This window comes from Sciurus vulgaris, assembly GCF_902686455.1.
Source record: "Sciurus vulgaris genome assembly, chromosome: 2".
NCBI classification, from domain to species: Eukaryota; Metazoa; Chordata; class Mammalia; order Rodentia; family Sciuridae; genus Sciurus; species Sciurus vulgaris.
In genome coordinates this window covers 144712560-145865992 of record NC_136462.1, presented here as the reverse complement: position 1 = coordinate 145865992, position 1153433 = coordinate 144712560, and the positions used below count along the sequence as shown (strand labels likewise).

The 1153433-nt window shown below is 37.5% G+C and overlaps 1 protein-coding gene and 1 pseudogene across 3 annotated transcripts; both read right to left on the bottom strand.

The window, feature by feature from the left end:
• Window positions 1-288320: 288320 nt before the first annotated feature.
• On the bottom strand, window positions 288321-1105988 carry AGBL1 (AGBL carboxypeptidase 1; the record flags this gene model as incomplete). Of its 2 annotated transcripts, none has more annotated exons than XM_079127372.1 (23): window positions 288321-292071; window positions 531006-531166; window positions 639335-639511; window positions 658037-658168; window positions 674166-674295; window positions 792685-792865; window positions 885105-885258; window positions 895032-895176; window positions 903757-903844; window positions 905206-905354; window positions 907817-907903; window positions 908109-908192; window positions 909692-910272; window positions 911605-911721; window positions 916761-916828; window positions 917793-917958; window positions 925352-925560; window positions 947375-947412; window positions 1016000-1016093; window positions 1027434-1027565; window positions 1031760-1031906; window positions 1033991-1034054; window positions 1105923-1105988. In XM_079127372.1, the coding sequence occupies 23 exons, from the start codon at window positions 1105971-1105973 to the stop codon at window positions 291870-291872; spliced, it is 3357 nt and encodes a 1118-aa protein (XP_078983498.1). In that variant the 3' UTR covers window positions 288321-291869. The 2 variants fall into 2 exon arrangements, with proteins under 2 accessions (XP_078983498.1, XP_078983497.1); XM_079127371.1 differs by having other exon boundaries at window positions 911605-911718; window positions 1105923-1105973.
• On the bottom strand, window positions 667314-668978 carry LOC306654117 (T-complex protein 1 subunit zeta-like; annotated as a pseudogene). The gene is made up of 2 exons: window positions 668726-668978; window positions 667314-668583 (listed from the first exon to the last, which is right to left on the bottom strand). The product of its transcript is annotated as a T-complex protein 1 subunit zeta-like (transcript).
• Window positions 1105989-1153433: the final 47445 nt, after the last annotated feature.

The following is a 1153433-nucleotide window of genomic DNA, read 5'->3' as shown; positions in this document are numbered from 1 at the left end:
AATTATCCCACCCAATGGGTGAGAAAACTGGCATGTTTGTATACCAGGGAGTTGTTAGATGAAGACTTTTCTTGACTGTTTTAAGTGGCACTTATAGTTTGCCACATGTAGACAGTTGCATTTCACAGTGCCCAGAAAAGATGTCCTAGACACAGAGGAACAGATCCTTGGCTAATGAAACACATTGAAAAGTGCAGGTGACTATGGTTGAGGAACTGACAGCTTTCACTAGAACATTATAGGCCAGAACTCGTCACATGATTGCACCTTTCTGTGAGTGATCCAGAAATGTCCTTTTTTGGGGATCATCGCTCTCATCAAATATGGGTCTCCATTTTTTATGGTGGTCAGGGAAAACAGATTTGCATTAAGAAACTTGAGAGCTGACTTAGTGAACTGTGCCTCAATTGTACTTCCTAAAAATATTTAGGGAATGAATTAAATTTGCATTTCAGAGTAGATTTAATTTGTCAAGATTCGCTTCTTACACATAGGAGTAAAAGCACTCTGCCTTTCCTATAGGAATACCTCTGATCAAGGGACAGAACAGATGTTCCTTCAATAAATGCTATTCTTTTGATTTGAAGTTTTACATTTAAATACTTTGTTAACATTCTTCCTGTAGCCCTAACACATATTGCTGAGGCATAAACACATGTCATAATTATGATTCCTGAATGATACATCAGATCAATCAGGATCCACAACTATTTACACAGGTATTTGTAAAGAATTCAAAAGCAGAGATTCTTTTTAAAAAGCATAAATTATGAAGAGGCAGTAATAGTCCATTCTGGTTGCAATTGACAAACTATATCAGTAAGTATTGTCAGACAACAAAGTGCAAAGTAACTCAGATAGGTATGTATCATATCCTTCAGTGAGAAAATAAGAAAAAATTAAAGCTAGGGTAGATGATGAAGCATGAAAGTGGGAGAAACTAGGTAGACTAAAGAGGGTAAATCCTTCCAGAGAGGATATAGTTGCTCAAGTCACCATATCTCAGGAAGTATAGTTGTGAACCTGTCAATCTAGGCCAGAGTTGACACCTAATAGATTTTTCCAGAAAAACAGGAGAGGGTACAATAATGTGATAATCATGAATCAGGAAGGATCATGAGCAGGGGAAGTTTCTTAAACATTTTACTTATTTACTTTTTTTAAAATTTATTTTTATTGTACACAAATGGGATACATACTGTTTCTCTGTACATGAAGTAAAGGCATACCATTTGTGAAGTCATACATTTATAAAGGATAATAGTGTTTGATTCATTCTGTTATTTTGTTCCTTCCCCCCCACCCCTCCCACCCCTCTTTTCCCTCTATACAGTCCTTCCTTCCTCCATTCTTACTTATTTACTTAAAAAACAAACAAACAAACAAACACCTGTGTCTCTTAGAGGACTAAGCATTAGAATCAGTAAATACCTGTTGAAGAATGAATAAGGACTTTCCATCTCTATTACGTGGTTCAAAGATGGCAACTGTTTTGGAAAGTAGGCCAGATTCCCAGCTCTTCACCTGCAGCTCTCTACCTGTAGCTCTCCACCCCCAAGCAGGTGAGAATAAAGCTCTAGTTAGGCTTCCTGGAATCAGATGGGATCATGTTATTAGGTTTGTCCAATAGGCTGTGTGACTCTTTACAGCTGGAGAGTGTCCTAGCCAGTGTGAGGCCCTCCGAAACCTTCTTTATTCAATTCCACAGCTTCCTATAATCTTCCAGAGTGTGTTGTCAACCTCAGTCCTGAACTAGGGTGATGAAGAGCAGAGCCCCCAGCTGACACATAATTGTTATGTAGCATGACAGGAAACAAATGTTATTTTAAGCCATGGTATTTCAAAGTTGTTTGTTAGTGCAGCATAATCTAACACATCCTGACCAGTTTCACCCTGGGGGTAGTTTATCAAACTCCCAACATGTACTCTCTGTGGTACCCTGCAAATTCCATTTATTTCTCCTAAAGCACTTTTTTTCTTTTGCTTCTCTTTTAAGGAGTAATCCCCTTATTTCTCTAAGGAAACCCTTTATTTGGATATGACAACTTTTTTCATTTTTCCTGGCAATGACACAGGGGGAAAAATATCTTCCCTAGGAAGCTGATCTATCTTTACAGTTTCCTGGGTTCAGAGCAAAGGAATCAGGTCTCTAACAGAGATCAAAGGACCTATGTACTTGTTTCTTTACTATTCTTCCTGACCACTGACTGCTGGATTGATTAAAGCAGGCAGGAACTGCATCTAAACACTAGAACCTGTCCCTACCCACATGCGCATCACACAAACTCCAATTCCTAGGAATATACAGAAGTATCTATTAAGTATTCACTTTGGAAAACATGAGGCCCATCTTCCTTGCCCCCAAAGAATCTATAACATAGTGAGATTGGCAATCACAAAGACTGGCACAACGTCATTACATAAGATGGTATACTACCAAATAAAGTAGAATTGGGAAACTGAAAATGAGAAATGAATCTTCACTAAGGCTACAGAGAAGAAATGGGCATTCATTATAATTAGTACTGGCTAAAGTTAAGATGGTAATAGAAATATAGCTGTGTGGGGTAAGACAGATGGATACTGCCCAAGCCACTTGGAATTCTGACTTGCACCGTAAGATCCTGATCCCCTGATATGCCAGTTGTGAAGGGCAGTGAATGATGGAAGGACAGGGATTCCTGTCTTTCCAGCAGAACCTTCCAAAATTGCTTCATGAGCACTTGGCACTGCTCCCAGCTCTGCTCTGAACTCTGCAAGAGACAGCTTTTCCTAGTGGAAACCTCATTTGCAGCTTTAGCTTAATTCTATTTCAGCACCAGCAACCGTATGCTTATCAGAGAAGAAAAGGGAAGCAAAGAGAAGAAGCTGGCTGTCCCTAAATTATTGTGCAAGCTCTACCCTTGTGACTGGCTCTTCCCTGCCTCTATTCTTCTGTCCTCTGAGAATGTAATTCTTTATGTCAAATCTTCATTAACATCCTGAACCAAAAATTACCTGGGAAATTTTTCTTCTCTCAATCTTTGTATACTCAGAATATTGTTGGGATTATGTGGACTTATTTCCTTTTTCCTGTTGATATTTTCCTAACTTCATTTTTAAGAGTTTTATTATGATTTCTTTAACTCTAATGTGGTCCCTGGGACAGAATGAAATGATACTGCCAGAAAAATCGACGGGTTTGAGAAGGAGGTTTCCATGGAAACCACTTAAGTTTTGATGATGGAAGATGATGGCACATCTTCTGGAAAGGACTTCAAACTGTAGGGACGCTTGATCCTTTTATGGCAGAGACAATAATGGGCCTAAAATTGAATTTTCAAACAGAAGACAATGGGGTAACCTCTTGCATTTCTTTCTTACAACACCCTCACACTCGTTTTTTTTTTTTTTTTTTTTTTTTAAATAAGCAGCGACTCTGATATTTATGACATAGAAGCTTAGTGCTTGGAAACATAATGATAGCAGAGGTGTTAAGGTATTTCAGAACTTTTTTCTTTTTTTGAGGGAAGGACTTGATTCAGGTTAGGAGATAATGAGGTTGTAAATGGGGTGCATTATTTAAGTGATAAAAGTCTGGTTGTCTTGTTATTCATTCTCTCTCCTCTTTTTTATCACCCAGACATCTAGCTTCTTGTTCAAAAAACAAAAACAAAAACACAGGGAAGGAAATAATGAGTGATTCTAAAAAGGGTGGAGCTAACTAATTCTAAAACATTCTCATGAATGTTGGTGGTGAGACCTCCTCCAGAATTTCAGAATTTCTTTCAACTTCTCTGAAGAACTGAAAAAAAAAAAAAAAAAAGCAAGCAACTCTTGTACAAAATGTCTTGAAGTTGCATAACATTTGCAAATTGTATTTAATCACTGCATACTTGAAAGATGTTGGAGAACCTGAGTTCTTTTCCTGGCTCTGACACTAAATTACCATTTGACCTTGGACAAAGTACCCCACCTGCTGGGCCTTCAAGTGGTCCCATCAAGTGGTTGAACAGAAGTCACAGGCATTTTCCAAACAATTGAAATTATAAAGTGAATCTCAGTTTTGCAATTTATGCTTATAACTAGTACCATTCTCATTAAACTAAATTCTTGGGTTATTTTTTTCTTCCTTTATAATTTCCCCTGATCAGAAAACAGTATTTGGTGCTCTCCCAAAAGACTATCTTCCTTTTGACTCTGCAAAGGCAATCATGCAGAAAAGCAATCAATGAGAAACACTAATTGTTTGAGGGCTAAAACACACCAGAATGAAACTCTGTTTAAAAGATTTACAAAGAGATTCATACCAGTCAGGCCATTGAAAAATGAGGAACTGACTCCTAGGATTGAAGTGTAGATCCCAAAATGATGGTTTGGTTTCATATTGTCTCCCTTTTGAGAAACAGATATACTGATGTATTTTTTTTTTTTTTTTTTCCTACTGCTAACTTTAAGGAAGCCTGTGGATACATTCCACCTGCTGAGTTACCTGTGACTAGTCAAGGTCATTCTCAGAGGGCTATGGTTCCCCCCACACCTATAATCATCCAGCTAGTCTACTTGTCAAAAAGATTGATGCATGTTTAATGTGGGCTGCCAGTTGTGTGCATGTGCAGTTATTCCTATATAGAGTCAGTATTGCTATAACACTTATTTTGAAAAATGTAAATTTTTTCTGGTGCAACTGATATATTATTTCTTTGTGTGTGTGTGTGTGGTGTTGGGGCTTGAACTCAGGGCCTTGTGCATGTAAGGCAAGCACTCTACCAACTGAGCTATATCCCCAGCCCTAACTGATATATTGGTGAACAATTTAAACATGATATGAACTTTGCAATAGTTTATGTGTAAATTTGTTCACATCCATACTAGGTGAACACAAAAACTTCCTTGGGTCATGTAAAAACAAACATGCACAATCACTTTTAGCATGACTAGTGACTAGTGACGGCTAGTCACTAGCGTTAAGAGTGACTTCAGCTCACATTCATTTTGAGCTACACTCATCCACACCTGGTCTTAAATCTTTTGAGTGATGTCAAGTAGCCCTCATGTCACCTCACAATAGCACATGAGTTGTAATCCACCTCTCAGTTACTTCCACAAGCCAACTTAGGTCTTTCTCCAGGTAAACTGCCATATTTCTTGCAGTATTGATGGAGTATTTATGCATTTCCTAATCATATCACATATGTATAAGTGTGCTATTATTTTTATTAGATTGCTCTCTATTTTCTTTTCTGGAAATGTCACAGTCAAGTTTTGGAGAGTTTTGACCTTAACCTTTGTGGTTTTCATTGGTTAATGTTGTATCTTGAAGTGCTCTTGGTTTATTGCTAATGTAACCACCTGAATTAATGCAAATTTCTCTCACAGTTTCTGTGAATCAAATGTCCATGCATATTAGGTCTCTACTGGACTCCCTGCTTAGGATTACCCAAAGTCAAAATCAGGCTGTTGATTTGCTGGAGGCTATCAGAAGAAAATCTACTTTCAGCTTCATGCAGTTTGACCAATTCAGTTCTGGGAGGTGTGTGGGCTGTGGCTCCCATTTCCAGGGTGGCTGTAAGGTAATGGTTCTTTCAGCCACTTGTCTGTCTTGACTCATGGCTCCTTCCACATGTGAAGTCTACCACAGCAGGTGAAATCCCTCTTAACTTTGCCTCTCTGTGCACTCCAATCTGCTGTGTGTCGCTGGCTCTTTGCGGTTCCAAAATCCATGGATATTTGTCGCCGCCTGCAGCAACAACTTGCACGGGTCTTATGGGTGATGGAGTGGAAACTGAGGCACTTCTATCTTTCTCTTTAGTACGCTGCTTTCTTGCTTGTTTGTTTATAGAGGATAGAGGAAATGAGGTTTACTTGCTTTGAGAGGAGAGAGAGAGAGAGACTTTGCTTAAGAGAGACGGTGAGAGAAGGACAGGCTTTGCTTAGAGCTTCTGCGATCTGCCTTCCGCTGCTGCCCCTACTCGCTGCTGTGTTCTTTCTTCTGGCTTTTCTGCTAATGGCTGCTGTTGCGTATGTCCCTACTAGCTACTGCCCCGCTGCGTGTCTTCTGCTACTGCTTTTCTGGTAATGGCTGCTGTGTTTCTGTCTCGCTTTGCCTGCGCTTATATCACCTCCAGGACGGGAGAGCAGGGCCACGCCTCTTACGCAAAGATTAGGCAAGACGCTCCGAGCAGGTAATTAGTGCTCGAGAACACATGTGCATACATTGTGTGCGTGGAAGAGAAAATTACCTGAGTGTGCTTATGTCAATTAACCTCCTCGCTACCGATGTGATCAGGCGCCATCCTGGCGCCGCCAACATGGCACAGCCCCCAACACTGTGTCTCTCTTACTTCTTCTGCCCTCAATGAGAAGAAAGCTCTCCTTTAAGGAGAGTCAGTACAGTATATACTCACAAGAAAATCCAAGATCATCTTCCTATCTTAAAGTCAATTTATTAGTAATCTTAATTACATTTGTAAAATACTATTTGGTATGTAACATGACATATTCATACCTGGTGATGAAGGTCACTGGGGTCAAATTTCGACCTACTATACACAGTGAATAGGAATACACATGTCACCTTGCAGCAGAATTGACAGTACCTGTGAATCATTCTTTGTCTCCTAGTTTTCCTGTCCCTAATCCTGCCTCTATAATGTCGGAATCCCTTGCCATTCATTCTTTGCTCTCCATGTACCTACTACTTATCCTTTCTTTGAATGACAAACTGTAGAGACTATAATAAAGGTAAGGTCTACCTCCTTAGACAATTCAAATATGTGTAAAATTTCACAGACCCTCCTGCTGCCCACTTGTGGAACTGCTGCAACCTCATGTCTCCCTCTGCCACTTAACTTTGAAGGATGACTTTGATGTGGCTAGTTTGATATGTCACTTAAGGTACAACACACTTTGTCTTTACTACTTTCTTTAGCCCTTAGAACAAAGCCATGAGGGCAGTTTTAATATCCACATTTTGACTCAGGCTTTAAAGCAGTTTAAGTATTTTATCAAATGGACTAGAAATTCAAATCTAGGTTTGTCTAACTCAAAAGCAAAACACCTAGCTTGAATTATTATATCACAAGAGATAATGTAAAAATATCCATATTTTGCCCTGATACTGTCCTAAAGTTTAACCTAACTATCACTCCATACTCTAGAGCAAATTCTCTCTCCATTCTCCTTCTGCCTTACCCAGTTTCATCACTATCATCCCCATCTTACCCGTATTCACCAGGAAAACACACAAAAACTTGTTCTAATTCTTCTCTTCAGTTTTGATACATATTTTCTCAATCATCAAACCTCTGCTGATAACCAACCCTCCCTTCTATTGCAAGCTTCTACTTATTCCAAAAGAAACAGAAATCATATAATGACCTCCAGAAGTTTGTCTGACTCTATCATTCTATCATGGAGGATCAACCAATGCCCTCATAATTTAAAATACCCTTGGTAAATTATTATTAAAGTACTCCTACTATGGCACTTTACTTTATTGAAATTATTTATATCTGTCTCAAGCTGAATATAAAGAGGGTATTCCCACCAATAAAAGGTCAATCTCTAGTAATTGTTGCACTATTCCCTTTTAGAACAGTCTTAAATATGGAGTGATCTTAACGAATACATTTTACAAGGTAAAAGACTTGAATTATATTCAAATAGAAATAACATTATTATGAGGTTTGAGTGAGAAACATCTGATTTTTGTTGGTAAATCTATCTTAAGTTATCATCCCAGTTTGAAGAACGGGACTAAAAAGGACAAAATGATTAATAGATTTAATTTCCTTTAGGAAGTATACTCATGTTCCAAACTGAAGAATTTTCTAACTAAGTGACTCAATAGTTCCTTTTGTAGAATCCGTCTGGTTCTCTTTGCCAGTGTGAGAGCTTGTTTTTTGTTTCCTTTTGTTTTTCTTAACTGACATTCCACAACTAGTGCTCATGAATGTGAATACATGGAATCAGTTGGCCAGGCAACACATTCCTGAACATACACCATCTATTCACCTTTGTAAATGGTTCCAATCCCATAAGTGTCAATCAGTGAACATCATGGTTGACTTTTAGAGGCTTTGATATTTCTTAGCCTCATCTCATGACTTTGAATTTATGAACTCACCTTAATTGGTGAGACTTTAAATTGGGGACTACCAAGATTGTTTTCACATCCTTTACAAATAGAAAATATTGAATATCAGCATCGTGTTACAGTGGACTACAGGATAGTCTCTGTAAATGGGCTCAGTGAACAAATCAGGCCAACCATTTTACTGATACCAATGAAAGTGTGTTGTGTAACTTCAGAGCAAACATTTTCTAAATGTCACTCTATGCTAATCCCAGCAGTGGACATTTTAGTCCAGTTTACTATACTTAATCCTCAGACTAATACAAATGGAAACATATTGTCTTATCCATTTTTTTAGGTAAGAAAATTAAACTGAAAGTGATTTGGAAACTTTGAAACTATATCTGTTTGATGCCAAAGTCGTGCTACCTTAGTTTATGCTCAAGGTTGAACCAGACAAATGATTAGAATTTTCAAGTCAAGTAATGTCCTGGTGGGTTCTGAATCCATCTCTTCCACATCTCCTGAAGTTTCTCTGCAAACAGTATTGTACTTGAGTATTGAAGGATCCTTCTGGGACTCCAGAAGTGTTATCTTCTCATCTTTCTTGGTGAAATGAATGAGGTTTGGGCAGGTGGTGATTTCCATTTTCTGCTATAGGTGATGGCACAGACAAGGTTCCTCCACAGAGGCTTGCTAAAAGGGATGCCAGGCCCTGCCATCTGTATACTTCCAGTCCTTCAGCTCTGTGCTCATTAACTTCTCCAAAGAGCCATTTGGAGGACAAGCCAAAGGGAGGATATGGAGCCCTGACTAAATGTGCTCCTGTCGTTCTCCTGTCAGCTTGCATTCAGACAAGGAGATAATCTGATTAGGTGAATTGGGAATTATCAAGACTCATTCACTCTCCATATTTACATAGAGCATACAGATCTAGAGATTGCTTGTAACCAGCAAAGTACATGTAGAGTGACTGATTAAATCCCCCAGGGTCCATTTGACTTCTCAAATTAAAAATCTAATCCTTAATTTCTCCTTGCTGGTTAAATCAGCATAAATCTTTCTTGGTATGTGATCTACTCTGACCTAGGATGAACCTCCTTCAAATCCCCTGTTACTAGCATTGATCTTGTTTGATCCAAGATCTTTTATTAATTTTCAGGGTGATAGATGTAACTCACTCAGTTTCTAAGAATACAATCCATTGCCTAGAATGAAAATAAGAGGACATCCTAATAGTTTGACAAAGACACCTAATGTTTTGAAGTGGCTAAAAAGGGAAAGTCTCTTATTTCCCCCAAATGACTCTTGAGTATATTTTTAAAGTCAGAGCATTATGTACCGTTTGATTTGACCTAGGACAGCATTCCATTCATTGTGACCCCATAAAAGTCACCAGTTATTGCATCAGTGTTAAAGAAAAATGAGGACCCCAGGATATCACAGAAGTTTGCTATTCCCGATGGTCATAGTATCATTGCTCAGGGTACTTCCTGAGGTCTTGCAGTTAGATGGCAAAAAATATTTTGACTTTTGATGTGTTAGAATGGTCCAAGAATTACAATTAAGACTTCATAACTGCCCAGAGTCCCCAAATCATATACTACATCAGCAGATATAACGTTTAGTGAAATTAATGAAATTTAAACCTCAGAATCTGCCACTTACATAAATTCCTTCTAGAATATAGGAAGTGACCTGGGATGCTTTAACTTGACTATATATACTTTTGCAAAATTTTCAGAAATGAGGAATTCTGAGTGTAGTCAGTTAACAGTCATCATGTCCCACTCTAATCTGAAGCCCTCCCCAGCAATATACTTCCTCCTGTCCTATGGCACTAGAGTGACTGTGAGCATTTTTGGGAATTCGACTAAGGTTAGGTTGAGTTTGGAGAGAGAGATTTATTGGTTTGCAGTCATAATTATAGTTAAGCGACTGTTAGCCAGCACAGAATAGGAATGCCTTCCAGGAACTCCTGCCCTGTTCACTATGCTGACTCACCCACCATCGTGGCAGAAAGAAGTAGGGCCAAAAATCATTGCAATATGATTCCAAGTTGCTCAACACTAGAATATATGGTAAGAAGGGAGAAGTGAGGTCAGGTGTGGTGGTGCATGCCTGTAATCCCCACAGTTCAAGAGGCTGAGACAGGAGGACCATGAATTCAAAGCCAGTCTCAGCAAAAGGGAGGAGTTAAGCAAATCAGTGAGACCCTGTCTCTAAATAAAATACAAAATAGGTCTGGGGATGTGGCTCAGTGGTTAAGTGCTCCTGAGTTCAATCCCCACCCCACCAAAAAAAAGAAAGGAAAAATGAGACTTGATACATATGGAACCAGAGGCTAATCTGAAGGATGGTTTTGCAATCACTAGATATATAATGCAATAATTGAAAGGAGGTGATTTTTCATACCTCGTCAAAACAAAAGTTCTTTCTCATTGAGAGAGCATATAAATCTATAAACTCATCAAAACTATGTTCTAGGATTGTTTGATAACACAGTTAATAAAGAGAAATGAATCATATGAGCACATTGGAAAATAAACACAATTTTCTTGATAATAGGATATGAAATATTGCCATTGACAAAGATAATATAAAACTTCTGTTGTGTAATTATAATTAGAACATCAACAACACTGAGAACAAAATGGATAGTGAGTGGAGGTAATTCAAAGAATACTCAAGATGAATCATTACACAAGAAAACGCAAAAGACCCTAGAAATGTATAGTTCACATGTGACTGTCCTGATATCAGTTTTCTAAGCTTAATAATCCACATATGAAAATAATACCATTACCAACAATGGTTTGTAAACTTGAGAAAAATGTTTGACTATTAAAAATTCAAAACAAAAACAAACCTGTATTAATCAACAGATGGTATGTAAATTATAGTCTGTATTTTTGAAAATGACACTAAAAATAGTTGCCTTATGACAGAACAAATGAAGAGTATACAGACAAAAAGAGCATCATATAAATTAATTAAAGTTTTTTTTTTAAAATTGGATTTTGTTAGGTTTGTGATATTTGTGAGCACTTTACATATTATATTTGTTCTTCCCAAATTCTTAAGGAATAATTTCTATACTTTCTTTTGATTATTTTTCGTTCTTAAAAAAAGCATCACAAATTATATAAACTTCAGGCTATACAAAGGGTAGATACACTTTGCATGCGAGGATAACTTTTAATTGAAGGTGATAAACACCCAACTCAAGTTAGGTATATTAGCTTTGCATTACTATAATACAATACCTGAGGAAATTATATACAGAAATAGTCAGGCACAGTGGGACATGCCTATAATACCAGGAACTCAGGAGCCTGAGCCAGGAGGATTGAGAGTTCAAAACAGTCTTAGCAAAAACTGAGGCACTAAGCAACTCAGTGAGATCCCATCTCTAAAAAAAATACAATCTAGGACTGGGGAAGTGGTTCAGTGGTCAAGTGCCCTTGAGTTCAATTCCAGGTTACCGACCCCCCCCCCCAAAAAAAAAAAAAAAAGAAGCAATGGCTTATTTGGGCTCATGTTTCCAGTCCAAGGTCAGGTAGCCCCATTACTTTGGTTTTCTGCCAAGGGTGGCATATCATGGAGGAAGTGAATGGTGGAGCAAACCACTCATGCCATGAGCCAGAAAGCACAGCGAAAAGAGAAAAAGAATAGAATTGGATCCCTTCTAGAAATTCTGCCAGTAACCTACTGATCTCCCACTAGACCCCCTTTCCTAGATGTTCCACTACCTCCTAACAGTCCAGTTTCTATGAGGAAAGTTCTGTATTGAATGTCTTTGTTTGGATAGCCTAATGAGTCCATCTGTGAACAATGCCACGGAGCTACAGGGCTCCAATTGTCCAGAGCTGACTTATGTATGTGCCAATCTCTCACCTACAACATAAGCAACCTGGAATGAGAAGGTAAGAAAACACATTTCCTAAAAAAAATCAGGGAATTGATGTAAATAGAGAGAGAAATGGAGCTGGCTTAGCAAAAACAAAAGAATACCCTGACACACATATTACTTGTACATTTTCTGTTCAAGTCCCAGTCAGGCCCACATGACCTATATTCATCAAAATAGGCATATATTTGGCCAAAGACTGGGAATGAAGAAAGAAGAGCTATGTGATTTCACACCAGATAATATTTCTATACTTCAATTAATGATATTTTTAAATCAAAAGTTTAAAGTTGGGGCTGGGGTTGTGGCTCAGCAGTAGAACGCTCACCAAGCACATGTGAGACCCTGGGTTCACTCCTCACTCAGCATTACATAAAAAAATAAAGGTATTGTGTCCACCTGCAACTAAAATTTATATTTAAAAAAAGTTTAAAGTTCATTTTTATACTTAAATATAGCTTCTGGATCTAGAATGGAGAGAATAGGACCATAATAGATGATATTCACCTATCATGAATATTGTTTGACATACAAAAGGACTCTACTTTCAATTCGTTGTAACATGAGCTACCACTATTGGGCATCTAGCATGTGTCAGACACAGTGCTGGATAATTTAAATACACATTTCTAATCTTCATAACCACCAAGGATATATTTTCTGTACACTGTAAGAATGAAGACTCTTGACCCCCATCAAGTTAAATAAATAGCCCAAGATCACCTGATTCATATGTAGAAGAGTCAGTATTCAAACTTCCATATTATGTTTCATATTATGATACTTTCTAAAAGTTTTGCCATACTGCAAACTTAAGATATTTTATTTGTCTGTGTGTGGTTGTATATTACAGAAAAAAATAGCTATCATATGCCAAACTATAGTCTTTTTCTTTATAACAGATTCTCCCATTACAGCTCTAATACTCTGCAAACAGAATACATCTCATCTCCTAAAATAAGAACTGGTCTTGGTAGATCAGTTTTATCAAAGCCCCTGGTGCTGGAAACAGACATCATATCAGGTTAATATGAGATAGATGCTAGTTTTATAGATTTTTATGCAGCAGAAAGAGGAGCCAGTGCATTCTGGAAATTACCAGGGTAGATTTAGTCTCTACTTTGCAAACTTCTTTCTGGACAAATGTTTGTGCAAGCTTAATTTGCTTTGGAAAACTTAGTGGCAATATCTTGCACTTCTATGGAATTTCACATTTTGTGAGGCAAGTTTAAATGAATTAGAATTAGAAGAGGTTTGAAGAAGGGAGGAAGGTAGAGGAGAGATTCAGTATCCATGTTCTCTAGTGAGGAAGAAATCAAAACAAATGTGGGTAAACCTGGAGAAGTGGCAGGGCCTCTAGTCCTCTGGGTGGCATTAGAACTTCTCAGCTCCTGTCCTTTGCCCAGCACAGGGATGAGAGAACTTATTCTGGCAAGTTTGTTCCAATGAAGGGCTAACCAAATTTGCTGCCTAAGTCTGTCTTATTGCAAAATGGTAGACTAAGTCATTAGTAGAAGCCACACTTAATCCCTTGGAGAAATGAGGCTTTACAGTGGAGGTGTACCTGCCACCACTGAAGCTGATAGTGTCAAACCATCAAAGGCTTTTGAGGGTCACTAACTCTGCAATAGAAGGCATGCCATGGGGTAGGGGTGGTAGCAGGTGGTGTGGTTACCATGGGCTTTGAGGGGCAAACAAAGAGTCTTTGGAAAGAACAAAATTATCAGTGAGACAGTCTTGTCATTGCCTCTGGCAAATGCCCACCTGCTATGTCCCCAAGGAAATGTATGAGGCATCAGTGCTCCAAGGGAGGAATGCTTGGCCTGGAAGAAGACAGCAAAAGAATGCTAACCAAGTGACTTATTCTGTGAATATCAGATTAACAGAAATAACCAGAAGACTTCGATAAAAGAGAAGCCCTGCACACTCAATGGGAAACACAACTTCATCTGCTAATGTGCTGTGGTGACCATTGAGAGGAGAAATGGTCAATACTTGGATATCATACTTAAATCAGGTTTCTTATTGCATTTTTATTTGCCCTCACACCTGTTTTTCTCTTTAGAGATGCTAATCAGAATGATCTGGGAGCTGTTTAAAGAATTTCTCATGGACGGTAATGAGATATAGACAGAGTCAATACAGTCGAGGAGGATTTTAATATTCCCCTTGTCTTTTCTTTCTTCACACATCAAATCTTTACTTTGTGGTCATGGATACATTAGGAAATGAGCCTTGAATAGCCCATGACCATCAAACATACCTTTAAAATGTATTATAAAGATCCATATATTAGGTCATAAAGCTGACTCCAATAAGTTTTAAAAATAATTGTACAGAAGATTCCTAGACAAAAAGAAATGTTTAAAATGGTACTTAAAAACAAAGTTATAGCATGCACAAGACCCTGGATTCCCTTCTCAGTACTGTAAAATAAAAATAATTAATTAATGTTTAGAAGGGGAAAAAGTAAAAAACAACAAACCCAAAGCTATAGGGCGGATGTGTGGATCAGTGGTAGAGTACATGCTTAACATGCACAGGGCTGTGGGTTCGAGTTCCAATACCAAAAAATAAAACCAAAGAGAAACCAAAACTATAGTACAATGCAAGAATAAACCCTAATGAAAACTGGACTTTGGGCAATAATGATACATCAATATATGTCTACCAACCGGATAAATACCTCCCCCAGACACGTGGGGTGGGTATTGATCCTGGAGGAGGTTATTCATGTGGGCAATAGGAGAATTATGGGAAATATTCATGCCTTCCACTGAGTTTTGCCATAAGCCTAAAACTGCTTTAAAAAATAAAATTTACTTTAAAAAAATTTAATCAAAATATATTAAACACATTTTAAATTTATTTTCTTAAATATCTAGGAAATCAAGACCTTCAACTACTGAAAATTAAGGCTTTAATAATAATAAAATTGTTGCATATTCAGATTTATGGAGTTCAATTACATCCATAATTAGAGATAAATTCATAGCTTCAACTAATTTCACTACTACAAAAGGACTGAATAAAATGCAATGGATCCTATGTATGCAACAAAAGATGGAAGAAAAATAAAATCTAATAATTAAGAAATTCATAAAGATAATAGTGGAAATTGGTAATTTAGAAAAATAAAATAAGATAAAAATAATGAATAATGAATGTTATCAATAAACAACTGCACCATTGAGTTTTTATTTCTGATTCATCTCACGGATGGCTGCTTCTTGACTTAAAGCAAATTTTAAAAATGTATGAATTGTTTTCTGAACCAATACATATCTGAAAAATAGCTTCTTACAATCATGCATGAAGAAAACACTAGCTGTTAGATTTCATGGGTAGTAACAATTGACCTTTTAAAATTTAGTAGATACTTATTATTAGCTGACAATACTATAAGCAAAAAGTCAGATGTAAGATTTAATTTTCCTTTTTTAAAAATTATGTTTCTCTGATTTATATCTATGATTTTTCATTAATATGTTATGTTTTCTTGTTTTGTTTATAAGTAAATTTGAATTCTGTTTCTTCAATTTAATAATTTTTCTTCTTTTATGGTTTTTTAAAGGTTTTTAATCTCATCTTTTATACCTTATTTCATTTATTTATTTATATGTGGTGCTGAGGATCAAACCCAGTGCCTCCCATGTGTTAGGCAAGAGCTCTACCACTGAGCACACTCCCAACCCCTTCTTTTATGCTTTTGATGACTATTTTTGCTTGATTATTTTGGATTCTTCCTGAAGACATCATGTGCTAATATATGCATCTTTATTTTGTTATTCTTAACATTTCTTTAAAAACATAATGAGTGACTAATAGGTACTAGATAAACAGTGAATAACACATGTATGGTCCCAAATATTTAGAGCCTATAGTCTAACAGAGATAAAAAGTAATACATTATGGTTAGATTTTTAAAAAATGCAAAATTGTAACAATATTAAATAAAATATATCTTCTGTTTAGTCCTATATCTGCTTACTTTTTTAATACCTTTTTTATCATTTTTCCCTTCATTCTTAGATCTTTAGTTTATTATCTACATTACTGCTTTAATTTTCAACTGTTAATTTTATTCTTTATAGTTCCTATACAAATTCTGTCAATTTCATTACATTTTTAAAAAATTTACCTTACTATCTAAAAACTTTATGTAATTTTTGTTGTTGTTATTGTTGTTGTTCTCTGAAGATTGTATCTCAACCAAATTCATCTCAGAACCCCAGCACAGAATTCATGGTTTTGGGCTTTTATTGGGAGCATCATTAAAAGCAGGCTAAGACAACAATACTATCTTTCATTTTCTTGTAAATGATTTTAATAAATATAAATATTGTTGGTGAATGTGTCTAAACTTCATTTTTGTTCAGTATGTTTTCTTCATTAAGAAGAACCCTCCTTAGGTCTGGAGTTTTTAATCAACATCATATATTTATTCCTTTTAATACTTTTTTTCTGTCAATCTAGGGTTACCCTGAATGTCTGTTCAAAAAGCACCTGTTGATATCACCTAAGAATATCACCTGAACAGAGACATACAGAGCCTCATGCACTATAATCTCATGCAGTTCTACTGAAGTAAGGCAGGATCATTTGAAGTCATCTGATCTTTTGCAAGAAAACCTATTTAAAAGTTACAGCCCAGAGTTTCCCACTCCAGCTGCTCTGCTTGTCTGTGCTCTGACACACTCGGGATTATGCACCCTTGCCTACTTCCTTGCATACTGTCTGTGCCCTAAACACCAAAATGATGCAGAGTTAGGTGTGATAATGGAAGGAGGCTGATGGCGTGATGGAAGCGTGACTTCAGGGGTCCTATTTGTTGATGCACACGTCAGGTATCTGACATTGGAGTTCCCAGCAGAAATAGGCAGAAAACAAGGTCCTTCTACTCATTGGTCTTGGGGCTATTTAAGTGGACTGGATAGAAGCAGCAATTTTTGAACTAATCTCTTCTCTGGTACCATAGACAAGAGTAATTTCTCCCACAGTTTGGAAAATTTCTGATTAATTGTCTTAACTACTGAGATTGTGAATTTTTTTCTCCTATATTGATTTTGAAGGAAAAGTAGAAGGAAGTAACCCCTGTGCCATAGTTACCATCTGAATACTGTATTTAAAATTTTCTTTTTCTCTCTCTTTGGGTGATCAGCACAGGACTAGAAATATCAACATTTTCAGGGAATGTGTTAGAAAAACAAGTTCTCCAGCCCTACCTCAGACCTACTGAATCAGAAACTCTGGGGCTAGAACCCAGAATTCTGTCTTTCAAAAAGCCCTACAGGTGATTCTGATATATGTTAACTAGATAATCACTGTCTTCACGAATAAAGCTGTAGTCAGTTTAATGTGAGAATGGAGTCTAAACTCAAAAACTGTTCTACCATTCGAGCAATTGAGTTGAGAGCAAATTAAAACAAAAATAATGGGTGGTTTTACCATTCATTAATTCATTAAACTCACGTGTCCAGCCTGCCCTCAATGCTGAAAAAAAAAAACACAGACTATCTTCCATTTTGGTGATACGTCACATTAGAAAACTTAAATTCACTCTGAGGAAATAGGAGAGAACTCTGAGAGAAGGAAATAATTGAGAAAGGAGATATTGGTTTAAAACACTCAAGGATTATGCAAGTTATGATAAAGTGAAAAGCATATGGGGTTACATGAAATTTCCAGGAAAACAAGAAAATTTGATATCATGCCAACAGAGATTATGTTAACAGGAGCAATAGACCCTAGAGTCAAAGAGAGTGGGATTGGAGTGTATCCAAAGTTAAGGGTGAGAGTCATGACCTCCTGTCAGAGTGCAGAGAAGGAGCCAGGTGACAGGTTGTTCTGTCACAGTCAGTCTACCTCATGTGTTCCTGAAGTGATAATGGTGAGTTATTGGATGTAACATCTCACCAGAACCATCATGAAATCTGACTCCAGGTACTCTTGCCCAACTCTGAGCTCTCCAGGAGGTGGAATCTTCTCCAGGAGTAGAGAAATTGTGAAAATTTGCAGTGTGTCTGGGAATTTGGCAGCAGGAATTGGAATCCTACATTTGATATATGGTGTCATTATACATTCTAACATATGAGATTTGGGATAAGGCTATTTTGGAGGTAAGGGTCTACTATAGCTTAAAGTATAAATTAACTCTTCCTTTATGCCAAGTTTCTTGGAGCTTTGTGAACAATAAACTTGAACCTGTCTAGATGCATCAGGATTTTTTAAAATGAACTTCCTTAGCTGAAAAGTTACATGGCAATCGAAATGGCAGAAGATGCTGACTCTAGTGCCAAGGGGACAGTGAATATAAAAGAAGCTGGTTTCTACAATTTTGACATATGGGTTTTAAGGAATAGAGGGGAAGAAAACTTTATATCTGAGGTTTTGGACCAGAGAGAGTTTGCAGGTGTCTGTGGCTCTGGAGAACCAAATATAACAAGAAGCTCTGGGAGATATCAGGAGAGAATGAACCTATTTTGAATGCCAGGCATTATTCTAGAAACATTCCCATCTGCCAGGCCATTTCATCTTCTCTCAACAAGGTCAGAGGCAAGGAATCAGCAACACCACACTCAAATGAGTAAAGGGATGCTCACAAAGATTTAGTGACTTAGCCCATACCTTGCATAGCTAGGAGGTGGCAGAACCAGATTTAACACCAGGACCTCAGGAGGCCAACAGCTTTCTCTTGATCAACCTCCTGACCTCCTTCAGCAGATCTTGTCTTCTCCTGTGAGCTCAGGGCTGCCAAAGGGGCCCCTGAGTGTCTTTCTTGACATGGTTTAAGAGCCACAGCAGCAGCCTTTAGTACTTTCACAAAATACATCTGAATCAAATTTCAGTGATTCAGTGAGACCAGATTTGCAGAGTTAAGAAACATTAAATCCTTCCTTTCCTGGGATTCAGGAAAAAGAGAGGCCTTCTTGCTGCCAACCACAAAACAAAGTGGTTTTTCATTTCTCCAAGGCTACATTTGGAAGCTCAAGCTTCCAACCTACAGGAAACACAGACAAGCAAAAGTTTCAAAGTTCTCACCACACAGAGAGAGCAAACTCAGCAGTCATCCAGGGTCCAACTCACTCTGAATGGGCAAGTTTCCCAGGCCTTGGAGTGACATCTGGAATTGGACACCAGGGCTCAGGTAAGGGGATCATCAGAAGAAGGGGCATTCATTCAATCATATGTTCATTCATTCAACCAGTGGGGTTTACTAACCTTGGCGGGTTAGTAAAGAAGAACTAAAAACAGCCAAAGTTACTATTTGATGCCAAGTTCAGAAATTCCATAAACTGGGTGGGGGGTAATATTATAACACAGATGAGGTGTAAAGTTAGTCTGAGTAAAGGAAAAGTGGGGGAAGATGAAGGTTGGTCTATCTGGGTAGTTGGGCAGACTCAGAAGCTGGTAGGGTAGCCAAAGAGAATCAGGGTTACAGTGAAGACAACTAGTCAGAGGCAGGACAGGGACAGGATGAAGCCCTTAGGGACTTGAGAAACAGAGGTAGAAAGAGAACTGGAATCTGAACTGGAGTTCATACCTTTCTCATCCAGGACCCACAGGATTCTCAGTAATTATGCAACTCAGATCTTATAGGTAAATGTGAGACCTCTTGGAGAAGGTCAGTAGGGAGAGGGGGGAAAAGGGCAGAAAGTCAGGCAGTTTTAGCAGCTTTATAGATAATTTGGATTCTGAAAAGTGCATACTCATTATTCTGTTTCACAGTGTGTTAGGGATTCACCATCCCACAACATCCAAACTAATACCCCAGAGTTTTGTGAAATCCAGTCTAACTCACATTAGGGATACAAAATATTAGTGGGTTTACATCACACAGGTAAGCCCTGTTGAAGTCAGCCTCCCAACGTGACCTGAACTGCAACACTGCGCACTGTGGCCAGTTTTCTTTTGAAAAGTTAAGGTAAATAAATAAATATAAGCTCTGTCTACTTTCTGAAGTGACAAAACATAGAGATTTTAACCCAAATCCAACCTTGAAGATTTCTTTCTAAAATGTGTCAGGTCAGAGAGAATTACTTTTTTCTTATCTTAGTTTGGGAAATTAGGAGCAGTTTAAAATCTTGCCATGATTTGGGAAGTACAAAACACAGAGCCCTGGACTTAATGCCAGTAAGTGAATATGAGGGAGATGTAGATGGGTTTAGGTAGTCAGGGCAAGATGGCCAGTGAGGAGGCCAGGGGCAGGTCCAGAACAAAGGAGCATGGAGAGGGTCTTCTGATGAGGTCAACTTCCTGCTTGACAAAAGTGCCTGTGTGGACACAAGTGGAAGACTCAATCAGATAGAAATTTCTGCTCCTAAGCTTGGGATCCAATAGAAAAGCTAAAACAGATGAGTGGCAGAGGGGCCACCAATCAGTAATAGTGAGGAGCATTTGAACAGGGGAGGAGATAAGGAAAGAAGGAAATTCCAGAGACCATAAAAAGAATAGGCCAAAGTCCCCCACTGATTCCCAGCTCTGGGACCCTTCTCTTTGGAGAAGTCTATCTCTGTATTTCTATCTCTTTTCAATAAATATACTTCTTGCTTGATATCTCTGAGTTCTGTTCTTCAATTATTTGCTGGGCAGAGATAATGAACACAGCATCCCTAGACAGTAACAAATACAAGTAAGTGTTCCTTTGGATTGAACTGATTGGAATGGGGTGGGGTTGCATCTGCTGTGGGTTGAGCTGTGTGTTCAGATGGAGAGACCATGAGTCCAGGGCTCAGGAAGATCTGAGGCAGTGTCTCTGACCCATCCTTCATTCAATATCCACAGAAGGGTCTCACCCATGCTGGGTACCTACTATTTTAAGTCTTCTGCCCTTATATTCCTCAGTTCCTTTGGTTTTCCTTCCCTCTTTTTCTCTTCAAGGAGGAATGCTCTCAAATCCACCCATTAATGTTTATCTGTCATAGATTTCTTCCCCCAACTACTCCCATCTGGTCTTTTCCATCTCATAGCACGTTCTCAAGAAATTGTAACAAACTGAGTTTGGAGCAGTCAGGCTTCAGGCTCAGTGGGAATCCTGAGTCTTACAATACATGGTTCCTCCAGAAGCCAATTTGTCCTGCACACACTTACAGACAAAGAAACATGACAAGATGATGCCTCACACAATATCTTCCACTTTTCTTCCTCTTCTCTGTCACTCTCACAAACTACCTGGGGACTGACCATCAGGCACCTTCCTTGCAGACCTGTGTATGAGCTTTCTTGGTCGCTCGCTCCTTTCCCTGGGTTTCCCAGAACAGGAAGGACTCCAAGAAGCAGAGAAATTGACCAGCACGGCAATGAGGCTCTGGCTTATCACTGGGTACCCAAATCAGAGGCTGCATTCTGTCTCCAGGCTCACAGCACAGTTAGGAGAACACAGATTGCTGAGTCACCTTCTAAATTGTTTCAGATGAGTTTTTCTCTCCTGTTAATGTACCACGGCAGGGGCAGGGGACCAGGGGAAGAGTGTTGAGCAAAAGCGGCCAAGATTGGGAGGAGAGGGCTCGAGGGAGCTGGAGGGAGAGAGAGGGTAAAGGGATAGGATTTAGACGCCTGCTTGGTTACGGCAATCAATTTCAGCCGTAATAATAAAATAACACAGAAGGAAAAAAGCAGACGTGACAGAAGTGATGAGATGGAAATGAATCATCATTACTTTGCTGATGAGAGGGCCACAGCTGCTGCCACTGCCTTGTCGCGCGGTAAGGGGCATCTCCTCCCACGGTTTATCGTTTGGGTCTGGGCAGAGAAGGGGGAGAAGGGAGAAACATGCACAATGATATTTAGCTGCAGAATGGTGAAAACTCAGCCAAGCAGCCATGACAGGGAATCGCAGAAGCACTCAAGGGTCACTCCCGATCCTCACCTGGAGCTGTAGGGAAGAGCACACTGACCCACTCCAGCAAGTCATTTGAACCCTTGAAGCTTTATTCGGCTTCCAGCTGCCTAGCAACACTGCATATGATTTCCGCAAACGTGTGGCAGGGGTGGCTTCAGGCAATGGAAGCTAACAGTGAACATGCTACAACATCACGCTGTCAGGAGCTGGTGGTGATGGAAGAGCCATAGCACATTGTCACAGTCCACATAGAAGACTCCTTGATGTCTCACAGACCATATTCCTCAGCAGGGTTCTAGGCAAAGATGGATTTTGCCTTTTGCACCTGGCACTCAGCTTGGAATGATAAGCCTCATTAACTGGTCCCAACTGGTTGCATTTACTTCCTTAAGCTCTGCCAGATTCTAGCTTTATCCTACTGTCAACCATTCCTAGATTATGCATTGTACTTCCTGAATGCCTGCTTTCCCATGTCCCTGTTCATTCTGCCCTTTCTTCTAGCTTTCATGGTCTGATTGTCATTCTTAGAAGAGGTCCAATAGTTAGAAATGGCTTCTCCCTGTGAAAATCTTCTTTACAGCTTATCTCTATTGTTTTATTCACTTCATTACTTTATATTGTGAACTATAGTTATTGGTACAGGTATCTCTTTTTGCACCATGAGACTTTATAGGCATAAGCATTTTGGTCTGGTGTGATAGCTCACAAAGAGCTATCCATGAGGTAGGTGCTCAACAGCTTATTTGTGTATGTGTATGTGCATGTGTTTAATGAGTGAATGAAAACAGGAAAGAGAAAGGTTAATGAGTTTTACCTAAAGCCAGTTGCAAGAATTTTTTTCCATGCAATTCCCCAACCCTTCTTGGATCCTTGGAGTGTCAGCTGTTGTTGATTCTAGACCTGATGACAGACTCAGCCTGAGGCCTTTCCAGTTCCAGTCCCTGCTTCCTTCCATGATCTCCTGGATGAAGCATGTGCTGGCAGAGACCACAAGTATCCTGACATCATATCTTAAACTGGGTCACATACTCTCTTTGCATGCATATTTCCACAGTCTGTCACAGTAGAAGAGGCCTACTTTCTGAATGACCTAGACCATTCAGAAGCATTCTTATGTCATTTAGGTTTTCTAGATTTTCTCCCCTCCAATCACCATTTCTTTTACCTTTTAAAAAGTCACTTTCTATGTGAATCTGATAAAATCTGTTTCTACAATGCCACCCCAACATTTCAGGATATGTGATGCAGAATACATATCCAACAGTTGTTGAGATTTCTCGGGATGGAGATGTGAGAATGACAAATCCATCTTAAGAGAAGCTGGACTAGTAAAGAGTCAAGGGAGCTATTATGTAATGAAAATTCATACGTTAAAATTCCTCAAAATCCAAGTGTAAAAATCCCAACCTCCCCAATTCGATGGTGTTAAATGTAGGGCCTTTGGAATATAATTAGGTTGTAGGGTCAAACACTCATGAATGGGGATTAGATTTTCCTAAGAAGAAACACCAGAGAGCTTGCTTCTGAAGAACTTGTTTACTTGTATCCATAAAAGGACACAACAAGAAAGAGGGCATAAACAAACCAGAAAGAGCCTTTACCAGAATCCAGCCATGTTGGCATCATTACCCTAGACTTCCCAGCCTCCAAAACTACAGAAATAAGTGTTGTTTGCTTAAGCCACTTAGGCCATTTTTGTTAAAGCAGCCTGGACTAAGATAACCCACTTGTCTGTATGCATTGAAGCACTTCCAAGATGTCTTTCTGGATGTATAAGTCATGTCCACTACCAGGAGTTTTGTTCAATTGGTGCAAAAATAAGAAAGTAAATAGCATTGAATCATACCCAGAAAATTCCTATCCTTTCCATTGTCTTTAATTGTGTGATTAGAACATGAAGAAAGACTCTGGTGCTAGCCTTTAATCACCCTTGAAAATTTAGCAAAAAAGAGTAAGCCTAAGATCTGCAGCCTTCAAAGTGAGATCTGGCAAGAATTTAGTAATAATGGCTTATTTTCATAGTATTAGTTTATTTATATGGTTGCCTTTGGTTTTCAGAGTGTACTTTTAGATTTCCACTAATGCATTAACAATTACAATAGCTAACACTTCTTGAAAGTTTATCTTGTACAAGGTACCGATGTATTCACCATGTTTTGATCTAATCTCCATGACAACCCTATTAGTCAAGTGCTACTGCTATTCCTTTTACAGATGAGAAAACTGAGGCAAAGAGAGGTAAGGTAAGTTAACTGAGACCACAGAGCTAATAAGTGGTGGAGATGGAATTTGAACCTTCTGTGTACTCTTAAATCCTATTCTATTACTGTTAGTGTTAATGATATAAAATGTCTGTTGGGAAAAGAAAGAAAGAAAGAAAGAAAGAGAGAGAGAGAGAGAGAGAGAGAGAGAGAGAGAGAGAGAGAGAAAAGTAGGCTAATTTAAGATTAATTTATAACAACAACAAAAATTCCTTGACATTAATGTCTGAGTGTTGAGAAACACAGAATTAAAGTTCTTATGGTCTGTTTGGTGCCTCTTCTCTGCTATGTAACTATTCAAATAAGGGAGGAGATGGAGCTGGGATTGGGTGACCAGTTGTACAGACCACTGTTGCAAGTGGTCTGAACTAGAGGGACTTTCTGGGCCCTCTTTGAGGTAGTAGAAGCTTAAGAGCTTTGAAGTAAACCGGATTGAGACATAAATTATAATTTTTCTTCCATGGGTTTGTATGATTTCTGGTTTTTTCTTGATTTTTATTTTCTAATCTGAAGGCACGAAAAACATTATACATTTAAATGTTGTTGTGCTGGAATGGGGTGATAGATCCAAAACCACTAGTGGAGGGCTTGGACTATACTAGATTTCTAACAAAGATTTGTTTCTTCTAACACCATGATTTTTTATTGTGACAGATGGCAAGATGTGTTCAGGGATACCAGTATGGCTAGATCCGCAGTGCCAGAAATATTTCTTAGCTGGAAATTTAAATATGTGTGAATATGTTATTCACAGTCTTAAATTTCTAATAAAGCTCTAGATTCTACCCAACCCCAACTCCATTTCCCTTGGTAAACTCCAAATGAATTTGGCAGGAGAATTTAGGTGGAAGCATACATATTAAAGACATATACAAGACATATTTATTCCAGGAGATAACTGGCAAAATGAACTTGCCCACCTACCAAGCAGAGAACCATGTCGAGATTTAAAGATCACTAATGACAAAATATGAAAAATATTTTCTTTCATGACCTCATGACCTTTAGAATTTCCTTTTTATTCTCTTTTCCCTGTTAAAAAAAACACAGTTCATGAGAATTATCTTATGTCATTTTAGCAATACTGAACAATATAAAAATAGTACTTCATTGATGGGAAATTTAGATAGAGTCTCCATTCTTCAGGAATTTGGTTTAGTTAGGGAGATGGAAAAGTGAACACAGAATGAGCTAATTCAATGGAAAAAAAATAGGGTCTTATTGTTCAATGACTCTCACTATGTCTGGTATATAGTAGAAACTCAGTATTTGCTGAATGAATCAATGAATGAATCCTGAGATCAGAAATTTGCTTCTTACTGGGGTGGCAATGTTTACTTTATTCCCCTGATCTCTCTTTTGTACCTCCTAGGTTTCTTTTACCTAAGTTCTTCTCCATATTGACAGCTTTATCTTCTCCAAGGTATCAAAGCTCCCTTCAGAGGGAATGAGTTTTGATATCTGTGTGTTTCAGAACTTGGCACAGGGGTAGGCACTTAATAAATGTTTGTTTCGTTCATTTCATTCAGTCTCATTTCCTGAGATGATTTTTTTCCAAATCCTGATACATCATCATGCATTAGAAACATGGGTGGGAACTCCCTGGTGCTTGTAGAATCTACAAACATGATGATTTATCCAGCCTAGGTATGAGATAAAAACGATTGAGGTCATTTTAATAAAACTTCAATTTTATCCCCTGGTTATTTTGCAACCAGCTCTATATGGTTACATTATCCTTTATCAGTTTATAAATCAGTTTCAGTAAGTTCATAAATTTTATATTATATGTCACAAGAATTTGGCCCTAACTTGAAAACACTGGCTGTATTGATTAAAATCTAGGCCAGGGCTCCTCCCCAGGCCACGTCTGAATCTGTCTTTCTCATAATGATGATCTTAGTTTGTGTATTTTTTTTTTACTTAAACAATGCTTCCTGTGAATAGGTCATGGATTTACACCTAACTAAATTTATACCTGAGGAGTAAAAAGTGATATTCTGATCTCATCGTCTGGTAGAAATAATCCAAAGAGGGAGGATGATGGGAAGAGATAAAAGCCAACTAAAAGAAACTAACCTCAACTCTGTATGTTTTCCTGCTAGGGGCTTTACATATGTTGAAGCTTAATATCCCCATACAACACTGCAAGGTCTGTGTTACTAACCTCTTTCACATTTGAGGAACCTGTGTTTCAAAAGACATTTGGACCAGCCCAAGGTTATGCAGAAATCATCATGTTCAGTACTTATATTATTATGTTCAGTACTTACTGCAAAGTTCTTAGAGCTAAGTGAGGCAGCAAAGACAGGAAGGCCAGGGGAAAATCAAACCTACATAGGTATCTCTGTAGAAAATGGATTATAAAGGGAACATCTTCCATGACAATTCATGGAAATAATTCTCATTATTTGAAGACTCCATTGAGCACATCAGTCTTCATCAGTACACTATGATGAGATCAGAGAATCTGAGGATGATCTGAAATGAAGAAGTCAAGCCAGACTATAGTGTTTAGGAAGTAAGCATTTGGAAGTAGGTATTTTATTGCTGTTTTGCTTGGTTTGACTTGGTAACTTTGGTAAGAAATACATAAAAATTAACTGAAATGGCAAGGATGAATTGACTTTTATAACACACACACACACACACACACACACACACACATAGACTTTTAATACTTCAATGCTTCCTGTTGTCTTTAGAAACAAGCACAAACTCCTCTTCACAGCATAGAAGGCTTTTTCACCTTCTATTCCCAATTCCCCTTCAGGTCTTACTTCCCTGCAGTGTCTGTTCATGATCTATGCTCCTGCCTTGCTGAATAGCTGGACTTGCAGGTCATTCAAGTCTCTTTGTTTCTTTAATCAAATTTATTGAGGTATAACTTTCATGCAGTAAAGTAGACATATTTAAAATGTATAATTTGATAAGTTTTGACATGAGTACATCCCTATGAAACTACCACAGACAGTGAACATACCGATTACCCTGAAAAGTTTTCTCCTGCTCTTCTTATTCCCTCCTGCCCAACCTTCCTCTCTGCACAGAGAAACCACCTCTCTGCTCCTTGTCACTGTAGATTAGCTTAAATTTTCCAGAGCTTCATATAAATGGAAGCATTCAATTTGCATTTCTTTGTCTGGCTTAGTTCACTCCTTGTAATTATTTTTTAATTTATCCATGCAATTTTATGTATGAGCATTTCATTCCTTCTTGTTTTCCAATTGTATTTGATTTTATGAACATATCACTATCTGTTAATCTATTCTCCAGTAGTGTCCAGTTTGGGGACATTATAGATGAAACTGCTTGGACATTGGATATAGGTTTATAAATCTTTGGACAGATGTTTCACTTCTCTTAGTTAAATACTTAGGTGTGCAGTGGCGGGATAATATGGAAGATGCATGTAAATTTATGTTAAAAAATATTTTTAACTGAAACAACAGGAATGTAGTGTCCCATGTTTCTGCAGGCTGGTTCTGAAAATCAAGCTGTCAGGATAATTGATTTCTTCTGAGAACAGTGAAAAAGGTTTATTCAATGCCTCTCTCCTAGCTGCTAGTGGTTTGTAACCATCTTTGGCATTACTCAGTCCATGGAAGGATCACCCTTATCTTCACCTATATCTTCACATTCTCCTTGTTTGCATGTGTGTCTTTTTCACAAGGGAACCAGTCTTATTGGATTAAGTGACCACACTGCTCCAGCATTATATGCTCCACATTATATGTTCAACTTTTTAAGAAACTGTCAAGTGATTTCCAAATTACATTCTCATCAACAATGTGAGACTTCCCATTCCTCACACACTTACCAACTCAATACTTGATATAGTTAATTTTGTTATTTATTCTATTTAGTTATACATGACAGAAGAATGAATTTCAACTCATTGCACACAAATGGAGCACGATTTTTCTTTTCTCAGAATATACAAATGCAGAGTCACACCATTCATGCAATTTCTTCAACAAATAATGTATATTTTTTTAATTTAGTTCTTCTAATAGTGTATTTATATCACTTTTGGATTGCATTTGCATTTACCTAATGATTAATTATATTAATCATTTTTTTATGTATTTACTTGCCATTCATCTCTCTTTTCGGTATCTTTTCAAATATTTGGTTCATTTATTTACTATGTTATTTTTTACTATTTAATTGTAGGAACTGTTTATTTACTCAAAATGTAATTCTGTTCTCAGATATATCATTGGAAAATGTTTTTCTCATTCTATATCTTAATCACTTTATTAACAGTGGTGGCTTGTGATGAAGAGAAACTAATTTTTATGAAGTCCAATTACTGCTTTTCTTAGACAGTTTGGGATGCTGTAATAAAATACCATGGATTCTCTTTTGCAACTTTATTTTCTCGCAGATCTGGAGATTGAAAGCCCAAGATCAAGGTGCCAGCAGGTTTGGCATCTTCTGAGGGCTGTCCTGGTGAGTCTATGTTCTCCCATGCACCCACATTGTCTGTCCTTCATCAGCTTGTTTGGTTGGGGGAGAAAGCATTAAGTGATCTCTGATGTCCCTTCTTGTGGGGTACACTAATTTTATTGAACCAGGACTTCATCCTTATAATCTCACTTAACCTTAGTTAATTCCTCGTAAGGAGGTTTCATCTTCAAATACAGCCATACTTGGAGTTTAAGGTTCAACACATGAATTTTGGAGAAACACAAGATTTCAGTTCATAATGCCAATTTTTAAAATTGTATGGCTTGACTTTTGGTGTCTTTTGAAGAATCATTGCCTCACCCAGGTACAAAGATTTCTTCTATTTTTCTTTGTTTTAGGTTTTGCATTTAGGTCAATGATTCTCTCTCTCTCTCTCTCTCTCTCTCTCTCTCTCTCTCTCCCTCTCTCTCGGGAAAGTTTGTTCTAATTTTTCTTTTATTCTTTCTTTCTTTTTTTAATACACACATGAAGTAAAAATGGTCTTTTTTGATTTATCTTTTATATATATATGAGGTAGAGTTTCAAGTGCATTTTTTTTTTCAGTTAGAGTACCATTCACTGTCCCACTGAATTGCCCTTTTGCACTTAGTTGTAAATTAGTTATCCAGCTATGTAGAGCACCATTTCTATACCATTAATTGATTTGTTTCACTTCACATTAATACCAAACTCTCTTATTACCATAGCTATATAAATTCTGAAATCAGGATGTGCCAATTCTTCAGATTTGTTTTACTTTTTCAGTTGCTTCAGCTATTTCAGACCCTTTGCATTAACCATGCATTTCACAATAAAGTTCTTGATTCCTACCCCCAAAAAGTCTATTGATGTCGATGAAACTGATTTATGAGTATAGTATTTGTGAGAATTGCTATAGTGTGAATATGAATAGAGTCCCCTGGTGGTCCAAATGTTAAAGGCTTAGTCCCTAGGATATTATTCAGAGGTGCTGTGAAAGCTTTAATAGTGGGACCCAGTGGGAGGTCCCTAGGTCCTTGGTGGGTTTTCCCTTGAGGGGGATTGTGGGACTATGGTCTCTCAGTATCTCTCTGCACCGTGCCTTGATATATGAATGGTTTGCTTTGACATACACTGGCATCCAGTACTCTTATCAGAGGCCCAAATCAATAGGACTCCCTGGTCTTGGACTTGAACTTCTAGAATGATGTGTGATTTTGAAGGGTACACCAGATTTTATACATAGACAAAGATATTTTCTCTAAATGACAGAAAATTTCTTCACTTCCTTTTCCATCTGATGCCTTTTATTTATTTATTTTTTGCCCTTTATAAGGCATTTCATTACAGTAATGTGTTTTCTTTAATTCCCATCAGCAGTTTCTTTTAAAAATTATGTATGAATTTTATGAGCTTTGTGCATTTTTACCAGATTATCCCTAAATATTTACTATTTTAAAGTTCTATAAATAGTATTTTTAATTACAATTTTCTATCTTTGATTTATATCAACACAAACTTGACTTTTGTATATTTATCTTTTATTATGCAAACTTGTTAAAGTAGAAAATGAGTTCTAAGAGTGATTTTGAAGGGTACACCAGATTTTATACATAGACAAAGATATTATCTCTAAATGACAGAAAATGCCTTTTATCTATTTATTTTTTGCCCTTCTGCACCTATATTAACCTCTAATAAAAGGCTGATTAGAAGGGGTGAGTTCACTTTTGCCTTGTTCTTTATCTTAGAGGGAAACCGTTCAGTCTTTCAACATTTTATATCATGTTAGCTGTAAGATTTGCTCATCTGCTTTGTAAACATGTATTTTTATTTGTTCTAATTAGTTATATATCACAAGAGAATGCACTTATGCACTTTGATACATCATACATAAATGGGGTATGATTCCTTATTTTTCTGATTGTACGTGTTGTAGAACCACATGACCATACAGTCATGTATGTACATAAAGTCATGATACCTGCTTCATTTTACTCTCCTTCCTATTCCCATATCCTCTCTCCACCTTCACTCCCTTCTACCTGATCTAAAGTAACTCTCTTCTTCCCTAGCCACCCCACATTGTGAGTAGCATCTGCAAGTCAGAGAAAACATTCTGCCTTTGGTTTGGGGGATTGGCTTATTTCCTTTAGCATGATACTCTATAACTCCATCCATTTTCCTGCAAATGCCATAATTTCATTCTTCTTTAAAGCTAATATTCCATCAAATATACATACCACATTTTCTTTTTTCATTCAACTCTTGAAGGGCATCTAAGATTGTTTACATAGTTTAGCTATTGTGAGTTGAGCTGCTATGCACATTGATATGACTGAGTCACTACAGTATGCTGATTTTAAGTCCTTTGGGTATAGGCCGAAGAGTGGGATAGCTGGGTCAAATGGTAGGTCCATTCCAAGTTTTCTGAGGAATCTCCCTACTGCTTCCCAGAGTGGGTGCACCAATTTGCAGTCCCACCAGCAATGTATGAGTGTACCTTTTTCTCCCACATTCTCACCAACATTGATTGTTGCTTCCATTCTTGATGATTGCCATTCTGACTGGAGTTAGATAAAATCTTAGAATAGTTTTTATTTTCATTTCTCTAATTGCTAGAGATGTTGAACATTTTTTCATATATTTGTTGATCAATTCTATTTCTTCATCTATGAAGGGTCTGTTCAGTTCCTTAGCCCATTTATTGATTGGGCTTTTTTTATTTTTTTTTATTTTTATTTTTTTTTTTTTTTTTGGTGTTAAGGTTTTTGAGTTCTTTATATAGCCTAGAGATTAATGTTTTATCTGAGGTGCATATGGTAAAGATTTTCTCCCAATGTGTAGGCTCTCTCTTCAAATTATTGATTGTTTATTTTGCTAAGAAGAAGCTTTTTAATTTGAATCCATCCCATTTATTGATTCTTGATTTTACTTCTTGCGCTTTAGGAGTCTTGATAAGGAAGTCAGGTCCTAGGTCCATATGATGAAGATTTGCACCTACTTTTTCTTCTATTAAGCACAGGGTCTCTGTTCTAGTGCCTAAGTCCTTGATCCACTTTGAGTCAAGTTCTGTTCAGGGTGTGAGATAGAGGTTTAATTTCAGTTTGTTACATGTGGTTTTCCATTTTTTCTAGCACCATTTGTTGAATAGGCTATCTTTTTTCCAGTGAATGTTTTTGGCACCTGTTTAATATGAGATAACTGCATTTGTGTGGTTTTGTCTCTGTGTCTTCTATTCTGTACCATCAGTCTACATGTGTGCTCTGATGCCAATACCATGCTGTTTTTGTTATTATAGCTCTATAGTATAGTTTAAGGTCTGGTATTGTTATGCCTCCTTCTTTACTTTTCTTGATAAGGATTGCTTTTGCTATTCTGGGACTCTTATTTTTCCAAACAAATTTCATAATTGCTTTCTCTAGTTTTATGAAGAATGCCATTGAGTTTTTAATAGGAATTGCATAAAATCTGTGTAATGCTTTTGATTGTATAGCCATTTTGACAATATTAATTCTGCTATTCCGAAGCATGGGAGATCCTTCCATCTTCTAAGGTCTTCTTCAATTTCTTCTTTTAGTGCTCTGCAGTTTTCATTGTAGAGGTCTTTCACCTCTTTTATTAGATTGATCCCCAAGTCTTCTTGTTTGTTTTGTTTTTGTTTTTTTGAGGCTATCATGAATGATAGTTTTCCTAATTTCTCTTTTAGTACATTCATCACTGATGTATAGGAACACATTTGATTTTATATCCTGCTTTGCTGAAATCATTTATGAGTTCTAGAAGTTTTCTTGTGGAATTTTTTGGATCTTCTCAATATAGAATCATGTCATCAGCAAATATTTTGATAGTTTGAGTTCTACTTTACCTATTTGTATCCCTTTAATTTCCTTCTTCTAATTGCTCTAGCAAGAGTTTCAAGGACAATGTTGTGTAAAAGTGGTGAAAGAGGGCACCCTTGTCTTGTTCTAGTGTTTAAAGGGAATGTTTTCAGTTTTTCTCCATTTAGAATTATATTGGCCTTAAAAGTTTAGCATATATGACTTTTATGATATTGAGATATGTTCCTACTATCCCTAGTTTTTCTAGTGTTTTGAACATGAAAGGGTGATGTGTAAATGTGCATTATTGTATTGAAAAACTTTTCTTCTCTTTTTGGTTTCCTGGGTTTTTTTGTTTGTTTGTTTGTTTGTTTTTTAATCTGGAACGAATGTTGAATTTCTGAAATACTTTCTTCCCCTCCATTTACTAAGATGATCATGTTGTTTCTCTTTTTTAGTTCATTAATATGGCATATTGCTATGATTCACTTTTTAACTTTAAACCAATCTTGATTTCCAGACAATGGCCTCCACTTGGTCATGATATATTATTATTTTTATATATTGTTGGAGTTGAATTGCTAAAATTTTGTTTAGAAGTTTCCATTTGCATATGAGGAATATTGATCTGTGATTTTTTTCCTTGTAATATCTGTTTTATGTGTAAGAGCAATGCTGGCCCCATAGAATTAGTTGCTAAAGAATTTTTCCTCTTCAGTTTTCTGGAAGAGCTTGTGTAGAATGGGTATCATTTTACCCTTAAATATTTGTAAGCTTTCACCACTGAAGCCATCTGAGTCCACCCCAGACTTCTTTTAGAGAAGACAAGAAGAGAGGAGAGTAGACATATCTTGTGTATATATTCAATTTTTAAAGTAATATGGGGCTATTCATGTTGTCTCTTTCTTCCCAAGTGTGCCTAAGTAATGTGTGTCTTTTAAGAAATAGGTTTGTGTCATCCAAGTTATTAAGTTTTATTTATAATAGTATAAAATATTCCCTTATATTTCTTTAAGTATCTGCAGAAGCTGTAGTGATGTCCTCTCTTTTATTTATGACATTATTAATGTGAGTATTCTCTTTTTATCAGCCTTGCTATAGTTATAACTATTTGCTGATCTCTCCTTTTTAAAATTTATTTTTAATTAACTTGATTTTCTCTATCATTTTCTGTTTAATTTATTCATTCTCTGATTTTATTATTTCCTTTCTTATGTTTATTTTGAAATTAATTGACTTCTGTTTTTCTAGCTTCTTAAGGTGAAAACTGAGATAATTAATTAGAATTCTTCCTCTTTTTTTCTAGCAAAGGCATGCAATACTCTAAATTTTCAACAAGTATTGTCATAGTTTAACCTTTATTTAGGTGAAAAAAGTCCCTTCTCTTTTTTTGGTGCCTTTTACCTCAAAGTTATTTAGAAGTATTTTATTTTATTTAATTTCTGTGTGTTTGAGAATTTCCCAGAAACTTTTATGTTTACTATGTCTATTTAAATTCCATTGTAGTTTGAATGAATTAAAGCATTTGAGTTGTATTGATACTCATTTTATTGATCTGACATATGGCCTATATTTATAAATGCTCTTTTTTGCTTCAAAAGAATGTATTCTGCTGTTGTTGGGTAGAGTATTCTATGAGCACAATTAGATTAGTTTGTTGATATTGTTCTTCAGATGTTATCCTGAGTTTTCTGTCCATTAGTCTATTAATGATTAAGATGGAATATTGAAATCTCTGAATATAAATTGTAGATTTGTCTATTTTTCCTTGAATTCTGAAAACATTTAGAATGGTATATCTTTTGATGAATTAACACCATCTTCATTATTATGGTTTAGATATTAGGTGTGCCATAAAAATCTCATATGTGAGATAATACAAGAAAGTGTAGAAATAAAATGACTGATTTATAAGAGTTTTAACTTAATCAGTGCATTAATCCCCTAATAGGGATAAACTGCATGGTAACTCTAGGCAGGTCTGATTTGGCTAGTGGAGGAGGGCCACTGGAAGATGTGCCTCTGGGGTTTATATTTTGTCCTTGGTGAGCAGAGCTTACATGCTCTTTCTGCTTCCTGTTTGTCATGTCCTGAGGTTTTTTACTCCTCCACGTCCTTCTGCTGTGATGTTCTGCCATACCGAGGCCTAGAGCAATGGAACTGACTGTCTATGGACTGAGACTTCTGAAACCAGGAGCCCCAAATACTCTTTTGCTCCTCCAAAATTGTTCTCGTCAGGTCTTTGGTCACAGCAGTGAACAAGCTGACTAAAATAATCATTATGAGATGACTGACCTTCCTGGGCCGAGGCAATATCCTTTGCTATGAAATCTATGGACACTGAGTTTTTAAAATTTTTTTAGACTAAAACTGTGTATCTTTCTCTATCCTTTTGCTTTTAATCTGTTTGAATTTTTATATTTGTGTTGTTTTTTTTCAAGAAACACATAGTTCATTCATTTCTTTTTAAAATAAATCCTGATAATCCCTGCTGTTTTGGGGGAGTGATTGCCTCAGATCCACAGTTTATGTAATTATTAATGAAGTCAGATTTACATTTTTCTTCTGACCATTTTTATTCTATATACCTCACCTGTTTCTTGTTCCATTTTGGTCTTCTTTTGTGTTGACTATTTTTCATGATTATATTTTATTTTTGTTTATTTACTAGCTATAACTCTGATTTGTCATTTAATGATTGCTTTAGGGTAAATAGGATGTATCTTTAACTTAAAAATGTCTACTTTAAAGTAATGTTATGTCATTTACTATATGGTAAAATAGCTTCACGATAGTATACTTCCATTCCTTCCTTCTTGGTCTTGGGATGTTATTGTCAAAAATTTTGTGCAAGCATTTTGTTCCTGCAGCACATTATTATTATTTTTATCTCAAGAATTAATTTTATTTTAAAACATTCAATATTCTAAAAGCCATATTTATATATATAGTGAACATTTCCAATGTGTTTTGTTCTTTGCATAGGGATTCATATGTAATTTAGCTTCTACCTTCCTTTAAAATTTCTTGTATTGTGAGTCTACTGGTATTCATTTTGTTTCAGCATTTATATGTCTGTTAAATTCTTTATTTGTCTTTAGTTTTGAAAGATACTTTTCTTCAGTGTAAAGTTCTAAGTTGCAAGATGTTTTGTTTTAGTACTTTAAAAATATTGCTTTTCTTTCTTTTCTTTTGCAGCATTTTTGATGGGAAATCATCTTTATCTTTATCTTGTATACATTATGTGTCAACCTGATGTTGTTTTTCATTATGTCACCTTTTTTAAGAAATTTGACTATGATGCATGTGGATCAGTTTTCTTTATTTTTCTTGTACTTCCAGGTGTTTGGACTTCTTGGGATTGGTAATTTATAGGTTTCACCAATTTTAAGAAATTTTCAACCATTTTCTTCAAATATCCTTCCCTTTGCCCTCAGCCCCTCTTTAAGAATTTCAATTACACATGTATTAGTGCATTTAAATTAATCCCAGAGTCAAATAATCTCTTTTCAATTTTGTCTTAGCTCTTATCTGCCACTGATCATATACAGTGTGCTTTCTTTTTCATACATTTTAGTTTTTATCACTAGAAGTTTGGTTTGGGTATTTTTAAAAGATACACTTCATGTTTCATTTTAAATTTTAGATTATGTGAAATACAGTTAGGCTAGTGCTTCTGCTACAGTCCTAACCCTTGTGTCTGTTCTGTATTAGTTTTGATTGATTTATTTTTGTCCCCATTATGGGTCATATGTTTCTGCATTATATTTAACTAATATTTTGTTAGGTTCTAGATATTGGGAATTTTGCTTTTTTGAGTACTGAATGTCTTTGTTTTTTTCTATAAATATGCTTTAACTTATTTTCTGGGCTGAAGTAAATCTACCTTGACTCCTTTAGACTTTGTTTTTTAAGATTAGAAGTGGCCACAATGGGATTTATTCTAGAACTCATTTCTCACTCCTGATAAAAGACACTTCTGAGCATTTTATCTATTATCCTACGAATTATGGATCTCTTCTGTCTTATTTTTGAAACAATTAGGTAATATTTATGACCCTGGGTGAGTTCAAAGCATTATTCTCTCATATACAACGATCCTTCAGCATCAATGTACAGAACACTTGTTCCAGGACCTTGCATCCCCTCTTCCGTGGGTATTATTTTATTTTATTTTTTTGCTGCTGCTGTGACCAAAAAGACCTTACAAGAATAATTAGAGGAAGAATGGTTTATCTGGGGGCTCATGGTTTCAGAGGTCTTACTCCATTTAGCCTATTGAGAAGTTCAGCTCTGTTCCTCTGGGATTGAGATAAGGCAAAAATCATGGTGGAAGAGAGCAACTCAGGACATGATCAGGAAGCAGAGAGATACTCCTTTCAACAGTTACAAAAAAATATACCTCAAAAGCACACCCCCAATGCCTACCTCCTTCAGTCATACCCTACCTGCCTTCAGTTACCATTCAATTAATCCCTATTTGGTGATTAATTTACTGATTGGGTTAAGGCTCTCAAAACCCAATCATTTCACCTCAAAGCCTTTTGTCTCACACATGAACTTTGGGGGACACTTCACATCCAAACCTAACATACCAAAATTCATGAATGCTCCAGCCCCTTATATAAAGAGTGTAATATTTTCATATAAGTTAAGCACAGTCTCTTGTGTATTTAATTCATTTCTAGATTCATTTCTAGATTATTTATAATACCTAATGTAATGTAAGTGCTCTGTACATACTTTGTATAGGGAATACAGAAAAACAAGACTTCTGTACATATTCAGTATAGACACAATTTTTAAAAAATATTTCAATCCTCAGTTGCTTAAATTCATAACCTGCAGAAACCTCCAGAGGCAACTACATTTGAGAGTTTTTTTTGTTTTGTTTTGTTTTGTTTCAGACTTGGGCTAGCTCTTTCCCACACACGTGCTGACCAGCACTCTGCTTATTGTTATGACAATTCCTCTGTATATCTCCAGAGTTCTTTTTCTGAACATCATTTTCCTCTGTGACATATTTTCTGCGAATTTTACCTGCATTGATTACTCTGGGTTCTCAGTTCTGTCTCCTCAGTCAGGACTCCACTTGTATCTGCCTTGCTTTTTTCCATTGTTGAAATTCTTTACAGGCCACAAATTGGGAAAGCTACTTCCTTCACCTTGTTTCCCATCTCTCAGAGATTATTGCCCCTTGTTGCTTGAGGTCCAATGACTTGGAGGCCATAGTTTCATATAGCTTTCCAGGTTTTCTGATTGTTTCATGTAGGAAAATGAATCCAGCACCTGGCAAGAACTGATTTTCCTCTGATTCTTTTCTATTCCAGGATTTGACACAATCTACTGGTTTTACCTTAGATAGTCTTTATTTCCACATTGCAATTCTGCAATCCTGTACCCACCTTTCAGATCTTTATTTTGTTTCTTCTTTTTCTGTGTGATTTCCAGGCTAACTTTGCTTGTTGCTTCTAGAACACTTCAGCCTTCACCTTCCTTGACATTGATAGCATTGACTATAATGGTCTGTTCTTATTATCTGCCATTTCACTAGACTGGGAACCTCTCAAAAGCATCATAGCAATAAGAATTATTTTCTTTTCACTATTACATCCCCTGGCCCTTGCACTGAGTTTTGCATAAATTCTCCAGAATGTTTTTGAGAAAGTGCAAATGAATAATGGGCCAAATTTTGATTGATTTCAACACAAGTAAGTAAACAGATGGAGAGAATGAAAGAGGTACACTTTGCCAAGGACATTTTACTCATATGGACAAATATTAGAATAACTGCCTTCTTGGACACTATGATTATACACTCAATATCCATTGGGGGTTGCTGGGGCTGTAGTTCAGTGGCAGAGTGCTTGACCAACATGTGTGAGATACTGGGTTCAATCCTCAGCAGCATCACATAAAAATTAATAAACAAAATGAAAGTATTCTTTCCATCTACAACAAAAAAAATATTTTAAAAATATCCATCAGGGATTGGTTTCAGAAGTTACCCATAGTTACCAAAAATCTTCAGATGCTCAAGTTGCTTGTATAAAATGGTGTATTTGCACATAAACTAAGTACTTTCTTCTGTATCTTTTCAATCATTTCTAGGTTACTTGTAATATGACTACAAATGTAAATGTTTTGAGAACAATTGTTACACTATATTATTTAGGGAATAGAGACAAGAAAAAGTCTCTACCTGTTTAGTATGGAAAAAAAATTTTTTTCCTAAATGTTTCGATCTGTGATTAGTTGCATCCACAGAAGCAAAGTTCCACAGATATGGAATGCTGACTCTCTAGCCTGTCTCAGGACCTTCCAATGCCACACTAATCTACATGAATTGATGAATGCCCAAGAAATTGCCACCTAGATTGCTAAAAGCAATAGCAACTCAAGCAGCCTGTGGAGAACTCCTTAGAAGAATGGACTGGTGTAGTGATGTCTATACTACTTTGGTAAAAATCACAGAAATAAGCAAACTACAAATCCAGTGACAGACATTAGTGACCAAGCAGGTCTACCACTTTACTGTTGCATGATTCAATGACAAGATGACAAAGGCAATGAGAGATGTAGGGGAGATAACCTGGTAGATACTAAAGGTGGAAAAGAGGAAGCATCCAGATAGCATCAACAGCTAATTTGAATCAGCAGTGAAATGCAAAATAATTCAGAGATCAGAGTTCAGGTGTTAAGGGCTAGTGTTGTTCCACTGGCATCGTGAGTGTCAATGATTATAACTCAGCTTCAAAATAAGGTGGAGGTCTGGGATGCAAGTCTCTGGAAATCAAAGCCATGTGCTTTCATGACTTTCCACCTATGTAATACAGAATGTCTCAAAATATCTTTAAAAACTCTTCAGTGAATGTGACCCCAAATGATGAAGAACAGGCACATACAAAAGTGTATACATTCCAAATCTGAAAAATTTCCATTAAACAGAGCCCAAATCCCTCTTTCTCTACAAGTTTCAATTACTGGTACTGATGTAGTTCTCCAAGAATTGAACAAGCCTGTTTACCATCTTCTTCACATGCCTGCTTTCAGTGTTTTACTGGAGTCTACTTATACACATATGTACGTGCCAATCTTCCCAAGGCTGTGTTCAGTACTTAGGCTTTTTAGTTTGAAGTTAGCCATGATGACAGCATTCATATCCCAGAAACCAGCTACAAATCAAGGCTTTTCTGCATGAGAGTCAATTGCTAAAAGTTAGCCAACATACCACTGGATGCACTTGAAATAACTGTTGACAGCGACTTCTAATTATAACAGCCTTGTGATCAGCTGCCCATATTGAACCAAGCCATATATTACAAGGCAACTGAGCCCTTCAGCCTGTTTCCTAGGCTTCATGTCAGTGGGTTTCTGGTTAGATTTGGTCATTTGTAGGACTGTTGAGAGGTTACAGAGTGGCTGGTAGAAGAGAAGCCAGGATAATATTATGCCCCTATGGTTTACCTGAGGTTTCTGCAGTAGTTTTACCAAATAACAAAAGACCTGCTATGGTGCCAGCTTCTGGGAGGCAATGCTACTCCCTCTGCTCTCTCTGTTCCAGGGAATGGCCTCCCCTTGCTGCTGCTATTGTCTGCACTGCCAATTATCCTCTATTAGGCCTCTAAGCTCTCTTATCACCTGTGCAAATCCAGAATTAAATTCCTTAGGCTTAAATACCCATGTGACGTCTGATTCCCAGTTAGATCCTGCTTGATATAATGCTTAAGTAATTGGTCAAAATTCATACAGACATTAGTTAAGCTTGGATTTGTAGTCTTATGTCTGACTATGGAAACTGTGTCCTATTCAATACTCTGACACTGCTTCAAATCTCACTCTGGTTTTCAGATCCTCTATTCAGACACCCTCTGCGGTTCCTTGGAATGAATAACCAAAACTCCAGAAAGCTCCAGGTAGGTCACCATGGGGAGATCTTGGAGAAGTATCCTCACTGATGTCCATACGGAAAGCTTCCAACTATGCATCTTGCTTGGGCCTAGAAAATAATGAGGACGAATGAGCTTTCCAGGGCTTATTTGCTATAGGAGTACATCATCTTGCTTTATCTGAAAACACTCCTATTTTTTGGCCATCAATGGAGACTTAATGCAACATAACACAATAAAACAATGTGGACCCATTTTTGGCCCCACTCTGTTATATTTACTGTTTCACTTGAACTCTGTCACATCATTACACAGGAAATGGGAAAATATTACAAACCATATACATCTGGCCATCACTACCTTCTTTCTTTGTTCCTTTGTAACTCATCATTCTTAGCTTTCTTTAGACACCATCTTACCCAGATTTTGTCTTCTTGTTTAGCCCGTTCACAAATGTACTTCTACCAGTTGTGACAAATGCCTGGTAGTTGTCACTTTCTTTCTTTTGTTCTGTCTGGTGCTCCGAAGATTAATATAAAGATAATTTTCTGAGATACCAGGGCTTAAAACTCCTGCTATGGGACCCCTATGTTTATCCCTATGATCAGATTGGGTTTATCTGTTCTTCATCTTTGTATCAAGGGGGTTTGCTGGGCCTTGCGATCGTGGGGTTTTTGATGAGCCAGTTAGAAGGTATCAGTATACCTTACTGTTCTTCACCAGAGAAACATTTTGGAGGTCATACATCGGCCCCACCCCACCCCTGCATTGAAAGGTTTATTGGGTAAGCCAGATTGCAATTATTTCACAAAGAATTATTTTTCACTTTCATATCATTTGTCACAAAGGTAATTTGTTTATTCATTTATCATTTATTTCTCTCTCGTCGCACTATTCACTCTGTAAGGACAGAGTTTGTTTCTTCCACATTTTTAGAGAGGAGAGTATCTGGCATAGTGGGAAGGCCAGATATATTAGTTGCCTGAAAAAAAGTAAATTCATGAAAGGGATGGACAGATGCCTGTGATTCAAACATAATAGCCAACCTCTCTCTGTTTACTTCTGGGCCCTCCCATCTTTCTTCAGAAAAGAGTGAGGGACCCAGATTGTTCTACACTGTTCCTGGGCAATTATTTGATCTTTATCATATTTAGTCATGTTACTTCTGACTTTTCTCCCTGAAATATTATGGTCTGTGATTTCTAGATGAAATTAAGTCTATCTATGCATTTCAGAGACAGAATAAATCAAAAGGGGAAAATATCCTGTATTTAAAATAAATACCACCACCCTCTGGATTTAAATCAATCCTTCATTTACTTACAAACTGGCTTACCTTGAATAAGACATTGAGCTTCTTTGACTTCCATTAATTCTCCCATGTAAATGAGTACTAATCATTTACATTGTAAAAAATCCAATAATATGTAAAACACATCTGTAATTAGGCATCATTTTACCTCATTTTTGTATTGCTGAGAGATCTGTAGGTGTTTTCCCTGGGCAATGTTCTTGCTTTCCAATGACCCCATTTCCTTTCTCAGTCATTTCTTTTTTTTTACAAAATCCTCAGTTCTTCATTTCATTGCTTTCACCAAACTTGCAGGAAAGAAAGAATTCTCTCAAGTGTCACTGTTAATATAATGAAAAGTGACTGCTCATTGATTCATATCCTATCCAGGGATCCAAGGGATATGTGTGTGTGTGTGTGTGTGTGTGTGTGTGTGTGTGTGTATGTGTGTGTGTGTATTTGTATACATATTACAAATATTATGTATGTGTGTGTATTTTTTTAATGGAATCTTAGTATGTTGTCTTGGCCTGCCTCAAGTGATCCTCCTGCCTTAGTCTCCCAAGTAGCTGGTACTACAGGCATGTACCAACACACTCAGCCAGAAATTTTAAAGTATGGTCCTTATTTGGCCAATGAGCTTAAATAAGTTCTAATGATGGAAATTCATAAAAGCATAGAAAAGCTATTTAGTTTCAGGGAGCATTCTTAAAATTCTTCAACATGAAATGACAAAATTAAATTACAAACGATTGTCTTTTTCAACTATACCCAATGCTAGTAACATCGACCTCTGGATATGTTACACGTAACACCCCCTGCAAGGTTGCTATTGATAAATTCTGATATACACTGCAGATGTTTCCTCAATTGAAAAATATAGACTATGTGATAACCTCAATAGAAGAATTCTCAATAGAAGAATAGAAGGCCATGGTCTTCATGGCACACAGTGGTCCCATAGTGAAGTATGGCTGCTTGGAAAGTGGACTTAAATAAAATTATGACCACTGAAGAGAGAAAAGTAATTCAGCTTGACTCTGGACCTTGGATGATGTCTAAAAGAAAAGCTGTTTTAAGAAAGGATTTTTCATAGATTATTAACTCCATTTAGGGTTTCAATTATGACATATTAGACCATTTATTCAAGCTTATATGATTTAAGGAATAGAAAGTGTCTTATCAATTGTATTCAGAATAGTCTAAATTTTTGCTACAGTATCAAATTTACCCCCCAGTCACAGTAGTTTAATAGTGGAGATTTATTTCCTACTATGCTATTACATATAATGGATTGGCAAGCTCTCTGCTCCATGCAATCACCCAGAGACCCAAGGCAGATATATTAAATATGTACAGCTTTGCCTTACAAGCAACAGATATCATTTGTGTTTATGAATCACCTTAAGAATTAGTTATATATACTTGTCTAACTATAAGGGAACTAAGCAGGATAGTCCTCCAGATATTAAAACAGAGTGCTGAACCAGCTATTAATTGTAATATTTACCATGAATAGATATCATCTAGCTTGTTGTTCTTGAAGCATTTGTGACCATGAACTTATTAAATGTCTAATAAAAACTTCAGATCCACTAGCCACACAGAAAAATTTAGGTGGTTATAACACATTTTTGTACTCAATTTCATTGAGGTAATGAATTTCCATACACCTTAGCCAGGAAGCAATGCAAGAACTGTGCTAGGGGTTGGCTTGCAGTAGAATTTTACAAGAACCACCAGCAAATTTTTTAGAATTTTGGAAATTACTTGATGTGTTATTAGTGTGAAATGGCCACAGTGGGAATATTTATGCTATGGAAACTGGCAAATGCTACTCATTAATTTTTCCTACCTCCTCCAGAATTAGTTGCTAAGTATTTCCTAGGACACTAATACCATTGATGGTCTCCCGTTATTTCCGTTTCAGCAATTCTTCCTCTAGATCAGAGATCGCAGATTTACATCTCATGTGTCAATTTTTTTTGACTAGTAAATAATTTTTGGTGTACTATTTTGAGACATAATGTGAGATGTGAAAGAGTATTAGCATCAAATAACAAGATCTGTCTTAGATGTCAGAGCACAGGGTAACAGCAAGAGTTCTTGCTTTCCTAAAGCAATGGCCTCATTATACAGATGGAGATACTAAGGCCTAATGGGTTTAAATGAAATGACTTGCTAAAATTCAATTAATGTTGTCAACAAATCTGGCTTCCTATGATATGTTCAACATATATCTTGTGATATCATCACCAAAACAGCCTGTGGCAGAAATGCAGCTGACTAACCTAAACGTACATCACCCAGTAGACAGAGATTCTGGATGGTTACAGTTTCTCTACTGATTTTATTATCTTGTCCTTCGAAAGTCATAGCTTTCTCTGTGTTTGTACAGCTTCTCTAGCACAATGGACCCGAGAGGCTTTGAGGCAAGCCTCTTTCTGGGAGAGGAGATAGGGCTTGCTATATCCTAGGGCATCTGAGATCTGCATCTGAACTGGAGATCAGATTTAGAGATCAAAGGACAGAGTCAGACAAGCCTTTACATTAGTGAGCACTTGTTGGCATAACATTCTGCTGGCACAAACCAACAAAGTATTTGCCACCCTTTTTGTCACTTGTAAAAAATTAAATCAATTAAATACATTAACTCTGATTGTCTATATTTTCTCATGCAGAATTTCAAAACACACGCAATTTTAAAACCTAAACAAAATTAAAGGCACAGGAAGAAAAGAAGCTTGAGATCTGCTTAAGGCAGCACCAGGTCCGTGATTCCCAGACAGTATAAAATGAGGCAGTTATTTTTACTTCCACTGAATGGAAGTAAATGACCATGATTCCATATAAGTAGGAAAAACACCAATAAGAATGATCCCCTTACAAATGGAGGTGCAGGTGTGCCAACCAACTCGTATGACCAGTTGAAGGAACAAAAAGGAGGTTTCTCCTTCTTTTTACCTTGTGTTTGTGATTGATCAGTGACCACCAGAGCGTGGAAGAGGAGCCATAAAAAACTTTGTTGCAATGGTTAATAATAAACAGTGATGGAGTGTCAAGTGTTACCACTTGAAAAACATAGGACCCAGGAACTCCGTTAGCAGTTCATGATCTTTTTCTGTATGTACAGAGATGGAGAAATTCATGCTCTGCTCCGATCCCCAGAATTATTCTCAGTCCTCCTGCCACAAATGTCCCATGTCCCAGACAAAGTGGGTCTTGCTTCCCCCTCTTATTTTATAAGAAATAGCAAAACTGGGAGAGTTTAGAGAAAGATGTTTCATTGCACTCATTCTCTAGAAAGATCAGATTCATAGAGAGGAAGCAATCTGCCCACAGATGCAGTTACTTTATTTTAAAATCAATGTAAAGACCCAGTTACCACAACTTCCAGTCCAGTGTGCTAATCAGTGGCATTTTAGCTAAGTTGAAATCATCTACAATTTAATTGGAAAAAGGCACAATTATGCCAAGTTTGATACTATTCATTTACAATCAAATAATCATTTTGTTTACAAGAAATGCTTTCTTTTTTTCCTGATGATTTCCAGTTGTTTCTGTTGATTTGACTGCTCTAGATTCTGATTTTGGTTTGCCTGTTACATTCCTTAGTATTCCGGTTTCTAGTTGTCATTACCATGGGAGAAATTAGGACAGAGCCTGAAAAAGGTAATTAACAGCAAATACACATTCATGCATATGGTATTTTCTATTTTTCAAGCTTTTGCTCAAACTCATTTCTTATTTCATTCTCAAAAACAATTTGACGAAGGGGATCGAATTATGATCTGACCCATTTTAGAGTTGATCTAACTGGTATAGGAAAATTAGGTGACACAGCACACAAGCTCTTACTAACACAGCAAGGACTAGGACCAGTGTTTATGATGCAGTCCACGTCCTTCCCTTGGTATCAATGTACAGTATGTGGTCTAATGTGAGTTACACCTACCAGGCTGACACTAAAGTTACAAATTAAGGTTCTGAAAGGTCACTAAAATTATCATCATTGTCGTCATCATCACCATCACCAACTAATCATCTCCCTTTAATTTAGTCATATTTTTTTTCTCTCAAACCCACTTCCCACTTCGTTTGGATACTGTCCACACTGGATTCAAAAGTAAAACCCTGCCAAAATAAGTATCACAGAGTCTATAGTCAAAACCATGCACATAGACATGGAATGTTCTCTCAAATCCTCTCTCATAACAGAACTACCTTAATTGTGCACACAATCCTAACCAGTTGCCAAACCCACAGCAGATTAGAAGGGGTTAGTGGAGGATGGGGGTGGGAGGAGCATGGGATATAGTGATTACATTGTTACAAATGCTTTGTGATAAGACAAAAAGTGGTAGCTGGGAAAGTGACAGCAAGGAAGAGAATCAAGAAAATTTGGGAATCAGAGGTAAACAAGCCAATTATTGCTCTCCAAACACTTGGAAGATTTTATCCATATTCTCACAGAACCCTAGCTCTTAAAGAGGGCCCTAAGCCATCAGGAGAAATTTAATCTTATTAAGATTAAGAAAATGCAAGGAAATAGATTGCCACTTCCATGTATCCATCCCACATGTTTAAGACTAACCCAACATGTGCATGTGTGCACACATACAAACACACACACACACACACACACACACACACACACACACACAAAACCTTTATAGGGCATGAGTAAATAAAATTAGCATGATTTTATTTCTGTCATTGTTCCTTTAAATGGGAAGCAAAAGGTTAAATTTCTATTACCTGGAAATGCCCCCGTGTAGGAAATCTCCTTTGCCTGCAATAACATAAATTTACATTATTATTCTCTCTCTTTTGTACTCTCAAAGGCCACTTCCTTGGAGAGGATCTGAGAAGATGGAGCCTGAGAGAACCTGGGAGCTATTCCTAACTCCAGGGTCTAAAACCATCCTCCATGACAGCTCACGTCTGATGCCTTATACTTGAAAATTGATTGGTAACTTCTACTGTGTTCCACTGTGGTGGTTGATATTGGAGGAGTGAAGCTCCAGGACACAAGGTGCATGCAGGTGGGGGGGGGGGAGGTGGTGCAGTCCACCAGACCACTGCATGATAGCACAACCCTCTGGGAAACTGGCAGCTATAGATTCAGAGGTTGCAATCCTAAGATGACTGTCACAAACCATACTTTTCCTCTTGGTCTTCTTCAAAGAAGAATTATTTTTGCCATTCTGTTTTCTACTTGTGGTTCCATTAGCACCAGCACATCCATCCACAGCAGTCTTGGCTCTGGGACTTTTAACTGCCACAGCAATGGATGTGAACATTCTGGGTAACTATGAATGACTTTGATCACTACATATCTTTGGAAATCTAGTTTCTTGTTGGTATTCCACCATCTCCTCCAAGAGATTGACCCAAATAATTTTCCTAATACTACTTTCACCTCACATCCTAGAAAAATGTCATAAAAGCTTCATGACTAATTTGAGTTTTTTTTTTCCCTATAGCATTTGAAATGACCTTGTTATCGATGCAGTTGTTTGCTATTTTTCCTTTCCCCCACTAAGATAAGGATCCTGTATTCACTGTTCATAGCTGCATCCTTGGTAAACATTCATGGGAAAGGGATGAATGAATAAATGTATGTATTAGTTATTTTTATTTTTCTCACAATGTTTCTTTTAAATAAGCATTTGCAGGGTATGAGGTTAGTGCTTGGTTTTCTCATTGATATCGGTGACATGGTGAAGTGAATGCTGGTATGAGTCACAGGGAAACTGAGGGATTCCCAGATCACAGAGCCCCATTTCTGTGTGCAGTTCCCTCTTGGAATGATAAAAACAGCTCATCTTTTACAGTGAGTTCTGATAACTTCAGTGGCATATATGAGTACTTCCTGTCTGGAGCTCACATTCTTTGTACTTCACCACCTAAGTGCTGGTCTTTGATGAGAACAACAGAAGGGACAGGGCTTCGTCTGAGTGATCCAAGAGCTGGGCAATACTGCACTCATCTTTAGATCTCATCTCACCTGCCTGAGCAAGGAGAGAAGAATGATGGAAGAAGTCACTTCTCGTGACCTAAAGAATTCTGTACACTGAAAACTGAACCTGTGTACATGCTGAGAACTTCTTCATCCAAAAGAACAGGACCAGAAGTCTGGAATTTGAATCATTCTGGCCTCATCCTCCCTTTCAACTATTCTCATCACAAAACACAAAGTCACCTCTCTGCTTATAATTGTGGGGGTGCCTGCCTCACTCATAATAAAATCCAAAGGTCTCTCATGACTTCCATGACCCCAAAGGATCCCACTGACCTCATGCCTCTTGTTCATCTCGGACCTTTCTATTTCAGTTGAATTCACTTTAACTTGCTGATACCTCTGCCAAGACTACTTCTCTCCCTGAATGTCACCCAACTCTTTCCTTTGTTTGATTCTCACTTCTGATCAAATATCACTTTTTTTAGAGAGGGGAACACACTGCTATTAGTACTAATTTTCACTGGGCAAAGGGAGGCCCAATTGACTGGTGAAACACTATTTCTTGTAGTACCTGTGATAGTGTTTCTGGAAGAGATTAGCATTTGAATCGGTGGACTGAGTAGGCACTGCTGGCATCCTCCAACTCATTGAGCCCCAATCCCACAGAAAGATGAGTTTTCTGTCTCTGCTTTGGTGTGGAAAATCTGTCTTCTCAGGAATCTTATTGACACAGGCAGTTCCACCCTTGCCTCAGGAAACTGTGACTTGCAGCTATGTCCTCAACTGAAGCATAGATTCCATTCTGATGGCTCAGTTTCCACCAAGTGGAAGAGGAAGACTGATTTTGAGACATATTCCAAATAGCCTCAGGAAAGAAATTTCTCACAACCAGGGAAGTAGGAAAGAAGCACCAACACACTGGGCTTCAGTAGATTTGGTTACTTGGAGCCAGGAGACAAGGAGGAAGACAGGTTGTTGAACTGCATCCCCAGACTCTCTACTGAACTCTTTCCATGCTGGGTACTAAGTGGATTGAGTCACTTGAATTAGTAGTTTCCTATGACCTTTAATGATTTCTAGGTAATTAGTATGATTAACTATGACTTGAAACGAATATCAAATGTATATATTTAGCTTAATGGTATGTTCCTCCAAATTCCTTCTTTAGAAAAAAAAAGAGATAGACTGATTCTATCTCATTCTACTGAGACATTAAGGTAAAATTTGGGATTTATTTTAGTTCTTCTATTACCACAGAAGATCTTCAAGACCCACTTTATTTTCTGTGTGGTTTGGTAGGGACTTTCATTTTTTTAGACTACCATACTTTTGGTTATCCATAGAGGAATTGGTTGGGGTTAGCAGCTGGATATGTTCTCTGGGATACATGTGAACATCATTTCAACATGAACATTTTGTGCATAATAAACTGACTGATAGTTTTCCCTGGAGGGTAATGGTTGGGGGACTATCTGGAGGGAGACAGATTTCTAGACCTTGTGATCTTCTCCCTCAAAGATGGAGGTTTACTTCATAATTACATCTTGTCTCCCAGTACTTCTACATCTATAGTTTTCCTTCCCTGGATGTTGTCATTTATCAATCTCTGTAAATGAAGATCTGGATCTTACTGTCTAAAGCAGTTCACAGAGTATTTGTTATTGTTTCCACAATGAGTCATGATCCACAGTCTATTTGGAGAAGACAAGAAGCAATGGCCCCTCGGGGTATAATTGAAATAATTTAGTGGGTGTGGGAGGCAAGCCATTTGATTCTGGAAAATACCACGGTAACTTACAGAGATAATTTCAGTGCTGGAAGACAAATTTGTATTCTCAGTATTAAAACTAGAGTGGCATTATTGTTTCTAATGAGTTTAACAAAAGGATTTTACCTGAAGCCTTGTCCAGGTAGTACGGTCTTACATAATATTGAGTACGTGGGAAGTTCTCAACAGATCGTATTGAATGTGTCATGCCAGGTGGTCAAGCAGAGAGAATCACTGTCTTGAATTATTTTGGTTGGAGATGATTTCAAATGTCAGAGGGAAACCAATTGCCTTAAGGAGAGTGGATCTTTTCAATTTTTAAATATTCTTTCTCTGTACACTCATTCCCCTGGCTTCCTCCAATTCTGAATGGGGCAAACAGACTAGTTGAGAAGCAGCAAGCAGCACCTGGAGAGGAGAACTCCAAACTTTATTTTATGCCAGAGGATCCAGAGGAGATCAGACTCTAAATTCTGAGTGCCCATCACCAGTTTTTCACAACATTTATAGGTTATCTAGTATCCTATATTTTCTAGTCTAAAGGATCCATTGTTGTGTGTGAGATTTCTAGTGGGAAGCATAATGAGGGAAAGGACTTGTCCTCTTAAAGGCCTTAGATAAATCTCTAGCCTCAGTCTTGGAGCCTCCACAGGGGCATTTACACTTCAAAGGAGTTGTTAGATTAGCAGGCAGTTCTTTATAATATTAAAAGTAGGGTCCTCTGGTTAATTAGGCTTCCCACAGAAAGACTGAGGGGAGGGGAACTGACCCTTTCCACAGGCGTTAGTTTCTTGCCACAATGTTTTTATCATTTCATTTTATAACCAGGTTTGGTTTTGCCATCACAGTAAGAAGACCAAGAGGCTGCAAAATCTGTCCCACTGTGCATGGCATGAAAAACATTCATGATGGTGGTATAGGAGGAAAGTGGCAGAATACTCTATACCACATTTTTAGATGGCTTCAGCAGGCTGTAGAGAAGGGATTGGCTGACTCTCATTCACCAATGAGTGAGGGCTGAAATTACATAAGAAGAAAGAGACATGGGATTGCTCATTGGTCTCTTGGCCAAGTGACTGAATATGCTTCTAGAAGGGGTTACAGCAGGTACTATTGTAAAAGATAGTTATCCTCAATTCCCAAACTGGAATCTTCTGCTCCAAGGGCCAGAGTGAAACCCAGTGCTGATGTTACACTACACCATGGACTAGTTGGATTGAACAAGACTGAATCCATTGGTAATAACCTTGCCCAGCTGGCATCTTTAATGTTAATCAATTTTTCATTGCTGTGACTAGAATACCCTACAAGAACAACTTAGAGGTGGAAAGTTTATTTTGGGTTTGCAATTTCAGAGGTTCAGTCTATGGTCAGTTACCTCCATTGTTCTGGGCCCAAGTGAGGCAGCACATCATGGCAGAAAAACATGGTGGAGGAAAACTGCTCAGCTCATGGCAGTCAGAAAGCACTTGCATGCTGCACTTGCATGCAATTACCACCCAGCCATCCATTCGAATTATTAATCCATCAAATTGATTAATCTACTTAGGTCACAGCTCTCATGATCTAATCATTTCACCTCCTGCATTAACACAGTAGCTTTTGGGAGCTAGCTCATATCAAAATCATAATAACAGTGTGCTTCTTGTAATGCTGTGACTGATTTCAGCTTTGGATAAGATAGACTAGAAATGAGATTGTAGAAGGCTTTGGCTTAGCATAGGGAAAGAGAGACAAGAAATTTGTTATGATGAAAAATAGAATACAAATGTCTGGATGCCTGGATTGAGAAAATGAGAAAGAAAAGGGGCAATGCCAGCTATGGACAGGAAGGTATATTTTAGGGATGGATACCTGCATGTGCCAATGGAAGGTATATTGAATATGGAACACAGGAACCCTAAAATGTGTTTTTACAAATTAGTGATTTTTCAATCAAAAATTGGGATCATGTTTTTATCAATAAGGTTATGGTGCCCAGACCAGGTGGCTGAGTTTCTGAAGCCTATGTGTTAGAATGTCTTGATACTGGCTAAGAGACTGATATCAGATACAAGTGACTTGTCAACTAACTGGGAGGTGGAGGCGTGGAAATTGATCCTTGGGTTAGATCCCAATATTGTGACACTCTTAGGCAAAAATGATAACACCATTAACTGATTTTAATGCTGAATGGAAGGAATTTGTATGGACTGTTACATGGAGAAATATTCCATTGAGAGTACTTTGCAAATAACAGAATAACAGGTTTCTATGTAAATAAAACACCTGGCTTCTGTCCATTCAGGTTAATGGGTCCAGTGCTATGTGGACCTTGGAATTCACTGGAAGATAAGAACAGAGACCAGAGCATTTATGAGGGAACGTGCTATGTTCAATGCACACTTGAAAGATTCACCTTTCCCCAAAAGTGTATGTGTCTTCTCTTTTAGAAATTAGGGATTATTTACCAGAAGTTCACTGCTAATAAGAGCTTTGATTATGTAGAGAAGGTTTGTCCTTTTTGTGATAAAAATGCTCATTGCAGTGCATGAAATTAGATGCAAAGCTTCCTCATTAACACAGCCAATCTGGTGAATAATGTCTCTTAGGGAAATTGTCTTATTAATTAATAATTAGGGCCTTTGCTCAACAGAATGTTAGAATCGTAGTCTTATAAATGGGGCACTCCTTGCCATCCATTCTTTTTTTTTTCTCTATTATTCTTCTGTCTTTGTAGTTGAGAAATTAGAAACATGAAATAATAATTGTAATAAATCTCATGCATGAATTGAGCTTTTTCTGTGTGTTAGTCAGCTTTTTGTCCCTGTGACCAAAACACCTGACGTGAACAACTTAAATCAGGAAAGATTTATTTTGGTCACAGTTTCAGAGGATTCAGTCCACACTCTAAACAGAGGATTTATCCAGCTCTAAGCAGAAACATCATGGCAGGGGGGGCATGGTAGAGGAAAACTGCCCAACTCCTGGCATTCAAAAGCAGAGAGAGAAAGAGAGATGGATAAATGGGGGAGAGGACTGAGACAAGGAAAACCTTTCCAAGACATGCTCTCAGTGACCTATTTCCTCCAAGTAGGAAACAGGTTTCCTCCCTATTTCCTCCCACTAGTCCATTCAGCTATCAATAGATTAATCCACTCTGAAGTCAGAACTCTCATGACCCAATCACTCCCAGGAGCCCCACCTTCCAGCACATAAGATGTTGGGGCACATTCTAGGTAGAAACCATAGCAGCATGGTTCTACGCTTTGCTCTGGAAGCATCTCTGGGGGTTGAGTATCTCCTTGGTTAAATGGTAGAACACGGGATAAGCTTTTCCCAATCCTTATTGATGTTAGAGATGCACAGACTTGTACAGCCAAAGCTGACTTTAGACATGATGTACTCAGCATCCCACCTACAGGTTGTATTACATATCCCTAGTGTGCATTTATCCAGTTGAGATAAGATGGCTGTAACATTCTTTTTATTTGCAACTAACTAGACTGGATGAAAGGAGAAAAGAAATGAAAAGGAAGGAAAAGCTAGGAATGGTGGCACATGTCTGTAATCCCAGTAACTTGGGAAGCTGAACCAAGAAGATCATGAGTTCAAGACTAGGTTAAGTAACTTAGTGAGACCTTTTCTCAAAATAAAAATAAAAACGGCTAGGGGTGGAGCTCAGTGGTAAAGTGTCCCTGGGTTCAGTCCCCAGTACTGCAAAAGAAAACGGAAAGGAAGGGAAGGGAATGGAGGAAGGGAGGAATTAATCCAGCAAGTCTTCTAGACTCATCAGTCTTCAGATTTCTACTCCAAAGGAAAGATTGTTTTGATAGCATGAATATGAAAGCACTAGGTATGGGGGATGGGCCATACTCAATGTTAGTTTTCTTCCATGTTACTCATTTCTTTAATCTTTGAAATTGTTCTCACTTCTCTGAATTCTCCAAGTTTGCCTATATTATCTCTACCATTTCCTTAGGTTTTTATCAGTAGCACTGAATAGCTTATTTTTTATCTTAATCCTTTAATTTGTTCACATGACTCTTTTACTTACTTATTCTTCTGGAATGCTTGCTTTCAGATTTCTAGGTGGAGAAGCATTTCCTCTCCTGGAACAATATTTACATTCCCTTCTTAGGGGAGGTATCTTCTTTTTGATTAATGTGAATTAATTGTATATATTAATGGGGTTCAATATGATATTTCAATACATGCATGCAGATTGCACTGATCAAATCTAGCCTCCCTTTATTATGCACCTATAACCCCTTACCAACCTATTCTAATCACTATTCTACATTCGTGTTACCTTTTTGTTGTTGTTGTTGTTGTGGTTGTTAACTTCCACATTTAAGAGATAACATAGAGTTATCTGTATCCGGCCAGTTTCAGTAAACTCATTGTTTTCCACTTCCATCCATTTGCTGCAAATAACAGCATTCCATTCTTTTTTATGTTCAATAATATCCCAATGTATATAACTATGCCATCTCATTTATACATATATTATTGATCAAGCATGATGATTTGCTAGGTAAGTGATAAAAAGTCTTGGGTCATATGTATATATTAGCTATCAAGCACATATTTTCTGGTAAACAAATAAGTGATCATGGATTATTAAATTGGTTTAGAAACTGCATCTTTCTTCTAAAATTGAGAACTAGCATTTAATGAGTCATTACCATGTATTAAGTAATTTATTTAATCTTCACAATAACACCACATAAAAGCAAGAAGTAGCATTATCACTTTACTTACATGGAAATTGAGTTAATAGTTGTTGGTTAATTCATTCTCACTGCGGAGCCATGGACCTGCATTGTCTCACTCCACTAGTCCACTGTGTCTAACCGTGAATGTGTACTGCTTCCTTTAGTCCATCAGAGAATGAGGTCAAGGAAGAACACCTTCCATTGAATCACATTTCCCTCTCTGAGCTCTCAGGAGCAAGAATTGATATGGATTGCCAGAATCCCTCAAGACCAGTTCTGCAGGTGACAAAAGTCTACATTTCTATGCTCATGGAATATTATAAATGGAGCAAAATTAAATGTTGGAAGCAGAGTCACAGAGGTGGGAAGAGCCCTTGAAGTTCACCTCCAGAATCATCATGCTTTCCATTGGTGCTTTTGATAAATCTGCCTGATGACAATCCAACTTTTGTAAGAGTTACTCATGTCTAACATCCCCAAATCTAAATCTAAAGTGTTCTTAAGATGAAAATGTCTGTTGGCAAACTCCCTGTCCCCACAAATCTATGTTACTACACTCTCATAGAAACATGACTAGAAGATTCTACATTTTGTCTAATGTATAAATACCATAGAAAGGTTAGATGACCCAGTTGCACAAGTTAGTATAAATTCATTTAATTTAATATAAATATCATTTTAGATGCACACTAATATGCCAGGTACTTATCACTGAACAATGGGCATATATTCTGAGAAATGCATCATTAGTTGATTCCATTATTGTGCAAATATCATAATGTGTACTTGTATAAACTTAGATGGTGCATGTTAATCAATTACTCAACATGTGACCTCCTAATGAAATCAAGAGAAAAAATGTGAGATGTATGTAAGTGCTCACTGTGTAGCATGGCACTCTCTTTTACAGTAAATTTTTCTTTTATAAATAGAAGGATAACATTCTAAAATGAACATGAAAAATAAATACAGTAAATACATAACTGAGCAACACAGTCATTTATTATCATTGTCAAGTATTATGTACTATATGTAATTGATGTGATATATTTTTATATGACTGGCAATACAATGGAGTAAGTTACTTTACACCACCATCACCACAAACATATGAGTAATGCATTAAATTATAATAGTATGGTGACTTTAACATCCATAGATAACAGGAATTTTTCAGCTTCATTATAATCTTATGGGATCATTGTCATATATACCATCTGTCTCCAATTGAAATGTGGTTTGGAGTGCATAACAGTATTTCATATATACTTACTTTATTCCACACTGCATTCTACAAGGTTTATTATTTATGTATTTATTATTTATTATTATCCACATTTCACAAGTGATTAAAGTGTTTCAGAGAAATATATTGAATTTTTGAAGTCCACAGAGCAAAGCAAAGATTCAAGATAACTGCCTCAAAATTTCCTTCCATTCTACCTTTTATGCCTTGTATTAAGGTCAATATTGCTAGCAAAGTCCTATTAGCAGAAAATTAATTACATTTACATAAACAAATGGACAGAGCTATAATGAGCATACCAAGTTTCCATGAAGAAGTGATACGTAAAGTTTTTTAAGAGAAGTTACAAACAAGTAGATGGTAGGAAAATAGAAGACTTTTAAGATCAATTTCCAACTTCCATTATAGGCTTTCTCTTTCCATGCAGCTTTTCCTGTGAAGCTTGAGGTACAGCACACTGCATCCTGGGATCTCTATGAACATGAAAAGGAATAATATTGTCTCTTCTGAGCACAGTGACTGAAACAGAATTACTGACTAAAATTCAAAGTGATAGGTGAGCCTGCTTGGCAATGCTTTTGAGATTTCCCTTTCATCCTAGAACAGCAGAGCTGGGCACTATCAACGCCCAGTGGTTTTCCAACTGTCTTCCTTGGTTCTCAGGAGATCCTGATGGACAAACCTGAACAACAAAGGGCAATCCTCAGGTCATGATGCTACCTATACATCAACCAGAACACACCTTAATTTATGTTTTATATTAAAAGCCATTCAAAAAAGAGTTTTCCTACTTAGAAAAGAGAAACATAAAAACCCAAAACCTCTGTTATATAAGAAAGCAGCTGTAAGCTCAAAGAAGTTATAAATAGGTAAATATAGTTGGCTTGAATATTAGAATAAAAGTTTATATTATTGATTTTCTGGCTCCTAAAGCATATATCACAAGGTTAGTTTTTGTTTTGTTGTATTTTCATTGTGCATGAAATACTGAAATTGGCTCTCTCTGCAGTATCCATCTCCAACTGTAGCAATTCATAGCTTACTGATAGTCTACGGTCACCAACTTTGATCAATTAAATGGGCTTCTTGAAAAGATAAAAATTACCATATTTTGATTGTAATGCATCAAATCCTGTCCTGATGACAAATCATTCTATCCAATTTGATCATTTTCAGAGGAACTACTACTGTAATTCTCTCTCTTGATCATGGTTTGTGGTATGATGTACACTTCGTTGATTTATGTTATCCTCTACCTTGTTTGCTTGGATTTGTTGCTTTGAAACATGATCTAGAAAACTCTAAGAACCAACTCTGGTCATAACATATTTAAACAAATCTAAAATATCACTATTAATGTATTTAGTTATTATTTCCATTAGGGAATAATATACAAATAGTGAAACTTACAGATTTAAGTGTACAGCACAAGAAATACATATATACAAATGCAATCAGGTAACCACAACCCAGATAAAAATAAGATCAGCCCCAGCATCCAGAAGTTTCCTTGTCAAACAAATATTTCTCAATTCCAGGGAAAAAATAGACCACAACACAATGACACTGGGTGACTTTAACACACCACTCACACCACTGGTTAGATCCTCCAAACAAAAAATAAACAAAGAAACTATAGAATTAAATGATACAATCAATGATTTAGACTTGACATATATAGAGTATTTCATCCAACATTGAACAAATATACTTTCTTCTCAGCAGCTCATGAATCCTTCTCTAAAAGAGACCGTATGCTATGCCACAAAGCAGCCAATAGTAAATACAAAAAATAGAGATACTACCTGGTATTCTGTAAGATCATAATGGAATGAAGTTAGAAATTGATGATGAAGTAAAAAGCAGAAACTACTCCAACACCTGGAGACCAAATAATATGCTATTGAATGATGCAATGATAACAGAAGACATAAGGGAGGAGATAAAAAAATCTTGGAGGTAAATAAGTACAATGATACAATGTATCAAAATCTCTGGGACACTCTGAAAGTAGTACTAAGAGGAAAGTTCATTGAATTGAGCGCATACATTAAAAGAATAGAAACTCAACAACTAAATGACCTAATATTACATCTCAAAGCCCTAGAAGAAGAACAGAACAACAAAGTAGTAGAAGATAGTAACTAATTAAAGTCAGAGTTGGCTGAAATCAATGAAACTAAAAAGAAAGAAGCAATTCAAAAAATTGACAAAACAAAAAGTTGGTTCTTTGAAAAAGAAAACAAAATTTATAAATCCTTAGCCATACCAATGAAGATAAGGAAAGAGAAAACTCAAATCCCTAGAATTTGTGATGGAAAAGGAAATAGAAAATATAGAAGACAATGAGAAATTTTTAGATATATATGATCCTGCCAAACTGAATCAAGAGGACATACACAATTTAAACAGATGAATTTCAAGCACAGAAATAGAAGCCATCAAAAGCCTACCAACCAAGAAATACCGGGGACCAGATGGACTCTCAGCTGAACTCTACAAGGCCTTTAAAAAAGAACTAATACTAATACTCCTCAAAACATTACATGAATAGGAAAGAAGGGAACCCTTCCAAACTCATTCTATAGAGCAGGTGTCATTCCGATAACAAAACCAGACAAAGATACATTAAGGAAAGAAAAGTTTAGATTACGTAGAGGGAAGTGAGAGGGGGAGGGGGCAGGGGTATGAAAGATGGTGGAATGAGACAGACATCATGACCCTATGTACATGTATGATTACATGAATGATGTGAATCTATATTATGTCCATCATGTACAACCATAGGAACAAAAAGTTGAAACCCAATTGTGTACAGTGAATCAAAATGCAGTCTGTAAAAATAAGAAAGAAAAATGTATACCAATATCTCTGATGAACATAGATGCAATGTGAAAGTGTGCCTTTTTCTCCACATCCAAGCCAACATCTATTTTTGCTTGTTGTTGATAATAGCGATTCTAATTCAAGTAAGATGAAATCTTAGAGTTGTTTTAATTTGCATTTCTCTGATTACTAGAGATGTTGAATACCTTTTCGTGTATTTGTTAATTGCCTGTATATTTTCTTCTGTAAAGTGTCTGTCCAGTTCCTTGGCCCATTTATTAATTGGGTTCTTTGTATTTTTGGTGTAAAGTTTTGTATGTTCGAATCTATTCCATTTATTGATCCTTGCTTTCATTTCTTGCACTTTAGGAGTCTTGTTAAGGAAGTCTGATCCTAAGTCAACACGATGAAGATTCGGGCCTACTTTGTCTTCTGTTTGGTGCAGGGTCTCTGGTCTAATTCCTAAGTCCTTGATGCATTTTGAGTTGAGTTTTGTGCAGGGTGAAAGAGAGAGTTTTAATTTAATTTTACTACATATGAATTTCCAGTTTTCCCAGCACCATTTGTTGAAGAGGCTATCTTTTCTCCATTATATGATTTTGGCTCCTTTGTCTAGTATGAGGTAACTGTATTTATGTGGGTTCATTTCTGTGCCTTCTATTTTGTACCATTGGTCTTCCTGTCTATTTTGGAGCCAATACCATGCCATTCTTGTTACTATTGCTTTGTAGGTCTAGCTTCACTCTTCCTGCTCAGGATTGCTTTGGCTATTTGAGGTCTCTTATTCTTCCAGATGAAGTTCATGATTGCTTTCTCTATTTCTATAAGGAATGTCATTGGGATTTTAATTGAAAGTGCATTGAATCTGTATAGCACATTTGGTAGTATGGTCATTTTGACAACATTAATTCTGCCTATCCAAAACCATGGGAGATTTTTCCATCTTCTAAGGTTTTCTTCAATTTCTTTATTTAGTGTTCTGTAGTTTTCATTGTAGAGGTCTTTCACCTTCTTTGTTAGATTGATTCCCAAGTATTTTTTTTTTAATGAGACTATTGTGAATGGAGTGGTTTTCCTAATTTCTCTTTCAGAGGATTCATCACTTATGAATAGGAATACATTAGATTTTTTGTATTGATTTTATACCCTGCTACTTTACTGAATTCATTTATTAGTTCTAGAAGTTTTCTGGTTGAGTTTTTTGAATCCTCTAAATATAGAATCATGTCATCGGCAAATAGCGATTACTTAAGTTCTTCTTTTCCTATTTGTATCCCTTTAATTTCTTTGGTCTATCTATTTGCTCTGGATAGAGTTTCAAGGATGATGTTGAATAGAAGTGGTGAAAGAGGGCATACCTTTCTTGTTCTAGTTTTTAGAGGGAATGCTTTCAGTTTTTCTCCATTTAGAATGATGTTGGCCATGGGTTTAGTGTTAGACAGCCTTTCCAATGTTGAAGTATGTTCCTACTATCTCTACTTTTTCTAGTATTTTGAGCATGAAGGGGTGCTGTATTTTACCAAATGCCTTCTCAGCATCTATTGAAATATTCATATGATTCTTAACTTAAATCTATTGATGTGATGAATTATGTTTATTGATTTCTGGATGTTGAACCAACCTTGCATCCCTGGGATAAATCCCACTTGATCATGGTGCACTATCTTTTAAATATGTTTTTCTATGTGATTTGCCAGTAAGTTAAGGATTTCTGCACCTATGTTCATCAGGGATATGGGTCTAAAGTTTTCTTTCCTTGATGAGTCTTTGTCTGGTTTTGGTATCAGAGTGATAGTAGCCTCATCAAATGAGTTTTGAAGGGTTCCCTTCTTTTCTATTTCCTGGAATACTTTGAGGAGTATTGATATTAGTCCTTCTTTAAAGGTTGTATAGAATTCAACTGAGAATCCATCTGGTTCTGTGCTTTTCTTGGTTGGTAGACCTTTGGTGGCTTCTTCTCTTTTGGTGCTTAAAATTGATTTGTTTAACTTGTGTACTTTTTCCTGATTCAGTTTGGGAGGATCATATTTCTCTAAAAATTTCTCAATGTCTTCAATATTTTCTAATTTGTTGGATTATAGATTTTCATAGTAGCTTCCAATTATGTTATATATTTCAATGGTGTCTGTTGTGATCTTTCCTTTTTCATCATGAATTCTAGTAATTTGACTTTTCTCTCTCCTTATCTTCATTGGTGTGGCTAAGGGTTTATCCATTTTGTTTACTTTATCAATGAACCAACTTTTTGTTTTGTCAATTTTTTGAATTGTTTCTCTTGTTTCAATTTCATATATTTCAGCTCTGATTTTAATTATTTCCTTTCTTCTACTATTTTTGGTGTTGATCTGTTCTTTTTTTCTAGGGCTTTGAGATATAATATTAGGTCATTTAGTTATTGACTTTTTATTGTTTTAATGTATGAGTTCAATGCAATGATCTTTCCTCTTAGTACTGCTTTCGGAATGTCCCAGAGATTTTGACATGTAGTGTCATTGTTCTCATTTACCTTTAAGAATTTTTTAATTTCTTCTCTGATGTCTTCTGTTATCATTGCATCATTCAATAGCATATTATTTAGTCTCCAGGTGTAGGAGTAGTTTTTGTTTGTTATTTTATAATTTCTAATTGTATTCCTTTATGGTCTGATAGGATACAAGGTAGCGTCTCTAATTTTTGTATTTACTAATGTTTTTTTTTTTTTTTTGTGGCATAGCATATGGTTTGTCTTGGAGAAGGATCCATGATCTACTGAGAAGAAAATATATTCACTTGATGATGGATGAAATACTCTGGATTAAATGGATCCAAGTTTATTAAGTCTATATTATTGATTGTATTATTTAGGTCTATAGTTTCTTTGTTCAGTTTCTGTGTGGAGGATCTATCCAGTGTTGAGAGTGGTGTGTTAAAGTCATCCACTATTATTGTGTTTTGGTCTATTTGATTCTTAAAATTGAGAAGAGTTTGTTTGATGTACATACATGCTCCATTTTGGGGGGTATGAATATTTAAAATCATTATGTCTTGCTGATTTATGCTTTCCTTAATCAGTATGAAATGTCCTTCTTTATCCCTTCTGACTAACTTAGGTTTGAAGTCCACTTTATCTGATATGAGGATGGAGACCCCTCCTTTTTTACCGAGTCCATGTGCATGGTATGTTTTTCCCATCCTTTCATCTTTATTTTGCAGATGTGTTTTTCTGAGATGAGTCTCTTGAAGGCAGCATATTGTTGGGTCTTTCTTTTTAATCCAATCAGACAGTCTCTGTAGTTTGATTATTGAGTTTAGGTCATTAGCATTCAGCATTATTATTGTGAAATGATTTGTATTCCTGGTCATTTTGGCTTATTTTTTATTTTTTAACTTGACTTGGTTTCTCCTTTGATTGTCTTTTCCTGTAGGGTATTTCCTCCCTTTGCTTACTTGTATTGTTGGTTTTCACTTCCTCCTCATGAAATATTTTGCTGAGAATATTCTGTAGTGTAGGTTTTCTATTTGTAAATTCTTTTAACTTTTGTTTATTGTGGAAAGACTTTATTTCATCAAATCTGAAGGCTAGCTTTGATGGGTTTAGGATTCTTGGTTGGCATCCATGTTCTTTCAGAGCTTGAAATATATTGTTCCAGGCCCTCCTTGCTTTTAGGGACTGAACTGAGAAATCTGCTGATATTCATATTGGTTTCCCCTTGTAAGTAATCTGACATTTTTCTCTTGCAGCCTTTAATATCCTACCTTTATTTTGTATGTGAGGTATTTCATTATAATGTGAGTTGGTGTGGATGTGTTGTAATTTTGTGTACCTGGTGTTCTGTAAGCCTCTTGTATTTGATTTTCCACTTCATTTTTCAGGTTTGGAAAATTTTGTTGATATTATTTTGATATTATTTGATTTTTTTTTTTGATATTTTTTTATATTATTTTGCTGATATTATTTTGTTGAACAAGTTGTTTATTCCTTTGGTTTGTATCTCTGTGCCTTCCTCAATCCCATTAATTCTTAAATTTGTTCTTTTCATGATATCCCATAATTCTTGGAGGTTCCATTCTTGGTATCTTAGCATCTTCTCAGTTCGTGCAACATTATTTTCAAGATTAAATATTTTGTCTCCATTGTCTGAGATTCTGTCTTCCATGAGATCTATTCTGTTGATGATGCTTTCTATTGAGTTTTTAATTTGGCTTGTTGTCTTTCATTTCAAGTATTTATGTTTTTTTTTGTTTTTTTGTTTTTTTCAAAATCTCTATCTCTTTTTTGAAGTGTTCTTTTGCGTCCTCCATTTGTGCTTTTAACTGTTTTTTGAAGTGATCATTCATTGCCTGCATTTGCTCTCTTATCCCATCTTTTGCTTCATGGATCATTTTAATTATACAGATTCTAAAGTCTTTTTCTGTCATTTCTACTGCCATGCTGTCATTGGATTCTATCAAAATAGCACCTTGGTTCCCCCGTTTTTACATATTGTTCCTGTGTATTCCCCTCTAGCCATGAAGATCTGAGGTACTGAAGTTTCCCCCCTGCAGCCTTATTATGAGCCTGCAGTTTTCTAGTACCTCTCCTTTGAAGAGGAGATCAATATTATCAGCCCCCAATACAGAGAAAATGTAGCCCTGAACCAGATATCCCCTATAAAGACTTTAACATTATTGTAATAAACAGTATGAGTTCAATTACTATTTATAGTATTTTTAGTGGTGAACAAAGAGGATGGGGAAGGGTGTAGGATGTAAGTGAGTAAAAACCTGTCAAAGGACCTCCTGTCTCCTGTAGGTGTCTCAGGAAGGGAGCTGCTCTTCCAATGATGGTGGCCATACCCTGAGGAATAATTTAAAATGCCAATGCCAGCACCAGTCTCCAAAGAAGCTTCAGAGCCCCAGTGAGGGTGCACCAAGACAGCGCTGGGGGCTGGTGGGTGGGTGGGCATGCTGTCTGACCTCCGTCTGCGGTGGAGGGGGTGGGTAGGTATGATGTCCAGCATCCATATGTGGTCAGGGCGGGGGGGGGGGCAATCATATGATTCTTAACTTTTAGTCTGTTGATGTGGTGAATTACATTTATTGATTTCCAGATGTTGAACCAACCTTGCATCTCTGGGATGAAACCCACTTGGTCATGGTGCACTATTTTTTAATATTTTTTGTACTGAACTTGCTAAAGTTTTGTTAAGAAATTTTGCCTCTATATTCATTAAGGATATTGGTCTGAAGTTTTCTTTCCTCAATGTGTCTTTGTCTGTTTTGGATATCAGGGGGATATTAGCTTCATAGAATGAGTTTTGAAAGGTCCCCTCCTCTCCTGTTTCCTGGAATACTTTAAGGACTATTGGAATGGGCTTTTCTTTGAAGGTTTTGTAGAACTTGACTGAGAATTCATCTGGTCCTTAACTTTTCTTTGTTGGTAGGCTTTTGATGACTTCTTCTATTAATTACTTGAAATTTATCTATTTAAATTGTGTCTGTCCTCCTGATTCAGTCTGGGTGGATCCTATGTCTCTAGAAACCTGTTGATATCTTAGAGATTTTCTACTTTGTTGGCGCATAGATATTCAAAATAGCTTCTAGTTATGTTTTGCATTTCAATAGTGTCTGTCATGGTATTTCCTTTTTCATCCTGAATTTTACTAATTTGAGTTTTATCTCTCTTTCTCTTTGTTAGTGTGGCTAAGGGTTTATCAATTTTGTTTATTTTTTCAAAGAACCAATGTTTTATTTTGTCAATTTTTCAATTGTTTCTTTTGCTTCAAGTTCATTGATTTCAGATCTGATTTTAACTATTTTCTGTCTTCTACTAATTTTGGTGTTGATCTGTTCTTCTTTTCCTATGGTTTCGAGCTGTAATGTTAAGTTGTTTATTTGTTGACTTTTCCTTCTTTTATTGAATGTGCTCCGTGCAATGGATTTTCCTCTTAGTACTGCTTTCAAAAGATTTTGATATGTTGTATCTTTGTTCTCATTTACCTCTAAGAATTTTTTTATTTCCCCCTTCTGTTATCCATGCATCATTCAATAGTGTATTATTTAATCTCCAGGTGTTGGAGTAGTTTCTGTTTTTTATTTTGTCATTGATTTCTAATTTCATTCCATTATGATCTGATAGAATGTAAGGTAGTATCTCTATCCTTTTGTATTTGCCAAGAGTAACTTTGTGGCATAACGTATGGTCTATTTTAGAGAAGGATCCATGTGCTGCTGAGAAGAAAGTGTATTCACTCCTTGATGGATGAAATATTCTGCATATGTCTGTTCAGTCTAAATTATCGATTGTGCTATTGACATCTATGGTTTCTTTGTTCAATTTTTGTTTGGAAGCTCTGTCCAGTGATGAGAGAGGTGTGTTAAAGTCACCTAGTATTATTGTGTTGTGGTTTACTTGGTTCTGGAATTGAGGAGGATTTTTTGATGTACATGGATGAGTCATTGTTTGGGGCATAAATATTTATGATTATTATGTCTTGCTGATTTATGCTTCCCTTAAGCAGTATGAAATGTCCTTCTTTATCTCTTCTAACTAATTTTGGCTTTAAGTCTGCTTTATCTGATATGAGGATGGATATCCCTGCTTTTTTACTGAGTCCATGTGCCTGGTATGTTTTTTTTTCCATCCTTTCACGTTCAGTCTGTGAATATCTTTTTCTATGAGATGAATCTTTTGAAGGCAGCAGATTGTTGGGTCTTTCTTTTTAATCCAATCTGCCAGTCTATGTCTTTCGATTGATGAGTTCAGGTTATTAACATTCAGGGTTATTATTGAGGTATGATTTGCATTCGCAGTCATTTTGGCTTATTTCTGATTTTCTAACGTGACTTCTTTTCTCGTTTGTTTGGCTATTTCTTTAGGGTTGTTCCTCCCTAAACTAACCTACATTATTGTTTTTCATTTCTTCCTCATGGAATATTTTGCTGAGAATGTCCTATAGTGCCAGTTTTCTATTTTTAAATTCTTTTAGCTTTTGTTTATCATAGAAGGATTTTGTTTTCAAATCTGAAGGTAAGTTTTGCTGGGCATAAGATTCTTGGTTCGCCTCCATTTTCTTTGAGAGCTTGAAATATGTTGTTCCAGGCCCTTCTAACTTTTAGGGTCTAGGGTCAGAAATCTGCTGATATTTGTATTGGTTTTCTCCTGAATGTAATCCAATTTTTTTTTTCTCTCACAGCCTTTAAAATTTAATCTTTATTTTGTATGTTAGGTATGTTCATTACAGTGTACCTTGGTGTGGATCTGTTGTAATTTTGTACAGTTGGTGTCCTGTAAGCCTCCTGTATTTGATTTTTATTCTTCAGATTTGGGAAATTTTCTGATATCATTTCATTGTATAGATTGTTCATTTCTTTGGTTTATATCTCTGTCCTTCCTTAATCCCATTAATTCTTAAATTTGGTCTTTTTATGATATCCCATAATTCTTGGAGTTTCTGTTCATGATTTTTTGCCATCTTCTCTATTTGGTCAACTTTATTTTCAAGATTAAATATTTTGTCTTCAATGTCTGAGGTTCTGTCTTCCAAGTTATCTAGCCTATTGGTTATGCTTTTAATTAAGTTTTTAATTTGGTTTATTGTTTCTTTCATTTCAAGGATTTCTGTTTGTTTGTTTGTTTTTTCAGACTCTCTATCTCTTTATTGAAGTGATTTTTTGCTTCCTGCATTTGCTCTTTTAACTATTGATTGGTGCAATCATTCAATGCTTCTCTGATCATTTTAATTATGTATATTCTGGACTCCCTTTCTGACATTTCTTCTGCCATGTCGTCATTGCATTTTATTGATGTAGCATCTAGGTTTGTTTGGGACACTTTCTTTGTTTTCTCATATCGTTCAAGTATCTTCCCCTCTAGGAGTGCAAATCTGAGGTACTGCAGTTTCCCCCTATAGACTTACAGTGTCCCTGCAGGTTTCCAATACCTTGAAGTGTGAAATCAATATTAGCAGCACACCATGCAAACAATATACATCCTTAACTCAAATAGTCCCTTTTAAGATGTTAACCATATTGTCTTAATACACAGAGATTATGAATTCAATTATTATCTACCACTTAGCCAATAATGGACAAAGAGGATGGGGAGGGATGTAGGATATAACATTAATGAGATAAGAAGTGTGTCTATATAGGTACTATGTCATAGGAGTAGTGAAAGCAGAATTAAATAGGTTGTTAGCATGTGAAAAGAGAAAGTCTCCAAGGAGACAGATAGATAAGAGGAAAATAGAGAGGATGGGAAAAATATTAATAAATGAAAAGTAGGAATAATAGTAGGTATAATAGGAATAATCATAATATTACTACTAATAAAATAAATCTACAATAAAACTATATAGTACTGTTCAAACCTCCTAGTCTTCACTAGCCTGATGCCTGGGAGGAACTTAATAATGCGATGACCCAAGAAGAGTGCTGCTTCTGTAGGGATGGTGGCCTCCAGGTGGGATCTAATCCCTGATAGTGGTCAGAGGCACCTCCACATGCTGAGGGATGGTCAACCACAGCATGGGTGCTAGATCGCGGCTGGGATCAAGATGGCCTGGGCCTGGTTCTTTGACACAGGAGTCCAGGGCAGGGAAGTCTCACAGGACTGCACTGGGCTTGTTCTGGTTCTCAGAATAAACATTTAAAAGTGAAAAGACAAGTCAAAAACTAACGTATATTACCTTCTAGATTATGAACAGTTTTGCACAGGAGATCCACAAGAGCTGACCCAAATTCACGATCATTAATTATATTTTCCAGATGTGCACAATGAACATTCTAAACACAGCTTCTGGTGGAGCTTATGCACTGATTTTTTCCTTGAGAATATACTTAGGAGTAAAATTAATGATTCGCATTTTAAAGAATTTTTGGATTTGAATAAATACTGCCTATTAGTTTTTCAAATAATTTTGACAATTTACAATGTATAAAAGTTCTAGTTGCTCTATATCTCTTTCTTTCTGATTTTCATTCTTCATTGTAGTTTCATTTAAATTTTCATAAGAATAATGATTTGAGCCCCTTTAGATCTGTTCATTGACCATTTGGTTCATCTTTTTGTTAAATACCTATAAAATTATTCTGTCCACTTTCTGATTGGGCATTTTGCCTTTTTATTTTGATTTGTAGGAGTTTGTTTTTACAAATTCTTTATTCAAATCTTTTGGGAAATATATGTACTAAAAATATTTTCTGCCAGTTTGTGGCTTGCCTTTTCACATTCTTAACAATGTCTTCTGTTAATCAGAAGTTCTTAATATTATTTAAGTGCAACTGATAAATAATTTAAGAGTAGTGCTCCTTCTGTTACACAGTTTCCCTAATCAAGACACAAAGAGAATCTCCTGTATTTTCTTCAACATTTAGATCTATAATTTACCTTGAAATATTGGTTGCAAATATGTCTGTATTGTATAATATAGAGGTCATGTGTCATTATTTTTCCCACATGGATAGCCAATTGATCCAAATTATTTATTGAAAAATCCATCATTTATCTATGAATTTGCATTAGTATCCTATTGTAAACACATGGTTGAATATGGATGTTTCTGGATTCTCTGTTGCATTCAGAAATTAGCCTTATTTTGCACCAGTACAGCTCTGTGTCAATAATTATAACATTTTATTAGTATTTGATAGTTTAAGTCTACCACCTTGTTTTCTTATTTAAGATTGTCCATCTGTTCTAGGTCATTTTCATTTTATACAACTTTTAAAATCATCTTGTCAATTACACATAAACAGTCTGTTCTTTTGATTAGAATTACATTAATTCAAGAGATTTATTTGGAAAAAACTGAAATTTTAATGGCATTAATGCTTTCAATTCATAAGTGTGGTGTATTTCTTCCAGACTTTTTAGTTCTTCCCAAAATTAAAAAAAAAAAAAAATTAAGTATCTTGCTCACATTTTGTTATATTTAGTCTTACATATTTACATTTTTATGTTATTGTAAATGGTATTAAAATACTTGTCGCTAATGCATACAAAACCAACTCACCTTTGTCTTTGGCATTCAACAGTGTGACAATAAATGTGATTTGTCACATTTTTGCTTTTATCATATTTGGTATTTATTGATCTTCTTAAGTGTGTGATCATAAATTTCATAACTTTGAAGGAATCAATAGTAGTCTTTTCAAATAGTATCCTGTTCCATGTTCTCTTTCCTTTCCTCTGAGACTTAAAAATACATATTCAGCCCTCACTGATATTGTCCTCTAGTGTGTCTTGTCTAATATAAACTCTTCTGTGGTTGAAAGCAGACATGGTCCCAATGTGCAGTCCTGCCTGTATCCATGTCCTCTTCAGTGTGATTCCTCATTCCATCTTAGACTGGCTTCTGAGAAGGGATGCATCTCTCAATTCTTAGATGAAAAATTTTCCAGGTGTCAAAAGAAGCATAAGACTGAAGAAGAAATGAAGGAGATGGTTGGTGATAGCACATATTTTCTGATGACTGTAAATTATCTGCTCTGTGTATGAAAAAAATAAAAGAGGGTTTTTAGTACTAGGACTCTCCAATTAACTCTCTAGCTAAAGGCAGTACCATCTGACATTGTGCAAACTGCTCCATCTGTCCAGGGTTAGGATAGGCACGGAGTGGGAAAGGAAAAAGAGGAAGTGATCTCTGATGTGAGTAATGGCTGAGCTGTCTGGCAAAATCATGCTTGAACTATAGCCCTTGCTGCTGGGCCAACCTGATTGATTGATTTCAAAGTTTGCCTAGCACAGGGTGATTTCTAAGCCACACTATCTCATTTTAAAAGTCATATATAAGGAAAGAAGATGAGAAAAAGAAGAGGAAAAAAAATAGAGATGTCCTAAAGGCCCTGAGAAAATTAGAAGTAGTCACACTTTCCAGACAGTACCCAATAGGCATCACAATCAGCTTCTACAGAGGGAAGGTTGGGGCTGGAAATGCCAGTCCAGCCCTGAGGAGGTTCCAGTTTCCACAAGGAAATGGACAAAATTGCCCTGCAATGCACCCCCGATCAATATTTCATTACCAATCTGTTATTGTTTGTAGGAATTTCCACTTCACACTCCTAACACGGTTGGTAAATCTTGCTGATCAGCACAACTATCAGAATGAGGACAATTTTTCACCAATCATCTTTCTCAGATTTGGGGAACTGGGCAGCAATTCATGTACATTCTTGAACTCTCATCCTATAAAGTAAGCCAGTTCCTTTTGATTATCACCCATCACTACCTTGGGACCTTTTACATAAAGCCTACCTGCTCTGACGCCCAGGCACTGCAACAATAGACCATTTTTTTAAGTAGAAAAGTTAAATAGCACCTCATGCATCAGGTTGCCAAGGAATATAATGATAGGAAGGAGCATATAAGGTCATCTGATATATTTCTGATATTCACACATTCATCAGTGGATCTGTCAATTGATTATTATTCTATGCTATATATTATACACTGTATTAGGCACTGTGGATTCAGCAGTAAATAAATTGAATGTATACCTGATTAGATAATAACTTTGCTGAAAGGGATCACAACTAAGTCGTGACCTTATTTTACAACAGGTATAAACCACCAAAAAAAAAAAAAAAAAAAAAAAAAAAAACCTAGGAAAATATTCTACATAGAGGGAGATAAAAAGGTAAAATCTCTAAATCAAGAAAGAGCTTGGTTTTATTTAGGACAGACAGAAAGTCAATGTGCCTAAAAATATTTATTCCATGGAGATTATGGCTTTTATTCATCATAAAAATAGGAAGAAAATATCTGTTTTAGTCAGATTTTTCACTGTTGTTCCTAAAAGACCTGACCAGAGCAATTGTAGAGGAGGAAAAGTTTATTTGGGGGTTCATGGTTTCTCAGATCTCAGTCTACAGACAGCACTCTTCATTCCTAGGAGCTAGAGATGAGGCCGAACATCATGATGGAAGATTGGCAGAGGGAAGCAGCTCACATGATGACCAGGAAGCAGAGAGAGACTCCACTTGCCAGATACAAAATATATACCCCAAAGGTAGATCCCCCCAAGCCTACCTCCTTCCAGTCATGCCCCACCACTTCAGTTATCACTCAGTTAATCCTGTCAAAGGATTAATTCACTGATTTGGTTGAGACTCTCATAACCCAATCATCTTTCCTGTAAACCTTCTTACATTCTCTTGTACATGAGCTTCTGGAAGACACTTCACATCCAAAGCATAACAATATCTTTACCAAGAAAGGCATTTTAAACTAGGAGTACCTGACACAAAATGTCCCTATAAAGACAGAATTCATTATTTCAAACATTTGTTAGGACAAATGCGTAAGATTTTAAAGAAACCTCTTCCTTCTGAGAGCAGTTGCTTTCCTGGGAAGCTCCATGTGTCAGCATAGAAAGTCCTATCAAAGTGATAGACTACATGAGTGACAGAGGGACACTTTTAAAATTCTACAGTAATCCAAGGAAAGTATTAATGCATCCTCTCATTTCTCATTCTAAAAATACTGATGGAATATCTTCCATGTGTCAGATCCTCTTAACCCTTGAAGATGACAAATGAAATGACCAGGGCCATCCTGGAACTCATTCCATTCAAATCTGTCTAAACTAAACCATGGATTATTTTCAAAAGAGAGGCAAACTGTCATTTTATGATATCCATAGAGTTCTTGGACTATAGCAAAGGCATAAGAAGGAAATGAGAGGATTATCTACAAATATTATTCCAAATTATTACTCTCTGGAAAACTAGATGGAAAGAACTCTAGCAAGCTAGGTCTGTACCTCACAGAAAGCAATGGTTGGAGATGATTCTTCTGCTCATTCTCCAAGGCCAGCAACTAATAATCAGCATATCACTCTGTTTTCCACAACTGTAACCCTGAGGTAAGATGATTTTATTAAGAAAAGTGGTTCACTTAGCTCACAGTTCTGGAAGTTTAAGGCATGGTGGCAGACAGTATCATGACGGGAGCATGTATGAGAGAGAGCATGTGGTGAAACAGGAAATTAGAGTGAGGACAAGGGCCAGTAGTGAATTTGCCCTAGGCCCCATCTCTTAAAAGTTCTTACTACCTCTTTTTTTTTTTTTTTTTTGCACCAGCGATTGAACCTAAGGCACTTAACCACCTAACCACATCCCCAGCCCATTTTTATATTTTATTTACAGACAAGGTCAAACTAAGTAGCTTAAGTACTTGCTGAGTTGCTGAGCCAGGCTTTGAACCCGTGATCCTCTTGCCTCAGCCTCCTGAGCTGCTGGGATTACAGCACCACTCTGCCTGGCTCTCACTACTTTTATCACCACCCTGAGGACCAGGTTTCTAACACATGAACCCTTGGGGCAAATAATTCAGCAAAACCATGGCAATCAGTTTTCTAACAGAAAAATGAAGGCAAGACATTTACATGGTTAATCCAAACCAAATGATCCAAAGGGATATGGTATTCTTTATCATCTCTGGGTTACTCAGTACTGATGCATTAGGACTCTTCATTATAAATGAACCTACTTAAGATGTTTTGTGAAGAAGAGAGTATTCAGAAAATCTTTATAGACTGATTTGTAGGTAGGAACAACATAGAATAGAAAAAGAAGAAGATAAAATTTCCAAAACTAAAATTATTCACTACTGATCAAAGGCTGTTTTTTTCCATAAAATTTTAAAAAATGCCATTGTAAATATGTAGCTAAGCTATTCATGGTGGTTTATAATACGCTCTTAACTTTTTTTTATTGTTCGTTTATTTTTAAGTATGTTTTCACAAGTGGTAGGAATCAAAGCTATTGTTCTTCTGGAAGTTTTTATATTAAAATTAATCACGAATGGGTCAGCCTTTTCCTTGATTTGAACTCAAGGAAAATATGAAATTTCAATTCTGGGGTACAAGAATTATATTGTTTTTTAGTTTCGAATCACTTAAAACTAGCAAGGTAATGTCATATAATGAATAATAGATGACTGTTGCATGAATAAATGAATTCCTGGATGCGTGAATGCTAGTAGGACACAGGCCTCTAAGTTTGTTACTCCCATGGATCTAGCTTCAGTGGAATTTCTGCATCTTGTATTCTGGCTTTAAATTTTTATTTTTATTTTTTACTTTTTTTTTTTTTTTTAATTTTTTGTGGTGATGAGGATTGAACTAGCCTCGCACATGCAGGGCAAATGCTCAACCGCTGAACCACATCTCCAGTCCTCAGTTTTACATTTTTAGTAAGGTTTTCAAAGATTCATAGTAAGAGATTAAAAGAGAAGGAGAGAGAGAGAGGAGTTCAAGAAACATGTTATATTTCTTTCAAGTTACACTGTGTTTTTAATCCCCATCCCTCTTTTTCAAAGCACCAGGCCTGTTTCAGCTTTCCAGAGAGTTCGAAATAGAAAGGGGAAAAGAGGAAATGCAAATCAACCATTGACTTTCTAAAGGAAAGAGGTCTTTGATTTGCACATTGTTTCAATTCTCTAATGAGCCAATTCTAAATACTGCCTAAAATAGCAGCTCAGAACTTAGCTTGATTCTGACCAGCAGTCTGGACAAGGAATTCCTTGAACCAGACACCACTACAGTGGAGCACAGACCATTGGGAATGGAGGTAGAGCCAAGCCTCTACCCGCTGAACCAGGAGGAAACGTCATCTGAAACAGTACTGCTTCTGAGTGCCAGCTGTTTATTCCTTTTGTTTTCAACCAGCGGGCAAATCAAAAGAATTAAGAGGATTATAAGGCAGGAGAACCCTGTGACTTCATGCATCAAAATGGGAGCAATGTTGAATGAAAATCACTTCTGGGTAAAGTGCTCAACAATTAACTGTGAAAGGCAGCCCAAGGGCAAGAAATATTTCAAGCATGTCCCTTTCCCTAAACTCTTAACCAAGACACAATACAAGACCAGATACATTTAAGGAAAAAAAAAAAAAAATTCAGAAGAGGTGGAAGTCAAGTCCACTTAAGCTTAGATATCTGCAGAATGTCGTTCCTACAAAGCGTGTTAAGATGTGCATTGCTGGCAGGCGTGTTACTTGGTGCAACACTTTTGGAAAGCATTTTGGCAATATTATCAAGAACCTTGAAACTCCTTTGATCCGTTAATTCCACTTCTGGAAAGCAATGCTGAAGAATTAGCTCATGATTCACATAAAAGCTTATGAATATGAATGTAGATCAAAGTTTGTCCATGATACAAAAATATAGAAAATAATCTAAATATTTGCCAAGTAAGGAAATATTTAGAAATGTTGTTGAAATAATATACAACCCTTAAGATTATGTTTGCATAAAAATGGGTAGCAAACCATGCAAAGTAGAAAAAAGGTATGTGTGGAATTTAAAGACTGGCTAATAAAGTTTGATTTGTTCATTAAATCATAGGGACACTATACTCCAAATAATGGAAAACATCAAGTTATCTTAATGTTAAATACAGTAATTCTTCCATGCCTGTTTTCTGCATCTCTAGGTTCAACCAACAAAGAAATCCCTTATGTGAACACTAAAAATTGTGTTTAATTTCACCCCTTATGCCATCAATTACCATATTAATCTGTTTTACATTAGTGTAATGAAATGCCTTCATATAACTACTATGGCAGGCTATTTCGTAAAGACAAGAGGTTTATTGTAGTGCATGGTTTTGGAGGTACAACATCTGCGGGCCTCATCTGACCATGGTTTTCTTGCTATCAAAGTCACAAGACATTGCAAAGAACATATGTATGTGTGTCTCTCTGGTGTGTCCTCCTCTTCCTATAAAACCTTCATAATTTAATCATGAGGGCTCTATCCTAATGACCTTATTTAATTCTAAACACTTACCAAAGGTCTTGCTTGTAAACGCCATAGTCAGATTTTTTTCCACCTTCTTAATACCTCACAATGGAGATTTAATTTCAACAATGAAGCCTTTAAAATCTTTCAAACCATATCCAAACCATAGCAATATGTGTCTTGAGTTTGATTTCTTTTCTTTCCTTTTCTTTTTGTTTTTTGTTTTTGTAGTGCTGAGTATTGAACACTCAGGCCCTCACACTTGCTAGGCAAATATCTACCAGTCTCTTGAGTTTCTTTTATTTCTTTAAAATTCTTTTTATATTTTTCTTCTTTTTATGCAACACTAGGAGAATGCACCCTGATATCATCACAAAAGCACTGAGTTTCTGTTTATCGATGAAAGTTCCTCTTTCAGTCTTTTCTGTTCTCTCTCTCTCTCTCTCTCTTCTCTCTCTCTATCTATCTCTATCTCTCTCTCTCTCCCCACCCCTCTATTTTCTCTTCCCTTCTAATATTTCTCCTTTGAAAATTCCAATCCTTTTTCCTATCCTGTTTCTCATATTCTGAGTTTGTCCCCATGGTGTGATTTAGCATGGCCTGCTTTCCTCTGTGTGCTGAATCTTGATGGAGACCTGATCAGATTCATGTTAGACTTTTTTTCTTCACAAATATTTGTCTATCCTATGTTTGTACTTTAAGTGCCACATAATATCTTCCTGGCTCTCTTTTATGATGCTAATATTTATCAGTGACTTCAGAGGTTTTCAATTTAATTCATTCATTTTAAATTATTTCTATCCATGATCACTGTTTAGATTTATTTTTAAAGGATTCCAAAGTTTTAATATTCTACCATTTCTTTTGCTTTTATCAGCTGTGAGATTCTTCTATAAAGAACTTGTGGTTCCCTACTATTAATTACCCTGACACATAATTGTTATAGGACAGGAAGGATAAAAACTTGAGTTACCCTTTCCTCATTTTGGTCTGTGCTACTGATTTTCAGAATAAAAATTTTATACCTTAACAATCTCCTAAAATGTTCAGTGAGATTTACTTTCATTGTGAATTAATGATAATGTTTTAATCAATTATAACAAAATTACCCTCAGATGCCCTAATTGTTCATTATTTTGTCAACAGGCATTCATTCACCTTGGTGCTAGTAAAGTCAATTGGTATTATGCCAAAAATATGCTTTAATAGCTATCTTCTTTTCTAATAAATGTGATATTTTATGTTTTCTCATACAGTTCCCATTTTAGATATGGAATAAACCCTGTAGCAAAAATGATTCATCATTACCCTGTGTACACGTATGATTATACGAATGGTATGAATCTACATCGTGTACAACCATAAAAATGAAATGATGCACCCCATTTGTGTACAATTAATCAAAATGCAGTCTGTAAAAAAATAAAAGATAAATAAAAAAATAATAATAAAAAATTTTTAAAAATGATTCATCGTTTTTAGTGGAAAATATTATTTAGAGATTAACAGTGATATTGCTCTTAATTATTGTTATCACTTGTAGACCATTTCACTGGATAAAGCTGGGATACAAAGAATTTTGTTTTTAAATATAAAATATACCATATGTTCAAAAAGATATTTCCAATTCAAATATAAGGAAACGGTTATTGACTTAATTGATTTTTTAAAATTTTCTCTATTTTCTGTTGTAGAACAAATATTAGCCTGGAACAGCTTTAAGTAAAAACATCATTTCTTTATCTCAATATTTGTATATTAATAGCAACATTATTGCTAATAATACTGGTTGCAACTTTGCAATTAGTACTTAGTATTACTAAATTTAATTTTGTGTAGATCTTTTTTCCCCACTTACAATGTATCCCACAAAGTCTATATAGTCAAATATTCTTTTTAAGACAGTTAATTTATATACATTAGCATCCTTTGCTTTAGTTTGGTTTCATTTTTAGATATCAATTTCATTTTATTTTCCTTTTTTAATATTTTCTTTGATTTAATTTTATTTTATAATTATGAAGTTTTTTTCACATTTCCAAGGGAAAAATTATCAAACTCTTTTCATTCCATCCTCTTTACCTTTTTCCATTCCTTCTCCCATATATAACTATTTTATTAAATTATATGTAAATGTATATGTGTATTTAAATCTAGTAGAGTGGATGCTACTGAAGAAAGTATTACCAAATTACAAAAGATACCTGAGCAAATTACCCAAACACACCACAGAAATAGTGGATACAGAAGGAAAGGAACATTTATGTATTTAAAGCACATTTTAGAAAGGAAGAAGATTGAGAAATAAGCATTCTGTTTAAGAAGCTAGGAAATTAAAAGCAAAGGGAACAAAAAAGGAAATAAAGGAAAGGACATAATAAAGTTAGAAAACAGAGTTTTAACAGAGAATCAAAAGAGAGTATTAATGAAATCAAAAGTTCTTGAAAAAGTATGAAATAAAATAAAATGAAACAAAAATTTAATGCTTCCTGGAAAACAGTAAGTTTGAGAAATATATGCAGAGCAGAGGGAACTTAGCAGACAAGACAAATAAATTCAAAGTATCCTGGATAGAATCCTAAAATAGGTTCTAGAAAACAGCTTCAGATATTGGGAAACTAATAAAATCCAATAAATTGTGACATCTCGTTGAGTAATATGTCAAATTTTATTCACTGGTCATGATAAATGCACCAAGGTAATATAACATTTTTGTAACACGGGGAAACCAGGTTAAGGGTATAGTAGACCACTTTATACCATATTGAAATTTTTACATAAATGCAAAACTATTCTAAAAGTTTACTTAGAATGGTTATCTAAAAATAATACATTATCTGTTTGAAGGAGAGGTATTATACAGATTTCCAAGACCACCTCCATATTCTGAGATTCTCTGGAAGAACTAAGCATATCAGTGTATAAGGACTCAGCATATAATTGCATTTTCAGATGTAATAAGGGTATACTTAGATCAGAAGGAAAGACTGAGGGAGTCTGGAGTATTCTCATCCATACTTCCTTGTGCCCTTGCCTTTTCATGTAGAAGTCACTCATATACTCTGGACACAAATTCAGTAATGTGTACAATCTTCCTATCCATAGTTATCTACTAAGTCTCCAATGTGTTTATTAGGGGCTGATTATATAACATCCTATACCTATTTTTTACCAAAATTCCAGACTCTCAGAAGAAAAGAAAGTATTCATCATAAACTATATAGCCTGCATAATGTGGAAACAGTGAGTCAACTTTATCAGCTAAGGAAAGGTTTATGTCAGTTCACAGAACTGTTTATCAGTTAAATTCTCACATGCCACTCAAAGGCCAAATTTGTTAGGGGCCCTCTTAAAGACTGCATTCTCATGTTTCTGTATTAAGTGTACAGTAGGGCACAAGTTTTTGTTTTGTTGTTTTAAATATAGTCCTACATATATTAAGTTGAGCTTCTTGAATCATCACTTTGTATTTGTAATGATTAATTTTATGTTTCTACTTGCCCAGGTTATGGTACCCACATGTTGGTCCAAAAGCTACTCTGCATGTTGTTTTGAAGGTATCTCTTAAAGGCGAAATTGACATTTAAACCACTGGACTTGGATTACTGCAGAATACCTCTATAATGTCGGTGGTGTTATTCAAGCAGTTCAACATCTGAAAAGGAAAGACTGAAATCCTTTCCTTATTCAAAGAGGAAGAAATTCTATTTCAAGACTCAAGACTGCCTCATAGACTCTTGCCTGAGTCTCTGGACTGGTAGACTGCCTGCCGATTTCACACTCGCCAGTCCACTATTTCATAAGATAGTTACAATTTCTTTAAATCTGTCTTCCTTTCCATCTGTTGGTCAATCAGTCTGTCTATCTGCTTCTTCTTGTTCATCTCAGTCTCTCTTTGTTAAGTAATTTTGATTGTCAACATGACTGAATTTTTCTAGTTTTTTGGCAGGGCATGTCTATGGCGGTAATTCCAGAGAAGATTGGCATGTAGGTCAGCAAACTGAGTGGGGAAGACCCTCCCTGAATGTGGGCAGCTCCATCCCATAGGCTGGGGCCCAGATGGAATGGAAAAAGAAGAAGAAGGGAGATGCTCACTCTCACACATGCTTGACCTTTTCCAAGTAGGTGCAGTCATTCTACTGTTACCCATGGACATCAGACTGTAGGTTCTTCTGTCTTTAAACACAAGCCTGAACCAGCATTTCCACAGTGGGCTTTCAGACTGCAGCTGCATATTAGCCTCTGTCTCTTCTGAGTTTTCTGGCTTCTTAGACTGACAAAGAACCAGTTTCCCCTGTTCCCAGTCTGCAGATGCCCATTTTGGGACAAATCAGTCTCTGATCATGTAAACCAATCTAATAAATCCCCTCTTACAAACATACTATCAATTGTTTCTCTAGAGAAATTTGACTAATATATAGCCTCTATCCATGGTGTGCATGTGTGTGTGTGTATACATATCTATACATATAAATTATAAATAAGTGAATTTCTTATTTATACTGTTAAATTATATATAAATAAAATATATTTCTTATACTTTTTAGTTGCTTGCGTTTCCATTCTGTGAAGATATCATAGTTTGTTTCACTAGTTTCCATAATAGGCATCTGGATAGATTTCAGTACCATAATTTGATATGTCAGTGTTTCACAGAACAATCATGTGCACACATTATTTTCTATTCTCATTGGCATGTTTTGAGTAGAATTCTAGAAGTAAAGGTATTGGATCATTTGGGGATTTTTTGTTTTTGCTTTTCTAGTTATCTGTCAGGTACTTAAAAATATCTCTACAATGAATGACCTTCACTCACTTCTGTTTGGCATAATTTATCCTTCAGGGCATCTTTTAAATCTGGAACAGGAGCCACTTTGTTTGTTTGGAATGCACCATTGCACAGTTTAAGAGTTCAGAAGTGGAAATGGCAGAACACTAAATCAAAGATAAGATGTATCATGAAGAGCAGGAGTGGGAAGTCAATAGTTTGAAATACAAGGTATGTGCATGGAGAAGCAATAAAATAGGAGTTCTAATTCATCTGGAGGTAGATGTGGATACATGAAAAAAAAAACTGCTTCCTAGGGAAATGAGGTGAAAAAAAGCTCAGCTGAGAGACAGTTTAAAACAACCCCTCAAAAAACAATATACAAAATTCATCTTCTGCTACCAATTAAAGTATGAATTCAAAATAACTCAGTTTGTCTCTTGCCAGAATAATTAAAATGTACTTGGATTTTAGATATCCTATATTTTATGCTAATTTATTCAACAAGAAGATGATTAGTCCAGGAACTGCAGGAATGAGTACTGTGTCTGCCAGATGCCTTGATGGCTTTAGGCTGAAGGGAAAGAATGTGAAAAACACGTGTCTTTGGGAAATTGCAGGTTTAGAGGGTGTGTTAGTCAGTTTTCTGCTACTGTAACAAAATACCTGAGATCATCAACTTATGAAGAAGAAGGCATTATTTTGAAACACAGTTTCAGAAGTTTCATTTAATTCAGGGATATTTTATGAAAAGCAATAAGGAGAGTTACTGATCTAAGTCTATGTTGAAAAGGAATAGGTGCAACTCTGAGAAAGATCCAGGGAAACTATACAAATAATTCCCTTAAGAAATCAAAGAAAAGTAAAAATGCCACCGAGTTCAATCATGAGGTTAAGAATCATGTGTGTTTTTATTCACAGTTATATTTTTAATGCTTGCAGCATAACAAATATTCAATAAGATTAATTAATATATAAATGAAGCAATGTTAAACAAACTAGAAAGTAGTATGATACTTTAAGAGTCCCACTATCAAGTTAATGTCTTCCTAAGTAAATTATACACTTGGCACATGCTGGGATCTCCATAAACTTTCTATTAATGTTCACTCTCACCTCTGTTTTCTTCTAGAACCTAATAATTTGTGCCTCCATCCATGAGCTCATTAACCTTAGTCTGGTTGAGTTTTTGTTTTATAGGAGCTACCACATTACATATTTTGGTATTTTGCAGTTCCAAGATCAGAAGCATTGGGGGACACACTTTTCTCCTACTCAGCAATCACCTTCTTGGATGTTTTCAAGAACAAACACAGAGAGTCATTTGAGCTTGGGGCTTCATTGCACAAAGAATCAGAGTAACCAAAAAACAAACACATGCTGGTGGGAGTATCCAGTTTATCAGTCTTTCCATTTCTGCACCATTTTCACTTCCTTCCTCTCAATAATCAATGGATTCCAATTGTTCTTACATGGCAGAATAGCTCTTACACAACCTCCATTCCCTTGAGACTCTGTGTTCTGCAACTTGGGCCAAGCTCATGTAGAATCTCCACTTTTATCAAGTGATCTCTTTCCATCACCACCTCTAGAAGCAGAGTTAGGATGGAGTAGCAGACAGGCACTACCATTTATTTACATTCAGCCTGAATGTTTATTGTACATTTGTGGAGATCCCCAGGTTGCAGGTCCCTCCCTCAGCTGAATTCACAAGAACCTTCCCATTTCTTTAGGAATGGGTGAATTGTATCATTAAAAAAAAGTTCCCACAAGCTATAATGTTAACAGATCTATCATGAATTACCTGTCTAAAACTAGGAGGTTATAAAGTAATATTAACATGCTAAGTGACTGACTTGGAGTTTACGTTTAAAATGCAAAGAACATATACTAAAGAGTCAAATGGAATTAAGTGATTAATTCACTAATTTATTGTCTCCTGTTCTAACTCTTAATGTTAGTTTTCTGGTTTCCCTTCCCCTTTGAACTTTACCACTTTAATACTGTATTCCTTTCCAGGATCTCTATTTCTCTCATTTAAACCATTTCCTTAGACATTTTAACCACTTCATTCTTATATGCCATTCACAGTCAAACGTATCCCCCATTCCTGCCTGTTCCTTAAAGTTCTTTACTTGTAAGTACATGCACATTGACACCACAAGAATTCTGAAAAACACTGAATGCAAAATATCCACCCCCTGAAGTTACCCTCTTCCAGTATTCCCTATCTAGTTGATTGACAACACAAGTTTTGCAAGTCCAAAATCTAGGAGTCCTTCTTATAAACTTATTTTCCCTTTCTCCACACACATATCCCATCTACCAGAAAGTCTGATCAGTTGTATCACTTAAATATTTCTTGAATCCATCCAGTTTTCACTAGCTCTTTTTTTATCATCCCACTTTAGGCTGTGTTTATTCACCTGGGTGCTGGCAGCAACCTCCCATCTGTTCAATCCATGAACATTGTACTTCAGTTCATCCTCCATATGGTAGTCAAAGGGATCTTGAAAAGCCCAGATTGTTTCAAACTCCCCTTTCTGAGTCTATTTTGAAATGAGACTTCAAAGCTTTCTTCTATTTTACATTTTAACATATGAACCAAGGCATATTCTAATCTTTTCTTTCCTTGCTCCAAATAATATAACATATTTTTATATTGGATGTGCATAATAGATGTGCATTCTCTTCATTATATTTTTGTTTTATTTGTTAGAAACTTAACAAAGTTAAGGTTCAACAAGTCCAGATATTTTGCATTGAACTATAAAAAGGAAAAATTTGAATTTACATCATGCTCATTCCTACTACCAGTCTCTTGCACATTCTATTCCCTTAATATTGAAATTCCTTCCATGTTTTCTTAACCTAGTTAACTCAAGACCTTTACTTAATACCTTGCTTCTGCAGATGAGAAAGTGATTTAATGCACATCATAATTTTATGTATATTATGAATAATAATTATCATTGCTGCACTATTTTATGCAGTGAAAAATTGAAAACATAAATATGCAATAATGTTGAATAATTAAAGAAGTTATAACCCATATTGGAATAATATGCATCAATTTAAAACATACTTTAAATTTTTTAGTAAACTTGATTTTTAAATAAATTTTATAGTGTATATTTGAGAGTTCCAATGTGACATGATGGGATACACATAGATGGTAAAATGGTTACCATAGTGAAGCAAATTAACATATCTATAATATCAAGTTACATTTTGTGGGGATGGGGATGTAGCTCAGTGTCACAGCACTTGCCTAGCATGTGCCAAGCCCTTGGTTCCTTCCCCAGTACCACAAAAAATAAATAGATAAATAAACCAAAAATAAATAAAACAAAAAAGGAAGTTTCATATTTGTGGCAAACACAGCTAAAATCTACACAGCTGTACAATAGGTATCTACACATGTTTAATCTACATATGCTTCTTCATATACTTTGCCCTACATCTCTCCATTTCCTGCCCCTGCATTTCTTCATCTCTGTCCCATTAACCACTGCTTAATTCTCTCTATATTTTTCTTTTTTTGTTGTTTTTGGATTCCACATGTAAGGAGATCATCAATATTTTTTGTGTGTCTGGATTATTTCACTTAGCATAAATATACTTATAAAATGTATTGGAAAGATAAGAAAGCACGATTACATGAAATTCTAATACCCTTATAATCAAACAAATGTGGGCTTTTTTATTCCTTTATTTTTGGTACTGGGAATCAAACTCAGGGCCTCACACATGCTACACAATTGTTCTATGACTGTGACATATTCCCAGCCTACAATCACGTGAATTTTCATATGTATTTGTGCATTTATACACACAGAGGAAAATAAGACAGCCTACATGTTTTCACAAACAGATAAACAGTAATGCCACTGAGTTGTATTATTATCTTCTCATTTCTATTCTTCTGTTTCTGTATTTTACCCATCAGATATAGTATTGTTATAGGTTTTATAAGCAATATCTTAAAAACTACAAAATGTAAGTGTCTTAAGAGGACAAAGGTAAACTTTTGGATGGAGGAAAAAATGATGAGGTTGTCTTTTTATCTTATTTACTCTGCTGTAAGAAAAAATTTTAACTACATGTGTAAAGTTGGGCAAGTGTGGATGTTGTGTCAGGGGTATGGTTATTATTTTAATCTGCATCCAGTACATATTTTGACAGTGACATCAGGAAACCAACCCCCTTCTCTCCTTTTCTTATTTCTGGGAGTTGAACCCAAAGGCACTTTACCACTGTATTTCCAGTACTTTTTTAGTTCAGTGTAATTTTTTTCTGCTTTGGAGAAAGGGTCTCACTAAGTTACCTAGGCTGCCTTGTACTTGGGATCCTCTTACCTCAGCCTCCAGAGTAGCTGGGATTGCAGTTATACAGCACTGCCTGGCAGGAATCTTTCTCTTGGGCCATCCTGAGCATGTAAAATAACTGGACATTAAAAACATCACAAATAAACTCTGGGCCAAATTCAATATTTGTTCATTTGCTTCTTTTAGTCCATGATATACAAGTGACCTATCAAATGTGAAATCTTTTCTCCTTTGTGATCAGACTAAATTAGATTAGTGTTATATGTTATGTTATGCTATGGTCTGGTTAGGCTTTTTTTTTTTTTAACTTGACTTTATATTTATCCAGCACTGAGGCTTCAGGCTGCCATTTCAAACTACATTAACAAAACTACCACTTCCTTTATCGTGGTTCGTTACTTAGAAGACTAGATACCACTGACATCAGTTCAATAATCATAGTATGAAGAGTTACTTTCTTCATGAACCACTGAAAATAATGTCATGTAGAAACATCCTAATATTGGACAATGCCAAGCAAAATTGTTATCAGATCAAAAATGTCTGAGATGCTCATTAGCTTTGATTGAATGATGAAAATGTGCATATATCTGTTGTCCTAAAACCATAATGCTGATAATAAACCATAAAAATATTATCCATATTATTCTGATTCGTGATTCAGTGGATATACACAATGTCAGGTACTCTTAAGTATACAGAATGAATTGCCTTTTGACATTATCTGTTACAAATTTCAACACAATAATTTTTGTATATCCAGTCATTCAATATCAAGATCTTTCCCATGGAATGCAGAGGATATGACTTTTGTCTAACAATAATTAAAATTCCTCCAACACTATTTTCAATTTTCTACTATCACACACCCAATCTATATTTTAGACAATACAAAGAGATACTTCTACTCTTTCATTAAGATTAGTGGTTTCATTAAATTATTTATTTATTTATTTTGATTCATTGTACACAAATGAGGTACAACTGTTGTTTCTCTGATTGTACATGAAGTAGAGTCGTATCACTTGTGCAATCATACATGTACATAGGGTAATGATGTTGTCTCATTTTGCTATTTTTCCTTCCTCTTACCCCGCCCTCACTCTTCTTTTTCCTCTATACAATCCATAATTACTCCATTCTTGCCTCCCTCCCACCTCCTGTTATGTATTATCATCCACTTATCAGAGAGATCATTCTGCCTTTGGTTGCTTGGGATTGGCTTATCTCACTTAGCATGATATTCTCCAAGTACATCCATTTACCTGCAAATGCCATAATTTTATTCTTCTTTATGGCTGAGTAATATTCCATCACAGCTTCTTTATCCATTCATCAATTGAAGGGCTTCTAGGTTGGTTCCACAATCTATCTATTGTGAATTGATCAGCTATGAACATTGAAATGGCTGCATCACTGTAGTAGGGGTGGGATAGCTGGGTCAAATGGTGGTTCCATTCCAAGTTTTCTAAGGAATCTGCACACTGCTTTCCAGATTGGCTGCACTAGTTTGCAACCCCACCAGTAATGTATGAGTGTACCTTTTTCCCCCACATCCTCACCAACACCTATTGTTGCTTGGTTAAGTTTTAAAACTAGAAGAGAGAAACAGAAAGAAAGGGAGAGAACATGAATTTCCTTTGTAATTCTCATCCCACATGAAACCCAAAATGAATTATAAAGATTTTGGAAAACTATACAAATGTTTGAATGAACAAGAGCAATTAAAAAAATTCAGAGACATAATAAATATTTATCAAAGCATTGGCCAAAGTGGAGCCTCATCAACCACTAGCAACTGGCTTATAGTCCTACTGACCTACATAGTCAGACAGAAGTTTGAATTCTGACTCCTCTATTTACTGTGACTTTGGACAATTTATTTGTTTGTGTTTCTCTATGACTCAGTTTCTACATAATTATGTATCTTGAAGAGTAGTTATGAGTTTTAGAAATGCTGTAACTTACCTACAGAGAGCAAGTACTTAATCATTCTAATCAAAGTATATTTTCTTAACTCCACCTTGACTCTTTAGTATGTTGACTGGGATTTTGCTGGAAATAGGAAATAGTTGTATTTTGGTACTCAATGAATCTTCAAGTACCAAGAGCTCTGTTTGGCTTATGAAAGAGTTTGAGTTTCTAAATTTATGGAGAGTTGTCTGAAAGATGTGCAGTTGATCTAGTCTTCTAATTGTTCATTAAACAGGATGGAGAGCATTGTGGGCTTCCCTCTCTCAGATTCATTTGATCCCCCACTATTTGTCTTTACTACACAAAATACCTTTAAATGAAGCACTATTTGGCATCATAACCAATGCCTACTTGGAGAAATATTTAAAAAAAAATTTTACAAAAGTTGGTGTTGCATATTTTGTAAAAACTCTTTGATGATCATGTCTACAGCAAATTAAGGTATTCTTTTGTTTCTCTGTGGTCACAGCATGAGAAAGAGTCATGTATCTCCTGGTTCATGAGATTTTAGCTTATATACATGTAAAAATATGTAATTTCTAATTTTCATCCTTTCCTTGTTATTTCAGAACAGTAAAATACTCTAGAAAGAGTGGTGGACATTTGATAAGCCTTTTGTGTATTTACATCTCTCCTATGTATATGCAGATAAGTGCTGCATAGCGATATTTCTGTCAATGACAGATCACGTACATTATAGTGGACCAATAAGAGTATATCACCCACTGACATTGTAGCTGTCAAAGATTGCATAAGTACATGCTATGATATTTGCAAAACAGAAGTGCCTAATAATGAGATTTTTCAGAGCATATCTCCATCATTAAATGATGCAACTGTACTCTATTACTCTATAAACTATATGTACTTTATATTGCTCATATTCTCTGTGTGTATATTCTATTGTGTATTTATCCTGAGTTCATCATTTTTTCTTTTTGCTTTAATGTCTTTATTTATTTAAATTTTACTTTTCTACTGTGCTTTTTTATAGCCATCTAAGAAAGCATTTTTGGTGGAAATAGAGTTAAGATAAGAAAAAGCAGAAATAAGGAGTAATTGAACTGATCAAAAAAGAAGGAATAAACATGAAATGTTTAATAAATGAATAATAAACAAAACCCTTCTATGCAGAAATCCTTTGAATATTTTAAGTATTATGCAGAAACGGTGTCTTCTAAACCTAAATTTGTAGCTGAATTGCAATGACAACATTTTGATTATTATAGATCAAGAATTAGGAAATAAATGTTCAAAAAAACATACAATAAATATTTGTGGGGTGTATAAGTCACCATTTTGGAAATGGATTTCCAATAAGACTATGAGTCTTTCCTAAGTGAGTGAATAGCAAAGTCAAAACCTGTGCTTAGACTACTTAATATTTAACATAACTGGGGTTCAGCCAAAGTAATTCTCAGTATTGTACTATGTTGAGGTATCAGAGCTTTTAAGTACCCTACCTCTTTTCTCAACATCAAGTAAGTATGGGAGGAGGAAGTTAAGGTGCTGTTACAGCCTGTGGGGGCTTTCACTGCCCTGAAAGTCTGCAAAGGTTTTGATGCTCCAACAGAGATGGGGAAAGCCAGCACATAAGCAAGCAAATAAAAGATACTAGATCAAAAAGATCTGTTTAAAGACAGTATATATACTAGCCCCAGGGTATTTCAAATATTTATAATTCTCTACATATTTAATCGTTAAGAGTTCTTGAGATGTTATATTCAGAATCTGATACTAGCATAGCCATCTTGGTGATTATACTGTCAAAGTCATTGAAGGAACATGGAAGGTGAGCAAGGAAGGAAATATGAAAAAGAAAAAAATAATCAAAACTCCTTAAGGCAGTTCACATGACAAGATGTAAGCATCAGAATTGAAAGGGACCTTGAAAATCCCATCCCTTGTTTCACAAAGGGAGCATTGAGGCATAGAGAAATTTCCCTGAATTTTCCTGAATGTCCCTATTACTGAGAAAAGGATATCTTTGTGGATAGAACCTTGGTGCTTTCAAATAAGATGAACAATGATTTGTCAGAATCAGAGAATATTAACTCTAATATGACAGGTCAGGAATGTGGCAGTCGTAAGGTAGGTGAGACTGGTATATAACTTTTTCCTTCAATGGGGGTAAATATTAACTATACAAATTAATATTGCCAGATATTAATATTGCCAGATATCAGTTTGTTCATGTTTATTATCAGTTTATCTCTGAGTCACATTGGAAGAAAAGTAGAGGTAGATAGAAAAAGTACCTAATAATACATACTCCCTGGCAACAGAGAGCTTTTATTTTATTAATAGCAAAGACATAAGGAATCACAGAAAAACATAACAAATGGTTCAAGATTGCCCACCAATGTAGAAGCTGTATTTGCTATGCTAATATGCCACTCATATCCATGCTACATTTCTTGTCCAACTCTGATTCATTAAAGGCATAAATCTCTAGAAAAACCTTTTCAGTGCTGATTCAGCATCTGCTTAATAGGTTGATTGACAACTCATTTTTCCAAATGAAGTTTATTCCATTTAAGAATAAGCCATTCCACAATGAATGCTTATTTCAAAATATCATGGTGTGCAAGACATATATGCACAAGTTATATCTAGCCACTACACAATTTCAAAAAAGAACATTCTAAATGTAAAATCTCCCCTTGAAATTGATCTTGGACTCCTCTCCATTTCCCATATAAGATTTGCATAGGAGAACTATGACTTTCCTTTTAAGTAGGAATCCCTTGGCTATTTTTAACATTTTTCACTCTAGACTTTGTTTCCTTCTCCCACTCTTCTCACATGGACTCATGCTCCTCCACTACCTGCGTGCTCCTCAGAACCCCTCCCACCACACCAGGTGCTATCTCATTGCTCAGAAAGGAGTAGGATGATTGCCTCTTTTCTGGAAAGTCCATTCTATTTCTGTTCTTCTTGCCTACGTACGATTGCATTAACATTTTGGCAACTTACATCATACAGTTGATTCATACTGAGCTTCAGGCAATTAAAACCCTTGCGTCTTTTTCACATATGTTATTGATAAATTCCCTCCAATTATTCATGTGTGCAATTGTTGGTGGTTTTATTTTAAAATTTACATTTGTGCCTGTTAAATTTCATCATGTTCAATTAAGGCCATGGTTTCAACTTTTGGGACATTTTTTGAATTCCTTTTTTGCTTTCCTTCTCAGTTCTATGTCACACACACATTGACTTGACCATGTATATCTTTATCAAGTTAAGAACAAAACATGTTTATTAGTCTCAGAACAAAGTCATAATTCAAGAGTGGCATTCTTTCAAGGAAAAATCTATTCATTAGTGGTAAGTCTTGAATTCTTATCATAGAAAAAAGCAGACTTGGACATGATGCCTCCTGCGATTGAACAACATCAAGGAAATGTTCCTTGGAAATATTGAAAATATAAAATTAATCAAAGCTATACTATGGATGTGATTATATGTATACATGTTTATGCATATTCATCTGTATATGCATATGTACAAATGTACATATGCAAGTTTTGAAGACTCCATTGGTAATGTATAATAGGAGTCAAGTTTTTGCTTTTTTGGAGAATGGATGGAGAGTTAATGAAGAAATACAGTTATTGATGGTTAAAGTAAATGGAAAGATTATAGAGGAGACATTGTTATTCCTGAGTTTGGAATGCATCACAGTGCCAATTACCACCAGATGATGTGGTTGAATATATATCTTTTACTTAGGAATGAGGGTGCAATGGGACCCATTGTTGAAATGCATCAGATCCAGATGTAAACAGCTGGGGCAACCACCAATCAGGAACAAGTGCTCTAAGCTTAATTAATATTGAAACTCCTATTTTCATGTTTGTATAGGAACATTTATTAAATACCTAGTAAAATTTAGATATACCACACTTAGATTAGCATTACTATGATCTACAAATTTAGCAATTCTATTGAGAGAAAAGATTGGGCTCTGACATTGGTTTTATCATATTTAATTTTTAATGAACTTTGTGGTGTAAATCAAACCATTTAATCTTTCTGAAGTTTAGTTTTCCGATCTGTCATTTTTTTTGCCTCAAAATATCTACTCTGTACAGGTCAGGAAAGATCGAAATTACTAATAATGGCCACCTGGTAAATCATGGTCACCCAAATAATGTTAGCTTATAAGGAAAAATGAGCAAAAATAATTATGAAAATGGAGAAATAAAAGATCATTATTATTTTAAGCCTGAATGAATAAAAGAATAGGTTAAATATTATATAAGACAAATGTTTTCAAAAGCCTTCCAACAGCCAAATTTTTACCAACCACTAATGTATAAACAGCAAACTTCAAAAACTGATGTTTATGTGGTCCCCTATAGAACTCTTGTTGGCAACACTTCATTAGCTATAATTATGCTCCTCTATACATTTGCAAAAGGTATTATTGATTATTCTAAGAATATTCCAAATTTGAGGTTTCCAAACATCTGCACTGAATTTCACCCCTTCATTTCAAATCAGTGAGACATGCTGGGTTCAAAGCAACCCACCTTTTCTCCTTTTATTTTGCACACAAGAGGCAAAGAGAATATTTGCAAATTCCTGGTCATTTCAGGACAGAAAGGAGAGGGTGGCAAAGTGAAGGTGTCCCTTAGGTGGTTTTCTAGTAATTTTTCATCTTTTCTATAGCATTTTTGGATCTGCTTGATAAAAGGTAGAACCCGTGTGCCCCATACCCATTGTTGTCTTCCAAATGTTTCCACCTTGCCTAGATTGACATTTTAAATGTACTGGGAAGTAATTCATGAGATGAGGAGGTTTGACTTGCTCTGGCCATGCCTTGTTAGAGTCATTGTACAAAGCTCAGTTGTGTGGAGGAAGGAAAAGAAGAAAGAAAAAAGCACACTCTGGTTAGTAACATTGAGTTGGTGCTCAGGCGTTGGCATTTTCTGGCTGTGATGATTTCATCTGAATTTTTCTATAGCAGACAGGAGCAAGGCTGCACTTGCTTGCACTAGCATCACACTATTTTTACCATTGCCCATGCTCCTTTGGATTTAAAATGAAATTAAGAACCACTACACCAATAGCCACACTATTGCATTTTAAACACTTGACACTCCTTGTGCTGTTGTGCAAACGTTCATGCTAATGTGCTACAAAGCACATAAATTAGCAAAGATTTCATGTTCTTTAACATCTTCCAGTCCTCCTGATTTGCCTTGCTGCTTGGCTCACAAGTCTAGATGAGGAAAGGACACTAAATATGCTCCTACACTCTTGTCCCAGAATCCTTCATCCTGCCTCGAATTATGATGTGCCAGGCAGGAGCTGATGGTTGACAAACTCAATTTAGTATCTGGATTGCAGGGTAACCCAGACATATGGAAAGGGCCACATTCACTAGGGAGTATGTCTGTTAGGAAAGGGCTGGGTTTTGGGGAGGAAGAGGCTACACAGAGCAAGTTGAGTTCTTCACCAGGCTGAGAGAATCTGAGAGTCTCTTTTCTGTGGTTTTTGGGAAGGTACAGCTATGGCCAAAGGGGCACAGCTTGGAAACAGAGATGTAACCATCTCTCTGCCTTCCTCCAACTCGTTTCCTGTGCTGCCATCCCTGTAAGCAATAGCCACTGAAGAGAAAACGCATTAGCAGGCTTCCCTCAGAGTGCCAGGGGCTGCAGCAGCCCTATTATCCATATTTCCCATTTACTTCATGCCAACACTCAGGGAGGAAGCCAAATGGAGCAGCCCATTTTGCTGTACCCACTCATTTGATTTATTAGCAAGATGATAATTATGTTGGGAAGGGATGAAAGGCAATGAGGGGGAGGTAAAGGAACCAATTTGTTGTCAGGGCACCAACACATGTGTGTGGAGGAGAGAGGGCAGAGAGGAGAAGGAAAGTGGATAGTACTCTGCAATTAAGGTTGAACATCTCCTTTCTGGAAACTTGCTCACAGAGAATGGCCTCTATAATCAGGCCATCCACACACTTGTCCTTATGAAACAGCTACCCACAGCAAGGTCCAAAAGGGCCCCTTTTAATAACAAGAGGGCACTTGCTTATGGGTGCTTTTTGGAGACCATTATAGCTACCTATTTGTTTTAACTAGCTTAATGGTGTCTCTTCCAAGAGAGTTAAAGCCACATTTGTACTAAATTTAGACAAGTTAGAGTAAAGTCTTATCTAACAACTGGGGCAAGATATTCAAAATGAGAAGCATCCTTTACAGGGTCATTTAAAACTGGTTGTCGAAGATTTGTTATGTCCCCAGGCACTGTCTAGATGCCAGAGACACAGGAGTGATTCAGACTGTTCTCGTTTTTTTGCAATTTTATATGGGGGCACAAAACAAGGAAATGAATAAATAATTTTAGATAGAAAAAATATGATAGGGATTAAGAATTGAGCTATTTCCGATTGTGTGGTTAGTGAAAGGCACTACAAATAGGTGGTACTTTTTTCTAGGAATCCAGTAGGCAAAGATCTGGTGAGCAATAGCATTCCTGGTTGAAGGCAAAGCAGTGTACAGACACCCTAGGCAGAAATGAATTGGCATTCTGAGGGACAGCGACTTGTTACAGGGATAGAAGGAAAGTGAAGAAAAGGCAAAGAGGATGGGGATGGAAAAGAGGAACAGGAAGAGGCAAAAACAAGAGGTCATGAGTTGTTTAAATTTTATTCCAAGAAAAAGGTAAAGTGTTGAAGGGTTTTTATCAAAAGGGTGGTATGATCAAGTTCATACATCAAAACGTCTCTCCAAATGGGGAATGATTTTGATGGGGACAAATGGGGAAACCAGGCCTGGGTAGAGTATTGAGCCAGTCAAAAAGGCCAGCACTCGAAATGAAACAAGTATTTTATAAAGGAAGAGTCTTCATAATCTCGTGTGGAAGAAAGCATGCGGTTAAGACAGCCATCCTGTGTACCTCTTGCATACCAGCCATTAGCTACACACTCAGATGAAGCTGCAACTTGCCTATCACACTCTGGGAGGTTGGGAAATCCCTTTCATCTATGGAAACTGGGAGACACAGAGTGACCTGTTTTTCATCCTACCTGATCATAGGCAGTAGAAACAGAATTTTGAACCCTGGGTCACATTTGGAGTCCATATCATTCCCATTGTACCAAACTATCTCTCACCTGAGGAACAGGGAACTCATTAGCAGGCATCAGAGTGGGTCTTAAGAGCAGGAATCCAGTGTTGATTTCTGGTCAATCCCTAAACCTAGAATGGTGCCTACCAAATAGGAGTCACTCACAAATGTGTCTGAACATAGGGATGGTTGAATAAATGAAGGCAAGAGTTCCTATGAGAAGATGACCTGCTTACGTTCAATTGTAGACTCCATCAAAGACAAGTGCTCCCAGAACTCATGACTCCACACCCTCAATTCAGCAAGGCTGCATAGGTCCTGATACAGATCCAAGGACTTGAGTGTAAATCCCAGAGATTACTACTGGTAGGCATCAGTGTCCTCCTCGGGAAAGTGGAATGGCATTGCCCATCTTGCTTCCACTCCATGGTATGGTGAGGAAGAGATGAAATGGTGATTGTGAAATGCCTAAAACCAAGTGCTGAGCAAATAAAACATTTGATGAGTTTGTTAAGTATCAGTTTTATGGATGATACTCTCTAATCATATATCCTTTCATTAGTTTTGAATGTTGTTAGGCCATTCATGCAGAACAGAAATATAAAGATTTATTTAGGTTTCTGAATCTTCTAAACATACATGTACCCCTGAAAAACATATCTTGAGTAGTTTCTCAGGAAAAGCTAGTGTTCATTAATCTGTAAAAATTCACATGTACATTTATTAATTTAACAAACATTTTTAGAACTATAAAACAATATTTTGGCCAGCTCCTGGGGACATGGCAGAGAACTGAGGGTTTCCAAAGACACATGTTCACAGGATACTCTGGTGTTGTAGAGAATGGTATGAGAGGAAAAAAAAACAAACAACTTAGTGGAAAGAGAATTGTCAAAACTATTCCAGAATGATGGAAAATCTCTCTGTTGCTGCTTATATTTAAGCTTGTAATAATCTTGCTCAAGTCTAAGGATTGGTGCTTTATTTTGTGCTTTCCAAATGGTTCTCACCTGACAGAGTTCAGGTGGCTCTGCTAAGGGGGACTGTTGCTCCCTGGTTCAATTTGAACACTATTCTTACTTATGTGACTGTCCCTGCCAGTTAACTCTAAGTTCTAAAGTAGAAGGTCCAGGTCTTCTTCATATAGTTATGCCTAACTGTGGCTATTACAGTTACTCTTGGCTGACAGACAAGTGCAATATCAACTAGGATTCCTCTTTATGCCTAAACATTGAGTGAAATTGTATTGAAATTCCATTTATACACTCTGTCCTAATTCAATGTTCTTCCATCCTCTGATTTTGTTTTTATTTCTGGAAGGCACACACTGGCTCACACTTGCTTTCTAACTTGCAGATTTCTCTTCAGTACATCACTGTGTTTATACAAGAAACTTCATCTCTTACTAATTTCCTCAAAACATAATCGTACCCCTTGTAAAAATTGTACAAGGTGGCATAAAACTTTATAAAGGAGCTGAGAAAGGAGTTTTGAGACACAGATGAAAATACTTGCTTGAGACAAAGAAAGCAAAACAATTGAATATTTGATAGTCTTTATACTCCAAAGTTCTTGCTGTTCTCTCTGACTTTTGGAGTTCCTCTCTTGACCCTTTTCCTTTAAGGTTCTGTGGCCTCCATCCACTGGTCCCTCCCTCTTATTTTTTTCCTATCCTCCCTCATCATTGCCAGGTTAATGAACAGACTTATTCTGTGTATCTAACTCAGCAGCTTACCTGCTTTTCTGAGACTCTTGCCATGGTTGAAATAAGCTCTTACAATCATTTTCTATATTAAGTGTTAATCAGGATATTGTTCCAACCAAAGGCAATTTGTCTTCTCAGTTGGAATTAAGATGTTAGCCGTTAAAGTACTTGTCAGACCGCAACAGCATAGTGCTCCTCAGAAGCTGTTCCTACCATCCTATCTCTCTTTTGTTTTTGCCCTTTATGCTCCAGTCATAATCGGTTCTCTGTACCCAGTGGTCATTGGCACTTCTGTGTCACTGAGTGGTCAGACATCTCTTAGGAAAGATGGAGGCACCCCTGATTGATGCACTTATGCTAATTCCTCCAATTGTTTTATCACTCATATTCTGAGTCCGATCACTGCTAATTTCTGTGTTCTCATCTTGAGACCTTGTGCATGATTCATACAATAAACTTTTTGAATGAATGAAAGAATAAATGAATGAATGAATGAATGATTTTTCTGTTTCACTATTTGTTATAATAATATTATAAAGAAAAACAAAAACACAACAAATTTAACATTCTCTTTGTTTCAACTCTCTCTTTCTCTCTTTCTTTTAAAATTGCCACAGCTTTGACAGCAACTGGATCTGTTGGTTGCAAACACAATGATGTGTTTTGGCCCTTGAATCCTATACATTATGGCATATGCAAAAAAGTCATAATTTCAAGATGATAATTTGAATGGAAACAGATGGTATTTCAGTGGTGGTGCACATAGAGTCTTACATCTTGCAGGTCATGTTCCCCACACCCCCCTTGGGAAAATACTACATTTGCCATATTTCTTTCCCCACGTCCCTATTCCCACCCCTCTGGCCATATGTTTCATAATGAGGGCACTTAAAATATCATAGAATTGGCCTGTCCTCATGATATTTAAAATATGAGATGTGACAATATCTTAAACATATTTCAAACACATGGTTGCATAGGAGGAGGAAAAAAGCAATGGAGAAAAGCTCACACCAAGTTATTTTGAGGGAAGGTCGGCTAGAAGGGAGCGGGTATCATGTTAGGGATTTCAGATAACAGAAAAACTGGCTGCTCTGGCATAATGCAGGAAAGATGGTGTTTGACAAATGTGTGATCGATGTTTGTGAGAAACAGACTACCAGTCGGGAAATATATATTTTAATTTATAGAAGCAAAAAGTCTGGGCCACCCAAAGAGTTTGGCTATCTGTTCTCTAGTCTGGAGAGAATGCAAGAGAAAGGTCACCCATCTGCTTCCCTGGGTGTAATTCTGCTTTGCTGGGATCATCTGCCTCTGGGCCAGCCTCAGGGGAAACTTGGCTGGGCTTAGCTGTGTTGGCAGCAGGTGAAATATCAAATGAGAAGATGATAAATAATAGATGAGCCCATTTTTCATATTTGGATGGAGGGAAATGTTAATGGAGTTAGGGAAAGTTTGGGTCCCTTGTTGTAAATGGCTAGGCTTTGATTAATTCAAGATTGACCATTCAGTCTCCAAAGGCCTTGGTATTTCTCTAAGCTAGAATGAGGGGTCTGTATATCTTAGTTCCTATTAGTTGTTCAGCATTTATAAGTACATCTGGTTTCTGAATTCCAACTTGTCCTGAGATGGAGCCTGGTAGATATGAGATCTCTTTCTATGCTGCCTACGTCTGAAAAAAGAATATCATCCTACTCATGTTTATATACAGGAACATGGGTCTTCCCAGGGTGCACAGTGATCTGGAATGAACACAGGTGTTAAATAGAAGACAAACATCCACAATCGATCTAGAAATAAAACAAAGTTTTATAGTAAAGTAAAGACTTCCAGCAAGCCTCTTTGTCTACACTCTCAGACCTCTGGGTCAGTCTTCTCAGTCTCCCCTACCGTTAGTTCCTCTTGGGAGGCCCAGGGGGAAAGAATGTAGGAGGAGAATCTTCCTATATCAGTGGCTAGTCTACCAGCATTAGAAAAGCAAGTAGTTTCTTATTTTTAGTTTATTGCTTTACCTTGAAGTGTCTGTAGTACGAAGGTCATGCCCCTTGTCTTCGCATTCATTTGGAATTGGAATTTTGCAATGGGGCATACAGAATACAAGTGGACCCAGAGGAGTACCTCTTGGACATCCTGTTGGCTAATGACTCAAGGAATCAATGCTGGCTACTGGGCTCAGAGAAATGAGTTTCTTTGGATGTAACCAATATATTTAGAGATGTTGAACTTATTCATGATCACTGATTGCAAATGTAGATGCTGGAAAAAAATCTTTATCAACAGTTCCTCTGTGACTCTACTAAAGCTCTTCAGTTGACAATTAGTTGAGGAAAAATTATTTGGAAGCATCATCAACCAGGTGTTAGGGTTTAGGACCTACATACAGAAATTGTGTTCTCTTTCCTTCTGAAGTCCAAATTTTCTTTACCCCCATATTTCTGGTAATGGCAACATAACCAACCAAGTCAGTCATGTTTAAGATCTCATTTTTAACAACATTATATCTCCCATATGAATTTTCTCCTTCCCAATCCCACATTCCATCATTTCTGTTTGAATGTAGGCATTTACCTTCCAGTACCTCCAAATTATCCTTCCATCTGTCCTCCACATTGATACCAGGACAACTTTTCACAACTACCACTTGGATCAAGGCACAAATGATATATGGTCACACATCACTTCTTTCAGAGGCTCCTCTGCCTTCCAAATAAAGTTCAAACTCTTCTGCTTTGCATCACAGTCTCTGTAACATGTTCTTCTCTCCACAGCTCTTGGAATACATAGACCCAATTTCTGTTCTTCAAAATACTTATCCTATTTTGTCATCTGCCATTCTATTCATCCCTTCTAGAGAGCCCTCTTCTACTTCTTCTGCTTATCAGCATCCTAGAGGTCTCCAAAGATTGGTTCAACCAATTCAAAGGAGTCTTCTGATTATCCCAGTTGTCAATGGCCTGGTCCCAGAAAGTTTAGAATGCTGTAGAAGTAATCAGCATACAGAGCCTTGAGTGAGTAATGTTCAGTCAATTTTTAGTCTCCTCAGATATACTGAAAACACTTGGAAAGGTAGGGAGTTATTCACTTGGAAAGACCCCAGTGTTTAATGTAGTGTTTCAAATATAGAAAATGCTCAGTAAATATTGTTGAGTGAATGAATGGATCTTAATTTCCTAAGGAAGATAATACAACAGAAATTTCCAAAATAATTAGTGATTATCCCTTATCTACCATTTCAATTTATACTATTTCAGTAACCTTCAGCCAACCATGATTCAGAAATATTTCATGGAAAATTTCAGAAATATTTCATAGAAAGTTCAAAATAAATCATTCATGAGTTTTCAATAGAATGCTAAACTAAATAGTGGGATAAAATCTCATGCAGTTTCACACCATCCTGCCAACCATCAGAATGCTGCCTTTAACCAGCGTACAACACTGTATAGACTACCCACCTGTTCAGTCACTTACTATTGATTGTGAAATCAATTGTCATGGTATCTTAGTCCTTGTGTTGAAATAACCCTTCCTGTAGAACCTACGGCTATATTATAATGTCTTTGTCTTTCACATCCTTTCACATATCATCTCACATCATTAAGAGGAGAAGGTTGAGTACAGCACAATAAATTAGCATTTTTGGAGAGAGATCATATTCACATAACTTTTATTGCATTATATTGCTATAATTGTTACACTTTATTATTATTGTTAATCTCTTACTGTAAATAATTGATGAATTAAGCTTTATCATAGATATACATGTAGGGAAGAACAGAATATATAGAGATAGATTTCACTGCTATCTGTAATTTCATTTATCAACATGGGTCCTGTAACATATTTTCCTTGGATAAGGGGGGGGGCACTATATTAACATTCCAAACAACATGCTATCACTTACAGAATGAATTGTTTGTTTTAAATGCTGCCTGGAAAAGAGATTAATTGCTCTGGTTAAATTATCCTGCATAGCTGAGAGGTAAGTCTCCAAACACAGGAGGGAAACTAGCTCATAAATTAAAAATTCTGCAAAAGAAATGCTACTTTCTAGAGTGGATATGCCAACACATAGCCAGATCTAATCCCTATTCAAACCCCAGATATCTGTCAGGAACAATACAGTTTTCACTATGACAGCTGCAGAAGCTAGTCCTGGCCTCCCTTCCCAGGTTGAACTGAGGACTGGTTTCCATGAGACATCAAATCTAGCTATACCAAAGAATTCATCTGGCAAGTAAAAAGGGCTTTGTTTTTCTCTATGGTGATTATTAGGGAAAGGCACTTAAAACAATGTCCAGATTGTCATGTTTTCAGGGTTCAAAGGCAGCACAAGAGGTTTCATTAGAGGTTAATTCCCAGTAGCAGACATGGTGAGTGACTGTGATTAAAAGCAATTTTTAAAAAAGGATACTAGAATGAAACAGATATTATTAACTCATGTACATATATGACTGCATGACCTATGTGATCCTACAATATGTACAATCATAAAAATGGGAAATTATACTCCATTTATGTATGATTTATCAAAATGCATAAATGTATTCTACTGTCATGTATAAATAATCAGAACAAATAAAAAATAAAAAAAATTAACTAAAGTCAGTGTATTCACTCAGATTAGTGGGTTTTATTTTTAAACCTAATGTCCTATTTCTATTCATTCAGGGTACCCCAATACATTTTGTCATGTTTCCTTAGGCCCCTCTTAGCTGTGACTGTTTCTCAGACATTCTTTGCCCATAATAACCTTGACAGGTTTAAGGATTAATGGTTATATATTTGTGGACTGTCCTTCATTTGGGATTTGTCTGATGCTTTTAGGCTGATGTTTTGGGGGAAAAGACCAGGAGTAAAATGTCATTTCTATTTTAGTCAGCTTTTGTGTCACTGTGACCAAAAGACCTGACAAGAACAATTTTAAGGGAGGAAAGGTTTATTTGGGTTTACAATTGCAGAGGTCTTAGTTCCTAGATGGCTGTCTCCATTGCTCTGGGTCTGCAGTGAGGGAGAATATCAAGACAGAAGTGTGTGGAGGAAAAAAGCTGCTCAGAGCATAGCAACGAATAAATAGAAAGAGCTCCACTCACTAGGGACACAATATACACCCAAAGGTATGGCTCCGCTGACCCATCTCCTCCAGCCACATCCTACCTGCCTACAGTAAAGTTACCACTCAGTAAAGTTAATCTCTATCAGGGAATTAATCCACTGATTGGATTACAACTGTCATCATCTAATCATTTTACCTCTGAAACTTCTTGCATTTTTTCACACATGAACTTTTGGGAGGTACCACATTTTCAAACCATAACAATTTCCATCCTGTTATATCAAGGGTAAATATTGTCCATGACTTACCACTGTTAACCCTCACCTCCATCACCTGTCTAATGTAAGGTCTCTCAATTTCTCCTTTGGGATGGTATTCTATTTCACTCCTTTTCCATCTGATAGTTTTGGAAATGAAATCTCTCTGCACAACGCACACTTACAGATTGAAAAGTTCCATTTTCTTGAAGATGGAGGGGCTACATAAATTATCTAGACTTCTACATGAGACATTTGGTAAAGTACTCCATTAGCACTAATTATCAATAAATTTTCCAAACATTTATTTGCATCAGTATGGACTCTTATACGTTTAAATTGTACTTGGGTTATAATCCAGTATTACATAATTTTGTTGCACAAATGGTTCCAGTTTGGGGCATTGAGAGTTCTTTTGACATATCCCCATCATTGTGCGTGTGTGTGTGTGTGTGTGTGTGTGTGTGTGTGTGTGTGATTTGGGGGGTGGGCAGCCCTTTACTTATCATTACTATAAGATTCTCCAGATACATCTCATATATTTTCAGTTCCAGTCCCAGACTCAACCTTTTTTCCAAGGAACTCCACTTCCTTTCATTAGAAAATGGCATTAGAAAACTAGCTGTCCACAGGAAAAGCCAGGAAATACAGATGTGTATGCTAACCTTCATATATATATAACCTTCATATATATATATATACACACAAATATATACAAATATTTAAATATATAACTTTTGTATTATACCAAGCTAATGTGAGTTTGCACTTATATAACTGACTGTAAGGCATTTCCTCATGGTTCATTCTAGCCTCAGCCCTTTGTTTATATGTAACTTACCACTCCTATAGTGAGAACCTTATCTTCTACCATCTGCTATGTTTAATTGTTTAACGCCAGTATTATGCATGTTGGTTTCAGAATTCAGAATTATTAATCCCCTTTACCATGAGGAACTGCTTCATCAATAAGAGGATAGGCCTATGTAAAGATTATTTTGTTGTTAATCTTACACACTTCACTCATTTCTAAACTTATTTAGGTTATTACCTTTCCCAAAGCCTTTTCAATATATTTGCTTTGCACTTTCACAAGTTTGTAAGCAGTTAGATTTTTCTGTCACAATCTGCCTTCCATCCTGGGATCTCCAACACTCTGTAATGCTTTTTTGATCTTTTTGAAAAAATTTTGCATATACTAAGATTCACTTTTCATGCTACATCCCTTGTATCTACTGATCTATTCATTTTTATTGTTTTGTCTTTTACATTGTGACTTATATTTGGAATCACATAATGTTATGGTTTGCATGTGAGACAATGCAAGAAGGTTAAGAGGAGAAATGATTGGGTTATAGCCTTAAGCTAATCAGTGAATTAATTCCTCATGGGATTGGCTGAGTAGTAATGAAAACAGAATTGAGGACAGGTAGTTAATGTAGAATAAGAAATCTGGTCAAATGGAGGAATGGAGGCCATCAGAGTCTGGGAAGTTTGAGACCACCCCTGGGAGATTGGAATGTCAGTATCTCCAGTGCCCTTTTGATCATCAAGGTTACCTGCCTAACTACCCCTCCCAAAATGCTGCAGGTAAGGAATTACTAATTCATGTCCCCATTTTGCCCTTCCCCCTGCCAACTGCTTCTAACCTTTTTTGCTAAGTCACCAGCATCTCCTAGGCCTAGTCATTTAGGCAGGAAGGAGAGAGATAGGTGAGAAAGAACAGAACAAAGGAGACCCTAATCTATAAGAGATGAAGGGGTGTGCTCACTTCTTAGGATTCTAGAACATCAGTCATGGCTCCCTTCTCCCTCCCAGGGTAAGTTTGTATTGTTACCTTTATATAAAACCTTGCTTGTCTTGGTGTGCTTCTCTGGTTGTTAACACTTCAACATCTGAGGAAGCAGAACTCTTCATCAGTAAACGGTAAACGGTATCAGTAACTGGGGGCAGGTGGTGTGTGGCTGCAGGAAGTGTTTCACTGGGGGCATGGCTATGGGGTATATATTTTGTGTCTGGGGAGTGGGGTCTCTCTCTGCTTCCTGATGGTCGTATGAGCTGCTTCTCTCTGCCACATTCTTTTGCCATAATGTTCGGCCTCACCTCCAGCCCTGAGGAATGGAGCCAGCCTTCTACAGACTAAGACCTCTGAAGCTGTGAGCCCTCAAATAAACTTTTCCTCCTCTACACTTTTTCTGATTGGGTTCTTTAAATCACAGCAGGGAAAAAGCTGACTAAACCACATATTATGTCCTTCCAACATTTTTTCTTCACTTAGCCATTTGTATTTGTTTTCTGTGATTTTAGTTGCTCGTGTATTTATATTATTGACTAGTATTCTAGGCTATGGATAACCAATTTAATTAATTATACCTGTTTCCAGGTATTTTGTTATTCTGAATACCAGTTATATAATCATTCATATGAGGCTATTATGTAGACGTGGTTTTCAGATCAACTGGGTAAATATCTAGGTACACAATTGTACATTTATATGTTTAGATTATATTTAGCTTTGTAAGAAACAGATTTCCAAAATGATGGTACCCTCTGCATGGCAGCCAGCAATGAATGAGGGTCCTGATTTTTTGCATCCATCTAGTAGTTGATATTGCAATGTTGGGTGTGTTATCCTTTCTACTACAGTTTAGTGATACATTGTTTTAATTTGAATTTCCCAAAGGACAAAAGATGAGTTTTTGTGTTTATTTGACATAGAAATATTTAGGTATATTTTCTTTAGTGATGTATCTATTTAGATCTCTGACCCATTTTTAATAACTGGATTTCTTATTTACTTATTATTGAGTTTGAAAAATTATTTCTTATCTTATTGATTGACTTTTCTTTCTGTGGGTCACATTTTTCTTGCTTCTTTTCATTTCCTGTAATTTTGTTTTGGATTATTATTTTTATACATAGTTTTGATGGAAGGCATTTGTATTGACAATATTTTCTCCCAGTCTGTGTGTTGAAAATATACCCTTCCAGTCTGTGCCTTTGCTTTTCATCCTTTTTACTCTCTCTAGAGCAGCATATAATTTTAATAAAGAGCCACTTATCATTTTTTTCTTTTGCGAAACATGTTATTTGTGTTTCATTTGAAAACTTGTCTCCAAAGGCAAATCTACATTTTCGCCTGTGCTTTCTTAATTCTATAGCTTTGTATTTTACATTTAGGGCTATTATCCATTTTTAATTAATTTTTAGTAAGCTGTAAGATTAGTGTCTGAGTTCCTTAACATCCTCTTCTTCTCTTTCTCCTTTTTTTCTTCCTCTTTCTTTTTCATATGTATCTAATGCTTCCATCATCTTTTGTTGGAAAGGTTATCTTTGCTTCATTGACTGTTCCCTTTTTTTTATCAAGGATCAGTTGACTGTATTCATGTGGATCCATTTTTGGGGTATCTGTTCTGTTTTGCTGAACTATGTGTCCATTTTTCCCCCAAATACTACACCAATTACACTGTTTTGTTCACTTAAGCTTTATTGCAAATTTTCAAATTGGGTAGTTCTATGGCTTTGTTCTCCTTCAATGTTTTGTCTTTATTCTAGGTCTTTTGTGTTTCCATATAAATTTTAGAGCCAGGTTGTTGATACCTAAAAAATAACTTGCTGAGATTTTGACTGGTATTGAATTGAAGTATTGAACAATCAATATTAATTGATATCTTAACAATGTGAAGTCTCCCAATCCATGAACATAGACTCTTTCTCTATATATATTTGTTTAGATATTCTTTAATTTTTTTATCCATATTTTGTCATATTCTGCACACAGATCCTTCAGTGTAAATATGTGTTAGATTCATATCTAAATATTTCTTTTTGGGAGGGGCTATTGTAAGTGGTATATATGAAAGCAATTGGGTTTTGTATATTAGCTTTGAATTCTACAATCTCACTATTTCTGCTCATTAGTTTCACTATTCTTGCAGATTGGGATTTTCTAAAGTGATAATCTTGTCATTGGTAAATAAGGCGATTTTATTTATTACTTCCAAACCTATACACCTTTTATTATTATTTTATTTTCTGTCCTAATATACTAATGAAAACTTTCAAAACAACTTTGAACAGTTCTGAGAAAGGACATTCTTGCCTAGTTACCAATCTTAGGGCAAAGTCTTCCATTCTCTTGCCATTAAGCATGAGATTAGTACTAAGGTTTGTAAATGTTCCTTCCTCCTCTAGTTGGAGAAGATGCTCTGTGTGCTAAAAACATTTTATCATAAATTTTGTGTTGAATTTTTTCAAATGTTTTTTCAGTTCAATTGGTAGCATCAAATGATTTTTCTTCAGTGGTCTGTTGATAATGCAGATTGCATTGATTTGTTTTCAGCATTAGACTACTTTTACACACCTGGAATAAATCCCACGGCAACATGGGGGAGAATTCTCTTTAAACATTGCTGGATTCAACTTCCTATTGTTTAAAGCATTTTTGTGTCTGTGATTATGTTAGAAATTGGTGGTCTGTATTCTTGTTGTTATATTCTAGTTTTAGTGTTAGGGTAATGCTAGCTTCATAAAATGAATTAGGACATTTTCTCTCAAATTTTATTTTTTAGAAGAGACTATGGAAAATTTATATCACTTTTTTTTCCTCTTAATGTTGATAGAATTCCTCAGTGTATTTTCAGTTTTGGAATATTAAGTAGTAATTTAATTTTCTTATTAGGTATAGTGCTATTAAAGTTATCTATTTCTCATTTTGTAAGAAATGATAATTTTAATTTCAAATGTTATAGTTTGTGTCCATCCTGGAAATTGTTCTATTTTACCTGAGTTATCAGATTTGCGGTTATAGATTTGTTCATGGTATTCCTATATTGTCCTTTATTTATCCATTGTTTGGTATTTATAATCGATTTAATTTATGATATTGATCAATATTGTCTCATCTCTTTTCATTGTTTAGCCTAGGTTGGTGTTCATCAGTGTTATTTATTTTTTAAAACACTAGCTTTCTCTTTCTATGATTTTTTTCTGTTGTTTTCCTGTTTTCAATTTTACTGGTTACTGCTTTAACTTTTATTTTTCTTTTGCCAAAAGAAAGTTGGAGTAGCTATATTAACTTCAGAAAAAGCATACTTCAGAGCAAGGAAGATTATTGGGGATGTAGAGGAAACACTTTATCAAGATAAAAGGATCAATTCTTCAAGAACATATAACATTGCTGAAAGTATATGCACCAAACAAAATATAAGAGGCAAGTACTAATGAAACTGAGAAACAGACAAACCCACTATTAAAGACTGCCAAAACACGATTGTCAGGAATTGCCTTATTGGTTATTCTTCTTTCTCTAGTTTTCTAAGGTGGCAGCTTAAAGTTATTGATTTAGGTCTCCCATATGTACTAATATGTTCATTTAATGCTATAAATTTTCTATTAAGCACTATTTTTTCTGTGTCCCATAAATGATGATGAGTTGGCCTTTTATTTTCATTCTGTTTGAAATGTATTTTAATTTCTCCTGAGAATTTTTGTTTGGTTCATGTGTTATTTATAAGTATGTTGTTTAGTTCCCAAATATTTGACACATTTCCAGCTTTCTTTCTGTTATTAATTTGTAGATTAATACCATTGTGGTCAGAGAACGTATTAGTATGCCTTCCATTTTGTACATCTGTTATATGGTAACTCATGGCCCACAGTGTAGTATATCTTGGTGAATGTACCAGGGCAGCTTGAGAAGAATGTGTATTTTGGTACAACTGGATGAAGAAGTATTCTTTAAATGTCCATTGGATGAAGTGGATTGATAGAGCTATTCAGTTGTCTCTATCTTATTTTTTTTGACCTTGTTATACAGCAATTCCTAACAAACAGTGTTTCCACAGACTACGACTGATAAATTCATCTGATTTTCAGTTTTATCAGTTTTTGACTCACGCGTTTTGAAGCTCTGTTGTTCGGTGCACACACTTTCAGCAATGTTATGTGCTCTTAAAGAATTAATCTCTTTATCTTTGTATCATCCCTGATAATCTTCTTTGCTCTGAAGTCTACTTTTTCTGAAATTAATATAGCTACTCCAATTTTCTTTCAATAGTGTCTGTATACTCTATCTTCCGCCATTTCTTAATTTTGGACTCATGCTATTCTTCATCTTCAGCATGAGTTTCTCCTAGATAATATAGAGTTGAGTGTTCATTGTTTAGTCATTTGGATATATCTTTTTCTTTAAATGGTCTATTTATATTATTCACATTTAAAGTAATTATTAATGTTTTTATTGTTTTCTCTTCACTGCTTTTGTATTTATATTATTCTTTATTTGCCTTCTCTGGTTATAATTAAGCATTTTCAGATAATTCAATTGTATTATTATTATTAAGAAGATAATTCCATTATATTATTATTATTAAGAAGTTATATTTTAAAATAGTTATAGTTATATTTTAAAATGTTATAGATCACCCTAGTTGCAATATTCATTTGTAATGAATGTAATTCTATTTCAAATAACAATATATTGCTTCATGTGAACTGTGGTAACCTATAAAATCTTGTTTACAGATATTGCCTCCCAACCTCTGACACTGTTGTCATTTAATTCATTTATTCATGTGATAATAACTCAATATATTGCTACTATTATTATTTTTAATCAGTAAATAATAATAATAAACATTTCCTTTTACTTACATTCATTCCTTTTTGGATGCTATTTTATTCTCTACAGAGATTCAATATTTGACATACATCATTTTCCTCTGACGACTGTATTTTCCTGCAAGGAAAATCTATATATAAAGACTTGGTTAACTTCTATTTCTCTGGGTAAGTATTTATTTGAAAGGAGGGGTGTCTTTGAAGAATAATTACACTTCATATAATTCTAGGGTTCTTTATTTTTCCTTTACATACTAAATATTTTACTATAGTCTCAACTTGCTTACCTGATTTCTAATGAGAAGTGTGTCATAATTCTTACCTTTCTTACTCTAAGTAAAGACACTCTTCATCTTTCTCTCTCAAAAAATTTCTATTATCTCTGGTTTCTCAAGTTTAAATATAGTTCTAGGTGTGTGTGTGTATTTATTATGATTGGTATTCTCTGAGCCTCCTCAAATTTTGATTTGGTATATCTCATTCATTCTGAAAAGTTCTTGATCATTATAACTTTAAATATTTCTTCTACACCATTTTCTTTCTTTCTTCAATCTTGTATTCAAATATACATGTTACTACCTTTGAAATTGTTCCAGAACACTTGAAATGTCTGTTTTGTTTTCCTTACTTGTTCTCTCTGCATTTCACTTTGATAACATTTTATTCACTCATCTTCATATCCCAGTCTGTCCTTCAGTTGTTTCAAGTCTGTTGATGAGCATATTAAGTGTTGTTCATGTCTGTTATGGTAGTTTCTTTATAATTTCTAGTGTTTTGAAATTACTTTTCAATATTCCCATTTTTCTCCTTATGTTACCTATCCTTGCATATTTGATTTTCCCCATTAAAGCCTTTAACAATTGAATTATAATTACTATAATTTCTGGGCAGTTAGGAGTAGTACTGTGTCATTTCTGAATTTAATTTTGATGCTTACTTTATCTATTTAGGCTATGTTTGTTCTTGACTTTAGGCAAATCTTGTAATTTTTTGTTAATAACAGTCATGTTTTATAAGGTAATAGGAACTGAGATAAATAGAACTGTAAGATGAGCTAGAAGCTAGGCTGTTTAATGTTGCTTGCAGTTGTTGGTACCAGAGGTTTCAAGTTCTTTTGGCACCCCTATTTTCATTCTTTCTTAACTTTGGGTTCCCTAAGTAATTACTAGAGTTTGTCTCTTGTACTTCTTTCAGCCATATTGCATTTTGTTTATAATATAGGCCAATTTTATAGTGTCTGGATTGGATGAGCATCATTCTGTGAACTTTCTATTAAATCACAGTCTTAGTGGAACTGTCCTGGGGCTCTGTGCTCCCTAATTTTTTTCACCAGTGGTAAAACTTTCCCTCATACTGGAATTTCTTTTTCAGTTTCAGGTTTTTTTTTTTTTTTTCCATCTATTCCCTTGAAGTTCTAACTTCTGTTGAATATTTTCTGACCTGAGATAAAATAAACTATATGGAAGAAATTTTCTTCTTGGTAGAAGTCTCTGGCAGATTGCCCCCAGAGAGTGGAATTCTGATAGATAGAAGGTTCTGAGTATACTTCAAAATGATTATTCTTCCCCTTTCCCTACCAGAATAATTAGAGAATCTTTCTCAAATTTTCATTCTGAAAATTGGGTGGGGTTCCTGTAGATAAAGTCCACAGAAGTGTAAAGACAACAGCCACACTTCTCTACACTCAGCCTCCTGCAGTTCATCAAATTTACTGTTTAAGTGTTTCTGTTGTGTGTCTCCAAGACCACCACTGGGTTCAGTGATTTAGTGGGAGGACTTACAGGACTCAGCATATCATCACATTCACTGCTATTATTTTCTACTGTAAAATGATACAAAGCATGATCAATAAAGACAAAAAATGTATGGGATAAGGTCTGATGTAAAACAGTATCAAGCTCCTCAGAATCCTCTCCCAGAGGAGGACACAGCATGTTCTTAATTTTTAAAACAATAAGTTGTGACAATGATTATTACATTTTATTTACCAGGGATGCTCAGTAGAGACTCAATGTCTGAAATTTTTATTGAGGTCATCCTCTGTGTAGCACATGTCTATATTCCAGACTCCCAAAAGAAAAGCAGGTGTTCAGCCTAAACACATGGTGTGTGCAAAAAACTTAAGCACAGTGAGCAAGCCTTGTTATCAGTCTTGAGAATGGTGGAGAAACATCCTGAAATCCAAGATCCCAAATGCAAGACATAGACCAAATTTGAGGCTGGTCTTAAGGACAGTAGTCTCAGAGTTGCTCTGATGACTTTTGTCCATTGTGTTCCTACCAGTATGTCTCCAGAAGCATATGCTTCAAGTTAGCATGTCTCAGTGGCTGCATCTGTCCAGGTGTACCTTGCCTCTACAGCTTTCAGGGTAGTAATTTGCCCTGCAACATCTGTTCTTTGAAAAATTCAAAAAAGTTCATTGTTTATAATTTTTCCAAGTTTCTCATACTGAATGATGAGTTTTTAACTCTTTACATGTCAGGGACAAAACCAAAAATCCCAAGAGACAATTTTTATATCACCAATCCTCCACTGGAGAAATCCTTGCCTAAAGCTAGTGTTCTTGGAGCTCAGAAAAGACAAGTCGTTCTCTTCCCTTTCAGGGAGGATGCAGAAAAGAATGTCCGTGGTTTGTGTGTGTGTGCATGCACACAACTTCACATGTGTGGCTAAGTACTAACACTCATAAACTTTCAGCAAAATGTTGAGAGTTTGGAGCAGTAATCTTCAAATGTTTATGTAAGTGAAAACCCCATGGCAGGATTTTTGTAAGATATTATTGTTTGAAACCAATTCAAGACCAATGGAATAAAAACTTTTTAAAGGGACTCAGACATTATAATTTTTAAAATAAACTCATATATTTTTAAATGTGCAGCCAGATTAAAAACAATAACACCAACTCTGTCTAGAAAGGCTTATTAAGATATGATATAAATTTTACTGCTCCAAAACCACTCATTAAAAATGACAATTTCTGTATATCTTCTTATGTAACTAAACTATAATTTTGACATTAAGGTTGGAAGGATATATTTAACCTATCTTTTTTAAGAAATCCCCAGGAAATTATCATGTACATCCAAGTCTAAAGTCCATTGATCTAGTACTCTTAAGATATACAAAGAAGAAAAATTGTGGATCATCTATCCATTACTTCCTTTCCAGAGATTGTAAAATTTTAACCAGCTTACCACTTAAAGGATTTCAAATAATCCACTCATATTCTTTGAAGATGGGGATATTGTGTTTAACCATAATAGTTGATAAAATAATCAAGGAAGCCAGATTTTAATGGAGAGAAATGAAGTCATTGGTCTAAGATTAATTTCCTTCTTCCTGCTCAAATTAAGCTGGGAAGTAGAAAGTTCTGCTACATCTGCCAGGATAGGGAGAATGTGCTGGCAGTGTCTTTTCCCCATAGCCACTCTGTTTGGTACTCAAAGGCAAGTTTGACATGTGTCCCCATTAATTGTGATGATGTTCAATAAAGAAATAAAGTGAGCTCCTCTGAGGTCATTAACCAGGAGAGGAAAGAATAAACCTGAGATGCAACTTAACGAACAGACAAAGACTCAGGGAAACAGAAGGAAATATCAGCAAGCCTTGGAGCTTAAATGTACAGCTTATTTCTCTACTTGAGAGCATGAGATATGTGTGTATTAGACGTACATAAGACAGTGAGAGCAGTTTGTTCAACTCCACTTTCAGGAAATTATTAAAAAGATACATGTATTATATATGAAACAGATAATATTATTCAGTATAATTGCGATAAATAGCACACTTGTCCCAAATCCCTCACCCCTCTTAGTATTCATGCTTTTTACTCTCTTGGAATTCAACTTTACAAAGTTGGAATGTACTTTGAGATTGACTAAGAGATTTGCTTTGAACAACTGTTTATAAGCAGATGTAATGTCAGCAGTGGTTTGAAATGTGATTGCAAAGTGGCCTTTCTCTTGTTACCATGGAAAATGTATGCCCCCAATAGTCTCATGGTCAAGAAAGATGAAAGTCACAAGGGAGAGATTCTGAATTGCCAACCTATGGAAGGAACCAGAGCTACCATGGTCAACCAGTAGGTCATGGATGCAAAGAGTATTATTCTAAGCCATTGGGTTTTGTAGTAGTTCGTTGCCCAGCATCACTTCAACAATAACTGACTGACACATCCATACAATTACAATACCAAAAAATTCAGAAACAAATATTTAAAATTAGGAATGATTAAGTAAAATATGGCATATTCTTATTGCCAGAAATAATCTTATCTAACACTCATACTTACTAAACACTCATTGGAAACAATCATACTTACTAAACATTTGACTACAAAATACTATGCATAATATACTTTCGTGGCAGAAAATACCTACAGATTTCTGTCCCTCATTTATTTATAACCTCATTTATTTATAAATTTAATTTTTTGCACAAAATGTGAAAAAGCTAAAAAACAATATTAAAAGTGATTATGTACATTGAAATAATAACTTTTTAATAACTATGTATTTTTCTTTTTTCCAAGTTTTTGAAGTACAAGTAAAAAGGAAAGGAATTCTTAACATAACAATATTTTGGAGAGACAGCTGTAGATTTCTCTTCAGTATTTCAAATTTTGAGTTGGTCCTTTTGCATGCTAACACAATGAGAAACATCTGAGATATTCTCTGCATTTCTCTGTATTTGTAAAATCAGAACAAATGAGCATCTGAATGAAAGTGCATGCTTTATTGATGTCAATAAATGTTTTCATCATCCTACTGTGTCATTTGTAACTTGAATCAGCTCTTTCTTCTTGATCAGGGTGAAACTTTCTGCAAACAGCTTTTGTGGCACAATAGGCACTCTATCTATTTTGTGAGTGGGTAAAAGAGTGCTTGAAAAACTGAGACAATGATGGAATGAATGTCAGATGGGTGAGAGATTGTCAAGCACAACAGTGGCTCTTGTCCAACCCTACTTGTTTGGAAAGGGGATGAAGTGGGAAGCAGGACCAGCTGCAACTGAAGTTAAATCTCTGTTCCAAAGATAAGGGATAACTCTATACAATGTGTCTATATAAGTGTCATCGATGTGTTGTCCTCTGTATAAGCAAACAGTATTTTTCATAAACTTGTTAATCCCTGTGTTTCTATAATACATTAAATATGGATAAGTGACTCAATAATACATTGCGGGAATCTCTACATTTTTGTGCTTACCAAAGAACAAATGCTTTCAAGTAGTAGTGGTCTTCTTTAAATAGATGCATGAGTATGATCAGGAAGATATAAAGTTTGAGAACTGGATCAATTCTATGTATTATATAAAACAAATCAAATAGTCCAGGAAGCAAAAACAAAATCTTTCCATCTCTAGAGATTTGATCACATTCTTATAGGAGTAACCTGAGATAGAGTTCCATGGTCAGCTAAACTCAGGACCTTAAATAATCACAATCATATAGACTTCTCCTAGTAATCAAAATGTTAGCTAATGCTAATTTGCAAATAAAAACACCCATTTCATCAGAGATGCGTTCCAAGACCCCCAGGGGATGCGTGAAACCATGAACAGTAAAAAACCCTATGTATCTAAATACATATATATATATATGTATGTATGTATATGTGTGTGTGTGTGTGTGTGTGTGTGCGCATGTGTTTATATATACTAAGTACTACATACTTACCTCTGATAAAATTCAACTTTTAATTTAGGCACAGTAAGAGATCAACAATAACAAACAATAAAATAGAACAATTGTAAAAATACACTGCGATAAATATTATGTCAATGAGATCTTTTTCTCTGTGTCTTATTGTCAGCTGTCCATACTCCCAATTCTGCATGCATGAATTCAATCAACTTCAGATTGAAAATATTTTAAAAGCCTGAGTCTATACATAACACGTACAGATTTTTCCCTTGTCATTATTCACTAAGCATATTATAACAGCTATTTACATAACATTTACATTGCATTAGGTGTGATGAGTGATATAGAGATAATTTAAAATACCCAGGAAAAAGTGAGTAAACTTTATGCACATAGTACACCATTTATATAAGGGATTTAAGCATCTGCAAATTGTTATATTTGCAGGGGTCCTGGAACCATCTCCTAGGATATTGAGTGACTATTCTGTTTTCTCTTGTTGTAATGATTTGAAATGATGCAATGCCTAGATGAGGACATGGAATGAGGTGAATGAAATAGTAACTACCTAAGAGTTACTTAAACACTGTGATGCCTGAACTATTGATTTGCTATGAAGATGACTACTAAATGGATAATGGGTGGGTAGTACCTCTGGCATGGATATGCTAGAAAAGGGCATGATCCATGTACTGTGTGGAGCAGAGATGGACTGAATAAGATTTCACCATATAACTCTCAATTTCAAACTTATACACTGCTTACTTCTGGTATTTTCCTTTTAATATTTTTAGACTGATAACTGAAACAATGGAAAGCAAAACCATGGATAAGAAGGGATGACTATATAATAAGTTTCAACCCGCATTTCAGTTCGTCTTTGCTCTGAGATTTTGTAAGGCTCTCTCTTTGTCCACTGATGCTTTTGTAACAAAAACACCATCGACCATCATGTACAACTAATTAGAACAAATTAAAAAATAATAAAAACTTAAAAAAAAAACAAAAACACAGACTGGGTACAATAAGAGAAATTTCTTAAAGTTGTAGAGATTGGAAAGTCCAAGATCAAGGTGCTAGTAAGTTTAGTGTCTGTGGAGGTCTCCCTCTCAACTTCTAAGATAGTACCTCATTGCTATATCCTCCACATAGGACTAATGCTATGTTCTCACATGGTAGAAAGGACAGAAGGACAAAAAACAAACCAGTCAACCTAAGCTAGTTCACTGCAGCTCTTTCATAAGGTCCAAGCTATTTTTGAGATCAGGGCCCTCAAGACTTAATCACTTCCCAATAGCTTCCTCTTCTAAATACCAGCACAGTGCAGTGGGAACTTTAAACATGACTTTTAGAGTACATGCATTCAAATTATAGCATTGCCTAAAATTTTGAGGCTACCTATGTACAGTGCTATAGAAGCTCTGAATAAGATAGAGGTGAAAATGCCTAGTCATGCTTCATAAATGACAGAATGCTCTCATCAATTTTGACAGGTCAGTAATATATGTAAGTTCTTCTCTACAAGTCAGACCAACAGTACCTAGCTACTCTAAAAACAGGTAAGGTGAGTCATATGCAGTGTCTGGCATGGATGTATGCTACACATTAAGAATTAAATAAGTGTTAGTATCCTCCCTGATTTTATCTCATTTAATCTTTGTTTTCTGCTATTTAAAAAATCTTCCTATTTTTCTATCTCATGGTCAAGGAATTGTGCATTCTGAGATGTTTGGGAAGGGAGGCATTGTAAGGAGAACTCTCTCTGTTAACTAACTCCCTCCAGACTTCATTGGCTCTATAATTAAGTCGCCCTCTATCTTCTGAATTATTCCAGTTTAAGGGAACAAAAGCATATTGATCATACTTAAATCCCCACTATGTCCTTCATTCATTGAGACCACATTCTGTCCACTGGTTGCTCCTATTTCCCCAATGGAAATACATTTAAGGGACTATCTGCCTCATCCATGAAGGGTCATCTCCCTGCTCATGGTCACAAGTCCCATGATGTCTCTATTACACATAGAGATGAGAACATTACAAGATATCTTCCAGGTCTTTTATTCCATCCTTGTTAATCCCACATACAGCTGTGATCTGGACTTCAGACTACACTTGCAGATCAGAAATTTCTGTCTCTGATACTCTGGAGTAGATAGTACTAATTATTTATTGAATATTACTCATGTACCTGTTCAGATAAATAATAATTTTAATAAATCTTCAAAGCAAGCTTATGAAGTAATTAAGATTATTAATGTATTTTATAGATTAAAGTGAAATGGTTAAGTAAATATATATATACACAAACACATATACATTATACATATGTGTATATGCATGTGTGCATATGTCTTAAGTGCATGTATGTATATGTGTATGTGTATATTATGTGTATATGTACATATGTATATATATAGCTATATACATGCAGCTAACAAGAGATTTGACATGCTATAAACTTATCATATCTGGTCCTACAGGTTGTATTCTAAATTCCCATGATCACCACAGCTCTCTAGAAGGTGCATATTCTATAGATACCAAAATATAGAGGAGTAGCACACATGAAAGGGAAAGCGAGAGAAATTATACCAATCACATACGTGCTTTGTTTCAGGTTTTATCCTTAGATCTTTTTTTTTTTCATGATTTTCCATCTTTTTTTTTATTGTAAACAAAGGGGATACATGTTGTTTCGCTGTTTGTACATGGCGTAAGGCATACCATTTGTGTAATCATAAATTTACATAGGGTAATGTTGTTTGATTCATTCTGTTATTTTTTATCTTCCCCCCACCCCTCCCACCCCTCTTTTCCCTCTATACAGTCCTTCCTTCCTCCATTCTTGCCCCGCTCCCTAACCCTAACTCTAACCCTAACACTAACCCCTCCCTCCCCCCATTATGTGTCATCATACATTTATTAGCGATATCATTCCTCCTTTGGTTTTTTGAGATTGGCTTATCTCACTTAGCATGATATTCTCCAATTTCATCCATTTGCCTGCAAATGCCATAATTTTATCATTCTTTATGGCTGAGTAATATTCCATTGTGTATATATATATATATATATATATATATATATATATATATATATACCAAAGTTTCTTAATCCATTCATCAACTGAAGGACATCTAGGTTGGTTCCACAATCTGGCTATGCTGAATTGAGCAGCTATGAACATTGATGTGGCTGTATCTCTGTAGTATGCTGATTTTAAGTTCTTTGGGTATAGGCCGAGGAGTGGGATTAGCCATTCTAATTGGGGTGAGATGGAATCTTAGGGTGGTTTTGATTTGCATTTCTCTTATTACTAGAGATGTTGAACATTTTTCCATATGTTTGTTAGTTGCTCGTAGGTCTTCTTCTGTGAAGTGTCTATTCATTTCCTTAGCCCTTTTGTAGGTTGGATTATTTGCATTCTTGGTGTAGAGTTTTTTTAGTTCTTTATAGATTCTGGAGAAAGAAATTAAACCTTAGAAGATGGAAAGATCTCCCATGTTCTTGGATAGGAAGAATTAATATTGTCAAAATGGCCATACTACCTAAAGTGCTATACAAATTCAATGCAATTACAATTAAAATCCCAATGACGTACCTTACAAAAATAGAGCAAGCAATTATGAAATTCATCTGGAAGAATAAGAAACCCAGAATAGGTAAAGCAATCCTTAGCAGGAAGAGTGAAACAGGGGGTATCACAATACCAGATCTTCAACTCTATTACAAAGCAATAGTAACAAAAACGGCATGGTATTGGTACCAAAATAGACAGGTGGATCAATGGTACAGAATAGAGGACACGGACACAAACCCAAATAAATACAATTTTCTCATACTAGACAAAGGGGCCAAAAATATGCAATGGAGAAAAGATAGCCTTTTCAACAAATGGTGCTGGGAGAATTGGAAATCCATATACAACAGAATGAAACTAAACCCATATCTCTCACCATGCATGAAACTAAACTCAAAATGGATTAAGGACCTCGGAATCAGACCAGATTCCCTGCAGATTATAGAAGAAAAAGTAGGTCCAGATCTTCAACATGTCAGCTTAGGACCAGACATGCTCAACAGGACTCCCATAGCACAAGAAATAAAAGCAAGAATCATCCTTAGATCTTGAAATATGAAAGCTACCACTACCAAACTAATGTTCAAATCAGCAGTAAGGATTATAAGTATCCATTTCACTCATCTCAACATAAATGTCACTTGTTCTCATTAATTGTGGGTGAGCAGGTGATTATCCTTAGAATAATACCAGTGCAGCCTGGCATGGGGCACACTCATGTAATCCCAGCTACTCAGGAGGCTGAGGTAGGGGGATCACAAGTTTGAGGCCAGCCTGGGCAAAAATAAAAGTTAGGGATACGGCTCAGAGTCAAAAACTCCTATGCTACAAAAAAAAAAAAAAAAAAAAAAAAAAAAAAAAGAAGAAGAAGAAAAGAAGAAAAAAAATAGAAGATCAACCAGTGAACTATATAATTCAGTTAGTTTAGTTGTTCCATTCTCCTATAAGATAATGCTACACCCCCACAGATGGGACCCAGTATCTCTCTGCCTCTCTTTAGATCTGCTTCCTCTGGCTGGGAGTGCTTTTCAAACAAGTTCTTCTCAAGTTGAAAGTGGCAGCAGCTCTTGACATCCATCCAGATTCAAGTCAGATGGAAATAATAAGTATCAGTTTCCCTAAGATCTCAGCAAAAATTTAGTTGTATTTCATGTCCTCTGAGTCAGAATTTTATCACAGCAGGGTGAATCTACTGCAGTTCAGGTCTGGGTTATGTGCTCCAATTCTAGAATCAGCTGACAGGACTGTTCCACAATGTGCAGTGGGTGGCATAGACGCTTAAATGAACAAATTTAATTTACACATAATTCCTTTTTGTGTGTGTGTCAGTCTTAGAACCTTACCATTCACACAGTCACAGCTCCTTGGGTAATATAGGAAAGGCATGAACTGGTTAAGATGAAAAGATTTTAGGAGAATTTCTGGCCCTAGGATATCAATTCATGGGCTTTTTTTTTTTTTTTTTTTTTGCCCATAGAAGGCAAGAATTTCAGAAGAACTTGCATAAAAAACCCTATCCAATATTGCAATATTTTCTCATCTTCTCAATTTAACTCTCTTCTATTATTTAAATTACCCTGTCATTCCATAATTAACAAAGCAGATCAGAGAAAAGGTTTCTGTGTTCTTTTTCTCTATCTCATCTTCTTTGACATATTATCATCCGTAGCATCACCATCCAGAGCCTGAGTCTCCAACTGTTACAGAACACTGGACACCAATGCCATATATTTTGTTTTTGAGAAACTTCCCAATGCCTTTTGGTAGCCATCAAACTTTTCAAATTACATAGATCATAGATTTTTTTCCATTTTAAAGGCATATACTCTTATAGATAAGAAATGTAGAACACACACATATACACTCACACACATGATGACTACAAAGAAATGAACTTGTATGAAACTATAATTTTTTATGAAAGAGTCCTCACATGTAAATGATTCTATTAATTCAGTTTCTGTACCAATCCACTTTGTTAAAAACAAGCCATGAAATTGAACTTTCATATTTCCACTGGTCTGATGGCAATATGTGTAAAATAAGTGCACACACCCATCAACACAACCATGTGTAGTCTCAAAGATAATAGGCAAACAAGAAACATGAAGGAGCAATGAAAAATATAGGTAAAAAGTAAGATGAAGATAATGCTAAAGAGTGAGTAAGCAGGGGAGCAGGGAGGAATGTCAATCTACAAAGGACACACCCTATTGAGCAACTGAAATTGAGGTACTTGAAGAGAAGGACATTGGAGTAGGTCAATGGGCAGGCTAACTCTCTTACAGCTCTTTTTATGAGGCAAGGACTCTTTTAAGTTCAATAACATATTAAATTTTCCCCAACCTATTGAAGCAGGTATGGTTATTACTATCCCATTTCCAGGGATGAGAAAACTGAGCCCAGATGTGTTAAGCAACTTGCCCAAGGTTATATAATAGTAAGAGATGGAGAGTCTGTGACCCAGGCAGTACTCTGTCACTGCTTTTCACAGTGGCTGGGCAGGAGCTGAGAAGGGTGCATGATAGACATAGATAGTGAGGGGCTGTGCATGGGAGCAGTATTTAGTGCAAGGCTTGTGGGAAGCACCCATTGTGTATTTCATATGTACTGAGGCAATTCAGGTGGTAGATAATAGGAGAGGAAATATGAAGGTAGATGGGAAAAGGAATCCATCATAAGATGAAGATGGGGCTGCAGGAGTAGGAAAGACAGAAGAGAACAGATAAAAATAAATGAGTATTTCAGATAGCTGAAGACTTCCCTCTATTAAAATATCAGTCAGTCTTGTAAGGTCAGAGTCGGCCTCCCCTAGATCCATCTCAGGAATGGCCACCATCTTCACAGGCAGATCCCACACAGACATAAGTGTGAGATTCTAGGAGTTGATAATATCTATGCAGAGCTGAGCACAATTACCAGCAAAGAGTGGCCCGTCAATAATTCTAACAAGTCCATTACTTGTTATACGTATTACCTTCTATTTACTGTGTACCTACTATGGGTTGGGTGGTAGTGATACAAACACAGGAGTTAATTTGTGCCAAGTCTGAATCCCACTTTTGCCACTTATTGTTCATTGAATCTTTGATAAATTTCTTGCCTTCTTGGTTTCATTTTTCTTTTCTCTGAAATGTTCCTAATAGATGTCAGCACAGTACCTGAAGCATCCTGACAACTCAAAAAAAAAAAAAAAAACTGTTAAGAGTTTATATTTTGCCATTATGATCAGCTAAAGTGTTAATGCACAGCCCTTGCAACTGATGGAGCTCACAGTTTAACAGGAATGAAAACCATGTAAACATCACAGTCGCACGTATCAGACGCCCTGGTGAACACAGGCGCGATCTGCAGGGGCAAGATGCTCTCTTCCCTCTGCAGATTAGAGACTGCATCTCCTGATTTTCGGGAGACTGCACTTGGGGGTATCAACAAGGTCAAAGTGACAACACAGCTGTTTCCACAAAGCTTGAGGAATAGCAAACAGATTCCACTGGAAAATTTAAACTTGACTCTTAGAAATACCCAGGAAAATGGCAAGATTGCATTGTATGTTTAAATACACATTTCATCAGAAGCCTGGGAAATATTTTTGAGGTTCAGCATTCAGTCTGCACACCTGAAACCAAACCTTTGTCAAACCACAAATTCCCTCACAAAGCAATTCTTCACATTATTTGGCATTCATTTGTCACATAGTAATTATCCTATTAATCCAAATTAAACCCTTATCTTTTGCTCTTCATCCAAAGTGTGAATATAACAATTACTGGGGGGAGGAAAAGCGGGAGAACTTCAGAACCAATGACTTGTCATGAGAGCAGACATCATGCATTTTTTGGCAGCAAGAAAGAAATACAGAATTAACATATATAAGAATTGATATACAAGAAGGTATCAAAGAAATGCAATAAATTATAGGTTTTTAAAGGTCTTCAAAGTTCATATAGTGATTTGGGAGATTCTATAAAAAGCAAGCAGGCTCAGTTATTGGGTACACGGGATTCTAAAAATTTCTTTTATGTAACTTAAGACCTTTACTTCATAGAGGATCCTCTGGCATAAATTCAAAACACAGCAGCATTGAGATCCACCACCACAGAGGAGCCTTATGTGACCTTGTAATCATTCCCTAGAGGGTCTATTAGTATTCAGATTCTTGAACCCCACATTAGGAGGTTCTATTCAGTAGATTAAAGTGTGTGGTTCCGAGTTCTGCAGTTTTTGTTTCTTTGTTGCTTTTTTTTAGTGTATTATAGTTATATATAACAGTGGTTCATTTTGACATATTCATAAGTGCATATGACATAGTTTTTTCCATTTCAATCTCCAGTACTGCCCCATTCCCTTCCCTTCTCCCTCCCCCAACCCTCTTCCTGTACTCTATGATCTTCCTTCTATTTACATATTTAATCATTTTTAGCTGATGCATTATAGTTATCCATAAAATTGGAATACACTTTGGTACATTCATATATGCACCTCGTTTAATTCGGTCACCTTCATATTTCCCACTTTGTATTTGCCTCCCCTCTTCCCTGTTCTTTGGTTGCCCATTTCCACTTTGTTGATCTCCTGTATATTTCCATGAGATGCCTGTTTTATTCTGTTGTTCACTAGTTCTGGCATATGAGAGAAAACATTGACCCTTGACTTTATGAATCTGGCTTATTTCACTTAGCAAGATATTCTCCAGTTCTGTCCATTTACCAGCAAATGACATAATTTCATTCTTCTTTATCACTTAGTAGAACTCTGTAGTGTATATATACCACATTTTCTGTATCCATTCATCTACTGATGAGCACTTAAGCTGGTTCCATAACTTGACCATCATGGAGTGTGCTGCTATAAACATTGGTATGAATATATCACCACAGCATGCTGACTTCAGTTCTTTTAGATAAATACCAAGGAGTAGGAAAGCTATAGGTTTTTTTTTATAAGCTCTCCAAGTGGTTCCAAGAGTTAAGAGAGGAAAGCCAGTAACAACTCACAAACGCAAATCTTACCTGATAATGAGTAGTCTTAGGCTATTAGATAAAAATGCAGACTTCAGGCCACAGCCAGACTGTGTTTCTGAACTTGTAAGCTCTGAGCCTAAATCCTCTATTTTAACTGTCCATGCATCATTCTTAGCTTCTGGCCTAGTGTGAACCTATGTACATGATAGAAGTCTATAAATTCATCTTCTAACAGTATTAGTTCAGCACTGGGGACAGCTCTGAGTTTAATTCACTTTTACCTACTGGACTTGTAACTCTGGGAAAGTCTTAATGGTTCAGTTGTGAAATAATCAGAGGTCATTGTGAAGATTAAAATGTAGCCAGTTTAAAATCCCTAGTAAATTGCCTGGCAGATAGTGAATATTGAATATTCACACCTCCCTACCATGACTTTATTTATCCCTTAATAATAAGAATTCAGATTTGAGAAAGTTCAGAATTTTGATCAAGGGATTATCACAACAAAAATAAGTCATTTCCCACTTTTGCTAAAACCATAAAATAAAAAATAATAACACCAATTTCTGATGAGGCTGAAATGAAACTGCCCTAATACATTGCTGCAAGCTGTATCTATTGGCGAATCCTTTTGAAAATTTAATGGGCTTTTAAAGTTTTTAAAATGCTCAGATATTTGATTTAACTATTTTCCACCTGGGAAATTTTCTTAAAGAAATTGTATCTGAGGATGGAAAACATTAATTTTTAGAAAGATGTTCATTTCAGCATATTTCAAAAAATAATTTTACAACAGTCTGAGTATCTAACAAGATATTGAACAAGAAACATCGGATTAGATGTAATGCTATTACTATGGTTTAAAAATGTCCCCCAGAGTTCATGTACTGGAAATTTAATCCCTAGTGTTCAGAAGTGGGACCTTAAAGGGGTAATTAGATCCCTAGGACTCTGTTCTGTGAATGGATTGCTGCTGTTATTGCAAGAGTGAGATAGTTATCGAGGGAATATGTTCATAATAAAGTTATGAGTACTCTTTCTGTCTCATGCACTCTTGCCTTTATGCCTTCTACCATGAGATGACAAGTATGAAAGCCCTCACCAAATACAGGGCTTGACTTTGGACTTTCCAGTCTCCAGAACTTTAAAATATAAATCTCTATTGTTCCTCATAAGTTTCCCAGACCATGATTTTTCAATATAGCAAACCCAAAACATACTAAGACAATTATGAATCCACTAAAATAACAATAAAAATTACACAGAAACAGGAAAAAGTAACTATATTATGATTTGAGAAAAGCAAAGTATAAAATTGTACCTATTCCATGATTATAAATTTAAAGCATTTATGTATAGAAGACAAGGAATGAATAATTAAGTCACTATGGGAATGAAATGTTATAGTTTTCTTCTTTTTATTTAATACTATTTTTTTAAAGATTTTTATTTGATCTAATTAGATGTACCTGGTAGTAGAATGCATTTATACATTTTGGTAGACCATATATAAATGGAGTATAATTTATCATTTCTCTGATTCTACACATTGCAGGATCACATCCATCATACAGTCATATATGTACATGAGGTAATAATGTTTGTTTCACTTTACTATCCTTCCTACCCCCTTATCCCTTCCCCTCCCTTCACTCCCCTCTCCCTGATATAAAGTAACTTTATTCTTCCCTATCCCTGCCTTATTGTGAATTAGCTTGCTCATATCTGAGAAAACATTTGGCCTTTGATTTCTTTGGGTTTGACTTATTTTGCTTAGCATGATATTGTCCAACTCCATCCATTTACCAGTAAATGCCATAATTTCATTCTTCTTTAAAGTTGAGTAGTATTCCATCATATATATATATATAATATAATATAATATATATACATATACATTCCACAATGGAGTAATACATACACACACACACACACACACACACACACACACACACACATACACACACACACACACACACACACACACACACACACACATACATAACATTTTCTTTATCCACTCATCTGTTGAAGGACACCAGAATGGCAATTATCAAGAATATAAGCAATAATAAATGTTGGCAAGGATGTGGGGAAAAAAGTACACTCATACATTACTGGTGGGAATGCAAAATGGTGCAACCATTATGGAAAGCCATATGGATATTCCTCAGATTCCTTTGAATGGAACCACCATTTGACCCAGTTATTCCATTCCTTAGTTTATACCCAAAGGACCTAAAATCAGCAAACTACAATGACACTGCCACATCAATGTTTATAGCTGCTCAACTCACAATAGCTAAACTAATAATATGATTTTTATAATACTACTTCATGTTCCATGGCTAGTTTAAAATATTGCCTATCCTATTAAGAAGAAGACAGTTTAATAGGCATTGCTTCATATACAGAGGGTCCTGATACAAAGCTACCTTGAACATCTCTGATAATTACAGAAAAATATAATTTATATATAGGACCACCCTACATGGCCCTAATCAGAAGCAGATCAGGTTTCTTTGATAGGAAACCAAAAGGGGGACATCCATCGGTTCTAGTCAAACTGAACACAGGAAACAGACAAGCCCAGAATCGACATCCAAAGGCAGGACAGGAAGGGAGCATTGGTCCACAAGACAGCTGCACCTGAGAGGATCAGGACTGTAGTCACCTTCACAGGATTGTTAGGTCATAAAGCATGGACAGATCCATATGGCTCAATGTATCAGGAGTGGAACCAGCAAATGTGCGTTTTCACGTACAGTTTAAGAAGATTTCTGAATCAAGAGAAGAGAAAGGCACTAGCTTGATGCTCTAGAGAACAGATCACTCCTATCCTGTGCCTTTCCCTCTCCTCCCTGTCCCTACCTGCTCCAAAGTCATGCCCAATGCCCTGGGTAGAGTTTTATTGATTAGAATAATCCAGGTAACACATTTCACTTGCTAGGGCAATCATAACAAAGTGCCTCAGATCAGTTGATTAAACAATCAACATTTATTTTCACACAGTTTTGGAGGCTGGAAATCTGAGATCAAGGTTTGAACAGTGTTGGTTTCCTCTGAGGTTCCTCTTCTTGACTTGTAGATGACCATCTTTTTACCCACATTTTCACATGGTCTTTCCTTTGTAACTGTCTGTGTGTAAATCCTCTTCTCATATGGACACCAATCAGATTGGTTCGGGGACTGTCCTAATGACTTCTGCTTAAGTTAATCACCTCTTGAAAGACCCCAAGTGTGACTACCTTCTGAGGTTCTGGAGGGTTAGGACTTCAGTGTATGAATTTTGGGGTTGAAACAATTCAGCATTTGCCCTGCTTAGCTCAGAACATAGAGACTCCCTTGAAAAAAGTGGGTCTTAAGTCATGTGACATTGTGTCTGCATGGGCAGACAGACTCTGGGGTTGGGAAGCATCGTGATGACTGCCCGCCCTAAATTCTTATTTGATATAACAGGTTGAGGCTTGGGCATTAAATAAGTTTCACAGGATTTTAGCAAGTGAGTTCACTGCTCATTTTTTGAATCTCCTTTTTTTATTAGCACAAAAAGAAAGTTTTCACTTCTTAATTTCATCTTCCTTATTCCTGGACTTACCTTTGAAGTAGTTCCAGCTGATTATATCCTAAATATGGATCCCTACAAATGCTGACCTCAGCCCAGAGGAATTCCAATAAAGTTCAGAGGACACAAGCATTGTGCTTCCTGCTCCTGAGCTGTGGCTCTGTTGGATACCATTGCAAGTCAGGGTGTAAAAAGGTTCTATCATATCCCAGATGAGGCCTTTCCTCCATGGACTTCTGCCATAGGTAGACTGGAGTCCTCACTAGAGGACTCCACTTCCCCACCTAGCAAGAGAAAAGCTCAGGTTAAGATAATCCCTGATCCTGGGGACCAGTCAGGCCATGGTGCTGTCTCTCTGTGCTTCTCTCTGACCCCTTCTCTTCACTCACCCTTCTCCAGCACTCCTTGCTGTTCCTTAGGCACCTTGTTCTATCTGAAGACTTTTACAATGGTCACTTCTCTCTCTGTGAGGCACTTCCTTCAAATATCCACATGGCCATGTCCTTCATATTCTCTCAATAAAGCCTATTTGATCATTCCATTTTAAATTGCAGTCCTCTATACCCTCCAATCCTGACCTCTTACCAAATATTCTTTTCTGTGTTTCTATAGCAATTATCACATTAAAATATATTCTATAATTTATTTGATTATTGGAGTTTTGTTTACAGTCTATCAATTGCCACTAAAATATATACAAATAGATAGGATTTTATGCACAACAAAGTTCAATAACTAAGCAGACAATTAGGAAAGAGCTATTGAATGAAATGAATGAATGAATGAATATGTACCAGGTTACAGTGTGGGACAACCCAGCATTCTTTCTTATAGGCAATGTAGGTTATTCAAGAAAGGAGACAGAGAGAGAGAGAAAGGGGTGATTAGAGAAGGGAGTGATTGGTTATTTTTCTGGGTACTGGATTGGATTGTAGAAGCATAAAATTTCCAACTGTTATTATATAATAGTTATAGGAGGGTCTTATATTTATTAAAAATCTATTTCACTCCACTCAATTCAAAATGTTACATCATACAACTCCACTTTACAGATCCAAAAATGTCCAGAACAAAATAGGTCACTGGCTTAAAGTCACACAGCAAGTATAAAGAATGAAGTCAGCAATCAAATTCAAATCAGCCTAGCTCCCATAGCTCCATCATAGCCGTCCATTTAATGAGATACCAGGATATGCTAACACTTCATCCTTTTCTTCCTGGAGTAACAACATTGTGAGTGGGGGAAAATTAGTTCTCTAAAGATGTTGCATAAGATCTACTCTGATCCCAGATTTATTTTCTGAATATCAACCCAATCTTTCCTGAGAACCCCACCTTAGTGTTACAACACATGTGGATATTTATCTATTTTAGGGTGTGTTCTCTAGCATTTGATACTAATAAATGTTGAAATATCGTCTTACATGATGAATAAATTGTATAAAGTGAAGAGAATTAAATATTTATAATATTATCATTCTTTATTCTCTGTACTTTTTTTTCATTTTTAATTTATTTTCATTGTAAACAAATGGGATACATCTTGTTTCTCTGTACATGAAGTAGAGGCATACCATTTGTGTAATCATACATTTACCTAGGGTAATAGTTTTTGATTCATTATGTTATTTTTTTTCTTCCCCCCACCCCTCCCACCCCTCTTTTTCCTTGATACAGTCCCTCCTTCCTCCATTCTTGCCCCCCTCCCACCCCCCATTATGTGGCATCATCCTCCTATCAGCGAGATCATTCGTCCTTTGGTTTTTTGAGATTGGCTTATCTGTACTGTTTCTTAAGGGTGGGTAACAAATGGAGAGGTACAATTGACTTTCTCAGGATTTCTGGATACACCGAGGGATTCATATGTGCATGTTCATGCCCTCATCACCTGAGTCTACTCATCCAGGGGGCTGATCCCATAAGATGCTCAGAGCAAGGCTGGGACTGCTTCTGTTCTCTAGTCACATATGTCTGCCACAGATATGAGTCACATCAACAACAACAAAAAAAAAAAAAAAAAAAAAAAAAGAGGGGTAAGGAGCATCTTTTTTTCTAAAGTGGAAGTTAATACATGTTTTCAGTTCCCATTGTGACAGGTGCAAATATTTGATCTGAATAGACTTAGATCTGTTCTAGGCAGCTGGTTCATAGCTTCCTTACTGTTGAGGGAGTGGGCATTAGATGCCAAGATTTGCTGGCAATGGGACTGCAACATATTTCCTATCCAACAGAGCAGGAAGAGCATTCCTCCTTACTCTGAAAACAACCAGCAAGCCCTCTTCCATCTTCCCTGATTTCCTCATCTGAGATGGTTAGTTTATGTGTCAACTTAACTAGGTTAAGGGATACCCAGGTAGCTGGCAAAATATTATTTCTGGTTATGTCTTTGAGGGTGTTTCTGGAAGATATTAGTATTTGATTTGGTGGACTGAGTAACGAAGATCCACCTTGACAAATGTTGATGGGCATCATCCACTCTGAGGGAATATAATGTAAAGCAGAGAAAGGGCAAATTTGCTCTCTGCATGAGTTAATATATCCATCTTCTTCTGCCTTTGTTCTCCCCTAGTTCTCAGACTTTTGGGTTTAGATTGGAATGGTTACACTGACTTTCCCAGGCCTCCACTTGCAGATAACAGATCATGGGACATGTTAGCCTCCATAATCACGAGTCAATCCATCATTATATAAAATCTATGTATCTTCTATTGTTACTTTTCCCTGAAGAACTCTAACTAAATCATCTTCTAAGTTTTTGTCATCTCTTTCTGGAGAGCATCCTGTAGCCCCTGTGTACTCAAAGATACTAAAAACTCTCCCTTTCTCTTAGAAGATCATAGAAATCAGAAGCAACTCTGAGGGTAAAGCCCAGGTTTTCGCTCTCAAATCTATTAAAGGCTGAGACTCAAACTAGAATCCAGGATATGAGGCACCTTGTCCAGGACTCAAATTCAGCTCAGTTCCCCTTTTGCTCTCCTGACTCCCTCTTCTACACAGAGCCCATGGACTTTTTAGTAATCTGAGAGCAAATTTGCTCAGCTGTCTATTCCTTTTTCCCAATACACCATAGACAACTGAGGTTTATCTTCCATATCCTTTGTAGCTTAGAACTTTTAAGATAAAAGTTTACATTCTTCAGATCCCTAAGCATATCCCTTCAGAATCCATATGGAAACTCAAAAGCCTAGAATTGACTTCTCTATTTTCTTGGTCCTGCTATAATAACTCTGACTTGAGGCAGTAGATCCTTTCATAATCTGAGAAGAGGCTTAAGTTTGAAAAAAATTTTCAGAAATAAAAACTAGCAAAATAATAACCTACTAGACACCTTAACCAATGAGCAAAATAGGTGGTCAAACTCATGTATAACCTTGACAACCCTGCTCAGATGAGCTGTTAGGCATATCTCTGCTGTCAGGGACACAGAAATATGTAGAATTCTGAGCAAGGCAATCACATATCCTCTTGTTTCCTGGCAGGTTTGTGTCCGCCAAGGGCTGAGAATTTTATTTTCTATTTTCATCTTTCTCCAACAAGTCTGTCAGTTATTGTGTATGCCCTAAACTGGTACTTCTCAAATTCTAACATTCCTGCAAGTCACTTTGGGATGTGGTCAAATGAAGATTCAAATTCAGCAGATTGGGGTATAGTCTGAGATTCTGTTTTTCTCAAGCGCACCCAAGGGCAAAAAGTGCTGGTCCATGGACGAAACTTGAAGTGCAAAATATTAGCTTGAATTCATCTGCCACTTCTGCACATTAAGTCTATCCTTCAGGCCTGTAAAATATTGATAATTTTTAATTTTCTATCTTTTATTTGTGCTCTTTGAGTTCTGTCAAGAAGAACTACCCAGATTAACTGATCATGTATATCTTTGTTTTCTTCAGTGGCCAGACCAAGCTTTTCTGATGCTTTGTTTCATCTATGTCTGCCCAATTTTGTTTTTTCTGGGGTACAATTTTCATGCCATAATGCATCACACTGCACTCTGACTTTAGGAATTTTTTTTTTTAAATTTGCACCATGTTTTAAGTTTATTAAATATGGTGACTATTTGCTTCCTTTCTCATTACCTAACACAATAATGTTCTAAATCAGGTAACAGAGATTGCTTAAATGAATGAATGAGCAAATGAATGAAGCTTGAGATTCGACAGGGAGACAAAGGTGTGAGTTACATGAACTATATATCAGTGTTTATATAGTGGGGAAAAAATTCTCCCAATCCCTAATATTGACCAGAACAGAGAAAACTGTTTGTAGGTCACAAGCCCTATGACAGAAGAGGGCCCAAAGACATGGAGATTTTATTTTGTCCCTAATGAGATGAATTAATCTGTGTGAAATGATTCAACTGGCATCTCTAGCACTCTGGGAAGCAACCAGAAAAAGGTGAAGATGAAGATGTTCCTGCTGCCCAAGGTCCCAGGAAGAAACCTTACAACATAACACAGATCACAAGAAGAGGCGCATGATGATCATTACCTTTTGAAGATGGGTGAATTCATTTCTGCAAAAACCAGTTCCAAGATTCGTTCCCATTAATCCTCTGCTTGATGCGAACGGCAGGGTGTACTGCTAATGGTTGCTGGTAGCTTTTGGGCTGATGTGAAATGCATGTGATAATTAGCTAACTAAATTAGTTCTGTTCTCATTATTTTTAATATAAAATAGTTTTGGGGGAATTTTTTTTACAATGATTTCTGGTCTAATTCCTTATTATCACCATTGCAAAATAAAGTCAATAGAATTATTCTCCCCATTCTCCGGAGTATCAGTCTTGTTCACTTTTCCTGGTGCTTTCTAACCTGCTTGTGTATGACCTGTTCCTACATTAAACATGGAAATCCTTTGGATGTCTCCCTTGAGACTTCTCTTTTGGGTCACAAGACTATCATTGCTGTTGGAGTTCCTCTTAAATGTTCAGATTAGTGGAGATTTTTTTCAGAGCTCTCCAGGCACAGAGAAGTACATAAGATTTACTTAGCACTTTCTGCTACTACAAGAACTCGGACTTTCCACCCCAACACATTAACATCCCAGACGTGTGACACAGCCGCTCTCTGGGACTTACCCATCTGTTCTGTGTCTCAGCCACCTGGTGATTATGCAGAAGAGCAGAATGCAGCTTTTTGTCCTGGCATGGCCATTAGCTTTTAAGGACTTACAAATCCCTGCATTTACAACATGCTCTGCAGATACCCTGTAGGATTTTGGATGGTGCACTATGTTGAGTTGCTTTAAATTAGTTGAATTTACACCTCCTCCTTAGAAGCAGATTCTTATTTTTGAACAAATCAATATTAGACAGTCTTACATATAGGACAATTTTCAGCTAATATCATGAATTCTATTATATGACTTTATCCATCTTGGGACTCAGCTACTTCATCAGCAAAATAAGGTGCTCTCTGGAGTTCTCTTACCTGAAATGTGATCCCATGAATGATGGAATGGTATAACAAGATGCAAAACTCATATGCACTGTGTTACCATGGTGTGGCTTTTCAAAGATGGCCATAAACCCTCTGATGTTCTTCCCGATGACAGATGGGGTCTAATTAATTTTCTCTCTGTTATCTGGGCTGGGCTCAGTGAACTGTTTTACCAAGAGAAGTTACATTTTTAAAACTCTGAGAGCAAGATATAAAAAACTTTGAAGACAGTCTAATGGATGGTTGACAGCCCATTGAAGAGGATATCAGCCACCACATAGAGTCTAACTACCTTCAGACTGCTGTGAGGAAGCCCAGGCTCAACATGTGGACAGGAGGAGGAGGGATATACAACTCCAAAACCATCATGGATACCCAGCTCAATGGAGCTTCAGATGACTTCAACACCAGCTGTGGATGGTAATGCCAGTGAAAAAAATCATCCAATTGAACCCAGTCAATTCACAAAACCATGAAAGATCTTAGTGAAGTGTTTCTGTGTTAAGTCAGTAAGTTTCAGGTGATTTGTTAAGCAGTTATAGAAACTAGAATAAATGAGCAAATTGCTCAGTATCCTCATCAATAAACAGAGATATTAATGCTCTCTCTTATGAATAGTGAGGATATTAAAGTATAAATAGGTAAATCCCTTAGTACCTTATCTGCAAGAGAAGACTCAATAATTTTCACTTCCTCTTTCTTTCTGGTTCTAACAGTCTCTTAGCTGACACCTCATTTGGTCTGTATTTGGCTTCCTAAATTCAGCTGTTTGAAATATCCTTAGTAAAAAGGAGACATTTAAAATCATGCAGTTATTTCATTAGTCACTACTTTTAATAATAGGTAAATTTTGGCCACAGAGAAATACCAAAGAAAGAACACTCTAGAGAACTAAATTTTACAGAGTTCAGGGTTTATTTTGGCATATTCAAGTTATTTTAAAATATCCTAATTTAGATGTAAACCTTGTTAACATCTGCTATTCTTCTTCAAACTCTTAGGGCATAATCTATAGAACATGCTGCTAATGTTCACTGATCAGTTGGTACCTGTTTTAAACACTGCTCACTGTTTATCATTGTCATAGAGTCATCATGCAGCAATCTGTCCCTACACAGCAGATCCATTGTTTCTATAATATTTTTTTTTCTTAATAAGTGCATTCAAGCTTCTACTCTGGTTCTGGCAGGTCTGGGTGGCATAACATAAAACAACAGCCTATTGGGAGGAATTCAATAGACATACCCAGACAGGCCCATAAATGTCCTGGGAGTCACTTCCTAATATCTAGCCCATGAGAAGGTTAAAGAGAGTGAACTTAAGAGCCAATAAGCTGCAGCTATTCACAATGAGACAGCTCTTTTGTTCCCATATGCATTAGTGTTCTCTAGAAGAACAGAATCAACAGGAAGTATGATTATAAAAAGGGGATTTATTAGATTGGCTTACAAGACCAGAAGCTGGATAGTCCACAATGACCATCTACAGGCTAGAGAGCTGGAAGAACAAATAGTTGCACAGTCTAAGTGGTTGAAGCCCCAGAACAAGAAGGATCAAGAGTGCTACTCTAGTCCAAGACCAAGGCTTCTGGAAACTACCTGGAGAATCATTGGCAGAGTCTGCTTTGGAAGAGTGAAGAAGTGAGAATCTGATATCCTCAGAGGATCAAAGCAGCAATCAAGAACTCCTTCAAGAAGAGCCAAGCTTGCATCTGTATCTGCTTCCTTGTTCTTCCAACTTTTATTTCATCCTATTGGGCTGTGCTGTGCATGCTTAGGGAGGGTCTCCACTTCAGCTCACTATCCCACATTCCAGTCATTCCTGGACATGCCCTCACTGACATACCCAGAAGTCTCTTAATCATTGGCATCTATTAATCCGATCAAGGTGACAATTCAAATTAACCATTACACCATATTTTCCCAGCCCTTAGGACTCATCCTCCTGTTTCTCCTGATGGGGTGGGGGCTCTTTCTGGAAACTCAATCCACTTGATTGGGGCCTTGGAAGTTTTTCCAACCCTTGCCAACTCCAGGCTCTTCTCTCTGGGATCTTTAACCAGCTGGCTGCTGTCTGTGGCCTTAATTCACCTAAGATACAGTGTCTAGAACCAAAATGCCATCATCATTGAGTGTTACCATTCCCTAGAGATGACAAAACAAAACCAAGCCTTGAATAACAGTGCCGTTCACAATGAGCCAAGCAAAGGTCATCTGCCTCTGGAAAGCACTGCACATCTATTAGCATCACCCCAATAACCATAGTAATGACTGCTAATATTCACAGAGCAACCATATGTGCCATGCATTGTGCTCAGCCTAATCTTATGATCTAGATATTGCTATTATGCATGTACCATAGAAAGGATATGAAGGGCAAAGAACTTCAGGGAATTCCCTAAATCTGCAGTGAGCAAGGAGGAGAGCCAGGTTCCAAAACAGTAACAGTAAGGGAGCTTGCTCACCTAACTGCACCACAGTGCTTTAGAGGCTCACTGGCTTTGCCAGCTGACTGTCCCTATGTCTGCAGTTCAGTGATGATACAGCCCAGGTGGCCTATGTCAGTGTAGTCTAGATAGAGTGGGAGCTGTGTTCACATCACTGTCAACATAATGAGGAAGCAGAGAAGGCTCACCAAAAAAAATTAGCAACTCTGACCCCCATGATGAGATTTATATTTCTCCTATCCAACAGTGGCATGTTTACAGGACTTTAAACTCTTAGGTTCCTTAAAGAATTACAATCTTGGAAGCACCTCAAAAATTTCACATCACTTAACTATATTTTTCTGGTTCTGCCCTACTTTTAATTCCTGGTGGGAAATAATGTAATTATTTGTGAGGATCACCTGGAAACATGTTTTTTTTTCCTCTTCTCACCCATGTGTACTTCTCAGCTTTCACTCTCCTTAAATTGAAGTAGAAATGATTTTATAAATTAAAAAAGTCCACAAGTGCCATTCAGACAAATTGCTTTTTGTAGTTAATTTGTATTTAATTTTCCTTCACCTACTTTTAAAGAACAACTCTTTTCCAGGGTCTTAATTAAGCTTTAGTTGTTCAAATGTCTGTTTTCCCTCTTATTAATAGGGGATTTAAAAATTCTCCTAGTCATTTTATATTTAGACGTTATGTATCTTTCACGTGAGTAGTGAACAGGCCATGTAGCCTATATTTCTAATTCTCATTCCTTGAAACTGAGGAACTCAAATTCTCAGGGAATTCAAATGGATCCCCTGAGAAATTTGATTTGATTTTTGTTTGTACATATGGTATTCTTAGAAACCCTAACTCTGTAGCTTTATTATTCAAATAAATATTGAAAGATCAAACTGTAGATAGTTTTAACAATGTGAGTTTAGATGAGAATCTTGTACTTTTTTCCCTGTGATTTCTTAAAAATAACAACAAAAATAAGGATGACTGTTGTTTTCGAACTTTACAAACTAAGTGACAAAAATGATTGTTCTTGTAATAGCAAATTGTACCCCAAAACTTCTAGATATAACAGATAAAGGAGAGTCGAGGTAAAATGAGATTTATTTCTTTCCCCTTACCTTCATTACCCCAGAGACACAATAGCAACTATAATGAGAAACAAGGAGATGAAAAAATTGTGTATGTGTGTTAATCCTTGCCTCTAAAAATAAGAGACACAATTAATCAGGTGGTAAATGGAGGTTGCTTTCTAGAACACAAAGATAGGCAAGGATATTTCTCATGAAACTCTTAAATGGAAGTAGGCAAAAAATAAATTCATTTTAAAGTGAATATTCTCAAGATTCTTAATTCTTTCATTTGAGTATGGGCAGATGGACCAAAACCTTAACCATTAATCTTAGCTGCTGTATTCTACCTGGATAGGAGTCCTATTGGTATGAAAATATCTGTGTGGTTCTTTTGTAGCATGAAGATGATTTTACTTAACATTATAGAAAACTGCTTTAAGGCTAAACTACAGTACCCCTGAGTTAACTCCATCCTAATCAATCCTTACTCTGGAATTGGGTTCAATGAGTTTCTGCAGCACTGACCAATAAACTCTAGCTCCTCAACTAGAGAAGTATAGCCTAGTTACTCACATTTCCTCCTGTCTGATCAGATACATTCTATGTTTCTGTGCCTTTCAACAACACTAACATTCCAGTTCCATCTGATCATTCCATAAGCCAGAATAGGACAGATGGCATTCTTTAATCTTTAGTGTTTCCTGTGTTCTCAACATTCTGTCTGGATCAGCTGGGTTAGCATGGGTTAAAGAAGTTCAGAACAATCCCTTTTCATACCTCACCTTCCCAGAGGGTTTACAGTGCTGTCCGTGTAATACCTTGGGAATGATGATAAGTATTTTAGGAGGTCAGAACAACTCATAGCAAAACCCATAGTCCCACAACATAGAGAAACAGATCATTCTGAACTAGAATCATGACAAACAAGGGTCACATTGTGAAGAACCATGAACTTCAACCCTAGGAAAGGAAAATTAAGGCTTGTAGAATTTTGGCTGATAAGAAATGCCTGACTAGCTAGAGCCTTGTTCTCAATTCATTATGAAACCAACCTTACCCTAATACAAAATTCAGACACAAACTACAGATCAATATCCCTTAGGAATATGGACCCCAAATCTTCAACAAAATATTAGCAAAATGAATCCAGAAACATATTAAAAGAAGAATGTACTTTGACCAAAAGGGATTTATCCTTGAATTATAAGGCGGGTTTAAGATATGAAAATCAACAACATATTAATAAAAAAGAAGAAAACTACATATGATCAATACATGGAGGAAAATTATTTCACAAAATCCAATACCCTTTCACAATAAACAATTAACACACTAGAAATTGAAGGGATCACTATACTTAACAGTGAGAAGCTGGGTGCTTTCTCTCTGAGATTGGGACAAAGCAAAGTTGTCCCTTCTTACTACTCTTAATAAAATAAGGAACTAAATATAATTTAATATTATCAGAAGGATGATATCAATAATATAATTTTTATATTATATAATTATTTTAATAATTAAATATTAATGTTAATTGATAAGAATAGAAATTATTATAAGAATAAAAACAGAAGAAGGAGAAAAATTTAAAACACAAAGGGCATCCCAATTGCAAAGGAAAAGTAAAACCATCACCATTTACAGTTGACTGGATCTTACATGCGTAAAATACCAAAAATCCACAGAAACACTATCAGAAATAATAAATGAATTCAGGGAGGTTACAGGATAAGCTATCAAAATTCAGTATTTCTAGCTGCGTGTGGTGGTGGTGCATGATTGTAATCCCAACTGCAGAAGGTTGTGGCAGGAGGAGCACAAGTTCAAGGCCAGTCTCAGCAACTTAGTGAGATCTTGCCTTAAAATTAAATAAATAAATAAATAAAAAGAGCTGGGGAAATAACTCAGTGGTAGAATGTCTCTGGGCTCAGTATCCAGCACAAAAAATAAAAAGCAGTATTTCTGAGCTGAATAGGGTGACATGCTTTTGTAGTCCCAGCTACTTAGGAGGTTGAGGTAGAAGGAATGCTTGAGCTAAGGAGTTGGAGACCTGCCTAGGTAACATAAGGAGATAATCCTGTCTTTAAATAAATATTTCTACACCTCAGCAATAAATAATCTTAAAATGAAGTTAATACCACTCCCTTTTTAAATTCCACTGAAGTTAAAGTGCAAAATAAATATTTGGGAAGTAATTGAGCCAAAAATATGATAATTGTACAGTAAAAACCACAATTTTTTTTTGACAAAGAGACCTACACAAATGATGAGATATCCGTTGCCATGGATCAGGATTAATGTTGTTAAAATGGTAACAATACCATCAATCTACAGATGAAATCCAATTCCCATCAACATCTAAGCTGCTCTTTTGTTGTCATTAGAATTGACAACCTGATCACAAAATTCACATGGAAATGCAAGGGACTCAGAATAGGCAAACCAATATGGAAAAAGAATAAAATGGGAAGATTCCAATTCTCAGTTGCAAAGATAAAATAATCACTCTGTATAGTAGTCACACTGGCCCAATGTGAGACTTACAGATTCACAAATGGAAATCAAAGTGCAGAAATAAACTATTATATTTATGGTCAATTAGTTTAACAAAGATGCCAAGATAATTAAATGAGGGGAAATGGTTCTTTTCAATAAACTGTGCTGAGAAACTTAGCACCACTTATAAAAGCTATATGTACATATAAAAGAATGAAACTAGACCCCCTACCTCATACCATACACAAATTTAATTTAAATGTATCAAAAACCTAAATGTAAAAGCTAAAACTATCAAACACTTAGAAGAACACATGGGAGAATGTTATGAGAATTTAATTAATGATTTTTAATTAAGCAATATTTTCTTAGGTATAAATCAAAGATCACAAGTGATAGCTGGGCATGGTAGCACACACGTGCTGGTGACTGAGGCAGGAGGACCCCATGTTCAAAGCCAGCCTCAACAACTCGATGAAGCCCTAAGCAATTTAGTGAGAACCTGATTCAAAATAAAAAATTAAAATGGGCTGGACATGTGAGTCAGTGTTAAAATACCCCTTGGTTAAATCCCCAATACCATAAAAAAATACACAAGAAAATCTTCAGTCTTTCAAGGACATATATCAAGAAAGAGATAGAGAATAAGAAAATATTTGAAAAGTGTAAGTGGTTTATATGTAGAACACATTGTAAATTTTACAATTAAATAATAAAAAACTCAACCCAATTAAAAAACAAGCTAAGGATCTGAGCAGACATGTCTTAAAGAAGTTATGAAGTGACCAATAATATTGACCAATAAACTACTGAGATATGTGCATAAGAACCACAGTTAGAACTGTGTGGTTGTAGACAACCACAAGGAAATGAGTTCTGCCAATAGCTTGAATGACCTTTGTTAAAGGTCCCCCAACTTTCAGGCTGACTCCTTAATTTCAGACTTGTAAGACGCTAAGCAGAGACTCAACTGAACCCACCCACCCTTCTGACCTACAAAGTTGAGAAATTATATGGGTGTTGTTTCAAATGGTTGCATTTGTGATCATTTGTTATATAGCAATAGAAAACTGAGGTTCCTTACATTAAGAAGAAGAAAGAGGAGGAGGAAAAGAAGAGGAGGAGGAAAGAAAGAAAACTTCCCAAGATCACAGAATCCTCCTTTTTCTTAGATTCATTCTCCTCTTGCTCAAAGGAAACACTCCTAAAACAATAGTGTGTTTGCTATCCTCATTTCCTTAACCTGCTTTCTCCTTACCCCACACCAATATGGTTTCTCTCCCTAACCTTCATTAAAAAAAGGTATTTCTAGTCTCCATCACTCAATCTAGTGGGCAATACTCAGTTGAGCAGCACTTGACTCAGCTACCCCTTCCCCTTTCCTTCTTCTAATGCTCTTGTCTTGGTTTCTGTGGTGGTTCAGGACTTCCACTCCTTCTTTCCATTCCATTTGCCTGCTTAGCCCCCACTATGCTATGCAGAAATTAAGTGGTGACATCTGTCAAAATTTGATCTTTTCTTGTTCTATCCCTCAGAAGAGTTAGTAATTACTGCTCTAAGCTTCTAAATATTTAATCTATTTCATTGACACAGTAAACCTAAGAAATCAAGTTCAGGCAAAGCTTAATCATGTCCAAGTGCACATATTAGTAATTACCAGTGCTGGGTTTCCAATCCTGGCAGTCTAAAGTTTGATAAAGCACACTACTATCTTCAGGTGAGCTTATCAACATCCCTCACTTCATATAACATCTACAGGGATAAACAAACTGCCTATTATTTCCTCAGTCTCCCGTATCAAGGAGTGCCCGCATATCTGCAAGAAACCTGGTTGTGATCTTTTGGATCTTCCATTGCTTAGCTTGGATATCTCTGAGGCAGTTCCATGGCAAGGTGACCATAGTGTATCTTAATCCTGACCCTTCCATTATTATCATCATTAGGACATAACAAAACCACAAATTTAGAAGCTAAAACAGCAATTTCTTATTTCTCTCACATGTGTGAGCTGGTTGAGATCCTTCTCTTTCTGTTCCCCTGGAGGTTGATTATCTGGAGGGCCAAGAATCTGAAAAGTCCAGACTGGCCTCCTGTACAAGTGTGATAGTTAATGCCATCAGACTGTTGGGTTCTCAGCAATTAATTTTTTCCCAATATGTGTCCATTTATTCTCAAATAAGAAAATTTTCAAACACTGCAAGGGAGAGAATTCAAATGGCTTCATGTGTCAAACTGGGGACCATTATAATTCTAAGGCTACTGTTGTTCCATAATCCAAATCAGGTGATGCACACTGATTTGCTTTTGCACATATGCAGTCACATGTATGCGTTATTATTCTTCCAAGTGATTCAAGCAAGATTATGCATCAAAAATGCTTTTGGATACATACCATTTGGTAAAAAACATTGCTTCTCTGCTGACATGGTGGGCAGGGATTTAGTCAACAGCTTGTGCTCTCTCCCTTCACAACAAGAGCTTCTGAACTCAGGGATGTCTAACAGGAATCTAAAACAATCAGAAAACAACAAGAGAGAGGTCCATGGAGGGCATCTTAGGCTGGGAGACAGGAAGTCTGCAATTCACAATTCCTGGTTCCTGTATCAAAAGCGGCAGCCTGACTGACAGCCTGGGGAGGGAGTCTTTCTCTGGCTTGTTTCCTGGGCTGCATGCTTACCTTGTCTTTTACTTCCCTTCTCTTTCTGGGAAAGGAAATGAGAAGATCATTTGCTTTTAGTTGCAGAAGGGGTTTAGGAAATCTTTTCTAACGAATACTGAAAGCTGCCCACAAATGAACTATTCTCCATCATGAATCCTTCTCAACTGGGAAAATCCAGACCACTAAACCTAACTTCTTTTGCTCAGGTAGGATTGTCACTCTCAGGTTGGCATTTTCTTTCTTTTTCTTTTCTTTCTTACTTTTTTCTTACACTATTAGCAGGGGAGAGGGGGATCATTTTTGTCTAATTAAACCAAGTGTCAGTGTTACAGACTGAATGTTTATTTCTCCCTCAAGTTCATACACTGAAGCCCTAAACCCAATTTGTTGGTATTTGGAGGTGGGGTCTTTTAGAAGAAAGTAAGATTGGAGGATATCATGAGGGTGAAGCTCCATGATAGAATTAGTGCCCCTACAAGACTAGACACCAGAAAGCACAAATAGAGGAAAGGTTATGTGAGGACATGGCAGGAGGTAGCTTTCTATCAGTGGGCCCTCACCATGAACTGAATTAAAATGGCACCTTAATCTTGGAAGTCCCAGCCTCTAGAACTGAGAGAAATCAATTTCCACAGTTTATAAACCACCCAGACTAAAAACAGTCAGTCAGAGGCTACCACTCAATGAAAGAGATACAAAAAGATGTCACTTTTGTGATCTCAGAAGAAGGTGGGGCAACTTGGTAATCAGGTTAAAAGGAGAGCAGAAGATTGGGACATGAGCATGAAGAAACTGTCTACTTTTTGGTTCTTCATGGTTAATTCCTGAATATACCCTGAGACTCAGCTCTTTAAAAGAATAGGGCCAACATGAGCTGTAATCCTTTCAGTGGGTACTTTGCAGTTTCTTTGTTTTTTCAACTCTGCTTCCTGGTGGCCATGTGCCAAGCTGCTTTCTTCCTCCACACCATTCCACCATGATATTCTGCCTCATCTTGGGCCCAGAAAAATAAAGTTGGTCATCTATGGAGCAAGACGCCTGAAACCCTGAATAAATAATTTGATTCTTTTCTTAGACCCAAGACCTTGAGGAAATTTCAGTGACAAAAAGTTACTCACCAATGAGAATTAAAGATCCAATTCAAATCTTGAAGAAGTCAGGTAAGTCAGCCCTCCTTGAACCACCTCAGAACTCAGGGTTCCCTTTCCATAAAATTAAATGATTGAACAGTCTTATATTTAATATTTTGTGTTCTCTTTGTGCTAAGTGGAACTTAACATGTTTCCTAGATGCCCTGTGGTTAGGAAAGGATTTCGCATAAATCTTTCTCCACATCAGTGTTTCCCAAAGCTCAAAACCAGCAGCAATAGCCTTATCTGGGAATTTGTTAGAAGTGCAGAACCCCACGTCATATCTGAGACATTAAACATAGAAAACTCTGAGAAGAATTAAGCAATCTGCTTTAATAAGACTTTCAGGAGCATCTGATATACACATAACTAGAATCACTGCCCTACATTAGTTTTTAAATTTTTTCACAAATTCTCATTTTAAGCACCTTTACAATAACAAAACTGAGAAGTCATGTAGTGTAAACTCATCCCTCATAACCAAGATGATTGGTTCAGATATGTTCCATGGTCTCAGTGCTGAAGTTTTTGACCCTTAGTTGGTGAAGAAGATAGCTTTTCCCACCACTTGAAAGTGAACAAAGAAAAATCAGTTTTGGGCTGCTGCTAGAATCCACTGTGTACTACCAGGGAAGCTAGTCAGAGGAGAAAGTCCACCTGAGGAAGAACAGAAAACAAAAGAGTTACAGAGCAGAGGACCTGGATTCCTGATCCAGTCATGTCCAAAGTTGAAACTGTTGCTAGAACTTCTCCTCCACAGCATTCCACCATGATGTTCTGCCTTATCAAGGGCGCAGAGCAATCAGGTTGGCCATCTGTGGAATGAGACCTCTAAAACCATGAGACCCAAATAAAATTTTTCTCCTCTAAAGTTATTCTTCTCAGGTCATTTGGTCACAGCATTGAAACAGCTGATTAAAACAGAGTCCAATTAGAAGGCTATTGTTGTACTCAGGAAGTGTACAATGTTGGTTTCCACCACAGCAGTGATGGAGTTGGCAAAGAAGACAAGTGAGTAGTTCCAGCATGGAAATAAGAAATTATGAAGCTTAATTTTGAGTTCAAAAGGGAGTAGAGAAATAAGAGGCCCAGATTAGCCAAAGTAGTCCTCAGCAAGAAAAGTGAAGAAAGAAGCATCATGATACCAGAACTTAAAGTATGCTCCAGGGCTATATATAACGAAAATGACAATAATGGCACCAAAACAGACACATAGACCAATGGTACTGAGTAGAAGACACAGAGACAAACCCACATAAACACAGTTATCTCACACTAGACAAAGGCACCATAAATAAACACTGGAGAAAAGATACCCTCTTCAAAAAATGGTGCTTGGAAAACTGGAAATCCATATGTAATGAAATGAAATTAGACCCCTATCTCATCCTGCATAAAACTCAGTTCAAAGTAAATCAAGGACCTAGGCATTAGAACAGAGACCCTGTGCCTACTAGAAGAAAGAGTAGGCCCAAATCTCCATCGTGTTGGCTTAGGACCCAAATTCCTCAACCAAACTCCTCAAGCACAATAAGGAAATTCAAAAATCAATAAATGTGATGAATTCAAACTAAAAATCTTCTTCACAGTAAAGGAAACAATCAAGAATATGAAGATAGAGCCTACAGAATGGGAGAAAATCTTTGTCACCTGCACCACAGATAGAGCATTAATCTTCAGGATATATAAAGAACTCAAAAAGCACCAAAAAAAAAAAAAAAAAAAATCAACAAATGTGCAAAGGAACTGAACAGGCACTTCACAGAAGAAATATGAACAGTCAACAAATATATGAAAAAATCTTCAACATGACTAGCAATTAAAGAAATGCAAATTAAAACTGCACTGAGATGTCATCTCACTCCAGTCACAGTGACAATTTTCAAGAATACAAGTAACAGTAAATGTTGGTGAAGACGTGGGGAAATAGGTACACCTATACATTGCTGGGGGGATTGCAAATTGGTGCAATCACTCTGGAAAGCAATATGGAAATTCCCCAGAAAACTTGGAATGGAACCAAGTTTGGAAAACTTGGAATGGAACCTGCTCCTCAGTTTGTACCCAAAAAAGGATTTAAAATACTATAGTGACACAGTTACATCAATGTTCACAGCAGCTCTATTCACAGCAGCTAAACTGTGGAAACAACCTAGGTTCCCTTCAATATATGAATGGAGAAAGAAAATGTGGTATAAAACACAATGGGATATTATTTAGACATAAAGCAGATGGCATTATGGCATTTTCTGGTAAATGGATGGAACTGGAGGATATCATGCTAAGTGAAATAAACCAATCCCCCCAAAACAAAAGCCAAATGTTCTCTCAATATTGCAGATGCTGACTCACAATAGGTTGTGGGGAGGGAGTAGTGGAGGTTCACAAGATTGACTAGGGGGGAGTGGGAGGAAAGGTGTGGGAATGGGAATGGGAAAGACAGTAGAAGGAACCAGACATAACTTCCCTGTGTTTATACGTGAATACACGACCAGTGTAACTCCACATGTACAATGACAAGAATTGGAAGTTATACTCCATGTATGTATGATATGTCAAAATACATTCTACTGTCATGTATAACTACAAAGAACAAATAATAAAGGGAGTGGAAACAGTTAGAAGAATCAGGAAATGAAATAATCCCAGGTCTTTTGATTTTATGGTTCATTGCTATTGTTGCCCCTCATGCAGCCACCAAATTCATCATAGTCTCATGAACACACCTTTTATGTATATTATTATCCTTTCTCTTAATTAGTTTTCAACCTTTTCTTCATATCCCAAGCCTTGATCCATTTTTGTCCTATAATTTTTGCTGTCCTTTTCAGATCTTCCTCAGATTCCATGTCCATTAGGAATGGGCACACAAACACATATCAGTAAATAAAGTTTAATAACAACAGAGATTTAACAGAATATCATTTTTGTTAGTTTATTAGCTCACAAAAAATTGGTTTCAAGCACCATCTATAATAAAGTTCCAAGTATGCTGAGATGAGAAAGAAATGAGCTTGGTCTTAAGATTTTATGATAAAAAATAAGTGTCAGCATTCTCTTTTTTATCTCTAAAGGGTCATATACTGAGTGTTTTCAGCTTGCAGGACGTACAATATCTTTTTCAGTTGCCCAACTCCTCCAATATGGAAACATTCATATGCATTAGGTAAATAAATGGGAAAAGCTGGGTTCCAATAAAACTTTATTTATAAAACACGTCGCAGATCAGATTTGGCCCAGGAGTCATTCTTTCCTGAACATTAAGACATAACAATAAAATACATTACATGTATTAACAGATTATCATCAAAGTGAACTGAATACTTATGCCTTGCTTGAAGGTATAATTTATAAGCTAATTAAATATTTTCATGTTTATTATTTATTGGCCTTTATCATGGGGTGCTGACAGAGGATCCAGGAATCACTGTCCTTATGTAGGACTGATTCTGAAAACAAATTTACTAAGACTTGATAAAAAATTAGCCTATGTAATTCATAGTCTTCAGAAGAAAGCATAAATTAAAAATACACATATTAGAAAGCAGTATATGTTATTTCTCACTACACATAAAAAGGAACATAGTGGGAACCAATTATAATACTATAACTCTCTGCCAAATCTTCTCCTTCCTTTCTCCTTATTAAAGGACCTCAGAAACTCTCCACCCTCTTGAGATATCCAGAGTTTATAATGCATTTATAAATGTCAAAATAATTAAACTCTTCACACTATTGAATCTTTGTATACATAAGAAATATGATGCAAGATGGCGGGCTAGAGGGTGACTGGATCTCCAGTCGCTCTAGAACCCAGGATTCAAGAAGGGGAGGCATTGAGAGACTCGGACTAAAATAGAGCATCGGGGTGAGTCTCCCCCACCGGGTGAAGTGCTGCCCAGGCGGCAGGCCTGGATTTGGGTGGCTTATTAGAGTAGGGCAGGGCAGCTAGAGTCTTCCCCAGGCAGCTCTGCACACTCCTGCGGTGGGCTCCTCCCACAGGGCCAGATTCTAAGCATCTCGGAGCAGGCCCCCAGTGAGAGCCTTTCTGCACAGAACCAAGTTTCGAGTCCCTGAACCAGGGTGGCGAGTTCCTGCCCACAGGTTGCTTCAAGGACCTGGACAGGGCAGCCAGGGACTTCTCCAAGCAGCCTACAGCCCGGCCCCTCCAGCAGGAAGCGCCTTTCCAGGCTAACTTCTCGGAGCAGACCCCCCAGTGAGAGCCTTTCCACACAGAGCCAGCTCCAAGTCCTGGAACCAGTAGAAGAGTAGGGGCAGCTTTCCTTGGAAGCACTGCATTATGAAGTTACTCCAAGACTTCAGGCTACTGAAGGCAGGAAGGTGATACACTGGAAATCTACAGGGACAATATAAGCCAATAGAAGAATTCTGCAATATCACAAAGTCCCACTGAATTCTGACCAATATGAGAAAACAAGGGAATAAAATGTCCCAAACAAACCTAAACACTATATCAATAAACCCAATGACAGCACAGCAGAAGAAATGTCAGAAAGGGAGTTCAGAATGTACATAATTAACACAATCAGGGAAGCAAATGAGGAGATGAAAGAATGAAACTAAATCCCTATCTCTCAGCCTGCATAAAACTCAACTCAAAATGGATCAAGGATCTCAGAATCAGACCAGAGACCCTGCATCTTATAGAAGAAAAAGCAGGTCCAAACCTTCACCTTGTTGGCTTAGGATCAGACTTCCTTAACAGGACTCCCATAGCACAAGAAATAAAAGCTAGAATCAACCACTAGGATAGATTCAAATTAAAAAGCTTTCTCTCAGCAAAGGAAACTATCAACAATGTGAAGAGAGAGCCTACAGGATGGGAGAATATCTTTGCCACTCATACTTCAGATAGAGTGCTAATTTCCAGAATATATAAAGAACTCAAAAAACTCTACACCAAGAATACAAATAATCCAATCAACAAATGGGCTAAGGAAATGAACAGACACTTCACAGAAGAAGATGTACAAGCAATCAACAGGTATATGAAAAAATGTTCAACATCTCTAGTAATAAGAGAAATGCAAATCAAAACTACCATAAGATTTCATCTCACCCCAATTAGAATGGCGATTATCAAGAACACAAGCAACAATAGGTGTTGGCGAGGATGTGGGGAAAAAGGTACACTCATACATTGCTGGTGGGGTTGCAAATTAGTGCAGCCACTCTGGAAAGCAGTATGGAGATTCCTCAGAAAGCTTAGAATGGAACCACCATTTGACCCAGCTATCCCACTCCTTGGCCTATACCCAAAGGACTTAAAATCAGCATACTACAGAGATACAACCACATCAATGTTCATAGCTGCTCAATTCACCATAGCCAGATTGTGGAACCAACCTAGATGCCCTTCAGTTGATGAATGGATAAAGAAACTGTGGCATATATGTACAATGGAATATTACTCCACCATGAAGAATGATAAAACTATGGCATTTGCAGGGAATTGGATGAAATTGGAGGATATCATGCTAAGTGAGATAAGCCAATCTCAAAAAACCAAAGGATGAATGATCTCGCTGATAAGCGGATGAGGACATATAAGGGGTGGTAGGAGGGGTTAACATTAGGGTTAGGGTTAGGTTTAGGGTTAGGGATAAGGAGGGTGGTAAGAATGGAGGAAGGAAGGACTGTATAGAGGGAAAAGAGGGGTGGGAGGGGTGGGGGGGAAGGGAAAAAATAACAGAATGAATCAAACAACATTGCCCTATGTAAATTTATGATTTAATTAAAAAAAAAAAGAAATATGACTTTCTCCCTTCTGAATTCTTCTTTTATGCCTCTCAGTAGTTTTGTCATTTTCTTCCAACAGACACTCAACTGTTTTTCAATTTTTTTCTAGATAGTTTATCTTTTATGTTGCCATTGTAAATAGGATATTTCTTGCATTAGATTTTCTAACTTTATTATTTGTATCTAGGAAACTATTGATTTTTGTATATTAATTTTTCAACCAGTTGATCTATAAATTTCTCTTACAATTAAAATAGTTTTATAGTTGATTATCTTTCCAAGTATACAATCATATCATGTGCAAATAATAAATTTACCCTCACTTTTAATACCTAATACTTTAACTTCTTTTACCACATTGATTCCCATTTTTCCAAATAATTTTAAGTAAAGATTGTTTTTTCTTGATTTCTTGATTTTTAATGGTAAAACATCTCATATTTCACTTATTCATCCTGTTTAACTTTGATTTCATGCATAAGTACCATATTAAAGATCTACAAATATATGTGTACTTCACTCTTTCTAATTATTGAATATTTAGTATTTCTAATTTATTTCATTTTATTGGTGAAGTTAAATATATCCATATATGTGTGCCTATGTAAATAAATCCAAATATATTAAAAATATATTTTTCAAATCAGAGGTAAATATTGGATTATTTCATAAATGGCACTACTGCAATGTATTATCTATCTGTTGTGGTTTTGATTTAGGATGTCCCCCAAATTTCATGAATAAAGCATGGTCCCCAATGCAACATGATTCAGAGTTGGGACTTTTAGCAATTATTGAATCATGAGACCTCTGGCTTCATTAGTGGATTAATTCACTTAATAGATTAATGAATTAATCCATTGATATCTGAATGGACTACTGAAAAGTGGGACCTAGTTGGAGGAAATAGGTCCCTAGGGACATGCTCTGGCAGGATTTATCCTCTTGGATTCTTTCTTTTTCTCCTCCTTTCTTTTTTTTCTCTACTTTTCTTCCTCCACTCCTCCTTCTCCTCTTCCTCCTCCTCCTCCTCCTGCTCTTTCTTCCTCTTCTTCACTTTCCATTCCCCCTTCCCTCCCTCCTATCCTTCCTGACTGCCATGAGCTGAGAAACTTTCCTCAGCTTCTCTGCCATGCCCTTCTACCATGATCTTCTGCCTAACCTCAGGCCCAGAACAATGCATTCAGCCAGCCATGGACTGATGAATGCTCTGCAACCATGAATTAAATTGTTTATTTTCTACGTTGTTCTTGTCATGCATTTTGGTCACAGTGATGAAAAGATCACTATCACAGCATCAAAGGAAAGTCTATTTGGATTTCTATTTTATAGTATTTCCCAAAGTGAAATAAATATTCTAAAGTAAAAAAAAAAAATAGTATTGATGTAAATAAATTACACCAACAAAGTCAAACAGATAATGAAAATAAGTTCTTACTAATTTTTTCATGCGAATAACAGATAAAGGGTTAGTGTCTATAATCTCCAAAGAAAATTGATAACTCATGAGAAAAATATATAGAAGTCAATACAAAAGTTGTGCAAAAGGTAAAAACTACTAAAATAATATATTCAAAAGGTCAACGAACATGAGAGACCAAATTCACTAGCTGAGAGGACAGTACAAACCTAAATCATAAGACATCTTTCCATAAGTATCAGACTCGTAAAACTTAAGAGGAATAACTGTACCGGAGTATGGTGTGGGAGAAGGGTAAAAGGCTCTTACCTTCATTGTGAAGATGTAGAATCTCAGAACTTTCAGGAGGAAGACATCTGACAGCAACTATTTAATTTTTAAATACTTCTATCCTTCAATCCAGGAATCTTAATCCTGGGAAAAATTTTCATTGCAACAAAATTCTAATACTTAAGAATACGCTGTATTGCACTAACCAGATTTTCCATCAGGACTGAGTCACTGATTCCCCAGATTTAATGAGTATTTTAACAGTTTGTTTAATCAGAGAGACAGTTTACTATAAGTGACATAGAATAAGGACCAAGACTTGACACAATGGTGGCACGTAGTGAAGATGTCTGTTACTCTACATCTGATGTGGGCCTGAAGTCACTATAGGTCAGTCAAACCAGCATGCAGAAAGCGAAGTTGAGTGTGAACAAATAGAAAGATGCATTGGAACTGGGACAATGAACTTCAGTGGACAAAGTAGGAATTCAGGTCTCTCAACACATGCCACCTCAGTGCCATGAAGAACCTGTGGGAGAAGTTGGTTTCAGTCATTACAGAACTACATACTCACTTGCATAGAAATCAGAGAAACCAAGCAGATATAGTGGGAATGGGAGGAATTGTGGGTCGATACACTAGTCAGTCAAGTGAGGTAGTAGAAGAGGAGAAGCAAGCACCAGCTGCCAGTGTCTTGCTCTCTGTACTGATCTTCAGGAATAATAGTATATCTACATCTTTCTTCTGCCTTCCAAATCTCATACACCTTTCTTGAATGGCCAACAGTGACAGAATACAGTTCAGGGAAGGGAATTCTGGGAAATATATTTCCAGCTTAGCTAAATAAATTAGAGATAAAACTCTGCAATGGCTTTCCAGGAATTTCCCTGTATAAAAGGAGACTGACTCAGTCAAGGCTGTGCACTGTTTCTGGGGGCAGAAACCACTATGGACTCCAAAGGCTCAACTATCTTGTCTCAGTTGGACAACTTTGGACAAATCTAGGACCACCCAAACTTGAAGGCATTGTAATTTAGTGTCTCTTTCTGCTCAGTCCTGATCTCCCACACTTCACAAATGTTCCTGGGCACATTCCCCAGAGAAGGCTCCAGAAGGAACTTTCAGGCATTCAGAATGTGTTTCTCAGAAATTCTGCTACAAGAATATGTAAACATTTTATTTATGTACAGATATTACATGTATTTGTAATACATACACAGATATACTACAGATGTAGATAGATATGATGATGAAAATTGTTTGATGACAGAGAAAACAATGTGAATTCCAATTATAGACTGGATGTATTATGTGATATCCAATCCATATACTATACCCAGAAACAAAATGTTGTAGGGCTATTCTAGTTACTCTGGAGAATCTGCTAACAAGCTATTTTGTTGGAGAAAAAACTATGGAAAATTTTGCATATTACACAAATGTGTATAATATATGATATTAAAAATGTATAGGGCTGGGGAGATAGCTCAGCTGGTAGAGTGCTTGCCTTGCAAGCACAAGGCCCTGAGTTCGATCCCCAGTACCAAAAAAAAAATGTATAACCCTTTGTGCACATGGATTTATTTATTTATATGAATGAATCTATATGTACATATTTGTGCACATTTGTATATAACAACAGGCATGAACAAAAGTATGAAAGTATATGAACAAAGTTGGTATGTGTGTAACTTGGTGGGAAGGATAGAGAAGCAAGCAAAAACAAACGTTTTAGAAGTTTAGGGTCACATTATTATACAGGGATATAAATATAAATTAACAAGTATCTTTGTGTGCATACAGTTAGAGAATGTAAATATACAACTATGCTTAGCTTGAGAATATCATGCTAAGTGAAATAAGCCAATCCCCCAAAAAACAAAGATCAGATATTTTCTCTGATATGCAAATGTCAATTCACAATAAGAGTGGGGAGGTTAGGAAAGAATAGCATTACTTTGGATTAGGTAAAGGGGAGTGAAGGGAGGGGAAAGGTATGGGGTAAGAAAGATAATAGAATGAGTCGGATATTATTACCATGTGTACATACATGACTGCATGACCAGTGGGATTCTACATCATATGCAACCAGAAAAATGAGCAGTTATATTCCATTTATGTTTGACGTGTTAAAATGCATTTTACTGTCATGTATAACTAATTAAAACAAATAAAAATAAATGAATAAATAAATAAAGGTAATCCAGAAATGCACAACTAAAAGGCATGCTTATAAATATGTATATAGTTCTACATTAAGTAAACTAAGATACACTGTTTTTTCATAGGTATCAAGAATGGAATAGAAAAATAAATCAGGAATGAGTGCTTAATTTTATCAATAACATTTAAAATCTACCTGCAGATGATCATTAGTAAGTTAGTAGGGTACTGAAACATCTAATATTGAAACATCAATTCCTTCCTGGTAGCACAAGTTATCCTAGTAATGTACAGCAGGATCTCACTGAGTAATTTAATCTTTTAGATCCACTATTCTTAAGGAGATTAGTTTTTAACTTTATTTAGGGGTCCATCTCTTTGTCTCTTGACTAGATATTAAATCTGCAGAATGGACCTGGAGGCAATGGTTAAGAAAGGAGTGGAGGAATGTAGCTGGGAAGCAATGGTCCAGAGCAAAATGGCAGTATGACAAATGAGCCAAGAATGTGAGAAATGCCACTGGAGTCAGAGAGGGCTTGCTGCTGGATTCCACATCAAGAACTGAGCTGAGGGAAACAGTTATGGGAGGAAACAGAATGACTGTGTTTGGAAATTTAGTATATTCATTCACATTATATTATGTGTATATATGTGTACATATATACAGAGATATTCCATGTATATATCATGTGTATATATTAGGATATAATGATAACACATTCTGATGTGTTCAAGAGTGGAGAAGAGATGAGGTTAGGGTTGAGGAGAGAAAATGTTAAAAAGAAAGAAAGACTAAACAAGGAATGAACATGTGGGATGCCTGGGAAATTGCAATCTGTTTTGCAACCTTTATTTTGTCATAATGAGACATTTTGCAAAAATAAATAAATGATAAATTCTTTTTATATGAACCATTATTGAAAACTTAGCTCATATTTTCTCTTTTTAAACTTACACCCCACGAATAGTCCTCAGACTTTTAAGACAGTGTTCATTTCTGCTAAATGCACTGGTACAGCCCACAAACTTAATAGTATTAAAAAATATAGGACAAGAACATAGAAAAGCAATTTCCTGGGGCTCCAACAATGTTAGTCATGAGAATAGATGTTTACAGCTTTTACTTGCTGGGAGCCAAACTGACAGAATTCTCCATGTATTTATTCATTTACAAATTTGGATTTCTTGTGTGAGCTTGTTATGTGGGATCCCCCTGTAATGTGTGATTGAGGAAATTGTGCTGATTTTGTCTGGGTGTCAGTTGATAGTAAAGATCAAGATGGCAAGAGAAAAGTGGGCATTCTCACATAATAGATTTAATTAGGGCAAGATGGTAACAAGTGCTTCCTAAAAAGCTGAGAATTTACAGCCCATTACAATGCCGGGTTGGAAATTCCAGAGAATCTGGCAGAAGATTTAGGAATTGGGCATGTGTAGGACATCACATCAGAATACAATATATGTACAAAATATGAGAAAGAAACTTCTAGTAATAAACTACTGGAGGGAATTGGGCTTCTAAGAGCCAGTGAGACAAACAGGAATGAGAGTTATGGGGACTAGTTTCTTGTCTTGGCATTAATTGCTTCCTTGGTAGTTTATGGTTCTTGAAATGACAATCCTTTGGGGCTTTTTCAACAGTGTGGAGAAGACACAGTAGTTATTCAGGTCTCCCAAGTTGAGTAACCACAGGGAATGCAATGCAGGTCTTCAGACATGGGGCTGAGCAGAACACCCGAGTGCAACCAGGGTCCTGGGGCACCTCCTAACCCCACTGATGCTACTGTGGACTTGGGGCAAATCACCCCAGATCTTCTGTCCTGGTGGTTTCTACTTCTACTTTTGGTTTCTTGATTTTCACTTCTAGTCTTGGATAATTGTACTTTCTCCTTCCCTTTCTTCTTTCTACTAAAGAAATTTTAAATGCATTCTGAAATTGACTCAGAAGTTTTGAAAGTGAATAAAATCATATAAAATACACAAGTAAAATATAACTCAGAGTTCACAATATTTTTATTTATTTATTTATTTTTATTGTAAACAAATGGGATACATGTTGTTTCTCTGTACATGGAGTCAAGGTGAAACATTTGTGTAATCATAAATTTACATAGGGTAATGTTGTTCGATTCATTCTGTTATATTTTTCCTTCTCCCCCACCCCTGCCACCTCTCTTTTCCCTCTATACAGTCCCTCCTTCCTCCATTCTTGTCACCCTCCTTAACCCTAACCCTAAATCTAATCCTAACCGTAATGCTAACCCCTCCCACCCCCATTATATGTCATCATCCACTTATCAGCAAGATCATTCTTCCTTTGGTTTTTTTGAGATTGACTTATCTCACTTAGCATGATATTCTCCAATTTCATTCATTTGCCGGCAAATGCCATATTTTTATCATTCTTTATGGCAGAGTAATATTCCATTGTATATATATACCACCCTTTCTTTATCCATTCATCCATTGAAGTACATCTAGGTTGGTTCCACAATCTGGTTATGGTGAATTGAGCAGCTATGAACATTGATTTGGCTGTATCTCTGTAGTATGCTGATTTTAAGTCCTTTGGGTATAGGCCAAGGAGTGGGATAGCTGGGTCAAATGGTGGTTCCATTCCAAGCTTTCTGAGGAATCTCCATACTGCTTTCCAGAGTGGCTGCACTAATTTGCAACCCCACCAGCAATGTATGAGTGAACCTTTTTCCCCACATCCTCGCCAACACCTATTGTTGCTTGTGTTCTTGATAATTGCCATTCTAATTGGGGTGAGATGGAATCTTAGGATAGTTTTGATTTGCATTTCTCTTATTACTAGAGATGTTGAACATTTTTTCATATACCTGTTGATTGCTTGTACATCTTCTTCTGTGAAGTGTCTGTTCATTTCCTTAGCCCATTTGTTGATTGGGTTATTTGTATTCTTGGTGTAGAGTTTTTTGAGTTCTCTATATATTCTAGAAATTAGTGCTCTATGTGAAGTATGTGTGGAAAAGATATTCTCCCACTCTGTGGGCTCTCTCTTCACGTTACCGATAGTTTCCTTTGCTGAGAGAAAGCTTTTTAATTTGAATCTATCCCAGTTATTGATTCTTGCTTTTATTTCTTGTGGTATGGGAGTCCTGTTAAGGAAGTCTGATCCTAAGCCAACAAGGTGAAGATTTGGACCTGCTTTTTCTTCTATAAGATGCAGGATCTCTGGACTGATTCTGAGGTCCTTGAACCATTTTGATTTGAGTTTTGTGCAGTGTGAGAGATAGGGGTTTAATTTCATTCTGTTGCCTATGGTTTTCCAGTTTTCCCAGCACCATTTGTTGAAGAGGCTATCTTTTCTCCATTGCATATTTTTGGCCCCTTTGTCTATTATTAGAAAATTGTATTTATTTGGGTTTGTATCCATGTCCTCTATTCTGTACCATTGATCTACCTGTCTATTTTGGTACCAATACCATGCTGTTTTGTTACTATTGCTTTGTAATAGAGTTGAAGATCTGGTATTGCGATACCCCCTGCTTCGCTCTTTCTACTGAGGATTGCTTTAGCTATTCTGGGTTTCTTATTCTTCCAGATGAATTTCATAATTGCTTGCTCTATTTCTGTAAGGTACATCATTGGGATTTTAATTGGAATTGCATTGAATCTGTATAGCACTTTTGGTAGTATGGCCATTTTGACAATATTAATTCTCCCTATTCAGGAACATGGGAGATCTTTCCATCTTCTAAGGTTTTCTTTAATTTCTTTCTTTAGTGTGCTGTAGTTCTCATTGTAGTGGTCTTTCACCTCTTTTGTGAGATTAATTCCCAAGTATTTTATTTTATTTTTTTTCGAGGCTATTGTGAATGGGGTAGTTTTCCTAATTTCTCTTTCTGAAGATTCATCACTTATGTATAAAAATGCATTGGACTTACCTGCTACTTTACTGAATTCAGTTATGAGTTCTAAAACTTTTCTGGTGGAATTTCCAGGTTCCTTTAAATATATCATCACGTCATCAGCAAACCGTGATAGTTTGAGTTCTTCTTTTCCTATTCGTATCCCTTTAATTTCTTTGGTTTGACTAAATGCTCTGTCTAGAGTTTCAGGATGATATTGAATAGAAGTGGTAAAAGAGGACATCCCTGCCTCGTTCCAGTTTTTAGGGAGAATGCTTTCAGTTTTTCACCATTTAGAATGATATTGGTCATGTGCTTAGCATAGATGGCCTTTACAATCTTGAGGAATGTTCCCACTATCCCTATTGTTTCTAGTGTTTTGAGAATGAAGGGATGCTATATTTTATCGAATGCTTTTTCTGCTTCTATCAAAATAATCATGTGATTCTTAACTTTAAATCAGTTGATATGGTGAATGACATTTATTGATTTCTGGATGCTGAACCAACCTTGCATCCGTGGGATAAAACCCACTTGACCGTGGTGCACTGTCTTTTTAATATATTTTTGTATGCGATTCGCTAAAATTTTGTTGAGAATTTTTTTTTTTTTTTCGCGTCGATGTTCATTAAGGATATTGGTCTGAAATTTTCTTGCCTCGAAGTGTCTCTGTCTGGTTTAGGTATCAGGGTGATATTGGCTTCATAGAATGAGTTTGGGAGGGTTCCCTCCTCTTCTATTTTATGGAATACTTTGAGGAGTATTGGAATGAGCTCTTCTTTAAAGGTTTTGTAGAACTTGGCTGAGAACCCATCTGGTCCCAGACCTTTCTTTCTTGGTAGACTTTTGATGAACTGTTCTAATTCATTGCTTGAAATTGATTTATTTAAGTTGTGTATGTCCTCCTCCTTCAGTTTAGTATATCTCTAGAAACTTGTTGATATCTTCAAGGTTTTCTGTTTTGTTGGAATATAGATTTTCAAAATAGCTTCTCATTATATTTTGTATTTCACTCGTGTCTGTAGTGATATTTCCTTGTTCATTCCGAATTTTAGTAGTTTGATTTTTCTCGCTCTTTCTCTTTGTTAGTGTGGCTAAGGGCTTATCAATTTTGTTTATTTTTTCAAAGAACCAACTCTTTTTTTTTGTTAATTTTTTCAATTGTTTCTTTTGTTTCAATTTCATTGACTTCAGCTCTGATTTTAACTATTTCCTGTCTTCTTCTACTTTTGGTATTGGTCTGCTCTTCTTTTTCTAGGGCTTTGAGCTGTAGTGTTAAGTCATTTATTTGTTGATTTCTACTTCTTTTGTTGAATGCGCCCCATGAAATAAATCTTCCGCTAAGTTCTGCTGTCATAGTGTCCCAGAGATTTTGATATGATGTGTCTTTGTTCTCGTTTATATCTAAGAATTTTTTTATTTCCTTCCTGATGTCTTCTGTTATCCATTCATCATATAATAGCGTATTATTTAATCTCCAGGTATTGGAGAAGTTTCTGTTTTTTATTCTGTCATTTATTTCTCATTTCAATCCATTATGATCTGATAGAGTACAAGGTAGTATCTCTATCTTCTTGTATTTGCTAACAGTAGTTTTGTGGCATAAAATATGGTCTATTTTAGAGAAGGATCCATGTGCTGATAAGAAAGTGTATTCGTTCTTTGTTAGATGGTATATTCTATATTTGTCCGTTATGTTTAAATTGTTGATTGTGTTATTGAGATCTATGGTTTGTTTATTCAATTTTTGTTTGGACGATCTATCCAGTGGTGAGAGAGGTGTGTTAAAATCACCTAGTCTTATTGTGTTATGGTCTATTTGATTTCTGGAATTGAGAAGGATTTGTTTGACTTACATGGATGAGCCAATGTCCGGGGCATAGATGTTTATGATTGTTATGTTTTGCTGATTTATGCTTCCCTTAAGCAGTATGTAATGTCCTTCTTTATCCCTTCTGACTAGTTTTGGCTTGAAGTCGACATTATCTGAAATGAGGATGGATACACAGCTTTTTTGCTGTGTCCGTGTGCATGGTATGTTTTTTCCCATCCTTTCACCTTTAATCTATGGGTATCACTTTCTATGAGAAAAGTCTCTTGCAGGCAGTGTATTGTTGGATTTTTCTTTTTAATCCAATCTGCCAGTCTATGTCTTTTGATTGATGAGTTCAGGCCATTAACATTCAGGGTTAATATTGTGATATGATTTGTATTCCCAGCCATTTGACTCATTTTTGTTATTTGACATGATTTGGTTTCTTCTTTATTTGGCTATTCCTTTAGGCTAGTTCCTCCCATTGCTGATTTGCATCGTTGTTTTCATCTCTTCCTCATGGAATATTTTGCTGAGAATGTTCTGTAATGCCGGCTTTCTTTTTGTAAATTCCTTTAGCTTTTGTTTAACATGGAAGGATCTTATTTCGTTGTCAAATCTGAAAGTAAATTTTGCTAGGTATAAGATTCTTGGTTGGCATCCGTTTTCTTTCAGGGCTTGGTAAATGTTGTTCCAGCCCCTTCTAGCTTTTAGGGTCTGGATTGAAAAATCTGCTGATATTCTTATTGGTTTCCCCCTGAATGTAATTTGATTCTTTTCTCTCGTGGCATTTAAAATTCTGTCTTTATTTTGTATGTTAGGTATTTTCATAATAATGTGCCTTGGTGTGGGTCTGTTGTAATTTTGTATATTTGGAGTCCTATAAGCCTCTTGTACTTGATTCTTTCATTTCATCTTCAGATCTGGGAAATTTTATGATATTATTTCATTGAATAGATTGTTCATTCCTTTGGTTTGTTTCTCTAAGTCTTCCTCAATCCCAATAATTCTTAAATTTGGCCTTTACATGATATCCCATAATTCTTGTAGATTCTGTTCATGATTTCTTACCATCTTCTCTGTTTGGTCAAGTTTGTTTCAAGATAAAATATTTTGTCTTCAATGTCTGAGGTTCTGTCTTCCAGGTGTTCTATCCTATTGGTTATGCTTTCTATGGAGTTTTTAACTTGTTTTTTTGTTTCCTTCATTTCAAGGATTTCTGATTGTTTTATCTCTAACTCTTTATTGAAATGATCTCTTTCTTCCCATATTTGCTCTTTTAACTGTTGATTGGTGCGATCATTTAATGCCTGCATTTGCTCTTTCATCTCCTCCTTCAATGCCTGTGTTTGCTCTTTCATCTCCTCATTTGCTTCCCTGATTCTTTTAATTATGTACATTCTAACTCCCTTTCTGACATTTCTTCTGCTGTGCTGTCATTGGGTTTTATTGATATAGTATCTAGGTTTGTTTGGGACATTTTCTTCCCTTGTTTTCTCATATTGATCAGATGTCAGTTGGACTCTGAGATATTGCAGATTTCCTCTGTTGGCTTATAGTGTCCCTGTATATTTCCATTATATCACCTCCCAGCTTCAGTAGCCTGAAGTTGGAGGAACTTGATAATGCAGTGCTTCCGAAGAAAGCTGCCCCTAGCCTGCTACTGGTTCCAGGGCTCGGAGCTCGCTCTATGCAGAAAGGCTCTCACTGGTCAGCCTGCTCTGCGAAGCTGGCCGTGGAAGGAGCCTGCCACCAGAGGGAGCAGGGTTGTTTGGGGACATCACTGGCTGTCCTGCCCTGGTCCCTGAAGCTGCCTACAGACCTGGGCCTGCTGCTGGGTCCAGGACTTGGAGCTGGCTCTATGTGGAAAGGCTGTCACTGGGCAGCCTGCTGCGAGAAGCTGCCTGTGGAAGGAGCTCGCCATCAGAGTGTGCAGGGCTGCTGGGGAAAACTCTAGCTGCCCTGCCCTGCTCTGAGAAGCCGCTCCTATCTGGGCCTGCCACCTGGGCGGAGCTTCACCCGGTGGGGGAGACTCACCCGGCGGCTCTGTGTTAGTCAGGGTCTCTCAATGCCTCCCCTTCTTGAATCCTGGGTTCTGGAATGATGGGAGATGCAGTCACCCTCTAGTCTGCCATCTTGGAACCCTCAAGTTCACAGTATTAACAATGTTAAATTAACAATGTTAAACCCAAGACAATCATATATAATTTTTAGTTACAAATTTAGTTTTTTGATTGTAATTTTTACTGTTTTCCTGACTTTTAATGTTTTCATTTATAATCTCCCTACTTTCATATTTTTTGTTTACCTTCATCACATTTATGTTTTCTTTCTTTACTGTTTGACAACATGAGTAATTTTCAAGGCAGAGTTTAGTTTTAGGTAAATTTATTGATTTCCTGATAAATAGTTGTTTAATTATATTTTCAATATAATGTAAATATTAGTTTTTACTTCCTCTTTGACACAATAGATTCTTCAAGCTTTTAGATGCAAAGTTCTTATATTTTTTATTTCTCTTTTAAGAATAGTTAATAGTTTCCATATAAATTAGTTAGAGAATATGATCCATATGGTTTTCATTTAAAAATTTATCAAGGGTTTCTTGTTGTCTAATAAGTGGTAAATGTTTATAAATGTTCCAGAGGCATTTGAAAAGAAGTTACCTTCTATCAGGTGTAGAGTAGGGGCAAGTTTAGTATATCTTTGCATTTTAATTGCACTTAAAATTCTTTTTCTAACATTTTAAATGCATTCATGAGACTAGTCATGAGATGAGAGAGAAAATAAACTGCACTGCTTGCCATGTTTTTATTTTTTCTGCTTTCATTGCCTGCAAATTCTTGGTTATATATTTTAATGTTTTCCTCTTTGGTACATGGCTCTCAGGAGTACTTGATGTTCTCTATGTCTATGCCTTTTATTATTATAAAGCTCTTTTTGCCACTTAATTTTTGTCTTGGATTTAACTTTATCTGATATTAATACTATGAACTTTGATTTATTATTTTCCTTTTGTTTTCCTGATACAATTTTGGTCTATCTTTCTACCTTCAAAACGTCTGAGTCAATTTCAGATATATCTCATATATATGGCATGTAGTTAGGTTTTATTTTTTGATATAATCTGAGTCTTTTTCTTTTAATAGGTTAGTTTATCCCACTGACATTTGTTGCTGCAACAGATATTTTTGTTCTGAATTCTGTCATTTATGTTATTCCATTTGTTCTTACTGTTTCTTAGAATATGTCATATTTTGTGGCTTGTGTTCACTTTCACTTTGCGTTAAAGATTTGGGTTTTAGCTCTGATAGTCTACAATGTCTATAGATTTTATTTCTTATATTTTTGTCTCTAGAACCACCTTTACAACTACTACTGCCTTTGTAATATGTATAATAGTCTGTATTAATCTATCAATTTCAGTTAGTATCAAAAAATAAAGTAGTATTCTTACACTATCTCACATACTATTCCCCATCTATAACACCAAATTTTTATAAATCACATTATGATTTTTTAATTGCCAAGACTGAAAGCACTTACACTTTAGTGTTAAAATTATCACATGTGTTTAACTGCAGTTCTAAATTTAAGTGGGATTCATACTTGCCACCCAGCCTTTTGCCTCACAACTTCTCCAGTTCTAGACTTTTGCTTCAGCCATTTCCTTGTTAGCATGTCACCATCTCTGTAAAGCACAAGCTATGGTCTCCTCCTCCTCCACTGCTCTCATAATCCTTCCATGCTTCCCATTTTCTACAGATTTTAAGTCAAGATTCTTAGTATTAAATTCAAGCCCCCCCCCCATGTGCTTATCCCTGATCACTTTTCAAGCTTTATCTCCATCAATTTCTGACTCAAACTTCATATTTCATTTGTGGACCTGTGTATACTTTGCACATAAATCATCCTAGTTTATGTTCCTGGACCTATACACACATTGCCAAATATGTAACTCTCTCAGTCTTTTTTTTTCCCACTAATTTCAATTTATTCATAAATGCTCTGGTCAGAATTTATATTTCATGTAAACATTTATTACAATATAACTTGCCTATAAAATTACAAATCTTGAGTCTACAGCTTAATGAACTTTTATGCACAGGCACAAAACAGAATACAACCCTGTAATGCACTATCCAGATGGAGTAACAGAAACTCACAGGCATGCTAGAAACCTCCTTCACCACTGTCGCCCTCCACAAAGGTAACCACTATCTTGGTTTATTTTCATTAGTTTTTTGCATGTAAATTTATAAATATATTCCTGGACCCTAGTCACCTCCTCAGCCCCAACCCCTGAAGTCTTACCAGCCCTATCTGCTTGGTGAGTCTTGGCTGCCTCATTAATGCAACAAACCCTGCCTGTCCATAGCATCTCTTCAGCCCTGAGGATGTCCTTGATCAGGATCCTCTGGTTTTGGTCACCTTCAGGAGGGGAAGCAAAACAGTAAAATTGAAGAAGAGGGGTAAATAATTAACTGTTTTAAGAAGGCACAAAAAAAAATAAGGAAAGGAAGGGAAAAAAAGGGAAGACCACATCATTTCTAAGATTCTTAATTTCAGATACTATATTGAGATTTTCAGAATATATAACTACATGAACATATACTTACTAAATAAAATATGTATTTTCTAATGAAACCTCCTAACCTATGACCTATTATTATTTGTTTGCTTGGTTTTTGCAGTACTGAGAATTGAATCCAGGGTCTTGTACATGTTAGGCAAGTCCTCTACCACTGAGCTACTTCCCCAGTCCCTGTCATCTATTTTTAATTGTTTTAAATGTTAATTTAAATCTGTACCTATGTCTTCAATATTTGCATCATCTGTGTAGATGTTTATATTTTCTACTTATTCTCTTGGTGATTTTACTTAGCATTTCTGGTTATTTTTAAGAGTGGCAGATGCTAAGTTATGCACAAAGTACATAGTATCCTCCCTATATAGCATCTGTGGATGACAGTCTCTTGTTCCAGACACTCTTCTGTAGGTTACTCTTTGTAGCCAGATTAGTAGTAATAGAGTGCCAGTCATGGATTGAGTCCAGTGGAGGCTGATTTTTAGGTTTTGTAGGACATAGTCTGTCCAATTGACTCTCTAGTCTTTCAAAGGATCCTACATTAAACAACAGGGTGTTTATCAAGGGCTTTCACCTTGAAATGCTCTGAACTCTAATATTTTAATTTTTCTCATACCACACAGCTGCTGGTACTGTGGCTTCTCCTAGCTCCTTAGCACCTATTTGTATTTTTAACATTTGCTTCCTTCATGCTTTGAAGTACTATAGAAATATACCATGGTGTATAAAATGATAAATATTTTGCAATCAACACAAAGTTAGTGAACATGAAGTTTAAGGAAAAAAATTAAAATACGTATCTAAAACATCATTTACTTCTCTCCATTTTATTATCATGTCTACCCTCTTCTTTCTGCACCTTCATTCTTCACCAAAGATGAAATTATGGTGATTCTTATAATCATCATTTGTTTGTATTTTCCACACTTGCTAAATACTTATGTATCTCTAAGTTTTGTAATATTCAATAAAATTGTAGACCAGTGTCTTTTATTTCTCAAATAATTTTATATCTTGATTATTTCTAAAATCTGATTGTGACAGATCACAAAGTCATAGCGTTATTGTCATATTAATGTACTTTTAATTCAGTATTAGATTCATCACATTTTGTAATCACAAATACTAATTACTGTGCATGTTTTTTAAATACTGTGCAGTTCAACAACTACAGCTCCTGATTTCTGTCAATACTAAATGGATTTATTCCCCTTTTATTTCTTCATTTAACAATATTTTGGTACTGGGCCCCCTTAAAAATTGGTGCACCTATTAACATTGGAAATAGTATACAATTTTTCCAACTTTAGCTTAGAATATAGGAAGCTGAAAAGAGCAGTATCTCTGTCTTGTAAAAACAACAAATAATCATGGCCATTCTGAAAGTTTGCACCTTTTCATGAACCTGTCAGGACTGCAGAAAAGGAAGACACCCCCCCACGCACCCTCTAACCTATGTCTCCTATGGAACAAAGATCTTCAATTCTAAGCTTTCATTCTTTCAACATGAGTTGAAATTAATTACATTTGAAGAAGGGAAGCAGATAGCAGATTCTCTACCGAGATCGCTTTTTCTGAGAATAACACTTTTCTCATTTGTGTCAGATGCACATGGAACTTTCATCAATATAAAATGTAACCTATATGAAAAACAAAGTTTACTTATTTATAAATGTTAGTACATATATTTATTTATATTATTTAAAATTGAAATGATTGACATAAAATACACACTTGAGTCATAATGGAGTTAAGATAAAATAAAAAATAATTATCTAGGCAATCCCCAAATATTTGGAAATTAAACAATCATAAGAAAACATTTCCTGGGTCAAAATGGAAAACATTTAGGGAAATTAGCAAATATTTTTATTGGTTAAAAATGACAATGTGGCATATTAAAAAGTGAGTGATGTCGATAGTGCAGTGCTGAACATTTACAATTCACTAAGGTATATTAAAAGAATTAAAGTTTCAAAGCAATGATCTAAGCTCCCACCTAAAGAAAGCAGAAAAAGAAGAGCAAATTAAAACCAAAGATACAAGAAATAAGAAAATAAGAAAGAACATAAATTAAATAGAAACTAGAGCAAAAAGAAAATAAATGGAACCAAAAGCAGCTCTTTCAATGCATCAATAAGGCAAGCACCCTATTGTACTGTGTCTTATAAAATACTCACAATGCATGGAAACTTATTTACATAAGTGTGTGCTGGTTAGAGACAATAACTAATGTATTAAAATTAAAGTTGATGCTTGTATTTTTTAATCATGAAAAAAATAAATTTGGTGACATTCCAAGCTATACTCATGAAGATAAAAGCAGAGAAGGCACTGCTTACAATTATCAGGATTGGAATTACCATCATTGCATATACTACTTGCATTAAATGGATATTAGGAAATAGCATAGCTTAGTATGTGCTTATAAATTGACACTTAGATGAAATAAACCAATTCCTTCCAATATATATAAACTGCCTAGATCACTCATGAAGAAAAGATAATCTGTATAGACTATGTCTATTTAATACATTCAATTTGAAAATAAAAATATCAACAATAAAATTCCTACCCTTGATAGATTTATTGGTACACTCTGAAAAATATTTAAGTAAGAAATATAACCAAGTGAGCACAAATTCTTCCATAAAATAGAAAAGGTCAGAAAACTTCCCAATTTGCACCTTTATGCAGGTATTATCATGATACCCAAACTAGACAAAGGCATTCTAACAAAAAAAAAATGTCAAAGTGTTATCCTTCCTGAACATAGACATCAAAATCCTCAATACAATACCAGTATGGCAAATCCAGAAATATATGAAGAAGTAGGGTTTTTTTCCCTGGAGATGCAAGGCTGCCTCATTATATAAATTAATCATTTTTATTAATGTAAAATTTGTATCTGTAAATTGTGTTTATTCACTAATTTTGAGATCAAGAAAAGAATGAATAAATTGAGAGACATCAGAATCCTGAGAAGCAGAGTAAAATATTCTCAAATAAAAATTTCATACAATTACATATATTTCTTTACTGCAAACTCAAAGAAAAGGTCAATTGACACTTTTAAGGGTATTAGAAAACAAGAAAACAATTCTAAAAAGAACTGGGAATTTTTTGAATACAAGAAAAAAAGTAATGTTAGTAGAAATATAACCTACCGTATATTTAAAAAATATCTTTAAATTGTAGTACTTAAGTTGGTACCGGAACATAGACCCCTATAGTTGGAGAACTCACATCAGTTTTTCAAAACCATACTACATTGTTGTTCTCTACACATGATGTACAGTGTTCACAGATGGCTTTTCCCCTGAAGATATCGTTTTTCTTTCTGTCCTTGTGATGGTGGTGGTAGTGAATAGTTACAATGTGCTATGTTCATTGCAGTATTTGGACATTTAACCTCTTTAGGTCACCTTTGAAATAAAGCTAGAAGAAGAGATTTTGAAAAATAGTACCAAAACCTTTCAGGTGGAAGATATGTGTAACCTGATTTAAACATTATGCAACATACACATGGATCAAAACATCACATTACCTCATTAACATGTACATTTTTTTAAGATTTTATGTACCAGTTAAAAGCAAATTTTATTTTAAAAATAAATTATTAGTAAATAAGATAAATTAATATTCTTACAGGAGTACTATTTTCAGGGTCATTTTATTCCCTTTTTGTGGGGCAGATTTATATTTTTGTACTGCTTTGTTTTTGAAGTTCTATGATTTATTCTCATAAAACTTCTGATGCAACTGCTTTGTGTTTTGATTCCAAATTTGCTTCTTTCTCAGATTTAATTGGATTCTTTTTTCTATCGATGAAGAATTGCATCAAGATAAGTTTCTCCAGGGGCAGGGATTGTGGCTCAGTGGTAGAGCGGTTTGCCTAACATGTATGAGACACTGGGTTCAATTCTCAGCACCACATACAAATAAATAAATAAAGATTCATCAACAACTAGCAAAATGCTTTAAAAAAAGATATGTTTTTCCAGATAAGTACATGAGAAATCATGTTTTTAATGTTCTTACACATTTGAACATATTTTACATTTGCAGTCACATCCAACTTATACAATTTGTACATGTAGAAAATAATTTTGAAATTAATTAATTTGAAATTATTTTCTCTCAAAATTATTTCATCATTTCCTGACATTCAGTGGTGCTAAAGAGAAGGTTAAGACCTTTATCATTTTTCCCCCTTTGTAGGGAAAAATATTTTGCTTTCCATTTATTTATTTTATCACTCTCTGACACTTTGAAAACACTCTCTTTTTTATCGTTTTATTCTATAACAGTGGCTTCTTTCATTCACTTGCTGGATTCTATAAGTTTTAAGGAAAAAAATTTTTCCTCTCTTAAAATCTGAATATATTGGCACAACTTATAATACCAGCAATCAGAAACACTCAGGAGGCTGAAGCAGGAGTACTATAAGTTCAAAGCTAGCCTCAGAAAACAAGGCCCCTAAACAATTTAGCAAGACCCTGTTTCAAAGTGAAAAATAAATTTAACAAAAGGGGCTGGGTATGTGGTTTAATTGTTAAGTGGCCCTATGTTCAATCCTGAGTATAAAAAAAAATATATCTGGACATATTGATTCTTTTAGTACATTTATTTTGTCCTTGTATCACACATGGTTTACATCAGAAATAGACCCAATAAGAGATGTATAGATAGTATAAAGATAAAAATAGGTAAATATGCAAATTATCTGTAAGTAATTATCTTTTTAAAAGCTTCCCTTTTCTAATTAGTATCATAACCATTAATTTTTTTAAAGTTTATTCATTGCCAATTCCAGGAAAAAAAACTAAAGAATATTATGTTTGAGAATAAGTATAATCTGAAAAACACAGCATATTTTAATGTATATTGTATAACACACATATAAAAAGCTTTTTCTAGTATGTAATCATATTGATATTAGTTAATGGTTTTGAAATCTTCATCATATGAAATTAGTATATTTCAAGTAAGACCCAAGCCTTACTTTTATGTTATTAAATGTAGAAATTTGATATAAAATCTATTCAAATTATTTTTAACATCTATTAGTATTTTTTCTTCTTTGCTTATTAAAGTGATAAATTATTTTAATATATATTCTTCTGCTGGACTAGCTTCACATTCTTTTATAAGTTTTATTTAATTGTTATTTTAACATGCTAGTTAAGATTACTAATGTATTATTAATGCTTTTGCATTTCTATTCTTAAAAAATAGTCTTTGAATTTTCTAGAGCTATATTCATGATTCATTATAGGAATTTTACTTGATTTATAAATTTAATTGAAAAGAAATTAATTGCTTTCCACCAAACAGATAAATTTAGGAAACTTTAACATTATCTGTTTCTTAAAGATTTTATAAAACATGAAGCTCTCTGAACCCAGAGTTTTGAGGGTGGTTTTAATAGCATTTTTCAAATTCTTCCCATTATAAGTGTATTAAATTAATTCTTCTATGTTGAGACAAAGCCTAGAAAATACCCCATTGTATGTATATTTCCTAATGCTATTCATTTAATTATATAGCAGTGTTCTTTCAAGTTTCTCCTAGTTGGTGCCGCATTGCTGGTATGTGAATTCTTGTATATTTTAATTTCTTTATTTTTATTTGATCATCTTTACAGAAAGCTTATTTTTATAGTAAGAAAAACCTAATTTTTGCATTTATGTGACTATTTTTCAGTTTTCTAGCACATCAATTTCAGTGTTATCTTTGCAATTTATTATATTTTTAAGTGTTTTGTGGAATAGAGTTATTATTGGGAGAGTTTATTTTCACTGTTCTACTTTAAAGTATTTGACATCATGTGTATCATGCTTCCCAAAACAGATTTCTTTCTACCTCCTTGAAGTTTTCATGTTTTTTTTTTAATTTTCATTGGCTTTAGTATTTGAAACTGCAATTGGACTTACTATAGATCTTAGCACTCTTCAGTATTCTTTTTCCATCTTCTTTCATTTCAATTTCAATGTAGATATATATTTTGTAAACATCCTATAATGACTTTATTTTTTATTATTGAGGTACTTAGTCTCATATTTCATGACATTTCTATCTTTTCCTTTGCTATTATTAGACGATCAATTCTTACTCAGCTGCTGTCATGATGTTTAACAGGCAGTGTCATATCCCCAGTCTCATAATTATTTTTAATATGAGGTAATCTAAGGAGCCAGATAGTAAACATGATATTAAAAATTAAACATTTTACATCATTTTTTTAAAGTTTGGGGCTAAGCTCTAAGCTCTAAGCAATATCCAATAATGTAGCAAATACTAAAAAAAAATCTTTTGCCCTTCTTAATGTAAAAGTCATTCACAATTCAACTAACTTTTCAAACATCAGACCATATGGGCTAGGATTAGTTAGTGATGTCAATAGGATAAATTAGTTCTGACAAGAGTTCTGTCCTTAATCCTTCCAAATATGTAAATAATCATATAGAGAAATGAAGCTTAGCAGAGACTGATTCGATATTTTCCAATATATCACAAATATAGGGACTGTCTCTACTGTTTCAAGTTATTGTCTATTGATTTCTCTCTTGACCTCTCAGTAAGAGCAGGCTCATGTTTACCATGGTGTGTTCAGGACTTGAATAGAATGTTATCAGGCTCCTTTGGGCATGGCAGAAGATACCCAATTTCCTTTGAAATCATACATTCTAAAGAAAGGCTGCTTATAATATCAAAAGCACAATTACAAAGTGTTCCATATTTCCTCAAGCTTTGCTGTGTGGGAGGGGGTACATGTGTATGAGTCTAAAAACATGACTTTGGTCACAGAGTGTTACTTTAACCCTTATTGGATTAATTTCTGGAACATTAGACACCAAAGCCTCCCTTATGAATTCTAAGACTCCACATAATGTCTTATATTTGTTTCCAAGTAGCCATAACTGACCTTTCCACTTACCTCTTGGCATATAGGTTGTACTCACTCTATTTCCAATTATTTTATTTGTATTTATAGTTAGGTACTTGGCCCCTTTGTGAACATCAGTCTTGAATTATGAATATGTCTCCTCACACCTGAAGTCAGTTATTGCTCTTGTCTCTGTCTCACAGTAATTACCAATTTCATTTCAGCTCTTTCTTCATTCTGTTTCTGTAGGGAATATGCTTAACTATCCAAAGTTACAGTAAAACTCCATTTGAATAGATCCCAGGGACCATTATTTTGTCCACCATCTTATAGATACAAAGTAGAAGCATAGCATTCATTGTTCTATAAAAGATGTATGATTAATGCACTAATTTATATATTTTTAAAAAGATATAGGACTGGAATCTAATTTTTCCTGAATTTATCCCGTATACTTTCTTTTCCTGCAATCATTTTTTTTTAACTTTCTAAAGCCCCAGAACACTTTAAATGATGTTTCCACTGAGTCAACAAATATAAATCTATAAATGAGGAGCTAAATTAAAATACATGCTAGAGAACTGGGCCCTATAGGTTCAATCTTCCCATCTTTTCCCCTTTGTCAGGCCCCAAAGGAAGTCCACGAACAAATAATTTCAAAACCACCGCTATGGAAAACAGTAGAGAAGAGAAAGAACAATCAGGAATGCCAAAGCAAAAAGCAGGATGCCATAGGATGCTGTGGCAGCGGGAAAGAATTTTTATTTTAAGTAGAATGGTAAAGGTAAGCCTCACTGAGATAACAATTGAGCAATGATTTAAAGCAGGTAAAGGAGCGATGCATGTGGATATCAGTAGGAGCAACATTCCTGGAGGAGGGAAGAATCAATGCAAACCCCTGGATGTGTCCAGGGCATACAGTGAAGGTGCAATGGGATAGGAGAGGAAAAGTCACCATTGGCTAAAGAGCCAGGTCAAATCAGAGAGCCCTGCTGGGGCTTGTGATAACAACTGTTACAGCTAAATTCTTTTTCATACCATCTTCATTTATATAACACCACCACTTCTCAGTGGACAAAAACTTATCAAATCTTACTTTCCTTAAATATATATGGTTCTGTTTAAATTGTATATTTATTACTAAGAGGCTTGTCAATGAGTTTGTCTAGATGATGTTAATAATTGCAACTGTTTATAGATACCTTAGTATAATACTTGATCAGGAGACCAATCAAATTGAGATCATGGAGCCACTGGGCAAAATCATTAAATAACATATGGGATATGACATAATCACATTTAAGCATGTACTTCTGATTCTTTATAATTGGGCAAGTTGTTTTGGACCCTGAGAAGCTGTGCAGTTCCTTTAACCAAAAATTGCTTTTCGATATTCTATAAAATATTGTGTTCTACTCCAAATACCCCATATCCCTTCACCAGCCCATTACCTTTCCTGTAGGAGCTACTCCACCTCAAATGCCTTTTTTCTGGCCTTCCCGCCTTCATCATTCAGTCTACCTGGAAAGTTCCTGCTCATCCTCCAAAAACCACTAATTTACCCACCACTTCTTTAACAAGCAGAGCATGTTGCTTCTTTCTCTTTTCCCCTTTAGCATTTCTTTTCCTTCCTCCTTTGCAGCACACATTGCATTCTATCAGTGTTGTATATATTTGTACATCTTGATCTTGCACCAAATTGTGAGCTTTTTGAACACCTATAATGACACTTATTTCATTTCTGCATTCACACACTGATCTAAATGCATGATTCTTAGTCAGCCTTTCACTGCTGTAGCCAAAATACCTGACAAAATCAAGTAAAGGAGAAAAAAAAGTATTTGGGGCTCATGGTTTCAGAAGTTCAGACCATGGTCTGCTGATTCCATAACTCTATGTTGGAGGTGAGGCAGAACATCATGGTGGACAGAAATAGTGGAGGAAAGCTACTCAGATCATGGAAGCCAGAAAGCATAGAGAGACCTTGAGCCAGGAACAAAATATGTGGTCCCTAAGGCATGCCCATAGTGACTCACTTCCTCCTGCCATGCCTCACCTACCTACAGTTACCACCCATTAATATATTCAAATTATTAATCCATCAAATGGCTTATTCCACTGATTTGATTACAGCTCTTATAATCTAATAATTTCACCTCTTTTATTAACTTAAGGGCTTTGTGGGGACACTTTTTATGCAAATCATAACAGTTGCACAATAGGCTCTTAATAAAGTTTTCACTAACAGATACGTGATGAGTTGTATTAGTTTGATGCCAGAATGCAGATGCAGGTTTTGTGAACCAATAGCCTGGAAATTCTTGGAGATTATTATGTTGAAAATCAAGAAATTCATATATTATTAAATTATTACTATTTGTTGCACTATTCATTGGCATTATATATAAAAGCAAACCTTCTTGAGTCTCATCCAACATGAACCGGATTTTTACTAAACAGTGTTTTGTTATATTAGTTCTGGAAACTAGAATAATCATTTTCAATGAGAAGATGAGGTTTCTGCGTCACAATAAATGTAAAGCCTTGTCAAACATGGACTATTTATTTATTTATTTCATATGTGTTTTCTGAGCTGCAGGTGCTGTGCTGGACACTGGGATATATTAGTGAAATAAAAGACCAAGATATCTGTCCTTCTAGAGCTTGCATTCCACCAGTAGTTCACCAAAAATAATTCATTTTCTTAAATTGAGCAGAATAAAGGTTATAGGTGTTAGAAGAAGTTAAGAAAAAAGTTTTAGTATTAACATGGATGGTCAGAATGGGCTAATTGGAGAAGTGACCTTTGAGCAGAGATTTAGAGGAGTAGAGACCTCAGAAGTGACCTCTTCTTAGAAGGGTGTCCTATGAACTGGAACCTCCTACAGCAAGGAGTCCAGGAAAGCAACCTACATAGCTGAGAAAACCCAGAAAAAATTCCTGGAACCATTTGCTAACTTCTCTAAGTACCAGTAGCCTGCAGAAATGGCACCCATAAAATATTCTAATAGCATAGCCATCTCCAAGATGAATCTGGTCTATGCATTTTAAAGACAGCAAAATGTTTCCTTTACCAAAGTGTGTTGCAAATATTTTTAAAGATCAAGGAAATTGACCAATTTGAAAATGTTTAAAATGGAACATTTTTATATCACCTTTTATAATACTTACCCTTTAGTAATACATTTTGTGTCTATATCAGGGGTACAGTTGTGCCCCTACCTCCTCATAGCATGAGGAGCTGAATAAATGCTTTGGGTAAAAGACCCAGTAGTGATAGATTCATGACAAGTTCCCTGGAGGTTTCTGTGCTTAAGATAGGCTGATGTTCCCTTACTTTGCCAGCTCCTATCAGATTTTGCCACTTGTAGAAAATTGACTTGGGCAGAGCTATCATGATTATTACTGTTATTTTATTCTTGCCAGAAACTGCCATTTCAGTGTGTTCCTTTCTGGATTGAAAAACAAAATAATGAGCCTGTATTTTTATTTCCTGGGAGGCCAAATTCATTTACATTCACTTACTGTTTTAGACTCCCTAGGTCCTATAATTTGCACAGTGCTTCTAGAAACAGGCATATAATCACAGCAGGAGAGAAGTGAGTCCCCAAAGGCTGGATATTGCAGGCTACCTAGGTTATGCTTATGTTGGCTCAGGGGTGCCTAGTGTCTTATGCATTGTATTCATATAAATGTGCTGAGATATTTTATATAATGAAATTGGGTCCTTGCTTATTGTGCAAAATCTCTTGTTGGTCTGTGCCTGTCTGCAGATGAATCTGTTTGCAGCCCTAGTATTCTAAGTGCTCTCTGCCAGATAAATCAGTCAGACCCCTGCCCTGTCATTTCATTTTTCTTTTGTGATATGTTAATTACACTAACTTACATGTATATAACTCTAATAGATGAGTAGACCCCAGAGTAAACTCGGTTGATGTAAAAAAGTGACTCAGTGACAAGTCAATATTTTCATTCTTTCTTTGACCCCCATCCATCCTTCAGTATCCAAGCCTCCAGCCCACCCACCTCTGGGAATCTGTAAGAAAACCCAGGGATGTTTCCTGTCTTCCAGCTGCTAGCTAGTGTGTTATTCTTTTCTCTGCCATTCCCTGTGATGATTTATATCAGCTGCTTAAGCCATCAGAGCATCCAATACAGACAAGGATTGTTTCTGTTCTGGTTATCTATTGCTGCCTAACAAACACACTAAAACTTAGTGGCTTAAAACAACAACCGTTTTATTTGCCCATGATTCTAATTTGTAGGCTGGGCTCAGCTGGTCTTGCCAGCCATCATTCCTGTGACTGCATTCAGTTGGCAGGTCAGATGGGAGCTAGGCTCAGCTGGGCTGCTGGCATGACTGGACATCTTTCTCTGCTTGTGTGATCTCAGAGTCTCTCCCATCCCATGTGAAGTGCCCACTTTGGCTTTCCGTGTGCTGTCGACTGTAGCATGGCTGACTTCTTGTGTGGAGACTCAAAGCTCTCAAGGGCACAAAAGCATTGGCAGAGCGTCACTTCCAACACATTCTATCTATTAAAGTGAGTCACTAGCTAAGACTAGAGTTCAGAAAAGGCTCAGAATTACAGAAGGCAAGTAAGATACTTTGGACAAAACTTTGAATGATTTAATTGTAAATTCTGTGTTTTATACATTTTTTTACCTTACCTTATTTCAAGTTCTGTTAAAGCAAAAAGAACAAGCATATGGATATCAGAGGTAGTTAGGATTCACTAGGTACCTCTAAGTAACAGAGTATCACAGTCCTCTCTCTGGTTCATGAAGATTCAGATTCTTTCAACATGAATAATATATTCGCGCCTCCATCAAACAGGATTGAAAAAGTATGACCTCACTTTAATTTTATGCTTGGACATGAGAGCTAGAATATTGTCTTCTAAATCAGTCACAGGTATAGATGAGGCTCCTTGTGTGTTTTCTCTTTGGGGTCAACTCAGTAAGGATATATATTCTTTATCTGAAGACACAAAAGTAGATGAAGAAATAGAATAATGGCAGTGGACACATGCTTGCGAAAAGGAAGGAAAATAAGAAAAAAAAAAAAAAAAAAAAAAAAGGTCATATCAGCCATTAGTTTGTAGAACTTCTGAAATCTACCTGGGCATTTATCACCAATTCCTCTATCCTAAGGGAAGGAAATATAGGTGAATATAACTGCTGTATTTTGGGATTTGGACTCATTTCTACTCCATGGAAAGTATGTGTCCTGTGTGTAAGTGTGATTGTGTGTGTGTTCTCTGTCTTCCAGACTGCTGGTTCTTTTCCCTGCTTCATTCTTTCTTTTAAATAAGAGATGGTCTCTGTTTGTACCCATGAGGTCTTCTTAGTCTTCTTCCCACGTCAGAAGTCAGAAGTCTCTTGTCATTTTGAACAGTCCGTCCCTTTTAGTCCAAAATGCTAGTGTTTCCATCAGTCTAATTATATCTAAAAACTTTGTGAGCTTTCCATAAATCATATGAGTGTTTATTTCATCAGACAAAAGTTGAACCCTCAGATCTCTTCAAGACAAATAACAGCATATTTTGTGGTGCTGTGATATGATAACTTTGAAAATCATAGAAATCCTTTTGCCTACCTAGGTCTACAAGGACCACATTAAGTCCTTCTGAAGTCTGAAATAAGAACTTAGAGTTGCACTCTTGATTTCATTTTGAGCACCTTTCACCTCCTGGGCTTTGGATATGATCCTTACCTTCAGGCCATTTCTTACTTTGAAAATCTTGCTTGGTGAAGAATCTGGGCATGATAACATGTTTAGTCTTCCAAACCAGCATGTTCAGATTTGGATTTTTTCTTTAGATTCCAGATGAAAACTAAGCATTTCATTCTTCTGCCTCTGTCTGCATGTTCAACACAGCCAGAAAAAGGCAATTGCACAGATTGAGTATATTTCCTATCTTAAGGAAAAGAAAAAAAATGACAATGCTGTCAAATTTTCTGCCACTGCACAACACAAATCACCTTTTCTTCAATCTCTGCTTACAACTTCCTCTTGCCTTTTTTCTATCTGGTTATTAGCTTCTTGCTTGTTAATACTGAGATACCTATTCTCCATTAAAGCCCAACATCAATGTCACATATATTAGATATTTGTTATGGTGGCACCCCATTTCCAGTTAACAATTTCAGTTTCTGTAAATTGCCAGAACATGGCAATTTACAAAGCTGCATTTTATCTTCTCATAACCCTGAGGATCAGGAATTTGCATGGCTTAGTTGTTCTGTTCCACACAGCTTTGGCCTGGATCATTTGCTCAGCTGTTTAGCTAGTGTCTGGGCTTATGAGAAGGCTTCACTCACATGTCCAAACCTCATGTTTCTCTTTACATCTCCTTTCTTTGAGGATAATTTGGGTTTCCTTACAGAATGGTGGTTTCAGAATGGTCATCCTTTTATAAGTCTGTCTTCTGAGAGGGGTATGCCAGAAATGAAGTTAAAAGCATTAACTTTATAGGCTTGATCTGGGAAAGTATCTAGAATTGCTTCTGCTATGCTATAGCCTGTCACACAGATCCAGCATAAGAGCAAATGTAGGTTGTTACGGTTCATATATGAGACGTCCCCCAAAAACTCATTTATGAGACAATGTGATAAAGTTCAGAGGTGAGATGGGTTTTGAAAGCCTTATGCTAGTAAGTACATTAATCCACTTGAATGGATTAACTCCGTAAAAGCTGTAGGAAGGTAGAGTGTTACTAGAGGAGGTAGCTCACTAGGGATGTGCCTTTCCAGTTTATACTTTGTTCCTGGTGATCAGAGCTGCCTCAGCTTCCTTCCTGCTATGTCCTGAGCTGCTTTCCTCCTCCATGATGTTCAGCCTCATCTCAGGCCCACAGCAATGGAGTTGGCCCTCTATGAACTAAGACCTTTGAAACTATGAGCCCCAAATAAACTAAGCATTAGCTCCTCTATGTTGTTCTTATCAGGGCTTTTTGCATAGTGATGAAAAAGCTGACTAAAACAGAGGGGATGAGCTCAAGGCCACCAATATAGCAGAGTACAAATGGGTTACTAAAGTTCCCTTCCAGAGCTTATTTCTTCTCTATAAAAGGAAAACTGACTTATTTTTTTCTCTGATCCATCTGCTGGGTCCACTATGACTTTTAGCAATGCTCCAATGTATTCTAACTACTGATTAGGAAACAAATCATTTTCTTGCCTTAAGTAATCTTCTGTCACATGGGCTACAAAATCTACACTGTAGTTTGGAGGTTCTATGGACATGTTAATGAATCAGTCTTCAAATTTTTTTAATTGCAACTTAGAATTTTGACTTTTAATACCCAGATCTTAGGAGTCCATGTAAGCTGGTCTTACTTGAGAAACAGAAAGTTCTTTTCCAAATTTTGTAAAATATAATTTATTCTTGTGTTTTCAAATTAATTTTATTAAAGTATCTTTTACATACAATAAAGTTTTAAGTACACAATTTGATGATGTTGGACAAATGTATGCACAGAACTAAATACCAACACAATTAACAAGAAGAACATTTTCATCACTTTTTCATAAAAACTTCCTTTCATGCCATCTTCTAGTGTCCTCCCCTGACAAGAAATCATAGCCACACATAGAATTTGATCTTTAGTACCCCTCATACATTAGTTTTGCCTGTCATAGAATTTTGCGTAAATTATAATATGCAGAATGAGCATTGTGGTGTCTGACTTCTTTGAAAGCATAATCATTTGAGATTCATCCATGTTGCTCCATGTATTTGGTAGTTAATTCCTTTTTATTGTCAAGTAGCTTCTGATTATACAAATATGCCACAGCTTGTTTAATTATGCACCTGTTGATGTACATTTGTTGAGTTGTTTCCATTTTTGCCTATTATGAATAAAGTTGCTATGAATATTCATGTGCAAGCCTGTTATCTTATGTTTTCATTTCTCTTGGGTAAATACCTAGAAGTGGAAGAATTGCTCAGTTGCATGGTGAGTGTTGTACCACTTAACATTCCCACCAGCGATGTGGGAGAGCTACAGTTGCTCCATATCTTTGTCAATAATTGGTACAATAAGTTTTTCTTTTTTTTAATTTTAGTCATTTTAGTGAGTGTGCATTGTTAAACCATTGGCATTTTATTTTGCATGTCTATAATGATTAATGTTACTAAGCAAATTTGTGTTATTCGTATTTCTATGACAAAATACCTGAGATAATCAACTTAAAAGGAGAAGAAGTTTATTTTGGCTCATGGTTTCAGTGGTTTCAGTTCATGTTTGCATAGCCCTGTTGTTTTCAAACAAATGGTAGAAGAGGCCTATTCAATTCATGGATGTTTTGAGGCAGAAACAGAAACAGGAAGGGGCAAGGGCCCAATACCCTTTGTTTCAGTCAGCTTTTCTCCTGCTGTGACTAAAAGGATCTGACCAGAACAATTTTAGGAGGAAAAGTTTGAGGGTTCACAGTTTTAGTGGTCTTAGTTCATAGAAAGCCAACTCTATTCTGGGCTCAAGGTGAGGCTGAAGATCATGGCAGAAGAGTGTAACAGAGGGAATCAGGTCACATAGTGATCAAAAGGCAGAGAGACTCCACTAGCTAGATACAGATATATACCCCATAGCCATGCCTCTAATGAACTGCTTGTTCCAACCGCACCCCACCTGCCTCCAGTTACCACCCAAGTTAGGGCTATGACCCAATCATTTCTTCTCCAAACCTTCTTGTCTTACAAGTGAGCATTGTCTTACATGTGAGCTCTTGGGGCACACCTCACAATCAAACCATAACACCCCTTTAAGGGCACAACCCCCAATGACCTATCTTCATCCCATTAGGCTCCACTTCCCACAAGTTCTACCACCTCCCAATAGTGTCAGTGATGATCAAGCCTTTTGCACTTGTACCTTTGGAAGCCCTTCAAGATTCTAACTATAATATATATGTGTATGTATATATATATATACACACACATACAAATATGTATATATATAATTATATATACATTTGTATATATAAATGATTGTAAATATATTTATATGTATATTTATATATCTTTTTATATTTTATATCTTCTTTAATAAAGTATATGTTAAATTATTTAACTTTAAAAAACTTTTAGTATATTGAATGTTCAGTTGACCTGTTTATGTCTGTGTGTGCACATATACATAATTGTATACAAATCTTTTTTCGATATTAACATTAAACATACTTTTACATTTTATGGTTTTACTTTTTCTAATTGGCATCTTTCAAAAAAGAAAATGTTTTAATTTTTCTATGGTCCAACTTATCAATTACCTTAAAATTCTTTTATATCAATACTAAGAAATCTTGGACTATCACAGGTTTACAAGGATTTCATTTTAAATTCTTTTGCAAATTTTATAATTAACCTTTCCATTTACCTCTACAATTCATTTTGTGTGTATGCACATGTGCTTTTCTATATTTGAAAAAAATTCTTTTTTGTTGTTCATTTAAACAGAAAATTTTTTTCAACTTCACTATTTGAAAAGTGTTCCTATTTCCCTTTCTAATCTCTCATTTTATTAAATTGTGTGTTCTTTCTGTTTTTGTTAGTTTAGCTAGGGGTTCATTAATCTTGCTTACCTTTCCAAAGAACCAACTCTTTGTTTCATTAATTTTTTGTATTGCTCATTTTTCTCCATTTCATTAATTTCAGCTCTGAACTTTATTGTTTCCTCCTACTAGTTTTTCTTTTCTTTTCTTTTCTTTTCTTTTTTTTTTTTTTTTTTTTTTTTTTTTTTTTTTTTTTTTTTTTGGTGCCAGGGATTGAACCCAGGGCTTTGTGCATGCTAGACAAGCACTCTAGCAACTGATCTATATCCCCAGCCCCTCCTACTAGTTTTGAGATTGGTTTGTTCTTTCTTTTCTAAGACCTTGGGATGTATTATTAGGTTGTTCATTAAAGATCTTTCCAACTTTTTAAAGCAGACCTAATAGCTAAAAATTTTCCTCTTAGGACTACCTTTGATGTATCCCATAGATTTTTATAAGAGGGTGGTGATGTAACTTAGTGGTTAAGTCACTTAACCACGGTTGGGTTCACAACAATTGTGAATTTATTGTCTTTTGATTCTCAGACTTTTTAAAAGTTTTCCTTCATTTCTTTTTTTTTGAGGGGGGAGATATGGAGGATTAAACCTCAGGGTACTTAACCACTGAGTTACTTTGCCAGCCACTTTTATTTATTTATTTATTTATTTTTTGACACAGGGTCTCACTAAATTGCTTAGGGTTTCATTAAATTTCTGAGACTGACCTCAAACTTGTGATTCTGCCTCAGTCTCCTGAGCCACTGTGATTACAGGTGTGTGCTACCATGCCCAGTTCTTTGATTTCTTTGAAGACCCACTCATCATTCAAACATGTATTGTTAATTTCCAAGTGTTTTCATAACCTCTGTACTTTTTTTTGCTCTTGATCTCCAATATGATCAGATAAGATGCAGGGAAGCAGAAGTACAAATGGTTCACAATTATATGAGAAAATGTTCAACCCTTTTAGCCATTAGGGAAATGCAAATCAAAGTCACGTTGAGATTCCATCTAACTCTGGGCAGAGTAAATGTAAATTAGTACAACCACTATGAAAATCAGAATGAAGGTTACTCAAAAACTAAAAATAGAAATACCAACTGACCCAGCTATCCTACTGCCCAGTGTTGATCACAAAAGTCAGCATATTTAAGTGATATATACATACCCATGTTTATCGCAGCACAATTCACAATAGCCATGTTTTGAAATCAATCTGCAACTAATGACTAGATAAAGAAAATATGGTAAGTATGCCCAATGGAGTTTTATAAAGCCATAAAGAAGAATGAAATTGGACTGGGGTTGTGACTCAGCATGTGTGAAGCACTGGGGTCTATCTTCAGCACCCCATAAAAATAAATAAATAAATAAAAAATAAAGGTATTGTGTCCACCTACAACTTAAAATATATTAAAAAAGAAGAATGAAATTATGTCATTTGCAGGAAAATGGATTGATATGGAGAATATCATGTTAAGAGAGATAAGCCAGACTCAGACAGACCAGTATTGTATGTTTTCTCATTTTTAGAAGCAAGAGATCAAATAAAACGAAGAAAAGATTTAAAAGACATCACAAAAGCAGAAGGATGATTAGGGTAGAAGAAATAGTTCAGGGGAGGGAGGAGGGGAGGTAAGGTGAGCTACTAGAGAGGGAGATTGATCAAATTTTATTAGGTAGCTTACTGTTATGTACAATCATTATTCACCAATTAAAAGAAAAAGAATTCCTGTTCCCCACTCTAGCTTCAGCTCTGTGTGTGTGTGTGTGTGTGTGTATCCTTTTTTCTATGTCTTTATTTCTTTTACCAATTCTACATAAAGTTGTTTATTGTAGATAGCACTCTAATAGTGACATTTTTATCCAGTCTGACAATCTTAGCATTTTGATTGAAGTATTTAAACTAGTTATATTTAATGCAAATGTGATATAATGAGATTTAAATTTATTATCCAGATATTGCCCTGTATCATTGTCCTGTTTATAATTTATTCCTTTTCTTTTACTGGACATTTTTGATTATCTGAATGTCATTTGATATTCTAACTAATCTCCACTCTTACTCATTAGATTTCTTAGTTTTAAATTTAATTTTGTTGTGCCTACTTTATCATTTAAAGTATTTGCCTTAATTTATTACATTCTACCTTCAAATAATATTTTGCTACTCCTTATATATTGTAAGAAATTTACAACAGTGTGCCCCTGTGTTCCTCAGCTTTCCATGGTGCTGTTATACAATTCATAGATCATTTTACATATATATATATATATATACCTCACAACACATTCCTATTATTTATATATTAAAATATTATTTAAAGAAATTTTAAAATAAAAAAATAGACTTTCCTATTTACCCACATACAGGTCATTTACAGGTCTCCATTATTTTCTATACATCCACTTTTCATACAGCATAATTTTTCTTCCATGTGAAGAACCTTGTTGAACATTTCCTTTAGAACAGATCTTCTGGCAATGCCTTCTCTCAGCTTTTGTTTGTCAGAAAAAGTCATCATTTCATCTCCATTTCTGAAGACTGTTTTCAGCCTGTAAAATTTTGTCTTCACCAATTTTTCTTTTTCTTTCAACATTTTTAGGATGGTAGTCCTTTATCTGGCTTGCTTTGTTTCTGACAAGATGGTCATTTTGATTTTTGTGTCCCTGTACAAAATATGTCTTTTTTTTTTTTTTTTTTTTTTTTTTGTCTCTATCTGCTTTTAGGATTTTTCACTTTATCATTGATTTAAGAAATTCAATAATATTATTCTTTGGGGTTAGCATTGTTTGACTTTTCTTTCCCTCAGATTTGTCAGGTTTTTTTAAATTAATGGATCCAGAGTTTTCACAATTTGAATTTTTTTCTGCAATTTTCTCACATATTTTTCTTTCCCTTATACTTTTTTCTGAGACTCCTATTTCTCTTCATTGTTTCATCTCTTGGTAATCCCATCCAGTGAAGCTTTAAATTCAGATATTGTAATTTTAAATTCTGGACTTCTTTAAAAAAAATTATTCTTTTCTTATCATTTTGTTGTCATTTTCCTTTTAATTTTGAGTATATTTGAAATAGCATTTTAAGTGACTTAACTACTGTTTTGATTATCAGTTATATTTAAGTCTGTTTCTATGAACCAATTCTGGTAGTGGCTTCCATTTGGACAACTCTTCACTCATGTAGGAACTTTCACTGGATGCCAACATTATGACTGTTACATTGTTCAGGTTTTGCATTTTGTTGTCTGTCTTTAAAGAGTGTTGCATTTGTGTGATGTGTGTCTGTGTATGTGTGCGTGCATGTTCTCTGAGCATTGAATGAACCACCCAGGGATGCTCTATGTTCTAGCACTGAGTTTACTCCAAGTTTCTACAGCCTCTTTCTGCAAGCAATGAAATCACACCTATGTCGATCAGCTTATTCCTTTCCATGCTTATGTGAGGGAGAGTTTAGTCCCACTGCAGTTGGCAATCTGCTGGAATCTCTCTTGAAAGCTCCCAGAAGTTGCCAGTGTCTCTCACTTTGACCTTTAGAACTTGAGTAACTCCTAGCCCTGTGAAAAATCTGGGAAGTGTTTGGCTTATACTTTCAGGCCATTATTATTTTTCGATTACATGAAATAGGAATCTGTGCTTATAGAGGTTGGTAGGAAGCCAAAAATTCAGGAGGAACGCTGCAGATTTCTGTGGCTCTTCTTCTGAGTAGTTCCTTCCTCTCTACCTTCACAAATTCTAGTGACATCAGCCTTTTTCAAGATATTTTCTCTGCCTTTTTTTTTAATCAATAAAACCTCCAAACTCTGATTGGATTCTTCCTCCTATTGTTATAGTCAAGAGATTGACTTTAGGCAGAAAATTGGACTAATGATATAGGCAGGGTCCTTTATTTCCTTTCTCTTGGGCATCATAGTCCTGAACTACCTGTTGTTCCATATCTACATGTTTATTTTCTTTCTCCCTCTTGCATTTTTCCTCTTTTTCTTTCATTTTGTAGTTTACCATTTTGATTTCCTTTATCGTTTCATTTTCTGTGTATTGTCTTAGTGTTTACCACTGGGATTATAATTAGCATCCCAAATTGGTAACAACTTAGCTTAAATTCCTACACACTTAATTTTAATAGAATACAAAAGCTCTGCTTCTATGCAGCTCCTATGCATCTCCACCCCAACCTCTCAATTTGTATTGTGTTTGTGACAAATTGCATTTTATACACATTTTGTGTCCATTAACATACATTTATATTGTTTTATACACTTCTTTTTAAGTCATAAAGGAAATGCAAAGAGGTGTTAGAAATTTAAAGTATCATCAATCTGGCTTTTATGTTTACCTGTGTAATGATTTTACCAGTTTTTATGGCTTTGAGTTAAAGCCCAATGTCCTTTAATCTCAACCAAAGGAATTCTACCAGTGTTTATTACAGGGCAGATTTCTGATAAGTGAACTTTTGCTACTTTTATTTTTGGGAAATGCCTTAATTTCTTCTTCACTTTTGAAACACAGTTGCGCCAGGTATACAATTCTTCAGTGACTTTTTTTCCCATTACTTTAAAAAATGGCTTTCTACTCCTGGGTTCCAAGGTGTCTAGGAAGAAATCTGTCACTCTTATTGTAATCCCTTGTACATGAGTTGATTCTCTTTTGATACTTTTAAAGAATCTTTTTTGCTCTTGAATTTTGTAAACTTAATTACGACATGTCTTAGTGATAATCTTCATTGATTTTATCCTTGTAGTTCATTGAGATCCTTGAATGGGTAAGCTTATTTCTTCCATCAAATTTGGAATTGGGAGTTATTATTTCTTTAAATTTTTTTTTCTTTTTCTATTTTTTAGTTTCATCTTCTCATTATGTGTATGTTAATATGCATAGTGTTCCCCCACAAATCCCTGAGCTCTATTAATTTGATTTCATTCTGTTTCTCCTTTTGTTACCCAGACCCAATTATTTCAATTGTCCCATCTTCATTTTTTCCAGGATTTTTCCTGCTTGCTCAAATATTTTATGAGTACCTTTTAATGAGTTAATCTTTTCAGTCCTAAAACTTTCAGTTTCAGAATTTCTCTTTGCTTCCCTGTTGAGTAATTTCTTCTCTTTATTGATATTTTCTTTTTAGTTATTACATGTATTATTCTGGTTTCGTTTTGCTCAGTTTATAGTTTCCTTTTGCTCTCTGAGCTTATTTAAGACGTATTTTAGTCTAGTACTTAAGTACTAGTACTTAAGACTACTAGTACTAGACTACTTTGTCTAGTAAGTCAATATATGTAATTTCTCAGGAAGAGTTTCTGTAAATATCATTCGTGAATATTTCAAATTTGTTGTTTCTTTGCATACTTTCCAGTATTTCTTGAGAACTGAAGATTTTAATATTATAATGTGACACCTGTGAAAGTCAGATTGTTTCCTCTCCTTTGGGTTTGTTGTAGTTGTTTGCTGTAGGATGCAACTGTGTGTTTAGTGATTTTGCTGAATTTATTTTATAAGTTTATAATTTTTATTTTATTTCTTCTTTTAAATTGACACATAGTAATTCTATGTATTTATGGGATAATGTGTGATAATTCTTGGCTGAATGCCAAGACTCTCACCATCCTAAAACATTTTTTAAAAAATCACAAAAAATAAATAAAACAAAAAAGAAGAAAACAATAATAATATCTCAATTTAGCAAATTGGCTCTGAATTGGAGTGTTCCTTCAACATTTAACCAGAATATTTACAACTCTACCCTAGTCTTCACTTCCTGCTTGCTCTGAGCCCAGAGATTAGCCACCTGGTTAAAGGTAGACTGTTCTTGGGACTTTCATGAACATAAAGGATATCCTGTGCTTATGTGTGACTCGAAATTCCCCAGGATCCATTGGTATTTTTGAGTTGCTTCATTCAAAGATTAAAAAAAAAAACAAAAAACTTTCTTTTGATTTTTCTTTCCAGAGTCTGGGTCTTCTCTTGTATGCCACAACCATAATTGTTTGCCTCCAATGACAGGAATGTTCATTTGCTTTACAATGTTTTCAAGAACTCCCTGCTTTTTTTTTAACACTCTAAATTCTAGATTAGGCAAAACAAATACAACTTGCCTAAGTCCTTTAAGCAACAGTAAGATGGATTAGAAAAGACAAACACAGTCCTTTGAAAATAAGGTCTACTTTTCCTCTAGAGTCAGGGTCTAGGGTACTGGGAAGGTGGGCTGGTGTCTTGAAGATCAAGCTGTGCATGCCAAGCTGGAGAGGTCAAGATAAGGAGTGATAGAACAAGGGGGAATAAAAATGGAACCTGAATTTTTCCCATTTTTAAGTGGTCTTCTTTTAAAATATGTTTTTAGTTGTCAATGGACATTTATTTATTTATTTATTTATTTATTTATTTATTTATATGAGGTGCTGAGAATTGAATGCAGTGCCTCACACATGCTAGGCAAATGCTCTACCATTAAGCCACAACCCCAACCCCTAAGTGGTCTTTTATTTCATTCAGCATTCATTTTATACTATAATTCTCTTATTGCTTTCCAGAATTTTGACAAAATTGAGTCTGATAATTTTGTTTCATTTTCCTATGTTCAAGTTGGGAGGAGGGGATGATAGAACTACCCATTCCTCTCTGTTGCTGACATAACCCTATTGTTTACTTTTATATTTTCTGTAATGTCACTAGGAAACACCAAGAAAAAGAGGTAAAATAGAGGATGGCCCTTCATTTCATCATTTTTTTTCCAGTGGAAGACAGCATGAACTTTTACAAACTTGATGGTAAGTTTTAAAGGTATCCCTCAGTGGGCATGTTCTCACTACTAGTGAATGTCTCCTTGTCCTTTTAGATGTCCATCTATGATCAAGCCTCACATTTTCACGACCAGTGTGTTTGGCAACATTAAGGGGGCTCTAAGGTCATTTTATCTGCTACGTAAGAACAAACTCTAGGGTGGCAAAAAAGAATATACACAGATTTTTTTTTTTAATTTCCTTCTAGCTTTAATCATGTTCCCTTTCCCTGCTACACCTGTATGGAGTTTCCAAACTGGGATTATATTCCTTGATATGACATGCTTGCATTTTGTAACTAAGTTACCTAAATTCTGATCAATGAGTTCTATTAGTATAGGTCTCAAGGCAGTGAATATTAATGTCATTTCCTGGTCTGTTGGCTTCCCAGGCCAGCATGGGCAAGATTCGTGGTCCTTTGCCTTGCCTTAGTCAGATTCATAGGGTCTTTGTACTTGGAATATCAATTTTCATTACCAGTTAAAATATTCTTTCTATTGCAAATTGCTTTACATTTACAGTCATATTTCATAAAACCAAAGGGTAGAAATGAAGCGAAGCTTTAGAAGGTGTTAGAATCAGGATCTGGAAAACCATTGAAAATGTACTTCATCCTTTTGAAATAAAATGGAATTGGCTCATTGTAGGTCAAATTCATGAAGATTTAATCAGTTATGTCCAGCCAAATAGTCACATTTTACAAAGGTGTACATGAGGAACCCTTGTAGATGGAGAAGGGAAAATGGTTCTCAAAAGGGAACATGCTTCAAGAATTCTACACTACCACTTAGGGTACCTAGTATACATATAGCTTATTTTATGTAGAACACATAGTTTCTTTTGAATGTACTACTTGTTAAAAGTTTAGAAGATCAAAAAACCAGCTGGATCTAAGGTATTCAATGCAGTAAGTAGCCCCAAGCTAAACACAGCTTATTGAACTATTAAAATGAGACTAGTCCAGAGTAACATGTACGACAAGCAAAAGAAGTACATGTTGGATCTTGAAAACCAAGTACAAAAACAGAATTCAACATGTTTTATTAAATTTGTTTATTAATTACATATCTGGACACTGCATAAAATAAAATATTATTGAAATCAATTTCATCTATTTTTTAATATAACTACTAGAAATTTTAATTATGTATTTAGAGCATATTCTATTTCTACTGGATAATACTGAGCTACATTCATAGTACATTTTGACTCTGAATGAACAACATAGAAAATATGTGCAAATATTTTGATACATACACATGATTAAAAAGTCAATTTCCTTTATCTTATCTACATATTTATCTACTACTTCTGCAGACTCACCTTCTAGTGGCCTGTACCTGCAATTAGCTTCAGATACATGTCCTTTGACTATGATAACCACCTTTCTCTTCTTGCCTGAGAGTTTGCACTTCCTTTATGGTTGACTCTAAAGATCAAGAATGCCCAGCTCCTGTGCTTTGAGTTTTGACAAATAGTGGGGTCCAAAATACACTTGAGTTCCTGGTGATCAGAAGATTTGACTTTGCCTGAAGTTACATTCTAAATTAACTTCTTCCCCTTCCTTGTTTTACTTCTCTTCTCTTCTACCAGCATGTCCTGGGAATACCACCTTAATACATTACTTGCTAGTGAATCCTCATCTCAAGTTCTGCTTCTGGAGAACTTAAAAGGGGACATGGTAATTCCTTTTAAATGTCAGCTTGGGCACACTTTTTAAATAATCCATGGTTCCCACGAAGCCACATTTTCTCTTTTGTTGAAGAAAGCATTGTTTAGTGATGTGAAGTCTACAGAACTCTCCAAGTGCAGAGTCTTAATCAATACCTCTTCAATGGGATTTCTAAATGAGAGTAAAATAGTAAGAGGATAACTGAATGATGTTGTCAAATTGGTGAAACGCCCTTTCTTTAGCTACTGAGAAAAGCAACTTTTTTCCAAAGAAGCTGAGTTTATCTGGAAAATCTCTGGCTCATAGCCATCCCTATGGTTTGGATATGAGGTATTCCCTAAAAATTCATGTGTATGACAATGGGAGAATGGTCAGAGGTGAAATAATTTGATTATGAAAACTGTAACCTAATTATTGGGCTAATCCACCTGATGGATTAATAATTTGCATGGATTAATGAGTGGTAACTGGAGGCAGGTAGGGCATGGCTGGAGGATGTAGTTCACTGAGGGTATGTCCTGATGGATTATAATACACAGCTTCTGCACACAAGTTCTCTCTGCTTTCTGGCAGTCATAAAGTCCAGCTTTCCTCCATGATCTTCAGCTTGACGTTCTGCCTCTCCATGGACCAAGAACTCTTGAGGCAACTGAACATGAGCTGAACCACTGAAACTGTAAACCAAGATAAACTTTTCATCCTCCAAGTTATTCTTAGAGGTTTTTGTGGTCACAGCAATGAAAAACTGATTAACACTAACAGGGCACATGCATGACATGACATTGGTCCATATTTGACTGATTACAAACTACCCTGAACTTGGCAGAACTATCTATATTATTAAATAAGTAACAATCCCATCTTTAACTCTGGAAAAATGAAAACAAAAAATCAAAACAACAACAACAACCACAAATGAAATCAAAACAATGTCATAAACCTTGCTGAGGGAAGCACAATAAAAATGGAAGCTATTTTAAAAAAGTAGGACTTTAGTAAAGAACCTGAAGGGCAAAATTTTTAACAAATAATAAAAATCCATTTATTTGCACTTAAGACTGTTCTGTGTTATCTCAACACAGTAGGGGAGCCATTTATTTCTGTTTGGTGTAAATATATATTTCCTGTAAGAAATATCTTTGTCCTATAAATATATCTCCTTTCTCCCATCTTGTCACTGACTAATGTCCCACTTCGTAACGATGGTTACATCAAGACACAACAGATGTTGGTTAAAAAAGAACTGAGAAGTAAATGAGACAAAATATCAGCAATATCAGAAAATATCTGTGAAGTTGCTTCCTTCCATATTCAAAAGCTGACACATAGGATGATAAGGGGAGGTTGAGTTTGTTTGGCTTATAGAAAGCCCAAGGTATTGTAGTAGGAACTGGAGAAGTAGGCAAATATGTTTGCCTGAAAATGAAAAATCCTTTTTTTATAACAGCAAATATTTGCGTTTAGTTGAGAACAAATTGATGTCATTCTCCTCTGAGGTAGTGCTGGTTGTATCGAAAAATGAGACCCTGGGTTGGCATCTTCCATCACTCCTCAATGCTGCAGCAAATCAGAGGAATGACTCTCACCACTGGATATGTGTGTTGGGGACAAGGAGCTATGACTGAGGGCAAGCAGAGTGACAGAAGTCAAATACACTGATTGCCAAGAAAAAATGCACCCAGCAAAGGAACTGGGAGGGCTTTCCAAGGGAATAAATGACTTTTATTCATAAGCAGGCTCTAAATTGACAAGCTTAGCAAATATCGTTAGCAACGTAATGTCATATATAAATTTATTTAGAAATAGGAGAAAGTATGGTGCTCAAAGCAACTTAGTTCATATTCCTAAATCACCAGGAATAATAATTTCAGTGGGCTTTCCTGCAACAGTGTTTCTCTCTCTACACTTTTATCAGTTATTTGCTGTGATGGAAAAACTGACTTTCATTAAACGTATATGTTGAACATCATTGATTTTGTTAGTAGTACAATCTATATCTGTGTACAAATTTGTAAACAGGTGCACCTACTTTTATTTTATGTTCAACAAAATTGCTTATTTGTTTAAATTATCTGTGTAGAAATAAAAATAATATCCAAGAACCTGGTTCTTAAAACTATTAAATAATTAGACATTGATATTCAAAGTTGAATTTGGTTCAGTTATAAGAATGGAGTTGGATGTTTATTATTTCTTATATTCAAATCCTTGGGTATTGTGTTAAAAATGTGAGGAACATGGAACGGATGCATGAACTTATGGAGGCAACAGTAATATCACTTCTAGCTACAATTTAGCTATAATTCATCATAAGCAAGTTTTCTATACACCCATAGTTTCATTTGTGTTAATTGTTCATCATTTAAATTTTAGCAATTTTACTTAGGTTTATTTAAAAATTACAGGTATCTGTTCCATTATGCGAATGGAATCAATGGTAATCCACTTTTGTTTAATTACTCAAAATTATCTTTACATCCTATCATTGTGCCATCCTAGGAGCCATTGAGGCATGGAAGGGTATTTGTCCCTCCAATAAAATGCCCAGGGCTGCTCTGGATTTTTACTTTAGGGTATTCTGTATTGTACAAGTGTGTATTATTTATGCCTTCCTTTATGTATTGGCTATAAGTGTTAGGAAATGAGATATTTGGGGGCAAAGTTTATACTTTAGAGATAGATAGTGCTTTTAAAATTCCTGCTCCCCAACTAATTGCCTTCTTGACTCTGAAAAATAAATTAAGCTCTCTAAGTCTCAGTATATTCATTATAAGGTGGACATCATAATTACATTATCCTTCTAAGGTCTGAAGGAAGATGAAATAAAGTATGGTGTCCAAGTAGTCACAAAGGAATAGCTATCCCCATCCAGCTTGTTGCTGTTGCCATAATAATCATAAAAGTGCTGGTCTTCTCCACTTAGATCTAAGAACAATGCAAAGAGAAAAGTTTTAACACAGCAGAACACGTGCGAAGCAGCAGCATCTCTTTTAGTTCCTTAGAGTCACCTAATTCTTATTTTCTAGTTTTGGTCTCTGCTTAAACTGGTAAGTGCTCTTGGAAAGTGATCTCTAGATAAATGGTATGTTTTAGTACTATGAAAAAGACAATGAACCCCTGAGGTTAAGAAAACCATTCATGGCTCTTTGAATCAAGGAAAGAGGCATTCTCTCAAATATGAGGTAGCGTCACATAGAGACATCTGTAATGTCTGAGTAGAAAATTGTCTATGCCAAGGGCCTTTATGATTCCTTCATTCATTTATTGAACATATATTTGTTGAATATTAGTTCTGCCTGCCTAGGTTCTGGGGAATAGGAACGAAGTAAGTTGAATCTATCGTGAGGAAGCTTGCTTGTGCTCATATTTTCTTATAGGGAGGTATACCAGCTAAGGGAGTGCAGAGAAGTGGAAATGAAGTCCTCCTTTATACATACATGGAATCATCTATGTGTTAGTCAGTTTTGCAATGCCATTACCAATCTACCAAAAAAAGAACAACTAGAGGAAGAAAACTTTACTTTGGCTTACAGTTTTAGAGATTGAGTCCATGGCAGGCAACTCCATTGTTCTGCAGAACATCATGGTGGGAGGGAAGGACATGGTGGACAAGAAACAAAGAGAGCAGAAGGGCCACATGGAAGTTGCACCCTTCCAGGACACACCCCAATGACCTACTTTCTCCAACCTCACCACACCTGCCTACAGTTACCACCCAGACAGTCCATTCAAACTAGGATAGACTGATTAGTTTACAGCTCCGAGAATCCAAAACATTCACCTTGAATATTCCTGCAAAAACACAGGAGTATTTGGAGGATACCTCATATTCAAACCACAACTGTATAGGTTTCAAATATATTCTCACAATCCCAGGAGTAGCTGAACACACAGAAAGAACAATATATGTTCATTTGAAGGAAGTCTCATAAAATGTCACAAACTTTCTATAAAGGAATAAACAAGCATTAATCACTGTACCAGAAGCTGTGTAACTTCTGGTTTGTGTCACAAGACTGAAAAATGAATAACCTTATAAAGATATAGAATTAATTTTTATTATTTATGAACTATGGGTACGTATTCCTCAAATTAGATTAGAAATGGAAAAAAAAATGTCTACTCTTCCATAAGAATGTAAACTGTGAGGGGATGAATTTATTTTTTCATTCCCAGTGCCCAGAATAGTCCCCAACATCTAGAAAAGTCTCAATAATTACTTGTTAAAGAGAGACTGGTTTAAAAATGTGAAGTGATTATGTGAATTCCAAATGTTAATATTATTGAAATTATTAGCATTATAATTAAAGTATTATTACACATGAGATCAATCTCTAAATCTCTGTGTAAAACTGAGCTGTTAAATAAATGTGATTCAACTCAGTTAGGCAATATGCACATTAGAGTGCCCATAAACCAAGTACTTTGGAAGGAGATAAAGGTACAAAAGTCAAAAAGAAATATGGCATCTATGCGTGAATGGATTATATCATAATAGATCTTTCAATATTTTTCCAGTATTTTTTTCAATAGGAGAAAGTTTCATAAGGAAAATACCACAAATTACAGCATTGATAGTTTAAGATGGATCAAGAAACAAACAGTGCTAATATATCCCACTTCTCGGTTTATACCCAAAGGACCTAAAATCAGCAAACTACAGTAACACAGCCACATCAATGTTTATAGCAGCTCAGTTCACAAAGCTAGATTGTGGAACTAACCTAGATGCCCCTCAACAGATGAATGGATAAAGAAACTCTGGTATATATACACAATGGAATACTATTTAGCCATAAAGAAGAATAATATTATGGCATTTGCAAATAAATGGATGGAATTGGAGAATATCATGCTAAGTGAAATAAGTCAAGCCCAAAAAACCAAAGGCCGAATGTTTTCCCTGATAAGTGGAGGATGATATATAATGGGGGTAGGGGTGGGGAATGAGAGAATAATGGGGGAACTTTAGAATATGTAGAAGGAAATGAGAGGGAGGGGGTATGAAAAATGGTGGAATGAGACAGACATCATTGCCCTATGTACATGTATGATTACACAAATAGTATGAATCTGCATTATGTACAACCATAGAAATGAAATTATGTACCCCATTTGTGTACAATGAATCAAAATGCAGTCTGTAAAAAATTAAAAGCTAAATTAAAATAATAAAAAAACAATGAGACTTAAAGATACCCCCAACAAGAGGCCTCTAGAAAATAATTTCCAATGTTTTAGAATTCTAAATTGGTTTATTCCTGTAACGCCTTCCAAAACCCACAAATAACAATAAGGGGAAAGTTGGAGGATAAGATTAATAGGAATAGGAATAATCAACTGTGGGAATTGGGTGATAAAACATTTAAGAGATAATAAATACATGTATGTATAACATCTGATCTCCTCCACCAGGCCACATTCAACCAAATTCAAGAATTTTATTACATTTATTTTTCCATGATAACTCCTAATACAGAAGGTTCTCAGTGTTTGCTAAATGGATGACATGTGACTAAGAGCCCATTGGGAGCTGAGATTCTAGACCCAGTGGTTTGACTCCCATATTACTCTTAACTATATACCAGGAAAGATCCAAGTTCCTTTAGACAGGCTTCTAACACTTGTTACAGGGGAAGTAGGGAAGTGGAAATCATTTGGGGCAGGCCTCCTTCTGTAGCGATTTCCCCACTGAGCCTGGAAATACAAGTGATAAAACAACTTCTCTGTCTAAAACTCTCAGGAGTGAAAAGGATTGTAATTTCAGGGTACTTTTCCATACTTTCTGTTCATTTTCTGTATCCTTTTTCTGATCGTGTCTTTGTAGTGGACTTTATAATCATATACCTGCTAATCTGAACACTTTTTAAGAGGTAATCATAATAACTTGCCTAGATCTAATGTTGTAGAGAAACATTTTATGGCCCTAGGATACATTTTCATCCAAGTTATTAAAGTCCAATTACATCATGTTTTCTTCCAAGGAATGCCAAGTACTTAAGGGACAATATTGCAGTCACTCTCATTCATCTCTTGGAAATAATTACACAGACACAGCCTAGATATTGCAGAGAAAGTCCTCTGCCCTTCCTCTCCAAAGAAATGGAAAAATGTTCTTGCTTGTCTAGGATCATATAATAGAAATAGAGAGGGAAAATAGGAAAAAAGAATGCAAATGTTCTCTTTTCCATTAGCTAATAATAAACACAGCTTTCTTTATGAAATTATGAGAACTGTGTGTTGTGCTTTTGATAAAGAAGAAATGATCATTTGTGGTTAAGTAAAAGGAATCAAACTTAAGGTTTTCTAAACAACATTCCTGGGCTATATCATGACTTACCATAGGTGCCAACTTTGAATCAAGCACCCTGCTGCAAAAAAAAAAAAAAAAAAAAAAAAAAAAAAAAAAAAAGTGATAAATAACAATACTAGCATGATTATTATTTATTATCTCTTATATTTTAGATATATTAAAGGTAATATTTATGTTCATAACAACCTTGTAGACTCTTTTGCTTTACTTTGTAGGAATCTAAAGTTTAGATGCCATTAATACACAGAGGATGGCTAGTAAGAGGTTTCTCCCTAAATTTGAATAGTCAAATATCCAAACCTCATGACCTCTCTGCTGTCCCATGATGCTCTGTAATAGTCGAGCTAGGAATTCAACAGAACTCTATTTTTTGTTGACTCTTAGCAAATCACTTAGTGTCTCATTGAGTGGACTTCTTCAAATGAAGGTGATACTCTACAATCAAAATTCTGCAGGTGGGCAGCCTCATACAACAATTTCAGAAGAGAAGCACTCCTACAATGAGGGGCAAGTGAATTTTATGAACTAGCCCCAGAGGAAGTGTCTAATTATCATCACAGATCACTTCTGTGGGCTTTGGGTCCCTGACTACCAGTGTTGTTTTATGTTTGGTTGGTTTTTTAACCAAAGTAAGACCTCAGAAATCTCATGGAAAACCCCAAAAGGAAAGAAAAATCAGGTCACTACTTTGCTGTAAATAAGTTAGGTATTCTCAATATTTAAGAGGTCTAAGCTACCTCTAAATAGAAGCAATTTCTGCTGTATCTGTTGCAAATAAACTAAGACCCCAGTGGGCAGAGAGCAGTAATCTCCATCAAGCTCAATACTTGGGGTGCACTCAAATGCCAATGGCATATCCACTGAGAAAGAGCAAAGAGACCATGGAGCTGGCTTAGTTTCATCCAGTCTCTCCAAGTTGCCAGGCCTTTCAGATAACAAAACATGCATATTTAAATGTGAAAGGTTTTTATGATTATTTAATAAAATGAGGATGAAGTAAGCAAATAACTGTTGAGAAGTTAACATTTAATTTCTAAGAGTGCCCTGAGAGACATATCATGGAGTGAAGCCATTTCAATTACTTGGAAATTCATTGTCAGAAACATTAAACTAATTCAGGCTATAGGAAAGTACCCAGCAGTATTATGAGGTAGGTGTAAGTAGCCCTGGTTAGAAAATAAGCAGTGTAGCAACAGCATCCAGGACAGGCTTGAAGATTAGAAATTCCAAATCAAAGGCGCAATATTCAGCCAATTATCTCCCAGCTCTGAATCTTATAGCATCAAAGTGCAGGTTGGAAAGAGATTTGAGATGCCCTCCAGGGCAATCGGCTCCCTCTAGGTAAGAATATACTTCAGCCATACTGAACTGATGGATTTTGACAGGTTTTTAATTTCAGGTTTCACTTGTTATTTAGCTTCTAGCTCCCCATCTGGTTTGCTCTACTGCTCCAAATGCCAAAAAAATTTTTTTTTTCCATTGACCACAGTGGACAAGTTTAGGATGGGATTCAAAATATCTCCTCCCTATTTTAACACCAATATTATAATGGAGGAAATGGAAGGATACAACCCTGGTTCATGCTCAGTTTTCTTCCCTCACTTCTAAATGAGTACATAAGTCCCTCTCACCAGTTGACTATAAAAAATGTCCATCAAGTTAAATGATATAATGTCTCTCCACCCATTACCCCAATGAATCATATATTCAGTAATTGAGGTCAAGTACATTCTCTTAAAAATTTTAACATGCACGATACTTTCATTTCTCCTTCCAATACGAGAAAATGAAATATGAGCAAATGAAAACAAAAAAGAACAAGAAATTAGCTTTCAGTTATCATGCCTTCTTGAATTTTTAACTTTGCTTGAGCTGAATTGAGATGCAGTGTAATAAATGTGTGTGTGTACAAATTTGTGTACAAACACCCTCATAGTCTCTGTAAGAAACTAATATGAAGGGTCACCTTGATTTAAAACAGCATTTCTGAGCCCACTCTCTTTCTCATCATTTATACTTCTAAATAGAGCTATCTCTATTAAAAATTAGAGATAGGAGCCTCTATTGGGTCTTTTATAAACCTCAACAGAAGAAAATGAAATTGGCTATTGTTTATTTTTTTTTAAGTTTCATGGGGAGATAGCTCTATGGAAAGTAAATGGAATTTGTACCAGCATGTTCTCATCCTGAAAACTTTGATGACTCTTTTATGGATTCTCTGAAAAGTAATTAAAGTCCAATTAATTGGAAAAATATACACAATGGATATTCTGAATATTATATCTCCAGCGGAAACAACTTTTATTACTTTAAACAAGTGGCTAAGCCAATACTGCAAGTTTAAATTTTGAGCTCCAAAGTAAATATCTCAGAAAATACACTCTTTGAATTTGTTGATTACAAAATAAATTTCCTTCCAGTGGAGAAGTCTTACCTCCTTTGGGAATCCATCACAATACAGTCAAGTTTATATAGCACTTTGGAACTCCTTTTATATAACAATGACTATACTCACAAAATTATGCTCTAAACGCAGTACTTTTAATTGGACAGGAGATGCTGACCCTTAAGAGGAATCCAAGGGGAATATTTTTAGACATAAAGAATTACAAAGTAATATTCTGAATATGGACATTCATTTCCTAGATATATATAAATTCAACCATTGAATGAATAGGATGCCTTTCTTCTCCAATTCAGTTTCGAATTCAACACACATCATTAGGAGTCTACTATCATGGCAGTCAGGCTGTAAGGAATTGCCATATACATTGGGTCATTTAAAATAGAAACATGCATCACAATCTCAATTTTAAGATCATTCTGAGCCCAGGAAGTGACTAAAAAGGCACAGGGGTGATTTGTAGAGTCAGCATTCCTGTTTGCCCATGTGATGGATTCACTTGTGCATCTCACTGAGCTGATTCTTCCACCAGCAAGAATTTTATGTCTCTTTTACTCTCAGTTATTTTCTTAATTCTGTTCTTCTTTGTATTCTTTCAACTTCTTGTCTGGTTATCGCTAAACAAAACTGCCTCTCCCTCTCTGTGATGCTATTCATGTCTATTAGAAAGACCCGTGCTAACAATATATTCCTATCAAGAAAAAACAGGATACTTTATAACAAAATTAGAAATGACAATATAGAACTAGTGATATCAATTTTAAAGGTCTTACCCAAGTCCAGATATTTCTACAAATTCCCCATTAAAAGTGAATTTCTTGAGGAAATACTTGAGTTAAGTGACTTATTTTTCTCTCTTTTTGTGGTTCATTTTGCCATTATATCTAATGTGTATCATTTTAGGAGTCTGATTCTCTGTTATTTTCATTATGAATGTATAGTATTTCAGCTACATTATTGTTAGATATATTTCTAGTTAGCCTAGAAACATGCAACCAATGTAAAATGTTGCTTTCCTGGAAAAATGTGCTGTGTGTTTCAAATGACTGCCAAAAACATCCTGAAGTAGCTTTAACAAAAAGGAATGTCAGTTTTTGTGGTTACTTTTTGAATCCTTTTTGTACCTCATATGTTGACTGATTTTTTTTTTCTCAATACGACAGTTAAAAACTGATTTTTACATTTGCTGCAGTGTCATTTAGATAGATCATGTCTTAGTTCCTCCTTGCATTGTTTCATTTCCCAGTATACTATAGGGACACTAAAACCATCCCACTATACGCTCAATTCCCTTTCTAACCCCAAAACTATTTCCTTTTCTCCCATTCTATTCTCCACAGGATGTAGTCAAAATTTGGAAGAAATATTCACTTTGCGTGACCTTGGGCAGGTTGAGCTAACCTCTCTGAAAATATTTTTCCTCTGTCTTTTAAGATTTATATTGTATATGCTGTATTCCATATTCCATATAATAACCAAAGCCTTATCTTGCAGAATAATTAAGAATAAAACAGAGATTGTATATCAGGTGCTCCATAATTGAGTACTGAATCTGCTCTCCACAAATGTGACCTTCCCATAAAATCTGTGGCTGTGTATCAAAATACAACAAACTGAGTGGCTTAGAACCTTTCACGATAATTATCATGAAGTTTCTGTGAGTTCAGTAAGCATAACTTGCCTAGGTCCTGTATTTCAGGGTTTTTAAGTGATTACAATTAAGGAATGGGCCAGGATGCAATCTGATCTGAAGGATCAACTGCAGAAGGATTCACTTTGAACTCAGTATGGTTACTGGCAGAAGCCAGTTCTTCCAGTGTTATTTAGATTGATGGTCTCAATTCCTAGATGGCTGCTGTTCATTGGCTGACCTCAGTTCCTTGCCCCTTGGATTCTCTCAAGGTTACATCTTGTTTTATCAAAGCCAGCAAAGGAGAGAGTAAATTGAATGTACCAGAAATATGTAAATTTCAATCTCTTGTAACCAATCACCAAAGTGACATCCTTCCACCTTCACTATATTTTATTATCAAAAAGTTAAATCACTAAGTTAGGTCATACTCTATGGGAAGGTTTCCTCAACCATATGTTCCTAAGACATTGTAGAAATTCTCTCCTTCTTTCTCTGAATATAGATACATACATATGTACATACCTGTATATATGTATATATATATGTGTGTATACAACATATACATATTTTATATGTATATATCTTTAATATAAAAATGTAGCCTTATTCTGTGCATTATGTAATGCATTTTTATCCTCATATTTTATATGTATATATAAATTAAATACTATAAAATATAAAGCTGTCAGCATTTTATACACATGAAGAATATATGCATATAAAACTATAGGGAGGAGCAACTTCTGTTATGTTTAGGCTAATATATTGAGTTTTTAGTACATAAAAAGACAGGCAGTATGTCTTCCAGTCATTAAGGAACACACAGTTCAGGAGTTTATATTGGTTTTTCCATTAAATCTCTTATATAAAAGAAGCAGAGATATTAAGAGTGTGGGCTTTAGAAGCAAGCTTAATGGCTCTCTCTGTGTAATGTAATAATCAGATAGTGGGAACCCATGAGAAAGAAAAAATAACTGAGCAAATCAGTCAATCATAAAAACACAGACAAGGCCTAGAGGAGACAGTCTATCAACTGATCAATTGATATCTATTCTGCTCTTTCTGTTTTCAAAGCCCTTGCTAGTTGTCCAAGTCCAGAGTCTGAAGGAGGAAAAAAGCTACAAGAATTGAAAAGAAGCTTGATAAATTGAAGCTGAGAATTAATTTAGTCTTCAATTATTTTGATATATAAACAAATGTTGAAGCAGGATCCTGAGGGGCAGTAGATATTGAAGGAGAGGACACTTCTGGGAGAAACATGGGGGAAAAGAAAAAGCTCCACAAACCTGAAAGGATGCAGGGAAGAGAGAATGCAGCCAGGAGGCCACTGGGACCCAGTGACTTTAATTAGGGAAGTTGGCCATGCATTTGGTTATCTCTGAGATACAATGTATGGAAATAAGAGACAGACATGCAGAGTGAAGACTCCAGAGTGCCTTGGGACCAGGAAATATGATTAGATCACACACAAATCATTTAGGTTCAGAAGGTTAGTGGATGAGGGACTAGGTTGATTCAGAGATGCATAATTGAACAAACATGAATCCGAACAACAAGAATGAAAAATTGGCTATGGAATTTTTTTCCCTTTCTTTTGATTTTTCTTTCAATTAGAACTTTAGAGAAATGGTGAAGTTCAAGATTCTAGAAAAAAAAATGTAATAATGGATATTGGATATTTTCTGTTTGTAGACATCTTAGTGCTTAAAGCAAAATATACATTGAAGTCTTATAAGAGAATAAAAAGAAATCTTCAGTGTTCACAAATTGTGGTGCTGTTTGTGGTGATGTGCTCAGATTTTCCTCAAATAAATTTTTAAAAAGTGTAAACAATAGCATTTGTAGTGAATGTAAAATATTCTTATCAGGCAAAACCATGCATTATGCTCTCAAGTAAAGATGGCAGACTGATCCAATATATTCATATTTTATCTATTCCAAAACCTATTATAATGACAGCAAATATTTTAAAATAAATTAAAACCAGTGATTCCACTCCTAGTTATATGGCTAATATAAATGCATACAGATATTTACAGGAAGACTTGTCATAGAATATTCATAACAGCCCTATGCATACTACCCCCAAATTGCACATTATCCAAATGGCTAGCAACAATAGAAATTAGAGAGAGAAATTGGGTAACGGTCACATGATGCAATTCTGTATAGCAATGAGAACAAATGAAGTAGAACTTCATGGTACAACATTAGTGAATCTCCAAACACAAGGTTGAAGGAAAATATCCAGGCAGAAAAGTGAATTACTGTGGGAACCTACTTAGATAAGGTAAAAAAACAGGCAAATTTAACAGTGCTAGAGGTTGGGACAGCACAGGACCTTGAGGGAAATGTCAAGAAAATGCAGAGGATGGGTTTCTGAAATACCTGGTAAGTATTTGCTTCTCAGTAGGGAAACTGGCTACACAACTGTACCTTTGCAGAAATCACCCAAGTTATATTTCCCAAATAAATTAACTTTCCTACATGCATACACTTCAGAAAATATAGATATGTGAATAAATGAATAAATAATTAAAAGTTGTATAGTGGGGCTGGAAAGCTGGAAGGGCTGCTGTCAACCCATGGGATCGTTACAGAGTTTATTAAAGCAGGTAGGAACAGCTTCAAAGACAACAAAATACAATGAAGTTGAGAAAATTTGCAAACTCATTGAATTGAAGAAGAGAATCTCTAAAAGTGATACCTTTCTCAGTAGAGATCATAATAATTTCAAAATGGTAAATGGTAGTATCATAAGACCAGTACATTACCTGCTACCAAGACAGATCAATAAAGATAATCTTAGATGATGAAGAATCCCCAAGAAAAGGAGTCAATGCACCCTTCTGAGAAAAGATGTACAATTCAGATCCAGGGAAAAACTATTAAAACTGAAACAGGAAAACCTTATTTCAGCAAAGTATAATTATTATATTCAGAAACACTAGTGGCAAAAGGATGTCTGTCAGTTCAGGGGAATTTTCTTCTCTTGTGTCTTTAAGTATTTTTCTCCTCTGTGCTCTCTTTCTGGTAATTACATTCAAAGAGCAGTCATATTCAAACAAGTTGGCAGCAACCCTGTGGCCATGGCCTTCTAGTCACACATGACAGTATACCCAGGATGAGAGGTGAAAGCTAAGTTAAGTCCAGTGCCAGGACCTGTCTACCAAGGCTGGTCATTAGAAAGAAATTCTAGTTCTAGCAAGTGGTTGATCACTGGGAAATAGATCTGATAATACATTCAATTTTGTGTTCAGTACAATAGGTCAAACTGTGTGGAGAGGGTGGAGAGTGTAATTTATTCTTGTATTCAACAAACATTTTCTGAATGCCTAATGTGTAGTTGGTATAAGGAAAATATAGAGGAAAAAACAAAGTTGACAGTCTTAATTCCGAGCTCATAGTAATTTTCCAGTAAAGACTTGATTCCAAGTCCCAAGAAAACAAGTAAATCCTCTTTTATTTTTATTTTATTTATTTATTTATTTATTTATTTATTTTTGTAGTGCTGGGTATTGAACCCAGGGCAGTTTTTCATGCTAGGCAAGCACTCTACCAACTGAGCTATATCCCCAGTCCCTAGAACAAGTAAATATGAGGTTGAAATTTTGTTTGAGAGTCTTGATGATTATGCAGGGAATGGTCAGTCACCAGTACGTATGGGGAAACCATAAGTAGAGTCCTGGGCTAAGAGAAGAGATTTAATGCAAATCCTAAGAAACACACGCCCCTGTCCATCTCTATCTATATAAAACATATACAGTATTTATATTCAGGAAGGAATCCTAGTTTCTTTTCAAAGTTCTCTCTCATTCAACAGTCACTTTTCCTTTCTTCAAAGTTGCCTAATTATTTCCTAGATCATCTTTATGGAATTAGTCCTACACCATTGGTTTGTCATCATGTATACATCCCTTGTCAGGCTAGCCACAATGTAAGCTTCTTCAGAGCAGAGGACATTTATCCTGACACTTATCAGGTCCACGGCACAACTCCCAAAATAGTTCTCTACCCATAAATCATATTCCATAAATATGTGTGTGTTGATTTTCTAAAGGAATAATGCCCGGATTTTCCTGATCCACATTCTGAATGACCTTGTCTTTTCAGACCATCTAGGTTTGATTTTTCAGCCACCAATCTGATATTTTCAAGTGCCACAAGCCATAATTACATATCTGGATCCAGGGATGTGGCTCTTTATCATATGCTCTTCATGATTTCAAAAAGACCTCAAACTTTGAGGATTTCATCATACATTAGGATGCATATAATCACATAAATATATAATATGCTATATAATCATGAGTTACAAGTATAAATATCATAATATAAACATAAGCACATAAGATAATAAGTAAGCATGTGTACATATGCATATGCACTCTAGTTTACAGCAAAAAGCATTTTCTGAAAGAATTTTGAAAACTATTTTTTAAAGAAACAAGCATGTATAAATTTGAAATGAACAAAAGATGCTTAAAGGAACTGAAGGTTTTCACTCATGAGGAAAGGATGGAAATGACCAAGCATGTGTAAGCAGCTCTGAAACTGAGGGAATTCAAGAAGCACATGATTGACAGTGGCCTGCAAGGAATAATAGCATGGGCTTCTCTGCCCCCACATTAGCAATGCACAAGGCTTTATTAAAATAACAATATCCAAAAATACAAGACAAAATGGACTTTTCTACTATTCAACCACTAAAAATTTAGATCCATCTTTTAAGGATTGAGGCTGATCATTGAGAGCAGGGTGGGAGAATAGAAGAACCCAAATACTCTATTTATTATTATTTTTATTTGTATTTAATCTGTGACTGTCAAACTCAGAGGAACTTGGCAACTTTATTTATTTATTCATTTATTTATTCTCATAAATTTACCACTGAGCTATCCCCAGCCCTTTGTATTTATTATTTTGCAATGCTCTCACTGAGTTACTGAGTCTTGCCATTCTCTTGCCTCAGCCTCCAGAGTCACTGGGATTACAGACATATGCCACCATGCCCAGCCAGGCACCCCTTTTAAATGTAACAACAGAAACAAAATAATAAATTATGCAATCCTCCTCCTTCTCCACTGGTATAAATAAGGAAATCCTCATGTATACTCTCCAGGGGTGGAGATTAAGAAACATCCTGTATTCTTAGACCACTAAAATTTCTTGGGCACTCTCTAGTGAGACCCTAATCAGCCTGTAAACCTCCCTGCTCATTTCCCATTTGCCAAAGAACCTTTTCTGCCCTCGTACCTATGAGACTTGGAAACTTCCTTGATGCTACCTTTGGCACCCAGTGCTGTAACAAATGTCCCTTTGTTCTGCAGTTTGCATTAAGGCTAACATGATAAGAGACCTCTACACAATGACAAAACTAATGCAATGTAAGACCAATTCCATAAGGATAATTCAGATAATAAAACAAAGAAAAGTGACTGTTGACTGAGGGACCCACAAGGTCTTTGAGAAGTAACTAGAATTCCTACTTGAATACCAATCCTGTTTGTGTTTCACGAAGGTAAGGATGGGAATGGGTGCATGCCTGCTTCCTGTTTTCAGGCTTTCAATCCATCCATGGGCCTCTTCAAACATGTGCAGGTATTCCTCCCTCCATATCTCAATTTCTCTACATAAAATAAAGGCAATAATATATCTACATTTTGAGAATTTTCTGAATCAGTGAAATGAGTTCATATTTTTAGAACTCTTAGAAAAGAGGCAAAACATAAATATTATAAAAGTATTTGTAGTCAAATGTCAAGTGCATGTGCAGAATTGAAACCCTTCTTAGTTGTCCAAGTCACTATCCTCTCTCCTCCTGAGATACACATAAGTTCCAGGGTTTTATCTCCTTTAAAAAAAAAAAAAAAAAAAAAGGCCAAAATTCTGATGCTGTAACACATTATCTCATTATCTGAAATTGTATCATCAGGCATGTGACTGTCTGACTTTACAGACTGTCACTCACACTGTTGCTCCTGACTTCCCCAAACCCTGACCAACCTGTTCCCATGTTTCTTCTGTATGAAGTGACACATATTGTTTTCTTTGCTGAGAAGCTCTTTCTGAATATATTTACATGTTTACTTTCTCCCTATCTTCCAGTCTTTCCTTAAATGTCATTTTTACCAGATAGAACATTCTTAAACATCTTAAAATGGCACCAACTAATCTTGATCTTTTTTATTTCTATTCAAAACATTTATTGCCATATGCCCTATATATGTGTGTATATATATATAAATATATACATATCTTTATACTTGTCTATTGTGTTTGCATATATATAGATATATATTCATATATATAAAAACAAAGGCTTAATCACAATTCATACTATGTTCAATGGTATATACATATCCCCAGATGACAGAAAAAATATTTAACACTAAGTATTCACTTAATAATTGTTATTAAGACACAAATTCATTGTTGTTTGAATTATAAAATGTTTTAATAGTTTTCCATGTTCACAGCTTAAAAGAGAAAATCTTTATGATCTCTTCAACAGAAGGGGGAAAGCAAGCATTGCTTAAAATTTAATATCTATTCATACTAACAATATTGAAACACTTATCATATATGGGATTAAAACCCCCTAAACTAATAAAGATTATTTTCCTCAAACCTCAGACTTTATCATAAAAACTTAAAAGTACTGCTTTAAAAATCAAATTGGGAATAAAAAATACTTGTTTCCTCACTTCTGCATAGTATTTTGTTGGACGTTCTAATAAATTAAGAAAAAATTCAAAACAAATAAATACCCCTCATAAATAGAGACAAAATACCTGTCAATTTGAGAATAATATTAATATCTATGTAAAAGAAGCATGGAATTCCATAGTTATAGTTACAAGAATTAATCATCAAAAAAATACCACTAGGTTTTTGGTCATAAGACATCATCAAAAATACAGTGCATTATTATACATTTGAAATGCAAAGATACAAAGTACAATTTTAACATATTGGCATTACCAAAACACTAAAAACTGAATAACCTTGAGAAAAAACTAACAATGATATGTGGAGAAATTGATAAATCTTTATTTAATAACATTAAGGAAATAAAGAGTAAATTGTTTTTTAATAGGTTTACTCATTATTATAAAATTATAACACTCCCCAAATTAATCTATGAAGTTTACTGTTATTGAGTCTACAGCAAATGAATACAATTAGTTTTATCAAAGAAGAGAAACAGAATCAAGAACAGGAACAAGTATTATAAAGGAAATTGTATGTTTGTTTGCTATTTTGCTTTGGATATGGAAGGTTCTCATATCATGTGTTGAAGACTAATGTGTTGAAAACTTGGTCCCCCATGCAGCAGTGTTCAGAGATGGTGCCTTTGGAAAGTAACTTGATTGTAAGGGCTTTGACCTCATCAGTGAATTAATTCACTGAGAGCTAAATGGGAGGTGGTGGAAACTGCAGGTGTTGGGGCATGATAGGAAGGAGTAGTCACTAGGACATTCCCTAGAAAAGTGTTTATTCTGTGCTCTGGCTCTCTTACACTCTTTCCCTCTTCCTTTGTTTTCTGGATGTTTTCCTCCACCACATCCTTCTACCATGATGTTCTGCCTCATCTCAGCTACAAAGTAATAGAACCTGCCAAGCATGGACTGAAACTGTGAAACTCTGAGTCAAAGTAAAGCCTTCCTCCTTTAAGTTGTTTAGATCAGGTACTTTGGTCCTAACAACAAAAAGCTAACATATTTACCAATGAATAAAATGATAAAGAAACACTAATTTACATGAACCAAACTGACAAGGAGAATGCAGATGGAGAATTCTAAGGCCTGTATGCACAGGGACAACCAGTAATCTTATTCAATTACGTGAATATAAATTGGTGCAAACACTATAGATAATAAGTTGGCATTGTTTTGTTAAGGTGAAGAGGCATCTTTGAAGCATCTTGTTGTTGTGGGCCCTTCCATTTATTTTTTTGCCTCTTTGGTCCCAATTTAGTCACATGCAGGATATTTTATCTAGCTATTCCAATCTTGGAAATACAAAATCAGAAGACTTTCACACATGCATCAGGAGATTTGCATAAGAATGTTCATAGTGAAGAAGTTTGCAATAGCAAAGAGTAGTCACAAAACCAAATGTGCTCTGACAATTGGATCATTTTAACCTGTAATGTTCACATAAATGAATGGTATAGATCTTATAAACATATTATTGATTGGGAAAAATCTATTTCAATAGCATTCATATGATACAATACTGGTAATATAAAGTAATAAACCTATAACTTCACAATATTCTCCTCATGGAAATATACATAGCATATGGTAAAGAATATAATGGTTCAAAATATGATAAAAGTTAAAGTTTAAAGGAGGAATGTATTTCACTATACTCACAGAATAAAGGAGAAGGAATGTGATCACATTAATAGATGCAGAAAAGTATTTGACAAATTTGAACACTTATTGGTGACAAAAATTAACAGGCTAGAAATAGAAGGGAAACTTTCTGAGCCTTACAGAAACTTTCAATGAAAAACCAACTAAATCCTAACACTGCTGCTTAATAATGTACAAAGAAGACTTAAAGAAATGTCAACCAACAAAATAAAAATCATACATATTGGAAAGAAGTTAAACTATCTTGTTTTCATATGACAAAATCATGACTATAGAAAATCTTACATCTACAAAAAAAATCACTAGGACTAACACACGTAATTATCAGGGTGGTAGGATAAGAAGTCAATGTATAAAATCAATTGTCATTTTTCATATAAGTAATAATAAAAGTGATTTAAGTCTTTTTTTTTTTTTTTTTTTTTTTTTTTTTTTTTGGTACTGGGGTGCTCAACTCTGAGCCATATCCCCAGTCCTATTTTGTATTTTACAGGGTCTCAGTGAGTTGCTTAGCACTTCACTGTTGCTGAGGCTGGCTTTGATCTCAAGATTCTCCTGTGTCAGCCACCTGAGCCACTGGTATTACAGGAATGCACCACTGTGCTGAGCAAGAATTCAGTCTTAAACAATGAAAATTACCAAGTATTTCTAAAACACATTAAATAAAATGCAAGCAAATGGAGAAATATAAAATATTCATGTATTGGAAAACTCATTATCATTGAGTATTTTCCACAATTTATCTATGCAGTCAACACAATCCCATTATGAATTGCAACAAGTCTCTTCTTCTAAAATAAACAAATTGATGCTAAAATATCTGTGGATGTACAAAGGCCATACAACAGCAAAAGCAATTTTGAATTTGAGCAAAGTTGGAAGACCAAGATTTCTAACATAATAAAGTAATCAAGAAATTATGGTATTTACAAAAGTATAAGTGTGTGTGTGTGCACGCATGTGTGTGTGTGCAGTGGAATAATCTAAGAGTCTATAAATAGATCCACATTGTGTTAGCTTTTCATTACTGTGTTTTAGATGTTCAGCTCATGCTTCACCCAATCCATTGCTCTGGACTTGGGATCAGGCAGAAGGGTATGGTAGAGTAAAACTGTCCAGTTCAAGAAAACTGGGAAGAAGATAAAGAGCGGAATCAGGGAGAAGTTATGATGCTCAAGGGTGCACCCGCAATGACCTACTTATTTCAGCTACCCCCCATCTGTCTAGAGTTACACTCAGTAACTCATTCATATTATTAATCCATCAAATGGGTTTATCCTTTGATGAGGTTGCAGTTCAAAACCTAATACAATCATTCACCTATGAGCATCCCTTCATTGTCTTATGAGCTTTTATGGGGGTCACCTCATATTAAAATCATAATGCACATACATATGGTCAATTGATTTTTCATAAAATGTATCTGGGTGATAGGAAAAAAGAAATGGGGTTTTAAAACCATTATTACTTTTAACAAGTGGTGCTGCAACGATTGATATCCATATGAAAAAAAAAAGAACCTCAATTCTTCCTCATATTACATACAAAAATGAACTCAAGAAACTAAAGGTATGAGCTGAAACTATTAAACTTCTAGTAATAAAAAGGGGGAAATATTTACAACTTAGATACAACAATAACTTGAATGTTAAAAGGAAAAGTTAATAAATTGGACTCATTAAAATTAAAATTTTTTCCTCTTTGAGAAAACTATTTCAATAGTGAAAAGACAAACCATATAATGATAGCAAATATTGGAAACTATATAAAACTATATAAAACTATATATAAAAAGTTGTAATAAAAAACCTCACAAATTTAAAATGAGAACACCAGCAACTCAAGATAAATGGGCAAAATCTTGAATAGATACGTTGCCAAAGAAGTTTTAGAGATGGCAAATAAGCATCTGAAAAGCAGCTTTGCAGCCTTAGTCATCAGGGGAAAGCAAATTAAAACCACAATACGATGTCATTGCATTCACATTAGCATGCTAAAATTAAAAAGGCTGATGATGCCAAATGTTAGCGAAACAGAGAGCAACTGAAATTCTCATATATTGCTGATAGGAGTGCAAAATGATACAACTATGAGGAAATCATTAGGTGGTTTCTGATTGTGTTTAACTTAACCTCCCACATGAACCAGCCATTTTATTACTACATATTTATCCAAGAGGAATTAAAGTAGATGCCTACACATAGAGACTTATGCATGAATGTTCATAGCAACTTTTTCACTATAAGAAAACTCCTGATGTGATCCAAATGACTGTCAATAAGAAAATAGATAAATGCAGCCCACTGAAGCAATGGAATAATATCTTATGCTTAAAAAGTATAATGAGGGCTGGGGAGATAGCTCAGCTGGTAGAGTGCTTGCCTCACAAGCACAAGGCAATTCGATCCCCAGTACCGCAAAAACAAAACAAGAAAAACAAAAAAACAAAACAAAACAAAAAAAAGTATGATGAATCTGACTAAACTTTCTTGCGTACATATATAAATACACCGCAGTGAATCTCCACATCATGTACAACTGCAAGACTGGGATACTAATTAGAATAAGATGTAATCCACGATTGTATAAATATGTCAGAATATACTTACTGTAATATTTAACTAACAAGGACAACATTTTTAAAAGGGTAAAAAAAGAATAATTCACTAATAAAACATGCAATGACATGGGTGAATTGTTATGCTGTGTTAAAGAAATCAGATATCAAAAATTGGGTACTTTTAGTCACTTAAAATCTAGAAATCGCAAATGAATTTATTTTGAAAAAAAAAAAAAAATTCGTCATTGTCTTTGACCAGCCAGAAGAAGAGGTAGTTGGTAATATTCTATACATTGGTTTGGTTATGTTTTAATAAGTGCATTCACTTGTTAAAACTCACCAAATTATGCACTTTAAATCAATGTTGTTTATTATATGTAAATTGCATTTGTTCTAGTCAACTTTGACTCACCACCATCAATGTACTCATTAAGAACCTCTTAGTTTCCATTCTGACTGGAATGAGATAAAATTTTAGAGTAGTTTTGATATGCATTTCTCTAACTGCTAGAGATGTTGAACATTTTTTCATACATTTGTCAAACCAATCATATTTCTTCTGTGAAGTGTCTGTTCAGTTCTTTAGCCCATTTATTGATTGGGTTATTTGGTTTTGGTGTTGTTGTTGTGTTGTTTTTTGTTTGTTTGTTTGTTTTGAGTTATTTATATATCCTGGAGATTAATGTTGTATCTGAGGTTGCATGTGGTAAAGATTTTCTCCCATTCTGTAGGCTCTTACTTCACATAATTGATTGTTTCCTTTCCTGAGAAGGAGCTTTTAAGTCTGAATCCATCCCATTGATTGATTCTGGATTTTACTTCTTGCACTTCAAGAGTCTTGTTAAGGAAGTCAGTTCTGAGCCAACATGGTGAGGTTTGGGGCTGACTTTTTCTTCCATTAGGCATGGGGTCTCTGTTCTAGTGCCTGTGTCTTTGATCCATTTTGGCTTGCTTTTTGTGCAGGGTGATTGATACGGGTTTAATTTCATTTTGCTACATATGGATTTCCAGTTTTCCCAGCATCATTTATTGAAGGAGCTATCTTTTCTCTAATGAATGTTTTTGCACCTTTGTCTAGTATGAGATAACTGTGTTTATGTGGGTTCATTTCTGTGCCTTCTATTTTGTACCATTGGTCTACATGTCTGTTTTGGTGCCAATACCATGCCATTTTTGGTGAGGATGTGAGGGAAAAGATACACTCTTACACTGCTGGTGAGACTGCAAATTGGTACAACTACTATGGAAAGCAGCATGAAGATTCTTCAGAATATGTGGAATGGAAACACTATCTGACCCAACTATCACATTCCTCAGTGTATACCCAAAAGACTTAAAATCAGAAACTGTAGTGAAGCAATCCCACCAATGTTTATAGCAACTCAATTCACACTAGCCATACTATGGAAGAGCTGCTTAGTTTATGAAACTCAGAAAGCAGAGAGAGCTTGAGTGCAAGGAGCCAGGGATAATAAAATCCTTAAGTCCATGTCCCCAGTGACCTACTTTCTCCAGCGATGGCCTACCTGCTTGTAGTTACTAGCCATTAATCCATTCACATTTTAACCCATCAAATGAATTAATCCACTGATTAGATTATAGCTTTCATAATCTTATTGTTTTACCTCTCAGCTCCCTGCATTGTCTTACCCATGAGCTTTTTTTAAAATTTATTTATTGATTCTTTATAGTTGGAGGACACCTAATATCCAAACCATAACAACATCTCAAAACATTTGGGAAAATGGTATCATTAGAAAATAACCTAATATGTAAAATAAAGAAATATGTCAATAGGCACAAAGAAGGATGTTCAGCATCAGAAGTCCTCAAGAAATTCAAATTTAAATCGCAATAGCTAAACCTACCTACTGAATATGGATTATTTAAAACATCCATACATTTCTTTCCTAGCAACCAATAAAATAAAAGTATATACCCACACGAAATATATGTTCATACTTGTACTTAAATGCTCAGAGTATCCATATAAATAGTATTTTTACAAAATAGAAAAAATCTGTTGTCTATCAACAGATCAGGTATGACAACTTTCATATAAAAGACTAAGAAGGAACTTATCTATAGACAAATTTCAAAAACACTGTGCTGCTCATAAGAGGCCAGAGAAGAAACACCAAGGAATTACACATAATAGCAGTTGAAGGTTGAAAAAGGAACTATTAATTGCAAGAGAACAAACAGGAAATTTTTAGGGGAATGGATGTGTCCTGTATTTTTGTTGTGGGTATACAGAAGTTCCTTGACTTATGATGGTGTTACATCTTGATAAACTCATCATATGTTGAGAATAGCGTAAGTTGAAAATGCAAGTAACATACCAAACCTACCAAACATTATAGCATATATTATGTGCACAGAACACTTGTCCTGGCAATACTGGGGTAAGTCATGTAACACAGAGGCTATTGTATAGCAAAGAGAATATCTCATGTAATTTATAAATACTGTAATGGGTAAAAAGCAGTGGTTTTATGGGTACATTTTTGCAACTTTGTAAAGTTAAAGTCTTTAGACAAATCATAAAATTTGAAGACCATCTGTATGTCTCCAAAAGAGATGCTTAAAATGTGTGCATTTTGATGGGTATACTTAAATAAAGTTGACTTTTAGAAATTCAGGAGTAGGTAACCAAGTCAGGAAATGTAAAAGTGTACCTAGAAGGTTACAAAGGCATTTGATGATAATTTGTTACCAAGTGATAAGTTAGGTATCTGGCATAAGGGCTTTCCTTACATTTTATACCTTAGCTATACATGGTATCTATTCTTTGTCCAGATAGAGTATTTTATAATAATATTGTTTTTTAAAAAAGAGAGCAGCAGGATTGCTTTAGACTTCCAAGTTCCCCTTTTATACTGTCTTACCATCTTACCCCATGGCCCATTGAGGTGAGTTTTAACTATTAAAATGGTATGCTAAAAATCCAAGGGACTCTGGGTCAGTTTGGTCCATGCTGACCAGTTCTTACAGATTTTATACTTGGATGACATTGCTTTTAATTATCCTGTCTCCTTGAGTTCTGGAATCTGATCTGTATAATGGTCACAAAATATCCCCTTCAGGGTAACTTGTGTTTGTATCAGTCAAGAGTAACATTTTAGACCTACATTTCTCTGCAGGTAACAGTTATTTGTGGAGGAATGTAGCATATCCTACTGACTTAAGCCAGGCATGGCCACAGGTAAGTTGCTTTTTAAAAGGTCAGAGATGTAGGTCTGGTTTATAAGACTATCCCCTTAACCTCATTTCCCACAGTTCATATCTATCTGTTACCTATTGTAAAGGCATTCTAAGTAATGATAAATCCTTTTGAGGGCTGCTGCTTTTTCTAGTTAGGTAGAGCATTAGTGTAAATAAATAAAAGGATGACCAGAGGAGTAAGGAGGGGGAACAGGAGAAGGGAGGTTAGGAGGGAGAGGGGAGCTACTGAGGAATGAATTGGAGTGAATTATATAATGTGCATGTATGACTATGTCACAATGAATCCCACTAATATATATAATTATAGTGCATATAGAAGCATTCAAACAAAATGAGATCCACATGAAGTATATAGGGTTTTTGATCTTTGATGATAATTATTTCTTAAGCTGCCTATTTATTACATGAGTGTTCGTTGTGCCATTATATCTTTGGTCTGTCTAGAATATTTCCTTCGTAGTTTAAAACATAATAATAAGAAAAAAAATGGATAAAGAAAAAGGAAGAAGTGGCAGATGTGGGAATTGTCTGGTTCCAGGTAGCAGCATTATGGATGATCTGTTTGCACTCTGTGCTTCTCCTGATATAACTCAGTTCAAGTGGATTTATAAGACTGAAAATTTGGACTGGAGATGGATCTTCTTTCTGCTCAAGACAACTTCCATTTTCCTGGACCTAGAAACTCATTCAGTAGAAGTTGTTACAGTCTTAGCAATTTAAGAAGAAAAATGTTAAATTGGGAAAGGACAATCATTTCAAACCCCCAAAAATTGCCACAATTCTGAAAGTTTCAAAATTTCCTACATTTCTGCACAAATTATTAGAAATACTGGGACATCACAAGAAATCAGGCACATGCTCAAAAGTTACTCAGCAAGGCAAAATTTACTTCTGCAGAAGGGTATGTTACCTAACAAATTTTGGCAGGCAAGCACACCAGATTGAGTAAAATCAGCATTTTATTCCCTAGAGTGCAAGGTCACTTCTGTGGTTCCTCATCACCTGAGTACTATGCGGTGTACAGTCTTCCCCAACATTGTCTAAGTTCTATTGTCTCCTTTGGGTTATTTAAAGAAACATACCTTTAGTTCTTCTCTCCTCCCTTTGTGGTCCTGGGGCAGGAAAGCCTTCTTCGGGTGCATGCATTCTGATAGGTAAGTAACTCTTTAATTCTTTAACTAAGTTACTGCTTTTTAACAGAGAGATTTCTATCTCTGGTGGTTAGACTGATCCCTTCCCCCACCTCATTTGTCAAGGGGCTGTTCAGGTACAGGGACTTTGGATCTATCATATCCATAGGCTTAGGTGCTATTTTGTAACTTCCCATTCTGCTCTATTTCCCTTCTGCCTGCCCTTCTTACATTCCAATTTTACATTTAAGGCTAACTACTATCTTCTGAAAATGAATCACTGGTCTTTCCATTTTTCATACTGTTTACAAGGAATCAAAATCAGTGGCAAAGTTTATAACACAACTGAATAAAGAACAGTTACAAGTCCAGAAGAGAACAAAGATCATGACCACAGTATAAATACAACAGGCATCAAAAGCTGAGAATGTCATGCTAATTCACAGTAAGGGGAGTGGATAGGGAAGAATAGGGTTACTTTATATTAGGTAGAGGGGAGTGACGGGAGGGGAAGGGGTGTGGGGGTAGGTAGGATAGTAGAGTGAAACAGACATTATTACCTCATGTACGTGTGTGACTGCATGACCTATGTGATTGTACACTACGTATAATAAGAAAAATGAGAAATTATACTCCATTTGTGTATGATCTATCAAAATGTATAAATTCCTTCTACTGTCATATACAACAAATTAGAACAAATAAAAAAATTAACAAAAGAAAAACGTATCTAAAAAACAGATTTTTTTCCTAGTTTTCACTTAGCCCTTCAATAAAATTTTTAAAATCAATTTAATAATTTCACAAAACATCTTGTTGCCTTTTAAATAGACATTACATTGAATCTATAGATAAATTTATAGAGAAATAATATTTTAAAAAATATGTTTTCAATTCATAAACACATATATCTATCCCTTTATTTATTGAGGTCTTTCTTAATTTCCCTCAGTAATATTTTGCAATTTTCTGTACAGAAATCTTACAGCTTTTACAAGATGAGGTCCTACATATTTTATATTTTTGATGTTAATGTAAATAGTATCATTTAAAATTGTGTTTTCTAATTGTTGACTACAAATGCATTTGGCATGCTGTTCATTTTATATCTTGTTCTAGTGTCCAGGAATCTTCCTAAATCCACTTATTAATGCTTAGAGTTTATCTGTAGTTTCTTTTTGATTTTTGATGTATGTAACAATATCATCAGTAAATAGCAACAGTCTTATTTCTTTTTTCCCATATCATAACTTTTACTTCTTCATTTTGCCTTATTTGCTCTTACCAGGATTTAAATATTTAGTTGAATGAAAAAAAAAAAAAAGCTGAGAAACATTGAAAGTCATTTCTAATGCAGTATAAATCAAACAGCTTTTCTGTTCATCAAAAGGCAAAGTTGGCAAACAATGACCATGGCATTGTATGTGTTGTGGTGCACAACTTAAGAACAGACTGATCACCACTGAGAAGTCCAAATTTGAGAGTCTTTATTAGCCGACCTGTTGACTGTCTCACATAACACCCAAAATGGCTATTGGGAGAACAGCCCTGACCAGAGGATGGCAGGGGTTTTTATACCATAAGTCAGTACATCAATCATAAGTGTCCATTGCTATGATTTAAAATTACAAACTAACATCATGAGATCTAAAATCATAAGTAGAAGGGGAAGTAGGTCAAAATGACCTTAGCTGGGTACAAGTTAAAGAATGGTTACAAACATTTAGACAATCACTGTTGACATGGTACATTGCCTAAGAAAAATAGGAATCAAAAAGAGAACTATTTTACATTATGTAAGAATTGCCATTCGTGTTGCCAAATATGTTATGCTAAGCAACTTTTGATGGGTACAGAGGTGGGGTGTTCCCACAGGAGAAGCATTTCCTATGTAACATGGAGTCTCAGGGTAAAACAGAGTCTGTTTAGTCATTGCCCATATAGCCTGGTCTATAACATTTCCATGGAGTCAAATATGTCAACCCATCACAGTATGGGATATAGGAAAACTAACATTCTCCATTGAAGTTAATGAAAATGAAAATTGATAAAATCTTTCTGAAAGCACATTACTGAAATATAATATTTCAGTAAATAAACAGTAAATGAACACATAAATATATATTTATGTGTTCTAGACAAGTAATGCTTGTTTACAAGTAATACTAAGGAGACAGTAAGATGTGAAAAAAGTTTTATCTATAATGATACACTGGAAAGATAATTTATAATATTCAATAATTAGATAAAACATAAGTATGCATCAGATAAATACGCTATATTTTTATAATCAAGTTGGTTGAAGTAGTCAATTATATAATTCTTCATTTTTAAATGATTTCTATAGCACAGGGAATGACTAAGAATTTACATTATTTAATGAAAAAGTGTGAGATGCAAGACTCCATATATTTAGAATTGTGTCAATGTTATATTATGCATGACTGGTGAAATGTACGTTTATGTCCATTTATGAAATACAGGAAGGAGACATATTTTCTAAACAAATCACATCTCCATTTCAACCCTGCAACTTAGAAGTTTACAACCTGGGAGAAATGAAAGTTGCTTTTTAAATAATAATCCTGAGAGAATTAGACTTCAGAGGAAAGCTGCTTTAGTAGGATTTTCTGGGTTATTTCCCCTTCACAATTGTTGCAGCCCCTTTCCAGTGTAAAACTGACTTAGACATTCATATACACAGAATGTATTTTCTAGAATGCTCCCCCAGGTGACACAATCTCTGATTCAAATAGTCCATTAAATTCTGTTTAAAATCACAATAATACACAGGAAAAAACAATCAGTAAGTCATTCTAACTTCTGGCCACCCCTTGTAAAATAAGTGGTTAATTTCTCCTACCAATCAGTTCCTCAAATAACATTGGCTAAAATCCACTTCTGGTTTAATAGTAGGATCTGATTATTGAATTGAGGCACTCTGGTAGAATAAAGGATGTGGGTTAGAGGGTAAAGAATGTAAGATGTTAAAATTCTCTTTCTTTAAAGAAGCCTCTTCCTAGATTTCAATTCCAACTATTTCTCAAGCCAAATTGGGTATATGTGCATTAGAGGAGAGGAAGAAATGAAGTTAGAAATTTCTTTCCACAGTTAAGAAGTTTCTTAATGAATCTGAAGAAAAATCCCTCAGTGAATTTTTCTCTGTTGTTAGTGGTGATAGAGAAGAGAGAAATTACCAGCAAATAGGCAGGAAATTTTGGGGTCATTAACCTGTGCTTGTGGGACAGAAGCTGTTGCTTTACTCCATGACTGCAAACACCACTTCTGAGTAGCTTTTGCTTTTTGCTTCAGGTGAAGTTCCTTAGAGAAGATCACAAGGAATGAGTGAAAACCAGCCCAAGCCACCCAGACCTTGTCCTAGGTAACCTAGAGTGAATTTTGCTCATCCTAATCTTATCATGATTCTCCACCCCAGAGGAGGCAGTCCTGCCTGCCATTCTTAAACATGAAATGTATGAAGAAGCATGATCCCAAACTGCATCTGTGCAAAAACATGCCCACCTCTACCAGTGAGCACAAGCCTCACCTATATGACTATGTAAAAGTCTCTCTAGTGAATTTCCCTTGCTTCCTTGTTCAGGGAGATACGACTGTGGGAGTCATCACCTGTGATCTCCTTACTAGTTATAAGTAATAAATGCTTTTTCACTCTTTTATATCCTGGTGTTGTTCATTGGCTTTGCAAACACCAAAGTATGAGCCCATGTTTAGTTATAAGATGTGTGTAGGATGGAGACAGGATGGATACTTTAATATTTTTACAGTTTTTAAGAAGTGACCAAAATATTGTCTTAAATTTTTGACTCACTTACCTGTGTAATGTCAGATAATAGCAAGTCAACATTCTAAAATTGTACCATATATTAAATATAGAAAGAGAACTGTTACTTGAGGAAATTTGAGAGAACACCTGCACTTTATAATTATAGATACTCAAGTTAAAAGTAAGGTACACTGCATTTATGCTTGCATTTTGTTCATTGCTCTGAAATTCCCATATTGCTGTAACAGATTTTACTTATTAAGAAAAAACAGTCCATTTTTATCCTAGTCTGCTGCCTTATTTAAGAGTTGTAAATAAAGTCAATTAAGATCTGCAGAACTTGATCCAGGCTCGTGACACATGCCCATACTCCCAGCTACTCAGTTTAAATGAGACGATGACTTGAGCCCATGAGTTGGAGACCTACCTGGGCAATGTGGTGAGATCCTGTTGTTAAAAAATGATCTCTAAAAAAAGATTTGTTGGAATTTTTTCTTCGTATCATCTTCCTTTAAGGAGTCTTACTTGTATTGCCTTGCTCTAGGGATGGAACTTGGTTCTAAAACTTTCATCCTAGTGATCAGGCTTTATAGCTCATAGACATCTCCCAGAAGTTGTCTGTCTGTCTCAAATCCTCATTGCTAAATTGTGCTTGTCTCTGACATTTAGGACTTCTGGATATTGATGACTACCAGAAATGTGTGTGCCATCACTGAAACTCAAGTCTCCTTGCTCTCTGTGTATAGTTAATTCCATTAATACTACTCCCCTGTGCTAGGAAAAAGTTCAACCTCCATTCTCAGCATCTCAGTACATTGACTTAGTCTTCCTGAAAATCTGCTCATATCATTTCAGATTTGCAAATTTCCTACTAAGTGTTAACCTACATGCAGGCAAAAAAAGAGGGGTTTGATAAATACACCATAAACTTAACTTATATAATACACATGCCTAAGTGAATCAGAAAAGCTCACATTAAATTTAAAATTATACTGTCTTTTCTTCTAGAACCAGTATTTTATAAAAGAAGACTACAATGAAAATCTTAGAATCTTGATAGTTTAGTCAATAATTTTTTTAAATTTATTTAATAATAATTTGTAGTTTTAAATATTGTTAGTGAATCAGAAATAGATTGCTTCAGTGAAATTGTAATAAAGAATATGTCAGATCTGAATCAAATTTAATAGTCAAGCATGAATCATTCCCCTTACATTTGAAAATTAAAATATATTTACTCACTCACTAAGCAATATGGATCTGAAAGTTCTTAAGTAAATAATAAGAAAATACCATCAGAAAAAGCATTCAAAAATAGGATTTCAAAGACCTGTTTCCAGAACAAGTAAAACAACCAAATTAATAATTTATTTGCAATAAAATAAAATCTAGAAATTAAGTTAAGTTATTCATTACATACTGAATTCATAAAAGCCAAAAATATTTCTATTTTTATAAGAGAAGTGTAATGACTAGAAAAAAAATCTCATTCATAATTGCAGGAACAGGGATTGAATGCTTCCAAAGAAACATGTTAATGTGTAGGGTGAGGAAGGAAATTGAAAAGCTTTTTGGAGATGCACAAAGGAAGATTTGAATAAAAGCATATATTTAATCTCTAAAAATGCAATGATAAGCCCAGTAGAAAAAAATGATGAGTTCTTTTTATGTATAAAAATAAATGTTATCACAATAGCAAAAGAAATGAATAGCTTTAATTATAAAGAAGGAATAATGAGGTGCATGCCACATATTATAACACAATATAAAATTACATTAATAAAGGTAGTTTTCTGACATTAGAAAAGTAGATCATCAAAATGAAGTGTATGCGATAATCACTGTGTTAAGAGTAGCATATCAAGAAAAGAATGAATTTTTTTGAAGTGATACTTGATGGAACAACTAGAACTGTATTTTGTGAGAAATTGGAAAAAACTTACCTCATAAACTATAGCAACAGAAATGTGAAATATTTGTTAAGATGTAGAACACATACACATGAAATACCAGAAGAGAGCAATAAATGATATCTTTCAATATATTAAATATTAATGGTATATTATCAATATGTTAAAGTGTGTCTCTATGAGGTAAATCAATAAATAAAAATTAAAAGGCATCAACAAATTAAGAGAATGTAATATGCTATAAATATAGTACCAGCATCTCACAAAATATAGAAAGATATTTATAAGTTACTAAGAAAAATATAAACATCTTGAGTGAGAAAAGTCACAGATACATATGCAATTCGAACAAAATTAATTTGTAAACTGGTAGTGGATATATATAAACAAATACATGTGCATGTATGTAATGTTTCTGTATAAATTCAGACCTATTTTCAATAAAAATATAGAAATTGAAATGAAATGCAAATTTTGTCCATCAACTTGGAAGAATTTAAAAGAAGAATAGAAATAACATTGTCAGATGCATGTGACTAGGTATTTTTATATCTCACTAGTGTGAGAGAGCTTAGGAATCACTTTCCTTTTAAGGACAATTTGGCAGTATGCATCAAAATAGTAGACTCAGTAATTCTACATTTAGAGACTTATCTAAGAAAGAGGCATGCAATGTTTAACCAACAGTTGTTTATTCCACCATGTTTATAATAAACTATGTAAAATAATCCAAATGCCAACAATGAACTATTAAATAAAAAAGTTGAGATCTGAGAAAAACAGCAGAATAGTACATTGCTATTAAAAGTGATTTTGGTGAAGACTATTTCATGACTTTAAAAATAGGGTTTTGGGCTGGGGATATAGCTCAGTTGGTAGAGTGCTTGCCTTGCAAACTCAAGGCCCTGGGTTCAATCCCCAGCACCGCCCAAAAAAAAAAAAAAAAAAAAAAAATAGGGTTTCACTAAATTTCTGAGACTAGACTCAAATTTACAATCTTCCAGCTCCTGCTTCAACCTCCCAAATCACTGAAATTAAAGGCATACAACAGCATGCCCAGTTCATGATACATTTCTTACTTCTAGAAGTAGGTTTATGAACAATATGTGCTCAATAATCCAAAATTATACAAATATATTTATATATACATCCATGTACACTAGTTATGCAAGCATGTATTTTACTGGAGTATATTATGATATCTTAAATAATATACTTTATTAGTACATTTATAAATAAGTAATATAACATGTTAATAAAAATATAATGATTGTTATGTGATAGAAATAAAATATTTTGCCTTTTTTTGGTAATTTTGAAATTTTCTACATTGAATATAATATAATAAAAATCTATAATTTGTCATTTTAAAGCATGAAGCTTCTTTATTCATGTACTCAGTTATTCATTTATGCACTCTGCAATTATTATTGAGCAGCTGCAGACATTTTATTAGGTATCTGGTAAAACTGCCTCTGCTGCCAAGGGGTTTGCAGACCAATGGAGTGGCCAAGTCTAAACAATCATGTGGAAATTCCATGATTCTAAACACTGGCTATGTAGGATAGGAGAAGAACTGATGAGATGCTCCTGAGAATTTACAATTGGAAAATGATTTATTCTGTAGACTCAGAGGATGCTTTCCTGAAGAAGTGAAGTCACAGAAGGAGTGTGGGTAAATTAAAATAGTGAAAAAGAGAGTCTCTCACAGAGAGGATCTTATTTGCAGAAGACCTTGTTGTTTGGAGGAAGCATAACACAATAGAAATATTGGAAATATTTGCTCATAAAGTTGGGATATAGAGAGCCATGAGTTCATTAGAAGAAATATCCAGGTGTAAAATAAGATAAGAACCTGTATCCCAAGAGCCATGGCATGACATTGGGGATTTTTATCTCATTTTTGCCTTCAGAAGCTCCCTGGGTGAGGAGTGTATACTTGGTCCTGTCTCCAGAGCCTCAGTCATTTTACTTCTGTAACAAAAGATCTGACCAGAACAGTTGTAGAAAAGGAAATGTTTATTTGAGAGTTCACAGTTTCAGAAGTCTTAATCCATAGAAGGTAGGCTCCATTTCTTGGGGCTCAAGGTGAGGCTGAACATCATGACAGAGTATATGGCAAAGGGAAGCAGCTCACATGAGATCAGGAAGCAGAGAGAGAGTGAAGACTCTTGAGAGACAGACTATATACCCCATAGCCACACCCCAATTCCCACCTCCTTGTAGCACTTCTTCTGGAGACCTCTTATTCTCTTGATAAAACTTTCCAACATCATGAAAACCTTCTATGCTACCCTCCAATTTTTCTGTTTTATATTCCCAATGAGGTACTATGAAATAATTGCCCAGGAGTATGACTTCTAGATTCTTAACTCACTACATTTTTATCACTAACCAACGTAGAATAATTTCTACCATATCCCAAAATAACTTGCTTGAGATTCTTCTTTTGATTCACCACAGAGTGGAAATTTGAAAACTGATGTGTGTGTGTGTGTGTGTGTGTGTGTGTTTGGCTGTGCTGAGGATCAAGCCCAGAGCCTAAAGCATACTAGGCAAGCACTTTACCACCAAGCTAAATCTCCAGCCCCATAATTGATACTTATAATTAGCTATAATTGCTCATGTCCTCTCTTTTCTGATCACTTTTTAATTTTTTTAAAAAAATTGCAGAAAAGTGATGTATAAATATTCATGGCCCACTGCACAAGTTTTCAAAGCATTAAGAATGCTAGGAGATAGGCAGATTTTATAATTCCACTTTCCAGTGAGGAAACAGATTCAGAGATGTAAAATGAAATTGCTGAAGGATAAACCTAGGAAAACTAGTTCTGTCAACATTCTAGATGTTCTTTCCACAATATACCACTTCTTGTGAAGTGCAAGGCTCCTTTCTCCTTCTCCCTGGAGAAAGGAAGGTACTATACTGCTGGGCTGTGTCTGTGTAATTCACTTTGCACAGTAGTTAGCATAGCATTACTTCCCTTTAGGTGCCTAATAAATGACATTGGATGATTGATAGTCAACCTGTGATTGTTCCCAGTTGTGCTAGACAAACCTGACATGAGAAGTCTTTGGAGGAACTACTTTCCTGAAGATCAGGTGGGCTTTCTGACACTGAGTGACTTTGAAATGACATGAAGTCAGTTGAAATTGTTACCATAGTTAAAATGTCCTTTAAAGTAATTATATGTAAAATACATTTCTCATCATCAAGAAGCCTCAACTGTTGATGATACAGTAACTAACAATAGTTGATTAAGTCACAAAAGTAAGTTTAGTTCTCATGGGCATAAAATCATTAGGGTCATGATGCTATTCACATGTCACTTTGTTCTCTATGTAATAATTTAATGTCATTGAAGTTACAAAGAAGGAATAATGACAATAGCTAATATACACTAAGTGCTAACTAATGGGACTGTTAAGCACATCTATTCATCATTTCATAAAATCTTTACAATCTTATGGCATTATTAATACATAATACATACATACATACTACTACTATTTCACAAGCATAAAAACTGAGTCTGAGAGAAGTTTTGAGGTTTATTAAAGGTCACAAAACCAAAAAGTTTTGTGAAAATCCAAATTATTGGATCAAAAATTTATTTGATCAAAAGTATTTGCTCTTCACCACTCAGCTATTCTATTTAAGCCTAGACTGTAACAAAAGGAACAGGTGGTTACTCTGGAAAGCTTGTTCCAGATAGAGTTTATGAAGGCACTGGATATACCATTGTCAGGAAAAAAAAAAAAAAAGAAAGAAAGAAAACAAAACTTAAGGAAATCACTTGTAGGATTGCAAAAAACTAAGTTTTAAGGAAATTAAAAGAATAAGAATTGCAATGTATTATTATAGAATACAAGTGAATAAAATCTAGCTTTTGTTAAAATAGAATATGTAAATTAACATGATGAGTGCATTCTCTCCCTGGAGAGAAAGGGGAAGCAAAGGAATATACAAATAATAATGGAGTCAGAGAAATGCAAATGAGTTTTATAATTCAAATATTTAAGGACTCTGGCCAAAAGCTTGGTGCATCCATATAAAAAATAAAGATAGCCTTGACAAATACCTATATGGTAAAGGGGCAAAAGACAAGATACCTCTTTTAAATTCAGAGTTCACAAATATAATAATCTCACTCAATAGAAGTGTTTTATTTGAAATACCTATCTTTTTCTGCAATAGGAAATTCAGAAATATAAGGAAGCCCAAGATCTATCTCTTGGTCTGGAACTACATTAGAAGGTACCACCACCTCAGAATTTCAGCTTTTTTCATGTGTTGGCCAAATCAATTTATTTCAAGAATACCAGGTATCATATATGTGTAATTTCTTTCACCTCCTCTCCTCAAATTAATGATCTGTGACACAGTTGGCAAGAAGGGTTCATAGAGTGATAATCATCTATTAGCAGTGGCTTTCTGATGCACTGTGTTAAGGAGGATTCTGAAATCTTACCCAGGGTGATGAAAAACTATCATTATCAATGCAATTGACCAGTCAGTAAGAGGAAAGGAGGCTTACATGGCTCCATATAGTGGTCATCTCTGAATCAAGATGGAAACTTAATCACCTAAGCAATTTAAGTTAGGCAAATAAGAGAAGAGATCACATATTTTACTTTCTTAGCAGCCCCTCAATACTGGGATACAGCAATTCCTAACATTCAATTGAATCTATATAATGCACAACCATAAAAACAAAAAAAATGTTCCCCATTTGTGTACAATGAATCAAAGGCAGTCTGTAAAAATAAAATAATAATAATAATAAATGTACATCTCCTTTCTCTATATCTACACACCTGGGTTAGTAGGAATAGTGTGAGATGGGATTTAGTATTTATATAAATGGAGACTTCTGAACATGCCTTTCCCTGTTACAGTGTACTCCTAACAGTGAAGTGCTAAGGGGACATACTATCTCAACACGTCATAGAATACAGTCACAGATGGAAATATACTCAGAAAAGAACATAAGACATACTTTCAAGGCATCTCTGGGTTCTACCCATATCAAAGGAGAATGGCATAGTGTCCCATTCCATGGAAATGGAGGTCAAAGCCAGGACATGAAGTGAATCATCCTCATCATGGGAGTATGTGCTTCCTAATTTGGTTGAAACTTTTCTGAAGTGTATTGTTCTATAGTTAAGGTATCTGGGGAGAAAATTCAGGAAACCTATCTACTATGGATGTAGAGACCAAGGTAGTCAGAACATACAGAATTTTATGAATCATTGTTCCATTATTTTTTTTTTTTTCACTTTTACTGCTCTTAGCCGTCTGACACCGTTTTCTGTGTTGCCAAATCAAACCAAGGTAACAGTAGAGTAGTTTGGAGAATAAAACCTCAAGATAAAATATAATTTGAAATCTACTGGACCTGAGTTTGAACCATTGCTTCACCTCTGTAACTTCGCAAAGAGCTTAACATCTTTGAACTTGAGTTCCTGCCCCAGTAAAATGAACCTATTCATGTGGACCTCATTTAAACCAACATTTGGTTTAAATCGGATCATACCTTTAATGAACATGGTAAAGTCCTTAAAATTGGAAGTTCATGAGTAACAACAATAAATAACAAGGAATTTTAAAACTCTTTATTTAAACGGGGCTAGCCAACATTAAGTGCCTTATAAAGGTTTGGTATTATTATTAATATTAATGGCATGGGTTTGGACTTTCTTCCCTTTTCATGCTTCCTAATAGCTTAGGATCTCATTCTGAGGTTGTTCTGAAACTGGAAAGAAGGATTTGGGATGCCAAATGTAGCCCAAAAGCCAGGTGTTAAAAACCTGGTCCCTATGTTAGTGCTATTGGGAGATACTGTTCACATTTATAAGGTGAAGCCTTGTGGGAGGTCTTTAGGGCTTCCAAATTGTCCCTTTAAAGAGCATTTGGGACCCTATTCTTGTCTTCTCTTTATGCTTCCTGCCTCATGATGTGAATGGTTTGCTCTGTCTGACATGCCCGATCTGCCCTTGCCTTCTGGCCCTTCACCAGAGGCCTAAAGCAAAGGGGCCACATAGTCTTGGACTGGAATATCAGAACCATGTGGTATATGAAACTTTTTTCTTTATACATGTTAATTGCCTCAGCTATTTCATTACTGTTATGGAAAGCTCTGTCCAATATTTTGAATGCTGCCTTGGTCATGACTCCATGCACATCTCAGCTGAAAGGCAGAATGAGCTACCAAACATATTAAGAAGACTTTTGGGGTCTCTGTGGCTTCACCTTTGAATCTTATTCCATTTCTGTGTGATATATCTTTTCCTCAGTAAATCCACTGACTCACAACTCAACTATGAAGAATACTAATATAGCTGGAAAAAAGATTTCAACAGGAAAACCAGAGTTTGAATAACCTTTGTATTTTTACTGTTTTTTAAAGTTAATTTCATTGCATTCTTCCCACTTTCCTCAGAGAGGCAACTATAGGCCAACTTCTTATTTGGGAAATAGTACCATGCTTCCATAAATTTCAGTTGCAAGAGAGAATTTTATTCTATTTCCACCTTCTCCTCTTTTATTCTTACATCCTTAACTAACAAATATCCACAGACACACATGCAAATCTATCCACATATTTGCACCTTAATAAATCAGTGCATATGTACACAAAATAAAATGAACAAATGCCAAAAACACACTTCCATGTAAATAGTCACATACATGCATATGCCTTTGCAGAAATACCCATGCATAGACTGAAAAAGTTATTTGTGTATGAGTGTAGTTAAAGGTGAACATTGATATACAAATTCATCTATTCTTATTGACTCTGATTTGGCACATGATGTAAACCTAAGGTTTTTGACTTCTTGCATGTCATTTCATTTTATCCCATGATTACTAGTTCCAAAGAGAAAGGTGGTGGTTGCAACTATTCGGTTTGGAAAGAAAACATGTTTATGTTTTGAGTTAATTTGGGCAGGGCTATAGTCTGAAAATGTCTCTCAAATTTTATATGTTGAGGTCTAAGCCCAGTGGTGATGCTGTTTGGGAGGCTCTACCATTGTGACTTAGATTAGTGTCCAGTGCCAGTAACTTGAGGGGGTTTCTTTGTCCCTTTCCCCATACAAGGACTCAACAACAAGAAACCATCCTTACAGCAGAAACCAAGCCATCAATAGATACCAAATGTGTTGGATCTTGGACTGGTCAGTTTCTAAAACTGTGAACCATAAATTTCTGTTGTTTATAAATTGCTCATTCTGAAGTATTTTTGTTACAGCAGCTAAATGGATTAAAGAAGAAATTGGTAGTGACACATGTGATACTCCTGTAACAAATAACTAAAAATGTGGAAGCAACTTTGGAAATGTTTCATGAGAAGAGACTTGGAGGCACAGGCTTGAAAAAATCTACCCTGCTGTGAAGAGGTAGTTCTGGTGAGGACTCAGAAGAGGAGAGCTGTAGAGAAAGCTTCGATCTTCTCAGATTACTGAAGAGGTTGTGAAACCAATGTAGGTAGAGAGATGGATGGTAAAGGACATTAGGATAAGGTGTGGATTAGTCAGGGTTCTCTAGAGGAACAAAATCAACAGCAAGTAAAATTATAAAAAGGGGCTTTCTTAGATTGACTTGCAGGACCAGAAGTCCAATAGTCCACAGTAGCCATGTGCAGGCTGGAGAGTTGGAAGAACCAGTAGCTGCACTGTCCAAGAGGTGGAAGCCCTAGAACAAGAGGGATCAACAGATCTACCCTAGTTGGAGACCAAAGGCTTCTGGAAACTCCCTGGAGAATCACTAGCAGAGTCCACTTTGGAAGAGTGAAAAAGCCAGAGTCCCATATCCTAAGAGGATTGAAGCATCAAATAAGAACCCAGGCCAAGAAGCTTGCATCTGCTGCTGCTTCCTTGTTCTTCCAACTTATTTCCATAAGAGCCACAATCCTATTGGATGGTGCTGCCCATGCTTAGGGAAGGTCTCCACTTCAGTTGGCTATCTCATGTTCTAATCATTTCTAAACACACCCTAATAGACACACCTAGAAACTGCTCAATCATTGGCATCTCTTAATCCAATCAAGTTGACAACTCAAATTAACCATTACAAGGTGTCAGATGGAAATGAGGAATGTATTATAGGACACAAGAGGTAAAGTGATCCTGTAACTGAATACAACAGATTTTTCCCATCCATGAAAGGGCAACTAGAAGTACAAGTGAAGAAGAGATTTATGGATTATACCAAGGGAAAATATCACAGGGAATGACCACTAAGTAGTGTCTCCCCAAACAAAGAAAGCAAAGACTGTTTTATTAGGAAAACATGCATGTTCATGTGGGAGAGACTCATCATTGGACATAGAGGCCAGCACTTTCCTGAGCGTGCTCCATTTGAGTTCCTGTTTCACATGCTCAAAAATGAAAGAGAAAAGTGTGTCCTGAGTGGAAAATTTAGCATTATAATGAGATTATAATGAGCCAAGTTTACTCTAGATCACTTAAAATTATGAGTAACAGTGATTTGGGATTTTGCTTGGTTCTTTGGGTTTTCCTCTGACCTTATCTGAAACTAAAGAACAACTTGAAGAAATGTTAGCAGTCATTTAAAAAGCACAGGTGATTTAGTCTCACTAATACCTGATTTAGAAGAATCTTTGGGCTTTAATTTTTTTTTTTAAATTTTGATTCATTATACACAAATGTGGTACAACTATCGTTTCTCTGGTTGTACACGATGTAGAGTCACACCATTTGTGTAATCATACATGTACATAGGGTAATAATGTTTGTCTCGTTCTGTTCTTTACCCTTCCCCAAACCCCTCCCCACCCCTCATTTTCCTCTATACAGTCCATTCTTCCTCCATTCTTGCCTCCCTCACACCCCCCCATTATTTATCATCATCTACTTATCAGAGAAATCATTTGGCCTTTGGTTTTATGGGATTGGTTATTTCACTTAGCATGATATTCTCCAACTCCATCCTTTTACCTGCAAATGCCATAATTTTATTCTTCTTTAATGCTGAATAGTAATCCATTGTGTATATATACCACAGTTTCTTTATTCATCTATTGAAGGGCATCTAGGTTGGTTCCACAAGGGACTTTGGGGCTATTGGGATTGAAAGAACATATTTTGCACTTGAGAAGCACATGAATTTCAGGGGACCTTGGAAGAGTACTAAGGTCAGAATATTTGTGTCCCCTGCAAATTCATTATGTTGAAAATCAGTCCCCAAGGTTATGATATTAGGAGGTAAGGCCTTTGGGAAGTGATTCAGCCATGAAGACTCTGACATAAATGGGATTAGTGCCCTTACAAAAGAGTACCAAGGGAGGTTGTATGGTCCTTGTACCATGTAATAAAGAAGCAAGAAGTCTTCATCTCTGAGGAATAAGTCCTCACTAGACACCAAATTAGCTAACTCCTCAATCATGGACTACCTGACGTCCAGAATTGTGAGCAATAAATTTTGTCACTTATAAATTACTCAATTTTGTTGTAGCAGCCTGCACTTCCTAAACTAGAGAAATATTTATACCATTAGCATAGTATGACTGCAGAGTTAGTTAGATGTACTTTTCTTGCTTATTTCTATGCCAAGGCTGAGGGGGAACTTGGACTAAACACCGTGACCTAGTTAACACGGACCAAACTTCCCTTGAAACTTTGCTTCCAAGACTGTGGATTCTAAGGAAAATCATAAAAGAACATTGTGCTATTTTCCTATACAATAATCACCTTCAGTCATTTCTATCCAAGAAAAAGCACTAGGTAAGCAATTGTATGTTGCTTTGGAGCAATCAAGTTGATGTTTGAAGCAATCACATTTGTACTTAGAATTTTTTTTTTTCTTTAACTGAAAATTCCACCTGAGCTTTATATTAACTCAGTGAGACAGATAAAATCTATTATTAACCTTATAAAAATCTGAGGCTCAAATATGAATTTCACAGCCTAAAGACTCCTAGAGTCACCAAAACAAGTAAGGAGACTGAGAATGTAGACCTTTTCCTCTTTCTGACTCCACACTGTCATTGCCACTAACTTTAACTACTGCAGGTGATCCATTCCCTACACATTCAGGGAAGAACACTCCTCATTTTTTAAGTAGAGCAGCATCACCAGGCCTAGCTCAGGAAAAAAAGAATTAAACCTTTTGCTACAATTGTTTCAATCTCACACCTAAATTCAGACTTAGTCTTGCCGCTCTCTTGAAGTTACTCTTACAGTCTTTGTTTTTGTTTTGAATTATAAAATAATACAGAGCCACTGATAACTTAACCTTTTTTATGCATTTTTTATTGTAAACAAATGGTTTACATGTTGTTTCTCTGTTTGTACATGGAGTAAAGGCATACCATTTGTGTAATCATAAATTTACATAGGGTAATGTTGTTCCATTCATTGTTATTTTTTCCCTCCCCCCCTTCCACCCCTTTTTTCCCTCTATACAGTCCTTCCTTCCTCCATTCTTGCCCCTCTCCCACCCCCCTTAACCTTTTATTGCTGTCCTATGAGAATGACATTTCTTTCTTTCTTTCTTTTTTGGTAATTGGGAATAAAGTTCTCCATGGGCAAAAATAGGAAGTTTACATGTATTACAGGTGACCTTGAAAATAATTTGCTACAATATCCTTTTGCATTCTTCATACTGCCACTTGTGTGGAAGAGCAGATCTCTTCTCATATTGTTACTCAGAGCCTCATAATGGTGGATCACATTGGAAAAGTCAGATCCATAGAAGATGAGGTCAAAGGTAATTAGGTAATCAGGATGGACTTTATTAGATGACAAATTAAATCTGTTCTCTTTGAAAAGTCTTCAGTCAACTCAAATCACCCTTTGTTTCTAACATAGGTCTCAGCTGTTGGACTTCACGTTTAAGTTGACTTTTGGTGTATTATAAAAAGGGAACATAAGAGGGTTTCATTATTGAATGAACTAAAGAATGTCAGAGTATGGAGCGTGAAGGGGAAAGAAGTGGAGTTTAGAGACAAAGAGAAGTATGTTCGCTCTGTTCCAGTATGGTTTTGTGGACTGGGATTCACAGATTAGAGAGGCTTCCTGTTTCTTCTTGTTCTTCTTTCTTCCCTTCTTCCACATCTTTCCCTTTCTTTCTCCTCCGTTTTCTCTTCCTTGAGAATGGGAAAGAATTTCTCTCTGACGTTCATAGCTTTTATAACTGTTGTTTTTTTTTTTTTTTTTTTTTTTTTTTAAGTTCTGTCGGCTGGAATTCTTTGGTTGCAAATGAGAGAAAGGAAACTCAATCAGTTTAGGTAGAAAATCAGTTATTTCAAAAATACTTGAGTTAGCCTACAGAATCAAGGTGGAGATAAACCAGAAAGCCTCAGGATAGGAAGGAATATTTCTAAGATATGAAAGCCATTGCCTTTTGTTCCTCCCCATTGAAGAGATCCTTTAGTAAACTTTCCATGAGCTACATAGCTCATTCTCCACTATCTTCACCTCAGAGGAGGAAAACCCATCTTCTGTCTTAGATCATATTTCTTTCTACACCTAAGGCAAAGAGATAGCAGAAGGAAGAACACATAATCATTTATCTTTACTACATTGAAAATTAGGGCAAAGCAGTTTCCTAAAATAAAGACTTAATTTCTCTTACAAGTTGAAGTGACTACAGGCAAACCCTTTAGTCACTTATATAAATGAGGTAGCCATCTACATAAATTAGATCTATCAGTCATTTGTGTCAGGAGGTGGCGTACTATAACATGCTCACTTTGAAACCTGAGGCACCTACTACAAACAAAACATCATGGACGATTTTCCCTCTAGGGGACATTTAACTATGCCTAGACCTATTTTTGCTTATTAAAACTAGGTATTGGGCACATGGGTTTTGGATCTAGTGGGTAGAGGTTAGGAATGCTTCTAAATATCCTTGCATGCTAGCCCCAAATGTCAACAGTGCTGAAGTTAAGAGATCCTGAAATAGAGTGACTGAGTGCTACTTTTACAGTCATAGACAGGTTTGATTCCTAATTCTGACACTATGAACCTAACTCTCCAGTTTCTCTCATGTATAATATTGGTATGACACCAAGTTTTCAAAATTGTTTGAAACAACACACACACACACCCACATAAGTTTCTTGTTTTAGATCTTCCATTAGTCTGATTACTTGCAAATCTGCAAGTAATAATCTATTATTGCAAATAATAATCTATTATTAAATTATGCAAATGGTTTACCCTTGAGTGATTCATAAAGTTTTTTTCCAAGATCTCTTATCCTTAACCTTACAAGTATCAACAAAACAGGCTTGGTACTAGATAGTGCTGGGGAAAAATCAGACACTCATCCACTAGTAAGCTACTGTCTTCATAGAATCATTGTTCAGAAAATCATTGAACATGGTTCAATGAGAAAGGCAGTAATTGTGATTCAAAAAGACTAACAGCAACTTGGGAGAAAAAGAGTCTCCTACTCTACCCTCTAAACTGCACACTATAATAATTCCCACTAACTCTGAATGATATGAGGATACACAGATAAATAATGAGATAAGGAGTTTTTCAGATCCTTAATCATCTCTGGCACCTAATACTTTTTGTGCGTATGGAATATTCCCTATTTATGCAATTCCTAGTTAGTACTTTGGAGCATACATGTATTTAACAGGGCAACTATCCATAGTCATCTAATATACTAGATTAGGCACCCTTCAATTGGAAACTTCATAACTTACTCATATGAGCACAGTGCTAATCCAAAGAAAGCATTTGTAAAGTGGTTGGGTTGAGCAAAGAATGAATTAATGTTAACATAGATATTCTCAAACTATTAGAATATTTCTAAACTTGATGTTTAGTTGTCATAGAAGAATGTAAATAGCATAAGGATATGGTATATAGTATGAGAGTATTGCAATAGTACATGTGTGCTAGTAAATGCCTTTCTCTTCTTACTAGCAAATTGTGATAAATCCTAACTAAGGGAGAGCTTCACTCCAGTTTTCTTCATGTCTTTTGCGATTCCCCTGATTTTCTAATATATGCTGATTCAGCTATTTGGAGTCATATCTGATGCTAATATGTCCTAATTCAAATTGGCCATCTGTGGCCACATCAATATTTTTACAGGCACAATTCACATTATCCAAGATATGGAACCAACCTAGGTGCCCATCAACAGATAAATGGATGAAGAAAATGTGAAAAAAAAAGAAAGAAAATGTGGTAATATATACACAATGGAGTATTACTCAGCCATAAAGAAGAATGAAATTATGGCATTTACCAGTGAATGGATGGAATTGGATAACTTAATAATAATCGAAATAAACCACACCCAGAAAGACAAATGTCAAAATTTTTTTTGATATGTGGAAGCTAATACAAAATAAGGGGGGAAAAGGGTGATTTCATCAAAATAGAAAAAAGGTCAGTGGGGTAGAAGAAGGAGATGGAGGGGAGACAGGAGGATCATGATAAGGGAAGAACAGTAGAATGAATCTGACTTAACTTCCTTATGTAAATATAATGAATATTCCACAGTGAATCTCGCCTTTATGTATATCCAAAAGACACTAATTTACAAAAAAACCTATAAGTAAATAGCAGAAAGATTGTTAGAGTAGAGGGAAGAGAATGGGTTGCAGGGAGGAGCAGAAAAAAAGCAGAAGTGCTGGGGACTGAATTAGAGCAAATTGTATTTCATGCTTTTATAATTATGCCAAAATGAATCCTAATGTTATGTATAACTAAAAAGAACTAATATAAAAACTCAAACATATACAAAGTAGTCATTTATTCAATACTGATATATTTAATATAATGTTTTACATTTTACTGTTAATTGATGCTCAAATTTTAAAAGATAAATACTGCTAACTCTAAATGTAATGGGTTTAGTTTGCATTTTCCAAACTAAATACATGAAATCCATATATGTTGGAGATCTTGTCAATGATGCAATATTCTCTTTCAATAGCTCTGGAACAGGACCAAAGTCCCCACTGCTAACAAGCTTCAGGGGGATTTAGCTTTGCTGTTCCAAGAACCACACATTGTATATAGCAAGATCCTAAATAGGTCTGCCTCAAAATACATTTTGTGAATACCTGCAGCTTTTCACAGAAAGAGAATACTGTGGACTGCAGGTCTTACTTTCAGTAGATAATCTTACTCAACTTGAAGTTTGCTTACTCTGCATCACTGTTTTAAAAAGTGAGCTCCCTGAAACAAAATATTGAGAACTGAGCTATTACGGATTCCTAGGCAACATGTTCTGTTGTGAAACAGACATGAAAAATGTCAGGTAAACAAGGTTAAAAATTTCTTTAAGGATTTTTGGAATCTCTAAGGTGTTAATAAGCTTATGAATGAATAAAAATCTTGTCCCTCATAAAATATCATTTTGAGATACTGTTCCAGAGATCATATCAACCCATGAGTCTTTCTTATATCTTGCCACCAAAAATCCTCTCCTCCACCCCTACCCCCGTCTAGAAAAGGAAACTGTCCATTTTTATTTGCTGAGACTTACATTTAACCGTTTTGCATCTACACGTGGGTTTATAAACCTGGGTACAACTTGTCTTTCTTTTCAAACACTGCTAAGCTTATTGGTTGGCTGTCTCCAGGATAATTGAATTTGAGAATTGAATTTGCAATTTGTAATAGAAAATGGTAACATCGTATGACTGCAAATAAGGACTTGCCAACACATCACAAGAGATGTGTTTAGTGTTTATGGCGAGAAATAAAGCAAATGATGATTTATCCTCACACCCAGACTTTTCAAACCTTACACTATAATGCTGGCGGCAGGTCTTTCTAAAGAGTCATGGCTATTCTATTGCCTTTACTGCCCTCTCCAGGAATGCTGAACTGAGACTATAATGGTATAAGTTCACCATTATACTGCCCAGGTTTTCAGGAATCCTGTTCTGGAGATGCAGTGTGGACACCAATGGTCCACACTGGTGGACCATTCTTGGCTCTAGAGAGAAAGGAGGCACTCAAGCCCTGCGGGATTTAAAAGTACTTATAACAGAGACTTTGGCAATGACTCTCTCTCTCCCTGCACTTAGATTTAGTAAGAGACAATTGATAATAAAAAAATGCATATATATTAAGGGTGCATAACATGATTTGATAGACGTTTGCACTGTGCAATGATTACCAACAGTCAAGCTAATTAACACATCAGTCAATTCACATAGTTACCATTGGGTATATGTGTGTATGCTGATAACACTTGAAATCTACTCTTTATTTGCAGCACTCAATACCATTTTATTAACTAGAGGTACCGTGCATTCGGTCTCCATATTTTACTTATCTTGATAGTGAAAGTTTGTCTCCTTTGACCACCTTCCTATTTCCCCCATCCTTCAACTCCTGGCTCTTACCATTCTACTCTACCTTTCTATGAGTTGGACTTCTTTGGATTCCTCCTATAAAGTGAGATAATACAGTATTTGTTTTTCCGTCTGGCTTATTTCTTTCAGCATAATGTCCTCCAGGCTCATCCATGGTTTTACAAATGACAGGATTTTCTTCTTTATTAGTGTTTTGATTGAATAATATTCCATGTGCATGTGTGTGTGTGTGTGCATGAGAGAGAGAGAGAGAGAGAGAGAGAGAGAGAGAGAGAGAGAGAGAGAGAGAGAGAGAGAGACATTTTCTTTATCCCACCATCTATAAATGGACACTTTGGGCTGTTTTCATATCTTGGACAGCATAAATAATGCTATTAGTGAAATATCTCTTCGAGGTGGAAATTTTATTTCCTTTGGACATATGGTCAGCAGTGGCACTGATGGATCATGTTTAATTTTTTGAGGAATTTCCTGTTTTCCATAATAGCTGTACTAATTTATATTCTCAATAAGTGTGTAAGTATTATGTTTACTCTACATCCTCATGCTGTCTTTTGGCATTTTGACCATGACTTCTGTTTGAATTCCAACTCAAACTTGAATTGGGTTCTGTGGAGATCAAGCAAGATAAATCATACTTTAAAATAATATGGAATTATCTGTAATTTATAGATTTGTGGGAATAAGTACTATAAGGAAAGAGAAGCTGTGAAGTAGAGTGATAAGGTCTTGAAAGTATATAACATATAGAAGTGGCTCCATTATAAGAACGAAAAAAAAAATGAGACTTCAGCTCCAGTCTTTGGTCTGTATCTGCTTAATGACTAAGAAAGTATTGAGTCAGACTGTGTGGAAAGAAAGATAAATAATACCCTGCATTTTTTATTTTGTTTTCTCTTGTTTTCAATTTAACACAAGAAAGTTTAAAAAAAATGTAGAAGGTTTTCAGTTGAATTATTTAAAAATAGTTTTTGAAATATTATTCACTCTGTATTTCCTAAAACCTTGAACAGAGTTCTTAAGTATCTTCAGAGATGACACAATTAAAGAAGAGCTAAACTCATCCCCCACAAACAAGAGCGAGGATCAGAAAAATAAAGATCCTGTGTAGCTATTTGAACATCCAGTCAATGATCTACCGGCTAAGCTAAATTCATTCTCAAAATAGAGAAGTGAGGAAAGATTCAGATAAGAATAATGCACACTATTTTGGCTTAGGAAGGAAAAGATAACACTGGTGAAAGGACATTAAAGTAAATGAGAACAGAGATGAATGTGTTGAGGTGAGAAAAAGAAAACGGAACGAGGGAGCAGAGAGAAACTTATGAATAAGCAGGAAGAAAAACAGGCTTACATTTATCAGTAATCTAAAATATGGAACTTAGATTTTAATTCAACCTTATCTTTGCTTAAAAGTTACAAAGCAAAACTAAGGAGACCGGGCTGGGGATGTGGCTCAGTGGTAGAGTGCTCACTGAGCAGGTGCAGGACCCCATGTTCAATTTCCAGCACTGCCAAAATAATAAACAAAAAACAAAAAACTTGGAGAATGTGTCTTATAATAACAATTTCAAGAGCAGAAGATATTCAAAGCAAGAAAGAGAAAATCCATAGTGCTATTCAGTCCATACTGAGTAATGTGGAAACACTGCTGATAAAACCAGCAATGCCCCATCTCCTGTGTAGGGACACCTCTGTGGAGGAAGAATGCAAATGTAAAGCAGGCGATGGGATTAGAAGCAGGAAAGGACCTTGACCCACTCATTACTGGGTTTAGGTCTGATCTTAACCTGAAGCATTAAAATAGTCTTTAATCATTGGAGCAGGAATAACCAACAATGTCTACTGTTTTTATTAAGAGAACATTCCCAAATATAAAAATACAGAGGAAAAAGAACATATTTTTTTACTTGATGATAAAATGTCTGAAGATGTAAAAATTTTGCCACACTGTCTTCGGAAGTCTTTTTTTAATTGCAAAAGTAGGCACATCTGTAATTAAAATCTCACATCATCTCTTTTCCTTCTCTCCCTTCCGAGAAATGTAAAATTTTTCTTTCACAGTGTTCCCAATATTTAATACATATGTTGGCAACTATAAACGACATATATTACTGTTTTGAATATTTTAACATACTAAATATATGATATCTTACTCTAAGTATACTTTGCATTTTTCTTCTTTCTCTTGGTTTTATTTTCTTGAAATTTCTCTTATATCAAATTAGTGTTTTCTTAAATATCTCCTTGAATGTATGTTGAAGATTTTCTAGGATGGATTCATAGACATGAAACTGCTAAGTAAAAGGTCATACATTCCTTTAGCTTTGCAATTAGGTTTTCACATTTACTTTCTTATTCAGAGATTTACTGTTCTGTATTGTTTAGGGCTCTACATTGTTTACTGTAAATAGTTCATTGTTGCAGGTCCCTGTATTGAACTTTTCTCCGTTAATTTTTGCTTGTACTTCTACATATAGCCAGTTGCCATGAAAGTAGGCCCATATCTTTCTTCCTCTTTATGCTGAGTCTATGTATCTGTACCTCTGCCTATATCAAATCATTTTAATTGGTTCAACTCAGTGCTCTTTGATTGGGATTGACTTTACACCCATGGGACAGTGGACATTTGGGTCCTCATGAGTGTGGAGGTAGAGGCCAGAAATGCTGCTAAATAGACAACAAAGGCCCAGGAGGTCCCATTCCACCAGTATTCCCAAAATTTATTGAAATTGTTTTTTACTCCTTCATATGGATTAAGATTAGGCCCTTGAATTCTAAGAAAAACTCCTTTAAGGTTTCTATTGAATTTGTATTTAACATGGATTAACACGGGAAGAATTAAAAGTTTATTATACCAATGTGTCCTCTTTATTATGGCATGGATCTACATTTACTTGGTTCTGTTTTCCAGTCCCTTTAATTAAATTTTATGCTTTTTCTTTGAAAGATCATTTGTTTTTCTGTGTGATATATGAGAGGATGATTGCCTGGTTATTTTTGCTATTTCAAAGGTAATTGCAATTACGTATTTTATCATTCATTATTGTTATGTAGGAGTATGATTAGTTTATGTGGATATTTCACATGATTTTTTATATTAATGTGATAATATTGGTGAACCATTTTACTACATCTAAATGTTTTTCCTGTAGCTTCACTTTGATTCTTCTTTGTAGATATGCATCTATCATTTTAGAATGACAGGACATATTTAACTTTCCTCCAAACATTATGCATGGGCCTTCTGTTTCTTCTGGCCATGACTATCACAGTGTGATGATGGCAGAAGTGGTGCATTGTCCCTGAGAAGTGACAAAATTTGTAGACTCCTAGAGATACATTTTTAAGGTTCAATGAATACTCTTCAATATCATGAAAGTTCTAGAGAGTTACCCATCAGTTTTTTTTTTTAAGTCTCTGTATTGGCATATTGAATTAAATTATTGGACCTGGTTTACATCCTGCATAAACAGAATGGGTTTACTCATACTCTGCAGGTTCTCATTAATAGGATGCTGTTGTGGTTCAGATATGAGGTGTCCCCCAAAAGCTCCTGTATTGATGCAGAAATGTGCACAGGTGAAATGATAGGATTTTGAGAGCTATAAACTAATCAGTCCATCCTAGTTTGAATGGTCTGACTGGGTGGTAACTGTGGACAGGTGGTGCATGGCTGGAGGAGGTGCATCATTGGGGCAAGCCATGGAAGGGTGCTTCCTCTCTGCAGTGCTCCCCTGTCCCCACCCACCACTTGTCTACCATGAGAAGAGCAGCACTCCTTCACCATACCCTCCACCATGATGTTCTGCCTCACCTTGGACCCAGAGCAGTGGAGTCAGTCCGACATGAACTGAACCTCTGAAACCATGAGCCAAAAAAAAAAAAAAAAAACTTTTCCTCTCCTAAGTTGGTTGTTCTGGTCATGCATTTTGGTCACAGAGATGAAAAACTAACTAACACAGATGTCCTTATCATCACACTGTGTATGACATCTCTAATGTTTCATGTCATTTTTCCTGTTTGTGTTCCATTGCTTTTGCATCCTCTACCCTAGATATCCACTTGTTTGGAAAAATCTGTGTCATTTTATTCCATTTTGTAAATAACATATATACATATATATCAATGTACAAATTTATGTATTGCATATGTTTAACTTACATAAATAGTATTGGTTATTCCAATACTAGTTTCTTGTTTTTTCACTAATTGTATTTTTGAGATATTGGTATGTGGCTCTTTGAAAGTGGTGTCTGTTACTCTGGTTGCTAAATAGCAATTCATCTTTGGCATATATCATGGTTAATCCTATGTGTCAACTTGGCTAGAAATGGAGACCAGTTGATCAAACATGTGATGTCACTGTAAAGGTATTTCTTTAGATATGATTAACATTTAAGTAAAGCAAATTATTCTATGTGATACAGGAAGCCTCATTCAGTTAGTTGATAAGCAAAGACACAGATTTCAAAAAGAAGAATTCTGCCTTCAGTATGCAACATAACAAGTCTTCCTCACTTTCTAGTCTTTGGGACTCAAGATTTAACTCATAGCTAAATCTCGAGGCTGTTGGCATCCCCTATGAATTTTGGACTTGCCCATCCCACATTCATTTAAGGGTCTTTAAAATCTATCTCCCTCACTATACCACTCTTCTCTTCCTTTCTTCTGTCTCTGTCTCTGATTCACTCTCTGTCCCTCTGTCTGTCTGTCTCTCTCTCTCTCTCTCTCTCTCTCACACACACACACACATACACACATGCACACACATACACACACATATAGGTCTTAACTGGTCAAGTGTAACTTACATGCTATAATATGGGATACACAGTGTTATCAATTCTGGAAACAAACTTTTCTTACTCTAAGACTCATGAATGAAGGAAATAAATGTATAAATCCTTACACATACAAAAAACTTCTGTAGATAGATAGATAGATAGATAGATAGATAGATAGATAGATAGATAGAAATAGATAGAATGGTAATTTTGAATTTACACAGTTATACATAAAAGCAGCTGATTTTAATTAAACCTATGTTAATAGTTTGAATTTTTTTCACTTCCAAACTGTTTATTTTTAATTGGATACAGTTCACAGTTGCATTGCTTGTGGTGTGTGCACACGTGTGTATGTAAGCCCCCAGCCACACACGCACGCACACACACACGCACACACACACACACACACACACACACACTTGGTTCTATTCTCTTGGGAGCCCTAATATAGCAGATGTGACTTATCTATTCACCTAGTGAATGGACCCATTTATTATGCATAACCTCTTGTTAACACAACATTGCTTGGGATATCTTGTGAGTGGTTGCTTATAAACAATGCTTTAGTCAGCTATTTCCTCTCTGTGACTAAAGACCCAACCAGAAAAATTCTAGAAGAGGAAAAGTTTATTTGGGAGTTTATGGTTTTAGAGATCTCAATCTGTAGACAGCACACTCCATTCCTTGGGGATCAAGGTAAGACTGAACATCATGGAAGAAGAGCATGGCAGAGGGAAGCAATTCATATGATTCAGAAAACAGAGGGAGAGACTCTGCTTGCCAGTTATAAATATATACCCCAAAGCCATGCCTCCAAATCCCACCTCCTCTAGCCACACCCTACCACTTTAGTCATCATTCAGTTTATCCCCATCAGGGTATTAATTCACTGATTGGATTAAGAGTCTCACAACCCAATCCTTTCTTCTCTGAACCTTGTTCATTGTTACGCACATAAGCTTTTGAGAAACGCTTCACATCTAAATCATAACAACAACTTTCCCTGGTTTATCCAAATTTGGTACACAATACTTGTACAATTATTTTTATTCTATAATGCTGGATTATTTTCTAAAATCATAGTGCTAGGTCTCACTCCTACCAGCACTACACAATGATAGTTGTTCCTCTGTGGCATCAATAACATATTTTTGAAGTTTAATGTTCTTTACATTTTTGATATTAGTTTGTATTTTCTAAAAATTTTTAGTGTGGGGAAAGACTTGGAATTCTATTTCAATATGTTAAAAATATCAAATTGATTTTCAATTTTACCTCATTAAAATCTGCTAGTTAATATATTTTCAGAAATTAATTCATTTCCTATAATCTTAAGCATTTTGAGTGTACTTCATAGTACTTTTTCAACACATTGAAAACCTCTGTTAATCTTGTGATTATATCTAATTTAAATTCAGCATTTATTTTAATGATTTGTTTTCTTAATCCTGCTTGTCAAAGATTTCTTTCCATCTTCCACATTCTTGGATAGGCAGAATTCATATTGTCAAAATGGCCATAGTACCAAAAGTGCTATAGAGTACAATTCCAATTAAAATCCCAATGACGTACCTCACAGAAATAGAGCAAGCAATCATGAAATTCATCTGAAAGAATAAGAGATCCAGAAAAGCTAAAGCAATCCCTAGCAGGAAGAGTGAAGCAGGGGGTATTGCAATACCACAACTTCAACTATACTACAAAGCAATAGTAACAAAAGTGGCATAGTATTGGTACCAAAATAGACAGGTAGATCAATGGTTCAGAATAGAGGACACGGACACAAACCCAAATAAATACAATTTTCTCATACTACACAAAGGTGCCAAAAATATGCAATGGAGAAAAGTTAGCTTCTTCAACAAATGGTACTGGGAAAACTGGAAATCCATATGCAACAGAATGAAATTAAACCCCTATCTCTCACCCTGCACAAAAATCAACTCAACATGGATCAAGGACCTTGGAATCAGATCAGAGACCCTGCATCTTATAGAAGAAAAATTAAGTCCAAATCTTCATCGTATCAGCTTAGGATCAGACTTCCTCAACAGGACTCCCATAGCACAAGAAGTAAAACAAGAATAAATAACTGGGATAGATTCAAATTGAAAAGCTTTCTCTCAGCAAAGGAAACTATCAACAATGTGAAGAGAGAGCCTACAGAGTGGGAGAATATCTTTGCCACTCATACTTCAGATAGAGCACTAATTTCCAGAATATATAAAGAACTCAAAAAACTCTACACAAAGAATACAAATAACCCAATCAACAAATGGGCTAAGGATATGAACAGACACTTCACAGAAGAAGATCTACAAGCAATCAGCAGATATATGAAAAAATGTTCACCATCTCTAGTAATAAGAGAAATGCAAATCAAAACTACCCTAAGATTCCTTCTCACCTCAATTAGGATGGTGATTATCAAGAATACAAGCAACAGTAGGTGTTGGAGAGAATGTGGGGGAAAAGGTGCACTCATACATTGCTGGTGGGGCTGCAAATTAGTGCGGTCACTCTGGAAAGCAATGTGGAGATTCCTTAGAAAACTTGAAATGGAATCACCATTTGACCCAGCTATCCCACTCCTTGGTCTATACCCAAAGGACTTAAAATCAGCATACTACAGAGATACAGCCACATCAATGTTCGTAGCTGCTCAATTCACAATAGCCAGATTGTGGAACCAACCTAGATGCCCTTCAATTGATGAATGGATAAAGAAACTGTGGTGTATATATATATATAAATATACACACACACACACACACACACACACACAATGGAATATTACTCAGTCTAAAGAATTACAAAATTATGGCATTTGCAGGCAAATGGATGAAACTGGAAAATATGCTAAGTGAAATAAGCCAATCTCAAAAAACCAAAGGATGAATGATCTCGCTGATAAGTGGATGATGATACATAATGGGAGGTGGGAGGGAGGCAAGAAAGGAGGAAGGAGGGACTGTATAGAAGGAAAAGAGGGGTGGGAGGGGTGGGGGAAAGGAAAAATAACAGAATGAGTCAAACACCATTACTCTACGTAAATGTATGATTACACAAATGGTATGCCTCTACTTCATGTACAGAGGAACAAGTTGTACCCCATTTGTTTACAATAAAAAAAAGATAGATTTCTTTCCTTTGTCCTTTATAAACCAAACTTTAGTTTTGTTCTTCATGCCTTTTCTTTTTCTTTCTCTATTTTTTAATTTTCCCAATGTATCATGAGAGTTATCATGTCGGTCTCTTTCTTTATTGGGATTTACTCCTTTCTATTCCTCATTCTTGATTTTTTATTTTTAACTTTTATTTTTCCTTTAGAACTTGATTTTTGATAAAGATAGTGTTATCCTGTGGATCTTAAATGTCCCTCATAGGATCATACCTTAAAGCTTGGTTGCCAGTCTGTGTCATTATTAGGAAGTGATGGAAATTTTGAGGTAGGATCCAGTGGAAGGATATTAGGTCATTGGGGGCATGACTTTGAAGGGAATATTTCAAACCTGATTCCTTCCCTCTTTCTATTTGCTTCCTGGATGCCTTGAGGTGAACAGGCCTTTCATCCACCATGTACTCTTACCACAATGTACTGTATTGCCAAGGACCCAAAATTATAGGATTAGGTAACCATGGACTGAAACTTCTGAAAATGTTGGCTGAAATAATGCTTTCTTCCTTTTAAGTTGTTTACCTCAGGCACTTTATCTTAGCAACAGAAAGCTAACATATCATCAGAGTTATAGATACTGATTTAAGTACTCAATTTATGTAAATGATTTTTTATTAGTATCCCATTCATTTTAACCTTCATGAGTATGATAAAAAAAGAGTACAATAGCTGTAGCGTGGGGTATATCAATACATCTTTAGTAGAATATGCCAAAATGTTTATCAAGGTGATTATGCCAAATAGTAATTCCACTATCTTTGTATCTTCTCTAATACTTAGTGTCAGACACAGGAGTACACTAGACAAGTGAAACATCAGGGCAGGCGATTTAAAAAGTTTCTCCCTGACACTAACTTCTGCACTAGCATCACTGGCATGAACCGGAGGGAGAGTGTACCCTTGAGAATTAGATGCCTGGAGTGCAAAATTGAAGGAAGTGCCCACTTTCAGAGTCCTGTAAAACTCTTCATGTGACCAAATTTGAGAGTAAATGCCTTCTTAACTTTGGCATCAACCACACCTGTCTTACCTCAGCCAAAATCTCAACCTTGCTACATGGAGTCTTTTTCTGCAGGATGTGGGTAATGCAATTCAACTGTGTTTTTTGTTTGCATTTCCTCGGTGATTAATGATGTTGAGCACATTTTCTTATGTTTATTAGGCATTTGGTATCCTCTTTTGTGAATTGCCTTTCAAGTCTTTTGTCCGGTTGTAATTGGATCAGCTATGCTTGCTCTTGTTAATGACTGAAAGTCCTTTTTATATATTCCTCATGAATCCTTTCTGAATTTTTGTATTGCAAATACCTTCTCTTACTCAGACTTCCCTTTTCATACTTGAATGATTTCTTGTAATAACTGAAATTTCTTCATTTTAAACAAGTTTAACTTGTAAATATTTTCCTTTGTGATTAATGCTTTTCTGTCCTATTTATAAAATCTCCCTCCTTCTTTTCTTACTGTATTCAAAAAGTCTGTGATGATGTTCTTTTAATATTCTTCATATTAGCATTTTTTGAACACTTCTTTGAATTTCTACCAATTTAGTCCTTCACAAATCCAAATTTCATTTTATTCACATTCTCTGTTTTACACCTGTTTTCTATTCTATTTCTGTATCCTATCTTTACTATTTCTTTGTTATAACATTTTTTCACTTACATATATTATATATGTGTAATTATGTATATATGCAATATAGTAATACATATAATAATTTCATCTTAATGACACAATTTTCCCTAAAGAGGAACATTGGTGTTCTGCAATCAACTCTTCAAAAGGAAAACAAGTGCCAATAAATCATCTTTTTCTTTTTAACTTAGAAAATTATCTGCCACTATTCTCTATAATACCTCATTTCCTTTTCTTTAAAACTATCACCTGTTGGAACTTTTACAAAACCTTTCAGTAGTTTTTGTTCCCTTCCTTCATTATAGAGTTTCAACTTAGATCAGCTGTGAGTACATGTTCTTAAGGGGACAGATGTTTTAGACTTTGTGGATCATGGAGTCCTGTCCTGATCACTCAACCTCTGTTGTTGCATGGAAGCAGTCATAGATATGATATACATTAGAGGTTGTAACTGTGTTCCAAAGCTATTTTGTTTGCAGATGTATAGGTCTTAGTTTTCCAACCCCTGGGTCAGATTATGCTAGTGTAACAAACATTACCTAAATTTTGGTGGTCCAAAACATCAAATAGTACTTTCATTTATCTCTTCTTAATGCTACATGTTAATTTTAGATTCACCAGGGGGACTTTACTTATTGTAGTTATTCAACAAACCTAGCTGAGGAATTCTGTTGGCTTTCAAACAGAAAAGAATGTTCTGGCAGCAAAATGTGTACTTTAGAAGAAATAATAATAAATGCACTCATTATCCAATGACTGAAACTAGTCAAATGATCCCACCCATCCTTGGATGAAATGACCAGGAAATGCAGTTCCAAATATGTCACAGTGGCAGTCAAAGAAAGGATACACTGAATGCATGGAATTAGTGACAGCTATGTGGGTTTTAACCTTTCTTTTGTAGTTTTCTGACACTAATATCCCTAGACCTACCTTTCAATTTTTCAGTTCTCATCCGGGGTTATGTCTATATTTTTACTTTTGTTTTCTAAAAATTATCAGATTCTTTTTTAAATTTGCCATTTAAAATGTCATTCCATACTTTCCTTGGTGCTTTCAAAACCTTTATTTATTTATTTAATCTCTCTTGATAATTTGCAGCATATTGATGGGTGTCTATTTAGTCTAAATCAACTCCCATTCCCATTCAAGGTACCACAGTGTCACTCTCTTTATTTACTTCTGTGGCTTCTGTCACATATTTTCATGCTAATATACTCTATCACATTGCAGAATTAAAAGTTCTTATCTTAATCTGTGTGGTGGTGTATGCCTATAATCCCAGTGACTCAGTGAGTTCAAAGCCAACCTCAGCAATTTAGTGAGGCCCTAAGTAACTCAGTGAGTCCCTGTTTCTAATAAAAACATAAAAAAGGGCTGGGGATTTGGCTCAGTGGTTAAGTGCCCCTGGGTTCAATCCCAAGTACCAAAAAAAATGAAAAGTCCATATTTCATCTTTTGAGGTAAATAACAAAATTAACATAATGTTAATAGGGGAAAATATGTAGGCAACTTAGAAAGAGAAAAATTAAATATAAAACAAATAATTATGATCTGTTTCTTTAATGCCCATTACTAGAAGTTATAGTAACCCAATAGTATAGTTTTTAAATGTAAATCCTAAACAAAAAGGGTTGGGGGAAGAGCCTGGTTTTTGTGCGACACTATGCACAGACTATTTTGTAATCTTCACAACAACTTCACAAATTAGGTATTTTTAAAATTAGGAATAAAATAAGAAATGTGAGCTGAATTTGCCTTAAGTCATTTAACTGTTAAATGGTGCAGCTAGAATTTCAAACCTTGAGTCTTCTAAATATGATATGAATACTCTTCTAACTATTATATGAATATTTCTCCCTCAGGATTGTAAAGTAAAATCTAACTTTATTGGTTTACTCTTTAATAATGAAATTACAAAAAAATTTATATGTTTTAAAAGAAACTGAAAAAAGAAAAAACTTCTCTGGAAATAGCTCCCCAAACCTCTATTTTCCCACCTGAAACATGATCAGGCAGACATTTAAATGTTTGGCAATTTATCTGTAAATGATTGAGTCTAAGAATTACATAAAATATGAAATATCTGAAATAACAGTTAACCCAAAACAATATGTGAGTAATCTGATGTAAATTGTAAACGGACACTGAATATTAAATATTAGCAATGCAAGTTTAGGTCAAGTAAATAGGAAATGAAGTAACTGCTCAAACCCAAGGATATGCTTAATCAGCAGGAGCTAGACAGTGTCCTGTTCAGCTGTATAAGCAAAGATTTTCCAAATTTGACATTTAATTTCCAGCAAAGGAGTAGTAGGTGATCTTTGTGTTCCTAGCTGATCAATTTAGTGTTCCTGGGACAAATTGGAGGCTGATCAGAGAATATTACCATCACCTGAAAGGTGCTTCAAAAACTTAAGTCTATATGAGAAGACACTACTCTGATATCTGAGTCACAGAAAAGCATGTGCTAAGGTTGAATTAATGCTTAATTCCCCTCTGCTCCCCTTATAATTTTATTAGCATCTGCAAGACACCTCAACATTAATAATGATCACAAGTCTATTAATGAATGAATGAAATATGAGATCTCATGTAGTGACCTGCGAAAAGAAAAAACAAACATTATAAACCATATAAGTTAGTGTTACAATAAATTCCACTAACAAAAAAAAAAGAAGGAAAATCCTAAATGATATATTTTAAAAAGGTACATGAAATGGAGTTTGAATTTTTATTAATATCAGGGTCATTTTAATTTTCTAATGATAAAGCAAGAGCTAGTCTACTAAGCACATCAGTTTTGCACATGAATTTCAAGATGATTTCCCAGAGTCCTCTTTCAACCAAATGCCATCCCCTTAACACTTACCATAATAAAATTTGGTATCACTACTAAAAGTCTGGAATGACCTTAGGAAGTTTCCTTTGACAGAAATTGGAACTTAGAATTTGGAGACACAAGTTATCATTCCAACTCTGCTTCACAATATCTGTTTAACTTTGGACAATTAAGTTAATCTTTCAGAAATTCTGATTCTCAAACTGTAAAATGAGAATTATAATACCTGTCTATTGTCTAGTACATCAAGTCAGATAATGCACATGAAAGCACTTTAGTGTGAAAGTGCTATACATTCAGAAAGAATTATTACTCTTTGACTCTGAGCTGCCCTTCAGCTGAATCCACTTGTAAAAGCCATGATGAGTAGCTTTTTAAAGTACAGTTCTCCCCTCATACTGCTGGTTAGTAAGAACGAATCAGGCTAGAAAATGTGATGAGGGAAGAAAAGAAAGAAGGGGAGAGAAATTGAAAGAAAGAATGCCATGGTTTGAATATTTGTGCTCTTCCAAAATTTAATGTTGGACTTAGTGCCCACTTTGATGGAACTAAAAGGCAGGGTCTTAGAAAATGTTTAAAAATAAAGCCTCCACCATAATGAATGGGATTGGGACCCTTATAAAGTAGGTTGAAGTGAGCTGCCTTGCCCCTTTCTGTCATGTGTTGATAGATTTCCTCCCTTCCACCCTGTGAAGTCACAGCAATAAAGTGATGAAGAAGAGGGTGAGCTCTCATCAGACACCTTGGTCTTGGACTTCCCAGCCCCCAGAAGTAGGGAATTTTGTTTAGCAGTGGAAATAGTCTAAGTTACAGACACACACACACACGCACACACACATACATACATTCGTATGCACTGAAATACTAATATCATAGTACCATTAAATGAGTTAAGTTAAATAATTTTAATAGGTTGTAGGAGTTTTCCATCCTTTAGCCCCTGTCAACATACACAATAAATGTGAATATAGTTTCCGATTACTGCTTCTTCATGTCTTGATACATTATGAACTCTTTCCCTGGTATCGGTTTATTCATACTACATTTTTATCAATTGCTTACTATGTCATCATTTTACATGAATATAATAATACCTACCTGTTTATTACTCCTATTTGTTTATTTACATTGACTTTGGAAACAGTGATGCGACAAATTTCATGATACCTATATGCTTAATGACCATACATTTCTATTTGCCCAAGATAGAACCAGTTTATACATGTCATTCTGTTTTGGTTATCACAGCATACATTTCACTAGTAAAGGTATCCAAGTTTGATAATAATTGGTATATTTTCACTATATTTTGGTGATTCATAATATTACCTTTAGAAAAAACTCCTAAAGTGAAATTGCTATTTAAAAGATCATGATAAATTATACTTGTTTATATAATGCAGTATATATATTAGGCTCTGAAATCAAAGGCATTAAAACATTCAGATCACAAATATTGATGGTACATATTCTGGGAAGATTTTAAATTATGCATATCTGTCCCCTTTTTTGTCAGGTTTCCTATGAACTCTAAGTGATTCCAATGTTGCTAAAGTCATGAACGACAAAATATCTAGGTTAGTGGCATGTCTCTCAGTCATCAAGAATGATTTAGGGAACTGAGGTGTAACTTGGTGGTAGAATTTGCCTGGCAAGAACAAAACCTTGGGTTAGATCCCCAGCACCACAAAAAAAAAAAAAAAAAAAAAAAAAAAAAAAAAAAAAAAAAAAAGAAGAGGAGGAGGATGAGGAGAAGGAGGAAGAGGAAGAAGAACAAGAACAAGAAAAACAAAAAGAAGAAGAACAACAACAACAGCAACTTTGAATTAAGAATAATTTTCAATTAGCTTCCTGTCTAAGTCCAATGTATCCACCAAATGGTCTCAGTCCTGGTACATACTTGTCCTCATTCTTTTTATGTCTCCTATTCGTTCTTCAGGCATTATCTTAGATTTTACTTTATCTTCGTGTTATAGTTTAGATATGGAATGTACCCTAAAAGCTGTGTGTGTGTTAAGGCAATTCAGAAATCCCTAAATGCAGGCTTTAAGGAAATAATTGACTCATAAGGGCTGTAAAATCTTCAGTTGATGAATGCATTTAATGGATTAATAATTTAAATGAACTACTAGAAGGAGGCAGATATGGTAGTTACATGGAGTTTGGCTGAGGAAGTAAGTCCTGGGAGCATGTCCTTGGGGATAAATATGACAAGGCCCCCCTCCTCTCTCTCTCCACTCTCTCTTTCTCATTCTTTCTGCTTCCTGGCTGCCACAGGCTGAGGTGCTGTCTTTCATCATGTTCCTCTGCCATGATCTATCTCATCTCAAGCCTAGAGCAATGGAAATGATGAACCATGGACTGAAATCTTTGAAACTGTTTGAAACTGTGGGCCAAAATAAACCTTCCTTTTTCTAAGTTTTTTTTTTCTTCTAATATTTATGATAATGATGAAAGGCTAACACACTTGGAAGTCTTTTTTTTTTTTTTTTTTTTTTTTTTTTTTTTTTTTTGACCCAGCACCTTTTCTTCTATGTACCATCTTTCCCAAATTCCCTTGCAGTGAAGCTTGGTCATGACTGCTTTGTGTCAATCAACTGAGTAGAAGTACTTGGTGTTATATTTGGTGATTCCACAATATATAAAAATTGTGCATATTGTAATTTTTTTGTAAGTATCACTTCTTTCTCATAATGGTATTTCATAAGCTCTTTCCATGTTTACATGTGGAGTACACAAGGTTCCCCAGAAAAATTGTTATTTTTCTTCCCCTCTGCTAAGCTATTCTTGAAGGTCATGTACCAGATGTATAGTTCTGAGCTAGAAGAGGCCTGTTTAAGCTGCATCAGATTTGTATTAAATTTCAAATAGTCCACTGTGCTTTTAAGTCACTGATATTTTAGGGGTTTGTGTACCGTACTAGCAAGTTCATTATCCTAATAGGAATATTAGCTTATAAATTAGGTTACTCATATTACAAAAAACTAATGTGTGTAACAGTGAATAGGAAATTAAGCAGAAAACTATGAAGAGCATGGTATTGGATGCTGAGAAGATGGGGATATCCATTTAACAATGAAAACATTAAGAACAGGTAAAACAAATTCCTGAAGTGTATAAGAAAAAATTTTAAAACTGTCATTAGTAGTGAGGAATTAACCACTACTAGTGAATTGGGAGAGTATTTCAAGAAAATCACATGCCCAAGAAAAAATAGAAATAACTAGCATGACTGAGGTACTGAATTCAATTCCCAGAACCAAAAACAAAGAAAAAAGAAAAGAAAAAGGAGACAGAGAGAGAGAGAGAGAGAGAGAGAGAGAGAGAGAGAGAGAGAGAAAGGAGAGAGAGAGGAGGGGGAGGAGAAGAGGAGAGGGGAAGGGAGGGAAGGGGAGGGGAGGACAGGAGAGGAGAAGAGAGGAGAGGAGAGGAGAGGGGAGGAGAGGAGAGGGGAGGAGAGGAGAGGAGAGGAGAGGAGAGGGAGGAGAGGAGAGGAGAGGAGAGGAGAGGGGAGGGGAGGAGAGGAGAGGGGAGGGGAGGAGAGGAGAGGAGAAGAAGCAGAAATGGAATGGAATGAAATAGAAAGTGTCCAGAAAATTGGAGCCTTGAAGGTATGGAAAAGCTATTTCAGAAATGCAAATATTAAGAGAAGGATTGGAAAATGCTTTTAATAACAAATTCCCAGTAGAATAAAGTGATTCAGGGAAAAGATCAGAATGAGTCTTTTTTTTAAATTTTCTTCCCCCCACCCCTCCCACCTCTCTTTTCCCTCTACACAGTCCTTCCTTCCTCCATTCTTGCCCCCCTCCCACCCCCCATTATGTGTCATCATCCGCTTATCAGTGAAATCATTTGTCTTTTGGATTTTTGAGGTTGGCTTATCTCACTTAGCATGATATTCTCCAATTTCATCCATTTGCCTGCAAATGCTATAATTTTATTATTCTTTATAGCTGAGTAAAATTCCATTGTATAAATATACCACAGTTGCTTTGTCCATGCATGCATTGAAGGGCATCTATGTTGGTTCCACAGTCTGCCTATTGTGAATTCAGCAGCTATGAACATTGATGTGGCTGTATCTCTGTAGTATGCTGATTTTAAGTCCTTTGGGTATAGGCCAAGGAGTGGGATAGCTGGGTCAAATGGTAGGTCCATTCCAAGGTTTCTAAGGAATCTCCATACTGCTTTCCAGAGTGGCTGCACTAATTTGCAGCCCCACCAGCAATGTATGAGTGTACCTTTTTCCCCACATCCTCGCCAACACCTATTGTTGCTTGTATTCTTGATAATCGCCATTCTAATTGGGGTGAGATGGAATCTTAGGGTAGGTTTGATTTGCATTTCTCTTATTACTAAAGATGGTGAACATTTTTTCATATGTTTGTTGATTGCTTGTAGATCTTCTGTGAAGTGTCTGTTCATATCCTTAGCCCACTTATTGATTGGATTATTTGTATTCTTCATGTAGGTTTTTTGAGTTCTTTATATATTCTGGAAATTAGTGCTATATCTCAAGTATGAGTGGCAAAGATTTTCTCCCATTCTGTAGGCTCTCTCTTTGCATTGCTGATAGTTTCCTTTGCTGAGAGAAAGCTTTTTAGTTTGAATCTATCCCAGTTATTGATTTTTGCTTTTATTTCTTGTGCTATGGGGGTCCTGTTAAGGAAGTCTGATCCTGAGCCAACAAGTTGAAGATTTGGACCTACTTTTATTTCTATAAGATGCAGGGTCTCTGGTCTGATTTCAAGGTCCTCGATCCATTGTGAGTTGATTTTTGAGCAGGGTGAGAGATAGGGGTTTAGTTTCATTCTGTTGCATATGGATTTCCAGTTTTCCCAGCACCATTTGTTGAAGAGGCTATCTTTCTCCATTGCATATTTTTGGCACCTTTGTGTAGTATGAGAAAATTGTATTTATTTGGGTTTGTGTCCGTGTCCTCTATTCTGTACCATTGATCTACCTGTCTATTTTGGTGCCAATACAATGCTGTTTTTGTTACTATTGCTTTGTAGTATAGTTGAAATTCTGGTATTGCGATACCCCCTGTTTCATTCTTCCTGCTAAGGATTGCTTTAGCTATTCTGGAGTTCTTATTCTCCCAGATGAATTTCATGATTGCTTGCTCTATTTCTGTAAGGTACGTCATTGGGATTTTAATTGGAATTGCATTGAATCTGTATAGCACTTTTGGTAGTATGGTCATTTTGACAATATTAATTTTGCCTATCCAAGAACATGGGAGATCTTTCCATCTTCTAAGGTCTTCCTCAATTTCTTTCTTCAATGTTTTGTAGTTTTCATTGTAGAGATCTTTTACCTCTTTGGTTAGATTGATTCACAAGTATTTTATTTTTTTTGAGGCTATTGCAAATAGGGTTGTTTTCCTCATTTCCCTTCCAGCTGTTTCCTCGCTTGTGTATAAAAATGCTTTAGATTTATGTGTGTTGATTTTATAGCCTGCTATTTGGCTGAATTCATTGATGAGGTCTAGAAGTTTACTGGAGCAGTTTTTTGGATCCTCTAAATATAGAATCATGCCATCCACAAATAGTGACCGCTTAAATTCCTCTTTTCCTATTCATATCCCTTTAATTTCTTTGGTCTGCCTAATTGCTCTGGCTAGATTTTTGAGGACAATGTTGAATAGAAGTGGTGGAAGATGACATCCCTGTCTTGTTCCTGTTTTTAAAGGGAATGTTTTCAGTTTTTCTCCATTTAGAATGATGTTGGCCATGGGCTTAGCATAAATAGCCTTTACAATGTTCAGGTATGTTCCTAGTATCCCTATTTTTTCTAGTGTTTTGAGCATGAAGGGGTGTTGTATTTTGTTGAACACTTTTTCTACATCAATTGAAATAACTATATGATTCTTATCCTTAAGTCTATTGACATGATGGATTATGTTTATTGATTTACGGATGTAGAACCATCCTTGCCTTCCAGGGATGAACCCCACTTGATCGTGGTGCACAATTTTCTTAATATGTTTTTGGATACAGTTCACTAATATTTTGTTAAGGATCTTTGCATCTATATTCATCAAGGATATTGGTGTAAAATTTCCTTTCCTTGATGTGTCTTTGCCTGGTTTGGGTATGAGGGTGATATTAGCTTCATAGAATGAGTTCGGTAGTGTACCCTCCTTTTCTATTTCCTGGAATACTTTGAGAAGTATTGGAATAAGTTCTTCTTTGAAGGTATTGTAGAACTCGGCTGAGAATCCGTCTGGTCCTGGGCTTTTCTTGGATGGTAGATTTTTAATGGCTGCTTCTATTTCATTACTTGATATTGATCTGTTTAAATTGTGTATGTCCTCCTGGTTCAGTTTGGGAGGAGCATATGTCTCCAGAAATTTGTCAATGTCTTTGGTAGTTTCTATTTTGTTGGAATACAGATTTTCAAAGTAGTTCTCATTATGTTCTGTATCTCAGTAGTGTCTGTCATGATATTTCCTTTTTCATCATGTATTTTAGTGATTTGAGTCTTCTCTCTCTTTCTCTTTGTTAGTGTGGCTAAGGGTTTATCTATTTTGTTTACTTTCTCAAAGAACCAACTTTTTGTTTTGTCAATTTTTTGAATTGTTTCTTTTGTTTCAATTTCATTGATTTCAGCTCTGATTTTAATTATTTCTTGTCTTCTACTACTTTTGCTGTTATTCTGTTCTTCTTTTTCTAGGGCTTTGAGCTGTAATATTAGGTCATTTAGTTGTTGACTTTTCATTCTTTTCTGGAATGCGCTCCATGCAATGAATTTTCCTCTTAGTACTGCTTTCATAGTGTCCCAGAGATTTTGATATCTTGTATCATCATTCTCATTGACCTCAAAGGATTTTTTTTTATCTCCTCCCTGATTTTTCTGTTATCCGTGTTTCATTCAGTAGCATATTATTTAGTCTCCAGGTGTTAAAGTAATTTCTGTTTTTTATTTTGTCATTGATTTCTACTCAGTCCATTATGATCTGATAGAACACAAGGCAGTATCTCTATTTTTTTGTATTTCCTAAAGGCTGCTTTGTGGCATAACATATGGTCTATTTTCGAGAAGGTTCCATGTGCTGCTGAGAAGAAAGTGAAACCACTTGTTGATGGATGGAAAATTCTATATATGTCTACTAAGTCTAGGTTATTGATTGTGTTTTTAGTTCTATGATTTCTTTGGTTGGATTTTGTTTGGAAGTTCTATTTAGTGGTGACAGCAGTGCGTTAAAGTCACCCAGAATTATTGTGTTGTGGTCTATGTGATTCCTGAAATTGAGAAGGATTTGTTTGATGTACAGGGATGCACCATTGTTTGGGGCATAAATATTTACTATTGTTATGTCTTCCTGATTTATGGTTCCCTTAAGCAGTATGAAATGTCCTTCTTTATCCCTTCTGACTAACTTTGGCTTGAAGTCCACTTTATCTGATATAAGGATGGAAACCCCCGCTTTTTTACTGAGTCCATGTGCGTGGTAGGTTTTTTCCCATCCTTTCACCTTTAGTCTGTGGATGTCTTTTTCTATGAGATGAGTCTCTTGCAGGCAGCATATTGTTGGGTCTTTCTTTTTAATCCATTCTGCCCGTCTATGTCTTTTGATTGATGAGTTTAGGCCATTAACATTCAGGGCTATTATTGAGATGTGATTTGTATTCCCAATCATTTGGCTTATTTTTGGTTTTTAAGTTGGCTTGGTTTCTCCTTTGAGTGGTTTTTCTCTAAGGTAGTTCCTCCCTCTGCTAACTTCCATTGTTGTTTTTCATTTCCTCCTCATGGAATATTTTGTTGAAATCATTCTGTAGTGCAAGGCTTTCTATTTATAAATTCTTTTAACTTTTGTTTATCATGGAAGGATTTTATTTCATCTTCAAATCTGAAGGTTAGTTTTGCTGGGTATAGGATTCTTGGTTGGCAACCATGTTCTTTCAGAGCTTGAAATATGTTGATCCAGCCCCTTCTAGCTTTTAGAGTCTGGGTTGGGAAATCGGCTGCTATCCGTATTAGTCTCCCCCTATAAGTAATCTGATGCTTTTCTCTCACGGCCTTCAAAATCCTATCTTTATTTTGAATGTTAGGCATTTTCATTATAATGTGCCTTGATGTGGATCTGTTGTGATTTTGTGCATTTGGTGTTCTGTAAATCTCTTGTATTTGATTTTCCATTTCATTCTTCAGCTTTGGGAAATTTTCTGATATTATTTCATTGAATAGGTCATTCATTCCTTTGGTTTGTATCTCTGTGCCTTCCTCAATCCCAATAATTCTTAAATTTGGTTTTTCATGATGTCCCATAGTTCTTGGAGATTCTGTTCATGCTTTCTTACCATCTTCTCTGTTTGGGCAACTTTATTTTCAAGATTCAATATTTTGTCTTCATTGTCTGAGGTTCTGTCTTCCAAGTGGTCTAGTCTTCTGGTGATGCTTTCCATTGAGTTTTTTATTTTGTTTATTGTTTCCTTCCTTTCAAGGGTTTCCATTTGGTTTTTTTTTTTTTTTTTTTTTTTTTTTTTAAATCTCTACCTCTTTGTTGAAATGATCTTTTGCTTCCTGCACTTGCTCTTTCAGCTTATTGGTATTATCATTCATCGCCTGCACTTGCTCTCTTATCTCATTCTTTGCTTCGTGAATCATCTTAATCATGTATAATCTGAAGTCCTTTTCTGACATTTCTTCTAACATACTGTCATTGGATTCTATTACTATGGAATCTAGATTTGTTTGGATCATTTTCTTCCCTTGTTTTTTCATGTTGTTCATGTATCTTCCCTTCTAGTTGTGCAGATCTGGGGTATTGCAGATTCCCCCCTATAGGCTTATAGTGGCCCTATAGGTTTCCAAAATCCTTTCTTTAAGGGGAGATCAATATCAGCAGTGCCCAAATCAGACACTATGCAATCCTAGACCAAATAGCACCTATGAGGACAATAACAAAATTGTCATAGTAAACAGAATGAGTTCAAATATTATCTTCGGTAAAACAAACAGGTTTGCAATAAGGTCTGCAGTTTCTAATGGAGGACAAAGAGGATGCAGAGGGATGTAGAATGTGGCTGTTAAGGGGATAAGAAAAGAATATACAGAAGTTCTAGAAAATAGAAAGTGTGAGAATGTAATCAAAGGAAATTGGATATTAGCATGCAAAAAAGGGAGAAAGAAACTCTGAGGGAACAGGTAAACAAAAAGAAAAGAGAGCAAGAAAACTAAAGAAATAAAAACATATTTTTTAAATAGGAGAAAAGGAAAATCTACAGTATAAAATTCATATACTAATGAAACCTCCCAGTGTTCAGTAGCCTGATGCATGAGAGGTACCTGACAGTGAGCTTCAATCCTCCAGCAGACGTCTCAGGATGGGATTTGCCCCACCCAAAGATCAGAGCTATGTCTTCCAGGATTATCCAAGATGGCCACTCTGGCTTCGAAATGTGTTGGCAAATGGGGAGCTGTAGCTCAGGGGTGGACGTGGTCAGCTGGAGGTCCTGGAGGCGGGATGCGGTTGGTCAGGCAGGGGTCCTGGAGGTCCGGTGTGTTTGGTGTGGTTGTGGGATCCTGGAGGCCGGGTGCAATCAGTCAATCTGGGGTCCCAATGATAGGGCACAATCAGTTGGTCTGGGGGTTCTGGCGGCAGGGAGCAGTCAGGCGATGTGAGGGCCCCAGAGGCAGGGAGTGATTGGTCGGGCTGAGGGATCCTGGATATGGGGCTCAGTCAGTCCGGCCAGGGGTCCTACGGGGCCTGTCTCTTTTCTCAAAATGGTGGCAGCCACATGCAATCAAACCTAGAGGCAGTGTAACAGCGAACTTCCAGGCAACATCAGGCAGCTGGTGTTCCACTGGCGGTCGGCGATCAGTTTGCTGACCTTGTCGGATGATCGGGTGGTGAACCTCATGCGTTGGGTGATGGATAGGTGTAAGGCAGGCGATGGACCTGTCAGAGGTAGGCAAATGGTGGATGATAGGCGCCTGACAGTGAGCAATCTGCACTCAAAAAAGGCGTCCAGACTGAATCTTAATGTAGTTTTAATGAAGTTAAGAGGTGTGAGAGTGAACTTATCTCTCTTAAGGTAGCGGTTACTGCCTTAAGCAGAGCGGTTAAGAGAGCGGTTATCTCTCTTAAGGTAGTGAGAGTAGAGGTTACTGCCACATGGAACTGAAAGTAAATGAATTGGAAGTTGTTTGAGGGAATCAGTAACTTAAGGAGGCCGAATTAAGAACTTTAAAACAATATGTCTTTTTCTGAAACAAGTCTAGAACCATCAGAACAAATGCCCAGTCAGCAGAGGCAAGAAACCCCAGGAAAAAAACACAAATGAACCCTTTGGAAGAGCAGAATCGTAACTTAACTACAACCCTGCACCTGGTTGGGGGCAGTAAAGACTCAACAACTTCCTACTTAATCACTACGAGCACTGATTGCTGCGGGCTTCCTCATTTGTCCTCTCGCAAATGGAAGTGTTTCCTGCAGTTATCTTGTTCCAGTCACAACATCATTGTGTGTGTGTGTGCACATGCATGTGTTTGTGTGTTTGTTTTTTTAGTGGAGAGCATGTTAAGAAAGAGAGTAACACCTTGGTTCCTGGCACTCTGGATCCAAAGTTGACACTTCCATCCTAATGGAGACTGTGTATTGCCTAGTTAAAGATGAGTACCTGTGCCATTTATTCATCTATTGCCTCTTAGCTCCAAATTCACCCTTTTACCTGTCCGGTAAAAATGGATCTGGACTCTTGACTATTGTTCCTTCTTTGGTCAGCTTGATTTAGTACAAGACACTGGAGAGAAATTCCAGGAGGAAATTTTCTGCCTCTACTTCTGGTGTGCCACATGGGTATGCTAAAGAAATATGTAGCTTCTCCAGCATCAGGGCCCAAAGTGGCCAGTTCCTCCCAGCTCCCAGCAGTTTTCCTGGAAACCACTCTATGAGCATTTTGCAGTAGAGTGCCCCTGTAAGACACCTCCTTGTTAATGGCATTCCTAGAGGAATGTATTTCAGCAAATTCCAGAAAGTGGATTTCCAGCATGGTCCACTACCATGACACCACAGTGACTTCTCTGTCATCAGTGAGCTGTGCAATGGCCTTTCCAACAAGACTGCACTTCAGCTCAGCTCTGGATGAGGGGCTGGCCACTGCAGAGGTGCTTGCTCTGTCATGCTATTTCAGCTGCACTGCTCTGACTTGCTTCTTGAATCTATTATTCCTATATTTTTCAGCATTCCTTTGACATTTTACAGCCTAATTCCCAATTACTCCAATCTGATTTCTTCTTATAGTTAATAGTTCTTGATATTATAGTTTGCCTGTTCAAATTCCTGTATGGTTTCTTTTCTTCATATGACCAGACAATACAATGCACTAATCTGAGTGCATGTGAAGTTGTATATCTGGAGAAGAATAAATATATTTCACAAAAATGAACAATTGACTATATATTGCACATAAAAAGACAATTGACTATTATTCCATCTTGGGCCAGCATTGGTGTAGTGCAAGGCACTAAAGAGAGATTTCCAGTGTTGCAGGGGTAGGGGTTCTGCCCCTGCTTCTGGTATGCTGTGTGCAGCTACTTTAGCATCAGGCCCCTGCAGTGCACAGTGGCCAGCATCTCCTGGTTGGCAGGACAGAGAATCAGAATATTTACTTGCCAAAAGGGCTTACCAAGGCAATGAATTTGTTCTTCCCCAATACATCATATACTCTAATGTATTTCCTGGTCCTCTTTGCAGGTGGTTTCTGTGTTATCCGACATCATATTTTTAAGTCCTAACCATATCATATATAACATCCAAGAGTGTGATTTATCCACTGATTTTCTCTTATGCCTATTGTAAGCTGCTCAAAGACAGGGACTAGACTTAACAGTCAGCTTCATATTCCAGAAATATAAGGAAAAGCAATATTGAATATTTGTTGATAACATGAATGATCTCTGGATCCCTCAAACAGGTTAAATACTTACTAATTAAATACTTCTTAAATACTTACTAATTACTGGAAACTTCTAAATGCTTTGATGAATCATCTCAGCAACTTTATGAGGTCCATATTATTATCATCTGCATATTACAGATTAACAATTTGAGAAGCTCAGGGTAAGTAAGATTAGTTAAAAGAAAATGAGTTTCATAGTAAAAGACAAATCCAAAGTCCCCATTAGAAAATTTGCACTCTACTCTTTCCTGTGGCCATCAGGAGACAGTCTGAAGGATGAGTGGCCTTTGTGAAACTTTCTTCCTCATCCTGGCTTCCCTTAGTTCTCACTCAGGTGCTCTGAGAAAGTAGAAGGACAGTGGCACTGATGGAGGAGGTAAATGCTTACCCAAACTCTTAAGGCAACTTACCTGCTGGAAGAGACCGTAATAGCTTTTGAGGTCAGAGGGAAGTTCATAGACTTTGCATATCCAACCAAGGGATGTGTACCAGATTCAGAGGTTGCAAAGAGCAAGATGAAATGTCAGCTACATAAGGGATGGGACAGGCTATGTGGATCACACCCAGGGCTCTTACTAGTAGGACAATGCTGGAGTTCCCTTTGCATTAAACTGATTTATGGCCCCAACATCCTGAGGGATGTTTCTTCTTTCTTTCTTTCTTTCTTTCTTTCTTTCTTTCTTTCTTTCTTTCTTTCTTTCTTTCTTTCTTTCTTTCTTTCTTTCTTTCTTTCTTTCTGTCATTGTTTGTTTCATTTTTGTGCAATTCTGCAATAAAAATTAAAACCCAGTCAGTGGAGAAGCTCAGTCTTCCTCTTCAGATCAGTCAACCTCTATCAGAGCTAGAATCTGCTTTTATATGCCTTGAATGAGATTAATGTACCCTAAAAGCCTTTCTCGTTGCTTCAACTTTGATGGTTGACCATCCTGAGAACTCTGGTCACTGCTACCAAAACCTTACACCTTGTTTTTCCCAACATCCCAGATAGTGATTTTGGCTTGGGTCAGTCTCTATTTTGTATGCTCTTTGGACTAAGTGCTAAGAATAGGTAAGTCTCTCTCTATTCAGAGAGAAGGAACAGCCCATCCTCATCTACTCTATCAATGAGGAATATATATTGCTGCCTGTGATAGATTAAAGAAGCTTTTAAGAACAAGGCTTTGCTTTTTTTCCCACTATTAAAGCAAAGGTAGTCAATTAGTACCATAATTTTAGTGACTCAAGCCCACTAAGCCCAACTTTTGCCATTCTTTTAGCCTCCCTCATCCGGTCACAGGAATGCTGCTGCAGCTCCTGCCATTGGATCTGTGTGCAAGAAGGACTACTATGGAAGGGAGAAGAGAACTTGGCAGCTGTATATTTTTTAATTATTTTATCAGGAAGGGAAACATTTGTATAGCTCACATCCTCCCACCCCTTTCTCAGTTGACTTCTATGCATTGAAATTCTTTTCATAGAAGTGCGGGAGGCTGGGGAGTTTTGGAATCAAGTCTATGAGACTGTATTGACCCTCTCCTTTTTAGTTTAATACGTTGGGCCTCAGTCTACTTCTGTTAGCTCTCTCACTTCCTATCTTGCAATTTGGACTTGAGGGGCATGCACACTTCTATTTTGTGTCCAGGGGTCAGGTTGCAAAAGGAACAGGCTCCCATGGAACTGTGAGACACAGTAGTACATGGCACTATACTATTGAACGAAAGACTTTTGTAGACCTGCCAATATCCCCCCTCTACTGATATGAAAGTGCTTATGCAAAGCTTGTACCTGTGGGATGTTGTGTCTGGATTTCTTTGTCAGGTAAGTAAGAGGATGTGGTTTGGATATGTGGTATTCCCCCAAGAGCTCCTATGAGAGACAGCGTAAGAAATTGCAGATGTGAAATTGATGCTGGTCTTGAAAATCAGGATGGAGTCCTTAGTTCCCTAGTGCTGAAGATTAAACACCTGAGAAACACCAAGGCAAGCATAGAAAGTAAATTTTATTTAAGAAACAGGACAGAGGAAGAGAGAGAGAAGAGAGAGAGAGAGAGAGAGAGAGAGAGAGAGAGAGAGAGAGAGAGAGAGATGCTCTCCTCCAGAGAAGAGGAAATCCAGAGCCGGTACCCCTGGGAGTCAGGTTGTCTTGCTTCTTTATAGATTTATAGATTTCAGGTTTCTCTTCTTTTCATGCCCCCTCCTTCTCTTGTCATGCTGACATGACCAAAAGGCAGGAAAAGAGCTGCCCAGGGAGTGATTCCTTGCTTTGGAAAATGCGTTCCTTCCCCCCCCCCTTGGAGGTATTAGCAATCAGTTGATGGGGAAGGGCTATCTACCTATTTTCTCTTCTTTGATAATCAGTTCCCTAATCTTTGCCCCTGTCTCTGAATGATTAAATTATGGAGTTATAACCTAAATGGTGAATTCACCCACTGATATGGATTAACTAGGTTGTAAATGTAGGCAGTAGGGTGTGACTGGAAGAAGTAGGTCCTTGGATGTATGCCTTTGGGGTTAATATTTTGTCCCCCTTGAGCAGAGCTCTCTCTGCTTCCTGTTGACATGTCCTGAGCTATTTTCCTCGGCCATGATGCCCTGCCTCACATCAGGCCCAGAGCTATGGAATTGGCTGTCTGTGGACGGAGACCTCTCGAATAGCAAACCAAAAAAACTTTTCCTCCTCCACATTGTTCTTGTCAGATCTTTTGGTCAAAGTGATGAAAAATCTGACTAAAACAAAGGCTTTATAAATATCCACCAGGTAACAGCCAGTTTGCCACAGAATAAATGAGTAGCATTTTAACAGTCGGGTACAATGCGAGGCATTGTACATTTATTTCTTTTCCTCTTGTTTCTTTACTCTGTCTCTCTGTTTTATTTGTCCCCTTTCCTCCTCCCCGCACCCAGCCACGCACACATGCACTCAGAAATGTACCCTTACAAATTGCTTTGTTTGCAATTTGATGATTACTTTGTTGTCTTTCAAAAGCACTCATTGACAAAGCTGGGCTGCAGTAAGGGTGAGAGAATGAGGGGCTGTAAATTGAATGAGGTCTGGGCATCTCACAGGGCACTGGCCTGCCCATCAGACAGACCTACCCTTCACAGCCTCTGCCTGTACTGCTCTCTCCCCTGCTTCCCTGTGACTGCCCAGGGCTCTTCAAACATTGAAAAGGACAAGGTTTGGTGCTGTTTTATTCTAGACGTTTGCTGAACCCCACACAGCTGCAGTTGGGAATCTTTTGTTTATGTTTGTAAACTAAGTGAATTTGACATGGAAGTCACCAAAGGAGAATACATTTGGAACATTGAAATGCCATTTTTACAGTCACATTTCTAATCAAAACTGCCCTTTAAAGACCACATAAAATCACAGCCTCGCGTTCCCCTGCTTCCTAGCTTTCGAGCGGCTCTCTTTGCAATCCCACAGCATGACAAGAACAAGATTTCATTTTGAGTCAGACTTGACACCAGCTAAACACTAACATGGACTCTTTATGTTTCCATAAACTCTCTCCTTACAGAGCCACCAATAGAGCCAAAGAAATGGAGGAACAGGTCACAGTTAGAGATTGTCAGGCTGACCCGCTCAGGCTGGTGTGGTTCAGTGTTTTTAAGGAGGGAAGGAGTAAAAAGAAATGATGCCCTGCATGGCAGCTTGCCCCTGGTCAGCTGTCATTGTTATGGTGGCAATCAGGCCCTTTCTCCCATTAGTTAGCTTGCCTCCAGGCCTAGAATTTTCCCTCACCCACTCTGGCTCCTCTCTCAGCAATCTAATGGATCACAGCACAGCCAATGGATTGAAGTGTACAATTAATTTAATGGCACACATCCCCCTGAGATGACCCCCAGTGCCTACATTATTGACTTGACCAAGTAACTTGTAAAACTCAGAGCTACCCTCTAGCTGATCTCTGATGGGACATGAGGAGGGTCCCAGGGCAGGACAAGGATGGAGAATTGGGAAGTGGTCAGGCAGAGGACTCTGGAGAACTGCTGAGTTCATTTTCACACTCATAATAAAAAGAAATCTTGTTCAGTCAGGAGGATTATAAAATAGGGCAAGACCAATGTGACCCAGGCTGTGGTGTGAATTTGTTCTATGCCTGTTACATTTTAGCTTAAACCTTATGTTTGTTCAATTTATTATGGCAACAGCTTAGAAAATGCAAGGTGATGTATCCAAGAGAAGCATTGTCCAGAATAGCTGGTGTACACTGTCTTCTCCTGGCCACAATTTTCTCAAACACAGTGTTTCAAAAATGCATATTGATAGATTTAGGGCTTATTTTGTCTGTCCATGGTAGGAACCTTACTATTTCCCTCACCTTCTATCTCCTACACAGCATGTAACAACACTAAATGACAACATGGTTAAGAGGTAACATTTATTGTGTGCTAACTGTGTGGGCAGCACCGTTTTAAATATCCCATTAACTGGCTCCAGAGTTTACAGTTCTCTGTGACGCTATACTGACCCCTCAACTTATAAGCATAACATTGTAGGTGGTCAATAAATATTTATTTTAGTTATGTATGGATTGAAGGAACAAATAGCAAGAATTTGGGGGGATATTTGCTTCTTTTTGTTACTTCCTTTTTACCTGTATTATTTTTAAAAAGACAGAGAAGGTAATAGAAGGGAAGTAACCTAAAAGCACAGAAAACACGTTTCTTCATTCTCTTGGGTCCAAATGTGGAGAAGTGGTTCAGGATTCCCCTGTTCTGTCCTGTTGTTCTAAATGGATGATTCCTCCAAAACTTATTTATTCTTGGTCAATGAGAAACCATCAGACCTTCTACTTGTTTTAACAGCTTTCTGGACACAAGGAATAAATCATCTCATGCCCCAATTTTACCACTGCAACATGTGGTTAAGGTGACCTCAGTCTGCAAAACAAGTCACTTTGGACAGGTGAATTCACTACTTTCTCATACCAGATTATGACCACATTTAGCTTCTTACCATAATCCTGAACTTTGAACACAAATTTGAAGAAATGATGGATGAAAAACACCCTATTAAAAATGTAACACATGGAGTCAATACTGTCTGATGACTGTATTATTTTGTTTCTGTAATGGATTTATTGTAGACTCTACTGTTGAGGGACATTGTAGACTATCTTACTTAAATTGCTTAATTTTCATATGAAAAGACTAAAATTCAAGAAGCATGAATAAAGCTACAGAACTTGCTTTGGGCAGACTTAGAACCCCCACCAAGATCTCTCTCCAGTTCAGAGTTCTTCCCACTGTGGCAACTCCTAGGCTAAGGAAGCCCATGTTGTCTGAATTACATAAGACACTGGAGATTACAAGGAAATGGGTCTAAGAAAGGACTCAGAGGGAGCTCCTCAGAGGGACCAGATACACAGAAAATAATAGCATGAAGGAACGGAAGTAGACAGAAGATTATAGGTCAGGACAGGAGACTGGTAAGGCCACATTTAGAGACCAATTTGAAGGTTGGTTATAAACTAGTTTGCGAAAAGTATCAAACACCAGAATTAAAGGTAATGCTATATTCTTGATAATTCTATTATTATTCACTCAATTGCACATTTACAAATTATACCTCAATATTTAGAAAATTGATTCAAACTTATCCTTAAAAAAAAAATCACCATGGAGACCATCGCTGACTAACAATTCTGCTTCCACCAGGAAGCCTCTCATACACAGTCAAGCCCAGAACATTTTTACAAGCATTTAAATACTGTATAAAAAAATTTTCTCATCAAAAAGAAAATCGGTCTGGATTCATGTAACTAGACTTAATGGAATGAAATTTCTCTAAAAGGTTAATTTTTGCCTTCAGCAAAGCCTTCACAATGGGCTATTATGTGGCAAACAGTGAAACAGGAGAATGAAGAGTTGCCATAGTTGATGTCATTGCAAAGCAATTCTGGAAAAAAAATACTACACTCAGGACCAATCCACAAGGAGCAATTCTGTCCTTGCCTCATGGGGCCCACTAGATGTGACCTAATTGATTATTTTCCTCTGTAGAGTGGTGATTTGATTTATTGTCAGCAGTTCGCTTTCATAACACTTCTCTGGCCTCTACTTCCATGCAAATTGGCCTAGCAAGAAAAAGGAAAGAGCTTCTATGTACCCTTTCTTTTTAGGCCCATAAACAATCAAATCTGTTCCTTGTCCACACAGAAGAGCATTATAGAAAACTGAATATTTTAGTCAGCTTTTCACAACTATGACCAAAAACCTAACAAAACCAATTTTAGAGGAGGAAACGTTTATTTGGCATTCATAGTTTCAGAGGTCTTAGTCCACAGATGGATGACTCTGCTGCTCTGGGCCCAAGGGGAGCTAGAACATCATGGCAGAAGGGTAGAAAGAAGCTGAGAGCATGGCCACCAGGAAACAGAGAGAGACTAAGCTTGGTTCAAAAGGGCAAAGCATATACACCAAAAGTATGCCTCCATTGATCTCTCTAGCCACATTCAGTTAATCCACTCAAATGGATTAATGAATTGATTAGATTAAGGTTCTCAAAATCTAATTGTTTTACCTCTAAACTCTCTTGCATTGTCTCTCATATGAGTTTTGGGAGACACTTCATATCTAAACCATAACACTGAATGTTCCATGCTGTTAGCATTCATCAGGTAACTTGAGTAAGGTATGAACACCTGCTCCCTAGTTTAAATGTGTTGATAGAACCTAAGGTTAATAGTTAGGTTCATTCTTAGTGTAATATCACATTTAGAAGTTATTTAGTTGTTTGTGTGCATGTTACAGAATTTTCACAGGGCACATTACCAGCCGTTGATGTGCAAGGGTTCTTGGTGGGGAAGGTATTAGAAGGAGCCTTGGACCAGGTTTCAGAAAACCTGAGTCCAGCCTGTCTTTGCTAGCTGAGTGAACATGAGAATTAGGCCTCTTATCAGCAGTTCCTCCATCAACAACACAAGAACAAACTAGATAAGACACATTTTTAATTCCTTTCAGCTTTATAATTCTATAATTCCACAGACACATTTATCTTGTCCTTTAGAATACCAAACAGAACTACAAATAGGCATTTAATAAACATTGCTAGATAGCATCACTTTTTTTTGGCTGTTTGTCTTCCCTTAAATCATTCTAGCTTTTTTTTTTTTTTTTTTTCCCAAAATACTCAACTTAAGATCCTGCAAATTGTGCATTTCATTTTGTTTATATATTTAGGCAACCATGATGCCTTCGGGGTTATAGTTATAAATGATGATATTGGCTTGTTTTAAGAAGCAAATAACTCCAGGAAAATGTGTCCCAGTAGAATTAAAAATATTCAACCCAAAGCACTCCCATCCCCAACCACACACACACAGACAGAATGAAGGAAATGAAGAAGTCTTGTTAGCATGGAGATGATTACAACAACAGAAAACACCACTAATCATTCTGTTGCTTTATTGCTTTTAATGAAACAATTTAGCACTTTTTAATGTAGATTCTCATGAAACACTTATTGAGTTATACTAGGTATTTTCCTTGTTACTCTTTCACTTCAATAGATTCCCCAAATCCGGAAGTGGACAGTTAACATAGCAGATAAATGAGTTTCTTTTCACTCAACTGCCAAAAATAATTGTTTAATTTAGAAGGGAATTGAGTACATTTACTAAGTCCTTGGGGTCAAACTGAAATGATTACCTCTAAGTAAGTATCCCAGAGTCCTCTCCTGCTTTTTTGGAAATTATAGAAAAACACCTCTCTCAAAACAGTGCCCCCAACAGGATGAACATCCTCCTTCATTGGCAACTGCTAATCCTTCCCTTCTCTGTCTGATCCCTTGTGTTTACATAATAGTGAAATCCATTGTCACGAGCATCACTTTATCTGTTCATGTTTGCCTGAAATGGGAGGCAGGACAGGGTTTTATTATCACATTAGAGGGTTTTTCAAAGACAGGTAACTTACCCACAATTAGTTAAGCTTTCAGCAGTTAAACTGAAATAGGAAGCAGGGTCTCCCACCAGGGTATTTGCTATATTTTCTGGCATGAGGGGTGCAATTCATGGACTATACTATTCTTTGTCATTTATCTGTGCCTTTTTTTTTTTTTTTTTAAGCACTTGGGGCAAGACACCTAGCAGGATTTATGGTATGTTTTCTTAGGCAAACAAGCATGGTAGAGAAGAGAAATGGCAGCAGAAGGATAGAGCGTGAATTATACAGATTCACAATAGCCAAATTTCCAAAGCTTTTGATTCTCTGCTTACCTAGAGATTCTCTGCTTACCTAGTTCTAGGCTGCTAAATGATGATTATAAAATTGACGAAAGGCAGATAGGTGATTTCTAGGGAGAGGCAGCCTCTGGTTTACATGGTTCAGAAAGCAAGCCCTGTTTATCTGTGAATTGTGAATATGATATATAGGACTTCAGTTGGATGTCAGAGATGAATGCCAATGACCATCAAGAAGGCTATTATTGGAAGTTTGCCAGTTATATGCAAAGCTGAAACATGCTGGCTCTCTGGAAAGCTCAGATTCTTTCAAAGATCACTAGGCTGGTGAGTAATTTCAAGCAGTTCTGATATTTTGGAAACCCTAAAGTGTTGAACTATTTATCTGAAAGAAACTTCTTGGTTCTTACATAATTTTGCAACTTTTATACTGAGATCTTCTCACTCCTGAGTGTTCATGCCATCTGGATACTTCTCCCCCAGCTCTTCCTGCTTGACCATGTGGACCAAGGGGGTGGAAACTGATCAGAGGCATCAGACCGCTGGGCTGGTATTCAAGGGATGCAATTGATCATCAGGATTGTGACATACAGCTAGTCAACAATGAGTACTGTCCAGAAGCATAGGAAAAGACACTGTAAAGTTATTTCCTTAAAAAATCATATTGAATAATTTTTATCCAGAACCACAAAGGATAAGCCTTTGTGTTAGTCAGATTTTTGTGACCATTACCAAAATACCTCACAAGAACAACTTAGAGGAGGAAAAGTTTATTTCTGCTCATGGTTTAAGAGGTTCAGTGCATGGTCCACTGTCTCCATTGTTCTGGGCCTAAGTGAGGCATATCATGGCAGAAGGGAGTGGCAGAGGATCACTGATTAGGACATGGTAGTCTGGAAGCAGAGAGGAAATGGGCCACCAGGGAAATGTACCCTTCCAGGACTTGTCACCAGTTACCCACCTCCTCCACTCTTCTAGCAGTTACCACCTACTTAGCTCATCCAAACTAGGATGGATGGAGCAGGTTACAATCTCATAATCCAATCGTTTCAACTCTGGACATAACTGCAATAACTCAAGAGTTTCTGAAGCACATTTTATATACAAACCAAAACACCTTTACAAAGTGTTTCAGCCTTTGTTCTTCCCTACTTAAAAATGCTAGACCAGATTCTATTACTACCAATGTTTACATCAGACTCTCTTTTATTAAGAGAATGTTTCAAGTTCTGATTCAAGGAGACTGAAGAGTGATCCATGAAAACGAAATAGGAAAGAACATAAGTGAATGCTGGAAAAGGAAGGAGGAAGGAGCAGACTTTGGAATAGATTGTCAAGAAATCATAAATTAACCCAGCTTAAATTAACATGCAGCAACTTCTCATATAAAAATAAAAATGGAAAATATGTGAAAACTGTATTGGTTTCATTCATACAAATGAGAGACTTAATTACCAGAAATGTGATTAGAAGAGGTTGGGGTAGAAAAAGCAGAGGGGCACATTCTAAATTGTTAAAAGAAGGATAGAATTCATACAATTTACATACGCAAACGTGAAACACGTGTGGCACGTGGGAGAAAAGGCAGATCTGAGTGACATGGCACTCATTTTGAAAGATCTTTTTGAAAATGTCTTTAGGTTCTGTAAATGTCCAGCGGGAGGGAGAGAGAGCAATAGGGATGAAGCAAGTCAACTCTGGTTTCAAATAACTGCTCTTCTCTGGATTAGCTCAATAATCTCAGGCAAAGGGAGAGTCTCAAAGAAAATTGGGTTCATTTTTAGTACTGATATGAACTAACACCAGACCAGAAAATCTTTTTGCAAACACGGCCTCCCTGAACTCACACACCAACCAGGTGCTTTCTGTATCTTTACATTTCTCCGGGCCTCTGCTACTGTTTGGTCCATACTCTTCCTCTTCTCTAATCTTCTTTTATTTGCATCTAGATTCTGCCAATACAGAGGCTCAGCATCTTTTTAATTTTAGTTTGTATGCATCAATTCATGGCTTCAATTGAGATAAACTAAGAATGTGCAGTTTGCCCAGTGAAATCATGATCCTGAACACCATGGATATGACTTTAGACCCGAAAGGAACTTGTCCATTGATAGGCATTATTTAGATTTGTAAAGTGACTTGTTAAAGCACTTTCTAAGAGTTTGTAAATTATCAAAATCTTTCCCATACTGAATAAATCACAATTTTGATATTCTTAATTTAAATGACCTATTCAGGGATCTGATGGAAATAGTTACAACTTTTTGTTTTTATTTATTTGTTTATTTATTTATTTATTTATTTATTTATTTATTTATTTATTTATTTTGGTACCAGAAATTGAATCCACTGAACCACTTCCCCAGCCCTTTTTTAATTTTTAATTTAGAGACAGGGTCTCACTAAGCTACTGATGCTGGCTTTGAACTTGTGATCCTCCTTCCTCAGCCTTCTGAGCTGCGAGGATTACAGCTGTGCACCACTGCACCCAACTGTACCTTTATTTTTGTTTACTGAAACACTACTTATATGCAGAAAACTACATTCATTTTATATACATAGCTCATAAACACATGCACATCATACATACATAAATATATATGTATATAGTTATCCCTTGGTATCCATGAGGGTTTAGTATCCCCTTTTAGGTCTAGAAATCTATAAATGATAATTCCCTTGCATAAAATGTTGTATTATATGCATATGACCTAGATACACCCTCCTGTACACTTGAAATAATCTTTAGTTTGTTTATAACATTTAATACATCAAAATACTATGCAAATAGTTGTTACACTGGAATTTGTTGCACATAATGACAAAGAAAAAAGTCTACATGTTTAGTACAGATGCAATTTTAATCATAAATAGTATCCTTCTGCATCTCCAGATGCAGAATTTGTAGATATAGAAGATCTATTGTACACACACACACACACACACACACACACACACACACACAGGCATACACACACACATGGAGAGAGAGAGAGAGAGAGAGAGAGAGAGAGAGAGAGAGACAGAGACAGAGAGAGACAGAGAGAGAGCTGTGAATTTGTTGTCCTTAAAGTAGCTAATCACCTTTGCCCTAAAGATGCAAATGAGAGAGTAAGGTCATGTAATATACAATATCACAGCCTAGGTTTGTCCTTTTACCAGTGGATTTGAGAAGAATGATTTCCCTAGAGGTCTGTGATAGGCAGATAGTTGCCATGATTGACATTTTTAGTACACTGGCATACAGAATTTTTTCCAATGCCTGCTATCCATCATAATTATTAATATTGTATTTTATTATTGATTCTTTATGTATTTATTACAGCCTTCAGCCTGGATCTTAGTTTAAAACAACTTTCTTTATCTTTTGTAATTCAGTCTTCTTTTGAGAAACAATAAACAGAGATTCTCAGTTATCTTATGTAGTTTGGTATAATATACAAGCAGCCTTCTTTGAAAGATTTTATTCAGGTCAATGCAGTAATCCTCAAAGTCTAATTGCTGCTCTGATGATGCATAGTAATTCTGATGGTGGTTTCCTGATGGACTCCAATCCTTCAAAGCAATAGCTTTAATGAGTTGCCAAAATTTGCCTCTACTTCTATTGTTAGTATGGCTTTTTCATAATTATTCTACATATTTCTCAAATTCAAACTCTTCAACAAAGAGAGATTCAATTGGTTGGGAAATTCACTATCTAATATAAGGCTCTTAGAAAGCACTTTCATAGCAAGTGACTTTATAAGTCTAAATAATGCCTATCAATTGATTAGCTCCTTTAGGGTCTAAATTCAGATCCATGGTGCTCAGGACCATGATTTCACTGGGCAAACCACAATAACCTGTTGACATTGATACTCTTAGAAAGAGATTTTGTACATGGCAGGTGAATATCACAATTTAGAAGAAATAACTATAACTGTCAAGTATCTTGCTCAGACTGAATGACTCAAGCTAGTTGAACAAGTTTCTAGGATCAGATCTAATTACATACCTTATATTTAGAGAATATTTATATCCTGAGGATGATATAAGAGGAAATACAGTTATGGAGATATAAGTTGGCAATGAAGATCATACTCATCTGCATTCATTTCATGTGTAAGAGAATGAGAAGTATAGAGAGAGGCTCAGAGAGTGGAGAAAATGAAAGTGGATAAAGTATCAGGTAAGTCACATAAGAGGAAAGAAGAGGAAGAGAAAAATTAAAAGAAATGGAAGGAAAGGAACAGAGGTGTATGTTTTCCTTCTGCTATGTATCAGAGTTCTACTGTTCTCTTTAATGCAGAATCCCAGACTTTCCTTTTGAGAAGAGAATAAAAGCTCCCACCAGACATGGGAAGTATATCAGCACCTATTTGGTGGACAGCTACCAAGCTTATCTAAGCTTATCTATGAGATAGGTGTAGCACCTCTATAATATAGAAGCACTCTCTACATTCTCTGAGACACCCGAGAAAATATTGAAATTAAAGTCGAGGAAAGTATTTATGGTTGGTGTTAGAGAAATTTTCCTGACTATTCGTATTATAATACATTTTCCTTAAGAAACCTAATGTTCCTATGCCCTGTGATAAAATACCATGATGTTTAGGACAGTGGTTCTCAAAATATGGTCCCTGGACCACTAGCATCAACATTGCCTTGGAATTTGTTAGAAATGCAGTTTATCAGATTTCATCATAGACTTGAATCAACCTCCAGGAGTGGGTCTCATTTCTGTTTGTTTTTTAAATTATTTTTAAATTTTTACAGACTGCATTTTGATTCATTGTATACAAATGGGGTACATCATTTCATTTCTATGGTTGTACACAATGTAGATTCATACCATTCATGTACATATTCATACATGTACATAGGGTAATGATGTCTGTCTCATTCCACCATTTTTTTTTTCATTTCTGTTTTAATAAGCCACCCAAACTAATTTTTATGTGTCTGGAAGCTTCAGAGTCCCAATACAAGGGAAGGCTATGATTCTCTTTATCCCCATCTGAAAGGAAAGGGAAACAGGTGAGCAACTCAGGGACCAGGCAGAGAGATTCACAAGCAGGAAGTTTGTCAGTTAGGGTCTGACAAAGGCCATCACTCAAACATGTAAGAGAAGGCAGGGAAAATCTAACTCTGGGGTTATTTTATAGGGCTATTTGCATAGGCTTGCATGAGATGTCCATGAGATGCTTTGTGGTGGGCTTTTTCTAGTAAACCCACTTTGGGTGAGCTATCCCTGTGAATTGCCTATATGAAGTCTTGCAGTTTAGCTATTCCTAGTAACTGCTTGTGTAAGGTCTTGCAGTGAGCATTTGGAAGGACAAAGAGACACATTAGTTAAGTTGGTTAACAAGTGGTGAGGGGGACAGAACTTTTGTTTCCTCTGAAAGCACCTCTCTGAGGGCAGGGAAGTAAAACTTATTTTATAAAATGACAGTAATGATTTAATATGGTTGCAGAGATGTTAAATTTTGGATCTAATACTATCTGGTGCCAAAAATTATTCAGATATCCTCCAAATATTCTGGGTCTGGTATCTTCCCCACCACAGTTCTCTCTCTGCCTGTCAGGCTTCTTCCCACTTAGTAAGTTTGAGAGCTGCTGTGCCTCTCTCCTGAAGAGAGAACAAGCTGAGAACCTGGGCAAACAACATTCCTGCTGAGCACCCTTCTCATCCATTATACTTCCCAGGATCATGATTAACAGAAATCAACATAGAGTTTTCAAAAGAAGAGCCCCTTCGAAGCTAATATTATAACTAACAGGGCCCTACTGCAAAGTAATATGCTGACCATAAGCCTAATCAATAAACAAAGGGCATCCTGGCAATAAAATTGAGCCTTGACACACTGCATTAAGTTTACACACCTTTCTCCCCTGAATGGAATTTAAAGTTATCTCTCCTTGCCAATGAAGTCCATGCATTTGCCATTGTAATAGCAATGTCCTTTCAAATAGAAGTGTGAGCAGCACTTACCAGCTAACCAATCACAGAGTGGACATGCGTGTGTGTGTCTGTGTGTGTGAGTGGATGTGCACATGTTATAAATAGACATTCTATAATGCAGGGAATTTAATTGTATTTGGGGATCTTATCATAACAGAAAATTGTATGCCAATGAAGTAAAATAATTAAAAAAATATATGTGTACCTGTACACATAGTTTTTTGTATGTGTGCATGTTATGAGTATTTTATTCTGTTGTGTTATCTAGTTTGATGGATCCAGAAAGTTATAAAGGTATCATGGTCTCATGCATAAAGCAGAAGATTTTATCCAACTTGCATTGTTTCAAATATTGATTCTGCCTTTATGTGCTGTATGATTTAGGGTGTTTTTTAATCTCTCTAATTAACTTGTCCTTAATTATCTAGTCTGTACAATGTGAAAAATAACATTTAAAATGAAGTTTTATAGCAAACATTTTGTGAGATAATATTGGTAAACAAGTTGAAATTGGAAGGGCAAAATAATGCATAATATCATGTTAGTCAGCTTTTTCACTGCTGTGACCAAAAGACCTGACAAGAACAATTTTAGAAGAGAAAAAGTTTATTTGGCACTTATGATTTCAGAGGTCTCAGTTCATAGAGAGCCAGCTCCATTGCTCTGGGCCTAAGGTGAGGCAGAATAACCTGGCAGAAGAGGAAAACAGCTCCAGACACAACCAGTGGGGCTGAACTAGACTCATCACGGACAAAATCTATACTCCAAAGTAATGCCCCCAATGACCACCTCCTCAAGTCACACCCTATCTACCTACAGTTACCACCCAGTTGTTCCCTATCAGCTGATTAATGCCCTGATTAGGTTTAGGATCTCATATTCTAATCATTTTACATCTAAAGTATCTTGTGTTGTCTCACTCATGAATTTTTGGGGACATCTAATATCTAAACCATAACAAATATGATAAAAAAACACAGTCGTGCTTTCAAGGAGTAAATAGTGTAATTGCAGAGTTGTGTTGGCAAATGCAGAATCAAATAACATTAAAAGAGATAAATGGTCAATTAGTTGAGGGTGAACGGACATAGTTAATTACACCATAAATGCTTTAAGATGGAAGAAAATAGAAAGCAGCATTATAGGATATATTCAGAGCAGGGGGTGATTTGAGGTTTGAACTGGTCATTGAATGGAGGAAGGAAAAGCATGAGAAGGTGAGGAGGTAACATACAGAAGAGGCTTTGTAGATGGTAGAGAGGTCACTTTGGCTGAGAAGCTGGCCTCAGGACTCTGTGTGTTTGCAGATAAGCCTAGAAAGGCAGGCTGGAGTGGGATCCATGTAGGAGCCTTTGAATGTCAAGCTAATGCATCATATGGACACTGAAGGAGACTGTCTTTCCAATTCACTTTAATCTGTACTAAACTCACATAACTCAATGGATCTAGTTACCCCTTATACCCATTCATCATGATTTCAAAGTTATCTGGTATAAGGGAGAAATAAAGAATGAGGGATCAGGGTCAGGGTTATCCTCACCTGACGGCTGTGTGCAGCCAGAGCAATTCTGTCCCTTCCACCACTGTCCCTCAGGGACCTTCATCTGTGGCACGCCCTTGTGACAATGCTCTAGGTGGGAACATTTTGCACTTTCTGACTCTTCTCCCTGACATGCTTTCCTAATCATATTGGAAAAGTCTCCATCTGGTCCTTGAGGCCTTTTACAGCAGCTCTGATAATAAACTGATTAATTTTTCTTGCAATTCCCTAAACCAGTACTTCCTTCTATCTTCATTGTTTATTGTGATCCTCAGTTTTGCATTTTAATTCTTCGCATTGGTAATTGCTCCCTAGAAATCTTTACTCGTTACCTCATTTCCACCTAGATTGTTTCATTATGAATCTTTTTTATTTAGTGTTGGATAATGAATGAAAAATAGTTTTAGATTCCTTTTTAGATCGTGCTTGACTGTGTCATTTAGTGGCATAATTCATAGCATTTAAATTTACAACTATAATTATTAAACATTGCCAGTTTTGCTTTTTTTTTAACCTTCTGCTTAGTTGCTTTTTTAAAAAAAATTAGGTTTTGTTTTTTGCATATAAACTACTTTGATTTTATCAGTGACTTTCCTGTATTGATACTATTACTAATTATATGAAGGCACCACAAAGTACTATTGTGGGAATGAATTTTGTTTTATATTTATTAGCATTTTAATTTCTAATTTATGATTCTAAATTAGTTATATTTTTAGGTATGCATTTTTATTTCTTCTGTAAATTAATATAGTGTTGTCCAGTCAATGGAAGATTGAAAATTTATATACTTAACTTAGTTTACCCCTATGATTGAACACAAGAAGTTTTCAAATACGTCCCCATGGAGTAAGCACCAGTTTGTTAAGGCATTTTTCAGCATGAACCTAAGCCCCTTCACAGCACAGTGGTCAACTCAGGTGAGAGGAAATGTCCTGGGATGTGGAAGTCCATCCATTCTTTGAGGACCTCACTCTGCAATGTGAACACCTCAGCCACAATCCTCTGCTCCTAAAGGATAATTAGGGAGGTCCCACTTTGAGAAAATCTGCACCTTGAGAAAAGTCTTATAACTAACTAAGATTTAGAGTACAAGATGAAGAAACCAGCTGAGGGAGTCACATCACATGTCAACTTGAGATTCAAATCTCAGTCACAGACAGGTTGACCCATGTGTATTGTGCCATGCTCTATCTGCATCCTATTCTGTCCCACTATACAGCTCCAGTCCCAAGTGTGTATGGAAGGAAGGTAATATTCTGCCCAAAGAGCACAGTTCTAGATAGATGCATGGAGTCATGCATGATTAAGAAATCTGGCACAAACCTGAGTTCAAATTCCAACTCAACAAATGACCAGTTGTGCACTCTGCATTAACACTCTGTTCCCCAGTTTCCTCAAATGTAAACCAGGATAATAATAATACCTACCACATAGGGCTGTTGTGAAAATTCAGTGAGTTAATATCTGTAAAACTGACATTCTGTTTCTTCCAATGGAAAGCATTATGTAATATTCGCTAATATTGGTATTTGTGGCAAGCAGAATTATAACAATAAACCCTAATGGACTTTGCTTTTATAAAATACATTCCCCTTTTGATCATAGATGGAAACTGTGAATAGGATAAGACTTCTCTCTTGTGATTATGCCATGTTATAAGATAAAAGGGAGATTATCAAAGTGGTTCTAACCTAATCATATCAGCTTATTAAAAGAGAGGGTTTTCCCAGCTAATAAAAGACAAACTCAGAGATTCAAAGCAGGAGGGAGATTCAGCTGGTTGTTGCTGGCTTTGGGAAGTCACATAACAAGGAATACAGACAGACTAGAAGTCGAGGATAGTCCACAGAGATGACAGCCAGTAAGGCCAAGGGGATCTCAGTCCTACAATCACAAGGAACAGAACTTAGCCAATAGCTCTACTGATCTTGGAAGCACTCTTGCCCTGAATCTCCAGAAAGGAGCTCAAATTGACTGACATGCTAATTTCATTTTTTAAAATTATTTATTAATTTTTAAAAATTTTTGTAGACTGTGTTTTGATTCATTGTACACAAATGGGATACATCATTTCGTTTCTACGGTTGGCACGATGTAGTTTCATACCATTTGTGTTATCATATATGTACATAGGGTAATGATGTCTGCCTCATTCCACTGTTTTTCATACCCACTCTCCCTCACATTTCCTTCTGAATAATCTAAATTTCCTCCATTCTTCTCTCACTCCCCACCTCTCCCAACCCCCATTATATATCATTATCCACTTATCAGGGAAAACATTTGACCTTTGGTTTCTTGGGAATTGGCTTAAATGCAGTTTTGAGGCACTTTGAAAAGGAGATCCAGGGAAACTCTCTGCATTTCTTACTTACAGAACTGAAAGATAAGTGGGTGCTTCTTTTTGCTGCTGAATTTGTGGTAATTATTTTTGCAGCAATATTGAACACAGGCACAGATGTTGACATCACATAAAAGATTGTCCCTTACACCTGAGGCCATAGGGGCGCCCTATCTGCTTCTTCTCTCTTATTCTACCCTCATCCCATTAGGATTTTAGACAGAGGGGGTGCATCCTAGGCTGAAGTCATTCTACTGTACCATCGTCCCCATACTCTCCAGCACAGGGAGTTATGACGCCCATTATAAAGCATCGCGAGAGAGCTTGCTGCCACCCTCCTTATTTTTAATCTTCCTTTTATCACAAAACCTCTGGTTTTTAAAAAATAATTTATTTATTTTGATTGATTATACACAAATGGGGTGAAACTTATTTCTCTGGTTGTACATGAAGTAGAGTCACACCATTTGTGTAAACATACATGTACATAGGGAAACGATGTTTGTCTCAATCTGTTATGTTTCCTTCCCCCACCCCTCCCACCCTTCTTTCCTCTATACAATTCATCCTTCCTCCATTCTTGCCTCCCTCCCCCCACATTATGTATCATCATTTGCTTATCAGAGAGATCATTTGTCCTCTGGTTTTTTGGGATTGGCTTATCTCACTTAGCATAATAGTCTCCAATGTCATTCATTTGCCGGCAAATGCCATAACTTTATTCTTCATAGCTGAGTAATATTCCATTAAAAAAAAAAAAACTCCTGAGTCCCTAATCTGCTTCGAATGTCCAGTTTTAGGTTCCAGTAAAGTACTCCCCCCAACTTTTTTTTGTTCACCCATTGTAATGGTTAATTTGAATTGCCAGTTTGATTGGATTAAGGTATGTCAATGATTAAGAAGCCTCTGGATATGACCATGAGGGTGTGTCTAGGAATGATTGGAATGTGAGAAAGTGAACAGAAGCGGAGCCCCTCACTAAGTATGGGCAGCACTCCTCAATAGGGTGGAATAAAAGCTGGAAGAACAAGGAAGCAGATGCAGATGCAAACTCACCTCTTCTTGAACCGGTTCTTGATTGCTGCTTTGATTGTCTGAGGATGTAGGACTCTTGCTTTTTCACTCTTCCAAAGCAGACTCTGCCAGTGATTCTCCAGGTAGTTTGCAGAAGCCTTGGTCTCAGGCTAGGGTAGCACTGTTGATCCTTCTTGTTCTGGGGCTTCTGAGTCTTGGACTGTGCAGCTGCTGGTTCTTCCAGCTCTCCAGCTGCAGATGACCATTGTGGACTATCCAGCTCCTGGTCCCGTAAGCCAATCTAATAAATCCCTTTTTATCATCATTAAAAAAAAAAAAAAAAAAAAAACAACAACAACAACAAAAAAAACTCTTTTTACCAATGGGCACAAAATTAGTTTCCTTAGAGATTTCACTTACTTCAACCCATCTCTCTGGTCTCTGGTTTTGCTTATCTTTGTGTTGTCACGTGTCTCTTGTCCTATCATCTTATACTCACTTCAGATGAGAATCAACCAAAGCCAATTAAAAAAAAAAAATATTCAGGAAAAGAGAAGCATGGCTCAGGTAAGCTATCTTGCTCTTTCTGGAATTACATTGCCTTATGGAAAACTATGTGGAAATCCATCCCAGTGGAGGAAAAAGTAGGTCAGAAAATTCTATTTCTAATGTTGCTTTTTTTAAATTTTATTTTTATTGTAAACAAATGGGATACATGTGTTTCTGTTTGTAGATGGAGTAACAGCATACCATTTGCATAATCATACATTCACATAGGGTAATGATGTTTGATTCATTCTGTTATTTTTTCCTCCCCCCACCCCTCCCACCCCTCTTTTCCCTCTACACAGTCCCTCCTTCCTCCATTCATGCCCCCCTCCCACCTCCCATTATGTGTCATTATCCACCTATCAGTGAGGTCATTCGATTTTGGATTTTTGAGATTGGCTTGTCTCACTTAGCATGATATTCTCCAATTTCATCCATTTGCCTGCAAATGCCATAATTCTATTATTCTTTATAGCTGAGTAATATTCCATTGTATATAAATACCACAGTTTCTTTATCCATTCATCAATTCAAAGGCATCTCAGTTGGTTCCACAATCTGGCTACTGTGAATTGAACAGCTGTGAACATTGATGTGGCAGCATCTCTGTAGGATGCTGATTTTAAGTCCTTTGGGTATAGGCCGAGGAGTGGGATAGCTGGGTCAAATGGTGGTTCCATTCCAAATTTTCTAAGGAATCTCCACACTGCTTTCCAGAGTGGCTGCACTAATTTGCAGCCCCACCAGCAATGTATGAGTGTACCTTTTTCCCCACATCCTCTCCAACACCTATTGTTGCTTGTATTCTTGATAATCGCCATTCTAATTGGGGTGAGATGGAATCTTAGTGTAGTTTTTTTTTTGTGTGTGAAATATATATTTTAATGATTTATAATTACATAAGAAATTTTTATATCATACTAAATTATATATGTGAAAATAAGATTCACTAAATAACTGGTTCTTCCCGCCCCACAAAATTGAACTGTAGTTTTAAGAAATAATCAATCATTGCTTATATTATCATTGCCTCTTTTTTTTTAGTTGTAAACAAATGGGATACATGTTGTTTCTCTGGTTGTACATGAAGTAGAGGCATACCATTTGTGTAATCATAAATTTACATAGAGTAATGTTGTTTGATTCATTCTGTTATTTTCCCTTCTCCCCCATCCCTCCCGCCCCTCTTTTCCCTCTATACAGTCCTTCCTTACTCCATTCTTGCCCCACTCCCTAACCCTGACACTAACCCCTCCCACCCCCATTATGTGTCATCATCTACTTATTAGAGAGACCATTCGAACTTTTTTTTTTTGAGATTGGCTTGTCTCACGTAGCATGATATTCTCCAATTTCATCCATTTACCTGCAAATGCCATAATTTAATCATTCTTTATGGCTGAGTAATATTCCATTGTGTATATATATACCACAGTTTCTTTACCATTCATCAATTGAAGGGCATCTAGATTGGTTCCATAATCTGGCTATTGTGAATTGAGCAGCTATGAACATTGATGTGGCTATATCTCTGTAGTATGCTGATTTTAAGTCCTTTGGGTGTAGGCCGAGCAGTGAGATAGCTGGGCCAATTTCCAATCCAAGTTTTCTAAGAAATCTGCACACTGCTTTCCAGAGTGGCTGCAATAATTTGCAGCCCCACCAGCAATGAATGAGTGTACCTTTTTCCCCACATCCTTGCCAATACCTTTTGTTGCTTGTATTCTTGATAATCGCCATTCTAATTGGGGTGAGATGGAATCTTAGGGTGGTTTTGATTTGCATTTCTATTATTACTAGAGATGTGGAACATTTTTTCATATGTTTGTTGATTGCTTGTAGTTAGTGTAGTTTTGATTTGCATTTCTCTTATTACTAAAGATAGTGAACATTTTTTCATATGCTTGTTCATCTTCTTCTGTGAAGCGTCTGTTCATATTCTTAGTCCATTTGTCGCTTGGGTTATTTGTGTTCTTTGTGTAGAGTTTTTTGAGTTCTTTATATATTCTGGAAATCAGTGCTCTATCTGAAGTATGAGTGGCAAAGATATTTTCCCACTCTGTAGGCTCTCTCTTCGCATTGCTGATAGTTTCCTTTGCTGAAAGAAAGCTATTTAGTTTGAATCTATCCCAGTTATTGATTCTTGCTTTTATTACTTGAGCTATTGGAGTCCTGTTAAGGAAATCTGATCCTAAGCCAACAAGTTGAAGATTTGGACCTACTTTTTCTTCTATAACTGCAGGGTCTCTGGTCTGATTGCAAAGACCTTAATCCATTGTGAGTTGAATTTTGTGCAGGGTGAGAGATAGGGATTTAGTTTCATTCTGTTGCATATGGATTTCCAGTTTTCCCAGCACCATTTGTTGAAGAGGCTGTCTTTCCTCCACTGCATATTTTTGGCACCTTTGTCTAGTATGAGAAAATCGTATTTATTTGGGTTTGTTTCCGTGTCCTTTATTCTGTACCATTGATCTACCTGTCCATTTTGGTGCCAATACCAAAATAGATATGCCATTTTTGTTACTATTGCTTTGTAGTATAGTTGAAGTTCTGGTATTGCGATACCCCATGTTTCATTATTCTTGCTAAGGATTGCTTTAGCTATTCTGGGTTTCTTATTCTTCCAGATGAATTTCATGATTGCTTGCTCTATTTCTGTAGGGTACGTCATTGGGATTTTAATTGGAATTGCATTGAATCTGTGTAGTCCTTTTGGTAGTATGGCCATTTTGACAATATTAATTCTGCCTATCCAAGATCATGGGAGATATTTCCATCATCTAAGGTCTTCCTCAATTTCTTTCTTCAATGTTTTGTAGTTTTCATTGTAGAGATCTTTTACCTCTTTGGTTAGATTGATGCCCAACTACTTTTTTTTTTTTTTTTTTTTGAGGCTATTGCAAATGGAGTCGTTTTCCTCATTTCCCTTTGAGCTGTTTCATCGCTTGTGTATAAAAATGCTTTAGATTTATGCGTGTTGATTTTATAGCCTGCTATTTGGCTGAATTCATTGATGAGGTCTAGAAGTTTTCTGGAGGAGGTTTTTGAATCCTCTAAATATAGAATCATGTCATTGGCAAATAGTGACAGCTTAAGTTCCTCTTTTTTTATTCGTATCCCTTTAATTTCCTTGGTCTGCCTAATTGCTCTGGCTAGTTTCGAGGACAATGTTGAATAGAAATGGTGAAAGAGGACATCCTGTCTTGTTCCCATTTTTAAAGGGAATGGTTTCGGTTTTTCTCGATTAAGAATGATGTCGGCCATGGGCTTAGCATAAATAGCCTTTACAATGTTCAGGTATATTCCTACTATCCCTATTTTTTCTAGTGTTTTGAGCATGAAGGGGTGTTGTATTTTGTTGATAGCTTTTTCTGCATCAATTGAAATAACCATATGATTCTTAACCTTTAGTCTATTGACATGATGGATTACGTTTATTGATTTACGGATGTAGAACCATCCTTGCATTCCAGGGATGAACCCCACTTGATCGTGGTGCACAATTTTCTTAATATGTTTTTGGATATGATTTGCCAATATTTTGTTAAGGATCTTTGCATCTATATTCATCAAGGATATTGGTCTAAAACTTTCTTTCCTTGATGTGTCTTTGCCTGGTTTGCGTATGAAGGTGATATTAGCTCCATAGAATGAGTTCAGTAGGGTACCCTCCTTTTCTATTTCCTGGAATACTTTGAGAAATATTGGAATGAGTTCTTCTTTGAAGGTCTTGTAGAACTCGGCTGAGAATCCGTCTGGTCCTGGGCTTTTCTTGGATGGTAGATTTTTAATGGCTTCTTCTATTTCATTGCTTGATATTGATCTGTTTAAATTGTGTATGTCCTCCTGGTTCAGTTTGGGAGGAGCATATGTCTCCAGAAATTTGTCAATGTCTTCGGTACTTTCTATTTTGTTGGAATACAGATTTTCAAAGTAGCTTCTCATTATGTTCTGTATCTCAGTGGTGTCTGTCGTGATATTTCCTTTTTCATCACGAATTTTAGTAGTTTGAGTCTTCTCTCTCCTTAGTGTGGCTAAGGGTTTGTCTATTTTGTTTACTTTCTCAAAGAACCAACTTTTTGTTTTGTCAATTTTTTGAATAGTTTCTTTTGTTTCAATTTCATTGATTTCAGCTCTGATTTTAATTATTTCTTGTCTTCTACTACTTTTGCTGTTATTCTGTTCTTCTTTTTCTAGGGCTTTGAGCTGTAATATTAGGTCATTTAGTTGTTGACTTTTCATTCTTTTCTGGAATGCGCTCCATGCAATGAATTTTCCTCTTAGTACCGCTTTCATAGTGTCCCAGAGATTTTGATATCTTCTATCGTCATTCTCATTGATGTCTAAGAATTTTTTTATCTCCTCCCTGATGTTTTTTGTTATCCATGTTTCATTCAATAGCATATTATTTAGTCTCCAGGTGTTGGAGTAATTTCTGTTTTTTATTTTGTCATTGATTTCTATTCTCAGTCCATAATGATCTGATAGAACACAAGGCAATATCTATTTTTTTGCATTTCCTAAGGGCTGCTTTGTGGCATAACATATGGTCTATTTTTGAGAAGTTTCCATGTGCTGCTGAGAAAAAATTGAACCCACTTGTTGATGGATGAAATATTCTGTATGTGTCTATTAAGTCTAAGTTATTGATTGTGTTATTGAGTTCTATGGTTTCTTTGGTTGGTTTTTGTTTGGAAGGTCTATCTAGTGGTGACAGCGGTGCATTAAAGTCACCCAGAATTATTGTGTTGTGGTCTATGTGATTCCTGAAATTGAGAAGGATTTGTTTGATGTACAGGGATGCACCATTGTTTGGGGCATAAATATTTACTATCGTTATGTCTTCCTGATTTATGGTTCCCTTAAGCAGTATGAAATGTCCTTCTTTATCCTTTCTGACTAACTTTGGCTTGAAGTCCACTTTATCTGATATAAGGATGGAAATCCCCGCTTTTTTACTGAGTCCATGTGCGTGGTAGGTTTTTTCCCATCCTTTCACCTTTAGTCTGTGGATGTCTTTTTCTATGAGATGAGTCTCTTGCAGGCAGCATATTGTTGGGTCTTTCTTTTTAATCCATTCTGCCCATCTATGTATTTTGATTGATGAGTTTCGGCCATTAACATTCAGGGTTATTATTGAGATATGATTTGTATTTCCAGTCATTTGGCTTATTTTTGGTTTTTAAGTTGGCTTGGTTTCTCCTTTGAGTGGTTTTTCTCTAAGGTAGTTCCTCCCTTTGCTGACCTCCATTTTGTTTTTTATTTCCTCCTCATGGAATATTTTGCTGAGAACATTCTGTAGTGCAGGCTTTCTATTTGTAAATTCTTTTAACTTTGGTTATCATGGAAGGATTTTATTTCATCTTCAAATCTGAAGGTTAGTTTTGCTGGGTATAGGATTCTTGGCTGGCAACCATGTTTTTTCAGAGCTTGAAACACATTGTTCCAGGCCCTTCTAGCTTTTAGAGTCTGGGTTGGGAAGCCAGCTGCTTGCTATCTGTATTGGTCTCCCCCTATGTAATGTTTGTAATCTGATGCTTTTTCTTGCGGCCTTCAAAATCCTACCTTTATTTTGAATGCTAGGCATTTTTATTATAATGTGCCTTGGTGTGGATCTGTTGTGATTTTGTGCATTTGGTGTTCTACAAGCCTCTTGTATTTGATTTTCCATTTCATGCTTCCGGTTTGGGAAATTTTCTGATATTATTTCATTGAATAGGTCGTTCATTCCTTTGGTTTGTATCTCTGTGCCTTCCTCAATCCCAATAATTCTTAAATTTGGTCTTTTCATGATGTCCCATAGTTCTTGGAGATTCTGTTCATGCTTTCTTACCATCTTCTCTGTTTGGGCAACTTTATTTTCAAGATTCAATATTTTGTCTTCATTGTCTGAGGTTCTGTCTTCCAAGTGGTCTAGTCTTTTGGTGATGCTTTCCATTGAGTTTTTTATTTTGTTTATTGTTTCCTTCATTTCAAGGATTTCCATTTGGTTTTTGTTTTTTTGTTTTTGTTTTTGTTTTTTTTTTTTTGAGAATCTCTATCTCTTTGTTGAAATGATCTTTTGCTTCCTGCACTTGCTCTTTCAGCTTATTGGTATTATCATTCATTGCCTGCATTTGCTCTCTTATCTCATTCTTTGCTTCGTGAATCATCTTAATCATGTATAATCTGAAGTCATTTTCTGACTTTTCTTCTACCATACGGTCATTGGATTCTATTAATATAGAATCTAGATTTGTTTCTATCATTTTCTTCCCTTTTTTTTCATGTTGTTCATGTATCTTCCCCTCTAGCAGTGCAGATCTGGGGTATTACAGATTTCCCCTATAGGCTTATAGTGGCCCTATAGGTTTCCAAAACCCTTTCTTTTAAGGGAGATCAATATTATCAGTGCCCAATTCAGACACTATGCAATCCTAGACCAAATGGCCCCTATGAGGACAATAAGAAAATTGTCATAATAAGCAGAATGAGTTTAAATATTATCTTCATTAAAACAGACAAATTTTCAATAAGGTCTGCAGTTTCAAATGGAGGACAAAGAGGATGCAGAGGGATGTAGAATATGGCTGTTAATGGGATAAAAAAGAATATACAGAAGTTCTAGATAATAGAAAGGGTGAGAGTATAATCAAAAGAAATTGGATGTTAGCATGCAAAAAAGGGAGAAAGAGATCTGAGGGAACAGGTAAAGAATAGGAAAAGAGAGCAAGAAAAGTAAAGAAATAAAAACTTAAATTTTTTCAATAAGGAGAAAAAAGAAATCTACAGTATAACAGGCTTATTAATGAAACCTCCCAGTGTTCAGTAGCCTGATGCATGAGAGGTACCTGACAATGAGCTTCAAGCCTCCAGCAGGTGTCTCAGGATGGAATTTGCCCCACCCAAAGATCGGAGCTATGTCTTCCAGGATTATCCAAGATGGCCGCTCTTGCTTCAAAATGTGTTGGCAAATGGGGAGCTGCAGCTCAAAGTGTGGCCGTGGTCAGCAGGAGGTCCTGTAGATGGGATGCAGTTGGTCAGTCAGGGATCCTGGAGGTTGGGTGTGTTTGGTGTGGTTGTGGGATGGAGGCCGGTTACAATCAGTTGGTCTGAGATCCTGGTGATAGGGTGCAGTCAGTTGGTCTGAGGGTCCTGGCAGCAGGGAGTGGTCAGTCTATGTGAGGACCCCAGAGGCAGGGAGTGATCAGTCGGGCTGAGGGATCCTGGAGATGGGGCTCAGTCAGTCCGGCCAGGGTTCCTACCGGGCCTGTCTGTTTTCTCAAAATGGCAGCAGCCACGTGTAATCAAACCTGCAGGTACTGTAACAGTGAACTTCCAGGCAACAGCAGGCAGCTGGTGCTCCACTGGCAGTCCACAATCAGTTTGCTGACCTCTGTCGGAAGATCGGGAGGTGAACCTCATGCGTTGGGTGATGGATAGGTGTAAAGCAGGCGATGGACAGGCGAGAGGCAGGCAAGTGGTGGATGATAGGTGCCTGACAGTGAGCAATCTGCACTCAAAAAACGCGTCGATATGCTGGCAACTGCAGGTGATCACAGCCGACAAATGGGGTAAACGTCAGGGGATCGATAAGCAGCAAAAACCGCCTTACCAAGAAACAGATGTCCTCTGCTTGAAACCAGAGTTACGGAATGACAAGGAACGCAGCCTCCCTCTAGTTCGCCATCTTGGATCTGCCATGTTGCTTTTTGCTGAGTGGCCTTGTTGAAGTGGCTGGTCACTTAGAGTGTCGAGTTTTAATAGAAGTTAAGTAAAGTTGAAAGGTAGTGATTGTTTAGAACTTGAATATATGAGACCTGGCCTCATAAATTAAATTGAGTATCACTTGAAACTAGGTAATGTTGATATGTTGCATTATAGATCTCTGAGTGAAATAGTGCAATGAATCCCTCACATCCCTGTGCCTGGGTGCCTGCAAAACAGGATCCTGACAAAAATACAGTCACCAGGGGAACACATGATATAGTTCAATATACTCATGGGCATGATAAATAGAGATCTAGGAAAAACTATTTCATGATCCACAGCAGTTGCCCTAAGGGAATTCCTACTTATCCCAATCCAAATCTGCATTTGTCAGGGCCCTATTCCTCTGTGATATTTACTTAACCTCTGTTTGAAATTCATTTTCATCTTTAAAATATTGCTCTGAACATTCATTTGGAGGAAACATATAGGAAGCTTCTCATATTTCCCATACACGTCACCAACTACCACATCGACCCACTGGGAATTTCTTCAAAAGGTCACATAGCACATTCCTCTAGAAGTAGGGAAGGGAGGTGGAACGCGTTAATTAAGATTAATGGGTACATAGGGGAAAGGATAGTTCTTCACTAAGTCTGAAATTAAAATGTTGAAAATTACAGATCCATTTCTAATTGAACTTGAAGAGGAAATTATAAAGGTAAGTTTGTCTGAAGAAAGAAAAAACAGAAAGGAAGAAAGGACATTGCCCCTGAGGAAAATGAGCTTCTTCTCTCTTTTTTTTTTTTCCTTAAACTTTTCTTTCATTAGCTCTTTTTTATTGGTTATTTTTAGTTATACATAACATTAGGATTAATTTTGACATAATTATAAAAGCATGGAATATAATTTGCCCTAATTCAGTCCCCAGTACTTCTCCTTCCCCTCCTGTTCTCCCTTACCTATTCCCTTCCCTCTTCTCTACTGATCTTTCTACAATTTACTTATAGTTTGGGTTTTTTTTCTAATAGTGTCTTGTGGATACACATGATGGTGAGATTCACAGTGGTATATTCGCATATGTACATAGGAAACTTAGGGCAGATTCATTCCCTTATCCTGACCCTTTTCCCTCCCACTGAGTCCCCTTTGTCTAATCCACCAATCTTTCATTTTGGTGTAATTCCCCTATTTCCCCCAACCCTCTCTCCCCGACCTCTTATTTTGGACTTGTTTCCACAAATCAGAGAAAACATTTGACCTCCAGCTCTCTGAGTCTGGCTTATTTCACCTAGCATGGTAGTCAGGAACATGGTTTTTTAAGAAGCGTTAACCTGTGGGTAAAATGGTCCATACTCAGGGAAGACCCTAACTTGACTTTTCTACCAGACACTTAGATTGCATTCCCTACTGAACAGCTGTCAGTCACCATTTCATCATCTATCAAATGAATCAAATATCACTAGAAACCAGCTTTTGGAGGGTTACAGACTTTAACTGAGAATCTACAGGTTGGAGATGGGGTGAGGTTTGACCCCACAGTACAGGAAACGACCTAAAATAAACACTAGATGTCACTTTGTTATGAATCAGGAATTGTCAGAGGCCCTCTTCTCCATGGGAGGTTCGCTTTCTTTTTCTCTCCTTTATCCTGCCAGCGCACAGCCCCAAATCTCTGTGATGTTCTAATACTTAGAAAAGCAGCAGTTCACCACCCTGCCCCACAAAGCTCACAGTGGCATACTCCCAAATTCATGAAATTGACTTAGAGCATTGCAAAGCAGTTTCCATCAGGTTTGGATTTGTACTTTTGGAAATTATGAGACCCAGAAAAGGCTGAACAAGGTTTGTAGGGATGAGGGCTGTTTCCTCACCTTGTCACTGTTAAGTGACTGCCATCATGGTGCATGCTGCATATAAAAGCACAGTGGCTACAGCATTTGACATACTTAATAACTATAAGCTCCCTTTTCCTCACCCTCTTGCATAGATCCTTCTCCAAATGGCCAGATCTGAAAGCCGTTCTGATTGAGATCCCAAGTGTGTGCAGAGAGGCAAAGAGGAAGCTGGGCCCCAAGTGCTGAGAGAGGAGGTCGATGAGGGCAGTTGGCCTGAGCCCAGGAGGAGGCCAGGGACAGGAGAGGGACTGTGTAAGAGCTTTCTTTCTGAACAACCAACAAAGGGCCAGCTCGGAGGAAGGGGCCAACTGTGCAGCAGAGAGGAAATGGGCCTGTGAGAGTAGCAGCATCTCTGCTTCATCTTTTGCATCCTCACCCAGGGTGGTGTCAAACTCCCATTTTCAAGAGTGCTTTAAATTCTATAGTCCAGCCATCCAGCAAGCCAATAAATGTAGCTGAAATTGAATTAGATTCTAGCCTACTCCACCCCCGAGTTTGCTGACTCAATCCAAACTCCTCTCCTTTAATTCTTCCTGTTTATGTTGTCACTTTGGTTTATTATTTATTTTTAGCCCTGATTTCGGAAGCCTTTACTCTGCTGGTCACTGGCAGGGTGTCAACAGCATTGCTCTTAGCTCTGAAAAGAACATTGTGTAGGCCTGGCCTCCGTCCTTCCAGAGACAGAGAGCTAGTGTCGCCACCTCACGCTGCCTCTTCACCCGCCTGGCCAGCCTGGGGCCCCTGGCATTCTCTGCAGGCTGGCCAGTGCAGCCTTAGTGAGTATTAGAAATGCAAGTGACCTTAGGTTTCTGATCCAGGCCCTCACTCTCAAATGGAAAAACTGGGACCCAGAGGAATGAAGGTTCATCCCCAAAGTCTAGCATCAAAATGACAGAGACTGAACCTTGGAATCTTAATTTCTAGTGTGATGTTTTTCTATAGACCAGTGAATGACCTATGGAACAAATCATCATTTTGTAAATTTCACCAGAGCATATGCTCCACTTTTATTTATTTATTTATTTATTTTTTCTGGACTCTGAACATACTTACATTCATTAAAAAAAAAAAAAAAAAAAGACTAGAACACCAATAAGAGCTCCTCTAGTGCCCACTGCTCTTCTGTTTGTTATTGTTTTCTTTAAGAAGTGAGTTTCTTTTCTTTTCTTTTCTTTTTTTTTTTTTTTGCCCTGAGCCAGGAGCAGCAAGCTGGTGCATTGCGCCTTCTCGGACTGGCTACAGTGGCAATGAAGGGACATGCTTCAGTCCCCAGGACAATGGTCTCTTTGAGTGGGAATATACCAAACCAGAATTACAAGTGTGCAAGAACAAACAAGGCTGGAGTCAATCTAAAGTTGTTTTACACTCTGTTTTATTAAAGTCAATGCATTTCCGTTCCTATGTGCCCAGCCTAGGCTTGCTTAATTATAGACACCCGGGGCGAATGCTAATGGAGACAGAGGACAGCCCCGATGATTGGAAACCAAGGCCCTTTCCTGACCTCTACAGGCCATTTGGAGGAAAAAGAGGATGCTGCTTCTGGAAAATGACAGAGCAGGAGGCACTGCTGACAGGGACTGAAGGAGATTTTTCCTTACAGCCTTGAGTCTGTGTACTCTGCTTTCCTGTGGCTCTACTACTTGTGTTTGACAGGCTATTGAGGCAATGCATAGGTCATTCTCAGGAGACTTTTGTAATACCATTCAACATATATTTAATGAAGTCCATCATGTCTCCTGCATGGTGCTCTCAAGGTATAGCAGTGAACAAAATCATCTTTGTTTTCCAAGAACTACCATCTGTTAGGAGAAGAGAAGGGTTCAAAAGCAACACCATGAACAAAACCAATAGGATTGTTTTAAGATGCTATCAGTTCTTGGGATCAAACGATAGGAAATTTCCTAGAAGTTCCTTTTACATTTATTTTGTGCTAAGAAAGGAGACCAGAAACTTTTATAGTGGATGGATCAGGAAGGGTTTGAGTGTCAGATTTTGTATGATTTATTCATACAATCTGGGTGGCCAGTGAGCAGACTGTAAATAGCAGAAATAGAACTCATTTTTCATTCCAAATACCATCTGGCTTCCCAGAGAGGACAGAGTTAGAGAGGATGCAAAACCAGGTGAGAAGAGTAGGGAGGAAATGACTGCTGAAACAGGTGATAAATGGCTCAGGAAGGAAGAGCACTGGACTGGCACAGCTAAAGCTAAGGGTCAGACTTGACCACACTGAAAGATTCATCCATTCAATGAAGAGTTGAGTGTCTGCTTTGGACTTGAGCTGGGCATCAAGCACACAAAGAAACAAGGCAACACAGATTCCCGACAACATGATCAAGTTCAGGAATTTAGGGATAGAAATTTTGGTGAAAGGAGATAGTGAATACTCTGGATTTGAACTTGTTGAGTTTGGAGTGAAATGGGATGCTACTCAGAGGTGTCTGTGTCTAGTACAAGCTATTTATATTTCGGTCAAAGACTGAAAACAACAAAATCAATATATTTCCTGAGACAGGTAATTGCTCCGTGGCCTCTAAAAGGGTTTTAGGGGTCTTTGAAGTAGGATACAATAATACAATACAATTGTCTTGAGAATGTGGATGAGAAGTACTCATATTCAGCTTATGTTAGCTGCAACTGTCCGTTGTTGTGGTACTATTATATTCATTCTCTCTGGGGAGGTGGAAGAACAACGAGTTAGAAAGTCAGACTTCTCTGAGAACAATCTCCGTCCTTTACCAAAAATTTTCCCTCTATGTTTCTTTTTTTTTTTTTTTTTTTTTTTTTTGCGGTGCTGGGGATTGAACCCAGGGCCTTGTGTTTGCGAGGCAAGCACTCTACCAACTGAGCTACATTCCCAGCCCCAATTTTCCCTCTATGTACAGCTGAGTTTTATTTTGGAGATGGCATTCATACATCCATCTCTCCCAGAGTTGAGAGTGAGAGCTAAATAATTATGTAGTGAGCTATATGGAAAAGGAGCATAGGCAGATATTCCCTCCCCTAGCACCTTCTAAAACAACATCCTTTCCATCCAAGAGCACCTATGTTTCAGATCCATACTATGGATGGTTGGAAGGCAGGACTATCAGCCTTCTGGCCTCCTCAATCCACTCCATAGCCAGGATAGAGCTTAGCTTCCTGTCACGTCTTAACCTGTTCCCAAAGACCAAGGCCATGAAACATCCCAAGTGGACTACTGTAAGAATCATGCTTAATTTTTGCTCTTTCTTCAGGGTGATCATACTATTCATCTGCTACCAAAAATCCAAAAAAGACCATAAAATGTCCCCAGTATAGAATAATCAGTTTGCTCAGTCATTTGTTAAATGACTATTAAATTCAATGCTCTCCTCTGGTCACTTGTCATGGGAACTCAATGTTTTTAATTCAGTAATTCTCTCACAGTTTGTGCTCTCTTCTGAGGACAACTAAACCCATTTTACTTTGTGACTCAACCAGGCCCAGAATATATGCACCCTTGGAGACCAGTAGTGTCCTATTCCAATGATAGATGAGCCTCGACTTCTATCCAAAATGTATTTATCTCCATTTCTGTGTGATAGTATAAAAAATAATCACTCAGACACCTTTTGACTTTGTAAATGTAAATGTAATGATAAGCCTCTCACCCTCTGGTCTCTTTCTTAAAACCCCAGACCTATCCCATTGTGCCACTGTGTGTGTGTGTGTGTGTGTGTGTGTGTGTGTGTGTGTGTGTGCACGTGCGCGCACACACAGTAGTGGTGGTGGTGGTCGTGGTGGTGGTGGTGGGTTCTCAAGCTCAATTCCATGTTCTTTGTGTTGAAACATATGTAAGAGATGTTTTTTGGCTACATAAAATAGTATCTTTTATATTGTTAGGCAGTGAAAGACTGCAATCCAATCCATTTTTATCTCAGAATTCCCCTTTTCCACTCTTTTTTTCTAAACAACACATTTTTATCAAGAATCATTCAGGCACACGTGAAGCCAAACTGAAACACAATTAAGAGAGGACATCTGTTGGGCAGACAGCAGCAAGCTCCAGACCTGATGAATTATTATTGCCCAAAAAGCTCTCATGGTGAGTACCAGGATACTGTCTGTGTGTCTTTCCAAGATTGGAGCTTTGGGGGGCCAGAGTGAGAGATACCATCATGACAAAACAAATCCATCACTCTAATGAGAATCCAAATGTTCAGATCCACCACACAGGTCACTGTGCTGAGTCCCTAACAAGGATGACTTATGTCAGGCATTTCATGGAAGCCTCATCCCTTGGCAGAGGGCAGTCTCTTCTTGGAATTTGAAATCGACTTTACAGCTTAGTTCTCTGGGCTGATAAATGGAAACTGCACATGAGGATTTCTCTTCCCTTTAGAGGTGAAATGTGACCTTCCTTGTGTTGGCAATGCTCAATGTGTGCTTGTAACTCAGTGGTCAGGTTATTTTCAGGTGTACTTTGCTATTCAGAATCTTGTTGCTGGAGGCTCAGAAGAAACCAGTGCCAATGGATGGAATTCTTGGATGCTGATTCACTGACAGGTTTGCAAGTAAGAACCAGGCAGCCAAGTTGGCAGGATGTACCTGGGGCTGCACAGCCAGTTCTCAGCAAACAGAGCCTGTGGTTCCAGAGCACCTGAATGAATATTCACAGCCCCTTGGGACACTTAGGGATACCATCTCTCTAGTCTTCCCATTCTTTCTAAACATTTGCATAACATAGGGGAGGACAGGGGCCACTTGTTCCCTTGCCTCACACTGCTAATAGTCTTCCATGGCAATTATCAGCTTGAGAGATGGGGCTACACTTTTGCTAAGTGGTCCCTTAGAGAAACTTATTTCTCTTTATAAAACAGAGACTTGGAGATGGGAAATGGAGAAGTTTAAAGAAAACATAAGAGATTCCATCATGGACATCATGGTGGCAGTAGAAAGTGTGGCAAGGCCACATTTTTTGAACACTCTCAATGTGTCAAAAAGTATGCTAGGTGTAAGGAGAGATACAAAGGTCTATATGCATTTTAGTGGTCACTACTCAATGGTGCATGGGGTAAGGGTACAAAAGGCACATTAATCAAGTTGGAAGTATAAGCATGTTATAAAAGAAATGTATAAATAATATAATAAGGGCATAGAAGGGAGATTATATAACTTGATTGGGGGTGATTATGAAAGGTTTCATAGGAGAAAAGGAATTTTAATTAGATTTTGATGTCCCCAAATCAGGTAATGGGATTCATCTGAGACAAAGGAAAATGTGAATGGTTTGAAGAAACAAAGGGGACATTGAGGGAATTGTGTGACCCAAGAAGTGTTGGTAGTGGTGGTGGTGTGTGTATAACAGGGGTGGGCCTGTCCAGGTACAGCACTCTGCAAATTTCCATTCTTAATGCACCTCTGGATTGCAGGAATCATCTCTGACTCAGTATCCTTCAAGTTTCCAGTGTTCAATATGATCCCACACTGCATTCGTCTTTCCCTCACTGCAAACCTTCTGTCCTTCAAATATGATACTGTCACATCCAGGAGTGGTCCTCAAGCTAGTAAGCAATCATCACAGCAAAGGTGTCAAATGATCATTCATAAACAAGTGCAGTGTGCTACTGATAGCTATAACCTGATGTGAGTCCTGGAAATGCCTCTGCTAGAGTCTTATATATTCACTAACATTCAGAATGAAGTTCAACTTCTTCATCAAGGCAGAACAAATATTGGCCAATATGACAGGTCTTTCTCTTTTCAATTGTATCTCTTGTTACTTTCCTCTATTCCCTACATAGAAATACATCCTTTAAACCAGTCAGACTGAATATTTCATTCCAGTGTCTAACCTTACCACAGGGTCTTTCCATTTCTTGGCACGTCTTCCTTCCCCTCTCATACATACTCATCATCTAAATCATCTTCCCAGTCTGGTAGATTTTTACCACCACAACCATCTCTTTTAGATTAAGTGTTTCCCTTATTATCCTCTGCATAGCTCCATAATGGTATATGCCATTGTATTTCAGGCATCTCAAATTATTGTGAGTAAATCGGGGCACAGTGAATCTTTTTCTCCGCATTTTTAGAGCTGAATAAAGTACTTGACGCATAGTGGGTACTTAATATACTTTTGTTGCATAGATGGATCAATAAATATTCCATGTCCCTGAACTTGCCACATAGAAACTGACCTGTCCTGACTAATTTCTCTCAGAAATTTGATAGATGACTACAAACAAAACCTATAAAGTGATTTGGGCTGAGGTACTAATTGCTGATGCTGAATTAGTATTACTCTCACTCCTCCCAACTTTTATATTTCAACAATATTATTTTCTTGATTGCTCAAAGCAATGAAAGAATAGGAGCATTATGTAACCTACTTAAGAATAAAAATATTGAATATGTGAATAGTGAAGGGATGCTGTGAGTTTGGGATTTCAATTCAATGTCTTTGTTGTTTTCTTCAAACATCTTGTGTATGTTACAGAAATCTCAATGTTTCAATAGGAAAGCTGGATGTGCAATTTCTGAGCAATAACAAGCAGATTTGGAAAGCTGAGGAAAAAATAAATTGTCAATAATGATATTAATTTCTTAAATCACAACAGAAAAGAAGAAGAGAAGCAAGAAGAAAGCCTTTCTCCATGCCTTGGGGCTAAACTTTGGCAAAATTTGCTTTGTGGTAGGAGGAGCAGCTCACTGTTAGTTTTCTCTGGAATTATTTTAATGTTTCTAAAACTCTTGTTGGTGACTGATATATCAGTAAAAATCTCTTTTGCAGGTATACAATCACTCGATACACATTAATTCCCTTTTCCTTAATATTAAAACTTCGAAATATAGCTGGGCCCATCTCACGGAAAGTCTTCCAATCACCCCATCACAACAATCTTTAGTCATATATTACCTTCTGAATGATGGGATTAAGGAGAAATATCTGTACTACTTTTTGAAAGATAGGGGATATGTTATTACTACTGTATTCTTCTGACTGCAGTCTGGATGCAGATGCAAAGGTTGATGCTTCTGTGATCATTCTAGATCAAGGGTAGAAGCAACACAGCTGAGTTAGAAAACTTAAGTAGAATCAGAAAACTGTACCATGTAGCCATAATACCAGTTCTGGCTTCCCTATATCTGGAATTCCACATGACTGAAAAACACTCATAACTTATAAAAACTACTATTTTGAATTTTCCATCTCTTATAGCCAAATCTAACCTTAATTTAATATGTATAGCATCTGAACAAATCTACATTTAACCTACCATATACCCTTCATTTTATCTCCCATTTTATATCTACCTCCCTGGCCCCTTTCGTCTTTCTGCCTGGGTCCTGAACACCTCATCACTCCATTCTTTAAGTCACTCCCTTAAGCAAACTAACAGGCCATGCTCCACTTTCACCGGTTCTAAATCATTCCAATCTCACTAGGCTCCTCTCCTATGCAGATTCCTTTCTGTGTCTCTTCCAGTAAGAGGGAGCATTTCTCAACCAATTAACCCCAGAAGATGTTCTATGTAACTGTGAGAATACTTAAAGAAATACTCCATGTCGTGGAAGGAAATAGGCCAACATTATTGTGTAGCATGGGCCAAGTTGTACACATTTATATGCCATCTAATTTCAACTTTATAATAACTTTTTGATTCAGACATGCTCACTCCTGTTGTATGCATAAAAAAAAAAAAAAAAAAAAAAAAAAACTTCAGTTTAGGGAGATTGAATCACTTGCATAAGTTTTCCTAACAGACAACTACCGGATTCAGGATATGAACCACATCTGTCTGTCTGATTCTGAAATGAATGAATTTTCCAGTATATCCTACTGTCTTCCAGCATGTGTTTAATGCTCTAAATATGTAAGATTTTGAAATTTGTGAGAAGCAATGACTGAGTCATTTTACATATAATCTAGTCCAGCTCTGGCCTCCACCAGATCTGTACAATATATACTGTTAGAGAAGGTCAAGAAAGACACTTGCAATTAGTTGGTTGCCAGTCTTTTAAGTTGTCAGCCAGTACCTGAAGAGGCCTCCAGGACCCTCTGAGCCTCAGTGGTGCCCATGTGTGTGTTGGGAAACTCAGATGCTATGGTATGGGACTAACACTCACATAATGAAGATTCACTTGGAATTCTGGCTGATAATCCAGGAGGAGAACCCAACTTTTCTGCTTCTAGTCTGCTTTAGCTCCAAGCACAGGAACACAAGAGAGCTCAGAACAGTTTTTAGAGGATCCGTGGTAATCGTGAGATTACCATTGGATCACATTCTAGGCATTGGCAGCATGCATAGGCTCCAAGGGCCAACTAACTGTGCACACAAATGTTATAATTATGAAGTAACCCGCTCCACACATAGGCAAGCTCAGAGGGTGGCTGAGCTCACACAGGCCAGCTTTTTGCCCTGACTCATACATGTCTCTGGTGGTGAAGAGGGAGCATGATAACCACTGGATTAGTGGTAGGAGACAGCTCTCTGGACCTCAGGACTATGGGATGCTTTCTGTCCTCCTGCCTGCCCCCTCCTCTTCTTCCTCCTCATCCATATTGAGAGCACACTCCTGGATTTGCCGGTCCAGCTCAGCAAAGTTCCCTTCCTGGTCCATGCTGCTGTCTGTGCTATAGTCGATTTCCTCCATGCAGGCTGGCTCGTCATCCAGCTCTGAAGTGTTGCTGCTGCTGCTGCTGCGCCTGCCATGGGTGCAGAGGGGAAGGGAGATAGCGAGAGAGAAGTGGAGAAAAAGGAAAAGAAAGGAAAAGAGAAGTTAGCTAAAAGGTGCAGCTTAACAATTGGTCAGGACAGGAGGGTAAGCCTTACCCATTCTGGATTTTAATCTTAGACTCACAGCTCTTTTAAATATATTGCACATAAACCCCTGTGCCCTCAGCTGCTAGCTTGAGATTGGGGAGAAAATCACATAGCCTCTCAGGGCTTCTTTCTTCCTTTGCCAGCAGAATCTGTATTTCTATGCCAATCAGAAGTTGTAGACAACCTCACATATTTTGCATTTTCAGGGTAGTTTAAGCTTAAAATGCACAAGCCCAGAGGGCTGTCTTTCGGAGTCTGAGAATGTCATGCCATTTACTCCCAGAAAAGAGTGGGATGGGGATCAAGATAGACAGGACTCAAAGCCCAAATGCTTCCAACTCTACCAGACAGCACTGTGAGTCATACTGCACAGCTTTCCTTGATCATGATGAATGGTTTATTGGAATTAGAAAATTAATCCAGGTTGAAATTAATAAATGAGAAAGTAACTGAGGAAACATTTTCTATTTCTACTGTGTTTGTGCTCCCCCATGATCTCCTCTCCCACCTTCCCTCCAGTTTATTGACAAATGGAAGATCAACAGGGCCTGACCAGCAAAAGACAGGAGACAGTGGAAATGTACCAAAGACCTTATAACAGATTGTGAGCAGGGAGAATTTCCTCCCCAGCAGCTGTATATCTTCCGCATTTGCATGAGATACCTTCTTTCCTGAACACTCTCTAATCACTCCCTACTTAGGACTTAACCAATTAGGATTAGCAGCATGCTGGGTCTCTACCCTGTGATTTATAGATGACAAGCACTTCATAAATCAGGCAGAGCTGTTCATCCACCTGCCTCGCCATAAACAATGAAAATGGGTAATCAGAGGCATGGTTACTTGTTAGCTTGGGAAATGAATCAGAGGTCAGTTTCTTAATTGTCTGCTGACTGGTGTGAGCTGCTTCTGTGCTGTTCAGATCCTCTGCACCCTAAAATGAAGGTCTGCTGGGACATTGCCTGAATGGAGAAGAAGGGAAAGAAATATGAACCTTGTTTCCATAGCACCACAGCATTAAATTGATATAATATTTTATAGGCTGAGTTGTGGGTAATAAAGTAGTTGAATGAAGGAAAGTAAGAGCCACCCCAGCCGTAACAGAATCTCAAGTCCGCAAGAACCCTGAGTGTCTGAGACTCGCCTGCCACCATGCTAGGTATGGAGGTGATAATGCCATGCAGTGTCAAGAGCCTGACTCTAAATCCTGGCTGTGGAATTTTGAAAAGCCGTTAATCTTATAGAATGGCAATAATAATGTGTCAAGAGTTGAAGTGAATTCAAAATGAGAAAACGCATGGATATTGTCTAGCAGAGTACCCAGTGAAATAAAGAAAATCAACAATTTTTAATTCTGTTGCTTTGTTGTGGATCCTAAAGAAAATGATAAAGCATGACATGAAAGAACATTATGCATTTAAATTTGTAGTTTCCCACCTGGGTTACTACAACAGTACCACAGAACCATCCAAATTGGCATGGCTAATAATTTCTCTGAAACATAATTTGTATTATGTGACTTCCAAATCCAGGACCTTGCAAGGACTCTCTATTGCCTCTTAATGCAATGTAAGTATTGATGTGAACTTCCCTAGAGGGTCCAGTTGGCAAGTATCCATGAGTAAACATGGTCAGTCTTACCCTAATAAGGTCCTACCTTTCCTCCATGAGCAGTCTGATCCAGTCACTGACAAACTGGGAACCTCCCAGTACAGTCAAGTTGAAAAACAGTTATTGTTGTGATAATTCAAAGAAAAAATACTTAATGTTTTCCTAACGTTTTACTCATGCAATCAACTTCTCATACCTATAATAATCTTTCAATCTCTCCACATTCAACCAAATGAGGTATATATTTTTTTTTAAAGAGCACATCTTAATTTCTACCAAATGGTTATTTTGGGAACCTTCCCCCTTATGAAAGAAGTCTTCCATTGAATACTATTTTACATATTCATTTAATTTGTTTCAATCCTGAACTTTGTATTAGTTTTATTGTAAATAACAGAAAACCCAAGCCTCTGTCAGATTCACATCTCTTTCATTCAATAGAATATATAGAATGTGTTTAGTAGACATACAGTAAAGAATTGCCAAATGGAAGATAAAAAGGTATATATTGAAAAACTCATATAGCAGATCATCTTTAGGGGTACTACTTTTTTCCTCTTGATTTATTTTGCAAAGGTTTTATATATGACTATACTACAATTATTATGACAGTGCATTTCAGTGAGGTGAAACAATGATGGTTTCTTTTGTTATTTGGTGAGTGATGTAGGTCAGAGGATACCAAATAGCAGACCTGTAAGAGAAACAAATCTAGAGATACAACATGAGGGTTAAAGTTAATAAAATTACAATAGATAAGACATATTTTTCTTTTAAAAGTAGATGTTAACTGCTCTTATTACAAAAATTAACTGTGGGAGATGATATATGTTAGTATGCTTCATAAAAGTAACCATTTTACTATCTATACTCATCTCATAACATCACAAGTAAACTTTAAATATGCACAATTAGACTTGAACAACAAATTAATCACTAATAAATAATTAAAGTCAAAGTAGCTATCTAAAAGGAATAAAAAATACATTAAAAAATGAAAATATAAAATATCAAAATATGTAGGACACAGAGTAAGTCTTGCAAGAGAGAAAAACTTATAGCAAAAAATGCTCACCTTAGCAAAGTTCAAACTCAAAAAATTCTAACACATACCACCAACAAATAGAAAAACAAGAGCAAAAAACACAAAGCAAGGAGAAGAAAGAAATCATAAATATAAGAACAAAAATAAATGTCATTTAAACCAGAAAAACAACAGAGAAAATTAGTGAAAAAGAGATTAGACTACTTGTAAAGTACCCAAACTGACCAATGAAAGAAAAAAGTCATCACTAAGTATCAGGAGTGAATCAGGAGCTACCACTAAAGGCCCTGAGGGCATCAAAGGGACCATAAGGGGAGATTACAGAAAACCCATGCAAATGTACACTTGACAACTTAGAATGTAGACCAATTCTTCAAAAAGCAAAAACTATCACAATTTACCTCTATGGAATATATAACTTGAATAACTCTAAAACATTAAGAAAATTGAATTCATAATTTGAAATCTCTTAATAAAGAGGCCCAAATAGTTTCACTGGGAAATTCCACAAAATGATTAAAGTAAAATTAGCATGAATTCTATACAGTCCCTTCCGGAAAACAAAAGAGGGAATGGTTTCCATTCATTTTATGTCTAGTATCACCCTGAGAGAAAAAAAAAAAAAGATATCATTTAAAGAAAGAAAATCTAAGAATACCCTTTATGAATATAATGCAATACTCTTAACAAAATATTAGCAAATTGAAGTTATTGTTATGTAAAAAGTAATTATATATCCTGAAGACAAGGAGTTAATTCCAGGAAATGAAGCCTGACTCAATATTGAAAAGGTAGCTAAATTAAATCCTCTAAATTAATAGGCTAATGGACTAAAATCACATAATCTGATAAATTTGTACAAAAGTAGCATTTAATAAATTCTGATATCTATTAATAAAAATTATCTAAAGAAATAATACAGGGGACTTGCTCACATTAATAAAGAACATCTACAAAACCAAAGAGCCAATACCACATATAATGATGAAAGATGGAATGCTTCTCTCCTAAGACAGGGAACAATGAACACAAGTCCACCTTCATCACTGCTACTCAGCATAGCACTGAAGTTCTAGCCAGAATAGGAATACAAAATAATAACAATAGGCATATATTTAGATAGGGAAGTAAGAAATAAAACTGTTCTATTTGGAAAAAAATATGAAAGGAAAACAAAAACTTCCTAGAACTCTAAGTGAAGTCAGGGAAGTGGTAGGTTACAAAATCAACATACAAAATCAATTACATCTCTACATAGTAACAATGAACTTAAAATAATTTCTGAATATATAACCACTAAACAAAAATGAATTTTGGGGGTATTAAATTAACAAAATGTATTCTATACTTACCCAAGAAAAACTACAAAAATCTGATCATTCTAAATCAAAGAAGGTCTAAATAAGTGGGGAAATAAACATTAATACATGATCTAAGAGACAGCACAGTCAGGATGGCATTGTCCCCAAAGTGACAGGTAAGCTTGATAGGATTCCTATCAAAATCTCAAAATATATACCACAGTTTCTTTATCCATTCATCAACTGAAGGGCATCTAGGTTGGTTCCACAATCTGGCTATTGTGAATTGAGCAGCTATGAACATTGATGTGGCAGCACCTCTGTAGTATGCTGATTTTAAGTCCTTTGGGCATAGGCCAAGGAGTGGGATAGCTGGGTCAAATGGTGATTCCATTCCAAGTTTTCTAAGAAATCTGCACACTTCTTTCCAGAGTGGCTGCACTAATTCGCAGCCCCACCAGCAATGTATGAGTGTATATATACAATGGAATATTACTCAACCATAAAGAATGATAAAATTATGGCATTTGCAGGCAAATGGATAAAATTGGAGAATATCATGCTAAGTGAGATAAGCCAATCTCAAAAAACCAAAGGACGAATGATCTCTCTGATAAGCAGATGATGACACATGGGGAGTGGGAGGGGTTAGTGTTAGGGTTAGGGTCAGGGTTAGGGTTAGGGAGGGGGGCAAGAATGGAGGAAGGAAAGACTGTATAGAGGGAAAAGAGGGGTGGGAGGAGTGGGGGGAAGGGAAAAAATAACAGAATGAATCAAACAACATTACCCTATGTAAATTTATGATTACACAAATCGTACGCCTTTACTCCATGTACAAACAGAGAAACAACATGTATCCCATTTGTTTATAAAAAAAAAGTAACATAAGGGCTTGTGTAAGTGAAAAATACAGCAAAGTATAAAATTTAAAAAAATCTCAAAATAACTTCTGTTGATCTAGACAAGTTTATTTTAAAACTTATACGGAAAGGAAAAGTATCTAGAAATAGCTAAAACAATAATGAAAACAAGAGTAAGGAGAAAGAATCCATTTACTCAATTTCAATTGATTACTTAGCTGCAGTAATCAAGGCGGACTGGTACTGGGAAAGTGACAGACACATAGATCAATAGAGAGCACAGAACCCAGAAATGAATAAGGCTTAGGATAAAGTCATAGAGATGTAGGGCTGGAGAAAAAAATTCTTAGAAATGACTTAGAACATAATCAACAACACAAAAAAATGATGATTTGACTTCAATTAAATATAAATTTTAATTCCAAAAGACTTTGTTAAGAAGATAAAAAATACAATCTACAATCATAAGAATATATTTTCAAAACTCACATCTGATAAAGGACTCATATCCAGAATTTTTAAAGAACTCCCAAAACAACTATAAAAAATTGATTTAGAAAATAAGCCAATGACATGAAGAAAAATTTCCACAAAGAAGATATATGGATTGCAAATAAGCACATGAAAAGATGTTCATCAACACTAGCCATTAGGGAAATGCAAATTCAGACTATGATGTAGTATCACTACATACCTATTAAAAGTGATAAAATTAAACATAGTCATAATACCAAATGCTGGAGAGGAAGCATATGAATGAGATTTCTAATACATTGCTAGCTGGTGAAGATGTATAAATATACTGGAAAATAGTTTGTAGGTTTTCTAAAAAATTGAAAATACCCTTTCCACAGGATCCATCAGTCACTTTCTTAGGTAGCCCAGAGAAATAAGTAGTTACATCTACACTACATGCTTGCATGCTTGCAATTTTATTCATAGTAGTTCAAACCTAGAAATAATCGAAATGTTCCAAAATAGGTGAAGGGTTAATGTGGTAGATGCAAACTGTGGAATACTACTTAGTCATAAAATATAAACAAACTATTGATAAATACAACAATGTGGATGGATCTTATGGGTATTATCCTCAGTGAAAAGTGTCATTCTCAAAGGATCATGTTCTGTATGATTCCAGCTATATAGCATTGTTCAAACAATTCAGTTATTAGGGATAAAAAACCAATGAATGGCTGCTAGGACTTGGGGATACTTTGAAGGAGGGAGTCAGTGTGATAATAAAAGTGCAACACAAGGAAGATCTTTGTGTTGATGGCATGGTCTTTGTTCTTGATCACATGCATCTACACATGGGCTGTAATGTACAACTAACACATACTTTATACCAGTGTCAGTCTCCTGGTTTTGATATTGTACTAGGTGACATAAGATATTACCATTGGGGGAAACTGGGTGAAGTGTACATAGGACTCTGTACTATCTTTGCAACTTTCTAAAAATCTCTATTTCAAAAGTTAAGAATGTCCAAGAGTTAAAAAGTAAAAATTAAAACAAGAAAATTTTAATTTTTAAAAAATTTTTAAAATGCACACATAATTTCTTCACAAAAGTATTAAAATTCACCTACACATGGGTAATTTAAATATCCCAAACTTCTGATGAGAACTTCCAATCAACTAGTTGGTATCTAGAGGAGTCTTAAAAACTTTAGCTTCCTCAAGCAAAACCTAAATAAATGAACTATGTTGTGCAATTACCCTTATCTTGCACCCCATCCCTGTGCAAAAATCTGGTCACCTTTGTGTTCCATTTTTTACTTTAAGCAGTGGGATCACCTCATTGTCCTTGACCTTTTCATTCCCCTCACCTGCCACCTTTAAGTTGACCATGAAATTCTGTTGGTTGTATCTCTTTCTCTTCTCTTGATTATATTCTTTCCATCTGGAATTTCACTGCAGTTTTATAATGCTTGAGCCCATTAATTGTTTTCCACATTTAATCTACTTTTACATGCCTACTACATCTTCTATAATTTATACACACATTTGTTAACATAAACATCCAAGACCCTTTTTGACCTGGACCTCTTTGATCTTTAGCCTCAACTCTTCCTAGGGAATCCATGTACCTTGCATGTTCCAGACTCAGTGAACTTCAGGCAGTTCCAGAAGATGCTGGTTCAACTCTTCTTTCCTATAGTTTGTACATGCTATGAAAAGAGTTCTCATCTATCTACTGTACCAACTCATAGAATCAAGGAGATTCTTCACTGAATCCTCTCTCCTTTCCCACATTTAACTCAGTCATCTCATCTCTGTGCACTCAAAACACCCTGGGCCTAAGTCTATTATGACATTAGTTGGAACAACCCTCCCTGCCAGATAGACTCCTTCTGTAAGTCTTACAGTCCTGTATCCTCAGTATCTGGTAGAGCAGAAGCTTGGCAGACATTTTTGAACAGATGATTTTAAAAAAATCAATGGATTCCATTTTATTTATCCTAAAAGAAAAGTGCACTTTATTTGAAGTCAGGAATGAGTTGAGGATAACAATGAAGAAATTAAATTATTTTATTTGGGCTTTGCACTTCAGACTCTTTCTAGAATTTCTGTTACTTTGTCAATTCTGAAACTAAAGTTATTAAAGAGAAAAGACAGAATTTTTTTCCTATGACTTTTCCTGTGTTGTTTTGTTTCTTATAACCATAACTTGATTTGTGACCCAGATAACCAGTGAAGCAGACTGATTTTAAGATATATTTTGCTAGACACAAAGTATGAAATATTTAGATAATTGGTATATTTGAACAATCTTAAGTTCCCTTTCAGCATCCACATGGTAAGATCAAAAGAAAAACTAAAATGAAGAAAATATTCAAAATAAACCACAAAAAATTAATCCAAATGTAGGTATATATGTGTAAGTAAAACAATCTTGGTAATTATGGGTTTAGAATTCATTGATTTTTTTATTTCTAAATTGTTTCAGAACTGTAGGAATTGTTTGATTTTATCAGAATTGACTAATTTGAAAAGATGCAAACAACCAACAATAGTAATAGCAATCAGGTCTAGATGGCTTAACATAGAACAATGAAAACCATCTAGTGTGTGAATCCTAAATATTGACACTGTCACTAAAAAATACACAGCATGAAGCCTCATACTTAGCTCTTCAAAGTCTTATATGTCAGTTTCCAGATCATTTTCTCAATATGTCAGGTGAAAATCACAATACAACTGTCCCTCAATATCTATGGGGGATTTTTGGCAGGATACCACAGACACTAATGTCAAGAAGCTCGTGGAGTTCCTTATGTAAGAGTATAGTTGTCTACAGAATGGGAGAAGATCTTTGCTACTTGCTTCTCAGATAGGGCATTACTATGCAGAATACATAAAGAACTCAAAAAAATTGACACAAAAAAAACCCAAATAACTCAATTAACAAATGGATGAAAGAACTAAACAGACACTTGTCAAAAGAAGAAATACACTTGGCTGACAAACATATTTTAAAACGTTCAACATCGCTAACAATCAGGAGGGAAATGAAAATCAACATTATATTGTGATTTTGTCTCTCTGTAGTCGGAATGACAATTATCAAGAATAAAAAAGTGCACTCAAACATTGTGAGTGCAAATTAGTACAACTAGGCTGGAAAGCAGTATAGAGATTTCTCAAAAAACTAGAAACAGAACCACCATAAGATCAAGCTATCCCACTCCTCATTATATATCCAAAAGATCTAAAATCAGCATATTATAGGGATACAACTACATCAGTATTTATAGTAGCATAATTCACAATAGTCAAGCTTTAGAAGCAACCAAGGTGTCTTTCAAACTGATGAATGGATAAATAAAATGTGGTATATATATATATATATATATATATATATATATATATATATATATATACACATACACAACGGAGTATTAGTCATGAAGAAGAATAAAATCATGGCATTTGCAGGTAAATGGATGGAACTGGTGACTATCATGCTAATGAAATAAGCCAGACACAGAAAGTCAAAGGTCAAATATGTTCTGTGATTTGCGGAAGCTAGTCCAAAATAAGGAGGAAAAAAGGAAGAGAGAAAGGGAAAGAGGGAGGATTCCATCCAAAAAAGAAGAAAGATCTGTGGACTTGACAAAGGGAACTCACAGGCAGAGAAAAGGGACAGGATAAGGAAAAAACAGAAAAATAGATCTGACCTAAATTTCCTATGTACATATGTGAATATACTACAATGATACCATCATGTGTATCTGCAGCATACTATTATAAAATAAACTAATAGGTAATAGAAAAATCAGTAGAACAGAGGGAATGGAACAGGGGGAGGGAGGCTGGGAGGGAAAGGGGAAATAGCAGGGACTGAATTAGAGCAAATTATATTCCATGCTTTTATAATCATATCAAAATGAATTTTAATGTTATGTACAACTAAAAAAGAACCAATAAAAAATAAAAATAAATAAAATGGCAGAAAAATCATAAAATAAATTTGAATAGTACTAATTAAAATGTATAAAACCTATACAAAGAGAAATATAAAATTGCACTAATTAGTGGAATTCATTAACAAGTAGAGAATAACATGTTTCTATATAGAAATTTTTAGTTTTACAATTTGTCATTTCTCCCTTAATTCACACATAAATGTAGGATAGCTGTGAAGAACAAAGAAGATTATAGTATTCACATACACCCTATGCGTGTCCTGAATTTTTTAAGTCATCTCTAGATTACTCATAAATCCTATTCCACAGAATATGCTATGTAAATAGTTTTTATATTGTTTAGGAAACAAAGACAAGGAAAAATTGATACATGTTCAGTACGATTTAAAAAAAAAATAGTTTTGAAGAGCAGGTGGTTGAATTTGGGTCATAGAACCCACAGATATGGAGGATCCACTGCATTTACAGGGGTTTTAAGGTATAAGTAAGACAATGTATATTAAAGTGTTATTCAAAGTTCTTAACAGTCCTAGAGAAGAGTAGACATTCAAAACAAATTCACTCTTTCCTGGAGTATACTGACTTTCCTCTATGGCCCCTCCCACCACTAAAATTCCATGAGAATTAACATTGTAATGTTATTCTTCTTTTCCTGAAAAACATAATTCTCTTATGCTGTGACAGCAAAGAGTTGTTTTTCTGCCTTTAGATGGCATTGAACCTTCTATCTGGCTTTTCCTTCTCATCTTTCTCTCCAACCTTTCTCTGCTCCTATCAACAGAAATCCGATTCATGCTTTAAAGTCAAACTCAGATGTTTCTTCATTGCTTAATCCATTCATGTCATTCAGTTTTCTCTCTCATCCTAAGAATCTGGAACTCTCATATGAAATTTCTTGGCCCATTTTGTCTTTATTTCTGTGCAGTTGTTCACAGCACTAGCCGGGAGGCTAAGTGAGGCCAGAGACTGAATTCCGTCCCTGCACCACTTCCAGCAGGGCTTCTCAGTGTCAGCACCAGTGAACTCTGAGGTATGATGCTTCTTAACTCGTAGAGGACTATCCTGTGTGCGGCAGCACCGATTCTGGTTGGCAGAATCATTGGTCTCTACCCACAAGATGCCAAAACCACTGCCACCTCTTCTGCCCCAATGTGAAAACCAAAAATGTCTTCAGACATTGCTAAATGTCCCCTGGAGGGCATAACTGCCCCTGGTTGAAAACCAGGGATTTAAGTGCCTAAATTTTGAGAAAGCCTTTATGAGGGGAACCTGTGTGAAAGAAGTAAACTGTGGGAAGGATGTCATATGAAATAAAGGAAAAATGGAAAAAGAAAATTCTGATTAAAGATTATTGTGTTAGAGGGAAAAAAATATCTGGACATAGAAGGCTTTTATTCCCCCAAAGATGATGGAAAGCATCTATCACAATAAAAAGCCAATCTTGTGAAGTTGTCAATTTTCTACAATTAAGCTAGACATTTAATTCAATGAAAATGTCAATGGCCATCATCATATGTAATATCATCATGAAGCATCAAAAGCATTCAGTTTAAATTTGACACCAAAATTCTTCTGTCAAGTAGCAAAATTAATTATAATCTTTCTAGATATTCAGTTCAATTAAACTGGTCAAGAAAAACCAGGATATTTAAATATAAAAACAAAAAAATCACTTGTTGATTCTTATGACTGTGTACCTGGGAAATGAGAATCAATTAAGGGAATATTTTTTAGAAAAAATTAGAGCTGACTTAAGTGACCAGTTGCATATAAATGTTAGTAGTTTTTCTATTTGAATATTATCCAGTTAAACTTTAATGTAAAACTAAGGAATTCCATCAAAATAAAATCAAGATATGCAAAATTTCCAGTCACAAAACTATTAAGGAATATGTAGGCTTATATGAAAAAAGTAGCAAATATCACTGTGAATGAGAAAGTGACAGTTATAAAAATTATGTTGAAGTGAATATTTTATTCAATTATAAGAATATGTAATATTATCATTTAACTAGAAGATCAAATCATTGACAAAAAATCATTAGATAAAAAGAAAAATTATTCATAGAAATTGTAACAATGGGATACTTTCACTAATCCACCTTCAAACACGTTATTAGTTAGAGTATGAAACTTTGTGATACAGCTGAAGAAATGTGCAACTAACATATTAGAACAGAAGTTTTGGAAGTAAGAACTCCATTCTGAATACAGCCGATTACATGATAAGATTGGCATGATTCTTCAAACAAAATACGTGCAATGACTGCAGCATGAAATCAAGCCCTACCTCATACCATGATAAATAATTCTATACAGCCTGAATATGTTAAGGAAATGCATTACAGAAATGTTAACAGAAAACATCACTAATGTTTTCTAAAACATATGATAGAATTCTTTCCCAAGGCAATTGAACTCCTCAAAAATATTTTGAAAGTAAATCAGAAATTTAAAATGTGATATAGATTTGAAGGAATATGAAAATCTAGAAAATGCATCAAAAGTGCAAACCAATCAAATGCCTATTGTTGACAGTTTTTAAAGAAGTCATATAGCCAAGCAAAATAAAATCTTCCTGTGTGAGACTGGGGCGTGACTCAGTAGCAGGGTACTTGCCTAGCTTGTGTGAGGCCCTGGGTTCAATCCTCCGCACCACATATAAATAAATAACATAAAAGATCCATTGACAACTAAAAAATATTTTTAAAAAACCTTCATGTGTGACAATGATCAGGAAAATGAGGAGACAATTTTATGCAAGAAGACTATAGACAGAAAAATATAAGGAAAAATGAAAATAATAAAATGTCTGCCTTAAAGTAAAATAAATAAAATTTACATTATAAGATGTCATTGTTCACATATAAAATTGATGCAAGAAAAGTGAGAAAATTATTCAGTTTTGCATTAAAGATGGTCCAGGTAAACTAGTATCTTTTGAAAGGTGGCATAGTATTTTTGGAGAATAATTTGACAAATGTGTCTGAAAAGTTTTGGAAAAAATGCAATCTTTCCACCAGATATGCAACTTTTAATTAGTGAAAAGATTGATCAGAGAGGCTTTTTTTTTTAACAAGGAAGTTCATTTCAGCATTATTTATAGAAGGAAGAACATGGAAGCAAAACTTTTTGATATATGCTAGCAGTGAATTAAGTATGCCTTCTATTTTCTTACCTGAATTCTCCAAATAACATGAAACTACAAAGAATTATGTCAACTATACTAAAATAAGAAATGACCTGAGCATCAAACCAGGGACTGTGAAAAAGAATGTATGCTAGATATATGAAAATGTGGAAAATTTAAAGAGAGAATATTAAGAATTGATGAATCATTCCCTAGTGATTAGCAGGCTAAAGAGACCTGGGAAAGAAAATGAATGTTCTGAAGCAACCAACATAAAATCTTTTCTCTGAGGAACTTGAGGTTCATGGTGTGTGGGCGGTGTCTAAAAGAATTGAGAAACATACTTATCAGTATGTTTATCACAGAAGCACAGGGAGTTCAGTAGTACTGAAGGAAGGTGAAGTCATGATCATTTTTTAAATGACACGCAACAAATTTAGATATGTGGTCTTCATGTGATATAAATGTTGGAGAACAAATCAAGAGTTGATGTACATACCAAATTTAAAAAATTTAAAATCTTAAACTACTTTTTTAGTCAGCATAGCAGACTGAAAAAAGAACAATCACAAGTAACAGAAATTTATTTTTGAGCCTTAATAAAATTCTGATCAAAAGCTTGTTTTTTTTTTTTTTTGGTATTTTGCTTATTATTAATTCACTCATTCATTTAATAATTTATTCATAATTTATTCAACACCTACTAAGACATAAAAGATAAAAGATAACAAAAGTAACATTTTATAGTTTCAGAAAGAATTTGAAAGTGATTAACAATTATAATCATAATCACTTTAAAAGTAATGAAAATTAAGACATAAAATGTACTAGAAAAAAATCAGTGACAAGGAATTCAGAATTGTAAAATTCACATAAAGTCCATTGGACAAACCCAAAACATAAAAATGACAACAGATATGAAAGAAAAATAAGGAAATGCCAATGTAGCTGATAAAAATTATAATATAAAGATATATATGAAAGAAGACAATAGTTCTGAAATTAAAACAAGAAAGGACCAAAGTAATAGTAAAATACACAGTTCAAGGATATAATAGAAAAAAAAATCCCAAATAGCAAAAGACTTGCATTGCATATCAAAAGGAATTGCCAGATGCCAAGAATAAAAACAGACTGAATGATCCACAACAAGATTAAATCTTGCTCATTTAACCATCTACTTATTAACTCAATAGTGTCTTTCTTCACGTGGGCCAGCAGACTTGCATCTGGGAAGTGTACAAGCTTAAACTTCAAGTTGAAGGGGAAAAGTACATAAGTACACAAGCATAAAAATATGCTTTTAAAATGGGGAGCATACAGTAATTTAAATGCTCTTGAATGTGGGAGGACAGAAACCAATTCCAGAAAGGGCAAAAAGAAAATTAAAATCTGACCAAGTTATTTTTGTAAAGTAAATTATTTCACAAAATGTGATTTGTTATATAGGAAGACCTCTAGAAATACAAAAGCTATTTGCTTTCCATAGGGAAGTGCAGGTGGTAGGTATTGAGAGAACCTGAGAAAATTCAAGTGATCCAAAGGAACAAAATGAAGATCTCAGCAGTGGGAAGGTATGATCAGAAAGAGTTGAGCATAGTGCTTTGATGACTTTGTGGCAAGGCTAATCTGGAAGGAATGTATGTAGAACAGAATGTAATTGCTATAAAACCTCACTGTAAAATTCTCAATGGACTATATACATAAGTTCAGAAATGACACAAGAAATAAAACCTTAAATATAGGAAGTGATGCTAATAATGTAATAATTAGGAAAAGTCTAATTGCTGGGAGGGAAAAAATGCTCAAAAATAAAAACAGAATAAAGAAAAAGAAATACAGATTATGTAGAAGAATTGGAGTCCAAAATTGTATTATGTACCACAAATAGATTGATCCTGGTTGGCAAAATTCTAATGCACCCATCAGAAACAAACATAAAACTACCATGTAGAATTTTTTTCAAAACCAAGGGTATATGAAACTCCCATGGGAAGAGATGAAGGAAACAGCCTGCTGAAGACACATGTAGAATAAGAAATTGTGAATCACATCAGGAAATAAACCACTTCAACTATTGTCAGCAGATATAAAAAGCAACAGAAACAGATGCCCACAAACTTGAAATAGTATGGCAATTTGGAAGAGGATCATAGAAAAAGTGTATTGAAGATGATTAAATAATTAGAATAAGTTCTGGAACACAGAAAAGAATAAAATACTTTTGATAGATGGATTGAATATTCAACAGATTATCTCTAAATGAAAAGAATTCAATAAAAAGCTTAATTCAGTGGTTACATAGCATAAAAGAGAGAGTCCAACAGAGAATTCATGAAAGAAAAGAAAGCTTTCCAGATGTAGAGCTTAAAGTAAATTGGTAAGAGGCAGTATTCAAAAAGATAATGGAAAGGTGATAGTCCTCAAATTGAGGAAACACTCCAGAAAAGAGGAAAATTTAGTAGGGAAATTAAGCCCATGATTAGACATATCATAATGGGTATCACTAACGAAGGTCAAGCTTGAGTAAAATTGGGACACACAGGTCACCCTTAAATGACAGACATTCACACCCCCAGTAGATTTTCTAGTTAAAAATCAATAGGGGAAACCAGATGATAGAACTTATTGTAGTTTGTTTGCCACTTGTCTACAAATTCAAAATCATCCCAAATTGAAAAGTTTAACTCTAAAAAAGTCTAATAATAATAATAATAATAACAATAATAACTATACTAAAGTAAAGCCAGCTAGAAAATGTGATATCTTGAATTACAAAGTAAAATGAATCCAGAATTACAATTCTAAACTCCAAACTCTGAACAAAGCAAAAGCCTTTAGTTCTCTTGAATGAGAGTGAAATGTATTGTCCATACACAGACCATTACCAGATCTGCTGAAGAATTTACTTCAGTAAGAAGGAAGTTGAACTCATACACACTGATCATCTGACAGTCGTTGTGTTTAGATGACAAAAGTGGCCAAAGTCACAAATCATTTATTTACGATTATTATTTTCTATGTTTTCCCCAAAGCCTTTCATGATTATTTAGTGAGGCAGGGGGAGAAGGTGAAAATAGTTTTAATGTAAAAATATTAAGTAAAGGCTAAGTAGATAAAAAGAAAAGAGGTAGAGAAGGAAAGAAAGATGGAAGAAAGTCAAGAGAGAAAAAGAAGAGGAAGGAAAGAAGGAAAGGAGAGAAAAGAAAGAAGAAAAGGGATGAATGAAAAAGATAAGCTGCAGTTGGCAGGTGTCCCTGGCAAGGGGTCAGAGTTGCTATGCACATCCTGCCACCATTCAATCCACTGTCTTTGAACGTACTTTGAACAAAATTGCTCAAGTCCAGCAAAATGCAATTTAAACATGTCTTTGACATTCCTGCCAGTTCCTCCCATCTTTGAAGGCAAAGTTCGCATCTACCTCTTACTGAAAACATCAGAAAGCTTCTCTTTTGTTCCCTTGCCCAATTAGTTTGAGCAACATTATTGATATTGTGTTATTATATACCATGTTATACATATATTGTGTCCAACATGACTGTCAAATGGTAACAAGCAATTCTATATGTGTGACCTTCGGCCAGTTGGGCTTCTAGTTGCACTGCCCTTGTGCAATTCGGCAGTGTTTAGGTACCATACTACCCTCACCTCCTTTGCTGTTTGATCATTCCAGATAATTCTGCATTCTTATAGACTCTCACCCTGATGTTAGCCTACCAGAACCAAAAAGCAATATATTCAGAGACGACCTTGAAAACCTTCTTCTCCTTAGAAGTAACATCCTGTATGGCAAGGAGCAGAGAGCAGTTTCTAAAATGAAGCTGCCAATATTATTCTGACTTGCTCTTTACAGCTCATAGATTCGCTACCTCAGGGCAAAATACCTATCATGAGGCTAGGTTACAGCAACTTCAGCAATATTAGAAAGTCAGCTACCTTCTGTCTTTCCTCTCTCCACTCCTTTTTCCCTTCCTCTCCTATCTCACTCTGCTTCTCCTTTCCCTCTGTTTATGGTTTGGATTTGGAGTGTTCTTCATGTGTTGAAGACATGGTTCCCAATGCAGCAATGTTCAGAGGTAGGATCATTATGGTCCTAATCACATTAATGAATTAATCTATTGACAGTTAAATGGACTATTGGGAAGTGGTAGAAGTTGTAGGAGGTGGGACATAGCTGAAGGGATTGGATCCTTTGAGATGTGCCCTGAGGGACTCTATCTTGTCCTCAATAGCTCTTCTTCTCCCTCTACCTATCTCTCCTCTGCTTCCTGGCTTCCATGAACTGAGGAGCTTTGCTCTACCACAACCTTCTGCCATGATGTTTCTTCCTTGAAGTCAGCTGGCCATGGACTGAACCTCTGAAACTCTGAGCCCGAATAAACCTTTCCTCCTCTAAGTTGATTTTCTCAGGTATTTTGTCATAATATCAAAAAGCTAACACACTCCTTATTTTTCAAAGATAATGAATTCAACAGCAAGGAATCAACACTTGCAACTGAAATTTAATAGAAATAACATTATGCAGAAATCAAATTGATATGGTGAATCTTAATATGCAAATATGTGAAATATGTGGAGAAAACACTTGTAAATTGATTTAATTTCCTCCTTTTTAACTGGATGCTTTGATATCAGTAGATATACAGCCAAAATTCACTTTGGGTGATTCGGTATCGTCTTGAAGTACAGGGAAAAATGTAAACTTGGAATCAGACAAGTAACTAGGGGTTTGAATAGTGACTGCACTTATCAAGTGAGAAACAGGAATACCTTCTGTAAGCCTTACTGTTTTCATCTGTAAAATGGCAATCTTAGTCTCTTGTAATGTAAAATGATATTAATGGAAACACATTTCATAGCATGAAAACTTTCACATAGTTATCCAACTGAAATTTTATCCCCTTATCCTCTCCGCAGAGAGAGAAGAAAAATGTGTAAAAATAATCTCACCCTGGCAAGTTCACCATCTTCATCCTCTGTCCTCTGAAATCTACAAATACAGCTTTCAAACACAGTCTCTAGGCAAAGCCATTAGAACTCTCTGTCCCTTGCAATTTTTCCCAACCAGCCTGTACAGCAATTTGCAACTTTATGATGTGATAAATAGAATTTCTTTGTTTTGATTTTTCATTTGCATATTTATTGAGATATGACGATCTTAATTAGTTCTGCTTTTTTTGTTTTGTTTGTTTTCTTGGTTGGGAAAAGACAGCTTTCTGTAGTGCAAAATAATTTTGCATGCTAACAGGGTGAACAAAACCCAGCCTGTGGCATTCCTTGATGTTGATGCTGCTTAAAACATAGCGTTGTGGATTCTTTTTGCACTTGTTTTCTCTTTAAATGCTGAGGTAATGCTCAAGACTTGGGTGAATGCCAGGCCTCAAGAGGCAGCCACCTACCGAGAAGCAAGAGGAGAACACTTTTAAAATTCCAGACACTCATATTTATCCAACATGCTCTTCCCAGCTGCCTGTCACCCAGCTCCCTTCTGAAAAAAGCTGAACCCTGCAGAACACCTCTTTCTAATGAAATGCAACTGTCTACATCACAGCCTTTGAAGACTGAAAAAGAGCAACTCTGATTTCCCCGGATGGCTGAGTCCCAGGGGACAGTGCTGCCCACATTGTGGTATTCCTCCTTGATTCTCTATTTGCTTTCTTCAGGAGCAGAGCTGTGTGAAAACTGTGCCCCATCTAAGAAGCACCAGCAGCCTATTAGACAATTTGTAAAACCTGGGACGTACTGATTATGCTCACTATGCAACATATCGCCATCATCACACAGAACAATTAGCGGGGTTCCCCAGGGCTTTGTGTTTGTAGGGTACGTCACACCATTCCAAAGTCTGTCACTGTTTCGACACTTTTATGGGAAAGGATGTAATTTATTATTTCCCTGTTTCTTTAGTTAACACACATAATGAAACATTTCCTATATAGAGGGAAATGCAGTAGGCACTATTGAGAAAAGACAAAGGGCAAGCATTGCTAATCACCTACTGTGTGTCAGGGGCTTTGCTTTTGTTCTCACTTTGGCTAAAATATAAGTGAGCAAACAAGCAGACCTATGGGTAGACATGACATTTCTATTTTACAGTGGACTAAAGTGGGACCTTAAAAGTTTAGATAATTTTTCAATATCATGAAGTTACACACAGTGCAGAAGATATAATTAAATTAGAACAGGGGTTCCTGTGTCCCATGATTCAATCAACAAATATTTATGGATAAAGTTTACATTGCCTGAGGAAGAGCTGGTATGTGACATTAATTTAGTGAAAAGTGAAGTTATCGGTTCTGTCATGTGACCCAGAGGTTGAATGAAAAATGTCCTACTTCTTATTGAATAACTGCATCCAGATGGTCTCTAGGGTATTGAGGACCAAATTCTTCATCAAAATAGGAATAGAGTATGAGCGTGGAAGAGAGTGGGTTAGAGAGAAAAAGAATGAGAGTTAAAGAGAGAAGGAGGAAGGAGAGATGGGGTGGGAGATGTTTCATGACACTCATCAACTGATCCCTCAGTGCAAATTTTCTCTTACCTTCCTGTAACATGTGAAAAATGGGCTGACCTGAGAGACTGGAAGGAACAGATGTGTACGATGCTGGCTCATTGTGGAGGGGAGTCCATAGCTAAAATTTGAGTAAGTATTTGAGAGAAGACGTTTGAATACTGAGTAGTCCACTGATGTTTCAGATATGAACTTGAAAATATTTATCTAATACAGTTAATGAAACTCCACTGACTCAGACCACAACCATTTGCTTAGTCTTTCTCTTTAATTTCACTGAATGTTAAAGAGAGCAGTGCTTTGGTGTACATGGTTGGCTTATGCTGTGGGAAAGAAACCAAAAGAAATGAACTAAATCCATAGAGGTAGCCAGATCCTAGGAATATATGAAGTCAAACTGAGACTGTGATAACCCCATGCCACTTGAGCTGTGTCAGTGTGTGTGGGCAGGCCAGGTTGTCACTTTACAAATGAATAGTGTTCAGGCCGTTGTCGTTATAGCATCTAAAACATACCTGCTCCCATACCTGATTGTTATTGTTCTCATTGTGTTTTATCGTTGAATAGCTCCAGATAGGTTTTACTGGATGTCCATGGGTCATTGCTAAAAAAGCTATAGTATAATTGGGCATAGTGAAGATATTTAGCATGTGATACAGTCCCTGGGGTAGTGAAACACTTGGTGCAATGGAAGCTTCAAAGGGCAAGGAAAACACCCTACAAGGACAAAGGACAATCAAGCTGTGGTTGTGCCCCACTCCACCACACTCCTGTAAAAAGTATCACCATCTTTCTAAAACTTGCAAGCAACCATTTCATTCACCTTGTCTGAAAATAAGTTAGAGCATCTAGAAAGCAGGACACATTTTCTGAAAGCACTTAGATATTTGTTTAATTCGTGGTCTTTCTGTGTTAATTGTCATCACCACTTCAATTTTATATTAGATGGACTTTCCTTTCTCACATGCTTCAAAATCACAAAGAAATTATGAGATATTAGCTAAACATCAGGGTGAACTTTGCCATAAGATAGGCCAGGAGTGATTTCTTAGTGCAAATAAAACAAATTATGAAAACTTTAAAAGTGGTTTAGGTTTTAATCCTTGGAAAGGTGATAAGATGATTAATCTTTGCATTTATTTTCTGACTCATAGTTTTATAAACATGTCCACTTATGTGCCACTTGGCACTTATTTGACATGGAACTCTTGCTGTTATAAATGCATGTGTATTGTTAGTCTTGCACCAGAAATGCACACCATCCACTACTCCTAACCAGGGAAGGTAAGATGCCACTCTGCACTTTCCTTATTCTAAAAGTGCTCATTTTTTTTTAACTCTCCTATGTTTCTAGAGTGCTCTGACACTATTTTATGTTCTGGTTGAGTTTAACTCCTAATGGCTCACAAAAGACATGAAAATAATAGTTCTAGAGATGCAAAGACAGTGATGCCAGATTTAAAGGAACTTGAGGCCATGAGCCCATATAGGGAAATGAAGGGTCAGGGAACAGATTGTAAATCTCCAGAGTCAATTGAAAGACTTATTTGGGGCTCTCAAGTGGTGACTAGAAAATATCCTGCTACTGAGATTTAGAACAACTTCATTTCCTTTCATACTCAGAAAATTTCATTTTGTGCTATTTTGTTACTACCATTTCTCCTCAAAATGTTGACTTACATATAATTATCTGTGTGTGTGTGTGTGTGTGTGTGTGTGTGTGTGTGTGTGTGCATGCACATGCCTTAAATAAAATTCTGACTGATGGAACTTACAGAGAAGAAACAGTTTGAATTTCAGTTGTGTTTAAAATGTAAATGTGATTAATTTTTAGCTTTGTATTTTACATGAATTGTTCTGCTTTTGGTCTGTTTGGTTTTGTTTCTGTTTCTGGTTTTTGCTTCTGTTTGGAGAAGAACTCCCATATCCTGAGCATTTAGTTTTTTTGTTTGGCAGCCCAGTCCTAATTTAGAAGGTAACAAGAAGTGGATGTTTTCTGGCCAGGTCAATTCTTATACAACCGGATCCCTGGACCTGAGTTTTTAGAGGGGATAATGCTGAGATGTCTCTCTCTAAAGCCCAAGACGACAGAATGGGTCCTGTCTTGTCCTTGTTGTTCTCTCCCCTTCAGTGTCCCAGTCACTGAAGTTTTCTCCTTGCACTTGAGCAAAGGAATCCAGTTTTCCAAAGGCTTGAGGCTCCCTAACGATGTATCACATCTTCCTCCTCTTGGCATGTACAGGCAGGAGGAGTAATAACAGATTGTAACCCTAACCTCTTCTTTGTGACATTTCCTCCCATCCTTCCCTACAGGGTTTAGAGTAAGTGAAAGGCAAATTAAAGCCTGCTTGAATTTGCACACATCACTATGAATCTGGTCTCTGTGGAGATCTCCTTATCCAGAAGATCCTGACGGTCATATGTTTCTTTCTGTCTTTTTTTCTTTATCCTTGCCAATCCATTGGAAAATTTTCAAAGTCTTTTGAAATTACAAAGAACTTCATAAACCTCCCTGTACCCTGGAAGGAATTCATCCATAATTGTATGATATGTAGCTAAAAAAAAAATCTTGGTGATATGCATGAAGCAATGTTGGGGAGTCAAAGTGAAGGGAACAGCAATTGTAATAAACAGTGTGAAGATCTCATTTCCATAGGGACTGAGTTCCAAGAACTTGAATCACTTTGATTCAGATAGTATTTCCATTTTCACAAACACCTCCTCCTCACTAAACTCAAAATGCCATACATATTAGCATCTAAAAACTTAACGTGAGAATGTAGCAAAATACACTTGAGGGAGATGCTAAAGCAACATTGGAAGGGGCAGGAATTAACTGAAAAATGACACTGGTGATCATGAAGTTTGACATCAGGCAGGCGGCTGTAAGCAGTTAGGTAGGTTAGTGTTAGAGAAGGAGGCACTTACGTTTAAAATTGAGAGGCATACTTCAGATGGTGGAAGTATTTAAAAGTGACAAGCAGGACAGTGCTACAGTTTGGATCAGGAATATGTCCCCCAAACCCATTCCTTAAAGGCCTAATATTTAGCCTGGGGCATTATTGGGAGGTGTTGGAACCTCAAAGAAGTGGGGCCAAACAGAAGGAAGTTAGGTCATGGGGGTGTCCTTGAAGGGGATATTGGAGCCCCAGTCTCTTCTTTTTCTTTTCTTAACTTCCTGGCCACCATGAGGTGAGTAGCCTCCTCTTTCACATATTGATGTGCTACCTCACCCAAGACCCAAAGCAATGGGGCCCAACAGCTGTGGACTGAAACCTCTGAAATCAGGAACCAAAGTAAATCTTTTCTCTTTATAATCTGGCTATCTTTGGTACTTTTTCAGAGTGATACAAAATTAAATATAAATAGATGATATATAGATATGTAGACATATGCATCTTTATATGTGTGTGTGTGTGTGTATGATTTCATTATTTCCATTTGCATTAAAGAAACCCAGAATAGCTAAAGCAATCCTTAGCAGGGAGTATGAAACGGGGGGTATCGCAATACCAGAACTTCAACTATAGTACAAACCAATAGTAACAAAAACAGCATGGTATTGGCACCAAAATAGACAGGTAGATCAATGGTACAGAATAGAGGACATGGACACAAACCCAAATAAATACAATTTTCTAATAATAGACAAAGGTGCCAAAAATATGCAATGGAGAAAAGATAGCCTCTTCAACAAATGGTGCTGGGAAAACTGGAAATCCATATGCAACAGAATGAAATTAAACCCCTATCTCTCACCCTGCACAAAAATCAACTCACAATGGATCAAGGACCTTGAAATCAGACCAGAGACCCTGCATCCTATAGAGGAAAACGTAGATCCAAATCTTTACCTTGTTGGCTTAGATCAGACTTCCTTAACAGGACTCCCATAGCACAAGAAATAAAAGCAAGACTCAATAACTGGGATAGATTCAAACTGAATAGCTTTCTCTCAGCAAAGGAAACTATCAGCAATGCAAAGAGAGAGCCTACAGAATGGGAGAATATCTTTGACACTCATACTTCAGATAGAGCGCTAATTTCCAGAATATATAAAGAACTCAAAAAACTTTACACCAAGAATACAAATAACCCAATCAACAAATGGGCTAAGGATATGAACAGACACTTCACAGAAGAAGATCTACAAGCAATCAACAAACATATGAAAAAATGTTCAACATCTTTAGTAATAAGAGAAATGCAAATCAAAACTACCCTAAGATTCCATCTCACCCCAATTAGAATGGCGATTATCAAGAATACAAGCAACAATAGGTGTTGGAGAGGATGTGGGGGAAAAGGTACACTCATACATTGCTGGTGGGGCTGCAAATTAGTGCAGTCACTCTGGAAAGCAGTGTGGAGATTCCTTAGAAAACTTGGAATGGAACCACCATTTCACCCAGCTATCCCACTCCTTGGCCTATACCCAAAGGACTTAAAATCAGCATACTACAGAGATACAGCCACATCAATGTTCATAGCTGCTCAATTCACCATAGCCAGACTGTGGAACCAACCTAGATGCCCTTCAATTGATGAGTGGATAAAGAAACTGTGGTATATATATATATACAATGGAATATTACTCAGCTATAAAGAATAATAAAATTATGGCATTTGCAGGCAAATGGATGAACTTGGAGAATATCATGTTAAGTGAGATAAGCCAATCTCAAAAATCCAATATCAAATGACCTCACTGATAGGCGGATAATGACACATAATGGGGGGTGGTAGGGGGGCAAGAATGGAGGAAGGAGGGACTGTATAGAGGGAATGAGAGGTGGGAGGGATGGGGAGAAGGAAAAAAATAAGGGAATGAATCAAACATCACTACTCTATGTAAATGTATGAATATGCAAATGGTATGCTGTTACTCCATGTACAAACAGAAACAACATGTTTACAATAAAAATAAATTTTAAAAAAATTAAAAAGAAAAAAAAGAAAATGCCCTTAAATAAGCTAAAAATTAATAAGGAAGTGCACAAACATATAATAAAATGCTTATGATATATTTGTTCTTTGAATAAATTGCAAAACAATTGCAAAAAAAAGAATTATTTTTATGAAGCATAATCTTTACATAAATAATTTAACTGAAATCTACTTAGTATCTGTATCTTGAACACCTTTTGTAGGCAGAGCCCCTCATAGTGGATACATACTGAATGTTCAACAAACTCTGATCTCTGCCCTTACCCTTCATTTAAAAATGCTTTGGTATACTCATCTTTTATTTTGGAGACTTGGTATTATGTACCTGGTGAGAAAAAGAAAATTCCAGTCTGATCTCTATTTATTCCTTCTTCTACAGCATAATCTATTATCTATTCCCTCCATTGAAGTTAACTCAGTCTATCACCTCACCTCAAATTCCTGTGATGTTTGCTGTTTCTCTGTCTTGGCTCAGGCAAACTCAACTTGGAATGGTATCCTCAACAAAGCTAATTGCAACTTCCCCATATCCTAACATCAATTCCAAATTTTATATTCTCGAGTAAAATGTTCATGATCATGTAGGCCAGAAAAAATTACTCTTTTATTTTATTGCACTTACTCTATCTCTTCTTCGAAGTCAGAGACATGTTTTATATTAATTTGTTACCTTTGATTTAGTTTTTGTGTTACATGCACAAAAATGTTCAATACATAATTAAAGAATGACAAATGAATGCTTTCTTTTAAATTCACTAAAAATTATATTCTGCCCCAGACCAGAAATACCCAAATATCTCTGTTACTCTCCATTTGACTTAGAAATAGAAAAGCAAGGAAGGGTGTTTAAGATAATTTGTTCCTTACATTTTAAAACCACAAAAGAGGCTTGTGTTACCAAAGGACATTTCCTCACAAGATCATTTGCTAAAACTTCAAGTTAACTGGCAATTTCACAAGAAATTCTGTTTCTCTTGCTACAGGCAGGTATTTGTGTTCTATTTTACTTCATGTTCTATTTTATGTTCTATTTTACTTCTTTCATAAGAAGTACAACAGGAAGTAGTTTAGAGGTAAGATGAAGAAAGAAGCGATGGATAGAGGTCCAATATTTGCAAGATGGGGTAGATGTTTGAAAGTCTGCATGAAAAAACAATCAGCAACACTGTTTAAAGACTCTATTTTGTTATCTTGGGAGCTGTCTTCCAAATTCTATATTTTTATCAGGATCCCAGGTTTCAGATAAAAGGATTTAGTGTTGCTATTGTTACAGACTAAAAGAATTCTTTACACAGGTCTTTTTGTTGTAAGAACAAAATCAAATCTCCATGCCTTCTCAAACACCCAGGGATTCTGAGGAGTTTACAGAGCAATGAATTTTGATCTCAGTTGTAGGAAGAAAACCAGATGGCTCTTGGTCCCAGAGCACAGAGTCAGTTATGCTGCCACCTACAATTGACTCCAGGGTAAAACCACAATTTTGTGGATGTCTTATTCTATTTTAGTTAGAAGTAGCATATTTACTGTCAAGTATAGGTCATCTGTTTTATGACATGCATTTTTCCTAAAAATGAAGTTACATGATGGTCAGGCAGAGGATGTGAGTACCATAAACACCACTGGGAGAAAGTAGTGGAAAACTGAAATAAGAATGAAGTAGATATACTCTGATGAGATATTACATGATGCAGAGAGTGCTACTCCTTTGAGCTAAGTAGGTATCAACAGATGGTATTTTAAGAGATGTGAAGTGTTTAGAAAGAATGCCCATTTTGTGTAAGCCAACTGCAGAGAAATCTAATCTCTTTACAAGATGTGTGAGAGGAAGCCATCAGAACCTTCTGATAAACCAATTTCAATTTATCCCGCATTCAATTCTAAGGTAGTTTAATTAATGGAGAATTAACTGAAATAATCAATTTTACTATAAACATGACTGTTGACCTTCATGGAAACATTTGATTTGAGTAGTTAAAAAGGCATAGCTTGAATTGAGCTAGTAAAAGAACAGGTACATTTTTAATTGATAATTATGGGCTTTATTTGAATATGAAAATATTAACACAGTAGAAGATAGTCTCCAAGGATCATAAGCATGACAGGATGTAAGAAATTATGAGTACCCTATTAAAAGAACATTGAGAAAATTTGTCACAAGGACTGAATAAATAAATATCACTTGAAGGAGGAACTGTGATAATTCATTATAAACACAATAAAATATACTATGCAACATATAGTAAAATCTAATATGATGCATAATATGTTACAGCAATTTGGCATAAATAGGTAAATTAATATCATTTAACAAAACCATGGCACTCCATTACATTACAAGAATTACAACAAATAACATTATATATGTGTGCATATATCTTATACATTTTAAATAATTCAACTGTTAGATATAATTGATTTCAAAAGTTTCTTTAATGGAAATGAAAATAGCTTTGTTTAATACATGCTTTAGCATTATCTGGTAGTATATGTTCATTAGGTATTCTTTTCATTTGGTAATTACTGATCAACTTGGCAATAACAACAATAAGAAGCACAGAACATTCTACTGTATATGAGAGCTCACTGAGACACATTTGCTAGATACTTTAAATAAATCACCTCATTTAAACCATTGGTATCGCTTTGTAGTAGGTCTTTAACTTTGGATTTTAACATATAAGTAGTATTCAGATATTGATTCATTTATTCTGTGTACCTAGTCTATATTAATCCTAAATTCACTAAAATCCTTAGTCACTAATATATTTAATCTGTCCTTTCACTCTACAAACATTTGTCATCTGTGTAATTTGTCATCTTTGGTTCATTTATCTATTCATTAATTCAGAAAGTAAAAGAAAGAATGAAGGAAAGAAAAATATTCTTCACTCACCTGCCATCTGTGAGGCCTATGGCTGGAGAGGAAAGTAGGAGGGAGAACCCTGAGTAGGGGACTAATGGGATCAAAGCCCAATCCCAGTGTTATCCATAGAATGCTTCTTTCTTTCTTTCTTTCCCTTTTTTTTTTTTTTTTTTTTTTTTTCGATCAGGGATTGAATTCAGGGGCACTCAACTATTGTATAGAGTCACATCCCGAGCCCTGTTTACATTTTTCTTTGTTTTAATTTTGAGATTGGGCCTCGGATAAGTCTCTGAGGGCCTGTCTAAATTGCCAAGGCTCTCCTTGAACTTGTGCTCCTCCTATGTTAGCCTCCTGAATCACTGGGGTTACGGGTGTGTACCATGGCACCTGGGCCACCTCACAGAGGAACAGGCAGCTGCACTCTGGAAACTCAGCAAGGGAATCAGTGACTCGTTTAGTGGGAGGCTGAGAAGGTGCCCCCAAGAGGGTATATGTGAGACTTTAAGCAAATAAGTGGGGAAAGGACACCCCAGACAGAAGAATAATATGCTCAAAGTCCTGGCATCATGAGAGACTGAGGCGCTCCCAGAAAGTGTGGGTACTTTCCAGGTGTTGGAAGCATAGCCATGTGTGGTTCCTGGTGGGACAAGAACCTAGGGAGGAGGAACCAGAGGTTGAGGGGCTGGCTAGTCAAGGAAAGGAAACCAGACCTGATTTTATAGGTCATTTTATTTTGCATTTATAAAGAAAATACTAGAGCACACTTTATTTCATTAGCATTAGACTTAATTATTTAAATATAACTTGGTAGAAATTAGATGTTTAATTTTAAAAACATAATTAGAGCAATGTATTAAATGATAATATTTGGTATCCATTAACAAGGATCTAATTATATGTGTTATTTAAAAACTTAGTGCCATACCAATATTTTCTCAGAAAATGAAGTAAAGAATACTAACTATGAAATATCCACAACAACTTGACTAAATTTATTTTGGAATCCACATTTCTGGCAATAATCACTCAAATTTAGGAAATCTGTTTAAAATTTCTTCATACAAACTTTTTAAGAGTAAGAAAAATATATCAACATTTTCAGAGAAAATGTGTTAAAAATGGAGAAAGATTCCAATTAGCTTCATCTAACTTTCATTTTTTTAATAAAAGGGCTCACCCTCCTCTAAAACAGAAGAATTTGGAGAAAATATCTCCAGAGAATCACCATTTAATTACACGGCACCAAAAAGGACCAGAGAAGATAGATCCTAAGAGTTGGCCTCGCATTGATCCAGAAGAATAATGCCCATTCAACTTCATGGAGCACTTAAGAAGTTCCAGCCACCATTCTTAATACTTTATATCTATTGTTAATTTTCAGAAAAGCTCATTGGGCTGTGAGTTACATGCTATTCATGTGCCCAATTTGTAGAGGAGAAAGGTAGAGCTTAAAACTGTACATGGTTTATTCAATGTCACTCAGTTAATTATTAAAGATGTTGGGACCAACCCTGAGATTTTTGGACATATTTATGCTGAGAGAAATTGTGTACTGACTTTAGAATTGATGTAATTCAATCAACAATATAGGGATGTATTGAATGTGTACATACACATCCTCTATTATTTGATTTGAATATTGCATTTCAATGGTTTATGTCTATTCTTTGTTGCCTAATAGTAAATAATATCTATGGGAAATTGAATTCTAAAATATTCGGTACTACCCCATGTTTATGAAATGTACCCCTAATGGCTATGCATTAAAATTGACCATGTAGGTATTGGTAGCAGAAACAAAGAGGCAGGAAGTTAGGTCATTGGGGGTGTCAGGGTTTAGATATAAGGTGTTCCCCCAAAGTTACTGTGTTAATGCAAAAGAAAATGATTAGATTATAAGAGCCATAATCTAATAGTGGATTAATCCATTTGATGGATTAATAATTTGAATGAACTAACTGGTTGGTAACTGTAGGTGGGTGGGTAATAACTGGAGTAAGTGGGTCACTGGGGCTGAGTGTTTGGGGTTCCATATTTTGTCCCTGGTGCCTCAATTTCTTCCTCTGATTCTAAGTTGCCATAAGCTGAGCAGCCTTCCACTGCTGCTTACTTCCAGCATAGTGTTTGGCCTCCTCTCAAGCCCAGAGCAATGTAGTCAGCTGACCATGAACTGAATCTCTGAAACTACGAGCCCAAAATAAAATTTTCTTCCTCTAAGTTGTTTGTATCAGATCTTTTGCTCACAGTGATAAAAAGCTGATTAATGAAGGGGTATGCTATTGAAGAAAAATGGGAAATCCCAGCCCCTTCCTTTCCCTCTATTTGCTTCTTGGCCCCCACACTGTGAACAGCCTTTCTCTGCCATGAGCTCCTACCATGATATACTATACAGCCACAGGACCAAAACAACAGGACCCAGTGACAATGGACTGGAACCTCTGAAACCATGAAACAAAATAAATCTTTCTTTTTTAAATTAATTATCTCAAGTATCATATCACAGTAAAGAAAGCTGATTAGTATACTCTGCTTATTTAACTCTGAGAAAGTAACTAAGAAATGGCATTCAGAAAGTTCCCGTTACTGAACTATTGTCATAGAATGCAAACACAGACTTGTGAGCTAAGTACTAGTGTCATGTTGAACTGCTATCATGGTACTTCAAGAGGGGTTGAACATTGTTAGTTTCATTTGTTTTGACCTCTTACAATTAGATCTCTCTATTGAAAGGTAATCTGGGTCAGGTATGTAGAATGGATAGTGAGAAATGAAGAAGAAAGACAAAGCTTTCTTGCAGTGATAAAGGCAAGAAAGCATGACTGTTTTCATAAAGCAGTAGCTATGAAGGAGAGGTGGAATCATTTCTAATCTGAAATAACAGATAATCAAGTGGATCGTGAGGGGTGAGAAAATGAGAATCATCAGGAGGATGCCGAGATTTTCAGGAAAAAAGAAACAGTGAATTTTGAAAAGAGTTTTTTTTTTTTTTTTTCCACATTTCTATAAGGTTTATTTTGTTTGATTCCACATTAATTCAAGAAATGCATTTGTTTTAAAAACAAACATGCAAAGAAGAAGTGACAAATCCCCAGACTCCCAAATTTGCTCAGCAGAGCACAGCACTCTGGTGATGAAGGAGGTAGGAGGGAAGCTACTGCCACACACTGAACACCCACCATCAGCAGGTGTGCACTTCCTGCCCGCAGCAGATGTTTCATCAGCACCTGCCATGAGCCAGGCTCAGGACCAGGTGCCAGGTGTGAGTGAAGAGCAAGATGTCTCTCCCTCCTCTGGCATTCCTAGTGGGGAATTGATCAGTTCGATGGAAATAAGATAAGAAGGCAAAAAGAAGAACGTGGGGGGCTGGGGATATGGTGCAGTTGTTAGAGTGCTTGCCTTCCATGCACAAGGCCCTGTGGTCAGTCCCCAGCATCACCAGAAAAAAAAAAAAAAAAAAGAAGAAGAAGAATGTGGGATGTGACAGGGAATTGGGGGCAGAGGCTGCAGAATAGTGGGGGTCTTAGTTGATCTAGTGCAAGTTTATGGCTTGTGTGTGTGAACATGTATACATACACAGGCACATGCACACATGCACAAGCTAACACACCCCTTATCCACCTATACACATACAAATGCACACATGAACCATAGCTGCACATAAATATACATAACTACATAGACACAAGTGTACACACAAATTTACACATGCACATGTACTTCCTTATATATATGCACACACCCATACCATCTACAATTGCACATATGTGCACACCCACACACACGTACACATGCAAATGTACACATGCAATCATAAGCAAGGTACACAGTGTGTCCTCCCACACATGTGAACACAGGCACAAGTCTACATGTGTAGGCCTATGTGTGTGCCTTCTTGCATGTACGTACATACATAAAATGCATGTGTACACACACAAATGTAAACATGCACACCAAAAGACATAAGCATGCTTGTCTACCACCACATACATGCACTCACACCAATACCAACCTATGCCCCAATACAGACACACACATGTATAAACTCACACTTATACACACACATCACATATACAATCACATACATGTGTACATGAATCATATCTCTTCACACACAAACTTGTGGGCACACATGTTCAAACATACTACCAAACACACACTATACATCTGGGCACACTCACAGGACCACTACTGCTCACACACCAACCCCAGTGGGAATCTTCTAACTGTAGTGGAGATTCAGAGAACTTTTACTTTCTCTCAAACGTCTTCGTCTCTCCTGACACATAAAAGTTGTTTCTAAATTTCTTCATCCTCTGACTTCATGCTTTGAACATTTATAAATTTTCTCACCTTTTCTTCTTTTGTCCTGATAATGATGTTAATAATTTTGAATTACACTTCACGTGAGTGTCCACTCAGGTGAAGGGTCTTCAACTGTGAGGATATGAGTTCCATGAATGAGCTAATTTCCTGCATTATTGTTGATATAATTTTTGAGTCTGATTTCCAAATGCACATAGGTCAAAGCAAACTATATGGGTGCCTAAAGTAGATATTCAGCAAGCTCTAAGAATTCATGTCTGTTGTTAATAGGAGAAAAAATAAAAAAAAATATTGAGTCTGCATTTGTGTTTCCTCCCTGACAGGTACTGTTGCTGAAAAATGCATTGTTAACCTGTCACTTAACATCGCTTCACTGGTCTCAGAACTAGAGAAATAGGTCGTTTCTCTTTTCCTCCCCAGCATTGCCTGCAGCTCTGGCTTCAGATTTTTCCAAGTAAACTGATGTTTCTCTCGTGGTAAAATGACAGAGTCCCTTGGATATTCTGATAACTTCTCCAAAGTGGACAAAGATGATGCGGCTGCCACCCAGAGCGCTGGCATGCTGCCTGTAGCCACCTCTCACAAACACCCACAAATAAACAGCGGGGTCCAAGAGAGCAGCTTCATGATGGTCCCTGGCACGGCTGAGCAACACTCTTTCTCTGCCTCCTCAGAAAACAGTTTTCTGGAACATAAACCCAAAGGAAAGCCGTAATTTATTGTGGGGATTGTGTATTAATTAGTTTTCGGGAGTTCCTTGGGTAATTACAATCTGTAACATTTGTAATTGATTTGGCCAGATTAAAAATGGATGCTTTGGTGCATCAGTGAAATTAGCAAGAGGCCAAGGAGACATGGGAGGAGGAAATTTCTTACCTTAGGAGACAAAGAACAAACTGGACTTGGGCCATGTCCCACATGACACCCTTTGTGGAGCTAAAATCACAGCAGGCATCTAAGACTGCACACTCAGCAGGTAAGGTTTTCCCAAGGCAGAGACCATATGGGGTGTCCAAATGGCTCCTGAGCAGCTCCTTAACAAATAGACGAATTGCTGCCCCTGGCTTGTGACCTCAGACACTTAGCTCTACATTGACAATGGCCAGACAATAAGATTACCATAATTAAAAATCAGTCATTTTGCAAAACAGGAGAAAGGAGACCTACATGTGGAAGAGATGAGGACCACAGACAAGATGCATGGGGCCAGGATGCAGAAAGGAGATGCCACTTGCCAGGGGCACTCTCGGGTGGAACACCCCTGTCCTGAGTGCTCTGAAAGGCCTATACCCTTGGGACCTTCTCTGAAAACCTCTCCCTCCTTTACTATCTTATTCATGCCTCTGCCAGGGCTCCTTTATTCAGTCATGGCCACTGTGAAGTGAAAAGGAACTGGCAGCTGCTGAAGATTCTTGGAGCCAGCATCTTCTCAGAGACTGATCCTCCAAGGCAGAGAGGCCCAAACCTAGACATGAGCTGCTTCTGAGACACAGCAGATGTGGAGGTAGTAGGTGGAATTGATTCAGGAAGAGAAGCAGGACATCGCACTTTAATCAGTTTATTAGCTAATATGTACAAAATAGGCTGTAAAATATCTTTACAAACTCTCCAAAACAGCTGTGAAGACATCCAGTATTGAATGCATCTGCAGTACAGATGATTATATGACAATATGAAAAGCAAGTGCTTTCTTTTTTGAGCAATGAAGATAAAAAGAAATGAAGGACATAAAAGATGGGAAACGGAAGGAGTAAAGAAGGAAAATCAACCGTAAAGTGATAAGGGACACCAGCACTGGGCCACAAACAAGAAGTCTGACAGAAAGGAGGAATGGCTTTATAAAAATAAAGAATAGTTTTCTGTAGAACAGGTGTCATCCAACTGCAGCCTGCAGGACAAAACTGGCCCACTGACTGTTTTCCTAAATAAAATTTTATTGTAACACAGCTGTGGCCATGTGTTCACATATTATCTGGGCTGCTTTCAGTTACATTGGCATAGCTCAATAGCTGCAAGCCTCTTTCCAGAAACTTGCCTTATCCTGCACTAAAACAAAACCCTAATTGTAAGTCACACTCTGTGCATAAGGGCACGTGTTCATTCTCCCTCTGGAGTCTCAATACACACGATTGACTCTTGAAGGTAGTGTCATTGAGCTACTGTGTTCCATGTAGAAGTCTGTGTTTATGGGGGACTATTTTCTGCTCCAGGCTAGAGATGGTTTGCACTTTCCAGTTTTCTTTATTTTCCTCAAAATCAACATGGAGCAAGGATGGAAGTAAGGGAAGCTATGATGGAAATGGCTCTCTCTGAAAGTACAGAAGTGTGTTTATTAGAAATGTCACCATGTTCAGCTTTGTTCTTGTCCTTGGGAAGTAAGAAAGAATGCGAGAAGAAAGAGGCAGGTTGGCAAAGACACTGAGTGTGAAGGAGTGAGTGGTGTCCTGGAATGTTGCTTAAGTAATCCAAAGAGGTGGCCAGAGAGAAGCTGCTCAACTGTGGAGCATTTGGTGGCCCTTGTGTCTCTCTGTCTCTGTGTGTGTTTCTTCTAGCTGACAATTATGGTATGTAGATAAATGCTTCCATCTTCTGCGTTCAGAGCATGAGGCTGCTCAGTAAGGAGAACGAAGTTCTAACTGCACTTGGAGCTGACCAGAGCCCTTTCCTCTATGGGTGAGGATGACTCTACCTCCTTCTACCAGGTCTTCCCTCAGTGGTGACAGCAAAGGTGGTTTTCAGGTGTCTTTTTTTTTTTTTCTTTTCTTTTTTTGGTACCAGGGATTGAGCCCAGGGGCGCTTAATCACCGAATCACATCCCTAGCCCTTTTTTATAGTTTGTCAGGGACAGGGTCTCGCTAAGTTGCTCAGTGCCTTACTAAGTTGCTGAGGCTGGGTTTGAACTCCAGATCCTCCTACTTCAGTCTTCTGAATCACTGGGGTTACAGTCATTCACCACAGCCCGGCTTCCAGGTGTCTTTTGACAAAAGCTTCTGTCCTCATAAGTTAGCTAATTTCAACCTCCCTCTCTAGGAAGAGTACTAATTTCTTCCCAAGGGAATGATTACCTGCCAGTCTCTTTGTCATGGATGTGCACACCAGCCAGTCACAGTGCAATACTTTGTAATGATCCCTGCAGTTAAGTACAAATACCTTTTGTGCTGTTCACTTCCAAAATGGGGCAGAGATGAGCATCTGCCACCCTCTATCCATCCAGGTTGTTGTGGGGCACTGTAACTCAGGTTTTCTTAGTAACTCCACCATTGAGTGGCAGTTTGGATGACTGAAGAAAAGTAAGTCAGATTTACACACTTTTGGCAGGATTGTAAGTTAGTATAACCACTACGGAGACCAGTACGGAGGCTCTGCAAAAGGCTGGTCATGGAACTGCCATATGACCCGGTTGTACCATTTCTTAGTATCTAACCAAAAGAATTAGAGTCCGAATACTATACAGATTCAAATGTTCTCATGTTTATAGCAGCACAATTCATAATAACCAAATTATGGAACCAGCCTACGTGTCCATCAACAGATGAATAGAAAAGATGTCTTACACACATACACACACACACACACACACACAATGCAGTTTTTTCAGCCATAAGGAAGAATGAAGTTATGTCATTTGCCAGGAAATGGATGGAACTTATGTGCATTCTGTTAAGCAAAATAAATCAGATTCAGAAAGCCCAGGGTTGTATGTTTCCTCTATTCTGTGGATGCTAGAGAGAAAAAAAGAAAAAGATGTGTGGGAGGATTCCATAAAAATAGAAGGGAGACTGGTACAGTAGAGAAGGGGAGCAGGGACAGGAAGAAGACAGGGAAAGGGGAGGTACTGGAGAATAACATTGACCAAATTATGTTATATACTTGTATGATATGTAACAATGAATTCCAATATTGTAAATAGTTATAATGCACCAACAAAACTAAAAAGAAAAGTGTACCAGAGGAGTTGTGGGAATGGTCATGTAGAAGGGCAGGGTTAGAACAAATAAAAAAATAAATAAAACAAATCAAAAAGAAGGGCAGGGTGTTGGTTATGGGATTTTTGCACATTTGTACAGAAATATGTTTGGGATTTGACAATTGACCCATATACTGTTTCTCCTACAGACCTGGGAAGAATTTCTTAAGCTAAGTGGGTAGAATACTCCATCCTAGCCCAGAAATGGGAAACTAATGTTAAAAATGAGAATAAATTCTGTGTTGCTACTGTTACTATTATTATTGCTATTGTTATTATTATGGTGTCAGACACTATACCTCATGATTAGCATACATCCCACTCATTCAAACTTCTCAACAACCACAACACAGGTATTATTAAGATTCCATTTTAGAAATGAGGAAACTGAGGCTCAGTTTGGGTGACCAGCCACAGACTTAACCTCCCCTTTGACCCAGAACCAGTGGCAACCATTTCCAAGAGGGACTCTGCCACAGGAAAAAAAAAAAGATGACAGTTTGTTTTCGTACATCTGGAACATGTGCTCTGAACACAGTTCTGGGAGTGCATCACTTCCAGTCTCCTGGCTACTGTTCTGAATACTCAGTGCAGCTTTCCCTCTATCCAACCCCTTATTTCTAAGGCACCCTCTGATCTCTGTTAGGCCTGAAGATCTGACCTGAATCACTGACCAGATTACTGGGATATGGTCTCCGTACCTGCCCTGCCTTTCCTTGTGGTCAAATGTTGCCTCCATCATTGCTCCCATCTGCTTGGAGGGACCTCCTCCTGCATTGTGATGGGTAGTCACTGGAATCCAAGAGAATGGCTGCCTAGAAACTGAATCCTAATTCTCCATGCTTCAATAATGCGAATAAAAATGCAAGGCTGAATCAAACTGGAGTTGGTTACGTTCTCTTATACTTAATGACAAAGGATCTACAGCATTTATGGTAAATAAATGCATTCTTCTGACAGTGCTACTAGGATGCTTCAGTAGTCAAGAGACAACTTTGTTTCCTTCTTCACCAATTACCTGTTGGTTTGGATCACCTGATGGTCGAGGATTGAGTGATAAGGAGGAAGTCAATTCTCCTGTTGATGTACGGTGATATCTCACCTTGGCCTTGAGTCCATGTTTCCCCCATCTGTATTTAATTCTTAATAGTAACCCCGTGGGGAGCCCTTTCTGATTCACTGTTAATCCAGCCTTTGAACATGGAGACCAGAAAGTTGGAGGAAAGCCAGGGGTTCAATATCCCATGTAATCGTCAATTTCTTTCTCATAGAAAACAAATCTATCTATCAGTGCTGTGCTAACACTGCATCTTTAACATCATGGCAGTAGCTTTAGGCCAGTAAGCATTAATAAAACAAGCCTACTTGAACAGATGCAAGTTATACAATAAAGAGAAAGCTAGGAGGCTTGATGCTGATCCCAACCATTCACTCATCTGCTCCTCTTCTAGGAAATCTATTGAAAAGTGAAAATTAAAAACTCCAATTTCATTGCAGCAGAGGACACTCTCTGAGTCTGAGGGAAACTGGTGCATTTGTCAATCAAGGCTGAATTCAGAGATGTGATTTACCTCTTGACTTGTCCCAGGTAGCAGGCACATTCGTAAGACCTAGGTCTTATTTATGGTGACAGTGACAGAGTGTGATGAAGTGATTGCCCTGAGCAGGGCTGCGGAGGCCTAAGATGGATTTCTCTCTTTTATTGTTATTAAAAGATTCTTAGCATTTCAGGTGAAGAGAAATTATTGAACTTCTTCTCTGGGGGCCATTAGCAAAACAATCAAGAAAGAACAAAGTATGTTTTATTTCTGTTGTGTATTTTTTTATCACCTAAACTAACCATCCTGGTTATGACTTCTTTGTCTTCTCAACTGTAAAACCATAAAATTTGGTTTTGTGACTTATTGATCAGGGACATGTTCTGCAGCAACAAAAGAAGTTGCAGGGCTGGAGGTCATGCTTGGAGACCTCTAAAGTGGCTTTCGTGAACTTTTGGATTGCTACCAATTAGTACAACATAAAATACTATTTTAAAGATAATTGGATAAATAGAGTAGAAAGTAGTAAAATTAATAATAGTAAAATTAGGGATTATTTCATAAATTATGACTTTGATTTTAAATTAAAATTTGTAATATCGGTTGTATTAACAACATATGAAAAATTCTGTTCTAAAGTTAACCCTAGGTCAATAAGTGTACAAAGTATATCTCCACTTCTTTGTCCTGTGGTTTATGGCACATAGAGCAAATTCCCTGACCTTGGGTTATCTGGTACCCAACCAACAGATGATGTTTCCCAGCTTCTATGGCAGGGACTCAGGTACCTACTCTGATGCTCCCTCAGAAAGACCAGGGGCTTTTCTCAAACCAGAAGCAAGCCAGATTGAGTGAGTCCCTGAACAGTGTAGGGAGGAGGACCTAACATTAACTTAGTACTTATTGTGTGTTGGTTATTGTCTTTAAGGAATAGACAGACAGACAGATGATAGATAGATAGATAGATAGATAGATAGATAGATAGATAGATAGATAGATAGATAGATAGAGATAGATATACATGCACATTCATTTCCATATATAGTGAATATATTTATAATGAATGTGTGTACACACATATATATACACACACATATATATAAACTTTACAAGTTTAAGACAGGTATTTTTTACTACATTTTGCATTTAAGGAAATTAGAGAAGCACAGCACCAAGAGTTTTCCTAAAAACCTTACTACATTGAATTTTTAATTCTTCTTTTTCCTTTTGCTTAGGTATCTCCTGGGATAGTTACCGTGCTCTGTGGTATGGATTGGGAAATATTGACAAAATTGTGACTCTCCATAAAGGCATTTTAAGAAAACAATACACGGTGTCTTGATGGGTTTCATTATTAACAAAGTGCTTATATAATCTTGTCTGATTTTACCCTCATCATATATCTGTCAAGTGGATAGGGAAGGTATTGCTTCCATTACAGAGACTAGAAAACTGAGACCTTAGAGGACAAATGATTCACAGGCTTAATAAGTAGTATAGCCAAATATTAAAATTGGGTCTTACTTCCAAGTCCTATTCTTTTCTTCTACTAATACTACTTCTATAAGATTATAAAAACCATTGTGTCTTCAGTTACATTCTGTAGTTTTTATTATTCTGGAGGCAAAAGAAGAAAAAAATTAACACCTCAGGAAAGAGAGAGAATCTTAGTATATTCAGGCTGCTGAAACAAAATACCACAAACAGGGAAATCTATAAACAACAGAAATCTATTTCTCATGGTTCTGGAGACTGAATAGTCTATGATATAGGTGCTAGAAGATTTGCTTTCTGGTGATAGCCTGTTTTTGATCATAGTGGATATCTTCTTTGTGTGTCCACACTTGGAAACAGGAGAAAAGGACCTTGCCGTAACCTCTTCTATAAGGATGCCAATCCCTCTCATGATGACCCCACCCTCATGACCTAATCACCTGGCAATGACCTCACCTCCTGATGCCATCATATTAGGGGTTAAGAGATTGTAATATATGAATTTGAGGAGTTTGGACCACAGCAAGAAGGAAAACTGGACATTCTTAATACTGTGGAGTAGAGATTGATTAGTAAAACTGTAGAGAACATTTTCAAATACCTTTAAGAGTGCTGAACAAAAGTGGATTCTTAAAAATTTTATTATCATTATTAATATCTTGTGGCACTCAATGGTAACTAACTAGATTTCTAACTCCTTAATAGAAGACTGAGAATTTTGTTCAGAAATCAACTCATCTGGCTCAGCAGGGAAACAGGAAAGATCAACATGCCTTTGCTCCCATACTGTATTCCCTGAGCTTTTAAAATGAAAAGCAAAGATAAGGGTTTTCTCTGTCATTTTAAACAGGGAAAATTAATTGCTCCTGCAGAGATGAAAACTTTTATGTTTCAAAAGAAATCGGCACAAAATGCTTTTTTTCCCCACGTCTGTTCCCACATGTGGAGACCTGGGGTTTGGCTGCAAATCATTGCTTAAAGAATATATTCATAAAGACAAATGCCAGATCCTTCCTTAATTGGAAATGGCTGGTCTGGTAGACACTGTGGCTGAAGACCCGTGACAGGTAGAGGCGAGGTGTATAATATTTGCATGTTTGAGAATGAGTGGCTTCATGTCAACTGTGTAGGTAGAACTACATATTCCTGTTGACTGCTGAGTGAGTAGTGAAAATTAAACAAGGCTTGCTGATCCTATGGTTATGGATTCATAACCAGAGTAGAAATACTCCTATACTCCTATGCCTTTTTCTGTTTATCTTCAGTAATAGTAAGTGAATTCACAATACAATTAGCAACAGATTATAATTAACAAATGAGGAAAATTTGACCAAGGATTCAGAATAGCTTGGGGTGCTCCTATCTTCAGGTCTTTAATGCAGTAGTCAAATCAGTCCATGAATTTGTGTCTCAGATGTTTCCATCTGAAAAAAGTAGGAATGTAGCTTTATTTGACTTTAAAAAAAACTGTAATAAGGAGAAAAAAGCAAGGTGGCTTTGTGGGAATTCATAGGAACAGTTCATGATTTCAGCAAGCAACTCTTCAGTCCCAGCAATCTAATTATTGCAGTTGTCTTGACAGAGCACCCACAAGTGCTTTGGGCTGATCAACAGCCTTTGAATTCACTCTTGGAAGGTTATATATGTCTTGGTTGATCAATAGGAGTTTGAGAGATTCATTTCAACATAACAAGCCATTTTCTCATCTGAAGGAGGCGAAAAGGAGATATGAATATCATAGGGTTGTTAGCAGTACCAATTATGAAAATCTCTATACCAGAATAGTTCTCTAAATGGAGCTGTATTTTAAAGTCCAATGTATCAGGTGGCAATCATTTAAATAAATAATCTGATTCATCATTTATTCACTTAAGTGCAGATGTCCAGACTCTCTTTTGGCCCAAGTGGAGATATGGAGTTCCCTAAGAGTTCTGAGGCCTGGACCTTTGGCATAGAAAGAGGTCAGAGTTCATTGTTATTTTGAAGAGAGGTGAAGATTTACCTGCTGGTCAGGTAAAATACCAGAATAAAAATATGAAAATGAACCAAAGAATCCAATCATTGGAAGAGGCCTAGCAGCTGTAATTTTGAGATACTAAGGCAGTTAGATATCACTAAGTTTAGCAAACAGTAGTAGGGAGGAGAAGAGTGGGTAGAAGGATAGAGTCTCCAAGGATCTAGACCACAGAGCAGACAACCTCTATTCCAAGAGCTTGTAGGAAGGAAGAAGTGAAGTTTATTCAGTCTGCAGAGTGAATGATGCCATGACTTATTGAAGGTAAGGAGTGCATTAGAATTTGTTTGATGACTAATGTATCTGAACTTCCTGTCAGGGCATTAGGTAGGCCCACAGGTTGGGTTTATGCCTGGTCCTTTTCAGTGTCTTGTCAGATGGATAGTTCCTTTGACATACTGAACCCCATAGCTAGGGGACTGATTTCTCTAGGGACTGTGAATCCTGTACACACTTTTAATTTTGGGGTTCTCATCTGCTACTTGCAGATAATAAAAGGGAAAACATGAATAAGGAGGAAAAGGTAGAGAAGGAGGAGGAACAGGAGGAGAAAGAGGAGCCAGGACCAGGTAGAACTGGAGAAGAAGGAGGAGGAAGGGGTACAAGAGAAGAAGAAAAATGAAAATGGCATTCCTTTATTTGGTTTCTTGAGCTGGCTTCTCAACTAAGTCACTCAAAGGAGTCTGTTTAACTTAGTGCAAAGTTTCCAACAGCAAAGCATCACAAGAGTTGAGAGCGGTGATGAGAGCAATCTAAATTACCATCCCTTGTCAATTAGCCACTGGCTACCATAGGCGACCTATCCAGTCTCTTTCAGCAGTAAATATAAGGGAATTCATATTTTAGATATTCATTTAAGTTAAAAACTTTGTTTGGAAACTTCCAATGCTGTTGCTGCAGCCAACTGGCCAAATTGAGAGATCAGATCCAATTTCATCTTTGATGAAATAGTAATCTCAGCACATCTGATGTGTCCCCTAGCAGCATCCATGTGCTAGTTTATCCCAGAGGGAATCAGGGCTGCAATTACACCACGTTTTCTCCTTGCTTATTCATCAGATGGCTTTTTCCTCCTCTCCTTTCTTGCTTTCCATATATCTATTTGAAATATGTCTGAAATAAATCCCAGGGCTCCCAGGAATCTTTCTGCTCATGTAAGCATGTGTACAGTTTCCATTCTAATGTTTTCACACAAGCAATGTTTAAATGTCAAAGGGAAAGGGCTTTTGTTGTGTTTTGTTTCCTTTTTTTATGCTTTTCTGCTGGCACGCTTTCATTTTTTCTTATCACAGTGAGATGCAGGCTATGGATTCTCTTTTAAATGTTCTTTTTGAGGCAGAAAGAGCTAATGGAAAAGCTCAAATCATGACTCCACTGTGCACTCGCTATTTGACCATCAACATGTGACTTAAATTCCATAAGCCTCAGATTTCTTTCTTGTAAACTGAGGATAAAAAAAAAGACAGAGCAAGGGTATTGCATAGTCTATAGGAAGCTCTGCTTATCAGTGGCTATAAGGTGGTTCTTAAGACAATTTAACCAAGATGGTCTTTTTGTTCAATTATGAATATGAATCTTTTATTAATCAAGATTGTGTATTAGGAAAGACAGTCTCTGAACAAGACTGGAAAATGCAGCAGAAGGATCAGGAAAATGTTACTCAGCTGCAGCTGTTTCAAAGCAGGAACTTGTGGGCAGTGGGGTGGCCTGTTTTCCAGCTCTGTTGGACACAAGCCCAGATAATCAGCTAGGCACTGTCAAGTCACAAAGTGATGCTTGTCTTTTCATGAACTCCCTGGGAAAGTGAGGAATAAATTTAATATTGCCGCAGAGCTAAGAAGGCTCTCAAGAGATGATTGAGCTTAGACCTTGGCCAACAGAGGTAAGGTATGCAAAGTGCTTAGCGGTGAGTCTGGTACACTGCCTCCTTTGACAGGTTTGTAATGGTAGGGCTGAATCTTATTATTACTGTTATTAGGAATCATTTGTCTGGGATCAAGTTGAGGCAAGGTTGGGGAAAACTTTCTCCCAGTTCTAATTGGCTAGGGATGGTAATTTAGACTGCTCCCACCAACTCTCTCAACCCATATGATGCTTCACTGTTGGAAACTGCATTAAAGTAGACAGACTTTCTCAAGTGACTTAGCTGGGAAACCAGCTCAAGAAACCAAACAAGGAAATACCATTGTCATTTTTCTTCTTCTGTTTCTGTCTCTAGGACCTGCCCACATATCACTCTGCAAGTTGTAAATAGATATCCTGGGAAGAGCATCTTTCATGACTTTTGGACCATGGTCTAAGCACTTCTCCAAAAAACTTAAGTACTCAGCTGTAGCACATCTTAGATAAAAAGACAATGAATTCATTTCTATATAAGGAAACTGAAGCCCTAATAGTGGTCTCATTGCTAATTCAAGGACATTCAAAGGCTCTGGGGCAGAAAGAATATGAGTCTTGTGGCTGGAGTCACTGCTGAGCAGCCATGACCACATCACTTTGTATTCAAGGGTGGTCATCACACTGACCCCTCAGAAGAGACCAAGAGGCTTTTGAAGAGTTGTGCTCAAATTTCCCAGCCCCATACCACTTTTTCTCCTAAAACACTTCTATGGTTTTTCCAGTGGAGAGCTGGACAATTGACTATGAGAGAGTCCAGTCGTCATTCAAGAGCTGTTTCACAGAATTTAGTCTGTTTAACTCAAATTCAGAAACATTTATCACCCTGCCACCAAGGTAGTTGACAGCTAGGATACAAATGTTCTGAAAATTCTTTGAAAATGATGCCTTTGCTTGTCCTTGAAACTGTGTGATTTAGAGAGCATTCTAAATCCTGAGCCAAGGTGGGCATTCCACATTTTTGTCACTATCTTCTACTAAAAACATAAGTAGTTTAATTAATACATATTTTCCTATTCTTTCCTTCCTGCTTTAAGATTGCTTTTTATTTTCTCAACAAATGTTTCCTGTCACCATTTGATTAATTTGTGTCACCCCACCCATATCAACTAATGGTTTGCAGGCCCTGTGTTTTAGCAGTATTGTTGGATATATGCCCAGAGACAAACCAGACAGTGTGAAGTCACAGAATGGAGCTCTTCTCCCTTTAATGAACTCCCTGGGTGAGGGAGAATCAATTTAATATGGTTCTAGATAGTCATATTTCCATGCAACATACTCATTATGATTCCTTTATACACCTGCATTTTTAAAGCATTACCGCCTTTAGATTTTAAAGTCCTTAGAATTCTGTGATCATTGAACGTGCATCGTGTGTGACACCCTCTTGGGGAGGTAAACTCTTATTTTATGGTTTCTAATCACTAAACCTGAAAGGATTCCTTTGGCTCGGGTATCCTCCTCATAAGGGTTTGTTAATTGTTTTACAAACAAAACTTCTCATGTTGAAACACTGAAGAGGTTGTAGCCATGTGATTATTGGTACAGAAGCCTTGGACCATGCAGTGAGAGTCACATATAAATATCCCACTGTGTTTGCAGCTTTTCTTCCGACCTACTAAACATAATCATCAGTACTCCATCTCTATACCTGTTCATTTGACATGGGCATGTATATGTGTTCATGTTCACATTTTCAACCTTACTTTATGTCTGCTGTTCTTCAACCTCATCTGATGTTACTTCCTGACTTCCTTCTTTGTTCAGATACACCAAAAACTTCAGGAAGTTATTCTCACCTACCTAGTGGGTGAGTTGATTTGTAAAATGTAGAGTTAGCATTATGCCATCTTGTGTCAAGAGGGAAATTGAAGTGCCAGCACTTTCAGATACAAGGTGAGCCACATTGTAATTATTTTGACAAATTGTCAAATATACGCCATTTTCCATCTCTTGGATGGTGCTCCCAATGGTACCATCTGGATGCAGACATTTATGAAACACCAAGTGCTCACCTTTATGCAATAGTTTCCATTTCTTCATTCCCTATTATAAAAGTCTTTAGATTCATGGGGCCCTATACATTTTGCATTCATGGCAAAATGTAGGCATTTGCATCTAAGGAGATAGTTTAGTGCCTCAGATCTTTAAACTCAATCCTATCCATTTCCTCTGCTTTAAATTACATCTACTAATTTATTTCTTTGGCTTTTACACCAACGTACATCCTATTTCTTTTGAATGCCTATTTATTTTTATACAAAGCCATAAAAGTAAAACTGAGCTTAAAATACTGAGCCCCGTAAGCCCCATGTACTCCTTCTGAATTTTTCCATTTTATTTTCCTGGTTTTCAGATTCTAGCCTCCTTTCATAGGTCCTGTTATGAGAGATGGTTCTACTTCAAGTAAAACACTATTGACTTTTCACCAAAATGTCAAAGCCCATTGCTTAAAATAAAACTTATAGTGTTTGAAGTAACTTGTCCCTTGAATTTATTTTCTTTTTAACATAATCTTCCTCCTGTCATTTACAGAACGCCTCATCCTTGAGATGACCAGTAACTTAAAATACACACCAAAAAACTTCAGAAAGTTATTCTCACCTACCTAGTGGATGAGTTGATTTGTAAAATGTAGAGTTAGCATTATGCCATCTCTTGTCAAGAGGGAAATTGAAGTGCCAGCACTTTCAGCATGGTCTTGAAGGAAGTGTAATGCTGTGACAACATGGGCCAAGGAACTAATGGTAACTTCCGTGAATTCTATCACTGCAGCCACCATGGCCAACTATGAGAGAGAACGACTCAACCCCAAGTGTTATGGTTTGGATGTGAGGTGTCCCCCAAAAGCTCACATATGAGACAATGCAAGAAGTTTCAGAGAAGAAATAATTGGGTTGTAGAAGTCTTAACCCAATCCGTGATTTAATCCCCTAATAGGAATGGAGCCAGTTTTCTATGGACTAATACCTTTGAAACCATGAGACCTCAAATAAACTTTTCCTCCTTTAAAATTTTTCCAGTCAGATCATTTAGTTACAGCAGTGAAAAAGCTGACTAAAACACCAAGGAAAGGATGAAGTCCAAATACTTACGGCATGAAATGCATATGATAAGTCCCCTCTCCCCCAACTCACATCACACTCAAACTCCACATCACAGCCACACTGATGTGGTAGATGTCTCCCAAGAGCACCTGGTGCTTCCCAGACTCTATTTAACCAAATGGGAGCTCTGTTCTCTATATCTCTCCTAATCTTTATCCAATCTTCCAAATACTCTTCTGTTATTTTCTCCTCTGAGCATCTTTCCTGACTTCTGCAGTCTGTGTTAGATGGGCACATAATAGACCAAACACACTTGTAGTATAGAACTTTTGTGTTGTGTAATCGTCTGTGTACTTTTTCTCTGAAATAAATCATTTTCTACAAGGACTTTCTTGAGATCAGAGATGACGTCCTACTTGTTGTTGATTCCATGATGACTCCAAGAATTCCCCCTCTGGCAAATTCTAAGTACTCCATAACTGTTTTCTGAAAGAATCACCCTAGAAGTGGATACCTACTGGGTTAACCACCGTTCACCCCCCGAGCTGTGTCTGTGGAGTCAGTATCCCAGCTTGTACACCTCCTTGAGAGTGTGATAACTGTTATATTGACATGAAGTAAATATTGCTCAGGGCATCAGTGGATAGTGTTTGGTATGTAGGTCTAAACAACAATTCTGAAATTGTACCCAAGGAAGCAATACTGAGTCAATGCTCATGGTCACTATGAAAAACATCTATTGCCCTTCACTTGCCAACACAACTTCTCTAATTCTTTCAGTGGAAGGTTTATTTTGAGTTACATTCTGGTTATGAGAAAGCAAATAGTCTTGTTTTCATATGTAGACTTAGCATGAAAGGAAACTGTGGTCTGAGAATTTAGAAAGGAGCTAAAAGGGATGCTAGCCTAGGGTGGGCAGAGATGTTTCTCATGGTGCAAATCCAGGGGAGGGAAAAATGGCTGCAGTAAGGTGGTCTGGGTGTTAGAATAACAACAATGAAAATGAAAATCACAACAACTAAGAGTTACCAAACTATAGGTAATGTGCCAACTTAGAATTATTAAGCACTTTCTGTATATTAATGCATTTCATTTTCTTATAACTCTATGAGGGGTTGAAACACAGGAAGTTTAAGTAGCTTACATCAAAAGCTACATGGAAAAAAAATGGAGAGAGAGAGAAGAAATAAACTAGGGTTTGAACCTGGCTATGCTAAAAGCAGACTCCATTTACTTCAGAAGAGGGACTGGAGCAAAGGAGGTACAGAGAAACAGGGTTTAGCACACTGAAGAGTTATGACATGCTGTGACATAAGGTTTTAGTAGATAAGCTCAAGTTGTGTTTTGTAAAGGAAAGGTAATGATTAGCTCTGTGTACATGGGATTTTTCTCTTAGTTCTACTGAGTAAAGAACACTAAGTATAGTTATCCAAACTTGTCATCCACACCAACCATGCACAATGATATATTTTCTTTAGGACTATCACACAACTGAGAAGATAGAAATTGATCCTCTCTGCCCACTTTCACTTTCCTGGTCCAATGATGTCATGAACCTCTATTTCTGATATGCTCAGGTTAGTTAAGGGGTGCCTCAAAAATGCCAGCGTAGCTTTATCTGCACTGTGGTACGATATAAAGTGTGGGACTTTGAGCAAAAAGGGTTAGAATCTTACATGTATGACTGGATAATTCTAATAAACTCTTTGATTTTCCTCTTCTGTAAAATGAGAAGTTAAGTTTAGCTCTCTCTTGGGGCTGTTGATGAATATCAAATGGAATATTATATCTGCCAGCATATTCTAAACTTCAGAGAGATGGCGTAAAGTGCTGCACTAGGGCTTATTGTTGTTGTGTTCATTCAGTATTCACTCAACAGCTATTTATGTAACTCCCACAGAGTAGCAATGCTGTTAAGGGTGCTGGGGACTCCACACTGCAAAAGTAAACAAGAAGCCTGCTCCAGGGAAAGTAAGCGGGAAGAAGGCAATAAATGAAATGAAAAATGCAATACTTTCAAATTCCAATAAGTGCCACAAAAAATCAAAATATGGAGAAATTTTATGTTTGTTTTTGCTATATAATATTCCAACCATTATCATTGACCAACTGCAAAATATTTAGATAAAGCAATCTTTCACAGACAGCCAAAGCACAGGGGTGGGAAATGCAGGGTCACTTGCTGTACTCCTGAGGGCCCCTTATAACTCCTGACACCTGGCCCCTGGTGGGCACTTTGAACACATTTACCAGATGTTTCACTAAGGGTATGTCAGTGACCAGTCATCTCCTGATGTCTTCTTGCCATGCAATAAACATAAAAGAATCATGGAATTTGGAGTGAAAATGAAACTTAAGGCTTCAATGGGTTTAACATCTTGTTTTTGTTGGAGCAGCTTGCTGTACAAGCTCTGGGGTCAAATGGACCAGGATTTACTCTCAGTTCTAATATTAATTACAATAAACAAATTACTTAAACTCTGAGAATTCATTTTCTCATTGTTTTAGTCAGCTTTTAAGTCATAGTGATCAAAAAACCTGACAAGGACAATTAGAGGAGGAAAAGTTTATTTGGTTCATGGTTTCAGAGGTCTCAGTCCATAGATGGCTGATCCCATTGTGCTGGACCTGAGGTGAGGCAAATATCAAGGCTGAAGGGAGTGGAGGAGGAAAGCAGCTCAGGATGACAATAAGGAAGCAGAGGGGGGGGAGAGGGGGGGAGAGACAGAGAGAGAAATTTCTGCTCACCAGTAACAAAATATAAGCCCCTAAGCCAAGCCCCTAGTGACCTACCTCCTCTAGTCACATCCTACCTGCCTATAGACACTGTCCAGTTAATCCATATCATTGGATTAAGTCATTGGCTAAGTCACATCTCTTAGAATATGATCATTTTTCCTGTGAAAGTTTTTGCATTGTCTCAAACATGAGATTTGGGAGAAACCACAAATTCAAACCATAATGTTAATCTATAAAATGGTAATATGACAAGCAGTTTAATTCATAAGACTGTTGACAGTAAAATATGAACTAAAAAAAAGTACTTAGAAAGGTGTATGAGTAATTATCAAGAATACAAGTAACTATTGTGAGTGGGGTAGTTTTCCTAACTTCTCTTTCTGAAGATTCATCACTTATGTATAAAAATGCATTGGATTTATGAGCATTAATCTTATATCCTGCTACTTTACTGAATTCACTTATGAGTTCTAAAAGTTTTCTAGTTCCTCTAAATATATGATCATGTCATCAGCGAACAGGGATAGTTAGAGTTCTTCTTTTCCTATTCATATCCCTTTAATTTCCTTGGTCTGTCTAATTGCTCTGGCTAGATTCTCAAGGACGATGTTGAATAGAAGTGGTGAAAGAGGGCATCCCTGCCTTGTTCCAGTTTCTAGGGTGAATGCTTTCAGTTTTTCACCATTTAGAATGATGTTGGCCATGGGCTTAGCATAGATGGCCTTTACAATGTTAAGGAATGTTCCCACTATCTCTATTTTTTCCAGTGTTTTGAGCATGAAGGGGTGCTGTATTTTCTCAAATGCTTTTTCTGCATCTATCTAAATAATCATGTGATTCTTGACTTTAAGTCTACTGATATGGTGAATTACATTTATTGATTTCCAAATGTTGAAGGAACCTTGCATCCCTGGGATAAAACCCACTTGATCATGGTGCACTATCTTTTTAATATATTTTTGTATGCAATTTGCTAAGATTTTGTTGAGAAACAATGTTCATTTAGGATATTGGTCTGAAATTTTCTTTCCTTGATGTGTCTCTGTCTGGTTTAGGTATCAGGGTGATATTGGCTTCATAGAAAGAGTTTGGGAGGGTTCCTTCCTCTTCTATTTCATGAAATACTTTGAGGAGTATTGGAATGAGCTCTTCTTTAAAGGTTTTGTAGAACACGGCTGAGAACCCATCTGGTCCTAGACTTTTCTTTGTTGGTAGGATTTTGATGACGTCTTCTATTTCATTAATTGAAATTGATCTATTTAAATTGTGTATGTCCTCCTCGTTCAGTTTAGGTAATTCAGGGAATCAATCTAACAAAAGAGGTGAAAGACCTCTACAATGAGAACTACAGAACACTAAAGAAAGAAATTAAAGAAAACCGTAGAAGATGGAAAGATCCCCCATGTTCTTGGATAGGCAGAATTAATCTTGTCAAAATGGCCATACTACCAAAAGTGCTATACAGATTCAATGCAATTCCAATTAAAATCCCAATGATGTACCTTACAGAAATAGAGCAAGCAATCATGAAATTTATCTGGAAGAATAAGAAAGCCAGAATAGCTAAAGCAATCCTTAGCAGGAAGAGGGAAGTAGGGGGTATCACAATACCAGAACTTCAACTATGCTACAAAGCAATAGTAACAAAAACAGCATGGTATTGGCACCAAATTAGACAGGTAGATCAATGGTACAGAATAGAGGACACAGACACAAACCCAAATAAATACAATTTTCTAATAATAGACAAAGGTGCCAAAAATATGCAATGGAGAAAAGATAGCCTCTTCAACAAATGGTGCTGGGAAAACTGGAAATCCATATGCAACAGAATGAAACTAAACCCCTATCACTCACCCTGCACAAAAATCAATTCACAATGGATCAAGGACCTTGAAATCAGACCAGAGACCATGCATCTTATAGAAGAAAAAGTAGAACCAAATCTTCAACTTGTTGGCTTAGGATCATACTTCCTTAACAGGACTCCAATAGCTCAAGAAATAAAAGTAAGAATCAATAACCGGGACAGATTCAAACTAAATAGCTTTCTTTCAGCAAACTATCAGCAATGCAAAGAGAGAGCCTACCGAGTGGGAGAAAATCTTTTCCACTCATACTTCAGATAAGCACTAATTTCCAGAATATATAAAGAACTCAAAAAACTCTACACCAAGAATACAAATAACACAACCAACAAATGGGCTAAGGATATGAACAGACACTTCACAGAAGAAGATCTATAAGCAATCAACAAACATATGAAAAAATGTTTAACATCTCTAGTAATAAGAGAAATGCAAATCAAAACTACACTAAGATTCCATCTCACCCCAATTAGAATGGTGATTATCAAGAATACAAGCAACAGTATGTGGGAGAAAAGGTACACTCATACATTGCTGGTGGGGCTGCAAATTAGTGCAGTCACTCTGGAAAGCAGTGTGGAGATTCCTTAGAAAACTTGGAATGGAACTACCATTTGACCCAGCTATCCCACTCCTCGGACTATACCCAAAGGACTTAAAATCAGCATACTACAGAGATACAGCCACAACAGTGTTCATAGCTGCTCAATTCACAATAGCCAGATTGTGAAACCAACCTAGATGCCCCTCAATTGATGAATGGATAAAGAAACTGTGATATATATATATATATATATATATATATATATATACACACACACACACATACACACACACACACACACACACATACATACACACACCATGGAATATTACTCAGCCATAAAGAATAATAAAATTATGGCATTTGCACGCAAATGGATGCAGTTGGAGAATATCATGCTAAGTGAGATAAGCCAATCTCAAAAAACCAAAGGACGAATGATCTCACTGATAAGAGGATGATGCCACATATAGGGGGTAGGAAGGGGGCAAGGATGGAGGAAGGAGGAATTCTGTAGAGGGATAAGAGGGGTGGGAGGGGTGGGGACAGGGAAAAAAATAACAGAATAAATCAAAAACTATTACCCTGGGTAAATGTATGATTACACAAATGGTATGCCTCTACTTCATGTACAAACAGAGAAACAAGATGTATCCCATTTGTTTACAATAAAAACAAATTTAAAAAAAAAGATACAAGTAAAACAAATGTTGGCAATGATGTGTGTAAAAAGGTACGCCAATACATTGCAGGTGGGACTGCAAATTGGTGCAACCACTCTGGAAAACAATGTGGAGATTCTTCAGAAAACTTGGAAAGGAGCCACCATTTGACCCAGTTTTCCCCCTCCTCAGCATAGATCCCAAAGGACTTAAAATCATCATACTACGGTGATGCAGGCACATCAATGTTTATAGCAGCTCATTTCACAATAGCTAAGCTATGGAACCAACATAGGTGCCCTTCAACAGATTAATGGATAAAGAATGTATGGTATATATACACAATGGAATATTACTCAGTCATAGGAAGAATGAAATTATGGCATTTGCCAGTAAATTAATGGAACTGAAGACTATCATGCTAAGTGAAATGAGCCAATCCCAAAAATCTAAAGCCTGAATGTTATTTCTGATAAGTGGATGGTGACTTAAAATAGGTATGGGGTGTTGTGGGGAGTGGAGTTTCACCAAATTGTACAGGGAAAGGTGGGGGAAGGGAAGGGGGATGGGAATGGGAAAGACATTACAATGAATTGGACATAACTTTCCTGTGTTCATATATGAGTACAAGACCAGTGTAACTCCACATCATGTACAACCAAAAAAATGGGAAGTTACACTCCGTGTATGCATAGTATGGTAAAATATATTCTAGTTTTCTGAGGATTCTCCACAATGATTTCCAGAGTGGCTGTACAACTTTGCAACTCCACCAGCAATGTAAAAGTGTGCCTTTTCCCCACATCCACACCAACATCTATTATTGTTTGTGTTCTTGATAATAGCCATTCTAATTGGGGTAAGATGAAATCTTAGAGTTGTTTTAGTTTGCATTTCTCTAAATACTAGAGATGTTGAACACTTTTTCATGTATTTATTAATCACCTGTATGTCTTCTTCTGTAAAGTGTCTGTCCAGTTCCTTGGCCCATTTATTGATTGGGTTCTTTGTATTTTTGGTGTAAAGTTTTGTAAGTTCTTTATAAATTTTGGAGGTAAGTGCTCTATCTGAAATGCATGTGGAAAAGATTTTCTTCCACTCTGTAGGCTCTCTTTTCACATTACTGATTGTATCCTTTGCTGAGAAAAAGCTTCTCAGTTTAAGTCCGTCCCATTTATTGATTCTTGCTTTGATTTCTTGTGCTTTGGGAGTGTTGTTAACGAAGTCCATTCCTAGGCCAATGTGATGAAGTTTCGGGCTGACTTTTTCTTCTATTTGGTGTAGGGTCTCTGGGCTAATTTCTAAGTCATTGATCCATTTTGAGTTGAGTTTTGTGCAGGGTGAGAGATAGAGGTTTAATTTCATTTGCTACATATGGATTTCCAGTTTTCCTAGCACCATTTGTTGAACAGGCTATATTTTCTCCATTGTAAGTTTTTGGCTCTTTTGTCTAGTATGAGGTAACTGTATTTATGTGGGTTCGTCTCTGTGTCTTCTATTCTGTACCATTGGTCTACCTGTCTATTTTGGTGCCAATACCATGCTGTTTTTGTTACAATTGCTCTGTAGTATAGTTGAAGGTCTGATATTGTGATACCACCTGCTTCACTTTTCCTGCTCAGAAGTGTTTTGGCTATTCGAGGTCTCTTATTCTTCCAGGTAAAGTTCATTATTGACCCAGTTATCCCACTCTTCAATTTATACTCAAAGGACTTAAAATTAGCATACTACAGTAATGACAGTAATACAGTCACATCAATGTTTATAGCAGCTCAATCCACACCAGATAGATTGTGGAACCAACCTAGATGCCCTTCAACAGATGAATGGATAAAGAAACCGTGGTGTATATATACAAGGGAATATTATTCAGCCATAAAGAAGAATAATATTATGGCATTTGCAAATAAATGGATGAAATTGGAGAATATCATGCTAAGTGAAATAAGCCAATCCCCAAAAACCAAAAGTCAAATGTTTTCCCTGATAAGTGAATGATCATATATAATGGGGGTGGGGAGTGAGAGAATGGAGGAACATTAGATTATGTAGAAGGAAATGAGAGGGATAGGGGTATGAAAAATGGTGAAATGAGACAGATATCATTACCCTATGTACATGTATGATTACACGAATGGTGTGAATCTACTTAATGTACAACCATAGAAAAGAAATGATGTATCCCATTTGTGTACAATGAATCAAAATGCAGTCTGTAAAAAATTTAAAAAATGAATAAATAATTTAAAAATACATTCTATTGTCATGTACAACTAAAAAGAACAGATAATTTTTTTTTTTGAAAAGGTGCCTGAGTACAGTGCACTTTCAATACCTTTTTTGTTAAGTATATGGGAAAACTAAAGGCCTCAAGGCAATTTGCTTTTAGTCAAAGCAACTGAGTGGAAAAATAATTACATATCAGGGTGCTGTTTGGTATTTCCTTTTACTGCAATTCACAGCCATAAGCTCAGGTGACCATCTGGACTTGAATTATTATTTTTTCAAGTGGACCAGGGTGACCTAGAGAACAAGTAGACTTTCTTTCCTATATACAACTTATGATGAAAGAGCACCCAGCAGCTGTCTTTTCATGGGTACTTTGGCTTATCTTGATACCGAGCTGTGTCATCTAAGTAGCACAAAGTGCTGTGCACACCTGGATCCCTCACAGGAGAGGAGGAGGCAGGAGTGCACTGTGCTGGCCAGTGCGAATAATCACGACAGTCACTCTTTGTTGAATTTCTGACAAATGCCCGACTCAAGGCTACCCAGTTTATGTACATGAAAACAAATTTAATTCACAGAACAAACCTATGAATTCATTATTATTATCTGCACTTTAAAACCAAGGAAAATCACACATTGAATTTCTGGCCTATCTGACTTGAAAACCCATGCTCTTTCCTTTAGAAAGTATTGCATAGACATGATCACCTTCCCACAGCTATTATTGTGACATGATCATGATCCCATACAGCTTCCAAAATTTAAAATATGAAATGCTGGCCATTCACAGGCAGAAACCTGTCTAATAAACAACACAAACACTTTTTAACACCTACACAAATCCAAGCAGCGGGGTATGGTGACTCCCTCTTACTTATCACAGCAAGGGACAATGAAGGCATTTCTTCTCAAAGAAAGCTGAGCTAACAAGCATTGGTGGTGAATTTTCCCCAGCAGCTATTACTGTGGTTTCCCAGTCAGGTCATAAATGAGACATTCATTAGGCCCCAAGAGCTTGGAGCTGGAGCCCGAGTCCTGGTAGCTATTGCTAACATGGGCGTGAATGGTTAAAGCTCTAATCAGACTTTGACTTCACAGGCGCTTTTGCTTCTGATGAGGAAATATGCAATTCCTTTGGGGTGAATGTCAAACGTTCATAAATAGAGAAGCATCTGAAATATCTGTGAGCAATACTTATTTATAGGAATAATTTATCCGGAGTCTCTATGTGCCTTTGCAGCTCCAGTATTTATCTGTGGCATTATCTATCACTGCACAGCACCCATATATCCACATGTGCCTTCTATTTATATGCCTGGAATCTATCTCTCTAATTGTTTTCAAATCTCTGAATAGTGGGTACGGTAATTCAGCTCCTGCTGGATGACAGCACGTGCTTCTCCTTGACTGCTAATTCAACCCACCGTAAACACTGGCAAATCATTTGTCGGTCCATCCATCCCCCACGCCCCACCCTGCCTCTGTTCCATCAGTAACCACAGGCCTTCCTCTCTTCAGTGGCTGACCCAATCGTTGTGGAGGTCTTTCCGTGTACAGTGCATTTTGTATGTCCACCTTTCTTCTTTCTTCTTCCGACCAGTACATAAATGATCTCATGTACGTATATTTTCAACACAACCCATCTCTGTTATCTGATGCTGTGGTCAAAATGGTAAAGAGAACATTCAGTTTGCATTAAGGAAATGTAAGTTCTTTTCATGTATAAGATGATACAAACATATGAGTGTGCCCCTTTAGGCTAATTTCATAAATTATGTAAGTCACTTCATCTGCAGGACCTGATTAATAGTACTGATCTTCTAGTTTTGGTTTTCATGTAGGTTGTTAGGTGTCCTACCTGTAAATGCTGGTTCTCTGTGCAGTGCTCCTTCTCAAGGACAAATTTACATAAAGGATAATTCTTAAGTACAAACTCTCTATCGAGACCATGAGTTGTATTTTTTCATCTCACTTAGGTTGAAATATTTCTAAGCAATAAGTACTGTTATTTCTCCAGTTTCATAGAATAAAAAAACTGATATCCATAGAGGATGGTAACTTGGACTAGAATATCTATGGGTGGGGTAGAAAGCAAGATTTCTACCTTACTTTTTCTGACTCTGAAGTACCACAGAGACTTAACTGCTACATCCTCAGCACTAGAACAGTGCCAGTCTCTCAGAGCTGGTCTGACATCTAGAGCTGCTTCTGTCTTTGAGGTTATATTTATTTTTATGTGGTATCTAATAATTATAGTTGGCTTGGCCTTGTGGGTGAACCTGAAAGTTAACCCATGAGTGCAAATGAGAGCTTTAGAGTTGGCCATTTCAAACACATCAGTCTTTTCATAGGATTAAGTCAATGAAGAAGTTATAATTTTAAAAAACTAACATTTCTTCCATATTTTCTAGGAATCAGCACACAATACAAAATACTTGATATATAATATATTATTTTGTTTGACCTTACAACAATTTCTGAAGTAGATAACATAATTACACAACTGTAATTGAATAACATTGAAGTTTAAGTAACTTGTCCAAGGTCACGTTAGGAGTAACCAGGATTTGACTCATGATATTTTACCCTCAAAGCCTCCTGATAGTTGGAATCTTTCTGAAACTCTTAAAGGTTTAATTCAGGTATGAATTTAATGGGGATAATATTACCCTAACTCAGAAGGTTGTGAGAATCCAATGAGAAAGTGTTCTTGAGACAGTCCTTGGTACATAGAGGGACAAGCTTAATACAGGGCAGTGATTATCATACTCAGCTGCTAGACTTCAAGTTCCATGGCAGCAGGAACCAGATCTAGTTCATTTTTATTTTCCCAATTGCACCCAGGCAGTGTGTCATTGCCTAAGGTTGGTGCATAATAGATGCCATTGAATGAAAGGAGAGGAGAATATCTAGCTTCAATGGGGATCAGAATTCACTACAGGAAATTTAGGAGCAGTGGCTTTCAAGAGCACCCAAGGTCTTGGAGAATGGTAGGATTACATCCTAAGTGTTCTTCCACTCCTTTAGTAAAATCAGTGAGCCTCACAGACTCCATTTTTAAGAATCCCCTCATGGAATTCCATGAGGTCGGCAATAGTAAGACTGACACAACTTCCTACCTCCCCACCATCCCCTTCATAGGCTGGTTCAAAGGATAGGAGCAGAAAAAAGCCAAGGTAGAGGTCCACAAGGAACTTCTGAATCAACTTCTTTCACCTCGTGTGACTACACACCCACCAGAGACACAAGCAGAGCATAGATTTTCCTGCAGTTGGTCATGGGCCTGCTAACCTTTTGAGAGAAATAGAAGAGTGTGTTCATCCAGATACATGTGTGCCTGCATATGCACACATGCATACATGAGTTCTCTCTCCTCTCTCAAAGATGAGAAGATAGATGAGTGATGGTAGAGAATACCAAACAATGAACTCCTTGGGATGAGCTGTTGAACAACCCCTGCTGCAGGACCAGGTACCAAAGCATCATCTTATAGTTATTTAGTGGCAACATGCTGGATGACAACATAAAACATTCATAAATTAGGCCCTAATGAACAACTTCTGTGCTTTATGTCTGTGTTTAACTTTCTCATTTCTTGGCTGTTAGAAATAAAAAAGGGAGAATTCAATACATATTATTTTAATTATATCTAATATAATTATATATATTTATATAATGCAAAGAGTTATGAGAATCATTTATACATACACACATATAAATATGTGTATATATATTATATACATATATATGTATGTACAAAGGACTATGAGAATTTAATGAAAAACTGCTCTTGAGATTACATATTAAAAAATATACCAGGAGAGAAAGAGGAAAAACAAAGGGAATGATGGAGGAGTGCCCTCTTGATGTAGCTCTGATACTTAAAAATAATCATGGCTACAGAGCATTGAGAATTCCCTGTGAACTGGACACTGAGCTCAGGGTGTTGTGTGCATTGCCTCCTATAATCCTAGAAACGTGGCCCAAAGATGAGCTTCATTGTTCTCCCTGTACAAAATGGAGGCTCAGAAAGGCTTAATAACTTGCCCAAAATTCACAGTTGGGGAATGACTGAACTAGGTCTGTAGGGTTTGGGGATATTAGACTCCAAAACAACCGTTAAGTCAATCAGCTTTAAGACCACTACTAGGCAAAAACTCAAAAATCGGTATTTTACCATGTTCAAATAGGTTCCACTACAGATTTCATATTCTGGCTGATGATCCTGGGTGGAAACCCTTATCATCCCAAGTTATAGATAGCAAAACTGAGTTTAGAGAGTGTCTTCTACTTATCAAATATCACAGAGTTAGTAAGCACCTGAGATGGAAGTTGGAATCAGTGTCATTTTATTGTCCAAAGACAATTTTTGGTATTTTGCTTCTATAACTGTATCCATATCCACATCTCCCTACCACCCGAGCATCTTTCTTGTGTGCCTTCAGCCAGATGCTGTATTCCTTCATGGTTTCTAAGGTAACCTCCCCTGACCCGATGTGGATGGCCAAGCTTCTCATGATAACCTGTGCCCTCAGCACCTCCACAAGATGGAGCCTGCCTATATAGCAGAGTATTTTACCAAAAACAAAAAAGCTTTGGGAGTAGAGACATTTGAATCCAAAGGACTGCATCCCATATAAATATGGATTTATAAATAGTGGCTTTTTCATGGGAGTTAAATTTTAGTGGAAGGAGCTAAAGGTCACTGTTACCTTCAAGGCACTCTTATAAAATGAGAGATTTGCTCTTAAATCATTGATTCTGTCATCTTCATTTTTGCACCCTACTTCCTGGCATACTGATATTCAATTAGTGCTCATGAATGTTCCTGGCATTAAATGTCAATGTCTGGTCACTGATCCCAATGGGAATGGACTCGCCTGGCATGTGTCTAGAGCTGCTTCTGGCATGAGGATGACTAGTCCTGCTGCAAACAGCCACCCAAGGATTTGTCACAGTTCAACCAATATATTAGCTCTTCTCAAAAACACTCTAATGCAATAACTAAGTTTAACACTTCCGTGTTTCAAATGCCTTAGAACTTGCTTTCACTAATCAAATGTAACTCTGGAAAACAAGGAAATGTGTCTGGCAGAAGTTGGGCTCATCTTGAGTCTGTTTGAAGTTCTGTTATATTAGGAAAAATAAATAATTTCTCTGAGGTTCTGATTGTTCTCTGTAAGCTTTCAAAATTGCTTAAATCACTAAAAAGTAATATAACTGAGTAGCTGGTCGGGTAAGGGAGATGCATAGTCCTGAACTCACAGTTCTGAGTCAGGCCTGTCCTGACTACCTTATTTCACACACACACCCAAAAGTACACATCCCTCATATATTCTATCCCCAAATACTCAGTATCTCCCTACCCTACACAAGTTTCCCAATAATTGTGGCATTTGACACCTTTAGCCTACCATAGACTTTACTTATGTTCTTTAGACTGTCCCTATCACTCTGACTCCCAGTAAAGACGTAAGCTCTTAAGGAGCAGGAAGACTTACATGTTGACTTTTACATCCCAAATACCTTGAACAATGTTGTGTTATACAGCATTTCATCACTTTTCCCAAAATATCTGACAACAACAACTTAGAGGAGGAAAAGTTTATTTGGGGAGTTTATTTTCAGAGGTTCAGTTCATGGTCAGCCATCTCCATTGCTCTGGGCCTGAGGCAGAACATCATGGTAGAAAGGCAAGGAGGGGGGAAACTGCTCAGCTCATGGAAACCAGGAAACAGAGAGAAAGAGAATCCAGGGACAAAATATAATCCCTAAGGGCATGCTCCCAGTGACTTACATCCTTGTCACACCCCACCTGCCTACAGTTATGACCCAGTACAGTAGTCCATTCAAATTATTAATCCATCAAATGGATTAATTCACTGATGAAGTTACAACTCTCATTATTCAATCTTTTCCTAAAAACCTCACTTCTGGACATTGCCACTCTGGGTACCATATTTTCAAGGGACATTCTAGATCCAAACTATAACAACTGTCCTGGACATAGTAAATTCTCAACGAAAACTTGGTGAATGGATGAATAAATGTGTGATCACACTGGAGTTTGGTCTCCTGCTCACCTCCATATGCACTCATGTGCACACACACAGCAGGCTGTGACCTGAGAACCTCTTGAGCTCACACTCTGCTCCCCATGTATCCAGACTGGAATTTAGCACTGTGTGTGACACACTATAACAGGAACAGTATTTTGGGCTGGTGAACCCTCTCCCAAGTTTATTCCCCAGGGTTCTATTGTATTATTGTAATCAGGAATCAGGTTTATTTTTTTTTGTTTTGTTTTGTTTTTTTTTTTTGTTTTTTTTTGTACCAAGGATTGAACCCAAGGGGTTTTAACCACTGAACCACATCTCCAACCCTTTTTAAAATATTTTATTTAGAGACAGGGTCTGGCTGAGTTGCTAAATGCCTCCCTACATTGCTGAGGCTGATTTTGAACTTGGGATCTTCCTGCTTCGGTCTCCCAAGCCTCTGGGATTACAGGTATGAGCCACCATGTCTGCCTGTATTCAGTCTCAAGAGGGTCTCTATGAAGCCTGATTTTACAATCCTTTTCTTCAGCCTAGCATCTTCTGAGCAAGTATTTCTCCATTTTTATTCTGAGTTTTTGTCTGTTTTTCTTGTTATTCCCTCATGTTCCACTAAACAACATTCTCCCTCCTGGGGATTTATGTTAAAATATGTGCTGGTAGCACCAGCAATAATTTATATGTGATCAGTTAAAGTGGTATTGGGAGACCCCAGCCCGTGTATGGACTCTGTAAGGTGTTACATTGGGACAGAGTTAAGATGGGGAACTGGAAAGTCTATTCTGGAATGAAGGAAAAATTCTGGCAAGGACTCCCACCATATAGGTGGGAGCTCACAACTACAGTGCCAAGAAAACATCCATGCAAGAAGAGACCCCATTGTAGGATGTAGTGAAAAAGTCATGGAATAAGGAAGAAGGCAGACATAAATACATGAAGAAATGGATTGTACACTGAATTGAGCATCTGTGCTTATTACATCAGTGAGTTTTGGCTGAGTCCCTTCAAAGTGTCAACTGGTGTGCTGGGTGCCAGGGATACCCTGATAAATAGGGTAGACGCAGTCCCTGCTCTCTTACATCAGAGTCTACTGGAGATCCAGGTTGAATGAAATAGACACATGAAGTTATAAAGAAGAGTTGGTGGGAACTAGAAGTGTATTGCAGGAGATCTGATCTCTCTGGAATGGCCAGGGGAGGCCTCCCTGAAGGGGCTTTTTAAAGTTGAGATTCAAAGAAGGAGAACAACTAAGTAGGAAAAGGAAGGTAGGATGAGTTTGCAGAGCATTCCACTCAGAGGGATGGTACATGCAAAGGTTCAGTTTGTGGAAGAACATGGAAAAGGAGATGAAAGGAGGCCAGGGCAACGAGGTACAGAGGTCAGCTTGAGAAGAGGCTAGAAAGAAGGGCAGAGAAGAGAGACCCGGACCATAGGAAAGATTGTGTATTTTACTATAAGAAAGAGGGGCAAAGGGTTAAAGCCAAGGGGCAATGGGACCACATTTTTCTCTTTTAAATTCACTCTGGTTAATTCATACAAATTGAGGAGGGAGATACAGATGTGCTGGATGAAAGGAGCACAGAGGAGAGTAGATGGGGTGCCAGGCCCAGAACCTACCTTCACCACTCTAGCTATGAAAGCCTCTGCCATTAGCTCTACCTCTCAGAGTTCATTTTCCCCTAGGAGGAGGTCAGGGTAATAATGCCTCATTTCTCAGATGGTAAGAACAAGAAGGAACAGGATACATAAAGTGCACTATATGGCCTCTGGCTGTACGTTTGCAGTCCATAGACAACAGTGGTTACTGAATTCTAAGTTCCTGAGCTCAGGCCAGGTGACCAACTTCTGTGCACATTTGTTTTCTCACCTGTGGAATGGAGATCCTAACAGTGTCTACCCTGCCCTCCACTCTAAAGGACAACACATAAATAATACCTGCCAGAGTGGAAGCTTAATACACATTATTTAGTATTAATAAAGTCCCAAAAGTGTGTCAATTTCCTGTTTGAGAGAAAGGGCAAGGAATATCTGTGTGAAGGAGCAAATTGATCATGAATAAATAATTCTGCACACAGACACGTGCCTGTTTTTGTTAGTGTCTCTCTTTGCTAGAGTCATCTTTTGGATCCATGTTTCCATTCATAAAATGGGCATAATCTTGGTTTCTATTTTATTTCCCACTTACCATGGAGAAAACCATTGAAAATAAACCACTAAAGAAAAGACCTCACTCATAACCCTGCCAAGTTATTTGGGGTGTTTGTATTGTTGGGGTGCAATAGGGCACTGCTTTGACCCACACTTACAGAAAGAGGACATTCTCCTTCAAAGAAACTCGAAGAAAGCATCTCCACCTCCAGGAGGCAGGACAGAGGAGGCAGGACAGAGGAGGCAGGACAGAGAAGGCGGGAGATAATGAAGGAGAGATGGAGGTGGACGAAGACGTAGCCTGGAGCTAACTATGAAAGACAGTCTGCCTGCCTGCTGTCCTCCCCTTTGCAGTAATGTCAAGTCAGGTCCTATCAACAGTGATGAGAAATCAGATATAGGGACCACAAGAGGGTACATTCCAAGAAGTAATTTATCTCTGGAGGCTGAACCTATGTAATGTCCTTACTAATCTTGGGCTCCTGGGTTATGAAGCCTGCCATAGGGGATGAGTTATACTTCCAATAAGTCATTGTAGCTAATCAGTCCCTCTCATCATGAGCTGTTAGAGAAGGGAAAGGACGAATAGCTCTGCAGCTCCTAAACAGGGGTCCTGCATGAGGAGGGAATGCTTGGCAAGGGCCTCTGCCCTAAATGCATTCTGCCATCTCCTCTCATTTTGAATCATCATAGAGGGAAGCACAGAATGCTCAACCATGGGAAGATGAAGGGATCTGCCTTTGATAAGGTTATGATTAAATCAAGGTTTTCGCTCTAATTACACTGCATTTAAATAAATGCAGCCTAGTAAGTAATTGTAATTGATGTGCAATTAAACATGTATTTATATCACCATCGCCTTTCCCCATGCAGCTGTCTATTCCTGCTTCTCACTGTGGCTGGGGACAGTGAAATCTGCCTGATGCTTGGGAGGAGTAAGCTCTCTTCTCCCTCATGACTTCCTGGCTCCAGTGGGCAAGCAGGATATATGGGACAGGGGAGCAATGGCTGGATTGCTTAGCCCTCTGACACTTGAAGGAAAGACCCACACATACCATCAAGAGACACTCTAAGAAATGCTTCTGTCATCATGAACAGATGGTCTTCTATCTCTCTTCGGCTCAAAATTAAGCTCCTCGAGGCTTTTATTTACCAGATTTGTTGATTCCTTAGTGTTTCATACATAACAGCTACCTGATCAATACTTATGGAGACAAACTTTAAAGCTAGTGGTAAAATCTTCCACCACATTTACATATTCATTCTTCTTAAGTCTAAATAGGGCAGCCACAAGATGAAGAGATTGACTATGCTACTGTATTTAAAATTCAGATCTGGACTCTCTATTGGTCCAATAGGCAAACATGATATAACAAGAACACCATAATAAGATACAGTGTCCTTAGTTCCCATTTCTGCCTGCCTCTGTGAGTCTTGAACCTTTGAATAGAAGGCAAGTTACTCATCTTTTCATACCTGGAAAACCATTAAACTGGAGCACAGTGAGGGGAATTAGCAAATCAGAGTTACATAAAATATCCCAAAATTCATCAAAAATCAATGATGAAGATCAGGGTGGGTGAGGTGAGGACAAATCACAACAATATAACATTGCAAGGGAATCCTATAAATACAGTGATGATCTTTGAGATGTGAAGTGGCAAGTCTGAGAATGTCTAGGTGTTTTAGCCATATAGAGGCTAAAATCCCAAAACTACAGGAAGGAAAAAGAGGGACAAGTAAAAAATATATATGAGGATTTGAACTCTATTCACATTTCACAGAACATTTATCAATGTTCTCAACTAGAATAAACCAAAAAACTTAAGAACATAAACCCATAGGATTCCCCTAGTCTAAGCTCCATGAAGGTAGACAATGGGCTTAGGCAAAGATTTAAAACAGAAGAAATAAAAGCAGTTAGGGCACAGGGAATTCTGAACTTCAAGGTGGCTATTTATTTGAGACCTAGATAAACATGATAATCCTTTGGCCTGACTCCCCTGTGGCCATGATGGAATACATCCAGTTGGGCTTCTTGTCACCCATCAGAGTGCTAATTAAGGAGCCAGAGAAATACCACCATCCACCTCATTCATTTGTGTTCTCCTACTGAAAGAACACCATGCATCTTCCTGACAGCTAGTCATTACAGGAACATATGGCATCTTCAGCTTCTGCCAGGGACAGCGAAGTCCCTAAGAACCCAAACAGAGCTCTGAGCCACACAGGTTTGAATATCAACTGCCACTCCCATGCTCAGAAGGATGCACACCTTCATCAACTAAGATGGCTGGTTTAAGTCTCAGACACCCAAAGGAGTATAGTGAGACAGGTCTCAAGGGGGCAGGAGGGGTTAGCTAAGGAGAAAACTGATGAAGAGGGCAAAGCAGCTAGACTCATGCTTTTGCAAATTTCTGAGTCCAGTTTCCATTCCAAGGCACTTGGAAGGTGCAAAATGGTTTTCAGCGATTTAGAAAAATAATGCAGTACCTTCCATTTTTAAAGTTCTTGGTTACCAAGCACTTCCCTAAGCAATACTTTATTTGACCTTTATCCTTCAGCAGAAATTATCATCTCTATGTGACTAATTAAAAAACCAAGACCTAGAGAGGTTAAGGAATTCTTCAAGGTCAGAGTGCTATATAAATGACAGGGCTGGGAATAAAACCCAGGTTTTCATATTTCTACTTCTCTGTTCTTTAAAAGCCAATCAAAAAATGGGCACAAGGGATCTTTTAGGAGTGATGGAAATGTTTTAAAACTAGCTAAGGTGATGACTGCGCAACTCTGTAAATTTTCTCCAAACCATTGTACACTTAAAACAGTTGAATTTATGGTATGTAAATTATATTTCAATATGGCTCTTATAAAATAAAGGAAGTCAAGTGTAGTGAGTAGAGTCTGGACTTTCATGTCATTATATCATAGTGCAAATCCTCTTTCCAGTTCTTACACCCTGGAAAACCTTGGGAAAGTTTCTTAATTTCTTTAAACATCAACTTCTTCAGCTCCAAAATTGGATTAATGTTATCTACTTTGCAAGGTTATTGTGAGAATCTGGCACTAAAGCAATAGTAGCTAATTTTATTTTTGTTATAGCTGATGCCTAGAAATTGTGATATAAAAAATAAGGCAATTAGCTCTCCACTGCTTGCTTAACGGCTAATGCTTATTCATGTCAGAGCTGGACCTTGGATGAGACTCAGGCATGTGATATAGTTTTGGTTAAAGCTCTACATCAGTGCTTTGTCATTCAACTAGCAAATAGCAGTGGTTCAGCATACCAAGGGGATATGCATCCTCACCTTCTCCTCAACTACTAGTTTGCAAACTTGGCTACTCACTGGGATCACCGTGGAGTTGCAAGAATACTGATGTCTTGGCTCCACCCCAGAGATTCTGATTTAATTGATATGGGGTGTGGCCTAGGTTTTGGGGATTCTTGAAATTTCCCTATATGATTCTAATTGGAGGAAAGTTAAAGAATCACAATTCATTGAATTTCAAGTTGGATTACAAAATGATACTCACAGGGAACCCTAAAAATAAGCAGGCCTGAGTTTTAAACTCAGATTCTGATTTAATTGACCCAGGCTGTGGTAGGTGATTCAAATATTCAGTTAGGACTGAGAACCACTACTTCAAGTCTCAATAGGAATGCTGCCTTATGGGTAAAGGATCTACTCCACAGTATTCTGCCTCATTCCTCTCCCATGTTTCAAGGAAAGAGGTTCATAGATGTGCATGCATTAGATGTTGACCTTGGGTAACCAGTCATTGACCCACTGCTGTGCAGCAAGACCTGGGGTATTTAGAACCTCTAAGAATGTAGGAAGAATCATGTTCATGAGAATAATCTATCTTGACTGGTAAAGTAATACTGAACACATCACATAGTCTACATGGTCCATGACAGTTTGGGAATATGTCAAAATAAAACTTCTAGGTAGTATCAGATAACTTAAGTTGTTTTAGGAGATTCCCAGGAAATTATCAACAATCCACTCATCCATTCAGCCATGTTCATTGAGTAGCTCCACTGGAGTAAGTACCATGAACAAGACAGACATGGCAGCCTTCTCAGAACTTAAAAAATAACAATCTACCATTGCTGCAGGAAAATCATTCACTAAAATAAGTCTGAGCTCCCCACCACCTCCCTGTCTCTATAAGGAACCCAAATCTGCATTGTTCCTCCAGCAACTCTTTCAGAGTGGCTCCATTATCCACCACGTGTGAATGCCTGTCTCAGATCCCATGGCTCAAAGTTCATCCCCTTCCTGATCCAGGTTCAGGTTGATATTCTGCCTTTCTTTCTTACTGTTGTCCTTACCCACATCCTCTTAGTTATTCATCAAACTAGTTACCACTTTAGATGCTCTGAGGATGGGAAAATTGGAGGAATCCATGAATCAGGCAGAAATAATCCTGGATGATTTGATCAGAAAAACTTGAAGTTCTGGGGAGACAGAAAGTTCACACACTGAACAGGTTTAATATGTATCTTATCATTTCAGCTCATCTCCAGTTCACAATGCCTAGAGCAGAACAGCGATGCTGTGTCCTTGACCAGGTCTGAACTTTCTGCTGCCACCCTCGGAGTTGTTTTCAGCCACCTCTTACAAGGTCAAGTGGACAGAGTGAGCCAGTTCTAGTAGACTAAGCTGTGAGATTGGATCAGCATTTGCCCCAAATCCTGAGGATTTATAGTGTTAGGAGCCAGAGAACCTACAGGTCCATCTCTCAATTTTCTCCCAGGACTTTATATGCTACACCCCTTTCTTCTCCTTCCTGCCCTTGCTCCCAAAATAGTAGATGAGGGTGATGCTATCAGGCAAGCACAAGATGGGATAAGAGCAGGTGATATGTGGCTGTAAAGTGTGACATCACTCACCCTTAATTAGATGGTCTGCAGAATCCTATAAATCTGGTTTACTGAACAACTGACTCCAAACCCCTTAAAACGCATTTTGGAGTTGATGGCAAGAAACTATTATTGATTTTCTATAGTCCAGTTTCCTTGTCAATAAAATATGTACAGCATTGATTAATGACATGTTTTGTATAGTATCTAATATAAATACTATCTGTTATTAAAGCTATTGAGCAAAATAAAATATGTTTCATTCTTCATGAATTTTTAGTTTTTGGAATGATCACATAATGAGAAATTGAGGAGTGCTTACTGTGTAGCATATGTTGTTTTGATCCCTTGTATTATCTCATTTAAATCTCACAGCAATATATCACATGGGTACTCATCACTTCCATTCTACAGTCAAGGGAAATGGCCACAGAGAATTCAAGTAAACAGTAACAATAGTTATTCTGTATGTTAATTAAGTGTTTAGCAGAGCATACAGAAAGTGAGAATGAGAAAGAAAAGATGGGTTTTGATAGAGATAGAATCATCTGAAACAGGATCACAAAAAACCAACAGAAGCAGACGCCTGTGGTATGAGGGCAACAGGGTCCTTGGTTGTTCAGTAAAGTTTAATTAAATTCTGTTCACAAAAATGACATGTGATAGGTGCTGTAGGACATGGGTGAAAAAGGGGAAGAGAGCAGAAACAACAGAGATAAGATTGGGAAGTCAAATAAAGCAACGAACATGCCCTCTGCATATTGGTAATTCCTTCAACATTTAATCCAGGCCATGTACTGACACTGTCTAATAAAATAATGGATGAAGGAATGAATAAGTAATGTTCTAGCCCAAGGCAGGGAGCATTGTGACATCTCGCTACCACTCAAGCCTTGAAAATGACTGCCCCTTTGGAATCCAGCCGTCTATACACTTCAGCCTAGACTAAATAGCTGTTTTACACTTAAGAAATGACCCAGCAAGGCCCTCTTTTCCTTTTCTCCTTTTCTCCTTTTCATTGAGCACAGTTGGGCTGAGGGAGATTGACCAGCACACTAGCACATAGCTGGGTAAGTTTATGCTATGGAAACCATAAAGCAATAGCATTGAAGGCTCCTAGGCTGGTGTGAGTGAACACAGAAACCTGAGAAGAATAACACATTCTGTTTTATTTTCAAAATCGTAAAGAGATCACAAAGAGCAGTTTTTTCTGTGACTTTTCATTAACATCAAATGCATGTGGTAGGCAGAGGTCTATTCTAAGGCAAGCACTGTGCTGCTAAGGCAGGAGAAGCTTTGCTACACCCTCCACGCTGACTTGGATGAGGATCCAGACTGGAGATCAACGGGAATGGCCCCAGTTGGTCATGGTCAGGAAGCCGGGCAATACCTTCTGTCATGTCTGTCATTTACAGAGCTTGGGGATGACAATGCTCAGAGCTGCTACTTTCTCCTGTTTCAGATATAATTCCATTTTCATCCAAACTAAAACCTATCCAGGTTTCAGCAATTTTATTCTCATGTGACTTGCTATTTTGATATTTTCATTGTAATTTACATAAGATGGGCATATATATAATATATATGGAGAGAGAGAGAGAGGTGGGGGGAGAGTAAGCCACCACCATATTTTCATAACCCCTTATTCTCCCTACCAAATGCCCTCAGATTCAGGGACTGCTGGCAATTCTGATTTGAATTCCCCAGCCCTTTGCTGATTTGTGTGCAACCACTCTGGAGGAGGGGATGGCTGCTTATTATGCTGAACGTACTCCCAGTGTGCACAGCAGCTTGGCTGCTTCAACAGCCAGAGAAACTGCTTCTTAGGGACCCTTCCTAGAGACTTGCAATTTGCTGAGGCAAAGCGGAGAAATCTATGTAAACTGGAACCATGCGACACTAAAATGTGCCGTAATTTGACTCATTTAAAATTTCATACCATTAAACTTTGCTCACTCTCCTTCAGAACTGGCCATGGTAATGCAAGGCATTCTCAGATTATCTTCCTTTCAGAAAGCTCCTCTCACTAGATAATGAGAAACGCTGCATATTTAATAAGCACCAGGCTCTGGATTCAGAGTGTCCATACTCACAACTCAAGCTCAGCCATTTACTCACTCTGTGATTTTAGGCAGGTTGCTTTACTCCAGTTGATTGCAGTTTTCTCATAGGTAGAATTGCAAAGATCAAAGGAGGGCTAATTTGTAAAGTACCTTAATAGTGCCTAGGATGTGGAAAATACTCAAGAAATGTTGGCTTTTATTAGTATTTCTATAGTTTCCTTATTACCTATGAATATGTGTATTGCTACCATCAAATATTTAAGAACAATGATATTTATGTCAATTCCAAATTCCTCTCAGGGAAATATAATCTAGTGGGTTCTCTCACTACTTTCCCTCCTGGATCCTCCACCTGAGTCAAAGCAAATTCCATTGAAAAACTTAACTTTCATTGTTTCCTATTTAATATAACATGTTAGATTCTCCATTCTACAGAGGAAAGTTTCAACATCTTGAAAGTCAGTAGGCCATACCTGCAGCATTGAGTTCAATTCTGCGGACTACATATTAAAAAAGGTGTTAATAACTAACATAGGAGACAAGATAATGAGGATATGTGACACAATATGACAAAAATAAGATGAATAGGAAAATCAGTCTAATTTTTTAAGGGAAAAGTATAACAGCTACATTTTCCTTGTTTTTTTTTTTTTTTTTTTTTACATTTATTCCTTCTTTCAAAAATAACTTATTGTGACACAGCTTTCAGTATGGCAGAGTTTATCGCTCAGTAAATTCTGTCCCTCAAAATCAGCTATAAAACTGGAAAAACTGTGCAAAGACAAAGAAAAATATAGCATTTCAAGGCTCTGGAAATCAATAATGTACTTGCATTATTGAGAAGAAATTATTTATGGAAAAATAACTGAACTTCCGCAAGAAAGTTGGAAGATTGTGTCAATCTTGCTTTTGGCAGCTTCCACTGTGTTTCCCCAACTCAATTGACATGATAGTTTTACCATAGTAGAGCCACTATGGATAGAGTTGACTTGATTTGCAGTAAGCAAGAAGGAATAACCTACACTAAATAACACTGTCAATAATTACCATCTGTTGCATATTAATGAATGCTCAGTGAGCCTGGGGTGTGGACCTAGTTGGGCTAAACCAAAGAGTGACTAGTGAGAAATTTAATAGGACTATTTGAGAAATGAGATAGCTATATGGGTCCTTATAAGCTCTCTATTGATCCCTAGCTGACTAGATATTCAGCTGCATATATTTAGGGTGACAAAAAAGAATCTAAGCTATCCATACATCACAGTCTGACTCCAAATCTGCACATACCTGCAAGAGGACTGGCAAAACAGTAAAAGCTGAAGCCAACTTAAAACTGAATGAAACTGAATATTATCCCCATCACATACACATCCATTGGCAAAGGGTCTAGACTCACTGAATTGAGATGTTTGAGCACATCTCAAACACTGCTTGATCAGTAAGCAAAACATAGAAAGCCATGCATAACATAAAACAATGATTTTTAGAAATTGAGTAGAAACAACAGCACTCTTGTATTATAGGGGGAAAAGAGTCCATAGATCTAGTCAAACAGGTTACAGAAAAAATCAACAAAATAAAGGCAGTGGTTAGATGTGCTAGGAGTTAGATGTGCAATGAACCCCAAAGTTTTATGTGTTGGAGGCCTGGTCCCTAATGCAGCAATGTTCATAAGTGGGGCTTTGGGGAAAAGATTGGATCATTGTGGTTTTAACCTCACCATGTACTAATCTCTTATGGAGTCAGCTGAATGGACTTCTGGGAGGTGATGGAATCTGTAGGAGGTGGGACTCGCTAAAGAGAGTGAGTTCTTGGGGGCATGCCCTTGAGGACTCTATCTTGTTCCCATCCTCTCTCTCTCTGCTTTCTGGTTGCTATGAGGTGAGTAACTGTGCTCTTCCACACCATCTTCTATGATGTACTTGTCTCACTATGGGTGAAGAAAGAATGAAGACAGTCTACCATGAACCAAAAACTCTGAAACAATGAGCAAAAATAAATCTTTCCTCCTTTAAGTTGTTTTTCTTATGTATTTTGTCGTAACATAAAGCTGACTAACACAGGCAGCACAAACTAAAATCCTTGACCAGATAAGATGGAACAGAATTAAGCCTAAGCACAACATATTAAGCAAAATTTTTCACCTTTCGACAAAAATTATGAAACATGCATGGAAAGAAGAAAAGTATGACCCATACTTAGGGGGGAAAAGGCAGGGAAAAGAAATTGTTTTTCTTTGGGCCCATAAGCTAGATCTAACAAAGACTTCAAAGCGAATATTTTAAGGATGTTAAAAGACTAAGGAAGGAAAATTTATTTAAAGAATTAAAGAAAAATATGATGGCAGTGAACCAATGAATAGAGAATTTCAACAAAGCAACAGTAATTATAAAAAGAGCCATATTAAATTCTAGAGCTAAAACATGCTACAGCTAAAATCAAATTTTCATTATAGAAACTCCATAGCGGAATTAAGATATCAAAAGAAAAAATCAGTAAGTTTAAAAATAGAACAATCAAAATTATGCAATCTGAAGAAAAGTGAAGCAAAAGGAATGATGGACACATAGTAAAAGTTAAACTTTTTTTTTTTTTTAATCTAACTACCTAGCTGGCTATCATGGGACCTTCAGAAGAAAAGAAGAAAGTCCAGAAAAATTATACAAAGAATGATTAACAGATTCCCCAAATATGATTGAAATATTAATCTAAATTATAAGCAAGATGAATACAAAGAGACACACACCTAGACATATTGTAACGAAACTGTTCAAAGCCAAAGATAAGACACATTTCCTCTTTTGCACAAAGAGAAAATAAAAATGATGGCAATCTTCTCGTAAGAAATCATAGAAACTAAAATAAAGCAAAATGACATGCTCGTGGCAATGAAAGCAAATCAACAAGGGAAAAACTTGCAGCAACACTACCCTTCTCACATGAATATAAAGCAAAGATAGCAAGACCATTGACACATAAGACAGTCTTCTCTAACTGACATGCCGTACAAGAAAAACTCAAGTCATTTAAGGTGAACAGAAATGACCCCAAATGGTAACTCAAATCCACATGAAGAAATGGAGAAGACAAGAAAAGCTAATAGCATGTGTAAATGTAAAGAGTATGCACTCTCCTCTCTCTCTCTCTCTCTCTCTCTCTCTCTCTTTCTCTCTCTCCCTCTCACTTTTTTCTCCCTTTAACTTTATAAAACAAGGTTCAATGAAATAAAAATTGAAGGATTATCTATTTGGATTTTTAACACATAGATGAAATATATATAATAATTACAGTACAAAGGAAAGGGAGAAATGGAATTATGTTGTAGAAAGTATCTAGATTTTATCAGTATTCAATCTAAATTGAGTTGTGTTAAGTTACAATATGTACTGTAATCTTTAGAGCAACGACTACTAAAATGACTTAAAAATAGGAGGTCAACAAAGGAATTACAGTCATACAGCTAAAAAATTTGTTTAGCACAAATAAAGATAGCAAAGGAACAAGAAAAGAACAAGAAAAGAGACCCATAGAACACCAAGCACAGAATATGAGATGTAATTCCATTGTATTAATGACTATCTTAAATGTAAATGGATGATATATTCCCATCAAAAGGCAGAAATTTCAGGCTAGGTGAGAAAAGTTATCATCCAACCGTAGCTTCTCTACAGGAGACGCTTTAGATTCAAAGACATAAATAGGGTGTAAGAAAAAAGAGAGAAAACATGTATCATGCAAACCTGACTATAAGAGAGAGAGAGAGTTGTTATATTAATATTGAACATGAAAAAAAAGATGTGACACACAAACCTAACAATGACTATCTTTCTTTCTTTTTTTTTTTTTTTTTTTTGTTTGTTTGTTTTGAATCAGATATTAAATGCAAAGGCACTTAACCTCTGAACAAATCCCTAGCCATTTTTTATGTTTTATTTAGAGACAGGGTCTCGCTAAGTTGCTTAGTGTCTTATTAATTTGCTGAGGCTGGATTTGAACTTGTGATCCTCCTGCCTCAACCTTCAGAGTCACTGGGATTACAGGTGAGTGCTGGAGTGATTATCTTAATATTAAACATTTTGTTTAAGGAAAGCTGTATTATTTGAAACAATGAGGACCATTTTATAGTGATAAAAGATCAATTCGATAGGAAGATATAATAATTACAAATATACTATTCAGGGCTGGGGTTGTGGCTCAGTGGTAGAGCACTTGCCTGCCATGTGTGAGGCCCTGGGTTCACTCCTCAGTACCACATAAAATAAACAAATAAATTTAAAAAAAGGTCCACTGACAAGTAAAAAATATTAAAAAACAATAAAAAAATCCAAATATACTATTCAAACAATGTCACTCCAACAAAAATGAAACAAAAATTGGCATAACTAAAAAGAGAAATAGACAATTCATAATAATATTGAAGACATCTATATTTTATTCTCAATAGTGAATAGAACAACTAAGCATAAAATAAGTAAAGATGTAGAAGACCTAAACAATACTATCCACCTGCTTGATGTAATTAACACATTTATTGCTCTCTATTCAACGAATGCAAAATACACATTCTTTTCAAGAGTATGGGAGTTTCTCCAGGAAAAGTCATACACTGGACTCATTAAACAAATTTCAGTAAACTTAAAAGAATTAAAATCATACAAAGAGCAAAACTGAATTAAAACTGAAACTCAAAACAAAGCAAAACAACAAAAATAAATAAATAAAAATCAGGGTAAGGGCATGTCCTTCAAATATTTAAAAGAAACACAATGAAATAATTCATAAATAACAAATCACAAATAAATCACAAGAAAAATTGGACAATATTTTAATGTTCTTAAAAAGGAAAACATCATGAGCCCAGATTCAGAGGATGCACGTAAAGCACTGATTAGAATGAATTTATAACTTAAGATGACTACTTAGAAAAGCAGCAAAGTCCCAAATCAATGACTTAATAAGCTAGGAAAATAATACAGACTAAACTGTAAGCAAGCAGAAGAAAACAAATAAACACTGTAGTAGAAATGAATATAATTTAAATGAAACAGACACTGTCTTAGAAATACACAATTTACCACAAATCTGACTCAAGAAGAAATAGAAAATCTGAATATATCAGTAACAAAGAAAGAAATAAATTAGATAATAAATATATTCCTACACAGAGAAGTCAAGTTTGAAATGGTTCTGCCAGTTTTCTATCAAAAGAAGAAGAAATAATGTTACTTTTTCCACATAGCTTTTCAGATAATAGAGGATACTTTTCTCAATGCATTATGTGAGAACAATATTAAGGTGATATCAAAGTTAGACCAATAAAGTAAAATAAACTTTAGATCAATATGACAATGAATATGAACACAGAAAATGCTTAATCCAAATCCAGCAAATAAAAGGAAGAAGAAAAAAATAGCAAAAGGATTATACAGCATTATTAAGTAAAATTTATCCTAAGAATGCAAGATTGGTTTAAAACTCACAACACAATGTAGTAAACAATAGCGTATAGAGAGTAGTGTGTGCAGTGGGCGCTGTCATGGACAAACACAGCACAGTCATCTTCATCGCTTGAAAAAAAAAAAGATTTAACAAATTCCAACACCTTTGTTTATAAATGAGAAGATCCCATTTTAATAAGATGATGATTCTCCCCAAATAGATTTAAAATGATTCAAAGTGGTCCAAATCACAATCCAACAAAACTTTTGTGGAAATGGACACACCACTTGTAAAGCATAAATGGAAAAGGAACGAATAATTAAATTCAGAATAATTAAAACTATAAAGAAGAAAAACAGAGGACTTTGACTTTAATATTTACCACAAATGTACAGTAATCAGAATAATGAGAACTGGCGTAAAAAGTGAACAGAATTAAGCATCCAGAATAAACCCTCACATTCTTGGTTAATTGATTTTTTTTATAGAAATGTGATTCATTTGGCGGGGGGAGGTAATCTTTTCAACAAGTGATCCCATGACCATTAGATGTTCATGTACAAAGAAAAGAAAGAAATGAATAAAGTTAAATGACAAGTCTTACCTTATAACATATATATCAATTAAAGACATAAAGGTAAGAGCTAAAACTATCACATTCCTACATGGGAGTATAGGAGAAAATTTTATGACTTGGGGCAGGGAAAACTTTCTTAACTACAATACCAAAATATGATACATATGATTAATTGCCTTTGTATGTCATCAAAATTTAAAAAAAAATGTACTTCAAAAGGCATAAGAAAGAAAATAATAATGCAAGTCACAGACTAGAAATCAACATTTGAAACTTATATCTGACAAATTATTTGTAATAAAATATATGAAGAACTCTTATAACTCTGAATTAGTAGATAAAAATCCTATTTAAGAAAAGGGCAAGTATTTGAAAAGATAAGTATTCAACAAATATATGAATGACTAATTCTAATATGCACAAGAAAAGATGAACATTGTCAATCTTCAATCCTTTTTTCCAGCAAAACCCCCCAAATCTGTAGGAAAAAAAAGATGCATGATTATCTGGTCTGGACATGGGCAGAGGGGTGGCAGTAATCACTCTTGATTGGCATGGGGAAAGTTGGGATAATTAAAATATTCTGAAACTGAATGGTGGTAAACAATTCCCAACTGCATACATTTGCTGAAAAATCACTGAACCTAACTTGCCATGATGAACATTTATGGTATATGAATTATACCTCACTAGAGCCTTGAAGTAATATCTTCAGTGTATTTTTCTTTGGGTCAGGGTCTAGCCACAGAGCTTAGTTAGGAGACATTGATTCAATTGGTTAAATAATTAAGGTTGAAAGGAGAAAGGTAAACATTTAATCATTCAAGGTTACCTTGTTCACCACCCTGGGGAACAGTGTTTAGAGTATCTCCTTCTGAATAATGTCATTTAAAAAAATATGCAAACATATGAAAAATCTTCATTTTTCATTTGGTCAATTTTCTAGTGTTAAATGGTCATCAAATACTCTTAACCATGGAAGCTATCTACAAATCCAACCCCACCTCCTTTTCTGTCCATTTTTACCTTTTTGGCCTTAAGACCCTCACTTTACCATTTGCAAATCATTGTCAAGGGAGAAAAAAAAAAAAAAAAAGGCCCTGCCCCAGTGTTGCCTGTGTTTAAGCTATACTGATATTGCTGCCACGACATCTGTCACTCTCTCTACAGCAGGGCCATCAAGCTGTCAAGGCTGAAGGAAGTTTTGCTGATTCAATGTGCTCCTCCTTTGGAGTTCTCTTGTCAGAGGCATTGGGCTGGAGTGAATACAGATGTACAGGCTTTAGGCACCTTGCTTCTTTTCATGTTGCCCATTAAGGATGCCGTTATTGTTCACTCATCTGTAGCTTTGAAGCAGAAGTACACAGTCAATACTTGTTGCTCTTTCATGGAAAACTGTCCCGCCCCACCCAAATTCACCCTGCATACCACAAAGTGTGGCATCTGGCCTATTTGCAAGAGTCCTAAACCTTAATTACATGGATTGGGGAATTGGCAAGTATTTACCATTTCATTGTCTACAGAGGTCAGTGAGGGAGCCATATGGAGAGGGTATAGGCCCTCCAAAAGGAAATGCATGCTGGCAGAGAGGGCCACACCTGGGACTGAGTCACAGGCATCACTAATTTACTCAGCAGCACTAATCAACAGGCTTTATAGCAGAGCTGATTTCTCTGCTTTCAGTTGGAAGGAAAGAACGTGTTCTCCCAGAGAAAACTTGGATAATTGGAAGAATTATGGAAAAATAAATTATTCCATTTGGATCCAATGCTAATTGGAACAAGTCAAATAATCACTGCACTGGCATGAAGCATAATTCTTGCTGTTTTGCTGCAGAGACAAGCATTTCCCCTAAAGAAAGAGCCCCTCTGACCCCTTCATCCTTGGTTGACACTGACAGTTCCTCCAGACAACCCGTGGGAGGTTCCTGCACCATTTCTTTTGGGAGCCAGTTTCTGATTCAGGGAAAGATAGTCTCCTAATTACACTGAAATGGAACAGGAAGGCCAAGCTACTTGGTTCATCTGGGCTTTGCCTGACCACAAAACTTAAGCTGAGTTGTCTGCAATGTCACAGGGCAGGTTTCAAAGATTTGATTCATTAGGGTGAAATTGATCTATCTGAGGATCTCAGAGTTTAGAATGAAGTTCTTAAGCGATTCCTATGCCACCACTTCCAAAACAGAAAGAAAGAAAGGGTTCACTTTCTAAGAGCAAAAAACACTAGAGGCAAGTAGAGTTGCACTTTTCTTTTTTCAGTATTGATAACTGAGTTCCTCATGCCCTTCCTGAAGAAGGACAGTTAATTATTTTGTACTGTCAATAAGAGCCACCAAAAAACAAAGCTGTCTCCTCTAGGTAATAACTCAATTTATATCTATTTCTTCTGAGTGGTCCAGAGTTTCAGATTCTTTTAGCCGCACACCCACATATCCATCTGCCCATCTTTACTGAGTAACTAATATGCACCAGGCTTTGTGAATTTGTTTGCTCCACTTTACACATGAAGAAATGGAGTCTTAGAATAGTCAAGTTGTTCCAGTCCCATACCTAAAAGTGGATGAGGTTTTTATTCAAACCTGATTTGTCTGACTCTAGAGTTCAAATCCTGGAGATATGTGCTAGAAATGACAAGTTCCAGAGACAGACTGATTAAAAATAAATTTTAAAATTACACATTTAAAAACTACATTGAAATAAAAACATTCAAAAGTCCTTCCAAGATTAACACCATAACATAATATTTTCTGAAATTCCCACATGCAGCCAGGACGTGCCTTTAGGGCTTGCCTTTTTCCACACGGAGCTTTCAAACATCTATTATGTTATTTGTCTTCTCTCCCTCTGAGTTCTGAAACTCTATCTCCTTTCTCCTCTTTGCTAACAAAATCCTCTGAGAAGGATCCAGTCAAATCAAAATGAATGATGCATACTTGGGTCATCTCAGCAGTATTTACATTTTATCTGACTGACCAGGTGCCCTCTTCCTTGTTGTTAAAGGGAGACTGACAATGAGATGCAGAGTTGCTGATAGGGTTAAGTGCAGACAGATACCATCCTCATCCTTGCTGCTCAAGCCTTCCCAAGTGTAAGCCTTACTGGGCTTGCCCTAGAACCTTCTGAACAGTAAAAAAAAAAAAAAAAAAAAAATTTAAATAATCATTTCTGGAACAAAAGGTATCCTGTCATATTTTTCATATTTTCAGTGGATAAGTTATTTGGTGACAGGCTCTTGACTGCTATTTGTGAATTGCTGTGAGAAGAATAAATGACTTTGAAAAATGACTTCCTGAAAACTTGCATACATGCATCATGGCCTAGGGGGAAACAAAAAGCCACAGCATAGGTTATTCAAATATAATGTAGAGAAGGAGGGAGAGAGAGATAAAAGGAAGAAGGATGAAATGAGATGATACCTCTATCTGAGTAGAGCATGTATTGGCACAGAATATCTTGTTATCTTGTGTTATTTCTCTTATGAACCCAAGTCTGGTGTAGCAGGGACATCAGGGTTAAATTGTCCTTGTCATAACAAGAAGTTGAAGTATAAGTCACAAAAAAGTAGCTCTTTAAAGCTAGAGGTAGAATTTGATAAGTTGATATTATTATTACTCTAAGATGACACCACATGATGACTAGACAAGCATCCTTTAGAGTTCTTGCTATGGTTCAGTTTGTCTCCCAAGGGCCCATGTGCAGATGTGGGAGCTTATGGAACCTTCACTAGGTGGGGCCTAGTGGAAGGTACTTAGGACTAAAATTCATAGATAAGAGACTAAGGTAGTTCTCCTGGGATCCATTGGTGGATCTCACAAAAGGATCATTATAAAAGGTTGAGCCTGACCCCACCCAGTTCTCTCTTGCTTCCTATTTGAGACATGGTTGTTTCTCCCACACACATTTCTACCATTGCTATCAGCCACCAGTCCACACCAGAGCTGAGTCAGTCTCAACACCATGCCCTCGAACCTGCCAAACTGTGTGCTAAATAACACTCTTTAGTTTATTAATCAGCTTTTCTTCAGTATTTCATTAAAATGAAAAATTTACTAACACAGATTTGCCAAACACCCCATGTATTCAATGTTCACAACAGACTGCACACCATCTACAGTTGTAGGAACAACCACAGGGAGGAAAAATTTCCTGAATATTATCATAAAAATTAAACAAGAGCTTCTAGTTTTGGGTTCCACATGCAAGGAGATTGAAAGTCACCAATTCATCCTAACAAAAAGCTAAAGAGATCAAAGAATCAACAACTCTTCTATGATCTATAAGTGAGATTTAAACACACACACACACACACACACACACACACACACACACACACACTGGGAAAACCATCAAGCCCAGGATTGGAGAGACTGACAGGTGCATACAAATTCTTGTCTTTGATGATTAGAGAATCATAATGGAAATGCTTCAGGAAAAAGTGCTTGGTTAGGAAAACCAATTGCTGGAGGCTCAGTGAGAACAACTAGGTGTCAAAAATTCCAAGGAAACCTACTCATGGGTGACCCTACAATTTTATGTGATTTACCTCCAAGAGACTGACCAGGTTCTCATAAAAAAAATCAGAGAAATATTTTTTTGTTCCTCTAGTCGGGGGGAGGGGGTGTGTGCAAAGGAATCATTCTGAAATATTCTGAAACATCTGTTCTTCTTAACAAGGACTGCCCTCAGAAGGAAGTAGTTAACCACGGCCTTACCTCCTGTCATTTTATTTACACCTAAGTGACTTGAAGGAAGAAACTGCCCAATTCCAGGAAGCTCCAGCATTTCACATGGAGGATGGTATGCTCATTTTCAGCCCACTCTAAATATCCACTCCCATCCAAAGGGGAAAACCTGAGAAACACTCATGAAGTTCAAAGAAAAGAATCAAAAGCTCATTAAAATACTGAGTCCTAATCAATGAGTACACTTCAACAATGCAAAGAATACTGACAATTATTTTGTTAAATCTACCACATCATATCTGGTTATCAAGATAGCTAGGGAGATAGCTCAGTTGGTAGAGTGCTTGCCTTGCAAGCACAAGGCCCTGGGTTCAATCCCCAGAAACTCAAAAAAGTAAAAGAAAAAGAAAAAAAGAAAAAATAACAAGGCATACTAAAAGTAAAAAATAAAATAGAATTTGACGAGACAGAACAAGCATCAGAACCAGACACAGTAGAGATATTATAAAAATCAGACTTTGAATTTAAAATAACTATAATTAATATTGTAAGCATCTAGTGGATAGAAAGGATCGCATGTAAGAACAGATGAGCAATGTAAGCAGAGGGATGGAAATCCTAATGATGAACCAAAAAGAAATGTTAGAAATCAAAAACACCATAATAGAATAAAGAATGTCTTTAGTGAAATGATTAGATTGGACATAGTTGAACAAATAACCTCAAACTTTGAAGGTACTTTAATAAAAACCACCAAAATAGAAGATGCAAAGAGAAAAAAAAATTAAAAATATAAAAGGTTATCTTAAGCATGTGAGACAACTACAAAAGGTGTATTTTACATATAATGAGAACAGAATAATGACAATGAAGAAAGAAAAAACAGAAAGAATGGAAACAATAATGAACAAGAATTTCCCTAAATTAGTGTTAGACATTACACCACAAATTCAGGAAGCTTAGTGACCATCAAGCAGGATGAATGCCAAGAAAACCATACTTAGGCATATCATTTTCTAACTACAGAAAACCAAAGATAAAGAAAAAATGCTAACAAGAACCAAAGTTGAGGGATGCTTTATCTGTAGAGGAAAAATAAAAGTCACAATTAACATCTCAGCAAACATGCCAGCAAGAAGATGGTGGAGTAAGATAAAGTATTGGGGACAAGGGGAATACTCTAATGTAGAATTCTGTACCATGCTAAATTATCCTTCAAAAGTAAATGAGAAATAAGAAGTTTTGAAACAAAAATTGAAGAAATTTGTTGCCTATGGACCTGCCTTGTAAGAAATGTGAAAAAAAGTTATTTTGAGATAAAGAAAATAATATATGTCAAACAATCAGATCCACATAAAGAATACAAAAGCACTGAAAAAGGAATATGTGAAGGTAAATTTCTAAAAATCTTTCCCTTTTTTAAATATTTTCTTATTTTTACAGACTGCATTTTGATTCATTGTACACAAATGGGGAGCATCATTTCATGTCTATGGTTGTTCACGATGTAGATTCATACCATTCATGTAATCATACATGTACATAGGGTAATGATGACTGTCTCATTCCACCATTTTTCATACCCCCCTCATTTCCCTTTTCCCTCCCCCATTGTATATCATCATCCACTTATCAGGGAAAACATTCAGCCTTTGCTTTTTTGGGATTGGCTTATTTCACTTAGCATGATATTCTCCAATTTTATCCATTTATCTGCAAATGCCATAATATTATTCTTTATGGATGAATAATATTCCATTGTGTACACATACCACAATTTCTTTATCCATTCATCTGTTGAAATTTATAAAGAACTTACAAAACTTTACACCAAAAATACAAGGAACCAAATCAATAAATGGGACAAGGAACTGGACAAACACTTTACAGAAGAAGATTTACAGGTGATTAATATATATATGAAAAAGTGTTCAACATCTCTAGTAATTAGAGAAATGCAAATTAAAACAACTCCAAGATTTCATCTTATTCTAATTAGAATGACTATTATCAAGAACACAAACAAAAGTAGATGTTGGCGTGGATGTGGGGAAAAAGGGACACTTTTACATTGCTGGTGGAGTTGCAAATTTGTGCAGCCACTCTGGAAAGCAATGTGGAGATTCCTCAGAAAACTTGGAATGGACCCACTTTTTGGCCAGTTATTTCACTCATTGGTTTATACCCAAAGGACTTAAAATTAGCATACTACAGTAATGCAGTGACATCAATGTTTATAGCGGCTCAATTCACAATAACTAGATTGTGGAACCAACCTAGATGTCCTTCAACAGATGAATCGATAAAATTTTACCTTTAAAAACATTTGTCTTATTCTTAATTGACCTGAAAGGTAACATATTTTTACAAATTAATAGCAACTAGCAACGGATGTATTCATCTAATAGGCTTATATATGTAACATATTTATGTATGTATACCTAAGTATAAGTGAAATTAATGAGGATAGATACTCACAGTAACCACGTAGTAGTATGGTAATATTTGAAACCAGACATTGATTAGTTGTAAAAGTATATTATGAAATCTGGGGCAACAATGAAAATAGTTTGGTATGAAAATAGGGTAGTATGATTGATATTCTAAGAAGGAAAATAATGGAATTATATAAAATGATCAATTTAAAAAACAAAAGGCGTAAAAAAGTATAAGACAAAAAATAAGTACAAAAAACACAGGAAACAAACAGAAAACAGTAACAAAATGTAATAGATACTTATCCAACTATATCACTAATCACTTTGAAAGTTAATATTCTAAATGCACTATTGAAAGGCATAGATTATTTGAGTACAGTGAAAAATAAGAATCAACCATATCATGTCTCTAAGAAAGCCACTCTAAATATAAGAATACATACAAATTAAAAGTAAGTGATGGAAAAAGATATATCATGCTAACACTAATCAAAAGAAAGCAGGGATAGCTATATTAATTTCAGAGAAGACTTCAATGCAAGGAATGTTTTTCAGCATAAAGAAGGGCATTGCATAATAACATGAGCAATTCTCTAAGAATACATAACAATCAATAAGATGCATTCACCTAAAAGAACATCAACCAACATAAGGCAAAAAGTGATAGAACTGCAAGGAGAAATAAATATACACTTGTCACAGTTGGAAACTTCACTATTTCCTGTCAGAAATGGACATATCCAGCAGTTAAGAAAATCAGTAAGAACATAATGGGATTTATACATCATTATCAGTCATTGATATGTATAGAATATGTCATCTAACAAAATAAGAATTCATTCTTTTCAAGTTTATATGGCACATTCACCAAGATAGATCACATCGTGGGACATAAAACACATCTTAATAAATTTAAAAAAGAGAAATCAGTGTCTGTTCTAAGACTACAGTGGAATTTAACTAAAAATAAATAACAGAAAGATAACTGGGAAAATCCCTAAATATGTAGCAATTAAGCAATATACTTCTAAATAACATACAAGCTGAAGATGGAATCACAAGATAAATTAGAAAATACTTCAAATTAAATGAAAATTAAAACATGATTTATCAAAATTTGTGGAATGCAGCAAAATCATCGCTTAAAGGGAAACTTATAGCATTTAATAATATATGAGAAAAGAAAAAATCTGAAATTAGTTGTTACTGTTTAGATAAGTTGTGTCCCTCAAAAGCTCATCTGTTAAACAGAACAAGATAGTTTAGAGGTGAAATGATTGGGTGAGAGCCTTAACCTAATCAGTGCATCAATCCACTGAAATAGATTGACTGGGTGGTAATTGTAGGCAGGTAGGGTATAGCTGGTGGAAGTAGTTCACTAGGGGAATGTCTTTGAGGTATATATTTTGTCCCTCGTGAGCAGAGACCTCTCCCTGCTTCCTGCTTGGAAAATTTTGAGTTGCTTTCCTCCATCAAGCCCTTCTGACATGATGTTCTGCCTCACCTCAGGACTAGAGCAAGAGAGTCAGTCATCTATGGACTGAGACATTTGAAACAATTAGCCACAAATAAACTTTTCCTCCTCTCCATTGTTCTTGTCAGGACTTATGATAGCAACAATGAAAATGCTGACTAAACCATCACTCATCAAAGTTTATCTCAAAGCCTTAGAAAAAAAGAGAACAAATCAACACCCAAAACAGAAGACAGAAAATAATTAAAATCAGAGCTGAAATCAATGAAATTGAAACAAAAGAATCAATTCAAAAAATCAACAAAGTAGAAAGTTGGTTCTTTGAAAAAATAAATAAAATCGATAAGCCCTTAGTCAAGCTAATGATGAGAAAGAGAAAACTCAAATTAATAAAATGCATGATGACAAAGGAAATGTCACCACAGACACCACTGAAATACAGGCAATAATCAGAAACTACTTTGAAAATATCTACTGCAATAAAATAGAAAATCATGAAGATAGTGATAAATTTCTAGAGATATATGACCTACCCAAATTGAACCAGAAAGACATAGAAAATTTAAACAAATCAATTTCTAGTAATGAAATTGAAGATGCCATTAAAAGCCTACCAACAAAGAAAAGTCCAGGATCAGATAGCTTCTCAGTTGAATTCTATAAGACCTTCAAACAAGAATTTACACCAATACTCCTCAAATTATTCCATGAAATAGAAAAGGAGGGAACTCTTCCAAACTCAATCTATGAAGCTCGTATCACCCTGATACCAAAACCAGATAATGACACATAAAGGAAAGAAACCAATATCTCTGATGAACGTAGATGAAAAATTCTTAATAAAATCCTGGCAAACTTTGTACAAAAACATATTTAAAAGATAGTTCACTATGATCAAGTGGGGCTCATTCCAGGGATGCAAGGTTGGTTCAACACATGGAAATCAATAAATATAATACATCATGTCAATACACTTAAAGACAATAATTATATGATTCTCACATTAGATGTAGAAAAAGCATTTGACAAAACACAGCACCTCTTTAAGTTCAAAACACTAGAAAAAATAGGAACAGTAGGAACATACCTCAACATTGTAAAAGTTATCTATGCTAAACTCAAAGCCAACATCATTCTAAATGGAGAAATATTGAGAGTATCCATCTAAAAACTGGAACAGGACAGGGATACCCTCTTTCACCATTCCTATTCAACACAGACCTTGAAACACTAGCCAGAGCAATCAGATGAAAGAAAGAAATTAAACGGATATGAATAGGAAAAGACGAATTCAAACTATTTGAGATGGCATGATTCCATATTTAGAAGACCCAAAAATCTCCACCACAAAGTGTTTAGAACTCAAATGAATTCATTGAAGTAGCAGGATATAAAATTAATACTCATGAATCAGTTGCATTGGTACACACCAATGACAAATCAACCAAAAGAGAAATCAGGAAAACTATCCCATTCACGATAGCTTCAAAAAACATTTGAGAATAAATTGGACAAAAGAGGTGAAACACCTCTACAATGAAAGCTACAGAACACTAAAGAAAGAAATTGAAGAACTTAGAAGATGGAAAGATCTCCCATGTTCTTGGATAGGCAGAATTAATATTATCAATGCCATACTACCAAAAGTGTTATACAGATTTAATGCAATTCCTATTAAAATGCCAATGGCATTCTTCATAGAATTAAAAAAAAAGCAACCATGAAATTCATTTGGAAAAATAAGAGACCCAGAATAGCCAAAAGAAATCTTAGAAGAAAAGCAATGCAGGAAGTATACATTACCAGACCTTAAACTATGCTACAGATCCATAGTAACAAAAACAGCATGGGTTGGCACAAAATCAGGCATGAAGAACAATGGAACAGAATAGAAGGCATAGAGTCAAACCCTTTGGAAAAGGGTTCGTCAGTTTCTTACAAACTAGACCTATTCTTACCATACCATCCAGCAGCTGTGCTCCTTGACAACTCAAAGGAATTGAAAACTTAAGTCCACACAATAACCTTAGCATGAATGTTTTACAACAGTTTTATTCATAACTGCAAAACAGATGCTTTTCAGTAGGTGAGTGGATAAACTGGTACACCAAGACAATGAAAATTAGTCATTGCTACAAATAAATGAACTATCAATTCGTAAAAAGACATGAGAGAACCTTAAATGAAAGTGCAAAAAACATACCTGAAAAGGCTAAAAACTATATAACCCCAAGTATATAACATGTCAAAATTTAAAACTATGGAGACAATAAAATGATTAGTGGTTCCCAGGGGTCGAGTCATGGGCAAGGGATGAATAGGCATAATGCAAAAGATTTTTTAAGGCACTGCAAATCTTCTATGATATCATGACAGATAAATTCCTTATTCATTTTTCCAAACCCATAACATGTGTAATATCAATAATTAATTTAAAATTAACTAGGGATTTGGGGTGATTGTAATGCATTAGCATAGGTTTATTAGATGAAAGGAATATACCATCCTTGAGAGGTACGCATGTGTGAGATACATGGGAATATCTACATCTTCTTCTCCGTTTTGCTGTGAACCTAAAACTTCTCTGAAACAAATGCAAAATTACAAGCAAAAACAAACAAATAAAAAGTCCCTCAAACTAAACAGTCAGGCATCAAGATGGCATGAGGAAAAGAGAATTAAGAGTTTGTATATAACATACTTAGAATCATATGTATTTTATTTGAAAAACCCAGTATATCACCTATGCACATATATAGAGTTGGAATTATGTGTCATGAAACTATACTTCTCATGTCAGAGATTCCAAGTTCAAATCTCTTTTACTTCTGCTTTTATAGACACCAATTTACTCCTCAGAAATTCATTTTCCTTATTCAAAAATGAAGTAATTGGACTAGAAGACCTTGGAGATCCACTCTAGTGCTGACATTCATAACTCTGCCTTGTAATGAAGAAATGTTAGCTTTTAAGTGAGTTTATCCAGCTTTTTTATAGCACTTAATCACACCTTTGAAAACAATATGATAATGTAATTGAGCAATGAGAAATAAGGGTAAACACCAGCACAGAAAGAGATGAGTGCCAATTTGGGCCAGTTGTTGTGCTATGTGATACCAAGGTGGGAATGGCACACTATCTGCCCTCAGGATAATGAAGGGGTAGTGGGAGGGTGGAGCTGACAATCCTAAAGACTTAACCAAGTGATGACTGCAGAGATGCAGAGTATTGTTGGAACAGGGGGAGACCAAACCAAACCTGATTAAGGAAATCAGGTAACATACTGAGTGGGCTTGTAAAGACACTGCCATGTAAACATGAATCCAACAAATAGTTTTTACCTTTTAGATTAAAGTCATTTCTATTTAGGGAAACCTACCTTGAATCTCTGTTAGAATTTAAGTAGAAATATATTTCTAGTTTAACACTGCAAGAGAAAATGAAGGACAATCAATGGGCTTGAAATATATAGGACAATTTGGTGATATCACCTTTGGATTTTGCTCATTATATATATAGGTTAGTGACATAAAAGCCTCCTTCTGTGGTTTCTAATCCCCAAAATGCATTGTATGGGGATTTCCCAGCATGTACCATCGAGGATTAAAAGTGGCAAGAAAGGGTTAGCTAATTGAAAATTAGTCTGAACCTTCAGCCAGGCATAGGTGACACTCAATGTTTAGAGGAGCTTTGAGTAAGACAGTGGCGTGGAGCCTGAGCACCAGGCTCCCAACCTAAGGAAGGAGGTAAAAGGGAATCTACAGAGACTGGAGAAATTAACAATATGTGCTAGACCCATGACTGAGGAGGGTTTCCCAACACCTGAGAAATCCAAGACCCTAAGATTTGTAGAACTGAGACTTGTTGGTGTGTTTAAAGTGCTCAGATAAAAATAAAGTGTATCTAATATCATGAAGCAAAAAAATCTGACTAAGTAAACTAAGTGTCCTACATCCTAAATTTATTTCTAGAGCTTTATTTTCACTAACAATGCAGTATGATAAGGGAAAAAGTAGATTTTACTCATAATGAAGTCTTCATGATTGTTTACCTCCTCAATTCTAAAAGATTCTGATACTAGTATTTCAAGTCCTAAGGCCCATATTGATGAGCCCAAAGATTTGATGGGCCCAAGGAAATTGAAATGCACATTAGGTTTCAGAGTTGAAGTCAGCCATGGGTATTGATAGATACTGGACATACCTTGAATTTTGAAATATTTTTCTTTCCAAGTTTAAAACAAAATATGATGCTCTATTTAACTGAGTAAATTCTTTTTACTTAGATATCATAATCCTTGTACCCAAGCAAACATGAGTAAATTGTGACTTGCTGGGAAGGATACATGTATTAGTCAGCTGTGACAAACTACCTGAGATAATCAATTTAAAAGGAGGTAAGGTTTATTTTGGCACAAGGTTTCAGAGGTTTCAGTCTGTGGTGTTTGGCCCTGTTGCTTTGGGCCTGTGATAAGGTAGCACATCATGTCAGGAGTACCTGATAGATCAGGCCAGGTCACCTGATGAGGGCCAGGAAGCAAAGAGAAATCACAAGGAACCAGGGTCCCACTAGCTTCTTCAAATAACTTCCTCCAACTAGGCCCCATGTACTGAAGGTTCTGACTCTTCCCAATAGCGCCACATGCTGGCAACTAAATCTTTACCTTGTGAGACTTAGGGGGACATTTCAGATCCAAACTATAGCAATAGTGAAACACAGTATTTTCATGGAAAGAAGTCTAGTTAGAATTTGACTTTTATAAATACCTTACGATAACAAGAAAACCCTCAGAGGAATGAGTAGTCAAATGGCATGAAACTAGAATCTAGCTTGAATGCAGTAGAAGTCCTTCACCCTAAATTTTGACAAGAATCAGGAGGGAATCTTCCTAAGAAGTAATCTTTTTACCCCCAGGAAACATTTGGTAACACCAGGAAATATTTTTAGTTGTCATAACTGTTAGGGGATAGCAGAGGGAATACAAAGTCAGGGGTTCTGCTAACATGCTATAATACACAGGACAGCCCCGCTCAACAAAATATTATCTGGCCCCAAATGTCAGTGATGTCAAGGCTTACAAACTCTGTTTCTTATTGAAAGCACACAGAGACAGCAGTGTGATACTCCAGAGGTTTGGGAGACAAACTAATAGATTTAACACACAATGGATCAAATAAGAACTATGAAGATACGATTTTCAGAGGATGAGTGTCCCTAGAGCAAAAAGCAGACAGAGTAAGATTTGATGGAATGTCTGACAATAACCAAAGCTAGAGCATTTCAATAGAATTTCTGTATAGAATCAGTATCATAGAGACCAGTATTGGAAGTACTCATCTGAGACTTTTCAGAGAATGAGTGACTCTGATTCACAGTACAGCTTTCTTGTCCTTTGATGGTGTAACTCCTAAATGGTAGCTGGAAGCAGCTGGACATTCCATTGCCAGTGATACAAATCTTCCAATCAGTATCTCTCCTCTTTCTGACTGAATTCTGCACTCATCAAACAATCTTTGGATTATAATATGGTTTCTCTGATATATAGCACCTCCTATAGGAAGAGAATGGGTTGACCAAAAAGATATAATCATTCTAGTCTCCTTGACTGATATATATCTTATAGTGATTTGATGAACTGGCATTTTGATTTCTTCATCACATTAGACCTCCTGTATTTGGTGCAAACCAGTGAGACACCAGAAATCTAAGGACTGGTCATGAACCATGATGAACTTGCTAGGATAATGCCACCATAGAGAGTCATCCAAATATTATTACTAGGCAATATCTCTTTCATAGCCTAAAAATTGCAGGGCTGAAGATATGCAATCTATTGCCCAGCTCTTCCACAGTTTTTTTCCTCATTTATCTAGAGGGAGGCCATGAAAAAGAATGAGGGTTTCCTGTGGATTTCTCCATAGCTTCTAACATAAGATGCTGAGTGTATAGCACACTAAGTCATAGGTCAGTGATTTGTCCTTTTACATAAAGAACACTGTGTTCAGCATAGGAAAAGAATATGAAATATTTCAAAAGAAAAATATGAAAATAATTATTTTTTTGTTGGAACAGAGAAATTAAATCTAAATTGGTCAATCAGCTAAGCAGTTCCCAAATGGCTAGGTAAGATCTTCTTGTGGGAATGCCTTGAGGTAAAAGACAATCCAATTAGTTTCCACAGTGTTAACTGTCAGGGCCCAAAAACTAGGTGAAATAATGAACTGATTAAAACTCGTGATTGTAATCCAATGGAGGAAACCATTCATCACGAGGATGGTAGTGTTCCCTACTCCAGATCACAGAAAAGAGACGCTAGCAAAGGTGGTGGTGGGTTGGGGGTGGGGGATGCGACAGAGAAGAGAACTCCAGGTCTTGTAACAAGAGATCAAAGGGATCTTGATCTTCAGCCAGTTAACTTCTGAGGTCTGACCCAATCATTGAACTGCAGGTTTCTCTCTCCCTGTTCATTCAAGGCCATTTTTAAGAAGATGTCTCTAATTGGGTCAAATTTCCGGAGTTTACCCAAAGAAAACTCCTGTCAATGCTCTCATTCCCTGTCACCCCTGATGTTCTGCAGCTCCTTTCTCATACAGTTTTCATCATTGAACATGTTGCTTTGTATCATGATCAGTAAACATTTTCTCTAAAAACCAGAGAGGAAATATTTTAGGCTTTGGGGATCACCTTGTCTGCCTCAGTTCCTCAACTCTGTTATTGTGATAAAAAGCAGTCATAAAAAACATGTAAGCAAATAAGTGGGGCTGTATTCTAATAAAACTATTTGTAAGAGCAAGCAGTGAGCTGACTTTGGCTTGGGCGCAGTAATTTGTTGACTCTTGCTTCACATGTGCTAATTATTTTATCAGTGCACACAGTATGCACTGTATATTGAACTATCAAACTGAACTCCAATAATAGGCACAATCAATACATGTTAATCAAACATATAATTAAACTATGAAGATCATACATAAACTGATAAATAAAAAAAATGATCAGCATATAGCAAATATTCAATTGGTCCTAGAACTTCCTGAATTCCTTGGACATGGTGGTCATTTTGAACAAAATGAAATTTTCTTTTGATAGTCAAGAAGACTTTTGGACCAGCGTATAATAAACACAGTCTAATGCAGATATCCTTGGAGTGTATAAACTGTGAAAGGTGTCAAGAGTAATTGTTTTTCTGCATTATTTAGTCCATTCCCTAAATCATTTAGCAGTATTTGTTTGGAGAAGGTGTGTGTGGCTCTGTTCCCAGAACTTTTCTGGGTACTAACAATGAACACAGAATATTTGTTCTTGCTCTTTTGGAGATTGTAGTATGAGGATGCAGGCAATTAAAAGATAAATACATAAGCTAGATGGCTCCATATAATAAAAATCACAATACAAGAAATAAAGCTGTCAACTTCATAGGGATATATCATAGGTAGAATGCTACTGCTATTTGGTAAATTGGAGAAAATCCCTCTGAGATTTATCTTTTCACTCAAGACCTATAGTGAGAACTGGCTTCCAAAAGACTAAGGAAAGAAAGAATTAGCACTAATATGGCTGGAGCCTATGATTGGAATGAGGAAGAGAGAAGTAGGCTGGAGCCAGGAACTGACACATAGAAACTCAAAATTTTATTTCTAATGCAAAGGGAAGACACATTGTGTGATTTGAAAGAGCTGTACCATAATCCATCTAGGCTCTTTAAAGGATAGCTCATATCCAGGTATAAGCATGGACTGTTGGAAGAGTTGAGTAGGTGGTAAAAGAAAGATAAGTTAGGCTGCTATTGCATGTTAGCAGGTGGTGTGGAGTATTTCTGTTATCCATTTCCACTGTGGTTAATTATTTAGAGTTGTGATCTTAATGTAAACTAGTATTTTAAATGCTATAATCTTTGAAAGTATTATTTCTACTGAAGAACCAAAATCTGGGTCTCCTAAGAACTGGGTCTTTGTTATCGTAAGTCAAATTACTGACCTTCTCTACTACTCCCCTGATTAATGGGTTTCTATTTTTAGGGTTACCACCCATGTGACCTGTTGGACAAATTAGTTATTGGACTTCAGAGCACAGTCTCCAATATTTTAAATTCAGTGAAGATATTTTTAACTCCCTACAACTTTCCAGATTTTTTAAAAGAGGCAAACTCTGTTTAGCCATATAACACTGAATGTCTGCCTCTCATTTTTCAGGGTATCAGAAATTTCTGTGAGACTGCAGTATATAGGTTAGCCAAAGAATAAGTAGCATATTATTGCTCAATATCTGACTTGATCAAAAATAAAACTATTTTCCCTTCACTTTGTGCATGGGATCTGGCCCATCAAACTGTATGAAAGAAGGTGGGCTGTTCTTGATATGAACCACATGGAAATTGATCATATATACTTCTGGGCATGAAGTCAGATACTGTTCCTGAAGTCTTCTCTGCGCCTATCACCCTGCAAGCCAATGCTTCAGACCCTTTACTTACTGCCTAGATTTCATTATAGTCATTCACTTTCCAATTCCTAACAGCTTTCGATTCACATCTAACCTATTTACAACTCTTATCCTAGCCATATATTTCACCTACCTACATATTAGAGAAATTTCCTTACCCTGTAGCCATAACTTAATTTTTTTTTTTCCTGCTCCTTCTTCCTTATCTCTCTCTCCTCACTTTTTAAAAATCTTCACTCCGAAGATATCTTACTGGTCTCTCACAGAAAGCTTTTTCTTACACTGCAGAATTCTTTTCCTAAACCACTCTATGCCACACAAGAAGGCAACAGCCTTTTATTTACTCACACTGATAAACTATCACCTCGATGCTCCTTATCATTTATAGTAAAGGGCTTTTGTTTTATACCACCTCTTTTGAGTTATTCTTGCTTACTCCACAAGATTGATCTTTACCATTCCAGCTCTTCTTAGCAAGTAGTTCATGTCTATCTTCTACTAAATGCATTCATTAAGAGCTGGATCATGATCCATATGGACTTACATACATGATCTTCAGCAAGTTGCTTAGTTTCTTTTTGCCCCAGTTTAACATCCATGAGTTGGGAACAAAACAGTATACACCTCTCTTATCTTGTATTACCCAGAACAAAAGGTTTGAAGCTAAAATTAACCAGGAAAGTGTAATCCCAGGAAAACAAGAGAGTCAGGAGTCAGGGAAAAGAGAAATCAACTGAGGAAGATTAAGGAACCAATTCGAAGGTACCTTATTGAGCTGATCATTGCTTCATGGCAAGCTCAAGAAATTGATTCACACATGCCTGTTCTTATTTTTTTTTTTTTTTTGTACTGGTCCCTCACAATATGGGGGTACTTCAATCTTATGAGAAGGCAGTAATTTTATTTCTCAGAGACTAGTAAAATTCTGGTCATTCATAAAGTTCCCTTAGTTTGATGGTGCCTATTAATCTCTAAGAAGCCTTAAGGCAAAAGTGTTTGTGAAACACATGAAATTCCCTGGTGCCACAATGGTCCTAAGACCATGATATTCATGATCTCTCTTCTTCCCTTCCTTGACTTTTTACATCCTCAATCAGCAGTTGAGCTAGGTTGGGTGACTTGGTTGATAAAGTGACCCAGAATCCTAAAGGATCAGAACTCTTAGTTGTCATGCATCCATTAATGGAATTCTCTTATTATTGCCAACACTAAGAGTCTTTAGGTAGAGATGCTCTATGAGATGCCCCCAAGAATCCTCTAGGATCCAAGCATAGACCTTCCTTCCTCCCATTACATAGGAGCAATCATAGTTCCTCATGGTAATTGAAGTCAGTCATTCACTTCCAGTACACTAGCTCTTCTTTATTTGTTTGCTATGCTAATGGGGCATAAAGAGCCTAAAGTGGGCTTAGAATTGTAGCTTTCAGTTCTGTAGAAAACTAAATATGTCCCCAAACAGAAGCCTAAGGTTATTAATTAGGAAGAGGCTGAGTATTTATGAATAGAAAACACAGTTTCTGCATCTGAGTCACAGGGAGTTTGGATGAGATATGTCAATTCTATTTCTCATGTATTGACTTCCAGATTCATGTCTCTTGGCCACTAGGAATACAGCATTACTTATTCTGAGGATATGTAAAGAAGGGTGTTCCAACTGCTCAGAATGTTATCCTGAGATGCCACCTTGTTTGAGCCTTGAATAGACCATTCTAATTTCCTTTAGGTTCGAAACACCTGGGTTATGGAAATATGATTAATCACACTTCTTTTGTGGCTGATGGGGGTCTTAGTCTGAAACATTGTTGTATGAGGTATTATATCTTCAAGGAGACATTCTATAAGTACTTTGAATGCAGGATAGGCAAAGTCCATGATGACAGAAAAGGCAAAGTCATTGCCTAAAATAACTGTTAGGTTCAGAAAGGAAGAATTAATATTCGACAGAGGAATCCAGAAAATTTGGGCTGTCAGCTAGGAATGGCTGGTTTTTTTGTTTACTTGTTTGGTTGGTTTTTGAGAAATGGAGCCCTATAGAGGAACCAGTATCTGCTTATGATAGGGTGGACATTAGCTGTGACAGTAGCTACAGCAGAGGGATCTCATGCAGTTGGGCTTATGTATAACCTCCATCTTTGCCACCATGGACTGATTATACAAACACTGGGGACACAAGCTAATTTTTATGCACATCATGAGTCACTCTGTCCAGATGTTTTTTGGCCTCTTGGAAAGATTAAAGTAACACATAAAGATCTGCATGCTCTGGGACAATTCCCATAGTTCTATGAAATATTTCTTCCTAAAATCTGCTTGTTACTTATCTTCAAGTTTTATTCTTTCCAGGACCTTATGCAACAAGCTAAATCATGTATCAAAGCCCAGAAGTCTGTATATTATTATCTCAGACCTCTTTCCCTTCCATATGCAGTGACTGAATAATTATACTATTCACATCTCTTCACATTGATTGGATTTCCCTTTCCACTAGCCACACAGAAAGAGGCCATCTTGGGGGCAACTCTATTTTTAACCAACACCAACATGCTCTGCTGACTAATATATGAACAAGGTCCAAGTTTTGTTCTCTTCCGGTAATTTGTAGTAGAGGATACCCCCGAGGTCACAGGTAAGAGTTAGAGAAAGGTATTACTGCAAAAGAGCAAATTAAACTGGGACTCTGTTTATATTCTCTGGATTAGTCTATCTCCAATTTCAAATATGTCATTTGCTTTATAGAATGGATTGCTGTTGTGTTGTACCTACCAACTATATAATTTGATAGATTTGGTAATTCCCAATTTATTATGAGCAGATCCAGTCATCTCTACTTTAGTGTCCTATGATTAGGTCCTCTGTCTCTACTCAGTCACATGGGAAGAGTTACTTTCTACATAGCAGGTAGTTCCCTGTGATAAAAGGCCAGATCTTGCTTCAGAAATCTAGTGTATGATTGGGGCTTGCAAGAGAGAAAGCACATTGACACTCTTTACCACAGAAACATCTGACATGATCAGATTTACTGGGTCATTTGTCTTGAATGGAAGGAACATGTTGCCAAGCTTTTTCTTCATTAGAGCTCCACTTGAACTTTGCAGTCTTCCAAGTTAGTGCAGTAGTCTTACATGCTGCATATTCTCCTTTCAAAATCTCATGGGATCCCCTAAGTTCTGTGCCTCTTTCTTAGTGGTAGAAAATGCAAGGCCCAACAACTTATAATTGACCTTAGAAAATAACAGAGCAATGCATCCCTCCAAACTCTACTGATGACCCACTCTAAATCCCTATTGAAATTTGGCAACATTTGTCTAAGACATCAATAATATGTTTCACTTTCTACTTACTCAGTCCAATCAATAACAAGTCATCAATGTAAACACAATAATGCATTCAATTTTGCATCATCTATTTTCTTCTTTGCCTCTCTAGATCTTCTGTTTTCAGTTTCTAGAGAGCCCTGTGTTCCTTAGCTTATAGCCCTTTTCTTCCCTTTCTTAGGAATGGACATCTATGGGGGAAAGATTATCCAGACTACCAGAGGGAACAAGAAATCATTTACCATACGAAAAAAAAAAAAAAAAAATCATACAAGTGCCAGTAGATAAATCTGATAAAACTGATAAAATCAGTGGATTATATCAATATGACTATCTCAGTTGTGGTAATGTACTGTTGTTACAGCTGGGGAAAACTAGACAAATGGTACATGAAATCTCTGTGTCCTACCTCCTTTTTAAAATTTTTTGGGTACCAGAGATTAAACTCATGGGTGCTTAACCACTGAGCCATATCCCCAGCCTTTTTTCTATGTTTTATTTTGAGATAAGGTCTCACTAAGTTTCTGAGGTTCACTTTGAACTTCCAATCATCCTGCCTCAGCCTCCCAAGTTGCTGAGATTACAGGCATGTGCCACCATGCCCACCTCTCTATATTATTTCCTACCGCTGCCTATTCATCTATCCATTCCTGCCAGAAATGATGACCTATTCAGTTTTTCTCCATCTTCATCCACATTTGGTGTTGTCCTTTTTTTTTTTTTTTTCATTTTCCTGATGATCAGTAATATTGAAGATATTTCCATGTGCTTATTTTTCATCTGTATATCCACTTTGGTAAAATATCTTTTATGTATTTTGCCCATTTTAATAATAAGATAGCTTTATATTTTGACTGTTGAGCTGCGAAAGTTTTGAACTATATCGTGGATACAATTTCTTTTCTAGATATGTAGCTTGCTAATATTACTCCCCAGTCTGTAGCTTGCCTTTTCAACTTTTTTAAATAAGTTTCTACAAAGCAAAATAATGCAATTTTGTTGAAATTTATTTTATAGATTTTTCACATTGTGGGTTACCCTCCTAGTTTCAAGTCAAAAACTTCACCTAATTTTTAATAAAATGTGAGATGTAGGTCAAGTTTCATTGTTTTTACTCATGAACATCCAAATGCTCCAATATCATTGGTTAAAAAGACTTACTCCATCTAATAGCTTTTGCACCTTTGTCAAAATCAATTGAGTAGATTTATGTAGGTCTATTTCTGGGTTCTTTCTTCTTTTCAATTATCTATGCATCTACCACTCTGTCAACATCAAACTGTCCCAATTGCAATAGTTATAAGCCTAAATATCGGACAGAATAATTTCTCCTACTTTATTATTTTGTCAAGATTTTTCTAGCTATTCTAGGATGTGAACCATTCCTTAGAATTTTAGAATAAGCTCATCTATGTCTACAAAAAGTAATCTTACTTTGATTTTGATGGGAATTTCATTAATTTTATAGAACAATTCAGGGAGAATTGTTATTTTACTACAGAGTCATATAATCCATGAACACTGTATATCTCTCCATTTTCTTGAAACTTTTTGATTTCTTTTATCACTATTTTGTTATTTTTACATACTGTTCTTGAACATTTTTTAGGTATTTTTCTAGGCGTACCATTTCCTCAAAGCACTTATAAATGGCATGATATTTTAAATTTCTTTTCAAGCATATGTGTCTTTAGTGTATAGAAATGTGATTACTTGTATATTGATCTCATATTCTACAATCTTGCTGACCTCACTTATTAATTCTTGGAGTTTGTTGGGTTAGATGGGGTCAGACTCCCACTGAGGAATTTTCTATATAGATGATTATGTAATCAGCAAAAACAGAACAGTTTTATTTTTTTCTTTCTAATATGTATCTTTCATTCATTTTTGTTTCTTAATTGTGCTTGATAGAGCATCCAGTACTATGTTGAAAAGTAGTGGTGATAGCAGACACCCTTGCCTTCTTCTCAGTTTTAAGGAGAAAGCTTTTAGATGTTCACCATTAAGAATGAAAGTAGCTATATGTTCTTTTGTAAATAACCTTTATTGTTAGTTCTTCTCCATTCATAATTTTCTGATAGTTTTTATCATTAGTGTGTGTTGGATTTTTGTCAAATGTTTTTTCTGCATCTGCCATATGATTCTATGATCATATGATATTTCTTCTTTATCCTATTGATATGGTTTGTCCTATAGACTTCTAGAATCTTCTCTAGGTGTCTTAGATAGAAAAAGTCCAGAGTGAAGTGACTGCTCCTATGTCAATTAATCCTTCCCTGTCCAGTCTTACATTTGCCTGCCCTATCCCAATCTCACCTTCTCAAGATGTACTTTTTGGGAGTCCCCTGTTTCTTACCCAAACACATTAGCAAGGCCCTGCAAACCTTTTATAGGAAGGCTACATCATCCTGGAGCAAGGCTGTACTTCTTTAATTGATCTGTGTTAAAACCTAATTCCACTGGCCTAGAGACTGAATGATAAGGGAGGTTGGGAAGCTTGAAGGATGTAAGTATTATTTTGCAAGGATCCTTCTTCCTGCAAAGATATTGCAAGTTCTTGGCAAGGGCCAGGGGTTCTACTGTAGCAGCTAAGGAGGGATTACTTTTGTTGACCTGAATTGGGTGTTAATGAGTCTCAAACATGTCTACCCAACCCACAGATCCCAAGTCGTATATCCTACTCTTTTTCTATCAAGGTTCCAGCTTTTAACAGTGATTTATTGAGGTAAACATTTAGGTTCATTTGCCTCTCTGTTATTCTCAGACCCTGTGCCTCCTTTTTCAGAACAGTATACCTTGTAGTTACAAAAGATAAGAATCTCATTAAAAGTTGTTACAAAGACCCTCCAGACTTCATATCATGACTTTAGCTGGTAGTTGACTGCTCTATACCTAGCAAGTTCTGTTCTAAGGGCTACCAGTGTTGTTAACAGAAGCTACCCTGCTCCACATTCCTTATATTTGTCTCTGTGTCCATTGTGTTGTTTCCCCACAACCACCACATAGCCCATGTTTTCCCTTCCACCTGCAGCTCATCCCACTCATGCACAAGTAAGGAACACAGCATTGGCAATCCTGCTGCATATTAATCACTGTCCACTGATCCTGCTGCATAATAATCAGGTGCCACTGCCTTAGACTGGCCTCTCCAGTAGATGCTCACTACTAATTTATTTAGAAGATAAATATCAGGGAACCAGAAATGAAGTAGAAGAGTACTGGGATAGACAAAGATGATGGATAAGAGGTTATGGCATTATGATGACCACCACTTGTGGACAGAAGCAACAAATTACTCTAACTTGGGAGGTTGTCCACTGAAAAGTCTTGTGATGCTCCTGCACCACAGGAAAACCGGTCCAGTGATAAGAGGGAGACAAATGCATTCACTGAGTCTTATTTCCCATTAGGCATAAGTTTACTCCAAATGGGCCCCCCTGCACTTCAGAGCTATTCACACATGGACACTGAACAGGCCCTGTGACCTTACACTCTAAGGGATTATTAGGAAGTTCTGGGGCAGTATCTATAAGCTGAGCAGCATAGGCATGAACTATGGTGCAGATAGGTTGTGCCCACATGATCATAGATGTAGTCAATACATAGTGCAGAGGAGAGTGGAGTGGAACAAGTAGACTGAGCAGATACAGGGCAACATTTTAGATATGTGTTCAACACTGCCTCCAAGTGTTGATTTAAAAATTACATAAAATAGTGCCCAAAACTCCCTTATTACTGTTACAGAAGATAGTAAATGCTCAAATAAAAACTGTTACTACATGGATACTGATGATACAATTGACTCTGACACTATCCACTGGCATCCATAGACATCACATAAAGAAACAAACAAAAAAAAAATCATCAATTCAATATTTGCTCTAAGACACCTATGAGGCATTTTGAGTCCTTTATTTCAAAAATTATCCTCTTTGCCCACTTCCTTTTTACATTTTGACCCTCTATGTTGTCTAGAATTACAGATTTTGTACCCGAGACCAAACAGTTTCTTGGATGCATTTGCATCCTTGGGTTCCAAGTGCAATGTTTTCCACTCTGGTGTATTTAACAGTCTTATTAATGCATGAAAAGCTCATGAAAACCATCTGGAATGTAATAATCACTTAATAAAACCACTTCTCTCTCTCCTCATCTATTTTTTCCTTCTGTATGATTATTAAAACCAGCACTACTGTTAGTACCACTGCCCATAGCATCATGGTGCTCTTGACATACCAAGAAACCAAGGATTTCAATACTGGATTTTACCTTCATTATTATATTTTTCTACTTCCAGCACCTCCAGGACAAAATGCTACTAGAAAAATGTATATAACGCTAAGAGCATAAACAAAATGTGTAATTATTATAACAACTACCACCTCAACTAAATTTATTGATCACTAAAAGGCACTGTGGTGAACACTCTACATGTCCCATGACATTTAATCTTCATAACAATCCCATGGTGTAGGAATTATTATATCCATTTTGCAAATATGTAAACAGAGCCTTAGAAACCTTAAATAACTTTTTCAGTGTCTCGCAACCTAAAGAGAAAGAACAAGGATTTGAACACATTGGTGTCTAAATCCAAAATTATTGTGCTTGACCACGATGAATACACCTAGTATAAGTCCATTTCAAATGCTCCAGGACTCTTTCCTGCACTGTGAACTTTGACATTTGCCATCCATAGTGGTCATCTATCCAAATTTTCATCAAACCCACCTGGGTGATATCTTCCTATATGAGAGAGGCTAGCACTTCCACAAAAAAATATTGCTAACTAGGTGCCTTAAAATAACAAATTTTTTTCTTAGATTTTTCATATTCAGAAGTCTAAAATGAAGATACCAGAAGAGCCACAAGCCCTTGGACACCTGTAGGGAAAACTTCTCCTTGCCTTTTTTCCCTACTGGCATTTGCTGGCAATATTTGGTGTTGCTTGTCTTATGGTGCATCGCTGCAATCTCCAACTCCATCATCACAACTGCCTTTTCCCTGTGTCCCTGTCTCTAATAAAGGACACCAGTTATGTTAGAGTAAGGACATTTTCTACCCCATCTTAACCTACATCTGAATTAATTCACCTCAGTTGTATTTGAAAGTACTCTGTCTTCAAATAAGTCCCCATTCATAGTCAGCAGGAGATCATATCTTCCCCCAACACACACACACACACACACACACACACACACACACACACACCCCTTGTTTAATAGTTTGAGGTCATCCCATAGCATCACTTGCATCTTTCTGATCCATATCTCCACCAAGTGTGGACAAATGTGATGAATGAGGAGGAGGCTTGGCCTATGCCTCCTGTTTTAGAATTAGGAGACCTGATAGCTTGGCCTAACTTTGCCACTACTTAGGTATTGAATAATTTACTTACCTGCTTTGAAACAGGTAATAATTGAAAGATAATAATGCTTTTAAAAAAAAAAAAAAAGAGTGATCATAAAGGTTTAATGACTAAGGAAAAATGTTTAAATGAAAAATAAGGAGTCTGTATTTATAGTCCTTGTAAGCTAGAGTGTATTTTCAAAGGAAATATGACAGGTTGTCATTTACCCCATCTACTTCCTCTCTTCTGGTTATTGATCTCAGAGAGGAGACAAGTTCTCCATTTGTTCTGAGTCTGTTCTCTGCCTCCTAAGGAATTTTTCTTCCTTACTATACAGGGAATTGATTTGTTTTTAGTATCTCCAAGTCTGTTCTCCTCAGCTGAATTGCCTTCAAATACAGTATTTTTTTTTATCCTGAAATGGTTTTTAAATGACCTTACTCACCATTTTCACTTGTCACCTTCTCTTCACAGCCAAACTTCCAGATGAATGTTCTACAACTGTGCTTCCATTTCCTTTTAACCTATCCTCTTGATATTTCTCTGGTGTCTGTGTCACCTGTCAACTAAACTGCCTTTTTGAAAGTCACCATGGCATTAAAGAATCAAGGCACTGAAAGCAAAAAGCTGGGTGTGATCGTGTCTTTTGCTGGTCCCCATGCATCTGGGCTGTTCTGCTGTGAACCTCCAGTGGCCCCCTGCCTTCTTCACAGTCCCTTTATTTTAATTTCTGGGATGTGACAGAAGGCTCTCTTGGTCCTTTTGCTTTTGTGAATAAGACCTTTTCAATCTATTTGCAACTACACACTTTTCTTATCAGAGGGTGTTCCCCAGTCCTCAGGCTTTCATAATGTGTCTTCTCTTTAATTCCTCTGGAAGAAATCATTCTTTTGATGGCTTTGACTGACACCTAATATTCATCTTCCTGACTTACCTTCTCACTATGAGCCCACTCCATGTGTCTGGCTCAAGGTAGAAACTACTCCCCAGCAATTGAAATAGAAGTACACCACTCCTACTAACACCTTGAATTCAACAGGTCTAAAACAAGTGACAGGATTTGCTTCCTCACCCTTTCTGCACAAAAGCATCCTGTACAAAATTCCTCACTACTATACATGTTCATTTGGCCTCAAAACTTTGGAATCACCTTCCGTCATTCCATGCATTTTGTTTTTCTTTCCAAATATTTCACAAAGCTTTGAAATTTACCACAACAATGCACCCAAATCTGAATTATGTCATTTATCTCTTGGGTACTGGTCTTTCCTCTTTTGCTGCAGTTAATCTTCCTGAAAATGCAGTGAAGTATATCTCTACTTTTATAATCCCTGATAACTTGGAGTTTTTATCAATGTGGTGATACTCATTGAATGTGATGATATTCAATTATTAAGCTCTCATCACTTTATAATCTTCAACACTGCCAGAAATGAATTGTCTCTGTAATATCCCTTACATACACTTCACTCATTCCCACAACTCCTTGCAGTAACAATGCATGTCTTAGAAGGTTTTGCTAAGAATACCAATACCACACTAGAAAATGGGAGTGGGTCCCATAAATTCCTGTTTGCTGATCTAGCCCAACTCACATAATGCTGACAACTTCACTTACTTTGAATATCCCCTGTTTTAAAATTAAAAGAGTAGAAGATGTACCTATCTCCTAAATCATCTAATCAATAAAATGTTCTTGAGTCTCTGAGTGCAAGGTATTTATATCATTGCCGTGTGGGGATTAAAGTATAAGATAGTTTCTCAGTCAATTACCTCACAAATAAATGTCACATTTACCGGTACACAAAATATTATATTATCCTGTCCCATAATTCTTTCCTCAAAGGTATACTAGTGGTCAACTGCTATATAACAAACAACCTGATTCTCTGCCTATTCTATATAAATTACACAGAGACATAAAAGGTAAAGGAGAGAATTCAACCAATATTTATTGCAAATTACTACGAGGAGCGTAGGCACACTGTTGGAAACATGAATGCATTTCATTGGGTAGTCTTCTCAAAGTACGTAGTAGGTGTTTTCAACCTTCATTTTACAAAGGAGAAAAATAAAGCTGAAAGACATTTAAAATCCCTAAGAATTAACGTGTTTAAGAACTCAACAAAAATTTATTGAATGCCTTCCCATAGATCAGCAACATCCGGTCTCACAGGCTGTGAGCCAAGGCAGACTAGAGCAGCTGGCCAGTCAGATCAGGATATCGACTCAGTTTCATGGTCTTATGTCTGGTTTCCTTTCATCTCCAGTTTGGGACCAGGACTGATCACTGGTGGAAAGAGGCAATACTTCTCCCTACCTCTTACAGAAGGTGCAAGGTTCACAGGATTTGGATTGATAATGTGGGAATCTTTGCTTAGATCATAGTTCTTTCTAAACCTGGAGCTCAGTACTGGACACCCTGTGGTTTGGGGAGCCCTGAAACCTCTACTTATTTGTGACAACCCTCTCCTCTCTCTCTTACTCATGTTGCTTTTTGTGCTACAACTGACTGAGAGCTTGTATCAACATCAACAGATTCCCTGTGACCAATGAGGCTAAGGTCCATGAGAAATGGAACTCATAAGGACTGCAGGGCGTCTGTCTGAGGTGTGAAAGGGCTAAAGAGCAGAGGAGGCAGTCGGATAACAGCCTTCGGTGTTATCTGCCTCAGAAGACAGCAATAAAATGGGCAGAGTTATCTACTTTGGAAGACAGCAAAGGAATATTCCAGAAGTTATCTGCTTTGGAAGACAGCAAAGGAATGTTCCAGAAAACATCTGTGACTCTTTACCAAAAGAAGATAGGAGAGAGTATAATAGAACTACTTTTATCAGAGCTTTTCTTCTGGCTTAAAAATGTTATTAGGAATATCTCTTTACTTGGGTTTCTATATGTGATTTTTAATGTCACTAGAAAAAAAATAAATAACAACAGAAAGCTGTGCTATCAAGTGAGAATAGCTTAATAGTGTTCTGCAGCTTTGTTGTGCCTAAGACACTTTGCCCCCTGCCAGCTTCCCTACCCTAATCCTCTGAGGCCCCCACCTCCTTAGCTTTGCCTCATCCTTAATAACATTAACCTGAAGGCACCCCGCTGCTCATGGTTGTTTTGTGATCCTGGCATAAGCGTCCTCCTCTTCCCAGTGAGTCTCCCTTCTCTCATCTTCTACCACCACCCTGCCTCTGTTCCCACTGGCCTGAATTGTCTCCTGAACAATTCCCACTCATTCTTCAAACTCTACCAGAGATCAATTCCCTATAAAGCCTGAATTTCCTGCCCACCTCCAACAACTAAAATATTCCCTACTTTTGAATACTTTTGGGCTTTTCCATGTTTTCCCTGCAAATATCACACTCTTATTAAGTCTACTACTTTGCATGCCATGCACACCCCTAGAGTGCCATGTGGGCAGTGAGAGTGTCTGTTCATTTTTGTATCCAGCATAGTATAATATAACGTGTGCAATAACTGTGGGTCTAAATGGGATTGCATGCTGCACTTTTACAGCAGTGCTTGGACTAGTATCTGGGAGGCAGGAGGTAAGGCAGGGGTGTATTTTGCATGTGCAAAGCAATTGTGGGCTATGAATTTATATGACAAAGACTGTGGGGATCAACTGCGAGACATGAGTACATATCAGAATCAATAGTCTGTTGAGCTTAATTCATATGCTGAGGTTTAATCATGAAGGGAAATTCAGGACATCCTGATGCAGGAGGTATGTAAGAACTTGGGCATCAAACTTTTCTATTTAAAAACTCTATAGGTGGTTCTACTAATGTCAAAGCATCAATGGATTTCCATTAGTCATTTTTAGAAAACAGCTTAGCAATTTTTTTTTCTCTTTGTAGATTCTCCAAAAGTAAATCTCATCTTATTGTTTGACCAAATCAGTTTGAATCCCATACAGAGGTTCAAAATTGAGACAGTACGATGTTTTATATAAATGTTTTATAGAAAAATAGATAATTCAGTGTCATCTCTTTTTGAAACTGAATGAAGTACATACAGAAAAATATTGGAAACAAAAAGTAGGTGACGAAATTGTCACACTCAGCTAGGTTGGGCTTTAGGAGAATTGTGGAAGCTAAGTAAGACCTTTTGTCTTGGTACTGTTACTAATCAATTACTTTGCCTTAGACAGCACAATCAAACACATTTAATCTGAAAGCAATTTAAAGTTCACAAAGTGTTTTGTCATATGTTGCTTGATTGGAGAAGTGAGTAAGGCTCATATTTTTCTCTGCTTTTCAGCATTAAATAAACTGAGTTTTGCAGTTTTCTTGAATATGAGTATAGCCAATTAATATGAATTAGTATATATGGTAGAGATGGAATGGGTTCTAAACCTGATACTTGCCCTACACATTTTGTATAATCCCATTCAAAGTCAATGACAGGTGTTACTGTATTAATTTCAAAAGATTCACTCAAATAGTTGCCACATTTTATATTAACCCATAACTTTATTTTTGTTATTGTGTTTTCAGTGGTATTTATAACATCTTGGAATTTGGGACTGAGTTCTTTCAAATCCTAGAGTAGTAGGATTATTGTATGATCATTGATTGACTCAAGAGTCATCCATGAACTTAAAAATTTGACCAAAATGAAAATAAAAAGAAGAAGTTAGGAGACCTCATGTATACAACCAGGAAAGCCAAAGAAAACTTGCTAGAACCCTCAGAATATATTTATCCATAATCAAGAATTATTTTTTATCTTTTTTTTTTCCTGGTACTAGGGATTAAACTCAGGGGCACATAACCACTGAGCCACATCCCCAGTCCTATTTTATTGCTAGTGCTTCTCCTTTGCTGAGGCTGGCTTTGAACTTGGGATCCTCCTGTCTCAGCCTCCCAAGCCATAGGGATTATAGGCTTCACTACTCTGCCTCACTTTTTTTTTTTTTTTTTTTTTATCTTTTAATGAAAGAAAATGTTACAGGATCAGGGGAAAGATGTGTACAGAAAGAACCATGGTCACATCTGTAGCCCCAAATCCCACTACTCTATTTATCTTACATCTGAGCTTTTCCAGTAACCTTCTGACTGTTATCCCCATCTTTATTCCCCTCTGAGATCCACCCTTTTATTCCACCAGAGTGATCTTTTCAAAACCCAGCACTGCTGAAATATTTCTAATGGTTTCCTACTCTCTATGGGACAAAGACTATGTTCTTTGGTATATGGTATTCCTTGCTTACCTGGTCTTGATGCTCATCCTTGACTACCACTCCCCCTGACCTTCAAACTCCAGGCACACTGAATTCCTTCAGCACTGATTGATGTTCCAAGAATTATTCAGATATTTGCACATCATCTTCCCTCCTATAATAACCCTTCTTAGTCCATCTCTGTGTCAAGCAATAACCAAATTGTGTAGATATGACTCATGTGTTGCCTCCTCTGGGACTGTATAGGCAAAGCCATGCACTTGCTCCTTGTGTGTCTACAAGTTTGATGGCGTTCAATCTTCAAGACTAAGAGCGACTTGAGGTAAGGCTAACCTCTCACCAGCGCCATTCACCTTGCTAGCACATATCAGCATGTAATCATATTTGTTAATCAACTGAACATTTTAGAGACAAAAACTGGGGTGTGTAAAACTAAAGATAAAGCAAAGAAAAAACACACCAATGAGGGGAAAACCCTCCCCTGTTCTGGCCACTCACAAGCTTCAGTACAGAGAGAAATCTGAACTTGAGGATCATGAGAAACAGGACTCATTCATCAAAGAAACCCTGAAGACTGAGATGACTTTAGGTCATTTAGTCCTGCCAGAACTATAATATTCCCCACAGTGTATTATCCTGTCATACTTTAAATATTCTCAGTAATAGGAGCTTTCAGAGGTGCTGATTAATAGGGAAAGACAGCAAGAAGAAAGTTGCGTGTCCCAGAGCAGAGCAAAGGGATAGAAAGAGAGAAGATGTGCAATTTCATGTTTCTGCACCTAGAAGGTGATGGAGTCATTCTTTGTGGGCTGTGTGTGTTGCAGACAGTCAAGAAAATCTTTGATAGTGTTGAAGGTAAATAATAGGTGGGAAAACCCCTACTCACTCCAAAGAAACAGTTGTGAGTCAGATACCCAGGAAGATTATATTACCCGTATTGTCTACTTCTGTCTCAGTCTCTCTCATGACAGCAGAAAATCTGCTTAGATTTTCAAAAGTGAAAATCCACCTAAGTTGAGGAAAGGAGGACTGGTGACTCCCTTCCTTCCTTCCTTCCTTCCTTCATTTATTTTTCCCACTTTTGAATTCATTTACCACATACTGACCAGAGGTTCCAAAGTCTTCAGAGATGAATTACTGTGATGTCTTAATGGGCTTAAAAATATAATTTACTCTACTCTCATTATCAAAATGTATAAATGTATTCTATTGTCTTGTACAACTAATTAGAACAAATAGAATTTAAAAATTTAAAAAATATATAATTTAATATTTGCGTCCAAATATTTTATGTTTTAGTAATAACTTATTTATCTTATTATAAAGCTAATGATCCTACAAAGCATTTAACAGTCAAACAGTGTACTAAACTAATATCAAGGAAAGACAGAGTCAGATTCATAGACATTTGTCCTCTTAGAAATTTTTCAATCTTCCCTGGGTGGCCTGAATTTAAATATTGCATTGAAAATTTATGGTCTACCAAACTGTGTGGATTACCGGGTCTATTAAATACTGTTTAAGTCAAATAGATCTAAATACTTCTGGAAAATGACCCAATATGATTGGAAGTTTTTGATGTTGACACATTCTTCCCATAAGTCTCAAGGACTTCTGAATCTTAAGCTTATCTCCAGAATATTCCAGCCAAAAGGAAGCCACCTGGACACTAGTAGGTACTCACATGCTGGGACACAGGGTTGTTATACCAAATTAGCTAGTTCAGGGAACAAGGATCTATCAGGAACTGAGACAATTATCTGACTCTTTTAATAAGAAAAGAAGAATCCTGGTTATGGAATATCTCAAAGTGGGCAAGTACGAGTGTGCTGGGGATGGATTTGGAGTTGGTAGCCTTTAAGGGCAGCAGCTGTTTTAGGAAGAAGGAATCAACAAAGTGAAATTATTCCAACCTCATTTTTATCTTGTCAGTAAAACTTTTAAGTAACCAGTTCTAAAAGAATAAAAATGAGAACTAGAGAAATTATTTCACTGCACACCAAATTAGAATGAACCTCTGTGCTTTAGTGAAACAGGTCTTAGATTGAATTATGAATCTGTCACTTTCTAGCTAGTGACCTTAGGCAACTTAATTATTTTCTTCGATCCTTACATGGATGAGAATGAAATGAGATAGTATATAGCAAGTCTTTCTTCAGATACTAGATATTCATATATGTACATATATATACACACACACACATATATACATTTTTTTTAAGAAAAAATGTTTTGTGAAAGAAACAGTAAGAATGTACATTTTTTTTTCCTCAACAGTATCTCATAGTATGTTTGGCATGGCTGATCAATAGTTACTGAATGTATAATTTAATGTATTATCCAAAGAAAAAGAGAAGAACCACCTATGATTATTGATGATAATGATAGAGACAACTAAAATGAAGCGAAGAAGAATTTAGAATAGTCAAGAGACCGTGATTCACTGACAATGGAATCTACTAAAAAAGAAATAATGGAAAGGAAGGGAGATAGGCAGGGAGGGAGGAGGGGAATAAGGGTAACAAAAAGGGGGGAAGGGAAGGAAGGAAAAGAGAGAGGGAGGGAGGAGTCCTAAAACTGAGTATAAAAGAATCAGTTTTTCATCCTGGCAAATGCAGAAGAGGTTTATAGTCATTTTTCTGTTTCCCATTCTGTTCCTATGAGGTATATTAAGGATGAGAGAAGACTAATGGGCTCCAGAACAAACAACTGATCTGCCATGTCAGGTCATTGAGATGCTAATGAAATCCTGGCTGCTTCTGCTTCTCTGATGTTTGCTAGAGCTGCATTGTGGAACCCCATGCAGGTGCTCCACAGAGAACACCATCTTCTTCATGGGCATGAGCAGTGTGGAGAAGCACTGCTTTTGAAATTCTCTGAACTGAGAAATATGGAGAAAGTCACAGATCCACCAAAATTTGGAAACCTTGTTTCTTAGGATAGGCATTCTGCAAATGATTTATTAATCAAAAAGTCAATGGAAGAAAGAAATGAAGGGAGAAAGGAAAGGAAGAAAAATAATTTAATAATTGTTATAAAAATACTGGAGTAATTTTCAAATTTAATTCCCCTCTAAGCCTGGCACAGTGGTGCATGCCTGTAATCCCAGCAAGTCAGAAGACTGAGGCAGGAGGATGGCGAGTTCAAACCTGGCCTCAGCAACTTAGTGAGGCCCTAAGCAACTCAGTGAGACCCTGTCTCTAATAAAATATAAATAAGAACTGTGGATGTTGCTCAGTGGTTAAGCACCTCTGGATTCAATCCCTGGTAAGTCCCCCCAAAAATGAATTCTCCTCTAATCCACCAAGGTTAGTATTATTAGCCTTTTGTAATAGATGATTAACTTGAAGCTCTGAAATTTTCCATAGCTTTCCCACATTTATACAGCTACCAAATGTTGAGCCTGTATTCACATCTGATGTCTCTACCTGGAGAGAAGGAAGAAGAGAGCAGAACAGGTATTACATTTGTTTTACTTCCATTCTATTCCAAGTACTTTATAGTTTCTTCTTTGATAACAAAATCCTCACTAGTCAGAGTTTATTTTCCCCTTTGACAATAGTAAAATGTGATTCAGAAAGTTCAAGTCACGTGTTCAAAGTGAAAATTTTCTTAAAAGCACAGTTTTGTATCCTGAAACTACCTCATTGCTGTCCCAGCTGGCTACCTAATCTCCATGGTGCCAACATCCACACACCACAGGGTGCCCAGGACTTACAAGGTATATAGAAAACACTTGCAGACAATGTGGCCTCTTGATTTGAAGCAGTATGATTATAACCAGCTCTAATTCCACTTGTACAAGAAATAAAATAATCACAGTAAGAGAATTATCTTCTCTTCCTCCTCCTCCTCCTCTTTCTCTTGTCTGTTGTCATAAGCAACCTCAGGGTGAATCTTTCTGGAACACCTACTATGTCTTTCTCAGTTCTCCACAATAGGTTTTTATTATATTCCTAGGGCATGCTGGTGTAAGAGGATATTTGTGGTCAGAGACCACCAGCCAAGGGCTCTGATCCTTCCAGTCAGAGTGCTCCGTGTTGGGCCCATTTGTGGCTCACACATGATACATTCACCAGACAGCTCTGTTCTACGTCATCTAAATCCCTACCCTGCCCTGTTTTCAAAAACCAAGGAACTGGGACCTTGGGATGTTTACCAAGGTCCAGTAACTAGTACATATCAGAACTAACTTCAATCCAGATAATGTAGAATTTTTCTCAGAAAATTTAGAAAGCAATCACAGATTCTAAGAGAAGAAAGTGAGATATAAAATATAAATTTAGCTTCAGAGTTACTGTACAGATGCAAGTCACTAACAAAAAATAATAAATAATATGTGGTACAGACTATAAATCACCTATATTACATATTACAATATAATAGAATATTATAGGTTATAAAATATGATTTGTTATTTATATGTCATAAGACAATATATCATAAAATATAATATACATGTACTATGTAAGTAAAGGAAATATTAAATAACAACAAGCATGCACATATACTTCTACATTCAGCAGCACTACATGCTTTTTTGATTCTTCTTCAGTCACTCTCTGAGAGAGATGCTGTTATCATTCTGTTATATAATAAGGAAGTGGGGGCACAGGGAAGTTCAGGAACCTACTTCTATTCACATGCCAAGCAAGTGTCAGAACCAGAATGAGGACATGCTGCTCCTGGCCACCATCTTCTATGACCAGGCCCCTACAGAACATGAGGCTAATCTGAGACCCACCTCCTGAGGGTTCCAGGCTTAGAACATGTATTTCATGTGACAGTAACAGTTTGATTAATTATTTAGGAGCTTCAGTTCTGCTTGGCCACTTTTAAAGCAGAATCTCTCACTAGTTTTCCTCTCCCAGGGCCTATTTCCTTTTCAGTCCCATGCTGTCCTGCTCTACTTAGGATTGATCTCAAAGGGTCAATCGGGGGAAGCAGGTTAGGGAGCAAATAGTTTTCAGCACAACCTCATTGACCCTCAGAGTGTCTCGGTACTCATCGTCTGAATCATGGAATACCAAAAGCTACAACAATGAACTGCCCTAGAGGAACAGCTGGCTCCAAGGAATATATCCTTAGGAATATATCTTAATGTTCTAGAAACCTTCCATACTTCCTCCAGTCTGTAATCCCAGACAGACCCCCAATGAGTGTGGCTAAATCATGAACATGAAGGGTCTTCAACAATGATGAGTTCTTGGCAGGAAGAATTATCTGGGGAAATTGTTCCTTAGATCAACATAGACCCTAATGGCATCTTCTGGAATTTGGGCAGCTGCAGAGCCCAGACTCTCATGTTACAGACTGTTCTGATTTGTTTCTGCTTCTGTGGGTCTGTCATGAACTAATTAGGACTTATTTAGTATAAATGGACTTTGGGGGATTGCAACTGGGTTATAAAAACTGTAGAATACTATAGTTGCTTGTGAAAAGCCTGTCAATGACTTTCCCATGCAGTTAGAGCAAAATTAGCATTTAGTTTAGAAGAACAGACTTCTTGCAAGTGAAACACTGTAGAGCTAGGCATTCAGGGAGCAGTGAGAAAATCAATGAGCATGTCCCATCAACCCCAAGGGGCTGTATTGGGCCCACATGTCTCACAACAAATAGACATTATTCCAAAAAATTCCCTGTCTTGTCTTCTCTAAGATATATCTCCAGCCCTCTTCTTAATGAACACATGTCTACACCACAGCATCCTACACATCTTAACTAGCTCCCTTTTGGCAGGCTCAGCGGAAAGGGTCAGACACTGAATAGCACTGGAGAAGTCTCTTCTCACACCAAATGGTGGTGTGGACAGCAGCAGAGCAGGGGGTGAGGCATAGGCTCTTCCAGAAATTTTTGAGGCATGCTGGAAAAGTTCATAAGGGAAATTCTACACTGATTTTGCTCAGTTAAGTTACTATCCTGTGAGTTAATAGAAAACTTCAGCCTCTAGGGTTTATTTGTTTGATGCTCCTTACAGACATACAATTCATTTTGAACAATAAGGAAAAAAAAAATTTTTTTCCCCTTTTGTAAAAATAATGTATTGTTATAATTTGTTATTGACCCGTGGGTTAGTCAGGTCTGCTCAGTTCACCAAGTGTCTCCTGGAGCCAGAAAAGACCAGAAAAGGTCCTTTGCAATCATTTTATCTAAACCACTGGAAGCTCAGCACTGGGAGTCCCTCAGCCCTTCCCATAGGACCCTGCTCACTCCCCGTGGCTGGGTCTAAACAGTATGTCCTTGCTGGCATAGCTAAATCCTTTCTGCCTTAGCTTTGAGCTTTTGGCTGATATTCTATGGTTTCTGGCTGTCAGCGCTTCATTTCTGTGTGGAGAGTGAGCTTGAAAAATAATTCTTGCCAAGTGGCTTTCGTACTAAGATACTAAATCCCTTGGGACTTTCCTTCTGTGCCATCATAAAAAGCTCAAGGCTTTGCCCTTCACCCATTTCTTCATGTGTCTCTTCTTGTTCCCTATTGTGCCTTTCCCAGGAACAGTGATCTAGGTATTTCTCAGCAAGAGGAAACAGCATGACCCATGTTGTTTGAGGCGTGCTTTGGGCCAGAGCCTACAGAACCAGCATTGCTTCTCTTCCCGTTTAGGCTCACATTAAACTGCAATCAGGACACATACAGAGCATTCACATTTGGCTTTGCCTCCTTCAGTTTTGTATCTTTCCAAAGTCTGGATTTATTGTTGCTTTTGCAGTTTTTCAAAATTATTTTTGTTTCAGGTTTTTTGTTGTGTCCCTGCTCCCACTATAGGTTTGAAATAGAAAAATAGCTAACTGGAAATGGGGAATTAGAAATGGGTTGGAACGTTCTATATTACATTATGATTCTGTCACTAACCAGTTGTATGTTTGAAAACTCACATTTCACAACAATAAATAATGTGACTTATCTGTGGATTTTTATGATAATTCACATGAGATAATATATCTAAATTTTATCACAGAACATGTGCTTGGTGGATAGGGGTTTCCTTCAGCCTTGTTCAGATTCACTAATATACAAATGATTCAGTGGAAATTGTGGTAGTTTTCTTTTCTCTCCCTTACTATATATTTTTTAATTTTAAATAACACAGTACTGGCTTTTTCGAACTTGCCCATGATCCCTTGGTCTTTTAGCCTATATTTGGTATTGCTTTCTTAGGAGTCAATGTATTTCTCTTTCCCTGTGGCAACTTCAAGACCACTGGAAGACAGACTTGTTATAAACACTAGACCATATTCTCTTTCTTTGTGCCTGGGTCCTCAAATGTAGCACTAATGATGTGTTGGATCTGATAACTCTCTATTGCAAGGGGCTGTCCTGTCCACTGCAGAATGTTCAGCAGGCCCCCTAACTTCTACTCACCAGATATCAGACTACCCACCCCACAAGTTATTGTGATCCAGAATACTTTCAGACATTGTGACATGTCCCTCAGAGGACACAATCACCCCTTACTGAGTGTAAGGGCCACTGTCCTAAGTGCTTCTCATTATCTTCCCTTGGAAATTTTTAGAATAAATCTGCCACATGCCAAGAGGCAATAACACTATCAATCATGTCACTTAGTAGACTCCAGTAGCCATAAGATCAGACAAAACTCAAAGGACAGATGGAAATAAACTAACATGTCTCAAATAGATGGCTTATAAGAGGCCAGAGTTGCCTCTAATCTCTTCTAAAATGAGACAGGATAAATACTACTGAGATATATATTAGTGCTATATAAGTTTGATGTGATAAATAAGTCTCAATTCCTCTTCATATTATTGGTCCTCATTTGGTTGGAGCTTCCTACAAAGCAAATACTAAAGAAGCTTCAATTGTCTATGAAACTGTTTCTGATCTCAGAGTAACAGTTAATAATCATCCAAATATTGGGTCAAATACTATGATAAGCTGATTATATACTATATGCCATCAAAGCCTTATGATAGCCCTATGCTAATTGCTTCATTATCTTCTTTTTACACATGAAGAAATTGAAGCACAGAAAGGTTAAGGGAAAATTACCGTGTATCAAAATTACTGAATGAGTGACTGAGGCACAGTTGAAACCCAAGTCTATCTGGTCTCACTTTAACCCCCAACTGGCCTTTAGGGCCGGTGGCTCCATGTATTGAATTTCTAGCACAATATTAAAATTATATCTTTGTCCATCACATTAGACAAAACCTTTCTACCTTAGAAAAAGAAATGGAATATTTTAATCTTCATATGATTTATTAACATTTTAATGCAAAGTATATGCTAGATTTAAAGGGGGTATAACTATATTACCATATTGGTCTCTCCAACATTGAAACATGGTTCTACTTTGTGATTTGAGGTTCGCCTTGTACATTTTTTCACTGAAAGTACATCAGGCAAGTAGTACTTGTCAAGCCTTTGCCAAGTGCAAGACTCTGTGGTAGGAACCAGGACATGATGGCCAGTTAGGTAGACATAACCCCTGCCATCATGAATAATAAAAATCTGTTCAGGGAACGTTGAAAGATTTGGAAAAGCTGTTGGAACTACATCTGCCTCATTCAAGAATGAGAATAGTAATCTCATGTCTAAAAATATATATATAACTCAAAGTTGAGAGATGGTGAGTTAAAATTTGAAAAAATAGTGCCGAACTGGTTGTATGTATGGAACCATTCATGGAGACTCATAAACTCAGTCTCCCTCCACAGTCAGAAAGAAAACTTGGCACATTTAAATCCCTCTCTTTCATCAAAAAAATGTTTTAGGATTTATCCTCACCAGCCAGGGAGCTGTTTAATCTCTAAAGGAAATAAAGTTTAATTCTTCCAAAGTTTAATAGCATCCCTGAGTTGTTGGCAGGGCATGAACATTTCTCATCTTTAGCATAAACTGACAAGACTTTGAGTCACATTCTTTTTAAGCCTCTAAGATCTCTAGAGTCTTCTGTGGTTCTCTCCAGAGGGACCATGTAATAACAGCAATGCTCATTTCTATTTATCAGATACTGTTTTTTTTTAGAGCTCTCCAATTGGTTTAATCAAAATTCATCAAACCTTCATGTGAAGTATACTGTATTTACAACTCTATGGTTATGGAAAGATCTGTCTGATGAAGGATAAAAATATCTAGACAGATATAGAAAGAGATATACAGATAGATGATTGACAGATGATAAGGAGGTAGATGATTGACTAATGGATGATAGATATAGAGATAGGCATGGATCCAGATATAGATATATGCCAGGAAAGGTTCTTGGAAATGTAGTATCATCCACTATGTTGGTTTTTAGAAGAGAAGAATATCTTATAAAAGGAAATAAAGTGATATCTAATATGAATGAGGACCAGGTTCTGTAAGCAAACTAAATAGGCCTCACCATGAAGTTGCATGCTAGCAGGTTCAGAACTGCAGGGACTGTGAGAATTTTTAGAAGCATGTATACAGAGAGAGCCAAGGGGAAATTATCCATGAAGCTAAGAAAAAAAAAAGTTCATTTTTTTTCTATTTCCTGTTTTTTCCCAATATTTTTCCAAGAAAGAGATTTCCCAAATAGAATTTGGAGAATACACTTAAAAGAACTAAAAGAACCATGATGGTTGCTACTACAGGAAGAAGCAATCTTCAAAGCTGTGAGATGGTAAACCTGCCAATCATCATGTGGATAGATGGGCCCTAAAGAAGCACTACATATTAAAGTACTTGTGACTTTTTTTTCTTTTTTCTTTTTTTTGTCTAAAGACAAGTATATCCTAAGAATAGACTCCTATTTCACATTCAATAACCCTTTGTTGGACAAGTTAGATTTAAATAAAAAAGTTCTCCAACATCCATCTTTAGTTGGTATTTCACTTGTCTCACCCTTTAAATGTCATCAGCTCTACCCCATCTCAACAACTGCTGCTCCTGATAGAAGTCATTGTCTGCCTTCTACTATATAGCTTCAGCTCTCCTTTTGGGAATTTCCCTCCCTCCATTTTTTATTCTCCACTTCTGTTTTTGTAAGTGACCTTCTTATTTTCAATCAGGTAGGAATCTGTAAAGCAAATATTTTCCAATGGGGTAAACAGCATGCCAAAATTGTTCTGGAATGAACTTGCCAGGTGGTGGTTGGTTGCTAGCATATGTCTCCTGCTTGAACCTGGCACAGCTCTCCAAATTCAATTTTTAAATTATGTCTCCCTTTTTTTAAAATCCCTTAAAACATAAGATACCAACTTTCTAAGCAAACTTGTAAACTAAGTTTGCAGAGTGAGAAAGGTGTAATTGGAAATATATGAGAAAAAGTATTGAACAAAATATATTTGTAAAAATAGGATTTTTACAGGTCCAAAAAAACCCTTAAAGGTAAGGCTGGGTCATTCTTATTACATGTATTCTTAAAAAGTATAATTAATCAGGATGGGGAGGGTTAGAGAAATAAAGTTTAAAAAGCCTGCTCACATGGTACATTAATAAATTCAGAGGTCTCCTTGTGTGGTTTCAAACACTTTGTAGATTTATGATACACTTTTTGCCACCTATGGCCCATAAAAATGTCTCAAAATAATATGTGTAAATAATATGTGCCTGTTACTTGCAAGAATCTATGACACAAACAATAATACACTATCATATGATATCTTTACAATCATTTCATAATAGTGCAGTTGTTTACAAAAGGGAAAGTGGCCATCAGATATAGATTAGTAAAGAAGCATGATTTGGCTACTCTATGAGAATGAAAACTTACCTGATGTTCTCTAAAGGAATCTGCTATTTTGGAAAGCCCAAATTTCCAAATGTATTAAGTTGCATTTTGTACCTGGGTAATTACATGGATATTTTCTGTTCTTCACTGGAACCTTAATTTTCCGATCTAAACACTGCCAGTTACATGGTAATTAATCTTTGAACTTTTTGATGACTTCAAGTATTATTAAGCAGTAATTTGCAGAACCATTTCATTACAAGGTAATGATTAGTTTTATATGCAATTCCCTAGCACTTTTTAGCTAAGAATTTCAAAATGTCTTAGAGACTCATAATGAAGATGTTGGGGCTTTGTTTTTTTTATTTATCTGAAGTCAACAATAGAAGTGAAGTTCAAAGTAGTTATTCTAGTTCCCTATTTGCCCGTAGGATGCCTCTAGAGAAAGAATCCTGACATTTAATTAATTCAATCACATTGGATGCCACTTTTTGAAAGAGTTTCTCTGAAAACAATTGAGAAGAACTATTTTAAACATAAATATTTGCATGTATCTTTACAAAGTGGAGATTTCATTTCCTTTGGGTAGTCTCCCTGAAGAGAGATTTCTGGGTCATATGGTAGTTCTATTTTTAATTTCTTTAGATGCCTACACTGTTTTCTATAATGGCTGTGCTAATCTATATTTGCTCTAGTTTGGATTTGAAGTGTCTCTGCAGTGACCATTTGTTAAAGAATTGGTTCCTGTTTATGGCAATTGAGAGGCTGTAGACAGTTGAGGAGGTGGGACCTGGTGGGAGGTCTTTAGAACATGGAGTATGCCCTTGAAGGGAATTTTCAGAACTATGTCTCTTCTTTTTCACTTCTTGGCCATTAGCTGAATGGCTTTGCTTCACCACACATTCCCACCATGATGTGCTGCCTTGCCATGGCTCAAAAGCAATGTGACCAAATGATCATGACTGGAATACCTGACCATAGGCCAAAATAAGCCCTTTACTCTTTATAATTTGATTATCACAGGTGTATGTTACAGTAACAGAAAGATGACTAACAATATTCCTACCAATGGTGACCAAGAGTTCCCTTATCTCCACATCTGTACAAATGTGGTATTATTATTACATTTTGTAGCCCTGGGTGGGCCTGGACAAACACATTATGACTTATTGATAATGCATTTGTGTGAGGTAGTATTTCATAGGGGATGGGATTTGCCTTTCTCTGATGATTAATGGTGTTGAGCACATTTTATGTACCTGTTGACCATTTGTACATCTTCTTTGAAGAAATATGTATTTCTTTCATAAGGATATCTGCACTCCCATGTTCATTGCAGCATTATTTGTAATACCCAAGATAGAAACAATCTAAGTGTTCATCGAGAGAGGAGCAACTAAAGAACCTGAGAACACCAAGAGTCAGGAGGAGATGTGAAGATATACCCGAAACACACAAAGGGGTGTTAGATTTAGGATGACAAAGGTCAGATATCTCATGTACAACATAAGGTCTACAGCTAACAAAACTGCACTGTGTTTATGAAAGAAAGAAAGTAATATGTGTCCAACAACTGAGTGTAAAGAGAAGAGAATATTATCTGTCGGCTCTTTCTTAACCTGAATTAGTCTCCTAACACTTACCCTGTTTATGCACACTTGGGAATGACTGCTTCTATCTGCTTTTGCATTTTTTAAGAAGCCAAGATAGATTTATTTAATATTGGAGGGAAATACCACCTAAAAATTTCTGCCCATGATGAGAAGCTCTAGAAAGTTATAATTGCTTCCTGATATAAGCCAAACAAACTTTAGAGAACAAACTAGGCTGAATCCACAGTCTGGTCCGTACACAGACACTGAGTGTAAGACACTTCAGTGTTGAAGGAAGATGTTCCTAAAAGGAAGACTCAACTCAGAAAAGTAGGTTTATTTTTTATTTCATTTTCCCCAAAGTGCCACGTGAAAATTGCTAAATAAGGCAATGTCTTCCTAACCACCACCGCCACTACCACCCCATTCAGGAAGTTCACTTACAACAATAGTAATAACTAAGAGAAACAAAAACAAACCAACCCAAAAGGAAACAAAACAAAAACCCCAACACCATGAACAATGGAATATCTGGTTTCCTCAAGATTATATTGTCATGTTCCTTAGTAAACATGGGACTGTGTTCTTTCTAACCTTGCAGATTTAGGTGCCAATCCTAGATATCTGGATATGCTACCCAGCATGTACATAGTCTGAATAGAAAAAGTTACTCAAAATATCTTCCCCCAGTTTTCATGAGGTGATTGGAATAAATAATATTTATCTCACCAGGTTGTTAAAGGATTAAATTAACTTTGTCAGGCAGTCCCATGTAATGTATTTATGGAATCCATAAAATGCAAGGAGTATAGATTGACTCACTCAATCCTAATCCAACATCCTTTCAGCCTGCTTGCCAGCTCACTTAGCCCTGGACAGCTAAAGTGTAAATTCGCAAGGTTGTTTTGTATTTAGGGTTCCATGGGTAATCTGACTTCTGCAAAAACAACCAGATACTCTGACTCAGAATTTTAAAGGCAGAAGTAGGTGCTATAGAGGCAGGTTTTTGTTTGTTTTCTGTAGAAATTATAGCCGAAGTTCTCTTTTGTGGTCTACAGTCTAATGAATACTGAGAAACTGCAGTGGTAGCTTTTAAGACTACAAGCCAAACAATCACACAGAGTGGCCGGGCAGTTTTCCTGGCTGTATTGCTTGTGACTGGGTAGCACCAAAGCCTTAGATACATAAACCTACAAGAAACACTGCAAATAATTGCCCTTAATATACCTCTTTATGATTAAACTAAAACCCTGAATGATAGATTTAAAGAATATCTGTTGACAACAAAGTCATGTCAAGAAGCAGCAGCAGCAGTAGCTTTGTCTTATTAAACTTCTGATCATATTCTGATCCTTCCACTTCCACTGGTTCCTTTCTTCACCTTACAGGTTGTTCCTGGTCTTGTCCCTATTCACTTGACTGTTGGATATCCCCTCTTTATCTACTTCAGTATGTGACACCTAAACTTGAAGGTCCTTGCCCCAAGAGATGCATCTGCACTGATTTTTCCCCTAGAGACGCTCTGCCATTTGATCACACAAATATTTAAATGGGGCCTCTTTGTCCTGACCCTCCCTCAACTGTGATGACTGGAAGGATCATTTGGTAATCTGAGATGTTTGAGCCAAGTGAAGAGATCAATAGGAAAGGAGCTATCAGCAATTAGCAATTGCCTGGTACATTTTTTATTTATCAGAGTGGGCAAGTTGAGATGCCTGCAGGATAACATGTTCTAGCAATGGAAAGACAAATAAGGGAAGGGAGAGAAGAGATTGTTCGGCTTCTTTTGGAAACCGCTCAGTTTTTCCATTTCACTCTTAGAACATCCAGCATCATGTGGACCATTCATGGTTGGAATGTAAAAAGCAAACCTGCCACCACAGAATATCTCTGGTAAGATCACAGAATATCTCTGGTAAGAGCTAGTATGTATACCTCAAAATGCCAGCTTCACTGAAGTCTTCATGATGTAGGTGTTCAATCCTTTGAGAGTCATATAAGAAATGTCATTTCCTAAGATCTACCATGTGTCTGACAAATATCCCATCTAATTTAAACTTCAAACAATTCTGTAAGGAAAGAATTACTGTGTGTACTGCATAGATGAGGAAATTCAGAATAGTCGAGTGACTTCTGTAAGCATGCACAGCCAGGCAGTTGTTGAAATTTGAACTCAGGGTTGTCAGATGTTCAGATTCCATTTTCACTGTGCTGCCTCTCAGAGGCATAATAGCTAACAGTTCATCATAATTCATTATGATCGACTCTGGGGGAAAAAATGTTTGTTGCAAGAAAGCTTTAGAAGACCTTTCTTTCCTCACTTATAAAACAGGACTTGGAAAACATTTTCTGCATAGATCCAAATGATACAAATTTCAGGTTTTGTGAACCATAGAGTTTGTGATATAGCTACTCAATTCTTATAGAGCAAAACTAACCATAGACAGCATTCAAATGAATAGATATAACAGTATTTCAATAAAACTTTATTTACAAAGGCAGGTAGATTGAGTTTCACCCTTACTCCACAGTATACTGAAACTTGCTCAAAAATCAAGCAAGTAAAGCAAAGTCATTTCAGGGTGGCATGAGTCACTTAGTGGTATGACCCAGAATGACTGCAGGACCGTAAGGCCAGAGCTAAATCTTCGGCCATTCTTAAAGATTCCTGTCATGTCCTGGGTATGAGCTGTATTCTATTAGAAGCATTTTGGAGGGTGGTACACAGGAAGAAAGCGAAACAGTTTTCATCTTTAACCCTTGCACTAGTTTGACCCTGAAGGAGAGATGGAGGCCAACTACTTTAGGTTTCTGAGTTCAGTTGTGTGCTTTGGGGGCTTAGGGATGATCCTTTATGACAAAAATGAAAGAACAGAGTGTATTATGTTCAAAGCCCAATGACATTTACTTTCCTCACAGAACAAATGCCCAGTCAGGCAACTCAACCCTCCACTTCTCCTAGTATGAAGTGATTCTTTGGTTCAGAATGAAGGGAGAATGCTAATTCCAGCAGTCACTTTTTGTGTGAATTTGAGCAACTATTCATTCCTCTGAGCTTGAGTCTGTGCATCTTAACTTGGAGATAAGAATGTCAATATATTCCTCATACAGTTGATGTGAAAATTTAGACAGCTGCATATATTTAAGAAGACTACAGCAAAGTCCTGGGAACATGGTGAACATATGATATTCACTAAGACTAAGGCCATATCTTCAGGAAGGCAATTAAGTACTGTTACTTGTGCACCCCTAGGCATCCTTTTGGGTCAAAGACCAAGCAGAAAGCAGGATGCTTATCTGTCAGAAGTCTATGCTAGGGAACCAGTGTGCCCTTCAGATGGAAAAGTCTGAGTCCCAAACATCACACTGATGCAAAAATCTCAAATAAGCAATTGAAGAGTCATGATCCCCAGTCCAGGTAATTGGAGCCTCAGGGAATGTTTAGGATTCCATTATTTCTAGAATGGGCATCTCTGAGTGCTCCACAAAATTCCAGCCTCTCTGCTCAAGCCCAGAAGGCTTTATAAAAGATTTGCTGTCAGATATCACAACAGGGCTCTGCCAATCAACTTTATCCTGGCAATGATTTGTTTCCCCCTTTTCTCCTTTTTGTCATGCAGGGATCCAGGCAAGAGCAGATAGTCAATGGAAATTGATAATCTGGCAATTAAAACTGAGGATTCTGATTGCAACAGAAGTAGAAGAGCTGGATCTTGTAGCCATCTGGCCCATGGAGACTAAACTTCAAATTTTGATAGCCATCTTCTTTGGCTTAACTGTAGCAGATTGCCCTCAACATCAGGACCTGAAGCTGTTTAATTGAATCTCTCCCCAGGAGTGAAATCTACTGTTTCTCCACTTTGGCATTTTTTTTTTTTTTTTTCCATTTTGGCTAGTGCTGGTCCACAGGCCCTCTAATTAGGACCTTTCCATGTAATAATAAGTTAATTGTACCCACTTTGGATCTCTTTCTACATAATTAGGAAAATTGCAAAACTAGCTACTCAATGACATATCTAGTTCCACGTCCAAGGTTGAAAGACTGGTGCTACACCCATCCAGCAAAGAAAAACTAGGCAAAAATGTTTGTTGTGTAGAAGTCACCAGATGTAATCTAAGGACTGTCTTTTTGTAGATACCACAGCTCAGAGTTTGAGGGAAAGTGCTCTGGTGTATTCTTTTACAAAATGGTAAACAGGATACTCCACAGGCCTTTCCCAAGGAGATAAAATTCAAATCACATAAAATTTCTCATTTTAACTATTGTAAACTTTTCAATTCAGTGATTCTTATTATATTTACAATGCCATGTAATCATCTACCACTATTTATTCTAGAACATTCTCACCTTAAGTGAATACCAGTCCCCAACAGTCACTCACCTTTCCTGCTTCTACTCAGTCCCTAGGAATCAATAATCTACCTTCTGTCTCCATGGATTCCCTTTTATTTTTGACCATTCCATAAAAATAATTTATAAAATATAAGGTCTTTTGTGTTTGACCTCTTTCAGCATGTTTTGGCATAAGATTTTTAAGGTTTTCACATTTGTATCCTATATCAGTACCTCATTCCTATTTATGATTGAATAGTATTCCATTGTATGGATATATCACCTTTTTTATCCATTCATAAGTTGATGGACATTTGAGTAGTTTGCACTATTTGTCCATTGCAAATTGTGCTGTTGTGAATACTCATATGCAAGATTTTGTTTGAACATATGTTTTGAACTCTGGGCATATTCCTAGGTGTGGAATAGCTATGGCATTTGATAACTTTTTCTTTAACTGTTTTGAATAATCACCATAATTCTTTACAAAAAAATACACTATTTTGTATAAATATCAGCAACGTACTAAGGTTTCAATTACTCTATAACTTTACCAACACTTGTTGCTTTCCATGTTATTTATTATAGCCCTTTTAGTGGATGCAGACTGGAATCTCATTGCTACTTCAATTTGCATTTCTCAAACAACTAATGATGCTGAGTGTCTTTTATGTACTAGTTGGTCATTTGAATATCTTCTTTGAAGTAATGTACATTCAAGTATTTTGCCCATAGTTTTTTTTTTTCGTAACATGTATTAATTAATTGTACATGCTAATGAGGTTCCATGTGGTATTTCAACACACACAAACGGTGTGCACTGACCTAATCAGGGTAATTAGCATTTCTTCGTCCTTATTATTTCTTCATGTTTGGAGTCTTCAAACTCCTTTCTTCCATATCTTTATAAAATGTATGATAGATTATTGTGAATATAGTTATCCTACTGTGCTACAGAACAACAGAGTTTGTTCCTTTTGTTTGTGTTTTAATACATCACTCAATTTCCTTTTATCCACCCTTACCCACTTCTTAACCTCTAGTTATCTAGTGATATATTCATACAATGGATACAGGTCAATTTTTTTTGACCTGAGAGAAAGCATGCAGTATTTGGTTTTCTGTGTCTGCATTATTTTACCTAATATAATATCACCAGTTCTATCCATTTTGTTGCAAATGACAGGATTCCATTGTTCTTTTTGGTTGAATAGCTATGCCACATTTTCTTTATCCATTCATTCACCAATGGGCACCAAGGTTGATTATATGTCTTACATACCCACAAATGGAATAACTGGATCATATGGTAGTCCTATTTTTAATTTTTTGAGGAACCTCTAAACTGTGCCTATTATTAAAATTATGTTATCTTTTTGTTATAGAGTTGTTACATGTTCAGGATACCTAGAATATTATCACATATATTATTTGTAAATATTTTCTCCTATTGTATGGGTTGTCGTTTTACATTCATGATAGGATCCTTTGATATGCAAAAGTTTCTAATGTTGATAAAGCCCAAGTTACCTATTTTTTCCTTTGTCTTTTATTCTTTTAGTGGTGTATTTAAGAAACTCTTGTGAAGATTTCACAGTGGTTTACACTTAAAGATTTCACTAAGATTTACATTTAAGTTTTCTTTTAAGAGTCTCACAGTTTTAGCTCTTCCTACGATTAATTTTGTGTTAATTTTTGTAACTGGTGTGAGGTTGAGGTTCAAATTCATTTCTGTTGCCTCTGGGTATACAGTTATCTCAGCACTATTTGTTGAAAAGACTATTCTTTCCCCACTTAATAGTCTTGGCACTTTCATCAAAAATTGATTGAACATAGGTGTGTGGGTTTGAATCTGGATTCTCAATTCTGTTACATCGATTCATGTGTCTAGACTTATGACAGTCTTGCCCAAATGATCTTTTTCTCAAGTTAGTTCATTCTCTGAATCTCAGATTCTCTGTATCTAAAGCATGTGTGCTGGGGGTGAGTCAAGTTCACGAATTATACACCACAGTGCTTTTCTAATTTCCATAATGCATGTTGAATTATGAAAATTTCACTACTATTAAAACTCTTATTAGGAATGGGAAAATCTGTAGACTTATTTCTATTCCTTGGGAAAGGAGTTAAATAAAAAATATCAGGTGTGGCTACTGCTTAATATTTTAAGGTAAGTGTCACAAACGTGTCTGTAGTTATAACTAACACACACACACACACACACACACACACACAGCTGGTCTGGGATGGATCAGACAAATGTATATTTTATTGATAATAGTGCTAGGAATCATGGAAATAAATCTTTAACTTCTCTAAACTTCTGCACCATAACCTGTTGATATTGTTAAATTTTACACAAATTATTTCAAAGGTTTAGACCTGGTAGATCTAGGTCTGGTTGGTAATGATTTCAAAGCCTATTTGACTTCTTAATTCTGCCTAACAAATTTCTTCATAAGCTGGACTCATACAACTCATATGATACTCCCAATAAAAATATTTTAGGCCCCTCCTAATAGATTCTACCCTAAATAGATCATGTTCACTCCTTGCTGGGCGTCTTTATTTATATTATTACTCCAACTATCTAGTTAGTTTTCAATCTAGAATGAGGTTTCCCAAATAGACAATGGATGGGTTACATCAGAATCATTTAGGTATTCCTCACTAATAAACAGAGTGTTTCAGAATCTATTCAGATCAATTGAAAGAGAATATGAAAGGAAGAAGGGAACTAGCGAAAAAAAACTGAAAATTACCCCATGTCATTCTGATGCAGAGCCAAAGGCAAGGGACTCGCTGATCTAATGCTCAGGAGATAGGTAGTAAATGTACATAGTACTCAAAGTTAGAATATTCCCATTTCAGAATGGGTACAACTGCTGTCAGCTGTAGAATCATGCAATACTAAGCCTGTAAAATCAGAGATGGACTGGAGCAAGGAACTGTGCTACGAAATCTAAGAAAGTAGGAAACAGGGGTTCAGATTTCAGATGATTTTATGACAAAGATCAGAAGAGAAAATTCTACAACTACTGGTTAGATTAAATATTTAGGTGAGAAATGGAGGTAACTAGAAGATCTTCAGTGGCAGTATCTTAGGGAAAAACAATACAAAGGCAGAGAATATCTCTCCTTCAGTTTTGGCTGACTTTACTCTCCTAGAGAATGCTTAGTTTGAAAAAGGCAGTCATTGATAAAGACCAGGTGGGTACTCCTGCCTAAGTATACAACCATTTACTGAGCATGTTAGATGTGATATGTTTACCATTAATTACTTATTTTAATTCTGAAATAATCATACAAATGAATAACATCCTTAACTGGCACACGTGAAAGCTCAAGAAGTTTGAGTACCTAGCCAAAGTCATAACAATAATAAATGGAAGGTCTAAGATTTGTGTACTAACTACATTTGGTGTTACACTAACTGTTCAGGTCAGCCTCGCTCTTGTTGCAACCCAGTCTCCAGTGCTAAATTGCTCACTAACATGACCAGATCAACTGGTCCAATGACTGCAAGTGGGGAAGGTTCATCTTCAGAAGCAGATCATTTTGGGTTCATTTGCTTTCAGATGAAGGATACAACCTCAGCAAGAGAGATGGGTCTTTATATCTTTCCAAATATTCCCCAAGGCTACCTATTTCTTGTCTTTTCCTTTAAAGCCCTAAATCCCAATTTGACTTGTTTGTTAAGACAGACCTTTAGGAAAATAAAAGGTTAGATAGTTCACAAGGGTGAGGCCTTAATACAAATGATTGGTATAAGACAAGAAAGAGTCACCAGCAATGTATACAACAGACCACATGAGGAAATGGAAAGAATGGCCATCCACAATCCAAGAAGAAAGATCTCTGAATAAAACAAATTGCTTCATCTTGAACTTCTGAAGATTCTGCTGAAGACTGAATTTTCTCCTCTCTCTCATTTGCAGTATAGGATCACTTTGGTTATTTTGCCTATGGATCTTACAATTTAATATTTTTTAGTGTTAGGGAATTATTAAAATTTCTTTTATGAAACTGTTTTCTGAGGATTACAGAAGTCATACAGTATGTAACAGGAACTGCTGTTACTCATTTCCTAAATACTTGTTGGATTAAATTGAAGGTATGGTAGACCTTTATGATGGGAGAAATATTTAGTGATATAAAATGAAGAAGGAGCTGTCATGAGGGTGAGTTGCTAAACTCCTATATATTCCACATAAGAATATATTCTTATATATTCCACACTACTTCTCCCATTTGTATCCAATAGAAACCACTTCCATAAAATACATTAAAAAGAACAGGATCCCTAAAAGCAAGTGTCCAAATGGTCATTACTGATGACTTGATATTCTAAAAAAGAGGCTGAAGTTTCAAGTTTGCCTCAGGGTATCAGCTTGCAGATTCTGCAGAGCTGTCTACCAACTTCAGAGAAAGATCAAGTGCTGATTAAAATACAGTTTGTGTGTGTGTGTGTGTGTGTGTGTGTGTGTGTGTGTGTGTGTGCGCGCGCGCGCCATGCAAATTCCTTCCCTCAGGTCAGCAGTGTCACCCAGATGACTTGATGAGATGATCTCTACGGTATCTTTCTTCTAAACAGACATAGTGCTCTTCCCAACTGAAGTTTCTGCGAGCTTTGTTGATTGTCAAGTGAAAAACACAGCCCTCTGCACCTTTTCAGAAGGTTTTGCCATTCTGTGATGTGAGTTTAAGTAGTGAGAATGCATCAGCAGTACCCAAAGTATCAGCAACTAAAATACCCCTATTTTAAAATAATGCCTAACTTTAGGAAATCAGATGAGAAAGGAAGCAGAGACAGTGAAAATTAAGGATGGTGGCAGGTTACCAATGAAAAGATGTGGTGTCTCCCAGCCTCCCAGTGACTGTTTTCATTACCAGACACTACTTAAATGATTTGAGTCGTTTCAAAAGATCTAAGAACTGTACAGACAGAATTGAGGAGACTTGCCAGGGCTAAAGGGGAGTTATTTATTGACCCCACTGTCAGCAACATTCACCTGATCAAGTTTATAGTTCTACTTTTTCCAAACCAGAGGGAAGTCGCTTAGTCTTGAAAAGGCTGCTTAAACTTGTATGTGTTTAAAACCACCATCTGGAGGGAATGGTGGTTGAGAGCCACTAAATTGGGCAATCCAGGTTTTCAGGGACTGGAATGCAGTTTTGCTTAGACCTGAGTCATTGACCTGGAGGCATAATTTAAAGGCTAATTACCTACTTCCTCTTTAGATTCTTGAGAAGATGGACTCAGTTCCATTTGTATTTCATTGTTTATCCCACTATGGGATCATCTATAAAACTCCATGAAATATTTCAGAAAGGAAATTTAAAGAATCGGGCGACTACCAAAGCCTGAGTGTAAACTGCAGTGGTCGGAATTCAGCTGAAACTTGCATTAGAGGATCCTTCCTCACCCTCTTATCCCCATTTGGCAATTACAGTCTGCATTCTGTTATACTCAATTCTCTGAGACAAAGTTCTCCCTTTGCTACACCATCTGACATTCCCTGTCTGAAGATGGAGTCTCTGGAAGTTCTGGGAGTCTAAATGAGGAGATACAACTGTGCAGGCAGTTGGGCTGAGCCCAGGCGTTATGAAGCCCCATGGGCAGTGGCTTAGTGGCTTAAAGAACTTTATTTCTGACTAATTGAAAGATTTAGATGCTAAGGCTTTGACCTTGCACAGCATACTCTTCTAATCTTTGTGTTATTTATTCTATTTAGAATGTTCTTTACCTTACTTTACAACATTCCACATTTTGTTCATGTGGTCAACCCTGCAAAGCCTGCCTTCAGCCTTGATTGAACTCATCACTCCTTTCTCTGTGATTTCTACTTCTCTTGGAGTGCTGAATTTGTGAATGCCTTGGAGCCTTGGAATATTCTCCTCCCAGATTTCATGTTCCTGGTTCTCATCACACATACCTCTGTTCAATGGTGTGAGCTTCAGAGAGGGCTTCTCTGGCCATGCTCAGCACAGCAGTTATTGCTTGAATTATTTTGCTTATACTTATTCATTTAATGAATTATTAATTAATGACACTTATTTATGACAGTGCTTTTGTGTATTTATTTATTCATTGCTTATGATTATTTCACATTTTTCATATATGTGCTCCAGGTGATCTACATCTTTTTTCACTGATGTATCCCTAGTCTCCACAGTACTTTCTAGTGCTCAGTAAGTACTTCACAAATTAAGAAATCGGTGATTCCAATACTATCCTGTACCTTACTCAATTCAAGTTCTTACCACACTGTCTTGCTATGGTTTCTTTAGAGATGGATACTTAGACAATACTGGGAGCTCTTCAAGGTCAAGTTCTAAGTCATCATTTTGTATGTCACACTGGCAACCTGGTGCAAAGTCTGGCACACAGTATGTGTTCATGAAGTGTTTGCTGGATAAAATAACAACTAAATTGTGTATTCTTATTCATATTCTGTTTCATATTCATATTCCATTTTTTCCCCATGGCATTAGAGCTGTCTGAGCTCACAAGCAAGACACCAAAGAAAGCATTTGGGTCATTCAATAAAAAAGGCACTGCCCCAGATTCCATATACTTCTATATCCTATCCTTTTCTAACTCATACTATCAACTGGTCAGCATCTTCTGTTTCCTCATTCACTTATTGAAAACCAAACAAACAAACAAACAAAAACAATAAATGATGCTCACTTCTTTGTTCCATTACTTGATTTTTGCATCTAGGAAAGTGGATCCCATAATGATATATAACATTTTCAAGGAGCATATTTATAATGCAATTAAAACAGCAAGAATTAGCATCTAAATTATATAAATAACTCCTTGAAATAAACATTAAAAAAGAAAAATATTAAAGTTGAAAATATAGACAAATATATTCGAGGGGAAATCTTGAAAGAAGAAACCTGAGTGGTTCAACTTTGACAGTAATCAAGAAAATGCAAATTAAGCCAGGCACGCTGGCATATGCCTATAATCCCAGTGCCTCAGGAGGTTGGGGCAGGAAGATCATGAGTTCAAAGCCAGCCTCAGCAACATAGGAGTCCCTAAGCAACTCAGTGAGACCCTGTCTCTGAGTAAAATATAAAAAAAAGGGCTGGGGATGTGACTCAGTGCTTAAGCACCCCTGGCTTCAACCCCTGATACCACAAAAAAAAAAAAAAAAAAAAAAAAAAAAAAAGAAAGAAAAGGAAAAGAAAGTGTAGATGAACCATAAACTCCAGCAATCCCTCTGCTAGGTATAAGCCCAAAAGCAATGAGATCAGAACCTCATAGAACCTCATAGAATGACCTGCACTCCCATATTCATTGCTGCATTAGTCAGATTAACTCAGATATGGTGACAGCATGGATGAATCCAGAGGTCATTATGCTGAGTAAAATAAACCAGACATAGAAACAAGAATACTGCAGGACCTCATTTATACGTGGAATTTCAAATTAAAAACAAAAAGTTAAGCTCATAGAAATAGTGTGTTGCTGACTTCCAGGGTCAATGAAGGGTGGAAGTGAGGAGAAAGAAATTAAAGGGTACAAACTTACAGTTATATAGGTCAAATAACCTAGACATAATGTTCAGCATGAAGACAAATTGTGTTTTATGCTGAAAATATTATAGGAGCCCTTATGACTCACACAAATAGGTAAATATGGAGGATAATGAACATGTTGGTGTGCTGTGCTACAACAATCATTTTCTGTGTATAATGAGTATTGAAAATCAATTTATATATTTTAAATATGTATGATCAAAATAAATTTTAAAAATTCAATTAAAAACATCAAATGTTCAATTAACTGAAATAGAAAAGGCGAATGGCACCAAGTATTGACAAGGAGGTAGAACACTAAGAAATCTCACTGTAAACTGGTACAACCACCCAGAGACCAATTTGGCAATATCTACAAGATACACGTATACTTTGTGTGGCGAGCCATCCATGACTAGCAGAATCAGGCTTGACTGAGCCTTGGGACATGGAAATCTAACTTCCAGGAAGTGGCAGTCATGAGAGACTTATTTCAGATAGCCAGGGGTATGTGACTTCTGTGCAGAATGGCTCACCATCTGAGGAAATGCAGATCCTGCTGGGGTGTACTGCTAGAGCAAACGGCTTCCTTAACTCCACCCCACCCTGTTCTTCACAGAAGTAGCTCCTCCTGGTCCCCCTTTACCTATACAACTATAAACAAAGGTAAGGTGGGTTCCTCCATTATTGTTAAAAACCAGATCTCAGCATGACTCCATCCATCACACCCCCTTTGATTTAAAAAGATAATTGTCTCCTGTGGTTATTTTAATAAATAAGTTTCTTACTGATTAGTCTACAGTTGGCGCATTCCTCTAGTAGAAACCCTTTTCCTCACCCATGCTGGACATGGAAGAAACCCCCTACACCTTTGGTCAAATAATTTACATTATAGGAGATGGTGTAAGGATACAACAAGATAAATTTAAGACTGTTCAATGTATAACTGTTTAATAACAAGCAGATAAATTGTGATTTATTTATACTATGAGAAAATTAAAGAGCTAGGTCTCAAAAACACACACTGAACTTTTTAAAAAGGAGGATTTGTAAAGTATGCCAATAATTAAATTGAAAATGCGGAACAAAAATCACATATACAAAGTTTATGAATACGCACTGCTACAGTTAGGATCTGAAATGTCTCCCAAAGGCCTAAGTCTTAAAGGGTTGGTTTCCAGAGTGCCAGTATTGAGAGGTGATAGAAACATTAAGAGGCAGGACCTAGTGGTACCTCTCCCAGTCACTTGGGGGATGGCCTTGAAAGCGATAATGGGATAAGTGTCCCTACTTCTTCTTCTCTCTTTTGCATCCTTGACATGAGGTGAGCATTTTTGCTGTGCTATCTGCTCCTAACATGGTGGGCTGCCCAGCCCCCCACAGGTGGATGCCAATCATGGACTGAAACCTCCAAAATTGTAAGCCAAAATAAATCTTCTCTCTTTATAAGTTCATAGTTGCAGATATCAACTACAGTCACAGAGATGTGACTAATCTTAACAGAAGTACTGAAAGTGTATGACAGTTCTTGGAATAGTAAAAGCTAAATTCAGAATAGTGGTTATCTTAGATTGCAAAAGAAGATGCATTTATGATGCAGGTATAGAAACAGTATCCATTTTATTTGTAATATTTTATTGCTTAAGCTTGCTAGTAAGTACATGTGTATCTATTATATTTTCATATATTAATGTGCCAAGTACGTTTTATTAAAATGATTGTGCCCAACATTTCTTGTACGTATTGACAAGTACACAAGCAATATACTGTTTTACTGGTTTTTTTTGACAACTCAGAGCCCCTGGCAGTCATGAACTAACAGATCCAAGGCTCTGACACAAAGGTAAGTCTCATAAGGACTGGTGATAATGCTTCAAGAAGATCTAAGAAAGCAAGAAGCCTTTGCAGAGAAGTCAAACCCCTTCTTGACTATTTACCCAGTGATGTTTGAACACAAACCACCTGATCCTCTCCTGTGTCCCATGACGCCTGCACTAACCTAGAATAATAAAATTATCTCTCATATTCAGCCACAGTGTCCTGTCCCTGGTACACTCCTGGATCCACAGAACCGAAATGAGCTCTACAGAGACACTAGCCTCCTACATCCTGGACCTCCCTGGAAGAGCCCTGTGATTCAGTTCTCCTGGGGCCCAATTAACTGAATACACACCCTTTTATCTTCTCCTAACTTCTGATTCTTTACTGATGTCTGTGGTTCCCAAACTTGACTGATCGTGATAATCATTACTGAGCCTTTAACATATGCAGGTTCCTATGCCCCATCCCAGATGGACTGAAACAGACCTGGACTGATCTGGACTATGTTTCCCCCTAATTTTTCTCTGTCCTTATCCTGCCACCTAATCCTCTTACTAAAAGAAGCAGCCTGCATGTTCCCCTACAGCTAAGCCCTGACTTTACTACTGCCTCTGCCATCTTAGCCTCAGCAATAACTAGAATGACAGTGATCCTTACAAACTAAGACACCAATATCAACTCATTTGTACTGTGGGACTTTGCCTGATAGAATACGGCCTTTCTCATAATATAAGATGATAGCTGTAATACGAGGGGTGGTGAAGACACCTGGGAAGGTAAGAAGAATTGATAAACTATATGTTTTAATAATCCTTTTTTAGTTTGAATAACATTAGATTTACATAAAAGTTGACAAAAACAGTATCTGTTCTAGTGATGTCAGACTTTATTACACCAAAGGAAAGATCCTGATGTCCTGAAGGAGCTCTGGTTAGATCTCCTGGAAATTCTAGTATTCCAGAGTATTCTATAGGCAGAGGCAAGCTGACTAACCAGACTCCAGGGGTAATTTGTAAAGCACCAGAAACCATGGTTAACTTTGCCCTGGGGCTTTCATAATGATGGAAAAACTTATAAGAAAGCAAGCAATATCTAGTATTAAAACTAGCCTGCACGTGGATTAGTATAAGTGATGGAGACGCCTAGACTACTATCAGGAAAGAGATTCCTGGACCCTCAGACAGGGCAAACAAAACCTCTAGGGTTGGAACCTGAACTGCTGCATTTGTAACAAATTACCTGGGGATTTTTATTCACAATAAAAGTTGAAAGCCAGTGGGGCAGTGAATATGTTCTGGCAAGCTGAAATAAATGTTAGCTATTATTACTAGAATTTGCATAACCACATCTCCTATTTTCAGTCGACCAGTGCACAAAGCAAATTAACTTTCTGGCCATATTTTTCCTGAATCTCATCAGTAGGGTGCTTCTGTGGGGAACGGTTCTCTTTCTGTTCCAACATTATTAATATTATTATTAATATTTAAGATGGCATTAGGAGCTTACAATGTGCTAGCTCTGTCCTAAGCACTTTATATAAGTTATCTCATTTAAAATTAACAGCACCTCTTTATAGCAAGTATTATTATTATTCACATGTTACAGATGGGGAACTGAGGTTAAGAGACTGTAGAAAGTTTCATGGCAAGTAAATGTTAGAGCAGGGATTTGATCTAATTTTACTCTGACCTCAAAATCCATGTTCCTACTTCTACTACAACACTGTCTCTGCACTAACCAAAGGTTTAATTTTCTTAGGGAAATGGGTTTGAGCCCCACAGAGGCTAACAGTGGTTTCCACTGATTGTAATTGAAAACAGAGATGCTAAAAAAGCATGTGACAGGGAGTTGTGCCCCTTGGAGACAGGACCAGGCTACTGTGGATAGAGGACACTCTCATTCACCAGACCTCAAAGGCTCCCTGTTCTCATGCTGTGAAGAAAAGGAAGACTGTTTTTACTCCAAATAGGAAATACAGACTAAAAGATAAATAGAAAAATTTTCTCCAAATGATGCACTTTCTTTCTTGAGCTGCAGATACTAGAAAATTCCACAGCAGCTGATTCACATTAACCAAAGAACAGGTGCAAGTCTTTATAGAAGATGAGAAAGAAAATAGTAGAGGGACAAAACTTAGTCTTAGGACTCAGGTAAGGGAATGGACATGCATTTAAATGGATTAACAAGAAGTAAAAGGTCAGAGTAGGGACATGGGATAACTATTAAAGCAACAATTTCATTCAGTGGAAGAGCTTCCTATAGCACCCGGAAAGCATAAACAATTTGGAAAGAATGAAGCAATTTCATGGATATGGATTCCCCTGGGATCCAGCTGTTTTTCTTTGCCTTTTAACTAATTATAGATGTCGTTGGCAAGATGGAGCATCGCTTAAAACAAGCAAGCAAGCAAGAAGTGGCCAAATAGTTCCGTTACTACAAGTTGAAACTAATTTCACTTCAATCAAATGCTGACATGGAAAATAGTTAGCTTTGGGACTTGTCAAAATTTAACAAAGATGTCCCCATTGTCTTTAATTCTTAAAAATGTTTCAGTTCAGACCTTCACAAGAATAAAATGTTTGCTTTATCATTGTGAGCCAAAGTTCTGGTGGATCTCAATATTGATGAAGATGTTTTCTAGGGCACTGTGTCGATTTTTCTTTCTTTTTCATTGCCACCTGTGCCTACCTTGGTCAACCCTGAATTTGATCAATGACTCAAACACTCATGTCAACTCAAAATAGAGAGTAATGCAATTGTGGGAATATGATCCAAGATTATCCTTACTTATACTCACTTTCTAATCATCAGTAACATCATATCTTTCAAACACCAACATCAAAGTCTTCTGGCTCTCCCTTCCAATTTCAGAACCGATTACGAAGCACTTCACATATGTATTCTAAAAATGAGAAGCAATCAAATTCTACTGTCTTTCCTACAGAAATTATACCTGAATTGCCCTGTCTGCCTTCATAGCCAAAAAAAAAAAAAAAACCTCTTGGAATGAAAAATTGAATTGTATTTACCAGTTATCACAGAGTCATGCAATAACTCAATACAGAAAGTAATACCATCCACTGGCACATTGTCATCCAATCCTCAAGTTAAAAAACAAAGATAAAGACTATGCGATTAGTCAAGGCCACTTGAAATTCAAGGCTCCATTGTTTAAGAGATATAAAATATAATGCATGATTAGCAAATAAACAATAGGAATCTCAGATTACATCACAACTGATATTTGAATGACTGAGATTGTGAGATGGTGACTTTTGAGTCAGAATTTTTGTACCCTAAGAAAATCAGAAAATTCAAGGTTTATAACTGATTTTGGAGTCAGAAACCTATGAACTGTGATTGACCGAGGAAGAGAAACAACCAGGAAAAACTTACAATGGAAATTAAAAACCACAATTCTGTTAATCATTAAAGCAAGTCCAATTAAACAAAAAGAAAAGTAGAACAAAATCCCTTTGTGCTTGTTCTTCCCAGTAAATGAATAGAATGTCACCCTAACTGACTTTCAACAAATTCCATGCCAACAAGGTGTGAAAAGCATGTTTCAGCTTCTGGTCTCATAAGCCTCAAACTAAAACTTCACTGCTTTTGATTGGGGCTCTCTGGAAGTCATTGAGGTATAGCTATCCCTGTGCTTTCAGGGAATCAATGTTGCTCTTATGATAAAATAACTCATATATCTAAGTCCTTCAGGATAGGCTTGATGTCACTGTTTAGCTGTAGAAAGATATAGAGAAAGATATACAAGGACAGGAAGTGAGGAAAGAGGATGAATTTTGTATTCTGATAACATTTCTAAAAGTCCTAGGAATACTTATAATGATAATTACTGTGTTTTGAGCACCTGTCATGGGCCTTGCACTCAGAATGCATTGCCTCATTATTGCTGTTAAATTCTCATATCACCTCCCACAAAGGAGGCACTGCATTGAAATATTAAGGGAAATGGATAAAAGAATAGAAGTGTAATGTGTGCTTTTCAAAACAATAAAGTGGAAAGTGGGAAGGAATAAAATCGATGAATGTGATGGAAGGCAGAAAATACAAGGATAAAAGTGAAGGCAAATCATGACAAGTAGAAAATTCAAAACAAAGTGAGAGAAAATAAATTAACACATATCAGTGATGTAAATGGACTAAACATGCCGGATAACACAGAGTTGGTCAGCTTGAAAGAAAAATATGCTGTTTAAAAGAGATATTTAACATTACGGAATTAACAAATATGAAATTTTAAAAAGATAATATTTGTGGTAGCGTCGCAAAATGCCAAACACTTATGAATAAATTGGTGAATGTGACATAAGACTTCTAACAATTTTTAAAATTAAGAGCAGTTAAGGAGATCTAATTAATCGGAAGGATATTCTTCTTGTGGAATTGAAGATTTCAAGTTGTCACACTGCAAATCTTCCCCCAAATTTGTCTATTGATAATACAATCTAATGAAGATCTCAAAAAGTATATTTGGTGTAGATTTACAAATTGCTTATAAGTTTTTACAGGAAAATGCAAATGGCTAAGAACAGGGAAAGCAATTTTAAAGAAGAACAAATATTGAAGGACATACTCAATAAGATAGAAAGACATATTATAAATTTATATTAATTAAGGCAGTGTAATATTGTCCTAATGATGAATAAATAGATTGATGGGACAGAATAGAATCCAGAAATAATTCCTAATACAAATGATCATTTGATTCATTAAAAAAAAAATATGACACTGCAGTGCCGTGAGGGCCAGGATGGTCTTTTCAATAAGTGAACTTGTGCCAATTGGAGGTTAATGATAATAGAACATACCTTGACCCCTATGTCATACAACATTCAAAAATACTAAAAATGTTCAGAGACCTACGTGTGAATACAAGAAAACTTTAAGAACACACGGATGTGGTCTATTATCCCTCCTGTGAGGTTGGGGTTATGTTTTCACCTTAATGGACTTGGGCTGAGTCCTATGACATGCTTTGACCAATGAAATGTGAGTAACTATGGTATTCATCATGTTGAAACAGAAGGAATAAATCTCATTTTGTCCCATTCAAAAAAAAAAAAAAAAAAAAAAGGAATACGTGGGCGACCAACTTTATGACCTTAGAGTAGGCAGAGATGTCATTGATAAAATGCAAATGCAAATAGCTAGACATAAAGTAAGAAAGATAAGTTATATTACATTAGATCAAGAATAATTTCTCATCAAAATATACTGGTAAGGAAGTGAAAATGTATTATGTATATGTGTCCAAACATACACTTCTTTAAATCAATCAGAAAAACACAACTAACTCAATAGAACAATGAACAAAAACGTGAAGAGACTCTTCACAAAAGAGCATACCCAAATGGATAATAAAATACAAAAATGAAATCCTCTATTTCATTAGTCATCTGAAAAAAAATGCAAATTAAACTAGAATGAGATCTCTCTACTCCACTATTAGAATAAATCAATGAAAATGAAAAACAGCACCAATAGTTGGTAATGAGGAGTATCAGAATTCTCCATATAGTGCTAAAAATTTTTTTGGCAGGATCCACCACAAGTTAAATATATGTGCATCCAGTGATTCATTAATCTCACATATAAATTTCTACCCAAATAATTGCATAGGAATTTTCATCATAAAAAGGTACAACAATGACCTTAGCAGCACTACTCATAATGATTCTCTATTAGAAATCAACCCAAATATCCTTTTGAAGGGTGGTGGAAAGATAAATTCAACAGACGAATAGAGCACTATCTTAGTCAGTTTGGGCTACTACAACAAAATACCACAAATTGAGAGGTGTATAATGTACAGGAAGTTATTTCTCACAGTTCTGAAGACTTAGAAGTCTAAGATCAAGGTACTGGCAGATTTTTTTTGTCTGTTAAGGACCCAGTTCCTGTTTCATAGACAGTGTCTGAAACTCTTCAATGGTCCTCTTAATCATTATTTGATTTTTAATTTCCATTAAAAATAGTACCCTTACTATCAATAGTAAGGATAGCGAATGACCCTCTAGGAAGGGGAATAACCCTGTAAAGGGCCATCACAGGGTCCTTTAGGAAAGCTCAGATATGAGCATAACATTCTCTTTCTCTTCCAGGGCATACATAATATTTCCTCTCATGGTTTGCCTTTATGTCTTCTCTCTTCAAGTGACAGTTTCTTGATCATGATCCCTTTGTAAGCACGACTCACCATATGACTTGTTCACTTATCTGTATCTCTGTTATGCATCGATGAAACTTAAAAGAAAAGAAGCAGAGAAGAGGTAATACGGCTGTTGTCAAATGTAAGCGAACAATTATTCTTAAGATAAAACCTACTCCAAATGAATTGTAAATACATGAATCTCTATAGCTTGAATGTAAAATTTCATTGAAAGACTAAAATGAAATCTTATCAATGAAAGTGGATACGGCTACAAGAAAGGTGATTATAGTGTCATAAAGACTCCGAATTTCCCAAAATTAGACTACAAACTCAATGTAGCTGCAATCAAAATTCCAAAAGAATTTTTCTGATTCTGGAAAAGTGAATTCTCAAATTCCTATGGAAATTAAAAATCAAATAATGATTAAGAGGATGTTGAAAAGAGGGGGGAATAGATGAGGAGATAACTGAACTGTGAAAGAGGAAGGAGGAGCAGGAAGAGTATGGATTGATACTAGGGATTTTTATTTTAATATAATCATATAAAATATATATTTAATCTATAAATAATTTTAGATATTAATTAAAAGGTTAATATTTTAATCTGGATGGTACGTATGCAAGAATAGAAAAAAATCCAAAGGAATATATTATAGAACAAAGGACATATGACATGAGGGCTTTCACATGATGATCTTAAAAGATGATGATGGTGCTGAAACTGTGAACTGGCTGTCCACAAGGGAAAAGACAAATAGGAACATTTCTCCTCCTACTTGCAAAAGTAGATTCTAGGTAGGAGAAATACCTAAATGTTAGAAACAATCTTCTAAAGCTTTTACAATAGAAAACAGAAGAGGAAAAAAATCTTTTTTTTTTTAATTTGGTTAGGCAACAATTTATTCAAGAGTGTAACAGACAAATCTTAAGACTCATACACATATTTCAATACATATTACATAAAACAAACAACAAACAAAATCCTTTTTCAAAGAAGAAAAAAACAATATTGCAAAAGGAAAAAGATGTTACAAATATGGTGAAGATACAACATCCCCTGGTATAAATAAGGAACCCAGAACTCAGGATATAGAACAGACTTTCACAAATCAACAAGAAAAAGTATGATAGAAAGAAAAACAACAAATAGAAAAATCGAAAAGGTATACTGATAAATGACTCACTGCAGAGGAAACTCCAGTGGATAACAAAATACAAGAGAGGACAAGCTCAACCTTACTAATAATCATATCAATGGAGATAAAAAAACACAGGAAGATACTATTTCCAGATGATTCAAAAGTAACTGTATGGATACAACCAAGTTTTGATGAGGAGCAGCTCAACAATTCTGCTTTTCAATAGCTGGCATGGAGACACTTTAAATCAAGGCAAAGAATAGAGGGAATTCTCCATGTCCTAGGAAGGGAACCTATCCATTGTGATCATCCACATTATAGAATATCTACAGCTATTAGAGTTAAGGAAATTAATCCAATTTATTAACATAGAAATCTCAGGAGCAACATGTTGAGTAAAGACAAGCTGGAAAATGACCAAGTATGATACAATTTAGGTAGCCTATTAAAATAAACTGCATGTTGTTTGTGAATACATACATGTCTAGTGAATGTAGAAGAAAAAGTGTATGGAATGATGCTTCCTGACTTGACAGCGATGGTTCTTTCTGAGATGCTATGGTTAACAAAGAGATAACAGTGGTTATTCAACTGTACCTTAGCTGTTCCAAAAAGAGAGCAGCGGCAAAGACAACGCAAGGTTAACTTTCTTTAATATTAGTGATTGATGGGTACATAGGTGTCTGTAATATTATTTTCTGCATGTTTTATGTATTTGAAATATCCATAATTAAAATTCAATACAATTTTAATGCAAAATATAGTAATATCCTGGAAAAAATCTTCTGGTGTAAGTTAAAAATGTAAGAAGAGTCTGTCACTGCAGGAGCTATGTCCAAGAAAAGTCCAAATATGAAATTTCAAATAGACTTTTTAATCTTAACCTGTACTACCCCTTTTTTTATATCAGCCACTCAGAGTCTAGCTAAGCCCAAGTGATCTTTCACTGAGCATTTGAGATATTGACAGCTCCCTTCAAATAGCCATGCAGCCTTGAATTTTCACCACTACAGGATTTAATTCTAAGATGCACCAATAGATCAGTGATGTTGAATGTGTTCATTTTCATTTATGGAGCAGACTGAGATTGATCATGTTATTGCATCGGGAAAAGGTTACAGTCACCAGGAAATCCCAGTTGCCTTTTAAAATCTTCATATGTTCCGTCACAGTGTCCAAAAGCTTTGAACTCTGACTCAATATGGTCTCTGAAATTACTCCTTTACTACCCACTCTGCTCTCTGCCTTACATTAAACCATTCTTGCCTTCTTTCTGCTTTCCAGCCACAGACCTCTAAGTTGTCCCATCTCTAGCTTCTTTCTCTCCATGTTCTTTCTATATTGATATTCTACTGGCCCTTCAAATCATTTGCTTTACTGTCTTACTCATAAGCTCAACAAGGGCAGGAATAACTCCTACAGTGAGAAGCAGTGTATTCCCAGCATAGTGGCTGGCATATAACAGGGGCTTAATGAGTACTCTTTGGATATGAATGCAATATTTTTCAAAGTACAAACATGGGCACACCTCCTGTATAGGTGAAACTGTTCTATAGCTCTCTGAGGGGCAACATTCTAACTCCTCAGTCTGGCAATAGAGACCCTTCCTGACAGAGCTCCTGCTTACCTCCCTGTACTCTTCATCTCATTTCCTAAACTTCTATCTCAGCCCCCTCCATCCCAAAGCATAAGTAACAAGTCATACAATACACCCTGCTTGGATCCTCTCTCTTTTCTTCGGCAAAAATCTTCATTTTGTTTATACTTCTCCTTCTGTCAGCTTTCCAAGTTTTGGTCAGCTTTAACACTATTATGACCAAAAGACCTGACAAGAACAATTTTAGAGGAGGCACAGTTTATTTGGTGCTCATGGTTTCAGAGGTTTCAGTTCACAGACGGCCAACTCCATTGTTTTGTGCTGGAGGTGATGCAGAACATCAGGGCAGAAGGCGTTACAGAAGAAAACAACTTAGAATATGACAGTCAGGAAGCAGAGAGAGACTGGGCTCGACTCACCAGGGACAAAATATATAACCTAAAGGCACATTCCCAGCAGCCCACCTCCTCCAGCCCCACCCTACCTGCCTACAGTCACCACCAAGTTAATCCATTCAAGTAGACTGATAAACTGATCAGGTTAAGACTCTCATAACCCAATTGTTTCACCTCTACACTTTCTTGCATTTTCTCACACATGAGCTTATGAGCACACCTCATATCTAAACCATAATACATGACTTCTCAAAAACTGGGCTTTTTACCTCTTTTCATGGGTTTCTGCATTTAGAGATAGCTATTGTAGCAATTATCTCACTGCACCAAAATTACCTTATTGACCTTTCAATAAAGTAATCCCATAAAGTTTTAAATTTTTGAAGGCAGATACTGTTTGTTCAATATTGTACCCCCGGCATATGAAAAATGCTAAATAAACAGTTAGTCCATGAATGAATGAAACAAAAGGCAAACTGAGGCATATAAAAGGCACCATTATTTTTTCAGTATGTCCCAATTATCCTGCATTGACTGTCAAACATTCTTTAATATCCTTTTTTGAAATCATCCATCATTGATAGTCACATGCCATATAAAAAAGTCACTTAGAAGTTAAATTAGTGGCGGGAGATTGATCCCACACTGGGGATTCGCTGGGCCATCAAGAACTCCGGATTTCTCCATGGGAAAATGTGGCACAAATACAAAAACACAGGGCTCAGATTTGTTGCTCTTCTTGCTACAATACAACACCATTCTGATTTCTCATACTTGAAGTTCTTTCACAGCACTGAAGTTGCAGATGCTCTTGGTTACAGTTGCTAGGCAAAGCCTTCTGGGATGGAACCACCTGCCCTAATTAATAGGCAAATATTTCTGAATGTGGGTCATTGGGGCTCACCAACACCCACATGTCTGAGAATAGATTTCTGTGGCTGTGTGGCCCTTCTTGGAGCTAACCTATTCATTTTCCATGGTTTGTTAAATAGGTTCCCATCTGTCAGAGGCTTCCCTGTGGAGTTGGTATATTTCATTTTGAAACCCCACAGAGATAAGAAGTCTAGGAGAGAATGTTTTTCAATACACACCTAGATGCTCTGCCTCTGCCTTTTTCAGTGGATGCAGAGCCAACTAGAGGCAGTGAAGCAACACTGTAAGTCTGGGGAAACTGGCTTCTGATATTCTGTACACCTGGTCCTTTGGGTGCACGAAGGTTAAAATGTATTGACATCCATTTTTCATGTGTTGGCTCCATGTACGGAACAGATAGATATCTTAAGGGAATAACTTAAATGTTATGTATCTTTCAAGACTTGCTTCAGTTCTCACCTCTCCCAGAAGACCTTTGCTGTTCCCATCAGGAGCAACTCCTCTGTACCCCATTCTGAATTTCCATATTGAATTAGAATATTCTTTTTGCAAGTCTTTCTCCCCATTTTCTCCAAGCAAAGAGTTAAGTTCTGTTCAACTCTGCAGTTCAGGGTCTAACACAAGCTATCTACTCAGTAAATGTTTGTTGAAGAGAACTGAACTTGGGACAAAATGTCAAGCATAACTGTTTCCTGAGTTCTGAGAAACACAGGCAAATGTAACTTCAAACCTCAGTTTTCAAATCATGCTTCTAGTACTTAATGGCTTATTTTTATACCTGAAGGGCTACTGAATTGGAAGAGTTGTTTATGATAACTCATCTTCATTTCCTCCCTCCTCGCTCACTTCTCAACCCACTCCATCTGACTTTTGCTCTGATCACAGTATTGAAATAGTGCCCAAGGTCACCAATGGCATGTATTCTGCTGAACTTGAAACCATTTCTCAGTTTTTAGCTTATTGGAGCTGTCAACAGCATTCAGCATTACAGACCATAATGCCCTCAAACACTTTTCCTCCTGCTTTAGTTGACACAAAAGCCTCCTTAATTTCCTCCCACCTCTCTGTCTGCCCTTTCTCTATCTTCATTTTCAGATTAATTCTTGTCTACTTAATCATTGAATGTCGGAGTTACCCATGGCTTAGTTCAGTCTCTCTTCTCCAATCACCCTTAAACTTTTACTCTGTGATCTGGTTCATTCCCATGAACTAAACTATCACAAATGCACAGATGATTAGCAATGTATATCTCTTGTCTACAACACATCTCCAAAATCCAGACTCAACTTTCCAGCTGCCTGACACTTCTCTATGAGTGTGACAAAAGTGTCACAAATTTATGAAAAACTGAACTCATGATTCTGATATATCTCCTTTGAACTTGTTATTCTTGTAGGATTTCTCTATTTTTTCCTTGAACCACTCCTCAAAACACTTTCCCAAGCCAAAAATGTAGGAGTGACTCTTACCAACAACCACCTTCTCATTTGTCTATATTTAATTAAATAATATGGTTATTAAATTTTATACCCTAAATATATTTCTTAATCTGTGTTATTTTCTTCTTTCTGATCTATAACACTCAAGTCTATTCTATTAGTTACCTGGAATAGCACAAGTACCCCCTAACTAGTCTACTCATCTCCTTTACTACTATATTCTTCTATATGCAGCTAAAGCAATCTCTGAGACACAAATGTGAACATTTCTCTCTTGCATAAATCCTTTAGTGACTTCTCACTGCTCCTGGAAGAATATGAGCTTTGTTTGCCTTGATCTGTGAATGAGAAAACCCAAAATGAAACTTAGATAATACAAGTGAATATAAGGCTCCAAAAACTGAAATGTTAAAGCATACGACTACATGACTATGTCTAAGAGTGACACTGTGTTATCCAGACATCTTTGACATTTTTTTTTTTTGTTAATCCTCTAATATTGCTTCTTTCTGAGGCTGCATTCTTCATCTCTTAGGAATGTCCATGAGACCCCAAGGTTTGCCTGGTGCAGACAGGTTGACATCTCTATCAGGGAGTACTTTCCCATGACAGTGCCACCTCCTCCCCACTAGAGATAGCTCCCATGGATGCTGCTTAGGTAACAAATCATTCTTATAATGGTCACTGTGGCTGAAGACAGTGGCAGGGCATATGGATAGAATGAAGTGAAGTGAGTCTAAGTCGGGTGCCCAGTTCTGGAAGTAGAAGGTAATATGCAGCCCCGATTTAATTTCAAGGGCTGATCATGGATGAGAAGTAGTTTCCCAAAGAGATGCTGATATACTAAAAACCCAAGGTCACTAGTGTCTTGAAGCCTGATCATACACTCTGAGATCCAACCACACTGGTCTTCGTCTTGTGTTTCATTTGTACTCTATCAAAGATGTACATGGTGCCCCCTCAGGGTCACACCTCATCCCTCTTCACATAGGAACTTCCAGAATTTCCCATGTAAACACCCATTTCCTTTAATGACTCAGTCTGGCTACTGGCAACATTGCCTCCAGCAGCCTTAGGGACCAATAAGCTCTCTGAATGGGAAACGAAACTTGGCTTCCAGCAGTTAAGAGGCGCAAAATGGTCCTTTGCTTCATGTACATTGCCAATTCATTGAAAGAAAAAAAAATGTAAGGAACATGACAAGCCAACATATTTATGACGGTTTTCTTTTTATCCATCTCTGTCTGACAAGAATGTAGTTTCTACATACCAACCATGTTACCTCTTACAGTAGGCTAAATATTTTAGGTGAGGAGAAATCTTCACTCCGTATGCTAAATATGCTAAATCAGGCATGGAAATATGGAAGAATGCTCTTTCCTCCTCTCTCTAAAGCAGAAGAATTTGATAAGGTTGCAAATCTCCATAAAAAAGCTCTACCTCAAATAAGCTATCCAGAGTCATTCTAGCCCTTATAGAAAGAAGGGCATAGCTTTTATCATCCTGGAAAGAGCATGCATTTGATTCTTGCTTCTCTTCACTTATTAGCTTATGTTACTTAACTACTTTGAACCTTTTCTCTATTTGAAACATGTGGAATAACACCTCCATTGCAAGATTTATCAAAAAAGATGAGGGATAATGTAGCTAAAGTACCTAACATATCTAGATTACTTATGGTAGCACAGCCTACAATAATAGGCAAACCCTGAATTCCCAGTGGATGAAATACAAAAATTTAGTTTATTGTCTCAGGCAAAATCCAGTGCATGAACTTTCAGGTAGTGATTCAAGAACCAGCCCTCTTCCGTCTTGTGACATTCCCTCTGGGACCTTGAAGTCCTTTGTTTCCACAGAGTGGGTGAGAAAAAGGAGTGAGGACTACACACTGGGGGCTTCTATGAGCAAGGCCTGGAAGTGGATACCTCACTCCTGCCCAAATTCGTGGTCACACTCAGTCACATTCAATAACCATAAGTATGAAATAGATAAAGTAGCCACATGCCCCAAAGGTACAGAAAATAGACTTGAGAAGAGTTAGTCAGTCTTCCAACATTACCCTAGTGTTAGTGTAGATGTTTGAACATGGTAGATATGTTACTGCTCTGGGAAAACATAGGCTCACATCAGATTGCAGACCAACTCCTTTCAAAAGTTTAAAAAGAGAACAGATCTTAGTTTCATCCTGATTACTTCCTGCATTCTACTTCTCTGGGTTCCCAACCTTCTTAGGGAAAAGGTATTTCTCTGGCAGAAAATCAATGCTCTATGCCTCAACCCTTGAGAGATCTTGCTCCTACAATACCTACTATGTCTACTGGAAAAACACCATATTATCCTTTAAAATTTAGCTCTTCAGGAAAGCCTTCTTTGATTAGCTAATTCCTTCAGTGAGTTATTAAACCTTCCATCTGTGCAACTGCAGTTTCTCTCTTGCTTTCTGATGCATCCCTGTTAATCTACTGCAGGGTTTCTAAGTCTCAGTAATACTGACGTTTGAGGTTGGACCATTCTTTGTTGTTGGAGAATGTTTTATGAATCATAGGGTACTTAGCAACATCCCTAGCCTCTACACATTAGATGCTAGTAGCAATCCCCACTTCTGTCAGTCATGATAATTCAAAAAGATGTCCAGGCAGGAAAATATATCCTGATGGGTGAAGGTGAAAAATTTAGGTAAGAACAAGTGCTCTATTATAATTATTGATTTTTATGACTGTTGTCACCTGCAGGACCTTTACTTATTTTACTTATTTATCTCTGTAAAATCACCACAGTGCTGGACACATGGCAGGTATTCTGCCAACATTTTTCATTTTAGATTGGTTTGGTTTTTAAATTCATAAAATAATAATAAAATGAAAAAGAATATGAGAAGTAATAGAGGCTAAAACAAAGAAGAAACCTGGACAAAAAGGGTGAATATTTTAACCCAGTTGCAGAAGTAAAGAGTCAATATATGGTATTAAAGGATTAAGGTAAGAGACTTTAATTTGGGTCAAGGAGCCCAACAGAATCTTCTTAGAGCTTTGTGTACCAGATCTCATTTCAAGTTCCTCTCCTATGATATACTTCATTGCATGAACAAGCAAGATTAAGCCTCACTGTATCCAGGGTTTGGACATTGGAAACTGATGTAAGATATCATTCTGGCTTCTGCTTTCACTGTGAATAATAACATGACTTTGTCACTGACCCATAGGTCTCATTTTAACTGGCAAGTAGGTTAAAAGTCTCAAGTGCTTCACAGTGTTTGACTTAACACCATGCTCTAAATTTTTAATCTCTTCATTCATTCCGTCATCCAACAGTTGTTTAGTTATTGTTGTTTGTTTTAAAGAGGAGAACCTGTTATATTTTAGAGATTCTCTAAGTTTTGCACAGAGGAATAAGTTAAATAGAAGAGACCCCTGATTTGGTGAAACTTACAATCCAGGGGCAATATTACAATGAAAAAAAAAAAACTGAGCAAGTTAAAAAGCTGTTTTTATATGGTGATAACTTCTGGGCAGAAAATCCAAGACTATCATATGACAGAGAGTAATTGGATGTGGGGTGGGGATAGCTGAGACTCAGTCTTCTCTGTATTGGTGAGATTCAAGCTGGCCTGAACAGTAAGCCAATGCAAGGGTCAGTGAGAAGGGCATTTCAAACAGAAACAAGAGCAAATCTGAAATGTCTGTAAAACTCAAAAACCAGTGTGACTGGAGGACATTGACTGAGTGAGAAAGACAGTGGTATAAGGTCAGAACAGTAACTTATGTGCACATATGAATATTGTATAATGAATACTACTATTATGTATAATTATAGTACACCAATGAGAGACAGAAAGAGAGAGAGAGAGAGAGAGAGAGAGAGAGAGAGAACACAAGGAAAGGTTGAATGAACAATGTGAGCTGCAGGGGCGATACTAGATGTTTATTTTATTTTATATTCGTTTTTATTTATTTTATTTGCAATGGAAAGAGTATGGAGATATCTATGCCTGAAGAATGTCATAAAACTTAATTGGAGGAAAAAGTCAAAGGCATAAAGTAAGTCTGGAAAAATCCAGGGAACAGAACAGCAGAGTGGAGGACTGTTGACATCCCTGGGAACGAAAGTTTTCCTATACTGCCTGCACTTCCTGGGAGCGGGGTGGAGCTGAGGGTGTGGCTGGTTTGAAGCTACATAATCAAGGCAGTTGCTTTGCAATGAGGAGCTCCTTCTCTATAAAAGAAAGCAGTTTGAGGAGGCCCTTTTCTCATTTGTGTGTAGTTCTGTCTGATTCTGCTCAACTCGTGATTTTCATAGTTTAACCAAGAAAAGTAAAATCCCAAAAGGTTGAGATATGCAAAAACTCACATTTGAACAGAACACAAGCTTGTTTGACTACTCAGTTTTGGCGTCTTATCAGAGAGACTGCGGCATCCTTTCAGACACCACTGGTAAGAACAAGGAAAAGAAGCAGCAGCAATGGTCGTGACACTGGAAAACATGACTTTAAAACTTCTATTATTATTCTGATAAATTTCATGATCTTTGGGGAAAGAATATTGAGAATCAAAGCTCAGTTTTCTCAACTATAAAATGGGAATATTAATAAAGTCATGCAACTGTGGAGAATAGAAAGTCAAATGAGAACACAAATATGAATCTGTTTAAAACTCAATAAATCCCACATTGTTTCATTTGGTTTATGGTATGGAAGTCCCGGGCTCTTTGCCTGGAGAATATTTGCTATTTCCTGAAACTAAAAACCATGCTTTCTGTTACACTTTCCTCTGCATCCCAAGGGAGTTGAGGCTGGGGGGCTAATGATAATAGATTTTAAAGTTTTTTTTTTTTAAAAAAGGAATTCCAATAGCAAGGAGGCAAGGAGGGAGAATACAGGTTATCTGTCCTACCATCATTTTACTTACTATGGAATAATTAATAATGACACAAGACAGAGGCCACCTAGACTCTACCGTGCTTTCACAGACACAGCCCCAGAACTCCTGCACTGCTGTGGAAGCTGATGACTGATGGTAATTTTCAAAGACTTAGTTCCACAAATCACCTCAGTACAGTGTTTCATTCTTTAAAAAATAGATTAAAAAATCTGAACTTACATTTCCAATCATGTTTAAAAGGTTTCTATTTCTTTAAACAATAGTACAAGGGAAGTAAGCATTAAATACAACTGGATATGTTGTCATTAATTCTTAAATATTGTTATTATTTAAAAAACATAAATTTTCTACTTAAATTTTAATATGACCCCTTTTTCTAACTTATCCTAAATCCTTATGTCACAGCTGGAATTTCTTCATTTACTTAGCCAGGTTTAAAAAGAAGGCCTGTAAATTGTCTTGGAGATGCTCAGAGTGTGTGTGTGTGTGTGTGTGTGTGTGTGTGTGTGTGTGTGTGTGTGTTCCAAGGTCTTTCTAAGAATTCCCAAAAAATAAAGACCCGTCCTCTCTAATGATCTGATATAATAGTCATGTTTTAACTATCTAAATAAAATAGACTGCTGTCTAGACTGCCTGATTCTTTGTGCCTTGTCCCTCCCATTATGGACAACATCAAAGAATGGAATTTGAATAAATCCAAATAGAAAGAGAGAGAGAGAAAGAGAGAGAGAGAGAGAGAGAGAGAGAGAGAGAATCTTTGAGGGTTAGGAACTGTGTCTCTTTGCCTTGTATGCCTAATATGTAATCAGGTTCTAATATATAGTTGAGACTTGACTTGGTAAATGTTTGACAAATGAAAAAATATTGAATGAATAAGGAAATCTCTGCACTGAAATATAAATCACTATGTCTTGTTCTCATATTAGAATTCTTATATGGCAATTTATCTTTCATATAAATTTTGCATCTCTTAGACTTGATGGGTCTAGGATGAAATAAAAATGTTGAATGAAATAATTTCATTATCAATAAGTTTAATGAGAATATCAATTATTAACTTGTCTGGGATACAGGGTTAGACCTATGAAATCCTCAGTTTATATCATCGATAATTTTATAAAAGAACTAATCTAAAGGAAACAAGTTCTAAATACCACATAAACAATAAGAAAAAATAGGGTAATGGCTCTGTATATAGAAATGTAATGTGGTTTTAATACAGAAGGCAGGAGTGTGGACCCTGGAGTTAACTGCCTGAGTCTCACGCCTCTGCTGGTTGTGTGACTGTGGGCAAATTATTTAACCTCTCTGTGCTTCATGGTAAAGTGGGATAACAACTGACACCTCTCTCATTGGGTCCTTATGAACTCTTAGAACAGTAACTGGCTATGGCAAACATTCACCAAGTGTTGGTGTAGTTGTGACTGTTGTTATTATGAGAAATCACAACAAACCTAATTAATAAAGAGCTAAAAATATTTTAAAGCAAATGATTTCTCACTAAACTGGGGTCAGTCCTCCCTTTCCAATAATAGCCTAGAAATTCTGCCCAGTTCAGTCTATCGAAAACACCATGTCATATCTGGTTACATTTTATCTCTCCCTTGGCTATAATTTATGTCTCAGATACTTGGATGTCTTTCTGTTTTCAGACTCATCTTCCAATAGCACAACATCTGCACTGCTAGAAGACTGATTAAAAAAAAAAAAAGGTATAGTCACACTTCACCCCAAAATACTTCAGCATCAGCATCATGCCATGCCTGGAGCCCATACTTAAGTTTTCCTATCATGTCTCACCTTCTTAAGGCTCCAGGGATTTGTAAATACTGCTTCCACATGGGGAATATGTTCCCCCATCTGTTCCACTTAGCCAACAGCAACTTCTCTGCAGGTGCTAGTTTCTCCAGAAGTCTCCCCTGACCCACCGGGAGGGTGCCCTTCCTGTCCCACTATAGCACACTGACTATCTAATAGCAAGAGCTCACCTGTTGGGACTGTAGCTTCCTGGTGACTGATTTCCTTTCTCACTAGACCATGACAGCCTGGGTCTAGCATATCCTCCTGTCTCCAGTGTCCATCACAGTGCCTGATACTTATTAGGAAAACAATGATTATTTGTTGGAAAAATAAGGGAAATGGGGACAAGGGAACTGGCCATAGGGAACTCCCACTGTCAAAAACACAGGTACTTTTCCTACTTCTGTCTGCATCATCTTTAAACATGGAAAAACATGCAGGTGACCCTAAGAGGGGTCTGCATTGTGATATGGGTAGAACTGGTTAAATGCCGTCTGAGTCATACCATGCCCCCAGTGGGCCCTAACAAACTTTTCATCCCTCCACCCCCTTCCCATCTTCCATCTGCCATGGAAGCACCTCTCTTGGGGAATCAAAGGCCTCCTAGAGCAACTGATTAGAGAAGATCAATATTCTTTATCATTATCTGGAAATAGGTTCATTTAGAGTAGAGATGAATCAAGTGTTTTCTGTATAATCTGCAATCGTCCCATCAAAGGTGGCCCAAATTACCATGAAGTCACATTAATTGTCATCTTCAGGATCTTAAAAAACTTCATTGTTATAAAATGGCTTTGGTCATATCATCTAATGACCTTGGCAACTGAAGCATAGTGACCTTAGGAAATTTAAACTAGAAAGTGAAGTTTTTACAGAGTAGATTATCAAATCTATAACACTATTATTAATACTCTTAGAGATTATAAAATGCATTTAGTAATAATTATATCCTGAAAAATTGAAGAAAAATAACAGAGAAAATTTACAACAGGCAGCCATGTGCCCAAATCAACAGATTCAACCCATGTTAATAGTTTACATCCTTGTCTCAAATCTTTTTTCCTAATTTTTTTTAATTTTTACAGACTGCATTTTGATTCATTGTACACAAATGGGGTAAGTCTTTTCATTTCTACGGTTGTGCACGATATAGATTCATACCATTCTTTTACACACACACACACAGAGCATCAAAAGTGTTCATTTAAATATTTCCACTAATGCACTCATTCCATTTCAGCCTTCCCTTCCTGGTAATCATATCTGATAATATCATTTTTCTATGGTGTCATTATTTTTAAACTTTTACTGCATGTGGTGTTTTCATACATGGCTCACATTTTTATCATCCTATACTTATCCTCACAGCTGCCTGCACTTATTTCTCCCTTTATCTCCCTTGCTCTTCCAATCCCTAGTTTGTCTCTGGAAGCAAGTGTATTGTTAGGTGTGATAGTCCCAAGCAATGGCAGCTGGACTAACTTTCTAACTTTTTGATCTCCAGAGAGGTCAGAAAGGCATGTTAATGTCTCCTTTCTTTCCATCTTCTCCCACCAGACAAGCTCTTTCACTCATACCCAACCCTTCTGCCTTTTTTTTTTTTTCTACCAAATGCCCAATAATCTCAGGAAAATATCTGTCCCTCATTTCATCTTTAGTCCATTCCCTGACAAGTAACAATATTCCTGAGGGTGTGTCAGTCTTGTGGGTCCATCAACAAAAAAGAAGCATCATATATTTAAAGTAAAATAATTTAAAATAAAATAATAAGCAAAGGAACTCAATCTCTAGAGTCCTGTAGACATTCTAGATAGTCCCCCATATAACTTGTCACTTCATTTATTTCCTCATTCTCTTTAAATATGTTTTTCATTAAAATTAATTTAATGTCTTTATTTTTTCTAACTTGTTGAGCACAACATATTGACATGATTAATAATTCCTATTGCAATTTGTTGAGGATAAGGTGTTCTCAGCCACTTTGTGAGTTCAATAGTTTTTTAGTGATGTATCCTGAGACCTACAAAATAATCCAAAACATTTTTCTTGTGGGAAAATGTTTGAGAGATTGCCTGAGTGAGCCACTTTCTTAGTGTCCATGCATACACAGAACACAGATCTCACAGTCCATAAATATCTGTCCAGTGACCATTACAGTCATCATTGCTGTTGTTATAGTCCAGGGAGGCCATGAAAGGATATGTGACTCAGGACAAAAATGCACTGACAATGAAAAAATGCAGACACTATGGTATCAACGAATGTTCCCATCCTCTGCTACTCAACCAAGCTTTTCAATCAATTATACAATCCTGAAATTTTATGTAATTATATAGTGGGTCTTATGTCTTGTGACATCTCTGTTTCTGTCTCTATCCACCCAAACTAAAACAATCTTTTCCTATCTCTCTCTATCTCCATACTTCTCTTGGATGCATTATTTTTAAAACATGCTTAACATTTCCACAAATATTCAAAAAGAAGGAACACCAAAGACATGAAGAAATTAATACATTCTTAAGGTAGAAGCACAGAATTCCAAAGCTATAGTTAAACTGTTTTCACAGCTAAAGAAACAAAAATTTAGCTTCCCTAAAGTCACATGGCTCATTAGTGATATTACCAGGGATGGAATTCAGTCCTTCTGACTGTCAGTTCCTCTCACTTCTTAGCAGACTTGGCTCTCCTGGAAAGTTGTCCAGGGCCCACCAGCCCTCCTTCCTCACAATCTTATAGGAATCAGTAATAAATCCTGAGTCAGAGAGAGCTCATGGTTAATTTGTCACCCTTCCCTAAGCTTTCCAAATTCTCCTTCCAAAAGACCCCTGGGACATGAAAATCACTCTTTACTATCTCACATTTGGATTTGAATCATTAAAGCATGCATCTTCACATGCAGAAATGTGCTGCATTTGACATCTGCTCCTGGATGAATGGTAGCATATTTACCAGGTAGTTGATGAGGCTTCAGCTATAGTGCCCCTCATTTTCCCAGGACCATTCTGTAGCCCATTACCTACATCTGTACTCCAAAGTGTCTTAAAGGGACTCTTTGAATAATATAGCTTTAAGGTCCCACAGAACTTGGATCTGCCCTATCTAAGCTGCCCTATCTAGTAAATCATTATCACTAACACCAGGTTTTTCACCAATTAAGCTAGTAAACCTTCCTTTGTATTATGGGGATGAACTCCTTTAGTGTATATTAGGATTCTTAATATAGTGCTTCACGTATAGTAAGTCCCCAGTGTGCATGTTATGGTTATAATTGACCTTTAGTGTCTTGCCTGGAAGACAGTAAATAAAAACTGAAAGCTTCTAAAATCTATCATCAAAAGTAAGTAAGGAAACCATCATTCGCAAAGATTAGAGGTCCTTTTCTAAGAAGGTCTCTAACATCTCCCTCTGTACATGCACGAGCATCCAAAAGTACATTCCAGAAGTAGAAGACAAGACTAGAGTGTTCTTTCCTCCTGAAAAATGCTGAACGGAGCTACCTGCCTGCACATCACCATCAGATCAAACTGGGAGGGCGCTTACCAATCCATTGGAACCATGAATCAGTTCGGTTGTATGAACCTGTACACTTCTCTCTTTTGTAGACTCTGCAGAATCATGATGTGTGGTGTTCCCCCTCTAGAATGGGTCGGGGGCAATTTGGGAGACTCCATTACTTTTCCGCACCTGATTCTCCTCCATGAATCACCCAACTTGCTCGGTTTCCTTGTCCATCCAGATGCTCTGCTAACAAAGAGAAGACAGAGGAGCTGCCTTGCACATGGCCAAAAGAAAGCTATCTGGGGGCGGGGTGATTGGGTAATATATTTTTTCAAAGGGGAAAACAAGAGGCAAAAGCTTCTTTAGTTCCTGCAGCAGCAGCTGGCTGCCCTGCAATCGATCATCTTGTTCTTACGTTGGCCCATTTACATTCACAGGAGCAGGAGGCAAGCGGCAGAGACATCTCTCAGTTGTGTGTTTCCATAACTTCCCCCCATCCTTCACCCCTTCTGTGGATTTTCTCTGCGTTTAGAAAGTCGTTGAGAAATGTTAATGGTCTGGGGGAAACCAGCGTTTGGGGAATGACGGATGGGCAAGTAGTGGAATGAGGGTGTGCAGCTAATGATTTCCTACAAGTGATGATTAAACATCATTCCTCCATCTCTCAGCACCTAATTCTCCCCAAGGCTGATTTATGGAAGACACCCTAACGTACAGTTGCTGCAGTTTTATTAGCCAGGAACAATTTAGCCATGAGAGGTAGTCTGCCTCTGCTTCTCATTTTCTTCCATCCCAAGAAGAAAGAAATGATAAAATGTGAAGAACAACTAGGGCCTCATTCTCTTAATACTAAAAAGACAAAATAGCATAATACATAGACCAGTAAAGAGGCAGGTAATCATCACTGGGGATAAAGTTTATGATACAAAGTCTTTACTTCCTAGAAGTCATTACCTTGCCCCAGACACAGAAGAAGGTCCCTTCAGGTCCTATAAATGGAAACCTGCTGCTGCTATTTCAGACAGTCTAAAAATAACTACACACCTCATTTTTCCAAATGCCAGAGTACCCATCTTTCCTCTGCTCTAGTAGGGGTTGTAAGGTTACCATAACTACCAAAAGTAATTGGGGAGTATTTGTGATTTTAAAAAATGATTACGATAAATGCTTCCATTGCCGGTAAAGAGAAATTAGAACCATGTGAAGATCACTGAGAACAACATGGAGGCATCAGGATTTCTTTCCCTCCTGAAAACAACCTACTTGCTTATCTCTTGTCAAAGATTTTAACATCTTTCAATATTCCATATACAGATTTTCAATGTCTAGCCCTCATCTCAAATTGCAACTTCCCAACAATGGCTTCCTGACCAAGTACTACAGAATAAAATTGATTCTGTGATTTAGAGAGGAAAGGTAAATCATGCCAATTAATAGTTATTTATTCTAAATATTTTAATGATATGTTAAATCCCTTTATTACAGAAGAACTAACATTTATTGTTCACTTACTTGATGCCTAGTACTATGCCCTATGCACTTTACCTAGATTACCTTGTTTAATGCTTATCAAATATATGTTTGCTATTATTACTTATATTATACAAATGAGGAAATAGGGAAACTAAATAATTTGTATAATATTCAAAATATGGTTAACAGTATTTGATCTGAAGGAGTCTGATGTTAGAACTGGGTTTGTAGCCACTACAGGGTAACATACTCTGAATGCTTTCTCCCTTCACATTCACCTTCTACTGGCAAACTAACTTTAATAAGCAGAAATGAAACCCATCCTATTTAGGAGTTTTAGAACTAAACATGAATTCTATAATATTTGGAACAAATACAGAGCTCAGAATTGATTTAAATATGGACTTAATATGAAATAACCTTCCAAATTAAGAAGATATAATTCATAACTAACTTGGATTCACAGAAATCTACAAAAAACACGAGCATTTTCCTACCCTCATGGGATATTAGTTTAAATTGTAACAGGAGAGAGTCTTTGACGTGGATGAGAACAATTCAAATGGCAATTGGTCACTCATAATGCAATTCAGAGCACTCATGCAAACTTTCAACAGATGCCCACTGAGCACCAAAATGCTAGTTACTGGTACTACTATAGTGTTCAAAAGCAAAATTGGTCCCTATCATTATGGGATTATAAATCAGTAAGTAATATAGACAACAATAAATTAATGACAACACTAAATGTAAATAACCATGTATATAGTATGATACATGGTACTATGAGATGCATATAATTATCTGAACTATTCTAGGGACTAGAAAATTTTTGTTTTTCTAGAAAAGTCATCAATTGAAATAAGAATAAGTAGATGAACTGAGGGTTGAAAAGAGGTTTCCAAGCAAACATACTATGCAAAGATATTGTAACAGAGGGGAGCTCAGAGTGTTTAAAAGTGGAAGGAAGGCCAGTGGAGATGAATCACAAGAAACAAATGATGTCATGCTACCTAATGAAGCAGAGGAGTCACAGGGAGTGGGCCTTGGTGGTCTCTGAAGGCTGTAGCAGAGCTTCTGGTTTTTACCAGGAGAACTGGAAAACTGTGAGGTTCACTGGCTTGGATTCAGAATAAATACATGCATGTCACTGCAGAAGCCCTGATGATTCTTGGTTTTAGCACCACCTGTCCCGGGATCCCTTGAAAACAGAAGGGAGATCAGTGGAATATAGGAAGGGGACTGGGGGGGAGGGATGAAAGAAGGACTAGAAAAGGGAGAAACTGCAGAATGAAATTGACCAAATTATGCTATGCACATATACAAATATACCACAGTGAATTCCACCTTTATGTGTGTCTATAAAGCACAAATTTAAAAAACACAAATAAATAGAAACAAGATAAGTAGAGTAGAGAAAGGGGAACTGGTGGAGGGAGGAGTGGAGGGCAAGAAGTACTGGGGATTGAAATGGAGTAATAATTTTCCATACATGTGTGATTATATAAAAATGAACCACACTATTATGTATAACTATAATGCCCTAAAAAATTAAAAATAAAATTAACTAACTGCTTTTAAAAATTCCTCCTTATTTTATGTAAAGAACAAGAATTGCTAATCCCTGAATTAGGCACAGGACCACAAAAAGCTCTATGACATGGGATGAAGTAGTAAGAATTGCTTGTCTTACATATTAAAATGAGAATCGGAAAAAGAATCTAAGTTTCCAATATTCAAATATGTGTTTGTTTCCTACAATACTATGGCAAAAGAACAAAGAGCCACTTGTGAATGGAGTACTTAGAGTTGGAGACTAGAAATGAACTTAGGGAGGCATAACAGGCCAGATAAGAGAACTGGAGGGAGAAAAAATAAAAAAATAAAAAATAAATAAATAAATAAATAAATAAATAAATAAATAGATAAATAGATAAATAGATAAATAAAAGAAAGCCCAAGGGACTAGAAAAACACAGCCAGGATAACTTGACAAATGGAGAAAATGGCAAGTGTAGATAGGCAAAACTATCTGTCATTTAAACCAATCATATCCACTTTGTTTTCTGTTTTTATAGAGCACTCTAGAGCTATGTGAAACTTGAATAAGCCTCTTAACCTCTCTGAGCCTTGGTTTTTACCTCCATAAAATTGGAATTAATAAATCCTTCCCAACAGTATCAATGGGAAGATTAGAAGAAATGGCAACACAAAGCACTTTTCATGTTAGCAGCTGCTCAGTAAAAATTAGGTCACTCCACTATCCTAGCAGGACATCAAGGTTCAGTTCTTCATGGGTGAGAAAAGGAATACTCTTGCTGCCCATCATCTCACCTGTAGTATTGCTGTGAGGTTAAAATGAGAGAATGTGGAGAAATCTTTGGTTTGGGGGCGTTTGGCTTCAGCAAAAATAAAAGCACCAAGCTTACACAAGAAATACGCTACAAGTAGCATGCTTTCTCTATGGAGATTTAGAAGAGCCAATCTGAAATTACATATGAATAAAACTTGTCTGGACATTCAGAGATGACAAGAATTTATAAATGCAGGAGAAGTCTTATACTGTTAATAGTTACAGATAAATTCTCTATCTAATGAACAATCTTCCAAATCCAATTTATGGCAGTCTCTAGGAAGCTTCTGTTGCATAAATCAGTTACAATTTGGAAAGAACAGGGAGGATGGAGAGGAAAAAAATGTATTTACTAGGTTAAAACTATAGACTCTTAGACCAAACTACAGCCAGAGAAAGCTATCTAATTGCTAGTATTACTGCAAAAACCTTTAATTGGCTTCCAGTTACTGTTTCAATGTTATCTAAATTCCTTACAATTATTTACAAGATTGGTCTCTGTCTCCTTTCCCAGTCTTAACAACACTTATCTTCTAGCTACCCTTTGAGATCCAGCCATATTAAACTGTCTTCCCACAATGCACCTTGGAATCAACCAGCACCATGTTTCCTCATGCCCCTCTGCGTTCCCCAGAATTTTCCTTACGGATATGTCTCCCTCTGCCCTCCCTCTCTCACCCTCAGAACTCCTACTTAGACTTAAACCTTCAGTTAGGAATCACTTCCAGTGGGAAACTTGCCCTGTTTCCCTTAATTTAGGACAATCTTTTAGTTCCCTGCCCTTTCCTTCTTAAACATGCATGCCATGGAAATTCAGGGTGTGCTCTTGCCTGTATCTCTCACCTGGCTATGAACCAACATGCAGTAATTGGGTCCAACTTACTGACTGATGTGTCCCCAATGCCCAACTTATAGTAGTTCCTATAGGAAGTCCATGAGTAAATAAATGAGCTCTAGAAAAGGCATTTGAAGTCTTCAGAGCAAACCTCACCTTGAGCCTGGGAATTGTAAGCAAAAATGACTATATAATCCATGTTTTTATTTCTTCTGTTTTCAAGGGAGGACACTACTAGAATTTCAGAGGGAATATATCTCTTTGCATGGGCCTATTCTGCATATTCTGGGCCTGGCCATTTATCAGGCTTGGCCCTTGCATTAAATGCTAATATTACCACTTAACCTCCAGTCATCATAGCAACCTCCAATTGATCCTCCCACCATTACTGCATTTTTAAATGCACATGGAGGTTATATTGCTCCCAACAGAGAGCCAATGGGAGAATACCCAAGGATCTGGGCTTGTGCCTAAGTGGTGTGGAAAAATCCCATCTTCCTTCATTACACTCTAACAGATATCCTTTTGGGGACCAAACTGTCAGGAAACAATCCAAGTGTGTCAGGCCTGGCCAGTTGCCCTGGTAGGGCTTCTCCCCTATGTGCCTTACCCATCACACTTCATTATTAAGGGTGAAGCAAGAAGCTCTGTGCTTCAGTGAATTCAGGTGACCAACAGTCCACTAAACAGCAGCACAGGAGTGAGAACTAGAATCTAAGTACTCCATGTCTTCTCTCAACATGTAAAGAAATAGAGGCACAGGAAGAATGTGCCTGGGGTCACTTAACACACTCACAGAGGTAAGGGAGGAACAAGGAAGCATAGAGGTGTATGGAGGGCAGTTAATCAGGGAAGACCCTCCCCACTGGAAGAGGTGGATTTTGAGGTCAAGCTAAAAGAAATAGTGCTTTATCTCAAAGACAAAAGGCCCTTAAGAACTGCCATTGCTGCTCATTGCTCTTTGGAGAAGACAACCTAATTTCTTCTAGGATGTTGAATTTTCCTGTGTCTTTTTGCTCACTCTAAACCCAATAATAGAGAAGGCTTGCCCTCTCATGGATTCTCAGTGCCTCTAGTTTCTCCACTACTCAGTTGTACCAATAACCTTGACTTAAAATAAAACATAGGATAGTATTTCTTGCACTTTCCATTCTACAGTGTATTGAATTTTTTTTGTTTTTATTTTTAACAGGGACAGAATGAACTGGCTTCTCTTTCCTAGAGAGACAGCCAAAAATAGTAGGTAATTCATTCCCACTTTAACTTGCCTTCCTTTATCTTTCTCCCTCCTTTCCTTTTTCATTTTTGTCCTTTCCATGGAGAGACACCACTGAAAAGTCCATCATTTTGTGGAAATATTTTCTCCATCTGGTGGTTTTCACACACACACACACACACACACACACACACACACACACACACACACAAGGATGATCTAATTCCCATGTTACCATTTTGCAATATAAGTTTTCTGATAAATCTCAAACTCCACAACATATATTCCTTGTCTTTGGCTAATACAGCTCCAAATTTGCTACAAGAAAGAAAATGAAATTTTAAAAGTTAGAAGAGGAGAGGAAGGATATAAGAGATGAGGGAGAAACAAAGAGGAATGGGAATGAGTCACAGTTGCCAGGTAAAGAGAAGGACAGATTGGATTTTCTTTCGAGCTTGGCAAAGCATGCAAGCTAAAAGGTCAGTGGTGCTGAAAGGGGAATACAAAAGGATAAAAGGATGGGAACAAAGAAACCACTTTATGCAAGGGTATTAGTGCTATCAGCGGTAATAAAACTGCACAGCCGCAATTGAGCATCAGAATGAAAGATGTCATTGAGGAGAGGCTGGACTGATGGTTTCAGAATGTGCAGAGCACTGGGCCAGTTGTCTGTGCGTGTAAGAGTGTGTGTGTGTGTGTGTGTGTGTGTGTGTGTGTGTGTACACAAGCACATGGAAGCCCTGCAGAAGCTCTGCCAGGAACCAATGGGGTCAGAAGCCCTTTGACCCAAGAACAGATGCAGCAGAATTGAAATGCATGCCTTTGTCTTGCCAAGAACCCCTCCTGAGGCAAATCTCAATCCTTGAAAAAGTGCAGAGCAAAGGAGAAATTCATATAGCAGAACCCACAGGGCAACAGCACTATTAACCAATTGATACTGTTTAAGCATTACTGAAATTCCTCTGTACCTTGGTGAGTCACAGGACCTGCCCTCAAGATTCTTGTTATCTTACTGGCAAGCAAAACATACACACACAAAAGGAAGGATGGCAGTATTAATTCAAACCGTTTCTTCAGCAGAGAGTAAGCAAAGATCCCTTTATATCTATTGGCTTAATTTTTAAATAATAGTGTTTAAATCTGCATAAATGTGAAGCATAATATTATATTTAAAGCTCTGGTGCTACAAAACTAATAAAATTTGAATTACATTACAATTTAGTGTGATAGAATCTGTTGTTTTACTGAAACTAAATCCTTGATGCAGGTTTCCCTTGTGTTGAACTCATCAACAGTAGTCATAGGATAGTGTGATTAGATTCTCAGCCTGACTTCCTAAGTAAGAGCTCTTAGAAGATGTGGAAGGACAGTGGTTCTTGCTCTCAGGTTTCCTATGCCTACCTCTAGGGAGAAAATGAGTCCTGAAAAGACAAGGAAACCAGAGAACTGCATCTAAGCAAGGGACAGATGTGTGCTTTGGATGGTTGGTGTTTAGCATTCTGACATTCAGAATTTAACATGGACAATGACTGTCAGGGGAGACAAAGGGGCATGGTTCCCTCTCTCTTTAGATCTATAGATGATTTACAATGAGAAAGAGCCTTGATTCCTTCTCCAGACTACTCTTTTCTATCTCTAAACAAGTTGGTTGAAAATGAAACTCCCTGTAGCAGACCCGAGAATGCATCTGCTACTTGCTCTTGGCTACCACCCTTTGCAAACACAAATGGGAACTGGGTAAGGAGAACTCTGGCTGGGACTGCCTGGGGCCAGATCAAGAATGTAGAAAATAATGTGCATAATATAGTGTTTATAAAACAGAATTACACATTCTCTAAATGGTCTTAACTGACTTACATAGGAGGACAATATAACCTTAAAAGGAGGGAGAAACTGACCAAACCATGCTATGTACATATATTACTATACCACAATGAATTCTACCTTTATGTATAACTAGAGAGCACTAATTAAAAAAAAAAAAAAAAAAACTATAAATAAATAGAAGGAGGACCAATAAAGTAGAGGAAGGTTAGTGGGGAGGGGAGGGAAATTGGAAGTACTGGGGATTAAAGTAGAGCATGCTTACATGATTATGTCAAAATAAACCCTGATTATGGATAACTATCATGCACTAATAAAAAAAATCAAAACAAAAAACAAGAAAGGAGGGAGCAGGGAGAAAGGGAGGGGAAAGGCTGATTAGTGGGTACTAAGTTACAGTCAGATAGCAGAAATAAGCTCTGCTATACTATTACACAGTAGGGTAACTGTACATAACAATAATGTACTGTGTTTACAAAAAGCTAGAAGATAGAATTTTGAATATTTTTATCATAAAAAAATGATAACTGAAGAAAGAGATACCTTTGCCCAGATTTAAACATTATACAATGTATACATGTATTAAAACATTGCATGATACCCACAAATACCCATCATCTTTTAGTTTTATTTATCAGTTAAATTTTTAAAAAAGGAAAGAAGGGAATAAGTAGGGAGGAGCAAATAGGATATTCTCTCATAAACAGTGACTTGTTTCTGAAAGGACTGAAGGAAAGAAGAAAGGCAGGTAGGAAGGAAAGATAGTCATTATTTAAGAAACGGTAAGTGATTATTGCAATATTCTGGTCCATTAATTTAGCAAATCTACTGTCCTTCATCTAATCATGTACCCCTTGGACCAAAAATGCACTCACTAAACATGGAACCACATATAATTGTTCCTCTTCAAGTAACAAATAACAAAAGGCTTGGGCCACTGACTCTTCTTTCCTGCACCCCAACCCACCCCCACCAAATGTAGTTCCTAAGGTATCTGTTCTTTGGAGGGTAGGTTAAGGCTGTCATTCTTGGCCCATTAAATCTGAAGTTTTCATTTTTGTGAATATTTCAATGAAATTGAAACTGGTACGTAAAAAGAGACTGGAAATTGTAATAGAGAGTTTACATATCTCATGTGTGTGTGTGTGTGTGTGTGTGTGTGTGTGTGTGTGTGTGTCTGTATTTTTCAAAGTCTCTAATTATTGACCTTTTGTTTTTCTCCAAACCGGACTCTAAAAACATAATAATTACTACAGTTATCATAAGTGGATATTTGTTGCTCACCTTAAGTTTTTAGAGGTGTTTCACATGTGGGACAATGGGACAAAATGGGTTAATGTCAGTTATAGATCTACATCTCTGTCTTTCTAATCAGTAGAGAGGCACAGGGAGCTTTTCTACCTGGCCTCTGGCCCCTGGAAGGGGGCAGAATTCAAGGAGAAAAAGCGCTGAGTTACTGAGCTCTTGCACTCTCCAGAGAGCATGGGTTGGGGTGGGTGGTGACAGCAGGGGAAGAATCCTTCCTGCCTCTCCTATCACCACATCATTCGAACTAAGCTCATTACCTGGGGAAGTGCCTGAAAACTTCCTTTGTACTAGATAAAAGATGAATGACCTTGTCCTACAAACCTGGATAGATTAAGACACATTTCAGAAACACATCTGTTTTGCTTCAGCACGCAGAATACCACAAACCCACAGGCTACACATTCAGGTTCCAGTGAGACTGGGAAGATGGATAAGCAGAAAATCAGCAAAATTGAAATAGATAAGTGGGGAACAGCACGCTGAGCTGATGGAATACCCACTGCACAATCTGTGGCCTCATTTAGCCTTTGGTCCCCATCCTGGCACTGCTGCAGACAAACAGATTAGTGGAAGTTCTAGAACATCCGCCTATGGTACATTAACTCCTACTGAGATGGGCCACTGGGACAGGCATGCGATTTACAGAATGGCATAAGGTGAAAGTTAATTTATTCCATATATAGAATAAATTGAACCAAAGTAATAAAGTGCATCCTAGTAAAGATCATTACAGAACAACTTAGATATGTGAGGGTCATTTGTAAATAGAATATCAGACATTTAATGTTGAATGAGAATCACTAAAATTTTGGGACCTGTGATAAAAATGTGTTTATTCTCTGACAGGATTTTTACCAATATTTGTGCATTCCTGTGTGGGCACACCATGTGATAGATAAATTGACCTTTTATTTCTATTTAATCTTAAATAGAGACCCCCAAAATATTTCAATAAACAAATAAAAAGATGAGCAATTTCACTTATAAAAATATTTAAATGAAAGCATGAGACAAATTTTCACCTACCAGACTGACAAACATTCAACAATGCTAGGGAGGCTGTAGGAAATGGGGCTACTCTCACACTGACCATTGTGACTTGAGGGGTGATTTAGCAAAATTTAACAAAATGTAACGTGTCCATACTCTGTACCAGCAATGTCACTGCCTAATACACATAATACAGTTACACTAGAAGCAGAATGCCAATAAATGTTTCCACCAGCATTATTTTTCAAATGATAAAAACTGCAACAGAAACACAGACTTAAATACAAAACAACCCAAAGGTGCATTAGTGGGGACTCATTATAAATGAGGGTCTAACCTTTAGACAGAATACTATACAGCTGTTAAAAGCAACAAGATAGTTCTGTGTGTGTGCTGCCAAAGAGAAATTATCAGGATCTATTGTTCAATGGAAAATACAGACAAACAGCATGTATGGTATGATTCCTTTTCATACTATAGATTGAGCATCTCTTATCTGAAATGTCTGGGACCAGTAGAACTTTGGATTTCAGATTCTTTTAGATTTTGAAACATTTACATATACATAGTGAGATATCCTGAGGAGGGAACCCAAATCTAAACGTGAAATTCATTGACATTTCTTATTCATCAACATTTACATTCATATACATCTAATGCACATAGCCTGAAGGTAATTTTATATGTATAATATTTTAATGCACTGTAATTTTGAGTATGACATGAGATCAGGGGTGGAATTTTCCACTTATGGCATCATCTTGGCACTCAAAAAAGTTCAGATTTTGCTGAATTACAGATTAACAGATTAATGATTCTGAATTTGTTACAATAACTATAGACATGGCCAAGAGTTATTTGACTGAAATGATTTTCCTGGGAGGACCTCAAAGGAATATTAACAATTTTTACTTTTAGAGAGAAACTTGTTTCATGTCTTTTATGCTTGCACACATTTTACCCATTTTGTAATTTTTAAATTTTTTTACATTTTCTGTATTTTATTTTTGTCTCACAGTTAAATTTTCTCACTGCATGTATTACTTTAATCTACAAATTATCCTCAATAATTCTGTATACAATGGAGAGGTGGGCCACTATTATTTTAATATATATTTTGACAAACTATTTAACAGATATTATTTTAGGTAGGAAAATGCGTCCATGTTCCTCTTGCAAAAACATGGTTTCTAAGGGAAAGCAGGGAGAAATTGTGATGTGGATGTGAAACCCATGCTATCCTGTAAGGAGAGGATAACGCACTCCTCCTATAGTTGCAGGCTGGGTAGGCTGTGAGGTTATAAAGCTGAGACATCGGCAGGGTCACACCACTTGGCTTCCCATTTCCATTACACTAATGAATATGCCACTTAATTGCTGAGTTACTGAACACTGAGTTTTCCTGTGATATCATCTACTCCATGAAAGCTAAAAAGTATCAGAAAGTGATCTATGATTGAAAAAATTTAGGTCACCATGTAATAAGATCTCTTAAATTTTTTTTCCATAAAGAACTTGGCAGCACTTGTTGATATATATGCATTTGTAAATATAATATATATCTCTATAAATATATATGCATATATAAACACTTGAAACCATATATATACATATATATATATACACATATATATACATATATGATTGTGTGTATGTGTGTTTGTGTAGTTGTGAGGTTGCAAGTGTTTCTCCAGTGGAATGAAGGCTCCAGGAGGTCAATGTCATATTAGTTTTCTTTTCCATTTTATCAACAACACAAAAACACAGTGGCTGGCATAAAGTACACTAAAGAGAAGACAAGATTTGTTCACAAATATTCAATAAATACTTCCTGCCTTACCAAATATTTGTTTGGTGCTTGTTTTGTGTTGGGCCTTGTCCTGGGGGTAAAATGTCAATCAGACTGACATGGTTCCCTGCTAGGGCCGAGGTGCACATTTAGGGGAATTACAATACGGGGTGATAAGTCTGGGCCTGGTATATGTGCAAGGTATGGTCTGATCAAGGGTGAAATTCTAAGACAAGTGATGCTTATACTGAGACCATGAAAACAACTAGGACTTGGTCAGAATTACAAAGAAGGGTTAGGCAGGAACAACAGAAAGTTAATGGATCAGAGGCAAGAGAGACTAAGCCATGTTCGAGGAATGAAAATCATTTCAGTATGAAAGGGGTTTACAGAACAACGGTCCCAAATAATTCAGTTAGAATGTGCATAAGAATTCAATCTCATCTTTATACTAGGATGGAATGTAGTCAGGTGTATTCAGAAAGCTATCTTTGGCTACAGTGTAGTGAATAAACTTCAGGAAAAAGAGAAAAAAGTGAAGAGGTAGCTCTTATTGGGATGAAATTGTGAATGAGAGGAGAAACTATAGCCCCAAAAGGGACCAAATGGATTACTGTCCTGCACTACTTTGGCCTGTTAGCACAACATCAAAGAATGAAGCTCTAATTAAAAAAGAAAAGAAGCATCAGAGTATCTTGGAGAGAAGGAAGGAGATATATTCTGGTGTCCATGGGACATAGGTCTCTTGTCCCAAATCTATAAATGACTGCTGGCATGAAACCAAGTGCCTGGAGTTCTCCAGGTACCTTGAGAAAGATGAGCTCTGTGGAGCTTGCCGTGTTAAACAAACATTTCCACTCCACCCAAATAAAAGATGAACTGTCTGAGTGACCATTCTTGCTTGGTCCTAGGCAAGGCACTTTTTTCATTAGGTCTCAGTTTCCACATAGATAAAATGCAGGGCACAGAATGAAATTTCTGAAATCTGACATGTACTCCTAATATTTTAAAATGCTAAGACCTCTGTGCCATCTCACCCTGGCCAAAATTTTAGTCCAAAATTCTGATTCTTACACAAGGTCCGGAAATCTGAGCAATAGCTCCCACTAGTCCAAGTTTTTCTTTTTTCTTTTCTTTTCTTTCTTTCTTTCTTTTTTTTTTTTTTTTTTTTTTTTTTTTTTTTTGGCGGCAGGGGGGATTTTACTAGTGTCCTTCCCTGTGGAATATAAGCATGTTTGAAAAAAAATGGACTGTGAGGTCAGATAGTCCTAAAAAATATATGCTTCACTTAATATTTTCCAAAGCTGTATGAGCCCAGAGATGCTCACTTGAACTTAGAGCCTACATGTCCATTTTTAAAATAGGAATAATGATGCCTCTATTGAGAAGTTGATTCATTTAGAAAGATGTGACACAATGCCCAACACATAGTAAGACCTTAATAGATAGCAGTTATGTTATCAAAATGATCCCTACAAGTTTCTTAGTAGCCTGGCATTGATCTTTGAATGAGACATGCCCCCACCTTCAATTCCATGGAAGTATTATCATGATACACATATAACAAATGGACCACAGAGTCGGCCATAGGCCTATGTAAAGAGACACTCCATGGACTTGTCTTTACTCAGTGGTCCTCCTGGCCCCACCAATGGTTTCACACAAAGACCAACAGCAGAACAGAGTCACTCTGCAGATCAATGGGAGTTTGCAGAATGATATCAATCTGTGTCTAGCATTGAATTCACACCAAAAATTTGTGAGTTAAAGACAAAGACAAGCAACCCATCTGTCAAAACTATGTATGAACTCAATCCTAGAAATGAACAGCCAGTGAGGCATCTTTTGAAGGTGTAATTCTTCTCCTAGATTAGTCCTAGGACTTATTAGCGTTGGAGTAGGCTGGAGAAATGGGGCAGTGGGGAACTGACCTATTTTTAACCCTTCTTCCCTCTGGGGGTGAATGTCTCCCATCTCCCCTTAGTCTAATGTTGATCTACAGAGAAAGGTACCTCTGCCCTTTGCTTCCGGAATTGATGGTCTTGAATTCCATTGCTATTGCCCCAGTTCCCTGAAAGTTCCCTTGATTTATTCCCTTTGAATTAGAACACCATATCTGCTCATTATCTAGGAAGGTCACTGGGAGGGAGATATTTCTTTGAGCTTCAGTAGCAGATCACTGGCCTTTTTTCATATCTCCCTTGGCACCACAGGAGCTCTGTGAGAATGGGGGAGGCTGGAACAAACAATAAAGGCAAATTTATTCCTAAGCAGAAAGCACAATGCAAGGTTCTAACAGAATGTATAAATATGCAAGTCAGGCTCATCAGCTAGAGTCCTGGGTTTCTATTTCAACTTTTCTTTCCTAAGGTAATTATTCCTGTCAATAGGAAGTCCTGTCTTAACTAAGGTGGCTGGAGGCCATGTGTCATTGGAAATGTAAGTTTTAGGCTAGACTTAAATCTCCCACTCCATTTAGTTCCCAGCAGGGATGTAGACACAACTAACATTTTGAAGGGTATAGTTTGTTAAAAACTAGTTCTGAAAAACATTGTTCTAAAGTATTGTTCTACAACAAACTATTATCAAGAAAATTATGATTTGATCAAATTATATTTGATCTCTCAATTGCACTTTTTAACTCTAACTCACATATATATGATCTATATTATCTTGCCTTTTCTTTTTATCAAAACTGAAGTGTGTGTGGCTGTGTGTGTGTGGGGGGTGTGTAATTGTATACACTAGTAGGTCCATGTTAGGCAGATAAAACTAGAAGTGGTTACATGACAACAGCCAACATTTCCAACCCCTAACTATTCTAACGTTGGTATAATGTCAGCCAGAATCTCCTGGATATCTTTCGGGAACAAACTACTTCAGAATTCCCTTGGGAGCCTATTTAAAAAAAAAAAATTAATTATTTTTTCTAACTAGTTATACATGACAGTAGAATGCATTTATGCAATTTGATAAATCATACATAAATGGAGTATAATTTCTCATTCTTCTGATTGTACATGTTGTAGGATCACACTGGTCATGCAGTCATATATGTACATGAGGCAATAATGTCTATTTCATTCTACTATCCTTCCTACCCCTGTATCCCTTCCCCTCCCTGCACTCCCCTTCTATCTAATCTAAGGTAACTATAACTCTTTTCTTCCCTAGCAGCCTCTAGCCCCACCTTATTGTGAATTAGCATCCGCATATCAGAGAAAACATTTGACCTTTGGTTTTCTGGGTTTGGCTTATTTCACTTAGCATGATATCCTCCAACTCCATCCACTTACCCACAAATACCATAGACTATAGAACCTTCATAGATGTTCTTCAACAGATGAATGGATAAGGAAAATGTGATGTATCTATATATAAATATATATAAATGTATATGTACTCACGCACACACGTACATACATACCTATTTAAAACAGATTTGTTGGACCCACACTAGCCATCTTGAACCAGGCACTTTGACACAGAACCTGGGATTCTGTGCTTTTAACCCACTCCTGTAATAGAGACCCATTAGGTTATTGGATAAGAACTTCCCAGGGTGTGTGGAGGCGGAAAGCCAAAACACCATGGGTCACAGCCTGTCCTTAATCTCATCACTTGACTCTAGGGGGTGCCCTCCTGCCTCCCAAGGTGAGAAACAGGCCAGATAGTATTGAGAACCTGTAAGGCTAAAGGGACACTGGAGTAGATTTGCAGGAAGGTAATGTTCCTGGGAACCTAGGGGAGTTGCCGCCTTGATGATCCTGTTTAGCCTCCTCTGGTTCCCCTAGAGCTTCAATCAGAGAGGCACTCTTCCTTCCTTTCATTACAACAAAATTGGCCCAAGAATAATTGCAACTTCCATAACCCACTTAAATTTTATGATATGTAAATTATACCTTAATAAAGTTAAAATAAAAGAAAAATTTCAGGTTTTTTTTTTTTTTTTTTTTTTAAATAATGTAACTTGAGTATTTGGATAAGCTAAAATGTCCAAGACTTTAATATTCTATATCAAAAAGTTCTTTGGGGTTCTTTGAAATGCTGATAATGACTGAGTCTTGCTTTATGTACTGCTTAAGACTAGGTGTTAGAAAATAAAATGAAAATATTTTAAACAAATTGTATATGCTATTATTACCCCCACGGCATCTATGAAATTTATCCATAAAACAAGCGTCAAAGTATGTTGATTTTTCAGTTTGATTTCCTCATTATTTTCTTAACAAAGCTACCTGTAGGCTTCTGACTCTTTCCCACACAGAATTTAATTTGGTGACTAACAGACCAAAGCAGAGAGAGCAGCAGGGACCATTTAATCTACATAAGGAGACTTGTATTTACTGTGGTTTTGTCTAGCAAAGGAATGAAGAGAGCAAGAGAGGAAAGGGCTTCTTCCTGTGGCACCGCTAACTACAAGATTGTCCCTCTCTGTAGCAAAACTGGCCAACCCCTGGGAAAGCGACAGTGCAGAGTGACTTATAGGGAGGGGACTGGAGAGGCAGGGACCATGACAGAACCTCGGGGCAAGCAGAAAGAAGAAGACAGGGGTAGGTGCTTCTCCCCTCCCTGCATCCTGATCAGATTATGTGATACCCCATGCCAGGAGAACAGCAAACTAAAAAAAAAAAAAAAAAAAAAGCTTTGTATAGTAAATAAGGATAAAATCAGATTATCAAAGTAACAACTTTCGGCTTTTGCAAAAGCATGGATAGAGCAGGGTCTATTCACTCGTGTCATTTATTACTTTACAAGGACTCCACAAAAGCAGAGAGCACAGTTTCATCTGCAACTAATTTTAATCAATCTTCTCCAAGGTGTCTGGAAAGGCCATGCAGCCTGATTCCATTTGCAGGGTCTCATAAAAAGTACAAAATGGAACTCCTCAAGGAAAGAAGCTCTGACACAGTTGGTGCTTTGCAGTTTGGGTCACTTCTCTTTATTTCTGCCCAGTAAAAAGAATGCTCATATCATCAGTGAGCATAGGTGGCTCGCTGCCTCACTGCTGACTCCAAGTCACTGCCAGCCCTTCAGTCCTCCTTTCTGTTCAATAAGGACTAGTCTTTCCTTTCATCATATTTAGTCTGACATGGGTTATATATCTCCCATAGTTTAAAAAAATGTGTCAGTGGACAAGAAGCATTAATATGGACCTCTATCTAAAGAAGATTGGGGGACATCCACTATGTGCCAGGCACTGTACTAGGTATATTGCATTAATCCTCAAAACAATTTTTTCATGTGTGCACTGTCCCTCTATGTATCAGATGATATAGCCAAAGCAAGAGGAAGTGAAATAAAACACCTGCTAGCAGATAGCAAGGTTAAATTTGAAACTTGAGCCTAGGTTTCTTTTCCGTCAAGCAGTGATGTTTTCAAAATTAAATAAAGAACCCAATTCTTTTCCTGAAGGTCACTTAGAACAGTGTATAAGATTTCTTTCACATTGTTGTTTGATTGCTGCTGATGTAACAGAAATGTGATGTCTTATCATAGTTCAAAATTTAAACATTGTCCCTGCCATCATAGTCAACAATTCGTTATCGTTTTTTATTGACATTTTCAGGACTCTTTGTAACCATACATAATCTACTTGAAGTTCAAAGCCATGCCCCACCTGGCTGAATTGTTCCTTTTTAACTTTTCCTGAGACCTGTCCACTCCAGCTAGGCGATTCTTTCCACACTCTAAATGCTTCTGCCCGTTGTTTTCCCCAGCCTGGCACTATGTATTATACCAATGATAGTGTCTCTTTTCTTGCATGTTGAGGAATTTTTGTTCCTGCTAACATAGAGCTTTGCCTTCAGGATCAAAATGTAACAAAATGTAACAAAATGTCCCCCATACTATGAGACCCTGTCCCTTAGCATAATTGACAGGTCACAGTGAGTCCAACCTCAGGAGGGAACATTGATAGCCTGGCTATTGGAAAAGATAGGATTCTGCCCACATAAATCAGTTTCATCAATGGAGGAGGAGCTGCCATTTGAACAGGGTCCCAGGAAAGATAAAGAATAAGCAGTCTGGGTGCTGTCTGTCCTCTGAAAGGGGGTTGGGCAGGCAAACTTCAGGGTCTGTGATTCTCAGTGCGACCTCTGAAGGCTAGAGGTGGGGCCACATCTGGATCCTGAGGCAGTCCAGTTCTAAACCCACCTAAAACTATATTGCATCTCCTTTCCTAACTAGAACTCACCAAAAAATTACCTCATTCCTGCATATCCTGATTTGCACTTGGGATACTTTAAGTCAATTCCTCTTCCTTGTGAGTAAAATGATCTTGCATGGAAAACTTTATCTTGACCCAACCTGTCTAACCGGTTTCTTGTGAAGCCATTTCTGAATTGATGCAGATTCTCTTATCTACTATTTACCTAAAAGCACTTGTAATTTGTGTACCATAATTCCCACCCAATTTCACAGTGACCAATTGTTGACCAATTGTTTTATATTTCCTTCTTAGGTACCTCATTCGACAGAAATCTTAATGTCAGGGGTGATTCTGGATCAACCTGAATCTTCTTGAATGGTGTCAGAGCCCCTGAACTTATTCCTTCCATCAAACCCCTAGACAGTTGTTTGGGGTTTGCCTTGCAAGAATTTTATACTAAGAATCATAGAATTTAAAATAAATGTATTAACCTCTCAAATTCACATATGCAGAAGCTCAGAGCAGTCAGTGGTTACCCAGATAATAGGATTCAGCATGAGCTCTCACATCTGGAAGGTCTCTGGTAATCCCAGTGTGGAGGATCTGGACAGAATTTTATTCTTTAGACTCTATAATCAAAAGGACAAAATTATCCAGCTTTTCACTGGTAGAGGACCATCTGGGCCATAGTGGATGAAACCCACTGACTGAGTTTCTATTATCTAAATGATTGAGGCTCTAGCCTGGGCACTTTCATTCCTTTTTCTTTTTTTTTTTTTTTTAAACAAGCCTCTTTAAAGCTAGGTTATTTTTATAGCTATAGAACTCCTGGAAGAGTAAACAGGAGGCAAATGCATCAGTCTTGAAAGGTGGAAGGGGTTATTTAAGAGTGTTATCAGAACTAGCCAGCTGCAAACACACACAGTATCAGAAAGCCATAAACCCTTCCCTTCATAGCAGGACTCAATTATTCATTAGGCCACCCTGCTGCAGGGGGAGGGTATTTATAAAACTAGCGTCACAAAACCCTTGAAGTGTCCAGCCCTCCCTGCCATCCTGCTGTATAGATGAGCAGTTTGAGGGGTGATAATTATCTCTCCATCCTCCCTTTTCACAAATGCATTAGAGATTTGAAAGTGATCATGATAAAAATAACAATGACAATGGCTATCATTTCTTGACACTTTCCAAGTGTCAGACTATAGTTAACTGGCTCATGAGAGATGGTATATTAAACTAGTGGCACAGGTGGGATTTGAACCCAAGTCTTTGGGAGATGTAAATTATGATTTCTTTCACCTGTTACTCTGACATTTCTAATCTCTCATTCCCAGCAGACATGAACCTTGACTCATCCTGTGGGAAAACATAAAGGTAGGGAGGGATGGCGTTATGGTCAAATGATCTGCCCACACACAGCTTCTACCTGTTGGAGCTTTAAAATATACAGGCTCTGAGAAGGCCCATGGTAGAGACACCTCTTTTTTCTTATTTAACTCTTATTTCACAAATTCATTTGATTTCAAAACCCCATTCCCTGCCCTATAAGAAGATATTCTCTTTTCAGGGGCATATCCTGGAGAATGATGCATGATGTATGGACGAGCCTGAATATAAAAATGGGGTTCAATTTTCCCTTATGGTAAGCTATGAAAAAGGCAGAGCAATAGATGGAGGAATCCCTACCTTTCAAAACCCTTGCTGGTACTCAGCCAACTCCTCCTCCCAGTCTTATTCTCTCTGATCTATTCTGCAACATGGCCTCTACAGCTCTATGTTCCTTCCTATCTGTATGGTGTGATTATAGAAGGAACACCAGGCTTGAGTCTCACTCATGTTCTCACAAACTGAGATATCATAGAGCTTTTAGAACCTCAGTATTCTCATGTTTGAAGTACTAATTTTTAAAAAAATCATGATACTTTATAGGGTTATTGAGATAGTTAGAAATACCATATTTAAAGGAGTTGGAATAAGTCACCCTAATGCTGTCATTGTTCAAGTTCAAGATGACAAAGGTGACTCTTCTCCTCTTCTGGTTTGGGTCTGAACTATCCCCCAGAATTTCATGTATTAAAGGCTTGGTTCCCACCAAGAGGAGAGGGGTCTTTGGGAAGTAATGGGATCATAAAGGCTCTAACCTCATCAGGGAGTTAACCTATTGAAGTATTCATAGCTGTGGGCTATTGGGAGGTGGTAGAGACTAGAAGGTGGGGCTTAGTTGGAGGAAGTAGGTCACTAGGAATGAGTCCTTGTAGGGTATATTTTATCTTCCAGACCCTTCCTCTCTCTTTCTTTGCTCCCTGGTCACCACAGTGAGTAGCTTTGTTCCACCACATGCTCCAGGCCATCATGTTCTGTCTCATCACAGACCCAAAAACAATGGGGATAGGTGACCATAGACTGAAACCTCTGAAACTGTGAATCCAAATAAACTTTTTCTCTTTTATGTTGATTTTCTCAGAAATGTTGTCACAGTGACAGCTGACTAACACAGTGATAGGATAGGCCCATTGCCTAGAAATAACATCTTCTCTTTCCCTTCTAAGCAAAATCCTGTTCACTTTCTCAAACACAGCTGAAATATCATCTCTACCACAAAACTTTGCAAGCCCCCTTATTTCTCCAAGTATGATCTCACCACCACTCTCCAGACTTCTAAAATATTCATTGTTTCTTGTTCTCACACCATTCACCACAAGGATTCATTCATATTCTGTATGTGTCTGTCCTGTGTATCATCTCTGTGAAGATGGGGCATGTGTCAAACACAGAGTATCTTCTACACATAGTGCCTAGAACAGTACAAGGGCATGCAAATGCCATATAGGTGTTATGAGGATGGAGTATTACAAACTATGATCTTGGCTTCAGAGAACTTGCATTCTGATATACCATAATGATCAAACACAACATATGTTCAAATCTGTGTTATGTTCTTGAGTTCAGAAGGGGTAGTAAAGAACTAAGACATTAGGAGGAGTTAAAAATGATCAAGGGATATCCATAAATGTGTCTGAATGCAAGATATAAATATTGTAGGCCTGCTCATTCTTTCCAACAAGCACATTTGTATTTATTTCCCATGGAGATAGTGCCCGATTTTACATGAACTTTATGAAGAATAATGGATGAATTGGTGTAGTTTGTGGTCATTGGAAGAACCAAATGGTTTTACAATGTGAGCAAGGCTGTTAGTTGTAATGTTACATGAACCTGGCCAGTGGCATCTCTTATCATATTAAGTGGTATTGGGCAAACCACACAAACTCTCTAAGTCTCAGTTTCCCTACCTGTGAAAAATTGACTGGGGAACCCACTCATAAAGTTATATGAGTTAAGTAGAAAACATTATGCATAAATGTCCTAGGCAGAGAATCTAACATAATATAGGTACACAATAAATTTTATCCATTAATAATTAATATTACTTCCCCTGTTCTTCTGAGCTCTGTGAGGTCATAGACCTCAATCACAGAAATCTCTGTATTCTCATTGCCAAGCAATGCACCAAGCGCATGCTTATAACTCCAAACACATTTGCTGTACAACTAAATGAATAAACAATGAGAACCAAGAGCAAAATGAAGCATGAAAGTCAGCTATCTTCCTGACTAAAGAAATTCTAGCAACCATGCTTGTGATATAGGGCATTCCTACTATTGTTTATGGAGCACTTACTACATGACAATCTATGGCTCAAATCCATCTACATTTTAAATGTAGCACACTTGTGTCAAGCACTTTTACACATTTAAAAGCAATTAGCCTTATTTGAAAAAAATAAAAGTCAAAATACAACCAAAGAGTCAAGTTTATAAACATATGTGAAGTGCATTATAGGACTATATACATACACATATTAAAACACAAACACAAAAATCTCATCTCTATATCTAAACAGATAACAATAGGCGGTAGTACTGGAAAATGCAGTAGGAGGAGGAGGGAAGAAAGAGGATGCGTACATACAAAGTTTTCCTATTGATTTTCAATATATGTGTGCATTTCTCCTTTAAATCTTCCCTCTGTGTATGTGTGTGTGTACATATATAGTGTACTTGTATGTGCAAAATAGCTTCAATTTAATTGTAAGCCCAAGAACAACATCCTTATTTCACATTGAGCACAATTCCTATAAACATATTAAAGCACAAACAAAAAGAAATGAAAACCTGCATGAAAACATACAGACTGTCAGATGGGAGAACCATGGTTTTTCTTCTCCTCCTTTAGTGATGTGCTCAGCAATTCTGGAATGTGGTTCCCATCAGCCCACTCAGGAAACAATGGCAGAAATTGGAGGAAAGACATGCTTTTTTTGTCTTATTTTTGGTTGGTCTACAGGGGACAAATCTAAGAATAACAGCAGTTAAAGAAGCAGCAGCCAGTAGGAAGGAGTGGTCCAGCCCCTCTGGGAAGGAAAAGCCAGGGTTGTCTAGGTTCCATTTTCCCTGTGGTGACTTGGTTGCTTCATTACAATCAAGAGGCAAAAAGGCCAATAGTGACACTGACTTTCAGCATAGGGTCCAGCAGGCTTTGGCTCTGAGCAGGTGGAGGAACCAGTACCAAGCACATGCCACCCTTGATGTTCATGTTTTGTAGATCTGAGGTATAGTGTACACCTCTTTTTACTGACTTAAATTTTCTTACTCATCACCTCTCTTCATACAGGTCTTCATCCCAGTCTCTGAATCTTTCATGACTGAAGATGTCCTTGTCACTACCTGTCATAAAGTGCATAAAACCCATGATGCCATATTTCTGAGTTATGATTTCAATACCACTCTAGTCATATTTCTTATTGGAATACTCCACTCAGGGTCACAATAGATCAGAAATATATATGTTAGCACCCATAAGCCTAGTTTTCCAGTCTGACTATAGTTATAGATACCTATATGACCTTGAGCAAGTTTCATAACCTCTAAGAACCTATGTTCTTAGGTCAAAATAAATCTAGCTCTCTTTATGTCCCAGGGATTTGTATAGCCTGAGCACTACCAAAAAAAAAAGCCAACTACTCAGAATAGCATCTAGCATAAAGGCTGATGTTAGTAAAAACAATTTCCCTTCTCACCAGGACACCAGTGGGCATCAAACTCAACCTGTATAAGGGGTTGCTGGAGATAGCACAACCCTAGTGCAGTGGAAGGAGTTTAGTTACAGGATGGTGAGAAGGACTACCTAGTCTCATGAGCAGTAAGTGCATGAATGGAAAATTATCTAGACATATATGCCCCATGCAAATAAATTTTTGAGGTATCATGGAGGATAAAGATACTTGCAACCAGATAAAAATACTAACCTGACCAATAACTGATAGTGAGATTCTGGAAAAGATCTTTGTACTTTCTGCACCTCTGTCTTTACTGATTTTTAAAAATGACTAATGCAATTCCCTATAATATCATTGTAAGTGCTAGTAGGATGATCAGACTATGGCTTCCATATAGTAAAAAGTCAATGTGTGTTAGTTATATGAAAAAGCAAAAAGAACAAACCCCTGGATTATAAATAATAGCAGTTCATGTGTACATGGTAGTTACTAAGTGCCAGGACATATTTCAAGTGTTGAGTCAATATTCTCATCTGTGGTGGTTACTGTTGTGTGTCAACTTGACTGAGCCAAAGGATGTTGAGACAGCTAGTAAAAGATTATTACTAGTTATGTCTGTAGGATATTTCTGGAAGAGATGACCACCTGATTCAATAGACTGAGCAGAGACTGCCCTCATCTTCATGGTAGGTGTGCATTGTGCAATATGTTCAGAGCTCAGATAGCACAGGGAGGCAGAGGCAGGGTAAATTTGCTCTCATTCACTGTGAAGTGAGACACCCACCTTCTACCTTTACACCTCAGGACTCCTGATTCTCAGGCATTCAGAGTTAGCCCAGAAGCATGTCTTTCTCCATCTCCCCAACAATTCTCAGGTGTTTGACCTCAATGTGTTACCACTGGCTTTCTAGTTCTCCAACTTGCATATGGCAGATCTTAGGACCCCGTGGCTTCCATAATTATGTGAGTCAATTCACACAATACCTTTCTATCTATTATCTATCCATATTATACAAAGTGATATATATTGGTTCTGTTTTTCTCGAGAACCCTAATATATCATCAAATGCTCAGAGATGAGAACATGAGAGAGATGCTATCATTTTTCTTACTTTAAGATAAGGAAACTGGCAGAGACATCTTGCCTCAGTCACATAGCTAACAAGTAGAACCTGGATTCAAACCTTCGAATCCACACTGTCTGGTCTTAAAGTCTGTATATTAAGTACAATGATACTTCCAAAATTCAGAAAAATGAACTCCTTGCTACATGATCAGTATTCAAAAACTTGATTTTTGAAAGAGTACCACCTTTTATAATCTCCATAACATTTCACATCAATCATGGTTTTAAGTTCAAGGAACTAAAACAAGATCTGCCAGACTTAGGAGTACATTGAAGAATATTTGAGAGTTCGTGGAATGAATAGGAAGGCTGGAAAACCACGATAGAAAAAAGAGGTATTGATGGTGGCAGCTACACAGTTAAAACTGTGTGGAAAATCATTTCACAGGAAATTTTCTGATGATGGAATAGATTATATTAGACCAAATTTTTACTAGGAATAACTATAAATATCAAAAAAATCAGACACACACCCTACACCTCTATTATTTATTTGAAGAAATTAGATTGAATACACAGGCCTGGAGCCCTACTGCCTGCATTCAAAATGGGGCTCTACTATTTACAGACAGCAAAGTTTCTGAAGCAAGGAATTAACCTTGCTGTGCCTCAGTAGTCACATCTCTAATATGGGGATAATAATAAGACCTGCCTCATAAGAACATTATGTGAACCTTCCTCCCACTTTTCATGTGATAATCAGGCAAAGCAGAGTAACTACAGATCAGTGCCTTGAGGAATACCAGCAGCGTAAATGTGAGAAGGAAGAGTGTCCTGAAAAGAAGTTGATTATTAAATGGCTGGCTCAATGCCCAGGGGCAGATTTCTAAGGCTTAATAACTCCCTTCACCCCTAAGACTCCCTAATCCCCGGCCTCACAAGGTGTTGCCTTATCCATAGCAAGTTTTATTTCAGAGGCATCCAGGAAAATGCAGGCTACTCTGGATTGCTTCATCTCAAGACTTCTACAACTCTAAAGTCAGTCTGGCTGAGGGAAAATATCTAAGGTGAAAATATCTCATTTCTCTTGGTAGTTTTCACTTCCTGCTTAGTTTCTACCCTCATCTTCCAGCATTTCAGAAGGATAGAACACCAACCAGATATCTTTCCCCTGCAGAATCTGAAAAAACTCCAAAAGAACAAAGCTGGGGACTTTGCTTCTTGGCAAATAAGCACCTGAACTGACAGCTAAAATCCCACTGCAGAATATTTATCTTTCGTGATAATGTAAGAGGGGGAAAGATCACAGAATGATTTGAAGATCCCTAGTGGTATTTGCTTTTTTAACAATGGAGGTGAAATCTCTGGCCTTAGGATCTGAGGATGCTGGATGTGGATATGAGAGCAGGAAAAACAGACTTGCCCCACCTCCTACTCCCATGAAATTTTCCCCAAGAGGAGGGCCTTTTAGGGACATGAATCTTCTTCTAGCTCAATCAATGTAATAAAGAAAAGCCACTTGAAACCACTGTCAGCCTGGAAAGGCCAAGAACATGATTCAATCATTTGGGACATATAATCTTGCTTTTTTTCTCCTTTTGACCCCTGATTTCTTCACATATAAATAAAAATTTGAAGTTTTGCTTTTCTTTTTTTTTTCAAGGTTAAAATTATATCATCTGAACTTTTTGTTATTGTAAACAAATGGGATACATGTTGTTTCTCTATTTGTACATGGACTCAAGGCATACCATTTGTGTAATCATAAAATTACATAGGGTAATGTTTAATTCATTCTGTTATTTTTCCCTTCCCCCCCACCCCTCCCACCCCTCTTTTCCCTCTATACAGTCCATCCTTCCCCCATTCTTACAACCCTCCTTATCCCTAACCCTAAACCTAACCCTAACTCTAACACTAAACCCTCTCACCCTCCATTATATGTCCTCATCCACTTATCAGTGACATCATTCGTCCTTTAGTTTTTTAACATTGGCTTATCACACTTAGCATGATATTCTCCAAGTTCATCCATTTCCCTGAAAATGCCATAATTTTATCATTGTTAACGGCAAAGTAATAGTTCATTGTACATATATGCCACAGTTTCTTTATCCATTCATCAACTGAAGGGCATCTAGGATGGTTCCACAATCTGACTATGGTGATTTGAGCAGCTATGAACATTGATGTGGCTGTATCTCTGTAGTATGCTGATTTTAAGTCCTTTGGGTATAGGCCAAGGAGTGGGATAGCTGGGTCAAATGGTGGTTCCATTCCAAGCTTTCTGAGGAATCTCCATACTGCTTTCCAGAGTGGCTGCACTAATTTGCAACCCCACCAACAATGGATGAGTGTATCTTTTTCCACACATCCTCGCCAACACCTATTGTTGCTTGTGTTCTTGATAATCGCCATTCTAATTGGGGTGAGATGGAATTTTAGGGTAGTTTTGATTTGCATTTCTCTTATTAATAGAGATGTTGAACATTTTTTCATATATCTGTTGATTGCTTGTACGTCTTCTGTGAAGTGTCTGTTCATTTCCTTAGCCCATTTGTTGATTGGATTATTTGTATTCTTGGTGTAGAGTTTTTTGAGTTCTTTATAGATTCTGGAAATTAGCGCTCTATCTGAAGTATGATTGGCAAAGATATTCTCCCACTCTGTAGGCTCTCTCTTCACATTACTGATAGCTTCCTTTGCTGAGAGAAAGATTTTTAGTTTGAATCTATCCCAGTTATTGATTCTAGCTTTTATTTCTTGTGCTATGGGAGTCCTGTTAAGGAAGTCTGATCCTAAGCCAACAAGTTGAAAGTTTGGACCCACTTTTTCTTCTATAAGATTCAGGGTCTCTGGTCTGATTCCGAGGTCCTTGATCCATTTTGAGTTGAATTTTGTGCAGGGGGAGAGATAGGGGTTTAATTTCATTCTGTTGCATATGGATTTCCAATTCTCCCAGCACCATTTGTGGAAGAGGCTATCTTTTCTCCATTGCATATTTTTGGCCCCTTTGTCTACTATGAGAAAAATGTATTTATTTGGGTTTGTGTCCATGTCCTCTATTCTGTATCATTGATCTACCTGTCTATTTTGGTGTCAATACCATGCCGTTTTTGTTACTATTGCTTTGAAATAGAGTTGAATATCTGGTATTGCGATACCCCCTGCTTCACTCTTTCTACTGAGGATTGCTTTAGCTATTCTGGGATTTTTATTCTTCCAGATGAATTTCATAATTGCTTGCTCTATTTCTGTAAGGTACGTCATTGGGATTTTAATTGAAATTGCATTGAATCTGTATAGCACTTTTGGTAGTATGGCCATTTTGACAATATTAATTCTGCCTATCCAAGAACATGGGAGATCTTTCCATCTTCTAAGGTTTTCTTTAATTTCTTTCTTTAGTGTTCTGTAGTTCTCATTGTAGAGGTCTTTCACCTCTTTTGTGAGATTGATTCCCAAGTATTTTATTTTTTTGATGCTATTGTGAATGGAGTAGTTTTCCTAATTTCTCTTTCTGAAGATTCATCACTTATGTATAAAAATGCATGGGACTTATGATCATTGATCTTGTAACCTGCTACTTTACTGAATTCGCTTATGAGTTCTAAAAGTTTTCTGGTAGAACTTCCAGGTTCCTCTAAATATATAATCATGTCACCAGCGAACAGGGATAGTTTGAGTTCTTCTTTTCCAATTCCTATCCCTGTAATTTCTTTGGTTTATCTAATTGCTCTGGCAAGAGTCTTAAGGACAATGTTGAATAGAAGTGGTGAAAGATGGCATCCCTGCCTTGTTCCACTTTTTAGGGGGAATGCTTTCAGTTTTTCACCATTTAGAATGATATTAACCATGGGCTTAGCATAGATGGCCTTTACAATGTTTAGGAATGTTCCCACTACCCGAATTTTTTCTAGTGTTTTGAGCATGAAGGGATGCTGTATTTTATCAAATGCTTTTACTGCATCTATCGAAATAATCATGTGATTCTTAACTTTAAGTCTGTTGATATGGTGAATGACATTTATTGATTTCTGGATGTTGAACCAACCTTGCATCCCTGGGATAAAACCCACTTGATTGTGGTGCACTATCTTTTTAATATATTTTTGTATGCGATTTCCTAAAATTTTGTTGAGAATTTTTGCGTTGATGTTCATTAAGGATATTGGTCTGAAATTTTCTTTCCTGGATGTGTCTCTGTCTGGTTTAGGTATCAGGGTGGTATTGGCTTCATAAAATGAATTTGGGAGGGTTCCCTCCTCTTCTATTTCATGGAATACTTTGAGGAGTATTGGAATGAGCTCTTCTTTAAAGATTTTGTAGAACTCGGCTAACAACCCATCTGGTCCTGGACTTTTCTTTGTTGGTAGGTTTTTGATGACCTCTCTATTTCATTGCTTGAAATTGATTTATTTATGTTGTGTATGTCCTCCTCGTTCAGTTTAGGTAATACATATGTCTCTAGAAACTTGTTGATGTCTTCGAGGTTTTCTGTTTTGTTGGAGTATAGATTTTCAAAATAAGTTCTAATTATGTTTTATATTTCACTCGTGTCTGTTGTGATATTTCCTTGTTCATTTCGAATTTTAGTAATATGAATTTTCTTCCCTGTTTCTCTTTGTTAGTGCGGCTAAGGGTTTATCAATTTTGTTTATTTTTTCAAAGAACCAACTATTTATTTTGTTAATTTTTCCGATTGTTTCTTTTGTTTAAATTTCGTTGATTTCGGCTCTGATTTTAACTATTTCCTGTCTTCTACTACTTTTGGTGTTGGTCTGTTCTTCTTTTTCTAGGGCTTTGAGCTGTAGTGTTAGGTTGTTTATTTGTTGATTTCTACTTCTTTTGTTGAATGTGCCCCATGAAGTAAATCTTCCTCTAAGTACTGCTTTCATAGTGTCCCAGAGATTTTGATGTGATGTGTCCTTATTCTCATTTACTTCTAAGAATTTTTTTAATTCCCTCCTGATGTGTTCTGTTATCCTTTCATCATATAATGGTGTATCATTTAATCTCCAGGTATTGGAGAAGTTTCTGTTTTTTATTCTGTCATTTATTTCTAATTTCAATCCATTATGATCTGATAGAGTACAAGGTAGTATCTCTATCTTCTTGTATTTGCTAACAGTAGCTTTGTGGCATAAAATATGGTCTATTTTAGAGAAGGATCCATGTGCTGCTGAGAAGGAAGTGTATTCGTTCTTTGTTGGATGGTATATTCTATATATGTCGGTTAAGTCTAAATTGTTGATTGTGTTATTGAGATCTATGGTTTGTTTATTCAATTTTTGTTTGGAAGATCTATCCAGCGGTGAGAGAGGTGTGTTAAAATCACCTAGTATGTGTTGTGGTCTATTTGATTTCTGGAAATGAGAAGGATTTGTTTGACATACATGGATGAGCCAATGTTCGGGGCATAGATATTTATGATTGTTATGTCTTGCTGATTTATGCTTCCCTTAAGCAGTATGTAATGCCCTTCTTTATCCCTTCCTACTAGTTTTGGCTTGAAGTCCACATTCTCTGAAATGAGGATGGATACTCCAGCTTTTTGCTGTGTTCGTGTGCATGGTATGTTTTTTCCCATCCTTTCACCTTTAGTCTATGGGTATCTCTTTCTATGAGATGAGTCTCTTGCCGGCAGCATATTGTTGGATTTTTCTTTTTAATCCAATCTGCCAGTCTATGCCTTTTGATTGATGAATTCAGGCCATTAACATTCAGGGTTAATATTGTGATATGATTTGTATTCCCAGTCATTTGACTCATTTTTGTTTTTTGACATGATTTGGTTTCTCCTTATTTGGCTATTCCTTTAGTCTAGTTCCTCCCGTTGCTGATTTGCATCGTAGTTTTTCATCTCTTCCTCATGGAATATTTTGCTGAGAATATTCTGTAATGTTGGCCCTCTTTTCGTAAATTCCTTTAGCTTTTGTTTATCATGGAAGGATCTCATTTTGTCGTCAAATCTGAAAGTAAGTTTTGCTGGGTATAAGATTCTTGGTTGGCACTCATTTTCTTTCAGGGCGTGGTAAATGTTCCTGTTCCTTCTAGCTTTTATGGTCTGGATTGAAAAATCTGCTGATATTCTTATTGGTTTCCCCCTAAATGTAATTTGATCCTTTTCTCTCGTGTCCTTTAATATTGTCTTTATTTTGTATTTTAGGTATTTTCATAATAATGTGCCTTGGTGTGGATCTGTTGTAATTTTGTATATTTGGAGTCCTATAAGCCTCTTGTACTTGGTTTTCCATTTCATTCTTCAGATTTGGGAAATTTTCTGATATTATTTCATTGAATAGATTGTTCATTCCTTTGGTTTGTTTCTCTGTTCCTTCCTCAATCCCAATAATTCTTAAATTTGGCCTTTTCATGATATTCCATAATTCTTTTAGATTCTGTTCATGATTCTTACCATCTTCTCTGTTTGGTCAACTTTGTTTTCAAGATTAAATATTTTTTCTTCAATGTCTGAGATTCTGTCTTCCAGGTGTTCTATCCTATTGGTTATGCTTTCTATGGAGTTTTTAACTTGGTTTATTGTTTCCTTCATTTCAAGGATTTCTGTTTTTTTTTTCTTTTCAATATCTCTAACTGTTGAAATGATCTCTTGCTTCCTGTATTTGCTCTTTTAACTGTTGATTGGTGTGTTCATTTAATGCCTGCATTTGCTCTTTCATCTCCTCCTTCAATGCCTGCATTTGCTCTTTCATCTCCTCGTTTGCTTCCCTGATTATTTTAATTATGTACATTCTGAACTCCCTTTCTGACATTTCTTCTGCTGTGCTGTCATTGGGTTTCATTGATATAGTATCTAGGTTTGTTTGGGACATTTTCTTCCCTTGTTTTCTCATATTGGTCATATGTCAGTGGGACTCTGAGATATTGCAGATTTCCTCTATTGACTTACAGTGTCCTTGTAGATTTCCAGTGTATCACCTCCCAGCCTTCAGTAGCCTGAAGTCTCTGAGGAACTTGTTAATGCAGTGCTTCTGAAGAAAGCTGCCCCTAGCCCGCTACTGGTTCCAGGGCTTGGAGCTGGCTCTGTGCGGAAAGGCTCTCACTGGGTGGCCTATTCCGAGAAGCTGGCCGTGTAGGAGGAGCCCACTGCCTGAGTGAGCAGGGCTACCTGGGGAAGACTCTAGCTGCCCTGCCCTGTAGGGGAGACTCACCCCATGCCTCTATTTTAGTCTGAATCTCTTAATGCCTCCCCTTCTTGAATTCTGGGTTCTGGAGTGACTGGAGATGCAGTCACCCTCTAGTCCACAATCTGGGATCGCCCCGTGGAAAGAGCCTGTGGCCAGAGGGGGCAGGGCCGCCTGGAGAAGTCTCTGGCTGCCCTGCCCTGGTCCCATAGGCTGCCTGCTGGTCGGAACTCTCCGCTGGCTTGGGGACTTGTGGCTGGCTCTGTGTAGAAAGGCTCTCACTTGGTGGTCTGCTCTGAGAAGCTAGCCTTGAAAGGCGCCTTCCACCAGAGGGCGCTGGGCTGCTTGGGGATGTCCCTGGCTGCCCTGTCCTGGTCCCTGAAGCTTCCTGCGGGCTGGAGCTCGCTGCGCTGGCTCCGGGACTTGGAGCTGGTTCTGTGCAGAAAGGCTCTGACTGAGGGGCCTGCTCCGAGAAGCTGGAGAAGCTGGCCATGTGGGAGGAGCCCACCACTGGAGTGAACAGGGCTACCTGGGGAAGACTCTAGCTGCCCTGCCCTGCTCTGATAAGCCGCCCCTATCCAGGCCTGCCACCCAGGCCGAGCTTCACCGGGTAGGGGAGACTCACCCTGTGGCTCTATTTTAGTCCGAGTCTCTCAATGCCTCCCCTTCTTGAATCCTGGGTTCTGGAGCAACTGGAGATGCAGTCACCCTCTAGTCCACCATCTTGGAACGCCTCCTGAAGTTTTTGCTTTTCTACGGAAATTATACACTCTTAAGTTTGTGTCATTTTTGCTACATTAAAAGTCCATTCCCTTATATTCATATTTAATCTTTACCAAGCTGTTTGTGGTAACTGTTACTATTGCCAGATAATGAATGAAGAATTTTAGGTCTGGAAACATAGACAAAGCTAGCCAAAGCTACTAAATGAGAGCAAACCACAGCATATTAACTGAACTGTGAAAACACTGACAGCAACAGACCCCAAATGAGGCTGGGAGGATGGGAAAAGAAAATGCCATGGGCCCAAAATAAATGTCCTAGAGCTTAAGGATGATTAGAAAGTGAGGATTTCAGAAAGCAGTTACAAAAACATTTGAGCTATTCTTCAACTAAACCTAACATTAGAGCAGCTTGTTTGAAAATCACCATTGTTCCCTTTATCTACTTAGAATTTTTTCTTTGCCAGCCAAGACAGAAAGCTCAATTCTCCAAGAAACGCCAGAAATTTTTTAGGGTGCTGAAAGACTCTTTTAGAAGGGATTTACATAAAATGTCAGCAGGTCATAAGCAATAAAGACTTTAGAGTTTGGTCACTTTTACTTATTTGACTAATGGATTTTAATTGTGCTTCTACAACCTAAATCTGAATACATCAGAGAGAAAAATATACAAAATCCTCACTTATTATGGTTTAGATATGAGGTGCCCCCCAAAAGCTCATATGTGAGTCAATTCAGAGGTAAAAGATCAGATTATGAGAGTTGTATCCCAATAAGAAAATTATTCCATTTGATGGAGTAAGAATTTGTATGGATTAATGGGTAGTAACTATAGTCAGATAAGGCATGACTGGAGAAAATAGGTCACTGGGGGTGTGCTTGGGGATTATGTTATCCCTGGCTCCTTGTACTCAAGTTCTCTCTTCCTAGATGCCACAGACTGAGCTGCTTTTCTCTGCCATTCCATTTGGCCACGATGCTCTGCCATGGAGTCAGCTATGGAGTCAGCTGACTGTGGGCTGAACCTCTGACACCGTCAGCCAAAATAAAATTTTCCATCTCTAAGTTGTTCATGTCAGTGATTTTGGTCACAGTGACAAAATGCTGACTAAAACAACAGCTATGTACATGACTGTATGAATCAATTTCCTAAGGCAAATGAAAACATAGGGCAGAACCACCTGGAAAATGAGTGGGATGTGCCCATCTTTATCTGAATTTTGACAGAGTGAAACCAAAGGCTACAATAAGTCAAGAGAAGCTTAGGATTCTATCCAATCTAAAGTTCAAAGCTCAAAACATTCAAGGGGTTGAGGAAAAACCCTCAACAATCAACACAAGTAATATCTTAATACAACATTTTTTTAAAACAAAAACCAATGCAAACAAATCCACAGCAAGCCATAATACCAAAATTTTAAATGAAACCAAACATTTTTTTCCAGTCTCTGAGTAACAGGCAACTGAAAAGAGGCAAGAAATGAGAAGGGGGCTCTGTTGATACCTACAGAACCAGCTGGACCAGTGAATGCAACTTCCTTCCTAAACCCTTGGCAGTTGTATTAGTCAGGGTTATTTAGAGGAACAGAATCAACAGGAAGTACGATTATAAAAAGGGGATTTATTAGATTGGCTTACAGGACTAGAAACTGGATAGTCCACAATAGCTGTCTGCAGGAAGAACCAGTAGCTGCACAGTCCAAGAAGCAGAAGCCCCAGAACAAGAGGGATCAATAGTGCTACCCTCCTTCAAGACCAAGGCTTCTGGAAACTCCCTGGAGAATCGCTGGCAGAGAACACTTTGGAAGAGTGAAGAATTGAGGATCAGATATCCTCAGATGATGGAAGCAGGAATCAAGAACCCATTCAGGAAGAGCCAGTTTGCATCTGCATCTGCTTCCTTGTTCTTCCAAATTTTACTCCATCTTATTGGGCGGTGCTGCCCATGCTTTGAGAGGGCTCCACTTCAGTTCACTACCCCACATTCCAATCATTCCTAGACACACCCTCATTGACACACCCAGAAGCCTCTTAATCATAGGCATCTCTTAATCCAATCAAGTTAACAATTCAAATTAACCATTAGGACAGTTAAGGACAAACTGCCAAGAAGAATCATGCTGACTTTTGAGAATGGAATTTTAGTAGTTCAGCTCCACATGCAAATGGGAAAGTACTAATTTTGTCAGCTCTACTTTGCTTGTATATAAATGATCTCAATGATAGAATGAAAAGAACTAAACAAGAAACCAGGCCCAAGGACCCCTTGCACTATTTATTCTCTGTCTTTCTGGGCCTCCCTTATCACATATGTAAAAGAGGTAACATCCCTGCCAACTCAAACTATCAGCCCCTTTGCAGGTTACGGTTTCCCAGAAAGGAGAGGGATATCTACCTGGCTTGAGATAATGTCTTTGCAAACCAGAAGATGGTCAATTCTGCATATGTTTCATGTATATTCTTGAAATAAGGTCTAAACAAAATTTCTCTATATTTCATTTTCATTTAGGAAACTAAAAACTTGCCTATTACTCGAGGGTGCAGAGTAATTCCATGTAGCAATTAGGCCTACATGGAGGTTTTCTCATCCCACAAGCACCTGTTCTGATGTTACTCAGTCAACTCAATGAATGATTTCCAGCAAGTCACCGAATCTTTCTAGACCTCAGTCCTTTCATCTATAAAATAAGGGGATAGACTTGATCTGTGGGGCCTCATAGCTTAACATTCAATGATTTTCTGAGTCTATAAATTGATTTCTCATGTCCTTAAGTTGGGAAAACAGAATAAAGCTCATGCATGCCCCAGGGAAAATATCACACTCTTATTAATCAAATATTGTTTTACTTTGGCAGTTTCAATTGCACTTACCTCTGATCATCTTCCTTTACATTTTCATTTGAAGAAATCATGAATCTGAAAACAATTAGCTTCTTTACAACTGGAAACAAAACAAGATCCTGGGAAAGTACTATCTTCATAGCTTTTTCTTTTATTTTTTAATCCAATAAGTACCCTTCTTGTTAATTCTGCAAGGCATTGTAACTAAACTGAAATTAAAATAATAATAATAATGACATCTCATTCTCAAGGCATCTCCTTTAGAGCAAAATCATCTTTGCCAATCCATGTGTTGTTGTTTGACACCTCAGCTGACACTTCCAAATTCACAGGCTGAGCTGTCCCAGGGCCATGAGAATCTTCCTAGGTCTTAATTTCAGTGTCAGCTCTATGGTGTGGAAGGTTCCCTGCGTGTGGCAGGATGTCTCACACCTTCTCTTTTCACCTGGTAAACATTTGAATGGTGCAATCACATACCCTTTTGGCCACAGTTTCACCAGCTTTGCACCTTTGGGCTTAGTGTCATTATTATCCTTTCCCCATCTCCCAAATCCTGCTCCACATTCTCTTTTCTTTCTCTTTGTCTCAACACAATCCAGAAGGGAGTCCTAATGCATTCTATGTGCTAATATTCTTTTCTCCCAAGTGCATTCATTCTTTCTAATATGTATTTTGCTTATTAATTGTAGTCAGTGTGATATTTTGACACACATAAACACAGGATGCACTGATCAAATCCAACCTCCCTTTATCTACCCCTTTCTCCCTTCCCAACCTCTAGTAACCACTCCTCAACATTCAGATCAACTTTTCAGCTTCCACATATAGGAGAAATCATGTGGTTCTTATCTTTTTGTGTGTGGCTTATTTTGTTTAATGTGTCCTCCAGTTTTATCCATTTTAATGCAATGACAGGATTTTACTCTCCTTTATGGCTGAATAGTATTCAATTTTGTATTTTCTTTATCCACTAAGTCTTGATGGACACATTGGTTGATTTCATATCTTAGCTGTTGTACTAGTGCTATGTTAGTCAGCTTTCCATCACTGTAACAAATACCTGAGAATAACAACTTAAAAGGAGGAAAACTTTATTTTGGTTTATGATTTTAGAGGTTGACTGTAGTTGGTTGGCCAGTTTGCTTTTTGGTCTGTGGCAAAGCAGAACTTCATGGAGGAAGTGCAAGTTGAAGAAAAGCTGTTCAGCTCATGGTGACCAGAAAGCACAATGAGAGCTTTTATAATAAGATCCCTCCCTCAAAAACCCATTCAATTCATGATGTCAGAGCCTTCATTATCCGGTAACCTCCCAAAAGAACCCCTCTGAATATTGCTGCATTGGAAACCAAGCCCTGAATACATGAACTCTTGGGAGACATTCCAGATCCAAATGACAACATATATTCAGAAGTAGGATAGCTGAATCATATGGTCATTCTATTTTTAGTTTTTAAATAAACCTCCATACTATTTGCCACAATAGCTCCCTAAACAAAATATCTACTCAAAATGAATCAAAGACCTAAATAGAAGATCTGAACCTATGAAACTGCTAGATGAAGTCTTAGTGGAAGAATTTTGAGACAATGGACTAGACAATGATATATATATATCATATATATATATGATGTACATATATATCATATACATATATATATCATACACATATAATATATATCTATATATACATATCATATCATGTATATATCATATATATGATATATATCATATACATATATATTTATATGTAACCACAAAAGCATAGAAAAACAAAATCAAAAATTTTGTCAAAAATCAAAAAAATCAAAAAACAAACAGAATTACATCAAATTTAAAAGCTTCTGCACCCCAAGTATATTCTTAACTGTGCCAAGGTACAGGGTGTTGAAGTGTCTTTTGCATACTAGACCAGTAAGAAAAGCACATTCCTACCATTCCTGAACAAAAACATGGTGCATATCCATGATAATAATATGTAATCATAGCAATTCTGATTGTTCAGTATTATTCCAAGTGCTGTTCATACTATTTTGCATAACCCTAACTTCAAGTCATGTGTTTTGGTTTGTTATTGTCCTCTTGATACAGATTGAGAAACAGGTCCTCACAAAGTGAGTTAACTTACCCAAAGTCATATAACCCAAGTAACTAGGCTTAGATTTGGGCCCAATTTTGACTGACTGCAAATTCTGCTCTTCTCCAGCTATACAATCTGGGCAATCAAACCCTTTAATGCAGTCCAAATTAGTCCTGACTTTCTTGTTGCTAAAACACAATGTCATTTCCAAATGTTGGTTCTCACACTGGAACAGGACCAAAAAAGTAGAGATCTAATCTCAACTCTGCTATGCATTATCTTGTGGCCTTGTCTCTCTAACTTAGTAATTCACAGACTGTTTATTGTTGGGTGAAGCACAAGTTAATAGGTATTCCATATAACTCAGTGCTTTGTTTATGGGATCTAGTAAGTGAACATACTTTCAAATGACTTGAAATCCACAAAACACACTATGTTCTAAGTTAGCACTATTATATTCCATTACAGAATTGTTAAATGATTTCTCCAATCTCTCTTCTCCTCAGGATCACTGAGGTTTAATAAAATACTGTAAAATGTTTGTGTAGTCCTATTTCATACTCTATGTCAGATGCTGAATTAGGTGACAAGAACACAATAATGAATACTATGTATACCAATCCTTCAAGAGCTCATAGTTTAGCAGATTCCTCTTCTAAACACAGCTATACCTAGAAGAGTTTTAGTGAAATTTTCAAGACTCAGTGGTACATGTATGTGCCTTTGCTCTTAGGGATGATTCATTCAGAATGGCCGCCTATGTATACATGCAGTGCACATTTACTGCTGATACACAATTCAGAACACAATTCAACATGTCAACTTGCTCTTTGCTTTGGTGGTAGCCAAGAAGGAAAAAGAAAACTCCATTTACAAGGAACATTTCTTAGATAGTATGTCAATCTAAAAAGAGGAAAGGTCTATGGGAAAATTGCCACACATGTCCCCCAGGACACACAGCAGATACACACAGGAGGGGATTCACCTCGTGCCTCTGTCTTCTGATGCAGCACTGGTAAGAGGCAGTTGCACTCCCACAGTAGGACTGGCCCACTGATGCTCTCCAGTGCCTCTCAGGCCCTACTCACTCCCTTATCTTCCTAAACTGACCTCCCAGTCCCAGCTATCCATAACTTACCTCCAAATCATTCTTTTCTCTAGGAAACTTTCCCTGACTTATGCCAGGACTCTACAACACCCTGAAATAATTACTTCATCATTTTTTATGTTCCTGTAACACCAAGAGCATGTTGGTGTGCTTTTGCCATATTGTACTGTGATTATCTGGGGACATTGTACATACAACTAAGAACTCCTGTAAACACTTTCAAAGAAATATTTATGGTGTTCTACCGTATCCTATCATATGGTGGAAATTTTGCGAGATCAGGCACATTCAGGGTGATATGGCCATAGACATATAGTAGAAATTTTAAAAAAGGAAATAATAGGCATTATTCATACACTAATTTATTCAAAGCACATTGAACTTTTAGCAGTAATACAAGCCCTTCTAGGATACTTCCACAAATAGTGGCTGCCTTTTCTCACTTGGGTTTGAATATGAATAAACAAAAGTTTATGTTAGTCAATGCAAGATTGTTTGAAGGTAAGATGACTTTTATGAGAACTGTAACTCTATCAGTAGACTAATACATTTGATAGATTAATAATTTGAATGGACTATTGGACAGTAACTATAGGCAGTTGGAGCATGATTGGAGGAAGGTCACTGAGGACATGCCTTTGGGAGTTAAATTTTGTCCCTGACTCCTTGAGTTCTCTTTCTCCTCCAACAAAGCTTTCTGCCATAATGTTCTGCCTCATCTTGGGCCCAGAACAATGGGGTTGACTGACCATAGATTGAATATTTGTCATCCATCTCACCCATTCAGGGCCATGGTCACATCCAAGACCTTTTTAAAAAAAAAATTATCCTAAATCATCTCACTACTCCATAACCTCCTTTTTAAGCATGTTTTATCTTTCCAGCATCTGCCCTCTAGAACCTTGACTGAAGAAATTTCCACCTCTGCTAGAACTTCTATTTCATGGGCTCTGTCATCTTTTCATTGTCCCTCCTGATTTTCACTTCTTTATTTCCTTTCTTACCCAGCTTATTTTCCATGACTCATCATTATAACCACCCCCCTGACATTTGCTCTCAATCACATTGCTATAGATAATTATTGCCTACTGTAGTCCCCACCAGAGCAAAGGAACACAGTTGACAAACTGGTCATATATTATACTCATGGCCACATACTGAAAGTGACCCCTTGCCCAGGGAAGAAAACTCCTCCTGTATGTTCCTTGTCAAGGAATGGGGAGTCAATCATTTACAGAGGAGAGAATGAATACATGAAAATGTTGATACATAAATAAAAATGGATTATTTAAGATGGAAATAAAAGAAAGGAAATACAATGAAAGTGAAGAAATCAAAGATCATCCACAAATATTCAGCTTGATAATTTGGTACTTAGAAGTGTTATTTACTCAGATGAAAAATCAGAGAGGCAATAAGTACAAGGTTGGGAGATGGACCAGAAAGGTCAAGTTAAATTTGAGGTATCCAAAGGAAGTTGTCAACAGAGGCAACTGGACATGTAAATATGGGGTTCTGGGATAAGTCAAGATTAGGATATTGATTTGACTATGATCTATATACTTACATGCTATTTGAGCCTAAGTTCAACATTCTTGTACTTTTCATTACACATTACTATCATCATTGAAGACAAAAGGAATGAATGGAGAATGGGAGTGGGGAAGAAAATAAGGATAAAGGAGGAAGGAAGAAGGGGTAGGAGAGATGAGTCGATGAATGAACTCCAGTGATCCAAGTGAAAAGTTTCAGAAACGAGTCTGCTTTTACTGGGAAATTCACTCCACTCCACATACATAGAAAATAATGCAGAAAAGCCTTTATCCCTGATGAGTTTCAACCATCACTGCAAGGATGCTTTGATGTTGTTGTGGTTAAGACTGTAACTTTCTTTCCACCCCATCTTTAGCCCTCATGCCTGTTCAGAACTGGTATTAGTCAACCTATTCTATGTAAAGTGCTTGCAGGATAGCAGAGACCTGGGGCTATGTAGGTCTCAAAACTACATAGTTGTTTTCTCTTTAACTGCAGCTGAATTTCTCAGGCATTGTTCTGGAAATTTGATTGGGGGAAGAAACAAATTATCAAGCAACTGGGACACGATTCCCCCACTTACAGACCTGCAATTTTCCTTGCTGATCATTATTCCTGTATTCTCAAATGCTTACAGGATTTTTCTCACTATATTTGTTCCATTACTTACTAAATATTGATGTTATGTTTCCCAGAGAGTCATTCCCATGAACTTTTGTTGTTATTTTTATTCTCTATGGAGAGAAAAGAAAAACTATTGGTGGGAGGAAAGGGGTGTGGGGCATGGATCATTTATTTCATTGGGCACTCAGCCTACAGGTCAAGTCTTTTAAGAATATCAGACACAGGGTTTGAGTTCTCTTTATGCAGACATGCTTAGATTTAAAGAGTGGGATGAGGAAAACCAAAACTAATATTTTGGTGAGATCACAATTGTTCCCTTGTTCCCCAAAAGTTCTTCATTTGTTTTCCTGTTCAAAGACAGGTTTACAAAATACAATTTACAAAATGAATGAATAAATAAATAAATAAATAAACAACCTCTGGTTTCCTGGCCTCCTGCAGTTACATTGCTCCTTCCCTGACCATTAACTTTATCTCAGATTTTTCAAGCCTTGTTTTCCATTCACAACTCTAACTAGCCAAACTCTTTCGCATCTGGTTCCTCCATCACCCCGTGATTTGAGAGGTTTGTTCTGGCTGTCCCTTTGTTGAGCTGCACTGTCTGCCTCTGCATTATCACAAGATGTTTTTCCAGTGGATCAAGCATCAGCCTGACTTCCGTAATAGGATCCCTGGGTGCTTTGTTCGCATGCAGAAAATTTAATAGTTCTTCTCCTATTCCTATAATGACTTAGGTTTTTAATTATTCCAGATATACTGTCTTAAAGCTAGCTGCTGCTGGCCCAGTGGTACACAGTTATAATTCCAGTTGCTCAGGAGGCTGAGGCAGAAGGATGGTGAGTTCAAAGCCAGCTTCAGCAATGGCAAGGTGCTATGCAACTCAGTGAGACCCTGTCTCTAAATAAAATACAAAATAGGGCTGGGGGTATGGCTCAATGGTTGAGTGCCCCTGAGTTCAATCCCTGGTACATTAAAAAAAAAAAAAAAAATTTAAAGATAACTGCTATGCTGAATCCCCTTTCTCTGTAAGAGAAAAAAGACCTCTGAAGTATGAACTGATAGAGGAACTAAAGAACCTCTTTCCCAAAATTCAACTCTTCATTTTCCAACATGGCTGAGGTGAATTTTGGTCTTTGAGGAAATTAGTTTATCAATGAAATTGGGAGGTCCTGGGAAAAGTCTACAAAAAACAGGGTGAGAACCTCAAAATAAGAGGTTCAATAAGAACTGTTACCAAGGCACTAAGTGGGCTTGTTGTATTCACAATGATCCACGGAACCACAGCATCAGTTTTTGGAGTCCTTCCTTGTTGGATTATATGGAGCTTGCTTAGCATACAAATCTGTTTGTTAGTATCCTGGGTTTAAGAGGTTAAGCAAAAGAATTTGTTGATTTTCATGCTTACCACATTAACCCATAGTTGTTGACCCCATGTGTGATTTTTTTTTAACAGAAATGGAGGCCATGAGATAGAAACTAATACTCATCAAGAAGTGTCATTCATTCCTTGCCATGTTTTCTAGTTCTTCTCACAGTTCACTTCACTTCCCTTTACACCACCCTTCCAAAACTTCCCTTGCATTCTTTTTCATTTTTTCCCTCTGAACCATTTTGTCATTTTGGACATTTTGTCCATTTTGCCTTAATACTAACAGTTAATATTTGCACACTTACCATATGTCAGGAAATTTTCTTAAGTATTCCATAGGCATAGATTCATAGAATTCAAGACATGTTATATTTTCATCTCTCCATTTCAAGGTAAAAACAATGCAAAAATCTCTGCAGTATACAGTGCTAAAACAATTTGTCCCAAATAGCATACTTAATAAATGGTAGCACTGTGATTATAACCCAGGCCCTGGAATCACCCTTAGAGCTTGGGCTTTTACCTTGATCAATGAATTTAGATCCCCACTCCCTTGGGGTTTTAGTATTTTATCTGAAATTTAACAATATTAGAGTAAAAAAAAAAAAAATGACTGTTCCAAATCTTATCAATGATTGTTTTGGGATGGTTGAAATCCAAGTTATGGGCTCCTGAATCAAATGTGTTGGTTGCTTCAGGCCTGGGAGTCCTTCCTATTAAATCTGAAAGCAGAATATTTGTTGAAGACATCATAGGCTGTTTTTCACTGCCACCTTTCCTATCTACTTTCTCCTTCCTAAGTCTTGGTCACTTATTTATTTATCTTTAATATTTCTCATGAATCTTCTGAGCTATAGATGGTAAATTTTAATGATATATTCAGCTCAGTTATGGGCAAAATGTTACATGAAGTGAAGGTGACATGTATCATACACAGACCTGGGAGAGATGTTAATCTACACATCTTGAAATGAAGCCCTCCAGGAAACCCCACTGCACTTCAGGCCCCTTGTACAGCAAAGTGATCCTAAAGAGATTGGGTTCAGTGTTTGGCAAACCCTGATAACACTAGCACTGCTGTGTTTTTGAGAGACACCTAGGCTAGGAATGGCAGGGATGCCCCAGAAATGGAAGAAAAATCCCTGGTAGATCTGTAGAGAGGATACATAACTCTTGCTACCACTGACACCACAAGATAGATGGGGCAGGTTTCATTATCAAAATGCACAAGGACATTAAAATTGGAGGCAATCTTTAAAAAATGCGTTTCAGAAAACTAAGGGAAATAAAAATTACTCTTAAAATGTATTTTAAGTATTAGATGCTTCTAAATACAGAGTTTTGTTACTATGAACAGGCTAACTAAACCCAGAAACTAGAATGCAATAGAGAAAAATAACAGATTTTTACATAAACCACAACTGATCACTTAAAATTTATCAATTATTATTTATTTCTGAGTTTTGTTTTTCTCTTCCTTTCTGCTTTTTAAAATTCTTACAAAGATTTGTACTTCCTAACACCACCTTACAAATGAAACAACAGATGCACCAACCTGTCTTCTCTCCCACAGTACTTTAAAGAATAAGATTCATACAGTCTTCATTCTTAATTATGATCTGCACATCAACCAACAACTATCCTGTGTTTGTTAAAGAATCAAAGAAAGGTAAAGTAAATATAAAGCACCAAGAAAATGATATCAGCTTGATCATAAATTAAAGACCTGTGAATTGCCACATTTCCATATTGAACACTCTGGCTTATCCTCTTATGCAAGAAGCTCATAGATCACAGCTGTGAGAAACATGTGAGTAGCAATACCCAAGGGTGGCTCCTGAGAGCTGTTTTCCTTGTGGCTTCTCTGTTGTGTGTGGGCGATAAGGATAATTGCCATTAGAGGAATAGTGAGCAGCAACAATAACAGGTGCACAGGTCCCTGCCACTAATTCACTGTGCAGGATTTAGATGATCCCCCACCCCATTCTCTGGCTTCAGAACTGGCAGGACAATTCCATCCTCAGAATTCATCTTTGCAGTCTTAAATCAGTCAAACTGCTTGGTCAGGTCAATTTCCTCCATCTCCCCTTCCTAAAAGCAGATTAAGTTCCTGAGTCTGAACCAGCCGTATTGCTGGGGAGTACAGATGCATGGTGGGATGTGGGAGGCAAGGCCATTGGGAAGATCATTAAACTACTTAACTTTATTACTTTATTTGAGTGATCCTAAATTTCAATACTCCAAAAGTTTAAAGTGGTGAGCACACTGCTTAAAATGCTTGGATTGCCGACTGATTGCATACCTGCTGGGATATATCAGACAAGGAAGCTCCCAAATAGGAAGAATGCTGAGCAGGGGTTCCTCACACAAAGGCTCCTACCTATCTCTCCTGAGAAAGGATCTGGGATCTGAGAAAGACTGGGAAGGTCCTACGGCCCACAGACATCAGTAAGAGGTTTTCTCTTTTTGTAAGCTGTATTGACGTTCAGGCTGCTATTGAAAAGGTCACGACCTTGTTCCACAGCAGAGGACTGTGGAACAGAGCATGCCTGCTCTGCCAGGTTACACTGGACATTCAGGGTCTATGAGCTATGCTATTTAAACATCCAAATCTTAGTTTCTTACAGACCCTATCTCTCCGTTCCTGTCTAGCTCCATTTGGGCCCCTGGTTGTCTATAGGGCTTTGATAAGGCAATTTTTAACCCAATTTTCCAGGAGTTTCAACTGCTTTAATTCCACAGATAATTTACCTTGTTATCTGCTGACACTGTGCTGTGATTCCCATCCCTGTCTTTGACTTACACAGCTCCTCCCCTCATCTCAGCCCACTGATACCCAGCTATACTTTACTTTCAAGTTCTGTTTCTAGTATCACCTAGGCCTTGAGCTGCTTTGTTCCTGTCAGCAATGAACTGTGCCTTTACCTTCCTCTGGAACTCATTGCACATGAGTTGTACTTCTGGTTGCCTCATAACTAATTCTGTGTTTGTATACACCCTTGCTCTCCAACACTATATGTTCCTTAGAGGAAGTGGTCAGAGCAATCATATTTATTACTTTGGTACCTCAAAGCTGGTGTTTAATGTAAATTTGTTGACTGTCTATAAACACAGTGATCCCTTTTTCTGCTGCCTATGTCTCTGGCTTTCATGCATGCATTCAAGGAAGGATGCACACTACACATTGCCTCACTTCTCTCTAAAAAGTGCATGCTAAATGCGGGCCAGTGCTGATTAATTAGGACACTTTCCACTTATCTAAGTCCACTTTACAGCTTCTTTGTCAATAATTTAATCCTAGTGGATTTCTTTTAATTGATCCATAGCAAAAGAAAGGAAAGAAGGAAGTGAGGAGGGAAGGAAGAAAGAAGGAAGGAAGAAGAAGAAAACCACAGTCTACCCCGAGCACTTCAGCTCCTCTCTCTTTCAACAGGACTGAAGGAGCCCAAGTCATCCCCTGGTGAGTTATGTGCCTTAAAGGAAACACTTTAAACTCTCACAAAGAATTTGTTATGTGACCTGAAATACTTGGAAGAGTGTTGGATCATAGTCCTGCCTTCTATCAGATCACTCTCTAGTTTGCATCACCCTCTTCTTTTCCTTCTTGTTCATTAATTTATCCCAAAATTACTTTTAATCTTTATAATTTGTCTAGCTCTCTCTCCAGGCACCAAGGATATCAATCTAATACTAATGTTGTAATTCTAATATTATAATTCCAAAGGCCACGTAGTCCAAACCAAGTGTTCATTGTGTTTAAAGAAATGTACCTTAATAGCCATAAGTCATTAAAAGTCAACTTAAATATGTATTTATATACTTTAGAAATTGAGGCCCCATTTGCAATCCACCACAATGCTTCATAACATACCCTGTCCTCTAATTTCAATGTTCTCCTCTACTCCACCCCTAACATTCTTCAGAAAAAAGTCTTCTATAAACATGCTGCCTGAATTTTCTGTCTTTGTCCTTCCCTGATCTCTTTCATAATTAATGTTGTAGCTATACTTAGCCTCCCTTCCTCTTTCAGAGAAAGAAAAGGAGAAAGTGAAAGAATAGAAATAAGATTCTTTGCTGTAAGAAGGGAAGTGTAGGGTCCAGTAATGTCTACGTAAACAAGACAGAGGCCCCAGCCACCAACAAGCTTATTTTCCAGCAGAAAATCAGACATAAAAGAATAATTGTACCTTCTGTATATCAGACTGTACAACCATGGATACATAGGAGGGTGGGCTTTGTGGTCATGCAAACATGGCTGAGCCTCTCTGATGGGCATGTTCTGCCTCCCAGGAAGGCAGCAGAGGCAGGGGCACCATAGAATGAGGCTAGAGAAGGTAGGAGCCCCATCCCAGTAGGTCTGTAAAGCTTTTGTTCAGGATGCTCAGCTTCAGGTCTGGCTTTTAATGTTCTCTTCACTAACTGAACAGTCTTCAAACTCTTGGCAGTCATTTCTAGTTCCTGGAAATAGACTTCCTATCTTTTTTGTTACTTAATGAGTCTAGAATTGGACCGGATGCCCTGGTGTGTACTAATCAGTGCCTTACAAAAGGCACATATCCCAGGGCTGATAGAATAACCCTCTGAACACAATTTCAGAGCATTTTAGCTCTTACCATCACTGCAGCACACTGAACCCAAAGTATAAATGTTCATTTCTGATGTGCACATGGATCTTCTTTCTCTACCATATTAACTAATTAAGCACCATTTAAATTGTACTTAGCATGGTCATTATTTCTACCCAAGTGCATCAATTATCAACATTAAATTTATATTCCACTTTGTTGCCCAATCACCTAATCTCTCAAAGTTTCTCCTTTGAAATGCTTCTATCTGTTTCCTAATACTTTCTCTATTTTAATGCCATCAGTAAATGTGAAAAAAGAAAAGAGTACATATTGCCTCTGTAATCCCTTTCATTAAAAACAAAGAAATATATTAAAGATTGACAATTTATGGTAACCAGTCTTACAAAACTGGGCTGGGGTATTTTTATTTTTGCTTTTTTGTTTTGTTTTGTTTTGTTCTTCTTTGAAATCATTCTTACCCTAGGTCCATAAAAGACAAAGAAAATGGAAACACTGACAATTTAAATGACTTTCTGAGCCTTACTTAAAATGCCTGTGGTAAAAATGTTAGTAGTTTAGATTAGTAAAGAGATCAAAAGCTTTAGAGTCAGTCAGGTTGGGGGTGGACGATAGGGGATAAATTTGAGCTCAGATACCACTCAGCTCTATATTTTTATAGAAGTGACTTCTCTGGGTGTCAGTTTTCTCATTTGCAAGACAGTAGAAATAAGACCCATCTTGTAAAGACTGTTAAGAGAGCAAATAAAAGCACCTAATACATCTGGTCCGTAGAGGACATTTGTGATAACTTCTCTGAGGATGATGATGATGGTGTGACATTTTTGCTACCCATCTTCTAAACCAGGGGAGGGCAATCATTTTATCTAATATACCAGATAGTAAATATTTAGACTTTGTGGTTCACAAGGCCACATATTCTGCCACTACAACCGGAAAGCAAGCATAGGAAATATGTAAATAAATGAATGTGGCTGTGTTTGAAAGGTATTCAAAACTCATTAGAAGCTGCACTTGACCAGTGGGCCATAGATTCTTGCATACCACCTCTTGTTGTATCTCACTAGAGAGTAGAGTACTACAGAAGACACTTCCTAAAAGGCTTTTATTGATCTTGTTGGTATTTTTATCCTAGGATCTTTGCAAAAAATTTTAAAATTATTTATTTATTTTTTATTTTTTACAAACTGCATTTTGATTCATTGTACACAAATGGGGTACATCATTTCCTTTCTATGGTTGTACACGATGTAGATTCATACCACTTTTGTGATCATACATGTACATAGGGTAATGATGTCTGTTTCATTCCACCATTTTTCATACCCCGCTCCCTCTCATTTTCCTCCATGTAACCTAAAGTTCCTCCATTCTTTTCTCACTCCCTACCCCCTCAAGGTTCATGTTTCCATGATGATTGCTTGAACAGGTGTTTTCAGAGACAGAAACCCTAGAAACATGTATGATACCAAGGGCAAGAGAACACAGCAAAGTGTGGACCTCACTATCACCCAGAGTCTTGACAGGACATTTCCTAGAGTCCTGTGTGATGAGGGGCAGTCACCTTGTGGTAAGATCTCTCTAGAATTAGTGAGAGCAATTATATGTATACCTGCTGAAGGTCAGGCCCCAAGTTGTACTCTTTAAAAACCATGTATTTTGCTCTTCTCAGCAACTCTAGAAAAGAAAATATTATAAAACCTTGTTTTATAGATAAGAAAATTGAGGTTTGGAAAGGTTGTGACTTGTCACAAAGTCAGTAATTGACTGTGCTAATATTTGACCTTAAATCTGTCTGGCACTACAGTCTTCCACTCCTGGCATTTTGTACTTTTCCAAACATTCTGAAGGATTGCTACATTTCTGTCTAGATTCTCAACCCAGGTACCCATTGTCTATTACCACTTGACTCTTCACTCATGAACCTACCTGAAACCTATCCATATGCTTAACACTGATAAGCAATGTTGCCAGACAACTTTTAAAAATCCACTTGTATTGAATCTACTTGTTTCCTCTTCTAGCTAGTCCAATAGCAATTTAATTTTAAAAAGTAATCAAATGTGTTTGACATGATTTATTTTCACAAATCTATGCTGCCTCACAGCAATTAAATTGCACTCTTCCAAACGTAATGCTGAACAGAGCCTTAAGTATCAGTTCAAATTATCCTCCCATTGGAAATAATAGAACTACTTTGGTCCACAGTCATTCAGGCATTATTTTAAAAATAATGGGATTTTATTTTCAGTTTTATAATTATCTGTTCTATCTCCTGATTCAAAGGACTCCTAAAGTAGGTTTAATAAATGTCACTACATGAAATAATGGATTCTGTAATCAAGTGTGCCACCCCAAGATATAACCCATTGATACCTGATGTTTTGTCTAATTATATATTTTCCAAGTTATTGTAATGCATCTATAGGATAGGTTATCTCATTTTTTCTTTATAAGTTCAACAAATATAACTCTTCCTGTAAGGGATGATGGGTAGGACAAAAAAATGATTGCATATGCAACATTTCTGTTCACCAATACCTTCGTTCTAGCATCTCCTCCAAGTTTTTTTGTTTATTTCCTCTTTCCCTTGTTCAAAGTCAGGCTAGGAATCTGCTGTGATTTAAAACCAGTTACACATGTTTCTCATCTTTGAAGCAGAGAAAAATTGAGGTAGTAATGGACATTGGAAGAATAAGGATAAGGAATAACAAGGTCTACCAATGATTTCAATGACTATAAACAGCAATTAGGAGATCTGAATACATTTCTTTAAGCAGTTACTCTGAACCAGACTATATGATGAGAGTTTTAAATAGGAAAATGATGGCTTAGAAAAGTTAAGTACCTTCCTGAGGAAACAAAATGAGGAAAGGGATGGAGATAATATTTCCAGTCAGTTCTGTTCAAGGTCCACATGGTTTCTGCAACACTATGCTGTTCTCCTGTGCTTTAAATAATAACTCTAGTCATGATTCCTTGTTGGTGTTATTGGTGAGCAAAGGTGATATTATTTTCAAAATATTTTCTATTTCTTTGAAGAACATAGCACCAATAACATTTTGTATTTGTTGAATTGTTCTACCATTTTTTACTATCTTTGGAGGATTGAGCTTAGCTGTAAAATATACTCAGGAGAAAGAATATATTCATATCCAATGCCATTTATGTTTTGCAAAGCCTAGATCATAGTAAGTGTTAAGTAACTATTGATTGAGTGATAGGTTTATTGGTTGGCTGGTTGGAGATTTGTACATACAGTTCATGAGTCCTTCTATTTGTTTTATCTTTTAATTAATTATTTCATTTATTCATTTGGAAAAATCTTCCTAAACATAAGACAACTAGGGAAAATGCACAACCAACTAATAAAAGCTAAACTTCGAAAATAAAACAAGCCTGGAAGAGTTATAAATTTGAGATCATTACATAATGACATAAAGAAAGCTTTTTTACAGTTGGTTGGATTGAGTTTGGCCTCAAATGATGAGTAGAATTTCTGCATATAGATGGGAGAAAATTTCCAGGAGAGGGAATATCATAGACATGAATGAATATAGAATATCATAAAGACATGAATGTGGGATACTTTTGGTACAGTGAGGTGATTTGGAAAATGGAGCTACATTTGGATTAAAGGGGCTGTGATTTTGGTTCTTTTTTGTTTTGTTTTTTATTTTTACTTTATATGCTTTTTTGTAGAAAATGTTCTCCATGACAAATAACAGGGGTTAATATTTATTGAGCATTTTATTTGTGCCAAGTGTTATTTTATTTTATGTTTTTAATTATATTTTTATTTTTACTGAGTGCATTTTGATTCACTGAACACAAATGGGGTTTGTCTTTTTGTTTCTATGGTTGTACATGATGTAGATTCATACCATTTGTGTAATCATACATGTACATAGGGTAGTTGATGTCTGTCTCATTCCACCATTTTTCATATCCCCCTCCTAACTCTCATTTCCCTCTGTGTAATCTAAAGTTCCTCCATTCTTCTCTCACTCCCCACCTCCCCACCTTCATTACATATCATCATCCACTTATGAGGGAAAACATTCAGCCTTTGGTTTTTGAGATTGGTTTATTTCACTTAGCATAATATTCTCCAATTCCTTCCATTTATCTGCAAATGCCATAATATTATTCTTCTTTATGACTGAATAATATTCTACTGTGTATATATACCACAGTTTCTTTATCCATTCATCTGTTGAAGGGCATCTAGGTTGGTTCCACAATCTAGCTCTTGTGAACTGAGCTGCTATAAATATTGCTGTGGCTGCATTACTGTAGTGTGCTAATTTTAGGTCCTTTGGGTATAAACCAAGGAGTAGGATAACTGGGTCAAAAGGCGGGTCCATTCCAAGTTTTCTGAGGATTCTCCACACTGCTTTCCAGAGTGGCTGCACCAATTTGCAACTCCACCAGCAACATAAAAGTGTGCCTTTTTCTCCACATTCACGCCAACATCTATTATTATTTGTGTTCTTGATAGTAGCTATTCTAATTGGAGTAATATAAAATCTTAGAGTTGTTTTAATTTGCATTTCTCTAATTACTAGAGATATTTTGAACACACATTGAAAGACAGGTTAAGGATTTAGACCTTGTCTTGGAACTCCTTGCAGTGCATTAAATAAACTTGAGCAGTGGAAGTAAAGTAAGAAAATTGATGTTTCAGGACTTGGCAAGAAGACAAAATTAACAAAAGGTAATAAGAGTGGTAGATATCTGTGGGGAGGAGATGTGAACCCAATCAGTCAATCAACAAAGAGCTTGGCCTAGGGAGATAATGTCCAAAGCAACATGGAGGAAACAGGCATTTGAAAAAGGACAGAACTTAACTTTTGGTTGTGTCATGTTTGGCTCCGAGTGTTTAGAGGAAATAATTTCACCTTTTAGAACATCAAAATCTTCGTCTCTAATAAAACTTAACTCAGGGCTTTTGTGTGGATTTGTTGAAATGTGGCATGAAATATAGCAGTGGTTCTAAAACACTGCCATTAGGCTTATCTTGACAGCTCAGTCTTCCATAACAGATAACATAGACTGGGTGGCTCAAACAATGGAGATTTATTTTCTTATAATTCTGGAGACCAGGAAGTCTAAGATCAAAGTTTAGTGATGTTCTACTTCTGGTGAAGGCTCTCTCTTTCTGGCTTGATGATAGCTCCCTTTTCACTGAATTCTCAGATAGCCTTTTCTCAATGTGTGAATGCATGGAATGGAATGAGAGGGAATTCTCCAATGTCTTCTCTTTTAGAAACACCAATCTTACCAGATCAGGGTTCTACACTTAGCACCTCATTTAACATTAAGGATTAGGATTTCATCATAGGAATGGGGGAACATAATTAAACCTCAGCAGGCTGTATGTGTTAGGGTGTGTGTCATTTGAAAGGAATGGCACAAAAAATATTAACAATGGAAATTGTCAAGTTGTGGTTACTAAAGTATAGGAAGGGAAGTTCAATGGAATATCAAAGTTTTGAATTTGTGTAACTATGGGAACTATGGTCTGTTGGACCTCCCTCCTTTGTTAACCTTCCACTTTTATCTTTTATTTCCAAAGGAGTAGTCATCCATGGTCCAACAAATTATTGTCCCTGAAAATCAATCAACACATATGTACTTCTTTTTATTAAAAATGAAAAGCTCAATTTTGGCTTCTACTTGAAGGAAAACTCTCAAAGGATCTCATCATACTAATAGTCTTCCAAGAAACAGGTTTATCATGGAAGAAATATAATACACTCTGTAATTAATGCTGCCTCATATCCAGAAAGTCCAGAAGAGATTTTCTATAGATTTGTGAGGCTTTTCTTTGGTAAGGTTTCGATAAATTCTATCCACTTGAATTTGTCTCTTTTCCACCTTATGGAAAATGTATTAGACGAAGTCATGTAATATCCGATTACATTTCTAAAATGGAGTATGTGTAGAACTTAGAGAGTTTGGCATGTGTATGGAGGGGTGGGGATGTTTTGTTTCACATTTCTCTTTTGGGAGTGATTTTTAAAAGGAAGAGCAGAGTTATGTGGTTTTTATTGAAACATATTCTTTCCTCTTTGCTTCACTGGGATGAAACACTTCCAGAGAGACTGACAACTGACTGAGTGGGAATCATTCCCATGACACCATTGGGAATGAACAACTGACTGTATATCTAGTTTATTTTACTTTTATTTCTCAATTCATTGGTGGGAGTAGATCATTGTTTTCTATTATTGTATTGTGCACAAACATGGAGGTGATACGTTGTTATAAGTAGCAAGGTAGAGTTGAGGAAAGGGAAGGGATCCCCATGTTGGACACTTCCCGTGTAGAATTCCCTGAGAGGCTCTACACACAGTCCGCAAAGATAGAGGAATGAGAAGCTAGACCTACAGTTCAGGGACAGAGGGCTGAGTTAAGTATGGCATGGTTCATGGTGTGTTGTAATCATCAGAGCATTAAGATGTCCCTCATTTTATCTACTCATTTATACCCTGTGACTAAGTTTTCTACTCTTATTTTTTCTCTCCATTGGAAAATAAATTGATTTTATAAATCAGATACCTGTAGTTGTGAAAAGTCTAGTAAGTTGAATAGATATTTCTAATGTCCCACAACACATTGGCATAAGTGCCTGGACTTGAATTGAAGTCAGAGTTGAAAATGCATATTCCACTGATTGTACTTATTCTGTAATATTGATAAATACAGAATACAACAAAATAGATCAGAAAAGTTTGGAAAAAGTAATTGAATGTATTTGCCCATTAGGAGAACAGCACAGTGTTGGAATGATGGTGGGTAAGGTGGCAGGTGCTAACTCTCTACATGGGCCATGTATTAGACTTTTAAGACCCTTTATTGTAGGATAAATTATGAACCTTAGGGTAGTATGATGATAGTATGTTACAGAAATGTTTTAAAACAAACTTAAGTCTCTCCTAAAAGGACAGGAGATAAATGCAGGGCTAGAGAAGAAGACTAGCAGTCATTACCATACATAAGCATTATACTCAAACTCAACAAGGCTTATGTTCTAAATTTTTCCCAGAGATAATAGTCTAGGTCTAATTACATGAATTCCAACCCTTTGATTTTTTATTAAATTGAGTTTTTCCCAGCTTTTTTTCCTATAGACTCATTCTACAGTCATCTATACCTCTGAAAAGATGACTCAGAATTTTTCAAAGTATTTGGTAATTTTTCATTATAAAAATAAAAAGTGAATTGAGGTGAAAATATTTTATCTTTGAATAGTAGAGTATGATAAACTAGAATATAATATTGTAACCTTCAATAATATTCATAATCCATACTATATTCAGATTATGTACTATATTCTATTGAATAATTAGCACGTTATTTAACATTTGATCTCAGATTAAAATTAAATCACAAAATTAAACCTTGCTCTTTAGACCTATTAAGTGGAATAAATTCTTCTGATACTTTAAAACAATTTATTTACTTCTTAATTATTTCTAAAAGATGAGATAAGGGAGACACTTTCAGTATTCCATTTGCAAGTACGTCTTCACATACAAACCCACATTACTTGTGAGGATAGTGTTTATTTCCCCAAAATGAAAATCAAATTCAATGTAATCATCACTGAATTTTCTCTTTTCAACATTGGTTTCCAAAACACTAAAGACACCTTGATGTGCTCTATGAGGATTTTGATCAGATGAACGCATCTTAAAGATTCAGTAAAAGTATGTCTACATCAATGCTCCTTATGCTCCTATCATCCACCAACAGCATGTTATGAGCATAAAGTAAACAACATTCGATGTGGAGTAAAATAATTTAGGGTTATATAATGCTTACATCCCCATAACCTTAAGCAGTGCTCAACTGAGGGATAAACTGAGTGACTGGGTCATTTAATTCCAATACCAACTGGTAAACATATCTTGAAATAATTCAGTCAACAAATATGGAGAGTTTACCATGCACAGTGCACTTTACATGGATAATCTACTTTGATTTTCACCATAATTCAATGAATTTGGTACTATTTGTTATGCTCATTTAACAAGCAAGGATACATAAGGTCATAGAATAGTAGTAACCAAGTGTTTACATTGTGGCACTAAGTTCTTTGAGTATGTTTTCTCAATACTTAGAACAGCTTTGTGAATAAGTACTATTATTATTACCATTTTATGTATTAAGAAACTCAAGGGTGTTACAACTCATCTAAAATCATACCATTTGCTTATAAAAGAGTAAGCATTTAAGTCAGATCGTATAACAAGGGGCCAAACTCATACCACCATGTCATACTTTTAAGTGTTCAAATCCAGCTTATTCAATGTGTTTATTTAATATCTACCTACTTATCTATGCATTTACAAAAGAACAAATTAAACAAATGCAATAACCACTTGTAAGACTGTGAGTTTGCTGGAACAGTACATCCAAGTTTGGGAGCACTGATCCACTGGCATTGCTTGACTCAGTTGATCAGAGCCTTTGAAATATTTTATTTTCTTGGCTTCAGAGACAATACCATCACCTGATTTTCCCCCTTTGCTCGGTCATACTGTCTTGATCTTCCTTGTGTTCATCCTCATCTTCCAGTTCTTTGAAGGTTGGAGCATCACTGCACTGGAGGTTTGGTCCCCAGTATGATGGTATTGAAGCAGTGGAACTTTACAAAATGGATCCTCCTGGGAGGAGAGTAGGTCATTAAGAGGAATTAATTGGGTTGTTTGTATTCTTGGTGTAGAGTTTTTTGAGTTCTTTATATATTCTGGAAATTAGTGTTCTATCTGAAGTATGAGTGGCAAAGATATTCTCCCACGCTGTAGGCTCTCTCTTCGCATTGCTGATAGTTTCCTTTGCTGAGAGAAAGCTATTTAGTTTGAATTTATCCCAGTTATTGATTCTTGCATTTATTTCTTGTGCAATGGGAGTCCTGTTTAAGGAAGTCTGATCCTAAGCTGATATGTTGAAGATTTGGACCTACTTTTTCCTCTATAAGATGCAGGGTCTCTGGTCTGATTTCAAGGTCCTTAATCCATTTTGTGTTGATTTTTGTGCAGGGAGAGAGATATGGGATTAGTTTCATTCTGTTGCATATGGATTTCCAGTTTTCCCAGAACCATTTGTTGAAGAGGCTATCTTTTCTCCAAAACTCTACATCAAGAATACAAATAACCGATGGGGATTCAAGATGGCGGACTAGAGGGTGGCTGCGTTTTGTGTTGCTTCAGGACTCAGGACTCAAGAAGAGGAGATATAGAGAGCCTTGGGACCAACTCAAAGCAGCCGGGCGAGAGTATCCCACTGGGCAGGCGACCCGGACGGGGCAGGAGTCCTGGACGGGGAGTGGTAGCCCCAAAAGCAGGGATCTTTGCAAAGTAGAACGGCCAGCGAGGCGCCCCTCCCCCCGCCGGAGCAGTGATCGCAGACAGCTGGGAGCATTGAAGAGGGGGCTGCCCAGAGGAGAAGGAGAAATACGGGCTCGGCACGTCGCTTGGAATTGGATCAGCTGCGTCAGGGCTCCGGGCGGCTATCCGGAGGAGCAGCGTGGACTCAGGACTCAAGAAAAGGAGATATTGAGAGACTTGGGACCAACTCAAAGCAGCCGGGTGAGTGTTTCCCACTGGGCAGGCATCCCGGACGGGGCGGTAGCCCCCGGACAGGGCGGTAGCCCCGAAAGCAGGGATCTTTGCAAAGTAGAACTGCCAGCGAGGCGCCCCTCCCCCCACCAGAGCAGTGATCGCAGACAGCTGGGAGCATTGGAGAGGTGGCTGTTCACCACAGCGCTTGGACTCGGCGCAACCCACCCGCGCTCTGGGAGGCTGCCCAAAGGAGAAGGTGCTTGGTGAGCTGTTTGGACTGAACGTGACCACCCCTGAACACAGGGGGCTGCCCAGAGGAGAAGGAGAAATACGGGCTCGGCACGTTGCTTGGAATTGGAGCAGCTGCGCCAGGGCTCTGGGCGGCTATCCGGTGGAACAGCGTGGTGAGTGGTTTGGTCCCAGAGCATCCGCTCCTGAACATAGGGGGGTTGTCTGGAGAAGGAGGAGGAGCGCGGCGGGGTGCTTGGGCTCGAAGTGACTGCACCAGGGCTACGGGAGGCAGTCGGGACAAGAAGGTGCACAGTGAGTTCTTGGGACTCGTGACGCACCAGATCTCTGGGTGACTGCCTGGTGGAGAAAGTGGTGCGTGGTGGGTCACTTGGTCTTAGAGCGACCGCACGGAACAACAGGTGGCTGCCGGAGGAAAAGGCGTGTGGCGGGTCACTGGGACTCAGAGCGATTGTAAGGGGCTCCAGGTGGCTGCTCAGAGGAGGGGCCGCATAGCCAGGCGTAAAGTGCAGAGCAGGGTCCTAGATGGCTTCTTGGTGGAAGGACCCCACAGACAAACTGAGGGGCGGAGCGAAGGCTCCAGGACTGCAGGCAGCTTCTCTGAGGAGAGGCAGCCGAAGGAGATTCATTTGCGAAGGGTGAGGCTTCCAGGCCCTGGAGGTAGGTCCAGGTCCCTGGGAACATTGCAGAAGAAGGCTGCCTAGCCCAGGTGGTAGTTGTGAATTGAACGGAACCTCTGGGAGGAAAACCGACCAGCGAGACCTCCCCACTGGGTGACTCCTCCCTGTTGGGTGAGGTTCTCCCAAAAGGACCGTAAAATCAGAGACACAGGCCCAAACTGGTCTTGCATCAGCCCACAACCTACTTCCCTTCTGGATGACCATTCATCAGCAAGTGAAGGTACCCCTGCCCACTAGCAGGGAATATACCCCACCAGAAGGCCACCATCCCTAGGGAGTCAGCTCCCTTGTGGAGCACTGCATTATCAACTTCCTCCAAGATTTCAGGCTACTGAAGACTAAGAGGGGATATAATAGAAATCTTCAGGGATATTATAAGACAATAGAGGAAATCTGCAATATCACAGCGGTCAACTGATACCTGAACAATATGAGAAAACAAGGAAAGAAAATGCTGCAAACAAATCTAGATGTTACATCAATGAAACCCAACGACAGCATGGCAGAAGAAATGACAGAAAGGGAGTTCAGAATGTACATAATTAAAATGCTCAGGGAAGCAAATGACGAGATGCAAGAGCAAATGCAGGCACTGAATGATCGCACCAATTGACAGTTAAAAGAGCAAATACAGGAAGCAAAAGATCACTTCAATAAAGAGTTAGAGATATTGAAAAAAAACCAAACAGAAATCCTTGAAATGAAGGAAACAATGAACCAAATTAAGAACTCCATAGAAAGCATAACCAATAGAATAGAACACCTGGAAGACAGAACATCAGACATTGAAGATAAAATATTTAACCTTGAAAACAAAGTTGAACAAACAGAGAAGATGGTAAGAAATCATGAACAGAATCTACAAGAACTATGGGATATCATGAAGAGGCCAAATTTGAGAATTATTGGAATTGAGGAAGGCTTAGAGAAACAGACCAAAGGAATGAACAATCTATTCAATGAAATACTATCAGAAAATTTCCCAAATCTGAAGAATGAAATGGAAGATCAAGTACAAGAGGCTTATAGGACTCCAAATATACAAAATTACAACAGACCCACACCAAGGCACATTATAATGAAAATGTCCAACACACAAAATAAAGACAGAATTTTAAAGGCCGCAAGAGAGAGGAATCAATTTACATTCAGGGGGAAACCAATACGGATATCAGCAGATTTTTCAATCCAGACCCTAAAAGCTAGAAGGGCCTGGAACAACATTTTTCAAGCCCTGAAAGAAAATGGATGCCAACCAAGAATCTTATACCCAGCAAAATTTACCTTCAAATTTGATGATGAAATAAAATCCTTCCATGATAAACATAAGCTAAAAGAATTTACAAAAAGAAAGCCAGCATTACAGAACATTCTCAGCAAAATATTCCATGAGGAAGAGATGAAAAACAAAGGAACAAATCAGCAATGGGAGGAACCATCCTAAAGGAATTGTCAAATAAAGGAAGAACCAAGTCGTCTCAAAATAAATAAATAAATAAATAAATAAATAAATAAATAAATAAAATGAACCAAATGACCGGGAATACTAATCATATCTCAATAATAACCCGGAATATTAATGGCCTGAACTCATCAATCAAAAGACATAGACTGGCAGATTGGATCAAAAAGAAAGATCCAACAATATGTTGCCTGCAAGAGACTCACCTCGTAGAAAGAGATACACATAGACTAAAGGTGAAAGGATGGGGGAAAACATATCATGCACATGGACTCAGCAAAAAAGCTGGGGTATCCATCCTCATTTCAGATAAGGTGGACTTCAAGTCAAAACTAGTCAAAAGGGATAAAGAAGGACATTACATACTGCTTAAGGGAACCATAAATCAGCAAGACATAACAATCATAAACATCTATGCCCCCAACAGTGGCTCATCCATGTATGTCAAACAAATCCTTCTCAATTTCAGAAACCAAATAGACCATAACACAATAATACTAGGTGATTTTAACACGCCTCTCTCACCACTGGACAGATCTTCCAAACAAAAATTGAACAAAGAAACCATAGATCTCAATAACACAATCAATAATTTAGACTTAACGGACATTTATAGAATATACCATCCAACCAAGAGCGAATACACTTTCTTCTCAGCAGCACATGGATCCTTCTCTAAAATAGACCATATATTATGCCACAAAGCTAATGTAAGCAAATACAAGAAGATAGAGACACTACCTTGTATTCTGTCAGATCATAATGGTTTGAAGTTAGAAATAAATGAAAGAGTAAAAAACAGAAACTACTCCAACACCTGGAGATTAAACAATATGCTATTACATGATGAATGGATAACAGAAGATATTAGGAAGGAAATTAAAAAATTCCTAGAGGTAAATGAGAACAAAGAAACATCATATCAAAATCTTTGGGACACTATGAAAGCAGTACTTAGAGGAAAATTTATTTCATGGAGCGCATTCAATAAAAGAAGTAAAAATCAACAAATAAACAACCTAACACTTCAGCTCAAAGCCCTAGAAAAAGAAGAACAGACCAACACCAAAAGTAGTAGAAGACAGAAAATAGTTAAACTCAGAGCTGAAATCAACGAAATTGAAACAAAAGAAACTATACAAAAAATTGACAAAATAAATAGTTGGTTCTTTGAAAAAATAAACAAAATTGATAAACCCTTAGCCACTCTAACAAAGAGAAGACGAGAGAAAACCCAAATCACCAAAATTCGGAATGAACAAGGAAATATCACAACAGACACGATTGAAATACAAAACATAATTAGAAGCTATTTTGAAAATCTATATTCTAACCAAATAGAAAATTTCGAAGACATCAACAGGTTTCTAGAGACATATGAATTGCCTAAATTGAACGAGGAGGACATACAAAATTTAAATAGATCAATTTCAAGTAATGAAGTAGAAGAGGTCATCAAAAGCCTACCAACAAAGAAAAGTCCAGGACCAGATGGGTTCTCAGCCGAGTTCTACAAAATCTTTAAAGAAGAGCTCATTCCAATACTTCTCAAAGTATTCCATGAAATAGAAGAGGAGGGTACCCTCCCAAACTCATTCTATGAAACCAATATTACCCTGATACCCAAGCCAGACAGAGATAAATCGAGGAAAGAAAATTTCAGACCGATATCATTAATGAACATTGACGCAAAAATTCTCAATAAAATTTTAGCAAATCGCATACAAAAATATATTAAAAAGATAGTGCACCACGATCAAGTGGGTTTTATCCCAGGGATGCAAGGTTGGTTCAACATCCGGAAATCAATAAATGTAATTCACCATATCAATAGACTTAAAGTCAAGAACCACATGATTATTTCAATAGATGCAGAAAAAGCATTTGATAAAATACAACACCCCTTCATGCTCAAAACACTAGAAAAAATAGGGATAGTGGGAACATTCCTTAACATTGTAAAGGCCATCTATGCTAAGCCCATGGCTAATATCATTCTAAACAGTGAAAAACTGAAAGCATTCCCCCTAAAAACTGGAACAAGACAGGGATGCCCACTTTCACCACTCCTATTTAATATCGTTCTTGAGACTCTAGCCAGAGCAATTAGACAGACCAAGGAAATTAAAGGAATACGAATAGGAAAAGAAGAACTCAAACTATCCCTATTTGCGGATGATATGATTATATACTTAGAGGAACCAGGAAATTCCACCAGAAAACTGTTAGAACTCATAAGTGAATTCAGTAAAGTGGCAGGATACAAGATCAATGCTCATAAATCCAATGCATTTTTATACATAAGTGAGGAATCCTCAGAAAGAGAAATTATGAAAACTACCCCATTCACCATAGCATCGAAAAAAATAAAATACTTGGGAATCAATCTCACAAAAGAGGTAAAAGACCTCTACAATGAGAACTACAGAACACTAAAGAAAGAAATCGAAGAAAACCTTAGAAGATGGAAAGATCTCCCATGTTCTTGGATAGGCCGAATTAATATTGTCAAAATGGCCATACTACTAAAAGTGCTATACAGATTCAATGCAATTCCAATTAAAATCCCAATGACGTACCTTACAGAAATAGAGCAAGCAATCATGAAATTCATCTGGAAGAATAAGAAACCCAGAATAGCTAAAGCAATCCTTCGCAGGAAAAATGAAGCAGGGGGTATCGCAATACCCGAACTTCAACTTTATTACAAAGCAATAGTAACAAAGACGGCATGGTACTGGTACCAAAATAGACAGGTAGATCAATGGTACAGAATAGAGGACACGGACACAAACCCAAATAAATACAACTTTCTAATACTAGACAAAGGCGCCAAAAATATGCAATGGAGAAAAGATAGCCTCTTCAACAAATGGTGCTGGGAGAATTGGAAATCCATATGCAACAGAATGAAACTAAACCCATATCTCTCACCCTGCACAAAACTCAACTCAAAATGGATTAAGGACCTTGGAATCAGACCAGAGACTCTGCAGATTATAGAAGAAAAAGTAGGTCCCGATCTTCAACATGTCGGCCTAGGACCAGACTTCCTCAACAGGACTCCCATAGCACAAGAAATAAAAGCAAGAATCAATAACTGGGATAGATTCAAACTAAAAAGCTTTCTCTCAGCAAAGAAAACTATCAGTAATGTGAAGAAAGAGCCTACAGAGTGGGAGAATATCTTTGCCAATCATACTTCAGATAGAGCACTATTCTCCAGAATCTATAAAGAACTCAAAAAACTCTACACCAAGAATACAAATAATCCAATCGACAAATGGGCTAAGGAAATGAACAGACACTTCACAGAAGAAGATGTACAAGCAATCAATAAACATATGGAAAAATGTTCAACATCTCTAGTAATAAGAGAAATGCAAATCAAAACCACCCTAAGATTCCATCTCACCCCAATTAGAATGGCGATTATCAAAAATACAAGCAACAGGTGTTGGTGAGGATGTGGGGATAAAGGTACACTCATACATTGCTGGTGGGGCTGCAAATTAGTGCAGCCACTCTGGAAAGCAGTGTGGAGATTCCTTAGAAAACTTGGAATGGACCCTCCATTTGACCCAGCTATCCCACTCCTTGGCCTATACCCAAAGGATCTAAAATCAGCATACTACAGAGATACAGCCACATCAATGTTCATAGCTGCTCAATTCACAATAGCCAGACTATGGAACCAACCTAGATGCCCTTCAATTGACGAGTGGATAAAGAAACTGTGGTATATATACACAATGGAATATTACTCAGCCATAAAGAATGACAAAATTATGGCATTTGCAGGCAAATGGATGAAATTGGAGACTATCATGCTAAGTGAGATAAGCCAATCTCAAAAAGACAAGGGACGAATGATATCGCTAATAAGTGGAGGATGACACATAATGGGGGGGAGGGAAGGGTTAGTGTTAGGGTTAGAGTTAGGGTTAGGGAGGGGGGCAAGTATGGAGGAAGAAAGTACTGTATAGAGGGTAAAGAGGGGTGGGAGGGGTGGGGGGAAGGGGAAAAAATAACAGAATGAATCAAACAACATTATTGTATGTGGATTTATGATTACACAAATGGTATGCCTTTGCGCCATGTACAAACAGAGAGGCAACATGTATCCCATTTGTTTACAATAAAATAATAAAATAAAATAAAAAAAAAGAATACAAATAACCCAATCAACAAATGGCCTAAGGAAATGGACAGACACTTCACAGAAGAAGATCTACAAGCAATCAACAGATATATGAAAAAATGTACAACATCTTTAGTAATAAGAGAAATGCAAATCAAAACTACCTTAGATTCCATCTCACCCCAATTAGAATGGTGATTATCAAGAATACAAGCAACAATAGGTGTTGGTGATGATGTGGGGAAAAGGTACACTCATACATTGCTGGTGGGGTTGCAAATTAGTGCAGCCATTCTGGAAAGCAGTGTGGAGATTCCTTAGAAATCTTGGAATGGAACCACCATTTGACCCAGCTATCCCACTCCTTGGCCTATACCCAAAGGACTTAAAATCACCATACTACAGAGATACAGCCACAACAATGTTCATAGCTGCTCAATTCACAATAGCCAGATTGTGGAACCAACCTAGACGCCCTTCAATCGATGAATGGATGAAGAAACTGTGGTATATATATACAATGGAATATTACTCAGCCAGAAAAAATAATAAAAGTATGGCATTTGCAGGCAAATAGATGAAATTGGAGAATATCATGCTAAGTGAGATAAGCCAATCTCAAAAAAACAAAGGACGAATGATCTCTCTGATAAGCAGATGATGACACATAATGGGGGGTGGGAGAGGGGCAAGAATGGAGGAAGGAGGGACTGTATAGAAGGATAAGGGGGGGGGGAAGGAAAAGAAAACAACAGAATGAATAAAAAACTATTACCCTAGTTAAATGTATGATTACACAAATAGTATGCCTCTCCTTCATGTACAGAGAAACAAGATGTATCCCATTTGTTTACAATAAAAATGAATTTTAAAAATTTAAAACCTCAAAAAAAAAAAAAAAAAAAAAAAAGAGGGATTAATGCCTCTCCATTAGGAAGTCCCAAGATTGCAGGTGGTTATAAGCAAGCCTGGAATCTCTCCTAAATTTCTCTTTCTTGTCTCACCATGTGACCTCTCTTTCTGGCACAGGCTCCTGCCACTTTTAGGTCTTCAGCAAAATTGTGATATAGCAAGATTGCCTTACCAGAGGACAAGCCATGGGGCTGTCTGGGCTTGGACTTTCATCCTCCAAATCAAATATACCTCTTTTCTTTATCACATAAAAAAAAAATGTTGGAGCACCCCAGGGCTCACTCCTTGGGACATCATTTCTTCTCCACCTATACTCACTTCCTTCAAAGAGATATTTTTTAAAGCATGTAGAATACAGTGCAAGTCATGGAGCTTACTGTGATCACCCAGGAGAACAGGCAAGGGGGAAAAAAGAAAGAAAAGAAAAGCAGCAAAGAGCAGATTGAAGACAATCAAGTGAACAACACTGAGTTCTCAGACTCTTCAGAGGAGAATCAGAGGAAATGTAAGAAAAGGAAAGTATGGGAGAAAGGTAAAGAGAAGATTTAAACATAGAAGTAATATTAACTACTTGGTTAAAAGAGGAAAGAAAAAGAAGCCCTTAAAAATAGAAAGTGAATGTAGCGGCAGCATGGTGTCGCTGTTGAAAGAAGTTCCAATAGGTGCTGCAGAAAATCAGGTGTGGTTGGGGAAGAAGGAAGAAGGGTCAACTATAATATTGAAAGGGGGAGAAGAGAAAATAAAAGATGATAAAGGATGTAAGTGCTTTGATTCATTTATTCATTTGGTATTTACTGAGTAACTAATATCTACCTAGAACTATTCAAGGAACTGGTCCACAACACTGAACAAAATAAAAAGACAAACCCTGGCTTCCTATAGTTCCATTCTAGTGAACTGAATCTCATTATGCATCTTACCACAATGAATCTTTTTAGTAACTTCTTGTTCAATAAGTTATTACCAAGGGATTTAAAAATGTATATCTAGTTGGTTGATTTTTAGGGGCTTGCTTAGCTAAATACCAAATGTTAATTATCATCACACTTTATAAATGATTTACCTCAAGCTTTAGAGAAAAAGAATGTCCTTGGATGTAGAAAAATAAACCAAAAATGAAATAAATAAATAAATATGTAAATAAATAAATAAGTAAATACGTTCATTGGTCTTTGGGGCATAATTATTTTCATAACATTTTTATTGCCTGTCAGTTATTTCTTTTACTATACTAATTTTATATTTGCTGTAGATTATTAAAGTCTTCAAAACTAAAAAGAAAACTTCAGATTACTCATGTCTATGTCTCATTCCAATACAATTGTGTATTTGAATTTTTAAAATTTATTTCATATGATCTATGAGCTAGAAAAAATAATGATAGAATTTGGTAATAATTTGCTGTAGTTGATCAAAAACATACAGGAGAAGAGAAGGGAAGACAAGAAAGAAGGGGAGAGGAGGGAGGGAGGGAGGGAGAGGAAAGACTTGGGCTTTACCACTGTATTTCGTTCCCGTCACCTGTTCTGCTTCTCCATCTCTTCTTCAGACCATTCAAGAAACCTGTAAATATCAACCCTGGAGTATAAGCCTCTTGCCGCTTCACATTTTCATTTTGGGCTCACCCGGATATGCAGTGGCATACGTTTTAGCACAAAGCACAGTTCTGCTTGGTCATTTTTAACACCAACGTGGATTCCTTCATCTATTCATACAAAATTTTCAGAATTGACAGTCTTAGGTTCAGAACTAAGAACACATGCAACCAGCTCCATCACATCTTTTTCTACCTTGAACCTCCTTTCATCAATACAACCTCCCAATACACACACATATACACACACACACCACTAAAAGCATCAAATGTGAAAAATATATCCTCCTTTTCCCCTTCTCAGTGATAATTACTCCACTTCTTTACTTTATAATGCACACACAGGCTGAAATTCTTCCAGCAGAATGTCATCATTTGCGTTTCAAAGCAGGCACAAAATTAAAAAGCATTGTGGGTAATGGAATGCAAATGAGTAGAGACTATACTTTCTTAACAAAGTTAAACTGTTAATATGCACCTGGAATTCATTTGGGGAATGAGCATGGGACCTGTTATGGAGCAACTCTTCCAGGCTTTTGCTCCCTGGGTGGGGTCAGGGAGGACACTGAGATCACCTCCCACAAGGTTCCTGGGCCTACTGACTCTGATTGTCTCTTGGAATTGTGCATAGAAGCCAGATGAACACCATCTCAAACACTATTGTGTTCACTTGGATAGGATGATTTAGTCTGTGCCTGAATCTACATTTTCAGGACATCAAGTTTCTTGGTAATGAAAGAGATTTCATGGAGAAATTCCCCTAAAAACAATGAAGCAAGAGAAAAGAAAAGTTAGGAGTACTCAAGGCACAGAATGGAGTGCAAGACAGCAGAGCTCCTTGCCCAAACCCTTGGGGTGGCATTTGTGCTTTCTGAGTCCTAATTTCCTGCAGCTGAAAATTCCAGGTTCTGATGATAAAGAGTGGCAATGGCAAATGTTCATGTCTTTTCAAAAGAAAAGCACTACATTGCTGCTTAAGTGATTCCTGGTCAACAGAAAGATCACCTGAAGACAGATGTGTGCAAGCATATTAGTCCAGTCTGCTGGAAAAGTAACAAGTACATCTAATACACACAACTTGGTTTCTAAATATCATCTCCACAAAAAGGACTAGGGGGTCCTTGTGAAAATGAATGATTCCAGAAACAGATCACAGAAAGTTTAAGAGGAATATAGAATATCCTGCTGTGCTATAAAACAAAAAGTTGCTTAAGAAGATGAGGATGCATCAAAAGGACAAAGAAGTCATAAGGAGGAATTTCCACTATCTAAAATTAGGACGATTTCAGCATCAAAATAAATAATGATAGTAATAGATTGTAACTCATCGAAGAAAACAGTATTCCACAAATCCACAGAGATATAAATAAATAACTGCATAATTAAATGATGGAGGAGGAATAGCTCTTTCATACAATAAAATAGCAACTAGTAAAGATGAAAGAAGTAATAACCATTTGGCATTTGCCATAATAATAATAATAATAATTGTTTTGAGCAAAAAATACCTGTGGATGTTAAAACTGGCAGGCAAATATTTGATGATAAAAATGGAACACTTATATAGTCTTGGGGAATTTTCCTACAAGGTACTTATTAATTAAAAGGGTCAAATAGAGTTTATAGTGGTGAAATGTGACAGGCACTACTTTAACCAATGAGACCAAGTTAGCATCACCTGGATTAGGACAAATATACATCATATGCCTCTTGATATGGAGCACCAAGCAAGACAAAACACCATTCCTGCAGTATTCCTGCCAAAGGTGCATAAGCTCATCTTATTCATGAGCGAACATCAGGAAAATTAAAAATGAGAGACTTTCTCCAAAACCTGGCCTGAAATCTTGAAAAAACAATGGTCATGAGAAGCCAAGTAAGATCAAGAAACTTCTAGATTAAAAGACTGAAGAAATCTGACGACTAATTAACTATTATTTTGATTGAATTCTATGCCCAAGATTTTTTCCCTTTTGTTATAAAGAACATTACTGGGACAACTGGAAATTTTAAATAAGGTTTGTAGATTATTTTTACAGTGCTGATAACCACTGGTTTTTTAAATTACACCATGCTTATGTATAGGAAATTCTCGCTTTTTGGAAAATGGACGCTAACGTAGTAAGGGGCAAAGGTGCATTATATCTGCAACTTTTTCTCAAATGACTCATATATTAGTGTGAGTGTATGGGTGTGGTGTGTGTGAGAGAGAGAGAGCGAGAGAAAATATGAAAATATTAATATTTAAGGAATCTCCATGAAGGTGTACACATATTTTCTGCAAGTTTTTTAATGCCAAAATTATTTGAAGGTAAAGGTTAAATAATAAAGTCGTTCTTATTATAAAGGTCTTTCACCTCTTTTGTTAGATTGATTCCCAATTGTTTTTGAGGCTAATGTGAATGGGGTAGTTTTCCTAATTTCCTTTTCAGAGGATTCATCACTTATGAATAAAAATGCATTAGATTTATGAGTATTGATTTTATATCCTGCTACTTTACTGAATTCATTTATGAGTTGTAGAAGTTTCCTGGTGGAATATTTTGGCTCCTCTAAATATAGAATCATGTCATCAGCAAACAATGATAGTTTGAGTTCTTCTTTTCCTATATGTATCCCTTTAATTTCTTTGGTCTGTCTAATTGCTCTGGCAAGAGTTTCAATAAAGAACTCAAAAAACTTTATAGCAAGAATACAAATAACCCAATCAATAAATTTGCTAAGGAAATGAGCAGACACTTCACAGAAGATCTACAAGCAATCAACAGACATATGAAAAGATGTTCAATATCACTAATAATAAGAGAAATGCAAATCAAAATTACCCTAAGATTTTATTTCACCTCAATAAGAATGTCTATTATCAAGAATACAAGAAACAATAGGTGTTGACAAGGATGTGGGGAAAAAGGTACACTCATACATTGCTGGTGGGGTTGCAAATTGGTGCAGTCACTCTGGAAAGCAGTATGGAGATTCCTTAGAAAACTTGGATTGAAACCACCATTTGACTCAGCTATCCCACGCCTTAAGTTCCAAAGGACTTAAAATCAGCATACTACAGTTATAGCAGCTGGATTCACAATAGCTAGATTGTGGAACCAAACTAGATGCCCTTCAACAGATGAATGGATAAAGAAACTGTGGCATATATACACAATGGAATATTATCCAGTCATAAAGAAGAATAAAATTATGGCATTTACAGGTAAATGGATGGAGTTGGAAAATATCATGCTAAGTGAAATATGCCAATCCCAAAAAACAAAAGGCAGAATGATTTCTCTGATAAGGGGATGATTATACATAACAGGGGGTGGGAGGGTCAAGAATGGAGGAAGGATAGATCGTATAGAGGAAAATGAGGAGTGGGGAGGAAAAATAATAGAATAAGACAAACATTATTACCCCATGTACATGTATGATTACACAAATGGTGTGACTCTACTTCATGTACAACCAGAGAAATGATAGTTGTACTCCATTTGCATACAATGAATCAAAATAAAAAATAATAATAAATATGTATGAAAAATATTTAGTTGAAGTTGACAATACTTTATGTCTCTGCTTTTGATGATTAAATTCTTTGACCTCCAACTTTATCACTTTAAAAGAAAGTTGTAGTCTTGTAGTCTTACAAACAGATTTTTGTTTCATATTACTAAAGTAGAACACAAGGAGTCTAAGTTAAATACGCAACAAATGAACATATTTTAAAATATAATTTTTTAGCAGTGATCTGTCTATAACCTTTACATTGTATCCTCGAAATTCACTTTGCTAAAGACAGAAGATTCCCAGAATGCCACTTCAGAGCTTGCCCAGAACCTTGGGCTCAATTTCCTACTGCCTGTTTTAGGAATCCTAGAGAAACTACAGTAAAAAGATAAAGGGCAGAAGAAGGGACCAATAAGATTGAATTTTCTTGCCTAAGCAGTTTTGATTTCTTCATACTGTTTATCCTACTTATCTCTGTTTTGAAAACAGTGGTCACCACTATATAACAATTAGAATTCCAGTAAGGAAAATAATTGAGTTACTAATATATTTTTCTCCTTCCGTGGATTATCTCCACTAAAGATCATCACTGGAAGCACTTAGGGAATGAGGCAGAAGTATTAGCATGTGTTTCATGTGGAATGCAGGTGGAAGCAGCAGGGCAAAGGACATAGAATTTGAAGTCAGACAGAACCTTATTTAAATTGGGACAAATTTTTAAAAATGTATCCTGAGCTTCAGTATCAGTATCTATCAAAACATGGAAACTAATCAGCTAAGGTGGTCTTTCAAAGAATACAAGAACTAATATGTAGAACACAGTATATAGTTCCAATTTTCCCCTCCAGATTTGCTCATCATCTCTTCATTATCTTTCTGAATCTTGCTTGGTGTCCTAAATGACTGACTCAAAGAATTGCATGAACCAATAAGCCTTGCCTTGGAGCTACTGATTGAGTATGGGCAAATTACTGCATGATCAGGAGACCAGAAGTGAGCAGGAGAAAGAAGTGTGTAGAAATTCTTCTCTACTCTCCCTCAGTGAAGCAATTGTTTGGCAGTGGCTACATGACTCTGACCACGGCTACAATTCCTGAAGCATGGCCCTTTTACAGATATGACCGGTTGGGGAGACTCTTCTGATTCTACCTCTCTGCTCTGTATCTTCCCACTTGTTGTTCTTAGAAGCCTCACCTTCCTTCATTGCTTCTCTTTATCTTGCCTATGTAAATCCTTACATTGAATTCTCAACTGTCCCTTTGTGGTGTGTGTCTGTTTGATGCCAGGTCTTAGATTGACTCAGGGACAATCCTGGAACTCTGAGATGTCAACTGGATAACCCTTACTTCATTTGGCTATGCTTAGTCAATTTGAAGAAATCTTCCACCAAGGGAGGAACAAGTTCTCTATCTATTCTTTGAAATCAGAAGGAAACTGTAGTTGTGATGGTTCAATTTGTAAAGGAAAAATTTCTTATCAAGGGCCACCTTACATGTTGATGATGAGATGAGGGATCAATTTTCTGAAAAAAAAAAAAAATATAGTACAGATTGGGTCCACATACAGTTTTGTGGCCCTTGTGTAGAAAATACCTGTTGGTTCATAGTTAATGTAACATTTATTATGGATTAGTAATAATGTCACTTAATATTTTCTATAATAGCCTTAGGCAGAAGGGAAAGGAAAGGAACACATGTGCTTAATATAATACATTTCTATTATCACTATTGACCATCCAGAGGTATTTTATGTCTGTGATCTTATGTTTTCTTCATTTTTATATCAATAATTTTATACTGTCTGAAACCCACCCTAATTTGCTCCTTTTTCCTGGCATTTTCCCTCTCTTGCATCAAACATCTGGGAGCATTTTATAAGGCTTTCCTGTGATCTGCCAAACTATGCACACATGTGCCTTTCAGGACTTCAATTTTCTCCACCCAGTAATTGGCCAATGCAGAGAAACAAAGTATCATTTTATTTTACATAATGGCACTATATAAAATGATTCACTAATTCAGTGCTGAAAAATAATAATCACAAGTTGGAAGATTTAAAAACACATGTGAGAGGATAGCACCCAGGGAAATCTAGGCTCTTAGTCTTACACAAGCTCACTCTTGCCCCCTGCAGTTAGCTGAGGGACAAAAGGATATTTGGTAATTAGTTTTGTGTTTTGCTTACAAACTGTAGTTGAAATGTTCATTTGCCTTATAAGGAGCTGTCAGTACCTCCAAGAACACACCACAAACACTATTATTTAGAAATAGCTTTGCTTCCCCATCACATAACAAATATATCCCTGTTCTTCCTTTGTTACCTCCTTGTTAGTAGAGAAAATTGTCCAGAAAAAAATGCGAACACCTACTTAATATGGATTACTGTGTTTTGCACCTCTTATGGTTTGAAATAAATGTCTACATAAAAATCCAGCAATAGCTAATACTTGTTCCAAAGAAAGAATACAATTTTGAAAAATAGAATTCCTAAGTAAATAAATAGAGCAAACTTTCTTATCACCTGCAGTTTCATTGTACTAAAGAGATTGCTGAAAAACTTCCCTTTGAGGGACTACAATTCAGCACCCAAGCCAATGGACAGCACCCACCCATCAAGCACCCACACAAACCACCAACTGAGTGGAAATTGAGAACAAGGAATATTTTTCTGTGGAGACTAAGAACTCAATAAATCAGGGCCTCAAATATCAATTCCCAATTATCTTCTCTTGTCTGGCTTAAAAACATGCATTCTTTGTTTTTGTTTTTGTTTTATTTTCACCCAAATGGTACAATATAAATTTTCAAATAAATCCAAAGTCCTTGCTACTCATGAAAATTCCCACTGCAGAGGGTTACTCATAAGATTTAGGGTTTCACTGGTTTCACTGGTTCAAAAAGGTAAATGGGCTACATCTCACCCCCAATGAATTAAAGGAAAATGCATGGCTTTCTTTATTAAGCATGTGATTTATGATATGTTTTAATTTGTATCTCACAGTTGGCATAGACCTTTTCCAAATGCTTCATGTGCCTGAAGTTGGTGATTCTCTTTCTGTACTGCATTTCTGATCAACACATAGACCTTTATGAGCAAAGGAGTATCAGAGACTAATAAATATTAGTTCCTTGCTAATAACCAGGACTAGCTTTGATTTCTTTTTTCTAGGAACTATTTGAAGTCACCTAACAGAATTAATACTGTCTATTCCTTCTACCATTGCTTATGTGCACTACTTTTTATTATTCTTACCATTATGTACACATGGTATACAATCCACTGAACCTATTTCCATTTTTGTAGCTCAGGAATGAGCTATAATATTCTAGGATTTTTGTTGCCTAAAGCAAAGAAGATGGAAATTCATTCTTATCTGATTATGGGCTTGATGTTTCTACCAGAACCACAGAGTTATCATTAGAACTTAGGAAAGTTTCGCACACTGAGCCTTGCTGCACTCACTGCCAATTATAGTTGCCACATAAACAACTGGGTCTTCCAAGCTGTGCTCTTGACTGGGGCCCTTTAAGCAGAATTTATTCTTGTTGAGTTTCGTTCATATTTTTAAGTGTTATCATTCAACCTGTAAATATATATTAGACTATCAATTAGGCCATCATTATGTGCTACAGTGTCTTGTTATACAGAAAAGGACAATCTGTTTCTATGGTTATAATCAAGAATTTTATTTTTTAATATATACAAATTGTGTAAAACTGTGAATATAACTCCCCATCCATTGATCATCATACTTTGAATATATTCCCTCAACTAATAACAATTGCCCTGAATTAATTATACTATTTAGTCCAAAAGTCTTCATATTTTCTTATAAGTGCAAGATGAAAAACTTGCCAAGGATTTATTTGTTCATTGATAATTGGTAATTGGTTACTTCCTATGGATCAGGTATTGTTCTGGGTGCTAGGAATTCAGTTTTAACAAGGCAGATGAAAATGTTTCTCTCACGGATTGTACATTCTAACTCAGGGAGACAGATAATACTAAATAAAAGGTGTCATCATAGCACCAACAAAGAATACTGTTTTAGACAATGTGGTCATGAAAAGTCTTGCTAAGATCGTGAAATTTAAGCTGAGATTATGACATTTAAGCTAAAACTTGAATGTTAAAGAGGAACCAGCTCTGCAACCATCTGTAGGAAATGCACACCAGGCAATGGAACAACCAGGGGAAAAATTTCAGTTAGAACTGATCTATTTCAGGCTGTTGGAAAACTAGGGTATCAGTTGAAGTCTAGGTAAACAGTTTCCTCTACATTTCTTCAATTTTCTGGTTAGTAACATATTAAAAAAATAAAGTCAGATTAGAACATGGTTAAATCTCAATACCATGCTCAGTGGAAAAAAATACTAAAGAAAGAACCATACATACTGTATAATACATAATATTCTAAAAATGTAGACTAATTTTAAAGACAGAAAACAAATTGGTGGTTGTCTGGGAATACTAGAATTGAGCAAGAAAAGGATTAGAAAGGGACTTAAGAATATTTGAGCAAATGATGCATATGATTATTATCTTGATTGTGATGATGGTTTCAAGGGTTTATGCATGTATGCCAAAATTCATCAAATTAGTATTTTAATTATTTGCAGTTTATTGTATATCAATTGTACCTCACCAGAGTTATAATAAAAATCAGACTTGTTTGAATTTTTTTCTTTCACAGGAAATAGTTGCTAGCTTCTTGTGGTGCCCATATTTTTGGGGGGTGGTACTGGGGATTAAACCCAGGAGTGCTTAACCACTGAGTCACATCTCCACCCCTTTTTATTTTTATTTTTTAATTTTGAGACAGGGTCTTGCCAAGTTGCTTAAGGCCTTGCTACGCTGCTGAAGCTGACTTTGAACTTGAAATCCTCCTGCCCCAACCTCCCAAATTGCTGGGATTACACGTGGGCACCACCACACCTGGCCCGTGGTGCCCATTTTCTTTAAGTACTTAATAAATCTCTCTTGAAAATCCATACTTCACTTTTCTGATATCTGAATAACACACACATACATTTGGAGTACTACACCTCTTTCTCAAATTTGGACAGTAAAAAAATATTTGTTCAATCTCAATTTGAAAACATGTTTCTTCAAAGATTTTGGACAGGAGTTAGATAATCTAATTTGAATATTATTTCAGAATTGTATTTTAATTCATCCATTTTGGAAACCCTGAATTCATTCAGCTGAATTTAACTTCTCCTTTGACCTCTTCCTTTTGGGCAAGAGTTTTTCTACTCCTCTTCTCCTCCCTTCTTTCTTAATCTTCTTTCCTAATCCTCTCCCCCGCTACTGCCCTTTTTTTCTTCCCCTCTTCTTCCTTCCTCTCCTACTTCTCCTCCTCCATTTGAATATCATTATTTATGTACTAAAGAAGGAAGTATACTAAGGTTTCCTTCCTCAAGTGTCAAGCATCTGCAACACCACGTGTGTCTCCCTTTAGCTGCATTTATACATGAAATGTAACCAGATGTGCTGTTTATTTCTGCTAGCACTGTTTTGTATATGTCAATTTCTTTAGGAAATTTAGTATTCTTGACTCTACTCTCATTTCTGCTGTTAACAAAAGTCAGAGTCTTGGGGAAGACACAAACTCTGCTGCCCGTGAAGTTAGTAACAGCTATGTAGTGAGGAGGGGAATTCTGTCTGGCACATCTGTTATAAATCCAAGACCGGACTGTACAGACCTGGCTGCCCATGTGTCTCACTCTCTCACCATCCAATTTTCATCAAAGGACCCTCAGAGAGCTTTCATAAATAGAAATAGAAAATAGACACAAATCATGAAAATCAAAGGTATTATGACCATTTTTTATACATTGGGAACTCAACATGCAGATTTAAGAATTACTATCATTATACCTCCATGGTAATTTGTGAAACAAATGTAGCCTATGCTTCATCCTTATGGCACTAGCTCTGTTTCAAAGTCATAGACTTGCTTATTTGCAGACCAGATTTTCAAAATCACTTGTGACTATATTAAAATATTGCACAGTGTCCAGTCATAAAGTAATTGCATCATTTATTCTTGTATTTCCAGGTTAGATTCTGTCAATTTGTGAAATTTGGAAGCAGAAGAAAGGTTGCTATTCCTGAGGGTTGCTGCAGCAGGGGATGAATAGGCAGTAAACAAGAGGGTCTTTTTAGTTTTCAGGCAAGTCATGACTGGTCACCTTGGCTGTAGGCCACAGGGTTAGGTGAGGGCAGTTCCTTCAGAAACTCTCAGTGGACTCTGCAGATGGAGGGGGCTGGCAGGAGTATCCTGGAATATCCTAGCTCTACAGCACTCCCTGGTAAGCTCATTCAAATAGACAAATTTGGCTAATGGATAACTGGGCATGAAGTCCTAGCCTTTGTCCCTGCAGCCTGTGGCTTCAAAAGCTTTTCCACCCCTTTTCACATCATCTGCACTTGATTTCCTAAAGAGAAGCTTGTTTTCTGGATCAAAACCTGACTGGTGCAGGTACAAACTCAGTAGAAACAAGAGACTGAATGATTCTATACTGTCCAAATTGGCATGGTGGTTAAGCATGCTGGTCCTAGAGTTTGGCTGCCAAGGTTCAAATTCCAGCTCCATTACTTACTAGCTACAAGACTTTAGACCAGCTATTTAAACTCTTCGCACCTTAGTTTCACTCCGTAAAATGAAGGCAATCATAGTATTTACATCTTAGGACTATTTTGAGGAATTTTAAAAGTTCAGGTGAATATTAAATTAGAATGCTATTTGGCATGTACTAAGCAAGCAAAATACATTGGTTGTTATTATCAGTGCAATTAACAAACATCTGCTTATCAATGAATATACCCAATTCCCAGGTGTATACTTCCCCACTTTATTAATGCCTGAGTGGTTAATCTAAAGCTAAAACTAGAATGCAAATTACCTCTTGGTCCCCAGACCATCATTGATAGAGTCACGTTGACTTTCTTTTCAAAAATTAGATCACTCTTTTCTAAAGCAAACATTCAACAGCTGATATTAGGTAGACTTAAAAGATGATTGCATACCCTTTGCTTAGAGAGGGGCAATAAAGTCAAAGGAGTTCACCTTTCTCTAGATTATCCCCCAAGCAATTAAATATATGAACAAGAGCAACAACAAAGTTCAGGCAGCTAGTTTTGCTTCAGGGCCTTGAATATTCAGTAGGTTAAAGGTTTAGAGTGTTGGGATTTATTTGCATGTCTGATTCCCTAACATGGAAGATGTTTTGCTGAACTTGATCTTTGTACTAAACTTAGAGGAGGCAACCCTCAACTCTTTGATGAAGATCATCGATATATATAGAAGGTTTTCTATGTCCTAACTTTTACACTCCATATAAGAAACTTTTTATGGATTTATTTTTAGAAAAATGTGCAATATGCTTCTGAAAAAAATAAAGAAATGAAATTTGGATTAATTGACCTAGTGTTTGAACTACTGATCAGTCATAAAGTGGTAACTTGGCTTTTATTAAACATTTAATATCCTAGTGCATCCTTTTATTTATCTATAACTAATAATTAATTAATTAATAATAATAATAAGAGTAAAAATGACTTACTAAAGCTTGCCTCAAGATAATGTGTGTCAAATCTTTATCACACTTTCAGGCACATAGTATTCTACAATCACTTTTCTATTTCTTCATTGCTCTGGTTTTGTTACCCCTGGAAAAGCATAGAGAACTAGCTTCCCTGATTCAAAGCCACATGGCAAAATGATGAATGCCAAGTCATCACAAACATATCTACCATAATTCAGTTTCCATTTCCTTTGTACTCAAACAATATTGGTTTGTACTAAGTTATCTCTGTTTTCTAATAGGCTAATCTCTCACCACAAATAGAGTCAGGAAGTCTCTGATGAGCTATCACATGACTGTAAAATATGTTCTTCTTAGTAGGACACTCTTGAGGTCTCAGTTGAACAAATCCTTCAAAAGAAGCTGAAATGACCAAGCAAAGCTAAATCACAACTTCTTTTCCCTGAAACAGTCACCTCTAGCTGTAGAATATAGTACACATTGAGATTTCTGTTAAGAACATTTAAGCCCTCTTATACGGGGTCTTCTTGTTCTAGATCTTCTTTTTTTATGGGTTCATTATAACTATACATAATAGTGGGATTCATGGTGACATATTCAGACATGCACACAACATAACTTGGTCCCAGTACTTCCCCTTTTCCTCTTATCCTCCCTCTTCCTGTTCTCCTTCCTCTACTCTACTGGTTTTCCTTCATGAGATCCCCTTCCCCAGTTTTCATTTGTTTGTTTTTTTCTTTTTCCTCTTTAGCTTCCATATATGGGAGAAAACATAAGACCCTTAACTTTCTGAGTCTGACTTATTTTGCTTAACATAATGCTCTCCATTTCCACCCACTTTCCTGCAAATGACACAGATTCTACAGCTGATGTTGAACACTGATTTGACATCTTTCCCCCAAAATGCTATTTCCCCAAAATCTGGTACATCCAGTGTTAAACTTCCTCTCTCTTTTTCCCATCATTTGTTTATAACCCCTTTCTGTTACCTACACATTGTTACTTTTGTCTTTTCATTTTCTTTCCATTCGGATCAGACAAAATTTAATTCCAATCCATGAAACAAGAGCTTCATGCAACTAAAAATAATTCAACTATTTTGCTTTTTGTGCCTTGAATTGATGGTTGCAACCCCACTGTCCATGCTGCAGTGAGGAGGTCAGCACCTGTATTTTGAGAATAAATACAATATATTATATCTGAATGATTTATAGATATTTAATTTTAAAGCTACAAAATCTACATGTAAGCAGGGTAAGCCACCTCCCGAGAATTGTTGAGCCTCTTTTCAGCAGGAATACTGTGAACCAGCCTGGTTGAGTCTAAGTTACATGGCCATCAGAACTATGCTAAAACTATAGTAAGGCAAGGATTTCACTGAAGTTTGTTAAACAGCAAAAGCCATGCTATAATATTTCATATCTAGCTTTCTTTACTTGCTTCCCTTCATAATAGGGAACTAAGAAATTGACTAGGATAAAGATATTATTTAAAATGATACAAATGTCCACAGTAATTTAAAAGCTAACCTCTTCCTTCTACATCAGAATTATCCAAGTACAGGATCTTATAAATCACAAGTGTAAACTTTCTATGATTCTTTTTATCTCCAAAATGATCTTCTAGTCTTAATATCAAAACCTTGATTTCCCTTTTCTTTCTCTCCTTTGTTCCTCCTCCCTCTCTCCCTTCTCTTCTTTTCTGTGCTTTTGTTTTATCCATAGTTTCGTTTTTCTTCTACAACATCTGGTAAATTAACTAACTCTCATGGGTAAAATGGCTTTGAACCCTAATTCTAAAGGGCTAGCTCTTAATAAGGACAAAAACAACACTGGAGGAGAATAAAGGAAAAAGGATAATGTTCTCAAAATTCATGAAAAGTCTGTGAATTAACCTAGAGCACCTGTGCCAGGTTATTTGAAGTTTTCTTAAATAAAAACAATCTCTCCTGTTTGGGGAAAACTTCAAAGATTTTATTTGTTCTTTTTTTGTTTGTTTGCTTTTTTTTGTTAGAATTATGCAATGAAAGGCACTGGCTACAAAAGGCCACAGTTGATATAGAGTGGAAAGAGCAAGTTTCTTGATTGAAACACTTTTCCAGTGGCTAGTAGCCTACTTTATTTTCAGATATTTATAGTTTCATAGGCAAGAGACAGCTGTTTATTTGGTTGAGCCTGAGGCAGAGGCAAATGAGATCCCCAGTGTTGACTAGCAATAAGTAAATCACTTAAGTACACCTAGAGAAACACTTAGATCCCCTGGACTCCCATGGAGTCACTTGCAAAATAGAAGTTCTTTCAGGTTAACTTTCATGGTTATCATTAGGTGAAAACACTTCACAAATAGCAAATGCAACAAGAAGAAAATGCACGTTCTCTTTTTTTTCTATACTCTTTTTCTCTTTGGAATTATTTTCCCATGGGTCATGATGCATTCAACCCAAGGAGGCATACGTTGACCCTCTCTGAACAATATCAAAACAGTTCAGGGATATTTATAGGACCAAATGAGTGCTGGTCCTTCCAGCTTTAAAACTTACACACAAACATATGCACACACTCATATACCCAACACATACTTTTAGGAACTGTACAGAAAAAGAAATTTTAAAAATTAAATTGTGCATTTAACATTTCCCTCCTTTCTTGGTCAATGTTTTTGCCTGTTGCTAAAGTCCTTGTCAGCATGTGTTACCCTGGTTTTGTTCTCAATTATCATTTGAAAGACTGAATGCAACAGATAAGAACTTGAGCACTGGAGTTAGACAGACATTTATTAAAAATCATGACATTTGGCACACTTCTTAACTACCATAAAACTTCATTTCCTTGTTTGTAAAAGGGAATGCCAATAATAGCAGTTACCTATACGATTAATTATATGATTAAGTGAGGTGATATTTATAAAATGCTTAGCACAGCATATAGTTCATGGTAAGGCCCTAATAAATGTTGAATATTATTACTTCATATATACTTTGATGCACTCATTTATTCATAGTTTTATTATATTCTATAAAATTAATCAACATTGTTCCTTTATTTTTCTTTTTCTGCTACTAGGAATTTAGGTTATTTAAAATTATTTGGAAATATGAGTAACATTTCTATAAGTACCTACATATTAAATATTGTTTTCAGTTTTGTTTATTTTCTTGAGAGTTATTCTGTAAGCTGGAAATGGAGGATCAAATGAAAAGTTTTTATGGATCTTCTTGCAAATTGCCAAATTGCTCTCCAGAGGAAAGTAAACCAATTTACAGATAGCTGTGTGATGTTATTAAATCACTTTCCTCATAGACATACTAATATTGGGTTTTCATTATTTTATTTATTTATTTAGAACAATCAGCATAAAATTGTAGCAAAATGTTTGATTTTTAACTATTAGCTTTAACTATTAACTATTAGTTCTATTAGCTTTTAACTGCTAATAGAACTGCTCCCCTACCATGCCCCCAGTCTAAGATTAGTATGTCTTCCTGGCTAATCCATTCATTTTTCTTGACCAGTTAGGGAGTCATAAGTTTTAAGGCATCTTGTGACAGTCACAATTTCTAAATGTCTCTGGGTTGGGTTTCATTCAAACATTTCCCTCCAGATAGCATTTCTTGGCTTGTAACTATAGTATGAAACTAAAAATACTCTGAGATATTACACAATAATGCCATTTTTAAAATGTGAATACAATTAGTGTAACAGAAGACAAAGAGAGAGATCATCAGAAATGCCAGGTAATTTAGATTGATTTGAAATTGATAAGAAATAGTATTAATTTGAAGCTCAAAGACCCACTGAGTGTCCATCCTTGGTTGTAATATAATGGTACCTTTCAGGGAACCTGTCTCTTTAATCCCATATTGCCAAGGACCATAGACATGAATACATCATTTCGACCTTCATTCATTTGTTTGTGTTCTTTCTCCTTAACCTCCCCAATGCAATCATCCCAACTCTGTTCTCTCAGAAAAAAAGCCAAAATACCATGAATTCTTGAAGAAAAACACCACCTAAATGAGTTTACTCCTATGAAAACAAGAGAAACTATATACATTCAGCTAGGATTAAAAAAAAGATTTTTAAAATCTATACTTTTGGTCATTGAGCAATTACAAGCTCAGTAGAATTCTCATAAGTCAAAGATCAACAGAAAAAAAATGATAAAAAAGAAGTTGGAAGAGAATGAGGGGGAAAGAGTTTTAACAACCCAGAGCTGGGGAAGCCTGCACTCTGCCAGGACACATTACCTGTACCAGGAGGCCTGTTCTAAACCATCAGGAAAATTCAAGAAAACTGGAATCTAGAAAACAATAACTGAACAGATAATAGATTCCTATGGAAAGAAATGGCTACATCACAAACATGGACAAACAGGAAATGGGTAAGAAATGAGGAAATGGGTACCAAGAAACTTACGTGCAAAATCACTAAAACTAAAACACATTATCAGGAAAGAGGAGACTCCATCATGCACCTAATTGAATTTGTAAGGACAAGCTGTAGATAAACTTCCAGTTTTAAATGAATTGGGGAAAACAGGTAAAAAATATGAAAGGAGAAAAGAAGATACATACTGAGGTTAGAAGGCAGATAGTAAGCACTTCAGGGGAAGGAAAATGAACAGGTGGGATGGAATCATTGTTAACTTACAATTGAAACATGTCCTGAAAGGATGGGGTATTTGAATTCACAATCAATTAAAAAGACCTAAACCATGGAAGGAAGGAAGGAAGGAAGGAAGGAAGGAAGGAAGGAAGGAAGGAAGGAAGGAAGGAAGGAAATTAGTTCATGTTGTAGGAAAAAAATGTGTTAATAAAAAAGAAATTGCTACAACTATTAAAACCAAAAAACAGGGTACATACAAAAGAGGAAAGAATAGACTGCCTACTCTAAGATAAAGTATCAGAGTACATATAGTTATGTCAACACTTTTCTAATGTGTTTCCCTTGGAAACTTAGGAAGAAGTGGAATTCCTATGAATAGGAAAGAGAATGATGCTTTGCATATATATAGATGTGTGAAAAAATATACCATTGATTTACTTTATAAAATAGAAAGCTTTTATAAGGCATTCTCTTGCAAATTGTGAGAATAATCAAAACTGAGAAACAAGACTGAAGAGATGATTGAATATAACACCCAGAGATGAGCAATTAAACATAAACTGAGATTTAAAATGATCTGAATATGATTATAAAACAATCTAAATGCCATAGATAATTCTTACATGAAAAGTAAAAAGTGTAAAAATGATATTTTGTTTCAAATAAATGGAACACATGATTTTACAATGTGTGCACATTTAAAAGACAGATAAATCCTAACACAGTTAAAGCATTCCAGATCACTAGACCATAAAGATCAAAAGCACAGACTTTACCCATTAGTAAATACTAATGTTTGAATTAGCTTTTTCATTACTGTGACCAAAAGACCTGACAAGAACAATGTAGAAGAGGAAAAGTTTATTTTGGCTCATAGTTTCAGACAGGTTCCAAAGATCTGGGTCTGAGGTAAGGGAGAACATTAGGCAGAAGGATGTGGCTAAGAAAAGTAATTCAGGAAATGGCAACCAGTAGCAGAGAGAGAGAGAGAGAGAGAGAGAGAGAGAGAGAGAGAGAGAGAGAGAGAGAGAGAGAGAGAGAGAGAGAGAGAGAGCACGCTCTGTACACCAGGCCAAACTATAAACTCCAAAGGCACACTCCCAGTGACTTATTTCCTCCAACCACAACTTACATGCCTACAAGTCACCAACCAGTTAATCCATATCAGTGGATTAATCCACCAATTAGTTTAGTAACTCTCATAATCTGATCATTCCAACTCTAACATTCTTGCATTGTCTTACAAGTGAGCTTTGGGGGACACCTTATATCCAGATAATAATAAGGCACAAAACTCCTCAATTCACATTAAAGAGTATTAAGCTCTGTTAAAAAATATTTTAGGTCACACCAAATACCTTTTCCTTAGAAATTCAAGGATGGCAGAATATCAGAAAATTTATTAACATAATTTAAGAATTTATTAACTTAAAGAAATGTTCATTATCTTGATAGCAAAATTTCTTTGATAAAACTCATCATCCAATTCTGATTTTGTTAATATAAAGCTAAGAAAAATAATAATAGGTAAAGGAGATATGGAACTTGAATGTCCAACCAACAGCCATTTCTTTTTTTTTTTTTTTTTTTTTTTTTTTCAGCCATTTCATTTAAATGCTTGAGAGTCCTTCTCATTTAGAAATTAGGTTCTTGGTAAAAATTGACATCACCCATAAACATTGTTTTCAAAATTCTAGCCAAGGTCATGAAGTTCACAAGATAAAAAAAGAAGTGTGAAAAGTTAACAGTCAAAATTGATAAATTATACTATTGTGTATCTAAAAATAAAGAGAAAAATCATGGAAAAAAATTTAGGCACAGTGAGAGTTCAGTGAAGTTAAAAATATAAAATAATCCAGAATATTTTCTATATATCTAAGCAGCAACTTAGAAAACTAGAAACTTAGAAAAAGAAACTTTTCCAAGGAATAAGAAAGTTAAAAATATTAAAGTTAAAACTTATGATGATTTATTAAGGAATTCCATGAAAAGGTTACAAAGAGAATCCCTACAATATTTTATTAGTGAACATTGAAAGTCTGAAAAGTGGAGAAAAATACCATATTTGAGAAGCAGAGTAGGTAAACAGTCAATAGTCCAAAAAAATCTATCATTCTAATGCAATTCAAGTTAAAATCCCAGTGCTTCAGGTTTTGGCAGTTAGCAACTCGTTATAGAATTTCTGAGTAAAAATAAAGAAGGGAACATAGCAAAGCACATTCTGAAACAAATACAAATGAGGTGGTGCTTGATATCATATGTAAAAATTACAAAATGAAAATATTAAAAGCCAAATGCTCCTGTCAGACAGACAAGTGGAACAGAATATAAAATAGGAAAATATACCCGGATACATACACATGTATATTTTATATCATAAATTGATATTGCTAATCACTAATAACATGTATTTATTTATAATTAATATGAAGTTATTCAATTATAAAAACTGTAAAAGATATTACACTATGTAAATATATTTATAAATCTTGATAGGATACATACTGTAAATATATTTATAAATCTTGATAGGTTCATATGGATCATTAAAAATAGGGGTAGGTGTGTGTGTGTGTTTTCTAAATTATATTTTCTCATTTAGAAGAATAAAACTACTTTTAAAATAAACATCAAGCATCTTTTTAATTACTAAAAGTATGATTAATTTTTCTACGGTCTATATAGAATTTTGTTTTTTAGCTGTGGTTCCATCAAAGTAAAAAGAAAACCAAGCAACCTTATTCTATGTGGACGCTAAGAGAGCCAGCTAAAGTATCAGATCTGTCATTCCGGAGACTATGTGAGATATCTAGCTATTGCTGAGGCCCTGTGCTGAAACTCTGAGCTTTCTCTCGTTATTAATGGAGGGACAAATGGAGATAGGGTTGCTCAGCTGAGAAGAGCAAGAGGCAATGGAGGGATACAAATCGAGATGAACAGTGGCTGACTCTGCAAAACTGTTAAATGACTTTGCAAAAGACCTGTCACAATGGATAAACGGCACCTCCAAAGAAGCAGCTTAGCATTCCCACAGTGCATACGCAGTTATTTCCAGGGATAAGATTGAGAGGAAGGAGGAAGAACAAGGAAAGGAAAGAAGATGCCTAAAAAAAAATCTACAAGTATTTCTTAAATGAGCAACTGGGAAGAAGCAGCCAGGGAAAGAAAACCCAAAGCAAAGAGTACAAGTACTTCATGTCACTGGGCAAATGTCCACCATTTCTGCTTTTCTTCTGCTAATGAAAAATGGTAAGTTGCTCTGTGGATGTTGACTACACTCTAATTGTTTTTATGTTAAATGAGGCATGAAACCTATTGTCAAAAAACATGATGTCCTCTGTGCACAGCCCCGTTTTTGTCTTCCCAGCAGGTCACGCTCGGGGTTAACACTGTCTGTGAGCTCAGGAGACTCAAATACCACATCCTCGCATTTCTTCAAGGCAGACCTTTGGAGAAGATCTATTCCCCTAGTAATTCCTTCTGTAGAACAAAAAAGACCCTTTTTGAAGGATAGTAGAAAACTTATACCCAAGGAAGAGGTAGATGACTAGGAGGTAGTGGAAACCACTTTAAGACATATAAAGCGATTTGTTGACAAACATTAGTCACATTTTTTGTACTATAGTAAGAACCCTGCTGCTAAGGAGGGTTCCTGGGATTTGATCTGTTGATTTTTCTATTTCTGGATTTAACCCTATTCACTAATCAAATAGTATTCCAACAGCCTGCTGCTTGTTTCAAACCAATTGATTTAATTTTATTCCTTTCCCCTCTGTCATCCCTTAATGAGTATAAATTTAATGACTGGAATATTTTGGGGTCAAGAAATATTCAGCATGATTTTCCTCTTAATCATATGGTCTTCAGGCTCTCTGAGAAAGAACCAAACTTGGCTTTGGCCAACTGCTTAAGAATGAATAGGAAAATACATTACGATGCAAATCTGGATGAAATATTTTTCTTTTTGCCCTCTACCAAGCTCCATGCCCTCCAAATTTTATTTATTACATTTTTTCCTGCCCTTAATTTGCTGAATCAGTTGAAGAAGAGTCAGAAGTCAGGAGAGACCTCTAACCTCAGTGTCTTTGGACAAGTTACCTGAAAAACTAATAGTAAGTCATGTGAGATGTTGGGGTGGAGAGACAGGTGAGCCTACCTCTTATGATAACCCACATGGTTACCATTGTATTTTGAAGCCTAACACCAAATTCTTTTGACTTGAATTAGAAAAGGCATTTCTTTGATAGATTTCTTCTTGTTCCAGTTTACAGGCAACTAATCCTTATTGCATTGGATCAAAAAGACAGGCACAATCAATTCAGGGAAAGCAAGCAATGCCAGTTCTGCTCAATCTTCCCTCAATGAGCAGCAGAGGAGAGTGGGGAAAAAGTAAGAAAATTCAGATGTGCCTGCACCCAAGATAGCCCAGCCAAGGAAAAGATGAAAGACAAGTCAAAAAATATATCCTGGCAGGTGAAAACACTTGCTGTCAGAGGGAGAGTCTAAAAACACCATGAGGAAGCCAAACACACAGAACCTTAAAATGCTGAGGGGTGCTGAAGAGAGCAGGGGCGGATGGAAGTGGTTATGATGTCAAAACAAAAGCCATCAGTGATATCATCTCTTGGGAGGAAGGAGGTCTGGATTTATTTAAATCTCCATAGTCTATGATCTATAGCCCAGTGTGACGAGCAAGTTAATTACTGCATTTAGGTAATTAAGTCTCAGGGAAGCCAGGGACCTCCAAAGCAGAATTAATGTAGACTGCTAGATCTTTCTAGGCTTGACTGGTCATTTGGTGAGAAGTCACACTGGAAGAGCAGTCTAACATTGGCAGGAGGAAAAATAATGAAAATGAGCTGTGAACAAAATGGCCCCAGTCTTAATGGTTTTTCTCTGCCTTTGGACATCACATGCATGGTGAGCTGCCTTCTCCATTACCAAGAGACACAATTACCCTCCCATCCTGTCACTCAAAGAGCAGGTAATGACTCAGTCTTCTCTGACTCCTCTCTCCTCTCTGGTGGGCTATTATTTCTTTCCTTCTCATCCTGGAATTTGTTTTGATCAGATCTAAAATATTTGTCTATGGAAAAGAGCATCAAAAGATCTCATTCTGGTAATAATTCTTCTTCACTTGGCTTATTAATGACCTTCATAGTTCTCAAAGATCAGGCCTTTTCCTGATACACGAGCCAGATTCTCTGAACCAGTGCTTAATCATCTTCAGGTGGTTCCCTGGGACATTGCATAACCATTGGAGAATGGGAATATTAGATGTGTCTTGTCCTCAAGTGCCTAGATACTGGCAGTGAGAGTACCAGTTTTTAAAACTGAGTAATGGCTCAAAAATGCTATATACATAGGAACACAGAGCTGGCAAATAGAAGTGTCTGTAGATTTGTACTGTGTCACCTTGCATCTTCTTTATCATAACCAATATGCATTAATGTATATTTATAAACACATGAAGGTTTATATTTGTGTGTATGTATACAAGTGAGCAACATCCTCTTCCTGGCCTTTAGGAGGAAACAAGGATATCCTGGGTCTGACTTTCTATACAACTTAACAGAACCTACCTTCATTCAGCAGCTCTTCCATTTTTCTGTCAAAGACACCCTGGATGAATTTGACCTGCATTACCAAGATATTCTGTAAAGGAATATAAAAGTCTAAAAGTTGTTTTTGCCATTGTGAGCGTCTTACCGCTGGAGGTGGTAGTCCAGAGCATCTTCTGCATTCAGCAGAGTTGCAGCTTGATTCAGGAGCTGATGGCTACAGCTTATGGATTTGAGTTCCAAGATAAGGAGGCCCAAGCAGAACATGGCTCCCATCTCCTCCAGTTCACTGGTGCCAAACTGGAGACCCTGCCAGTTAAACAAAGGAGTCAACTGTCACTATATAATGGGAACTGAGTGGTGACATTTGAGAATGGGAGGGAGGACTCCTAGACACATGCCTATCACAGAAATTGAGTTAATGGTATGTGTCAGTCACTGTCCAATGTGTTTTATTGAGCACTCCGTGGATTCTCAGCCTGTTATGTGGACATCCAGGGTTCCCCAGAAACAATATTGCTTTAGTTAGCTGTTTTGCTTCTGTGAATAAAAGAACCACCAGCACAATTGTAGAGGAGGAAAAGTTTATTTTGCAGCTCATGGTTTCAGAGGTCTCAATCCATAGATCACTGACTTCATTCCTCAGGGATCAAGAGTATGGCAGAGGGAAGCAGCTCACATGATGATTAGTAAGCAGAGAGAGAAACTCCACTCACCAAACACAAATATGTACCCCAATGCCACATCCCCAATGCCCAGTCTCCTCCAGCCACACCCCACCTACCTTTGATTACCATTCAATTAATCCCTTCAGGTGATTAATTCAATGATTGGTTTAAGGCTCTCATAACCCAATCATTTCTTCTCTGAACCTTCTTGCATTGTCTCACTCATGAACTTTTGGGGAACACCTCACATCCAAACCTTAACAAATACCAAGTTGGTAGGTGACCATGGAGGGCAGAGGAACAGTTGCAGTATCAGTAATAAGCTATTCCCCCACCATTGCAATCAAAGCAGCAATGTTTCTATCTGAAGGGTTTCACTGCTGAAACAAAGATACAATCTTACTAAGAGGTACTCTATATTTCCCCTAAATTGGTCAACCAGTAGAGAAGAGTGAGAGGAATCCTTCATACATAAATACTAAAAGTGAAAAAAATACATATTTAAAACTGACTTTTCAACTGTACTGAGATAACTCATGAAAGCAAAGCCAAGACATGCACACTCTAGGGCTTGATCCATGAAGTAACAAATAATAGGCAATAACAACAACTAACAAAATTGTATTGATCACCTAATATATGCCAGGTACTTTAATGAACTATTTTATATACATTGAATCAGTTATAGCTTACCAAAGTCTTATGAAGTAGAATTTATCATTTTTACTATTTCATAGAGAAGCAGATGCAGACACATAAAACCATATCACTTATCCATGATGGAGCATCTAGTAAGTAATAGTGGTTAGTATGTGAACTCTGACATGACAACTCAACAGAAATGCTGTACACAGAGCAGGAGGTGAAGTAGAAGTGTACAGCTTTCAAAATTAGATCAGAATTAGGTTCAAATCATGGTGTCACTATTTTCCAGTTGTGTGATCTTGAGCTTACTGAACTCTTTTAGCCTTGATTTCTTCATCTGTATAATGGAATTACAGTGTTCCCCTCCAGTCATTGAAGTATCTGCTGATAAGGAATGTTTCAAAACACCCATAATATTGATCAGTGTTAGCTTAATTGCTCTTTCCTTTTTCCTCATGAAGGTGTTTAATGTGACAGAAGTCAGATGCCCTGAGGTCTTCATGTTTACAAATTACATTTTATCTAAGTAAAAAATAAATAGTGAATTATTACTTAATATATTATTACATGCTATATAATAAGCTATATTTTAATAATATAGTTAGTAGTTTATTATACATTTTAAAAATAGCTAAGAGAAAATGACTTTTATTCTTTCTAGCACAAATAAATGACAGATGTATCATATGATGGATAAAATTACTCTGCCATGACCCAGTATATACATGTTTTAAAATACCACACTATATCCCACAAATGTGTAGTTATTTTGTATCAATCATGTAGCTCACTGGTAGAACTCTTGGCTAGCATCTGTGAGGCACTGGGTTCAATCCTCAGCACCACATAAGAAAAAATAAATCAGATAAAGATAAAAAGTACAATAACATTTAAAAAAGTTTTAAAAAGGTAATGTTTAAAAAATAAATAAATAAAATAAAAATAGGTTTTCACACTCCGATGATATTGGTATAGAAGACAGAGATGGGTAGTAAGAATTTTAACAGTTTGATCATGATCATACTAAGAAATATCACAATGCCAAATCAGAAAATCACAAGATTCACCAAAGAATTCTAGGTAAAAGCATAAAGGGAAGTGAACTTTATTTCAGGTATTGGAAAATTTGATTTGCTGCATGCTTTGACAGGTGTTTCCTGAAGAAAGGATACTTACTTCAGAGTTAACAGTAGTCTGTTCCTCTGTAAACAGCAGCAGTACAAGGGGAAAGACAGATGTTGAACAAATTGATTTTTTTTTTTTTCTGTAAGCCATAGAAAAATCACTTTTTAAAGAGAGAAAACCTCCAGAATCTCTAAGGCTCTAAAGTCTTAGAGGTTCTTGGCCCACCCTGTTTAGGATCCTCTCCCTGGTTCCAGCAAGTCTGGCTGGTTGGCAGGAAGAAAGCTAGGGTCACTCTCTCCTGTTCACTGGCCACCAGCTTGCTGATTTAAAAGGTGGTAAACAAGGAGAATGAGAGAAAGACACCAGCCCCTCAGGTGCATATCACACCCCATACGCACGTGTGCAACCCCAGAGTCTAGCAGAGCAGATAGTAGCTACTCTGTAGAGGTCAAAAGGACAAGTTCTAGGTAGAATAAATCCCATAACATGCACCATACTGACAGGTTAAGGGCAATTGCTTCATGCCAGAGCATATTCAGTGCAATAATAGCTACATTGATACCATTTTTATAATGTAAACATATTTTCATATCCCAGAGGTTGCCGTACTTATTTCAGGCAATACTTGGTATAAAATGACTAGTCCAGAAAGCCTCAATCAAAGGAACTTGAATCACTTTATTGACTGTTAGGACATGCCCAAGTCCCTGATTTTACTTTGCCCCCTACTATTAATTTCTCCTTAACACTCAATTATCCCTTCTCTAATACAGTATAAAAAAATATTTATTTATTTTTTTGTGTGTTTTTTTATTTATTTTTTATTGTAAACAAATGGGATACATGTTGTTTCTCTGTTTGTACATGGCATAAAGGCATACCATTTGTGTAATCATAAATTTACATAGGGTAATGTTGTTTGATTCATTCCGTTATTTTTTCCTTTCCCCCTACCCCTCCCACCCCTCTTTTCCCTCCATACAGTCCTTCCTTCCTCCATTCTTGGCCCCCTCCCTAACCCTAAATCTAACCCTAATACTAACCCCTCCCACCCCCCACTATGTGTCATCATCTACTTATTAGTGATATTATTTGTCCTTTGGTTTTTTGAGATTGGCTTATCTCACTTAGCAGGCTATTCTCCAATTTCATCCATTTGCCTGCAAATGCCATAATTTTATCATTCTTTATGGCTGAGTAATATTCCATTATATATATATACCACAGTTTCTTCATCCATTCATCAACTGAAGGATATCTAGGTTGGTTCCACAGTCTGGCTATTGTGAATTGAGCAGCTATGAACATTGATGTGGCTGTATCTCTGTAGTATGGTGATTTTAAGTCCTTTGGGTATAGGCCAAGGAGTGGGATAGCTGGGTCAAATGGTGGGTCCATTCCAAGATTTCTAAGGAATCTCCACACTGCTTTCCAGAGTGGCTGCGCTAATTTGCAACCCCACCAGCAATGTATGAGTGTACCTTTCTCCCCACATCCTCACCAACACCTGTTGTTGTTTGTATTCTTGATAATCACCATTCTAATTGGGATGAGATGGAATCTTAGGGTGGTTTTGATTTGCATTTCTCTTATTACTAGAGATGTTGAACATTTTTCCATATGTTTGTTGATTGCTTGTAGATCTTCTTCTGTGAAGTGTCTATTCATTTCCTTAGCCCATTTGTCGACTGGATTATTTGCATTCTTGGTGTAGAGTTTTTTGAGTTCTTTAGATTCTGGAGATTAGTGCTCTATCTGACGTATGAGTGGCAAAGATTTTCTCCCACTCTGTAGGCTCTTTCTTCGCATTGCTTATAGTTTCCTTTGCTGAGAGAAAGCTTTTTAGTTTGAATCTATCCCAGTTATTGATTCTTGTTTTTATTTCTTGTGCTATGGGAGTCCTGTTGAGGAAGTCTGGTCCTAAGCCGACATGTTGAAGATCTGCACCTACTTTTCCTTCTATAATCTGCAGGGTCTCCGGTCTGTTTCCGAGGTCCTTAATCCATTTTGAGTTTAGTTTCGTGCATGGTGAGAGATAAGGGTTTAGTTTCATTCTGTTGCATATGGATTTCCAATTCTCCCATTTGTTGAAGAGGATATCTTTTCTCCATTGCATATTTTTGGCTCCTTTGTCTACTATGAGAAAATTGTATTTATTTGGGTTTGTGTCCGTGTCCTCTCTTCTGTACCACTGATCTACCTTTCTATTATGGTACCAATACCATGCCATTTTTGTTACTATTGCTTTGTAGTAGAGTTGAAGATCTGATATTGCGATACCCCCTGCTTCACTCTTTCTGCTAAGGATTGCTTTAGCTATTCTGGGTTTCTTACTCTTCCAGCTGAATTTCATAATTGCTTGCTCTATTTCTGTAAGGTACATCATTGGGATTTTAATTGGAATTGCATTGAATCTGTATAGCACTTTTGGTAGTATGTTCATTTTGACAATATTAATTCTGCCTATCCAAGAACATGGGAGATCTTTCCATCTTCTAAGGCTTTCTTTAATTTCTTTCTTTAGTATTCTGTAGTTCTCATTGTAGAGGTCTTTCATCTCTTTTGTGAGATTGATACCCAAGTACTTTATTTTTTTTCAAGGCTATTGTGTATGGGGTAGTTTTCCTAATTTCTCTTTCTGAAGATTCATCACTTATGTATAAAAATGCATTAGACTTATGTGCATTGATCTTATATCCCGCTACTTTACTGAATTCACTTATGAGTTCTAAAAGTTTTCTGGTGGAATTTCCTGGTTTCTCTAAGTATATAATCATATCATCAGCAAATAGGGATACTTTGAGTTCTTCTTTTCCTATTCATATCCCTTTAGTTTCTTTGGTCTGTCTAATTACTCTGGCTAGAGTTTCAAGGACGATATTGAATAGAAGTGGTAAAAGAGGGCATCCCTGCCTTGTTCCAGTTTTTAGGGGGAATGCTTTCAGTTTTTCACCATTTAGAATGATATTAGCCATGGGCTTAGCATAGATGGCCTTTACAATGTTAAGGAATGTTCCCACTATCCCTATTTTTTCTAGTGTTGTAGAAGACAGGAAATAGTTAAACTCAGAGCTGAAATCAACGAAATTGAAACAAAAGAAACAATACAAAAAATTGACAAAATAAATAGTTGGTTCTTCGAAAAAATAAACAAAATTGATAAACCTTCAGCCACACTAAAACCCAAATCACTCAAATTCGGAATGAACAAGGAAATATCACAACAGACACAATTGAAATACAAAATAAATTAGAAGCTATTTTGAAAATCTATATTCCAACAAAATAGAAAATTTCGAAGACATCAACAGGTTTCTAGAGACATATGAATTGCCTAAACTGAACGAGGAGGACATACACAATTTAAATAGACCAATTTCAAGTAAAGAAATAGAAGAAATCATCAAAAGCGTACCAACAAAGAAAAGTCTGGGACCAGATGGGTTCTCAGCCAAGTTCTACAAAACCATTAAAGAAGAGCTCATTCCAATACTTCTCAAAGTATTTCATGAAATAGAAGAGGAGGGAACCCTCCCAAACTCATTCTATGAAGCCAATATCACCCTGATACCTAAACCAGACAGAGACACATCGAGGAAAGAAAATTTCAGACCAATATCCTTAAGGAACATCAGCGCAAAAATTCTCAACAAAATTTTAGCAAATCGCATACAAAAATATATTAAAAAGATAGTGCACCATGTTCAAGTGGGTTTCATCCCAGGGATGCAAGGTTGGTTCAACATCAGGAAATCAAAAAATGTAATTCATCATATCAATAGAATTAAAGTCAAGAATCACATGATTATTTCAATAGATGCAGAAAAAGCATTTGATAAAATACAGCACCACTTCAAGCTCAAAACACTAAAAAATATTTGTTTATATGACTTACTTCCTCTCATTCCAAACTGGTTTGGAAGCAAAATCCTTAAAAGCAAAGACTGAGCAGTACTTATTTCTTATTTAACTTTATCTTCCCTGTCATGGAGCACATACCTGTCATATGGCATATTCTCCATATATAATAAATGTATAAGTAATGGACATACCTGAGTGAATATGAGTGAATATGGAAAAGTGTGTATGGATAGTCTCTCAGATGCATGTTGCATTTGTCAAGTGGAACTTGACTTCTCTGGATAGAAAATACCCAGTATCTTTATATTATGTTCTCCCATTGTCAAATACTGTGAGTATTTAAATATACATATATATATATATTTAATTATATATATAATTATATATATATATAAATATATATATATATATAAATTTTGTTCCATAATACTCAGCACTGTATTTCATTATGATCTGGGAAAACAGGTAAGTAACATTTAGAAAGTTTGAACTCTACAATGATCAACCATCATAGGCTCATGGTAGCAAGTTTGTAAAGAAAGATGTCTTTGGATTAGTTTGAAAATAAGCATTAATAAAATAGAGATCCAACTCTACTCTTTCACACGTCATATGTGCAAAAGTGTTACTGTAGTGATAGGGTTTCACTTTGGGCACCTAATGCATTTGGGGTGTGGTAGAAGTTTCATGGCATTATTTTAGCAACTTAAAACCAGTGACAGGCTATCTGCCATTCTCATTTTTTCTTATCATAATTGAAAGATGATTGCTGTAGCTCCAGTCAACACATGACCAATAAAAATAAATAAATAAAAATAAATTTCAAAGGAGAAAGAGAAGTGCGGGGAAATGGAGAAGGCACCAATTTTTGCCTAACATTTGATTGCCCAGAACTGTGTAGTAGAGCCACCTCCAGCTTTATGACAGTCTAGTAACAGAACATTTTAATTTGTTCGGCCTCTTAAAAAGGGGAAGGTAAGAGAAAAGTGGTTAGAGATGAGTGTCAAGTGAGCAGACAGGGTCTGCCATGTCAGTATTCTCATACCAATGTTGCTAGAAAACATGAACTACTCTGTATAGCAGCAGAAAACCATATCTGCTGGAATGACCCTCCATTATCTTTATTATATTTTTTTAAAAAGGTTTTCTTGATAATTCACCCAAAAGAAGAATATCTGTTACATACTGGTAAGACAATCATAGGATCAAAAACAAGATAAGTTTAAAAAGCCAAAGCACTGATAATTGGTGTGCACAAGAGAAAAAGTAATTAATAAATTAAACAAATGTGGGAAACTGTTCAATTACATTACTTAAATAAAAATGTCTTTTATACCCAGAAAATTGGTAAACATATTTTCAAATTTGTAATACTTAGTGCTGACCTTCTTTTATGCCAAGAGCTGGCAAATATCAAAATGCCCAATGGAAGGCTAAATTGATTCATACCTTTTGGGAGAATGTTCAATAACATATGACATGGTAATGTCTCTTCAGGGAACAATTCCTAATCAACTGATTGAAAATAAAAGTGAAGTTATATGCATAAAAATGTAAATTATATATCAGTGTTATACGCAATAATCAAAAATTGAGGGAAATGAAACCCTAAATGTCTAATAAAGGAGGAATGACTAAGGAAATAATAATGGAATAAATTTGATAGAATATAATGAAGTCATTAAAATGATAATTATAACAACCATTAAGCAATGTGGGAAATGCTTATGATTTAATGACAGTTTAAAATAAAGCAAGTTACAAATCATGTAATGATGATATTTATGGTGAAGAGTTAACAGTGAAAGTGGAGGTGGCTGCCCCAGCCCCCAAACACTTTCAAACTTTATTGCTATAGTTTGCATGGAAAATAGAAGTACTTGGAGCAGAAAGGGCTCCACTATCCTCTCAGAGGGACATCCACACAACAAAATCTTTACAAAATTACTGCTACTTGAAAAAATGATTTAAAGCTATAGTAAACTCATAAATGAATGGTAAAGCTCCCTTTCACTATGTGTAAATCTTCTCTGTATCTTTGATATTCTCAACAATTATTTTCATTTCTTTTACTTGGAAATTATTGCCACTATCATTAGTACCTTTCAGCAACTCTAGAAAAATGCCATTCATTCTTCTTTCAAATAGCACATCTCCCCTTATCTCTGACAAGGAAATCAAAGATAAGCTACTGTTAAACTTACCTATTTTCATTTCATCCTCCATCTCTTGACCTTACTTTCATAATTTCTATTTTTATTCACTATAAAAATTCTAAATAATTGTTCATATTAATGTTCCTTTTTAATAATTCTTTCTCCAACTGTATTGAATCTGTTCATTAGTTCATCCATCTCAAAGACTTTCTAAATCACTTTAAAACAATTATTTTATATTATTCCACCTAATTATTTCTTTCTGTGCAGTTTTCTGCACATAATTCATTAAAATAGGCTTCTTTGCCAAAATATTTTACAATTTTTTAAATTCAAAATTCATTGAGAAAAATACATGATCTGAGATATACTTCTTGGCTTATGTGTGTATTTTCATGCATGTGTCTGATACTTGTATGTATGTATACATGTTTCTCTTGAAATATGAGAGTTGGAATGTAAAGTGATGTATATTTGTGGATTATTGTAAAACAAGTAAATATGTGGCTCACATGAAGTTGAATTTGCACATTGTTATTTGTCATATAGTAAGTCAAATTTTTTGGCATTAAAAATTTTAAAAATCCCCTCAGTTCATGTACATACTTGTATGCACAATGATAAAAGGAATAAGCATTTTCTTGTATAACAATTCTAAAATAAAATATTTTAAGTATTAGAAAAATTTCCAACTTCATATTTTTTTTTAATTTTGAAAAAAATCTTTGTTGATTGGTTTTATTGCCCTTCTTCCCATTAGAACTCTGTCTTCCTTCCCTATGTACTTAAGGACACCGTCAGTACGGGATCACTAAAGTTCTAACTTTAGATCTTCTGAGCTACACTTTACTTTTGAATTGTGATTCCAAAACTGCTTGAAGTAGGGCTATCCTTAAGAATTATGAATGAAGACATTGTTATAATCTTCTGATCTACCTAAAACCATCGCTAAAATTGTCAGTTATCCTAGTTTGTCTCTTAGATTACAGTTTCCCCAATTAATTGATTGCTCTTGTCATCTCTGAAGGCCTTGGCTTTGTATAAGTGTTTCTAATCAACCCTCAAATCTTGTATGGTCCTCTGCTTTTCCCATAAAACCCAGGTTATAAGCAGATGAGACTTAGTATCAGTAACCCCAAAACCTACAGCAAAGTCTTTCTATGACACTGGGCCTGGTTGAATACCTTCTGTAGAAATATTTAGATGGAAAATATTATACCTACAGAGAAATATCTCAGTTAAAACAAGGACATTCTGAAGGTCCCAAACCAATGTCTTTCTATGAAATAAATTTACTGCCAGAAATTTATATTCTCAAAAAGACACAAGAGAATGTTGTGCTGATTAAAGTACCATCAAAACATGAAAAGGAAACAGTAAGAGATTAGAAAAGATTGCATATGAGATGGAAAATACAATTTCTAAATTAAAAGCCGAAATGGAGAGCATTAACAGACTGATGCAAAAAACATAATTCATTACATAGACGACCACTTCAAGACATTTTCCTTCTTGAGGGGAAAGAGAGATTGAAATGATGAGCTAAATATAGAAATAAGAATTTTAGGACAGATTAAGAAAAAGCGATATGCCCCCAATATTGAAATTCAGAATGGATAGTTCGGTTATCATAACAGAAGCCAAGGAAAGGAGAAGAAGAGGAAGGATTAGAAAAAGAAAGACACTGCTAACCTGCATTCCAAAAAATAACCGAGTCTACAGGTCCACCAGCTCACCAAATACAGGAGATCCAACTAATGAAAAGATATGGAAAGTGGTCTAAGATTTGCTCGCAGTACTAAATACTAAAAACATTGAAGCAAGATGTACAGATTTTGAGGAAAAAATATTTGTTCCCCCCAAACTTCCCTTTTATGTGAAGGTTTCAGGAAGACAAACTCAGAAGGGGAAGCAATGAATGCAAACCATATGTACATGAGGAAAATCTTTATAATTTTTCCTAAAATATTAGTTTGATGCAGAAAACAAACAAAAACTCTGATCATTATAAGAAATAGAACAGCAACCTAATCTGATAGGTAGGTAGGTAAGTAGATAGATAAAAAAGTATAAGTATACATCCCAATTAAAGAAAACATTGTGTTCAGAGTTAGGATATATTAAAAAAATTATACAATTAGATCTAAAGATTATTTTCTTAAGAATGGAATAGAAATGGTATCATTAGGTTTCCATTGATATCAGTGTTAAAAAAGACAAAGAAGAGAGAAGAAACCTCTAGATGAATGCATGACTTTGATACAAGTTTTCCGTGATATACAAGCCAAGAATGCTCTCTAAACCAGAGGGCAATATGCCTGGTGGGTGTAGACACAGGCCCTGGGACCCAGATTGATGGGGTTCAAGCCTATGGTTTCACTTGTAACTCTATGATCTCAAGGAAGTCATTTGACATTACAGTGTCTCCATTTTCTTATAAATGGAAATAATAGTAATCATATGTAGCTTGTGGAGCTGCTGAAATACTTCAGTGAATGATGAATATAAAAATTGAGATTGGCACTTGACCCATAGCACATTGTAAAAGCATCCATTATTATCAACAATAATGTCAAATATTTACTATGTAAAATAATTAAAATCATACTTGACTGTAGCACAGTCCTTATTAAACTATGGCCCAAACTAAGGCCTGCTCTCACCATTATTTATTTACCATCATTTGAAAAGTTCCAGGCAATTCAACAAGAGAAATGAGTCATACATATTTGAAAGGAAGAAACCACATTATCATTACTTGAAGACTGATTATATACTAAAACAAAACAAAGGAATCAACTAGAACACAAAATCTATTAGATATAAGGCAAGAATTGAGTAAGTAGACAAGGTTACAAATTAAATATACAAAAATCATTTTTTTTCTGTAAACCAGCAATATAAATTATGAGGTATAATAAGAATTTCATTCACAGTCGCAATCTAACTGCAAAATATCTGAGAATGAAATTAGTAATAAATATCCAAGGGTTATCTGATAAATGTTAGGACTTTACCAGGAGATAACAAGGAAAATTTAAACAAATGAAGAAATGTGCTAAGTTCTGGGAAAGCAAGACCCAATATCATGCAATATCAATTCTTCTCATATTAGTCTATAAAAGCAAATCAAAACACCAAGGAGGATTTTCAGACTTGGCAAACTAATTCCACTTTAGAAGCACACATGGCAAGACTATCCCACAAGAATTTGAAATAAATAATAAAATATAATGTGTGATTTTCCATTAAAGTGAGGAAAAGCCTATTATATGCTTCAGTATAGGCATACCTCATTTTATTGTGCTTTGTTTAAATGTGCTTCACAGATATTTTATTTTTTTATAAATTGAAGCATTGAGGCAAGTCTGCATCTAGCAAGTTTATGGGCACCATTTTTCTAACTAGCTCAGATAATCATTAGCATTTTTTGGCATTAAGGCATTTTTAAATTAAGGTATGTCCTTTTATTAGACATAATGTTGTTGTACATATAATGGACTACAGTACAGTGTAAACACAACTTTTATGGGAAATAAACAAAGATCGTGTGACTCATTCTATTGCAATCATTGCTCTATTGCCATGGCCTGGAACCAAACCTACAATATCTCCAAAGTATTTCTGCAATTAAATGTTATGTTATTGATGAGAAAACATGGCAGACAAATCAAGGGAAGAGTACAAAAAGCACAAACAACTTTGGAAAATGTAAAATTTTGCATGTGATAAATGTGCTCTCAAGTTACTGGGAAATGTTCTATGATAAAGAAAAAGCAATAGCAATTGGTTAGTATTCAACAGAAAATTCTTACCACAAAATAAATTTATTTTTATTAAGAGGTTAAATGCTCAAAAAATTTAATGATGAAAAATAAAATATAAGTTCACATGTGTTATCACCTCTAGGCAGAGAAAGTCTTTCAATGCATATTCTCATCAGAACAAACCATAAAGAATGATCAAAGGAAAAAAATTATAATATGTCTGAATAGCCTGAAATATCACAAACTAAGATGGAAACAACAACATAAACATAATTGCAATGAAGGAAAAATTAACTTCCTTTGATATAAAATGCAAATTAATATAACAATAAAACAGCATGATTTGCTTCTGAATCTTAACTCACCCTCACCTTTCAAATCATAATGATCTGCTGGCCAAGGACTGGAATCAGGCACTGTTAGAGTCTGTCATAAGTGGAGGTGCATATCCCTGCAGTATTTCCCAAGGACGATTTGGAAATGTATTACAATAAAAAAAAAAAAAAAAGCCTCCATAACTCAAATTCCAGAAATCAATTTTAAGAAAATAATCATAAAATGAGAAAATTCTAAATATATCCCAGTATATTACTAGTCTGATAAATTTGAGGGTATGCATATCATAAAAGTTAACATCATGACATATTTGAAACAGGCAACACCATGGAGATAAAATCATGACATAGTGTTAAGATATAAGTTGACTACAATAAAGTATATCCGTTATAGTCCTAATTTTATATTTTTAAAATGTAAAGGTAAATATGCACTAAACTGTTAACAGTAGTTAGAAATGCATGGTGAATTTGCATGACTTATATATTTTTTGTATTTCCTTTATTGTTTTTCAATCATGAAAACTAAGTAATTGCTTTTGCCTCTCATAATTTCTTAAGCAAGGCATACAAGCCTGAAAAGGGGAGTATAAACTAAACTAATGTTATTTTGTATAATATATAACTTCAAGAATGAGTAAAACTGAATTTTAAATGAACTTTAACAGTTTGCTAAATTTAAATTAAGTATTTTACTTTAAATACAAAAGATAAGGGGACAATCTGGCTAGGCATATCTAGCTTCTTAAGCCTCTGCTTTTTCCTGCACATGACCTACTTGGTGTCCCCTAAATTCCACTTAATTTTTTGGGCTACTAGGCCTGTGGCATTTTTCTTTTGGTGCAATTATTTTCTAACTTAAGGTCTAGTAAAGATACAATAATGATATCATTACCCTTATACATGTATAATTACACGAATGGTATGAATCTACATCGTGCACAACCATAGACATGAAATGATGCTCCCCATTTGTGTACAATGAATCAAAATGTATTCTGTAAAAATTGAAAAATAAATAAAAATAAATAAGTAAATAAAGATACAGCAATGAGACATCTATGTCCTCAATATTGTCCCTGGAAATATTCTCATAACCTTTACAAAATGCAAATTGAGAGACAGTGACTTTGGAGTTTTAAACTGGTTTGGGGAGGCTTTGAACTTGAATTAAGTTTGTACATCCCTGCTTTGACATACACTCAGCAGAGGAGTTAAAACTGAGCCAATCCAGCCATGCAGACCTGAGAACTCGAATAGGTGAGAGAGAAGAGAAAGAGGAGGAGGGTGGATAGCTCTGCAGCATCCCCGCTTATCGACCCCATCAAATGGACTCTAATGCTTTCATGCTGGGGATCAAATCAATCACCAAGCATGTTGATGTCTCTGCCAGACTCCATCTGATGGGCTTCTATGCACAAAGCCCCCTCTGTGGATATCCTTTCCACCCAAGCTTCCTCTTCCATTACTGACAATTGTTTCCTTAGTAACTTCAAAAAGGCCATAGATTCACTTGGACCAGTGGAGCTGAAGGTGTGAGTTGGATTTTAAATATGTCCTTCATTTCTATGCTGCATCCTCTGATTCTTTCATTAGTGAAATTGTTTCCACACCATAAATGACCACACAGCAGACAGCAAGGTCCTTTGTGGTTACATTCTCATGTCTTCCAGGAGTATGCATATGACAGCAAATGTGAATCAGAGACTATAACATTATTCATCCTAGAGTTTGACAAAGCAAGTGTATCTCTGTTTCATTGATGCATAAACTGGAAATTCTTTGTGTAAGCTTATGCAGTTAAATGCCAGTAGAATCAGGGTGTCAAAAGTAGTCCCCCTGGCTCCAAGCAAATACCTATCAATACCCAAGGTTTTACACATCATGTATTTGTTTCCCAAAAGTTTCTGAAAATCTGGAGGTTATCCTTTCTTACAGATTATATGTCCAAGAAGTTCTACTTTCCAGATTCTCCATTCCCTTTCCCATGTGTCCATTAAGAGACCATGAGGCTCTCTCAATATGGAATAGGTATACACATAAGCCCACTCTTGAAGACCTCCCTCCTTCACTATTTCTACCCACTGGTCCCTGCAATCACTTTCTTCTGACTCTGTGATCCCTTAGCTCTGGCTGTGGCTTCCAAAACCTGTGTGAGGCCATTTTATGAGATGACAAAGGAGTAATTTTAGAATACTGGGACCCTGTGGATTCTTTCAGACATAAGTTTGAACTTTCCTTCTAGTACCACATATTGGAAGGAGGGGGAATGTGCTTCTATCCTCAACATCCCCATGGATTATAGCCATCGTTTTGAGAAACTCATCTGAGAAGGACAATGATCAATTTGAACAGATGATATTCATTGCAATGGAGCAGAGTTTTGCTTTACATGATGTTAGCTCTTTAGTTTCTGGAATCCAAGAAGGTCCTGGGGGATCATGGAAAGAGTGGGGAAGAACAGGTTAGTGAAGGAAAGAGTAGAGTCTTCATTTGGATGAGCAGTGGCTATTAACCCACAGGTATGAAAATATTTTAACCCACTAGCAATCAGCATAGTCTTCCTAATGCAAACTGGGGAATATCAGTCCTAACCTAGGCTCTACATCAGCCCATCCATGTTCATCCAGTCTCCTCAGAAAATGAGGATGAGATAAAAAAATCAAAACTGTTTTCACCAAGATGGCATAACCTTAACATGATGTGACAGTTCCCAACTCTCCCATGTATGTGGCATCTACCAGGAGTATGTGCTATCTACACATACTTCCATTGGTCATGCTGGATGGTAGGCAGTTTTTGTTGGGTGTGAGTGCCATCATAGTTACATTCAGTGCTTCTCAAAGTGTGACTGAGAGATTAGTGCTTGCCTATGAATTTGTGTCTGTGATGAAATAAGAGAGCTGAGCGAGAAGGTCAATCAGTCATGAAATGAAGCATATGTTTTTAGTTCATCAGATTTTATCAGTGAAAAGGCATTGTAGTTGTATCCATTTATGTTCAGTATAAGCTCCTCATATCATCTCAGAAACCAAGGAGCCAACAGTTTCTAACCAATGGGTCAGCAGATACTTTGAGTAGCTCCTAAATAGGCTCATCTGAAGCCTCTTCTTTGAGTAGTACAAAGGAGAATGGCCTGCTAATCAGCTCTCTGGATCTGAATCTGCCACATGCCATCCAAATGACCACATCCAAGTACTACATAACCCCTTCAAGTTCAATGTCTTCATTCTTAAGATGGGAAAATGTTACCTTTCACCAAAGTGCTACTGTGAAAATTAAATAAGATATAAAGTATACATACCCTGCATTGAGGCACAGTGTAGGGGCTCCATAAACATGGATTATATCAGGCACTTTTTTTTCCTACATGCAATATCAACACTCAGAGACAAAACAGAACTGTACAGATCACAAATATATGTGTGTGTATCTGTGCCTCAATTCCTATACATAAATGCCACTCATCTCTGCTTAGTTTTCATTCTTTTCCTTCGAAGGGAAATCTGTACTTTTCTCCATGTTCTCTTAGTCAATTTGATGTGGATTAAACACAGAAAGGCAAGCATTACTGACATTCAAGAGAGGCTAGAGATTTTATCTCTATATATAATTAAACTTATTGAGTAAGGTAAGATAAAAGAATAGTGTTCCTAGTGTACATAATTTATATGGAAAAGAAAAGTTAAAGAAAATAAATTCAGAACTTGAAGTAGAGAAAAATTGTCCCAAAAGACTCATTTGACTGTCAGAGAAGTTGGTCAGAAAGTTAGATGGAGTCATGTGACCATTCAAAGGGACCAGAGTGCATCTCATGGAAACTTGCACTCTGCTGAGACCTTAGCATCATCCCTCAGAACCCTAGACCATATTGTATTTGGGAGTTGCATGCTTGTACTACCAAGAGGTTTTAACTTGGCTTTTATGAGCCAATAAAGTTCGGTGGACAGTTGATAATTCCTCTCAAGTTGCAAATAAATTTGTACATAGCCATTGTCTTAAGATTTCCCTAGTTTATTAAAAATTGCAGGGTTTTGAGAAGGTTAGCAACAGGACTGGGTCAGCATTATCATCAGTAGGTACGAAAGCCTACTATGCACTCGCTCTCATAATGTACATTTATTTAGCTCTCACTGTGCACATGACCCTGTTGAGCGAAAAGGAAGGTTTCAAATACCAAGGCTGACTTATGTACCTGCCACTCCAAAGGACCACCTTCAATTTTATACCTTAAGCACAGTGTTTGTCACAGGGAGTGATTTTGGAGTCCTGGGTGGGCCTTTAAAGGATCATCAAAAGGGCTGAGAAAAGATGTCAATCCTCAAGGATCATACATCCTAGGGAAGACAACTTCACTAAGATGGGAAACACCTTGAATATTCAAAGAAAACAATAAATTATTTGGCTTAGGCTGGACTTTAGAACATGCGTACCTATACACATACTTAATTTAGAGCCTATCCTTGCTTCTACATAGAGTTTTAAAGGTGTAAACTAAGCAGGTAGAGCAACATAAGCAGTTCAACCCATAATGTTTTGTACTTTCCCAGTCCCTTGTATTTGTGTTTTCTCTGTGGCTCCTGTAGACATTCAAGTCGTGAGCATGTCCAGTCACTCAAATTATCCCTCATTGATACCTGTATTGTTTTCCTTTATCAAGTTCTTTGGAAAGGGCCTAAGTAGGTAGAAAACAAATAGAAATAGAAATAGGAGCTCAGATGCATTAGGGCTGCAGATTTGTGGTGGCTAGGATTTGCTGTTATGATCCAAAAGATAGTATCTGACCAAAAGCAATGTAACAACTTTATATTTAGTTCAGTAAATGAGGCCTGACCAAACGCAGAGAAAAATCATCATTCAAAGCTTACAAGCAATAAGATTGCTGAGCAAAAACCTTATATTGAGTGACTAAGTAAATGAAGAAATAACGGTTAATTTTAAAATGTTTGAACTAAAAAGTCAATAAGAAAATTTTATTGACAACATTGGATTATTAATATAATTAACCTTAAAAAAGATTATCTCTTAGTCATTCTGGAACTTCAGTGTTTTCACCCGATGGCACCTACCCAATTGCCAATAGATTTGAAAAGATGATGATACAGGTAAATGTACACAATAAGAATGCAAAGCATTTTGATTATTCTAAAGAGGAAATGTATTTGTTTGTGTTTCTTTTCAAAATTTATTTATGAAAATTATTTTTGCTGCATGAAAAGTAATGAAAGAATCCATTGTCAGGTTTTAAGTGTGGGTCTTAGTTTTGCATTGAATATGCCTCTCAGCATAGATGCAGGTTGGAAGACCTGATCCAATAATATAGGTGGTAGATCTTTTCAAATTAAAATGAAGACACTTACTTCCTCCAGTTTGCCCCTTCATAAAGTAGAAAAGTGACATTTTCTGCAGGAATGCTTCTTTCCTGTGAGTGTAAGTCTAAACATCTTTGGTTCTGCTTACCAGATAAAGGAAATTCACTAAATTCATATCAATCCAAGAGTCACTGAGCAGTGACTGCAAATGCTTGCCTGTGGCTTGGTGATTCCCCAGGGTTTGTGTCTGTGTAGAGAGACCTTCAGAATCCATGAGAAGAGAAGTAATAATAGTACTAAAAACGGTGACAGACCTGAGCACTGCCAGACTGTAATTGCTGTGGCATCAGAGCAAACAGTTCTACAGTAGGCCCATATGGCTTTGATACCCAAGTGCTCAGGAGGGAACAGCTGGAAACCCCAGCAAGCAGAACACTTGCCAGCAGATTTTGTTCACTTCAAACAGGGAGAAATGTTTTATTTTTTAATGAAACCTTTTCCAATCAGTCCTGTCTTCTTCCTGCCTGACTCCAACCTCGTTTAGCTGTCTCATTTTTACATAAGGGAAAGTGTTCAGGTTAGAGTCTGTTGTTGGCAAAAGAACAGGGATGCACTGTCAATGGAAGGCTTTAGAAGTTCAAGATGCAGCCACAGGTAGCATAAGATAGGAACATGCTGCTGAAATTCTGCAAAGTAAGCAGCTGAGAGTATCCCCAGGAGGGAAAACCCTGCTATTGGGCATGGAGGTGAGGCTGTGTCAGATTCACCTGACAACTATATTATAGCATTTTTACCTTCTGACTTATGGCATTGGGTAAGGTCTTATTTTAAAGGAAATAAATAAATCGCCCTGCTTTAAACCATCTCATAAATCAATTTTACAACATTAGAGATTCCTTTTGTTAGTGACTCCTTATGTGACATGCATCAGTAAACAAAATAACACTTATTTTATATTACTCACTAATGGATTACTGATATGTGTCCATTCAGTAGAGGTTTAGGACATGAAGGAATGAGACATAGAATGGATAAATTCTGGGAGAAAAAAAATCAGGAATCTGGAAATCTTTAGGCCTTCTATGAACAGCTTGAGGGTGGGGGTGGGGAAGTGGGAGAGAAAATAAATTAAGCAAGGTATTTTCTTAATTGAAAAGCCCTGGCTTGCTCCTGTCTTTGCAAACATTTCCCTTTGTTTTATGTATAGTACAAATAACCAATCGACATGCGTTCTTCTTCTACAAAGAATATTACCATAACCTTTGAGCCTACATGATGCTTGAGGCTATATCCCATGTAATTTTCCTGATTAGAAGTAGTTTTCCTGACGCTCCCCAGTGAACTCAGGCAGATCTCATGACTTCCACGTCTTACATGACAAAATCAAATTAGAAAAATCCTGTAAAATACATAAATAGACATTTTAATCTTTATTCAAAGGCAAGGCTTCTTCTAGTTGAGATTGAAAGTGAGCAGGCAGCTTCAGTGAAAAGGGGTTTTAAAGGGACGTGTGAGATATCACCTCCTTCAAACTCATTCACTGTTCTTTGGGTTCCTTTCAGTGAGACCCAAGCAGAACTCACAAAGGAAGAATCATCTAGTCTCAAATAGTGCCAGTTACGCTCTGACTCAGGGATTAGCTGGAGCAGATATAAAATTGCGTCCTTTGGAATTTCCCATCTATGGATCTTCTCATCATTTTTCTTGGTATAAGCAAATAGAACTCTATCTTAAGGTATTACAGCATAGTCCCTAGAAAGCATTTTCTCTCCCTCACTGTGGCTGGTGTGTCTTTAATAATCTAAGTGGATCAGATAGATGGAGCCTCCATTCCTGTTCTCTTATACAAGTCACACATCTCTGCTTCCCTGGGAATCCACACACCTCTTTGGACTGGAAAATTGATCCCAACCTAATGAGGTCTCTGATCCATCATCAATGTGACTATTCAAAATGTTGCTAGAACATCTGAGAGGAAATTCAACTCCAATTCACTATGGCTTCCAAGCTCCAACTGACCATAACCTTAAAGGTAAGTTTCAAAGAAGTTGAACATCTTGTCTCTAAATGTTCAATAAGCAAGAGAGCTGGAAACCAAGCTCAGCTTCCCTGGAATGAGGTTGTTTCTCACCAAGACATCACATCTGCTAGCCCACCAGTGATAGCCACCCCCTTCCGGTATGCCCCAGGTCAGTGGCACATTTCATCAGGATCAGGAGTATGAGACATAACAAGGATGTGTCCTTCCCTGTGATGTGTGGGCAACCAACCACCTCAAGTTTGGGCCAAACAAGTCCACATATAAAGAACACAGTGATTACACATATACAGCATTGCCTTTCCAGGGAAAATTTATTAAGCACAAATTTGAAAAAGTGACCTCCTTTGCCACACCAATTCTTTCTGTGGTACTTTCATATCCTACTGTTGCCCACTTTTCCTACTAAGGCTCAGGGCGATGGATTTCCATTCTAGACATCACTTTCAGTCAATATGTGTGTGTGTGTGTGTGTGTGTGTGTGTGTATATATATATTATATATATATATATATATACATAGAGAGAATTTTCTGCATCTCAATAGCTTTATGCATGCACAGTGCTTCTGCCCTGAGGCTGGGTATAAATAAATTGACAGTCTGATTTCCCACTAATGCCATCAGAGAACACCCTTTCAGAATACTAATCAGAAAATCAGAGAGTAAGGGAAACTGGTGACAAGAAGCAGGATAATACTCACTTTTACTAGGGTCAGAATATGGATTGGCCAAAAGGGACTCCAGTGAGCTTCAGGATTTGTGCAGTTGGTTTTACTGCAGTTCAGCTTTCCGTTCTTGAAAGACTTATGGGAGACTGAAGGTTACTTAGGGCTTAGTGGAAGGGCTGGGATACACAGATGAGTATATTAGCAAAAGTAATCAAACAGATAAATGAGGAGGGTGAGGGCCTTAGAAGAAATGACTGGGATAAAAGAAACCTGGTGATCTTCAAAAGAAATAATGCTTAGGGAATCAACATAGCTGAGGCCAGAAATTAGGTAAAAGCTAGAGTAAAGACTAAGATATCATAAAGGAAAGTAGAGGAGAAACCACATTAGGAAACAAACAAACAAACAAACAAACTTTATTTGCAATTCAAACCTGGTGTGGAGATCTGGGATTTTCCACCCCTCTCTACCCTACTCTGTCCTTAGGTAGGGCTTTGAAGAAAGAAAGGACTTTTCTAATGTTAACTAAGGAAGAAGGTGCCACTGAGAGCATTTTAATATTAAAAGGAGGTATAAAAGCTTAAGGCTAAGTTTCATGCTACAAAGATCTACTTCAGCTTCCTGCTCCACCCCCATGTCCTGTTTCCAGCAGGTTAAACAATGGAATATATGGGTGATGGGGTGGAGAGTGAGGGAGTAACTCCACCAGAGCTATGGCCTGGCAAACAAAGAATTCTTCAATAAATAAGAGAAAAAGACAGAAGGGAGAGAAGCTGTTATGGTTTGAATCTGGAATGTCCCTTCAAAAACTCATGTGTTGGAAGCATTGTCCTCAATACAGCAAAGTTCTGAGGTGAGGTTTTAGTCAATAATTGGATCATAAGTGTTGTGACTTCATTTGTGAATTAGTACATCAAATGTGAATTAAATGAATTAATCCAACAAATGTGGATTAACTGGATTAATGCATTTATGGCTGAGTGGAACCAGTTGAAAGAAGTAAGTCACAGGGGGTATTCCCGGAAAGGTGTTTCTTTTCCCTGGCTCCTTTCTCTCTCTGTCTCTCTGCTGTTGCCACTGCCATGAACTGAGTGGATAGTTTTTGTCCACCATCATCTTCCACCATGATGTTTCTGCAATGGAATCTGCTAACCATGGACTGAGCACTCTGAAACCATGAGTCAAAATAAATATTTCATCCTCTAAGTTGTTCTTAGGAGGTAGTTTATTCACAGTGACAAAATCTGATTTATACAATGTCTTACTTTACAAGATATTTTGCTATTTTTTGATACATAAAGCACTTAGAAATTCAATATTAGCCTGATTATGGGGAAGTGCTCCAGACACTCTGTTTATTCAATGAATAAATAGGAAAAAATTGTATTTAGAACCTCAATAAGTTACAAGTCACATCCTTTAGGACTGAACAATGTTGTGTTAGAGATGAAGTTGTTCTAAATAAGCAAACAACCCTCTAAAGTTCCAGAATAATGACTATGAACTTTTAAAACACCATTAAAATTGTTAGCATCCTCTTTCTAGTAATGTTATCCATGTTCAAATAAGCAGAAATTTCAAACTGAATTTCATAACTGAAGTAAAATTTAATGTGGGCATAATTCTCACCCTCTCCTAGTGGCAAAATAGATGAAAATAGGTTATGAGTATTTAATATACAAGGAGGACTTCCTATACATTGCAACTTACATCATCAAAAACCAATAGAAAAATGTTCAAACTCATCTAAGACCTCAATGATTTGTTCTATTACATTGAAGGTGCAGAAAAGAATCTGGGGCTAAGACAGACTCTCTTATAATATTTCATTATTTATTCTACTAAATTATCAACTTGATTGGTTGCACATAATCATCTCTTTTTTTATATTTTTTAAATTTTTTACAAGTTGCATTTTGATTCATTGTACACAAATGAGTGAAGAAATTGAGGTCTGGAAAGGCAAACTAGCACAGTCAATATTTGAATTGTCTATCAGTCTTTCTGTGAAGCCAAACTTACTACCTATAAGGAACCATTACTCTAGCCAAGCCACCCCTAAACACACAGCCCTAATTTCTTCATAATATTAACCCCAACTCCACCTCCAACTCCATACCCAATTATGTTCTTCTTAATGTATTTGAATTATATACCTTCTTAAAGAATTTCTTGACCAATACAAGACTACAATGATTTCTCTTCCAAACACCACTACCAGAGCAGTGACATCTATTAAATATCTAATAGCCCAGAAGTACCATTTCTAATATTTGAATCATGTATGTTCTTCTTGTCAAAACATGACAGTGAGGAAGCCTCCTCCCAAAGGTTGATGTGCCCAAAATTATGCAAAATATAACATGATTAACAAATATTTGTGAAAAGGGGAGAAAAGACAAAGGAAAGTGACAAGAAAATATTGATTATCTATTTCAGAATGTTAGTTTGGAGATACTTAAACAGTCTTTATATTTATACATTTTCTATTGAATACTAGTGAGAACATCAATGCAGAAATTAGTAGTTAAATAAAACCCAGAGTTGATTGGCTAGTTCAGTTTCTATCTTCTCACTGTGTGCTCAGTTATTCTCCAATTGTTCAGAAACAGTGGAAAGGCAAATTGTTAATGGATGTTCACAATTCACAGAGAAATGAAAGGAAGATGGGTTTGAATTCCCTATCCACCTGTGTCTCCTCACTAATAATTTTCCCAGGGAAGAATGGATTTCCAGATATTGGGATCAGTCCCAGTGGGATTGTTCCACTGAATGCATCCAGAATAATTGTGTCAATTAATCCAAAAGCACTTCCTGTGCCTCCATTATTGATAGATGCATTCTCTTCTCTGGAAAACTGGAAGTAAAAGTGTTTATTAACATAAACCATTCAACTACTCTTCTGTGACACTACTCTGAAAAGTAGGAGCTATTAAGATGTTACATTACAACAGAGCAAAACCTCACTGAGTGAGATTTCAGAGTGGCAGTCTCTTGGTGCCTCAGGCTGTTTGAAGCTCTCATTTGATTCTGATGTTTACCGGCATCCTTAGTCAGGGAAAGGGTGTGTGTAATCTGTTTCTCCATAACTGGTTTACTGGAACAGGCCCCATCATCAGGAAAGCCTTACCATGAAGGGGACTGGGAAATCAATAACCATAGGTCTCCACAAAGGAGGGCTTCAGTGACACCTATAGAGACTTAGAAAAGAAAAAAAAAAAAAAAAAAAAAAACACCAACATATTGACATATTGCCTTGACTTCTGTCATCCACTGTCCTCCAAGAACACATGTGGGTTCTGAACAAGAAAGTTAGAAAACATTGCCATGTAATTTATAAAGCCTTGACCAGGACATTGTGAGAGCACATTATCACCTGCTTATTTACAAGAATACATTAAATACAAAGATACATGGGCCTGGAAGCCCACACCTGAAGCCTGCCCGTAGATAGACAATTGACCCTGTGATTCAACCATCTGTGGAATGATGATATTCAGAAAAAAATCTGCATCTGTTAAAAAATATTTGTTGTCATCATTTCCTAAACAATGCAATATAACAACTACTTACATAGCATAGCACATACATTATAATCTAGAGATGTTTAAAATATATAGGAGGATTATATAGGCTCTATGCAAATTCTATGTCATTTTACACAAGGGATTTGATTGTGGTATCCTTGGGGGTCCTGGAATCAATCTCAATGGAAACCAAAGGACAACTGTATATCCAGATGACCAAAGACCCATCCATTCCTTTTTCCCTTGACCTCCTACTCATTTATGCTATCTACATGGCCCACAGAAATATATGAGTTTGTCCCTCAGAATAAAATCCTGGTGTTTTGATTATTAGCCAAACCCTGTCCTCATACTGCCAAAAATAAAATTTTTCCTGTGAAGAGACTAATATTGTAACTGGGATGTTCTCTTCTCCCTCTACTTTGGGACAAGGTTTTGATCAGATGAATCACATTCATCTACTCTAATAGGTTTTCATGCTCTAATATGTTTTCATTGATACTATAGACTAATTACAGCTCTCTCATAAAGTTGATAGTTGAGAAATACAACTGAAAAGTAAAAGAGCTCCGAGATTTAGTTTTGTTTTGTGTTGTCTCTGGGAATCCAAGATGTTGGGTAGTTTCGGCTCAAGGTGATAGCCTTTATTTGTCTGCAGCTATTAAGTACCAAAGTGGAAAGCCATCATGATTAAAGACATATTTAAAATTAGCCCCTCCTTCCTGGTCCTGGGTATGCTGGCTTGTATCTCTTCCATCTGGGAGTGGAGACAGGCTGTGGTCACTTGGGGAGCAGCATATGTAGGATGAATCAACCCATTAGGAACAATAAGGGTAAAACCTTGGTGCTTTTATTAGCTTTGATTTGTATTGCTTTCAGGGCTCAAGTGCAGGGTTTATAAAAAGAAGCAAGCTGTTATAGATTGTGTACTGCTCTTTGCTATGGTTTATATCCGATGTGTGTAAAGGTTTTATTGGATTATTGGTAGCGTGTTTATTTGCCTGAACACAAAATGTCCTGCTAGGCCTTGAGAATAACAGAGAGAGAAGGGGCTTTGTGGTATTACAGGATTTGTGAAGAAGTCTGTACCATGCATTCTGGGTGGTGCAGAAGGGGGAAGTAAGCAGACCCTAAAGATAATTTGGGAGGAGGTTACTGAATAGATGTGGAGGGAGCCCACCAAGCCAGAGTTAACAAACCCTTATATGTAAATAAGGCTTCTCTGGGATATTGGGATATTTGTGCCGATTTAACAACTTTGGGTTTGCAGTGAAGGAGGTTTTGGAAAGACAATATGAAGAACTACTGGGCAACTTCCCAACTGACTGATGAGTGAGCTCAATTTTCATGGGAAAAAAAGAGTGAGCATACATTACCATGGATGAAGACTTGGGTTAGGCCCTACACCAAGAACTCTCTACATCAGCACTATAGATATTTGGACCAGAAGGGTCTTTGTTGTGGTGACTGTCCTGCACATTTGCAGGACATTAGCAACTTTGTGGCCTTCTTCTGTTAAGTGCTGGCTGCACTCCTGACTGGTTGATATGACCGAAAACATCTCCAGATATCATCAGATGTCTCAAGTGGGGGTGGGGATAGAAGGGACAAAATTCCTCCCTGTGTAAAACTGCTACTTTAAACTAATAAAAGTGTGTGTGTGTGTGTGTGTGTGTGTGTGTGTGTGTGTGTGTGCACATGTGCATGTCTATGAGTGGGAAAGATTTAATGTATGATTCATGAAATTTCAAAGAAAACTCCACACACAATAATTTTAATTAGTTTAATTCTTTCAAAATAAGTCTCCAAAATTAAAGCTGGGGGATGTCTAAGAAAGAAGAACAAATGGGTAGTCAGTAGAATACCAGTGTTAGGCAGGCCTCACCCCAACACTGTGACTCTACAGCCTGTGCTGGGAACACACATAGCTGTGAAACACAAGGCAATTAAACCATGTCTCAGTGTGATCCTGGGACAATACCTTTCCAGAAACTATAAACCAGGCAGGAAAGAGAACCTTCAATAGCCAGAAAAAGTCTTTTCTATTCCAGCCTCCAACATTAGAACCTAGCTCTTTAATTTGTTTTCTCAACAACACCAACAACAATAAAATTAGGAGGCAAAAATCCCCTTGCTTCTCTGTAACAGCCACAGAAATGGACATTAACTTCACTAAGTGGGGGGGTCACATCACAGCTGTTAATGTACCCTGTGTGGCTTGAGTCAAACACTCATGAGAGGAACTGGTTTCCCTTTAAACACTTGTGTCAATATTTTTTTTTTCATCCCAAAATAAAAGTTCAATTGGAAGAGCATTTGGATTTCAGCATAGGTGTTTGAGTTACTATTTTGACAGAAATTTTTGTCTTATTTTGTTAAGAAAGGAATGGATAAAGATAGTAAAGATCATCCATTTGTTAGACTTTCTCAGACAATGAGATTGCAGTTGGACTGAAGAAAAATAAACAAAAATGATGCTGCTTTTGAAGAATTCTCAGGACTTTTTTTTTCTCCATGCTGGGAATTGATCCCAGTCTTTGTTCATGCTACATATTCTCACCTTAATGATGTTTTATGTCAGCAGAGGTAGTGTGACCTCATGTGAGATTTCAGCTCAGGAGCCAGCAAGTCAGATGGGGTAACCATTCCAGATAGTCAGCAGGAAGATACTATTTTATCACACATGAGAAAGGTCAACTGAACTCAGTGTTAAAGGCTGACATACTCAGTGGAAGTTTTAATATAGTTCAAAGATATCAAAACTTTTGGAAAGATGTACAGAGAGAATTGATGAACAATATTCTGTGAGTTCAAGAGGTTTCCAATAACAAAGGAAATGAGAAAAAAGATGGATGGGAAAACAGGAACACCATCAGTTACTAATTAATGCCAGTGCCCTAGGTGCCATACTGAGCATTCCAATAATAGCATCCCATGATAGCATTATGAAGGAGGATTGCATAGGTTACATAACTTGTCCAAAGCATTTAACCAGGAAGTAGAAGTACTAGGATTATAATGAGGTCTATATGATTCAAAATCCACACAGCAAGGGGAGCCACACCATTTTCTTATATGTTTCTACAATAAGAGAAGTTATAATCAGAATCTAATGTTCTCTTCAAAAAAGAAGTGTTCTTTCCCTTCTACACAAGCCTTGGAAGTGCTAGAACACTTTATTAGATTATCTAAGTCAAGACTCATTAAGGCTGTGTTAGTCAACTGTGCATTACTGTGACCAAAAAACAATTGAGAAGGAAAATTTATTTTTACTCATAGTCCCAGAGGTTTAGTCCATGGTTAGCTGTCCATTGCTCTAGGTTCAAGGTAAAGTAGGACATCATGGCAGAATGGGAAACTGCCCCACTCATGGCAACCAGGAAGCAGAGAGAGAAGAGGGAAAGGGGTAATTGGGAAGATAAACCCTACCAGGGCACAACTCTAATGACCCACCTGCTTTAGCCATGTCCCACCTGCCTACAGTTACCACAGAATCAGTTCATTCTAAATAGGATGGACTAATTAGACTCAGTTCTCATAATCTAATCATTTCATCTGTAAATATTTCTACATTAATACAGGAACTTTTGGGGGTACCTCATATCCTAACCATAACAGAGGCCAATGCAGCAGCCACATCAGAGTCATGGGATCACACCAATTAAAAATGAATAATCTCATTACCAGAGTCCCCAAGTTAGGTCCTTGGAAACTATGGTTGGGTGAGGTGTGATTTTATCAAGATTTTATTTTCATTAAAAAATTTGAGAACTACTTAATTGAGTTGTATGTTGGAAGAACATAAGAAATCGAGGGATTCTCAGAGACATTTGATGGACTAATATCAGAATTTCCTTCTCAGAAGCAAGCCAGTTTGAGGATTTGAACCAAGAAATGCTAGGGGATTCACTGACTACTGAGATTTTCAAGAATCACTGCTCTGCCAATGAACTGTGAAGTCAATAAAATCCCCATATCAGACCTATTTAGGATTTGCCCTTGGCAGAGAACAGCACAGGTGAGAGCAGCTATAGGTTACAGAAAATTACACCTATTCTCAGAATCCATGGGTCTTAGAGAAGGGGGAGCTGGGGAAAGAGAAATCTAAATAATGTGCTGATGTATGCATGACAATTCGTGAGTCATGATAGTAATGGGAGAATCACAAATCTATAATTTATAGACATCTTGTCTTGAAGTTATTAAATTTGGGTATTTATTTTCCTTTGCCTTATCCAAGTAATATTTTTTAAAAATTTTTTGGTCTTATTTTCAGACAGTCTCAAGTTGACTAAAGAGAAACAAGGAAAGGGATATTTGGCCTAGGAAAGAAAGGGGTTGGACTTTGTACTATGAAGTGGCTATAATTTATTTGTGAGTTTCTAAAAAAAAATGTCAATAACACTGGCTTATAAAAAATGTTATTTCTCTTTCCTAGTCATTTTAGCCAGAGATATTACCCTATGGTGCCAGAAACCTAGGTTCCTTCTACCATAAAAAATTTATATAGCTTCCATTGTCAAGGTTGTACTCTCAGTGGATTGACAGACCACATCCACTTCCATCTAATTGACCAAAGATGGTCAGATGGTCTTATAAAGTAGCTGGCAAACGTAATCTTTATTTCAGGTGGCTCTGTATCTAACTATAAATGGTGAATGGGATTCTATTACTGTTGAAGAATGAGACAAGAGAATATTTGAAACAAACCAGCAGTCTTTCTCACAAAATTAAATACCCTCAAAAAGAGAACTAGGTACATGTACAATAATACCTATTGGGAAACTACAGTATTTTTAAAGCCCATGAAATGATGTTGAATGAAAGGGCACAATTCCAAGTAATTGTTATTAGGCAAAAAAAAAGAAAAAAAAAATCAATTTATCAAGTACATAAAAGAAGGAAATGTAACAAAATTTTAACTGTTCATATATTTATTGGTCCTTACTCAAATTAAATGCTATAATCAGTCAATGTAACCACATTATCCTTGCATATGTTCTAAGTCTCTAGTTCCTTACCACCCATAGTACGCCTACTTCCAAATAATTGAATATGAGTAGGAAAAAACACACCTCTTTTCTGATCATCTCACATTCACTGTCAAAAATTTCTAGTGGACCCTTAATGTGACCAATTTTTTGTAGTATGTTTCTCTTGCCCATTTATTCTGACGCTCCCTCAATAAACCATTTTTTTAAAAAAACTTTGTCCCCAAACCTTCAATTTTCCCCCACCCTCATTCTCAATTTATGCTCTTGCCTCCAATTCCACTGACGAAATTGAAGCATTCAGAGGAGATCTTTTAAAATGTCTCAGTCTTTCTTCCCGACCCCTAGAACATATTTGCATATACTCTGACTTCCTCCTGTTACTATAAATTAACCATTCACTTCTTTAAGGCCTAAGGCCAATCCCTCCATGTATGCCTCATATTTTCTCTCTTCATTCGCACTCATGGACATTCATCCAGCAATTCCAAACTTTCTTCTATATCAGTTGCCTTCTCTACAACATCATCCCTCTCAACATATAAACATAGTATCATTATCCATCTTTAAAAGGGCGGGGGCTTTTCTTAAAGTTACTCTTCCCTCCAACTGTACTCCCATCTGATTCCCTTTGCACCAAATCATTAACTGTTCATTTATATTATCTCACACTAATCACTTACTAAAATATTTCATGCTAGAGTTATCAGTGGTCTCTATCTTATAAAATTTTAGTACTTTTCCTGACTTGTCACAGAGACTCACCCACTCTTCATTGAAATATTATCATCACAAGGCATCAAGGACACTATACTCCAAGTTTATCTCCTGGTTTTTCTCCTACTGCATTCCTCAATCTCCTCTGACGGTTCCTCCAATTCAACTCTCAATGACAGAGTACCCAGGAGTAAGTCAAACTTAAGTCTGCATTCCAGACATTTCCTCCAAACTCTTGGCTCATCATCTAACTACCTACTTGACATCACCAATTAGATATCCAACATAATCTCAAACAACACATATAATATTGAATTATTTATATTGTCTCAACTTCCCCAAATCTATCAAACCCACTGATTTCCTCATCTCAGTTGATGGCAATTCTATCCTTCCAATTACTTAGACGAAAAACCTAGGAGTAGTCCCCCATAATTCTTACTCCTTTATTTGTTATTAGCATATGTTAATTATATAGAATACTTGGTTTCATGGTGGTAGAGTCACTTATTCTTTCTTTCATTTGCCATACCCAATCCATCATAAAATCCTACTGACTCTACCTTCACAGGACATCTAGAATCTGATTCCCACCACTCTCAGGCTTAGCAAGATACCAGCTGTCACTAGGATAATTGCAACAGCCTCCTACCTACTCTATGCTTCCACCACTGTCCTTCTTCTACCCTACCCCCAACAGATCATCTCACTAGCTTCTAATTTCTCAAAGGAAAGTTTAAATGACCTTATCCTGGCTTATTCCTACGTGATCTGGCCCTTGACTAACTCCTTGACTACTTCCTAACATGCCATTAGTTGCTTGTAATGTCAGTCAAATCAACCACTTTGGTGTTGCTAAGAAATGCCAGGTATGTTCCTACTTTTGCCTAACTCTTCCTCTTTCTGGAATGTCCTTTCATTAGATAATCAGGTAACTTACTTCACTTGTTCAAACTGTCACCCCAAATACCACCTGCTCAGTGACCCCCCCCCTCCCCTACTTCAGGCCATTCTAAATCCTGTCCCTTGATTCTTTTATTACCAACACTTACTACCTTCTAATAATCAATATGGTTCACATATTTATCAGGCATTATATGTAGCAAATTATACATATTATAATCTATGCTATATGAGATCAAGGATTTTGATCCTTTTTTAATTGATGTAGCTTTGGCTCTTAACACAATATCTGGCAGATAATAGGTGATTAATTTAATAATTAATAAGTGTAGAACATGATTGATTTTTTGGTGATCATTTATATGTTTCATATATTTTCTACATTACAAAGTATATTTAATACACTATTTCATCACCCATATAGTAAGAAATTACATTAAAATTAAGATTTTTAAGTTCTTAATTCTACATCCAGTACAATCAATTACTAAATTTTATTGCTACATAAATCAATTACTTCGATGAACTTCAATATTTGTCTTTTAAAAACAGGGCTTAAAAAGCTAGTCTTGGTTGTCTAAGCTGTGGAAGATAGATCTCATAAGAAAAGACAATAAATATTGGTTCAAATCCATAATGTTATATCAGCCAGTATAAGGGAACATTTTGATATATTTTAATGATATCAAAAATCTCAACTCTCCCTGGATAATTAAGGACTGATATTTAGAACATTTCTTTTATAATATATTTTTATATTGATTTTTAAGAACATACCACCTACTGGACACATGAAAGCAGAATCTTTCTATTTCTCAATGTTATAATATGGTCAGGGTCTCAGGATGGAATAATAGCACAACTGAGATAGTGGTCTCGGCTGCCAGTCTAAAGTTCTTTCTATAACATCACTTAGGATGATACAGGGTGAATGAAGTTTCTCTGAAGTGAGGCTGAGTATACTACTGTGGATGAACCTTTATTTGGATGGTGTAGAGGAAAATGGGGTGGAAGGGGGTGGAGGATGTAAGGATAGTAGAATGAAACAGACAGTATTACCCTATGTATATGTATGATTACACGAATGGTGTGAATCTACAATGTGTATAACCATAGAAATGAAAAGTTGCACCCATTTGTGTACAATGAATCAAAATGCGGTCTGTAAAAATAAAAGATTTTAATTTAATAAAACAGGAGGCGGGGGGAGGAGGAAGAAGAGGAAGAAGAAAGATAAATCCAAAATTGTAGGTTAGAGTCATGAGTATGGAAGGGAAACATTGGAGAAACCCCTTTCCTCTCAGTACGGGCAGGGAGTTGAGCAAAAGTAAACAGAAACAGAAAATAGAAAACAAGAAATTGAAAGCAAATCCTCTTTCATAAGAAGAGGATAAATGAGACTAGAAAGTACTCTTGAATTTGGGAGGACTGTCTAGGGTCCAACATACCTATTTCCAGGAAGCCTGCTAATAGCCACTAAACTGAAATTAACAAAACCAGACATAAGGAAGCCTTCTGTTTGGGGTTTTCACTGCTGCCATGCTGAGAGTCAGCATGGCTCTCAGCAGAACTATTTACATGAAATTACCCATAATGCTTGACACCATGATAATTCCCTTCTGCCCCAATGCATATTCTACTGACAGCACTGAAACTTTGTCAAAGGGAAAAAATAAATGATTCAGCAAACTGTTGATGTAAGACACAAAAAATAAACATTCAGAAATTCTGCTCCATGCCAAAGACACAGCTCCCAACCTGGCTAGAAAAGACAGTAAGGTTATTATGCATTCAGAGAAGTTATACAAAATATTCCCAGCTCAAGCAGAAAACAATGCCTGACTGACATGTGGTCAGAAGTTAAAAGTAAATCTGAAAAGCAGGCTGAGGAAATGAAGGACTGTTTCTGTTTTCTTTGTTTTGTTTTGGTTTAGTTTTGGTTTTTACTGTATTATTCCTAATGTTTCATGACTCAGAATTCTTCCTGCTCTTACTTCCAATGTGCAATATACTTTCGGAGGTGCAGTGAAAATATTATTGAATTAGGTATCAGAAAACTGGATGGGGGGAAGGAAAAATAATAGAATGAGACTAACATCATTACCCTATGTACATGTATGATTACGCAAATGGTGTGACTCTCTACTTCTTGTACAACCAGAGAGCCAAAGTTGTACCCCATTTGTGTACAATGAATCAAAATAAAAATATGTAAATAAATAAATAAAAGAAATCAGAAAACTATGATGGTAATGCAGGCTCTCACATCCCTTACCTTGTGAACTTGGACAGAATATTTACTCCCTCTTGACATTCTTAAGATAACAGTATCTGATTAGCTCATCATTCAAGACCCTCTCTACCGTGAAATTCTAGGGTGTCTTGTTTCCCTTACCTTTCCCAGCTGTCAGTCAACAGTGTCTTTGTGGTTTTTGTGGAAGAAGCACAGGACATGGTCAGAGGACCTGAATCACAGAGCCATCAGGGCCACCTCTAGGCAATTTGCCAAACTCCCCTGAGTCTGTTTCCCTATACCCTACATAAAATCATAATAGAGAATCTAGTCCTCAGATATTTAAAAGTAAATAGGATTTGTGTAGCAGTATGTTCTTATTTTTCTCATTTTTTTTATTTTAAAAAATTTTAATACCACAGAAAATCTGAGATAACACAAAAGATCCAATATATCCCTCACCAATTTTTAACATTTTGCCACATTTTCCTGTTTTCTTTCTATACATGTACACCAAAACACACACACACACACACACACACACACACACCTTTATATGTATTTTATTTTTACTGAACTGTTCTAAAGAAACTTTTAAACCCCATAGCATTTGACTCCTAAATACATCATAATGTCATCTAAGAACAAAAATATACTTCTGTATAATCACACCATTTCACACACAAAAATTTAACATTAACGAGCATGCAGTTCACATTCAAATGGTTCCGATTAATCCTGTGTTTGGTTGTGGTAGCTTCTCCTTTAATCGAGACTGAAAATCCATTTTTTGTTTATATGCTTTCATGGTCTCTTACAACTAATTTTTTAAGCAATCAGGCCAATCACTTTACAGAGTGTTCTGGGTGAAACATATGACAAATATCACATATAATGTTGAATGAAAGATACCAAACATGGTACTTTACAAAAACTGACAAAACTTATCTATGCAGATAGAATTAAGGACAGCAGTTAGCTATAGGAATGAATGACTAGATAGGAACATAAGGATCAGCTACAAATGTTATCTGTCTTTATGTATGTGCTGATTGAGTGTGGGGTCACATGTTACTTATTAAATCAATTTTTTCTTGTGTGTGTATGTATGTATAATACTGGGGAGTGAACTCAGGGACACTCTACCACTGAGCTACATCCCAGCACTACTGATTTTATTTTGAGACAGGGTCTCACTAGGATACTGAGGTTGGCCTTCAAAGTATGATCATCCCGCCTCAGTCTCACAAATTGCTGGAAATGGAGGAATGCCTCAGCATGTCCAGGTTGAAATTAATTATTTAATTGAGCAATTATTTCTCAAAACAAGATGAATTAAGAAAGTGAAACAACTATAACTAGAGTTACATGATTTCCCTATTTTTACTATATTACAGATATAGTAGAAAAATATATATGGAGAACAATGTTTGGGTTAATATAACTAACAACCGTGTGTGAATAGATATGTATTTAATTTTGTACATCTGAAATTGAATTTTTTTTCTTTCTTTTTAAATCTGAAAAGCATAGTTTAAAAATGTGTTTACTGCTGCACAAAAACTGTTTAACAGTCCACAAATTAGACACTGTATAGTCCACATCATTTGTTCAAGATTAAGTACAAATTTCAAAATCAACTTTACAAAACCCCACCCATAGAAACTGAAAACTACTCATCTAAGAGCTAGTAAATCAAGAAGTAAATTCATAATAAAATAGACCATTTAGATATCTTTAATGAGAACACTGCATTACATAAATCTAAAATCTTAAATACTGAGTTTTCAGTCTCAAGAATTTATAAAGAGAATTTATAAATTATTTATAATAATTTATTTTATAAGTTTTATTAAAATCTACCTCAAGGTAAACAGGAACAAATGGTAAAATGCAGTAAAATTGATTAGATTGAACTTAAAATTGCAACCATGAGAACCAGCAGACATGATAAGTGAATCTAACACAAACATTGAATATAATCTATAAACCAATCAATAAAAAAATTAGAAATAAGATGATTTGTGTAAAATTTATTTCACAGAAACCTAACACAAATTAAGTTCTCATTACTATTATTGTTATAAAAGAAAATTGAGGATGTGGTTCTAGATATGGAGTCACAGAGGTGATTTAAAATATTAGAATACCATTCAGAATGCTAGCTAACATATTTTAAAATCAGAATAAAGTGAATTATATACTTGAAATTGGTATGGATTACAGGAGGAGCATGGAGTACTTCTTATTCTAATTAGAATCCAAGTCTTGCAGTTGTACATGCTATGGAGATTCACTGTCGTGTACATATATGTACATAGGAAAGTTAAGTCAGATTCATTTCACTATCTTCCCTCTCCCTGCTCCTCTTCACTGCCCTTTTTCTAATCTTCTGAGCTTCTTATTCCACCCCTTCCCCATGTTGTGTGTTAGCATCCAACTATCAGAGAGAACATTTGAACTTTGGTTTTTGGGTTTGGCTTATTTCACTTAGCACAATAGTCTCCATAAAGGTAGGTACTTTAGATTGTTAACACACCTCTTTTCAGTTAAGATTGAGATCATCTCTCCAACATCTTATCTATCCCTCCCCCAACTGTCCATAGCTCTGATAAGTGGGCCTACATTACTTCCTGGATGGGGCTCTAGTTATTTTAACTAGTTAAGACAAGAGTTCCTTCATTATATGACTGGTTTAGATGGACTTTCCATGGAACCAGGGATTTACCTGGCCAGACATTCATATGGCTCAGTTTAAAATGATGAAAAATGAATTTTCTATGGACTTCTCAAAGGTAGGCACCTCCATTTTATGAAAACATAAAAAATGATGTGGTTTCAAGATCCAACTAGACCACTGGGAAGCAATTTATAAGTTCATGACCTTAAGATATTCACCCTTCCCATATGTCAGGTTCCTAGTTTAGAACAGAAAGCTAACAGTAGTTCTTCTTCACAGAGTAGTATAAGATTTTAAATATACATAAAGTTCTTAGAACAGTGACTGCCACATTACAATAATAAACATTACCATTAGTATTTCATAATTAAATATTAGTATTAAAAGAGCTTAGCATTAACTGACAAAGTTGCAAGTGGAAATTCTCACCTCTCAGAATCACTAACTAGAAATAATGCCAGAAGCAGAGAAGTGAGAGAGTAAGACTGAAATAAAACAAGTGGGGATAAACACACATAGATCACATGCTTATTGGGAAGATGTGAAAAATAAGGCATTTTGTACCTTTTTTATAAAATTGGTGCATCTTAATTATACAGAATAGTGGGTTTCATTGTGGCATATTTGTATATGAATAAAAACTTCATTTGGTCAGTTTTACTCACCAATACTCCACCTTTTCCACCTTATTCCCTGAACCCTTTCCTCAACCCAACTGGCCTCCCTTCTACTTTTATGGCATCCCTTTTGTTTCTCTGTTTTACCCTGTAGTTTTCACATATAAGAGAAAGAACAAGATATTTTCTATATTTTCTCTCTCTGTCTTATTTTGCTCAAAATTATGGTCTACGGTTCCAACAATTTTCTTGCAAATGACATAATTTCATTCTTCACTACTGAATAAAACACCATTGTGTATATATACCACATTTTCTTTATCCATTCATCTGCTGATGGACACCTAGGCTGGTTCCATAACTTGGCTATTGTGAATCATGCTGTGGTAAACATGGGCATGCATTAATCTCTAAAGTACACTGGCTTCAATTCTTTTGGATAAATATCAAGGAGTGGTATAGCTGGATCATACAGAAGTTTTATTTTTAGCTTTTTGAGGAACCTCTACACTGATTTCCATGGGGCTGTACTAATTTACATTCCCACCAATAGTCTAAAAGGGTTTCTTTTACCTGCATCTTCACCAGAATTTATCATTATTTGCATGCTTGATGATTGCCAGTCTAACTGGAGTGAGATGAAATCTCAAAGTAGTTTTGATATATTATCTTCTAAGTATAAAGATGTAAGACAGAGAGCCTGGTTCTGAGTATCAAATCTTCTAGTGGCTATTTGGTTCATCTGGACAAGGAGAATAAGGGACCAACTTTATAAAGCTGTTAAGAGAAATGAACAAGTTAATATTTATAGAGGGTGATAACAATGTCAGGCAAATAGGAATCAGTATACAATGATTGCTAAAAGGAAACTAAATAGCCAGTTTGGTCCAAAAAAGATACTGAAAAAGTTTTGCTAAGCCCATGGGCAACATCATTCTTAATGGAGAAAAACTGAAACCATTCCCTTTAAAAACAGGAACAAGACAGGGATCTCCTCTTTCACCACTTCTATTCAACGTTGTCCTCAAAACTCTAGCCAGAGCAATTAGACAGACTAAAGAAATTAAAGGGATATGAATAGGAAAAGAGGAACTTAAGCTGTCACTATTTGCTGATGAGATGATTCTATATTTAGAGGATCCAAAAAACTCCTCCAGAAAACTTCTAGACCTCATCAATGAATTCAGCAAAATAGCAGGCTATAAATTCAACACGCTTAAATCTAAAGCATTTCTTACACAAGCAATGAAACATCTGAAAGGGAAATGAGGAAAACAACCCATTTGCAATAGCCTCAAAAAAAAAAAAAAAAAGCGAAATACTTGGGAATCAATCTAACCAAAGAGGTAAAAGATCTCTTCAATGAAAACTACAAAACATTGAAGAAAGAAATTGAGGAAGACCTTAGAAGATGGAAAGATCTCCCATGTTCTTGGATAGGCAGAAAATTAATATTGTCAAAATAGACATACTGCCAAAAGTGCTATACAGGTTCCATGTAATTCCAATTAAAATCCCAATGATATACCTTACAGAAATAGAGCAAGCAATCATGAAATTCATCTGGAAGAATAAGAAATCCAGAATAGCTAAAGCAATCCTTAGCAGGAAGAATGAAACAGGGGGTATCGCAATACCAGAACTTCAACTCTACTACAAAGCAATAGTAACAAAAACGGCATGGTATTGGCACCAAAATAAACAGGTAGATCAATGGTACAGAATAGAGGACACGGATGCAAACCCAAATAAATACAATTTTCTAATATTAGACAAAGGTGCCAAAAATATGCAATGGAGAAAAGATAGCCCCTTCAACAAATGGTGCTGGGAAAACTGGAAATTCATATGCAACAGAATGAAACTACACCCCTATCTCTAACCCTGCACAAAAATCAACTCAAAATGGATCAAGGACCTCAGAATCAGACCAGAGACCCTGCATCTTATAGAAGAAAAAGTAGGTCCAAATCTTCAGCTTGTTGGCTTATGGTCAGACTTTCTTAACAGGAAGGACTCCCATAGCACAAGAAATAAAAGCAAGAATCAATAACTGGGATAAATTCAAACTAAAAAGCTTTCTCTCAGCAAAGGAAACTATCAGCAATGCAAAGAGAGAGCCTATAGAGTGGGAGAAAATCTTTGCCACTCATACTTCAGATAGAGCACTAATTTCCAGAATATATAAAGAACTCAAAAAACTCTACACGAAGAATACAAATAACCCAATCAACAAATAAGCTAAGGAAATGAACAGACACTTCACAGAAGATCTACAAGCAATCACCAAACATATGAAAAAATGATCACCATCTTTAGTAATAAGAAAAATGCAAATCTAAACTACCCTGAGATTCCATCTCACCCCAATTAGAATGGCAATTATCAAGAATACAAGCAACAACATGTGTTGGAGAGAATGTGGGGGAAAAGGTACACTCATACATTACTGGTGGGGCTGCAAATTAGTGCAGCCACTCTGGAAAGCAGTGTGGAGATTCCTTAGAAAACTTGGAATGGACCCACCATTTGACCCAGCTATCCCCTCCTTGGCCTATACCCAAAGGACTTAAAATTAGCATACTACAGAGATATAGCCACATCAATGTTCATAGCTGCTCAATTCACAATAGCCAGATTGTGGAACCAACCTAGGTGCCCTTCAATTAATGAATGGATAAAGAAACTGTGGTACATATATACAATGGAATATTACTCAGCTATAAAGAATAATAAACTTATGCATATGCAGGCAAATGGATGAAATCGGAGAATATCATGCTAAGTGAGATAAGACAATCTCAAAAAACCAAAGGACAAATGATCTCGCTGATAATCGGATGATGACACATAATGGGGGATGGAAGGGGGGACTATATAGTCCCTTCTATAGGAAGGGACTATATAGAGGGAAAAGAGAGGTGGGAGGGGTGGGGGGGAAGGAAAAATAACAGAATGAATCAAACATCGTTACCCTATGTATGATTACGCAAATGGTATACTGTTACTCCATGTACAAACAGAAACAACAGGTATCCCACTTGGTTACAATAAAAATAAATTTTAAAAAATATTTTCAATCTACCAAATGCACTTTGAAAGTCAGAAACACTAAATGTGGTCCAAAAATAAATAAAGGTGGTAAACTTTATCCACTGGCCAGAGGAAATGAAATTAGGAACTAGTTTGGCATTTATCCAGGAAAGTTGATCATATATATATATATATACATACACATAGATATAGATATATAATCTTCATATATTGTTAGATAAAAAAATAAGTGACAGAAAATCAGAAAAAGTCACACTGGGTGGCAACATTTACATAAAGTCCAAAGACAAGGAAATCTACATAATATATTGATTAGATAGTGAACACACACACACACACACACACACACACACACACACCTAGAACAATTAGACCTTCCATTGTATTCCCTGGAAACAATTTCTCAATTTCTAATGTAAAATTTCTCAGCTTTACATGTCAACACAAGAGTGTCCAAAACAATATGTCAGTAACTGGGGGGAAAAACAATTGGAAAACAGCCCAAATATCCAATAAGACTAGAATGAATAGATAAACAGTAACATATTTGCTCTATGGCAGTGACAAAATGTTGCAGTATCATTTATGAACATTAAATTGAAAATTGTGTATCATTCAATGAAAAAAGTGAGAGAAAAATGTCACACTGGTGATTATATTTATATAAAATTCAAAGTCAAGAAAACTAAACAATAATTTTATTAGATATTAAATATGTGCAATTTGCAAACTTAGCAAAAAAAAAGTAGACATTATCATAAAAGCCAGAGTGTGATTGCCATGGGGGGTGAGGATAGTTATGTAATGGTGAAGGAACACGGGGTCAGCCAAGAACTGGAACTGACTCCTTTTCTTAACTTGAGTGGTGAGATCCACTCTTTTCATTTTCATTTTATCATTATCCTTTAAACGGCACACATATATTCTATATATTCCTTGTAGTCTTGTTTTATACATTTATGTGCACATAAGGAATATTTTATAATAAAAGTATTACATAATTTAAATGTCAAAGTTCAAACCACAATATTTTTAAAGATAAGGTAGAGAAAGTCTTAATGACTTGGAGTGTAATGAAGGATTTTTTCAAAATAATACAGGAAGAGATAATAGTTGTTAAATTTGTTAAAAGAGATGAATGTGGTACATTAGGCTTCATAAAAGCTACACAAGAAATTAATAAGCTTAGATGCCAAGGACATCGTACACAAAATCTTTAAAGGCAAATAAAAAGCTAGGAAACAATTTTATTATGACAGCCAAAAGGTGAAAATAATCAATTAAAGAACCTTGATGGATTAAGAAGGAAAACATTAAGACCCAGCCAAAATCAAGTGGGCAAAAGTCAAAAATAAACCATGCACAGAATAAATGCAAAGGATGAAAAACACATGGGAAAAATCAGCCTCAGAGATTAAAAATTAAAATTAAAAACAAATATTGTCTATCAAACCAGAAGAAAATTTAAAATGATATTATTTGATGTAGTAGATGAGAGAGACAACCTCCCAGGATTATGGAAGAATGTAAACTGACAAATTATTTCCAGGAAGACTTCCCTAAATTTTAAAAAATATTGTGAAAGTTTACATTAACCTAGTAATCAAATGTTCAAACTCCTAAGGAAATAAGTGGAGATGTAGACAATGACTATTAAGTATTATTTGGCAAATCATTCATGTTAAGAAAAGGGTAGAAAAATAAATCTCCAAAAATTAAAGAAATCTTTTAACCTTGTTTTTATATATATTGGAATGGAATATTATGTCACTGATAAAATAATATTTACAAATGTATGTAATGACAGGAAATTCTTCCCAATAGACCATAAATACAGTGAGATATAAAATCTTTATCCACATAACTATGCACATATAAGGTTGGAAGGAAAAATAATAAACTGTTAACCATAAATTTTATAATCTCATTTCTATTTCCCAAGTTTATACAAACATCATTGTTTATATAATTAAAAATGTGACATGCAGAAACATGCATGTTGTAATATGTGAAATCCTCTCTCTTATAATTCTGGACTTTAAAGGTAAACAGTAGATACATAGATGTAGTTTTGGAAGGGATTTGTTTATTTTGCTGAACTCAAATCCTAATGGTCTAAATGGAACATTCATCTAGGAAAAGGCTATTTTTGCAGATGATGCATAAAAGATGCACTAGAGGATGAGGATGATGGCAGTGATTGTAACAATAATAACTGTGACATGTATATAGAGTGTTGAAATTTACATAGCACTTTCCGACTCATTATCTCTTTCAATCACACCAGTCCACGGGAAGAAATGTCACAGCCCAGCACACATACAATCCCTTCATTCCACATCAACCCAGGGTATGCCATTGGGTAATACAAAAAAAACAGTAGATAAGAACATGCTTTCAAGGAGTTTGCAGTCTGGTTTAGGAGATAAAACCTCCACCCAATAAATGCTGTGATGAGACTGAAAATATTAATATTCGTGGGTTTTCTAACTTTCTTCCATCCCTGCCTACTTGAGAGAACTTGCTTTGGCACTTCAGTATTTTCACCCAGTTATTCTCCAAAGAGGAATCAGTAATTGCCAGACCATTTCTGTTCTGTGGCCAGACCTTTTCTTGAACTTTTATCATCTGGAACTGGGTGAAAAGAAAGAATGAGAGTTACAGGAAGTTGTTTGGGGAAGATAGGAGAACAATTTTAAAACACCCATAGTGCATTGTACAGATTTAGTGGATGGGAGGGAGAAAAGTGGAATTTTCAAAAATAGATGTACTGCAAAAGATGTATGTCCTCCAGAATCCTTGTAAACAGTAGTAACTTGAATCAATGAGATATCACTGTTGGCTCAAAGTCTCTTTCTTTAAGAAACTCAGAGTTTTCTGCTAGAATTAACACTTCAGAGTTGCTTCTATTTAGAAGGAAAGGCACTCGTGTGAGACACATGCTAAAGAAGTTCCTGCTCTTTCTTCATGATGCCACAACAGTTTCACATTTACAGATAGTTCTAACATGAAGTCACATGATTATCACACTTCTTGGATGACCCTTGATGATATCCATGGCCTGAATCTGCTCCGTAGTGTGATACCCTCTTCTTGAGTGTGGGTTAAAACTAGTGATGAGCTTCTAATCACTAGAACACAACAGAGTTGATGAGATGGCAATGGTATGATGAGGTTACAAAAGATTAATACTTCCTCCTAGCTTGTGCTCTTCACTCTTGCTATCTCATTTGTAAAGATGGGTGAAGCAAGCAGCAAGATCAATGGAGCAAGACACCCACTGAGCAAGGAACACTGGGTGGCCTCCAGCCAAGAGTCAGTGAAGAGCAGCATGCTGCTATCAACCAGAGTGAGTTTGAGAGTGGATTCTTAGCACATTGGGTTTTGCAATGATTACAGAAGGTCAGTGCACTGATGACAGACTGAAAATGCAATACCCAGCTAAGCCCCACCTAGACCCTGTCCCTCAGAAACATGATAATACGAATTTTGCTTTAAGCCTTTAAATTTTGTAGTAATTTGTTTCTCAACAATATGTGACTAATTTTGTATATTTACTTCTTCTTTCTTGTAAGTTTCTCACCTCTCCTCCAAATCATCCTGGTCCTCCTGCTAAAGCAGGTTTTCCACTTGATTACTTAGACAATAAGCTGTATATTAAAACCAGTGTGAGGCTGAAATGAGTCTCCAAAATAGAGGAGATTTCTGCGTCTACTAAATCCATTCACTAAGTCCACCACATGCCAGAGCAATGGTTTGACTCTCAACACTTAATATGCACACCTGCTTCACCACAAAATAGCGGAACAAAATGATCACAATTCTAATGCAACTCTCCTGATCCTGAAATAGACTAGGCAATGCAGGTGGGAGTGGAGAGCTGCAAGATCACTTCTTTTACAGACCATTAAAGAGTGCCAGATCCCACACCATTCCCATTCAAATATCCATGGAAAAGTTCAAAATACATGAGGACATTTCAAAGTCATGTCCATCTGCCAACTATGCAAAACAGAATGGATCATAATATATTTTTAATTTAGTTGAGTTACCATCTGCTGCCATCTTGGGTGACACTTTTCAGGCAGCCACCTCAGCAGAATTAATTCAAAAGAGCAGGAACAGTTCTGTATCATTAGCCTGTGCTACACTGAAAGAAGATGGCAAGGAGCCCTTAAGTGTGATGTGTGAAGATGCATAGTCCTATTGTTCCTCTGAGGTCCTGATCAGGAAGCAAATACACAGCAATAGAAAAATAACAAGAGAGCTAAGAACAGGAGAGTAGAGGAACTAGCTCTTCTGTCTAGCACAACAAATTGTGAATCTATACCCTTAACCAGCTTCTGCATCATTGATACTGTAAATGATACATATCAAGCAGAACACATCCAGTGCCTCAAAAAGCTTACAGTATTGTGACAGAATTAACATTATAAAATAAAAGTAAATAGTGTGGTATGTTCCTTATCATTCACCCTCCCCACTCAATCCATATTCCAGTCTTGTCTCTTCTACCTGTAAAATCTTATTGCTTCCTACTCCCAATTCTCATTGCTTCTGAACTAATCCAAATCCAAGCCACTGTCTTCTCTGGATGACTTAAGTAACTTCCCACTAAAGCTGGTTGAATATTCCTTTTCTGAAATGCTTGATATGAGAAGTAATCTAGATTTCAGATATTTTCAGAATTTAGAATATTTTCATATGCATAGTGAGATTATCTTGAGAATGGGATAAGTCTAAACATGAAATTCATTTATGTTTCATATACACTAATATACATTGCCCAAAGTGATTTTATACAAGAGTTTCAGTGCAACTGAGCTTTGACTATGTTCCTATTGTTCCTGGTGTGGAACTTTCCACTTGTAGCATTGTGTGGGCACTCATAAAGGTGAGGATTTGGACATGTTTTGGAATTTGAATTTTCTGATTAGGATGTTCAACCCACACTGTTTCTATTTCCATCTGTATATCATACAAAACTAATGACATGTTTTTAACTTCAAAATCCCATAGCACAGATTTATTAACTTGCCTATGAATTCCTTCAAGAGTTAGCTTCTGCCCCTCCCATCTGAACCACTTCCTGCCTCCTTGACTCACCACAGTCCAGCCCAGCCTTCCTTTAGTTCCATGAGCTCACCAACCCCTCTCCTGCTCAGAGCCTTTCTCAATGTTTTTCTGGAGCATTCCAGGCCACCCCTTGACCTAGACCACTCCTAATCAGTACTCAGCTCTCTTGTTCATATCACCTCTTAGACCTTCTTCAGCCCTCCAGTCTTCACCAGGAGCCTCTTTCATTGCCTCTTCAGCTTTTCCATAAAACACCACAATTTATAATTATATACTCATGTGTGTCTCAAGTTATTTAATGTAATTCTTCCTCATGAGAATATAAACCCTATGAGAGCAGGGACCAAATACATTTTGTTGACCCCTCTATCTTCAAAGGATTGGATGGTGCTCCCATTCCTTGGAGTTTTCACAGTGTTTTATAAATACCTGTCACCTAGAATTGTTGTTATAGTTACTTGTGTAAATGCCTGATAATGCCTAAAATTTCTTAGATCCTAGAGGGGAAGGTCTGTGTCTTATAAATCTCTAAACTTGTGTTAGGTCCAACAAGAGCCATGCATAGAATTGGCACTAATCAATATGTATTGAATGAATGAGAGAACAGAATGTTGCCTTATGAGTCACCAGAGAGGGTTCCACAGGGTTTTGTTAAATATATTAAAGAAGGTGATTTTTTTCTTGCCTTTCTAGATTTACACTAGTGATGGTATAAGTTTGCTATAAGCCAGTATGATAAGATTTAAGACTTTTGACTCACAATGATTCAGTAACCTAATAATACTCTCACAGTGAGGACATTACTATGAATTTGTTTTAAAAAATGTATTTTATGAGGGGAAAAAAGTTTTCATCTCTCTCCTTAGTAATATTTTTTAAAAGGTGGGGAGTATTCTAGGAAAAATTTATCTTGATAAAAAATACTTTCTCACGCTGCCTCTTCTCTCTCTCCTCTGTCTTTTAAATTGGAATGTTTTGGGATGCCCTGTGGATTCATTATTCCTATAATATTACCTGCATGAAATAGGGAAGATGAATTTATTTGAATGGGCATCTATAAAATGTCTCTGCAAATGAGGGGGTCAGTGGAGTTATATTTATTATGAAGCTAAGCTGGGGCTTCAGGGCTCCATGCAAACAGACTCCTTCTGAGGCCTTATTATTGTAAATTTTGTAGCTGTGGTTATTTTTGGTTTAGTTCAATTTTCAACCCATACATAAAAACATAGAAACTGTACATATTTATGGGCTGCCATATACTGTTTAAAAGTGTGTATTGTAACACCATTCACTCTCACCTGATACTGCCACTTTATCATTCTCCCCCATCAAAGTTTTGCATATGTGGTGTGATAAGATGGTGTCCATGGGCATTGTGGGCACCTTTAGAAGGAGTTGAGTCAGGGTCATCTTTAGTTCATGTTTAATGGTACCAAATTGTGTGGTTCACAGTGATTCTCATATGTAATTCAATCATCACTATCATTCCAGTGAAGACAAGGCTTCTAATAATTCTCCTAATTATGACTAAAAGTCCTACTACTTATTCCAATAATCCTGGCTGTGCTGACTCACTCAGTATCGCAAAATAAAATTTAGGGCCAGAGGTTCTGTGTTATAAACATGTCCTAGAGCACTCTACAGGGTAAAGAGGGAGGGATGACACACATTTTGAAAGAAATTGTTTTAGAGTTCATGTTGTGATTTGGCAACATTTTTATCTGTGTATGGTTTGTCATTCTAAATAAATGTTCATTTTTGTAACTGCTTCTATATTTGTATTATAAAATATTTTTCTTATGGTTGATCCCTGTCATGTTACCAGGGGAAACCTCCACAAGCTTGATTTACTTCTAACACCCATATGATTATTTTTCCTAGAGTAATCATTCAGGGCAACTCTTAGAAACATTAGGGCCCCTAAGTGACCCATCTGTCAGTAACATCAGATATTAGGCTGGTTCTGTTATACTAGCTTTCAAACAGGGCACAAAACCAGTGCCTTCTGCCCCGGTTACCTCCACAGCAACCTGAATAACAATTAAAGCCAATAATAGTACTTTGCCCTTAATAATTAGTCAGTGATGAGAAGGTGAAAACAAGAAAGTAAGTTTAAAAGGCCATATTCCTTGCTTCCTGAAAATAGGGTCAGTAAAGGAATTATGGCTAATCTCTGGGTATTTTAGGCTTAAACAGAAGATAACATAAAACTCTTATTTTTCTTTCTTCTTTACATTCCTTTAAATGAAGACATATTATCACAAACCTGATATTTTTTTTCTTCTAATTCATGGAAAAATTGGTTTCTCCAGCATGTCCTAATTTCTCAATATACATTCATTGACAACCCTTTTAGACCACCATGAGGATATGCAAACTGGAACATTCCATCTCGTTATATCAATGCTTATAAAGAGAATTTAAAGAGAAGCATATTTTGGAGTTTGTGCCATTTAAAAGAAGGAATAAACAAATGTGACAACTTAATACAAATGGAACTGAACATTTTTATTGCCATGATCTTCTTAGTTATATTGTCTTCAGCCAATTTGTGTGAATTTATCTTAAGCAGTGGTTTTCAAATGCATTTTTATTTTTTTAAATAACAGTCTTATTGAGAAATAATTCACATATCATAGAATTCACTTTTTAAAATATAATGGTATTTTTAGTATATTCTCAGAATTGCACTACCCTCACCTCTATCTAATTTTAATTTTAGAATATTTTCATCAACTCATAAAGAGGCATCGCACCTTTTGCAGTCACTCCTCCATTTCTGTTCCCTTCAGGTCCAGGCAATAACCAATGTACTTTCTCTATCTGTGGTTTTGCCTGTTTTGAATATGCTCAATAAATGGAGTCATACAGTACGTACCTTTTTGTCAAGTGCCTTTCACTAAGAATAACATTTTCAAGTTCATGCATGTTGTAGCTTGTGTTAGTACATCATTTCTTTGCATGAAATCAATTGTATGGGCATAACGACATTTTATTATTGCATCAGTTATTGGGCATTGAGGTTGTTTTAGTTATTACAAATAATGCTGCTATGAATATCCACATGCAAATTCTTGCGTGGATGTGTATTTTCATTTCTTTGCATATATGGCCCAGGAGTAGAATTGTTGGGTAACATGGTAATTCAAGTTTCAACAACTTAAAGAATTTCCACACTGCCCTCCCAAGTGACTTTACCATTTTACATCCTTACCAGCAGAGTATGAGGCTGCAATTTCTCTATAGTCTTGTTAGTACCTGCCATTGTCTGTTTTTATTTTAGTCATTTTAATGAATGTGAAGTGGTATCCATACAGGTATTGATTTGCATTCCAAACACTTTGATTTTACATGTGGACATTCATCCCATTTTATGTGTTTTGAATTATTTATAAAGTTGTATAAATATATAATATTTATAGATTTTATTACAGTATACATATATAATGGTATATATATGTGTGTATGTGTGCATGTGTGTGTATAACAGTATAGAGATAGTGTATACAGTATAAAACATCCACTTGTAAATATTAAAAAAATTAAATTTCCCTCTAAAATGTCAGAGAATAAGTTTATTTTTTACTCTCCTGGAGTTTGTTCATTCTGCTTAGAAACAATCTATCTAAAGAACTAGAAAAATTGAAAAGAATAATTCTGCTAAAGACCAAGGGTTCTATTAGTTTTTCAGCAGCATTTATTTACTAAGATTCCATATATGTGAAGCATTCTACTGAGTACTTTTCAGTATATGAAACACAAAAAAGATAATCCATGATTTAAGATATCATAGTCTGTGCTATTCCATAAACAGGGAGATCTTGACATAGACACTTTTCTTTTAAGCAAGGAGAATGGGACCACATTCCATAAATGCAGGATGTAACCAAATGTTGCAAAACAAATCTAACGTATCTAAATGATACAGACAATAATTAAATTATCCTTAAACTGTAAGTACTAATGATTCACCGCAGTGCCATCAATTCATTTTCATGTACCCTGGTTTTCCATTTTTGGAGCTGTACCTCATTGCAAGTATTAAAACATGGTTGTCTAATCTATCTTCCATTTAGTTGTCTTCCAAATATTTTCTTGGTCTTTAGTGGAACATAAGTTTACTATGATGCATCTAAGTATAAACTTACCTTAAATATAATATATATATAATAAATATATTATGTCTGCCTAATGTTACTTTTCACAGTATTCATCAAGTTTAGAAAATTCTCATCCATTCTCTCTGTAAATATTGTTTTCATGATTTTGTGGGCTTTTTCATTAATAATTGAAACATGCAAGTGAGTCAAGGATGGTTAATTTGAAGCCAATATTCTCCACAATGACAATGATGCATGCTGGTATTCAAGCTGCCACATACATCTCATGGGAAATGATGCAAAAGATAAATAAAAGATGCTAGTAGGCCTCAAGTGAAACTGCAGATCTCAAAGAATTGGCAAATCAGAAACATTTTTTTTTAAATAAAGCAATGTAAGCTTTAGGTCTTTCTAGTAAGCTTGACTTTGGGCAAGTCACTAAGTCTCTCTGATGTCTCTTGGCCCCTTTCTGAGTTCCTTTATCATTACTATATGGTATCTCCAAACCCTTAAGGCTGTTGCTAGGATTAAAATCTGATACATGTATTAAACACAGCATACTCAGTGAATATGATTCTTTTTCTTCTGCCCAAACCCAGGTTTCCTCTCTACTTCCTCTAGGAATCTGTAACATGAGGATGCCATCCTTAAAATTTAATAACTAAAGTTAGGATAAACCATGTGAAAAACAGTGCAGAGCACGATGCTTGCTAGTTCATTTGCTTACTGGCCTCTACATTTTAAGGAGAAAATAATCAAGGTGCTTTCCCTATATGATCTATATACTGCTGATCCATTTTCTTTTACTTTGAAATAAAGGACTGTGGCTCTCTGAAGCTTTATGAGTGAAACTCAAGTTGTTCTTGTCACAGAAGACAGAGTGTTTTTTTGAAGAAGTTGAAATTCATCACTGGCTAAGACAAGAGAATTGCAAGTTTTAGAGCTACTTTAAAGTATGGTTTGTGGACCAACAGCATCTGGCATCAGTGGGAACTTGTGGAATCCACTTTTTAAAACATATCCTCAGGTGAGAAGCAGGACATCCATTCTCCTCAGCACTGCTGATCACAACCTCCCTCACAACATATGGGGTGGAGTCCAGGGAGCCTTATTTTGCACTCTAAAATCTTTACTCCTTTCCATTGTCAATGGTGAAGCCTTTCAGGAGTTCCTGGTTGTTCAGTGATGTGGTAGATCAGAGCTGAGTTTCCCAAAAACCACATGGAACAGCATTCTTTTTGTTAGTGCTGGGACCACAGTCTTGACAGTACTTAAGGAAACAAGATAGGGCTGCAAAGGATGCTTGAGGAATTCAAGCAAGTCACAGTCACAGACCTTGTATTCAAAAGCAGATGGGCCAAAATACTCACTTCCCCTTGCCTACTATCTCCATCCTGACCAAGTAAAAGGGGGATCCTCATAAGGAGAATCTTTTCCTCCTCTTCAAAGCACCAAATTGCAGAATTACACATAATGGATTTAACAAGTAAATGGCAGCAATGTATTTTCAATTGCAATAGCATCTTCCTTGATTGTTGCATCTACTACTCTGATATTTATTAATGTAATGCAAATTAGTTCTCCTAATGAGAGTTATAACAGAAGGGTAATGACCAGAAGCCTCATACAAATTGTTCCTCATCATCTGTTTTCTTTACTCCCATTCTCTCTCTTTCTTTCCTCTTAGCAATGAATTGATTAGGATCTGAAATGAAAGAAAAGCAATATCTGTCAAGTCACTATAAATATGGACGGGAAATTCTGAGAGCTTTTTCTGTTTCATTGGCATTTGTTTCAATGTTGCATGGATTTATTCAGAAATGAGCTGGGAAGTCAGAACTATAAAGATGACTAAATGCAAACATAAAAAATTAAACCCCTGTACCTTGGACCACACTGATGGTTATCTAGCTGCAGCCTCATCTCCATTTTTATTGGAATCAAATTATGCATCTATGTGCAATTCAAAGGGTGCTTCATTTTATTCTTCCCCTTCCAAATGTGTCAGTTTCAGTGCTGTGGTTAACTTTGTACAAACAAGGAGATACACTTCTTTGGAGGCCTTGTGTGTCTTGTCCACACAGACTGACTGACTGACGGACATGCATATAACCCAAGATTCATGTCAGCTCTGAAATCAACTGGGTTGCACAGAGATCAGATGATACAGACAAAATCTGACCATTAATATGCACAACAGATCTTTTCACTTCTTAAATAAGCAAAAACTATAGAAACTAAGTAAAATTGTGGTTACCAGAGGCTAGAACATGGGAAAAGCAGGGAGATGTTGGTCAAAAGGTACAGATTTGTAGGTATAAGATAAGTAAGTTCTAGAGTCCTAATTCCAAAGTAATAACTACAGTTTATTTTGTGTATGCCTGGAATTTTCTGAGAGAGAAGATCTTGAGTATTGTCATTCCCCTACCCCTAAAAGGTTGCTATATGAAGATAAAACATAATACTTAGTCTGATTGTGGTAATCATTTCACTATATATGTATATCAAAATATCACATTGTACATCTTGATTATATAACTTTTTACCAATTATACCTCAATGAAGTTGAAAAATAAATTAATGTAAAAAACTTTACACCAAAAATACAAAGAACCCAATCAACAAATGGGCCAAGGAACTGGACAGACACTTTACAGAAGAAGACATACAGGCAATTAATAAATATATAAAAAAGTGTTCAACATCTCTATTAATTAGAGAAATGCAAATTAAAACAACTCTAAGATTTCATTTTATTCCAATTACAATGGCTATTATCAAGAACACAAACAATAATAGATGTTGGCACAGATGTGGAGAAAAAGGCACACTTTTACGTTGCTGGTGGAGTTGCAAATTGGTGCAGCCACTCTGGAAAGCAGTGTGGAGAATCCTCAGAAAATTTGGAATGGACCCACCTTTTGACCCAGTTATCCCACTCCTAGGTTTATACCCAAAGGATTTAAAATTAGCATACTACAGTAATGCAGTCACATCAATGTTTACAGCAGCTCAATTCACAATAGCCAGATTGTGGAACCAGCCTAGATGAATGGATAAAGAAACTGTGGTATATATACACAGTAGAATATTATTCAGCCACAAAGAAGAATACTATCATGGCATTTGCAGATAAATGGAAGGAATTGGAGAATATCATGCTAAGTGAAATAAGCCAATCACAAAAAACCAAAGACTGAATGCTTTCCCTGATAAGTAGATGATGATATATAATGGGGTGGGGGGGTTGGGGAGTGAGAGAAGAATGGAGGAACTTTAGATTATGTAGAAGGAAATGAGAGGGAGGGGGTCTAAAAAATGGTGGAATTAGACAGATATCATTACCTTATGTACATGTATGATTACAGGAATGGTATGAATCTACATCATGTACAACCATAGAAATGAAGTGATGTACCCCATTTGTGTACAATGCATCAAAATGCAGTCTGTAAAAATTTTAAAAAATGAATAATTAAAAAAAGGAAATATCTGAAATTGACAAACATGATTTGGGCAGATACTGTGAGATTTGTTTGTTGCTTATTAACACCCCTATCAGCCCCATGTTGTAGGTAAGACTCTGGGTTGCATATGAGGAAACAGGCACAGAGAGATACCTGCAGTCAAAGACAAATAAGAAAAGTGGTTGGGATTCCACCTAGGTCTTCTCACTGAACATCAAGGGAGTTTTTCACTATCTCTAGAGTAGTAAGTATAGCTTTAGTAGTAAGTATAGTAGTAGACAGCATCAATATCACCAGGAACATGCTAGAATGAAAACTTGTGCTGTGCCACTCACATTCAGGATGGGTCTCCCCTCGATTTGCTGTCCCATGTGCCAATGGTCTCTGGAATCATCCTCATAGATACATCCAGAAGTTTCTTAAGTCTAGGTATATCTCAATTCAGTCAGGTTCACAATCCAGACTAACCTTCACAGCACAGTATTTGCATTTTTCTTTCTCCATTCAGCAAACATTCACTGAATGGGGGCGGTACTGTGCTGGAGACTCTGACTATAAAAGCACAAGAGCTTTTATTGTTCAGATGAAATGACAGTCATGCTAAAACGACACCCACCAGGGATTCCTTATGAATACTCATGAAGACTTTGCCTCACTCCTTGATTCCCCATGTGCCTGAAGCTAATGGTCTTGCAGGAACTCACTTTCTCTGTAACTCTGTCTCTGGTGGTGGTTTCCTTACCTTTCTTTCTCACTTTCACCTTGCCAAATAAGTCTTTCCCAATATTTCATCTGTATACATCTTATTTTCTCTTTACATGTCCCTTTTATTAATTATTTTCTCAGTTTGCCATTCCTTGTGATCTTTAATTTTTACATTTCTTTACTTATTTGCTTTTTTTAACGACATCTTCATCTTTCCACTGAGTCTCGAAACCTCAACCCTCTCTGCCCTTTCTCCAAAATCCCAGAACCTGTATTTAATAAGAGGCTATGTCCTCAAACTCCTATCTTGGATCTCTAACATCTCATTTTCATTCCCAGGGCCACCAGATTCATGAAAGCAGTATTTCACTAACCATTTATCTGGCTGCTCTTCTCCTATCTCAAGTGTCCATCCAAAAACAATCGACAAAGATGTCTTTATCAAAAGTACATTATTAACTTATTTCAGAACTCATTTTGATCACTCATCATCCACCAAATTCAGAATTGTCTTTTAGGAAGATTCTCTACCAGATAAACTTTCCCAGGCATATCTCATCTCTGTGGTGCATTTCAACCCAACAGAGAGGAGCATTTGGAAAACTCACTTCTTTATTGATTGTTTCCCATGTTTCTTCCTTCCAGTTCATTCTTTGTCTCATTACCTATCAACATCCTACTGCTATTGTTGAAGAACTGTGGAAATATCAACTGCTCCATGATGCTTTTCTAGTTCCAGCCGGGGAACACTGTTCCTTCGCTGAATTTCTGCAGCACATTGTTTGTTCCTTCCTGCCCCCTTGTCACTCTTATTTGCACTTGGATATTGGCATGGCTGGATGATCACTTGCTTCAAGTGTTGAATGCCTTTCATTGCCCTAACCAGTAACTTTCTCAGGAGAGAAACTCAATAAATATTGGTTGAATGTAATTGAAATTTGTTTTCTTTCTTCTGTTGATCCTTTATCTACCATTCTTGATCCCATTTTGATGTTAACATTTGATTTACAAACATCCTTCTTAGCTCCTATCCCAAAGATCCTGATCTACCTTTCTTAAGTCTTATTCAAATATATTGTCTGTGTCTTTCATCCTGGCATGCTTTAAACTTAATTCTCAGAAGTCACAAGAAGTTTGCATATGGTTGGCAAATTAGTGCCCTGATTACTATAGAATTAATCTTGGCAGATCTGGATTAAAATATTTTTCCTGTGCTGCCTTTACATTACTGCTCTGCTAGTCTCCCAGTGCTTCATTTCTGTGTCTGTTAATAGGGCCTACTTCCTCCCTTCTCAGGCTGACAGGGTCCAACAAGACAATAAAATGGAAATGTCTAGCAAAATAAGACATAACAGAGTCTTCCTTAATATTTTTAAGTTAAAAGGATCCCTTTTATTTTAAAGATGGAGAAATCACACTCAGCTCTGTGTATCTAGTGGCTAAAGGTCACCAACTTGAAGGAAGCAGAACCAGCACCAGCATTGTCTCTTGACTCCCTGCCTGGTGTTTCTACAAATAGATGATGCAGATCTCCTCCCAGTGACAAACTTGATTCCATTCCTGGGGGCCTAGGACAGAGTCAGTCTTGAGCATGTGTGGAGTCATCTCCAGCCCCTCTCCTCATTTAAAGGACAGCCAGAATCTAGACCTCCTCCTGTTTCACAGGGAGCCTCCCAAGGCCCTGTGAGCAATGTTGGAGACATTCTGTCAGGTCCCTGGCAGCAGCAACACGCTGGATGATTTCTGCTGCAGCTGGGCTGACTCAGAGCTGACTCACTTGGCGACGTGGGTAGGAGAGGCGGATACAAACTGCTGGTGTCTGACCTTTTAGACTTTACCTCCCAAGTGTGTCCTGGAGTCCCTGGGGCGGTTGTGACACCCTGTGGCCAGGTTGGCTCATCACAGCAGAGCATCTCTTAGTAAAACAAAAAAGTGCCTGGAGCAGGCACCCTGAAAGGGAGAGCTGCTTTCCTCAATTTGTGGACTTCATTTTTTTGGCCTTCGAGCCTCTGCTCATGCTCACTACTCTTCCACCATCCAGCTCCAAAGTCTTTTTGGCTTTGGTTAATTCACAACAATCCGAAGAGAAATCAGATAAAAAGATGGGAAGGCTATAAGAAATGATTCAGAATCAGTACTGAAGGCTTCACAGAGTTCTGTCTTCCTCCCCATGGGACCCTGCACAAATCATCAGGGATACTGTATACTGTAGGTGCTTAATGTATGTTATTCAGTGTTGAATGTATCCCATGCCCAGTAGCCTGATCAAAAGCTAATGACAACCATATGCTCATGTATTACATGTGTTCTACAAACATTAGTTAATCTCATAATTTTAACATGATATTTTAGATGTGACTTGCTCCTGATTGTCAGTAGCCAACAATGGAAACTAGATGTCTTACCTTTTTCCTAGAGAAGTTTATATACCAGAATTTTGCATGTCTGCACTAACATAGGAAGATTTATTACAGAAGAGCTGAACAATGTCATTTACATGTTTGTGCTGTCATGGACTTTTCATGCCTGTGTTCAGCTTTCCTTCACTCCCCCTATGCATCCAGTGCTTTCCATCTCTCTTTTTTCTCTTTTGGAAAGACCTCTAGTTTTATCTTCTCATGCTCGCTTTTATCCTTTGAGAATATGCTTTTTAATGAAGTAATTTGTCACAGCATTTCCTGAGACTGGGATGACATTATCTCAAACTGAGTTCTCTTCTAGGTGAGCTGCCCAACATGGCACACAAGGGCTGAGTTTCAGGTGAGCGGACTGTAAAAGCAGCGGCAGCCTGTGTGTAATGGACCGTTAGAGTAAGCAAATTCATTTAACAGGACTTGGAATTTTACAAGAATATTTAGAAAAGCACTATCTTGTCACTTGAATGGGAGGAATTGATAGACTAAAATGTCACCTTCTCCACATTCTGTGGAGTATTACTGTCCACTTCTAATGGATAATGCAAATAAAAATAAGAGTAAGAACAAGCATCCAGAGCTGCTGATGCTCACATGGCTGGAGAGTAGTGTGGAGCATGGGCAAAGAGACTGGTGGCAGAGAAAGACTCAAGTTGGAAAGGGAGGGTAGTGTTCTATGTACCCTAGACAACTGCACCAACTGCCAGAGAACCTGCTGACTTAACCTCAGTCTGTACTGCTACCTGCCTTACAACCAATGGCACCCATGGCCCTGCACAATGCCCTCCCAACCCCAATGGGATCTGCTCAGCACACAGGATGGCCCAGTCCTACTTCTGGCTTATAAGGCTCTATATCATCTGTTCTTGGCCTCCTTTTCTAAATTCAACCCACATCCCCCTGCCTTCTATGTCCTGGTCAACCTACTTGTCCTCCTTTTACCTTCAGGCTGTTCCTTGTGTCTGGAATGTGTTTCCCTTGACCTCTTGCATAGGGTGAGTCCTCAGTTCACTAAGTACCTGTTTTAAATGTTACCATTTCAAAGTTCACCATTACCCCTGTCTTCCATCATGCCCCATTCCTTTGTCCTGTTTCATTTTTCTCTGTTTTATACATAGCAACTTGGAATTAGATTAAACCTTTATCATGTTATTCTATCATCTATCTTTCCATCAGGACTGGGGTCTTGTCTATTTTCGTCGGTGTTTAGTACTTTATAGTTGTTTATTAAGTATTGATTGAAAGAATTAGGCTTGCTGGGCTTTTGTCTAAACTCCTTTGTCCTCCAAATTTTCAACTTCTCTTGCAGACAAATTGTAAGAGGGCACCTTTCTAATTTTCATGTAGTAAGATAGAACTAGATTGGTGAAGATTAATTTCTGAATGGAAATCAAGATCATATCTATTCTGTAAAGCATCATACCAAAGGAGAAAATTAGTAAAAGAGAATTAAAAATTACTGATCACTTACTATGGGCCCACTTTCCCTCAGCAACAATTCTGAGAAGCAATATTACCTCCATTTTACAGATGAGAAAACTGAAGTTCAAAGAGAATAAGTAATGAGATTGTGACAGTGAGTTGAATAGTATCCCTGAAAGATGCCAAGGTCCTTACCCTCAGTCCCTGTGAAATGTAGCCTTATTTGAAGATAAAGTCTTTTCAAATGTAATTAAAGGTCTCAAAATGATGTCACCCTGGATTTAAAGGACAGTTGAATTCAATGACTGTTGTCCTCAGGAGAACAGGAGAGACACAGAGAGAGAGAAAGAAGGAAGGCAGCCATGTGGAGACAGAGAGAGAGGTTGGAAGGGAGAATCTGCAAGCAAATAAATGCCACCCATCTCTGGCAATCACCAGAAGCTAGGAGAGCAACATGGAATGGGGTATCTAGCTGCCAGATCTGTGAAAGAATGAATTGCTTCTGTTTTAAGTCCCCCGCCCTACTCATGCTCATTTGTTACAGCAACCTATTAAACTCATACAAAATCTTAGGTTCGTCAATGCCAGAGTAGGGATTTGAACCTGGATCTGTTGAATCCAAAGCCTGAACTCACTCCACTATCCCAGCTGACTTCCATGATTCCTAGCAAGAAGGCCACCCTTGATCAACCCATTATAATGACCCAGAAGATTTTAAAGCAGAGTCCCATAACCAAATGAAGTCTGCAAGATGGTTGTTAGCTTTGGTCCTATCATCATCTATATTCATGGCCAATGTGCAACAAAGACCTCACACTAGGGAAATTCTCTGGTGATTCCACATTGAAAGGGTTGCAAATGCGAGGAAAGAAAGAAGAGAGATGCAAAGAAACCTATCTGCAATAGCAATGAGAACAGAAAATAATAAAGAGAGATTTAACTGGAGGGAAAAAGCAGCCGCTCCCTTTGAAGGGAAATATTCAAAGCACAGGGTAGACTTGAAAAGGAGTCATGAAGAGAGACACGCAGGCAGCAAGTCGGATTTAGACCAGTCATGCAATGCTCTAGCAAAAAAAGGGAGCTAATATAATTTCGAAGTTCACTTTCGGAGGTGGAAAAATCACATAGCTGGCAGGTTGCAAAGTCCCTTTTTATGAGGCTCTAATGAGAGGATAGATTATTTCGGAGTCACTTCAAATCTGAAAGTGGAAACATACCAGAGCAAGGTAGGGAACTGATGAAAGGGTTAAACGAAAGTGGTGCATGTAGAGGATGGATTGATTTCTTGGGACAGATTAAAAGCACTAAATATGTAGACTTGACGAGGTGATAATTAAGGTCACTGGGGAAGCCATGGGAGCTGTCTGGGAGGAGATGAGGGGGGCCAGCAAGCAGGCAAGTGTGGAATGGCTTGGAGAATCACACACAGGCAGGCTCATAAGTGGGAGTGATGGGGTGCAATTCACAAAGGAGCATTCACAAAGTCTCAGTGCAAACTTCCCGACAGGGTGAAGTTTATTGCGCCTCTGTGTAACTCAGATTTCAAGTGACCTTTCACTGTTCCACAAGTGAAGTCATTTCCTTTGAGGAAAGGTGCTATATAAATGTAAACATGTAAGTCTAAGCTGGACAGAGTGCTAGAAAATAAATACATCCCGGAATCCTCCTGCCCTGATCCTCCAGAGACAGACTGGATGTGACCTCATAGATCTTTCTTTTCATCTTCTATTTATGGGAATTGTACCTGACACCACCAATTTGGTATACCCCTTCCATCTGGGAAACTCACGAATAAGTGATGTTACTGGAGACCACACTGTTTTAATAAAAAACACCCTGAGGTCAGTCCTGACCCAGCTTGTCTGGAAGAATAGTTATGTGGCTGATATTGGAGAGTCTGGAAAATCCTTGATCAGGAAAGACGGGGTTACAAATGCAGAGACTACATTCTGTTCAGAAATATCCAGAAGTTGACCCTTGTAGAAATCAAGAGTTTGCCACTTTTTCTCTGCTGAGCATGCACATCTTAGTTCCTTTGCATCTGCTGCATCTATCATCTGAATTAACCTCTGTTCTCCTTCCCCTGAGCTCTGGTCATGCACTACTGAAAGTTCAGCTCAAACAGTCCCTCCTCCCAGGAGCCTTCCCTGATGCTCAGGTCACTGGGGAGCCCTCTCTACTCTGGGTGTCCATCTCTGTTTTAGAGTTTATCACAGCTGATCTCATTTTTCTTCTGGCTTTGGTATCCTAGGGTCTAGGACTCAGAAGTTAAAAGGATGAGAGCCATAGTGTGCCTCTGTTCACCCCCAGTGCACAGCCCACTCCATAAGACCATGCTGACCAACCAGTCTAATTATCTATAAATAGAAAAGACACTAAGGGTGATTTTGTCTCAGCTGTGAATTAACTAAAAAGGTCACCCAAAAATGTGATTTTTTTTTCCTCCCCAAGGAACAGTGATAGCTAAAGCTAATGAAATCTGAACTTTATCATTTTCCACTGAACTTTTCATTTTGTTTTAGGATATTAAAAGAGAGAAAGAAACACAGAGAAAGGGAAGAACTGGAAGTCAGGCTTTGGATGTTAAAAGGCCTGACTTCCAGTTAATAGGTCATTTTTTTATTGGAACCAAGTACAGTTGTGTCACTGGTAAAATTGATGACATTTTTAGGCTTGGAGAAGAGAGTTGTCACATCTATGAAAAATTATCTATTGAACACTGATAACGTGCTTCACACCATATTGATAATAAATATCCCTGGAGCTTAGTATAGTGTTCCTTGCTCATAGTAAGTACCGAATACTTTTAAATGAATAGAGAGGTTTGAATTACATCAGTATCTCTCCTGGCGACAGATCCCTGAAAACTGTATTTACAGAAGGGTTTGAAAAAGTCATAATCTTTAAGGAAATAAGTGATCCGCAATGATATCAGTGACACAAATCTGGAGAAGGATTTGTGGCTCAAGTGAAGAGTGAGTGTTCAAGTGTTCAGCCAAATAGGGAAGTATCTGCTACCCCAGGATTCACAGAGAATCTGTTATGAGAAACAAAAAGGGCACCTAGAATAGACTTCAGCACTCTTCACCAGAGATCCCACTGCCTCATTTTCTGAAGGAGGGAAACTTCCATGTCATCTTTTTACCATACCTCTGGTTCAGCAGTTCTCAAATATGAGGTACCTGTGACTTACTGGTGGTACTCATGTTGTAGTATGAACATTCATTTATACAGCACTAACAAGATGTCAGATTTTTGGAAAAACTAGTGTTAAAATGCAGATTCCTTGGCTCCATTCCTAAGGACTCTTATTTAGTAGTTCTGGGACTATACTAGATAAACCTATTATTTTTATGAAAATCCCCAAGTCAGTTGGATGAGGGTGGTCCTAGGACAAAATCTGGAAAAAGATGTTTTAGTTTAGTTTTCTTTATTATCTTAATGGACCTGCCTGTGTCAGCATAAATGCAATGAGCCATATCTACACAGGGGAGGAGTCTTTAAATCACGTTAACCTCATCCTAGCAGTTTGCAAATGGGAAAACCATGGCACAAAGAAGTTCATAGTTCTTATCTTATCCAAAATTGTAGTTTTTTAAAAGGAGAGTGGCAAACATGTTTCACTTCCTGCTTCATTAGTTAAATTCTCCTCTTTTGACATCAAACTTAGCATTCTGCCCACTTTGGAATTAAAGAGTAATTCCATTTGTTGTTCATGATTTTTCCCCTTTATTGAATAGCCCATCAAGACCTCAGATGGTAAGTCTTAGGTGGAAGCATAATTAAGTGGTAAGTCCTGGTCAATCAATTTCTACCTTACAAATATTATGATTAAATAAAATATTTAAAATATTTGACCCACATGAAGTCTCCATCAAAATTCTGTTGCCGAGTATTTACATTTTAAAATAACTTTTCCATTATGTGTCATCATCCACTTATCAGCAAGATCTCTCTCTCTCTACTTGTGTGTGTGTAGTTGAACCATATACAACTGACATATATTTTCAATCTACCAAATGGCAATTTTAAGCCTATCTAACGTATATAAAATATGCCTTCAATCACAATATTGACAATATCATATTTTCATCAACTGAATTAAAATTTAACAATACCATTTGTAGCTTCAGTTGTCAGAACTTATTATAAATTACAGGAAATCTACATACACACAATTAATTAGTAGATTGGGAGAGCTGGGCATGGTGGTGCATGGTAATCCCAGCAACCTGGGAGGCTGAGGCAGGGAGATGGCAATTTGGAGGCCAGCCTCGGCAACTTAGCCAGATCTTGTCTCAAAATAAAAAAATAAAATGTAGTTCATTGGTAAAGTGCCCCTGGTTCAATCTCCAGTACCACCCCTGCACACACACACACACACACACACACACACACACACACACACATATACACAGTAGATGGGGAGAAATTCATGGTCAATTTTATGTCAAGTTTATATTTAACTTTAGTCAAGGGCATCATTACTCTCACTATCAAAGCCAGTTTTGGCAATTCTTTCAATTCCTCTGTCTTCTTCTTAAAGCAAAAGAAAACAGAAAGATTCTGAAAGGCCGTGGGAATATTATTGTTGGCTATTGACTCCAAAATCCAGACAGCTGTCAGATTGCAGGAAACTCAATTCTGTCAAATGACACTAAGCTCAAATTCCCGTCAAAGGGTCAATAAATTGTGTAAAAGCAGGACCCCTTTCAGAATGCCATTAGAAATCACAGATCAAAGGTTAGGTCAGGACAGAGGTAGCTTGCCATGACCATAAAGGGAGCCAGGGACAGATTTGCTCATTTGAACAAAGAGTGAAGATTAAAGGAGGCAACACTTAGATTGTAGGTTCTGTTAACAGCACACACAAGTTCTATCATCAGCAAGAATTGCTCCTGGTGACAGAAGAGGCAGAGGAGACAGACTAAGTGGCAAAGGTCCTTTTCCACAATACTTACTATGAGCTAAAGACACCTGACTAGTCCTTTAATTTTTTTCTCTCCATTTTTTTTCTTCTTAAATCAACTTTATTAAAGAATAATTTAGAAAAATAAGGGCAAATTGAGGGGTAGAGATGAACAGAAAGTTCCAATTTCTAAAATGTGACAAATATGCAAAAGAAGAGTAAAAATTCATTATCAAATGAATATTTTGCCACACAAAGTAAACTAGGACTATGTTTCCAAATCTACAACTTTGGAGGAATATTGGACAACTTGACATTATGGAAATAAAGGAGATACCTTTCCCAGTGTCAACAAAAGTCCAAGCAAGTGTACAGTGAGACAACAAGCATCTAGTTGTGTATTTGTCCATCGGTAAGACAGCATCCTTCACTAGCTCCCTCTCAAGTCCCATTTATTTCTCATCCCTCTGCAATCTGTGCATCCCAACCTCTCCAATAAACAACCTAATTCGATAAACAGTTTTTCATCTTAAGTTTTTTGTATTGTGGTAATTGATATTCTAAGCACTTTAAGTTACCTCCCTTTATCTCCTGAAATTCTCTCATTTACCTTCTGCTACCCTGAGAATATTTTATATTTCCTCTTAATACCATTTCTTTTATTGAGGTCCCTTAATATGAATGTTTCCCAAGTTTTCACCCTTAATGACTGATCTTTCCTTTTGCAAATCTCTCTTTGAGTGTCTGCCTGTTCCCAGAATTTTCATCTGTGTCATGAACATATAAAGTTTATTTCTTTACCTTTGACCTCTCTCCTTAACAAAAATCCCTCATTTCCAACTCTGTATTTTTGTATATTTGTTTTGAATTCTCTTAGCATGCCAAAATCTTGGCACCAACTTCAGCTGTCCTGATGCCTACCAGAGTCCCATCACTGTTAGAACCACCTAGGATTACTTCAGAGTCTACAGGATGCTCACTTCCTTTGCACTGAGCCATCTCACTTTGGTGACATGTGGCTTTCCACGGTCAGCATATCACCAGTCATACTGTTCATTTTCTCTACATCCAGAACAGCAATTTGTGATGCCTATTTTAGTTAAAGCCACAGTAACCACCCAATCATCCCAAACTACAAAATTCACAATCATCTCACCTTCTTCCTCTGTATTCCATGTCCCACTGGATGCCTCTTATGTCAAATCTACTTCTAAATAGCTTTCCAGTGCACTCCCATAGTTCAATTCCTGGTGCTCTGTTCTCATCACAGTCCCTTAGCACATCTTTTTCTAGATGGTTTTTCATTAATAGTCTTATTATTAGTCTCCCTGGCTCCCCACTCCACCTCTAATGCTAGAGTTAATGGCCCATATACCTGCAGAGGGATACTTCTAGAAGGCAAGCCTGCTAATGTTATTCTCAATTTTAGATTTCTTCAGTGACTCCCCATTCACTTCAACATGCTGCCTAATACAGCCTTCAAAACATTTGATTGTCTACTCTCAATCTCTACTGAAATCCTTACCCTTGGAATCCTAATTATTTTCTTCAAACTGCAATCCCAGGAACTCTCATGACCCCAGCTTTCTTCACTCATCCTAGAACAACCTCACCTGGTCAAGGCCACACCCAGCTGGCTGTCACCTCCAGGAACAAACCACAGTGGGCCTCTGAAGTAATAACTGACTCCTCTCTTTGCCTTCAGAGCACTTTCTTCTTACTCTCAGTAGAGGATATGACATCAAGTTCTCCTCTCTACTTCTTCATTAAGTGATTTTTTTAAATGTATTTTTTTCAGTAAATCTGCAACAGGGTCTGAAATTCTGCATTTCTTACACACTCCCAGATGATAGACATGCTGCTAGTCTGAGACCCTACTTTGAGTTGCAAGGCACTAAACAACATTAGCTCTCCTTCCCAATAGAGAACATGCTCCTTCTGAGAGACATCAGCAAGCACTAGAACTCAAGTCTCTTGCCCTTGGAACTGTTTTATCAGCACTCCATCAGGCAACACAGAAATAAATAATTGTATTAGTGAAACAAATGGCTACCCACATGCTAAATAAGAAGATGATTTTCAAATGTTTGAAGGTGCCATATACTATGGGACAGAATAGAACAAGGTAGAGTAATCCAGGATGTTACAGACATCACCAAGAATTAAGAAAGGAGCACGGCAGGAGAAAGTGGCAATGAGGAGCTGCTAAATTCATTCAGAAATAAAGAAGAGAGGGCCAGGTCAAGACACAATTTTGACCATTAGAATTAGAGTACAGCATGGTCTAATACAGGAGCTCAATACATATATTATTCATTTTGTTTTAATCCTAGTGCCTGGCAGAGAAGAATAGATGCTTAATTAAGGTTAAAATGCATTAGAATTTTTAGTTTAGAACCAGGTAGATAGTTCTGGGGTGCACATACTTCTGTCCTTAAGTTTTATTTTGATTAAAACCAAGCATTCAGCCAGTTACAGTGGTGCATGCCTGTAATCTCAGCTACTCAGGAGTCTGAGGCAGCAGAATATCAAGTTCAAGCCAACCTGGGCAATTAAGACCTCCTCTTAAAACAAAACAACCATTCAGCAGGATCAACTCCTTCCCTTACTGTATAGAATCTATAGCCACATCCCTTCCTCCTCTCAGAAGATGGAGTAATTCCAGAGTTTGGTCATATCTCAAACTTTAATATGCTTATGAATCTCCTGGAAATCATTTTATGCTCCATATTCCAATTCAGTAGGTCTGGGATGGGGTCTGAGATTCTGCATTTCTATCAGGTTCCCAGATGATAGAGATGCTGCTGATCTGAGGACCCTACATTGAATATGGCAATATTCGTTCATTTCTCCAGCAGGAAATACTCCTCTGAGAAACCAAAGGAGCTGTGTTCTCTTGGAAGTACTTCCTGCAATCTGCAGTCTGGCTCTCAGTAATTTCCTACTCTATAACTCCTAGTTTGCACCTTTGTAAACACAAAGAGCAATTCCAGTCTCCTACAGATGACAGCCCTTAAATATTTAACAGTAAGTCTTGTCTGTCAGGTCTAAATGTTCCCAGCTCCTTCTGCTACTCATCAAATTAAGTAGCTTTGAGGCTTCTAAACATGCCAGCTGTTGTCTTTGCACCCACTCCTGCTGTCTAGAAACCAGCCATAGTCCAACTGTCCTGGAGATGTACCTAAGATCAGCTCTGATTCCCGGGACCTCCACTGCCTTCCCCATGCTGCAACTCTGGGATAGCTTTTAATCTTACAATCACCTCCAGTTCTGATTCTCACTTTCACTTAGTCCTTTTAGTTTACTGTTCTTGTTGAGATTGTTCCCTGATCCCATCCCAACAACAGCCTAAGCAGGTTGATATATAAATAGATGAAGACAGATTCATATCTGTGCTCCTTACTCCTTTATCTGCCATCCTATTTCTCTTCTCATCTCCTGTTTCAGTAGGAGAAAAGCTTTTCTTCCCATTTGCTTCTTCACTCTTCATTTTCCAATAAATACCAAATTACTTTGTGTCAAACACCACTCTAGGTGGAAAGATGGCCATGAACAGTGAATCCCTTCCCTGTTGAGAAGACCCATTGGAAACAAATAGCTCTGCAAGATGATGTCCATTATAGTTAAATGTGAGGAAGGAGAATAGAACCTGGTGAGGGGATCAAGGGAGGGAGGAGGGTTGCTCTTCAAAATTAGACACGGGAAAAACCTAGGTAGAATTATTTGGACAGAAACTCGAGTAAAGAGTATTTCAACTCTTTCTTTTTTTTTTTTTTTTTTTTTGGTTGAGTAAATTCTCAGATTTTATTTTATTTTTTTTATTGTAAACAAATGGGATACATGTTGTTTCTCTGTTTGGACATGGCGTAAAGGCATACCATTTGTGTAATCATAAATTTACATAGAGTAATGTTGTTTGATTCATTCTGTTATTTTTTCCCTTCCCCCCACCCCTTCCACCCCTCTTTACCCTCTATACAGTACTTCCTTCCTCCATACTTGCCCCCCTCCCTAACCCTAACTCTAACCCTAACACTAACCCTTCCCTCCCCCCCACTATGTGTCATCCTCCACTTATTAGCGATATCATTCGTCCTTTGGCTTTTTGAGATTGGCTTATCTCACTTAGCATGATATTCTCCAATTTCATCCATTTGCCTGCAACGGATAAAAGAATGATAAATTTATCATTCTTTATGGCTGAGTAATATTCCATTGTATATATATAACACAGTTTCTTTATCCACTCATCAATTGAAGGGCATCTAGGTTGGTTCCACAGTCTGGCTATGGTGAATTGAGCAGCTATGAACATTGATGTGGCTGTATCTCTGTAGTATGCTGATTTTAAGTCCTTTGGGTATAGGCCAAGGAGTGGGATAGCTGGGTCAAATGGTGGTTTCATTCCAAGTTTTCTAAGGAATCTCCACACTGCTTTCCAGAGTGGCTGCACTAATTTGCAGCCCCACCAGCAATGTATGAGTGTACCTTTCTCCCCACATCCTCGCCAACGCCTATTGTTGCTCGTATTCTTGATAATTGTCATTCTAATTGGGGTGAGATGGAATCTTAGGGTGGTTTTGATTTGCATTACTCTTATTACTAGAGATGTTGAACATTTTTCCATATGTTTGTTGATTGCTTGTAGATCTTCTTCTGTGAAGTGTCTATTCATTTCCTTAGCCCATTTGTCGACTGGATTATTTGAATTCTTGGAGTAGAGTTTTTTGAGTTCTTTATAGATTCTGGAGATTAGTGCTCTATCTGAAGTATGATTGGCAAAGATATTCTCCCACTCTGTAGGCTCTTTCTTCGCATTGCTGATAGTTTCCTTTGCTGAGAGAAAGCTTTTTAGTTTGAATCTACCCCAGTGGTTGATTCTAGCTTTTATTTCTTGTGCTATGGGAGTCCTGTTAAGGAAGTCTGATCCTAGACCAACAAGGTGAAGATTTGGACCTACTTTTTCTTCTATAATCGGCAGGGTCTCTGGTCTGATTCCAAGGTCCTTAATCCATTTTGAGTTTAGTTTCGTGCATGGTGAGAGATATGGGTTTAGTTTCATTCTGTTGCATATGGATTTCCAATTCTCCCAGCACCATTTGTTGAAGAGGCTATCTTTTCTCCATTGCATATTTTTGGCCCCTTTGTCTAGTATGAGAAAATTGTATTTATTTGGGTTTGTGTCCGTGTCCTCTATTCTGTACCATTGATCTACCTTTCTATTTTGGTACCCAATACCATGCCGTTTTTGTTACTATTGCTTTGTAATAGAGTTGAAGATCTGGTATTGCGATACCCCCTGCTTTGCTCTTTCTACTGAGGATTGCTTTAGCTATTCTGGGTTTCTTATTCTTCCAGATGAATTTCATAATTGCTTGCTCTATTTCTGTAAGGTACGTCATTGGGATTTTAATTGGAATTGCATTGAATTTATATAGCACTTTAGGTAGTATGGCCATTTTGACAATATTAATTCTTCCTATCCAAGAACATGGAAGATCTTTCCATCTTCTAAGGTGTTCTTTAATTTCTTTCTTTAGTGTTGTATAGTTCTCATTGTAGAGGTCTTTCACCTCTTTTGTGAGATTGATTCCCAAGTATTTTATTTTTTTCGAGGCACTCAGAGCTGAAATCAATGAAATTGAAACAAAAGAAACAATACAAAAAAATTGACAAAATAAATAGTTGGTTCTTCGAAAAAATAAACAAAATTGATAAACCTTTAGCCACACTAACACAGAGAAGACGAGAGAAAACCCAAATCACTAAAATTCGGAATGAACAAGGAAATATCACAACAGACACGAGTGAAATACAAAACATAATTAGAAGCTATTTTGAAAATCTATACTCCAAAAAAATAGAAAATTTTGAAGACATCAACAGGTTTCTAGAGACATATGAATTGCCTAAACTGAACGAGGAGGACATACACAATTTAAATAGACCAATTTCAAGTAAAGAAATAGAAGAAGTCATCAAAAGCGTACCAACAAAGAAAAGTCTGGGACCAGATGGGTTCTCAGCCGAGTTCTACAAAACCTTTAAAGAAGAGCTCATTCCAATACTTCTCAAAGTATTCCATAAAATAGAAGAGGAGGGAACCCTCCCAAACTCATTCTATGAAGCCAATATCACCCTGATACCTAAACCAGACAGAGACTCATAAAGGAAAGAAAATTTCAGACCAATATCCTTAATGAACATCAGCGCAAAAATTCTCAACAAAATTTTAGCAAATCGCATACAAAAATATATTAAAAAGATAGTGCACCATGATCAAGTGGGTTTCATCCCAGGGATGCAAGGTTGGTTCAACATCAGGAAATCAATAAACGTAATTCACCATATTAATAGACTTAAAGTCAAGAATCACATGATTATTTCAATAGATGTAGAAAAAGCATTTGATAAAATACAGCACCCCTTCATGCTCAAAACACTAGAAAAAATAGGGATAGTGGGAACATTCCTTAACATTGTAAAGGCCATTTATGCTAAGCCCACGGCTAATATCATTCTAAATGGTGAAAAACTGAAAGCATTCCCCCTAAAAACTGGAACAAGGCAGGGATGCCCTCTTTCACCACTTCTATTCAACATCGTTCTTGAGACTCTGGCCAGAGCAATTAGACAAACCAAAGAAATTAAAGGGATACGAATTGGAAAAGAAGAACTCAAAGTATCCCTGTTCGCTGATGACATGATTATATATTTAGAGGAACCTGGAAATTCCACCAGAAAACTCTTAGAACTCATAAGTGAATTCAGTAAAGTAGCAGTTTACAAGATCAATGCCCATAAATCGAACGCATTTTTATACATAAGTGATGAATCTTCAGAAAGAGAAATTAGGAAAACTACCCCATTCACAATAGCTTCAACTCTTTCTCTTCAACTCAGTTCTAGGGGCAGAGGGAAGGCAAAATTTTACCTCTACCCTTTTAGAGTCTCTTGTTGGATCTGAAAATTAAATTGACATAGATAGACTAATAAGGGAAAAGCATACCAATTTATTTAACATGAGTTTTACCTGACATGGGAGCCCAGTAAGTAAAATAACCCAAGAAAGTGACAAAATCTAAATGCTATTAAATTAAGAAAAGCAATTATGGGAAAAGCAACTGAACTGCAAGGCAAGGCTAAGGGAAGATAAGGATTATTTTAACAAAGTCTGTACAGAATTCTCCTTTTCTCAACCTCCCCTCCTTGATGATAAGACAGTCACTTTCCTTCTAGTACAGGGAGGACATCTCCATATGGGGTCTTATCTCCTGCTGTCAGGAAGAAAACAGGGAGATTCAGTGCACCTGTCTTGCACCTGCTGGCTTTTTAAAAGTTCCTGTAGCCCCAAATAATCTTCACATCAAAATGGCATGTCTGGTGGCAGCATATTCCACCACCTTCAGGACTTTCTGTTCGCATGTTCAAACTGCAGGTCCTTTAGGGGCTCGCCCAACCTCCCCTCTCCCAGAGCTTTTGAAGAAGTAGAGAACAGTATAGAGATGGTACTCTCTTTCCATCATACTTACTAGATAAAAAAGGCAGAGCCTGATTTGGGTTGGTAATGTGGCATTTATCTGTTAAAAGCACCTTAAAGAATAGGGCACACACCAGAAGGCAATCCTTCTGGTGCGCTCTGCCCTCTGCTGAGGCAAGCACCCCAGCTTGCCCTTGTTTTAAATACCAGTAGCTTACGCATGCAGCGCAGGATCCAACTGACTTTCTTGGCATCTTGTCATTGTGTTGACTCACCCTGAGTTTACAGTAAACTCCCGCCTCTGAGGCTCTCTTGCTAGCTGCTGCCTTCACAGTATCTTACAAATGGGCTCATTCTCCTAATAAGAACTACTTCTCTGACTGCAGTTGCCTGCTGAATATCAGGCTTTAGAAATAATATAATGGTAATAAAAATCCCACAGAAATGTAAATTGACTTTCTGATTAGATTACAAAGGTTTTTTTTTTTGGGGGGGGGGGAGTGCATCTTGGCAGAAAAAAACTGCAACAAATCAGCAAAGATATCCACATCCTACTATAAATTGCACTTTCATTGTAAAGTGTCTGACATTAACTCTTCACTCCCTAGGTTGGTGGACATTCCTCTCTTTATGTCTCATGTTTTAATTTTGGGGGGGTTCAAATTCTGTCTTAGGAAAACTGAATGGCTTCCCAATGCATGAAATTATTGAAGGAGTGTTTATAACCTCTTTATTGAAATATCCTCCAAAAGAAGTTAGATTTCCTTCTGGCTTGTATTACAGATAACCTATGGTTAAAATGTTTGTTAATGTAGGAGAGCACACATTTGTAAATATGCTAATATGTAGATGGCAATATTTAACAACAAAAAATGAATTAAAGTGTCACAGAAATTCTGAAATATTGATTTTGCTTTTTGGTTCCTTTGTTCTCCCACACATTCTGTGCACACATAGATTGTATAATTTATCATGAACCAACAATTTAACATAATTTCCATGTCCACTTTACAAACTACTGAACTTGGGCATGCATCAGCATCACGTGGAGGCTTGTTAAGACAGATTGCTGGGTTCATCCTCGACTTTCTATTTCAGAAGGTCTGAATTGATCTGAGAACCTGCATCTCTTGTAAGTTCCCCGGTGACACTGACGCTGATGATCTGAGGACCAGACATTGAGAAACACTGGTCTGGAACTTAGGATAGTGTTTATCAGAACCACTACAAATACTTAATAAGAGGCAAAGCAAGAGAATGGAGGAAAGAAAAGAAAGGGAAGGAAGAAAAAAATGTGATTAAGGAAGAAGAATCAGAGCCAATTTGAACTTTGGTCTATCTCTAGAATGTCTTAAAAGAGTGTGAGGTGGGGTTGTACATTCAGACTCTAAATCAGTTATGTTCCTTCCTTCCACTGACAGATTCACTAGAAATTATTTAGATTGGAGTTTTTTTTTTCCAATTTTGAACACCGACAGCAGGGGCTATCTGAGGGGCTGAAGTTTAAATGCAACTTAAATGAACTACTCATCTAGTTAGTTGAGTTCATCTGTTTATCCCTGGGGCAGGATGGTGATCAGATGTGGGCTAGTTTCCTTGGCTGTCACCATGATACATATGTCATTCATTCAAGAAAATACCTTTGGAACTAAGGGCCCAAGGTAGACATTTCAAACACATCTATTTCATTCTAAACATGTTAATTTGTGTTAAGACATTCAATGCTACTTGATCTTAAACTCTTGTTTAGTATCATGTGAACCAAAGAAATAACGTGTTGCCTAGGCTTTCCCTTTTTCTAGCTGTCATGTTGCAATGGTGTAATATCATCATGGCCTGGTGAAACTCACCTAGACTAACTAGATGATGCAGGTCATTCACACTGCAGACCCTCAGAACAAAGCCTCAGATGTTTTGCCTCTGCTGACAGTCAGTGTTCAAAAATGGGAAACACATAAATCCAAACAATTTCCAGAAAATCTGTGAGTGAAAGAAAGGAACATACCTGATTTAGAGTTTGAGTATATAACCCCACCTCACACTCTTAAGACATTCCAGGATAGATCAAAGTTCAAACCAACTTCTTCTCCACTTCCCTAATCACATTTTCCCTTCCTTCCATTTCCTCTGTTCACTTGCTTTTTGCCTTTTTGGTTACCTACACAAATCACAATCACAGGTTTCTGATGGAAAAGAAGCAATGACCATCTTCAACTGAATTTTCTGTGCTCTAAAGAGATCACTTATTTATTAAAGCAGTAGTTTAATTAAATCTCTAATATTAAAATAAAAAACTTTTTTTAAAGGTGAATCTTTATAACTTTCTGCCCACAGAGACTCCAAAACTTTGATGTACCATGAAGGAAGGTGTCTTTTTGGATTTCCAGCTCTGCCACTTGTTTGTTCTGTGAACTCACACAAATGGCATGCTCATTGGAGCTTAGCCTTATCTGTAAAATGGGTATCACTAAAACTAAAATGAAAATTTTAAATAGGGTTTATTAAACAGAAGGAAAATATACAGCATATGGTTGGCATTTAATAAGCAGTTATGGAAAACTTGTATCAGTTGCTGTAGGCTCCATAAAATTCTGGGCTTATTTTTTGTTTTGCTTGGCTTTTTCCTTTTCATACACATCTTCCTCCAATCTGTCTTTGGAGAGAGCACACACTGTTCACATGGCTACTGTGGTAATAATTCTCTCATGGTCCCTATTTACTATGCCAAAGTATTTATTAGAATAAATGGACTTTTTTATGAAGAAGCTCTGCTTGAGAATGAGGTGTTTGGGACAGAAAATGCAGTATGTTCCATATTGAGTACAGTTTTAAGCCCACCGAGGCAACATCAAACCCAAGAGTAAGTATAGTAGTCCTTCCTTATCTGCAGGGAAGATGCTGCAAGATCTCCAATGGATGCTTGAAATTGTGGACAGTACCAAACCATAGGTAAACTGGCTTTTCCTGTACACACAGAACTATAATCAAGTTGAATTTTCAAATCAGACATAGTAAGAGATTAACAATAATAACTAATAATAAAACAAGACAAGTTTAACACTACACTGTCATAAAAATTATGTGAATGTTGTCTCTCTCTTGAAATAGTCAAAACAAACATTATTACTTTCAGACTGTGGTTATCTGTGGGTAATGGAAACTGCAGAAAGTGAAATCATTGATAAAGGCTGGGGACCACTGTGCATACAAATCACCTTCTAGATCTCCCTAGACCCCACCCTATAGGTACCTATAGTCCCTGCTACAGTTATTAAATATAAAGCAGGATATAAAGTATGCTTCAGCTCAGGCATTAGGCCCCTCTACCCTCAGCAATGTTTCCCAGGTGACCACGTGTATCTTCCTCAGAGCTTTGGATAGCTATAATTTCTGCTATTTCTCCTCTCTTATGATCTCCTTATATGCATCCTCCTTTCATCTCAGCCTGCATCATAGACCTTGGGATCTAGCACTCTGCAAGAAGAAGGCCAGTGTTATAAATCCTTAACCACATAAAGAGAGCAACACCTTCCAGAATGCATCTTTCTGTGTAAGTATAGATATTGGATCTTGCAGCTCATGTATAGAAAGAAAGGGTAACATTATGCATTCACAGGAGCCAACTGGGATGTGTTAGCCTACAAATTTTTGGAAATAAAAGCACCATGTACTTCAAAATTAAACTAAGTGTGCTTCCTGTGTCATTTTCCACAGTCACCTTGTGTCTGTCAAAGTATAATTTCTCATCAGTGAATTTCAAATCAATTTCACTAGCAAAGTAAAACCATACAGAGCAAAAATCACCAACTGGAGGCCCTGTGGCAGGACAGAACTCATCCACAGATATATTTTATGAAGACAGAGGCTTTTAACAAAGATGTGAATCCATTGCCAACATTCGGAAATGAAGAGATTTCACATTAAAATCAGACTCCCAGATTCCCTTGAAAAGTACAATGCGACTTGGCTCCACACTGCAGAATGCCACAGCAGAAGGGAGCTGAATAGCAGCTGCCCTTTACAATAGCCAGTGTTCTCCAGTTCACTACTATCATCCTACCTGGGTATTCTCCAGGTCCCTAGTGGAGAAGCCGGCAGCTCAGCATCACATCTCACACAGAGGGCCCTAAGGCAAGGCAGCTCAAGACTCCTGTGCTCCTCCGCTACTTCCATTACACTTCCCAGGGTCGTGTATTTCGCTTCTCAGTGAGAAGGTGCAGGACTACACAGTGTGGGGGTGCACAGTCATATCAGTAGGCTGTGGCTGGCAAGCACTCTTCCTTGCTTTTATTTTCCAGATAAAATTCTGAGACCGAGAAGTAAATTAGGGGGACAAGACTAAGAGAAAAATCTCCACACTGCCTCCGTCTGACCAAGCCTGTCTCTAGCCAGGAAAGTCTTCCCCTTACATAGCAGAGGCTATTATTGTTGTTTGGAAACAAAGACTTGCAGGGTTATTTCTGGCATTTCTCACCATGATTAAAGGGATAAAACTCTTCTTCATCCCTCCCCCATCAAACACACACACACACACACACACACACACACTAGCAGAAGTCTATTAACCTTGGCTTTAAAAATACTACATTAAAAATAAGTTATGCCACTGTTGTGTCATCACCTGAAATTAAAGCAGTTGTAAATACTTAAGAAAATGAAGATAAAGAAAGTGGGCGGCAGCACTTGGTTATGAAGTGGTCCTCTGGCTTATTCAGTGCATGCTTCTAAGGTTTATAGACATAATCTGAAACAACATAATTATTTGTAAATCTCTGACAATACATACTTGTACTGCCTAGATCCTGCTTACCTATGTTTGAGAAATATGAGATTTGCATAATAACAATTATTTCTCTGTAGTACATTCCATGGAGGCATCAGAAATCAAAAGGCAAAAATACATCTTAAAACTCAACAATAAGGAAACAAACCAATTTTTTAAAAGATCAAAAGACCTAAATAGACACCTTTACATAGAGATAAAGAATTGGCCAATGAGCATATACATGCTCAACACATAAGTCATTAGGAATTTGCAATTAAAACAAGATATCACTACACATCTCCTAGAATAAAATGAAAAACATTGACAGCCAACACTAGCAATGATGTGGAGCAATGGGACTCTCAACTTGTTGCTGGCCACGGGCATGCAAAATGGACCAGCCACTGTGGAAGACAGCTTGGTGGTTTCTTAAAAACCTAAGCACAGTTTTACCATACAATAAAGCAATTAAACTCCTTGGCACTTACCAAAATGAGTTGAAAACTAACACCCACACAAAAACCTGTGCACAGATTATGTAGGAATTTTATTCATAACTGCCAAGACTTGGAAGCAATCAAAATGTTCTTAACGAGATGAATGGATACATAAACTGTGGTTCCTCCAGATAATGGAAGAGTAGCTAGTGCCAAAAAGAAATAAGCTACCAAGCCAGGGAAAGACATGGAGAAAACTTAAATACATGTTGCTAAGTGAAAGAAACCAATCTGAGAAGGCTATATACTATTGAATTCCTACTGTACAACTTTCCAAAAAGAGAAAACTGTAGACTGGGCATGGTAGCCCACACCTATAATTTCAGCAACTTGGAGACTAGGGCAGGAGGACAGTAAGTTCAAGACCAGCCTCAGCAATTTAATGAGACCCTGTCTCAAAAACTATAAAGGGCTGAGGATATAGTTCAGTGGTGAAGCACTAGTACCACTTAAAAAAAAAAAAAAAAAAAACAATAGAGACAGTAAAAATATGATTGTTTGCCAGAGATTTAGAGGGAAAGAAAGAGGGAAACGGGGTAAGTAGATGGAGCACAGGGAATTTTTAAGGGCAATAAAACTACTACACATTATATCATAACATTAGATAAATACAATTATACATTTATCAAAACTTATGGGATAAACAATGCAAAGATTGACCATGATGCATACTATAAAGTTTACTTACAGTAATGTAATGATATTGACTTGCCAGTTGCTACTAATGAACTATCCTGAGACAACATGCTAACAGGAAGAACTGAAGGGAACAGACTTAAACTCCTTATTTTCTGCCCAATTTTTCAGTAAACCTAGATACACTCAAAAAAAAAGAAAAGAAAAGAAAAGAATAGCATTTTGTTTAAATTGAAGCATGCTAATTTCAAGGATTTCAGGTTCTAAGTTTTGTCTCTAAACACCATTTTACTCTCTTTTAGAATGAAGCTAGACAGTATTACCCTATGTGTATGCATGATTACATGAATGGTATAAATCTACATTATGCACAACCATAGAAATGAAAAGTTGTACCCCAACTTGTGTACAATGAATCAAAATGCAGTCTGTAAAAATAAAAATTTTTAAAAATTAAGAATAAAAATAAAAGATTTTTTTAAAAATCTAAAAAAAAAGAATGAAGGCAGCTAATTTCTATTTATCAGTGAGTCATTCAGTAGTTATCAGATGTATAATATGTGTGAGATACCAATAACCAGTTTTTTCATGTGCCTTCCCCAAAGTCTAATCACATGATTATGATTTTGGACATTTCTTTATTGACTGATATTACATCCCAAACTAAAGCATATAGAAAAATCCAGCATTGTTGAGGGTCATTGCCAAACATACCACACAAACTGTGTTTTTTTTTTATTTATTCATTTTTCTTTTTCTGCAGTACTGGAACATAGCTGTGATTCTAAGGAGGTGCTGGAAGGAATGTCACCACTCTCCTCCTAAATATGCCATTACATTCAAGCAGAACCACAGTGGGCCAAACTTCAGGCCTTAGTCTTTAGAATACAGATTCAACAATAAAAATGCATGGTCCCCTCTTTTCTTCTTTATTTGTCCCACTCATGCTACTCCACCCAGCCCAAAACACACACACACACAAACACACACTCACAAACACACACACACACACACACACACACAGAGGCTTTTGTGCCCAGTCCAGAATAACACAAACATTTTGCCATATACTACAAAATCAAAATCTGAGTTCACCTACAGACTACTATTGGACTAGCAAAATCAATGTCTTAACCTTTAAAGGCAGTTTCCACCATCCATGTGATGTCAAGAATGGGCCAGGCACATTGAAGATTTGAAAAAGGAAAAAGGGCTTGAAATAGAAAGCATGACCGGTTTCCATTCCCCAGGTTACACCATCTTCCTCCACACCAATTCCCTCTAGTGTCAAAGAAGCCCATGCTTTGTGCCTGCGTTGCATCAAAGGATGATTTTTCAGCTGCTTCCCAGATTTGTGCAATAAGAGACACATTGGAAATCAAAAAAGCCAAGCATGCTGACTTCACAGAAAACTTAAAGAAAGATTTGAGGTTCTTCAGCTATTTGAAGAGTCACCAACAAGGCAGAAAACCAACTACAATGTCCTGTTTGTAATGAAAAGGACTTGCCTTTACTTCATAAGGAAAGGCTTGGGTAAAAGCCATTAACTTTATTTCTGTTTCTTAAGATACTTAATACTTTCATGGATAATCTGTACTTTCAAGTAATGCTGCTTATTCTTGTCAACCTCCATATTCATTCTTAGAAATAAAATTATTCTATATATGTCACTAGTTTTAACTGCTCATTATGAAAGACAAGTAGAACATAACAATCATTGTGATTCATAATTATTTTATACAATTTTAATTATCGGGTTCATTCACCTACCTTTCAATTTACTAGCAAGTAGGAAAGTAGATTTTGTATCCTCTTCCTTTGGACTGGCAGATGTTACCCCAAGTGTACGGCTATTGTTAAAAAGTAAAACATAAGAAAATACGCCATAAGAAGAGAAAAGACAGATAAAATGCTGTGGATCCACAAGCTTGTTCAACCCCTGTATGATTGAGAGTTAGCTGAGAAGTAAATTATATTGCCTGGTCTTGGGATCAGAGACATGGATTAAAATTTCAGCCCTCTTCTTTATTTACTGGGTAACTTGGCCAAGTCCTGGATGAAAATTTAGCTTTCTTAGAGTCTATTAAACGAGAATACTACCTCCTGCCTCTCTCACACACACATTTCTCATTGTCATGAGAAATAATTACACTAAGGCACAGAAAGTGTGCAGATCTGATGATTGCTAGGTCCTTGAGAACTGCCATCTAATGAGGGCATTGTTATCTAATTGCCTGCAATTTTATATTATAATTCTCCAATCTTTTGGTTTCTTTGCTTGTTTGTTTTTGTTTCCCCTCTGCCCCAAAGAGAAAAATATCACCTATTTGAATAGATGCTGAAGTGGTCCCCAGCATGTTAGTGAGAGAAGGATGCCATTTTATTACAACTCAGTGGGCGGGTGGTTAACATGATGGGCTAATGTTGTATGTAAATGCTTGCCCTAAGTTTCAGGATGTGTGCATCTTCATGGGGAATATTTAGGGACAGCTCCATAGCTCTATCCCCAGTAGCAGACACTGGAACACCCTTTTAATGTCTCCAAGGGACAATCTGTCCTTTCTTCTTGGAAAGGAAAAGTGGAAATTCACCACTCAGTGGCTGAAGGAGAAAAGAGAAAAAACAAATGGCAAACAGACTGTTGCAAATGTCCAGGGGGCCCTCTGGGTTTCTTCCACTGAAGGATAAGTTTTCGCATTTTTTTTTTCTTTTGGCACTTTCAGTAGAAGTAATTAAACTCTGGCAACTTCCAAAATTTTCTGTTTCTCTTCTCTTCCAGATGGAGGGGGTGGGAAGAAAGGGAAGAGGTCAGGCTCCCCTACTTCTCTCTAAAAATGATTCTTTTTCTGCTAGGTAGTGTGCCAGCTTTATTCTGTCCATGGGCAGAATGCCCACCTTGGAAGTGAAATGGACGAACGTTGGGGGAAAGAAGAAGGAGGGAGAAGAGAAGCATGCATCATTGCAATATTACAGGAAACTTTCAGCCAAGTACCCAGAGGCTGGAGGCAAGGAAGGAAACAGCATTAAGCAAAACCTTAAATGAATTTTATATCCCCACTCCTGTTTCCAACTATTTCCCAAACAACAGTGTAATGAGCACATGGAAGTGGGATGTGAAAACACACATGGCAAAATGGGTCCCTAGGAGATAAAGGTGGTATTGTAACTGAGGAAACCTGTACTTGGAAAGCAATGGTCAAGAGTGTCTACCAAGTAGTATGGAGAAATGGGTGGCAGGAATGGCTGAATATGGAGGGGCAGAAGATCCTCCAATTTTGAGAACAGGCAGGAACCATCTCCTTGTGTTGTGCAATGCCCCAAACAGCCACACTGTCCAAGCGAATGCTGACTTGTCCCTCCTGCACTCTGTCCCTGCTCTTAATGAACTCTAACTGAACCATTTGGCAAGGGGCTTCATCTTCAATTACAAGACAGGTCTACACAGACAGCGTGTCAGCAGCCAGGGCAAGAGGCCTGATTTAAGATGTGCCACTTGTGAGAGCAGCCTCCACTGGTCCTAGAGTTCCATGTGGAGGGAATGCTCTTATGCCCAGTCCAAGACACCAAAGCCATGACTAAAGTCTCCCTTGCCTCAGGGTCTGAATTCTACATAAGAATGTGTTTCACTTCAAAATTCTCACTTTCAGATTCTGAAAATGTTTCCCATGTCAAGGTCTAATCTTTAAATAATTTCCCAGCTTGTTGATAAAATAGAAGCCATCCATTCCAGCAAACCCTGATTATGATTCCACAAACATAGTGGTAACTACATCATTCATGTGCTAGCTGTGCATTTTTTTCAACCCATTAAGTCTTTTCCTATTCAGGGAGGATGTTAGAATTGATTTGAGATTTGTCCAAAAATAGCACTCACCAATTGATAGCATACCTGAGCTTGATCACAAATCAGGGCTGTGTATTCTGTGACTCTATTTCCCTATGTTGAAGTGAGGATAAATTGTGTGTGTGTTTAAATTTCAAATTCATTGCTACTTAGGAAAAGCAACAACATAGCAGCAGCAGCAGCTACCATTTGTTGGGTACATGCATCTCTCAATGTTCAGGGGGTTGTGCTAAGAACGTCATGTAATGATCACGTTTAATCCTCAGCATAATTCTATGAAGGAGGTTCGTATAAACACCAATCCTACTTCTACCATACTGTGTGTGATGAATTAAGAATGTAAAGCTTAGAGTTGTTATTAATAAGTGAGGATTAGAAATCCTCTGGCAAAGAGATTACTGGTGTCTACTAATGTCATGGTATTACTAGGAAAAACAGAAAGCAAAGGGAGATAAGGAAGGAGGGAAGGAGAAAGTAAGGAAAGAGAGGCAAGGAGGGAAGGGTCAAAGTGCAGTAAGCTACTGGTGGCATTAATTCAGAGCACTCTGGAATCAAGTGGCAAGGTGACCCAGTGGTAGAAGCACAAGAGTTCACCACAAAGACTGGGCTCTGGCCTCAGTTCATTCCTCAACCAGTTATGTGGCTTTAAGCACACCCATTGCCCTGCCTGTCTCCATTTATGCATCTACTAGATAAGGGAATAATTACTACTTGCTTAAAACCACCTGAATATAAAACCATATGGTGAATATGGAAGGTATTTGGGGAATTAAAACTATTATTCAATAGAATGTGACAATACTAATGATTCTGCCAAAAGCACTAGTTAAAATGCCTCCTCTTCTTTCCTTTTGTTCCCTTAACACACCATTTGTGCCTTCTTCTAAGATCTTAATTAGTGCAGAAGAAATGTATCTACCTTTCCTGAAACAAAGAACATTTGTTCATTTTTTTAAAAAAGTATTTGTGCCTTCATTTATTCATTCATTGAATTAATTAACCCACTTGTGCCCAACAGAAGTGTTACTGATGCTTAACTGTACAGCCACATTTTTGTATAACATATTGCATGTTTTTAAACCCTTGATTCTAATTCAAAGTTTCTCCAAGAAATGCAAATTAATTGTATTATTAGCATAAACAATGTATAATCAGAAAGGTGAATATACTAAAAACAAGCATCAAATAATGTCTAGCTCAGTCTACTCTCACAATTATCAACTTAAGGCTTTAATAACCCTCAACTGACTGGTAGAAGAGTTTGCTTGTCTTCAATTGAACCTATGGAAACCCCAAAACCAAATGACTTTCAGCAAGTAACCTTCTTCACCATATTATCCCCAATATCTCCTTTGACAGCTTGTTTGCTCCAAGGAATCTGGCTGGAGGTTGATGCAAATAAACAGATGGAACAAAGTGGTTTCAGTTACCACCAATCCTAGGGTATTTTAATATCCAGGACAGCTTCACAAAAGGAGATTTCTGTAAAAATTACAGTCAACAGGATCTGGACTCTTAGAGAATGTGAGAATTGATAGTAAGTACTGTTACAGACTTCCTCCTCTGTACTGATTAAATTAGTATCACTCTCCCTGGTCTACAACAGAAGTGTGGAGTGTTTAAGATAGAAAATTCCTCTGGACTATGCCACTGAAAGAATAAGTGAGCCCAATGGGTCTCTCTTTTATATTCTCTCATTTTGATATTTCATATTTTTGATATGAAAGTAACTCAGGAGTTGTCCTGGGGATGGGGGCAAGGATAAGTAAACCAGTGATCTCTACCACACTCTTCCTTACTCCACTTCCTTTCCTAGGAACATCTTCCCAGGCCCCATTCTACCCACCTAAGGTATCTTTTGTAGGAAAACAAAAAGCAGATATTTTGAGTGACAGATTAAATCCACCCTAAATTGACAGAGGATGACTTTTCCCAGAACACAGTCTGGAGGTGCATACAGGGGTGTCTTGACAGATGGATTGTCACATGGCAAAAAACCACATCCCACACAGACCTTCCTAGACATCTTTGAGAATCTTTTGGGCATTTCATGAAATGTATTTTGGTACAATGAACATGTCACCTGCCTGGGTATGTTTGTATTTCTATAAGACTCCATGTGTATGCAAGGTTTAGTGTTCTGTGAACAAATTCGAGTCTATTATTTGAAAGAAGTAATCATAAATTTGGAGTAATCCCTTTCCTGGGCTAAGCATTTATAGGTCCAAGAGTGACATGCAACATGCTTTCAAATCTCCTCACAAATTTGCCAACTTCCACTGCATCCTTTTCAGTTTGTTGAGATCCTTCCCCAAAGTTGTGCAGAACTGGACACAGCTCTCTGTCCATGCTTAAATCAGTAATAACTAGAAAGAACTGACCACTTTTCACTATTTTATTAGTTATTAAAAATTAAATCTAACAAAAGTGGTAAATTATTGTACCTCCATTGTGGTACTGACTGTACTACTAATTGAAATAACTGATATATAATCCAGCTGGTGTTTTCATAAGTTTTGCTTTCTACAAGGGGAGCATATATTGTGAGAAGCATATTCTCATATATATTTAACACCTACTGATCCCTAACTTATGACATGGAAAATAAGGTCAAGAACACTGTCACTCAATTTATTATTAATTGGATTAATATTGGATTTCATTATTTACCACTAGTATTTAGAATGAGTACCAGATTATGGTTATCAAAATGGGAACCTCATTGGACACAAGTTGCCTGGAAGTTAGGTGAGATTACTGGCAATGACAGGGATCCAGAGTTTACTAGGTCACTGTGGAACATGATGCTATCATTATTTATACTCTCTGACCAAGAGTGATACCAAATTGCCAAATCATTATAGCTGTCTCCACTTATCAATCTGTTTATCTATCTTCCATCCCCTTTCCCAAAGCATATGAATACTTATATAAATAGACAACATCAGTAAATTTCAAACATAAACAGAACCAGGGACAATGACATTTGAAATAGAACATTAAGACTAGGAGGGAAAAAACATTAAAAAAAAAAAAAAAAAAAAAAAAACAGAGGTAACTTGAACCTACATAACTAAAATGTTTAAATGCAAATTTGCCCTTGAGCTTCATGGCAGCTAAAACACAAATGGAAACATCCTCAGTTATATGATTAGCATAATCTAAACAGAGAAAATATATTAAATTTTAAGGGGAAGAACATATGACTTCAGCGTATGCTCTATGGCAGATGGAACAGCATAAGGCTAATAAGAGTCCCTTTGTAACTCTGGCTCAAAAACAAACCAAGTGCATCTTAGGTGAAAGAAAGTCATCTCAGTGTGAAACCAATCTCTATTCCCTCTAAAGGATTATCCTAAGATAAGACATTCTATTTTACTTTAAGTTTTAAGTCATTAATCAACATCTCTCCAGAACCAATATGAGTCATAGACTCTTAGCATTGAAAAGTACATTAGAGTTAATCTATTTGAATCTCTGATTCAAAGCTCAAATATTATAGAGCATCCCAAAGTATTCAGAAAAGTTTAACTGCTCTGGGAAGCATTGTACAGCAAGAAAACCCTTTCTCAGGGCATTAATTTCCACTTCCAGGGTTCTTGTTAATATCAAATACAAGCTTACACCAACAATACAACTGGCCCTAGTTTTAAGACCTAAAGAAAGAGTCACAAAACCTAAGTTCAATTTTTATATTTAAAGACTACTAATGAGTCTATAAAAGGTCATCTCACTATAATATCATTGGTATAGTTTAAGTAATACCAACTTGCCAAATCACTATGCATGCATCCACTTATCAATCTGTCATGTTCTGAATTGCCTCATTGTTTATGAGAAGCACAAGCATAGAAATAAAAAACAAAAATTTATCACTAACTTATGCACAAATTTTTAAGGATGCTGCCTCAATTGTCAGTGCAAACAGTGACTGGCAAATACACTACTTTTGGACTAGTCATGGTGGCATTTGTGTTACTGCTGTCACTTGTGTGTTTGGATCAAACCGATGAGGAAGAGCAGGCTACACCTTGCATTAAGGAAAAAGAAAAACCTTATATTCCTTATCTGGATCCCCCATAGCCTCTGGAATTTGTTCTTTGGCAGTTAGGGTCCTTGGGTCCAAAGCACCTTGCAGGGACTATAATTGTTGTTTTTGTCAAAGTCGTCATGATAGTGGTTCATGGCATTGTCTCCAGAGTGTTAAATGTCTGTACAGTTGCTCTGTCATCATATATCACCACAATGATAAAATAATGAGAGGATCAAGATCTCACATTGCAACTGACTAAAGTGAAAATCCTTGAGCTGGCTGAAACTAACCATCTCTGAAATGGACAACCTTTCAAAAGTGAGAGAATAGCAAACAGGGGCCAGACATGTATCTAAGCAGAAAATGGCCAGACACTATGTGACACAGAACTTTGATCCATGTAAAAAGCCAAGAACCTTCAAAGTGCTCAGTCCTGGGAGGTCAGGACTGGATCAACAGTGGTCAACTTTCCTATTTTTGTCCCTTCTTTCCCATCGAACTCTGGATGAAATAGAGAAAGACAAATATTCTCCTCTAACCTGTCATAAAATTGATCCATTTCTATTTCCCCATGGCAGCAACCTCCCATCAGGCACCTGAAGCTTCTCCCTTTTTCTATAAAGTGTTCCAAGTACCTGACTACCTGAGTCTCTGCCAAATACAGGTGACAGTGGCTGTAGCAAGTTCTGAATAATTAGCCTCTGTCTGTCCTCATTTGGATATTCTTCACTCATTAAAGGGGAAAAAAAAAAACACAAATACTACTAGAGTCCCTCTTAACTATCATCTGGAGTTCTATGAAATACTGTATTTAGAAACTGTATCTAGGAGTTTTACTGGTTGATAGCACGAGGTTGGTCTCCTGCATTCAGTGGTACACTAGTGAACTGGCTTTGAGGTCATGAATGATGAAGGGAAAGGGTAAATTAAAAGCCCTGAAAAGTAGCATTTCCCAATTTCTATAGTTCAAATACTCTGACAATGGCCAATTTCAACCTATTACAGTTTAACTACTAGAATATTTAATAACTAGTTCTTCCAAGCTGGCATGAGTGGCTTTAGCACATCAGTGCCTATTTCCATATTTTTCCACAGTACCTACTGTATGTTAAATAAGGGGTAAATGCTCAAAAGAGACAAGAGAGTAGATAGGGGAAAAAAACTTATCAATCTAGGATGGAGGGATGGATGGGTGGGTGGACGGATGGATGCATGGATGTACAGAGAGCCACATGATTGATAAATCCATCCTGTTATGGAAAATGGGAAAAACCTGTTTAAACTATCCATTTAGTGTGAATTTTCTGTCTACCATATATTTACTTCTGTTTGGGGTGCATAATATATTAATAGGTCAAACAGAAACATCCCTGCTCTTAAAGATTGAACTACAACAGAAGTACAGATAGTAAATAACAAATAGAGTAAATAAGTAAAATTTATGTTATAAGCTGATGAGAAATATGGGAAACAGAAAAAGGAGAGCAGAGGAAATGAATGAAGAGCCTGACGGTGAGGTCGAGGCATTTATAGTTTTCAACAGGGTGATCAAGGTACAAGTATTGGGGTGGATATGAGTTGAATCATGACCTGAAGGTGAGAGTTGGTTAAGATATCTCTGGAAAAGATAAGAGATATCTCTGGAAAAAGAGGGAGTGGTTATTGTAAAGTCCTAAAGTAAGAATGCATCAGTATTTTCAAGGAACTATAAGGAAACCTCAGTGTCTGGAGCAGTGAATGGGAAGGAGATGCCTCACAGGGAAGAGATGATATAGGAAATTGTGAACCATTATAAGAGCTTTGAATTTTAATATGGATAAATTGGGGAAGTACTGCAGTAGTTTGAGTGGAGGAATGGCATCACTGGACATAGGTTTTATACCAATCTTCTATTAATGCATTGAGAACAGTTGTAGTATTGGGGATTTTCACATGACAGAGACTATAGTGACGTGAACTCAAACATAATGGAGATGAAGGGTGAGGGGTGATAATAGTTGATAATGTGAAGCCATGGAAGAAAGAGTAAGATTTAATTTATTAGGAATGCAAAGTCAAATATAAGAGAGAAAGGAAATCACAGGTGAATGTAAGGACTGTGACATCACAGAAATTATAAAGGCTCTGGGGATGGCAGGTATTGGAGAATTCAGTGTGAGTTTGAGTCTGGGAATAGAGAAAAGATCTCAACTAGAGACATGAATGTGGAATCAACAAACGAGAGATGGCAGTTAAAGTTACACAGACTGGTTAAGATTGCTGGAGAATTGAGAGCATAAAGAAGAGGACCAAGAACAGAGTCCTAGATTCTTATAACACTAAGAGTTCAGGGACAAGAAGTAGAACCAGCAAAAGACATCAAAAAGTATCAACTAAGGAGGCAGAGAACCAAGACAGTGGTGGTGTCCTGGATGCCAAGTGAGGAGAGGAGCAGAGTGTCTAACTTAATCAAATGCTGCTAATGGATCAAGTGAAGTAAGGAGAAAGAAGTTTCCATTGGACTTGCCAAATCCTCCACTTTACTAAAGTGCAGTTAATGAGTGAACTTGACAATGACAATGTCATTGGAATAGGCACAAAGACCCCAACAGAATGAGTTTAAAGAGTGTTCGAGTACAGAAGTCAAGTAAACAATTTGTCACGTGTGTATGCAACAAAACACATTGCAGCATTCTTGTACATGTGTTGCTGTAGAAATATATTGTTGAGCTTAATGAACCAAATTTTACTTTGTTTTACTTCTGGTAATGAAGGAGCAGTATGTATCACACTAAATTTCCCCAACTAACAAATTCCAATATTGGATCACATTTTATAAGCAGATCAAATAAAAGTATCGGAAGGCATTGTAGAATGACCAAATCCTTCCATCCTTATAAAAAAAAAAAAAATCCATACAAATAATCCAATCGACAAATGGGCTAAGGAAATGAACAGACACTTCGCAGAAGAAGATGTACAAGCAATCAACAAACATATGAAAAAATGTCCAACATCTCTAGTAATAAGAGAAATGCAAATCAAAACCACCCTAAGATTCCATCTCACCCCAATTAGAATGGCGATTATCAAAAATACAAGCAACAACAGGTGTTGGCGAGGATGTGGGGAGAAAGGTACACTCATACACTGCTGGTGGGGCTGCAAATTAGTGCAGCCACTCTGGAAAGCAGTGTGGAGATTCCTTAGAAAACTTGGAATGGAACCATTTGTCCCAGCTATCCCACTCCTTGGTCTATACCCAAAGGTCTTAAAATCAGCATACTACAGAGATACAGCCACATCAACGTTCATAGCTGCTCAATTCACAATAGCCAGATTGTGGAACCAACCTAGATGTCCTTCAATTGATGAGTGGATAAAGAAACTGTGGTGCATATATATACAATGGAATATTACGCTGCCATAAAGAATGATAAAATTATAGCATTTACAGGCAAATGGATGAAATTGGAGACTATTATGCTAAGTGAGATAAGCCAGTCTCAAAAAACTAAAGGACGAATGATCTCCCTGATAAGTGGATGATGACATATAAGGGGGGGAGGGGTTAGTGTTAGGGTTAGGGTTAGGGTTAGGGAGGGGGGCAAGAATGGAGGAAGAAAGGACTGTATAGAGGGAAAAGAAGGGTGGGATGGGTGGGGGGAAGGGAAAAAATAATAGAATGAATCAAACAACATTACCATATGTAAATTTATGATTATACAAATGGTATGCCTTTAACCCATGCACAAACAGACAAACAACATGTATCCCATTTGTTTACAATAAAAAAAAAAAAGATTGAAATAAAAAAAAAAAATTCCATAAAGAAAATCCAAAGCCCACATAGTTTCACTGGTGAATTCCATCAACTATTTGAGGAGTGAACAGTACCATTGTCCTTTAAGCTATTTAATGTACTATAGGAGAAAAGAAAAAATGTTCACATTTTTCTAAGACCAACATTACCCTCTGTGCAAAGGTTGACAAAAAAAAATCGTAAGAACTAAAAATAAAACTAAATATATCTCAAAAGCATCGATGCACAAGTCTCTAGCAAAATACTTACCAAGAGATTCTACAAGCATATAAAATATAATAAATCATGAACAACTATGGTAGTCACATGAATTTTAAGGCTGGTTTATCATTCAAAAATCAATGTCATTCAGGATGAAGAATCTCAGAAATATCATGCTGAGCAAAACAGGTAGAAAGAGGAGCACTTATCATATGATTCCATTTATATGAAATTCTAGAAAGGGAAATATAATCTATGGTGATAGAAAAGAGATCAGTTGTTGCCTAGAGCTTCATGTGGAGGACGGACTACAAAGTGCATGAGGAAACTTTTTGAGATGTTAAAAACATTCTACATCCTGATCATGGTGGGTCAATGGCACATCCTTTGCAAAAACTCATCAAATAATATAGGTAAAGATGGTTTATTTTAAACATCAATAAAGCTGATTTAAAAATCACTCAATGCAATTTATCAATTTTCTGTACTGAATAGTACAGAAAAATAAAGATTAATTCTTCAGGATTTTCACTCTACACCGTTGGAAAAGACAGACATATAAAAAAGAAGGTTAGAATGCAGTTTTTAGTGTTACATTGGAGGTGCCTGTATGTCCTTAGGATCATATATATGTATGTATATATATATATATGTATATATATAATATATATTATATATTATATTATAATATATATATCTCATATACAGACATATCTCCTAGGTCTGCCTGTGAGACACATCAGTAGGAATGAGCATACTGAGTGCACAGATATTGGTCTCCAAATACTTTTCTCCAATTAAATAATCCAAGGTTCCTTGGAGGAAAAAGTTGATTCCATAGTTAGGACAAAGAAAGTGCAATATTGAGAAACATTTTGTATTACCAGAAACAAATAAGACTTCAGAATGATGAAGATGTGTCAAAAGGAGAAAGAAGGCTATCTTTGACCAGATCTGGAGAATTTAAGCAGCAGAATAAATGACACTGATAGACACTAGTCCATTGTAACTCATTGAAGAATTCATGAATACATGTAGATGGATGGATGAATGGATGGATGGGTTGAAGGAAGGAAGGAAAGAAGGGAGGGACAGAAAGGGAAACTCTTTTCATAGAATATTAACTAATAAATACAAAATCGCAATGGTGTTAGAAAGTTCTAAGAGAATGTTAAACCAGTAGTTTGATGAGAAATAGGACATTGACATGCTGTCAAAGTATTTCCTCCAATAAAAATCATTTATTACAATGGTGGAAAAAGTAACTTAACAGTGCAGAACGCAGCAGATAGCACCTCAGCCAAGTGATCCATTTAAACATCTCTAATATTGTAATAACTTCCTGATAGGTCCCACTGGGAAAAGCCCAACATTACTTTTGTAGTAAACCTACTAAAAAAGCATAAACTGAATTTAACAATGAGGAAACAGACAGACAAATTCACATTGAGGAGCATTTTCTCCAAAAATGTTAAGGTTAGGAGAAATAAAAGATAGGAAACTATTTAAGATTAAACTAAAGTGAATGAACAAAGTGTGACGCATGATCTTGAACTGCATGGTTCAAAACAAGGAAAAGAGAGTTACAATGTATATTACTGGGGTAACTGATGAAATGTGAATATGAACTCTGGGTTAGATACTAACATTGTAGCAATGTTTATTTTCTCATGTGATGATTTTATGTAAGAAAATACTTTGCTACTGTAATATAAGATAAATGTCCTTGCTTTTAGTAAATACACATAGAAATACACACTGAAAGGGCACTATGTCTCTAAATTATTCTCAACTGATTCTGAGAATGTGTGAATAGATAGATAAATGATAGATTGGATGAAGGACTAGAAAAGAAGGATTATAAAGCAATTGAAGCAAAAGTAAAAACTACAAATAAATTCAGGTGATCAGCAATTGATGCTACTTTTAAAAGATACCAAAAATCATAGATTTCAAAACAATTATAAGTTATTCATATTTTTAAAAATCTGCTCTTCAATGTATATGCAGTATGTGAATGTATCAATAGATGATGATGGCAGATAGATGTAAACATACATACATATACATACATACATATACACACACACACATACATACATAAATATACAGATGGGGATAGATGTGTATTATTTATATATTACATAGTCATGTGATATATTTATATGTTATTTATGTATGCATAGTATTTATATGTACAAGCACATATATGTATGTGTGTGTGATTCTGGAAAAATATGCATGAAAATTGTGAAAGTAGATGTATGGGTGACTTTTTGAAATATCTTTTCCTGATCAGCACATTCTGTTTTCTCAATGAACACTGATAACACATATTTGCAATTAAAAAACTAGCAAACATTTAACAGAAAGCAAATAACAGTGGCTTCAGTTCCCTCTGGAAAAGAGTCACTATAAACATATATGGTTGGGTTGTTGCTGCCTCCTCCCAGGGCTAGGACTGACTCTTGCCTGAGAGAGGGAACTGCAACTGAAGCTTAGTTGGGCTGCAAAGGGAAGATTCCAGGAGTGGAGCTCTGCTTGGGAGGTAAGCCTGCTGTGATCCATCCCAGAGGGCCTGACACACACTCCAGGGGTTGAATTTGATCAGGTTGTGGTTGCTGTGGTGCCTGACCCCAGGCAAATGAGTTCTATGTGGATGTGAGCTTCAGGCTCATTAAAAACGCTGAAAAGCCAAATCTGACAGCTCCCAGTGCTCCCTGCAGTAGCACCTCCCTCCCATACAGGCACAGCAAGCTGGTCTGCCCTCAATGGCTACTGCAGCCAGTGTTCTCCTGGTGGAGGGTGGGGGAGGAGCACCTTCCTTTGTTAGTGCCTGCAGGATTCCAATAGGCTGAATCCAATCAGTCAGTGATAACTGGAGGAGACCAACTATGTCAGAGAGCCTTTCATAACACCTTTAAGCAAAAGACAGCCCCAAGGTGCATGTTCTTTATTCTCCCTCATTGAAGAGCTTGCACTACCTATCAGTACAGTAGCCAACCCAGGCTCACTCACTGATTCCAAATATCATCATGTTGTATTGATGCAGATGTAATGCAGAATTTTAAAATTCTTTTCACACTCTTTATTCTTTAAGTGTAATGAATTGTTCAGTTAAATATAAGTATTATTTTTAGTTTCAAATAAGTTAATATTTAGAATCACAAAGAATAGTGTCCAGTGTGTGTGTGTGTGTGTGTGTGTGTGTGTGTGTGTGTGTGTATACATATATAAATAGACAAACCATTTATTTCAGAAAAAGAATGATGTCAAAAGACAACGCTAAATCCCCCACAGGTTGTAGAAGAGTCAGATGCCTCCTACTTTACTGATTCTCCATGATTTTTAAAGAGTGTCCCCACTTTCCCAATCCAGCCACTGTTGTGTGACTGCCATGCAGGTTCCCATAGTGGCATCTTCACTTTTTTGGTCACTCTGAGGTTATCCACAGCTACTGACTTTAGTGGATGTGCGCATATCTCTCTTTCTAACTCAAACACATTTTTCTTATCTGGGTTTTCCTGAATCACTGTACATTCAAGACAATCCTGAGGAAAGACAGCACATCCATTGGAAAAAATTGTCCACTCCATTGCTGTCTTTAACTCCAGACCACCTGAGCAACAGCATTCCCAGGTGTACATCCCACATCACTGGACTCTGTTTACTTAACCCATTCTTTCTTCCAGGAAAGCCTCAATTTTTGCCTATAAAATTGGACTCATAACAGTACCAGCCCCTGCACCAAACCTTCTTCGACATCTCCAAGCAACCAAATATAATAAATCCCTTTTGCAAACTAAGTGTGCCACCATATAAATGACTAATTACATCCATGTCACTGTGCTATTGCTTAGTACATTCTGACCTTGCATCATGACCTCTAAGAGGAGGCAAAGAACAGAAGGGAAGAGCAAAGGTTGCTAGAAATCAAAGTTAGTTTGAATCCTGATTTCTTACTTCATTTCTTTGTGACTTTAGATGAATTATTCAACCTCCCTGTACCTCCATGTCCTCATCTGTAGAATGAAGATAAGAATATTACCTAAATTAATAATGCAGCATCAGGGTAAACTGAGACCATGTCTACAGAGTGCTCAGGGAAGCTGTAGGATAAAGCCATAAGGAGCAAAGAGTCAAGGTACACATCTGATTGACTTCAAATTTGAGCTCTTCCAAATTACTCTCTGTGTGAACTTGGACGTTACCCAAATATCCTGTGTCATAATTTGCTTCTCCTAAAAAAAGAGATGATAAAAATAGCAATTACCCTATAGTTTTATATTGTCAGTTAATCTAGCACATGTAAATAGAAGAAGACATAAACTCTAATAAATATTATGATTTATTATGATGGTGAGGTCAAGCCAAGTAAGCTCATGACAGGACTCAAATAACATTACTCGTTATGTTCACGGTGATGAATGCTCACTATGTGACCCTTAGAAGTAGGATGTTCTGCTTAGATAACTTAGAATTATAGGTTAGGAGAGAAAAAGAGACACAGTAAAGAGTAAACAAAAATGAGAGATTTAATAGTCTTTCCTCTTCTTTCTGATTCAGTTTTATCAAGAATTATCTCCCATATAAAAATGATCTTGCCTATGAAGCTGGATGCCAAGCCTTTGGTTCTATTCAGCACATGGGGCATGTTGACAGGTAACATATCTTTGTGTCCAAACATTTCTAGAGCAATGTGGAGTGGGGCTTACTGTTTTACTTGCCCTCTTACTGCTTCACCCTGACAGCCTCAAACTTCTGAGTTTCAGTGTCTCATCTTTGTTCTGAATTTCATAATATTTTCTTTTTATCTACTCTGGAAGCAATTCATGGGTTTCATATTTAGTCTCAGTACTTGCAAAACTTAAGGACCCAAGTGAAGAAGGTTTCTAATGGAAACTTGTGCTCCTAGAAAAATAATTGCTGAACTCCTGAGTCTCATTCTCTCACCTTTTGTTTGTATGTAACAGAAGCAACGTGTATCATTACAGACTTGAAATCCATTTGCTTGGACCTGACTTTTATTTTACTCTTATCTTCAGCCAGCATTCTCCTATCCTCTTCCTCTATCACACCTAAAATTTCCAGTTTTGATCTCTAAAGACTTTCTGCCTCATAGAAAATACTAGTCTATCATGGTTACATTCAGCAACTGGTAACACCATGGGACTTCTTTTAAAACAATTTCAGAACAGTAAAAAAAAAAAATTTTAACTTCAGGAACCACAAGACTCAAGGACTTGAAAGATTATATAGATCAGTAAGTTCATATTCCTTGGTTAGGCATTTTAAAATACCTTAGAGTTAGAGGGTAACTGGATGTAGTCCAATTCAATTTTTTTAACTTTTCAAATAAGGAAACCAAGACTCAAAAGGGGTACCTGGGAAACAAAACATTCATAACTAAGTGATGGTGCTCAATAATGAATGATTTTGACCTAAAGGGGATAATTGGCATTATCAGAATGCAGTTTTGAGTGCCACAACTATGGAGGTGCTACTGGCATCTAGTGTGTGAAGACCAGGGATGCTGCTAAACAGCCTACAATGCATAGGTCAGTACCTACAACAAAGAATTATCCAGCCCCAGATGTCAATGATGTAGGATAGAAGAAATGAAAAAAAAAAAGGTTAAAAAAAGAAAGCTATATAGGAAGGACAAGTAAATTAAATTCTAATTCAGAAGTTCCACGTAGTTTTCCAGGTCCATCACTTCCTAAGCCAATCTTTCTCCAAGGCCTATCATTCTGAAATTCCTGGAAAATCTGTAAATCTTAAAGTTAACTATAAATTCACTTAAAATAATTATCTTGTGCACCATTAATTAGCCAACCAATAACTAGATGAAGTAAAGAGAGATATATTTTGAGGACCCTAGAATTTAGGAAATTTTCCATCATCTATCCATTGGTCAAAATATGAAGACCAAGGATCCTGACAATGACCAGACTACCAAAACTGTTTGGAGATCACAGACTGATGTCATACATACACACTTCCCCATAACCACTACCACCAAGTTTCCTTTAAAAGAGGAGCCAGGAATCCTAAGATGTGTCTCTCACTCTTGAGATGGCCACATTCTCCCTTGAATGTGTATCTGCTTTCCTAAATAAATCTCTGCCTGTGCCTCTGACTAGCACATGCTGAAATTTTTTCCCATCATGTAAGCCAAGGACCTCACTGGTCCTGAGTTGTTTCCCCTTCACTATAGAAACTTCTCCAGACCCTCCTCCAGAGATATCTCTTCTCCTGACATGGAGAAACACCAAACTAGAAAGATCACCTTGCTTTGGTAATCCTTTTAGTATCTCATGCCAACATGTGTCCATAATCATTAAATAAGAACTGTATAATCCAAAATAAATGCATTTCTTGTGTCTTTGATAAAGGGAAGAAGTCTGTTAGTTGGCAACCTCTTTAATGTTTCATGATTGAGTCCACAAATGGTCTTCTTTCTGTCCCTGTATTGAACCAGTGAGGAAGCAGCTATGTCAGGGAGATTTGTGAGAGAAGGGTCTGTTCCTAGGTTATATGTGAGTGTTGATCATGATAGTTGCACTCAACCTATTTGTGGGTGACTGAAGAGTGACTGAGGAGTGTTAGGACACACAAATTGATTTGTTATGGTAACTGGCAATGGGTGCTGTGGTAAATGAGATTTCAAATGACTGATAAAATGATGATAAAATGAAGTCAATCTGATGGTAAATGCAATGGATATTATTTCCTAACAGCTAAAACATAGACAAACCAACTCATGAATTCCTTTCTTTGCTAGTATATCTAAAAGAGAAAACAAGATATCTAAGAGAGAGAAACACTGCTACTACATATCACCATTAGTTGATAGGGATGGGTGTGGAGAATAAGAAAGAACCCATCAGAATTAAGAGAAGATGGAATTTGAGAAAAATATTTTAAATAAAAGTGGCAATTTCATTTCTATTGTATTCCTTCCTCTACTGAGTTGCCTGTTCATGGTCAATATGTATAAACTAAAAATTCCAAGTGGAAATCAACTTTCACACTGACCATGAGCACGCTCAGTGCCAACTCAGGTTTAATTGGATGAATTATATTGCCTTATCGAGTTTCATAAGTTTTTCCAACACTTAGACCTAACAATTCCCCTCCTGAGACTCTAATCCACTGATTAAAAATACTGGTAGTGAGGGGAAAAGTTTACTCATGAGATCTTCCTAAGGATGTATAATGTAGCAAAAAGTTTGGATGCAACTTAAATGTCAAACATTTTAAGTAAATTCTAGAGAAATCAATGTAATTTTGGAACAAAATGCAATCATTAAAAGCATTCAATATTATAAAATCTTCAAAGTTATGCTGGAAATTCTCATGATAGTTGATTTTAAAATTAATGATTCAAAAAAGTATGTACAGATTGATCACCAGTTCTAATAAAGATGTACATGTGAACAAAGTCTAGAAAGAAACAACAAAATAGCACAAGAAAACAAGATTAGAAACAGATTCATGTATTTATGAGTCACACTGCTTTTCACATTTTCCCTGACCTTTTCTATAACATAGTTAGAATATACACATGGGCTATTCAGTTTTTCATCACTGTGACCAAAATACCTGACAAGAACAACTTAGAATAGGGAAAGGTTATTTTGACTCATGGTTCCAGAGGTTTAGTCTATGATGGGCCAAATCCATTGCTCAAGGTCCAAGATGAGGCAGTACACCATGGTAGAAGGGTGTGGAAAAGGAAAGCTGCTCCCCTCATGGCCCCTGGAAAGCAGAGAGAGAGAGGGAGGGGGCAGGCCACAGGGTAGATGAAAACTTCTAGGGCACTCCCACAATGACCCACCTCTTCCAGCCATGCCCTATCTGCTCACAGTCACCCACTCAGTCAGTCCACTCAAACTGGGATGGGCTGATTCATTTACAGCTCTGACAGTCCAATCATTTCACCTCAGAACATCCCTGCATTAACACAGAAGCATTTGGGGGACACCTCATACCTAAACCATTACAATATATTTATCCACATGTATAGTTAAGTTTGACCCAGAGTTCCTCTCTTCAGTCAAAATTTACCAAATGTATAGATTAGCATTTCTAGGAAGTAGTAGTAGTAAAGAAACCTGTAATAAGAATTTTGGAGTGCATAGAAGAAAAAGCCTTAGAATTTAAATTAGTCTGCAACAAGAATAAGGTCATTTTGCAGAAGCAGTAATGAGTATATGTTAGAAAGTTCCTTTAAGGTTAATTCAGCAATTTCACATTGTCTTCCATTAATGGTTTGATTGCAGCCTCCAACATATGATGGAAAGAATCAACCACAGAGTTTATTTATCAAGAAAACTTTTCCTTCTTTTCTTTCTTTCCTAACATACAAATAAATTATATGATGAATGTTTCATTTTCTAATGCATATGGTTGTCCAAACACACCCACGAGATGATTTGACTTCTTGCATTTCTGTACCTAGTCCAGAAATCTGGAAGTCCTCATGGAGAGTAGACATTCCACTTCTTTGTCCCTCATCCACTCAACGCATTCCATCTGCTCATTTCCACCTCCTGAATATCTCTTGAACATGTTTCTTTTGCTTTTCTTCCTTCCTTCAATGGAAGTTACAGTAACCTCCCAACTGGTGTCCCTATACCACCCCACCCACCACAGAGCTGTTAAAGGCAGTTACGTTCCCATTTCTCTTTTCATTAAGTCATATCAATGGATGCCTACTACCTTTGAGGTAAGCTCCTTCCCCTTTAGATGGTTGTAAGATTCTTTTAAACTTTTTGCTTACTTACACTACAATTCTTCCTCACGTGCCTGAAATTGAGTCATATTGCATGCAACACATTTTTTTTAGTGCAATTAGACTGAGTTGGAGAAAGGAGAAATATCATCTTTCACATTTTAGGCATTATAATAATTTTGATGTAATCTAATGTCACATTTGCATTTTTAACAGTCATAGTTCACATTTGATTCATATCACATAGAAAGTAAATTAAAAATCCTTAAATACTTTTATAAACATTCTTGAAGTTGAGTGGTTTCTTTTTGTTTTAACCAAATGCAGGATTTCCCAAGAATCCATATAAGGTTCCTCTTTTGAGATTTTGCCCAAGATTCTATTTTGCTAAGATCTTTTCATACACAAATTTTGCTGTATAATGCAGTAACTACTTGTCCCAGCTTTGTGACATATGAAAATTTCATCAACACAAGACAAAATAGTATTATTAAGGAATACCACTAATTGATTACCAAGGATTGGGAATGCCACTGAAATTTTCTCCATCTCAATTTTCACATTGGATGGCTGAGTACAACAATATGCAAGTGGGATGATATGTACGATGTGATGATGAAGATGAAGATCAACTAGTATTTTGTGTCAGGGACTATGCTAAGTGACATACATACATTTACAATGAAGGAAGAACAGTCCTTAATTCCCTTTTTCTTTTGACTACACTAAAGGTTAAAAAAAGAATAAATATTTACCCAAAATTCAGTCAACAAATGATGCAGCTAGTGTATCGAAGTATCAAAGGTCATGTGAATATTACTTATCCTCTACTTTTTTTCTGTCTGTGTCATTCATTGTTCAAACTGACAATTACATATTTCACTAATCCTGTACTGATGGGAATTTAGATTACTCCCATGTTTTCACCATTAACAAGAAATGTCATTCATGTACAGATGTTAGTGCAATTTGGGAATTAATATTTCTGGAAGTAGAACTTTAAGGGCAAAGATCATGTATATTTTTGTTGGATACTGTCAATTTGTACTATAACTTTTGCAGTTAAAAAAATTAAGATTTGGGATGGGGAGATAGCTCAGTTGGTAGAGTGCTCGCCTTGCAAGCACAAGGCCCTGGGTTCAATCCCGAGCACCAGAAAATAAAAGAAAAAAGAAAAAAAAATTAAGATTTGCTTAAGGATTGTGTAGCATATACCCCAGGTGCCTTCTTGCATTCCTCACTAACAGGGGGTCCTCAGCCACCAGTGGTGAGCTTTGTCTCAGGTGCCCTCAGCTCTGGCTGAGTCTTCACAGCTTCCACCCCTAGAGCTGCCAGTCACATTCCTTGGAGGACCCCTCATTTTCTCCTAATCTGCAGCCAGGCCAATGAGTCTTGCATCTAATTGTCTGGGCTTGGATGAGGAGCCGTAGGAGGGACCAGATGGTGCAACCTGAATATGCCAGTTTACTCCTCCAGGTATACACTTTGACTAATGGGAAGCAGGAAGATAGGATGGTACAGAGAATGCTCTGTTGTGTACCTGCTTTCTCCTTTTTCCTCCTCTGTGACATAACAGTTATCCAGGCTCATGCCACAGAGCAAAGCAGACCTCCCTGACTGCTCTGCCCAGTCCAGCAATGCCATATTTTGCATTAGTTTTCATTTCATGTCCCTGGGCTCACTTCCATTTTCTCACATGTCTGGTCTATGGTAGCTTTTCAGCTCATCTGAGATAATAAAGTTTATAAATCTGGTTTTTAAATTAATAATCACTTTAAAAAGGGTGGTATTTTTTAATATTGTAAGTTTTGTTGTTTTCAGAAATACTAGGGGGTGTATATAGCCAGGACTTCATTTGTAACAAAATGATCAAGATTACTATTATTTAAATTTCACTACTCTTTATCAGTCTAAGAAGGACAAGGAAACATTTTTAATCTTTTTGATTCATGGAGGTATACACTAAACTGCAAATTCCATGGAAAGACCACGTTCGGCTGTATTCTCAAGGAAGGCAAGCTGGAATCAGTAGTGGGATGATGTGCTTGAGAACTCCACTGTGGTCCGATGCAGCATGACCCATGGGGAATTATACGGTGAGATTTAGAAATGTGAAGTAAGATGGAGGATGAACGTAACCAGGATGAAAGAAAAATCAAGAACTCAACCACCCTGTCCTACTTTCAAACAAATTTCTTCTATTTTACCAGATGTTACCTTTCTCAATTTCATACATACCCCAAGAAAACTTGTGGATAATTCATATTCAACTAAACGAGCATTTACCAAAGTCTAAATCTTCATCTCCTCCTGTGCTCTATTAGAGCACTCAAATCTTTCCACCCTGCTCTCTTCTCTTCTCACTTATTTAATTATCTGCCTCTGGCTGTACTAGAAGTTCTGGGAGAAGAGGAAGCTGCCAATTCTACTCTCTGTCATATTCTTGGCATTTAACATACTGTGGATTTTTAAAAAAATGTTTCTCGAACGATGAATGAAAGAATGAATGAAGAATGAAGATGCAGTGACCACGTGTCTTGCCTTGGCTAAGAGTTCTGAGTTTCCTATGTACATCTGCCACCATTAACTTCATCTTAAAACAAAGTAGATACCTAATAAATACATGTTGACTGACGAAACAATTATGAGTTTATATAACAACATCTAATGCTTGTCTTCTAACAACAGGGTTCAAAGTATTCTAAAGGGTTCTCATTGTGATTCAAGGAACACAGGCAGAGAAAGAATTATGGCTTACTTTAAAAACAGAAATCTTTAAGTTTACTCTGATAGGAAACAGGCAGACGTGAGTGGTAGGAACATGAGGCTAAAGGAATAATTCTAAAAAATGGGCCCACTGTGCTGACTCCCACATGCTTTCACTTTTAAAAAGTAATTTATCTATGGTTCAGACTGGCTAAAGTCAACAGGATATGTCACATTTCTCAGCAAACTATTATCTGGAGGAGAAATGGAGACCCAAAATAATACCGACAAGAGGTACATGAGTTACCCTAAAGGGGGAATTTTGTGAACTTTACACAGACCAGATCCTAGAATTCAGGGAGATAAGCATAATTCCCCATAACTATAAAATCTGTAAGAACAGGTTCCAATTAGAACAAGCCAACATAAGCCAAAGTGACCTAGAATTGTCATGGCAATGGGGACTTGAAAGTCTGATGTCATTCTACTTTCAGTTAAAAGTCAAAAGGTGATGTGGACAGAACTCTAGAAACTTTTCTGGCACTCCAATAAAACTGGAGGGCAGGACGGGCAAACTGTTCATCTCTTTGAGAGAACCCAGTCTCTACCTTGAGAGTGTCCCCTTTCCCATCCCTTCTAATAAACTTATGCCTATTGTTCTGAGTGACATTTCTGAAATCTTTCTGACTTGATTGCAAGAATCAGGTTTGAATGGAGGGCCTTCATGCTGCCTCAGTTTCCCTGAAACCCCAGCCCTGTAACAACTCTAATAGAATGCAGACAATGGAAATTGTCAAAGATTTGGCTGGAGGATTTGCTTCTTCACTTCATAGTCAAGGACGTATTGGAGGGTGGTATAAAATACCACCTTATTTTATACTCTGTGGATAGATTCTCCTGACCTGAACTCTGTCTTTCTCAGCACCTTTGTATGAAGATGTTACTCCAAGGACTCACTTGTACACCAGAGACCAAAGATAAGCATCCCAGGTTGGGCCAATCCGCTTTTCCTATGCTACAAGTTAAATAAAACCCTGGCTTGCTCTGGTTTTAGATGTTTGCTCTTAAGGGAATCGGGCTTATTGCATTTACATTGATCACATAGGGAGAGTAAGATTTAAAAAGATAAACTATCTTTTCTTCTTCTTGGTTCTTTGAAGCCAAATTATTTTTAAAGAATCAGAGGTCATTGGAGGCTTAATGGATTATCCCAAGTGTCAGAATCCCTCCTTATTTTTTGATTCAGGGAATCACTTTCTACAATGGGCATTTAAAATTCAAGGCTCCCAGGGTTTTAGTAATCCCATGAAAGGCCCCTGCTGGCAACCTTATTAGCATCTCTACCTCTTGATTTTTATTTAATTCCTTTTAATATTCTATTATACTACTGACAGGCATTATGGAACTAAGGGCTGCAGAATGAGGACAATATTTCATAATATCATCAAACCTTCAGTGAGTTAATAAACTGTTCATAACGTGCTTCGAGATCATATAGAAAGAGATTTAAAAATAAAAAACAGAACAGCAAATCAACACTTGCTGAATCACAATTAATAAGAACAGAAAGGGTATGGACAAGCAGTTCAAATAGTTTCACACTAAAATGATGGATTCGCATCTGGATTTCATATCTGCACTGAGAAGGAAATAAAATGGTACTCCAATGGCAAAACAAGCATTTGGAAAACTGTCCCTTTTTTTAAGCCCTGGAGAGCAGAAGGCTGTTACAGAACATGGGCGAAGAAAGAAAAGTTCATGTCACATTAAAATGTTAGCACAGGTCAACAAAATGTCTCATATTGGGGATTACATTCAACTTTTAAATCATATTCACATATGACATCTCATTCCAGTCTAAAAAAAAAAGGGAAGTGAAAAAAATTCCTGAAACAATGTCTGCATTAAGGAAAAGGAGCAGAGCTCCCCAACGTCCTTTTCTTGATTCTTCAGTGCTTCTTAAACTTTATTGGGAACACGGATCACCTGGGGATCTCCTTCAAATGCAGATTCTGTTTCAGCAGGTGGGGCCAGACATTTTGCTTTTCTAATAAATGCCAGGTGCTGCTGCTGCTGCTGCTGCTTGGGCTAAACCAACACCTGTGAGCAAGAGCATCCTGAGAAGATTAGCATCTTATGTAATCACAGAAGATTTAGATGGAAGTTAATCCAATACACACTTAATGAGATGCATCATTGTTCTTGTGCTTAATTGATATGTAGACAGAACTATTCAGTGATTTACTGACTCTGGCTGATTTTCACAAATTCAAGCCAAGCACTTCTAGAGCTGACCCAAAACTAGGAAGCTGTGAAGGGCCCTCAAGATATCTTAGACTCAATAAATTAAGGCATGAGCTCTAAATCTTTTTTTTTTTTTTTTTTGTTGGGTAACACACCCTTTTAAGCATCTCTTTAAAACTATAGCTTCTCTCCCCAGAAAAATATGCATATAACTGAATAATTCTGTATATATCTCTCTCTGTGTTCTTAATAGTGTTAGGGACTAGACAGATGAGGATGGTGGGAACACAAGGTTAAGAGAATTAGTCTACATTTACCCGGTCACATTCCTCAGCAAACTAACTGTTAACTGTAGGAGAAATGCAGGTCCAAGACAATGTCCATGGAAGGAACCCAGGAGTCTTTTGTGACCAGATCCTGAAACTCTGGGAAATTTGATTGTTCTTCCTAACCATAGCATCTGTAAGAATGTATGATTAAGAAACCAATTAGAACAGGTCAGCATGGGCCAAGGTGACCCAGAGTTGCCATGACAACGGGATTTGAAAGTCTGATGTCACCTTGCTGTCAGTCAAAAGTCAAGAGGTGAACCTTGGTAGGACTCTCTGGAAACCTCTCTGGGATCCCCAGTAAAACTGGAGTGCAGGAGAGGCACATTGTCCATCTCTTCTCTGAGAGGACCCACTCTCCCTTGATAGTGTCCCCTTTCCCTTTTCCTATCCCTTCAATAAATTCATTCCTGTTACTCTGAGCGACATGTCTGAAGTCTTTCTGAAATGGTCCCCAGATTCAGGGTTTGAAGAGGTGGGGGGTGGGGGGGCTTTGTGCTGCCTCAGTTTCCTGGAAGGCCCCAGCTCCATAACAAAAACATACGTTCAAAAATTGTTCAAAAACACCAGTTTAATGAATTCTACCCTGGGAGTGTCCTAGAGGCTAGGGAAAAGAACAAAAGACAAACGAAAACACCTACAAATTCTTACTGGAATGGATGTTAGACAGGTTTTTAAGTGCAATACTTACAGGAAAACTAAGTTAATCTACCTAGAAGCAGAGACAAAAAAGAAAAGAAAAACAAAAAAGTAAATTTGAGGCTTTCTAATCAAAGCCGTGAGAAATTTTCTAGAACCCAAAGAGGATCAGTACCAAGACCAAAATACAAAAAAACAGTTTTAAGACCTTGCCCCTTACATTTGATCTGGGTATCCTGCCATAGTCACTCAATGACTGAGCCCTGGGACCCTTGATGAAGTGCAAATTCTTGGGCTTTGTCCTAAATCAAGAAATCTCAGACCCAGGGTTGAGAAATCTGCATTATTTAAGCTCCCTAGGTGATCCTAATGTACATTAAAATTTGAGGGAGGGTTCCTCAAACTTTCCTCACATTAGATTACCAAATATTGTTTCTCAGATTATATTAATAAAAGTAAAATATCTCTCCTCCTCAAAGACCAAAATGAATTGCATGTCCTTACATGGCTACCTGTAGGAGAAGGCAGTGACTTGAGAATAGTAATCCAAAGTACATGCTAGAGTTGCAGTCATAATTAGAATAGCTTTTTAAATTCAACAAGTCTTCCTAGATATTTAAATTTGTTCCTCAGTCTGCCATTCACGCTTACTCTTTCCTCTTTCTCTTCCCCATCCCTTTTTCAGGACCTCAGATATGAATCAGCTATACTATAGATTATGCTGATAGGAAATTTGATAGCTAAAATAAATGGTAGATAAAAAAGGAAATGTTTAAAAAATATATGCAGGAATTTCTTTGATGTAGGTAGGTCTATAAATATAGATATATGGATATCAATCTATAAAAGTAAAAAAATCTGTGATTCTTAAACCTAGTTATGTACTAGAGCTTATAAAAATCAAAGAGACTGCCTCTAATCTGAAAGGTATTAAGAAGGCCTAAATAAGATGATTATGACTACAAGTCTGTTAATTCAAATAGAAAATCAACAATAATAATAATATAAATAGAAAACATGTATTGGGTGTAAACATGTAGTGAGTTTTTACTATGAAAACAGTGATAAATGTTTTACTGATAGTGGCTAATTCTGTTTTAGAGCAGCAGCTCCCTTAAATAGAAGTATGAGGAACATCATGTTTACCACTGAAGTTCATAGAGGTCTGGGTCTGTTTCAAGGTCATGATTGTGAATGACAAAGTTCTCCTTGGAACTCCACAGAAACTTACACTAAACAATAAGCTATGCTTCCTTTATGACTCTATGGTTGAGAATCAATGGTGAGTACATATGTTTGTGTATAGTGTGTGTGTTTGTGTATTTACATGATCTGTGCCCTAGTACAAAGGCAATTCTGCAGAAGAGTCTTTAGTCTGGGCTGTGTAAGTCCCTAGAGCTGTGTGAGCCTCTGATGGACTAGACAAGAAGTCAATAGGAAGTAACGTGAGCATAGGAATTCCTACAGGAGGTCACCTGCCAGAGCTTAAAATAGGTGTTTTACTGAAGATTTTGTTCCCATATTTATCCTAATGGAGAAACTGGTAGAAAGTTCCATTTCATACGTATTGAATTCCTCCCATTCCTGTTTGCTTACTTTGGAAAGTTTTTTAAAGAGAAGACCAGCCAGGATAGACTGAACAGGGATAGAGGGATATTTGTGAATTAAGCAGCCAAAGTCTCCTGACAAAAATGAATCATGCTCAAAGTAGTAGAACCTACTTCCTGGAAAAAATGTGCATACTTGGAACAAGTTACAGAAGATTCTTAAGAGTTCCAAAATCATGCTGGGTCACATTGTGTAGGTGATTCAGAAATTCAATGGACACTCAGATAGTCAGCCTTTGTCAAGCATAAATTTAGCAGAGACATGTCCATCTCTTTGTTCTAATTATGTCATCTGTTGTAAATCAGAAAACTGTGACCCAGAGAGGTTAAGCAACTCACCTGTTGTAACAGATCTACTTAATGGCAGATAAGTACAGCAGCTGGGTCTCCTATTTCTGAAGCCAAGGACTCCTTTAACCAACTACTTTCTATGAGGCAGAAAGCACAGCAGGTAACAGCATAGACTCCCGTGCCAGTTCTGTGGTCTTCCAATCCTGGCTCTAAAATTTACTAGCTGTGTGACCTTAAGCAAGTTGTTTAACCTCTTTGCCTAAGTGTCCTCATTTGTAAAATAAGGATGACCATGACAATAGAATTGAACGTGATGCTTGGTTGTGCCATAACAGATGTGGAGTAACTTAATATGGTAAGGGCTGAGCACATTTTGAGTACCATAGATGAGTTTATTTTCATTACTGCTATGTTAAAATTGTATATCATAATACTCAAGCAGTATTAACCAGCACGCCTCATACTCAGAATGACTCTCAAACTTATTTTCCAAGATGCTCCAAGAAAATCTAAACCTCATTTTCCTCATCATGAGGTAAAGAATAACAAGAGCTGTTATAACATATGCCAGGTTTTATACCATGACAATGTAAAGAGAAGAATAAAATCCTTTCCTTCATTCTTTGGTCTGTGTTCTGCATTGTTTCATGACCTAGATCACTAGGTTGAATAATACCCCCACCAAGCTCTTCTCCTTCCCAGAACATCAGAATGTGAACTTATTTAGAAATAGGGTCATTTCAGATATCATTGGTCAAAGTAAGGTCATCCTGGAGTAAGGTAAACCCTGACCCAGTATGCCTGGTGTCCTTAATAAGATTAGAAGAGAGATGCAGAGTGATAACAAAGGAAGAGGTGAGACTTTTCCATCTACAAGTCAAGGAACACCAAGGATTTGGGGCAATACAACTAAAAGTATGAAACATATTCTCCTCTAAACCTATTAGAGAAAACACCACCCTGCTGACACCTTGATTTCAGACTTTTACCCTCCAGAACTGTGAGAGAATAAACTTGTTGTTTTCAGTCACTCTGTGGTCATTTGCTGCAGCATCTACACAAAACTAATATAACCGCCTCCATTCTGGACCACTGCAAGAAACCCTGCACCAAGCATTGTCTCCAATTTGAGGTGATGAAAGTGGGTGGGGACTCATGCCTTAAGAACCTAAGGCAAACAGTGTGAAAGAAAGGACACAGGAAAACTTAAATTGCTGAGCTCAGAAGTCTTAATTGCCTATATGAAATTCATCCCTGTCAAATCATCTTCAACAGCTTGAATGCTTAGTTCCAACACTTATGTTTTCTCATCCAAGTCTTTTTGAAGCACTGTTATAAGTTGTTTCCCCAAGAAGCATCCTCTGAGACTCTGAGAATTACATGTAGCAGGACTTCTGGGGAGTACTCTTTGGAACAACACCTGTGAGTGGTGAGGAAAGCAAAATTGGGCAGAGGGGAAGTGGATCTGCAAAGCACTTGCAACAGAGACTCCAGCTGATCCTACAGGGAATTTGAGAGCTGGAATAGCCCGCTGGAGTTGTCCCAATGTAGGCAAGGAAGCCAGGCCTTTGCACCCACATAGGACAGCCATTGGATGCAGGCTGCTCTCAGGAAGGAACCACAGCTTTGGGCAAGGCCACTTCCTGCAGCCACCTTCAATTCCTGTTAATGGACACAGCTGTGAGCAGCCAGGGGAAATGAATGCCTGGGTCCTAAACAGGCACCTAAAGGGTGGACCACAGCATCTACCATGTGTATTAATGGAAGTCTTTCTGCTAATCATCATCTGATATTAGAATGTGGCCATAAGAGATTCCACACCTGGATTTACTCTGGGAAAGAATCCATTAGATGCTCTCAAATCATGTTCATAGTGACAGGTCTGAGAGGTCTCAGCTCTGCATTCTATGCCTTTCCCTCTCCCACCCACACATTTCCCATTTCCATACACTGCAATGACTCTGAGAATCTCCATTTTAGAGTGACTTCTGGTCACACTTGGACCACAGTGATTTCTTCTTCTTTTCTAGTTACCTACACACATAGAGGATCATCCTTTGACAGCCTAGAAATTGCTGTTGATTCATTTGTTCACTTATTCATTTGTCTGTCATCACACATTTTTAATACCTACTCTGCACTAGAGCAAGTACTGAGTATTTAAAAAAAAATAGAGAGATTGTAAAAAGTCTTAACATCAGGAAAAAGAGTTGGATTTTACCTAGACATAATGAAGACATTGGACAGATTACATGACTTGAGTTGATGTGGATTATTGAAAGATCACTCTGTGGGGGTTGGAGAAGACAGATCACATGGAGCATCCACAGTACAAAGGAGGCAGCTCGCATTAGGAAATTTAAGGACTAGTTGACTCACTCTTCGAGCCTCAGATGAGTCACCCATCTTCTGTCCTTCCTCTGACTAAGGCCATCTTGATGTCCCAAAAGTCAGTGGTGTAGCCAAGAAGCAGGTCCAGAGCCTGCTTGGGTGGTAGTGCTTATATTGTCCTCCTAAGCCACTAGCAGCCCGCAGGGTCCAATCACATGCCTTTGTATGTGCAGACATACCACATATATGACCGCAGGTCATAAGCTCTTAGTATGAACCACACAGCTGTCCACATAGACTGGATGCCTCTAAAAAATGAGTCCCCAAAGGATGCTTCTTTCCATTTAGCCTTGCCCTCCACAGCCTCAATAACTTTGGGCCAGTCCCTAAGAGATAAAGTAAATCTCTCAGTGGGTGGGTCTTTTACATGAAATACAAATTATGGATCTTAAGTGTATGACTAGCAGCAGAGACTATATTCCAAAGAAATAAAGGCAGGAGATTTTTTTTTTTTTCAAATTAGCCAACTATAGACTGGAAAATAGAAGAGAAAATATCATATTAATAATAATTATTTGAAGGTAATAGCTTATGTTCTTTAATGCAGTTCCAACATAAATGTCACTGTAAGAAATGATATTTCATTTCACTACTAACAAATCAGGTACTTAGTGTGCTGGGGGAGAAACGATTGGAACTACTTTAAAGCCACATTAACCAGAGAAACTGCAAAAATATTTATATTCTTATGAAGGAAGGAAGGAATGCCCCTCGTGGGTGTACTTAAGTATCCTCCATCTTTTGGATAAATGGTAATGCTAAACAAAAAATGGAAAGATGACCTTAGAATAATAACCTCAAGACCCAATTGGGACTCAGCTTCTCAATGTACAAAAATCATTTGCAATATGTTCAGGATGGAAATTTCTATACTGCTTTATAGCTCATAGACTTTATTATATACCTCAAACGAAAATCACCAAAACACCCAACTCTGGGCTGGCCTCCTTCCCCTGGGGTGGGCTCTCCCATATGTAAAATTACTCACCATGCCCTTGCTCACTGTCTGCAATTCTGCTAAGTTACTCAACGATGTTTGTAAGGACAAGAAAACAAAGGGAAAGAGAAAACCAATCCATTCAGAGAGGTGTTTCATATAGAGAATGGGACCATTAAACCAAAAGCAGGTTTGGCACTATTAGTGTTTTCTCTAGCCAGTTCTCCCTCCATTCTTCCTTCTGGAGACCCCATGCAAAGGTCATGTGGAAAATTTCACAGGATAAATGCTGCGTTGATACCTGAAAGCCATTTGATTGGGTGAAAGTCTTTCATTCTTTCTCATTTCCAACAGTTGTTATGTGCGTTGCATGGAAGATGGAGAGTTCATGAGGGCCTGGACCTATGAGTCCTTTAGTTTTCAAGCAGCTTCAAAGGACTTTGAACGTCCAGTTGATTTATCATGAATGGCATTGATATTTATGTGACTAGAAGTTGTTAGTCTGAATTGGTGCTTGGAGAAACAAAGTCAATGAGAGTCACCGATCCAATAAATCTGTGAAGGGTTGCATGGAATGCGTTCTAAGCAAATGATGGGCCCCTTCCCACAAAGAGGCATACAGCTAGTGAGGCACAAACCTATGTTCATAAGGCCATAGGATCACAGTTTTCCAGGCTTTTATTTTTGGAATCATATAGGTTTGTATGCCAATAAAGTAAACAGATTCCTCATGATATAACCTCCAAGTAAATTCATATATGTGTTTACAAAAATCTTGTGTGATAGGGAGGAAAAGAATCCACATTAAAATTTGTATTTGAAACATAGGTTCATGGAGGTAAGTAGCTTTCAGCACCGTTGGTATATTGAAGAGTGAGGTCTTTTGCTATCCACATAATGATCTCAACTCTTATTCTGCAGTCACATTAATATGAATAAATGTAATTAATGCAGTCTAATAACTTGTTAATCCAGCAACAAGACAATTCCTTGAAGCAACCATTTGGACTATTTGACAGAACTCATGGGCCAAACTGAGCAGTTCAGTTAACCCAGTGTCAAAAATCTCTTGGACCAGGTGGAAAGTTAGATAATGTTCATAGCCTGTCACTCCCTGCACTGCCTTTGATAGCTAACAGATTTCTACAAGCTCTGGATTGCATAGATGCCAAGTGCTTCCTGGCTGCTCCAGGAGAGTATCAAAGCCAACACAATGAGTTTTAATGCTGGTGAGGTCCAGGTATTCTTGGGGTTGAATGGAAGTCACCAAGGAGTCGTCTGTCAGCTTGCCTAAGAAATTTAAAAGACTCTATTACCCTGGCAGTGTCACAATGTCCTTTATTTATGCTTCTCTATGGGGGAGTGGGAAGAGCAGCCAGAACAGCCTGCTATAGCAGCTATCCAGCTGCTCATGCAGTTAATATAGCTGTAGAAAGAACATGATTTATACAAGAGCACTTTCCCCTGACACTGGTGCATGAGTCTCAGAACCATGCATTCTGGGAGACCCACACTACACACATATTCCTGTGTGCCCTGGTGACAACTAGGTAACACAGAGAGATGCTGATTTAAACTAGTACAGAAAACAAACACATTATATAAGTATATTGACAATATCTATAGATGACCTATGCCCTCAATGATGTTTATGAAACTAGTCCACATATTGCAAAATATAACAGATTTCTATGCATATAACTGAGCCCAAGCAGGCAGAGACTCTGTAAAAGTTGGGGGTGCAGGTCAAAAGAAGGCTTCCTGTGGCTTGCTGGTGAGGAGAGCTGATTAAGAAATCAAATTGGAAGGCATGTACACATAGCTTCCAGGACCAACAGTGATGATGCTGCAGACAAAGGTGATCATTAAACAGTTCTTCAAGGTAAAGGAGCAGAGTTAGACTACGTGGAGAGGCAGAAAGCATGAGGAGGCTGCAGCTTTACATACCTGGTAGGGGCCCTGGTTGCAGCCACAGTAGCTACTCTCCATTGTATAGCTCCTGGACACTCCCATCTCTCTCCACACCACAACCCGGGCAGTAGAGGCTCGGGATTTCTCCACAAGGAAACTGCAGCTGCTCATTGTGAATGCTGGTGCTAGCTTATCAAGGATTTTGGGAAGAGTCTACAATTAAAAAAGAAAATCAAACTATGATGAGTTGCAGGTGACTAGGAATATTCATTGTAAAAAATAGCTTCTCAACAGTTATGAAGCATCTCTATATATCAAATACTTAATATATGCTACTGTGAATCATTTTATTAATCCTAAGAAATGGATATACCAACTTATTTTATCATTCTGCAGATGAAGAATCTGAGGCTTAGGAAAATTAGAAGAAAGAGCTTAAGTCCCACAACTACAAAATGACTAGAATGGGATCCAGATGCCAACCTGCCCAATTCCAAAGAATATAATCTTCTACCTTGACTTTTCTGCATCACTGTGAATCTAGGATGCACATGTACATTTGGTCTCTTACATTGCTGGGTTGAGACTTTGGGAAACCACAGATGTTATAGGGGCCCAAAATTTATAGAGCAACTCAATCCAGCCTTAGTGTTTCTATAGGGTGAGACTAAGCACTGTTCACTAATCTCAGAAGGCCACAGGGGCCACTGGAAGCTCTCAAGCAGGAGCATTATGAAGTTCATTTGTTTCCTATGAGTATGTAATTGCCAAAATGAACTTTTTAGTCTTATTCTCTAAGCCATAAATCTGAAGTTGGATCAATTATAAAACTCCTAAAATTCCATCCCTTCTGGGTTTACATTTCCCATCTTGGAGTAAAAATGCTTTATTTATGACCACTTAATCTCCGGTTAGGAGGCATCTGTAGACTCTAGTCACTCTGATTGACAGTGCTGGGGCTTCCAACACTGGACCTGCCCAGAGGGGATGATGAGTCAGAGTTGATAGTACATTTAGTTCTTTGGTCAGCAAAAATATTGAGCTTGGCAGTCCCAGAACTTCAGTGACATTAACAAGAGGGGTTTTCTCACTTCAGTACTAACTAAAAATCCACAAAATAGCACAAAATGTAAAATCATATACCTGAGGTAACAAACAGTGAAGCTTTAGGCTTTTGGACAAATTGGATGATGAAGGTGTCAAAAGCTTAACAAGTTGTTAAAAATACAAATGAATTGGTTTTTTTTTGAAAAAAAATTGCTAGAATATCAAGCAAATCTCTTTATCACCCTGGTACTTACTGTGCTTGTGTTTAATATAACTGTCAATTGCATTATTGACTCTATTATAAATTATACATTATGTAAATGCACATTAACATAAATATTATTATAACTTATTCTGGTCTCTATATGCCTACATACCCTCCAGACTTACAGATCATTTTAAAAAGAATTTTTTTTTAACTTGAGCTTCTACAACTGCCTTCTAATCGATTTCATATCCACACTCATATCTCCCTCCCTAATTCCTTGCCCTATTTTTTGCCTTCAAAACGTTCATCACAATTCCAATTTAGTTACTGTGTATTCATTTATTTATTTATTTATTTCTCCTCTTCAGCCTTGAAATTCCATAGGGGCATGTGTATATTTTATTCACAAGAAAAATCTCTGTGCACTGAGAAATATGTTGCTCATAGAGGGCACTCCATAATTATTTGCCAAAATAAATAGAACTTGCTAGTCCAGACCCTTAGGATCTCCTTAGATAAACACAAATATTCTGCTTACATATATTATTAATAAAATAATTAAAAATACTTGAAATAAATTTTCATGTATCAATCTTTGTAAGAATTCACTTCTATTATTTTAATGGTTTTTTGTTCTTTGATTGTAAACTTAATTCTTTTGTAATTTTTATATTTTTAAAACGTATTTCATTTTTTAAGAACAGTTATAGTTCACTGCAAAGCTGAAAGAAAGTTACAGAGATATCCCATATGCTCCTTGATCCCACATGGGTATAGCATCACTCATTATCAAACTCTTTCACCAGAATGGTGCATTTGTAACACACGGACCTACATTGACACATCATTATCACTCCAAGTCCATAGTTGAAATTAGGGTTTACTCTTTATCTTGCACATTTGATGGGCTTGGTTGAATGTAGAGTGACATTTATTTAGCATTACAGTACCATACAAAGTAGTTTCACATCCCTAAAACAGTTCAGTGCTCCACCTGCTCATTTCTTTCCTACTTCTCTTTCTCTGAAGACCCTGGAAAACCACTGATCTTTCACTATCCCATAGTTTTGTCTTTCTCAAAATGTCATATAGCTGGTGTCATACTAGTTTTCATATTGCCTTCTCTCACTTAGTAATCCCATTTAAGTTTCCTCCATGTCTTTGCATGACATGATAGCTCATTTCATTTTTGCACTGAACAATATTTTATTGGATAGATGTCCCCCATTTATTTATCTATTCATATACTGAAGGTATCTTGAGTGTATTCGAGTTTTAGTTATTATGATAAAGCTACTACAAATGTTCATGTATAGGTTTTGTGTGAATATAAGTTTTCAATTATTTTAAATAAATAGTAAGGATTGTAATTGCAGGACTTGGTGGTAAGAGTATGTTAGGTTTTTTTTAGCTTATTTTTTTAAATTTTTACAAACTGAATTTTGATTCATTGTACACAAATGGGGTATATCTTTTCATTTCTATAGTTGTGCATGACATAGATTCATACCATTTGTGTAATCATACATGTACATAGGGTAATGATGTCTGTCTCATTCCACCATTTTTCATACCCCTCTCCCTTTCATTTCTCTCTACATAATCCAAAGTTCTTCCATTCTTCTGTATGTTAGGTTTTGTAATAACCAACAGACTCTCCTCCAAAGAGGTCATGTCATTCTATATTCCCACCAACAGTGAGTGCTCCACATCCTTGTCAATAGCTGGTGTGGTGTTCTAGATTCGGGCATTCTAACAGGTGTGTAGTGGTACCATATTGTTGTTTTAATTTGCATTTCCCTGATTATAAACAGTGTGAAGCATCTTTTCATATGCTTATTTGCCATCTGTATCTCATCTTTCATGAGGTATCATTCAAGATCTTTGGTCTATTTTCTAATTGGGTTGTTTGTTTTTTAAATATTGAATTTAAAAAGTATTTTAATATAAACTGAATTCTTATATTAACTCTGTTGTTTGAGATTACAGTTATTTAGCAAAAAACTTTTGTAATATTTTATTTTCCAGTCTGTGGCTTGTCTTTTCATTCTATTGAGAATATCTTTCAAAGAGCAGGAAAAATATTTAATTTAATGAAGTCTAGCTTATCAATTCTTTCTTTTACAAAGTATACTGTAGATATTGACATCATATCTAAAATGTCATTGTCAAACCTATAGTCATCTAGATTTCCTCCTATCTTCTAGAAGTTGCCATGTCCTGAACTATTTTCCTCCACCACTTCTTTCTGCCATGATATTCTGTCTCACTTCACTTTATCTTGGGCTCAGAGCTATATGAAGTTGGTCAATCACCAACTGAAACTCTGAAACTGTGAGTCAAAATAAACTTCCTCCTCTACATTGTTCTTCTCAGGTCTTTTGGTCACAGAGACAACAAATCTGACTAAAACAAGTCTTCCTATCCATGAAAATGAATATTTCTGTTTAGTTTTTGTTAATTTTCTTCATCAGACTTTTGTGGTTTCTTCATATAGATCTAATACTTGTTTTGTTTAGACATATACCTAAATATTTTACTTGGGGAGTACTAATATAAATGATATGGACTTCTAATTTCAAATTCTACTTTATCATTGCTCTTATACAGAAAGCAATTAAATTCTGTATATTATCCTTGTGTACTGCAACATACACTTATTAATCATTTATTCCAGAGTTCCAGAAATAACAATGGTTTTATTTCTTCTTTTTCATTCAGAGTGCCTTTATTTCATTTTCTTGTCTTATTACATTGCTGTAACTGCCAACATGATGCTGAAAAGGAGTGCTGAAAGGGGATGTTCCTGTTTTTCTCCTGATTATGTGATGAAAGTGCTTATTTCTTACTGGTAAGTATACTAACTGAAGGTTATCATAAATATTCTTTATCAAGGTCAGAAAGAGAAGTCTCTCCCTAATTTACTGAGAATTTCTATTATGCATGGATTTTGGATTATGTCACATGCTACTGAATATGATTATTTGATTTTCTTTAGCTTACTGATAAGAGGAATTATATATATTAATTTTGAAATGCTTATCCAGCCATGCATATCTGGGATAAATCCTACTTGGATAGTATATATAATTCTTTTTACTATATTATTGGGTTTGATTTGCTAATGTTTTTTTCTGGAATTTGCATCTAAAGTTCAGAGTGATATTGATCTGTTGTTTTCTTCTAACATCTCGTATGACTTCAGTATTAGGCTAATGTTGATCTAATAGAATGATTTAGTCTAGTAGAATGATTTAGGAACTATTTCCTCAGTTTCTACCTTCTGAAAGAGACTGTAGAAAATTTGTATAATTTCTTCCTTTAACGTTTTGTAAAATCCACCAGTGAACACATCTGGACTTAGTGTTGTTTATGAATTACTAATTATTATTTATTGATTTCACTTTATAATATACAGGTCATTTCAAGTTATCTATTTCTTTTTGTATGAACTTGGGTAGTTTGTGTCTTTCAAGGAATTAGTCCATTTAATCTATTTTATCAAATTTGTAGGATGAAGTTGTTCATAGTGTTCCATGAATTATGAAATTATTATCCATTAATGTCCACAGGATCTGTAGTTATGCCCCATTTCTCATTTCTGATATTAGTAATTTGTGCCCTTTTTTTTATTCCCTAGGTTAGCCTGGCTACAGATTTAATGCTCTTATCAAATTTTTAAAGAACCAGTTTTGGTTTCATTAATCTTCTCTTTTGATTTCCTGTTTTTAATTTCATTGATTTATGCTCTAGTATTTTGACAAATAGATTTATATGTGTATGAATTAGTTATATGTAATGTTTTGATCTATATTTTGATCTCTTTCCTTTCACTTACTTTGAAGTTTCATTTGTTCTTCTTTTATTGTTATTAGTTTCCTAAGTTAGAAGCTTAGATGACTGATTTTAGAGCTCTCCTCTTTTTCCTCACTTTTTATTTTTTATTTTTACCATGACTGGGGATCAAACTTAGGACCTTGGGCATGCTAGGCAAGTGCTCTGCCACTGAGGAAAATTCCCAATCCCTCCTCTTTTCTAATATGTATACATTCAATGTTACAAATTTCCCTCTATGCACAGATTATTGCATTCCACAAATTTTGATTAGTTGCAGTTTCATTTTCATTTAGTTCAAAATATTTTCTAACTTTTCTTGAGATTTCTCCACTGATTCATGTGTTGTTTAGAAGTGCGTTATTTAATTTCCACATATTTGGAAATAAAACCTTTCTGTTACATTTCTACTGATTTCTAGTTCAATTCCATTGTGTTCAAGAGCAGATTTTTATTTTTTAAGGTGTATTTTCTGGCCCACAATTTGGTCTGTCTTAGTCAATGTTTGATATAAGCTTCAGAAGAATATGTATTCTATTGTTCTTGGAAGAAAGAGTCTATAGTTGCCAATTATATCCAATTGATTGATGGTGTTGTTGAAGTCAATTACATCCTTAGTGATTTTCTTCCTGCTAGATCCATCCAGTTCTGATGGAGGGGTTTTGAAGTCACAAATATAACTGTAGAATCATTTATTTCTCTTTGCATTTCTTTGCCTCATGTATTTTGAAATTGTTAGGCACATACATCCTAAGATAAGAACTGTTCCTTCCTAATTTATCATTATTACGATGCACTTCTTTATCCATAACTTTCCTTGCTTTGAAGTTTGCTATGTCTGAAATTAATTATAATTACTTTTGCTTGTATCTCTTTCTCGTCCCATTTACTTTTGATCTACATGTATTTTTGTGTTTAAAGTGGGTTTCTTCTCGACAACTTGAGTTGGTTCTTATTTTTTGGACCTCTTTTACAACTTCCATTTTTCAGCTGTTCCATTTACACCATTGGCATTCAAAGTGACTGCTGATATGCTTGAGTGAGTGTCTATCACATTTGTTACTATCTATCTATTGTTTTTGTTGTTTATTCTTATTTTTGTTTTCTAATCTTTTCCTTGTAGTTTAAATTGAGCCAGTTATATCATTCAATTTTCTCTCCTTTATTCACATGTCAGCTCTTTTCTTTCACTTTCTTTTGGTTGCCCTAAATTTTGCAATATGTATTTGCAACTTATCCAAAATCACTTTCAAGTAAAAATGTACCATTTCATAGGCAGCATGAGTACCTGTTCATTACTAAGTATTCTTAATTCTCCTTGTTTTTTGCATTCTTGCTTTCATTCAGAAATTTCTCTTATTTATAATATGTGTATATGCATAGATATCAAATACATTGTTTCTATTATTATTTTGAACAACCTGCTATTAGACCAAGTAAAAATAACAAAAAAGTTTTTATTTTACTCTCTTATTCCTTCTTCAATAATCTTCTTTTTCATTGTAGAGTCAAGTTTCTGACCTATATTATTTTCCTTCTCTCCAAAGATCTTTTCTTAACACTTCTTGCAAGATAGGTCTACAGGCAACAAATTCCTTTAGTCTTTCTTTATTTTAGAAAGTCTTTATTTCTTCATCATGTTTGAAGAATAATTTCACAGGATACAGAAATCTAGGTTGGTGGGTTTTTCTCTCAACACTAAATGTTGTGCTGTACTCTTTCTCTTCTTGTTTGCAAAGAGTCTAAGAATGTCAAATCTAATTCTTTTTTTCTCTCTCTAGAATAAGGTATTTTTCCTCTTCTGACTTCCTTCAGTATTTTTTCTATATTTTTTTATTTTCTATAAACTTGAAAACAATATGCCTAAGTGTAGGACTTTCAGCATTTGTCCTGTTTATGTTCACTGAGCTTCTTAGATCTGTGGTTTGATGTGTGACATTAAGTAAACCTATTTTTGTTAGCTAATACATCCTCTGTACAAATAACCACATTTTCAAATTAATTGCATGTATCTTGGGGAACTTAACTAGTTGTGAAACTTTCATAGAGTAAGGTAGACAGGCACCTTAGCAGGAATATTTTGAGAATCCCTCTAACATTTCCACAACAATAGTTTATCCATTCATTAAATAATAAATTTCCAAACTCTGGCACTTATATTAAATTTTCATTCTATCATCTCATTATTCTTTGGGTTTCACATACGTAAATCTATGAGAGGGAGGAAAGCAAAGACAACTATTCTATACCGGAGGTTGTTTTGTTTGGTTAATGACTAGGAAATAGATGAACTCTTCTTAAGTGGTGTTACATCCCATAGGGATGTAAACAAGTTTAAATAAGATGTAATATGTCCAATGTATTATAGGTATCCAATGTATTATAATATTATTTATAATTACTATAAATTTGTCCCATGAAAAGCCTCCTTCTTTTCTGGCTTTTTCTCATTTTCCAAAAGTAGAGCTTAGAATGTACATTGAAGACTCTATTCAAGAGCAGTAAGATGCTACTGCAATCCACTGCAGAACCCTGGCTAGACACTAAGTTTTGGGCCTTATAGCACAGCAGCTAAAGGAAGGCAGGGAAGAGCCACATAGACAGGGCTAAGAAAATTCTAGTTACCCCATGTATAAAGAGGAATATGTGAGATAAGGGAAAGAAAAGGCATGGCCTAGGAGCTGACATTTGGTATAGTCTCAAAATAGACCTAGTATGGATTTAGGACTGGTACAGAGGTTGCCTTCAGGATGGGTCTTCCATTTCTTTGTAGCTACCAAATCCCATTTCTCTAGGAGCATTAGAGCAACCTTAACCAATAGGGGTACATTAAATAAATTTTATTTCAGCGGCTGGGGATATAGCTCGGTTTGTAGGGTGTTTGCCTCGCAAGCACGAGGCCCTGGGTTCAATCCCCAGCACCACAAAAAAAATATATATTTTAAGACATATTTTAGAAGCACAACCTATGTTTTATTTTTCCAAGCTATATTTTAATTCATTTGACTTCTGCCAACTCTTTTCCAATGTTACCTGATTTCCAACAGTCAAAGAAAATGGAATTCTCTCAAACAGAACTTAGAAGCTAGCACTTAGCTCAGAGCTCATATTCAGGGAAGAGCCCTCTTCTCTACCAGGAAGATGCCAGCTCCCTATGATCAGCCCATAAAACTCAGAAGTCTTTTCTTTTCTGGGTAAAGTATGTTGCAAAGGTGAGATAGTACAGCACTTAGAACACTTTGTAATTATTATTGCACTTTTTAAAGTGCAGTTTGCTGATGAGTGGGGTTTGAAAGAGAGAAAAATAATGCTGCCCAAATATTCACCCTTCCAAAATTGGGAAACATTTAAAGTCTCTCTTTGCATTGTATAGATCTCTTATTAACTCAGACATCCCATTGTTTTCCAAGCTCCAGTAGAGCTTGTAGAATATATATTATTGCTTTTAACCTCTCTTTAATTCTAAATTACAGTTATTTGACTCATTATTCTGCTTCGCTCCAAGATTGCACACGAATACAAGATCTCTGAGGTCAGATACTGTAATAGTTTGGATGTGCAGTGTTCCCCCAAAGCTCAGGTGAAATACAATGCAAGAAGGTTTAGAGGAGAAATGATTGCATTATTAAAGCCTTAACCCAATCAGTGGATTAATCCCGTGACAGGATTAATTGGGTGCTAATTGAAGGTGGGTAGGGTTTAGCTGGAGGAGGCGGGGCATTGGGGGCATGCCTTTGGGGTATACATTTTGTATCTGGTAAGTGGAGTCTCTCAGTGCTTCCTGATCGTCATGTAAGCTGCTTCCCTCTGCCAGTCCTCTGCCATGATGTTCAGCCTCACCTTGTGCCCTTAGAAATAGAGTTGGCCATCTATAGACTAAGACCTCTGAAACTGTGTGCCCCCAAATAAACTTTTCTTCCTCTACAATTGTTCTGGTCAGGTTTTTAAGTCACAGCAGTGAGAAAGCTGACTAAAACAGATTCTAAAAGTGTGAGCCTGTGTTCCTGATAACTATATGACCTGGGACACCTTACTTAATCACTGTGATGCTATTCCTTGATGTATGAAATGGGATGTTGGTAAAAGTACTTATTAACTCTACAAACATTTATTTAAACATTTTCTATTCAACACATTATTCTAGAATATGAGGTAGCTATAACTATTAAACATATTAAATATTAAATTAATGTACAGAGTGCTTAGTATAGCATTTGGCACATGCTAAGCACTATATGATTGTTAATGATAATTATCTCTGCAATTCCTCAAAATTGGAAATTTGTACAGAAGATAGATACCAGGAAATGTCACTGATAACAGATATTTCTAAGCAGTGGTGCACATGACCCAAGATCAATTCATTTTCTTCAATTCACTTTATCCACAACTGGCAATTCAAGTGTTTCAAGATAAAGTCTTAATTATTACAGGATTCATGTCCTTTGACTTCAGAATTTTCTTGAAATCAAATTTGAATTAAATTTTTTCTCATGATATGTTTATTATTTATTTTTTTCAGAGTCAAGGACTGTGCTAGGCAAGCACTCTGCCACTGAGCTAAATCCCCAACCCTCATGGTATGTTTTTCTTTACATAATGTCCTAACACCTCATCATATTTACCCCTCAAAAATATGTCTGTTGAAGTCAGCTAAGATTGATGATTTCATACCAACTAAGAGTTAATGGGTCCTTTCTGTGTTATCTCAGGATATTTCTGCTTTCTTATTCTATATTTTAGAATATAGAATTATTCTATATTCTATTCTAGAATTATTCTATATTTTACATTACTTATTCTATATTTTACATTACTGATTATCTGCCCCTCTCCATAACTAAGACTTTTTACAAGCAGAAACCCAGGCTTTACTTAACTTTGTTACACAAATATCTATCACAGAGCCTGGAAACTGGCATATGATCAATAAATGTTTGGGTTTGAAATATACATCAGCCTTTTATTATAGTAGGCAAACGGTTCAACGATTTTTAAGAAATATTTTGCAACTAACCCTACAGTTCAACTTTAGCACACTTTTCTTTCCTTTTGCATCAGGTTCTGTTTTTTTATTGTTTATTATATTTAGTTATACATGACAGCAGAATGCATTTTGATTCATTATACACAAATGGAGTATAACTTTTCATTTCTCTGGTTGTATACAATATATAGTCACACCATTTGTGTAATCATACATAATCATAAATGTACATAGGGTAAACATATAGTAATGATGTTTGTCTCATTCCACCATTTTTCCTACCCCCTGCCCCCTCCCCTTCCCTCATTCCCCTTTGCCCATTCCAAAGTTCCTCCATTCTTCCCTTATCCCCCCCCAACCCTACACCCTCCCCCAATTATGTATCAAAATTCACTTATCAGAGAAAATATTTGGCCTTTGGTTTTTTGAATTGCCTAATAACTTGATATTCTCCATTTCCATTCATTTACCTGCAAATCCCATGACTTTATTCTTCTTTATGACTGAGTAGTATTTCATTGTGTATATGTACCACTGTTTCTTTATCCATTTATCTATTGAAGGGCATCTAGATTAGTTTCACAATCTAGTTATTGTGAATTGAGCTGCTATGAACATTGATGTGGCTGCATCACTACAGTATGCTGATTTTAAGTTCTTTAGGGCAAGAAGTGGGATAGCTGGGTCAAATGGTGATTCCATTCCAAGTTTTCTAAGGAATCTCCATACTGCTTACCAGAATGAGTGCACCAATTGTCAATCTCACCTACAATGTATAAGGGTACCTTTCTCCTCACATCTTTGCCAACACCTATTGTTGCTTGTATTCTTAATAATAGTCATTCTGATTGGAGTGAGATGAAATCTTAGAATAGTTTTTATTTTCATTTCTCTAATTACTAGAGCTGTTGAACATTTTTTCATATATTTGTTGATTGATTGTATATCTTCTGTGAGGTGTCTGCTCAGGTCCTTATTTAGCATACTTTTCTAATTCTAAGGTTTTTTTGCGTTTTTTTGTTTTGTTTTGTTCTCATGCTCATTTGCAGTCAATCCCTGCCCTACTTGATCTTTGAGCTGCTTTCTGACCGTGGTTTTGCTTCTTTCAAAAATTTTACATAAATTAAATTATACCATTGTTTTGTTTTTGACTACTTTCACTTTATAGGTGTTTTTGAAGTTCTTTGTGTTTTTGTATGTGTCAGTAGTTTGAAACTTAAGTCTGTTTCAGTTGCATGAATATATTGTGCTTTATCTGTTCAAAAGTTGGTGGGTACATATGGCTTGTTTTCTGTTTGGGGATGTTATATATAAAGTTGTTATGAGCATTCATGTACAAGGCTTTGTTTGGTTATATGTGTTCATTTCTCTTGGACAAATACATAGGCATGGGATTGTTGGGTGTTAGTTTAAAAATATATTTAAATTTTAAGAAAATTTAAAAAATGGTTTCCAAAGTGACTATTGTATATTTTCTTTGTTTCTGACACTTGGTAGTTCTTGTCTTTTTTACCGGTCATTCTAGTGATGGTGTAGTGCTATTCTGTTGTGGTTTTAATTTGTAAGTACCTAATAAATAATCATGAATATCATTCATATTCGCCAATTGTACATTAAGGTAGATTAATTGTCCAATAAAACCTTTGGTTCATTTTTTTAAATGGATTTTACTATTGACTTGTGAAAAAATTCTTCATATACTCTAGATACAAGTCCTTTATCACATGAATGATTTGCAAATACTTTTCCAGACTAGAGTTTATGTATCCATTTTCTTAACAGTGTCTTTTGAAAGCAAAATACTTTAAATTGAATAAAGCCCAATTTACCTACTTTTTCTTCTGTATATTATACTTTGGGTGTTTTATCTAAGCTAGCTTTGATCAGAGAACACAAAAATACAAAGATTTTCTAGTAGGTTGTATTCTTTACGTTTTATAGCTTGGTTCTTATTAGGTCTATGATCCATTTTAACTTAAATTTTGATTATGATGTGAGGCAATGGTCTAAATTTCTATTTTTCCATGTGGCTAACCAATTGTTCCACCACAATTTATTGGGTAAACTGTCTTTCTCCCATTGAATTGCCTTGGCATCTTTGTCAAAAACCAGTTGACTACAAATATGTGAGTGTGTTTTAGTTTTGTCTATTCTGTTCCTTTGATCTATGTGTCTGTCTTCATGCCAGTACTACAGTTTCTTGATTACTGTAGCTTCTCAGTAAGTTATGAAATATAAAATAAATCCTCAACTTCATTCTCCTCTTTCAAAATTGATTTAGCTATTCCAGTTCGTTTGCATTTCCATATAAATTTTAAGATTAACTTGTCAATATCAACAAGTTCTGCCAAGATTTTGATAAGAAATGTACTGAATCTACAAAAGATTTTTAGAAAAACAGCCATCCTAAAAATATTGACATTCCCTATCTATTAATTTGGTATTGCGCTCTATTTAGGTCTCCAATTCTTCTCAACAGTGTTTCGCAGTTCTCAGATATAGATAATGTACTTTTCTTTATTAAATACATTTCTAATTGTCTTAATATTTTTGATACAATAACTAATATGTGGATTTTTTTCTTAATATCCTTCCTGGATTATTCATTGCTTATATATATGAGTAATACCATTTTTTACATCAATCATGAAACTTGCTTCCTTGGTAAACTTGCTCCCTAGTTTCAATAGTTCATTTTGTAGACTGTCACACTTTTCTACATAAAAATACTATATTTCCTATGAATAAATATGTTTTGTTTCTTTTTCTAACATGATTGTTTCATATTTTGCTTCCTTACTGTGCTGTCTAGAATTTCTAGTCCAATGCTGAAGAGAAGTAGTGGGAGCAGTCTTGATCTTATGGAGAACAGATTCAGCCCTTTATCATTAAATGCGATGATACCACATTCATCCAGAGGAAGAAGTTGTAGCTCCATTGGTGTACAGTGTGTCAAAGTGCATTCTACTGTCATGTATAACTAATTAGAACAAATTAAAAAATGAAAAAAAATTGTGATGTTAGCTATCACACTGTTTTTCAGATGCACAGTTTCAGGTTAAAAATTCCCTTTCTACTCCTACTTTTTTATAAGATTTTATTTTGAATGAATGTTTAGTTATGTCAGTTGCTTTTTCTGCATATATTGAGATGATAATGTAGGTTTTGGTCATTTTATTATCTACAAAGAGTACAAGAGTATTTGACTTTTAGTGTTATACAACTTTGCATTTGAGAGATAAAACTCACTATTTCACAGTGAATAATAAATTTTGCATGCTGCTGGAGTCAATTTGTTAATATTTTGTAGAAAACTTTTGCAGAGGTGTTTGTAAGACATACTGTGCTTTAGCCTTCTTTGCTTAAGATGTCTTTTTCTGATTTTGGTATTAAGGTAACAGAGGCCTCATAAAATGAGTTGGCAAGTGTTTCTCTTCTATTTTCTGAAAGAATTCTTTTTTTTCCAATCAAAATTACCTCCTAAGAGTTTGGTAAAATTTTCCAACAGTGCCATTTGGGTCTAGGCTTTTATTTGTGTACAGGTTTTTAATGACTAATTCAATTTATTTACTTAAAATAGCTTCTCAGATTTTCTCTCTTCTTGAGTTAGTTTTGGTACTTTATGTCATCTAAAGAATTTTCTGACTTGTTGGCATATATTTGTTCTTTTTTAAATTTAATTTTTTAAAAAAATTTTTACAGGCTGCATTTTGATTCATTGTACACCAATGGGGTACATCATTTCATTAATAAAATCCTTTTCTATGTTGTATGTTCTGTATGACACTTCTTCTTTCATTCTTCATCTTTGTAGTTTGTAATGTCTTTCTTTCCTTAGTCAGTCTGACTGAAGGGTTATCATTTTGTTGACCATTTAAAAACGCAAAACTATGAATATGGATTTTTAATTGCTTGTATTATTTTGTTTAATTCATTTAAATTTTGGTCTTTACTTTTTTCTTTCTTTCTTATGCTTACCTGGGATTTTAATTGCTCCTCTTTTTCTTAATTACAAATGTGGAAGCTTAGATTATATATTTTAGATCTTTGTATTTTTGTAATATAAGCATTCAAAGCAATAAAAATTTCCCTCTTTTTAAAATTTTAGATGCATGCCAAAATCTTAGATATATGGGTTTTGCTATTATTCAGTTCAAGATAGTTTTTAATTTTCCTACGGATTTCCTCTCTGACCTATGATTTAATTTAAAGCAAGCTGTTTAATTTCTGTATATCCAGTGATATCCCAGATTTCTTACAAAAGTTGATTTATAATTTAATTATGTTGTGACTGGTGAATATATTTTGTATGGCTTCGTTTTTTAAAGATGTATGGACATTTGTCTTGTAGCCTATCATAGGGTCTATCATGGAGAGTTTTTTATGTGAATTCAAAAAAGAATATGTATTCTTTTGTTTTGAGAAGTATATATGTACACATACATTGGTAATTATCCTGTCATTCTGATGAATTACTCCTTTCAGCATTATGAATTGCCTCTCTTAGCCATAGTAATATTTCTTTCTTTAAAGTCTATTTTGTCTTATATCAATATAACTAGTTCATTTTGTTATGATTATAGTATATGTATCTTTTTCCATCCTTTATTTTCAGATTTTTTTGTGTTATGAATAAATTGCATGTCTCTCATAGACAGCATAAAAAACTTAATTTTATTTTTTAATGTCTTAAAACCTCTGCCTTTTGAATAAAATATTTTAGCCATTCATATTTACTGTCATTGTTTATATTTTTGAGTTTATAGCTGGAATTTTGCTACTTATTTTATGTATATATCATATATAAATATTTTTTATTGCTTCTTCAATATCACGTTCTTCTTTAGCCATTATTTCCTCAAACATTTTTCTAGTTATATCCTTCACTCTTTTTCTGTTTCCTGTTGCATGTTGATTGCTATTTTTAATGTTTTCTTATATGTTTGTAAGACTCTTTCCTTTTATTTAATCATATTTGTTCTGTTCTTTGAGTTGAATAATTTTATACAGACCATCACATTTACTGATTCATTAACCTGGTATCTCAACTGTGCTAATAATTCTATCTAGGAAATTTTTTTTTCGATTATAGGACTTTCTTTCCCTTTTTGTTTCTAATTCTCTATCAATGTTCCTTCTATCTTGAACCACTGTCATCATAGTTTGCTATTAACCTTAGAACATAAGTTTCCTTTGATTATTTGAATATACTTTGACAGTTGTATTGCAATTATTTTCTGACGAATCCAACATCACAGCAGAAAGCAGCTTGGAGATGTTGGCACCCATTTTTCCACAGAAATGGAATGTAGAAATGACAGTGGGGAAATATAACAGTGGTCCACTTCACCTTTTGAATATAGTTGTGAGGCTTATTTTTAAAAGGGACAAGTTTTCCTTTCTTTCTTCTTACTCTCTCCCTCCCTAACCTGGGGGGCAGGGAACAAGACTACCCTGAGCTATCTGTGCTCCACAGGAAGGAGATATCTGCTGGAGGATCTAAGGGAGTGAATATTTTCCAAATTAACAAGTGAATGTTAACACACCCTTGGACCCCCTGTCAGGGCACACTTGAAATGTAGCCTTTGAAGAGCTCCTTTAAAAGCCCCCTATTCCTCCTGACTGGTGATTTTTTTTATCTTGTCATCTTTTTCTGCTTAGCCTAGTGGTGAGCCAATGATTTGGACAGAAGTTGTGCTCCAACACCTTCAGCCCATAAAACTTCCCTTCTTTGTTGCTCAATTTGTATTTAGTTTGGGAGAACTTTCAAAGTTGTGCCCAGTTTACAAGTCTTCGGATTTTGTATTCCCTGTTCTCTCTTGGGTCTCCCCTTCATAGATACATATTTTTTTTTCTTTATAATACAGAAATATACAGAGATCTTACATTAATCTTTTCATGGCTCTCTCACTTAAAAATCTCCCCATTGAATTTTTGGCTCTGTGTGTGTGTGTGTATGTGTGTGTGTGTGTCTCCATTCTTGCATTGCTAAAACTGCATTTTTTATGACTAAACAAAGAGGGTCAGGAGCATCCCAAATCAAGAAAGTCACAGACTCCTGCTGCTCTTACATGAAGGTCCAGCAATTTTCAAGAATAAATGTTTCACAATTTGTTCTCAGCACTTGGTCAATTTCCAGAGTCCTAAAAAGGTTGCTTTTGGCATATTTGTCATATGTTCTATATGTGTGTTTTGTAGAGATAATTTGCCGACCTACTTATACCAAGAAAACTAGAAGTAGTTCTATTAAGGTGATTAATAAAATTGAATAAATGTTGTAGAAAATTATAGTATATAATTGCCTCTCCAATACTTAACGCTTAAAGGAGGAGAAACATGTTTAGAAATATTGCGTTTTAGATGTAAATAGAGAAAGACTCTAAGGCTATTGATTTCTGGCAAGTATCATTATTGTAGCATTAACCTATCTTACATAAACTCTTTTCCCTGCGTCTCAGTTTCCTTATCAATAAAATGAGTGAGTTCTTGTGATTCTGAAAAAGATCCATTTGCAAAGAGACAAACATACAAAAACAATTTTTTTAGGCAAATTACCATAATCAAGGTCATTATTTATAGATCACTGTGCCCTAGATTTAGAATGCCAGTGATGGAAGGAGCTACATATTATGCAGGACCCTAACAACAAGACAGTTTAGGTTAAAAGTAAGGAAGGAGGCCAAAACCTTACCCACTTGGCTTCTTCCACATATCTCATAGTATCTCATGAATCGACTTCAAAGAACCCTAGAGCATCAATGAAACTGATTTAATAAACTACTTTTAAACTTTGACTCTCTCATTTGACAAGGGAGAAAACTGAGACCAAGGCAAATGTCACACCCCAATTAATGAATCATATTATGTTCAGATGGATTATTCTTTTCTTCCTTCCTTCCTTCCTTCCTTCCTTCCTTCCTTCCTTCCTTCCTTCCTTCCTTCCTTCCTTCCTTCCTTCCTTCCTTCCTTCCTTTCTACTTTTCATACTTGGAATGGAACCCAGGGGTACTTTAAAACTGAGCTACACACACCCACCCCTTATTACATTTTATTTTGAGACAGGGTCTCACTAAGTTGCCCTGGCTAGCCTTCAATTTTCAATCCTCCTGACTAAGCCTCCTCAGTTGCTGAGGATTGTGCCACCATGCCCAGCAGGATAAGTCTTTCAAATAGCACTGCTATTAAACACTACTGTGCTTATTCTCAAAGGCAGAGGCTATGCCATATCTATCTGTCATGTTATACCTCACATCTTATCTGACACTATACTAGGCCTCAAAGTATTCATCAAGATTGTTAATTAAGTAGCATGATCCATTTACTAAAATTGAAACAGAAGCTAAGAACACTTACTGTAATTGAAAATTATGCTTAGACTCTGCCCCATTCCATGTCAGCTTTGTACTAGAGATTTCTTAAATTTCTATTTCTTTAAATCACTGACTGGGTATAGGGAATTATCCATCAATATGGTTTCCTTTTCTTGGAAGAGGAGTGGAAAGGGACACACTGACTATATTTCAGATTCAACAATGTAAGATGTTTTGTTGTTGTTGTTGTTCAAGGAGAATTATGCATAAGACAAAATTTTGTACAGGTTGACATGAACTGCCCAAATAAATATTTCAATTTTCTAAACCAGATTCCTAGGTAAGATTAAGTAGTTAAGCTTCTAGTCCTAATCATTGTCACTCTGGCTGAGTCTTAGACCAAAGAAGCCATTAATGATAAGCTGTTGTCTCTTCAAAAAGAGCCTTGGATTAACTGTACCGCTCAGCAGCAGCCTACATCTGATGGGCCTGGGTAAAGAAGAGCAGAAGAAATCCAAGAAACAGGACAAGTATTTCCAGGTGAAGAACAGTTTGGTGGATTTTTACCATTTTTAAGACAGCTAATGATTTTGAGGATGAAGTTGTTCCATATATAGTAAATCACAACATTTACAACAATAGATTTAGAAGCAGTAGGTATAATCCTAATTTTACTCCTTTTCTAGATAAACTTGAAACAAAGGCCAGTTTTTATTTTGCTCAGTTAACAATAGCTTGTCGTCTTTACCCTAATAAGAAAAAGCCCTCCCTTCTTTACTCCTCCTTAACTTCCTATTTGGTTCAGGGTTAACAGTGGAGCTGTAAACACTGGAACCAGATAAAATAGAATTAGCTTCCATGGATTACTGCTCCGCTTATTATAGAATACTCATACAGAGAGATGTCGATGGTTTAAGTCCTTTAATTTATTTATCCCTTCATACTTATTTAAGATCTTTTTGTATTCAATATTATTGTGTTCCTTCCATAATATATGTAACAGAGGCAGCATTTTTATTATCTTTATTTTACAGATGACAGAATGGTGGTTCAGAGAGGTAACGTTAATGACTCATAGTCACACAGTTAATAATTGTAAAGTCAGGTATTAAAATTAAGCTTCCTGTCTCCAATTCTCATGACCTTTATTCCATATCATATCATACCAAACACAGAGACAAAGCAACCAAACAGTAAGCCATTATTCAACACAAGCTTCTCACCTATTCATATTACTACCTCAGTTAAAGAAATCAAAATGATTGTTTAGAAACCAAAAATGGGTGGTACAATGGTCACAAAGGTAAGACTGGTCACCAAGTGTGTGGGGTCACTTTTCCCCAATTACTTACCCTGTAGTTGACATCCTCCAAAAGAGTAGATGCACTGACAGTACATCCTGCTTGCCATAGCGTCTCCTTGACACTGCAACCATAGAGGAACACGTTCTTCTTTTGGGAATGACCATGGAAATCACAGAAGACCTGCAACAGCCAAAAGGGAAAAAAAATCCAGATCATGTTCTCTGGTTTCTTAAATGTTCAAATGTCACCTTGCTCAGGTGGTTACTGTTTACCCAGTAGAAGAACCAGGTGACTTTGGCAAGAGTTACACTGATGGGAAGAATGTAGATTGCAGGGATTTTAGGAATGTGAGGAATTAGAAGTCATGAATACTGCTTTTGAGAAATTTCCCTGTGACTGGAAGGAGACAGGGTCAGAGCTAGAAGAGAAAACAGGAACAAGGGCATCTAAAATATATATAAGAGTTTTAAATAATTTAAAAAGTCAATAGGAGAGAACCATTTTAAAGCAATGGATTAAATATACACAAAGAGAAGTTAATAAATCACTATCATTTTTCTCTACATTCTGATGTAGTACAGAATGACCACTAAGACTCAATGGCTTTCCAAACAAAAGTTTATTTTTTATTCATGTTACAAATCAACTGTGACACTGTTCTGCATGACTTTATTCTAGGATACAAGCTAAAGGAGAGCCCTAATTTCGAACATGCTATTTTTATGGCAGAGTGTACAAAAATGTTCAAGTTAGAATCATGCAATGGTCATTAACACTTCCAATGAACATCATATCTGCTGAAGTTCCATCAGTTAAAGTCACTTGTCATCAATGCCAATCTTATCATCAATGGTGGGGAAATAATTTTCTCCTATACAGTCAGAAAAATAATACAATTTAAAAGATGACCACAAATTCTTCCCATCTCTGTATGCATGCACCTTGGCATGGACTATGCTCCCTTACCACCAAGAGCTATATGGCATCTTGGTAAATAAGAATGATGCAAGCAGAAGATTATAAAGCACGCACTTGGGTTAGCTGTCCTGATGTTCCTGGAAACCCTGCAACAGTGCCACGTGAACAAGCCCTGGCTAGCCTGCTGGAGGATGAGAGGATTGCTACCATCATCCCCATTTCCCTAGCTGATATCAAGCCAAGCAGACTAGGAAATAAATCCATCCTGGAGGATCCAGCCTAGCTCAGACCAGGGAAATTATCGAGTTTACCTGGATGATTCTCACTTATCATTAGAAATAATGTGTAGATTTTGTTTCAGCCACTGAGTACTAGGGTGGTTTGTTAAGTAACAAAAGCTAAGTGGTATGATCATCTTTCCTTTCAGCCTCACTATGGATGTTTCCCTTCATCCTGTAAACAAAACTCTTTCTATTCCTCCCCAAGGAAGAGACATTAAATATTTCTTCATATCACAATATCTGATTTTCAGTCCAAGATCTCATTTCAGTCTCTATATTCCAAACATAAAGTCTCCTAATCCCTAAATAATAAAGGCAAATCTTGTGCTTTCCAAATACCTACATACATGGTTGAATAATGGAACAATATCCCCAGTAAACACTCATATTTGGAAAGAATAAATTGGACAGACAGGGCAGTTCATTGTCCATAACAATTCTGCAGTACTGCCGGGCAGACTTGGGAGGTGCTTAGATCTGCAGGCAGGGCTAGCTAGTTAAGAGCTGATTCTGTTTCCCATCAGTAGTTCACTAGTATCTTTTTCACTATAGAGCTTTACTCTGCCCTCGAGATCTACTTAGTTTTCCATTTTCCTTCTTGGCCACACATGAAAAAGTTACATAAGAATATAGACCATTTTAAGTTCTGATTTCTGATGTGGAAGTTTGAGGGCCCAAATATCATTTTGGTTTCAAAATGTCACAGTCTCTTTGAATCAATGCACTGGAAAGGCACTAAGAAACAAAACACATGAAGGCAAAAGAGTTTCCCTTTTTTCTTGGTTTTAATTTCTTTAAAACATAATGGATGGTTTAAAGCAAAGTGGCAACAGTGCAGAAAATGGTCACAGACTATGTAAAAATAAATGTATTAAAAGAAATAGCACCAAACACAAAGTGGTAGGTAATATACTGTTACAAAGTCCTTATAAGATAAATGGAGCAGTATATTATCTGAAGGTAGACTTTGTTTAATTAAAGACATATTATAAATAATAGAGCAAACAATTATTTTATTTTATTTATTTATTTATTTGGTACTGGGGATTGAACTCCAGGGCACTGAGCCACATCCCCATCCCTATGTTGTATTTTATTTAGAGACAGGATGTCACTGAGTTGCTTAGCACATCACTCTTGCTGAGACTGACTTTGAACTTGTGATCCTCCTGCCTCAGCCTCCCAAGCTGCTGGGATTACGGGTGTGAGCCACCATGCCTGGCTAATAAAATATTTTTAAAGAGCATAAGTACTAATTCATGCAAAGATAAATTTGATTAATAAAAATTCCCAAGTAATACTGGTGAAATTGTAATAAATAACTCTAAAAATAAACAAAACAAAAAATAACTAGCAAAAGTATAAATTCCAATTCAAACATATCAAGTGTTTCATTCAATATTAATGATCAAAATGCATTAATTAAAAGGTAAAGAATGTCAGATTGGATACATAAGCAAGATGAAACAAATTCCAACCATAGGAAATTCATCTTAAATATAAGATTAATGGATGGGTTAAAAGTAAAAATATATACTATGTAAACAATGTACAAACGAAAGCTGGAGTAGCTACTTTATCAGTAAAAGTAGATGTTGGAATAAGAAATATTATCTGGGATAAAGAGGGATGTGATGATGATATATCAATCTTGTCTTTGGTTAAGTGGTACCACTTGGCCTCTGCTACTCTGAAATTCCATACTCTATATGAAAATCAATATCTCTTCTCAATGGTGGCATCCCTGGGCCTACAAAGAGCAACTACAGAGTTTTTCATGGAAGGAGATGCTCTGCTCACTAGTGTATTTTTCACTATCTTGGTAAAGGGAGTATCTTTTGAATCCTCTGAAGGAAGGAAGGAGGGTGGGCAGGTCTCACCAGATAAACCCAGTATATATCACCAGCTCCCTAAAACTTTGGTTGCCTCCTCCCATTATGCCAGGGAAGTTCTAGCATCTCAACCTGATTAACTGTATGCTACTACTAAGCACAACATTCAGTCAAGCAACAAACTGAGCTGTTAGCTCCACCACTAGCTGTTCAAGTTGACAAATTAACTCTAAATTACTGTATTCATACCAGTGAAGGCAGTCATTATCTAGCAGTATCTTTTGCCTTGTTAGTAAAGTACCCTTAGAATCCATTTGTACATACATTGCTCATGTTTCTGATGATGTGTTTTCAAACTCTTATAATTCTTTTGGTGTGCAAGTTATTTCATCCTAGGTCACAGTGAGTACTTATTTCTAAGTTTATGTTGATATTTGACCTTAGTTATTAGCTCAGAGGAGTAAAGTGGGGTAGGTGTAATAGGCCTTAAAATAAATATTCTCTATCAAGGCATCTGCCTGAGGTAAGGTTAGCTCAGGATTTTTCAGAAAAGGAAGACTAGTCTCCTCTTTTGCCATTTCCACTGATTAATGAGGCTTCGATAATGTTCTAGTCTAGACTCCAGAGCAATGGGTCTCAAATATTAATAGGCATTAGAGAGTCTGGAAGTATTGTTAAAGCCAATCACTGAACTGAGCAATATTCCAGCAATTCTGTGATCCAAGTAAGTCTGAGTCTAGCCCAAAAATCTGCATTTCTAACAGGTTCCCAGGTGATACCGATAGCACTGGTCCTAAGATGACCCTTTGAAAACTTCTGGTCTACAGGAACCAATACAATAGTTGGAGGTTAAATCCTCTACCATCATGAACTTTCCAACAATCTTTATTTCTTATACCTCAGTTTCTTTCTGTGAATAAACACCCAACATTCTTAAGAAAAGTATGCAAACAAATTAAGACTGTGTCTTAGCAACAGATTTCTCAATAAAGCTGAAGTTTTGCCTACTTGGTGACAGGCATGCCTTAAATGCTGAATTCAACTGGAGAAAAGAGCTTTTATTTATTTAGTTTTTCAGATTCTTGCAGACTTTGAAAGCTAAGGTAAATGACAAATTATAGACCTATTCACCTGTGGAATGAGCCTTGCTAAGCCTTAGGAGTTCTAGTGGCCTCTGAGAGTGCAGAATGAAGGAGATGGAGGCATTTTTCTGCTTATTGCTCCACTGACGTCCCTAAAAATAAATGCCTGTTAATTATAAGAAACATGTGTTCCTCTAAATTGCAGGGGGCAATTACAAGACAAATTATCATGTTATTCCAGTTGAGGAAGCTATTTCTTTTCTACTGGAAGATATAATACAGATATTTTCCTCCAGTTAATTTCTGTATCAGGTTAGTAGAAAATGTTCCTAGTTAGGGCATTCTAATATCCACAGGTTAATCAATAGTCCCAACTTGCTTACTTGTCAATTGCTTTAACAAATATTTTCTGTGAGCTACTTATATGACTGAAGAAATTAAAATTGTAATATAACACAGTTCTACCCTCCATAGCAACAATAGTTAATTTATTGAAGATTTATAAACTTCCAGATACTATGCTAAAAATACATATAAAATATAACCATAATTATGCAATAGTAAAACTTAAATGATGTATATGACTTACTTAACACATAATAATATAGATTATGTCATGATGAAGTTAAGAACAACAAATTTTAGATAAAATAAATAACTTTCCCAAGCTTGCACTGCTGTCAAGTATATGATTAAATTTTTGAACCTCAATTTGCCCTAATCCAGAGACAATGTTTTAAAATACTTTTCTGTATTGCCTCATCCATGAGCTTTGTTGGGATGATCCAACAAGTCAACAGATCATTGTAGTAAAGCAAGTGAAAGCTAAAGAAGAGATAAGCATGGGCTTCTCTGGGAGTCTAATTAGGGACATGTTGCACACCTCTAGAGGACAGTGTTCACACTGCACAGCAAATGAATGGCATTTTGAAGGCATGTGTTGTGTTAGTCCGGGAATTGACAAGGATGTTATACTAAAGATGAATATTACCAACTAAGCAAATGGAAAATGGGGAGAATGAGCTATGCATTTGAGGAATTGCAATGATTCAAGATACAGAGCCTAGAATGAAAGAAGATAGACTCTTAAGTATTTAGATAGTGGGCAGACCATTAATGCACGTGTTTGCCATTCTGCCAGTGGTGAAGAATCCTTTGAGGTATTTGAGCAAGGAGGAGAAACACAATCAGATCATTAGATCAGGAGTGTTAGGAATGGACTAGAAGGACTGAGGCCAGACAAGAGCTATAAAGCCTGACTTCAGGTAGTGGAGAAAGTAAGTACAGAAAGAATGTTATGTGAGAGAAAGGAGTAAAATCTTCAAGGTTTGGAGACTGGATGGATTAGAGGCTGAGGAGGAAGAGGTTAAGAATAATACCTGGATTTCAAGATTAAGTGAATAGGCAATGATTATGCTTATTTCCAAGGCAAGGACCATAGAAATGATGCAGATTTGAAGGTTTTGTGTAATTTAATTTGGTTTTGTTTGAACAGGAGTGCTTAGGTTCAAACTTCTCATCCTTGGCTAAACCGATTCCCCTTTCTGTGCCTCAGTTTCTTCATCAGCCAAGTATATGGTGTGGACTGGATTATGGTTTTGAAACTAAACTCTTATACCTCTTCCTAGAACCTTTTTCATGGAATTCTCTGAACTAAATTGCAAGGTTAATTTAATTCATGCAAACATGAGTTCTATCATTTCTTACTCAGTCAAGAGACTGATCAGGGCCACATCACTATGCTCCTCATATGCCTTCTCCATTCTTTCTCAGGATCCCTTGGTCTCATTCTGATTCCTCTGCAAGTTAATTTGGCCCCTTGTTCCAGAGGTTACCCTACCCTAATTTAAACCACCTCCCTCACTGGTCCCCTGCTCCCCATGGCTCACCTATCTCTGATTGTGTTTAGTGCTCTGCTTTGCCAGCTCTGCACTGCTGTGTTTTCCATTCCTGACATCTGGGTCTTACTCCTTCTTCCCAGCAGCAAGACCTCTGCATTATTTATACCATTGCCACAGGAAAATGAAGGCAAGACTAGAGCTGGGAGGAGGCAAATTCCAGAGAATGTGATGGCAACCCAAAAGAGCGACACTTCCAATTAAACTAAACAAGGCTTACTAAAAAGCCCTGGAGATTCCACTTGTGCACAATATTGTGCAGAGAGCATTTTGTCCAAGTTCCTGAATGGAGTAAACATTTCTATGAGGGAATGATATTGGTGACATGTTCAATTGCCTTCCAAGAGCCCAGTTTACAAGACTCTATTTTCCAGTTATTTTATCAACTGCCACATAGTTGTCCCTAGATATCTGCAAGATATTGGTTCCAGGACCCCCCATGGATACCAAAATCTATCCCTTATATAAAATAGCACAGTATTTGCCTGAATATTTTAAATCATTTCTGGATTACTTATAATACCTAAATACAATGTAAATACTTTGTGAATAGATATTATACTGTATATTATACTGTTTATGGAATTATGACAAGAAAAATCTCTGTTCATCTGTACATGTTCAGTACAAATGAAATTTTTCTTCTGAATATTTTCAACCATAGTTGGTTGAATCTGTGAATGCAAAACACAGGTATATAGAGAGCCAATTATGCTCTCATCTTGGTAACTCATCTGAGTTATCAGCAACATCTAGTCATATTTGAGGTTAACCACAAGGGACATGGGTAAAGTTTATGGCTATAACTAGCAGAAAGGGGTTTTAATGATCTATTCTCTTTCCCCAAAGGAAAGACTTTCACTTAAATTGGGCCATGTGGACCAAAGTTCTAACATGGTCTTAGAAAAGCATCCTTCATTTATAGGGGTTTTGAACCCCTTCAATAGATAATCTATGCTGAGTACATTTATATTAATCTCAGCAGAGTGAACCAATAATTAGTTTATGAGGTCTCCCACAATGAAACCCTTGATTATATACTATAAAATGGTAAGGGGGTTTCCTTCCATCCCAGTGTTGTATATTCTAATGTCTTTCCTTCCAAAATATTTCCATTACATTGAAAAAGCTCATTAAAACTAATACAAAAACATGGAGTCTAATAGGTGGCTTTGCTTTGTATCTAATAACCTTTTGGTAACTCATAATAATTTTAACACTTGCTATTTATTTAGATATCTGCAATGTGCCAGCACTGTGCCAAGATTTTACACACATCTATAATTCGCTAATTAAAAGTTCTTGAAAGGAAGATATTATGCAAGTTTTACAGTTGACATTCAATTGCTACTAAGGTTAAAGGTGGTTTAGCAACTTGCTTTTAGCTGCTCATTAAACAGAGACACATTAAGTCTCAAACCCTGATCAGTTTGGGACTGAAAGTTTCCCAAAATAAAACATTAGATCCACCAGTGATGAAGAGCTATAAAACAAGCTATCAATAAAATTAAGAGTGAACTATTAGCTTGGCTATCTATTTTCCATCTCTGCCTGACCAGCTGTCTATGAGAAATAAGCTCAACACTCTAAGAGGGCATTGTAAAGTGAGCCACCGCCAGGTGACACCAGAGTGAAAATGATTCCTTTTCTCCATTTATAGACATTGAAGGAGAGAACCAGCAGCCTGATGCCACCAGTAGACACCATCCTGCAACCTATCAGTGTGGGTGAGGCCTTTGCATCTATCTCCCTCAGTGGCAGGTACCAAAGCCCTCAAGTAGAAGGGTTAATCTATTGTGTGCCAAGTACTATCAGGACAGCTGGGTTATTGGGTCCTCTGTTTCCACCAGAAGACAGAATCTAGACTATTGTTTTTCAGCTAAAATAGTCCTACAAGTTATCGAAGTAAATCCTCGGTTTGGGAGAGTTCACCCACCATTAGGCTACCCTGTCAGGTAAAGAGACTTAATCTCAGCTTCCAGATTTGTATTCCTATCTTTGAGGACTGTTGGTTGCTTTGACCTCCATGGCTGGGTGGTGATTTGCTCTTGGCAACTCTCACTTTATGGCACCAGAAATTTGAGCCCTATGTCTAACACCACTGGCCATGATCATTGCTACCTTGCTCTACTCCTTAGATCACTTCTCCTGGGATGTACATGTTAGGCAGACAAAGCACCTCTAGGTCCCCTCCACATCTTCATCTGAAGCCTGTTTTGACTTCTGGCCATCCCTAATGGAGAATGGCCTCATGGCAAGCTCAGTTTATTTGGCCAGATTTTCACATATTTCTTTCCTCCTATCCCCTCTCCTCGCACCCTGCTTTTCTCCCAGCTCTGGCAAGAGGTACCTTCACTAAAAGCTGAAGGGAAACATATTCCCCTCTACCCCCCGCTCACTTCATTATATCCCATGAAAAATGAAAAATAGGGAATTTGTTTAAACCTCTTTGAAAAATCTGAATGCCCTTCCATGTGAAATGTGGACGACACCAAATTCCTAGTCCCTGTGATACAGAGAAGTTACAGTGAGGATACTAACTGAGGGAAAAGGAAAAGTTCCCTTTGTTTTTCAATATATCTTTATTTAAAAAATTTTAGCGATTCACATAAATGTATCTTATCTGTGTCAGTAGAAAAATATATAACAAAATCTGTCTTTTGGTATATTGTTTTACCTTTATTCTTACAGCAGAGAAACAATTGTAAATGAAAGAACAAAAATTTTATTTTTTATTACTTTTTTAACCCAGGACTTTCCAAAAATGAAACAAAACAAAACATACACAAACACACACAACATTCTAGATTTAGTCCCTTAGCACAAGGCATTGAAAATAAGTAAAAATAACACTTGTTCTTCTACCACTTCTGAGGAATATGGCACAGATAAAATAAGCCATGTGTCAGAGCATTCTGAGACTCTTGGAGATAAGGGTTTATGAAGGGAAACACCATCCACTTTCCCCCTCTTCTTTTGTGCCTCTTTTTTTTTCCCAAGGAATATTTAATAAGGCAGATAACGTGCTTATCTAACATGTAATTTTATGTCACCAAGTAAAACAAAACATCCTGTTCACTGGGTAAAAAGGACCTGCTTTACACATGTACACTCAGTGCAATTAAAAAAAATACTGTAATTATAATTTCACACCATAATTTCAAGATATGCCCAATCTTTTTTTTTTTTTTTTTTCATATGGGAGAAGAAAATTCTTTGAACAATCATTTGAGCCATGAACAAAAAACCACAGCTATATCCCTCAGGGTCATTCCATAGTCTTCAAGATTCAGACGACACAGGGAGGCTTAAATTCAGCCTTTTAGAAAGGACATTCCAGCTCACATGATCTCACCAACCAGGAGAATGTTGGTGGCAATCACAGTGCAGGAGTAAAGAAGCTGTTTCTTCACACAATAGTTATCCCATACGTCCACTTCTGCAGCAACCCTTGGCTCACCTGTGTTCAAGTCCATGCCTACAAGCTGCCCTGATTCTGAATGTTCTGCTTGAATCTTAACTAATGTTTCTTGAAGGTCAAAACCAGAGTTCTGAGCAAGAATCTTGGGGATAATGAGTAATGCATCAGCAAAAGCCTGGACTCCAAGTTGGGCCCTACCCTTTACACGGGGCTTGTATTTAATCAGGGCTTCTGCCGTGGCCACTTCCACTACACCAGCTCCTGGAACCACACAGCCATGGTGGATGGCATTTTGACTGCCCTCAGGCCATCTCATATTGCATCTTTGATTTGAGTGAGTGTGTGCTTATTGGTCCTTTGACTAATAATGTCACAGAACGGGGATTGTTACACTTGTCAATAAAGGTAAACTTCTCTTCTCCTAATGTATATTCATAGACAAGTCCTGCATGTCCCAAGCAGTCAGGTTCTAGGTCATCAAGAGAATTCAGAGTTACCCCACCACAAGCAAGAGTCAGCCTCTCCAAATTTCTCCATTCTGCTCTGCGCAGGGCTACTATGCCTTCTTTTGCAAGTGCATCCAAAGAAAAGGGGTCAATTTCCTTCTGATTAATAAGGACAAAGCCTTTAGCTGAATCACCACAGATTTTCATTCTCAGTTCTACTATTTTTTTCACTCTATCTTCAATAAATTTTCTTTCAGCTTTTACTAGTTTCTCTCTCTCTCTTCTGCAGTCTTGTTAAAAAAAAAAAAAAAAAAAACCAGAATTCACTTCTGTTTTCTCATACTCCAGGGACACACTGCATTTGACTATGTAAGCATTCTCCACTCTCTTCTTCACATCAGGGTGGCGGGCCCCATGGTCCAAAACGAGCCCTCTGATTAAGCTTGTGTCTGTTTCCGATTTATGTTTCATCTCCATGATCTCAACCATGAATAGGTTAACAGGCTCATTTTTTTTAATGGCCAAAATGGAGTCCACTAAAGCCTCTGTCAGGACGTCTGCAAGTTCAGCATGAACTTTTGTACGGAGAGATGATCTGGCCACATCTATAAGTGTCTCCCTGTCCATCTCTCTGCTTACTTTGATTTGTTCCAAAAACTGAAGGGTCTTTTCCTTTGCAGCTGCAAAACCTTCAGTGATTATTCTAGGATGAAGACCCTCAGAAATGTAGAGATCTGACTGTTTGAGCAGCTCTCCAATGATGAGGACGTTGGAAGTAGTGCCATCACCAGTGATGTCACTACTAGTAGTGGGCTGTCACTACTCTTGCTATCAAAAAGGCTGTTGGGTGCTGAATTTGCATTTCGTGCATCAGCACGTCGCCGTCCTTGGTGAGCTTGATGTCCCTGGCGCCCGACACCAGCATCTTCATGGTATCCTTGGGCCCCAGGTTGGCCCGCAGCACGTCCTGCAGCCCGCGAGCCGCGCTGATGTTCACCGCCAGCGTCGCCTGCGTGCAGGCCACCTCGGCCTTGGGGTTCAGGGTCTTCACTGCCGCCATAGCTGCTCTGTGAAAGGAAGAAGGGCGCGCAGAGAATGCGGAGTCGGCAGCGCGTGGCTGGGCGGCACTTTCAGGGGCTTCTGGAAAAGTCGGGTGCCTGTGCTTCCTTTTTAAAAAGCTGAATTATTAACTAAAAATATGTGAAGTAAGACCAGGAAAATATTTTAGGTAGCTAAAAATTCCATTTCACTGTATCCCGGGAGAATGGGAAAAAGAAAAGAAAAAAAAAAAAAATGCTAGCGATTCCTGTGGCAGAAGGCAGCCCAGTTCATGTGAATTGTAACTGGAAATCAATGAGCTCTTCAAAGCGCACAGAAATCCCTCTGCCAACATGCGCTCACATAGCTAGAACTGAGAGGGTAAGAATCGAAACCTCTCCTAACTCTGAAGCCCCAATTCTTAACGACAGCCCAAGGGCCAGGCCAGCTGCAACATAGCTGCTCAGAAGAGGGTGTCCACCTGGCTACTGGGAGCTCACTCCAACCTAAGAGCTTTCTTCCAACAGCAAAGCTCTTCTTGAGTTCCTCCTTGGTCAAGGACCTCCTGACCCTTAATGGAGAGCTTCCCAGAGAAGAATGGATTTGATGCCTTCTTTCTGGCTTGGTATCGCTGACTTCTAAATGTATCTTCTACTGTCTTTCTATTCAGTTCTGGCCAACGTGTATTCTTTGACTTGACTTGCAAGCCTCTAGATTGTTCAGTCTTACTTTGGGTAGCCCTCTACGTCTCCTAGTTTTATTTTAAAGCTCTGTAATCCTGTTTTGATTTACTTATTTTTAACATTTTTTAAAATTTAGTAAATGTGTACCTACAGTAAAAAGCATAGATCCTGAATATGTAGTTCGATGAGTTTGGGTAGCAGACTCGTAATCATGATATAGAATGTGTACACAAATCTAAAATGTTCCCTCCTGACCCTATTATTCAATGTCCTTCCTTGGAGGAAAACACTGTTCTAATTTCTATCTTTACAAACTACTTTTACTGACTTTAAACTTCATATAAATGTAAGTACAGAGTGTATAGTCATTTGTGTCCAATTTCTTTCACTCAACTTAATGTTCCTGAAATTTAGTCATGTTTTGAGTGTATCAGTAGTTCAGATTTCTTTTTTCTTTTCTTTGTTTTTTTTTTTTTTTTTTTTTTTTTTGAGTTTTGGTTTTGGTTACTGAATAATATTCCAATGGTTGAATTACCAAAATCTGCTGTGTTCACACTTTTGCGTCCAAAATCCAGACTATGCAGTAAATAGAAAAACCAAAAATCTGGGTTCAAGAAAATGGGAAAGTATTACTAAAAGGTCTATGAGATACCAGGTAAGTGTTTGCCACCAATAGAGTGAAAAAATTCCTTACCTTTGCCCTATGCAGTGATTCCAAGTATAGAAAATTCACCATTATCTCCAATTTCACAAGGCAGAAGAACCAAGGGATCAGCGATAGCTAAAGACCCTTTGAAGGAAGAATATTTCTCTACTGTACTGGGTCTTTATCAGGGGAAATTCTTACTTTTACTTCAAGTTCATCTCAAATGGTACCTACAGTCGCTAACTTTGCTATGGCCCTGAGAGAAAATGACTCAACCCTTCATTTATGTTCCAATAATACCTCACATGAGCCTTTAATAAAGTTTGTACTCTTTTATATCATATTGGTATTTTTGAAGAAAGGAGTCCACTTTCTTTCAAAGTAAACTGTGTTCCCCCAAGAAAAGGACAAACTACTCTGTTTAAGTTGGTTTTGTATCCCGGACCCCTAGAACAATGATTACACATATATGATGTAAATGAATGGACAAAGGAATGATTGTCCAGATGAGGGGGTGGATGGATGTATGGCAGATAAATGCACGCATAGACAGATGGATAGGTTGATGGATGGATGGATGGGTAGGTAGATGAAACAATTGTGAATAGTACCATATTCTATAAACACAATGACTTTCTGATCTTTAGCAATCCCCAGAAGTATCAGGGTACTGTTTTCTCTCACTGCCCTACATTCTTATTGAGCCTTGGAGCTCATATTAATTCACCCACAAATAGGTAAATGCCTGAGTAGCGTCTAGAATAGATAGAACTTCTGAGCTACCATAAAGTGGCTTCCCAGTGACTCAGAAAACATTTTCATTAGTCAGAGGTTAGGCAGTGTCACCATTAATCTCCAACATTAAAGATCAAGAGTTAATATGGACATAGTGGAATTCTTCCCTGTACAGGACAGTCTGGAGTGAGTGGCAGTGCTTTTTCTGCCAGCAGGAGGCTGGTTAAATATAGCCTTGCAGGTAACTAAAAGGTGATGTTGAGCCCATTAGAGAGCTTTGTAACACTGTGAATAGCATTTAGTACTCAGCTGTTTCTCACCCACCTCTCAGATGGTCCCAGCAGGAAACAAGTCTGTGGCTGTCATGTTTATAGCTAATTAATGTTTATTTATATTTTTAAACAAGCCTTTCACCTGTCATGCTTTAAAATAAATGTTCTGCTCTTCAATTAGAGATTGTCAGAGCAGAAAGGAATCCTGTTTTGCTGTGTGTTTAATGTGTGTGCATTTAAATGTGCGTCAGATACAGAGCTCTTTCCTTCTAAATCTCTCTCTTCTCCTGGAAGCTAAATCTTCCTACTCAGAGAGATACCCTCCAAGTTTCAACCATGATATTGGCGCCCTCTATGCAGTCCATGAGCTTAGTTTGAGAAGGTCAAAACCAAAGATTATAATGTCTTCTAAAATGCAGGATTGGGGATATCAGCATACAAATATTGTGATTTTAACCACCAGAGAACCAGGATTCTTAAAAGGAAAGAAAGATTTTGTTCTCTGTGCAAAAAAAAAAAAAAAAAAAAAATGGGTTAACTCAGCAAGTCAGGGATATTTAAGCCCTACATGTTCCAAAGAAAGGACTGTCCCTTGACTGACTCTTGAGAGATATACTTTACACTCTTGGAAAATTCTGTTGGATCAGTGTCTCTCTTTAGCTAGAGACTTGAACCATGCCATATGGTCAATGTCAGCAATGTAATTTATGGTGGAAGTTTGGGGCTATGAAGTATCCATGTGATCTCTGTGCAGAAGGAGAACTGGAGACTAAATAACTAAGGTCAGCCATGTGAAGCACTCCATGGTTACATGACTGACCACGAATAAAATCCCTGGACATATTTACAGGCTACAGTGTGATATGTCATGTACATGGCGTGTACTAATCAAGTCAAAATAATTAACATTTCCATCTCCTTATCATTATATTGTGTTTATAGACTCCAATGCTCCCCTCATCTAGTTATTCATAAAATATATAGTAAGCTATTATGAACTGCTATTATCCCACTGTGATGTAGAACATTAGACTTTATTACTTTTATCCTGCCATGCTTTGGTACTCATTATTCAACTCCCTCTATCCCTTCTCACCACCCATCCTAGTCTCTAATGATCATTTTTCTACATTCAGATAGACTCTTTTGGCATCCATATATGAAAGAGAACTTGAGATATTTGTCTTGCCACATTTATGTGAAATTTTTTTTTAAAGTTTGAGATGGGTATGCTAATTATTCTGATTTGATCATTACACATTATATGATGCATATATGACTGTACCTATTTAAGAGGTACAATTAAAATCATAAATTAAAACAAAACAAAATGAAAAAAACCCTGGGCACCAAGACTGAGTTTGATCCTTAGTTGGTAATTATAATGCTACTGAAGAACTGAGCACTGTCCATTTGAGCCTGCTGGAGAAAATGCCTGGAAATGTGCTTGGTGTCCCCTAGACTCTACCATGTATGCTTCTTACCTTTGATGATTTTAATCTACACTCTTTCTGTAATAAACTGTGTGAGTATAATAGTTCTTCTGAGTTCTGTTAGTCCTTCTAGAGAATTGCCGAACCTGAGAATAGGCTTAGTAACCCCAAATACACTCTGACAAAGAGTAGTAATGAAGGAAGGTGGGGTTGCAGGATGGAAAACACATTAGAATTGAATTCTAATGCTGCCACTTTCAGGTGACTGCAGGAAAATCACTTTATTTTTTAATCTCTTTTGAGATTTAAATAAGGGCCATATATATATATATGTGTGTGTGTGTATATATATATATACACACACATCTAATTTTTCAATATTTGTTAAATGTGCCACCATTTTGGTCACATAATAGATGTTTAAAAAGTGGATCAGGATACAAACAATTGAGTTGGCCATTCTGTGGGGTCTCCCCTCCATATGATTCTTAGGTTAGTCCAGGACTCTAAATTTGGACATATGCCCCACTATACTTTTGTGGACAGGTATTTTTCACAGTTCATAATCAATAAATGAGCATTTCTATATGTTACTTGGCTGCCATGTCCTCTTGAGGTCTTTGGTTTCTAACAGTCTGTATTTTATCAATTACAGAATGCTATAAGCTTGGAAGAAAAGTCTAGATATGAAAATATTTAAAACAGTGCCAGAATCATCATAAGTGCCAGAATTTCATAAATATTAGTTGAATAAGAATATGAACACCTAGAAGATTTTCTCCAAACAATATCTAGTTGTATGCTCATTTTATTTCTTGCTCAATAACTGGGCAGAAATAGCAGGAAAATTAAGACCCAGGAAATGGAATGGAATATAATACCTTGATCTGCTTTTACCAATGAGTATTGCACCAATAGTTTCCCCACATTTGGAATGAAATATGACCCTCCCAAAAGATGTATAATTCCTGGTATCTGTGAACATAATCTTATTTGGAAATAGGATCTTGGCAAATGAAATAAAGCTAAGGTGTAACCATACTGAATTAGACTAGTGATGGATATCATCATAAAAACTTGGAAATGTGGATGCAGTTATAAATGGGGAAGATGGCCTTGTGTAGACAGGAGTGGAGACCAGAGTTCTATCGCCACAAGTCAAGGCCGCTGAGGACTGCTGGCAACCGCCAGAAGCTGGAAGAGGCAAGGAAGGATTCTTCCCTAGAGTCATCAGAGTGAAAATAGCCCTGATAACTCCTTTTCTTCAGACACCTAGCCTATAGAAATGTAAGATAAAGTTTCCATTGCCCTAAGCCACTCAATTTGTGGTAGTTTGATATGGAAGCCACAGGAACAAACGCACCACCCATTAGAGTTGGACAGACATAAAAGTCTTTGGACTTTGGTTTCCTTGATTTCATATATGATAATTTGCCTCCTGGGAGGTAGCAGCAACTAGGCACAAGTGTGGAAACAGAAGTAGGAGACTCACCACGGGTCTCCGGCCAATGCTGCACAGGTAGTGAAGGAGTCCTTTTGCATGGTAAATCGTTGGCTGGAGATGAGCTTGGGGAGAAAGCCACTGTCTGTTCAGATCCTCCCCTCTCAGTGAGCATCTGTGGCTGTAGGAGCAAACAATAAGCAAATAAATACTTATTGAGAAGGAAATAGCTTGAGAAAATAAAACTCAACAAGACAATTACACTAATGAATTCAACTTTCCTTTGACTTCTGCCCAACTGGCACCAGTTCCAGATGTCCAGAAAGCTGCAGATCTATCCCCTAAACTCCCAGAGTGTCCTGATTATTCACAGCTCCAAAAAGAATGGTAAACCATATTTGATTTAATGTTAGATTATCAGTTTTAAGACAAAGTTTGAGAATGTAGTTTCCCACTGTATGCATCATGAAGAACATTCAGCTCAGTCTATCTTACTGAATATGTCACATATGATATTTCCATCTGGTCCAATAATTCTGCAAGGTAGATCATGTTACACCCTGGTGAAGAGACTGAGGCTTAGAAATGATTCAATAAAGGGACCAAAATACTGAAGACTTTCCACCCAGATCTGTATGTCTCTATCCCTTATACTCTTTTCATGATTGCATTGCTTCCCTCCATAGAGCTAGTAGATGACTCAAAAGCTTGATATTTACCCAGAAGATCACAGTACCTTTTCAAAGATAACATCAGTTATAGTTTGGATTTAGAATATTCCCAAAGCTCAGTGTATTGAAGGCTTGGTCCCCAGCCACTGGTACTATTGGGAGGTGGTAGAAATTTCAGAAGGCAGAACCTACTTGAAAGAAGTAAGTGATTGTGGGCATGCCCTTGAAATGTGTCTTTAGTGCCTGGCTCTCCTACTCTCTGCTTCACAACCACAGTGAGGTAAACAACTCTGCTCTGCCATGTGCACCCACCGTAGTATTCTTTCTCATCACAGGTCAATAGTGAGGGGGCCCCACCACATGTTGGAATGAAACTTCTAAAACTATGTGGCAGAATAAACCTTTCCTCCCTAAAGTAGATTTCCTCTGGTATTTTGTCACAATAATGGAAAGTTGACTAACGTCAACCTAGTATACTAGAGTTAGAATCAACTCAAAATCACCCATTTACTCATTTTGGGAATGGTTATACTCACTCACAGGACAGGTTCCTGGCAATCATGCTAGGATGGTATGCAATAGGATTAACAAGAAATGTGCTGAAGACTGAGAGGATCAGTACAGCATCTCCATCACCTAGCTCTGCCAGCACTCCCCAACTCCCTCCACCAGCATCCTTCCATACTCCAGCATAGTTGAATTTCTCATAGCTTCCTCTGTGCAATTGTTTCTGCTGTTCCTTTGCCAGTACTCCCAGATCTCCATCCATTCCCACCTAGTTGATGTTCAGTGTATCAGCCTTGCCTCAGAAGATTCCCTGAATTCCCAGGTCATTGCTCTATGTACGAATGTTTGCTGCAATAGCATCCTGAGTTTCCTTTAATAAGAGTCTTTATAAAACCACTGTGAATGTTTTTTGGTTTTTTTGTTTGTTTGTTTGTTTGTTTGTTTTTTACTTCTTTTGCCTTCCCCATTAGACTGATTGCTTCCTAGAAGCAAGGATAGTTTCTAGTTACTATCAAAATTCTAATATGGGAACTGTGTCAGATCTAGTATTCAATAAATAATTTGGAAGGGATAAATGCTCTAGCAATTAAATGCAGAGTCAGATACATTTTCTGTTTTTAAAACAACCAATCTTATTTTCAATAAATCTTGGGGAGAAAGAAAGAAGATTCAGTCTCCTTCTTTTACTACTTTTCAATCTCCATGTTTCTGAAATTATCTTTAAATATTAGTTTCCTACTGCTTGTCAGCAGGAAAATCTTTAATCATTTATTCTGATTTCACCATGAAAATATTTTGACTTGTAAAATGATAGGTTTTATGTCTTTTCCTCTTTGGCTTTTTTGATCTTTTCTTGTTTACTTTTTCTCCTTTCTTCTTCTTAATAGCAATGACTTGTAGATACAGGGGTTTATCTATTTTGCCTGGTCACTGTGAATGAAGGTAAAATATGGAGTAGGTCTTTAATGCAAATAGTAATAGACAAGAGCAGGCATACCGGACTTGCTTCTAAGCATCTTTGCTGTGTTAAAGTTAATTTACTTTCTTGTATCAAGATATTTTCAGGCACAATATTCCAAAGTCTCAGGATTCTCTTTAATGGCTCTGAGATGTGCCTTGCCTTGACCTGGATTCTCATCAACACTGGGGATTTTTTTTCCTTTGTTACACAGACTGTGATGAAATTAGTTGCTTTAAAAGCATCTTTGCTTGTATAAATCAAAATGCAAGCATTATAAGTAGCAAGAAATTCTGCGTTAACACTCTCTATGTCTTCTTTCCTATGCTCCAGGGAGTACAAGTTCAGGGACAGTACCTACAAGGAGAAGGTCCACAGGTTACCACACAGCACAAAGGTAATTCTAGGTTAAAATTTTTCAAAATTAAAAAAAAAAAAAATGAAGTTTTGTGCTACAGCCAGAAAACTGAGATTTGGTTAAGAAGAACTAGTTCCAATTGCCAGTTCTGCCATTGGTTATGGGAAATTGAGGCTTCTCTAAGAGTGAATATTCTCATTTGGATAAAATACAGATATGCCTAACCTATCCCCCAGATTATTTTGAGGATCAAATGAAATAATATTGAATTCATATATCTCCCTGGAAAATGTATGTACCGCTCTCTTTACCTATGTCTGTGTCCCTAACTACAGCCATATCTGTATCCATATCCACATCTGTCACTGTATCTATACCTTCACCTTTACCTAAAGTGCCCGGGGATGCATAATATGACTTTGACTATATTCTTTGTTTCCATACCTCTTCCTAATATTTTTTTCTTATGAAGAACAATCAGGAAGCTCTGGAAGGTTGAATAGAAGAGAGAAGTATCTTTCCTAGGACCCCAAAGGAGAGGCTGTGGTCAGTTTTCAATACCAACTGACTAGAACACACTTAAGAGTGGGGTCGTAGGGCTGAACAGAAAATGATTTATGTAAGAAAATAATTCAGAGAAATAATCAACAGAAGTTTCTGACTGGCATTTGGGATATTAAATAGTGCCAATTGGAGGATGGCCTCTAAGATTATCTGAGCACATAGATTTGTAGAGAAATTGGACCAGTGAACGATATACAGAAGTTAGGAAAGCTGTTAGTTTGGGGAAAGTTTTGTTTAGTTGTTTTTTGTTTTGCAAGGATGGAAGCAATAAATAATTCCATTAGTATGCATGGTTTATGTGACTTTAGGAAACCTACATGCTTGCATTGTGTTTAGGGTTCAGTGTTTGGCTGTGATTTTGAGGGTATCTGTGTGTGCCTTTGGTTTCAGAAGTTCCTATGTGCAACTGCAGATTGCATATGTACTACTTCTAACTTGAGTACTTTTTCTTTTGAAGCAAATCCATTTGTTTCCAATCTCCAAACTCATTTGGTATCGTATGTTAATAACATCAGAGCTTCCTGTAGTCAGAGGAACTGCTGCTGCTCTTCCCATGGATTTGTTGTAAGCATTAGAAGATGAAATGCAACCCCATCTTATTATCTACTGTAGCATTTCTGCAATGACAGCTGTTCCTTCCATGTGGAGAGAATTAGCAGATGGACAGCAATAAATGACTGGCAATAAATGCAATGCCTATAATTTCTGGAAAGGGGTCTTCCCTCAAATAGAGTCTGAAGTCTAGCTTTGCTTATAAGAAGAATAAAGTAGTGATCATTTCTGTTTTTCACCAATGAAAATTGTCAAGTTATATGGAAAAAATAATACACTTCCTTTTTGTTTGTATAGATAGTTACTTGATCCAATAAGTTCTCCTTATTTCTTGAGGTTATATGCTCACAGTGGGCTAGGTACAGGGTTTACAACCCTCTAGATTGTTCAGGGATGTTCTAGTTTTAACCTGGAAGCTCCTACATCCCAGGGAACCTCTCAGCAAATTCAAAGTGATGTTGAATCTCCCTGTCCAGATCCTTAGTTCTAGGAGTTGTTGCAAAGCTAGGATCCATGGCCAGAATTAGCCCTAATTGTTTTGCATTGACTTTGAATGCTTCTAGGTGGACCTTGTACAATCCATGTAGTTCAGGTACCTTTACTGCCTATTCTTATCTTGAGCTACCCCCACACTCATTATCCATCTGCTCTTTTTAGTCATTTACAGCCTATGTCTAAGAAGTATCTAACCTTTAAAACTGAAGTTTTTAGTGGGACATATGTTTTCCCTTAAAAAGGAAAAAAAAATGCTCACCTCTGATATACATGAAGATGCCTATTTTATGACCAAACAAAAATGTATTCTCTGAAACTGAAAGAGTGAATTGGCAGTGCCAGTCCTAACTAAGCCTTCCTGAATAAGGTCAACTGTATGATATCTGGAGTAAAAGACAACCTTAAAGGGCAAACAACCTCAGCAGAAACAATGTCACTAAAACACATCCTCTTTACACTAACTACAGATACTATTTATCTGCTAACAGGAATTACCCAAAGACTGGGGGGGAAAGTATTATCACTAAGGGCTTTGGGAAGCAGACCCTGAACTACCAGGACTCCAAAAGCAAACAGTGGAGCACAAGTCAGAGAAATAAAGAGGAAAATTGAGTCACTTACTAAAAGAGAATTTATAAAGCGCAGTCAGAAAAAAAGATGATTCAAAAATCTCCCATCCATCTCTGACTGAAAAATAGAGAGACAGTGCCCATCAGACTGAATGAATGATGCCAGGCTTGATAATATTAGAGCCCTTGCACAGCAAGCTCTGGAGCCTAAAGGGAGGCAGCGTGTTTGAGATTTAGCAAGCGGCTTCATCATTCACTGCACATCCTGTGAACAGGAGGCAGTGAGTGTGCAGGGGGAGAATATCCATAACGGCAAAGAGATACATGAAAGCTTCAAGAACAGGGCAGAACAGCATGGGGCCACATTGGCCAGACACTGCACCCGAGCTTTCCAAATAAATATTGTTTGAATGGACAAAGGGAAGAAAGAGGAAAAAACAAAAGGCAGCTTCATTTTAAGGCCTCTGCTGTTGTAAATCTAAAAACAACCAGGGTTGCCAGGGATATGTTATTATGTTTCAAATATTTTTGTCACTCAACCCCTCAAAGTCAGAAACAGAGCAGAGGAAAAAGATAGATCAAACCCAGCTATTTCTCCACACCTCAGGAACCCAAAAATGGGTTGCCACAAGGCTGGTCACCAGAGAAGTCATTAAAGGATGCACCAGAACTGATCTTCATGTTATTGCCATCTTTGTTGAAGAAACTGCCCAATGTAGACATTTGAACCTAGATCTGTCTAAATCTAATCCACCCGTTCTTTAGTCCTTTGCTCCTCAAAGCACTATCACCAACCACAGCATCAGCAGCACCCATGGGGCCCACTCTCAAATCTGCATTCTAACAAGATTCCTAGGGAATTTGGGGGCACATATAAGTGAAAAAAGCATTGCTTCATATGGTGCCTTAAGGAAAGGAAGAAAATTAACATTTATAATGGAAAGGAGCTTTATTCCCCCTAGCTTCCAGCGGCTAGAACACAGGATATCTGGAATCTCTGGATTTTGCCCTAGAAGCTTGAAGAGATCTCCTTCTGCCCACATACATGCATATCTGTCCACCCCCATTTTCCCCATTATTGTCGTAGTCCTTTTATTTGTGGGGTTGTACCAAGGATTGAAATCAAGGGCACTTGACCACTAAGCCACAGCCACAGCCCTTTTTTGTATTTTATTTAGAGACAGGGTCTCACTGAGTTGCTTAGCACCTCACTTTTGCTGAAATTGGCTTTGAACTCTTGATCATCCTGCCTCAAACTCCTGAGCCGCGAGATTACAGACGTGTGACACTGCGCTCAACTTGTCTTAGTCTTTTCTATGTTTTAATTTGAGAACCAATACAGAGTGAAGATTAAAATGAATTTTCTTTACTTTTTTTAAAAAAATTTTGTTTTAATTAGTTATACACGACTGGAATGGATTTATGCACTTTGATAAATCATACATAAATGAAGTATAATTTCTCATTTTTCTGATTGTACATATCATAGGATCACATCAGTCATGCAGTCATGTATGTACATAAGGTAATAATGTCTGTTTCACTTTACTATCCTTCCTACCCACATACCCCTTCCCCTCCCTTTACCTAATCTAAATTAACTCTATTTTTCCTTAGTGCCACACCCCCCACACATTGTAAATTAGCATACGCACATCAGAGAAAACATTTGGCCTTTGTGTTTTTGGGTTTGGCTTCTTTTGCTTAGCATGATATTCTCAAACTCCATCCATTTACTAGCAAATGCCAGAATTTCATTCTTCTTTAAAGCTGAGTAATATTCCATTTTGTGTGTGTGTGTGTGTGTGTGTGTGTGTGTGTGTGTGTATCACATTTTCTTTATGCTTTCATCTGTTGAAGGATACTTAGGTTGGTTCCATAGTTTAGCTATTGTGAGTTGAGCTGCTACAAACCTTGATGTGACTGCATCACTGTAATATGCTGATTTTAAGTCCTTTGGGTAAACCTAGGGGCAGGATAGCTAGGTCAAATGGTGGTAACATTCCAAGTTTTCTGAGAAATCTCCATACTGCTTTCCATAGTGGTTTCACCAATTTGCATTTCCTCTAGCAATGTATGAGTGTACGTTTTCTCCCAGATCCTTGCCAACATTTATTGGGAAAAATGGAAAACCACATATAACAAAATGAAATTAAACCTTTATTTCTCACCCTGCACGAAATTCAACTCAAAGTGAATCAAAGACTTGGGCACTAGAACTGAGACCCTATGCCTAACAGAAGAAAAAGCAGGCCCAAATCTTCACCATGTCAGCCTTAGAATCTGACATCCTTATCAAGATCCCTAAAGCACAAGAAGTTAAATCAAGAATCAGTAAATGGGAGGGATTCAAACTAAAAAGCTTCTTCTCAGAAAAGGAAATAATCAATAATGTGAAGAGAGAGCCTACAGATTGGGAGAAAATCTTTACCATATGTATCTTAGATAGAGTACTAATCTCCAGGATTTATAAAGAAACTCAAAAAACTTAACACCAAAAAAACAAATAGCCCAATCAATAAGTGGTCTAAGGAACTGAGCAGACACTTGACAGAAGATATACAATTGACTCACAAATATATGAAAAAATGTTCAACATCTCCAGTTATTAGAGAAATACAAATCAAAACTACTCTAAGATTTCATCTCACTTCAAACAGAATGGCAATTATTAAGTTCTAATTTGACAAGTCTGATTTCATCATATCTTTCAAATATGCAATGGGGCAATTCAAAAGATCACAAAGTAGGGACAACTTCAGTTGAAATTCCCTCACAGCAGATTAAGGAGTGGGCCAGCCTGGCTGCAAATTCAGGGCAGCCCTACAATATCACATGCATCAATCAGAAATAGGTCATCCATGGACTCACATTTTCATACAGTGCTTGATCCCACATGAAGCAGGTGTGTGTTCATTGTAACAAGCCAGCTTTTGCAGTAAGGTTGTGAGACCAACAGCTATTTGTTTAATCTGCCAAACACACATGCAACTGAACAGTGAAACCTTAGGGCTGTGGCAGCAACTGGCCAGGCAGCTGGCCATCACCTATCACAACTGGCTGACATTTCACACCACTAATATAATTTACCAGATGTAGGTAAGAGTAATTTATTTAATTTCTGAAATTTTAAGTCTTTTCTTAAATAATTCACAAAATAATGCCAGAATGAAAAATGAGAAACATTTTAAAAACCAAGAACTAACATTTATTCCTCTAATAGTATTTCCTTAAAAAAAAAACTTGAAAAAATTTAACACTCATTCCTGAAAATCAAAAAAACAAGAATTGATGGGAATGCATATTTACATGTATGCACATACACACACAAACTCACATAAATTTCTAAAGCCTGGAGTTCTGAAAGCCCTCAAGGGAACCTTTTTCTTAATGGAGAAACATTACAGCAATTTCCACAGGATCAGGAACAAGGTAAAGAAGGTCACTATGTCCACAATTTTTCAACATGTAACTTCAAGTATTATCTAATGAACTTAGACCAGACATCAATTAAGGAGCATATGAATGGATAAAGACACAAAACAATTGTACTTGGAGACAGTATTACCATATACCTGAAAAATAATTAACTCAAAAAACAACAGTTCAGTAAGGTAGCAGGATATAATATTAGAACACAGAAGTATATTTCCAATAAGAGACTAGTTGCATAATTTGGTGCATCCACAAAATGAAGCATTGTACATCATTTTTAACAAAAGGATGACAGTTTCTATGAGCTGATACAGATTGGAGATATTTAGAACATATAGTTAAATGACAAAAAGCATATGTAAGAATGAGGAGATAGAAAATCCATGTGCATCTATTCATTTGTACAAAAAATACAAGAACAATAAATCAAATTAATACAATTTATTATATAGGGGAGGTGGAAATGGGGCATAAAGGATAAAGAATGTATGGATGAAAGTGGGGTAGAATAGTAAGGACAAGAGACACTTCTTAGAGCAAACCTCTGTGTATAGTTCCAACTTTTCCAACCATGTCAATATTTCACATGCTCATATGCATAAATAAATGAATACAATCGAATATTAGATAACCATGGAGAAAACCCAAATAAATTACAAACATTTATACATGAACTTAAGCTGTATGACAAATAAATAACACTGAGGAAGCAATAGGAAAAGAAATGACCTAAGAATCTTTGGAAAACAAAATTCTGGCAATAAACTGTACAGCTAAAGCCAAAAAGAACAGTATAAAAAATTGTTTTTCACAGCAGTATACAATTCTGAGATAGAAATTCTAAAACTACATTGTGTGTACTCTAGGACTGAGAAAATAAGTGAATCAATTATGAATAATAACAACCAGGTTTCTCACTGTCACTGGAAGGAGTTTCAAATAAGCATTAACTCTGTGATGTTGTCTGTAATCAGAAGTACAAGCATGGACTCACAGCTTTGTATGTACTGATAGGTAAATAAAGAAATAGATAAAAATGTGTGGTGTATTCACACTTCTATTTCATAGTTCTGCCTACAGAACAAAACCCTAGTCATAAGAAACAAGTCTAATGTACAGATCTCAGTTTCTAATCAGGCTTCTTAGGGAAATGCCTGCTTCCAGAGGTGGAGCAGGAAAAGAAGAATATCAGTGTGGAATATCAGTGTGTCTCTAGAAAGTAAGGAAAAATTCAAAAATAATGGAGACATGTTGAAACAACACAGAGAACAATTATAAGGGGACCATGGTGGCCGAATATGGTCAAGAATTTTTACACTAAAATAAATAATAAAAGTAACAGACCATAATTCATAGAATAAGTCAAATATTCATAAATTATATTGACATAAATGAATAAGATGAGAGGGAATAGAATCACAGTTGGCAAATATGGAAGGAGTGAGGAAAACAAAAAGTTATCATTTGACAAACATCTTAGTAATTGTTGCAAATAAGAATCATCAATGGATGTGAAAGTTAGTGGGTGAAAGTATGATGAGGGACAGATCATTTACATGGACTCAGGGTATCTCCCCATAAATACTTAATAATTCTGAAAGGAAAAATAGCAATTTTATGGTGTGGAAGTCTGGCAGATAACACTTCAATCAATCAAAGCATCACCACTAGTGAGACATACCCACTCTGAAACAATGTACTGAGAGAGGCACAACATCACAAGTGTGAGTAGTATTCTCCCCAAAACCAAAACCTATTTATCATGTGGAAGCACCAAGCAACCCTAAATTGAAGGTGTATTCTACAAATAACTTATCAGTACTCTTCACATCTATCAACATCAGCGAAAAAGGAAGACTGAGGGATGATTCTAGATGGGAGGAGATGGAAAAGATATGACTGTCAAATGCAATGTTGTCATCCTGGAAAAGGACACTACTGAAATAATTATGGAACTATGAATAATGTACCTAAATTCTAGCATATTAATGTTAATTTCCTAATTTTAATTATTGTATGAATATGTAAAACGTTGGCATTTGAGAAAGCTAAGTAAACTATACAATTTTTTGTACCATGATTGTTCCTTGTGAAAGTCATAAATTATTTCAAAATCCATACCTAGAAGTTTTAAAAAGTTACTATTTTAAAAAAAGAAATTCTGTAATTCATGAAAAGCAACACGAGCAAGAACTAGAAAAACTCAAAAACAAATTATTTAACAACTCAATAAATGTTTAGAAAAATAAAGTATCACTTTGTAAATGAAACTCAACCTAGAAAAAACACAAGAGTTAATAAACAAGACAAATAATGCCTTGAGAGAAAAATAATGTGATGTGAAAGAGCTTTTTTTTTTTTTTAAATCCTAAAGAAATGAAGCCATAAAAAGAATTCAAGGCAATGTGATCAATATTGAAAATAGGCAAAGAATATCCAGCACACAAATATCAATTCCTGGAAAAGAAAAGTGAACTCTAATTTATCTCTAAGGAGCAGAAAAAAAAATAAAACTATGTTCAGCAAACTCTCATGAAATAATTTTTAAAAACTAAAAATGACATATCAAAACAATATGCTATAAACCTGAGTCCATACTGATCCAGAACAACTAATACCAAGACACTATCTAAGGATATTACTGGATCTTAAAGGAAAAGAAACCTAGGTGATAAGAGAATGTCCTTCTATTGAATTATCCTTTTTTTTTTTTGATGACAATGCTTCAGAAGAAAATTGAATGGGGATTGTAAAATATTATGGAAGGTATTTAAGAAAGAAGATATGAGACAAAGATTTTATATCCATTAAAACTGATCTGCAAATATAAAGAGGTACCAACAAATTGTTATCCATATTTAATTAGCCTGTCTTTAGAGATACATTAGACAAAAAGCTCAGGCAAGCAAAATGACTACAGATATGAACGTTTTTGAGTTTTGTGGAAGTAATCTAGGAATCCCTCTGCCTCAGAATTTATTTTAAATTATTGTAATGGTTTTTTCCACCCCAAAACTTAGCCCTTTGAAAACAAAATAGTGACTTGTCCATTCCTGACTCCACCAAACCTGAAAGAGTCTATCACCCACAAAAATCTTGCAATAAACTTATATTAACATAAATAAAATATAACTTAATTATATATATATATTTAAATGTCCTATATGAAAGGTGTTAAATAAATGTTTGCTAAAATCAAAACCAATTAAAAAGCAACTAGGCATTGAGGCATTGAGGGAATAGGTCAGTAGCAGAGTGCTTGCCTCGTACACACACACACACACACAAAAGCAAAATAAATGATTTTTGATACCACAAGAGCAGAAACACATTATTCTCAAAATTCATTTTTACTTTTATCTTGATTATCATCTTCACCATGTAAAATAAATGGATAGTTATTATATTTTATTTAAGATCAAAAGTTTCTACTATGTGAAAAACAAGTGAGGTCCACTTCATCCTTTTAGGCCAGATATCACAAACTCTCCTTCCTCCTTGTCACTGTCTTCACCCTCTTCCTCAGACATCACAGCTCCCATTCACTGAGCTCTCATGTTGTACGATAGCTTTCATAGCTACTTACATGAATTATCTCCATTAATCTTCACTACAACGCTGTAGGCATTTACACTTGTAACTCCAGGTTTTCAAATGAGGAAACAGAGGTTTAGAGACATTTAAGGAACATGCCTAAGATCACACAGCCAATGTAGCTTCTGAACTGGAGTACACTATGCAACACAGAAGAGGGTTATTGACGAGGTTCCCCAAAGTCTCAACTGCCTTATAAATATTTAATCCAGTACCTTCAAGGGTTGAATGATGGGGAAGAAATGTACAGAAGTGGAGGAACTGGATCTGCCACACCTACACAAACCAGTGTATCTGACTTGCACGTTAAACATTTGGAATTAAATTTGTTCAAAGAAAGGATTTTACTGCTTGATATTTTAAAAATTGATGTCCTATAAATCTGATGCATGACTTGACCACAAGCTTCAGTAATCTTTTGACATCTTTGTCTCCAGTTTCTTATATGTAAAATTAATAGTTCCCTTCACATTTGATAAGTTGATGTAAAATATCAAATGACTGATATTCAAAAAATAAAAGTATCACATCAAAAACATAATATTCGCTAATCCACCAAATATTTGTTGTCCAACTAAAACACCTACTGTGTGTCAGATTCTATTCTTATCCACAGGATCACAGCAGGATCACAAGCTCTCCTAGACATTTATATGCCAGGGATAATTACCAAGTGGCAGCTCAAGGCACATATCATGCCTGCCTTGTCTGTTCATCTCTCAGAACCAACACAGCACAGTGATCAGCATGCAACAGGCAACTAATTCATCTTTATCTAAGGAATACATGAAATTCAACTCCCCATCCTACTGCTGTCAGAATATTTCATCTCTGGATAGTCAATATCTAAATTAAACCTATAGTGGCTTTTATATGTACTGTCAATTCAACAGATTTAATTATGGAATATTGATTATTCCTGATCACCTTTGTGTGAGGCGGCGCCTCCTCTATGCTGCTGTAGTCAGATTTGATTAAAAAAATCACTGTATTTTCCTTGCTAGAGAGAAACCTTTAATAGAAAAACTTCACAGCAACCTCAAAGGCATTGACATCAAGAAAAATAATTTTTTTTATAAAGTTGTAAAGGAAGTTCTATTATTCTATTCAAAATGCAAAAGTTGTGATACAGAAGTTTACTGCTGAGATCTCTCAAAGATGACCAGAAATTAGAGTCGTTTAAATGAACCATAGGACCCCATATATATATTTTTCCTGGGAGAAAAGAATTCACAGCAGTTTACTTGTTTCCTTTCCCTATACCTCAGAGGCTTCTTTTATGTAAAGGTGATTTTTTGTTATGGACCAAAAGGCAGACCTATATGCATCCCTGATGAGTTCATCAAGTCAAAAGGCATCTCCTGAGAGTAACAAGTCTTCCCCTCCCTGTTGACTCTAGAGGCAGGAAAGTGATTCTGCGGCTTCCTCCAGAGATGCCACTGTGTTTAATGCTGGCATGTAATAAAATCCCCATGAGTCTCTTGGGGAAGGAACATAAATGCAGAAAAGTAGTCTCTGCTGATTGAAGCTTCAATAGTTAGGAAACATTCACCCTGTCTTCTGAAAGAAAAGTCAACTGCCAGTCCTATCCTAGGTAAAGGAATGGAAAGAGTCATCCTGGAACCTTGAAGCTACTTTTCCTTGAAGTCCTAGAGGAAGGAAATGGAAAGACAAGAAAAATGGCACCGAGAGTGCAGAAGAGAAAGTCAGGAAACAAAGCAAGCCTGAGTCTTGGCTTTGACCTTGCTACCATGTGATCCTTGGTAAGTTTCTTTAATTTTGCCTGGTTCACAGTTGTTATTCATAATAAAATATTAGAATGCTTAATCCCCATCTCCATGGACTTTCTCTTTCAAAATCCATAATTCTAAGTACAGACATTCAAAAGGAAAGAGAAAGGTACAGAAGGGGAAATGAGGGGAGCAGAAATAGGACATAGGTTTTGTCCTTTGAAACACAAATTCATAAGGAGGAAAATTGTCCAAGATTTGTCACTTTACGTCCAGATTACACCAATTGCTTCCTCCCTCATTTTCTCATTTCCTGTCTCTTGTGTTTCTTCCTCAATACAACATAATTCCAAACTGATGTTCAAATTCTTCCAATACTTCTTATTATCTGAAGGAGGATGTAAAAACTACATTGACTCACATTCAAACTTTTCTACAAACTGGTCTCAGCTCAGCTATCCAGCTTAGGCTTCCATTAAAGCCCCTCACACAAACCCAGTCCTACAAGCAAGTCACTTTACCTTGTTTTTCCCAGAAGAATCCTCTCACCCACCCACAGAACCATGTCAGCAGCCCCCATCCTTTTCTGCTCTTTCTTTTTTATTCTAACCTTCAGGAAACTTCTCAAGTCCTGGCCCTTTCTTGAGCCTTTCTTTGACTATTTAATCCATAGCAACATTCCCAACCTCTAAGCTTCCTTGAGAAAAGAAAATGGCGTAAATTTCACAAGAGTATCCCCATTCAGCCTGAGCCCTTTAAGTCTGATTCTAACCAGTTGCTATACAAATTTGGCCATAATAGTTCACTTTGCTAACTTTCAGTCTCTACCTAAGAGTAATATTAGTATCTAAGGCACAGGATATTTTCTCTTAAAATTAAGTGACATAAGACACTGAAGGCACTTGCAAAATGCCACATTATTATGATTTAGATCTGGAATGCTCCCCAAAGTCTTGTGTGTGGAAGGCTTGGTCCCCAGTGCAGCAGTGTTCAGAGTTAGAGAAGTGATTGGATAATGAGGGCTCTAATCTCACCAATTAATTAATCCCTTCATGGGTTTATAATTGAATGGACTATTGGGAGACCATGGAAACTGTAGGAGGTGGGGACTAGTTGAAGGAGGTAGGTCCCTAGGGGCAGGCCCTGGAAGGTCCCCAACTCCTTCCACTCTCTCTGCTATCTGGCTGCCATGAGGTGAGCAGATTTCTTCTACCACACCCTTACACCACAGATCTAAAAGTAATGGAGTCAATTATCCAAGGAAGGAAACCTTTGAAACTGAACTAAAATAAACCTTTACACCCCTAAGTCATTTTCTCAGGAAGTTTTGTCACAATGGAAAGCTGAGTAACACACTCATCATCAGTGATCAACAAACATTTGCATTTTTAAAGCAAATCTCAGCACTAACATTTGCATCACCATCAAATTTTGCCCTGAGCTTTTATTTAACTACAGATTTAGATTATAAATCATTTGAGGATAGAACTGCATCTTATATGTTTATGAATCTGCTTCAAATCTCATCATTATGCCCTATATTTAACAGATCTCAGTAACAACTTGTTATATAAATGCTTAGGTGTAAATTAGACTATCCGTATTGGTCTTTCCTGAGACTTTCATAGAATAAAATACAATAAGAGAGTAAAAGTTTATTATTTAATCCTAAAAACAATCTCCATTTAATATTTGAAGAAATTGTCATTCAGAAGATTTATGTAACTACTCATAATCACATTTTTTTAAAACAAGAATTTGAACATAGATCTTTTCCCAAATGAAAAATAGGTGACCTGGAAAAAATCTGGAAATTCCTTTACCCAAAAAGCAATCTTCCAGTGCCTTGTTCTTCCTCATTATTTGTCCCTATTCTTCCTTATTTGTGTGTGTTACTTATTTTTTTTATTTGTTCTATTTAGTTACACATGACATTGGGATGCATTTTGATTCATTGTAGACAAACGGAATACAACTTTTCATTTCTCTGGTTGTACATGATGTAGAATCACACAGTTCATGCAATCACACATGTCCATAGGGTAATGATGTCCATCTCATTCCACCATCTTTCCTACCTCCCCTCCCCTCATTCCTTTCTGCCCATTCCAAAGTTCCTCCATTCTTTCCTTACCCTGCCCCTTATGTATCAGTATACACTTATCAGAGAAAACATTTGGCCTTTGAATTTTTGAAATTAACTTATCTTGCTTTGTATATATTCTCTAACTCCATCCATTTACCTGCAAATGCCATAATTTCATTCTTCTTAAAGTTGAGTAATATTCTTCTTAAAGTTGTGTATATATTTATCCATTCATGTGTGGAAGGGCATATAGGTTGGTTCCACAATCTAGCTATTGCAAATTGAGCATTGATGTGGCTGCATCACTGTAGTATGCTGATTTAAGTCCTTTGGGTATAGGCCAAGGAGTGGGATAGCTCGGGTTAAATAGTGGTTCCATTTCAAGTTTTCTTAGGGATCTCCATACTGCTTTGCAGAATGGCTGCATGAATTTGCAATCCCATAAGCAATGTATGAGTGCACCTTTCCCCCCACATCCTCGCCAACACTTATTGTTGCTTGTATTCTTAATAATTGCCATTCTAATTGAAATGTGATGAAATCTTAGAGTAGTTTTGATTTGCATTTCTCTAATTACTAGAGATATTGAATTTTTTTATTTATTTTTTTAATTTTAATTAAAAATCATAAATTTACATAGGGCAATGTTGTTTGATTCATTTTGTTATTTTTTCCCTTCCCCCCTCCCCTCCCACCCCTCTTTTCCCTCTATACATTCCTTTCTTCCTCCATTCTTACCACCCTCCTTATCCCTAACGCTAAACCTAACCCTATCCCTAACACTAACCCCTCCTACCCCCCCCATAGGTCCTCATCCACTTATCAGCGAGATCATTCGTCCTTTAGTTTTTTGAGATTGGCTTATCTCACCTAGCATGATATCCTCCAATTTCATCCATTTGCCTGCAAATGCCATAATTTTGTCATTCCTCATGGCGGAGTAATATTCCATTGTATATATATGCCACAGTTTCTTTATCCATTCATCAACTGAAGGGCATCTAGGTTGGTTCCACAATCTGGCTACAGTGAATTGAGCAGCTATTAACATTGATGTGGCTGTATCTCTGTAGTATGCTGATTTTAAGTCCTTTGGGTATAGGTCAAGGAGTGGGATAGCTGGGTCAAATGGTGGTTCCATTCCAAGCTTTCTGAGGAATCTCCATACTGCTTTCCAGAGTGGCTGCACTAGTTTGCAACCCCACCAGCAATGTATGAGTGTACCTTTATCCCCACATCCTCACCAACACCTATTGTTGCTTGTGTTCTTGATAATCGCCATTGTAATTGGGGTGAGATGAAATCTTAGGGTAGTTTTGATTTTCATTTCTCTTATTACTAGAGATGTTGAACATTTTTTCATAAATCTGTTGATTGCTTGTACATCTTCTTCTGTGAAGTGTCTGTTCATTTCCTTAGCCCATTTGTTGATTGGATTATTTGTATTCTTGGTGTAGAGTTTTTTGAGTTCTTTATAGATTCTGGAAATTAGCGCTCTATCTGAAGTATGAGTGGCAAAGATATTCTCCCACTCTGTAGGCTCTCTCTTCACATTACTGATAGTTTCCTTTGCGGAGAGAAAGATTTTTAGTTTGAATATATGCCAGTTGTTGATGCTTGCTTTTATTTCTTGTGCTATGGGAGTCCTGTTAAGGAAGTCTGCTCCTAAGCCAACAAGTTGAAGGTTTGGACCTACTTTTTCTTCTATAAGATGCAGGGTCTCTGGTCTGATTCCGAGGTCCTTGATCCATTTTGAGTTGAGTTTTGTGCAGGGTGAGAGATAGGGGTTTAATTTCATTCTGTTGCATATGGTTTTCCACTTTTCCCAGCACCATTTGTTGAAGAGGCTATCTTTTCTCCATTGCATATTTTTGGCCCCTTTGTCTAGTATGAGAAAATTATATTTATTTGGGTTTGTGTCTGTGTCCTCTATTCTGTACCATTGATCTACCTTTCTATTTTGGTACCAATACCATGCCGTTTTTGTTACTATTGCTTTGTAATAGAGTTGAAGATCTGGTATTGCGATACCCCCTGCTTCGCTCTTTCTACTGAGGATTGCTTTAGCTATTCTGGGTTTCTTATTCTTCCAGATGAATTTCATAATTGCTTGCTCTATTTCTGTAAGGTACATCATTGGAATTTTAATTGGAATTGCATTGAATCTATATAGCACTTTTGGAAGTATGGCCATTTTGACAATATTAATTCTTCCTATCCAAGAACATGGGAGATCTTTCCATCTTCTAAGGTTTTCTTTAATATCTTTCTTTAGTGTTCTGTAGTTCTCATTGTAGAGGTCTTTCACCTCTTTTGTGAGATTGATTCCCAAGTATTTTATTTTTTTCAATGCTATTGTGAATGGGGTAGTTTTCCTAATTTCTCTTTCTGAAGATTCATCACTTACATATAAAAATGCATTGGATTTATGACCATTGATCTTGTAACCTGCTACTTTACTGAATTCACTTATGAGTTCTAAGAGTTTTCTGCTGGAATTTCCAGGTTCCTCTAAATATATAATCATGTCATCAGCGAACAGAGATAGTTTGAGTTCCTTTTTTCCAATTTGTATCCTTTAATTTCTTTGGTTTGTCTAATTGCTCTGGCTAGAGTCTCAAGAATAATGTTGAATAAAAGTGGTGAAAGAGGGCATCCCTGCCTTGTTCCAGTTTTTAGGGGGAATGCTTTCAGTTTTTCGCCATTTAGAATGATATTGGCCATGGGCTTAGCATAGATGGCCTTCACAATGTTAAGGAATGATCCCACTACCCCAATTTTTTCTAGTGTTTTGAGCATGAAGGGATGCTGTATTTTATCGAATGCTTTTTCTGCATCTATTGAAATAATCATGTGATTCTTAACTTTCAGTCTGTTGATATGGTGAATGACATTTATTGATTTCCGGATGTTGAATCAACCTTGCATCCCTGGGATAAAACCCACTTGATCGTGGTGCACTATCTTTTTAATATGTTTTTGTATGCGATTTGCTAAAATTTTGTTGAGAATTTTTGTGTCGATGTTCATTAAGGATATTGGTCTGAAATTTTCTTTCCTCGATGTGTCTCTGTCTGGTTTAGGTATCAGGGTGATATTGGCTTCATAGAATGAGTTTGGGAGGGTTCCCTCCTCTTGTATTTTATGGAATACTTTGAGAAGTATTGGAATGAGCTCTTCTTTAAAGGTTTTGTAGAACTCGGCTGAGAACCCATCTGGTCCCGGACTTTTCTTTGTTGGTAGGCTTTTGATGACCTCTTCTATTTCATTGCTTGAAATTGATTTATTTAAGTTGTGTATGTCTTCCTCGTTCAGTTTAGGTAATTCATATGTCTCTAGAAACTTGTTGATGTCTTTGAGGTTTTCTGTTTTGTTGGAGTATAGATTTTCAAAATAGCTTCTAATTATGTTTTGTATTTCACTCGTGTCTGTTGTGATATTTCCTTGTTCATTCCGAATTTTAAAATTTGAGTTTTCTCCCTCTTTCTCTTTGTTAGCGTGGCTAAAGGTTTATCAACTTTGTTTATTTTTTCAAAGAACCAACTTTCCGATTGTTTCTTTTGTTTCAATTTCGTTGATTTCGGCTCTGATTTTAACTATTTTCTGTCTTCTACTACTTTTGGTGTTGGTCTGCTCTTCTTTTTCTACGGCTTTGAGCTGTAGTGTTAGGTCGTTTATTTGTTGATTTCTACTTCTTTTGTTGAATGCGCCCCATGAAATAAATCTTCCTCTCAGTACTGCTTTCATAGTGTCCCAGAGATTTTGATATGATGTGTCTTTGTTCTCATTTACTTCTAAGAATTTTTTTATTTCCCTCCTGATCTTCTATTATCCTTTCATCGTATAATAGTGTATTATTTAATCTCCATGTGTTGGAGAAGTTTCTGTTTTTTATTCTGTCATTTATTTCTAATTTCAGTCCATTATGATCTGATAGAGTAGAAAGTAGTATCTCTATCTTCTTGTATTTGCTAACAGTAGCTTTGTGGCATAAAACATTGTCTATTTTAGAGAAGGATCCGTGTGCTGCTGAGAACGTGTATTTGTTCTTTGTTGGATGGTATATTCTATATAAGTCGGTTAAGTCTAAATTGTTGATTGTGTTATTAAGATCTATGGTTTCTTTATTCAATTTTTGTTTGGACGATCTATCCAGTGGTGAGAGAGATGTGTTAAAATCACCTAGTATTATTGTGTTGTGGTCTATTTGATTTCTGGAATTGAGAAGGATTTGTTTGACGTACATGGATGAGCCAATGTTCGGGGCATAGATATTTATGATTGTTATGTCTTGCTGATTTATGCTTCCCTTAAGCAGTATGTAATGTCCTTCTTTATCCCTTCTGACTAGTTTTGGCTTGAAGTCCACATTATCTGAAATGAGAATGGATACTCCAGCTTTTTTGCTGTGTCCGTGTGCATGGTATGTTTTTTCCCATCCTTTCACCTTTAGTCTATGGGTATCTCTTTCTATGAGATGAGTCTCTTGCAGGCAGCATATTGTTGGATTTTTCTTTTTAATCCAATCTGCCAGTCTATGTCTTTTGATTGATGAGTTCAGGCCATTAACATTCAGGGTTATTATCGAGATATGATTTGTATTCCTAGTCATTGGACTCATTTTTGTTTTTTGACATGATTTGGTTTCTCCTTCATTTGGCTATTCCTTTAGGCTAGTTCCTCCCGTTGCTGATTTACATCGTTGTTTTTCATCTCTTCCTCATGGAATATTTTGCTGAGAATGTTCTGTAATGCCGGTTTTCTTTTAGTAAATTCCTTTAGCTTTTGTTTATCATGGAAGGATTTTATCTCATTGTCAAATCTAAAGTAAGTTTTGCTGGGTATAAAATTCTTGGTTGGCATCCATTTTCTTTCAGGGCTTGGTAAATGTTGTTCCAGGCCCTTCTAGCTTTTAGGGTCTGGATTGAAAAATCTGCTGATATTCTTATTGGTTTCCCCCTGAATGTAATTTTATTATTTTCTCTCGCGGCCTTTAAAATTCTGTCTTTATTTTGAATGTTAGGTATTTTCATAATAATGTGCCTTGGTGTAGGTCTGTTGCAATTTCGCATATTTGGAGTCCTATAAGCCTCTTGTACTTGGTTTTCCATTTCATTCTTCAGATTTGGAAAATTTTCTGATATTATTTCATTGAATAGATTGTTCATTCCTTTGGTTTGTTTCTCTAAGCCTTCCTCAATCCCAATAATTCTTAAATTTGGTCTCTTCATGATATTCCATAATTCTTGTAGATTCTGTTCATGATTTCTTACCATCTTCTCTGTTTGGTCAACCTTGTTTTCAAGATTAAATATTTTGTCTTCAATATCTGAGGTTCTGTCTTCCAGGTGATCTATCCTATTGTTTACGCTTTCTATGGCGTTTTTAACTTGGTTCATTGTTTCCTTCATTTCAAGAATTTCCGTTTGGTTTTTTTTTTTTCAGTATCTCTAACTATTGAAATGCTCTTTTGCTTCCCTTATTTGCTCTTTTAACTGTTGATTAGTGCGTTCATTTAATGCCTGCATTTGTTCTTTCATCTCCTCGTTTGCTTCCCTGATTGTTTTAATTATGTACATTCTGAACTCCCTTTTGGACATTTCTTCTGCTGTGCTGTCATTGGGTTTTATTGATATAGTATCTAGGTTTGTTTCGGACATTTTCTTCCCTTGTTTTCTCATATTGATCAGATGTCAATGGGACTCTGTGATATTGTAGATTTCCTCTATTGGCTTATAGTGACCCTGTAGATTTCTAGTGTATCACCTACCAGCCTTCAGTAGCCAGAAGTCTTGGATTAATTTGATAATGCAGTGCTTCCAAAGAACGCTGCCCCTAGCCCGCTACTGGTTCCAGGGAGAGAGACCTGGTGAGGTCTCTTGTTGCCCAGCCCTGGTCCCAGAGGCTGGTTGTAGGTTGGAGGTCTCCACCGGCTTGGGGTGGTTGGCTCTGTGTAGGCAGGCTCTCACTGGGTGGTTTGCCCCGAGAAGCTAGCCTAGAGAGACGCTTCCCGCCAGAGGGGGGCTGGGCTGCTTGAGGAATTCCCTGGTGCCCTGTGCTGGTCACTGAAGCAACCTGCGGGCAGGCCGGAGCTGGCCGGGGCGGGCCGGAGCTGGCTGCGCTGCTTCTGTGCAGAAGGGCTCTCACTGGGGGGCCTGTTCTGAGAGGCTGGAGGATCTGTTCCTGTGGGAGGAGCCCACCACCATACTGCACAGAGCTGCCTGGGGGAGAAGCTATCTGCCCTGTCCTACTCTAATAAGCCACTCGAATCCTGGCCTGCCACCCAGCTGAGCTTCGCTGGGTGGGGGAGACTCACCCCGTGGTTCTATCTTAGTCCGAGTCTCTCAATGCCTCCCCTTCTTGAATCCTGGGTTCTGGGGCGACTGGAGATGCAGTCACCCTCTAGTCCGCCATCTTGGATCGCCCCGTGGAAAAAGCCTGCAGCTGGAGGGGGACAATGCTGCCTGGAGAGGTCTCTGGCTGCCCAGCCCTGGTCCCAGAAGCTGCTTTCGTGTCAGATGTCTCCGCTGGCTTGGGGACTTGTGGCTGGCTCTGCATTGAGAGGCTCTCACTGGGCGATCTGCCCTGGGAAGCTAGCCTAGAGAGGCGCTTCCTGCCGGAGGTGGCTGGGCTGCTTCGAATTTTTTTATATATTTGTTGATCGATTGTATATCTTCTTCTCTGAAGTGTCAATTGAGTTCTTTAGCCAGTTTATTGATTGGGTTATTTGTATTTTGGGTGTTTTTTGAGTTCTTTATAAATCCTGGAGATTAGTGCTCTATCTGAAGTGGGTGTGGTAAAGATTTTCTCCCATTCTGTAGGCTCTTTCCTCATGTTATTGATTTTTTTTCCTTTGCTGAGAAGAGATTTTTAGTTTGAATCCATCCTATTTATTGATTCTTGATTTTATTTCTTGCACTTTAAGAGTCTTGTTAAGGAAGTTTGATTCTAAGCTGATGTGATGAAGATTTGGGCCTACTTTTTCTTCTATTTGGTGCAGGGTCTCTGGTCTATATCCTAGGTCCTTGATCCACTTTGAGTTGAGTTTGTTCAAGATGAGAGTTTGGGGTTTAATCTTATTTTACTGCATATGGATTTCCAGTTTTTCCAGCAACATTTGTTGAAGAGGCATCTTTTCTCCATTGTATGTTTTTGGCACCTTTGTCTAGTATGAGACATCTCTATGTATGTGGGTTTGTCTCTGTGTCTTCAATTCTGTATCATTGTTCTACCTGTCTATTCTGGTGCCAATACCATGCCATTTTTGTTTCTATAGTTCTGTTGTATAGTTTAAGTTCTGGTATCATGAAGCCTCCTGCTTCACACTTCTTGCTAAGTATTGCTTTGGCTATTCTGGGTCTGTTATTTGTCCCAATGAATTTCATTATTGCTTTTTCTATCCTATGAGGAAAGACATTGGAATTTTAATTGGAATTGCATTGGATCTGTATAACATTTTTGGTAGTATGACCATTTTGACAATATTAATTCTGCTTGTCCAAGAACATGCAAGATCTTTCCATATTCTAAGGTCTTCTTCAATCTCCTTATTTAGTGCTCTGTATTTTAGATTGTAGAGGTCTTTCACCTCTTTTGTTAGATTGATTCCAAAGAATTTTATTTTTATTTTTTGAGGCTATTGTGAATGGGGTAGTTTACCTAATTTTTCTTTCAGAGGATTCATTGCTTATGAATTAAAATGCATTAGATTTATGACTGTGGATTTTATATCCTATTACTTGGCTGAATTCATTTATTAGGTCTAGATGTTTTCTTGTGGAATTTTTTTGGCTCCTCTAAATATAGAATCATGTCATCGGCAAATAGTGATAGTTTGAGTTCTTTTTTTATTTGTATCCTTTTAATTTCTTTGGTCTAATTTGCTCTGGCTAGAGTTTTAAGGAAACTGTTGAATAGAAGTGATGAAAGAGGGTATCTCTGCCTTGTTCAAGTTTTTAGGGGAAATGCTTTCAGTTTTTCCCCATTAAAAATGATATTGGCCATGGGCTTAGCATAGATAGCCTTTAAAAAGTTGAGGTATGTTCCTACTATGCCTATTTTTTCTAGTGTTTTGAGCATGAAGGGGTGCTGCATCTTATCAAATGCTTTTTCTGCATCTATTGATATAATCATATGATTTTTAACTTTAAGTCTGTTGATGCGGTGAATTACATTTATTGATTTCTAGATGTTTAACCAACTTTGCATCCCTGGGATGAACCCCACTTGATCATGGTACATTATCTTTTTAATATGTTTTTGTATATAATTTGGGAGAATTTTGTTTAGAATTTTTTCATTTTTGTTCATCAGGGATACTGGTCTGAAGTTTTCTTTCCTTGATGTGTCTTTTGCTGGTTTTGTTACCAGGGTAATACTAGCTTCATAGAATGAGTTTGGAAGGTTTCCATCCTTTTATATTTCATGAAATAATTTCAGGAGTATTGGTATTAATTCTTCTTTGAAGGTCTTGTAGAACTTGACTGAGAACCTGTCAGGTCCCAGACTTTTCTTGGTTGGTAGGTTTTGATGGCATCGTTTATTTCACGACTTGAAATTGATCTGTTTCAATTGTGTATGTCCTCCTGATTCATTTTGTGTAGATCCTATGCCTGTAGAAATTTGTTAATGTCTTAGAGATTTTGTTGGAGTATAGATTTTCAAAATAGCCTAATTATCTTTTTTATTTCAGTCATGCTGGTTGTGATATTTCCTTTTTCATTACAAATTTTAGTAATTTGTATTTTTTCTCTCCTCTTCATTAGTGTGGCTAGGGATTTATCAATTTTATTGGTTTTTTTCAAAGACCCAACTTTTTGTTTTGTCAATTTTTCAATTGTTTCTTTTGTTTCTATTTCATTGATTTCAGCTCTGATTTTAATTATTTCCTGTCTTCTAATACTTTTGGTGTTGATCTGTTCTTTTTCTAGGGCTTTGAGATGTAATGCTAGGTTATTTATTTGTTTAATTTTTATTCTTTTAATGAATGAGCTCAATATAATGAACTTTTCTCTTAGTACTGCTTTCATAGTATCCCAGAGATTTTGATATGTTGTATCAGTGTTCTCATTACTTCTAAGAATTTTTTTATATCCTCTCTGATGTCCTCTGCTATCCATACATCATTCAATCACATACTAGTTAGTCTTCAGGTGTTAGAGTAGTTTCTACTTTTTATTTTATCATTGATTTCTAATTTCATTCCATTTTGATCTGATAGAATGCAGGGTAGTATCTCTATTTTTTGTATTTGCTAATTTTTGTGGCATAACATATGGTCTATTTTAGAGTAGCATTCATGTGCTGCTGAGAAAAAAGTGTATTTGCTCATTGATGGATGGAATATTCTATATATGTCTGTTAAGTCTTAATCATTGATTGTATTATTGAGTTCTAGAGTTTCTTTGTTCAGTTTTTGTATGGAAGATCTATCCAGTGGTGAGAGCAGTGTGTGAAAGTCACCCAGTATTACTGTGTTGTGGACTATTTGATTCCTGAAATTGAGAAGGGTTTGTTTGACATACCTAGATGCTTCATTGTTTGGGGCATAAATATTTATGATTGTTATGTCTTGCTGATGTATGATTCCCTTAAGCAGTATGAAATGTCCTTCTTTATCTCTTCTTTGTCATGAAGTGCACTTTATCTGATATGAGGATGGAAACCCCTGCTTTGTACTCAGTGTTCATGACATGTTTTTTCCCATCCTTTCACCTTCAGTCTGTGGATGTCTTTTCCTATGAGATGGGTCTCTTGAAGGCAGCATATTGTTGGGTCTTTTTTTAAATGCAATCTGCCAGTCTATGTCTTTTGATTAATGAGTTTAGGCAATTAATATTCAGGATTATTGAGATATGATTTGTATTCCTGGTCATTTTGGCTTATTTTTGGTTTTAAGCTTGACTTGGCTTCTCCTTTGATTGACTTTTCCTTTTAGTGTTGTTTTCCCTGTGCTGAATTTCATTGTTGATTTTCATTTCCTCCTCATGGAATATTTACTGAGAATTTTCTCTGTTGTAAATTCTTTTAACTTTTGTTTCTTATGGAAGGCTTTTATTTCATCATCAAATCTGAAGCTTAGTTTTGCTGGACATAAGATTGTTTGGCATCCATTTTCTTTCAGACCTTGGTATATATTGATTCAGGACTTCCTAGCTTTTAGGGTCTGGGTTTAGACATCTGCTGATATCTGAATTGGTTTCCCCCTATATGTCATCTGATACTCTTGCAGCCTTTAAAATTCTATTCTTATTTTGTATACTGGGCATTTTCATAATAATGTGCCTTGGAGTTGATCTGTTGTAATTTTGTGCATTTTATGTCCTATAAACCTCTTGTATTTGATTTTTCATTTCATTCTTCAGGTTTGGGAAATTTTCTGATATTATTTTGCCAAAAAGATTGTTTATGCCTTTGACTTATATCTCTGTGCCTTCCTCTATCCCAACAATTCTTAAATTTGGTCTTTTCATGTTACCCTATAATTCTTGGAGGTTCTGTTCATGATTTCTTACTATCTTCCCTGTGTGATTAACTTTATTTTCAAGATTAAATATTTTGTCTTCATTGTCTGAGGTTCTGTCTTCCAAATGATTAAGTCTGTTGGTGATGCTTTCAATGAGTTTTCAATTTGGTTTATTACTTCCTTCATTTCAAGGATTTCTCTTTGGTTTGTTTTTTTTTTTTTTTTTCAGAATATCTATCTCTTTATTGAAATAATCTTTTGCTTCCTGCATTTGCCCTTTTAATTTTTTACTGAAGCGATTTTTTGTGGCCTGCATTTGCTCTCTTATATCATCCTTTACTTTGCAGATCATTTTAATTATGTACATTCTGAACTTCTTCTCTGACATTTCTTCTACTGTGCTGTCAATGGATTCCATTAATATACCCTCTTGGTTTGTTTGGGGCACTTTCTTCCTTTGTTTTTTCATGTTAGCCATATGTCTTCCCTCTAGCAGTGTGTATCCAAGGTATTACAGTTTCCAGCCTATAGATTTATAGTATCCCTGAAGGTTTCCAGTACCTCACCTTTAAGGAGGAGATCAGTATTAACAGCATCCAATGCAAATAATATGCAGTCTTAAACCAAACAGCCCCTATTAAGATGTTAACAGTTTTGTCACAATGAACAGAGATGATGTGCTCAATTATTATCTACAACATAAACAATAGGTTTGCAATAAGGTCTACAACTTCTAATGGTGGACAAAGAGAGAACAGGGGAGGGATGTAGGATGTAAGAATATAGTCTTAGAGGTAAGAATGAGGTAAGAATATAGTCTTAGAGCATAGGAAGTGTGAAAGAGGAAGCAAAAGAAGTTTTGTGTTAGTAGGAGAAAAGAGAGAAAGAGACTCTGAGGAAATAGATAAATAAGAGGAAAAAACACAAAGCAAGGGGATAAAAGAAAAGAAAAAATGTAAAAAAATTAAATAATCTACAACAAAACCATAAAATAATATTCAAACCTCCCATTCCTCAGAAGCCTGATGCATGAAAAGTACTTGATTTCAAATATGTTGGGTATGTGAGAGCAGGAAATGAAAATAGACAAAAGAAAAATTAGCAGGAGGAGAGTCTTGAAGGAAAATTGAATAATTGTTTCTGTTGGAGTTGAATATCTTCTCTGCTTCCCTTCTCATATGATAAGTGGGGTTGTCTGGAGTTTGCTGGTAACTCTGCTTTCAGAATGTTGAATGTTACTACAGTAGGAGGATTGGACTTGGAGGTGCGACACCTGGAAGCAGAGCATAGCAATTGTCAGTCCCCCTGGAAGACTGCACCCCAGGACTCTCTTTTGGGGTCCACTCATATGACACAGGAGCCCACATTTTTGGACCCCACAATTCCTGGTCTATAATTTAGTCTCTAAATTATATCTCTCCTGCTCCCACCCTTTCAACTTCCCAATCAGCAACATCTCTCCCTGGAGGTACTGAGGGCTGAGCAGCAGGACCTGTGTGCCTGTCTCAAAAAACTGTTCCATATTGAGCAGATCAGGACCAGGCATTGAGAGCTGTGGGCCCACCATGTAGCTGCAAGTGCTGGGCCCGGTTAATGGCTAGGGAGTGTTAAGGAGAATGGGGATTGAGGAGTCGGAGGGCTCTGTTGATTGCCAAACCAGCTGGACTAGGTGAAAGCCATTTTGGGGAGGAAATCGTGGACCAGGTTGATGTTGGGTTCTCAAAAGTGCTGCCAAGTTGTCTCTGGGATCCCAGTGGCTGTCAGACTGGTTGACTGAATGAGCCAGGATCAACTTGCCCTCACACCCTCTTCTAACCTACCTACCCCTTGCAAGGCTCTCTCTTGCCTCTGTGGCAAGATGGTAGCTAGAAGCACACCTAGCACTGATACCTCTCATACAACCAAGCCTGCAGGGACCTTTGTGATGTTCTTCAGGCCCTGGTTATTATCCCTAGATGTAAGGGGCCATGTCCCTAGTTGGTGGTGGTGGTGGTGGCTAACCGGTAGGAACCTTGATATTGGGCTTCTAGTCTGTGGCCTGTGTCCTATGATGGATGCTGCCCCAACTAAAGATGGCAGTGGCAGCAGGAGAGGTAACCCAAGGTGGCAGTGGAAGTGTCCCAAGATGGAGGCAACTGCTTTCAGAGATGGGGCAGTGAGGGCAGGCCGTGCAGTGGCATTGGGCAGCCTGTTTGGAGATGTAGCACTGTGGCAGGCAGTACTGAGGCAGGTGGCTATCTCCAGGCCTTGTTTGGTGTTCCAGGATGGAGGCTGCCACACCCCTATTCTTTCTTAACATGACTCCATACCATTCTATTACAGAAAAGCTTCTGTGTTGGCTTGAATCTTCACCAAATTTTCAGTGTTGTTAAGCTAAATCACACATACGCCCATAATTTCAGGAAATTAAAAGTCAAATAACCATTTTTAGAATTCAAAAACAAAGAAGGAAAGAGCAGCAATGATCTTTTCTCTATTTCCTCTAAATGACTCCTTTTTTCACTTGGTTGTTCAAGTGAAACACTTTCTCATCTTGGCTGTACACTTCTCACACACATAATTCTACCCAACAGAAAATATTAGAGTTTCTGCCTTTAATTTTGTGTGAAAACCATTACAACTTGCTATGTTTACCACTGTCTTCCTGGCCAGGCTACCATCAGCTCTTACCTGGGCCACTGCAAGAACCTCTCAACTGCTTCCACTCCTGTCCACCCCTAAACATCTTTATTATGTTCATAGAACACTCTGATACCTCTGTCATTTCTCTAATCAAATCTTCTGGCCCCAATCTTACTCCAAATGTGATTCATTCTGGAAAGTTCTATATGAACTGACCCCTACCTACCTCTCTGAATTTATCTATCTTTTCCCTTCCCTTGGCTTAAATTGCTCAACAAACACTACTTGTTTGTGTCCCAAGAACATTCCTTATTCAGGATGTTTGCAATTATTTTTCCATACATCTGGTAGTTACTTTCCCCAGATATCCATGGCTTATACTTTCAGGTTTCTGCTACATATCACTTTCCTACAGATGATCTTTTTCCTACCTCCCCCAACCCATTACCCTCTAATCTCTCACCTATTATTTTCTTCATTGCACTTAACATCATTGTATTACATGTGTACCTTTAGTTTTATGTTCTGTTATCACTGCTAGAATCCAGGCTCAGTGATAACATGTGTCTAACCTGTTTTGCACAGCAATTGTATTCCTAGCACCAAAACCAATTCATGCAGCATAGCACTCATTTTACTAAAAGAAAATGAGTGAATGAATGAATGAGTGCACAAATGAATGAACTTCCTAATCTCTAGTTCCTGAACAGCAGATTCATGGCCTGAGTATATTTTTATACTCAGTGCATTTAGAATAGGTATGGCTGAATATGAATGGGGTGCTCATTCTTCCTCCCTGAAACAGTCAGGTCCCCATGTTTGTTACTGATGAAGAGGTAAATTCAATCTTTTTCAGTGCTCCAACTCTCTTAAAGATATTGCATTAAAAGTTTAAAGTTACTTCAATTGAGCTTTTTCCCACTAAGAAGAGTAGGTTTTATCCTGCATAGCTTGGTAACAAATCCTTTTTTTTCAGGGGATCATTTTAACAGTATGAGAAATCAAAATAATAGTGAATTCTCATGGATCAGGAAAAAAGTTATCTTTAATCTACTGAATATTTAAAGTTTCAATATAAACATAGTTAATATGACTTTTACATCTCTTCATCAAGAATAAAAATTGTCAAAATAATATTTCTTAGGTAAAATTATCCTGTATAAGATAATACCTGTTTTCCTTCTTTCTCACCCTCCATCCATGATGAGAAAACCTCAGATCTTTATAAAATAAAATATAGTCAATTATTTGTTCAATTCCAATACTTTTAGTCCAAGGAAAGAAGAAATCCTCTAGATACTGTTGTTTCCCTGCCTCCCAGGCTCCAGATTGGGTAACTACAATTATCAGGAAGGGTTGTTTTCTCCTTCACTCTGTCATCTGTTCTGAATTTACATTTTACTGGGCTCTGACAGGTATAGTGTAGCAGATGGCAAGTGAAATCCAATTAGTGGTGTCTCACAAGTTGTGTCAAGACTCTTCAATTAAGGCTGTTTTGTTGAGAAGTCATTGGACAAGTGTTAGCTCTGTTCATAGGCAAAAGGAAACAGCAACACTGATTCTTTGTTTGACCTGACTCAAAGTTTGCTGAGTGGAAACAGACAATTTCCCAGGAGCACTTTTCAAAAAAAAAAATAAAAATAATGAGGCAATTGCTGAGCATTATAAGTTTCTGAGGCAGTGAGTGATAGTTGGGCAAACAATGGGCATACCATAGAACTTCAGTGTAAAAGCCAGAGGAAGAAGTGTCTATGGGGCATTTGAAAAATTTTCATATGTTCCTGGGAATGTGCACACACAATACTGTTGTGTACACCTGGGCTGTGCATACCCAGAAAGGACTTGAAAAAGGTCTTAAATTTTCACCTGTGTTTAACCTTAGGCTTTGAAGGGCAAAATATAAAGTTATCAGTTTCCTGACTGTTGAAGACATGCCACAAAATGCATGCAAAATATCCAGGCAAAGACTGTAAGATTTATCAGTTTCAGGAAACTAAGAAAATCTCTGTCTAATCATTAGAAGACCACCAAGCTCCCTGAACACAAACTTCAATGGTCACACATGACATAGAATACACACTTTATAGAATTAATTCAAAACTCACTAAATAACTAAGAATCCTCGTATAGAGGAAGAAACTGATTCTCAAACTTACAACATTATGAGGCTGAAATATATATTTTCAGAAAAATATACACATATTTTAGTAGAAAAACCCCTGTGGAAGTCCAGACATTGGACTTGTGACAAAGACTTATATCAGCTTTCATAGATGTATTCAAAGATCTAAAGAAAATCAGATATGAAGAACTAAAGGAAAGTATGAAACTTATGTTTCAATAAATAGAGACTATCAACAAGAAGAAAGCAAATATATGAAATAATCCAACAGGAACTTGAGTTGAAAAAATACAATAGCTAAAAGGAACAATTCATTTGAAATCCTCAACAAAAGATTTGAGCAGACAGAGCAATATTCAGTGACTTGAAGGAAGTCCAAATGCGATATCCAGTGAAAAAATGAAATGAAAGCAAAAAAGTGAAAAAAAAATAGCCAAGTCAGAGGACTTCATCAAACACACAAGCATATACACACTAGGAGTTTCAGAAGCAGAGGAAAAAGAAAGAACAAGACAGAATAGATAGTCCACGAAATAATGACTGAAACCTTCCTAAATGTGGTGAAAACCATTCATCTATACATCCAAACAATTCATCTAACTCCATTAAAAAACCCCCAAATGTTCACACTTACATTTATCATAACTGAAATGCCAAAAGACAAAAGAGCATTTTGAAATCAGTAAGAGAAAATTGAGAGTTCTACAAAGAGATTAATAACTGATTTTTCATCAGAAACAATGGACACCAGACATCACTGTGATAATACACTCAAAGGGCTAAAAGAAAAATATTGCCAAGCAAGAATTTTATATGTAGCAAGATTATTCCCTTAAAAAATAAGGACAAATTGTAACAGTTATTGATAAACAAAAAATAAAGGAATTCATTGTTAACAAGCCCGTGACACAAGAAATAGTAAAGGGATAAAAGTGCACTGGACCATAACAAGAACCCACATGAAAGAAAAGCAAAAGCACTGATAAAGATAACTGCACAGGTGTGTTAGTTGGTTTCCATCACTATGACCAAAATACTTCAGAAAAACAACTTAAAGAAGGAAAGGTTTATTTTGGTTCATGGTTTCAGTCCATGGCAGGCTGACTCCATTGTTTTGGGCTGGAGGCAAAGCAGAACATTAAGGCAGTGGTTACAGGTGGCAGAGGTGGCTGCTTACCTCATGGTAGCTCAGAAGCACAGAGAGAGGGGAGAGGACCAAGGAAAAGATACAAGTCTCAAGGGCATGCCCCCAAGGACCCATTCCTTCAACTAGGTCCTACCTCCTACAGTTTCCACCACTCTCAATAATGTCATCAAATTATCCACCACTGATGAGGTCAGAGCCCTCGTGATCCAGGTTTGGGGACCAAGCTTTCAACACGTGAACCTTTGGAGAATATTTCATTTCCAAATCATAACAATTGGTAAATATAGAAGATAATATGAATGTATTTGCATTTTAACTTTTCTATCTGATTTAAAACACAACTGGAGAATGAATAATTATAAAATTTGATGATATGCACACATGTATAGAGTTTTTTATAACACAAAAAGGTATAAAGAAGAGAATGAAATATACGAAGGAAACACTTATGCTACTGTAATCATATTAATCTGAACTAGATTATTATACATCATTGTGTTTGTTTTAATCCCCAGGGTAAACAGTTGGAAGAGAACTAGAAGTTTATTGTAAAAAAAGAAAAAGAAAAGAAAAGAAAAGAAAGGAAAATTAATTAAAATAGTATGCTAGGTAATATTTAAACACAAATGACAAAAGAAATGGAGAAATGGAAGAATAAGAAAAGGACATAAAAGTATGGAAAAATAGCACTATAACTATCAATAATTACATGAAACATGAATGGATTAAGCTATTTAAAGATTGAGTTTAGAAGAATGAACATTTTTTTTAAGTCTTATGATTATAACCTTGCTATGAGAGATATATTATTGATTTAAAGTAGCAGGATAGAAAAGATATGCCACAAAATATAGTAAATAGAGTGACAATACTATTATTACAAAAATTAGACTTTAACTCAAAGAGTTAAAAAAAAAGGATAGCATATAATGATAAATGGTCAATTCTTGAGAAGCTATAGTAATTGTAAACATGTACACACCTATAACAAAGCACGATAATACATGAAGGAAAAACCAACAGGAATAAACCAAGAAATAGATGAAGCAACAATCAGTGGAGATTTCAATTCCCCACTTTCAGTAATAATGCAAATAGGCAGAAGATCAAAATGGAAACAAGACTTTGACATATTATGAACCAAAGAGATTAACAAACATCTATCAAACACTTGGTCTAATAAGAGTAGCAAGCAGCTTCTTCTCCCATGCCCATCACGTTTTCTCCAGGATAGGCCACCTGATAGGCCATAAAACAAGTACAGATACATTTAAAAATTTAAATCATACAAAGCATTTCTTTGATCAAAAGTAAATAAAATTAGAAATCAACTGCAGAGGGAGATATAGGAAACCCACAAATTTAAGAAATTGAACAATGTCCCTAAATAATCAATGGGTCAAAGGAAAAAAAAAATCACAAGGGAAATTAGAAAATACTTTGAAATTCATGAAATGGAAACAGAGCACATAAAAAATTACAGAATATAGTGAAATCAGTGCTTAAAGAAAAACACATATTTGCTAGTGACTATATTAAAAGAGAAGAAAAATGTCATGTCAATAAAATAATCTACTACCTTAAGAAACTAGAAATGATAAGGAAATCAAATCCAAAGCAAGCAGAAGAAAGGAATAAATAAAGATGAGAAGAGAAACAAATGAAATAGAAAGTAGAAGAAACAATAAAGTCAGTGAACTATTCATATCAGCCAAACAGTGGAAACAAGACAAATGTCTGTCAAGTGATAAATGGGCAAACAAATGTTGTAAACCTATAAAATGAAATATTTTTGAACCATAAGAATGAATAAAGTACTAATATATTCAACAATATTTTAAAGATGAACCTTAAAAATATTATGCTAAGTGAAAAAATGCAGACATAAAAGGCCACATATTTTATGATACTATTTATATAAAATGTTGAGAATAGGGAAATCCTTGGAGACAAAAAGTACATTAATGATTGCCTGGGGCTAAGAGAAGGGGAAAGTGGGCAGTGATTGCTAATGGCTTTCTTTTGGGGTAATGAAAATGTACTGGAATTAGATAATGGGGATTATTGTACCATTTTGTGAATATATTAAAAAACATTTAATTTTATATTAAAATAGATGAATCATGAATATGCTTATGTGAACTATAGCCCTATTGTTTAAATCATAAAAATTGTGCAAAGTAGATTCCCTGTTCCAGATACAGCATTAATTATTCTTTTACTCTTTCACCATGTGTACTTAATGGGATTTGGAATAACCTGTCCTTAACCTTCCTGCCCCGTGTGAATCTCCAGCTATCATTTTCAGAAATCAACCACAATTTGTAAGTTCTCCAAAACCAATGATCTTCAGGAAGTCATACAGCAAGGCAAAAGACTCCCTCCTCAAACCTATGCATCATAAAAGGAATTTGGGGGACTCACTCCATTAGCTGGTCCCTTTAAGTACTCAAGTCCTACCTATGTGATGGATGTCCATCTACCTACTTTTTTAGGAAACAGTACTCCTTTCTTCAGTTGTTCTTTTTGTCTGGCTGATGACTGACAAGCTCCTGCTGTAACCAAGGGAGTCACACCTGAAGAGCTGCTAGGCGTCTGCAGGTGACTTCCCTGGTGCTATCATACGATGTTAATTAATCTGATTTCTCTGAAGAGGGAAGGACAGTCTCCTGCTTTCCTCTGTTTGCACAGCAATGGAGTGCTTCTGCTGCATACATGAAACTTGTGTCTGCAACTGCTAATCAAGTTCACTACTTTCAATAAACACCTTGCTGGCAGTTGAAGATGGCAGCATGATTTGTTTACAAGTTTAGCTTCCTTTAATGCATTTTAAATGCTCACCTTTTACTAACTAAATCCATGCCTAAAACCTCATTCTCTGGGACTAGTGCAAAACTGAACTATAACACCAATTATTGTAGGTTGCTCTCTATGTTTGACATTGCACAATAAATAACTTCTATCCAATGTACAGTCCTTCTTTCTAGTCTGAATCAGCAGTCTTTAAAGCTCCTAGCAGGCAATGGCAATCACCTTATAACCCTTTCCATAGATCAGATTCTTTTTTTTTTTTTTTTTTTTTTTTTTTTTTAAACAAATGGGATACATGTTGTTTCTCTGTTTGTACATGGCGTAAAGGCATACCATTTGTGTAATCATAAATTTACATAGAGTAATGTTGTTTGATTCATTCTGTTATTTTTTCCCTTCCCCCCACCCCTCCCACCCCTCTTTACCCTCTATACAGTACTTCCTTTAGATCAGATTCTTGTACTGGGAATTTCTCGACTTTCAGAACATTCTTTGTTTAAACTCAGATTTCCTGGTTCCATTTCATTTTATTCTAAATTGAAAAGCCATAGAACTCAACTCTTCTCAAACCTACAGCATGCCTTTTGTTGGAACCCCAGCCCAGCCAACATTCCCTGGCCTCCTGTGTCTTTGAGGAAAGAATTAACAATAGCAAGATGTTTTGCTTTCGAACAAAAATAATCATCAGTTTCTTTACTGGTAACTGTTGTTCATCAAATATCAGTACAGGCATAGAATTTCTAGGACACCCATAATTGTAACTAACCATTTTTACTAAATAAAAACTTTGTTTTCTATGTACCAGAAGAGATCCTTTACTCTCTCCACTTAAAACTTGAGAGTGTTATGCTCAAAACCAAAGTCCTGTTCTGGTGAACTTGGGTGAAGCCCTGTAGGCATCTATTTCTCTCTGTGTAGACGAGTTCTTGCACAGAGGCCATTCCTGAAGATGAAGACCTATTGGCCCAAGCCATTTCCTGTTTCCCTTCAAAAAGCAAAGGTGTGTGAATTTCCTTTTGGTTGTGTCCTTAGAAGAAGAATATTCTAGAAAAAGAAAATTAAGCTTGTACTTTAGCAATAGGTATGAATTCATGCTTGCTTTTTCTTTTCTTTAAAAAGCCATGCAAGGCCCTGGGTTCAATCCCCAGCACCGCAAAACAACAACAACAATAACAAAAAACCCTTCCCTGGTTCCAGCCTTTGCTTCTTATAGTCTTGCACAAAACAACATCAAATAAAGGAATATTTTATTTTCCCAGATTGGTGATGATGATTATCTCTACCATATATTGTATTCTTTCAAAGGAAAAACAAGAACAAAATAGCATATACCTTGAAATTCTTCAGAACTGTAGGGTATAGGAAAAGATTTAAATTATGGACATGGAAACAGCTTAATAAAATAATTATATAAGTGCAAAATAATAGTTATATTAACATTACTCAACGTTTTAATCTCCAATCCAGTTTCTAAGCCTAACAATCAATCAAATCATGTGACAAATTGGGGAGAAAAGTTGGGTAGCATAGTGAACATCTGGTTCAAATTTCTCATCGATGGGTGAGAGGTAGTTTGTCATAGCTGAAAAGCTTGTGCAAATTCTGATTCTAAATTATTCAGTTTTGTTGAAGAAGCATTTATGGAGCAACCACTTTGTGCCAGGCATTGAGAAATGTACTAAATATACTCAATTGTAAAAGAGCTTAGAACACAGTCCCAACTAATTCCCAGCCTAGTTGTTGAGGACTGCCAACCAAAACCCATAAATATGTGAAGGAGATAAAACAGGGATATGGAAGCAATTAATTCTGAATTGGGGGTCAATTATAAAGAGGAAAGCGTAGCAGCCATTTATAATTACAAGTTAATGTGTTATGTCTCCCTGGGATATTTCTAATTATGAAATGAAGGACTCTATCTTCTCTTAATAGAATTTCCAAAGTCTGTAAAATCTTAATAGAGAGGATTTTTGTCTAAACTCAGAAGATTTACTATATGCACTCATCCATTATACCTCCAGGGATCCCCCACTGAAACTACCGTAAAGAATTTGAAAAATATTTATAAGCCTTCAAACAAAAAGAAAGTAGGAGAAGAGAAGACAAGAGACAAGAAATATCTAAATACTGGGAGATTGAAAGCAGATGGTCTATCTGTATGTGATTTAGCAACTCACAGTTCCCTCAAATCTATATGCCAAAGAAGCAAGCCAATTTACATGAGAAGAAGGTCAGGAATTGGGTGCACCAGGTATCACTGAACGTGAGCTGTATGGAAAGTTGGCAACCACAGAAGGATTGGTTGAAAATCTGCATGAGGAAGAATCAGAAACTCCTATCTCATTTTCCAATTCACAAGACTAAGCAATGTCCCTTCACCTTCCACATTAGAAGTCTGGCAGTTTGTCCTCCAATGACTGAGCCATTCCATTCCCAAAAATAAGGCCATCAGGCACAGCTGGAGAAAGGGTGTGGAACCCTGCAAAAGCCAGGACACATTACAGTGAAAAGAAAAAGAAATGACCATGAAAATTATCAACTAGACTAGACACCCATCCTTCAAAGGAATGGCAGTTACACCGTGAGCAGATTGAACATTAGTGGCAATAATCAACAGAGGCAATGGAGAAAATTTTTCAGGAGCTGAGGGGAAACACTTGTTAAATTAGAATATTGTACCTTGATAATGTAGCATTGAAGATGAAAATGTTTTCAGACACAAAGTGAAGTTTAGCGTTTCCTTCTCATCAATTGGTAATAAAAGAATTACTAAAGAATGGACCTCAGTAAGAAGCTAAACAAAAACAGAGTGGAAAGAGAATAAATGAGATGCAATTGATAAATTTATGTAATTAATATAAAATAGCATTCTTTGTCTCAAATAAGTAATATTTAAATTAAAAAGAACATTAAGGGGACTGGGGATGAAACTCAGTGGTAGGATGCTTGTCTAGCATCACAAAACCTGTGTTCAATCTTCAGCACTTCAAAAAAAAAATCAATCAATCAATCAATCAATCAAGGAAGATGAGAAAGTGATGATTGGTTGGTTAAGGTTGCTTTACTAATGTTCTTTTCTCATTCAGGAAAATAAGAGATACTGCTTGACTTTAGATAATGTAAGGAACAAAATTAATATTAAAGATTTACTTAAGGTTGTGATGGTAATTCACAATATATGCCTATATCAAAACATCATGTTGGATATCATAAATATATTCATTTTTATTTGCCAATTACATCTCAATAAAGCTAGGAAGAAATATATTTTACTTGTATTAATGTTATGTACTTCTGAGAGATAGGAAATCTTATTTCTTGTATGACAGCTATATGAATATTTGTTTTGTGAGCCTTCAGTTGTCCTGGGCAAGTTTCTGTGTGTATGTTGTACTGGATATTTATAATTAAACAACATTTTTAAAATAAATAAAAATATAATTATTTTTCAAATTGGTAAAGAAGAAAAACAAAGGATTTTTTAAAATGTATAATCCAAGGAAGATAGACAAGGAGAGGTTTAAAATGGAAGTAAAAAAAAAAAATCAAATTAGCATAAAAAGATAGAAGAAATTAATCCTAATTGAATATAATTCATAATAAATATAAAATTAATCTATTAAAAGAACCTACTATTAGATATTCTTTAGAAAGATAGTTAAGATGCATATTAAATTATGAGAGAAAGTTTGTACTTAAAAAGTTAACAAAAAAAGATTTACTTGACATATTTTTACCTTGTATAGCAATAGTAGTATTGGGGAAAAGGTAGAACTTGGGACAAAAATGTTGACTAGGATTAAATAGTTCAAGGAAATAGTGTTGAAATATTTTTAATAAGCTTTGTTCAGAGAGTGAATAATCAAACTGGAAAGAAAATAAGGGATACAATTTTTTTGTTGCTGTTTAAAAATGAAACCCTAAAGCAAATATGTAAAGTATTAAATTTTGTAAATTTTAACAAATTTAACAAATTAGCACTAGGTTGAAGTGTGTTCCTCACATTAAGCAGTCTGTATTACTTTATGTTTGAATTACTGTATAAACAAACAAAACATATGAGTGAGTAGTAATGGCTCTTGGTACACCTGCATGAAAAAAATTATGATTTAGGCTTATTTTTCAAAACTCAGTGCTCCAAAGTAAAGGATGAAATGTATTTGGTTTTTTTTAAAGCAAGAATGGTTCTAAATAAAACATGAACCAAAAAATGCTGAGTCATAGTTTATGATTAGACAAAAAAAATTTTTTTGCTGGTGATTCTAAGGTAAGGTACCCATGAGTAACTCATTAACAAGTAACCAGTGGAGAGACTATGACAAGATCAGGTTAGCTGGGCAGTAATTGGGTGCTGTTATCCAGTCTCAAAGAGTAGAACCATAAGGCTCCTTTATCCAATTACAACGGCAGGAACGCAGTGGGAGCAAGGGGAAGAAGGTGGATGGGATGCTGCACCCAGGTAGTTATGGCATTGGGCAGCCTTAAAACTAAATCTCATTCAGTAACTTGAGGAAATATGATCTTCCTCTGAGATAAGACTTCACAGAAGCCAAGCAGGGCAAGAAGAGTGGGGTCCCTTATTTCTACCGTATCCTGCTAATAAGGATAGCAAACATAAGATATATGTTGGGTCAACCATTATTTCTCCATACCTAATCCCAGTGCTTCAGGAGAAGCTTATTCCACATTAAAGTCCAGGGATGAACACATGACCTGGGTCTGGCCAATCAGAGTACCATATTTCCTCATTCTATAATTGGTTCCTAGCTATACACGTGATAAGAATTGTGCCAGTCAAAACCCTTCATACAAATTGTGTGATGCAAATATCTCAGAAGAGGAACTCTCCTGAAACCACTGAAATCTATGCATAGCTGAAGCTTCTAGTGATTGATTATCTTAGAAAACTTAAAAAGGAGAAATGGGAGGGGTGAAAGTATGAATGAGGAAAGCAGAGGAAGCCCAATGTCCTCTTGCATTTTCCCAATTCATGAGCACTAATTCTCTTTTTGACATAAGCTACTTTTTGTGAGTTTTTATTTTTAATAAATAAAAGGTTTTTGACCTTACTATCCCAGCCATAAAAATCAGACAAAAACTCTAGTACTGGCTGAAGATGACTTTTCATGGCAAGTGAATATGCTGATGCAGTAGCAGGCTGCCATTCCCAGGGTGGCTGTAGATTGTTCAGGGTCATACATGTTTAACTTTGTGATCAGTGGCACAGGATTTTGAGACAGATTGCAGGATGAGGGTACAGTCTGTGGCAATGGAAATGGGTATTTTAACTGTGTGAGCTGCCTTACCTGCATATTAGACTGACAGTCTCATTCTCACTAACAATCCATTAGGACAAACTGCTCCTAACCCAGGCCTGACACACACACACACCCTCTAGGTACCCTATTGTCCCATAGAACACACAGAACCATCATGGGAAGAGCCAGTGAGTGGGAAAAATGATAATACTCAATGGCCATTTTTAGACAAGAATGATTTTTAAAACTCCACTGTGTATAGGAAGCATTTTTTTTTTTGAGAAGGAAAATCAGCTATAATCATTAGAGTAACCTTAAATGTCCCAGAGATATATCAAATGAAATTTGCCTAAAATAAAATAGGTCATCCCTCTGTTGCAAACATGACCCCTCTTCACCCTTGTCCTGTATTTACCACATAATGAAGCAGATAAGCTGTAATTCCTTTACAGTCAGTATCTAAAATGTCTTTGAAAGAAAACACCCTTGATAAACACTTGGGGTAGAAGGTGATGCATCCCCTGTCCCTCACCCTCTGCTACAAGGATGCAAGTGCTGAAATGTCCACACTAAAGATTTTAAGATGAAGGAACAGTTGCTCTGCCTTTGTGGAACTGATCTATGGCTCCAGAGAAGGAGTAAAAGGGATGAGAAAACAAAGGAGAAGGAAGGGAAAGGCGAAGAGAGGAATTGAGCACTGATGTAAGGCCAAATGCAGCAGGGGAAGGAGGAAGGCCAATGGGATTTTTTAACACAGGACAATAAAGGAAATAATTTGGGAAGGTTTCTTACAGTGTTTCTTCAGATGACCATGAACTCTTCAGTGGAGTCTCCAATGTTCAGAAATGTTTCTCTGCTATCACAGGAATAAGCGAAGGGAACACTTTCACCTGTAGATCAGTATTGTGCAAAACCCCACAGTATTACAGAAGAAAATGTATAGGCTCCAGGAACATGAGAATTAAGCCTCATGTTATCTTAGAAATGTTGGGGGGAAATTTTGACTCCCACGAAGGAGTAAAGGGGCCTAGGACACTTTCCCGGCTTGTGTGGAGCCAGGAGAACTCACCTAACCAAAGGTTTTCCTGTTCTGTAAATGGTGCTGTCCTCCTTTGGCACGCTGGAGACACCCTCAATTTCTTCCTCTCCCTCACCATCGGCATTCTCTCAGCTTACTGTATGCCTTCTGAATGTCTCTTCCTTCCCATCCCTCAAACTCTTTCCCCCCAAAATATTCCTCTTCCTATAGTCTTTCTATTTGATTTGATCTATTATCTATGCATTCCCCAAACAGGAAACAGTGTGTCATTTTTATCCCTCTATTTCCTTCTGCTTCCTAAATGTTAGTCCTTCTTCAACTCTTCTATGGGACTAGTCCAAGCTTCTGCCCCATCTGGCTTAGAAACTTCCATCTTCTAATCTCCAACCTCTTTGCAGAACCATTAAAGTGAAGTTTCTGAAGTGCATGTCTTATGTTAACACACTGGCTTAAAACCCATCCGTGGTCCCTGTTTATTTTGGCAGAAGGCTCAGTCTGGGATGTCCTGGAGCTTCATCCTCTGCTGCTCCTCTCCATTCTTCACAGGTCATGGGGTGCCAAGAGCAGTTCCCAGCACACACTTCTTCCTCTTTTGAACATGTTTCTCTCTACTTTGGCTTGACTCCTCCTACCTCAGGGACCATTCCTACTCATCTCATAGGCACTGCTTCCTCTACGAAGTTCCCCAAATACAGCTCAGCATTTCTCTTCTGTATACCTGCACTGCCCCATATTGACTTTCATCTTAGTTTCTCACAGTGAGTTAAAATTCCATGTATACCCACTGATCTAAGAGCACTTTGAGGATGGAGAATTTTTTTTCATTTCTAAATCTTCATTCCTTACCCAAAAATGAAGGTAAAATTTACCTCTAAGGATTATTGTGAGAACCAAGAGATCAGGAGCATGTAGTATCTGATTAGCACCCAGAATAAAATCATTATTTAAATAAATACGACTTTCCTTCTGTTTTCTATACTCCCATCTCCCCACTGCCCAAACATCCAGAACTTAGTACAGGGCCTCTGAAATACTACTTTGAATGATAACTACAATTATTCTTTAACTTTCTTGTGCCTTACAGTTTCCACAATGCTTTTACTCACATTAACCTGTATGTTCATCAGTATAAGCATATCCCTCTTCTTCACCCACTACATCCAATTCTTCTACCCATAATTATTTATTTACTGTGTCTGTCTTTTCTGCCATAGACCCAGTCTCTTTCCTGAGAAGTTGGAATTATTTCTTAGCTTTAAATATTGGACTAGTGCCCTACACAACAGCCCAAATGTTTAAACAAAAATTCACTGGGATTGTTGTCATTCTCCTGCCTGCAATCTTTATGGGAATACTAGAGCTCTCTGGATAAAGTCAGGACACTCAGTAAGACCTTCAAGTCCTATAAGACATGGTCCCTGCATGTTCCTCCAGCCACATATCCTGCTGCTCTCTACCTTTCTCTTTATGATCAAATATGGCCAAATCTTTTGGAATTTTCCACATGTACCATGCTGTTTCACACCTTCTTGCTTATTATCATGCTATGGTCACCATCTAAATTATCTTTCTCTTCTACCTTAGTGAAGAGTCACCTTTAATGACCCTGGTCCAAAGTGCAACTCAGGTATCAGGTTGTGGAAGAAGTTTCCTTGTACTCTTAGACTGAGTAAAATATGCTTCTCTGTATTCCTGCAAAATATGCCTCATAACCCATATAATCCATGCTAAATTATGCTAAAAACATCCCTGCATGTGTCTGATTGTCCAACACAATGTAACCTCTTAAGGGGAAAGGAATATATATATTTTTAACCACAGCACTAGACAAGGAGACTAGAAATAGCAAATTATCAATAAAACTATGTCAAACTGCATGGAACATGAGAGAATTCAAGGATTTTGATGCTGTCATTATCCAGGCTTTGTAGCCCAAGAGAATGAGACTCAGAGATGTTACAAAGCAAATCGACCAAAGACTTGGGGGCCAGGAAGAGGTGGAGTTGTGATGGGAACCCAGGTCCTCTTATTGCAAATTCTGATGTTTTAATAAAGCAGGTAACTCTCAGAAACAGGGTATTTCAATATTCTCTTTATTTGCCAATTTCACTAAATAATGATGTCACTTAACCAGTTTGCAATTAGTTTCCTTATCTATAACTCAGAGATAAAAACTGTGAGGCTAAATGGCAGCTGCCAAGATAGGGTCAAATTTCAAATACTCATGTTGAGTTTGTTCTAGAATATTGCTGTTGTCATGCAGATAAATAAAAAGCATCTGCCTATAGAAAAACCCATCCTAATTTATCACAGTAAAACATCATGCAAAAATTTCCCTACAGCTAACCAGATATCTCATGATTTCCTGGCTCTGTGAATACCAAAATCTTTCAGAGTCTGCAAAATAAAGAGGACCCCTTTGGTACAACTGAGCAGAGGGTTACAAATGGATTCATCAGAGGAAATTACTAAAATGCCTACAGGTGTGAGAGGTCCCATATGTTCAGTCTACTTGTGGATCCATTGGGGGAAAAAAATTAAGTTCTCAGAGTGAAGGCAGCCTGCACAAACTCCAGGATGATGAAAGGGTGAGAGCAAGCACCCATTCCTAATTACATTCCTTTTAACTGAGCTGCATCTGGAGTGGTTTCTCATGCGTAAAGATAACAGAAAGTGTGAGGTAAATAGGAGGGCTGGGTGGCTCCTTGGGACATCACAGCTGCTGCCTGGTGGAACAGGTCCTCAGAAGAGCCCCAGGCTGAGCTTTTTGAGAGAACACAAGGTGAACCCTGACTCTCCAGCACACCTTCATCAGCATCCCCTGAAGAAGGTGATCCAAAGTTGTTCTTTGTTTACTTTTCCACTTTTACTCCCTGATCTTCCTTTTTAAGTAGATATTACTTGAATTGAGGATTAGAAAATGCATTCCAATTACCAAGACAGACTTTTCCTAGTTTCCTTGATATCCTTAAAAGTGGCATGAGCCATTGATAAATGAATGCCACTTAACAATTTAGGTCAGAGTTTGCAAGCTCACTCTGTGACAGGACAGACAGTAAATATCTTCAGTTTCACAGGTCTGATCATCTCTCACCCTCCTCAACTGTGCTGTCGTAGTGAGAAAGCAGAAACAGACAATAGGTCATGAATGAGAATCACTGGGTTCCAATAGACTTCATTTACCAAAATAGGGCCCACTCCAGATTTTGATGGTGGGCTATGGTTTACTGATCCTTGATCTAGAACCCATTAGTTCAAACAGGAGGTGATACAGCCTGTCATTTATGCTGTTGTTCTTTCTGGTTAAATTTTCAGCTTCAAATTAGTTGTTTATTTTTATGATTTCAGCTCAGTCACAAAAGTGCAGAAAAAAAGTGCCAACTCATTAATATTACATCAAGTAAGATGATAAATGTGGAAACATTGTGTAAAATCTTACATATATAAGACATTATCATTAGAACAAACCAGATTTGATTGGAGTGCATTCACATGGCTCATTGTCTGAACATACTTTTAAGTGTATGTCAAATTCCAAATACTGTGCCAGACTCTTGAGATGTAAAGACACGTAGAAGATCCCTTCTCATAAAAGAATTCAGTCTAGCACCAAAGGCAAGAAAAAGCAAGTCAGGGTAGTGTGGTTCCATGGGCCCAGCACTGTGGTCAGGTGATGTTTTAGACCATCCCAGATGTAGATTCCATTCTTGATCTCATTTGTCACCTATCTATCCCCAACTCCTGTAGCTCTTCTGCTTTTAAGACTAATTGGACCAAGAGGGTAAAGAACAGTGCCCCAGGGAATGAGAGAACAGGGAGACCATTGCTCAAATTTATAAAGCCACGGTACAATGATCATATTGAAATCCAGACTTTAAGAAGAAAACTACAAATGTTCGGTTATCCACTGCCACCCATCCCCCATCCCCTCCATTATCAAGAACAAATGCTTAGAGAATAAATCATAGCGAGAAGGATGAATGATTGACATAAGGGAAAGCATTGCTGCTGGGAAGGAAAAGGAAAGCCCTTTCCAGGCTTTGGAGAGGAACTAGGAGGAAAGTTCCAGTAAGAAGAACATTTCCCCATCAATGAAAGGATCAGTAGAGAGCTGTATTATTTGTTTAAACACAGGAGGATCTGTATGCAGGCAGGAAAGGAAAAAGAGACGTGGAAAGAAGGAAAGGAAGGAAGGGAGGAGGATGTGTCAGAAAACTAAAGAGGCGAAACAAAATAAGGCCATGTCCCAAATCATGTGTGTGGGTTTGCAGGTGGTGTTGGATTGGGGGGCTGCCTTTGTGACCCCATAGATCATGCATCTGAGTCTAATTTCCCGGCATTATCTTATCATCGTGTCCTCCTCAAACTTCAACTGATCTGTCTCCCCTGGCCTGATCCCTGGCTGGATTAACAAGACTGGAGCTGGGTCAACTTCTAATGAGAAGCGAACATAGTTTGGAAGCTGGAACTGGACTTCCCATTTTGGCAGCAATCTTGTGGGTGGGAAGGAAGGGAAATGCTTTTCATTTGGGGTGGAGTGCATGATTGCTGGATTACAACACAGAATATATATCTTCCGGTGACTTCCCAGCTGCAGAATCCTGGCTGCAATTAGAAACCTATACGTCTAGTCATTTCATCATTTTTATACATTTAGGAGCTCAAGCATTTGCTCTAGCAGGCTGCAGCTGGGTTGCTGTCAACTCCCAGCTGTTGTTTAGCTGAAACACCACAACTAAACTTGTGGGCCAATATGACCGGAAACCAAATTGGGTGCTGAGCAAAAATGTTCAGGATGAGTCTATGATATTTAGTGCTCTTCTTGTTAACTATAGCCAGGTGAAACTCACTCATTTAGAAGAAAGTAACTTGAAATACATCCAGACACTGTTGAGTACCCTTTATATGAAACAGACTGTAAACTAATCTTACAGTGATTATTCAGGTCCAACATGTGGCATTCCATTAGGCAGGCTTCTCCTTTTCCTGACTTTCCAAAGATCACCTGTTCACACACTTAATTCCAAATAAACAGGTTTGGCTGCTTAGAGGAATAATTCAATATTCAACATTTGGGGTGGTGTTTTGGACAATGGTAGGAAAAATAACATTAGCCATGCAGTTGGATCCTTTATAGATGAGTCTGAGGGCTACCTAAATGCATTAGATTTGCTATGTGACATGGCTCTGAGTCTCCTTGCCAACTGAACTTCCATTATTCCTTAGATTGAAACCACTTTCTTTAAAAACCACCAAAAAATTAGGGTTTTTTTTTTTTTTTTTTTTTTTTTTTATTTTTAGCTCACTTTATTACTAAGGACAGCTAGGTTTGTTACTAAGGGCATCTTTATGAGACACATATTCTCCCTTGATCAATCCCTGTATAAAGATGCTCCAGCTGAATCTGTAAAATCACATCACTTGTTTATTATTTTCACCATCATTCTGCACTCTGTGAATAGTGTCAACCATACTGTCAGTCTCACAGGGTGAGGACTTCACTTCATCCTCTGTGCAGCTGGGAAGCAGCTGCCCTTGGAGGAAGGATGCTCCTTTTTCAAGCAGAGTTGTAATAGGAAGAGAAGATTTCAAGTGGACCGAGATTGATTGTGGACTAGTGTTGTACCTGTGGCCATCCCCTTGTGACCTGACCTATCTACTTTTCATTTCTGATTACAGAAGGTTTTCTGGTGCCAATTCTGGATGGTCATGGAAAACTAAAGATCACAGCAAAAAAGAGTTGGCAAGCCCAAGGATTGGCAGAGTGATTAGGAGCACAGAGCACTGGGTTCTGCAACCTAATCAGTAGATTATTCCATTTGATGGATGTTATGGTTTAGATAAGAGGTGTCCCCAGAATTCATGTGTGAGACAATGCAAGAAAGTTTGAGGTGAAATGATTGGGTTATGAGAGTCTTGACCTAATTAGTACATTAGTGCCCTGATAGGGATTAATCAGGTGGTAATATTATGCAGGTAGGGTATGGCAGAAGAAAGTGGGTCACCTAGGGTATGACTTTGGAGTATATACTTGACATTATTTAAAGGAAAAGTCTGTCTCTCTGCTTCCTGGTGACATGTCCTGTGTCACTTTCCTCCACTACTATTCTGCTATGATGTCCTGCCTCAACTTGGACCCAGAGCAACTGAGCTGGTTGTCTAGGGACTGAGGTCTCTGAAACTTTATTCCTAAAATAAATTTTTCCTCCTCTAAAATTGTTCTTGTCAGGTCTATTGGTCACATCAGTGAAAAAGCTGACTAAAACAACAGATTAATAATTTAAATAGATTACTGAGTAGTCACTGCAGGCAGGTAGGAAATGGTTGGAGGAAGTACGTAACTGGGGGCATGCCCTTAGGGATTAGATTTTGACTCTGGTTTCTTGCTTGAGCCCTCTCTCTCCTTCTCAGCTTCCATGAGCTGAGCTGTTTTGCTCTGTCATGCTCTTCCACCATTAAGTTCTTCCTTACCTCAAGCCTAGAGCTATGGAGTCAGCTGTCCATGAATTGAACCTCTGAAATCCCAAGCCCCAAATTATCTTTTCCTCCTCTAAGTTGTTCTTGTAAGGTATTTTGGTCCCAGTGATGAAAACCTAACTAAAACACTGGGTGACTGCAGATCCTGGCCAATTTCACACACAGTACCATTTGAATGGGGCACACAGAACCATTTAACTTTAGGGACTGAAATGAGCATCCAACAAGTTTTGGAAAGAGGAGAAAGTGGGAAGTATGCAGGCGGGATTGACATTCAAGACTCAAGCTTGGAACTAGGCAATTAGGTTATGATACTATCAAAGCTCTTCAGGAATTTAGGTGCAGAGATCCAAATTGAATAAAAGTGCCTAGGGAAGAACAAGGTCAATACAGAAGGTACAGCTGAGATCCAAGTGTTCACAAGCAGGAAGACAAAGGGAGGGGGAGAAAGAATTTGGATTCCAACCTGGAGATTAATTGTACAGTCAGTGCTTTGTACCCATAGATTCAGCATCAAAGTAAAAGTATTCAAAACATTTTTTTCAGAAAATTCCACAAAGCAAAACTCGAATTTTCTGTATGCCGGAGCACTATGCTCAATTGATGCAAATGAAGTGATATGTACAGACCCTGCTGTTGCTTCCCTCCATTTCATGGCACTTGGTTGAGCTTATTCACCTAGCTTCTCATTTGCATACTATGTATTTAACCCTACCATGGTTGCATCTGTCCTGAACTTGTACATACTTGCTTTCTTGCCATTATTCCCTCAACGGTACAGTATAACATAGTATTTGGTATTATAAGTAAATCCAGACATGATTTAAAGTTCATGAGAGGATGTGTGTAGGTTACATGCAAATTCTATTCCATTTTGTATAAGGGACTTAAGCACCCATAGTCTGTGAGGAGGGATCCTGGAGAAAACTGCCCACAAATGCTAAGGGCTGACTGTACTCTCAAAGACCTCATTTATAGGGACAAGGGTAAGAAAATAATATTAGAATAGGATGAAGTGGTATTCTCATAACTACCCTCAAGTTCTTTACTGAGAACAACTCCTGTATTAATCTCTTTTGTTCACGCAGCAGACAGTTGTGGCATGTGTGTTCTTGGAAACAGACTGTGCCAGCTGCACAGGCTCTGAAGCTGATCTCTCTGTCCTGGCAGCGAGGCAGACACACACAGGACCATGAAAAAGTGTGACAACTGTGATGACAATGTGATTGAAGAAGCACAAGTGGGGGATAATGATTTTTGCGTAAGGAAGGGATTGGCAGAGTGGGATGAGTTAGGAAAGATTTTAGGAATGCAGTAAAATCTATCCTGGACCTAGGAGAATATTGAAGTAAGGAGGAATGAGGCAAAAGCAAGGAAAAGGAAGAGTAAAAGCAAAAGAACAGAGAGGTGCACAGCACAGGGCAGGAGTCGTGACATGAAATAGGTGCCCTAACAAGAGGCTTATGATGTGACAGGCACTGTACTAAGGATTGGACATACTTATCATTGAACATTCACAAGATTGCCAGGCAGCCACTGTGTAATTACCTCCAAATTAAACATGACGAGACTTAGAAGTATAAGAGACTGAGCATCCTGATTAAGGTTCACACAGCTAGTAACTGAAGGAACCTAAATTTTAACCCAGTTATGTGTGAAGCCAATGGTGAGGCTCTTAGTGGTTATGCGCTTCTGACTCCCAGAGGGGCTAATTCTTGGGGAGAAGGGACAAAGAAAATGAAGCCTGGATCCGTGAAGAGCTTTGTATACAATTCTACAGTTTAGACCTTTAGGCCAGGATTTGTCCAGGGTGATTCTAGGATGAACTACAGCAGAGATACTTTGGGTTGCTGAGCAAAGGGGTTAGTATGCAGATTCCCAGGCCTTCCTCCTGACTCCTAACCTTTGGTAGCAGGGTAGGAATTTATATTTAAACAAACAAGTGTATGGGATCTGAGGGAAAGTTTGAGAAAAACTAGTATAAGTCAGAACATCTCCAATCTGATGATATATAAAACAATCTGGGACCCCTGTTAAATATAAAGTTTTGGGGTTCAGATTCTTTCACATTAAACCTATGAGTTAACGAGTATTAAATGAGGGAGTAATGCATTCCTGTGTTTTAGAATCAAAATATAACAGCTTTTCTGGAAAGACCAAATGGACAACCAGAGCAAAAGAAAAAAAAAAAAAAAAAGTAGTTGGTTAGTACATAAGTATTATAATCTAAATAAAACATTTAAATCAAACAAGAGTGGAAAAGAAAGAGAGATATTAAAGAAGCAAAACCAGTAAGATTTGATAATTGATTAGATACAGGGATAATAGATAGAAGGAACTGAAAATGGCCCTGAAGATTTATTCCATAGTGGGCAAGTAGCATGAGGAATTTTGCAAATGCTATCTGGTGTTTAACAAATACTTATCATGAGCTGGGCACCATGGCAGACATCTGTAGTCCCAGCAACTTAGAGGCTGAGGTGGAAGGAGCACTTGAGCTCAGGAGTTTGAGGCCTCGGCAACATAGTGACATCACACACACACACACACAAACACACACTTATTATGAATCAGGAATTATACAAGGTTCTGAGAGTACAAACATGATTATTATCTCCCTTGAGAATTTTGCTGTGTGATGGGAAAGAGATGATAAACAGGTAAGATGTCCACAGCACAAAGAAAGCAAGAGAGAGGGAACTGAGTGAGGCTTGAGGTGCAGAAGAGCTTTCTAGAAAAAAATAAATAAATAAACATCTGTAATCTTGTCCTCAGTCTCCTCAAGTTGGAAAAATCTGCTCCCAGCTGGGGTTAGAAGTATCAGACCAATAGGTACTGTTTGGGAGATTCTGGTTGTCACAATTCTCTTGGGAAAGATGTTTTACCACTGATTTACAGGAAAAAAAGAAATGGAGACATATGGCACGTTCTCAGTGTCAGTTGAACTGGATGAGTGATTTGTCTTCTAAGACCAAACTGTCTCAGGGAGAAAATACAATTGATTTGCAGGTATTTTGAGGTGGAGGTGGATGAAAGGAAACTGGGTTCAAATGAAAAGACAGGTATGCCTATGGTAAGAGATAACCCAATCCTTGTCCATAAAAAACAAATGAGCAGTTAGAAGTTCTTAACTTGAAGTCTGGGAACCTCAGATACTGATTAATAGACTCCAGAAGTTTGTGTACAGAAAAGGTTGTATATGTGCATTTTTCTGGGGAGAGACCTCATATTATTCATTATTATTCATTAGTTTTCTCAATGAGATCCATGAGCCAAATGAAATGAAACACCACCAGCTGATGACATGGCTGTGTAAGGAATAACCGTCCGTACATGTTTCTTGCCTACACATTGTAACCAATTATGAAAAATGACACACATACCTATGAGTTGTTCGTGCAATTCTGCATAAAAATGAGTGTCAGGTATTAAAGATCAAAATCTCTGACTTCAGCGGGGAGGGAGTTGGAGAAGTGTTATATCATTTTTAGTGCTGCTCAAAGACATACACCTACAGTTTTGATCAGATCTGGAGGTTACATTTTCAAACAAAATAGCAAATTATAACTCTTTTGGGAAAGATGGTAGAGAAGAGGCAAATGAAACAGAGAAGCAGACATAGGAATGCTGTACTCAATAGAAACAGAAAGATAATTCTATGAAAAATATGATGGAAATTTTATACAGCATATTCTGAAGGACAGAAAAAACGTTTCCTGGGTAGAAAACACTTTGATCTTAAACATCAGATATTTCAAGTCATTGCAAACCAGGGAAGTAAGAATTAGAGGTTTTTTTGTTTTTTGTTTTTGTTGTGTGTGTACGTGTGTGTGTGTGTGTGTGTGTGTGTGTGTGTGTGTGTGTGTGTGTGTTGCTGGGGATTGAACCCAGGGCCTTGTGCATGTGAGGCAAGCACTTTATCAACTGAGCTATATCCCCAGCCCAGAATTAGGTTTTTTTAAGTACTAATTTTTCAAATACATAAGCATTAACAGTAATTTAGTATGTCTTATGTACCACGCAAATTGCTAACAACTTCATGGATTTTACATTTTCATCCTTTACAAATACAGTGTGAGATAAGAACTTAATTTTCTGAATACTCCCAAAGAGAAATTGAGGTACAAAAGGCCCAAAGAACATGCCCAAGTTTACTTAGCTGGGAGGTGATAAAGCAAGGGTATGTACCTGGCATTATGATTCTAGAATCTCCATTTGCTCAATCATATCAGTGTACTGCAAGGACTACAATAAAACCAGCACCCACCTAAACACCATCAACTCCTGGACAATCTAGATGACACTGGAATGAGAGGGACTAGAGCATCTGCTAAGCCATCATTACTTGAAGCATGGTCTGTGAACCAACAACATTAGCATCACCTTGGAGCTGTCTAGCAAGGCACAATCTCAGACCTCCTGTCAGACCTACTAAATTTATATCTGCATTTTAACAATATCAACAGTAATCTTTGTGCAAATTTTGAGACATACTGCTGTAAGTCACATATGAATAAAGAAAAGATACCACTAATAGCCAATACCAGAATGCTTCAACTTAAGATTTTTTTTACTGTGTATATAAAAACAATTATCCTTATTTTTCATACATGTAAGAGGTCAAAGAAACTATGTTAAGGACCAGAGACTAACTATTTTATGTTTTGAGTACCATAATCTCTATTGCAACTATTGTATAAAAAAAGATACAGAAAATGTGTAAATGAATGGGTATGGCTGTGTTCTAAAAAAAATTGTACTTATGGACACTGAAATTTGAATTTAACATAATTTTCATGTATTACAAAAAATTTTTTTCCTGATTTTTGCTCAACATCTAAAATTTAAAACGTATTCTCAGCTCATAGGATATACAAACAGAGTAAACTGTATTTAATTTTCATTTGATGGTTGAGATTCATTCATTCAAAATTCTTTATTTTTTTTTCCTTGTTGGCACTCGGCTGCTGAGCCACATTCCCAGTTCTATTTTGTATTTTGTTCAGAGACATGGTCTTACTGAGTCGCTTAGCACCTTGCTTTTGCTGAGGCTGGCTTTGAACTCTCCATCCTCTTGCCTCAGCATCCCAAGCTGCTGGGATTACAGGCATGTGCCACCACTCCCTGCTCAAAATCAATTCTTACTCTGCCTTTAGAGCAAAGACTTCGAGAATTCCTTCAGGTAGTTTTACAGAGCACAAAGGATATGAACTAAGAATGGGAGAGAGATTCCTTTATTGAGAACAGTCAGGAAGGAGCCTAAATCCCATCTATCCTTTTCTAGGTGGGTCAATTGTTATTTTCACTCTGTGATGGAGAAGAAAGGAGAATTTTCACCTTGCCACAGCCTAGATTTCTTTGCTATTGTCTAAAACTTTCTCCTAAAACCCTCATCAACCCCAATCGAAAAATCAATCCAAACTTCAAAACTATCCAAGGACATCAGTCAATACAGACAGTTTGTGAAATCTGGATGAGAAAAGGGAACTGTTCCCAAATTATAAACATGACACCACTCTTTCTCCCCTGGGGCTCTGTCCTCCTGTGTTCTTGATAATTTGTCATCAGAAAAGTTAGCCATCTCTAGTGCTTGCAATTAGAAATGTGATTTCCTGGAGTGTGCCCATTGGTATATATATACATACAGAGAGAGAGAGAGAGAGAGAAACATAGGTGCTGCATCGTGTTATAAGAATTATTGAGTAAATTTTCAGTGTGCTGTACTGAAAAAATTTAAATGTTAGACCCAAACAGACATAGAATAGAATGCTTCTTCTACCACATATTAACTGACACCTATAAAAGAGGATAAAATGCTATACTCCCTTTGTCTGGTGTCTTTATCCCTTCTGTATAAATATCAAAAGAGAAAGCACTGATGAAGTACAATGAATCATTGAAGACCTGCTTAAACCTATCCCATGTCTTTTCACTGCCCTTAATATAAAGCTCATACTTCTTCCCATTGCCCATAATCTCCTGCATGTGTCTTTGCCCCTACTCCAGATCAGATTATGCCATTTTCTCTTTCCCTGCCATAGAGGATGCTGTTGTACATCACCCAGATCCTCCTTTCAGCACCGAGGCACTTGTGCCTCAGCTGCTAGGAGGGCTGCTGGCTCAGAGCTCTTAGTTTAATGTTTGTCTGGAAATCACTTCCAGCCCAAACATTCTGCCCCACCCAAGATCAGGCCCCTTTCCTGTGGGCAACTTGTGTGATGTTCTATGAAGGGGTATAAATATTCAAGCCCCACATACCTCTGGGGTTTGCAAAGTATCTCAGCTGCAAAGCAACCACAGGAAAGAGCTGAGACCTCTGTTTACTACTGCCTCAAAGATCAACTGCTCCCTCTGCCTAATTTCTCTTTCTTTACACCAAACAGGATGCCAAGAATACATACCAGGAGAATTTCAGCTCACAAATCTCTGCTCAGAATTGTTTCCCAAGAGAACTCGGCCCAAGCTACTCACTAGTCAGGGCCCACTTTTGTTTTCACTGGTTCTTTAAACATTGCCAAATTCTCTTCTCATCCCAGCGTCCTTGAACTTGCTGATGTGGGGTAGCTGTGCCATGAGACCTCCTTGTCATCATTCATAAGTTAGCTCATGTTTCCTCCCAGAAGAGCAATTATTCCCCACCAGAAACTCTTGCTATTAACTTCAGGACACTTATTTTATTTCCTACTAGGCCTATGTCTGTTGTTCACTATTATATCCTCACTTCCTTGAAAAGTGCCAGCATTCAGTAAACATCGGTTGGATGAATGGATACTAATCACCACACTATAAACAGTGTATCACAAAATACTAATGTGTGATTTCAGTTTTCTAGAATAATATTATTTTCTTGTGCTTAGCCCAGGCACACTGTCATCAAGCTCAACCAAGAATATGACAGGATCATCAATACATCAGCAAACATCTTGTTCAGGATACTTTGGCTGTGACACTTAACAGTAGTTCATGTCCCTGTTACTCTCTACTTGGCCTTGATGTGCTGTGCTGTTCTCTGCAAGGAGTCCTCCGGGGGACTGAGTTTCACAGTTGGTGGCCCAACACTTTAGTACCCATTAGCAAATAGAAATTAAAAAATACAGTAGTTCTAAGTAAGATAGGGGTAGTGAAGAAGTTAAAGTGGGTTGAAGCAACCTAGGGAACTTTCCCAAATATTTTCAATCCTGTCCACTGATTCTGAGCTGGCTTCACCCAAAGCTCTGATAAAGTTCTCAGAGCAACTCTGTGGAGTCCATCTTAGTTGAACAGCACAGCTACAGATTTGGGACACAATGGACTCCAAGAGAGGGGAGAGAAGCACAGGAAGTTTTTGAGAAAGTAGAGAATGAATTGATAAGAGACTCTTCTTTAAATGCGTCTCCTACCCAAGCAATAGTAAGTCAGTGTGCTAAGAGGATGCCAGGACTCAGGCTCAGGGGAGCTAGATGCACCCAAATGTAGAATGAGCAATCTAGTTTCTATCCTAAGTCGACATGCCTCCTTACAAATCATTTTAGACTCAAGGAAAGCTGAATTATAGACTCGAAACACTGCCTCTCAGATTCATAAATGTTCCCTTGCCTTCAATTTGGGAAGATATTACGATTTATTTATTTTTCCTTACTTTCACCATATTAAAAACTGTCACAGAACCTTGTGGACACATGTTACAATAATCCTTCTGTAGATGCACAGATAAAAATGTTGATGCTCTCCCACCCCACCTGCAATTCTTTCCACCTCCAATGCCCTCAACAGTCACACAAAACCTGCGCTCCTTTCTTGTCTCCTTTCTCAGCCTCCCCTCACAGTTTCTGCCAAAGTCTGTGCATTCTTGCAATTCCAGGTTCTCAATTAAGCACACTTGCTACTTGCTGGAGGGGACAGAAACCGTGCTTCCTTTCTTGGCAGCTGCTCAAGCCAGATGTTGCGCTGGCAGGCTGTGATTGGCTGGCAGATGAGAGAGAATGGCTCTTCATGGGTAGACACGAGGAGAGATGTAAACAAACCCATTTCAGCACTGAATCAGCAGGTCCTCGTTAACCTGATTGGAAATGCTTTTCAAGCTTAGACTGGAAAGCAGGGAGGACATTGTCACCAGGTCATTCAACTGAATACTGATGGCTCCCTCCCTGGCTAAAATAGCAAGAAGCTTCATTTGGAGAGATCATAACAGCATTCAAGATGAGCTGGGATTCATTTAGGCTGCATCTGCATTGGCAAGCAGTAATTGTAGGGATGCAGAAGTTTGTTTACTTTAACGACTAAATGTTTGTATCTCAAAAACCAATGAAACTTTTCTGTAATCACTGTTGGGGTGCACTTGAACCACTCCATCTGCCCAAATCTTTCCATTGTTTCTCAGCCAATGACAATAGGCAGTGATTGGGGCAGTGACCAGTCATCAACTTTTCCCCCTGCCTCCTTGAGGCAAGTGTGAAACAGAAAAAAAGCACGTCAGTTCGACTAACTAACGAAGTTTTTGTTGGAATGGTTAAGATTGTGTAAAAGAAAATAATTGCCAAACAAAGTCTAGTTTATCTTGAATGTAAAAAAAAAAAAAAAAGAAAAGAAAAAGAAAATCCTGTGTGGATGTTCCAGGTGGCAAGACCATGCCTTAAGACACAAAGTCAGCAAAGTATGCCATGGATAGAGCAAACTGCTCTTCCCCTTTTCCTCTTCTTAATTTTCTAGAGGCAATAGAAATCCAAGCAAAGTTTCTTTGTACTGCTTCCCAATATAAAACACAAAAGACCCAGTTAGGTTTTATTGCAGTTTGTTTTAACTATAGATATGTGAAGTCTCCAGATGAAAAAGGAGAAGAAAAAGGAGCTCATTCAGAATAGATTATGGGAAATCATTATGTTTTTTTATCCAATGTAGAGTTAATCCTTCTAAGGGATTAGATATTTATTGTGCACTGGACTGGCACCTGCAGCTACACTCCTGGGGATAAAACATGGCAGAAGCTATCAATCTCCATGGCTCTGAGCAGGAATTGATAATAATAATAATTAATAACCATTTGCACTCTCTAGCTCTCTTCAACTGGGATCTCAGAATATTTTACTAACACAAATTCATTAAGCCTCAAACCACACCTGGGCTTTCAGAAAGTGCTTGAAGGTTAGCCCTGTTATTATTTTATATTCACTTTGACTCTTTCCTCCAAGGAGCTCAAATGGATTAGAAATAGATTACCAAAGTAGGTTAACTCATTGCAGTGATGGGTCAGGAATGCATTGCCTGTCTTCTTAGCACAGGAGTTCCTATGCTGTGAAAGTTGGGCAAGGCTATAAACAACACAGCAGACAACTGGACAGATCTTCAGAAGAATCTGGACTTCACCTTTCCCATTCAGTGTTGAACCTCAACTTTCCCTCTTTCCATTCCACTCCTCAGCTGTGGCAAGTGAGTTGTTCAAATGTAATCTATTCCCTTCCACTTCAGGAAAGTTTTGAAACAGTAAATACCTATCTAAGATGCTGCATGGTGATTTCAATCGAGTGAACAATGAATCAGGTGAACCCCTGAAGTTCCGTCTACTTCTAGGATGCTGGTTGGGCAGAATCTGCCAAAAATGAAGTGCAAAATGGGTAAATCTGCTTGGTATTTATTGCATATGTCAACCTAAGTTCAATATACCTTGAGGGCTTAGAGAAATGAGTCAAAGATAGAATCAGCAACCTCCTACTCTGAACGTCCTCATATCCACTCAGTATAGGACAGCAGTGGAAACGTGGGACCTGAAAGCAACTATTTAAATATAATTCCTAGCTTGATTATTAAAAATTGCATCATGTGGAACAGGCACATGACCTTAGGAGACCTTGACTACCTTACCCATAAACTGTGGTTTAAAATGCCTACTTAAGGGGAGAAAGTGGCAGAAATTAGTACATTAAATAAAAAGGCAGGAAACTGTCCATCATGTAACAAGTACCCAGTAAGTAGTGGTTATCCTTTGTGTCATAAAACAATGAAGAAGTCCAAGAACCAAAAAACCCAAGACAGAAGAATCTGCTTTTCTTTGCTGTCCTTGTCCTTTAGCTGTCATGCTCAAGTTCTGCTTCATGGAAATTTTTCTTCTTCTTCTTCCTCTTTCATATTGCAGTTTTCTTTGACTGACAAATCCTACCATCAAAAATAGTCACTAGCATTAAATGACAGGAGAAAAATTAGTTCAGGAATACTAGGTAGTACTCTTGCCATTAGAATAAGCTTAGGAATTCTTACCGTTGATGGGCAAAGTCATCCACATTCTTTCTCAGCTTTTGCCAGATAAGACTGCTCTCTGTTACCTAAATACCCTCTTTCTGACCTGATGTCCTTTCTTTATGCATTTCCATGGTCTGCTAATTGCCATCTTTTAAAATCCTGTCTATAGCAGCACTATTCACAGTAGCTAAATTGTAGAATCAGCCTAGGTGCCCATCAACAGATGAATGTACGCCCAGGTTCATAATTGGTGTTCACAAATGCTTATAAAACAACCTAATTGAATCATTTCTGGCACAAGTTCTCTTGAGAAGATTTTTCACCATAAATTTCCATTAGCATGAAAAAGATGACCACAAACCCGAACTCTAGGATGAATAGTCAAAGGGGAAAATTTTTTGAATATTGATAATACATATTTCTTTTGTTCTTAAAAAAATGTATTGTACATTTAAGGTTTGCTACATGACATTATGAAATACGTAATGATAGTAAAAATGTTACTATAGTGAAGTAAACTAACAGACCATTATCTCAATCCCATTTTTATTTGTTTTTGTGGCAAGACTGGCTAAACCCTCATGTAGCATGAATCCCCAATTACAGTACAATTTTATTATACTATAGTCCACACACACATATTCTTCCTTATAGAATACAGACCAGTCATCTAGAACATGGGTATTCTAGCACACATCATGTAGGAAAGGCAAGTCAAACTTCCAAATGGAGTTCAGCATGATATATCAAAAACAAGAAAAAAGTTCACAGGCTCAACCCAGCAATTCTGAAATAGGAATTAATGATGAGGTAATAATCAGTGATACAGGTCAATACTGGCAACAACCATGGTCATAGCACTGTTGCTCTTAAGTGTGAAATAATAAAAGCAACTAAATTCTAACAACAGCATGGGCGCAGTGGGTCATGCCTATAGTTCCAGTGGCTCAAGAGACTGAGACAGGAGGATCGAGAGTTCAAAGTCAGCCTCAAAGCCAGCCTCAGCAACAGCAAGGTGCTAAGCAACTCAGTGTGACCCTCTCTCTAAGAAAATACAAAATAGGACTGGGGATGTGGCTCAGTGGTTGAGTGCCCCTGAGTTCAATCCCCAGTATTACTCTCCCACAAAAAAAAAAAAAAAAAAAGAAAGAAAAGAAAAGAAAAGAAAAAGACAAAGAAAATGAATTCTACAATTTAGAAAACCATTATGGTCAAATAAATTAATTTCTCTTCCTATGTCAAAATACTTACTCTATAGTAGTTTAAAATTACATCTCAAAAGAATAGTTTTGATATGAGAAAAATAAATTTAAACAAAGTATGAACTATATGATCATATTTTAAGAATCAGAATCAATAATACACAGATTACACATGTAAAATAATGAAAGTCTGTATGCTAAAAAATTAATGGCGTTTAACTCATAGAAATAAAACTATAAGTAATTTGGTTCTGTTCTATAAGTTTTTTTATTTTACTTTAGTTTTTATTTATTGAAAATCAAAGCTAATAGATGATAAATCAAGCCACAGATACATGCATGCACAGATACACACATTACATATATACATGCCTTCATAACAAAGCCTCTTATGCACCTGACTAGCTTTGACCTGAATTATCTCATTCAATACCTAGCACAGCCTGTGAGGGGCCCCATTATTCTCAGTGCATTCATTTTTTTCCCTAATGTATCCTAGACTTCAAAGAGAGCCCCTGGACTCCAAGAATAAATGCCCAGGGTGCACACCTATTCTTATTCACAGAAGAAATTTACAAAATTAGAGAACAGTTTTCTCTAGAAAGAACAGGTAAAGCCATTACAATAATATTTTAAAGTAATATTTCACTTCATGGGGGAACAGCATAATGTTAGAGTTGTATACACTCTTCAAATTTTCTTTTAAGTACAACTATTTATAAAATGGGTGGGTGTAATCCATTAAAATATTAACTGTAATTAAACCTTGTTTGGGGATAATGGATTATTTTTATTTTATTATTTTTGTCTATATTTTCTAAATGTTCTCCAATTAGCATTTTCTCCAATTAGAATATTTATAGTCAGATAAAATTTAACAAACATACTGTAATAGTCAGTCTCTCTCCATTAGCTGTAAAATTGTTTAATGTTAGGAAATGTATCTACCTACCATAACTGTTTAGTGTAAAGGAATGCACCACAGGGGCTACAGCCCAGAAAGAAACCACTCAAATAAATCACGGAGTAACCAGTAAGTGAGACTATCAGATGACTAGCCAATCACATACCAGAGAGGACATCTTAGCCTAAGGTCATATAAACGAAGTAGTAAAAAATCCTAAGCCTTACCCAGGTTTTTTAATCACCAAAGCTCATGAATTTTGTCACTTTACCTCCACTAAATCCTCTAGTCACCTGTACTGGTTTCCTGGTGCTGACAAAACAAATTACCAGAAGCTTGGTGACTTAAACAATAAGCTTGTTTGTTCACAGTTCTGAAGCCACAAGTCTGAAATCAAGGTGTTAACAAGGCTGTGCTCCTTCCAGAGCCTCTAGGGAGGGTCCTTCCTTGCCTTGCCCAGCTCTGGTGACTCCAGGGATTTCCTGGGTTCATGACTGCATAGCTCCAATCAGTGTCTCTGCCTCCACATGACGTTATCTGCGCATCTTCTCCTGTCTCTTATGAGGACATTTTCCATTGCCTTTAGGACACATAGGATTCACTCAGATAATCCTGGGTATTTTCATCTCAATATCTTTACCTTAATCACATCAGGAAGGACTACCTTTCAAAATAAGTTCACGTGCACAGGTTGTTAGAGTTGAGATACACATATGTTTTGAGGGGTCACCATTCAATTCACTATATCCCCCTTGGGATGGGCCCATTTCCTCTGTACTGTACTCTAGTATACATCTTTATTTGACTATAGAAATGATGGGATCCCTTGAAGAGGGAAAAGTTTACAAAGAGAAACCACCACCACTGTCTTCCTTGGTCCTCACCAGATACCAGAAACATGATTTTAAAATATCAATCACTTACCAAAAAAGAAAAAATGAAGAAGAGAGATTGCTTCCAAACTCATTTAATGAGACCAGAATTACTGATACCAAAACCAGATAGGGACACTATAAGAAAATAAAACTACATAATAATATCTTTGATGAACATAAATGCAGAAAATCTCAAATATACCAAATTGAATTCAACAGGAATGCAAAAGAATCACAAATCATGATTAAGTTGGACTATTCCTGGGATGAAAAGATTGTCTATCATAGATTTTAAATGTGCTTCAATCACATTGATAGAATGAAAGACAAAAATCATATGGTTTTCTCAATAGATGCAGAAAAAAATAGGTGACAAAACTCAACTCCTTCTTAATAAAAATTCTCAAAAGATTAAGTATCAAAGGAATACAATTCAACATAAAAAGGACCACATATGACAAGCCTACGACTAACATCATACTCAGTAATAAAAGCCAAAAGATTTCCCTCTTTGAACAGGGATCAGACAATCCCATTTACAATATCATTTAAAACATGAACCCACCATTTGACCCACCTATCCCACTCCTCAACTTGTACCCAAAGGAATTAAAATCAGCAAACTACAGTGATGCAGTCACATCAATTCACAATTGAGCTGATAGCAGCTCAATTCACAATAGGTGGATTGTGGAACCAACCTAGATACCCTTCAGTAGATGCATAGATAAGGAAATTGTGGTGTATATACACATGGAATATTATGTGCAGCCATAAAGAAGAATAAAATTATGGCATTTGCAGGCAAATGGTTGGAGCTAGAGAATAACATGCTAAGGGAAATAAGCCAATCCCAAAAAACAAAAGGCTGAATGTTTCCTCTGATAAGTGGATGCTGATACAACAGGGGTGAGGGTAAGGGAAGAATGGAGGAATATTGGATTGTGCAGAGGGAAATGAGGGGTGGGGAGGGGGCAGGGGGAAGGAAAGATAGTGGAACAAGACAAACATCATTACCCTATGTACATGTATGATTACACGAATGGTGTGACTCTACATCATGAACAACAGAAAAATGAAAAGTTGTACCCCATTTGTTTCTAATGAATCCAAAAAAAAACATGAAAATTTAGGAATAATTTCAACCAAAGATGTAAAATATCGATATACCAAAAACTACAGAACATTATGAAAGAAATTAAAGGAGACACAAATAAGTGGAAAGATTTCCTGTGTTCATAGATGGGAAGAATCAATATTACTAACATGTCCCTACTACCCAAAGTGGTCTGCAGACTCAGAATAATCCTTATTAAAATCCCCATAACATTTTGCACAAGGATAGGGAAAAAAACACCCTAAAATTAATATGAAAACAAGAAACCATCCAAATGGCCTCAATAACCTTGAGCATAAAGAGCAAAGTGGGAGGCATCACACCTAACCTACAAAGTTACAGTAATCAAATCAGCAAGAAACAAGCATGGACAGGCACACAGACCAGTGGGTCACAATAGAGAGCCCAGAAGTAAATTCATGCAGTTACAGTAGATTGATTTTCAACAAAAGTTTCAAGAACAAAAAGAAAATGGAAAAAGGAGAGTCTTTTCAGTAATTAGTATTGAAAAAAAAATGGATATAAACACAGAAGAGCGAAATTTGATGGGCCTGTATCTCCGAACATGTACAAAAATCAACTCAAAATGGAATGAAGAAATAAAATTCAAACATAAAACTATAAAACAACTAGAAGAAAGCATGGAGAATAGATTTCCTGACACTCTTCTGGACACTCATTGTTTGGAAATGACCCCAAAGCCATAGGCAACAAAAGCAAAACCAATAAAAGGGATTACCAAAAAGCTTCTGTAAAGCAAAGAACATTCAAAAGAGAGAAGAAACAACATAGAGGATGGGAGAAAATATTTGTACACCATACATATGAAAAGGGGCTAATATCCAAAATTTATAAAGAACTCAAACAATTTTTAGGAAGAAACAATTCAATTTTCAAAAATTGGATGAAAGAACTGACAGACATTTTTTCCAAAGGAAACACACAAATGGCCAAGAAGTATATGAATAATCATTAGAGAAATGCAAAGTGAAATCAACAATGAAGCATCACTTCATACCTGTTGGAATGACTTTTGTCAAACAGACAAAAGATAGCAAGTATTGGCAAGGATGTGGAGAAAAGAAATCCCAGTATGCTCTTAGTGTATACTGTTGGTGTGAATATTATGTCTGTACAATCATTATGAAAAACAGTGTGCATGTTCTTCAAAAAGTTAAAATAGAACTATCATATGATCAAGTAATCCCACTTCTGGGTATAAATCCAAAGGAAATGAACTCAGTATATCCAAGAGATGCCTGCACTCTCATATTCATTGCAACATTATTCACAAAAACCAAGATATGGAATCAATCTGTGGACAGATGAATGGATAAAGAAAACATGATACATATAAACAATAGGATACTATAGAGCTTTAAAAAAAGGAAATTTTGTCATCTGCAACAACACAGAAGGACCTGGACATGCTCCTGAAATAAATGAGACACACGGATTACTGCATGATCTTACTTCAAGTGATGTTGCAAAAAATCAAACTCACTGAAGCAGAGTGGAATGTCAGTCACCAGAGTGGAATGTCAGTCACCAGGGAATAGGGGAAGAGGGAATGAAAAGATGTTGGGTCAAGGACAAAGTTTCAGTTACAATGAATAAATTCTGCACATCTATTGTATAGCACAGTGCCTATCATTAGTAATAATGTATACTTGAAAATTGCTTACAGAGTAGAACTTTAAAGTTCTCACTACAAAGATTAAATAAATAACCATGTGAGATGATGGATATGTTAATTTGCTTGATCGTGGTAATCATTTCACAATGAATACATATATCAAAACTTCATGTTGTACATCATAAATATAAATATAAAATACAACTTTTGTCAATTATATATCATTAAAGAAAAAAAAATCAATCACAAGCCACTCTTCCATCCCCACTTCATTTAGCCAAATTAGATTCAAGGAGAAGAGACAAAAAAAAAAGCCTGTTTCCATTCAGTCTCAAGACTGGTAATTCATCTCTACTAATTCCTCTATACCCCCCTCACATTTATTGCACAAAACACCCTTTTAATTATTTGTTTGGTGATGAAGGAAAATGTCAAAAAACATGAAAAACACCATTTGAAAAAAAACAAGCACAGGAGCCTTATTAGTGAGTGTTTAGCCCAAATCAGATCCAACCAGAATGGAAGCTCCATTATTAAAGGTCTAGCAAATGCTGATAATGAGATCACTTAAAAGTCTTCACCAGACACATGAAATGATTTTCTCTTCAGAAGAAAAGCAACAAGCAAACCTGTAGGCATGTCCATAACAGAAACTTCCCAGCCCCTCTGTGAGGAAGATGAGTTTGCCTTGACATTAACCTGAACCTGAATGAGGAATTGAATGCCTACAGTGCAGGCTCCAGCAGTGAGCTCTGGGAAGCAACTCTCTAGGTTTCACTGTGTGGCTTATTCTCTAGGCGACTCAAGTCATTTGAGCTGCAGCACGCTGAAACGTGTACGATGGACCAGGTTTCTAGATTTTCATTCTAAAAACCAGACCTTGCAAGATTTGCCTTACAGGTCCCATTGAGGACCAGTGAAAGGAAGGTGACTAAGACCCGGAAGGCTGTGTCCAGTGTTTTCTTCCTATGTGGCAGATGGATGAGCTGGCCTGCAGGATTTACTCAAGGCCTCAAAGTGAATTATTCAGGCATCTGTAGAGAGCATGTTTCTACCTATCCTCACACTCTCATAAAATACCTGCACGTCTGGCAGTAGGTACACAATGATTCAAGTCACATGCCGACTTTCAAGGGTTTACAGTCTAAGCAGTAGAGAAATGATAGTAAAAGTAAATAAAGGCACATCTGTAAGGGGGAATAAATAAGCAGAAATGATACAGTAGGGAAATGCACCCTCAAGTTTCCCTGTGGGAGTCAATAAAGAACTTCAAAAGAGGGAAAGCTTGGGCTGAGATCAGAAGCCTTGACAGTGTCGATACTGTCGACAATAAGCATGCCACCACTGGAGCTCCAGTCCACATTGGGTTAGTGCCCAGAACTTAGAAGAATGCCACCCTGTATAGATCATTCAGGCACCAGGCATGGCACCCCACACCGTGCACAACTATCTCAATTAATCTTCTCAACACACAGGCAACAGAGGCTCAGCAAGCTCCTTTACTTCGAAAATTGTAGAATTTGATCCCAGATCCATCCAGTCTCTACATAAATATTCTAGACTCCTCCATGACACTGCCTTTGGGAACTGATGCCGGTGGGTAGGGCTGTCATTTTTACAGCTCAGCTGCTGGAGCTACTCTGATTTTGCAAGTAATTGTCAAAGGAAAAGGAATACCACAGAGCTAAGTCTTTGAATGGTCTCAGTAACGGAGACAGGGATGTACAGTAAGTACTCAAGCAATGGATGCTGCAGAAGATGGATCACCAACGGGCAGCTGCCACCATGACCATGTGAGTAAGAAGAAAGTGTGCTGAGTCGACTCATCAAAAGTGCAGACAGGAGCATTTCAGCAATAGATGGACATGGAAATTCTTTCAAAGGGAAAGAGTAAAGAAAAAACATGGGGCACTGAAAAGGTAAAGAAGGCATTGAAATGTTGATAAATGCAAGCACAGTTGAGGGGTTTGAATTTTATGTGTGTTATAGATATTTTATGTGTTCTATATATACACACCTATATACATGTATGTTTATGAGGAAAATGTTAAGCTAGAAAATCATGTGGCACATATATTTTTAAAATAGTGCTTTCCGTGATTAGGAATTGATGTGATACTCCTGTGAAATATTAAATAAAAAAATCTGTGAAGATTAATGAGATCTTAAAACAGATCTGCACGATATGAGTGCTCCAGGGAGACAGGAGCTATATAAATACGAGATATGTTCTTCTCAGGTAGGGTTTAGGGAAGAATAGTGGCTAGGCATTAAAGGGGTTCCTTGAAAATTCTTCTCTTCTGGAAAAAGGATTTGGGCGAGCCATATGTTGCTTTGACCGAATGTTTTAGAAATAATTCAGGTTTCTATAGTTAAAGCAAAGGTTATAAATCAAGTTCCACTTTCCTGAGGAGTAGTGCAGTGGCTTCAGGACTTCCTAGAGCTGTGGTTCTCATGCCCAGCTCCAAATTTGAGGCACCTGGGATCTTTAGAGTCCATGACACCCAGGCTACTACACCCAGGACCAAGTATAGCTGTGTTACAGGGGTGGTTTATAAAGTTCCCTAGAGGGTCTCCAAGTGTCCTAGACTACATTTACCTCCAGGTTCACTAGACTACGTTTCCTTAACACACATCCAAAAACAACAACATGAAATCATCTCATCCTTTAAATTTTGGGGGCTGGAAAAGGTTCTGTTTGTCCACCAAACTGCAAGTTCTCTCATATGGGTCAAATTTAGCAGCTACAAAGCACAGGGTTAATAGGAGGAAGCTGCAAGTGTCAGGATGGTGAGTACACAAGGGCTGGAGAAGTTGCTCAGAGTCCAGTGAGGGCAGTGCAAGGTCAGGAGTGAAAGACACAGAACTAGCAGGGAGACACCCAGAAAATTGGAGACAAGCATTTAAGGAAGTCCAATTAATTCTGCCACCTACAGCTTTGTCTCAACAGAGCATCTCCAACTTCTCTGATGGTAAGGGTGTCCTGGGGTAATTCATAAACATTCTAATTCCCAAGTACCCTCTTCTGAATCCCAGTTTCCAGGGGAGGCACCTGGGAGGCTGTATGCTTAATAAGCACAATTTCACTTGTTTTAATGGTACAGTTGTCCTCTGAAGTCTAAGCTGCTGTGATTGACACCCAGAAGTGGGAGACTAAATGGGACTGAGTGTGCAATAAACATTCTATTTCTTAGTCTGCCTGGTTTGGTCTTTACTCAAAAGATCATCCAAATTTTGAACCCTTTCCTGTAACTACCTACTGCAAAAGCAAGAAGATTTTGTCATTCATTTTACTTAAGCCTTGATCCTAAATTCTTTCCCCACTTTTCAGTTCTCTGAGGTTTACATCAGACAGCAAGTCACCAGGCACTGTAGATGCATGTAAGCTGGTTCTGTTATAAGGATTGCTTTCTAAAGAAACAATAGAATATAATAGAATGGAGACTTAAAATGAGCAAAATTTCATAAGCTTTCTAATTTTTTATCCTCAAATCTTTCTTTTCACCCAAACCAAGTATGGGAATGAGATTGGAAACTTTATTTTCAATGTTTGATATAAGCATCTTAAATATAGATTTAATTGCCACAGGTTTCTAAGCAAGTTGAAACTATGGAAAATGACACTGTTATTGCTGTCTAGATCTCAAGGATAAATGAACGTTTGTCATTGATTATGACTTCGGTTTCCCTCAAGTATGTAGATTCACATTTCTAGATCAAGATGAAATGAGACCAGAAGAAAACCAGCAGTAGAGAAGTGCAAGCCCTCCTCATCTTATCAACTTGTCAACGCACTCCATCAGTATGAAGTAACACTGAAAATAACAACAATGCACCTGTTGTCCTGGAGGTGAGGATTATTCAAAGGAGCTTGTTAGACTCACATGATCATTGCACATACACAGGCTTAAGGGTGCAAAAGCTATGTGCCAGCACAAGTGAATGTAAGCCAGAGGGAAGTGGGACATTCCAGTTTTCTAAAGTCAAAATATAATTTGTCATCCAGCATACTGAGGAACAGTAGCTCATTTGAGAATATGTATGAGACTTTACTAAGCTTTTAAGGCAAAAGGTGAGTACAGTTATAAGTTAGTGATTAACTAATCATGTAATGTATAATTAATTCATAAAGGCTTTGTCTGAGCTGTGCTCAATGGGACCTAGAAAAGACTACTTGTCTCTATTGCAAATTGACTGCAATTTCCCATATATTTTATTTTCTTAACAACCTCATTTTCCTCTTAATACCTAACCTGAACTTGCCAGGCTACAAATCTAAAATTCTATCCATGGTCTGCCAATCTGGAATACTCAACCTGCAATAGGCACATAGTGATGGTGTGCCCTTTGTGATCTATGTAACCTCTGTCTCAATGTCCGCATCTCTTAAATAGTCCAATAAGAGCATTGTTTACAAACAATTATTAAGAGAAATATGAAATAGAAAACTAATGCAAAATGAATACCCCAATATTTGGTGTGTAAGTGCAAATTACTGTAATATAAGATTATAAATGACATAAGATATAAATTAAACTATTGTGTTTCATAAAATACAGTTATTGTAATTATTTTTATTTTGCAGTTTGCTTCTTGGAGGTTGATTTCTATAAAGAAAGCCATCTTCCAAATGTTGGAAAAAACTGACTTATTTACATATGGTTCTTCAGATTTCTAGGTAGGCGCACTAGTTGACCTCACTTAAGGCCAGGCTTTTCTTATTTGGTTTATTTAACTTGTTTTTGAAAGTGGCACTGAACATGGCAATCTATTTGCCTTCCAACAAGGAACTTGGGATGGTCTTTTCTTCCTAGTTAAGACTCATTATCTCTACTGTTATTCTAGCACTATTCCCATGGTGCTGCACTACTCATGGGATTGAAAGCAATAAATTTAAAAGAGTACAAGAGTCACATGGAAGAATGTGGGGCTCGAGCTAATTCCAGGCCCAGGGAATCTCTAAGAAATTATGAGAACCAATGGCTATAGTGTGTTTCCAACATTGCTCTTTTTTCTGCTGGCAGATCATGATGCTTTTATTTGGAATTTTGTCCAAAATTCCTTTGACATCCTCTAAGTCAATAACTTGCACTGTCCTGCACAATATGCCTATTAGGTAGGCATATTCTGGAAGTGTTCTGGGGAAGATTTTTTATTTTACTTGATTTCAAGATTATTTGAGCTTCAATCTTGCTACAAGAGATGAAGTTTAAAGCAAAAGCGGGATACTTTTCCCTAGGCATAAGATATTCTAATCAGAACTTTTTGACTCTAGATTTCTCCTGAATGAATTAAGACAACCTTACAATGATCCCCCTAATATTGAGTATTCCCTGAGGCCTCTGCCCTCTTCAGAAAGCAGAAACAGGTTTCAGATGTTAGAATTATTCCTGATCCAATTGCTGTGGCTCACCCCTATAAGCACAGCGACCGGGTAGGCTGAGGCAAGAGAATCGCAAATTCAAGGTCATCCTGAGTAACCTGGTAAGACCCTATCTCAAATTAAAAATTAAAAGGGGCTGGAGATATAGCTCGGTGGTACACCCCCAGCAGGGGGGTGTGTGTGTGTGTGTCTTCCTTGCAAGGTCTTATGTAAGGAGCTTGCCACAAACCTTTTGAGTAACTTTATCTGACAATAAAATATCTCAGTGTGTCAACTACAGCCCACGTGTTAGTCAGAATTCTATTCCTATTGCAAAAATCTGAGGTATCAATTTATAAAAAGGACAGGGTTGTTTTGGCTCACAATTTAGGAGTTTCAGTCTATGATCTGTTGACCCTATTTCTTTGGGCCTGTGGTGAGACAGTATATCATGGAGAAGTGTATAGTACAGCAAATTTGCTCACCTCATGGCAGGAAAGAGAAGAGGAGGAAGAAGTGGTTATCCTGCTGCTCTCTTCAAAAGCACACCTACAGTGTCTTCAGGCCTAGGGATAGGGCCCACCTTCTTAAAACCTCCACCACCAATGTTCTAATCTCTTAAATGGAACAATAAGTACTGTTCACAAACAACTATTAAGAGATAGAAAACTGATGTGAAATAGGTTTCTCAAGCCTTTCACACAGGGACCTTTGGCAGATATTCCAGACGCAAACCATAGCAGTGTATTTATGAATACAATCCTTTGGTATTTACCCACAAAATATCAAAGTTTGTCACACGAGGAATAGACCAAAAAAGAGTTCTGGGTTCAGCCTTCAATGAGGGAGCATGTGAAAACAAATTTATAAAATGCAAGAGATGAAGAAGGGGAGAAGCATTCTCCTTCTGTCCCTTTGCGCAGCTTTCTAGGAAATTTTTAAAAAAGTTGATGTAATTTTTGTAGGCTCCATGATGAAAGGAATTTCATATATATTTGAACCAGTAAAAACTATCTAATAAATGGATGGATAAATGGGAGAATAGAGGGATGAGAAACCAAAGGGTAATGATTATGAGAACTATGAATCCATATTATCTAGATTCAAGTCCTGGCTCTGCCTGTATGACTCTAGGAAAACCTGTATGAACTTCAGTCCTCACCTATAAGATGGATATGGTGAAGATAGGATGATAATGATGATGACAATGACAGCTGCTTCAGCATGTTTCTTTGATAGTTAAGTGATTATAAATGTTATACAAAATTTAGAACAGCCTGTGTGAGGCAGAGGCTATAGGCCAGTGGTAGATAATGTGCTTAGCATGCACAAGGCCCCGGGTTCAATCCCAGCACCCACACACATACTGCACACACACAAATATCAGTTCTTATTATGATAGAAAAAAGAAAGCCAAATTCTATGCTAAATCATGTTGCTATTTTTTGTATTTCTGCAAAGCACTGAAGTTTACAAAGACTGTACTGTACGGACATTTTACATTATTTGATTATCGTTACAGGCATATGATGTAGTTAGAATCAAGTGTAATAATTTTACATAAGAACAACCATTTGGGACGCAGGATATCTTATATTAAATCAAATTTTAATTTAATGGAAAACGTAATGCTAATGACCTGGGCTTGAAACCTGGCTTTGCCAATTACTAGCTCGGAGATTTTGGAAAAGTCACTTAACCTCTTTGACCTCAGCCTCCTTATCTATAAAATGGTAAGAAAATGACATAGTTATCAGGACTATTCTGTTATTCAATAAATACTTCTGATGTGCTTCTTATACAATAGGCATTGTGCTAGGAATGAAAATGACAGGCATTTGAAGCAATCAATAAATATTTGCCACCTTCATTGCCTAATCTTTGGTTGTTGTTCCTGACATTTCTCAGGAAGAGGCTAGTCTTGAATTCAGAGCTTGCTTTTTTTTTTTTTTTTTTTTAAACAATTTAGCAATGTTTTCTGGCACTCAGTTGATGGGTGAGAGATCCGTAGAGTCTTAGGGATGCAAGAGGTGAGGGTTTGACAGATAAAGGAACTGGATGGGAATGAATTTTAATATTTTTGTTTTATTCTAAATTAATGTTATTGAGTTAAACATTAGTTACTAATTTTTATTTATTTAGTATTATTAATTAACATATAATAAAATATATTCATTTAAAGGGTACTGTCTAATGTGTTCTCACAGGTATATACATCATGTGATGGTCATCACCATAAAATGAACTAGAACACTGTCATTAGCTCAAAATGTTTCCTCATGACCCTCTGCAGGCAACAGCCTCTATTGTGAGGAAGTCACCAATCCACGTTACATTCATTTTGCCTATTCAAGAGTTCCATAAAATAGAATCATTCAGTAGGTACTTATTTTGCGTCTTTTTTTGTTAAGCATAATGCTTTTGAGACTCATCCATGTTATAACATATACCATTACTTTGCTCCTTTATGTTACTGAAAATATTCCATGGAATGGAAATGACACAATTTTCTTATCAATTTACCTGTTGATAGATATTTGTAGAGTTTCCAGTTTGGGGAGATTATAAGTAAATTTGCAATAAAAATTCGTATGTACATAGGCATTCATTACTCGTGGGTGAACACCCACATAAAAACATGAACCATATGGTAAGTATATCTTTTAATTTACAGAAATTTCAAAAATACTTTTTGAAGTGGATGGACTTTATTACACTCCCATCATGAGTGAGAGTTCCAACTGCTCTACATTCCTTCCCACAATTGCGTTCTTTTTTTTCTTTTATTAATTTTTTATTTGTTCCAATTAGTTGTATATGATAGTAGAATGCATCTATACATTTTGATAGATCATACATAAATGGAGTGTAGTTTCTTTTTTTTCTGATTGTACATATTGTAGGATCACATAGGCCATGCAGTCATATATGTACGTGAGGTAATAATGTCTGTTTTGCTTTATGGGTTTGTTTTTAATGGACAGAATTCTTCATGACCAGGTTGATGGGTCTCCACGTGAACAGAAGCCAGGACAGACCTTGTTCTGTGTGCACCTGCAAGGGAACTTCTTTACGGTTTTATGCACAGACTCAGGAATCACAAAAGCCTTTAATACTTAGTGAAGAAAGTGAGAAAAAGATATACAGATGGATAGAAGAAATGGAGGAAAACAAAGAGTGAAAAACTAGCAAACTCTCCTAAAAAAGAAAAGTTATATATTAACTACCAAAATGGACTAGAACAGAAGAGGAAGAATCACAAAATTTAGACTATTATTTTAATTAATTGTCTAATCACAAAACCAATCAGATAATAGAAATATTCTAGGCATATATATATATGTGTACATATATACATATATGTTATTTTTTCCAATGCATTAGGCTGGTTTTTTTTTTAATGTCATTGCTGTAGTTACTAGGTTTTGCTCAGACGTCCAGGACCCAGTAGAAGCTGTAGAAGTTGCTTCATTAGTTCATCTCTAAGAATGTAAACACTGAAATCAGTTATTTTAGGGTCAGACACTGGAAAAGATGCTAATAAAATAAATTGACCAGTTTTCTACGGATGAGATACCTCTAAAGCCTGATGGCTTTTTTCTGGTAACTGCAGCAGTAAATTCAGACAATCCTGGGTAAATGTCAGGCTGCTTTCTGGGATAAAATGCCTCAATCAAGCTACCAAAATATTATTAAGATGGGTATTGGTTTGCTGCAGGGAGACATATTCAGGACCTCTCCTCTCCCAATCTACTTCACAAAATGATGCCAGACATGATGTATTTTGTATTATTAATACCACTGTGCCTATATTGGATTTGAAGATTCAGGAACATGCATCTATCTTTAATTTTGGTAGCTGTTTATACCCAGAGGGGAACATGGATGACTGGTGGGAATAGCTACCTATATCCAATAATACCACACAGTCATTTTGCATGCTTTGAATTCCCTTACATGGTTCCAATCCTTTAGCACACATTCATTTATGTAACAAATAGTAATTGAGTGCCTATTACATACCAGACACTGTTCTACAAGCTGAGGCTAGAGCTACATATAAGGCAAAGTCCTTGCCCTCATGAAATATTATATATGGGACACAATAAACACATTGTACAAATACCAGCTAGGACTAAGTGTTGTTGAAATACCTAGGAAGAGTAGGGCATATAGGGAGTGCTGTGTGGGGAGCACTTTAGAATATCAGATGATCACAGAATGCCTCCTTAATAAGGTGACATTTGAGCAGACATGTTTGTGCAAAGCAAGCTATGTAGACATCAGACAAGTGTTCCAGTCACAGGGAACAGCCACTGCAAAGACAATGATTATAGGATGTGCATGGTGTGTCCCATGAAAATCAGGTTGTTCAGTGTGCAGAATCAGTACAAGCAGTCAGGAGGAGTATAAGGAGATGAAGGGAGAATGGCAGCAGAGGTCGTGCCTTATAGAATACCTTGTTCTTTCAATTCACTGTAATGGAGGTGGCACCATTGAAGGATTTGCTCATTGAATGCCTCCTTGTTCCTCGTCTTCCTCTGTACACTATGAGGTGATAAGTTTTAAACAGTACAGGTAGGGTGCCCACCATCCCTGAGTTACCATTTCTGAATAAGTTTGTGCTAGGTATGAGAGATAAAGACTTGGAGGGCCAAGTTTTGCCATGATGGAGCACTGTTACTGAAACAGGAAGAATACATGTATATTTACAGTACAGTGTCATAGGAAATGTGCAGTTTCTTATAGGGTTACACATGAGAGGCACCTCACAACAACCAGGAGAGGGCAGGGGAAGTGTCCCTAAGGCAAGCTTGCAGATGAAAGTGGCCAGGTTTAGAGACTGTGGAAAGATATTCTAGCAGGGAAACAGCATTGTACATATGGGCAAAGGGGTGACTTGAGCAGCCCAGAAACCTATTAGTGAGTTTTTCAACATGATAGATACATAGAACATGTCCATGATAAGAAACAAGGGAGAATTCTAGAAATAATAGGGGATGAGTCTCAAGATTTTGCTCAGATCATTTCTAAGATTTCTATTGAGCACATTGTGTGCTACTCTATCTGAAATAGGGGAGGGGTCCCCTACCAATATGAAGAGGCTGTATTTAGGATACAAGAGAAAATTTACTAATTCACTATTCAAGTATATTGTCCAGGAATAAAATCATAAATGTTAGTTAAAGACAAATCTGTAGGGCCTTGAATGCCGGAGAGAGGAATTCAATCCTTAGTAAAAGTTCAGTTTTATTGGAGGTTTTAAAATATGATAAATATGCTTTTTAAAATTATTTATTTATTTTTTAGTTTTACAGACTGCATTTTGATTCATTGATGGGGTACATCATTTTCTTTCTATGATTGTACATGATGTAGATTCATACCATTTGTGTAATCATACATGTACATAGGTTACATTCTACCATTTTTCATACCCCACTCCCTCTCATTTCATTCTACATATTCTAAAGTTCCTCCATTCTTCTCTCACGCCCTACCCTCCCACCCCCATTATATATCATCCTCCCCTTATCAGGGAAAACATTTGACTTTTGGATTTTTAGAATTGGCTTATTTCACTTAGCATGATATTCTCTAGCAATTAGAGAATTGCAAATTAAAACAACTTTAAGATTTAATCTTACTCCAATTAGAATGGCTATTATCAAGTAACACAAATAATAATAGATGTTGGTGTGAATTTGGGGAAAAAGGCACACTTTTACATTGCTGGTGGAGTTGCAAATTGGTGCAACCACTCTGGAAAGCAGTGTGGAGAATCCTCAGAAAACTTGGAATGGATCTACCTTCTGACCCAGTTATCCCACTACTTGGTTTATACCCAAAGGACTTAAAGTTAGCATACTACAGTAACATAGCCACATCAATATTTATAGCAGCTCGATTCATAATAGCTAAATTGTGGAACCAACCAAGATGCCCTTCAACATGAAAGAAACTGTGGTATATATACACAATGGAATATTATTCATCCATAAAGAAGAATAATAATATTATGGTATTTGCAAGTAAATGGATGGAATTGTATAAATATGCTTTTTAGGGAGTTTAGTCTTATAGATATGTGCAAAGTGCTAGAATTGGGAAAGAACATAAGCAGGTAGAACAGGGATCAAAGACCGGAGAAAATAGGAGACATATGAGTGTCAGTGAAAAGTTATCCTTTGGCAAGTAATGAAAGATGGGACATAAACTGCTTTCAGCTTCCACCACACATTTCTCCTTTTAGTAGCAGAAATTGGATTTTCCTTTGAGGAATTTACTTACGCTATGGTTTACAGACTTACTGTAATTCCTAATCATAATTCCAAGCCCTTCCTGGACAAAAGTTGGACAAATGACCATGCATGTGACCAAGTACTAATTAATTTTAAAAGTTAGAAACCTAATAAAGCTGTTTCTAAGATAAGAGGAAATCCCAACACAATTTTAATTCAACAAACATTATTTTAAACAACTATTATAGGCATACATGAGTGGAAAGGACACAGTCTCCATTCACAAGCACCATATAGTAGAGAACTAACTGAGTTCCTTCTCTTCCTCTGCCTTCATTTGTGCCCTTTGTCTTGGCAAGCATTCCCAATAACTAATAAATAAAACAGTGAAGGCAATGGAAGTGCTAAAAATGAGTTGACAAAGCCACATGTCCCCAAAGTTCAGGGGGTAGGAAAATAAAGCATTCAAACAGTTGAGTTATGGAAAAAGTGCATCTCAAGGCATAAAAAATAATATTCAGTGATTAACCTCTAAATATGATAAATTAATATCTAACATCTTTGAATACGTCTGTACATATGTGTAGGTGTCAGTAATTAACATTTTCAAGGAAATAATGGGTATTTTTTAAAACATGTCTTAGTGGATATTATTTTATGATATTGCCTCAGGAGAAAAGCATCAATTACAATATTTAAATATATTGAATATTATAAGGATAATATGATATCTATTGATTGATTGATAAATAAATGTAATTAAATTATTAACACTTAAAGCATATTCCATGATTAGGTACAAAGCCAAGGAATTTGTCTCCAACATCCCTTCTAACCCTAACCACGGATGTGTGGCATAGGCACAACGTGTATTTTAAAAATGAGGCTCAAACAAAGAAATAGCACCCCAAAGTCAGTGAGTATGTAGCTGGACTGAAATTTGAATTTTTGGGTCTTTAGTGCAAAATGTATTATTTTGTCCCTTTTCTCAAATAAAAAACATTACTACAACTTAGATTTTAGATAAACAAGAGTTCTCCTTCCAGTGGGGAAAAAAGAGGATAACTAATGTTTAAATTTTCCGCAGATTTACTCTAAGAGAGAAGAAGCATGTGACCCCAAATACTTTATTGTAGAACAATGGACAAACAAATCCAATTCATCTTTTCAAAGACTTTTCTTCTTAACTAAATGAACTTTATCACTGGTTATATATCAGAATCACCCAAAAAGTTTAATGAAAATACACATGCTTCTCATCCCTAGAAATCCTAATGTGCCAGGTCTAGGTATGATTTCACAAAAAGGAAAAAATGTGGAAGAAAAAAAAAAAAAAACCCTACTGGGAAGGGTTCCTGGATAGCCAAGGCCAAGTCCCACTGCCTTAGACAGCCACCATCAAGATCATCTGGAAAGTGGCTGAATTCATGATGGTTATGCCTTAAGTTATTATAAACGTGGTGGTTGTTTTTATTGCTATTACTATTGCTTCCTTTCTCTATGGTTTCTTTCTTAGATTTTATATGTATTCATCATAGCTTTAACTTTCTGTGTTACTCCCCCAACCCCAAACTGCATCTATAGCCTCAACTTCACTTTGGTGTATCATATCTTTCATTCCCATATATCTGCCAGAATATCTTCTCACTTATAGTCATATAGATTCAAAATACTTGAAAGTTAAGAAATTATATACCTCTGAAAATTAGATTACCCACTGTATTTTTTCCCTTAAATGAAATTTTAATGATATACTAAGTCCCCTAGTTATTCAGGTTAAAAACACCAAAATCACATCTGACACCTTATATTCTACACAACCAATAGATTGCTAAATATTCTTATGACTACCTATCCTCAGGGACCCCCTACCAATGTTTGTGCCCCCACATTTAATTCTGATTAAAGATGAGGTTTTAGCCTCAGCACCTGTCTTCCTTTCTTCTGATTCACTTTTCTCTAATATACCATAGATATTACTGCCACATTAAGATTCCCAGACTGACCACTATTAAAAATTCATGGTTTTGCTCCTTAACTGCCAAAGGGTGGGAAGTTGGGTCTTTAAGTTCAGTAATTTCATATCACTAGTTCACTGAGCCTCCTCTTTGTACCAGCCACTCATGCATGCCTCTGCCCTCTACTCTTGTCAACTTGCTTAACTCATGAATGATGATGCCTGCTTGAACTGAAGTGAGCTCTCACTTATCTTCTCTTTGCACATTAGAAGTTAGCAAAAAGTAGCCCATTTTAGTAAATAATGATGGAGAGATGATTCTTGGGACCAAAGAGAAACAAATTCAATATAGCTTTGATCTCTTTGACCCATAGCAAGCTTGACTGAGCTCTTCCCCTTCTGATTCTTTCATTTATTGAGTATACTTTCTTTTTTTGATATTTTCAGGTTGTCTTATATTCTTGCTCATTTTTAAGGGATATTGACCTCTCTTTCCTTCAGTAAGCTTCTTGAGGATAAGAACTGGACTTCCTACCTCTTGATTTTTCATGCTTGGCCTTGAATAATGCATGGCCCTAGTAGGTACTCAGTAAGTGTTATTAGTTGATGCTAATTTTGCATTCTCTGCCTTCTTGGAAAGAAATTTAAAGCAGGGTTTCAGGTGGAGCTCTTTGTTTGGAGTGATTAAAAACTCAACTTATCTTGGTTTAAAACATTTGACTGTTATTTAGATATCTGAATACAGATTTCATGTTAACTGGATCAAGAAGCTTAATAGATTCATCCAGAAACCAGATTCTCTCCAACACTCCACTCAGTTATCCATGGTATTGGCTTCATTCTCTAGCTATGCACAGTAGCCCCCAACAGCTTAAGACTCTTCGTGGACGTAGCAAACGCAACATTTACTGTGATCCCAGGACTCACATCCATTGTCTTCATAGCAAAGATTCTGTTACAGCAGTTCCAGGTTGTAGGATTCACTCTCTCCCATTGAATGATGAAGGATGGTCTCCACTGCAGGGTGGAGAAGGGACAGGGATCAAATATACAGAAGGATATCTGGGTACTGTCGGCAAGAGAAAAGGGAAACTGATGTTGAGATTGAAACAACCATTGGAATTTGAGCACTGGAATCACCAGATAAACTTATAAAAAATTGGATTTATGGGCCTTGTCTCAAAACATTTGCATCAAAATCTTGTTTTGGAGTCTGGAATTTATATTTTATAAAATCCACCCAGGTGATCTAGGTTGGAGAATCAAAGCATTTTACTTCTGTCTACCCCTTTCTCTACTTCTGTAACATAGAAAAATAATGAAGATACACATAAAAAGGATATAAAATATACTTAGCAGGAAATATGAGCACCAAGGAAAGTGATTCTGTAAATACGAAAGTGTAATTATTTCCAATAAGCAGTTCTGATGTCAATCTCCCCTAAAATAAGACATCTGAGCTCCAGGGACATCTGATTCAGATCTTCCAGACTTACTAGTACAGATTTATTCCATTAGATAATGACATGATGAGCAGTTGCCTCTTTGAAAGGAGAAGGAATCTATTTATCCTCCTGGGGACTCTGGCCCATCCTGAAAGAGTTGCACATAACATATCACAAAGAGAAATCCAATACAAATGGAAGTGTTCCCTGATGATGCAAAAGAAGCAGGAACTCCACACCCAGACAGGGGAGACAGGTGTTCGCCTAACGTGATGAGAACACGGAGGACGGAATGCTCAGAAATCCAAAACGAAAGCTCCCTCCTGGCACAGAGCCTGCTCTCAGACACAGGCTTCAGAGCACTCACTTGGGCAATTCTAATACAGCTTGCCATGTCAATGAAGTTGCAGAAAGCTCAATTGAGTCTGTCTGGCCCCGGAGAGATCCTTTGCAATGCCAGAGTGCTGTGTCTGGAGAATGAAAGGAAGCGAGCAACTGGAGAGCCAGCTCCAATCCTCGCTTGCCTGTATGATGGTTTAATATGCTCCACTGATTAAATTTTAAACAAACATAAAGGGAAAGAAAGATGAAAGGGAGAAAAGAGTGGCAGGTTGCTGGTGGGATGTACTTTGGCTCATCTTCCTGAATCGTTTTGCTTTCCTAAGGCTGGCAGTTATTTCTTCTACTTCTCCCCACCTATGTATGGTCTTGCTTCCCATGAATTTACACACTTCTCAGCCCCCTCTATGAATTTCTCCTTTCTCCTTCTCCTTCTCTTTCCTTTGGTATCTCTCTCCTCCCATTCCTTCTTTCCTTCCTCCCTCCCTGTCCTGTTCTCTCCTTCCTTTTCTCCCTCCCCCATTCCAAGTGTTCCCAGGAAGCCAGCATGATGGATAACAGATGTTCTTTGACATATTGTGTCATTTATCACACAACAGCCCCAATCCTGCTAACAGGCCCTTTCCCATATGTCACTGTCGGCTTTTACACGGCCCCAATGCATCAAAAAGAAATAGTTTAATACAATGTGCTGTAGTTCTCGAGTCACAGCTCAATGGAGGGGTTTAGGATGCTGAGCTTCCTTTCCTTCCCAGCTTATTTATTTGTTTCAATTGGCTCCTGTTCCTGATAAATGGATGAATGAACTCATCTGAGGTCAAGTGGAGGGAACAATCAACCAGAGAACTGTGCTCCATGTTGAAAGAAAACAGGAAGGTAGGTCTGGAGTAGGCAGAAAATGCAGGCTGCACTCCATCACCAGACTCCCTGCAGGCACTTGTTTGTTTACTGTGGAGTATGATGATTGCCATGCTTAACAATGAGGAATGTTCAGTGGTGAAGTGGTATAAATCCAAATTGACATGGGAGTGTCCTGCTGTGTCCCCCAAGGGAAGAGAGTTTACTGTCTCAGCCAGAAGGAAGGTCCCCTGACCAGGCCTTCATTTATGGCTGCCTCTGCTTTGGCCAAACCAAGAGTTTCAAAGTATTTTCTATTACAACTCATCATTCCATAACTATTACCATAGCAAAAAGTCACATCTTTGTGAGCACCAAAGGCTATCACAAGTTCACACATTGTGGATTTCTTTCTTTAGACTTACATTACTGTCATCTGGCTATAGGGTCCTTGTCCAGGTGGATGGGCTTCAAGTCAGGCTCAGTAACACTGTGATTGTTCTTGAACTTGAAGGGTTCTGTTCAAACAATGCCCACTCCTATGGGAAGCAAACAGGATGGTGCATACAGAACATAGGCTGAGGATCCCTTCTCTAAAATACTTATGATTGCAGACTTTTTATTTATTTTTTTTTATGATTTTGAAATACTTACCTATACATAAAGAAATATCCTGGGAATGGGAACCAAATGTAAGAATGAAATCTATTTATGTGTCATGTACACCTTATACATGTAGCATGAAACTAATTTTACCCAATATTTTCAGTGCACCTGTATTTTGACTACAACCCATCACATAAAGTCAGGTGGAGAATTGTTCACTTGCGGCATATCATGTCAGCACTCAAAAAGTTTTGGATTTTGAAGCATTTCAGATTTTCAAAATTAGGGATTTCTTCAATCTGTAATAATACCCACAGGGCAGGCTTACAAAATTTTTGACACTCAAACTCAGACATGCAAAGACAATGTGGATTTTATCCTATTATATACATGAACACCCATCCCATTAGAGAAGGAAAATCTAAATTTTCAATTCAAGACATCTCAATTTCATCTAGTTTAAATTATTGAGGGGGAATAACTAAAACAACTTTCTTGAGAAAAAAAAAATGAATCAATTAAGAGTCTAACTTTCTGTTAGAATTCTTTTCTCCCTTCCCCCATTTTCCCAAGATGGCATCTGGTAGCAGAGGGACTGCGAAGGCATGGGGAACAGTCAGCCTCTGGTCTTAGGCTGATCCCTTTGGCTACAAAAGGATATGCTGACCACTAGGTGTGGACTGCTGATATCTGTCGATGTGGATCAGCTTTGGTGTCGGTCCCAGATACCTTCTCCTTTTTGCTGTTGGAAACTACAGCTGGTTTCCTTGCTCTTGTTCACAGCTCTGCTTTCAATACTTGGACAATGTTCCCAAGGGTTCTTCTGGCTACCTTGATTCTCATTGCATGAGCAGGATGGTCTACCCCCAGGTGGCCCTTTGATCTAAGCTCATACTATGCCCACTGTTCTGAAAAACTGCAGATAGATTTCCAGGAACAATTTGCTCCCTGAGAGTCATGTAGAAACTTCTGGATACTTTTCCAACACATGGAAGCTGAAGGACAATTGGGAGAGCTAAGCCTAGCTCTCTTTATTCCTTACCACTGCATCATTCTGCTAGGGTTTTCCAAAAGCAGAACCTCAGGCAAGAATTCTTATCCAACTGATATATTAGGCTTGGACATTCTTTAAGAAAAGAAGAATGAGAGAAGCCATATAGAGTAAAGGAAGAAAAATATCAAGAACATGGACTCACAAAAATATCTCCTCTGTGAAATCACACAGGAAAGCTATGAGCACAAACTACACCAGCAACAGTTTTTAGTCCCAGGTGGAAGCCCCATGCACCTTGCAACAGCTGGTCTTTGGTGAAGGCCACAGAGACTGAGTTGGGAGAAGAGCTACCAGGTCCCTGTGGCTCTATGACTCCTGCCTAGCAGAGGACAATGCTCGGCCAAGGACTGCACTCTGGGGATAGGTACACAAACTGGCAAAGGGGATGCAGACAGGGTTGCAATAGCATCCATAACACTGCCCACCACATTCCCTTCCATGCGGCTACCTCTTCTTGCTGGAGGACCCCCCTGCACTGCAGCCTCACCCCACTGCTTTTACTTCCAGAGTTATAAATAAAGAAACTTCAATCTCCTCTTCACCTCCTCTTACACAGTCCCCCCACACACAAAAAAAAGTCAGCCCTGACAGTGGAGAATAGAGCCAGGATGCAGACAACTAATCACTTACTTTTCTTTCTTTCTTGTTTTCTTCTGTCACACTTTCCCTTCCCATAATCACCAAGGCTTCAAAGGCAGCTTTTTACTTTTTCTGCTTTTCAACATGGATTCTCCCATCATTATATCTTTCTTTTGCTATACAGATTCAATGCAATTCCAATTAAAATTCCAATGATGTACCTTACAGAAATAGAGCAAGCAATTATGAAATTCATCTGGAAGAATAAGAAACCCAGAATAGCTAAAGCAATCCTCAGTAGAAAGAGCGAAGCAGGGGGTATTGCAATACCAGATCTTCAACTCTATTACAAAGCAATAGTAACAAAAACAGCATGGTATTGGTACCAAAATAGACAGGTAGATCAAGGGTACAGAATAGAGGACATGGACACAAACCCAAATAAATACAATTTTCTCATACTAGACAAAGGGGCCAAAAATATGCAATGGAGAAAAGATAGCCTCTTCAACAAATGGTGCTGGGAAAACTGGAAAACCATATGCAACAGAATGAAATTAAGCCCTTATCTCTCACCCTGCACAAAACTCAACTCAAAATGGATCAAGGACCTCGGAATCAGACCAGAGACCCTGCATCTTATAGAAGAAAAAGTAGGTCCAAATCTTCAACTTGTTGGCTTAGGATCAGAATTCTTCAACAGGACTTCCATAGCACAAGAAATAAAAGCAAGAATCAACAACTGGGATAGATTCAAACTAAAAAGCTTTCTCTCAGCAAAGGAAACTATCAGTAATGTGAAGAGAGAGCCTACAGAGTGGGAGAATATCTTTGCCACTCATACTTCAGATAGAGCGCTAATTTCCAGAATCTATAAAGAACTCAAAAAACTCTACACCAAGAATACAAATAATCCAATCAACAAATGGGCTAAGGAAATGAACAGACACTTCGCAGAAGAAGATGTACAAGCAATCAACAGATTTATGAAAAAATGTTCAACATCTCTAGTAATAAGAGAAATGCAAATCAAAACTACCCTAAGATTTCATCTCACCCCAATTACAATGGCGATTATCAAGAACACAAGCAACAATAGGTGTTGGCGAGGATGTGGGGAAAAAGGTACACTCATACATTGCTGGTGGGGTTGCAAATTAGTGCAGCCACTCTGGAAAGCAGTATGGAGATTCCTCAGAAAGCTTGGAATGGAACCACCATTTGACCCAGCTATCCCACTCCTTGGCCTATCCCCAAAGGACTTAAAATCAGCATACTACAGAGATACAGCCACATCAATGTTCATAGCTGCACAATTCACTATAGCCAGATTGTGGAACCAACCTAGATGCCCTTCAGTTGATGAATGGATAAAGAAACTGTGGCATATATATAGAATGGAATATTACTCTGCCACGAAGAATGATAGAATTATGGCATTTGCAGGCAAATGGATGAAATTGGAGAATATCATGCTAAGTGAGATAAGCCAATCTCAAAAAACTAAAGGATGAATGATCTCGCTGATAAGCGGATGAGGACATATAATGGGGGGTAGGAGGGGTTAGCGTTAGGGTTAGGCTTAGGTTTAGGGTTAGGGATAAGGAGGGTGGTAAGAATGGAGGAAGGAAGAACTGTATAGTGGGAAAAGAGGGGTGGGAGGGGTGGGGGAAAGGGAATAAATAATAGAATGAATCAAATAACATTGTCCTATGTAAATTTATGATTTTTAATAAAAAAAAGAAACCACTGTGAAGTAGCTATGATTATAAATGAGGAAGTAGTGTCTAGCCAGGATAAATAAAGGCACAGTGTTATTCAGGTGACAAAAAATAAAACAGGACCTCATACCAGTTCTGTTTGATTCTAAAGCTCAGGTTCATTCCATTGTTCAGTAGCCCTGGGTATATTTAGGGATAGGAGAGAATACCATCTCCTCCACTTCATCCTGCTCCAGCAGATTCAAAGTCACTGAATTTTTTTTCTCTCTTTTTTGAACCACGTGCCTTAAAACCTAGCTGAGAACGATACAGCCCATGGTTGGTACCAGTGAAAACAGGCATAGCCTCCTGGCTACACAGTGGTCCTGAACTAGGCTTTCCTCCACCTTGGCTCTTTGTTTCCTTCTCTATTCCTGAGGGTTCTGGGTTCCTCGAGTTCTAGATTTCTTCTGTTATTCCACCATCTCCCCTCTCCCTTTGGATATCACTGTCTTCCCTCTGATGCTCTTTTGAAAATTTTAAAGCATGGTTTGAACTTTCCGTAACCAGTTGGGATTCTGCCTTCTCCAAGGACTGATATCACTCCAGTGCCTGGGAACACTTCTAGTCACTGGCACGCTGGGTTTGTCTCTTCACCATGGTCACCACATACAGAAGACTCTGGCTTCTCTCTCTGCCAACTCCATCATTATTACATTCATCCCAGTGAACTGATCCTTTGGGCAGTTACAACAGTCAGATAATAGGAAGGGAAGCTGTTCAATCTCTTCCAATGACAGGGATAAAATGCCCCTGTGGATGAGTGTGAACACTGTCATTGAATCATTTAGTCCCTGGAGGGGTTATGGGAAGGGCTTGACCTGGGCCTGTTGGTTCAGGTACCTAGATAGTCTTCCAGAAGTATGGCTGCCTTGTTGGCATACCTACACTCACATTATCTTCTACAGTTATCAAAATCACTTACTTAAATGTATTAGCCATGAGAAGCTGTTCACTGTGTATACTCTTCTCTGCTCAAAAGGCCATAAACCTTGTTTGAGCAGGAATTGAAGAGAGATTCTGGAGATTTGTTTTTCTTTCTGTAGCACAAGATGTTGAAGATTTTAGTTCCAAAGGTGAAAGACTAGGTCAATATGAAAAACAATGTCACATTTGGACTCCACTACTATAAGAGATTCTTTAACAACCCATGACAACCATAACTAGACATCTGAATTTGTTATATGAATGGCCAGTACTCTCAGGGCCACTTCAAACAGACAGTTCCACACACAGTAATACTACTGAATAGCTCTTTACAAAATTCTTCTTTGCCAGCAAGCCTTCATCTGCTGGATCTGAGTAGATTTTCTTTCTTGACTCCTTATTGTCAGATGGAGGTTGCTGGCCTTGTTCATCAACTGTATCTCTGACTCTAAAGGTAAGATCTTAACTCCATCTGCCCTGACCCTCACTCTAATTTGTGACTCTGACCCAGTGTCCATTCCTTTCACTGTGTTTGATCTTAATATTTCCTGAGCTCGTTTTCCACACCTGATTCTGGCTCTGATGTTTGTTCCACTTAACTCTTGGCATCACACATCCTGATAAAAGGCACTTTACTCTGACTATCCCCTTTAGTTTAACTCTCATTTGTGAGAAAGTTTTGGAGTTTGATCCTTGCTCCTAGCTCTCATTCCCACTGCACCCATCCTGCAGTTTTATAGCAGACGCTGTGTTAAATGCACAGGAGTGAGCGCTCCATCTTGGATTAGAACATCAATGAAGTTGTTCTCTAGTTATGTGTCTTAGGAAAAAAAAATATTGATCACATTTCCTTATGTAATAAGAAAACCAACCTCATAGGAATGAGGTTGTGAGGAATAAATTATATTCATAAAATGCTTAGCACAGTGACTTAAATAAAGTAAGTGGTTAACTCTCATTCATTATTATGATCCCTGTTGCCACTATTATTACTCTCTATCCTCTGGCAGAAACAAGACAATCACATATATCAATAGAGCCCTTGATAACAGATTTTTTTTAATCAGAATCTCAGCTTTTCCTTTTCAATGATCTAGATGACTTCAAAGATATCTAATTCTGAGAATAGTCAAATAATATATGAGGCAATCATAAGTATATTATGTACTCTATAGCATTTCTCCAGTTGGAAAATTTCCACTATTTTAAAAAAATTATTCTATGCATCTCCCATGAAAATTGTATTAAGTTTTCCTAACTCCAAAAGTCTCAAATCCCAAAGAATGATTTTCAAAATATCATTTTCTCTTTTACTATCATTATTATGCAGCCTGTGAACAGTGTTTCCATTTCATAAAAATATAATATGGCTGCACAGGAATCACAGACAAATTATGGTAGAAAATTAGTCAATAAACTTTTATTATACCAGTCCTTAATGCTGTTATTAATATTGAGGAACTCAAAATTAATTTCTATCCAGAGAAAGATTTACTGCTGAAAATCCAGAGAGAAAGCCGACTAGAGCACCTACTGGGGCCCCATCAGGGAGCTACTGGGCTATGGCGTAAAGATCCTCCCTAGATAAACTGAACATGCTTTTGCTTATTCATCCTTTCTCCTGTGGCTACCTGAGGGAATGAGGCCTGAGGAAATTCAGCTGTTGGAGAGAGGAGGAACACACTCATTTCATGAAACCTGAAGAGAACATATACAATGAACCACAAGAAGATACCATGATAAGAACAGGTTCTTGCTGCCTGCTCATGGTTTGAAAAGTTACAGATACCCGTGCTTGGCTGTCTTGTCCCTTCCTTCCTTCTATTGTTGAACCCTGCCAAGTTGAAGTTTATTTATTCATTTACTCATTAATTCTTTCAACTGATGATGCCTTAAATACTAAGCCCTGGAAAATCAAAAACTGAACACTGCCCCAGCTATCTTTGAGTTTATAGTCTGCTTGAAAAACTTAAGATCAGCCACACGATAAGATCTGCCACAGTACAACATGATAAGAAAAGAGTCATTACTGAAGTTCAGCTGAAAGCAATGCCATCTCTAGCAAGGGCTACCTGAGGAAGTCACATGTGTGTGTAGGGGGACATTATTCTGACCAGAGTTTTAAAATTTGTGATCAAGAATAATTTCTAAAATATTTAACAAGATTTGGCATTTAACTATTAGCAGATAACACATACTTTATTTTTAGAATTTCCAAATACTCTTGAAAGCTAACAACATTTGGGAACGTGAGTTTCACATTGGCACATGGAAGCACCAAGATGGAGATGAGGTAGATGCTACTACCCTGTAGACACTGCCCAGTGTAACATCCTCACCAGGACTCTGGCCCATCTACATTTCCATCCTGACCACTGCAGACATTGGAGTTTGCCACCCCTGAGCAAGATCTTAAGCAGCAAGTAGGGTTTGGTAGTCAAAAGGGAGTGGAGGAGAAATAGAGTTCCCAGATAAAATACAGACTGCCAGGTAATAAATTTGAATTTTAAATATATAATAAATAATTTTTTAGAATAAGCATATCCTATTACATATTTCATGAGACATAGACTAAAATGTATCTTGTTTATATGAAATTCATATTGAATTATATGTCCTGTATTTTTTGCTAATCTGGCAAGCATGGATTATGGTAGAGGAGTTGAAGGATGGGGAAATCATTCCTGATAAAGGGAATGGCATAAAAAAGAAGGGAGAAGGACAAAGCAAATTACAGAACAAAAACTATTCCAACCTTCTTGTAGCATGTTGACAGGGAGCACTGGAAGATAATGACTTGACCTACGTTTGTATGAACTCCTGCTGAATCTCAGCTCTACACAGCTATCCATGGTAGGTAGAAACAGAAGGGTAAGAAGAATAAATGAAGAGCTGGGAGTTCTTGAGAGTAGGATTTTCACTTTTTTCAGCTTTTTATCATCAGACCCTTAACCTTCACCCCAGAACACTCAGTGTTAGCTGAAATTGTTCATGCTCTTGTAAAACCAGCTATCACATTAGTCACCAGCCAGGATTAGTCAGCTGAGCTTGTGACAGCATCAGTAGCAGGATCCAGCTGAGCTGGGGAGTGTCATGAATATTGGGAGAAAGGAACAGGGAGGACAGGATGAGGCCCTTCCATGGGAGTACTGGAATGTGAAGAAGAGACTGCATCTCACTCAGATTCTTGAAATTGTGGTGCTCAATAAATGTCTCATAATGATAACAGCAAAGCCCTGAAGCAGGAGCGATGCCTCCTCACTCTGATTTACAATCCTCACTCCTTCCTTTATTGGGGAGAGGAAGTAGTAGATCACTGGGTTTGTACTCCTCAAAAAGCCAAAATTATTTCTATAAATACTAGGCTTTAGGGAGGAGCGTTTTGGTCCAAGCATCAAGATACTTGGCATTCTATCCAATATTTGACAGCAGCATTTATTATCGAAGTTTTCCATTCAGCTTCTCTTGAGTATACCTTACTACCTGCAGAGTTCTCAAATTGAAATAATTTATAAAATTATAAAAACAATAATCAGTTAAGAGTCATCCTGTCTGGCAATAGTAATTAGGGAAAAGGCTGTTTAAAAGATGGTTTCAATGGAAAATTCCTGAGAAATTTGGAGTCATTTGATGCAAAACAAACAAACCAACACAAAAACCTTGTTCACATCATCGGTATGATGATGCTTTTGCAGGATTTGGCAGGGTCGGATTGTTTTATTTTAATGAGTTGTGGAAGCTTGAAAATATAGGAGAAATCCTAACTTTGTGATTATTTATTATTTATTCCCCCATAGCTATTTTCCAGAATGACAAGTAGGTCCGAAAGCATTCTGTTAGCAACTATTCATACATTTTTTCTAGTCTTTCCTTAGCTGATCCATTAAACAAATTAACTTTGGGTACCTAGGCTTTATTAAAAACTGTTGCTCTGCTTATTTGTAAAATAATAATTCTGAGATCACGGTTGTCAACTAATATTAATTATTACTAACATAATTATTCCCATTAACTTACTGCAACTGTCTTTGCAGTCAAGGTCATGTTCCAGTCTTTGTAACTTTTTACATGAATACTGAGCACAGCGCTTGTCACTTAGTGGGAACTCATTAAATATCTATTGAATGGATGGAAATAGAATTCCTTGGCCTCTAAACTCTTCTTCACATAAGGCTCATCCAGGACATGACCATTATTCCCAAGAACCCCCAACACACATACACTTCTAATGGACACACCCAATTTTTATGTTTGTTTTTTATTCAACTTACTTTCATGGTTCTCCATATTAACCTATTCTAGTTAATTATTTTGAATTTCTTTTTTGGTATATATTTGCTTGAGTCTTTCCGTTTCCTCCAAACCATCCCACTTTAGTGACAAATAGTCTGGCCAGAAGATAGAACTTCCACCAAGCTCAGCCCAATAGGATGCTATTGGATCCCCCCAACACACCCATCATTCTACTATCACAGAGAGGGATAAGGCAATCCTTGTTTAAATGCATGCAAGGCTTAGAATTGAGAGACCAAATAAAACATGAGCAGCAAAGGTGAAAAGGAAAGTGCTTGAAGGGAAGCTAAGATTTTCCATTGAAATTACAACCAAATACCATTTTAGTACAAGAAAACTAAATATAGATGTTTCCTTAGATTAATAATTCTCTTTGAGAATAAATTTAGCTAAAATGGGAAGCCAAAGTAGTTGTTCATCATTATTATTTTATTGTCATGCTATTGACAATTATCTTTAATAGCTTAAGATTTACTGAGCACTTACTATATGGTAGCACTTCACTTGATTATGTCATTTAATTGCTATCTTTTGTTTTCTTCACAAATTTACTGGTAAGAAATCTGAGTCTCAGAGAGATTAAGAGATATGCCCAAGTTTACCATCCAGGTGGGAAATTTTGACTCCAGAGTCCATTTACTTCACTATAATCAACTTTGGTTTAACAACCACCCTAAAAATTATCTTTAGATGCTCCAAATTCTAAAGGAAGCTACTAGTCTTAATAAAATGACACAGACCATAAAAGACCATACATCTGCAATTAGACTTGAACTTCTTTTTTTTTTTTTTTTTTTTTTTATTGTAAACAAATGGGATACATGTTGTTTCTCTGTTTGTACATGGCGTAAAGGCATACCATTTGTGTAATCATAAATTTACATAGAGCAATGTTGTTTGATTCATTCTGTTATTTTTTCCCTTCCCCCCACCCCTCCCACCCCTCTTTTCCCTCTATACAGTAGTTCCTTCCTCCATACTTGCCCCCCTCCCTAACCCTAACTCTAACCCTTCCCTCCCCCCCATTATGTGTCATCCTCCACTTATCAGCGATATCATTCGTCCTTTGGCTTTTTGAGATCGGCCTATCTCACTTAGCATGATATTCTCCAATTTCATCCATTTGCCTGCAAATGTCATAATTTTATCATTCTTTATGGCTGAGTAATATTCCATAGTATATATATACCACAGTTTCTTTATCCACTCATCAATTGAAGGGCATCTAGGTTGGTTCCACAGTCTGGCTATTGTGAATTGAGCAGCTATGAACATTGATGTGGCTGTATTTCTGTAGTATGCAGATTTTAAGTCCTTTGGGTATAGGCCAAGGAGTGGGATAGCTGGGTCAAATGGTGGTTCCATTCCAAGTTTTCTAAGGAATCTCCACACTGCTTTCCAGAGTGGCTGCACTAATTTGCAGCCCCACCAGCAGTGTATGAGTGTACCTTTCTCCCCACATCCTCGCCAACACCTGTTGTTGCTCGTATTCTTGATAATCGCCATTCTAATTGGGGTGAGATGGAATCTTAGGGTGGTTTTGATTTGCATTTCTCTTATTACTAGAGATGTTGAACATTTTTCCATATGTTTGTTGATTGCTTGTAGATCTTCTTCTGTGAAGTGTCTATTCATTTCCTTAGCCCATTTGTTGACTGGACTATTTGAATTCTTGGAGTAGAGTTTTTTGAGTTCTTTATAGATTCTGGAGATTAGTGCTCTACCTGAAGTATGATTGGCAAAGATATTCTCCCACTCTGTAGGCTCTTTCTTCGCATTGCTGATAGTTTCCTTTGCTGAGAGAAAGCTTTTTAGTTTGAATCTATCCCAGTGGTTGATTCTTGCTTTTATTTCTTGTGCTAAGGGAGTCCTGTTAAGGAAGTCTGGTCCTAGACCAACAAGGTGAAGATTTGGACCTACTTTTTCTTCTATAATCTGCAGGGTCTCTGGTCTGATTCCGAGGTCCTTAATCCATTTTGAGTTTAGTTTCGTGCATGGTGAGAGATATGGGTTTAGTTTCATTCTGTTGCATATGGATTTCCAATTCTCCCAGCACCATTTGTTGAAGAGGCTATCTTTTCTCCATTGCATATTTTTGGCCCCTTTGTCTTGCTTGGGAAAACTACCCTAAATGGAGTACCCTTCATAGATCAAATTTTAGGAGTTTTCAAAAATGTGGAATGCTGCGCACAGTGGCACACACCTGTAATCCTGGTAGCTTGGGAGACTGAGGCAAGAGAATCACAAGTTCAAGGCTAGCCTCAACAACACAGGCCCCAAACAATTTAGTGAGACTTTGTCTCAAAATAAAAAATAAAAACTGGACTGGGCATGTGGGTAGGTGGTTCAATAACTGGTATTAAAACAAACAAAAACAAACTAAATTTATCAAAAGTCTGTTTAAAATGAAATTATTAACTCTCATCTAATGATATCAGCCTGATCCTTCTGATCCTTACTTAGTAAGAAAAATCTTCCCACAATATTTAGTAAAAGACCTTCATAATTCAGAGTTGATCTCATAACTGGTCTCAGACAATCCAAATGTCCTTCAGTATAACCTAAACTCAGAACTGAAACAGTGAAAAACAAAATCAAGAACATAAATTCGAGAAGGGATAAAAAATTTAACATGGACAAATTTTTAATGTGAGGCTCACAAGCACTTATGTAGAGATTTACTTGGGTAGGTCAATGACTTAAAAATGAATCTCCTTTCCGTTCAATTTCTTTTTGCCTAGAAATTATGAAAAGAACCATCTGAGTTGTCCAATCAGCATTTCTCCCTCTTCTGCCCATGTTTCAACTGAATGGATTTACAATAGCATGAGGTTCTTTCAGCATATAGATTCAATCAGGAAAACTTACTGTTGGACACACACCCTAATTTATAAGCTTCAGTGATTGCTGTGGCTGTGTGAGCAAAACAAATTCAGACCAATAGGACATATAAACCCTGAATGTTATGTGTTCATTCCTTCTGCATCAATTACAGCTGGACCATAAACCTCTTCTGGGAGGAAGCCACGTCCATTTCATCAAACTTTGCATACCACCTTGTATGAGCCCAAAGACACATCGGATATTAATTGCAGCAATGGCAATGATATTGTTCCCCTGATCAATTCCGACATTTTTTGGTGCCAGATATTTTGGCAGCAGGTAGAAAAGTAGAGGAGAGGGGATCAACTAATGGATTCTATTTAAGGACATTTGATGAAAATGTTGACTGGCCCATGACCGATTTTATTCAAAGCACTTAGATGTTAGTTAGTTAGTCAATTTGAATGTTAATTAGCCATAATGACAAGGAGTGTCTCTTTTTATGATCCTCTTAAAATGTATCCAGGGGCTAATAAGCAATGGGTGCATCCCATAAATATAATAAGTAAATAAATTAGCATTGGTTAATTTACATGTAAGCAAACTGCACTCTGAGGCTTTTTTCTCTCCTCTCTCTGCATTTCCGTTTTTTTCCTTCGGCATCTCTTCTCCTCGCCCCATCAATTTCATGATCCAAACAGTGTACTCTACAGCTGAAGAGCAAGGTCAGATATTATTGAACTTGGCATAAAGCAAGTGGACCTTTTTCACTTTTTAGACACATGTTGTCCAATAACTGGGCGGTTAGAATAAAGGTCAAAAGAAATGAGAATCATAAAACTCTGCTTGTGTGGACAACTGGTTTTACCATGTTGATTAACCCAGATGGTTAGTACAGCCACCAGAAAGGTTAATTTGGTCAAATAATTACCTATACTCTATTTTTTTAAAGGTTGAAAAGACTGGTAAGAGAATGATCAAATATCTCAGCAACAATAAAAGGATTAACTGGGTGTATAGACAGGTCTTAAGATGTCTGTAATTTCCTCCAATGACTAGAATTCCTTACATGTGATCCTCTTTGGATGGCAGAATACAATCAGGAAAATATTATAAATTTGTTCTAAATAACTTATGTTTCTGTGAATCATTGTCTTCTAGAGGAAAGGGCCACAGAGACATATCACAATTAGCAGAAGGAGAAGAGGGTCATTTAAGAAAGATGCTCTGTATAACCCCAACTCCTGCTCACTCACGTGCTCAATATTGATTTCTGGACTGTATTGGTGAATATATTGATGAATACCCCAAATCTAAAAGAGAAAGGCTGAAACTTGCACAAGTAGGTGTTGCCATTAACAGCTTAGACTTAGGGTTGCTGTCTTTGGAAGTACAATTACGTAACCACAATCTAAGTCTGAGTTCTCGCAGGACATATCTTGATTGAACTTTAAACTGTCCTTGACAATGAAACTTTTTTCTCTAAGAAATGTGAATAGCATTCAAAGTTGCCATCCTGCCTGAGTCAGGAGGGGGACATGGGAGAGACTGATGTCCTGGGATGGGAGTGTTACTCCTTCTGGTGTTTTAGTTGGTCTTCCTTCCACTGTAAACATCAACTCAATTTCCAGGCACCAGGTCTGTACAGAAGCTGCCACCTTCTTCTTCTACAAGGAACTAAATGAGCTCAATGAGAACAATGCTGTCCATCCTGATTCTGTTCAAAGCTTCTCTAGTTAGTCTTTAAACATGTGGCCAAAGGCCAAGAAAAGAGTGAAAGGAGTTTCATCTTCTGTCAAGGATTTCCCTGAGGATCCTCATCTCTCCACCACCTGACAGCTGACCTTTACCTTTAGCATGTCAGGACACAATGGCTTGTGCAGAGCTGACTCATCCTCAGCCACTTTATTCCCAGTATCTTGAACTGAGAACATCTGGCCCTGATGTGATCACCAGAACTGGCCTCCAGTATGGACCCTGCCATCTCTGCAGAACCCCAGGGACAAAATTCACTCTGATTATAATGACCCATCTCCCTGATGATATGCCCACCCATCAGGGAACATTCTTCATTGTTCTCAAAGGGAAATAAAATCTTCTTTAGTTCTCATGTGGTCCCAGTTTTTTAAAAAATTAATATCTAAAGCAGGATAGCTTCAGGCTTTAGGTCTCCCTGTCTCCTTTGGACTTTTATATAAGCTCATCTTTATCTCCCCTATCTTTGATGGTGACCTGATATTATTCAAGCAAAAAAAAAAAAAAAAGGCTGATCAGAAAGAGCACAGTATGAAATGGGAGGAGAAATAACAACTACAGTCTGGAAATAAGACCAACACTGCCTCTGCAAGGTTGGCATTAGCAGCAGTGAAGCCAAAGGCTGCATGCATCTTTAAGACAATGAAGGAAATGGCAGTTGATGCCTGTGATCTTCTTCGAAAAAACATCAATTCAGTCTGATCATGAGAAAAACATTAGACAGATCCCAGTTAAGAGACATTCTGGAAAATGTCCTCAAAACTATCATGGTCATCAAAAACCAAAGAAAGTCCAAGAAACTTCTGCAGGACAGAGGAGACATGGTGACTAAGGAGCATGGTGTCAGGGATGGGATCCTGGAACCAAAAAATATAAAAATGCATTAACTAACTAAGGACATCGAAATAAAGTAGGGACTGTGGGGAATAGAATGCGTCAGTATGAGTTTATATTGATTGCAGTTTGGCATGTATGAAGTGCTAATTGGGTGGTTGGATCCTGGAGCAAGCTGTACTCAAGTCTCTAAGCTAGGTCCTCAGCAACTAGACTCCTGAGCCTCAAAGCTGCAACATGGTCATGGGAATTGGGATGCTGAGAATCACTAAGGGTCCCAAACTGGGGAAAGGATGGGGGAATAGGAGTGAGTACCTATTCCAAGACTGACTAATGGGAAAAAATGCGCACTTGGTTACCAGTGCACAGTCTGGAAGCCCTGGGACGTTCAGTCCTGCTGGAGGGAGAAGAAGCATTTTATGTTATTTAAAACCACTTGCCCCACATCAGAACAACCAGGAGCCTCAACTGAGGGGACTCATGGAAGGAAGGGTCAGGAAGTCAGAGATGGGATTAACATTACCAGCACTATAGTGGGGTTCTAATATAATGACCACAATGCAGTCCAAATGCTGATACTGTTTATTAAGTAAGCCTTAACATTTTAAATTGCATATGAAATTATATAGCTTGTCAGACAATGCATAAATTCTCTGGATTAGTAATAAAGCAAAACAAAATCTTATCAACTAAGACTAATTCTCATGAAGGTCAATTTGAGTTACAAAATTATTTAACATGTACTTCTTTTACTTTCTCCCATGGAGACAGAAACAAATGTCGTAGATGTGAAGGATGGGGTGCTTGAATTTCTCTATTGCAAATGACTCAGAAATTTATGTAGTAACCAACTCCTCCACAGACACCACAATATGTCATGTATTGTGTTTAAGACACTCATCCAACAGGTGTTATGGTTTGGATATGAGGTGTCCCCCAAAAGTTCATGTGTGAAACAATGCAATTTTCAGAGGTAACATGACGGTTATGAGAGCCTTAATCTAATCAGTGGATTAATCCACTGATATGGATTAACTGGGTTGCAACCGTAGGCAGGTAGGGTATGACTGGAAGAGTCAGGTCACTGGGGGTGTGCCTTTGGGGTTTATATTTTGTTCCTGGTGATGAGTAGAGTGTCATGTCTGTCTGTCTGTCTATCTCTCTGCTTCTTTGTTGCCATGTGCTGTGTAGCTTACCTGCATCATGCCCTTCTGCCATGAGGTTTTGCCTCACTTAACATGCAGAGCTACAGAGTTGGCCATCTATGGACTGAGACCTCTGCAACTGTGAGCCCCAAATAAACTTTTCATCCTCTATGTTGTTCTTGTCAGGTTTTTTGATCACAGTGATGAAAAAACTGACTAAAACAAGTATCATTTATTTTCACCCTACCAAATACTTCATTAAGGAGAAAGGGTTATATTCCTTTTATTGATGAGGAAACAAGGCTATTTGATTTTATGTAACTTGTCCAAGAAGCTGACACTGAAACAAAGTCTCCAGATGCCAAGTACGGCACTATGCTTTCATCATGGTATCTAGTTCAGTTCTGTGAAAGTGATATGCTGAGAATCTCCAAAGGTGATGCACAAAACTGCTGCTGACATGTGAATAGGTCTGGTAAAACACTGGACTTCAAGGAAAGGCATATTAGGTTCAAATTCCAGCTCTGTCACTTGGTAGTTCTGAGAAATTCAGTAAGTTACTTAACCTCTCTGACTGTCAGTTTTCTTATATGGATAAGATATTTTAATATTACCTCTCCTAGAGGGTTGTCACCAGAATTACATGAGATTTTGTAAGACAAAATGCTTGGAGCCATTTCTGTTACATAGTAAGTGCCCAGTGTAACAATCTCCTTTACACACACACACACACACACACATGAAACTGTAATGTAACTGTTGAACTGTAATACAACCTTCTTTCCTTGCAAGTCCTACAAAGTCCTTATTCTTTTAAAGCCTTGCTTAAAACCCCAATTATCACCTCTGAGCTATGATACTTTTGTTGGACTTCTGAAATGAGGTTAATTCTATGTGTGCCTCTTCTTTGCTGCCACATAGCTTTCTGATACATCCATTAAAACATGTATCCCACTGGGCTGGACTCACTGGCACATACCTCCTCTCTATTTGAGAGCCTAAGGATTGCAAGTTCAAGGCCAGTTTGGGCAACTTAGCAAGATTCTGACTCAAAATAATTGTTTAAAAAGAGGTTGGGATATAACTTAGTGTTTGCCTAGCATGTCTAAAATCCTGAGTTCAAACCCCAGTAGTACCAAAAAGAAAGAACATATATCCCATGTGTGGTGGTCGGTTCTTCTGGGATCTCTTTCTAAATCTTAATCATGTGCTTTTGAGGATAAGTCTATGTTTCTGCTTCCCTAAGATCTAGAACAGGGTCTAGTACTTGACAAAATACACATGCATGCATATGTGTGTGTTTATTTAATCACTGAATTCTGCTTCAGGGTGCTGAGCAAATACTGTTATCATTTATATCACAACTAAAATCTATACACTGATGTAATGATTTGCATTTTCTCAGTATTTTCCCTCATAACATCAACATTATGCTTTGATTTGTAATATTTTGGAAATTCAATAATTGGCTAAGTCAAAGTAGATACTCTATTTACACATAGAGAATGCTAGAATTGACATAGTCTAGATTTCATTGCACTGATCCCCCAGAAGAGCAGTGACAGTTTTGATCACTAAAGGCTAAAGAGCTGACTGAATTCCAGGCCAGTGTGGGCAAAAGTAAAAGCATATTCATCAAAGTCAATATATTGTTGCTATTTGTTGCAACTGTGGATTTTTCTTGGGCTCCTTTTTATTTATGTCTTTGGCTATCTTGACATTACAAGCAGCAAAGCTCAAAGGCAATGACAAGAAGGATGCCTGATTTCACAAACAACGTACCCTGCGAGGAATTCATTTGCTTGAAATCAAATGAAAAATGTAGACATAGTTCAAGGTTGTATTCACCCACATGGTGAGAACAGAGCCTAGAATGATAGGGCCATGAGTATCTGGGAGAGGAGACCTTTCATGTTGATTCCTCAGAGATGAATTGAAGTTATGATCCCAGGCAGCATTTGTGCAACACTTGCCTGTTGCCCTATCTGTCAAATTTACATTGTGAGTCTGCTGGGCCCAACTATAATTTTCAGTTTGATAGCATGGTTGACAGTCTATTATGCTCAAAGCATTTTTTTAAACTTTTACTTTCGAAGAAAAATCACGGCTTTCCTATTCTCTCCAATTCATCAAACGTGTGTTGCCAAGGTAGAGTCTTAGAGTTTTATCAATCTCCATGTGGTAGAATAGAGCCACCCTGCATAGCTTTGCCACAAAGCTGGCCCTGGAAAAAGGGAGAAGAAAACCTCCTACGTTCAACATGTTGTAAGTTGGGGCTTAAAGGTACAAGTGCATATCTGATTCCTGCTATCAAGAGAACAATGGGAACTTCCCAACAGAGAGACTAATTCTTTTTTCTATTCCAAATTTAAGATGCCTGATGACCTCAGGAATGAATGCCCCTAGGAATATCTTTGTGAGGGGAACTGTGAAGTAGAAGGGAACTGTCTTGTGCTTCTCTAGTCCTCTATGAAAGCAGCAACCATTTTTTCCTCCCATGTTTATCCTGCCTCTCAATGTTCACTTATGCACAGCATTGGTCTCAGAGTCTCTGCATCTTCTGGAGCACCTCATAGAATCTGGAGCTCCTGAGACATAAACCTGTCCATTATAGTTTCTTTCTTTCTTTGATAGATGAAAACAGGAGTCTCCACATGGGCAGTTATTTTAGTCACAGGTCAATAAAGGGTCTTAGGTAACTCTGTGATTAAGAAAAGAGTTAGTTCATCCCTAACCCATTTCAGGAATGTAGGAATCCTAGATACTGTTAAGGATTTTCAGATATTATTCTATCAACTCTGATAACCCATCATAATGACTAATAACCTCAGTGGTCAACTCAGATTCCTTCATTATAAGTCATAATCTGTCCCATTACAGATTTACTCTTGCTTGGGAGAGGGACCATTCCTATCAACTTACAAAATAAAAATCAATGAAGTACCTACTAAAAAAATAAAGTCTATCTTCTAGATATTGTCCAATAGGCAATTAGAATAATGCTAAGAAGTAGATTAATTCCAAATGTAGCACTTAATGAACTCACTGTCTATGGAAACACTGTGTATATGGAAAATGAGAAGAAAAATAGGGAATATCAAAAGGAAGATTTGGATGTAGTCCTCCCTTGATATTTAGTGCTAATTTATTTCCCATGTTTGAGTACTTAGTTGTGTTGTAATAAGAAGCATTAAGACCCATAATATCTGATGTGTGAAGCATTAAAACCCATGGATATCTCCATCCTCAAGCCATGGTTCTGCAGTTGATACATACTTAAGAATGGCAGACTCCATGTGCCCAAGGGAACTGTCTTGTGTTTCTGTAATACCCAAAATTCCATTCTGATTTATGTAAATGTCTTTCTTCATGTAACTCAGTTTTTCAGATACTCCATTTTAATGAGTTGTTTTGTTTTTGTTTTGCTTTTTAATTCTGAGAGAATTGAAAAGTATGTTGGTATGAGAATCAAGCCCCTTGCTGCTTACTGCACCCATACCACCTCTGAATACCAGTGGCAGCATCTATATAAGGAAGGACCAAAAATACCTGAAAGAGTATTTAAGACCCATCTCATTTTATGTTACTTCTTTCTAAAGGCAAGGAAAAGGAGAGGGTATTTGTCCTTATGGTTTGCCTTCTTCCACCGTTAGATTTGGATCCTAACGGTGGATCCAAAAGTTGGAGACATGAGTTTTAATTCCTGGAGAAGACCCAGCTGGGAGAAATGACCCACCTGGAACAGAAACCACAAATGTTGACGTCAAGGAAGTGGTGACTCCATTAACTATATCAAACACTGTCACCTAACATATTATCCTTTTGAGAATAAAAGGGTAGAATATTGAATAATTATACGGGGAAAGCAGATTAAAAACTAGGGTTTTCCTGTAAAAATTGATACACATGGTCAAAACTTTATGTATGGTCACTCTTGCTAAATGCCAATAGGTGAATTTAAAAATAAACATGTTCTAAAATTGTAAGTCACCTTTTATTATAAACTATGGGTCTGAATGCTTAAAACAGACTGAAAAAATAAAACAACATAAAGTACTAAATGGCAGCATAAAGCTGGAAATGTCATTTAGGACTCTGGAGATGTCCTAGTTTCAAACTCATAAAAATATTGCCTAATTAATGGCACCTCCTATGTACTAAAACTAAAAGTACATTATGAAAGACACTAATATTCATCCCTCTGCAATTTCTATTTCTTAGTTATAGATATTACAAAAAGGTCTAGCACATCTGTCATCATTCTTAAAAAATGACGTTTTTTACAATTCCATTCCATTAACTGTCCTTCTTCATCCTTGTGCTTGTGAAGAAATATTTTTATCCAGTGTTTACCCCAGTAATTCAATCAAAACATCACTCAGTGACAAGAAAAACATGAAGTGAATTTCTTTTCCTGAGTGATCACCAATTGACTCAAACTAAATAAATACAAAATACATAAAAAAGCAAACTAAATAGCTGAGCAGCCCCACTTGTACAGCCTCAGTACATGATTTCTCCTGATGTGTACATCCATATCATAGGGGCAGAACAGCCCTCCATGGGCTACATTTAGCAAAAGCAGTGATCATTCCCATTGCTGCTCTAGCCACCATGTTTGAGGTTCAAGTATTAGCTGATTCCATGTTGCTCAGGCAAATATTACCTGGAGGAACACTTTTAGCAAGAACCAAGGGAATTTCAACAGTGTGGTTCATATGTAAACCAACCCATGCTTTGGCTCCACTTACAGTTTCCTTTAGGACTCCCTTATGCCAATGGCACAAAATAAATATCACATATACAACAACATAATCTTCATATTAAGATGAACTTCCATCCTCATGCACAAATGAATAGGTAGAATCCTTTGGTGGATCTGACTAAGGAAATTTTCTCTGTCTCAGTTCTGTCAGAATTCCCTTCTTTGATGAAGTTGGTTTTAATCTTGTTTGTATCCCATGTTGATTTGTCCACTCTGGCCCAAAGTAGAACTACCTTTGCTTTTACATCAACTTCAGAGAATTCTCAGTCTTTCTTTTTACAATCTTTAATGTTCACATTCTAAGTACAGCTAGCTTTATTCCTACATCAGTTCCTATTTTCTAGTACATGTGTTATACTATGTACGTCCTACTGTGGAGTACAAAATTCATCTGTACTCTTGTGGATGCTTTGAAAAAGAACATTTGCTGCCTTTCACATGGGGATGGCTTCTTTTTCCCTGTTTCTCTTTGTGAGTTCTTTCTATATGTACAATTTTATGTTCTCTCTTTCTCTTTCTCTCTCACACAGAACAATACATATTCATATATATGTGTATTATATATATATATATACACACATATATACACACACATACACATCTTTGTATATAGTCACAAGTTTTCTCCATAATACCAAACGGAGTATTATACAGACAAGTAGCATAGAATTGGTCTACTTTGAGAATTATGTACTATCTTAATAATACAGACTCTCAGGCTCCTCCTGAATTAAAAATCTGAAATGCTCAGGGGGCAGGAGCTGGTCCTAGAATTTGTACTATTAGAAAGTTCCTCAGGGAATATTGATGATAAATCATATTTTAAAATCACATAGTTTTCTAACTGGTAAAGGAAACACTTTGTTGAAAATGTCTCCCACTCTACACAGGAATTATCGACTTTAAATTTCTTCACAAGTTATATTAGTAGTCTGAAATTTTGCTGTTTAACTTCTCCAAACTATCAGATATGGACACTCTTTCTCACATTATTAAGTGCCAAATATACACAGAACATATTTTTCGTAATATGTCATACTATAAAAAAATGTTTACTCTTTACACTTATGATCTACTCATATCCAGGTAGAATCTCTGTTGGTATTACAGAACATTAAGTCAGTAGAATTAAAATAACTTGGATAGGTGCCATAAAGAATTTTTTAAATTAAAATTCCTAAGCTGTTATGATTTTGACCCATGTGTGACATGTCACTATAGTGAACTAACATCTAGAGAATTGCAGTTCTCAAATCCCCAGACGAAGTTATCTGACAAGCATGATAAGTAGGGCACGAAAGACTAGGGCCAGTGAGCTCTCAATTACTTGAGTGCCTACAGAAATCTGAAACACTCCAAAACAGGAGCTGGGGTTTGCTCTCCACTTTTGCCAAGTCTTTAACTGAGCACACCATTGGCTTAAGACAAAGTCAGTGATCTATGGGAAATTCTAAGGGGTAGAAATGGGCAAATGTCTCTCCATTCTTGAAAAGGGAGAAAATGGAAGATGAAATTAGTGAGCTTGACATTGATTTTCAGCAAACTTCTGGATCATTAATGGGGAAGTTTGGACCCCTTAAAAAAAGAAGAAATCATAGAAACCAATATCTATCACCAAGAACAACTTAGAAAATTGTTCCAGCTATGCCAGTCCAACTTCATTTCACACTTTGACAGGTTATTAGACAAGGAAACAAGGTTTAACAGGTCTTCAATGAGGAATTTGCAAGAGTCAGCTCAGAAGGCTCCACGCAAATTAGAAGATAGTCAAATGAAATAGATGGCAGATTCAATATCCAAAGTAGTCTCTTAAGAATACAATCTAATAGGATGAAATTGGGATAAGTGTGAATTCAAGCACTTGATCCATCCAGATCAACTACATAGCAATGCTCCAGGAAACATTCAGGTCAATGGCAATTCATATAAAAAGGAATTAGGGACTTTATTTGACAATAAATACAAAATGTGTTAGCAATATGATTAGGTCATCAAAGGAGATTAAGAAAACATGTTTCAGGTTTTATGCATAGCAGTTGAGTTTCCAGGTTGATAATGCTGCTGCTCATCTAGGAATCTAGGAATCCCACCATCATAAGAACCAGGTATTTCTAGACTCCTGAGCATGCAAGTTTCTTCTCAGAAATCTCACCTCCCTACCTCTATTGCTATCCCCCTATATACACACACATACACACACTGCCACTGGTAAACCATTCCTTCAGCTCTCAATGAAGATGCCACAGGAAGTCATCCTGGACCTGAGGATGAAATTAAACATATTTCTCTAGGCATCTCTACAGTTAACAGCTATCAGATCACTTCTAACCATGCATTGTACTGCTTTCAGTTGTCTGTTTCCACCTCTATACTATAAACAGCTTTCTGTGTTTACCATTAAAACTTCAGGTTTACCAATGTCTCTCTTACTGAACAAATTAGTGAAGCAATTCATATAATAATCAGACAGTGGAGGACTACAAGAACACGCTTCAAGACAAGTAGTTGAAGGAACTTCAAATGCTCACCCTGGAGAGAGAAAATCTCATGAGGGTGACATGAAGGCAGTCTTAAATTATGTTGAAGTTCAAAGAAGATGCCAAGACTGGATGCCAAGTTCCCTGAGATTCCTGATCATGTCACAGAAATATATCCTATTACTACTTTTCTTTTTGGAATAATAGGAACATAATTGTTGTTCAAGAGAAACTGCATTCATGGTATCAGTGAAACAGAAGAGTTAATGGTCTTTTGACTTGCTGTCATCTAGTTTAGAGTATTAACTAGCTTATCTTTTATTAGTATTATTGAATCTCTAAGCTTACTGTTTTTCTGTACAATGAAAGACTAGATTGAACCAAGTGATTCTGAATATACTTATATATCCCATCTGTTTTATGCTATTCAATGCCTTTAAATGACCTATCCAAGAAGTTTAAGTTGTTTTTTGGAGAATATCCATTGTAATATATGCATTATGACTAGATGTCTCAGTGGCCTAATCCACAGAATGAGAACACCCAGTAACTCAGTGTTAAGATGACTAGATTAATAGGCAGATATTGAATTACATTTCTAAAAAATGTCTTCCCCACTTTAGATCAGATGGACTTTGATGGCCTTGGTTACTGTTGAAGGGAGTCTTGCTGTCTGAGTTTCTAGAGTTTCTACCACAAATGATGGGCATTAATGCACTATATTCTCTTTCTGGACAGAGGCCCAGCCTAATCAGGCCTCACAAACACTCTAATTCTTTGTCCTGACATTGAAAAGTACAACCCAAGATTTGAGAATTTTTACTTAACATTGTACTTATAGGGAAAACATTGACTTGAGTTATGCTAACATCAAATCTCCTGACATCATATTAGAATAACCTATCACTTCCAAAAATACTGTGCCCTTTAGATCATGTCAAAAATCACAATAAACTTCTTAGGAACTTGTCAATATCTGTAGTCTCTATTCAACTTACATCTTGACCTACACTGAATTTTCTGCTTTTTTTGTTTGTTTGTTTGTTTATTTGCTTGCTTTTGTTTTTGTTTCATTTTACTAAACATACAGACTACTTAAGGGGGTACCTCTGAAGGACTGGACTATTTTCAACACAGAGATTTACATTATTAGATAAAGAAAACATGAGAAAATGTAGTAAAAGCCCCTTCATCCAAGACCAAGTAGAGGTAATGAAGAGTCCTACCAGTGTGAAGATATGATGATGAAAAAGTCATAAAATTGTTTTTAACTCACTGAGAATAAAGATTATGTCTTTATTATTTCAGTTTTCATTGTCTTAACTATAACTCTGAATTCCATAAGTAACTAGTGTACACCTTTTCTTATATTTTTATCCTAACTACTTAAACAATTATAAAGCACTATGAAATATAAGACACTGTACAATAATTTGTTTAACTTACAATGATCCTACAAAAGAAAGTACCACTATTATTCCAATTTTATAGATGAGCAAACTGAAACACAGTGACTACCATGCTGTGTCTCTCAGAGTATCCTGTGAGGACAAAAGAACTCATTCCTCAACTGCCATTGGCTTCTGGGGCTCATTACTGAGTACCTACATTAGGAAATGTCATCAACTAAGGGATCTTCCTTGCCCAAGGCAGCGAACATTCAAGGACTGATCATTGGTGGGAGGTCAAAAGGAAAGACTCAGTGTACTTGCCTTAATTCATGGCATGGATAGGACATCTGATTTGCAGAGGTCCCCATTGGTCATCAGGATCATCTGAGGCCTCTGTAATAACTGCATCACAATTCAACGTACCCTATACCAGCTTCCCTCATTCCCTCACAAGCATTACTCCCAAGAACACAACCCAAGAAATCATCTCAGAGTTCATTTTTCAAATAAACCACCCTATGCCTAGCTACACAGCTATTGAGTGACAAACCCAAGGGATCCGATTCCAAACTAAGAGTCCTTACCCACTAGGCTGATATGCTATACAAGTACCTTCTGTATCTACATCTCAGTTCAAATCCTGGAGCAACATTTCCCAGATTCAGGGACCACTAATGTTCCTGTTGATATCCTGGTTGCACATCTACAAATATGACCCTGTTTAAATAAAGTCAGGAAGTACCCTATATTTTGCCCATCTTGGAGAGTCTCCATACATTTTAATATTTCAAGAGCACTGGCAGGGGCTATAACTTTAAAAAGTCTGCTTATCCAAAATTTCCACCCTCTTAACATGAAACATCTATTAGGACGAATATTTTAGTGTCCTGCAAAGCCAACATGGGAAATTCTGGGTTGGAGTCAACTTTGCTCTTCTTCCAAGGGTCTTCTGCCTCCCCTTTCAAAAATCCTTCTGACATTTGACCTCCTCTGAGAAGTCAACTTGGACAGGTTAAAGACTTTTTGACACTTTTAGTCATTTCTATATAGAGTTCCTTGCGTGTTTGGTATTTATTTTGTTTATGGGTCCAAATATCATAATATTAAAATAGAAGTCTTTATAATATCTAGAGAGGTTGCAAGTACATTATGTGTAATAGCCATTTAGCAGGGTAATTTTTAGGCCTGGCTTCTTAATTCTGCTCTAATAATTGTGGAGTCTATTGTATCTTCCTGAACATCTTTTTTTTCCTCTTCACCCAAGTATGATCTGTGTTCTGTGTGTTTCTGGACACTTAGCTTGTTCTTAAAATATTAGTTGTCTCGTTATTGAAATCAGGATAATATTGATGCTTACACAGAGGATTGTTGTGAGGATTAATGATAACATGTATTGAGCATTATAAAGTCCATGTTAAATGCTCAATTATCATATGCTATTATTTTGTAGTTGATGATGGTGTGATAGATAACACAGATGGTGGTGGTGGTGTAGTGGGAGGAAGTTTCATAGGGTCTGTGTCTATGCTCTATAGTTGTCCAAGATTTTAAAGGTGTACATGATTAACAGTGCTTGCCTAGAAACAACTAGAAGACCACAAGGCCACATATTGAATTTATAAGTATATTTGACTTTGCATTGATTATGTTGAAGAATGATGCTAAGAGGCCAAGTAAAAGTATTATGCCTCCGCTTGTCCTTCTTCCACATTCAAGGGAAACTTGGAGAAGGTTAAGGAAGCCACACAGTGACAATTATACTAGGGTTAAAATTCAGTGTTTCAGGACAGAACACTGACCGAAGGTGATAAAATTTCAGAAGAAAGAAAAGGAACTCAAATGCCAGAAAGACTTAGAAAGATGGCTATTATACGTGAGATAACAGGAAAAAATAATGATGAAAAATAATTGCTCCTAACTTCCACTGCAGATCTTACAGGAACAAATGGGCAAAAATTGCTTTTGGATAGAATTGGATTGGTATCTGGAAAAGTATTTTAACTCTTAAGATTGATCAGCACTAACATATTTTACTGAGGGGTGCCAGTGACCTCTATTTGGAGATCCACAGATGATGGGATGAATGTAAACCTGCATAGACCACTTAAAGAAAAGTTCAGACAGAGGGAAGGATGCCAAGTAATTCTTTGCAATTCCCGAGCTTTGATGATGATCCAACTTAACATGCTAAATGTTGCTGTTCCCAACATAGGGTGGCTGACAATAAGATTTCTCAAGGGATTTCTTAGGTCAATTTTCCCCTTCAAAGACCCAGTGCATAAGTCAGCTAGGGGTGAGTTTCTTCAAAGTGCAATAACAACCACTCTCTAATTAGACACAATCTCCTAAGCAGGGCATCAACCAAGCAGCAGAGACTGGCGCTAGTAAATTAAATTTTAAAATCCTGCTGTAATCACTCCCCTGATGTGCCCCCTTCTTTAAGCTCCATTCTCAGTTTTTTTAATTTATTGTAATTACTTTAGTAATAAGATTTGTTTCCTTGTTATTATATATATTACTGTGCAGAGTAACAAAAAATAATAGCACAAAAGAGTTATGTTTCTTATTTATCTCCATGGCCATTATTGGGCCAGGGGGAAGGGTGGGGAGCATGGAGAAGCTGTAAATAGAGGAGAAAGTGTTTCCTGTGGGGCAAAGATGTATGGGAGCATATTTGCAAGAAGGAAGCAGGGCAATGAAGGAATAAGCCTAATAATTCAAAAGGGCTAGGTGGCTCAGAGAGATAAATAACCAAGGGAAAGGCAACCTGGAAGTCAGGGCAAGGAGGATGATCTGCATTATAAAAGTTTATGTGCTGCCTCTGACTTTCCTATTTATAAACTAGCTACTGGGCAGAAGGACCCAGTACTAGAGTGGAAGGCTCTGAGACAATTCCGCAAAGCTAGCCTTGGAAGTGCAATTCCTTCTGGCTCCTGATGGGGCGCACTTTTCTAGAACCTGGGCTTCTGCAATCCTAAATCCTGGGTACTCCAGAAAGACAGACTCCAGGCTGGGGAGGACAAATTCCCTTGATCAAAGGCACTACTCTTCACAGATTTCCTGAAAGCTCTTGGAGATGCCTTGATGGAGGTGGCTGATTACAGGCTGTCTTCAAAAGACAAGAAGGCAGGTTTCTAGCACATTTCAATGGGCCAACTAAAACTATTCAAAGATTAAGCATGAAGAAGTAAACAGTATGAACCAAACGCCCCAGAATCAAACTTTCTCTACTGCTGTATTTTTGGAACAACTTATTCAGTTCTATAGCGCCTACACAGTATTATAATCACCAGTATAACCACAAGTTTAACAAGATAAGATACATATGCATCTATATCACTTTTGACTTCTTTCCCCCTTTCTGCAGAATTTCTATACCAATGCCATCATCTATCCTGGATCTCTCTGAGAAACTGAGAAATGAAATGCAAGAAAAAGATCACTAAGCCACCTTGGCCTGGGCAGTGAGAGGAGCTCTGATGGGCTTCCATTGAAATTCAGGCACCAGAACACAGTAAGAGGAACACTGATTTTGTACAGTGCCTTATCATTTTTGCAGTACTATGGTATTTGATCATGAGGTACAGTGGTTAGGGCTTATGACCTTCCTCAAATAATTTGAAAAAACAGCAGTAGAGAGGTTAAGTAGATTTTCTAAAGTCACACAGTTGGAAAGAAGCCAATTTTGACCTAAGCCAGGATCTTCTGATTACCTGGTCAGAATTCTTTGTACTACACCACTGTCAACACCACCACAGATGGAAAAAGGCAAGAGTCAGGGAAAAGGAAGGAAAAGTAAGAATTGTTTCCCTTGAGAAGGCAATGAGATATTATTAGGGCTCTGATCACAAAAGGATGGGCTCTGCCTCTCCTTTCACAGAAACAGAGCGCCCCTGAGATTAAGGAACAATAGAAAAAGCATCTTTAGTTTGGTCAGGGGCTGTCAGGGATGTACTTCCCATTTTCCGGTCATAGACTTCCATGTATTTTAGGAAACCATGTAAAATGCATCACTAAATACACCGTAGATGTGATGAGAATTGAGAAATAATTAATTTATATTGCACCCAGGAGTTTGCTTTACAAAGATTTCTAAGTGTATGTTGAAAGAAAGTGTTAGGAGTGCACACTCTAAGAAGAGTAAAATCTAAAGGGAGAACTGAGAAAGAATAGATGTTCATGCACCTCCCTCCACCTCTTCATCCCTGTCCCCATTTCTTCCTCCTCTAGGAGGCCTGAGGAAAGAAAGAAACAAAAAATACTGGAATGTAGTCAGACATCAGAAGTTACCCAGCCAATGAGGGAGCAAAGCATTTAACAAAACAAACGCCTTTCCCCAAGAGCCTCAGCCCCAAATTGATCAATGATTCTGCAACATTGAATCATTTTTAATTTAATGCTTCTGGGAAGTGAGAGGGGGAGACCCATCAACTACAGGCACAGTTGGCAAGAGCTGGGTATTAGCATTTGGCAGCATTTATTATTGCTGTTTATGATGGCATAAATTAGGTTTATGCTGATATAATTAATAACCCTAAATTTGGGAATAATAAATAGTAATATTTATTTGAAACTGCAATGTCTGAGAAAGGCAAATAGAGTCCTCCAGCTCCTGATCCCTTCTCTGTATGCTGGCAATGGTGGGGATGGGGTATGAGTGAGAAAAGCCCTTGGGAATGCACTCCCAGAACCCAGCCCCAGCACCAGGCATCATTTAGCTCTATGCTAATGACTTAGCAGCAGGACCTTTAGAGTTCCCAGAGCAAATAATTTCCATTTTATCTCCAAGCACAAGTTCATCAGCAAGACTGAGTATGTCACATGTCCCTCTAGAAACAGGACCCTCAATTGTTCTGAGTCAATACTATCCCTAAAGCTTATATACAGAGATTTGGACAATTGCAGCAAAGGCCATATTCTTTATGGGGCTATCTCTTTCCTGTTAATTCCCTCTAGACCACGATTTGAGAATTATTGACAAACATTTGCAAAGGAAGAAATTAAGGCAGAAAGCAGTTAAATCTGCATTATTTTTTAAATTTAAATCTGTCTTGCCTTTTATGAAGTTGTAGTCAAAAGCTGAGAGAATAAAATATTCTTATAAATGGCCTCCTTTTTTTTTCCAGGAACATTTCTTAGAACTAAAAATGGACCAAGACTTCCATCACCTACTATTTTCCATTGAAGGCAGGAGGTAGATGAAAAAAATTAAAGTTTCTCCAACTGGATCAGAATAACATTCTTTCCCCATTTTTTTAATACAATGAAAGTAAAGCAAAGAGAAAGAAATTGGATACTCTTTGCCCATCTCCCCTCAGAGTCCAAAACAGAGACACAAAAACAGAGTAGAATTAGAATCCAGACTGACATTTCCATCTACTTTCATCTACTCAACACTTGCTCCACGTCCAAAAACTGTTAATTTTTCCTTAAACACAAATTAAGCAAAACTTTCCATTCACTGATAACTCTGCTCTGTTCCAAATAGTACAAAATAACAAAAACAATCTAAACAAAACAGTACATGATTACAAGTTTCAGCTCCTTTGTCCCATGAAGAGCAGTTGAGTTCTTTGCTAAAGGAATAGAGGACCAGAACACATTAAGCTTTCATAGTCTTTGTGTAGCAAACAACCCAGAGGGGTACAGCGGCAGAAGCTTTGGACTGCCCTGGCCTCTCTCTGAACAAAGTTTGGAGCTGAACCTTCAAATGAGAGTGTTACTCTCATGTCCTGTCAACAACACCATCAGCACCATTTCTACAGAAAGTTTGGACCCATTTGCTCATCTTCCCAGAGGCCACAGAACATGCAGAAAGCTACCCTATAAGTGCTTCAGCTTGCAATCATGTAAGCATTCAGAGAGGCGGGACACAGTTTTTTGCTGAGTTAGGGAAAAAAAGGGGGAGATCAAGATAGAGACACAGAGACAGAGAGACACTTCCTGAGAGGCTGACCATCAGACAGCTTTCTCTTCTGCTTCTTCCCATCCCTCCTTCTCCTTCCTGCAAAGGAACACTGGTCTTCTGCTCTTGCTTTCAGGGAACTGCAGAATTCACTGTCAGAGGCACACATAGAATATGTGTTTCGGAAGCCAAATATGGGCTAGCAAACCTATGAAAGAGGAAATCCCTCCCTCACGTGATCCAAGGTCTAAGAGTTTAAATTCTCCCAGTTTGGAAGGATACATAGACCCCAAGATTATTAAACCTTAGCCTACTGAAGATGACTCAGACATGAAATCAACGCCCCCTCCATGAGTCCACAGTAGTTCTTTTAAGACACTGATTGACAAGTGCAAGTAGGAAATGGAGAATGCTAAGTATTCTCCACAGGCTCAAAAAAAACTATATCTCAAATGCATAGGACACAAATCTTCTCTTCTAATTTAACCTGTATTAAAACATTACTGTAGTTGTAGCAACAATACCTACATACCAATATTTAACTGAATATATATCAAAATGACTACATATTCATTTCTAACACATATTACTCAAAGCCCTTTCAAGTTCTTCCTGTGGTCTAGAATGACCTTATGTGAGATGGCATTTCAAGAGACCTTAAACAGAACAGCTGCACCAGAGTACGACTTAACAGATACTAGGCACTTTTCACTTCCCATATTATATCCTGGAAGCATTCAGAGGATGTTTCCTAGAGGGGGCTTGGAAGCTTTGACACAGTAAAGCTTTATAGCTCAGTGGAAATATCACAAGTTTTGCAACCAGACAAATCTGATTTTAACTCCTGATTGAAATGTATTAGATATGCAATAAGCCTTGAGGATGCCACTCAACCTCCTTTGGGTTTCAGTGTTATTATTTGTTTGCTTGGTTTTTTTTTTTTTTTTTTTTTCAAAAATGGGAGTAAAATATTTTACCTTTCCAGATAACTGTAGTAATTAGAAGCCACAAATATAAAAAGTTAAAGTCATGTTTATCCTATTAAATTGACAAAAAAAAATCAAAAGGTGGATGAAGAACAGTGTTAACAAGGACTTGGGCATCATCATCATCATTCACTATTAGGAATAAAAATTTGTCAGTTTTCTAAAGATGGCAATCAGACAATAATGTCTCAAATACAAACTATGCATAACATTTGATTCAGCTGACTATATTTGAAGTTTATCTCAAGAAAATGTGCAGAGAAATTCATTAATTATATAGCAAGAATACTTCTCTGCCTATTATTTAAAATGGATAAATGTGTAAATTAATTATGACCTATCAATACTGTAAAATTGTTATTTTAAAAACAGCTATCACATGTGTTCTTTGAAACAGGAAGATGTTAGTTCATTAATTATGCCACAATGTTTTATCTTTTGAAAGTCATGATAGGTGTGGGTAAAGAGTGATATGTGAAGAAATAGCTGATAAATCTGAAGCTGTCAATTTACAAATAGTTAAAGAATCTTCCCCAACTCACTAACTGTGTTACTCTCTAAGATTCAGGAAATGTCTCCATTTTTCAAAATTCTAGAAGCAGTGGGCAATTATAATAGGTTGTCAGGTGAACAGTGTCCCTTGGAATTATGTAATGTAGTATTCCTGAATTTGAGTACTTTTAAATATTTTTCTTTTAAGAATTTTTCTATATGTACTGAATTTTCTACAGTAAGGATATATCTTTTTTCTGCTGGAAACAAAGCATTTTGTTTCATGAAAACAGTCACATGTTCACAGTGCTAAGCATGCTGCTAGTGCATGTCATGCCTGTCGGCACTTGGTAAACAGACATCTTGAGCTTATTTTCACCTGTTGTCAAAATCAGCAAGCCACAGTGTTCAGACTCCCTTTCCAGTTGGCTCTCCAGTAGGATCTGCCAATAAGAGGCACTAGGGAAAGAAAGGAAGGCAGGAGGAGGGAGAAAAGAACACCCTTTCTGTTTCCCATTCACAGTTAACATGGCTGGAACAGCTGCAGGCAAATGGTTCTTTGAACCCTTGCTTTTAAGCACTCAGAGAATCAACACTGCTGTGTGCCCTCAAAGATACTAGAGCAGAAGTCACCAAACCATCCCCTTGCCATTTGCAAGCAGGTCACTGACTCCTTCATCCTCCAGGTACGCCTCCTCATCCACTGAAGTCCCAGACAGGGCAGGCCCCATTCTCATAGTTGCAAACACCAGACTCCTGGAACCAACTTCTCAAGCGCCTAAGTTATGGTAATTCCACCTCTTCCCTTTGCTTCTGCCATCCTTTATAGGGTGTAGCTATCTCTGCAGTTCTTAATTTCTTGGTTACATTAACATCCCCTTTTTGAACTCTCAGACTTCTACCACCTGTATGAACCCATTTCTGTGTTAACTCTCATTTTTTGAAACACCTAGTATCCTGAATATATCATTTTTTATCATTAGGAAATAATAAAGCTTTTTACAATCTTTTAATGTGCCAATTTTGCTGAGCACAACTCTCAGAACATATTAACCATTGTCCTTATTATTCAATGTTCCCTTAGGAATTTCACTTAAGTATCACTGCCACTTTTTCCCTTCACCAATCTTGGGCATAGACACTTTCTTTAAATCTCAATAGTGTAGCTGAAACAAGACTGAAAGCCTTATTAACACTTAACTGAAGAGTAAATGATGTAATAGAAGATAGCTACTCAAAGAAAATTTAAAACTGATTATCAGTATAGCTGTTCTCACTCTCAAGTGGCCAGTTAAGGGACTGCCTCTTCTGGCCTCTTCCATATGACACATGTCATCTTCCCTCTATAATACATGGCAACCCTCTGCTGGTTAGCAGAGTCCTTTTTAAACTTTAGGAGGAAACTCTTTCCCTTAAAGGTTCTTTTTTCTTCTTCTTCTTCTTCTTCTTCTTCTTCATTTTTTCCTGTTCCATGAGTTTCCCTGTTCAGGATGACTGACAATGGGAGTAACCAACCTATTCAATGACACCCCGGTTCTCCTTTCCACAAAGAAGTCCCCATGGGCACTAGCACCATGCATCACAGTGCAATACCAAATAGGGTCACCATCATAATCTGTAACTCCAGCATCACATATCCTGGGTCACTGGCATGTTCTCATGCAGATGGGAACAGAGCCCAAGAAACAACTGAGGTTGAATTTCTCACCAGTCTGTTGTTTGGGAACTCAGAGGGTGTGTTCCATTTTTATTTTGTTCAAATGAAAGGAAAATGATATACAATATTAGTCCTGTGTTTATTTAAATGCAACCAATTTGTGAAATCTAGAAGTCTAAGAAACCCCACTGCAGGCTAGTATGTTAAAGAGACTTTAAATACATTAAAAGTAAAACTGAGGTCAAAATGGGAAGGAAGAGACACGCCCTGCTTAAAAGGCCTAAATGGGGTGGTCTAAACCCTCTGTGATCCTGAAGAGTTAAGTAAAAATATACTACAGAATGATCAACAGAGGAGCAGCCCCATGACAATGAATGTTTAAAGTCAGCAGGATGGTGTTCACAATAAAAGCTTTCTGTGACAGGGAAGTGTATATTCTCTAACAAAGAGAGCCAATAGGACCAGGTCGAGAGTTGAGGGCCAAGCCAATTGGGAATTTAAATTCCATGAGGGGAACGTAGGACGAACCAATTCATTCGTATTGGGACAAAATGACAGAAAACCAGAGAACACTGTGCCTTGGCTCTGTCTGTGAACACTAGATATGTTGGTCTCTAACAACAAGGTTAATTTCAGAGTCTTTCTGCTGTTGGGGCTGAGACTGTATTTGTATGTTTATCCAAGTGTTATGGCTTAGATATTATGTATCCACCAGAAGCTCATGTATGGGACAATGCAAGAAGGTTAAGAGATTAAATTATTGTGTTATGAGAGCTTTAACCCAATCAATAAATTAATCCCCTGATAGGGATTAACTGAGTAACTGAAGGCGAGTAGGGTATAGATGGAGGAGGTGGGTCACTGGGGGTATGCCTTTGGGGTATATATTTGGTAAGCTGAGCTTAGTCTCTCTCTGCTTTCTGATCATCATATGAGCCACTTTCTTTCACTACACTCTTCCTCCACGATGTTCTGCCTTACCCTGATCCCTAAGAATGGAGCCAGCTGTCTACGGACCAGACCTCTGAAATCATGAGCCCCTAGTACACTTTTCCTCCCCTAAGATTGTTCTTCTCAGGTCTTTTAGTTACAGCAGTGAAAAACCTGACTAAAACACCACAGTTGGGAAGAGCTGATAGACTAAAATAAGTGCTTGGGATCTAGATAGACTGGGTTCCAATACCAACTCTGTCACAAGCTTTGGGCATGTATGTGAGTACACATTCATGTTTGTGTGTATGTTTTAATTATATAGACAATTTCTCATTATATATCTGCCTTGAACTAGCCATGTGGTCTTAGATCATCATTTTATCTCTCTGGTCTGTTTCCTTATCATTTTAAAGATTAGGACTAAAAAATATACAAGAACCCTCCCAGATGGAATATTTTAATTATGATATTCTAATTTTCTTAAATCTGTAGAGCAAAGAAGATTAGGATAAACATGAGCTTTAGTCCTGGCTCTGTAAACCTGAATGTTTAAACTGAACCCAGACCTAATCCCTGTGTACCCAGGTTTTCTTATCTAGAAGCTGCATAGAAGAAGACCCATATTTATTGGGTTGTAGTGTCAATTAAATATAATATATGTAAAATAATATATGTAAAATATCTAGGTATTTTTTGGACCATAAAAGATGCTGAATATATATATATATATAGATATAGATTTTTTTTTTTTTTTTTTTTTTTAGATACAAAGGTAAAAACCTTAACAACGCACAGTGTAGTAAAGGACTATTGGCACTTTAAATGACCCCAAATTGCTAAGTTTGTCCAGATTTTTTTAACTGACTTTTATAGTTTGATTTGTTTTCTTTAGTGCATTCAGCCCTTACTTCTTAGTACCTTGGTGCATTTACTTATATTAACCCTTTACTCTTTGTTGTTGTTTCATCTGTTTCACAATGGTCTTGGAAGAAGATAATCAAGTTTGTAGAGTTGTATGTACTCTAAGAATGAGGATGCTCTGATTCTCCTGTGAATAAAATATTAGGTTGTATGTTGACTTTACAAAAATTATTTGGCTGCTACCATCCAATGACCAAAAATTTAAAAACAGGAATCATGCTCAATTTATTCCTTTCTTTCACCCTGCTCCCATTTATACATCATGTCTACTTTTTAAGCAGCTCAGAAACCTCCTCCCCTCTCCTCACCTCCTACTCTCATCAAGCCACCAATATCACTTCTGTTCTTACATGATTTGTTGGCTCCATGTTCTATTTCATCCCACCTTGGGAATTATCATAAGAGTCAGAGAACCACTGCATTGGTTCTCCTGACTTACTCAGAATTTAGCCCAATTCAGTACAAACCATCAGACCAGCAAGAGAGTATGACATTTCTTTTGGAACTTAACATAATCATCTATCTTTTTTATTTTGTTTTTCTGTTCAGACATGTGTTGCTAAGAGAGCTTTGGCTTGGAAAGACCCACTGTATTTTCTTTCTTTCCTTTTTTTTTTGAAAGAAAATCCTGGCTTTGTCTCTCTGATCACTGTTATCAAAATCTCCCAGCCATCCTCAGAAGCTCTATCACCATAACCACAAAAGCACAAAAGGAAACAAGTCTATTTTTACATGTTCCTGCAAGCTCCATGGAGGACCATGATTACTTGTGAAACAGAAATACAGGTTAGTAGGTTAAGTGCCAAGTTCAGGTTTAGATTCTCAAATATTTGTGCATAGATTGTCTCTTTGCTGATCAAGTGACATACAGGGCAATTCTGTCATCTTTAAGAAGCCCATTCAACCATGTCCAGAGAAAAATCAGTAAGTTGAGAAACAATATTCCATAAACAATCTTTAGGTAAACTGCATCAAGGTTGGAGAGAATTTTACATGGGGAAGTTCAGATGTGTACAAGAAGAATTTGATTTTTTCCATGGGGTGGTCCAAGGGAAGATCGCCTAAAATGGGTGAAGCTCATAGGCAAAGATTAGAACACGGTAAAAACACAAATCAACCTGATTATGCACAATGGAATGGGCAGGCCCTGAAATGGAATGCCAACCACTGATAGTTAAGTGGAAGTTAGATAAACCATATGCTAGGAATGTTCAAAAAAGGTCTCAGGAGCTAAGACTTTTAAGCCCTTTTATTGCAAGACATCGTGCATCCATGGCAGTCTCAGTCTTCTCATAATGATGTGCTATGACCCATGGATTTTCCTACCAAAGGAGTAAGGCTATGGTTTCCAAGTTCCTTTCAGCCAGAAGTGTGTGCATAATCCCAATGATGTACAAAGTGCCTTGAGTTCCATGATGAAAGATGTTATATAAATTAAAAGGGTAATTTGAGTCATAATAAATAATAGTAATGATGATGAATGCTAGTGTCATTGAGAAGAAGCTGGCCTGCCATTTGGAAGCACAAAGCAACCAGCTGTGAGCTGGAAATAATGTGTGTCCCAGCCAACAGGATATTCAGTGACCAAGACCACATTAACCTTTAAGCACAAGGCCTGGAGATTTGGAGGTGTGAGCATCTAAAATGGAAGAAACATCAGTACTTAATCCCCAAGTTTGAATATCACCTTGGGCTTAGGAGACCATTTTCTAGAAAGGTCAACAGAGAGCACATTATCTTCCTTTTCCCTCAGAGGAGAAAACTGAGTAGGTCAAGGAAAGAGCCAGATTTCCAAATTAAAGTTCCAACTCCAGGTCCAGTGCTCTTTCAATTCTTCTCTGGACCCCAGGCAATTTCAATGAAAGAAGAGACTTCAGTAAACTGCCAACTTGGATGAGAAATCAAAAAAATGGTATCGTGTCCCAAAGATGTGTTGCTTAGCTGTTCTCCACCCACAGAGACTGACAAAGCTCATTAGTAAAACCCTTGGCTGATCAGGCAGGAAGGAACCATTCATCTATGTCCCAGAACTGTTCTCCAGAATTAAAGGAGAACAGCAGGAGCCAGATGCATTGTGTGTGACCAAGAGAGAACCCTGAGGGCCATGTCCAGCCTAAGGTCCTAGAAGTCTAATTGCTGCAGAGGCCTAACTGATGCTCCTTGGTGACTGGCTGATGTTCCCTGGTACAGATTGATGCTTCTTGATCCTTACACATGCTTGAAGGCCAACCAGTAACTATAGGAAAAGGGGAGAGACCCTGCTTTCTTCCCCATGGCCCTGCCTTCAAACAATCTCTAAACACACACACACACACACACACACACACACACACAATTGAAATCTAGGAACTGCTGAGCTAGAAGGACCACGCCGGTTAGAAACAGGTGGAGGCCTCACTTCCTCTTCTTTCCTTTATTTCCTCTCTCCATCACTTCTTTTTCCTTCCTTCCTGTTTCTTTTGTCTACTATAAAGTTAATTTTCTAGTCTGTAGCTTTGATTTGTTTGCCTTTGGCATGATTTTAACATATTTCATCATTTGGAATTTATGCTGTTCTTTTTATATTTTATCATCTTTATGTTTTTAACCTTTTAAAATTGCTTATCTTCATTTTGTGCTCATCCTTTGGAATTAGTCTATTCTGAAGTGTTTAACATCCAATTTTCTTTCTTAAAGAAATTAACTATTTAGTCTTTTTAAAATGATTCTTAGGTAAATCATTTCTTTTCTTTGAAGGCTTTGTGTTTTTTTAGTATTTGTACATAATTCTTATTTTATTTCTTCACTTTTAGCACTTTAGAATTTCTGTTTTCTGAACTTATCTTTTTACTTCTTTACTACTAGCATTTTAAATTATAAATGCATTTTCCTTTGAAGATTTTGAAATCATTTACTCTTTCAATATTTTCTGTTTATCTTTATTTTTGGTTTTCCATAGAATTTAATGCCCATTCATACAGTGAAAGAACCATCTATTACCACATAAAGGGGCCTGATTCTTTGTCCACAGAGTTTGAGATAAGTGCTTGTGAATGTTGACCCTGCTCACTGGCCATGAGACCTTGGGAACTCAGCTGGACCTTAGCTCACAAACTGAGAATGCTGACCCTGTGCAACAGACCTCATCAGATGAGCAATCAGCTTTCCCATTATTTCAAAGACACATAGAGGCTGGGGACGTGGAAGAGAGATTCCAATCTTCTCTTTTGCAGCCAACATTCCATTTAGCAAAATTGACACCCTCATTCTAGTTGTATTCAAAACCCAATAAGATACAGTTGAAAATAAATGTTTCTTTGCAGTAAATTTATTATTATGAAACTATCAGCATTTGTCTTTTCTATGAAGAAGGTCACAGATTAAGCCCTAAATGTACCACTAACTCACCACTAAGTCAATTGATTACCCTGGACACCATTGTCCTCTAAGAGCGTTGGACTAGATTATTTCCTCTGGCATTAATTATCTCTGATTCTATACCTTTCTATTCAAAGAAAGCCTGGAATCAACATAAATCTATATGGAGAATACATTGTTATTTGTACAGATAACAGAAGCTCAGGAGAGAGACTTCCTTCCAGAGTACCAAGGCCCCTCCAATGTACTTCTGGGGTAGAATGACAATGTGTTGCTATAGTAACACAAATGTGGTCTGGGTCAGGCCAGGCATGTGACATACTTGCCGTTGATGACACCATCAGGATTGAGCATAGGGATGATTTTGAAAATGAAGTTTTCCCTCAAGAGCCTTGCCACAGGGTCACTGCTGACCAGGAACTCCAAGGTCCCCTTCATCACCCAACTGGCATTGCTCTCTCCTGGGTGGACTCGAGCAGTGATCACCTGATAGGGACGATGTCCTGCCAAAAAGGGGATACAAGAAAATTAAATCTAAATAAGCTTTTCACTTTCATCAAGAGAGTCTCCCAAGGGCCAGAATTACACCTGACAGCATGAAGATCTAACCTGGTTGATCATTTCTAGTACATATCTGTTCAACATTCATCTGTTTTCCATTGGCCTCCATGGTCTCCAAGGCTCAAGAGAACATGAAGTTAAGCTCAGGGGTGCTATCAAAAGCATAAGCACTCAGTGGTGTGAAAAAAAAGCCAAAAGCAGTTTTTAAACCAATTAACTCTCCAGAGTCCATTACCATGATGCTGAATGTCACAAATCTGAGACTGAATCTTATCATCGTCACTGACCAACTGTGAGATTTTAAGCAAATGACTTAATTTCTCTGAGGCTATTTCCTCATCTGTAAAATGGGGACAATAATAATGGCCTCATGTTGTTGTTAGAAAAACAAAAAGATGTAAATATAAAGTGCTCAGTTTGTTATCTGTCATCCAGTATTTGTAACTCTCTCCCTCCTTAATTATAAAGTCTGTGTGAAGGATGTCTCTCATTTCCTAGCAGAAATAGAAGGCAAATACAGAAGTGGTGTATTGGGAATTGAACTCAATTGTTAAGAGAGATTTGCAAATTCAACCTTGGGGGTCATAAAGCTTTCTTTCACTTTGCAAAGGAAGTCAGGAAAATACTCTGCCCACTCAGAGGGAATGTATTGGTCTGAATAGACTTTATAAGGATGCATTGATAAGGGTAGGACCTGCTCATCTTTCTGACTTTGTTGATAGAAGACAACTGGAGCATCACTGAGATGTATTCTGAGGCTATGTTTGGGCTCAAGTGGAAAAGGTATTTTGATGGATTAGTGATATCTATCCACCTCAGGGAAAGGGGGCAAGAAAAAGGGCATAATATCAGGAATTTACCACATCTACTATAACCCCATAATCAATTCTGTGGTTCTTTTATCCTAACTCTTTTCTTTTTGCATCCGTACCTAACTCCTGATTGCCCCTGAATTTGCTGTAATGAAAATCACTATTTGACAAGTATAAAAATCATAGCCACAAACAACCTGAAAGTTAATAGACTACCATTTATTTTCCTATAGTTTAAAACATTCTGAGTTGAATGTGTCTTTTCTATTCTTAAACAATAGTTGTTTGAGGATACAAACTGTGTTTCAAATGTGTACAAAGACAAAACCAACTAACTCTTCAAAAGGAAGTTAAACAACAGATAAGATACAAAGAAATGAATTTAAATTACTGAGCTATATTAATATTGTCACCAACTAAGACCAAAACAGACAATCTGTCTCTTCCATATTTCTGTTAACAGTCATGCTGAGGTCTAGATTTAAGGGGTGCACTTCAATGCATCTTTACTGTCTACACTGAAAGCAGTTTGCTTCATCTCCTCTTAGGGGTACCTATATGTTAGAGACAATATTCTGTAATGTTTTTCCTTACAGGTGTCTTGAACATATTCCAGGAATTGCAGGAGGCAATGGGTAAAAAAAGAAAAAAAAAAAAAAAGTTGAATAAATTGCAGTCCTTATTCTCTAAGAGGCCATACCATTTGTCAGCATTGACAAATATGCAACAAAATAATAGCAAGCCAGCTAACAGAGGCATACATAAAGCACCCAAAATAGATCTGAGTGAGAAAGGTAAGGACATTTCCAGAGATGTGATGGTATTTGGACTGAGTCTTGCAGAATAACTATCATCTTTCCAGATAGAAAAGGTGAAAAGGATCTTCAAAGTAGAGAAAAAGAGACATGCAGAAAAATCTAGAGGGAGGAAGGATGTTAATACAGTACGAAAGGAAGAGGAGTCGTGGCTGATGCAAAGGGCTAGAGGTCGCAGAACAGGAATTTAGAAAGGCAAGCTAGTGTCAAACTGACAACGTCCCTCCTTATATATGTTGTTTCGAAATTGGGACTTTGCCTGGGGGTCAGACCTCAACAATGGAGTCAACATGTCACTAGTGTCCTGTGACCAGCAATGGAGCTTATTACAGAATCATTCATGACCAGTGGAGGTGCAAAGGTTTGCTTATGATAGTATACACAAACTGCTGGCTGCCTGCCCATCAACCTTCCTCTTCTTCCTAACTCACAGAGCCCTGATTTTGCAAGGAAAAGAATTCGCCCAGATTGAAATACTCAACTTCACGGATCCTCTGGTAGGTAGGCACAGCCAGCCACACAGCTGTGGTCTAAGAGATATAAATGGTAGCAGGGAGCAAATCTTTCTGGAAAGTAATTAAAAAGATGGTTTCACCAGACAAATGCCTATGTGTTTTTTTGTCTGGTCTTTTATTTTTCTTCTTCTTCCTGTCTTGCTCATAGATGTGAAGTCTGCTAGTGAGGAAGCCAGCTTGAGAATCAAAGTCATATTCTAAGCATGGTGACAATAAAGGAAGAAAGAACCAGTGCTCTTAATAAATTCCCTAAGCAGTTACACATACCTTCTCTGGCTTCTTCAATATACCTGAATGTTTGAGAACAATAAAACACTGTTTTGTGATCCCACTGCAATCATGTTTATGTTACATCCTGTCAAACTCTAGTCTAACATATGAATATAAGATTCAATTTAAAATCATTCCAATGATAATACTACCTTTAACGGAAAACATCAGGTGTACTTTTTGGGTTGGGGATAAAATAGTAAAAGGGCAATTTGTAATAACAATGATATTTGACATGTATGTTCTAGAAAAGAACAGTTGAAAACCACTACTTCAAGAAAAGGATGATGATGGATTTTTATGTGGAGAAAAACATGCCAAAGAATGTGCTTCAGAACAATAATTCTGACATTATTATAGATAAAACATTTGCCTAAAATCAGACACAGTTTGACATAGTGGATTAGAGAACAACTTTTAGAACCAGGATTCAGATTCCAGCCCTACTATCTTTTTTCTACCTGAGAGGAGTTTTTTCTGATGAAATTAAGCATTGAATTTTATCTTTAAGATGTCCAGTTTGCTGTAAAGAAATGTCATAGACTATATGGTCTATAAACAACAGAAATTTACAGGTGGTTTATAAACAACAGTTCTGGAGGCTGTTAAATCCACCATCGAGGTGCCATCAGATTTGGTGTCTGGTAAAAGCCCACTTCCAATTCCTAGATAGCCATGTCCTCACATGGCAGAAAGAACAAAGGAGGTGTGCAGGACCTCTTTTATAAGGGCAGTAATCCCATTTATGATGGCTCCACACCATGACCTACTCACCTCGCAAAGACTCTAATGCCACCATTACTTTAAGAGTTTAGAACATGAGCATATGAATTTTGAGGGAATATAAATACTCATTCCATAGCAGATTTGGTGGTCTTCATGTAAGACTAATGATTCACTATCTGAAACTTTATAAATAAGCATGTTGGGTAGGGAAGATATACAGTTAGTTAACTGAGCACAACTGAAATTAACTAAAGGTCACCTTCCTTGCTGTGTCATTTGCTCACAGTCACTTTTACTCCTTCTAAAGAAAACTATATTGGCATTCAATAAAAAGCTTGTTTAGAAATGAAGAGGCTTGATGATTTTGTACCCAATCAGTAGCCTATTTTCAGTTTATAATTCCATATTACTCTGTGCTTTTTGAACTATATTCATTTGCAGCATATTGTATAACAATACTAATTGCTACTAGCCTAGTAAGAAGAAATAAAAAAAATAGCTTAAGCTCTTATAAATTTTTTACATCAACTGAACACTCTCATTATCTGGGCCAGTTGGCTTCCATTGCTTGATATACCCACCACAAAGCAGTGCATTAGTCAGTTAGCCAAATGCAAGCTCTTACAGAGAGACACCAACAATGAGTTTCTTCCCTTTGGGGAGCCAGGTTGATAATTTGCTGAATTGCAATACACTACAAAATCTAGCAAGCTGTTTTAGCATCCTGAAAAAGCAAGTGGGGGAAACTGTGGTTCTAATGAAGACATAAGCAGCATTTCAGCCAGTTCTAGTTGGTTTTCTTTTTCCCTCTGTGATTTAAGATAATTCTGCAGTCACATTGTTGAGTTCAACTTATGGGATTATTCAGTTGTAGCAGAAAATGGTACTCCAGAGAACCACTAATAGATAACATCTGTAAATAGTATGTAACACATGTACCATGGGTTTTTTTTTTTTTTTTTCCTTGTAGTTGACAATGTCAGTCTTAGTAATTCATCTCTGCCTAAGATTGGAAAGAATGTCAGTACCTACATTTATATTTTTTTCTATGCAATTCATAAAATCTATTCCAGAAACCAGCAAAATCTATGAGGGAACCATGATTGGCCTATATTCTAATTACTAAAGTTACTGAATTTAAGTCAGTGAAAATGATATCTGTAAAAAGAAATTAGGAATGAGAAGGAAATCAAATAATGCCTAGAGATATCAAACATGGGCCAGTTAAAAGTTGAGTAAAAACTAAAAATATATTATAGCATTGGATACATGTGTACCCAATTGTATAAACATCCTTTCATTTATTACCTCTTCCTTTCAACAATATATATTAAGCTCCTACTGGCATTCCTCAGGGTAGTGCATACTCCAAGAGAAATAATCATTTTTCTCCCTGAGGGTGTGAATAATTGTCTGGTGGGAAAGACAGTCACACAAATAATTACCATCCAATGTGATCACAGACATTTGTCAAGATGTTTCAAAGCACAGTGGAATACTCACACAACATTATTTATAATAATATATACAACTGGAAATGACTTAAATGTTGTGTGAGTCAGTTTTGCGTCACTGTGACCAAAATACCTGACCAGAACAACTTAGAGGAGGAAAAGTTTATTTCGAGCTCATGGTTTCAGAGGTTCAGTTCACGATCAGCCAACTCTGATCTTAAGATGATCTGGGATTAAGATGAGACAGAGCTTCATGGTAGAAGGGCATGTTAGAGGAAGGCTGCTCAACTCATGACAGAAAGTAAATCAAAGGAGTGAAACAAGGGGACAAGATATAATCTCCACACTCCCCAGAGACCTACTTCCTCTAGCCATACACCATGTGCCCAGTCAATTCAAATTAGATTAGAACTCACAGTCTTAATTGTTTCACCTCTGAACATTTCTGCATTAACACAGATAGGGGATACCTCATGCCTTTAGGGGATATCTCATACCTTAATCATAGCATGTATGCATGCACAGGAAGCTGGTTAAGGAACTGAATCATAAAGCAGAATATTATTCAGCCATTAAAAATGGTACATACTGCCAGGCATGGTATTTATCATGTAAATTCCAGCGGCTGGGGAGACTGGGGCAGAAGGATCACAAGTTCAAAAAACAACAACAACAAATATATAAACAAATATATATGTATATATATATAAAGGGCAGGACTCAGTGGTTAAGCACCCCAGGTTCAATCTTTAAAAAAAAAAAGAAAGATAACATACATCTTTTTCTGTTGACACAGGAATATATGTGTGACAAAATAATAAGTGGAAAAAATTAGGAAAGAGAATTGCATTATAGAAGAATCCCGTTTGTGTGTAGTTAGAATATCATAGGGATGTATCTTTGACTGGAGAGTATCAGAGCAAATTTTTTTTCCCCTGAGACTGAATCCAGTGTTGCTCTACCTCTGAGCAACATTTTATTTTTATTTTGAGATAGGGTCTCACTAAGTTGCTTAGGGCTTTGCTAAATTGCTGAGGCTGGCCATGACTTTGCAATCCTCCTCCTTGTGCCTCCTAAGTCACTGGGATTACAGATGCATGCAGCCACACCTGAGCATCAGGGAAATTTTTATGCTTTCTTTATCCTGATGTGGAATGTTTGTGTCTTCAGAAAATAATACTCACTTGTCTATTTTTATAAAGGCAAAATATTTTCAAATACAATGGTAGCACTGAAGAGGAAGAGTAAAAAAGTGAATTTTCATGTAAGAGGTTATGTTTGATCTAGTTCATCATATTTACATAACAGCTTGCAGGGGAAGAAAAGAATGGAAGGAGTAGTAGAAAAAAACTAAATAGATTATAATCTGCAAACTACCCAGGTGATAAGGTACATTACCCTTGAGGAAGAAGAGAGTAAAGCTACAAAGCCAAGTTTGCAGCTACTTCTGCAGGACTTTGTAACACAATGCTGGAGTTAGAGACAATCTTGCCAGCTATGGAAGCACCTTGGAAAAGCATCATGCAAAAGTGTGATTAGATGGAACTTCTCATGGAACTGAAGAGACAGAGAGTGGGATTAAGAGATAGAAGAAATGATGATAGAGAAATGATGAGATTGCCTCTTGCAGGCGAAATCAGCTAACATGAAGGCCAGCAAGCCTAGAAGAGAGTGTTTAAAGGCAACCTGACTGCAGGGAAATGGGGTGAGCATGGAGAAAAGAAAATAAGATTGGAAAGGAAGGACCAACCAGAGAAGATTCTGAGTGCTATAGTTTATATATGAAATGTCCCCAAGCCCAGGTGTTAAAAGCTTGGTCTCCAGCAATGCCACTTCGATGGGTAAAACCTTCAAGAGGTGGGGTCTAGTAGGAGATGCTAGATCACTAGGGGTGTGCCCTTGAAGGAGATATCTGAACCCCACCCCCTGTACCTCTCTCCCTGCTTCCCAGATGCCATGAGATGAGCAGCTTCCTCTGCCACCAAGATGTTCCACCTCACCACCAGCCAAAAGCAATGGGCCAACCAAACAAAAACTGAAACTTCCAAAAATATAAGCCAAAATAAACGTTTCTTCTTCATAAGTTGATTCTCTAAAGCATTTTTCACATGTATGGGAAGACTAACATCAAGAAAAGAGAACATTTTTAAAGATGTAGTAGGAAATTTTTTACACATTAGAGTATATATTATAACAATGTGCCCACAAAAGATGGCATAGAATACTTCTTTTTTTTTTTTTTTTTCCTCTCTGGTATTAGGGATTGAACCCAGAGGAGCTTCACCACTGAACTATGTCCCCAGGCCTTTTAATTTTTTTAGACAAGATCTCAATGAGTTCCTAAATTCTGGGGCTTTCCTCAACTTGTGATCCTCCTGCCTCAGCCACCCGAGTTGCTGGGACTACAGGTGTATGCTACTGTGCCCACCTCACACTATGCACATTTTATTCACTATGTATTTCTCATTTATCAATATGTCTTAGAATACTTGTTAAAACAACATTAAGAGAGTTTTTCTTTCTTTTTAAATTAATATAATTGGTATATAATTTATATAAAAACAAATTTTACAAAGTTACAATTCAATGAATTTTGACACATGGATACAGGGCTGTAAAACCTTAGGACCCCATTTGTCCCATTATCCCACTCCTTGGTTTATACCCAAAGGACTTAAAATCAGCGTACTACAGTGATGCAGCCATGTCAATGTTTATAGCAGCTCAACTCACAACAGCTAAACTATGGAACCAACCTAGGTGCCCTTCAACAGATAGGTGGATAACAAAAATGTGGTGTATATATACACAATGGAATACTACTCAGCCTTAAAGAAGATTGAAATTATAGATTTTCCAGTAAATGAATGGAGCTGGAGAATATTTTGCTAAGTGAAATAACCCAATCCCAAAGAACCAAAGTCCAAATGTTTTCTCTGATATGTAGAGAAAAAGTGGGGTGGGTAGGGAAAAATAGAGATGCTTTGGATTAGACAGAGGGGAGTGAAGGGAGGGGAGAGGATATGGAGGTAGGAAGGATAGTAGAATGAATTTGACATTATTACCCTATACGCATATATAATTACATGACCAGTGTAACACTACATCATGTACAACAAGAATGAGTAGCTATACTCCATATATGTATGATATGTCAAAATGCATTCTACTGTCATGTATAACTAATTAGAACAAAAAGTTAAAAACATCGCCACATGATCATGATATAAAGATCTTTATCATCCCAAAATTCTCTTCCTTCCCCTTTGCAGAAAATCTCCTCACCTCACCTCTACCCTCTAGATCTGCTTTTTGTCATTCTAGTGTGGTCTTTTCTGGAATTTTATAATAATTGACTCATATAACACATAACATTTCTGTCTAGTTTCTTTAACTTCATCCTTTTGAAAATCACCCTTGTTGTTCCTTTTCAATGCTGAGTGCATTACAGTGTACCTCATAACAGTCAATAGGCCATAATTTGTTTTCCTTTCCTCTGTTGGTAGGCATTTGAGTTTATTCAGTTTAGGGTTATTATAAAGTGGTTATAATCATTTGTGTATTAGTCTTTCTTTTGGAGGACTACCTGAGAGTAGAACTGCTGGATGTTATGGTAGATTGATATTATGGTATGTTATTATGAGTTGCTGCCAAATTGTTTCCCAAAGAATCTTCCATTCTGCCTGCACACCAGCAGCTTCTTAGCGTTTCAACTGATCCACATGTAGACTGATGCATGATAAGGTTAAGTTAGGCATCCAACAAGGAGGAAGTAGTATCTAATTTTTGTTTTAAATTGCTTTTCCCTAGAGACTAATAACAATGGGAATTTTTTTTGTGGTTTTTGGCCACTTGCATATTTTCATTTGTGAAGTGCTCCCTCAAATCTTTTTTCATTTTTAAGCCAGCTTGGTTTTCCTTAATATTGTTTAAAAAACATTGACTTTGAAGTGTTCTTTATATTTTCCAAATACAACTTCTTAACATATAGATGTAGTAAATTCTCTAAGTCTTTAGCTTTCCTTTTCATTTTCTTATGTGTTTGGAAGCATGAAAGTTTTCTTTTTAATTTCAATAAAATGAAATTTATCTATTTTTTTTCTTTTATGGTTTGGATATTCTGCACTCATTTAGAAAATCTTTGCCTAGCTCAATGACAATGACTTTTTCTGCAAGATTTATAGTCTAATTTTACATTGAGTTTATTTATGTTAGGTCTTACAAATTTTAGATTATGGTATTATCTAAGGGTTGAAATTCAAGTTTCCCCCTCATTTTGTCCTTTAGGATATTATACACAATGAATCTTCTACAATTAACAACAGTTTTGTTTTCTTTTACAAACTTTAAAGCATTAATTTTTTTTTCTTGATTCTCAGAAGAAGAGGATAATCTTACCCCCAGAGTATATTTGGTGATGTAAAGAGTGATTTTTGGTTGCCACAACTGAGGGGATAGGATGTTACTGTCATCTACTGAGAAGAGGCCAGTGATATTGACAAAACTGAAATCCAAAGAACCATCTCCCACAGAAATAATTATCTGGTTCCAAATGTCAAAGTGGCGAGAGTGAAAAACTCCAGCTTCTTGCACTGGTTAGACCCTCTGGTACAATGTGGAGTAGACAGAGTGGTAATAACAACAATCCTTCTCTTCTCCCTGACTTAGAAAGAAAGCTATCAACATTTCAATATTAGGCCTTTTGAAAGTACTGTTTATCAGATTAAGGAAGTTTCCTTCTATTACTGCTTCCTAAAAGGATTTTAGTTCTAGAGATTGAACTCAGGGGCTCACTCATGACAAAGCAGCCCTCTCTCTACCATGGAGTCACATCCCCAGCCCCTTCCTAAGAGAATTAGATCTTAAATTATGTCAAATTATTTAAGTGACATTTAGCATTTATTGAAATGAGTATGGAGTTTTCTCCCTTTTCTGTTCATGTAAGTTAGCTTGATTTTCTTATTTTTAATTCCTTTACAGAAAATTTTGGATGTACACCAACATATTTATCACTCAGGTACAATTATCAGTTTGCAGGCATCTTATTTCATTTATACTCCCACCTACTCACCCACCACCTTTCATAAGATTACTTAAAAACATATCTCAGACATCATTGTGTTTCAACATTGCCCAATTTTTTTTTAAGTTATATTAACATTACTCACTTGGAATAAAATCAGTTGGATCATGATATTCTATTTTTTATGTAATTCTGGATTTGGTATTTTTCTTGCATTGATGTCTCATGAGAGAAATAGGCCTAAAGATTTTATTTTTGACCATATTCTTGTCAGACTTAGGTATAAGGAAGCTGGAAAGCACTTTCTGTTTTTTTCTTTTCTGTGAGAGATTTTTGATGATTGAAAACATTTCTTCCTTAAATATATAACAAAACTCTGACTAAGCATCTGAGGCTAAAATTTTGTCAACTGGCTTGAATAGTATGCCAATTTACATAATAAACCAAAGTATTTAAAGGTGCATTCAAATTATGTATTAACTAAATTCAACTATTTAGATTTTCTATCTCATCTTTTGTCAGTTTGGCAATTACACTTATATGTAACCAAGGATTTTAATCTCTATTTTCAAATTTGCTGGCATAAAGTTATCTTTAAACCCCTCTTATTATACATAAGAGTCTCCAGTCATGCCCTTTTCATTTCTGGCATAAAATTGTTTTAATCAGTCTCAAAAGTAGTTGTTCATTTTTATTCATTTCTAAGAACCAATGCTTCTTTGTTGATTTTTTTTTTTTTTTTTTTTTTGCTTTTCAAGTGTTTTCTCTTCCATTAATTTCCGTTCTTAATTTTAATTTTTCCTTCCTTGCACTATTTTTTTTGGGGGGGAGGTAATATTGCTGTCCCTGTACAAAAAGCCTAAGATGGAATTTAGATCATTGGCCCAGCATATGATGAAATTTTATAGATGTTGTCCACATGACAAACTAAAAGAATGTAAGAATGTTTTGGGGTGCAATATTGCACCAATTAGGTCAAGTCATAGTTGTTCTGTTCCTAATTCATATATATACATATATATTACATATACATATGTATAATACATATATATATAATATATATAAGCATATATATACATAATATATATATATATATATACAGGGGTTTGAACCAGGGTCACTTGTCCCTTATTTCTGCATTATCTTTGACATTATATCTGTTTGTTCTATGAATTATTGAGTGGCACATATGGAAATTCTCCAAAGATGATGGTGGATTTGTCTGTTTCTTTCTGTAATGTTGTTAATTCTTAACTTATTTTAAGCCTATGTGATTAACTATATTCTTATATTTCCCTGATTAACTAAATTTTTATCATTATATCTCTTTTTTACTTAAGGCATTTTGCCTTAAGATCTCTTTTATCTATGTTAGTTTAGCTGGTCTCTTTTTGATTGGCATTTGCAATGAATATCTTTTTTATAATCCTTGATTTAAAAACTTTTCAACAGGTATTTGTCTCTCAAAGCACCATACAGTTGGACATTGTATTTTATCCAGTCTGACATTATTTTATTTTCTTTCAACTGTAACATTTAGTCAATTCATATTTGTAGTAATTGATGACATATGTGGGTTTAATGTTATCATTTCATTATTTGCTTTCGTTTGCCTTAAATATTATGTAATTGATTTTCTTTCTTTTCTTTATTTCATTTGGTTTGATTAGGGAGATTTTTTTTACCCCAAAATGTTCCTTTGTCTCCTCTGTTAGCATAGTAACTATATATCTTTCTTCTTCAGTTATTTTAGAAGTTACAAGATTCGTCTTTGACCTATCATTGTATAATATAATCTACTGCATTATAACTTAAACTACATACCTTAAAATCCGTGAGACATTTATATTTATTTTGTTATAAAGTCAATATTAATTTAGATTAAATCACTCATTTATTTTTTTAATTATTCTTCCCTCCTAACTGCATTCACAAAACTGTCTAAAAAAAAATCCTTCTGTCCAAAAAAAATCACTATTTCTTCCTTATGAGTCCATTTGCAATGAATATTCTCACTTTTTGTTTGTCTGAAAATGAACTCATTTTATCTTCAGTTTTGAAAAATATTTTTGCAAGGCATAAAATCATATCACCTCTGCTAAAGAACACTTTACTTTCCATTTCCCTTCATGTAACTTCCTCTGGGGTCCTGCAAAAATTTATTTGTTTTCAACAGTCCTTAAAGGTACATAGAAATTTTTCCTCTTGTTTTGCTAACATAGGCATATGGCATATGTGTTGGCTTTTTTATGGCGTGTGTGTGTGTGTGTGTGTGTGTGTGTGTGTGTGTGTTTCCTCCATATATTTTTTTTTAATTTGGGCATAATAATTGCTATGTGTATGTGTGCTTACATGTTTTCCAAGAAAAGGAAAGAAAGTTTTCATTGGAATTTGCAAGTTCTTGCACTTTCTTACACTTTAGTATTTTCTATTGATTCTCTTGAAATTTCCAAGGATATAATGCAAACAAATGCAAATAATGAGCTCTTTCTCTTCAAAGGCTATATTACTTATCCCTGATAAATATCTGATTTTTTGGAATGTCTCCAATACTGCAAAATAAAAACTCTTCTAGATCATGCAATGATATAACTAGTAGATATCTGACACATTAGCAAATAATGCTGCCTAGCTCTGTTGAGACATGTGGGGCCTCATGACAGTTCTACAGCACCTTGCTGCACAGTGGGGTCTTACACCTACATTATTCCTTCAGTACTTCAGTAAGTCTGTAGGGCAGACAGGTATTATCATTCCCTTCTTGTTTATAAGGCTCGAAAGGAGTGAAAGCATGGGCAAAACATAGGTGTTCAGAATCACAATTCAATGTTGTTTTCATTTTGTCATGTATAATTCTGTGTGTGTATATTGAAGAGGAAGGCTGAAATGAATCCTGTTGAAACAAAACATGATATATTGAGGTGAAAACGAGGACCACATGGATTATGAATCAGAAGATGGGTTTGAGGTCTGGCTCTGCCTCTTACTAGTTGAATGGATTTGAAAAAATTGAAATCTTATGAAATTTTAGATCCTTTGCAGCAATAAATTCCAGATTAACAATATCATTGTGAAATACAGTAGATAAAAATTAAAATGTTTAGCCAACAGTTTCGGTACTACTTGATTCTATTATATTCTTCTGATTTCTTGTAATAGAACTGCAAACAAGGAGCAAAATTACACAGAGTTCATCTCTCTTCTTTTTCCAATATTCATACACAAATGTTAGTAAGTAGAGAAGTGGTCAAAAGTCAGATGGCAGTAGGAGAAAAGAGAAAGTGTAGGTAACTACTACTAATAATCAAGTTCAGATGAGATGGGGCACATTCCAGGTGGTCTGGTTGTAGACCTAATAATCACATTTAGGACAATCAGGTGTGCCATGGATCTGTCACTGTTCCTCACCTCTGGAGCAGGATTCCTTCCCAAGTTAGCAGGATCTGTTTGCTCCCTTGCCCTCTTCAGAATTTCTCAAGCTATGCTCTTTCTACCCATAAACCATGAAAATAAGAAATAGACCAGTTTGGAGTCTCCAAACTGTGAGCCTTGATGGTTGCTTCCAATGCTCAGTTAAATTTTAAGTTCACATCAAATGGCTGATCTTCATCCATACCCTCCTCCAGTGGCAATAAGTGGCCCAGAACCTGTTCTCCCAGAACAGGTTGATGTGCTCTTTCTCCCACATCCTAAAGAGTGACCTGCACCACCACAGGATGCCTGGGAGCCTGAGAAGCTCTGACTTCTCCTACGAGTTTTCTTGGTTTCCATCAAAGGAATGTGGGGTTCACACACTGACAGAGGAGGGGAAAAAGTTCTCAAGGCCTACTCACCTCACTGGGGATTCCTGAGGACCATGAAGAAGAGGCCAAGGAGACAAAGGCTTGCCATAGGCCCTTTTGTAGCTAATGAGCTGTGGAACTGACTGAAGGATCGTGATCATCCTATTGACAGTTCACAGTCTTTTTCTTAAATCTTTCTAACTTCTTCGTCAATTATAAGCAATACACACAGAAAGGAAGAAAAATTTAAAGTGTTTCTTACTAATATTCAGGACTCCCTCTAGTATTTTCCCACTCTTCTTCAGTTTGTGCCTAGGACTTTTTCATCACCATTTTGACCACCCACAAAACAGCCCAAGTGATCTAAAACCTAACAGGGAAACCCAAACTGCATCACCTTGCACATGAAGTCTACACTCATTATAGTGTCCTCATTGAAAATCCCCACTGTCTGGTCCCAGTCCAACTGTCTAGACTTAGTTCCTGTCACTCCAATATTATTTACTCTATTTTTTGTTGTTCCCAAAGCATACCATGTCCTTTCCCTTTCATTCACACTTGTCTGCCTGGCAAACTTCTACTGCCTTCCACTCTTGGACTTTTCTTGACTCTTCCAGGCAGGGAGAACAGCTCCCTTCTCCTAGGTCCCATGGCACATGATCCATGCATCTGTGCAGAACCACTATGTGGCCTTGCAATCCATTTTCATATTTGGTCTCTTTTACTACCGTGAGTGCTTCCAGCATCATACTTATTTTTCCTAAAGCTATGCATGTTGGCATTACTCCGTAAATGGCTGCTGAGTAGATGATCACACTTAGCTATAATATGCAGCTATCACTAACTTCTACATGCCCAGTTATGTCACAACATCTATGCTCATTTTTGCATTCATTCATTCATCCTTCTATCCATTCATCCATTCATTAATTCAAAGGCTACTTATTGAGCTTTCATGATGCACCAGAACTATTATGGGAACTAGAATATAAAGATCAAATTCCCATAAAGTTTATTTTCATGGCAGTAAACTATGAAGAAAAATAAGGCAGAAGGAGGCATGGAGAATGACCAGGAAGGGTGGGGTCATCACTTTAGAAAAGAGGGTTGAGGAGTTGACATAGAAGTAGAAATCTTTCTGTATTGGGAAAGTCAGTTGGTTCAAGACAGAATAAATTTAAATGGGGCTGGAATCAAATGTGTGAGGAGGATGGTGCACTTACAAAGGGTCATGATCCAATTGGCACTTTTGCTCCATTTCAGATAGGTTTCCATATCACAGCAAAGTAATGTCTTAAAAGTCGAGAGAGAGCAACCAGTTAAGTTCCTAACAGGTCAGTAACACATTGGCCTGTATTTCAGATGCTAAAGCTATGCCATGGAAGACATATCACTTTAAATCATTTGTCCTGGATAGTGGTCACACATCAGAATCTTATATTTTATGTGACCTGGGGAAAGTATCCATCCATAAAGTAGGAGATTAGTACTCCTTATTTATTCAATACATATTGAGTATCTTCTCCGTGCCAAAGACTACACCGAACACCACAGACAATAACCCTGTCCTCAAAGAATTCCCCGCTTTCCCATGGGAAACCAACATGTATGTATTGGGAATTATTTTTTTTAATGGAGTCGTTTTGGAATCCCCTAGTATAGTGTTTCCCAAACTGCAATGTGCATGTACATCCTCTAGAGAGCTTGTTAAAATGCAGGTGCTGTTCCAGCAAGTCTGGGGTAAAACCTGAGACTGTTTCTACCAAGCTCCCAGGTGGTGCTAAAATGGCTGATGGGAGGAATCACAATTTTGAGTAGCATAGCTTTCCCTGTCCAGTGGAGGTATGGTACAAGTGACTTGGGTAATTTTATTTTTTCTAGTAACCACATTTTCAAAAATCAAGAAAAGTTGAAATCAGTTTAGTAACACATTTGATTTATGAAATGAAATAGACCCAAAATATTACTATTTAAATATGTAGTTGATATGAAAAATGATTAATGAGATAGTTTTGTACTAAGAAATCAGAAGTCTGGTATATATTTTACACTTGCAACACATCTCAATTTGAACAGACCACTTTTAATTGTTAAATAACTATGTAGCTCATGGCTACAGCATTCAACACTGAGAACTAGACCCTCTATCAAGCCTATAACTGAAACCCTTCACCACATTTAATAGTATCTTTTTTATGCACCAAAAGAATACAATTGAGACATGGAAAAAAATGGATAAAAGAATGAGGCTTTTCCCTCCAAACAAAACATTCTGTTTCACTGCCTTATTTCTCATGAAACAATCCAATTTCAAAATACTACAAACTCACATTTCTTTGCAAAGGGTAATTTTGATTTTGCCTTCTTATTTTGTAGCCTTCTGTCTGAACTATAAGAAAGTGGGCTCACATAATGTGTATAAATGAAAAGAAAATCAGCAAATCTATTCCTGGGCAATTTTCAGATAACCAAGAGGAAGTGGTGTAATCGTGGCTGAGATAACAATTTCAGACTCTGCATAAATATGAGCAAATTCATCTGCATTTCCTCATCTACATCAAACTGTACAGATTTTTTTGGAGATTTGGTTATATTATATTATGTTGAAAATAAAAAATAATACATCTGTGCTATAATGATACATAATATATACAGCATAATAATATAGTATTTGGATTGGGTTTGAGAAATTTACTACACACAGAAACAACAGTCACTTGGGAGAAGTGTATAATCGCATCAGGAAAATTGCAGACAGATGCTGTGCACTCATCCCCACTGATGTATCAGCTGATCTCAGTTAGGGATGCATGCAACTATGCATCAGACCTGCTGGCTCACATGTATCCCATGATAGTGGCTCATTTGCCCCCACATCTTTCTAGTAGTTGATTTCTCAAGTTCCAAGAGAGCTTAGTTCCTGGCACCTACAGGCTACTAAAGATGGGACTGAGTCACTACTGGCTGTCTCGAAAGGAGTGTCTTATGAGGACATGGCCAAAGCTAAGGTAATCTCCTTCCAGAGTCCCTGGCCTGAACACTCTCAACAGAGTCCATTATAGTAGCTGCTAGAAACAGAACAAAAATGAGGCAAGAAAGGGAACTTCACATGCGCTATGTATGCTCATCCAGCACACCCCACCCTGCTACCCTCTATTACATTTCACCAAGCTTAGGCTTATGATAAGATGTGAAGCTTGAAGAAGGAGAAACTTCAGAAAACTTTGAAATTAATCCTAATAAATAATTTTGTTCTCAGGTCACATACCATTTCTTGGTCTGCTTTTTCCCACATTATATGCCAAAAACAAAAGTTATTTGCACAGGAAAAGGATGCAAAGTCCTTGAGGGAGCAGGCTGTAAGTCTCAAAGACAGAGTTTACTCTGGAAGTAAAGTCTCCACCACTTTTAAGTGTCACTGGGGCTGCTCTGGCAACTTCATTGCAGGATATGATTATCCATTAGTGGCTAAGGGCAGGGAAAAGAAGAACAAGGTGAAGAAAACATGAATTCATGTGCAATTAATTCTTTTAAAATAATCAAATAGGATGCATCTTTCTAAAAATGTACAGCTGTTCTCTTTAGTGTAGCATCTTTCAGGAATCATAGGCTTCCCTCCAGCCCGCTCCAGTTCCAGCTATTTAGATAGCAGAGAAACTGCCAAGTGAGAGCAGCATGATGAAGAAATGATGGTCCTGAGTCATAAGGACCAATAAGGTAGAAGGAGAAAATTTAAGAGTCTGAAGCCCAAAAACATATGTCATTACCTGACACCAGAGCAGAGCATTTTAAAACTGAAACTGTGCCAGGAAATTTCAATAGCTGCATTACCTGCTTTGAGACATGGAAATTTCACTCTTGCAACACTGGCATAGTGCAGGTTGTTTGGGCAAAGTCTAGAGGTGTTTAAGGAATGGAGGAATGTCAGCTATAGGAAAATAACCTCACTGCTTAGTTACTCCATGCACACAACCCAGAACTGTAATGGGCACGTGTTGGTTTAAATGGAGATGTTATATTTTAGAATGAAGACTCAGTTACTGATTTACAGTAAAAGATGGAAGGAGGGAGTGAGGGAAGGAGTAAGAGAAAAGTAAAAAGAGAAGAACAAGGATTGTTATTATTGCTGCTGTTGCAACAAAATGACCGGAGTGGTGTCCTGCCAGTTCCTCACTTGCATAACCTGAAGAGGGTATTTCAGATCCCCAGTTGCTTGGCAACCTGCCTTTTATGTGGAAGTCATTTGAATGTATTCACCTTCTGAATTAGGTATATTCACAGATGACTGGGCAACAAGAAAGAGCCCTTGCAGGCATTGAGCTCCTAGGATGTGTGGGGCCAACAGAGTATGCAGAGAGTGCATCTGATCAGAGAGCCTGAGGAGAACATTAGTGACACATTTAGGTCTGAAAATGGAAAATTGAGATCCACACTCAAAGACTTCCACTGCTTCCAAACCAGGCTCCTGCCAGGATCAGAGACTTTCTTTCTGGGCTTCTCTTTTCAATGTTTGATTCTGCCTTCCTGACACCCTCCTGCAGGTCTGTGTGGCATAGCAGCAGCCTGAGACAACAGGTCAGAGGCCTGTCCCTCTACAGACAGGAGGAAAAGATGCCAAGCATCCCCATCCTTCCAGTCAGTTCATCTGGAAAGAGGGAGGTCTCACCAGACAGCCACAACATAGAGTCACCAACATCCAGAGAATTACCAAGTCATCATTTCTGCCTCCCAGATGCCTGAATTTGTTCCTTCAAAATATTCAGTAGGTCTCCACTCCCTTAAGATAAATTAAGACTTCTTGGGGCACAAGGCTTTTCATGATCTGCCTTCCTAAAGGGGGCATCCACCCTATGCCACACCCCACTGGCACCTCCCATGCATCTACACAGTCCAGCAGCACCACTTCCCAGATCCAGTTTCTCTTTCCAGAGTTTCAGTACCTGTGGTCAACCACAGTCCAAAACTATTAAATAAAAAATTCCAGAAATAAATAATTCATAAGTAGTTTTAAGTAACTTTATGCATTATTAATCAATTTATTTATTTACTTATTACAGTATTTTGATATACTTTTGTATTATTATTGTTCTTTAATTCCTTACTATGTCTAATATGTAAATTAAACTTTATCATAGGTATGTACACATAGGAAAAAGCATAGCATATATAGGGTCCCGTACAATCCACAAATTTCAGAGTGTCTTGGGACATCACCCCCATGGTAAAGGTAAATTACTGTATAATCGGTGGTCTCCTGGCTCAGTATGCTCTATGCCATGCCATATCTTTGCACAGGTCTTCCTTCTGTTAGAATTCTCTCTCAGATCTTCTTTCCTTGAGGAACCCAATTGGATGTCATGTTTAGCTCAGGTTTCGCCCATTCCAGGATAGCCTCCCTTCTTGCCTCCTTCACAGCCTGAGTAAAGTGCTCCCAAATCCTTGATCTTATGCCATCGGGCACATATTTCTGCCATATCCTAAACCATTTGAGGCTCCCCTGGCTTGCACTTATGGATTTTCATATCTATCTCTAGCTGGAACAAGGCTCAAAGTAGGAGGACATGCAGGGTCTTACACTTTTCAGTTCCAGTCACAGTGACTAGAGCCAACATGCATTGTAAGAGTCAAAAAAAAAAAAAAAATTTGAGACCTGGAAAACATACACATACACACACTCACATACACACACACACACACACATACACTGGCACTGAAATCTGAAAAGAAACCATTAAATTGAAATAAAGATTTAATTGGCCAAAAAATAGAATATTATGTCAACTTCATTAATTTAGTATTCATAAAAATTTCATTGCCTTTGGAAACAATTTGTAGCAAGAATTTCAGATTATAGAAAATGTTAGCTAAAAAAAGTTGCTACAACCCATAAATTATCACCTGTAGTCAACTAATTGAAAAAGTAAACATGAAATTAATTCAAATGTAACAATTTTTAAAGATAGTTAATATGGAATATGCTTGTTTTTTATTGAGTTTAATATGATATACAATAAGGCCTGCAAATCTTCACATGCCCCAGTTCTAAAAAGATCTTAAAATGGACATGAGTGTGTTTTTAATCAATTTTGCTTTACCAGGAATTAGTCCCCAGCACAATGACTGGTACAGCACACCCACACTATAAAAAATGTGGATTAGAAGAATAAAGACTAGTAAGGGAGTTATTGCCTTTACATGTAGGCACCAAAAGTAAAAGTTTTTAAAGTCCTAGAATGCAGCCAGTTAAGAGATGTGGCATGTAGCAGATTCATGAGGATAAGCAGCATTAAAAACAAAAACAGTGGAAGCCTAATAATACGGGGTTTTGTTGTTGCTGCTGTTGTTATTGTTGTTTTGTTGTTGTTTGGTTTTGGTATCAGGGATTGAACCCAGAGCCACTTAATACTTAGCCACATCCCCAACCCTTGTTTATATTTTATTTAGAGACTCTGTCTAAAAATAAACTGCTTAGGGCCTTGCTCCATGCATGTACTTGGCTGGCATTATAAACTAATAAGAAGTTAATGAAATATTTATTTTCTTTTTCAGCTTTAGAGACCAAAAAGAGGAAGAAGAAATACAAATACCAAAGGAAAAGAGAAAAAGATCCAGTCAGACAGATGGAAAAGAGGGAGAGAGAGAAGGGAAAGGAGAAGGAAGTAGAGGACTTTATGCCCAAAGTCTAAAGATTCCATCATGTGAGCATCTTAGGTCATCAGTTTTTCCTGAGCAGTAGATAGATTTAAAAGTCCCCAGGAAGTCATTTAATATATGCCAAGTGACATCCACTAGTGCCTTTGTTTCAAACAATCCCCTAAGCCATGCCAGAGAATTGGGCCAGAGGTAGGCCCTATAGATTGTCTGTGAATGGATATTTTATAAATCAAGTCATCATTTAAATTTACTTTGAGAGCTCTCAATTTTGAAGCACCCTGCTATGAATCTTTTTGAAAACTTAGAATCCTCCAGTTGTTTTCGAAGTGAGATTCAGCTACAGGATAATGCTGTTCTGCTTTGCTGCAAAGCATCTGAACACAGCTCTGAAGCTTTGTAAAGGAAGCAAATAAATTGTGTTCCCATCAATAGGTCTTGTGTCAGTGGGGTCTCTGGCCTTAGATGAGATTAGAACCTCAGCTCTGCACCCTGTCTTAGCACATCGCTGAAGAACTGTAGTCTCCCATTACTCAGTTTTGCTTTCTGAAGTTTCAGTGACCAGAGTCTAAAAATATTACTTGTCTTGACTTTTCAAGAGGAAGAAACCACATTCATACAAGTTTTATTCCAATATATTGCTATAATTGTTCTCTATCTTATTATCATTGGTAATCTCTTAATGCACCTAATTTAGAAAAAAGACATGTTATCATATAAAATGTAAATGGGGGTGGGGGTGTAATGAGGTGGGGGTGGTAACAGGGATGGGGGTATAATGGGGATGGGGGTAGGGAATGAGAGAATAATGGGGGAACTTTAGACTATGTAGAAGAAAATGAGAGGGAGGGGGGTATGAAAAATGGTGGAGTGAGACAGACATCATTACCCTATGTACTTGTATGATTCCACAAATGGTATGAATCTACATTGTGACCAATCATAGAAATGAAATTATGTACCCCATTTGTGTACAATGAATCAAAATGTAGTCTGTAAAAAATTAAAAGCTAAATAAAAATAATAATTAAAATAAATAAATAAATAAAATGTATGTATAGGAAAAAAAGAAGCATATATAGGATTTTCTACTCTCCATGGTTTCAGGCATCAGTGGAGTCTTGGAACATATCCCCCTTTGATAAGGGGGGATTACTGTACCCTGAGCTTCAGGGTGTTATTTGTAAAATAGGGAAAATAATGATACCTAAATCATTGGATTGTTGTTGAATTAAATATGATAATGCATGTAAGGCATTTAGCAAAGTATATGGCACACATTACTCAATAAGTATAATTAATTAAATTGTATAATTACATTATTATTAAGAGAATTATTTTTCAGACTATAATAAATCAAAAGAGTGAATGATTGGTGTAGCCACATCTAATGTGTAGGAGAACCAACCATTCTAATTTGACTTAAAATTTTTTCTGGCAGCTCAGGAGGTAAGGCAGGAGAATTGCAAGTTCAAAGCCAGCATTAGCAACTTAATGAGACCCTAAGCAACTTAGCGGGACCTTGTCTCAAAATAAAATGTAAAAAGGGATGGGGATGTGGGTCAGTGGTTAAGAACTCCTGGGTTTAAACTCCAGTACCAAAAAAAGTTTTCTGTGATATATTAAAATGTAGGAAAATGGGAATAGAGAAGAGTAGATATTATTGTATTAATTGATGTGATAATGTATTATATTCTGCTCCATGTGTATCCATATCATGGGTAAGAACAAGGATTTTCAGGCACTCAAATAGACTGAGATCTAAACTAGAGTGAACACCTATTTCCATTTACTCAGGACTATTCAGGTTTCAGCATTGAGAGTCTATGTCCAAGGAAATCCCTCAGTGCTGGGCGAACCAGGAGATCTGGCTACTGTAAACCTTAGCTCCATCATTGAACTTGAACTTCCATAAATTATTTACAGTCAGCTTCAATTTCTTCTCCTGTGAAGCAGGGATAATAATCATCATCCTCTTTATTTATATTGTTGTAAGAATTAATAGAGATGATGCCAAAGAGCTTGGCCTGGACTAGATATGTAGCAAGTGCTCACTGTATGATAACTATTTGTAAGCCCCTGTGAAATCAGCAATTCTCTGAAAATAGCCCAGATACAAGTTCAAACTACTCAGCCCTTATGTAAAACATGAGGGTTGGCAGGGCTGTTACATTTCTCTCTGTTCTGGGGAGATGACATGTTCTCTAGAAGACTGTAAGCTGAGGACAGACCCCCCCCCCCCCGAAGAATTAGGTACGAGGAGGAGGCTGATGGGAAGGGAAAGAATTCCCACTGACAAAGAAATATCTTCCATGGTAATCAGTATTGACGGGAAAAGGAAATAAGGGGAATTTATGTGACAGTTTAATAGGGTTTTGTGAAATATGATATTATTTTAAAGTTTGCCTGAATAAGGCAGACAGCACATTAAGGTGACTCCAGCTCTAAAAAGATGATGCTACTGTATTTTAAACTCTGAAGTTTGCCCCCTCTTTCGTTTCTGTATTATGCATAGGGTTATGTATTTTATTACACATGCACACAATACACATCGTGCTGTCACCCATTTAGATGCAAAGTCTGTCCACAGGCAAAGAGAAATGTGAAGCCTAGGGTCGTAATGTCCAGATATTACACTAGAACTCAAAATCCCCACCCAGCAATAAGGATCTATTATTTTCCCCACCATTGTTATTTTCTGCATGGTCCCTATCCTGCCATGGGAAGGAGGAAAGGACTATGGCAGGAGATATATCTCATGAGTGTGAGTTATTCCCCTGAGCAATCTCACAAATCTTACTTGCTAGCATGTCTAAAGTGGGTGAGGACTGAGGGCTCAAAATTGGCTTCCAATTCACCATGTCCTAAAATCTGTGGTGTAGGGAAGAAGTGGATGCCTGGCTCCCTGGAATGAGTAACCATGCAGTCCCCACTGGACTAGGGCAGCACTAACCCACTCCATAAGATGATTTAAAGCTGGCTTATCAGTGAGATTAACATGCCGGGAACCAGTTACGCTGAGATGTCACTTACATAAAATAAGCTTGTAAATTGCAATATAAAATAATGTAATGAGAGAAACCTCTGAGACCCAATAAGGTAGAATGAAAATGGAGAGTTGCAAAATCAGGACTTGCAATTACTGATCAGGGGAAACAGTGCTCTGGTTTTGAGTCTGGTACAGTTATTTGGAACCAAAATGTTGCTAGAGTGGGTAAGGCCAAACCGTTAGGCTATGTGAATTATCATATCTTTAACACCCAGTTCCATTTTCTCTGATTCTCTGCTGACCAAGCTGCCCTCTGAGGTGTCCTGAGTAGATTGCCTCAGTACACTCTGGGTTGTCACTCTGGGTTGATTACCTCCAGCTCCTAGCAAAGGCACATATGTCAGTGCATGTATTTCATTATAAACTAATACATTTGATCATGGTTTTTAAATCCGTTTCTTTTAACTTTGGTCCACATAATCAAGTCCACCTGGATGAATGGATAAGATTGAGTTTTGAAGACTGCAAAGCAAAGGCTAGGAATGAATCCATGGTGATTCTGACCCATTAGATGCAGCCAGGAAAACTCAGTCAACATAATGCTCACTGGTAGGAACCTATCCCACCCTGCCTACCTTCTGCATCAAGAGATCACAAGTTAATTTGGTCTCACTCTATATTGTCCCTATAATCTGCTTTTGCCATGTGCCACCATTTGGAAAATGGGAATGTAACAGTTAATAAGGAGGAAGAATTATCCTTACTCAGAAAGAAGTCTGTGTTCTTGGCTGCTTGCATATGATCCCTGAGTCCCAAGAATGTTCTGCCTGAGGGGAGTGTATGTGGGGGCTTTGGCCACCTGACTGTCTAACAATGGGACGGGAGCTTGAGCCAGGCCACATCAGTGCCCAACTCAAGAAGAACTGGAAACTAAAGCTTTTAGCCCAGTCTCTGCAAGGGGCTGAGACTAAAGTTCAGCTCCATGGACGGTGTGTACTTGGACACCAAAGTCTTGGATGTGTTTCCCAGGTTGGAGGTACTTTGTAGATATTGTCATAGATCATGGCAGGGAGGAGTAAAGCCATCCAGGACATCACAGGGAGAAAATGAGAAGAATCTCGGCATTTCAGTCCCTCCTGGAGTCAGCCCTTTGAATGTGTATCCTTCCCTGTAATAAATTATCATTATGACTATAATAACTTTCCATGAATTTTGTAGTCCTTGAACAAATTATTGGAGCTAAGGTGGTTTTGGGAAACTCCAAACTTCCAGAGGGTGTCAGAGTGAGGACAGTCTTGGCACGTTACTCCTGATTCTGAAGTTTGGTTAGCTCACTGGTAGCATTTTCCTAGTATTTTAATATGTTCCATGGTCTCTATCCTACCATGCAAAGGGGTAAAGGACAATGGCAGGAGATATATCTCAAGAGTGTGAGTTATTCCTCTGGACAGTCACACAAATTAACATGAATCCATGCTCAACAGTGATTTCACAGGTTCAAATGTGCAGCCTTGGTTTGGTCTTTTAAGACAAGGGCAAGGGTTAAATCCCAAATATCGGGGCATGGACAGAATGTGAAAGATTGTATAACCAGAAGCCAAGAATCAGTAGGTTCTGGACAAGATAACAAATTAAAGAGCATTGATTCGTGTCAATTTTTGACTAAGCACTATGTTCCTTTAACAGAAATTATCTTCAAAACAGCTCACAATGAAGATACTACTCTAAGCACAATTTCACAGATCAGAAAACTGAGGCTCAGATAAATTTAGTCACTGGTCCAAAGGCACACAGAGAGCAAGCACTAAAGGCTGGATTCTCACTCAGGCATTCTGGCTACTGAGTGTTACATCCTAAACTGAGCCCTGCTACCTCTCCTGAGGGACAGTTTCACAGGAGATATATCCATGATTGGGGGTACATTGGCATGGAGCAAACTGGGAACTGAAAGGAGAGCTGAGAACTCTAAGGGGATCCTTTTGGCCACCCAGATGCATGAGGTAAGTGTGTCATTGGTGGTCTTCAATTGACAGATTTAAGACAGACAACCCAGCTCATTGTGTCCCACAAATTGTTCACTGTTGTCACTGCCAGAGGGACTGGGATGGGAAAGTGGATAAATCAAAACTAGCAATCACCACCAGGGTATAAACAAGGCAAGTCACGTTCCTGGAGAAGGTGCCACCTGGCTCTCATTTCCTTCCTATGTTCTTACCATTTCTTTTATGATATTTATATAAGTGCAATCATTGATGTTGAACGTGAAGACCTCTAGGGTATCTATAAAAATGTATCCATGAGATGCAAAATTACATTTATCTTCATAGGTTCTGTAATGAATCAACAGATGTTTTCTCACCAAGATATACAAGCCTTATTTCACTTAAAATACCATTTGATACTAGTAAATATTTACACACTTAATTGGAGAGGCCTATGGAATAGAATTTAGAAAAGCCAGTTACATTTCTGGCTTTGCTTCTGACAACTGCTGGGACCCTTACCAAGGGAAATAAGCACTCTGGAGTTTAATTTCTGTCTAAATCCAAAACCAAATCAGGCTAGGATACGAGACCATAAGAATTCTCCCCTGATAACTCCTGCTAGGAGTAAGTTCCATTCCTATAGCTCATACCACAGAGCTTTGCCTAGGCCAGGAGGGAGTTAATTATCAGTTATTAACAGCTACCGTACGGCAAGTCTGGTACTAAATGCTTTATACACGTAATTTCATTTAATCTTCACCATAACATGGGGTTTATTGACTCCACTTTATGTAAACTAAATGGCTGACAGATGTTAATTATGCTCATGGAGAGACCCCTTATAAAGAGCACAAGAACTTGAACCCAGCTCTAATTATGACACCGCCCCTGCTCTTTCCCCCACACTGTATCTTGTCTACAGCTTTTCCTTGGTTACCTTTGTCTTTGTCTAAGGTCTCCTGACTTTGTTATGCCCAGAATCTCCACCTGAGTATTCATGGTTTTTTGCCTCACCTCCTGGCCTGAATGTTGAATGTGCTGCCCTATCTCTCTGCACTCCTATCCACCTGCCTGCCTAGCGCTCCTTCTCTTTTTCACAGTTGCTGAAGTCTCAGATTTGACCTCTGACATACAGTATTTTCCAACACCCCCAGCTAGAACAGCTGAACTGCTGACCCTGGCCTTTGAGAGCAAGCCCATTACCATCCCCAGCCCTCTCCTTCTCTGAGCCATTCCTGTCCTGTCATGGCGCATGCTCCAGCATGTCAAGGTTATTTCTCTGCCCATGGAAGCAAAGCTTCTAAATGTTGGAAGGGAGCCAAGGCCTCTTTGGGAGAAGTAATTAATCATGTTATAAGAGGCACACACTCATAAAGCAAATTGCACATAAAAAATCAGTCCAGAGAATTTCGAGCAGAATATCACCCAACTTTTCCTAAGGATGTGTTGATTAAACCACAATGAGTTAATTAGGTGAGGGTCGATGGAGTATATTTGTAAAGGTAATGGCCCATTAGGCTGCATGCTATTTGAAAGAAATGTGGGACCAGTTTCCAAACGTCAGATTGCTTTGACCATTTAATTACTTGCCAGAGATGAACACAAAAAGGGAAAGGAGGAAGGAAAGAAGGAAAGGAGAGAGAGAGATGGAGGGAGGAAGGTAGGAAAAGAAAGCAGGAAGGACTGAAAAGGAAGGATTGCACAGTTACATCAGTTCTTCCCAGTGCTTCAACCAAAATTTATTCTTATAGGACCCAAATCCCACCCTCATCACTCATTAGTTGGATCCCCTGGCCTGTAGGGGCAGCAAGGGTCAGAAAGACCTCTGCCTTATCATAACTCTCTTGAAGCTTTGGCTCAGAGCCCATAGACCCTGGTCTTTGGCTTTTAAATTTCTCTACTTTCCATGGGCAAACAGCCTCCCCCATGATAATTAATTTCCCTTTCTTTCTTCCTTCCTTCCTTCCTTCATCTTTCTCTTTCTTGCTCTCCCTCTCTCCTTCCTTCTTTCTCCCTTTCTCTCTCTCTCTCTCTCTCTCTCTCTCTCTCTCTCTCTCTCTCTCTCTCTCTCTCTCTCTCTCTCTCTCTTTCTCTCTCTCTCTCTCTCTCTCTCTCTCTCTCTTTTCACATTCTTTCTTTCTTTCTTCTTTCTTCTTTTGTATTGGGAATTGAACCAGGAATGCTTTACCACTGAGCTGCATCCTCGGCCCTTTTTGAATTTTTATTTTGAGGTAGGGTCTTGCTAAGTTTATTTAGAACTTCATTAAGTTCCTCAAACTTGTGATTCTCCTGCCTCAATCTCCTAAATATTGCTGGGATTACAGGTGTGCACCATCATACCTGGTTTCTTAGATATTGATCCCAGCTGGCAATCCAGAGGAAAATTAAAATTATGACAGAGCCAAAAGTCTGACTTTCAAACCCGAATGAACTATGTAAGCATTTATTTGCATCTTTGCCAACACATGTATATGTATGAAAGGAGAAATGAATAGAGGATGAACTAGAGAGAAAAGGAGACAGATGCCCAAAGAAAGCAGACACTGAGTGAGGAAAGGATGGATAGAAAGAAGGAGAGATGGAAGTGGGGAAAGAAAATCTACATCTGGTCTTAACTTGTGTTACATTTGAGGTCAAGTAGTACACCAGTCAGATGGGTGGTATTCTTAACTGAATTGGCACATTTTCATTCCAAATTCTGGAAAAGCACAACATGGAGTCCACATAGAACCCACATTCACATAGTGTCCAGGCAAGTGGCTGAAGGTGAGGACCTGTTCCACCAGCCACTCTCACCTAGTGCCCACTTAGTAGAAAAGCCCAGTAGCTATGGATCCACTTGAACTATACTTTCTTGATAAATGCTGAGGCAGGGAGATGGGAGGCAGAGGAGCATAAGTCATTGCAGAAGGATGCCTGGGACCCTTCCCCAGATGGAAGTGGTCAGACACGCAGTCTAGGCCTACTCTAACAAAGCCACTCTGTACCCTTTTCCTCCTGCCAAACCCCCAGACACACTGCCCCTCTGCTTTTTCACCTCAAACAACCAAAGTTGTGCCAAGATGAACCTTTATGTTGGAACCAGGGAAGGGTAGAAAGTGGTCCCATCCACTGCCCTGGCCTCTCCTTACTACATACCTCCCTCTTGTGACTCTCAATGCGAATGACATCACCTCATGAAAAACTTTTCAATTAGAGGAAATAAACACTTCTACACTATGTGGGAACCTGGGACACAAAGAAGAGAACTGGTCTTGACCCCCAACCCTCAGATTCCTGGACAGGGTGGAATGTGGGAATCAACACAGAAATAATTATGATATGTTTTTGTAATAAAATATCTATGTTGTATGTATATATTACATATAGCATATGTATAGTAATATTCAGTGTGATAAAGATTAGATATCTGTATACATAAACACACACACACACACATACACATGCTAAAAGTATACAATATGTATAAAGTATGTGCAGAGGACAGGTCACTTGAGGGTGGAGGAGAAGATACTCCAGGTAGAGTGTACTCCATGCACAAAGTAAGGCAGACAGCTTACTCCAATCTAGTGTCTAATTCCACCACTTCCTTGGAATTGACCTTGCTCTGGTCTTCAGTCACCTCTTTTGGTTTTTTATAGCAGACATCATTGTTCTTTGCCTACCAGCTGAATGAATGGGGCATAACTTATCTCTTAAAATGTGCCATCTTCAGGTTTAAAGACACCCATGCTCCTCATTTCTCCTCTTTGGCTGCTCCTCCCTAGAACTCCTTGTAAGTTCTCCACCTAATCTCTACATCACACTGCCATTCCTCTGCTCTTGAACCCAGACTTTCTTTGCTCACATTAGTCAATGTCTAAATGATCTTACCCAATCCTTAAGATTTAAATAACCATCTGAATGCTGATGACTCTCATGGTCAGTTCTGTAGCTTTGACCTCTACTCTGACTTCCAGACCCATAGATCCAATAAACTTACATGTGGAGGAACAAGTTATGTGTCCTCTGTGATGAATTTAGCATCCAACTCCAGTTTCTTACAACTACCATGCACAATCTCTGACACAGGACTTTACTGCTAGTGGAAAGAGGGGAGACAATTAATGAAGACCACCATAGATACCCCTGCACTAAGGCAGGAAGAGATGAGCCAGGAGGGCAGAGAGGCAGGGTCAAAGAAATGGAAATCAGGTCACACCAGGGATCAGAGGATGCATCCTGGGCAAGTTTCACTTATTTGGTCATTAAAGAATAGGATTGGTTCAGTAATGAGAAGTAGTCTGAGAAGTGGAATGAGTTTTGATGAGTCCCACCAGGTAGCTGCAGCAGTGAATCTTCACCCCACGCAACAGGAGAAATCACCTAGTGTCCAGTACCTGCTTAACTTGTGGCAAAATTGCTCAGGTCACCACTTTATCTGTAAATTTGTATGTTCTAACATGTAGTACTTTCATTGTCCTCTAGTTCAAGACATTTTGAAATTTCAAGATGATTTCTCAATGAAGACTGAAGTTTCTAAATATCTTTATAATTGATATGAAATTAAATTGCCTTCTGTTCATAAAATCTGTTAATAATTTGAAATTGCTCAAGGATTCTTCTTTTGGGACCTAGGGTAGGGTTAGATTTTGTTAATCTATTTCTTGATTGTGGAATTCTATATGTTTGAATTAGATATATTTATTTAAATCATCCACAATATGGATTTGTCTGGCTCTTTGTAATTAATCTCTGTTCTTGTTTGTAGGGGCATAGTAATACACATGATCAGACTTTTCATTATGTCTCTTTATCCTTATTAATAGGCTTTCCTTAAACTCTCATTTGATACTATTGTTATTACATACACTTGTTTTAGGTTTATACTGAGAATTTTCTCTGAGGGTTGTCTTAAGTATCTCTCATTACCAGGATGAAGACAGATTTCATTACCAATCGGAAAATTTCAGTCAAAAATAGTTGACTTTAATCCAATTATATGTATTAGTATTACTGATATTTATATACACTCATTTCAACCAGATCATTTTGTGTTTATCAACTTTCTTTTCTCCTTTCCCCTTTACTTTCTGGTCTGTGTTTCAGTTGATAGAGGTTAATATATTTTATTCTCTTTTCTCTATTATTTTGTAGATTTTATGTCTGTTTTAGTGGTTATCTTTAGACTACAATTTTTCTGAGCAAAGTTATTCACAATGCATTCCCTTCCTGAAATAATGGAAATTTTAGCACATTTTAAGGGCCCAGGAATTACTTACTGTTTTCCCTCTTGTCCTTGCTGTCTAGAATTTCGTTTTTCATGTTAAACACTACATTAGTTTTGGTAGCCAATCTTCATTGCTGCTTCCTTATAAAATGTGTTGATCTCTATAATGACATCACTTCTTACATGCCATGCTTCCTCTCTCTTTTTTACTATTTTTGCTGAAGTACATCCACTAATTGTCCTCATCAACAGTTTTGTTGGTAAATTATCTTCATTTTCTATGGCTGGAAATGTTTGTATTTTTTTTCTCTCAAAAAACATTGAACCTTGTTGCTGATCATTTGCCTTCAATCTAAATGTTGTCTTTGGGGTCCTCTTTTTTCCTTCAGTAGCTTTTCAAATTTCCATCCTATTGTTGGAGATTCAGCATAGTTTTTCTATGTGTGACTTAATCTTTATTTCTCCTGTTTAATTGAGAAGGCACTTTTAAAAGATTCCAGTTAGCTTCTACAAAATCCTCAGCTACTATTCTAATACTATGTAGTATTCCCTCCATTCTCTACTAGAAACCTGCTTAGAGTTGAAGATACCTAACATATCCATATGTTAGGATGGATATGTTCTTGCAGGGAGCTATTTTATCTCTTTTCTTCTTATGTTGGTTTCCAAGTGGGTTTCTTTCAATTTATTAATTCTTCCTTCAACCACATCTAGGATGGATCAATCCAATCTCATTTACTTTTAAAAAAATAGACTGTATATTTTCATTTCTAAGATTTTACTTAGTTATTTTTCACAGTCACATAGTCATGGTCCATTTGAGCCTCTGTTTAATTTATTCTTGTACTTTTTAGTTGGCAATATTCTTTCATTCACTTTGAGCATCCCAAATGTAGCAATTTTTGAAATTTTCACATTCGCTGAAGTGAATTTGGGCTTTTATTGTTAGTTCTGTTGCTATCTTTCTTAGTACATATTTTGGAATTTTTATTTGTAGACTAATTTTAAAAGTGGATTCTTTTGGTTGTTATTTATATTTTTTCTCCTCTCCCTCTATGCTTGCCATATCTATTCAGTGTTTGCTTTCCTTCACCTTCAGAGAGCCAGCTCCAAAGCGTTTAGGGGCTCTTTACCCATGGCAATATTAGGAATACAACATCCTTGTGCAGAAAAAATAAAGTTATCTCCCAGCACTAAAACAACATTTTCTTTTCAGTGCACTTTCCTCTGGGGGAGGCAGACAGATTCCAGCTCCAGTCTCTAACATCAAGCAGTAAATACTAGCTGCCAGTCTCCTTCCATCCCCAGAGTTCAGCAGGCACTGACTTAAGCCTCTACTCAATGCTTTGACTTTCTGACCCGTTTGTGGTCCACATGTACTATTGAGCTTATATTCTTTTTTCTTCGACTGCTGCTTTTTTCTTTTTTTTATCCATCATCCTCATGTCTTTGGATCATGAAATAATGTCCTATAAGTTTTTTTTTTTTTTCTTGAATGGTGCGTGTAAATATGGAAGAAAGAGATTGAATACCACATCCTATAGATGACATGGTCTTGGTTTTGCCTATCCCTTCATCCATTTTCTTTCTTCTGTCAACAGAATCTTGATCTTCCTTGGTGAAATATTGCCTCCCCATTTCAGTCCACATGGCGCAGTTAAGTGTGACATCTTGGTTTCAGGAATGGGAAACTTGCATATTCTACCATAATCCTTTCCCACCAGAGTGACTGGATTAAAAAAAATGGCACCTAAATCTCTCCCCAAGAGGCAGCTCTAGTACTTGTCTCAACCCACTGGGAAAGATGCTAACTCTTCACATTGGAATTTCTAATTAGTAAAATATAAACATGGATCTCTAAAGATAAAAAATGTTTACTATGTAGAAATGCCCCACCCAAAATAAATCCCACTAAGAGTGGAGAAGAGCTGAGGGACCAAGAAAAAGACTAAATTCTGGGGACATTGTTCAGTCCTTGTTTAAAGTGGCACTTAAAGGTCCCCTTCATCTAGACTTCTTATTTACATTAGCCTATGCATTTCTTACTCCACTAGAGATGGATAATGCTAAGGAGGCTGCACACCTGACTGAACAATTAAATGTGTAGGCAGCATGGTAGAGTGATTAGAAGCAAAGATCCCAGTAGCCTTCCCACATTTGAGTTCTATCTACTTCTTGCTGCCAACTTCCATCAAGTTAATAAACCTCACCATGCCTCTGTTTCCTCAAATATAGAATGGGGGGAAATAAGATTCACAAAATAGGACTGCTCTAATTATTAAGCGAATCAACAGTCAAGATCCCTTGGAACATTGCTCAACACCGAATAAGTCCTTTATGAGTGTTCCTTAACAGAGTACTGCTTCATTCCTCTCTAACCTTAACCAAATTCTAGGGGGTTCACTTAAAAGGTCAACTTTCAGATATTATCTTTGATTCACATCCTTTTAAATTTAAGAAAAGGGGCTGAATGAAGAAAGATGAGAGGAAGTGTGTCACTGTCTTTGCTAGATAAATTTCTTGGGGACAACTACAGATAAAAACCTGAAAGCAGCACATTAAATCAAGAGCCTGAGCAATTCCGTGGAAATGCTTACTGCCAGGTTTGGGGACACAAAAGGCTAAAGGAATACAAGGTAACTCTTCACAATGTGCACAGACTCTGCTCTGCTTTGATTCAAGTTTCTCAGGGGGAGAAAAAGATTTTTAAAAATTTATGAAAAGGCACAGCAATCAGAGTCTTCCATTATCACAGGGATAAAATATCAATTTTTGTCAGGATAAAATGAAGCACAGATTGGCCCTGATAGGGAAAATTAAATTTCTATCCTCCACTTGATTTGATATTTATCACTCCTTTACCCCAGAAATGTTCTGTCGTGAAACATTTTTTAAAAATTTTATTCATCACACACCAAACAAACTTAAAACCTCTTAGAAAACAGAACTGACAAATAACAGGTATGATTGAGTGAAAAAAATCAAAGGACTGAGTGGGGAAAAAAAAGGATAAAAAAATCAAAAATATGAATAAGCTCAGCTTTGCAAACACAAAATTGGGTGTAGCGAGAGAATGTGAGAATGAGTTTCAAATCAGAAGTGAAAATCCTATCACCCACTTCCTGAAACAAGGCTACCCAAAGGATCTGCTGCAATGCAGTGTTGCTGTCCCAGCTGCAGCCCTCCATCCTGAATGACTGAGACATGGAGAGCTGCAGGGAGCAGCCAAGTACTCATTGTCAGTGTTCCCCACCCAACACATCAGGATCAGAAGAATTCAAAGAAGAATAAAAACTAAACTCCAAATTAGTTCTTCAAAACAAACTTCTCTAAAGGAAAAGTTCAGGCCATTAATATTCACTTGACTAGCACAGATGAATTTCTTTTTTCTGATGTAGGAGATCAGAATGAGGTTATTAATTCTAATTAACCAAGTTTTTAAAAATTTTCCATCTCTCTGGACACTAGCATGGCCCTTGTTTCAGTTATCACTTGTCTCTTGTAGAAATAAGACTTCTCTTTTCCTCACTTACAAGGGCAGTTCTTGAAATGTACATAAATCAATGACACACAGTTCAGTGACATATAAATCAATGAGGTGCCTTCAAGTTGTCTAAACACTAGCACTAGAAGAAATAATCATAAAAGCATGAAAGGTGCACTGTACTGAATTAGGACAAGATCCGATATCTGGTTCATATGCTACCAGCCAATTCAATTTTAACAACAACTCTATCACATTGGAGGTAAGGCACTCTCAGTGGATAAAGAATAAAATCACTTTAAGTGATTTAAATAATAAAAGAGGTGATTGACAAATGTGCTCATCTTTAAAGAGATAATAAATATCAGAGCTGGGAAGCTAAGGTTGCACATTACTATAAAATATTTTTAATCATTATATATAAAAGTACAAAGTAAATAATGTGAGATTTCAAATAAGGGTCAGGAAGTAGTAAAAAGTCTACAGCAGAGAAGATATTTTCTAATACCATAGGACAATGTTCCAAGATACAGCAAGAGCCAATGGGCAGTACCCCAAAATTCTAGATTAAAGCCTCATGTGGTACAAAGAGGTCACAAGTTAACAAGAACTCAAAATCATTTCCAGTTCAGAAGTCACCTTATCCTTATGTAGTCTCAAAGGTTTACTAACTCAGTAACCTTTACACCAATTAATTTTATAATTTTTAAATTATAATAATAATTTCTAGTTCATAGGGTTATTGAAATCACTTAGCCCAATGCTTGGTCCAGAATGAAGGGACATGCAAGTTAACTACTATTATTAGTGATGGTTAGGATGTATAGAAAATTGAGTCCTGTCTGGTAGAGAATCTTGAATTTCAGGCTATAGATAAATTTTTCAGTGAGAGAAGCCAGAGATGGTATTTGAAGAAGAGAGTGATCATTGCAGATTATGGAGATTGTGTTCAGAGAGCAAAGTCAGCAGCCCTAGAGTTTATGGGTGAGGGTACTTTAAAGGTTCAGGAGAGAGGTAACTGGCTCCACACGAAAGTACAAATGGTATAAATAAAAAAGAGAGCATTTATTTGAAAGAAATCATAGATAAGATATAAAGGTTGGGTACTAATTATGGGTGAGAGGAAAGAATGAAATCTGATTACAAAAATTTGAGTCTGAATTATGTGGATAATGATGGTATCATGAAAAGCAATTAAGGAAGGAGCAGGAGGAGTTAATTAGGGGTGGGGGATGGTTATCAATTTAGTTATCACCACACTAACTTCAAGGTACTTACGGGAACCAAGGAGAGCTCTCTAGCACACATTTGGAAATATGAGTCAGTAATTTGGAAGAGAAGCCAGAACTTAAGTTAATAAATTTGAGGTCCATTTGCATATAAGCTCTATGGCTGAACTTGAGTGAGCATATGACACAGCTGAGGGAAGAAATACAGAAAGAGGGGGAAAATGAGCAAGAACTGTTCCCCAGGGAAATCGCAGTTAGGAAATGTGAGAGAAAATAGAAAGAGGATCAGCATCGTCCAGTCATGGAAGTCAAAGGAAGAGAGGCCTTCAGAATGTGAGCAATGTGACATCCAGAGAAAACTGTCATGAAGAATGCAAAGGGGAGAAAGAAGGTCATTACATAATAATAAAAGGGCCAATTCAACAGAAATATATAATGATTGTAATTATACATGTATCCAGCACCAAAGCATGTAATGTAAAGCAAACATTCACAAATATGAAGGAGGAAATAGACAACAATAGTAGTAGACTTCAGTACTTCACACCCTATTATGGACAGTTCATCCAATCAGAATATCAATATGAATAAAGCAGAACTGAGCAAAAATAGATCTAACAGTTGTACACAGAACACTCTACCTAACATCAGAAAAGTACACATTCTTCCCAATTGTAGATGCACATTTTCCAGAATAGGTCACAAAACCATTCTTAAAAAATTCAACACTGGGAGAATATTAAGTATCTTTTCTGAATATAATGGAATAAAAGTATAAGTTGATAAAAGTAATAAAATAGAAAAATTACAAATACAGTTGCCCCTCGAACAATGCAGAGGTCAAGAGTGTTGCTACAGTCAGAAAACTATGTATAACTTTTGACTCCCAAAATTGAATTAATAACCCGTTGTTGACCAGAAGCCTTATCAATAACATAAACAATCAATTAACACATATTTTATATGTAACCTGAATTATAGATGATGAAAAACATGCAAAAACTGTGAGAGATCACTTTTTACCACAATCACAATTTCCTGAAGAGATGAACTGTTCCTGTGAAGATGTCACATACCATCTTAAGCAGATATAACACTTGAGCTTACCCTAATAGCAAAAGGAGATGGGTACCAAACTGTTATGGTAGTACAATGTACACTATAGTCAATTTTGTGCAGTTATAATTTAATACTAGATCTTTATATTCATTTAAATCTCTCTTGACTAAGTAGCCCCGGGTATATTCTATAAGTGTTCATATGTGTAATTTTTTATATTTTTTAACTTTTTACAATAGATTTTTATATATTTTATTGTAGTAAATAATAAAATAGACCATTGCCTACATATATTTTAGGCATCCATGCCATACCATTTTCTTAATTTTTTAAAAGATTTCTAGGCTACTTGATTCATTTCTCAGTACTTTTTTAAATTGTCACAAATTTCCAAAAATAAAAAATTCTGTGTCCAGGTATATTCATACAGTTTAAACCCATGTTGTTCAAAAGCCAAATGTATGCATACACATAACATACTTTCAAACAACCATGGATCAAAGAAGAAATAAGAATGGAATTTTTAAAATATCTTGAGAAAAATGAAAGTGAAAACACAATATAACAAAAGTTAATGGGATGCAGAAAAACAATACCAAGATGGAAGTTTATAACAATAAATACATTTTAAAAAATAAAGATGTCAAATAATGTTACTTTACAACTTGAGGAACTAGAAAAAGAAGAACAACTAAGTACAAAGTTAGAAAAGCAGAAACAATAATAAAGAATAGAGTAGAAATAAGTCAAATAGAAAAAAAACTAATGGAACTTAAAACTTGGTTTATTGAAAAAATAAACTAACAAACCCTTAGCTAGATTAAGGAAAAAAAACAGAGGATTCACATAAATCGAATCAGAAATGAAAGAGGATACTTTACAATGATTTCTCAAAAATAAAAAGGATCACAAGGGACTATTATAAGCAATTATATGACAACAAGTTGGATAATCTAAAAGAAAGGATAAATTCTTAGAAACATATGACCTACCACAAATCAAGATATAGAAGGAATAAACAGACCTACAACAAATAAGGAGATCAAATCAGTAATCTAAAACTTTCCAAGAAACAAAAGCCCAGGAGAAGATGGCTCAAGGCTCAATCGTACAAAACACTCAGAAAGAATTAAAACCAATCTTTCAATCTTACTGAACTCCTCTAAAATATAAACTCATCTTATGAGGTTAATATTCCCCTGACACCAAAGCCAGATAAAAAATACTAAAAGAAAAACAAAAACTATAGATCAACATCTTTGATGAATATTGATGGAAAAAAATTCAATAAAATACCAGCAAACTGAATTTAACAGCATAATAAAAGGATCATCTGCCATGGTCAAGTAAGATTTGTATTCAGGACCCAATGATGCTTAAACATATACAAATTAAATGAAAGAAAACACTTGATAATCATATTAATAGATGCAGGAAAAGCATTTGACCAAACGACATCCATTCATGATTTTAACTCCACAAAAATAGGTATAGAAGAAATTTAAACAGAATAAAAGCCACATATGACAATTCCACAAAGAATTTTAATTAGATTGATTATAGTAATCAGTTTTCACAATGTATCCATATATCTAAACATGTCGTACATCTGAAATAAACTGTGAAAATAAATTCTTTGTTAATCAAACATTGTTAAGTATACCTCAAAAAAAACTGGAGGGAAAAGAATTATATGTCAAGAGTTTAAGGAGTGAAATAAACTGGGAATATAAAAGCAAAGATAATAAACAAATTATTGTTTAATGAAAATATTTATCGTGGAAATGTATGACATGGCACAATTAAGAGAATATGATTTTAGCACAAAGTATCACATGGTATGTTAAAGCAAAGAAAGTAGTTCTGGAGAAGATATTAGAAAGATAACAGAAGGAGATAAATTGATGAATATATAATAAAAGAAACGGATACAAGAGTGGGTTGATTCCAGGAGGGTACATTAAACTTTGCTAAAGAAAAGCTTCTTTTTGATCCTATGTGGGAACAAAAGCTTAGATGAGAAAAATCTAAGATTCTTAGAAGTAGAAATGAAGAATATATAGTAAAGAAATTCAGGTGGGATAGTTTTAATTTCAAGGGGAGCAATGCATTTCATTGGGTTATCAAGCATAAGCCCACTCCTTTCTTGTGCCAATTCTACAATTCTCTGTACAGCATCTCTGGCAAATGATCAGTCAGCCTTGACTTAATTATCTCAGAAGACATAAAATTCATTATCACATAAATTAGCTAATTCTTATTTGGACGGTTAAAATTAGAAGGAAGTTCTTCCTTATCCTAGACTGCAATCTGCTTTCCTGTAACCACTACAACTTAATCCTGCATCTGCCCTCTGGGACCACAGAGATTTAGGTAAATCCCTCTTTTACATGATTCTTCAAAATACACCTGAAAGATGAATCTTGTCCCAACTGGTTTATTGGTTCTAACCAAACTATTCTAAGTCCTAAAATGTTTTCTCATCTTAACATTTCAACAGATAGACTCAAAAACTAGGAAAAAATGTTATCCTCAGAAAATGTAGCAATAAATAGGCTTTAGGACTTAAGAAAAATGGAGAATCTGGATAAGTTGGTGTAGATAGTGCTAACTGGGTAATACTGTACAATCATAGAAACATGAGATTCAGCTGACTTAAATATAAAATGAGAATTATTATGGTTTGGGTTTGGCATTTCCTCCAAAGACTCATGTATTAAAGGTTTGGTGTCCGATATTCAGAGGTGTAACTGTTGGAAAGTGATTGGATCCTCAGGGTTCTGAGCTCATCCATGGATTAATCCACTCATATCTGAATACACTGTGGGAGGGTGGTGGAAAATGTAGGCAGTAAAGGAAGAGTTGGAAATAGATCACATGGAGCATGCCCTGGAAGATTTTTTTGTCTTTTTCTTTCTCTCTCTCTCTCTCTCTCTCTCTCTCTCTCTCTCTTCTCTCTCTGTCTCCCTTTCTCTCCCCCTCTCCCTCTTCATCTCCTCCACCCCCCTTTTCTTTCCTCTCTACCTCTCTCCTCTCCTGTCTCTTCTCTCTCCTGTCTCCTCTCTCTCCCTGCTTCCTGGCTGCCATGAGTTGTGTAGCTTTCCTCCTTCACACCCTTCTGCCATGATGCTCTTTCTCACCACAGGTTCAGAGAAATGGAGCCAGAAAACCATGGACCAAAACTTCTGAAATCATGAGTCAAAATAGATCTTCCCTCCTTTGTTTCTCTCAGGTTTTTGTCCCAGTTATGAGAAGCTGTCTAACACAAGAGTCTACATTAATTTACATCTCCATCTTGCTGTGCAGAATGAAATGAACAAAATGCCAGGGCTATCACTAAAGGACCCCTACTCCTCATTTGCTCTTGGTAAAGGTAGCACCCACTCTTGCTCTGACTTAAAGCCTTGATGGTGGGAACTGTAGCCCTCCTTCTCACAACCTGCTATTATGGCTCTCATGGAAAAAAAAATCCCTACAAAACATCAAATTCATGAGACACAGCATAGAATGGTGTTGAATCCATTTGATCCACCCTAAGACATCCACATAGATCCTAGCCTAGGGAAAACAAGCTGACTTCTCCCCTCTTACTTTCAGGATAACCAGGGCTACCTTTATTGTTTCTAAACATATAAACTCATGGTGTGGACATTAATTAACCTTTTAGGAAGGCATTTGACTCCTGGAGTTTTTTTTTGTTTTTGTTTTTGTTTTTTTTTTTTCTTTTCCCTATTCTCTAACAAAGAAAAGTACACCCAGTCTATCTTCCTACATATACATCCAAATGCATTTTTCAACTTATTTTACCAATCCCCTTTCTGGCTTAACTCCTAAAAGTTCTGTTTTTAACTTCTTTGATTTCATTCCCAGTCTCCGTATTTCTCATTTCCATTCCATTCCTCCTTCCCAGACTCACCAAATAGACTATCCCTCTGCTGCTGTGCTTCCTGTCAATCCAGTTCTTGCTTACCATAAATTAGCATTTCTCAGTATCCACACTTAGATTTAAAACACAGAAGATAGCTCTGTTGACTGCAGAAAAAGTGCACACATATAGCCCAGCCACCTGGGGGGCTGTCCATCCCAGGCTGGTGCTGAAAGAAGACAAGCAAGCAGAGTAGTGGTTCCCACGAGTGCTTCATTAAATTCTCATGATCAGAATGTTTGAAAAGAAAGAAGCAGGAGCTGTTTTCCCTGGGAAAACACAGGGGTGAACTTTCAAAACATGGGAAAACACAAATAGAGGAAACCCTCAAGCAATGTCACTGTGGGGAAAGGCTAGACCTAATGTTGATAGAAGTCAAATCCTCATGTCCTCCCACATCTGCTGTGCCCCAGTCCACAAGAAGTGGAGATCTCAGTGTTACAGTGGGGCCAATTTCCAGATGTACTCTGAACACGTTATAAAACTGTTTTGGAATGATAATTATATGTCTGCATGTACATATATTATGCAAAACACCTGTACATGCATATATATTGGCGGGAAGACTTGTCAAGTTTGGTAAAGTGTGAGTGAAGATGGAAGATGAGTTTGAATTTCTGACAATTTTCATGAGCCAGCAACTTTCAAATGGAAATAGTATTATAATTTCACCTCTAATTTACCACTGATAAAGTTAAAAATGGTTGAAACACATCATGCTGCCCCACCAATGCTCAGTAGTGTGTGTCAGAGCATTTAACTACAAGGTTATACATATCTGGCCTATGAACTCTCAATTTCCTTTAATATGTTATAGAGTTTATGATACTTTTCCTGGAGGTATTTTTGTATGTACACACATTTTAAAAAACACATCTATGTAAACATATATATATATATATGAATGTATTCATTTTCTATTGCTATCATAACCAATTACCAAAATAAGAAACTTAAAACAACATCCATTTATCTCATTGTTCTGTGAACTAGAAGGCAAACAAGTTTCATCAGCAAAAACCAAGGTGTTCCTGTTCTGGGCCCCCTTTGGAAGTTCTGCTGGACAATCACCCTCCAGTTCTATTCAAGTTAGAGGCAGAATTCTGTTTCTTATTGATATAGGGCCGAGGTACCATTTCCTTGCTGGCTGTTAGGAGCCTCCTTTGGCTTCCTTCCTCTATCCTCAAGTCAGAAACTGAGATCAAGTTCTTTTCATGCATCTATTATTTCTGACTTCCCCTTCTGCTACAGCTTTTCTGCATCTTTTTCCACCATATCTGATTTAGTCACAGAAAGCTCTCTGTTTTTAACTACCTGTATGATTAGATTGAGCCCACCTTAAAAATATGCAAAGTGATTTATGCACAAGATCAAGGGATTAGGGCAGGACATCTTTGAAGAACTGATCTCTATAGTGAAAATATCACATGAATTCCTTTGTATACTAAATTCAACAGACGTTTCAGTGATATTAGCTAACAATCCAGATCTATGCACAGCACTCTAACATGTCTCTCTTCTTTGTTTTCATCTTTCAGTGTTTGTAAATCCCCTTAATCTTCTTTAACAGTTTTTTATCCTTTCCACTGATGTCTTCTGCCTTGGCTTCGGCCCATTGATGACAATAGCAAAAAACAAAGATCTGTGATGCAATCTGACCAACATGAGTGGACAGTGCTCATCAATTTATCCATGAACCATCAAATGCCTCGGAGTCATCATGTTGTCAATCATCTTACTGTGCTGGTCACCCACAGGGTTCCTCTTAAATCTTCTTGATGTTCAAAACATCAGATAAGCCTCCTCCTTTCCCATGCCTACCTGAACCACACCTGAGCACAATTTTATGTTAACTATCAGTCTACTAGAATACCCCTCATCAAGCAACCTCTAGAAGAAAGGAGAGGGTCTGCTGTTCCTAGGCCAAGTCTGGCATAGCCACTGATAAAGCAGATGGAAGTCATGACAATCATGCCATTTAGTTCCTGCATCTTGTTGTACAGCACTATGGGGATGTTAAGTACAAATCATCTGCCTCATTAGTGTTCTCCACAGAACTACACTCCTTGGAATTAAAGTATTATTCTGTGACATATTGGTAAACTCTATTTTGAGTCATACAAGAAAGAAAAAGACAGCTGCTTTTTCAAGGGTACATGAAGTTCATTACAGCAGCTACCATTGCTATAGTTTTTCATTGTTCAACACAGCTCCATGGTCTGGGTTTTCATTAACCTCTCATCTCTCAAGTGTTTTGGTGGATATCTGGTCACTTGTTTCTAATTTTGTTTTCATACTGCCCTAAAAGTCTGGATTCAGTTATTGGGTATTCTCTCTTATCAAATTGCTCTTATGTGGTGTTTAGATATTTTACTTTCCTGTTAAAAATTGGATTCCAAAGACATTCATCAAGATGATCAGTCTTGTTTCCAAGATAAACATCTTTTATACCTGCAGACTCTGCAACATGCATTATTTCCCTTATCCATCAAATGATTCTATCATAAAATCACACACACTGAAAAATAATTGGAATAGCTTTCTAAGTGTGAAGAAATAAGAATGGCATTTATTTCATTCTTCTGGCAAGGAAAGACCTTTGAAATCATGATGGGTTTCATTAATGTTCTCCACAGTTCTCTCTTTTCCTTTCATTAGTAAATGAAGCTTGGCCTAGAGGTGACCTCAGTGGCTGTGAATAAGACATGTCCTCACAGTTAAGAACATTGCTGTGTACTGATGTTCCTTGTTTATAGGCATAAAACCAGATTGAAGCTGTAAGACTGTCCTGATCCTGGCCAATTTAATTTCACAAATAGAATTTTGTGAAACTCTGTCTTCCTCTTTTCCTGGCACAGTCTGCATATTTTCAGATAGACTACCACCAAATCAACCAAATTCCACTGTTCAGCTTTTCTGCAAAGCATGGTGGAAATGCTACAATAAATAACATATTATTGAACCAAAAGAAATAACTGGAAATCACATCTGAACATTTCGGTTAACCATTTCTCCATCCCTGGTTGTCTTTCAATTTGCATATATTTTAATAGATGCTTCATACAAATAATGACATTATCCCCATGAAATCATTTTCAACATCTTTTAATATTTTTGGATTAAAACAAAATCTTCCCATTTTTCTAACATGTTTTATAGAACACAATTCAATGAATGATCCTCTTATGACTTCTAGGCTATTTTCATTCCAACTTAAGAAGTTGTCTTAATCTGCGGTCTTTAGAAAACAAAGCCATATATAAGAATTAAAGTGCTAATACTTTGAAAGGTACAAATGAAGGGCCTAAAGAGTGAAGAAAATAACAAAAGGAGATAAGGAAAGATGCATAGCAATAACAATATTACATTATCATATTGATTCACAGGCTTCTAAGAATAGATCAGTCACTCAGCATGTCTACAGACAAGGTGAAAAACACAACCATACCTCCAAGTAGCCAAGCAAGGGAGGAGTAGGAAAAACATTTTAACATTTTCCTTCTGTCATTTGTTTCCAGTTGAACAGGGTTTGCCTCATAGGATAGTAAATCTTCTCTACATCTTAGCTGCTTTGGTGACTTGAGATGCCACACCCACATCTTTAGTGTGGGATTTCATCCAAGTCTAGAAATGGCCCCTGTCTTGCTGCAGATATTCCTACCTGCTTAGCTTAAGAGAGAAGATCTGGTTTTCTCAGAGAAAGTGATTGCTCAGCCCCTAGAGACTGCAATATTGTGCAAGATGTCAGTAGCATCTCCCACAGCAAGGAGTTAGCATATCTGAAGAGGTCTATAAGTGATGTGTCTCAGAGAAAGGAATTTACTTGCAATATAGTTTAAAGTTTTAAGGAACAAACTTTGTGTATATTATTAAAACTAAGTTAATTAACGTAAATAAAGCATGAAAACATTTTTGATGTCACCATTCATACAGAAATAAATGGCCTCAGTTTGGAAATAAAGCAGAAAGTATAACAAAGAAACAGAGAAGGATCCCAAAGCCATGTGTCCATAATACCTTGTTAAACTTCTTATCGAACATTTTGTAGTTTATTCTTTTGGAAATAAACTTATAGACATCCAAAATTGTGAAACTTTTAAAGTGAGACATTCATTTCTAAATCACTATTAATTTGAGGCAAAGCTGTTATGCTTTGGGTCTTACATACTTCCCAAAGTTTCATATATTAAAGGTTTTGTTGTAGGCCTGTGGGACTACTGGGAGGTAATGGAAACATTAAAAGGTGGGGCTTAGTGGAAGGAAATTGCATTACTAGGGTCATAACCCTGAAGGATACATTGGGACCCTGGTTCCTTCTTGTCTCTCTCTCTTTGTTTACTGACTGCCATGAGGTAAGCAGCTTAGCTCTACAACCCTTTCCCCACCATGATATATTGCCTCATCATAGGCTCAAAGTGATGGGACCAACCAATCATGAACTGATACTACTGAAACTGTGAGCCAAAATAAACATCTCTTCCTTTAGGTTGATATCCTCAAGTATTTTGTCCTAGCAACAGAAAGCTGACTAACACAGAAAATTGGCATCAAGAAGTGGGATCACTGCTAAGACTGTAACTGATGATGTGGTGCTAAAGCATTAGGAAAAGGTTTCTGGAAGTGAAGCCAGAATTGGGGACAGGCAGTTAGTGGAGAAATAGGGGATCGGGTCAAATCGAGGAATGGAGGCCATGAAAGCCATCTGCCTCTGGAAGTTGGAGACCGCCCCTGGGAGAATGGAATGTCAAAGATCTCCAGGGCCCATTGATTACCAAATTTACCTGCCCTTATCAAGGACTGCAGGCAAGGAGCTGCTAATTAATGCTCCCTGGGCCCTTGCCTGGCTGAATCACTTTGGCTTTCCTCTGTGCCCATTCACTTATCACTTTATGCATCTCTTCTGCAAAACCAGGCCTAGTCACATAAGGCAGGAAGGAGAGATAAGGGGGAAGAGAACTGGAGAACAAAAGAGACCTTAACCTATAAAAGATATAGAGCATGTTCACTTCTTGGGATTCTAGAACATCAGCCATGTCCCCCTTCTCCCTCCCAGGAGAAGTCTGTATTATCACTGCTTTTAAATAAATCCTGCTTAATATGCTTTCCTTGGTGTGCTTCTCTAGCGTTCAAACTTCAACATTAGAGGAAGCAGAACTCATCACCCATAAACAGCAGTATCAGATTGACTGGAAATATTTAAAAACCAAACTAGAAAAAGCTTAGAACATTATTATAAGCAGAGCTTAATGGATGATTCTGGTGAGGGCTCTGAAGATCAGAATCCTGATAGGAATGCAGACAGTAAAGGTGAGGCTCAGAAAGTTACAAATGGAAATAAGGACTCTTTGGGGAATTAGGCCTTCTGTGTTACATTGTGCATTTTTCCATGACCTGAGACTTTGTGGGAGGTTGAGTTTAAAGGTTACAGCCTAATCTGGTGGAGGAAATTTTAAGGCAGCTCAGCATTCAGGCTGTAGCATGAGGATTGCTGGTTTCTTTTGCAATATTTTCAGTGAGAATCAGGAGAAATATCAAGTGGAAAGATTTTTAGAAACTTTCAGTTTGACAAGAAAAAGAAATGAACATAAAGTTTTGGCCAAGTAGGGTGTGACTGCTGAAGCCATGAGTGCCATAAAAAATAAGTCAAGTATTTCCCACCAGGACAACAGAAAAGATGCCTTGAGGGAATCTCAGGAATCAACAAGACCCCATCCATCATAGGCTTAAAGTCTTTTGTTTGAGAAAAGAATCCCAGGGCAACTTGCTGCACAGAGAACCAAGGGAATTATTTCCCCAAGACTTGTTTCCCCATGTTCAACCATCCAGGAACTCAGAGGCCACTGCCGATACGGTGCAAGCAGAGCCAGTTACTGATCATGTCAGCAGCAGAATCAGGCATCATCTATGGAATGTTGGTTTTGCAGGCATGCAGAATGCAAGTTATGGGGTCATAGAGGGTTCCACAAAGATTGCAAAGGAAAGCCTGGAGGCTAGGCAATGTGTGATTAAGGTCACATTCATTCCTGACAAGAAGATGTGTGAAAATGACATCAAAACCACAATAGAGATTTCAGGAAATTAGATATTCCAGGAATTCTAATGGTAGAATTTTTGCCAGGGGAAGCTACAGGCAGTAAACAGTGCCAGTCAAAGAGAAAGGCCATGTGGGCTGTGGTTAGAAAGGCCACAGGAACTGTCCAAGTCCTTTGGAATTCACATCAGGCCACCACGAATCCCAAATGCTGGTCATGGATCTACAGGACCTAAAGTTTACTCTGCTAGTTGTCAATCTTGCTTTGATCCTGCCCTTCCTTTTTATGCCCCTATTCCTCCCTTTTGTGTTGGGATTGTTTTCCCTGTGCCCTTGTATTTTAAAAGTATGTAACTTAGTTTTTGATTTTTAAAGGAACTCACTGCTAAGTGTTTGTCTTGAGTATCAGAGGAGACTTTGAACTTGGACTTTCCAGCAATGATGAAAATATTAAGACTTTGAGAACTCTTGGAGATGGACTAAATACATTTTTCTATTGTTAAATAGTGAGAGCTGTTATGATCCTGGGGCAGAATTATATGATTTGGATTTTTAATGTCCCCCATAATCTCATGTGTTAAAGATGCCAGCCTGCGGTGCTTTGGGGAAGTGGTGGAAACATTAGAATATAAGGCCCAGTAGAAGGAAGTTACTTCATTGGGGGCATGCCCTTGAAGGGTATACTGAGAACTCAGCCCTTTCCTTCTTTCTCTGCTTACCAACTGCCATGAGGTGAGCAGTTTTGCTCTACCACATGCTCCCCACCATGACGCACTGCCTCACCATAGGTCTAAGGCAATAGGACCAAGCAATCACAAACTGAAAACCTCTGAAACTCTGAACCAAAATAAACATTTTCTTCTTCAAGTTAATTTTCTGAGGTATTTTTTTCACAGCAAGCAAGAGCTGGCTGACACAGATGCTAATCTATTACTTTTACCTCTAATGAACAAATATTTGTTCTTACAATATCTTGGCCAAAGAAAAGGATTTTAAAAGTCCTAGGTCATGAATCATCTGAGCTCATCCCTCATCAGCCCTTTAAGAAGTGTGCAAGTGGTACCCTCAATGTCCTCACATGATCAGATTTGCAGATGCCACATAGCCTAAGAGCTGAAAGCCAGGCCTTCCAAGGCACGTCTTACAGCATCACCTGTCTGTAGGAGTGACCATCAACTTTCAGTGGTACCACTAGTACCCCACAGTGATAGAGGAAGGACATATTTTGTCTACATATGAACTTCTAACACAAATTTCCTGTATATTGCATCTGGCATAATAATGCAGACTATGCTTAAGTCACACAAGAGTAAGGTAAGACTGGCTTTTTCTTGCCCAGATTCTAGTCTCAGGTACAAAGCAGGATCCATTTGAATATCACTTAAATGCTCTCATTATTTAACTTGATTTCTCTTGGAAATGTTCTCCTGAAAACTTTCATGTGGGTCAGCATATTTTTCCATCGGGTATAGACTATCAGGATTTGGACAGTCTCAGAGAATCTGCTAGCATATAAATTTCTAACATAAGCATAATGAGTATTTGGGATATTTCTCTGGATGGCCATTTAATATCCTGATATCTTTCCCTGGACCTTTAACATCATCATGCTCCAGCTCTGATAGTCATACTTTTGAGACCAGCTAAGAAAAGGTTCATGTGGAACACCTAAGACTATGCCCATCACTTTCTCTCTATTCTATGCCATAAGCATCACTATTAACCTTCACCTAACATATTGCAGGTGCATGCTAAAGACTAAGCAGTAGATAAGCACAATTTACTACTTCTGTTAGAGAAAAACAGTCCAGACATGTGGCACTACAAGAGTGTATGCCACTTTCATGGAACACAAGATACTTGTCCCAGTTTTTATATAAAAAAATGTAAAATTTTGCTTAGTACATTTGTCAGGCTCTTTAAATTGTAACCTGCTTGATCCTCACAGAAACACTATAGAGTAGGCATTACCATTTTATAGAGGAGAAAAATTAAGTTCAGAGAGAAAATATGAGTTACCTAAACAAGTGGAAATTGAACCCTCTCCTTCCTCCCAGTCCAGAGCTACTTCCAATAGACCAGGTTTTCTCTAGTCTCTAATCCCTAATTTCTCTAATCTAATTACTTCAGATTTTCTCTGCTGAATTGACAAGTTCTAAAAGGACTTCTCAAACATTAGGAATATCAATCACAAATTAGGAATTTGCAGCCTGATGAACTCATAATGCTCTACTGACATGATTAAGGAGAGGTCCACCATAACTGAATCATGTGTTGACATCCACTATTCATTTATTCAAAAGCATGGATTGAGTTCCTAGTAGATGCATACCCATTGATTTTAAAGAAATAAAAGAATCAAACAAATGCCCCCTTGATTTCTAAAAGTTAACAAGTACTTAAGTTGATATATCAAACCCACATAAGCCCAAAAAATAACATAGGAATCAGGCAAAAGATCACAAACATAGAAACTGCCTCAAAGCATAAACAATAAAGTGCTAAATGAGAGTTACAGACCTAAGGTCTACAAGAGGATGCCTCGATATCATTGTTGTGAGTGGCTCTCCTGTGCACTGCAGGATGTTAAGCAACAACCCTGATGGAAAATCCCTGATGAACCTTATTTTTCTAGGGATTAGTTTCCACCCAAATCAAGTAGTTTAAGATAACATATTTTACTTTCTCAAAGTTTCAGAAACTAGAAGTCTGAAATCTGGTATCAGCAGTTCATGTCCCCTCCAATGGGTCTAGGGAAGTGTCTCCTTTGCCTCTTCCAGCTTCTCCTGGTTCCTGGCAGTCTTTGGAATTTCTTGGCTTGTAGCAGCATCGTCCCAATTTCTGTCTCTGTATTTACATGGCTACCTGTCCTCGGCCTGTATATACCTTTGTATTTAATGACTCCCTTATTATAAGGACACCAGTCATTGGATTAGGGCCTACCCTGATCCAGTACTTAACTCGATTATATCTATACATACCCTAATTCCAAATAAGGGCACATTTATAGGTTTTGGGTGGCCATGAATTTGGAGAGGCACTATTCTACCAAGGATACCTAGCCTCTACCTACTGCATCACCAGTGGTGATAATCAAAACTGTCTGCAGGCTCTGCCAAGTATTCCTCAGAGGGGAAAAATCTCCTGTGATTGAGAACCACTGCTCTGTAGAGACCAGCATAGGGAATATTGACATGAGCTGTGTATTCAGCAAAGGTATCAACAAAGCAAGTAGGGGTGAGAGTACTGGTTCTCTGGCTTTTCACAATTACTCTTCCCTCTTCATCTTTCTTCCCCCTTTATTTCTTTCTTCTCTTTTTTCCTCTCATTTTATTTGCTTGTCTTCTCTGCCTCTCCTTTTCTCCATTTTCCTTCCATTTCCTTCTTTCTTGACAGTGCCTTCCTTTGCCCTCCCTTAAAAGGATGCATTGACAGGAAATTTGCCATGGAAAATATCAGATTCCAGCTCATGGGTGAGAGATAGGAGGGATGGACTGGAAAAAAAGGGGACAAAACAGATTCATTCCTTCCCTGTCCCTTTGTGAAGAAACTTACCCAGGCTTTTCTTTTTTATAAGTTTATTAAATTCATTCAGTGAGGGGAAAAAAAGAAGAAATGTTAAAGGAATTATGAACTCTTGAGGAAAATTACTTTTTTTAAGGTTAAGTAGCATGACAATGGCAGCTGATAGAGAAAATTAAATTCTAACTGCACCAGTGGTTTGATAGATATCATTTTGCTAAGTGTTACAGAGAAAATGCCTTCTTGGGGATATGAAACTCAAATTCAGAATGAACACTTGTCAGTTGTGGCATCCAATTCAATTAGGTGAAATTCATTAATATAAAGAGGAAAAGGGTCAGATAGAAAATTGAAATTTGTAAAACAAGTCCAGAACACTTTTACAGAAAACATACAAGCAATATCTTTAGGAAAGCACATATTTATATAATACCATGCTAAAAGGAAAGAAAATATTTCACCTTCGCCTCAGTGAGCAATAATATTTGTAGCTAAAATTAGTCCATTTCTCATGACTTTTGAAAAACGTGAATTAAATGTGCTTTGTCTCTGTGAAACCAAATCAAAGCTTGCCAATGACTAACCCATCCCAGGAAATCATTCTCACTAGGATATGGTCCTGTTGTCATAAGTAGCAAGACAGAGCTAGTAATGACTGCAATTACTTTGTGCCAATCCTGCACATTAAGAATTTTGAACACCAAAGGCAACCGCCAACTGGGACTTTCCAGTAATCATCTAGTTATCCTTAAAAAAACAAGTAAAATGGGTGCTGCAAAATGTTCTCCATGAAAAATTTATGACCCATTTAGTAGATCACTTCTCCTAAAGCATTCATGCAGGGCTGGCTAAAAGAGTTTCAAAATCTTATTTTGCCTAGATGCAAGCAAGTCTGCCTCATTAGTGATCAATTACCAGCCAGGTCAGCCCTAATAAGTCATTAATACATACCTTGTACTGTCAAATTCAGTAATTGGGTACCATTCGTCCAATAAACCATCAGATGCTATTATTAATAAAACCCTCAAAGCTCTACCAGGATCCATATTGTGTAAACGAGGCACCAAAAGGGATAATTTTTCATTGCCTTCCAACTTGGCCTATAATAGATCAACACAAAGCAGCCAGTGCTTGGATCCAAAGGTAGAGTCTTGTTGTATGGCGCCTCATTAGCACTTATTCTGAAAGCATCCAATACAAGTATCATTTGCACAAACTTCTTCTTGTGCATCTATAACCAACTTCAGAAGGACCATTTTTCAGAAATCCCTGATTTCTCTTCTTCCATGTGCAAGATTTCCAACCAGGTCAGTGATACTGCTGGTTCATAAAGAATGAGATCACATCCTGTATCACTTAAGTACTTTTTTAAAGGAAGAGTCATTTCCACCAGTAAAAAAGGGAAGAGAGGCTTGAAGAGAGAAGCTACAATGGCAAAAAGTCAGCAAGAAGAGGGCCAAGGAGTCAAGAAGGCAAATAGCTCCCTAATCTATTGAGACCAGCTACCTTCATCCAGAGCATCTTCCAAGATGTTTTTCCTTGTATAGAACTTTATTCATTCATGCATTCACTCTCTGAAGATGAAAGATCTAGCCATCTACTCATTCTGTCATACAACAAACATTTATGTACCAACCAAACATCATACTCTGTGCCAGTTCCTTGAATGGAAAGGGTGCTTTGAAAAATGCCCCAACATCTTTATATTTTAGGAGAGAATAGACCTGCCTGCCCTGTACCTAAAATTTCTGGTTGTTCTTTAAGTCTCAGCTTAAATGCCACCTTCACGGAAAAGCCTCTCTTGACAGCTTCCTCCTAGTTATAGATGCATAGTATTCTGTGGTTTTTTTTTTTTTTTTTTTGCACATTTACTCTGATTTGAGTAATTTTAAACTTTAATGTTTGTCCTCATTACTAAACTGTAAATTTCAGATGGGTCACATGGTGTCTACCACAATGCCTGGAACTTAAGTGCATAATCAATTTGGCAATGATGATAGATTGTTGATGCCAACCACTGTAGGAAGCAACCACCAATGGAATGGTGTAGAAGCTGCAGAGTCTCCAGAAAGCAGCCAGAGTCAAGCATGGCCTTTGACTATGAGTTTTCATTCTACCATCCCTAAAAAATTTTCTAAATGCTTCTTTCTCTCCCTCTCCACCCCTCCCTCCCTCCCTCTTTGTCCCTCTCTCTCCCTCTCTTATGAATATTCTGCAGCAAAATGAAATGGAAAATATGCTACTGAAGCAGCCCATTAGGGGCTGTGTAAAGGGCTTCCAATATGACATGTCTATCATTTGCTTTGTTCATGGCTGCTCCCCAGAGCCTAAAACAGTACCTGAGAAAGAAGAGGTACTCAAATGATATCCTTTGAATAAATGAATAGATTAATTAGATAACTGTGGACAAGTTATGCTTCTCTATGTGCACCAATGACAATATATGACTGAGGAAAGTAAAGGATTTTAGTATGAACTAAGGACTCTGAACAGGGCATGCCAGGTCAGATCTCTTCCAAGCTCACCCATCGATCATTACCATCTCTGGTCTCATTGAGGTCTAGGGCTCCATTAAGAGCCTACACTTTAAGTAATAAGAACATTAAGAGTTCACATTTAGAAATTGCTTATCATGCTGAGCAAAGTGTCTTATTTGCATGATCTGACTTTCCAATCACGCATGGAGACATTGTTATTATCACTATTTTTAAAATGAGGGATCTAGAGAGCCTCAGAAAAATTTAAAGATGCATTGTAGGTCATATAGCTAACAAGTAGATCTGTGATTCAACCCAGGTCCATATGGTCTCACTCTTACCACTGGACTATGCTGCCTTCTTACAGACCTGTAGTGTTGTGAACCCAGGCCAACCTCTGTAGCTGTGTAGTCTGAATACTGTACAACTCTAGGGGATTTTCAGGGGACTTCAATTATATAGATGATGAGGCACATGTTATCCTCTGGATATGGACACCATGGTGGTGCTTCTCATACCTGAAAGAATGACCATGACATCAAGCTCTCAAATCCAAAGCAAGCTTTGGTAGAGAGCATTGCTGTCATTGTGTCATCCAGTGATTATTCAGCATTACAAGAACAGTGACTCTAAGGCCCTCAGTACAATTCTTTGTCTAAATCACCCTGGCCCAAGAGCCATGTCCCCCACCCCCATACAATGCCCATCAATACACATTTACAATAGATATCGCTCAACTTCAATGGTCCTCTGGTTAATTTACACAGTGCCAAACTGACCTTTCCAAATGTGTCCCACAGCACACTAAGAGTGAGGGAAATTTACTGCCAGGAACCAAAAATATGCTACCTTATGAAATATGGGTTTTTTCATGGCTTGATTTGAACTTCATATCAGAAACTGTGGAGCGGTTCAATGATTATTCACCATTTGAGGAAGGGAAAAGGCAGTTTGGAGGCCTTCAGGGGCCATATTTCATAACCCCATCAAACGTTCACACAGGTGATTAAAAGCCCTGCAAGCAGCAGCAACTGCAGGGCCTGCTGGTCACATTCTAGAGGAAGAGAGGATTTCTCCAAATAGGAAGAAACTAAGAAACACACAGGAACTGGAGTTATATAATATACATAGTAGATTCATTTGAGAAGAAAAAGTTTCCAAACTTCCCCTCTCCTCTTCTATTAATTTTTCTTCCATGATAATCCACCAAGTCCCCTTTTATTTGTTTTTTACAGCATGAACAAGACCTTGATGACATTTGGATTGACTTATTCCACCATTAGGGATAAACACTATAAAGGAATGCAGAAGCAAGGATATTTTCTGAGAAGACCCTAAGTATCAGGGTGTTGGCAGGAAGTACCATGTGAAACTGGAAGAATAAAGAAGGGATGATACAAAAATCCTGGGCTAGTTGCAACCATCCCTGGACTGAAGGCACAAGGAGTGGATATTATGACTGGTGCCCAAAGAGGGCAAAGGTATGAAGAGGGGGAACCTGTCAAAAGTTATGATTCAGAGAAAGGACATAGCCAACCAACAGCTGAGCAGGGAATTGGGAGAATAAATAGCATTATCTCACTCTCTCCCCTTTATCTAGTCTTTTGTATTGTCTTCCATTGGTCAACCCAACCGAAACAATTCTAGCAAAGAATCCCATTGATAGAGATCATGAAGATCAGCCCTCCCAATTCATTAAGTCACCTTCCAGGGCTAGAGAGTGATAATAAGGTGCTAGAGTCAGTAACAGATTCCAGTATGCTAAACAAAAAAATTCTTAAAATCCATCTCTATTCTTGCCCTCCAAGTCTTTCTATAATTTAGTGAAGAGCATTTGTCTGTGTTACAGGAGTTTGATATGATAAAGCAATACAACTAAATTTAGCTTACTGAGTCCATTGCTAATTTGACAAGAGCTTTCTCCTTTGAACTCACAAACCACTACTTTCATGGTAAATTCTAAAAAGATTCTAATTACTTTGAACATATCCTTTTTTTCCTCTACTGTGCTATAAACTCTTTTGAAGCAGAAAAAAATCATTTGTTAATAACATAAAATGTGTATTACATACACTACATAATCTATACACTTTCCATTTAATTACCCAAACAAACATGAAGATGAGAAAATCAAAGCTAAAGAACCCAAGTTGAAACTTGGCATGAGCAGTATAGGACAGAGTTCCAAATTCAGGTCCTGTAGATGTAGGAATTCAAATTTTTAACCACAATTTCACTTTGTCTTATACTGATCTTTGTCTCATATAGATCTCTACAGTGCTTATTAACATACCTAAAACACAGCTGACATCCATGAGCTGGTTGGATGGTGGATGGGTATATGGGTAAATGTATGTATGGGTGGATAGACGACTGGGTAGACTGGTGGATAGGTGGATGGGTATAACTAAATAGATTTAAACATTTCTAATATTATCTCTTAGGCCAGATTCTCTTGACCTCCTCTTTAATTCCTTTCACAATCAATTCTTAAACCAGAATTTTCTTAAGCATCCCAAAAGGTAGAGAAGAATTGGGAAACACAGCCCTTATGACTCACAGTATATTTACACAGACGGTGCTGAGCAGGCAGAGAAGTGGCAGTACAGAAAGGATGTTAGATGACAAGGTGAGAAACAGTGGAGAATAAACCAGGGCCACCTGAAGGTAGTGGCCTTTATTAGCATGAGAAGAGCTTGGAAGAAGTGAGCCTCCAATCACGGCCTTTCTCAAACCAGTATTTTAGTAAGTAATTACTTATTAACATCTGTGTTCATGAAAACCTTCATGTAAGCTGAATAATGTCTTATTCATACTGGAAGGAAAGGACTTTTAGAGAAATACTGTGGTTAAGAAAATTCTAAAATGAAAGCTCTCTTTTAAAAAAATAGTATGAATATCTTTTCCTCTTTAAAGCAATGACTTAAGTTGACTTTTACTCACAAGTAAAGGGGGAAGAAAAAGGAAATTTCTGATCATAATCCCACTAAGGTTCATGGCCCTCCTGAGCTTGGGAGACTTGATTGGTCTGTGGCTTATAATTAGAATTCTGACCTAACAGGATTGCCTAGATCTCCGTGGGGCCTGACAATGATACTCAGATGAAAAGGGTGTAGAATTATAAGTTATACAACCTACCAAGAATAAAGATGAGGAGTCTTTAAAAAAGAACCTAAGGACTTCCACTTCAGGGAATATATAACAGATATACTTTTCCCTATTCCTCTCTCCAGGTACAACTAAAATCTCTAGTCCTCAAATATAACACAAATACAAGAAGTCTCTGAAAAGTGAAGAGAAGAAGGTAAAACAGTCAGGGACCTTAGGACCCAAGTAATGACCCAGGCATATGTTCCCTGGGTTTTTCCTTTTGACTCATACTTTCCAAACTTAGAGCCCAATAAGTCAGCAACCCAGAAACACCAATGGTCACAGACTAAAAAACAAGGGGGAGGGGAAAAACTCCAACAAAAGTCACTGTCCAGATGGCAAAGAACCAGGAAAAGGCAGACTAGTAAAACAGAAAATTGTCACAGAATAACAGTCCAGCCTTCGATCACCAAAATAATAGTTAAAGCAACAATAATAACAATAACCTGGGGAGCCCAGATTTCGAATCTGGACAGGCCCCAATTGGCTCTCCAGTTGGCTCCTGTGCCAATACAGTGTTTTGTTCCAGAGAAGGCCAGGTAAGGAAACTGCTTCATCAGGAGAGAACATATAATAATGCGGCACTTTCTTCTTTGCCACTGGGGCTGTCAGAGGCATCCTCATGGGACCTGGGATTTTCACCACCTCCTGGGAGTAGCAAGGCCACCCCCTACTATGGTATCAGAGGAGGCCTCTCCCTGTCAGACTGGTATCAGTGTCCTCCCTGATAGAACCTATTAGGCATGCTCCTATCACAGGCATTTTAAAAGTGCAGTTTTTCAAATGCCTATTTGCATTTGCTATTTCTTCTACCAGGCATGGTACTACAAGTCCCTATCCACCAACAGGTACCTCTTTCGTGGAGTCTTTTTGACCATAAATTCAGAGCCCACATGCCCCTGGCACACTGCATCCTCCACTCTGCTCTACTTTCCCCCATTTTCCTAAGAATCACCTGGCATTTAATATGTCAGTTCACTTGTTTCCTGTCTGCATGTCTACATTAGAATGCAAACTCTGGAAGGGTAGGACCTATTGGTTGCTTTATCTCCACTGCCTAGAAGAGTATTTGGCTATACCAGTAACCAGCTGAATGTTTGCAAAATAAATTAATGAATTTTAATTTTAATAGTATCTTACATGTGTCTTTCTCCCCCAGTCGTTCCTACCTCCTGTACCTCCCTACTTTTTTTCCTTTTCTTAAACAAATGGACCCAAAATTACTGGTAGTATAAGGTAGCATGATCGAATCTTGCAAAACACAGATGAATAGGCCTGTTTTCTGCAAATATTCAGGCATGTAAACAAAATTTCATGAGAAATAGGCAGTAACTCAGTTTTCAAAAAGCCTACTAGTATAAACTTGTAGAAATTATGATGAAATTAACATAGGAAATTAATAGAGAGGCATTGGGAATACAAAAGTTCCCAGGATTTCTAAAGTATTATTTTGTGATTCCACCTATTACTTCACCCTAAGAGTGATGTTAACCCTTGTCCTGGTTCCCTGGGCCAGCATCTTTGGGAGTGCCTTTCAATACCCGAGAAGAGAATCCAGAGGTCCCCATATATATTTAATTGTCACTTAGACAATGTTCCTGCTGCTCAAAGATTATCTGTCTCTCTCTTCAGGCAGTAGTCAATCTGAGATTCACTCTCAGAACTCTGACACATCTCCATTAAACTTCTAATTCAAGAGGTTTAAGGAGATAGGCTTGTGGCTACCATCATGGGCCCTGCTAATGAGCAGAGTCTTACTTGCTGCTCCCATCTTGATATAAATCATGAATCAGACCTGGAGAGTGTCCAGACATTTAGCAATCCTATCCTAAAACCTCTCTCCCCTCTTCATGCAGAAGCCAGAGCCCTGGGTAATAAAAGCACCATCAAATGCCAACTTGCACGCCACAGTTGTTATTCCAGACAAGTGCCCCCTTCCCGTCTGCCCAAGATGCGAGGAAGATTATTCATTTAGCTCTAAATGCAATTTATTTTCTGAACTTGTTTCAGCTGGATTCTCTAATGCTTTCTACCCCATAATAAGTTTATATTCTGTTCTACTTGAATCAGCAAAACCTCAGGGGCGTTGCTTGAAAGTTACAGAGTGATGATTAGCAACTCAAAATGGAAACATACTCAAGGAATTCCAGAAACAGAATACAACCCCACAGAGCAAAAGGTAACTGAGGAAAGGGCCTGGGGCAAATGAAGGAAGAATCTGAGGTCTGAGAGGTTCACTGGGCACCTCTGTCTTCTGCCATGTACTCCTTTGCTGGTATCAGTGGATCTCTCAAACCTCAAGCATGCTGAGGCAGCAGGTGGAGACTGTTTTTCAGATTTGTCCTGGACTCCTGGATTTCTCTACCCTTTCTTCCTACCTGTTGGCAAACAGATCTTGTGCTTCCCCTTCTCTCTGTGCCACACTTCCACAACCCTGGCACACTGGGCCCTTGTGGTAGAAAATAACAATCACTGTGCAAGATGCACTAATGGTTGCTGTGGAAGCTGGTCAAAATAAAAACCAAACCAGAAAATACCCAGTATATGTTCTTAATCAGAGAAATTAAGTAACTTATCTAAACTCCCATATGCAATAAATGACAGACTCAGAGTAAGGTCTCTTGAATCTAATTGCTCTGGTATCCCCTATTTAATACCCTTTAACTGTTTCCTTCTTTTTATTTTTTTTTTAGTACCAGGGATTGAACTCAGGGGCACTCAGCCACTAAGCCACATCCCCAGCCCTATTTTGTATTTTATTTAGAGACATGGTCCCACTGAGGTGCTTTGGGCCTCACTGCTCAGGCTGGCTTTGAACTTGAAATCCTCCTGCCTCAGCTTCTTCAGCCTCTGGGATTATAGGCAAGTGCCACTAAGCCTTTCTATTCTTATATTTTGCTCTTCCTGTTTTACCCTTTGCCACTAATAGTCTTTTTCCAAGTTAACAATTCATCTTACTTTTGAGTTTTAGAAAAGAAAATTATCAAGAAATACATCATTTTCTGTGTTTTCTCTTTGGTAGCTTCTAATATTTCCTTTGATGTTTGGTGTTGTGCAATTTCACTACAGTGTGTCAAGTGCAGTTATCCTCAGTTTAAGAATTCATTTCTTTCAAAATAGTAGAAAATTCTCAGCCAATATATTTAGGACATTTCCTCTTCTTTCTATTCTGTAAACTTTCTGAAGTTACTTAGACCTTCTTGTCCTAGCTTCTGTGTTTCGTGCCTCTCCTTTATGGTTTTAATTTCAATGGGTATGTTTTTCATTTCCAAAAGATGAAAGTTGCAGAGTGATGATTTTTTGTTTTATTTTTTTCTAAACATTCTGGTTGATTTTCATGGTTTCTTATTCCTTTAGTCAGACTTTTCATTGTTGTAACCAAAAGCTTCACAAGAACAACATAGAGGAAGAAAAGTTTATTTTGGCTTATGGTTTCAGAGGTCTTAGTATAGATGATCCACTCACCTCCTGGCCCAAGGTGAGGCATAACATCATGGTGAAGAAGTATCACAAAGGAAAGCAGCTCAGGACATGGCAAACAGGAAACAGAGAGAGCTCTGCTCACCAGGGACAAAATATAACCCCCAAGTCACGCCCCCAGTGACCTATCTCCTCCAGTCATACCCTACCTGCCTATTTACCACCCAGTTAATCCAAATCAGTGGATTAATCCACTGATTAGGTTATAGCTCTCATGAGCTAACCATTTCACTTTTAAATGTTCTTGCATTGTTTCACACACGAGCTTTTGGGACACCACATATTCAAACTATAACACTTATTCTATTTTACCATAATTATTTATTCCTTCATTGTGTTGGTCATTTTAAATGTCCATAACTTGATGTATCTCTCAGCTTATTCTGCCATCTCACATTTCTTAGAAGCTAGTCTTCCTGATCATAGTGACCTGTAGTTTTCCTTCATGCATTATACCCTTGTGTTGGGTGACATTTTCATCATCAGCTCATCTTCAGCAGCAGGAAGCCATGTACCCTGGCTATGGAAGTGTGGCTAAAGAGTGGCTGTGTAGTGCTTCCTTGGGGAGGAAAATGAGTTTCACCAGACCCTGTCTTTAAGTAATTTACCCACGTCCTTCACATGAGGCTGAAATTATGCACTTCTTCATAATCTCTTCAGTATCACTCAGGAGAGTTTTTCTTCCCAATCTGAGCCCTGGTCAGAAAGAATCTTCCTTTTTGCTTCTCTAAGCTAGAGGGCAGAATCCTTCAACTTATGCCATCAACCAGGGGGACATTGTACCAGTCCCACACCCTGTTCCTCCACAAGCCTCTATCCTTGTCCTTGTTGGCCATGAACACAAGACACACTGGCCATCTCCTCCAGCTCCTTCTGTAACCCATGTCTGTTCTTGCATCCTCACATCTCTCACAAGCTCACCAGTCAGGTTGACTGGTTCTATTCTATTTCTGGCACCAGGCCTGTTCCTTTCTTTTACTCTTGGATGTGTTTGTTTTCTTTTAAAATTGTGACTTTTCAAAAGTTTATTTTGAAATAATGTCAGACTTACAAGAAAGTTGCAAAAATCTCTCTCTCTCTCTCTCTCTCTCTCTCTCTCTCTCTCTCTCTCTCTCTCTCTCTTTCTCTCTCTCCCTCCCTCCCTACATATAATTATTAAGTCAGGATATATTGACCTCATAGTTTTTGATCTTGTTGTGAGAGAAGAACCAACACAAGCATTAATTTGGCTCCCATGTTTACAAATGAGAAATTCTATGGTTTGGGACAGGAAAGGGGGAGAACAAATATCCACAGGATCAGGACCCAAGCTCAATGCTTTAAATGTTTGATTCACTTGATTATCAGAATAGTAGAAAATTATATATCATGACCCATACTTTTAAGAAAGAGACCAGCTGAGGCTTGAAAATAAAGACTTGCTCAAACTCACATCATTATGAGATCCACCTAACTATGAAACCAGCATACTAAACCACATCCTTTCCATTAAAACACACAGCCTGGAGGTCCTCAGGGTGATGCACCACAACACACTCAGTCTGAGAGTTGCTGAGCCTCCTCATCTCCTCAGAGTGGAGTGTAAATAAATGAGAATGGCTGTGCTTTTTCCATCAGCAAGTAATTAGGCATGTCACACCTGCCTAAGGTTCATTTGTAGATACATTCTGGCTCTGTTCTGAGTTTTATACCTGTCTCTTTTGGCAATTAACAGACTCAGCTGAATTTTCTGTGACTCACCTCACAATGCCATATGCTCACAATGGTTCACATCTAGAAAAGGCAGCTGATACCTCAAGGAAAACATAAGCAAACGCTAAGTATACAAACACTTCTTCTGGGCACATATGCCTAAGATTGATTGTCTCTTATATGGCTTCCATCACTTCTTAAAATAAATAAGCAAAACTGAACTAATTTCCGGAGACATTTGCATTCAGACCGAACTTATTGTCAGAGAAGAATAATGAGTCAGAGGTGTAACCTTCAGCATTCTAAGTAAAGGATCACATGTGGAGCTAACACACAGCAAGAGCAAAACTGTCACGTAGAGTTTGGAATCTCTACAAATTTATCAGATAAGAACTCAGCTGGCTCCAGCTCCATAAGACAAAGAGTTTATAAACTGATGCCTCCTTTTACCTCACAGTTTTTCCGATTCCTTATTCTCCACACACTCAACAATGACTGGTCCATTCGCTGACTATCTCAGTTCCACTGGGCCTGCTGGGCATTGCTAGGGTGAAGGTGCCCACTGAGACACACTGAAGCCTCACAGATCCATGGCCTCCATTAACTGGCACTTATATCTCACTCTGTCACCTTTCCCTCTGTCACAGGACAGTTTTCTTCCTTCCCACTTAAGATTAATCCTACTTTAGTCAATCATTCCCTTATTCAAGGGAATAATTCCCTTATTATCTCTCTTGTCCACAGATAGCCAGTACATGGAGCATGACCTCCTTCTACCCTGCCTTCCATATTCATAGCATGTCTTTGTTTGCTGCTAATGCCATCTACTTTCCTTCAGCCCTGGGGGACAGAGGCTTCTTTTTGATTGTCCATGATTAATCTCTTCTAATCCCATTCTAACTTATCTGGGACACTTTCTTAACAGTCATTACTAGTCTTGGCTGTACTTTCCATCTTTTCCATCTCAAACATGGCTTCTGTTGCAGTCAGAAGCTTTAGAATCTTGATCAAATGCTTCTTCCTTAAGCAAAACAAATGAGAAAAAAAAAAAAAAAAACAACAACAGCATATACAAGCAAGCAAGGTATGCCTCCCTCAATCCTGAATCCTCCTAATTATTGCCCTAATGGTCTCTTTCCCTTAAAATGCAAATTCCTCACAAACAAAAGGATTATATATGTTATCATCTTTCCCAGAATCCTAATTTCCCTAATCAAGGAAATGAATCACCTCTTTTTTGGCATTCTCAACTTACTTGGCCTGGCTATGATATTTGAAAATATTATTTACATTGCAGAACAAACTGAAAACCATTCCCTGAACCCTTCTCCTATGTATATTTCTATTTGGAAGTAATATATAAATAATTTGATGGAAGTGTTTTTCATCTACCTCTGATGGCTCAGAGAAAGACACAGCTAGTGTAGCCTAACAATTCTATTCTTGTTTCACAAAGAGACAGGAAATTATCTTCTTAACAAAATTATGTCCATTGCTCATATGAGATTGAACTGTATTGTCCTGAACAAAACAAAAAAGTGCTCAGCTTGATAAAGTGTGCTAGCATCCTAATTAATAAGAAGGAAACTGATAGTGAGGAAACCAACTATTTATTGATGGAAAAAATAAATGGGGAGGCAAACATCCATTGGCCATTAGTCATGAGACCAGAGCTGTACTCTCTCATTTAAACAACAACAACAACATAAAAGCTCTATCTACTCTACTACCCTATCTAAAGTTTTACATGATGAAGGATGGAAGATACTGAAGGGCTGGGGAAGCAGAAATTATTGCTCATATGAGAGGTTTGGGAATTTCCAAAGGAGAGAGTAGGCATTGCATTTAGAGGCTTGCATACCAGAGATTCAGGAGAAAATGGAAGAAATTCAGTAATATTTGAAGAGAGAGATCATTCCTATGATGTCCTGCCATCTTTTCCCACACATAAATCTACAAAGTATTTCCCATTTGGATGCAAGATAGCCACCAAATCAGACAAAATAGCAATGTCTGCCTCCTTCCCCACTTCACCCTTCACACATACACCACATTACTTCTGAGATCCATGTGACCTGTTAGAAAAATAATGACCCACATTTCCAATACAGTCTAGCATTTTACCTCATAAAAACAAACCAAGAGGTATTAAGAAAAGAAACATTAGCTGTTCTGTGGTCATCTTGGGGGTTGAGTGTTGGGAGATGGTGGTGTTGAAAGAGATTGGGCAATGGGGTTTGGCCAACTCAGGACATAGCAATGCCAGGCAGCAGAAGTAAAGATTCCCAGGTGTGAAACCTCATACTCCATCGTGTAGGTTAGCAAATTACAGGAATTGAGAAGCACTGCTAAACCTGCATTCATCTCCAATTCAAGTCCTGATTGCTTCCACAAGCTCCAAACAGAACAGCAAGTCCAGCTGCATGCTGTTCTCTTCTCTCACACTCTAAAGACCACAAAAGTTACCCATCCTAAGGCATTTCATTTGCCTTCCACCCCAAACATGCTTGTCCTGCTGAATTTAGAGATTTGGAAAACAGTTCCCCCATCTACCCATCACCCTTCTTCTTTTCTGGAATTACCCACCCCCTCCTTGCTCAAGCACTTGCTCAAGCATTTATTCCTTTCTGTTCCCAATCATGCTCATTATTTCCTGTTCATTTATCTGTCATTTACTCCAGTGACCCTGGCTTTCCTTGTGTTCCTGGAATACACCAAACTCATTCTATAACGGCCTTCTTATAATCTACTTCCTCTGCCTTGTGATCTTCTCCACACTCCACTCTACTTTCCCCTTCTCAAATGACAAATTCTCATTCAGTATTTGTATAAATGTTGTCCTTTCAAAGAGCTCATCCTTATCTAAATGATTTACCACCAATAACCTCACTTTATTCTTTATCACTACAGCACTGTAAACTTTTGGTTTTTATGTGGCTATTATCACATTACATAAATATCCACTTATTTAATTGTTTACTGGCTTATTGAAAGTCTCTCTTTGCTCATCTGAAAGAACCCAAAATGTTAAAACGTCATTAACTACGCACACACACACAAACCCCTAGATTGCAACTATGGGAAAGCTACACAGATGTCCTAGTTTCTGTAACCTTTCTGAATACAAAGAATAATGGTTGCATAGTCTTTAAACTGATAATGAGGCATATATAAATAAAGATTGCTGGCATAAGTCTTTAGACCTGCATCTCCATTAGAGAGTAGGCTCCACCTGATCCCAGCTTAATCTTCAAGATCTGTGTCTGTGATTCCTTATTTTCCAATACCCCTTCGCCCCTCACCAGACCAGAGAGTTTGGTTGTGCTGTTTGTGGCAACACAGCTCTTTACTGCAGGCATCATCAGCTCTTTTAAGTCTTATTTGACTTCCTCCCTTCTCTCCCAGGCATAATTTTCAACTCCTTCCTTCATGCTTCATCTCTAATTTGTATAAACTTCCATCACAGTGTTTACCATTCTTAAACATGCTCTTTGTATATTTCTTCTTGAGAAAACTCATTAAGTCCTTAAGGATGAGAACTATATCTTAGTCATCACTGTATCCCTAGCCCCTATCCCAATCCCTGACACTAAATTAATTTTTGAATTAGCAAAGGAATGGCTAAGACATGCATATAGATCTACTTTTCCTTACAGCATGTGAAACATCCCTCCATACAAAGTATCAATCTTCTTGGTGCACATCACCATCCAATACCTGGGATGCAAGGAACCACAAAAGTGCAACATACAGGTTGATACTTAGTAAGTTATATCCCTTCCAAAATGCAAAACATGTCATACTGCACAGTGAGAAGGAGAAACACCATGAAGAGAAGTCAGTAGTATGTCCATTAAGTTTACAAATACTGTGAAAAACTGAACACCGATAATTCATGACCTTACCAGAGTGAAAAGAACAGTTTCAGAGGTCACACTGAAGTCTTAAATATAAATACTACCAAGTTAGAAGAAGTCAGAGTAATTCACCTTTTAGAGATTAACACTATACCTGGACATAAGTAGTTCACAATTAAACCCAAAGACCTGAACAACTTTTTCACAAAGATTCAACTAGGGTTTTACATTGGCAGCTAACCTCTAATGCCCTTGCCTCTAGTCAGATTATCCTTAGAGTATCATCTGTCAATCAAATGATTACTTGTCTTGATAGTATAAGAAGTTGAACATACTGTTCTTTTAAATAACTGTAAGCCATATTGAGGTCCACAAAATCACCTTAGAATAAAATGAGTTGATCTCATTTCTTTTCCAGGCATGCATGACATTATCCTGGCATGTTTTACATCAATTTTAATGTTATTCATGTGTTTACAAAACAGTAGAAAAGCCAAGTACTTATTGTTTTTAATGCTATTTGTCATATATTGCTTTCCTTACTTCCACAGCCACCCTGAAAATAAAGCATGGAAGATATTCATTGGATTCTCCCATTTCTGGCCACTTGGCAAACGGGGTAGCCTCATTCAACCTTTCCACAAAAGCAAAGCATTGCCATGTAGGACTTAAAAAGGAAATGTGCTACACTCCAAAGCAAAGTAAAGCCAGAAAATATTGAAAATAATTGAGTGTCGAAGTCACCTTTGGCCCTGAGAGTTTCCTGCCAATCCCTAGAGAACCTGAGTTTTGTTTCAACAACAGCACAGATCTCAGGAACAAGAGGAAGCATATGGTCTAGCCAAGAAGTTAACAAGTGACCAATGCAACATTTTGGTGCTTAAAAGTACCACACACATAGTACAAAACTGAACCAAAACCAAAACTCTTTCACAAAGGGGACAGCAAGAAAAGTACTTATTTGACTCTAGTGTTACACTAGAAAAGTGTTCATGTATAACCTCAAGCTTCTTTTCAGTCCAAATTCACAGTATCGGTATGGTTTAAAAACCATCTAGCCAAAGTTGTAAGTTGAAGTAGACAAAAGTTAGCATGGTGCTGAGTGACTGGCAGAAGAAATTCTCCTAGGAGAAATCTTAACCCAAGTCATAAAGTGTTTCCCCACATGCAGTTCCAAGTGAATGAACTCTTAAAAATCAATATTCATAAAATATATGAGAAACAAGATGGTACAAACAAAAAACAGCAGAAACAACCAAACTAACAAATAGAACTCCAGAGAGAGAAATAGATATACAAGGAAAGTACTGATTCCTCAAAAAAGTTAAAGCAGAAATATTAATTTCAGACAAAGTTCTTTTTAAAGTACTTGAGATAAAGAAGATCACTACACAATAACCAAAGTTTTGATTAATTAAAATGCAATACAATAATTCTAAATGTTTATGCATGTAACAACAAAGTTTTAAAATAGACAAAGCAAAATTTATTAACCAAATAAGGAAAAATTGACAATTAAGCATTGTAACAAAGAATTTAACACGTCTCTCAAATAGTGTGTTACAGAAGACAATAAAGATAAAGTAGATTCAAACAGCACAAATTAATATGTTTGATCTAAAGCACATAGAACAGTACAATAAATAATTAAAGAATACATATTACTTTCATGTATATATGATATAGTTGCAATAATAAACTATACATCTGGCCACAAAGATAGACTCTGCAATTATCAAAGGATGCATGATAGGCAGATGACATTCTTTGCTCACAATATATTTAATGTACAATTGACATCAAATAGCCAGAAAAAAACTTCACATATTTAAAAATGTAAAAAAAAGTATTGAACAATTCATGAGTTGAAAAATACACAATCATGTATGTTAGCAAAAGCTAAGTATTGACAGAAAATGAAACTATCACATAGACATGCCAATGACATAAATCTGAAAAATTACTTCAAGGGAAATGGAAAGGATTGCCTTAAATATTTATATTTGAAAAAAACAAAGTATAAATAACAGCATTAAGAATGAAAATAAAGGTATAATTATACAAGCTGAAGAACTTAAATATACTAATAAAAATACATATAACCAATTATTCCAGCAAATTTTAAAACGTAGATTGAATAGCAACATTACAGGAGTAAAAAAAAAAAAAAAAATACTACTTATCAAACTTGTCTCAAAAAATATGTAGGAAAACACATATAGTGGTGCATGTCTATGATCTCAGGGATTCAGGCCAGCCTTAGCAATGTAACAAAACCCTAAGCAACTTGGCAAGAGCCTTTCTCAAACTAAAATTAAAAAGGGATGGGGATGTGGCTCAGTTATTAAGCACCCTTGGGTTCAATCCCCTGTATCAAAAAAAAAAAAAGTAGGAAAACGAAAAATACTAAGGAACTGGAAATAAAGGAATTGAATCAAAAGGTTAAAAGCTTTTTGATACCAGAGAGCTATTGAAGAAAATTCTCCCTAATATATAGGATGAGATAATTCTAAAGCTGCACAAACTTTTCCAAAAAATAGGGGGAGGGGAAGGAACATTCATCTATATTTTAATGGACAAGTAAAACCTTGATGCTAAAAGCAGACAAAGAACAAAAGAAAGGAAAATTACAAGCCTCTTGCAACCACGAATGTGTATATATAAATCCTACACAAAGTAAGCTCAAATTTGATCAAGCACTGTACAAATAACATATTATGACAAATGGGTTTATTCCAGGACTGTGAGTTTAGTTTAATACTAGAAAATCAATTAATGTGATTTATCTTAATAGCGTATTAAAGGGAAAAAACTATCTGATAATCATAAGAGATGTAGGAAGAAACATCTAATAAAATTCAACATCCATTCATGTTAAAAATATTTTAGCAAATGGAAAATAGAAAGGCACTGCCTTAAACTCATAAATGAATACACACACACACATATACACACACACTCATAACTTCCGTGAATGTCATACTTAGTAGAGAAATGTTGAAAGCATTTCTTTTAAGATCAGAGCCAATGCAAAGTTACCCACAGTCACTATTTCTGCTAATAAATATTTTTCTGAATGTATTAAAGATAAAAAAAAAAATTAGGGCTGGGGAGATAGCTCAGTCGGTAGAGTGCTTGCCTTGCAAGCACAAGGCCCTGGGTTCAATCCCCAGCACCACAAAAAAAAAAAAAAAAAAAAAAAATTAAGAACATAACACTTGGAAACAAAGGAAACCTGTCATTTGCAAGTGATATGATTATAGACATGGAAAACCCTAAATAAAGGGCAGAAAGAGTACTTAAATTTTAAAAGCACTATACTGGATTTTCTAAATACAAAATTCAGAGAAAAGTCCATTTCATTTATCTGTACCAATAGCAATCATTTTGAAAGAAAATTTTAAAAGAACATGTCACTTACAATAATCCACAAGTGTATAAATTGTCCAAGAATAAAATAAAGATGTGTAAGCAAGTTATTTACACAAAAATCACAAGACTTTATGCAACTACTGAAGAACCTTAACTAAATGGATAAATATAACATTTTCTTGGAAACGTCTTAGATAGAAGTCCATATCATAGAAACATTGTTTTTCCCTAATTGATACATAATTTCAATGAAATTCCAATAAAAATCCTATTCATTGTTTTCTATTAAGCTAGACAACCTAAAATTCATTTAGAAGTGAAAATATCAAAGAACAATAAAAATATTCTTTAAAACAAAGTACAAGATTTCCCCATCAGATACCAAAATTTGTGTAAAGGAACAGAAATTACACTAGTGTGGCATGGGTGCAGAGATGAACAACTAAAACTATGACTTAGAATTAAGATACTAAAAATAGATCCACCTTATAGAGCCAGTATTGCACATTCTAATTAAATGTGGGAGGGTTGCGGTGGCGGGGGAGAAACCAAAAGCAAAATGGGGAGGAAAAAAGACCAGTAGTTCACAAAACAGGAAAATCAAAAGGCTAAAGGGACATTTGAAAAGATGTCCAACCTTGTTTAAAACCAAAGAAATGGATGCGGGTTTTCAAGATGGCAGCCTAGAGGGTGGCTGCATTTCATGTTGCTCCAAGACTCAGGATTCAAAAGAGGAGATATTGAGAGACTTGGGACCAACTCAAAGCAGCCGGGTGAGTCTCTCCCGTTGGGGAGGCATCCTGGACGGGGCAGTAGTCCCGGAACCCAGGGAACTTTGTGAAGTAGAGCTGCCGGCGAGACACCCCTCCCGCTGCTGGAGCAGTGAACTCGGACAACTCGGAGCGTCGGAGAGGAGGCCGCTCAGCACAGCGCTGGGACTCAGAGCAACCGCTGCGGCTCCGGTGGCTGCCCAGGGGAGGAGCGGCGAGGAGAGCTGTGTGGACTCAGAACACCAGTGCCTGCCCTGAGGAGGGGGAGTAGGAGCATGGCCGCTTGGATTCGGAGTGGCTATACCAGAGCTACAGGCGGTTGCCAGAGGAAGAGTTGCGTGACGAGCTGTTTGGATTCAGACCGCTTCTGAACACCGGGGCCTGCCCAGAGGAGTAGGAGGAAGATTGCGGCGGGTCATTTGGACTCTCAGTGACTGCATTAGCGCTCCAGGTGGCTGCTCAGAGGAGGAGGCGAGTGGTGAGTTGTTTGGACTTAAAGCGACCACTCTTGAACACAGGGGAGCTGCCTGGAGGAGAAGCGTGGTGGGTCGCTTGGTCTCCAGTGGCCGCACCAGAGCTCCGGGTGGTTGCCCAGAGGACACGTGCAGAGGGTCACGTGGATTCAGAGCCACTCAGAGCGACCGCTCCTGAACACCCGGGGGGTTACCTGGAGGAGGAGGAGGAATGGGGAGGGTCACTTCGACTCGGAGTGATTGATTGCCCAGGGCTACGGGTGGTTGGTGGGAGGAGGAGGCAGGCAGTGAGTTTCTTGGACTCCTAGTGACCGCACCGGAATACTGGGCGGCTGTCTGGAGGAAGAGGCATGTGGCAGGTCTCTGGGACTCAGAGCGATTGTACGGGGCCCCAGGTGGCTGCTCAGAGGAGGGGCCACATAGCCAGGCGATTAGGTGCAGAGCAGGGTCCCAGGATCTAGGAGGCTTCTTGGTGGAAGAGCCGCACAGAGACACACTTAGGGGCGGAGCGAAGGTTCCAGGACTGCGGGCAGATTCTCTGAGAAGGGGCAGCCTAAGGAGATTCATCTGCAAAGGGTGAGGCTCCCAGGCCCAGGAGGTAGGGCCGGGACCCTGGGAACTTTGCAGAGGAAGGCAGCCCAGCCCAGGCGGTAGCTGTAAATTGAGGGGAACCTCTAGGAGGGAACTGACCAGCGAGACCTCCCCACCGGGTGAGTCTTCCCTGCTGGGTGAGGTTTCCCCACAAGGACGGTAAAACCAGAGACTCAGGCCCAAACAGGCCTTGCCTCAGCCCGCAGCCTAGGTCCCCTTTGGATGACCATTGGTCAACAAGTGGAGGCACCTCTGCCCACTAGCAGGGATTATACCCCACCTGAAGGCCACCACTCCTAGAGAGGCAGCTTCCTTGTGGAGCACCGCATTATCAACTTCCTCCAAGACTTCAGCCTACTGAAGGCTAAGGGGGATATATATAGAAATCTTCAGGAACATTGTAAGTCAATAGAGGAAATCTGCAATATCTCAGCGGTCCTCTGATACCTGAACAATATGAGAAAACAAGGAAAGAAAATGCTGCAAACAAATCTAGATGTTACATCAATAAAACCCAATGACAGCATGGCAGAAGAAATGACAGAAAAGGAGTTCAGAATGTACATAATTAAAATGATCAGGGAAGCAAATGATGAGATGAAAGAGCAAATGCAGGCATTGAATGATCGCACCAATCGACAGTTAAAAGAGCAAATACAGGAAGCAAAAGATCATTTCAATAAAGAGTTAGAGATATTGAAAAAAAAAAAAACAGAAATCCTTGACATGAAGGAAACAATAAACCAAATTAAGAACTCCATAGAAAGCATATCCAGTAGGATAGAACACCTGGAAGACAGAACCTCAGACATTGAAGACAAAATATTTAACCTTGAAAACAAAGTTGAACAAACAGAGAAGATGGTAAGAAATCATGAACAGAATCTACAAGAACTATGGGATATCATGAAAAGGCCAAATTTAAGAATTATTGGGATTGAGGAAGGCCTAGAGAAACAAACCAAAGGAATGAACAATATATTCAATGAAATAATATCAGAAAATTTACCACTTCTGAAGAATGAAATGGAAAATCAAGTTCAAGAGGCTTATAGGACTCCAAATACACAAAATTACAACAGACCCACACCAAGGCACATTATAATGAAAATGCCTAACATACAAAATAAAGACAGAATTTTAAAGGCTGTGAGAGAAAAGAACCAAATTACATTCAGGGGGAAACCAATACGGATATCAGCTGATTTTTCAATCCAGACCCTAAAAGCTAGAAGGGCCTAGAACAGGATTTTTCAAGCCCTGAAAGAAAATGGATGCCAACCAAGAATCTTACACCCAGCAAAACTTACCTTCAAATTTGACGATGAAATAAAATCCTTCCATGATAAACAAAAGCTAAAAGAATTTACAAAAAGAAAGCCAGCATTACAGAACATTCTCAGCAAAATATTCCATGAGGAAGAGATGAAAAACAAAGAAGCAAATCAGAAAAGGGAGGAATTATCCTAAAGGAATTGTCAAATAAAGGAGGAAACAAGTTGTGTCAAACAAATAAATAAATAAAATTTTAAAAATGAACCAAATGACCAGGAAACCAAATCATATCTCAATAATAATCCTGAATGTTAATGGCCTGAATTCATCAATCAAAAGACATAGATTGGCAGATTGGATTAAAAAGAAAGATCCAACAATATGTTGCCTACAAGAGACTCACCTCATAGAAAAAGATACCCATAGACTAAAGGGGAAAGGATGGGGAAAAACATACCATGCACATGGACTCAGCAAAAAAGCTGGAGTATCCATCCTCATTTCCAATAATGTGGACTTCAAGCCAAAGTTAGTCAGAAGGGATAAAGAAGGTCATTTCATACTGCTTAAGGGAAGCATAAATCAGCAAGATACAGCAATCATAAACATCTATGCCCCAAAGAGTGGCTCATCATTTGTATGTCAAACAAATCCTTCTCAATTTCAGAAACCAAATAGACCATAACACAATAATACTAGGTGATTTTAACACGCCTCTCTCACCACTGGACAGATCTTCCAGACAAAAATTGAACAAAGAAACCATAGATCTCAATAACACAATCAATAATTTAGACTTAACGGACATTTATAGAATATACCATCCAACCAAGAGCGAATACACTTTCTTCTCAGCAACACATGGATCCTTCTCAAAAATAGACCATATATTATGCCACAAAGCTAATGTTAGCAAATACAAGAAGATAGCGACACTACCATGTATTCTATCAGATCATAATGGATTGAAGTTAGAAATAAATGAAAGAGTAAAACACAGAAACTTATTCGAACATCTGGAGATTAAACAATATGCTATTATATGATGAATGGATAACAGAAGATATTAGGAAGGAAATTAAAAAATTCTTAGAGGTAAATGAGAACAAAGAAACATCATATCAAAATCTCTGGGACACTATGAAAGCAGTACTTAGAGGGAAATTTATTTCATGGAGGGCATTTAATAAAAGAAGTAAAACTCAACAAATAAACGACCTAACACTACATCTCAAAGCCCTAGAAAAAGAAGAACAGAACAGCACCAAAAGTAGTAGAAGACAGGAAGTAGTTAAACTCAGAGCTGAAATCAATGAAATTGAAACAAAAGAAACAATACAAAAATTGACAAAATAAATAGTTGGTTCTTTGAAAAAATATACAAAATTGATAAACCTTTAGCCACACTAACAAAGAGAAGACAAGAGAAAACCCAAATCACTAAAATTCGGAATGAACGAGGAAATATCACAACAGACACGAGTGAAATACAAAACATAATTAGAAGCTATTTTGATAATCTATACTCCAACAAAATAGAAAATTTCGAAGACATTAACAGGTTTCTGGAGACATATGAATTGCCTAAACTGAACGAGGAGGACATAAACAATTTAAATAGACCAATTTCAAGTACTGAAATAGAAGAAGTCATCAAAAGCCTACCAACAAAGAAAAGTCCGGGACCAGATGGGTTCTCAGCCGAGTTCTACAAAACCTTTAAAGAAGAGCTCATTCCAATACTTCTCAAAGTATTCCATAAAATAGAAGAGGAGGGAACCCTCCCAAACTCATTCTATGAAGCCAATATCACACTGATACCTAAACCAGACAGAGACTCATCAAGGAAAGAAAATTTCAGACCAATATCCTTAATGAACATCGACACAAAATTTCTCAACAAAATTTTAGCAAATCGCATACAAAAACATATTAAAAAGATAGTGCACCATGATCAAGTGGGTTTCATCCCAGGGATGCAAGGTTGGTTCAACATCAGGAAATCAATAAACGTAATTCACCATATCAATAGACTTAAAGTCAAGAATCACATGATTATTTCAATAGATGCAGAAAAAGCATTTGATAAAATACAGCACCCCTTCATGCTCAAAACACTAGAAAAAATTGGGGTAGTGGGAACATTCCTTAACATTGTAAAGGCCATTTATGCTAAGCCCATGGCTATTATCATTCTAAATGGTGAAAAACTGAAAGCATTCCCCCTAAAAACTGGAACAAGGCAGGGATGCCCTCTTTCACCACTTCTCTTCAACATTGTTCTTGAGACTCTAGCCAGAGCAATGAGACAAACCAAAGAAATTAAAGGGATACGAATTGGAAAAGAAGAACTCAAACTATCCCTGTTCACTGATGACATGATTATATATTTAGAGGAACCTGGAAATTCCACCAGAAAACTCTTAGAACTCATAAGTGAAATCAGTAAAGTAGCAGGTTACAAGATCAATGCCCATTAATCCAATGCATTTTTATACATAAGTGATGAATCTTCAGAAAGAGAAATTAGGAAAACTACCCCATTCACAATAGACTCGAAAAAAATAAAATACTTGGGAATTAATCTAACAAAAGAGGTGAAAAACCTCTACAATGAGAACTATAGAACACTAATGAAAGAAATTAAAGAACACCTTAGAAGATGGAAAGATCTTCCATGTTCTTGGATAGGCAGAATTAATATTGTCAAAATGGCCATACTACCTAAAGTGCTATACAAATTCAATGCAATTCCAATTAAAATCCCAATGGTGTACCTTACAGAAATAGAGCAAGCAATTATGCAATTCATCTGGAAGAATAAGAAACCCAGAATAGCTAAAGCAATCCTTAGCAGGAAGAGTGAAACAGGGGGTATTGCAATACCAGATCTTCAACTCTACTACAAAGCAATAGTAACAAAAACGGCATGGTATTGGTACCAAAATAGAAAGGTATATCAATGGTACAGAATAGAGGACACGGACACAAACCCAAATAAATACAATTTTCTCATACTAGACAAAGGGTCTAAAAATATGCAATGGAGAAAAGATAGCCTCTTCCACAAATGGTGCTGGGAGAATTGGAAATCCATATGCAACAGAATGAAACTAAACCCATATCTCTCACCATGCATGAAACTAAACTCAAAATGGATTAAGGACCTCGGAATCAGACCAGAGACCCTGCAGATTATAGAAGAAAAAGTAGTTCCAAATCTTCACCTTGTTGGTCTAGGATCAGACTTCCTTAACAGGACTCCCATAGCACAAGAAATAAAAGCAAGAATCAACCACTGGGATAGATTCAAACTAAAAAGCTTTCTATCAGCAATGGGAAGAAAGAGCCTACAGAGTGGGAGAATATCTTTGCCAATCATACTTCAGATAGAGCACTAATCTCCAGAATCTATAAAGAACTGAAAAAACTCTCCAAGAATTCAAATAATCCCGTCGACAAATAGGCTAAGGAAATGAATAGACACTTCACAGAAGAAGATCTACAAGCAATCAACAAACATATGGAAAAATGTTCAACATCTCTAGTAATAAGAGAAATGCAAATCAAAACCACCCTAAGATTCCATCTCACCCCAATTAGAATGGCGATTGTCAAGAATACGAGCAACAACAGGTGTTGGCGAGGATGTGGGGAGAAAGGTACACTCATACATTGCTGGTGGGGCTGCAAATTAGTGCAGCCACTCTGGAAAGCAGTGTGGAGATTCCTTAGAAAACTTGGAATGGACCCTCCATTTGACCCAGCTATCCCACTCCTTGGCCTATACCCAAAGGACTTAAAATCAGCATACTACAGAGATACAGCCACATCAATGTTCATAGCTGCTCAATTCACAATAGCCAGACTGTGGAACCAACCTAGATGCCCTTCAATTGATGAGTGGATAAGGAAACTGTGGTATATATATACAATGGAATATTACTCAGCCATAAAGAATGATAAAATTATGGCATTTGCAGGCAAATGGATGAAATTGGAGAATATCATGCTAAGTGAGATAAGCCAATCTCAAAAAGCCAAAGGACGAATGATATTGCTAATAAGTGGAGGATGACACATAATGGGGGGGAAGGAAGGGTTAGTGTTAGGATTAGAGTTAGGGTTAGGGAGGGGGTCAAGTATGGAGGAAGGAAGCACTGTATAGAGGGAAAAGAGTGGTGGGAGGGGTGGGGGGAAGGGAAAAAATAACGGAATGAATCAAACAACATTACTCTATGTAAATTTATGATTACACAAATGGTATGCCTTTACGCCATGTACAGAGAAACAACATGTATCCCATTTGTTCACAATAAAAAAAACCCAAAGAAATGCTGATTAAATAACAGCAGTAAGATACATATTCATCAGATGGGCAAGAATTAGTAAGTTAGCCAGGATGTGGAGCAACTCTCCCCCGCCCTGTGGCTGGAAAATAACTGTGTAACCACTTCAGAATCTGGTTGGGTATTTCCTAGTAAAGTGAAGTATCTGCATACCTCTAGGTACTCTCCTTCCCTTCTAGATGTATACCTGGACTAATCACATCATAGCCCATCATTTTTAGCAGCAAATATCCAAACATGATCAATTGGTAAATGCTTTAGTCAACGGAGTATATTGATACAAGGGACTATCATACGGCAGTAAAAATAAACTATAGTAATAAAGTGTTCATTTTAGTGCCCCTGTTGGCAGCAAGGCTCATATGAGGGGAACTGAGTTGAAATTTATTTCAAATCTGAAACAACAGATGAATCTATTAAAAGATTGCTTACACAATCTCTTAGTATTCTCAGGAGACTTTCCCCCTGTAATTTTATCTAGATCTTTATAGCAATATAATAGGATTCACCATGAGTTCACCCATATGAAGTAGACAGTATAAAAGTATAAAGAAATTTGTAATGGATAAAAGGAAATTCATTGTCCAAGCTAAAATTAGATATGTTTGGGTTCATTGGGACAATATGAATAAGACAGTGGTTTCGTCTCAGCTGAAAGTTGTCCTTACCTCTGTGTATTAAACATAGATAAGCTCTTTTGATGGTAGCTTTAGACTGAGACAGCATCTTTTGTAGTGTTTGCTACTTCGTGACCACTGGTGTTGTCTGAGAGTACAAATGGGAAGGGTTATATCTGCTCTTTGACGTCTACCACTCTGGAATTAAATACAAGTATGCCCACCTGGCATGAGAAAGCAGGAGATAGAGCACTAGTTTCTTACTGAGCACTGACTGAGTGCCTGCAATGTACTTTATATGCAGGGTTCATTTCAGCTTTTATCGCAGTCATATGAAAGAAACATTACAGGCATCAAACATTACAGGCATTTTATTTACAGATAAAGAAATTGAGGCTCAGCATTGTCCAGTATTCATAATTTTTATACAACTACCCAGCTCCTGTGAAGGAAAGTCCAAATTTGAGTACAGATCAGAGAGACTCCAAAACCTGTGTCTGGAGCTATAGCTCTTGACATTTAGGCAGCTGTCCATCCACTTGAGTCTCACCTGTGCCTCTCAATTCAAAAGGCTGTGGTTTAACCTGATTAAAATGTCATTCTATGTGGAATGGTGGTTCACTTCAACTTGGAATAGATGAGGAAGGTAGAGTGGAAAAATAAATATATGAGCACTTAACACACACACCTCCTTCTTTTAAAACACTATGTTGGGAAAATACACCTTATCTCATTGCTACACCTTCAAGGGTGGTAATATCAGCCCCATTTTTTAGATGAGAACTCTAGAGCTCAGAGATATTGAACCACTTTCCAAAATCCACCCCAGAAATATCCTAGATTATCTCTGAAGTCTGATGGCAAACCCATGTTTCTAACCCTATGGGAATGCTTTCTTTCTCAGAAAATATGGTCTTAAAAACACAGCTTTTGTGGAATTTACCAAAAGATGGAGCCTTGGATTAGATTCCACTTCTTACATTGCTCATTTCTGAACTGGGTGCTCAGGAAGCAAGAGGCTTCCCACTGGGGAAGCAATCTCTCAGGACTGCGGCTTTGAGCAGGAGCTCCAACTCATTCTTGAGAGAGTGCTCCCACAGTGCTAAAAATGAGAGTAGGTGATGATGGTGGCTCTCAGGGTATCTTCAATAAAATCAAGTCCAGGTCCTTCAAACATGGCTGTGGAAAGTGACTCACTCTATAGGAAGATGTCATGGAACTTCCCCAACTGAGTCCTGCTCTATAAACTTCAGCCCCCCAACCACAAAATTTCAGAAAAGTATTCATTGGGCTGTTGTAACAGGCTGGCCTTGGGCATACCATCCATTCCTTTTCTGTGAATTCTTTCCCAGCTCCTGCCTTGGCTCTTCTGAAATTGTTGAGACCAGGCCAGGGCTCTGAAGAAAGATTTTTACTAACCAGGAAAAAAAAAAAAAACCTACATGGAATTTGATGAGGATCTAAACAGGCTTAGGTGGGATATTATCTCTTCTTTGACCAAAGTTCCCTCTAATGGGGATTTCCCTGAGCAGCACCTACCCTCTGCTAGAATCCCCCAGTACCAATACCCTTGGGCACATAACCAAACCTCAAAGACAAATTCACTGGAAATCAGGAATGATGTCTGTCTACTCAGTGTCTGATTCAGTTAGTGGCACTAATAAGTGTCTTTTTTAGAATAACTTTTTGTTACAGTCTCAACTGAATGAACAGTGTCCATTGATTATTAACTAAAACATTTACTTGATGTTAAGAGTTACAAAGAACCATTCCTCTCCAAGATCTAAGAATCATCTGTCACATGGCCAATTCTATTTTCCTCTGAGTAGCTACCTCTCCCTCCAGACAACTCACAATAAAATCATCCATCTGTCTCAAGTGTTACCCAGCCACATGGTCTTTCTTGACAGTCTCATTTAAGGAGAATCCACTGACAATCAGGAGTTGGGGGTGTATGTCTCTGACATCACTCATTTAGTAGAGTTCACCATATAAACTGTATGTGGGGCACTCAAAGTCTTAGTTCTTTAGCCTCAGTTCTAAAGAATGAGCAATACAGGGTTAAGAAAGTCTTGCTCATTCTGACCAGCTCTGAACTAGACATAATCTCACCTCATTAAAAACCCCATCAACTTTATCTCTAAAGTTATTCCAAGAAAACTGCTTGAGGATTTCCTAATTAACATGTGGCAGCAGGTGCTATGAACAAAGCAGGCACAATTATAATAACCTGAAGTCAATAATTCATAAACGATAATGTATTATTAATCAATTATTAGGGCCTGAACAACATTTAATGAGATTAAGCTGATTGCCAGGCTGAACTGTTGGATACGTATTGATTTAATCAGAGTGCTTAATTAAACTTTGTAAGCTGCCCACCGAATCATTACATCACAGCTTCCTTCAAAGGAGGATAGTTTCTATTCTGCTATTCTCTTCCTTGTGAATTAGGAATTGTTATTGATTGAAAAGAAATTAAGATAAGGGTCCCTGCTTTTCATGACAACTTTGGAAACTGTCATGCCATCTGATAACATTTCTTTTCAATCATAAAGAAAAAAGTGTTTACATATGTGTGCATAGAGTGCAAAGTGGTTTATAGGAATTCTTTTTTTTTTTCCCAAAAAGTTCAGAATCTTAAAAAACAAAGGTAAAATTTTTATATCATTAAACAAACTGTAGAGTCACTTGCAATCCTTTAAAAACAGAGAAACTGAACCTCAAAGAGATGGAAAAAACCCTTCAAAATGCTAAGATAAACCATGATTCAAAGGAAGTTATTCCCCACCCTTTTCCCAGTCTTAACTGTCCCCAAAATCTCAAATTAAGCATTAGTCATTGAAGACAAGAGAAGTATACCCATTTTATTCTGTGAGCTTCCAACAGCATCTTCCAGAAGTGAAAGCTGTTTCCCCAGCAGCTGCAAGTGTTCAGAATCACTCATCATTTACAACAATGCATAAATCCATGTCTTTAGACATGCAGGTCCTCCTTTCACTTGTCACATTGCTAATGATGGGAGTTATTTATATTGAACACTGAACAAAATGTTTTTTTTGCTCAATGTTCCAGCCCGATGATCCTGCCTGAGGGGAGACAGTGACAGCTCTGTTGGAGCATACTGGGGCCCAGGGAGCCCTGCTGGTCTTTCTAATTAGGGCTTTACCCTGTCAGTATCATGAACAGCCACTTCTAAATGGGACGTGCATCACTACACGTTGAGGATGGCCTTGCCCTGTAAAATTCTGGGGTGCCAAAAATCCACAGCTGCCACCTGGAAGTGATGCTCAATGAGTCACAGAAAGTCAGCTGCAGGGAAGGTACACACAAGACACTGGGGCAGCAATGTCTCCCTCAGCTGTGGCATGTGAACCTGTGATGTGATCATCTGGTGACTTGGAAAGGGAACACATGTGCATTCCAGCTTGAGGGGAGAAGTTGATCGCTCAATCATCACCAAGGTGGATATGAACACACATTTTAATTATTACATTTTGGACAGTTAATTTGCCTGATGATTCAGCTTGTAACCTGTGTTCCTGAATTTCTCTTGCAACTGAAATCAGTGGTGCGAGTTCCCAGCTACAGCTTCAAGAGGCTCCTGTTTTCAAAACTTTACTTGGCCAAAAAGCTTCCTTTCTATGACTTCCTTTGAAAGAAAGGCAATGGAAAACCATCCCCCCAAAAATGGAGATCGCCATATCATCCGGATCCATTTTTCTCTACTCAGTCCAACCCCTACTTTCAAGAAGAGAAAAGTGAGAGTATACACAGTCTTGGCATTCTATAAGTCAGACTTAAAATGGACTGTAGGCGCTTTGTGCTGAGCTGGGAGGACAGTCCATGAGCTGCGTGACTTTCCTCCACCATACCCATTCACCACGAAGTTCTTTCTCACTTGAGCCCAGAGCTATGTAGTCAGCTAGTCATAGACCAAATTTCTGAAACCATGAGCCAAAATAAGCTTTTCCTTCTCTATGTTGTTCTTGTCAGTTCTTTTGTTTGTGTCAGAGTGACACAAAGCTAACTAAAACCATTGTAATCTTAATTCAGAAATTCCAAAATGTTTCTTCATTGAAATTCTTACCATGAAGGGAGAAAATAATTCCAAGAATCATAAGAGAAAGAGTATTCTTCTTAGCAGGAATAAGGCTATTGCAAAATATAGAATAGCAGATACACTATTTCAAATTAAAAGCAAGCTTTCAAATTCATATTATCCATTGTAGTAAATTTAAAAACTAGACTTTCATCTTCTTTTGTAATGGCAAGAAGTAGCATATAAAGTGGAAAGATCAAGGGGTAAGAACTTCCATTTCATAAATAATAATGGTCTAAATAATCTAAACAATTCTTCAAATGAAACAAATGCTGAAAATATTTTTCCAAAGATCATTTTAATGCATTGCTGAATTGGTCCAAATAAATAAATAAATCTGTAGGTGACCAAAACAAAGTAAAAACAAAACAACCTTGGAAGATGAGCATTAAAGTCTGTTATTCCCCTGAGGATTTCAAGAAAACCTTGAAGAACTTGAGCTTCTGCTTAGAAGGCTACAAGGGAAACAGAGCACCAGGAGGAAATCAGGGGGCTTGCCCATGGCAGGGCATCTAGTAGGAAATCCCTGTACAAAGATGAGACCCAAGGGTTCTTCTGTCTCAATTCACAGAAGAGGGGTTCAAAACAACTTTTTATTCTCAAAGTTTCTGTAGAAATTTATAATAAGTAAGTTCTCACACAAATTTGAATTCAAGTTTCATATGTGTTCCCAAAATATCCAAGGTAGGACTATGGTCATCCCAATATGATAGCACTCTCAAGTGAATAGCAGAAGCAATACAGATAATTTGCCAGGCCACACTCTGCTCCCAGGCCCTGAACCCAAGTCAGCTCCTGCAATCCCATGCTGTAATAGACTCAGGGTGCTGTAGTCACAGGCAATAGGTGTATCCCTGTGGACACAGCCTCCAGTCAAGATCTCTGAAATTCAATGGACAGCTTTACCTCAGGAGGCCCTATACCTGGTCAGTCCCTGTATGCTCAGGATCCATTGACCCAGGCTCCAGGCCCACATGCTTACTGACCTAGGCACCAGCACCTGACCAAGGATTCCAGCAGGAAGCCTGCCCATGAATGACAGACAGCTCACCAAAAATCTCTGGATCAATGCAGTCAGAGTCAGTCTTACAGAAAGATGAAATAGACAGATCTTTAGCTAAACTAAATAGGAAAAAAGAAGACCAAAATATAATTACAAATGGAATGAGGCATTATAACTAATACACTCTGAACAATTAATTATGTCACCTAATTAACCTAGAGCAAACATAAATTCATAGCAACATGCAACCTGATTGCAACAAAATTGCATCATAAAATAGAAAATCTGAAAAGACCAATATGTAAGGAAAAAAAATCAGTAATCAAAAATTTTCCAACAAAGAAAAGCTCACAATCCAAAATATTAATAATTAACTCTAATCCCTCTCAAACTCCCCAAAACAACTGAAAAGGAGGGAACAGCCCCAAATTTGTTTTATAAAGACAACATTACCTGATACTAAAGCCACACAAGAACACTACAAGAGAAAATTCCAAGCCAATGCCCCTGATTAACAGATGCAAAAGTTCTCAAAAAGAAAAAAAAAATACTAGCAAACTGAATTCAATAGCTCATTAAAAGGATCATGCGAGATGATCACATGGGATTTATATGCTATAATAAATGTAAGACACAATATTAACAATAAACAGCACACCACATCAGTAAATGTGATATGTGACATTAACAGAATGAGGGGTAAAAATCATATGATAATTACAATAGATACATAAAAACTATTGCCCAAAGTCAACATCCTTTCATGATTAAAAAAGAAAAGTATAGAAAAAATGTGCCTCAACATAAAAAAGACCATATAAAGACGCCACAAAAAAAATATTAGAACTAATAAATTCAGTAAAGTTTCAGAATACAAAATTAACTGACAACATGAGTAACATTTCTATATATTAACAAAAAAAACTCAAAAAGGAAATCAAAGAAAACAATCCTATTTATGATAATATCAAAAAATATAAATAAAATATGTAAGAATAAACTTAACCAAGGAGGTGAAAGATCTGTATTTTGAAAAGTCTAAAACATGAATGAAAGAAATTGAAGAAAAATAAATGAAAAAGTATGTACATTCTTTAAGAGAATTAATATTGTTAAAAATCTCCATACTATCTAAAGCAATCTACTGATTCAATACAAGTCCTGTAAAAATTCTGACACTTTAAACAGAGAAAATGGCTTTAAAATTCATATGGAACCACAAAAGATCTGGAATAATCAAAGAAATCTTGAGACACAAAGCTGGAAGCATTATACCACCTGATTTCAAAAACTACAGTAACCAAACAAAATGGTACTTACTTTCTTACTCCAAATACAATCATATTGTGGGTTATGGTGGCAACTTGTGAATTATGGGGAGAAAAAAATTGACTTAAATTCACACATGGGAAAATAACAGAGCAATGAAAAATGTATGACATGAATGTCAACTCAAATATTTCAACATGGTTCAGTACCAAACTATTTATCAAAATAGATATGTTACACAGGCTATTTCTATTCACATAAACTCCAAACAGGAAACTCAACAGTAGATTGGCAGAGATATGTAAATATATGATTTAAATATATAAGAAAAATTTAAAGACCATTTGCCACAGAATTCAGGATGGAAGTTACTCTGAGGCAGTAACCATGGATACCATTGGGGGAAATGCTGTTTTTTACACTAAAGTATGCATGCACAATGTTGTGTTTCTTAAGATGGGTAGTGTGTGTATGGATGTTCATTTTATTTCTGTTTCTGAGTCTATACCTATGTGCTATATGAATTCTTTCATAAGTATTACATTAAAAATAAAATTCTTTATTTGGTTAGAGAGGACATGAATTCTGGCTCCTGGCTTTACATTTAATAGCTATGTAACCATGCACAAGTCACTTTTATTCAGAGACCCAGGAGAAGTAGTTTAGGTGGTTGTGTTCAAGAAACAGAAAGGTGAGTGTGGCTGACTGGTATTGACAAAGGAGGCAGATAGAGGTGAGTAGAGGCAGTATAATTTAGACTTGACTAAAATTATAAGGTTATTGATGTTAGCATGAATACATGGGTACTTAAAACTTTAGAGAAGTTTAGAATATATGTATTGTAATATAAACAACCAATCTTACTTAAGGGGAATTGTATCTTGAAGGTAAAGGATTTTCTTTCATTATTGCATAGCCAAAAGAGGAGGTAGAGGAGAGAGGTTAGGGTTGTGAGGTTTGGGATTTGGGCAGCTTTGGTACAAATCCAAGCTCCAGCTCTTAATTAGTATGAGAATCTAAACATGGATATAATGAGTATTCTTCTTCCCACCCTTACTTCAAAAGGCTGTTGTATGAAACCATCAGTCATGCATAAACTCTTTGTAAATAGTTCATTACCTTAAAATATATAAATCATTACATCTCATGAACAAATTTATAGAATAGAATGTTTTGGGATCGATTCTGATGAAATTGCACGTTTCTGGTACAATAACCCCATAGCAAAAACTCGGGTTCCCTTGCTAATTGAGCAAATTATTCAGGTAAAGCAAAATTTGTTTTATTTCTGAAATATATTATATTTTATATGAATTGGCTTTATAATTATGTTTATACTGGGTTCTCATGATATTATCAGGTCTCTGAAAATGAACATTTCCAACAGTTAACCCATTTTCCCTCCACAACTACCTTACTCCCTTTCTCATGTGTCCTTTGTTGGTATTAAAGTATCTACCCATCACCCAAAGTAAAAATACCTCAACTCCTTGCCCATCATCCCTACTCTTAATCAGTCACCAAAACCACTTGATTCTTAGATATGTCTCCTAAATTTAGACTTTTTGCCCCCATCTTCCTAGACATATCTTCTTTAGGAATCTCATCATCCATAGATGACCAAACTAATATTGGTCCTCTCTAATATGTCAAATATTCACTATTGCCAGGCATTGTTCTAAGCCCTTTACAATCTACAGATTAAAGAAGGCATTATTATTGTGCATAGTTTACAGATAGGGACACCAAAGCACAGAGTGTTCAAGCATCTTTTCCAAGGTCATAATGCTAATAAATGGCAGAGCAAAGATTTGAGACCCTGTGAGCTTAAATGCTTAAGGGCTCCATGACACTACTAACCTGCTTAGTCTATCTTGTCTCAACCTTACTACTACAAAACCTTCCTTCAAAACAAATCTGATCTTGTAATTCCTCTATTTCTAATAAAGTCCCCCTAACACATCATTGCCTTCAAAAGAAACTTTGTAACACAAAGCTTTCAACTTCTTAACATGAAAAAGATCGTAGTTGACCACGCAGCCCAACTGAAAAGACACTTCCCCCAACTTCTCCAAATGTAGAAGACTAATCTCAGGATGGAAATCATATGGTCCCATGTATAATATGGGCATAATTATTATGTTCTTCCTTAATACACAAGGCAATTTATGAGGACCAAATGATATTGTGTCAAATTGTATAAGATCAAAATACTTACAGAATAGGGTATAAGCATAGTTATTAAACTTTTAGGTTTTATGATCTTTTCAATCCTCTCCAAACAGCCTTGGGAGGAGAAGTATTTGGGGCCTTTTATTGGAGTGACCAGGCCAAAATGGGAAGCAGAAAGGAGATATTCAACCAGTCTAAATATCACATGAATTTTCAGGATTTCTTATTAAAAAAAAGTGAGCTTACTGTGAGTCACTGTTTACATGCATGCTGATGGATGAGTATGAGAATGATGAGGAAAGCCAAATTTAATATGATTTAGATGTGTTTTACATATCCTTTTCATTATTCTCAGGAAAGAGTCAAACTTTTCTTCAGATAGGTTTTGGATTCCCAACTGAGACTTCTTTGAAAGCGAAGTTCTGTTGATGTAAATCCACCATGTGCATGGGGCTTACATGAGCTACTCTTGTGGATATAAATCCCCCCTTGATTTTACCATGTGGATAAATCCTCTCTACTCTGTGCCTCCAATGCACTTTATTAAGCCTGTTTAAGTATAACTTGTTGTAATCATAGTGACCTGTTCATATGACTTTCACACACACACACACATCCATACACACATACACTCCCTGACACGTGTAACAAAGATTAAATAATATTTATCTCTGTATTCTTAGTATCTACCATAATTTTGCCCTGGTTGCCTGAAGAGATGAAAATTCCAAGTCCAGAAAAGAGTACAGAGAAGTTTCTCTAATTCTAATACATTTTATTAAACATTTCCAAGGAGAAAAGACTTTTTTTTGTTCTTTTTAAATAAAGACATTGTATTCTTACAGTTAATTTTTTAGCTCAAATATTTTTCAGAAGCGCACTTAATAGAAAAAAAAATGGCTTAACCAGAAGACCAGAGGCCTGAGATCTAGATCTACCACTGTGAACAACCAGCTGGCCTAGCTAGGCAGGTGAGTCCCCATCTCTGAGCCCCATCCCCTACTGGCATCAGAAACATCAGAACTTGATAGACTTCATGGATTTTTAAGCTCTAAAATTTAGTGATCCCATAGTATTACTTGACCCCACATGCCTGTGGGAGGCTAAAGAAGAAAAAAAAAGCAGAAATCTCCAAAAGTGAGAGGTTTTCACTTCACTTGAGTTTCTGTTTTGCTTGGACCATTGTTGTCACTTCTAACTCTCCCCATTGCAAAACTCTTTCTTATACCTGATCAGGTGTCTCAAAAAGAGACAAAGGCCAGAGAGGATGGAAAATGATTTGCGAAGAAGCCAAAAGGGGAATTCTGTAACTGTGTATTTTTCCACTCCATTCTAATTTAAAACCACTTACAAGTGACAACTCCCAGCCTGAGGCAGGTGCCTGTGGTAGCTCATTACACCCTCGGGACCTCATGTAAATCTTTTTTCTGAGAACAGCTATTGTCTTCCAAGGAAAAGCTTTTAGCATAATGGCAGGCTGAATAGAACACTGCTTTTGTAAGAATATTTTTAAGAAAAAGAAAAAAAAGAAAGGTATTCTTTAGCAACTGCAAATGCAACCTCAACTTCCCCCCATTTCAGGTCCCCTGGAAAGAACAGTGTGTGAGCCATGGGAGACTGTGGTAGTGGAGTGAAATTATCTCACCTCCAGAGACATATAAAGGTTATGCTCTGCTCTTCTGGGTTATAATAAATGCAGGGTGGAGGTGTCACAGATTGCAAAAATAGCAGATCCACCCCCCCATCCACCTTTGTTATTTCTTGGCTTCTCACCAGTCCATGAGCCTCCTATTCACTATTCACTTAGAGAATGAGAATTTCCAAGAAGAGAATGATACTTTCCCTCAGAAAAGTCCCACAAATTAGTGCCTCCTCTCACATTACTCCTAAGGATATTTAAGACATTGTTGTGATGGAGGCTGAACATATAGACATTCGAATTTAGAGAAAAAAAAAAAAAAACTCCCAGAAAAAATGAAAAATCCATCACAGAGATGCAGGTCTTCAAACTAAAATGGGATTCAACTTTTGCTGGGTAGAAACGGTCATTTAGAATATGACTTTATAGGGGAAATGTGGAGAAAATGGAAAAATTGACAAAATGATGGAAGTCTTCAATAGGTAGTATGTTGTGAGTTAAGTGTATTTCTGGAAAAATTTCCAATGATGGCAGTGCCTAAAAGGCAGGAAAATTGGGACAATGGGAGAGAGACCCGGAGTCTCCTTCAATGACTACTTACTGCCCTCATGGTCCAGAGGTGGTTATCTGCCTTCAGAGAGTGGCCATCTGCAAAATGGAGATAAAGACAAGAAGTATAGGGAGGTCCAAAGGTCATGAATTCCCACACACAGGCAGCACATTCTGTGTGAGAAGAGGAAGAAGGCAGGAATGGTTTAGGGAATGGCAGAGTCTGGGGAAAACAACGTCCTCTCCTTTCCAGGATTGGGTAAATAATGACGCCCCCAAGACTTTCTTTACTCTGAATCCTCTTCAGTTGTTTACATTTAGCATCTCTCTTGGTTCAATTCAGAAGAGTAGAAACCACACACACACACACACACACACACACACACACACACACAAATACTGAAGGGTAAACTAAAGGTTTCCACTTCCTGGCTGGAAGATGTCTATTCAAAAAAGGTCTGCTAATCAGAGTATCTAATAACATATCATGTGTTAAAGGATTACACTAAATTGTATAATTATACCAGAATATCATCAACCAATGAGGATTACTCTCAGAAAGCACTGGAAACGATGTCCTGGGTTGATCTTGTCCACCAAATCTATCTCCAAACTTGCACCTGGAATGTCTTCTGTTACAACTTGTTGGAGCCATTGTCCCATTCTCTTAGATTCTGTTACATTCTCCTCCTCACTTGCTCTCTGATATGCAAATCCCAAACACCTTGGGCTCCTTTGACATACCACAGTTTACAAGTTAGGGAGGACCTAGGCTTCCTGATTCCCTAACACCTTGTCCATCTCTGAGTCTCTAATGCTGGCTGAACTGTTTATTCCCTTCTAAAGACTCCCTTTCATCATCAATTTCTTCTTAAGCCTGTACCTTCCATAAGGGCTTCAGTGATACTCTCAGAATTTCTTGTTCACTGTCCCACTGAAAAGGGCAGAAGTGATGTGTCTCTTGCAGATCTGCCAGTATCCTGGCTCTGAGGGCTGAATCTGAAGGTGTAAAGTAGTGAGCCTTCTCTCTTGGGAGCATTGCAAGAGGCATTGCCCTCAATTCTCCTGGCAGTGATAAAGTATGCAGCTGGCAAGTCCAGTAGCTACTGAAATGAAAATAAATTTATCAAGAAAGTAAGGCTAAACATTTCCAAGAAAATAACTTTTTTGAAAAAAAGAAAATGCTTTTGAAAAATAAATCAAGCCAAATAAATGCTTCTGGGAAACTCTCTGGAGCCCAGACCCCAGAAAGAACTAAAAATAATCAATAAATTGTCCTCAATTATCTCCAGGTCTGGAACTTTAGACCAAACCACCAGGGGAACCAACCTTGAGCAGGAGAGTTCCCCCATGTGTCCCATAACCATGTTCTTATTTCTTGGGTTTCTAAAATAAGACTCAAGTGGTAATCCAACACGGGAAAGAAAATCCTTTGGTGCACAAATCCCTCTTTATGAGGGGTGAGTGGCAGCCACTGAACCAGAGGCTGGACAAATCACAGCCAAATAACCCTATACCCAGCAGAAGCTGACCTGGTCCCTGGGAGGGAGCAAGCAGGTAAGACAATTTAGGTTCACCTGGAGGGAGGCTTGAGGCAGAGGAATTTTGAGCTTTGGGCTTATTTGCTGTGTTCTCTTACTAAATCAATACATCATATACCATGGTTCAAAGGAAGTTAAGTGGCTTTATATCTGACTTACAGACATGGTGTTTATATAGGGCTGGATTCTTTTTCAATTTTTTTAGAAACGTAGCAACGGCATGTGTTTACGTACATATTCTTTATTATTATGCAGCTGGGCTAAGACTGTGTTCCCAGTGCTGTGGCCCAGGTCAGCTTTGCAATCTTAGAGTGCTGGGTTCATAGAATCTTTTCTCCCCATTCCTGCCACAATACTGGAAACACCACCTTCTGTTAGATAAGAAAACATAATTCACTGTGGGCTGCAAGAGAGTAGGATATTTGTGCTATGCTTAACATAAGCTGCTTCAGCAACTACACTGCCTTCTAATTTGAAGACAGAGCAGGGAAGAGAGGAAGTGCTGGCTCACCAGCTCAGGCCAGAATGTTGAAGCAGAGCATGAGAATGAACTTGGCACTTTTGCTGTGTGCATAAACTCAGGAATCAGAAAACGAGGTCTAAAATCTGGCACCACCATTGAACATGGTTGTTAGCTTTCCTGAACCCCACTTGCCCCATCTGTAAAATGGGGGTTCCTGAAATTAATCACCATGATAACAGATACCAATGAGTCACATAATCCACACAAATAAAATTTTCATTAAGTGGACAAAAGAGATGAGAACTCTTCTTACATGATTTGGAGAAAGGATGGTAGTATAGATACAATGACTTTTGGTAACTCCCAGAGTAAGGGGTAACAGGATTGGATACAAAGTAAACTAAGGACACTGCCTTGAAGATTAGTGCCTGGGAAAGGGAGAGTTCCCCCCCATCCCCTTTCCAACCAGCAGGTCTTCAGGGAACCTAATAGCACCATTCACTCCTACCTTTTAGATTGTAAAGGACTTTCCCCAGGATCTAACTACTTTCCTTTGAAGTATAACTGCCCCTGTGAAGGCTTCCAAGGCTACACTTACCAAAGGCCTTGTAAGAGGAGTCAATTTTCCTTATCTCACTTTGCTTGTGCAAACACACTTTCTGCTTGAAAACTTTTTTTTTCATAACATTTTTATTTGTTCTAATTGGTTGTACATGACAGTAGAATGAATTTATACATTTTGATAGATCATACATAAATGGAATGTAATTTCTTATTCTTCTGATTGTACATATTGTAGGATCACATTGATCATGCAGTCATATATGTACATGAAGTAATAATGTCTATTTCACTCTACTATCCTTCCTACCCCCATACCATTTCCCCTCCTTTCACTCCCCTCCACCTAATATAAAGTAACTCTATTTTTCCCTAGTGCCTTCCCCCATTATTGTGAATCAGCATCCTCATATCAGAGAAAACTTTCAGCCTTTGGTTTTGGGGGATTGGCTTATTTCACATAGCATGATACTCCCCAGTTCCATCCATTTGCCTGCAAATGCCATAATTTCATTCTTCTTTAAGGCTGAGTAATATTTCATTCTATATATGTACCACATTTTCTTTACCCATTCATCTGTTGAAAGGGCATCTAGGTTGGTTCCATAGTTTAGCTATTGTGAGTTGAGCTGCTATAAACATTGATGTGGCTATGTCACAGTAGTATGCTGATTTTAAATCTTTTCGGTATAAACTGAGGAGTGGGATAGCTGGGTCAAACGGTGGTTCGATTCCAAGTTTCCTGCTTGAAAACATTTATATACAATCATATATTGTTTTTATTTTTGAAAACTTGTACACAACCCTGTATTGTTCTAGACTAGAAAATTTATGACACTAGATAGCCTATAAATGTTGTGAAAAACTGGTAAGGGACACTCAGAATCTGGAGTACTGATCTTCTCTGGACTCAACAGCATAAAATAAAGTTTGGTTTCTCCTACTCTTTGAGTGCCATTTGCCTGATTCCTGCAACGCCAGGACCAACAACTATACAATTTACAGGACACACTACATAATGAAAATGCAGGGTTCCTTGTCAAAACTTAAATTATTTTTCCTGAAACTCTTTCTTCAATTTTTATATTTTTAAGAAATTTTAATTGACACATAATTATACATATTTATGGGGTACTATATGAGATTTCAACATATGTATACAATGTGCAAAGATCAAATCAGGGTAATTGGCCATCAATCACCTTAAACATTTATCATTTCATTGTGTAGGAACATTCAAATTCCTTTCTACTGGCTATTTTTAAATATACAATTAATTATTGTCAACTATAGTTATCTTTCTGTGCTATAGAACATTAGAAGTTACTCCTCTTATCCAACTGCACCCCCATGCCCACTAACCATCCTCCCTCTCTCCCTCCCCATCCTCACCCCTGCCACTCTTCCCAGCCCCTAGTCTGATTTCTACTTCCATGAGGTCTACTGTTTAGCTTCCACATATAAATGAGATTGCACAATATTTATCTTTCTGAGACTGACTTATTCGGCTTAATAGAATGTCCTCCTGTTCATCCTTTTTACCGCACATAACTGGTCAAAACTTTTTGAAGAATTTCAAGTTGGTCACGGAAGAGCGTTTAACAAAGTGGGTGGTTTCTCTAAGCAGAGGGCTTGTGCGTAGGGCTCATAGGGCTAGCAAGTCCATGAAGACTCACCAAGGTCAAAGCTCTGGTTTCCTCAGGCTCTTGCTCAGTGATCATTACTTTCAAGGGACAAAAAGGAATAAACAGAATTCATCTGATCATCATAAGTGCTCTTCTCTTCCTGTCCCTGATACATCTAGGAATTAACACTAGCATGTGTTTAAGAGGGAAAAAAAATTATAATCACACTTGAAAATGTACATTTATAACAAATCATACAGACAGCAAGTAGAAACTAGACATCTTTGATTCATATAAGGGTGTACTAAGACATCATTTCTCTCTCTTTTTTTAACTAAACTCTTTCCTAGAGTGCCAAATTTTGTAGGTAACTTCATTGTTTCAAGTCCTCTCCTCATGATCCCTTTGGTTATAACATCAACAAAAGTACCCAGGACAGCAAAGACCAAAGTATAAACAGAGAGGCACCCCCACATCATAATTACACAATGGAGTTCAATTCGACTTCCCTTAGAAACAGAACTTGCAAAACAGACTTATATGCAACCACTTTCTTAAATAAATAAATATTCAGTGAAGATATCTCCAGAAGGATTATTATCTCTCACCCCCTAGCACTGCTCATTTGCCAAGTGCAAGACTTTATGACCATTAGAAAAATTGTTCTTAAATGCATAAAACACATAAGAGAAATTTTGAAAAATCCCTTAATATTCATTAAACCATGTTAGGGCCTCATTAATTCAGATGGGATAATCAGTTGTTGATTAGCCAGGTTGTTAAGCATCATTGTCAGGTGTGATGGGGTGTGAGAAATTACATTCTGTATCCACCAAAGAGTCACCTGAAGGCCATTAGCACTTCATCAGGTAAGGTGTTATCTTCTGGGGATAAATTAGCTGGGTTTTATTCTCCAGTCTTCTCTTCCACCTCCCAAACTTCTTTGTATTACAAAATATTCCTCATTCTGTTTGTTTTTTTCTTGCCTTCCTAAGGTCTAGAGCTACATCAGAAGCTTTTTTCAAAAGTGTGATGATCACAAGTCAACCACATAACCAAACTCTAATAATGAAAAGGCATTGTGTATCTGTGTGTATTCATGTGTGTCTGTTTATCTGTGTGTGTGTTCATGTATCTATATGTGTGTGTCTGTGTGCCTGTCTGTGAGCGTGTGTGTCTCTGTGTTTGGTTTGGTTTCAGAGTTCTTGGCTAGAGCCTCCCTCACACCCTCAGCCAGTCAGGCCCAGGTATGTGGGTTGTCAAGGGGATTCTTCAGCCAGGGCTCAAAGACTCAGCTTCCTTCCTTTCCAAAGCTTGACCAACTGAGAGTAATATAACAGCAATGAGTACTGCGCAAAAAGTCCCTGCATTAGAAACTGGAAAATGTGATTCAGTGTCCTGGTTCTGTTTTCAGAGAGGAAGTGACCATCATTAGTAATCTGCTCTCTGTCCTAGCAAGTCATTTCATCTCCCCAAAAGTTTGCAATTCATTTTAACTCTGTTCATTTACTCTTTATGTCACACCACAAAGACTTGAGAGTGTATTTCTATAAAGACAGATAAGTCCCTATCAGTTTAGGGAGCTTCTGATCTAAAAGGGACAGAGTGTTCCCAAATCTGTAGAGGACACTGCTAACCCAATCTTCCAAGAAGAGGGTTCTCAATGTACTCACGGAACTGCTCCAGATGATCAGTGCTGCTGGACTCGGGCATGGCCGTGATGGTCACCAGAGGACACGGATTCCCTCCCAGAGTGTGGCAGAGAACCTCCTGCCGGAAGTAGACTTGCCTGGGGTTGACGCTTTTTCCCAGGAGGTCGAGGTGAGTCTGAAGCAGAAATAAAATAAGCATGTACATTATTAATATTTTGGTATAACCTTAATTGCAACAGATCATGTTTACTAAATCCTTATCATTTACAAGTATTTTTATTGAACCAATTGATCCAGCAGATAGTGGGCATAAAGTGACTAAAAGGGGGCTATTCCTACTACCTAGGAGAGTCACAGTGAAGCAGAAGAGGAAGCATCCTTCTTGCATGTGTCTGCATCATAGAAGATCTGTTTTCAAGTTACGCTGAAAGTTTCTTGAAACTTTGTTGCCCAGAAAGGACATAAAGCACCCTTCCTGTCACTGTGGCATGTGAAGGGTGTGGTGGGTACCAAAGACAGAGCACACCCGGAGCACTAGGAAGTGTGAGATGAGCACTTCGATTGCACACAGTGTAACAGCACCAAGCAATAAAGAGAGTTATGACCATATTGAAGGAAAATAAAAAGCAATTAACCCCAGGGGGTAACTAAGCCCATAGAACAACCAAAAAGTAATGACTGACTCTTCCCACCACACCTCCCCATTTTAATACTCATTAAAAACACAGAATGATATAAAAATGGAAAAGTCAATGAAATTGGGACATATGATTAAGATCTATAAGACTTCTGAAAATATTCAGTAACCAAAACAGTGGGATTAATCATACATGGACAGGGCAGGGATTTCCCCCAGCCTTCTGCCATGCCCTGTCTGGTTAGAGCAACTTCAATAACCAGAGAAGGTAATGACATTTTTCACAGCACAACAACATCAGGGCACAGAAATTACCCTCCCAGCCAAAGATCTGAAGTTCTCACCCCATCAAGTGGGTATTACTAGGGCCAAGGAGAACATCCACCCTGTTCCTTGATAACTAACAAGCCTACCAGATAAAGGAAGTGAACATGCACGTGAGTCTTATGAAAACATTTATAAAATATTCATAAATATACTTTTAAAGGGGAGTAGCGATAGAGGAGGTGGTTACATGTGGGAAGGCTTTACTGCAGAGGAGGTGGCACCTGATATACCAGAACAAATGACTATTTAAAACATGGTTAGTGAATAATACAAACATAAATATTGCTTTAGGAATAAAATACATACCAGTAAAATCTGATATCATCATTTGATGTAAAAATAAAATTAAAAAGAGGCACAAGAGGAAAGAATAGATTTTAAAAATACTAGCTTTTTAAACTTACAAGGACATAGTAATATCTAGTTCTTGAAAATGGGGTAGAGTGAGAGGGCAGGTGCCAAGTCAAATGGCCTGTGTTACACTCTGGCTGTGGATTCTGGGAAAGCTATGGAAATTATTACTTAACCTCTCTGTGAATCAGTTTTCTCATCTTTAAAATGCGCATAAAAATGCCATGGCCTACCTCATGCAGTGGTTGTTAAAGCTGAATTATATAACGTATTTGAATAAAGCTCGTCACCTAAGAAACACTCAGTGTAAGTTGTTAGTGTAGATGGGGAAATATTAGTTCAAATATGTTATTCTAAAGAACTGAAAGGGAAGCACTCATAGAATTATAAATGCTGAGGGAAAAACTCAAACGAAATGTGGTCCATATTGCATTGAAAAAAAAAAGAAAAGACAGCAATGAGCCATGGAAAAAAACCAAGGCACAAAAGCAAAATGACAGACGTAACAATAAGAACTGTTATAAGAATGAATAAGTTAATCAGTTTTATTAAATGACAAAAACCCTCAGATTACTTTTTGTAAAATTCTCATGCATGTTGAACATGAGAGGTGCTTTTTTTAAAATACGTGATTTGTATAAAACACTTCTAAATTGTCTCTTTATTTTGTTTGCCTCTACTCAAACGTTGTAAAGGAGAAATATTGAAGTGAAAAGGATAAACAAACATAAATTAAAGCAGGAATGGCAATAGTAATATATGACAAAGTCATATTCAAGATCAAGTGCATTAAATGGGATTTAAAAATCTTATTTTGATAAAGGGCACAATTCACAATGAACATATAAAACTCATAAATCTTAAGAATCAGATAACATAGGCTTGAAATATATAACATGAAACTGCAGAAGGAGAAAAATAATTATACTAGGAATGGGAAATTTTAAGAAAGCATCACAATCTCAGATAAATCTAATGCAAAAGTGTAAAAACAGCATTTGAACAATACTCCATGCAAAACAAAGAGTACACGAGATATGTCAAACTTCATCTTTAAAGAGGACATTTTTTATTGTATTTTTCTCAAACATCCATGAAATTATAACAGTAGTTAATCATATATTGGGCTACTAAAGAATAAATCAGTTTTCAAAAGGAAAAGGATAAATTGTATGAACCACATTTTCCTACCATTAAAATGAATTAGACTTGGGGAGAAATGGTTTTTAGAATAGCAAAAATAAAACAACTATTTAGGGAATAGAAAAAGATCTTCTTTAAAGAAACTTACTAAAGAAATTCATAAGTTAGAAAGCATATCAATCTTAAATTATTAATCAGAGCCCTGATATAAGAAGTAGACATCTGGGTATCTCAGGAGAGATGGCATAGAATGAGAATAAAAATGCTACCATGAGTGTCAGCTGGGCCTCTCAGCCATCCTAGAAAAGAGAAATCCCGGCACCTTAGTTAAGAGGAGATGGATAATACTGGATTTTGATTATACTCTCTGTGATCATTAACCAAAAAAAAAAAAAAAAAAAAAAAATCATTTTTAAGTTTCTGGAGGAAAGCTGCTCTATTGTTAACTTTTGAAAATTGGACTGGGTGGGCCCTGATCAGACAAGTACTAACAAGATTCCAGGCTCCAAAAACTAAGAAAGGAAACTTTGGAGCAGCATTTCCCAAGGTGTATTCTTCAGAATGTTCGTAAGTGCTGGAGTATGAACAGGGAGGTGGAGGAAGCAGAAAATTCATAGCCAAAACACCTGGAAAATGATGACTTCAGTAACATCACAATATTTTCATGGTTGCAGGACTTCTCTGATTCTTTAGTATGCCATATAAATGGGAATGCTTAGAAGAAAAAGGAGCACACAGTGCTTCATGAATTTATATTATTATTAAATTCTTTTTCTCTGAAGATCGCAGGAATCTGGAATGTTGTAGAATATTCTTTGGAAGATACTATCTTGCCAAATTGTGTGCCCCCTACCCCATCAAAGTAATCACTTGGTACCTGATACCAAGTGATTAAAAAATAACAAAATCCAGATTTTATAAATCAGATTCGGGAAGCAGATTTGGCAGCAAAATTCCCCATAGAAGTCATTAAGCACAATTAGCTATGGAGAGAAAAAGTCAAACAGCATGATAGTGCCCACTGTCCACAGCCAGGTCGCCATGCCATACTCCCCAGCAGCCAACGCAGGGCAAGGGCTCTGAGCATCCTCTTCTCCTCTAAGTTCTCTGTTAACCTTTCCATTATCACATTTTTAATGATTAATAACATTACCACTCAACAGATGCCTAATCTTTTCACTTAAGCTTATTTTCTGTAAACTGCAATTTTTTGCCCAGCCATCTCCCTGCACTCCTCAATGAAATTCATCTCCCACTCGACTTCTCACAAAACGAGCACTGAACATGGAACACCTCCACTTGGAAGGGACTATTTTGGCTCCAGTCATACAAAAGACCACTAGAAGAAAACCCATTATAAACTTCAGTTGAATTTCATTTGGCAGACAATGGCATCATTTTATTCCAGAGATGATCTCCGGGTGAGTACTCCTACCCCAGGTCTAGGAAAGCTCCGTCTAATTGAATATTGTTGGGACCATTGAGGAGAGGATAAGGGACTCTGAATGAGTGTGCCAAGTGACTGTAATGATATAGTGGAAGCCACATGGGTAGGTTTCTTTATAAAAAGGGGAATGAGTTCAAGGCAATTATGGCAACCACCAGAGAGGTTGCCTGCTAAAAAAGAAAATCTTATCTGCAAAAGACATCAGGCCAATAACCTTATCCTGCAGCCTCATCCTGGGTCTCTACATGAGAGTCCTCTGTCTCCCTTTCCTTTATCAACTACTCCCGTAAAACTTTCATAAAAGACTTTCCTCGACCTCAGCAGGCGACCCAGTTGATGGCTGCTGATAGAGTGGGAAGCACTTGAAAATCACTCATTTCTTATTATAATCCCCTACAGGACTGTCCTCTCTGTTCCCCTAATTGAGAAAAAGGCCCACCACTAAGAAGATGACCTATTTTATTTGTGTGCTGCCTACTTCTCAGTTGTCATTTAAAAACATTCATCAGAGAATGGAAGACTTCTTATCATAAAAGAAGAATAAATAACAACTTTTAGCAGAAGAAAAATAATGAGCATTTTCAAATTGTCTCAGGGTGAACAATACCACCCTCTCCAACTTAAAGGGACTTATATTTGGTTTCTTTGTTTTGTTATTTTTGTTTGCTAGTTGGTTGGTGGGTCATTTGTAGTGCTGCAGTTCAAACCCAGGGCCTCACACATGCCAGGAAAGAGCTCTACCACTGAGTCACAACCTCCAACTCCAGGGACTTATTTAAACCAAAGACTGAATGTTTCCCCTCCTGATAAGGGGAGGATGATATATAATGGGGGTAAGGTGGGTGGGGAGTGAGAGAAGAATGGAGGAACTTTAGATTATGTAGAAGGAAATGAGACAGAGTGGGGGTATGAAAAATGGTGGAGTGAGAGAGACATCATTACCCTATATACATGTATGATTACACAAATGGTATGAATCTGCATCATGAACAACCACAGAAACAAAATGATGTACCCCATTTGTGTACAATGAATCAAAATGCAGCCTGTAAAAAATTTAAAAATAAATAATTAAAAAAAAAAAAAGAATGAGGGGGAAAAAAGAGTGTCTAGATATCTACTCACGGATTTAGCAATATAAACAAAAGAGGATCCTACTACCCTTTTTCCATTAAAAATAAAGTTTTATTACTGATTATTTAGAAAAGAGAGCAAAGAGAAAATAATCATAATCAATAATCCTAAGAAAACCATCAGTAGCCTTTGGGTTTCTTTTTGGTCTTTTACTTGGATTTTTATATAATTTAAATTTTAGTATAAATTTGGGAATGGAATGGGTAAGCAATTAGTCCAACACAGGATATGGCTACACATTATCATTTTTTTTACAGACTACATTTTGATTCTCTGTACATAAATGGGGTACAACTTTGTTTCTATGGTTGTACATGATGTAGATTCATACCATTCATGTAATCATATATGTACATAGGGTAATGATGTCTGTCTCATTCCACCATCTTTCATACCCCCACCCCCTTCCCCCTCTCATTTCCCTCTGCATAATCTAAAGCTCCTCCATTCTTCTCTTACCCTCAACCCCTCTACCCCCAATATGAATCACCATCCACTTCTCAGGGAAAATATTCAGCCTTTGGTTTTTGGGATTGACTTATTTCACTTAGCATGATATTCTCCAGTTTCATCCATTTACCTGCAAATGCCATAATTTTATTCTTCTTTATGGCTGAATAATATTCCATTGTGTATATATATCACAGTTTCTTTAACCATTCATCTGCTGAAGGGCATCTAGGTTGGTTCCACAATCTAGCTATTGTGAATTGAGCTGCTATAAACATTGATGTGGCTGTGTTATCATTTTAAAAAGAATAAATGCTCTAATGGTTACCATCTACTATTGCTTATTATATGCAGGCACCTTGATAATACTTTCCATGTGTCAGTGAATTTTCAGAACAGTCTATACAGCAACATTTTTTATGTTTCCATTTTACAGGTAAAAAACAAGGTTGAGAGACTGTAAATACCTTGCCCATACTGCAGAGTAAGAAAACAGTGTCTGAACTCAAATCCAGGCCTGTCCCACTCCAAAGCTTATTCTTACATCATGTTCAAGACCCTGGAATCCGGTTGTCCTTGTGTTGAAAAACTTTTTACCATTCATACACATCTTGGCTCCTTTGGAATGGCCATTCATGTTCACCTCCCAACTATCAAGTCGCTTTGATGGTGAATGTCTTCTGCTGTGGTCCATATGAGAACAGATGTCTGTTTCTTGACTACCAGCAACACTGATTTTTAGCTTGCTCATTGTGTCTTTAATCTACCAAGTGTAAGTCAATATTCCGTATTTGACATTGTTTAAACTCTTCATTTATTCTGAGTCCTTTCTGTTATGTCTATGATATTCTATTTATATTGTCTGTCTCTATCTCTCTCCCTCCCTTTTTTTCTTTCCCTACACCCCACTCCATTTCTCATCTCTGAAGACAATAGCATCTTCCACAGTGGGTATTTGTGTCTGGTGAAAAACTCTGCTCTACTCTTTAAGAGCCTTAAGCTCTTCCAATACATGGTTCCCATCTATGATCAATTTTTTTGTTTCTTGCCAATTATTCAGTTCTAAGTTTTCAGTAAGGTCCATTTCCTTACTCGCTAAAATATCCATCAGAAACTATCTTGGAATAAAATAAAAAGTGTTTTGGAACCCCCATATTCAACCAATACTTTGGGTTACCTAGAGATAATTCATAACATAATCCCAATACTCTAACTGGTATTATTAACAATGCTTTAACAATAATATTCATATGACTGATTGAAGTAAAATACCTTTTGTTTGTTTCAGAATTATAATAATATTATATTTCTTTTAACTTTACTTTAATGTTACCATTTGGACAATTATCCAACAATCGCTGGCAAACATCTAGATCAATTTGAAAGAAACAAATATTAATTCCCTTATTATAAGAGAATAATATAATTTTTAAAGTTTCATAACTGTATTAATGGTGAAAAACATCCAACATACAGGTCTTTTGCTCTAAAATTGACTGTAATTACTAAACATAATCCATACTATAAGAGATCCTCAAATTGTGAATTCCACATGAAATATATTTTTCACCCCTCAGCAAAACCCTCAAGTAATATACAGTTAATTCTGCCCTTTGAGTAATATTCACATTTAATTTATTACTGATCTACTGGAATAAAAACTGTTTCTTCTTAGAAAATGTCCAAAAATAAAAATGACTAGTGTGTATCACAGAATGCACTTATTCTGTTCCTGGTGGTAGGATGAGAGGTTTTTCAAGAGAGGTCTCAGAGTCAGTTATTGTCTTAAATCTAGAGAAGACAAAGACCATGAGTTATTGGAAAGGTAAAACCTAAAATTAAGAATATAAGGGGCTGGGGATATAGCTCAGTTGGTAGAGTGTTTGCCTTGCAAGCAAAAGGCCCTGGGTTCAAACCCCAATACCGCAAAAAAAAAAAAAAAAAAAAAAAAAAAAAGAATATGTATTTTTCACTTTCAAGTGACAATTTTGTTCTAACCATGTTTTACTCACGTAAGAGAAGTTAAAAAGTAACTCTTTTCTTATCTTTCTCACTAATGCTCCTGAAAGGCCCATAGTCAGTATGCTAGGTAACAAGCCAACAAAGATCAATTAACAAGGTCTCTCTCTCCCTCTAAGTGGAGTGGATGGAGAAGGTCCACTTTTCTTGTGTTTTTTTCTCCTTCCAAGATGAAATTTACACCTCGTATCACCCTAATGTTTCCCAAGTCATTTGTCAGTTGTAAACGTTAGATCCTGGGACAGTCTCCAGAAAGTAGGTGGTCATCTAAGTGTGGTGGAAGCCTTATTGGAAAAGTTACAGACTTGGAACCAACTTATAGGTACCTAGCAAGAGTTCAGTGGTAGAGCACTTGCCTAGCATGTGTGAAGCACTGGGTTCAATTCTCGGCTCTGCATATAAATGAATGAATAAAATAAAGGTCCATCAAAAACTAAAAAAAAAAAAAAAAAAAAAAAATTAAAAAAAGAGTCCATCAGAGCATCTTAGGATAAGAGCTGGGCCATGTTGGTAAGGAAACATTCTCCTTCAGTTGATCCACATCCACAGCACTCAGCAACACGGACAAAACCCCTGGATCAATAACTTAAATTCTTCCATCAGAGATGTCTGTATCATCACACAGACTTACAGAACTGGACTGCATTTTTTAGTTACTATTGTATGTGGTGGCAAGCAAGGACATTGGGCTGACCTCAGAACAGAAATTCTTCTGAACTTATTCTACATTTCTTCTACAATGGAGTAGAAAGGCCACAGGAATTGACATCAAAGATCAGTGTTCTGTTGGCAGCTAACCATATGTAGGACTCGACTCCTAGACCTTGGTTTTTGCGTCTATAAATGTTAAAGGTAAATTAGACAACTTCCCAAACCCCTTTGAGTTCTAATGTTTTATACTAACTGCCAGCAAGAATCTCAGCAGGACCCAAGATATTCTACCAAGTGAAAAGCACAGCATCCCAGACCTGCAGTCTCTTCCTCCAATCAGAAAGGCAAACACATACTCAAAAAAGAATTCCCTTATGCTAAGGAACAATACTGGCCAAATTATATTATTATATTGTGTGCAGGAATGAATATGTAACAACAAATCCCACCATTTTGCATAATTGTAATGCACCAATAAAAAATATGGAGAAAAAACTAATTTCACATTAAAAAAAGAATCCCCATCCCCAGTAGACATTTCATGCACAGTGTTTCACAAGTGAGACCATAAAATCAGCTCATGAATCCTGTCTGTTCTCTGTCCCTAAAGGCGACAAACATGTTTTATAACAAATATGGCTTGTTTCAGCATAGTTGGTGATGCACATTTCTTGGATTCACTTCTTGCGTTCTCTAAGTGTGATACACAAATAATACTAGTTGTGTATCTTTTGCAATCTGGAAAACAGTAAAAATCTTTCTTTAGGCAAGACGACATATGGAGAGAAGGACAGATGCACTTTTGTGAAGTGGGTAGCCAAGTGGTGTAAGATGTGCCTGTTCGATGAGAAAATTTTCCATTTATACCTGAACATTCCTTTTGAAGAAAAAGGTTTTCGTGGTTATTATCTTTCCAATTCCTTATCACAGTCTTAAAATGAAAATGCTCATCCTTCAGGCTAAATGATATGTATACTCATATACACGCATATTATTATAAATGTGCTAATAACATTTTGCTTGAGCACAGAGGATGAAAATACTTTGGAGAAAATATTGTGTAGCTCATTAATCCTCAGGATATCCATGAAATAACTGGGAAAAAGTTGTAGTTTGCCAACTTTTTCAAATGATAGTAAAACCCTTGTTTTAAGAAGTCAGTGCACTCAAGATTATCTCATAAGGTTTTCTGTAGGGACTTAGAGAACACCCAGGAATTCTGCATGAGTTTGGAGTCACTTCTGCTACACTCTCTTCCTAAAAAGACCATGGTCAATGATTCAGTGTTTTGTTCTTCTACTTTTCCCACCCACCTTGATCCTTCCAGCATTCTTCAATTCAAAACCATAAGAGCTGCTCAGGGGTTTTCCAAGCATCACTTTCCTGCCTGCTACTCCACTCCCCTCAAGAAGGAGTACTTTAAATTTGCATCTCAGCTTATTTGTGTGGTTTTATCCTAAGTCAATACCAAGCTTACTACTTCATGCTTAACTTGAGGACTTTGAAAAGTCAGAGCCCATGAGAAATGCCTCCATCTCCCACACTCAATCTGCAGACCTCCTGGGCTATCAAACAATTACTGGTCATGACTCAACCTCATGCCCTCTCCAGGGGAGAAGATGGGACACATAGAAAGTCACCAGGTCAGTGATGACAAAACCTGGCTCCTTTCAGAAGGCAATAGTTCTCCTCCCGCTAATCACCCAGGATGCCAGGGGCTCCAGAATGTTCTCAGGAAATTTTCAGAAAGCCCCTTCTGCCCTGCTGGGGTAACGTAAGCAGAAGTTACCATGAGGGCTGTGTAGGTGTAGGGATAGTGGTAGGCCAGGTAGCAGACATCCTCATCATGGGGGAAGGTGACCACAAAGGTGAGGGTGTAATAGCACTTCCCAGATGCTCCACCTGTGGCAGCGGCCCTCTGGCGATAATGATTTCTAAAGAAAGAGGAGAAGAAATGAGAATGAGGGAGGGTCCTAAGTGCTGGAAACTCATGTATTATATGTGGCAAAATGAACTTCACTCAAGATGCTTTTGTGGGTGAAATTCAGAAAACAGAGAAATGGGCCAGAGACTCACTTCCAGGTCATGAATCAGTTCAGCAACACAGAAGCCTTGCCCATCTGCCCCCCAATTGTGGCACACATGCCATGAGCCTCTCCTGCTGTGTCTGAAAATGAAGTCTATCAAGTCACTGAGCTAGAAAATAGAGATAAATGTAAATACTTCTGTGTTTCCTGGGATTCTGTTGCAGACCTACACTTCATTACCCAAATTTAGGTCCCACAATCTCTCTTCAGATCACATAAGGTGAAGCTCCTTCCTTTTGCCTCCACCTACCAAATTAATTTATTCGTAATCACTACTAAGTTTTGAGTTCTCAGCCTTTCACATATGTCATGTTATGTTATTATTGCATAATCTATTGTGTGGATGAAGAAATGAAAGCATAGAGAAAATGTCTCGAGGCAAGTAAATGGTGGAAACAAGAGCTGAGCTCAGATCTCTCTGGCTAGAAAGACTTTGTTCTTTCCACAATTCAATAATTTCTTCCCAAAGGAATATATTTGTCACCCCAAATGTGGCTCAGCTTCTTAAAGCTTGAGAATGCACATTTTCCTTTGTCAAAGATGAAGAACCAATTTTGATATTTCAGAGAACAGTATCAAAGTAAATCGCACCCAGAAGTACATTCCAAGCAATATTTTCACCACACACTGCCAGTTACGCTCTCATCTTGCCTGTTGATATTGAGACAGCTATGCAGGTTTTCCTGAGAAGTGTTATCATGAGGGCTACCTTACAATGCAAAATGCACTGGACACCAAAAAGATGTAATCCCACCTTTGAACATGCACAACATTGGCTTACTGGCCCACTGTGGGTTTTTGGGTTTAGGAGAAGGGAAAAAAAGGGGGGGTGCTGAGGGAAGAAATAGAAGATGGTTATTCATGTGTGTCCTTGCAAAATATAAGACATAGGTTACTCTTTTCTGTTTTCTTGCAACCTTATGCTAGCCCCCATGAAAGCAAAAAAGCAAGCTTTTAAGAAAGGAACTACTAGAAAAATCTCTCATTGCTTGTGGTTTTGTGGTTTTCCAGTTTATATAAAACTGGGAATAGGTATAAGAGAAGCTGGCGATCCCACCAAATATGACTAATTCATTTCACTTACTTCAACTTCTGTCAACACGGCAGCCTGGAGCCTTGGTCATTCTAAGAAAAAAAGGCACTCTGCAACAACACAAGCCCTACATGACTATCTACCCAACTTTTCAGCATTATGTTAATAGAACCCGTTTCCTGTGTGCTTTCAGAAGTGGGACTTCAAAGGGTGTCTTCCCCCATGGTGTTACCTAAGTTTTGATACTTAATGGGGTCTACTTTTACCACATTTTCTAAAGGTCTGAAGTTTCTCCAAAAGCTAACATCGTGGTAATTAGAAAGTACGTAAAGAAGCAGATGACAGTTCAGAACACATGCAAGGCACATGTGCTCTCTTTCATTTGCTTTCTGATTTCACCTGTACAGGCTCCATTGCAAAGACACATTCAGTTGATACCTAACTAAACAGCAGGTATTAGCCAGTTATGGCTCTTTGCAATGGCAGAGCCAACGAAACGAATGAGCTCGGTAGGGACAACCAACTAAAACATGGAGGAATGTTTCACCTGTAAGTACACGCACATACACTCATGGGTATTAAGATAGGTGGAAACACATGACTAGTGCCTCACCATCCCCATGTTATTCACCTTCAAAAAGTGGAGACAGATTCTGCATCTTGACTCAAAAAGAACAGATGCTCCTAAGGGTCAGTGGGGATGGTCTTATCTGGCATGGACCTTGCTTCTTTTTAGGTTTCCCCACTGCACTATTAAGTATACTAAAGTCACATCACAAGCACATTGACCCTATGCTAACTCAACCTACCCCCACTCAGTCACAGAAAGCAAGAAAGTATAGATGAGTCAATGAAATCTCTGCATTTATCCCAATGCACTCTCCCCTCTCCAAAACAAACCTGGACTCCAAAGAAAGAACAGCTACAGTGGAATGGAAAGAAAAGTAAAATGGGCTAATTCTTAGCTCTTGTGTTTCCTTGGTCCTAGTGACTGAAAGGAGGGAATTCAAATTGTAGTTTTGACTACATGAAATCTGCCTCCTCACACCAGCATCAGTCACACACCTAAGGTGTTACCCCCTGTAGCTTGTTGGTGTTAGCTCACCACTGACAAGCCACCCTTCCCCAGGAGGGGGTACACACTGATGGAATTTAAGAAAACTGGATATCACCTCATTTAGAATGAATTTTGGCTAAAGTAGATTCAGTTACAACCCTAGTCTGGGATCTAAACTCTGGCTGAACCTAAAGCAAAGATCAGACTTCCCCACTGAAGTCCCCTGGTGGCCATATTGTAGAAGGAACATCCAGAAGTTGACTCTATCTCCAGTAAAACTTTTCTCTTCAGAGACCTTTAACCTTTTCCAAGAACTTCTCTAACGTGAAATGTCTGATAAATCTCTACAGTGAAGCACTTAGGTTGTGACAATTCAATTTGTCCATGATAGAGTGAGATCCCATCAATGAGCTATTTTTGTTTTCTTGATTATGATGTGAACCTATTGGGGGATGTTTGCAAGGCAGGAGCATCCATCCTTCATATATGTGAGACTTCCCAAGTTCTTCTACATGGAAAGTCTTTTCCCACTTCTTCATCAGCTGACCCCTGTTCTTCCTTCAAGACTCAACTCAAATGTCTCCTCCTTTGGGAAGCCTTCCCTGACAGCCCCCTCACAGAGCACTCATCACACTGTCATCTTCCTCACTGCCCACGCTCCATGGCAGGGTTCAGGCTGTGTATCTTTATGCCTGGCCTTTGTGCCTCATGCTTAAGCACAGCAGCTGTTAAAGTTTGTAGAATAAATCGTTCCAGAATAATTAGAATGCTTAACATATTTTATCTTTAATCTTAGTGACTTACTATGCACATTCTACAGATGGGAACCTTGAGGCTCACAGATGTTTAACATCATGTGTAATTCCACACAAGTATAGTAAACAGGAATCAATTCCTAGGGCGGGCTTAGATCTGAAACTAAGAGATTTTTTTCAGGTATATCATGTACCTCTTAGTAATGGATAAAAGGACAAGAGGTCTTTTGACCCAATTCAGCAAGTAAAAATTTGAAGTTTCTGTCTTTATAAATCAGCACTTTCTATTAGTCTAAAATAATAGACAGAATATAAAATAATCCAGATAAGAGATAGTAAAAATGATCCATATACTATGATTCTATCATTTGTACTTCATGCCACTAAGATGTTTCTACTAATTATTAGTAATAATTAATAACCTTCATTAAATAGCTACTTTTCTAAGTTTTCTATATGTTCAGAACGGCTCCATAAGATAAATGCCATTGTTATCTCCGTCTTACAGACAATGAATCTAAAGTTGAGAGAAGTTAGGATAATTTGTCCAAGGTCACACCATTAAATGAGAGGTGGAAATTCGATTCCAAGAACCTTCTCTGGTCAATCTACTCTTCCAGGTGTTAAAGGAGGCCGGCAAAATCAGGACTGCTCTCAGATTCACTGCATTCATTGGATCCTGGAAAGGCCATCTTGGGTCAAAGGTGATCTGGGCTGGATAGATTCGGATGCTCCACAGTTACAAGGCCCCCCTGTTTTTTACCCCTTCCCTAAATCATTTATCTTTGGAAGGATCTGTACTTTTGTAATCATAAAGCCCTCAATGAAGCAAGGAGCAGAGTACACAAGGCATAGTTATAAACTTAATCTATTTCCATTGTACTTTAAAAATGCTGGGAAGTCATTTTTTCTGCATGTCCATGAATATTAGCAAATGCCAAGGCATAAAGTGAATTAGATGATCTTACAATGACGATGGCCCTGTTTAACAAAAGTGCATCATTTCACTTAACAGGATCTAATAAGGCAGAGCAGCCGAGTCTCCCGGCTTCTGTGTGTCTGCAGCGTCTCTAATATTCTATATAGCACCAAATCTCTCTCCTGAGATCCCTCGGAAGGATGCATGATGGCAGAGCTCTTGTATGACATTCATCTTCATGAGTGAGCTGTTCCATCTCCTCTCACAAGCAGAGATAAATGTCAGAAGAGATCAGCCGCTGTGTATTACAGGGCCACTCAGAGCGTGTAGCTTCCCTCCCTCTGCCCTTCAGCACCAAAATTACTGTAGACCAGAGCTGGGAGAGAATTTGAAAAGGTGTGAGGTTGTGTAGAGTAGAGGGAGAAGCAGACCACAGGAAAGTAAATAAAACAGAAACTAAAACTGTCCTTGCTTACTTTTATGAGCAGCATGGAAAAATGAGTCTGACCATTTATGATCTTCCATCTTGAGGGTCATTTTTTATTTTCTAGCTGAGTGGTCTTCAGGGTGAGTGGAAGACATGGCTATGACAGAAGGGGTAGGAGATGCTGCGGGGGAGGGCCAGATGATCAACTGTGCACACAGAGAAAATATTAGAATTTCTTCTTAAATTTACAATTTTCTAGGTAATAAGAAAGAAATTAAATTGTCTCACATTTAATATGTGGATTTACATGACTGCCCTCAGGCAGTCCTCTTCAACCTTATGTGATGAATAATTACAAAACAAACTAGATAATGAGCAATCTCATCCAACCCTCCCTGTTGTATTCTAGGCATGGAATATGAAAAGTACATTAAGTTCTACACCAACTATTTTCATATGTCAGATAGTTCAGTATCAGTGGCTGCACGGGAGGTATTCCAAGGGAGGAGCAAGAATAATTTGCCCCTCCTCATTGTTTTGCTTTTGGCTTCTGGGAAGGTATTTAAGTTTATAGAAGCATGTTTTGGTAGATTTGCAGATCATATTATCTAAATTAAGCTACACCTCTTAAAACAGAAAATATTTTTTAACATTCTGTTTAGAATTCCTTAGTTGATAACTATATTAAAATGCAATCGTAAATGATCAAGAAAAGAGCAGAAGGTCTCAGGGCAGTTCTTAAGAATACTCATTTGGCAAAAATAATTAATTAGTGAGAAGTTAGTCAAAATTTTCAAACTTATCCAAAAGGCTGGCCAAGAACTGTTGGTGCACACCCATAATCCCAGGAGCTCAGGAGGCTGAGGCAGGAGGATGGCGAGTTCAAAGCCAGCCTCAGCAACTTATCAAGGCCTGAAGCAACTCAGTGAGACCCTGTCTCTAATAAAATAAAATAAAAAATTTATCCAAAAGGCTACTTACAACTGTATTTTTCCTTTTTTTCCCCACATTCTTTCCACAACTGTGTTTGTAATGGTGAACTCCACCATGAGGGAATGTACACTACAGTGTGCACTGAGCTGTCAATAATATAAATACATAACAAATAGTATAATTTATTTCATTTTCTCATTTAAAATTCTTCACTTTTTGCACATTTTCTAATGTCCATTATATATCAGTAATGCACATATAATGTAATGCATCTATATAATGTACATTATATATAGTAATGCATGTATCACTTATTTTTAAATAATTTATGAACAAATCTATATTAGTAAGTACATGCATAACTACATCTTATTGATTTGGATACACAGCCAAAATAATTTGGACTCTATTCCCAGTGGATGGCAATCGGTCCCACAAAATAGTCAATCAACCTTCACAGTTGCTCTTCATTTCTGGAAATTTCTGAAAGAAGTACAAAATCCAATTCCTTCAGAGTGTCCTTTGCCCTATTACCCTTGCATAAAGATAAGTCAGTTCCACTGTGGAAATCAGTATGGAGGTTCCTCGAAAGACTAGAAATGGAACTGCCAGATGACCCAGCTATTCCACTCATTGGTATTTATCCTAAAGAATTAACGTCAGTGTACTATAACAGACATGAATACCCATATTTACAGCAGCACATTTCACAATAGCCAAATTATGGAACCAGCCCAGGTGTCCATCAACAGATAAAGAAAATGTGGTATATGCACACAATGAAGTTTTATTCAGTCATAAAGAAAAATGAAATCATGCCATTTGCAAGAAAATGGATGGAAATTAAAAACATTATGTTAAGTGAAGCCAGACACAGAAGGTCAACGGTTGTATGTTTTCTCTCAAATGTGGAAGCTACAGAGGAAAAAGGAAAAGAAAGGTGTTGGGGGGCATCTAATGAAAATCTAAGGGAGGCCAGTTGAATAGAGAAAATGGACTAGGAGAAGGAAAAGAGGAAAGAAGGAGGAAATACTGAGGAATTATATTGGTCAAATTTTACTGTTATATTGTGTGCATGTACAAATATGTAACAATAAATCCCACCACTACATACAACTGTAATGTGATAATAAAAAATAGGGGCAAAAAAAGACACTCATCTTCCATGGCTTATATTTTTTCCCACAATGAGCACCCTGGCACCCACTTAAAACATAGCACTAAGTCTGAGAATTCAATACCATAATAGCAATAGAACTTCTGAGCTTCTACTACCAGATAGGACCTAAAGAAATAGGAGCCATAATTATCCCAAAGTGATAAATCAGAGAGAATAAATTCAGGAAAGAAGCTACCAGATCTTCTAAGGCAAATCAACTCAAAGTTTGTGAGGCACATGGAAAATGATATTGCTTAATAAGAGGCATTTTATAATCAAGAGAGGGTTCTGATTTGTGGGTGAACAGAGATCACACATATCTACTTTGTTGGTACAACACATTATTAAAAATGTGTTAACATAATGTGGTGAATAATTGTAAAACAAACTACATTACAATGTGGCAATCTTATCCATTCATCTCTCTTGTATTCATGGCTGGAATATGAAAAATGAATTACATTATACATGCATGGTTTTCATCTTACCCCTCTATTGCTCTTTAATCACACAACAATTGTCTTGTTAATGAATCTAGAAGCTATGAACACTGGCTTCCTTTAGGCCAGGAATACATTTTTGGATGTGTGGCTTCTTCCTTCTCTTGACAGACATGTGGTCCCCTTGAGCTTGCTCCATATTCCACATTTCCAAGAGGAGCATCCTCCAGGGAAAGCTTTCTCTCATTGAGAGAGGACACAGAATGGTATTTGTCTAATCTCTTACTAAGTTCCAGATACTAGCCTACTTTTAAGTTGGGTCTTTCACAGTTACTCACAGTAACTATTTTCAGAGGAAACTAAAAGTTATTCTTAACACACAAAGATCCAAATTTAGGTTTCCATGTTTTTCCCTATAATTGTGAATGCTACAACCTAGAAAAATTTTAACCTATCTTTGGAACATAAAGAAATTCCTGAGAATGTTAAGTGAGCCAGAAAGCAATTGCCATTTAGGTGGATGAAAAACCAACAAAGTTGTAATGTTTTGATTCCTTCTCAAGAATATATGAAAAAACTATTTGGATTAATATCTTCATACATCAAGGACTGAACACTGCCAACTCTTTTATTACAGACTGTTAGTCAGCCCAGCTGTGTTTTGTAGGCTGTCATTATCTCTAGGGTGATTTCTGCCTTTATCTAATGGAGCAACAGGATCCTTGACCTTTCCTATCTATCAATACAGTCTTTACAGTCTCAAAAGTCAAGAGACATTAAGTGTATATACCCTCCTTGGTACTGATAGTGATAACAATCCTAAACTCTAGAGTGTCTGGTGACAGTTTTTTTTTTTTTTTTTTTTTCCCCAGAGTTCCCTTGTAATCTTAAAGATAAGACTTACTTTATCCACAAAAATAGGTACTAACCTATCAGTTTTTATAAAACCCTGGTAATGAGCTAATAAGGAATTATGTACATTCTACCTATCCTAACAATTCCTATCCTTTTACTTTTTTCTTATGTATTTCAATTTTATTTGCTGTCTAAAAAATGCATACCTAAACAATTCATGGGTTTGGAATCCATTTCTTTCATCAAAAACGAAAAATAGAGACAATTTAAACTTCATTACGACTTTAGAGAATACATCAATAAAACTGACGACTGATCAAACACTGAAGATGAATATTGTAGCCTTTCCCTCTTTTATTATTATTTTTTACACAAAACTACACTGCTATGGAAGAGGAGTCTTAAATGTGTTTGCCACATATTCACTCACTCCCCTGTATTTTGGAAAGTGCTGCACAGGTGGAAAAGAAAATCTCAGGACTTCTCAGAGTTTTTGTTCACTGGACCCAGTGAAAATGAATAAATAACCAATATCTGATGCACTAACTACAGATTAAATCTGTATAACTACTAATGTCTGACAACAACAGTTAGATGTACATAAATGAAGCTTTAATGTGCATAAATGAAGAGAAATCGTTTTTCAGCAAATCAAAATATGTTTCTTGGTGTCTACTGTGAATTATTTTTAACAAGCTTCTATTTCTAAAGGGCAAGGCATTTGCCATTGGGACAGAGGGGAAAGTATAACAGACAAGCATAGATTATTGATGCTTATAAAAAAGCAAGAAATTGAGAGGAAATGACAGAGAAAAGGAAGTTAACCACCTTCTCAACCCTCTCACTTACTTGTAATAACAAATCTCATTGCCAGTCCTTATCCAACTGGGTCTGCCCAAAAGAGCCTCCTTCAGAGAGTACAGGGTTGGCTGCATCCCTATGTAAAATAAAAGCAGGATTTAATCCATGAGGGAAAGAGGAAAAGGAAGTTAAAAAAAAGGGGGGGGGGGGGGGGGAAGTAAGTTGTGGAAGGTTGAAAAATGGCCTCCAAGAATATCCAGATCTTAATTCCTTGACAATATGAATGCTAACCATGTATGACCAAAGAATCCTTGTAGGTACGATTAAGTTTAGAATCTTGAGATGGGGAGATTGTCTTGGTGGCCCTATGTGCAATCACAGCTGCTCTTAAAAGAGGAAGGCAAAGAGAGGTTTGACTAAAGAAGAGAAGCAGCATGATTAAAGCAGAGTAGATTTGAAGTGCATTGTTGCTAATTTCAAGAAGGAGCCATGCACCAAGGAAGGCAAGGAATCTAACTCTAAAATGTAGAATAGGAAAGGGATTCTCCCCTAGCATCTCCAGAGAGAACACAGCCCTGCTAACATGACCTTTTCCCCATTTGGAAATCCATTTGGACTTAAGGATTCCAGCATTGCAAGATAATAAATTTATCTTGTTTTAAAGCATAAAGTTTGTGATAATTTGTTGTAGTATCCATACTAAGTAAATACAAGAGTTGAGGTTTATATTTTCTTTCTAGGGCAACACGAAACAGAGTCTGTATCTCATACTTGGACCTGGATATTTGGGAGTATTTATTCCTTATTGAAAGTCACCCAATAAATTAGTACATAAGCTAGCACCAACATGAGAATTTCCTATTCCTAGAAATGTTCAAAGTAAGCAAGAGCTATTGGTCAGTCTCTGTCTCTTGAATGTCTCCTCCAAAAATACACCACAGGTACTCAGGCTAATTTAAGCTTTTTCCAGAGTTTTCTGAGAGTGTAAAACTATATCGCCCAGTTACATTTTGATGTTATCATGTTGTGACATATAGATCAACACATTTGCTCCTATGGGATTTTGGAGATAGAAGAAGTAAATGAGAACCCTCACCAACTCCATAAGTACAAGGTGGGGTGCTGGGAATGTAGCTCATGTAGTTCAGAGGTTGAGTTCTTGCCTAGCTCACGTGAGGCCCCGGATTCAATCCTTAGTACCAGCACCCCCTCCAAATAAAAGCAAAAAAAAAAGTTCAAGGAGGAGCAAGGGAGTCAGAAAGTAGTTGAGTGTTTAATGCACTGTTAACATTCCATGGCAAAGTGAGGATTCCCAGAAATTCCTCTGTATTAGTCGTATGCCATTGGTTGACCACTCTATTGCCACACTGGAAACAAAAGTATGTCAGTCAACTTTAAATCCTCTGGGAACGCACACAGGTCTTCTGATAACAGTATAAAGAGTTCATGATACTACCAAGTTCATGATACTACTCTAATCCCCAAAAAAGTCCATACCATAATTAAATTGGCTGTTGGGCTTCTCACAGTTGATGATGTTGAAACGATAAGGGATGTCGGCTCTCATACCGCTCACCTTGAAGTAGAACCATTGCTGATGCTGGCAGCTGTTCACATCAGCATTGATCAACAAGTCATACTCAAACCTGCAGAGTCAGAAGCAAGCTTGAAGAGTTATCTGGAATGTCTTTAAGGTAAATGACAACCTATGTGTCTCAAACCTGGTTTATGGATCTAAAAGACTCTATTAGAAGAATCACTGACAGAACCATAGCATGTCTTTTCACTAAACTATAGTGAAGTTTCTATTCAACTAGGAAAATGCAAAAAAAATCAGAAAAAAATCAGTAACATTTAGCTTGGATATGACAAGACTATGTGAGGCTAGACTTTAATTTTGAGTCTCAGTTTCCTTATATGGAAAATGGAAAGAGTGTCTAAAATTGCAGTGCTGTTTATAAAGATTAAATAGTATAATGGATATAAATCCCCTAACAGTGCAGCAGACATGAATTAGACTAGCATTACAGAGGTACTTTGTGCATTTTTCATTTTAATTGAGATATAACTTATATGCAGTAAAGTGCACAAATCTTAAATGTCTTGCTCAATAGATTTATTTGCATCTGGTTGCACCTGTACAACCAGGTATAGGCATTTATATAGATATAGGACAATTCCACACTCCAGGAGCTCTTTTCTGTCCCTCTCAGTTGCTGTTTCCACAGGTAATTAATTTTCTGAGCTCTAACTACAGAATTTGCAATGCTGTTTTGACTAAAACATTTTTACCAGGAAATCTCATTTTAAAAAATATTATTGTTGCATCCTCTCAGTACTCTTTTTGAGTTGTTGTTCAAAAAAGGGAAATGTTTTTGCCCTCATCCATGTATACTCTCCCACTCTGAATCCTTGATAAACAACATTATAGCATGAGATTTGTAGAAGTGTAGAGCTTGGTATAAGACATGTGAATGCAGAGTAGAGCTACCTGATGAAATCCTACCCCTCACACAGTGCCTTTAAGGAACACACTCTAACTACTTAGCTCACTATGCAATGAATAAAGCATAATTCGCTGAGTAGCACTCACGAGGACAATTCTGTAAAGTTCACAACCCTTAAATTATGTACTATTCCCACAGAACATTCTCTAAAAAGTGATCATAACAATTTTTCCAGTAAGTAGATTTGTTTTTTGTCATTTGTCTCTGTTACCATGAGCACAAGTCAGTTTAGGATTCTATTCTCTGGTCAAAAGCACAGGTAGAAGGAAAGACCTGAGCCCAGTTAGCTCCTCAGAAACAAACGGGACTGAAAACTGTTGAACTAGGAGACTCCCCATCAGATATTATTTCCTGGATTCTTTGAACATGAATTTAGAGAGAAGGAATAAAAAAAAAAATAGGAGCCATAGGAAGAAGTAGAAGCTAAGATGAAAACAGAAAGAGAAGTAGACTGAATAGCAGTCTTGACATGATTGTCTTTTCCTTCTTCAGCCCAAGTAGCTCAATTTGTCTCTGTCTTAAATATTGAGCTTGAAATAACTCATGTGCAAAATCCAAAAATGAATCACCTTTCATCTCATCCCAAAAAGAACAACTTCAAAAATGACTCCTTAGGTGGATATAAAACAGGTCTAGCTACACTAAGTTCTAGTCATAGTGAACATGCAACCCTGAGTAAGAGCTTAGGTTGAACGATACTTACCGTGTGCCAGGCACTATCCTAAGAGATTTATGTGTATTATTTAACTCTCATGAAACACATATGCAGTAGGCATTATCATCAACCTCATTTGTGGGTGAGAAAATAAATGCCTGAATTTAGTTGGGCAACTTGCTCAAAGGTACCCTTTGGAAAGGGGTTGTAGTGCTTGCGCTCTCATTTCGACATCTGTGGTCATGGCACCATTCACTGCCTGGACTGTGGTTTTCAGAAGTTCTCCCATAGAAGACAGATTATATATCTTGCCTTTTGGTGTATGGAAAATATGGTCCACCCTTCTACAGAAGAAAGAATGATAGCCAACTTCTTGAGAACAACAGTCTCTTCAGTCAATAAAAAAGGTTATGTCCTTCCTTTCAGTTTGTCCATCCCTAGTCATTTCTTGCCTATGGAATCCTTTTCTATTAATAACAGCTCATTGGTAGGTTTTTCCAAAGATGCATGGTGCTGTGCATTTTCCTTGAATGAAAGATAGGTAGTTCACAATTGCTGCCACCTAAATACAGTAGACATGGAGTGGTACAGGAATAGGGAACACTTTGTACTTTTCCATATCAACAGGACCAGAAAAATGTCCCAGTCAAAGTACTCTTACAGTCAAATGTGGACCCACTATTTGGACTAAGGCATATTTATTCTTCTAGCTAATAGTTCACCTTGCTATGAGATCTCTAGAGGCATGCTGGTAAATGTTTAACAACTGGTTCTGAGAAGAAAAACCTTCATGTGTAGTACTTTCCAATTTTCATGGGGTAAACACTCACCACAGCTGATTTCAAGCCACCAATGTGAGGTCACTGAACACAGAAGGGTTAAGAAATAATTAACAACCTACTCTCTTGGGCTGCCAAGAGCTACCCCTGTGGCTTTCCTTACTTACTCACGCACTTGGATGGCTTTGCGAAGATTTCCTGACTCAAACTTGGAGAAGAACTTTAGGCAACTGGAAGCTGTGTCTTGCAAAGGCCTATAATGAAATAAAGAACCTCTGAACTTGTCTTATTGCTATTCTTGGACACTTCTTAAACTTTCTCTTATAGATATTTAACCTTAACAGTCACCATGATGTTTTTAGGAGTAGGAATGGATTATTAACATGAAAAACTCATGTTTTCATGCAGGTAACAGAATTTTCCATACCTACTATTCCACAGATGTACAAGACCACTTACCAAGGCTTGTCTAAGCTGAAGATAACTTTATTTATAACATCACTTGGCTGGGTGAACCTCTGGACATCCTCAAGTATCTTGATTCTAGAAAGGAAAATTGGAAACATTTCAAGTGTTGACTCTCATTCTCAATCCAACTTATCCTGAAGTCCCCTGGGAAGGACCTTTGGAATCATAGAGAGATAAAAAACAAAATTTTAATGAAGCCCCAATCTTGGGCTCAAAGATACAAACAGAACTGCCATCCCTTCTTCTTTTCTTTATTAAGAATAAAGAAGAATATAGGCAGTATAATTTGAGTTATCCTACAAAGAGTAGTAAGAATAGAAATAACAAAGATGTTAGAATTTTAGTGAGGGGATTCTTGGCTTGAGAGTTTTCTGAAGAGTGTTTGGGCTAGTGTACTTTAACTTATCTGACTATATAAAGAAGAGAGTCCTTTGCATTGAGGCAGTTTTGAGGGAAACATTAGAACTATTGATTATTTACATGATTGAGGTTTGTGAGATTCCACTGGCTTCTGTATTTTTGTGCCATTAAATTATTTGGGCTCTGTCTGCTCCAGCAGGCTGAGGACAGTCTTCTGTCTGAGAAACAATATCAGGAAAATTTAAGTAAGAGAAAGAAAGGAAGCTCAGAAGGTATTTCAGTTCCTTTCTTACATTTCCCATTCAGTTCATTGAGGTAGGGTGAGAGAAGGGTGAGTAGGGACTGAACTGAGAGGGAAGATGATCTACTCAGGGATAAGATTGTGCTAGACCAGCTTCTGACATGAGTTTCTCAGGAAGTTGACCATGGCAGATAATGTCCCAGGGATGAGGACAGAAATGTCAATCAAGAGCCTATGTGGGAATAGTTCTTCTGAACTACCATCAAGAGAAAATTTTTCTGATGACATGGAATATGAATTGATGAAACTTTCTGGTCTGCATATTTTGACTTAGTATATACACACTCTTCTTTATTTTAGGGAAAATGTTTTTTCCTCACCTTCATTAGTTTTCATTTTAATCTCTCTATGTTGAATCAAAGATATAGCTCTCCTGCATTCTGGGAATAACCTACCACTAATTGCTCTGTCCTGCAGAATATGGGTTTTCCCTCCTAAATGATGCAGCAAAATCATTCTCCAAAACAAGCCAGGGTCTATGACATCAGGTTCATGGAATGTCAGCACACCACCTCTCTATCAGCAAGAAGTCAAATGCCAATTTACAGTAAACAAGCAAAGAGCCCCCAAATAATTAGTTTTTTTTTTTTTGTTGTTGTTGTTGTTGTTTTTTCTGAAAACATTCTTTTTAGAAAAGATTCCAGTATTGGAGAAACTAGATGGCCTACCCCTGTTTTGTGGTTTGCAATGGGTTTGAGGCAAGGGGCTGTACTAGAATCATCCAAGGAATTCTTTGTCAGGGAACACATGCCTACCACTACTCCATCCTTGATTCTGAAATGCCCTAGTAGGGAAGCATGTATAGTGGTAAAAGTTTCTCAAAGGGTTTCAAAATATTCTTGACTAGACTATTCTACCTGTAAAAATGTTAAAGAAGAGAAAAATACAAATCTCAAGGCAGTAGCACCATTACCTCTGGACTCCACATTTGCGTTCCAACATGGACTGGGCAGAGGGAGGTGGACAGTGTCCCCAGATATCAGGAAATGCTACCATCTTGAAGTCCACCACAGATCTGGTTCTTCTGGCTTTGGCCATATAAAGACAGGGATCATGGAAAGGGATATGTTTGGGATGTATGTGCAGAAGCTTATCTATTGCTTCACCAGCTTCTCTAGGACTAGTGGAATTGGAAAAGAAGGCACTCATCCTTGGGCAAGAAATTGCTTCTATGTCCCAGGCATCCTCTTTTGGGGAAGTCTGAATGTCAGGGATATCATTTCCAAGAGAATTTATTCCAAGACCTTTGGATTGCATATCATGGTATATGTTCATTACAGGTCTTTTTTTAGAGGACAGATGCACAGTGGACCTTCCCATCTTCACCGTGCTCAGGAGAGAAGTCTGAACTGTGTCTTCTTTTTCTTGCCCCCATGAGGTTTGGTCCTTCTTCAAGCAGTGCTGCTTTGGGGAGGCAGCAATGGGAATGTGGTGGTGATTGGTGTACTGAGAGTCTTCAGAGTTTGACTCATCTCCAGATTTGGACTCTAGTTCCTTGGGGTTTAGAATAGAAAAGAATATGTCAGTGTTTCCTTACAAGTAGAGATTACACTTTGATCCCTGTCCTTACTCTTTGGGCACAGAGCTAAGCATAAATCCCATGAATTGTGAAGCTTTTTCCAAGGTCAACCAAGGGAAAACTAACCTTGGGGAGTAAAGGGAGCGGAAGAGGATGGGGGAAGGAATGATAGTAGAAAGTAAAGGGAGAGGAAGGGGATGGGGGAAGGAATGATAGTAGAGTGAAACAGACATTATTACCTCATGTACATATATGACTGCATGACCAATATGATCCTACAATATATATAATCATAAAAATGAGAGATTATCCTTTATGTATGATCTATCAAAATGTATAAATTCATTCTACTGTCATGTACAACTAATTGGAACAAATAAAATAAAAATAATAATAATAAAAAGAGTCAAAAATGGCAGAATCACACAAAATCATGTTTGGGAGGAGATTTTGATGGCTATAGTACAATGCTATACAGTACATGAATGTATGAATGCCTTCTACAAATTCCCAATTTCAACCTAGTTGAACAACTTAATTTATAGGGTATCACTGAAACCCAGGGTAGAACCATTCACAGGGACCCAAGGTAGTACATTTTTTTCGGACAATTTTGAATATTTTTTAAAAAATTCTTCCTTACACTGAACTGAAATTGTTTCATTGCAAGGAATATTGACATATTCTTTGATCCTCTTTGGCTTTCTGGAGTGAAACAGAATATGCTAACTCCTTTCTATAGCAACTAGTTATACACTTTGAGGTAGCCAAACTCATTATTTTTTAAGAACCATAAGAAAAGAAGAGAAATGAAAAAAGCGGGTTTAAAATCTTGATGGCAGCACCATCAGAGGCAGCAACTAGGCACTGGAGTGACATCACCAGGTCTAAGGTTCCTCATTTGCTTCTACTCAAAAAGTCATTCTGAAATCAGAATGGCCACCATTAGAAATCCATCTCTTTGGCAAGAGAACAATTAAATTGTCAAGGATCTTCACTTGCTTGTTCAATGAATGGGGCCAGGACACCTTGCCCACCAACCAACAGGTCATAAAGTATACTCTTACACTACTACCATCCCAGATGTAGGATATCAGACTGTAGGAACTGTACATACCTCCTACCTTGACTACCTTTTTCATATTGTTGCTTGACCTTCTGCTATTCTCTCAGAAGGAGCCCAGAAGCAGATGGCTCATGATAAGCAATGCCTTCTGTCTGGACACTCTTTTTGACTTGGCCTACCAGGTTCTGCAAAGAACTCTCCATACATCATCAAGGAGTAGAAACTGTAGTCAGTGTCCTACCTCAAAGCTATAGGAGAGTTCAAGACACATCGACTCATATTGCATCAGTTCCTCTTCAGGTCGGTCAAGTCCAGGTTTGGAACTCAGCTTCTCCACATCGGTTTCCAAGTCATCATACTACAGTGGAATATTTAAAGAACAGGTTACAGTCATGAAATTCACCCTGAAAGGCAATAAAACAAGATGAAATGTTCTTCTTCAGAGTCTTAGGACATGGTTTCTTGGCCTCAGATTGTAACATTAGCTTATCCAGTGGACAGTTTCATATATATATATTAGATAGATAGATAGATAGATAGATAGATAGATAGATAGATAGATAGAAAGATAGATAGATATAGGTATATATATAATACATAGTTTAATATATATATTGTATTTTTAAACTAGAAAAGAAAAAGACAACTTTTCTTAGAATGTATGTCAGTATTTATGAGTCCTCCTCATAAATAATAATTTCTATAAAATGAGATAAATTATATAAACAGTAAAGCAAGAAAATTTTCATCTCATTCACCACTGTGATCAACATCTTTGTAATTATCATCCCTTTAGACCTATCTACCTCTGTTAGGTAGATCCTTTACTCTTTTCACAAACATTTAATGAGCACCTGCTATGAGCAAGGACTCTTCTAGGTTCTGAAGAGGCAATGAAAACGGAATAATCAAAGGTCCATGCTCCTGTGGAATTTGCCTTCCAGTGAGAGAAGGAAGACAATAAATAATAAAGGAAACAAATGAATGAGATCATTCCCAACAACAATAAATTCCCTGGAAATGATGAAAGAGAATGATCTAATTGTGACTGAGTCTGGGGTATGAGAAACTATTTGGAATGAGTTATTCGAGAAGGCCTCACAAACACAGTAATATAGATATAACCATAACCTAAATGACAAAAAACCAACTACGCAAAAAAGGCATAAGCAAGAGTCTGAATTTGCTCACAGAAGGAAGGTAGTTGAAGCATAGAACATAAGAGGAAGATTGTATAGAATAAGATTTAAAAAGAAGCAATGGAGAAATTTTATCAATCCTTACAGGTGCTGGGGAACAGTTTTCATTCCCCTACTATACCTTTATCTCCTTGTACATTTAAAGGTTTACTAAATACCACCAGTCTTTTCTTCATTGGGTTGAATACTGAATCAGTTTAGTTTTTTTTTTTCTACATTATCATTCTGGATAGTTTTATGGTGATATTCTTTTCTGAACACTTTGTTTTTAAAGGGTTGTAGTCTTACAGAGAAAAGACACCAGAATCAAACAGTTCAGTCCCTCCATCTTTTCATATCATAGATCAAGTTCCCTTAATAAAACAAGGAAGAAAATCTACCATGAGTTTTAGGAGAGTAGTTAGTTAACAAAAAAACCTGGCAGTCCTGACTAAAAAGGCCTAAATGAAATAAATGTGGGAAATATATGCTTATATTCCTAATCCGAGGGGGGGGGCAGGGAACACAATATTCCATCCATCTTATGTAATTTTCCTCTAAATTTCAAATAAAAAGAAGAGTCATTTTCATGAGTTGAGCTTCATGATATTTCAGGATCAGTGTGCATAGACCTGGCCCAAACTCCACAGCTACCACTCTTGACCTGCCTAGCTTCATTTATCACTTCCTGTTTTCCTCCAACCATGGCCTGGGGTGGTCCTAATGAAAACCCAACCCACCCAGACACTGGGAAGAGTGTCCCCATCAGTGAGTTAGACTCCAATGGTGTGTCTGGAGGGAGCAGTGTAACAAAACCCATGTTGCAGCCAGTTCATTCCACGCGTGGCCAGGTGACCCACTGAGCCTTAGAGTGGAGATTACCCAAATGTGGCACACAGCTTGTTTTGTAAATAAAATTTTTATTGAAACACAGTCAAAAGCATTCATTCATGTATAGTTAATGGCTGCTTTCTTGGTACAACAGCAGAGTAGAGCAGTGAGATAGAGACTGTTCTTGACCTACAAAGGTCTGGAGCTTGTTTGCTCCTGTCACTCAGGTGGGTTACACCTTTCCTGTGCTGTTTCTAAGTGCCACTAATACTTACCTCAAGAAGGACCTGCTTTTGTGTCCTCAAGGCAATCCAGACACCCTTCACCATCTAGGATTCTGACACCCCACAATCCAGATAATGCTTTCTAGCCTTTGCTCCTTACACTGGAACTCTTAGATACTGTCTTTTCCCTGCCACAGACTTGAGTTCAAGTCTGAAGTCCCTGATTTAAACTTTAGTAGCAACAATCCCGAAGTTCACTAGACTATGAACTCTTTCAGGAAAAAAACTCTGCCACATTTGCTTTTGTATCACATTACATTCCCAAGACTCTAGCATGCTCTATAGGGGTCATGGCCCAAAAAAGTACCTGAAAGACAGAAGAAAATTTAATGAAAAGGAAAAGAGGGGGAAATGAAGAGTGGAAGGAAGCAAAAACTTGAATTCACTCTTAATATTCCCTTCTTCCTTAGTTTGCCCAAATCTGATGTTTGGGTATATGAAAAAATGAAAAATAACCAACATCTCATCTGTGTTTGTTGTGAGTTTCTCTTGTCTTATGTTGACCTTGATCATTTTCAAACAAATCACAAACCCAATATTCAACTCTCAAGACACTTTGCAGATAAAAGTTCCTTTTAATCATGCCTGCTAATAGTTTGGTACAAATTCTTTTTTTTTTTTTTTTTTTTGGTCTTTTATTTTTAATTATTTATTTATTGATAGATTTATTTATTGGTACTGGGGATTGAACCCAGGAGTGCTTAACCACTGAGCAACATACCCAGCCCTTTTTATTTTTATTTTTAAATTTTGAGACAGGGTCTCACTAAATTGCTTAGGGCCTTGCTGTATTGCTGAAGTTGGCTTTGAACTTGCAATCCTTCTGCCTCAGCCTCCAGGGCACTGGGATTATAGGCATGCACCACCGTGCCCAGCTCTCTGGGGCCTTTTATTTATTTATTTATTTTAATAATTTATTTATTTTGATTGGTTATACACAAATGGGGTAAAACTTTTTTCTCTGGTTGTACATGAAGTAGAGTCATACCATAGGGAAATGATGTTTGTCTCAATCTGTTATTTTGCCTTACCCCCACCTCTCCCACCCCTCTTTCCTCTATACAATCCATCCTTCCTCCATTCTTGCCTCCTTTCCATTCCCACCTCCCATTATGTATCATCATTTGCTTATCAGAGAGATCTGCAATTTTCAAATGAGAAATCCACCAGCTAAAGGCCTGGGTCAGTTCTGAGAACCAAAAGCAATATATACCTGGCTTCTCATCCACATCTCCGGCAACAAATGCTGCCAAGTTTACCAAGGAAGGACCAGCTTACTGGAGTACCAGTTCCCCTGCTCCTGCTGTCCCCTGCAGAGTCCTGGTTCTAATACCCCCTCATTTCTCTACAACTCATGCGTATGCTGACTTCTGATCTCTCCTTGGCTCAAAGGTTTGGATGAATAGTTTTCAGTCCCTCACTCGTTTGTCTTGTGCTTCTTTCCCAGCCAGTCTTGTATATTTGTTCAGGTTTCCCTCTACCCTGCTGCAACACCCTCTGCAGACTGAGAAGAGTATCTGAAAGCCCTCCTTCTCATGCTGGGTGAAGTCGTGCACCTTGTCGCTCTGCATCAGATACAAGAGGCGACTGACACTGCATCAGACATTCAGTTATCACAGAGCAAGCAAGAGGGGAGGGGAAAGTGGCATTGATGAATGACTGCAGTGGTGCAGTATTATTCAAATAATTCAGCACGTACTCCACAGGCCTGCGCCGCCAAGCCACAGCAAAGAACCAATTTGCCACTGATGACTTCAGAAATGATTCTATTTATCAACAAAAACCCTGAGAACACCAGACTGTCAATAGCAGTCTAAGCCCAGAGATGCGACTAAGAGATAGTCACTAAATGTCTGCCACTACCTTCAGCAAGGTGAATGATTATCATGATAGAGAACTCAAAAGTCTCTTTCTCTCTAGATAGGAAGGAAAGGAAGGAGGGAGGGACAGAGGAAGGAAAGAAGAAAGAATGAACAAACCAACCAATGAACGAAGAAATAAACAAAGAAAGGAGGGAAGGAAGATAGAGGGAAATAGTTTTTAAATTTGAATTTTATCCCTAGGAGTGGTAGCATTTACTCCCATGTCTTATTCTACAGATGACAAAATCCAGGGACTTGAAGAAACTTGTTCAAATCCAGGTGTACCAAAAGAAATGGAGAAAGTATAACACATTGACAAGTAATTACTCAAAGGCAGAGGTTCTCAACTGGGGTGATTTTGGCAATTCCTGGACATATCTTCGGTTCATGAACGAAGGGCAAAGAGGTAGATACTAGCAGTGTTCACAGGTCAGGGATGCCACTAAACCTCCTGCAATACACTGGATAGTCCCTACAAGCAGGAAGTATCCACTCAAAATGCCAATAGTGCTAAGGTTTAGAATCCTGTTGTAGTAAAGCAGACAGCAAGGTATGTCCTCTGTCTGTTGGAACACAGTCATACCCACTCACTCATGTAGTCTCAGTGGCTACTTTTGTGCTATGATGACAATTCGAGCAGTTATAACAAAGTCTGTAGGGTATAGAATGCCTAAAATAACTACTATCTGACTTTTTATAGAAAATTTGCCAACTTTTGTTCTATAGCAGAGGGACCCAGATAGGGACCCAGGAGAATGACTCCTTTGTGGGTCAGGTTGCACACTTTGCAACTCAAGAACAATCCCAAGATGTAAGTGGGATTATACAATGCAGTAGCCCTATGAAGAACAGGCAGATAAGAAGAGTGCCTTATGAAGATAGGTGTGAACTAGTAGAAAGTGTCTTACAAAATCTTTCCATGGTCTTGTGTGTACTTACTAAATGCACAAACCACAAACATTAAGTGTCTATGCAAGGCTCATGCTGAGGGAATATCAGTGTCTTAATAATCACTAGCACTGACTTCACAGTGAGACAATGCACTAGACCTACCAAGATGAAAATGACAACTGGGAAATTAATAACAGTAGCTATCCTTTTTTGAGCATCACTATCACCAGTAGTAGCAGCACAAAAGTAAATCCTTAAAATTTACACTGGCTTTGGCAAACTTGGAATGTGATATTTTTCTTTGCATGATGTGAATGTGGAGATCATTACAATCAGAACAGGTGTACCTACTTCCTCTTTCACATCCTCGGAATCCGAGTCTTTTTCCACCTCTTCATCACCTTCATCTTCAAAATCTTCTGTGTGGGCAAAAGAAAAGTGGTGAAATGAATGTGGTATTTCTGCTTTCTAAGATTCAGACTCTCATCACAGTGGTTGGTGTGTCTTCACACCAAAAAGGGACCTGTTGTTTAAAGTGCACAGTATCCCAACACACTCTAAATCCTATCTGTATGTATAAGCGGTATGCATGCAGGCATGTGGGAGCACTAGATCATTAAGTCTAAATTGTGGTCCCACATTGAATGCAATACAAGAGCAGAATAAAATGATGCACAAATACTACTCTGGTGTTTATCCCACTCAGTTTACACGTATTTGTGCAACTTGAATTGAAATTAGAAATTGAATTAGAAATCACATACATACTCAACTTTTTACAGCATGTTTATCACTTTGAGTCTGTAATTTTTAAAGGCAGGCACTTATTTAAAATAAAACTTCTAATGTCATTGTGGCAAAATTATACCTGAGCAATATCTGTTCTAATACTAGGAAGATGGGGTTGAAAAACACTAAACTCTTTTGACTGTTAAGATCTTTCTAGAGATTAAAAAAATCACACCTGTAAATATTCCAATATGAGTAGCTTGGGGTTGTTAATAGCAAGACATTTATTTCAGTTTCATCCTTTGGGCAAATTAATTTTACTACCAGTCAATACAGTAGAAAGGACTCCATCACAGAATTGTGAATAGATTTTTTTTTAATTACTTGTGGTGACAGTAGAGGCCCTCAATAGCTACCAGGCAAAGTGGAAACAATGAATGATTAAGGATAAAACAACAGATCTGGGTGTTTGTTCACCCTGTTTATGAAAAAAAAAAATACTCCTGCTTTTTCTGTATATATATCTCTAATTAGCTTATTGGATGATCACAGTTGACTTGCAAAACAACTGATTCTACTTCCATCCACATTCCCCTGCCATACTGCTAAAATGCAAAGCTTGTATATAAGCTCATAGCTACCTGGGTATTTTACCTTCAGATAGAGCAGGTGGAGGCTCAGCGGCGATGCTCCCAGGGACTGAGAAGGCATAGGCACTGCTGGCTGTGACCAAGGGAAGTGGACTCTCTGGGTAGCACTGCCTCAGGATCTGAAGCATGACAGAAATGACAGGCTCCATGCCCTTGTTGTCCAGGCAATTCTGACCAAAGGGAAGATGATATCAGACACTGACATCTATAGACAGACCCCTCACTGAAACATTATTTCAGAAGGTGAATCACACACAGACTAAATGGACAGAAAACAGCCTTAATGTCTAATGTCTAGTTTGGACATTCCAATGTAGAATTTTGTCTGATATAGCATCTGTGTTTTTATTTTCCACACAGCTCATCTGGTACTATGAAAATAGACTTTTAATTATTTCAAGGGATGCTGCCCTTAATGCAAGACACTGTCCAGGATGGCTGTGGAAAGAAAAGAGGGATACCTCCTCTGGCCATCCAGAGTCATTGGGAATTATTGCCTAAGTTAGGGAATGAGTAGCTGAATTGATGGAATTCTGCTTTTCTCTTTCAGCCATTATCTGAAGAGAAAAATAAAAAGGAAAAAGATAAAATAATGAAATCAGAAAGAAAGATTTGGTAAATCCCATGTACCTAAATTAAATAGCATGCCTCATCTCAAAGCCCAGTGTTGATCCCTCTTGGTACCTGCCCAAAGCAAAGAAAAATTGGGTTTGCAGATGTAACATTTTGATTCTGATGGAACATGACAAGATCCTTCTTTTCAGACACTGTGAAAAATGTAAGAACAAGTTAACTAAATTGAGAGAAAGAGAGAGAGAGAATTCAGTATTGTTCTGTATCTCCTTGGCAAAAACACAACCATTTTCTTCAGTACTAAATGATTTTTCTGCTGACTTGGTATAGAAATTTGACTAGTGTAGACTTCCAGTCTGATATTGCTAATAAGTATAGCAAACTCTGAGGACAATAAGTCATAGCAGTCGCTATGGTGGATGTGGGGTCCCACCACAGGGTGTGTAAAGTTCTATGATGCTACTACACTATGCATCCCCAGTTCCACATTGCACATAGCTCCAACATGGAGAAAAAATATCCTAATAAAAGTTTATCCATGAATTTAAGGTACCCAAATAACTTTTCCAAAGAGAAATGTCTTAATACAATCAAGAATGCCATTTTCCCTTCAGTGTGCTGAAATGGTACCAATCAGGTATGTCAGAGCACACAGCAGGAAACACTCCTCATGGAAAATGAATTAGTTGAGGTTGTACCATTCTTTGGCCTGGTCAAATGGCCTCAAGCATTTAGAGAAGTTGTTAGAATTGGGAAAAAGAAAGAACAGAGTGTGGAAGAGGAAGAGGGATACTGGAGTACATGGCTGACCAGAGAAAATGTTCCAAACTTCAACCTCGGGAGAAACAGAGCCAGGTCTAAGCCAGAGTTCATCCAGAAGTGCCAACCTTTTAAAACCAGGCCCATCTAGGATTGTAATCAATGCTGATAAATATGATCAGGATTTTGACCTTGTGTGGAATGATGAAAAGTGAGCGGAAAGATAGAGGCAAACACAGTGTTCTGAAAGTTTAACCCACAGATGAACTGAATTTGGCGAGATGGAGATGGTATTAAAATCTTTAGAAACAAAGGCATTAGGAATAATGCTATATTTGAAGTCTACTACATTGTAGAGAAAATACTTAGGAATTCAAAGGCGATCCTTGGTTCCAAGGTAATAGAAATTCTTAGGTTCATTTGTCACTATGTCTCTAGAGCAAATAGGTAGGTACTTGGCAGGCCTGGGATGTCAGAAGGCATCATTAGGTTCAGAAAATCATGTAAGAAAGTAAATTCTAGAAGGTCAGAATACTCAGGGAAGAGTCCTCATAATAACAAGGTGAAACACTTTAGTGGAAAAGGATTCCAACTAAGAGTAAGGAGGCCTGGGTCCCAGATATGCTTCTAAACTGGCCAAGGCCATTATCATCTCTCACCTGAACTCCTGCAAGCAGTGCAGATTTTCCCCTCACCTTCTTAACTCTCCCTCTTTCCCCTCATGCCCTCTGATAATCTTCCCTCTGAAAACGTTCCTTTGAAAGAATAAATCAGTTTAATGGGAATAGAGTTTCAGTTTTAAAGATGAAAAGTGTTGTGGAGATGAATGAGTGCAGCTATACAGTGGTATACTTAGCACTACAAAACTGTATACTTAAAAAGAGGTAACATGGTGAATTTTATATCATATGTATCCTGCTACAACTAGAGAAACACTTTTAGGCAGTTCTGGGAATTGAAGCCAGAGCTTCATGCTGGGCAAGAGCTCTACTCCTGAGTTACATCTGTAGTCCCCCCATTTTTTTTTTTTTTTTTAATATAAAAACCAGGTTTCTCCCCTGCTTAAACCTGATAGAAATAAAATCCAAATGCCTTCTAATGGGGTAGAAAACGATGTAGTCTGGCCTGCCCTTTCTTTCTACCTTATGCCTTCTTTCTGTATGATGGAAATAAAACCCAAATTCCTTTCCATGGTGCAGGAAGCTCTAAATGCTGCCCCTGCCTATGTCTCCACCTTGACCTCCATCCTTGTCCCTTGTTCACCAGGCTTCTGCCAAACTAGCTTCTCAGCATCTGGAACTCCCTCCACACCCAACCCTGTCTGAAGGCCTTTGCATTTGCTTGCTTTTTCTTTTCTTGAAACCCTCAGCTCCTTAGACCATCATGGCCCTGGTTCTTTCTTGTCACTTGTCTCAGGACAGAAAAATTATGCTGTGACCCCAGCTTGCTGTATCCCCTTTCCCTTCTTTCTTTCCAGTCTCTTTGAACATAGGAGGGTAAACTCTAAGACCCAGAACAGATATACAGTAGCTCTGATTTAGGAACATCATCCATGGAAATACTCTTGATTGGGGACCCTCTGGTTCATTCTCATCTAGGTCTTTCCATTGCCTGACTCTCCAAAATATCCATTTTTCTCACTAGTTCTACATTCTTCTTCTCTCCATCTATGCCAAAAGGCCAACTCCACTGCTCCTCTAAACAGTACCCAAACTAAAAGGTGTTCTCCTGGCCTGACTTAAATAGGGATTCCTTGAAAAGCCCCTGTAGTCAGCCAAGATAACAGGGCTTTCCTTCCTTTGCATAGTTTTGCATTAACTCACTTCCTAAGCTGCCCCTGTAGGAAGTAAATTCCCTGAGAAGGATGGGCCCTTTATCTCCTTAATCTTTGAAACCTCTGTATAACCTCAGGCCCAAAACCCTTCACAAATTAGGACTCAGGAAACTAAGTAAAAAGTAAATGTTCTTGGTCCAATCTGACCTCCAGGGTATCTAGCTCCTGATTCCAAGTTGGTAACATTCTCATTAGGATTCAGTCCTTCCTTCCAGAGATCCATGATAGTAGCTGTACCTGTTTGGCAATGAGGATCCTGATGAATCAAGGTTTGGCCTTCCACTCTTTCTGGGCAAACAGCAGCAGCTGTGTCTTTTGTGAGGCAATATCATTGCTTTTTCTAGTGGTTCTCAAGATGCAATACCAAGACAAGTATCATCAGCCTCACCTAAGTACTCGTGAGACTGCATGATCTGTGCAGACCTCAGACCAACCAAATTAGAAATTCTGGGGATGGGGTCTAGCAATCTGTTTAAATCTCTGGATGAGTCTAATGCAGATCACCACCAAATTTTTGCAACTTTTTAACTCTCTTAAGTTCTTGTAGTTCTAAGGGTGGTCCCTTATCTGATTATTTCATACAGGTTTGTTCCTTCTGTGATTATCTGTTTGTCAAATGGATAATTATCTCAAACTGTTTCAGGGCATCCCTGTATGGTTTTTTTTTAAATTTGTTCTAATTAGTTATACATGACAGTAGAATGCATTTATGCATTTCAATAAATCATACATAAATGAAGTATAATTTCTCATTTTTCTGATTGTACATATTGTAGGATCACATGGGTCATGCAGTCAAATATGTACATGAGGTAATAATGTCTGTTTCACTCTAATATCCTTCCTACTCCCAGACCCCTCCCCTCCCTTCACTCCCCTTTACCTAATCTAAAGTAATTCTATTCTTCCCTAGGACCCCATCCCCATTGTGAATAAGCATCCTCATATCAGACAAAACATTCGACCTTTGGTTTTTGGGGATTGGTGTCTTTCACTAAGCATGATATAGAAGCAGAACACTTGGAATGGAACCACCATTTGACCCAGCCATCCCACTCCTCGATTTATACCCAAAGGACTTAAAATCAGCATACTACAGTGACACAGCCACATCAATGTTTATAGCAGCTCAATTCACAATAGCTAGATTGTGGATCCAACCTAGGTCCCCTTCAACAGATGAATGGATAAAGAAAATGTGGTATATATACACAATGGAATATTACTCAGCTTTAAAGAAGAAAGAAATTAGGGCATTTGCTGGTAAATGGATGGAGTTGAAGAATATCATGCTAAGCAAAATAAGACAAATCCAAAAAACCAAAGGCCAAATGTGTTCTCTGATATACAGGTTTTTTTTTCTTTTAATCTTACATCAAATTATCCTTCTGCCTCCTTCATGCAAAACTCCAACAAGACTGCATTGCAGTATACAGCACCCTCCCAGTACTACAGATAATCTCAGTCTTTGAATGTTTAGGGGATGCTTAGAGGTATACACAGGAATGGTGACCCAGGAAACAAAGAGGTAGACTCTTGGAGAGAGAGAGACAAGGCAAGTAGTGGCTTCAACAGAAAGGCAAAGGACAATACAATAGGCAAAGGCTATGGGAAAGACTCAAAAAATCATTTTTTTTTTCTCAATTTCATGCCCAGTAGGTTTCTAATTACATCATAAACATAAAAAGAAATAGTACAGGACTGTGGTTTTCAAACTGTGATCCTCAGACCAGCAGCATTAGTATCACGTAGAAACTTGTTAAATGTGCAGATTATCAGGCCCCACCTCAGACCGGCTAGGTCAGGAATTCTGAGAATGGGGTCTAGAGAGCCCTGTGGTAATGAGAACTCCAGCTCACCCTAGGGCACACTCACCTTGGAGAAATGCTAGTACAGGGAGCAAAAGCACAAGCTTTCAAGTGAAGCCAGCAGATTCAAAGCCAGGCTCCAACACTCACCACCTTCCTGAACTTGTGCAAATTACTTAATATTTTTCTCAGATTCTTCATCCATTCAATGAAGATAATAATAGAGTCTACCTCAAAAGTTTTTTAAAATGTCATAATTGGAGGGTCTGTATAAATTGCTAAGTTAGCCTTGGGTCATAGTAAGAGCTCAAGACAAAGCAACTACTCCCCTTCCTCCTCCTGCTTCTCCTCTTCTTCCTCTTCTACTGCTGCTTCATTATTATTTCACCGCCATCATTGTCTTCATCATTAGCAGCTGTAGAAGCATCAGAAGCAGCAGCAGCAGCATTAACACCATGATCATTATCATTTTTAAATAGAGATTGGAACAACTATCACCAGGTCCAAGGTCCCTGAGTTGACCATCCAGCTAGCCTTCTCTAGCAGAAGAGGCAGGAGAGTGGTGGGCAGCTCACACCAGCACAGCTGCAAGGGCATCTGTGCTCAGAGCACTCAGCCCAGGACTGGGAGGCTACTCAACACTCGCTGTGATTCTGCCAGGGGAGTAATGGGCCATTTGGTTTCTAAGCCGAGACAGCATATCTTGCACCTGAAAGAATCATTTTCCCAAAACAGGATTCTGTAAAATATCAGTCTTTGCACATGAACTTGAGAACATCTCTTCTAGAAGAACACATTAATTAAAACACTAAAAGCAAAACAGGGAAGGGGTGAAGGTGGGGAATTCAACCCCCTGAAGTTGTCACCCATACATTTCACACACTCTTTCATGTGCCAGTCTTAGTGTATCGCAGCCAATTTATGTAGCACTGTTTCACAGACCCCTCCTGAACTAGTTTTTCATATAATACATGGGCTGAAGAAACCTTGCTATAAGATTCTACCTCCATTTAAATCCAACTTCCATTCCCAGCAGTAATTGGTTGGAGGCTTGTTATAAATATGCTTAATTGAACAATTGAGGTCTTCACTGACCTACTAAATTGCTACTTAAACCCTGCATACAGACTTGCAACCCCTCAGATGCCTGGGCTTCACTTGGTGTTTACTCCACTGTATTCCTATCATAGTTGTGTACCTCTGGGATGGCCATCTTCTTTTATTGCTCTTTAATTGTTTTTAGCACAGAACAGAGAAACGGCCAATAATGCAGAGGGTAGAGAAACTTGGTAAAACACACAAGCCAGAATGGAGGTTTTCAGCATCAGCAATATATGTCACAACGACTGAGAGAGATTAGAGACTCGGGTGACTATACGTTTACAAAAAGCATGCAGAAGCTTGGAAAAATTCAAAGCTTCACTTCATCCAGAAAAACAATGTAAAATGCAGCTATTTTATGACTGAGAAGCTCTGAAAGCTATAATGATGGAGAGAAATCCAGAGGTGATAGCACATAGAAAATTAGATATTGTTTTGCAGCACAGTATTATGTTATTGTTTAGGAGGGAAGCCATTTTTTAAATGGGAAAAGTCTACAGACACCATGGTTGGAAAATAGCACTATTATGGGCTGTCTCACTGCCTCTGGATATACTAAGATAGAGAGATACTAAGGTAGAGAAAACCTGGAGGTGGTTCATGGAGGGTCAATAAGCACAGAAGCTGGTGAACAGGAAGATAGCAGGGAACCTAACACATGTGAAAGTGCAGATGATGGATATTTTGGATTCTTGGGTCACCAATTAAGAGGATAAATATAGCCTTGAATGTTGGCGTCTAAATCAGCCCAAGTGTAAGGAATTGGTTACTTGGGTTGGCATCCACATATTCCACAGGACTTTCAGACGTTCTTCCTTTGCTTGGGACTTTCTTTCCCTTACAATCACCATGTCCAGGTCCTTCTAAAGAACACCTCATCCCTCCATCTATGGGAGCCGCCCTTGGACACACAGAGCAATAGGAAATTATCCTCCTCATGGGATTCCTTGCTTGCATAATGTTTGTATCCTGCTAGGCTGTTTGCCCCACAAGATCAGGAGTCTAGTCTGCTATGTTCACTACTAGATTACCAATACTGTTCTTCCAACAACTGCTCACAATCAAGAAGCAGTTAAAATATGCCAAGCACTCTTTCGAACACATTAACTTATTTAGTTTACAGGACAACCTAAATGTTTTTTATTTCCACTTTTTTTTTTCAAAGAAACAATTTGAAGTTCAGAGAAGTTGGATGACTTTTCCAAAGTTGCATAACAGTCAGGGGAAGGGCTGGGATCTGAACCCAGGTACTCTAACTCTACAATTCACGTGACATCATTCTGTACATCTGGTAGTGTGAACTCAGTAGGTATATATGGAATAAATGAATGAATCAATGTGTGACTGAATGACTGAGGATTTGAATCCAGAACGCCTGCCACAGAGAACACCAAGAATATTCTCAAGTGTTTCCAGTTCTGTTCAGGATGATTCCTGAACTTCAGCCAGATGTCATCTGACTATAGAGTGAATCCCAACACAGACTACCTGTGTGATGCTAAAGAGGGTCTCCATGCCCTGGGCCGCCAGGAAGGCTTCCCTGCCTGACCGGAAGGTGGCGATGTGCTGGAGGCAGAGCAGAAGACCTCGACGGATCATCACGAAGGTGTTGAAGGTGTCATGACTGTGCCAGTCCTGATGTAGTCTGAGCAAGCTGGTGACATAGCCTCTGTTCACCGCCCTGCGGCTGTTAGACTCTGACAACAAAGGGAAAAGGCAATGTCAATCACAGGCTCTGGAGTGCCACACCTACTTGAGAACATCCCAGTGATTCTCCCACAAGATCCTACGTTTATTCCATATATATCTATTAAGTCCACACGTCCAGAGGTACATAAAGGTGTCGTGTGTACTCTAGAGTTAGGATACCTGGGTTCAGGTCCCAGGCTCTACACTTACCACTGCATATAAAACTGATCAAATAAACACACTGGTAATGGGGCAGCCTGATATGATGATGCACTGAGAAAGACACAAAATCATTTCCATGGTATTCCTGCCCCAAACACATGCCCCAAATGAAGTCATAAGAAAAATCAGCAAACTCTGAATAAGGGATGTGCTATAAAATATCTGACCTATATTCTTCACAAATGTCAAGATCATAAAAGGAAAAAGTAAAGATTGAGGAATTGGGGCTAAGGAGATTAAAAAGACATGACACCCAAGTATAATAGAGCACTTAGATCCTAGACCATAAACAATCTTTTTTTTTGCTACAAAAGGCATAAGTGGAGTAATAGGTAACATTTGAATAAGGTCTGTAGATTAGATGCTAGTGTTAAATCAGTGTTTCTTTTCAGATTTTGATGAGCTGTAGTTATGAAAGAGACTATCCTTGTTTTAGGAAATTTGCAATTGGCATATATAAATGTAAGTTATTCTCAGGGAAAGAAAATGGTGTCAGAGGAGGGGAGAGGAAGACAGAAAGGAAAGAGAAAGCTCATGCTTTGCATTGCATTCCCAGATTCCTTTCTCCACTGAATCTTAGTGGACCTAGGACATTGTTCTTTAAGTTAAGCAAACTACAAGGTTAGGTGGGGAAGAAAACCCCAAGGGAGACATCTGAAAGACTGTCATGCATAGAACTGTATCAAGGTGTTTTTCCTAGAGAAGGGAAGCCAGCTGATGGATAACCAAGGCGTGGTAAATTTGGTATAGTTGCTGCCTCTGCATCTATATTTAGGCCTGAATTAATCTGATTGAAACTCCATCACCTGTACCTCATGACCTGTGACCTAGTGATAAAAAAAAAAAAAAACCCTCCCCAGGGAAAATCCACTCCCCAGGTATTATTGAGGTGGCCTACTTGATCCTTAACCCTGGAACCCAAACCCAACCCAACATATCTCACAGCTACCAGCCAGGATAAAATCTAATGGCCAACATCAGAGTCATATACATAAGTTTCCCCTCCATAAATGCTTTTTTTTTTTATTGGACTTGGGATTGGACCCAGGGATACTTAACCACTGAGCCACGTCCCTAACCTGTTTTATTTTTTAATTGGAGACAGGGACTCACTTAGCTGCTCAGGGCCTTGTTAAATTCCTGAGGCTGGCTTTGAACTTGTGATCCTCCTGCCTCAGCCTCCTGAGCCACTGGGATTATATGTGTGTGCCACCATGCCAGGCCCATGCATGCTTTCTTTAAACTGGCCAAGCCACTGCCCACAGAAGAGCCTGAGGGATAACACCAAGGACCTAACACAGAGCTGGTTCTCAGTCCTAGTTCCCAACACACAGCTGGTGGAATTTCACGCTGCCTCCAGACTTCTCATCAGCTCTTGTGGGCCCCTCCTCTCCTCTCTGGGGTCTTTAACCAATAAAATGCTCTGTTATTTCAGTCTCCTACATGTCTCACCTGATCTGCAATCAAATCTCACCTGTCCTGTGTCAGGGCTGTCCTACAGAAGGGCTGGGTTGGCTTATGGTTGCTCCCAACAGACAGACTTCAAGACCAAATTAGAAATCAAATGTCTTGTATGTATAATTATGTCAAAAGGAACCCAGGTATTATGTATAAATATAATGCTTTCATTTTAAAAAGTTAACAATTTTTTTTAAAGGAAGAAATAGGAACAGAAGGGTTTGGCTTTCACTAGGAAAGGAATTTCTCATAGAGAAGGCTGTTCAATGAGAGGAAGGACACTGTATGGCAGTGGGAGAACTGGCACAGAAAATGTGCAGGCAGAGAATCTAAGTGCAGGCAGAAGATGTAGGTCTGTCCTACGGGCTGTCTTCATCTGATGGGAAGCTGTAGCAGAGCGTTCAGGGTTCCCTTCACCTCTCCAACACCGTGATTTCTGTCAGCTCAAATGCCTGGTTGAGACCTCCCCCGAGACTCTGCCTTATGGGCATAATTTTTTCAGGATATGGTTGAAATTCTCTTTGAAGAAACACAGTCAGAAAAACAGTCCAAGACCCTTCCCTCTACAGTTAATCTATGCCACTTTTCAGATTAGCATCTGTGGGCTGCAGGGTTGATGAATGAATGGGTACCAGTGCAGATCTCTCAGCAGATGCCTGGGCACCTGAGCTCCCCAGAATAAAGTACATTACAGCCCTCAAAGAGACCGAATCTCAGCCACAGGTACCCATATCTTGCAGCTTTGCTCTCTCACTCCTGCATCTCTCTATCATCCAAACCATTCACACTTGTTTATGAGACAACATGTGTGTCTGGCCAAGTGTGTGTGGGGGAGAACCCCTCAGCTGCAACCAGATAAGCAAAATTTACCTCAAAGTCAGATTTTTCTCTAAGACCTTGGAAGTAAGCAATGAGTATAAAAAATAAGATGGTAATTCAATGCTTTATTCCAAGGGGATTTTCTCATAATATTAATGGAAATTTTTTTGCTTGTTTATCAAATTCTAAGTTGTCAGGCTTCACTGAACCCCTCTGAGATTTTGACCCATTTGTGTAGTTGATTTTATGATTTTTTTTTCTTTTTACATCCCATTCAGCCATGACCCTGAACGGAGAGTGATGAGCTTTATACACCCAGTGATGTGTTTGTGGAAGGTTTAAATTGCCTTCATTACCTCCTTTAATGAATTATTCTTTTGTATCAAAAATATTTCTCTCTTTGGCTGATCCTGGCCACAAAGCACTACAGTTCTTTACTGCCTAAATGAGGTTCCAGCCTCTCCAATATCTGATGTTTAAAAGAAAATTGAGGATTAAGTAGGAGGTATTAAAGGAAAGGATCGCGGGCCTGAAAAGATGCCAGAATGGCAAACACAGCACACAGGGGCCCTGTGGGCAGTTTAAGGTTAAGGACTTTTGTCTTTTATCTATTTTAACACTACGAGACTGATAATGTATTATCCTAATGACCTTCATCCATTACTCTCTTTTTTGGCCAGGGAAAGCGGGTAATGAAAAACAAAAAATCTTCAATTGTCTGAGAGAAAAATCCTCTATCAAATCCCAGTAATTTTATTCACGATTTTCCTGTTAATCCCCAACAAGCTGTCATGTTTACTAATGTCTGAAATAGCTAAACCCCCTTCCTACCTGACCCTACATCAGTCAATCTTTCTCTGAGAATGGCTTGGGAAGTTTTGCAAAAGTCAATACCTATCTAACACCCGACAAGAGGAAATTCATCAAACTGAGGAAAAACGAATGTGGAGAAGAGCCAAAGAATGAGATGAGGGTCGCCTGGGTCACCAACTTGGAGGAGTTCTAGAAGATCTGAGAGGAAAGAACGGCTTCTCAAAACAAGGGGAAACAACGAGGAGAAATTGTGCGATTTCAAGTACTGTTCTGGGTGAGCTCAGAGTTTGGCAGAAGGGGACTGCAGGTCCCCAACCCTTATGAACCACTGAAACCTGGGTGCATATGTGGCTTCCTTCTAAGATTTTTATTGGAAAAAAATTAATTTCTGTTGCTTATGTATACATATTTTTAATTTCTTAAGTAGACTGGTATCTCTTAAACTGGTTGAAAGACGATGGATGGACAGAAAGAAGTTCTGAGAGCCTTTAATTTTAACACCTACCCTACATCAAATGCACTCTCCCTGCTTCATAGGTGCTCTGTTGTTCCACTGGTCACTTCCTGTCAGCCTCCTGAGAAGGATCATTTTTGGCCAGTTTTTATTTTGCTGATCCATAAACAATGGAGAATTTATCTTGATCTTCACTTTAAATTGACCCTTTATATTCAATTTTTTTCTCTCCAGGTTATGTCCTCCCAGAGCCTCTTTAGAGCTAATTCTTATTCTGAAATCTGGTCTAGTAATATCATGCTTTTATTCCAAGTATTTCTTAACTGAAATTCAAATGGTTTTTCGTGGACAACCCACTGATAGAGATTTTTACACTCAAAGATAAAAACAAAACAAAACAAAACCTAGAAGGGCATATGCCAAGATATCAGTGGCATTTCGTGGAAAAGGAGTGCGTACTACAATTTTAGTGACTTAGATTCCACACTTTTTCTTCCCCACATGTTCTATAATACACTTTGATAGCCAGAAGGAAAGATGCATAACCCTTTGACTGTAGCTACAAATTAATGGCCTGTAGTCTTTTGGCCAGGCCCTGTTGTCCATGCTTATACACAGTGAGCAGGCTTCAGGGTTGCTATAGCAACCAACTCACCTTTCTGTCTTACCCCATCTCCTTCAAAAGTGAATTACCTGCCTAGCCCCTAAAGGCACTAGAGAGCAAAACCATCTTTATGAAGATATTTGTCTTCTAAACAGGAAAGCCTAAAAACCTTCCAAACTCAAAGGATTGAATTTCTCCTGGGAAAGTTGGGCCCTGATGACAACTGGTGGGGAGAAATACTTGGCATCCCAGATTACTACACCTGCAAGAAGCCCACTACTCTGCCCCTCTTATTTGGCAAAAGTAAAGGAATTGCCATTGCTGTTATTTTTTTTCCCATATCTGGGAATTGCATCATTCCCTTTGAAGTGATGACCCTGTCAAGGACAAGTCCTGAAGCAGAGGCATGGACTGGAGACCAAGAGTCACACTCCAGGAATGAGACATAAAAATTAGTGTAGACCTCTAATCCCATCTTCCCTGCCTCACTGGTCCTGATCCATGGGCAGAACCCCTCAGCCTTCTGCCACCTGTCTTTCTTAAGTACTCCTACGTGACCAGGGGTTCCACAAAATTCATGTACCCTTGAAAATATTGCTTCACACTTCCATCACTGCCTTTGTCTGAGAAACAAAACTAATTATACTCCCGCCTTATGGGGTCAATGAGAAAATTAAATGAAAAATACATAGATGTATACAAAATAGCTCAATAATTTAGCACTCATAATAAGCACTCTCAATACCTGTTGCCTGTTGCTTACTACTACCATGATCAGCACCATCTATTTATTATTCCCACCTGCCCTCCACCATTACGCACAACAAAGTGCCAACTGCTCCAGATATGTTCCTTGGACAGAAACATGCAAGAACGGGAGCTTTGGTGTCCCATCACTGTTGATTTGAATTTTGGGGCCTAACATTTACTAGCTGTGTGAACTTGATTAAATTACTTAGTGTTATAGTTTGAATAGCTACCCTCTGAAGCTCAAGTGCTGCCAATGTGACAGAATTAACAGGTGGGGACTTCAAGAGGTGATGAGGCCAGAAAGGCTCCTCCTGGTGAATAGAATGGAGGTGTTTAGAAAAGAGGCTGCCCACAGTGTTCTGCTCACTTGCCCTTTTGCCTTCTGCCATGTGAGGACACAGTGAGAAGACATCACCAGATGCCTTGATCTTGGACTTCCAAGCCTCCAAAACTGTGAGAAATTAAATTTCTGCTCTTTATAAATTACCCAGTCTCAGGTATTCTGTTACATCACTAAATGGACTAAATCACTGGCCATTCTGAACTGTATTTCCATCATCTATAAATATTAGAACTATGTAAAAAAGATAATTAAAGCATTTGCCTTCTGAGTCCTTCATAAGGATCCAATACAGAGCACAGTACCTGGCATAAACTACATGCTCAATAAATAACTCCCTTTCCTGGAAGGATGACATCCAAATCCCACAGATTTTTCACCAGTGGGAATAACCCAAGAATTGTAAAGTGAACTTTACAATCATGGTTTTTGAATTTCTATTGAATATAGTTGACTTCTTACCCCCAAATAACCCCCAGTCACCCACTGCTGCCTAGCTGTCCTAAGATGCCCCCATGCACAGGTGTTGAGGATCACACTACTTTATCACAAGCACTCTTGAAGGCCAAACTCACATTGTGGACCTTTGTACTTCCCATTTCTGGCAAAATTTGCATGCAGTGGGTCCCATTACCCTAAAGCCTTCTCAGGAGCCTGCTTAATCCTCTAGGATACAGTTGATTGATAACAGTTGTTTAAACTTAACCACCCTTGCTTTTGATAAGACATATTTGCTTAAGAATAAATATGAGGATTTGAGGTTCTCTGTCATTCCTGAGGACAGAAATCATCTTCAATTACATAGCGTACTGTGACAATACTATCCTAGGAAATTTTCACCAGAGGAAATTAAACAGCTTCATCATTTGTTCAGGAACTCCCTAAAAATTCATTTGTCTGAATGACTGACAATTCTACTTGTCATTTTTTGGAATAGGAGCCCCCTTCTCAAGCAGAAGACCATTCATCCAGACAAATTCCTGTTTACCCTCTGAGGTTTGCTTCTAATCCTTCTCTCTCACATGTTCACCAACCCTGAGCAGTTCTAGCACAAAAATGTGCCTTATCTTGATCAGGATTTCACACCGAAGGAGTCACTTGGAACCACAGCACCCAAACCCTGTGACTAGTACCCTAAAACTCCCTAGAAAACTCCCTTGAGTTTGAAGACTCAAGACAAGGGTCCCTCACTCACCTTTGCAACAGATGATTCTGGTGATCTTCTCAAGGAACCAGTTTAGAAGATCTTTCTGGACAAAGTAGCCTTTTACCAAGGCTCCTAAATCATATTACTAGAACAAGCAGCTGATAACTTCACCATTGTAATGCCAATTACAAGTGTGAATGTTTAATGAGTGAGTGTTTCCTATGTGTTCAGCACTAGGCTATACAGTTTTACATTGCTCATCTCATTTGTCTCTTGGAAGTGCTTTGAGATAAGCATTATTTTTCTCCTTTTTCAAATGAAAATGCAAAGACCTAGAGAAGTTAAATAGCATAAGTCCACTGAGCTTATAAATGGCATCTCTAGGATTCAAACGGAATCCCCCACCTGACTCTGAAACCGACACCCCATGTTATCACAAAAGCCCTTGATTCAGGTTAGCATAGTTTACAATTTTTGGTATCCAGATGCAGACACAATTTAACTTTTTTTTTAAATTCATTGTACACAAATGGGGTACAACTTTCATTTCCCTGGTTGTACACAAAGTAGAGTCACACTGTTCGTCTCTTAACATCCAGTCAGTGACTCTGTGAAGACAGCATAGAGTCAGGTCCAGAATATGAATGCAGTGCCTTTGAGGAGAGATGAAATCAGCCCTCACCCTCTGCCTCCTCAAGCAGTTGCAGAAGGTGGGGGTGGGGTGCACACAAAGGAAGAGCAGCAAGAGATGTACTAAAACATCCTAATGCCTTTGGTAATGAAAATTACACTTGATTATCATTAGCTCAAATAAGAATAATAATATTGAACTACTTTACAGGTATTCCTTTCCCTTCCTAAAGTAGATGCATTTCCGTAAACTTGGTTATAAAGCAAATGTTGGTTTCAAGCAAATCTTGTTTTCCCACTGACTGCCTTTATAAAATTAAAGACAGTTTTCCTAAACTGCAGAAATAGTGGCTCGGATGGATAAGAAACTATGCAACATAGCATGATTTTAAATCTAGACTCATCTACTTCTTAAAAAAATAATAAATCAGCTCCATCTTATAACTTCCCACAGATATATTCCCCAACAAGAGAAATTCCTTCACACTAAGGGAAGCATCAAAATTCACATCTTCCTTTCCCTCCCTATACCTCTGCCCCTATCTAGTGTGTGCACACTGTCCAGTAAAAACCTGCTACACTTTTTAAGAGGAGGACTACAAGTCTCAAACCCCCTCCAATGTACTTTCTACAGTTTGTATGCTGAGTTTATCATGTTTTATCAATTCTTTTTTTTAATATTTGCAAATCATATATTTGAAAAAGAACATGTATCTAGAATCCAGAAAGAACTTTCAAATCCCACCTGTAAAAAAATAAATGACCCAACTAGAAATGAAATTATACCGCATATAACCTTTTGAAAGTATCTTCATTCACTCAGTGTAACTCCCTTAAGATTTATCCAAGTTATTTCCTGTGGCAGTAGTCATGCATGTTCCATGGAGAGGATGTACCATAGCTTGTTTGGCCATTCATTCACTGAAGGACATTTAGGTTATTTGCAGTTTGGGACTATTAGATAAAAAGTTCTTCTAAACATTCACATATGGGTTTTGGTATGGACATTTTCACATCTCTACCAAAGAGTGTATTTCCTGGGTTACATGTTAAGCATAAGTTGAGCTTCATAGGAATTTGTCACATTCTTTACCAGAATGGCTATGACATTTTACATTTGCACCAGCAAATATAAATGATTCAATTTCTTCACATCATTGTCAAGTGTGGGTATTATCATTCTTATCTATTTTGGGCATTCTGATAGGAATGCATTTAATATATTATTGTTTTAATTTGTCCTTCCTTAGTACCTAATGATGTTGAGTACCTTTTCATGTGCTTGTCAACTGTGTATGCTCTTCAGTGAAAAGTCTGCTCATACTTTATCAATTCTAAAGCATCTTTTTTTCACATTTTCTTCCAAATTTAATGTGATCACCAATCACTACCAAGGTAATGTTTCCATTGCAGTTAGCAGCATATACTTCACTCTTACTGGCATGAAATAATTGGTGTACCTTTCAATCAAGGAAATATGATTGGTCAAGGTTCAAGGAAATATGATTGATTTTTATAGTATTGCTACATTGAAAATTCTCTAAAATGAGTTGATTCCAGGTAAGAGGTGTCACTTGGAAGGGTTACTCTGCATATGCAAATGAACAGATAGGGCTTTGTTCTGAGAGCCAGACTCTGCTGCTAACAAACAGTAAGTTACAAACTAAACCTGTGCTCACACAACCAAACACAAGGTGCCACCATTAATCCATTCAACAAACATTTATTTAACATCTATGGTATGCCATTGTGTGACAGGCACTGCTGTAGGCACTGAAACGAAAGAGACAAGGTCTCAGTTCTTATAGGACTCACTGCAAAGCTGTTGGGGGGATGCAGATACCAAATAGGCACACAAGCAAAGAAAAACAATGGTAATTTCAGACAGTGGGAAGTGAGAATAAAAGTGATGCTCAAGTGACTAGATGGTGCAGCTACTCTAGACTGGGTGGTCAGGCAAGGCCCTTTGAGGGTAGAGCATTTGAACTGAGACCTGAGTGATAGGAAGGATTCAGAATGCAGAGATCTGGAGATAGAACATTCTTGCCATCTCAAGGGCAAAGCAAGTGGAAATGCCAGAATTTGACAAGTGCAAATAACAACAACAAAAAGAACGTTGGGGAGCTAAAGCCAGGTGATGAAAGTGAGGGGAGAGCAACAGAAGATTACTTGAAAGGTGGGCACAGTCAGGACCTGGGCCCCCACCATGTTGAGATCCACCACAGAAGTTTGTGCAAATGTGGAAAATACATTAGGCCAGATTTTCTAACTGGTGTCTCTGCAAAAAAGACCTTAGGAATGATCAATTTTTGCATGGAAATTTGTGTAAGAGTTTTTCTATCCAGAGTTTTATTTTGGTAGACTCTCAGGTGAACTCACTGGAACCCAAGAAAAGCTACTATACTTTCTGGGTTCATATAGAAGATCTTCTGCCTGGTTTCACTCTGCTGCTTCCACATCAAATCATCAGAAGATGACACTCAAAGAAGAAAAGAAGGATTTATACCAGGAAGGAGAAAAACAGACTTCCCCAGCTGCCTTTCTCTACCAATTGATATGTCTGCCATGGCGCTGCCTGCTTGGGCCAGAAAGCAGACAAGCAGTATGGATGGCAGGAAAACAAATCTGCATGATTGCGAAAGTGCATCTGAATTAGCTCATACTGCACTCTCTCTCAGACCCTGAGTGTGTGAGGAGGAGGCAAAGCACCTCTGCACCCCAGACTCACTGTCCTGGGCTCTGAGTCATCCCAGAGCTTATCACAGTGAAATCCCAGGACCTTGAACCTCACCCTGGCTCCTTGTAACTTGGCTCCTATCATTGTTTTGCATTTTGTTTTTTGTTTTTGCAGGACTGGACATTGAACCCAGGGGTGCTCTACTACTGAGCTATATCTCCATCCCTTTTTATTTTATTTTATTTTTTATCTTGAGACAGGGTCTTGCTAAATTGCCCAGGCTGGCCTTGAACTTGTGATCCCTCTACTTCAGCCTCCCCACATAGCTGGGATTATAGCATGCAGCACAGCACCCAGCTGGACTCCTTGATGTTTCCCTCCTCCCCCCATCACCTAGACTGCACTAGCGATGGCCTCCTCCCGGGCCCCTGTCTCCAGACTCTCCTCCCCTGTCAATGTATCTCACCAAAACACAAACCCAAAAACTTCGACCCTACTCAAAATAACATAATGTCTCCAAAGAAATCAGGAAGGGGCTGGGGTGCCAAGAGGGGTCTGATGTTCTCTGTCTCATCATATATGGGAGGGGTTTGCTACACTGTGTGTCCCTGGGTTAGGGGGAGGGATTAAGGAAGGGCTGAGTAGGTTCTTTGGCCCCCACTACTGTCACCAGAGCAGCTTCACTGTCATCCATTTATATGTTGTAACTCTGCAAAGGATCTCCTTCTAAATTAAAAAAAAAAAAAAATCAATTTTATTTATTTAAAAAGAAAAAGTTTGAAACCCTCTGGAGTGAAATGAAGGGCTGGATTTTCATCCCTGTATACCAAGTGCATATCCCATGCTCCTGGGTCAGGCAGTCAACCTCTGAGCTTCAAAGTTCCTTCTACAGAACAGTTTTCTCAACCTCCCATCACTGGTGTTTGGGGCTAGATGCTGTTTGTGGTGGTGGGCTATCCTGAGCATTGTAGGATGTTTGCTGGTCTTTACAGCATATGCCTGGAGCAACCCTGATATATATGTGACAGCCAAAAATGTCCACAGACCTTGCTAAGTGTTCCCTTTGGGGCAAAATTACTCATGCTGAGAACCACTAATATAGAATAGTTAAATATTAACCTGTCTTCCAGGACTATGGTGGAAATTAAATGAGATAATATATGAAAAGGTGCTCTACAACCTGCTATTTTTAGAAGTCTGTAGGAAGCACCTGGTGTACATCTTGACATAAATAATTGTCCAGTCAATCCAGAATGTAATGGGAAGCCACTGTGTATTTTCAGGGCCATGAGATGTTTATCTTTGTGTCTATCTCTTTAAATCTTCGTGATACTTTATCTTTGTCAATCCATAGTCAGTCATCAATTATGCCAGGTTGATACAAGTTCTAAACTCTAAACGTTTACAACTCAACAGGCCAGATGTTAACCCCTCATTCCCTAGAATGAAAACAAAATGAATACATGTGGATCAACTGAATAGGACTGAGTCTTCATGCATTCACTTATTTATTTATTCCTTTGTTCATTCAGATAACTTGCTCTGAGTGCTCACTATATAAAACACATTAGAGTTAATGGTTTAGGAAATAAGGATTAATGGGACAGAGTCCCAGGGCTGAGGCTCACAGTCTAAAATAGGGTCAGCGAACTGCCCACCGCCTGTTTTCATAAAGTTTTATGGGAACGTGGCCACATCCACTCCTTTATGTATTGTCAGTAGCTGCTTTTGCCCTCTAAGGGCAGAGTGGAATAGTAACAGAAATTGTATGGTCCACAAACACTAAAGTATTTACTATTTGACCTTTTCACAGAAAACACTCTGAGAAGGAAGACAGACCCTGAGAACAACCAGGTGTCATTCAACACACCAGGTAGGTCTGAGGGGACTGATTTAAACTTTGATAGGCTTTACACCCTCATATTATCAGCTCCTAAATTTTCCAGGATTTTCTGAGTGGTGGCAATAATCAAGTAAGGGTTGATCTCCATAGATCAACACAACTCTCCCGCTCTGTGTATGTCAGCTTCTTGAGATGCTACTGATTATCTTTGGAGGGGACCACTTGGTCCTTGGCCACAACTTGACCCCACACCATCTCATGAGAGGCTGCAAGGTGACTGCTGTGCTACAGTGTTGTCCATCATGTCTTGGCCTGTGGAGAGAAGGGGTCTAAGCTGATAGCAAACCTTCATGCATGACCCTGAATCTCCTTGGACACTTTGGACCTGCTATAAAAGGAGCACCAAACTGATAGGCTCGTAACCAGGCCAGAGAAAAAGCCTTTGAGGGAGACACGGGTCCTAACAGGATCACTTGCTTGAAAGAAAGCATCCTGCGTGGGTAAAAAGTCCACCATTGGTTACAACTTCATGACAACAATGTGCTTACTGTTAAACAGGAAAAACTCAACACCACCACCCACAGCTCTGTTAACCTCAGTGTGGGCTCCTCTGGATACCTTGAGCACCTTGGAAAAGTGCTTCACCATCCTATTATCACCAACCAACCTGTATGTTCCCAGTTGAAATCTGACCCTCTTTGTATGAGTAAGTTCAGTTCGACTGTTTAATTGGGCCCATTAGTCCCCAGAAACCCAAAAATTGCTCAACTAGTGCATGAGGATGAACACAACATTCTGGATATTTCTCTGGGCCAACCTTGACTTGCTCTTTCGTAGCAATGCTATATAGTAAAATACAGCATACTTTTCAAGCCCCCCAAAGGAGGTGTCAACCTATCTTTAAATTGTAATCCTAAACAACAGACCATGCTCTAAAAGGATCCCTTGAGAATATTCATTTCAGAAATTTTCAAACTTGATTTCTTCCAGTCCCTTAGGAGCTTCCCTAGAAGTTTCTCAGTATCTGTCAAGAACTAGAGAAAGGGGAAGGCGGCTGGGGAAAGGAAAAGCTGTCATTAATTGGGGTCGTCTGCCTCTCTTCCTATTGTATCTACTTCCTATATGTGTCATTTCCACATAGGATTCCATCTTTGTAAAAAAGAAAGTTCTGCTATTAAAGAATTCTCATGCTTCTCATATAGTGTAAACCTCCCATTCATGGCAAGCCAAACTGACGTCAAGTGCAATGGCAAAGTTCTAAAGTCATATAGTCAACCAGTGCTGAACCCAGAGCCCATGTTTACTAATTCCATGTGGAGAGTGGAATAATCTGTGAAACAGGAAGATTTTCTGCTTTGGAGTTGATCACAAATGAGTTCAAACTTCAGCCCTCTGCTTACTATTCGTGGAATCTCAGCAAGTCATTAGCCTCCCCTAACATCTTCCTGGTATGTAAAATGGGGATAATAACACAATTATCACATAAATGGGGATAATGAAAATTCAATGAAATACTGTGTGAAAAGTGCCTGGCAAGTGCTGATGCTTCATAATTAATAGTTATACTCATTATCCATGGCAGGTACCCTAGTAAACAGTAATTCTCTTCCCACTCCCCACCCTCCTTCCTGCCTCTCTGAGGGCAGGTAGTAGCAGGTCATGAAAATACCATCAAATGGGATGAGGGATGCCCAGAGGTTGGATAGGCAGAAGGGCATTGCCCTTAAATTATAAGACTAAGCAAGAAGAGAACAGGCTGTCACAGAGTAAGAAGAAGATGGGAAAACTTAACTACAATTTTGCTGCTATTAACCAGAAGTGGCTCTCACAAAGCTGCTCTGGATGGTCCCAGCCCTCTGTGAATCCTGCTCAATCATGCTAACATCACTGGAAATTCGGCAAATCCTATCAGTTGTTCTAACATTGGGCTCTACTCACCCTGCCTCCTCCCAGCTCCCTTAAACGATGGCTGAGCAAATGCCTCTGAGACCATCTTCAGCTAATTTCCTTCAAGACATGCAAGCTGCTAACTCTGGGAAGCACAGATAGTGTGGAATAGCAAATATGGCCAAAATTAGATTAAAATAACCTCCTGATAAACAAATTACTCACCGAAAATAAATATTGGACTAGCCTGACCAAGATAACTAAAAGAAGAGCACCACCATATGGCAGGAAGAGGAACTACATGTACTGCTGTCTGCTGCTCCGCCTGGATTAGCCCATCCCACGTACTGGGTCAGAGGGGGAAGGGAAGAGGGCAACCCAGGATAGGTTGCATCTTTTTAGCTTAAACTTTTAAAAATTTCTCATGCACTTATGCAAGAGACATAAATATTTGGCAGAGAGAACTGAACTCTGAGCCAAGGGAAAAAAAAAGGAATGCTCCAAGTTGAATGTGGCATGACATAATAGGAGTCTGTAATCCTTCCCGTTCTTGCTCCCTCCTGTCTCTCACCCCATCATTCATCATCCTTGCCTGATGCTCAACCTCATAGCAGACACTGGCCCTTCAGACAGCCATGTTGGTGTTTGGGCATCTATCTCTGGGTTCCATTCAAATGTTATATGGAGTGGTCCGTATAATGCTCTTTTCTAACCTAAACGACAGATAATTCCTTCCAAAATAATCCTGCTAATGCTTAGAAAGTATTTATTTAGCTTCCTTTCACTGTTTGGTCATATCTTCTTTGGGTTAAATAAATTTAGCCTCATTAATCTCTTCTTCGTACAGCACAGGGCTCAGCTCCCAAGGATCTGGAGACAAGCAGGTAAGCTCTGCAGCCTACCAACAGTGTGAATCACTTAAGCTTTCTGAACTTCAGTTCCCCCACCTATAAAATGGGAATTAGAATGCTTCCTTGATGGGCTAAATGTATATGCAGTGCCTGACATACTAAGAACTCGATAAATGGTAGATATTTGTGTTGTCATTTCAAACCAATAGTGTGATGTATGTAGCTTGCTATGCTGCATTCATACAAAGTCGATCACGGCAGTCCAGCACAGTGTGACAAATGCAAAAATCTATCAATATTATTTGAAACAAATTTTTGACTCATCACCAAAATATATTGCATGCTTCTCCAGAAGTTATAGTGGGAAGAAGAGACATCAGGTCTATAATCACACCTCAGTTTGATTCTTTCCGGGGACGGCAATGAGGCTGGCCTCTTTGCTAAGACTCGGTGAAAGTAAATGTAGGCTTAAGTTAGGAAACTGAAATCCTTCCTTACTTAACGTTAATGGATTAGCAGCTTCTCTGGGAACAGCCCAATGTGAGGCTTGGGGATACTGTAGGGATTTCAGCCCTTGTAGAGCTATAACCAGTAAGAAAAATATGCACACATACATATATGCAAAACATGTGATCATTGATTACAGTATGGTTACTTCTTTGAAATATAAATGCCAGGTTCTGTGGGAAGATTTAGTAGGAAATCAACACTGGGCAGAGCTGGGGTTAGGTGGTGCTCAGAGAAATCTAACAAGTTATTTGTGCTGAGACCTAAGAGCCTGTGTTTACTGGGCATGCAACATTCAAAGTCTCAGAACTCTGAGTGGGTCACTTCCTCTCTCTGCTTCTCAGTTTCCTGGTATGAAAATAAGGATAGGCAGGAAAGATCAATAGCTTCCAGGGTTCCCAGGACCCTGTGTTTCTGTGATTGTGTCTCACAGGCCACTGAGAGGAACTAATGAGAACAGGATGGACATGGTTCCAAGTCCTCTACTCAAAAAATACACAAGTTAATTCCGCAATGTGGACTCATTTCAAAATTATCATATACCAAAGATGTGTTCATTTTTATTTACCAGTTAAACGATAAATAAGAATAAAAAAAAACAAAACATGTTTGAATGCCACTATAGTAGGAAACCTCAAAGTATTTTGCTGCTCTGATGGTCCAGCTCCTGGTCCTCATCCAGAAACTAAAGAAGGAAACGTACCATATGGACAGAATCCTGGGGGCACCATGATTACCAAAACAAGTCAAAGCCTCTGAAGGTGGGTGGACAGTCTGAAGCTATATGGAATCGCGAAATGAACATGCAGGTGCAAAGAAGGTGGCATTGATCCACTGGTGCTTGTCTATAGTCACAAGAGCAAAGGAGTCACAGTGCCAGCCATCTTTAAACATAGGGCCATTCTAAGAACTTCGTGGAGTACCCAGAATATAAAAGTCTATAAAGACCTGACTTTGATGCATTTCAAAAATGGCCCTTTCTTTGGCATTTTGTAGTAGAGCAACCATTTGAGCAACACATCTGTAGTCTCTACATTGACAATTGCCAGGCCGCAGCAGATGACCATGGAGAACATGAGGCTGTGTGCTTGTAATCAGATCTCTCTGTGCTTAGAAGGTCCTTGCTTCTTTTATACACCACAGCAGCACCACTGCCACTGTCCCTGAGAGCCAGCCAGACACAGCATTAACTAGGAAGATCTGTGAGAAGTCTCATCTTCCTGCCAAACCTCCCATTAGCTCTCCTGCATCCGTCCCTCCCTCCTTTCTTCACCTTCCTTGCTTTGCTAAGTCGCTTTCCTTTCTCCATCCCCCTCCCCATGCTCTTACTTCTGCAAACTTCCAGACTCCTCTAAACGCTAATTCTTTAGTTGGAGTGTGGTCTGAACTGGACTCCTCATTTCCTTATTAAGATTTAAGCCCTGAACCAGAAAGTGTTTTCTTGTTGCAAGACAATGACCTTTAAATCTGGGCAGCAAGGTCAAAGCCAAGACATTATTTGAAGATTCATCCCTGGAGTCAGTACCAATCAGGCATGATCCCGTTGTCGCATCTCTTTCAAGTGCCATTTCCAGGCCGCAATTTTTCAAAAATGCATTTATGTTTAATGCTTGTGGAAGGAAAGCTAGGAAGCAAAAAGAAAGAGGGAGAGGTGGAGGGAGCCATAAAAAAAGAAGAGGATTAGCGGGAAAGAGGTAGAGAGGTCACAATAGAGACAGAATGGAGGAAGACAGCAAGAGAGACAGAAACAAAAACATGTTGCTTTGATTTACTAAAGAAAAAAAATCTCCTGCAATAGAAGTAGTACTATTTCTTAATCAAGGATTTATTAAATTTTTTGTAATAAAAAACTCAGTGGTTTTGGACAGAATAAAGCACAAAGGGGCAAAATTTTCAATATAGGATAATTTAATGTAGAATTTGTGCATGTGTGAGTAAAGAGGAACTGATCAGAGGAAAGGCACAGGATTTGAATCAGACCACTCTAATCCAAAACATAGATACAAAATGGACTCTCAAATGAGCAATGATTTTTTAATTTGTAGAGCCCCAAATTGCTGAAACAATTGGAAAAGGGGTTTAGGACATCCAAGCTATTTTTGCCTACTAATGCCCAGAAAAGAGATGAGACACATCTTTTGGTTCATTTCTCTCTGCCTACCATCCAACTAGCCTACCCTGGCTTTTTCATTAATTGATAGGAGAGAGAGCAGAAGCAAAATAATAAGATCTTCCTAATGTAACCAGAGACTTTGTTTTCCTTTCTTGTTGTTGTTTCTGTGGACAGATGGACTTCAAGTCTCCCAGATTCCTCAGTTTTGCTTTTTCTATTACTAGTAGGAATTGGCTCCAGCCAGACACAACTTGATAGGATCTTGGTGAACTCAGATTCCCAATCCTACCTTAGCATTTATAACATTGACTTCTCCCAGGGTAAATACTTTGTGCTAGCTTTATTTAGACTGGTGAATATTCTACCTTTGTGAGGCAGAGATCTACTATAATAGACAGCTTTTTAAATTATTTTGTGTTTGTTTTAATTGGTTATACATGACAGTAGAATGCATTTTGACACATTATACACAAATGGAGCATAACTTCTCATTCCTCTGCCTGTACATGGTGCTGAGTCACACCAGAAGTATAATCATATAAGTACACAGGGTAATAATGTCTGTTTCATTCTTCTATCCTTCCCATCCCCACCACCCAACCCCTCTCCTCACTCCCCTCTGCATAATCCAAAGTTCCTTCATTCTTCCCTACGCCTGATCAGCATCTGCTTCAGTTTTTTGAAATTGACTTATTTCACTTAGCATAATATTCTCTAGTTCCATCCATGTACCAGCAAATGCCATAATTTCATTCTTCTTTAAGACTGAGTAATATTCCATTGTGTATATGCACCACATTTTCTTTACCCATTCATCTGTTTGTAGGGCATCTAGGTTGGTTCCATTGTTTAGCTACAGTGAATTGAGCTGCTATAAACATTGAGGTGGCTGCATCACTGTAGTATGCTGATTTTAAGTCCTTTGGGTATAAACCAAGGAGTGGGATAGCTGGCTTTTATATTAACTGACAAACAAATATAAAGGCCAAATATGAAGTTAAAAGAAGTGTGCCTTTAGGAACTAAGGATTCACATAAATATTCCCAGATATCAGTGCCAGATGGTGAGGTTTGGAATTTTAGACAGAAGCTGACTTCCTGCATTTAAGTTCAACTGACATGAACTCACTCTGGAATCCAAATCGAAAGACATTCCATGCCAGGTCTTAACTATACATAACATGTAGACATGAAAATCCAACTGGAAAATCCATGGCATTTGTGCTCTGCAGCAACCCCAGTCTACTGGAGTTGTACTATGTATACCCAGACCCTCCATGCCACCCACTATTTTGAATAGGCCAGTAGAACCAAGAGGGTAACTCTCCAGTTTGCTATTACTGCTCCTCTGGAAATCCATGACAGATGGCAATGCAAACGCAGCCTTCCTTCCTAGTGAGCTCAAATATAATCTCAGAATTCTCCCTGCATGCTGGAGTTGCCACTTGGAATGGAACCTATCTGCCCTCCTTGTCCTTAGAACCTCGAGATCCTCAACAGTCTGTTCTGCTCCCAAGTAATTTGTGAATGTTTGTAATGATTTTCTGCTTTTGGTGTTCTTACTTCTTATGAACCTATATGAATTATGCCAATGCTGAGAAACTTAAGACTAATTAGGCAAGAAGGACATTAAGAAAGTACCTAAGGAGGGATCCTTTAGCACTTTGATTAGGCTTCAGCTCACATATGTATGCCTGAATGTACTTCTCGAAAGGAAGCAATTCCGACTCCCAGTAGGGTTGGGAAATGGTTGGTAGTGTCTGAAGATAATTTTATTTGTTACATCTGGAGGTGATACTGGTTCCTGGTAGGCAGAGACCAAGGATGTTGCTAAATATCTCAAAATGCACAGATCAGACCTTAACAACAAAGAATTATCCAGCCCGAAATGCCAATGGTACCAAGCTAAGAAACTCTGATATGAATTTAGACTGGGTATTTAGTGGGAGAACAAATGTTCACCAGGCTCTGATCCAACTCTCTCATGTTATAAATAACCCAAGACCCAGACAAAGGTCTGTATGAACAGCTCAGTAGAATTAGCAAATGACTATACATCCTTGCAGTTTGACACTAAAACTTGTTTTATGTGTGAAGGACAGCAGGCTGTCAGTTCTGGAACAGTCTATTCATGTAGGTAAATAGAGATCAAAACTACAAGTGTTAAGATCCTGGGTTTGTAGTCCTGCATTGTTGGGTTCAGGTATAGGTGGGCAATGCTGCCTTGTTTGAATGTGTAAATATCATGATTCGTTCATTTATTTAAAATTATAATCAGTGAATATTGGCTTTGAGCTCCTTATTGTGCTGGTACACATAAAACAAGGATCAATAAAGATGACTCTCAAAAGATTGTGGTCTTTTGGAGAAACGGACAACCACAACTTCAATAGAGCATAATCAATGCTGAGATGGGAACAACTATGCAAGCGCAGAGGAGGTGCATCAAGCCCAGTCCCGCTAATCAGGGAAGGCTTTTTTCAAAGGAAGTGATATCTGGGTCTAACTCTGGAGGGAGAGAAGTTAGAAACTTTAAAGGCTCACTGAGCATGACCAGCGTGTTGGAAACTTGGCTAAACGGTCTCAGTCTGATTCAGTCCATATTTGCACTGGCTCTTGTTTTCTCCTAAGCCAAGGCATCATTTTCTGCATCAATATATCAAGTGGCATGTATTATTTTCAGATTTTTATACACTGTAGATAAATTTTATATCAGGACATCCAACTCTAAACCTGAAGAGGTGAAGAAGGTGTGTGTAGAAGGTAAACTGGCTTCACTCATCTCTCAGGCCTCCCTTCTCATGAGACATGAAGTCTTCCACGGCCAAGGCTGGGCTGGAAGGACTCAGCAGAAAGATACTTTGCCAGATGTGGTACTTCTGGGCTGGCCATACTCATTTTCTTTACATCCTGCTATTCAACACTCCCTCACCTTGCTACATCAAACACCAGGCATTAACATTGAGAGTGACAGCAAACAGGTACATGATGAGACTCAAGCACATCTATAAGAATGGGATCCTAATAGAATTAGATTCCATGCTGTATAATTATATCCAAATGGATTCTGCTCTCATGTATACTAAAAAGAACCAATTAAAAAGGATGTTAAGCCCAAAGATGAACAGTCTCCTCCTCAGATCTCACAGGTACCACTTTTCCATCCCCTCCTATATCAAGGGCATCATGACCTCCCACTCTGCACTCCTCTGCCTACCTCCACTCTACCCACAGGACATAAAACTGTGGACATATCTGTGTATCATATGAAATACCAACAAACCAAATCAATTCAAGCTTCCATTTTTTTCTTCAGCCTGTAAATGCAAGTGTTATGGTTTGGATCTGAAAGTGTCCTCCAAACACCTCATGTGTCAGGCAACGTAGCAATGTTCAGAGGTGAAAAGACTAATTATGAGAACTGAAATCTCATCATCCACTTGATGGGTTAATAATTTTAATGGTCTACTGGGTGGTTACCTGTAGACAGGTGGGTGTGACTGGAGGAAGTTGGTCACTGGTGGTGTGCGCTTGGAGGTTATATTGCGTCTCTGGTTCCTCTTCCCTGCCCCTTTCTCCTTAGCAACCCTGAGTTTAGCAGCTTTACTCTGCCAGGCACTTTCACCCTGATGTTGTTCCTAATCTGAGTTTAGCAGCTTTACTCTGCCAGGCACTTTCACCCTGATGTTGTTCCTAATCCTAGGCCTGAAGCAGTGGAGTTAACTGACCATGGACTGAACCTCTGAAATTGTGAACCCCAAATAAGCTTTTCCTCCTCTAATTTGTTCTTGTCTGGCATTTTGGTCACAGTGATGCAAACCAGACTAACATCATGTGATTCAGTTCTTTCTCTGTGCTTACAGTGATAGAGCTGTATGGTTGGGAGGCAGAGAGTGTTTTCATTTTTATTTATTTATAAGTTTTATTAAAGTTCACCTATTACCCACAACCCTCAGGCTCCCTACAGGGAAACACATATCACAATTGATGCAGCTGGTTTCCAAGATGCCAAATTAAAACAGATGAAGAAAATGAGGTGGGGGGATCAAAACATTGAGTTAAGGCTTATTCACTCCCAAGTGCATCATGCCTTCTATTACACTTCACATATGAAATTGATTCCCAGTATAATTAGGCCAGGGACCTAGGCATAAAAAAAAAAAAAAAATCCTCACAATTATTCAGACCCCCAGAGCTCTTCCTTTGTAATCATTCAAGTAATTGAGAAAAGAGCCAGCTTCTTAATATAGATCTGTTATCAACATCTACATTGTCCAAGCAGTCCCCACCATCTTACCTGCCCTAACTCAGAGTCACAAGCTGAAATGAGAGCAAAACAAAAGATCTGCTACCCACCTGGCCATGACCTATTCTACCATTGAACAATCCCACAGGAAACTGGACTTTATTCCAAAAATCTTTAAGGGTTGAAAAACCCACTAGGAGGATCTGGGGAGTTCCCAGGGTCACAAGAGAACATACAACCTTTAAGGTCAATTGTCTTGGTACATTATGTGTGGACATGTCCACAAGGAGAGGTATTTTCTCTCTCTGAAGTCATGAGCCTGGAAAAGCCATTCAAACCTCTCTTATCCCAAAGACCCCACTCTCTTCCATTATAAGTCAAAAATGAGCCATTGGAACCAAAGAGTTCTTTCACTAAAATCAGAGGGGAGAGAAATAACCACTCTTCAAAAGGAATGCTTACTGGATTTCAGCAATGCTGCCAAAACTTCAGTGGCTGCCCTGGGGGAAAAGAAAGAAAAGAAAAGTGAAAAGTCAATGTTCAGTGGTTTCTTTTTGTCAGCCCATGGATCCCAGATAGCCAGGGTGTTCATTGCTGCCACCTAACGGACCCATTATTAACCAGGCAGCAGGTATTCGACTGATTGCACTGCTGACCATTAAAGAGGCATAAATACAGAAATTGCACAAAGTGAAGTCTCCATCTTGCAAATGGGTCTCAGAGGTCTCCTCCACTGCTGAAAATCTCTTCCTCTCCCCCTCTTGTCTACCACCTTCCACCGACTTCCCAGCACAGCATGCCTTGTTTGGGTTTTTTGTTTTGTTTTTGTTGCTCATACCAGCCAGAGTTCCTGTCAGTTTCCTGATCTGTACCTAGAAATATGTGGGGACTCTAGAGGATAGGTTGGGAGAGAGCGGGCTAGGAGTCTTAGTGAATGCAGCAGTGCTGTGCACACTTCTTGAAACACTCATATCCCTGGGGACACACAAGAAGGCATCTACACATTGGAAGGAGAAGCTGTTTCCTTACGATGGAAAATGGTTATGTGGGAGATTTTCCTCTAAATGCATTGCTTTCCTCCATGGAGGAATCACAATCTTTGTAGTGAAAAGAGGCAAAAGGGAGTGAAAATACCTTTTTGGCCCACATCTTGGTGATCCTTCAATTTGTCCCTAAGTCTGGGAAGGACACACAAAGACCTATTGCTATGGTGTGAAATTATCCCTGGAAAGTTCAAGTGTTGGAAACCTGATTCCCAAATTCATATGTTAATCGTATTTTGAAGAGGTTCTTTGGGAGGTAATTAAGATTAGATGAGGTCATGAGGATGGGACCCCCATGATGGCATTAGTGTCTTTACAAGAAGCGAAAGAGAGACCTGAGCTGGCACACCTGCAGTGGCTTGCCATGGGATACCCTCCACCATGTTATGATGCAGTGAGAAGGCCTTTACCTGATGCTGGAGAGAAGCAGGGGGCATGCTCTTAGACTTCCCAGCCTCCAGAATCATGAACCAATGTAAGTATAAAATATAAAGTAGAAAGTTCTATACTTTATAACTTACTCAGTCTCAGTTATTTTGTAGTAGCAACAGAAAATAGACTAAAACACCTGCCCACAGGGCAGAGGAAAACTTCACTCACTTTGAGGGCGATATAGTATGATTTTAGGAAGGAGAATTCTGTTTGCTGTATGGCCCTAGTAACTTATCTTTAAGGACTATTAGATAATGCTCTATTCCCACCTCCAAGGATCGGGAAAACAAAACAAGAGAACTAGATTGCCTTTCCACATTTACACAGACATGTGAGGAGAGTTGGAACCCCAAATCCAGGAATCCCATGCCCACCTCTGCTTCCTCCCCTCTTGCTATTCTCCAGAATCTCTCCATGCTCCTGCTCTCACCTCTGTCTAGCCAATGAAAGACAGTTCTTTTTGAAATACGTTATCTAATATTCAACAACAGAGCCAGCAGTAAAAAGAAAATGAATAAATAAAATAAAAAATAGAAATTCAGTACATGAGACACCACTGCTTCCTATAACCTACAAAAGAGTCCTGTAACAGCAAAGACCTCTAACACACAGGCCCCAGTGCAAACCCACAGCAGGCAACAGCTCAGCTGAGTGAGACCAACACAGGGCAACCACAAAAAAGGTAAGGTCAGTTTCCATTGAGGGATTGCTTCATTTATTGTCTGTAACCAAGTTTTCCTCTGATCAACTTTTGCTCTTGCAGCCCCACTCCTACAACCCCATAGAGATATGGCAATAAGAAATTGTTCCATTGAGCTGCAAACCTAAAACAGTGTGAAAAATTCAGGTGCTGCAGTACATAGGGCCTAGCTTGAGCTGAGGCAAAAAGAAAAGTAGTATTTTTGGAAAGAGGAGAGCAGCCAAATTAATTTCACCCAAAAGGGTTGGCAGAGAAGAATGAAAGTATGAAAACAGTAAAGGAATGAGGATGTTCCAAGCAAGGCACCTAGCCCAGCCTGGGATCACTGGCTGGGTCTATAAGGTTAGTAACCTGACAGTTCTGGTTTGCATGGCACTTGCATCTTGGAGAGTTCACAGATGAGGTGATGATCCACAAGACAATAGGCTCATGAGGGACAGACATGTGGGGGAGGGGTAGGCAGCAGGCAATTAGGAGGATGGGAAGTGATAAGGGCTCCAACGCAGAGAGAGGCAGGAAAGAGAAGGGATGGGTTCAAGGGAGGTTTAGAGCCTCCATACTCAAGGTATGGATCTCTAACCAGCAGCCTCACATTTCCTGAGATCCAGGTATAAATGCAAAATCTCAAGCCCCCTTCCTGACCTGCTGAATCAGAATCCTTACTGTTTTAGTTATCTTTTTCTTCACTGTGACCAAAAGACATGACAATAATAGAGGAGGAAAAGTTTCTTTGGGGCTCATAGTTTCAGAGGTCTCAGTTCATAGGTGACTAACTCCATAGCTCTGGGTCCAAGATGAGGCAGAATGTCAAAGGGCTTGGCAGAGGAAAGCAATCCAGGCATGGCAACAGGAAGAAGAGATAGCAGCACTCACTAGAGACAAAATATCAACCCCAAAGGCACACCCGCAGAGACCCACCTCCTCTAAACATACCTGCTTATAGTTACCACCCAGTTAAGCCATATTAGTGGATTAATCACTGATTAGGTTAAAGCTCTCATAATCCAGTCACTTCACCTCTAAACTTTCTTATGCTGTGTCACACACAAGCTTTTGGGGGCACTTCGTGTAAACCATAACACTCTCACAGATCATCCCTATGCACTTGTAAAAATTAAGGATTGAGAATAATTGGTTTAGAGGATTGTGTCAATGTGTCTTTGTTACTTTTTCATTATTGAAAAGAATTTTCAAGGTAACTCCCGATTTTAACTCTCCAGAGAAAGTACCAAATAACATGTTAATATAACAGTGACTTCATATGACATGGTCAGTATGACATTAGTCAAAAATTGAAGCCAATTCCTGAAAGATCAGAAAATATTTGTTTCTTTACAGCTCATAATTGGGGTATCAATGTTTAAAGTAGCAAAGGACATATTTTAGGATAATGATGGAGATAAGATTTGGGGTCAAAATCTAGTATTCTAGAGAGTTCAGATTCAATTCTGTCAATAATAAGACATCATTTTTTTAATCAAAATGATATGATGTCAAAGATGGAAAAGTGAGAGGAGGGTTACTAGCAAAGAACTAACAAGATTTGATAAAAGGTCAGTTATGAAGGGAAACAAAAAGGAAGAGTCAGGGATGGTCTGAAATATTTAGACTTATGTCAATGGGAGAATAAGAAAACTACTAACAGACCCAGGAAGGAAGCTGTGATGTTTAGAGAAAATAATTTTGCTTGGGACATTCCAAGTTCAAGATGATGATCACCAACCACATGAAAATCATATGGAAATGCAAAATGCCATTGGACTCTTAGGAAATTCAAGAGGGCACCCAGACTTGGGAATAGATACTTGTGAATTCCTACAGTGGCAACAATAGTTGTAGCCAAGGGAGTAGGTGATACCTGTGGGAAAATTCAATGGAAAGCAGAATAGAGGGCTGACCCAGGAAAGTATCAGCACCAGGGGTCAGGAAATCTGCAGTTCAGGAAGGAGGAGGAAACTGGCAGTGTTCAGTTTTAAAAATGACAGATCAATAGGTTGTCTAGGCCCAGTGTTTTTCAAACTGAAAATTGTGACCCAATCATGGGTTGTAAAATCAATTTCGTAGGCATGACTAGCTCCTATAATAAAATGAAATAAATTGAAATGGAATCAAATATATTACAGTCATCCCATGTAGCAAAGTTTAATTGTGATCTGAGAAACTGTAATGTCATTACACATACATGCATATGTGTGCTTTCTTGAGAATGCAAAGAAATTTTTAAACATATTGTTTAGAATGTAGTATCCATATAAGATTAGAGTAAGAACAAGTGTCTGGTTAATTTGAATCATCAACTTGATTGGATTAAGAAATGCAGTCTGTAAAAAATTAAAAGATAAATAAAAAAAAGAAGAAACTTTTACACATGGGAACTTACAAGGGGGATGATTTTCTATCAGAATTATAACTAATATAGAGAAAGATTTTCTTGATTGATTTTAAAAATAAATTATAGGATTTAAAGACCTGGAAAAAAAGTGACTTCAGGGTGTGTCTATGAGGGCATGTCTAGGAATGATTGGAATGTGGGACAGTGAACTGAAGTGGAGACCCTCCCTAAGCATGTGTAGCATCGCCCAATAGGATGCAATAAATGTTGGAAGAATAAGGAAGCAGATGCAGATGCAGGCTCAGCTCTTCTTGAATGGGTTCTTCATTGCTACTTCGACCATCTGAGGATAATGAATTCTTGCTTCTTCACTCTTCCAAGCAGACTCTGTCAGTGATTCTCCAGGTAGTTTCCAGAAGCCTGGGTCTTGGACTTGGGTAGCACTATTGATCTTTTTTGTTCTGGGGTTTCTGAATCTTGTACTGTGCAGCTGCTTGATGTTCCAGCTCTCCAGCCGCAGATGGCCATTGTGGACTATCCAGCTTCTGGTCATGTAGGCCAATCTAATAAATCCCCTTTTTATAATCATACTTCCTGTTGATTCTGTTACTCTAGAGAACCCTGACTAATACATTTTGTGACTGTGTCCAAGAGGCTCTTTGTTTTTGGTGAACTCAGTGAATAAGAGTCTGTAGTGCTGGTCCCCCATCTGAGCATTCTGTCTGCTGCTCTCCTTCTCCTCCAGTTTAGCACCAAGAAAGAATAAAGCCCATCAGAAGTAAGGCAACTGCTTTATAAACAAATGGTCAGATCTACAAGGGGCAAGATTTAAGATGATAAAGTTTAAATGAACAAGAAAATATTCAGTAACTTCCACTCCAAGAGACCAAGTCCACTGTGTTGAGCAAATGACTTCAAGTCCCAAACTGTAGTGCCTTTGGGGTGCTCCACTCTCTCTTGCCAGATGGACATCTGGCACTGATAGTTTTTGTAGGTCCACTGACTTTAGAGAGGAGTACAGGGAGGGCACTATATTCTTAAAGTTTAAGCCAATTCTATCTTCCCACATTGTTTGTACCTCCTAGAGGGCTGAAAAGTAGAAGTATGTTCTCCATCCAATTTTCCCGGTTTCTATCAATGAATGGACCATTTTAGAAATGGTTACAGAACACCTTGCCCCCAAAGAACTATTACAACAGCCAAAGGCAAAGTGAAACAATCTCCATTCTACCCATTTTCACAACTCAGGACCACCCGGTCAAGATTCTAGATGTCAAAGATGACTTCGGCCCTTCTCCCATGTTTAGACCATTAGCAAATTCCTAAATGCTCTCTTGTCAAGAATTTACAAAAATTAAAAAAGTCACAGAGTTAAAACAATTCAATTTACTTCTTCAATTTGAAGCACATTTCAAGAGCCATTACAAGAGAGTCTTTAATGATTATCACCACCATTTTGGGAGTGCTTATAAATGCCAAGCACTGTGCTAAGTGTCATTCATACACACACACACACACACACACACATATATGTATGTTACATATGTATGTATGTATATACAATATATACACCATTATTTGATCTTCACAGAAATGGTATAAGATGAAATTATTAGTTCCGTTTTACAAATGGCTACAAACAAACTTCACAGAGGAAAAACAACCCAACCAAAATCTAATATGTTATCAAGAGGCATGTTAAGATGCAAGTCCACTTCTGCCTAACTCTAAATCTAATGCTCTGAATTTTTCTCTACTTTTAACATAATGCTAGAAGACAACTAAATATCTCTCAGTGCAATTTATTTATTTTTCATATAAGGATGGGTCCAGTTCAAGGTTAGATAGCTGGTACAAGTCAGAGGACCTCACAGGGCCAGTGAAGCAAACTTGTCCCTTTGAGTCCACTGTCTGACTATGAGTTCCATATGGCAATTGGGCACAGCTTCTGGGGATTAGACATTTACTGGTGATCATGGAGATAAGGATGGAGGACTCTATTAGAACCAAGTCACAGACATATTTGAATGGCAGGGCTGAGTTGCTGAAGTAGGAAGAAAAGGGTCTGAGTTGGAAGCTTGGGGCAGTCTCTTTTATGCTTTTGGATTCCAGATTTACTTGATCTCTCTGAATCTGATAGTTCCATTATTTGTAAAGTGGACATAATAAGGTTCAGCTGGTTGGGTGGTGCAAAGAGTGAGATAGAGCCAAAATTAAATTACATTAAAAGCCTACCATATTCCCTAAAATGCAACATCAACTCTAACAGCATCACTGGATCAAGGAGAGTAGAGTAAGTGGGGAGTAAGGAAGCAAGTGACCGATGAGTTGTCATCTGCCAGTCAGGAGATGTCCCTAGGGAAAATGTATTTATATCCCTGTATCCATTGGAGAAACAAAATTTCCAGATTGTCTTTTAAAAGTCAAATATCCTATAACTCAGTTAGCCTGTATTAGTTATCTACTGCTGTGTGATAAGTTACCATAAACTTAGCACTTAAAATTACACCCATTTATTACCTCATAGCTATGTGTGGCAGGACTAGAATGACTTAGGTAGGTCCTCTGCTCAAGGGTCTCACAAGGCCAGTCTTCATCTGGAGGCTCAGCTTCCAAGATCTGTTTCTTGACCCAAACAGGCTCTCAGTCAAATGCATTTCCTTGCAGGAGTAGGACTCAGGAATCTAGCTTCTAGTTGCCCATCAGTAAAAACAACTCTCAGATCCTAGATTCAACCTGCAGTTCCTAGAAGCTACCTACTATTCCTTGCTTATATGGGCTTCCCCAACATGACTGCTTACTTCGTCAACAAGGAGTGTCTCTATGCAACTATGTATGTAAGATGAGTATCACAGAACAGAACATAAACACAAGGGGACATGCCCTCACCTTCACTATTTTCTATTATTTAGAAAACTCAAAGTTCATAACTAAAGGCTAACACATGGTGGACAACCTTATAGTCAGTCAACCACCAAAATTTCTTGCAATCTTTAAAATTCAGATAGCAGGATCCTAACATTCTTCTCACCAAAGCATTCTGCTCCCCAGAGTGGGCAACTGCTTTCCCAGAGGCTGAGCATGTCAGTCAACCTTCCTTGCCCACTCTTCCTCAATATCATTGTTCACACAAACACCCCCAATTAACTTCCAGAGAGTTCTTAGGTTGTCCATTCTGTTTGATTGCTGTTGTCACCACCCTAGCTCAAGTATGTCAGGATCTGATCTTCACTGAAAAATGTGGTTTCTAGAGTTATTGGTCCTTGGTTGAAATTTTAATATTAATTTCCAGTAAAATATATGCATATTAGCTACAGAATCATTTTAGGATATTATAAAACACAATGAGAAATACAATAAATTTAAACCACCCAAATATCTCTCATCTAACTATTGCTATAGCCCCAGAACTAATCCATCCATATCCACCCTAGGTCCCCTTCAAACTATACTTTGGGCTGCAATAGAGTGATTGTCTCAAGAGGAACATCTGATGAGGGTATCCTCACATTGTTACCTTGCTCCTGGATAAAAATTCAAGTGTGAAACATGGACCAAGATGTTCTAACAACTGGCAACTGCTCTGCCACCCTCTCCAAGCTCATCTCACACCACTCTCTCTTGCTTTCTATACTTCTGTCCCTCTGACCTTTTGCTAAGCCCTGGAAAATGCTCCTTTTACTTGTCCTGGTCCTTGCTAATGCTGGGGCCTTGACTGCTCTGCATCTTCTCCTCCTCCTTTACCTGTAGCTCATACTTCACCCTGTAAGTGTGTATCTTTTTTATTTCCTCTCTCCTCATTGCACAATTCAGTTTATAATTACTCCATTTGTGATTATTTTATGAATGTTTATTTCCTCTTCCAGTCTACAAGCTATGGAAAACAGGAAACACTTTGTTTCTCATTATTCTATCCCAACCACTTAATGGTGTTTAAACACAGAACATCACCAAATATTTGCTGAACCCTTTTCAAAGACTGGAAGCTTGTCTAAGAGCTTTATGTTGTTATTCATTCATCTGAGAAATGTTTATTGAGCACCAAGTATACACCAGAATGAGTCAACAGAAAAAACATTCCTGCCAAGAGTTTATATTCCCTGGTGTTAAGATGAAAGAATAGTTAACAGACAATAGTATTTTTGAAAAGTACATTAAATTAGCATTCTAAAATGTGATAAATGCTACAGAAGAAAGAAATCCTAGCTGTGCAAGGATGGGTTGCAAGTTCTGAATGCTTTGTTGGGGTCAGCTTCTTTGAGAAGGCAATCTGGAGAGAAATGTGAAGAAAAGAAGGAAGTTATGCAAATATCAGGAGGAAGTATATGTTGAGCTGAGAGGACAGCCAGTGCAGACCATGATGATGACAGACTGACCTATTCAAGGAATCACCATCTGACTAGGGTTACAGAAGCTGAGAAGATGAGAGGACAGGAATAGAAACTGAGGTGAGAAGTAACAGGTGCCATTCATATAGTCTGGTAAGAACTGTAAGGAATTTACTTTCACTTTGAGCAAAAGATTCACTACAGGATTTTGAGAAGTTAACTAATATGTTTGAAGAAGATTTTTCTGGCTATATACTTCTAAAATAAAATAATCTAGGAAGGTAAGACTGGAACCAGATGCCAGCAGAAGTAGAGCAGAGTAAACATGGGGCATATACAAAGGATTATACACAATGATCAAGTAGAATTTAGCTCAGGAATGCAGGGTTGGTTTGATGTCTGAAAATAAACCAAAGTGATAATCCTCCATAATAATCAAATACAAAAATATAATCATCTCAATAGATACAGAAAAAGCATTTAATAAAATCCATCATGCTTTCATTAAAAAATCATTTGTCAAGTTGGAATAAAAGAAATCTTCCTTAATCTGATAAAAGGAGCTATTAAAAACTCACAGTTAACATGATACTTAATAAGAATGACTGAATGTTTTTCCCCTAAGATCAGGATCAAGATAAAGATACCCATTCTACCACCTCTGTTCAACATTGTATTGACCATTCTAGCCAGCACATTTAAGAATAAATAAATGACATGCAAATCAGAAAAGAAGTAAAACTAAATCTATATACCATGTTCTTAGATATAGAAAATCTTAATCCATTAAAAACTATTAGAAGAAATAAAATTTGCAATATAGAAAGACAAAAGATCAATATACGAAAATTCAATATAGTAGCAATGATTAGTTCAAAATGCATTTTTTAAAAACTCCCATTTTTCATAGAAGCAAAATAAAAATGTAGTTCTTGGTAATGAAAACATTCAAAGCTTTTACACTGAAAACTAGAGAACATTTATTGGAAAAAAAGTAAAGATTCAAATAAATAAAAATCACAGAAAGGTGATTTGTCACCTGACTACTGCAGTAGCCCCAGCATTGACGCATCCGTGTACACACTATGCCCCTTTGAGACTGTTCTTAAGGGTACAAGTAGAGTGATCTTCTCAAGAACATGGATATATCTTGAACTTTGAACTAATGGGATTTAATGACAGGTTTCTGTGAGAAATAATACTAGCGTGGCCACTTCTCATGTTAACAATTATTTTACTGACATACAGACTAAGAAAGGTAAGTTAATCTGCTTGAAGTAGCCACATCATCTAGCAGCAAAGCTGGAACTTGGTCTCATATCTGTTTGGCCCCACACTCTCCAGTGCCACTGAACACTGGGGCCAGTGAGCTTCCTCAAGGAGTTTTCAAGAAGAAAGAAGGAGGTGGCCCTGGAATTCAACCCTATAGCCATGTTACAGTTGGCAGTGGGAGGCAGAGGTGTTGGAACTGAGTGTAATAAAAAGGAATTAGCTAAATAAGTAACAGGTGGATAAAGCAGGAGGACTTTTCCTGGGACTGAACCTGTCACCCAGGATACCATCTGGTACAGCTCCAGCTTCCTGCCTGGCTTGAGAGGGACTAGCAGGATACATAAAATTACATGCATGTGCAAACACACATGCATGCACACACACACACGCACACACATGCACACACACACACACACACACACACACTCACACGACTGGGTGACCCAGGAAAATGGATAACACGTGGAACTTGCAGATCACCATTTTCAGGGAGCGGCAAACAGAAATGGAAACTGAGATGGCTCCAGCACGGTGAAAGGAAAGAAAAACCATGAACATATGGTACAAAGGTTGAGCCGAATCCTGTGCCCAGCATGGAACTTGTCCATTTCTCTCTGGAAAGAAAAAGAAACATACACACCCGACTCTATCCAGATGCTGTCAAAGGCAGCTTGTGAGAGCCATCATTAATCATGGGAAATTGCTGTAAGAGAAGCTGAAATCCAGACCTCAGGCTGGTTTGGTTAGTAACACTCAGCAGGGACAAAGACAGAGGATGGCTCCTGCTTGAATTATACAAGCCTGCCATAAAGACTGGGGACCCCACCCTGCCTGGCTTGGCATATGCAGCAACTGTGCAAAGGGGAATGGTTTTGCATTGCTTCCAAATCCATGGGCAACACCATAAGAACAAGGATTCAACCAAAAGGTTTTGAGAATCCCCAGCACCAAGAAGGGAAAAACTAATGTCTGGGAAGAAAACAGCAGATTGGAATTGCAATAAGCTCTCACAAACAGAGGAGTCTTTCTACTTAGGGGTATAACTCTCAAATTAGCACTAAACCAGGCATGGTGGCACATGCTTGTATTCCCAGTGACTGGAGAGGCTGAGGCAGGAGGATCAAATCAGCACTTGAGGTATGTTTTACCCCGAACTTCCTTAAATTATTCATAAACTACAATATGCATGGATGGGTGATTATAATCCTATACTATAAAAATATATGTATAAATGCAAAATGAATAAAATATATAATTAAACGTATACATGCAAAATAAAATTTGCAGAATGTTTTCTATGTGACTATAATAGAATAATTGCTACAACACCCATTTAGTTCAATTCGTATAAGTTAAATATATGTATGATGCCATCTACTCTTGAAATATTTGGAAGCACAGAAGGAAAGATACCATATCCAATATCAATGCATAACTCAAAGCAGACACCCAATGAACATTTTTCAACCCAATGAATAAATAAAAATGTATCTGATTTTGCTCTATCTAAAGGGCAGAGGCAAGGACAAGCCTCACTGTTATTTGGCCTATATGATTGAGGTACAACAGGGTCCCATACCTGGTACCAGGCTTAGCACCTCCCAGCACTAGTACAACCAGCACCTCAATGTGTCATCATTCACACAATTATCACGTGACTCATTCCACTTATGTGAGCTTCCTACAGTAGGCAAATGTATAGACACAGAAAGTAAATTAGAGACTACCAGGGTCAAGAGGGAGGTGACTGGGGAGTTATTGCTTAATGGTTACAGAGCTTTGTGTGGGGTAATAAGGGAATTTTGGAAACAAGTAGCGGTGATAGTTCTACAATAGTATGGATGTAATTAATGTCACTGAACTTCACACATAAAATGATTAAAATGATCAATTTTATGTTATATATATTTTACCACAATAAATGATTACTAAAAGAACAGGTTGTCATTGAATCTGATGATGAGTCATCCCTCTTCAAAAAATAAATGCATAGTCTCTGTGAAAGAAGGATAAAGCGTGTAACAGACCTACAAAGTGCTCCTTCATTTAGCAGAACATGGAAGAACATCAAGAAAGTTCACCACTACACACTGGGACCAGTGATTCTCAAACTTGAGTGTACATCAGAATCCCTGGAGGACTTTTTAAAAACAGTGGTGGGGGGCTTCCTGTCCTCAGTTTCTGACTCAGGAGGTGGAGTGGACCTGAGAAACATTATTTCTAACAACTCCTTTGATGGTGCTGCTGATCTAAGACTCACACTTATCAAACACTGACCCAGGCTACAGGTGCCCCCTATATTTCCTCAAGGGATGTTGTCAGTAAGAAATAGTGGGGGACTCTGGAGCCATTTTTCTTCCAGGAAAGATGCTCAAGACCTGCAGCGATGCTTCTCAACAGTACTCTGGTTGCTGGAACTTGAAGGAAAGATTTTTTTAAAGTTCTCTTTCTTAACTAAAAATAATAAAAGATGCTTGAGTTTGGGGGTGTTATGGTTTGGAATATGAGGTGTCCCCCAAAAGCTCCAGTCAGTGAAAGAATATTCAGAAGTAAAATGATTGGATTGTAAGCATGGCTAGAAGAGGTAGGTCATTGGGGATGTGCCCTGGAAGGGTTGTTCTTTCTGTAGCCCCTTCCTCCCTCCCCACCCCCACTCCTCTCTCCTTCCTTGTTGCCATGAGCTTTCCTCTGTTGTGCTCTCCCCGCATGATGTGCTGCCTCATCCTGGGCCCACAGCAAGGGAGTTTGTAGTCTCTGAACTGAGACTTCTAACAACATGAGCCCCCAGTAAACTTTATCAGGTATTTTGGTCACAGAGAAGCAAAGGATAACTAAAAAAGGGAGACTCTGTCCAAACTAGAGTCAGGTTCTGGACAGCAGGGGCAGTTATTCATTTCTGTCCATCTCAAAGTGTTACAATGATTTGTTGCTCATTCCTGGATTGACAGATTTTGTAATCAGGATTCCAGGCATCCTTGCACTGTTTATCAGTTTCGAAAATCAAAATGTTCATTAACACTCAGATGATAGACGGTGGCACACATCTGTAATCCCAGCAGTTCATGAGGCTGAAGCAGGAGGATTGAGAGTTTAAAGTCAGTCTCAGCAACCTAGCCAAACAACTCAGCAAGACTCTGTCTCTAAATAAAATATTTTTAAAAGGGATGGGGATGTGGTTCAATGGTTAAGTGCCCCTGGATTCAATTCTCGGTACTTCAGATGATAGGTTTTCACCCTGCACAAAAGTCAATCAAAGACCTGGGAATAATTTGACTAGAAACTCTGCAACTTCTAGAAGAAAATATAGGCCCAACACTTCAACCTCACTATAAGAACCAACTTTCTTAACAAGACCCCTAAGGCACAAGAAATAAAACTAAAAATCAATAAATGGGATGCCATCAAATTTAAAAGCTTCTGCACAGGAAAGGAAACAATTAAGTGTATGAAACAAGAGCCTACACAATGGGAAAAGACCTTTACCTGCCCCTCAAATAGGGCATTAATATTCAGAATATAGAAACAACTCAAAAAACTTAACACCAAAAAACAAACAACCCAATTAGTAAATGGGTAAAACAACTAAACAGACACTTCTCAAAACAAGAAGTACAAATGCCCAACAAATATAGAAAAAATGCTCAATATCTCTAGCAATTATGGAAATGCAAATCAAAACCACATTGAGATTTCATCTCACTCCTGTCAGAATGGCAATTATCAAGGATACAATAATAAGTGTCAGTACGAATGTGGGAAAAAGGGTGCACTCATACATCATTGGTGGAACTGCCAATTAGTGCAGACACTGTGGAAGGCAGTATGGAGATTCCTCAAAAATCTAGGAATGGAACAACCATATACCCAGCTATCTCACTGCTCAGTATATATCCAAAGGATCTAAAATCAGCATACTACAGTGACACAGCCACATCAATGTTTGTAGCAGCATAATTCACAATAGCCAAGCTATGGAGCCAATCTAGGTGCACTTTAACAGATGAATGGATAAAGATAATGTAGAAAGTATACACACACACACACACAAACACACAGAAGTATTACTCAGTCATAAAGAAAAATGAAATTATGTCATTTGTTGGTAAACGGGTGGAACTGAAGACTATAATGCTAAGTGAAATAAGCCAGACCCAGAAAGTTATGTGGAAGCTGTTCTAAAATAAGGGGAGAAAGAGAAGAGAAAAGGGGCAGGGAGAGTGAAATCCATCAAAATAAGGGAAAGATCAGAGGAGTAGGAAAAAGGGGTCGAGGGGAAGGGAGGAGGGACAGGATAAGGGAAAAACAGTGGAATGAATGTGACCTAACTTTCATTCATATATGAATGTGCTACAGTGAACCTCACTATTGTGCATATCTACAAGACTAATTTTTTTAAAAATGTAAATAAATAGCAGAAATATCAGTAGAGTAGAGGAAAGGGAACAGAGAGAAGGAGGAGGGGAAAGGTAAAAGGAAGTACTGAGGACTCAATTGCAGCAAATTATATGCCATGCATTTATAATTACATCAAAATGAATCCCAGTAAATAAATAAATAAACATAAATAAATAAATATGAAAAAAATAAAAATAAAGGAAAAAAACTCAAATGATAGGGGAGACTAAAAAATGCCAATCCAACTTGTTTGAAAGGATGGGATTGACTGCTAATAAAGTCCATCAATGATTAATTCATCAGAGAATTGCAGACACTATGCTCGTGAAATTCCACTCTGCATACCGTAGTTTTGCTCCACACGTTGGAACAGTGAGTCCACGCATTCTCTGGAAACCATTCTCTCCCTTTGCCCTTTTCCATCTAGCACATTCCTCCTCACTCACCTACCTACCTTACACCTAGCTCAAATTCAGCCCCCACATGAGCTGAGTTCCAGGCTCTTTAAAGTTCTTCCTCTGAGTTCTCATCCCACTTTCTAATTTCCTTTATTACAGCATTTTCCATCATCATGAAAAAATTTCATGTATACATCTAACTCCACATTGGCTAGAGCCCTTTGAAAGCAGCATGTTCAATCTGTACAGCTTGAGCAGTTATCATGACACCTGCTACATGGTAATTTTGTAATAAATGTTTGGTGGATAAGTAAATAATTGAATAGGTTGCACCAGTGTTTGGCTAAATTTAAATATAACTCGCTATTAACCCCACACTACCTCTGGAAACCACAGAAAGTAAGTGATGTTGCAAATAAGACGCTTTTTTAAAGAAAAAAATGTTATCTTTACAAAACTAAATAAAGTCATACCATATGACTCAGCAGTTTTACTCCTTGTCATTCACCCACATAAGTAGAAAACATGTCCACTCCAAAAACCTGCATTCACATATTTATAGGGGCTTTATTCATATTTGCCAACATTTTGAAGTAACCAAGGTGTCCTTTAGTAGGTGAAGATATAAGTAAACTGTGGTACATCCAGACAATAGGATATTATTCTTCATTAAGCCAAAAGGAGTTATCAAGCCATGATAATACAGAGAAAACTTAAATGTATATTTCTAACCAAAATCAAAATTAATTGGAAAAGGCTACATTCTGTATTATTCCAACTATATAGCATTCACTGGAAAAGGAAAATTAAGGAGGCAGGAGAAAGACCTGTGGTTGCCAGTGGTTAGGAATGAAGGAATGAATATTTGGAACATAAAGGAATTTTAGGGCAGCAAAACTGCTAGGTATGATACTGTTATAGTTGAAATATGTCATTATAACTTTGTGCAAACCCCTAGAATTTACAACACAAAAAGTGACCCATGTTTTTAACTATTAGAATTGGGGTGATAATCATGTGTCAAAGTAGGTTCACTGATTGTAAAAAAGGTACCACTCTGGTAGAGGGTATTGATAAGGATGGAAGCTATGTGGGGGGCATGAGGTACATGGGGCAATTTCTGTATCTTCTGCTCAATTTTGCTATGAGCATAAAGTTTCTTGTTTAAAAAATTATTAAAAATAAAGAATGAAAATAAATGAATACATGGGTTAGTTGGAAAGGTGTGAGAAATAACAAGTCTGCATAAATGAAGAATAAATAGAAAAAAAGAAAAGAAGGGAGGGAGAGAGGAGAGGAAGGAAGGAAAGAAAGGTAGATGAACATGAGAGATGTGGGTTTCATTCCAAGTAAACCAAGAACACAGATTCATTTTCCTTCTTCCCCAAACTCCATTAATATCAGAGTAGAAATAACACAAACAAACAGCTCCATCACAGTGGAGGTAATGGGAGTGGGGAGGTCAACAGCCAACCAAACATTTCAACAAGTTTTTGGATGAAAAGAATTTTCGTAAACCTGCTGACAGATGTAACAGGGAAAAAGGAAGCCTCAGTCCATAAACAGCTGTAGTGGAGTAGCCAAAGATGCCGAAGTCCAGATAGTGGTCAATCTATGTCAATCAGAAACACAGAAAGTCATGGGACAAAATCCTATCCAACCACCCTGGCTCATCTGAAATACCAGTCTCTAAAACTTGAGAAATATATGGGTATCTCATAAATGAAAACAATATTTAGTTTACCAATTTCAGAAACAATGAGAAGCAGCTAGTCTCATGAAAATTTTGCGATGTAATTTATCAGTTAAAATCTATGTGTGTGTATATACACACATACGTACCCCAAGCCATGCACATGTATTCAAATATTCAGTAAGACAGAACACTGTGACTATGTTAAAGCTCACATACAAGTGTTTGTTCCCCACTTTTAGATTTCTCCCAGCATCTTAGTGACTTTTAAACAGTAAGTTGTGCACTTGCCTCAGTCCCCTTATGCAATCATAAACTTCTCCAGAGCAGAGATATACTCTGATAACCCTTGTAACACTCAGCAACAAGGCTTCTTATGTGGTCTCCAGGGATCTTATCTAAATCAATTTTTTTTTCACAACTTCAAGGTGTGTGGGGTGAAGATAAAGGTAAAGAGGTGGGCCAACCTTTTTACTTGGATTCTTAGAAACATGATAGAAAATAAGGTCACTGAACCTTTGCTATTTTAAGAATTATAAAGTGTTACCCCCAACATAATCCCTGGTGGTAGTTGGTGGAATCTCATTGGGAGTAGTCCCAATGAGACAAGTGATATGCCGAGTCCATATTTACACATTTCGATTTTTTCATACTTAATCTGAGATAATTTCTATTTTACCAGGAATAAATTAAGACTTGGGAAGATTAACTAGCATTCTCAGTACATGTTTTCTCATTCCAAAATATGGTCTGATTCCAGGATAGTGCAATTTCTACAGCACAATGACTTTCTTTCAAGAAATTATTAAGAAAGAAAGAATAGGGAAATGGAAGAGGTCAAGAAATCGAGTCATATGAAAAGGCCCCTCTTCCTCTGCCTAACACAGGTTTAGAATGTAGAACTATCACACTTGGGTTAAACTGACAAACTCATTGGTCTCTCTGTCTACCAGCTTTTTTCCTTAGGTGTGCCTGTACCTAGCTGTGCTTGTGTGAACTCACCTTAAATGCCCTTAGAAAAGAGGGAGCTCTCACCTTTCTGACCCCATGTAGCTTCTGAAGTAGCTGATATGACATACCAAAGTTACAGAACCTTCACTTCACCAATCTTTGTCAATTGAAAGGATGTCCTAGATTCCTACTGTGGCCCAAGAGTTGGACACAGTCTGTATTTTCAGATAGGAATCTTGATCCTCTCTCATGTTGCACCTCTGCCCTGCTCTTCCCTTCCCTCCCCTTATCCGGTCACCAGGTCTCTTTGGTGGTACCTGGGAAGGGAGGAGATGAACATTGGTCACCGACACCCAATTCATTGACCAAGCTTTCTCAGTGAACTGTGTTGAAAGGGAACATTCAACCCACTGAGTCACTCAGAGTGATGGGACAACATCACTCTGGGGATTGCAATATGTCTAGAAGGCATCTTTTACTTAAGAAAGTTTCTACTGTGCAGTCAAGCATCAGATAGGACTACAGGACAATGCATGTGCTTGATAGTTATATTCAGATTATATCCCAGAACAATGATAGTGAAATGACATCCTTTTATCAACATTTTACATTGGGTTGCCTTCCTAGACAACACAAGAGAGCATAAGAATTTCTTCCTCTATTTAAGAGTGCAGGGAGGGAGAAGAGGAGAATTGGACATATGACATGATCTTCTACACAGATGTCCTCAGTACTTTTCCTGGATCTTGACTGCTCCCTGGACAAATCTACAGTAGATCTAGGACCAGGGTAGCCTGGACTATTCCTATGTATTATTAAAATTACATTAACCAAGTAGAGTATAATGCTAATAATAAAACTGAACTCTATTTCATAACTGTAGGTATTTGTGCATACTTTATCATTGAATACATATTTAATAAACATGATTATTAGTATAATACCATTATTATGTGACTTGTACTTTCAATATATGAAAGTGTTTGCATAAAAGCTTGAATGAACTATGCTTTTTTTTTCTTCACTTTGAAGAATCCCTGATTCTTTGAAACAAAACCACATGGGAACAAATGAAAAAAATTAGTAGCTATTATGCTAGAAAAAAAAGTACTATCAAATAAACACCTTTGAACAATGAAACATGGGGTCTGAAATCTGTAATAATTTCTAAGTGCCCTTTATTGAGAAAGATACCATAGATGACATGTTGAGGTGCTGAAGTTTAAGTGGACTTGGGAAAGATTTTTTCTTATATATATTTTTTATTTATTGTTTGTATTTTTAAAAAATTGGGAGAGGAAGTTCATTATAATGTACCCAAAAAATTATTTAAGGGGGAGGTAGGCTGGACCAGTACAGAGCCAGCAGGCAAGACTTCCTCTGCCAGGGAGATAGGCCCAGGGAGCTGGCACCAGATCAGCCGGGCCCTAGCACACAGTCTAGTGCCCCTGCAGCTGACCATCTGTCAACACGTGGAGATGCCTCTGCCCAATAGAAGGGAATATACCCCACCTGGAGTCCGCCATCCCTAGAAGGACAGCATACTTTTTGGGTCACTGCATTATCAAGTTTCTTCAAGACTTCAGGCTACTGAAGACTAGAAGAGGGGAAGAAACATGAGCAATATGAAAAAACAAGGGAAGAAAGTGTCCCAAACAAATCTAGATGCTACATCAATAAAATCCAATGACAGCGTGGCAGAAGAAATGTCTGACAGGGAATTCAGAAGGTACATAGTTAAAATGATCAGAGAAACAAATGATGAGGTAAGAGAACAACAGAAGACATTGAATGATCACACCAATCAATAGTTAAAAGAGCAAATGCAGGAAGCAAAGGATCATTTAAATAAAGAGATAGAGAGTCTGGAAAATAAAATTCTTGAAATGAAGGAAACAACACACCGAATTAAAAACTCCATAGAATGCATAACCAATAGGATAGAACACCTGGAAGAGAGAACTGCAGACATTGGTGATAAAATATTTAATTTTGAAAACAAAGTTGACCAAACAGAGAATATAGTAAGAAATCATGAACAGAATCTCCAAGAATTATGGGATATCATGAAAAGACCAAATTTAAACCACCCTAAGATTCCATCTCACCCCAATTAGAATGGCGATTATCAAGAATACGAGCAACAACAGGTGTTGGCAAGGATGTGGGGAGAAAGGTACACTCATACACTGCTGGTGGGGCTGCAAATTAGTGCAGCCACTATGGAAAGCAGTGTGGAGATTCCTTAGAAAACTTGGAATGGAACCACCATTTGACCCAGCTATCCCACTCCTTGGCCTATACCCAAAGGACTTAAAATCTGCATACTACAGAAATACAGCCACATCAATGTTCATAGCTGCTCAATTCACAATAGCCAGACTATGGAACCAACCTAGATGCCCTTCAATTGATGAGTGGATAAAGAAACTGTGGTATATATATACTATGGAATATTACTCAGCCATAAAGAATGATAAAATTATGACATTTGCAGGCAAATGGATGAAATTGGAGAATATCATGCTAAGTGAGATAAGCCAATCTCAAAAAGCCAAAGGACGAATGATATCGCTAATAAGTGGAGGATGACACATAATGGGGGGGAGGGAAGGGTTAAAGTTAGGGTTAGGGAGGGGGGCAAGTATGGAGGAAGGAACTACTGTATAGAGGGTAAAGAGGGGTGGGAGGGGTGGGGGGAAGGGAAAAAATAACAGATTGAATCAAACAACATTGCTCTATGTAAATTTATGATTACACAAATGGTATGCCTTTACGCCATGTACAAACAGAGAAACAACATGTATCCCATTTGTTTACAATAAAAAAAAAAAAGAATTATTGAGGAAGGCACAAAGAAACAAACCAAAGGAATGAAGAAACTATTCAATAAAATAATATCAGAAAATTTCCCAAATCTGAAGAATGAAATGGAAAATCAAATATAAGGGGCTTATAGGACACCAAATGTACACAATTACAAGAGACACACACCAAGGCACGTTATAATGAAAATACCTAACATACATAATAAAGATAAAATTTTAAAGGCTGTGTGAGAAAAAAATCAAATTACATTAAGGGGGAAACCAATACAGATATCAGCAGATTTCTCAACCCAGACCCTAAAAGCTAGAAGGGCCTGGAACAGGATTTTTCAAGCTCTGAAAGAAAATGGATGCTAACCAAGAATCTTATACCCAGCAAAACTTACCTTCAGGTTTGACGATGAAATAAAATCCTTCCATGATAAACAAAAGCTAAAAAAAATTTACAAATAGAAAGCTGACACTACAGAACATTCTCCTCAAAATATTCCATGAGGAAGAAATGAAAAACAATGATGTAAATCATCAAAGGGAGGAACTACCTTAAAAGAATAGTCAAGTAAAGGAGAAACCAAGAATAGTCAAGTATAAAAACCAAAAATAAGCCAAAATGACCAAGAAAACAAATCACATCTCAATAATAACCCTGAATATTAAATGGCCTGCCTGAACTCATCGAAAGACACAGACTGGCAGATTGGATTAAAAAGAAAGACCCAACAATATGCTGCCTTCAAGAGACTCCATCTCATAGAAAAAGATACCCACAGACTAAAGGTGAAAAGATGGGAAAAAACATACTATGCACGTGGACTCTGCAAAAAAAGATAAAGAAAGACATTTTACACTGCTTAAGGGAAGCATAAGTCAGCAAGACATAACAATCATAAATATTTATGCCCCAAACAGTGGCTCATCCATGTACGTCAAACAAATCCTTCTCAACTCCAGGAACCAAATAGACTACAACACAATTAAACTAGGTGACTTTAACACACCTCTTTCACCACTGGACAGATCCTCGAAACAAAAATTGAACAAAGAAAGCATAGATATCAATAACACAATCAATAATTTAGACTTAACAGACATATATAGAATATTCCATCCATCAATGAGCAAATACACTTTCTTCTCAGCAGCACATGGATCCTTCTCTAAAATAGACCATATGTTATGCCACAAAGCTACTCTTACCAAATACAAAAAGACAAAGATACTATTTTGTATTCTATCAGATCATAATGGAATGAAATTAGAAATCAATGAAAAAATAAAAAACAAACTATTCCAACACCTGGAGATTAAATAATGCACTACTGAATGATACATGGATAACAAAAGACATGGGGGGGGGGAATAAAAGAATTCTTAGAGGTAAACGAGAACAAAGATACAATGTATCAAAATCTCTGGGACACTATGAAAGCAATACTAAAAGGAAAATTCATTTCATGGAGCGCATTCAATAAAAGAAGAAAAGTCAAAAAATAAATGACCTAAAACTACAGCTCAAAGCCCTAGAAAAAGAAGAACAGATCAACACCAAAAGTAGTAGAAGACAAGAAATAGTTAAAATCAGAGCTGAAATCAATGAAATTGAAACAAAAGAAACAATAAAAAAATAGACAAAATAAAAAGTTGGTTCTTTGAAAAAATAAGCAAAATTGATAAATCCTTAACCACACTAACAAAGAGGAGAGAGAAAACTCAAATTACTAAAATTTGGTGTGAAAAAGTAAATATCATGACAGACACAATTGAAATACAAAATGTAATTTAAAAAAAAAAAAGAAAAAACACATTATTAGAAGCTATTTTGAAAATCTCTACTCCAACAAAATAGAAAATCTGGAAGACATCAAAAGGTTTCTAGAGACATATGAATTACCTAAACTGAACCAGGAGGACATACACAATTTAAATAGATCAATATTAAGCAATGATATAGAAGAAATCATCAAAAGCCTACCAACAAAGAAAAGTCTGGGACCAGATGGATTCTCAGCCAAGTTCTACAAGACCTTTGAAGAAGCACTCAAAGTATTCCATGAAATAGAAGAAGAGGGAACCCTTCCAAACTCATTCTATGAAGCTAATATCACCCTGATACCAAAACCAGACAGAGACACATCAAGGTAAGAAAATTTCAGACCAATATCCCCAATGAACATAGATGTAAAAATTCTTAACAAAATTTTAGCAAATTGCATACAAAAACATATTAAAAAGATAGTGCACCATGATCAAGTGAGTTTTATCCCAGGGATGCAAGGTTGGTTCAACATCTGGAAATCAATAAATGTAATTCACCATACCAACAGACTTAAAGCTAAGAATCACATGATTATTTCAATAGCTGCAGAAAAAGCATTTGATAAAATATAGCACCCTTTCATGCTCAAAACTCTAGAAAAAATAGGGATAGTAGGAACATTCCTCAACATTGTAAAGGCGATCTATGCTAAGCCTATGGCCAATATGATTCTAAATGGAGAAAAACTGAAAGCATTCCCCCTAAAAACTGGAACAAGGCAAGGATGCCCTCTTTCACCACTTCTATTCATTGTCCTTGAAATTCTAGCCATAGCAATTAGACAGACCAAAGAAATTAAAGGGTTATGAATAGAAAAAGAAGAACTCAGACTATCCCTATTTGCTGATAACATGATTCTATATATAGAGGAGCCGAAAAATTCCACAAGAAAACTTCTAGAACTCATAAATGAATTCAGTGAAGTAGCAGGATATAAAATCAATGCTCACAAATCTAATGCATTTTTATTCATAAGTGATGACTCCTCTGAAAGAGAATTTAGGAAAACTACCCCATTCACAATAGCCTCGAAAAAAATAAAATACTTGGGAATTAATCTAACAAAAGAGGTGAAAGACCTCTACAATGAGAACTACAGAACACTAAAGAAAGAAATTAAAGAAAACCTTAGAAGATGGAAAAATCTCCCATGTTCTTGTATAGACAGAATTAATATTGTCAAAATGGTCATACTACCAAAAGTGCTATATAGATTCAATGCAATTCCAATTAAAATCCCAATGACGTACCTCACAGAAATAGAGCAAGAAATCATGAAATTCATCTGGAAGAATAAGAAACCCAGAATAGCTCAAACAATCCTTAGCAGGAAGAATGAAGAAGGAGGTATCACAATACCAGAACTCCAACTATACTACAGAGCAATAGTAACAAAAACGGCATGGTATTGGCACCAAAATAGACAGGTAGATCAATGGTACAGAACAGAGGTCACAGACACAAACCCAAATAAATACAGTTTTCTCATACTAGACAAAGGTGCCAAAAACATATAATGAAGAAAAGATAGCCTGTTCAACAAATAGTGCTGGAAAAACTGGAAATCCATATGCAGCAGAATGAAACTAAACCCCTATCTCTCACCCTGCACAAAACTCAACTCAAAATGGATCAAATAGACCAGAGACCCTGCACCTTATAGAAGAAAAAGTAGGTCCAAATCTTCATCATGTCAGCTTAGGATCCAACTTCCTTAACATGACTCCCAAAGAACAAGAAATAAAAGCAGGAATCAATAATTGGGATAGATTCAAACTAAATAGCTTTTTCTCAGCAAAGGAAACTATCAGCAATGTGAAAAGAGAGCCTACAGAGTGGGAGAAAATCTTTGCCACACACACCTCAGGATAGAGCACTAATCTCCAGAATCTTCAAAGAACTCAAAAATCTTTACATCAAGAATACAAATAACACAATCAACAAATGGTCTAAGGAAATGAACAGACACTTCACAGAAGAAGATCTACAAGCAATCAACAGATATATGAAAAAAAAATGTTGAACGTCTCTAGTAATAAGAGAAATGCAAATCAAAACTACCATAAGATTTCATCTCATCCCAATTAGAATGGCAATTATCAAGAATACAAGCAACAATCGATGTTGGCAAGGATGTGGGGAAAAAGGTACACTCATACATTGCTGGTGAGGATGCAAATTAGTTCAGTCACTCTAGAAAGCAGTGTGGAGATTCCTTAGAATACTTGGAATGGAACCACCATTTGACCCAGCTATCACACTCCTGCGCCTACACTCAAAGGACGGAAAATCAGCATACTACAGAGACAGCCACATCAATGTTCATAGCTGCTCAATTCACAATAGCTAGATTGTGGAAGCAACCTAGGTGGCCTTCAATAGATGAATGGATAAAGAAACTATGGTATATATACACAATGGAATATTACCCAGCCATAAAGAATAAAATTACGGCATTTGCAGGTAAATGGATAGAACTAGAGAATATCATGCTAAGTGAGATAATCCAATCCCAAAAAAACCAAAGGCCAAATGATCTCTCTCATAAGTGGATGATAATACATAACAGGATGTGGGAGGGAGGCAAGAATGGAGGAAGGATGGATTGTATAGAGGAAAGAGAGATGGGAGGGGTGGGGGAAGGTAAAAATAACAGATTGAGACAAACATCATTACCCTCTGTACATGTATGATTACACAAATGGTATGACTCTACTTCATGTACAACCAGAGAAATAAGTTTTACCCCATTTGTTTACAATGAATTAAAATAAAAAAAAATTTTTAAATTATTTGTCACTGATCCACCAATTTAATTCTTTTCCTTTATGTATATGCACTGTCACCTAACATAAATCCAAGCCATCCAAGCTTCATTTAAATGAAGAATAAAAAATCAAACTGCTTTAACAAAAAAAAAAAAAAAGCAAAACTGAACTGACAGATCTTCCAAAATACTTTACCTGGACTTCAAACATCTGAGTCAACAGATACAGATACATATGATGATTAACAGCATTTGTATAGGATTTGGATTTACAGAATAATCTTCCTTTTGGAAATCAATCCAATCCTCAAATGAAGACCATCCCTTGTCTATAGTAAACAAAACAATATCTTGGCTTTTGCAAACAGGACAGTTATGTAAATTCTCAGGCATGTTAGAATCACCTTATTGATAGGGTTAAATGGGTTTAAGGATTAAATGGCTCTACTAGGGTGAGTTTTGTACATTTGTAGGGTGTTTATCCTTAAACAAAATTAAACTCAAATAACATAAGTTATGAGAAGTAATTTTCCTTGAAAACACTAGGTAAATTTTTTCAAACTTTTCTAAGGAGGTCAGAATTTTAATGTAGCCAAAATCCTGCTTATAAATTCATTACTGAGATTTATTGTATTCAGGCCATGCCTGTAGCTGCAAGGAGAGTTCATTCAAAATGGAATAAGTCAGCTGCTAAGTAATGTCAAATTTCCCTAACACTATCCTGTCAGGAACAGAAGAACACAGGATGTGGTCCCCTAAAGAATGTAAAGTTAGTTGTTTTGATGCACTGGGGTCAATGATGGCTCTCCAGCGTATGGTTATTAATTAGTGCCCTGCGTTACCAAGAGAACTACCAGTCAGACAGATACTGCAGTGGCCAAAAAGTCAATTGTCATGAAAGTCTCAGGAAATTGAGTCTTCATTTAGGACCACAGACACAGAGAATCTAATGGTCAAGGTTAGTTCATCCAAAAGTGTTTTCTGTTTGCTACAATCCCCAAAGATGTTCCATTTGGCAAGTCTGAGAACGCTTCACACCACGTTCTCTCCTACCAGAATGGTTGAAGAAATTAGTGTTCATCTGCACAATGTATTAATACAAAAGGAATCAGGTAGGGCCACACATTTTGTTGAGTAGAAACAACTTGCATAACTATAAAATGCCAGTGTTAAAAAATTTAAACTGCAAAAAGTATAAGTCTACAATAATATACACACAGAAACATATGCATATATTTGGTATTAAAAAGATTAGAAGTATACACTGCAAGTTGCTTTTAGCAGCATTTCCAATGCTGAAATTGGCATAAAGAAAGAGCATTTCACCTTTTTTACAGGAATTTTTGTATTATTTTAATTTTTTATCACAGTGAGGTACGTGTCTGCTTGGGTAACCACAAGGAAACACCACAGAGAGTGGAGTTGACCCACCCTTTGAAACTAAGGTGAAGTCCAAGGTCAAGACAGCTTCCCCTGGGGCCTCTGCACTGGGGCCTGTGGTGGAGTGACAGCCCTGATTATCCCTGAATTATCTCTGAATTATCCCTGATTATCCCTGAATCACCACTGGATCACTCTTCCCTTTTCTTGAAGACTATCTCACATTTTCAACCAAATAGCTCTTTTTTTTTTTCTGTCCCATAGAATTTGAGGAATTCAACAGCCTTCCTTCAATTAGCCCTTTTTCCTCTACCCCCTTCAGTTCACACTTGCAGGATTTTGCCATAATCTCTTTATCAGGTGACAGTCCACCTACTTCTTTGGTGTTTCCTTCAGAACAGGCTTCCTCATGTTTCACAATATGAGCAGGATAAGAATCTTCTGAATCTTCCAGTTCTCGTTCCTTTGGCTGAACCACTCCTTTGTTGCTCTCTCTCCAACCTCTCACATTTTACTCTAAGCCTTCAGGAGGCACCAAGCCATACCTTCAACGTTTTTCTTGGAAATCTCCTCAACCAATTATCCAGTTTCATCACTTGAAAGTTCTACCTCCCCCAGTTCAGCCAAGTTCTTGGTCCCTTTATAGCAAAGATCACCTCCCCTCCAGTTTCCAGTAACTTGTTCCATCTGAGACCCCACAAGAATGTCATTTAAAGTCTGTCTTTCTACTGACACTCTGCCCATGGTGATATACCATTCTCTACAAAAATGGAGTTTTTCTCCATAGTTGTCCCTTTTGTTTCTGAGCCCTCCCCAGAATCACCTGTGGTGTTCACACTTCTACCAACAGTCCCTTCATAACAAACTAGGGTTAGCATTTACTTCAAATCTCTTCCATTCTCCTTCCATTATCCAGTTTCAAAGTTGCTTCCACATTTTTGGTAATTTTACAGTGGCACCCCACTTCTCAGTACCAAAATCTGTTTTGGTCTTCTCAACAACCGAAATAAAATACCAGAGAATAGCTGGCTTCAACAGCAGAAATTCATTTTCTCACAGACCTGGAGGATCAGTCTGGCAGTTTGTTTCTGGTAAAATCTCTCTTCCTGCCTTTTTGCTATGTACTCATATGGGTTTTCTTCAGTGTCTGTGTCAGATGGTAGCAGCAGTGATGGGGGAATCTCTTCTTCTTATAAGGCCCCAATCCCTATAGGATTAGGGCCCCACCCCTTATAACCTCATTTAACTTTTATTACCTCCTAAAGATCCTCTCTCCAAATATACTAACATTGTGGGTTAGGGTTATTTTGGAGGGACACAATTCGTTCCATAGCCACGTTTCTTTAGAGACAGTTTTAGGAGCCTGCTTAATTATTTCCATATAACTCCTTCCAAACAGAACTTCGACTTTGTTCGGGTGTCTACCCATCCCATGCTTATCTCCAGGTGCTTCAAGGGGAAGCATTCATTTTCCTTGCTGTCAATTAACTTAGGAACAGGGTTAATACCAAGTTCTGCCCTTGAGATAGGTAACAGTCTATTGGTAGATTCTGGAACAACTCCTCACCTAGGAAGGAGGTCTAGAAGAGATGGCCATTTCTCTCCTTAAGGATACTGCCATTCTATACGGAAGCCTGAACCAGCCGCTGTCCTCACGCTACCAGTCTGAGTATTAAATCAACAATGACTGTGGTAAAGGAGTAGCTGGAAAAGATCTGGACCCTGGATGCCACCAAGTCACAAATCAACCAATCCCAGAGTCATCCTAACAGGCCTCAGTAGCATGAAATAAGATTTCTTGAGCTAAGAGTCATCTCAGTGGTACAGCACTTGCCTGGCCTTGAGTTGGATTCCCAGTGTTGCAAAAAAACCCAAAAATTATTGTTCAAATTATTTAAGTCAGAGTGAATGCTGTGTGCAGCCAAAGCTGTCATACATCGTGTAATTTCTAATAAACATTTAAAGACTTTTAAAAATCACTGTCTTAGAAATTTACAATCTACATTAATTATATTTAAGAATCTGAGGCATCCTCTGGCTTAAAAACAAAATTCTATTGTATTGGAACTAGAGCTCCCCAAATTTCCTTGATCATATAATACTTTTATTTTCCCTATAATTAGTCCTATTATCCACAACAGAGGACAGTTGTTGAAAGACACCCTGCCCCAAGGCAGAACTGGAATGAACTTAGCAATGTGGCCAAATGACAACATCTGAGCTGAAGGAAAAAAACAAAACAAAACGTAAAACATTCCCTAGAGGAGGGATCGTTGGAGGAACTGTTAAAGTCTCAAATATCCAATATCGTTTTTCTTTTGCAATACTGTCCTATGGTTTAGTTATCAACACAAAATCCTTTCATCCTAAGTCTTTACTAAAACCTGCTGTGGGAACATGGACCGGTGAACACCAGAAGTAAAGGAGCCACGTTTCCCACCAGACTGGGAGTTGAATCTACTTCCATCTGAAGACATTGAATACAAAAGTCAGAAGATTTGCAGACTTTCAGGATGCTATTAAAAACTTTTAAAAGCTTTCTAGACATCATTTTGGTAAAAGGATGATAGCTGGGGTTGCTAGAGTTTGAATGAATGCTCCCCATAGGTCTGTGTATAAAAGCTTGGTCCTCAGGGTGGCAGTCTCAGAAGGTGCTATGGACCTTTAAGAGGTGGGTCTTACAGGAGGTCCTTAGGAGTTGGGGACCTGCCCTCACAGGGGGTTTAGGACCCTGTTTCTCACTCTGCTTCCTAGCTTGTGATGTGAACAATCACACTCATATATCCTCCCACTGCGATATGCCTCCCTGACCACAGGCCCAACCAGTGGGGATGCCTGACCTTGAACTTGAACCTCCAAAGAGCTGAATGAACTTTTTTCTCTTTTAAGTTAATTGCCTCAGGTATTTCTTTGTAGTAACACAAAGCTGATTGATAGAGGGACTTTTTATATCCTAATTCCCATGAACTAAGCAATGTTAAATATGTATTAAGTAAAAATAAAAACTAACAAACTACTACAAAATACAAAAATGCCACCACCAAAATAGACATCTCTGCATGAACTCACCTGCAAGAGTCCAAAGGGCACATGAGTATATATGTGCCTTCTTTAGTCCCAAATGCCCACAAGCATATTCAACCAATCAGAACTCCAAACCATCCTCCCCACATGGCCCTCACTATGGTACTTTTCAATCAGCAGTTCTCATCACTGTGATTCTACAAGTATTTGTGGAGTTATGATTAACACTTATCTTTCCTATTAATCTATAAAATTCACAAGGACAAAGACCTTATCTATTTCTACATACACAATCCATTGCCAGTGCCCATACAGTGTCCAGTTGATAGCAAGGAGTCAATAAACATGAATACATGAGTAAGTGAGGCATTGAGAAACCCTTGTAGATCAATTGAAGAGATCTTTACTTAGAAACTATATTTATTTTTAGTAACTGTAATAAAAGAATAAATTTATGCTCATCATAAAATAATGTCTATAAGTGGAAGAGAACATGTTAAAGACAGTATATTTGTATCAGGTTCTGCAGAAAGACCTAAATGACAAGTTGTAGAAATATATATCGTTCCTTGTATATGTCTTTTACCTAAGATTTTGCTAGCTCATTCCTTTTGTGTCTTGTGTGATGGAATGAGGACCATGATTCAATCACCAGAATGTAAACTTTCAGACTCTGCCCCTCCCATTGGAACTCTGCCTGTTGTGTGCCTGAATACTATCATATCTTTCCCCACATTAACTATTCAACCTGGAATCCAGAATTCATTCCATGATTTGTCTTGTCTGTTGGATATCATCAAGGTTATCATAGGTTAATTAGTGGTAAAACTGGTCTGTGAATCAGGAAGTCAAGTTTTCCAATACATAGAGACACAGACATAATTTCCAGAATGTTCTGCTTCTAAAACCATCATCACAGAAATCCAAAATACATCAAATTGAATGATATTCTGAATCAGATACTGAAGGCAATTTGATGACCTGTCAGGACAAATAGGGAACAAAAGAAAAACATGGGAGAAAAGATCCCAAGACTACCATCAAGTAGACACTGGACTCCATTTGTATGTATCACCCCTTCTTGGCAAATGCTGAAGCATAGACCCAGACAGCTTGATGAATGAGTAGGATCCCGGAGACACTGAGAAAGATGATTAAGGGAATAGAATAATTGATGTATGAGGAGAGAGGTTTTAGAGAAATCTAATTATGAAGAGATCCAGCCCAATGATGAGTTTGCTGAGAAAGTGCAGATGTACTTCTGATCTGCACTCATAAGCAAACTCCAGAGCAGGATAAGAACTACATATGTCCTTCCAACAGGATGTGAGTAGGAGTGAAAGGAAGAAATAAAAAATAGGAAAGTCAAGAGCCAGTATCAGGACAGACTTCCCCACAGGAGAGAATGTGTAAGTCCAAAAGATCCTACTCCATGCCTGGCAGTTTCCTTCAGGGATAGAGAACTTGGAAGCTGACCCCAGTTACTCTCTGCAAGGCCTCCCTGTTGGTCTCATGGGCTGGTTGGAAAGTCTCCATTATTTCTAATTATTGTGACTGTTCAATATAAACACTTTTTGTGTTTATGATAGAAGTGTGATCAGGATAAACATAAAATATTCCAAAATTAAAAGCCTGTGAAATCTGGCTAAAACTGACTTACACCATGGGAAAACTGAAAAGTGCTTCTGACACCATTTCCTACCCACTGGTCCTCCCTGCTGTGCTAAGAAACAGGATTTCTTATTCGGAAGTCCAGCTATCTCTGCACATTGTCAGGAGAGACCCATGAATTCAGCCTTGTACTCTGTGTCTGCTTGTGAGCCTCAAGCACCCTAAGTTTGGCATTAAGCAAAAGCTACTCAGAATGGAGAAGAAGTGTCATCTCAAGTGGGCTACAGTGTCAAGATCAGAAAAAGAGATAAGTAGCCCAGAATGCCACCTTCTCATTTGAAAAAAAAAAAAAAAAAAAAAAAAGCTAAAGGGGTCTAGTGCATCATTCTGATCTCTAGTGAAATGAAAAAGTCTTACCTAAATGACTACATTCTCCCATTTCTATAATCATATTCTTTGCCTTCCATTTCCGTGCTTGCAGTCTATCAAGTCATTAGTTTTTCATCTGGTCATTTCCTCTCTTGCAAAAGGAACGTTTTGGAGAAGCTGAACAATAATAAGGGACAAAGTCAACTTCCTCTCAGTGACATCTCTAAATAGTCAGAAAAAGTAGTCCTGTCTGGGATGAAAAGAGGTCCTGAAGATTCCTGCAATACCCATCACACCAGCTGGGTATTACTAATAAGCCAAGATGACATTATTTCTGCATTCACAATTATTCGTCTTTAGTATTAGATTTAAGATTAAAAATATTTTAACTAAAGAAAATATGAAAAATATTAAGTACAAAATCTAGTTTTTGTACTTATCATGCTAGCTTCCAATAGAGATGAATTGAGTAAATCTATAATAATGGACAATTGCTAAACAAGATTTTATATACATATATATACATGTGTGTATGTATATAATTGATCATACTATACATGCACTTTTATAACCTGCCTCTACATTTTCATTTAATAATATGTTTTTATCATTGTCCTATGTATTGTAAATATTTTCCTAAAATCTCATTTTAATGACTACATTGTTTGGCATTGTGTACCTATCATTATTTACTTCATCAGAACTCTGTGATCCAGTTTTTAATTGATTTATAATATTCTGCTATTACAAACAATGTTGTCACAGATATCTGTGTACATAAATTTCTGATCATTTTTTTAGGAAGAGTGCAAATCCTAGGACAAAGGAAATAAACACTTCTGTGGCTTTTGATTCACATTGGCAATTCTGATGTATAAACAGATCTATTTAACCAAACCCTCACCAAAACTCAGGTCATTGTTTTGTTAGAATGGCTCATGTGGTAAAGTCTATGACAGTGTACACACACATATGTGCCTACTGTATTATTGTTTTGATTTTTAAATTAAATTAAATATATTAAATTATAAAATACTTCATGATAGGGCCAGGGTTGTAGCTCAGTGATAGAGCACTTGCCTAGCATGTGTGAGGTACTGGATTCAACCCTCAGCACCACAAAAAAATAAATAAATAAATAAAATCTTTTTAAAAAGTGTTACAAAAAAGGGAGGGGGATTCAAGATGGCGGACTAGAGGGTGGCTGCGTTTCGTGTTGCTCCAGGACTCAGGACTCAAGAAGAGGAGATATAGAGAGCCTTGGGACCAACTCAAAGCAGCCGGGTGAGTGCCTCCCACTGGGCAGGCGTCCCGGACGGGACAGGAGTCCCGGACGGGGCGGTAGCCCCGAAAGCAGGGATCTTTGCGAAGTAGAGCTGCCGGCGAGGCGCCCCTCCCCCCGCCGGAGCAATGATCGCAGACAGCTGGGAGCATTGGAGAGGTGGCTGTTCACCACAGCGTTTGGACTCGGCACAACCCACCCGGGCTCTGGGAGGCTGCCCAAAGGAATAGGTGCTTGGTGAGCTGTTTGGACTGAAAGCGACCACCCCTGAACACAGGGGGCTGCCCAGAGGAGAAGGAGAAATACGGGCTCGCACGTCGCTTGGACTTGGAGCAGCTGCGCCAGGGCTCCAGGCGGCTATCCGGAGGAGCAGCGTGGACTCAGGACACAAGAAGAGGAGATATTGAGAGACTTGGGACCAACTCAAAGCAGCCGGGTGAGTGTTTCCCACTGGGCAGGCGTCCCGGAAGGGGCGGTAGCCCCGAAAGCAGGGAACTTTCTGAAGTAGAGCTGCCGGCGAGACACCCCTCCCCCCGCCGGAGCAGTGATCGCAGACAGCTGGGAGCATTGGAGAGGTGGCTGTTCACCACAGCGCTTGGACTAGGTGCAACCCACCCGGGCTCTGGGAGGCTGCCCAAAGGAGAAGGTGCTCGGTGAGCTGTTTGGACTGAAAGCGACCATCCCTGAACACAGGGGGCTGCCCAGAGGAGAAGGAGAAATACGGGCTCGGCACATCGCTTGGAATTGGAGCAGTTGTGCCAGGGCTCTGGGCGGCTATCCAGTGGAACAGCGTGGTGAGTGGTTTGGTCCCAGAGCATCCACTCCTGAACACAGGGGGGTTGTCTGGAGAAGGAGGAGGAGCGCGGCGGGGTGCTTGGGCTCGAAGTGACTGCACCAGGGCTACGGGTGGCAGTCGGGACAAGAAGGTGCACAGTGAGTTCTTGGGACTCGTGACGCACCAGATCTCTGGGTGACTGCCTGGTGGAGAAAGAGGTGCGTGGTGGGTCACTTGGACTTAGAGTGACCGCACGGAACAACAGGTGGCTGCCAGAGGAAAAGGCGTGTGGTGGGTCACTGGGACTCGGAGCAATTGGAAGGGGCTCCAGGTGGCTGCTCAGAGGAGGGGCCGCATAGCCAGGCGAAAAGTGCAGAGCAGGGTCCTAGACGGCTTCTTGGTGGAAGAGCCCCACAGACAAACTGAGGGGCGGAGCAAAGCCTCCAGGACTGCAGGCAGCTTCTCTGAGGAGAGGCAGCCTAAGGAGATTCGTTTGCGAAGGGTGAGGCTTCCAGGCCCAGGAGGTAGGTCCGGGTCCCTGGGAACATTGCAGAAGAAGGCTGCCCAGCCCAGGCGGTAGTTGTGAATTGAACGGAACCTCTGGGAGGAAAACCGACCAGCGAGACCTCCCCACCGGGTGACTCCTCCCTGTCGGGTGAGGTTCTCCCAAAAGGACTGTAAAATCAGAGACACAGGCCCAAACTGGTCTTGCATCAGCCCACATCCTACTTCCCTTTTGGATGACCATTCATCAGCAAGTGAAGGTATCTCTGCCCACTAGCAGGGAATATACCCCACTGGAAGGCCACCACCCCTAGGGAGTCAGCTCCCTTGTGGAGCACTGCATTATCAACTTCCTCTAAGACTTCAGGCTACAGAAGACTAAGAGGGGATATAATAGAAATCTTCAGGGATATTATAAGACAATAGAGGAAATCTGCAATATCACAGCGGTCAACTGATACCTGAACAATATGAGAAAACAAGGAAAGAAAATGCTGCAAACAAATCTAGATGTTACATAAATGAAACCCAACGACAGCATGGCAGAAGAAATGACAGAAAGGGAGTTCAGAATGTGCATAATTAAAATGCTCAGGGAAGCAAATGACGAGATGCAAGAGCAAATGCAGGCACTGAATGATCGCACCAATCGACAGTTAAAAGAGCAAATACAGGAAGCAAAAGATCATTTCAATAAAGAGTTAGAGATATTGAAAAAAAACCAAACAGAAATCCTTGAAATGAAGGAAACAATAAACCAAATTAAGAACTCCATAGAAAGCATAACCAATAGAATAGAACACCTGGAAGACAGAACATCAGACATTGAAGATAAAATATTTAACCTTGAAAACAAAGTTGAACAAAGAAGATGGTAAGAAATCATGAACAGAATATCCAAGAACTATGGAATATCATGAAGAGGCCAAATTTAAGAATTATTGGGATTGAGGAAGGCTTAGAGAAACAGACCAAAGGAATGAACAATCTATTCAATGAAATACTATCAGAAAATTTCCCAAATCTGAAGAATGAAATGGAAGATCAAGTACAAGAGGCTTATAGGACTCCAAATATACAAAATTACAACAGACCCACACCAAGGCACATTATAATGAAAATGCCCAACATACAAAATAAAGACAGAATTTTAAAGGCCGCAAGAGAGAGGAATCAAATTACATTCAGGGGGAAACCAATACGGATATCAGCAGATTTTTCAATCCAGACCCTAAAAGCTAGAAGGGCCTGGAACAACATTTTTCAAGCCCTGAAAGAAAATGGATGCCAACCAAGAATCTTATACCCAGCAAAACTTACCTTCAAATTTGATGATGAAATAAAATCCTTCCATGATAAACAAAAGCTAAAAGAATTTACAAAAAGAAAGCCAGCATTACACAACATTCTCAGCAAAATATTCCACGAGGAAGAGATGAAAAACAAAGAAACAAATCAGCAATGGGAGGAACTATGCTAAAGGAATTGTCAAATAAAGGAAGAACCAAGTCGTCTCAAAATAAATAAATAAATAAATAAAATGAACCAAATGACCGGGAATACTAATCATGTCTCAATAATAACCCTGAATATTAATGGCCTGAACTCATCAATCAAAAGACATAGACTGGCAAATTGGATCAAAAAGAAAGATCCAACAATATGTTGCCTGCAAGAGACTCACCTCGTAGAAAGAGATACCCATAGACTAAAGGTGAAAGGATGGGGGAAAACATACCATGCACATGGACTCAGCAAAAAAGCTGGGGTATCCATCCTCATTTCAGATAATGTGGACTTCAAGTCAAAGTTAGTCAGAAGGGATAAAGAAGGACATTACATACTGCTTAAGGGAACCATAAATCAGCAAGACATAACAATCATAAACATCTATGCCCCAAACAGTGGCTCCTCCATGTATGTCAAACAAATCCTTCTCAATTTCAGAAACCAAATAGACCATAACACAATAATACTAGGTGATTTTAACACACCTCTCTCACCACTGGACAGATCTTCCAGACAAAAATTGAACAAAGAAACCATAGATCTCAATAACACAATCAATAATTTAGACTTAACGGACATTTATAGAATATACCATCTAACCAAGAGCGAATACACTTTCTTCTCAGCAGCACATGGATCCTTCTCTAAAATAGACCATATATTATGCCACAAACCTAATGTAAGCAAATACAAGAAGATAGAGACACTACCTTGTATTCTATCAGATCATAATGGATTGAAGTTAGAAATAAATGAAAGAGTAAAAAACAGAAGCTACTCCAACACCTGGAGACTAAACAATATGCTATTACATGATGAATGGATAACAGAAGATATTAGGAAGGAAATTAAAAAATTCTTAGAGGTAAATGAGAACAAAGAAACATCATATCAAAATCTTTGGGACACTATGAAAGCAGTACTTAGAGGAAAATTTATTTCATGGAGAGCATTCAATAAAAGAAGTAAAAATCAACAAATAAACAACCTAACACTACAGCTCAAAGCCCTAGAAAAAGAAGAACAGACCAACACCAAAAGTAGTAGAAGACAGGAAATAGTTAAACTCAGAGCTGAAATCAACAAAATTGAAACAAAAGAAACTATACAAAAAATTGACAAAATAAACAGTTGGTTCTTTGAAAAAATAAACAAAATTGATAAACCCTTAGCCACTCTAACAAAGAGAAGACGAGAGAAAACCCAAATCACCAAAATTCGGAATGAACAAGGAAATATCACAACAGACACGATTGAAATACAAAACATAATTAGAAGCTATTTTGAAAATCTATATTCTAACCAAATAGAAAATTTCGAAGACATCAACAGGTTTCTAGAGACATATGAATTGCCTAAATTGAACGAGGAGGACATACACAATTTAAATAGAACAATTTCAAGTAATGAAGTAGAAGAGGTCATCAAAAGCCTACCAACAAAGAAAAGTCCAGGACCAGATGGGTTCTCAGCCGAGTTCTACAAAACCTTTAAAGAAGAGCTCATTCCAATACTTCTCAAAGTATTCCATGAAATAGAAGAGGAGGGTACCCTCCCAAACTCATTCTATGAAACCAATATTACCCTGATACCCAAGCCAGACAGAGACAAATCGAGGAAAGAAAATTTCAGACCGATATCATTAATGAACATTGACGCAAAAATTCTCAATAAAATTTTAGCGAATCGCATACAAAAATATAGGAAAAAGACAGTGCACCACGATCAAGTGGGTTTTATCCCAGGGATGCAAGGTTGGTTCAACATCTGGAAATCAATAAATGTAATTCACCATATCAATAGACTTAAAGTCAAGAATCACATGATTATTTCAATAGATGCAGAAAAAGCATTTGATAAAATACAACAACCCTTCATGCTCAAAACACTAGAAAAAATAGGGATAGTGGGAACATTCCTTAACATTGTAAAGGCCATTTATGCTAAGCCCATGGCTAATATCATTCTAAACGATGAAAAACTGAAAGCATTCCCCCTAAAAACTGGAACAAGACAGGGGTGCCCTCTTTCACCACTCCTATTCAATATCGTTCTTGAGACTCTAGCCAGAGCAATTAGACAGACCAAGGAAATTAAAGGAATATGAATTGGAAAAGAAGAACTCAAACTCTCCCTATTTGCGGATGATATGATTATATATTTAGAGGAACCAGGAAATTCCACCAGAAAACTGTTAGAACTCATAAGTGAATTCAGTAAAGTGGCAGGTTACAAGATCAATGCCCATAAATCCAATGCATTTTTATACATAAGTGAGGAATCCTCACAAAGAGAAATTATGAAAACTACCCCATTCACCATAGCATCGAAAAAAATAAAATACTTGGGAATCAATCTCACAAAAGAGGTGAAAGACTCTACAATGAGAACTACAGAACACTAAAGAAAGATATTAAAGAAAACCTTAGAAGATGGAAAAATCTCCCATGTTCTTGGATAGGCCGAATTAATATTGTCAAAATGGCCATACTACCTAAAGTGCTATACAGATTCAATGCAATCCCAATTAAAATCCCAATGACGTACCTTACAGAAATAGAGCAAGCAATCATGAAATTCATCTGGAAGAATAAGAAACCCAGAATAGCTAAAGCAATCCTTCGCAGGAAAAATGAAGCAGGGGGTATCGCAATACCCGAACTTCAACTTTATTACAAAGCAATAGTAACAAAGACGGCATGGTACTGGTACCAAAATAGACAGGTAGATCAATGGTACAGAATAGAGGACATGGACACAAACCCAAATAAATACAACTTTCTAATACTAGACAAAGGCGCCAAAAATATGCAATGGAGAAAAGATAGCCTCTTCAACAAATGGTGCTGGGAGAATTGGAAATCCATATGCAACAGAATGAAACTAAACCCATATCTCTCACCCTGCACAAAACTCAACTCAAAATGGATTAAGGACCTTGGAATCAGACCAGAGACTCTGCAGATTATAGAAGAAAAAGTAGGTCCTGATCTTCAACATGTCGGGCTAGGACCAGACTTCCTTAACAGGACTCCCATAGCACAAGAAATAAAAGCAAGAATCAATAACTGGATAGATTCAAACTAAAAAGCTTTCTCTCAGCAAAGGAAACTATCAGTAATGTGAAGAAAGAGCCTACAGAGTGGGAGAATATCTTTGCCAATCACACTTCAGATAGAGCACTAATCTCCAGAATCTATAAAGAACTCAAAAAACTCTACTCCAAGAATTCAAATAACCCAGTCGACAAATGGGCTAAGGAAATGAACAGACACTTCACAGAAGAAGATGTACAAGCAATCAATAAACATATGAAAAAATGTTCAACATCTCTAGTAATAAGAGAAATGCAAATCAAAACCACCCTAAGATTCCATCTCACCCCAATTAGAATGGCGATTATCAAAAATACAAGCAACAGGTGTTGGCGAGGATGTGGGGCGAAAGGTACACTCATACATTGCTGGTGGGGTTGCAAATTAGTGCACCCACTCTGGAAAGCAGTGTGGAGATTCCTTAGAAAACTTGGAATGGACCCTCCATTTGACCCAGCTATCCCACTCCTTGGCCTATACCCAAAGGACTTAAAATCAGCATACTACAGAGATACAGCCACATCAATGTTCATAGCTGCTCAATTCACAATAGCCAGACTGTGGAACCAACCTAGATGCCCTTCAATTGATGAGTGGATAAAGAAACCATGGTATATATACACAATGGAATATTACTCAGCCATAAAGAATGACAAAATTATGGCATTTGCAGGCAAATGGATGAAATTGGAGAATATCATGCTAAGTGAGATAAGCCAATCTCAAAAAGCCAAAGGACGAATGATATCGCTAATAAGTGGAGGATGACACATAAAGGGGGGGGGGAGGGAAGGGTTAATGTTAGGGTTAGAGTTAGGGTTAGGGAGGGGGGCAAGTATGGAGGAAGAAAGTACTGTATAGAGGGTAAAGAGGGGTGGGAGGGGTGGGGGGAAGGGAAAAAATAACAGAATGAATCAAACAACATTACTCTATGTAAATTTATGAATACACAAATGGTATGCCTTTACGCCATGTACCAACAGAGAAACAACATGTATCCCATTTGTTTACAATAAAAAAAAGGGAAAAAGAAAAAAAAGAAAAAAAGGGAAAATTTTAAAAATGCTTCATAATATATCATTGTTTAAAAGAATTTCATTACATATTTATAAATTACGAATTGATAATATTTATATTTTATTATAAATAAAATCAATTACTTCCCCAATATTAGGTCATAATAGAGGTAAGAGTCCTTGACATTTGTAAACTTTAAAGGTAACAGAAAAATGTATAGTGGAGGTAAAGTGATCTTTCAGAAAGAATAGGCTCTGACTTAACAATAGCTGAATATGAATTGATCAAATGTATTAATAAATCTAGAAAAAGATTGGTCATATTGGAATTACAGAAAAATTGTGGAAGCAAACACTGAAAAATTCCTCTATAATCCCTATGCAAATTGCCCTAAGGCAATCCCAGACCAAGGATGAAGCCTATTTAGTCACGGGATGGCTACATCTCCATTGTAGAGATGGTTACCAGGTCAGGTATTCACCATTGTTTTTATAATTTGAAGTGGCATCCCTTTTCTCCAATATTATTTTCTAATTGATTATTTTTGCTAAATGAGAATGCAATCCATATCCATATATTCAACTGATGACTCACAGCATAACCAAACTAAATCTCAACAGCTGCTGTAGTTCAAATCTTGAATGACCCCCCCCCCAAGAGTCTGTGTATTGATTATTTAGTCCTCTATGTGGCGCTATTGGGAGATGGTGGGATATTTGAGAGGTGCGGTCCAGGAGATGGTCTTTAGGTCACTCCTCTGTCCTTTTGCCCCTTGAAGATGGAGGTGAGCAGTTTGGCTCGACCATGCACTCTCCATCTTGATGTGCCATCTTACCACAGGCACATCTTACCCAAAACAAAAGGATCAACCAATCATGGACTGGAAATTTCAAAACTGTGAGCTAAAATAATGGTTTTTCCTTTATAATTTAATAATGTCAGGTATTTTGTTATAGGGAGAGAACACTAATAATAGCTTATTCAGAAAAAAATGTATATTCTATATTTTCCAGGTGGATTAATAGTATTACCCATAAATGGTTGTCTTTTCCTTCTCATTTCTAATAACTTTAACTCCCTCATTTATAAGGGTAGAATTTCATTTTCAGTGTTCAACTTCAGAGTTGGCATAGGAACTTACGAAGTAAATTTCTGTGAGTGATGCATGTATGTATGAAAAAGATACGTAATTTCTATATTTTGAGCAGAAAAGTCTGTACATAATTTTTATTTTAACCATGTTAATTGTATTCTTTTGATCCTCTTTTTTATTTCATGTCTATTAGAACCAATGCATTTTAAGATAGGTCTATTGAAATAGCCATTAGCTAAGTTTTACTTATGTTGCAGCTATGTTATAGAGTGCAGAAATTTTAAGTTATTATTTTTCTTGATGGGTTCTTATTTTCAATATAAATTATTCCTTGCCCACTTTAACTTTTTGCCTTGATTTCTACTTTATTACTATAATATTACTGTCACTTCACCTCTCTTGTGTGTGGGTGAGGCTGCTGTTGCTGCAATTGCTATTACTGCAATCATCATTAGAATTTCCTTGTCTACCTGTTTACATGTCTAGATTTCTGATATTAGTTTGATTTTGGAATATCTTCTATTAAATATCATGTAGCTGGCTTTTGAAAAACAGTCTCTGTTACAATTGTTGAGTTTAACCAATTCATATTTACAACGTTATGTTTAGATTTCTGGCACCTTATTTTGTGTTTTTCATTTCTAGTGCATTCTATTTACGTATTCTTATTTTCATTCCTGTTTTTTTTTTTTTTGATCAATTAAATTTCTTTGCTTCATTTTTTCATTCTGATGATTAAAAAGTAGTCTTCTTCCCCTATATTCCCGTGGTTATCTTGAATTTGAAGTACACATAATGAAATCCTAACAATGTATTCAGTTAGAATTTTACTTATAGAAACACTTTTTTCTTTTCAATTTGTATTTGTGCATTTGTTTTCCATTGAGGTAAAGGACAAAGAGTTGAACACAGAAGTTGGCTAAAAACTTATGTTTTCTTTGTTTCTCTATTTCCCAAAAGATACTTGCATTTTTGAGTGACATAAATGAATGAATGGTTACACATTCAGATAAAATTCACACTTACATAGTAAACATCAAAATAGTGCCACCCTTCTCTCTATAGTCAAGTCTTGCTCCCCAAAATCAAACTCTTCACGTATTTTTGTTATCTATTCTAGTATTTATCTCCATGCTACAAATAATATTTTGATATTGCTACACTTCTTTGCTTAACATATGTAGAAGTGACTATAGGCTTCTTTGTTTTGGTGGATGATTCTGGATTGGCTTCCCAAAATCTACAGATATAACCTTTGTTTCTTGACTTCTTCAACTATGAAGGATGAAAAATTAGAATGTCTTTCTATACCCCCTCAAACTTAGGTGTGCTCACAGGACACTTTTGTGACCAATAAAATATAGGCAGCAATCTCTAGGGAGTTTATTGCTTCCTAAAGAAAAAGACAAACTCACACTAGTAGGAAGCAGTTCATCCCACACCCTTCATCCACCTACCTATCTGAAACTTAGAGGCAGCACATGATGGCACAGCAGCCACACATCAAGGATGGTGCAGTTCGGGAGAAGGAGAAGAGAAGCACCCTTATCCCTGCTGACACAGCTCACCATTCTACCAGATCCAGGATTGCTGACCCAGGATTCCTGAGGTGACTGTAGTAAGATCTTCTGCTGTTCATAATGGCTGCATATCTTTTACTTTCTACTTCAGAAGGATCGATTATTGATTTCTAAAAACAGTCTCTGATCTTCTTATCAATTAGTGACTTCTAACTGCATTAATCATTTTTTTCTTTATTCAGGGTTATCATTGCAAGCCTTTGCATTTAAGTCATGAATAAACTTTTCTGGTATGTTTATTCTGTCCCTAGTGTCTAAATTTCACTTAAAAGCAGAATTCATTTTTCTCAGCTTTTTTCTTCTTTGGTCATCTTCCTTTTTAGCTCATGCCGTTGTTTTAGTATATCTTTGTTTTCTTCGGTCATTGAATCCATGATCACCTTAAGTTCTTCTACACTGCAAAGCGGCTGTGGGAGTCTCCATTGTTTCTTGAGTAGCATTTCCCTCTAGCTTAGATTTTTCACTTGCCTTTTGTGTACCTGCCTGCTGATATTTTTAAAAGGGGTTCATATACCCAAGTCACTTTCTGTATTAACTAGGATAATCCTTTCTATGTATTTTACTCACTTTACATAAATATGGTTCAACTATCCATTCATCCACCCCCACAAGATTTGACGCCAGATTAGCTTCCCCTCAAATGTTCAGTTGGAAGCATGTTTTTTTTTTTTTTAAGTTACATGTGATTTTTTTTTAAGTTACATGTAAGCCACTTTCATGTAGTTCTAGAAAAAGAAGGAATAGCCCAGGTGGGGTGGAGTTGGTTTTGGTGTACCCCGTTAGTTACAATTACCCACTTTTTAGAAAGCCAACCCAAGACAAAACCATAACAAACGAACAAAAGAACAATATTAGAAAATTATACATGTTTGTGTTATTGCTTCACATTTGAATAATTGGGGTTTTAAAAATATATACCAATTTGAAATCACATATTTTCCTTATTATTTACTTTCTACTATATGAATGCTTATGTTTAATTAAAAATAAGGCTAAAGTGGCAATTACTGATAGTTAATAGTTCTAAACAAATATATGTGATAATAAAATGAAGTGACATTTCATAATATTTCTTTCTGTTCTCTGATAGAAATCTTTCCAACTCTCTTTTGGATATTAAGTGATACTATATGTGAATTGTACTACAATGATGTACACTCTTAAGATACATAATATAAGACTTTTTAAGAGAAAATATGAGAGAATTAATTAAACATATATTACCTCTATGTAATTTAAAAATAACAATAGCAAAGTTTCAGTTTATGATACAGTAGCATAATTTTGATATATTTACTTATGCACCACTGAAGACATCCTTCTTTTCTTTTGTATTAGGGAAAAACTGAATATGGTCAAAAGCAAAAATCCACTTTGTCTTAGAACTCTGCTCTCATGGAGGTTTTATCACACTGATCTTTGGTGTTTGGCTCACATGTGCTGTCATGTGATGTATATCCTTGCCTTGAAAGAATTTGAGCATGGAATACTTGATATATTATTTACTTGCAACAGCAGTCTTTTAGTTATGAAAAGATTAGTTTGCATTCAAAAATGTTCATTCTCTTTGTATGTACTGGCTTGTTGTATTAAACTAGTTAGCTCACTGTCCAACAGGTTCTTTTTATTTTAAAAAATATATATAAGTTCTACATGTCTAAAATGGCCATAACTTTAAGCACTCCAAAATGAAGCACAAAAATAATCTGAACTCGTGAAATTAAAGTTGAATTCTGTTTTAGTCAGCTTTTGCATCACTGTGACCCAAATACCTGCTAAGAACAACTTAGAGAAGAGAAGATTTATTTTAGTTCAAGTTTTAGAAGATTCAGTCTATAGATGGCTGACTCCATTGCTCTGGGGCACAAGGTGAGGCAGAACATCACAGAAGAAGGTCCCAGTAGAGGAAAGTTGCTCAGCTCAAAGTAGAGTTAGGAAGCGGAGAGAGAGAGAGAAGGGAAGAAAGAGACCACAGGGAAGATACACCCTTCCAGAGGATAGCCCCAGTGACACCCTCCAGCCACATCTCACCTGCCTACAGTTACCACCCAGTCAGTACATTCAAACTAGGATGGACCAATTAGGTCACAGCTCCAATCCAATCAATCCAATCATTTTACCTCTGAATATTCCTGCATTAATGGGAACTTTAGGGGAATAACTCATATCTAAACCATAACAAATTCCAAATAACTGTTTTATTGAAGATATTGATAAAATCTCCTTTAGTTTGACTGACCTTTCATATTAAAATTTTTTTAATTCTGAAGCAGTCCTATTATTATTATTATTATTATTATTATTATTATTATTATTACATACTAGCACCATGACCTAAAACAATTCAAGTTTAGTTCTTTCTTCACTCAGATCTGTGATGTCCTTTCAAACAGCTTTGGTGAAACAGCATAACCTGTTCTGGTCCCCAATGTATTTCCAACTTGGAGAAGAAGATTTTTATTGTCTCATCTTGGAACATATTTTATAGCAGCACAACGTTTTAGTATGTTTTCCACAACCAGGAATGAGGTGTCAAGATGTACCATCTTACAGACATGTGTCTGAGAAGTTATCTCCCTCCTCTTCTATAAAGTTAAATGTTCTTAGTTGCTTCTTCATCTTTTGAAAAAGCTTAAAAGTGAAGAAACTTTTACTTAGAAAGCTATAATACCATAGGCAAAGAATGTGGGCCCCTTTTTAGCAGAGTTTTGTACAAGGTGTGTGGAGGGGCAGGGGGACCACTAGCAGGCAAAAATCTTTTCACTTTCTTTAGTAAAAAGTTTGTAGAAGCAATAGAATTTTTCAAAATTTATGTTAGAGCTGTCTGCCAAAAATATGCAGGTGGGTGAGCAAAATCTAGTTTGCATTTGGACAAAATTATCAACAATCTTCAGTTATATGTTTTCTGTGGCTTCATTTAAATTTTCATAGAAATCAAGAAGAGGATTTTGAAACTCCATTTTTTTTTTTTTTTTTTTTTTTTTTTTTTTTTTTTTTTTTTTTGCAAATCTAAGAGTGAGGGGAAATTTCATTCCTGACACCTTACTCAGTATTGTAGGAAGCATCATCATGAATAAGAATCAACAGAATCAGCTCTACAATGTGACGAGCCAACAGATCAGTTATCAAAACTTCCTATATTTTTCACCCTCTAGATATTTTCATTGCAACCTCTGAGTCAGGAAATGTAACTTTAGTTGGTTTCACAGAACATTTGAAGAAACCTTAGGACAAATGTACGCTCCTTCACATGCTGTGCTCAATCTCATTCAGCAATCACTAGCTTTGACCAAACATTGGTGTCTTTGGGAAATAGAAAAGACAAAGTTGTCTTGGAAGTACTTGCTTATCTCAGGCCAGACTTGGAAGTTTGCCTCCTCATGCGTTTTCATATTCCTCCTCTAGCTCTTCCAGCCCCCGACGCTTCAGGATGCATTTCCCTCCTTAACTGAGTTTTATGGGTATGTGTACTTTTGTCTGTCATTAAAATTATCATCCACTTAGTCTTCTTTCAGTGGTATCTGAGTCATGGTGGCATAGGTATCCTGATCATTCTCATGTTCATTATCTGAACTCTTCAAAAACTGGTCATAATATTCACAATGTTTAAAATTAAACTAATAAAGATGAACTGTCAGTGTTCACAATTACTATGCAGTTAGATTGCACACTTAAATCACATCACTCTGAGTAGTGCAGCAAGGTTTAGTTCATTACTGTGGACCACAAATCACGCTACCAACATCAGCAGTCAGAGGACATGAAAGCAACTGCAGACAGAATTCATTTATCCATGAATCCATCTATGTCATATTTGTTGGACCCTAAAAACAATATTGCTTTCAGCCCCTATTTGGGAGGTTTGCCATAAGAGTTTAGTATTCTTCCCCAAACTTCCCACACCCACAATTAGGAACCAAGGCTATGCCATCTTAAAGAGTAGTTTCCTAAGACACAAGATTTTCAGGACAAACCCTGGGACTGTCACACTCAAACTGGGAAAGCTGTTCACCCTTTATTTTGGAATTTATTTTAAAAATGAAGTGACAAGTTCATTTCATATGGATAAGAGAATATATTTTTATAAGGGAAAAATGTTGAGCTTTTGATCATGTCTTTTATAGATGATAGAACTGGACTGAATTAATCAACTCCAGGAGTTCATTTCCTCTGTTCCACCCACCTCTACCTAGAATCTACATATGACTTTTCATCTAGGAAAGTAAAAATATTAGATGAAACTTATAGGCTTAGGGTAAAGTTATTACTCTGCAAGGTATAATGCAAGTATTATTCTGCAAGGTATATTCTGCATGGGCTCCTCAGAAATCTTGTCTTTCGCATTTTCCTAATAGAGCAAACATCTGCTGCACATCATGGCTGCATGTATTCCTCTCTTTCATGGAAACAGTAGCTTGATTTTACATTGGAATACAGGTAAAGCCCACCACTAAATACTGTGCACATGTTTTAAAAGACTGGCAAGGATCAAGGACAAAAAGACAGCCAACTTAAAAATGGGTAAAGAAATTTAAACTTTCTCCAAAGAAGATAAACAAATGTTCAGTAAACATATGAAAAAAATGTTCAACATCATTAAACTTGATGGGATGCAGATCATAGGAAGAGATATCACTTCACAGAGACAAGGATGACTAAATTAAAAAGGGGGAGCATAATAAGAGTTGGAAAGAATATGGAGAAATTGTTGGAATCCCTCATACATTACTGGTGGGAATATAAAATGGTTCAGCTACTGTGAGAAAGATTTTGGTGGTTCCTCAAAACGTTAATCATGAAATTGCCTAAGCTCAGCAATTCCACGCCCAGGAAGAGGGAGTGCCTGGAAGTGTAACACTCAGGTAGTCAAATATGTGTATGTTCATAGCAGCACTATTCACAATAGCCAAAAGGTAAAAATAACCCAAATATTTCCCAACTGATGAATGGATATGCAAAATGTGTTACATCCATACAAAGAGTATCATCCAGTCATAAAAGGAAATGAAACACTGATGGATACGACAATATGGAACAACCTCAAAACAACACACTGTGGAAAAAGAAAAACACCACATATTAAACAATCGCATCTACATAAATTATCTTTCATAGGTGAATATAAAGATCTGGGAAATAGATAGTGTTTGCCAGGGCCAGGGAAGTGAAGGAGTGGACAGGAATGGGGAGTAACTGTTGAATGTATATTTTCTTTTGGGGGTGATGAAAACATTTTGTGATGAGATCAAGGTAATGGTTATATAACTTTGTGGATGTGCTAAGTGCAACTGACCTGTACACTTTAAAATGGTTAAATTTCATGTATATGAATTTTGCCTCAAATTATAAAAAAAAAAGCAGGCAATATTTATGACCTAACTCAGAAATCATTCATAATGTATCATTAAATAAAAATGCAATGGACCAGCAATAGTTTTAGAACAGTTTTGTTTTTGTAAAATAATAAGACTAATAATATGTACTACAAATATATGCACATTGGTGTATGCATAAAATAATTTGAAAGCATTACAAGGAACTATTCAAAGAAATTATCTCTGGAGAATAGAATTACAGAAGATATTCATTATATATGTATTACTTTTTTAAAAGGAAAATATAAAACTTGTAACAGACTTTTAAGAAGTAATTATTGATTCCTCCCACACAGAAGATGAGTAAATTGTCACCAATTTTCAACTTACCGATCTCTCATTTCTCTATTTTTTTTTTTTTTTGGCATGTGACTTTTAAATTTTACCACTAACAATTTTTTAAAAGCTATTTCATCTCCATCTGTCCTTTATCCCCCTTCATTTTAGCAGCTCTCCTCCCACATTAGCGAATGAGCATAGTTGTGTTGAAAATAAGGGTGGTGAGGTGGACCTTGCATCCTTTCCCAATCTGGACTCAGCGCTCTATATCTATTAGAAGGGCGTCGTAGTTTAGCCTTTCATCCCAGTAACTAGGGAGGTTGACACAGGAGCATCACAAGTTCAAGACCAGACCCAGCAACTTACTGAGACCCCGTCTTAAAATAAAAAATATAAAGTACTGGGGATGTAGCTCAGTGATAGAGCACTTCTGGGTTCAATTCCCAGTATTGCAAGCCAAAAAAAGAAAGAAAGAAAGATAAGAAAAGAAATGCTTTGATGCTTCTAACATATGGATGACCTTCAATTTCTAACTCTGAATGCTTGAGGTAACAGGTAGATGATGCCATCTAAAATACAGCAGCTTTTGAGCAAATGCTTAGGGAAGATGGTGAGTCTACATAGCTACATCTGCAAACCAGAAGACAGGGTTGACTGCACCCTGGGATAGTGCACTGGTTGATCAGTGGAAGTTTTAGTCACATGTGACCTGCATATAATCCTGACAGTTGTAAAGAAGGACTTTTGAGGGTCTGAGAATGAGAAGTGAAGGGTAATATTCTTTATGGAGGCTTGATAAATTCAGTCAGTTGTTCTGGGCTTTTATATGCCTTATCTTATTTAAATCTCAACAGTCTCATAGGACAGGTACTATTATGCTCATGTTAAAAGTGGTGAAATTGAAAGCTGGGTGTGGTGGCACAGGCCTGTAATCCCAGGGACTTGGGAGGCTGAGGCAGGAGCAAATGGCAAATTCAAGGCCAGCCTCAGCAGCTTAGCAAGCACTGTATCAAAATAAAATAAAAAGGACTAGGAAATGTAGCTCAATTTTAGAGTGCCCTGAGTTCAATCCCCAGTACCACCCCTCCCCCCAAAAAAAGGTGGGAAATTGAGGCTCAGCAACATTAAAAACTTTCTTAAATTCAACAAAAGAGAGAGACCCTCCATGACTTCTGATCTAATGTTATTTTCAGTACATAGGGGGTTTTCAATACATGTTCTTTTGAATATGATGGTGTAGAGACATTTTAGGAATGAGGAAAAGGCAAAACTGTGAATTTTCAGTTACTACTTCTAAAGGGTAGCTTTTATCTGCATTGCCTTTTGGAGTTTCATATAAAGATTCATTTATTTATTAAAAAAAAAAAAAGGCAAAGGGGCTGTGGCTTTGGCTTAGTGATAAAGCATTGACCTGGCATGCATGAGGCCCTGGGTTTGATTCCCAGAACCACAAAAGAAAAAAAAAAGAAAACAAAAATCTTCCACTCTAAGAAAAAATGAGACTCTTATATCCAGACACAGTGGTACACACCTATCATCCCAGCTGATTAGTTGTTGTGAGACCAGGCAGGAGGATTCCAAATACAAGGCCAGCCTTAGCAACTTAACAAGACCCTGTCTCAAAACGAAAAATAAAAAGAGCCAGTGATTTAGCTCAGTGGAAGACTGCCTCTGAGTTCAAGTTCAATCCCCAATAATACAAAAAAATTTAACTAGTAAATAATAATAACATAAAAAACCTTGTAAAGGAATCAGAATTTAAACATGTAACGCAACATCTTTCTTTCCCACATACCCTTTCTTATCATTGATGCAGTGAAAGAGCTTGTTGGCTGATCTGTGAATGTGGATGTGTTGGTTTTTCTAGGGATGTATGTGTTTACAACATGGTTTGGATGTTTTTGCTTAGATGCACAAAGGAAGATACAGATATAATTATTTTCACTTTATTTTATACAGCATTAGTATCAATAGTAGATTAGTGACTCTTAAATTGTAGATGGATATCAGCACAGGCTAGAACTGCATCAATTAACAAGCCAGTACGCACTGAAGAGTAGGAGTTTGAGCCAAGATGCTCTGCCTTGAAGCTTCATCCCAGTGTGACCCTGGACATGCTGCTGAACATCTCTTGGGCTGTTTTCTCTTTTGTAAATGGTGGCATAAATATCAACTTCTCAGTGATATTATACAAATTAAATAAGATAATGTACATGGCATATCTTGGATGCCTGACTAATGTTCCATACTTATGAACACAGTGATTCAAAGTTTTGAAAGTCTGTGGCAATGGTACCTTCTGTGAGACTAAATGACAAAAGGCCACATATTTCACATCAGATTGACTCTTGAGAATAACACACCACTCCCATGGCAAAAACTCTGACCTGTGGCAGGTTCGCCCTCACACTGGACACTGCACTTGAAATGGTGGCTTTGAAAACCAAAGGTACTTGTAGCAAACAGATCCATCTTTATAGTGTCATTAATTTCCCCATTCTCCCCTTTTGGTGATCAAAACATAAATTCTCAAGATTTATATGGGAAAACATGATATTGTCAGATCCATCCTGAGACATGGCAAATTTACCACCTTCTAAATATCAGAGTAAATTCAATTTTCCAAGGCTAGGATATTTATAAGCCAGTTCTTGCCATGATATTCCACTCTACAGCAATTCCTTAAAGGGTAATTTTCAAGGTCAGAAAATATGTTTTTATTTTAGAGACCTCTTTTGAAAAACAAAAGCAAAAAGTGATTTTAGAACTCTGTTTTTAAGCCATATGTTCCTTTGAAACCAAAAATACAAGAGGAGAATACGTATAAGATTCCATGGAAAATCAAAAGCCTCTTAACATTTGCCTTTCGAAATACACTCTTCTGTTTCTGCTTTAAAAAACAAAATCATTATTGACCCATTGACTAAATTGTTCAAGAGCTCGCTTCAGCCTCTGCCAGCAACTCTGCTCAAAAAAAGAATACTAATAGGATACTTCTAAGAGTGAACATTTATCCTCAACAAAAATAAAATTTAAGTCGATATTTGGATTTCTTCAGAAAAGCAATAGAAACAATAGCGAATTGAAATTTTTAAAAGCTATATTCTTTGAGTTTCTTGAAAATAACATGTCTATAAATAAGGAAATGTTATAACACTTTATTGTCTTTCTATCTTAAGGAATTGTACCAGCTTATGGCAGTGGCAATCTGGAGCTATAATACCCATAGCTACCAAGAGATGGCGGTGTGTTAAATGTGCTCAGGATGAGTGGGTTGCTGCCATCTGGAACCACCGTTCCTGTTTCTCTGCCTCCTTGACTCTTGATCTTGTTTCAGACACGTTGCTTTCCTTCATTGCCATTGCCTGATCATTTTTGGCTTTCCCTCTCCCTTTTATATTTGAATTCTGCAGATGTATTATTTAACTCCATAATAGCATCATATAATTGGGGACCTTGATATTAACTCTGAAAAGCATTTGGGGGGATTCATTTGGCCTGAAACATGCCACATAAAATGGGATTGTATTATATGCAATGATGATTACTATGAGTAGGGTGGATCATTTTCAAACAAAAATTATTTCAATCTCAAGGAAACAGGGGCCCAATGCTGCCCCTTTCCTCTTTAGAGCCCTTGGGCTCTAGTAAAACTGTCCACTGCATATGTTTTATTTATTTGTTCTAGTCATTTAATCACTCCGGTTTTTAAATTGTATTGAGGAAAAAAAGTCATCATGCTGCAGTATGGTGTAGTGAAAATAGACTTGCATATATAGCAAGTCAAGAGACCTGGAATCTTATTTGAGCTCTTCTACCCACAACTTGTGCAAATGACAAGAAACCACCTATTTTGGATTTACTCTCTATTTATCAGGTGAGGTTATGGCATTGAGCACACTCTACTTTTTCACCTGCATAAAATATCAGAGGATTCCACAGAATTTTAGAACTTATTGTCATGTCAGATTAAAAAATTGTTTTATGCTTTAAAAAGTCTTAAGAAATATTCAAACTACAAAAATGTTAGCAGTACTGAAAAACAGAATGGAATATCTCAAAGTAAAACACTTGGCGAAATTACTGATAGCCAGAGATAGAAGGCCTCAGTAAACAATGGGAGAAACTTTCTGTCCCTGAGGAATGGGAACATGAAGTGAAAACAACATGAGAATCTTTTGGACAGCACAAGATTGAGGACCTTCCTCTGCACACACCTGCATGTGAGGCATCCTCCAGGGATGTTCTTGATCACACACACCTGAGAATTAAGAATGCTTCACCCAAAATACTGATAAAATAACAAAACTGTTGTTATGGCTGTAGACATAACAAAACTGTTGTTATGGCTGTAGACACTTGTCCAGGTTGCCAGATACAAACTGCTAAAAGAGCAACTATGAGGGATTCTTCTTCCTTCTCTAATCTGCCCCTAGAGATCCTGCTATGAAACATTTAAGTGAAGACCCATTCAAACACCAATTTAATCCAACAGGACTGTTTTTTTTTATTACAACTAATATTGTAAAGAACAGATCTGCCTCTATAAGGCCGAAATAGAAAAGAAAACTGCTCTTGGATTCACAAAGAGATGGCTATCAATTTTCTGAATACCCAGGAGGTACCTCCCATGAAACAGAGTAAAATGTAACTTAGAAAAAGGAAATGAATTCCAAAATACCTGATTTGCATTCTTAGGAATATTCTAGAGGACATTTGTGTCTATGACACTGAAGCAAACTGTCAAGAGGCCATAAATGTAAGAACATTAAAAACTGAATATATATGTGAACTACACAGTTATGAGTTTGAAACTGTTGGAGGCAGTGAACTGCAGACAGGATGTAGCAGAAAACTGAATTAGTCACGTTAAAAAAAAAAAAAAAAGAAAAGAAATGTGCCTAAAATGAAGGGAAAAAAACCTAAGATGACAAAAAGGAGGGAAAGAGAGGTGAAAGAAGGGGGGTGGATAAAAGGATAGGAGAAGACAAGATAAGAGATTCATCATTCATCTCTCTAATTTTGTCTTCTATTAGAATCCAACTATTTATTGGCCCCACACAAACCAGACTGTTTCTTGCTTCTGTGCATATTCTAATGTCTTTTTCTTTGACCAGGAAACACTCTTCTACCCATTCCCTCCATTCCTCATCCCTAACACTGATGAGTTAAATCTACCTCATCCATCCAGATTTCTCCTCAATCCCTTTCTGAATGAATAAATGCATGATCTAATTATCAATGATAGTGTTATTAGTTTAATGCATGTGTCTGTAGCCAGACTATCAAGTAAAATATATTCTAGACTAGACAGTAATGAAATTATTTTCATTTAGTTTTAATTTTCATAATTACAAAAGTAAAGTCTAATGATTATAGAAAAAATTTAAGTCATTAATTTATAGTCCCACCACCCAGAAATAACTAGAGTTATTAGTATCCTTCTTTAAATATTTTATTATGCATATTATTCACGTTAAGGGATCAGTTTTTGGTTTTGTCACTGATAGGTTGAGATATAACTGGCATACAATAAAGTATACACATTTAAAGGATACAATCTGATAGGATATGACATATTCTCATAACTATGTAGTCCACACTTTGAAACATGTTCACAATTAAGACAATGAACACATCCATAACCCCCAATAAGTTTCTTCATGCTTCCTTGTAATTCTTCCTCCCTCCCCAACTTTACTCCAATCCTGGCTCTAAATAGTCATTCACCTGCTTTCCCTCACTGTAGTTTATGTGGCTTTTTCTAGAATTTAAATGGAATCATATGGTGTGTCCTTTTCTGTCTGGCTTCTTTCACTCAGCATAATTATTTTCAAATTTATGCATATCATAACATATATCAATTATTTGTTCTTTTCTTTGCTGAGTAATATCTCAGCCAAAATTATGGTTTTTTTTAATCTGTTCAGTAGTTGATGAACATTATAATTGTCTTCAGTTTTTTGCTATTATAAATAAAGCTGCTATGAAAATTGTGACCAAGTCTTTGTGATGTTATATGCTTCATTTCTACTATGTAGATACCTAGAAGATTGCTGGATAATATGGTGAGTGTAGGCTTAATTTGTAAGAAAATGCCAGGCTGCTTTCTAAAGTGTCATTCCACTGTTACATACCAGTAGAGTGTGAGAGTTCCAATGCCTCCTCGTCTTTGCAAAACTTTGTTATGGTCAATCCTTCTCACTTTAACCATTCTGAATTGCTGTCACATTACAGTTTTAGTAAGTATTTCCCGAATAAAATATGATGTGCATACTTTCCATGTCTGTGTCTTCTTTGGTGACATATCTGTTCAAATCTTCTTTTCACTTTTTAAGTGGATTTTTCATTTTCTTATTAATTTTTGTGGTCCTTTGTATATACAGGATGAAACTCTTTCTGAGAACATGATTGACAAATATTGATTCCCAGACTATGGCTTATATCCTCATTGTTATAACAGTGTCTCATGAGGCTTAGAAGTTTTTAATACTGATGAAGTTAAATTTATCAATTTGTTATTTTATGTAGTGTGATTTGGATGTCAATGTCCTATTGACAGAATTTTTGCCTAGCCAAAGATCACAAAGGTATTCCTCTTTTCCTTCTGGAAATTTTGGAGCCAATGGCTGTATGTTCATGTCTGTTGTCCATTTCATGTTAATTCTTGTTTATGGGGTGAAGTGTAAGATTAAATTCATTTTTGCACATGGATTTCCAGTTTTCCAGGCATCATTTGTTGAACAGATGTTTCTCCATAAATTTACCTATACCAAAAATCAGTGTTAATGAATTGGTTTCTAAACTGGCTGTTCCTGTCCATTAATATATTTATCAGTCTTCACATCAATACCACTCTATCTTTATTACTATATATATTTACATAATTTGAAATAGATTATTCTTACCCTTCCAATTTTGTTTTTTCCAAAATTATTTTAGCTATTCTCTGACCTTTGCATTTCCAAATGAATTTTTAAAACAATTTTTAAGTTTCTACAAAAAAAATTCACAATTTGAGTTGGAATACATTGCATCTACAGATCAACTTAAGGAATACTAACATTTAAACAAGACTGAGTCTTCTGGGCTGTGAACTCTCTCTTTTTAGACCTTACTTAATTTGTTCATCAATGTTACATACTTTCCAATGTACAGGTATAACAAATTTATCCTCGTATTCATATATTTAATGTTTTTACAAACTGTATTTTTAAAAAAATTTGCTTCCCAATAATTTACAGCACTGTGTGAGAATATGTTTTATTTTGTATATGAATCTTGTGTCCTGGAACTTTGATAAAATTCACTAATTCTGTAGTTATTTTTGTATAGAGTCCATCAGAATTTCTACAATCATGAGCAAATAATGTTTTATTTCTTTCTTAATCATTTGAATGTCTTTTATTCTTTTTTCCTGGCTTCTAGAACCTCCAAAATAATACTGAAGCAGTGAAAATGAACATTCCTGTCCTGCTTCTGATCTTAGTAGGGAAGCATTCGATTTTTGACCATTAAGTACAAGGTAACCTGACAATTTTCATTGGCGTAATTTATTGAGAAACTTCCCATCTATATGGTGTATTTTATCAGGAAATGGTAGATTTTCCTAAATGCTTTTTTGGGATCTTGTCATATGTTGTTGGATTTTTTAAAACAGTAAATTATATTTCATTATTTCTACATTTTAAACCAATCTTGCATTCCTAAGTTAAATATCACTTGGTTTTGATTTTTTTGTTGTTGTTGTACTGTTGATACCAATTTTCTAAAATTGCATTAAGGATATTCGCATCTCTACTCACAAGAATTATTATTAGTTTGTAGTTTTGATTTTTGTTTGTTTGCTTTTCCTTATAAAGTCTTTGCCTGCTTTTGATATCAGGGTATCAAAATGATGCCTTCATAAAATAAGTTGAAAAGTAATTTTTAATTTTCTACCAGAGTTTGTGTAAAATTACTATTCCTTCATTTTTAAATGTTTTTGTTTTAGAATTTACCAGTGAAGTCATCTAAACCTACACTTTTCTTTGTGAGGATAATTAACTATTTATTTAATTATCCTTTGTGAGGATAATTAACTATTTATTTAACTCACTTAGAAAATGTAGGGCTACTTAGGTTTTCTCCTTCCTGATTGACTTTTGATAGCTATGTCTGTCAAGGAATTTTTCCATTTAATCTTAGTTATCTGTTTATTGGTACAAAGTTGTTAATATTTCTTGATTATGCTTTGCATATTTTTAAAGCTTGGGACAATTTTTGCCTCTCATTGCTGGTTAGATAGAGGTTTTATCAATTTTATTGATCTCAAAGAATAATGGGTTGTTTGATTGATTGTTTTGTACCCTGGGATTGAACCCAGGGTACTTAATCACTAAGCCACATTCCTACCCCTTTTTATTTTTTATTTTGAGGCAGGGTCTCACTAAGTTGCTTAGGGCCTTACTAAATTGCTGAGGCTGGCCTCAAATTTGCAATCCTCCTCCCTCAGTCTCCAGAGTCACTGGGATTACAGGTATGTGCCATTACACCTGGCTTTCAGTTTTTTACTAAATTGATTTTTCTCTTATTTTTTCTATTGCTACTTTATTATTTTCTATTCTGATGTTTCTTATTTCCTTCCTCTACTTATTTGGGGTTTTGATTTTTTTTTTTATTTTCTGTTTTCTTAAGGTGGGAGCTACAGTCTCAAAGAGAGCTCCCTATTGTTCTTCTTTTCCCATACATGCCTATTGTTCTACAAATTCCCCCCAAGGTACAGCATCTCAGAGATTTTAACACGTTGTACTTCATTTTCATTCAGTTCAAAATATTTTCCAGTTTCTCTTTTGATTTCTTCTTTGACCCATGGTTTATTAGAAGGTAACTGATTTAATCTCCAATAATTGAGGGTTGTTTCAGAAACCTTTCTGTCGTTGATTTATAATTAATTCCAGCGGGATCAGAGAACATACTCTTCGTCACTCTTAATTCTTAAAAGTTTAAATAACTAGTTTTACAGCTCATAATCATAATGCTGTATGTCTTGATATCTATTTTATGTGCACTTGAAGAAACTGTATATTCTGTTGTTAGTGGGTAAGGTACTGTTACAATTAAATCATGGAGGTTCATAGAGTCGTTTAAATTTTCTATGTCCTTGCTGATTTTCTCTCTGTTTATTTTATCAATTATTGAGTAAGAGTCACTAAAGTCTCTAGCTATAATAATGGATATGTCTACTTCTCCTTTCAGTTCTATCAGTTCTTCAATTATTTTGAAGCTCTGTTATTAGGTGCATAAGCATTTAGAGTTTGTAAGACCTCTGGATAAATTGACCCTTTATCACTTTCTTTGTCCTTGACAATATTCTTTGCTCTGAAATCTACTTTATCTAATATTAGAGTAGCATTCTAGCTTTCTTTTGGCTAGTATTAGCTTGATAGGTCTTTTCCACCCTTCAACTTTTAGCCTAATTGTATCCTTACATTTAAACAGTTTCAGGTGTCCGGCATCTAGTGGAGTCTTGCTGGTTTACTAGTATGATCATCGTTAAATGAAGTACTTAAACTATTTACCTCTTGTTGATATGGGTGGGTTTACATTTACCTTCTGTTTTGTGTCTATTTGTAACATTTGTTCCTTGGTCATCTTTTCCTCACTTCCCCTGCCTGAATTGCATGTTTTGTTTCATTTTGTCATATGGCTGATGTATTAGTCATGACTCTTGACTGAACTGTCTTGGTGGTTGCTTGAGTATACATTTTTAACTCATCATAATCTACTTTTAAGGGCTGGGGTTATAGCTCAGTTCATAGAGTGCTTGCCTCATGAGCCTAAGGCCCTGGGTTCAATCCCCAGCACTGCAAAAAAAAAAAAAAAAAAAAAAAAAAAAAAAAAGACAATCTACCTTTAAGTATTACCTACCATTGCACATATAAACACATATAAAATGATTACAACAGAAAACTTCCATTTCTTTCCTCCTGAATCTTTGTGCTTTTGTTGTCAGATATTCTAACTTGACAAGGAATACAAAGTCAAACTACACTGTGATTATTTTTACTTAAACACAACTATCATTTAAAAAAAAAAAACTAAAAAACTAAAAATCAAACACATTCCCTCACTTCCTTATGATCTCTGGTCTGCCTTCATCTTTCAGCAGTGGTTATCTTTCCATCTGGTCTCGTTTTCCTTCTGCCTGAGGTTTTCTTCTTTTTCGTCACAGAATTTTCTATTGATGAATTATTTTAACTTTTGTAGGTTTGAAAAGTCTTTATTCCATCTGCATTTTTAAAAGCTGTTTTCATTGAGTATAGAATGCCATACTTAAAAAATACTGGTCCACTCTTTCTTCACTTGCATTGTTTCCAAAGAGCGGTTGGGTTCTAAACATTGTCCCTATGTTCAGAGTTTATTTTTATTTATTTATTTATTTATTTGTTTGTTTGTTTGTTTGTTTTTGCTTTCCTGATGCTTTTAAGATTTTTTTTTCATTGTCATTGGTTTGGAGCAATTCAATTATGATTTGCCTTGAAGTTGGTTTTTTTGTGTCTCCTGTGTTTGTGATTTGTTAAGCTTCCTGGGTCTCTAACTTTACATTTTCATTATATTTCGGAGATTTAAGTCATTATTTCTTCCAATATATTTTCTATCCTCACCTGTCTCTCTCCTCTCTCTAGGCATTCTAAATATGTGTATATTAAGAGGCTTAAAGCTGCTCCTGGGTTCACTAGTTCTCTCCTCTCTATTATCTTCTCCTCTGCATTTAAAACTTTCTGTTGCTATCTCGTTTATCTTTTCTTCTACCAAGTCTAATTTTCCTTAATTCAATCTAGTGTTCTTGTATAATGTAGATGTCATCTCTAGAAATCCAGTTTGAGTCTTTTAATATCTTCTATGTCATTTCTTAATTTTTCAACTTGTAGAATATAGTTAGAATAAGTTTTTAATGTTATTAACTGATAATTCTAATCTCTATATCTGTCGTGGACTGGTTTTGATTGAATAATTTATCTCCTCATTATGGGCAGTATTTCCTGTTTCTTTGCATGCCTGATGGTTTTTTAATTGGGTTCTATACAACTTCTCACTTGTTGAATATTTTGGTATTACTATAATTAATCGGAGGCTTTAATCTGGAAAGCAGTTACATCATTTGGAAACAGTTTTATCTTCTCAGGTCTTACTTTCAACATTTTTTAGGCAGGAAGCACCAGACAAGTGCTCAGTCTAGAGCTGACCGCTCCTTACTACAAAGTCAACACCCTTTTGCATACTCTATTCAATGCCCATGAATCACAAGGTCTTCCAATCTGCCCTGTAGACCAAGCATTACTTCCAGTCCTGTGTGTGTGCCAGACCTCTTTTGCTCCTTCACCTGTCCTTAGGAAATTTCCCCACAACCAAGCAGTGGTCAATATCCAGTTAAAAACTTGATGGAAGACCTCTGAAGATCTCCAGAATGTTCTTTCTCTGTGTAGCTCTCTTAATTTCAGTATTCTGTCCTAAAAATTCTGTACACCTTGGTCTCTCTCACACTCTAGATGGTCTCAACTCCATTTCCTTAACTAAGGGAGTCTGGGCTGCGCCTGGGTCCTTTGCCCACCCCACCTTCCTTGCACTGCAACCTGGAAACTCTCTTAAAAAAGTAAGCTGGGGCAACTTAAGGGTTCATCTTTTAGGGATCACCATCCATTATTGCCAGATGCCCATATCTTTAAAAACATCATTTTATGTTTTTATCTATAGCTTTTTTTCCCAAATAGAAAGATAAATCTAACGCATTTTTCCATCTTGGCCTGAAGCAGTTGTGTGAATATTTTTTACATGAATTTTAAACCTTATTTTTTCTAGTCAATATTTTATCTCAAGTGCTTTCCCATGACAAACATCATTCCCAGTCTACTTTTTGTGTGTTGCTACATAATGGTATGATGTATAAATATATCACTTTTACCAGTCATTCCTCACTATAGAACTATTTCTGATTATAATATATCCAATTATAAGTAAACTGTGAATGATATTTTTCCATTTCCTTTCTTCATCTGCCTTTCACAATGATTCTTCAGGACACATTTTGAGGAGTAAAAAATAATTGAATTAAGGAATGGGAAATTTCTTCTAATCTTGGTATATATCATCCCATTGTTTTATGAAGATTTCATCAAGCAACTTTCCCAGCAGCACATAAGTGCACATCATATTGAATCCTCACCAACAATGATTATTATCATATTTCATAATATTTGTTACTCTGATTTGTGAAATTGGTGCCTTGATCTAAACTGTCTTCTTCCTGATTATTGGAATGCTGAATATTTTTATGAGTTTCTCAGTTTTTCCATCTCCTCTTTGTCAATTATATATACCCATTCTTTTATTGTCTACTGAGATGTAAGACTGTTTCAAATCAATTTGGATGAGCTCACTGCCTTCCTGCCCTTGCAATATACTCCAACAATACATCAAGTTGCCATTTGTGCATGTGCATGTATGTATGTGTGTGCACATGCCTTTCTGTGTTCACACTTGCTCTGTCTGGAAGGCCCTCCTTGCCATCTGGGAAATCCCTTCCCTATTTCAAACCAAAAGCTGCTTTGCCAATGAATTTCTCTCTGCCAGTTCCTCAGTAGACTGAGACCTTCCTTCTTGAACATCCCAACTTTATAACATTAATCTTATTCATTTACACACTGATGAGTATATGTATCCATAAGCTTCTTTAGGACAAAGACTATGTCATTTCATCTCAAAGTCCACACATCTCTGCTAATAATAAAAACCTCAAAATACTATTGGGTAAATAAATGAACAGTTGAAAGAGAAACCAACACAACAGCATTCATTAATGTAACTGACATTTCTGTATACCTACTATGTACCACTGAAAGAAATTTACACCAAATTTATAACAATTTGCTCCCTTTAAGTGGCCTTCTATTGTTCTCTAAACATTTTTCTCATTTTCTCTATTGAATACAATTAATGATCACACAGAGATCTAATATTAAAATAGCACTATAATTGAACTTAGAAAGCCTCCAATCTGTCCTCATCCTGCAATCTCTGCCTAAACTCCTAGCTGCTAACCTTCAGTGACTATGTACTTACACAATGACTTCCTTTGAGCTCTTTCATTCCCAGCCAATTGAGCTGGGTTTTCCTTGATAAACAGGCACATCTCCAGACACACCCCCCACTCACAGTCCCGTAGGAAAGGAGCGTCCCCCATTTGCTTTATAATCTGTGATGTTTGAATATAGAATCAATCCCTGAAAAATGTGGTCATGACCCATGGGAAATATCATTTCTCTCTAAGGAATTGGTAAAAGTCACAAGAGTGTCTCCTGGTAAGAGTCTTTTTGTACCTCCTCTGACTTCTCAAATTATCTCCGACGTATTTGTACGTGCTTACAGTATTTAAAGGAAAATGATTTATAGGAAGATATAAATTTCTTTGTAAAAAGTCCTCATTGAGTCAGGCTGGGCTCAAAGATTAACTTCTATGGCAAGCGAAAGTTGCAGAGTCACCTCATCTCTAGAGGGAAAAGTGGCTGGGGGGATCTATGTAGAGGTATGAGCAGTACAGACTTCAAATAAAGTAAATAACAATGGAAATAGAGAACTCTTACCAGGGGAAAGTGGTATATATAAGGCCAATGCAGCCTATATAGGATAAAGGAAATTAGGTTAGGTTAGGTTAGGTATTGTTTTAGTCTTTTTTGGAGACCCATCTATGTAAGCCACTTGACCCATCCAATATCAGTACATCAGCACCATCCTGACTGTCCTATTGTGTCACCCTAAGAAAGAAATGCCATAGCAGGAGTAGGAAAGATCTACTTGCCAGGCCAACATGCTGAATCAAGGATTGGCCATGGCAACTCAGGATAGAAATGAGCTCCAGAACCTTCCTCAAGACACCTGGACCACCTCACTCAGGTGACAAGAGATCAGAGCACACCCTACAAGAGAGAAACAGGGATAGGACCCGTACCTGGATGGTCACTGACAGACCTAGCCCCTTTGGGGGCATCGGACAGGTTCTTTTTATCTTTTGAAGAAGACTGCCAAGCAGATGCCTTGCCTGCTCAGCTCTGAGGGTATTTCTGAATAAGGTATATAAAAAAAAGATTCCAAAGACAGATAGCTGACCCATTTTGCAAACCCAAGAATGGGTTAGAGTGGAGGAATGTCCTGCCAACTCCATTGTTACTGTCCGCACAGACTCATTAACAACTCAAGGACAGGATCCACCTTCTGTTGTTTTCAAATCTTCCAGTGCCTCACATTGAGACATGCAGGTTGAATGTTGTCTCATAAAAGTCTTAATTCAAGATTTGTTTTGAAGTACAGAATTTTCTATTAGTGTCCAGAAGTTAGGATAGAGACCTTGCTTCAGCCTCTCTGGGTTCCAGTGTCTTCCTCTTAAGATGAAGGAGATGGACAAGAAGGTTCTCTGGGACATTCCAGCTTTAGATCCTATGACTTGAATGTCTATAACTGGCCCTAATCAGGGAGAGATCACTGGTTTCTTAGGAAGATGAAAGGGATTTCAATCCATAAACCTCCTTGCCAAGGTTTAATTCATGTAGGAAACTATTCATTCCACCATCGACTACAGGCCTGGAGTCGGGTTGCAGATGCCATGATCACTCTGTCAGTAAGTGGAGCTCATGTTGCACATCCCCAGTGTCAGCACTTGTGAAGCTGGGGTGGAAGTTTTTAGTTGTTGTTCCTGTTCCAAAGCACTTGAGTTCAAGTGCTCTGAGCACATAGTTTCCAAATCCCCAAAGTGAGCCCATGCCCTGAAAGACCAGAGTTGAATTATGTTAAATGGAAAGTTGTATCTTAATAGGGTAGGAGGAGGACACCCAAAGAGGAATTTAGTGGCTATTTTGAGAAACAGCGAAATCTGTTTCTTGTAACATGGTTCTCATTGTCTCAATGACAAAGTAGCTGAGCCACCCAATCATTCATGATTGCAGGAACCTATTAGCTATGGTTGAGTCTCCACTTACCTGTCAGCTGCTATGGTCAAACAATGGTATGATGGTTGGAGAAAGCCCGGAAAGCCTGGCTATTAGAAAAGATAGTAAAATGGGAAGAAAAGGATCAGGACATTTTTCCAGCTCATAAATTGAAGATGAAATCACCATAAATAGCTGCCAGTGAAGCCATGCCCAGTAATTCTGTACCAAGGCAAAGCTCAAATGCCAGAGAGGCCTGGCAGATCAGACCTCTGAGAGGAGAAGATCACCTAACACTATTCTAAGCATAGGGAAACACTAGGACAGCCAACAGAAGATAAGTTGAGGAATTTGCTTATGAAAGTTGCTGGAGACAAAATACATCCACCCCCTCTTGTTGCCAAGGTGTTTAAGCCCAGGTGCTCTGCAGCACATAGCCTCTGACACCCACAAGCCCAGAGTAGTCCATGGTCCAGGGACCCCCTAAGCCTAAAGAGATAGAACATAGCATGAGGATCCTGCTGAAAACCTGAGAAGGCATTGAGAGGGTGACATTATTAAAGATGCCATTCTCTGTGATACTGAGGCCCACATGGTTCTGAACAAAAGTCTTCCTGACTTCCACTGTTCTCAAGAAAGTTCCAGAGATGATGAATGTGAGGAATGAAGAAACAATCTCAGCCTGTGGGTAATACTGAGATCAAAGGATATGATGAGATTCAAGGCCCAGCCTCTGCAAGGAAAATCCTACCCATTTCTGATTAACTTTGATATTTATGAAGTGAGGCAAGCCAGCAGTTTCAAGTCCTAGGAGATTCCGTACACTGATAATATCTGATAACCCAGCTTCAAAGCTGGGTTAAATATTATGGTGTTAGAACCCAACAAGATTAGAGAGGATGTGGCTAGGTTTTGGAAAAAGTTAAGTAGATGGCTAGTGGAAATGGCCATTTTCATCACCAAAATCTGTAGATCCATCCTGGAAATGAAGGAACAAGAACAGCTCCCAGCAGAGACTGTTGAGACACAAAGTGAATACAAGCTCTTCTAAGGTCAGAAGATGAGTCAGTCACAGACAAGTAATCTGTCTGCCTCAATAAATTTTCCTACTTAGTAAGTTTGGACAGCTCAAAGACAGCTTTGTGCAGATAAACAAGCTTGTCCACAGTGGAACAAGTTAGCAAGGGGCAGCACACTCTGACCCCACATCACGTGTCACTTCCTCCTCCCCGTTTCTATAAAAAGCATCCCCAGAAATTCTAAAGCCCCAGATGAATCCATTAATAGACCAAATACAAGCAGCCTATTTCAAATAGAAGGCAAAGTTTTAATGTGAATGCTGCTCCCCACATGACCTTCAAATTCAGATCTCTCCCTTTGGCCAATTTCTGTCAGTTCCCCAGACCACTCTAAATAAGACAAAAGACTCTGAAGAGTCCCTTCCCTCCATTGAGTGGAACTTTGCACCCTCTCAATCTGATGGTTGCTGTTTCTCTGCCTTCTGAATGACTTATCTCCCAAGGCACCCCAGTCCCTCATGCCACAGCATTCTTAGTAGACCTACCACATGATTTTTCAGACATATTTAGACATGACAGAAATCTACATATGAAGCCAACTTGGGATGAATGAAAAAAAGATGAAGTGCATAGTATCTATACAGTAAATGCTGAATTTTATTCATTAATACAAAGGTAATTCATCAAAAACTTAAAAATGGGGGTCAGTGTTGAGATCAAGCCCAGACCCTTGTATAGTCTAGGCAAGTGATCTGCCACTGAGCTATGTCCCCAGCCTAATTTTTTAGCTAAAGTATTTCTTCTACTGCACTCTCTGGCAGTACATACACTAATATTGGAATTATATAGAGAAAATTAGCATGACTCCTACACAAGGGTGACACACAAAGCAAAATTCATGAAGTGTTCCATAGTATTAGGAAATGGAAATGTTAATTATCCCAATTTGGTCATTACACACTTTATATATGTATCAAAGTATCACAACATACCCCCAAAATATGTACAATTATTATGTGTCAAATTTTAAAAAAGCATTTCCTTTAAATTTAATTCAGAGTCTACCTACCATAATCTAGGACCTGATTGGGCCCTAGAGAGAACAGTAAGGTAAACATAGTTTGATTTTGACCTTTAGAAAGCATAGAATTCAGAGGAAAAGAAGAAACACAGATTAGTGAAGTACAGAGTCAAGTATGATGAATGTTAAAGGAAAGCATGAACAAAATTCTAGAGGGGAACTCAAGCGAGAAGAGTCCTTTTCTCTTATGAGATGGAGCAGGCAGCATCAGACGCAGTCTGAAGACTGGGTAGAACTTCCAACATTTGATAAAGCAGCAACGCCATTCTAGAGAAAGGGAGAGCCTGGGGCAGTATGGGACATGCCGCATTCAGGATTAATAGGTTGGACAGAGAAGAGAGAGCAGGAATTAGAAATAAGGCAGGAAAAGGGAAATTGAGGCACACTCTTAATTCCTTTGAAGTCCAGAGAGACCAATTAGAGGTCTACAGTAGCCATTCAAGTCTTATAACTGCTCAGACTAGAACAGTAGGCATGGGGGTCAAAGGGAAAGGAACAGGAACCAGCCAGTATGAGCATGCAGTGGTCAACACATGCCTACAGAGTGGACATCTGGGAAATTAAGGAGGCCTGAAATAGCTGCCTTCCCTGGGAGGTGAGGGCTGGCACAGGGCCACAAAGGGTTATGCCCCTCATGCCCCTTATCTCTGGTAGGTGTAGGGTTGGAGCCTCTGTCATAAATCTAACACTGAGTACTATCTGGAGATTGGAGGACAGCTGCACATCTAATTTTAGATTCATGCTAGAGAAGTAGAGCAGGTTTAATCTCCACAGGAGGGGGCAGTCACAGTGACACCACACTGGGCATCCACTCCTACAAATGCATCCTGGAATAGCTCTCCTGTAGCCTGTGAGCATTTGGAGGATGATACTCAGTAGAACTATTCATGTCCCCTGGCATGTTAGTTCATTCCCTTCCTTGAAGATTCCCTCAAACCCAAGGATTTTGTCATCTAAGTGGATCAGAATATAATTCCTTTGAGTAGGTCTTAGTTACTCTGTGGGGAGCGGGGAGGATGGAGCTCATGAAAGATGATGGAACTGGCAAAAAGTTCCCATCTCCATGTTCTTCTCCAGCCCTGGGAGCCTGATCCAAAGAAGTCTGCAAGACTCCAATAGCATTTGTATTAATAATGATCAACAATGTTCTAGCAAGTCAAAGCTCACAAGGTTCTTATACATGACTTCCTAATGTGCACAACAAACTAAGAGGTCAGACTAGATATTCACACTTTGAGTCATGTCAAATTTCAGTTAAGAAAACTAAAGTGACTCTCCAAGGCATCAGAGAGGATTCCAATGAGGGTCTTCCAATTAAAGCACCTTTGTTCCTATCATCTTGTTTGGATGTGGAGATAAGGTAGAAAACAAGGGAGCTTTGGGAAGGAATTTAAAAGTAGAGGGAATAGATATTTAGCCTTTGAGAGGAAATAGCCATTCAATTGAGGAGAAAGACTCCCTATCATTAAGCAAATTGTTCCACGGGTATGAGCCATTTAGTTGGCAAAAGAAATTTAAGCAAACTTTAACTGCCTATGATTGTCTTACATATGGTGGTTTTAGAAATAAAATGCTGGAAATAGACTATGTAAGATACTCCAGTGGTGCTTTAAAAGCCGACGCTCATGTATCAGGCAGGGTTTAAATCCCAGTTCTTTCACTTAAATCCCAGCAGCTTACTTAAACTTCTTTCAGCTTCAATTTTTTTTCCTGTAAATTTGGGGACAGTAATAGCACCTGCCTCATGGAGGATAGGAGAGGCTCAATTGAGATAATGCATGCTAAGAGTTTACCACAGTGCTGGGCACTAATAAACACCATGGAAATGACAGCTATATGGCAGTGGTCGGTGTGGAAGTTTGGTTTTAATTTGATGTTCAGTTAAAAAAGAGGAAGCACATTGCCCAAAATTTAAAGACAGACTAGACATGCAAAAATATGCCTGAAGTCCCTAAAAGGTTCCTTTTGTTATTGGAAGCACTTCACCCCTGTTCATCACTGGTGTTACTTTCCCATTTTCCTGTGGCACCTTGATCATATCTATTCCTGAATGTGATTCTCTTTGTAGAGGAAAAGAAAGCAATAGAGATGGCTGACCTAGAATGAGTCTCTGAGATAGGGGCTTCTTGATTTTGTTGCTCTGTTCCTCCAAGTTTAGATCAATCAGGAAGATAATAAAATCTATCCTCCCAGAAGGAAGGGCCCTAGGATCCTGATACCCAAGGTTAGCCAGGAAGGGCTTCCCTAGGAGGCTCATGGCCCCCAAGTAATGAAGAAGAGATGACTGAGTAAGACAGATATGCGAATGGCCAGGAAACATCACATGGATTGTCACATAATGTAGGAGAGGAAACCAGATAGTCCTGAGCTTCTGAACAGCTGCATTATGACAGTATCAGATTAGAAGAGGCCTTAAGAATAGGGCAGAAAGATAAAGTTAATGGACTGGTGACCAAAGGACATGTTAAGATTGCAGATGTCAGCAGCAAAGGCCTGCATACAATGACAAAAATGAGACATATCCAAGTCCTACACATCCAAGTAGTCACAAGATGATAGAGCACAAGCTGTACTTTTCCATTGACTCCTGGCACTACCATTGCTTCTTAGAACTTAAATGAACTCCAGGAAGAAGGGGATAGAGGAGTAAAACTTTGAATGGACCAAAGAATCACTGGTCTGCCTACATTCTTGATAAGACACTAATTCATAGTTTTGTTATTAAACATAACTAAAGTTTTAAGACAGAAATAAAATATAACTACAGAAAAACAAAAAAAGGTTACTTTTGTCCCTTTGTGACTCTTAATTTTTATACCTACTAGATGAGGGTTCCTTCATAGAATTAAAAAAAAAAAAAACTTGTAGTTGTAGATGGGTAGAATGTCTTCATTTTATTTATTTATTTTTATGTTGTGCTAAGGATAGAACCCAGTGCCTCAGATGTGCTAGTCAAGTGCTCTTCCACTGAACTACAACTCCAGCCCCCTTCATGGAATTTTAACTGCTACTTTGCAAAATATTTTAACTCTAGAAGAGAGATTTCCAAAATGAAATATATAGAACAATGACCCCTCAAAAAGGTGGTCTTTGAAAAAGAGTTCACAGGACAAATCAGTTTGAGAACAGAGTAAACTACATGACCATCGTAGATATTCCTAACATATCAGTTTCAGAAAAACCTCTATGTAGTCCTACAGTAAAGTAAGTATCTAACTTTGTTTAACCCAGGACTTTCCAATTTATTTGATGAGGACTTTTTTTTTTTAACCTGAAATGTAATGTATTGTACTCTAGGAAAGACTGGTGTGGAGAGCTGCAGGTAAGAATGGATGATAATAGCCTAACTGTGGTGACCCAAGAGAAAAATAATCAGGTGGAACATGAGCCTAAGATTGATGCTGGGATGCAGAAAATATCATAGCTTGGCATGGAAATGCTACTTGCCAAATGACCCCATATATCTTGGAAATTGGCTGAATTTCTTCTAATATTCTTTCAAGGTCCTCGCTGAGTCACTCCCATAAATGATGGATCTTAATGGTTCTGAATATCTCTAAAGCCTTTATGTGTAACCATCTCCCTTTTTAACTTGGTGATTCACTCCAACTCCAGCCAGCAGAGGCAGAGAGAACAGGCTGAGTTTCATTTTCCAATCATAAAAACACATATAAAGACCAGTACACAACCATGATGGACTATTATAAGGCCCAGAACTCATATCAGACATTTAACTGACTGATTCTTTTGAGATCCTGTCATTTCTGGATTGTCTTTTTGAGAACTATATTCATATTCATGTAATACTCTTATAAAAAAGAAAAGATATACCTGAAGGCTCCAGGCCAAAAAACCAAACAAACCAAAAATATGGGGTTCTGAGTCTAGATTCAAATCTGAACTCTCTCATTCCCTAGTATGATCTTGGATAAAGCTCTTTCCACATCTAAAAATGAGGATAATAACACCCTCATTCAGGGTTATTGTGAAAATGAGAGGAATGACTCGTGGGTGAGTGGTGGGTAGGGATGCAGGTTTGAGATGGGATATCGTCACTGTACCGTATCTTCAAGGGGAAAGTTACCACCAGACTGCACTAGAGTCATCATGGCAATAGATGCGGGGCCATCTTCCCATCTGTTGCAAAAAGGGTAGAAGTACAATGAAAGAGCTCTGTACCTGATTGTTTGTGTGTGCTTTCGGGTATAAGGCGTAATGACCTTGAAAAGCAGTTCCATGGCTCCATTAATTCCCAGCATGGCTCCTGTGGTTACTGAGAAAGAAGCACAGTAGTTATTGTCACAGGTGAATGGGATAATACAACTTGGATTGACTCCTTTAAAACATTGGGGGATTATTATGTGTCAACTAAAAATAAAATCAAATAGCAGAAAAAAAAACTTCAAGAGGCACATAATAAGTAAGATAGCTTTCTTTTCCACATTGACTGCAATTTCTCCTACAACTTTAACACATGGATCATCTCCAACTGAGGCAATGGCCTGATTATGCCTCAGAACCAAAGGGAAAATCAGTTCTTCCCACAACAGAAGTAACTAGCCTGGAAAATTTTTCCCTTTTCAACCAATTGGATGATCATAAAAATATAGTCATAGATGGGCTTGGGATGTAGTTCAGTGGTAAAGCAGTTGCCTAACATCTGAAAGACCCTGGGTTCAAGCCCCAACACCACAAATATAATATACATATTCATAGACTGAATGACAGAAAGAAACTCAAAGGGGTATCTGGTCAGATAAATAAAATTTGACATCACTCTCCTCTCCAGGGATGCCCTAGCCTCTCTTCAATATTCCCAATGCCCAACTACATTTGGCTAACCCTAGGAATGAGACGGAAGAGAAGAATCTGATACTCCCCCCAAGAGGTACTTCATATTTTCTTTCTTTCATCTTGATAGCCATCGCTGCGGGTACCCCAAACACTTACTGCCAGCTACCAACTTTTGCTTTAGAAGCAACAGCTTTGGTGGCAGGTCAATAGCAGATGACTCCACCCTCAGACACTTCAGCTGCTCCCAGTCAGGTCCACGTGGAGCCCCATCCCCTACCTGGGACTTCGAAAACAGAGCCATCAGCTGGTAGGACGCTGCGCATGTGTGAGCCCACCCTTGTGCCTGTATAGGCAGCCTCCCTATATCCTTATCAGAACAATTCACATGCTGCTGCTGCTTCATATGATGCAATGCTCTAGTAGATTCCTTTGAATGGTTCCATTTTGCCTATTCATGATTTCTGTCTACAGTAGAGTCATCTGAGCTGGTTACACTAAGAACTGGTAACACTGAGGGCGGATAGGAGCCAGAGAAGAGTGGGGAGCCACAGAGAGCTACAGGGGACTGCTAGCTCTGGCCGTTCGAAGAATTCCAGACGACTTGGAAAGCCACTGGCATTCAAGGCTCCCGGCTGCTAACACAGCCGAGAGCCACTGGCCCTCAAAGCTCAGGGCTGCTTATATTAAGGAAACTGTACTTTGCCTCTTTGTGATTTCTATTCAGTTTAAGCAAAATAACTCTCAACCAATTGATAACAGAAACAACTCAGATCAAATAAGAGGAATATGCGGGACACAAAATGAGTCATTCTAGGGGGGCAAAACTTTCAGTGGGAGAATGAAGGGTGGTCATCTTCTAAGGTCACTCTCTTCTTTCCTTTCCTCCACTGTATTTGTGTTTTTGAGACAGAAGACCTAGGGATGCCTTGTGCTTTGTGCTATATTTCTTCTGGCAAAACTGAGTGGAAGACAGGAAGTCTTAAAGAAGCAAAGAGAAAACAAAAACAAGGGTAGCATCCACTGGCTTGCCATAAACCTCAGGAAAAAATGCTAAGGGAAATTGGAAACTCTAATGTAGTTCATCCCAATACAGTCTACCAGACAGAAACTGGGGTTGATATCTTAGCTATTACAAAGAGCACTTGTTCCTGGAACATCCTCTAAGCATATGTCCCTCCTGAGGATAATACAGGCAGTAATTGCCTGGATCAAAATCTGGGGATTTGGCATTCTACTTCTGCCCATCAATCTTCCACTCTTGTGGTTACTAATTCGGTCCTTACTTCTAAATTGAGAAAACATGCTAGAGCAAAGTCTTGGCAAATAAGTCAACAAAATTCTGTTTTAAAAATAGAGTTCAGGAAGGGATAGTTTAAGAGCACAGATTCTAACATGGAAGCCTTTGGAACTGGAAGAGGATAACCATATGAAATCCTCACTGGATTCACCCTCTCTGGATGCCTGTGGAAGGTTGAGTCTCTGGAGCTCTATTGACATCCCTATTGTCCATCTGGGAGCTTGACTGGCTTTTATACAACAATTATGGTTCCAACCAACTCCTCTGAAGATAGGAGCTGTTTAGAAAGCTTGGTGGAATATCAGCAGTAGCTAACAATTCTTCAGAGAGTACTCCACAGACTTCTTGAACTCTGTTTACAGCTCATCAGTAAAGTCAATAGATAGTGACAGTAAAATTTTTTAATATCTTTTTTTCTTTTAAACATTTACAGCTTCTTTTTTTCCAGATAATTATTTTATTTTATTTTTTTTATTGTAAACAAATGGGATACATGTTGTTTCTGTTTGTAAATGGCGTAAAGGCATACCATTTGTGTAATCATAAATTTACATAGAGTAATGTTGTTTGATTCATTCTGTTATTTTTTCGCTTCCCCCCACCGCTCCCCTCTTTTCCCTCTATACAGTCCTTCCTTCCTCCATACTTGCACCCCTCCCTAACCCTCACTCTAACCCTAACACTAACCCTTCTCTCCCCCCATTATGTGTCATCATCCACTTATTAGTGATATCATTCGTCCTTTGGCTTTTTGAGATTGGCTTATCTCACTTAGCATGATATTCTCCAATTTCATCCATTTGCCTGCAAATGCCATAATTTTATCATTCTTTATGGCTGAGTAATATTCCGTTGTATATATATACCACAGTTTCTTTATCCACTCATCAATTGAAGGGCATTGAGGTTGGTTCCACAGTCTGGCTATTGTGAATTGAGCAGCTATGAACATTGATGTGGCTGTATCTCTGTAGTATGCTGATTTTAAGACCTTTGGGTATAGGCCAAGGAGTGGGATAGCTGGGTCAAATGGAGGGTCCATTCCAAGTTTTCTAAGGAATCTCCACACTGCTTTCCAGAGTGGCTGCACTAATTTGCAGCCCCACCAGCAATGTATGAGTGTACCTTTCTCCCCACATCCTCGCCAACACCTGTTGTTGCTCGTATTCTTGACAATCGCCATTCTAATTGGGGTGAGATGGAATCTTAGGGTGGTTTTGATTTGCATTTCTCTTATTACTAGAGATGTTGAACATTTTTCCATATGTTTGTTGATTGCTTGTAGATCTTCTTCTGTGAAGTGTCTATTCATTTCCTTAGCCCATTTGTCGACTGGATTATTTGAATTCTTGGAGTAGAGTTTTTTGAGTTCTTTATAGATTCTGGAGATTAGTGCTCTATCTGAAGTAAGATTGGCAAAGATATTCTCCCACTCTGTAGGCTCTTTCTTCGCATTCCTGATAGTTTCCTTTGCTGAGAGAAAGCTTTTTAGTTTGAATCTATCCCAGTTATTGATTCTTGCTTTTATTTCTTGTGCTATGGGAGTCCTGTTAAGGAAGTCTGGTCCTAAGCCGACATGTTGACGATCTGGACCTACTTTTTCTTCTATAATCTGCAGGGTCTCTGGACTGATTCCGAGGTCCTTAATCCATTTTGAGTTGAGTTTTGTGCAGGGTGAGAGATAGGGGTTTAATATCATTCTGTTGCATATGGTTTTCCAGTTTTCCCAGCACCATTTCTTGAAGAGGCTATCTTTTTTCCATTGCATATTTTTGGCCCCTTTGTCTAGTATGAGAAAATTGTATTTATTTGGATTTGTGTCCATGTCCTCTATTCTGTAACATTGATATACCTTTCTATTTTGGTACCAATACCATGCCGTTTTTGTTACTATTGCTTTGTAGTAGAGTTGAAGATCTGGTATTGCAGTACCCCCTGTTTCACTCTTCCTGCTAAGGATTGCTTTAGCTATTCTGGGTTTCTTATTCTTCCAGATGAATTTCATAATTGCTTGCTCTATTTCTGTAAGATACGTCATTGGGATTTTAATTGGAATTGCATTGAATTTGTATAGCACTTTAGGTAGTATGGCCATTTTGACAATATTAATTCTTCCTATCCAAGAACACGGAAGATATTTCCATCTTGTAAGGTGTTCTTTAATTTCTTTCTTTAGTGTTGTATAGTTCTCATTGTAGAGGTCTTTCACCTCTTTTGTGAGATTGATTCCCAAGTATTTTATTTTTTTCGAGGCTGTTGTGAATGGGGTAGTGTTCCTAATTTCTCTTTCTGAAGATTCATCACTTATGTATAAAAATGCATTGGATTTATGAGCATTGATCTTGTAACCTGCTACTTTACTGAATTCACTTATGAGTTCTAAGAGTTTTCTGTGGAATTTCCAGGTTCCTCTAAATATATAATCATGTCATCAGCGAACAGGGATACTTTGAGTTCTTCTTTTCCAATTTGTATCCCTTTAATTTCTTTGGTTTGTCTAATTGCTCTGACTAGAGTCTCAAGAACGATGTTGAATAGAAGTGGTGAAAGAGGGCATCCCTGCCTTGTTCCAGTTTTTAGGGGGAATGCTTTCAGTTTTTCACCATTTAGAATGATATTAGCCATGGGCTTAGCATAAATGGCCTTTACAATGTTAAGGAATGTTCCCACTATCCCTATTTTTTCTAGTGTTTTGAGCATGAACGGGTGCTGTATTTTATCAAATGCTTTTTCTGCATCTATTGAAATAATCATGTGATTCTTGACTTTAAGTCTATTGATATGGTGAATGACATTTATTGATTTACTGATGTTGAACCAACCTTGCATCCCTGGGATGAAACCCACTTGATCGTGGTGCACTATCTTTTTAATATATTTTTGTATGCGATTTGCTAAAATGTTGTTGAGAATTTTTGCGTCAATGTTCATTAAGGATATTGGTCTGAAATTTTCTTTCCTTGATGAGTCTCTGTCTGGTTTAGGTATCAGTGTGATATTGGCTTCATCGAATGAGTTTGGGAGGGTTCCCTCCTCTTCTATTTTATGGAATACTTTGAGAAGTATTGGAATGAGCTCTTCTTTAAAGGTTTTGTAGAACTCGGCTGAGAACCCATCTGGTCCCGGACTTTTCTTTGTTGGTAGGCTTTTGATGACTTCTTCTATTTCAGTACTTGAAATTGGTCTATTTAAATTGTGTATGTCCTCCTCGTTCAGTTTAGGCAATTCATATGTCTCTAGAAACCTGTTGATGTCTTCGAGGTTTTCTGTTTTGTTGGAGTATAGATTTTCAAAATGGCTTCTAATTATGTTTTGTATGTCACTCGTGTCTGTTGTGATATTTCCTTGTTCATTCCGAATTTTAGTGATTTGGGTTTTCTCTTGTCTTCTCTTTGTTAGTGTGGCTAAAAGTTTATCAATTTTGTTTATTTTTTCAAAGAACCAACTATTTATTTTGTCAATTTTTTGTATTGTTTCTTTTGTTTCAATTTCATTGATTTCAGCTCTGAGTTTAACTATTTCCTGTCTTCTACTACTTTTGGTGCTGGTCTGTTCTTCTTTTTCTAGGGCTTTGAGCTGTAGTGTTAGGTCGTTTATTTGTTGAGTTTTACTTCTTTTATTAAATGAGCTGCATGAAATAAATTTACCTCTAAGTACTGCTTTCATAGTGTCCCAGAGATTTTGATATGATGTTTCTTTGTTCTCATTTACCTCTAAGAATTTTTTAATTTCCTTCCTAATGTCTTCTGTTATCCATTCATCATACAATAGCATATTGTTTAATCTCCAGATGTTGGGATAGTTTCTGTGTTTTACTCTTTCATTTATTTCTAACTCCAATCCATTATGATCTGATAGAATACATGGTAGTGTCTCTATCTTCTTGTATTTGCTAACATTAGCTTTGTGGCCTAATATATGGTCTATTTTAGAGAAGGATCCATGTGCTGCTGAAAAGAAAGTGTATTCGCTCTTGGTTGGATGGTATATTCTATAAATGTCCGTTAAGTCTAAATTATTGATTGTGTTATTGAGATCTATGGTTTCTTTGTTCAATTTTTGTCTGGAAGATCTGTCCAGTGGTGAGAGAGGTGTGTTAAAATCACCTAGTATTATTGTGTTATGGTCCATTTGGTTTCTGAAATTGGGAAGGATTTGTTTGACGTACATGGATGAGCCACTGTTTGGGGCATAGATGTTTATGATTGTTATATCTTGCTGATTTATGCTTCCCTTAAGCAGTATGAAATGACTTTCTTTATCCCTTCTGACTAACTTTGGCTTGAAGTCCACATTATCTGAAAAGAGGATGGATACTCCAGCTTTTTTGCTGAGTCCATGTGCATAGTATGTTTTTCCCCATCCTTTCACCTTTAGTCTATGGGTATCTTTTTCTATGAGGTGAGTCTCTCGTAGGCAACATATTGTTGGATCTTTCTTTTTGATCCAATCTGCCAGTCTATGTCTTTTGATTGATGAATTCAGGCCATTAACATTCAGGGTTATTATTGTGATATGATTTGGTTTCCCGGTCATTTGGTTCATTTTTTAAATTTTATTTATTTATTTGTTTGACACAACTTGTTTCCTCCTTTATTTGACAATTCCTTTAGGATAATTCCTCCCTTTGCTGATTTGCTTCTTTGTTTTTCATCTCTTCCTCATGGAATATTTTGCTGAGAATGTTCTGTAATGCTGGCTTTCTTTTTGTACATTCTTTTAGCTTTTGTTTATCATGGAAGGATTTTATTTCATCGTCAAATTTGAAGGTACGTTTTGCTGGGTATAAGATTCTTGGTTGGCATCCTTTTTCTTTCAGGGCTTGAAAAATGTTGTTCCAGGCCCTTCTAGCTTTTAGGGTCTGGGTTGAGAAATCTGCTGATATCCGTATTGGTTTCCCCCTGAATGTAATTTGGTTTTTTTCTCTCACAGCCGTTAAAATTCTGTCTTTAGGTTAGGTATTTTCATTATAATTTGCCTTTGTGTGGGTGTGTTGTAATTTTGTGTATTTGGAGTCCTATAAGACTCTTGAACTTGATTTTCCATTTCATTCTTCAGATTTGGGAAATTTTCTGATATTATTTCATTGAATAGATTGTTCATTCCTTTGGTTTGTTTCTCTAGGCCTTCCTCAATCCCAGTGATTCTTAAATTAGGCCTTTCATGATATCCCATAGTTCTTGTAGATTCTGTTCATGATTTCTAACCATCTTCTCTGTTTGTTCAACTTTGTTTTCAAGGTCAAATATTTTGTCTTCAATGTCTGAGATTCTGTCTTCCAGGTGTTCTATCCTACTGGATATGCTTTCTGTGGAGTTCTTAATTTCGTTTATTGTTTCCTTCATGTCAAGGATTTCTGTTTGGTTTTTTTTCAATATCTCTAGCTCTTTATTGAAATATCTTTTGCTTCCTGTATTTGCTCTTTTAATTGTCGATTGGTGCGATCATTCAATGCCTGCATTTGCTCTTTCATCTCATCATTCAGTGCGTGCATTTGCTCTTTCATCTCATCGTTTGCTTCTCTGATCATTTTAATTATGTACATTCTGAACTCCTTTTCTGTCATTTCTTCTGCCATGCTGTCATTGGGTTTTATTGATGTAACATCTAGATTTGTTTGCAGCATTTTCTTTCCTTGTTTTCTCATATTGTTCAGGTATCAGTGGACCGCTGAGATATTGCAGATTTCCTCTATTGACTTACAATGTCCCTGAAGGTTTCTATATATATCCCCTCTTAGCCTTCAGTAGGCTGAAGTCTTGGAGGAAGTTGATAATGCGGTGCTCCACAAGGAAGCTGCCTCTCTAGGAGTGGTGGCCTTCAGATGGGGTATATTCCTTGCTAGTGGGCAGAGGTGCCTCCACTTGTTGACCAATGGTCATCCAAAGGGGAACTAGACTGCAGACTGAGGCAAGGCCTGTTTGGGTCTGTGTCTCTGGTTTTACCGTCCTTGTGGGGAAACCTCACCCGGCAGGGAATACTCACCCGGTGGGGAGGTCTCCCTGGTCAGTTTCCTTCTAGAGGATCGCCTCAATTTACAGGTACTGCCTGGGCCGGTCTTCCGTCCTCTGCAAAGTTTCCAGGGGCCCGGCCCCACCTCCTGTGTCTGGGAGCCTCACCCTTTGCAGATGAATCTCCTTCAGCTGCCCCTCCTCAGAGAATCTGCCCGCAGTCCTGGAACCTTCGCTCTGTCCCTAAGCATGTCTCTGTGGGGCTCATCCACCAAGAAGCCTCCTAGATCCTGGGACCCTGCTCTGCACCTAATCGCCTGGCTATGCGGCCCCTCCTCTGAGCAGCCACCTGGAGCCCCGTACAATTGCTCTGAGTCCCAGAGACTTGCCACACGCCTCTTCCTCCTGACAGCCACCCAGTATTCCGGTGCGGTCACTAGGAGTCCAAGCAATTCACTGCGTGCCTCCTCCTCCCACCAACCACCCCGTAGCCCTGGACAATCAATCACTCCGAGTCGAAGTGACCCTCCCCGTTCCTCCTCCTCCTCCAAGTAACCCCCTGGATGTTCAGGAGCAGTCCCTCTGAGTGGCTCTGAATCCATGTGACCCGCTGCACGCCTCCTCTGGGCAGCCCCCCGGAGCTCTGGTGCGGCCACTCGAGACCAAGCAACCCACCACGCTCCTCCTCCAGGCAGCCCCCCTGTGTTCAGGAGCGGTCGCTTTAAGTCCAAATAACTCACCACTCGCCTCCTCCTCTGAGCAGCCGCCTGGAGCTCTAATGCAGTCACTGTGAGTCCAAACGACCCGCCGTGCTCCTCCTCCTCCTCCTCCTACTCCTCCAGGCAGGCCCCGGTGTTCAGAAGTGGTCTGAGTTCAAACAGCTCGCCACGCCGCTCCCCCTCCAGCAACCGCCTGCAGCTCCGGTACAGTCACTCCGAATCCAAGCGGCTGCGCTCCTCCTCCTCCTCCTCAGGGCAGGCCCCGGTGCTCTGAGTCCACACAGCTCTCCCCACCGCCCCTCCCCCGGGCAGCCACCGGAGCCCCAGTGGTTGCTCCGAGTCCCAGCGCTGTGCTGAGCGGCCTCCTCTACGACGCTCCCAGTTGTCCGAGTTCACTGCTCCAGCGGAGGGAGTGGCATCTCACCGGCAGCTCCACTCCACAAAGTTCCCTGCGCTCCGGGACCACTGTCCCATCCAGGACGCCTCCCCAACGGGAGAGACCCACCCGGCTGCTTTGAGTTGGTCCCAAGTCTCTCAATATCTCCTCTTTTGAATCCTGAGTCCTGGAGCAACATGAAATGCAGCCACCCTCTAGGCCGCCATCTTGAAAACCAACCTTTAATATCTTATGAAACAGTAAATTGGTATAAAAAAATGTAGGCTTGGAACATGAGCCAAGTGGCCACCTCCTCACACCCACAGCAAATCCCAAGATTTCTCACAGCTCCAGCTGAAGGTATTTTTCTAGATATCCATAGTTATTATAGATACTAAGGAAGGCAAGCCATTCAGCCTAATTATTCCTTAGGAAATCATGAGATTCTTCAAATCTTGTGCTGCTGGCAAGCTCCAAAAGGGGCTGGCATGCCTTTTGGCTACTCAGTAATGAGAGTTTTCCTTTAAACAGAGCCACAGCTCCTCTTTCCCTTTATTAGATGTGGGTTTGAGCATATCCATTCAGCTTCTCCCAAATGTTCTCTGATTTTCTAGTCAATATGTATTCAATGGGTGAGGATACATCTGTCTATAAACAAGAAGTCAAGAACCTGATTATTCTCCAGAAGGACTTTCTCCTTATAAATCTTCAATCCTTATTAACAGAATTCACCAATGAAAATTATTTTATAGTTCTTTGGATTGCTAGAAAAAGTACTATTTATTATTTACTCCCTTCACGTGTACTCCTATTATTTCAAAAGATTAGAGAAAAAAATAGAACAGGAAAGAGAATCTAACACTTGTGCATCTGCTGTGACAGTTATACCCATGAGTATTATTTTTTTAATTTTTTTTGTTTTTTCAGACTGCATTTTGATTCACTGTACACAAATGGGGTACATAATTTCATTTCTATGGTTGTACACAATGTAGATTCATACCATTCGTGTAATCGTACATGTACATAGGGTAGTGATGTCTGTCTCATTCCACCATTTTTTATACCCCACCTGCCTCTCATTTCCCTCTATGTAATCGAAAGTTTCTCCATTCTTCTCTCACCCCCGCCATTATATAACATCATTCCATGAGTATTATTTATTCCTTTTACCAAATCTGTGAGCTCTGCTATGGGCTGAAATGTGTTCCCCAACATTCATGTGTTGAACCCCTAATTCCCCATTACCTGAGAGGTCATCAGGGCAGGCCATAATCTAATCTGACTGTGTCCTTATAAGTAGAGAAAAATTTAACAGGTAACAAGATACCAAGGATGCCCAAGCACAGAGAAAAGGCCATTCAAAGACACAGGGAGAAAGCAGTCATTGTCATTAGACTTAGGAGAGAGGCCTCAGAAGAAACCAAGCCTGCAACATCATGATCTAAGACTTCCAGCCTTCCACTCTAGGAAAAAGTTAATTTCTGTTGTTTAAGCAATGTACACTGTGGGTATTTTGCTGTAGCAGACCTAGCAGATTAATACTAATAATTATTGCCGCTACAATTTTACAAAGGAAGAAACCAAGGTTAACCAGGTTAAGTACCCATGTTACATTACTCATAAGAAATAGAATCAGAGTCAAATTCAGGTCCTTCTGGCTTTGAGCCCCACATTCTTTCCCTTACAGAGTGTATTACATTTAAATAATTGTCACTTTCATTCTACAGGAAGGGAGCTCAGGAAGGAGAAATGGAAGTCTGCACTCATTATACATGAAATAGGAGGCATATCATCTAATCTATTAATAAAAATGTGTCCATATGGAGTAGAATCAACATGAGTTTTGGAGTTAGAAATTCAGCCCTCATGACTTATTATCTGTATGAATTCAAGCAATTATTGCACTCTTCCAAACTTCTTATTTTTTTCTTAGATATAAAATTATGGGTCTAAGTACAGGATGGTTATAATAATTAGAAATAATCCAAATCAGAAGATGACAAATAAGTATCAGCTCACATGCCTGGATCTATCCACTTTGTGAGAAAGATCATGAGATAAAAACAAACAGAAACCAGTAATCAATGAGTAGCTTCAAGAATTCAGTAAGGAGATTTGTGGTGTGAAGGTCATTCTTGGCAGAAGTAACACCTGTCATGTGTCTTGGATATGATAAAAACTGAAGAAATTCTGCCTTTCTCCTACCATAGAGAATTCTAGAATGTTATAATAAATGTGTGACTCTCAAGGAAAACCAATATAAAAGGCTATCTCCAGGAATATTTGTACCTGGCTAAGGAGGAGATGAAGAAATAACTTCTCTCCTCCACAGCCTTTGAATCACCTGGCTCCTTTATTTATCTGGTTGGGATAAAATATATTCCCCACCTCCTCACTAGACCCCCACATGGTTCCCAGGTATCCCAGCAGAGCTCTGAAAGCAATCCTATAGGTCCAGAGCAGAGTCACTTACCACTGGAAGCGAACACACGCAGAACCCAGAGACAGTGCAGGAGGTTGTGGCTATGGGACAGGTTCTTCCTGGTCAAAATCAATGTCACATCAAGTGCTTCCAATTCCAGTGCCTTCTGTCCAAACTTTTTATCTAGGAACACAAATCAATCTCTTTTAGTTGCATTTCACACTGATTCTGAAAATTGTACAATGTGTAGGGCAGAGAAAGGAAGGATGGTGGAAAGAGGAAGATAATCATAGTCAAAGACACTTTTCAGATCTAGTTTAAAAACTTCTGCAAAATGTCCCCATTGGAACCAAATGAATCAAAGAGTTAATTCTGGGTACACATATTTACATGACGTGTTGGGGGGTTGTATGATTTTCAAGCCCTTACACCTGAAGATGTTTCTGGTTGTCTTCAAACATGAACCCCAGTTCAATTGAGCATCAATTTCTCCCTTTAAGACAATTCTAGAGTTAAGAATACTTAGTAAAACAACACTCAAATGCAATGAGTGAATTTTGACTAGATCCTGCTTTGAATGTCTGTATGAAAGAATTGGAAATATTTGGAGAAATTGGAATAATTATACATTATGTATGTATCATTGATTTATTAAATGTGTAATAATGATCTTGTGGGTATGCAGTAAAATATCTCTTTTCAAATAACTCAAAAGAACTTTGGATCACTTTCCTTAAACTATTTCAAATAAATGGGTGTAGGAAATATGGCAAAATATTAATAATGATGAGATCGTAGTTGTAGGCTGGTAAGAGGTCATTTTTCTATGTGACAAAATTTTCATAATGAAAAGTCAAAACATATTTTAAGAAAATAAAAATTTCCCATCAAACATCTCTAAATGGTTTCTCCAAATAACCTGATGTCTAATGTTGCAGGTAAGTTATTACTATCTTCTTAATTAAAAGATAAGCTTTAAAAGTAAGAGAAAGCACCTTTTATTCTATGTTCCTTTCTTCCACCTGATACCATGTGACTGTGAATCTAGTCACATTTATTTGTATACTGTCAAAAGTATGATGCCCAAATCATCCTGGTTTGTTGTTTTTTGTTTGCTTGGTTTTATTTGTTTGTTTTTCAGAAATGTATCCCTATCAGATTCATTGCAATAGTTTCCTTTCTGTGTTTGGCTTATTTCATTTAACCTAATATCCTCTAAGTCCATCCATGTTGTGTAAATGAATGATAGGATTCCATTCTTTGTAAGGTTGAATAATATTCCATTGTGCATATGTGCTACATTTTGTGTATCCATTCGTTCATTGCTGAACACTTAGGTTATTTCCACATCTCAGCTCTTGTGAATAATGCTACAATGAACATGGGAATGCAGATACCTTCACAAATTGGTGATTTCACCTCCTTGAGATGTATGCCCAGAGGAGGATTGCTGGGTCATATGGTTCTATATTTAATTCCTTTAGGGATGTTCACAGTGACCGTACCAATCTAAATTCCCACTAACCATGTGCAGGATTCTCTTTTCTTCCATCTTCACCAACATTTGTTATCACTTCTCTTTTTGGTAATAACCATCCTTGCAAGCTGATGTGGTAACACGAATATACAGAGATAGAGAATGAAATAGCATTCACCACCAGTGGGGGAAATAGGGGGCAAGTGACATGATTAAAAAAAATGTGTAGGATGAACAGGTTCAGAGATCTAATGTATAACACGAGGACCAAAGTTAACAAAATCACACTGTATCAGAGACTTTCTGTTAAATAAGTAGATTTTAATGCTATTGTCACAAAAAAGTAACTATGTGAGATGATAGACATGTTAATCTACTTCACTATAATCATGATCTTACTACATACATAGATATATACATATCATATATATACATATCATATACATATCATATATATGTATATGTATATATGTGTGCATATATATATATATATATATATATATATATATCATGCCATAAACCTCAAATACACCCAATAAATTTTACTTTAAAAAATCCTTCACAGCTGGGTGTGGTGGCACACACCTGTAATCCCAAGGGCTTGGGAGGCTGAGGTAGAAGGATCACAGGTTCAAAGCCAGCCTCAGCAATTTAGTGAGGACTTAAGCAACTTAGTGAGACCCTGTCTCAAAATAAAAAATAAAATATTGGGAATGTGACTTAGTGGTGGTTAAGTACAACTGTGCTCAATCCCTGGTACCAAAAAAAAAAAAATTAAAAAAAATTTTGTAGGTGGAAATGAGTAAAACAGAGACAATACCCTCAACCTAGTCTTACCAATTTTAACTCTGGGCCAAAAGACGCCAGCAGAGATTATAACTAAACTTACAAGACCCATTCCCTCCATCAGAAAAGAACTATCTATGCTGCTCTGCTCGTAAGCAACCAAATGCATTTCTTTTCTGTTCAGGCCTGCCCACAGCAACTTGAGCATCAATGTCAAGGACTGCAACCCTTGATGGCAGAGACTGCAGTGGCATAATTATTACAAAGGCATTTCAAGATCAATAAGTAGGAAATCACTGTCCTGGTGAATCTCTCATCTCTTTTTCTCCTATGAAATCTATATGACTCTTGTTTCAGGCCCCAGGCTCCACATGCTAAGCATGTCATATATAATACCTCATTCAATCTTCATATCAACTCTAGAATTGAATGCTATACTTCCATTTTATACAAAAGGACACAATGGTTCAGAAAGCATAAGCAAATTGCCCAAGATCACCCAGCTAGAAAGTGTCAGGGCCAGAATTGAAACCCAGACCTGAAACCCAGACCTGACTTCCCAGCTTATACTGTTTATGACCGGGCTGTATATCAGGTCTCTACATTCTTTTCCTAGAGTTCTCTTGGCCCACTCAGCTTTGCTGACTTCCTCTCGTTCTTCAAGTTTCAGCTCAAATGTCAGCTCTCCCTGACCATGCCATCTTAGAGTAGCATCACTCCTTCTTTTCCTTAAGGCATTCATCACAGTCTGCTACCATCCTGTTAATTATTTGTTGACTTGCTGGCCTGCCCCACTTGGAATGGAAGCTGTGTGAGAGTAGGTTCCTTGACTGCCTTGGTCACTCTGGTTTCCCCAGTGCCTAGAACAGCACCTGGCCCTGAGAGAATGTAGTAACTAACTATTGAATATTCACCAAGTGCATTTTATTTGCTTTTTCTTAAGCATGCTCAAACAGATGTCACCTGATTCTCATTTCTTAGTCCTTATCAGTGGAACATTGAACAGACTCTAAATAGAGACCCAAATATTGAAGGAAAAGGGTGTCCCAGAGCCCTCACCTATAGCTAATAGCTGTGGATACCATATGTCTGCTTTGCAGAGGGTCTGAGCTTCTCAATTGTGATCTGTGTGAAACTCAATGCACAATTTAGACTTAACTGTCATGAGTAGTTTGAAATGTTTGTCTGATTTCTGAACACCTGGGTTTTCAAGAAAGTCCAGGTTTCTGGAATCTTCCATGGGAGAAGAGAAATGACCATGGAGCATAAGTAGAAAGCACTCTGGGGCTCTACTTCCTCTAAACTAGAGATTTTCTACTTCCATGTAACTTTTATACTGGGTTGAATGAATAGTCTCATCCAAATATTCACATCTACCCTAAACCTTTTATTTGGAATTAGAGTCTTTGTAAATTTAGTTAGGATTTTTGTAGATTTCAGATGAGGTCCATAGAATAGAATGGGCCTTAAGTCTAACTACTGATGTCCCTATATGAAAAGGAGAGGGCACACGGAGAATGCCACGTGAAGATGGAGGCAAAGACTGGAGTGACGCATCTACAAGCCAAGAAACACTGCAAGATTCTGGCAACCACAGAAGCTGGGGGGAAGCCGAGAACATGTTCTCCCTCAGGGCCTCCAAGAGGATCCAACCCTGTCAATATCTTGATTTAGAATTTATGGCCTCTAGAATTATGATAAAATACAATTCTGCTGCATTATGTCACCCGGTTTGTGGTAATTTATTGCAGAAACTCTAGGAGACTAATAACACACATAATGGACTTTCATATAAGTTGCAATTTGTTAGAATGCTTTATTTACTTTTTCAAATGATTAAAAACTACGTTGAAGTGACTCATCTCTTTTCCTCCATATGATCCAAACCCTATCTAGTCCAGGTCCAAGCTTGCTGTGGCCTCTCCTAAGCACAGGCTGTGAATTAATGAACATCTAGGTTAAAAAAAATCGCCTTCCCTGTGGAGCTGGCCAGGCCATCACCACCAATGGGTCTGAGACCTCTCTGCTGTTTCCCCACAAACACTTCCTAAATTACACTCATGGCAACAACTCCAGAAGTGCCTTCTCAGTTTTGGGTCTTGGAGTATAGGTACCTCGTAAACCAACTTTGGCCAGCAGTCTGAAGAGAGGCAGGAGAATGTCATAGTCAGGAGAAGCTGTCCTTGCAGTGTCCACCAGAGTCTGCAGAAGGGCTTCACTACCACCTTTGCTGATCATGTAGTGAATCCTCCTGTCTGTACCTGGGAGGAAACCAGAAGAAAAATAAGCCACCAATGACAACCCTCATTTTCTTAGAGCAGTCCTCAGACTTAACAGCTAGAACAGAACAAAAGTTGGTTTATCTCACCCCAGAAACCAAACCTGTGTAATTCTTAGAGTACCATGTGTTGAAATTATGCTATCAGGGGAGGAAGGTGTGAAAGGGGACAATAGTGGACAATAAATGGAGCCTAGAATTCAGTTTCCCAGAGCCTGTTTAATCATCAGTGATGTGTGTGCAAATGTATGGACATGTATATAAATAGGCATGCAGGCTTACTTATCATCCTATGCTTGTGCTGTAGATTTGAATCATTAGTATCAAGGGTTGGGAAGATATTTCATCTAGAATAATTTTATTGATGGTTTAGCGATTTTCTAATACTGTTTGAAAAACATCCCCCAAAAGCTCCTGTTAAATGCAGGAATATTCAGAGGTAAAATAATTGTATTATGGGAGATATGTCCTAATCAGTCCAAGGTAGGATAGACTGACTAGGTGCTAACTGTAGGCCTGTGGGCCATAGTTGGAGGAGGTATGTCACTGGGGACATGCCCTGGAGGGGTTGTTCATCCCTGAGCCCCTTTCTCCCTCTCTTCTTCCTTGCTGCCATGAAGGGAGCAGATTCCCTCCATCATGCCCTTCCCCCATGATGTGCCGCCTTACTTTGGACCCAGAGTGATGGAGTCAGCTTTATATGGATTGAGACCTCTGAAACCATTAGCCCCAAATAAACTCTTCCTCCTCTGAGTTATTCTTGTAGAGTATTTTCATCACAGTGACACACAATTTAACTACATTAGAAATAAATGCCCAATCATCCTATCTAGGGAATTTTAAAGAGTCTGAAGCAAAAATGAAGTATTGGTATTTCTATCTAAGAAGTTTTCAGCAGTCAACTCCCCCAACCCACCAAAAGGCAAACTCAAAAGCATTGATTACATTGCAACTTGGAAAGTGTACTCTGTGATTCTCTTAGATCAACATGCACTGGGCTTGGTTGATGCAATGAAAGTGGCCAGCAAGATGAGACCTTATCAAAAAAGATCCCCTGGGTTTTCATCCTAATGAAAAGCAGCAACATCTACAAGGAAAAAAAATATATAATGTGGCAGGGAGGAGAGGGAAAGAAAGGATAGGAGGAGGGAGGGGAGGAAGAAGCTGGGAGGGAAGGGAAAGAAAAGAAAGGAGAGAGTAACCACCACCTGCACCAGAGGAAGAACACCAAGGTTTCATCCTAAGAGTTTCAGACACCGCTGGTAAATTGAACATAGCATTATTCCAGTAGAGGAGTGACTTTATCTACAGAGGGAAACTCACTCAAAACACTGAAGGGAAATGTTGTACCAATGAAGACTAGCATGGCCCATGAAAAGATCATGTATGATGGAACCCTTGAGACTCTAGCTTTGTTATGTCATTCATTCTTGGTATCACCTGTTTGTGGCAGTATTTCTTTCTGATGTTATAAGCTAGCTTATGCAGAAATGCAAATTGAGTGAATTTGATTGAATTTGAATTTGAACTGAATGCCCAAGGACCTTGGTGGAAACTTTGGCCAATAGAGGTATGCTCCAGTTAACTCAGTTGATTCCAAAGTACTCAATTCTGTCATCTTTTCTGAAAACTAAAATGGCTTACCAAACTTCAAAGTCCAGCTCCTACCCCACATTCCTATCTCCACTTTGATATATGTAAGGGAGCCACCAATACCTGGCTTTCCAAATGACCCACAATGGAAGGTAGAAAAGGGAGGAAAGGGACAGAACAACTGAGGTGTAACCCTGCCAGAGAAGAGTTGGACACAGTCCCCACAAGGTTCTTAGCCTCATGAGAAATCACAGAATAGCCATTTAATGTCTAATTTCTTCCTAAGGTAAGGTAAGTGTAAAGAGTGTAGAACCCAAGTACAATCAGCCCAATTTATTCCAAGGAGAAAACATGGGATGATGACTCTTTATCTCAGAGGAAATGAGCTACTTCAACCCCTCAGCCACACGGATGACTGGAAAGACTGCATCAGCATGTCCATCATATGATTAGATGAGAGGGTAGCATACTCACCAACAGAAAGAAGATCTCCAAGGACCTGGAGGATGGTCAGGATGGATGCCTTGTCAGAGGAGCTCTACAATGAGAACACAGAGAGTCATCTCTATAAGGAATGCAAGAGTAAGGAGGTGGCATGGTCAGGAAAGCAGGGTTATGCTTTCTTCCACTGAGAAAGTCACCTTATTGTGAAAAGATGGACAAGGGGCTCTCTTTAAGTAATAAGAATAAGTAGGCTCACTGAGATGAGGGTTTCAGGAGCTAGGCCTCCACATTGAGTCTTCAGGACCCCTTTGGAGGAACTTGTCTTGTAGTAGCATCAGCAAGGTACACAAAAGAATAAATATTAATGTCATCATAGAGTCAGCAAGGGAAAGGAGCTTTGTAGGCCAAGGTAGCACAGATCTGTTATTATGTGCACTTCGATTGTTTTTAAACTCAGGGCACAGGGGAAAAAAGAGAAACCCGCCAAAATGTTCTGATGCAAATACTTCCTTGCTAGATATGGATGGATATTTCTTTTCTCAACAGAAACCTGGGGTAGTACCAAATCATAGTATGGTAATCCTCTAAGGGATCCTAACAATTCTTGACACCTACCCCTTGTGTCATAGAAGAAAACCCTGAGTTCAGAGGGTAGGAGAACTTGCTGAGTCCCCTGAGTAATTTATGTAGTGGATTCAGAGGTAAAACCTAGTACAGGTTTCCAAAATCAGTCTATTCATCTTTTCACCATAAAAAAATTCCTGATGGACAAAACATCAAAAAACTGAGCTCACTAACTCCCACTCTAGGTGGAATGAGGCCTCTGGTGATTCTCAGGCACTTGATATATATACTCACACAGAAGAAGATTTGGGTGTACTGTGACATCTGCACTGGGATCTTTGACCTAAGGGGACAATCTCAGCATATGCTATGCTAATGCCTCTCATCACAGATGCAGTAAATACCAACAGAAGGTGTTATTCTGTAATTCTCAAGTCCATGTTGCCCTCCCCCAACTGCCATATGTACATGTAACACAATGTTGGTGTCTTCTCCTCCTTTATCAACCAAAAACTGGAAATAGGAACCAACAAGCAGCACAGAAACTGATCTGTCATTCTGGGGATATTGTAGGACTCTAGCCTTTGAAAGTGGACATGCAGATGGCTCACAGTAGAAAACAGCGTTCCTGGAATGGTTTCCCTGGCCAGCACTGACATTTATGGATCAATCCCCAGCACACTCCATCTTTCTGTGAAGAGGGAGAGAGATGAGAGCCTTTTGCAAGACTGGGCAAACATTGTATAAATTTTAAAATGCAGAGTTGTGAATGAAAAGTAAAAAGCAAAGAAAAGTAAAATAAGAGAGAAAATGGGGAGGTGAGATAAAGAGAAAAGGGAAAGAGAAAAACTAGTACGTTGCAAACTGATTGAAGGGGAATGAAGGATCCAGATTTCATTTCCTTTCATTCAATTATTCATGCATTCATCCCACAAACATCCATTGGAAATCATCCGTGTTCCAGTCACCAAGCTAGACGGCGAGGAAACAAATTGATCAAAAGACAATCTGCCACTATGAGGCTCCCAGTCTGGCTGAGGTAAGCAGCTGACAGACAGGTAGAACCAGGGAAACAAAGACCTGTGGCAGAGGTAAACGTTAATGCTAGAGAATCCTGAGGAGGAACATTTAACCCAGCCAGGCCCATGAGTAATGAATCTGAGAAACCAATAGAAAGAAGAGGGGGGAACGTTCCTGCAATTCTGTACCCCTTTGAGTTCAGAGGGAAGCATGACAGAGCATGGCAACACTGGGGGACAGATCTGCATCCAGTATGACTGAATTGAATAACGCAGATGATGAAGAGAATTGTGAATTCCTTGTGGGCAAGAACTAGATCTTATTCATCTCAGTATTTCCATCTCCTAAGGTATAATTGAAAATCTGTATATTTTATTGAATTAATTTCTCCAGCTAAGGAATTGCCTGCTTTATTACAATGCCCACTAATACTCCCTGAGAACAGCATTGTCTTCTATGCTGCTGCTGTGTCTGCCAGCAGGGATATAAAGCTGGCTATACAGTATGTATTACACCAGCACCCTAAGTGCAGTTGACCAGTGACCAACAATATAGGCTGCACACACAACCATTCCTCTGTAGTGGCTTCCCACTCAATTCAAAGCTAGCGTGGTGATGGAGGATGCAGGTCCCTCTCCCCTGCCCAGGGAATGGGCCATGGGCCAGCTCATCTAAGCCTTTTTCTTTTGTGATTGGTTAAGAGGTAGATATGAGCTGAGATCAGGAAAAGATAACCTGAGTGGAAGTTTGCTGGGGGGGTTCTGAAAATGATTTTTCTGTAGGATTAAAAAAAGGAGAGTGCACACACACTCACACACAAAGACACACAACTTTCCTGGTCTTAGACAGTGTTGCTGTCACTTGGGTCCTGGGTGACACTGTCAAGTCATCATATCATAGTATTCTATGGAACTACCTTCCTGTGGCCACTCCCACCGCCCCAACACACACACTGGGGATTGAACACGAGGTGCTTTCCCACTGAGCTACATCATCAACCCTTTACTTTTTATTTTGAGACAGGGTCTTGCCCAGGCCAGGCTGGAACTTGCAATCCTCCTGCTTCAGTCTCCTGAGTAACTGGGATTACAGGCATGTGCCACTGCATCCGGCTAATACCTTCAGTTTAAAAGCCACTTTTATTGGGTCGTTTGTTACTGAATTCAGTTGTGACCGATAAAAAAAGAAAATTGTACACCTCCACATGCCCTCTTCCTAAGCACTACAGTCTTAATAAAAAAGAAATTGACTTTGCAAACGAACCATAGGGTCAGTCCTGCAAGAGAATCCTGGCTTCCCAAAGAAATGAAGAGATAGTATCTCTATACAGATGTTGAGTTCATAATGCTCTCACTCAGCTCTGAGACAGAATGCATCAGCACAGTATTGTTTTTCTTTAAGTAAAAATTATGGCTATCAGTGGAGAAAAAAAATACCCCACAAAATCTCAACTGACATTAATTTATGCACTGCTATATTTACCAATAAATATTTTACACTATTTAGAAGAATAACACAAAGCCGTTATCTCACCCATAGTAATAATAAATGAGCAATTAAAGAAGGCAGGATGTGATGTGCCTCGATTTTCCTTTAATGATCCTTTGAAATGAATCATTGAGTAATCCCCTGTTGTTTAAGACTTTCCTATAAAAAATGGATCTGCCAAGCTTTCAGGGAGAAGCAGGCAGTTGAAAGAACAAACAGTGTCTTTCACACACTGTGGGGTTTTGAATTGCAATTTTCTTATATACTCTTTCAAATTTGTCGCTCCCTTGCCTTTAAATCTCCCTGTCGCCTTCTTCCTCCTGACTCTTCGTCGTGATATGAAAATACAGCCCTTCACAGCACTCGGCCAGGGAGGCTCCTCTCCAGCCTCTCTCCCTGCCCCAGTACCGAACATGCCAACTACACGGGACCAGTGACTATGCCCAAGTGCATCATGAATACCCGTACCTTTGAGATTTTGCTCTTCCTGATGCCACTGTCTGAGTATAATTTCCCCTCCCTTTTCAAAGCACATTTCAATTCCCGGTTCCAGTTCCCTCTCTGTAAAATTTTTCCAGCTAACCTGCCTTTCAGGCACCCATTACCCACAATTGCCACATAAGTCAGCACACACTGGATATTGCCCAACTCCAGGGGGTGTCATTCACAAAGACTATGACATGATGGGTATGCCCTCGAGTGAGACAATGCTTTGTTCCCTCCAAGAATAGAATTATTTTCTGTATGCTTATTTCCAAAAACACATTGTACATACTTTTCTTTTTTTTTTCTTTTTTTTATTGTAAACAAATGGGATACATGTTGTTTCTCTGTTTGTACATGGCGTAAAGGCATACCATTTGTGTAATCATAAATTTACATAGGGTATTGTTGTTTGATTCATTGTTATTTTTTCCCTTCCCCCACCCCTCCCACCCCTCCCACCCCTCTTTTCCCTCTATACAGTCCTTCCTTCCTCCATTCTTGCCCCCCTCCCTAACCCTAACTCTAACCCTAACACTTGTACATACATTTCTAAGAATGCTTACTAGATCCTGTTTTGTTTTGTTTTTTCCTACTTCCCTGTTCTGGTTGTCCATTATGAGGTAAAAAACTACCCTAAAATGGAATGGTTTAAAACAAAGTCTTTTTATTTTATCTCTTGATTTTATGGGTAGGGAATGCATAAGGCTTGTCTTCTGTTTTCCTGGTGTTGACGGAGGTCTCAGGGTCCACTCAGCTGGCAGGTGCACTGGTCTGGAGGTTCACATATCTTGTCCTGTGGTAAGGGTAGCTGGAGGACTGGGCTCACCTTGGTCTGCTGACCAGTATGCCCACGTGTCCTTTCAGCAGAACAGTCTTACGGTACTTGAACTTCTTATGTGGCTGCTGACTTCCCCCAGTTCTAAGAGAACTGGGTAGAAGTTGCAAGACTTCATTTGACTTTTCCTCAAAAGACTAAATGTCACTCCTGCTGTATTCTATAGGTGAATTGAGTCACTGATGCCATCTCAGATGTAAGTAGAGGAGAACTAGACTCCTTCCCTCAGTTGGGGAGTTGAAAAAAACTTTGCCGCCATTTTAAATTTTCCATGCTCCCTTTAGACCATACGCTCTTCCCATAGAGCAAGAATTTTGATTCAATTCTCCTGATATCCCCAGAACCTAGCACAGGGCCATGCACAGTGTAGGCATTCAGGAAACTATGGAATGGGATGAGATGGATGGAATGGGTTGGAATGGCATAGGGTGGCCAATGGGATGGGGTGGGATGAGACCAGGTAGGGAGGAGTGGAAACAGATGGGACAAAATGGAAACATAAATGCAGTCTGCCAGAGCCTTGCTACCCTGCTCTTGATGCCAGGATTTACCTTAAAGTATGTCCCAGTGAGAACATTGTGGCAGAAGTTTTACAAGGTGCCCAGCTCAATCTTTCTGTCAGTCTAGCAACTTATCAAGCAAATAAATGCCTACAATGTGCCAGGCACTGTGTGGGTACATAGGGACAATCAATGTCACTGTAATCTGAAAGTGGAGGGAAAAGAAGCATGCTGTGCCCCTCCCCTCAATTTTCTCCACAAATTTAGCCCCAATTTTACCCAATTGTCATGGCCTGGACAAAGGTCATCCACTCCCATCCCACTTTCAGCAGCACTACAGATACCCCAGAAATAGGATGCTTATACTCTGATACTCTGTTCCCACATATTAAAAGAATAAGCCCATGAATTTCTAATTCTTGTCTCTAAAGAATAAGACAGAATCCTTTCCAAACTCATGAGCCAAGAGCACAGGACACAGTTCATAGCCCAAGAAAACCATATTGCCAAAGATAAATTTGTTCTTCCAGTCATGCAGTCTGAACACTCACTAGAGATGGTCCATTGGTTAAATAAAAGACATTATTAAATTTGGAGTTAGTAATGAATGACTGAAGGGAGCACTAATCACAAACTTCAATTACTGGAAATGGTTATAATACCAAAAACGGTGACCAACCGTTCTCTGTCTTTACACAAGGGGAAACAAGCTGTAATGACATGATTAGAAATTTAGTTTAGGTAGAAGAAAAAAATTCCCTGTCAAGGTTGAAATGAATTCATGAGGCAGAGGTGTTTTAATATCTAAGAATAATATGGAATGTCATTTGTTTCAATATTATGGGGTTGGGTTGGAAAATGTGGGGACAAAAATAAGCTTGCCATATTTTCAGAAACTGGTTGATGGGTAATGTGATTTTATAACAACATGTTTTAAAATAAAACAAATAATATATAATGTTTTCTGACTTAAATGTCTTAGGTGGCACCTGGAAAATGAATGATCTCGTTAGGATCTTACTCCTTGTTGTCTGGCTCTGAAATTTGACAAACATCCCCACCATGTTTTAGGTATTTTAATCCTTAAGGATATCCACAGCCCTCTTCTTAGCTGAAAAGGGCGCTCATGGTTCAGCATGTTTAGAGTAAAGACAGAATGTAGTCCAGTTTTTATTTGGCAGGTATTTAGTGAGCATTAACTATGCGACAGACACTCTGCTGGGCTACCATGAGTCACACAAACACACACAATCCCCGTTTACATAGAGCTTCTAGGTGGAAGGGGAAATAGATTTTATTCACAGCCACCCGAATGTGTGCAAAATTGCAAGTGGGGATAAGTGCCCGGGTTTATTGTGCTATGAAAACATAAAATGGAGTTATTCGACATGAATCACAAAAAGAGTTCTCCTCAGAAGTCACAAGCTAAGAGCTGAAGAATAAGCAAAAGTCAACTAGCAGAAGATGAGAAGGGAAGATGCTCGTGGCAAAAGGAGGGCAGTGTAACAAAGTCCTGAGACTGGTGGAAGCATGGCAAAATTGAAGGACTTAACAAAAGTCGGTGAGGCTGAACTGGGATCAGGGAGTGGAGGCAGAGGGAAAGAGGAAGAGAGCAAAGCGTGGGAAAGAAAGTGTTTAAAAGAATGTACTTTTTTTAAAAATTGGTTCCTTTTAGCTATACATGACAGTAGAGTCCATTTTGATGAACTTATACATGCATGGAATAGCTTATTCTAATTAGGGCCCCAGTCTTGTGAATATACAAAGGATACACTTTCTTTTTTTATTGGTTTTTACTTTAGTTATAGGTAACACTAGGATTCATTTTTACATAATTATAAAGGCATGAAATCTATTTTGTTCTAATTCAGTCCCTAAACTTTCCCCTTCCCTCCTGTCCTCCTCTGTTCCCTTTGCTCTACTCTACTGATCTTCCTGCTATTTACTTATAGTTTTTTTTTTAATCACTACATCTTCTGGATGTATGTGACAGTGAGAGTCACTGTAGTATATTCATGTATGTACATAGAAAATTTAGGTCAGATTCATTCCACTGTCTTTCTCTATCCCATTCTGCCTCACTTCCCTTCATTCATCTTTATCTCTTCCACTGATCTTTCATCTATTGTTGTTTTTTATTCCTCCCCCCTTATATTGGATTAGCTTCTGTATATTAGAGAAAACATTCAAACATTAACATTTTGAAATTGGCTTATGTCACTTAGCATGACAGTCTCCAGTTCCATCCATTTACAAGTGAATATCACAATGTCATTCTTCTTTATGGCTCAGTAATACTCCATTGTGTATATACACCACATTTTATTTCTCAGTTTATCTTTTGAAGGGCACCTATATTGACTCCATAGATTGACTATTGTGAGTTGTGCTGCTATAAACATCGATGTGGCTGCATCACTGCAGTATGCTGATTTTAAATGCATGATATGGTAAATCCATTCCTGGTTTTTAAGGAATTGCCACACTGCTTAGTTGAGTGCACTCATCTACAGTGCTACCATAAATATGTGAGTGTACCTTTTCCCCCACATTTTCACCAACATTTATGGTTATATGTATTCTCAAAAATTGCTATTCTAAACTGAAGAGAGATGAAACCTCAATGAAGTTTTAATTTTCATTTCTCTAATTGCTAGAGATGTTGAACATTTTTTTTTATATATTTGTTGACTATTTGTATTTCTTCTTTTGAGAAGTGTCTGTTTAGTTCCTTTGCCCATTTATTGATTGGGTTGTTGGTTTTGTTTTGTTTTGTTTTGTTTTGTTTTGGTGGTGTTTTTTGAGTTCTGCATGTGTCCCGGATGTTAATGCCATATCTGAGAAGCAGGTGGCAAAGATTTTCTCCTTTTCTGTTGGCTCTTTCTTCATGCTTTTGTTTCCTTTGCTGTGAAGAAGCTTTATAATTTGATGCCTTCCCACTTACTGATTCTTTAATTTTACTTCTTGCACTTTTGGAGTCTTGTTAAGGAAGTCTTGTTTAGGAGTCTTGTTAAGTAAACGTAGGAGACTACATTTTCTTCTAGCAGTTGCAGGGTTTCTGGTCTAATTCCTAGATCTTTGATCCACTTTTAATTGGCTTTGGTGTTGGGGGAGAGAGGAGGGGAGATGGGTTAAATTTCATTCTACTACACATGGATTTCCAGTTTTCCCAGCACCATTTGTTAAAAAGATTCTCCAACTTATGTTTTTGACCTCTGTTTAGTACCAGATAAGTGTTATTTATGTGGGCTTATCTCTGTGTCTTTTATTATACTCCATTGGTCTTCATGCCTATTTTGGTGCAGTACCATGCAGTATTTTTTACTATAACTCTGTAGTATAATTTGAGATCCATCCAGTATGGTGATGCCTCCTGCTTCACTTTTCCCACTAAGAATGCTTTGGCTATTCTTGGCTTGAAGTCCACTTTATCTGACATGAGAACAGCAACACCTGCTTGTTTACAAGTCCAATGAATGGTATGCTTTTTTAATTTCCATCCTGCACCTTTCAATCTATGGATATCTGCCTGTGAGGTGAGTCTCTTATAGACAGTCTATTGTTGGATCTTGTTTTTTAATCCAATCTGCCAACCTATGTCTTTTGATTGAAGAGTTTAAATGTTATTATTGATAGAAGATTTTTATTTCTTGCCACTTGGATTTATTTCTAATGTTTAAATTGGACTTGATTCTCCTTTAATTGACAATCCTTGGAGTGTAATTCCTGCTTATGCTGGTTTTCGTTTTTTGTTTTTTATTTCGTCTTCATGAAATATTTTATTAAATATGTTTTGTAGTGCAGGTTTTCTAGTTATGAATTATTTTAACTTTTGTTTATGATGGAAGGTTTTTATTTCATCTGTAATTCTGAAGCTCAATTTCACTGGGCATAGTATTCTTGGTTGGCATCCGTTTTATTTCACAGCTTTGTATATATTATTCTAAGACCTCCTAACTTTTACAGTCTGGGTTGAGAAATCAGTAGAAATCCAGATTGGTTTACCTTAAAATAGAACCAGTTGATTTTCTCTTGAAGCTTTTAAAATGTTATCCTTATTCTGTATGTTAGGCATTTTTATACTAGTGTGTCTTGGAGTGGATCTATTGAGATTTTGTATTTGGAGTCCTACATACCTCTTGTATTTAAATTTTCATCTCATTCTTAACTTTCTGATATTATTTCATTGAAAAGAGTGTGCATTTTTTTAGTTTGTATTTCAGAGCCTTTATCAATTGGAATGAATCTTAAATTTGGCCTTTTAATGTTATCTCAGATTTCTTGAATATTTGGTTCATGGTTTCTTGACATCCTTTCTTTATGACTAACTTTATTTTCAAGATTATATACTTCATCTTTGAGGCCTGAAAAAAAAGTGCTCTAATCTATAGGTGATATTTTGCATTGAATTTTTTTTTTTTTTTTTTTTTTGTACAAGGGATTGAACCCAGGGATGCTTGACCACTGAGCCATATGCCCAGGCCTTTATATTATATTTAGAGACAGGGTCTCACTGAGTTGCTTAGGGCCTCAATAAGTTGCTGAGGCTGGCCATAAAGTCACTATCCTCCTGCCTATGCCTCCCAAGCCACTGGGATTACATGTGTGCTCCACCATACCCACCTTTCCATTGAATTTTCTTTTTTATAATTTGAATATTTATTGAACAGAAAATTCAGTGAATTCCTTTTTTAATCATTTTTAATTTTCACAGACTGCATTTTGATTCATTGTACACAAATGGGGTACATCTTTTCATTTCTATAGTTGTGCATAATGTAGATTCATACCATTCGTGTAATCAGACATGTACATAGGGTAATGATGTCTTTCTCATTCCACCATTTTTCATAACCCTGCTCCCTCCTCTCTCTCATTTCCCTCTATGTAGTCTAAAGTTCCTCCATTCTTCCCCTGCCCCCAACCCCCCATCCACTTATCAGGGAAAACATTCAGCCTTTGGTTTTTTGGGGATTGGCTCATTTCACTTAGCATGATATTCTCCAATGTCATCCATTTATTTGCAAATGCCATAATATTATTCTTCTTTATGACTGAATAATATTCCATTGTGTATATATACCAATTTCTTTATCCATCTGTTGAAGGGCATCTAGGTTGGTTCCACAATCTAGCTATTGTGAACCGAGCTGCTATAAACATTGATGTGATTGCATTACTGTATGCTGATTTTAAGTCCTTTGGGTATAAACCTAGGAGTGGGATAACTGAGTCAAAAGGTGGGTCCATTCCAAGTTTTCTGAGGATTCTCCACACTGCTTTCCAGAGAGGCTGCACCAATTTGCAACTCCACCAGCAACGTAAAAGTGTGCCTTTTTCCAAACATCCACACCAACATCTATGATTGTTTGTGTTCTTGATAATAGCCATTCTAATTGAAGTAAGATGAAATCATAGAGTTGTTTTAATTTGCATTTCTCTAATTACTAGAGATCTTGAACACTTTTTCATATGTTTATTAATCATCTGTATATCTTCTTCTGTAAAGTGTCTGTCCAGTTCCTTGGCTCATTTATTGATTGGGTTCTTTGTATTTTTGGTATAAAATTTTGTAAATTCTTTATAAATTTTGGACACAAGTGCTCTATCTGAAGGGTGTGTGGAAAAGATTTTTTTCCCACTCTGTAGGTTCTCTTTTCACATTATTAATTGTATCCTTTGCTGAGAAAAAAGCTTTTTAGTTTGAATCCATCCCATTTATTGATTATTGCTTTGATTTCTTGTTCTTTGGGAGTCTTGTTGAGGAAGTCTGATCCTAAGCCAACATGATGAAGATTCGGGCCTACTTTGTCTTCTATTTGGTGCAAAGTAGGCCCGAATCTTCATCATCTCTGGCCTAATTCCTAAGTCCTTGATCCATTTTGAGTTGAGTTTTGTACAGGACGACAGATAGAGGTTTAATTTCATTTTACTGCTTATGGATTTCCAGTTTTCCCAGCACCATCTGTTAAACAGGCTGTCTTTTCTCCATTGTATGTTCTTGGCTCCTTTGTCTAGTGTGAGGTAACTATATTTTTGTGGCTTTGTCTGTGTGTCTTCTATTCTGTACCATTATTCTGCCTATTTTGGTGCCAATACCATGCCTTTTTTGTTAATATTGCTCTGCAGTATAGTTTAAGGTCTGGTATTGTGATACCTTCTACTTCACTTTTTCTGCTTAGGATTTTTTTGACTATTCAAGGTCTCTTATTCTTCCAGATGAAGTTCATGATTGCTTTCTCTATTTCTATGAGAAATGTTATTGGGATTTTAATTGGAATTGCATTGAATCTGTATAGTGCCTTTGGTAGTATGGCCATTTGACAATATTAATTATGCCTATTCAAGAACATGGAAGATCTTTCCATTTTCCAAGGTTTTTGTCAATGTCTTTCTTTAGTGTTCTGTAGTTTCATTGTAGAGGTCTTTCACCTATTTTGTTACATTGATTTCCAATTTTTTTTTTTTATTGAGGCTATTGTGAATGGAGTGGTTTTCTGAATTTCTCTATCAGAGGATTCTTCACTTTTGAATAGAAATGCATTAGCTTTATTCATATTGATTTTATATCCTGCTACTTTGCTGAATTCATTTATTAGTTCTAGAAGTTTTCTAGTGAAGTTTTTTGGATCCTCTAAATATAGAATCATGTCGTTGGCAAATAGTGACAGTTTGAGTTCTTCTTTTTCTACTTGTATCACTTTAATTTCTTTGGTCTGTCTAGTTGCTCTGACTAGTGTTTCAAGGACAATGTTGAATACAAGTAGTGAAAGAGGGCATCTCTGCTTTGTTCCAGTTTTTAGAGGGAATGTTTTCAGTTTTTCTGTTTATAATGATGTTGGCCGTGGGCTTAGCATAGATAGCCTTTACAATGTTGAGGTATGTTCCTACTATTCCTATTTTTTCTAGTGTTTTAAGCATGAAGAGGTACTATATTTTATCAAATGCTTTCTCAGCATCTATTGAAATAATCAAATGATTCTTAACTTTAAGTCTATTGATGTAATGAATCACATTTATTGATTTCCAGATGTCAAACCAAGCTTACATCCCTGGGATAAACCCCACTTGATCATGGTGCACTATCTTTTTAATATGTTTTTGTATATGTTTTGCCAGAATTTTGGATTTTTGCATCTATGTTCATCAAGGATATTGGTGTAAAATTTTCTTTTCTTGATGCGTCTTTGTCTGGCTTTGGTATCAGAGTGATACCAGCTTCATAGAATGAGTTTGGAAGGTTTTCCTCCTCTTCTATTTCAAGGAATATTTTGAGGAGTGTTTGAATTAGTTCTTCTTTAAAGGTCTTGTAGAATTCTGTTGAGAATCCATCTGGTCTTGGGCTTTTCTTGGTTGGTAGGCTTTTGATGGCTTCTTCTATTTCAGTTCTTAAAATTGATCTGTTTAAATTGTGTATGTCCTCCTGGTTCAGTTTGGGAGGATCATATGTCTCTAAAAAAATGGAATATTATTCAGCCATAAAGAATGATAAAATTATGGCATTTGCAGGCAAATGGATGAAATTGGAGAATATCATGCTAAGTGAGATAAGCCAATCTCAAAAAACCAAAGGACGAATGATATCGCTAATAAGTGGATGATGATGACACATAATGGGGGGAGGGAGGGGTTAGTGTTAGGGTTAGAGTTAGGGTTAGGGAGGGTGGCAAGAATGAAGGAAGGAAGGACTGTATAGAGGGAAAAGAGGGGTGGGAGAGGTGGGAGGGGTGGGGGAAAGGGAAAAAAACAGAATGAATCAAACAACATTACCCTATGTAAATTTATGATTACACAAATGGTTTGCCTTTATGCCATGTACAAACAGAGAAACAACATGTATCCCATTTGTTTACAATAAAAAAAAATTGTCAATGTCTTCGATATTTTCTTTTTGTTAGAGTATAGATTTTCAAAGTAGCTACTAATTATATCCATTGAATTTTTTATTTAACTTATTGATTCTTTCATTTTAAAGATTTCCATTTGGTTCTTTTTCAGAATCTCTCTATTAAGTGCTTTCACTTCCTGTATTTTTTTTCTGATTTTATTCCTTACATCTTTTTTAGCTCATAGTACATTTTAACTATTAACTTTCAAAATTCCTTCTCTGACATTTCCTTCACAGTGTTGTCAAAGAACTCTCTTGTTGAAGCATTGGGTTGCTTGGAGTGGTATATTTTCTTGTGATTTCATATTGTTTGTATGCCTATCCATCTGCCGGTATAGTTCTCACTTCTTTTAAATAAAGAACTACTTTGTAAGCATCTTTTTCTTAAGAGCCCTCTGTTAGGTGAATATCCAGATAATTGTACTTTAAGTCAATGTGTGACCTCTGCTGATCCCAATATCAGCACCACTTTAAGATATGCCACTGAGCCCTATTTACTATAATCACCTCAGAGACAATCCTTATAATATTCAACCATGTAAGAAACAAAAACTTGTTCTCCATAGTTCCCCAAATTCAGGTGTAAACCTATAATAAAATTCTAGAATAGGCAAAAAAAATTAACTGTTAAATTTAGTAAACTTACTCTAACCTTAAGTGAGGGTTAAAATCAGGGAGTAAGAAAGTCTGGGCAGAAAGGAAAAGGGGAAAAGAGAAACAAGAAGAAAGGATGAGAGAGAGAGAGAGAGAGAGAGAGAGAGAGAGAATGCAATAAAAGATATAAAAGAATTATCCACACCAAGGTAGAAAGGAGAAACAGATGAATGGTTGGTATTTGAAGTAGTAGTAGATAATGCAAGAGGATGAGTAATGGGTACGAGGAAACACATATAAACTAGAACTAGAAAAACAAAGATAGAAAGAATGATTTCAATTAATGCTTTAAACCGTTGGAAGAAATGCATTCAAATGGATTGAAAATTCAATGTTGGCTATTAACAATTATTGTCCAAGTCAAAAAATTACTTAAATGATCAAATTTGACATTAGAGTTGTTTATAGTAAACCATGTCAAGGCAAAGAAAATTCTTGTTGAATCTTGGCTTGAATTTCACTGGGGTTTGGACACTTAACAGTTTGTCCATCAGTCTTCATGGATCTCTCCAGAGCTTCAGGGGCACAAGAGCCCATTCCCTAGATGTTATGAACCTCCCACCAATAGCTTCTGGTTTATCAGCTCAGGTGCCTGCTGCTGACTGCTCAGAGGGTGCAGTTTTGTGGCTTGGTTGTTTCTATTGTGTTGTCTTTCGGGATACAGGCTCTAGAGTGTCCGTGTGATTTCTGTGGGTCTCTATGTACCTGCTCCCCTCTACAGGATCATTTTCATAGTAGTGAATATCCTGGTGAATTCCTATCAATGCAGGAACTCTGGTTGTGGGCTTTCAGCAGGTGCTCTGTGATGCAGAATTATGCCTCTCCTGGCACCACTCTCTAAGGTACTGTAATAAAGAGTCCAGGTGGTTCACCTGAACTCTAGTTTCCACTGCCCCAGGTTGTGAATGATGAGCATTGATTCCCTCTCTTTACCAAGTCTGATGCAAGATCCCACAAGTATCTAAACAATGCCTCTTCACTTTCCAGTTGTGATCATGGGTTAAGCTGTGCACCAATTATGGCTGGGATCAGCCCCTTCCTCCTCCATAGATTCTGGTAATTTTCCACTGAGTCTCTATGTCACTAGATATTCATATCCTCTGGTAGGGCCCTGCAATCCTATATACTGTCCCTAGGCTTCCCACAGTGCCTTTCCCCAATTCAGTGGTCAGGGCATGGTGAGCCTTCTTTACTCTGTTCAGGGCCAAAGCTGCTTCATTGCTCTTTCTGTCTGAGTCCAGCAAGCAGATGCTGCATAGAGCTTTCTGCACTTGCCTGGATTTCAGAGGCTGAGCAGGGTTCGGAGCAGTTCCCTTCACTGGTCCCCACCAGCCTATTCCCCATGATTGTGGTAGGGGGAGAAATTTTCAGCAAGTAGTGGTCTTCTAGAGCTTCTTTCTGGCTGTATTCTTAGAGGTCCCACTGCAGGGGACTTCTCTCTCATTTAGTTTGCAGTTGTCTGAGCTTGGGAACATGCCATGCTGATTTAAGGGTATGACTGGTCGGCCAAGGGTTCCGCAAGATGTCTGTGAACTCCAGCTCAGATTTCTTTCCACAATTTGGTTTTTAGCTGTTTGCTCGGTTTTAAGGACCTTCTGTTACCGTCCCACTTTGAATTGTGTATGTTTTTCCAAGTGTGCTTAAGTGGGTGAGCTTAAGAGATGTTTTTGCTCCCTGGCTTTCTCTCTCTGTTTCCCCTCCCCCTTCTCTTACCCAGGTTCAGGTTTGGGGTCAGGTCGCTAAGAGTTTATTTTCTACTTTATTAACCTATCTTCCAATCTCTCCAGGTCTCAGATTTTGTAATATCGAGTCTTCAAGCATTTATTTTGTCACCCACCTCTCAATTCTACTTTTTCTTCACTGTCCTTTCTGTGTTGTAAGGAGATCGGTACTTACTGTCTAGCCCACTTCCACCATCTTCAAGGATGCACTTTTAACTCAGAGAGACTTAAGGCTAGTTTTCATAAACTCTGTAAGTCACAATTTCCATATTCACAATATTAGACTGATAATTATACCAAACTCATGCATACAACTGGATCATAAATACGCTAACAGATATAATGCTTAATCTCACTGCCTAGGTCACAATAAAAGTTCAATAAAATATTGTTAAAAAATGTATGCCATAACCACACTAGACAAGAGGTGAATAAGCTGAAAATAGGCCTGATGATTCTTAGAGATTCATCTTTCTGGATCAATTTTCCAACCAGGTCATGACAATTTAGCAGAATACTCTTAAGGAGAGGGGGGAAAACAAACACAGAGAGGGTGAGGTCGCATCCTCTGGCGGAAACTATTTGGAATCCTGTGCTTTATCAACAACACCCAGCGCACTTGGTGCCACTCAGTAAATGGTTAAATCTCCCAGTCATAGTAATAATAATGACAGCAATCAACAGCATCATATCTCTGAAAGACTCTGATTTCTTTTAAATGACACTCATTGGAAAGCAGGCTCTGTCTGTATTCTAGGAAGGCTGTGATGTCGCTCCAAAGCACAGTTGACAAATTACAGCACAAAACCTGCAGGTTAGAATTAGGGTGACTAAAAAGAAGTGTCAAACAGTTTTCAGCTTTTCTGAATGAATTCTAAACACAGCAAGTAAATAATACTGCAGGTGCCTACAACCCAACCCAAGGTCCAGCATCAACACTGAGGAAGTGAGTTGCCACCTTCTTGCTTCAGCCAGCATCTGCCACTCACTGCATTAATCCTTTCTGGATTCACCACCTCTGAAACACACATGAGCAAGCATCCAGGCTGGGGAGGATCAGCTCTGCCTCTGCAAGGTCAGGGAACCAATCACTTCTCAGGTACCTTTATTCCAACAATATTGAGAAGATGCTCTTTCCCAAGTCCTCATCTCAGTTTATTCTTATCAAACTGGGCTAAAGCAGAATTACGACACAGGAAAAATCTGTTCCTAGTGTCCCAGTGGAAAGTCCCATTTTAGGTCCTCCACTTTTCTTATGGGTATTCTACCACTCTGTACTGCTGAAACTAGTAGGTAATGACCTTCCTTAACCCAATCTGAAAAACTATTTTTTAGAGATATACGATACAATTTGGGGGTTAAGAAACAGGCATCAGACCAGTAGAGCAGAGGCAGGGGATCAAGGCGAAAGAAGCGGAAAGGGAAAGGGAAGGTGCTGGGGAATGAGAATGACCAGATTATATTGCTATGCTGTGTGCACGTACAAAAATGTGACAACAAATCCCACTATTGTATATGATTATAATGGACCAATAAAAATATATAAATTAAAAAAAGAAATAGACATCAGGATATGAATTGGCATCCCATATAGTCAACAATATTATAATTACTGCCAGTTGAGAGTCTATTCTGTTTTGGACATCATTTACTGCTTAGTCCTCAAAACAAAATCATCATCTTGCAATTTTGCTATGATTATTCCTACTGTACTGATAAGGAAGTTGAGGCCAAGAGAAGTTGAATAATTTGCTGATGAATAAGAGTAACTTTTCTTCATATTTTACAAATTGAATTTTGAAACCTGGAAAAAATTTTAAAAGGACATTCTGAAATAATCAAATTAATATTTCTTTCATGAAAACATTTTGAATGTAGAACTAAACTATGATCATTTTAAAACAGGTTCACAAATGCTTCATCATTCCTGCTACCAAGAGGTAGGTTTTATGCCTTTTACCCTTGAATCTTGACCAATTCCATACTCTTATTATCAAATAGAATATAACAGAAGTAACACTGCTCAACTTTCAAGGCTAGGTCATAAAAAATAATGCAATTTGAAGGTACAGTTTGAGGGTTAAGAAATAGGCACCAAGCCGCTGGAATACTGGTCTTCCCAGGAAGGATTTTTTTTTTCCTTTCAGTTCATGTGTACTGGCCAACAGCCAGGGTATTAAGATATATTAGAATTCATCCTCCAGCCTCAGAATTTTCTATGTATACCTTTTTGTTTTCCTGCCCATGTTCTCTAAACATGTCCACTCCACTAACTAAAGGATCTCTCAGTGAATTCATTTACACTAATGAAGGGTTTCTCAATCTAAGCACTATTGATATTTGGAGCCAAATAATAATAATTATTTGCTGAATTGGGGGAGGGGAGGCATCCCTTTCATTGTAGGATGTTTACCAGTATTTCTGTTTTCTACCCGCTGGAGAATAATGGCATCAGCATTTCCCACTCCCAACCCCAGCTGTGACAACCAAAAATATCTATAGACATTGCAAATTGCAAATTTGGCCCTACTTGAGAACCACTATTCTAATGCATTAATAACTGATGCCTATGTTATATGGTAGAAGAAAGATGATGATATAAATCAAAGGAATAGGAGGCTGGGGTTGTGGCTCAGTGGTTGAGTGCTTGCCTAGCACATGTGAGGCCCTGGTTCAAACCTCAGCACCACCTAAAAATAAATAAATAAAATAAAGGTATTGTGCCCATCAACAACTAAAAAATATATTTGAGTCATCTCTGTTTTCCAGATTCTCTCAAGTTCCAGGAATAGCAAACCTTGCAGGCAAATATCTTTCCAGGTGTCAGCAACAACCAGACCACAATTTGACCAAAACTGCTTGACTACACAGCTCAATGTCCCCCACTTTTGTTCCTTCTCTGTATAACCCCAAAATTGCCATCAGCCCCACTATACCATGAATCTTCTTCCTGGTGTGGCCATACTGGGAAGAGATTCCTTTCCTGAGTCCACGACCACTTGTCTCCTTGATCAATTGGGTAAGTGGCCAAGCCTGGTCCACAGAGATCCTAGAGTCCTGCCTCTGGCCTAGGGCTCCAGTAACACATTTAGTTTATGTCAATTTTGCCTCAATAAGGCCTTAAAAAAGAAAATAAATAAATCAAAGGAATAAAAGCCTCCTTGTTTCAAAGATCCATGAAAGCCAGGGCACAGAGTTATTTTGAGGCCTGGTGCCTCATGGATCCTCCCACAAATTATTGCTCCCAGACAACTGAGGAAAATGTCTCTATTTGCTTTCATTCAACATCAAGACTAGATTTCTGAATCAGACATATAATCATCAGATTCACTCACACATACACACACATCCCCCACAGGGTTAAATGATAACCTCGCTGAATTTAGCATATTTCATTCTATAGATGTATCTACCATCTACTCAACTACTTGAAAATAAATCAACAATCAGGAATTAAATTGAGATGTGGGTTTTGGTCTAGCATGAAACATTACATCTATTTTTGAATGATTATCAATTCATTTTCCCTCTGAAGTAATCGGTTCTGTTATATTGACGGAAAGCATTCATCATTTTCTAGAAGGTAAAAATGAAGAATTCCTTCATTTTATTGCCAATATTCTCCCTGATTTCACTCATGATTGGCTTGCTTAATGAAAGCGCTGTGTGCAGATATTTATCGGGTGGCTAATCCGTGTCCAGGACTAGGGAGACAGTTGTAAATAAATTGGGAGATTCCAATTATCACGACATTTCACTAGGAAGTGTTTGCTCAAATAATGGCTTGGGTATAGTAAAATCAGTAGATAAACTTAGCATATACCTTGGTTCCCTTATTCTGTTGAAAGAATAAAAATTGCTTTCCCAGTTCTAAAAAATTATCTCTTTTGTAAGAGAGAGTGAGAAGAAAAAGGAAGAAAGGGAATGTGGATGAACTGACATAATGGATATGGAAACTTCTGGCCTCCATTATTAAGGCTTGAACACTATAAGTTGGCTTGGGTGGAGAGATGGGGTACCATACATGGGAGGTTCAACTGTAACTCAGAGATTGCTTCTCTGCTCCTGGGGACTCACCTTTCACCCAGTTACTCAGATAGTAAGCTATATAACAAAGACATAAGGGATGCAAATGACTCCAGAATTTAAAATTTTACCATTGTGATTAATTGTTAAATAGATAAGCAAGGTATATGTAAAGTATATGGGTTAAGATAATGCTATCTGCTATAATAAATAACCATTTAAAAAGGCATGAATGGCCCAATCACAAAAAATAGAATGTTTTTATTCACATACTCTAAAAGAGAAAGTCTTGATTGGTTGGTTGGCATGGCTTCTACAAGTGGTAATTCAGGAACCCAGTTTCCTTCTGTCGGTGGCTCTTCTTTTCCCGTGTGCCCCCTAAGGTTAACATGTTCATCTGCACTAAGTGAACACACAAAAAAAATATCAGAGAATCTCTCAAAGGAGGTTTTCTGGGTCAGGCTTAGAAGTGGCATATATTTTTAACCTCATTTTATTAACCAAAATTGTCACTTGTTCATTCGTAACTATAAGAGAGAATAGAATATGTAGCCCAGATTTTGTGTTAAAAGAAGAAATTGGTTTGGTTGATAGCTAGCGTGGCTCTGCTATAATAGTTTTCTCATCTTCCATCTAGGGTTTTCCAAGGGGTATAATTTCCCACTCCCCACACACACACCCTATACAGCCTCCTTCTGGTAGATTGCCATTGCCCTCTTGCCACTCAGGATCACCTTTCATTATGTCTATACTCATCAAACTACAGATCAACTTAAGCAAGATAGGAAGATGCTGGATTTTTCCTCCTACCATGTGCGACAATTTTCCAAGTTATTTCCCAAATGAGGAAGTACCTTGTTCATGAAAGATTACCTCTGGTATTGATCTCACCTATTGTAGGGTCAAAATGCTCAACCTCATTACTAAGCAAAATATTATACGTGATAAAACCTCAAACACTAACAAGAAGGAGTAAACATACCACTATCATATGACCAAGGATGAAAACACAAAGCCCCACTATTTCTGAGTGAGTTTCTTCATATAAATAATCATAACAGCAAAGGTCATATATGCCAAGATCAGACATCCCAGAGTTATTTCCTTGTTTGAAGGTCAGAGTGTTGGAGAATATCTCAGAAAAATACTTATCAATACTCATCTCTAAATTTCTATGAGAAGAGATTACCCATCCTTTTTGTGTAACATGACTTCCTCATCTCATGAAGTACACCATGTTTCAAGCCAAATCATGAGCTTCTTGAACCAACTGGCCCACTCCAAACATCTCTGAGGAGCCTCAACTGTGATTTCCATCCTAACAATTCTCATCTTCAAAGCAAAAAGTACTCTGCAGCCAGCTGCAATGAGAATTTGTTGCAAGATTTGTTATATTAATTATAATCACAGTGAAACAGCTAACCAGAAAGAATACTGGGAAATATATTAAATATCCTATTCATCTTTCCAGACACCTCATAACTTCATTTCCCAATTAGCCAAAAAACAAAGTATTAGTTAAACATATTTTATTTGTATTTATATTATAGGTCCTGTTGACCCCTTTAGTGAATGAAGATGTTCAAAATTTAATCATGATTAGACACTATGTATGGATGAAGATGTTTTGTTAAATGTTCTCCTAGAGAACTCTGATCCATCACCTGAAAATTCGTATTAGTAAACCATCTATTTATGAATATGCTGGACCTCTTTGAAAATGTAAATATCTCATCTTGGAGCTACAAAGATCCAAAGATATCACCCCAGAACTCTTCCAGGGTCACTGTGCTTGCCTGAGTGAATTTCCCTTGGTTATAGGAAATTTCACACTAGGATCTTCAAGCACTCAGACTAGATTTCATGCAACAAAGAAAGGGAAAGAAAACTCTTTTTATGTAAAGATAACGCTGAACACAAACCAATATTTTGTCTCTTCTATAGATCTCACCACCCAACACTACCCCCACCAAGAAAAGAAAAACAGAAGATTTCTGAAAATCAGTATCAGCATGTTAGATTGTAAAATTAAACCAAATGATTATTAAATAGGATTTTAATGGGGGGGAAAGAGTTTCAAAGGACGAGGTGATAGTTCCACTGTGAATCAAGCCTTTCCCGGTCAAAGATTACAACAGAACACTGTGAGGAACACAGGCTATTAAAAGATTCAGAAACCAGGCCCAGAATGTTTGTCAATTAGCCAGTTAAGTCACAATTTTACTAGTTCATAAAAGCTTCTGCAGCTGTGTTGGATCATGTAACCCATAAAGAGAACATCAGACAACCCTCTCATCTAATTATCAGGGTGGAATCCCAAGAACTAAGGAAATACTCAGTAGGCTCTTAGTTCAATTCTTCCCACTTAAAGAGTGCAAATTTGTTTATTTCTCCTTTCTAGGATTCAACTTTATGTTGAATTACCAAGTAAGGGTTATGATGACAGAAGTTACTTTTAATTTTGGTAATTTCAATGAATCTGAGAGACATGACTGGGACACCAACACCAGATATCCAATGGCATCTCTTTGCCTAAGTTGAAAAAGGATGAGAAATTCACCAAAAAGGACAATAAGGGAGAGTCATGACTACTTGACAGAATGTCCATTTATCTGTATTTCTACCCATCCATTCAATCAAGGTTGATTTAAACCATTTGATACTCAATACGATGAGCCATACATGACAGGGACTTCAAGGATACCATCAATATAGGAATTCTCAGTACAGTTAAAAAAAAAAAAAAAGCCCAAAAGATGCAAAAAATATTGACAAATTATCACAACCAAATCCAAACTGAATTATTGTATGAGAATGGCTTAATGAGCATTCAGGGAAAGGTATGAGAGGAAATGCAAATATAATTATGAAAAGTTTCATTAAAGAAACACAGTTGACAGATATGGACAGTGAGGAACTGGGAGGTTCTTCCCAAATAGAGGCAACAGCTCTTTTGGTGAGCCAAGGCTGTGACAATTTGAGGGTGAAAACCTCTTCCAAACACCATATGAATTATTTCTGACTTTGTCTTAAGTTTCAACTCGCATCTTCAGGAAGGAAGGCAACAAACCATGTTAATGAAACACACATTCACCATGATGGAAAATCAAAGTCCTCTCTCACCAGGCCACAGCTGGCCAGATAAGCAAAAGGAGAGAGTCTTGGATCTGTCAAAGGTGCTATATTGCAGAATGTTTGACAAAATTAGTTCTACACTATCTTATTAATTCCTCCACAAAATAAAGTCTCCCATTTTAACATCAATCAGTTTTATGCCTATCTACCAAGAGGAATTATAATTGTGCCCTGCCATTATAGAGATTCTTATGAGTAACTTTATGCATAATTAGGTTAAGCATTGTGACCTCTTCTGATTTTCAGATTCTCCATGATCAACTGTCAAGAATTTGATGATGTGTTACCACACTAACCATTTTCACTTAAGAAATATATTAATAAGAAGGAGTTTGATTCTTATAATTAGGAGTATAGATAGTCTTTGTGAAGAGCATATTGATTTTCTTAAAACCATCTGTTGGTTCAACATCAGAGGCATAGAACAACACCATGAAGAAAATGGGAAAGAAATTTGCAAAGGGAAAAAAAGCCCTTGAAATTTTTTAATCAATTTTAATTTTAGGTTGACAAAAATGTGGCAAAGAGCACAGAAAGTCCCTATATACCCATCATCCTGTCTACCCATTAACATCTCACAGTAGTATGGCATATTTATCAAAATTAAGAAACTGGAGCTGTGCTGCATCTTAGTAGTAGGGCATTTGTTTGCCTGACATGTGTGAGGCCCTGAGTTCCATCCCCAGCACAGCTAAAAACAAAACAAACAAAAACTAAATAACTGACATTGGTACACTATTAACTAAACTCTAGACTTTCTTGGGTTTCATCAGCATTTCTATTGCTGTCCTTGCTCTTTTCCAATATCCCATGCAGGCACCCCATTGCATTTAGCTGGCATATCTTCTCAGTCTCCTCTGGTCTCTGACAATTTGTTGTTCCTTTTTGTTTTTTCCTATGATCTTGACAGTATTGAGGAGCATTGAAAAGATATGCTGTACAGAATGGATTCTAATCTGACTGTCTACTTTTCCTTCTTTCTCTCTTTCTCATTATCAGACTGGAGTAACAGGTCTGCAGAAGTGAAAGATCCTTCCCATCATATATCAAGGGTACCTGATAACCAGATGACATCACTGATCATTGATGATGTCATTCATCACTTGGTTTATGAGTTGTATAAAGTGATACTTATTATGTTTCTTCACTGTGAAATTACTGTTTTTCTCTTTCCTTTTTTTTTTTTTTTTTTTTTTTTATTTTAAGCAAGTCACTAAGTCTAACCTACCCTGGGGAAGAAAGGGTGGAATTAGGCTCCATTTCTTGGAGGGGTTGTATCTACCTACATTCTTTAAATACTTGGAGTTTGAGGGAGAAATACCTTCAGTGCATGTAACTTTCATGGGAATACCTATGTTCTCTTCCATCTCATTTTTCATAATCACATGCCCCTTACTCTTCTTGAAACAGGGTTCTCTGCAACTCTTAACCCATCAGTACCTCTTACAACCATGTCAGGAAATGGACAAAATCATGTTGCTCCAATGACTATTTTGCCAACAGCAGTGAATTCCGGCTGTTGAGAGGTGAAAGGGAAGGAACTTGGAGACAGTTCCTTGGAGGGAAAGCATGCATTCAAACACAAATGTGCATAGTAATTAGGCATGATGGGCTATAATTTTCCAACTTCCTTTGCAAAGCAAATTGTTTTTTGAATAGAATTGTTCTCTGGCTTTCTTTCTCTCAAGTTTGGCCTTCGTATGAAAGTCTCCATTTTCAAAAAACCAAATTTGTTTCATTTTATCCCATAACTAATTTAATGCTAATTGCACAGTGATTACATTAGGCATCATTGGACTATGAGACACTGCAGAAGGAAAACTCATCTGTCAACCTGAAACATGTAAGTAAGCCTAAGACTATGTTCAAAGGTTAATCTTCAAGAGTCTGCCTTTGAGGTTCATGCTGGGGGGACAGAACTGAGGAACACTATGCATTCCTTGCTCTCAACACAGCAGACACTTTTAAGAAACATGGACTCCCCATAGAACATGGGGGAATCCCCCGAATGGATCAAAATCTCAGACTTTCATTCCCTACTCTATGGTCAGACACATGAATCACCTCTGCCACATGCAAATGAGAAAGTTTCTAATATTTTTAAAAAATTTTATTGGTGCATTATAATTATACATAGTAGTGAGATTCCTTGTTATATATTTTTACATGAACACAATACTGTTTATTTTTTAATACCTTCAGGGACAGGGAACTTGACATCTCCCAAAGCAGCTTGCACCACTGTTTGTAACTAATTTTAAAGAGGTTCCTCTTGAGACCTGTCTATTGTGTGTGTGTGTGTGTGTGTGTGTGTGTGTGTGTGTGTGTGTGTTGGGGAAGTGATTTATATATTTACATATTTGCTTAATTTCTACCTAAGGAGAATGATTAAATTTGTTTTTTTTTTTTAATGGATAAACCCACTTTTACTATAATTATCCAATCAAATTAATATTACAAATTAATGAGTTTCACAGTGCATTTCCATACATGCTTATATTATGTATATCACTTCCCTACTAAACTCTTTTCCCTCCTCTTTCTCCCTCCTCCCTGCTGCCCCACAGATCCACTTCCCTAATAGCTAATAGTTCATCTTCTATTTTCAAAGTTTTTCTTTTCTACATCTGAGAGAAAATATGTGATACTTAAGTTTTTTGTGTGTAGCTAATTTCACTTAGCACTCCAATCCTACCCAATATCCAAAACCAATGTATATTTTTGGAATATAAAAATATCTGGGAAAGTATGTTAACGGTTATTGTTCCTGAGTTGCAGAAATACATATTATTTTTGTTAATTCAACTTTCTAATCTTTCTAAAATGACCACATTACTCCTTCTATAATAAAAATTGATAAAAGCACAGGGCATTGTGGCACATGCCTGTAATCCCAGCAGTTCTGAAGCCTGAGGTAGGAGGCTTATGAATTTAAAGCCAGCCTCTGCAATTTAGCAAGGCCCTAAGCAACTTAGGGAGACCCTGTCTCCAAATAAAATATAAAAATGCCTGGGAATGTGGTTCAGTGGTTATGTGTCCCTAGGTTTAATCCCCATACAAAAAAAAAAAAAAAAATGAAAGAGAAAAGAAAAAAAGGTTAAAAGCAAAAGAGAACACAGGGAGACAGGGAAGCAGGTAGTGGAAAATACATAAACCCCAAAAGTTTCTGTTATCCTTAGTGCAGGAACATGCTTACGTTTAAGAGATATCTCTACAGCAATTAATATTCTTTCCATATACTTTACTCATTTTTTTCACTGATTCAAAAGACATTTATTGAGAACCAAAAATGTGCCAAGAGTTCTGCTAGGCACTAGGAATACACAATCAGGAATATAAAATTTGTGCTTATAGTACAATGACAAACAGGCAAACACATAAGTCCAGGCTCCTCAATAGAGGAGGTGGCCGATGGCCCCTGCATCCAGTTGCTCAGCTTTGGCTCTGCTTGGTAATGCTAGTTCTGAGAGGACGCATCTATCATTACAGTCAGCATTGATTTACATACTTAAAACAATTTTCCAGCATTTGGCACCTTTTCCTCACTGGCACCCTGGTACCCTGGAGGTTGATGGCTATCCTGAAGCTCTCTAAGTTGATGGTAACATTAGGGAAGAGTCCTTTGTTTTTGCTTTGGGGTCAAGGAGAATGTTGCAGAGAAGGTGTTAGGGAGAGAATGCTGGAACTTTGCCTTAAAGCCAAGAGGTGATCATTCATCAAGTAATCAAGATGAAAGAGCATTGCAAGTTTTCCAAGAGTCTCAAGGACACGCAGGGGACAGCAAAGGATGATCAAGGAAAGGAGGCCTGGGGAGTTTCACTTCTGTCTTGTAAAAAAAGTTAAGACCTCTATAGTCAAGGCCTTGTACCTTGTACTCAGTATGTTGAATGGAAGAAATGAGCTAGTAAATGAATGGATGGGTGAATGAATGAATGAATGAATGTGAATATGAATGAAAGAAAATCTACTTGGCTTATCAGTGGTTGGTTGGATATTTGGAATTGATGCTGAGATTAAATTATGAACAAATTCTTCTCTTCTCTGACTTCCTTCAGTTACTACCCAAATTCTTCCACTTTGACCTTTCACAGAGACAAAATTGAGAGTGAGGTGAAATAACCTATGCACACATAAAGTCAGGAGACACCTGCAGAGTCTACACAGGTGTAATTGACTTTTCCACATACTGACAAGCATGCAAACGTATACACACACACACACACACCTGCTTTTCTGAGATGCTCTTCACTTTCCATACTACCTGGCCACTGTAGCTACAGTCAAATTTGTAGTTTTAATTGACCCACTGGCCCCAATTGATGGATTCAGGAGTGAGAAGCTCATTAAAGCTGGGCCTCCACTTCTCAGGACTACCTAAACCTGTGAAACTCAGAAACAATTGGCAGTGTCACATTGTACAGGGAGAATAGACATAAGGATCCAAAAGTTTTTCTATGGCAAGAATTGCATGAGTCTTACCTGGACTTAAGTGCTAGTTCTGGCTGATTTATAAGATACAAATCCACTTTAGCATCTGATGAGAAACATTTATATCTTTACCATAAATTCCTTTATATATGTAAACTAGAGTTGAGTTCAATGAGTTTTGCTAAACCCAAAATGTAGTTTAAATTGGGTTTGTTGTAATCCGGAACTGGGCTTCTGTTACTTGCAATTAAATGAGCCAAAAATCTAGCCAAAAAAGCAAGGACTCCAGAACACATGGGTTTGAATTTCAGTTCTGCCACTTACTATCTATGCACCCCTTCCTGTGTCTTCTCAAACACTCTCAGGGATTAGACAATACTCATCCCACAATCTGATTTTGGGAGTTAGATATCACTATAAATCCCTTCCTGGCAATCAGTGAATGTTAAATAAATGGAAGTTACTGTTATCAGTCCTACACTGAAACCCTTTTAAACACAGTTTCTCAACACTGTACATGAGAATTTGAGTTCACAGTTAATTATAGTACACATTTGCATTCTAGGCCCACCCAAACAAAAAGTTTTATCCAGACTTCCTTAGTCTTATTAAACTGCATTGTAAACAGAATCCAAAAGAACTCGTATTTCCTTCCCATCAACTTCTTAAATGTCCAAACCTCCAGGGAAACATTCTCATTCATGATGGATATGACAGAAAGTCATATACTGGGTTCTAAATTTTGACCAATATATTTTAACCTCTGCATCTGCTCTCTGTTGCTAAACTTAAACAGGCACGCCTAGGGCAACCAAACAAAGGGTATTTAGGATGCAACTTCTCACAGCCTTTGTTTTTGAAATGTAATTATAATGTTGTCATTGGTGCTGATTTACAGAGGGTCAACAGTGTACATGGAGCCGCAGAGTTCTTACAAAGACAGCCTTCCATGAGCATAAACACAAAGGAGTTAGCCTTGAGTATTATTTTTGTTCTTTGACATGCAACCTGCTGATTTGGAGTCTTTATGTTTTTCTTCCCATTCACTGTACCTTCCTTAGGAGAAAGTACCAGATGAACTAGCACTCTCCAACACACCTAATGAGAGCTGCTCCCCCAGGCTCTGGGCAGCACCTTTAAAAACTTGCAACTGAGCCTCTCCCTGGAAAAGTGAGAACATCTCCTGAGGAAGAGAATTCCTGAGAATTTCTGAGAAGGAGAATGTTGTCATTCTAACAAGAGTGACAAGAAATTCAGAGATGGCTATTTAGTATGACAGCACAAACATTGCAATAGTCAGACTCTTGAATCCAAGAAGATGACCAAATTAAGACTAGAAAAGCATTTCTAGAAAGTTATTCTTCTTGCATCAGACATTCACCTATGCAGATGTATATCAACTTTCTAACTATAAATTCCCAAACTCTTACAGACTCACCACATCAGAAGGCCCTAGCATTGGATTTGAATTTTGCATAAGACTTTCTAAAGTCCCATGACAACCTCCTGATATCTCTGATCTCATTAAGCTTATGTTTTCTGGGGGGGAAATACCTGATTAAAGGAAAAAAATTAAGGACTAAGTGTCCTATGTGATGGGAGGGAAACTGAGTTAAAACAAGGTAAATGAAAGTTTTAAATACCTCTCGTGTGCCACATGAGGTATTTATTATTGCATACCACACATTGCTTTATGCACTAACAAACATTCTAAGCCTTTCCCATCTGTAAAAAAGAAATAATGCCTACATTGAGAACTTTAAAAAAATATAAATGTGATGACTATATTAAGTGTCTAGTTCTTTGCCCAACACAAAATAATGTTGTCACAGGGACAAATGAAAATTATAGGCAGGTCAATTTGATGCCAAATCAATCTTATTTATGCTTTGTTCTTTAAATAACAGATTCCCATTGGGGAAAAAACTCTCAAATAATGAGAAATAAAGAAAATAAATCCAATCACTGTGGCAGAGAATGCTGGTTTCTCTCTTTTGTCAATTCTAGTAGGGATCCACAGCATCCATGTTGGCACGTGGGGTGATCTTTACAAAATGCAACTATGAATCACAGCTTTAGAGTATGGGACCCCAGGATAATTTCTCTGCATACTTCTTTATACAAAAGACAATCGAAGAGTGATTTTTCATTTTATGCTATCCAAAGCCACATTTTATTATAATAAATATAGTCACACAGGGAAAGTCTTCAACAAATTTGTGATGATGGCAATTGATAAATCATTAAGTAAATGGCCCAAGTAACACAGAAACCCTTAAGAAAGTATTCCTGAGACCAGATGAAGAAAAATGACTGGCTGCCAACTACATGAGTGTATTCCAGAGAATCAGAACCAACAAGATGTATGTATGTGTATGCGTATACACACACACATATGTATATATATATATATATACGCACAAACACTATATATATACATATGTATGTGTGTATATATGAAGAATTTTATTATAGAAATTGGCTCGTGAGATTATGGAGGCCCAGAAGTCTCATGTTCTGCCATCAGCAAGCCAGAGAACTAAGGAAGCCTGCCGTGTAATTCAGTCCAAGTCTGAAAGACTGAGAATTAAATAAGCTGATAATGTAACCCCCAGCTAAAACTGAAAGCCCAAGAGCTTGGGGAATGTGGCAGGGGAGTCATGCAGGTTTAAGTCCCAGAGTCTGAAGGTCAAAGAAGCAGAAGCTTGATGTCCCAGTTCAAGAGATCAAATTTACCATTCCTCTGCCTTTTTGTTCAAGTTAATCCCTCAACAGATTGAACAGCATCCACTCTTATTTTTGAAGGTGTATCTTCCTTACTCAGTCTACAGATTCAAATGCTAATCTTCATCCAGAATAACTCTTAGAGGTACACTCAGGTATCCTGTTTTATCAGCTACCGGGATGTCCCTTAACCAAGGCAAGTTGATATATAAATTTACCATCACATCAACAAAATGACAGGGAAAGAATAAACAAACAAGCAAGCAAATAACCCTTGGACTTTAGCACTACAGAGAACTAAGATTCCAATTCACTTCTCTCACACACTAGCTATGTAATCTTAAGCAAGTTATTTTAACATTTCTGATTCTTGTTTTTTATTTTCTTTTTTTAATTAAAAATCATAAATTTACATAGGGCAATGTTGTTTGATTCATTGTTATTTTTTTTTCCCTTCCCCCACACCCCTCCCACCCCTCCCACTCCTCCCACCCCTCTTTTCCCTCTACACAGTCTTTCCTTCCTCCATTCTTACCACCCTCCTTATCCCTAACCCTAAACCTAACCCTAACCCTAACGCTAACCCCTCCTACCCCCCATCATATGTCCTCATCCACTTATCAGTGAGATCATTCGTCCTTTAGTTTTTTGATATTGGCTTATCTCACTTAGCATGATATTCTCCAATTTCATCCATTTGCCTGCAAATGCCATAATTTTATCATTCTTCATGGCGGAGTAATATTCCATTGTATATATATGCCACAGTTTCTTTATCCATTCATCAACTGAAGGGCATTTAGGTTGGTTCCACAATCTGGCTATGGTGAATTGAGCAGCTATGAACATTGATGTGGCTGTATCTCTGTAGTATGCTGATTTTAAGTCCTTTGGGTATAGGCCAAGGAGTGGGATAGCTGGGTCAAATGGTGGTTCCATTCCAAGCTTTCTGAGGAATCTCCGAACTGTGTTCCAGAGTGGCTGCACTAATTTGCAACCCCACCAGCAATGTATGAGTGTACCTTTTTCCCCACATCCTCGCCAACACCTATTATTGCTTGTGTTCTTGATAATCGCCATTCTAATTGGGGTGAGATGGAATCTTAGGGTAGTTTTGATTTGCATTTCTCTTATTATTAGAGATGTTGAACATTTTTTCATATATCTGTTGATTGCTTGTAGATTTTCTTCTGTGAATTGTCTGTTCATTTCCTTAGCCCATTTGTTGATTGGATTATTTGTATTCTAGGTGTAGAGTTTTTTGAGTTCTTATAGATTCTGGAAATTAGCACTCTATCTGAAGTATGAGTGGCAAAGATATTCTCCCACTCTGTAGGCTCTCTCTTCACATTGCTGATAGTTTCCTTTGCTGAGAGAAAGCTTTTTAGTTTGAATCTATCCCAGTTGTTGATTCTTGCTTTTATTTCTTGTGCTATGGGAGTCCTGTTAAGGAAGTCTGATCCTAGGCCAACATGTTGAAGATTTGGATCTACTTTTTCTTCTATAAGATGCAAGGTCTCTTGTCTGATTCCAAGGCCCATGATCCATTTTGAGTTGAGTTTTGTGCAGGGTGAGAGATAGGGGTTTAATTTCATTCTGTTGCATATGGTTTTCCAGTTTTCTCAGCACCATTTCGTGAAGAGGCTATCTTTTTTCCATTGCATATTTTTGGCCCCTTTGTCTAGTATGAGAAAATTGTATTTATTTGGGATTGTGTCCATGTCCTCTATTCTGTACCATTGATCTACCTGTCTATTTTGGTACCAATACCATGCCATTTTTGTTACTATTGCTTTGTAGTATAGTTGAAGATCTGGTATTGCGATACCCCCTGCTTCGCTCTTTCTACTGAGGATTGCTTTAGCTATTCTGGGTTTCTTATTCTTCCAGATGAATTTCATAATTGCTTGCTCTATTTCTGTAAGGTACACCATTGGGATTTTAATTGGAATTGCACTGAATCTGTATAGCACTTTTGGTAGTATGGCCATTTTGACAATATTAATTCTTCCTATCCAAGAACATGGGAGATCTTTCCATCTTCTAAAGTTTTCTTTAATTTCTTTCTTTAGTGTTCTGTAGTTCTCATTGTAGAGGTCTTTCACCTCTTTTGTGAGATTGATTCCCAAGTATTTTATTTTTTTCGATGCTATTGTGAATGGGGTAGTTTTCCTAATTTCTCTTTCTGAAGATTCATCACTTACGTAGAGAAATGCATTGGATTTATGAGCATTGATCTTGTAACCTGCTACTTTACTGAATTCACTTATGAGTTCTAAGAGTTTTCTGGTGGAATTTCCAGGTTCCTCTAAATATATAATCATGTCATCAGTGAACAGGGATAGTTTGAGTTCTTCTTTTCCAATTTGTATCCCTTTAATTTCTTTGGTTTGTCTAATTGCTCTGGCCAGAGTCTCAAGAACGATGTTGAATAGAAGTGGTGAAAGAGACATCCCTGCCTTGTTCCATTTTTTAGGGGAAATGTATTCAGTTTTTCACCATTTAGAATCATATTGGCCATGGGCTTAGTGTAGATGGCCTTTACAATGTTAAGGAATGTTCCCACTACCCCAATATTTTTTAGCATGAAGGGATGCTGTATTTTATCAAATGCTTTTTCTGCATCTACTGAAATAATCATGTGATTCTTAACTTTTAGTCTGTTCATATGGTGAATGACATTTATTGATTTCCAGATGTTGAACCAACCTTGCATCCCTGGGATAAAACCCACTTGATCGTGGTTCACTATCTTTTTAATATGTTTTTGTATGCAATTTGCTAAAATTTTGTTGAGAATTTTTGCGTTGATGTTCACTCGAAGTGTCTCTGTCTGGCTTAGGTTTCAGGGTGATATTGGCTTCATAGAATGAGTTTGGAAGGGTTCCATCCTCTTCTATTTCATGGAATACTTTGAGAAGTATTGGAATGAGCTCTTCTTTAAAGGTATTGTAGAACTCGGCTGAGAACCCATCTGGTGCCAGACTTTTCTTCCTTGGTAGGCTTTTGATGACCTCTTCTATTTCATTGCTTGAAATTGATTTATTTAAGTTGTGTATGTCCTCCTTGTTCAGTTTAGGTAATTTATATGTCTCTAGAAACTTGTTGATGTCTTCGAGGTTTTCTGTTTTGTTGGAGTATAGATTTTCAAAATAGCTTCTAATTATGTTTTGTATTTCACTCGTGTCTGTTGTGATATTTCCTTGTTCATTCCGAATTTTAGTAATTTGAGTTTTCTCCCTCTTTCTCTTTGTCAGTGTGGCTAAGGGTTTATCAATTTTGTTTATTTTTTCAAAGAACCAACTATTTATTTTGTTAATTTTTCCGATTGTTTCTTTTGTTTCAATTTCGTTGATTTCAGCTCTGATTTTAACTATTTCCTGTCTTCTACTACTTTTGGTGTTGGTCTGATCTTCTTTTTCTAGGGCTTTGAGCTGTAGTGTGAAGTCGTTTATTTGTTGATCTCTACTTCTTTTGTTGAATGCGCCCCATGAAATAAATCTTCCTCTAAGTACTGCTTTCATAGTGTCCCAGAGATTTTGATATTATGTGTCTTTGTTCTCGTTTACTTCTAAGCATTTTTTTATTTCCCTCCTGATGTCTTGTGTTATCCATTCATCGTATAATAGTGTATTATTTAATCTCCAGGTATTAGAGAAGTTTCTGTTTTTTTATTCTGTCATTTATTTCTAATTTCAATCCATTATGAACTGATAGAATACAAGGTATCTCTATCTTCTTGTATTTGCTAACAGTAGCTTTGCGGCATAAAACATGGTCTATTTTAGAGAAGGATCCATGTGCTGCTGAGAAGAAAGTGTATTCGTTCTTTGTTGGATGGTATATTCTATATAAGTTGGTTAAGTCTAAATTGTTGATAGTGTTGTTGAGATCTATGGTTTCTTCATTCAATTTTTGTTTGGACGATCTATCCAGCGGTGAGAGAGGTGTGTTAAAATTGCCTAGTATTATTGTGTTGTGGTCTATTTGATTTCTGGAATGAGAAGGATTTGTTTGACGTACATGGATGAGCCAATGTTCGGGGCATAGATACTTACGATTGTTATGTCTTGCTGATTTATGCTTCCCTTAAGCAGTATGAAATGTCCTTCTTTATCCCTTCTGACTAATTTTGTCTTGAAGTTCACATTATCTGAAATGAGGATGAATACTCCAGCTTTTTTCCTGAGTCCATGTGCATGGTATGATTTTTCCCATCCTTTCACCTTTTCTCTATGGGTATCTCTTTCTATGAAATGAGTCTCTTGCAGGCAGCATATTGTTGGATTTTTCTTTTTAATCCAATCTGCCAGTCTATGTCTTTTGATTGATGAGTTCAGGCCATTAACATTCAGGGCTAATATTGTGATATGATTTGTATTCCCAGTCATTGGACTCATTTTTGTTTTTTGACATGATTTGGTTTCTCCTTTATTTGGCTATTCCTTTAGTCTAGTTCCTCCTGTTGCTGATTTGCATCGTTGTTTTTCATCTCTTCCTCATGGAATATTTTGCTGAGAATGTTCTGTAATGCTGGCTTTCTTTTTGTAAATTCCTTTAGCTTTTGTTTATCATGGAAGGATCTTATCTCATCGTCAAATCTGAAAGTAAGTTTTGCTGGGTATAAGATTCTTGGTTGGCATCTGTTTTCTTTCAGGGCTTGAAAAATCCTGTTCCCGGCCCTTCTAGCTTTTAGGGTCTGGATTGAAAAATCTGCTGATATTCTTATTTTTTCCCCCTGAAGGTAATTTGATTCTTTTCTCTCGTGGCCTTTAAAATTCTGTCTTTATTTTGTATGTTAGGTATTTTCATAATAATGTGCCTTGGTGTGGGTCTGTTGTAATTTTGTATATTTGGAGTCCTATAAGCCTCTTGTACTTGGTTTTCCATTTCATTCTTCAGATTTGGGAAATTTTCTGATAGTATTTCATTGAGTAGATTGTTCATTCCTTTGTTTTTTTTTCTCTAAGCCTTCCTCAATCCCAATAATTCTTAAATTTGGCCTTTTTATGATATCCCATAATTCTTGTAGATTTTGTTCATGATTTCTTACCATCTTTTCTGTTTGGTCAACTTTGTTTTCAAGATCAAATATTTTGTCTTCAATATCTGAGGTTCTGTCTTTCAGGTGTTCTATCCTATTGGCTATGCTTTCTATGGAGTTTTTAACTTGGTTTATTGTTTCCTTCATTTCAAGGATTTCTGTTTGGTTTTTTTTCAGTATCTCTAACTCTTTATTGAAATGATATCTTGCTTCCTGTATTTGCTCTTTTAACTGTTGATTGGTGCGATCATTTAATGCCTGCATTTGCTCTTTCATCTCCTCCTTCAATGCCTGCATTTGCTCTTTCATCTCCTCGTTTGCTTCCCTGATTGTTTCAATTATGTACATTCTGAACTCCCTTTCTGACATTTCTTCTGCTGTGCTGTCACTGGGTTTTATTGATATAGTATCTAGGTTTGTTTGGGACATTTTCTTCCCTTGTTTTCTCATATTGGTCACATGTCAGTGGGACTCTGTGATATTGCAGATTTCCTCTATTGACTTATAGTGTCCCTGTAGATTTCCAGTGTATCACCTCCCAGCCTTCAGTAGCCTGAAGTCTTGGAGTAACTTGATAATGCAGTGCTTCTGAAGAAAGCTGCCCCTAGCCTGCTACTGGTTTCTGGGCTTGGAGCTGGCTCTGTGTAGAAAAGCTCTCACTGGGGGGCCTGCTCCAAGAAGATAGCCATGTGGGAGGAGCCCACCACCGGAGTGCGCAGGGCTGCCTGGAGAAGACTCTAGCTGCCCTGCCCTACTCTAATAAGCCGCCCGAATCCAGGCCTGCCACCCGGGCCGAGCTTCACTGGGTGGGGGAGACTCACCCCGTGGTTCTATTTTAGTCCGAGTCTCTCAATGCCTCCCCTTCTTGAATCCTGGGTTCTGGAGTGACTGGAGATCAGTCACCCTCTAGTCCACCGTCTTGGATCGCCCCATGGAAAAAGCCTTGATTCTTGTTTTTTGTTGTGGTTGTTGGTTGGTTCATTGATTTTATTTTTGTTTTGCTTGAGAGGTAAACTAGAATAATACCCACAAAATAGAAATTAAGGTCAAAATAAATGAGGGAACAAAGGCAATCAAGCTAGAACAATGACACTCAATAAATTCTAGGTTCTTTGTTTTATATAAATTATAAATTTATAATTAATTATAATTAATTCCCTTATTGTATAATTAATTCCCTTATTGTTCCCAATTACTTTCTTACCTGTAAGAGAATTTTAGGTGGAAAAGATACATGATCTGATTTAAATATCATCCTGGTTGCCATGTGGAGAATGAATTTTAAGTTCTACCCAAATAAGAGATAACTGTGGTTTAGGATAGAATAGCAGTAGGAGAGATAGACTCAGGTAGATTCATTTTGGGTGAATGTATTTTGAATGCAGAGTCCAAGGGTTTATTCATTGATTGGCTAAAACAAATAAAAATAACCAAAAATGAAGTCCTAGATGACTGGTTTATGCAGCAAACAAATGTTGATGCCATTGACTAGGAAGAAATAAGAGAATTGAGTAGAAACTTAAGAACTTTGTTTCAGTCATAGTCATTGGAAGGCCTACAAGATGTTCAAGTAAAGATGACAAATAGTCAAAGACAAAACCAGAACTGTTTGAAAGAGAAATGGGGTATTAATAATAATCACTGTAGGACATCAGGTATGAGTCAGAACTGTCCCAGAAAGTTGAGATGTTTGATCATCCTCAGTACGAGTCTGGAGTTTTATAGAAAAGATGAGAGATATAGCCAGGACATCAGTGCCCCATGTAGATGGTACATGACTGAGGAAGATGCACTAGGAAAAGTATTTAGAGAAAGGAAAAAAGAAACCCAAAACACAGCCTCAAGTTTTCCAGAGTTGACAAGTTAGGCAGAAAATGAAGAATCAGGGACAAGACTAGGGAGAAGAAGTGGTCCTCACCCCAGGGCACTGGGTGTTGGGAGATGTATAACTGGTATCTAAACAAAATTTTAAATAATTCTCATCATACAATTGCCTCAGGTCTTTTACAAAATTGCAAGAGTGTCACTCAAAGGTCCTTCACTTCTAAGTACAGTGGTCACAATGATGTTTCTGATATATTCTTCCAAGCCATGGAACACAGAAGAATTTACATTTTAAAAAATAAGACAGAAAGAATAAAACAGTCAATAAGTAAATAGAGTGAAGATACACCCAGAAATTCACATTCATGCTCTATCTATACTCTAGCACAACCTAGTGGCACTGCATTTAACAGTCAGGTCTAGAGTAGGATGAAGAATATGCCACTGGTAAAATCACATCTTCACAGTCTCAATCCATTACTGACTTCAAGGTGTTCACCTGGATCATAACATTAACAGTAAGACAGGTGTCACAACAGCACCTAGAGAATGACTTAAACATCCTCCAAGAAACGTATTCTGGGGCAAACCAACGTACTCTCATCATGCCACTTTGAAATAGCAGTAGCTATTTTTTAGCAGTCAAGAGATGACCTCAGGTGCTCCTTGCTTGGTATGCCAGGGAGGTGTTTATCCATAACCCCATGATTATCACATTAAAACAAACCACAGAGTTTAAGAAAGATATTCCACCAAAAGACCCAAATTCAGTGCAAACTTGGGCCACTCTGATTGTGGTTCCTTTCAGAACTAGGTTCCAAGTGAATTCACTGTGAAAAAGATTTGCTTAAGAACTTCAGCACTGGTATGCACAAGTGACAGAACAGAAATTGGCATGCACTTAAACAGTTTTGAAGTGTCAGAGCTCTGTGTGATTAGTCACTTGCACCAAACTCAGTTAGCACACAGTGATTTTACTGGCTACATTCCAGTCTGTGGAATCCCTAAGTGAGCGAGTTCTACAACTTCAATGAGATTCAGATGCATGAAGCTGACTAAAGCATCAGTGAAAAGACAAGACCTTTCCTGGAGTTCTCCAAACTTTTCTTCACTTTAGAGATCCAGCTTTTGGAATAGAGTTCCCACATGGAAATAAGATACCTGAGTCATATTGGGGTCAAGTCCACATGCCATCTATGAGAAGCTAAATTCCTACTGCTTTTCACAAATGCAGAACTCTAGAAGTCCCACTGGATCAACCACAGAAAGTGTCTCCTGAAGACGGGTGCACACAAGCAAACTGAGATAGAAGACTGAAGTCACTTCCAACTGGCTCCATTGGAAATGGTGCCTTTAAGCCTTTTCTTCTGGATCCTTGCCAAAGCAGAATACAAAGTCGATTCTCTGGTGAGTCCAGGGCTAAAGACACAACCACCATCAAACTACTAGCTGCAGATTTAAAACATCATCTTAATATTTCAAATGGAAAAAAAATGCTCCACATATTATCTATAAAGAGTTCCTTAATTGGATTGTTCAACAAGACTAGAAACAGTTATTGGATTTCCATTCCAACCAAGTTTGTAAATAATTTCAATTTGTTAAGGCTCAGTTATTAGCAAATATAGTCCTCAAAATGTCAGCAGTAAATCACACATTTTATTTCAAATGACTTAGTTAATGACTTATGTGTAGAATGCTCTTGTTCCCTTAGCCCTACAATAAATCTCAACATTTTCAAAGAATCAATGTAACACACAGCACTTTATATACAATCTTACCAGTTTTTCCTTTGGGATACAGAAAATGAGGACTATAAAGCAGGATCATTTTGCTAAGACTATCCAGAAAGTTTGAAAAGCCCAGAGATACACATCTTCAAATATATAGACTCTAAGGCAGCCTATGGCAAGCCCTCTAGAATAGGTACCATAAGGTACTGTGGGGTCATTTACAGAAATTGAGAAGACTGAGAGGCAACTCTTAGGCAAGAACTAGGAGTGAGGAAAGAATTCTAAAAACTGCCCCTGGCCCATTGCTGACAAACTCTCCTCTTGCTAACAGGAACATTTCCTCCTTTTAGGCAGTTTCTTCATTTTTCCAGTGGGAGGCACATTTTTGCAGTGTGAGAACAAAAGATGATGTTTTCAAAATCTGATCCTAATATCTTCCAGGAGAATTTCCTGAAGTAAAAGATTCCCTTGCCCGAAAGAAATAAACAGGCAATTTACAAAAACAGAAATGCGAATGGCTAATAGGCTTATAAAAAATGTTCAATCACATTAGTAATCAAAGAAATGCAAATTAAAATGAATTACCATCTTTCTCCTTTCAAATGGGCAAAGATTTAAAAGCATGATAAAATTCAACCCTGGTGAGGGTGAGAAGAAATGGGCATTCCCTACACTGCTGAAGAGAGCGCAAATTGCTCCAGTTTTTCTGGATGGGCAATTTAGAAATCCTTAATCAAAAGCCTTTAAAATGTAAAGACCCTTTGACCCAACAATTCTACTGCAATTATTCCCAAGAGATGGAGAAAAACATCTATTTGCAAGGATCTTCATCACTTCATCACTTTTGCTAATCGTGAGAAATTGAAAACACTCTAAATGTCTAACATTAAATAAATTGCTATAATACAATGGAATAAAACTCAATCATTGATAATAATTTTGTTGTAGGACACTTTTATTAATGCAAATAGATATTTGTGTTATGTTATTAAATGTACAAGATTCATCTGTAACATGTTCAAAGCTTTCTTCTTTGTTTAAAATACATATGTGTGCATGTGTGTATGCATAAGTGTATATATATATATATGCATGTATATATGTATATGTATGTGGTGTGTGTGTGTGTATGTGTGTGTGTGAATAAATACAAAGAACAAGATCTGGAATGGTATATCCACCCATCCACACATTGATGTAAGCCTTTCTGTCAGAGGGTAGTCTCTATTTGCCTGCAGTTCCATGTTGACAATTCAGTGTGTGCCTTCTGCACTTGTAAGTGCCTTCCCCAGCTTGATCTCCCAGGAAACTTCTCCTGGGTCTTCAAACTGTAATTCAAGTGTCATTTCTTCCCTGAATATTGCTATCTTTCCCCTAATAAAAATCACAGGCCAAGGGCAGCTGTGAGGCTTCAGATTCAACAATGGTTGCTCCTTACCTCTGTGTGTTCATCTCTAGGCTTGAAAAAGCAAAAGGTCTCCACATCTCTACCCTAACACTCAAGTTCCAAAATAGATACAAATCTTCAGAAGAAGAAATTTCCTCTCTGGAAATCGTGCCCAGCAGATGAGTTTATTCTCATTTGCATTCACATATGCACATGCGTACACACACATGCCCAGACTCCAGAATCTGGGTTATTCCCAGGATTTCCTCCGTGTAGCATTCAAAGTACATATTGCTCAGGCAGGACTAGTCACCACCCACCATTCCCCCACTTCTGGGGTACCCATCAAAGGAGAAGAATTAAAGTTCAAGAGATAGAGAGAAGGCAATGGAATCCTCCCAGACACGCTGATTCGACTCTTGGGGATCTTGAAAAGCAGAAGCTGCTCAGAATCAGTCAGAGAATTTACTTGAGCCCCACCACCTCCAAGGAAATTCTCCACCTGCCCTAATGGTGTTCAAGAGAGAAACACCCAAGTACAACTTTCAGACACCTCAGTTCACTCCTCATGTCTCACTCCTGGGAAAATAAAAGATAGGCCTGTCAAAGCCAGTAATTGTAGCAATGCTCAGTGGTGCAGGATTTTCACAGCCTGGCTGTGTCAGGAAAACTTTGGCTCTGTTTACTAAACAGACTTCTGCTGGAGGAGTAGGGAGTGGTCCTTGATGCTGTAATGACTGTGTCTTCTTGCTCTTCCCCCAACAGATCTGACCCTACTGAGCTTGTTCAGAAATATTTCTTGGAATTGCTCAGTGTTATCAGGACACATACATATCCCCAAGTTCAAACTCCTTACTTTTAAGATGAGACATTCAGCTCCATAAAAATATGAAATGACTAACCTTAGGTCACCCAGCTAGTTTCTGAGCAAACCAGTAGCCCGATACTACTCATTCTCTTCCCAATGCTATTTGTTATTATCAGAGGTAGGTTAACCATGAATCTCATGCAGCTTAAGCTTCAGACTCCCTCACTTGCATGGCATTTCTTTCAGAATATGAGAGAGGTCCTAGCCATCCATTTATGTAAGTATATTTTTGTGTAACTTTCAGGGGAAGATATTTTAACCGTAAGTAGGGCCCCTGTTGGATAACTGGAATTGAGTACAGGATCTATTCGACCTAGGTATGGTTGCAACTATTTCTATGGTTTACAATGACCTTTGTGCATGAAGTAACTGTCCATCAGTTGTACCAATGACTCCCAGGAGCATTTCTACCTGTGCAGACCTACCTGTTTTATGACACGAAGGTCCTGTTATGATGGGCATGCTATCCACAGCGTCCAGCTCTTGACATGAGTAAAAGAGGAGAAATGAGGCGTGTGATGGAAAGAGTAAGAAGCAGGTCTAGGAAATGTTCTTTCAAAAGAAACTTGATAGGTGTTTTTTCTCAAATATGACAATAATCCTAAATGTTTACCTGATGTTACCCAAAAACAAGTGGTGAAGCTGAAAGACTTTTTCTTTAATTATAAATAGTTAAAAAATAAATTTTGATCAACTATGCTGGAGAAGAGGCTGAATTATCCTTATATTCTCTATAGAAAATGGTATTATAAAATGTCACATGAATAGGGCAATCAAAGAATATTCAACCAAAAAAAAGATATGGTAAAAAAGCATTATAAAGAAATGCCAGAAAGTCAATTTAAAAATATGTTATTTTTCTGATTTGTGAAGCTTGTAATATTTGTCAGCTATTAAGAAACCATTACTTTCTAAAGGTTTCTTATTCTAGCTAAATGTCCCTATTCATGCTTAATTTTGTATTTGTTGGTTTGTGTTCTTTTCCTTAAAGATAGATACAAAGTTGTATAAGCTTTATGTACTACAAAACCTAGGTCCACCCCTAATTATTATTATTATTTTTATTTTATTTGTATAAAGCAAGATTTTATACAAATCTTGATATAAATAGCAAGATTTAGTAAGTACTTACTTACTAAGTATATCTGGTACTAATATGAGTTAAAATATTCCTTTTGTTTTTATTTTATCATCTTAGGTAACCAAAATCCATTTTATAGCCAGATCTATAATCAAAGACAGAAAGACCCCAAAAGTTAAATTCACACTTTAACAAAGTACCACTCCTTGTTAGCAAAGGATCTCAGAGCAGTTTCCAAACATCTCTATTAACCTCCATGTATCCCCATTTTACCAGAAGGGAGAGTTAAGCACATAGATGTATTCACAAAAACCAAATTAGTAGTAAGCTCAGAGCTCCTTATTTCCTTGGTTAAGGGCACATCAATGTCCTTGGCAACTGAAAGAATTCATAGGGTCTGCTCTGATCCCCTACACCCTAGAGCACTAAATCATTCCTCAAAGATGAAGCTTAGATGATGCCACTAAGCTACAAAACTATCTCTCTCTCTCTCTCTCTCTCTCTCTCTCTCTGTGTGTGTGTGTGTGTGTGTGTGTGTGTGTGTGTGTGTGTGTGTGTGTGTGTGATAAACCTTTTGGAAAGAAAAATTTTCCATCCCCTTAAACAGAAGACTCTCAAAATCAGCTCACCTTGGTGAGAATATTTATTATAATGAAAATTAATATTATGTTCAAGGTATTAACGTAAGCCTCTGCTTAGGCAAAACTGATACTCCTTTCTTTTGTAAAAGGAGTTATCTTCGTGTCTTCCTCTGCCTTTGTTCTGCTGATCCCCGTGAGATAATTGACTTGAAAATCAGATCCACAGACTTGTTTAGTTGCATGTAAACTAAGAACAAGGGAGCCCTGATTATGGTAGCATGGGGCTCTCCTAAACACTGCATATGGCTTCACAGCAAGGCATCCTTTTGGGCTCTTCCCATGTATCAATTTGTTATTGCCTTGGTTCTCAATTCTGTTTCAAGAGAGGTGATTTTCCTGGTTATAAAAAGTGAGTTATAAAAGTTGAGGTGCTACTATCCAAAACCCTGGAACTGGAACCCAGGTGGACAGGAAACTTTGAGAAATCCTGAAAGAGCAGAAGAGCAGCCAGTCTAATCTTGCTTCCCAGCCCATTGAGAAGACTTGTACCAAGCATTTGCCAATCTTCCCCCTCCCTTTACTCCCCTCACTGCCCTGCCAAGGAAGGACAAGGACAGAATGCTGTCAATTATAAGTAGTGAGGCAATTATGTGCCCACCAAGATTTCTAGAGTTTGACTTACACTTCGAGGCTCTTTCTAAATGCTTCCAAGAAAGCTCTTATGAGGAGCTCAACATTTTGGTAAAACAGGGAGATTTGACTTTGCTCCATCTGCAGTGGTAGGAAAGGGTCATGAATATTCATCAAGCACGCAGCCTGTGCCCTGGTTCTGCTAACACACACACAATGTCATCTCCTTTCATCTTCATAATAGATGGATACCATTTCCCCATTTCACAGATGAGGTCACTGAGATTTAAAGAAGCTAGCAACTTGCTAAGAGCACATAGTTTGTATGCGGTAGAACTAGGATTGGAATGACCAATGTCTAGCCACTGTAGATCAAAATTCAGTTCTATTGTCTCTAGCCGTGTTGCAGAAAAAAAAAAAAAACAGGATGGAAATCAGGGAGGAGCAGAGTTACTCATAAAATTCTCCTTTATGCCTTGCCCTGTGTTCCCCGTGCATTTACAAACCATAGGGTGTCACGTCTATCTTTATTTTTGGCATGCCTGGACCTTGGTGTGCATACATCAGCTTGCAGATGATTTTGAGCCCTGAATGCTTCCCACAGTGTGTTTTGTTTTTAATCAACTCTAATTGGTCTCCTTCTCCCCTTTGTGAATTATAATACTCTTTGCCTCCAGGCATGTGTCACTCACATGGTTCAACACTTCCTCTAGCCTCGGGAATACATCAAAGCAAATCACGTTGATCACTGCCAGTTGGTTCTCGGGGCTCAACAGCACACTGCCTGCAGGGAGTGAGGAGGAGGTGACTCTGGAGAGAAAATGTTTGTCCTGAGATTCCGCTAGTCTGATCCTCCTGTGAGCAACTCCAAGAATTAGCAAATACTGCATTTCTAGTTTTCTCAGAGAAAGTATTATTTGGACAAAATTACACTGCTATCATGATATTTGTGTCACTTCAGATATCAGCCTAAGTTAGTAAAATAAGTGACTGAACAGAGCAGGGGTCTTAATCCATTTTGTGTTGTCATAACAAGATACCTGAGTCTAGGTGCTATATAAAGAAAAGAGGTTTATTTAGCTCACAGTTCTGGAAGTCCAGGAACATGGCACTGCCGTTGGCTTCTGGTGAGGGTTTCACAGCATCACATGATGAGAGTGTGTCTCACGTGGTGGGTCACATGGTAACAGAGCAAGTAAGAGAAAGAGCCAAAAAAACCAAGCCTGCTTTATAACAACCCATTGTCTCAGTAACTAATATCCTCCTGTGAGACCTACCCCACTCCCTGAGACAAACATTAATTCCTTTGCAAGGGTGGCCATGATCCATCACCTCCCACTGGGCCCCACCTCTTAAAGGTCTTATCACCTTTCAATACCATTACATTAGGGAACAAGCTTCCAACACATGAACATTTGGGAGACAAATAAAGATATAACAGCAGGGTTCTCAATCTTAGCACTATTGACATTTTGGACTGGATGATTCCTTATTGGTGGAAGGAGGGATTCTGTGCATTGGAGGACATTTGGCAGCATCAAAACATATGCTAAGCAGTGGGAATATTTAGCAGTAGCATTTCCTACAGTTAGGACAATGAAAATTGTTCTAGACCTTGCCAAATATCCCCTGGGAGCAAAATGGCCCCTAACTGACAGCCACTTGAATCAAGCGAAAAGAGCATGTCTTTTCCCCAAAATAAGACAGAGGTTTCTATCTCTGATTAGGACCCAAGCCTGTTCCAAGATGTACATTATATTGGCCCTCTTTTCTCATGCACCCCCAGCATACCCTGCATGAAAATTGCTTGACCACAGCTACCTTGGGTACACACAAATGCATTGCTGTTATGTATAATGAGGCATTTAGCTTTCCTTAACACAATTTTATGAATCAAATCTTACAAAAACCAAGGATGTGTAATGTAGGCACCACATTCACTGGATGTTGAACCATCCTATTCTCCCTGTGTATCCAAGCTCTTGGCAAATACAACAGAACACTAGGCAATAACACACCAGAGAGGCTAACCACACATCAGACTGAACACACATTTATTTGCACATTATTGTTCATATAAATTCTGTTGCTGAGCCATTTGCTGAATTAAATAACAGCACAGGGAGCAAGACTTTTGGACCCAAAGAGAGGAATGATTTTCAGATGAGATTTGACGCGATGGAGGACTGAGACAGCAGGTCACTCATTAAATATCAGCACAACTTCAGATGCTCAATGTGACTTGTAAGACATACCAAATAAACTATACATATAACACTGACTCACTTTTACTTAATTAAACTCAAAAACTTCACACGAAGAAAAGATGCAAAGCATTAATCATATAAAAACTGACTTTTGGCCATTCTAGAAGAAAATAAGAGAGACACTAGTGTGTTCAATCAAATCTGAGCTTTAAAATTGAGGACTCTACTCATCCAGCACAGAGCAGCTGTATTCAGAGAATACTGGAACTACCCTCCTCTCCTTTATCCTCACCTTCTTGCTTCTCTGCTATTTGGCTGAAAACTATCATTATCATTATTATTTCTATATGGACATACATTGGTTTTATGATGGAGGTAAAGAGGTCACATGGTCTCAGTTCCTTAAAAATACTCAAGTACTTATCTAATTGAATTAGAGATGGTAGCCCCACAAAAGTGAGGGTACACCCTTACTAACCCCCAGTAAGGTGATTTGTATATGTCGTCCTAATTCTCTTGTGGGATAAATTGGCACTGACAGAATTCCAGTCATCCTCTACTTAAATAGCCTAGGGGAGTTCAGGAGATGCCAAGAGTCATAACAATGCCAGCACTGGGATAAACTATTGCTAAATAAAAACTAAGGAATAGTAACCCTAAAGAGCTTAGAATATGACTGAAATTCTAGTGAAGACTGGAAACTCTGCTCCTTGTACATTTGATAAGGAGTTAATATTCAAAACATAAAGGACATCTGGAGAGCAAAAAAGAAAGCAATTTAAAAATGGACAAAAGACCTGAAAAGACATTTCTCCAAAGAAGACATATGAATGCCAACAGGTATACAAAAAATGCTCAATATCGCCAACCATCAGGGAAATACAGATCAAAACCACTATGAGGTAGTACCTTACCCCAGGCAGAATAGCACTATCAAAAATACAAAAGATAACATGTTGGCAAGGATGAGGAGAAAAAGAAACCTTTGCACATGGTTGGTGGGAGTGTAAATTAATACACCTACTATGAAAAACAGAATGGTGGTTTCTCAAAAAATCGAAAAGAGAACTACCACATGAACCCGCGATCCCACAACTGGGTAGTCATCTAAAAGCAATGAAATCTGTATGTCAAAGAGGTATCTGCATTCCCATGTTCATTAAAACATTAGTCACAATAGCCAAGATATGGAACCGACCTAAGTGTTCATCACTGAATGAAAGCTGATTGTTAATGTATTGCCAAAAATAGAAGAGACATCAATACAGTGGAGAAAGGGTATTGAGAAGGAGGGAGGAGGGAGCATTGGGAAAGTACTGGGGAATGAAATCTACCAAATTATGCTATGTCCATGTAAGAATATGCCACAGTGAATCTTGCTTACATGTGTAACTATAATGCACCAATTAAAATAATATAATAATAATAGAGGGAGATCAGTAGAGTAGAGCAAGTGGAGGAAGGGCAGGGAGGAGAGGAGGCAAAGGGAAGGTACTGGGAAAAGAGATGGATCATATTGTGTTATGTGCATGTACAAACCTGGCATAATGAATCCCACTATTATGTATAATTATAATGCACCAATAGAAAAGAACATGGCTAAAATATGTGTTGCACACACAATATAATGCTATTCATCCATAAAAAATGAAATACTGTCATTTATGGCAATATGAATGGAAATGGAGATTATTATGTTAAATGAAATAACCCAAGCACAGAAAGGCTGATTCTATATGATTCCGTGGACATGTGGAATCTTAAAAAGCTGCTCTCACAGAATTAGAGAATACAATGTTGGTTATCAGAGGCTGGGGCTATTGAGGGAGTGGAGATATTGGCCAGAAAATACATAATGACAGTTAGACTGGAAGAATAATAATTTCAAGAGATGCATTGTACAACAAAGTGACTATAGATAATGATGATACATTATATTCTTTTTTTGCCTATTTTGCCACTTTATTTTTTTCTTAAATACAATTTTTTAACTTATTTTTATTGTAAACAAATGGGATACATGTTGTTTCTGTTTGTACATGAAGTAAAGGCATACCATTTGTGTAATCATACATCTACATAGGGTAATGGTGTTTGATTCATTCTGTTATTTTTTCCTTCCCCCCACCCCTCTCGCCCCTCTTTTCCCTCTATACAGTCCCTCCTTCCTCCATTCTTGCCCCCCTCCACCCCCCATTATGTGTCATCATCTGCTTATCAGCGAGATCATTCGTCCTTTGGTTTTCTGAGGTTGGCTTATCTCACTTAGCATGATATTCTCCAATTTCATTCATTTGCCTGCAAATGCCATAATTTTATTATTCTTTATGACTGAGTACATATACTATATATATATATATATATAGATACTATATATATATACTATAGATATATATATATATATCTCACAGTTTCTTTATCCATTCATTAATTGAAGGGCATTTGGGTTGGTTCCATAGTCTGGCTATTGTGAATTGAGCCGCTATGAACATTGATGTGGCTGTATCTCTGTAGTATGCTGATTTTAAGTCCTTTGGGTATAGGCCAAGGAGTGGAATAGCTGGGTCCAAGCTTTCTGAGGAATCTCCACACTGCTTTCCAGAGTGGCTGCACTAATTTGCAACCCCACCAGAAATGTATGAGTGTACCTTTTTCCCCACATCCTCGCCAACACCTATGGTTGCTTATATTCTTGATAATCGCCATTTTAATTGGGGTGAGATGGAATCTTAGGGTAGTTTTGATTTTCATTTCTCTTATTACTAGAGATGTGGAATGTTTTTTCATATATCTGTTGATTGCTTGTACATCTTCTTCTGTGAAGTGTCTGTTCATTTCCTTAGCCCATTTGTTGATTGGATTATTTGTATTCTTGGTGTAGAGTTTTTTATGTTCTTTATATATTCTGAAAATTAGTGCTCTATCTGAAGTATGAGTGGCAAAGATTTTCTCCCACTCTGTAGGTTCTCTCTTCACATTGCTGATAGTTTCTTTTGCTGAGAGAAAGCTTTTTAGTTTGAATCTATCCCAGTTATTGATTCTTGCTTTTATTTCTTGTGCTATGGGAGTCCTGTTAAGGAAGTCTGATCCTAGGCCAACATGTTGAAGATTTGGATCTACTTTTTCTTCTATAAGATACAAGGTCTCTTGTCTGATTCCAAGGTCCATGATCCATTTTGAGTTGAGTTTTGTGCAGGATACATTATATTCTTGAAAAAACATGAAGAGGATAGATATTCTGTGCTCTTATCACAGAAATTGTAACTTACTGTGATAATGATTTGTTAATTAACTATTTAACCATTCTACAATGTACATACACTTCAAAATATCATGTCATACAATGTCATCTGTTAATTTTTTTTATTTTTTACAGACTGCATTTTGATTCATTGTACACAAATGGAGTACATCATTTTGTTTCTATTGGTTGTACACAATGTAGATTCATACCATTTGTGTAATTATACATGTACATAGGGTAATGATGTCTGTCTCATTTCACCATTTTTCATACAACCCCCCATTTACTTCTACATAATCTTAAGTTCCTCGATTCTCTCACTCCCCACCCCAGCCACCCTCATTATATATAAGTGGATTATATATCATCATCCACTTATCAGGAAAAACATTCAGCCTTTGGTTTTTTGGGATTGGCTTATTTCACTTAGCATGATATTCTCCAATTCCATCCATTTATTTGCAAATGCCATAATATTATTCTTCTTTATGGTATATAATAAAAGGAAAGGGGGAGTTCTACTCCTGATTGTGACCCACAATGCAGAAATGACAGAACTCTGAAAGCAAGCAAGCAGGTTTGGACAACGTAGTGCAGGGCCTGAGATCTTCCAGGAAGACTGTGGAAAAAGAAAGTTTAATGCCTGAATGGTCCTGGATTCATGAGCTAATCTGTGGTCAGCACAGAAGAGGTATTTTTTCCTTGGAAAATGGTGATCTCACAAGGAAAGTGCATACTATTTCAGATCAGCCACCCTGGAGGAGGAGAAGCATAGGGTAAGACTTCACTGGGTTACTCAAGAACTGAGTGTCTATCATCTTAGTCTCCTTCTTTCAGAGATACTGGGAAATTGAAACACTGGATTTTCTTTGCTAGTCATCATGGCTACATTTCAGATATAGAAACTGATCCAATAAATGTCATTCCTCAAGCTTCTGGCTAGTACACGATCTAATAGATGTATGACCTAAAGAAAAAATTATAACTCATATCTTTTCCCCAACACTCCTCTCTCACGAGGAGAGAATCATAGAATAATATAATTTTACCCTAAAGACTACCTAATCCAATATATTCTTGAAAGGTCAGAAACCTCCTACAGAGAGTATATGACCTGGATTTAGATGCCACAGGAGACATAGCATTAAATATCACTGAATCACATAGAGAAAAATATTTATTCTCCATAAAGTGTTTATTCTTCTTTTGGGAAATGCCTGCTCAAGTCTCAGTTATTAGTATATTTTCAATATCTCTCCAATGTTTGCTAATCTTTTTAGAAAACAGAGAGCAGGCCTGAGGCTCAGAGACTTCATAGGCAGGTGTATCTATTTGGACTTTAATAACATGCTGTTTGCATTACATTTCTTTTTGCGGCTACTTCCTATTTTTGCTAAGTACTACTCCTATACTTATGGCTGTATCTAATATTTCACCTTAAATAAAGTTAAATTAAAATGAATAAATTTTCTGGCAAAAAAAGTGTTAAGTAAACAATAATAGAGTTGATTCAAAATATAGAAAAGAAAACCATGAAAGTGGCGTGCAAATAACTAATATTGAGGAAAAGTAGATCTCATCCCTACATCCTTTTTTTAAGGATGAGGAAGCTATGATGATGAGGTCTATGTGGCTTACCCAAGGTCACAGTTAATTAGTAGCAAAGCCAGGATATGAACCAAGGTCTCATGATGCCCAGATGTATCAGTGAACATGTGTAGTGGATGCTGCAGGGGAACCTCCTCCTTTTCAGGGCTGAGGCACTTGTCCCGCCAAAAAGAGGGAATATTAGTGACTAAGGGCTCTCAGCAATATCTCTCTCTGGGAAATGCAGTCAGGTAAAGAAGGTCTCTAAGGTCATGCAACATTGTGGTATAATAAGAAATATATATTTGGTCTTTGTCCCAAGTTCCTGGCAACAGAACTCCTAAAATTCTGGTAACTTCCTGAGTGACGGGGAAATAGGAGTATCTTTTGTTATTTTTGGTCTTACTCCCTGGTTCCTGACACAAGAGCCTCTAAGAACCATTTGGAGTGACAGCTTCTCTTTATACATGTTAATGGGGTGACTGGGTGCCCCTAGATAGCTTCAGGTTGGGGACTAATTGCCAGAAAGAACAAGCCATCATTAGGGGATTAAAATTTTCAGCCCCATCTTCCAACTCCTGAGAAGAGGACTGGGGCTGGGGATTGAGTTCGTCACCAACGCCCAACGATTTAATCCATCATGCCTACATCATGGAGCCTATATAAAACCCTGAATGATGGGGTTCAGAGAGCTTCTGGGTTGATGACTACATCCTATGCTGGAAGAGTAGTGCACCCTAACTTCCCGGAGCAGAAGTACTGACACTTCATTGTCTGTATTTGGATCCGGGGACTCCCAAATAAACTTGGTGTATGAAAATCTTTGTCTCAGTACCTGCTTCTCAGGGAATGTGCAAAACATCATGTTTCTTGTTTATTTCAAAGGAAAATATGAAATTACTTATCAGAATTCCATATCATTAAGAGAACAGGGCAAAAGCAAATAAATATTAATATTTTAATTATTTTTCCCTGGATTAGAATTCTATCACCCATGGACAAAGTTATAAAACTTGCCCATTTGAAAATTTTGACAAGTTATTTGTAATTCAAACTTATTAAAACTTCCTATTATATTAAAGCATCGATGTTTCACAAAGTGAAAAAAGAAATATAGAGTATAACCATAAGTAGAATATTTGAGTTTAAAGAGACTTTCTGATCAAAAATAAATCAGCACATCATAAATGAGAGCTTAAACTTCAAATATAGTGTCAATGGTAGATTTTGCTCTAATTTTTGAAGTGACAATTGCAAATATAAAGATTTAGATATGTAAATGCCTATCCATATCAGACAGTAATTTGCATCTATTTAAGGGTTGTTTTAAAGAATACACTATTTTCAAGGAACTTCTGATATAATTCTAAAAATGTAAGACAGAACAGAACATAATGGGAAAGTTTCCTACCCAACAAATTCTACAGACAATAAATCATGCTGGGTATTTCAGGGAATTTAGGCTTGAGTGAGATGCTTTTGATATTACGAAGGAATGAATGGTATATTAAATGGTTGGGATTCTTGTTGTTGCTTTTAACTATAGCTACTATTTCATTCATGCCTCTCCTTAAAGAACTCCAATTAAACTTAGACCTTCTTTCCAGGGTTGGTTGTGTGCTCCTGTAATCCCAGCAGCTCAGGAGGCTGCAGCAGGAGGATTGAAAGTTCAAACCCAGCCTCAGCAAAAGTGAGGCACTAAGCAACTCAGTGAGACCCTGTCTCTAAATAAAATACAAAATAGGTCTAGGGATGTGGTTCAGTGGTTGAACGTTCCTGAGTTCAATCCCCAGTGCCAAAAAAAAAAAAAAACTTACACCTTCTTATTCCATCCTCGAAGACGCTATTCTGCCATGTTTAATCCTTGCAATTTCCTGTGTTTCATGCTGGATAATTTTTTATGACCTGATTTTTCAATTATTTCCTTAGCCAACTCTAATCTCCAACTCAACCTATCCATTGAACTCTTAATTTGGGTCATTTTTCAATTCAAGAAATTCTATTCACTCCTTTACAAATCTGCTACATCACTTTTTGTAAATTGTAGATTACTGTCAAAATTTTCAAACCTGGCTTTTATTGACCATATAACCAAAAGCACTCTTACAATTCTGTGCCTCGTAGGTAATTCCAGTTTCTGGAGAACTGGTGGATCTAATTCTGTCATCTAGCATTTCTTCTGGTATTTGCTCATATTAATTTATTTTCCATTATGCCTGGTTTTTGAATTATTTGTAGAATTAATGTAAGGTCTAATGTGATAATTTCTTCTGCCAATGAGGATTTTAAATTGCTACTACCAGGTACTCAGGCTCCTTAGGAAACTGAGAACAACTTCCAAGTCTTAAGATTCTCTTGCCAAGCATGGTAATACATGCCAGTAACCCCAGAGACTTAGGAGGCTGAGGCAAGAGGATCACAAGTTCAAGGCCAGCCTCAGTTACAGACGGAGACTCTGGGTTAAAATTAAATAATTAAAAAGGCTGGGGATGTAGCACACTGGCAAAGCACCCCTGAGTTCAATCCCCAGTACAAAAGAAACCTCATCTGTGCCACTCAGATAAGTTGCAGAACTGCTCTGTGTGAAGACTAGTTTGTACACAGTTCAGCATTCCATCTAGTAAGCAGTCCTTGGTCTTAGCCCCAGAGCAGGGAGTGGTGTACCAGAGTCTCCATTCATGTCAAACCCTATTTTCCAACTCTTGTTCTCCCACCCAATGCACAACTCCACCCTTGCAGCCCACATTCCAAAACCATAAATGCCTCCAAGGTCTATGGTCTGAATGTGTCCCCCCAAAGGCATATGTTGGAAACTGAGTCCCAAGAGTTTTAAGAGGGAGGAACTCTAAGAGGTAATTAGACCATGTAGGCTTTGACTTCATGAATGGATTAATGCCATTATCACCGAAGTGGATTCCTCATAAAAGAATGAGTCCTGCTTTTTCGTGCTCCCCACCCACCATCCCTTTTCTACCACAATATCCCTTTTGCTATATGACAGAGCACAAAGGCATTTGCCCCGTGCTGGGCCCTCAGTCTTGAACTTCCTACCTCCAGACCTGTGACCAATAAATTTGTACTTGTTATAAATCACCCCATCTGTGGTAGTCTGTTGTAGCACACGAAGTGGACTGAGACAAAGGCAAAAGCGTGAGAGTTTTGCTCTTTCCTCTGGGTCTCTCACCTTTCTTGACCTCAATCTGTTACAAACTCATTATCTCATTAGAACATGGATGCTTTTTAGAACAAGTATTTATATCTTATCCATATTTTTAAATCATCTCCAGTGCAAAAGTTGGTCTAAATTATCTAATCCACCATTACTCAGAAGCAGAGGTTCAGGGAAGGTTAGCAATTGATTGAGATTCCTCTTACTCCAAAAATATACTAGGCTTTTTGTTATCTTTTCATTTATAATAATATTTTATAATTATTTGATCACTTATCTACCCAAGTAATTATATGGCACGGATCCTTAAATATAGGCAAATCTTCTGGTATTTCAATGCTTTATTTAAGTACATACATATGCTTATGTAGGAAAAAGGTCCATCATTTTTCAAAGATTTTCAAATATATATCTCTTAATCTCTTGGAGGGCAAAGACTATGACACATTTATTTGGAGTTCCCAGTGCCTAAGTTTTGAATAGATTAACAACTATATTTATAACCAAGCAAAACATAGCTAGATAACATTTGAAAGATACAGATGCTTAGGTGTTACTGTGGAGAAGGGGAGATACCAACTATTTGGGTTCTCAGAAAAGGCTTTTTATGAAACATAACATTTCAGTTGATCCATCAGAAGTATTTTTTGATTTTTTTAAGTACAGATCAAGTATGAAAGATACTCAGGACCAAATTGGAATGTGGAGATAAGAATATTATGTCTAGTTTAGAGGCTTGAAGGATTTATCATAATTGGAGAGTACTGTAAGATTTCCCCTATTTGATTTCCCTTGCTCTGTGTTATCGTTTGAATCTGGCATATTGCCGAAAGGCTCATATGTTGAAGGCTAGGTTTCCAAAGTAGCAATGTTCAGAGATGAGGCTTTGGAGCAGTGATTGGATCATAAGGGCTCTGATCTTATCAATGGATTAATCCACTAATGGGCTCATAATTGAATGGACTATTGGGAGGTGATGGAAACTATAGGAAATAGGGCCAAAATGGAGGAAGCAGGTCACTGGGCATGGCTGGGAAGGGTTTATTTTGTCCCTGGCCCTCCCCAACCTCTCTCTCTGCTTCCTGGCTGCCATGAGGTGAACCGTGCTCCTCCAACACATTGCCCACCATCATGATATTCTACCTCACCCAAGCCCACAATGATGGGGCTGAATGCTGTGGACAAAAACCTCTGAAACCATGAACCAAAATAAATCTTACCTCCTTTAAGTTGATTTTCCTGGGTGTTTTTGTCACGGCAACAGAAAGTTGATTAATATACTTTACTATTTTGGACCTTTAAGAGCCTCATATCATAAGAAAAAACCCTGGAGAAAGTGAAACCCTTATTACCCTGAAATTTTTCACAAGTTTGTGCATGTGTATTTATCTGGGGAAATCGTCCTTAACTTTAAAAAGAGGTCTGCAACATCCCTCCACCTGAAGGCAAAAAAACAAAACAAAACAAAACAAAAAACTAAAAAATTAAGAATCACTGTCTTGTAGTTTAAGAAAAAAAAGACCATATATGAACCAACTTAAATTCATAGACACAGCTGAATATCTTATACCTGCTGGGGCTTCAGATCTTCCCCCATAGACTTGAAGTAATGATGGTACTGCATTCTTACCTGGTCACCACAGAAAACAGTGCTTCATGGAGGAGAGGGGTTCAGAGGTGAACACAGACTCTAGGTCACCTGCTTCCTGATACCAGATACTAGCATTTGAAGAATTTCAGTAGAGGAAGGTTTCAAGATGGCGGACTAGATGGTGGCTGCATTTCATGTTGCTCCAGGACACAGGATTCAAAAGAGGAGATATTGAGAGACTTGGGACCAACTCAAAGCAGCCGGGTGAGTCTCTCCTGTTGGGGAGGTGTCCGGGATGGGGCGGTAGTCCTGGAATGCAGGGAACTTTGTGAAGTACAGCTGCCCGGTGAGACACGCCTCCCCCCGCTGGAGCAGTGAACTCGGACAACTGGGAGCATCGTAGAGGAGGCCACTCAGCACAGCGCTTGGACTCGGAGCAACCACTGGGGCTCCAGGCAGCTGCCCAGAGGAGGAGCTACGCGGAGAGCTGTTTGGACTCAGAGCGACCACTCCTGAACACCGGGGCCTGCCTGGAGGAGGAGAAGGAGGAGCGCGGCGCGTCACGAGGACTCGGGGTGACTGCACCAGAGCTACAGGCGGTTGCCAGAGGAGGAGCTGCGCGGAGAGCTGTTTGGACTCAGAGAGACCACATCTGAACACCGGGGGGCTGCCCGGAGGAGGAGGAGAAGCACGGCGGGTCACTTGGACTCGGAGTGACTGCATCAGAGCTCCAGGCAGCGGCTCAGAGGAGGAGGTGAGTGGTGAGTTGTTTGGACTCAAAGTGACCGTTCCTGAACACCAGGGGGCTGCCCGGAGGAGGAGCGCGGTGGGTTGCTTGGTCTCGGAGTGGCCACACCAAAGCTCCGGGCAGCTGCCCGGAGGAGGCATGCAGCGGGTCGCTTGGACTCAGAGCGACTGCTCCTCAACACCCGGGGGGCTACCCAGAGGAAGAGGAGGAATAAGGCGGGTCACTTGGACTCGGAGTGACTGCCCAGGGCTACGGGCGGTTGGCGGGAGGTGGAGGCACACAGTGAGTTGCTTGGACTCCTAGTGACCGCACCGGAACACCAGGCAGCTGTCTGGAGGAAGAGGTGTGCAGCGGGTCACTGGAACTCAAAGTGATTGTATGGGGCTCCAGGTGGCTGCTCAGAGAAGGAGCTGCATAGCCAGGCGATTAGGTGCAGAGCAGGGTCCCAGGTCCTAGGAGTCTTCTGGGTGGAAGAGCCGCACAGAGACAACCTTAGGGGTGGGGTGAAGGTTCCAGGACTGCGGGCAGATTCTCTGAGGAGAGGCAGCCTAAGGAGTCTCATCTGCGAAGGGTGAGGTTCCCAGGCCCAGGAGGTAGGTCCGGGCACCTGGGAACGTTGCAGAGGAAGGCAGCCCAGCCCAGGCGATAGTTGTAGATTGAGGGGAACCTCTAGGAGGGGAACTGACCAGCAAGACCTCCCCACCAGGTGAGTCTTCCCTGCCAGATGAGTTTTTCCCACAAGGACGGTAAAACCAGAGACACAGACCCAAACAGGCCTTGCCTCAGCCCGCAGCCTAGTTCCCCTTTGGATGAACGTTGGTCAACAAGTGGAGGCACCTCAGCCCACTAGCAGGGAATATACTCCACCTGAAGGCCACCACCCCAGAGAGGCAGCTTCCATGTGGAACACCGCACTATCAACTTCCTCCAAGACTTCAGCCTACTGGAGGCTAAGAGAGGATATACTAGAAATCTTCAGGGACATTTTAAGTCAATAGAGGAAATCTGCAATATCTCAGTGGTCCACTGATACCTGAACAATATGAGAAAACAAGGGAAGAAAATGCCCCAAACAAATCTACATGTTACATCAATAAAACCCAATGACAGCATGGCAGAAGAAATGACAGAAAAGGAGTTCAGAATGTACATAATTAAAATGATCAGGGAAGCAAACGAGGAGATGAAAGAGCAAATGCAGGCACTGAATGATGAGATGAAAGAACAAATGCAGGCATTGAATGATCGCACCAATCGACAGTTAAAAGAGCAAATGCAGGAAGCAAAAGATCATTTCAATAAAGAGTTAGAGATATTGAAAAAAAAAAACAAACAGAAATCCTTGAAATGAAGGAAACAATAAACCAAGTTAAGAACTCCATAGAAAGCATATCCAATAGGACAGAACACCTGGAAGACAGAACCTCAGACATTGAAGACAAAATATTTACCCTTGAAAACAAAGTTGAACAAACAGAGAAGATGGTAAGAAATCATGAACAGAATCTACAAGAACTATGGGATATCATGAAAAGGCCAAATTTAAGAATTATTGGGATTGAGGAAGGCACAAAGAAACAAACCAAAGGAATGAACAAATTATTCAATGAAATAATATCGGAAAATTTCCCAAATCTGAAGAATGAAATGGAAAATCCAGTTCAAGAGGCTTATAGGACTCCAAATACACAAAATTACAATAGACCCACAGCAAGGCACATTATAATGAAAATACCTAACATACAAAATAAAGACAGAATTTTAAAGGCTGTGAGAGAAAAGAATCAAATTACATTCAGGGGGAAACCAGTACGGATATCAGCAGATTTTTCAATCCAGACCCTAAAAGCTAGAAGGGCCTGGAACAATATTTTTCAAGTTCCGAAAGAAAATGGATGCCAACTAAGAATCTTATACCCAGCAAAACTTACCCTCAAATTTGATGATGAAATAAAATCCTTCCATGATGAACAAAAACTAAAAGAATCTACAAAAAGAAAGCCAGCATTACAGAACATTCTCAGCAAAATATTCCATGAGGAAGAGATGAAAAACAAATAAGCAAATCAGCAAAGGGAGGAATTATCCTAAAGGAATAGTCAAATAAAAGAGGAACCAAGTTGTGTCAAATAAATAAATAAATAAATAAAATTTAAAAAATGAACCAAATGACCAGGAATACAAATCATATCTCAATAACACCCCTGAATGTTAATGGCCTGAATTCATCAATCAAAAGACATAGACTGGCAGATTGGACTAAAAAGAAAGATCCAACAATATGTTGCCTACAAGAGACTCACCTCGTAGAAAGAGATACACATAGACTAAAGGTGAAAGGATGGGGGAAAACATATCATGCACATGGACTCAGCAAAAAAGCTGGGGTATCCATCCTCATTTCAGATAAGGTGGACTTCAAGTCAAAACTAGTCAAAAGGGATAAAGAAGGACATTACATACTGCTTAAGGGAACCATAAATCAGCAAGACATAACAATCATAAACATCTATGCCCCAAACAGTGGCTCATCCATGTATGTCAAACAAATCCTTCTCAATTTCAGAAACCAAATAGACCATAACACAATAATACTAGGTGATTTTAACACACCTCTCTCACCACTGGACAGATCTTCCAGACAAAAATTGAACAAAGAAACCATAGATCTCAATAACACAATCAATAATTTAGACTTAACGGACATTTATAGAATATACCATCCAACCAAGAGCGAATACACTTTCTTCTCAGCAGCACATGGATCCTTCTCTAAAATAGACCATATATTATGCCACAAAGCTAATGTAAGCAAATACAAGAAGATAGAGACACTACCTTGTACTCTATCAGATCATAATGGATTGAAGTTAGAAATAAATGAAAGAGTAAAAAACAGAAGCTACTCCAACACCTGGAGATTAAACAATATGCTATTATAAGATGAATGGATAACAGAAGATATTAGGAAGGAAATTAAAAAATTCTTAGAGGTAAATGAGAACAAAGAAACATCATATCAAAATCTCTGGGACACTATGAAAGCACTTAGAGGAAAATTTATTTCATGGAGCGCATTTAATAAAAGAAGTAAAACTCAACAAATAAACAACCTAACACTACAGCTCAAACACCTAGAAAAAGAAGAACAGATCAGCACCAAAAGTAGTAGAAGACAAGAAATAGTTAAACTCAGAGCCGAAATCAACGAAATTGAAACAAAAGAAACAATACAAAAAATTGACAAAATAAATAGTTGATTCTTCGAAAAAATAAACAAAATTGATAAACCTTTAGCCACACTAACAAAGAGAAGACGAGAGAAAACCCAAATCACTAAAATTCGGAATGAACAAGGAAATATCACAACAGACAGGATTGAAATACAAAACATAATTAGAAGCTATTTTGAAAATCTATACTCCAACAAAATAGAAAATTTCAAAGACATCAACAGGTTTCTAGAGACATATGAATTGCCTAAACTGAACGAGGAGGACATACACAATTTAAATAGACCAATTTCAAGTACTGAAATAGAAGAAGTCATCAAAAGCCTACCAACAAAGAAAAGTCTGGGACCAGATGGGTTCTCAACCGAGTTCTACAAAACCTTTAAAGAAGAGCTCATACCAATACTTCTCAAAGTATTCCATAAAATAGAAGAGGAGGGAATCCTCCCAAACTCATTCTATGAAGCCAATATCATCCTGATACCTAAACCAGACAGAGACACATCGAGGAAAGAAAATTTCAGACCAATATCCTTAATGAACATCGATGCAAAAATTCTCAACAAAATCTTAGCAAATCGCATACAAAAACATATTAAAAGGTAGTGCACCATGATCAAGTGGGTTTCATCCCAGGGATGCAAGGTTCATTCAACATCACGATATCAATCAATGTAATTCACCATATCAATAGACTTAAAGTCAAGAATCACATGATTATTTCAATAGATGCAGAAAAAGCATTTGATATAATACAGCATCTCTTCATGCTCAAAACACTTGAAAAAATAGGGACAGTGGGAACATTCCTTAACATTGTGAAGGCCACCTATGCTAAGCCCATGGCTAATATCATTCTAAATGGTGAAAAACTGAAAGCATTCCCCCTAAAAACTGGAACAAGGCAGGGATGCCCTCTTTCACCACTTCTATTCAATATCGTCCTTGAAACACTAGCCAGAGCAATTAGACAGACCAAAGAAATTAAAGGGGTACGAATAGGAAAAGAAGAACTCAAACTATCCCTATTTGCTGATGATATGATTATATACTTAAAGGAACCAGGAAATTCCACTAGAAAACTTTTAGAACTCATAAGTGAATTCAGTAAAGTAGTGGGATATAAGATCAATGCACATAAATCTAATGCATTTTTATACATAAGTGATGAATCCTTGGAAAGAATAATTAGGAAAACTATCCCATTCACAATAGCCTTGAAAAAAATAAAATACTTGGGAATCAATTTCACAAAAGAGGTGAAAGACCTGTACAATGAGAACTACAGAACACTAAAGAAAGAAATTAAAGAAAGCCTTAGAAATTGGAAAGATCTCCCATGTTCTTGGATAGGAAGAATTAATATTGTCAAAATGGCCATACTACCTAAAGTGCTATACAGATTCAGTGCAATTCCAATTAAAATCCCAATGGTGTACCTTACAGAAATAGAGCAAGCAATTATGAAATTCATCTGGAAGAATAAGAAACCCAGAATAGCTAAAGCAATCCTCAGTAGAAAGAGTGAAGCAGGGGGTATCACAATACCAGATCTTCGACTATGCTACAAAGCAATAGTAACAAAAATGGCATGGCATTGGTACCAAAATAGAAAGGTAGATCAATGGTACAGAATAGAGGACACGGACACAAACCCAAATAAATACAATTTTCTTATACTAGACAAAGGGGCCAAAAATATGCAATGGAGAAAAGATAGCCTCTTCAACAAATGGTGCTGGGAGAATTGGAAATCCATATGCAACAGAATGAAACTAAACCCATATCTCTCACCATGCATGAAACTAAACTCAAAATGGATTAAGGACCTCGGAATCAGACCAGAGACCCTGCAGATTATAGAAGAAAAAGTAGGTCCAGATCTTCAACATGTCGGCTTAGGACCAGACTTCCTTAACAGGACTCCCATAGCACAAGAAATAAAAGCAAGAATCAATAACTGGGATAGATTCAAACTAAAAAGCTAAAAGAAAGAGCCTATGGAGTAGGAGAAAATCTTTGCCAATCATACTTCAGATAGAGCACTAATCTCCAGAATCTATAAAGAACTCAAAAAACTCTACACCAAGAATGCAAATAATCCAATCAACAAATGGGCTAAGGAAATGAAGAGACACTTCACAGAAGAAGATCTACAAGCAATCAACAAACACATGGAAAAATGTTCAACATCTCTAGTAATAAGAGAAATGCAAATCAAAACCACCCTAATATTCCATCTCACTCCAATTAGAATGGTGATTATCAAGAATACAAGCAACAACAGGTGTTGGCAAGGATGTGGGGAAAAGGTACACTCATACATTGCTGGTGGGGCTGAAAATTAGTGCAGCCACTCTGGAAAGCAGTGTAGAGATTCCTCAGAAAGCTTGCACCCAGCTATCCCACTCCTTGGCCTATACCCAAAGGACTTAATTCAAATCAGCATACTACAGAGATACAGCTATATCAATGTTCATAGCTGCTCAATTCACAATAACCCAGATTGTTGAACAAACCTAGATGTCCTTCAATTGATGAATGGATAAAGAAACTGTGATATATTTATACAATGGAATATTACTCAGCCATAAAGAATGATAAAATTATGGCATTTGCAGGCATGGATGAAATTGGAGAATATCATGCTAAGTTAGATAAGCCAATCTCAAAAAACCAAAGGACGAATGATATCGCTAATAAATGGATGATGACACATAATGGGGGGTGGGTGGGGTTAGTGTTAGTTTTAGAGTTAGGGTTAGGGAGGGGGCAAGAATGGAGGAAGGAAGGACTGTATAGAGGGAAAAGAGGGGTGGTAGGGGTGAGGGGAAGGGGAAAAATAACAGAATGAATCAAACAGCATTACCCTATTTAAATTTGTGATTACACAAATGGTATGCCTTTACGCCATGTACAAACAGAGAAACAACATGATCCCATTTGTTTACAATTAAAAAAAAAGAATTTCAGTAGAAAGCTTATGGCTGATAAGATTCTAAGAGTCTTGCCACCCACAATGTATTTCAGCATCTGGCACAGGGAAATATTCAACACATCAACAAACAATAACATGGTATCCATAATCTATCAAGGAAATAGATTATAGTGCTGGACAAATCTATCACTGACATCTGAAAACCATAAATATATACTTAGAGGATGTCTCCCAGAAGACTGAAATCAAACAGAAAGCCAGTAGGAATATCCAAAACCAACTCTGGCCTCCTAAAACTTGACCAAAAAATCCTACATATGTTCATTTTAAATAAATATTTATACTAAGTATAAAACTTCCAATTGTTATCATGAAGACCTCTATTGGATGGTACAAGAACAGGACCTTCCAGAAGAAGAAAATTTAGGACCATAATTTTGTTAGCACGTGGGATGGCAGAAGAGTTCTATGAAAGCAACAAAGCTTAAGAAAAAGAGAATGCATGGTGTGAAATTTAAACATCATTCAATATAAAAGTTGGATCATGGGGAGAAAGTTTGGCAGCTAAAAGTAATCCATGAAAGAAGTGTTTGATTAAGCTAACTGATAAAATGTGTTATATGGATATCAAAAAATAAAGAACATAAGAAAAAATAAAGTTCAAGTGAAGCACTAGAAGAAAAAATACACTTCTGTTTATTTAGATTATGGTATATCCATACACAAATGACTACATAACCATCACAAAAGATTGTGCTAGTCTATATTGCCAGCTTGAAATATTCATTCATATTGATATGAAGGAAAAGTTAATTGCATAATAGTGTGTTAAAATGATAGAGATATAGATATACAGTCAAGAAATATAATATTATAGATATTTATATATTATGTTATTGTATATGTATGTGTATATACACACAAATATCAAAAGGAATATTCACAAAATTCTTAAGAAGTTGTTTTCAGGGAGTGGGATTTGATGGGGAGGATTTTTACTTTCTATAATTTATAACTACATATTAATTAATTTTTTAAAATAATGAGCTTGTTTTACTTTAATCAGGAAAAATATGATCGGCAGAGAAAGGACAGGAAAAGAAAAAGGGGTGTTATATCCTGATGGGTAGAATTCCATAAAGCCTAGAGTCAGATTGTGCCAGGGTTCAAGTCTGCTCACTGCTACTTGAAGGTTGCACAACCTCCATCAAGTGCTTTGTGTTCCTCATCTTTGAAGAGGGAAAAGAGTCATACCTACCTCACAGGATTGTTGTGAGGCTCCCATGAGATAAGACACAGAAAAAGCTTAGAACGTTTCCTGGCACATAGTAAGTACTCAACAAATGTTAGGGGCTCATGGCAAGAACACTCCCAGAATTACAATATGCATTTTCCTTCAAATATTATCATTTCCACAATTTTCCTCCAAAACTGTCATTAGCTGTCATTTAGGACGTTTTCCCCTACATCTACACATAATAAAGATGTTATGATTGAATAATGAATGTCAAGGAGAAAATGAGAATTGCTTATGGCATTTATCCAGCCAGTGTGAAAAGTAAGAGATACCTGCAGAGTCCTTCTAGGAGCCACTTAGGTTAAGTCTGTCTTTGAGGGCTGGGATAAGGATGCTCCAGGGTCAGGAATGCAGGACATCAAGCTCACACTGCTTGGTGGGATCTGGAGATTAGAAATGTTCATGCATATTGTTTTGGGGGCTGGGGAAGGGTGAAGGAGAACTCATTACTGACCATTTATTGACTAAGCTGCTTTTTTCCAAGTCCCCTAGGAAAAGTTTCATCAGATACCCCAACTCTGAAATCTGACCCTGCCTTTAATCTGAAACCTGAAGCTAAAGCCATTCTTATCACCATATGGCTTCCTGATCAGAATCAGAGTGGCTCTTGAGCCTCCAGGAAGAATCTTTTTCTAAACCTCCACATCTGTTGCTTAATTTTTTTCCTCCCAATCGACTAAGGACAAGAATTCATGTCAACTTAAGGTCTACAGATGGGTTGTAGAGTCATCAAACTGGTGGAATTAACCAAGCAGAAAAATTACTCTGGGTTTCCAATAGAAATGACTTTAAATCCACTCATATCAACATGCCAAGGCCCATTTCCAGGCCAGGAAACAGTCAGCCAGTAGAAATGAAACATGGCATTGACCTAAAACCAAATGTGTTCCATGGATTTCTAATAACTTATGAGGGCTTGATCAAGAAATTTATCCCATTTCCAAGATGATTTAGAAATGCTGTAAATTAGAGCCCAAATTTGTTAATATACCATGCACATTTTATTAGTCAATCAACTACCGTGCTCCAGGCAGTGGTTTAAATAGTAGGGATAAAAATTGAACAAGATAGACAAGATTCCAATCCTGGTAGAAGAAGGGAAGGAGCATGGAAATGATTCTCAGGGACTACACAGATTGACAGGTGAGACATATAATGACAGGATAACAAAATGTGCTGTCAGGTCCACCCTGAGTAAAATAAAATTAAACTGAAAATTAAAAGTCATAAATGTTTTTAAAGATTTTAAAAGTTGAGGCTCCTTCAGTGAAGAAATCTAGTAAATGAATCTATCCTGACATTTCAAATCTATTTCCCTTGCCCTTCTTGAGTAGACCACCCACTTGCATCTTGGGAAACACGGGTGTTCCTCAGAACCTGGTTTGAGATATGCTGGTTTGCACAGGGGTTGTGTGTTGACGGTGCCATGGAATGCAGATGGCGTCTGCAGGGCAGTCACCTTACATGGATCAGTGCTTCTGGCATGCTCTGCACTCCATCCCAGGAGGCTGACAGACAGGAGCTTCATCTCTGCAGATGCCTTGGAGGGCAGCAGGAGACTCAGGGACATGGGCACTCTGAATTTCAGGATCTGCCAGACTTCCTCTGAGAAGAACTGACATACAGAGACATGATAGGATGCGCAGCTTTGCAGAAAGCGCAGCCTGGGATGGAGGAGAACACCCAACTGTGTTCCCGCTTGGCAATCTGCAGCAGAAGATGGCCTTCAGCTGCTCCAGAACTATTGGCTTGAGGGTCAGGTCTCCAGGCTTGAAGCCCAAGGTCTTCAGGCCAGAGCCAACACACTATATTCCATGGGCCAAAACCAACCTACCACCTGTTTTTGTCCATAAAGTTATACTGGCACACAGCCATGACCATACATTTGTGTCTTGTCGACAGCTTACATGAGCAACATTGAGTAGCTGCAACAGAGATCCTATGGCCTAGGAAGCCGAAAAATCTTCCAATCCTTTACAGAAAGAATTTGCCTATCCTTGCTCTGGGCACCTGTTTTCTGCCCCCTGGGCCAGTTCTACCAGACTGTAGGGACAGCTGCCACTTCCCCAGATCTACCAAGTGGAAAACTTCATGTTCCCCAGCAGACACCTACACCTTGGAAAATCTACACAGAATCTCCCCAATGCCCCTCCTTTCCCTTAAAGAGTCAAGGGTTCTTAACAAGGGTGCTTCTGCTGGTGTGAGTTTCCCTCCACTCAAATCCCAGCTCTACCACTTGCTCACTTTGTGAACACAGGAAATTTGTTAACCTCTCTGTGAGATTCCATTTGAGAGCTTTAAAATGAGGATAATAATATTACCCACCTCCTAGGATGGTTGCAAAGATTAAATGAGATGATGCATATGAAGAGCATCATATGGCTCCTGACTTACATAAACTGTTTAATAAATGTGAGTTATTATTTTAACTATTGTTATGAAAGGGGCCAAGTAGGGGGAATTGAACACATAAACACATGAATCCTACAGAATCCTTAGAGGGAAGCACTCAACTCACTTTCAGCTATAACTATGTGTTAGGCAGTTCTGGCAAGCGGGTGGAACATCCAGATCTCTCAACAATTAGTGGCATCTATGGGTGTATATTCTAGAGCCACCAATTTGAAAACATTTTGTCATTATCTACTAAGGCTGAAGATGTGGGTTCCCTATGGCATTGCAACTTCACTACTAGGTATATGCCTAACATACATGCACACATGTTTACAAAGACACATACTAGAATGTTTATAGCAGCACTATTTTATTATAGCCCCAAACTGGAAACTGCCCCAAATATCACCAACTCTAGAATGGACAAAACAATTGTGATATAATCACACAATGTCACACTGTTCAGCAATGAGAATGAACATTTTTAACTATAAGCACAAACTGAAGGAGTCTCACAATGTTAAGCATAGAAGCCAGGTACAAAAGAAGCCTTACTGTAGGGTTCTATTTTGGGGGGAGGGAGCGGGGTGGCAGCGGGGATTGAACTCAGTGGCTCTTGAACATTGAGCCACATCCCCAGCCCTACTTTGTATTTTATTTAGAGATAGGGTCTCACTGAGTTGCTTAGCACCTTGCTTTTGCTGAGGCTGGTTTTGAACTTGCAATCCTCCTGCTGCAGCCTCCTGAGTCACTACCATGTCCAGCTGTGGGATTCTACTTAAATGAAGTAGAAAACATGCAGAACTAATCCATAGTGTTAGAAATCAGAATAATGGTTATATTGGGGAGTAGTGACAGGAAGTAGGCATGAGAGTGTTCATCTGGGTGTATTTGGTTTGTGAAAACTTACCCCCCCCCCCAAAAAAAATAAGAGACAATGAGAAAGAAATGATAGAGAGAGAGGAAGGGAAGAATACACACTGAGCATACTCTCTGCCATTCTTCAACACTTTCTTTTATATTAATTTTTTTCATTCCTAGAATCTTTGCTCTTGACCTCTTTTTCTCTCACTTTATACCATACTTTTCTCTGACAAGAACTTGGTTTTCAGCTGTGTGTTGGTGGAAGGAACCATACAGTATTTGCAGATTGAAAAAGAACTGATTCCACAAACTCTCTACTGCCTTCATTTTAGGCCTGGCAAAAGAACAAGGAGGTCACACCCAAGAGGATATATTTCCACGCACCCATTTCTGAAATATGAAGAAGCTGCCCGTTCAGTGATTACAGATACAATGATGGGTATCCCTGACCAAGTTGTCTTCCTGCTTAGCATACCTCCCCCATTCCCAGGGCTTGCACTGGAACTGTATTTGGCTCTCATCGGACCAGTTCCAGTTTTAGAAACTGGGTAAATTGAGTAGTAAACGTTGCCAGGTTACAGTTTTCTGCAGTGGGCGTGGGTCTCTCAGATGGCCAACACCTCAGAATATCACTAGCAATGCCAAATTTCCAGCTACATCTCAAAGCAATGCTGTCCCCCTGAGCTTTATCCTCTGCCTTGCAAAGGTGGGTTTTCAAGGAGACAGATCCAGAATTTGGACTTGGGACATGTAAATGCCATCCACCCTCAGTTCACAAGCAGGGATGAGAATTTTTGACTCAACTCTGGCTGTTTTAATTCAATCATTCTGTCAGAGCTGCTTGGATGAAAGAACATTTTTAATGCTGCCCTTAGAATATCTTGCATTTCTTCCAAATTAAAACCAAAAAATCAAGTATTTTAGAAAAGTTCTCCTCCCACCATCTCTGAGCCTCAATTCATCCCAGCTTTCCACCAAGGGGTGGGAATAGGGTTGGGGAGAGGTTTGGGATGAGGTGACAGGCAGGAGTCAGGTAAGTAACAGGAAGGGCTCAAGGTTGAGGCTACAGGGTTGGAGGCAGGCATAAGAGGAGATTCAGGTCAAGAATGGGGGTGGGGGTAAAGACACACCATATTCTTTGATAAGAAAAAAAATGGTGTTTCAGTCATATCCAATGTCATCCAGCCCAAATGACTGTAGAACTGTCACCTTAGCTATGATCCCATCACTGACATTCAGGGATATGGAGCCACTACCAAGGGCACAGTGAACTTGAAGCCTGTCACTCAAAACCCTCCAGAATTTGGGCAAACTTCCATCTCCATCTACTTTCTTCTCCTTTGTTGACTTTCTGTTTTAATCAAACTCAATACCATAGGGAGATGGCATTTCTTTAAGTAGGAATTATAATACTCATTTTGCAGATGAAGAAAGTTCAGTAAAGAAAGGTTCAATTGTTTGTCCTGATCTTCCTAGCACATCATTCTCCCCAATAGTCCTCTCTGAATCTTTTTCAGCACAGAGAAAACAATGGACAGATGGATGAATAGATGAATGGATGGATGGATGGATGGATGGATGGATGGATGGATGGATGGATGGATGGATGAATTTTTGGATAATGGATACTGAGGATATCTAATTGACCTTAATCAAGTGTTCCTTCCTTTACCAGGAGTTATTTGCCTTAAAATGGAATTAGGATATGGAAGATGACTTAAGTTCTAAATAATCCTTCCTCTTTTACAGGATATTCATGTGCCCTCAGTGTTCAGGTTTAGTCAGGTCAAGGTCTAATTCCTCAAAAAGAATAAATAAGTATACCTTAGGTTGCTTAAGAAACAGAGTATTGGAAAAGCTTCCTAGTGACAAGAGTTGCTTCACATCCCCCTTCACCAATTTGCTGTCATTGAGCCCTGAGCAGCTTAGCCTTGGCCATAGCTGTTCTCACCTGTAAGGCAGAACAGCCACATAGCCCTCACAAATGGCAGAGAAAGTGATGTGAGGCAGAGGAGGTGAGAGTTTGGCCCAGAGCACATCCATAATAATTGTTCATTTTCTCCAATTTTTAATTCCAAGGAGTTTAAGACACTGTGAAAGCAACAAGGACTTGGAAAAAACACCAAATGAACACTTGCCCCCGTTCCAGCTCAGCCACACCTACGTGCCACCACCACCCCATTCATTATTTTGTTTGGCACCATGATTCCTTAGGCACTGACACATGTTATTTCTGGACAGTTTTCTTTTTTCCATTTGGCATTTGTCCTTATGGGCTTTTTCTTTGTCTTTCCTTTCACTGATGCTTGAAATTAAGACAGATTTCGATCTGCTTCCATGTTGAAACAGGTGTCTCCAAGAAATTCAGAAAGCTCAGACTTCACCATAGAAATCCTGGTAAGCTTTGGAAAGTCTATACAGTATTTGCTATCTAAAAGGAAAATTCTTCTCTTGATTTGTCCAAATCCTTCTATTTCCATCCAAGGGGAAATCTCAGTTTCCTCTCCACCTGGTCCTATGAATATAATAGATGAATATTCCCACATCCTCTATGGAAAGTTCTACAAGGGAAATTATCAAACACATGTTTTGGAAGCAAAACTCCTAAGTGCTATGAATGAAACATATCAGTCATCATTTTTCCACTCATCCCCTCATTGCAGCCCAGGGGCTGAAATAACCTGTTGTCTTGGAAATAATCCTTGGAAGACCAAGAGAAAAATATAGACTGGTCACCCCAGTCCATGTTTTCTATTATCTAAGGTCAATGCTGACTTGAGACAGGAAACCCCACATCCTGGAGTCTCATTTGCAATCCATAATAGATGATGTTCTTGGAACCCAAGTTTAGAGAAAGAGTTAGCAATGCACATTTTGGCAGAGATGTAGACCTGGGATTCAGTTTGAGCAGCTATAGCATAAAATAATAAAGTCTGAATGCAAAGAGCAAAAATGTGCCCATATCACAGCTCGGAGCCTGCCAAAGCTGATCTAATAACTATGCATTTTTCATGTTTCAATAAGGTACTTAATTGGCATTTCTCAGGACACTGCGGGATGAAGGCTTGTGGGGTGAGAGCTGGCAGGGAGCCCACATCCTGCTACCCTGGCAGTTCCCCATCTTCCCCATTAGCTCAAACCACACAGAGAGATGAGAGTAAGACAGAATGAGACACCTTTCTTTTTCCCAAGTATATTGGAGTTCACCCAGGAAAAAGCAGGGCAGGTTGATGAAAAGTGTGGGCAAGTGTTCCAAGCCACTCCACTGTGTACTTGACCAGGGAAACCATAAAAACCACAGTCATCTGAATAGCCATTTATAGCTTACAAGTGCCTTTCTAATGTGTTCTCTTAATCCTCACACACAGTGCTTAGGAACCTATTTTTATTGTCCCCCTTTTACAGCTATATAAATGGAGGCCCAGGGACATTGAGGCACTTGCCTAAGGAAAAACAGCTGGCAAGTACCAGAAATGGGGCTAGATCCAGTCCTTTGCTTCTTGCACCTGTGCTGGGGTGGCCTCCTTTTCACCCAGGACCATGTGGGCCAATCTGATTTTCTGCCTCGCACTCAAGCTGTCAAGTCCAGGGACTTAGAAAATGTCTCGGTAGAAAATTGATTCTCACACTTTCAGAACACAGATAAGGCCGTGTTTAAACTGAGGCAGGAAAAATCACTTACTCCTTCTCCACTTGTGTGGGAAACAGTAACAGGCAGAAAAATAATATTTCTTGTTGACCTGGTTTATTTTGTGACCCCAAAGAGGAAGAAATGGTGATGTTATTGAGGATGGGGACTTCTACAATCTTGTCATGGGGATATTTGTGACACTAAGCTTGCTGTTTTGGGCCCTCTATTCTCTTTCTTCCTCCCCTGGGCAAAGTTCTGGGGTACTCTTAGAAGACATGTAAGTCAGCACAGTGGTACACACCTGTAATCCCAGCCACTTGGGCAACTAAGTCAAGAGGATCCCAAGTTCAAGGTCAGCCTGGGCAACTTAGCAAGAATCTGTCACAAAATAAAAACAAAAAGAAGGGCTGGGGATATGGCTCAATGGTAGCGCTCCCCTGGGTTTAGTCCCCAATACCAAGGGATTAGTTTGAATTGGTAAGTATTTTGGGACCCCCAATTAAGAGTGGTCCAGTTACCCACCCCCCAAGAGGCTGTGTGGGCTCCCCTAGTTAAAGTTTATGGGGGAAAGAGCAGGGACAGGACATAAAACCCATCATGAAAGATTATTCCACAGAACATATTCTCTAGGTTCTAAAGTATTTCAAAATTCTGACTTCTACGGGGACTGAGACAGGACAAATGGAAACACTTTGTGGGAGCCAGTCTGGGAACCTGGGTCAATTCTATAAGCAAATTCTGATCGTCTGGAGTATACAGAGGAAGTGTGTTGGTGTTATTTTAATGTTCTGGTTAATTGGGAACTATGTTGGGCCTAGTGAACATAATTAAATCTTTGACAATTGAGATCATGATGTGCCCTGGAGTGATCATTCTAAATATCAATTATAAATTCCCTCTAGTAGGAAGACAGGAGATCAAGCTCAACCTACAGTAACCTCCAGGCCAACTGCAGGACAGTCATTTTCACCAGATCCCTAATACCAGCTTACTACGTTCCTCTTTTTCTAGACAGTAAGTGCAAGGAAAATACTGTTTATTAGAGGCTCTCAGCCGTTTGGCTCACAGTTACTCAAGATTTTCATATAACCGGTCGAAAGTTAGAAAGATGCTTAGAATGTTGACTTACATCTGGCAATCAAATCACCCAGCTAGACAAAATATTTTCAGTGTATTTTGCAAATTCATTTTGAGGTCCACCCCCACCTTCAGCCCCTGACCCAGATATGTTCTTGCCTTGTATGAGTCAATCAAATTTTAAAGTTCTTGATTGCTAGTCCCAATTCTTCTGTTAAATAATTGAGTGATGTTTGAGGAGCCTAGTTCATTTTTAGGACTGGGTTTCCTTAGCTATACAAGTGTCATTTGAGTTTATTGGTTCTAAAACTTTTTAGGAATGCAAATCTTAAGATCACAGGAAAATTAAGGAAGCTTTTCACAGCAGGGAAAAATGAACATATGAGCAAAAGGTTTACATTTCAGTGGAGGCGCGGGTTCATGAACCACCTGTAGATTATTGTTCTGTGACACACACCCCCATCCATGAACTTCAGGTTTTAAAATCCCAGTAGGGAAGACCCTTTGGGCCTCTTTGAGCTCTGGCATCCTCTGAATCCAGTTAAGCGCAAGTAACTTCCCAAGTCTCTAAAGCAGTGGTTCTCAATCTTAGCTGCACATAAAGACCCCTCCAAGGAGTTTTCAGAATTTTAATGCTCAGGTTACTCCCCAGATCAATCAAATCCAGGTCTTTGGGGATTTCATTCCAGGCATCAGTATTTTTTAAAACTCTCCAAGTGACTCCAATGCAGTCAAGTTTACAAACCACGGCTCTAGAACAAAGATTCTAAAAATTGGGGGTGAACAGAATCACCTGGAAGGTGGAAGGCAGATTCCCTGGTTCCTAACCCTGGGTGATTCAGATGACTCTGGCCAGATCCTGGCCAAATCCTGGCCAAGAACATGCACGGTTATTAAGCATCACAGGCTGTTCTGATGAAGAATACAGCATGGAAGACTAGTAATATAGCCATTTAGCAGGGAAAACCCAGACAAGTCCCCTCCCTAGCTACCCTTTCCTCTCAGGCAGTTCTACTAGCTCCCAGCAGGTCCCCAACCTTGTTCAGAAAGCTTTAATATGCCTCCTTCATTTGCCAGAAATGCTTTTTCCCCATCTTTTCCATCTGGATCTTTTAGCTGCAGCCTCTGATCCTACCAGGTTCAATAATTTAAGCAGAGCAATCAACAACATTGTCGTGTTTAATATTTAAACACCACAGCATCACTTAGGTCAGCTTCAAGGTGAGAGCTCACTCCTGCTCTATTGCCTAGTTAGCAAACAGGGCCACTGGCTGCCAGAGGGGACTGTGTGTGCACAGCTCCAAAAGAGGGCAGCCGGGCAAAGACCCAACCAGCCACATCGGCACCCTCTCCGCCACTCCCTACCTGAAGTGTGCGCAACAGGACCTGCAGCCCGCTTGCTTCTTGTTCAGCCATTCCCTCCTCTGGTCCTGGGGCACCGGTTTCCTGAGGCCTGATCCGGGCTGGAGAGGAGGCGCTGCCAAGCTGACCTCGCTACCCGCCTCGCAGAAGACTGCTGCACGGAGGCCTCAGCTGCACATGCTGCTGAGTGTGAAGTCACAGCCGTGCAACCCTAGACATCAGCACAGGCGCGAATGCCCCCCGACTCCCACTGTGGGGATTAGGTGAGCCCCGGCTCTGGGGAGGACTGAGCATTTGGGCACATGGGTGGGGAGGGCACCCGTGTGAGTCACTCACCCACCTCCAGGCCCACGTAGGAGCCGGGCAGAGGAGAAGCCACCCTGGATGGCTGACAGGCATTCCCAGCTGACCTGGTCAGACTCCCTCCAGAGGCTCGCTCTGCCCTCTCCACTTGCCCCCCTCCCTTTATTTTGGTCTGTTGCCGGCTCCCAGTTGTAACAGGAGATCCAAGAGTGCTTGCACAACTGTGGCAGTTCAGGGCACAGAAGCCCAGGGCCCCCTGAGGTCCCAGGCTTAGGGACAGAAGCTCTAGCTAAGAAGGAAAATAACTACTCTGAACATTTTCTATGGACTAAGTCATTTACACAGTCAATTTATTTTCACAGTAACCCTATAGAGGTAGGGTTTGACAATGACACCAAGATGCTTAAACCTCAAAAACACAAGTTTAGAAGCATGTATCCTGCCTCAAACAGGCAAGTTGGCATCGAACACAAAGCAGTGAACATTATACCATCCTGCTGCTGCAAACACATTGGTCAAAGTACCAAAGGCTGAAGAGCCTCTGCCACTGTAGAGAGGCCAGCCTGGGCAACTTAGCAAGACCCTGTCACAAAAGAAAAAGAAAAAGGACTGATGATGTGGCTTAGTGGTAGAGCTCCCCTGGGTTCAGTCCCTAGCACCAAAGGATTAGTTTGAATTGGTCAGTCTTTTGGGAATCCCAATTAAGAATGTTTCAGCTACTCCACCCCCCACAGGCTATGTGGGCTCCCCTAGTTTAAGTCTGTGGGGAAAAGGTCAGGGACAGGGCATAAAACCCATCACAAAAGATTATCATTCCAGAGAACAATCCGTGGCAACACCCCCTGCAGTGCTAGGAGCTTTCATGTGCATCCAAAGCAACTAGCCAGTGGCTGCCCAGATGCAATTATGGTGCCACTGAGGAAATGGAGTCTGTATTTACAGATCCAGCTTGGCCTAAGTGTCCTGAAATCCTGAGTCAAGGATCAGGGCTGGCCAGAGCTTCCATTCAATGGTGAATTCTGTGGTTCCTGTCCCCAAGAAATTTCCATTCTTAATGATTTTAAATGTGAAGACCTCCCATCCTGGGTGCCAACTATAAGTTCACATTTATAGGATAGTGTCTCCTTACACTTTCTAATACCTCTGACCACAGGAAGGTAGAAATGAATATTCCCCAGGGATTTCTGCTTTCTGTGAGAGATTGGAGCTCCTTGAGACGTGTGAGCTATAGCCCTCTATGGTGCAGTGTGCTGGGAGGAATGAACTGTCCCACACAATTATCTTAAGGTCAGATCACCCCTTCATCCTCAGAGAATGAAGAAAAAGGAGAGACAGAGAAAAGAAAAATAGACTGTCCTTCCCAACACATAACTTAGGAATGGTTTAAAGATGAAAACACCCCATAGGATAAAGCCACAAACACAACTGCTGAAGAGAAAAATAAAGGTATCGGGGTCATACCTCCCCATGTTAACATTAAGATAAAAGTGCCTCCATTTTATAAGGTGCCTTGGTCCACCTCACTAGAATTGCATAGTGCAGAGGTGAGATAAAACGCTATCCATAAAAGGATCACATTTTTTTCCTCTTAAAGACACCCTTCCTCTTGCAGGACCAAAAACCTGGTTCTCTGTCAACCTCTCATGAAATAAAGTCAGGAGTGGACTTCCTCTAGGCACATGCCTGCCTCACAATGCCCAGCTTGGTTGCTGTGGAAAATCTCCATTCTCTGAAAAGTCATTGCCAGATAAGGAATAAAGTGCTTGTCCTTACCCTTTGGTTCCTAACAAAGTTAGAGTGCAGATGTACCTTGTCATCACATCTCCATCACACTTTCAGTTTTCTCCTCCCTCACCCTCAACAAAGCCCTTTGGGAACCCCAGCAACCCTGTTCCCCTGTCTGGAATAACCTTCACCCTCATGCTTAGGAAAAGTTCCAACAGTGTCCAAAACCAAACTTTCCTCTCCTGAAGTCTGTAGAAGGGACAGCCCAGTTCTGTTAGTAGTCTGATTAATGGAGGTTGAAATGTAAATGAGCGAAGCAGGGCTATATGCTCTTCCCCAGTTAACACTTGAATTGGAACAGGGCCTTTTCTGAGACCCAAGTTCGAAATCCTCCTGGATAATATCATATCTTATTCAGAAGAAGACTGAAATGAGAACTCATGAAACCACACAGAGCAACTCTGGGGAAAGCCAGTGCTGGGGACAGGCAGGAGGCTGCTTTGTAAGGTAGAGAAAGGGCTTTCTTTCCCTAGTACTCCTTTTAAGGATGCATTTAGGGAAGCTAGAGAGCAGATCCTGGCAGAAGTCCAGAAAGATCTGTACTCTGGTTTCAAAGAAAGCATTTAATGTAATCCAGAGATTCCTTTTGCAGCTCAGGAGTCCCCAAGACCCCCTGCAGGTTCACTGATTCTCTGGAGGAACTCACAGGACTTGGCAAAGTTGTTATACTCACAGTCATGGTAGATCACAGCCAAAGGATGAGAGACCTCTGTCAGCACAGGGAAGAGGCACATGGGGCAGAGTCCAGGAGAAAGCAGGTATGGGCTTCCAGTTGTCCTCTCCCAGTGGAGTCTTGAGGACAGCACTTACAATACGTGTGACACAAAGTTTAGATACTTAGGGACACTCATGGAGCCACGGGTCCAGGGTTGTTTTGCTTTTGCAGCACTGGGAATTGAGCCCAGGGTCACTTCACCATTCAGCTACATCCCAGCCCTTCTTTGCCTTTTATTTTGAGATAAGCTCTCACTAAGTTGCACAGACTGACCTTGAATTGTGATCTTCCTCCTTCAGCCCCCAACATCACTAAGATTATAGGTACATGCCCACCATGCCTGGCATGGTCCAGGGTTTTTATTGGGAGTTGTCAATGCAGACATAACCACCTGCATGGATGACTCTAATCTCCAACCCCTCCAGAGGCCAAGTTGATACCTAATGGCCCAAGACCCCCACCATAAATCACACTGTTAGCATAGATGTCTGACATGGTTCAAGGGCCCCAGGTAAACACTCTGATCAAGCAGGACCTCCCAAGACCCTAAGGTTACCTCCTGGGATCTGGGAGCAAGAGTCAAGCCTTTCTATGGACAAGATTACCCTTTACTACACATCTTCTCTCCAATTTCAGGCCCAAGATCCTTAAATCATATGAATAAGATGGAGAATTAAGTGCAGGCCTGTGTGATTAGGAGGATTCAATAGCTTGTAGAAAGCAATACTCAGAAAGTGGTAATTAATAAATTACACTAGTGTAGAGTGTGTTTTCTAACAGCATCAAGAGTATTCAGTCCCCTGACTCTTTCCTATTCATCATTTTTATCAATGACTTGGATGAAAATAAAGGCTACATGCTATCAGATTTTCTGATGACACCAGTTGAGAAACGTAGAAATATGTGACATGACATAGTTGGGATCCAAAAATATTTCAGCAGCCTTGAGTGATGGACCTTCTCCTACAGCATGGAAGAAAACAGAGCCAAGTAGAAGCTCCCTTCCCTGGGTCCTCAACACCAACTGTGCAAAAATAAGGCTGGGAGGCTTGGCAAAACCAAACTAAATGTGGAAAAATCTTAGAAGGTCAGCCAGAGGTGAAACCAATAGGAGTTGCTCACATGATCTCTTATCCCCAAATGTCATTCCAATCCAATATCATCACCTTTAAAAGGGGGATAAGTATTTGTATCTATAACCAAAAGGGCAGTGAAGCTAATGGAGATCACAATTGTGGAGGGGATCAGCACAGTACCTGGCACAGAGGAACTGCCTGTGGACAGGAGAAATGTTATTCCTACTATGGTTGTCCCTACAGAATGGCATAACCACAAGAGGGGAGAATCACGTCCTGCTCAACAATGCTCAGTCTCTGAAGGTACATTGGAACTGTCACCATTTCAGAAAAGGCATATGGAAGAAGGGTAGGTCCTATAGAATAAAACCAGAACCAGTGGGTAGAAGCCGGAGGCACCTGACTTAGAGACAGGTACAGAAGTGCACTGAGCCTGGTCAGCCTGTGGTACATGGCTACTTCCCAACACCAGTGGTGCCCAGTAGGGACACGAGGACCACTTAGTCAGAGGTGGCAGAGGGGATTCCAGGATTAGATGATTTTGACAGGACCTGGGTTCACTGACTTCACAATATGAGGAGAAAGACAGGGAGGTTCTCACTTACCCCTGGTCATATATCCAAGAGGTAGCAAAACTGGAACTAAGTCTCCTTCTCATCTGCTCTAAATGGCCCACTTTCCCAGGAGGCACATGAGATGATTTCAGTGGAACCTGAATAAACAGTTGAAATTTTAACAGATGAGTTTTATTTCAACCCTTATTTAAAATATAGATATAGATATAGATATAATAAGCAAAACAAAACCATGTTTCCTAGATATTATTAATTCCTAAGATGAACTTTAAAGTTTAGAAACAAGTCAATGTTAAGAAAATGTTAAGGGAATTATAGTACACATGGCACCTAGATATGGCAAAATTCCCAAGGGAAGGAGTTGAACAAAATTTATGGAAGGTTCACATTACTCCATGCCTCCTAATACTTGGCTCAGATAATCTTCTCCCTGCTCTGAGAGTGAGACCATATCTCACTCAAATAATAGTTAGCATTTCCTTTCCTCAGATACGCTTGAAGCAGATGAAAATAACAATTTGCCCAAGTAGACACATGTGACCAGTCTATCTTTAAAGGTGGCAAATGTTCATGTCCTTAAGCTTTCCATTTCCTGCTCTGGCTTCCTTCATTTCTCTTTTCTTCTTTCCTCCCTGTCCATCTCTAGCAACACACACACAAACTCCCTAGGACATGTACACACAGACGCACACATGTGCCATAACCTTCTGACTATGTGATATCAGAGAGATTGACTCTCTCTTTCCCACAAAAGATTTCCTGCACTTTCTCCTAATTCCGTGAAATCCCTAAAGAGGTGGAGCAGAAAAATAGAAGAAAAAGAAATGCAGGTACAAGAGCTGCTCTCTTCTGGGCATTATCTAATTTAGTCCTTGTAGTAGCCCTCTGATGTCCCCATGTCCAGATGGGAAAATTAAGGATAAATTACATGAAGAAGTCATGTGGGGATTTAATCCTGGATCCAACAGCCCACACAGCCTGTGCTCTACACTGAGAAGAAAATATGAAGGTACAAAATCCCCTGGCAGAGAAATCCTCAATAGATTTAAATTCACAACTTATGAGGCTGTGGGCATAGCTGGTAGATTGCTTAGCCCTGGTTTCCATCCCAGCACCATGACAATAAAAAGTAAATAAATTCATGAATGATAAATAGGACATCTTTCCTGGGAACAGAGGAGAACCCGCCCCACAGTGAATATGGGAGTGCAGCCTCCAGCCGTCATAGCTGGATCTTGAAGGATGTGACTTAGATGCCTATGACGCAGGTACCACTGGCCAAAAAGGAAGAGTGAAAGCAGAGTTCCTTCACCATTACCCCTGGGACCGGCCCATCTCACAAGTCCCTCTCTTCTCTAAACAGAGAATCCCTAAGTTCAAGCACTTTCTCCCATGTGTACTAGTTATGTGACTTTAAGAAAGATACCTACATTCTCTGTGCCTCGGTTTTTCTCTTGAATGGGGGATGATAAAGAACCTACCTCCTACAGTTGCTGAGAGCACTCACTGGAGTACCACAGCATTCTTACTTAGTTTTTGCCATCAGATAAGAATGGGGTAGATGTGATTGTAATGGATATTGTTTTGATTATTATTACCATTGTTAATAATCAACAATATCTAGCTCAAATGCTTGATGGAATGATTACGTAAGCAAATACAGTTCTCCCTTGCTATTCAAGGGTGATCAGCTCTAGAACCTCTTGCAGATACCCAAACCAAAGATGCTCAATTCCCTTCTATAAAATGGGGTAGGGGTAGGGTTGTGGCTCAGTGGTAGAAAGCGCACCTAACACATGTGAGGCACTGGATTTGCTCCTCAGCACCACATCAAATAAATAATTAAAGTTATATGTCCATCTACAGCTAAAAATCATTTTTAAATGGTGTAATATATAACCTGCACATATTCTCTCATATATTTTAAGTTATCTCTAAGTGATTTATAATGCTTTGATACAATTAAATAGTTGTTATTCTATATTGTTTGGGGAATAATGGCCAGGCAAAAGTCATTGCATGTTCAGTACAGACACAATTTCCAATCTATGTCTGATTGAATATGCATATGCAGAACCCGTGGATATGGATAGCTGATTATATATGTGTAAGGTGATGAGTGGTTGGGAAATGGTTGAATAGTGATGCCCTAGACATTCACATTTCTGCCCAACAAGGAAAACTGGAGTCCTGGTCATTCCCAAGATCTCGGTGAAATGAACATCTATAACCACAAGGCATGTACACAGCTACAGGTGTACAAAGCTTAGGTTCTGACAAAATAGAGAAAATGCTCAGCCTGCTCAGGTTGGAGAGACAGTGTCACAGCATGTACCTGGAGCCTGAGGAGTAGCCAGTATCCTGTGGAGATTGTAAAAGGGAAGCCCACCTGCCAGAGCCATGGGTTCATGGGTTGACCAGAACTGAAGATTTCTTTTTTTTTTTTTTTTATTTCCATGTTTCATGGGACTTTTGTATTTCTTTTTTTTTTTTTTTTTTAATAATTTATTTGATTTTGGGGAATGAACTCAGGACTTAAAGGTGAGGAATCTGAAGCAGTGTAGCCATCTCTACCACCTAGATTTTGGTGGACAAAAGCAACAAAGGACACAAAAGAGGTGCAGAGAGAGCATCTCTGAGCAACACCAAAATCAAGACTGTTCTCCCAATGGTGGTGGTTTGGAAAAACTACCTTCAAATGGAGAATGTTTTGATCGGAATGATTTTTTTACCCCTAAAATTCACATGTTGAGACCCTAATCCTCAATGTGATGGTACTAGGAGGTGGAGCCTATGGGAGGTAGTTGGGCCGTAAGGGTGGAACCCTCATAAATGAGAATAATGCCCTTATAAAGAGGACACCAGAGAGCCACTGGCCTCTTCTACCATGTGAGGACACTGCTAGAATGATCCATCTACAAAAGCAGACAGTGGGCCCTCATCAGACATCAAATCTTAGACTTCCCAGACTTGAGAGCCGTAAGAAATAAATTTCTGTTGAATACGAACCCACTGGTCTAAGAAATTTTGTTATAGAAGCCTAAATGGACTAAGACAAGGAGGAATCAAAACTATTTTATTCTCTATTTAGCTTTATAAAGCTCTGGTTTTTTAAGTTATATTCTTTTCTCAAATGAAAATGTATTTGGTCATTTGTAATAACTGATCAACACTCAAGGAACTATTCAAATGTTCTTATATCTGGACCACTTTGTATCTGGCTATTAAATTTGGAGGACCAGGATGGAAGAAACAGGTGAATGACTATCCTTGCTGAATCAAATGGATTTGTTTCTGTCATATATTTGGGTCTCAATATTAATAATAATGATAATAATAATAATAATAATATTGCATCTCTTGGTATTAGAAGAGCATTTTGCAGAGGGTGTCGGAGATTGAATCCAGGGGTGCTTTGCCACTGAGCTATATCCCTAAACCTTTTTGTTTCTTATTTTGAGTCAGGGTCTTGCTAAGTTGCTGAGGCTAGCCTACAGCTAGCTATAACCAAGTTGCTGGGATATAGGCAGGCACTACTTTGCCTGTCAAGGAGAGCATTCTCAACCACTACCACCCCAGTTTGACTACCAGAGTCTTTAGTTCACACTTGTCCAACAGGCAAATAGTTCATCACTCTGCCTTTTCTTTTCTATAAATTCTGGTCTAATACAGGACACCAGGTGATGACTTATTCTCCTCCACTGGTTTGGAATGTTCTCTTCCTCCTGGCTGATATGAAGCAAAGCCTAGGTCCTGCAGGATCCATGAGGAATGATGAGATACAAGAAGTATGCAAGGGTGATAGACCTTCCAAGAACAGTAAGAGGAGGTTCCAGTGGCAGTTCATTTATTCTCTTTCTCTTAATATTGCTCAACCTGTCTCCACCCCAACCACATACCCAATCACGACCAGATTCCCCACCCCGTTGCTTCTGGCTGGAAGGATGCAGGCAGAAGACAGCAGTCCATGAACCAGGAAGAGAGCCTGGCCCCTCCAGGCCTCTAGTCTCTCAGCTCCTTGATCTTGGATTTCCCAGTCTTCTAGGACAGTGAGAAATAAGTATGTGTTGTGTAAGCCATCCAGTCCATATAGTTTTGTTAGAGCACTCTGAATGGACAGAGACTAAGGTTGGCCATCTTGTTGAGATCTTATGAATTAGAATATCCATATGTCTATCGATATTTTATTTCTGTCAGCTTGGGCTTCATATAATTTTAAGATCTGTTATTAGGCAAGTCTACATTTATGATGGCTACATCCTCCCAATGAATTGACCCTTTTATCATAATGAAACTTCCCCTTTTGTCTTAAAGCCTATTTTATCTGATATTAATACAGCCACTCCATCTGTATTAGTCTTTTATTTTCATTATGCTTGTGAGTTTCATGGCACATCTTCTTTCTTATTTACTTTTAGTCTATCTGTGTCTCACACATTAAGTCATTTCTTGTACAAGGAATACAGTGAGGTCTTTTTTTTCCAGTCTGACAGTCTCTGCCATTTAATTTCAGTGGTCAATTTATTTACAATTAACGCAATTACTGATATAGTTGGTTTTAGATTTATCACTTCCCTATTGATTCTCTGTCTCACGTATTTTTAGTTCCTCTCCTCCTTCTTTTCTGCCTTCTTTAGAGTTAATCAATTTTTTTAGCATTCCATTTTAAGTCTACTATTGACTTTTTGGCTCTTCCTCTATATGTTATTTTTTAGTCCTTGCACAGAGGATAACATTCTGCATCTGTTGTGGTTTAGATATTTTGTGTCCCCGAAAATCTCATGTGTGAGACAATGCAAGAACATTCAGAGGTAAAATGATTGCATTATGAGAGCCTTCACCAAACAGTGTGATTAACTGAGTGGTAACTGAAGGCAGGCAGGATGTGGCTAGAGGAGTGGGCCACTGAAGGCGTGCCTTTGGGTTATGTATTTTTTTTTTTATTGTAAACAAATGGGATACATGTTGTTTCTCTGCTTGTACATGGGTTAAAGGCATACCATTTGTGTAATCATAAATTTATATAGGGTAATGTTGTTTGATTCATTCTGTTATTTTTTCCCTTCCCCCCACCCCTCCCACCCCTCTTTTCCCTCTATACAGTCCTTCCTTCCTCCATACTTACACCCCTCCCTAACCCTAACTCTAACCCTAACACTAACCCTACCTCCCCCCCATTATGTGTCATCATTCACTTATTAGCGATATCATTCGTCCTTTGGCTTTTTGAGATTGGCTTGTCTCACTTAGCATGATATTCTCCAATTTCATCCATTTGCCTGCAAATGCCATAATTTTATCATTCTTTATGGCTGAGTAATATTCCATGGTACATATATACCACAGTTTCTTTATCCACCCATCAATTGAAGGGCATCTAGGTTGGTTCCACAGTCTGGCTATTGTGAACTGAGAAGCTATGAACATTGATGTGGCTGTATCTCTGTAGTATGCTGATTTTAAGTCCTTTGGGTATAGGCCAAGGAGTGGGATAGCTGGGTCAAATGGAGGGTCCATTCCAAGTTTTCTAAGGAATCTCCACACTGCTTTCCAGAGTGGCTGTGCTAATTTGCAGCCCCACCAGCAATGTATGAGTGTACCTTTTTCCCCACATCCTCGCCATCACCTATTGTTGCTCATATTCTTGATAATCGCCATTCTAATTGGGGTGAGATGGAATCCGAGGGTGGTTTTGATTAGCATTTCTCTTATTACTAGAGATGTTGAACATTTTTCCATATGTTTGTTGATTGCTTGTAGATCTTCTTCTGTGAAGTGTCTATTCATTTCCTTAGCCCATTTGTTGACTGGATTATTTGAATTCTTGGAGTAGAGTTTTTTGAGTTCTTTATAGATTCTGGAGATTAGTGCTCTATCTGAAGTATGATTGGCAAAGATATTCTCCCACTCTGTAGGCTCTTTCTTCGCATTGCTGATAGTTTCCTTTGCTGAGAGAAAGCTTTTTAGTTTGAATCTGTCCCAGTTATTGATTCTTGCTTTTATTTCTTGTGCTATGGGAGTCCTGTTAAGGAAGTCTGGTCCTAAGCCGACATTTTGAAGATTTGGATCTACTTTTTCTTCTATAATCTGCAGGGTCTCTGGTCTGATTCCAAGGTCCTTGATCCATTTTGAGTGGAGTTTCATGCATGGTGAGAGATATGGGTTTAGCTTCATTCTGTTGCATAAGGATTTCCAATTCTCTCAGCACCATTTGTTGAAGAGGCTATCATTTCTCCATTGCATATTTTTGGCCCCTTTGTCTAGTATGAGAAAATTGTATTTATTTGGGTTTGTGTCCATGTCCTCTATTCTGTACCATTGATCTACCTTTCTATTTTGGTACCAATACCATGCCGTTTTTGTTACTATTGCTTTGTAGTAGAGTTGAAGATCTGGTATTGCAATACCCCCTGTTTCACTCTTCCTGTTAAGAATTGCTTTAGCTATTCTGGGTTTCTTATTCTTCCAGATGAATTTCATAATTGCTTGCTCTATTTCTGTAAGGTACGTCATTGGGATTTTAATTGGAATTGCATTGAATTTGTATAGCACTTTAGGTAGCATGGCCATTTTGACAATATTAATTCTTCCTATCCAAGAACATGGAAGATCTTTCCATCTTCTAAGGTGTTCTTTAATTTCTTTCTTTAGTGTTGTATAGTTCTCATTGTAGAGGTCTTTCACCTCTTTTGTGAGATTGATTCCCAAGTATTTTATTTTTTTTGATGCTATTGTGAATGGGATATTTTTCCTAATTTCGCTTTCTGAAGATTCATCATTTATGTATAAAAATGCCTTGGATTTATGAGCATTGATCTTGTAACCTGCTACTTTACTGAATTCACTTATGAGTTCTAAGAGTTTTCTGGTGGAATTTTCAGGTTCCTCTAAATATGTAATCATGTCATCAGCGAACAGGGATAGTTTGAGTTCTTCATTTCCAGTTCGTATCCCTTTAATTTCTTTGGTTTGTCTAATTGCTCTGGCTAGAGTCTCAAGAACAATGTTGAATAGAGGTGGTGAAAGAGGGCATCCCTGCCTTGTTCCAGTTTTTAAGGGGAATGCTTTCAGTTTTTCACCATTTAGAATGATATTAGCCATGGGCTTAGCATAAATGGCCTTTACAATGTTAAGGAATGTTTCCACCATCCCTACTTTTTCTAGTGTTTTGAGCATGAAGGGGTGCTGTATTTTATCAAATGCTTTTTCTGCATCTATTGAAATAATCATGTGATTCTTGACTTTAAGTCTATTGATATGGTGAATTACATTTATTGATTTCATGATGTTGAACCAACCTTGCATCCCTGGGATGAAACCCACTTGATCATGGTGCACTACCTTTTAATATGTTTTTGTATGCAATTTGCTAAAATTTTGTTGAGAATTTTTGCGTCGATGTTCATTAAGGATATTGGTCTGAAATTTTCTTTCCTTGATGAGTCTCTGTCTGGTTTAGGTATCAGTGTGATATTGGCTTCATAGAATGAGTTTGGGAGGGTTCCCTCCTCTTCTATTTTATGGAATACTTTGAGAAGTATTGGAATGAGCTCTTCTTTAAAGGTTTTGTAGAACTCGGCTGAGAACCCATCTGTTCCCGGACATTTCTTTGTTGGTAGGCTTTTGATGAATTCTTCTATTTCAGTACTTAAAATTGGTCTATTTAAATTGTGTATGTCCTCCTCGTTCAGTTTAGGCAATTCATATGTCTCTAGAAACCTGTTGATGTCTTCGAGGTTTTCTGTTTTGTTGGAGTATAGATTTTCAAAATAGCTTCTAATTATGTTTTGTATTTCAATCCTGTCTGTTGTGATATTTCCTTGTTCATTCCGAATTTCAGTGATTTGGGTTTTCTCTCGTCTTCTCTTTGTTAGTGTAGCTAAAGGTTTATCAATTTTGTTTATTTTTTTGAAGAACCAACTATTTATTTTGTCAATTTTTTGTATTGTTTCTTTTGTTTCAATTTCATTGATTTCAGCTCTGAGTTTAACTATTTCCTGTCTTCTACTACTTTTGGTGCTGGTCTGTTCTTCTTTTTCTAGGGCTTTGAGCTGTAGTGTTAGGTCATTTATTTGTTGAGTTTTACTTCTTTTATTAAATGCGCTCCATGAAATAAATTTTCCTCTAAGTACTGCTTTCATAGTGTCCCAGAGATTTTGATATGATGTTTCTTTGTTCTCATTTACCTCTAAGAATTTTTTAATTTCCTTCCTAATATCTTCTGTTATCCATTCATCATATAATAGCATATTGTTTAATCTCCAGATTAAATGTTGGAATAGTTTCTGTGTTTTACTATTTCATTTATTTCTAACTTCAATCCATTATGATCTGATAGAATGCATGGTAGTGTCTCTATCTTCTTGTATTTGCTAACATTAGCTTTGTGGCATAATATATGGTCTATTTTAGAGAAGGATCCATGTGCTGCTGAGAAGAAAGTGTATTCGCTCTTGGTTGGATGGTATATTCTATAAATGTCTGTTAAGTCTAAATTATTGATTGTGTTATTGAGATCTATGGTTTCTTTGTTCAGTTTTTGCCTGGAAGATCTGTCCAGTGGTGAGAGAGGCGTGTTAAAATCACCTAGTATTATTATGTTATGGTCTATTTGGTTTCTGAAATTGACAAGGATTTTTTTGACATACATGGATGAGCCACTGTTTGGGGCATAGATGTTTATGATTGTTATGTCTTGCTGATTTATGTTTCCCTTAAGCAGTATGAAATGACCTCCTTTATCCCTTCTGACTAACTTTGGCTTGAAGTCCACATTATCTGAAATGAGGATGGATATTCCAGCTTTTTTGCTGAGTCCATGTGCATGGTATGTTTTTCCCCATCCTTTCACCTTTAGTCTATGGGTATCTTTTTCTATGAGGTGAGTCTCTTGTAGGCAACATATTGTTGGATTTTTCTTTTTAATCCAATCTGCCAGTCTATGTCTTTTGATTGATGAATTCAGGCCATTAACATTCAGTGTTATAACTGAGATATGATTTGGTTTCCTGGTCATTTGGTTCATTTTTAAAATTTTATTTATTTATTTGTTTGACACAACTTGTTTCCTCCTTTATTTGACAATTCCTTTAGGATAATTCCTCCCTTTGTTGATTTGCTTCTTTGTTTTTCATCTCTTCCTCATGGAATATTTTGCTGAGAATGTTCTGTAATGCTGACTTTCTTTTTGTAAATTCCTTTAGCTTTTGTTTATCATGGAAGGATTTTATTTCATCGTCAAATTTGAAGGTAAGTTTTGCTGGGTATAAGATTCTTGGTTGGCATCCATTTTCTTTCAGGGCTTGAAAAATGTTGTTCCAGGCCCTTCTAGCTTTTAGGGTCTGGATTGAAAATATGCTGAAATCCATATTGGTTTCCCCCTGAATGTAGTTTGGTTCTTTTCTCTCACAGCCTTTAAAATTCTGTCTTTATTTTGTATGTTAGGTATTTTCATTATAATGTGCCTTGCTGTGGGCCTGTTGTAATTTTGTGTATTTGAAGTTCTATAAGCCTCTTGAACTTGATTTTCCATTTCATTCTTCAGATTTGGGAAATTTTCCGATATTATTTCATTGAATAGATTGTTCATTCCTTTGGTTCGTTTCTCTAGGCCTTCCTCAATCCCAATAATTCTTAAATTTGGCCTTTTCATGATATCCCATAGTTCTTGTAGATTCTGTTCATGATTTCTTACCATCTTCTCTGTTTGTTCAACTTTGTTTTCAAGGTTAAATATTTTGTCTTCAATGTCTGAGGTTCTGTCTTCCAGGTGTTCTATCCTACTGGATATGCTTTCTGTGGAGTTCTTAATTTCGTTTATTGTTTCCTTCATGTCAAGGATTTCTGTTTGGTTTTTTTTCAATATCTCTAACTCTTTATTGAAATGATCTTTTGCTTCCTGTATTTGCTCTTTTAACTGTCGATTGGTGCCATCATTCAATGCCTGCATTTGCTCTTTCATCTCATCATTCAGTGCCTGCATTTGCTCTTTCATCTCCTCGTTTGCTTCCCTGATCATTTTAATCATGTACATTCTGAACTCTTTTTCTGTCATTTCTTCTGCCATGCTGTCATTGGGTTTTATTGATGTAACATCTAGATTTGTTTGCAGCATTTTCTTTCTTTGTTTTCTCATATTGTTCAGGTATCAGTGGACCACTGAAATAATGCGGATTTCCTCTATTGACTTACAATGTCCCTGAAGATGTCTATATATATCCCCTCTTAGCCTTCAGTAGGCTGAAGTCTTGGAGGAAGTTGATAATGCAGTGCTCCACAAGGAAGCTGCCTCTCTAGGAGTGGTGGCCTTCAGGTGGGGTATATTCCCTGCTAGTGGCAGAGGTGCCTCCACTTGTTGACCAGAGGTCATCCAAAGGGGAACTAGGCTGCGGGCTGAGGCAAGGCCTGTTTGGGTCTGTGTCTCTGGTTTTACCGTCCTTGTGGGGAAACCTCACCCGGCAGGGAAGACTCACCCGGTGGGGAGGTCTCGCTGGTCAGTTCCCTCCTAGAGGTTCCCCTCAATTTACAGCTACAGCCTGGGCTGGGCTGCCTTCCTCTGCAAAGTTCCCAGGGGCCAGGCCCTACCTCCTGGGCCTGGGAGCCTCACCCTTCGCAGATGAATCTCCTTCGGCTGCCCCTCCTCAGAGAATCTGCCCGCAGTCCTGGAACCTTCGCTGCGCCCCTAAGCGTGTCTCTGTGCGGCTCTTCCACCAAGAAGCCTCCTAGATCCTGGGACCCTGCTCTGCACCTAATCACCTGGCTATGTGGCCCCTCCTCTGAGCAGCCACCTGGAGCCCCGTACAATCACTCTGAGTCCCAGAGACCATCCACATGCCTCTTCCTCCAGACAGCTGCCCAGTATTCCGGTGCGGTCACTAGGAGTCCAGGAAACTCACTGCGTGCCTCCTCCTCCCACCAACCACCCATAGCCCTGGGCAATCAATCACTCCGAGTCGAAGTGACCCTCCCCATTCCTCCTCCTCCTCCAGGTAACCCCCTGGGTGTTCAGGAGCGGTCGCTCTGAGTGGCTCTGAATCCACGTGACCCGCTGCATGCGTCCTCTGGGCAACTGCCCGGAGCTCTGGTGCGGCCACTCGAGACCAAGCGACCCACCGCGCTTCTCCTCCAGGCATCCCCCCTATGTTCAGGAGTGGTCGCTTTAAGTCCAAACAACTCACCACTCATCTCCTCCTCTGAGCAGCGGCCTGGAGCTCTAATGCAGTCACTGCGAGTCCAAACGACCCACCGCGCTCCTCCTCCTACTCCTACTCCTCCGGGCAGGCCCCGGTGTTCAGAAGTGGTCTGAGTCCAAACAGCTCGCCATGCAGCTCCTCCTCTGGCAACCGCCTGTAGCTCTGGTATAGTCACTCCGAATCCAAGCGGCCATGCTCCTCCTCCTCCTCCTCAGGGCAGGCCCCGGTGTTCTGAGTCCACACAGCTCTCCTCGCCGCTCCTCCCCTGGGCAGCCACCGGAGCCCCAGTGGTTGCTCCGAGTCCCAGCGCTGTGCTGAGTGGCTTCCTCTACGACGCTCCCAGTTGTCCGAGTTCACTGCTCCAGCGGGGGGAGGGGTGTCTCGCCAGCAGCTCTACTTCACAAAGTTCCCTGCGTTCCAGGACTACCTTCCCATCCGGGACGCCTCCCCAACGGGAGAGACTCACCCGGCTGCTTTGAGTTGGTCCCAAGTCTCTCAATATCTCCTCTTTCGAATCCTGAGTCCTGGAACAACATGAAATGCAGCCACCCTCTAGGCCACCATCTTGAAACCTGGGTTATGTATTTTTTATCTGGCAAATGGAGTCTCTCTGCTCTGCTCTCTGATCATCATGTGAGCTACTTCCCTCTACCACACTCTTTGGCCATGATTCTGCCTCACCTTGAGCCCTGAGGAATGAAGCTGGCTATCTATGAACCGAGATCTCTGAAACTGTGAGCCCCCAGATAAATTTTCATTTTCTAAAATTGCTCTTGTCAGGTCTTTTTGTCACAGCAATGAAAAAGCTGGCTAAAACTGCAACCTTGACTTCCACTGTCTAGTTGAAGTTTATGTGATACAACTTCAGGTTAAATATAATAACCATGCAACAAAATAACTTCATTTGCCTTTCCCTACTTGCTCTTTTGAAATCGTTGTGATATATATACATGTATGTATGTGTGTGTGTGTGTGTGTGTGTGTGTATGTTTGTTATAAACCCCCACAACTTTGATTTTGCTTAAAACAATCATTTATGTCCTAAAGAAATTATGAGAAGAAAATAAGAGTCTTTTATGTCTATTCATATAGTTACCAGTAGTAGTGTTTATCATTCCTTTTTATAGATCTGAGTTTCCATTAGGAATCATTTTCCTTCCATTTGAAAAATGTCCTTCAGCACTCTTGAAGTTGTAATCTACTGGCAAGAAATATACTCAATTTTTATTTATTGGAAAATGTATTCATTTATGCATCATTTTTAAAAGATAAAATTATGGGCTCTGGGAGCTGGGGTTGTGGCTAAGTGGTAGAGCACCTGCCTGGCATGTTGAGGCACTGGGTTCAATCCTCAGCACACATAATAAATAAAATAAAGGTATTATGCCATCAACAACTAAAAATTAAAAAATGGGATTCTGGATTGACACTTTTTCTTTCTCTTGGTTATCTTAAAGATCTCATTCTATTGTCTTCCTGTCTCTATTCTTTGTTCTCCCTAATGCTAGTTATCAAACCAGGACTTTTCCACTGAGCTACATCCCTAGTTCCTTGCCTCCACTCTTTTAAAAGAAGTTAGTTATCAAATGTATGAATGCTTCCAGTGTGTGACATGCCATTTTTCTCTAACTACTTTCAATAATTGTTCTTTCTTTTTGAATTTTTGCAGACTTAGTGAGTTCCTTGATCTGTAAGTTCGTATTTTACACTAACGTTTGGACAATTTTGACCATTCTGTCTTTCAGGTATAATTTTTCTTTTCTTTTTGGACTACAACAAATATATGTTGGATCACTTAATATGGTACCATTTGTTCCTAAGTTTCTATTTATGTTTAGGCCTTTTTTTCTCTGTTTTTCAGATTGAACAATTTCTATTAATTTTCCAAGTCACTTATTTGTCATCTACAACATGATATTAAGCTCATTTAGTAATTGCTTTAATTTCAGGTATTTTAATTTTCAATTATGTACTATCCATTGGTGTTGATACTATCCATCTGCTTTTTTGTTTTGATCTTATTTTTTTTCAAGTTCTTAACATATTTAAAAAAGATGCTTTAAAGTCCTCATTTTCTGATTCCAATATCTCAGAATTAATGTTTTTGACTGATTTTTTCCTTTATTATGGAAGACATTTTTCTACTTCTATATGTGTTTAATATTTTTTTTTATTGCAAGAGATTGTGAATGGAACATTGTAGAGATTGATGATTCCATTGTTAGAAGGGCACTTGGATATCATGTAGTCCATCTTTTTGCATTTAAAAATTATAGAAGAGAATATGGGGGAGAAAAAAATTACCAAATGCATGTAGTTAGTATATCTAGCTGTGGCAGAACTAAAATAATAACCAAATCTCCTGACTCAAGCTCAATGTCTTCCAAACTTTTCAGTTTCCTAACTTACTGCTTTATTCAACATTTCCTACATTTATTCCTTGAGAATAATATTTTGTCTTTTTAAAGAATTCTGAGCCTTTTCTTGATTTCTAGTTCCAAGAATGCTACTGCTATTGCTGCTGATAATGACTTCTGATTATTGAACACCTGCTATTTGCCAAGCCCTATTTTTACACTACTGTATGTTAGCTACTATGTAGGAGTTATACTTACTTTAACTTACACTAGTGTCTTCTCCTTTTGGCAACTTACCCTAACACTCTTTACACTAGTGGGATTAAATATTCCTTTGTTCATGTCTCCAAAGCACACACATATAATTATAATATATTTTCAGTAGTTAGTCTATGTGGACATCTCTGCCACTAGACTTCAAGTCTTTCAAGGACCAGAAGAGCCCTACATGTCCACTACACCCAGCCTAGTGCTAACCATGTATGTTGGGTTCCAGTGACTCAATGGAAGGGGAAAGCCCCACCTCTGAGTTAGCACACATGACAGTGTTCCCAGCCTTGTCAGCAAGAGGCAGCTCAAAGGTCACCATATCCTTGGCCCTGTGAGGCAGAGTGCCACCCCTACTCAGCATCCACTCAGGGCTTTGCTGTCATGGATACCTGACGAAGTTCTCCAAGACATGCCAAGACAAACCACCCCTTTCCAGCCTGGTCTCATCAGTAGCCAGACCTGTAGTGCTGACAGGTGTGGAATGTCCATCAGACCCTTGCAGCTGGGCTGAGTCCCAAAGCTGAAGTATCAGGTCACAACAAGTTGGAACCAAGGGCTCCTCAGGTCAGGCTGCCCCAGAGTGGGATGGAGGAGGAATAGAGATATCAGCCATCAAGGCCATCCATCCAGATGCTTCCCTCTGCTTCAGTGAAGGCTGGGAAGACTGCTAATGCCAGTATGACAGGAACCAAATACTAATCTGAACAGGGGCATGGCTTCACTGGGGAGGGGTTGTCAGGGCAAGGCCATGCTCCAGCTTGTCTTGTGACACATTCATTCAGTCATTCTCTCCATCTGCATGTATTAGCCACAGTTCTATATAGGGAGAAGCCAGACTACTGTAGCATAGTAGAAGAGCAAAATCTCTGGAATCAGACAACTTGGGTTCACATCCAGGCTCTGTCAATTCTAGTTTCACGACTTTCGACAATTTGCACAAATTCCCTGTGCCTGGATTTCTCAACACTAAACCAGGAACAGTCATAGAAAGAGTTGTGAAGATTAGCTGAGTAATGTGTATTAAATGTGTATTAAAATTTGTATTACCTCTGACATATAATAAGTGCTCAATCAATGTTAGTAGTTATTATTCTCAGGCTCTGGGAATGACATCTGAGAGATCAAAGTGAAGTTACCATCCCTGTTCTCAAGAAGGTCTTAATCTAGTGGGTGAGATCAATTGCATTTCATCTTTCCCAGGATTAATGCAGCCTAGCACTACATTATGGGAACACCTGGAGGAAAGTAACTGCTTGGAGAAGTTGACTCACAATGGATCTTACAGGAATTTCAGGCTAAAGAGGGTAGAGTGACATTCTAGGTAGAAGTAGGAGAGTGCGAAAGGTATACCTGTGTAAGAGTTTGAAGTAGGGTATAAACAGGGGTTGATAAATAATATACTTTGGATTTGAAATGTCCCCCAAAAGCTCGTTAGGCAATACACCAATGGTCAAAGGTGAAATGATTGGATCATGAGGGCTCTGATCTCATCAGTGGATTAATTCATTGGATGGCCTAATAATTTGAATGGATTTGCTGGGAGATGATGAAACTATAGGTAGATGAGGCATGGTGGAAAGAAGTGAGTAGGGGTATGGCCTTAGGGACTATATCTTTCCCTGGCTTTCCCTCTCTCTCTCTCTCTCTCTCTCTCTCTCTCTCGCCTTTGATGAGGTGAGTAGCTTTCCTCTGCCAGGCCCTTCCACATCCTTCCACAATGATGTTTGCCTCATCTCAGGCCCAAAGAAAGGAAATTATAAACCAAAATAAATCTTTCCTCCTCTAAGTTGTTCTTGTTGGGAATTTTGGTCACAGCAATGAAAGACTGACTAACACAATGTACAAGTGATACAGCACTGACAGTGAGGCTATAGAAGTAACTCGGGTCAAATAAAATAGTTTTATTTTCTGTTAAGCAGAATGGGAGCCCAAAGAAATTTTGTAAACAGGGAAGGAGTGGAGGAATGGAGGTAAAGTGCATTTTCATGTTAACATTTCTTCTTTCTCCATGGTAATGTTATCTTTCCTTTGTCCACATGTAGTAGAGGATAGAACAAATATATTTCCCATTCCCTCATTCACACTAAGCTGTGAATGACTATTAAAGTATGATGTAATGCTTCCCCAGGAGAATTTAAAGTTCACTAGGAGAAAACCAATTAAATCTGGGGCATCATCCAGGGGAGGAAGGGAGTATTTTGAGATTCAGGGACCCTCTTTAAGTGGCCTTTCTCCTTTTTCCAGAGGGGTGTTCCAAAAGTTCATTACGAAGGGAGGGTCTCATTGCCAGTTAAGCAATTTATTAACAAATTCTGATAGAGCTATGTTGGGATACCCAGTGCTTGGTGAACATATAAGAAATTCTGATTTCCTTTCTGGGACATTATGACCAGTGCTTTTGCTGAGATGTTGGTCCTTGCAATAATTCAGAACTGTTCACTCATACCATGGTTGCCTGGTAATGAGGGGGCAAGATCCACAGAAAAGACAAAGTTCCTTGTCCCACTTCTTAGTCTGTATGCCAGACACACACCTTGTCCAGTGAGAGCTTTTCTTTTCTTCACCCCATTTCCTTAAGCAATGGTGATGAGTTCTAATAACTAAATTTGCTTAAGGATAACCTCAGAGAAGCATTAGAAATTGAAGCCTTCAAGTCCTTATCTATGTATTTCAACAAAATCAATTGATTCATTTTAGAGTGTTGTAAAACACCTGAAAGCAGGTAGGGATATTTGAAAGGTAAAGAGGACCATTTTGAGTAATCTTAGTATCACTTAGGATATCATTCCAAGGTGACTGGAAAGTTGACATTGTTTAACCCTTTTGTGCTACTCAGGAATAAAGTTCATTAAAAAACTGGCATGATAGACAGTTTCCCTCTCCTGTGATTCTTATCACCTGAGGTTCACACCTTTGCATAATCCCAATTTCTTGTGACCTGATTCTAACCCACAGAACATAGCAATAGTGATGTGATGTCTGTCACTCCTTGTGTCCAAGTTGGGGAAACCCATGTGGCAAGGAACTGTGGGTAGCCTCAAGAAGATGCCCAGCAAAAAAGAAAGGCCCTCTGATATACAGCCATGAGTCTTACTCCAGCCCCCACTCTCCTTGCTGCGATGTTGCAACCAGAGGAAGGCTAAACTGAAAGCTTGTGGAGCAAGCCACAGCCTTGAACAGATCATCGAGCCCAGCTGCTCTCCCTTCTGTCCTTCCTCCTTTCCTTCCCCCACCCTACAGCAATACAGCCATCCAACACAGGAATCCAGAGGAAATCATCCACGTGCCTATACATCTCTCACACCCAAAAATAAGGAAGCAAGAAGAGAATAACTGCAAAATCTCATCTGGCTGGTTGAAACCAATTCTCATTACAGTGATTTACATGAATAGGTGCTCAAATTTGCATACCATTAAGTGTTTAAGATTAACTTGTGCACGTTTTATTTGATTTCAGCCTTAAATTCCTCATGGAAGCAGAGCCTCTGTGGGTTTTTTCCCCCCAAGAAACAGAGCTTTAAAACAAAAATTAAAAGAGCTGCCATCACTAACGAGTGGATTTCTTCAAATTTGCCCATGTTCTTTAGGGAAGGGCATCCCAGGTACACTTGGGATGCTCCTTCAACTGAAATGGCTGGTACAAAGATAAGTACTCACACAGAAGCTTCCTTGAGTGGGAAATAGAATTTTAATAATAAGTTCTATAGAGATCAGGGCAAGAGCTTGCATAATTCATACGACCAACACCCTCCCAGGACCAGCAGAATGGTGGGTTTGGGGTCTGTCATTTTTCCCAAGCAGAAAGAACTTAATGTGCACTTAACCCTGCCTCTGGGATTAAGTCACACCTGTCCACTGAACTCACTGTGCCAAAACCTGGATGGGTATGTTCCTTCCGCTAGCTCCTATAAAATCTAATAACAGGCCTTTACATAAGGACCAAGACTGGCACCAAATATCTCCTTAGCCTAGAAAATGATCGGGAAAAACAGGTTTTATGAGCTGCACTAACACACTGTGTCTCAGTGTGATTAATCCATCTCAGGGAAATGACTTTAAGAGCCAATTAAAGGCAGCTTAGAGGAGCTATTTTGCATTGTCTCTTTATTCTGTTTCTGGCGACAATTGTACCTGTCAGTAAAGCTGTGAGGAACTATCAATTTTTGGCAGCATGAATTTTCAGAGGAAAATAAGAACCGCTGCCCTGGGAGAGCCTGTCGTCCATCTCAGAACACAGATCCCGATGCTGAAATGGAGACCTTACGGCCTGGGTGGCAGCCAGCTCAAGGTGATCGGTTCTTGGGTCCTCTCTTTGCTTCCCTATGATCTTCTGCTTCAGAACAGGAGAACATAAACACCATCACTTCCAAGTCCAAATAAAGCCATGGGAAAAACATTTCCCCCTGATCACAACAAAGAAAAAGGAGAAGAAAGAAAGAAGAGGAGAGAGTAGAAAGAAGAAGAAAAGAAGGAGGGGGAATATAGAGAAATGCTTCCTATATACTAAACAAATTTATTTTCCTGTTTTAAAATGGCAAACAAGCAAATCAGGGGTTTCTTCCAGGGCAACAACTTTCATTCCCTTTGATAATTTTTTTGTTTTTTGTTTTTTGTTTTTTGTTTTTTGTTTCTTTGTATCCAAGCAGATAAGGAAGTATATGAGTAGGGAAAAACCAAATCCTATAACCTTTCCACTTAATGCCCCTCCCCTCAAAACAGGATCGGTCACAATGTAGCTCAATGAGAAAAGACTTAAATGGAAAAAAGGACAAACTCCTAGCACTCAACCCTGAGGCAGTGCCAGATTGCTTAAGGTGGGGACCAATGTCTATAGCCCAGGCTGCGGGCAAAGTAAACACTCCCAGGCTTGGTCCAGGTGGACCCTCCTGCTTCCTTAGGTTATTACTCCTTAATGGTGAGCAAGTGGCTGTGAGCAGCTTGAATGTCATACCAGAGCAAAAGAGCTGGCTCAGCCGAAGCTCAGGTTCTGTCACTCAGGCTTGGGTAGTGTTTCAAGTTTGTTATGATGCCTGTCAACCTCTGGTCAGGACAAACACCCATCAGTTCACCTTTCAAAGAGCTCAAGGCTGTGCAGGGTAGCCAGGGTCAGATGGAGTCAAAGCTGGGGAGACAAAAGTCTAGTTCTGTGAACATCTAAACTGTTCTGTGAATGACAGGCAGTTTTCCAAACCAGATTTGGTTGCACTGCCACCATGGTCTGCTCAGGATTCTAGGGATTTGCATACACTATGTACCCACTGGGACTCAGCAAGCTGGGAGATGAAGTTCTGAGGCTGCAGCCCACTACCCTCCCTGGGAAACATGCACCATATAATTAGGTTTTAATAAGGTAATACCTTAACTCCAGCCTGCCCTGGGCATGCCATTCCTGCAAAGCTTCTGGCCTCAGTGAACCCTGCCCAATGCTACATCACAGATGCATATGCATACACTCCTGCTTTGGCAGAGTTCTACCAGAAACCAGGTAATATGCCCACTCCTTCACCAAGCATTCATACAAGCCTCCTCCAGCATGCTCAACATCCCAGACAAGATCAGAGTCACCTGTGTAGCTGCAGGGCCTAAATCTGGGCCTGGGAGAGAAGTGCTCAGGAAATGTATGCAGAAGAAATGAAGAAAAGGAGAGAAGGAAAGAAGAATTATTTTGCATGAAGGACATTTGGTTGCCTGAGGTTGCTAGAGATTGGTAAAGGGAAAAATAAAGAAAAGAATCAACGTGTATCAAATATATATATGTGTGTGTGTGTGTGTGTGTGTGTATTCACCATTATTCTAAGCACTTTATTTTATTATAACTTTTATTTCCCTCATTATATTTTATATATATAAAATCCTGAGTCTCAGAGCCATTAAATAACTTTCCCAAGGGCACATAACTAAAAAGGCTCAGAGCAGAAATCCTGAATCCTGGCCCACTGGAATATAGAATACGTACTCTTTTTTTGCTCACAACATTGTCTTCTTAGGCTCATAAAATATTTGGATCAAAATGGACCTCAGTGATAAGCTGGTCTGATCTTTTTTGAGACCCAGAGAAGTTAAGCCATTTGCCTCAGGTCATCCAGCTGGTCCCTAGTAGAGCCAACTCCTTTTGCCTCATTTCCATTCCACTACTTTTGGCATCATCCTCAGACTCTCCGAAGAGCTGTTACTACATGTGATATTATCCTATTAAACCAGGTCATTTAAAAATATTACAAAATATTCAAGATAAAAGGTTAGCACTTTTTATCTTCTCAGAGTAAATGTAGGTCCATAAATGCACTCAGGAAACATACAAAGTAGAGAGTCAGACCTAAAGACCCCCTTGCATTTCCTGGAAGAGGTCTACCTGGGGGAGCAGGAGCCCCAGGGAGAGTTTCTGTTAAGTCTGTCAAAATCTGCCCTCCAGATAAGAGGATTAAATGATGCCACTAACACAACTCCTTTGCTTTCCTTGTGAAATTATTCATCCGAGGGCTCAGATACATACATCTTCACACCTCAGTAACTTTACTGCCCACAACCATCTCTCCATCACCCTGTGAGGGCTGCTTGCTGTCAGCACTTTCAGGATGGGTAAACAGACACTCTGAGAAGATCAGGTACTTGCTTAGTTAATGAAGGTACTTGAACTGCCAAGCAGGATCTCCCATCGCAGCCTCCGAGCCACTGAGCTTGATCAGGCACAGGATGCTTGGCTCAAGCCTTACTCCTGGGTGGAGTTTCCTTCTGCATCTTCCTCATCTTTGTCCCTGGTATTCTTCCCTTTTCTCTCTCCTGTATTCTCCCCTTGCTCATCTAGCTCCTTCTCCAGAGTGACTTTATCTCCAGGGAGTGACTCAAATTCTCTGCATTTTGTTTTCCTCACTGAAAAACTAGGATGATAGTCAGTGTCTCCCTCCACTGTTGCATCTTGTGATTGACCCCAGGCCGCTCTGATTTGTCCACTTTCTCCAACGTGCCACAGAGTCACTGTGCAATTCATTCTTTCATTACATGCAGTCACCTTTTCCAATAATTGCTTCCCATACACAGTCTCATTTCTGTAATAAATGTACAACTGTGTAAAGGCAAGAACCACAGCTAATGCTTATGGTTTATTCTCTTCAGCAGTTCACACAATGATGGAGAAACAGTGGATACCGAGGAGATGTCTGAGGATTAATGAGTGGGTGAGATTCAACAGGTCATACCTCAATAGTAATACAATCACTACCTTGCAGAACAGAACAGAGCAGGTGGAAGAGGAGGAATCAAATCAGTCATTTCAGAATCTTACCAGACTGAGCTCCACAAGGGCAGGACCATATATGCATGTGTCCACAATACTTGGGCCATGCCTCCAGTGTAGACACATAGGACTAAGAAGGGACAAGCCCACACGTTTGTGATCACCAAGGAACAGCATAAGCAGTAGTCATATGCAGAGCAGGAAACAATGCAAGGAAGGGTAATGAAGAAATAGGAGGAGCAGGACAGAAGCCAAGTGACCCAGGGTCCTCATCCACATGGGTCAAAGATGGATTCAAGAATTAACTCAGAATCACAACACACCTGTCAACTCATCCTCAGCTGAGGTGACAAGCTCTGCTTGGAAGTATCGGGCACCCTTTCTATGTGAAGGAGAACTATGCAAGAGATCAAGGCTATTCTCCCCCTTTTTCCTAACCCTGCACTTCTCCAACTCCTCAATGGCACTGATTCCAGTTTCCTTGGAAAGTTATTTAATGACATGCTTTCCCCATCTCTCTTCCTTTAGAAGGCAGGCACCAGAGCAGAGTGCCTGAACTCTATCCCAGCTCCCCCTTGCCTGCCTAACTATCTGTGTTACCTTAAGCAAGTCCTATCACATCTGAAACTTGTTTTCTGAATCTTTTGAATGGGCATAATAGTAATACCTACACCCACAAGGTTGTTAACATGATACCAAAACCAAACAGAGACACATCAAGGAAAGAAGACTTCAGACCTATAGCTACAGTTCTTTGAACAGTTCCTTACATATACATGTGATGGCTTATTTTTGGCCAGTTTTAGCAAATTATCCCTCATGTATTGAACATCCACCTTCTGAAGCACTTGCTTTTAAGAATAATTTGAACTTATTCAAAGCAAACTTTTTCTAGGATATAACTGAACCTTCAGTAGCTGTTTTTCTCTTACAATTTTTCTCACCTTTAGAATGAGAGGGAAGTTAATTAAGCTTAAAATCATTTTATTCTGCAAAAGACTGCTGCTCATGTTAATGACTTAGGCACTGCACTAGGCTTATAAATAAAGTATAATCCTCAGCCCTGTACATTTAGAATCTTTTGGGGGGAAATAGGCACATGACAAAATAACATTGATACAAAATGTACCACATGCTTTAGTGAAGCCAAAAAATATCATGGATAATATGAAAAAAAGAGGTTCTTATATAAGATGGGCATTGTCCTGTTGCAAGAAAAGAAAATTCACTCCCTCTAACTTGAGTTGTGGGGAATTTATGATGAAGATATTGAAGTATTTTATAAGCACCAAAGGCAAAAAGAGAAGCAAGTGTGCTTATTCATTCCACAAAGGTTTATTGCAGTTCTGGGGATATAGTAGTGAACTGTGTTGACAACCTACCTGCCTTCTTAGAGGTACTATTCCAATGAAGGAGACAGACAATTTAAAATGAGTCAAATATATATTATGTTAGCAGGAGAGAAGGAGATCAAAACAGCAGGGAGGAGATTTGGTGAGAAGTGAGAATTAGCAGGATGATGATTTTGAACTAAATGATGATGAAGAAGACTGTTATGGTTTGGATGTGAGGTGTCTCCCAAAAGCTCACATGTAAGAATTCCAGAGGGTTCACAGGGGAAATAATTGGGTTGTGAGAGCCTTAATCAATTAATTGCCTGATGGGATTAATTGAGTGGTAACTGAAGGCAGGTGTAGCATTGGGGTCATGGCTTTGGGGTATATTTTTGTATCTGGCAAGTGGAGTCTCTCTCTGCTTTCTGATCATCATGTGAGCTGCTTCTCTCTGCCACACTCTTCCACCATGATGTTCTGCCTCACCTCCATCCCTGAGAAATGAAGACAGCTGACTGAGACCTCTGAAACCTTGAGTTCCCTATTAAACATTTCCTCCTCTACAATTGCTATGGTCAGATCATTTAGTCACAGCAGTGAGAAAGCTGACTAAAAGACCCAGAAGATAACATCTCAACAAAGCCTTAAAGGAGATGTACTCCCTCCTCACTGCCTGGAGAAAGAGCATCCCAGCGAGAGGAATAGCTGATGCAAACAGACAAACCAGGCCAACTTTAAGAACACACATGGACTGGGTGGACACCCAGGACAGTGAACCAGGGATACCCACAGAAGACAAGGCTAGACACAAAGGATGTCAGATCTCACGGGGCATTCAAGGTCAGTGTGTAGAATCTGGCTTTTAGTCTGCGGGAGAAAAAATTCCACCACGGGGTTTTAAACAGGTTTCCTGTGAGTTAGATGAGGACACTATAGACGTATCCATCCATACTATCCCACTGTCTTCACCATTCCCACTTAGATGTCAAATAGGCAGCTCCAAGCTGCCCTGGACCAAGCAAGACTCCCAACTTTCACCCCAACACAGGATCTCTCCACAGCTCTCCCCATCTCAGGCAGCTCTATTCCTTGAATTGCTCCTGCAGAACCTACTTTTTCTCTCACACCCACGTGTAGTTTAAATCTACCATCAAATCCATCTTCTCCATCTCAGAAGACCAAATCCTACTCTTCTTCACCCCTTTCATGCCACTACCCTGGCTCAATCACCATCACCTTCCACCTGAAGAATAGTGCCTCCCTGTAATTGATCCTCCACATAACAGCTCAGGTGATTCTTGAAAACCAAAACCAAACCATGCACTCTTTCAGTGGCTCCTCCTCTTGCTCAGAGTAAGAGCTGAAGCTCTTGCAATGGCCTTCCCTTTGTTCTAGCTCCACTGTCTATAATGAGGCCTGACCCCACGTAGCATTCAGGGTATGTTTGTCATATGAATGAATTCACAGGTGAGTGGATGGGTGGGTGGATAGTTGGACAGATGGAACAGTCAGTGCAAAGGAACAGAACCAGACAACATTGGGAACATGTATGGGTCAGGATGGATGGATTGGTGGGTAAGTGGGTGGGTGGGTGGATGAATGGATAGGTAGGTAGGTGGTTGGATGAGTAGGTGAATGGACGGATAGATGGATGGAAGGAAGGAACTGAAAACTTGAAAATTATTAGGAACCAAGACAATCATTCTTTCTCTTTATAATGACTTCTCCCTCGGATGCCCAACTCTGTCCCTCTCAAAAACGTAAAACATTATCAACCTCAGTATTCATTTTTAGATCAACTGCCTGCACTTGAATAGGAGAAAAATCACACTCGATGCAGGCACTCCAGGTGGGGAGTAGGACAAGGAGGAAATAGGAAAGCTCTCTGACATAGGAGCAGTAATTAAAAGCCTTGGTATAAAATTTAGTGAGAGACATTAACAGAGAGAACTCAGAAACAAAAGAGAGGGTTTGAGAAAGTGCAGGAGTAGTTAGGGAAGGGGAAGCATTATAGAATTGTGTTTCTAGAGGCCCAGACTAGCCATGCACATAGCATGGCCAAGTATATCAAGTGCTTGAACAGGACTAGACAGACTCTCATGACCAAGACAAGGTTTCTCATCCAACCCAGATTTGTCTGAACCCCTTACCCACATGTTCTAGTCAAAGACTCTGGATTGGATAACAAAGACTTCGATCCTAGTACCTCCACTTGGTAACTTGTTGATTTGGGGTTGTCACTTCGCTTGTTTCCTTAGGCTTAGTTTTGGTCTTGCTTTGTCCATCTTTCCGTGGCATCCTCCTATTCTTCCCTTTTGGGATGGGACTATGTACACTGTGCCTATCCCACCATTGTGTGTTAGAAGTATGTAACTCGTTTTTTATTTTTTCAGGGACTCACAGCCAAGAGTTTGCCTTGAGTCTCAGAAGAGACTTTGGACTTGGATTTTGAAAAATGCTGGAACTGTTGAAACACTGGGGATTCTTAGGAACTAAATGCACTGTGCATTGAGATGGAAATAAGCAGAATGTTATAGTTTGGATCTAGAATGTCTCTGAAAGCCTCAAGTGTTAAAGGCTTGGTCCCAGGGCAGCAATATTGTGGTTTTGGGGAAGTGATTGTATCATGAAGACTCTGATCTTATCAGTTAATGAATCTTTTGACAGATTTATAATTAAATGAACTATTAGGAGGTTGTTATAGTTTGGATGTGACATATCCCCCAAAAGCTCACATGTGATACAATTCAAGAAGGAGAAATTATTGGGTTATGAGAATCTTAACCCAATCAGTGAATTAATCCCCTGATAGGGATTAACTGAGTGGTAACTGAAGGCTGGTAGGGTGTGACTGAAGGAGGTGGGACATTGGGGTCATGGCATTGGGTTACATATTTTGCATCTGGCGAGTGGAGTCTCTCTCTCTCTCTCTGCTTTCTGATCATCATGTGAGCCGCTTCCCTCTGCCACACTATTCCACCATGAAGTTCTGCCTCACCTTGAACCTTGAGGAATGGAGCCAGCCTTCGATGGATTAAGACCTCTGAAACCATGAGCCCTCAAACTTTTCCTCCTCTACAATTGTTCTGGTTGGGTCTTATAGTCTCAGCAGTGAATCAGCTGACTAAAAGAGAGTTGGTGGAAACTTTAGGAGGTGGGGCTTGTTGGAGGAAGTAGGTTACTGGGGTTATGTCCTTGAAGGATAATCTTCTCCCCAGTCCCTTCTTGCCCCTCCCCTTCCTAGCTGACATGAGGTAAGCAGCTCTGCTCCACCACACACTCCTCACCATGATGTTCTGCCTCACCACAGGCCCAGAAACAATGAAGTCAAGTAACCATGAACTGAAACCTCTGAAACCATGAGCCAAAATAAAAATTATTTCTCCCCTCTGTGATTTTCTCAGGTATTTTGTCACAGTGATAGAAAGCTGACAAAGTCATGCAGGTATCCATGCTATAATCTTTTCACATAAGGACACAAATCATATGGAATGAAGTCCATCCATATCATTTCATATCACCTAAGGCACATTTTTAAAGGCCCTTTCTCCCCCTTGCATTCTGAGATGGTAGAGTGCTATTATCTGAATTTTACATACACACTCCAAAAATCCATTTTTTGAAATTCTAACCCCAGACAACTATTTTTAGTGGTGGAGGCCTTGGGAATTGATTAGGCCATGATGGCAGAGTCCTTGTGATGGGATCAGTGCCTTTATAAAAGACACAGGGAGAGGGAACCTCCTGTGAACCAGAAGTGAGCCCTCACCAGACATCAAATCTGTCAGTGCCCTGATCTACAACTTCCCAGTTCCCAGAACTGTGATAAATATATTTCTATTGTCTATAAGTTACACAGTCTATGGCTATTGGTTACAGAAGCCCAAACAGACTAACACATGGGGGTTAGGATTCTGACATCTAAACTTGTGGGAGTACAATTCAGCCCATAATAGTGTTTTACAGAAAACATAAACCCACACAAAACCCTGCACTCCAATGTTCATAATCACCATTACCTGGGAACACACAAATGCCTATCACTTGGGAAATGGGTAAATAAATGGTGGTGCATTCATTCACATAGTGCTCAGGGAATTCCATTAAGACTGTTTAAAAGCTAAAATTCTTGGACAAACTGAAGCTTCAGAAAGAAGTCTTTTCTGTATTTTTTAACTTCACATAGTAATTACACATATTTATGGGGTATAGTGTAACATTTTAACACATTTATGACATATATTATCAGTTTGGAGCAATTGGCATAACCATCACCTCAGACATTTCACCATATTGAGATGCTCAAAATCTGCTCTGCTAGCCATCAGAAAGAAGTTCCATCTGAATTTCCCTTTCACGATTAAAGCAGAATTTTCCAAGAGTTTAGCTGCCATAAATGCCCTTCCAAGGGATTTTTCTGTAAGAAAGAGGCTGATTTTCAGCACTGGTACATCCTAAGGAATTGTGTAAACAAACATAATCAGGACATTTCATCACTTTCTGCAAAAACCCCACCAAGCACTTTAACAAATAACATATAAAGCCTAACCCCAAGCTATTGAAGCAACATTCTTTATAATTTGCTCCCATGTGCCTGTGTAATAAACATTTTTCCTGTCAATTTCCCCGTTTGTCAAATAATTCACATACCTCTGACCACTCAAACTATGTTGGTGAAGGAAAAGTTTTCCCTTCAAACAAGCTGAATACTAAGCAATAAAATTAAATGAACTTTCTACACACACATCTCAAAAGCATTATGGCAAGTCATAGAAACCAAGCAAAAAAGACTACATGTTATATGATTCAATTTATATGGCAGTATAGAAAAGGCAGAACTAGAGGAGACAACAAACCAGTGATTGCCAGATGCTAGAGGTAGAGGGTGAGGTCTGTCTGCAAAAGAGGCATGAGAAAACGTTTTGGAGTGATGGATCTGCTCTGGATCGTGATTGTAGCAGTGATCACCTGACCGAATACACTGTTAAAATTCATCCAGTTATTTACTATGAGAGGGTGCATTTTATTTTGTTTAAATTATACCTTAATTAGCCTCATTTTTAAAAAGAACTGTAAAATTTTTCTTTTCTGTTAAAAAAATTGGAGGTTGAGACACTATGTTGTGTTTTCTGGTAAATAAAGTCTATACAGAAACTGAATAGTGTGATGAGGATACTTGCCTGGGAATGGGGAAGAACATGCAATCTGAGCATATGGAAGATAAGGATGAGATGAGAGAGACTTTTTAGTAAATACCTACTTATTCTTTTCATGTTTGAACCAGGAGAATGTTGTACTCATTCAAAAAATAAAATTAAAAATAATTTTTGGGGGGTTGATACTGGGTGTGGAACCCAGAAACACTCTACCACTGAGATATAACCCCAGCTCCTTTTATTTTTTTTTAATTTTTTTTTTTTTTTTTTTTTTTTTTGACAGGATCTTGCTAAGTTGCTGAGGCTGGCCTCAAACTTGTGATCCTCCCACCTTAGCCTCCCATGTAGCCGGAATTATAGGAATGTGCCACCATGCCTGGCTAAATTAATCATTTTAATGAGCTAGAATGTAGAAGAATTTGGCAAACTCTACAACATGCAAAGGTTATTACTTCTAAGGAGAAAACTTTTAAAACCTACTAGAACAGAAGTAGGTTTTTTGTTTGTTTGTTTGTTTGTTTTTTAGTTTTAAACAAATGTTTCTTTGCAACTTATATTTGCATTTTCCAACATGGAATCCATTCTTCCTTATGCTATGTGGAAAAAACTATTCTGAAATCAGGTAATTCTGGGAAATTTTTTTTCAATGCTGAGGATCAAACCCAGGTCCTCACACATATTAGGCAAGTACTTTGCCACTAAGCTACATCCCAACCCTGGTGAAAATTGTTTTTGTGCATCTTTTGGCATTTTCCAATGATATTAGCTTATGAACTGTTCTAGGGAATTTTACACAACAAGAAAGTCTGTTTGATTTTGTTCCCAAACTTCACCAAATGTATTTCAACATGCAATGCTTTTCTTTTTTCTTTCTTTCTTTCTTTTTTTTTTTTTTTTCTTTATGGCACATTTCTCTAGGTTACTATTCCGCATAAAGCCCCAGTTCCTTGAGTTGGGACAGATAGAAGAGCAAAGGTTTAAGGGGATTACTCCAGGCTCTGGGATGTGATGCACACCACTCCGTGTAGCTTACTATCCATAAAGCATTTGGCATGACCTGCCTAGCTTCCTCCACCTTCCGCTAAGAAGCAAAACAAACACAAAGGCTTTAGGACAAATTCTCAAAAGTAAAACCATCGGAACACCAGAGGGCTGAACATGACATGTTGGGATTGTGACACGGAAGGAAGTGCTCAGGGAGGAGGAGAGAGTTGTCAAGAACTCAGATGTGGTGTAGATAGAAAGGCATGATGGAAAGGTCTTCAGCACAGGGGATGAGAGGTACCCAGGACTTCTGGCATACCAAAGAGAAATGGTAGAGTCTTTAAATGTGAAATGGCTTAGGCTCCAAGACCTGGATTCCTATTTTGTAAATACTATAGCTGGAGTGAGCCAGGTGGACATTTCTGCTGCTTAACTTGCCTAGAAAGAAGGGTGAAGGCTGGGAAAGGCACAGGAAAGGGCTCTTGGTATTATTAACTAGGGCCTAGGGTCTCAGAGAAGACCAACTGAGGGAAAACCTTGATTTTAAGTTCTGTCATTGAAGCCCAACGCTCCCCAGCTTCATGGCCTTCCTTCATATCCAGGGCTGTTCCGAGCCTTGGAATCGTCAATGTTATGGCCTGGATGTGAGGTGTCCCCCAGTAGCTCATGTGTGAGACAATGCAAGAAGGTTCAGAAGAGAAATGATTGGGTTGTGAGAGTCTTAACCTAATCAGTGACTTAATCCCTGATGGAATTAACTGAGTGGTAACTGGAGGCAGGTGGGGGTATGACAGGAGGGGGTTGGAATTGGGGCCTGGCTATGGGGTATATATATTTGTATCTGGCAAGTGGAATCTCTCTCTGCTTTCTGATCATTGTGTGAGCTGCTTCCCTCTGCCACACTCTTCCACCGTGTTGTTCTTACCTTGAGCCCAAAGGAATGGAGCCAGCCTTCTATGGACTAAGACCTCTGAAACCACGAGCCCTCAAGTAAACTCCTCCTCCTCTATAATTGTGCTGATCAGATCCTTCTAGTTACAGCATCAAAATAGCTGACTAAAACAATTAACAAGCTCATTACTGTCTGTCTCCCTAATGTATAGATAGGAAATCATACTCCCTTAATTCTCAGCAGTTAAGTGAGGAGGCCATATAGCTTGTAGACAAGAATTTGTGGATGTAAGTGGTGTACGATCTTCCAGGGAAACACTCTGTGTAATTCTCAGTCTTTCTCTTCCTTTGCCAGAATGAATATGGAGGCCTCCCATTGAGATGGCAAAGCTTCCAGATCAGAGAAACCCAACTTGCCTGAAACACCACATGAATGACAATGCCCCTGACAAGCCCCTGGGGTACAGAGGATTTAATAAAACTAAGAAATACATCTTTATTGTGTTAGACCTCTAAGAATTTGGTATAAAAAGTTATTACAACTTCACTGCCTAGCCTGACTAACGAGTCAGATTTTAAATCAGACAGAATAGGCCCAACGCCCTGTTCCATTCCTTACTAGCTGTGTGGACTTAGACAAGTTGCTTAACCTCTCTGAATCTCATTATCTTCCTTTAGTTAGTATTGATTACATGTGAATACTGTAACTAAAAAAAAAAAAAAAAAGCTCATTGGTTGTTAAATAACAAATGTCTATTTCTTACATTACATATTTTTACACTATAATAAATACTGTATTGTGGTTATTTTATGATGTATTTTTAAAAATAAATCCCTTAAAAAATAAGTGTGGCTGAAAAATAGTAATTTCTCAATGGAAAAGTCTTTAAACACTATCTTTAAAAAGTAGTCAAGGTTAACATCAACCTGACACAGATATTAGATAGCCCTGATAAAATGTGATAAAAAGGGTGCTTCCCTTCTGTAGCCCTATCTCCAAAAATTCATAACCCAAGCTAGTCACAAGAAAAACCTAAGAAAAAACTCAAGTTGAAGGACATTTTACAAAACATCTGACTCCTCAAGGTTCTCATGAAAAACAAGAAAAATCTAAAAAACTATCACAGAAAAGAAGGAATCAGGGAAATATGACCACTACATGTCAATTCTGAAGTCTAGAATTTAGCTAATAGTGATTTTGTGTGGTTTTTCCATAAGATGACCAATTTTGTAACACCAAGTGGGTATCCTACCATTCAACTTATTTCTCAGCATTAGCACAGACACCACAGGTTAAAGTCTCAGCCCCCAAAGAATGCCTCCACTCCAGACGCCAGTCACAAATGGGGTACCCAGACTACCCATTCTTCTGCCCAGTCAACTGCAAATTCAGGGGTCTCTGTAAGCCCCTCCCCAGGTTTGATATTTCAGCAGAATGACTCAGAGAACTCAGGAAAGACATTACTTGCCATCACAACCGTATTTTAAATCATGTATCCTCAGGAACAGCAAATGGAAGAAATGTGTAGGGCAAGGTACAGAAGCAGAGTCTTCATGCTGCCTGTGGGCATGACATCCACCCAGCACAACAACCTGGAAGTTCTTTGCTATAGTTTGAATCTGGAATGTTCCCAAAGGCTCAGGTGTTGAAGTCTTGGTTCCCAATGCAGCAATGTTCATAGGTGGGGCTTTGGGGAAATAATTATAGCAGGTGGGCTCTGACCTCATCAGTGAATCAATCCATGCATGGATTATTTGATGGCATTATTGGGAGATAGCGGAAAGTTTAGAGGTAGGACCTAGTGGAGGAAATAGGTCACTAGAGATATACCCTTGAAGGAATTATCATGTCCCTGGCCCCTTTTTGCCCCGTCTCTGTTTCCTGGTCACCAAGAGGTAAGCAGATCTGCTCCAACACAGTCTCCCCACCATAATTTTCTGCTTTGCCAAAGGCCCAAAGAAAGAGTCAAGTGACCATAGACAGAAGCCTCTGAAACTATAAACCAAAATAAATCTTCCCTCCTCTAAGTTTATTTTCTCAGGTATTTCATTACAGTTATGAAAAACTTACTAATATACCCTCTGAATCTTGTTCTTCAAAAGTTTGGGTTGAAGTTTCATTACCTAACAATGATTAAATTGGTGGCCATTGATGATTGACCTCAATCTCCATTCTCCCTCCCATCCTTGACCATCAGTTGGTGGCACTAAAATTTCCAACCATCTAATCACATGCTTGGTTCCTCTGGCAACCAGACCCCATCAAGAAGCAGTCACAGGTTTCAAGATGGCAGCCTAGAGGGTGGCTGCATTTCGTGTTGCTCCAGGACTCAGGATTCAAGAGAGGAGATATTGAGACGCTTGGGACCAACTCAAAGTAGCCGGGTGACTCTCACCCCCTGGGGGGGCATCCCGGATGGGACGGGGGTCCCGGAACGCAGGAAACTTTGTGAAGTAGAACTGCCGGCGAGACGCCCCTCCCCCCGCTGGAGCAGTGAACTCGGATAGCTGGGAGCGCCGCAGAGGAGGCCGCTCGGCACAGCGCTGGGACTCGGAGCAGCCACTGGGGCTCCGGCGGCTGCCCAGGGGAAGAGTGGCGAGGAGAACTGTGTGGACTCAGGACACCGGGGCCTGCCCTGAGGAGGAGGAGAGGAGCGTGGCCACTTGGATTCGGAGAGACTGCGCCAGAGCTGCAGGCGGTTGCCAGAGGAGAAGCTGCGCAGCGAGCTGTTTGGAATCAGAACGACGCTTCTGAACCCCGGGGCCTGCCCTGAGGACGAGGAGGAAGAGGAGCGGCCGCTTGGATTCGGGTGACTACACAGGAGCTACAGGCGGTTGCCAGAGAAGGGGCTGCATGGCGAGCTGTTTGGTCTCTGACCACTTCTGAACCCTGGGGCCTGCCCGGAGGAGTAGGAGAAGGAGGAGAAGGAGCGCGGCGGGTCCTTTGGACTCGCAGTGACTGCATTAGCGCTCCAGGCAGCTGCTCAGAGGAGAAGGCGAGTGGTGAGTTGTTTGGTCTTAAAGTGACAGCGCCTGAACACAGGGGGGCTGCCTGGAGGAGAAGCGTGGTGGGTCACGTGGTCTTGAGTGGCCGCACCAGAGCTCCGGGCGGTGCCCAGAGGACCCGTGCAGCGGGTCACGTGGATTCAGAGCCACTCAGAGGGACTGCTCCTGAACACCCGGGGGGTTATCTGGAGAAGGAGGAGGAACGGGGAGGGTCACTTCGACTCGGAGTGATTGATTGCCCCGGGCTACGGGTGGTTGGTGGGAGGAGGAGGCACGAAGTGAGTTTCTTGGACTCCTAATGACCGCACCGGCATACTGGGCGGCTGTCTAGAGGAAGAGGCCTGTAGCGGGTCTCTGGGACTCAGAGCGATTGTTCGGGGCCACAGGTGGCTGCTCAGAGGAGGGGCCACGCAGCCAGGCGATTAGGTGCAGAACAGGGTCCCAAGATCTAGGAGGCTTATGGGTGGAAGAGCCGCACAGAGACAGGCTTAGGGCGGAGCGAAGGTTCCAGGCCCATGGGCAAATTCTCTGAGGAGGAGCAGCCTAAGGAGATTCATCTGCGAAGGGTGAGGCTCCCTGGCCCAGGAGGTAGGGCCGGGCCCCTGGAAACTTTGCAGAGGAAGGCAGCCCAGCCCAGGCAGTAGCTGTAAATTGAGGGGAACCTCTAGGAGGAAACTGACCAGCGAGACCTCCCCACTGGGTGAGTCTTCCCTGCCTGGTGAGGTTTCCCCACAAGGACGGTAAAACCAGAGACACAGGCCCAAACAGGCCTTGCCTCAGCCCGCAGCCTAGGTCCCCTTTGGATGACCATTGGTCAACAAGTGGAGGCACCTCTGCCCACTAGCAGGGAATATACCCCACCTGAAGGCCACCACTCCTAGAGAAGCAGCTTCCTTGTGGAGCACCGCATTATCAACTTCCTCCAAGACTTCAGCCTACTGAAGGCTAAGAGGGGATATATATAGAAATCTTCAGGGACATTGTAAATCAACAGAGGAAATCTGCAATATCTCAGCGGTCCACTGATATCTGAACAATATGAGAAAACAAGGAAAGAAAATGCTGCAAACAAATCTAGATGTTACATCAAGAAAACCCAATGACAGCATGGCAGAAGAAATGACAGAAAAGGAGTTCAGAATGTACATAATTAAAATGATCAGAGAAGCAAACGATGAGATGAAAGAGCAAATGCAAGCATTGAATGATCGCACCAATCGACAGTTAAAAGAGCAAATACAGGAAACAAAAGATCATTTCAATAAAGAGTTAGAGATATTGAAAAAAAAACCAAACAGAAATCCTTGACATGAAGGAAACAATAAACCAAATTAAGAACTCCATAGAAAGCATATCCAATAGGATAGAACACCTGGAAGACAGAACCTCAGACATTGAAGACAAAATATTTAACCTTGAAAACAAAGTTGAACAAACAGAGAAGATGGTAAGAAATCATGAACAGAATCTACAAGAACTATGGGATATCATGGAAAGGCCAAATTTAAGAATTATTGGGATTGAGGAAGGCCTAGAGAAACAAGCCAAAGGAATGAACAACCTATTCAATGAAATAATATCAGAAAATTTCCCAAATCTGAAGAATGAAATGGAAAATCAAGTTCAAGAGGCTTACAGGACTCCAAATACACAAAATTACAACAGACCCACACCAAGGCACATTATAATGAAAATACCTAACATACAAAATAAAGACAGAATTTTAAAGGCTGTGAGAGAAAAGAACCAAATTACATTCAGGGGGAAACCAATACGCATATCAGCAGATTTTTCAATCCAGACCCTAAAAGCTAGAAGGTCCTGGAACAACATTTTTCAAGCCCTGAAAGAAAATGGATGCCAACCAAGAATCTTATACCCAGCAAAACTTACCTTCAAATTTGACGATGAAATAAAATCCTTCCATGATAAACAAAAGCTAAAAGAATTTACAAAAAGAAAGCCAGCATTACAGAACATTCTCAACAAAATATTCCATGAGGAAGAGATGAAAAACAAAGAAGCAAATCAGCAAAGGGAGGAATCATCCTAAAGGAATTGTCAAATAAAGGAGGAAACAAGTTGTGTCAAACAAATAAATAAACAAAATTTTAAAAATGAACCAAATGACCGGGAAACCAAATCATTTCTCTATAATAACCCTGAATGTTAATGGCCTGAATTCATCAATCAAAAGACATAGACTGGCAGACTGGATTAAAAAGAAAGATCCAACAATATGTTGCCTGCAAGAGACTCACCTCATAGAAAAAGATACCCATAGATTAAAGGTGAAAGGATGAGGAAAAACATACCATGCACATGGACTCAGCAAAAAAGCTGGAGTATCCATCCTCATTTCCGATAATGTGGACTTCAAGCCAAAGTTAGTCAGAAGGGATAAAGAAGGTCATTTCATACTGCTTAAGGGAAGCATAAATCAGCAAGATATAACAATCATAAACATCTATGCCCCAAACAGTGGCTCATCTATGTATGTCAAACAAATCCTTCTCAATTTCAGAAACCAAATAGACCACAACACAATAATACTAGGTGATTTTAACACGCCGCTCTCACCACTGGACAGATCTTCCAGACAAAAATTGAACAAAGAAACCATAGATCTCAACAACACAATCAATAATTTAGACTTAACGGACATTTATAGAATATTCCATCCAACCAAGAGTGAATACACTTTCTTCTCAGCAGCACATGGATCCTTCTCTAAAATAGACCATATATTATGCCACAAAGCTAATGTTAGCAAATACAAGAAGATAGAGACACTAGCATGTATTCTATCAGATCATAATGGATTGAAGTTAGAAATAAATGAAAGAGTAAAACACAGAAACTATTCCAACATCTGGAGATTAAACAATATGCTATTATATGATGAATGGATAATAGAAGATATTAGGAAGGAAATTAAAAAATTCTTAGAGGTAAATGAGAACAAAGAAACGTCATATCAAAATCTCTGGGACACTATGAAAGCAGTACTTAAAGAGGGAAATTTATTTCACGGAGCGCATTTAATAAAAGAAGTAAAACTCAACAAATAAACAACCTAACACTACAGCTCAAAGCCTTAGAAAAAGAACAGAACAGCACCAAAAGTAGTAGAAGACAGGAAATAGTTAAACTCAGAGCTGAAATCAATGAAATTGAAACAAAAGAAACAATACAAAAAATTGACAAAATAAATAGTTGGTTCTTCGAAAAAATAAACAAAATTGATAAACCTTTAGCCACACTAACAAAGAGAAGACGAGAGAAAACCCAAATCACTAAAATTCGGAATGAACAAGGAAATATCACAACAGACAGGATGGAAATACAAAACATAATTAGAAGCTATTTTGAAAATCTATACTCCAACAAAATAGAAAATTTCGAAGACATCAACAGGTTTCTAGAGACATATGAATTGCCTAAACTGAATGAGGAGGACATAAACAATTTAAATAGACCAATTTCAAGTACTGAAATAGAAGAAGTCATCAAAAGCCTACCAACAAAGAAAAGTCCGGGAACAGATGGGTTCTCAGCCGAGTTCTACAAAACCTTTAAGGAAGAGCTCATTCCAATACTTCTCAAAGTATTCCATAAAATAGAAGAGGAGGGAACCCTCCCAAACTCATTCTATGAAGCCAATATCACACTGATACCTAAACCAGACAGAGACTCATCAAGGAAAGAAAATTTCAGACCAATATCCTTAATGAACATCGACGCAAAAATTCTCAACAAAATTTTAGCAAATCGCATACAAAAACATATTAAAAAGATAGTGCACCATGATCAAGTGGGTTTCATCCCAGGGATGCAAGGTTGGTTCAACATCAGGAAATCAATAAACGTAATTCACCATATTAATAGACTTAAAGTCAAGAATCACCTGATTATTTCAATAGATGCAGAAAAAGCATTTGATAAAATACAGCACCCTTCATGCTCAAAACACTAGAAAAAATAGGGATAGTGGGAACATTCCTTAACATTGTAAAGGCCATTTATGCTAAGCCCATGGCTAATATCATTCTAAATGGTGAAAAACTGAAAGCATTCCCCCTAAACACTGGAACAAGGCAGGGATGCCCTCTTTCACCACTTCTATTCAACATCGTTCTTGAGACTCTGGCCAGAGCAATTAGACAAACCAAAGAAATTAAAGGGATACGAATTGGAAACGAAGAACTCAAACTATCCCTGTTCGCTGATGACATGATTATATATTTAGAGGAACCTGGAAATTCCACCAGAAAACTCTTAGAACTCATAAGTGATTTCAGTAAAGTAGCAGGTTACAAGATCAATGCCCATAAATCCAACGCATTTTTATACATAAGTGATGAATCTTCAGAAAGAGAAATTAGGAAAACTACCCCATTCACAATAGCCTCGAAAAAAATAAAATACTTGGGAATCAATCTCACAAAAGAGGTGAAAGACCTCTACAATGAGAACTATACAACACTAAAGAAAGAAATTAAAGAACACCTTAGAAGATGGAAAGATCTTCCATGTTCTTGGATAGGAAGAATTAATATTGTCAAAATGGCCATACTACCTAAAGTGCTATACAAATTCAATGCAATTCCAATTAAAATCCCAATTGTGTACCTTACAGAAATAGAGCAAGCAATTATGAAATTCATCTGGAAGAATAAGAAACCCAGAATAGCTAAAGCAATCCTTAGCAGGAAGAGTGAAACAGGGGGTATTGCAATACCAGATCTTCAACTCTACTACAAAGCAATAGTAACAAAAACGGCATGGTATTGGTACCAAAATAGAAAGGTAGATCAATGGTACAGAATAGAGGACATGGACACAAACCCAAATAAATACAATTTTCTCATACTAGACAAAGGGGCCAAAAATATGCAATGGAGAAAAGATAGCCTCTTCAACAAATGGTGCTGGGAGAATTGGAAATCCATATGCAACAGAATGAAACTAAACCCATATCTCTCACCATGCACGAAACTAAACTCAAAATGGATTAAGGACCTCGGAATCAGACCAGAGACCCTGCAGATTATAGAAGAAAAAGTAGGTCCAAATCTTCACCTTGTTGGTCTAGGACCAGACTTCCTTAACAGGACTCCCATAGCACAAGAAATAAAAGCTAGAATCAACCACTGGGATAGATTCAAACTAAAAAGCTTTCTCTCAGCAAAGGAAACTATCAGCAATGCGAAGAAAGAGCCTACAGAGTGGGAGAATATCTTTGCCAATCATACTTCAGATAGAGCACTAATCTCCAGAATCTATAAAGAACTCAAAAAACTCTACTCCAAGAAGTCAAATAGTCCAGTCAACAAATGGGCTAAGGAAATGAATAGACACTTCACAGAAGAAGATCTACAAGCAATCAACAAACATATGGAAAAATGTTCAACATCTCTAGTAATAAGAGAAATGCAAATCAAAACCACCCTAAGGTTCCATCTCACCCCAATTAGAATGGCGATTATCAAGAATACGAGCAACAACAGGTGTTGGCGAGGATGTGGGGAGAAAGGTACACTCATACACTGCTGGTGGGGCTGCAAATTAGTGCAGCCACTCTGGAAAGCAGTGTGGAGATTCCTTAGAAAACTTGGAATGGAACCACCATTTGACCCAGCTATCCCACTCCTTGGCCTATACCCAAAGGACTTAAAATCTGCATACTACAGAAATACAGCCACATCAATGTTCATAGCTGCTCAATTCACAATAGCCAGACTGTGGAACCAACCTAGATGCCCTTCAATTGATGAGTGGATAAAGAAACTGTGGTATATATATACTATGGAATATTACTCAGCCATAAAGAATGATAAAATTATGACATTTGCAGGCAAATGGATGAAATTGGAGAATATCATGCTAAGTGAGATAAGCCAATCTCAAAAAGCCAAAGGACGAATGATATCGCTAATAAGTGGAGGATGACACATAATGGGGGGGAGGGAAGGGTTAGAGTTAGGGTTAGGGAGGGGGGCAAGTATGGAGGAAGGAACTATTGTATAGAGGGTAAAGAGGGGTGGGAGGGGTGGGGGGAAGGGAAAAAATAACAGAATGAATCAAACAACATTGCTCTATGTAAATTTATGATTACACAAATGGTATGCCTTTACGCCATGTACAAACAGAGAAACAACATGTATCCCATTTGTTTACAATAAAAAAAAAAAAAGAAGCAGTCACAGTTCCTTCCCAGGACCCTTCAAGAATCACCTTATTAGCATAAACTTAGATATGGTCATAAAAGGGCTTGTTATTGAAAACCAAGAGATACTTCCAGCTCTTGAGAAATGTCAAGGGTTTAGGAGCTCTACCAACACAAAAATATGGACCTTATAAAAAATATAAATATGCCTTTTATTACACACAGTAAAGTACAATGTAGATTTCTTGGGTTTAATAAATGTAGCATGGTAGAGTAAGATGTTCATGTTGAGGGAAAGTGAATCAGGGGATGGGGGCCATTCTCTGCATCACCTTTGTAATGCTCTTGTAAGCCTAAAATCATTCTAAAATAAAAGCTATTTTAATATATCTGTATCTGCTTTAACTCTGTCCAAAACCTATGTATTGAGGCAAATGATATTTCCACTTTCCTGAATGTGGCAACTTCTAGGCATTTGAGAAGCACTGTTCTGCATGACCCCATCCTGCCATTCTCACTCTTCTCGAGTCCCCATTGCATCCAGTTTTGGATCCTTCTTCCCTTTCTCCTATTCCTGAGGAGCTGGAACTGAAAACTCAAAAGCAGAAATACCCAAACTAGGACCTACAAATCCAGCTCCCAACCTGTGTTTGTAAATAAAGTTTTATTGAAACACAATCATACCCATTTGTTTACATATTATCTCTGTCTGCTTCACACTAGAATGGCAGAGTTGTGTTGAGCAGTCACCATGGAAACCAACAGGCATGCCAACCTAGAATATATACTTCCCAGTCCTTACAGAAAACGTTAGCTCACCCTGCCTCTTCACATGGACCCTCCCTCCCCAGTTAGGCAAGGGTCTACAAAGTTGAGTCACGTGGCTCTCTGTAGCTGCAAGAGAGAGAATACTGCCTGGGGAAGGGAAGATGAAGAAAGCTTCTCTCTCTCTCTCTCTCTCTCTCTCTCTCTCTCTCTCTCTCTCTCTCTCTCTCTCTCTCTCTCATGCACACACATGCACAGCACTTTACAAAGACGGCAAATCAGTGTGATTCTCCTGAGCATCCACTTAGCATCAAGGGAAGCATCTGTTTTGCAGGAGAGCTCTCACTAGTGGTCACAGTTTGGAAACAACTTAATGAAGCAAGCTTCTAAACATGCCCCTGTGGAGTGCCAGCTTCTTTTCAGGGGTGCCTGGCCACCCTCTCAGATGCTTCCTGTCTTTCATGCAGGTACCTGTCAGCAGCCGGGTGTTTATTTGTTTTCCTACACATAGAGTAGACCTCTAGGAAGGATTTTTTTCCCCCAGAATAGTTTTCCTCAGAGAGGCAGTCTCCCCATCAGTTTTAGGCAATTGTGAACAGAGACGAAGCACAAAATCACTTTGACCCCTTGAGGAAAAAAATGTGGTTTGTTGTTGGAGTCCCTTGAATTCATGTGATAACTGGAAAAGTATAGATGTTCAGTACAAGTTTGTTTGTTGGATTAGATTGAATTTTGATGAATTATCAAATCACATTTCACACCTAGTGTAACCCACACAATCCCTTTTATCAATTCCAAGGACAATTTGGATACTTCCATTTTCCCAATCAATACTTTAATCTCTGACTGCAGTCTGCCTAGATGCAAGGAAGACTGGTGCAAAAACTTACCAACTGTGTGACCTTGGACCTTTTCTTAACTTCTCAGTAACTCCATTTTCTAAAGCATTAAATAGGAATGGTGATAATATCTCACTTAAAAATTGCAGTAAAGATCATAAAGAATTGTAAAGTATTAGAATCATGTCTGGCAAATATTATTTTAAATTTTTTATTTGTTCTAATTAGGTATATACATGACATTAGAATGCATTTTTGCATTTTGATAAATCATACATAAAAGAAGTATAATTTCTCATTTTTCTGATTGTACATAATTGCAGGATCACATCAGTCATGCAGTCATGCATGCATGAGGTAATAATGTCTGTTTCATTCTACTATCCTTCCTATCCCCATACCCCTTCCCCCCTTCACTCCCCTCTACCTAATATAAAGTAACTCTATTCTTCTTTATCCCCCCACCCCCTTATTCTGAATTAACTTCTGCATAGCAGAGAAAACATTCTGCCTTTGGTTTTATGGGTTTGGCTTATTTCGCTTAGCATGATATTCTCTATACTGGCAAATATTCTTAACAAGGAAATCTATCTTTTATCACACACTCACTCTATTACCATCCAAAATCTAAGAAACTGGGGGTTCATTTGGTATACAGAGGTGAGACAGTCATCATTCCAGATGCCAAAAGGACAGAGGTAGATAGTTGCGTTGCCAGAACCAAGTCCATCTGCTCACCAGTCAAAAACCAATACTCAGGGGATGAGAGTTGGTAGGAAGGAATCAGATTTATTCCAGGGGCAGCACCTTGAGAAGATGAGGGGGTTGGCTTTCACCTTCATAAAACAGACCATCATAGGGAACTCAAGTATATGAAAGGGCTTTCATAGTGAAGGAAAAGAGATGCAGAAGACAGTGGGCAGGAAGACAATGTGCTAGATAGGGTCTTCATCATCCAGAGTATGTCTTTTCCTGAAAAAGTATCATAATTGACTTTGATCTCCTAAGGCTAGTTCCTATAATTCTTAGATTAACATATTACTTTTCTGCAGATTAAACCTCACAGCAGTTTACAAGCTTTGAGTTAGTTTATATACAAGACTAAAGAATCAGGAAGAGTGTTACACATTCTGTTGTTAGCAGAAGGTCACCAGATGTTCTGAGCTCTATAAATCTAAACAAAGATTATTTAGTAGCCAACGTCTTGATCATTTAGGTGCAGATTTTCTTTAAAATTTAGAATGCTGGGTAAAGAAAAGAGGGGGAAATATTCTACAAAGGACAACCCCTAAAGAAGCAGTCACTGCTATGATCAGTGGTCAGTGCTCTACAAGGTGTCAAGTTTGGGGGACCATTATTCTATGGCTTCTGAACAGTTTCATAGATGAAACCTATTTCTGTTCAGGAATATGTGCTTTAATCCACAGTTACAATGATGGCCTTCCTGGTCTGGGTCCTTCCAGGGATTCTGCAATAGTCCCAGAATTATATATGTAAGATTACAGCTTCTTAATTATATACTCAGCCATTACACTCAAAACATCACCCATCAAGGTCATTAAATCCAGAACACCTTCAGGTTTCCATGACTCACTTTCCAGAATTAATGTGTAGGACTGGTGTTGTAATCCACCATCCTAGGACTCCCATTAATAATAAGTTGCATTATGGGGACCGTGGAGTCTTGTCCTTCTGACAAACTCTAGAAACTCTCTTAAACTAATAGAGATGTTCTAACGTTATAGAACCTTTTATGGTTTGGATGTGAGGTGTCCCCCAAAAGCTTGCATTTGAGACAATGCAGGAAGGTTCAGAGGAGAAATGATTGGGTTGTAAGAGTCTTAACCCAAACAGTGAATTAATCCCTGATGGGATTAATTGAAGTGGTAGAGTGTGACTGGAGGAGGTATGAATTGGGGTGTGGCTTTGGGTATATTTTTTATATCTGGAGTGGAGTCTCTGCTTCCTGATAAGGTGAGCTGCTTCCCTCTGCTACCCTTTCCCGCTGTGATGTTCAGCCTCACCTCGAGTCCTGAGGAATGGAGCCAGTCTTCTATGAACTAGGACCTCTGAAACCGTGAGCCCTCAATAAACCCTTCCTCATTTACAGTTGTGCTGGTCAGGTCATTTAGTCACAACAGTGAAAAAGCTGACTAAAGCAGAATCTCAAAAGAAGATTCCTATCTTATTCCCTTTCTTCCCCTAGGACCCAGGGTTCTGTACACATCTGCCCATCTCTCTCCATGACCAGCTGCTTGCTGAAGACATTAGAAGGAGGAGACTTCATCAGGTAATGAAGTGGTCCATTCGCCCCCTCACAGGGAAACTTAAGAGTTCAGGTTGGAAGGCAGAGAGGTGTTTGATTTGAGAAGTGGTTTAAACTGTTACTGTGTGGATATGCTTCTTCAGTTAAAATAATTTTCAATTCTGGCTCACCAGTTATTAGTTACCCCAAATCTTCTTCTGAAAAGTAATGCATTTATGGAACTAGGCCATTTCTTCCACCTATAACATCCTTTCTGTGAATTTCTGCAGGGTCACAGGACCCTGTCATCTTGATCTATATAATATGCTACCTATACCCCATTTGAATTTCATTTCATTGTCCACTCTCATAAGTTGTGTCTGAAATTGGTAAACAGTTATATTCTTGGAATGCCTGAAAACACCTCAGACTTCTTTTAAGCATGTTGTACCACCTATTTTATATTCAGGTATATTATATATATTCAGAAATATATGCAATTACCCTTAGAGCCCAGAGAAACCCACTGATCCATTCTCCACTTCTTGGAAAAATTTCATTCACTCACTTAACATCTGTTGTCTTAGTCAGCATTTTGCTTCTGTGACCAAATGACCA